At 37.9% G+C, this 1153433-nt stretch overlaps 4 protein-coding genes, 3 long non-coding RNA genes and 2 pseudogenes across 28 annotated transcripts; 4 read left to right on the forward strand and 5 right to left on the reverse strand.

The window, feature by feature from the left end:
- The first annotated feature begins 3063 nt into the window (after nt 1–3063).
- LOC112678304 (uncharacterized) lies at nt 3064–40850 on the forward strand. Of its 4 annotated transcripts, none has more exons than XR_003147505.3 (3): nt 3064–3108; nt 22939–23015; nt 40417–40850. It is a non-coding gene; the product is annotated as an uncharacterized LOC112678304 (long non-coding RNA). The 4 variants fall into 4 exon arrangements; XR_003147524.3 differs by lacking the exon at nt 3064–3108 and adding an exon at nt 9456–9560; XR_004805628.2 differs by lacking the exon at nt 3064–3108 and adding an exon at nt 15899–15997.
- Nucleotides 16075–53032, reverse strand: LONRF1 (LON peptidase N-terminal domain and ring finger 1). Its single transcript, XM_025477367.3, has 12 exons — nt 52223–53032; nt 41521–41639; nt 40402–40524; nt 31066–31215; nt 30308–30548; nt 30111–30207; nt 28898–29012; nt 25890–26011; nt 23451–23609; nt 23182–23344; nt 20306–20458; nt 16075–17890 (listed from the first exon to the last, which is right to left on the reverse strand). Exons 1-12 carry the CDS (start codon nt 52962–52964, stop codon nt 17732–17734), a joined length of 2343 nt encoding a protein of 780 aa, XP_025333152.1. The 5' UTR covers nt 52965–53032; the 3' UTR covers nt 16075–17731.
- Nucleotides 53033–71180: 18148 nt separating this feature from the next.
- Nucleotides 71181–110418, forward strand: LOC118350913 (uncharacterized). Its single transcript, XR_004805631.2, has 3 exons — nt 71181–71411; nt 107251–107567; nt 107930–110418. It is a non-coding gene; the product is annotated as an uncharacterized LOC118350913 (long non-coding RNA).
- Nucleotides 110419–159175: 48757 nt separating this feature from the next.
- LOC112678163 (uncharacterized) lies at nt 159176–162395 on the reverse strand. The gene is made up of 2 exons (XR_003147413.3): nt 162039–162395; nt 159176–160037 (listed from the first exon to the last, which is right to left on the reverse strand). It is a non-coding gene; the product is annotated as an uncharacterized LOC112678163 (long non-coding RNA).
- A 51915-nt stretch (nt 162396–214310) lies between these two features.
- On the forward strand, nt 214311–286005 carry TRMT9B (tRNA methyltransferase 9B (putative)). 6 transcript variants are annotated; one of them, XM_035699752.2, is made up of 8 exons: nt 215361–215514; nt 249219–249376; nt 250922–251024; nt 251421–251618; nt 264984–265138; nt 271705–271878; nt 277651–278714; nt 283718–286005. In XM_035699752.2, exons 5-7 carry the CDS (start codon nt 264985–264987, stop codon nt 278682–278684), a joined length of 1362 nt encoding a protein of 453 aa, XP_035555645.1. In that variant the 5' UTR covers nt 215361–215514; nt 249219–249376; nt 250922–251024; nt 251421–251618; nt 264984; the 3' UTR covers nt 278685–278714; nt 283718–286005. The 6 variants fall into 6 exon arrangements, with proteins under 6 accessions (XP_048950574.1, XP_025332319.1, XP_035555645.1 ...); XM_049094617.1 differs by lacking the exon at nt 215361–215514 and adding an exon at nt 214311–214593 and having other exon boundaries at nt 277651–286005; XM_025476534.3 differs by lacking the exon at nt 215361–215514 and adding an exon at nt 215267–215332 and having other exon boundaries at nt 277651–286005.
- LOC112678021 (60S ribosomal protein L7-like) lies at nt 255040–255794 on the reverse strand (annotated as a pseudogene).
- Nucleotides 286006–335067: 49062 nt separating the features above from the next.
- On the reverse strand, nt 335068–828526 carry DLC1 (DLC1 Rho GTPase activating protein). Of its 14 annotated transcripts, XM_049094618.1 has the most exons (19): nt 828409–828479; nt 798368–798434; nt 729668–730807; nt 640401–640550; nt 629083–629223; nt 540681–540714; nt 365173–365244; nt 360081–360162; nt 353471–353534; nt 349338–350761; nt 348704–348880; nt 345444–345603; nt 345131–345329; nt 343218–343431; nt 341601–341715; nt 340802–341020; nt 339577–339794; nt 338416–338589; nt 335068–337657 (listed from the first exon to the last, which is right to left on the reverse strand). In XM_049094618.1, the coding sequence occupies exons 3-19, from the start codon at nt 730682–730684 to the stop codon at nt 337537–337539; spliced, it is 4581 nt and encodes a 1526-aa protein (XP_048950575.1). In that variant the 5' UTR covers nt 730685–730807; nt 798368–798434; nt 828409–828479; the 3' UTR covers nt 335068–337536. The 14 variants fall into 14 exon arrangements, 12 of the variants coding, with proteins under 12 accessions (XP_048950575.1, XP_025331072.1, XP_025331167.1 ...); XM_025475287.3 differs by lacking the exon at nt 798368–798434 and having other exon boundaries at nt 828409–828526; XM_025475382.3 differs by lacking the exons at nt 798368–798434; nt 828409–828479 and adding an exon at nt 746203–746804.
- Nucleotides 797477–818969, forward strand: C16H8orf48 (chromosome 16 C8orf48 homolog). Its single transcript, XM_025476267.3, is given in 3 exon segments — nt 797477–798289; nt 798292–798469; nt 818753–818969. Coding segments are annotated over 3 exon segments (768 nt in total). The 5' UTR covers nt 797477–797703; the 3' UTR covers nt 818757–818969.
- A 291385-nt stretch (nt 828527–1119911) lies between the features above and the next one.
- Nucleotides 1119912–1122236, reverse strand: LOC112671033 (glyceraldehyde-3-phosphate dehydrogenase-like; annotated as a pseudogene).
- Nucleotides 1122237–1153433: the final 31197 nt, after the last annotated feature.

The raw sequence follows: 1153433 nt of genomic DNA on the forward strand, positions 1-1153433 counted from the left end.
CTTTGTTTTAAAAATCTCTTGTCTGATATAATTATGCTATCTACTTTCTTTGCACTTCCATTTACATAATAATTGCTTTTCCATCCCTTTACTTTCAGTCTGCAGGTGTGTTTAGTGCTGAATGAGTCTCTTATAGGCAGCATATAGATGGGTCTTCCTTTTTTTTTAAATCTATTCTGTCTTCCTGTGTCTTTTGATTGGAAGAGTCAGAACATTTATATTCAAAGGTAATTATTGATAGGTATGCTCTTATTGCCATTTTGTTACTTGCTTTTGTAGTTCTTTTCTGATCCTGTCTTCTCTTGCTCTCTTCTATCATAGTTTGCTGGGTTTCTTTAGTGAAATACTTGAATTTCTTTCTCCATTTTTTACATATCACAGAGTTTTCATTTCTGGTTACCATTAGATTTATATATAACATGCATATAGCAGTCTATATTAAGTTGATGGTTGCTTGTGTTTAAACCTATTCTAAAAGCACTAAAGGAGCTTTTTACTCCTCTTTACTAGAGGAACATTTTTACTCCTCTTCCCCTGATACCATACTGTAGGTATGCAGTGTTATAGTTTACATCCTTTTATTTTTTTTGAATCCTTAGACTGATTCTTACAGATATACTTAATTTTACTGCTTTTGTGCTTCCTACTTTTCTTATTGCTGCTTATGGTGTCTCTATTCCACTTAAAGACTCCCCTTTCTCATATGTAGGGCTGGTTTAGTGGTCATGAATTCCTTCACCTTTTGTTTGGGAAACTCTTTATCTCTCTTCCTGGACTGAATGATAGCCTTGCTGAATACAGTATTCTTGGCTACAGATTTTTCTCTTCTCAGCATTTTGAATATATCATGCCACCGCCTCTGGCCTACAGAACTTTTGAAATACCCACTGATAACCTTATGGGGTCTCTTGTATGTAACTGGTTTTGTTTTTGTTTTTATTCTCTTGCAGCTTTTAAAATTATCTTAATCCCTTTTTTTTTTTTTGGCATTTTAATTACTATGTGTCTAGGTGTTGACCTCCTTGGGTTGATTTTTTTTTTTTTTTTTTTTTGTGGGAGGACAGGGTGGGGGTGCAGGGGTGCAGGGAACACAGACTGTGTCTCCTTGGATCTGTGTTTCTGTTTCCTTCCCCAGATTCAGAAAGTTTTCAGCTGTTATTTCCTCTGGTAAATTTTCTGCTCCCTTTACTCCCTCTCTTCTCCTTCGGGATCTGTATAATGCGAATGTTGCTATACCTGATGGTGTTCCTGAGTTCCCGTCATCTATTCTCATTTTTAATTTTTCTTCTGTTCAGCTTGATTGTTTTCCATTACTATCTCTCTAGGTTGCTGATCCATTCTTCCTCTAGTCTATTTGTTCCCTGTGGTATGTTTTTAATTTCAGTTACTGAGTTCTTCATCTCTGATAAGTTCTTTTTTTGTGTTTTCTATCTCTTTTTTGAGGGGCTCACTGAGATCTACTTTTTTTTTCAAGTCTAGTGAGTATATTTATGACCCTTAGTTTAAATTCTCTATCAAGTATATTTATCTCCATTTTTTAATTTTTATCTTTTTTATTTTATTATTATTATTATTATTATTATTATTATTATTATTATTTTATTTTAGCTCCCTTGCTGTGCTTTTGTCCTGTTTTCATTTGGCACATATTCTTCTGTCTACTCCTTCTGTCTAAATCTCTGTTTCTGGGCAGCCCGGGTGGTTCAGCGGTTGAGCATCTGCCTTCAACCCAGAGCCTGAGCCTAGGGACCTGGGATCAAGTCCCATGTTGGGCTCCCTGCATGGAGCCTTTTTCTCCCTCTGCCTGTGTCTCTCATGAATAAATAAAATATTTTTTTAAAAAGTTAAATAAATCTCTGTTTCTATGTGTTAGGAAAGTCTATGTCTCCAGTTCTTGAAAGTTGTGACCTTCTGAAGAAGAGATCCTGTAGAGCCTGCAATGCACTTTACCCTGTTCACCAGAACCTAGCACTTCCAGGGTGTCTCCAATGTGTGTTTTGTGTGCCCTGTTGTTGTAGCTGAGCTGTGTTTTGCCTTCAGTCCGATCATTTGCAATGGCTCTTTTTACCTGTTGTGGGTAGAGTTTGATCCCTGTGTTGGCCAGTCTGGGCTTCAGACCAGGTGTTTGCCAGAGATGCAATAGTACCTCCTTGCAGGTACCTTCCCTGTGTTGTCCCCTGAGCAGATTTTGTTGGTGGGTGGGGGCTGCAGTGAGACCATTTGACTGCTCCCAGCCCATTGCTGGGGCAGCAGTTGAACTGGTGTGTGTGGTTTTCTTCCCCTCTCCCTGAGGCAGGAGTCATTTTATGGTGGCACTGACCCCTGTGGCAGCTGCTTGCACAATGACACACTTATGGTGCTAGTTTGGATGTATACCTGTGGAGGGCGTGCTGGAGGGAATGAGTCCACAGGAGAACTTGGGCGCAAGGCACACTGTTAGCAAACTAGGTGGAGAATGTTGGAATTGTGTTCTTTCCCACAGAAGTCCCTGTATATAGGCTGGGGGGCAGGTGAGGGAAGTGGTACCTGCCAGCAATTCTGTTCTTAGAGAAGTCTTCCAAAGATCCCTGCCCTTCCAGGATACTCTCTGAGGTTAGTAAATAAATCTTACCATATACTCCAGGCATCTTTCAAACTGCTGTTTCTATGACATATCAGAGGTCCATTTGTTGTGCAGTCTCTTTAAGGGCAGGAGCTCAGTTTCCACTCACTCTTCTGGCTCTCCAGAGCCACACTCACTAGTTTTTAAAGTTCTGGGTGTTAAGCCTCACTGATTGTAAAAACTCATGAAGTTAGGCATCTCTGGTTTTCAAAGCCAAATGTTATCAGGGATTTGTCTTCTAAATGTGGGTCTCCTGCACTTGGGGTGCTTGCTCTTAGGTCTACTCCTCTCCCTTCTGTGTGCCTACAGCATTCCTGCCTCACATGGACCTTCCTGCAGGTCAGTTTGGCTGCTGACCATGTCTGTGTCCTCCTGCCCTCCTTGATGTGGCCTCTTCTCTACATTTTGCTTTGGAGAATCTTCTGTCAGTCTTTGGGGCATTGTTTACACTGACTGGGTGTTACCTAGGTGACAAGGTGTTATCTAGGTTACCTCCATGTAACAAGGTAAGCCTAGGATCCTCTTCTGCCATTTCCCCTAGTCTTAATTTTGAAAATCTTACCAAGTTGATGGTAACATAAATCATTTATTCTTGTATATCCAGATATCTAGTCATTCTGTACATGCTTATGGAGTAACTAGTATAGGTATAAGGTGCTACAACCATTCAGATATTTTGACTTGGGATGGAAGGATGGGTTTTCCTGTCTACGTGTCTCACATTTACCAGCTAGGCTGAGTGGATTTATAGATAGATATTCTTGGATCCAAAGGCATGATGATTATTTTGAGTACGACCTGCTGATTTATCTCTAAGTTCCTTCCTTTCCTCATGTTTGGCAATTTTATCTCTATCTACAAATTTTCTACCTCTAGCGACTAGAATCAGTTATAATCTGAGAAAGGAAATTTTCAACCAGTTGCAACCATGCTTCCACATGGCTTTTGCATCATAATCCTTGTCAGTCTGAAATGAAGGCTGTAGTAATGTCCTGAGGCCACTATAGCAATGTGCACCACCTTGTTTCCTACAGCTTTGTAGTAAATCTTGAAATCAGGAAGTGTGAGGCCTTCAACCTTTTTTTAACAATTGTTTTTAGCATTTCCATTCATTTTAGCATGGTTTATTCAATTCTTCATAACAAGGGCATCTATATGCCTAAGGAATATTGGTCAGTAGTTTCCTTGTGGTTATTTTTGGCAGCTAGGAATAAAGCTGATTTTTTAAGAAACCTATGAAATAGAGAAAAACTATAACACAATACTGTGAAATGAATTTCTTATCATTGAAGTAGCATTTGAAAAGATTAAAGAACACTTCAGATAAAGACATTAAAAATCAGAGTTAACATGGGGCCTGCATGGTTCAGTGGGTTGGGCATCTGACTCTTGATTTTGGCTCCAGTCATGATCTCAGGGTTGTGAGACAGAGCTCTGCATTAGCCTCCATGCTGATGTGGAGACTATTTGAGATTCCTTTCTCTTAAAAAGAAAAAAAAAATCAGCATTAACCTAGGGGCACCTGGGTGGCTCAGTGGTTGAGCATCTGCCTTCGGCTCAGGTCATGATCCTGGGGTCCCGGGATCAAGTCCCCACATCAGGCTCCCCACAGGGAGCCTGCTTCCCCTTCTTCCTGTGTCTCTGTCTCTCTGTGTCTCTCATGAATGAATAAATAAATAAAATCTTAAAAAAAAAAGATTTAAGTGAACATATTGATTGCCTTGCAGAAGAACAAAAACAGCCTAGAGAACTGAAAACAGAGGTAAGGATACAAGAGAAAGTAAGAGATCTAGAAGATAGAGGAAGAACAGTCAATAGAAGAAAATAAGCAAATTATTTTTTTAAATTATATTCAGGAGAACTTTTTAGAAATAAAAAGTCTGAGTCTACATATTGAAAGAGTCCACCATATACCTATGAAAACTGAGGTATAATGTTTGAGTCCTTGACTTACAAACTATTGGCCTCAAATGAACTTTTGTTTTTAAGTTGGAGGCTCCAGGTAAAAATCTAGATCACTTAAAAAAAGAACAAAAGCCAGTCTGGCATTATACTTGCAGCAGATATATATATATTTATGCGTGCGCACACACACACACACACACACACACACGTCAGCTGTGGTGTCTGGTACTTAGGAGCAGTTTGGTTAATAGCAACTATTGCAACTATTTCAGTTGCCACTTGCCTGTTTGGGGGTTGAGCATTTGACTGCAAGAGATAAGCCACAGGTCTGTTCTAATTCCACTGATGTGGAAATATTCTTGGAACTAAAGGTATGTTTTTCTTTCCCTCCCTGGGTTGCATAAGGAGTTCTTAAAACCTTTCACCTTGCCATTTTGTTTCTTTTTGTCCTTGCTTAGACATGTTCTAGCATGTACTACTGCTCAACAATGATTTACTCTGTATGCTGCTACATCTTTATTTCTTTTCCTTCATACTCAATTTGTTGCTAATAGTAAAATTCACTTCAGTAGCTCCACATACACACACCCTTCCCCTCCCTTCTTCTTCCTCTCTTGTCTTTCCTTCTTTGCCTTTTGGAAATATCTGCTCTGCTTTTGTTTCCTTGGCATATCTTAACTAATTTCAGTGGCACTGGTTTATAATGAATCAAGTGGATTAAAGTTTGGCAATTATTCATTGGGTGCTCAGCAATAAGGGCACTTCAAAGAACACAGAAGCTGGGTAGCCCAGGTGGCTCAGCGGTTCAGCACCTCCTTCAGCCCGGGGTTGATTCTGGAGACCCGGGATTGAGTCCCATGTCAGGCTCCCTGCATGGAGCCTGCTTCTGCCTCTGCCTGTGTCTCTGCCTCTCTCTCTTACTCTCTGTGTCTCTCATAAATAAATAAAATCTTTAAAAAAAGAATACAGAAGCTATTTTAAAAACAGGGCACATAATTGTACAAGATTTTCCTTACTTACATGTTATATACCATTATTCTATTGTTTGCTTTGTTTTAATTTGGATTTCTGCTATTTGAAATGACATGAAGCGATAAGAATATCCTCCGTGAAACTGAGTGAACAATATAAAACATGGAAAAAGTACAATACATAATGGATGTTATAATCAGGACTGGCAGCAATATAGGGCAAAGCAGAAAGTTTATATTGTTTGAGAGATTAGGCATTTGTTTGACAGAAGAGTAATGATTTTTTTTTTTCTAGTTCAGCCTTGGAGGACAAGTAGAATTTCACTATCTAGGGTAAAGGAATATAGCTTCTAAGGCAAAGAATCAATGCACAGGGGTGTCAGTGGAGGGTTCTTGGAGACTGTGTCTTAGGAAAGATGTGACAAAATGTAATAAGAGGCTGGGGAGCACCATAGGCTGAAGCAGAGCTAAAGAAGTTAGACTTTATTCTTCCTCTGAAAGCAACCACCAGAAGTTTTCAAGCCAGGGAACGGAATGATTAGATGAGAATTTTGGAAAGATTTTTCTTGAAGTGGTGAAGGTGGCAAGACTATCAGAATAATTAACAAGAAGAAGTGGTCTACCCAGGCAGTCTTCAAACATTTTTGCCTATGAAGTCCCTAAAAAATTTGAAAACTATGCTCCTCTTCACATATTTTAAGTTGAAGTGTTTTAATCATAAATTTTAGTACAAAAAAAGTACAATTTTCAGCTCATAGTAACAAGATTTTAAAATAAAACAGCATAAGACTATTTTAAATGTATTCAATGGAATAAATATGATAGCAATTTGATCTTACCAATAACCAATTGTTAAAAATATATAATTCTCCTTTAATCCTTTCATTGTTTAACTTCCATCCCACTATCCCTCCAAGAATGTTAGTTATATAACATATTTTATGCTTGAAAGTCTCTTATTAATCATGATATATTTTTGCAACAACACACACATACATACATATATATATTGTATGTGCGCATGCCAGACCCAAATCTCTTGAAGCCAGAAATTAAAAATTGAACCACCTACTTGAAATAGTTTTTTTTTTAATTTTTAAATATTTTATTTATTTATTCATGAGAGGCACAGAGAGAGAGAGGCAGAGACACAGGCAGAGGGAGAAGCAGGCTCCATGTAGGGAGCCTGATGTGAGACTCGATTCCGGGACTCCAGAATCAGCCCCTAGGCCGAAGGCAGGCGCCCAACCACTGAGCCACCCAGGTGTCCCTGAAATAGTTTTAATAGAGGCGGTCATATAAGGAGGACAAGTATATCAATGAATTATCCTGCGATATATCCGAATTATATAGTGCAGTTTCTGAATATAACCAAAGTTCGTCTTACACAAGATTCTTGATGTGGCAAAAAGTAATAAATTCAACTTTACATTCTCACTCTGAGGAAGGTAATAGTGTTTGATAATGCTACTTTACTTCCTGAAAATAAATTTTTAAACAGATTTTATTGATTTATTCATGAGAGACACACAGAGGCAGAGACACAGGGAGAAACCAACTCCCCACAGGGAGCCTGATGCAGGACTGGATCCCGGGACTCCAGGATCACACTCTGGGCCAAAGGCAGACGCTCAACTGCTGAGCCATCCAGGCGCCCCTGAAAATAAATTTCTAAGACAGCCAGGGTTGTTTCTGAATTGCATAAGTGGAAAGTCAACCCAAATTCCAGATTCACATTTCTCCACTCTTCTGAATTTCACTTCTTCAGGACTGCTGCAAGCTGCAGAATTGTAGCAAACCCCTGAAAGCAATGACAATTCCCACTCTTCTTTTGTCTTCTAAAATGAGAGTTGAATCTTTGCTGTCTTTCTTGCTTTTGGTCCTCTTTAAGGATAAATCAAAAATTTATTCCGTGAATATCAAATCAAATGGCCAAAGACTGATTTTGGACAATGTCAGATCAGACATTTTTTTATCAATCAATCAATCAATCCCAGGTTGTATAGCCTAGAACATTCTCCACTTAGACACTTCTATATTCCTGCCGTTCCTGAGTATACCTGTTTAATGATTTAATAGAAGTCCATCTTTAGGAGTTCACTGTTATACATTTAGTTATAGTAATAATGGCTATTTCTCATTTGAGTAGCTGCTCTTCTGTTGCATGTTTTATATACATTGTCTCTAATCCCTATTTTGAAAAGGAGGAAACTGAGGTTTATATATGAAAATACCTACCCAAGCCCAAATGGCTATTTTTAAAAAATTTTTTTTTTGGAGTTCAATTTGCCAACATTTAGCATAACACCCAGTACTCATCCTGCCAAGTGCCCCCCCTCAGTCCAAATAGCTAGTTAGTAAGGGGGCCTGGACTTAAACTTTGTTCCCCTACTGTTTCTTAAAGTGGTATCCTTTGAAATATAGCCACTTGAAGAATGTGCTACAGTCTATGAAGTTCATGATAGGCTGTAAAAGTGTCAGCCTGAAAAAGTCATTTAACTTTATTTTCTATATTGTTCCCATTACAAAAGAAAAAAGCCGTATTAGAAGAATTCTATGTTTTTAAAAATTAATTTTTAAAATTCCAGTATAATTAACACAGTGATATATTAGTTTCAGGTGTACAACATAGAGATTCAATAATTATATTACTCAGTGCTTATCATGGTAGGTATCTTAATATCCTTCACCTATTTCACCCTCCCCTACCCCCAGCCACCTGCCTTCCGGTTATCATTAGTTTGTTCTCTATAAGTCAAAGTCTGTCTTTTTGTTTGTCCTTTTTTTCTTTGCTCATTTGTTGCTTATATTCCACATATGAGGGAAATCATATGGCATTTGTCTCTGACTTACATCACTTAGCATTACACTCTCTAGATCCACCCATGGTGTTGCAAATGGCAAGATTTCACTTTTTTTTTTCATTGCTGAGCAAAATTCCATTATATATATATAATTGGGTCAACCAAGCAATCATATATATATATCTTATTTATCCATTTATCAATCAATAGACAATAGGGCAATAGGGTTGGTTCTCTATTTTGGCCACTGTAAATAGCCAAATGCTTCAACAAATAGAGAGGTGCACATATATTTTCAAATTAGTGTTTTTGTATCCTTTGGGTAAATACTCAGTAGTGGAATTACTAGATCATATGGTAATCCTATTTTTACTTTTTGGGGAATCCCCATACTCTCTGTCCGCTTCTATTTTTTTTGGAATAGTTTGAAAAGAATAGGGGTTAACTCTTCATTAAATATCTAGCAGTATCTGCCTGTGAAGCAGTATGGTCCTGGACTTTTCTCTGGTTGGAAGTCGTTTACTTATTCAATTTTATTGCCAGTAATTGGTCCATTCAAATTTTCTATTTCTTCCTGCTTCAGTTTTGGGGGGTTATATGTTTCTGGGAATTTATCCATTTCTTCAAGATGGTCCAGTTTGCTATATAATTTTTCATAATCTCTTATAATCCATTGTCTTTCTGTGGTGTTGGCTGTTATTTCTCTGCTCTAATCTCTATTATATCTTTCCTTCTACTGGTTTTGGGTTTTGTTATTCTTCATAGAATTATTCTATGAGCTAGCTCCTTTAGGTGTAAGGTTAGTTTGAGATTTTTCTTGCTTCTTGAGGTAGGCCTGTATTGCTATCAACTTCCCTCTTAGAATAGCTTTTGCTGCATCCCAGAGATTTTGGACCATTGTGTTTTCATTTTCATTTGTCTTCATGTGTTTTTTGGAATACTCTGATTGCTTGGTTGACCCATTTACTTTTCAGTAGCATGTTATTTAACCTACATGTATTTGTGTTCATTCAATTTTTTTTCTTGTGTTTTATTTCTAGTTTCATTGTGGTTGGAAAAGAGTGTGGCATGTCTTCAGTGTTTTTGAATTTGTTTAGACTTGTTTTGCATCCTAATATGTGATCTATTCTGAAGAATGTTCCCTGTGCACTTGAAAAGAATGTATTCTGCTGTTCTAGGATGGAATGTTCTGAATATATCAGATTCATCTAGTCCAATGCGTCATTCAAAGTTGCTGCTTCCTGGTTGATTTTCTGTTTGGAGGATCTATCCATTGATGTAAGTGAGGTGTTAAAGTGCTTTACTAGTATTATATTACTTATCAATTACTTTCCTTATGTTTGTTAATACGTGCTTTACATATTTGGGTGCTCCCGTATTGGGTGCATAAATATTTACAATAGTTATATCTTCTTGGATAGTTCTCTTCATGATCATGTAGTGTTCTTCATCTCTTGTTACATTCTTTGTAACACAGGTCTGTGTCCTGTGTGAAGTCTTGCTACCCTAGCTTTCTTTTCACTTCCATTTGCATAGTAATTGCTTTTCCATCCTTTTACTTTCAATCTGCAGGTGTCTTTAGGTTTGAAATGAGTTTCTTGTAGGCAGCATGTAGATGAGTTTTGCTTTTGTATCCATTCTGCCCCCCTGTGTCTTTTGATGAAATGTTTAGTTAATCCATCATCTACATTCAAAGTAATTGTTTTTTTTAGTTGAGAGAAAGCATGAGTGGGTGGTGGGGGGGTGGGTAGGGGCAGATGGAGAGGGAGAGAGAATCTTAGGTGGGCTCCACGCCCAGTGCAGAGCTCTACATGGGGCTCGATCTCACAACCCTGAGATCACGACCTGAGCAGAAATCAGCAGTTGGACACTTAACAAATTGAGCCACAGGCCTCCCTTCTGCCCCAGGTAATTATTGATAGGCTTGTTCTTACTTCCATTTTGTTACTTATTTTAATGATTGTTTTTGTTCTGTTTCTATCTTCCTTTTCTGCTCTTCTTTCATGGTTTGTTGGCTTTCTTTAGTGAGATATTTGTATTCCATTTCTTTATTTTTTGCAATGCTATTACCAGTTGTTTTTTTTTTTTTTTTTAATGGTTACCATTAGGTTTACATGTAACATCTTGTGCAGATAGAAATCTATATTAAGTTAGTGGTTATTTAAGTTTGAACACCTTCCAAAAGCATTAAACTTTTATTCCTCTCCTCCCTCTTCCCCTCTCCATTTTAGATATATAGTGCCATACTTTATACCTTTCATTTTGTGAAACCCTTGACTAATTTTTATAGATCTACCTTTTTGCTTTTGCACTTCCTAGTTTTCTTGTTCCTGCTTGGTGGTTTTCCTTTCCACTTAAAGAATAATCTTTTAATTTTCTTTTTGTGAGGCTGGGCTAGTGGTGAAACATTTTTTTTTTTTTTTTTTTTTTTGCCTGGGATACTCTCTTCTATTTTATTTTTTAAAGATTTTATTTATTTGAGAGAGAGCGAGCAAGAGCATATAAGTAGGGGGAGTGGCAGAGGGAGAGGGACAAGCAGACACCCCCCACCCCCCAGCAGAATGCCTGATGCAGGGCTCGATCCCAGGACATTGAGATCATGACCTGAGTAGAGGGTTGATGTTTAACTGATTGAGCCACCCAGGTGCCCCATCTCCTTCTATTAAATGATGGCCTTGCTGGATCTATTATTCTTGGCTGCAGGTTTTTCTCTTTCAGCACTTTGCATATGCTATGCTCTTCTGCTTGCACAGTTTCTACTGTCTTGTGGATCTGGAAAGCTATTTCTTTCTCCAGATTAGGGAAATTTTCAGCTATTCAAATTTTTGGCCCCCCGTTTATTCCCTCTTCATCTTCTAGGATCTCTATAATGTGTATATTGTTATGCTTCATGGGGTCACTGAGTTCTCTTAGTCTCTTCTCTTGATTCCTTTCCATTACCATATCCTCCAGGTCACTGATCTTTCTGCTTCCCCTAGTCTACTATTCCCTGTAGTGTGTTTTAATTTCAGTTCTTGAGTTCTTCATCTCTGATTGGTTCTTTATTTTCTATTTCTTTGTTGAGGATCTTGCTGAGATCCTCCATTCTTTTCTCAAGTCCAAGGAGTATCTTTGTAATCATTACTTTAAATTCTCCATCAGGCATATTCCTTAACTCCACTTCATTTAGGTCTCATGATTTTGTTCTTTCATTTGGGATCTATTCTTCTGTCTCCTTCTTTGTCTAACTCTTCATGTTTGTTTCTCTGTGTTATTTAAGTCAACTATGTCTCCTGCTCTTGAAAGCAGTGGCCATAGGAAGAAGAGGTCTTGCAGTACCCTGCAGGGCAACATTCCACTTGCTAGAACCTGGTACTTCATGGGTGCCTGTGTGTTGCATGTGCCCTACTATTGTGTCTGAGCTGTATTTGACTTCAGTCATCTGCAATGGCTTTCTTTGCCTGTTGTGGGCAGGACTTGGTGCATGTGATATTAATGTGCCAGTTTGGGGCTGCTTTGGGCTTGTGTTGAGTGAGACCAGATGTTTGCCAAAGCCGCAGTAGCACTACACTGTGGAGCTCTTTTCCTGTGTTGTCCCCTGTGAGGTTTTTGTTAGTGGGTGGGGCCTGCAATCAGACCAGATGTCCGCCCCCAACCTATTGCTGGGACAAATGTCAAACTGATGTGTGGTTATTAACCCCCTTCATGTGGCTCAAGTCACTTTAGAGTGGTCTTGGCCCTGTTGGGCTGCTTGTACACTGCCAGGCTTGTGGCCTCATTTTGGGTGGTCTCCTGCTGAGGGTGGGTTAAAGAGGGCAGGCCTGTAGGAAACACAGGAACTGGTTTCACTGTTAGCAAACTAGGCAGAGTGTGTGGGAGCTGTATTGGTTCCTGCAGGTGTCTGGGTATCTAGGATGGGGGGTGGGGGAAGGAAATGGCGTCTGACAGTTCTTTTGTTCTTGGAGAAGTCTCTTAAAGATGCCTGCTCCTCCAGTGCATGTTCTGAAATTAGTAAGTAGATTTCTTTCCTGTATCGCCCCCAACCACCACCCTTTCTTCTTTCAAACTGCTGCTTCTATGCTGTGTCTGTGGATGTTTGTTGTGTTGTCTCTTTAAGGGTGGGGACTCAGTTTCCTATTATACGCCTGATCTTCCAGAGTGGGGTCTGCTGGTTTTTAAAGTTTTAGGTGTTATTCCACTAATTTTATGAACATGTGATGTTAGGTCCTCTGGTTTTCAAAGACAAATGTTAGGGGGATTCCTCTTCTGTGTGGGTCCCCCCAGGCCTAGGGTCCTTGGTGTGGGGTCTGTATTGTTCCCTTTTCTGTGCTTGCAGTGGTCATCCCTCCTTCCCTGGGACAGTCTCATAGGTCAGCTTGGTTCCCGATCTCATCTCTGCTGTTACATGACATCTTTATATTTAGCTTTAGAAAGTTTGTTCTGCCAAACTTTGTCATTTTCTGCATTATTTACAGTAGTTGAGTGTTATCTAGGTGTGTCTGTGGTACAAAGTGAGTTTAGCATCCTCCTACTCCATCTTTCCTGGAAGTCCTGTGGTTACCATGGTTTAACATCTTTATCACCAAAATGGTTTTCACATTTACTTCTCTTCATATTTCCTAATACTGAACAGTGAAAGGACAATGCCAAATACCCTGAGAGGTTTTTTTTTTTTTTTTTAAGATATATGCCTATACAATCATTCTTTACTACTACTATTTCCAGCCTCCAAGCTTTTGTGTACTTGAAACAGAACAAAGTTGATCAGTGTAACCGTGATGTTCATAAAGGTTCATGTGGTCACAATTTCAAATAGTAAATCCCAAGAGTAACGTAGCTGTAGGTTGAACAGATTAGGTGGCTGGCCATCCCTCTAAGACCTACAGGATTTCTAAAGAAAATATATTACCTGTTGACCTTATCATTTTCATTTTTACCTAGTATCTTCTACTTTTAAAAACATTTTTTATTTAAGAAAGAGCACAAGGGGCAGGCAGAAAGGAGCAGAAGGAGAGGGACAAGCCGTCTCCCCACTGAGTGGGGAGCCCAATGTGGGGCTCAACCCCAGGGCCCTGGGATCATGACCTGAGCCAAAGGCAGACACTTCAATGACTGAGCCATCCAGGTTCCCATGTCTTCTCTTTAATATACCATGTTAATTGTGGCATAATTATACTTTTGAACTATGCTTTTTCACACAGTCTATTTGTTACCAATAGTAGGCACTGGTTGGTTCTAAGTTTTTGCTGTTCTAGAGACATTAAAAGAATATCATCATTCATGTGGATTCTATTTTCTTGAATTAAGGTACTTCCTCTAAAATTAGACTGGGTCAAAGAATATGACCATTTTAATGATCCTTGATATATACATTGCAACATAACTTTCTAAAAAGATTGTTAGCAATTTACACTGCTTCCAAAAATATATGGCTAAGCTTGATTTGGCCATCTCACAACCTTGGTGAGGTGCTTAAAATCAAGTTCTAATTCCATAGCTGTAAAATGTACTCCCTGTCACGCATAAAGCCTGCTATGTCAGAAAGTCAAGTGAATCATTTCCAGACCCTTCTTTACACATTGACCTTCTTAGATGTTTCATAACTTGATATGGCAATAAGGTCGAACCAGATGCCTAGATTCAAAGTCAGTTTCACCACACATTAGCTGTGTAAATCCTTTGACAATTACTTAACTACTTAGTCTTTCAGTTTTCTCATCTGTACAAGAATGCCTGCCTCACAGGATTTTTCTCTGGATTAAATATGGTCTTACTACATTTTCAAAGTAAGCCTATATTCTTTTCAATACTCTAAATCATGCCCTGCCCCCAAACCCTTACAGATACATTGAATTTTGGTGAACAGACAAAAGCTATTTGGAGGCAGGTCTGCAAGAGAACTCATTTATTAAACTGAGTTATAAAGGTTTTATCTGTAAAAATGCTTAACATTTTGAAAATGTTGGCATTTGAACATTGGTTTATGAAGAAAATTCACACTAGATTCATATCATTGGGCCAGTTCTCTCATTGCAGATCAATGCTAGACAACGGAGTTATTGCTATTCTGTTTGTGCTCAGTCTAAGTTTGCCTTGTTCCCTTTAGATGGATGAATCTGGTCCCTGAGAAAGCAAGTAGATTATTCTTTGTCTTGAAGTCTGAGAAAATTACTTGTACTATTTGCTGCTTCTCTTCCACTCTCAAGACACTTCTAGTAGATGGATGTAAAAATTTTGAATCTATCCTCCATATCCCATACTTAATGGATCTATCATTGTGTTCTGGAAGGGGTCCCAATTCAACCTTCCTCCTCATTAATTCATTGCATTCAGGCAGCCCTGGTGGCACAGCGGTTTAGCACCGCCTGCAGCTCAGGGTGTGATCCTGGAGGCCCAGGATCAAGTCTCACGTCGGGCTCCCAAATTCATTGCATTCATTCTTTTATTTAGCTCACCTACTTATTTTTATGATTCATTCACTGATTCAATGAACTTCTATTGAATGTTTTTGCAGTACCAGGGATGGTCTAAAAACATTTCTTAGATTTCTAGAGCTTTTTTGAAATTAAAAAAAGATAATTTTTCTTTTTTGAATCCTCAAATCTAAAGATACTGATTTTGGTGTCTCATTTAGAGGTTTTCCTCAAATTTCTAGAGTTTGTCTATCTTTGTTGTTTGGAATAACAGTCACAGGAAGCCTGCTTCTGTTGATTGTGGAAGAACACTGGAACGCACTACCACATGAGGTAGATCAGTGGTTTGCTCTCTTAGTGTGGGGACTTTCCATCCTACTGGGGATCTGTAGCTAATGTTTCATGGGTCTTCTCTTGGCCCAGTGTCCACATTCTGTGATTTGGCTAGAGAACAGCTGCTGTTGCTGTTACTCAGTCCAAGTAGGGAAGAAGCCAAATGATCTACCTTTGTCAGGTATTATCTCCCCACAAAATCCTCTTGAGTTTTCCAAGACCCTCCCCTAGTTGCGATACAGTCTTCCTCTTCTGCAAAGCTGTGTTCTCAGTCTTCTCTATCAAGTCCCGTTCCCATAGCTCAGAAATTCCTCAAAAGCATTTGTCAATTGATGGATTTTTGGTTTCACAATGTCATTAGATTTTTCTTCCTTTTTTTGTGTGTGTCATTTTTGTTGGATTTGGGGAAGAAGGCAAAGTTATTGCTCTAACCATCTTTATGCAGTCTCTCTTTCTAATTGGCACTTATTTCAGTTGAGTGGTCAGCCTATTAAATCTGTCTAAACTGCTAGGCACCAATCATAATACTCATGAGTGGGTTTATGCATGATTGTTATCTCCTGTAAGTGCCATTAGCAAAGCACAAGGAAAGTACTATGGAGTTCAGAGTTTTAGTTGAGTGAAGGTGTTAAGAGTCTCCTTTGACCAGGAAGATATATGGACATGTAGAGTCAGGTGTATTAAGAGCACCAACTAGCTACTTTGACTTGAAATGTTGAACAGGGACTGAATTTAGTCACTTAGAATAATAAGGGTAAGAATCAGACCTTTTTTCCCCTTTCTGGATAAATGTTATGTAAGATGTAGTAGGAAAATAGCTGTCCAGGGATCCATGAAAATCTATGGACAGAATAATGAACATTCATCACAAAATTAAGGTCAAATGATAAAACTCATGAATTTCCATTAGTATGTATATGTACACAGAGATCATTTAATGCCCATTTGTGTGTCTGCACACACGTGTCACAGATGAAGATTCAGCACCAGGTAAATCCTACTTCCTATCATATATAGTTTAAGAATTATAGGTTAACTTTGCATGTATATTACTACCCAGACACTACTTAACAGGCATTCAATAGTTTATTATAAGAAAGTTTAACACTCCAGGATTGTTGATAAAGTGCTTTCGGGGAATGGCCCACTCTAGATAAAATTCTCAATTAGCATAATCATGGAGGCAAAGGATGGTTCACTAGGCAGTCATTTCCGAATATATTTTATATAAAAAATCTTCACTGTTAAATGATATATTTATGTTTGGAAAATGCTACCTGGGGAATTGGGTCCTGATGTTTAATCAGGGAGTCTCAAATGGGGGTAAGATGAAGAATTTGGTCTTTATCCTAAAGGGACATGGCTTTTTTAAACGCTGAAAAATCGTACTTTAAAGGATTGTTTTAGGGCCTAAGGCCATGTTAAGACACTGCATTGTTTGGTCAAAAAAATGACCCCAAAAAATAGTTTGAAAACTATAAGCTTATGTCTCATGTTACAAAACAGTAAGCAAAACTAATCTCATCTTTATGACACTGACCTAAAATTTAAGAAAAAAATTATTATGAATTTAGCTTTTATTCAAAATTAAATAAGCAAAAGCAAAAGTTTAAGAAACTTTTACAAAGTACTTACATAAAAGAAAGTTAATAGGGACAGTCACAAGTTTGCAACAAATAATTACAAAAGTATCTAGGGCAGCATGAATATAAACCATGTCACAGCATGGTGATCTAATTGTGATATGAATAAGGCATAACTAACATTTGCACCAAGACCAGAATTAAAAAATAAAACATACTTTAAAAGCTTAGTTCTACATTAAGCTTCTTCTCTTCCCCCAGATCCATGATCCTTAATGGATTTATACTATGTAATTTTTTTTAAACAAACACATCATGTCAAACTATAAATTATATAGATGGGCAGTTAATGTGGAAAGTCCCCTAAAATGTACAAACTAACTGGTACTGAATTGAGTTCTCCATTTACCTTTATGTACAATTAAATGTAAACCATAGTTTCACAGTTTTAAGTGTTTTATGAATAGATGCACAGTACCATGGCAGGTTTGCAATTGTTCCTGAAAACTGGCTCTAGGTCCTGCATCCAAAGCCTGTTGGCCACTAGGATGCAAGTATTTACATAAATAAGAAACTGTGTCATAGTCAATGGTCAAGACAGTTCAGCAAGAGCAGTATTTCCAACAAAGAGTGATACTCAATACCATAGTTTACATACTTGTGCAAATAGAAGCATTAGGACAGATTTATCTGAGGCAAATTCAACTCGCAAAAACTTGTATCACTACTGTTGTAAACTTGGGCAATAACCAACCCTCAGCAAGGTCTGCTCTCTATGGCTTTTTTTTTTTTTTTTTTAATTTTAAAGCCAGAGAAAATGCACACACGCGCGCGCACACACACACCCCACATACACACAGTTCTCATTTCGTTTTAGAATATGGTACATAGTGCAACTTCATCACAATGTAGAGGTTTGACACACATTCAGTGCGTGTTTTTCTGTGCAAGTTCTTAGTGGTCTAAGTCCTAGTTGAAGGTATTCATTTGCAGAACCACATGATTCAGGAGGTTGAAGGGAGAAAAAAAAAGGTTTCATTACATTTCTCAAACCAGCACTGGATGTGCAAAAGGCAGCAGACAATCTGGCCATCAACACAGCCAGATTAGGGTAACTTTAAAGGAAGATCCAAGCAGTTAGTTACTTAGATTGGTCTCTAGAAAAATAAGTCAGTATATGCTGTATCTTTGTCAACCGTTCTTTCAAAGACTTCATTGACAAAACTGACAGCTGGTATCGGGGATCTACAGGAAGAACTGCAAGAAGCCACCAACACCATGCAGGTCCATTAGGGGTTGCCTAAAAATAATCAACAGTTTATAGTATTAATAAAATACACATCTATGTAACCAACAAGCTACTTTTCATTGAGCACTTTACTATGTGTCGGCTCCTACCTCAAATTCTTTTAACAATCATGTAAGGAAGGTTATTATACCCATATAAACCGGGGAAACTGAACACCAGAAATATAAATTGCCTAAGACTGAAACCAGTCCTGACTCTATGGCCAGGACGCTTCCCTCTGCACCGCACCGCCTTAGAGCAGGGTCTCTCAACTTCAGGCCTGTGCCTTCTAGCATGTTCAGCATTATCTCTAGCCGCTATCCAATAAGATGCCAGTAGCAGCACCTCAACTGTGACAGTGAAAAATATCTCCAGTTTCATGAGTGAAGTATTAAATGTGAAGAGACAAACATGAATTGAAGTAGCAAGAGAAAAAGTTGGTGAGCTGTCACTGCCAAATGTGCTACGGAGGCAAAACCATCCTAATTAAATATCAATTAAGTTAAAAATGTCTTCAAAGAACTATGAAATTCTAGGCAACATATAAAAGGTCTCAGCCTCCAGTTTTGCTTGAAAAAATAAACATTGCCAGCAAAGAAGTCCTTCTGATGTTATAAGGGCTATATCTGATGGCTAACGAAAGAACTTGGAATTTTTTTTTTTTTTTTTTTTTTTTATTTTTTTTTTATTTTTTTTTTTTTTTGTTAGAACTTGGAATTTATACAGAAGAATTTTTAAGTCACTTCTACTGCACACTGGATTGCTTCTTATTGAACCTGAAACCTGGTTCAAAATGACAAAAACCGCTCCTGAGATCAATGTTGTATCCCTCCAGATTCTTCGAGAGTCAAACCAGAGTTGCTGTATTTTTGGACTATGTTTTCAGGTCAGTATCACTACCACCTCCTTCTTGCATTTCAGAGAGGTCAGAAACATTTCCCAGAATCCCCTCTCTCAGACAGTTCTTGGTTAGACTTGGCAAAGGAGAGGCATACTTCTGTGAGATGTGGAAGTTGGAAGAGAAGAAACCATTGTTCTCCAGAGACTGTTGTAAAGTGTTGGCAGATCCGCAGAGCCTTCCTGAGAATACTTAAGAACCACCTGCTACAGTGTTACAGACTGCTGCTGATAGGTGCCTCCCTGGGATTCCTAAGAATTACAGAAACTTCCCTGCATGTTCTGGAGGAGATGGTGCTTTACTGGTGTCAGGCTGAGAGATCTATGGTGGCAGCTCCCTGTCTCCCATCAGTGATGTCCCTGATCTTCACTCTTGCAGCTCTGCCAACAGCTGTGTCAACTCTACATCCTACAATAAACTTTTCAGCCTGGATTATACAGAGTGGCTGCTTTTGTTTTCATGACCAAATACTGATCTACAATAATAATACTAGAAAGCAAGGGCAGAGGACTGAATAATAAAAGGGGAAGGTGGTGAAAGGAATGTTGAGTTTTTACATTTAAAATTTACTTGCTCAATTTTATGATCAAAGGCTATCTCTATCAAGTTTACTCAGATTCTGGTAGCCTGGATAAAACAAATGTGTGGCAACTAGTCTGTAAGACACACAATGAGTACCCATTTGGAGATGGTCTGATGTTAGTTCAGGTCCAGGTGAAGGATTCAACTGGGAATCAGACAGACTTGGACCATCCTTTGAAAACTAGGATGAGAAGCAGTGTCCATCACAGTGGGATCTATTCTCTCTCCCTCTTCATATATTTATTTATAGCCAATACATTATGAAATCTGCTAACATAACCATGTTATTCAATTCAAAATGCTTAGGCCTAAAAGTTGGTGTTTGGATAGGTCTATCATCAGACTTTTCAGAATGGGGATACTTCTTCTTGTGCATCTTATGGTACCCTACTGCACATGTTTGCTTGCACAGAAAGTGCCTCAGTACTTGAGCAAGACCATCAGAACAATGGTTTCATGAGGAGTGAAGTATGAAATGTGAAAATGAATTGAAGTAGGAAAAAAGGAATTGAATTGAAGAAGGAAAAAAGTTGGAGATGAAAGAAGACTTCTAGAAAGTATATAAAATGATGCATCTCCCAACTGTCAAAGAAGCTGACTGCTCCCAGGCCAACTAGGTCTCTTAATCACGATTTACTAGGTAGTATTATTTTACCAGAATGTTCCACTATTAATTCCTTATCTCTCCTTCGAGCAAATCCTCGGGTAAGGGCTTCTTCCTTCTATGCAATGACGGCTACAGCTACCTCAGCTGACAACTCTGTCCATCCCCTTCCTAGACAAACTGTAGTGGGTACCACTGATCTGGAGACTACGGTCATGATTTTAAAGACAGCAGGGACAAAGGGAATGCTGTGCCAAAGGGGGAAAAAAACTTAAAAATCCACTAATTTGAGTTTATTTAAAAAAAAGTGAGACTTTTGGAAACAATATCAAAGCCATCATACCTGAAGGTTTTCCTCCCTCCCAGGCATTGAGCCAAAGTGTTGAAGAATTTGGCTTCGAAATCTGTCTCTTAAATTCTGAAACCAGCTGCAGGCTTGTGAGTATACCAAATCATGAAGCTGTCTGAGATTCTTGATCTCTTCTTCATTCTCAACCTAGAAGGTACAATAGTCAGTAAGACTTGTGTCTATCTAGTCTTCCTACCCATTACCACTAGCCTTATAGAAATGAAAAAATAATTTTAAAATAAGCAATACCTATTTCATTGCTGGATCAGAGTATTATGCAATACATATTATGTACTTCTGCCTCACACAGTGCCAATGGCCAGACTGAAACATCAGCTGAGCACCCCACCTTGGCGGTGGAGCAATGTAATACTGCAGAACCCTACCACCAGCCCCCAACTGAGAGCAGTACCACTGAGAGTGAATTCTTGGGTAAAGGTCTACATGAATTTGGAATTCCTTTTTGTCTTTATGGATTAATGGCTTTTGAAAACAGTGAACAAAAAAGAATATAGCTGCTACAATAAAAGGGAAAACGGGGGAAGTTTAACGCAGAGATAACATGGCAGAAAGCATTAACAGGATGGAGAATAAGCATAATTACACCTTTTAGCAAGGAACCGGGTCAAAACAACAAGAAACTAAAGCCAGTATATCAAAAGATAGAGAATAAATTATGCCACGATGAACTGCTTGCTGTTAAGGCCAAGGCTGTGGCTACTTCCTGAACCCCTCAGACTACTGGATCACTAAACTGCAAACACAAAATTGAATGCATCAGTCTTACAGTCTAAGATCCAAAAGGAGTAGCTTCACAGAGCACAGGAGAGAAAATGGGAGCATTAACACATCCATCTTACATTGATTTCTTTAGCACACACTTCTATACCACTTGCTACGTGCCAGGGAGTGCTCTATTTCACATACATTAACTCATCTGAACAAATACCAGCCCTGACTCAGCCTTTCATACTTCAAGAATGACTCACCATAAAAAACAACAAAGGAACTCTGAAAACATTTTATTTTTGAAAGATTTGAAATGAAAAAACTAAAAAGCACTTGCTTTTTGCATAATGTGAATGTACTTAATGCCTCTGAACTGTAGACTTAAAAATGATTAAACTGGTAAATTATGTTAATAAAAAGGTAGAGAGAAGCCATACAGTTGAAGAATTCTGCTTTTGGAATGACTACACAAGATTCGGTCCCCTGCTACCACACATTGGTCTTGATATAAGCTAGAAATAAACTTGTGACTTGTTAAAACTATTAAAAAAGAAAACTGCTACTTTGCACCCTTACAAAATTCAAGGAAACAAACCACGAGCTCTAGAAAACAAGGAATGACAAAAATGATAAGTGCCTGAGATGGAAAAAGGAGCTGGCTAAAAAGCAAGCCGAACTTTAAATCTTCATTAGAAATCACAGAAAATAGAATTACTACACTAAGGAAAAAAAGAAAAGATTTTGCTATAAGAAACAAATTTGAGAGGCTCTTCCAGAAGAGACATCATTATATAGATGAAGCATTAAGACCAGGAAAAATTATTAGACATTCCTAAGATTACAAAGACAACTGTTTCTAAACATCAAATCTATAATGCTTTCAATATGCTATTCTGTTGTCCCATATTTACATTTAATCATATGACTGGCCATACACTCAAGGGATTTTGTCATCAAATCCAAATGTGAAGATGTAAGCTTACAAAAAGCTAAAATGAGGCATTACTTTTACGAAGAATATTGCCTTTAGCAAATGATTCTATTAACCAAGCATGCCTGAGGCACAGACAGTATCATATCAAAATTTAAACTCACACAATCTGTTTGGCCCATTGCACAAAGAAAAGTGTCCCCATGGCATCTTAATAATAGGATAGGCAATATCAGACTAATCGAGTTTACCAGAGAGGCAATTATGGCATAATGATAAAGCACAGCACTTGGGAGCCAGAGAGCTAGCTTTAAGTCATTTTCATTACTCTACCTAAAGGATCTTAGGCAAATTAACACTTTTTTGTTTTTTTACCTTCCCTCATCTGCTGAGTTTTGAAAATTCAATGAGCTAATGTTTACAGAAATGCCTAATGCCAATATTCAGTAAGCAAATAAAAGGAAAGGCCCAAATAAGTCAGTGAACAGCAAAAGCATAAGATCAATGGTTTTATAATGCCCTTCCAAAAGAAACTGCCTTTAATTTGATATTGATAGCATCACAAATCCTTTTTCTGGTACTCAAACTAATCACAGATGGTGATTAGATACTGGAAACATCAAAAAGGCCACATAACCCTGTCCACGAAGATTATCACAATAAGCCTCCCTAGGTAAGCGGTCACCAACAAGTATGGTGATGGTATTTTCTCTGTGATGCCCTGGATTTTGAACACATCCCCCAACTGTGTCTCTTTTATCATTAAGGTTATGTCAGACACATATATAACAGTTTTTAAAGGATTTTATGTGTTTTCCTTTATATCACACTTAAATCTGATGATATTAGTTTTGATGATCAACTTTAATTAAAAAGGGCAGAGATTAGCAGCTCTCATAACTCAGATGGATTGAAAGTTCAATTAACTGCTGTTGTTAAGTGCTCACAGTGTCCACCTACATTCCAGGCACCATGCTGGTTGTGGAGCTTGTAGAAATGAAGATGATCTACGTTCTGGATACCCAAGTTCTCCTGGAACTCTCAGTAAGTAAGAGCAAGATAAGAAAAAGGTAACTTGGAGCTAATTTGTATTGTCTATCTTCTGATAGAAGAACCGTTTTATGTGCCTGGAAAAAGATCAGCCTGTATGCCTGTACAGTGCCTAGGGTAGAGTATACCAAGGTGGGCTAAAAAAAGCATTTTTTAATACCTTAACATCTTCCAGATATTCAATGTCTGCAGTGCAATATCCATCTTTCATTCCTCTTTTTAAAACCCTAAACCGCTTTCCTCCAACTGTATCAACCACAGACCTTCCATCAGGTAAGAAATGTACATTCCTAATTTGTAACATACAACCATAATCTGCAAAACTAAAAGAAAAATTCTGATTAATAAAGTTCAAGCAACAAGCATGCAAGTTCTCAAAATTCAAAGCAAGTTCTAACATAAAAATATTCATGTACCAAAAAAGCATACCTATTTTGTGTATCACTGACACACATCCCAAACTGTTTAGTTCCAGTTTGTATACTTCTTCGAATCATCAATCTGTATCTTGGCTCAAATACATGAAGAGGGCAAGGCACAGTGGGGTAGGCCATAGTGCAAACAAATATTGGAACATTCTTGGTCAAGCTGAAAAAGAAAAAAGTTTCATTATCACACATCAGAACATAAAACAAAAATGAAGTCTGCAACACTGATAAATTAATATAAAAAGTCGGCAAAAATAAAAGTCATCTTATTTAGAGCTAAGATTTAGAATCAACATCTCCTTCATTAAGCTCACACAGATGCAATGCTAATACTAAGTCTGTGATCCTTTTATAAAAGTAAATCTGAATTTAAGATACCAGGTTATCATACAGAGCTAAATTATCTTTACAGATAAGAAGTAGTGTTAGTATTATGTATTAAGAACCTGTTTAAAATATTTGTAACATAACAGTTAACCTTTTATCCATAAAATACTCTTACTTATAGATAAGAAAAAATGAACTCCCACAGTCAAGAGCAAATTGTTAAGCTTCTTTGTAGGGCATTAAAGTATTTTCAAATGCACTATCAAAAACAGATAACTTGGTAACTTTTTCTTCTGCTAATTAGAGAATATTTCTCACTGCCAGATTGCCAGGAAATAAGGATAAAGGCAACGCCCGGTTCTGGCAAGGGTATGGGGGAAAATCTGGCAATGCAGAGGGCAATTTGAAACAGAACCATGCTGAAGAAAAATTCGACTACGTGCGTCAAAAACTTTAAAAAGTTCGTATCTTTTGAACTCCTAGAAATAATCCTCCAAGGATGTTTACTGTAACACTGACATAACCATAAAATGAAATACCGTATTTTCACGAAAAGATATACACTTGTTGACTTGGGAAAAAATGAGATTATAGACCAATATGAATAAAATGATCCCATTTTTGTTTAAAGTGTATTTATAGATATTAAAATCTGGAAGGAGATGTGCCAAAATGCCCACATTGATTCCTTCTGGGTTATAGATTATGGCCCCTCACCCTGCTCATTTATAATATTTTCTAGTTTTTCTTCAAAAAGACATATGTAAAAGTAGTATTTAATAACACAAATGCTAGTTCCTCTTTTAAAAATGTGTATTCTACTATCACTGAGCACTCTACATGTCAACATAAGAACTGATAGAAAACCAAACAGTATATCTATTAGCAAAACTTTTTAAGTACCAGGGGATGAGCTATCCTTAAAAAAAAAAAAAAAAAAAAAGCCTGTTAGTAAGCAGCAAGACTCTCTCAAGCAACTGGGCATCACGCTCAGCCCCCCTCACATTACTACTCCATCTATTATTTGCAGATTCCACCCTTCTGCAGAGTCTCTATTTTTCAGATTTCAGAAGTAAATCTACTGCTTTCTTATATCCAGGCTTTTTGTAGTGTTGATCAAAAAGGTTCATAATCTTCCTATCAGAATATTTTCTATCATAAGATCACAGTGAGTTCCATTGAAGACAAATCAGTATCGGCTTCAGTCAAGAGAAGATTGGAAAGCATTCTACTGAAGGCCACTGGCCCCGTGAAAGACAGTTGGTGGACATGTATTAAGCTTGCAAGCACAATTTTTTCTTAGTAAGAAAAAATAATGGAGAAAAAAAAAAACAAAAAAAAACAAAAACCAGCATGTAAGATTTGCAATTCTGTCCTTTAGTGTGTCCAGTTAAAAGAAAGTGGGCAAAAGAAAAGTTAAGAAATGAAATACCTACGTAAGAAATTTAAAGAGATTCGTGTAGCTGGAGCAAGAGGGAAAGACACGAAGGTTAAAGAAGGGAAGAAAAAGACAAGGAAGAAAGAATACAGAGCAGCAAAAGCAAGTCCAACCTACCCATCCCCACCTAGCCACTGGGTGCTCACCCTTCAGAGTGGTCTGTACCACTATTGCCCAAGTTACCTCCTGGCACTAAATCTACCATTCAATAATCTTCACTAATTGAGAATTTGGCCCCTAAGTCACTCCTTCCGATTTCAGGCTCAGGCCTCAAGGGCCCACCTGCTTCCCAAGCTCTAATTGGCTGATGCGCCTGCCAATCTGGGCCATTTCTCCTCAACCCTCCTCCTGCCCTGCCAGGTACCTGAGGCTTCCCTTCCCAGTTCCACTGCCTGATGTCACTGCAGGAAATCCCTCCTCCTCCGCCTAAAAGCCTGCTAACGGGGTGAAGAGCTGAGTCGGCAACCCCCAGTGGAACATCTGGAAGTTACTAAAGAAACTTTTAAAAAAAACTTCTGTCTGTTGAGGAGAGGGGGGAGCTGACCAGTTATTTGTTTAAAATACGCCTTTGGCTAGACTGGGTTGAACTGCAGACAGGATCCAGCTTGCTGGGAGGAGGTCGCCTTACTGTGTCAAAGGGTGGGGATTACATTAACTTTATGAGAAGAAACTTACTGTGAGAGCTCAGCAGTTTCTTCATCATATATTTTTTTTCTCTCAGACAGCTCATCAGGCAGATACTTCACTATCAATTCTTCCAACAGCTGTGTGACACAGTACCTCCTATCTGCTAGATACTAAAAGACAATATTATTTACATTCCAGTACTTTTCCTATGGTATAAAACAGGCAAAACAGTTGAACTGAATAGAGTAAAGCCTTTATTACATATTTATACAGTCAATTCTGAATTAAGGGGTGAGGGGGGGAACATGACAACAGATGGTGCTAAACAGGTCAACCTGTCCAGGCTGTGCTGAGACCAATAAAGGTACACGGTTGCAGTGGAAACCGTGCCCTATACAGAAGACCCTTGTCTTGCTGTGGCCATGAATCCTCTATTAGCAGCACTCAGGCCTGCCCTGCCCTCTCCCACACCAAAGGCCAACTTCTATCGGGCAGCTTCTGGGTACTTCAAACTAGCATTTTAACTGAGAAACAAAAATAAGCTAATAAAATAAAGGCAAGTGCCTTATTTAAGAAAAGCAAAACTATTCCCTTTCTTGTTCCATTTCAGTGGCAGAGTTTCCAGATAATTTTTCTTTCAGATTTTTGCTTCCCTCATCACCTACTATCAATCACTCAGACCCTCAGCGAGAGGTTGTGTCCCTCTCCATATAAAATGGTGCATTTGTACTGCTCCCTCAATACTCTGCAAAACTGCCACTCACACATTTCTGTCATTCTCTAGTAACTGCTAAAAGCCGTGCCTCTCTCCCTCCTGCTATGAGAAGCCTGCCTATCCTGCAAGGCTTGGCTACATCTTTACCTTTTTCGTGAAGTCTGCCTTAATTATCTTTCTGGCTCGCAAGAAGCCCATTTCTACCGCCTTTACCACATAAAAGGCAGTTACCACACCCTGCACCGTATTTATTACATGGACAAGGAGACATTATATTTCTGTAGATAAGTTTAAAAACTGCCTAAGGCCAGGGACCGGGTCAGAGGGTGTGTACAGAATTTTCGAACACAAAAATGACCAATATAAATTTCATAAAAGTAGTGAGGAATGACTTTTGGGAGACAATCACAAGATACAGAGAAGCCATGCTTTTAAAATCTGCAGATGTAGCAAAAATAAGGGTTTGTCATTATCCAATGAAGAACAGAGGAGGAGGAGGGAATGTGGGAGGTTGGGAAACGGGTAACAGTAGTGGTTTTCAAACTTCAGCACGAATCAGGGCTTGTTAAAATGCAGATTGCTGAGCCCTAGCCCACAGAGTTTCTGATTTAGTGGCTGTGGAGTGTAGGGTCTGAGAATTTGTATTTCTAACAAGTTCCCAGGTGAAGGGGAACACATTTTGAAAACCATGGGGCTATATAATAATAATATATAATGTAATACTCTTATATTAAATTTGGGGAAATACCACCTCTCTTACATTACTGATAGGAAATTAAATCTGTACAATATTTCTGGGGAATGTAGGCAACCCAGTAATTGGTTTTAAGAGTCTTATGAATATATGGCTTTTGGTTAATAATTCACCTTCCAGAAATTTTATCTTAAGGAAATATAGTCAAAGACACAAAGCGTAGTATATATAAAAAAAGAACAAAACAACTTACAACAGGGAAATGTTAAATCAATGAACTATTATGTTGCTATAAAAATCCTATCTTTAGAATACATTCAAATGAAAAAATGAGCAAAAGAAAATGACAAGTAGGAAAAGAGTAAAACTATAGAGCATATCAATTTGTTTTTTAAGATATATATTAGATTTTACCTACTATACAGGATATCTTTAAGACACAGGATAAGGTTATTTTTAAACAGTGTGTTAATTGTATCTTTATTTAAAGCCACGTGTCTAATTATTAGAGAAAAAGTGTGATAAATGTGCTACAGAGTATCTAAAAACCTGGAAACACAAGAAAAACAGCATGATTGGAGTACTTCACCTGAAAACATTAAGTATATCAGCTGAAATGTAACTAACAAACTCTTTAAGAATGAGTTTATCTTGTTTCTGGACAAAATTTGTATATGGTTTAATGTTTTACATACAAGCTTATTATATATCAAATTAATAATACACATATGGTATCATATCTGTACAGAGCTGTGTTTTCTATATAGGAAATAAATACACACATTCATTTACAAAATGTCTTATCAACTTTTTATTTTTTTTGAGCAATCCTATCACCACAAGAAACAGGATCACTCTCCCTAATCAATGCCATCCTTGCAGTTGGAGCTCAGAATTATGATGCCTGGGCCTCACCTTATGGGGGGGGGCGGGGGGCTCCAGTCACCCAAGCAGGATTGGTAGAATGTTGTCTTTCCATTGGTTACAGAAGGATATGCACCTGAGATCTAGCTATTTCCTTAACACATGGGCTATACAAGGGCTATGGTAAGCTCTTCTGTCCATATACCACTCTTTAGAGCTGTGCTGCCCAAATGGTAGCCACAGTCACCTCTGCCTACTTAAATGAGAATTAAAATTTAAAATACAGTTCCTCAGTCACACTAGCCACATTTCAAGTGCTTAATTACTACATGTGACTAGTCGCTACCATGCGGACAGCATAGTATAGAGCATTTCCATCAAGGCAAAAAATTCTATTAGAGTTGGTCCAGATGTTAAAGGGGGCAGAACTGGGGCCAAAATCTAGCCTATTACTGAGGAGGATGGAAGGCAGGGCAACTGGGTTTCCCCAATACTGTCATTAAAATTGAACCCATTCTACACCAGGTACTTGATCACACCAGATCTTGTTAAAAAAAAAGTACATGGGGCTTGGCCTCCAGGACCACCTAACTTTCCCCTATGCTCTCTAAATTCTTCTTTCTCCACCACTAGCATTTGGGTAATGAAACGTTATCCTTCCTGGTCACTTAGCATACATAAAGTAACTTATTCTGAACGTGGTAATCACTATTTCTATGGCCAAACAGAAATCAATGTTGCCAAGCTTAAGACCAATAAACAGATAAATATACAAATGTTTACCTCTTTTAAGCTTTCTTTGCAAAGAGGACAATATGGTGTATGATCTAAACAACGCTCAAGGCAATTCTTACAGAATGAGTGTCCACAAGGGGTTGTTACTGGCTCAAAAAACAACCTGAAACCAACCAAAATACATGTTAGTTTTCACGTTAAACTATACATTGGAAAAAGTGAATAAATAATAGACCTCTCTTTGAGGAATAAGGAGGATCTAGTGAGCAGGAGAGGAAGGAAGGGGCAGTGATAAATATAAGTACAATAAATGTAAAATACATAACAGATTTCAGAGATGTGAATAATATAAAATATATCATTAATAATCTTAGTTTTTGTATAGATTATTTTTTCGTCACTTTAAAATGACTTAATATGCTTATGAAAGCCTTATTATACAAAATTAATTAAAACCTTACATTTGAGTCTTAAATATTAGGCTTAATATCATATGTAATAAACAATACAGAAAAACTAGTTTTATTAACATTCTAATTCTTTCCTGAAACATGATACTTCTGAATTTCCTAGAAGTATTATTGTTAGATATATAGGTACTTCAGAAGTCATCTGGCCCACTGCCCTTTCCTTACAGATAAAGAAGCCTAGGCTCAGAGGTAGGGCATCTGCTAATTCCTACCAGCCTGTGGCAGCACCAGGCCTCCTGACTCTCCATTCAGTGTTCCTTTGACCCCACCAAAACTCAAGTAAATGAAAAATGTTCTTTCAAAACTATTAGTCTTCTAGAATTATAAGCCTTCTTCATAATGGAAATATTTATCTAATTTTACTTTTAAAAGATTTTATAGTTGAAATATAAAAACAAGATAGAATCATATACATATAACAGGTGGTTAGAATTTTTACCCAAATCTAAAACCAGAGATGTATCTAAATTTCACTAGTATGGGTAACTTCTTTAGTACTTTCCAATTTCCTAGACACTTTTTTATATTTAAGTCATGTGATTCTTATGACACCTGCAATGTAGGTTCTGCAAATACTGACCCCACTTTCTAACTAAGGTAAATCCAAATAGTGTTTAGAGATTTATTTGCCCAAGGTGTGCAAGTTAAGCCTAGAACTAAAATTCCTATCTTTGATTTAGTCCAGTAGTCTGTCACTTTACATTGCCTATTAGAGTAGATTACTTTTATCTATTATGTATTGTATCTGTTAATATAAAATATTCATAATTTGTAAAATGTTATATACTTACCTCATGCAGAGAGAACACTCAAAATCTGAGACATCTATTAATTCTTCTGGGATGTCACCAGAAGTTAATGAAAATGTACAGACTTCATTGCGAGTTTCTATTAAAACAAAGAAATAGGACTATAGTCTTTAGGGAAAAGTTTAAAGACCACTTTAAATAAATAAATGTGTCCTATAAGACTGTAGTGACATTTTTACCTCCTTGTTTTTTAAGCTTATTTCTTCCGTCTTCATCTACAACCACATCCTGGTCTAAAAGAGACAACTTTCTTTTCAGCAGAGCACCTTTTTCTTGAACAGAGAGTAAAGGTTCTGAGGACACTCTTTTTAAACAGTCCTCTCTGGCAGGCATTTCCGCTGAATTTATAGCCTGTGCTGACCAAGCCCGGTTTAAGCTTCCTCTGATAAGCTCTGATGTGACCTCTGGTACTTCTTCATTCTACAAAAATATAATAAACAAAAATAACTCTATTTCTTCACTATCTTTTATTGCTCTCACCAAGAATCAAACTGAAATGAAATTCCAATGTTTCATAATCTTCATTTTAGTATTCACTTAAAAACACCAACTTTTAACTTTAAAACCTTGATAAATAAATGACTTTTATTTATAATCACATAGCCCTAAAAGTCAAATTGATACATGTTTATAATGAGGTTTACACAGGCTAATTTATTTGTTCCAACCCTGAAGAAACTAAAATACCATGTTCTACATTTTCCACAAGACTAAAAGTTTTCTGATATGCAGGGTGACCTAAAACTACGATTAATGAACAAATATTTTACATAAAAGTTTAGTGTAAAATAAAAAAGGCTTCAGACAAAATCTAATTAAGACAATGCTTAATAGATTAAAAGTGCCTCAATAGATTCTTAATACTTGAAATAAGAAAGTGAAAATTTTAGTCAAACAGATGCACTAAATCCATAAAAAATCTTTTCTCACCCCTTACCTGCTCTGGACTAAGCTCACTGGCAGAATGAGACTCTTCCATTACTGAAGGAAAACCAAAAGGCTTGTTTTTAATACATGGCAATGAACTCCAGGAAGAGTCCTTCAGGCCTTCTTTTAAGTTTTCAGGTGATAATAAATCACATAAAATCTGTAAGAGAAATATTACAAAAGTAATGGAAAAAAATATTTGCTTAGGGATAATTTAATATAAAGTTATCTGATATTTAAGAAATTTTAGAAAGTTCGTAGCAGACATTGCTTTTAATGAGCAGAGGAGGAAGGGATTAAGTAATAAATAGAACTGCCAAATTCTCTGAAAGTCTTGTAAAACCAAGATGTGTCTTAATGGGGGTCAGATCACTTCAAAGAAATAATTCAAAAGGAATTATCGGAGCAGCCAGATTACTAGCCTGAGAAGGTACCCAAAATAAAAACTGACTTTTTAATGAACGATTGCAAAAAGAAGAGACCTTAAGGGAAGTAGAAAATACTTATGTCTGAACTTTAGTGAGTACTATTCTGTCAGAATGGTTCACAGTTCACCCCAAAGTGTACTGTAAGGCTGGACTCAGAGTGTTTAAGTGAACTAAAGAACTAATAATAACTCTAACTACAAAAGTCTTAAAATTCCATGTGTTTATACTGAATTTAGCTTCTCACAAGCACGGGCAGCTACCACTGCCCAGCTCTGGAATGGGAGCACACCATATGGCAGCTGTCCCATAATAGCTGGGAGTTAACCTGGAAGGCAGCTGTTGTATCAAAATTTCCAGGTGCTTTTATCAGGAATACATCTAAACTCTAAAAAAAAAAGGTCAAGTTAGGGGAAGAGCCTGGCTAGAAGGAAATGAGAAAGGCTCAAATGTTTTTGATTGTCAAATAAGCTGCATTAAATGAACAGCAGAACATTTCTTAAAGTCTAAATCTGGAAGTTTGGTTTTTCAGTTGTACTCTCTCAAACAAAAAATGAGATTACTCAGGACGCCTGGGAGGCTCAGTGGTTGAGCATCTGCCTTTGGCTCTGGGTGTGGTCTTGGAGTCCTCTGATTGAATCCCACATCCGGCTCCCCTCAGGAGCCTGCTTCTCCCTTTGCCTATGTCTCTGCCTCTACCTCTCATGAATAAATAAATAAAATCTTTAAAAAAATGAAATTACTCATAAATCACTACGATGCAAATAAAAGTGCATATCTGGTAGGAGCTCAAGCAATACCCCCTTTAATGAACAAACATTGTAAAATTTGTATGTTTTGGGACACCTGGGTGGCTCAGTGGTTGAGCGTCTGTCTTCAGCTCAGGTTGTGATCCCAGGTCCTGGGATGGAGTTCTGAAGCAGGCTCCCCGCTTCTCCCTCTGCCTACGTCTCTGCCTCTCTCTCTCTCTGTCTCTCCCATAAATAAATAAATGATCTTAAAAAAAAAATAAAATTTGTATGTTTTTATGTCTCCTGGTTTTTAAAAAAAAAAGTATTAAACATTTATTTACCTATCCTAGAACCCAGCAACTCCACTAGGAATTGACCAAAGAGATATAAACATATCCACAAAACAACTTGTACAAGAATGTTAGTTCAGAGTAGCAACTGGTAACAATCCAAATGAAAATCACTAATACCATAAAGTATGGTATGCTTCTACAATGGAATACTTAGTAAACCATAAAAAGGAAAAAAAAATTGCTGATCACAAAACTATTATGTTCTGCAAAAAAAGCCAGACATGAGTACACGTTGTGTAATTCCACTTGCATGAAATTCTAGAATAGGCAAAACTACTCTATCATAGTATAAAAATCTAAACAGTAGTTGCCTCTGGGAGCAGGGATATAGGGGATTTGCTGAAAAGGGGATTTCTGGCATGAGGGAAATATTCTACATCTTGACTGGTGTGCTGTTACATGGATAATTTCTCCAAACTCCTTGAACTATAAAATCCATGCATTTTATTATATGTTAAATATACCACGATTTATAAAAAGCATATCAGGAACAAATATTTCAAAGCATCAGTTATTTTGCATTCACCTTACCTAATTAAAGGTCAATTTTTAAATATTTACAGAAATATAAGGATATCTAGTAGCATGGAAGATACAAAATTATATGCCCTTAAAAAGTCTGCACTCTCCCCGGGGAGATACCACTAACAAACAGAAAACACACAATAGCAAACAGTGTGTTAAATCCATGGGCTAGAATGTATATGCAAACAAGACTCACAGAGGGTTCACTGATGTTAGCTGTATTCATGAGGCACTGGAGAGCTGACAAAATTTTCAAAATTCTCATACTTCAAAGTGCACGAGAATCTCCCTGGGTGCTTGTAAAACTATGCCCGAATTCCAGAGATTCTAACTCCAAAGGTCTGTGGTAAAGTCCAGGAATCGTTACACTTACCATGCACCCAAGGTGATTCTGACTACAATGTAAAAAACTCCTATAAAGTGATAAATAAGATGGCATGTTCTGAAGACACTGAAAACATTATGAGTGCAATTATATCAGGGTAGATTTTCCAAAAGAACTTTTCAAAGATTCTAGTCTTTCTAGATGCTATGTGAATTAAGTTTGACAAAAGTTGAATGCTACTCATGCTAGCATAGCAAAATCTCTGAGAACTTCTGAAGAAGTCTGTTTAACTTGGTTGAACCCAATAATCCAACCAATATTCCCCAATATAACCCAATATTCCCCAGTCATTTGATCAGAGAACTACTTCCTTTTTTTTTTTTTTTTCTTTTATTTAAAACCTACTAACACACTGCAAAACAAACTCTGGAAAGTGATATATGGATTACTGAGTAAAGGCAGGTAGAATAAATTGAGGCAATACTATGGGCAACTATGAAAATAAGCAGAACTTAGGCTGGAAATTAAAAGCTAAAAGCAGACCAATAAAAATTCTTGAGTAGTGGTCCCAAAGTGAGAAGAGAATGGGCCAGAAAACTTATTTGGAGAGATAATGGCTGAATACTTCCTTAACCTGGAGAAGAGAACAAAATTTCCAGGTCCAAGAAGCACAGAGTTCCAAAGAAGATGAACACAAAGAGATCCACACCAAGACACATTATAATTGGAACACAAAAATTTAAAGAGAGAATCCTAAAAACAGCAAAAGAAAAAACTTATTATATGAAAGGGAAACTCCACAGGGCATCAGATTTATCACCAGAAACTTTGCAGGTTAGAAGAGAGTGGCACAACATATTCAAAGGGCTGAAAGGAAAAAACTTCCATCCAAGAATTCTCTACCAAGGCAAGGTTATTATTCAGAACTAAAAAAAAAAAAAAAAAAAAGATTAGGAGTATTCCAGACAAACAAGGGCTAATGTGATCACCACTATACTGGCCCTACAAGGTAAGTTAAAGGGACTTCTCTAAACTGAAAAGAAGTGGCACTAATTAATAAGAAAATGTATCAAAGTAAAAATCTCAGTGGAAAACATGTATTAAAAGTAAGTAGATCAATCACTTATAAAGCAAGTATGAATGTTAAAAGACAAAAATCATAAAATTAACTAAAACTACAATAATTAGCTAAGAGATGCATAAAATAAAGAGATGTATAAGGTGACATTAAAAAACTAAAAGATGAGGGGGGGAGAAAAAAATGTAAGGTTTTGGAATGTGTTCAAATGTAAGTTGCTATCAACTCCAAACAGACCACTGCATACAAAGGAAGTTACATATGAATGTTATGGTGGCCACACAGCAAAAACTGATGGTAAAATATGCAAAAGAAAATGAGAAAAAAACTAATCATAACACTAAAGAAAGCCATTAAACTACAAGGTAAGAGAGAAAGAGAAGAATGGAAGGAAAGAAAGATGAAAACGGCCAAAAAATAATTAACATGGCAGTAAGTACATACCTATCAAGACTTACTCTAAATGCAAGCAGACTACACTCTCTAATCAAAGACATAGGGTGGCTGAATAGATAAGAAAACAAGATCCATCTATATGCTGCTTACTAGAGATTTCAGAAGTAAGGACACACACACTCTGAAAGTGAAGGATGGAAAAAAGATGCTCCAAGCAAATGGAAACGAAAAGCAAGCTGGTATAGCTATACTCATAGCAGACAAAATAAACTTTAAAACAAAGATTTCAATAATAGAAAAGGGCATTACTGTGATAAGATCCAACAAGAACACATTTTACAAACATATAATACCCAACATAGGAGCACCAAGATATATAAGGCAAATAAAATGGACCTAAAGGGAGGGACTGACAGTAATACAATAATAATGAAGGACTTTACTACCCCCTTTACATCAATGGATAGATCATCCTGGCAGAAAATAAGGAACCATTGGCCTTAAATGACACATTAGACCAGATGAACTTAACATATACAGAACACTGCATCCAAACATTTCAAGTATACATGGAACACTCTCCAGAATAGATCATGTTAGGCCACAAAACAAGCCTCAAATTAAAGAATACTGAAATCATATCAAGCATCTTCTCCAACCACAATGGTATAAAACTAGTCACTACTTACAAGGAAAAAAAACCCCAAAATGTGGAGATTAAACATCATGCAACTGAATAACAAATGGTTCATCGAAGATACCAAAGAAATTAAACAAAAAAAGCTAGAGAGAAATGAAAATAGAAGTACAATGTGCTAAAATCTTTGGGGTGCAGCAAAAGATGTTCTAAGAGGTCTACTTCAAGAAACAAGAAAAATCTCAATCTAACTTTATACCTAAAGCAGCTAGGAAAAAAAAAGGACAAAGCCCAAAGTCCTAGAAGACAGGAAATAATAAATATCACAGCAGAAATAAATGAAATATAGACGAAAAGAGGGATGATCAAAAAACTAAAAGTTGGTTCTTTGAACACATAAATAAACAAATGTCAAGACACCCAGACCAAAAAGACCAAAAAAAAGAAAAAAAAGGGCTCTTGCATTCGAAATAGGAAATTTGGACAGACCAATTCCTAGCAATGAACTAAACCAGTAATTAAAAACATCCCAACAAACAAAAGTCCAGAAGCAGATGGCTTCATAAAGAAATTCTAACCAAACATTTAAATATCTAGAGTTAATATCTATTCTCAAACTATTCCAAAAACCCAAAGAAAGGACAGATTTCAAATTCATTCTATGAGGTCAGCATTACCCTGACATCAAAACCAGATGAAGATGATACCAAAAAAAACAAAAAAAAAAAAACCAAAAAAAAAAAAAAAGAAAGAAAGAAAACAAAGACCTCTAGGCCAGGCCAGTATCTCTGATGAACAGAGATGCAAAAATCTCCAACAAAATACTAGCAAACTGGATCCAACAGCACGTTAAAAAAAATCATTAATCACAATCAAATGGAATTTATTCCTGGGATGCAAGGGTGGCTCAATATTCACAAATCAATCAATGTGATACATCAACAAGAAAAAGGATAAAAACCGTATCATTTCAATAAAGGCAGAAAAAGCACTTGACAAGGTATAACAACCATTAATGATATTCAATGGGAAAAAAAACAGTCTCTTCAATAAATGGTGTTGAGAAAACTGGTCAGCTACATGCAAAAAAATGAAACTAGGCCACTTTCTTACACTATACTCAAAATTAAATTCCAAATGGCTTAGAGACCTAAATGTAAGACCTAAAACCATAAAAATCCTAGAAGACAGAACAGTCAATGATTTCTTTGACACTGGTTATAGCAACATTTTTCTAGGTAGGTCTCCTGAGGAAAGGGAAACAAAAAGCAAAAATAAACTACTGGGACTACATCAAAATAAGAAGCTTCTGCACAGTAAAGGAAATCATCGACAAAACCAAAAAACAACCTGCTGACTGGGAGAAGATATTTGCAAATAATATATTCAATAAGGGGTTGATATCCTATTTGGATAGGATATATATCCTTTATATATATAGGATATATAAAGAACTTAAGCAACTCCCCCCTCCCCCCCCCAATAAGCCAATTAAAATGAGCACAGGACATATATAGATATTTCTTCAAAGAAGATATACAGATGGCCAACAGATAACATGAAAAGATGCTCAACATCACTAATCATCAGGGAAACGCAAATCAAAACCACGATGTATCGCCTCACACCTGTCAAATGGCTAAAATCAAAAACACAAGAAACAACAGGTGTTGGCCAGGATGTGGGGGACAAAAGGAACCCTTATTCACTATGCGTAGAAATGCAAATTGGTGCAGCCACTGTGGAAAACTTTGTGGAAGTCTCTTAAAAAACTAAAAACAGAAATACCATATGACCCAGTAATTCCACTACTGGGGATTTACGCAAAGAACACAAAAACACTAATTCAAAAAGATATATGCACCTCTGTGTTTACTGCAACATTATTAACAATAACTAAACTATGGAAGCAACAGATGAATGGATAAAGAAGATGTGTATGTACACAATGGAATACTACTTGGCCATAAAAAAGAATGAAATCTTGCCATCCTTCAACGACATGGACATATCTAGAGGATATAATGCTAAATGAAATGTTAGTCCAGAAAGACAAGTACCATATGGTTTTACTCATATGTGGAATCCAAGGAACAAAACAAATGAACAAAGAAAAAAAGAAACAAAAGCAGACTCTCAGATATAGACAATGGGTGACTGACAGAGGATGTGGGTGGGGTTTACGATGAAATAGATGAAGGGATTAAAAATACACTTGGGTCATGATGAGCACTGAATAATGTATAGAACTGTTGAATCACGATAGTATACATGTGAAACTAATATAACACTATGTCAATTATACTAGGATAAAAGAAAAGGTAAAAAAAAATCTGTCAGATGAAAAAAAGAGGGCTCTGATAAACAAAATCAGAAATGAGATGTTATGACTGACATCACCAAAATATAAAGGAATATAAGACACTACTACAGTTATAAGCCAACAAGTTGAACAACCGAGAAGAAATGAATAAATTTGTAGAAACATACAATCCACCAAGACTGAATGGTGAAGAAACAAAAATTTTGAATAGATCATTTACTATTAAGAAGATTGAATCAGTAATCAAAAACCTCCAAACAAACAGAAGTCCAGGACAGATGGCTTACTGGTGAATTCTACCAAATATTCAAAGATTTAATATCTATCCTTCTCAACTCTTCCAAAAAATTAAAGAAACACTGAAAATTTTGAGGCCAGCAGTCTGACAAGAAACCACAGGAAAAGAAAACTACAGACCATTATCAGCGACTACTTTACTGCAAAAATCCTCAACAAAATATTACCTAACTGAATTTAACAACACAGCAGAAGTTCATACATGATGATCAAATGGGATTTATTCCAGTGACACTATGGATTGGAAGAATACTATTAAAATGTCCATACTTCCCAAAGCAACCTACAGATTCAATGTAATCTCTATCAAAATCCTAATAGTACTTTTCCATAGAACTAGACTAAATAATTCTAAAATTGTAGACAATCACACAAAAGAATCCAAATAGCCAAAGCAATCTTGAGAAAAGAGAACAATGCTGGAGTGTGCTCCTTGATTTCAAACTATAGGACAAAGCTACAGTAATCAAAACAGTATGATAATGGCATAAAAATGCACACATGCATTAATGAACCAGATCTGAGAACCCAGAATTAAACCCATACATAAATGGATGATTAATTTACAACAAAGGAGCCAAGAACATACAATGGAAAAATGAGTCTCTTTAATAAATGGTGCTGGGGAAAGCTGGAGAGCCACATGCAAAAGAGTGAAACTAGACCAGTATCTTTCACCATACACAAAACTCAAATGGATTCAAGACTTGAAGACCTGAAACCATAAAATTCTTAGAAGAAAACATACGGTTTCCTCAATATGGGTTTTAGCAGTATTTTTGTGGATCTGATTCCAAAGGCAAGGAAAAGAGCAAAAATAAACAAATGGGATTGCATCAAACTAAAAAGCTTCTGCACAGCACAAGAAATCATCATCAAAACAAAAAGGCAACCTATTAAATGGGAGGTTTTTGCAAATCATGTATCTGACAAGCGATTAATATCCAAGATATATACAGAACCCTTACAACTCAACAACAACAAAACCTAATTAAAAATGGGTAGAGATCTGAAAAGACATTTTTTCCAAAAAAGATATACAGATGGCCAACAGGAACATAAAAAGATGCTCAACATCACTAGTTAGGGCAATACAAATCAAAATCACAATGGGGTATCATCTCACAGTGGTTAGAATGGCTATCATGAAAAAGACAAGAGATAACAAGGCTCTGAGGATGTGGAGAAAAGTGGATCCTGTGTACTGTTGTTGGTAAAGCCACTATGGAAACAGTATGGTGATTCCTCAACAAATTAAGACTAGAACAATTATATCGTGCAGCTATCGTTCTGGATATTCATCTTTAGAATGCAAAAACACCGATTTGAAAAGACGTGTGCATTCCTTTGTTCAGTGCAGCATTATTTACAAGAGCTGAGAAATGGAAACAGCCTAAATGTCCATGAATGGATGAATGGATAAAGATTTTGCTATTTGGGACAACATGAAGGGACTCTGAAGGTATTATGCTAAGTGAAATAAGTCAGATGGAGAAAGATAAATGTGGTATGACTTTACTCATATATAGAATCTAAAACAAAAACAAAAAAAGAAATGAATAAACAAAACAAAACCAAAACAAACTCACGGATATGAAGAACAGATTGGTGGTTACCAAAGAGGAAGGGCATTGAGTAAAATGGGGGAAGGGTGATGGATGGTAAATAGCCTTTTAGTGGTGATCTCTTACAATGTGGTACATGGAAACATAGTGTTATGTATCTATTTTGTTTCAATTAAAAAAAATTTTAGCAGGAATATCATGACAAGGATGGTTAGTTTGGTTCCAATCAAACTAGTAGAAAACACCTAAATTTACCCAAAAATAATAAATTTAAATATCTGCTAATGAATGTTTTGATTTCAGTAAAAACTCTATACGTTAAGTATACAGACCTGAAAACTACTTGTCAAATTGATACTAAATCTGACTCACTGGACTCTTTATGTTCTTTTTTTTTTTTTTTTTTTTTAAAGATTTTATTTATTTGAGAGAGAGAAAAAGCATGAGTTGGGGGGGCAGGGTGGCAGAGGAAGAGGAGAAGCAGACTCCCTGCTGAGCAGAGGGCCAGATGTGGGGCACAATCCCAGAACCCCAGGATCATGACCTTAGCTCAAGGCAGTTGCTTAACCGAATGAGCACCCAGGCACCCCTGGATTCCTTATGTTCTTATCTCAAATTTCTAATTAGCATTTTTAAAAAGACAACGTGTCTTAGACCTGCCTTCAACTATTATAATTGGTAAACCGATTACCTTTTCTACTTCTAGTTTTGCAGGTGCAAAATCCTCATCAAGGGCTAAGCACTGAAGAAATAGTTGTAAGGCATCACCTAAAAAACCAGCATCCTGGAGTACTTTTCCTTTCCTGAAGTAGACCTTCAATGGAAGCACATATATACAACTTTTACTGACAGAATTATTTTTGAAAAATCAGTTTCAAGAAAAAAAAATACGGTTTGCTTGGAAATGTGCATTTTAAAATTCTGAATGACTCTGAGAAGCCCAAAGCATTTCAAAGGTTCACTTCCCCCAGAGAAGTGCTTATGGAAAAATGACTTCAAAACCAAATTCCTAATTATATCACTTCAGTAATCCAGAGGATTCTTTCTTTTTTTAATAGTTTTAAAATTGTCCATACAAGATCATTTTCCATCTTCTTAATATATATTTGCCTTGTGCTAACCAGTCAGGCCATCATGGGATTCTGTGTCATTTTTCTTATTAATTTATAATTTTTAGAGCATCCTTACTATTTTGTCCTCAAAGGCATGGTTTCAAATGGGCAAACAGTCATATAAGACAGTAACTTCTAGCTTAAAGAACATATATGGGACATGAACTGATTTGCCTTGGCAATATGATACAAAGGAGAATGAGTAAACTTATTACATAAGATATATTTGCCTCAAGTCTTTTTTTAAAAGCATATGGGTAAGGCAACCTCCCTGGTCCCCACTGACTGTATTAAATCACTGCCTCATCAGGCCTCCATGATGATGCCTCCATCTTCCAGCCTAAAGGACCTCGTCTCTTTGCATCAACAGACCTCCTCCATCAATTTTCAGCTTGGATACATTTTCACAGTGTGACCAGTTTCATCTCTTTGAGGAAATTTTGATTATTCAAGTCTCTTTGTTTGTTTTTCTCTATGCCTTAAATTCAGGTTGTTCTTAGTTAGGAAATAAAGGTACCTTTTAATTAAAAAAATTGCTAGATAGCCATCCACACAAAATACTAACCCCAGATTTCTAAAACTCTATATATTTTAAGAGTCAACAAATCTATCTTGGTAAAACTTGTAACCATAACTGAATTCATGTTCCCTACAGGTGAAATTATTAAGTGTATATAAATGTAAAACAATAATTTTACCTCAGGCCAATTTGGCAGTTGAAAGAGAACTGCATTTAAATCTTCTATGGCTGCTTTAAACTCTTGAAGACCAGCATATGATTCCGCTCGGTAAATTTTTAGAGTCACGTCACTGGGCTCTGAAATAAATATTTTGTAAAGGGTTATTTTAAAAATATTATTGTATAACCCATAAAAAATACACTAGATTAAGAACTGCCTTAGTGATGCCAGCCAATAACCACTAAGCAAAGTAAGTATACAAGCAACCCACTTATGTGTTGAATATTATCTGGAAGTTTTATCACATGACTCTATGTGGATAATTTTAGCACAAGAAATGGTGGTTTTTAAGTACTGGAAATATTTTATAATATGAATAATCACCTTCAAGAAAACAAATGTTTTCTTAAAATACGGCATTCTATACAGATTTGAAAAACAGGTGCTAGAGGTTTAGAAAACCTGCCTCTTTATGGTAAATCTTATTTTTTTATACCTTAATTTCTAAATCCTCACTTATAAACAAGCATATGTGCTACTACTGCACACTGATGGGTTAATTTAGGAGGTCAAAATTCATCAATTGTTACAGGTACATAGTTTCTAAAACGGAAGCCTAAGCCAAAAATTAATTTTCAGTACATCTAAAGGACAAAATTAATCTGACTCTTCTTTTAAAGCTATTCATCTTAGAAGCCTTCAAAAGCACATGCTTAGAAAATAAAACATTGATCGTGAAAAGGGTATAAAGACCCGTAATTCCTCATTTAAAAAACAATATATAATAAAACTCAACAGTTCCCTAGTTTAGTTTTTAAATGACTGCCTTCCTACATATAACTCTCAACAATGACATTGGATTTTTTCAGCTGATGCTTCAGAATTGGAACTACACTGTTCCTTCAAATTTGTACCAATGAAAATTTCCAAAGGAGAATGGAATCTTTCAGGAAAATATTTCATGCTTCCTAAATAAAAAAGACATGTCTAGAATATTTTGTCTTTTGTTTCTTAAAGTAATATAACTGGAAACCATTATCTCTGAATAAAACCACATGGAAATTGAAAGCTCTATATGATTCATCAATCAAGAATGAAAAGTCCTGGCATAAAACTTGGCCCTGTAGGTGTTCAGAAGATTTTATTTTATCCCTGTCTTTGAGGAGCTTACAATCTAATTAGAAAATTTTATTTTATTGTGAAATGGGATCATGTAATCTTGATTTGACAAAAATAACTAGAGTTTAGAAAATTGAGAGCAGCATGTGCCAAAATAGTCCAAGAATGAGTAGTCAATGCAAAAGCATAAAAAAAAAAAAAAAAAAAAAAAAACCCTGACCCATAAAGGACTGCTCACCCAGAGCTGGGGTGCTTCCAGCAGCATCCTTGGCCCCCCGCCCCCCTTCTCTGCATCTCAGATACAGGGAGTTCACTGTTGCAGCACGCAGCCCATTCCCCTCTTGGGTACCTGAAGGGGCCTTTTTTTTTTCATTCCAAATTTTTTCTTTTACAGCAGGTCCCCATCGCATCACACTTGATGCAAAATTTTAGAATATCAAACCCTTTTATCGATGCCTTAATTACTCAATACACTTCTGTAGGTCAGCACTGAAGCAAGTGTCCGAGAATACCTCTGTCATTGACAACAGCCAGACAATGTATCACACTTCTCCACTCTGACCAAAATAAAAACAGACTCTTTCCCCACTTCTCCCAACACAAAAACACCAAGGCTCTTGGGATTCCCTAAAGGTGAGCCTATAAAATTAGTATATATAGGGAGAACAGAAGAGGTACATATAACAGGACTAGATTTTAAAAGTCTTGTTCCCTAATTCCTCATAGGTAACATTTATATTAAGAACTTCAAATGTTAATGGAATAATTATTTTAAATGACTTTATAAAGGGAGAACTTTATCCAGTGAGTTTAAATTGCCCAAAATTGAGATTAGGGCCAATCCACCCACTTATTTCAAACTCTTAATTCTAAAAAAGAGCCAAATGCACTGAGACCCTCAAATTATCAAAGCATACAGTGTCTGCCCTCCACGTAAACTTCTGCAAAATGCAATTGTGACCATCTCCCCCCGCCCCCCGCCAAAAAAAAAAAAACCCACCCAAAATACAACTATCAGCCCAGCTGTGTTAGTAATTCAAGTTTGAAAGAGTCAAAACAAATGTTTCCAGTATGTTCTCTACCTGGCCTTGAGCACCCTAAAGAGAAAAAGTCACCTCAACTGAGCATGGCCTCAGGGAGGGACCCCTCAGACCACTACCACAGGTACCCTAGTGCCTGGCACATACAGACCCAATTTGTGAAAAGGCGAAGAAATACAAAGATCCCATTCAGGCTAATTGTACTAAAACCATGACTCACCTCTCACATATTTATCTTCAGTTCTGAGCTTTTCTTTTTAAAGATTTTATCTATTTATTTAAGAGAGAGATAATACAAGTGAGAGGAGGGGAAGGGATGGAGGGAGAAGCAGACTCCTTGCCGAGCAGGGAGCCCAATGTGGGGCCCAATCCCAGGACCCTGGCATCATGACCTGAGTTGAAGGCAGATGCTTAACTGATTGAACCACCCTGGTGCCCCAGTTCTGAGCTTTTCAACTTGCCTTCAGATTCACCAAATTTCCAACCACCTGCTATAATTTCTTCAAACTCAGTATGTTTCCATTTTTTTTAAAAAAAGTCTTTTTTTCTGTATTCTCTACTAATTATACCACTGGACCCCCCAAGTCAAATCCTTAACTCTGTCAATTTTACCTCCTATAATAATTCTCAAATCTGTCCCTGGTCTTTTCCAATCTTACTGCTAACAGCCTTGGTTAAGGGTTTGGACTCAGATCTCTTAAGATTTTTGCAACAACTTGCTAACTGCTCTCCCTGTCTCCAATTTTACCCCACTTCTATCCTCACCCTCCATAAGATGAGATGTGTATTTCAGTACAACATACAATTCCCTAAACTCCCGGCTCCTGCCCAGCTCTCCAGCCTTTCTTCTGGTTATTATCAACCTCCTACTTAACAAGGCTCCAGTAATTCCTAACCTCACCCTGCCCCACATGCCATTCTGTTTCATGCCTCCTTCCTTTGCTTACAGAACTCCCTCCTTGTCAGGGCTCTACTTTAATCCTCCCCTTGGTCTGGGGAACGATTTCTCATCCAACAGGACTCATCTTACTGATCTCTTCTCAAGATGCTTTCTTCTGAGTCTACCCTCACTTGGAACATCAGGAGGATCAAGAGCAGGAGCTCTTAAGTCACACTGAGTGACTGTGGCAAAGTGCCAAACACCTCTCTACCTGTTTCCTCAGCTACAAAATTGAGGGCGTTTTCTAAACATTTATTTATTTATTTTTAAAGAAACACCACTTACTATGTACTATTCTAAATGATTTACAACCTTCAGTAATCCTACGTGGGTCTAGCACTGTCCACATGTTCATAGATGAGGAGACTGAGCATAGAGTGTTTAAGTAACTTGTCAAGATCAAAAAGCTAGGAAGTGGTGGACTCTAGATTCTCCCTCAGGCAGTATGGCTCCAGAGTTCTTTCTGTTCACTTTGGCAAATAATAGCAGTTACCTCACAGGATTACTCAAGAGTAAGTTAATGTATGCAAAATACTCAGAAGAGGGCTTGGTACATTGTAAATGTTGGCTATTATGACTGTTCCTTCACTGTATGTGCACTGCATTCATTCTAAAATCTATTTTTGAGCTCCCTCCATTATTTCCTGTCTTTGTGTCCTCAAATCCTGGCTTTGCTAAATGTTTGCTGAACAAGGGGAAACTCATTAAAATCTGTCCCCTTATGCTCCTTAATTCATGCTCCCATTTTCTCTTCTCTTAGACCCAGTGGTATTGTCAGGCATCAGGCAAATAAAAAAAAAATTAAATAAAATCGTGCTACACATCTGAGGAGACCAGGTCTTAAGCTGCTGAGGCATTTCATGGGCTGAGCAGAGTTCCCCAGAATCCCAATTACTCATCTTTGTTCCAATCCTAAGGTGGTTTCCTTAATTCATCTTCAAGAAACTTTTTTTCAGATCATAAAAACTATGTTTACTTACAAAATCTGTAAAACCTGAATATTAATAAAAATCTTTTTCCCTCTATAAAGAAATAACCAGTGTTGGCCTATAACCTATGCCATTTTCCTATATGTGTAGATTACATTTTTAATTTTATAGTTTCATGAACTCTACCCTAAATATAGTTTACAACCCGCTTTTTTGTCAATGCAATTAAATCCACATGATTTTTAATGGTTGCAAAGAATCCTACCACATTCGCAATCCATTTTAAAATATACTATTCAGCAGTTTTTACTTCCAGCATTTTCTACTACAGAGGCACAGACTCTCAATTTCCACTAAGGTCAGATCTCAGGGTCCTGGGATGGAGCCCTGCCTCCAGCTCTGAGCTCCATGGGGGGTCTGCTTGAGATTCTCTTTCTCCCTCTGTCCCTATGCCCTCCCCACTTGTGTGCTCTCTAAATAAATAAATTTTTAATAAGTACTTCAATGAACACCTATCGTGTATGCCTTTACATATCTGCTTATTTCCTTAGTCACTGTCTATATAGTTGAATGGCTATGCCAAAAATTACATGTACAATGCAGTGTATTACATTACAGTAAGCTTGTCCTTTAAAACTATGTATTTATTGCCTATTTAGATTGTTTATGCATAAGAAAAAAATTCCATGTTCATAATCTTTTACTCATTTTTCCCAATGTCTTTTTCTGAGATTTATATGTTGCTCTATTTCAACAATCTCAATGGCTAACCAAAATGCCAAATTTCTTTGCTTCTGTCAAAGAACTTTTCAAGTTCAGTATGGTAGGGCTTGGTTATCACAGTTAAACTAAAAGCTGCCTAGATGGCTCGTGGGTTAAGCAGCGGACTCTTGATTTTGGTTCATGATCTCAGGGAATCTGCTTGGGATTCTCTCCCTCCCTCTGTCCCTCTCCCTCCGTGCCCCCCGCCCCCATCCTCTGCTCCAGCTCATGCTGTCTCTCTCTCTCTCTCTCTAAAATAAAATAAATAAGTCTTTAAAGTAAAAGCTGTCAATGGAGAAGTTATTAGTGATTAATAAAGTCCAGGAATAGTAGTCTGGCATACTTAAGGTGATAACTATTGGATTCAGAACACCTGGGTTTAGATCTACTTTGGACAGTTTACCTTACTCTTTAAACAGTCTCCTCACCTATACAATGCTGGTGACACCTACATCTTAAGACTTCACTTAAGTTGTGAAAACTACATAGACAATGCCTGTTGACAGTTAACACAATCCCTGGCACAAAATGCTCAATAAAAAATAGATGTTGTTACTATTACAAAGTATTTCAAAATAAGTTGAATAGCAATGAGATTAGCTCTTGATACAAGGTATTAGAGTATTTTCTTTTCTGTTACCTAAATAAAACTTTACCAGGTGAGAAACATCTTCAGGGATAAGTAGTACAGACTGGATAAAAGGAGAGGAAGGAAAAAAAAAAAAAAAAACAACAACACTGATCCCATCCTACCAAAGGGGTTGAAATTTGAACAGAAGCTTCCATCTTGCATTTTAGAGTCTAGGTCATTCACCTTCTACAGTAAAACATATAACAATTTTGAAAAATATCTACAACGCAAATAGTAGAATACTATATAAATGCCTTTAAAATTTCACTTAAATATATCTAAGACTTATAAATTTTCTACTAATAGAAAAACAATTCTACATACACCAAAGGTTAATATACAAATAACTAGAAATCTAAGATAATGGAGTTTTGATAAATTTTGCATTGTTTTATGAATAAAGAACAGATAAAAGACATGGAAATTACTTAAAACACCACTTACCATTTACATAACCCCTTTTCCCATCCTCTATATCAGTAAGACTATGCCAGTGTGACTGCTTTTTGTAGTGACCCTGAGGCACTGCAAAAATCCTTAAAGTGCCTTCTGACTCAAAGGTGAATCAGAGATCTATTGCATATAGGCTGTTTGTTATGTCAGTTAAGCAATAAACTCCTTTTCTTTTCAATAAATACCAATTTACTGCAACTTTAAAAGAAATAAAAGAAATACAGACTCTATAAGGACACAGTCTGTATTTTGTCCACTTCTATATTTCTAGCCATGTATGTAGTAAGTACTCAGTAAATACCCACTGAATAAATAATAAGAATACTTGAGATTTATGACTTATATGCTAATTTTTAAAATGAATTTTAGTCTTAGAAACAGGATCCACATACCTGGTGCTTCTGCTTTCAGTTCTAACTTATTTACTTGCCTCAATAAAGTCACTTAAAATTCTTGGAGCTCTCTTTTTCAATCCGTGAATTAGGAATGCTAAAGCTGCCCTCCTACCTCATGTGATCTTTTGTAAGGATCAGTTAAGGGAAATGAAAATATTTTGTAAACTATGAGACACCATGTAAATGTCAGTGTATACTATTTCAAGTGTTTTACAGATTAACTTAGGGCATACAAAGTTTACTGATTAAATAAATTTAAATCTCTTCGCATTAACCTAGTTAAGATATTAAACACCTCTACATTGTCTTTTTTTTTTTAATTTTATTTAAGAGAGAGAGATAAAAAAACACAAAAGCAGTGGGGGGAGGGGCAGACTGAGGAGAAGCGGACTCCTGGCTGAGCAAGGACTCTGAGATCCTGATCTGAGCCCAAGGCAGACACTTATCGGCCTAACGGACTATGCCACCCAGACACCCCCAAAACACCTTTACATTCTAAGTGTATTTAGTATTTACCTATAATTTGACTAATCTATTTATAATTAAAGCCTTTCAGTATCTCTATTTTATTGATGGGTGCTAAAATGTTACTACTAATTCACATACATAGGCTAGAATCAGGAGTTAACCCTCACTCTGGTAATACTAATGTGGGAGCGAGAAAAGAACAGGACTGACATCATAACATTTAGATTTTCATTTTAGCTAAATCATCTTCTAGTTGTAGCACAACTTTTACATTTAAAAAATTTTTTTTAAGATTTTATTTCTTTATTTGAGAGACAGAGCAAGAGCGTGAGAGAGCACAAGCAGGAGGAGGGCGGGGGGCAAGGGAGAAGTAGACTTCCCGCTGAGCAGGGAGCCCGAGGCAGGGCTGGATCCCAGGACCCTGAGATCATGACCTGAGCCAAAGGCAGATGCTTAACTGACTGAGCCACTCAGGCACCCCTAAACATATTTTAATTAATATTTACTAGGCATTTATTTTGTCAGGCACCATTCAAAGCACTCTACATCTAATTCTCCCAACAGCCCTAGGTAGTTGTGACTACTGCTATCTATCTATGAGATACTATTCTTATTCTCTCTTTTCAGATAAGGAAACCAAAACAGAAAGGTTAGACAATAGGCCCAAGGTCAGAGCGCAAGTGGAGGGCTGCGCTGGGATGCAAGCCTGGGCGGTCAGCTGCCAGTGTGCACAGCTTTAACCACTAGGACAGCTGCGCCTCCGCTGCTAGCTGCCTCAGTTTCCTTCTGAGGTTAAGGGTACTCCACAGGATTCTTTATGAAGATCAAATGATATGTAAAGTATTTTTTCATGCTTAATAGGCAAGAACTATACAATTAATGTTAAAAAACAAACGTTTATAAGTATTTGAAATAAACTGGTCTCCCTGTTATGACCTTTGTTATTTTAAAACCAGTTCAAACAGTAAATTACAAGTCTTTTGTCTTCTTTTAGGAGAGAGGGGTGTATACAGGGAGGAGGCAAGTCAGTGCAAAAATTCATTAAAAATAAATGGGAAATAGCACAGCAGAGTGGGGGCATTTCAACAGGCTCTTAAGTATAAAGATTCAACACAGCAAAGGCTTTTACATAATAGCCCTGAATACTAACGAGACAGAAAGTTATGAAACATCTGAGAGTTAATACCAAAAGATCAATAGATTAAATGTTATCTAAATATATTTCAACTTGACAGAAACTTATGTAATCTCAATGGGAACCTTCTGATTTTGGTAAAGGTTTTCAAGCTTTCCTTTCTCGTCAACAGGGATAAATCTGGACGGGTGTGGGCTAACTGCAGACTAGATTATCTTTTTCTAGTTAATAGTATTTAGTTTTTCATAAGAATTTTGTGAAGAAATTATAGTGAAGGTCTTTTCTTATCAGCAATAACGAAAATATCATTAGTTACTACCACTGTACAATTATATAAACGCATTTCAAATGCCTATCTAATGAACTGACTCTGAAAAAGTTAATGCCTAACTACAGATTTTTAACTCTATTAAATATTTTTATTTACCCCCCAAAATTGTTAGAATACTTGATATCTATACCAACTACAATTTGTTAACTCAAAGATCTTTTTTTTCCTCCAATGTTGCACTACAGATTTATGGGATGAAAAAAAGTTATCCTTGTTAGTAACATTCAGACACATTTTTGAGAAGGGAATTAATGATTTTTGAAAGACCTCAGAAGAGGGAAAAATTGGCTATGAGGTGAAAGTCAAAAGACTTGAGTTCTAGTTCCACAAAAGTAAGATTTAAGTAGCTAAATAGGCAAAATTCTTCTGTGCATACCATGCAAATTGTCTTTAAAAAAGAGACAGGGTTTTTTTTTTCTGTTAAAAATAATATCTCCAATCCAAAGCCCCAAATCCTCCTTAATTAAAAGATTACTGGTTATAGAACAGTAAGCCAGACCTTAAATTAGTAAATGTGCTCACTGTTCTGTAGATTAAGACCTGAATTCTTATGAAGTGCCTAATTTTTATGGAGTGCAGTATTTAATAGTGCATGGTGCTATCAGTAAGTTTTAGCCTTTATTTTATACCAGGACAAAACAACAACAACTTCTCTGGAAATGTGCCAAACATTTTCAAAAGATGAGTTCTAAAGCTAGGACCCACCAAGGTGCAACATTTAGGAGAAATGGAGGATATAATGTTGCCTCTCCAACCAGCTAGCTGTGTGGACTGTGGGACAAATCGTTTCACTGTCCTTGCTCCTGCTTCATTTTTAAAATGAGGACCATGGCCTAGATGGTCTGTACTTCCTCAAACTATTTACCCAGAAAGGCGGAGCTGCCTGTATCAGAATTTTGTATTCCAACTAGTTGTCTTTTGTTCTGGGCCTATCATTCTATCATTCCCCTTTATGACTGCTTACACTTCCCATAAAGACACTCAAAGACTATGAAAATATGCCAAGTTTATGCTTTGGGCTCTAAAGGTATTGAATAGAAGGTCACTAGTTCAAAACGACTAAGCACTTAGGATAAAGGACCCACAAAAGAGCGTTTCAGTTACACAGTTTATAAATTGACTTAATACCTAGTATCAGTTTTTATTTTGGATGTCTACTTTCTCCGGTATTATTACTCCCTCAAGCATTATTTCATGCCAAAAAAAGACACCAACCTTGAAATGTGCTTATTTAACACAAGGCTTAAGAGGGACACTGTTGACATTTGGGGCCTGGTAACTGTGTGGGAGGCTGTCCGGTGCGCTGTACGAGGTTGAGCAGCATCCCGAGCCTTTGCCCACTAGATGTACCAGCACTGCTACTCACTCCCGCAAGGGGAGACAACCGAAAAGGGCTCCAGTTATTACCAGATGTTGCTCTAGATAATGTCCTTCCCCCCTCCCCCGCGGTAAAATCCCCCCCTAGTGGGGGAACCACCGATGTAAAGAACTCTTTATTCTACCTCAAGTCGGGCAGGGTCCCCTTCCGCAGCCTGAGACCCCCTTAACGGTGCTACCCTAGGTCAGGAAGCCGAAGCGGCTTCTTGGAGACGAAGAAGGATCAGACAAAAGATCTAAAAGGCTTTTTCCCTACGGCTTCGCCAGGAGTGGAAAGGCAGGCGGGCGCGTCTAAGAACTCAGCGGAGACCACCTCTTCATGTCTCCGGTGAACCAGGGCCGTGCGGAAGGTGAGCACGCGTGCGTCTACGCTGTGACGGGGCCGGCCTCGGGCAGCCAGCGCTGCAGGCGTGCGCAGGTGGGCGCGGGCCCCGGCAGCCCCGCAGCCCCGCAGCCCCGCAGCCCCGACAGCCGCCCGCGCCCAGCGGCCGGCCGGGCCTCCCGGAGCGGGGTGCGGGCGCCCAGCTCCCGCCACGCCCACCGGACGTCACCCGTTACACAACCCCCCCCCCCCCCAGCTTATGCAATTGTGCCCTCCCGCGGCTTCCAACTGCCCCAGTGACTTCTGCGGGGTACGACGGTACACGCCGCGCGCCCCGCCTGGGCTGGGGAGCCCCGCCCCCCGCCCCGGCCGCCGAGTGCGGGCGGCGGCCCCAGCCGGGCCCAGCCAGGCCGGCCAATTGCAGGAAGGAGCGCGGCAGGAAGCCGCGGCTCGGGCTCGCCCAACTTCCACCCCATCCCGCGCTCCGGCGCCCTCCCCCGGGCCGCCCGCTCCGCTCGGGGCGCTCCCGCAGACCGCAGGGCCGCGGCCGGGGAACCCCGAGCCGGGGCGCCCCTCCCCGCGCCGCGTCACAGCCGCCTCCGAAGGCGATCCCCATTGTGACCGAAGCACTCCGGGGCGCCGCCCCCTCCCACACCCGCCGGGACCCCGAAGCCCCACGCGCGGGAGCCGGGCGGCCTCGGCGAGGCGGAGGAGCGTCCCCCGGGGCGCCGCGAGCCCGGGGTGGCCGGCCCGTCGCGGCGGGGGCGGGGCGGGGCGGGGGGGGTCGGCCCGGCCGCGCCGCATCCCCGCGCGGTCACCTGCTCGCAGCGCCTCGCAGGCGGCGGCCAGGGCCTCCCGGTAGCGTCCCTGGTGCAGCAGGTCCCCGAGCCGGCCGGCCGCGCGGGCTCGCTCCCGCTGGCCCGGGAACCACTTCTCGGCCAGGTGGTTGAGGACGACGCTGGTCCTGAAGCCCGAGGCGGCGATGGCGGCGGCCGGAGGCGGCGGCCGCGGGGTGGTGCCCTCGGCATCGGCGGCGGCGGCGGCGGCGGCGGCGGGCGGCAGCCGGTCCCGGCACAGGCGGCAGCGGGCTCGGAGCTGCCTCCGCAGGCAGCGGCGGCAGTAGCTGTGGCCGCAGGGCACGGTCACCGGCTCGCTCAGGAAGCCCCGGCAGCCCAGGCAGCGCAGCAGCCCGCCGGCCCCGGGGTCCGCGCCCGCCGCCGGGGCCGCGCTCCAGCCCAGCCCGTGGCGGAGCCGGTAGCTGAGCACCAGGCAGTCCACCAGGGTGCCGAGGCAGTCGGGCCTGCCCGGGGCCCCGCGCCGCAGCGCCGCCGCGTACGCCTCCAGCGCTCCCTTGAGGTGGCCGCCCAGCGCCAGCAGCTCGCCGCGGCGGAGCAGCAGCTCCCAGCGCCCCGACTCCGCCGCCGCGCGCTCCAGCCGGTCGCCGCCGCCGCCGCCGCCGCCGCCGCCGCCCACTTCCCAGAACCGGCCCCGGCCCCGCGGCGCGGGCGCCATCTCCCGGCTCCCCCCCGGGGAGCTCCTAGCCACGTCCGGAGAAGACATGGCCCGCGGAGGGCTGCGCCGCCGCCGCCACCGCCGCCGCCCGCCGCCACGGTCGCGGAGCCTCCGGGGCGCGCGGCTCCGCACGCGGCCCGCGAGCTGGGGGGCGTGGCGCGCGGACACAGCGGGGCGGCGCGCGCCCGGGAAGCCCCGGGGGCGGGGCCTGGCGGGCGGGGGCGGGGCGGGGCGGGGCGGGGCTCCGCCCAGGCGCCCGGGACTCCCCCGCTCGGCCCGCGCCCGGGTCCCGGAGGAGCCGCCGCCTGGCCCCGCCCTCCCGAAGCCCCTCCTGGGCAGGAACGCGAGGTCAGATGATCCCCCAGCGGGGCTCTAATTGGCTCCTCCCGAAACGGGGGCCTGGCTTGTAATTGAACAAAGCCTCGGGCCGCGCAGGCCTCCCCGCCCCTCGCCTCTCCGCCGGCCGCCTGCCCTCACCTGCCTCCGAGGCTTCTCCCCTAATTCCCGCTTGGCGGGTGTTTTTCTGCCGGCGGCTGGGCCCCGGGGCTAAAGCCCAGACCGCCAGCACCGCCCGGACACACCCGGCGCCCTGGGCGGGGGGGGGGGACCCGGCCCGTGGGCGCCTCCCCGTGTGGGGGTCAGGTGCACGTCTGCAGTTTCTTTACACCCAAGTTACAGATGGACATGTAGAGGCGGAGGACCTAAGGGTGCGCCGAGTCAGTCTGGGGACTCTGACTCCTCCCGCCTAGGCTAGGTCGACTTTAGAAACAAAATAACCCCACCCACGTTGCTGAGCCGACTCCCAGCGGAGGACAAGGCACTTTTCCACGGTGGCAAGTTACTGCGGATTTCCTGTTTAAAACTGCCCCCACCGCGAGGAAGAAAGCCCGCAGGTTCCCAAGGTGGCCGACGCGCTCTTCCCATCTCATTCAATGCTCCACAGCTGGCTAAGGCCTATATTTGGCATTTTTAAAGAGAAACCACCAAGATGAATAGTTTTCATAGGGCAGTTATAACGCTACAACCTGCGCAGGGTTTGCAGCATCGCCAACAGAAGGAAAAAAAATGATCTGGGTTTTTGTAAGTCGGTTATATTTCCTTTAAACTTGGTATCAGCGAGTTTAAAGCTCTCAGTTGAGAATACAGATCTGATAACAGGCCACTAGATGGTTAATGCTGGAAATGACTTAGAACTTTTAATCCTTTTTCAGATGGTTAGAACAATTGCCCAGAGAGGGAAGGTTACCTGCCCCAAATCACACAGCCAATAATATATGCAGGCTCTGCTCCCTTCTCTCATTTCACTGTTAGGTTACCGTGTTAGATCTCAGAGATATATTACATGAGATTTTCAAAATAAAGAAAGTTGGTAAATGGAATGTTAACCCGAGCATGCTATGCCTGAAATGGGCTAACGTTTAATTAACATCCTTCTTTATATGGAACAGGCAGTTAGGCTCAAAACTGCTTTTGAGTTACATATGTTTTTACTACACAATGAGCAAATTCTGTAACTTCAGACGAGATGTGGATATATTGCCCCAAAGGAACAAGGAAAAAGCTAGTTAAGGAAAAGCGGAGGCTCCCATTCCAACAGGGTGCAGAGGCAAACGGGTTCCTGTACTATTCATGATTGCACCTGAAAAACACTGTAGCCAAGAAACAAGGAGCAATTCCTAATCATTTGAGGTGGGGAATATTGGGATTAACCGTAATTGTGACCTTGAATTTAATCCTAACCCCCCCCCATATTGCCTTCCCTCAATAATAAGAATGAATGCTCACATACTCGAGACTTGAAACCATAAGTGAGAAAACAAATATTCCTATGTAGATGGACATTGACTTTTTGTGATACATTCCTGTCCTTAACAGCAGCTGGCAAAAATGTACAATAGTAAATACTTCATGCATGTGTCCATGATTACTCATGAAGTATAATAAATTAACAAATATGCTTATATTTCCTTCAGATAGAGTTCCAGTCAGGTTTTATTATGGAATTTCCCCCAAAAGTAAAATGTACGGTTCAGAAAATAGTGTGAAGTATCATTTGTCCTTTCGAGTTTCTTTCCCTAATAAATGTGACAGATAAGCACATCTGATTCTGGTGTGAAATAAAATGGTACAATTACAATAATGTGAGAGGGAAAAAAAAAAAAATGGGACCGTGGGAGGAATCTTGCCGTGATCTCCTTGGCATTTGTGAATGGTTATAATTCATGTTTGCTCGTTTATACATTTACATAACTGGTTCTCATTTATGTAACTTATTTATGTAAGAGGCTGCCTCTGTGGCCTTTCTGTGCTGCACAGTTTCCCTCTGAAACAGGAAGTCTGGGGCAAAACAATCACCGGCTGTAGCAGGTCACTCTTCCATCATTCTCTGCCACCAAAAGGGGATATGCGCTTTGATGTGACTGCCTTTTAAATTAAGAGGAGAGAAAAACTAGTACCTTCATTCATTTTCTAAAATTCGGACTTTGGTCCCCGGCTCCCCGGGCAGGCTGCAGTGGAGGAGGGGGAACCCGCGAAGCAGCCCCCTGGCCAGAGAGAGTACACCGGGGTGAGGCTCTCCCCTCTTTCCCTCTGAGCATTACTTGCCTCTGTCTTTGCTAACAAAGTAGTAAAATCATGAGATTTGTATTTCATTTCAGTTTTTTAGTGTTGTCTTCTAAAATAGATCAGTTATGTAAGAGAGTAAGAAGAAAAGCATATCTGTTTCCTAATTTGGAAAATGCTTATCACCATCATTCCCTTCGTATCCCTGCCCTCCCCCCGCCACACCAGAAGGAGACTTTTCCTGATATAGTTAGGTAAACTCCTATTTAAGAATAACGTAACATAGTGCTTTTCCTGGACACGAGTCAGCTGAAGATGTGTATTTGAGCCTCTTTTTTTTTTTCTTTTTTCTTTTTTCTTTTTTCTTTTTTTTTTTTTTTTTTTTTTTTTGCCGTGGGTGAATTTACCATTTGTTTCTTCACATTCTTACCATTAAAAAAGAAAGCCTGAATTTAAGCTTTAAAGAGCCAAGCAAAATTATATCCTCTTTCTGATTTATTGCAGTTGGTAACATTCCGGTTAGTGCATTGAAAACAGTAAACTCTAAAGTCCAATATAACCAGCACACACCCAATAGCATATATGTACATAATGCACAGATGAAAGGGTCTTCAGAGACCACCTCTCATAGCCCTTATTTTATGTGTATGAGGACACTAAGATCTGAGAAACTCCTGGTTTAACGAAGTCATACTGGAGGGGCAATCCGGAGACCTGGTGCCGCCCATATTTGTGCTATCTGGGAGGAAGTCCTTTGCCATCTGTAAAATGAGGGAACTGGAACCATCTCTCAGGTGCCTCTGCCTCTGGATCTGAGCCCTAAGGGTTTGTTTGAACACAATTGAGAGGAGGCAGCGAGTCTTCCAAGCTCAGGAACACAGCAACGTGACACCTGTTACATGAAAATCTAACAGCAGAGGAAAGGCTGAGAATAGAAGGGGTATCAGGAAGCACACTTTGTTGATGCACACCCAGCCCCATCCAGGGGAGGGGGGATCTGATCTCTGGGACGTTAACCCTTTCAATCATAGGACAGGGATCCCCCACCACACACACCTCCTCGCCCCTACTGTAATTCTGTGAGAGGCTGGAGAAAAGTCTGGGTGTGGGGGGGTGGTTATATAACTTGGGCATTTGTGGGGAAGTTTATATAAGATGCTAAAAATACAGTATATGATTGCTATAATAGTTTCTAAGTGAAAAGCCCTAATGAGGACAACCTGCTAGGTTAAATAGAGGTGATGCTAAGTAGATATCTAAACCCAATTGTCTGCAGTGACTACTGTCTAACCAAGTACAGTTTACTACTCATTGCTAATAAAAATATTCTGTTATCTTCATGGGGAACACTGTCAGTGTGCTCAGGGGGGCACTACCCTTACCATGGGCACCATTCTTAATTCTTCTTTCCAATGCTCTAAAAAAATCTAGAAATACTAAGTAGGTAACCCATATTCTATTTTATTGGTAGGCAAATTGATAAAATGAGCATATTTCCCAGCATCAAGCTGTTAGAAAGAAATAGACACAGGAATAAATCCCATATATTATTTAACAAGCCCTAAGAATTAACCACATGTGAATTCCTCTTGCTCTCTATCCTCCTTCCTTGACTGCACCCTGCCCTCATGCATTTAGCACTTATCATCTGATATATTATACATATAATTTGTCTCTACCCTTGAGACTGTAAACTCCTTAAGAGCTGGAATTTCTGCCCATCCTGTTCACAGATGTGTCTCCAGCACCTAGGACACTAGATGATCATTGTTGAATGAATCATGGACAAATTAATGATATCACCTAATATTCTTCAGTCTTGTTAGTGATGAAAAATCTTTTAACTGCTAATACACGAGGATAAGTTATTTTCTTCATTTCTCTTCTCTTTCATACTTCCCACCTAGTCTGCCAAAAGATCTTGGTTCTGCCTTCAGGATATATTGAGAGTCTGACCCCTTCTCATTGCTCCCTCCACCCCCTGACCTTTCACTCCCTCCCTTCCTCACTCCATACTCCCATAGTCACCATGGCCCAAGCCATCAGCATTTCCCCTCCTAAAAAAAGCACAACCAGTTTGGGTATTCTTTAGATAAGAATTTTGCAAGTGGAAACAGAAAATTAAATTCAGCAACATTATATGTATCTACAAATCAAAAAAACCACAAAGAAATATATAGTTGAACAGCACAAGTTTGAACTGTTCAGGTCCACTTGTATGTGGATTTTTTCTGTAAATACACACGGTACAGTACTGTCAGTGTATTTTTTCTTCTGGTTTTCTTAATATTTTCTCTAGATTACCTTATTGTGAGAACATAGTATATAATACATATACAATATATATGTTAATCAAATGTTTGTGTTATCGGTAAGGTTTCTGGTCAACCGTAGGCTATCAATAGCTAAGTTTTGGGGGTGTCAAAAGTTACACATGGGTTTTTGACTGCGCTGGAGGTCAGTACCTCTATCCTCTGCATTATTGAAGGGTCAACTGTATAACCACCTAACATAGTGAATGAAGCTTTAATAATTTGAAAATTATAAAACACTAATACTTTGGATAGAATCTAGCATTAGTATTGCTATTATTACTTAGAAATGCTTGCCAAACTGAGGATAATAGAAAGTCTTTGAAGATTTGAGAAGACTTGGTGATCCCACCAAGTTACATGGTCTACGTGGGTCCATGTAGGATCCCAAGAGGGTGATCCCACCAAGTCCATGATGTCTACATGGGTCAAAAAATCTTGGAGCCATCCCGAACTCCTCTCTTTCTCTCCTATTTCACATACACATGGCCAGCAAATCCTTTTGGTTCTACCTTCAAAATGTATCCAGATTCTGACCCCGTCTCACTCTGCCACCACCTTGGTCCAAGTCACCAGCAGCATTCCACACCTGCTGGATTACTGCCACAGTCTTCTCACTGGCTCCAACCCCCTTTGTTCTCTTATCAGCACAACAACCAGAGTCATCACCCTAAACCATAAAACAGTATGCTCCTCAAAACACATTTATTCCTCAGTTGAGCTCCCAAGAAAATTTAAAGTGCTGACCAGTGACCCAGAAGTTAGTCCTTGATCTATCCTACGTACCAGCCTTTCTGATCTATCTCCTGCTGGTCTCCCCATTCTTACTCCTCCCTGGGCACATTGGCTTCCTCATGGCCTTGGCTCTCTCTGTTCTCCTGTCTTGGGATGCTCTTCTGACAGATATGCTCAAGGCTGCTCTCCCTCTTTCCCTTGGAGCATTTGTGCAAATGGCACCCTCTCGGTGATGACTTTTCTGGTCTCCCAATCTCTCTTACCTGTTTTTTGTTTTTTAATCTTTCATGTTTATCCCTAATAAACTGTATGTTTATCTTATTTATTATAAATTCCACAAGGGAAAATTTAGGGACCAGGGGGCAAAGACAAAAGGGCCAGATGATGGAGACATTATTTATGTATATAATAAACTGCTTTATTTACTGTTGGATTTCCAGTGCTTAGAACATATATAATAAATCCATGATTAAAAAAAAAAAAACAATTGTCGAATGGTAGAATAAGGAAGGGGCTTTGGTGCTACACACAGGTATACGTGTGCTTTGCTGCCCACCTTTCTGCCTGTGCTGGCTACGGTCATTGTGCCACTGCTTAGAGGAGAGAGTGAATTCTGTGGAATTAAGGAGGTGGAATGGAATCTAGAACATGGTTTCTTATGATAGGATCTAACAAAATCGTAATTGTATTTAAGAAAGAAAAGAGAAATAAAGTTGCAGTGTCAGCTTCCTTGAAAAAGAATCACTAATCCTAGTGGACAACACTGAGTAAATATACTTTTGGATAATTCACATATGTCCTGGCAATCTGACAAACTCCTCATGCCTGCCAACTATAGAGGAACTCCCCCCCGATTCTGTCCCCCTACGATGTAGTTTCGTTTCATTTGTACCTTCCCAAGATTATGCAACTTGGTGAGGCTATCCCCCCACTGAGAAGATAAAGCCTGGCTCATTTTCAGCTCCTGTGTGATGTTTTTAGAATCTGAGATATTAAATTGTAAAAATGTAAGATTGCAATTCATAGAAAAATGAATGATGTGTATAAAGTGAACATGTATATGGTTTCATCTGAAAGACCAGAGTACGTTATTTGGGCGGGGTGGACATTTGAGCTGGTGAAGGAGATACAGCATGTTTGGTAGGCAAGTCCCTGTGAGTAGATTGGGCCAGATGACCTGTGTCCCAAGATGGTCTACAAGTTCTCCAAAAAAGGAAAGATGATCACTTCAGATGATGGAAGAGTTCACAACCAGGAGATGATAATGTACAGATCAAAGAGTCAGGGCAAGGACATAATGGTGGAATAAGCAACCAGGTTAGAGGTTGAAAGTTAAGAGAAAACCAGAGGAAGAGGAAGAGATGGAACGTATCAGGTAGATATGCATCACAGACCATCTTTCTTCAGTGTCCAGTGCATGGTTTAGGCCAGACTGGCTTAGGGCCTTGGACAAGAGAGAAGGAACTTTTTTTTCTATCCCTGTTTTCAACTCTGAAATAGCTAGACTAAGGGATATTCTTTCAGACTTAAGTGAAAGAAATTCAGTAAACAACACAGATTCTATTAGCCAGTATGGAAAACTATCACAAAAATAAACAGTCCAGAACAAGTTTAAGAATAATGGATACATTAAAATACTACTAAGGGAAGTCAGACTCAACTAAAGTTTTAGGTCAGCCAAGAAAGACAGTGATGCTTTCCAGTGATCCATCCTTTGGTGTTTTTGTCAAGAAGAGACTGCTGGGCTGCATGCATGGTCCAGGTATCCCACTCCTTAAAATAATCCTTAAATTCTTATATCTTGTCTTAATTAATCCCATTAACTCCCTTATGGAACCAAATTGCAAACACATAACTTTGTTTTTTTTTTTAATTTATTTTTTATTGGTGTTCAATTTACTAACATACAGAATAACCCCCAGTGCCCGTCACCCATTCACTCCCACCCCCCGCCCTCCTCCCCTTCCACCACCCCTAGTTCGTTTCCCAGAGTTAGCAGTCTTTACGTTCTGTCTCCCTTTCTGATATTTCCCACACATTTCTTCTCCCTTCCCTTATATTCCCTTTCACTATTATTTATATTCCCCAAATGAATGAGAACATATAATGTTTGTCCTTCTCCGACTGACTTACTTCACTCAGCATAATACCCTCCAGTTCCATCCACATCGAAGCAAATGGTGGGTATTCATCGTTTCTAATGGCTGAGTAATATTCCATTGTATACATAAACCACATCTTCTTTATCCATTCATCTTTCGTTGGACACCGAGGCTCCTTCCACAGTTTGGCTATCGTGGCCATTGCTGCTATAAACATCGGGGTGCAGGTGTCCCGGCGTTTCATTGCATTTGTATCTTTGGGGTAAATCCCCAACAGTGCAATTGCTGGGTCGTAGGGCAGGTATATTTTTAACTGTTTGAGGACCCTCCACACAGTTTTCCAGAGTGGCTGCACCAGTTCACATTCCCACCAACAGTGTATGAGGGTTCCCTTTTCTCCGCATCCTCTCCAACATGCAAACACATAACTTTGAATAAAAAGCCTCGCCATCAGAAATGTCTTGACTGGAGCTGTAAGTAAAATGTGCATATTTGGTCCAGTACATGAATCCATTTATGATGCCCCCTTCTCTGTCCTAACTGGCTAGCTCATATGAACTCCCAGAATTCTAGCTACTAATTTAATCTGATTCTGACCCCGATCTTTGTAAAAATTCAGGATCTGACACCTCTGACTCTGACTCATTTGTTAGGTGACGACACTTCTCATCCAGTGTGGAGGGAACTGAAGGTTCCTGCAAACCCATTTATTAACACGCTGACTTTGCTACAAGTGCCTTTGGCTTTAGAGGATTTATTTATCTGGGTATCACTGTATCTTTCTCCCCTGTTTCATCAACTCAGGCCTAAAAGAACTAAGGCCTTTTCCATAGCAAGTGCTTCACCAGATTTAGATCAAACCTTTCTGAGCAGACGGGGGCATTTTGAGTAAAAGAACAGCTCCAATTTTGTTTCTCCTAAATTTGATGTAGCCGAGTTATTTGACCCCAGATATAACTAGATAGCTCAAATGCAGCTTGCAGTAGCTGTGAATACTAAGCTTTCATCTATGGTTGACCCTTGAACAACACAGGTTTGGACTACGAAGGTCCACATTCCGGAAGATTCTTTTTCCATAGATATAGTACAGTCCTATAAGTGTATTTTTTTCTTATAATTTTTTATTATTTTTTAAAGATTTTATTTATTTTTTTATGAGAGACACGGAGAGAGAGGCAGAGTCACAGGCAGAGGGAAAAGCAGGCTCCATGCAGGGAGCCCGATGTGGGACTCAATCCTGGTACTCCAGGATCACACCCTGGGCCGAAGGCAGACGCTCAACCACTGAGCCACCCAGGCATCCCTCCTTTTAATTTTTTAAATGACGTTTTACTTGCTTTATTGTAGTAATACAGTATATAATGCAAATAACATAAAAATACATGTTAATAGAATGTTTATGTTATCAGTAGGCTCTCAGTAGTCAAGTTTTGGGGCAATCAAAAGTTACACTCATTTTTTTTTTTTTTTGACTAGGCACGGGTCAGGGCTCCTACCCACCCCTACCGCCCTGATTTTGTTCAAGGGTCAACTGTGAATTTGTTAAAACAACTTGCTTCAAAGAATGTTTTGGAATTTATATGATAAATCAAACTTGTTTTGTGTTTGGGGAAAAAAAAGAGCTACTTATATGTATAAGAAAAGTTTGCAAATACAGAGATGGTGTCAGTTGAAGGACACTGTGCCGCACACAGTGAGGCCAAAAAGCATCTCACTCAGAGCATAAGCCCCCCCCCCCCCAACCTCCTCCACACCGCCCATCCTCCACCACACCCCCATCCTCCACGACACCCCCATCCTCTTCCACACCCCCATCCTCTTCCACACCCCCATCCTCCTCCACAACGCCATCCTTCTCCACACCCCATCCTCCTCCACACCCCCATCCTCCTCCACACCCCCCATCTTCCTCCACACCCCCATCCTCCTCCACACCCCCATCCCCACCTCCCCATCCTCCTCCACACCCCCCATCCTCCTCCACACCCCCCATCCTCCACTACACCCCCCCATCCTCCTCCATACCCCATCCTCCTCCACACACCCCCATCCTCCTCCACAGCCTCACCATCCTCCACCACACTCCCCATCCTCCACACACCCCCCATCCTCCTCCACCCCCCATCCTCCACCACATCCCCATCCTCCTCCACACCCCATCCTCCTCCACCCCCATCCTCCACCACACCCCCATCCCCCCATCCTCCTCCACACCCCCATCCTCCTCCACACCCCATTCTCCCCTCAACACCCCATCCTCCACCACACCCCCACCCTCCTCTACAACACCCCATCCTCCTCCACCCCCATCCTCCACCACACCCCCATCCCTCCTCTACACCCCCATCCCCCCATCCTCCTCCACACCCCATCCTCCTCCACACCCCCATCCTCCACCACACCCCATCCTCCTCCACACCCCATCCTCCACCACACCCCCACCCTCCTCCACACCCCCTATCCCCCCATCCTCCTCCACACCCCCATCCTCCTCCACACCCCATCCTCCTCCACACCCCATCCTCCACCACACCCCCATCCCCCATCCTCCTCCACACCCCCATCCTCCTCCACACCCCCATCCTCCACCACACCCCATCCTCCTCCACACCCCATCCTCCACCACACCCCCAACCTCCTCCACACCCCCATACCCCCATCCTCCTCCACCCCCCATCCTCCACCACACCCCCATCCTCCTCCACATCCCCTCCATCCTCCTCCACATCCCCCCCATCCTCCAACCCCCTCCCCATTCTGTGAACCTATGGGAAAAGTTTCTCCAACCCGGTGTATGATGAGGGGGTTGTAACACATAATTTCTAGTCCCTTCCAGCTCAGAAAGGCTGTAATTTCTGAACAAATACATCCCTTGCCTTTTGATAATTTTCTAGTGGAAAACCATGCAGCTTGGGCTCACATGCAAAATCTTTACTTTTGCAATTAGAACCCCCCCCTCCCCCGCCCCGTCGGAGGTTTTCCAGTCCTGGAGCAGGCGGGGTCTACGCATGCGCGCCGCGCTTCCGCGGGGCCTGGGCGGGGGCTCTGAGTTTGGGGGGCGGGGGGGGGGAAGTCCCTACCCGAGGGGCCCGCTGTGGCCGAACCAGGACCAGGGGCGGTGTGACGTCGGTAGGTCCCGATGGGCCAGAGAGGGTTAAAGGTGGCCCCGGGGTTGGTTGAATGGGAGCTCAGCGGGCAGGCGGGCGTTTGCGTTTGGCTCCGGTTGACGGATGCAAAGCAGTGGGCGGGGATCAAGGGGGCGCCCCCCCCCCCCCCGCCCCAGCGCGACCTGCGTCTCTTCCCCTCGGAGGGCTTGTCAGGCTTGTCCCCCGCGGGCTGCAGGGGCTGCAGGGGCTGCAGGGGCTGCAGGGGCTGAGGGGTGGGCCCGATCGCCGCACACCTTCCTGGCTGCTCCCTCGAGGGCTCTGCAGCCAGGTCAGCCACCGGGGCCGGAGGTGTGCGGTGCGGTGCGGTGCGGTGCGGTGCGGTGCCTGCCTGCGGGGCGGGGAGGGAGCTGGGGGCGAGCCGCAGGGAGCTGTCTTGGTAAAAGATAGCCGTGAGCCTCGAAAACGTGCTCCCATATTTCACAGCGGAAAGCAGGGTGTAGTGAGCTTTTTTATTAACCTCCGTGGGGACATTGCAGCGACAACTGTATAGGGGGGAGAGTGCTATATTCAAGTACCCACTGATCTTTGAAAGAGACTTTTTCCAGATCAGCAAAAGAGAAGTGATCGACGTGCACTGCGTGCCAGTGATGACCTTGAGCTTCATATCCACCAGCCGAGCAACATCTGATACTATGATGCTGGCCAGCACATGCTATGAGGAGCACGCCAGGTGTGGAAGACACCCAGGGAAGAGGCCACAGGCTTACCAGGACCTTGGAGTTAACCCGGGAGCTTCCCTTGAAGTTTGTAAAGATAGCCATCGAAGTCATGAGAAACAATAGCCCCACCTGAAGCTTGCCACCGGACACGTCTTTAACCTTCAGCTGTGTCCCCTTCAGGTGCAAGGGATCTTTTTGTTTTTTGTTTTTTGTTTTTCCACTAGGAAAACCTTGTTTACCTCCAAGACCACCAATGGAAGCTTCCAGCTGTACCCAAGCCATTCCAGCAGAGGACACAGTGGACATACCTGAGTTTGAGGCAGAGCCCAGTGGTTATGGAGCCCCATGGACAAGAGGATCACCAGCCTCCTGTTTGGGTCCACCTCCTCTCATGAACTGTTTTCCCAGAAGCACATCCTTCCCTAATCACAGAGCCTACTGTGCCTGACAAAGGGATAGGAGCCACAGCAAGTGCTGCGGACAGGGAGGCAACCGAGTACAGACTTGGCACATTAATACAGCACCAGCAGGAATAGCCTTCATGGATCCAGCAAGAAGTGGAACCTGCATGTTCATGACAGGTGCTTCTGATGTGGCCTCAGAGGTCTTCACGTACTTGGAGCAAGTGTTTGCTTCTAGTGCATACTTGCAGCATGTCAGCAAGAGCTGCTGGTTCCTCCCTTGTGGACAACATGTATGTGGTGACTGCAGGACAGAGATGACCAGCAAGTTTGTTGCAGAAACAGTTAAAGGTCCCACAGCAGACCTCTTGTCTCCATCCTGCAGGCTATACAGTGAATGGGATGGAAGCCAGAGAGCCCCCCAGCCCAAGGCAGAACCCAGAGGGATCAAAAGGAAATGGACAGAATTCTATCAGAAGTCAGTTCTAGCACCATGGGACCGAGGAAGACAGACAACCCTAATATCATCCTTCTTTGGCTCCTTAGCTCCCTGACACTAGGGGTGAGGGAAAGGAAAAATCCCCAGCAGCCCAGGAGACTGAGGACACAACTCCTCCTCCAAGAAAACACCACAAAGGAGTCCTGGGTTATGCCAAAATTGAGAGGGCCTGAACTACCACTCGTTCAGGGTCTTCAAGCAAAAAGGGTTCTTCATGAACTTCAAAGCCTGTCTTATTGTACAGAGTAGAGAGATGAACATCAAATCCAAGATGGTGGAGGAGTTGGAGTGGAGGCCCCCATGCAGTCATCTCAGTGCGGCAGGGGCGAGGTACCACTGAACTATATATCGGAGACCAAGGATGCAGGAATTTTGAAGCCTATTAGAAAAGGAGTTACAGCATGGAGACCTAGGTATTTCCAGTTATTTCTCAAGCTTGCCTTAGATTTAAGTAAATAACTTTAAAAAAAATAAAGTACATTTTAAGAATTAAAACACCATAATGCACAATTCAAAGGCACATCTCTTTTCATCATGAAATTCACAAATGCGTGTTGGTGGGAAGAGTCTGGTAGGTGATGGAAGAACTGGAAAACACCTGTATTCACACCAAGAATGAAACTGTGACTCAGTGGGCCTGTGCTGGTCAGAGGAGGAGCCTCTTACCTTCTTTCTTAATCTGTTTGGATTGCTGTAACAAACATATCATAAACTGGGTGGCTTATAAATGAACATTTATTTCTCACCGTTCTGGAGGTTGGGAAAGCTAAGATCATGGTGTCAGCAGATACATTGACTGGTGAGAGCCCACTTCCTGATTTGTGGCTGTCTTCTCACTGGAACCTCTGATAGCAGAAGGGACAAGGGTTTGCTCTGGGGTCTCTTTTTTAAGGGCACTAATTACATTCATGAGGATACCACCCTTCGGGCCTAATCACCTCTCAAAGACCCTACCTCCTAATCCCATCACTTTGTGGGGTAGGATTTCAACATGTGAATATTCAAGGAACACAAACAGAAAAAAAATCTATAGTGCCTTGCTTCCTTTTCTCTAAAATGCATCTATTTAATTATGTAACCGAATGAGCCTCAAACTCCGGTGGACTTCAGAATCAGCAGAAGTGCTCTCTGAAATGCTTATTCTTGGCCTTAGACAAACTGTTACAGGACCATCTTAAGTGGTGCTGATGGAGATGACTCAGGATCTTCACTCAGAAGAACAGGAATACGTGGTCCAATTTAAGAACTGACCCTGAGTGTCAGCAAGTAGGCCAGTACATTTTTTTTTTTTTATGTAGATGTGCTCATCTTTTTGAACTATGTGCTGGTTCATTTTAATCATACCTACTGTAGACATTCACCTCATTAACAAACGTTGGAATAAGAACTTACCGTATGCCAGGCACTGTTTTAGGTGTGTACCAGTTAAACACTTTTGATTTTTTAAAGATCTGTTTTTTGTAATGCTATATACAGTCTACCTTATTTTTATGGTAGCTGTGTTGTAGGGGTACTTACATCATCCAGAACCTGTATAAACTAAGTGACAGAGGATAGGATGGGATGGAGAAGAGAGACAAGGCTTTTTGTTCTTATCCTTCTGCTGATTACCTTTGCAAACTATAGGGGACGCATCAAGCTTCCAAGGCTTTATAATGTTACCAAAAATATAAATACAAGTATGCCATGACATATGTAAGAAAAGACAATTGTTTTTCAACAGTGGGTTAGCGATGGGGAGGTCCTGAAGCAGTGGCTACATAGTACAAAAGAAAATGACACATCCTTCCATTGTTTTGAGAAGGTATCCAAATTGGGAAGCATTAACTTATCTTTCTCCCCTCTTAATGAATGGACATTAGGTTGAAGGCATGGAACAGCACACATATTTAAGGAAAGGAAATAAAATATCTTATTTCCTTACGATGCTAAAGGATTGCTTCTTTCTTACTAAGTTACTTTGTCACGGTCTTGTGTTATATGTAGGAAAAAAATAAGGAAAAAAATTAGAGTCACTGTTGGGAAATCCATTTGCTCTGGTTTCTACACCAACAGGAGAGGTTCATAATGTTGACATGTCCAGTCTATTATGGGCCACCTTGCATCTGGTGAAACTGGGGGGACCTTGAACATCCTAGTAGACTCATGGATAAGATCCCTAGCCAAATAACCCTCCTATCAAAGAAACCAGAGGTAGTTCCTACTTATCCTGGGGGAATGGGTTTCAGTCCCCTGCTAGCTAGCAGAATTATTCAAACAAGCCACTGAGGGAGCCAGATGCCACCTCACTCTCTTGACACTCAAAAGTCTGCTTGCCATAGCCCTTAGCTGTCCATTCCATTCCTGTATGGCTCTGCATGACATCAGTGTCCTCCTCTGGGCTGCACATATATGTGACTAATGAGCTTTTGTGGGTCTCATCTTCCAGTGTTGGCATCATGTGTTTGGCCATCACTGTAACCCTAGGGCAAGAACCCCTCCCTCCCCAACAGGAATCATAGGGGGTGATTAAAACATGTTTTATCCCCTGAGTAGGATTTTTGTTAAAATAAAACAAACTCCTATATTAAAAAAATATTTTATCTATTTATTCATGAAAGACACAGAGAGAGAGGCAGAGACATAGGCAGAGGGAGAAGCAGGCCCCCTTTGGGGAGCTCAGTGTGGGACTCCCTAGGGCTCATGCCTTGAGCCAAAAGCAGATGCTCAACCACTGGGCCACCCAGGCACCCCAATTCCTGTATGTTTAAATAAAATGTGCCTGTGCATAATTTTAGAAGGCTTTTTTTTTTTCATCCGTAACAAGATGGTCAGAGAAAGTGATCTCCTCGAATACTTTCTTTTCATCATAGCCTGTCCTTGTGATAGACTGGAGGTAACAAAATAAGTGGTTGGCCAGTTACATAGCGTCTGCAGGGGCCATAGATTATCACAGCCACAGCAAGCCCAGAATTAGTCAATATGGGGTAAAGGCAGGAGTCATCATTTCTCAGGAAGCAAACTAAAGCAAACACAAGAAACAAGGCCTCCCTCCAATTTATGATGGGTTATTATATTTAGGTTGGGAGAATGATTAACCTGTGTTGCTTACTTAATCATAAATAAGAGCTAAGCTCCCAATTGCCAGGCAGTACAGCAGATATCTGGGCTCCAGAAGAAGGTGTGAGTGGGAAAGAAGGCAAGAGCGGGTGTGTGTCATCAAATCAAGCTTCTGCCCCAACTGCACGTGCCCAGCAGGGACACGGGGACCCTTCATGATTTCTGCCCACGAATGGTTTCCCCTGAGAGTGTCTGGTGATCAGGCAATGAAGGCCACTCAGGCTGCGTAAAGACTATGTAACATAAAGAATGGCTTGGGAGGTGAAGCCAGCAATTAACAGGGAAGCGGCCTTAGACCTTCCAAAGGCAGCACAGTGGTTGAGGGACTGCCTCTCTGCTAGTGTTTGTGAGAGAGTGCATTCACTGTGCTCCCCTAAAGTGGACCATAAAGGCTGGTTTGCACATCATCAAATGTACCTGGGGATTCTATTACCAAATTAGCTACCATTTATTAGCTACTATGTGCCCCCCAGTGCTACATGATCTCCTTTAATCTGCTTATCAACATTTTGAGATAGGTACTATTACCCACATTTTGCCAGGGAGGAAACTGCATTGAGTAATTTATTCAGACTTGTACAGCTAGAAAGAAGAGGTGGAGTCTAGATTCAAACCCAGAGCCAAGGTTCTGGATGATGTGCAAGCAACCAGGATGTGTCTGGGCATTTCTGGGGAGAAGGAACTAGCTAGGAGGACTATCTAGGACAAGCTGCTCCAAGTACAATGCCAATAAAGAGATAGGTCATGGCTTTATCACAAATATAATTTTGTATTAGAGCAAGAAATCAACCAGATGTCCCATAAGCATATACCATTAGGACCTGGTTGGAATACAGATGGATCCGTGTAGGAAGTGACATTCCAGTTAGGATGAAATAAACACAGAACCACATTGTGTATTTTGATGCCATTTTCTCAACAGCTTGCACCTTACTGTACAGATTTATCGAAGTAGTATCTTTGTGCTCTACATAAAGCACAAATCAAAATATGCATGCTCTGGCATCGATCAGCAGGCAGCACTGCATATTGGTTGCGTGTTTATTTCTCCTTTCCTTACGTAAGCGTGTTTACATAACATCAATACCCAGAGCAGGAGCCAGATGATGTTATGCTAACTGATGGGAATAGCAAAGTACTGCAGAGCTCAGCACTTTTGGACACCGCTGCCTTCCGATGGTATCGAATAATGAGAAACTCTCCACCTTGAGAACACACCTCCTGGAGCTTTGTACTCTGTTCATTGACTTTGCTGCCTTTGGGTTGATGGTAGCCTGTCTTTATGTTACATTGATTAGTTAGGGTTTGGTTTAAGCAATTATGAAATCCTTTGAGGCTTAAAAAACAAAAAAACAAAAAAAAAAAACCAAAAAAAAACCCACGACCTGGCTGAATAGATAGGGACCTTCTTGAAGGTCTCTTGTTAAAAATTCATTGTTATGAAGTATTTTCGACATAGTGATTTATAATTGAATTCACAGAGCTTAATGTTAGGTCTGAAGGATTAACTTGTAAATTATGTAATTTGAGCTACAGCCATGCTAATTGTGTTAGTTCAGAAGATTGTTTACACGGACATGAAATCACTGTTTTGGAGACACCGGCAGAGTGAGACATCCCAACCAGATGAAGTTAGCTCCCCTCACCACTTCAGCACGTACTTTAATTAGTATTTATGTGCACTATATAAATACATAATTATTTGTACATGTCTGCTCTATGGTCTCTAATTAGCTTTGCCTCCTTTTTATTACCTTGAAAAAGACTTTTTTTCAGATGCCTCTATGTCTCCCTCCTCTCCAAATTTCAAAACTCCTAACTGAATCCTCTGAGCCCTGTGAACACACACCAGGATTTCATCTGGCAGTAAGAGTTTCAAGTCAATTAACAATCTCACAGCTTTGCAAGCCTCTCATAGGAATCAAACCTAAATGACTCTTCCCAGATACAAGTCATCTCTTGGGTAGTTTCTTGTCTTAGAGTAAAAAACACTTCCAATTACTTGTTTATGTCATCAAATGGCCACGCACTCCTCGGAGAGCCCACGTTAGAAGGAAAGTCAACGTCTAAATAAGCATTCATTTGTAAAAGATCTCCCTGTATTGAGAGGCCCAAGATAGTTTAAATGTATATGCTATTTCTATGTTATTTACCTACTAATTTACCTAATTTCCTATTCACTTTTTTGTCTCAGCCGTTTCACTTAGAGTGACCAGTAACACTTGATTTTCCCGGCCCACGCCCACATGTATTTCTAGCAGTTTTCTGTGTGCTCCACTTTTTATGAAAATCAAGTATATTAAAATCTGAACTTCTCTAGTGGTTAAATTGGGAGGGATTGTTTGTTTGTTTGTTTACATTACACAGGGTCCTTCACTTTACAAAAGGGATCAGGGACCTCATCTTTTCTTTCTGTAAATATTATTTAGCACATCAGTGACTAAAAAGAATTCTCTGGATGACAATACAACAATGTGAACGTACTAACTGCCACTGGACTGTACACTTAAAAGTGAGATGGTCAATTCTGGTGTATTTTACCACAATTAAGAAATATATGTTATTGAATTACTGTGGGCCTGCACTGTGCTAGAGGCCATGGCCACGTCCATGGCACTCTGCTGTCTAGTGCAGCAAATAATGCAGGAAATGTGGCATGGTGCTCTGAAAGATATGTTGCTAGACCTGAATATCTAGCAGTGGGAACCTAATTTACATACCAGGGCTCAGAGAAGGCCTAACATCAGGAGGTATGTTAACATGAGACAGTTTAGCCTTCTGAAGTGTGGGGAAGGGCTTCATGGGCAAGGGATCAGCATGGGCAAAAGATCTAAGGTGGGAAAGAATTCAATGTATTTGAGCAACTAATGAAAAGCCAGTGTGGATGAAGAAATTTATGACTGGAGAAAAATGTGACATGAAAAGAAGTTGGAGAGGCGTCAGAATCCAGATCACTCAGGTAAGAAGGATTTGGATTTTATTCCAAGTGAAAGGAAAGCCACTGAAAGGTTGTAAACTGGGGATTTACATGATCTTATTTATATTTTTACAAAAACCACCCTGGCTGTAATACAGATGGTGGATTGAGGAGGGAAAGTAGAAACAGAATAAATGGGGAACTATTTGAGTACTTTCTCCTCATGTATCTTAAAATATAATTTGCCTTTAAAATTAGACACAGAGGACATTGTATTTTTCATGAGTACATTTCAGGGAAAATAAAATGCAAAGTACATCCATTGGTAATTGTTTCATTATATGCATCTAAATTTTTTCTTTGACTTTTTCTACTCTGCTACTCTTTAATTTGCTTTCCCTTGTATTTTTCCTCAATGAGTAGGGGATTTTTTTTTTTTTGACCAAAGAGATAATTTATGATAAACTTATAAACTGTCTAACATTATTCACATGTCATGTATTACTATTGCTTTTCTTTAAATATCAGATAGTAAAAGCACTCCACAAAATATTTCACTGGCTCAAAATATGAACCTAAATTATTGATTAGTATCTTCCCATCAAGGTCAATATTGTCTTCCCTTTCATCTTACTTGAAACATCCAATATTTTCTTGGCTGATGGGCATGACCCCTAGGGATCAAGTAGAAGGTTCCTGAAGAAAGGGCACATCTCTGGAATAGGCCAGATTCTCCAAGACGTGTCTGTTTCAACACTAAAAAAACTTTTTTTTTCTTTAATACTTGAATTGCCAAAACCAAGGACTGGCAGAGAACACACATGGCATGAGGCCAGAATTCCCATGACCAATAGTGAAAATTAAGTTGTGCTAAGAAGATGTACCAAGGCACTCTTTGCCTCTCTGCATCTTCAGTCTTCCTTTCAAAGAGCCAAAACCATGTAAAGTATAAGAAAATACCTCATGATGGTGCATAACTCTGAATGCTTAGGCTGAAAACACCAGGAAACAGGACTTCATGTCCCTCTTCCCAGGTTTATGGTTTGAGAAGTAGCCGACACACTGCCATCCTATCTACAAAATCCCACCCTCTTCTCCATGTCTCTCCATGTCTCTCCAGATCCAGCCACTCTCAGAAAATAAGTGTGATGGGAAGGGTAGAAAAAGGAAAGTGTATCTTGGTTTAACTACACTCACTGCTGAAACAAATAAACCCTAACATTTCAATTAATGCAGTAGAAGTGTTTTCCTCCCTCACACAGTTTTCCAATTTGAGTTGCCAGGTGGTGATTAGGAGGTTGAACAAGGTCTGCTCCACACAGTCATTCAGGGATCCAAGTTGCCACAGGCTCAGCCCTCTAAAACATGTGGCCTCTTGGGGAGGGAGATAGGGGGAAATGGGAAGTTGTTCAAAGGGCATAAAGTTAACAGTTATACAAGACCTATAAATTCTAGAGATCTGCTATACAACATAGGGCCCCTAGTGAATTGTATGGTATCATGCACCTCGAAATATATCAAAAGGGTAGATCTCATGCAAAGTGTTTTTATCACACACACACACACACACACACACACACACTAAAAGCAAAGGGACCCAAGGAAACCCTTGGAGATCATGGATATGTTTTGTTTTGTTTTGTTTTGTTTGTTTTGTTTTGATGGATATGTTAGCATAGGTATATGCATATGTCCATGCTTAACAAATTGTATACATCAAATATGTGCACTTTTTGGTATATCAATTATACCTCAATAAAAAACATGTGACTTCTAATGTTTCCCTGAGCACCAAGAGCCAGTGAGCAGATGTGAGAAAAGAGAGTGGCCCACATATGGCAACTTTTGCTTGGTCAGACCACAAGTACTGCTATACTCACTTCCACTCATGCCTCCAGCTAGAATCCTAACTGCAAGGGAACTGAGATAGCTAGTCTGGCCCTGTGTCCAGGAAGAAGAGGAAACAGGGTTGGTGATTACGATGAGGATGGTGTGGTTCTCATGTGTAAAGAGCTAAAAAGCAGGAGTGGAAAGTGGACTGCTGGAAATTGTGTTTTATTTACTTGTTTGCTCATAGTTACAGAGAATCAGAAATTGGGAATGGAAAAAATTATTGTTTTTCAGTAGATGAATATCTATTAGAAATTTGAAATAGCTATCAACTTATCTCAACTAAAGATCTGAGAAAGGAATTTATTCATTACCTACATTCAGAGGGTGGAGCAATAATGATTCACCTTCGGTGTATTTGATTGGCAAACACTGAGTCTATACTGACTACAACATGAGTAAAAACAAAAACTTAAATGGGGCTTATGAATTTTTTCTTAGAAAAAAATTAAAGGAAATATCACAGGAAGACAGATTAAAAACATACCTCTGCCCATGGCTTATTTTAGAAACCAGAAGTAAAACACTCTCAGTAGAATGAGAGACAGCAAAACTCCTAGGAAATGAAAGTTGTGTAAGGAATGAATGGTCCAAGATGAGAAACGTAAAATAGAGGAAATGGGGGGAGGGTTGTTAATGACATTGAAAACTATAGAAAACGCAATAGGAACATTAAAATCATCTTTGGAAGTGTGTGGAAGGCACAATTGGAGCAGAGGAAAGTGAATTAGGAACATAGAAACAAACTTGAATTTTCACAGAATGAAAAGAAAGTGAATAGACGTGAAAGGATGTCAAGAAAGAGAACTGAGCTCACCATATAGGTGAGTTGGGTTTTGGAGAAAAGGCCAGAAAAAAATACTTTATGAAGGTGATTTAAGAGCTGTATATGGAGAATAAGAGCCCTTTAATTCCAGACCAATGTGAAGTAAAAGATACAAAGAGACATATCCTGGCACATATTTTGATTTATAAGGATAAAAAATTTAAATCCGACCCAGGGCCAAAAGATAAGCCACCCACAAAAAAGAGAAAGACAGGTAAAAATTCACCTGTCTCTGTACCTCTTGAGAATTGGCAATGAAGAGAAATTTCTATATAATATCAAGATGAAATCCATTAAGATCCAGCTCTTCATAGGCAGCCAAATTGTATGTTAGACAAAATAAAGGTATATTCAGAAATGCAATAACTTACTCAACGACATAATCAAACTAACTGGTAGTGAAGCAAAATTGAGAGCTCATGAATGGGGAAGTGACAGTATAGGAGAGCTTGGGGCAAGCACCAAAAGCAGCACATGACACATTAAATCTTAATGATCTCCTAAACACAGCTGAAAATGAAATCGTGTCAGAATATTTCTTGGAAGACAAAATTTATCCTGTAAAATGGTCTCATCTATTTAATGTACATCCTGCCCTTTCCCCGTCCCTGCAGCAGCCTCTGAGGCACCTCTCTGGGGGTTCTGCAGGACACACTGGAAATCCCAGGCTCTTACACTAATCATCTCGCCCTGAATTACAAGGTTTTCTGGGATGTTTTTCCTCCCAACAATTCTGACACCAAATGTGTGGGTTTGTCCCACATCAACAACCAGTTCTCCAAGTCTCTGGACACCACCTGGGTGTCCCACAACTCAATTCAATTCTGATACTAACCATCTGGAAATAGTGTTAGACTCCAAAGGCTCAAGGTTCAGTTGCACAAGACTCTGCCCTCCTTTAGATGCCAGACGTAAGTTCCCGAGTGCCACCTGTCCTTCTTACCAATGGGCTACACATCAAGGATTCCCATGACCTCAGTTTCAATGATTTGCTAGAACTACTCACAGAACTCAGGGGGAACACTTTACCCACATTTACCAGTTTATTATAAAGGATATAACTCAGGAACAGCCAGATGGAAGAGATTCATAGGGCAAAGTATGGCAGTGGAGGCAGGGGATAGAGACTTCCATGCCCGCTCTGAGGGTGCCACCCTCACAGTACCATGATGCATTCACCAACCTGGAAGCTCTCTGAAGCATGCCATTTAGAGGTTTTTATGGAAGCTTCACTACATATGATTAAGTCATTGAACTCAATCTCTAGCCCCTCTCTTCTCACTCTCTGGATGTCCTGGGGATGTGGGTGAGAGTTCCAACCCTCTAATCACATAGTTGGTTCCTCCCAGCAACCAGCCCTCATTCCAAAGCTATCTAGGGTTCTAGAAAGAGTCACTTTATCAATATAAACTCAAGAATGGTTGAAAGGGGCTCATTATGAATAACAAAACACTCCTATCCCTCAGAATATTCCAAAGGTTTTAGAAGCTCTTTGTTAGGAACCATTGACAAAGACCAAATATATAGTTCTTATTGTATCACACTTCTCATAGTTTCGTTTGTGTTATTTTATTATTGCTTTTTGTTTGTTTGATTCTTGAATGCTTGTGGTCTGAGTCCTTTCATGAATGGAGCAGGAGAAAATATCATAAAGCATTGAGTAATATAAAGAGTTCACACAGAGCAGGCATATAATCAAAATCAATATAGCCAGCAAGCCAGCCCAGAACTAAAGGCAGGGGGCTCTGTGTACAGGATATTTCTTGTGTTTTCCACAGACTGCCAATTACTTGGAAGAAGGGATATAATTGTCACACAGAGGACACAGCCCAGCTAGCACCTATGCTTGTGGTTCTCTGTTGTTTTTAAAAGTCAAATGGTCCAAAAAAAAAAAAAAAAAAGTCAAATGGGACCATTATTTTTCTTCTATGGACCCCAGTTTTTTTTTTTTTTAAGTAAGCTCTATGCAGGGTTTGAACTCATTACCCCAAGATCAAGAATCTCATGCTCTACTGACTGAGCCAGCCGGGCTCTCCTGGACCTCATAGTTAGGATTGGGTATACTAAGTAATAATTTTCCCAATTTTAGTCATTGTAGATACTGATCATGCTTACTCAATGGGGGGAAAATGAGTTCTTATGGACTGAATGAAAATATCTTACTCTTAATCATAAAGCACAGATATATAGATATGTGAGTACATACAGTACATAAAAGCATATGCAATATATCTCTGATATTAAAATTTCATGTGGGTGACTAGGAAAAAACCATATCTAAAAAGCTGATGATTTTATTTTTTTATTTTTTATTTTTTAAATATTTTATTTATTTATTCATGAGAGAGAGAGACAGAGAGAGAGGCAGAGACACAGGCAGAGGGAGAAGCAGTCTCCATGCAGGGAGCCTGATGTGGGACTCGATCCCGGGTCTCCAGGATCATGCCCTGGAATAAAGGCAGCACCAAACCGCTGACCCACCCGGGCTGCCCAAAAGCTGATGATTTTTAAAAAAAAAGGTAATGATGTTTTCATATAAATGACTTCTTTTTTTTAAAGTTTATTGATTTAAGTAATCTCTACCTCAACGTGGGGCTCAAATTCACAACCCCAAGATCAAGAGTCACATGTTCCTCTGACTGAGCCAACCAGATGTCCCAAATGACTTCTATCAGAAATTTTGATCTGTATTACTTTATCAGTATTATCACATTTGGTTGGAATTTCAATCAAAAGCAAATAAATGCCATATCTTAGCTTGTGAATAAGTATAATTGGTCATTCAACAGTGAACATTTTGCCAGACAATGATCTAGAATACAAAATGCTCAGGATATGAAAAGATAAAACTCTGTCCTGCTTCTCTAATAACTTACATTCTAGTTGGGAGAGAGAGATAGTAAACAAATTAATAAAAATATGGATAATATATCAACCGATGATAAAGTATTAGAAGAGAAAGAAGGCAAGATCTGACAGAGAAAAGAGGTATACTGTTTCATATAAGGTGACCAATTAGAGAAGGTTCCCTTTGATGAGGTGACATTTGAGTAGAATCCTGAAGGCTTTGGGGCAGAAACTGTTTGGATAACTGGGGAAGAATGTCCAGCTAGAGAGAAGTACAAAGGACCTGAGGTAGGAGTGGCTCAGTATGTTGGATGTTTTTTTTTTTTTTTTTTTTTATGATAGTCACAGAGAGAGAAAGAGAGAGAGGCAGAGACATAGGCAGAGGGAGAAGCAGGCTCCATGCACCAGAAGCCCGATGTGGGATTCGATCCCGGGTCTCCAGGATCACGCCCTGGGCCAAAGGCAGGCGCCAAACCGCTGCGCCACCCAGGGATCCCAGTATGTTGGATGTATTATAGAGAGGCTCATGGAGTAGCAACAGAGTGAGCAAAAGGGAGGAGTAGGAGATGGGATCAGAGTAGCAGGTAAAAGGGAAAGGTCAGGGGATGTAACAACATGACATAACTGAGTAAGGTGGAAAGCCTTTGAAAAATTTAAACAGAGGAGTTTATTATGTGATTTCCATCTTCAGAGGTTACATTGGCTGCCTAGTAGAGAATAGATCTTAGTTCGATGAGCTTGGAAGAAAGGAGACCAACTGGAAGACTACTGCAATAGTCCAAGCAGGAAATGGTGGAGACTAGATGAGGATATTCAGATTTGGGATACACTTTACAACATGCTTTTTTGGAAAATCCAAGACAGCCAAGACCACCATAATGAAAGATTTTATGTTGGGAAATACAACATCATCTTATGGTTCTAGGTCTTATTTAGGAGAAATCTTTGCATGTGTTAAAAAATAAAAGGGGATTTTTCCTGGTCTGGTAATTCTTCAGGTTAGCAAAAAACAAACCAGCAAATCTCATATTTTATTTTATAGGAAAATTTTGTTTGTAGTTGCACCAAATTTCTATTTGGGGAAGGAGTGGCTCTTATTAAAAGACAAGCTCTGCATGTTTGGTTACACAGATGTCCTTTATTTCTGAAGCTGTCAACAATATTTCCATGATTGCAAGTGGTCTAGGTTGATGTAACCTGCTATGCTACGTAGTGTTTGAAGTGCATTTGTATTTCCAGAGCTCAGAAAGTACATAACGAGCATTAATGAGTCTTCCCATGCAATTTTTAGCTCACTCCTGGCATTGATCAACTGTGTTATGCTTAGTGTGGTGAAACTTTCTTCCAGATAAAAAATCCGACTTTGGCCCTGAAATCTGTTTTTCCGATGGCTATTAATCAATTTTGCAAGCTGCCTCAAATTCTTTTTGGAGATAGGCTGTCATAAATAAGTAAAAAATAATCTTTGGTTAGTCCGGAAGTGGGGAAGTGCAAGCTAGTATACGTGCCAGATAGCATGGCTGAACATATTTATGCATATGGGAAAGCCTGACTCTTCCTTATGGTTACGTGGGTCATACTGCTTGCATATCACCCTCCTCTCAGTCTCACGAAGGGTTGTAAACAGCATGTAATCTAAGGGGCTGCTATCAAAACAAATTCATTTCATGAGATGTGAGCTGTCACTGCACTTTGGCAATGACTTGAGATCACTGGTTAGGGTTTTTATAGCATGTTTCCATAATGGGCCTGTATTCCTCATGAAGAGGAGGATTTACAGGGAAAAGAAAATTCACAAGTCTTTTTAAACAGAGACATAGAGTGGCTCCCTCATTTCTGGAGTGCAAATAGATTATATATTATATACGGCTAAGCAGTATGTATGTAAATATATATTGAGAAAATATTTGTATTTTATATCACAAATATTGTTTGCCCTGTGTGTGGTCAATGTATATTTCTAAGTATTTACTAAAGGAAAACCATGTGGCTTATCTTACACCTCAGATAAAGTGGAAAAAGAGCTGGCAGGCCTGAGATTGAGAAAAGATCATAAAATATTTAATGATCTGAGGACAAGGGGGAGAGGACTAAGATCAAACTTACATTAAAAGCAGTGCAGCCAGGATGCCTGGGAGGCTCAGTGGTTGGGTACCTTCCTTTGGCTCAGGTCATGATTCCAGGATCCTGGCATCGAGTCTTGCATCAGGCTCCCCCACAGGGAGAGGGAGTCTGCTCCTCCCTCTGCCTATATCTCTGCCTCCCTCTCTGTGTCTCTCATGAATAAATAAATACAATCTTAAAAATAAATAAATAAATAAATAAATAAATAAATAAATAAATAAATAAAAGTAGTGTAGCCAGCTAGCCACCAAAAGACAGCAGTCTCTCCACTGATTGAAGAGTGTAGGGACCAGAAGTATGGGGACCGAATTATTCATGGAAGGAACACACCAAAATGCATGCTGCGGAAGAGAGAAGCCCATGAGAGAAGCCACCAAGATAGTGCCTCCCCCCAGCCCCCCGTGTGTCAAGAATTGACATGTTTATGATCTTTGGGTAAGCACATGAAGGAAAGGAAGGGACGAAGAAAGAGGGGAGAGTCCAAGCTTCTGGCATAATCTTGCCATGGTTCCTAAAAACAGAAGGCTATGAAAGCTACAAATCCTTAAACCATGAAGTGCTATGTGAGTGTCTCTTCCACACCAACTCTAAAAGTAACAAATCATGTGATAGCTTTAAAAGAAAATAGCCCAAGGGCCACCTGGGCGGCTCAGTTGGTTAATCATCTGGCTCTTGATTTTGGTTTAGGTCATGATCTGAGTCCTGAGATTGAGCTCTGCATGGGGCTGGCTCCATGCTGGGTGTAGAGCCTGCTTAAGATTCTCTCTATTCCTCTCCCTCTGCCCCTTCCCTCCTCTCCTTCTCTTTCTCTCTCTCAAAAAAAAAAGAAAACAAAAAAATAAAACAAAACAAAACAAAAAACCCAACCCTCCTCCTCCAAAACAAAACAAAACAAAAACCTTTCAAAAACTAAATAAAAAATAACCCTTTTTTAGAACAGCGTGGGGGAGATTGAAAACAAGATAATACTTAAAGGTGAAGGGGGGGGAATGCACCAATATTCATAAAAAATTACAGACCCCTGAGAGCTCCAGACTTTTTGAAGATCCCTAACACTGAGAGAAGTGTTCCAAGTATTCCGAGAAGTCAGCTTTGCTATGCACAGACCAGGACCTGGAGTCCGTTTACAATATCTGAAAACTTCAATGTAAGTTCTAATTAAGTTTGCTTCTCTAAAGATCATGTTTAGTAAAAGCAGTCTGGAAGTCAGCAAGACCCAAGATGTGCTTGGGAATCTTCTTTTTAAGTCTTGCTCTTAAGGAAATCTGTAACTATTTGTAGTTGTTTATGTCCTTATATGGAAAAAGAATGTATTTTGCTGGAGAAAAACAAAAATAATGAACTGGATTTATGGCTAATTTCTCTCGATTATCTTCTTTCACAAGACCTTAATCCAAGGATATTCAGTGAAATAATACTCCAGCCCTAGAGACAGTTACCAGAAGTGCAAGCACTACATAGGAAACAGATATATCATTTTAAGATTGCATATTGTAATGTCCTAAATCACCTTCTTGTCACTAAGAATGAGGCACTAAATTTCTTTCTGAGTGAGGAGGCCACCTAAGCAGTTAGGGATGATGGTAATATAGTATCATGCTGGTTTCCAGATTTGGTAGCTGTCCTGTAGCTCTCCAGGAGAGTGCCTTGTTTTTGGTTAATGCACACTGAAGTGTTTATACTTAATGGGCATCATGGCTACAATTTACTCAAATGGCTCAGGGAGGAAAAACAGCAAAGAGAGAATAAGAAATCAAATGTAAAATGTTCATGACTAAGTGATAAGATGAGAAAGCTTTTTGAATTATTCTTGCAACTTCTCTGTAAGTTTGAAATTATTTTTTAAAAAATTAAGACAAATACAAAAAGACAGTTTGAAGAGTGTCTAATTGGCCAAATTTTAGATTATTTGAAGTTCAAAAAAATTGTGACCATGATTGTAATTCAACGAATAAACAAGAATCCATGAGTCCACAATGAGAGAGAAAGAGAAAAGAAAGGAAGGAAGGAAGGAAGAGAGAAAGATAAAAGAAAGGAAAAAGGAAGGGAGGGAGAGAGGGAAGGAGGAAGGAAGTACTTAGGACCACCAGAGCCTACTATTACGCCAACGTCTTACTCTGGTCTTAACTCTGACTTTTTTGGTAAAAAAAAACGACAACAACAAAAAACAAACAAAAACAACCTTTACCATGTCTTTTTGAGAGGAATTAAAATTCATCAGTTGCTTAGTGATAGAAAGTTTTTTTTCAGAAGAATGTCAGCTCCCCTATATTGAAGAAAGGATAGGCTAATAATCACCATTTAACAATTGTTCCCGGGTCACTCGGTTTTTGTCCCCAGTGCACCAAAGAATTGGCAAGCTGAAACCAGAATGAGGAGATAGAGTTTAATGAGTAGATAAGTATAGCAACTTGCAAAAGAGAAAGTGGGCCAATGCTGGAGCCAGGGTGGCAAAGGCCCCAAGAAGCACCAGCTGCATTCATTTAAGCCAGCTTTTTGCATATGTAAATTTGGCTTTGATTGACATTTTTGATTGACAGCTGGTGGGTATATACACTTCAGCTTCTGAGCTTGCACCTACCCAGGATACATTCTGTTGTGATTGTATTCATTTATATATTGCATATTTAGGAGTTTCTAATGGGCTTTGTTGTGACTTAGGGTTACCTAAGGGCAAGTTGCACCTTTTATGCGCATGTTCAGCTATTTGGAAGTCCCCTTGTGGTTTTTGTGTGGCTCTGTGGTTAGGCCTTTCCTGTTCTGTTAACTCTCAGGGTGGCTCTGAGACTGTAGCTGGCATCTGCTGTATTCTTCCCTGCTCATGCCTGACTTGCCTGACATTCTCCTCTCAAGTGATTGGACCCCAAATCATTGGGAATTGAGGCAATGACCACTTGGCTTCTTGGAGCTGTTAAAGATTTGGGGCGTCTATCACTTGTCAGGTGTCAAGGACAGAAGGTAGTGGTGGCTGGTGGTGTCCATCCAAGGGACTTCCAAAAGGGAAAGAGGCACAGGCACCTAAAGGTTGATATCCTTGATTGAGGACCAGTTGGAGATTGGTAGCCTGTAATCTGGAGGAGACAAAGGGCACTGATATATTGATTAGTGGGGGAGGGGGGGTCCAACGAGTAATGTCAAGAAAACCCCTAGATGAGGGGAATAAAGGGTATAACCCATTGCTAATATGGAGGACAAGGGATTCCACCAAGGGGTTTGGGTGTATTTGTTTTCAAGGTTGGTGGCATGAGTTAAAAGTTCCCATATATCTTGTTGGATTTCTAGGGATTTATTGACATAAAAGCAACATTCCTCTTGCAAGAATAGACAAGTTCCTCCTTGTACCACTATAGCAGATCCAGGGCTCGTCTATTTTGGAAAACAACTGTGGCAAGAGAGCATCTTTCCCAACCTTAATTAGAACTTGGTCACCAGGTTCATATAGAAGATGCACCTATTATTTGTTGGTAGGTACTGTTAGGCTGTATTCCTTTAAAGCCTACTGGAATTTAGATAGATGAGCTTGTATGTCAGTAGTCTCTGGATCTATGAAGAAGTCTGTAATTAGGAAAGGTCACCATAGAGGGCCTCAAATGGACTTAAATCCAGGGCCTTCTTGGGAGCTATGAGGAGAAGGGTAATTGGCAAGGCTTCTTTCCAATCTAGAGATGTCTCTTGTGTGAGTTTTTTTAATGATACCTTTTAGGTGTTGGTTGGCCCTTTCCACCTTCCTGGAGGACTGTGGCCTCCCAAGTACATTGGAAGTGGTATTTGATATCCTGTGCTTTGGGACAGATTGAACTATGGTATCTTCAAAGGAGGGCCCATTGTCACTCTGAAGTGACTCTGGGAGACCAAACTGAGGGATGATTTCATGTAGAAGTTTGGTTACTTCAATTGCCCTTTGAGTTTGTGTGGGGAAGGCATCCATTCACCCTATGAAAGTGTCAACAAGCATGAGGAGGTATTTGTATCCTCTGCAGGGTGGCATCTGAGTAAAATCCATCTGCCAGTCTTCTCCAGGGTAGGATCCTTGCCTCTTTATTGGTTGGATTAGTTGTGGGTGATGAGCACCCCTGGGAGTTGTTACATATGTGCAAGTGGGAAAAGAGGTTATTTGTTGAACCATCTGGGAGAGTCCTTTACCTTGGAATGTTCTGGAAATGAGAGTTTATAAAGCATCTCTCCCTAAATGATTCATGGGAGGGCTTTAACTAGTTTCCATTGAAGACTTTGAGGAATGGCCAAGATTCCATCTAACGAATACCATCTGCTGTCATCTAGGGAAATTTCTTTTTGTTTACCCAGGCTTTGTCCTTTTCTGTATATTTGGTTTGTGGCAGTGATAAAGGGCCAAGTATGAGGGTAGGAGAGGCTGCCTGATTGGCAGTCTGATCTGCATCCTCGTTGCCCTGTGTTATTTCTGAGTCCCCATTTTGGTGACCCTTGCAACGGACCACTGCCACTTCCTTGGGTTGGTGTATAACCTCAAGCATGTGGGCTATGTGAGTTGCATATTTGATGGGTATATTTTTGGAGGTGAGGTGGGTATATTTTTGGAGGTGAGGTATCCTCCAGCCCTACGTATCCTCTTTCTGTCCAAATGGTTGTGTGGGCAGGTAGGACTAAGAAGGCATATTTGGAATTGGTGTAGATGGTAACCCTCTGATTCCTAGCCAGCTCTAGCACCCTAGTAAGAGCAATGAGTTAAGCTAGTTGAGCTTATGAGTTGCTTAGGTGGGCTTGTGCCTCCATGGTAGAATGAAGGGACGCTATAGTATAATCAGCTTTTCTCTTGCCTTCTTCCATGAAGCTAATACTATCAGTGAACCATATTTCATTTTATATTTTATAAAGGTTGGTTGGCAACGTCAGGCCTAGGCTTTGTGGGTATGGAAAGGATCTCTGTGCATGAATGGAAGGGTTTTGTGTCATGCTCTGAGACTGGTAGTTGGGTAGTGGAGTTGAGAGCGCTGCAAGTGAGGGTTTTCTAGTAGTAGAATTTGGTTTGTGGAATTCTGCTGTCAGAGAGCCCGTTTGATGCCTGATTAGTCATGAGGTCTGGATTTTGATGAGTGCTGAGGATTTGTATGGGTGCTCCCAATATTAGTTTTAGAGATTCTTCTGTTAGTAAGGCCAGGGCTCCATGGGCTCAGAGGCAGGGTGGACCTCCTCTGGCTGTGGGGTCAATACATCTAGAAAGATAAGCCATGAGCTGGGGAGTGGTCCCAAGTTTTTGTATTAAAACTCCCAGAGTGATGCCTTCTTTTTCATGAGCATAAAGTTAGAAAGTCTTGCTGGGTTTGGCAGACCTATTGCAGGTCCCTGTTTAAGAAGCTCTTTAAATTGCCCATAGCTAACTGTTGTGAAGGTCCCCAGTTCACAGGAGTAGAGTCTAACTTGCCATTTAGAGCATCATAGAAAGTCTGGACAATAAGTCCATAGCTGGGAATCCAGATTCTACAGTATCCCATAAGGCCCAAGAAGGCCTCAGTTGCTTATAGCTCTGGTAGTACCCATTATAAGTTAATTATAGCTTGGATTCGTTTTGGGGAAAGACTATCTTTAAGGGGATTATGAGAACTCCCAGATAAGACACCTGCTGCACCAATTGAGCTTTGGACTTGGATATTTTATAACCCCTTTCTGTCCAAAAGTTTAGGGTTTAGGCTATGTTGGATGGCCAACTCTTGAGTGGGGAGCAAATTATCCACATATTGGAGGATTGCTCCCCCCGAAAGTTGTCAGTCTTGTAAATCCTTAGAGAGGGCTTGGCCAAACAGATGAGGGCTACCCCTAAATCCCTGCAGAAATGTTGTCCATGTAAGTTGCTAGATGGGTGCACAAGGGCATTCCCATGGAATGCAAACAGAAATTGCAATAGGATGCAAACAAAAGCATCTTTAAGGTCCAGGACCATAAACCAGAGGCCATTTGGAGGATGGTGCCCAGTATAACATATAGATTTCACACAGTTGGGTATGGGGGTATAACAGCCTCATTAAGGGCTCACAAATCCTGGACTACGCAATAGCTGTTGTCCTTTTCCTTAACTGCTAGGATGGGAATGTTGCAAGATAAAGTTGTGGGGCTAAGAAGATCATGTTTTAAAAGCTTGGTAATTATGGGCAGTAGATTCAGCCTTGCTTCAGATCTGAGAGGGTTTTTTTGTTTTGTTTTGTTTTTTTTTGAGGGTAGTAATGGGGGCCCCTAAATTCAATTATAATGGGTATGGTTGATATTGCTCTTCCAGGGATTCTCTGATCCCAGATGTCAGGGTTGACTAGGGAATCTCAGTCTTTTAGCATTTGTGTTGGAATTGGTGAGGGTCATTTTAAGAGAGCCCCTAACATGTTCCATAGATAGTTTTTAGTATAAGGCTAAAAGATGACTACAGACCTCTATTTTTTTAAGAGGTCCTTGCCCAATAACGGGCTGAAACATTCAGGAATAATTTTAAAAACTATGGATAAATGCTTGTCCCTCCCAAAAGCAGAACAGGAGATCAGTGAAATGTCTGATGGCCAGTTGGCTAGACACTCCCATGATGGTGCAGGTGTTAGAGGAGGGAGGTCCAGAGAAGGAAGTCAAGACACAATAGGTGGCCATATTATCAGGTAGGAAAACAGTTGGCCTACCTGCCACAACCATTTGCAACCTTGGGTCCAGTTGGGTGATGTGGATGCTCAAAGATGGGGCCAACTGGAGGGGGCCTTCTCATTCTTGGGCAGTCATCTGGGAGGCTGCTGGTAGCCCTGGTCCCCTTTGGGTCAAGGGACAGAGAGAAGCCCAGTGCCCCGTTGCCCAAATTTGTAAGAGGAGGATTGTTTTTGTTGGGGCAGCCCTGTGCCCAATGCCTTTGTTGTTAGTAAACATGGCATTTATTTTTGATTTTTTATTTGCTTGGGGGGGCTTTGGAAGCAGCCTGGTCTTATAAGTCAGCTAGCATTTGGGCATGCTTGACATCTTTTCTTTTTTCCTGCTCTGGAGTTCTAACCTCTGTTTCTGTATCATGGTTATAAAGGGTCATGATCACCATTTCATTTAGGTCAGCCTTAGGTTCCTGAACCAGTTTTTTGTAAATGCCCTCACAGGAGTCTAAGTTGAGATCGGTTTATGTTGTGAAGGCCTCTTTTAGCCTATTTATAAAGGTGTTTGGGTTTCCTTCTGGGCTCTGACTGATGGCTATTACTTTGGAAAAGTTAATGACTTTATGGCAGGCATCCCTTAATACAAATATCGAAGGGATTTCTTTCCCACTGTTGGGCTTCATTGCTATAGTCCCATCCAGGGTCCACAGGTGGGACCATGGTCTCTCTGATAGGATACTTAGGATTAGAGAAGTACAGACCATCTGCATACTTTCTTGCCTCCTTTTTCTCCCTTTCTAACTCGGTGTCAGAAAGCACTTCTCCCAGGATAACCATAATCTCTTTCCAAGTCATTTCATATAGGATGGTGATATGTTGAAAGCCTTGATATATCTATCATGGTTATCCGAGGAGCTCCCTAGTTTACCTTTGTTTTAGTTCCACTAGGGAGAAAGACTTATGCATAGATTGTGTCCCAAACTCACCACCTGCTGCCTCCACTAGGGGTTAGTTTCTTTATGGTGGGGGTAAGGGAGGTCTCCAGTGTGGCAGGGTTGAGGTGGGGGTGCCTCTGCAGGAGCTGAAGGAGACATAGGAGGTGGGCAATGTTGTCCTAGGTGGTCAACGTTGTCCTAACCAGAGGGTGGTGAGAGTAGTAACCTTACAGTTCTCCAATAGGTCCTTACTTTCCCTGAGGAGAAAGAACACCTGAACATAGGGGATTTCTGCCCATTTGTCTAGTCTTGTAGTATAGGTCTAACTGAAGACCAGTATTGGAATTTAGTGTTCCATTAAGGGGCCATGTCCCCCCACCCCACCCCGCCCAGGGAGATTGTATAGTGGTCATGCCATGTTGCAATAGAACACTAATTTCCTTTTCCAAAGAGTTGTGGGGTCAAGCCAGTTCTTTAAGATAAAGCTCAGAAGAATTCCCTTGGGATGGACTATTCAATTCCCATCTAGAAAACAGCATGGAATCGGAGAGCCCTGTATTCCAGTGTCAAATTCACGATCCAGCTTGTGGTCTGACACCAAAAAAGTAGTTGTGGAAGACGTATCCTACTTGTACCCAACCAAAGGACCCACATAGAAGCTGGTGGCCATTCAGCATATGTAGGAATCCCTTTCTAGTGGAAATCTGGGGGAAAAATGTACTGAGATGGATCAGTGAGGTTGATGATTCAGCCAATGGGTGACCAGAAGGAGAGTAGAGTCCTGGGAGCAAGGGATCTGCTCAACCAGGGGAGAGTGGTGAGGATAGATAGAAAGAGAATTAATAAATGGCCTGCCTGCAGGCCAAGAAAATTAAGAAACGAGATCCCCTTACCCAGTGATCCAGGTCATGTGACCACAACTACCAATGAAATAATCAGTTATGTAAGAGTCATTAATACATACTGGGGAAAAAAATGTGTGTGTGTGTGTGTGTGTGTGTATAAATACATAGAAAGAAAGATAATGTGTAAAATATTAATGATACTGATATTAAATCTGTGACATGGGTACAAAGATATTCTATTATTCCTTCAACTTCTTTGTATGATTGAAAATATGCAAACATACAAAAGCTTCTCCGATACCAGTGCCACTTGATATTTGACTAGAGTTCTAGAAACTCAGTGCTAGAGGAGGTAATCCAACCCATCAAGTTGTTAAAAGACACATTTATTACCTTGCTCACCTTCTCAACCACAAAATATACATAAGGGAGAGGATTTTCTAATGGCTGCTGAATTTAACTAAAGAGTAATTCCTGGGGCTCCTGGCTGGCTCAGTCAGTGGAGCATGTGAATCTTGGTCTTGCAGTTGTGAGTTCGAGACCCAGGTTGGGTATAGAGATCATTTAAAAATAAAATCTTAGAAAAAAGAGTAATTCTTAAGAGCTACAAGATGACTTGCCTTGCAGGTAGGCAAAAGAGTTCAGAAAATAAGGAAAAGTAGCATGGAGGCTCTGCTCTCAAGTTTCCTACGTAATGGGTACTAGTTGGCCCAAAGTAGAGGACTGGGCTGACTGATACTCTGAAACTATCATTAAAACATCCCTCTACCTTTACAACTTAAGGTCTTAGAGTTGCCATTATTCACATATTAAGGGATTATCAAATTCCTCCTTATTCTCAATTTTTATTAATACACACCTGTCTTGAGAAAAGTCTGTGGAAATAGTTAACATTAGACTGTGTTCTGTATTCGCAGATCATCACTCTGGCCTCCTCAGCTATGAACTAGCTCTACTGTGGCATGAATCATAGAGAACACTCATTGATTCTCATAGAATGTTAGTGCTGTCCCCAAGTCAACAAGTCGTCTGTGAGCTCATCTTCAGAAAGAATGTCCACTGCTGCTACAGCCATACAATAAAAGCTCTAACAGAAATAGGATTATTTTTGCACAAACAAGACGAAGTGATTTTTAATGTTTGTATTATTTTTTAAAAGATTTTGAGAGAAAGGGAGTGAGAGATAGAGAGAGAGAGAGCACAGCTGGGAGAGAGGCAGAGGGAGAAAGAGAAGCAGACTCCTGGCTGAGCAGGGAGCCTGATACAGGGCTCGACCCCAGGACCCTGAGATCATGACCTGAACCGAAGGAGGATGCTTACCCAACTGAGCCACCCAAGGCGCCTCTAATGTTGCTATTCTTATTACAAAATCTATTTAAAATTACCTTACTCATATCTAAATATCTTAATCATACCACATCTAAACATGACACGAGATGACTGATCTTTGTGTCCAGAAACAGATCTGACCTACAACTGCACTGTTTTTGTGGCCACGCATCCCACTGCTCCCGGGGGACTAGAGGTCCACTTCAGTGATAGTATTTATAAAGCAAACCGAGACGTATTGCTATTATATGTTAGAATTGGTCCATCCATCACAGGCGTGCCACAGACTCTCAGAGGGAACAGCCAGCTCTGCAATCTTGTGTAGCCAGACTATCAAACCACGAAGGAGGAGAATAATAGCTGAGGCGCATGAAATTGTAACTTCCAGGGAGAATTTGTTGGGGAGGAAGAATAAACAATTCTGTGAAAAACTTTCAAGGGCCAGTGCTCTATACACATCAATCCTTAAAATAATCGGTTTGGAGGAGCTCTAGTTTTAACATTCTGTAACTCTTTAATTATGCCTTAGGGAGTGGTGGTGTCCAGAGTAGGGGTGCATGAGAAGATTCACTGTAGAACTTCTATTTCTGTTTGTTTTTCATCTAAAAAAAGATGGGAAGTAAGTTTTATTAGTATTTAATATACAGATTCACACCAGTGAACAGTGTGTCTGTCCAGTACAAGTCAACTGTTCACCACAGCCTACTGTACACGAAGCAGAGCCCAAGGGAAGAGTGGGGGTTCCACCACACTCAAGCTGACACGGGCCTCCTTCAGCTTTCCATCTACTTGGATATAATGGTGTTTGGCTTGACCCAGTTGAGTTGGGTCGTGCATTCGCCATTGATGTGTTTGGGCATTTTGAAAGAGGGTTAATATTAAAACAAATGCAAAACTACTTCATATGCCCAGACTGTACCCAGCAGCGGATGTCACTTTCAAGCCATTCATATCTAAAGAAACCGAAGCTGGTAGAACTAGTTCTCAGTGGGGCTGAGAAACATTTCTTTCACTAACCTGCAAGCAGAGCTATCGTCATTTTGGTTATGATGGTTTTGACTTGTACATGGTTCACTACCTTTGGGCAAGTTTCTATACTGGAGGTGCGCAGTCATGATCACAAATTGTAAGGACCAAGAGGACCAAGTGAGAGGCAGTTCCACCAAAGCAGCTGACTCATGAAATGATGGGAGTCTTAAAATCATGGTTCTCACTGAAAGGGGTTTCTGGGAGGTCAAGGCCTTGGGAACAGCATGAAGCTGGGCCACCTGCCTCAATAACTCTCAATCCCATTCCTGGGGTGCTGAGTATCTTTTTGTTTTTGATTTTGGGAAGACCCTGAAATCAGTGGAGTTTACCTAAAACCTCCCTCTCACCTAGAAATACTGGGGGAAAGGCATGTTTTTCATTCCAATTATAGGTTCTCAAAAGTTGACATACTCAAAGAAAGAATGCAATGATAAAACAGCTATAAATTACCTGATCTTTGCTCTATGTGGGGCACTGTGGTTAGTTTACAAGCATTATCTATTTCTCATTGTACAAGGTTTCTAAAGAAGTCTTACGACACTGACCACACCTCATTTTAAAACGACCATGACTTAATGTCTTAACACTCATAAACCCAATGCATGTGGAAACTTTCTTTTCCATGATAACTGCTACTATCAAGCATGAGTTTCCTCCATGCAGATATTTTAGGCTTGTTTTAATTATTCTACCTTTTAACAGATCACCAGATCTGCTTTCAATTCCTTCCACCTCAAGCTTTTCAAAATACAGTGTATGAAAGTTCCACTCCCCAGCACCACCATCCCTCCATTGAAGCTCAGCCTAGGGACGGTGTGAGGCCTGTAGTAATTTTCAGTGTCTGAGCCTGCTGGGATGGCAGAAATACAGCGCAAAACAAGGGGAAAAGGCCACTCAAGGCTCCTAGAGATCAGGGGATGTATATTAATGACCTCATTGGCAAATTTCTCAACTGGAAAAAGGAGAAGTAAGTTCAGGAGAATTTAATATGGGTGCTATGGTTTGCTAAGTGCTAATGTATTTGTTACCTCACAACACTCACAGGCTCTAGAGTCTCCTAACCTCAGTTCAAATCCCATCGACCCAACTTACAAGCTGGGTGATTTGGGCCTGTTGCCTTATCAACAAGGAAGGACAGTAATGATCCTACAATGAGGATTAGATGACTTGTTTTTTTCTAGATACCATCAGTTACATAGTAAACTGTCTAGGAAAAACTCTGGTGTTTATCCCATACCATGGCACTTTATACCTCTGTACTCTGGTCATCAAATGTGGAAAAGGGATTCCCTACATTGAGCAATTCTTGCACACCAGCTGGGTGTCCTACAATTCAATTTTGACACTGCCTCCCTGGAATTGGAGTCAGACCCCACAGGTTAAGGACTGAGCCCTGCAAGACTGTCCTCCCTTTCCGTCCACCTCAGTCAGATACCAATGTCAAGTCCCAGTTCTCACCTGTGCTTCCAGTCAACCAACTATAAAGCAGAGGTTCCCATGAACCCCATCTGGGGTTTGATTAAGTTGCAAGAGTGGCTCCCAGAACTCAGAAAAACAGTTTGCTTTCTAGATTACTCATTTATTATAAAAAGACATAACTCAGGAACAGCTGGATAGAAGAGACACATAGGACAAGGTATGTGGGAAGAGGCTGAAGCTTCCATGAACTCTCCGGGTGAGTCACCCTCCCACCCTACGTGAGTTGGCCTCCACCCGTTGGCCAACCTGGCGGCTGTCCAAACCCTGCTCTCTTGGGTTTTTATAGAGGCTTCATGGTGTAGGATGTTTGGTGAAATCTTTGGCCATCAGTGATCAGTTTAGACTCCAGTCCCTCTGTCCTCCCTGAACAGCATTATTAGGGATTTTCCAAAAGTCACCTCGTTCACATAAACTCAGCTGGGTTGAAAGGGGGTCGTCATGAATAACAAAAGACACCTTTACCACTCTTTTCACTTAGGAAATTTCCAGGGCTTGGGGAAATCTGCACCAGGGACTGGGATGGAAGACTAAACAGATATTTCTTATTATAAATCACATTATCACATAAGCACTCAATATATGTTGGTTATTTTAATCTAAATCCTCACAGCAACACTGATAGGTAGACACTGTTGTTCTCATTTTACAATTGAGGAAATAAGCTTAGACAGTACCTAAGCAATATCCTCAGGTCATACAGCAAGTAAAGGATGATGCTTGTATTTGTACCGAAGCTCTAACATTCAACTTCTTTTCTCTACATCACACAGCTCCATGAGAAAAAAAAAAAAAAAAAAAAAAAAAAAAAAAAAAATATATATATATATATATATATATATATATACATGATAATGAGAACCAAGCACAATCTTATATAGAGAGAAGGCTGTGAGAGTCATGTCTGACCTTCATTTTTTTTTTATCAAAATATCTGGAAATTGGATTTGTTCTAAATCTTTTTCAGAATGATTATGACGATAATTGTGAGTTCTAAATTTTGAGGAGCTGTTTTATGAGATGTGGGAAAATAGTTATTTCTTCAGTGATAAGTAATAGCTATGTGTGGAATGTGGCCTGGAGTTTCAAGTTTAATTGTAAAACTGCTATTCTTGTTATTGCTCACGTATGAACCAATTTAAATTCTGCCCAATTTCTAAATTACTTATTGCCCGTACCATAGCTTTGATTTTTTGGCTTACTTCTACATATGCTTCTGTGATATGTATACTTCTATCTAGCATAGAAACGCTATGCTAGATAGCTTCTAGCTTCTAGAAAACGCTAGAAAACGACTAGAAAAACTAAGCTTTTCTTTTTTCTAGCTTCTAGAAAACGCTAGAAAACGACTAGAAAAACTAAGCTTTTCTTTTTTCAAGAATTAGAGATGCTTTATTTCTAGAGACAAGAAGCCATTGAAATTGAGAGAGCTTAGCAAGCAACAACAATGTAGCACACTTTTCTTTTTCCCCAAGCTGTCGATAACTGGAATAGTTCAGGCACCACATCTAATCTCTTACATAAGTCTTATGCAAGAGATGTGAGCCAGTTCTTTCCTGAAACAGTGCCAGAGCTAATTCAGATATTGAAGGGCTTTTGCTTCCTAATATTCCTGGTAAGCATGGCATACACTTACTTTACTTAGTTCACTTGGGATATTTTTAGATGACTTGGATAAACATACACACACACACATTTATAAACAACCTTGCCAACACAGTGAAAGCTCATATTGTGTCTGTTCAAGTATGCTTAGCTTGGGCAGGGATGGGGAAAGCAAGAGAACGGTTTGGGATGATTAGCACTCTTTCCTTCATCTTTCGTAGAAACATATATAATAACTGAAGACATTTTTAAAACAAGCTATCGTTATTTGGCAGGCCTTCTGTGGGACAGAACTCCAGCACAGGAGGCTAGCAGCCCTGTCACACTGGCTCAGGAATTTGATTTTTCTTATTCTAAGAGTGAAGAGGCAGAAAAGCAGGAGGAAAGCAGGCGGTTAAAAGTCCATGACAGTACTCAAGAACAAAGTGGATAGATTAGGTCTCAGAGATCCTGTTTGACCCCAGGCAAAGAGTAACAAAGAGGGAATCCAAAGAGAAAAACAAAAGATACAATTCAAGGAAACTTCTTCTTTTTTTCTTTTTCAAGGAAACTTCTTTACTGAGAGCTCAGACTTCTGGGATAGCCCTCTCAGTCTTGGTCTTACTAGTTGACCCCACTAATGCAGACTCATAAGTCCTCTTTCAGCTTCCCAGATGAAGGGAGGTAGTAGTTGCTTTCTGTAGCCATTTCTCTTAGAATATTAATGAACCCTGCACTGCCTCAGGGCAGCTCTTGTTCTTGTCACAGGGAATATAGCATTGAACAAACTCCTCTTGGTTCCTGCCCTCATGGGATTGACTTGAAAGATATGGTCCAGGGCAATGGTTCTCAACCCTGGCTACACTTAGAATCAACCAGAAGCTTTTATAACATATCATTCCCGGGTCCCCCTCTCTGGGAGGATAATTATTTACTTGGCTTGAAGTGGAGTCAGGGTGGAGCCGAGGTTGAGAACCACTGGTCTGTTGGGGATAGTGCTGTGTGCAGGCTGCTGCGCCACACAGGCTGTTATGCCATCATGTTCTTCAGCTTTTCATTTAAATTGTTTTCCCAAAATGTGGATTCGTATCTCTAATGACACGTGAGGAGGGTTTATGTTCAGAAATGAGTGTTTCTTATCCGAATAGTCATGTATTTTTATGTGTATTTAAATTTTCAGTATATGTGCTGCCGAAGCACGGACTTTAATTGTACTTAAAAAATATATAACTGGCATGCCAAACTTGTGAACTCACAGATATTTTTGCTCTGTATGAGAGTTTCCTTTAAAATAAATGAATTAAAACTAAACGTTGAGTCAGCTTAAATAAAATATTAACTAACGACCAGGATATTGCAGACATCGTGAAGTTGGTATCATAATGACCCCAAATTAGAAACACGAATTTAAACAGTATGAGAAAAATCAATGTGCAGGTCAAAACATGTCACGGATTTGTTTAAATTATTCTTGGTGGTGACTCCCATGCATATATCATCTTCAGGGTGAGAAAGAAGTAAAGCTAACTTTGTTCAATTTCCTAAATGACTGCTTGATTAATGGCCACTTCACTGGATGGCCCATTGGTAAAAGCCAAGTCACTGAACGATCATCTAACCAACTGACCGAATGGATACTGAGAGACAAATACCTTACACTAGGTATTTTGATGATTTTGCCCTGGGAAGCAGGAGCAAATGTACCAGAAAGATCTGGTCTAGGAACCAAGTCCTCAAAAACAGAGAGTAGATTGCACTAAAGTCAAGCTTCCATCACACATTCGAGAAGTATCCTCATACCCAAAATTTGAAACACACTTGAGATTCACATTCAACTGAGTTGGGCCTAGAAATTCATAGTGAGATGATTCAGGTGATGCTGAGGAGAAGGTACACTTGAAAAATAAAAAAACCATCAGTAATGTGACAGTTGATGGAAGTGAATTGGTTTTCACTGAATGGGCTTTAGTGAGTTAGCTGCTTGACAAACTGGCTTCCACAAAACTGATTTGCTTTAGAGTAATAGTTACTTTCCTTTAGGCAAACTGGAGTACATTTTTCCATAAGTCTTTCTACCTTCTCTATAAAGGCCACTTTCGGGCAACCAGCTTGAACAATGAAAGCCTGAGTAAGGTAGGAGGGCTACAGTGACCCCCTAAACTTCCCCTGCTGATTATAAACAGGCCCATTAGGTGACCCACCTCAAGATATCCATAAGCCCTAGCTGACCACCTAGACACAGTTACCAAAGAAGGAGAATTCCATTTGTTCCCTCCCATACCTCCTCACCTGCCCCCTTAACTACAGCCCCCAACAACTGCTTCCTGGTGGACGGTGTCTCCCTTGCTGTCTTGCCTGCTGTTCCTTTGGGGTGTATCCAATAAATTTCTATCTGCTTTGTTCTGCCACAGGTGAATTCTTTTTTTTTTTTAAAGATTAAAATTTAGGGGATCCCTGGGTGGCACAGCGGTTTGGCACCTGCCTTTGGCCCAGGGCCTGATCCTGGAGATCCGGGATCGAATCGCACGTCGGGCTCCCGGTGCATGGAGCCTGCTTCTCCCTCTGCCTGTGTCTCTGCCTCTCTCTCTCTCTCTCTCTCTCTCTCTCTCTCTGTGTGACTATCATAAATAAATAAAAATTAAAAAAAGATTAAAATTTATTCATGAGAGACACAGAGAGAGTGAGCAGAGAGAGAAGCAGGCTCCCTACAGGGAGCCTGATGTGGGACTTGAACCTAGGACCCTGGGATCACGACCTGAGCCAAAGGCAGATGCTCAACAACTGAGCCACCAGGTGCCCCATGCCACAGGTGAATTCTTTCACTGCCATCTCCATCAGCCTTTACCAGATCAGGCCACCCCACATTTGGTGGCCCCCCATCTGATCAGGAGACCCCACGTTCTCTAGACTGCTAACTTCTGGAAGTGCTATTCCCTGTAACACCTAACTCATGTTAGCTGGCTGAACAGAAACAAGACCTAAGATATGTTTGGGTGGAGTACCCTTTCCCTCACATTGCAACTTAGGGCACACAGTCTCATATTCAAGCATCAATTGAGTCCACCCAAACCAAATATTTATGAATAGGAGTGCTGAATACAAGATGCATCCATCTATCTATTGAATAGAAGATGAATTTTAATGAGGATTTTTAAAACCCAAATGATTAATTGAAGAAGACTAATTTCAACCCTTCATCATGAACTATACACATTTAATTAAAAAGTTTAATAGTTTTTTAAGAGAGGGGGGAGAGAGAGAGAATATCTGAGATTCTTAAGTAGGCTCCATGCCCAGCACAGAGCCTGATGCCAGGCTCAATCCCACAACCATGAAATCATGACCTGAGCTGAGTTCAAGAGTCAGATGCTTAACTGACTGAGCCACCCGGGCTGCCCTACAATAAGAATTTTAATGCTGATTTATATTTTTTTCTTCCCAGCAAGTGTTGACTTGTTGACTTACTTCCTCGATGTGATTAGTAGAATTGTTTCTATTCTAATCTGGGTAGAATTCTCATCTTATATTAAGCCTCCAGGTTCTACTGAACTTTACATATATATATGCATACATATATATATATACATATATATGTATCTTTTTACAATTTTTTTACATATATATGTATCTTTTATATATCTTTTGTCTGATTCTAGTCCTAGGATGTTTTGTACTGAGGTTGTCACTCTCATGTATTAAAGGCAGAAAACAGTCCCTTGTAGTATAAATGTTCAAAGTGCTGGATTTAGATGCAGTCTTCACCAGCTATATTTAAAGGGGTTGCTTTCCTCCAAGGATCCCTGCTAAGTGCTGGCCACATAATGGGGATGTCTCCCCTCTTTATTATTGACCTTGCATTCTTCCCTCTGACTCAACTTCTGTGTTCTGCTTTAGGATGGCAACAGAAACATTTAAAACTTGGCAACTTCAAGCAGAAAGAGTAATTTTCTGATCTGATCTGAGCAGATATAACCCTTCTGCTGTTCTAACATTTTCAGGCAAACACCATTAAGTGGTCTCTCTGGCAGCAGAAACTCAAGGTTTTACTGCTTAACCATTTCATACTCATACAGGCTTCATTAGGGTGATGTGACACAGAGCAAGTGTGGAATAAAAAAAAATCTGAAAAAAAAAATCTGACTTTTCAGACAATGTACTATTTGATTATAACTGCCATATTTTTCCCTCAAAATTTGATCCCTCTAGAAGATATTTAATCTTTTAATCTAGCCAATTAGTGCAGCCAGAAGAGAATCAGCTGTAGACATAAAGGAACTAGGTGGCCACCCAAATATGATGGTTTTTTAAGAGTGTAGGGTACAACCCCGTTCCAAATTTTCCTTCTGAAGTTTTATAAAGAGAGGCATTTCAATCATTACTTTTCATTTGAAAACTAAAATATTCCCATAAAGGATTATATATTATGCTCCCAAAAGTTAAAATCTGAACTAGGTTTAGGGAACAGATACCTTGAGACCAAAGTCTTCTGATAGATGGCATAAGAAAGGAAGAATGCATCTTGGGACTTTGTGCTATGGGATAAGGGACTAGGGACTGAGAAGCCAATTGATGTGGTGGGAAAAGGAAACCAGAAACAGGAACAATGTAGCTTCCGGCACTGTGAGGCTGTCTAATCCTAGACAGTTGCTCTTTGACAGAAGCAACAGTCTACAGATAATCTCTAGGTCTAGACTAGCACTGGCAATAGACCTTTTGAAAATAATGGAAATATTTTCCATCTGCTCTATCCAATATGGTAGCCACTGGTCACATGTGGCTACTGAGCATTTAAGCTGTGGCTAGTGCAACCAAGGAACTGAATTTTTTATTTAAAATTTTAAATATAAATAACCACATGGGGCCAGTGGCTACCATATTAGACAGCACTAGTCTACCCTGTTCCCTTTGAGAGTTCTACCTATGTATTAACAAGATAAAACAAAATTCAAATCTTTTAGTTCCCTCCTTCTTCATTTCTTTTATTGAAATAATATTTCCAAGTGAGATATACCAAATTAGTTTAACTATTTCAGCTTCTATATTATTAGGTATCTACTAACTACTGAGTACATTTATTATTATTTTAACAACATATCTGGGGATCCCTGGGTGGCACAGCGATTTAGCGCCTGCCTTTGGCCTAGGGCGCAATCCTGGAGACCCAGGATCGAATCCCACGTCGGGCTCCCGGTACATGGAGCCTGCTTCTCCCTCTGCCTCTCTCTCTCTCTCTGTGACTATCATAAATAAATAAAAATTTAAAAAAAAACAACAACAAATCTGCAATATAAATATTAATGTTTTTAACAGATAAAGAAACAGGTTCAGAGAGGTCATGAAGATAGTAAAGAAGAGCATTGGCATTATACCTAGATTGGTCTTTCAAATCTATATTCTTTCCCCTATATCACGCTAAAGGCACAAAACATATAAAACTATATTAAAATTGTGTCTAGTTCTGCTTTTCTAGGTCAAACCATGCCTTTATTGCATTTTATTAGCATGAATAATTACATTTGCTTTTGCTCCATCATTTTTGTACCTATTTCTCTCTATTTGGAACAAAAGGAGTAACTGATGCCTACAGCAGAAGGGGTTTTCTTAGGAAACAGATATGGAGTCACGAAACTCATGAAAAAATTCATGACGAAAATAGCCAGAAATTCCTCTTAGCACTTTGGGATATGGTTTCTTCAAGCTCGTTAGGTAGAACTGCTTTGTTGCTTGAGGTAACTGTTCATACCTGAATACTGAGATGGATTCACCCTAGCACGACTCAGTTCAGATCCCTACGTTCTTATGATAGGCATTAGCAAATTAAGGAATCAGACTTCTACATACAGCTCGGTTGTAAGCTAATGATTTATTAGTTCAGGGAAGGTCTCTTGTTTTAGCATCAGTGTCATTACGCAAAAATACTATTTGAAAATGGAAGACTTCTGAAAATCAAAAGTAAAAGTATTCAAATAAATTCATCCCAAGCGATGTTAATTTTAAAGAAGGCAGAAAAGCATCATATAATTGACAACACAGTTGTAAAGAGAATCCCCATTAATGAATTTTTAACCATTCTTTTCAGTTGTTGGATTAGGCTTCTCAAATCAGAGTTTAGGTGGCAGTAAAATGAGCCAAAGTTGAAAAAGAAAAAAAACTAAGTATCCAGTTAGAGCCAGGGTATCCAGAGAAAGCCAGGTTTTTGAACAAGCGAACCAGGCCAAGGGTCAGCTATTTTGGGAACACATAGTACCCAGAAATGTGAGCTTAAAAAGAATTCTAAAAATCAAGAGTTCGTTCCCAGGAGAAAACTAGGCAATATACAAAGTAAAAGCCCCTGGTAACTAGCAAGCTAAGAGTCAGATTCATAAAAAGCCCAAGTGGGTGGGCAGTTGGCGTTAACAGCTTAAGGGTTCTGTAAGTAAGGAGGAAATGAGGTGAACATCAGAAGATCCAGCCACTAGGGAGACCACAGCACAATACAAGAAACAGTCTCTCAGAGGACCGCATATGCTAAGGTCTGAAGGTGTCCACCACCGAATTTTTAAGTTAAAATCTTAATTTCCCAGGGTGTTGGTATTAGTGGGAGGGTGGGGGACTTTGGGAGGTGCTTAGGTCATGAGGGTGGAGCCTCATGAATGGGATTAGAGAGATCACAGGGCTCCTTCACTGCTCTGCCATGTGAAGACCATGGGGAGAAGGCGCTGGCTGCAAAGCAGGAAGAGGCCTCTTTCCAGAATACCACCATGCTGGCACCTTGATCTCAGACATGAGCTTCCAGAATGTGCAAAATAAAGCCCCAGAGTTTATAAGCCCCAGAATCTGTGGTATTTTGTTATAGCAGCTCCAACAGATGAAGGCAGTATAGAAACCTAGCCACTAAAAAAAAAAAAAAAAAAAAAAGGAAACCTAGCCACTGAAGAACTAGTGTTAATTAATTGTTTTAAGATTATTTATTCATGAGAGACACAGAGTGAGAGGCAGGGACATAGGCAGAGGGAGAAGCGGACTCCCTGCAGGGGAGCCTGATGTGGGACTCGGTCCCAGGACCCCAGGATCACTATATGAGCACAAGGCAGGCACTCAACTGCTGAGCTAACCAGGCATCTGGAAGAACTAGTGTTTAAAAAAGGAAACCAATGCTAAGTCCTGGATATACAGTTGAAGAAGCTAAATCCAAGACTGACTCATTGCTGATCAAGGGAGCTGTTCCTTAGAATCAGGGACAGTGAGGTCTCGGCTGGTGTGGGTGACTAACTGGGCCAGGAGAAGCCTCAGTACAGTCTTTAAAGACTGTGAGACAACTTGATGTGTAATCTTATTGAGAAGGCACAATGGCCCTAGGAATCAACACTAGGGTACCACTTCTTGTGGCTGGCTACAAAAAAGGTGGGGGTGCCAGGGCCTTTACTTGCCCATGAATAGACACGGAGGGGGGCAGTGGTAGCATGGCAGGCAGCAAGGAGGACAACCACCTAATCTCTCTATCTTCCATCCCTCTACCTAATAGCATAATTGGCATGAGCCAGAGATTTTCACCTTGGTCAGTGTAGGACACTCTTTGAAATGCAAGTATTTTCTGATGGCAAGGGCAGATGATCTTCTTTTCATTTTTGTGCTGTTTTTCTTCCCTGTGAGAAGCAAATGCTACAGTGTTTTAGGTATTCTCAAGCCATATCCAGAAAACCAGAGTGTGTTCCTGCTGTATTTGCGCCAGGGATGGGGAGAACTGGGAATGCGAAAGCCACACTCCTACAGTACATGATGAAATGTCACTGATGATCTCTGCCAATGAAGGCATGCCTTGGAAAACCCATGTGACTCAGTGGCCTTCCACTGGCATCCATTCAGTCCCCTTCAGTATGTATTTATTTGTTTCTCCACTCCCATGTGTAAAAGTCATTCGAGCACACTCAGGGTTTAGCTTCTTTTCTTGGCTTCTGAGAGGAGAGAAGGATGGGGATGGGATGGTTGGGTGAAGTATATCTCTCGGGGCCCACTGTCAAGAGGGCAGCAGTGACACCTGCTTTTGTGTCGCACTCCCTCCTCAATTTCCCACCAGCTTGCATACGTGTGATTGTCCCTGATACCTCTCATATCTCTTAGGACTTAGTTTCTTTTTGAAACCATTCATTGGGTTAGAGTCACGGATCCCTGGAGCTACTTTGCAAGCATCCAATCAATCTCATAATTATCTTAAGAGAAGCATTAAAACAAGCAAAACATATTAAGGATATGCCTGTAGAAGTTTATAGATATTTTCTGTAATGAAGAATGAGGTTGATATTCTGTGTTGTAGCATAATAGGCCCAGGAGGAGGTGAAGATGATATTGAATAGTGAGAAACAATATTGCAAAGACTTTTCCAGAGTCCTGCTGTTTTTAAGGATTATGTTTTAACACAAAGATAGATCTAACAATTGGAATAGTGTCTTCTGAGATCTAATTTCAAAAGTGTTAGATCCTGGAAATATCTTATTTGTTCCTTTGTGATTATTTTGAACATCTATTTTCTGTGATCTGTGATGAGGTTTTGAAGGAGCAGGCACTTGACTGGATCATGGGCAGGGGGAGTGACCTGTCTTTGCTTAGATAAGCATTTGTTGGGTAGCACCTCTGCATGATTCTTTAAAGTTATCAGAGGTGATAAGGGTAACAAAAGCTTTCAGAATCAAGAAAAATGAGAAAAGAAGCTCATTTTTATAAATGGTATTGTCTTATATAACCCCCTGGAAGACACCCAGTTCTCACTCCTAAGAGCTCTTATGAGTCAATTTGTCATTTGATATTTTGTAGAGTTTGCAGTAAATTGGAAGAAGTGAATGCTCCTACTAAACTTCAGTGATAAGCTAAATCCACTCAATTTTGTACTTGAATTCCTTGAGGGAAGCTCTTTTGTCTCTTTCCTCTCCTTGCCCAACCTATTCCCAAGATCTAGAAGAGTTTCTTATACATACTAAGCCCCCAGTAAGTGTTTGTAGAATCAAATTGAATTTTGGAGAACTTTCCTTCTTTTGGATATGGAACTGAAAAAAAAAAAAAAACCCATAAAGCCAGAAAGTTGTGCCAGTCTCACCCCAGGCATCAACCCTCAAGCATATGCCTTTCCTGAGGCTGATAATGAGGCTCTTCCCCTCCTCTTCTCCAGCCTCCTCCTCTTTTCTCCCCTCTACCTCCTGCTCCTTCACTCTCTCCCCTTCTATAGAGACTCTAACCCAGGAATCTATACACACAAAGAACAAAACTCACAGGAAAACAAGATGCCAATTCATTAATAGCTGGGCAGGGACTCAGTAATCCCAATGCAAGGCGGATTTGTAGAATAAGGTTTAAGCAAGGAAATCTAAGGAAAGCTTCTCCTTGTTTCCCTGTCGCTAAGCCCAAGATTATCAGGGAATCCACTTAGCTTCCAAAACACATCTGGGAAAATATGAAGAGGGCTTCCTGCAAGCCAGTAGAGCTCATCACGGTCCTCAGCTGGAAGCACAGAGCCCACCGTTGGAGATAGGAATCAGCAGCAGAGCAACTCAGGTGGGTTTGTCCTTTACCACGAAGGCATTCTGACCTCAGGTAGAAAGTGGCCCAGTGAGAGTCTCATGTGCTCCCCAAACAGGAAACCACTGGCACTGGTGGTTTGGACAGAAGCTAGTGGAGGAGTGGGGTGGGCAGTAGATGGAAGTGTCTACTTCCCTTGTGGACAGAGGTAGGAAGTAGCAAGAGGGGAACGAAGGTTCCCAGACAGGGAAGCACAGACACAGAATCAGAAAGGGAATTGAGGAGTCTCTTCAATCCCCATTCTCCAGAGGAAACCAGGCCATAAAGCTGGGATTTTGCTCTGGGCCCAATTCAATGCATGGATTGTCACCACTGGACTCTGCTTGATGCCTACACTGCACCAGCCTGTTCGTTTTACCCTCTGCTACTGGCCAAGCTGCCAACAAATTAGACTTCTTTTAAGTTCCTCGAGCAGCCTCTATGCTCTTCCATCTCCACATCTTTGCTCACTTCCTTCCCTCCTACCACTCACTCTGTCATAACCTTCTGGATCCTTTGGGACTCAGCTTGGATGGCACTTCTCTATGACCATCTGTAATTGTCTCAACCAGAAAGAGTCAAGTCCTCATGGCTGTGTCCAAAGCATGTCTTATAGTGCAAAGAGCAATGATCTAGCAGTCTGAGTCTAAAAACCTGGCTCCCCTGCCTTTGAGCTTTGATCTTCAGCAAGTTAGCTACCATTTTCTCTGACTCAGTTTCCTCAGACATCACACAGTCATCATGTCATCCTGTCATGGTAATCCATGTCAAGAAAATCATATAATATAGTGCCTGGCCCACAGGAAGCCCCTCACCAAGAAGACTGCCTCCTCTTGCTGCCTGTAGACTTGTTTTTATTGTGTGTGTGTGTGTTTTTTTTTAAGATTTTATTTATTCATGACACACACACACACACACACACAGAAAGAGACAGTCAGAGAGACAGGCAGAGGGATAGGCAGAGGGAGAAGCAGGCTCCATTCGGGGAGCCTGACATGAGACTCGATCCCGGGTCTCCAGGATCATTCTCTGGGCCGAAGGCAGGTGTTAAACCACTGAGCCACCCAGGCTGCCCTTATAGACATGTTTTAGCATTGATTACAAAATATGGTGAACTAGATTTGTTTGTGGACTCAAGTTCTCTCCTCCCACTGGATAATTCACTGGCTGTGGCAGCAGCAGGAGCTACTTGTTTCTGTGTCCCTTCTGTCCCCACCCCAGGGCCTTGGACACGGCACACAAACAATGTACAGTGACTGATCAATGCAATGAACTTGCGTGTGCCAAAATAGACTTGATTCTCTATAGCAGTTCATATCATACCAAATATATATATTTTTAAGATTTTATTTGTTTATTCATGAGAGACACAGAGAGAGAAGCAGAGACACAGGCAGAGGGAGAGGCAGGCTCCCTGCGGGGAGCCAGATGTGGGACTCGATCCCAGGACCCCAGGATCACAACCTGAGCCAAAGACAGACACTCAACCACTGAGCCACCCAGGCGCCCCTCATACCAAATCTTTCATTGCCATTCCCTAAAGAGGGCACCATATAAAGTAGCTAATTAATAGCATAGAACACTACATGTATTAATTTACTCAAAATATCAGATGACCTAACTTTATATTTTTATATACGTATACCTAACACATTTTAAAAAACAGGGCCTTGTTTGAATAAAGCATTAATAACTTACGAATCATTTATCCTAACTTTTGCTTGGCCCCTGCCAGAGGTTCAGACCTTGCCAAAACGTTTCCCTCTGCTTGGTTAAGAATTATTTTCTTTAGATTTTAATCTGATTTTTCTATTAGAAAACACTCTTCTTATCAAGATAGTTTAATAGACTTAAAAAACGAATAGAGTTTGTTGAAACGTCTTACATAATTGAGGGGAGTGATGATTCTTTACAGGCCGTATCCTGTGCCTTTCTGCTTTTCCAGGGCAGGTTTAGGCCACATCCGGGTTTGGAATGGTGTCTGAACGCCTCTGTGGAGCAGGGCACACAGACCCCTTTTGTAAGTGTGTATTAGTTTCGACCACATGCCTCTTAAGCTCAGTTTGGAAAAAATAAAATGCAAAAAAATTCCTGTGAGTATAGGAAGTTTGCATTACATTAACTCTACACCATCTTTAAAGGCAAAGACTTGCCCGAAAGCTGGAAGTTAACAGACAGGGCCCCTTTGTTCCAGGATGCACTTCTAAAAGAGGGATTCGAGCCTCTAGGGCTGAAGGGGCACACAGTGGGCCCTGGGCCAGCCTGCCAAAAGCCCAAAGATGATTCCCGGAATCTTCCCCTGCCTGCTGAAGTGCTAACAGTCTCTGCTAACAGCAGAAAGACCCTGCTGTTAATAGGACGATACAGCTCAAATAGTCAGAAATCAGCCTGCTCAAATTTCTCAGACTGTTCTCCACTTGGCATCTCTCTTCCAAGAAATCCAAGTACAGATTTTCTTGTTTAAACCTTCCTCCAGTAAAGTACCTTCCTGCTTCCCTTCACCCTGAAAAAAGTAAAAGCTTCCACGTTCTCTAAGCCAACTAGAGCCAGCGCCCCTCCCTCTGGTCCCCAAGTTCTCCTGGATTCCAGGGTGGGGGCGGGGGAGGCCTGTGGTTGGTTGGCAGTGGCTCCCCTCCTGGGGCTGCTCCTCTCACTCTCAGCCCCTCACCTCAAGCTCAGTCTTGTCTTGTGGGGCCTCACAGGGAGATGAAATGTAGCCTTTGCTTACAGAGAATGTGGGAACCCCTGCGATCCACAAATTTTTTTTCTATTTTACTTTCTTTTTCTTTTTTTTTTTTTACCCTATTTTACTTTCTACTTTCTATTTACTTTATCCTTTGATTTTCTAAGAAACAACACAGACTGTATAAGCCTATTCTGATGGTTTTAGGGACATCGGTGCTCAGTGCACAAGATATTAATTAATGCTTCATGATAAAGCTCTGAGTTTGACCATTTAAAAATGAAAGAGAGGGGTACCTGGGTGGCTCAGTTGGTTAAACATCTGCCTTCAGCTCAGGTCATGATCTCAGGGTCCTGGGATCGAGCCCCACATAGGGCTCCTGCTCAGCAGAAAGCCTGCTTCTCCCTTTCCTGCTGCTGCTCCCCCTGCTTGTGCTCTCTCTCTTTCTCTCGCTGTCAGATAAATAAAATCTTAAAAAAAAAAAAAAAAAGAGAGAGAGAGAGAGAGAAACAAATTGACCTCAAAGAAGCTAAAAAAAAAAAAATGAATGAGACACACAGAGTGAGGAGAGAGAGAGACAAGGAGAGAGAGACAGAGGTCGAGAGATAGGAGGAAGAAAATGCTAGCGGTCTCAGTACTGATTTTCCTCTACTTCTACAATAATAAAACCCTTGCCATTTCCCCAAGGTACCTGACCACCTGGAATACAGACTTCCTTTCTAAGAAAGTAAGCAGCTAAGGGAGCCCATGTAATGAAACTCTAGCATTGGATCGGGATGCAAGAAAAAGCTCTAGATGCACCTCAAAGAGCATGTCCCTAAACTTCAGAGCATGCTCATTCTTCTAGCTCTTTCTCAATCCTGCTGCCTGCCTGGGAGACTTGGTGCCAAAGGCAACATTCTAGGAATGACACAGCCACAAGATAGAAGAACCTCACACGAAGCCGCCATAACGCCATCCCTGCGGTGTCCATCTCTGGACTATGACCTGAGAGAGAAACACATTCCAATTTTGTTGATGCCACCCCTAATTTGAGTTTTGACTTTATTCCATGTAGCCAACCATATTTAAAGTCGAGGTGGATTTTCCATGAAGCTAATGAAGCATAAGGTTCAGAAACCCTCACTTGCCTGGGACTATTCCCAAGAACAGGAAAGAAATGGTGTTGTGTTCTGTGGTCATTTTGTATGCTTTTCCTTAAAGGGTCCTCCACCCCACCCCACCCCCAGATTGCATAGGGCCCCACCACTCTGAACCCATGTCTCATCCTCAGTAAGCCAATAAATCTCTTCATGCGTGCTTCTTCTGGAAAGTCAACTATATACACATCCCAGTAAATAGTTCAGTTTTCTCTTGCAGTGGGGAACTTGAGTGTGCTTGGTGGGCCCATTGTTTTTTTTCAAAGTATGTTCCTAGATATTAATGGCTCTTATAAGAGAAAGAGGGTCTTAGGGAGGTATTTGGGGAAATACAATATTAGCTAAAACATGTTTGTCTATGTTTTTAACTACAGTCTCTGAGAGGATTTAATATGCAAATACACATAGAGAGTCTCCCAGAGAAAGAGGATGCTGTCTTTCTGAAATGCATCAAATGACTAAGTCGCCTTGATGAAGAGTAGTTCATGGGCTAGTTTTCTGTGGAACATGATTTGGAAATACACAGCAGGTCTCAGCGGGAAATATTTGTAGACCATCTCTTAGGACAAACGATGTATTTTATTTTTCAGCATTCATGGAACAAGGTGATTTTTCTTCCTTGTCTTATTTTTAGAAGTTGTTCCCTGTCTGGATACTACTCAGTAAGCTTTAATTCCAATAATATTGACATTTTTAGATTGACACAAACCTGTCTCTTGGGTCAGGAGTACTAGCTAGGAGTATTTGTATGAAGTATTAGATCAGCTGTGGATTAAAAGGGGTGTGTCTTCAAGGGAACTGGAGTCACATTGAGGTTTTATCTCCTAGGAGGAGGTTTTCAGATAGTGAGGTATGGAAAGTTACAACCACCATCAGAAAGTGGTTCTGCATAAAAGGTCTTTTTTTTTTTTTTTTTTTTTTTTAACTTATGTTAGTGCTTGCAGAAATAAACCAGCTCATTTATGGGAGCCAGATTTTCATTACAGGGAAAATAATGAGTCCCCACGCTTCTGGTCTTTAATTGAAATTTAAGTGTTTGCACTTGTGTTTGTCTTCTAGGGTTTCTATCCCAAAGGACCACAAACTGGGTGGCTGAAAACAACAGAAATGTACTTGTTTCCAGTTCTGGAGGCTAGAAGTCTGAAATCAAGGTGTCAGCAGAGCCATGGTACCTCGAGGTCTCTGGATAGAATCTCTCTTTGCCCCTTCCTGGCTTCTCCTGGCAGCTGTCCATCCCTGGGACTCCAGCTTGCCACTGTACCCCTCCAATCTTTACCTCTGACCTCATGCGGCATTTCCCACTTTTTACAGAGGTTGGAGCTTCAATATATCTTTTGGGAGCATATAATTCAACCCATCACAACACCAAAAAACCGGTAATTATCTGTTGGGTGACCTGATGTCATGGTGGACAGAACTCTGAGTTTGCTTTGTAGCGGTTCAATGATAATAGATGTGTTGCTATTGCCTTTAAAGAAAAACATAGTTACTGTGGGTAATTGAAATTTGGCCTATCAACTCGTTCCTTACTTCAGACAATATCTCTACCTCATTGAGCTCCCTACCTGCAGAATAAGAATTTTTTTATTGGTTCCCTTGCACTGTCAACTAAGTGATTTTAGGAGGTGAGGAGAATCTTTGTCAGTGGGAACCAATTCACAAATTGAATATGAAGCATTGGGCCATGGAAAAAATGTCCATCTTGTTTTAACAACAATTCTCTGTGTTTGAATTCAAGGTAGAAGACTGAAAAATGCCAGTGGAAGACTTTCTAAAGACTAGATATTAATAGTGTATCTAGAATTACTCTGCATCCATTATATATAAACCTTGTATATACTCTTAAAGTCTTTGATACAACGATACAAAAAGCAGAGCTGTCCTTCATACAATGGCGTCCCAAGTCTCTAGAGCACTGAGGTGATAATAGGAATTTGCATGCTAATTTCAATTTTGCAAAAGTCTCTAAAGTCATATTTTTATTGAGTTAGTACAATGTAACTAAAATGTTCTTTTTCCTTCAGATTGAATTTATTATATGATTTTGATTATACTGGTTCTCTCATGCAGGTGTTCTCTTTGGCAATCATATATCTTTTTAAATAAATGAAAATGAATTCTGTATAGTGTGCAATTTTTTTTGACATACAGAATCTTATAAAATATGGGAGTAGAAGGAGATTGAAATTTTATTTTTTATTTTTATTTTTTTTGAGATTGAGATTTTAAAAAGTGATTCTTGGTAGTTAAAATGTTGAGAAAAGAGCACAGGACAGGGTTAATGCCGATCATGCAACTCTCTTTTCATGAACATTGACAAAAAACAAGGCAGTCTTCCAAATGCTTTGTTCTCTTTCTACTTAAACCCATTACTTGACTTAAATGCCTTTAACCTATGACCTTCTAGAATATTCCATTGTTTAAAAAAAACTGTAATTGTCTGATCAACTTCTTTAACATTTCTGAAGCCCTGTATCATTTTAACGGTTTGTATAGTGTGCCTTTGTTCTCAACCCTGTTAAGTAAACAGAGCCAAAATACTACAGAGAATAATTTATATATTCAAGAAAACCTCAGAAAGGGTAAAATGCTTTCCTGACAGAGTACTTAAAATAAGACAAAGCTGGGAGGGCAAAATCACCATTCCTGAAAGATCTCAATTAGAAAGTTCCTCATAAGGAGATGGCAACGTTCTACTGCATTTGTTGAAGCAATCTGCTGTCCTTCATGGCGTGATAATCCCACAGGGTTTTCCCACACTCTCTGGAATCCCTGAGAGCATCAGTTAAAACTGCATCCCTGACCTTTCTTGGGAAGTTTCTATCACCTTCTCTAAATTTCCATTTAATCTGATCTTACTCATCATATATTTTTTCTTAGAGTAGACGATGTCCTTATAACCATGCATTTTTTACTCTTTAGGCAAGATGTTCCCAGGTAGGGGCCCCAGGTGTGTTTTCACTTTCATCCAGAGGCTCAACAACAAGCAGTTCCTCATCTTTACATTTTTCTAAGAACTTGTCTTAAGAGTTTATTTCCTTTTAAAGGAGGTGACATCACATACTATTCTCTCTTGGAGGGCATGTGCAAAGAGAAAAGTCAAACCCCAAGTGACTTTTTTTAGATGTACATTTCCTTATAAAGTGTCACATCCATGCATACTGTTCCAAATGGTACAGCTCAGTGAAATTGGATATAGTGAACCCACTTGCGGGGCCACACCTAGGGGAAAAAACATCAAATTTTGCCGGCATTCCAGAAGCCTCTCTAAGGCCACCAGCTAGTCACTCCCTACCCTACTCCACTCCAGGAAACAACCATTATTCTGACTTCTATTACCATAGGTTATTTTGGCCTCTTTTCCAAATTTACTCAAATAGAATGAGACACCATATACTCCTTCGTACCAGGTTCAGCATTCTGTTTGTGGAGGCCAGCGAAGCAGTAGTAATGTGTTCAATTTTATTGTTGACTTTTACTCTGTGGTATGAAAATGCAACAATTTATTTTCTGGTCTGTCTTGACTGGACCTTTGTGTTGTTTCTAATATTTGATTATTAAGAATAGTGCTGCAATAAAAATTGTTGTGCATGTGCTTCAGAAAACACGTGTACATATTTCTGGTCAAGTGTTTATTAGCTCTTTGGATGTCTCCTTTGGGAGGTATCTTTTTTTTTAATCTTTTGTGCATTTCTTCTTGGGTTGTTTGTGCTTATTGCTTTGTTGGAGTTCCTTATATATTATTTTACAGATACACATTTTATGTTTCTATCTTTTATATCTGTCAGATACACTTCTGTCCATTTGTAGCTTGACTTTTCCTTAATGCTGTCTTTTAGATCTCAATTTTAATGTAGTCTCATTTGTCAATTTTTCTCTTTATGGTTTTGGTATACCATTTAAAAAAGATTTGCCTACCCCAAGATCATGAAGATATCCTCCTATGTTACCTTCTGAAAGCTTTATTGCTCTCTTGCATTTAGATCTCTGGTGCCCTTGGAATTGATGTTTGCATATATATGAGAAAAGAGGTAAAGTTAATTTTTTTCTGCACGGTGTCTGATTTTCTATATGGATATCCATATGCCATTTGTTCAAAAGACTATCTTACAGTGTAGAGTAACTGGTCATAAATCAAACAACTATGTATGTATGTGTCTCTTTGTGAACTCCGTTCTCGCCCATTGGTTTATTTGTCTTTCCATGTACCAAGGCCATGATGATTAAAATAAGACTTGATATAAGGTTGTCTAAGTCCTCTAACTTTGTTCATCCTCAAGATTGTCTTGGTTATTCTTGGCTCTTTGTTTTCATAAAAATTTATAATCAGCTATTTCTCAACTTGAGAGAAGGATCAAAGGGGGGGATGTTGTATAACAATCTGTTGGTGTATATTCAGTGTGAAAAAAGTTCCTTCTGATTTTGATGATACATTAGGTTTGTGAACTGTATCATTAGAATGACTTGGGATACAAATATAGAAAACTTCAAACCATCTGGTTTAAATGTTAAAGATCTTTGTTGTCTCCCTTAACAAAAATCTGTTCAAGGGAATATGGCACCATTCATGGTATAATCAGTATTTCTGGATCCATTTTTGTATGATTCTGTCTTCCATGTGTTTTGGTTTTATATTCAGGCTAAGAGAGAACTGCAGTTTCAGGTAACATGTCTATAAACAATAATATCCAAAGGAAGAAGCACTGTTTCCTTTTTGTGTCTTACTCAGGACAAAAGTCCCCCCAATTTTTCCTCTTTCCTCATTGGCCAGGATTATATGCCATGTCTTTGTATAAATCAATCACCAGTTTACAGAACAGAGCCACCATGATAGACTTGGATTGTACCTAAGACCAAGCTCATTCTCTACTTGGTTCATGATTTTGCATAACTGTGTCTACCTGGACAAAAACCAAGTAGTAAAAATAGCTGTAGGATAAACATATAACTATTTCTGCTACAGACAGACTATCCCTTGGTCACTCAACATCTAAACGCATTCCTCTATCTACATTTCCAAAGATAATCATTCCTGTGTGAATTATGATTATTGCTTTCTTAAAGGAAAACAACCCAATGTCTCTGTCAGTTAATATGCCCAACTCCAATTCTAGTGTCTCTGGATGTTGTGAGGTATTATCAGGTTCACATATAGCTTCTCATGTTCCAGCTTCCTCAAACATTGCCTAACATTGCCCCACAGATGAAAAATGGCACAGACCTTAGCATCTACACTTTAGGGTTGTGGAGATTACCAAAGAAGTTGAACTATTTCTGGTTAATGTTAGCAAATACTGGGGTTTCTCCAGAGAATAATTCCATTAATAATGTTTCTAAGAATAGGTTTGATTTGTTTCTTATCCATTTCATGAGCTAATGACTACAGCCAAAGCATGTGTCTGTGTAATCTTTGAGTCTGAGAATCCATGCTCCATACCATGATTCTCTGGGCCTTGTCTCTTTTCTTGGTCTTGAATATCAATGGCAACTACCTTGAATTTGTGCAAAGTAATAGCCTTGTGTGAGCAAGGCACTAGCCATGATCCAGCACTTCCCTACACTGTATTCTCTTTTCTTGGCCAAAAAATTGGTTAATGAGAAGTGTGTGGGAAATGTGTGGCAGATTAAGCTTGCTTTTACTCCAATTTATCTCCTCCAAGTTTCCAGCCTTCCTCTGTGCTCTCAGATGGTCATCTTCAGGCTAAGCTCATATTTCTACTATAGGACTTTGAGAATGGTCTATAAAAGTAGACCATCCTCAAAAAGCATCCTAAATCATTCCTGCCATTTCTTTTATTTTTTTCTTTTATTTTTTTTAAAGATTTTTATTTATTTATTCATGAGAGAGAGAGAGAGAGAGAGAGAGAGGCAGAGACACAGGCAGAGGGAGAAGCAGGCTCCATGCAGGGAACCCGATGTGGGACTAGGTCCTGGGACTCCAGGATTATACCCTGAACCAAAGGCAGGCTCCAAACCACTGAGCCACCCAGGGATCCCCTGCCATTTCTTTTAATACTATACTCTGTTCAACGTGTGACCAAAAGTAGAATAGGTGATAGCTTCATTAAATGCTTTATAGCTGCAGAGTCATCTAACCTCAAATTCTGGTACCCTAATTTCTTTACTCAATGAATTTCACATGTTTGGGCTTGTTTCTTACAGAATCCCATTCCTTGAGTTATTTTATGATTTAGCCACAGTCCATAGTTGCCAATAAGGAAAACCAGCTCCATACTGTTTACACAGAAAAGGAATACGGTGAAAGGATTATGAGTAGGCATAGAATCTCTCTGAGTGCCAGAAAACTAAGCTTAGAGGTCACTTAGCCAGAAACAAGGGCCAATATCCTGCTGCGGATCAGACCTGGTGCTGATAGCACCCTTGTCACTGCCAAGCATAGATGTTGCAGGAGAGACCGTTAACACCAGTGGAACTGGACACCAGATGTTCCTCTAGCAATGCGGCTAATATTGGCCCAGAAAACTTGGCTGACAATGTCTTGAGGCCACATCGCATTGTGGTCTTTACTCTTAGAGTTCCAAAAATGGTGCAGGTCTTAAAAGTCCCTCTGATTTGGGCTTTCCCCTTATCATATCTATCCCATCTCTTTCCTATGCTACTTTGGCCAGGGGAGGAGAGGTTAAAATGAAGGTGATGACCTCTAAGTTTCCTTTTCCTTTCCTCTCCTCTCCTCTTCTCTCCTTTCCTTTCCTTTCCTTTCTTTTCCTTTCCTTTCCCTTCCTTTCCTTTCCCTTCCTTTCCTTTCCTTTCCTTTCCTTTCCTTTCCTTTCCTTTCCTTTCCTTTCCGTCCCCTCCCAGAGTCCACCTGGGTCAGAAGAAGTGGCTTTCCTTTCATGGTCCTCTCTGATTTCTACATTTGCATATTTTTCCCTCGAGAGGACTTGAGGTCCTCACAACTCAGCTGTCACATGGTAAGGGCATCCCCTCTATACCATGAAGACACTTCTATGGTCCCAGTTGTCCAGGAGTGACACTTGATGTGAAAACCATGGAGTGACTCAGAAACCAGTCATTTCAAATAACAGAAAAATACACTGGCTTAACATCCCCAGAATATTACTCCCCAGTATACTGCATGGATTTGCTGAATCCACAGAACATTCTTTGGGAAGTGGCTGAGGGGCTTTTAGGTTCTTGTATTTGATAGCATAGGGAGAGCTGATTCAGCTAGCATCCACCAGCATGGCTGGGGATTGTAAGAATGTTGAATTATGAGACACCTGGGTGGCTCAGCAGTTGAGCATCTGCCTTCAGCCTGGGGCGCAATCCCGGAGTTCCAGGATCGAGTCCCAGATCGGGCTCCCTGCATGGAGCCTGCTTCTCCCTCTGCTTGTGTCTCTGCTTCTCTCTCAGTGTGTCTCTCATGAATAAATAAATAAAATCTTTTTTTTTAAAGAATGTTGAATTATATAAATTCCAACTGATCATTAATCTAACAGTAACTGTGATAAGTCGAAAAAAAAGAATAATATAAATCCAGCTACATAGTCTCAGAAATTGCACATACAATTCTAACACATTTTTCTGGTTTGAACGTTGGAGAGCAGGGTTAGGGACCTTGGCAGAGACATTCTGTTTTAGGTGTGGGAGGATTCTAAGTTTAAAATTCCTGGGTGGGAGGGGATGGACACAGAGCAGAGCTGAGGAAGATGTTTCTGGTAAACCCCTCAAACAATGCCTAACATCATCCAAGGGATAGAGAATGGTAAAACTCAGGTAGCAGCTGGGGAGCTACTGGGCCTAGCAGGTATTTGTTTGGGTTCTTTCAGATGGCTTGGGGGAACTTGTCTGATACTTTTCCGTGATCCATGGGATGGGAGGGGACCCTGAGCACAGCGAAGAGGACTATGTGGGAGGGAACCTACCTGAGAGCCAAAGGGTCAGCACACCAGTAAGTAACCAAGTGAACTTCCCTCTGGCCGGACACCAATGGCAAGCTGCTGGACAGAGGAGCCGGGTGTCCCTTCAGATGCCCTCCTGCCATTTCCTTCCTGAGGCAGACCCAGCCTCAGCTGGAGCCCTCTTGCCTCTGGGAAACCTCAGAGCCCTTGCCCAATTTGTGGGTGACTTTCCTTTGCATTTCTTTTATTCTCCTCCCTTTGTCTTACACTTTTTTGTATATTGCTCAGTAGTTGAGCTCAAACCTGCACCTGTTGCCCACAGATTGCCCTACATAGGACCTGCTGCCACCATCTCCCACCACCTGGGCTGGGGGGCGGGGGGTGGGGGCTATAGACAAGAGGCAGACTCTTGGTGACGAAGATGAGCACTTCTCCACCTCACTGTCTCTTTTCTCCTACCTTCCTTTTACCTTCTGATTCACTTATGCCAGGAGAGGCTCTGAGTGGGCAACCTGCCCTGGTAGTCCCGTCAGGGATGAGGGACCAGAGGGCATGGAGAGAAAAGAGTGAAGCCCTGGAGAACACCGGGGAGATCGGAGAGCTGAGATGAGAGACAATGACCCTCATGCACTTCACAGCATCACAGATCACCTTATCTTGGTCAATTTAACAGGGAAGTTGTGAGAAGTCTGATGTGGTGGGAACATGTCTCTAATAAATTAGAGCTCAGATGGGGCCATCATGTGGCTAGTGACAGCCGTGTCAAACAAAAGATCATATAAACAATATTTAAAAATCAATAAATAATCTGGAAATTATTAGAATTATTTAAGGAATTCTACTGCAGTTCAATCACTTGGCAAGTGATGTTAAAAAACACATGAATGTTCATTTTTTCTTTCTGAGAGTATATAAAGTTATGTTTCTAAATTTTGAAGTTTACATATCAATTTCTATGACTTTACTGGTTATGAAGTATTTTTAATATTTATATATTAATATAATATATATTTAATATTTATATATTAATATAATATTTTAATATCCTTAGTCAAAAGACTACATTACCAATGAAAATATTTCATTTTTGCATGCAAGAGTATTTCAAACTTCCTTCCCAAGGTGTGGAGACACTCAAATGAAACACTCTTGATATCCAGGCTCTTAAAGCAAGTACCTCTTTATCATGATAGCCATAAAAAATGAGTAATTTCTTACGTTCCTTTTCCTTTCCTCCTTTCCCCTTCCGTCCTGGTGAAAAGGAGATTATCACGGATTATGGGTTTTGTTGATGTAGAAATATGTAATGAGTTCCTTTCAGAAAGATTTCAGTGATCTGGCTGTGCTGGACCTCAGGATTATTCATCTGTAAAAGGTACCAAAGAACAGAATCAGGTCGCAGTGGTTATTTTGGGATTATCAGAAGGCTCCCCTTGCAAGCCTCAGTACAAGGCTTTTTGAGCTCTGGATATTCCCTTCTTCATTCCCCAGAAGGACAAAGGTTCTGTAAATTCTCTGACCCTCCACCTCTGGAATGTCTTTCTAACTACCTCTTTGCAAATTTGAGCCGCAAATCCCATTGCCGTTAGTGACACATTTTGAAGTATCCTGTGTCTCCCTTCATTTGACATTAATATTGACATACATTCCCTTATATCAGTATAGCTGGGCACCATCGCACCCTTAGACATATTTTCCTGACTCTCCAACGCACGAACAATTTCAGCGATTACAAAAGTTTCATTATTACTCAACTTAGGCTTATACGTAAGATATTTTATGATTCCAGTTAATAAAAGATATCAATGCAGAACAGGAATAGGCAAAGCATTTTATTACATGATATCTATCGAATTTTGAGAGTCAATACTTCCTTATTTTACCAGCTGCCACAGAAAACCTGAAAAACAGAATTTAGAAGAGGCCTCCAAGAGACAGAAAACACTCATGGAGCCTTGAGAGGATCGAGCAGATCTGCTATGCTGACCTCATGACTTTGATCAACAGGATAAGCAGTGTCATGCTTTGCTCTCATACTCATGACTCTGTTCTGGACTTGCTGAAAGAGAGCAAAAGAAAAGATAGTGAGAGGTGGAGAAGACAAGTCCCGGACCTGTCTGAAAGTCACATGCTTGTGGACCCCCATTTCCTATGCATCTCCCTCTGCATCGTAGAAAGATAAGAGTCAGGTTATGGAGAATCTGGTAAATGGGAAGGTAGGTTTCCAGCTCACACACAATCTTTGTACATAGCAAGTCAGATGAGGTCAATTTCATTAATCTCAGTTGAATTTTATTATAATTTATTGAATTGCTTCAAAGCGGAATGCTCTGTGTCTAAGGGTCTTACTTTAGGTAATATATTTTCAACTGATTGTATGACCTCTGGGAAAGTCATGTAACCACTCTGAGGCTCAGGACTAAGAACTACTTGGGACAGTCGTTTAATACTTGATGATACAGTAGATGTGATCCCTGGCACACTGTGACCATCAGTGCCGGTTGAGGCTGACTCAGTTTTCCTGATTACTGACAAGGGTGGTGTGTGCAGGAAAACAAAAACTGATCAAGGGTCTTTGGCAGACTGAGTCTCATAGCCACAAAGGGTATTAAACACAAGAAAAAAAAAATCTGGCGCCTCTTCAAGTAGCTGATGACACAAGCCAACATAATGGAAAACAATTACCAAGTGAAATCACAAATTGTGCAAAAAAATGCCCCGACATAAGTGATCTTAGGGGAAATGCTCAAAGAATACACAAATCTACTGATAACATTTGTTAGGCCAGAATAAGATGTGCTGTGTGTATTTCCCGATGGAAGGATCATGTGAGCTGGATCATAGGAATGTGATTCAATAGCGATCTTAAAAACTTGCCATTACACTGCCCTAGTACTTACTGTTATTTCCAGTAGACTCCAGCCTACCCTAAGTGTGAGCTCCATATATCATTTTTCCCAGGACCTGATAGTTTCTGGATTAATCATACTCCAGTTTTGAGCTGAGAGAACAAACAATGTAAAGAGCTAAAAGCAACTGTAAGTCTTTTTGGATCAGCAAATTTGATGTGAATGTTACCAGACGCCCTTGATTAAAATTGTTTTTTATTCCAGTGAAGTTTGTATCACATATTCTGAGCATTTTAAAGTATATAATTCAATAGTTTTTAATATATTCATAATGTTGTACAACCATCACCACTATCTTATTCTGGAATATTTCCCTCACCCCCAAAGAAACTTCTCTTTTAAAGTAAGTATACTTCCTAGGGCCTGTGAGTGGCTTAGTCAGTTAAGTGTTTGCCTTCAGCTCAGGTCATGATCCCAGGGTCTTGGGATCAAGCCTTCCATCAGGCTCCATGTTCAATGGGGAGTCTGCTTCTCCCTCTCCCTGCTCCTCTTCCCATTCATGCTCTCTCTCAAATAAATAAAGTCTTTAAAAAATAAGTAAATAAAGCAAACACACTTCTGGAGGGGCAACATGTAAAGTCCAGCCCTAACATTTATATATTACCAGATTTTTTTTAAATTCCAAAGACAATAAAAAAATCAATGTATTAGAGAAAAGAGATCACTTGAAATAGGAGAGCAAAATATTGAAGCAAGTATCAGTAATTCATTATTTCAGTTAGTTGCAGTTAGCCTGCTGACAAGATAGCCTCCAGTGATCTCTGCCTCTTGATAGCCACACCCTGTGTGATCTCCTCCTGCATTATATCAGGATTGGTCTGTGCAACCAATAGAATACTGCAAAAAGGATGCTATGTCATTTCCAAGGATGGGTAATAACAGATATTGTGGCTTTGCCTTACTTTCTCTGATTACTCCTTCTGGGGAAGCCAACTGTTATCTCAGGACAGTCAAGCAGCCTATAGAATGACTCATTTATCAAGGAATTGAGACCTCTGGCCAACGACAATATGAGGCAGCGGTCTTGGAGGCAGATCACCCAGCCCCAGTCAAGCCTTCAGATGACTAAAACTTGAGCTGACTCCCTGATTAGAGCCTTCAGAGCAACCCTAAGCCAGAGCTACCCAGCTAAGCTGTTTTTGGATTCCTGAGCCTCAGAAATGATGTGTAATAGTAAAGATTTACAGTTTTACACTGCTGAGTTTTGTGGTAATTTATTAACAGATTAATGCAGAGCTACTATAGTAGTGTTAGGGTAATAGTTCAGCAAAGTTTCCAACAGGAAAGGAGGAAGTACCTGTGCCACAAAGAGCGAAACACCAGAAACTCATAGATATATAATCAATGCTCTAACCCTTCACCTGGCACTAGGCTTAAGCAAGTCAGACTGCTACTTCCTTTACATATTCTTTTCCCTGCCACCAAGATGCCCTGTAGCAATCTCTTTTCCCAAACAAGATGATCCTTCTTGAAATTAAACCTATCTCCTACAGAAATCAATAGAGAGGCTTACATGGTGTGATTTTTCTCTGGGCCCCATTCATGCCTAGAGATGGAGGACTTTGATCCCCTGAATCTCCTTAGGCGTGGAACTAAAAGAAGGTTGAAATGAGGATTTTCCAGAGGGGTCTTCCGATTTCTCTGTTTATTTTCATTGAATTTTTTTTTTTTTGAAAGAGGTTAAGACAGACAAAATAATTTCAAGTAAGTGCAAATAAAATGGCAAATAAGCAATTTAAATAAGCTGGGGGGCAAGAAAGAGTTTGAAAATGTTAAACCAGTTATTGGTATCTTTATCATTCCATAAGTTTCTAGAAAAAGACTGGTTTCTCCTTCCCTGCTTAAAAAGTTTACTCAGACTCTATTCTTTGAGTTGCTTAAACTACTTTACAGTGTTTTCTTTTGGCACCAAAATGTGTTTATATAATTCAAACCTCCAGTCTGTTCTGATCTTGTTGAAACTTGTTATGCTTTGCTAACTCATAGTAAAGTAAATGCATTTTTAGAGTTTAGGCCAGAGACTTAAGCCACATTTGACTACATGTTTTCCTGACAGTATCAATTTCTGTCACTTTGTCAACAAGTTACTCGAGGTGGGGTTAATTTTCTTTTTGCAGGAATGTGACCAAAAATGTGTTTAATGATCTTAGGTCCTGGTTTTCTTGGATTTGCAGTAGCTCTTAGCTGGCAACTCTGAGAAGAAGCCAGATGCTGTCCAGTAACTAACCTCAGCAGTCGGGAACCAAAGGAGCTCATCTCCTGTTTCATCAAATAAAAACATAACACAGACGCTTTTTGTTAATTGGGCATGAAGGGCAGACATTGGATCTGTGGGCCCACTGGTTTTTAGAACAGGCCAAAGAAGGGGCACCTGGGTGGCTCAGTGTTTGAGTGCCGCCTTTGGCCCAGGGCATGATCCCAGGGTCCTGGGATCGAGTCCCGCATCAGGCTCCCTGCAGGGAACCTGCTTCTCCCTCTGTCTATGTCTCTGCCTCTCTCTGTGTCTCTCATGAATAAATAAATAAAGAAGTGTCTAAAAAAAGAATTAAAAAAATAAAAATAATAAAATAGGCCAAAAAAAGTAATCAAGGGCTCTCAGAATCTGGGGTTTAGAAAAAGTGATGATATCATCAAACCTGACCTCTTCTGTACCCTCTTCTTCTGTTCTATTGGTCTTTTGAAATGTCCTTTACTGGTGAGCCTACTTAGTAATTTTTTAAAAACTTTGTTGCTTACATTTTGAACTATTTCAATGATAAAGAAAAGTCCCAGAAACAATTTAACAGATATCGGTGGAGGCAACATCAATATTGAATAAATGTTAAGATTTAGACTCCATTTTTTAAGAGAGAGAACATATCCTAGACAAAATCAAGGCTCCGGTCCTGTGGTGGACATGCCCTAGGGTTATGCCATACTCTTATATGTCCTCTTCTCCTTGAGTCACAGAACCTCTGGCTTGTTCCTAAGTAATAGAATATGGCAAGATGATGTGATGTCATTCTCTTGATTAAGTTACAGTATACGGCAAAGGGTAAGAGATTTTATAGATGTAATTAAAGTCCTTAATCAGCCGAGTTTTAGTTTGCTGAAAAGGAGATTATCCTGTTTGGGCCTAGTCTAATTAGGGAACCCCTTCAAAGAGTGTCTGGAAGTCAGAGATTTACAACAACAGAGAACCTCTCTCCTCACTGCCAGCTTTGAAAAAACTGGCCACCATGATTCTATAGCTGCAAGAAAATGAAACTGGCCTACATTTTGACAGAAGTTGGAATATTTTCTAGTCCAGTTCCCAAGTGTGAGCACTGTTTGGTTGATTCCTCGATTTCAAGCTTGGATTCGAATCAACTAACCCAGCAAAACCTTGTCTGGACTTCTAACACAAGGAAACTGAGAGATGATAAATGGGTATTAGTTTAAGCTGTTAAATTTGTGGTGTTGTTAGTCGAGACACAAAGCTAGTAAAAGCCCTAATCTCATCCTTTATCTCCTTCCCCAGAGGAGATGATATTCAACTTTGCTAGAATGAAGGGAAATAGAAATTAAAACAATGAGTTGCCATTTCTCATTCTTCAAATTGACCAAAATTAAAACACCTGACAATTCCAAATGTTGGGAGTCATAGGAAGTTTTATATGCTGGAAATAGAAATGGAAATGAAAATTGGTACAACCATTTCAGACAGGTTTTATAATGCCTATGGGGCCTAGCAATCCACTTTTAATGTGAATACTTAAGTACTTTGTTTTTGTACTTAAAAAAATACTTTTTATACTTTAAAAAAAAATTTTACTGCATATACTTTACAGAGGTTTGCCACATAGTACCCATAAACAGTATTTGGTATCTTTGTTTTAAATTTTTCATAAATGTACACTTTTGTAACTTGATTTTTAAATTCAGTATTAGGTTGTCAGATTGATCCATTTTTGATATATGGATTATACTTTGTATTTTTTAAAGATTTATTTATTTATGTATTTATTTATTTATGTATTTATTTTTTTATTTGGGAGGGGAAGGGCAGAGGGAGAGGGAGAGAGAGAATTCTAAGCAGTGAAGAGCTCAACTCAAGGCTTAATCTCATAATCCTGAGATCACGACCTGAGCTGAAACCAAGAATTGAATGTTCAATGACTGAGTCACCCAGGTGTACCTGGATTATTCTTTTTAACACAGTAAAAAAATATTCCATTATATTACAATACCACATCCATTCCCTAAACTGTACTGAGGTGAACAAATCTGTATTAATTTTGAGGACAGCTTCTCTAGGGAATATACGTAGCAGTGAAGTTGTTAGGTCCCAAAGGCATTATAAAATGCTTGAGATGTCTGTGCCATTTTCACTCTCACTTCCAGTATACAAAACTTCCTATTACCTTAACATGTGGGGTGGTCAAAGATTTTATTTTATTTTATTTTATTTTTTTTTAAAGGTTTTACTTATTTAATCAAGAGAGAGAGAGATAGAGGCAGAGAGAGAAGCAGGCTCCATGCAGGGAGCCTGACGTGGGACTCGATCCCGGGTCTCCAGGATCACGCCCTGGGCTGTAGGCATGCTAAACCGCTGAGCCACCTGGGCTGCCCAAAGATTTTAATTTTTGTCAATTTGACGGGTGTGAAATGGCATCTCGTGGTTGTAATTTGTATTTCCCATTATTTCTAGTAAGACTGAAATAGTCAAAACATCAGCTCATGTGATTTTGGTCATTCTGGTTTCTTCCATGCTAAATATCTTTTGTCCTCTTCATGTTTTCTGCCCATTTTCTTGCCGGTAGTTATTATTTTCCTTGTTGAGTTGTAGGACGTGTTTATATATTCTGGGTCTCAACGTTTTACCAATTAAATGCATTACATATGGCTTATTCTAATCAGTTCCCTTTCAAAAAACATATGTGTAGTGAACTTTGGTTTTCCTTGCTGCAAAGTGTGGGTTACACCATGTAACTCACAGATAAATGAGATAATGAACACATGAAAATTCCTGCTCCAGTGCCAGGTATAGTTTAGGTGTGCAGTGGTGAGCCTCCTCCACCTCCTATCTATCTATCTATCTATCTATCTATCTATCTATCATCTATCTATCTATCTATCTATCTATCTATCTATCTATCTATCTAGATTTTATTTATTTATTCATGAGAGACACAGAAAGAGGTAGAGACATAGGCAGAGGGAGAAGCAGGCTCCCCAAGGGGAACTCAATGTGGGACTCTATCCTGAGACCCTAGGATCATGACCTGAGCCAAAGGCAGACACTCAACCATGGAGCCATCCAGGCACCTCCCTATACCTCCCTTTTAAAGAACTTCTGGGTTTGGTGATAGGGCAGTGGCTAAGAGAAGTGGTTTGGGGTTGTACGCATGTCTTATTACATCCCACTATTAGCACTTGCTGGCCTGTGATGTTGGAGTTCACCACTTTAAGCTCTCTAAACCTTTTTGCTCATTTGTAAAATAGAGATCAAAATGCTTGCTTTATAGAGCAACTGCAAGACTCAAGCTCTAGTTGCACAGTCCTTACAGCACACTGAGCCCTCAAAGCAATGGTAGCTGCTCTTATTATTATCATCCTCATTAAGGAAGATGAGAGTTGCCTAGAAATAACAAACATGGCTTAAAATATGACAAAGTCTCCCTATAAAAGATGTACTAACTGCTATTGGAATATAGCAGTGAAGGAAGATTACATTCAGCCAGGTGTTGATGGAGATTCAGGGAAGGCTTCATAGAAGAAATGTCATTTAAATATTGTTTGTAAGAAGGGAGGGTGGGATATAAATAAGTAGTTACAACTTGAGGAGAAAGAGATTTTTGGCAGTAAAACAAAAGAAAATGTGGGGATATTAAACAAAACCAACAAAGCTCCTAGTACTCTAGCTGTACAGAAGTACGGGATAATGGGAGAGGGTGTTGTGAACAACCTGGAAAGGGATGGTAAGAACAGATCATGGAGGCTCCTGGATGGCTTAAAACTTTGAAGTCAGATATGATAAAAGAAGATTTAGTCTTTGAAGATATCAAAGTACCTTTGCACTAACTAGTATCCCATGTACTGAAAAGGACCCTCTCTGTGTAACTATAAAGTGCTTTTGCCTATGGAATAGTCACATTTCTCAAACAGGGGTCAGTGACTAAGTTGCCCAGGGGTGGGAGTAGGGAATATGGGGGCTGTGCATATGACCCATATACAGGAACCCAATATGTATGTCAGGGCAAATGAACACTATGGGATCCAGTCTGAAGCTGCCTAATTACTCCCATCCCATACTAGGAATCAACGGTCTCCCTCAGATCAGTTGTAGTGAACCTTGGTTAGTTCCTTAATATGGCTCAGAAAAGGCAAAGTATGTAGCCTTCTCATAGGCGTTCCTTGTGGGTTCAGATAATAGTTTTCGCCACATTTAAAAATATTTGGATGAAACGCATTTCCTTCAGAAAGTTTTGTTTTGGATAGATTGTGCACCACTTATTGTCCACCTAAATTGTGGAATTTTGGTTGTCCCCAAACACATTGGGTTTATAATTATTTTTATTTCCTCCTAGATTTTGTTCTTCCAATTTACTATCACATAATCATTAACTGGAAAAGATGCTTTGGTCTTACTTATATGAGGAATCTAAAAGCACCAAACTCAAAGAAACAGAGAGTAGAGTGGTTGTTGTTAGGCACAATGGGAGATGGTGAGAAAGAGAGGGTGAGAGAGAGAGAGAGAGGTATTAGACAAAAGGTGCAAAATTTCAATTATACAAGATGAATAAATTTTAGAGATTACTCTATAGCATATAGCCTATACTTGACAATATTCTATTGCATATTTAAAATTTTGCAAAGAGGGTAGATGCTATGTTAGATGTTTTTATCACAAAAAGCAATAATAATACTTTATTATTATTTATATAATGATTAATACATTCATGGCACAGATTATGATGATTTTACAGTGTATACGTATCTCCAAACACATCAAGTTGTATACAGTAAATATGTACAGCTTTTTGCATGTCAATCACACCTTAACAAGGTGGTTAAAAAGTGCTTTGGTCTTCTATTATTGTTTTCTTAACAACTGAACATTCCAACACTTATATGTGTACTCGTAAGAGAGCTTTCAAGAGGTAGCTAGATACAGCTGCAAAACTTTTACCATCCAAATTATGAGTCTGAGATTAGAACTGTTCCTACTTTTAAAGAAAGTTCTAGGCTCTAGCATGGCAAATGCTTTTTCTCAAACAAAAAATGGTGAGTAATTCTGTGAGCAAAACCAGGAATGAATCATACCACAAGAAATTTCCATCCTAACTGCAGACACTCATTGTAAAAAAAAAAAAAAAAAAGGAAAAAAAATCCAGAGCCATTTCTAAAGGAAAAATGGAGAGGATTTACCATGAAGTTACTCTGTTGCTCTCCATCTGGATCTAAACTGATTCAGCTGGAGTTGACTTCCTAGTGGTCTCCAATGGAACTGGAATAATCTTTGTGGGACCAGCAATTTGTTCTCATTTTCTACCTCATTTTGCAGCATCTGGTAAGAAGTATGTAAGTAGCAGGTGTATTCACCATTGCCCGCCCCCCCTTTTTCTGGAGAACCATTTCTTAAGTATTTCAATCTTTCTTCTCATCCTAATGTAATTGATAGAAAGCATGAGAAGCTTTTTGAAATGAGGTTATTATAATGAAAGTTTATTTATGTTGGACCTTATAAACACAATGATTCATTAATCAAAACACCCATTTTTGTTTAAGCTGGAAGTGTGAGACCTAGGAATTGATAGTTATCTAAATTTTCACTTCCAAAGGCTTTGTAGGGGTGCCTGTGTGGCTCAGTCAGTTAAATGGCCAACTCCTGATTTCAGCTAAAGTTATGATCTCAGAGTCGTGGGATCGAGCCCCACATTGGGCTCTGCACCCAGCGCAGAGCCTGCTGGAAATTCTCTCTCTCCCTCTCCCTCTGCCCTTTCCCCTGTTCTCTCTTTTTCTTTAAATAAATAAATAAAATCTTTAAAAAAATAAATGCATAAAATTTAAAAATGATCTTTATTTTACAAAAATGGAAGTGGGTCTCTGAGAAGTTTCTTGTTTTTTAAGAGTACAGATGTGCTGGTGGTTCGAATAAGTCAAGTTTTGTGACTCTTCATCTTCTGTATTTGTTGTCTGTCAAACCACAACTCACACATGGCACTTAACAAGCTTATTTTTTTCAGCAAGGGAGTTTTATCTATGTTAATAAATTGAGGCAATTTTTTATATTTCTATCAATTTGCTGTAATTTTGCCCAAGTAGCTGCTCCAGATGGCATATTAGAGACCAGAACACAGGGTATTAAATGTTTTTAGGATATAATCCCATCTCTAATAATACTTTCTTCTAGATAACATGGCCAACCATTTTCTTCCTAATGCCATCTAATTAACCAAGGAGGGAACTGCCAGTAGGAAAATCCCTATTTTTGCCTTCAGAATTAGGGCTTTTTTATATAGACGTCTGCACCTGCAAAGCTTGGGCAAAAACACAGCTCACACTGGTGAGCAATTTGGTCTTGTTGGTAAATAAAACACACACACTTCTAATAGGTTTCTTTTAAAATTAAACACAAATTATGTCCCAAGTACCTTTAAAGGCACTATTTTGGCAAGGTAGCCTCGTAAACTGAATCACTTGTATTTTACGATACAGTTCCAGGTGGTACAAAGTAAACATTTAGACCTGGACACTTTCCTCTCATGTTTTGCTTCGTGTTTTGTGCTTTCTTCCTTTGGTTCAAGTCCTAAGAATTCAGTTGAGCACAGAAATTTGTTTAAAAAGTAAATCTCCACTCAGATACGGTATATAGGCCTGTCCCTGATGCTCTTCCCTGAAAGTTATGAAAACAGAATAGCTGATGTTGGCCTACCATGGGCAGAGTTGCAGAAAGTCTTCCTAGGTTACCTTATGAAAACTTCTCTAATACTTTCTCTCATTTCCATGAAACTCAACATCATGCCCTTAAAGAAATGGAAAAGAAGCATACTAAGTATGATCAACAAAGAAGGAACTGGAACCCATTGCTCTCCCACAGTATCCCATCTTTGGCCATGGGCAACACTCTCTCACTGTTGGCAGAGAGAGCTTGTGACAGATGGGATGCTAATAACCACTCTTGGAAGATGACTTGGCTGTGTTCGGACCCTGTTTTCAGTTTCTTGGCTGCTTATTTTGGTGGAAGACATTAGGATTGAGTTGGGGCTAAGAGCATCATGTGAATAAGCAGGCAATGTATTATAGCGGTTTGAGTCTGTGACCAGGAATAAAACCTTTTATAGCCTTTCGCTTTAACCCACTCTGTGGGGAGATGAAACAAAACAAATCTCTAATGTAGTTTAAACTTGGTCCAACCTAAAAAAAAATAAAACGATCCTTTTTGGAAAAAAAATTCTCAATTGGATAAAAATGTTCTGTCTCTCAGATTACTCCTTCTTTGCCTTCTCTGTAAGATGGAGTAGTTGGTGTAGAAGGTAGTATGGAGTGGCCACATAACCTGTTGGGTTTGTGGGCGAAATGGGGTCCTCTGGTCTTCGGTTGAATTTGGAGTATTACCTGGCAACATCTGTTGGCCTCTAGAATGATGTTGCTTGATCAACTCCTTCCAAACCTGCTGTTTTGGGCTGATGGGTCTTTTGGACAATGCTTCTGGACAGAGCCAGTCAATTAGTTTCTCCTCTCTCACTGCCTGCTGGCCCCTGAGTCTCTCTTTTATCTTCCATGTGGTCACTTGGCCAGACCGTCCACCCTTAGTCTCTTCTGTGGGTCACTTTGCCTTATCCTAGCAGCCCCATGGCAGGTCCATTGGCCTTAACAGTGTCCTTGTCTTATGGGGATGAGAATAGCCTGGGAAGCTATGCTTCAAGGCATTTCTCTAACTGACCACATTGCACTCCCAAGTTTATTTAGATAGACTGTTTCCTGTTTGGTATATGGCTGCTTATGCTGTGTCCTCCTTCTTGAGACCCAGACAAGTAGCAAGATAAGAGTCCATGTACCCAACTTATATAACAAATTTCAGAGGGAAGAATCAGGGCACATCCATCTGACTATCTCACTCTTCTCTTTCTCTGTGTCCTCTACATAAAAGGCAGGTTTCTCTGCTCCTCTTCTGCTCTTATTTGTCCCTTACATAAAACTCTAAGCTAAAGAAAAAGATAAATGAATTTAGGTAATCCTTTCTTATGGCAAAGCCTCGCCTGAAAGGCCGTTGTTTTGCTTCATTTAAGCTGTATTTCTAATGTTTTTTTAAAGCTCTAAATGTTTTGCTTCATTTAAACTAAACCACAGTTTAAATGACAGCAACTGAACATTATCTGTCATTTTGTTGTTGTTAGTTTTGTTTTGTGTTCCTTTTATAGAAATCTTAATCTCCCTCCCTCAGGCAGATGGGTTCCTTGAGTGTCCTAGGACCAAGGCCATGTATTAGGAAACTAAGAAGTAAAAAAAGCACACACATAATTATCAAATTATTTCCCCCATTACATTTATGCTCTCCCAAACTTTCACAGAAAGTTAGCAAAATATGTATAACTTTAGATGCTATTCTCTAGATGAAAAAACTAAGTTTACCTAAATATATTTCAAACTATACCTGACTGGCTCCAAAGCCCACCCTCTTCCTGGGAAGTACGTTGCCTCTGTTGAAGAGCTGGAAGTTTAGATGTAGATCAAGAGCTAAGAAAGTTCAGAGAGTAGCCAAGCAAATGGCATCATCTACACTATGACTCAAAGTTGGGGACAGAACAGAGACCTATGTGGCTTCCATCACCACTGTGCCAGGTGGTCTGGGGTGCTGAGAGTTCAAGTAAATACTTGCCACTTAGTAGAAGAAAAGATGCAATACATCTGATTGCTTGTTTACTGATAGAAACAGAATCAACAGATGATTTCATTAAAATGGAACAGCTTTTGAGACACATTCTCTGAATTCTTAATGTCATCTGGGAAACTCGGAAATAGTTCCATAATCTTGTGGAGGAGGGAAGAGCAGATCCTGCCATTCTGACTTTCATATTCCACACAGTCTACCAAGTCTCTGCTACTTGGGCAAATGTCATATGATTTGAGTTCAGAGAATTTAAAGCTTAATGGTTTATTACCTTGATAGCTACATAATTCATTTTAAGCCTGCTTCACTTAAGCTTATAAACACATTGCCATGGTGTGGAGATTCCTTCGTGTAAATTTTATTTTCCCTCTATGTTCATTGATTTTTTAAAGAATTGGTCACAAACGGACAAGATGGCTGGAAGAAGAATGCGCACCCAACCCTTGGGCAGCATGAGAAGGGCATCCCTGTGTGGCCGTGTCCTCAAGGGATTGGGGTGGGGGGTGAGGTAGGTATATTAAAACCTGAGTAGGGTGGGAAGGAAATCCTTAGGGAAGGGTGGCATGGCATGGGGTGTGGGAGTCCGTCCAGGCTAAGTGGGGAGGGTATTTGTGCAGCATGGTGGCAGCCTGGGGAATCAGAGCGCTAAGAGCGTCAGGACGAGGTCCAGGAAGGAAGCAGAGGTGCAGCCAAACCTTGAGGTGTTGGAGCTGAGGTGTCGTAAGGAAAGCTTCCAGATGGGGAATGAGTGGTGGCAGCAGAGAATGTTCCTATATGGGGAATTGATCAAATAGGTAAATATATTAAGGGTAATGGGAGATAGATTTCTCACTGCCAGAGATGGAGACAAAACAAAATGGACCTCAGTAGTATTGAATTGGAATTGGTGGTATCAGTGTGAACATACAGGTTGTCAGAAAATAGAGAGGAAGATAAAGACAATAAATAGATTTAAGTATACACACGGGTGTATATACATTGACTTTGTCTACTGAGTAAAGTGATGCCCTAGTAACAGCGAACGAAACTCCTAGCACTCAGATCTGTTTTTCTTAACATGATTCTACAGAAAGGAACCAACTTCCTTGAAGAACTCACTGATTCCAGGGCTAGGACAGGGAAAGTACAAGTTGAGACAGAAAACTCTTTTTTTGTGTGTGTCAGAAGCTAAGAAAGTATACTCAAAGAATGATGGGGATATGTCAAAGGAACACAGGCCCAGCTTGCAGGGGCTGCACTAGCTGAGTCTGGCACAATTTGTACTTTAAAATAAATGATATTACTAGTAAAGCATAACCTATCGAAGAAAATAGAAAACTATGAGTCTAGACTGATATAATAAATGAATAAATTGCAAGTGTTGAGACATGGGATATTTACCCTACAAGTACCTGTGCACAATATACTTATTAATTCTAAAGAAAAAAAAAAAGAGAGAAACTTCACATCAGAGAAGTCTGGAAGTCAATACCTTAGTCAAGTGATCAAAGAGATATCACCAACAACGGGACACAATGAAATGATGTGCCAGCACTCTTGGGCAATGAGGACACAGCAACACATCTGTGATGTTCCTGCCAAAGAGGCATGACCTGAATTAATCATGAGGGAGCAAGAGATTGAGGGACATTCCACAAGATAATTGGTGTACTATCTTCAAAAGTCCCAAGGAAGATGAAGAAAGTCTGAGGAACAGCTCCAGAGCCAAGGAGCCCAAAGAGATAGACAACTAAGCCCAACGGGTGGTTCTGAACTGGATCCACTTGTTGTAAAGGACATTAGGAGGAGCACAATAGTGAGAGGGGGGCCTCATAATCAGATGGTGATTATGTATCAGTGTTAACATTTTGGTTTTGGTGGTTGTGTTATGGTTCTATAGGAGAATACCCTTGTTTGCAGGAATGCACACTGAAATATTTTGCAATTATGGGCTATCAGGTTGGCAACTTACCCTCAATGATTCAGAAAAAAGGTCTCTTTTTCTGCACTGACATTTCTCTTAAAAATATTTAAGTAGGGGCACCTGGCTGACTCAGTCGGTAGAGCATCTGCCCCTTGGTCCTAGGGTGGTGAGTTCAAGCCCCAGCTCAAGTGAGGAGCCTACTTTAAAAAAATAGTTAAAAATAAAGAAATAAAATATATTTCAGAAAAATATTTAAATAATATAATAATAACAATTATATTATGTAATATATTATTCTATAATACATATTATCTTATATAATTATAATAATATGCACACAAATTAAAATGGAAGATATTTAACGTAAACTTTCAGCACAGACTCAAGCATATTTAGCTCTATGGTGATCACAGATGATTAGACAAAGCTGTCTAACTGTGCTAGTCTAATTTGAAGCAGAAAAAATGTAGCTAGTATGAAGTTTTAGGTCTAGCTTTTCAGAATTATTATTAGTATCATTATCATTGTCACTTTTTAAAAAAAGATTTATTTATGTATTTGAGAGAGAGAGAGATGATGCAAGTGAGGGGAGAGGCAGAGAGAGAGAGAGAGAGAGAGAGAGAGAAAGAGAATCTTCAAGCAGACTCCTTGCTGAGCCTGCAGCCTGCCTAGGGCTCAACCCTAAGACCCTGAGATAAAGACCTCAGCTGAAATCAAGAGTCAGATGCTTAACTGACTAAGCCATCCATGTGCCCCATCATTGTTACTTTTAAATTTAAAGTTATTCCAAATGTTTGGAAAAGTTGTGAGACCAGTGAGAAGAACTTCCACAAGGCTTTAAGCTTTACCTAGATTCAACATGTGGTAACATTTTATGGTATTTGATTTTTCATCTCTATTTTTTTTCTGAACTATAAGTTGTCAACATCATGTCCCTTTCCACTTAAACGTTTGTGCCTCCGTCTCCTAAGAACAAGGATGCTCTTTTACTTAACCACAGTACAATGATCAAATTCAGGAAATGTAGCGCTAATATATAGAGTCCATATTTTCATTTTGTCAATTAGCCCAATAATTTCCTTTATTTCCTAGCACAGGATCCAATCCAAGTTCAAACAACACATCTAGCTGTCATGTCCCTTTTATCTGGAACAATTCCTCCGATTTTCTTTGCCTTTCATAATACTGAAAGCTGTTTCGTAAAATACTTCTCGGTGGTGGTATAATGTTTTTGTCTGGATTATTTTTCTTCTTCCCTCTCCCCTTTTCTGTGCCAATTTTCCCATGTGTTACAGAAATCTCTTCTTTTTTCTGCCCTCTTGAGTTCCACCAAATCCCAGAAACTGACACTTGTTTTGATGGGTGGATTGTTCACAATGGACATTTCTTCTGATTTCTTTTTCCTACTTTGCTGGAAGAACCAAGGATCAATACCTGAAGAATTTCAATAATTTAGACGTACAGAAGGGCAACAAACGGATTAGTTGGGAAGAACCAAATTCACCGTTGGAATGAACTATTTACTACCATTGACTAAACAATGCAGAATAATTTTAGACAACAAACTACAAATCATGGACTTGCAAACCATCATAACCCCTGAGAGTCAGCATTAATTACCAATTGCATCCTTCTAACACACCAATGAAGCTCTTAGCATGGGGGATGAAGGTATAGTTTCTGTTGTCTCTGGGTCTTCCTTTGCTGTGCTGGCTTGATGCTGAGCCCTCACACTGGTTCCTTGCCTAAAAATAGCACACTGCTGGATTATAGGGAGACTTATGAGCACATGAAATGAGAAATTAGAGAACTAATTGTAAGAGAAAGACAAAACAACCTGAGAACGAGGGGTTATTAAGTATGCTTCATTTCAGGGAAGGTGGGGCAGGATGGGACACAAAGCGTGGGTAGAAGGATTATGCTAAATATAAAAACAGAGCTACATGAAACACACAAGGGAAAATAATGTGCTAATTATATAACAAAACATTCACCTCATATAGCAGCATTATAACCTCTGGGTTCCCACAGTTACAGTATTTTCCAACCCTGCCAGTACTGGAAGCAGTTAGCTTATGAACTGTGAACACAGTAATGTACAGTGCAATAATATTGGGAATATGTATCCAGCTGGAAGACTGTTGCCTTAATCATATGCATATTTCTGCTGGATTTTTTCTTGACAAATGATGTTACGTAAAAGCCAATATTTGTGTACATATCTTTGTAGAACAAACTACCTCCTCCCCCAATAAAAAGTTGTTTATAAATGTTTAAACAAGCATTTAATTAGTTAACATTACTTATGAATTTTTAAAAAGTACTCTCCTAAGAATAATGGTATTTTGTTTTAATCTGTTTCAGATGTAAAATAGGAGACTTAATGGATACTAGCTGGTCCGGCTTCACTTTAACTTCCAAGTCCATGCTGCCACCTGGTGTTCTCTGAGGGCTTCCATCTTTTAGGCAAATGAGTTTGGTATTTCCTGCTGCCTGTTGGACATTAAAAGGGGAAGTGTGTCCTCCTGCAACCTCTTTGCGTCTGACTATAGACGACAGATCCTCTCATCCCCGACTTTCCTGTTCTTGCTACTGTCTCTAACATTTGGCACAATGCCTGACGTATACAGTGCCTGATGTAGCACCACCTGTTTGATGAATGAATGAATGCTTGTCACCCAAACTAGAAAATGTGAACCCATTTTAATTCTCTCTTCACTCCCCCATGGCCAAAACTCTTTAGCCCTTGCCACCCCTCACTTCAGATCTTTATAGCTTCATGTCTGGACTAGTTAGTTCTCACTTACATGTGTCACTGATGATATGCCCTATGCTGTGTCTTTATTCTTAAGACATTCATTCTATAACAGGAAGCCTGTATCTCCCACTCCACTTTACCCATTTGACCCATCCCTCACCCTGCTCCCTTCTGTCAACCATTATTTTGATCTCTGCATTTATGAGTCTGTTTCTGCTTTTGTTTTGATTTTTTGACTTTACATGTAAGTGAAATTATACAGTATTTGTCTTTCTCTGACTTATTTCACCTTCTCTCCAGGTTGTGGTAAATGGCAAGATCTCATCCTTTTTTATAGTTGAGTAATAGTGTTTTATATATATATATATCCATTCATCTTTATCCATTCATCTATCGATGGACACTTACATCGCTTCCACATTTTGGCTATTGTAGATAATGCTGCAATAACCATAGGGGTGCATGTATTTCTTGAGTTAATGGTTTTATTGGAATTGCTGGATCATATGGTATTTCCATTTTTATTTTTTTGAATAACTTCCACACTGTTTTCCACAGTGGCTGCACCAATTCACATTTCCAGCAATAGTGCATGAGGGGTCCTTTTTCTCCACATCGTTGCCAACACTTGATATTTCTATATTTTTTATCCTAGCCCTTCTGATAGGTATGAAGTGGTATCTCATTGTTGTTTTGATTTGCTTTTCTCTGGTGATTAGTGATGTTGAACATCTTTTCATGGGTCTGTTGGTCACCTGTATGTCGTCTTTCAAAAATAGTCTATGTAGTTACTCTGACCATTTTAAAACCAGGTTATCTGTTTTTTTGTTTTTGGTGCTGAGTTCTATGTCTGGGTTTTTAATATTTGCAAATATCTTCTCCCATTCAGTAAGTTGCCTTTTCATTCTGTTAATGGTTTCCTTCACTTTGCAAAAGCTTTTTATTTTGGTGTGGTCCCAACAGTTTATTTTTGTTTTTGTTTCCCTTGCCTGAATAGACTTATCTAAAAAAATGTTACTATGGCCATTGTCAAAGAAGTCACTGCCTATGTTTTCTTCTAGGAATTTTATGGTTTCATATCTCCCATTTAGGTCTCTGATCCATTAAGATATTTTTTGATAGTGCTGTCCTGACATGTGGTGCTAATTTTTCATTTATGCATCCCATTGGTGAATAGAGAGAGCCTGGATAATTTAACCTTTAGATGTTCTTCAGATCTCTGTTCCCTCTTTTACCAAACCTTTTTTTTTAATTTTTTTTATTTATTTATGATAGAGAGAGAGAGAGAGAGAGAGAGAGAGGACATAGACAGAGGGAGAAGCAGGCTCCATGCACCGGGAGCCCGACGTGGGATTCGATCCCGGGTCTCCAGGATCGCGCCCTGGGCCAAAGGCAGGCGCTAAACTGCTGCGCCACCCAGGGATCCCCCCAAACCTTTTTAAAGAAGGGCTTCCTAGACAGAGAAGTAGATGATTTTAGAATGCATTTCCTATCATTCTTTAAAAGGAAGACCGTGCTTGGAATTTTAAATTATTTGCATCCTGATGGCCTCAATAAAAACACTCAGGGATCATAGTGAAAATGTCAGTCCAACAGGGCTCTAGCTGGGAGCCTTTTTGTGGAAGGTCATGAACAAAAAGACCTCATCAAACAACAATAGCTTCTTGCAACATCCTGTAGGCAAGGCTCCAGGCTGCCCTGCTGGTGTAAGACCCTCGGGCCTTCATTCACGTGGGTGTGGCTAAAATATTCTCCCTTAACCAATTTTGTTTTGCAACCTATTCTCGTGAGAAGATGGTTTTTTGACTTATAGTTGGAGTCATCAACTGTGACACTGCTTACTTACTCCTCAGCTCACTCAAATCTTTTGCTCCAAAAGAATCATCAGTCACCCTCCAATGTCAGGGCCAGAAGCAAGGGAGGGGGCAGGGAGAGATGTGTGGAGCTTTGATACCTCTCACCTCTGAAACACCTGAGAACCATTATTCAATAAAATCTACGCTCTTGAACCTCTCAGATTCATCCATTTTGTTATAAATAACAAACATCATTATAATAAATTAATGCCATAAATAAGATTGTAAGAGAAATATTTACTATATCCAAATGCAGAGAAAAAAAAATAAGACACCACCCAAAGCATTGATTCCTAGATAAATAAAATCTCAGATTTTTAAAATGTGAAATTAGAACATTAGGTATTTTTAAGTTATGAGAAGTAATTTATGACATAAAACGTACAGATTAAGATAGCACACTCATTTGCTGTATTTGCTGCATGCATAACATATGTAAACATGGTTGGGTGGTGCCATGTATGGAGGCTTATTTCTTCCTGCAGAGTCCCCTGCAGTGGAGCCATGTCTTCCCAAGCAGGGCATGCGGATCACAGGAAGGACGAAATGTGGCGGTAGGTTGTGCACTGAGCCCCCGCACAGTACAGATGTTGAGGGAATGCCAGCAGAAATGGTGAAGCAGCACAGCATGACTGAAGTTTGAAGACACTGGTGGAGGCTAAGGATTGTCAGCCCATTTTACAGATTGGGAAAGATGCCCAGGAGCGTTGAACTATTTCTTCAAGGTTGTAGAGAGAAAGCAGCAGAGCTGTGTGACTTTGCATCTACTTCTCATTCTAAAACCAATGCTGGCCTATCTTTCATTCCTTTTCTTTCTTTTTGAGTGATTCATTGTGAACTATTTTAAAATATAGAAAAATGATGCAACGGATGTTTACAATACCAGCCATGGAAATTAAGGGAATGTCAGTATCTTGCTGTCTTTGCTTCAGCAACATTTTTGCCTTCTTAAAAGAAAGAAAACATTCCAGGTACAGTCAGAGCACCACCCAGATCTTTCTTTTCCTTCTACAGAGAACCATGTTCCTGAAGTTGGAACATATCATTTGCATGTATTTTTCCTTTTTGGCTTTTATCATATACGGATGTAACAATATGTGTCCAAAAAAATGAATCATGTAAAATGTGAGGTCTTGCTGCCAGAATGTTAATAAGGCAAAGCAGAGCCCCTGATGAGGGCAGATGCCAATGGCTGATCATCTGAAGTCTGCGGTCCAATTGCTGTGTGGATCACCCACATTAAGTGTTTACCTTTAAAAATTGTGTAACTTGTGTTTGTAGATCTGCTTTTTTTCCACTCAGTCCTATTGTTTGTATCATGTTGATACATATTTGTAATTTACTCAAATGAACTGTTTTGTGGCACTCCAACTTAAGAGCTGTTCCTGTTTCTACTTTTAAAGTTATTGTTCTTGTTACAAATAGTATTGTTATGCACATCTTTGGTCATGCTTCTTGAGGCAGGGTTTCCACTGACATTTTTATTTTTATTTTTTTTCACTTTTCACAGCTAGTGGATTATTTATCTTTTGCTAACAAAAAGAAATCCTTTGGTATTACAGAATTTGTTTCCAACCCATAATTTTATGAAGCATTAGAATTTTATTTTTGGGGAATCTGCAATAAAACTGTTGCAACTTTTCCTTATATGTTAAAAAAATAGTTTCCCTCAGTGATTTTCTTAATATTACATAACTTCAGTCAATAGGCATATTGCTGGGATCCCTGGGTGGTGCAGCAGTTTGGCGCCTGCCTTTGGCCCAGGGCGTGATCCTGGGGACCTGGGATCGAATCCCATGTCGGGCTCCCGGTGCATGGAGCCTGCTTCTCCCTCTGCCTGTGTCTCTGCCTCTCTCTCTCTCTCTCTCTGTGTGTGACTATCATAAATAAATAAAAATTTAAAAAAATAGGCATATTGCTATTATTGGTAGTGAAAATAATAATTCCTATGCACCAGGCATTATCACATATTTTGTCATTGCATAAAATTATTTTAGTATTTTTTAAAAAAAGATTTTCAAGTTACTGTAGCACAAAATGAAACAAGACAAATAAAAGGAAATTTTATAATGTCAACATGAGGGAACAAGTAAATCATTCCTTCAGATAAGAGGGTAGATCAGAGCATAAAGAGCAGGAATAAGGCTAGCATAACATTTGGTGTCACTGCAGGGTCAAAAATGACAATCCTGGGACTGAACACAAGACAGAGTGTACTCTTGACTGATATTCACAGGTTATACAAAGAGAAATTTCTTCTTCTCTAGATTGCTTTTTCTATCCTAATGGGAATGGGTGGAATTTCTAAGAAAGAAACTGTAGAGTCAGGCAGATCTCCAACAGTGACCCGGCTCTACACCCTTGAGCAAGGTATTTAACTTTCCCATGTCTCTGCCTCCCTCTCTGAAAAAAACACAACATATATTTTGAAGATTTTCATGATGATTAAGTGAGATAATCCACTGACATTTTTAGGCTGAATAATTCTTTGTTGTAGAGCTGCCTGGGCATGGTAGGGTGCTCTGCCTCTGCCCACTGGATGCCAGTGACCCTTCCTCCCTCCGACACTCCTCTCCCTGCAGTGTGTCAACCGAAAATGTCTCCAACATTACCAGATGTCCCGGGAGGGTCAAAACTCTCTGTTTGAGAACCAGTTCTCTTGAGTATAGATTTTGAGTGGAATTACTGAAATGTTGAATGTGCACATCTCTAGCTTACTTCTGTTTACCATGCAACTGTTCTCTAAAGTTGTACCCGTTTTACTTCCACCAACTGAAAAGGGTACTTACTGCCCAGCATCATCAGCAACACCCCACATCAACATTCTCACTGTAAGTCTTATTCTTTTAATTACTAGTTTATTTGCTGATGTCAAGTGGGGTTGAATATTTTGTGTTTATTGACCATTTGGGTTTTTTCTCTGTGAACTCCTATACATATATTTTGCCCACTCATATTCAGTTACTTGACTTTTTCTTATTGATTAGTAGGACTTAAAAAATAATCACTGAATACAAAAACAAATCCATCCATCCATCCAACAAGTATCTGTTGAGCACATCCTATGGACCCCAAACCATTCTGGGTGATAGGAATAGAGCAGCAGACCAAAGAGAAACATTTCTGTTCTATGGAGTCCATGATCTTGCAGGGAGAAACAGACAAGAAGTAAAATAAACAAGTAAACTGTAGAACATATTGGAAGGTATTATCTTTTACAGGGAATAACAGTGTAAGAAAAAGGTAGGGAATGTCATGGTGGGGAGGTCACAATTTTAAATAGGGTGGCCAGTTAAGATTTCAATGAGAAGATGACATTTTAACACAGCTAAGTAAGGAAGGGATTTGCAGTCACTTTAATCTGATGTTGGTTATTAGGCTGCACATAGCTTCTCTAGGCATACAGCTTAGCTTCTCACTTTTGAGCGTTTTTTAAAAAAGATTTTATTTATTTGATTGAGTGGAATTACTCGGACTTGCTCCTATCTGCCTTAGTCTCCCATTTCTAGCATATACTTCCTGGCTACAGCTCCTTCCCCTAATTTTACAACTAACACCCTACCTCCAACTCCAGCTTCTCTGGAAACTTGACTCTGAAACCCTTCATCCTTCCCTGTACAGCTCAGTCACAGGGCCCGCCCCTACTTCCAAGCAGCATGCCTGCCAAGCATCATGAGGCCAGGGCCTTGGTTTTGTTCACTGCTGTGTCCCAAGGTCCAAGGGAGTGCCTGGCACAGAGGAAGAGCTAAGTAAATACATTTTGAATAAAATAAAGTATAAATGAATTTAACCACTACTCACACTAAAGTATCGTCTGTTTTCAATACACAACGTGCAATTAAAAGCTTCTGCTTTAAAGTAAAACAAAAATAGCAGAAATATGTAGCCTGAAGGCTGGTCGTACAATTTTAGGTGGTTTTTTAAAAGTTTCCCAATACATGATGATGTTTTTTTTTTTTTAATTTTTTTATTTATTTATGATAGTTACAGAGAGAGAGAGAGAGGCAGAGACACAGGCAGAGGGAGAAGCAGGCTCCATGCACCAGGAGCCTGATGTGGGATTCGATCCCGGGTCTCCAGGATCGCACCCTGGGCCAAAGGCAGGCGCCAAACCGCTGCGCCACCCAGGGATCCCGACATGATGATGTTTTAAACTCCCATGCCATGCCACAGTTTCCCATAGAAAACAAAGTAAGAGACAAAAGCTATGAAAACTAAAATTCTCTGATAAAGGAACAAAAATATCAGGGAAAGATTCTGCTGTAAAATTTAGACATGGCTTTAAAAATAATTTAATTTTAATTCTCAGCCCCAGTTTCCAAGTAAGAACAAACAAACAGACCAAAGTCCAAAATTAAAAAAAAAAAATGTTTCTTTACAGAAATCTTCCACCACATTTCTGGACCTGATGTAGGGGGTGTGGGAGAAGGAGGGCCTTTTGTTTGGATTTTGTTTAAAGTCCCCTCCCCTCCCCTCAGTTTCTAAACAAATAACAATATTTTCAAATAAAACAAGCCACAAAATAGCAGCCCAAAGCCCTAAGGCAAAATTTTGCTAAATGCTTTTTAAAAAAGTCTACCAAGTTCAGTTTCCAATTAAAACAATCAGAAGAACATAAAAATATACAAACTGATTTTTTTTATTTTTTTTCTTAAAAAGGCTTCCTCCCCCCAAAAGTTTTAAAAACACGCACACACTTTTTTTTTTTTTAAATAAAAAAACCTTCTTTTAAAAAATAAAAACCTACCTTCTACTTGGTCAAAAGTCCAGTTACAAAGAGCTAAAACTGAATGCACTAAATAAACTTCCCACTCCTCTCTAGGCTGTGAAATAAGGGAACATGTAAGGATTTGGCAGGACCAGGGGCTGCTCAGAGCTTAGATCTGCTTGGAACCCTGTGTGCAGGCTTCCAAGGGCGGACTTGCTGGGGGAGATCTGGCAAAGGCAGCCGCACCCGGCCCTCCGTGCACCGCAGCGCTTCATAATCCCGGGGAGCACAAAGTGCCCTGAGAGTGACAACTGGGATTGGAAGAAAATATTCGAGTTTCCAGGATCTCTTCGTGGTGTCCTATTCTTCAGGGCCCTCCAAAATGATCTGTGTTTGACTGGAAAATAATTTAAAAAAAAGAAAAAAGAAAAAAACCCTCTCTAGAACTGATTCTCTGAATACTGTACTCTTTAGGAGTTGACAAGGCAAAAATGTTCGGTTAATTTTCATGCTTCTTACTGGACTAGTCGAAAAGTATCTTATTCTTGGGGGGTAGGGACATATTAAAAATATCTCCGATGGAGATCCCCGAGTGGCTCAGTGGTTTAGCGCCTGCCTTCGGCCCAGAGCGTGATCTTGCAGGCCTGGGATCGAGTCCCACGTCGGGCTCCCTGCATGGAGCCTGCTTCTCCCTCTGCCTGTGTCTCTGCCTTTTTCTCTCTTTCTGCGTCTCTCATGAATAAATGAATAAAATCTTAAAAAATATATATCTCCGATGCCCCTGTGGTAATGAATAGCAAACATCTAAGCAATCATAAGATGACTGTTACTCCTGGAAATGCTGCTCTGAAAATAGCTGCCACCTTGGATGCCCATCTTCCCTCTCCCAGGGGTCTCTGGGGTCCGACAGAGAGCTACCCCTTCTGCTTCCCTTGTCAATCCTGTATCTCTGACCCCTGGGAAGTCCTTGCTGCAGTCTGACTGCCTTCCTTCCAGCTTCAGTTGAGGCAGACTGTGATCCCCTCTGCCCTCACTGGAATGGCCACGGTGATCTTTGGAACTTGCTCATGCCTTTATTGTCCCTGATCCTTGACTCTCTCCTCCCCTCCTTCCTTGGTTTGGGGATTCTGAAAACTGCTTGTCCCAGACACCAGACAGTTCTTTTTTTTTTTTTTTTTTTTAAAGGCAAAGCTTAAAAAATTGTCTTAGTATCCTACAAGCTTTTCACGCTAGAAATCCTCCTAGGGAAGGAATGCCTGTGTGGCTCTGCAGTTGAGTGTCTGCCTTTGGCTCAGGACATGATCTTGGAGTCCCAGGATCGAGTCCCACATCAGGATCCCTGCAAGAAGCCTGCTTCTGTCTCTGCCTTTCTCTCTCATGAATAAATAAATTAAAAACAATTTTTTAAAAAAGAAATCCTCCTAAGGAAAATGATCTCGGAAACCCATTCCTGGCTCCCAAAACACAGTAATCAGAAGGAGAAAAAAAAAAGTTTTGACATCCTGAGTTTAATGCTGTGAAGAAATGAAATTTATAGAAGAGAAGGCACTTCTCAAAACTTGAGTTTTGAGAGCCTTTTTCAATTCCTTGGGGGCAATCCCTGGAGTCCTCTGATAGGATCCCAGACACAAAGGGCTTATGGGATGCTGATGGGCAGTGAGTCCTCAGCACCCCAGGAATCTCTTTAATACCTAAACAGAGACAGGAGATGAACAAGGCCTGGGGTCTTTGTCAGGTTTAAGTTGGAACCAAGTGACAGTTTTCACTTTATGTGAGATCCCTCCCCTACTGAAAATAGTCTAGAAATAAATTCAGCACAGCAGTGGGAGACAAGGGGGCAAGTATGTCTTGTTCCTTCTGCTATTGGGGCCAGGACCAGACATTCTGAGACAACATGTCCTCTATTATTTGAGAATAAATTGCTTTTTCTTGCCTTTTATGCAATCAAACCCAAAATACAGTATTATTTATCTGCTATTACTGCTTCATATTCCTCCAGTATGTATCTTTAATTATAATCAGAATGACTTCCTCCCAGTGAGCTAAGCAGCTACAAACTCTCTGCCATCAAATATGAATGCCAGCCCTAACTCCAGCGCATGCTAAGCATCTTTGTGTCTGGTTATCTTGTACTCTCACCCAGACGGTCCTTCCTCCTCTGTGTCTTTGTGGAGAGTTAACTTGCCATTTTATCAAAAATCCATGTCCTGTTGAGGTGATTTATATACATCATCCTACTTAGCTTTTAACAATAATTTTACCAGGTGGGTATTATCAAATCATTTCAGAGTCAAGAATGCTTAATCCCAGGAACACAATGCCTAGAGCCAGAAAGCAGTGGCGTGGGATTTGAATTCAAATTTATCTAACTGTAAAGCACCTAATTTTGTTTTTCCTCTCACATATCTTATGCAGAGTATAGGATGGAGAGCAAGCCTTCCCACATCTTCCAAGTGGCAGTGTACTGGAGCCAACTTGTGGGAGCCAACTATGAGCATCTCTACCTAGCTTCACGTTCAATGACTTCGCATCGGTAGCCAATGAAATGAGCCCTGGTGGAATGGACCATGGTGGAAGTATTTACACTGCAAACATTAGCAAATGCTACAAATCAGTGCTTGTCAGGGAACTGGCTGTTAAACATTTACCAGCACATAACGGTCTTCAAACTATAGTGATTGCTCCTCTTTCATAGTTCCTGGTTTGTATATTTTAGAATTAATTTTACGGTCTTCTAAGTTTTACGTCAATAAATCTTATCGATGCAGACTGCCTAGAGAGAATTTAGAAAACACTTCAATCTCTTAGGTCCAAGATGCTGTAAAACAGAACTGGATTTGTAAAGACCTGAGATGCATTAGAAGGTGCTAAATCTGCCAGCAGGGGGAGCCTAATTCCCAAACATATGCTCGCCTTTTCTGGAATATAGAAGCCACGCAAAGGAAAAATACAGGACCTGGCTTTGATAAAATCTGTCAGAAATTAAAAGCTACATTAGAAGTAAGTGGAGATCAATGCTTTTCAGATAAATAGTGGTGGAACAAAAATGCATTACCCATGCTACTGGAAGTAAAGGAGAACTCTGAACAAAAAACATCTACTAGAAACATCAAATGAAGAACTCAGAATTTTATAAGGTCTTTTTACCAGAAAGAAAATCAGAAATACTATGCACTTTGAATTCTCATATCTAGGCTTTTAGAATATATAAATTCTGACTCTGCAATTTTCAGAAAGCTTACTAAGATATCCCAGGCCCTTTAAATCGCCTCCCACCCAAAACAATCGGTGTACGTGGGTAATGCAACTATAGTCTAAATCTCAGTGGAATTTAAAAAAACTGGACAAGATTAACATACTGAATAATGCTGAGAAATGAGCATAACTTTTCCAAGAGGACCTTGCACTTTCAGATTCTGCAGCAGGCTGTATGGCATAATAGCTAACCTAGAGGGGACTCGTGTGAAAACGTGCAGCTCAGAAGAACATAATGGTGGAATGGTGGCCTATACAGACCTAGGTATTTGGGATTTGATTAAAAAGGCCATATCAAACTGGTAGGAAAGTTGTGAGTTATTCAGTAAATAGTGTCTGGATAATTATGTTGGGAGAAAAAGTTACATGATTCTATATAGAGAGCCTCCACGTTGTGTTCTACGCACAGATACCTACATTTCTTGACATAAAGAAGTGTACATTTGATGCAAAGGGATCGTATGTGATCAGCTTCATTGGTGATGAGCTCTCCAGGTGAATCAATAAAATCCTGGGAAGCCACCTATGAGTCAGCAGCCTCTCTCTCTGTCCACTGGCTCCGGCTCCCTCTGCAGGAAAGGTCTCAGCGCTTAATACAGATGGGCTCTGTCTGGGGATGGAGCACATGGCTGCTGGCAGGTCTGAGCATAGTGATCTCAGAGGAAACAGCACTTCTCTCCTTCAGCTTCAGTAGATAAAATCTCAAGAGTTTCTTTCATACGTATGAAAAAATTGGAGCATTGGCATAAGTAGAGAAAGTCTCATAAGTCTCATCTACCCTCATCTCCTTGAATTTTTCTTATCATTTTGATTCACATATCACCTTTCAAGTCGTTCCATCCTTAAAAGTTCCTGTGTGTACCTCTAAAAGATAAGGACAATACTATCATCACACATCATAAAACACTGATTATAATCCCCTAATATCATTAAATATCCAGTGTTTAAATTTCCCCAAGTATATTATAAACATTTTGTTATTTATTTGAATGCAGACTCAAATCAATTCAAGGATCTATTCTAATCGACTCAGTCTTGGTGATGTGCTCACACCTGTACTAGTCACAGTCACCTGCGGGCATGACACACTGGGATTGGCCCGGCGTGGGTCATGTGTCCGCAACGATGGTCAGGTGGAGAGGATTTTGCTAGAGCAGTGGGGCCTGGAGAGACACAAGCAATAACCAGTCTAGCCAATACAACCCGAACTAGATGTTTATACAGCATTTCATTTTCGGAAGGACCCCCTCAGCCTGCCACCATCACAGCGAATCCCACTTCTGGTGTAGTCCCACATGGAAGCTTGCCAAGAAATTAGCCACCCTCAAGAATCCTCTCACCTCTTTCTCAGAACTTTCAGGGGCTTCTTCTCCCGTGCGTTCCACGATGAGCTTCTCTGGCTCTTGTCCCTCTCATCTCGACCCCTTGCTGGTCTCTGATGTGGTGCCTCATGGTACTATGGCTCTTTGGGGAACAGTACTGCATGGGTGACTGCTACTTTTTTTACCCTAACACCTGCATCAGGGAAGGGGTGCTGCTCCCTGATATGGTGATCAGACCCCACAGCTGCTGGGAGAAGTGGTTACTCTTATCATCTCGGGTCCTAGTTACCAGCTATGTGGCAGTGTTTGCACATGGACTGCCTTACAGCCAGCCCCCCACGTGTCTTTAATTAATCCCTGCTTACCCCTCAAGTGCTGACATGAAGTGGGCTTTCCCTGAATGGGTCTTCCCTCCCTCTAAGGTCTGGGCCAAGCAGGCTCTTTAGTTTACCCCATCTTACCATACAGATGTTTCTATTTCTCTCTGTCTGCTTTCACAAGTGTCTACTCCACGCAGCCTCAATTCCACATTGGCTTTATTTATGGACCACTTGCCTTAATATTAATATGTGCAATGATTCACCAATTAAAGATTGAGTGTTTCCTGAAAATCTGGAGGAGCTACCAAGTATAAAACACTGAATTATTCAGACAGAATGAAAAAGCAGCTCAAGAGCAAATTTGTTTCAGTTTTAAGAATAGGGAATAAATCAGGATGTGAGCAGAAGTTAATGTAAACCTGAAAGTCCATTTTGCCTCTGGTAGCTTGGTTAATAAATGTTTGTAAATCTCCTTTAAAGGCTAAGCTCCTCACACCTTTATCTCTAGAATGCATCGGGTGGGATTTAGAACATTCTCGGTATTCGTTTAATGTAACACTATTCGGACCAGCTCATCAGCTCTGGTTCTCCACAGAGGTATGCTGCATTCTGCACCTTAGTTATTTGGTACAATTGTTCAGCCTCGCTTTGTTGTGAAAAGATTTATCTCTTGGGCCACACAACAGATGGTAGGCCCCAGGAAAAGGCATTTGTGTTGTTTCATTTGTGAAAAATCTGCTAAGAAAATTCCACGTATCTTATGTAAGACTCAATCTTCAGAACGGAGAGCATGCTTTATGGGGTTTTCTCCTTGCTGTTAGTAAATTTGGAGTGCTCTAGAGGAAGGGGCCTAGTGTGCCAGAATCAGACACTGGCACGAAATCCCAAACCACTGGAAGTTGTGGCTCCATGGAAGTTACTTCACATATTCACCTTGTATACAACATTGGGATCCTGAGAACCACCTCTGGAGGCTGGTTGTTCTATTCATTGAGTTAGGGAGGTCAGTTGCAAAAAATAGTGCCTGGAATCTAGAAGGTGCTCAACAGATGAATTCCCTTCCTACGGTCTCCCTAGACTCATTAAATCAGCATTTCCCAAGCATGCTTGTTCCACGCCAGTTCTCAATGCCAGGATTTTAATAGTTATTACATAAAGAAAGAGTTCTGTGATTAGATGAATGCGTTTGGGCAAAACTGGGTTATACAAAGTGGAAATGAATGGGTTATAGATTTTCTCTGTGCTTTTGTTTCCTTTGTAAGCTGCAGGCCATCTAGGAAACTTTAATGTGGCGCCCCTAACGCAGCATTTCCTAGTCTTATTTGAGTATGGAGTCCTTTTATCTTGGAGCCCTAGGCAATCCGCTGGGCACATTTAGGGCAATACAGAGTTATCTTCCATCAGAGAAATAAATCCCTCAACCATGACTGCTTTTCTTGTACCCCTCCCACCAGGACCAGACTGGTTCTCATATAGTTTCTTAAGACTCCTTCTCAATTTTTTTCTAACTTGTATTAATATACTTGAAGGAAAGAGACAATGGCTTGCTACACACAGTAGATGTGTTTCTCCTATTATTGAAGCAATTAGAGCCCAGAGATAGAATAAGCATATAGTATACTCACACAGGTTTATGGAGTTCTAGAAACTTAAAAGCTGGAAGAAACCCAAAAAGCAACTCCTCTCATTCCTCTATTCCACTACTTTCATTAAAATGATTGTGGACTCTTTCAGGCAAAGAATTTTGTATAGCCCGTACTCAGAAATGGAGTTTGTTTTCATCAGATCTGCAAGCAGAGTGAGGCTTTTTCTTTTCTCTAACTTGGGAGATATGATTACTAAGCTTGGGAAGACTCTACCTCTTGAAGGTTCTAACTACTTTCACTCTGTTGTAAATGAGCTAGAGAGAGGACCCATCAGTCCCAGTGACGGAAGGACAGGGCAAGGAGACAGGAGGCGCCTGACTGCTATCACGAGTGTGCAACCTGTGCAGCTGGCTTGGAAGTTGCCATGGATGGGTTTCATGCTCTGCTGTCGCTGTCTGGAAATTCTTAATAATTTTCCAACAAATGGCTCCACGTGTTTGTTTTGCACTGAGCTCCTCCAATTATGTAGCCGGTCTTGAGGGAGAGACACTTTGAAGAGAGGGTGTGACCTTCCAGGGTTTGACCTGTTGTGTGTTGGCCGGAAGCTAGCCCCAACTGACATCATCTTGATCAGAGCTCTTGACCCAAATGCCACATAAGCAATTTGATCATGCCAAACTGTGTGGCAGCCAGAGAACAATTTGAAGGGAAAATACATATTTTGTAGGTTAGCCTTTTTGAACTAATAAAATAGTGGATTTATTATTCCTTCTCTGAAACTCTGAGTAACTTATAGAACCTGAAAGAAGCTTAAGGGTTATTATGCTCTTAACACAAACTCTCAATTTGCTGAGCTGTCAATTTCCCTTGGGAAGAGTTGTCCTGGTGAGGTCTATCACATCTGCCAAGCACTTGCACACACCATTCATTTAGAAAGTAAGTGGTAGAGTTCTACCTAAAGGGAAAGCAAAGGACCAACCGTCTTAGCCATCTTGGATGAATTGTCCACCAGGATGAGAATATTCAAAGCATCTTGAGGTTAAAACTATCGTTCCACCACTTTTACTCATTAAGAATATTTCTACACACTGTATACACATAGTTTAAACCTCGTAGATGCCACTGTTAGAGAGGAAAATCCAAAACATAACAATACTCATGGAATTTGATTTTTTTAAGTTGGAGTCTAGAGCATGGACCAAAGAGAAAAATATGTGTTTCCCAGGAAGGAAAGAGTTTTCACATGGATCAAGGTAGAAGAACCTATAGCAGAGATTGACAGATTGCTTGTGGGGACGCAAGACAAAAATGAAGAGAATGTCTTGTCAAGCTGGTCAAAACAGGAGCACTTCATAGACCAAGATGTCAGGGGTGACAAGTACATCAGCACACAGGAGCCTGGGCTGGGCACTTAGAGAATAGGTGGCTCCTTCTTACCTCTCTCATTAATTTTTCCCTTCTGTCTGAGAAGCAATCTCTCTAAATCCTTCTGGGTCTTCATGTCTTTTGTTTTCAAAGGCTTTTTAAAAAGTTAATGCCTTTTCAATAATTGTAAATAGCCACTTTGCAAATTCCTTCGGATCTTTAGCTTTGAGGAGGAAATTTCTTAAAGAAGCATTTAGTAGGAAAAGCGAACCAAATATCATTTTAAATGGTTTTATTACAAGACTCTAGAATAAAAAAGGTAAGTATGCCATTAGTGGATTTTTAAAAACTTTTTATATATTTTATTTATTCTGATAACCAAACACTTTTCTTCCATTGCTGTTCATATTTTGTCTCCTAAAAAGGTCATATAAGGGACGCCTGGGTGGCTCAGTGGTTGAGCATCTGCCTTTGGCTCCGGTCATGATCCCAGGTCCTGGGATCGAGTCTGGCACTGGGATCTCCACATGGAGCCTGCTTCTCCCTCTGCCTGTGCCTCTCCTTTCTCTCTGTGTCTCTCATGAATAAATAAAATATTTAAAAGAAAAAAAAAAGGTCATATATAAGATCTTCAAGTGGTTTTTTAAAATCTAACTTCCTATTCCTATTCTTAAATACATATTCTATTTGTAGACATGATTTTTTGAAAACTGTTATTGGCAATCTCTTCCAGATGGGTCTTCAATTTGGTTAGCGTGCTGGTCGTCCCCGGAGGGCTTCAGGAAATGAGCCTGCACATCTTTGCTTGTTTTCATGTTTTACCCTCTGCTCGGTAGCTGATGTTCTGCAGGGAGAACAGCCCTTTCCTGGTTTGGTTGAACTGGAAGGTTTTCATGTGTGGCTGCAAGCATTCCCAAGTGCTAATTTGACTTTGGCTAATGGCCTGAGTTATAAAGTGTTTCACAGACCTCTCTCTGCATGGACACCCTCCTCTTATTTAATGACAGAGCATAGAGAGGAAAGGAGCCTCAGAGGGCAGTGGACAGATGCTGAGAACGAATGAATGATTCCTGCAGTACCACCTTGTCTTCTTCACTCAAAATTGTTCTTCAACATCTGATTCCTGGCAATATCGGATTCTTGTTTTGCCTTGTTCTGTAATACAATGGCACATGATGGTCTTTTATCTTTTTTTTAGTTGTTTATTCTTCTCTATGATATGTTGCTGAGCATTCAAGAGAGACCCCCCAAAAAGCCACACCCTAGGAGGGCTTCTTCTTCTATGCAGCACAGTTTACTGAAATTATATAAAATACGCCATAAAGAAAACCCCCAATTGCTATTAGAGGATAGGCATCAGGCCCTCAGATCCTGAGGGATTATTTATTCATGAAGCAAAGGCCTTGCTTCAATATCTTTTAAGGGATGGGGCCTGGGTGGCTCAGTCAGTTAAGCATCTGCCTTAGATCATGGTCCTGGGATTGAGCCCCGCATTGGGCTCCCTGCTGAGGGAGCTCCTTCTCCCTCTGCATCCCCAACCAGATGCTCGCTCTCTCTTTCAAGTAAATAAATTCTTAAAAAATATCTCTCAATGAGCTTGTGAGTCAAATGTGCCCAGAGATAGTCTAGTGGATCCCGCGTATATATCTTTGGTTAGAAAGACTGAACAGGCTTCTCAGCTATGTTACTCTTCCTGGAAAAACAGTTCTATGATAGAGGGACAGATCTCAGAGAATTCTGTACATCAATTCTCTTTCAGAACCATCGGCAAAACAACTGGACTTAGAGATGGTATTTTTTGTCTATTTAAAACAGTTTTGGAAACTCACCTCAATTCACTTATTAATGAATGACAATGGAGTTCTTCACTGTGTCTTGTGTGGATCAACTTGGTCTTTTTGAAGCTTATATTTAAGCTCTTATATTTAAGTTGGGATGGTTCTAGAATAGTCTTTACTCAGGACAAGCCCTTCTTCTAAGGTGTGGCTTTTTGGGGGGGGTCTCTCTTGAATGCTCAGATGCTCAGCGACGTATCTCTGGCTGGTTGGAACTCAAACGTCTCATGGCCCTGTGTAAGCTTCAGGATTTGTTCAGCTTCTAACTCCCTACTTGTTCCTTCCATAATGTATAGAGGCTACCTTTGTAGAGTCTCATCATATGTGTGCGCAGCTTTGTACTCAGCTCAACACTCCAGGGGATCCACTTGCCAATTCCTGGAGCTCTTGCCCTGTGTACACCTCTCTTCTCCAGGACTCTGCCTGCCAATTCCCACTGCCTCAACTTCCTTGAGCCCAGGCCTTGTCTCTTCAGCTCAACCACGCCTCCATTCTCCACTTGGATACTCCTTCCCTCCAGGCAGAGAGCTGGGCAGTCATTGTGGTCACTTTGTTTTCTTCTCTTTCCCTTCTATAACAGTTCTACACAGCCTACTGTCAGTACCTTAAACCAGTTACTCATGGATTTTAACCAGATTTCTAATTTGAGGTATTAGCACTAGTTTGGTACCAGGTACTCCATCATGGTTGAAAGCAAAAATCCTCAGTCAAGTCTCAGACCATCTGTTTGCTGACTCCTGAATCCTCAGCACCTCCTCTAATACATGGAACATAGTCTGCACTCAGTAATAATAGCTTTAGAATGAATGAACCTGTTGTGATTCGTGCAGATCTAAGCAAACTCGGAAGCAGGCCAAACTTCTCTACAAGGCAGGTTGGATTTATGTGGACCATCTCCCAAACTGCAAGCTGGAGAGAGGGTAGTTGGTGCAGTTACCACTGCAGTCACCGAGGATAATGACCACTGGTTCCTGTGTTCAAAAATAATAGCAATAATCATAATAGCTACCATTTATTACAGACTTACATATTTCAGGCCTTGCATTAGGTACTTCATGCATGCTTCTTCATTGAATTCCCACAACAGCATATGTTAATTATCATTTTCAAGGTCAGGAAACAATGGCTTGTACACATTAAATAATTTGTTCGAGGTCACTCAATGAGTAAGCAGGAGTTGAGTTTGGAACCAGATGCTCATTGCAGACTTTATGTTCTGAACCATTATGATGTACTGTTGGGACCAAACTTCAATTACACTACAGGGCAATTTATAAAGAAACAGAGAGCATAACAAACATGGGTGACTGACTATACCAGAAATTTTTATCTCCTGGTGAAGATAAGTGAATTGTGAGTTTTGCCCTTGCTTCGTGGAGATTGAATTTATTGATCATGGAAGGAACTGCAGAATATGTTAAGGACAAGCCTTATAGAGAGGTAGGGGATACAGTCCTTTAATTAATTCTAAATCCACCTGAAATTTGTCACCTGAAATATGGTATCAGGATTGCTAATACCTAAACATATCTGAGGATACTAGGATCAATATTTAAAATGGAAGAAATCCAGCTGAACTATTAACCTAATGAAAATGCTAGATAGAAAATGTTCTTTATTGAACTTTTTTCAATGACCTGAATTTAATTGGATAAAATTCTTTTTGAGTATCATTCTGTTAAAGCTTTGGAATGAAAGAGTTATCTTTTAAATTAAAGTTTGTACATCATTTTTATGATGGAACACGATGTCCTCAGCTTATTTTTCATAGGCCTTGTAGGTACAGCATTTTCAGTATAAGTTAAAAAAATGATAAAAACTTTTGAAGGGAAATACTGGAAATACAAATCACTGTAATTCAGATTAATGGAGAGTAGTCAATTGATAACTAGCAAAACCAAAAATAACTTGTTTTAATTATCATATTCAATTACAGAAACTAATTAGAAAACATTACCTACCTTCATATCATTTCATCAGTAGACAATTTGTTGCACACCATTTTGCTTCGCAGACTGTCTCTACCATAAGCTTCATCAGGGGCCCTTGACTAGAACACAGCACTCCTTCTTCAAGATCTTAAACCAGATGACTCAACCATGATTCATGAACCTCTACAATCTGCATCATGGACACCCAGAAGCTCAACTGTAAGGCTCATGAGATCAAGAATGGGTTTGGGGCTCAAGATAGAGATCTGGAGACACTGGAGGCAGAGGACACTAGAGAAGTGGGTGAAACTTTTACAGGGAGAACATAAAAAGAAGGAAAGAATCCTTGGACATAAGCCTAGACCATGTCAGAGTTAAAGGGAGAAGGGAGAAATATAGGAGGTCTACAAATGAGATTAAGAAAGAATAGTCAAAATGGTAGGAAAAAGTGAGGATCCCAGAAGTCAAGGTAAGAGGAAACTTTTTTAAAAAATTTAAAACCAGGGATCCCTGGGTGGCGCAGCTGTTTGGCGCCTGCCTTTGGCCCAGGGCGCGATCCTGGAGACCTGGGATCGAATCCCACGTCGGGCTCCCTGCATGGAGCCTGCTTCTCCCTCTGCCTGTGTGTGTCTCTGCCTCTCTCTCTCTCTCTCTCTGTGTGACTATCATGAATACATAAATAAAATCTTTAAAAAAAAGAAAAAAAATTTAAAACCAAATGTGTATTTCTGCCCAGATGGAGGTCACAGCCTTTCTAGATGAATGCATTGTGAAGAGAGGTTGATTTTTAAAGTTCTCACTTAAGATCCAGAAATATTGATTAATATTTGCAAAATGTCTGAAACTTATTTATTTTGGGATATAATATATGTTATCCAGAGTAAAAAAGGCAATAGAAGTTCACACATTTCTTCCATGTAATTTCTTTGAAAAGATATGAAGGTTTTCTCAAAAGGTTGGCAGCCTAGTAGCCTCATAATTAACAATATAGTCTGCATTTATTAATATAATGTTTCCTTCCAACACTTTGACAAAATCAGAAGTAATATATTCCCTTATAGAAGTCATGTCTACTGCTTCTCATTCTGCCCGGTTGTACATTGTCAAGGAGGGTCTGCTACCCATTAATAGAATTTTGTTTGCATTCACTAGAGCTTTATTTTTTTTAAGATTTTATTTATTTATTCATGAGACACACACACACACACACACTCAGAGAGAGAGAGAGAGAGAGAGAGAGAGGCAGAGACACAGGCAGAGGGAGAAACAGGCTCCATGCAGGGAACCTGATGTGGGACTTGATCCCAGGTCTCCAGGATCAGGCCCTGGGCTGAAGGCGGCGCTAAACTGCTGAGCAACCCGGGCTGCCCCACTAGAGCTTTAAACTAAAAGTCAGTTATTTGGTACTGCTAGTGGTATAAGAAGGAAAACCCTAATGAATTGGTTCTCCTTTCCTCTGCTTTCTTCCTGCTCTGCTTTCTATTAGTCATTCAACAAATATCTAAATATCAGTCACTGAGCTAGAAATTGGGCAACATAAAAGGATAGAATGAGATATGACTTTCAATAGAAACACAGACATATTTTGAACAAAGACATATTTGAGCAAATTGAAACGAGACTATAAGGTTTCTACATTAGTCCACATGCCTTCACACAGGGAATTGATCAGAGACTGGTTTCTAATAGCTTACTATCCCAGATCTAGGCAATACTATATCATAAGAAGATCTATAGGTTTTAAATACCTACTGGAGAAAGGCCTGTTATAACTGTAATTTTTTCTTGAAAATGCCTCTTTTTCCCCTGTATTTGATCCCTGCATCTGTCAAGATAACACACACATATCTCTTCCTCTTTCACTCCCTTCCTCCTTGCTTCCTGCTGATTGACTCAAACTTCAAAAAAATCCTAAATTATTTCTCACCTAATACAAATGTCTTCCAAATTTAAAACTACTGAGAAATAATTTTGAAGTAGGAAATGTGGCTGATACAATGTGAAAAAATAAGCATAACCCTTTGGGAAAGAATTAAAAATAAAAATAACTTGGCAGGATTAATGAGTCTAGCACATTATGCTAGAAATAATGAAGACGGTTTTTTGTTGTTGTTGGATGAATAATACATAATTTCTTTCGTTCAGATTTCTCTCTTCATAGTTCATTTTTCTTTCTTTCTTTCTTTCTTTCTTTCTTTCTTTCTTTCTTTCTTTCTTTTTTAAGATTTATTTATTCATAAAAGACACACAGAGAGACACAGACAGAGGTAGGCTCCCTCCACGGAGCCCAATGAGGGACTCGATTCCAGATCCCGGGATCATGCCCTGAGTGGAAGGCAGAAGCTCAACTGCTGAGCCACCCAGGCGGCCTTTCATTTTCTTTTGTAAATAGACAAATTAGTTATCAGAATAACTCTGCTGTGTATGTTGTTTAACAATTAGCTATAAAGTTTCAGAAAAAGTCCAACAGAAAAAAAAAAATAGTAGAGAACTAGTCCTCCCTGAAAACAGTACCGTTGTTGACGGGACCTGAGGAAGAGCAACTAAACTGGACTCTATTTGATGTCCATCCTAATTATTGAACTAAAACTCCTGAAGTTATCTAATTGCTCAAAATTGCATTATTGGATTCCTTGCTAGTTGAACTGCAGTCCTGTTCCACAAAGAACAGAATGGGAGGTACTTCAGAACACAAAGGAACAGTCAAACTCAGAATGAATAACTACAAACCCAACCTTTGTTAGGATTTCAAAGCCAGACCAAGGATGACTGAATTCTCTGTACTTTGCCACCCAAGTGAGGCTTCCAGAGCTTTCCTACAAATACAAGGGATCTCTCTAATCTGAGATCCTGCAAGCATCCTTCCTAAGCAGTATCTTAAGTACTTTGTTATAGGTGAGTGATCTGTTGACATTGAGCCCAGGGTCAGATATGACTTCTGCAGGACTGAGACCAAACGAATCTTCCAGATATTGTCTTCCACTTCCACTGGCTGCACCAGTGATAAGACATCCACAAAAACATTTTTGGAAAAGAGGTCAAGTGTGAAGAATACAACTGGGAAAAAAAAAAAAAAAAGGAATAAGAGCAGACATGGAGGGGAAGAGAAAAGCCTACTCATCTTTCGAGTTATTTTATGACTTTATCAAGACTTCCTAAAGCCCTTCACGCCCTAAGTGGAACTAGCTTTCTTCATGTGAGGCCCACCATAACCCCTTCTACAAAAGCCATGTACCCTTTTGTTGTATTTACTGTTCATATGTGAACAACATGTTTGTAAATGAGGAATTAAAAAATTGAATGAACAAAGAAGAATGTATCTTCATTTTCAATATCTTAAATTTAATATTCTTGCACTGGATTTTTCCCCCCAAAATAATCATGACAAATTGAGAAAAGATCTAACTCAAGAAAACAGAATCTTAGGGGTGCCTGAGTGTCTTAGTCAACGTAGTGGCCAACTCGATTTCACCTCAGGTCATGATCTGGAGGCTCTGGCATCAAGTTCCTTGTCAGGCTCAGCACTCAGCAGGGAGTCTGCTTGTCTCTCTCTCTCCCTCTCTCTGCCTTTCCTCCCACTCTCTGCCCTTCCATGATCTCTCTAAAATAAAAAAATAAACCTAAAAAAATAGAAAACAGAGTCTTAGCATTATGAATGCTCTTAGTCTGGACATTGAGGGAAGGCCTTTCTGCAAAATTTTTTTCTCTGCCAAATTTTTAAATATAGTTTCAAACATCTCAGTGACTTGCTCCAACTCTAGTAAAGCATATAAGCTTAGTATGTTTTTTAAAAATTTCTAGTTGGAACATTGTTGGAGAGAGAAATTTGAGAGTATTACTTAATAAAGGCATGCTATTACCTTATAAGCTTTACAAAAGATTTGAAAATTGGAAAATGTATGTTCAACGTGGCAAATGGTAATTGTATTTTAATATATTTAATTATTTCAAATCTGTTTATCCATAAAACTGTATGACATGACTTACTAAATATGAGAGTATGACTATATTCCTTTGGTGAGAATAACGAATCTCCATGTATCTTATATTTTAAGAAATGAGTGTGTAATTAACCATTGTAGACAAATCCAACAATAGTTCAGTCATTATAGACCATCTGTTATGTTTGTGAACTGTCAAGTTGGAGCAAGTTTCAGAAGCTATAAATAGCTCAGTCGTGTTCTTCCCTTGGGACTAGGATCTTCTTTATGTATGTGTGTGTGTGTGCTGAAATGGTGATAAAAAGTAGGTCAAGGGGAGAGACTGGTATTCCAAATCGGGCATTTAGGGGGAGGAAGGACAAGGATTTTGCTCTAATGTTTTCAAGTGAATTGATTTTCTCATCTCACAACCTTTCCCCCCCCAAAGCTTTTCATATTATTGAAATATAAGAAAGCAAAAATATTTATGTAATATATATTATATATATTTATTTAATATATAATATTTCTCTAATAACTGCAAAAATATATACATATCCAATGTATCTCTAGTAACTGTCCTCTAAAGTCAAAACTCCTCGCCCATTTGGTTTAAAAATGGAATCATTCCATACTGGCATTTTGGTGTTGGTTTCTGGGGCTCTTTCTATCTATCTACAGGATGTTCCAAAACAATGTCTTAGAATATGGGTCTCAAAGTCGGAATCTAAATTGGTATTCACGCAGGTTTGAGCGTTCTCTGAGAAATGTTAAAACATTTTTTCCATTTATTATAATCTTTCCCTTGAGGAGGCAAACATTTCTTTAAGAGGACATGGAATGCTCTAACCACAAAAGAGAAAATTGATCAATCTGAAATTCATTAAAGTGAAGAAATTCTTTTCAACAAAAACAAGACACCATAAAAAGAGTGAAAAGGCATGCTGAAGACCAGAAGATATTTGCAACACATTTATCTGTCAGAGAATCCATGTTTAGAATAGAATTCCTACAGTCAAAAAGAGGACAATCCAACTTTTAAAAAACAGCAAAATATTTAAATAGACATTTCACAAGAGGATGTACATGTGGCCAATAAGCATATGAAGAGGTTTTCAGCATAATTAGTCATCAGAGAAATGAAAATTAAAACCACAGTGAGATACATTGTGATACACTCTACAGAGTGGCTACAATTAAAAAGGCTGAGAATACCAAGTCTCTTATACTGTTGCTATGACTTTCAATCATTGAATTTTGAAAATTTATTTAGCAGTATATACTAATGTCGGGCTAAAGCAGCCAGACCCGAATGGCCGTGTTCTGTATGATTCCACTTAAAGTTCACCAACAGGCAAAACTAAACTACAGTGAGAACCAGAAAAGTAGTCACCTCTACAGGGTTGGATATTAATTGGGAGAGGATATGAAAGTGCCTTCAAAGATTCTAGAAATGTTTTCTATTTTAATTAGAATGATAGTTACATGAACATGTACATATGTAAGAATTAATTAGCCCACATACTTAAGATTTGTGCAGATTTGCATGTTATAACTCAATAGAAACATCTTTTTTAAAGAAAGATCAGGAAGTAAAAGCATAGTAGAACCCCTCACTTTTGAGAAAATCGCTATAGCAAGTATACTATATGCATAAGAGAAGAAAAACATTAATATTGAGGAGAAAATTATTTCAAAAAAGAGCTAGAAATGCATGATGTTATATATTACCTTGAGGAGAAAATGAGTTGGCATTATAAATATTCACTATCTGTTAGAATATATTTAACATATTTAAATAACATTCCCAATTCTCTTACAATTATAAAGGCAGTTAGTTTATTTGCATAACCTGACTTTCGCAAGGAGCTCAATTTCCATCCAAAATAAATCTGGATCTGTTCCCTACATCATTTTCACTTCATTAATTAGCATCTAATTTATAGGCATCTCAGCGGTTGAAGCATTTTTGCAAATAGGGCAAACTAAAATAAGTCTGGATGTATTTAAACATCTTGGCAATACAAATGGCCCTTTCCCATCCTATTTTATAATTTCAAAATCTCTTCCCCTGCAAAGCTTTCCTGACCTGCCTAATCACAAGTAATCACTCCATTCTTCATGTTCCTGTAACATTTTGTTCTAACCTCTATCATCGCACCTGTCTCTTGATAAATAATATTTGCTAAACTGAGTTCTTTGAGCACAGAGAATAAGCTTTATTAATCTTTTAATGCATTTTGCCTTGTACTCTGTGGCCACTCAATAAATGTCTATTGAACGACTGAATGCATTAATAGACAATTCTCTCTAAAAACTGCTGAGAGTCTTGGGATGCATTTACCAACTTGGAAAATAAAGACTGAGAAACTCTGTCACTGGTCCCCAAGCTCCACGGTCTTGCCAATACTGTCTTTCAGCCTGGAATGCTTTTCTCCTTCATATCCACCCCCATCTAACTTCTCTTTGCTCCCCACAATTCAGCATGGCAGGTAAGAGCCTCAGATTGTTCATCTCAGACTGGGTCAGGTGTCACTGGTACATGCTCCATGAAAGCAGGTGTGGGTCTCTAAATTCAGCTTTTAGCAGAACGAAAAGTTTTCTGCTTTATATATCTGCTTCTCTCATGTGCTTGGCCAGACCTCAAAACTCCAGTCCAGGGTTGAGGGCCAGCGAAAGTACAAAAGAGATTCAGAATAAAGGTACAATTGAGTAGCGATGCTGCTCTCTGGTGCCTCGTTCATTATCAGCAGAGAGCATCTCAAGCCACATAGGCAAAGGTCCCACTGGGGTAAGAAAGCCTGTGGATTGGAGATCTCAGAGCTGCAGGCACAGTCTCCTCTCTCAGGGGGAAGAGCCATGCCAGCGCTCAACAGGCCACTCTACCAGGCAAAGCACATTACTGCCACCACTGCTTCAATTTGGGGGCTTTTGTGGGCACCCGATGGTGAGGTGCCCAGCTCACACTGTCACCAGCCACTCACTTCCAGGACACAGCTGCAAGTCCTGGGCTCCTTAGCTCAGGCTCATTTTGCACAAGGGCTTCCCATCCACACTCCCAGAGGGACAAGTATATTCTCCTTAACTTTCGACCTTTTCAGTTCTTTCATTTGCTGCAGCTTAGGAGACATCATCATGATCACCCTTTGCTCCTGTTGCACTAGCAAAGAGCTCAGGCCTCTTTCCAGAGCCAGGGCTCTGGGCATAACTGACCAGCTCCACAAGTTGATCATGACAGCATCTGCACTGTAACAGGCTCCTCACAAGCCTTCTAGCATGTTCTGGGTTACAGTGCTAATGAACATTTCTGTGTTAGCTGCCTGCTGCAAGTCTAGATGTGGTGCTAGTCCTTGGAGGGGAGGAGCCACCACTGCGGGGACTCCTCTCCCATGGGATGAATGGGGAGGGACCCTGGGACTTCAGAGAGTGGCTGTGATAGCACAGCAGCTGGCACAATGCTCAGGAAGGAGCTAGGGTCACTGCCACTATTAGCATGGGAGTATAGGCCTCTCTTCCCAACTTGGAAGTGCCCTCCTCCACCCAAACCTTTTCCAAAAGTGTATTTTGTTTCTATTGGGCACTGGCCACAAGGAGGACTTGGTTGTAGCAATAGGTCTTCTACCTCAATCTCCTCCCCTTGTGCCAGTGGCTCTGGGCCAGAATGCTGTGGGCTAAAGCAGGCCTCCCTGGTGGCTGGGATGGCTGACCTTCACCCCATCCTTTTCATTCTTACTAAGTGTACAGTATTCTTGCCAACTCTACTGACTGCCAATGAACTGCACCAGGCAATAAACAGCTGGTCCAAGATCACAACGGGAAAGAATTACAATTAGGAGTTGAGTTGCTTTTACTTTTGTTTTGCTTCAAACAACTAATGAGGCTGTGTAACAGACATATAGACAATGAGGTGAGCGGGCTCACCTCCCCACCACCTTACACAGTTCTCACAGAGGTGCCTCAGTAGGAGTCTTGGGTGGGAAAAGAAAATCACCAGTCATGACATTGGTGGGAAATTCATGAACTTACCTTTTAAACAATCGGCCTGGAAGTCCAGGCTTTACCAACCACCAGATAGGGCAATTTGGTATTCTGATCAACAGGCCTACAGGAGGTTTGGCCCTGGACAGCATGCACGTCCTTCTAACCTTTGAGTTTCTTGAAAAAGAGCCATGTCCTGTATCTCTGTATTTCCAGCATAACACTACAGCGAGCCCATAGGAGGGACTCTGAAAATATTTGTTCATCAAATAAGTTGATGTTCTGCTCTAGTGCCACACCCCAGAGTGTGTGAATAGCCTCTGGAGGAGGTGAACAAAGCCCAGTAAGGTTGGTCCATGGTCACGGGGGTTTTTCCTTTGCTCTAACATCTCTAGATCTCAATGATGTAGCTAGCGGGGCCTGAGCTTTCCCATAGTTCCAGTTGGCCTTCAGAGATGTGAGGAAGGAAATCTGGGTCCTGAGCTAGACTTACTTATTCCTAGGACACAATGAGCTTTGTAGTAGAGCCAAATGGCAGAAGAGGGGCAAGGACAGAAAGACAAGGGGGATGGGGCAGCAGAAGCTGCATGTAGGTTATAAGAAGAACCTAATGAACACATCAACTTTCATCTTTCTTTATTCATGAAGCTGAAATATCCCAAGTCCTGTATCCCACTTCTTGCCAAACATTTTCCCACAGTACTGGTGTGAGATGAAGTTTTCACAGATTTACAGAAAAATAATATAAAGGATATTGCTTCATAAAGCTAAATTTATTCCTTTTTAAGAGAATTACCTAATACAGGGATGTTTTTTGGGAGGGAGAGAGTAGGAAATATTTTTCTTTGACATTATGACGACAGTGGGTAGTATTTTTAAAAAATGTCTTTAGTTGACAAAAGTTGGCAAGTTTATACCAATTCCCCAATTGTTTATCTGTCTTAATTTTACTGGTCTGTGGTATCTAGAAGTTTGGGAACCACTGATATGACCTTTCCTATAGATTTTATTTTGAATCTCTCACTTGAAGGCCTTCTATGAACTTTTGACATATTTTTCATTGTTGGCTTTAAGTGCAGAACAGCATATAAAACTCTAGGTCTAGCAAGTGCTCCAGTCCATACTTCATCTCTTAGGTCCATACCCGCATATCCAGCTATCTTCTTAACATCCTCACAGGCATGTCAAAATTAACATGTTATAAACTAAATTCATAATCCCCAGTGCTCCAGAGCTTTCTCCCATGGCCTCCATGTATCTGTAATGACATGTGTTATCCATCCAGTTACATAAGCCAGTGACCTTTGAGTCTCCCCTATCATGCACATCAGTCCATTGCCAAAAATATCTTGAATCTGATTTGTTCACTGAAGCCAGAAGATCTTTGGAAAATGCACATCAGATCATGTCTCATATCCTTACTCTTTGAATAAAGTATATAAATGATCCACCATAGTACCCATATTTCTTCTCTGTAATAGTTCTGTAGAGAAACAGAATCAATACGATTACATATATATTTATACAGAAAAAGAGATTTATGTTAAAGAGTTGGCTCATTATGGACACTGGCAAGTCCAAAACCTGCAGGGTAGAGGCTAAAGAGCCAGGAAAGAGCCATAGTTGCAGTCAACTCTGAAAGCCATCTACTGCACAACTGCCTTTTGCTCAGGAGAGGTCAGTCTTTTTGTTATATTCAAGGTTTAAATTGATTGAAGAAAAATCTACTTAACTCAAAGACCACCTAGTTAAATGTTAATCTCATTCAAAAACACCCTCAGGAAGACACCCAGAATAATGTCTGACTATACCTCTGGGTATCATGTCCTGGCTAGGTTGACACATAAAGTGAACCATCATACCCTCACCTACCATACTGTAGCCATACTGACTTTCTACTAGTTTCCTAAAAATAACATTTTCTGTCTTCAGATTCTTTGTAAATTTTTGTTATTCCCTCTGCCTAAAATGTCTCGCTCCATTCTTCACCTAGTTAACACCTATTTATCATTCATTCATCTACTTACTCATTCCATTTATATGGCAAAGAGAAATCAGAAGATCCCATTTTGTATGCCTAACCTCATGGAAGAGATTCCATCAGCAGTAATATGTAGGAGGAGAAAGCATCATATAGGACACGTAAGACTTCATTCATGTCTGCAGAAACATCTGTAAAGCCTGCCTTGCCAATTGCGCAAACTAGAGAAAGGTGTTCTCTCCATGTCAAAAAGGTCAAGAAATTCAGCTAGAAGCAATACAGATGGGATCAGATAGCCCGTAACTCCCTTCTGGGAAAAAGCAATGTGTCTAGGAATGAAATAGAAAAATCCTAGAAGAATCCACTTTTACCCTGTAACTGAGAGGGTGAAAATAAGAGGCAAGGGCATGCCTCGAGGGATGCTGGGAGATAAACAACTGGGAGGTACTCTGCTCTATGAGTCAATTTGCTTGATCACTGGGGCTGCCAGGTAAACAATAGAGATGACACAAATGCAAACCAAAACTGGCATGGAAGGGCCTTGTTCCTAATACTAGTAGACCGACTGGGTAGGAAGGGAGGCACTGCAGAAGCCACGTAAGACTAATTGGGGCTTAATATTGGCATAAGTAGTCACATAAAATATAGAGAAGAAATGGACAGAACACAAATTTGCTGTTGAGATTGCTCATTGTACTTCCAACTACCTCTCTCTAAGATCTTGGATCTCCACATTTGAAATGTCTGTATTAGTAAATCAAAATTTTTCTTTGTCCTTTCAGCTAGACCAGAAGAATTAGAACACATTGAAGACATGGAAAATGACACATTAGATACATGTGTTGAAATATGTAGAAAATCCAGAGAGGTAACATAAGGTCAGAGTAGAAATAACCATTAAAAGGAATAATATAACTTTCTCTTTTCTAATTTTTAATTTAAATTCAGTTAACATATAGTGTATTATTATTTGCAGGGGTAGAATTTAGTGAATCGTTGGTTGCATGTAACACCCAGTGCGCATTAATACAACTTTCTTAAGCTAAAAAAAAAGAGAGCCTAATTTAACATATTTAAAGGATACTAAATACTGATTACTGGGTAAAATTCATGAAGACAGAGCTATACCTGGAAATGACATGGGGGGTTTTAAGCTCTGGAATAGAATTTAAAGTACTACATGTGTCCAGGAGGAAAAAGGAAGATTACAAATAAAGTGAAAAGTTAGATTGGCCTCATATGTCTTCTGTACAGTAGTAAATACAACACAGCAATAGAGTTGCGAGGGGAAAATTGTGATCCAAAAATGATAAATCAACGTCCTAAGGAACAGCAATGTAAGACAGAGAATTGGGACTAGCACAGGGCATATTTTGGGTATGATGATTAACTTATTTGAATCACATTAAACCAAGAACAATTACTAAGCAACTAATAGGGATTAGAAACTGCAAAGAAACAGAAGGGAAAGGTGATTCGGCAGAAAGAGGAATAAATGCAAACCCTGCTACTAGCTGGTTATAGATCTTGGGAAAGTCCGTCTTTCGGTCCTTGGTCCTTGGTCCTTTGCTTCTCATGATCTTCTACTTTGACTTAAAAGCCCAAGCCTGGGGCACTCAGTTGGCTCAGTCAGTTAAGTGTCCAACTGTTGATTTCAGCTCAGGTCTTGATCTCAGGGTCATGATCTCAGGATGGTGAGATGGAGCCCTACTGTGTGCTCAGCGGGCAGTCTGCCTGAGATTCTCTCCCCTGCCCTTCCCCCCCACTCTTTAAAATAAAAAAATCTTAAAAAATAAATAAAAAAATAAAATCCCAAACCCTACCCTAAAAGAGATTAATAGGAATAAGCAGTAACAACAAACTAACTCTTTTGTCTGAAATGATCACCACAAAGACCCTACAAATTCCCTGAGCCCAGAGAAGCCCCTCCTATCTACAGAGCAAATGAAGAGAAGTCTTGCCTGGTGGCTGTTCTAGAACTTTGGCTCTTGAGGGTCTGCAGCCTTCTGTGTGACTTCACAAAAGCTTCTCTGAGAAGGGAGTAGGCCAGGAAATCATAGGGGCTCGGGGAACAGCTCTGTTCTCAGGTATGCCTTATGCTCCAGGAACTGAAAAAATAAGGTGGCTTCCTGTTTCTGACCAGCAGGCAAGAAAAAGTTGTTTTCTACCTTTCTTCCTTTCTAGCTAGCCTGACAGTAAGATCCATCTGTGACCTGTGAGTCAGAGAATCAGGTTCATTATATCTGCTCTATAAAAAGTCTTTTGAATCTTGGTTATTTTAGTTGTCCTTTTGTACAATTGAAAAGAAAATGTCTAAAGGGAACTAAACCCATGCTAATTCTAAATGCTAAGTGGATGTACTTTATGTACAAAAAAGAAGCATATTTCTGGGCTCTGGGGTATAATGAGCAGGCCAACATCAAGGTGGATGATCAATGATTTAAAAAAAAACTAAATATGTAATTTAATTAGCATTATTAGCAAACTTGTGGTATTCTAGGCAGCACTGATTGTTAGACCACCAATAAGAATAAATAAATGACAGCCTAACATTCAACCAACCAAACAAGAAAGGATCAAAACATAATTTTAATTGATTTTTTAGAGCTAACACACTGCAGCTTATGAAATGAAGCTATTTAAAAAATAAGATCCCCAAAAAATAAAAAAAAAATAAGATCCCCATCTATAAAAACATATTCCTAATACTATTGTTAGGGTTGCAATGGCTATCGATGCAACTAATTTTAGAGAAAGTAGAGTCAGAGCTTTTAAAGGTAAATCAAAATATTTTTCTTACTCTCCTTAAAATTACCATCTGCAGCCTCTTTGCGTTGTGCAGGCTGAGTTCTTGCTTTAGATCATAATATCCTGGGTGGCCCTTATTCTGACACCTGATATATAGATCAGATCATGTACACATCATTCACTTATTCCTTACATTCAAGGAGGGCCTGCTATCCAGGAGGCATGTGGTGACTCATGCCTGGATTCTGGATCTAGATCTTCCACGAAATCATGATTCTAAACTAGTTAATGTCACCTTTCTGAGCTCAAATTCCCTCATTCGTAAAATTGCCTATAAAATTACAGAATGATATTAGAGCATCTCTAGGTAACATTTACATTCTAAGACTACTTAAATTCATATCAAACAGGGACGATGCCCGAATTCTTATTATAGTTTGACACAGAGAGACTTCATTAATTCTCTCTGGCCACAAGACAACTACCAAATACAGTTAGTTGTGCACATGAGATTCTAATACCAATACTCAATGATAAAAAATATTTTAAGATACAGGGGCACCTGAGTGGCTCAGTCAGCTAAGCATCTACTTTTGATTTTGGCTCAGGCCATGATCTCAGGGTTGTGAGCCCACATCATGGGGCTCCAAGCTCAGCGCAAAGTCGGCTTGAGATTCTTTCTCTCCTTCTGCCCCTTGCCTTACTCATGTCCACTCTCTCTAAAATTAATAAGTGAAATCCTAAAAACAGTATTTTAAGATACAGAAACACAATTATGTACCAAAAATGATTAATAACAACACTGGCTATAAAGCATGTGACATTTTTCATTAACATTAACAAATATAATATGGTAGTTGCACAGGAAAAACTAAACTCTTCCTCCAGTATGTTACTTTCTTATTCTCACACTGCTACCCCACTTACGACACTTCTGGCACCAGATGTGTGCAAGAGTTCCCCCCACTGAAGATTGTCTGCGCCTGGTAGGGATTCTACAGTTTAACTCCAATTTCTACCTGGAGATAGCTTCAGAGCCCACCGGTTACGGGCTGCGCCCCACAACACTGCCCCTTTAGATCCCAATAGCAGGTCTAGGTTGTCACCTGTGCTTCTGGCTAATCAGCTATAAACTGCAAGTTCCCATGATCCCCTCCTCAGGTTCAATTAGTTCGCTACTGTGACTCACCAAAGGCAGAGATATGGTTAACTCACTTCTTATAAAAAGATAGGATAAGAAATACAGATAAGCATCCAGATGGAAGAGACTGTGTAAAGCAGGTTCAGGGGTGGTGGTGGGGGGAATGGTGCATACCTTCCATGACCTCTCCAGGTGCACCACTCTCCCAGCACCCCATGTGTTTACTGCCACTCTCCAGATGGGAATTTTATGAAAGGCATCATCACATAGGCATGATTGATCAATGGCTCCATCTCCATTCCTATCCTCTTTCCAGAGAATGGGGATGGGATGAAAATTTCAAGCTTCTAATCATGGTTTGGTCTTTCTGGTGACCACCCACCACCCAGGAGCCCACCAAGAATCATCTCATTAGAACAAAAGACACTGCTAGCACACAGGAAACTCCAAGGGACTTAAGAGCTCTGTGTCAGGATCCAGGGTCAGAGACCAAATATTAGAACAAAAGATTCTCTTAGTGCTCTTATCACTTACGAAATTACAAGGGATTTAGGAGCTCTGTGCCAAGAACACTAGGCATACAAATATTCTATTATCTCATAGTAGAATGACAAATATCAGCAAGTTTGTCTCCACTGAAATAATAATGGCCCACATGATAGTTGTCAACTCCTTCCAAATTAATTTTTCATGACCCCTAGGTTAATGATTAATTTTACTGCTCATGTATGCTCAATATTCTGTTCATTATAAAGTAAAAATCTATCAAATTGGCTTAAGATATTACAAAAATAAACTAATATCTGTGAGCTGCTTACTTATTGATCAATATCACATTCATCAATAGCATGGGTTTGAGAAATGACTTCTGACAGTATGAAAGTCACTATCATTTTACCTTAATCTTCTTCTCTCTCTCTCTCTTTTTAAAAAAGATTTTATTTATTTATTCATGAGAGACCACAGAGTGAGAGGCAGAGACATAGGCAGAGGGAGAAGCAGGCTCTCTCTGGGGAGCCTAAGGCTAGACTCCATCCAGAACACCAGGATCACAACCTGAGTTGAAGGCAGATGCTCAACCACTAAGCCACCTAGGCATCCCATACCTTAATTTTCTCTAAGGTAATAATAAATGTTACTTTAATAAATAATATAGTAGAATAACATTTTGCCTTGCAGTAGCTAGTTTCCTATTCAGAGATATTTAGCAAAGGTATGACAATACTCTAGCTAGGAATAATCCCTAGGGCAATCTTCCCATTGACAGGTTCATATTCCTTTCAGAAATGAGGGGTATTTCACCTTCCAAACAGGAATCTCAACTTGTTTTTTCAAAAAGGACAATATTTGAGGTTTAAGCATACCAGACATATACTTTTCTTTGAATACATGATAATTTGTGCTCCAGGGATATGAGGGTATCATAGATTCTGTTTATGACTCTGACTTGTAACTCTTATTTTCATTAATCACATTCTTCCAATTATTTATCTAAAAGCAAAGGAAAAATCTACACCATTCGTGGTGGACTAATCTATGCCACCCATGTTTATAATAAATGACACAAAAATATTTATCTGAGGTTTATTTTATACCAGATACCTCCTAATTCATTGCTAGTTGGACTCTTGCTAGCTGAATATCTGTAGTGTCATGCAAAAAATGGCCTACCAAATCAAAACAGAAATTCTGCTAATGGGACACCTGGGTAGTTCAGTGGTTGAGCGTCTGCCTTCAGCTCAGGGCGTGATCCCAGGATTCTGGGATCGAGTCCCATGTAAGGCTCCCAGTGGGGAGCCTATTTCTCCCTCTGCCTATGTCTCTGCTTCTCTCTGTGTGTCTCTCATGAATAAATAGATAAAATCTAAAAAAAAAAAAGAAGAAATTCTGCTAAAACAAATCCAAGTGTGCACGCAAGTGAAAAACACTGAAATTATGTGCAAGATATGTATGTGCATACACACACATGTATGCACAAGCATGTATTTGAATGTATATACATACATCTATATCTTAGCTTTTTCTGCTAAGAAAGCCTGGTGTGAATGATACCACAGTTGCAGGAAGTACACTTAGCACCCAGATCATTGGTTTCTTAAGAGCAGTGTCTACCGTTTTTTTCTTAAATAGCAGAGTAAAATCCTGAAAGTTATGATCCTCCCTGCTTAGCTCTGCAGGGAGGTTACGAATATATTAAAAGCTAGAGGCTAAGAAATGCAACTAGGACACAGAGCTAGTCAATAGGGGAGCTGAGATTTTAGTGAGGCTCTGACTTCTAACCATGAAGCCTTGATTACCTTTGACACACTCAGCCTCTCTCTTGCTTCACATCAGCATGGATGAGTTCCTGTTGTGAGGCTGTATTCATTATTCACTTCACGATCAGTGATTCCTCCCATACCTGTGAACAGTCCCATTCTGATGCTTTAAAAGAATGGGAAAGAGCCAGTATAGAAAAAAAAAAGTTTTTAGAAGTTATTTCTATGAGATCTGGCATTTCATTCAACTTCTAAGAGCTGGAGGCTTTTGAATAAAATGTGAATCACAAAAAAAGATATCATGCACTTAAGGTAAAAGCTGGCTTTTTTCAGAAATTCAGTAAAATGAGTATGATTTGAAATCTCCTTCACCTCTTTTTGAAGCAAACCCTAATTTTCACCTAAATCTGAACTGTAATTCCCCTCCTAAATCCCCTTGTGGACTGCAGGTGAGCAGGAAATAGGCTTCTCTCCAGCAATGGGGGTGTAGGGGTTTATGTTTTTGTAGTGATTATGCTTCTCCAATTAATACAGAAATTGGTACATTGAAATGGAGCACCAGTCTAACCCAAACCTGGAGTCTAACTTAGGATTCAGGCAGTGGGAGGAAAAGACACTGAGGATAGGCTGGGAGACTGAGGATCCAAGGCGAGCAGGACAATGCTTTTAACTTGGAAGGTTGTCTACTAGCTGCCAACTGAAGGGAAGAGGCCGGGAAACAATGCTAGCAGTGAGTATTGGCTGTTACAGGCTGAGATCCTTGCAGCAGAGAGGAGCTTAAGCAAGAATTGGCTGGTAGGCAAGCAGGAATGATAGGGGCTCGTCCAGAAACTTCAGGCCTCAGGGTTAAAAAAGCTGTGTCTAAACTTCAAACAGTAAAAAATAAAACAGAAAAGATTCTGAGTGACAAAGTCTGAGTAATGCCCAAACCCAGCTGGACTTTATACTAGTAAAAATAAACTCTTCTGTTAGACTACTAAGATGCACGGGTCTTTCTTCTTTCAGTAGTTAATGCCACTTTACCCATATACTTTCGCTGTCCTATTTAATCATGGGAACACCCATTCTTCCCAACCAGGATTTGCACACACACACACACACACACACACACATGCATACACACACTCACATATAGTACATAGGCTCCATAAGAACCGTATCTTAGTTGAATAAAATCATTTGAATTTTAACAGTATTATTGACACTGTCCCTTTGTATTAGGGACATTCAGTATTTAGTACTGAGATTATTATGACCTTTGATTTTAATATCCAAAATCTTCTATTTTCACAGTTGCTAAACTACTCCTTACTTTCTCATTGATGAATTTAAAAGTTTACCTGCTTGGCAATATCATACAGTATGTTCTTTAGAGAGACATGAGATATTTAGATTAAAAAAGAAGAATCTTCCTATCATCTTTTAAAGCCTTTAAAACCAGATTAGGTAGCCCAAAGGCAAATATATTATAAACAAAATTGTATAAGGCACAGAAATGGAAAACATCATTTTTCACTATAATTGTGGTGATCATAGGGTTCTGGCATTGTTGGTGAGTTAATATTTTAAGGTAATATATTCCTATCACAGTCATTTTGCTCTTTAAATGAAAAATAAAAATGGATTTCCCTCCTTGTAACTATTATGGCTTACAAATAGTGTGAAATTCAGACATGACACATATATACTGTTCCCGCACATATACCACACATGCACAAACCACACATCATACATATAGCACACACACACCACACATATGCAACATATTCACCAGCCACACACGGCAAATAAATCACACCCTCACCTACAACACACATACACCACACAGGGCATGTATATACCACACACACACCAAACATACAACACACGTATACCACACTCAAATCACTCTTATATAAAACACACACACTCACCACACACAACACATATATTACATACTCATACCACAGAGATACTAGACACCAGACATATAGTAAATACAAATACATACAAATAACACTCAGATACCTTACACATACTACACATACACAGATACATATACTACATACTCCACATATACCACACATATATATCACACCCACACCAGATATATTGTCAACACACACACCACACACATATACCATGCACACAGATCCATACCTTATACTCATGCACAATACACAACAAATTATTCACACATGTACAACACATATAGCAACGTGACCACACACACAACAGATATATCAGACACAGCACATATAAAGCACACACAAACCACACACCACACATATTCTAGACACACACATTACACACAACACATGTATACTTCACACACACACACACCACACTTAAGATATAAACACACCACACATACATCTCACATATATCAACACACCACACGTGTACCATAAACAAACCGCACAAATACCATACACACTCTGACACACTAAAAAAAAATAATAATGTGAAGAAGAAATTTGGCCAAGAAATGATTAATGCGATCAATATAAATAGTCAAACTGACAAAAAAAAAAAAAAAACCTTTAGGCCTTGATTATCCCAAATAATTTCTTAGGTAAAGACCCCTTCTTCATCTTACTAGATACATCATAACTAATGGAGGGGCATGAATACAAAAAAATATTAAAAAAAATATTTTTAATAATTTCTGAAATAAAGCTGGCCTTCATTAGGAAAGCTGCATTACAGAATAGTTAGAAGATTTATCATGACTGCATAGATTTATCATGACTGCTATAATGTATCACTAGGCTTTTCTAGTTCCATTAACATAATGCCCTTTTTAGGAATGTAGTCTAAGGATGGTATTCCCAGTGAGCCATTATAGAAAGTCTGGTGTTATGAGTTCTGAAATAACTAAATTCCAATTCTATAAAACATCTCTGAGTCAGCCTGTTATCCATTAACTAGGATAGATCAAGATAATTACAGTTGTCTATACCCCCTTAAACCAGTATTCCCAAAATTGTTCATTTACTGGCACACGTAAAACAATGATAAAATTATATGGGCCAGGGGAGATAGAGAAGGAGTCTGCTTACAGCCTGAGATGAATGACCCCGTGGACTCTGGCCACCTGTCTCCCCCAGTACAGGCTAACGGTGTCGATAATTTGGCATATCTGTGACTGTGCTATGCTCCATCAGGTGAGAAACTCTGTCATGTACCTAAGATGCAGGATGAAATTAAAATATTAAAACTGTACAAATGCCTTTGAAAAGATATACAATATCATTAGTCATTAAGGATATACAAATCAAAACCACAATAGGGTACCACTTCACACCCACTAGGATGTTTGGAAGGTAGTAAAATTTAAAAACAAAACCAAAGATAAGTGTTAGCAAACATGTGGAGAAACTGGAACTTTTGTATGTTGCTGATGAAAATGTAAAATGATGCAGCCACTGTGGATAACACTTTGCAATTTCTCAAGGGGTTACACATAGAATCACCATATGGGGAGTTGAAAACAAGTACTCAAACAAGAACATGTACTCATGTGTTCATAACAACAGCACTATTTAGAATAACCAGTGGAAATAACGCAAATGTCCACCAACAAAGATAAAAAAATTGCAGTATATACATTGCATGGGATATTATTTGGCTATTGAAAGGAATGAAATACTGCTGTATGCTACAACGTGAATGAACCTCCAAACATTATGCAAAGTGAAAGAAGCCAAACACAAAATGTCATATATGGCATGATTCCATTTATAAGAAATATCCATAATAAATCAATCCATAGCCACAGATACAGATTAGTGGTGCCAGAGGTTAGATGGAAAGATCGCTTAATGGTTTAGAGTTTTACTTTGGAATGATTGAAATGTTTTGAAACTAGACAGAAAATGGTGCTTGCCCGACGCTGTGAGTGTACTAAACACCAATGAATTTTGGCGTTTAAATGATTGATTTTATCTTATGTGAATTTCATCTTAATAAATTATTTTTTTTAATTACATGAGTGAAGGAGAAGTGGAGATTTAAAAAATCTCCCCAAATTTGATAGATACAGATGCTAAGGCCAACAATTCAATTGTAAAGTTTACTTAAAAATTTTTTTTTTAATTTTTCTTTATTTATGATAGTCTCAGAGAGAGAGAGAGAGAGAGAGGCAGAGACACAGGCAGAAGGAGAAGCAGGCTCCATGTACCAGGAGCCCAATGTGGGATTCAATCCCGGGTCTCCAGGATCGCGCCCTGGGCCAAAAGCAGGCGCCAAACCGCTGCGCTACCCAGGGATCCCAGTTTACTTAAAATCTATCTGTATGTTCCAGAATTTCTTATCCCAACAACAGGAAAAACTGTTCCTAAGAAAAGCACTCCATTTCACTCGAGTACTCTTAACACAGCTATTTTAGAAAGTAAAAGAGGTCAATTTATTGGGGTTAAAGGACAAAGGATGAAAAAAAAAGAACATTGGAGGATAGGAAAATCACACATTCTCTACTTACGTTCCTACTCCTTTCCCAAAGCAGGATATGTTCATGGTCTCTGCATTTGCTTTTTTCATGGAGCTAGATAATGCTAGAAATGAATGCGACATTAGCGATCTCTCTTGGACTATAGCTCGACTCTATCCAGGCTCTGCTTTAAATTTTAAATTTTAAACAAATAGCAGTTGTATCATTGAAGCTCATCAGAAGGGATCCCTGGGTGGTGCAGCGGTTTAGCGCCTGCCTTTGGCCCAGGGCACGATTCTGGAGACCCAGGATCGAATCCCACGTCGGGCTCCCAGTGCATGGAGCCTGCTTCTCCCTCTGCCTGTGTCTCTGCCTCTCTCTCTCTCTCTCTCTCTGTGACTATCGTAAATAAATAAAAATAAAAAAAAATATTGAAGCTCATCAGAAGCAAATAAAATATGCACCATTGTGACAGTTAATTTTGTGTGTCAATGTGGCAAAACATGGTACCCGTTTTTTTTTTTTGTTTTTTGTTTTGTTTTGTTTTTTATCAAAAGCTAGTCCAGATGTTACCGTACTGGTATTTTTAGATGTGATTAATATTTACAATCAATTAACTCTAAGTAAAACAGATTGCCCTCTGTAATGTGGGCGGGTGGCATCTAAACTATTGAAGGTTTTAAGAGCCAAGACTGAAGTTCCCTGGAGAAGAAGGAATTCTGCTTCCAGACCGCAACATCCAAATTCTGCCTGAGTTTCCAGCCTTCATACTCAAGACTGCAAATTTACTCTTACATGAGTTTCTATCCTGCTGGCTTGCCACACAAACGTGAGACCTGTCAGCTCCCCAATCACATGAGCTAACTCCTTAAAATGAATATCTGGATAGATAGATGCTAGATCCTATTGATTCTGTTTCTCTGGAAAACTCTAATACGACCACTTCAGCATCATCCCCTTATATTGATCAGGGGGTGCTGCTCCTGGCTATTAAGCTAAGGCCATTGCTACCTCAACAATACCCGCCCCCCGAGGCCATTTTATCAAAAGACAGGTTTCAGTTGTCACAGGTTTATTTACTTTAGACTCACCCAGAGAAACCAGGGCTTGATTATGCTATTCTTTGATTCATGCTGCTTAGCAAGACAAGATTTAACAATACCCAAACCACAGAAGAAGGGTGTCATCACATCTCAGGGACAGCACAAAATTATTTCAAACCAAAGTATGTTCAAAACCTAAGTGTATTCAATGTATTATTAATTCCTCAAAGAAAAAATTACAACATTCAGAAGGAAGCAGCTGACAGCTATTTTCTTTTCATTATCCCCTAAGATAATAACAAATAGAATTTTAACAATATCCTGAATCAAGTGAATTTAGAAGTGGCCAGAGTTCTATTTCATCTTATTCCAGGGGAAAGAAGAGGTATAATGCAGACGTGTAAGAAAAAGAGCAAGGATCTGCATTTAGGTGTGCTGTGCAGTAACTCAACCAGCTTCCTCAGGGGGAACAAACCTTCAGAAGAGACCAAGAGAAAAATATGGTTTTTAGTATTCTTATATAATTCAATAATGAAGCTTTTTGTCTAAGATGCTCAGTGTTATCAGTAGTCAAAAAAATATAAACTAGAAAAACAATGAAACCTAAAAACCATATGATCATCTCAATAGACACAGAAAAAGCATTTCACAAAGTACAATATCCATTCATGATAAAGTCCTCAACAAACTAGCTTTAGAGGGAATATACCTCGACATAATAAAGGCCATATATGAAAAACCCAGAGCAAACATCATACTCATTGGAGAAAAACTGAGAGCTTTTCCCCGTAAGGTCAGGAACAGGACAAGGATGTCCACTCTCACCACTTTTATTCCATATAGTACTGGAAGTCCTAGCCACAGCAATTAGACAACAAAAAGAAATAAAAAGTATCCAAATTGGAAAAGAAGTAAAATTTTCGTTATTTGCAGATGACATGATGATATCTGTAGAAAACCCTAGGCTCCACCAAAAAACTACTAGAACTGATAAATGAATTCAGTAAAGTCACAGAATACAAAACCAATGTGCAGTAATTTGTTGAATTTCTCTACACTAATAATGAAACTGCAGAAAGAGTAATTAAGAAAACAATCCCAGGGCAGCCCGGGTGGCTCAGCAGTTTAGCGCCGCCTTCAGCCAAGGGCCTGATCCTGGAGACCCAGGATCGAGTCCCATGTCAGGCTCCCTGCATGAAGCCTGCTTCTCCCTCTGCCTGTGTCTCTGCCTCTCTCTCTCTCTCCTCTCTGTGTATTCTCATGAATAAATAAATAAAATCTTAAAAAAAAAGAAAACAATCCCATTTACAATTGCACCCAAAAGAATAAGATACCTGGGAGCAAACCTAACCAAAGAGGTGAAAGAGCTGTACTTTGAAAATTACAAAACACTGATGAAAAAAGTTGAAACGACACAAAGAAATGGAAAGATATTCCACACTCATGGATTGGAAGAACAAATGCTGTTAAAATGTCTATACTACTCAAAGCAAGCTACACATTTATTACAATCCCTATAAAAATACCGTCAGCATTTTTCACAGAACTAGAACAAACAATCCTAAAATTTGTATGGAACTGTGAAAGACCATGAATAGCCAAAACAATTTTGAAAAAGAAAAGCAAAGCTGGAGGCATCACATTTCTAGACCTCAAGTTCTATTACAAAGCTATAGTCATTAAAACAGTATGCTACTCGCACAGAAATAGAGAAATAGATCAAAAGAACAGAATAGAAAACCCAGAAATAAACCCATATTTATATGATTAACTAATCTTTGACAAAGCAGGGAAGAATATCCAATGGGAAAAAAACTGTCTCTTCAACAAACGGTGCTGGGAAAACTGGACAGCAACAGTTTGAATGAAACTGGACCACTTTCTTACACTTACATATATAAAATAAACTCAAAATGGATTAAAGACCTAAATGGGAGACCTGAATCCATAAGAATCCTAGAAGAGAGCACAGGCAGTAATGTCTGTGATATTGGTCATAACAACATCTTCTTAGATACATCTCCTGAGGCAAAGGAAACAAAAGCAAAAATAAACTACTGGGACCGCATCAAAATAGAAAGCTTCAGCACAGCAAAGGAAACAATCGATAGAACTAAAAAGCAACCCAAAGAACAGGAGAAAATATTTGCTAATGACATACATGATAATTAGTATCTTAAATATATGAAGAACTCATACCATTCAACACCAAAAAAACAAATAATCCAATTTAAAAATGGGCTGAAGAACAGACATTTCTCTAAAGAAGACATACAAATGGTCAGCAGTCATATGAAAAGATGCTCAACATCCATTCGTCATCAGGGAAATACAAATCAAAACCACAATGAGATACCATCTCACACCTGTCAGAATGGCTAAAATAAAAAACACCTTGTTTCTTGTGAAACAACAGGTGTTGGTGAAAATGTGGAGAAAGGGGAACCCTCTTACACTGCTGGTGGAAATGCAAACTGGTACAGCTACTCTGGAAAACAGTATGGAGATACCTCAAAAAGAAAAAAAATAGAATTGCCCTATGATCTAGCAATTGCACTACTGGCTATCTACTCCACAAATACAAAAACACTAATTCAAAGGGATACATGCACCCAATGTTTATAGCAGCATTATTTATAATAGCTAAATTATGGAAGCAGCCCAAGTGTCCATCTCCACTGATGAATGAATGGATAAATAAGAGGTGATGTGTGTGTATGTATGTATGTATGTATGTATGTATATATAATTCAACCATAAAAAAGAATGAAATCTTGCCATTTGCAACAACATGGATAGAGCTAGAGAATACAATGCTAAGTGAAATATGTCGGTCAGAAAGACAAATACCATATGATTTCCCTCATTTGTGGAATTTAAGAAACAAAACAAAAGAGCAAAGGAGGGGGAATTAAAGAGAGGCAAACCAAGAAACAGATTCTTAGCTCTAAAGAACAAACTGATGGTTACCTGAGGGGAGGTGGGTGGAGAGAGGGGTGAAACAGTGATGGGGATTAAGGAGTGCACTTGTGATGAGCAACAGGTGTGGTACAAAAATGTTGCATTACTGTATTGTACACCTGAAACTAATATTACACTGTATGTTACTGTATTAGAATTAAAATAAAAGATAAAGATAAGATAATGAAAACAAGCCATTATCATCTATCAGATTTATAAAAATTAAAACATTGGGCAGCCTGGGTGGCTTAGTGGTTTAGTGCCGCCTTCAGTCCAGGGGGTGATCCTGGAGACCCGGGATCGAGTCCCACTTTGGGCTCCCTGCATGGAGCCTGCTTCTCCCTCTGCCTGTGTCTCTGCCTCCCTCTCTCCCTCTCTGTGTCTCTCATGAGTAAATAAACAATAAAAAAATAAAAAGAAATTTAAAAATTAAAACATTTATAACATCCAGGGCTGATCAGGATGTGCTAAAGCTAGCGCCTTCACACCCTGGTGATAACAGTTTCTATTGCTAAAACATTTTGAAAAAGAAATCTGTCATTATCTATTTATTTCTATTAACATTTACAATGCATTTATTGACCTAACAATCCCACTGGGAAATGAGCATTAGAACATGAAGATCTACAGACAGTGGTTATTTTTTTAAAGCATATGCATAATTATTTTTAAAAATACTGAAAATAATCTACATGTCTGTAAGGAAATAACAGTTGAACAAACTTGAATATCCATTCTATAAAATATTAAACATCTGTCAAAAGTAATGAGTTATATCTGCAATTATTAACGTAGAATAAATACAGTCAAGTGAGAGCATAAGTAGCAGAGAGATGTATAGGGTGTAATTACATGTTGATTAAAAATATAGCCTACATTTTAGTCAACATGTTTGTTTGCATAGAGAAAAATGTGAAAGAATACAACCAAAATGCTAACTTAACTTCAGATAAGGTGGAGTTGTGTAAAGGGGCTTGGGGGAGGGTATGGGGAGATTGTTAATGTTTCATTTTTATGCTTCTGTGTTGCTTGGCTTTCTATTATTTATATTTAATTTTGTTTCTGTGTATTACATTTTGACATCTTAAAAACCTTTCTGGCTGAGGAGGTTGCCCCTCCCTGGTTAGCCAAGTTTTAGGGATAGTAAAAGGCTCAGCAGGAAATGAGTATTTGGTGTACAAACGAATCAATCCAGAGCCATACACTCCTCTATCTTGTCCAGGTACACCAGGAGGCCATGTTCCTCTGACTTAATCACCTCAGGCCAGGCATCTGAGGACCATCTCTATAATTTAGAGCCCTCAGAAAATACTCAAACTAGTCAGTCCTGACCTGTTTCCCCTGCCCTGCCCTGACCTATCTTTCCTGAGGAATGCCCAATATAGGCTCTGCTTTTGGTTTTCCCTTTGCTCCTCCCTTGTTTCCTAACTCCCAGGAGGCTGTTCCATGTGGCTCTGCTAGAGGTGCTGTGCTTCCTGTTTCTAGGACTTATGGGAAGAAGAAACTTTGTTTCCCTGAGCCTGTCCTGTGTCCCCTCTTGTAACTACACCTGTCTGACCATCACACACCAAAAGACATAGGACAGACCTGTTATATAACCACATATGCTTTCTGTCATCTAAAAGCATCTAATATTTATATAAAATAAGCTTTAAAATAAAACTCTAATAGACACATTTCATATACAATTAAAAAGGAAGGTGGGGATTTAGTTCTACCTGAAGAGTTAATCTTAGAGTCTTGTGTTTTTCTGACAAACGACTAAACACAATGGACACCACCATGAGGCCTGATGGACTCACATCTATCCAGTCTCCTCTCTGTTTTAGAGATGGCACAGCTCCATCCTGCCTGCCTCCTTGTCCCCCACCCCCACCCCCACCCCAATCCCACCCATATGCATTCCGCTGGGAATGGTGAAAAAGCACCAGCTAGGGATGTTCTAATGTTATTGGCACAGTTCACCTCTTCGGGTCTCACTTCTCAACTAAAATGGTGGCTACATGAGAAGACTTCTGTCTTGATGCCCTCACTATCCAACCGTACCCCTTCCATTGAGCCCTTGATACAGGATTATTTCAATAGGAGTATAAGCTTCTGGTGGAGATATTTAATTTTAGCCTCTCATTCTTTAATTTCAGTATGATTCAGCCTATTTGTTTCAAGCTTTTGGCTTCATTTTAGGAAGCAGATGTTTAACCTCCTGTTCCTTGAGCTAGTAATCTCTATAATTAAGAGTTCTGAAAGAATACTGGAAGGGGTACAACCTAGTTCTTGGATAAAATTATATCTGTGCGTGGGAACTGTATTTCCTTCCGAGTCCTTTAATTATAATCTTGGGCGTCTATAGCATTTGTTTAGCATTTAAATTTTAACAACAAAGCTTCACTTGAAAAAAAAATGCAGTTTCTTGAATGACTTCTTCCAAATTCATCTTTTATTTTCAGTTACATATTTGCAGCCAGTGAGTTTTTATGGGTTTGCAAATTTTAAATGTTTAACAGACTAAGTTAGGTAAAGGCTTAGCTCTGCCACATGAACAACTAAACTCAAACTCGAGTGACTTTAATAGCAGTTGCATACAAAGTGAGGTAAACCAGTTGGCTCTCCTCCACTTTGAAATGGCGCCCTCTGGTGTATGGGGCCTCCAAGGTCATCATGGTAGGGGAAGAGCAGACTAAAGGGGTGTGTGGGATCTTTCATGGGCCAGGACTTCGAATGGTTTGCTTCCCTTTTCCCCAGATTCTAATGGGCAGACCCATGCCCAACCCAACTGCAAGAGAAGGTGTAGACATGTAGAAGGCTATTTGGTAATCCAAAAGATTATCCAAAAGAAGCAGCAATGGATGGAGGGCAAAGAGAGGGAGGATGCTTATGGAGCACTGTCAGTTTCCACATTAGATAGAAGTATTTAAAATCAGTCCACAAAGTAGAAAAACAGAGCAGAAAGAGAACAATTTTAAGTGTGCCTTTTCAGTTTGTTTGACATGTTCACTGGACTCCAGTAAGGATATTGGGGGTACTGATTCTTACTTAGAATATGTGGAAAGGCTCAGGGCACCTGGCTGGCTCAGTTGGTTAAGTATCTGCCTTCAGCTCAGGTCCTGATCCCAGGATCTTGGGATCGAGCCCCAAATTGAGCCTCGAGAGTCAAGCTCCCTGCTCAGTGGGGGGTCTGCTTCTCCCTCTCCCTCTGCTCCCCCCACTCATTTTCTCCCTCTTACCCTCTCTCTCTTTCTCTCAAATAAATAAAATCATTTTAAAAAGCACTCTACAAAAAAAGAATATATGAAAGGATCATAGTTGGTGACTATGTGTAATGCAGTCAGTAAGCACGAGTTCAGTCTAAAATGAAGTAAAAGTTAGAGGTGGCACTTGTGAAGTGTGAAACCAAAGAAAAACAAGCTACGGTGTTGGTATATGAAAGAAAAGAACAATATTCCAGTAGGAGATTTGCAGAAGTAGCTTGATTTTCAGTTTCAGAAATTTTGCTCCACACATTGCTCCTTCCCTCATTTTTATTCCTTGTGATTGCCTCAATATTCCTCTTTCCATTTCACTACTTCCCCTGCTTCCCTTGATTGGTTACACAATAAAAAAAAAAATTGAAACTTGAGTCTAAGAGAAAAAAATGTAGACATTTAGAGACAGGCTAATGTTGCCCCAATTTTTATAAAGAGGTGAGCTCAGAAAATGAAGCCTGAGGTTCACTTCTGTCATAAAATACGATGAATAAAAATAGTCTCTTTCTTCAAGTAGCTCACAATCCCATAGGAGGAGGCAAACTGTGATTATCACATAATATGACATGGGACTGAAGGGCTCTATAAACAAAGTACAATGAGAGTTTAAAGAGCCCAGCACGCATGTCTGCACAAGGTATGGGGACTCATCACAGGAAAGATACCTGAGTGTATCTCAAAAAATGAGATACATGCAAAGTCAAAGAAACCTGAACTAATAATATGACTCGGTCTACAAGAATGAGCCAAGTTGGATGTGGGAGAATGACGGGACGATACTGGAAATCTACACTGGGGTCACAGGGTGCCAGTTCCCCAAAGTCAAATTAAGATATTTAAACATTATGAGGTAAATGATAACAAGTGATTACAGGTTTTATTTTTTTTTTTTTTTTTTTTTTTTTTTTTTAATTTTTATTTATTTTTTTATTGGTGTTCAATTTACTAACATACAGAATAACACCCAGTGCCCGTCACCCATTCACTCCCACGCCCCGCCCTCCTCCCCTTCTACCACCCCTAGTTCGTTTCCCAGAGTTAGCAGTCTTTATGTTCTGTCTCCCTTTCTGATATTTCCCACACATTTCTTCTCCCTTCCCTTATTTTCCCTTTCACTATTATTTATATTCCCCAAATGAATGAGAACATATAATGTTTGTCCTTCTCTGACTGACTTACTTCACTCAGCATAATACCCTCCAGTTCCATCCACGTTGAAGCAAATGGTGGGTATTTGTCATTTCTAATAGCTGAGTAATATTCCATTGTATACATAAACCACATCTTCTTTATCCATTCATCTTTCGTTGGACACCGAGGCTCCTTCCACAGTTTGGCTATCGTGGCCATTGCTGCTAGAAACATCGGGGTGCAGGTGTCCCGGCGTTTCATTGCATTTGTATCTTTGGGGTAAATCCCCAACAGTGCAATTGCTGGGTCGTAGGGCAGGTATATTTTTAACTGTTTGAGGAACCTCCACACAGTTTTCCAGAGTGGCTGCACCAGTTCACATTCCCACCAACAGTGTAAGAGGGTTCCCTTTTCTCCGCATCCTCTCCAACATTTGTTGTTTCCTGCCTTGATAATTTTCCCCATTCTCACTGGTGTGAGGTGGTATCTCATTGTAGTTTTCATTTGTATTTCCCTGATGGCAAGTGATGCAGAGCATTTTCTCATATGCATGTTGGCCATGTCTATGTCTTCCTCTGTGAGATTTCTGTTCATGTCTTTTGCCCATTTCATGATTGGATTGTTTGTTTCTTTGGTGTTGAGTTTAATAAGTTCTTTATAGATCTTGGAAACTAGCCCTTTATCTGATATGTCATTTGCAAATATCTTCTCCCATTCTGTAGGTTGTCTTTGAGTTTTGTTGACTGTATCCTTTGCTGTGCAAAAGCTTCTTATCTTGATGAAGTCCCAATAGTTCATTTTTGCTTTTGTTTCTTTTGCCTTCGTGGATGTATCTTGCAAGAAGTTACTATGGCCGAGTTCAAAAAGGGTGTTGCCTGTGTTCTTCTCTAGGATTTTGATGGAATCTTGTCTCACATTTAGATCTTTCATCCATTTTGAGTTTATCTTTGTGTATGGTGAAAGAGAGTGGTCTAGTTTCATTCTTCTGCATGTGGATGTCCAATTTTCCCAGCACCATTTATTGAAGAGACTGTCTTTCTTCCAATGGATAGTCTTTCCTCCTTTATCGAATATTAGTTGCCCATAAAGTTCAGGGTCCACTTCTGGATTCTCTATTCTGTTCCACTGATCTATGTGTCTGTTTTTGTGCCAGTACCACACTGTCTTGATGACCACAGCTTTGTAGTACAACCTGAAATCTGGCATTGTGATGCCCCCAGATATGGTTTTCTTTTTTAAAATTCCCCTGGCTATTCGGGGTCTTTTCTGATTCCACACAAATCTTAAAATAATTTGTTCTAACTCTCTGAAGAAAGTCCATGGTATTTTGATAGGGATTGCATTAAACGTGTATATTGCCCTGGGTAACATTGACATTTTCACAATATTAATTCTGCCAATCCATGAGCATGGAATATTTTTCCATCTCTTTGTGTCTTCCTCAATTTCTTTCAGAAGTGTTCTATAGTTTTGAGGGTATAGATCCTTTACATCTTTGGTGAGGTTTATTCCTAGGTATCTTATGCTTTTGGGTGCAATTGTAAATGGGATTGACTCCTTAATTTCTCTTTCTTCAGTCTCATTGTTAGTGTATAGAAATGCCACTGACTTCTGGGCATTGATTTTGTATCCTGCCACGCTACCGAATTGCTGTATGAGTTCTAGCAATCTTGGGGTGGAGACTTTTGGGTTTTCTATGTAGAGTATCATGTCATCGGCGAAGAGGGAGAGTTTGACTTCTTCTTTGCCAATTTGAATGCCTTTAATGTCTTTTTGTTGTCTGATTGCTGAGGCTAGGACTTCCAGTACTATGTTGAATAGCAGTGGTGAGAGTGGACATCCCTGTCTTGTTCCTGATCTTAGGGGAAAGGCTCCCAGTGCTTCCCCATTGAGAACGATATTTGCTGTGGGCTTTTCGTAGATGGCTTTTAAGATGTCGAGGAATGTTCCCTCTATCCCTACACTCTGAAGAGTTTTGATCAGGAATGGATGCTGTATTTTGTCAAATGCTTTCTCTGCATCCAATGAGAGGATCATATGGTTCTTGGTTTTTCTCTTGCTGATATGATGAATCACATTGATTGTTTTACGGGTGTTGAACCAGCCTTGTGTCCCAGGGATAAATCCTACTTGGTCATGGTGAATAATTTTCTTAATGTACTGTTGGATCCTATTGGCCAGTATCTTGTTGAGAATTTTTGCATCCATGTTCATCAGGGATATTGGTCTGTAATTCTCCTTTTTGGCGGGGTCTTTGTCTGGCTTTGGAATTAAGGTGATGCTGGCTTCATAGAACGAATTTGGAAGTACTCCATCTCTTTCTATCTTTCCAAACAGCTTTAGGAGAATAGGTATGATTTCTTCTTTAAACGTTTGATAAAATTCTCCTGGGAAGCCATCTGGCCCTGGACTCTTGTGTCTTGGGAGGTTTTTGATGACTGCTTCAATTTCCTCCCTGGTTATTGGCCTGTTCAGGTTTTCTATTTCTTCCTGTTCCAGTTTTGGTAGTTTGTGGCTTTCCAGGAATGCGTCCATTTCTTCTAGATTGCTTAATTTATTGGCGTATAGCTGTTCATAATATGTTTTTAAAATCGTTTGTATTTCCTTGGTGTTGGTAGTGATCTCTCCTTTCTCATTCATGATTTTATTAATTTGAGTCTTCTCTCTCTTCTTTTTAATAAGGCTGGCTAATGGTTTATCTATCTTATTAATTCTTTCAAAGAACCAACTCCTGGTTCTGTTGATCTGTTCCACAGTTCTTCTGGTCTCGATTTCGTTGAGTTCTGTTCGAATCTTTATTAACTCCCTTCTTCTCTTGGGTGTAGGATCTATTTGCTGTTTTTTCTCTAGCTCCTTTATGTGTAAGGTTAGCTTTTGTATTTGAGTTCTTTCCAGTTTTTGAATGGATGCTTGTATTGCGATGTATTTCCCCCTTAGGACTGCTTTTGCTGCATCCCAAAGATTTTGAACGGTTGTATCTTCATTCTCATTAGTTTCCATGAATCTTTTTAATTCTTCCTTAATTTCCTGGTTGACCCTTTTATCTTTTAGCAGGATGGTCCTTAACCTCCATGTGTTTGAGGTCCTTCCAAACTTCTTGTTGTGATTTAGTTCTAATTTCAAGGCATTATGGTCCGAGAATATGCAGGGGACAATCCCAATCTTTTGGTATCGGTTCAGACCCGATTTGTGACCCAATATGTGGTCTATTTTGGAGAAAGTTCCATGTGCGCTTGAGAAGAATGTGTATTCGGTTGAGTTTGGATGTAAAGTTCTGTAGATATCTGTGAAATCCATCTGGTCCAGTGTATCATTTAAAGCTCTCGTTTCTTTGGAGATGTTTTGCTTAGAAGACCTATCGAGTATAGAAAGAGCTAGATTGAAGTCACCAAGTATAAGTGTATTATTATCTAAGTATTTCTTCACTTTGGTTAATAATTGATTTATATATTTGGCAGCTCCCACATTCGGAGCATATATATTGAGGATTGTTAAGTCCTCTTGTTGAATAGATCCTTTAAGTATGATATAGTGTCCCTCTTCATCTCTCACTACAGTCTTTGGGGTAAATTTTAGTTTATCTGATATAAGGATGGCTACCCCTGCTTTCTTTTGAGGACCATTCGAATGGTAAATGGTTCTCCAACCTTTTATTTTCAGGCTGTAGGTGTCCTTCTGTCTAAAATGAGTCTCTTGTAGACAGCAAATAGATGGGTCCTGCTTTTTTATCCAGTCTGAAACCCTGCGCCTTTTGATGGGGTCATTAAGCCCATTCACATTCAGAGTTACTATTGAGAGATATGAGTTTAGTGTCATCATGATATCTATTCAGTCTTTGTTTTTGTGGACTGTTCCACTGAACTTCTTCTTAAAGGGGAATTTTAAGAGGCCCCCTTAAAATTTCTTGCAGAGCTGGTTTGGAGGTCACATATTCTTTTAGTTGCTGCCTGTCTTGGAAGCTCTTTATCTCTCCTTCCATTTTGAATGAGAGCCTTGCTGGATAAAGTATTCTTGGTTGCATGTTCTTCTCATTTAGGACCCTGAATATATCCTGCCATCCCTTTCTGGCCTGCCAGGTCTCTGTGGAGAGGTCTGCTGTTACCCTAATACTCCTCCCCATAAAAGTCAGGGATTTCTTGTCTCTTGCTGCTTTAAGGATCTTCTCCTTATCTTTGGAATTTGCAAGCTTCACAATTAAATGTCGAGGTGTTGAACGGTTTTTATTGATTTTAGGGGGGGATCTCTCTATTTCCTGGATCTGAATGCCTGTTTCCCTTCCCAGATTAGGAAAGTTTTCAGCTAGAATTTGTTCAAATACATATTCTGGCCCTCTGTCCCTTTCGGCGCCCTCGGGAACCCCAATTAAACGTAGGTTTTTCTTCCTCAGGCTGTCGTTTATTTCCCTTAATCTATCTTCATGGTCTTTTAATTGTTTGTCTCTTTTTTCCTCAGTTTCCCTCTTTGCTATCAACTTGTCTTCTATGTCACTCACTCGTTCTTCCACCTCGTTAACCCTCGTCGTTAGGACTTCTAGTTTGGATTGCATCTCATTCAATTGATTTTTAATTTCTGCCTGATTAGCTCTAAATTCTGCAGTCATGAAGTCTCTTGAGTCTTTTATACTTTTTTCTAGAGCCACCAGTAGCTGTATAATAGTGCTTCTGAATTGGCTTTCTGACATTGAATTGTAATCCAGATTTTGTAACTCTGTGGGAGAGAGGACTGTTTCTGATTCTTTCTTTTGAGGTGAGGTTTTCCTTCTAGTCATTTTGCTCAGTGCAGAGTGGCCAAAAGCAAATTGTATTGGGAAAAAGAGAAAAAGAGAGGAGAGAAAGAAGGAAAGAAAAGAGAAAGAGAAAAAAAAAGGGAAGAAAAGAAAAAAAAACGAGAAAAAAAAAAGAAGAAAAAGAGAAAGAAAAAGAAAGGAGAAAAAAAGGGGGTGGGGGAAGGAAACAAATCAAAAAGCAAAACAAAACAAAAACAAAAACAAAAACAAAAACAAAAAAAAAAAAAAAAAGAACCACAGGGGAGTATCTTCTGATTCTGTGTTCTTTAAGTCCCTTGGCTTCTCCTGGAAGTTGTCAGTCTAGCTGATCTTCTGGGGGAGGGGCCTGTTGTGCTGATTTTCAGGTGTTAGCACTTGGGGGAGCTGCTCTGCCCCTGCCTGGTGCAGGGCTCAGTGGGGGTTGTTTACCCCGTGAGGCCCCCGGAGGAACAGCCCCAGTGGCGGGGCAGCTCTGGAAACCTGGATTCAGCTCCGGAGCTCTCCGTCTGCAGGGCCTGGAGGCTCCGGGGCGGGGCCGCTGATCTGCTCAGCTCGGGGCAGGAGCGTCCTTGCTGTCCTGGGCCCTCCCGGTCTCTGCCTGTCCCGGGGGAGGCTGGATCCTGGGCTGTGTCCCGGCGCCCTGTGCTCCGGAGCCTGCGCTGGTGGATTCGCGCTCCCGGGCCGCGCAACCCCCTCCGCGGAGCCGCCGCCCGAGCCCCTCCGAGCTGCTCCTGGAACCGCGCAGCCCCCTCCGCACGGAGCCTCTTCCTCTGCCCGAGCCCCTCCGAGCTGCTCCCGGGGCCGCGCAGCCCCCTCCGCGGAGCCGCCCCCGAGCCCCCCCCCGAGCTGCTCCGGGTCCCGCCGTGCGCGCTGCAGCCCTTAGGGAGCTCGGCGCACTCTCCTGGGCGCGCAGTTGCTGTTACTGTCCCCGGGAGCCCGAGGGCATCCCCGCCCTCCTGGGTCCTGCTCCACCTCCCCGCGAGCCCCTTTCCCCCGGGAAGGTCGGTGCAGCTCCTGCTCCTCCGGGACGGGGCTCTCCTGTCCTGGGGACACTCGCCCCGGCCTCAGCCCGGCTCCTCGCGGGGCCCCTCCCCCTTGGAGGCCTTTGTTTCTTTATTTCTTTTTCCCCGTCTTCCTACCTTGATAGAAGCGCGAACTCTTCTCACTGTAGCATTCCAGCTGGTCTCTCTTTAAATCTCAGGCCGAATTCATAGATTTTCAGGATAATTTGAAGGTTTTCTAGGTAGTTTGGTGGAGACAGGTGATTTGGGGACCCTGCTCTTCCGCCATCTTGCTCCTCCCCCCTGATTACAGGTTTTAAAGTGAGGAAATAGAATGACTAAATGAGAAGCATCTCAGACTGGTGTCTGTGGTTTAGGAAATACATCATAATGTATTTTCTTCTTGGAGATTCAAAGAACCCTAATGAGCATTATATGCACTGGAGAATTCTTGAGGAAATTTGTTAACTTTGTTTAGCTCAGGATTTCCAAAAGAAAACTGAATATATGTACGAGTTTTCTATCATCGTGTAACAAATGACCACAAGTTTAGCAACTTAAAGCAAAACCCATTTTACTAGCTCACAGTTCGGCAGGTCAAAAGTCTAACGTGGCAAGATCGGGTTCTCTGCTCAGGTTATCACAAGGTTGAAGTCAAAGTATTGCCCGAGCTAAGTTCTCAGATGGAGACTCCAGGGTTGGAGGGAAATCCACCACCAAGTTCATTCTCATTGTTGGAAGAATTCAGGGTTTTTTTTTTTTTGCTTTTGAAAAACTGATGTCTCCATTTCCTTGCTGGTTGTTGAGCAGGAGTTGCTCTGAACTCCTAGGGATCCCTTTCAGTTCCTTCCACGTAGCAACCCCCAGACAGTTTCCAGAACAGACACTTGCTTTCTTTTAGGCCAGCCAAAGCACATCTCTCTCTTCTCTTCTCTGGCCAGGGGTTAATGAGCTTAGGTCAGACCCACCAGGACAATCTGCCTATTCTCAGGTCAACTGGTGTGGGACCTTAATTACATCTGCAAAATCTCTTCACAGCAGTAAGGAGATTAGTATTTGATTGAATAACCAGGGGCCAGGAATCTTGAGGATCTGGTTTAGAATTCTGCTTACCAGAACAAGCAGCTTTTTTCATCAAAAATCTTTTAGCATGCTGCAAAATAATGTTTCCACAGCCACCGAATCTGGCAAAAACTGGATTGGTGTTGTAGAAAGAACACTCTGGAGATTGGAGATTGTGCAGGAAAACCACACTACACATCACAGGTAAGGACACATGGAAATAGGTTAAGAGCCTATTGTGTTATCAAAACAAGATAAAATGAGCTTGATAAACAAAATAGGTAAAGTAGGAAATTGAAACCTTTCAGGTTTTCAGCCCAAAATATTAAGCAAATTGTGCTGTAACATCAAACATAGTAGAAATGCAGAATAAAAAGTGGTTTTCAGTATGTTGTTTGAGTTCTGTGGTATACATGGGAAGAAAAAGTTTGAAACCTTGCGGAAATGAAGGAAGCGATGATGTACATTAGGGAGTCATTACAATGGACGAGAGTTCCTAAATTGGGTGAACAGAAGGAGAATGGAACAGGACTGCGGATGGAGTGAGCCAACAAGTTCATTAAAACACAAGCCATGCCAAGTTAAACCCACAAAATCATTTCCTTTTTAGGAGATGGCTATAGTCAATTTTATCTTAATATCAACCAAATGTGTATTAGACAGTCCATGATATCCTTGCAGGTAGATGAAAGTAACGTAGAGACTCTAAGAGCTGTATAAATATCTGTACTCAAACAATGATGATTGATGATTCATTGTCAGAGCAATCAGTGAAAAAGAGCACTGATCTTGGCATCAAGGAAGGATCTGGGCTTTTCCACTAATAGTAAGTTCATGTAATAGATTAAACCACTCACACACACACACACACACACACACATATCTTGAATAAATGAAAAATGAATTGCAAGCCCTTGAAACCACTTCTCAGGTCGCTGTTTCTCATCAATAGGAGTGCTGCATTCGATATTCTGAAATATCATTTTATCTCTAAAATTGTAAGGATTATAAACTACAGGAAGTAAAGTGCCCTCTTTCAAAGCACCATGCAGTTCTCGTCTTTGTTCTGCCCTGTTTAACATTTAATCTGAGATTTGGATAAGTTCGTTTTTAGCAATTATTTGGTTGAAACAAATCTGAGAGACACACTAAGTTACAGATGGCAAAAATCAATATTCAATTGTTGGCAGGAATCTGGAAGCAGAAACACAAATAATTAGTCAATACTCTTCCTACATAAAGATTGTTGTTGGAATCTAGAATATACTTCTCAATAATAAATATAATTTCAAAGATTGTAATAGCCCCGAAGTCCTTTTTCATTCCAACTCAGTTTATGGGGCTCCTGAGGAGGCTCTGGGTAGAAATGTCACCTCCCACTTCCCTAAGTGCAGTCAGGGTTCTCACCTGCCACTGTCTCCAACCCATTGTTTCCACACTCCAAAATCACTATCACATTTCTTTCCAGGTCTTGCCCCTCAAGCAAACTTTTCTTCCAGTCTGTCTCAACTAGACGTTCCTCTAAAATATTATAGTTAAAAATCATAAGTGATCATGTAAATACAATGTTTTTACACCTTTTTCTTGTTAGCAGTGGGTTCTAAAGTTCACAACGAAGGTAAAATATCCCATAGTTGAAATTGCCACCGAGAATTCTGTAGGAAGATCTCACACTGAAGATCAGCCTATGGTTACTTTGTAAGCCCAGACCAGCTATCCCTCCATCATTGGAACAGATTGTGGTTTCTTTAGTTAAGCATTGGATGAAGTGGTTGGCTCACTTGTTTGGGGGCCAAATTGTCCAAAAAAATACACATCATAAACCATTCAATGCACACTGAGCACAGCCAGGAGGTCATTCTGGATGCCACTTGGTTTTCAATTCCTGAAATGATTTAAATCCATATCTATCTTCTCGAATGCACTCCTAGAGGCAGATGAGGGAAAGATGGCAGGCTGAAGTATGTGTGTGTACACGTGTCGTGTATTGTTTTAAGGCATCCAGCAAACAAGCTGGTATGCTCTCAACAGAACAGAAATTATGAAAAACCCCTAAAAGGAGAGGGGATGTTTGGCTGAAAGATCATGGCCTGAAATCTAAGGAAGAGAGCATGGCGATAGAAGTTGGATTGAAATGTACCTTGAGTGGTTGACTGAAGAGCTGGAGGGAGCCGTGGGGCAAATATCAGGTAATGGTTGGGGAAGAGCAGAAAGAGCATCCAGGCCAGTCAGCCACTTCCTATCTCCCACTGGTGCCAAGTGACATGCTGCACAACCACTTGTCCTCAAGTCCAGAAGTCCTACCACTGGCATTCACGACCCGGTAGCACATCCCAACCACATCCTGACAATCCTTACAGACAGGCTATGATTTTTTAAAAAATACAAAACTCCACATAAAAAATCAATAACCATCAAACATTTAGGGGAAATTTATATAATAAAATACATACCAAATTTGAGAATTCCTTGCCTCCAAATTTGGCAGTTTTTAAAAAATGGCTTCTATTGTACATGGTTGACAGTGCAAAGAAATAAATCCTTATAGTATTGGTAGCAGTAACATTTTACAGACATTTTTTTGTGGGCCACTTAGCAGGATTTAAAAAAATGTTAAAAGATGAATATACTTTCAACCCAGTAATTCCACTCCTTGATATGTATCAAAGAGAAATTCTCACACAGGTGCACAAAGAGAAAGTCTTACAACGGTGCACAAAGAACAGTGTGCAAGAAGTCTCACAGTAGCATTATTTGTAATAGTCAAAAAAAAAAAAAAAAGGAAAGGGGAAAAAACCCTCTAAATGTCCAATAAGGCAATGGTTAGACAGTTAGGTAAGTTAGAGTACTTTGTTACTATGTGTATGAGTTTGCTCTGGCTGCTGTAACTACATTCCCCAAATTGTGTACTGCATGACTTAAACAACAGATAATTTTCTCACAGGTCTAGAAGCTAGAAGTCTGAGCTCAAGATGTCAGCTGGGGTAACTTCTCAAGCCTCTTTCCTTGGCTTGCAGCCGGCTGTCTCCTCCATGTGTCTTTCCCCTGTGTTGATGTGCTAATACAGATGCCCACCCTAATGACCTTATTTTAACTCCATTATCTCTTAAAGGCCCCATCTCCAAATACAGTGGCATTCTGAGGTACTGGGGATTAGGACTTCCACATATCAATTCTGGGGGAACAAAATTAAGCTCAGGGCACTATTGATGCTAGGTAATAGTTAAAAAGCAAAAGATGATGTGTGCATAGTTCCCTAAGATATAAAGTTAAGCCTCTGTGCAAACTGATCCCATTTACCTAAAAATACAGCATTCGTTTAAGAGGCGATAGATTTACCTCAGGAATGGAAGCTGGGCTAAGAGAGATGATCAACTTTGTTTTATACGCATTATTTGAATTTTCATGAGGAGAACGTATTTCTGAATTAGTTGTAAATCCCTGTCTAAAAAAATTTCTAAAGCCAAACCAAAACATTTTACATGCTCATTGTAAAATTTAATTTGGAAATACAGTCAGTCAAGAAGAAAAGTTCTCCCCTCTGCCTTCTCCAATGCACACTGCTTTCTACACTTAACGCAAACACAGACAGGGCAGGTCACCACAGAATTGACTGTCTAAACCGGGACACTTTCAAATGCAGAAGGAGCACAAGTAATAATTACATTTGGAGAAAAGGCCAACCAAGAGCATCCTGGCAAGCCGAGAAGAAAGGTTGCTCTGCATATGTATATGCATTCCTCCCCCCCCACCCCCATACACAAATAAGATCATATCGTCTACATTGTACTGGAACTACTTTGGTCATCAGCTCCACCTCTTGGAATCATTCATCAGAACAGACAGGTCTTCCTTACCTCACCCTTTCCAATGGCCACATAATATTTCATGGTGTAGATCTACTGCAATTTATTTAAGCTATTATTGACAGGAGTGACCTTCTAGAATTATTTAGAAGCTTTTATTTTTTTTAAAGGTTTTATTTATTTATTCATGAGAGACACAGAGAGAGAGACAGAGACATAGGCAGAGGGAGAAGCAGGCTCCCTATGGGGAGCCTGATGCAAGGCTCAATCCCAGGACCCCAGGCTCATGACCTGAGCCAAAGGCAGATGCTCAACCACTGAGCCACCCAGGTGCCCCTCTTTAGAAGCTGTTAAAATGGAAAGTTAGATTCTCTTACCTAGTCCCATTCCCCTGAAGTAACCATCTTTGCCAACTTCTATTTGACAGTACTTCTGGTGGCTAATTTCATAATTTCACAATTTACTGATGTCCTAGATGAAAAATTTGGTGTCTATATGAAAGATCAGAAATAGAATGCATTTATAATACTTTCTGCAACCCCTCCCCACCTACAATTTTTCAGTATATTGAGAAATTAAAATGATTAGGGTAAGTCCCACTGATGTATGAATGAGCATAGACTCCTATACCCAGTTGCATGTCTATGCAAAATGATTTCCAAAAAAATAAAAAATAAGTTGTGGACAGGAGGCTATCCACTGAGGGAGACTCTCCTGCCTGAGGTCCCTCCAACTCCCTCCTCAGGGGGGGCAGCCCTTCCCACTTCCTCCAATCTCATCTCCTCAAACACAGGGCCTCCTTTCTATGATGTTCCTTCTAGCTTGGGTGGGCTGCTCTTTTGCAGTGAATTTTTCATGTATCAGCTGGGACTCTCTTTACCTGCCTGCCCATTTACAAAGAGTATGGGGAAAGGAAAGGAAAGGCTCCCCCAAAAGTCCTCCGTTATCTCTGTAATAGTTATTGCTTATGCACACCTGTAGGCAGCAACTCTGCTTTCACTCTATTTTACCAAAGTCAGAGCCTGAAAACACTACCGATATTTCAGATGTGGGTGCTGCTGAGTACAAAACTTCCCTATCAGAGAAGGAAGATGACTCAAGCCCTAGGCTTGTCACTGTAATTAGATTTAGAAATGAATTATTGCATTAAAGGGATTACAAATCTTTTCAATTACCTTGATTTAATCTCTTCTATTAACTTAATAGAAATCTTGGGCAGAGGAATCAACCAGGAATATCATGTCATTTGCTAATGAAAAAACAGCATCAAAGTAACAAGAGAGATATGACCCTGCTGCATGTATACAGCTCCTGGCACAGCATAGTAATACAGTCTTATTTGTTCCTTCTTACAGATTTAGGAAGGAAGAAGAAGGAAGGAAGGAAAGAAGGAAGGAAATAAAATAGCTCAGATAAGGTGATTTCTTAGCCATCATAACTACTAATTTATGTAGCTAAAATTATGCCTCACATAATCCAGCCTTTTAAGGAAAGGGGTTGGTAGGGGAATATCCTAGAAGTTTTATGTCCCTTGGCTACCCCGATTCTATGGCTTACACACAGATATATCCTTGTGGGCCTATTATACATGGGGAGTTTGTTTGATGGCCCAAGGTGCATGTTGACTGGGCTGAGTTTCCTTTCCTAAGAAAACGTCAATAGATGATGTCCCTTGATCCAAAATGATGATCTCTTGATCCAGGACTCAAGTGAGGAACATGCTATATTTGAGAAGATAACATTTTGGAACCGGTATATGTAACCCTGAATGTAGGAACATATTCCAATATATTAAGGCAGTCTCTGAGGACACTGTGCTTCCTGTGACAAGACGGAAGATCAGAGGGGAGGAGTAGTTTGAGTATTCTTACATAAAATCTTTGGCTCGCTTCCTGAGATGTGAGATCTAAGTGCAAGACTCTTATTTCAAAGTTGTAAACAAGTTCAGTGGACTCCAAATTCTGGATCTTGTAAGTATTTGACTTCTTGTTTACACTTAAATATTTGTTGAGTTCTTTCCACCATGTATGCGTAAGGCACTAGGCTGTGCATTCCAGAGGTGAGAAAAATGAATTAGGCAGAGAGGCCTTTATCTCCAAAGGGAATGTGGGAGCCAGATCTGAAGCACAAAGAAGGAAATGGTATTTAGGATAATTGAGGGTGATGGAGATATTCAGAGTGGTGGCTGAATGTGACTTAGCAAGCCCTAAGTTCCAGATTGGAACCCTCATAGGTAGGCGCAGTTTTTAAACATTATCTCAGCATCTGATTGTTAATGAAGTACTTTCCCAGATCTGGGTGCTGAAGAGAAGATTGTGTAGTGAGGTTAATTTAAAAATCCATTTCAGTGTCTGGGTTACAAGTACCGAGTCCTGCCACGTACTGTCAATATCTTGAATCAATAGTTACCTCCTATCTCTGTTAGCAAGTAAGTGCTTCAAATGACATAAACAATGTCATCAGCTGGCTGATGAGGGTTTAAAAGAAACCTCTGACCCTATGGCCAAATCTCTCCAACAAACTGTTTCTAAGTCAAGGTCTTCACAGACAGATGAGATAAATGCATCTTAATATGTCCTTGCTGGAAATCATCTGACAAAAGCATCTCTGTGAAATTCCTGGAACCAAAAGACTAATAGACTTAAATATTTTACTGCTGTCAGGTTGAAAGTCTCCTGGAACATTGAATTTAAGCTAGAACATTAAGTTTAAGCTTTTCAATCTTGTAGCTACTGGGTAGGAACTGATAAGGATGGTGAGATGGAAACGAGAATATATCAAAAGAGCCTTTTAGATCGTCTTTACTGTACTTTGATCCATCAGCCTGTTCCCTGATACTTGGCTCCCAAGGCAACCAGTGTAAGTAATCAGAACCCACTTGTGAGTCCTTATCAACCGTGTTGAGAGGGCAAAGAACACCAGGATGAGTAAGACTGCTTATTTGGGAATGCTACCCAACTGTGAATTAGATATTTTCCAGGACTGTTCTTGGAACATAAAGAGCTAAAATCATAAATCACAAAAATTGAGATCTGAGAGTAGGGAAGAGTAAAAACTGATTTTTATACTGTATGCCAGGCACTAAGCTAGGAACAGGCTGTTTCATATCTTATTTATTCCTCCCATAAAGGTAGATGGTCCTACTAACTTCTTAGAGGATGCGAGCTAAATGTTTATGTCCTTTGAAACCCCTTGAGTGTTACTGAGTATAAATTCTGAGAGTCACCTGAGAGTCCAATGTTAGCTGATCTTGAGATGGGATGGAAGTACTTCAGTACGTAATGAAGATGCTAGAGCAAAAGTGCTCTGCTTAAAAACAAAACAAAACAAAAACAGAGAAAGATAGAAAGGATAAGAAGTGTGGAGGAGAAGGAAAAGAAAAGGCTGCATGGGTGCCCATCCATCGATGAAGAGGAGGAAACCAAGAGGCTGGCCGCTGAGGAGAGGTATCAGGATGGAAAAGAAATGTTTGTAGCATTTTAAAATGGTAACTTACTTGCCAAATGATCACATTGTAAACCACTTCCTCCATTTCTACCTCTCTTTAAAAAAACTTTTAATAAAATTGACATTGAGTTTGGTTTGTGGGGAAATGTTAAGTTTTGCTTCAAAGAGGATGCAGAATGGGAACAGAGGCTGCCAAAGCTAAGGAGTGGGGAGTAGCAACTTTTGAAATTCACAGAGTTGGGGAAATTGTGACTCCAAGAGTTTTGGTGACTTCCTCAAGATATCAGACATAGGATTTAATACCAGATCTGTATGATCCCAGAGTCCATTTCTCTTTTGTCAATACCAGTGGTTCACTGCTGCCATCACAGCACCCTCATGGCGGAACTTGCTCAAAATGCAAATTCTCAGTCCCTACCTCAGACTTATTGAATCAAAACTCTGGGGGTGGGACCCAGCAAACTGTACTCTAACAAGCCCTCCAAGGGTACTTGGGTGGCTCACTCAGTTAAGGGTCCTACTCTTGATTTCGGCTCAGCTCATGGTCTTGGGGTTGTGAGATCAAGCCCCACATTGGGCTCTGTGCTCAGCTTGGAGTCTGCTGCAGATTCTCTCTCTTCCTCTCCCTCTGCGCCCCCCCCCAACTTGCATGCACTCCATCTTTCTCTAAAATCAATCAATCAATCAATCAATAAAAAAATCAACCAAATACCAAGTCCTCCAGGTGATTCTGATTCATGGTCATTTGAGAACCACTGTTCTACAGTAAAAACTCTACACCACACCATCCTCCCTAGGAATTTAGTCACCATCAAGGTCAACCTCTTCATCCTACAAACAGAAAGCTGAGATTCAGAAAAGTAAATTGACTTGGCCAAGGTCAAATAGCTAGTTTTAAAATAATAGCTGAAACTAGAACTCAGATTTTTTAAAAGTTTTTTTTAAGCTTTATTTATTTATTTATTCATTCATTCATTCATTCGAGACAGAGACAGAGAGAGAGCGGGGCAGAGTCACAGGCAGAGGGAGAAGCAGGCTCCTCACAGAGAGCCCGATGCAGGACTTGATCCCAGATCCCAGGATCATGCCCTGAGCCAAAGGCAGCGCTCAACCACTGAGCCGCCCAGGCGCCCTTGTTTTTCAAGTTTCAATCTAGTTAACCTTCCACATTCTTGTCAAAGTCGCCAAAAAACTCAATACTTCCAAGCCTGAGAGGAACTTCTCAGTTCCATCTAACCAGATCTCTTGGCAGTGTTTTAAAGAATTGGCCGCCCTTCCCTTCTTGAATCATCTTGATCTCCTGGCTTTGACAACATACTCTCCTGGCTTTCGTCTGAGAAAGATAAAAGCAGCCCTGGGCATCTGGGAGTGAGGCTGATGATGCTGACAGTCAGATCTCGGTGCAGTTTAGGGGCTGGCCCTGCATTCACAGCTGCACCCTGGTGTTCTCCTCTCAAACACAAACAGTTTTTTAGAACATCAACCTCAGACAAGGTCACTCTGTGACCACTAGGCATCAAAACGAGAAAACAAAATGGCTTCATAATGCTGTCTTAATGGAGCCCAACATGTGAACATTGTCTAAACCTACAAAATAACAAACATCCCCCTACCTTGGTTACTCCAAGGGACTGCTGCTTCTGTATCAATTACAGCCTTGCCCTGGCTCTACCCTTCCCTTCTTCTCCATAGATTTGTGCAGAAATCCAGTCATAGAAATCTCCTGCCTTCCTGACAGCATCTCATCTAAACCAAAAAGTTCTGTTTCAATCCCCAAAGTCGCCTGATACAAGCCCAAATCTTTCTAATACTCCTATTGAGACATCCATGGTTCCCCATATGGGGTGTGTTTCCCTTGCTGGAATAAGTAATAAATTCAACTTTGTTCAGTTACGGGCATATTCCTGGTGTCTTTGGCTGGAGAGCATGGACACTGCCTACCTCACTGCTGCTTCTCTCTCTCTCTTGCTCAATCATCTTCCTCTTTCAAATGTCTAGAGCTCAGTTTTGCTACATAGTCCTCACCCTCCCCTCCTCTTCTCTTCTCTTCTCTTCTCTTCTCTTCTCTTCTCTTCTCTTCTCTTCTCTTCTCTTCTCTTCCCTCCACCATTCCTCTACAGGCAGTCTCATCCATAGTATTTGTGTACTGATGACTCCCAGATTTATATATTCCAGTTTTAACCTTTCCCATAAATTTTGATCTCTCGTGTTCACCTGTCTATTATTATATATCCATGCGAATATTGAATAGGCATTTTATACTTGCCCATAATTAAATTCCATATTTTATCCCGTCAAACCTGGCCTACCCCCAAAGTTTGTAATTAAAAAAAATAGTACCACATTTAATTCAGTTGCCCAGGTTCAAAAGCTTTGTAATCATCCTTGACAATCCTCAATCTCTTTCCACTGAGCAACCGATCCATCAGAATCTTGGGGGCTCCACCTCTAAAATATATTCTGAATTAAACACTTTTCATCACCCTCACCTGCAGCATCCCACCATCATCTCTCTTGCAAGAATAAATAGTTGCCTCCTAATTAGGCTTCTGTTTTCCTCTGTTGGCCCCCTATGTTGAGGCGGAGACCAGAATCTAATCTTATTGGTGTAGCAGAAAGAAATCTACTAGAAGCCATTTTAATGGCTTGTAGAATCAGTAGAAGACTGAAGAAACAAATGCCAGTTTGAGCCCCCATAAAAACTTTGATGATCCACTGTAGAACCAGGCTACCAAGGGAGCTTTGGGCACTTCTATAATCACTCAACTGGTAAGCACAGGCATCCCAGACTATGCTGCTTTACCACAAACACAAAGCCACCATGATCAGGAGAAGCCACTTCTCCTGGAAAGGAGACTTTCCAGCAGAAAATAGAAAAACCAAATGGCTCAGGGCCTGTACCTTTACTAGATCTCATGCAAATGCATCTGATTGGCAGAACTTCTATCACAGGAGATATGGTTTTTAGCTTTCTAGTCTCTGCAGGATGTGGAGGTCCTTTTTTTTTTTTAAAGATTTTATTTTATTTAATCATGAGAGAGGCAGAGACATAGGCAGAGGGAGAAGCAGGCTCCATGCAGGGAGCCAGATGTGGGACTAGATCCCAGGACCCCAGGATCACGACCTGAACCAAAGGCAGACGCTCAACCACTGAGCCACCCAGATGTCCCCAGGGAGGTTCTTTAGAAAGAGGTGGGGAGAGATATTGAGCACCAGACCCCAGGATCCATTACACTCCCCTATTTGCCACTCAAATTCCAGAGTAATTCTATTAAACACCAACGTTATCATGCCACTACCCTGCCCAATGCCATCACAAATGGTGTGCCATCATGCTTGCATAGGATCCCAAGTCCTTATGGGACTTGGTCTGGCAGCAGGCTCTCCTTCCATGCTCTTCCTTGCTCTTTCTGCTGTAGCCCCTCTGGCTTCATAGTTCTCCAACATGCTAGAACATGCCTACTTCTAGACCGCTTGCTGTCCACCGTGCCCAGAGTAGTCCTTAAGATACTTACATTGCTCGCTGCCGTACTTCACACAGATCTCTAGCCAAAGGCCATAGTTTTGCCACTTCTATAATCACTCAACTGGTAAGCACATGCATCCAAAACTATGCTGCTTCGCCACAAACAAAAAGCTCCCCTCCCCCTTCAGCCACACCTCTTCCACCTCACCCTACCCCCTCCACCACACCTCTAGTATTTTTTATGTCTGTATTGTGCTTCAGTTTTCTTCATAGCTCTTAGACTACTTGGGATTATATTTATCTGTTTAAATGTTTATAATCTGCCTCACCTCATTAAAATCTAAGCTTCACAGCTTTGTTTTGTTGTACCTGGGACCAAGAACAACAGTGTCTGGTACATGGCAGGTGCTCAGTATGTATTTGTAAAATAAACTGATTATTCAGTCCATTATGATAATCCCGGAATGTGAGCTCAGACCTGTAGGTATCAGTAATTAAGTACATGTCGTTCAGATATACAATTCCTTATCTTTGATTCTGAACTCCAAAAAGCTCTATTAACTCAAAGCTTGACTTTAAAAAAATTTTGTTTAAAGATTTTATTTATTTATTCATGAGAGACAGAGATTGAGAGAGGCAGAGACACAGGCAGAGGGAGAAGCAGGCTCCCTGCAGGGAGCCCAATGTGGGACTCCACATCTCGGGACTCCAGGATCATGCCCTGAGCCGAAGGCAGACACCCAACTGCTGAGCCACCGAGGCAGCCCTGATTTTTTTTAAAATAATCTATTTTGTTCATGGATCATGATTTCTACTTGAAAAAACAAATTGTAGAAAACTATGGTTTTTCAGACTTGGGTATTTGGCAAACATTTTCTTGAAAAATGAAATGAAGTAGACCTATTGCTTCAAAAAAAAAAAAACAACAACAACACAAAACAACCCACAACTGACAGTGTTTATTGCTCATGATAAAATTTAAGCTTTTAAGGGAAATTAAAATTTTGGAGAACATTTATTCACTACAGTGATATTGTCAGCTTTGCAATACTTGACTTTTCTGGTGAGATCGGTGGTGATATTAATGAGTACAATTTTTAAATTTTGTTTAATGAAATGTGTTAATATTTGGAAGGCCAACATAACTCCATAATACTTGCCAAATGACCAACCAATGCATCATGCTGCAAGATGTACGGATAAAAATCTGCTAAAGGTGCAAGGCAGATCAATGGATTTTAATGAATTAGACTATAAAACTTCCACTTATAACATTTCAGATTCCACATTTTTACTAACCTCATGAAACTATGACATATCAAGTTGTAGTATAGTATCAAAGAAAAATATCCCACATTTATCTGAAAATGTTATTAAAACACTTTCCCAACTATGTATCTGGGCGAGGCCATTTAAAAAATATTAAAATATTAAAATATTTATTTATTTGTGAGAGACACACACACACACAGAGGCAGAGACACAGGCAAAGGGAGATGCAGGTTCCATACAGGGAGCCCAATGCGGGACTCGATCCCAGGACTCCAGGATCACGCCCTGGGCGGAAGGCAGGCGTTCAACCACTGAGCCACCCAGGCGTCCCCCAATTGTTTTTTTAAACACTTCAATCAAAATAGCATTATCACAGCAGATTGGATGCAGAAACAGATACAATAATCCAACTCTCTTTTATTAAGCCAGACACTAAATAGATTTTTAAAAATGTAAAATATTGGGGCACTTGGGTGGCTCAGCCAGTTAAGTGCCTGACTCTTGATTTTGGCTGAAGTCATGATCTCAGGGTCTCGAGATGGAGCCCTGCCTTGGGCTCAGTGTTCAGCGGGAGTCTGCTCAGGATTCTCTCTCTCTCTCTGCCCCCCCTACCTAGTTCTCTCAAAATAAATAAATCTCTAAAATATGTAAAAAAATATGGCTTTTGTCACTATTTTTTGTTGTTTTTTGGAAAATATAGTTTTTTTGTTTTTTTTAAAAAGATTTTATGTAAGCAGACTTTGTTTTACTCGTTTTTAGGTTGGGAATTTATTGTTGTCTGCCTTGAGCTCTACTTAGATGTCTGGAAGTACTAATGGGGGGTATGAAGGGAAGAGGTAGTGTATTTTCCTTCAGGTTATCAAGAAAGCACATGGTTCACTTTCTGCATTATTTCTATATAATCACAAATGGGTTAAAGAGAATTGTAATTCCTAATTTCAAATGTCACTGTCCAAAGCATAACATAATGCATTTTTTAAAAATTTTATTTATTTTTTCGTGAGAGACACAGAGAGAGAGGCAGAGACACAGGCAGAGGGAGAAGCAGGCTCCATGCAGGGAGCCCGACGTGGGACTTGATCCCAGGTCTCCAGAATCACACCCTGGGCCGAAGGTGGCACTAAACCGCTGAGCCACCTGGGCTGCCCACATTGTTAAAACACAAAATTCAACTGAGTAAATTTGGAGACCTAACTGGCTTTATTAAATAATTTATAAATCAGGCAGCACCCCATCTCTTGAGAAGAGGGGTGCTCCAAGGAGTTGTACAAAAAACATGAGTTATTTTCATAATAAACATGTAATATATATTAAAACATAAAACCTCTTATTTTTATTGAATCATAAAATGTTTTATATTTGGTTATTTAATGAATTTTTTATATTTGGTTATTTTTAACAAATTAATAAATACTTCTAAATTTTGTTTTAATTTCTAACACAGTAAATATTGATAGATATATCCCATATAAACAAAAGCTCTCTGAAGTCCTCTAATTTTTAAGACTCTAAAGGAACCCCAGAGACCAGAAAGTTTGAAAACCACTGTTTTATATTTCAAAGGAATATATAAATTAATGGTAAATTACTATATAGATTAATGGCAATGAAATCATAATACTAATGGTTTATTTTAGGGAACTCAACCAATTAATTTTGAAATTCATTTGGAGAAGAAAATGTGGATGCATAACAAAGACAAATGTGGTATGTTGTATATCAATGAAAAGGGACATCCCCTATTTTATTTTATTTTATTTTATTTTATTTTATTTTATTTTATTTTATTATTTTATTTTATTTTAATTTCTTTAGAGAGAGAGGGTGGTGGGGCATGCATAGGAGCCAGGAGGCAGGGAGGAAAGAGAGTGAGAATCTCAAGCAGGCTCCATGCTTGGCTCAGAGCCTCACCTGGGGCTTAATCTCATGACCCTGAGATCATGACCTGAGCAGAAAACGGGAGTCAGAACCAACGGAGCACTCCCTTTCAATTTTATTAAAACATAAGACTATAACAATTTTAACTGTGTAGTGTTGGGTATAGAGCAGATCAATAGATGAATGGAACAACAAAGAAACTTGCAGAAATTGACCCTTAAAATGTAATCTTGGGAACTTATTATGATAGAGGTATTTCAAATAAGTAGAGAAAAGGGTGCTCAAAAGTCAGGACAGATTTGGGAGAAAAGCATAGCGTTAGATCTTGTTTTGGTTAAGGCTCTGAATTCTGGGCAATAAAATCTACTCAAACTAGCTTAAGGTAAAAGGAATTTAGGGGGTACCTGGGTGGGTCAGTTGGTTAAGTGTCTGGCACTTAATTTCAGCTCAGGTCATGAATGCAGGATCCTGAGATGGAGCCCCATGTCAGGCTCCTTGCTCAGTGGGGAATCTGCTTGAAATTCTTTCCTTCTCCCTCTACCCGTCCCCCAACTTGTGTGCATATGTGCACATGCTCTTAAAATAAATAAATAAATCTTTAAATAATAAAAATATAATAAATGCTCTCTAAAATAAATAAATAAATACAGCTTTTTAAAAAAATTTAATAAGGAGGATGTAGAGTTCACAAAATGTTGCAGGGAATAAGTGAAGAAAAAGATTCCAGGCTGCATTCCCAGGAATGTCTACCAAATCCACACCACAGAACTAAACAGCCAAGGGATCTGATGTGTGATCTACAAGAAGAGGCTGCAGGATCAGGAAGCTAGGACCACAGCTGTTGCTCAGAACCACACCCCTTTGCCATCTCTGCAAGCTGCCTAAACAGGAATCCATCTGCTTCCTTAGAAGTAGCCACCACCATCACTGCTGATTCCAGAAGTTGCTGCCTCTGCCAGGATGCAAGCCTGCAAAGGAATGCTCCTGCACTTCTTCCCCTCTCTCTCTAAATAACTCAGTTCAAATACAAATCTTTTGTTAGTACCTCCTATCAGCAGAACCAGACTCACATCCCCAAACCCTTGTTATATGGAAATCTAGAAGGAGGGTGGAATGCTCATTCAGTGAGACATTCCCCTGTGTTGACTATGATCCTTATCTCACACTGTAACAGCAACAACAACAATGACAAAGAGGCATTATAGGAAAATATAGGCAAATAGTTTTATAATCGTGGGAAGGAGAAAGATTTTATAAGCAAAATACAAATCTCAGAAGCCATTGCTCAAAAGACTGATAGTTTTCACTCTCTAAAAATGTAAAGCTGTTAAATGACCAAAGATACACAAACAAAAAGACTTGTAACTGACTAGGAGAAAATATTTGCAACATTTATAGCAAACAAAGGATTATCTAGAATTCACAGTCTCTTTTAAATCAATGAGAAAAATAAACCCAACCCAGTGAAATCAGATTAAGTGAAATGAGGAAGTCACAAAAAGAACTATAGATGGCAAAAGTTGTTCAACCTCCTTAACAATTAGAGGAATGCAAATTAAAGGAACAATGAGGTTTTTTCCAAATCTAGAAAATGGGCAAAAAAAAAAAAAATATATATATATATATATATATATATAAAATTGTCCAAAATTGACAAGGGAGTACTCTGACACACTGTAGTTGGGACAATAAGTAGGTGGGGGTTTTGTGGAAGGGCAGTGAGGAACACTCACCAAAATTTTAAATGTACTATAAGTATCCTCTGATATTTATAGAGATGCTCCATTTTTCACCTTCCAACCTGCAGGGATACTCATACATGTGCACAAACAGACAAATGCAATTATTTTAATTATGGCAGTTCATCATGATAAATTCAGAGATAATGTAAATCTCTCTCAATAGAAAGACAGTTAAATAAAACATTCTATATCCACATGATGAATGCCACAGCAGCAGTTAAAAAGAACGTGGCAAAGCTGTGTGTCTAGATTTCAAAGAGTTTTCAAGACCCAGTTGCAGAACAGATAAAACGAGTTGCAGAATGATACATGCAGGCAGACGACATTTAGGGGAGAACTGCTCCCCATCACATCTGCGGAGGCAAATGTGCGTTGGCAATTGCACAGAAGTCCAGGTGGACAACATGCACCTTACCCCAGGTTACTTCAGGGAAGAAGAGTGTATGAAGTGAGAAGGTGGTTGGGAAAGGGCCTTTTTTCCCCAGCGTATCTTCCTTATTGTAAATTTTTACCAAAATATACTTGGATACTCGTTGTGCCACTAAAATGTAAAAGTTTATTTCACTTTTTCAATAAATAAATATTTTCACATTTCAGGGCATAATTTGGAGCTGATCAACACAGCAATGGCCATGGTGGGCATCCTCAAGACTCAGTTATGTTGTCTGAAATCAGATGGTGTTTATACTTTGGATATTGACTATATTTTTCATGATTAATTCCACAAAATTTTTATCACCTTACTTACAAGACACATATTTCTTGATTTTATCATTGGAAGGTACTTTGTATTTTCTTTTCTATTTACAGGACTAGTTACTGAGCCTTCAGGAAGAGTCAGACTCACCTATTGCCACCTTCTTAATTTCTCCCAATAATTATATCCCCATTTTTCCACCTCCATAAGAGCATGAATCAGTGATCAATTATAGAAACCACACAGGAAAAGGAATATATGCTAGAAGGCTGTAAAAACCCTGTCTTTCCTGAAATCATGCAGTCGTATTGATTTAGAGCAGTTGAATCATTACCATCTCTTCTGTAAATACATCAATCAGACAGAAATAGCTTATGGGAACTGAACTTCCTTCTGCTCAAAAGTGCTGTGAGCATAGGGTAACTGAGAATCATGGAAGACTTGAGATTGCCAGTGGAGAAATTTGGGTCAAATATAGTGATAGATTTCCCATCTGTGAAAGCTATTAAATATTTGAAGAATTCTAGAACTCTGTTGAACAGCTATTCTAAGAAAAAAAAATTGCACCTCCATCATTGTCAACGGTGCATTAACCATTCCACAAACATTTTCTAAGTGCCTCCCAAGTGCCAAGTTCTATGCCTGTCACTGGGAAGTAGGAAGATAAATGAGCCATGATCCTACACACAAAGAATTTATCAAACCTGTGGAAGCAATGAAATCCACTCATCTATTCCTCCATCCATCCATTCGTTTGTTGACAGGTCTTATTGGGAGCCAATAAAAGCAAAGCACTTTTGGGGGCAAAGCACTAGGGATACAATGGTGACCAGCACTCAGCTAGGAGCATACAGCAAGGTAACAAAGCTCTGTGACAGGGATCCCTGGGTGGCGCAGCGGTTTGGAGCCTGCCTTTGGCCCAGGGTGCGATCCTGGAGACCTGGGATCGAATCCCACATCAGGCTCCCGGTGCATGGAGCCTGCTTCTCCCTCTGCCTGTGTCTCTGCCTCTCTCTCTCTCTCTGTGACTATCATAAATAAGTAAAAAAAAAAAAAAAAAAAATTAAAGAAAAAAGCTCTGTGACAGTTTAGTAAGACTATTCTGCCTCTGATATGAGACAGAGCTTCAAACAAGGGACATTTGTGCTGAGTCATGTGTAGGGTTTTAATAGGTAAGGACATGGATAAAGGGAACCTCAGGTTGAAGAAAGAGTAGGAGGAAAGGGAAGAACAACATGGTAGGAGATCATATACTGGCCTAGTGCATCATTGCAATTCAATACACAGTGAACATGATAGGATTTTAGATGCTGTAACAAACACGCCCCAAATCTCACAATCAAGTTTAGTATTTGCATGGAGATTCATGGACCAATCATTCTAGGAGTTCTGTTCTCCATGTGAATTCTGCATGTGTATATGTGTGTGTATGTGTGCATATGTGAGAGAGACAGAGAGAGAGAGGTCATATCACAGAGGAGGAGCAACTCTGGAAAGGCATACATCACTTCTGTCCACATTCTTTTGGCCAGAATTAAGTCACAGGGACATGGTTGCACTTAATAGAAAAGAAGACAGGGCTGTGCAATCTCCCCATATGCCAAGCAGGTAAATGGACCTGGTTTGTTGATCACAAAGCATTATCTCTGCTAGACTCAATATTATCTATAAAGGCTAATTCATATAAGGGAACTACTGTTTAGCATTTAAGAATTTACTATTTGAGGAGCATCTGGGAGGCTCAGTCAGCTAAGCATCTGCCTTTAGCTTAGGTCATGGTCCTAGGTCCTGGGGTCAAGCTCTGCATTGGGCTCCCTGCTCAGTGGGAAGTCTGCTTCTCCCTTTCCCTCTGCCTCTTCCTCGGCTTGTGCTCTCTCTCACTCACTCTCTCTCTCAAAGAAATAAATAAAATCTTTTTTTTAAAAAGTATTTAGTATTTAAGAACTCGTACACTCAACGGAATCACCATCCTGTATATTGCAAGCAAATGTTGAATAACTCTTTTGCAAGAAGTGCTAGATTATGAAGTGCAAGAAATGATATAATCTACTGAAGGGGTTGACAATTCAGGCAGGGATCAGGACTTACATATAATGAGAATAAAACAGTGTAAGGTATGGTAAGTGCCAAAATACAGAACAGCATCTTATATAGTTTCAGTTTATAATTCATGCCATATTACTATAAAAAAAAACAGATATAGTATTTTCTGGGTTTCCATGTATAATTTTAAGGTAGGGTCATCATATTTCCCAAACACAGAAACAAATGTATTGCCCTTTTAAAACTCAGAGCTGTGAAAAAGAAAATGGAAGATGTTGACCAGAGACTAATACTTGTTCTCTGAGGGAAGATGCAATTCACATAGCTGTCATGGTGATTTTTGTTTGTTTGTTTGTTTGTTTGAGAGAGAGAGAGAGAGAGAGAGAATGCACCTGGTGGGGGTGGGGAGGGGCAGACAGAGGGGGGGAGAGAGAATTCAAAGGAGGCTCCATTCTCAATGCAGAGCTCCAGGGGAGCTGATCCCATAACCTGGATATCAAGTCTTGGTGATTTATTCAATAAGGCTTCTGAAAGAAGTCACTTGATCACTTGACAAGCTAAAAAAAAGTTTTTGACATTTTATTTGTATCACTCACATTAGCTTTGAGTGAGTTACTCACCCTCCCTTACCTCAGTTTCCTCATTTGTAAACAAACAAAAGAAGGATGGTAACCATAATAAGAATAATGCTGCCTCGGGCTCTCCTGTGGATTACATGAGTTAATGCATCATTATATTGTGTCCACCACCGGGTTCATGATTTCTATTTTAAAAGTGAAATATGATGATGATGTTAAAAATCAATGTTTTTGGAGATTACTTAACAGAATGCATATGTTGCACAAAGATAAAATTAAAAGCAAAAATAAATATATCATCCTACTTTTGATTTTAAAAATATTAGATGGACAGAGGCACACAGGAAGGAAATGCACCAAATGTTAATAATGATGTCTTTAACTGGTGCAATTATGGATTTTGTTTTGTTTTTCATATAATTCTAAATTTTCAGATATTTTTAAACATTTGTTACTTTCACATGCTATTATCTCAAAAATCCCTTACATCTTTTAAACTTTGCATGCACACATAATTGCTTTATTAACACGATGTGATTCATTTATGCTATTTTCTCATAAAGACCAGAAGACTTCACTAAGGAAACTCTTTGCTTTACTCTTGTGTTAGAATAATTGGCCAGCAACATTAAAAATTAATCTCCTAAGAAGCAAATAGTTTTGTTTTGTTTTGTTTGCTTTGAGAATCTTTTTCTCTTTTAGTAATAGCTCAATAGTAAATAGCTAAAATACCAATTCAAATCCTTGTTTTCCCCATTCTTTCTCTACCATGCACCTGGATCCTGAATCAATATGTGCTGGAATAATTCCAAATAAATTCTAATGTAAATTTTCACTAAGAGTTGAACGTGACCGTGACAATCAAAGGTATAGAATTCTAGAACGTCAAGCCATTTCAGATTTTCTTCAAAGCTGGAGCTTTAATACACTGAATTTATACATATATTATAATTTATGAATTTAGGTATAAATTGAATTTTTGAAAAAAAAAAGTTCATTTAGTTCATTTTTATTTCCATGCAAGATGGCTTTCTCTTTTGGAGGAACATTTCTTCAGTCAAGTTAACTCTTACGTGAAGAAAATTCTTTTAACATATATTCCATTTGGATATAGAAAATTGTGCTTGAAATTTCTTTTACATAGTTCTCTTCAGGTTATACTAATTTGATTTCTGATAAGAAAGAATTGAGCTCATGAGGGAAGTTTACCTATATCACATTATATTTGCATGTATGTGGCCAGAATAGTTAGGGTGGAAAAGCTTCTGCCTTGGGGAATGAAAGAGCCACTGTTGAAAATGAATGGTGCATTTTCTCCTGCAATAATAGAAAACATATGGGCATAGGACTTTCCCCATCTGCCGGTTGGCAGTGACTTAACCTCTGGGCCATTTCACCTGCAATCTTCCCCTTAGAAAGGCATTTTCTCCTGATTTGTTAACTCTCACTCTTCAGGTAAATAATTTAAGATTCAGAGATCTTCTTTCAGATCAGGGTCAAAGAACTCTGGTTTTTACTAGGATTGTGGTAGAGTAGTATTATTGTCATGCTTGTTCTCAGGAGATGATAATTATACTTTGACAATTGCAAATAGTTTTCTAACGAAATTTTATTATTGCATAGTTTTCTGAAGCTATTTTACAGTAAGTTAACTTTTGGTAAGATACATCAGTACCTAATCTTAAATGCTAATTTATTCTAATTTTTTCAGAAGTTGTACTCCCAAAGGTTCCAAAAATCTCATCAAAGAAAAATAAAAACAACCACATCAAAAGTCACCTTTCGTTTTCCCCAATCAAATCCCTAGGAACACACACACATACACACACAAAGTGCACATACACACAGAGAATCTACTCCATTTTTCCTAGAAGTGACTCTCATATAAGCTCAAGATTACCATTACCAATAGGTAGATGCAATCAAGATACTTAGCAAGGGAGCTGACATTTCACTTTACCTGACAAACAGGGTGGAGCACGACAAGTAATTGCGCTACAGTACAAGATGGCGCACACATGGCTGTGTCTTTGATGTCCTCATGAGTAGCTTTTTGTAAGTGAATGCTGTGGTAATTGTGAACTTTATATTTAAAACAATTAGGCTTGCTTGTGTTACTGCACTTGAGAATTTAAAATAATATTAAAGAAAAGGAACAAGACGGCTTTCCACATGTTGATATTGCTTCTCACACACTTGATTGGTAACAGCAGGGAAACAATAAAATCCACGAGGACAGAGTTGTGGCTACAAATAGGAGTATGTTTTACTCTGAAGCTGCATATAATCACTTTCTCTTAAAAAAAAATGTATAGAAGAGGGGTGGGTGCCTGGGTGGCTCAGTCGGTTAAGCATCTGCCTTGGGCTCTGGTGGTGATACCAGGGTCCTGGGATCAAGCCCTGCCTTGGGCTCCCCTCTGCTTGTGATTTCTCTCTCTCTCTGTAAAATAAATAAATAAATAAAATCTTTTAAAAATGTATAGAAGAGTATAAAAATGAAAACTCCATCACCCAGAGGAAACCACTATTAACACTTCCATAAACATGCTCAGTATTTTCCCCATATGTATATGTAAATATGCAATATTCACAAAATAGTGATCAGTATGCTTTTTCACCTAATATTATGTTTCCAGTTCATTAAATTGCCTTCAAAATTATGGCTCTGTATTTTCTCTACATGCCAGATACTCCATTTTTAAATATAACACGTTCTTTGTTGTTGGAATTTATTTTTTACAGGCTTTCTTTCCCTACCGTGACAAAAAAGGTCATCCTTCCCATTCCCTGTCCTCTTCAAGCCAAAAACAAACAACACATACAAAAGAAAAATAAAAATCATACCTGAGATTCTGTGTCTGAGAATGCTTCTTGCAAAAGAATTATGTAACAGCACAGTGAAAAAGAGAGAGAGAGAGAGAGAGAGAGAGAGAGAGAGACCAGGAGACATGTCACTCGCTGTTCCAGCTAAAAGCTGACTCCAAATATTACAAGAGCACATATAGAAGATCATGAAAGAGCAACAAGGCAGAAATTAGAAGAAGGATGCAGAAGTAATACCCCAGTCACTGCAGAGATGGAGAGGAAGTAGGCAAATGACAAAGGATAGTGAAGGATGACACAGTTGCCCCCTGACGCGAAAGACACACTGTTGTTTTACAGCCTCAGCAAACACTATGAACTATAAGGAAGAAGGATAATGGGCTTGTGCTGGTAAGAACAGCATACTATTAGTGAGTGTGAGAACAGTAAAGAATGTTCTTGATAACACTGCTAGAAGCACAAGAATTTACATGTTGTCATGCCAGCAGAGAAACAGGGTACACTTGAAGATACATGACCCTTGGATCTGGGTCAAAAACAAATAGCCTAAGTGGCAGTGTGTCGAGATCAGAATCCGAGGAAGCACCTGCTGGGTATTTTATCCAATGGAGAAAGCGTCACGCACTTATACATCAGAAGTAGACGTATATGTTCCTTCAACAAAAACTTATTAAACATCTCCATAGTCACGGCTCTGGGCTAGCCTCTGAGGGCACAGGATGATCCTACTCCAGTGTTCCCTTAGCGAGAGATGGGACCACGAGTTTTGATGACATTCTGTAATCTTCCTTCCAGGTATTTGTTTCCATTGGAAACTATACATTTTCTTTGTGATATTTCTAATTATTTGATTAATGGCAGTCATCCCATTAGACCAGAAGTTCCGCGAGGGTAGGTATTTTATTCATTTTGCTCACCACTGTTTTCTTAGCACAGTGGTTGGTATATAATAAATGTTCAATGAATATCTGTTGAATAAATAAATGAACAAATACCCTTTTAAAAAATTAGTGATGGGGATCCCTGGGTGGCTCAGTGGTTTAGCGCCGCATGCAGCCCAGGGCGTGATCCTGGAGACCCCGGATCAAGTCCCACATCGGGCTCCCTGCATGGAGCCTGCTTCTCCCTCTGCCTGTGTCTCTGCCTCTTTCTCTCTTTCTGTGTCTCTCATGAATAAATAAATAAAATCTTTTAAAAAATTAGTGGTAAGTGTCACAAATGGGATATAGATAAAGACTGCTAAATTCTCAGGACAGAGAGATTAATTCCAGGTAAAAGCTAAAAGATTTTGAGGAGGATGCTAGCAATGTGGATCTGGAGGTATATGAGACCAGCTTAGAGGCATAGATTTTTTTTATTCATCTACACAGAAACTCTGCTTGCAGCTATAAAGGTGACTGAAGCTGTCCAGGGAAAGATTATGGAGACAGAAAAGCAGAGAACCAAGGACAGGTACTTGAGAAGTATTGCAGTTTTTGGCAGGGCTATTTTTAATGTAGTTCACAAGACAGAATGCCCATAAAACCCTATAAGAAATCCTCCATGGTGGGAAATTCACTATTTACCCCAAGGAGGTCTTGAAGGCTTCATAGGTCTGGAGAAGACCAGTTCTTTGGATAAAGGCAGTAGCTCCAGACTTTGTTGGCACCAGAGTGGCTGGAGAAATAAACGGTTTAGGACTTAGGTGAAGGGCATATGGAAGCCCAGCCCATGCTCACCCCGAATGCCAAGGACTGTATGTGGTTAGTGCTTCTGTTCCTAGAATGTGCTGATTTATAGTATCAACAGCTATGAGCTCCTTGATCCCTAGGCCAGTCTGACTGCTTTATTATGGGGAATCCTTTAAAACCAATGAGGTCACAAAGCTTGAGCCTTTTCTATCCCTGTTGTCAGACTGTTTTATCTCCAGTCTCCTACAATGATCATTTTGGGAGCACCTCACAATTTCTTCCTGTAATCTGTAGCTAATCTCACCTTAGTTTACAATTCCACTTGTTGAGAAGTCCCATTTTCTTATGCACCAAGATATTATCATGCTAAACCAGTTAAAATCACTAAAAAATATGGAAAGACTTTGAAAGGAAGACAAATGAAGGAAAGAACACAGCTATGTTTTTTTTTTTAAGTGTCTATTATAGTAATAATAGATAAGCACCCAAGTGGTTAATAGCCAGTACTCAGACCAGGGTTTTTTTTATGTAGTAGACAGCCAGAGTTGAAAGGAATAAAATAGTTATATAAGTATCATGCAGCATAGCTTGAGGCTTATGGCAATATATGAAAATTAATTAATTCAAATATATGCATTAAGCTCTAACTAAATGCCAAGAACTGTGACAGGCAATGAGAACCAAATAAATAAGTAGTTACAAGCTCTAGGAAAATAGCTTATGTGAATTTGTACATAAATGTAATAACTCAAGAAACTAGAGGTGTGGAATGGAGGGCTGTATAAGCTGGAGAAATCTCCAGAGAGGCTGGGGCCAGGCTGTGACGGGCACTGTGCCGTAGGCTACCGGATTCGTGGTATTTAGAAAGCAGTGGAGAGCTGGTATTGGATCTCAAGCAGAAGTAACATGAAATAATTTGATTTTAGTATTTATTGATTATATTTCCTCCCATATTTCCATTAAACAAATGGTGAAAAATAATAACAGCTAAACTCTAGATATAATTTTCAAAATGGTTCACAGAACACAAATGCTATTTTTTGTGGAAAAAGATTTACTTCACTAAAAGAAAAAATTCAGTTAAAAAATGTGATTTGATTTGCAGAAATTTGATTTCAAATAACATCTCAAGAAGGAATCTTCTGTTTTTAGTAGGAGGAAAGAAGAGCCTTAAAAAAAAAAAAAAAAAAAAGAGCCATGAACAGAATACTTAAAGCTCTCCCTCCTGTCATGATGGTGTTATAGGTGACCAGTATGCTATCACACAGTTGTGCTTATTCAAGTTATCTACACTGATATTATTTACTTATGAAGCTCCATGAGAAAGTAAGGAAGAATAAGCAGTGGTCTCCACAGCCATAAGCAACTCAGAAGGTCCTGGAAGGTTAATATGGAAACCCAGCCCTGGGTAGTACAGTAGGGTGAGTTCCTCAGTTGTCAAGGCATTCATTGACCCTCCAGTGTAACTCAGTCATGTGCTTGGCTCAGTTTAACTCTGTCTTTGCCTCTCTTGGGGCAGTGAACAAGAGTGGTTAAGAACACAGGCTCTAGAAGGGTACCTGGGTGGCTCAGTGATTGAGTGTCTGCCTTTGGCTCAGGGCATGATCCTGGTCCGGGGATCCAGTCCCACATTAGGCTCCCTGCAGGAAGCCTGCTTCTCCCTCTTCTTATGTCTCTGCCTCTCTCTGTCTCTCATGAATAAATAAATAAAATCTTAAAAAAAAAAAAAAAAAAAGAACACAGGCTCTAGGGCTCTCACTGTCTGGGTTTAAACAAACCCAGGCCTTGCCTCTAAGACACTTAGGAAACGAACTCATCAGGTCTCATCCTCTACACAGGATATATCTACCTGACAGCATGCTTCCAGCCACTGCCTTATAGGCCACAGATAGCTCCTTTTGATGGGCACAAATCCTTTGTTCGGTGAGTCATGTGATGGTAAGTATGGTACCTCAGTGTGAGGAACCACTGTCACTGCCTTTCTCCAAAGGGCTCAGGGAAGATACTCAGAGAACCTTGGCCTGCCATCTGCTCAAGAGGCACATGCAAGACCCAGAGTTAATTAACAAAGGAACTGAGTTGATTAAGCTACATAATAATAATCATATATAATAACATTATGTAATAATATATAACACATACAATATTATATATATTCATGTTATATTTTCAATATGACACATTTTATATATTTACAATTAGTACATATAATATATTCACTAATATAAGTAGAATATAATATATAAATATATATATAAGGGAAATATAAAATGAAGTGTAAATTTAGAAAGAAACAGAATACTTCTTAAATGTTCCACAGTGATTTAACTTCTGTTGAGACCATCACCAGCACACTTCATAATTAACTGTAAGAGAGGACCTATTGTTTCTTTTTTTTTTTAAGATTTTATTTATTTATTCATGAGACACAGAGAGAGAGAGAGAGAGGCAGAGACACAGGCAGAGGGAGAAGCAGGCCCCATGCAGGGAGCCTGAAGCGGGACTCGATTCTGGGACTCCAGGATCATGCCCTGGGCTGAAGGCAGGCACTAAACTGCTGAGCCACCCAGAGATCCCAAGACCTATTGTTTTTATATAGACTCTACTTATTAATAATACCATTGTCTCCCTTGTCAACAGGGGATACCTCCCAAGACCCTCAGTGGATACCACAAAGGGATCTCTGTTATTCAAAGAGAATAACAACACTAATGATAAAATGGAACAATTATAACAATATACTGTAATAGAAGTTATGTGATAGTGGTGTCCATCTCTCAAGATATTTTATTGTCCTGTACTCACCCTTTATATGATGATGTGAGATGATAAAATGGCCCCATCACCACAAAGCAGCATCAGGTGACCTCTGATGTTCTGATGGGTCAGAAGGAGGAGCACCTGCTTCCAGATTGCATTTGATGGCCAGGTAACTAAGACCATGGAAAGTGAAAATGTGGATAAAGTGAGACTCCTGGAATCTTACATGGGGCACCACTGGCATACTTGTATTATTTCTTTAAAAAAACACTTTTAATAAAAAATTTCTGTTTTAACATGCCAAATTAAGAAATGTCATAGAACTGGTTATGTCCACTGGAGAGACAAAATTAAAGATTTTTTTTCATGAAAATTGTCCAACATCACAAATAAGGAGATCATAATACAACACCCGCCCCACCCCCCACCCCCAACATCTGTAACTGCCAGTGTTTGACAGTCATATTTTAGTTTATCTTTTTGCTGAGAGATGAAAGTGAAATTCTCAGGTACCAAAAGAACACAAGTGCTATGCCCAAGCTTCAAGGGAGGGAGTGCCCTGCTTCTCTATTGTGTAAATTTATTTTATAGCCCACTTTTCTATTTCCTCAACCCAAAGGCTGTTGGTGGCCATGGGAATGCCTCTTATGATGGCCTCGAATAGAATAATCACTTTATTTTTCTCCCTGCCTCCAAACAATGAAACGGTAACTCAAGTCCACAGACCTCTAGGGATTCATAGATATGCTTTAGCCAGTCTGTGAAATCCCAGAAAATGTATGCAAATCTTTTTACATTTGTTTTTTTATATGGGAGAGCTCCAACGCGTCTCTCAGATTTTTCTATGAGCCTATTACCCACAAAATGTTAAGAGCCTCTGCCTCTGACATATCTCAAAAATATAGTAAACAGACTTTCTTCCATTCCTTGGCGGGTTCTCCCTGTTAAAAGTCTGCAGAGGTCGCCCCCTCCAGGATGCCTTCCCTGACCACGTCACCTATAACTGATTTCCCTCATGCTTTCCCACAGATTTTAAAACAGGGCACTTTTTAAAAATCACAGTTTGTTGAGACCCCATTCACTTGACAAATATTTATTAGGCCTCCACTGTGTGTAAGTCACTATACTGATTTAGGTGTGCCTTGTCCCCCACGGCACTGCTAGAAGATGGCAAGGAACATCACAGTATCCAGTACATATCTTGCACTCAAGGACGTATTGCAATTGTAGCTCCATTGAATAGAAATAAAAATGAGCAGTGGCACTTCAGTGGGCTGGCATCCAGCTCAAGAAGAACATGTAAAATCAGACTCCTGATTTTCTCTTCCCCTTTTAAATGCAAAAGGAAGAAAAAGGGAAGGTCAATTTGATTATCCTGGACATGGTGCTAAAGATGCCCAGGCAAAGGTTCCCTTCCCTACCCCCAACGTACTGTTGCTCTAGCAGGTTCAGAATCACAAACTGCGTGTGCGCATCTCCACTTACCCTCTTAGTAGCATCTTAAATACACCAGTGTCTATGCGAGCCCTGTAGTAGGGTCCCCACAAAAAGACCGTGCCCGGAAAACAGCTCAACATGAAGCTCCCTCCCTCCTCCTTGGAATCAGGAGCACGTCAGCTTCATACACAAAGGGCAACACAGCAATTACTAAATATGTTAATTTTTCAATATCGGGCACGTGCTGTTTTTTTTTTTTTTTTTTACAAGCACACGGGCCTCTGGTGATCAGTGGGTTGTTTGCAATAGGGGTTGCGGTTATCACGCTAAGGGCCTGGCAGAGCGTAGTTGAAGCCCTACGGTTTACAGAGGCCAGAAGGCGTGCGGGGCTGAGGGTGGGGGACGAGGTGGCGGGTTTTGGCACGGAGACTTCTAACCCAGATGCCATCCCGCTCCCGCTGGATGCTGTTTTGATGGGGCTGGCTTTGCAGAACTCTTAACGGGTCAGGCACCCCGTTTCAGCGAAAAAGACCCGGGGACTCGGGCACTGGCCCCCTGGACTTAAGGCCCTTGATTTTAGGTCATCGCATCCACGGGATCGTCTCCCTGGGAGCAGGTGGTCGCGGGAATCCGAGGCGAGAAGCGGCGCTGAAGCGTCACGTAGTAGCCGCCCCAGGTACTGCGCGGCCGCGCCTCCGGCCAGGTGCCCTCGCCGCGGCGTCCCTCCCACCCAGGGCGCGCCCCGCGGGAGGACGCGGGACCAGAGCCCGGGCACAAGGCAGGAAGGTCGCCGCCGTCCCCGGCACCGCCGCCCTCCGAGGCCGTCACCCGCCCCGCGCGGGGGCGCCCGGAGCGCCGGAGCCCAAGCGCCGCCTCCGGAGAGGTGGGGGGGCGCGGGGAGGCGGGGAGGCGGCGGGGGCGGGGGCGGGGAGCCGCGCGCCGTCCCCCCGCTGCTGTCGCGGCGCCCGCGCGGAGGCCCCGAGCCCCGGAGCGCCGGCCGCCGAGCCTCGGCCCGCGAGGCCGCCGGGGCCCCCGCCGCCACTTCCCCCGGCGCCGCGGCTCGGCCGGCGCGCGCTCCCCCCGGGCACGCGCTCCCGGCCCCCGCTCCCCCGCGCGCGCTCCGTCCGGGTTGCCCTCTTGCTTCCGCTCTCCCGCTCCGCCGAAGGAGGTCGAGGGGTGCGGGTCACACCCGGCAGGGCCCCGGCTCGGATGCGAGAGCGGCTGCCTCTTCCCGGCTCGGGGGAGCATTGCAACCGCCGGGCTCCGCGGCGCCGCCCGCGCCCCGACCGTGCCCCGACCGTGCCCGGCGGGAGCCTCCTGCCCAGCCTGGGGCCGCGGGCGCGGGGCGCGGGGGCCGGGGGCGCGGCGGGTCGCCAGGCGCGCTCGGGCCCCGCGTCGGGGGCCTGGCCGCCCAGGTGAGTTCCCGCCCTTCCTCTGTCGTTCCAGTCGCCCGGAGTGACCTGTTTACCTTGGAAACTTAGACGTGACCCAAGCAGGCGAGCCTGCCGCGCGCTAGGGGATTGCGGGGCGCGCTTCGGCTGGGAACCGGGGGGACTCGGAGCTCGGAGCTGCGGGGGACACGTTGGGTGACCTCAAGGTGAACATTGTATTCAGGGGGTGCACGCGTGTCTCTCTCCCTGTAGAAGCGACCACTTGGGGATTGATTTTTAACTAGCAGGAGGCGGTGAGCTGAGATGACTTAAAGCCAGAAAGTTTGTCACGATATTTTGGGGGTGACCTGAAAGAACTTAGTGAAATAGTCAAAGCCGGTGACAGAAATACAGTTTAAGAAGGAATTTCGAAACGCGCTGGTAGGATTTGCATAATACTTGCCATAGGCGCACGCCGTGGGGCCCCCTGGGCTCCTAGGGGTAAATACTGTAAGCACACAAACGCTTCGTGTAGAGAGAGGGGAAGCCTGTAAACACCTACGTGCAAAGCTTGATATCGGTTGGTATGCAAGAATTTTTGTGTATATTGAACATTTCGTGTGGGCAAAGAGCTAGAAAACGTCTATACCGTTTGGATTATTAGCAGCGTTCCAGGCAACGATTGACATTGAACATTGAACTCCTCCTTTCGGTGGTGGCTAAATGTAATATTATTCGTGTGACTCATCAGACTGTGGAATCCTTGACATTACTGGCTAATGAATGGTTAATTTGGTTTGAAGTTTAGAGAAGGGAGGACTGTAGGTTTTTCTGTCCTTGATGCCTGATGGAAAATGCGGTGTAAAGGGCTCTCCAGTGTTGGTGAAGGATCTTTGGAGGAGCTCAGAGGGGAGGATCATTTGAGAGGAATGAAAGTGACTCCCTGACGGCCACTGATTGCACATTGACTTCTTCTAAAGGAGACCCTTGACAAGTTGGAAAGCATCTCCTCACTAAGGGAACCGTTCCAGAGGCTACTGCTTTATTAATGCCTTTGGACAGATTTGAGAAGGGAAGCTCTCTATAGGCTCTTCTTTTAATTCCAGAGAAAGCATGTCTCTAGAAAGGTTCAATTGCCATAATGATGCTCTCCGGAAATAATTTGTCTTTTTGAGTGTGTGTTTGAATACATGTAAATCACCAAGGTAGTTCAAGGTTTTAATAAAATTTTACTTACCGGTGGGATATGAAATTGAAAATACTATGGATGGTTAATTCTGTTTGCAAATGGAGAGGCAGAGGTGTTTTCCCAATAAATCTTAAGTCTCTGTTTATGTGGATTTTTCTAAAGCCAAATATTACTGGGGATTAAGAGGACTCTAAAGAAGGTATTAATGCTTATAGTGTTTCTGGCAGGTGGATGTGTGAATACTTATAGACATGTCACTGTGAATAATTCCTGTGCACCTTTAGAGAACTGGTATCCAAAATTTGAACCACATTATGATGAAGCCTCATCATTGCTTTGAAGAAGGCAGGAAGGACCAGATAAGCTTGGCAATATACAGGACCTTGATGTTGAGAAAAACGTACGACTAAATCTTTGTATTTATTGCATGGTGATGTCCTGGTGTGTATTTTAAATAGGAATTGAGTCAAGCTCTCATTGCGATTTAGCTCTTGGTCTAATGTGTTGTTGAGATGAGGCTGTCCGCACTTGTCTGTGCAACCTTCCTTTCTACTTGTGAGTAAACAAGGAAGTGCTCTGAGATGACTGGCTTGAAAGTTTTAAGATGCTGGGGATTTATTTAAGAACAAACGCCTAGGTAGCTCAGTTGGTTAAGCGGCCGACCTCTTAGTTTCCACTCAGGTCATGATCTCAGAATTATGAGATGGAGCCCTCGGTAGGGCTCCACATTCAGCAGGGAGTCGGCTTGAAGATTCTCTCCCTCCGCCCCTCCCCTGACTCACAGTCTCTAATTCAATCAATCAGTCAATCCTAAAATAAGAACAGACTGAAAGAATAAAAATGGAGCCTGATTCTGGTATAGTTTGGTCCCTGGAAGGTCTGCAAGTATAGTGTTAAATGGCCAGCTGAATGCGCTTCAGCTTTTGAGATTTTCTTCTCTTGATGTCCTAAGAGAGAACTTAGCATAGAGCCCCTGGCTAACAGGTATCCCAAAGGAGTTGACATCATTCACTTTGGGTACTTACTTCCCGTCCAGGCAAACTTCTAACCACTCAACAGAGGGAATTTAGAGGTTGCATTGGATCACCTGGAGTGAATCCCATCTCTGAGCCATTTCCTCATCTGTGAAATGGCCATCATGAGACTTCCTGATGTGGCTGTGAGAAGCAAATGGAATAATTTATATGGAATGTCGAGTGTGCAGTCAGCACATCGTGAGCAGTCCTACAAGGCAAAATGTGTTGAGTTAAATGTCATTTCCTGGGGGCTATGCAGGGGTTGCTGTGTACTGACAGTAGCATTGAATGCTGAGGTAAATGGGTCATCCTCCTGTCCTGGTACACTTAGTATACACCAGACTCCTAGTAGTTAGTGTCCTTTGGGAGCAAGAGTTTCACCCCGTCAAACCTGCATATCCTCCACTTTAGACAGGCCTTTGGCCTATCTGGGTTAAAGAGATTTCCTGTGGGTGGTTTTTGGAAATAATGATGAGATAGTAAGGGGAGGGAGAGATGACTGAGTGAAATTCCAAAATAGAATGTAAACATGCAATTGGCTAGTTTCTATTAATGCCATTAGAAGTATGGTCCTCGTAAAATGATAATAATTCCTAGTTTCCCCGAGGACAGTTACATATTTTGCAGTCTGTGTATTCGGACTTTGGAGATGAAGCAGCAATGACATTCCTTCAGCTTTTCAATCTTCAGCATTGCTTAGGCACCTAAGGTACCATGCTAAACCTTCAGAATACAATAGCAAGAAAAACAGGCCTCACCTCTCATAAAATACATGTCTGCTGGTAATAAGTAAGTAAATCTGTAATTATCCTTGCACTCAGTGGGAGGCAGGCAAGATGTCGAGGGCAGAAACAGGGAATTTGACCTGTGATGGGAGGGATGTTAAGAATGCTTGCTTCAGGCAGTGATGTTGGGGTTATAAAGCATGGTCCTTTCTTGGGGAAGAAAGAACCTTTGATATGTAAGGCTGAGGCCCTGCAGAGACTCTGCATGTGCAGGTATACTGTAGGGGCCGGCCAAAGAGAACACAGGTATCTTCAAAGAAGGGGCAATGTTGTCAGTGAGGCAGGGACAGTAGGCCCAGCCTGTGAGACACATTTTCTTTTCTTTTATATTAAAGATTACAGTGTTAGTAGAACTCTTGTTTTGTGTAAACAACTTACTTTAGGCTTTCAGAGGACTATTAAATTATAAAAAAGATATTTACAATCATTTTTGTAAAGTCGATCAGAACCTAAACCAATATTTACCATAACTGACTCATTTGTCAGCTCTTTGCATTACTCATCATCCGACTTTAAAACCATTGGGATCAATTTTCTTTTTAAAAATCTAATAGATCTTAGTTTAATATACATATTTTACATGTTTCTAGCTCTCCTGTATACATGTTTGCAAATCTATTTGTTCTATACATGTACAGAGCAGAGCGGGAAATACACAAAATATGCCTATTTATCCAGTTTGAATCTATATATCTATTCAGGAGCTGTAGGGACTGATTCACTTGTATTTCACCCCTGGAAAGCCCTCCTGAGTCTGTGTGTGAGGAGCCTGAGCCCAGCTCTGAGGAAATGTGACATGGGCCTGCGGGGTGGCGGCAGGAAGCAGCATGCATCCTCGATGGGTTGCTCTCCCGCACCATCCAGGCAAACTCAGTGAAGGATTTGGTATCTGATTCTCTTCCCCATATGCATGGTTTTATTCACTGTTATTACCTATTCCCTTCTTTTTCCTTCCTCTATCCTTTGTCATTTTTTCCTTTATGTTTCTTTCTCTCTCTAGGGGTCCCCATAATTAGTTCTCAGCCTTTATAATTATGCTTTGGCTCTAACCTCAGTCCGTAGGGTGTTGGCCTCATTTTGGGTAGTTCTGGACGGCATGGCCCTTGACCTTTCTCCTGTTCTTCATGGATAACCGCAGATGTCAGAGGGATACAAGCTCTTTCCTTCTTGCAGTTATCCCCAGGCATCAGACCTGCTGTTTTGTGCACTGAATGCCCTCATCAGTCCCTTCTTCCCTGTACCTGGAGGCGGTGGCGAATAGAAACTACCCTAACTACTGTAAGCAGAAAGGGACTTCATATGGGAATTGGGTGCTCGTAGGAAGGTTGGAAGAAAAGGTTGCCACTGAAAGGAGAGAAAAGGGCTGAGGCTGAGATTGAGGGATGACACCCAGACAGCACAGCTGAACTGGGCCCCCAGGGCTGTTGCCATCATTGCCACCACGTGGAGGTTGGGAATCAGGGCCACCACTGGAGCTGCTGACAATCAAGAGCACAGTGATCAGAGAAGCTGCTACGAAGTGCCACTCCACCCAGGAAGCCAGTGACTGAACACAGCTACCAACAACAGAAACAAATTTGCAAACATATATTTTTTATACATCCTCTTCCTCCCTTCTCACCCAGCTCATCAGCAGAAGCTCATCTGTGCCCAGGCTCTTGCTGCAAGGAATTCTGGGAAATGTAGTTTACACCTTTCCAGCCTCCCAGATGGAGGATTTCACCCTTGGAGGAGACTGGAATGAATGCGGAGTGACACCCCGTCACGTCTTGCACATATTTAAAATGTATTTCATCAGAGCCTTAGGTGGCATATTTCATTCTAAGCAGGTAGGTGATATATTGTAAGAATCCAAAAAGGATCTAGTTGCTAACCAATTTCCATTTCAAACAGATGGATATTATAGTCATTATAGTCGAAATTGCTGGAAAAAGCATCAGGCAAATAAATAACTAAAAATTACCAAGCACCTGCCTCGGCATGTGGTTCTGCTTGAATGTGAAATAATATTCCTTTGTTTCGGTTTAGTCATCAAAGTCAAATACCAGGAGAATTGATACCTAAAAAAGTCCTTCCCACCAAAGTCCCAGACAGCCTACGTTTAATGCATAGTGCTACAAAGGGAGAATGCGGTGTCTCATAAGAGAAATAGCTCCTGGTGGGCTGGCTCTTTCATTTGATGCATTATCTATGTATCTGTGTTTGTACCGAATTTTTCTTAATTCTATAACTTGAATGGTGTTTTTTTCTTTTTCTTTTCTTTTTTTTTTTTTTTTTTAAGGATTACAAAGTTAGAAATGACCTGTTATTTGGAGATTAGAATTGGAGTATTGACTCTAATCACATATTTCATACCCCAGTGCTTGTTAGATTCTGTGTTTGTTTGTTTTTGCTAACCATTAAAGTAAATGTGGTTGAATCTTTGCTATCGCTGTGTAATAAATTATCATTTATCGGCAGTCAGAAATTCCATTAGCACATCTAGGAATGAATCTTGCGTATTGAATGAAGCCATTTTATATTTGCCTCTGATATTTGGAGCTAGAAAATGAGAGCAGAGTAGCTGAAACAAATGGCGTAACTCAGTGAATTTGTCATTCTATGACGTATACCTATTTTTAATTAATTTTTTCATCTCAAAAGGCAACACTCCATTGAGATACCGTCTCTAGGAGGTGATGAAAGCAGTTTAAATGCAGAATTACAAATGCTTCCTGGGGTCAACCACACTATAATATGAATATGTTCTTCCAAGTCCAGTGGTGACACCAAGAGTTTAGCCCCTCCACTCAAGCCACCAAAACAGTGCTCTTGCTCTGTAAATGTGGCTTCAAGACCAATCCACTGTCTTCCATCCTGAGCCCCCACCTAAGCCCCACTTACAGTATATTCTCAGGAGGGAACTGTTTGAATCTAATATTACACGGTTTTCATTCATTTCATTTCATTTACATTATTCGATTAATTGTAAGGGAAAGTAAGTAGCATTAATCTATGTTATGGTAACACATTATGATCTCTGATTCCCCCTTCCCACAGTTTATCTCTTTCATTCATTTTTGAGTAAACATGCAAAAGAGAAACCTGGATTTGCCTCCCACTGGATGATAAGGAGGATGAGTTCTTATCTTTGGCTATATGGAGCTTAGTTGCAGATTAAGCTGTAGGACACAATTCCTTTTATGGATTGAAAATCAAAATCTCTCAATTTTCCATGTATTATAAAGTAGAAGAACATCCAAATCTGAACTCACTCTCTGGTTAGTTAGATCATTGATGGGTTAAGTTGAAGCAGGAGGTGGGTAGAGAAAGCATAGTTTTTTGGTTTATTTTTTAAAGCAAAATTTGAGGATAAACAAGACTAGTATTTGAACATCATTGAATGATTGTTTAGTCACTGACTCAAGATGTGGATGTCAAGAATCTCCTTTGGTGGTTCTTGTTGCTGGGAGCTAAAGATAGATGGCTCTGCCTTTGAGAGACGGATCCTTTGGGGGAGTCAGTAAGAAAGGGTTATGGTGGGTAATAGGTACTCTTATCATCAGTATGGAAAACAGTAGTTTTCTCATAGAACAAGTGGGGGATTTTCTCATGGTCAGGTAAAAGGCAGAGTTAATTGAAACACAGACATATTTCTGACTTCAAAGAATATCTATGGATATTTTTAATAATAGCAAAACAACAAAAAGGCAGCTAAAATAAAAAAGAGACAAAAAAATGTCAACTCTCTTGGACTGGGCCTTTTATCTGGTCCCTTTCACCTACAGAAACTGAAGTGAGCTTGCCACAAGTTAGAGGGTTTTAGTGTTTAAAGACATAGTGAGTTTGTAAGAAAAGAGGGCTGCTTTATGGTACTTTAGTCAACGTTCAGAATTAAAAAATGTTAAGGGTGGTAGCAAGGAAAGGGAGCCCTCAGTGCTATCAGGGACTTCCATCCTACAACTACAAGAAATTGAATTCAATTCCAAAAATGGGCTTGGAAGTAGACTTTTCCCCCAGAGCCCCTGGGTGACAGCTTGGCCTGACCAATATCTTAATTTCAGCTTTATCATATCCTGTGCAGGAAACTCAGCCTGTAAGCTTCAGACCTACAGAACTGTGAATAAATGGATGTTGTTTTAAGTTTCAAAAAAAAAAAAAAAAAGATCAGAACCCATAATATTCTATAGGACATTGAATTTATAGAGTATTTGAGAAAATGCAAGCACATCCTGAATGTTAAGACATTTACAAATTGAAAATGTCAATGCAATGATATATGCAATTGTGAAATAGATCTAGAGTGACCAGATGACTTGTTGCTCAATCTGGGACACTTTTAAGAGTGAAAGGGGCACTACTAGCGATTGCCCTGGAAAAAGAAGCAGAAACGGGGACAGAGGCAAACAACCAGGATTTATGGTCACCCAAGATTAAGATACTGGGTTGTGTAACATTACTGCGTTAACTGCAATATTAATTTCTTAAAAATTGTTGTAATATATACATAACATAAAATGTAGATTTAAACCATCTTGAGGTATACAGTTCAGAAGCATTAAGTATATTCATATTGTTGTGCAATTATCATCATTCATCTCCAGAATTTTTATCGTCTTGCCTTCTTGAAAGTGTACCTTTTAAACAGTAAGTCCCCATTCACCTCTCCCCTTTACTCCCTTCACTCCTGGCAACCACCATTCTACTTCCTGTCTCTGTGAATCTGACCACTCCAGGTGCATTACATTAGTGGAGTAATAAACTGATCTTTTGCGACCGGCTTATTTCACTTAGCATAATGTCCTCAGGCTTTATCCATGTTGTAGCATGTCTCAGAGTTTCCTTTCTTTTTAATGATGACTATTTTTCCACTGTATTTATTTCCACATTTTTAAAAATCTATTCATTTGTAGATGGATACTTAAGTTGCTTCCACCTTTGGCTCTTGTGAATAATGCTGCTATGAACATGGGTGTACACATACGTCTGTGAGCCTTTTCTTTCCATCCTTTAAGATGTATACCCACAATATTGATTTTTAAATGGAGAAATTAAAAATAGAGGGAAAAAGAACATTCTTTTCCATTATAGAATCTTTCCAGTCATACTATTTCAATACAGTACTCTGTTAGACTGGAGTCTGGCTATGCCTCTACAGAATTCGTTAGAAAAATCAGTTGATACAGACAATTTCAAGAAACCGCCTGCTAAAAAAAGCACCTAGGGGTTCAAATTCCATCTCCACACAAGAAAGGAAGCCAGTATTTCTGTCTCCACTACCATGATGCATCGATCACAGATGTTTCTAAGGAAAAAGGGCTGGCATTTAGACCGTCAGAATCTGAGTCAAGTGAATGGCCTTCAGCAGCATAAAGAACCAGAAAATAACAGCATGAGATTGAACAACAGTAGGCTCCATGTGACCTAGAACATCTTTGTAACACAGGAGACCATGAACTTCCTGGAAACGGGCAACAGAACTAACCACCATCTGTTGATGTGGAAGCTGAGCTGAAAGGAGACAGGCTACAGGGGAATGTGGACTTTCTGGATACTGAGAAGAATGTTCTTATTTTGGCTATAAAAGATATCAGAAAGTCAATGTCAAGAACATTGGTACATAAGATTTGAACTTAGATAATCCCTTCATGGAAATAGAAGCATCAAAATATAACTTACCATGTGAAATTTTAAGCACTTTATTTCCACTAGGGATTTATAGATCTGAGAAGTAATGTTGACATGTCTGGAACAAAAAAGGAATTGCCACATTTCCCTCTGTGTCTCTGTGGCAGATGTCAACCCTCTCTGGAGTCAATAAAGAAACGAATTCATCTGTAACAGCAGCCTTGAGGATACATTTTTGGTCACTGATAATAACCATGTTTCAGAAAATACATCAGCAGAGGTTAATCGCCAATCAGAAATGGTAGCTGACAGCCCCACAGGTACTAAGGAGCTTTGAGAAAATTGGACCCAAAGTGAATGTCTTACAGCTTTTCAGAATGAATAGTACCCATGGTCTGTTCTCATCAGACCACACCTGTATCAGTGGGGACTGAAATACTATCGGGCAAGTCCACATGAAAACCTGCACACACGTGTTTATAACGTAAACATCCCCAAATTGCAAATAACCAACATGTCCTTCAGTAGGTGACCAGATAGACTGTGGTATATCCATACAATAGAATGATATTCAATGGTGAAAATATTTACTAAGCTGTGAAAAGAAATGAAGGAATCTTAAATAAATACTGCTAAGTAAAAGAAACCAGTCAGAAAAGACTAAATACTGTATAGTTCCAACTATATGAGATCCTGGAAAGAGTATTATATGAGTCTGGACTAAGTAAAAAGGCCAGTGATTGCCAGGATTCTTGGGCGGGGAGTATAGGAGATCAATAATAGAAAAGTGAAACTATTCCGAATGATACTATAATTATGGACATGTGACATCTTGTATTTGGCAAAACCCACAGAACAGAGGAATACCAAGCGTGAACCCTAATATAAACTATGGACATTTGTTAATAATAATACATCAATATTGGTTCATCAGTTTTAACTAATGTCCCACAGCAATGCAAGATGTTAGTTAAAAATTGCATAAAATGTGTCTTAAAAAATTAATACATACTTCACCTGGTGCTAGAATAGAAGATGTAGAAAATGTTACCTGCAGGGGTCCAGGTGATGGCACGTCAAGTTCAGGGAACACGGCTCCAAGCCAATGAAGCAAGGAAGTGAAAGCAGTCCTGTCATCTATTCCCAGCTGAAACATCTAATCAGCGACACTGTACCTTGGGTGCAGGTTTTTCACTCAAGCTCTTAGCAGGGGAGGAAGATGCACACAATCAGACTTCTGAGCAAAACTACTTCCTTCCATATTAGTTAAAGACTTGGGTCTGGACCCATGAAATCCATCGACACATCTGACACCAGAAAAGATGTGGGTCCTGAAGCTGCCCAGCCATTCACCAAGTCCCAGCAACTGTCTGCCATCGTTTTTTCCGCACTGCTACACTGCTGGGATTCTCCGTGTTGGCTCTCCTCTGCAGGAAGGTCTTGAGTATTTGCACCCAAGTGGGCAGAAATGCACACCTAGCTCTTGTATTTCTAGCAAGGAATGCTGTATTCCTACAGAGCTATGGCAAACCGCACCAGACCATACACATTAGAAAAGCTGTATAGACACACATGCACACCCAGATATGCGGTATATGTAGAAACCTGTAGGCAGAATGTTGAGCTGGATTTTTTTTTCCAAAGTAACTTATGCTCTTTTGTCTTATAATCTGTCCTACTCATGAAAAATTGGACCTTTTGAAATGTATCGGCAGTACGTCCACCCAGAAGCTTTTAATTCTCATTGAGTTGATGCATTCTGGCATAAAATTGTTGGTTTTATGTGTAGCATACCACTTCACAATGATAGTGAATCTCCAAGCAGCAGAAACTACTAGAAATCCCACCACTTGTGCAGCTAAAAGCAGATCAGCTTAACGCTGGCTCTCTGGCTTGTAGGCAAGGTATGCCTCGTTGACTCAACTGTCAGCTTGTAAACTTTTAACCACACAGTTTGGGGTTTTGAATGATTCCCAGTGCGCTGGGTATTATGATTCATCCATTGAAACAGGACATCAAAGAATACTTGGCCAATAAAACAATGGAGAAAAAACCGTGTTCTGTTTTGACATGGAAATTTTTATTGTAGGCAAATAGTAATCACCAAAGCATTTATACATGTTATTGAATACTCTCTGCAACAGCTGCTTTAGACAAAGCGGGGACCAAGTAACTCCTTGTTTTCCTGGATCTGCTTATTTAAACTAGGCTGCAGTGTGGTTTGCTGGACCTCTGGACTTGTGGAATCAGTACATGTGTGGATTCTAGTCCTTAAGAAGCTTATATAGTTTTCTTTTCTTTACCAGTTGGCCTTTAGGTATTTATAAGTGACACCAGTGGCATCAGGTTTTTGTTTTTTTTAATTCTGATTTTTAAATTTAAATTCAGTTAATTAATTTACAATGTCATCTTAGTTTCAGAGGGAGAGGTCAGTGATTCATCAGTTGCATATACCACCCAGGCTCATCCCATCACGTGCCCTCCTTAATGTCTATCACCCAGTTACCCCATTGCCCCACCCCTTACCCTTCCCACCACTCCAAGTTTGTTTCCTATGGTTAAGAGTCTCTCATGGTTTCACCTACTGTGACAGAGAACTTAAAGATCTTTCCACATACAGCTGACGTCTTTCTTGATCCCCATCTCAGCATGATGCTATTTCTGTTGGTCCTTATACCCACCTTGTCTTGTGTCTTGCTCAGCATCGGGGTCCTTCACCTGGGCAGCAATGTCTGGGCAAGGCTTCCTGCCTTCTGGGTGACCAGATGCTTCAGAAAGAGTATATTCTGGTCTGTCGCTGTCCTTGAAGTGCCAGCAGAACCACCATCCTGTGCAATTTAACCACAGTTTTTCTCAAAACTGTGATGTTGCTATAAAACCTAGTGTTAGGAGCCTGTGGCAGGGAAACTGGAGGGACTGTTGAGATTGAGCAGTGTTCTACAGCAGGCAGGCTGCCATGGGTTGAGATAAAGGACAAGGAGGTAGGCAAGGCACGCAGGCCGCTCTTAGGACAGGGGAGTGGCTGCAGATGGAGAGAGAGGATGGGCCCAAGGCAAGGAAAGATGACATCAGTAGAGAGATGCTGGTCTTTGAGAGGCATCTGACAATCCTGGGGATGATAAGGGTTGTAGGAGACTTGGGGATGGCATGGAGAGAGAATGAAGAAATCTGCATTTTCTTAGTGAAGTAGGAGCAGAGTTGGCCCTGGTAAGACACTGTTTTGTAGACATCTCAGGCTTTCTGGGGAAATTGAATTAGGTTCTCAGTGCAAACGATACAACTTTAAGCTTTGGTTTTATATCTGTCTGCCCATTTTTGGCTCGAGTTTTCTCATCCATGAGCTCTGCAGCATCTAATTTTCTAACAGTTTAGGAGGCCGTAAAACAGAGATCAGGTGACTGAAGAAAACTCTTGGCCTTTCTAAAGAAAAAGCTGTGTGAAAAAACTCAAGGCAGTATTGTCATCTTCATGATTTGTGTTATTTAAAAACTAATTTTCTAAAATATTGTATTTCAATTTTTTAAAACATTTCATGTCTTAACATCATAGGTATCGGGGTGCATCTTACCGTTGATGGCATGTCATCAACTTTCTTGGCACAATAATTGTGCATGTTACAAAATAGATGGTGTCTTAGGGTGGGTGACCATAACAGAAGACCACAGACTGGGTGGCTTAACCAGTAGATGTCTATTTTCTCACAGTTCTGGAACTGGCAAGTCCCAGATGAAGGTCGCCACCAATCTATTTTCTGGTAAGAGCCTTCTTTCCGGCTTCCATATAGCTACCTTCTTGCTGGGCCCTCATGTGACCTTTCCTCTGTGTGCACATGGAGAGAGCGTTCTCCAGTGTCTTTGCTTGGATTTGTGTTTTTAAGTAGGCTCCACGCCCAATGTGGAGCTTGAACTCAACCCCAAGACTAAGAGATACAATCTCTACTGAGCATGGCAGGTGACCCTCAGGTGTCTTTTCTTATAAGGACATTATAAGGGCCCCCACCCTTATGACTTCATTTAACCTTAGTTACCTCCTTGTTAGCCCCAGCTTCAAATACAGCCACATTCAGAGTTAGAGCTTCAACATAGGAATTTGGGAGGAGACACAAACATTTAGACCATGAAGATGGCATCCTAGATCCCATTACATACTGGATGGCCATCACCAAGAAATACTTCTATCAGCCGTAGGAGCTTCAGGTTAAATCTTTTGTCTTATTTATTTTTATTTTTAAAAATTTTTAAAAATATTTTATTTATTTATTCATGAGAGACACAGAGAGAGAGCGAGAGGCAGAGACACAGGCAGAGGGAGAAGCAGGTCCCATGCAGGGGGCCCGACATGGGACTGAATCCCGGGTCTCCAGGATCACGCCCTGAGCCGAAGGCAGGTGCTAAACCGCTGAGCCACCCAGGGATCACCTGTCTTATTTATTTTTAGTTTTGAGTCAGAACTCATATTTTTTTGAAGGAGATTATAAAATGGCATTTATTATTTAAAATTAGAAATAATAGACTGTATCTCCTCATAGGCTTATCTCTGAAGAGACAAACACAGTTATAAAATGAGGTATGAAAACTGAAAAAAATTAAACTTTTCAAAACAGTCTGGTTTATTCTGGGCACAGACTTAATAACTCCTGCTGCTAGAAGAAGTACAATTTACTGCCATAGCAAAGCTTAAAATGTCAAACATATTCTTACAAAATACAATGTAAGCTGCCTGCAAATTAGACCATTCTTTTAGCTGGCATATTTCCTACTTGTGTGCAGCTTTCATAATTGTGGCACTTACTTGGAATGGAAAGCCTCTGTGCATGATGTAAACATTCAAACCCTAGCACTCATCAGTTTTCATAGGTACTAAGCAGGTATGGGTTGCTGCAGACCACAGAAGCAACAAGATCCCAGCTATTAGGAGCTCAGGTAATGAAACAGAATTAGCACTGAAGCAGACACAGCAAGGAGATGTGTCAGGGAGCTCTGGTTACAAAGCAAAAGCCTGCCAGTCAGAAGGCCAGGACCCAGGGCCTTGGCAGGAGGTCCCAGCATCCAGATCACAACTCAGAACCAAGAAGACATAAGAGTAGTCAGATGGCACCAAATTGGTTTATCCAGACCGATCCCTCTGATGACCCAAAGGTCTTTCATTCATATTTTAGGCAGGATCTCAAAAGATTTAGTTGTCTGGTTTCTGTTAGGCTGAGTAAAAGACAGAGGGAAAAGTGCCGACGGTGGGAGAGGACAGAGAAACGGTTAAGAAGCACTCAAAGCCTAATGCCACTCAGTGTAAATGCAGACGCTCTACAAAGCCCTGGAGAGCATCACTCTACTTTAATACTTTGTCATACTTAGCCTCTATGTTACCAATTTAAAAACAAGTCATTTATAGGCTATTTAGAAAGGCATCAAAAATACGTGTATTAGGTTAGAAAGATTTCCATAAAAGTCATTAAAATAAATAATACCTTGATCAACCTCAGGAATTTTAATGTTAAATTATGTGATACCGGTTTTTAAAAAATATTTATTTATTCATGAGAGACACAGAGAGAGGCAGAGACATAGGCAGAGGGAGAAGCAGGTTCCCTGCAAGGAGCCTGATGCAGCACTTGATCCCAGGACCCTGGGATCACACCCTGAGCCGGAGGCAGACACTCAACTGCTGAGCCACCCAGGTGTCCCAAAATACAGGCTTTTATTAAAACTGACCTCTAGGGATGCCTGGGTGGCTCAGTGGTTGATGAGGGGAGTCCTCCCTCAGAGATGAGCTGAGCCTGCTTGTTCAGGAGTTGGGCTAAAAGCTTCATTTCCCCAGATCTCAGGAGCAAGAAATAGAGGTCACATTATGTTCATTACCTCGTTTACAGTCTCCTTTTCGATTTTACGTTACAACAATAGAATCCTCATATAACGTTAAAGGCATTTTAGGATCACGTAACATTCTTCATCAGGACACACACCGATGGTTAATACTCCAGAGGTATGGGAGGTATAAGTAGTACAATTTTAGGTAGCATGAAAATAAACCTTACAGTACATGAAAAATTGGATTGAGAAGCAGGAATGTTCTGTGGGTTCCATGTTCAAACACTGGCTCACTCTAGGGTCCTAGGTAAATTATTTCCTGTATTTGATTTCTCCCTGAAATGACCATCTAAAAATCTGTGCAGTGCCCTGAAATCCTTGATCGTTTAAATTAAATACTAGTATGCTGGGCAAAAGCATATGTTAAAAAACACCCAGAGTCTCTGAAACAAATGGGACAAGGCAGTGGCAGAGCTAGGTTTGACCTTTGCATCTTAGGACTTCAAAGTTATATTCTCGACTCCCACCCTATCTGAATCCTTGGACACAGACTGAAGCTCATCAGACCACAGTGAGGTCCTAGGAACAATGACACTGATGACTTGCTCACCCCGGAGGTTTTTCTGGTGGAGAAACTGACATTCAAACAAATTTTTCCTATTAGCATTTGACCAACGTAGATTATTTTAATTTTTCTGCACTAATGCACTAGACCTAAGTGTATTCCTTTCTAATGAAAGCTGCCCTTTAACATCAGTAATTTCCAGGGAAGGCAAAGCCTCCTGAGTTTTCAACTTCTCTTGTTAATTAAGTATGGAAACTGTCACTCTCAGAGTAGAATTACAGTCATTCATCCACTTAGAATGCCAGCAGAGTATTAAATATGTTTTTAGAACACCACCTTAATTCCATTTTACAATGGAAATGTAAATATGAAAGTAGTCGATATGAAAGCAGTAACGGACTAAGTGATTAACGAATTTTGAATCTGTTGTGAAGCATTGTTACACGTTATTGTATAGGCTCTAGTACCTTGTAATACAGCTTCTAAAAAAAAGTGATAAAGATGAATTTCTATTTTATTTTTTTTTAAACTTTTATTTATTTATGATAGGCACACAGAGAGAGAGAGAGAGAGAGGCAGAGACACAGGCAGAGGGAGAAGCAGGCTCCATGCACCAGGAGCCCGACGTGGGATTCGATCCCGGGTCTCCAGGACCGCGCCCTGGGCCAAAGGCAGGCGCCAAACCGCTGCGCCACCCAGGGATCCCGAATTTCTATTTTAAATGGGATGCTCTCCAAATCACAAAAGACATACACACACTAAGAAACTGTCAAGGTCTGCAGAGACCTGTGACTTTCCTGGGAGGCTGCCTGTTTGATGAAGAGGAGCTTGGGAAGGGGAACAAAATGAGCAGATTTTCCTGCTTTCTGTTCCTTTAATCTAGAAAGCCATAGGCTTGCTCTGTGGAATCTTCTTCTCATAAGCAAACATTGATCCTTTATCAATTTCTGATATCTTTGTCATGGAGAGCTACTGTAGCTTCTAATTAACTATCCAAATCTCTTCATGTTCTCTACTCTGAGGTCTAAATTAATGAACTGCAGTCAGGTTAAGAGGCATCTTGGACAGAGTGACATTTCGAGGTGTGAAATGATGGCCACATGTTGACTCGGTGTTCAGCTGCGCCTTCTGGGAGGCACCAATCCTCAGGATGGTGAGGACAGGCAGTCCAGAAAGCTTGACTCTGGGTGCTCACAGGGGACACCAGAAGCACACTTTCCAATTTAACAACGCCTGTTAGTTACCAGAAGAGCTGCGGCATGATGGGTGTACACCGTGCCATTTATTAACTATGCTGGCCTCACCTGACCAGTGTCACAGAGAGTCAGCATGGAAGCCAGTTCCTCCATATGGAAAACCAAACTCCCTCCCTCTCTGGATTATAGCTGGATTTCCATCTGGGATCTCTCTATATATAAAGAGAGAATTATTTGGGATCCTAGGCTCCTTAATTGATACTAAGAATCCCTTACCATTAGTTCTTTCCTGGTGATAATTCCAGTAGTACTTGGTTTTCCATTTTCTTACCTATATATACTTTGTGTGTGTGTATACATATATATGTGTGTGTCTGTATGTATATGTGTGTCTATATATATATATAGACACTATATTTTACTTCTGTGAATAGAATTGTATGAAAACAACAAAAAAATTTACTGTTAATGTTTGCAGACATCTGTTATTAGTAAGCAGACTTGTCTGTTCTTTCACTGTCCTTGAATTTTATGCTCTGAGATCTATTTTTTATGTAATCCTGTTTGTAATCTGTCTTCACTTTTTATATCTAAAGTAGCATCTGATTGATTTTTATATTGTACTGTATTCTCTATCACACAAGACAGTAAAGAGAGCAGGTTGACAGTAGCTCACTCCACCTAGTACTATACACTTTCCCAAAGCACACTGATGGCTCTGCCTTGGGTGCAGGGCTCCTTCCCCGTGAGCGTGAGCTCCACTGCTCACATCCTGCCCGCTGCCTTACCCAGCCTTACACATCATTGAAATAGAAGAGTTGGTTGCCCTCACCTAGTCCTTTTTGAGCTTTGCAATATACTTCAGTGTGTTAGACGTTTACCACAGCTGTCAATATTAACGCTATTCCACAGATTGGGATCTTAAAAAAATCCAGCCGAGTTTAGAAAGTATTTGCTACAGGAAACTATAACCTCATTTGGAACGTGGAATAGGACTTGGCACCAAAGTTTTTTATTAGATTGCCCACTGTCAGCCACTATACACTTGTCCAGTGGGGGAAATGTGTTTGAGGATTGGCATAAGAAGAAATTCAAGTCTGGCACAGGCTGCCAATGCTTGAAAGTTATGTTGTACTTTGGGGACATTAAAGCACATTTCCATGTGAACATAAGAGTCTTAAAAGAGGAAGGGCACTTTACATCTAAGAGGAAGTAACAGAGACCTGGAGAAGCTGAGTGACTTGCACAAGGTAATGCGCCACTGACAGACCCAGGCCTGGGCTTGGTTCTCCCAATACACTCTAGCATTTTTCGTCACACCAGAATGTTCTGAGTTCTTCTTCTGAAGTTTTATTAGTGAGGTTTCATGCATTCAAGCCTCAGTTTTCAAGCTATTTTACTGACTGACTGAATGTAAAGGCAAAACGCACTGCTGTACTCTCTACTCTCAGTACACGACTGCCTCACTGCTTCATTTCTGCTCACCAGACATGTGGAGATTCTTGCACACCATGTGATTCAGTGCCAGTAGCCGGGCGCCCTACAATTTCACTCGCTTGCAACACCATCTACCTGGAGGTAGCCTCAGATGCCACAGGTGAAGGGTTCTGTCCCATAAGACTGCTGCCTCTCCCCCACATCGGACGCCAGGTACGAGGCCAGCTTGTCACCTGCGCTGCTGACTGGCTATACATCAGCTGTTCCCACAGCCCCCTCCTTGGATTAGGTTGATTTGCTAGAGCAGCTAACAAAACTCAGGAAAACACTTTACCTACTGGAGTCTCAGTTTATTTTTAAAAGATAGAACTCAGGAACAGCCAGACGGATGAGGTACATAGGGCAAGGCCCGGATCTCGCTAAGGCCCCGAGCTTCTGTCCCCTTAGAGTTTGAGGTATGCCACCCTCCTAACATGAATGCATTTCTTGTCCACCAGCACAGAAGCTCTCTAAACCTCACCCTTGGGGTTTTTATGGAAGCACAGTTGATTAAATCATTGGCCACTGATGTTTGAACTTCCCTCTCACTGCTCTGGAGGTCTGTCTGGGGGATGGGCCTTAGGTCCTACCCTCTTCTCCCCTGACAACTGGCCCATCCTTAGGGGCTTTCCAAAGGTCACCTCATTAACATAAACTCAGATGTGGGTGAAAGGGGCTTGGTATTGAATAATAACAGAAGATACTCATTTCACCTTTCAGCTCTGGAGCTATTTTAGGAATTGCTTGGAAAAAACCTATTATAACAAAAGATATCCCTAGGACTCTTTAGAATAAAGTTCAAAGGTTTTAGGAGCTATGTGCCAGGAACAGTGGTTGAAGACCAAATAAATAATGACTATCTCATGGATAACAGGTCCTAACGTACAAGAAAAAAATTGGAGAAACCCCCACTTACAAAATTGCTTAATAAGACAATGAGGAGGGAAAAAGGCAGAAAAAAGATATTGTTAAGAATTTCAGAGTAGAGATCCACTATTTATTTTCCCCTGAATATACTTGCATGTGGTTATAATGTTTATCTATTATAAGCCTATTTGCATGACCGAGGTTATTTTATTTTGTGTTTTATCTTTGCATTAAATATTTCCTATTTATCCAATGAAGATGACAGGCACCTGCCTTCTGCCTGGTTGTGTTCAAAGTGCCATGTGTCTATGTCAGTGGACCCAAAACTCCTGATTCTGTGGTGTTTACCAACTACATGGGTGAGGCCGGCCATAAACAACGGTAGCAGGATGTGGAAATGAACTTTGCTTGTTTTCACTTTTTGCACACAAGTGCAAAAATACAGTAATACCACTCCAGGGTCAGGTCCGAAAAACGGAAACTACACTAGTTAGGTTTGTACAGGAAATCTGATAGAAGGGACTGGTTAAACCGAGGTTAGAGAGCTTTAAATGCGAAGTGGGACAAATAGGGTCTGACAGCAAAAGCAACTGCCATTGCCACTGTGTGTTGGGGGAACTAGAAGAGGGATATGGGCTTATCAGAACCTGGCAGCTTGGAGGAGGGCCCTGGAGCTGGGACCAGACCTTGGGAGCTCAGAGGGGGCCCGTGGAGTCAGGATCAAGACCTCTGAGAAGGGGGCCCCCTGTCAGCTAGTGCTGATACCGGGGTAGGCCCCTGGAGAGATGGGGTACAGATCTGTTGGCAGGAGTGCTGCTCAGCCGCTGTGGTATCTCCTCAGGGTGCACAAAGGGCTGGCTTTGGGAGAGTGGGAAAAATCTAAGCCCTAGCCGACTGCCACCAGAGACAAATGCTGCTGTCAGGGTAAAGGGCTGTTGCCGGGTAACTCCAGCAGGAACAGGAAGCCACCAGAAGGAGCTGCTCCCCTCTCCCTCCTCTGCCTGCCAGGCTCCATTTGATGTGCCCAGTCTGCAGAGCCCCTTGACAAAGTAGACATGCTGTTTGCAGAGCCCCCACTTCAGGACACAGAGCAAGGTGGAGAAGGCTGTGGAGGGACCCTCACTTAACCACGGTCCTGGTCCCAAGGGCTGCAGTTAGGCTCATGCTATGAAATTCCTTGCTAGATTACCCAAGCAGAACCGCAGAAGTGGTGGAAACCTGTTGTTTTTAAGAACTGTACTACAATATACATAACATAAAATTTGCTAACCTTTGTAAGTGTACAGTTCAGTGGCATTCAGTACGTTTGCATTGTTGTGCAGCCGATCTCTGGAATCCTTTTAATCCTCCTGAGTTGAAACTCTGTGCCCATGAAACAGTAAGCCCCCACCCCCTGGCAGCCACCATTCCACTGTCCCTCTGGACTTGACTACTCTGGGGACCTCAGATAAGTGGGTCAGATAATACTTGTCCCTTTCTGCCTGGCTGTTTCACATAGCATGTCTACAAGGGTCCTCTGTGTTAAAGCATGTGTCAGCATTTCCTTCTTTTTTAAGCCTGAATAATATGAAATCTGGTTTTGTGACCCTTAGGCCAAACCATGTTGAAGAACTGGGATGCTGGGGTGAGGATTTATTTAGAGAGAATTTTGTGGCACACTGTGGATGTCACCTTACCCTGTTCTCCCTCCTCCAACCCCCTCCTCCTCCTCCTCCTCCTCCTCCTCCTCCTCCTTCTTCCTCCTTCCTCCTTCTCTCTCTCTCTCTCCCTCTCTCTCTCTCACACACACACACACACACACACACACACACACACACCATCTTGGGAAAAGAGAGGAAGATGTTTCTCCCATCCTCAAGTCAAGTGGCAGAGCTTTAAGGGGGACCACACAGAAAGCTTGATCTGTGGCCCTTGTAGTTTAGAGGGCACAGCAGTCTGGGGTCAACCCTACACCTGGAAAATACAAAGATTGATAGAAACAGAGCAGGGGATATAGGTATTATTTGGGAAGTACTGGCACTCTCCCTGAGGATGGATCAGAGGTGTTTTCCTTGGACCAGATGTGGGCCACACAAGATAGATGGTGTTGGCCTAGCTGCTAAATATGGCCCCATCTAGATGCCTGACAAGATGGCGGGTGAAAATGTGGGAGGCGTAGCGCCGGTGACCAGCTGCTGAGAGTCCTTGTCAGCTGCCAGCGGGACAGTGCACTCCCAGAGTCTGCGGCAATGAGGGACTACAAGGAACCAATGAAAGTGTTCCACAGAGGCTACCAAATGGCCCATGAAATAGAGAAGCAGCCTTTAGTTCCCAGCATGCCCAGCGATCACTCACACCACTTCTAGTCAAAAAGGGACTTTTCTAGCTCCCTGACATCACCTTGCTGGCTGTCTCTCCAACCACTCCAGCGCTGGAAGGTTTGAAGCAAGGTGGACCTGGGAGTAAGGGCGGAGGTCCAAAAAAAGATACCCCTGCGCTCCACCTTCATTCACTGGCTTCATTCACCATGGCAGCAGGCCCAAGCCAGAGACGAGAAATTTCAGATTGGCGTGCAACATGGACTTGATCTTACACTGGACAGGGAATCTCAGTTGCAGAAATAAGGGTGTTTGTGAACAAAGCAAATTGGACAACAAGAGCAGTAGAAGTATGAGTGCCACAGAATTAGGTCTCCAGGGATACCACGTCACCTACAAATCCCACTTGTTCCCCAGGACAGATCTGAAAATAAAAGTTCCAAGTGTCTGGCAAAGGCTGTGGGCAGCAGAAGCGTCATAGTCTGCAGTCAAAGCAGTGACTTGGGGTTGGTGGAAAGTGAATGGCCCTCCGATGTCACTGGGTTGTTGGTGAAACAAAAGCATTTTACCACTTTGTTGCATGAAAGAGGGACAACAGTGGCAAGGCTTTTTTGTTTTTTGTTTTTGTTTTTTTTCCTGAAAGTAGCTAAGCTGACTATGCCATTTACTGGGTCCAGCATTATGGTCTAGGTGCTTTATGATCAGTGTGATGATGGAGAATTCAGCAATAAGAGGGAGGCCAAAGAGTAGACACAGCATTTTTTAATAATCCTGCCATAAAAAGCAGAGAAAGTAGGGCCGAAACTGGATAGTGATCTGTGGTCATGCCTGGGAGGGTTCTTTTTAGGTTAAGAGATATTGAAGCATATTTTTATATTAATGGGAAAGATTTAATAGCAAAGGGAAAATTGGTGGTTGGGAAGAGAGGGGAGAGAATTGCAGGAAGGAAGCTGTTGAGCTGTCAGCATATAGCTGGTGGGTTTGCTTTATGGGTAAGTATGGACAGTTCATCCCTTGTCTCTCTTCGAGGAGAAAGGAGTGTATGATAACAAATGCAAGTCGGTCAGCAGATGTACTTCTGAGCCCATGGAAATCAGAATGTTCCACAGCCCCCCAAATCAGTTTACTTCATATGGATATCAGATATTTTGTTGAACATATAACTGTTAAATATATGTAGACCTCAGGATAAAATTTAGAGCTTATCTGGGACTATGTCAAATTTATTAAAAGACACAGTCTTTGGGATGCCTGGGTGGCTCAGCGGTTGAATATCTGCCTTTGGCTCAGGTCGTGATCCCAGAGTTCTGGGATTAAGTCCCGCATCGGGCTCCCTGCATGGAACCTGCTTCTCCCTCTGCCTATGTCTCTCCTCTCTCTGTGTGTCTCTCATAAATTAATTAAATAATTAATTTAAAAATCTTAAAAAAAATAAAAGATACAATCTTTTCTGCACCAAAAGACACAATCAAGGGTGAAAAGGCAACCTATAGAATGGAAGATAATATTTGAAATCATGTATCTGATAAGAGGTTTATATCCAAAACACATAAAGAGCTCCTACAACTCAACAACAACAAGGAAAAAAGGAAAAAGAAAAATCATTAACTAAATTACCTGACTTTCAAAATGGGCAAGGGACTTGAATAGGTATTTATTCAGACATGACATAAAAATGGCCAACGTGCATATGAAAGATGCTCAGTATCACTAATTACTAGAGAAGTGTAAATAAAAACAACAAAGAGATATCACCTCACACCCATTAGGGTGGATAATATTTTTAAAAGAGAACAGAAAATAACATGTTGGGAGGATGTGGCACCCTTCCAGACCATCAGTAGGAGTGTAAAATGATACAGCCACTCTGGAAAACAATATGGAAGATCCTCAAAAAATTAAAAATAGAGCTACATATGATCCAGCAACCCCATGTCTGGGTATTTATCCAAGAAAATGGAAAGTAGGATCCTAAAGAGCTTTTTGCACACCCATGTTCTAGCAGCATTGTTCCAATAGCCAAAAGGTGGAAGTTACCCAAATGTCCATCAACAGATGAATGGATAAACATTATGGTGTGTCCATACAATGAAATATTGTTCAGCCTGAGAAAGGAAGGAAATCCCTGGATGAAACTTAAGATCATTATGCTAAATGAAATAAGCCAGTCACAAGACAAATACTGAATAAGCCTACTTATATGAGGTATCTAAAACAGTCGAGCACTTAGAAGGAACGGTAGTTGCTAGGGATTGGGGCAGGGGGAAACAGGGAGTTATTATTTAATAGGCATAGAGTTTTAGTTTTGTAGGATGAAAAAGTTCTGGAGGTCTGTTGCAGAACAATGTGAATATACTTCACACTACTGAGTTGTATACTTATACATGGTTAAGATGCTAAATTTTATGTTTTTATCACAACTAAAAATTAAAAAAATATTTTTAATTTACAACTTATTATTTGCCTCTTTCTTCTTAAAAGTTGTGAATCCAGCAAAAGCTATTTGGGAACATTCATTCCTTCACTTGGCAATTGTCCACCACCACCAAATTTGTCAGATACAGTAAGAGAGATTATGGATAAAGAGATCAGAGGCAGGAATGATCATTGTCAATACAGAGCTGAAAGTTAAGCTGGAGGAAGTAGACAGAAACAAATGATTATAATAATGATTTTTCAGTTCTGTGTGATCCATGGTTCCTGACCATAAGCAACAGAAACTGACACTGATGATCTACAGGCTGATTAGGAATTTTTTTAATTTATTTTTTTATTTATTTATGATAGTCACAGAGAGAGAGAGAGAGAGAGAGAGAGAGAGAGAGAGGCAAAGACATAGACAGAGGGAGAAGCAGGCTCCATGCACCGGGAGCCTGACGTGGGATTCGATCCCAGGTCTCCAGGATCACGCCCTGGGCCAAAGGCAGGCGCAAACCGCTGCGCCACCCAGGGATCCCTGATTAGGAATTTATTGAAAGGCTATGGAAGTCATAGAAAGTCAGAGAACCAGACTTGGAAAGTAAGTGTACCCTAGAGCAGCTCCAGAACTTAAGACTCCGAGGTCTAATTGTCAGTTTGACCAGGACCCATGGCCACCAACGTAGAGTCCTACTGCCGTACTAGGTTCCACAGCCATAGTAATCCCTGGAGTGTGAGAACCTCTAAACCTGCAAACCCAGAGCCATAGCAACAGAGAGAAAATATTCAAAAAATCATTAGACTAATTATTAGTGGCATTGCTCTAAATTTTCACTTCACTCCTATTCATGTTTCCCAGACCCAAGACCTACAGGAAAAAAAAAAAAAAAGAGTGTCACATATCACATACATCAGAATAATGTATACAAGCCCCATCTCAAAGTCAGAGATATTGTTTCCCACGTGGACCTCAATTGAGTCTTTCTTAGGCCATTCTACCTTTAGAAAAGGCTCGAGGTTTCTAGGTGTTTGGGTACCTGGTAAGGTTAGTGATAGGACATCATTTATTACTTCTTTCACTATAGGGTAAATCTCTTGGTGCAAAAAAAAAAAAACAAAAAAAAAAAAAAAATCTCTTGGTGCAAAGCAATGTTGTGTGAGATGCCATATATTTGTTTCATTAACACCATGTGAGGCAGCTGGAACAGACTAAACAGTGACCACCGTCATGCTGGTGGATCTGTGTAACACAGGGAGGACCCGAGGGAGCACAGAGCGGTGAATCTATCCAGGGGACAGGAGAGCCTTCACAGGGATAATTACGTCTCTCAGGTAGTCTAGGGGAGCAAGGTAATTCCAGACAGACAGGACAGATGAGCTAAAAGCATGAAGACAACAGATGTCTAAAGCATTCATTCAGAGAAGCTCACGTCATAGAGAGAGCAGTGCCACTAGATAAGGAGCTTGTCCTTGACTGTAAATCAGCTAAGTCACTAAACCGGTTCCTTTATCCTTGATCACGGCAAGAGTTTCTTTCTTTTCTTTTCTTTTTTTTTTTTTTTTGTATATTTTTTTATTGGAGTTAGATTTGCCAACATATAGCATAACACCCGGTGCTCATCCTGTCAAGTGCCCCCTCAGTGCCCGTCACCCAGTCACCCCATCCCCCTGTCCAGCTCCCCTTCCACTACCCCTTGTTCGTATCCCAGAGTTAAGAGTCCCTCATGTTCTGTCTCCCTCTCTGATATTTCCCACTCATTTTCTCTTTCTCCTTTAATCCCTTTCACTATTTTTTATATTCCCTGAACGAATGAAACCATATAATGTTTGTCCTTCTCCAACTGACTGACTTCACTCAGCATAATACCCTCCAGTTCCATCCACGTTGAAGCAAATGGTGGGTATTTGTCGTTCCTAATGGCTGAGGAATATTCCATTGTATACATAGACCACAGCTTCTTTATCCATTCATCTTTGATGTAAATCAAGGATTGCTTCTTTCATCGAGAAACTCTTGCTGTAAATTGCTCTATGCTACCCAGGACAATTTACAGTAAGAGTTTCTCGATGAAAGAAGCAATCCTTGATTTACGTTCTGCTGCCAAGTCCTTATCTTATGGTAATGAGCAGTTTGCTGACTGACTACTTTGAGTGGAATATCATAGCGGAGAAATGCTGGAGGGTTGGCTGGGGTCACATGGCAGAGAGCTTCATGTGACATGTTGAGGTATTTGGACTTTAAGTCTGAAGAGAAATGAGACATGACCATGAACATGCTGTTGGGGTTGAATTTCAGGAGCCTCACAAGCTGTGAAGCTGGGGGGACTGGTGTGGCTCGAAACCATCATATTAAGCTGGTCCCCAAACTCAGTTCTTTATTTCAGTGTTGGTTTGTGATCAATCTGTAATGGAATGAGAAAATTAAAGGAAGTTTAGTCAGTTTCTCACAATGCTTAATATTATTCAATTTTAAAGAATTTCTTTAGGGACACTTGGGTGGCTCAGCGGTTGGGTGTCTGCCTTTGGCTCGGGGCATGATGGGATGGAGTCCCACATCTGGCTTCCTGCGTGGAGCCTGCTTCTCCCTCTGCCTATGTCTCTGCCTCTCTCTGTGTCTCTCACGAGTAAATAAATAAAACGTTTAAAAAAATAAAGTATTTATTTAGTTCAAAATTATGGCCTCCCAACTTCTGTGGGGGTAAATTATCCATTCATCTATGCAATTATGGTGACAGTAAATAATAGGCTTTAAAAATGTGTGTATGTGTGTGTCCTAGCCTTCAAGTAAAGAACCAACTTGTCCCTTTGGTTCTCCAGATGTCCCGCTGAGATTTGGTCGGGGAGGGTTGTATCTACGAAATCCAAAGAGTGGGAACTCCAAGCTGAGACAATGAGAGGGGAGGTGTGAGGTCATAAGAGGTGAGATGTAGGTGGAATCTATAGGATAGGATGCCAACAGTTCAGATGTTACTATACTTTGTGTGCATGTGACTCTTTCCCTGAACCTCAAATATTCAGATTTGTTTTCACAAAAACCCCATGAATACCAATTTGGGTCAATTGTATTATAAATACATTTTATGAATACATTATGCATCTTCATATGTAGCTCCTTAATTCCATTCTTAAAAAATCATCACACGATGTCTCATTTTATATCGACACCATTGTCCTCACGTAAAACTCCTTCTTGGACAATGATTTGACAGTAAGATGATTGTGGGATTCCTCGTCACTTGACCTGCTGAAACCTTTCCTAAGCGGAAAGAAGATGGGCCATGTTCTGCTTCTCCCCTTCACATGGGTCATGTGTTGCCTTCTGTTACATCAAAATAATCTCCTTCCAAGCTGCCATTCTGGACATCCTGTTGCCTTTATCTTAACACAGACCAGAGCTGGTTTTGTCAAATTGACACCAGCAGCTAAATGCCTGGCGAAGCAGGGTGCTATATTTTCATTTTTCTTAAATCTCATATTTGACTTCCTGGCAGGCTCTAATCTCCCAAATCAAAATGAACTGTAACAGAGTTCAATGAATCTGGTCTAGTCATTCATTGTCTGTGGAGGAGCAGCCTTGGATAACAGATCTCATCATCATTGTGCTGTGAGTTCTTAGCTTGACTTTGTATTCTCCTCCTGTCACCACCCTCCCCCTCATACACTCATGCTCCTCACCTGGCTGATAGGACCTTCATTTCCTTCACTGAGATTTTGGAGGTAGTATCCTGAACCTAAATAGAGTCAATTTAGACATGTAATCTTTGGATTACTCTCAAGGAAAACAAAATATTCTCAAAATATTCAGTCTTTCTCCTAAGATGTACTTCCCTCATGTTTTCTGCTTTCTTTCCACATGCATTTACACTGGGGGTGAGGGTGAGGGTGAGGGACCTGTAGACCCTGTTGGGATTACAGAGAGGGTGATATTCTCCAGTGCTCCATATTATATAGTGTGAAAGGCCTGAGTTTGTTCTGCTCATGAGATGTTAATTAGAAATGCTGTTCCTTTTTCCTACCACTTCTACTGTACTCTCTCTGGTGTATCAGTAAGGGCTTCTGTGTAGGGTAAAGAATATTCATTAGAACAGCATCCTGTTTTACTCGCCTCATTATGTAGATGGAATAATACTCAGAGTGTCGCTCCAAATTCTAAAAGCTAATCTTGCTTGCTATCTATATTTTTTCATCAATAAATCATGTGCTTGCTTCCTACTATTGTCATTCAGCGGATGTTCTGTTTTACTTTTGTATCAGCCTGTAGCTTCTTGAGAGGAGGGAACCACCCATTTTCTGCTCCTCTCAAAGCTACCAAAGCTACTGTTGCTTAGTAGGGGCGGGCAGTCAGTGTTTGTTCCATTAAATTTAATTATGGTAGAGCTCTAATGGCAGCACATGGATAGCCTTTTCTCTAATACTAACATGTATGAGGGTTAAATACTAGGGATCCCTGGTGTTCTAACCCAGTTCCATTTCTTAACTCTGCATAATTTCTTTTGATTTAATTCATTCCAGTGGTCCTAACTGCGAAGACGTAGGATAATGATTTTTAAATGATCTTTCGTCCAGCCTGTGCTCTGCAGCTTCCAAGCCTATCCATCTTATTTTGTTTATTTTGTTGTCTTCCAAACATGACAGGAACAATATATCCAGCCCCGAACTCTCCCTCTGATCATTCCCTCCGACCAGTGGACCTTAGCACCATCTAAAGTGGTATATTTTTTATTCTTCTATTCCTTTCTACACATATTTATAAAATAGACCTTTATTGAACACTGAATAAATTGCAATACCCAGCAAAGATGCAGCCATCATAAGCTACTTTGTCCCTATTTGGAAAATGCTACAATCAGAGAACATAAGGAATATATAGGCACAGCCCGTGCCAGTACATGAAATATAAATGAAATATAACATGTTACTGATCATGGCATTTCAAAGTCCGTTACCAACATCTAGTCCTTCTTGTATCCGATTTCCTGCACATGCATAAATCTTTTTTCAAAAAAATATATTTTATTTATTTATTCATGAGAGACACAGACAGAGAAAGAGGCAGAGACACAGGCAGAGGGAGAAGCAGGCTCCATGCAGGGAGCCGGACGCAGGACTCGATCCTGGGACTCCAGGATCATGCCCTGGGCTGAAGGCAGGCGCCAAACCGCTGAGCCACCCAGGGATCCCCCATAAATCTTAAGTAGGCTTCTTTGATATAGTCACATGTGTTTTAAAATTGGTTTATCAGTTTATTTAGGGTCATTACCAAAGTTTCATTTTGTTTGCCTTTCATTCTCTCCCACTTTGGTTTTGGATGGTGGTGGTATATCTTAGGATGTCAGTATTATTATTATCTCTTCCTCTTTGACATGCTCTTCATCAGTCCCTCAGTCCTATTAATTTGATCCTTTCTTCGGTATCTTGGCTATTGTAAATAATGTTGCTGTAAACACTGGGGTACATGTATTCCTTTGGATTAGTGTTTTGGTATTTTTTGGGGGGTATATAGCCAGTAGTGTGATTACTGGAGTATAGGGCAGTTCAATTTTTAACTTTTTGAGGAATCTCCATACTGTTTTACACAGTAGCTGCACTGGTCTGCATTCCCCACAATTGTGCAAGAAGGTTCCTTTTTCTCCACGTCATCCTCAATACCTGTTGGTTCTTGTACTATTGATTTTAGCCATTCTGATAGGTATGAGGTGTTATCTCATCATAGTTTTGATTTGCATTTCCCTGATGATGGGTGATGTTGAACATCTTTTCAGGTGTCTGCTGGCCATCTGTATATTTTCTTTGGAGAAGTGTCTGTTCATGTCTTCTGCTCATTTTTTAATTGGGATTATTTTTTTGGGTGTTCAGTAGTGTAAGTTCTTTATATATTTTGGATACTAACCCTTTATCAGATATATTATTGCAAATATCTTCTCCCATCCATGGGTTGATTTTTAGTTCTATTGTTTCCTTTGCTGTGCAGAAGCTTTTCATTTTGACATAGTCCCAATAGTTTGTTTTTCTTTCCCTTACCTCAGGAGACATATCTAAAGAAGTTTTGCTATAGCTAATGTCAGAGAGGTTACTGCCTGTACTTTATTCTAGGGTTTTTATGGTGTCACATCTCACATTTAGGTCCTTAATTCATTTTGAGTTTATTTTTGTGTATGGTGTAAGAAAGTGGTCCAATTTCATTCTTTCGCATATAGCTGTCCAGTTTTCCCAGCACCATTTGTTGAAGAGACATTTTCCCATTCGATTCTTTCCAGTTTTGTTGAAGATTAATTTGCCAGATCATTGTGGGTTTATTTCCAGGTTTTCTCTTCTGTTCCATTGATCTATATGTCTATTTTTGTGCCAGTACCATACTGTTTTAATGACTTCAGTTTTTTAATAGAACTTGAAGTCTGGAATTGTGATGCCGCCACCTTTGCTCTTCTTTTTCAAAATTGCTTTGCTTATTCAGGTCTTTTGTGATTCCATATAAATTTTAGGATTATTTGTTCTAGTTCTGTGAAACATGATGTTGGTATTTTGATAGGGATTATAAGTGTGCAGATTGCTTGGGGGTAGTATATACATTTTAACAATACTTCTTGTTCTTCCAACTCATGAACATGGAATATCTTTACATTTCTTTGTGTCATTTCAATTTCTTTCATCAGTGTTTTATAGTTTTTCAGAGTATAGGTCTTTCACCTCTTTAATTAGGCTTGTACCTAGGTATCTGAGTATTTTTGGTGCAATTGTAAATGGGATTGTTTTCTTAATTTCTCTTTCTGCTGCTTCATTATTAGTATATCGATATTCAATAGATTTCTGTACCTTGATTTTGTATTCTGTGAGTTTACTGAATTAATTTATCAGTTCTCGTTTTTTTTGGTGGAGTCTTTAGGGTTTTCTGTATAGAATATCATATCGGCAAATAGTAAAAGTTTTACTTCTTCTTTACCAATTTCAATACCTTTTATTTCTTTTTGTTGTCTAATTGCTGTGGCTAGGACTTCCAGTACTATGTTGAATAAAACTGGTGAGAATGGACATCCCTGTCTTGTTCCTGACTTTCGGGGGAAAGGTCTCAGTTTTTCCCCATTGAGGATGATGTTAGCTGTGGGTTTTTCATATATGGCCTTTATTATGTTGAGGTATGTTCCTTCTAAACCTACTTTTTTGAGAGCACTTATGAATGGATATTGTACTTTGTCAAATGCTTTTCCTGCATCTATTGAAATGATCATATAGTTTATATTTTTTCTTATTAATGTGATAAATCACGTGGATTGACTGCAAATATTGAACCACCCTTTTATACCAGGAATAAATTACACTTGATCATGGTGAATTCTTTTTTTAATGCTTTGTTGAATTTGGTTTTCTAGTATTTTATTAAGGACTTTGCATCTGTGTTCCTCAAAGATACTGGCCTGTAGCTGTCTTTTTTGTGGTGTCTTTTTTTTTTTTTAAGATTTTATTTTTTTTTGAGAGAGCACACAAGAAGGGGGAAGGAGAAGCAGACTCCCTGCTGAGCAGAGAGCCCGATGTGGAGCTCAATCCCAGAACCTTGAGATCATGACCTGAGCTGAAGGCAGATGATTAACTGACTGAGCCACTCAGGTGCCCCTTTGTGTGGTGTCTTTATCTGGTTTTGGTATCAGGGTAATTCTGGCTTCATAAATGAATTTTGAAGTTTTCCTTCCTCTTCTCTTTTTTGGAATAGTTTGAGAAGAATAGATATCAATTCTTCTTTAAATGGGCTAGGTGGGTGATGTGTATTAAAGAGGGTACTTGCTGTGGTGAACACTGGGTTTTGTATATGTGTGATGAGTCACTGAATTCTACTCCAGAAATGAATATTGCACTGTATGTTAACTAACAAATTTTAAGTTAAAAAAACTAAAGGGAAAAAATATTAAACAATAAATATTTCGTAGAATTGGCTTCTGAAGCTGTCTGGTCCTAGACTTTTGTTTGTTGGGAGTTTTTTGACTACTGATTCAATCTCCTTGCTGGTAATTGGTATATTCAAGTTTTTAATTTCTCTTGCTTCAGTTTTGATAAGTTACATGTATCTAGGAATTTATCCATTTCTCCTAGGTTGTTTAATTTGTTGCCAGGTAGTTCTTCATAATATTCTCTTACAATTGTTTGTATTTCTGCAGTGTTGGTTGTTTTCTCCTCTTTAATTTGTAATTATATTTATTTGAATTTTTTCTTTTTGTGTTTTGATGAGTCCACCTAAAAGTTTATGAATTTTATCTTTTCAAAGAACCAGCTCCTGGTTTCCTTTATCTGCTCTACTATTTTTTAAATTTTCTATATCATTTATTTTTGCTCTAATCTTTATTATTTTCTTTCTCTGGCTGGCTTTAGGTTTTGTTTTCTTTTTCCAGCTGCTTTAGGTGCAACGTTAGGTGTTTGAGATTTTTCTTGCTTCTAAGGTAGGCCTGTATTGTTGTAAACTGCCCTCTTAGAACAGCTTTCACTGCACCCAAAGATCTTTGTTTTCATTTTCATTTGTTTCCATGTATTTTTTGAAATTTTTTTTGATTGACCCATTCATTGTATAGTAGCATGCTATTTAACCTCCATGTATTTGGGTTCATTTCAGACCTTCTCTTGTGGTTGATTTCTATTTCATAGTGTTGTCATTGGAAAAGATGCATGACATGCCTTCCGTTTTCTTGAATTTGTTGAGACTGTTTTGTGGCCTAACATATGATTTCTTCTGGAGAATGTGTCAGGTCCACTTGAAAGGAATGTGTATTCTGCTGTTTTGAAGATGGAATGTTGTGAATATATCTATTAGATTCATCTGGTTCAATGTGTTATTCAAAGCCACTATTTCCTTATTGATTTTCTGTTTTGATTATCTATCCATTGATATAAATGAGGTGTTATAGTCCCCTACTATTATTGTATTACCATTGATTACTTCTTGTGTGTTATTAGCTGCTTTATGTATTTGGATGCTCCTATATTAGGTGCATAAATATTCACAATTGTATCTTGTTGGATTGTCCCCTTTATTATTATGTAATGTCCTTCTTTGTCTCTTATTACATCTTTGTTTTAAATTTTATTTTGTCTGATATAGGTATTGCTACTCTGGCTTACTTTTGACACCCATTTGCATGATAAATGTTTCTTCATTACCTTACTTTCAATATACAGGTGTTTGTAGGTCTAAAGTGAGATGTCTGTAGACAGCATGTAGATGGGTCTTATTTTTTTATCCATCCTGTCACCTTACATCTTTTGTTTAAAGTGTTTAGTCCATTTATATTCAAAGTAATTATTAAAAAATAAAAATGAATTTAAAAAACCAAAGTAATTATTAATACATATGTGTCTATTGCCATTTTATGATTTGTTTTGTGGTTAATTCTGAAGTTTTTCTCTGATCATTACTTTTTTTCCCCTCTTTCATGGTTTCCTGGTTTTCCTTAGTGATATATTTAGATTTGTCTTTGTGTATTATTACTCATTTTTGATTTATGGTTACCATTAAGTTTCTAATTTAACCTCTTCTGCATGTAGCAGTCTATATTAAATTGATGGTCATTTAAGTTTGATTCATTCTTTACTCCTTTCCTCTGCATGTTTTAGGTATATGGTGTCGCATTTTACATCCTTTTATTTTGTGAGTTCCTTGACTGATTTTTTACAGATATATTCATTTTTATTGCTTTTATTTTTCCTACTTTTATACTGTCAGTTTTGGTCTTTTCTTTTCACTCAAAGAGTACCCTCCAATATTTCTGGTAAGGCTAGTTAGTGGTCATGAACTCATTTAGTTTTTGTTTGGCTGGGACACTCTATCCCTCCTTCTATTCTGAATGATAGCCTTGCTGGTTGGAGTATTCTTGGCTGCAGATATTTGCCATTCAGCAAGTCATTCAATTCAATTCTAGTCATTCAAGCATGACTAGATCATGCCATCCTCTTCTGGCCTGCAAAGTTTCTGCTGAAAAATCCACCAGTAGCCTTATGGGGTTTCCCTTGCATGTAATTGTCTTTTGTATTGTTTCTCGTTTTGTTTATTGACCCCTTTATCTCTGCTATTGTTATTCCTTATCTCTGTGTTAAGGGTCTCACTCATGTCTTCCACTCTTTTCTCAAATCCAGGGAGTAATTTTATGATCATTACTTTATATTCCCAAAGGAAATTTTTAAAACTTCAATCAAATTTTGTCATTTCTCCTGTTGAAATAATTCATGGTTCCTCATTATGTTCAGGTAAAATCCAAACTCCCTAGAATGCTAAACTAAGCCCTGGGTGTTCTATTACCTACTCTTCCAGACCCACCTGCCCTTTCTTCCTCCCCCAAGATGGAGAGTTAAGAGTGTGAACTCTGGAATCTAACTTTCTAGGTTTAGATCCTGGCTCTGCCACTTCCTAGCTCTCTAACTTTGGAAAGTCACTAATACTCTCTGTGCCTTGGTTTTCTTACCTGTAAAATGGGGTACATACTAGTTCCTGTTTTGTATAGTTATTGCATAGATTCTATGAGTTAACATATGTTTCATGCTTAAAACGGCCCAGATAACAGTAAATTATGAGTGCGTGTGTGCACATGTGTCTATTACTGTTATTAGTTTCCTTGAAGTTCATCAAAAAGAATATAATAGGTCTTGTTTCTTTTTTTTTTGCATATGCTGTTTCCTATGCCTAGAAGCACCCACTCCCCCTTTATCTGACTACCCTCTGTCCTCTGAATTCCAGGTTGGATGCAAGCCTTGCATAAGAGCCTTCACTGCATCTCCCTGCTACAGGCTAGATGAATTTCCTGCCCTATGTGCTCCTGTAGCACCTGTGCACACCTGGATCAGGATATTCATTACACTGGATTTGGTCCTTGGCATTTGTGGTTTTGAAAACTTGTAAGTGACCTAAAAGACTATGATGTTTAGTAATTTGTAATGGGGTTAATTATAAATATCATAAGATTATTAGGATTAAATAAGGTACAGCTTAAGTTTGGGGGTTTAGAAGCTCTCAGGATATATCCATCCCCAAAGTAAAGTTTCTGCCATATTTTAATTTTCTATTTCTTTGTATTGTTTCCCATATTAATTTTTGGGCACATTGTTTTATCTCTACCTCTAGTGTCTTACATGTGCAAGAGGCTTAAATAATATTTGTTGAGTATAACTGAATGTGTAAAAGAACAAATTTTACAGAATTTTTATTTATCTCAAAACTGGCTTTGCCCCTAACCCATAAGTTGAGGTGCTGACCCTCTTTAGGAAATACACATATGGCTAATCTCAATTTCAGAAGGTATGAGTTACAAATCTTTGCCCTAGGAGATGTTTTACCATATTCAGGAGAAAAGGAGAATACGTTTTTTAATACTAACTACTCCAGAGATATAAGGCTAATACTGTAAAAGGACTCATCTGAATTCAACATTTTAAAAGATATACTCTTATTTTGTCTTTGCCCAGCAACTAATTGGAGAAAATAAAATGATTCATATATTTTCAACAGGGGACAATTTGGATCATAATTTAGTAAATATAAAGAAAGTCAATTATATGTATATGTGTTGAAGCTATGATTTGGGCATATAGAAAAGCTTCTTCACCCCTGCTCCCACCCAAGTAGCTCACAGATGCCTTCTGCACTGTCTACAATTCCTTTCATTGGCTACTCTTACTGACTCATCTTCAGGAGCATATCTGAGAAGGTTCATTCATTTAGGTACTAATTCCTGAAGGAAAGGTACATAGCCCAGTTGGCACTCCACTGAGTGCCTAGCTCAGGGTATGCAAGCATGGATCCAAGGAGAAAGCATTTATTTTCGGGACAACATGGGGTCTCAGTGAACAAGCATCATCTCCTTTACAATAAAGGCTCACTCTAAAATTGCATGAGGGAAGATGAGATCCTATGACAAATAGCTCTTTCAAGACCCTTCTTAAATGTGCTTCCTAAAAGGTCAACTCTTGGGGGTCCCAGTGATCATATACCTGATATGATTGAGGGACAACTGGGGTTTAAATGTATAGGCATATTCTGAAGACCCAAAATAAAATTTCCAAAGCACACCCAGATCAGTGATTCTTAGGTAGGGACCAAGATTAGTGTGGGATGGAGAGCAGGGGAGGTTAGGGGAAGCTACCTGCAAGCCACCCCACCATCCTGAGAATCACTATATATAAGAGGTATGGTTTGTGGCAGTGAAATTTACATACAAAGAATCTGAAGACTAGGGAACATGGTTGAGAACTGTGATCTAGATATAAGGTCTATTTGCTTTATTTACAGATAAGGAGTCAGGTCCTAAGGTTTTACAGAATTGGCTTTTCCTACCACACCAGGCATCTCTCCAGATTTCATTTTATACCCCAAGACTTCTACATTACAAAGTGCTTTTTGGCATACAAGGCCCATCTTTTTTTTTTTTTTTTTTTTTTTTCTAGTAACGAAGAGTCTTCTGATGTGTTTCATGACAGACCCAATGTATTATGAAAAAAGAAAATAAATGTGATCAATGAAGAATAAGTAGGAGTACTTCTCAAAGTGGTATGGAAGTAACTGATATTATGAACAAATATTGAGTAGTTAAATTGTACTGGAATGCTTTAATGCAGTTTAGTAATATTGTCTTAAGTAGTATACATTTGTTTCCTTAAACCATGGGATTCAGAGTTGACTCTCAATGCTTGTAATTTTTCTAGGAACGAGATGAGATCATTCAATGTAATTTTGGGAGAAAGTACTGTATATTTTATAGAAAGCTTAGGAATTAATTCAGAAATAGCTCTTACAGTTCTGGCATACTCCACATATTCACAGCTCTTTCTAATCCCTTCATCCCTGGGTAATTTATGCATAGGTCAAGAGGTCAACCTGGGCTGTAGCTGGTTCAATATTTGCATTATGTAAAATGACATCTAGTGTTTGTGTTTTTCCGAATAGGGCCTGTGTTCCCTTCAGAGACTCATGCAAAGTGCTTCATCATGTGAAGGACCCTGCTGTTTGATTTAACTCTACTGTTTTTCATTTACATTACACTCTAAGAAAGTCATGAGCAAAAACTGTCACTCTCTGAGGGTAGAAATTGCTATGCTTCACAAAGACAAGAAGTAATTTTCCTGTAATCACAAGATGACTCAGGTTAGTAGCTTTCAGCTTTTACTGCAATTCAGATAACATGAGCATGTTGGGATACTGTGCAAACCTCATTAGTCCCAATCCCTATAATTTTAAATTTATGACAATGTGATACAAAGCAAGTTGGAGTTTATTTTTGTATTAGGTGATAAAAAGAATTTGAAAATAGTTGTACAGGGTACGTTAAAATGACCAGAATATACCTACTGTTTTTTAGAGAGCAAAATACTTTTCTAGTAGTTGAAGAGCATTATTGTTAAATGACGGTTGTTAGCATACAAAAGTTTGCAGTATAACCTGTACTTGAAAATAATATGCAGATGTTAAGTTTGAAGGATCATGGATTGAAAGGTAAAGAAAAAAAAAGACCAACCTATGTATTTTATGATTAAGTCTTCAAACTATCCTGACCAACTCGAACTGTTATGTTAGAATTGCAATTTGAGTAGGTCTTTAAAAATTTAAAGCAGAGTTTTATGTTCTCTTTTTTAATATTGTGTCTTCTGTGGCATTTATAATGGGAGAATAATTTATAGTGCTTGTGTTTGCTTTTAGATACAAAGCTGGGACTTCTGCATGCCTGGGGTTATATGGAAAACAGGTCTCGGCCAGGGCAGGAAATCATGAAATAAAAACACAACCAGGAGAGCTTGGTCCTAGCCCTGTTTCCTCTGAGTGCATGTTGGTCCTCAGCAGGGCATTTATGATTTCTGACCAAAGACTTGAGGACCAGTTTGTCTGGAGTAAAGTCCTGTTGTCTTGCAGAAGGAGCTAAGAAACAGGTCATCAATGCATTGGTTCTACGGTTAAATGTTGGGTGACTGCTCTGTGTTCAGCAGTATCCTGAGCACTGTGAGATAGACAAAGACAGATCACAGACCAGTTCCTGCCCTCCAGGAGCTTCTAGTCTTGTTGGGCATGTATACAAAGTTGAGAATTCAAGATGGCACCATGAGAAATGTTTTAAGAGTGATACAGATAATAAATATGCAGAATACAAAAAGAGTGGGAATGCTGGATTGTATCTATGGCTTCCCATGAAGTCTTTATGGAGGAGGAAGAAGCTTGCTAGACTTTGAAGGCCAGGTAAGATTTTAGAAGGGGGAAGGGGATGGAGCATTTCAGATGACAGAGAACAGTCTATTGGCTTTAGCAAAGATCTGAATGAGGAGCTGTATGAGATGCACTCAGGGGAGGAGATCCAGTTAGGGGAGGAGAGGACTTCAGGTAGAAGCTAACAATTTGAGATATGGTGGTTCCAGGATATAAGACTAGGAAGATAGACTGGGACCAGGTTGTAGAGGGCTTTGAATGCCAGATTGAGGAGTACAAGCTTCTTCCTGCAGAACATAGAGACCTCTGAAGGGTTTTCAACCCTATGAAATGGCTATTATCCATTATCTGGAAAATTATCCAGAATTGGCATGGAACAGAGATTCTAAATTGCTTTCCTTGGGTTCATGGAAGAAAAGTGACAAGCTGCAGCCATCAAGCCAGTAGTAACACATGTACTGTGTGATCCCTGCTGTCATTTTTACCACAGGAACATACAGTGTCTTGCATTATGCAGCAAGTGATGATTAATGGAGGATGGTGCAAACTCCCACCTTTATGGATATATGAGATATGGGGAGTGGGAGGAAGGCAAGGGAAACAGAAAGCCTGGAAACTGTAAAAGCAGCTCAGATATTAGGTTGTGGTGGTTACAGAAAGAAAGGGGAAGAAACAGCAAAGATGGCCATGGTAGTACCACAACTCTGATCTCTTAGGCTAGTGCTGGTTCCTACATGACCCTGCCATCCCAGGATGCTCTAGTACCACAAGCAGTGGCAAGTCCTGTCAGGAACTCAGGGCCACAGCGTGACTCTTCCACCGTGGCACCCCAAGGTGCAAGCTGTGGTCATGAAGACACATCCAAGTCTTTAATAAAGTCTGTTGGCAGCAAATACCAAACATACTTCCTCTGACATGAAGGACAGGTTTTGGGGCAGCGTACTAAGTAGCTAATGGAAGAAAGAGCTACAAACGAAACCTCAGGAAAGGCAACACTTGGAAGGAACCTGAAGATCTTTACTTTAGGGTTGTGCCATTAGTGATTTGATTCCAATGACCTCTCATCAGTTTTCCAGGGGAGTATGAGACACTCGGGAGGAGACCCACTTAGGGGAAGAGAGGTCTTCAGGTAGAAGCTGACAATTTGAGATATGGTGGTTCCAGGATATAAGACTGGGAAGATAGACTGGGACCAGGTTGTAGAGGGCTTTGAATGTTGAATTGAGGAGTACAAGCTTCTTCCTGCAGAACATAGAGACCCCTGAAGGGTTTTCAACCCTATGAAATGTGATCCCTGGGGAGAGAGAGTGACTGTCCCCGGCCTACAGGACCGGCAGGCCCCAGCATCATGTGGTGTCTGAGCTGGGAGCAGTTCCTCAAAGGAAGGGAGGATAAACAGAAGTTTTAAAAAGTATTTAATCTTGGGGCACATGGGTGGCTCAGTGGTTGAACATCTGCCATCAGCTCAGGGCATGACCCTGGGGTCCTGGGATTGAGTCCTGCATCAGGCTTCCTATGTGGAGCCTGCTTCTCCCTCTGCCTAGGTCTCTGCCTCTCTGTGTCTCGAATGAATGAATGAATGAATGAATGAATGAATAAATAATTGTAAAAAATAAAAAAATAAAAAGTATTTGATCTCTGCAGCACTCAGAGATGGTTGCCGGATGGTTTAGACAGTTAAGCATAAACAGGATGGTTTAGTCAGTTAAGCATAGGACTCTTGATTTCATTCAACTGAGGTCATGATCTCAGGGTTGTGAGATTGAGCCCAATGTTGGGCTCCTTGCTCAACCAAGAGTCTGCTTGGGATTCTCTCTCTCTTCCTCTGCCTCTCCTCCTTCCCCTATCCCCTTCTCCCCACTTGCTCTCTACAAGTAAATAAATAAGTACATTAATTAATTAATAAAATAAAATGTATTTAATTTCTAAAATGTCTGGGATTGCAAATAATGATCATAAGTATACGGCCTCAGGTTTGGGGAGAGATCAGACATTCCACAGAATCTCGAATTTCCAAAATTATTTTTCACACCTACCTTTGCCAGATCCTCTGCTCTTTCAAACTAACGTCTTACTGTTTAAAACAAATTATTGCTGGAAATTACCTCCAGCAATACTTCTGTGCCTTCATGCTTTGGGGTTCACACGTCAGAGTCCTTTTTCCCTCCCTCTCTCCCCTTCCTTAGCAGTCAGATCTTCAAACACGTCGGGTGACCTGAAGTGATTTGATTGCTATGCCTTGGCTGTGTTAGAATTTTCAAGTTTGCTACTCTCCCTGAAAGGCAGGTTAACAGCGTTGGTTGTTTGTTTTCCATTTGAAAGTAGTAATTTATTAACTGACCAGATTATAAAAATAATCATGGGAGATATCTTAGTTCTTCCTCCTAATAAGCCTATTGATCTGGTCTTCCCTGTTCCCAGCATCTCCACCATCTACAAAATAGGTGGTGGTCTTTTTCTTCATACCCCACGTGGAAAAGATAATTTGAAGGGCCATAAAAAGTTATTTGCTTCTTTGAACTGTTTTCCAACAGTTTAGATCCCGTGAATCAGATCCTCCATGCAGATGATGCCCTATTTACCAAGAGATCAGGCAGTCAGTGTGTCATCCGTCAGGACAATTCGCTTCTTGTTGATCTTGCTATAACTATGCTTGTAGATCAGTTCACTCACTGACTTCAGGTTTCGGTCCCCCCTCCTCAGGCTATATATGGTTCCACAATCCTTAGCATGTTAACGGAAGCCTTGTTGAGCTTAACAAAGGTGCTGTTGTAGGTCTGGCAAAGGCAAAGAAGCTGCAACACCTTTCGAACCTTTGGGCTCACACCATTGATACTTCTGATCCTGATGACAAATGCCAATTTGGGTTCTGCAGGCACGTAGAAGTTTCCAGCTTTTCTTGCCATCTTTGCCATTCAGATCTCAGTTTTGTACATCTGCCTGTATTCCTAGTGGTAATGCTTAGCTTTTTCATAGATAAACTTCCTCCTTGCCTTTCAAAGCATCTTTTGGGCAAACTTTTTTCCTCAGATGCTTGATCTTCAACTCTGTGACATTCCTTCACTTTTTATTAAGGGTTTCTGACACTTCAAGAACCTTCTTTTTCTTCTCTTCTGCACCCTCCATGGTTCCAGCCAGAAAAGAGGTGTTTGGGATTTTTAAAAAATATTTATTTATTTTAGAAAGAGAGAGTGAGCACAAGCGTGAGGGACAGAGATAGAGAGCATCTCAAGCAGACTCTGCACTGAGCACGGAGCCTGATGCGAGGCTTGCTCTCATGACCTTGACATCACAACCTGAGCCAAAATTAAGAGTTAGATGCTTAACAGACTGCTCCACCCAGGAGCCCCAGCAGGGCTTTAGGAAACATGGTGGATTGCCCAGCTTTGGTCAGTCTTTGAAACTTCTTATAAGTACAATTTAATTGAATTCTAAGGTGAGGATCCGAATTTCTCCATGCATTCATTTGGTGATATATTATTTTACATACAAGCAGGGCTCACAGACAATTTCCTTTTTAACAATTTCCAGTTACACTGGAAATGAACATAATATATTAGACTCCAGCATACCACAATTCTAGACTTCTAGAGCAAGGGTTTTTAAGCCTCTTTGGTGTTATTTTGAACTTCAATTTTTTAATACAAAGGTTCAAGCAAATTTCAGTTGTAGTTACAAGTTGTCAGTGTTATTTCTATTAATGATTAATGGTAATACATTCTATGAACAATGAATATTAGAATGTAAATAGTTCTGAGCCCTAATGGAATATATATAAAATTAATTAATAAAATCATAAAATTACATATTTTATCACTTCTTCCTTATTTTTATCCCTATAAAATTAGAACTCTTAGATTTTTGTCTATTTTTCCCATTGCTGTGTCTTGCTTCTTTTACCTTAACATATAGGAAGCACATGATAATCATTCAATATATATTTGTTTTCCTTTTTTCCCATCCTTCTTTTTTCTTCCCCTGGTGTCTTTCCTCTTTCCCTCATCATTCCATTTTGCTTCTTTAAAAAGAAAAACTGTAGGGGTATTTGGGTAGCTTAGTCAGTTAAGCATCTTGACTCTTAATTTTGGCTCAGGTCATGATCACAGGGTTGTGGGATCAAGCCGCCTGTTGGGCTTTGTGCTCAGCGCAGAGTCTGCTTGTCCCTCTACCTCTGCTCCTCTCCCTACTGTCTCTCTCTCTCTCTCTCTCAAATAAAATCTTTAAAAAAGAAAAAGAAAAACTGTATTAGCATATATTTTTGGCTCCTTCGTTTTTTGGGGAACCCTGTTTCTTCTATTATGTATGTGTTGTTCAGGAGGTTAACCGTCCACCTTTCAATTAGGCTCCACATTGCTGTTTCCTTGGTTCTAAAGCTTATAAATATTGTGAAATCGTTCTGAAAGATTTTATTCTCCCATAAGCTCAGCAGGTTTTTCCAGTAAGTGTACTTGCAGAGAGCCACAGAAACAGCTGCCTAAACATTCCAGCTGATCAACATAGGAGTAATAAATCAGGAAATTTCAGTTTGTCCAAACATTTCTAAAAAGGCATTGAAGTATCTGAGAATTATCTTAATGAGTAACAGTCACAATAGAACAACAAGGTAATTAGAGAATGATGGTAAGTAAGAGTAGGACCAGCGTGCTGTTATAGGCTAAAGGTAAGATAGCACCCTTCCTGGATTCTTTATATAATTTCTGTTCCCATCCACTTACTGAGATCTGTAATCCTCATATATCATTGTAGTTGTGCTACTTGGAGGCTGTGGCTAACATAATTCATCTTTAATTTCACATTGGATGTTTAGGTAAAGCTATTCAATATCTAGTGAGCACATGGATCTAGGACTAGTAAAGTGAGTTTCTTTTCTTGCCACAGACCAATTAGTTGCTAACCTGCTGCCCTAATATGACATATTTACTGAGAGCAAATGGACTTTATTCTTCACGGGTCACTGGATAATCTGGCATGAGTCATTATTTTATTTAAATTAGTAAGAAACCCTCAGTTCATTTCCCTATATCATGTGCATAAGGGTTATTTGTGAATCAGAGTCTTGAGGCGTGTGGTTGTTGAAGTCACAGTGCTTGGGTGAACATCCCAAGCACTGGGTTTATCATTATTTGTTCAGGTCTTTTTTATGATCTTAAAATTTTTTATAGTTTTATTCCAAGAAAAAAGAGACCAGGAAATCCTCAGTTACATTTCTTCTGAGCTAAAAACTCTCTCAACAGTTTCTCCTGTTGTATATAAGAGTATATATTATTACATCATCTAATTTCATGGGAATACTGCCTCAAAATAGTACCATAACTCATCTTTGACCCTAGTAATCTCCGGTGTCTAGGTATCCCCCAGAAGGCACTAACCGAATAGCATTCATTCATCCTGGCAATGGCAGGACACAGCTGAGAAAGGATATTCTGCTCAGCTGTGGGTTTTAAAATGCTTTAAAGTTCATAGTAGGACAATTGTCTGAAAGTAAAAGGGTTTTCTTACATCGAAATACACAGAAGAGCACATACAAATGTACACTTAGATGAATTTTCACAAAATAAGCGCACTCATGTAAACAGGACCCAGATCAAGAAATAGAATATTACCCACACCCCAGGACAGTGCCCCCCTTTGCAATTCCTACGCCCCCAGGTAACTATTATTCCACTTCTAATGACACAGGTTTGCTTTACCTGTTTTTGTACTTTGCATAAATGGAATCCTACACTCCGTATTCTTTTGTGTCTTCTCTTTTAACATTTTATTTATGAGACTGAGCCATCTCACTGCATATAGTCACAGACTTCCTTCTATTACCCGGCAGTATTTCTTTGTATGAATTCATGGCAATTTATTTGATTGTTCAACTGATGATAGACATTTCCAGGTCTGTGCTATTCTGAAGAGTGTGACTGTCTTTTGGTAAACATATGTATGCATTTCTTTTGGATACATATACACATACATAAAGAGTACAATCTCTGGGCCACAGGATATGCATATGTTTGGCTTAGTTGTCACTTGCCAAAGAGTCTTCCCAACAGGCTGACACAATTTACGATTCTCCTAGCAGCATATTCGGATTCTGGACACTCCCAGTTCTCACCAACACTTGGCATTTTCTGTCTTTTTCCTGTTAGCCATCCTCTTGCGTAGGTGGTGGTATCATGGTGTGGTTTTAATCGGCAGTTGCCTGATATGAATGAAGATGCGCACTTTTTGTGTGTTTCCTGTTCATCTCCTGCCCACTGTGAAGTTTTGAGGGGTTTTTTTTCTCCCATTTTTATATTGAGTTGTTTGTCTCTTGCTTGACAATGTGGAAGAAATCTTCATATTCTGGATACAGATCCTTTGTCAGACGTATGTACTATGACCATCTTTTCACATCCTATGGGTTGAATTTTCACTCTCCTATGGATGTCTTAATTTTTTTAAAAGATCGTATTTATTGATTTGAGATAATGAGAACAAGAGGAGTGTGAGCGGGGGCGGGGGGGGGCAGAGGGAGAGAGAATCTTAAGCAGGCTCTATGCTGAGCATGCAGCCTGACACAGGGCTCGATCTCACCACCCTGAGATCATGATCTGAGCTGAAACCAAGAGTCAGATATTCAACTGACTGACCCACCCAGGTGCCCCTGGATATCTTAATTTTAATATAGTCTAATTTATTTATTTTCCCTTTTACGGTTAGGTCTTTCTGTTGAAGAAAGTTTAACCTAGCCCAAGGTTATATAGAAGCTCTTTTTTCCTCCAAGTTTTATTGTTTGACCTCCTAGAAAGAGGGTTTAATTCAGAAATGTAGTCAGTAGGTAGGTATCTGGATACAATTAAATAAGAAAACAAATGAGTGCGTTTTCCATTGAGCCAAACATGAAGGAGAAAATAGTGGTGTGGAAAGAAACTCAGGATAAAATTTAACAGAAGTTCCCATCACAAACAAAAGACAGATCCCTTCTGGTCACTGGGCTGTGAGCTTAGAGCTTATGATCCTAATCTTGGAGCTGCCTTTCTAGGAGTGGTTACTATAGGAACTGCCCTGAGACTCTGCAGCTCTGGTGACGCCTCCCTGGGGACAAGGAACCACTCCAGGGGACTAAACAAGGCCTCTCAGAGTTCCCTGTGTTCTCTGGGGGTCAAGGGCAGTGTCTCATCTCCTTGATGAGATACTAGGAAAATCTCTCAGAAAGCCTTTTCAGCTCCTCTGAATTATTTTTACTATTTATACGTGTGTGTGGTATATGTGTACAGTTTGCCAGTGATCATTAAAAGTATTTCATTTTTTGGTACTCACTTCAGATCTCAAAGTTGCATGTGAAATTGTGAGTATTGGACATGTCTCTATGTGCACTTCTCTACCCTTTTTTTTTTTCCCCCGGAAAGATGGCATCAGGAAAGACTGACATGTGAGAGGGATGGCTTACAGAGGGGCAGAAGGAAACTTTGTGGGTGATGGCTATGTTCATTATCGTAATTGTCTCATGGTTCCCCACATGAAATTTATCAAATCACACACATTAAATATATGCAGTTTGTTATATGTCAATTATTCCTAAACTGTTAAAATAATTTAAAAATATTGTTGCTTTGGCTGGAGTTTCAGTTTTCACTTACTCATTAAACATGGTTATACCTATTATATTTAAGACTAGTTAGTGCTAGATACTACGGGCTAACCAAATCTGTATATTTTACATTGTTTCTTTAGAGTCCAGAATCCGGTTGCATTGCTTAAGTCATTATAGTACTCTGTAGACTCTGAAACATTTAGGGTCCTGTGACATTTACTGGATGAAGGAAATTATACTTGAGAAGTTTGGAGAAAACCAGAGACAAAAGTAGCTTCTTGGCTCACAATAATAAATTAAGTTTTAAGAAGCGGAATGCAGTACTGTCTCAGTTTTCTCCCAGTTTTGTTACATCTGTAGTAAAAAGGAAAATGTTAATATTTATGAAGGAAAAAGACTGACTCACAAAGTAACAAGGTAACTTCTAATAGAATATGATTGATAATTTTTACTTTTTCGTTACCTGTTCAACATTTCTTACATGAGCTGTTTATTTCCCCTTTTTTTGGCTTAAAATATCCACACTGTCTGCCCATCAAGAGCAGTTGCTTGGGGACTATGCTACTGTTTCCATGATTTTGCAGAGACATGCAAAACAGCACTGGAGCTACCCACTGGCTCCTAAAGCTTCTGCCCAAACACAATCTACATCTTTCTGATCATATTTAATGGACAAAATTCAAACTTTGCCTGAATGAAATTGGATGGAGAGGTGTTATCTCAGAACAGGGCAACCAAATATTGGTGACTTCTTAATGATGACCCTGTTGCTAGAAGCATTGCTGAGATCCTTCTCTTTGTTCCTCTCTCCATGGGAAAGCACATCAAGCGACTGACCTCTCTTGTTACTTTTCTATCACTTTCTCTCCTCTCTTCCATTTTGCAAGGAATACAAGCTAGATGCAGAACAAAAACCCAAGCTCTTCGTATAAGAAGTAATGCTGAATTAGAGAGGACTCCTGTGGTGGTCAGGTCAGAAACCCAACAATCATAAGTACATAAGGGGAATTGACTGACCCTGAGTTGGGTAGGATAAGAAGTATCGGGCCCCCAGGACTGTAAAAACCAAAGTCTCAGGGAGTAGAACCAGGACTTTCTGTGGGCTGTGGTTCTTTTTCTCTCTGCATTTTTCTCTCATCTGTTTACTTTGCCTGACTTCATTCTCTTCTACCTAAAGACAGGTCTTTTCCATGTGAGGGAAAGATAGTCAAGGGCAGCCTGATCTTTCTTCTTTCTACCACTGGTGATGCAAGAGACAGGCCACTGGTTCTTTATTTTTATTTTTAAAATTTTATTTTTTTTTATTTTGAGAGTGTGTGTGCGTGTGTGTGTGTGTGTGGGAATGGGGCAGGGAGGGGCAGATGGAGAAGGAGAGAGAGAGAGAATCTTAAGCATGTTCCACACCCAGTGCAGAGTCTGACATGGGGCTCTATCTCCCAACCCTGAGATCATAACCTAAGCTGAAGTTATGAGTTGGACGCTTAACTGACTGAGCCACTCAGGTGCCCCAAAGCCACACGGAGATATCTCCAGGAGGGACTCTAATTGGCTCACCTTATATCACCTGCCCACCTTGGACCAATGATTATGTCCAGGAATATGGTACCATGATTGGCCAGGCCTTCGTCACATGCCTGTGACCTCTTGGCCTCTGTGACCAAGAGGACAAGATACAAATTATTAGAATAAGGGGGGTGGTGAACTTGGTTGGACAAATAACAACAGCTACTCTAGTCTACTTAGAATTAGATAGGCCTAGAGCAATCTTTTAAAATTATACATCCAATCGTATTGCCTACCCCCCAACCCATCTACCAATTTAAAAACTATTTTCTACTTTCCATTGCACTCAAAGTAAAACCTAAATTAGTTCCTTGAATTTCCAGTGCATTACTTCATCGGACTTCTCCTTCCCTTTCAAATTATTTTGCCTTCTTTCATGACTCACCAACAAGGCTAGCTACAAGGGCCTAGAACTTGATAGCACAAAGGTTAAAAAGCCTGGCTAAACCAAATCCTATCTCCCTAGCTTCACCTTGAACCCTGTGCTCTTAGTACTGATCCCACTAGCTTAATCACATTACCTAGCTCACAAAGAATTTGCCTTGATGTATAAAATTCATATGGAAAATATTGCAGGAAATTTAAATCCAGTGTTAGAAATGTCACACATTGGAGAGCCCCAACTCGACAAATCAGTTTCACGGTCAGCTATTCATTCTGCAGTCTATAACCTCAGCTGTAAAATACAATAAAAACAAAATGGGTTTATATTGTTCACACACTTTAAAATATCTCTCTCTGTATGGCACAGGCCAACCAATTTGGGAGAGGACTCAGAGGAAGGTCTCCAAGGAGTACTCTTTAGATACTACAAATTCTTAGCTTGTAGTGGGAGCCAGATTGAAGATAATCGAGTTTATGTTAATTGCCTAATGTGTGCAAGTACAAGAAAGTAAATTTATTTGTTCTAGGGTTCCTCAAAATTGCATTGCTGGATTAGATTCCTTGAGTGGAAAAAGTGTTAAATAGACTTAAGTCTACGGAGATTTTGATTAAAAAGAAAAGCACTCAGTGTTTGGGTTTTTCTGGTGTGTAGGCAGTCATAGCCAGCCATATGTTTACTTTGTAAATTCCAGTTGAGAGTGCAACATAAGCTGTTTCAGTTTGGGTGGAAGTTTTGTCAGACCTCACAAATGAATTTTGTACTCTGTTAGGAGTTTGCCAGATTTTTTTGCAGGGGCTGTGGGCAGGTCCAGGGTAATTAAGGATAGTCTACTGCTAATTTGTTTTTTTAAGAGTAAATCCTAAAAAGCTCTTCCTTGTAAGAGAAGGAATGATGGAATTAGACTATCATCATTTGGTGATAACTGTAGTATTAACTGTTTAGGGCAAGAACCACCAATGGATAGGATGCTAAAATTGGTGGATGAGCCTATGAGAAAAGATATTTATGCAGTCTCGAAGTGTATCCCTCCACAAGATATTGCTTAAATGTAAAGGGGAGTAAGAAGGGAAGGTACTTTGCAGTTACTAATTAGACGCTGCCTTGCTCAAGTGCTTCCTAATTTCCAGGGTTGAAGTGATGAGGGGATGGAGGGTGGAGAGTGGGACAGAGGCTGTCTAGAGATGCACCCTTCTCAGGTCCCTTTCTCATCTGCAAGCTTGTGACTGTAAGGCCACTCTCTTCCCACACTCCCCAGAGTCACTCCTTCTTCTACCAAAGCCAGTACCCTCCTCTGCACTCAGGGTTAGGCTCCATTCTGGTTGTGTTTGTTCACTTATTGATGGTATGTTGTGTGCAAACCCCAGGGGATTCAGCATTAAATAAGCCCTTGATCTCGAGGATCTTCCAGCCAGGGCTAGAGGAAAATATCAAATAAACTATCATAGCCCTTTGGATCTGTAGAAGTATGCATGGGACACACAGGAGTACAATGGGAGGGATCAAACTAGCTGATATGCACCTGTAGGGTTCTCAAATGATCGAGGATACTTTCACATTAATTGGTAAAAGCCACATGCTGAGCCCCTGACCACTTTCCTTCACTCACATGCCTCAAGAGAATAATTAAAAGATTAAACCCAACACAGCAGAGGCCTCTAAGATTACTCTTATGTTTCTCTACTCCTTTGTGATTGCCCAGTCCTGCATGAGAGGTCAGACAAGGCTTTCTGGAAGAGGTGACATGTGTGCCAAGAATGCAAAGTTAGCCAGGTAAAATGCAGCATCTGTTCAGGGCCCTGGATGGGAGAGAATGTGTTGCAACTGAGAAACCATGGTTCACTGAGTAACGCAGCCAGTGCTGGGGAAGGGTGGTGACAAATGGCTTCAAGAGGTAGGTTAAGGCCAGATCAGAAAGAGCCTTGAATGCCCTATGACACCTGAACTTGACCGGGCAAGCTGTAAGATGCCTTTGAAGAAGTCCAAGACGGAAAGCAACACAAGTAGATTCATGTGTTATAAAAACAGTCGTGGCATAAGGGAAGGGATTGAGAGGGCCAAAAAGCAAATACAAACAAACCAACCTATTAACAGGCCATGGAAGTAATTCAGGCAAGAGATGAGCACCTTCTTTAAAGCAGGATCAGTATGGAAACAGAAAGGGTTGGAATCCCAGAACATTAAAAAGATAGAATAACTAGGGCTTTGTGATTGGACAGGAGTGATGAGCTACCTGTTATAAAAATTGAAAATGTACTTAGCATTAAATAGAATGATTTTATCCAGAGAGAACCATTTCGTAAGTCTTTTATATATGCTTCCAAAATGAAGAATTGATCTTGCACAAGAATTTGTGATGACTGGCTCATTTCCAAACCATTCTTTTCTGAAGATGTGCAGGTAAAAAAAACTCTACATTTACTACTCTTTGGACAGCTATGGCAGGGTTACAGTGCAGGTTTTGTTCTTTCCAGTTTATTGTTTTGGGTTTTAAGATTTTATTTATTCATGAGAGAGAGAGAGAGAGAGAGGGGCAGGCAGACACACAGGCAGAGGGAGAAGCAGGTTCCATGCAGGGAGCCCCGTGTGGGACCTGATCCCGGGACTCCGAGATCACGCCCTGAGCCAAAGGCAGACGCTTAACGGCCGAGCCAACCAGGTGCCCCTGTTCTTTGCAGCTTAAAAAAAAGTGTCAGGATGGTATGACCTTGGTGGTAGTAGGTCCCAAATTTTAGGAAATCTGCATCCTCTGGCTACCTCTGGAGCAGACTCTGACCTGCATTTCTTGGGGTGGCCCCATTCCCAGGATGGACCATGAAGCCGCCCAGCTGGAGCAGCAGCATGTGCATGATGTGTATGAGAGCACCGCACCATACTTCAGCGACCTGCAGAGCAAAGCATGGCCTCGCGTCCGCCAGTTCCTCCAGGAGCAGAAGCCGGGCAGCCTCATTGCTGACATAGGTAACCCAGGGTTGTGCCATGTAGTCTGAAATATAGTCTATTGTGCTTTTCCTTTTCAGATTCAAACACCTCTGCATACATCGACCAACAAAATTGACCTGGCATTATTGAAGAAATCAGGACAGAAATGACTGAGGGTGAAATTGACCAGTTAAAAGTTAGATAACTCTTCAGGGATCCCTGGGTGGCGCAGCGGTTTGGCGCCTGCCTTTGGCCCAGGGCGCGATCCTGGAGACCCGGGATCGAATCCCACGTCAGGCTCCCGGTGCATGGAGCCTGCTTCTCCCTCTGCCTGTGTCTCTGCCTCTCTCTCTCTCTCTCTCTCTCTCTCTCTCTCTGTGACTATCATAAAATAAAATTTAAAAAAAAAATAAAAAAAAAATAAAAGTTAGATAACTCTTCATAGTTGCCAATCCTGTTTGGTGGCTCACATGCCTTCTACAGAAAAGCCAGAATTGTGGGATTGCAGAAGCCCTGTAACCTCTTATTAGTTTCATAGATCCTTTCCCTTAACTATTCTGGAGGTCTTTCACTGTAAGCATATCTTTAATTGGATATGATTTGCCTGGAGGGCTTTGGCTCATATCTTTCTGAATCAAGAAGTGGTAAACTACAACCCAGTAGATTTAAGACTAAGGTTCAAGACACGATGGGATTCCCACTGGAGGCATGCCCACCTAAAACTGCTTTCCAGAAACTGCATACAGACTGTGCCCAGAAGAGTCATAATTCTATAGTTACAAATTCCTTCTGATTTGACATTTGCTGTAAACATTCACTCTAAATATTAGGAAGACAAACAGACATGTGTCCAGGGCTTCTTAACATATTAGAGGTGGTATATGAACCGCGTGGAATGTGGGAAAGGAATGCATGTCAGATAGAAATGGAGAGACTTTGAGAATATCTCTATCATGTCAACTACTAAAAATTAACTGTGGTTTCAGAAGATACAGTGAGTTTGGAACTCTCACCGCCCACAGTGTCAGCAAAGTACCAGAATCTTAAAATCAGTTAGAAGAAAAAGAGGCCATTCAGTAAGTGGCTTTAGGACAACAGTATAATTACATGCTTCTTCCTCATACCTTACTCCTCAAATTCCAAATGAAGCCAAGATTGAAGTATGAGAAAATGAAATCTTTAAAGGACTAGATGACTGAGAACTAGATTATTTTTTAAAATATCCTCAGAGGCAAAAGCCCCTTCTATATGTAACACCAAGGAAAGTCAGAAATCATAAAAGATAATCCAGTTGTCATTACTCACAGTACCTATGTTAAGTTAGTAAAAATTGCCATGAACACTGACTTCGCGAATGCTGAATTACGACTCCTCGGGGAGATGCAGGATCAAGGTTCCTGTGAACCTCCAGTTACAGCATTTTTGTCAACAAATCAGTCCCTAACCTGTTTCATGAGTATGTCTGTTTGAAGACACATTATTACTATATAGGATGGATTCTTGAGCATTGAACCCAAGGCCAGCACACTGTAACTCAAGCCTGAGCAAAGTGTACTGAACACATAGATCTTGTCCATAAGGCTCGTCATAGCCATCTTCAGCTTAGGAACCCCACCCAACCCCACAGCTCACAGCCCCCACCCCAGCACTTGAGCCTTAAGCTCACCATGAAGTCACTAACAGAGCATAAAAATGCAATAAATAAATAAATAAATAAATAAATAAATAAATAAATAAATAAAATTTAAAAAATGACAGTAAACAGACCACCTAAAGGACACTTGTTGATAGGATGAGAACCAAAACAAGGTGCTGGTCAGGGGCACCTCAGGCAATTCAGATTTTTCCAAATTTTTGCTGCCCTATAAGCAGGCTTGTTGGTGACCCATCACGCAAGTGCTGAGTACTGACTTTGGGATAACAAATTCTGTCAAGTAGGTGAACATATAAATATAGAACCTGTGAGTAAAGAAGATCAACTCTATTGATATCTTTGACCATATAAAAGTTTAAAAGTTCTATAAGGCAAAAATCTAGAGACATATATAAATGAAGCCAAAAAAAATCCCTGGAAACTAAGTAAAAATATCTGCAACTTTATATGATAGAAAACTGGAAGAAAAAAAAAAGAAAACTGGATAATTTTATTTTTTTTAATTTTTATTTATTTATGATAGTCACACATAGAGAGAGAGAGAGGCAGAGACACAGGCAGAGGGAGAAGCAGGCTCCATGCACCGGGAGCCCGACGTGGGATTCAATCCCGGGTCTCCAGGATCGCGCCCTGGCCCAAAGGCAGGCGCTAAACTGCTGCGCCACCCAGGGATCCCCGATAAGTTTCTTAATCTACAGAGCATTCTTCAAAGTCAGTATGAAAGAATAGGACCAAAAATTCAAAGGAAAAATGAGGAAAGGATATAAACAATTCAAAAAAGAAGGAATACCTATTGTTTAAAAATTTTTTGATAGCTGATCTCCTTACATGGCTCAGTAGCAAAGGTACCAAAGGGTTTACAGTGAAAAATATGCCATCCCAGTCCTGCAGCACCAAGCAACCCACACTAGAAGCAATTAGCTTATATAATCAAGATATTTAAGTATGAGCATTTCCATATGTGTACATATGGGTGGATTATCGTTTTTTGATTACACAAATGGTAACATATCACCGTATGTTATACAAACTGTCATAAGTACACCTTACTTCTGTTTTCTTTACTGTATTGTAGAGAGCAACCCATATTTGTACTTACACCATATTAACAGATCCATGTTGTCTGTTCTATCTTGCTACTATAAATTATGGTGCAAATGATACTGTTTAGATGCCCCTGTGCAAATCCATAATTATATCTAGTAATATTTTTTACCCATTTCTATTTTTCAAATTTTGTGCTTTTATATATTTTTACTACTCTATAAATGAATGGAACTATTTTTTTTTAAGATTTTATTTATTTATTTATTCATAGACACAGAGAGAGAGAGAGAGGCAGAGACACAGGCAGAGGGAGAAGCAGATGTGGGAATCGATTCCGGGTCTCCAGGACCACACCCCAGACTGCAGGCGGCGCCAAACCGCTGCACCACTGGGGCTGCCCAAATGGAACTATTTTGATTACACAATGAGAGATAGGCTTTTTTTTTTTAAAGATTTTATTTATTTTAGAAAGAGTGTCGAGAGAGAGAGAGAGAGAGAGAGAGAGAGAAAGCATGGAGAGAAAGAATCCCAAGAAGACTCCAAGCCTAGCATAGAGCCTGATGGGGGGCTTGATCCCACAAGCCCGAGATCATGACCTGAGCCGAAACCAAGAATCGGATGCTCACCTGACTGAGCCATCCAGGTGCCCTTAGAGATAGGTTTTAAAATAAAAGTAAAGTTAAAGAAAAAAAATGAAAAGAAGGAAGCCCAAGGTAATTAGACAAAATAAAGTAGTATAATATGACTATCTCCAAAAGGAAATGTTTTTCTTTCCAGGTTTTACACTTGGCTAAAATCAGTGGTTTGTTATGTTGGCTAACTTGACTGGCTATTAGATTAGCAATACATATTTTATTACTAGTAAAACTTTGTATAGGTCATAATCATCTGGAGGTAATCGGGTTCCAGCTTTACCCATACAGCAATTTCCTAGGCTGTTTTCACTATTTAATTGGTGCAACTTTCAGTTGACAAGAATTTTATTAGCCACCTCACCCTATTCCCCAGTCCAGCTGATTTACTGAGGTGAGGGTGAAGGGTCCCTGATGGCAACTAAGAATTCAGGGCAGGTATCAGGAATTAAGTGAGTAGGAGCTATAGCCCAAGTGAAAAGAACTTTGATGGTTCAAAAACAGCAGAAATCCCAGGTCTCTGAGGAAATGCTAGGATCTGTGCGGTCATGGCAGTGCTGCTACCTAAAATGGGCTAGTCCCATAAGGACATTAGACGGGGTGTGGAGGACGTTCTGGGGTTTGAGAGCTTTATTTAGATTAGTTCAGAAAGCAGGAAAAAGACCAGAGCTCAATTCTTTTTGAGCAAGGTTACTTTCTTACCCAACATCAGAACAAGCATTTGTCCCAATAGTATTGAAAATTGCATTTGTGTATACATAATAAAAATAAACTTTTCAATAATTAAGATCCCCTTTGCCTCTTAACTGTATGTATTTATTCCCAATCTCTGTGGTCAGATTTGATTTGCCAAGTCATTCCCTGTTTACCATTCCTTCACCGAGTCAATAAAAACGTGGGGCTCCTGCTTTGTGGCGGGCACCATGCCTACAGAATAAAACATATCCTTTCATCTCTGGTTTTATGAAATGTGTATAAAATGAGAAATAAATAGGTTATCTAGTCTTCTCTTTCCCATGGGAAAAGAGAATCCTCTTTGAGGTAAGAGTCTTAGAAAAAAAAAACAAAAACAAAAACAAAAAACCTCTTAATTTTAAAAATGTAGTTGTGCCTACAAACTTAAGAGGAAACATTCAGATTAGTTATTTCTAGCAAACACTTGTCCACCGTGCACCAGAACATTTCATGGAATTAGGGCAAGTATCTGTTTTCTTCTTTGAGTGAGGCACAGAATGGAAAAGGGGGAATGGAATGTAAGCCCGTACTTTCTGTTAGCTCACCTCAATACTATGGAACGTTATCATTTAATGAGATTGAGTAAAGCGGCATCACTGTTGGGTACTGGAGCTTACTGCGGTGTCAAAAATGTCCTAATATACTTCTTGCACATTTAAGATCATGGGGTCACTAGGCTTAGCAATATTCCCCAATTTCCTCATTAGGATAAAATCTTCCCCTTCCTAGCATTTCAGTGTATGCAGCTGGAAAATAAATAACTGCATCATATTTGGGAGATCCACCACTATCCTTAGAAATGAATGCCATCAGAAATGAATATGGGACAAATCAAGGGTGTCATGGGCCTTGGGAGCCTTTGAGGAGATGCTGAGATTTGAAAAGGCCTAAGTGGCTTCAGTACTGCAAGACGCCCTCTGAACACCTCCTTCTAGCTCTCATGATCCACAAACCTATTCTTTCGTTTTTTTACTTTTTAAATTCCGGTATCTTTAACAGGCAGTGCTATATTAGTTTCCAGTGTACAATGTAGTGATTCAACAGTTCTGTACATTGCTCAGTGCTCATCCCCGGAAGTGTACTCTCAATCCTCTTGACCTGTTTCACCACTTCCCACCCCCTCTGGTAATCAGCAGTCTATCCTGAACCTGCTCTTATTAGTCTAAGTTAATTCGGCCTTTCATTTTTCTAAATGTACCCCCTGAGCCAATTAAAATAAAGCAAACTGTTTTACAAGATTATTTTTCTTTCACTATGACCATCATCTTTGAAATACTCAGGACTGCAATTTTGAAATACTTTCTAAATCCTATCTTCCCTATAACTCCCCTCCAATATTGATTACTTTTTCTCATAAGCATTCTTAGAAACAGTAGCTAGGAGATCTAAAATATTTCTGAGACCCAATCATTTACATTGAAATAATCACGCTGGAAATCTTATTTTTTATTCACATACTCACCACTGTCTCAGCTGGCATCGATGAACTTTAATTATGCTTTTATTGTCTCATATAATTCTGAATGGCCTATGAAGAGGGAGTTATTAGAGCACTGTGATACATTTCAGGAGCAGCAAACTAATCATCCTTGAATAGTGGTAGTATTTTTTTTCAGGGAGAAAACTCTAGAGCTAATGCCAGTAGGCACAATTATCATCTCTAATGATATCTGTAAATATTTCTGAAAAAGGAATTAGCTACTATGTCTGTGCAAATATAACACTAGGTGTCAGATCCTAGAAGGCTTTGTTTCAAGATGATTTCTCCTATTATTTCTTTCTTTCTTGTAGTATCAGATATGATCGATCTAGATCTTTGGGTTGTGTAAATATTGAATTATTTGGGTCTCTGCTACCCGAAAATGGATGTCAAAAATGGTCTGTTTAAGAAAAAATAATAGTTCTAAGAGTTTGCATACTGAGTCGATAGAGAGCATTTAAAACCTAGGACTGACAATAGATTGGATGGAAAGATATTGAAATTCCTTTTTATTCAAATTCAAAATATTTGACAAGCATTTATTCTTATGTGTAAATTATTTTATTTATATCCAATGAAAAATGATGGGCAGTAGTTTGTTTTACACAGCCAGCAAGTAGTAAGAATGTCTGAAGAGAGAATATGAAAATAAATGCCATCACATACAGATCTATGCATAATGAAATATGTATATGAAGGTAGCTTTTGTAAAGGACTGGGCACTGCTCCTGGGTACCACAAAGCTCTGATTCCCTGCCGTGAGCCAGCTAACAGTCTTTGGTTGAGCTAGTGTGCTAACCCCTGTGGGCATGACCTCATTAAGTGTTCAATAAATATTATTTCTTTTTCCCTATTCCTTTCCCTCTTCTATTGTAAATAAAAATATGCAAGTGCCCTCTGAAGATTTTTCTTTGGCTTTTGTGAATACCTTCATGCCATGCTGTCGTCTGTTTCAGTTCATTAATACAAAGTTATTTCTATTCCTTGTTGTAAGAAAAACTGACAGTATTCCATTTCCCAGAAAGGACAGCACGTAACACAGGTTTTTCTCTTATAGGTTGTGGGACTGGAAAGTATCTTAAAGTGAACAGCCAGGTGTATACCCTGGGCTGTGACTACTGTGGGCCATTGGTAGAGATTGCCCGGAGTAGAGGATGTGAAGTCATGGTATGTGACAACCTTAATCTCCCCTTTAGGGATCAGGGCTTCGATGCCATCATCTCCATAGGAGGTAAGGCAGCCTGGTCACACGTTTGCCCTTCACCATGAGAATAACGTTACATGGTGGAGGCCATTCTCACAACCTAACATGAATTCTTTGTAGAAATGTCTATGTGATTCATTTTATCTAATTTTTAAAAATATTTCAACTGGATGATTTGACTAATCGCAAATGTATTTACGGTAGTACACACATGATTGTGTTAACTAGTCAAATGTTCAAACTGGTATTGTAGTCTTTCTGATGATTCATTCCAATTTCTTTGACTTATGAATTAGAGAGTATTAGGGGAATTTGACTCATTAAAAATATTTCATACTTTGTTATATTGAAATGAAGCCAGATTTGTCCAACGGGAAGTAAAACTTTAGAAGTCATATTACCTTCATCAGGCCATGACTGTATCCTTTATTGGCAGAACATCATAAAACTAATGCATTGAATGTCACCTGACAGGATGTGTCATCCAATCTACCACTCACTGGTGTGCAAGGCACTGGGGGAGATGGCCCCACCTGGTCCCGGCCTGCATTGTTTTTAATGCCACTCAGCTCTCTTACTGCCGGAGATTATTCATAAGTCTAGGAAATATGTTCCTCATATTTTCCCAACAAGTGTGCCCATAAAAACACACATGCCACAAATGAAGAGAAACAACAAAACCCCATGCCTGAAATATACACAAGCAGGGCTCATTTTACTCCATGCACGTAATCCTGAAACCTACTAGTCATATTTATATGCTAGGGAAGCTTGCAGCAAGTTGTTTTGAGAAGAGGAAAATCTTTTGCAAAGCCACTTATTTGCTCCAATACACTTAAAAATTAATCAATTTGACTATGACAAGCTTTGTCAAAGTGAGGTGATCCTAAATAAAACTGACTAGATAAAAAAAAAAAAAACTGATTGCCAGATAAAAATACAGAGTAAGACTGTTGCTCTCTCCTGAAGGTAATGAGGACTTGATCTATTTGACATTAGATGGGAACTCCATCTTTGCTTAGTAAGAGGATGCAGGCCTGGATGCCACAGCCCTGAAAGTAGTTAGGCTGGCAGGAGACAGTTGCCATGGAAACTTTCTCTGTGCCAGCCTCACTTACTTGCAGTTGAAACTGTTAAGTCCATTTGGGGCATAAACAGTAAGAGGAGGGATTCTTTTTACACCAAGCAACTCATCACAATGATTTGAATCTTTAGTAGAGAATTTTTGGGTTGGTCATTTCACCTAAGGAACGGGAAGTTGGGGAGATGTCAGAAAAGTGTATTCTCTGCTCTTTTGTTCATTTACATTAGTCTTAGAGCCCCCATGTCCAGGCTGTGCTGCTGAGGCACTACTGTGGGTATAAGGATACTTCCCTGCTTTCTAATCCAAATCCAATCATTTAAAAAATGATTATGATTTTCAAACTGCCTGGCTTTCCGATCCACATTCCATATGTATGTGGTTAAGTCCTTCTCTGCTTTCATAAGTCTCATGCTTTATCTGCAGAAGAAATGGAACACCCCTGGTTGCCATCTTCTGAAGAAAAATGCTTCCTTAGGTGGAAGTGCACCATGTATTTTTAGGAACTGTACCTATAAATTAATGTGATATGGTCATTTTCAGCTAGGTTTCATGTTTAGTACTATATTATAAAAACTTTTGATAATGTCCATATATATTTACTTCCCTATTTAGAATCCTGTATGTTGACACTTCTTGCTAATCTTAACATGAAGAAGTACATATATGTAGGTATATATGTAAAAAAAATATGTATATATATATATTGCTTTTCTGTGTCTCTTAATAATTTGAAAAGTATCATACCTAATTATACATTCCTTAAGTTTTACTGACAGATTGAAAAGAGAAAGTCTTTCCACTTACTTCTAGAATAGCTTGACAATTCTATGAAAATTTAGCAATATACTAAAATAGTGCCCAACAACTATTTTATGCTATTGGTTCTCAACTTGGGATTAAGTTGCCACCTCCACCCTTACAAGACACTTGTCCATGTCTGGTACATTTTCAGTTGGCTCGACTGGTTGTGTGTATGTACAACCTACTGTCACCTAGTGGGTCGCCCCCACAACAAGGACTTTTCTAGCCTGAAATGTCAGTAGTGCTGAGGTTGGAACACTCTTGCTTTCGGCTACACCTATGGATTCTGAATGCTTTTAGATAGAGAGATGAGACCTGTATATGGGAAAAGTTAGATAACAATAAAATAGCAAGATATAGCAGGACTTTATTTTTTTATTTTTTTTTTATTTTATAGCAGGACTTTAAAGACGATCTTGTGCAATTTCCCTTCTGATTCTAGAATCCAGTAATTGAATTCAACCAACCTATTTTCTGGGGTCTCAGCGGGAACACATTGCTATAGAATACCTGTATTGTACTATTTTTGCCTTTAAGTTATAAAGGCATATGATTATGCTTTTTAAACAAAAGGTTCTTTTTAATCCTTTAAAAATTCAATACAGTTTCCTGACATTGATAATTCATGTAAATGTATCTTCATGTCTCATTTTGGTTATACTTACAATGTTTTAAAATATATATATATGCACATATAAATAGATTTTTTAAAATTTTTATTTATTTATGATAGTCACACACAGAGAGAGAGGCAGAGACACAGGCAGAGGGAGAAGCAGGCTCCATGCACCGGGAGCCCGACGTGGGATTTGATCCCGGGTCTCCAGGATCGCGCCCTGGGCCAAAGGCAGGCGCCAAACCGCTGCGCCACCCAGGGATCCCAGATTTTTTATATAATGAAGAAATATTCATTTGTAAACTTTTGCCAAAAAAATTAGGCCTAAAGGTTACTTAGTATTGTATGTTAAATATAAACATAACACAATATAGGAGCACCTGGATGGCTCAGTTGGCTAAGCGTCTGACTTCCACTTATGACCTTAGGGTCCTGGGATCCAGCTTGTCCCTCTTCCTTTCCCCCTGTTAGTGCTCTCTCTCTCGCTCTCTCAAACAAATAAAGTCTTAAACAACAACAATATAAAAGATTCAGATATTTCCTGGATGATATTACGCTATTAAAAATGGATCACCATATAACAAATGTTTAAGAAACAAATACATATAAAGACTTTCCTCTTTTTTAAAAAAAGGGCTTCTTTTGAAGCCCAGAATCCTGAAATGTTTAAAACCTATAACTCTGCTAAAAAGAGATTATATTAAGGCAGTCCAGTTTTATTTTTTTTTAATTTTTTTTTATTCATTTATGATAGTCACAGAGAGAGAGAGAGAGGCAGAGACATAGGCAGAGGGAGAAGCAGGCTTCATGCACTGGGAGCCCGATGTGGGATTTGATCCCGGGTCTCCAGGATCGCGCCTGGGCCAAAGGCAGGCGCCAAACCGCTGTGCCACCCAGGGATCCCAAGGCAGTCCAGGTTTAATGAGGCTTTTGAGGGGGACAGGGGGGCAAAGCAACATAGTCAACTCTCATTATTCACAGTAATTATATTCTCTAAAGTCTCTGTGAACATTTAATTAGTGAATACAGAGCCATCGTCCCAGGGGAAATACAGGGCTAGGTTCCTGTGAGCCTCTGGTTGTAGCACTTTTGTCAACTGGTTAATACACAGCCTTGTTTTACATGTGCTTCTGTTTAAAGACAACTTATATTTTAAAATTATTTTTTATTTTAAACTTTTTATGTATTTATTTTTTCAAAGAGAGAGAATTGGGGGGAGGGGAGCAGAGGGAGAGGGACAGAGAATCCCAAGCAGACTCTGTGCCCAGTGCAGAGCCTGAGACAGGGCTTCATCCTACAACTCTGAGATCATGACCTGAGCAGAAATCAAGAGTCAGATGCTCAACCGACTGAGCCACACAGGTTCTCCTAAAGACAACACATTTAATTTTGAGCTCATGCTAACAGCCTAAATGAAGCTTCTGTAAACACATTTATTTGCTCTAAAAGACATATCCCAGCCTTCTCATGAGTAGGAACCCCTGAGCACCATGCTAGGGGATCCTTTTAAACAACAAAATCACCTACAAAAAGCACAAAATGCAGAAAATGTGTCACTAAATAGACCATGAAAGGACACTGGTCGACATGAGGCAAGTGAAAACAAAGAAGGAGAGGTTCCCTGGTTAGGCCTCAGCTGGGAACATGCCCTCTGGGAATATTTGCCACCATGTGTTTGTCAGTGAATGACCATGAAAACACTGAGAGTGCTATTCGTGGTGGAGAGGGGGCTACAAATGTATTTTGGCAAGTAGCAAAATTTGCAAATACAGTGTTTGCAGATAACAAGGATTTGACTATATTTTGAAGTTAGACCCACAGAAGTTCTGGAGTGAATTAGGTACAAGTCATGGGAGATAGTAACAACCAGGAATAGTCATAGATATCCACATTAGCATCATCCTAAGTCTTTGTCCTGACCTTTGTGCCTCCTTTTAGCTATGTGACCAAAGTCTGCCTTCAGCAATGCAAGCTTTCAAATTAACCTTTATAAAGGGCTCTGTGGGAATGGGAGTGGGGAATAGTCTAAGACCTAGTGATGTCAAGTGATTGGTCAAAGATCACAAAGTGAGTTATTGACAGGATCTAGGACAAAATACACAGGGATCCTGTTCTGCAGACCCGTTTTAGCCTCCTCATACCTCTGGCTTCCCACATTGCTGCGTGACAGTAGGAGGCACCAGTGTGCTGCTGATAGGAATGAAAACCTGATTGGGAACAAGATCAAGTATGCCTTGAATGATCTTCCTTTAATAGCTTTATCTACATAATAATCTCATTTTAGATATTTGCTGTCTTCCCCTGGCAGGTAAACTAGAGATCTATCAGCTTAAAACCCCACTACCGGCTGGATTATGGTGAGGGTTCCAGCACCTGTCCCAACCTCCCCTCCATCTCTCCTCTCTACTCATACTAGACTCCCCTTGGAACTAATTTCCTACCTGAAACATTGCAGGGCAGGGCATACCTTTGCATGTGGAAAAACGATCTGGTTGTTTCTCTTGACATAGTACTGTGATCAAACTCCTCTCAGAACTACTAGACTGGCAATTTCCTCATAGCATTTGATTAAAACATGCATAATAACACACTTAAGGCTTGATAAAGTCAGTCCTACTTGAGTCTCACTTTAACTTTTCAGGGTTTGGAAGTAAAACAATGACACGTTGATTTTTTTAAAATACATACACAACCACTTTCTATTAAAAATTAATATGTTTAGCAATCATTTGGACTCATGCTTGGCTGGCTTATCTTTGCATTATCTAAATAGGAAAATAATCTTTAACATTCTCCATTTTTGTTTGCTTTATTAATTTTATTCACATTGATTAGTGGTGTTAACCTTTTGATGCTTTAGAAGTGCCAATCATTCATTAAAGCAAGGAATCATTTCATAGTTCTTCTACAAGGGCATACTTATGTAACAGTGCTTCCATGAACATTCCATGAATGCACACTGGTCATCTTTCTAGTTAATAAATTTCATAGGATCTGGGACCTGGGAGGATTTAGAACTTACACATTATTTACATGCCTTAGTATAAGCAAAGAAGCCTGAAATCCATAGAAGTGAAATTATAGTCCCAAATTGTCTAAAAAGTACAGGAGCCAGAGATAAAAATTATGTCTCTCCCAAAGTGAGGCTGTGCTAGTCCCACCATTTGTCCTGCCATGGAGGAAACGAAGTTTTACTGGATGTTGAAATTGCATCATTATTATATGGAAAATACTAGTGTCTGAACGTGTAGGTTTATGTATGTGTATACACACTGAGGCCTCATTTCTTCTTTTTCAGTCATACATCATTTTTCTACAAAACAGAGAAGAATCAGAGCAATTAAAGAAATGGCCAGGGTCTTAGTTCCTGGAGGCCAGCTAATGATTTACGTGTGGGCCATGGAACAAAAGAACCGACATTTTGAGAAACAAGATGTGCTCGTTCCATGGAACAGGGCTTTATGCTCCCAGCTTTTCTCAGACTCCAGCCAGCCTGGGAGAAAGCAGCAGTGTGGACATCCAGAAAGAAGCCATTCCTACCACCCTCCTTGCTCCATCTGTAGCTGTTCTGTTTGTTTTAAAGAGCAGTGTCCTTCAAAACGGTCCCACAGCATGGACTATGAACCACTGATGGCTGGAAACTGTTGTGCAGATGTTTCTAAGGAAGGGGAGGAAGAAAATGGATTCTATAACACCTTAGGAAAATCTTTTCGTTCCTGGTTTTTCTCTAGGTCTTTGGATGAATCAACTCTGAGGAAGCAGATTGAAAGAGCAAGACCCTTGAAAAATACAGAAGGTTGGGCCAATAGCACAATATCCATCCAGCCTTCCAGACACTCCAGCCTAGACTTAGATCATCAAGAGCCATTTTCAATAAGAGAACAAAATTTAGACGAAGATGTGTTTGTGGAGACTTCTCAGAAACCACTGGAGTGGCCAAGAGCATCAGCCGCAGTGAAACATCTACATGGAGACCAACAAGGAGACGTTAGGAGAAATGGAGATGGGAATTTTCTGGAAGGCGCCCATCCCAGTGACAATTGTGTGAATGCCGGTTATGTGGAAGATGGGAACCCTTCTGCTAGTAAAATACTGAAAAGGATTTCTGCACTCAACTCCACAGATTCCAACCCAGATGAGACGATTTCTGTCAAAGAACAACAGCCCAACGTTTTGGATTCCAGAGCCTTTATGCGCTACTACCATGTGTTTCGAGAAGGTGAGCTCTATGGCCTGCTGAAGGAGCACGTGGCAGAGCTGCATGTTCTGAGCTCTGGGAATGATCATGGCAACTGGTGTATCATTGCTGAAAAAAAGGACAATTGGGACTGAGTGGATCATTTTAGACAATTCCTCCAAAAGGTGAACCATGTTCTTTCTTTACTAAGTTTGGTATGGTTACCTGGATTTGTGTCCAATTTTACTATTTTTAATCCATTTATGCTTGGTTCATGGAGATGATGAATTGATCATCTTTTAAACCTTCAGACGAACATAGAGCCTGTAAATGTAAAACAAATGTAAAACATTTGACAAAGGATGTTCATAAGTTATCTATAGAGAACTGAAGAAGCAGTAGGAAATGAACTTCAGTATGGTTGGGATCTTTTCTTCCCTGAAAGGTGAAATTATTTTGAGGACACACGTATATCATTTTTCAGTATTACAGGCAGATTTTAATAGATTCTGGTTGTTGACTTTTTTTTATTACTATTGAAGTAGAGTCAACAGATGATATCATATTAGTTTCAGGTGTACAGCATAGTGATTTGACAATTCTATAGAAGATTCTGTTATTAAGTAATACCTTCTGATAACAGCATTTTTATAATGAAAAGGGGGTGAGTTCATCTTCTCAGGTTACACTTTGGATCCCTAAGCAAGATATCAAGTAAACCTGTTCCAATGCACAGATGTAAATTGAATCACGTGATACATTGTTGCCGAGGCCTTGCTCTTACTTTAAAGTCTTGAAAAGCAATAGATGGGGGAGAGAGACAAGAAGTGTTACAAGGACTTTTCTAAATGATAAGCAGACTTGCTTCTAAATACGTAAGTAACAAAATTTTCAATGTTGCTCAGAAGGTTTTTAAAGGCACTGTGAGCCTGTAGAGAGTGGTATGTGGGGTACTAGAAGCTGTGGCATGGACCCAGGTGGTATTTTCATGACCTTATTGGAAGCAGGAATGTCTGGTTAAGATAAGACCAAGATTGACTATGGAATGATGCTTTTCTTATGAACTGAAGGAGTATTTAGGAAATGAGAATCTGGTTGAAGCACTGTTTTATTTTGGCTCTCATTATAAATGTTATTGAGGAGCAAGATATTTGTCCTAGATAGAGGATCTGTTGTTGGATTTTTTAAAAATCTGGGCATTTATCTTATTGAAAGCAACATTTTATCAGTTATATTAGGGATTTAGGCAGAATAAATTCCTATTAATTTAAGGTTTAATTTCTGCCACTTTGTAGACAAACAGACTGGGTATTGTAGTCACTGCATCTGTTTAGATTAACCATGGGTCTGTTTACATCTACGTCATGGGTCAGGAGACAGATGACAAAAGTCTCTTTAATCTATGGATCACTATAATCCTGGACAAAAATCCAATTCTTGTTTTGTGTAAGATTTCATTTGTTTGGGGTTCTTTTTCCCTTCAGTGATTGTGCTCTATCTAAAAATAATGCTGCTATTTTCAGAGAAACCTAAAGGATTATTTTTAATGCTTCTCTGAAAATGACTGATGTGTATATCTCCTTTGGCTTTAAAATGAGATCACATCATCATCTTTCTGGTTGGTGAGATTGTCTGGTGACAATATGGAAGATACGGGATCTGTAGTGTTCGGTGCAGAGTTTGCACTAGAGGGACAGTGAAAACAGACCTAGAAGTGGAATATAAACTAAAAATTAATTTAGTGTCTTCCATTTCTTTTCTTTTTTTTTTTTTAATTTTAGGTAGTTAACACACAATGCAATATTGGTTTCTGGAGTAGAAGTCAGTGATCCTTCAGTTGTGTACAACATCCAGTGCTCATCCCAGCAAATGCCCTCCTAATCTCTACCCCCCCATCTAGCCTATCCCCCACCCATCTCCCTCCAACAACCCTCAGTTTGTTCTCTATCATTTAGTCTTTTATGATTTGTTTCCCCTTCCTTCTCTCCCCTTCCCATATGTTCATCTGTTTTCTTTCTTAAATTCCACATAAGTAAAATCATATGGTATTTGTCTTTCTCTGACTTATTTCACTCTGCATAATACACTCTGGCTCCATCCATGTTGTTGCAAATGGCAACATTTCATTCTCTTCAATGGCTGAGTAATATCCGGTGTGCATGCCCACATGTGTATATGTGTATACATTAGATAAGATGTGGTATGTGTGTGCATGTATACACACACCACATCTTATCTAATCATCAGTCAATGGACATTTGGGCTCTCTCTATAGTGTGGCTATTGTTGATAATGCTGCTATAAACATCGGGGTGCCCTGTACATGTATCCCTTCAAATCTGTATTTTTGTATCATTTGGGTAAATACCTACTAGGCAATTGCTGGATCATAGGGTTCCATTTCTTAATTTAGGACATTAAATATGAATAGAAGTGGTTTTCTTGGTAGAAAGAAAATATTCTCTGAGTTGGAGAAGTCTTTACAATTAAGTCTTAATGACCTTTTTTATTACAAGTGGAATTTTCCTCTCCTTGAAGCTTATTGTCACATGTATCTTTAATGCCAGCTTTGCTTCTAGAATTTGCTTGAAGTCCTCTCTTTCTGGTGGGAGTGCATCACTCACTTGCAACTCCATTTATTAGGCTGTGCCAAAAAAGCTGTGCCCTAACCTGTGTGAGTGACCTCCCATGCACACATCCTACTTTATGTAAGATGATTCTCTAGAATGGTTCCTGGGAAAGACTTTCACAAATTTTTGACAGGGCTGTAAATAAGCCACCAATATAGCAATCTTTTGCTCTTCATCTGCTGAGCACAAGAATTCTATGCGTCTAGACATTATGTTGTGTATGAAATTGAACTCCATGGTTGAAACCTCTCTTTGGTATATTCACGTGAAAAGCACTCAACTCTACCTTCTGCCTTTAGAGATTTATCTATGTCATTGAAGAGCCAAGCTAATGTAAGTATCTTAATCATTTAAAAATCTTGCTCATTTTTAGGATTGTCCTCAAAAGGAAATACAAATCATAAGCAAGTTTAAGTATACACAGGTTATATACCAGTGTTCAGTCTACCTTTACTTGCTTAATTATAGATTTTGCTGAGCTATCTGAAGTAATATGAAAACTTGGACTCCATTATTAATACTGGATCAAACAGTGTCTTTCCTTTTCCTTCTCTGTTCCTTGCTGGCATCCCTGCAGAGTCCCACTTTCTGAACTAGTGTGAGGTGTTTGGGAGATTACCTGAAGGTTCTTCCTTAAAAGCCATTGCTGCCTGGGGCACCTGGGTGGCTCAGTTGGTTGAGTGTTGGACTCTTGGTTTCGGCTCAGGTCATGATCTCAGGGTCCTGGGATCAAGCCTCACCTCGGGCTCTATGCTCAGTGGGTAGTCTGCTTGAGGATTCTCTCTCCCTCTCTCCCTCTACCTCTCTCATGCATGTGCTCTTTCTCTCTCAAAATAAATAAATCTTAAAAAAAAAAAAAAAAAAAAAGCCTTGGCTGGCTTACTGATGCCTCACTGGCCTATTTAAGGATGACATACAGTCCAGTGATTTGGGGTAAACTGCATTAACAAGCCAGAAAGGATGCAATCAAAATAACATCACAGTAGCAACCATGCACATGCTCTATTTATTATTTTTTAAATTGTCACTAAGGTGATGAAATGACACCAGCATGTCATATAACTAACAAACTATGTGACAACTGTCTCACATTATCATGTTGGTCTGATCCTCCTCTCTTATCACACTGCCCAACATGGGATGGTGTAGGATTTTTGTTTCTAGTTTGCTCTTCTATGTTCTTCCAAATTCTAGATGTCAAGAATTCCTCTATGTTTTAACTGATGATCAGTTGAACTGGCAAATAGTGGATATAATCCAGAGAGAAAGCAATCCAAATCCAAATCAGCCAGGAGCATTCATGTAATTGTATATTAATAACCACACAAAAAAAAGCACTGCTGAATTTTTTATAAAACTAAATGGGTTTGGAGGAGGACCGAGGGGCAAACCCAAGAGTTGTGGAACTTGGTTGGGGAAGGTACTCCCTAAAACAGCTCAGATTGGGAACAGTAGGAGCAAATGGAGTCTAACCACTAGCCAAGCAGCTGCAGCCTAGGGGAAAAAAAATTAGGGTAGGCCTGAGCTCTTCCCTGCTATTATGTAGAAAATGTGAAATAATAAGAGCAGCTAACTTTTCTTAATATCTAACATTAATTATTCTATCTGTAATCTTCATCACAGCCCCCTGGGATATAAATATTCTTACTGTTTTCCAGGAAAACTGAGGCAGAAAGAAATGAATTCAATTCCCTAATATCACACACATAGCAAGGATCACACATCTAGTAAGGAGCAGGATTGAGATTCAGTTGCAGGCAGGCTGGCTCCCAGCCTCCCCTCTCAACCACAACGCCGTATGATACACTCAGGCATGGTGCTGGGCAGATTATAAGAGCATTTCTTTCTTTTTTTCTTTTTATAAGAGCATTTCAAGGCAAGTGTGATTATCCCCTTTACAAATGAACTTTAGCAAAGTTAAAGCCTTCACAGTAACACAGTAATTGCATAGTAATTAATCCCTTACACATTTCCCCCCTCTTTTACACCTGTTTTTTTCCACGTATAACCCAGTTTCAATTTGATTTTAATAAGAAAAACAAACTTTGTCACAAAATGCTCTGTGCTCACTTCTCTCCAACTCTTCAACCCTTTAAACATTGTATGACTGTTTTTCCACTTTATGGCTGAGAAAATTGAGAGCTATTGAGATTTTCACTCATTTTATTTGTTGACTGAACCCTGCTCTGCAACAGATACACAGGATATAAGACAATGGATAGCGGGTATGTTGAAAATACACAGAATATTAAAGTTAGCTGACCTGAAGGTGCCAAGCTGCAACAGTTTCATTTTCATTGTATACCTGTTATCACATTGTACTGTTTAGTTGAAGTAATATACCAAACACCCTCTTAGAGAATCACGGTGTATTAGCATACCCGAGACCTGCACTAAAGTCTGGATTTCATGCAACCGAGCTTGACCCAGACACATGAACATCCTCTAGCACAAGCATTCTGAGAAGCATATTTAAGAAAACAATGTGTCCGACAGAATAAAATGCAAACCCCCCGCATGGCATTCAGGCTTTTCATAAATTGGCAATTATTTTTCAGGCTCATCTCCTGCAGTTGCACCCAATTTGTTTCTGTTCTGCAATCTGCTGTTTTAAACAACGCTTTTATTAGAAGTTACATAATGACAAGTAATTATCACATCCCCTAGATATAAACTTGGATTTCGAATGCCATAATTGTAATCCTTCTCCAAAGAAAAATGTGTGGTGCAGGCTTCATTCCGCCAATTCAAAGGGCATATGAGGTAAGTGTTATCACACACCCATCCAGCAGATGGAAAAACCACGGGAGTGGAAGTGCCTTACAGAGACGTCCTTAGGCCCCAAACCAGAAAGCTCCACTCCTCTTTTCCCAACCTCGACCCAAAATTATGATTATTGGTCTAATTGTATAAACTCCCTATAGTTTGTCCACAAAACTGGAGTGGGGATATTTTAAAAGAACTCTCACCAACCAAGAATCGAAATTCTAATGCAAATAGAAAGAATTCCCCGTGGCATGGAAAACACACAGAAACCTACAAGAGCTAATCACAGAGAAAATATTAACTGTGATTTGTCCTATTTTTTAATCCCCATGGAATTGGATGCATTAGTGGGAACTAGAATCCCATCCCATTCCGTTCCCCCTGGATGCAGGCCTTCCTCAGTTGACTAGGCACCAGGGATGGCCCTCTCTGGATGGGAGCAGTGTTAGTTTAGCATGCCACCCCATGACCTGATGGTCAAACTGGATCCCTCCTTTGGCAAATAAATATATAGTTTGTCTCTTCTTCAACTACAACTGGGAAAAATAAAGCTTGCCTCAACCCAATTAATTACTAATTGATCCATATGAAACAACATATTTTCTCCACATGGAACATTTGTTTTTCTCTGGATATTATCTCCTCATGCAGAGGACGGTGGGTCACTACTGTTAATCTGTGCCCAGCATAACTGAAATTATATTTATATTCACTTTGGGGAATTTGGCTGAATGACAGTCATGTCTGTAATGAGCAAATCATATGACTTTCATCAGATTTCCTATTAGCTATGTGGAGGGGCTTTGTTAGGGAAGGATTGACAATGGTGAAGGCTCACTAAGGTGGACCCTGGTGGAATTTCTGAGGAACTTCAAATATGTGAAAACTGTCCCATTTTCTTTAGATGTTCTCTTAAATATGTATTCTATAAATATATATATATATTTCTAGACATCAAGTGTTTGTTGTCATTAGTGACCAAGAAAAAGTAGCCCTCTTAATGTACTTGTCAAAACATTAAATTATCAATTACCGTAGAAACGTATTTCGTGAATAGATTTTGTTTCAAGAAACTGAATAATAATGTTCAATATTGTTGTGCTTCTTCTGATGTTGACTTGTCTATTTGTATCAAAAGCGCATTAACTTTTTTCTACAGTATATACAGTTACTTTAGCTTTTCCCAGAAGCAGCTAGCAATAGTTTTAAAAGCACAAATTGATGTAAAATATCTTGACTGTTGTCAATCTGAAGATCTTTTATTTGCATTAACCAATGATGTTCAGGATCTTTTTGCAATCAGTATTATTTAAAATGGTGTAATTTATATGTCTATGATATATATTAGGTTGTTTATTTAAATTATGTGTAAGTGTACTTTTTAAAAAATGTTATTATATGAACAAAATTATGCCTTTTATCTCCACTCTGAGTGTGACAGGATGGATACTGTTCTTATAACCTCCATCAATTCGGACAGCCACCTCTCCTTCTACTTCAAAAGAACCGGGCAAATTCATTTGTATTTGAATTCTATTATCTTTGTCTAAAGGAAACCGAACTAACCATTTAAGAACAGGTTGTCTTTAAAGATTTAGTAAAAGAAAAAAAAATAAAAATAAAGATTTAGTAAAAGAATATTAACTAAAATATATATATATATATATTTTAAGATGAATAAAAATGTATTAGACTGTCCTAAAGTGTATGTGGAAATATGGTACTGCTATTGAGAGAACATCATTTGTGACGTCCTCGGAATGCAGGCACCCCTCCCGACCCACTCCATCTGCAGGTTGTCAGCTCCTTAGCAGATGGGGTGTGAAGTAAGAGGGCACTTGTGTGGCCCTAACGCAGCTCAGCGGGAGCATGTTTGAGCAGCAGATGGTGCCCTGGCCTGGTGCAGCCCTGACCACCTCCCATTCTCCGTGATGGAAGAAGCTGTCACACAATCCCTGGGTGCCGATTTTTGCCCCTCACGGTGGCTGCTCAGGAGGCCAACATGAAAAGGACTGATAACAAAATAGATTCTGTGCCAATCTTTTGGCCAGAATCAATTAAACCTCGGTTGTGCACCTTGGACTCTTTGGTAGAAATCTGTTTTAAGACATTGCTAATTATTTGTCCTTAGAGACCATCACTTCTTCCGTCTTTGTGCTCATCTTTCATTTTTTTGAAATACCTACGCATAAATCCAGATTAAGAATCTTTAACAGACCTGTTAGCAGATTTTACACTTTTCTCAGTGGTTGGATCAGAAGGAAATCGTCAAGTTCAGTACCTGATTTTCACTGTCCACATCACGCCCCCCTCAGTCCCGAGGGACAGGGCATAGGAAACAGTCCCCATGAAGCTGCACCCCGGAGCAGCCTCAGCCAGTGGAGAACTGCCAGAAATTTCACCTGCCAGGGCCCTCTCACTTGTCACTGCCTCTAAAGAAGGAGGGATTCGTGCAAGCCGAGAAGCAGGCCTGCATTTCCCCCAACACACCCCTTGTACTCCTTGTGTTAGTTTAGATCCTTCCAGATCTTTGTCACAATGCAGCCCCCAGCTTGGGTCCCGTATTCAGGAAAATTGCCTCAACTCACTCCTCCATGTTGATTTTCTTGTTCACCATCCTATAGCTCTTTCCATTCAGGGTATTTTATGGCACTTGGCACCATATTCACCTTTAGCAATTAAAAACCTTCCTGGGGCTCCTGGGTAGCTCAGTGGGTTAAACATCCTACTCTTGATTTTGGCTCAGGGCATAATCTCGGGGTCATGAGATCAAGCCCCACATTGAACCTCTCATTCTCAAATAAAGAAAGAAAGAAAAAAAAAACCTTCCTAAATCATCTACCATTTTTTCCCTTATGTCTCAATTAAAAAAAAAAAAAAAGAAAGAAAAAAAAAAAAAGGCAGGGTTGAGGGAGTTGACTAAAGACCTTTCTGGCTCCAGCCACTTCTCCACCTATCTTTATCCTCTGCATCAGCTCCAGCCCCAGCCTCCAGTGACAAAGTCACATTTGCCATTTTAAAGGGCCTGCTGCAAACAGGTATAAAGGAGTTCCCCCAACCCCCACCCCACCCTTGCCCCACTGACTCCCAGCCTGTCTTCAGCATTTTGGGGAGAAAGAGTCCAGCCCTGGCTGATGGAATTCTATTCCTGGGATCAGCTGACTATGGAGGGACCGGTCTCAACTTTATTTTGCCTTCTGCCAAGATAACCTCTTCTCTTAGATCCTGTAGGCCTAAGTCCCTTCTCTCATGGTCCTCTAAGACTCCCAGGTGTAAAGAAAAAGAGTTTACTTACAAGATTTTTACTGCAGTCCCCCCTTATCTGCCAGGAATATGTTCTGAGACCCTTAGTGGATGCCTGAAACCATGGATAGTACCGAACCCTCTATATACTATGTTTTTTCTTGTACATCCATGCCTGTGATAAGGTTTTATACATTAGACACAGTAAGAGACTAATAACAATAATAACTAATAACAAATAGAACTATAAAATACCACCTTCAGGTGGTCTCTCTCAAAATTTATCAAAATACTGCACTCACCCTTCTTGGGACGATGTCAAATGATAAAACGCCAACATGATGAATTGAAGTGAATGATGTAGGTTCTGTGACGCAGCATTAGGATCAGAAGAAGCACCTGCTTCCACCTGAGCTTGACCTCGGGTAACTGAAACCACCGAAAGCGGACCACTGAATTTGGGTACAGATGAAACTGATGATGTGTGCTTGGGTCTCAGCATTAACTGATCAAGGGTTAAAATGAAATCACCAGGGATCAATATTTAATCATTAGTTACTAGCTTTTTCCTTCTCTTGAAAAGAAAGGGGTATTTGGCTATGTGTAAAAGGAAGGGCATGAGGGGCACCTGGGTGGCTCAGCCAGTTGAGTGCCTTCTGCTCGGGTCATGATCCCGGCCGGAGTCCTGGGGTCAGGTCCCACATCAGGCTCCCTGCTCTGTGGGGACCTTGCCTCTCCCACTGACTCTGTCACTTTTTGTCTCTCATGAGTAAGTAAATGAATAAAACCTAAAAAAATAAAAAAATAAAAATAATTAAGGGCATAATATTTTGAGATACAAAGCAAAATCCCTTCCTTCCCACATGCCACCCCTGAAAAATTAGAGCAGTGAGACCTCCAACAGACCAAACCCCCAAGGGTTTATCAACAGAGATGCTGTATAGAGAAGAAGGTTGAAGCATCCCACTCACTGGGGAGCCAGTTGGGGCAGTGAGCTGGGTCCTGAGCGCTAGACCCAGGTTGGGGAACACTGGCAGAGACTCCTACGCCCAGGCTTGGCATGAAGTGGGTGGAGCTGCCACTTTCATGTTGTATGGAGGGTCTCGTCCATAGGCCTTGTTCCTGGCTGTACGTGGGACCACAGTGCCCATCTTGGACATGAGTCACATGGTGAGCTGCCTGTGGTCATCGCATCAGAGGCAAATGAAAATTTCTCATCCAGAGAAATGTAGTTGGACACCCAAATTTTGGTGAAACAAGAAGACTCTATGTAAAGTTAATTGTTAGGGAGTCCTAATCCAATCCCACGCTCCTGTTTTATTAAGGGAGGACTCCAGTGTGTGAGCTGAAGTGACTTGCACGTCCCCACACGGGGAGAGCTAGCTCTCTTGCTCCCAGGCGTGATGCACAGCCGTCCCGAAGAAACTCACACTCGTACCCCCTTGGTGAGGCCTCAGCCCTCAAAAGCAGGTGGTCTATGTCTTTGTCCTTTTTTATTACTGTAATATTGGTGATTGATTCAAAATAACCACCCCGAGAGAGGTACTGACACCATGGGAAGAGACGGCACTTGTTTTCCCATCATTTTAAAGATAGTGATTTAAAAACTCTTCATTTCTTCATATTTGTGTTGAACAACTTTTGGCAAGGGGCTTTCTAGGAACTATTGGAAGATTTTATGGGAATAAGATACAGTCCTTGGTCCTATTGACTCAAAAGTGAGCAGAATGAATGTGCACAGGTCTCTCTTTCTGGAATATTCCTCCACTCTCCATCTGGCCTGATTTAATCATGGATCTGTCTCAGTTTAAATGCATATTTCTCAGGTAGGCCTTTGGTGCCCCTGCCCTAACCCAGGCCAGATGTAAGTTATTGTCCCAGAGACACGTGTAGTCTTCCTTTTGATATTCATTGCACATCTTTATTTCCTTTGTCTACCGGAGTACATGGATCACAAGGGCCAGGACCCAGTCTGCCCCTCTCACTGCAGTGCCCTACTGTGGGCAGCCAGGGTTCTGGCCGCCTGGGGAGAGCTCAGGAGGAGAGTTAATCCCGACAACAGCAAAGAGGAAGGGAAGCTCAGATGATGGACCGTAACATTTGTCATGTGGGAGCTGCAAGCAAAGAACTTGGCATTTACAGTCTTGCCTGCTATACCAACCTTCTCAGGTGGTGCTGGGACCCGTGGGTAGGTGTGGAAAGGAGGTCAGGCTCCTCCCTGCGACACACTGCTGGGGGTGCCGGCCCTCAGCTTGGCCTTCTAGGCCAACCCCCTGTTCTACGAACTCCCCTTTGGTGGGGGGAGGCTTTTGTGAGAGTGGGTAAAAGGCGGAGCAAACCGCAGAAGCAGGTTGCAGTTTGAGCTTTAAGTGCCGGGATGCCACGCTGAGGGGTTTACAATCGAACCTGTGATGCTACGGGGGCCTTTGAAGATCTGTAGGCAGGTGCTGCCAAAAGATTACTCTGGAACCAGCAAAGGCGTGGGTGGGGAGGGACACAGAGATGGGGAGGGGTCTGCGGCAGGTGGAGGACACCGGAGGAGCTGGGGCAGGAGGTTTAGAATGAGAAGAGGGACGCCCGGGGGGGGGGGGGCGCCGCTCAGTGGTTGGGTGCCTGCCTTCGGCTCAGGGCGTGATCCTGGGGTCCAGGTCCCGCAGGGAGCCTGCTTCTGCCTCTGCCTGTGTCTCTGCCTCTCTCTGTGTGTGTCTCTCAGGAATAAATAATAATAAAAAAATAGAAGCATTAGAGAACTGAAATCATGATCGGTCTTCAGCTGCTAACGCTGTGCTGGAAGACTGGGATACTTCAGGCTGTCGACTGTTGGAATGTGGAGGGGGTGGACAATTTAAAAGTATTACATGTGGAATCTGGTAAACATAACTGCAGGAGAGGAAAACAGGCTTGAATGGCTGGGACTCACTCAGTGGGAGGCCTCCAGGGTTTCCCTCGCGCCCAGCCCAGTGAGGTGTCGGACTCCCCCTACAGCCCCCTAACCTCCACATCCCCTCCCAGGGCATATGCCTGGCCTGGGCCCTAGAAAGGGGCTGTGCGTATGGGGAGAGGGAGCAAATGGCTGAGTAGTCTGGGAATGGCGGGTAGCACGGCAGAGAGTCATAAGAAAAATTGATAGTGACCTTCTAGGACCTAGAGCAGTGGCCCAATTACCTCCTCATCTTCTCCTTTACTTAGCTTCCCTTGTTTCCTCAGCTCCAGACTTCCTAATTCCTTCCTATTCCTCCAACATTTCAGGACTCGGGTAGCTCAGGTACTTTGCACTCGCTGTTCCTTCTACTGGAAATGCTCTTCCCTGAAGCATAAGCAATGTTCCCCTCACTTCCTTCCAGCCTTCGCTCAGATGTCATGTTATCAAAGTTATCCTGTGATCAACCTATCTAAAACTGCACACCACATTCCCCCAACACCCGCCCCCCTGACACATGCATATATATATTCCCTATTCCCCTTCTATGTTTCATTTTTCTCCGTGGCCCCTATTATCCTTAAATATTACATTTTACTTGTGTATGTTATCTGCTCCCACATCTGCAAGATGTAAAGCTCCAAGAAACAGGCATTTTGTTTTGCCATTTTGTCTACTATCTCCCCACTGAGAACAGTGCTCAGCATAAGGCAAATATTCAATAACATATGATGGGTTACAGTTGGTTCTTGGATCTGCAATATCCAATGCTCACCCACACATAGACCACATGGTCAGCCTTGGGGTAACTGGGCTGGGGGGTAAGCCCAGGGGGAGCCTTTAATGACCTATGCCTTTCTTCCCAGACTTGGGAATCCAATGTGGGGATGTGGAAAAAAAAAAAAAAAAAAAGACAACTTTGCCTTTCATTTAGACAGGAATTTTAGAGTTGAAAAACCAAGAACTGACCACCTTGGATTTCAGGTTTTGGAGGGACCTCTTTCTCAACAGCTGTATGTGGTTCCCCAGTCTGCCTGGGGAGAAAGTCCTCAGGAGCCAAGTGAACACCCAGGGAGAGTGTGGTGAGCTTGGACCAGGGGGACATAAAGGGAGCCAATGGCTTCCCTTCTGTGAGCGTCACTCCTCACTCCTAGGTGCTCTCTTGCTGTTAGGACTGACTGACTTGACCAAATTGCTTGACCCCTCTGGAGCATCAGTTTTCTCATCTGTAAAGTTTCCTCAGCTGTAAAATCAGGTTAACGGTAACAGTCCTGGACAAATTGAATAAGATATAACTGGACCGTGACTTCCAAAGTGTCAGGAAAGACAAGGGCTATCAAGGAAGGCCACTAGCACAGGGTGCAATATAATATACTAACCAAGTGTGTAGTACAGACATTTGTTTTAAGGCACTACAGGACAACTAGATAACTGGCGAGCAATGAAATTACCACATTTGTCCTTTACCTTTCTAATTATAAAGCCAAAAGCCATAGTTCTCTATGGGTTAGGAAAACAAAACAAGTTTAAAATTGAAAGAAATATAGGAAGCAAGCATCTGTACTATCAACAGGTCAAATTCCAAATTTCTAATTTGCACAAAAGACATTTTTCTGATAACATATCTAAGTAGGAGTTGCTGGATAGTGTTAGGATGTGGCCAGGGCCAGGTCAGGGCCAGGTCAGGGCCAGGCTCAGGCAAACTGGGAAATGTCTCCACTGATTTTCACTGTGCTCACCCCACCCAGGCCCCCACACTATGCCCACCGTGGTTCCTCTGTGTCCCCAGCTGGCTGGCACCAGTGGCCCCATGCCATTCCTACAAGCCCAGAGACTGGAAGTGGGTGACAGGCCATCCTCCCCTGGAAACATCTCAAGCCCAGAGTAGCAAGTTTCTAGAACCTGGCTCTCTGCTCACCAAACCAGGCAATCTCACTCCCCCAGGCTCAGCTTCTCAGTCCACATCAATTCAGTAATTTGTGGATATCCCTCTGGAGCTGAACTCAGGCCTCCTCCTATGCTGCTGCACCTACTACAGCTCTATGTAGCTGTCACCTTGGATGAAAACCGGCTTCAAGGACCTTCCCAGAGCACTCCTTTGTTCACAGAAGTGGTTTGGAGCCTGGTTGTGGGTGAGAGATGCTCTGGAGCTTTGAAAGCACACTAGTTAACAAGACCCACCCAGAACCACTAGTTCAAACTCAGGCCAGTGTGTAGTAGGGTTGGGCACCCTGACTAGCAAAATCCCCGGCTCCTCCTCCAGCGCATGAGGCCTCCTGTCGGGGTGCTCTCTCCCTCCTCAGCCTTCACCACCCTTCCCCTTCACCAACGGCAACACCCTGGTGGTGTTCCTTGAATGCACTTCACCATTTCATGCCCTGAGGACTTTGTACATCCTTCTGTGGGTCTAGGACCTAACTCCTCACTGTGTGTCCACAAACAGGCAACATCAGCATCACCTAGAAACCCGGAGCCCCAGAAGCAGAATCCATGTTGCAGCAAGATCCCAGGTGAGCACCTGGGTGGCTCAGTAGTTAAGCATCTGCTTTTGGCTCAGGGCATGATCCCTGGGTCCTGGGATCAAGTCCCGCATCAGGCTTCCTGCGGGGAGCCTGCTTCTCCCTCTGCCTGTGTCTCTGCCCCTCTCTGTGTCTCTCATGAATAAATAAATAAAATCTTTTAAAAAATAATCCCAGATGATTTATACAAATGTTAAAATTTGAGACACACTCTGGATGCTTGCCAGGCTTGCCCGGCTGGAGAACCGACACGCTTCGATCCCTAGGACCCCCAGCTCAAGGAGCTGCTCTTCCACTGAGGCTTTCCCGGCCTCACCCTCCTTGCCCTGCAAAGGAATGAGTTCTCCCGCCTTCAGGCGACCACTTCCGCAGCATCCAAGAGCTGACACCAACGATCCCCAGCACCTGCAGTACACAACATTGGGATCAAACAAAACCACCCAGCCGCTCATTTCAGGAAATAAAAGTTCCTAGAAGAAAAGGCTGTGAACCAGCTGAACAGCCTATACAGGACTACCAGCTTGTGCATCAAGAGTGGCCTCCAATCCCTTCCTTCTCGAGCCCACCCATCTGGAGAAAGCTATGAAGGCAGAACCCCGCCCAATCCCGATCGATTCCACCTTGCCAGTGTCACCTTAAAATGACCCAGCCCAGGCCCTGAAGCCATATGAAAATCCTGCTCTAATCTCCTTGTCTGAGATGTGACTAAGATAATCAGGCTGATGTTCCCCCTCCTTGCAGGACATATTACAGACCTAGCTTTGTTAAATCAAGTTTTTCTGGTGGCCTTTGGTGCTTCTGATGACAGTTGACAGGCTCATCACAGAATGTTGCAACTATTTATTTGTGTGGCAGATATTATCTTACAGCTTTGTCACTGCCCCCTTCCCGGGTACACACACACACACACACACACACACGCACACACATGCTATAGACTGACACAAAGAACGTCAAAAAGTATAGAACTAATAGGCTCAAAACCTGAGCTGCAGACAAAAAGAGAGCAGGAGAGAGAGAGGGAAGGAGGGGCCAGGGAGGGGATGGGAGAGAAAACAGCCCAGAGGGGAGAGATCTTCCCCCATTAGGAAAGAACCAGTCACACATTCAGGCCTCCTGGACTTCCAGTTGGCCCTCCTCCAAGCCCTTCTCCCTCGAGATGCTGAGGACAATGGAAGTGAATAGGGTAAGGGAGCCAGTTTTGAACCCAGACAGCCAGGCTGAATTTCAACGGTGCAACATTTAACTTGACCTAAAGTTCAAAACTTTTTTGTATCTTCTGTATACTTGACCTCAGCTGCATATGTATATAATGAAATACAGTATATACAAACCAGCTCCGCTACCTTCGTATAATATTATTTCTATCCATCCAATGTTTATAGGGTGATTTCTCTCTCTCTTTTTCTCTCTCTCTCTCTAGTTGAGAGCTACCAAAGACAGAGAAAATCCAGGTAAAAATTAGATAACAGAGACAAAAGGACATTTGAGGATGGGAGCAAGAATAATTGCAGAGCATTTGAAATTTCCATGACTTGAGGAGGAAGAAAATTTGTTTAGATTTATTTAAAACTCTCTTTCTAATCCAAATATGAAAATATTATCAGGTAATTTTCACCACTGATACATTAATTATCTCTTGTGAACAAATTACCTTCACACTTAGTAACTTAAGGCAACATTTATTTTCTCACTCAATTTCTGGGTACTAGGTTCTGAGAGTGACTTGGCTGAGTGGTCTGGGTCTCTCATGAGGATGCAGTCAGGACGCTGGCCGAGGCTCCTGTCATCTAAATGCCGGACCATGGCTGGAGGAGCCACTTCCCAGAAGGTTTGCTCAAATGGTTGTTGGCAGAAGGCCCTTTCTGTAACACGCTCACAACTTTCTCTGGAGTGGACCATCCAAGAGGAAGTGCAAAGGGAAGATACAGTGACTTTTATTATCTTGTCTGTTTTTCTGTTTTGTTTTGTTTTTGTTTTTCTGTAGTAAAATTTCCCTTTTTAAATTTATATATATATATATATATATATATATATATATATTTTTATTGGAGTTCGATTTGCCAACATAGAGCATAACACCCAGTGCTCATCCCGCCAAGTGCCCCCCTCAGTGCCCGTAGCCCAGTCACCCCATCCACCCAGCTCCCCTTCCACCACCCCTTATTCGTTTCCCAGAGTTAGGAGTCTCTCATGTTCTGTCTCCCTCTCTGATATTTCCCACTCATTTTTTCTCCTTTCCCCTTTAATCCCTTTCACTATTTTTTATATTCCCCAAATGAATGAGACCATATAATGTTTGTCCTTCTCCGATTGACTTACTTCACTCAGCATAATACCCTCCAGTTCCATCCACGTTGAAGCAAATGGTGGGTATTTGTCATTTCTAATGGCTGAGGAATATTCCATTGTATACATAGACCACATATTCTTTATCCACTCATCTTTCGATGGACACTGAGGCTCCTTCCACAGTTTGGCTATTGTGGACATTGCTGCTAGAAACATCGGGGTGCAGGTATCCCGGCGTTTCATTGCATCTGCATCTTTGGGGTAAATCCCCAGCAGTGCAATTGCTGGGTCGTAGGGCAGGTCTATTTTTAACTCTTTGAGGAACCTCCACACAGTTTTCCAGAGTGGCTGCACCAGTTCCCATTCCCACCAACAGTGCAAGAGGGTTCCCCTTTCTCCACATCCTCTCCAACATTTGTGGTTTCCTGTCTTGTTAATTTTCCCCATTCTCACTGGTGTGAGGTGGTATCTCGTGGTTTTGATTTGTATTTCCCTGATGGCAAGTGATGCAGAGCATTTTCTCATGTGCTTGTTGGCCATGTCTATGTCTTCCTCTGTGAGATTTCTGTTCATGTCTTTTGCCCATTTCATGATTGAGGGGAATGAGGCTCTTTTTAGAAGAATGTTAAAGAATTTGTGGACATACTTATAACTATCATATTCTTCCCATGTGCAAAGTACTCCCATCCTTCCCAATGCTGCCCCAAAGTCTCACCCCTGTACAGCATCAGCTCTAAGTCCAGGATGTCACCATTTAAATCAGGTCCCAGTGTAGGAAATTCTCCTTAAGTGCAGATCTCCAAGTACAATTTCTCTCTGTCTGAGGTCTTGTGAACTAAAGACATTAACTGAAATATCAATTAGTTATCCATCACTACGTAGCATGCCACCCCACAACTTACTGGTTTAAAGCATCAAACACCATCTCAGTTTTGGTGTGTCAGCAATTCAGAAGTGGTTTTTCTGGATGGCTCTGGATGGGTCTGAGATCAGTCTTTCATGATGTTTCAGTCAATCAGCTGGGTCTGAGTCATCTAGAGGCTTGAGGAGGCTGGAGGAACTGCTTCTAAGATCACTCAGTGACTTAGCTGTTGGCTGGAGGACTCATGCAGACCTCTCCACAGACTGTTTAAATGTCTTCATGACATGGCAGTTAGCTTCCCCCATGCTAAGTGATCCAAGGGTGAGCAAGCAAGAGGGAAGACATGATTTTTTTTATTACCGAGTCTCAGAAGTGACAGGTCATCACCTCTGCTATGTTCATTTGGTCTCATAGGACAACTCTGATATGATATGGGAGAGGACAGCACAAGAGCATGATTCCAGGAAGCAGGGCTCCCTGAGCACCATCTTGGAGATAGGCCAACACACCTGCTAATGAATTAATGTCAGAAGCTGGACTTAGGAGCACTGTCAGAAGCTGTAGATTCTTATTATGTGTTTGCCACTCTTCATATGATCCTAATACAGTAACAAAATTTGGCAGTACTATGAAAACAGGGATCTTAAGTAATAACTGTCTCTATCAGATGAATGATGATGATAGACCGGTAAAATGACCCAAAGGATTTGTGTGAAAACAGCCCACAGAAATCCAAGCACTGTAGACATATGTTTATCTGAGAGGGCACTCTGAAGTCTTATGAGCCTGACAATAGTGAATTCTACTTCCAGCAATGTGGTCTTTCTCTTTACCTTGGTTTCCTTAATTTCAAAAAAGCATAATAATAGCTTTTTTGATGAGTTTTTATGGGAATTCAAGCTTTTATATTTAAGGTAAATAGCAGTTATTAATTAATTGATAGAAAGTAATTACTGAAAAGATTATTTCATGGTATTGCATGGTAACCACCTGAATTGATAGATGTCTTTCAGTCTTTGGAGAAATATTTGTAAATGCACGAGAAAGGTAAATCTCTCCCATTCAATAATGTATATAATCATATTTCAGAAAAAGAATACAAAAGAAAAAATCATCCATTACCCTGAAACTCTTATACAATCACCATCTTTCCTTCTAGGCTTTTCTATGCACTTTTCTCCTCCTAAAGTCGGAGTGTACATAAAAGTATACTTTTTGTTTCTTTCACTTTATATCCTAATATAGAAACATTTAACAGAGTCTGACACTGAAACTATTTGTGTGTGTCATGCTCAAATTAGTGAGCTGGGGGCCAGAGTGGGAGGGGAGAGTTGGTAGAAGGAGGGGGAGTTATGAGCCAATAAATACCCAATAACTCTCTGTCATGATCAGTTAAAGTTCCAAGAAGAAGAGGTCCTACAGAGTATCAGAGACCAATGCAAGGAGATAGTAGGAAGTGCTAAGAGATTCTAGAAGTTGTGGCCTAGGGATGAAAGGTGCTTAAGCAATTTTTGCTTCCATTCCTCTTCCATAAAATATAGACGTTGCATGCAACTTCCCTTATGGGGCTGCTGGAACAGTTAGTCAAATTAGCAATATGTAAAGTGCTCAGCACATAGAAAAGATATTATTATTAAAATGGTAAGATTTAAAAAAAATAAAATAAAATGGTAAGATTTCATGAGTCAGGATATGGGATTTCTCAAAGTGTTTAGCAACCTAGGAATTCTTCACAGACTTCTTTTTTTTGTTTGTTTGTTTTAAGATTTTATTTTTAAAGCAATCTTGACACACAACATGGGGCTCAAACCCACAACCCTGAGATCAAGAGTTGAATGCTCTACCAACTAAGCCAGGCAGGAACCCCCTTAACGGATTTCTCAAACATATAACTTATGTCCTAGTTTCTATAACATAGGAAAGTCCATCTGGACATCACGTCAGTGTAGGGTTGATTATTGATAGCAAACACCAATGCTTACAGGAACTAGGTGGGCAACCTAAGGATAGGATGCTAGGAGGAGCTTGCAAGGTGGATGGTGCAACCCTGCCTCCATAGGGGGCAGAGCTACTGGGCATTCAGTTGATCTGTAGGACTAAAGCTCAGGATTGCCAGGTGACAGCTATAGAGCATTTTTTCCAACATTCATCTGAATTAACGGTGCTATTACAATATTCTTGGAAATGTTTCAAAAAAATTTTTAAAGTAGGCTCCATGCTGAGCATGGAGCCCAACATGGGGCTTAAACTCACTCCCCTGAGATTAAGACCTGAGCTGACATCAAGAATCAGAGGCTCAATGAACTGAGCCACCCAGGAGCCCCAAAGTTCTTGGAAATTCACACACACACAAATCAACAGTGGTTAGGTGACAGGATTTCTAGCATAGGGACAAGACTTACTTTCTGCCTTATCTCTAGCTATCGGGGTTGATTTTACACATTAAAATACATTCAATTAGGGCAGCCCGGGTGGCCCAGTGGTTTAGTGCTGTCTTGGGCCCAGGGCGTGATCCTGGAGACCCTGGATCGAGTCCCACGTCAGGCTCCCTGCATGGAGCCTGCTTCTCCCTCTGCCTGTGTCTCTGTGTCTCTATGTCTCTCTCTCTGGTCTCTTGTGAAAAAATAAATAAAATCTTAAAAAAAATACATTCAATTAAATAAAAAGTACACACTGACATTTAAAATGCTTCAAGAAGTCCTCTACTAGAGCCGAAAACCCATTTAACTTTATTTAACCCAGTGGTTTCCATACTATTTGATCTGGAAACTCTGTTTTCCACACAAAATTCCACGCAATACACTTTGGGAAATGTTTTCTAGCTTTCGAAAGGAATACTCAAACAAACCAATCAACAAAAACAACAGACTGGTTATTGTGCCATGTTGGGGGGCACCCCACAGGTGTTCCTGCCATGTGATAATGGGCTCCTGCCACCTTCCACCTTCGAATCAGCAGCAGGGACATGGCAATTACCTCTGAGGACCCAATTCTCCATCTCTCCTGTGCTCACCTCACAGAGAAGAGGTCTGGGCACCATATTAGTGCTTGATAAATAGGAGTTTTCCCCTCGATCCTTGGAATATGTACTTTTTAACTGCTTCTCTAACAATAACATTATGACAGCAGCTTAATGAACATATTAAAGACAGAGAAATAGCTCCTTTTATGTGGCCTGAATACATTTGGTATTGTCCGAACCTGGCAAGCTGCACTGTGCTCTACACATAAATAGAGGTATGATGAACTGCAATGATAATACCATATCTTTCACTTGTTTCTTTTATCTTCTTTACTAGTTTGTAAACAGGGAGAGTAGGGTGTGGTAGCCTTAGATTCCTAATCTGTGAGCATAATAATATTTATCTTGCAGAATTTTGTCAGCCAGAATTTTTGAAAGATCAAATAACAAGGCAAACATATATAAAGTGCCTAAAACAATACCACAGACATAGCAGGACTTGGTAAAGGACAAGACAACTCTGGGGTGCCTAGGTGGCTTAGTTGGTTAAGCATCAGACTCTTGGTTTCAGCTCAGGTCATGATCTTAGGGTCCTGGGGTCAAACCCCAGGTTGGGCTCCATGCTCAGCAGGAAGTCTGCTTCAGAATCTCTCTCTCTCCCTCTGCCCCTCCTGTTTGTCCTCTCTCTAAAATAAATAAAATATTTTTTAAAAAAATGACAATCATTAACTAAGTGATGGGCATTAAGGAGGGCACATGATAAGATGAGCACTGGGTGTTATACTATATGTTGGCAAATTGAATTTAAAGAAAATATATTAAAATGACAATTATTGGTATTATGTCTACACTACCTGTTAACATTAAATTCTTGGAAGATGGAAAAAAATCATGGATCTTAAGTGTGTACAGTCACTAGCGTGAAGCATGTACAGTCACTAAGGTAAATCATGGAACTGCAATATTTGTAGTTGGTTGAAATGGTTTTTTTAAGATTTTATTTATTTGTTCATGAGAGACACACAGAGAGAGGCAGAGGCATAGGCAGAGGGAGAAGCAGGCTCCCTGCGGGGAGGCTGATGCGGGGACCCCATCCCGGGATCACAACCTGAGCTGGAGGTAGATGCTCAACCACTGAGCCACTCAGGTGCTGGGTTGAAATGTTTTAAAGGATTGGCAAGGTTCTTAGAAATTCTCTTTTGCAGATGACAAAAGGAGAAACTGAGACTGAGAAAAATCAAGCAATTTTCCCATGCTTTTCACAGGAGCGTAAATCACTACACCCAACATGTGGATCCCACACTAAGCATACAAGAATCCCACTGAAGAGTTAAAAACTCAGCAGGACCCCTCTCTGAAGTGAACACACCCATAAACCTTCGCTTTGCATGGCTCCAGGGATTCTATAACTCACACACATTTGCACGGTTAATAACAAATTCGAACTCTGAGCATACTAAGTGATCTGCTGCAAACGTTCCCAGTATTTTGTTTAAATCCCTGCTTTGAGTTTGTCTTTGTGTATGGTGAAAGAGAGTGGTCCAGTTTCATTCTTCTGCATGTGGATGTCCAATTTTCCCAGCACCATTTATTGAAGAGACTGTCTTTCTTCCAGTGGATAGTCTTTCCTCCTTTATCGAATATTAGTTGACCATAAAGTTCAGGGTCCACTTCTGGGTTCTCTATTCTGTTCCATTGATCTATGTGTCTGTTTTTGTGCCAGTACCACACTGTCTTGATGACCACAGCTTTGTAGTACGACTTGAAATCTGGCATTGTGATGCCCCCAGCTATGGTTTTCTTTTGTAAAATTCCCCTGGCTATTCAGGGTCTTTTCTGATTCCACACAAATCTTAAAATAATTTGTTCTAACTCTCTGAAGAAAGTCCATGGTATACTGGACCACTCTCTTTCACCATACACAAAGATAAACTTAAAATGGATGAAAGATCTAAATGTGAGACAAGATTCCATCAAAATCCTAGAGGAGAACACAGGCAACACCCTTTTTGAACTTCGCCATAGTAACTTCTTGCAAGATACATCCACGAAGGCAAAAGAAACAAAAGCAAAAATGAACTATTGGGACTTCACCAAGATAAGAAGCTTTTGCACAGCAAAGGATACAGTCAACAAAACTCAAAGACAACCTACAGAATGGGAGAAGGTATTTGCAAATGATGTATCAGATAAAGGGCTAGTTTCCAAGATCTATGAAGAACTTATTAAACTCAACAGCAAAGAAACAAACAATCCAATCATGAAATGGGCAAAAGACATGAAGAGAAATCGCACAGAGGAAGACATAGACATGGCCAACATGCACATGAGAAAATGCTCTGCATCACTTGCCATCAGGGAAATACAAATCAAAACCACGAGATACCACCTCACACCAGTGAGAATGGGGCAAATTAACAAGGCAGGAAACCACAAATGTTGGAGAGGATGTGGAGAAAGGGGAACCCTCTTACACTGTTGGTGGGAATGTGAACTGGTGCAGCCACTCTGGAAAACTGTGTGGAGGTTCCTCAAAGAGTTAAAAATAGACCTGCCCTACGACCCAGCAATTGCACTGTTGGGGGTTTACCCTAAAGATACAGATGCAGTGAAACGCCGGGACACCTGCACCACAAATGTTTATAGCAGCAATGGCCACTATAGCCAAACTGTGGAAGGAGGCTCGGTGTCCATCGAAAGATGAATGGATAAAGAAGATGTGGTTTATGTATACAATGGAATATTACTCAGCTATTAGAAATGACAAATACCCACCATTTGCTTCAACGTGGATGGAACTGGAGGGTATTATGCTGAGTGAAGTAAGTCAGTCGGAGAAGGACAAACATTATATGTTCTCATTCATTTGGGGAATATAAATAATAGTGAAAGGGAATATAAGGGAAGGGAGAAGAAATGTGTGGGAAATATCAGAAAGGGAGACAGAACGTAAAGACTGCTAACTCTGGGAAACGAACTAGGGGTGGTGGAAGGGGAGGAGGGCGGGGGGTGGGGGTGACTGGGTGACGGGCACTGAGGGGGGCACTTGACGGGATGAGCACTGGGTGTTATTCTGCATGTTGGTAAATTGAACACCAATAAAAAATAAATTTATTATTAGGAAAAATAAATAAATCCCTGCTTTGCCTGGACTTCGCAGGGAACAGTCTTCGCGCATCGCACCACCAGGTGGCGCCGCACCCCGCGCGGAGGAGGCGGGCAGGCCGCAGGGGCGCCGGGGCGGGCTGGTGCAAACCCGGGAAGTCTAGCGCCCTGGGTGCATTTTAAATGTTCAGACGCGAACATGAAAGAGGACGAATTAAATTTGCCATTATCCCGCATACTTAAATCCTAAATGACTTTGATAAAAATAGAGCAGAGCCCACTGGAGAAGTGGCTGCCAGCCCAGCCTCTCTGGCTCGCATTCCAGGGCGAGGGAGGATTCTGACTGAAGCCCATCTCCAAGTTCTAGACCATCCTCGAAACAGAACGGGAAGCAAATGCATCGTGGCTCTCTTTTTTTTTTTTTTTTTTTTTAAGATTTTATTTATTTATTCACGAGAGACACAGAGAGAGGCAGAGACACAGGCAGAGGGAGAAGCAGGCTGCATGCAGGGAGCCCGATGCGGGAGTCGATCCTGGGACCCCGGGATCACACCCTGGGCTGCAGGCGGTGCTAAACCGCTGGGCCACCCAGGTGTCCCCCGTGGCTCTCCTTTCTAAGCAAAAGCCCACCATCGTAATACTTCCTTGGGCACTAAGAGCTGGAGAAGGAGGGCTATTTCTAGAAGAACTGAAATATAAGGGGGTATGATGCGGGGGTACAAAGGGGGACATGAACGAGGGCAAAGAACGCGCGGGATGTGAAGCAGCCGGAGGAAAACCCGGGAATGCTTCAAAACGAAGCCAGCGTGGGGCGTGAGGACGAGGCTCGGAGCAGAGCCCCGAGTCCCCAGTGTCCAGGCCGGGAGGAGGCCTGCGCCGAGGCAGGGCTGCGCCGAGACCCAACCCGGCGGGAGCCGCGCAGACCGTGGTCGCCGGCGGGGGCGGGGCTGGTCGCGCTCGCGGGCCTCCTGGCGGCAGGGGAACAGCTGCAGCTGCGGGACGCGCACTGGGGCGCCCTCGGGAACCCCAGGGCCGCGCAGGTAACAGATCAAACGGACAGCGGGAAATCGGCGCGGGTCACGTTCACACAGGAAGCCCAGCGCCGGCTGTTTGGCCCTATTTTAGTAATCGGTTCCAGGCGCACAAAGGAATGCTGGGACAAAGACCGAAGGCAAAAAAAAAAAAAAAAAAAAAAAAGGAAATAAAGAACAACACACACACATGCACACACACACACACACAAACCCGACCAAAACACCCACCACCCTTTTCCTTAGGAAGAAGAGCGAGTCCAAGAAGGTTAAGGAGAGCCCCAGCTGGTTTACAGAGTTGGCAGGAAGTCTGGTACCTCCTCCGTGATGTCATGGTCTTCACCAGCCCGGGGGGGGGGGGGGGGGGGGGGGGGGGGGGGGGGGGGACATGCCAGAGCAAGCAGTGGGAGAGCTCTGAATGCAGCAAAGCCTTATTTAAGCTCAACTGTGCTGAGACGTTGGGTGAAAGTATTTGGGGCCTAAGCGTTTCCGGCCACGATCAGATGTATGGGCCCGATGGCCAGTGCTGGCAGAGCTGTGGTCCGGTCCTGCCACCTGCTTCCATTCCCCGGAGCCAACTAGCTGCCGCCGAGCCTCCTCCGCCTCCTCCTCCTGTCATCATGGCCCGGATCATGGTACCTCGTGGGGTGGTTCCGACCAGGGCACGAGGCAAGATGCTCCATGGCTCAAAGGATCCTCGGGAAGTACCAGCCTCCTGCCTTCAGTTTAATGTCATAATCCACTTCGTCGCTCATACCGTGAACCTGGCCTCTAAAAAGGGGGGGGGGGAGCCTCAATTTCTTTGGAGCCATTGTTGAATTCTCTCAAGTCTTATCCAGGCCAGGGGCTCTCTGAACATTCTGGTCCTGAAACTCACTTACCTTCTAAAAAACCGAGGATTCTGAATAGTTTTGCTTTTTGTTTTTCAATGTGGGCTATCAATATTGATCCTATTAGAAATGAATGCTGAGACATTTTTACAATATGTACGAGTGACAATCATAATGCATTACACAGCAGTGTAGATTATGACAAATAAATGTTTTCCCAAACAGAAAACGTTCAGTGAGAAGCACCATGTATGTCATTTACGTTTTACAAATCTCCTTAATGTCTGGCTAATAGAAAACAGCTGGATTCTCCTATCTGCCCTGCTTCTACATTCTGTCCGTTGTAGTATCTTGTTTCGATAAAAGTTTATGAAGAAAAATCAGCCTCTGCATGAGGGAGGAGTATTTTAATAGGTTTTAAAGATAAGTGCACATAGCCGTTATACTACACGCAAACTCAGTAAGTGCTAGTTTCTTTAAAGTTAATTTTAATGTGGAACCTGGAACCTCATCAATGAACTTTTTAAATTCTCTTACATGAAGCCCATTGGTCTACTTTGCACTTTGAATGGATCTTTTATCCATGCATGCTTTTGTAACATTTGGAAAATATTGGCTGACTGACTTACGTAGATCTTCCAAATTTTGACATATTTTATGACATATCCCCCCCAAATCACATTATTAATATATTGCCACCAATTTCATCAGAATAATGTCTATAAAGAAGCTGTCAAGCTCATTGTGATGGATACAAGTTTTCCATAATTCTAATCCTTTTTTGAAAGTTAAAATTTTATCATTGACAAACTGATATTGTCAGTCGTTCTACTTGAGGGGGCAGGCTCACTTTATTCATTTTGACAAAGTATCAATCAAATATCCAATTCTAAATAACTATAGTTTGTCTTTCATTCTTTAAAATTTTAAAGGGCAGTGGTGTTCCAGGAGGAATTAAAGACTAGTTTAGTTCACAATTTAATTGCTGAGTGTTTTTCCTCAAGAAAACCAACACTCAGGCAGCCCGGGTGGCTCAGCGGTTTAGTGCTGCCTTCAGCCCATGGCCTGACCCTGGAGTCCCAGGATCGAGTCCCACGTCAGGCTCCCTGCATGGAGCCTGCTTCTCCCTCTGCCTGTGTCTCTGCCTCTCTCTCTCATGAATAAATAAATAAAACATTAAAAAAAATAAAACCAACACTCTTCATTATATAGCAGAAATGCTTCAAGTGTACTTCCCATTTTATCAGAGAATATTTTGTTTTGTTTTTTTTATTTAAAGATTTTCTTTATTTATTCATGAGACATACAGAGAGAGAGGCAGAGACACAGGCAGAGGGAGAAGCAGGCTCCATGCAGCGACTCCAATGTGGGGCTCGATCCCGGGACCATAGGACCACACCCTGAGCTGAAGGCAGGCACTCAACCGCTGAGCCACCCAGGCATCCCTATCATAGAGAATATTAAGTGCACATGTACTCAGAGGTTGAGACTTAGCAAAATTAATAATTTTTACTGATTTATCAAGGACTTTATATATACATATATACACATATATATTATTTTTAAGTAATCTCTACACTCAACGTGGCACTTGAACTCACAACCCCAAGATAGAGTCGCACATTCCAACTGAGCCAGCCAGGCATCCCTATCAAGGACATTCTTAATGAAACTGGAGTCTCTTTTACTGTGAGTATGTGGTGACAATTTGGTGCCACATGCCAAGGAGGCAGCAGTTTTGCTCTCTGCTGCTTTTGCATCATCAGTAGAAATATCACCACAGTGAAAAAATCAACACCTTCATATTAATATGAAAATAGTTTTTGGGATGCCAGGGTGGCTCACTGGTTGAGTGCCTGCCTTCAGCTCAGGTCATGATCCCAGGGTCCTGGGATCAAATCCTGCATCAGGCTCCCCTCAGAGAGCTTACTTCTCCCTCCACCTATGTCTCTGCCTCTCTCTGTCTCTCTCACAAATAAATAAAGAAAATCTTTAAAAAAAATAGTTTTTACCTTACAGACTCCTTGAAAGGGTCTTGGAGATACCCCCTTAGTACTCCTCTATCCTCTCCAACTCCTGGTGACTTCTGGCTGTTCTAAATTTCCCTATTGCAGCATTCAATAGAGTGGAGGTGTCTCTGAGTCTGTAAGGTAAAAACTATTCTCATATTAATATTGGAATATTTTATTTCCCAAAGTTCTTGATTTATAATAGACTCTACCCTCTATTTTGAACAATAATAAATCATTTGGCATACTAATTACATGCCAGACACTATTCTAAACATGAAAAATATACTAGTCAATGGAACAAACAAGTCCTTACTCTCATGGCTCTCATATTCTAGAATGGACAATAAACTTTTAAATAAATTAATGCACAAGACATAATTCCTATAATGATTAAAAATAGACTGATGTGACCAAAGGTGAGCCAGCAGTGAGAGGACCCCAAAATGAGGGGTGTCAGGTTTGTACTCTGGTATGAATAATGGTGTTTCATGGGTAGAAATGAGAATAGGTGAAGTTTGCAGTAGACCGGCTAGGGTAAAATTGGAATTCCCCTGAAAAACTACGGCAAGGAAGAGGAAAGAAGGCATGGTTCTCTGTGTTTGGAAGGAGTGCCATCTTACCCCTTCTGGAGAGTACAGTACCTCATTGCCTAGGCGAGGAAGTAGCAGGGCATGGTGGAAATGTCTGGAGAAGAGCAGTTGGGTCTGGTACAAGAAGCCAATCTGCTCTGTGAGGGCTGTGACAGCATCACTGACGTTACTAGTTGCTGCTTGTTCTGCCCAGAGGCTGGTAGGAGAAGGGGGCAAAGATGGAACAAGGTTTATTTGTAACTGGAAGTTTCCATTGCTCTGGTTGCCATACCCAAGCTACATCAACATCCAGAGGCTGGCTATCACTTCTGCTCCAGAGTATCACAGAGCCACGTCTACAGCACACTAACATCTTTCATCTATACCAGTAGTCACCTAAGCTAGCTATCTAGGGCAAAAACAAAAATAAAAACTGAGAAATCACACAAAACTCAAAAGAATGGCTTGGAGGTCCCATTGCGAAAAGCACTGTGCCATGGAGAAAATATTATGGCACTCACTTGAGATACTTCTGTAGAATCAACTAGTGCCCTGTTTTCCTCTCCTCTTTACCATCAGTAGGTGTTATCAGGTAAATATAAGCTTGTAGCAAGATGTCCCTGCTGTTCCTGCTGGAGGCATGTGTCCTTGGCATCTCCAGGGCACATTTCTGGTGTTTTCTTCTGATGAACCCCTCTTATTAGTCCAGGGGAGGCATCTGTTCCCTCCTTGAGTTCAATCTTTCCCCTCTACTCCCCCCGTGAGCCAGCGTTGATGCCCCTTCCCCCCCACACCTCACTCTAGAGCCGTGATTTTGTTTCCTTTCACACTTTTTCCCTGAGTGTATGAATTCTCATAACCCCAACAAAGGTATATTTTGCCCCTTCTCGAGTTCTTTCTCTTTCAACCACTTCATGTTTTTCAGAGGAGATATACTGGACAGGCTGTAGATCTCTGTGTAGAATCCTGCACTTTATACCGATGGTGGAAATTTGACATAAAATGTGAAAAATCTCTCCACTCTAGAAGTGCCCATGCAAGGCCATCCAATCTCCCTCCCATTAAATCCCAGCATATTCCCTCTTCTTAGTAAAACATAAAATGCTGGGGGGGGGGGGGCAGGGACTACTGTTTGTCACTACACTCCTATAGCCCCAGCCTTTACAAACCATTGATACTTTTACTGTAAGGGTGCTAGAAAATGTGGTTCACTCTACTCCACAGAGGCAGCTGGGTGGGAGGGGTGGCCATGTGTGTAGTGGGAGGGTGGGTTTTGCTCTAATCTCTGTTCCAAGAGCATCAAAACTTCTGCTACAACCACTCTTCCCCAATCATGTAACTTCTTCCATGGTCCCCTCGGGTTGGCTCTAAAGTCCTTAAAGCCAAATGTATATGCCACATTTAGCAACTCTCGAGGGGCTTATCCTAAGTGTCTTAAGAATGAGATACATGAAAGACTTCATCTGATGTTTCCCGGCTTCAATGTCCTGTCCCAATGACCGCCTCTTCATCATTGTTTTTCTGCCTTCCTTTTTGAACTTTGACGTGTGTCTTGGCTACATTCTGTCTCCTGAAAATAGATCCCCATAAAAACTTTAACAAGTTGGTCCTCCATTTCTATCACACTTAAAGTCACATGAATCACAGCAAAGCCTCCCTTGGGGCCCCTGGGGAACCCTCTAGGAAACAACATATTTTAATAAGGAAAGGGCGAGTCAGTCACAGGGAGCCAGGAGGCTTTCCCAGCTGCCTCCCCCAGTTCTGCACCCTATATAATGCGTGAGTAATGCGCCTTGCGTGCCTATTGACCGGAATAGGACGGGGATAGATGGTAGTTCTCTGGATGGGTGGTGACCAAGGGTGGGGAAAGCTAGCAGGAAATCCTAGAGAAGACAGGAAAGCTGAGGAGGCGCTGTCCAGTTTTCCTTTTTCCATTCTCCTGAAAGCTCAGTAGTTTACAGTAAATGCATACACTGCAGAGTGAAGCAGGAAGACCAAGACATTCTAGTTGGTCACTTTTTGTTTCAGATTCTCATTTTTATTTTCCTAATTCCAGCCCTTTGGTTTCCGCAAGCCTTGATCCACCTCTTAGCTTCTTGAAATGCTCTTTCCTTCTCACTGAGTCTGCTGGATCCCATGCTTTGAGTATCTCCTTTCACCCTTTGAGAACTCTGTTGAACCACTGGCTCTGTCACTGCAGGCTGGCCTCGTAGCAGCAGCAGGCAGGGGAGGAAAGAAGACTACAATCCGAAAGATCTGGTCAAGGGGTGCCTGGGTGGTGTCTGACTCAGTTTTGGCTCAGGTCATGATCTCAGGGTTGTGATCTCGGGATTGTGAAATTGAGCTCCATGTCAGGCTCTGAGCTCAGTGGGGAGCCTACTTGAGATTCTCTCCCTCTGTCCCTTTCCCCACTCAAGTTCTCTTTCTCTAGAATAAATAAATCTTCTTTTAAGAAAGATCTGATCAGAAATAAGCTGCTCAGGGAATACAATTAAGGCTATATTTGTGTTCTAAATCTTAATTGTTCAAATATTTTCTTTCAACGTTGCCATTTCACTTTTTCAGTATAACTAAACTCATGGAGAAAAGACATAAAAGGAGCTGAGGTTGTAATTAATGTAATTTGTACTGTGTAATATCAGCTCATTTATTTTTAGATGATAATGTATCCTATTCTGTAACCTCCTCCCTAAGGCCTCCATGGAAGGTGGTAAACATTGACAATGCTAGCTAAAAGCTGAGATTTCACGTTTTGGTTATTTTTCTTTGGCTCTGCACACTCAAAGAACAAAGAATTCAGACAGCTCTCCTGAGAACACCCAGTTTGCATTTATATTGCATACTAGGGCAAGCATGCTCTGGCAGTTGCTGTCAAGAAAGCGGAAATTTTCCTCAGCTTAATTCCCAGAATGTAGAGTCTGAGTGTATGGCAGGAACATAACACGTGTACTTGACAAACACATGGCACTCACACTGGGATGACGGCAGATGGATGGCTTCAGCAATAAACTGCCTGGATTTGGTGAGGCTATTTCCTCCGTAAGAGGAACACTGTACATCCAAAGGCATTTTGAGGGATTTAATTTTGCGTTTGGCTTATGGCGCTTTTAAATTGTCACTCCAAAAGCTGAAAGTGTGAAGACAAGCACTTATTCCCCCAACAATGTCATGAAACACATGGCCATGAGCGGAACATCTACTCTGGTTTATTGTCTGGTGAAGTGGCCATCAAAGCAGAGTCCAGGTACCTGAGAGTCAGATGTTGATCACCTGTCCATCTCCTACCTTCCCCACTCCTTATGCATCAGACAGAGCTCTGTAGAGAAACAGAATGGATAAGCTGTATCTAGAAAATGGGATTGATTTTCAGCTCACGCAATTTGAGTGAGCTCACAAGATTAAAATCTGTAGGGCAGGCTGGCAGGCTGGAGATTCCAGAAAGAATTGACTCTGAAGTCAATTCCCTTTAGGGGAACCTTCTCTTTCCTCTTAAGGCCTTCAACTAATTAATGAGGCCCACTCATATTATGGAACACATCTGTTTTACTCAAAGTCTGCTCATTTAAATGTTCATCATATTTAAAGGAACCTAGATGGCTCAGTTGGTTAAGTGTCCAACTCTTTGATTTCGGCTCAGGTCATGATCTCAGGGTTGTGAGGTTGGCCCCCAAGTCAGGCTCCATGCTGGGTGTGGAGCCTGCTTGAGATTTTCTATCTCTCTTCTTCTGCCCCTCTCCTCCCATATCAATCAATCTCTCTAAAAAAAACAAACAAACCAACAACCATTAATATCTAAAAAAATATCTTTTTGGCAAACACAGAGCGATGTTTGACCAAACACCTGGATCCCACACTGTAGCCAGGATGACTCATAAAATTAACCATCTACATACAGTAGGTGCTCAACAAAATGATTTGATTTGATATGTATCCCCAGGCAAAATATATCCCCAAGACACTCTTTCTTCAGCTGAACAATGTAGGGATTGGGCTTCATTCCTCCAATTCTTGTAGGCCAAGGGCAAAAATTTAAATATTAAGAATATGGAGAACCTGTAAACTCTGGTCTCTTCAGATTAATTGAAGAACTTTAAATCAGATGATAACACCTTCTCCCCACCATGGTGGCTGCCCCCAGTATCAGCAGCAATAGAATAAATACTATATGGTGGTCCCCCCCACACACTTATCCTCAAGGGATACCTTCTAGGACCTTTAGTGGAACTGAATCCTACATATAATATACATACATACTTATGATAAAGTTTAATTTATAAATTAGGCACAGTGAGAAATTAACAATGATAACAAATAATAGAACAATTATACTGTAATAGAGGTTCTATGAATGTAGCTTCTTTCTCTCTCTCACAATATCCTATTGTTTTGCACTCACCATTCTTGTGATGGTGTAAGATGATAAAATGCCTACGTGACGAGAGGAAGTGCAGTGAAAGATGTAGGTGGTGTGACCTGGCATTGACCTAGGTCAGCTACTACTGACCTCCTGACGATACATCAGAAGGAGGATCATTGCTTCACGACCATGGCTGACAGCACGTGGCTGAAACTGCAGAAAGCAGAGCCACAGATATGGGGACTACTGTACCAAGCTCTGCAATCCGATGAGCTGTCTTCTTGCTGTCCTGGTTTTCTCGGCCTATCCACATCCAGGAGCAGGACTCAAGTTGCTTAAGATGTCCAAATCACCAGCTCTCCATAAGAGAAGGGCTCCTCCTCTCACAGTGAATAGGCTGCTTAAGAATTTAGAACCCAGGAGTGAAGGAAATGCCTCTAAAATTTCCAGGAGCTCAAGGAAAGGCTTATAGAAAAATAGGCACTAGTTCCAGCCATTAACTCCTGGTCTGTTTGTTGTTTTTATTTTTAACCAGTCCAGGAAAGAAATAATGTCCAGTGTCTTTAGAAGATGATTGGAAGAGGGTCATTGAGGAGGAATGAGATTCAAACCACAGTCAGTACATGAACCTTAAAGCAGTGCCTGGTCCATAACACTCAATCATCTCCATGGAATGGGCCAGTTATCCTCTCCTTTCATCCTTTCTCCATCTCTGTTTTCCTGAATCCCTGCCCAGAGGCAGCATCCATAGTAATGATTTCCTTGGTGTGGTTCAACCCCAAGGCTTCAAACAGAACCAACAGACAGGAGCCCCTAAATACTGTGGTGGTTTCTCAGCTCTGAATCCATACATCAAACCTGATGGGTGTTTCTTTTATGCAGTGTTCCACAAAGAGAAAAAAGGCAAATATTTCAGTTCACTTAATACAAAGATCTATTTCTCTTTTCTGTCTGACTCCACGTGTATGAGGACTTAGATAGGCAATTTGCTTTAGAAAAGTGTTCTTTTGGGGCACCTGGGTGGCGCAGTGGTTGAGCGTCCGTCTTCTGCTCAGGTCATGATCCTGGGGTCCTGGGATGGAGTCCTGCATCGGGTTCCCTGTGGGGAGCCTGTTTCTCCCTCTACCTATGTCTCTGCCTCTCTCTGTGTGTCTCTCATGAATAAATAAATAAAATCTTTTAAAAAAAATAGAAGTGTGTTCTTTCATTTAGATTTTTGTTTGCTTTGTTTTCTGAACTTGCAGTGCACTAAGTAACTAAATCATGAATCTGACATTTTAGGCGTCTAGATTACATCTTTTGAAAGTTGTTTTTATATGTGGAGTTTATTTGAAACAAATTTGTAGTCAAGGATAAATCCTTGGACGTGGAGCCAATAGAACTGGGCTCTTATGAAACCCTAGATGTCATGTAATGTATTTCTGCCAGTGTAGACTAGATAAATAAAGCTAATGGTTCATTTTCCATGAGGCTTTGAGGGTATACTGAACCTTGAAGAGGTTAGCATGGACGACCTAGGTTTGGAACTTCAGAGATTAACCATGCCATGTTGGACTGACCTCAGGAAACAGTGGCTGGAAAATCACTTCGAGTTGGGTGATCTGAATATAAATCTGAAGGGTTATATTCATTATCCTTCATAGCTCAGAGTCATCCTGTTCTACCAAAGGGATATAACTCTTGAGTGAAATAGATAATCACTTCTTGAGTGATATTAAGAAGTGATATTATTTGCTAAGAAGCAAACAAACTGGCACATAGAGAGAAAATAATGGGATGGAGGGCCCTTAACTGGTTGTGTAGAGGAAGATTTTTTTCAGAAGACAATATATAAGCTGAAAATTGGAGTTAGGAGTAGCCAGATGTGTGGAGGTGATTTTCCAGAAGCAGTGATAGGTAAAATGGAGGACAGCGGGGCTGAGGGAAATGGAGAAATCACATCAACTTTCAAGGCATCTGCCTTGTGCACCCAGCCTGCTGGTGCTAACATTCACAGAGATGGCAGAAAGTAGGGAGAAGGAGAGGCTTGAAGGGAAATCAAAAGTCACGTCGTGGACATGTCATGTTTGTGATGACTGTGAGAATTCCAAGGGTAGATGTTGAATAGGTGTGTAGGAGCCAGGGTCCTGGCAGGAAACCAGGGCAGGGGGAGGAGAATTTAATAAAAAGACTCTTTACAAAAGTATGGGCAGAGCTGAGGGAATGCAAGAAGATTGTGCAGTGCCCTGAAGCTAGGTATAGTGGGGAGGCATTACCATACTTGGCCTGAGGAAGCAAAGGAAAAGGGTTAAGAGAGAGGGCTGGTTAAGAGAGAGGGCTGGGGGGGGGGGGGGCAGGAGGTGGATGGAGGGCCTTCTGATAGGATCTGTGGCCTTCAGTAGAGAGATATAGTCAGTCTGAGGTGAGCCACAATGAGGGAGCTGGGGTAATAAACTTACTGACCTCACTCTCCTCCTACCTTTCAATCTTCTGCTGGAAACTTCTATGGCTAAGCCCAGCTGGAAGTCAGAGAGTCTGTTGATGTAGTTCACAAAGGTCAAAGTGCCAGGGCAGAGAGGAGGGTCAGCACGAGTAAGGGGAGGATCTGTAAGGACAAACAGAAAACACAGCGCGAGACGTTTGGATACACAAGTCTGGAGCTCTAGAGAGATGTCTAGGTCAGTTAGAAATAATTGGTACATAGGTGGGAATTAAAGTTTTGGCAACAGTTGAGGTCATGGAAGGAGAGCAGATGAGAAGGGACTGTGCCACGAAGAACTCTGAAGGTAGAGAATAAAGAGGACTTTGTAAAGGTGACTGAAAATGAGTAGCCAGAGACCGAGTAGGAAAACCAAGACAGTGAGGTGTCACAGAAGGGCAAACAGGAGATGGCTGCAATGGAAAGAAGTGGCCAGGTGATCCTCTTGAGTCAAATGCTTCTGGGAAGCTGCATAACAGAAACGTGCCTTTTGGATTTGGTAATGTTAGTCAACTAGTATGCCAACCTCTGTGCTCGCAGGTATTGCCAAGAGGAGTAGGCCTTGAATTTTGAGGACGTCCCAAACTAGACAGGGACGCAGGCACACTGTAGGGTGATGGATCTGATAGAAATAGGACCAAGTGCCTTTTGAAACACTGGAAAAAGTTTCCTAAGGACAATCAATTATAGATATTATATGTATGTACATTCTTCAGAATAAAGAATTCCAGGACTGGAGAAATCTCACATTTTCAAGTAGAGGAAAATGAAACTCAGCAAAGTAAAGCCACTTGTCACTCCTTGACTCAGTATCCCATTGGGAGGATGCTGACAACCTGAATATTCTCTCGATTTCATATCTTGATTAAACCTTCAAAGGACAGACCTGTGACCTATGCTTTATTAGAATCAGATGTTACTTACCCAAAGATTTTCTGTGAAAGTTATGTTTATGCTAAAATTGCTAATGGGAAAATTAAAATTACTCTTAACTCTATAGTCTATACCCTAACTTTCCAGCTGTTTTCCCAGTTTTTTTCCTGATTGCATCTGTCTGTATAAACACTTCTCCTTAAAAAACTGTTTTCCATACAATCAACAGAGTGAAATGACAATGACACAATGGGATAAAATATTTGCAAATCCCATATATAAGGGATTAATATCCAGAATATCTAAAGAACTCCCACAGTGTTCAACATCACTAATCATTAGGGAAATGTGAATTATAACTACTGTGAGATACCACCTCACCCTTTAGGACGGTTACTATGAAACGCACACACACACACACACACACACACACACACACACACACACACGTGTACATGCCCAGAAAACAATAAGTGTTAGTTAGCAAGGATGTACAGAAATTGGAATCCTTGTGCACTGTTAGTGGGAACAGAAAATGGTGCAGCCTCTATAGGAAACAGTATGGAAGCTCCTCAAAAAATTAAAAGCAGAATTACCCTATTACCTAGCAATCCTATTTCTGGGTATATATCTAAAAGATCTGAAAGCAGGGTCTTGAGCAAATATTGGTGCACCTATGCTCCTAACAGTATTATTCCCAACAGCCGAAAAGTAGGAGCGACCCAAGTATCCTCTCAGTGGATGAGTGGATAAACAAAATATATACAATGAAACAGTATTCAGCCTCAAAAAGGAAGGAAATTCAGACACATGCTATAGCGTGGATGAATATTGAGGATAGTATGCTGAGTGAAATAAGCAGGCACAAAATCACAAATACTGTGTGATTTTACTTATGAGAGTTTCCAGAGTATTTACGTTTATAGACATAGAAAGTCGAACGGTGGTTGCCAGGGGCTGGAGGAGAGGAAAGAAAGTGGGGAGGAAGGAATGTTGCTTAATGGTGTAGACTTAGTTTCACAAGACGAGGTGTTCTGGACATTGGCTGCACAATGTGAAGGTATTTGATGCTACTGGACTATACACTTTAAAAATGGCTAAAATGATCAATTGTATGTTACAAGTATTCTATTGCAATTTAAAAAATTTAAATTGGGCAGCCCGGGTGGCTCAGTGGTTTTAGTGCTGCCTTCAGCCCAGGGCGTGATCCAGGAGTCCTGGGATCAAGTCCCACATCAGGCTCCCTGCATGGAGCCTGCTTCTCCCTCTGCCTGTGTCTCTGCCTCTCTTTCTGTGTCTCTCATGAATAAATAAATAAAATCTTTAAAAAATAATAAAAAAATTAAATTATAATGTTTACAATTTTCTTTTACTTCATTTAATAATATCAAGCGAACATCTTTTCATATCAACGAATATCTTTTTGTATTATTATTTCAGTGGCTACACAAGTGTTTTTTTATATAACTTATTTTTTTCTCAAAGATTTCATCTATTTATTTATGAGAGACACAGAGAGAGAAGCAGAGACACAGGCAGAGGGAGAAGCAAGGTCCCCATGGGGAGCCGGATGCAGGACTCAATCCCAGGACCCCGGGATCACGCCCTGAGCCGAAGGCAGAGGCTAAACCACTGAGCCACCCAGGCGTCCCTATAACTTATTTAATCAAATCACTACTTCTGGCAATTCAGTTTTCTACAAAGCGAAACATCATAAGCAAACAGCAGTGAAGGTCACTGTAGCTATGTCTTTCTTAAATGTATAATTAAGTAAAAAAAAATTTCAGAATCAAAGAACAGAGCTCATCTGCGATGAGGCAGGTGGGAAGTGTAATATGAAAGCTGCAATATGAAAAACAATCAGCAGAGAACTGAATGGGGGTGTGACAGAAATTAAGTGCTATACAAAACATTTCTAGTTGGGGAAAGGAAACGCTACTCATCCATTCACTTACTCCTTATATAAATTATACTGAGACTCTGCTGTGCACCATTGTTTTTGGACCCTGTGCTTTTAAATTGTCTTCTTCTTCCTCATTCTCTCATTCCTCAGGGAACCCAAAGACCAGGCAAGAGAGAAGCAAGTAAATCTACAATTTCAGTGCAGCTTAGAACAGGGGGGAATGGAGATATATGCCCCAGGTCTAATGGAAGCAGCAGAAGAAATTCAGCAACGGGGAGGGCTTCTTAAAGGAAGTGGCTGTACGTCAGTGAGCTGAGGATGGACAGAAGACTCAGTTATTTACACCAAGAAAGGGGCTAACTAAACGAGGTGGCCCACACTAAGAGGGCCCCCAATGATGCTTCCCTCCTGGTATTCACACCCTTGGGTAGCCTTCTCTCCCACTGGGTCAGGGCTGTTCTGAGTGACCAAGAGAGAATGGCAGAGATAACACTGGCTGAACTTGGAGGCTAGATTATAAAAATCCCTGCAGCTTCTATCTTACTCTTCGGATTACTTGTCAACCTGGAGGGAGCCAGTTCTTAGGCCATGAAGATATCAAACAACGCACACGAGGAGAAAGTGAGGCTTCCCACCAACAGCCAGCGCTCTCCTACCAGCCATGTGAATCAGCTGAGACGTGGCTCCCCCTCCCACCCCACGGGAGATCGTGGCCTTGACCACCCTCTTAACTCGTGAGGGAGCCTAAGCCAGAACCAAGAGACATAGTAAGTGATTCCTGTTTCTGTGAGCCACTAAGAAGTCTTTGTGGGGATTTGTTTCTCGCCAACAGTTAATGCGCTACCTCTCAGGCACGTGTGAAGGCAGGGCTGAAAATCTCTAAATGTGGGAGACATCTGGAGTGACCTTGGAGAAGGGAACACGCAGGGGAATGGCAGGGGCTGGAGACAAAGAGGAGAGCTGGGGCCGGATACCGCATGGCCACCGTGTACCCTGACTTTCTCACCAAGGCACCAACATTGTTCATGTATTAGGGGAGGGTTTGGATGAGGTCACACGGGAAGGATGTGTGTTAAGAACAACAGAGAGCCCTGGCTGGGAGAAAGCCTCAAAGGGTGAGCAGAGGAAGACATTACAGAAGCCCAGGAAGGAGCAGGCTGGAATTCCACAGGTTCAAGGAAGAGTTGCAAAAACGTGGGAGTGGCCGTGGCATCAAATGCAACAACGAAACCGCCCAAGGCCTGAGAAATGGGCACGAGAGTTGTCACCATGGGCCACGCGGGAGGTGTGCAGAACGTGCTAGAGAGAGCAGGGAGGAAAGAACCCAGGAGCCGGGGAGTGGGCAAGGGGAAGGGGCATCGTGTCGCTATGTGTCCGGACCGTGGGACGGGGGTTGAGGCCAGAGAGGAAAGGGTTTTGAGGAGAGCACGCTAAGGATCCCTAACCTGTACGATGGTGATTTCTGAACTGTCTCCTGAAGAGCTCAAGGGCTTCACACCTGCCAGGCCACCTGATTGGGGCGGGGGGGAGGGCAGGATGGCAAAGGTGTGTTCTAGCCTCACCTTCCCACATCCCAGCCCCAGACATCGGGCTGATTGGTCCTTCCTCCGAAGGCTGCATCCCACCGCTAGTCCGAAAACCATCTCTCCTGGCAACGGAGGCCGAGGCCTTAGAGACTCAGGAAGTCTGAGTCCATCATCGCCTCTCCCCACAAGGGCGGGCGGGCAAGGCCCTGAGGGGCACCTGCAAAACCGGGCAGGTTTTCTGGATCGGCTTCAGCGGCGCGGTGCAATGGAGACGCACCCTGGGCCTCGGCTGGGGCTCCCACCTCACCGGGGTGTGCTTCCCGCCCCGCGGCACACCTGTCCGGAGCTCCCGTTTCAACCTCCGCGTCCCAGGAGGTGAAGCGATCCGCCCCAGGCGCCCCCCTCGGTGGCAGAGGTGGGGTCAGCTCTCCGCACGCCGCCGGCCTCCGCGATGCACTGTTGGGAGTCCTGAGCCACCAGGTCGAGTGGAAGCGCCGGGCGCGCGAGGCCGGGGCGCGGAGCCAGGGCGGCGCGTGCGGGTAAAGGGGAGGGAGGCCTCCGCGCTCCGCGCCCCGCGCGTGGGGCCACACCTGCTTCCTTCCGTGCAAGACGAGAGAAACCCGTGCTCTCGGCCCCCTGCGCGCTCGCGCGCTCTCCCGCTCTCTCTCGCCTTGACACTTCGAAAAGTCTAACAAGTTCGAAGGAGCCGGAGTCCCAATTTCCAGAAAGATGCAACAGAGGCAGGGTCAGGAGGAGCTTTCCCTTCCTGGATCCCGCCTCCCTCGAAAGCGCTGAGCTTCGCGAGCCGAGCGCTACGTGGCGCCGAGCGAGCCGGTCCGCAGGCGGCTACGTGACTGCGCGCGCGCCGCGCCCCCCGCCGCCCCGCCGGCGCCCCCGGCCTCCCGCCGGCCCCGCCGCCCCGCGCCCGGCGTCCGGGGGGGCGGGGCTCCGAGGGACGAGACTCCGAGGGGGCGGGGCTCCGAGGGGGCGGGGCTCCGAGGGGGCGGGGCCTCATCTCCGGCCTCCCGCGCCCTCCCCGCCGCCCAGGTCCGGTCTCCGAAGGGGCGGGGCTCCGGGGGCGTGGCTACAGGGGGCTCCTAGGGGCGGGGCCTCGCCGCCGGCCTCCCGCGCCCTCCCGCCGCCCAGGTCCGGTCTCCGAGGGGGCGTGGCTCCGAGGGGGCGGGGCTCCGGGGGCGTGGCTACAGGGGCTCCTAGGGGCGGGGCCTCGCCGCCGGCCTCCCGCGCCCTCCCGCCGCCCAGGTCCGGTCTCCGAGGGGGCGGGGCTCCGGGGGGCGGGGCTCCGGGGGCGTGGCTACAGGGGCTCCTAGGGGCGGGGCCTCGCCGCCGGCCTCCCGCGCCCTCCCCGCCGCCCGGGTCCGGGAGGCGCCAGCCGCAGACGCGGGCTCCGCCAGGTACGCGGTTCCGTGTCCTCTCTCCCTCCGGGACGCGCAAGGTCACCGGCGCCCCCCCCGAGCCCTGCTTCCTCATTCTTAGTCTACGCATTGGCCGGACCCCGCGGCCCCTCCAGCTCTGAGGTCTGAAGCTGAAAAGCCGTGAATGTTGCTTCTCCACGCCACTGTGTGCAGAGCGCCGCGAGGTCCTGGGGATCACAGTGCCGACTTAATTATGTCACCCACGGCATATAAAAGCCACCGAAAGGCCACTTTAGCATCAGTGTTGATTTTGACAAAATAACCGTAACATCATTCCTGTGCAGTTTACCAATCACTCTAACTGGTAGGCTGGGATCCAGATCATTGCCTCCATTTATAGGTGACGGGATTAACAGTGTATCTTATAATCCTAGCAATCATTATTACTAGGAACGTAAATTGCTCAATAATATACAGATATGAAACTCCTTCTTCTGGAGCCACTTTCAAAGAATGCTCCCGATCTGACCTTAAACAAAAGGAAAGGGCAAAGTGATGTTATCTTTTAGGTCAGGAAAATAAACAGAGTTTTCTGTTTTCCTCCCCCCTTTGTAAGCAGTGACATTTGAGAGTTTTCTCACCAGCAGGTTTTTGCTTATGCCTGAAAATTATCTGACTGACATTAGCCTAAACAAGGGGCAGGGGGTAATCTGGGGGGACCTCCCTTGTGTTTTAAATAGTATGTTGTGAGGCCACAGAAATGGGGGGTACAGTTTTCAGGGAAATCCCTTCTTGCTCATTTTATTGGGTGGGTTGTATGGTCTCCCTGACCCCTGAAAACGGTAAGAAGGGTAGAAAGGAATGAGATTTGTTGGCATCTGATTGTCTGCTTGTCTCCTTTGTGAGGCTTGGGTGATGGTCAAAGAACCCCAAGTGTAGAGGTCCAGCTGTGGGACTGGTTTGAGGTGGGAGTCCTGAGGGTCCTATAGGAATCCCATTGCAGAGCCCCTTCTCATTGTGCACTTTAAGCTGTATTACAGCCAGAGGAGATGGCCATGATTCTCTGTCTTGTGTTATAAAGCTCAGAAAAATTGCCTCACATGAAACAGCTAGGCAATAATACAACTGGCTTTCAAACCCAGTTATCTGAACTCCAACTTCAAAACTGTCTCCTGGGGATCCCTGGGTGGCGCAGCGGTTTGGCGCCTGCCTTTGGCTCAGGGCGCGATCCTGGAGACCCGGAATCGAATCCCACGTGGGGCTCCCGGTGCATGGAGCCTGCTTCTCCCTCTGCCTGTGTCTCTGCCTCTCTCTCTCTCTCTCTCTCTCTCTCTCTCTCTCTCAGTCTGTGTGTGACTATCGTAAATAAATAAAAAATTAAAAAAAAAAAAAAAACTGTCTCCTATTTCAAAAGCTCTAGACATCACAAATGTTCTCAGGTCCCATCAGAGTGATAGTCCTCAGATGGCAGAGACTTCCAGGGGAATGACAATATGGGTCTCTCTAAGCTACTGTGATCTGGCTCTAAAGCGGTGGGATTCACTGAAAGCAAAGTCACACAGCAAGAATTGGCACACTATGGCCCCTGGGACAAATCTAGCCCATGAAGGGCCAGCAAGTTAAGACTGGTTTTTATATATTCTGGTGGTTGGGGGAATTTTTTAAAAATTTATTTTGTAAAGATTTTATTTATTTATTAATGAGAGAGACAGAGAGAGAGAGAGAGGCAGAGGGAGAAGCAGACTCCATGCAGGTAGCCCGACATGGGACTCGATCCCAGGTCTACAGGATCATGCCCTGGGCTGAAGGCTGCGATAAACTGCTGAGTCGCCCGGCCTGCCTGGAAATTTTTTTTTTAAAGGCTATTTTGTAACATAACGTGAAATTTATGAAATTCAAGTTTCTGTTGTCATAAACACAGTTTTATTAGAACATATCCATGCTCATTTTGTATCTATGCCTGCTTTCAGATTACTAATTTCTCGACTTGAATAAAATAAATTATCATTATACACCATAGTTCTGTTCTATAAAGCCATCGGGATTACGGAATTAGCAAATACTGAACCATTGCTCCTGAGGGAAATATGGGGTTAGGTTTCTGCAAGCCCCTGGTCACAACATCTTTGCCAACAGATGAATAGATAACCTTATTTTAGGTATATTTCTATTTAAAGAAATGTTATTTTTATATATCATTTATTCGCTAACATTGAACTCAGGGCCAACTTGCTCTTGGACAGAACTTATCTAACACACATTTTCTCCTTTTAAGTCACATCACAGCCATCTTGTGCATTGGCACATAAGATAGCACTTTAGTGCTATGCTTGGGTGCCATTTTAAACACCAGAATCACTCACAAAACACACACACAAATGACACAGAATGGACCACAAACAGGACATTTATGTTCAGTGTGAGAAGATGCAATGAGAAGACGAAATGTCACCTTGTCCAACCTCACAGCTGAGAACATAGGTGTCAGGCGACTCCTGTTTTTCATTGCTCTGCACATGTCCATGAATGACTGCGATGGCACCACAGTTACTGCTTTTGGGGTTATAAATAAATTTTAGTGAGTGGGCAAATTCATAAGTACGGAATCCAAGAATAATGAAGATCTCCGGTGCCTGCAGCAGAGACCCTGGGGACTGCAAAATCTACAGTATTTACTGGGTGGTCCTTCATAAATGAAGTTTGCCAGTCCCTGCTATACAGTGTTCTTAGCCTTTCGCCCAAAGGGAGTGAAACCGGCACAAAGGGACACATGATGGTGCTCAAATTAGAGGGTGCTCATAAGGAAGAGCAAAATGAAATGGGTTATGAGGTCAGGAAACTGGGAGTTCTTGGACCTGAAGGTGGAAACAATTTCTAAACTGTAGGGCAAAGTTTCTCCTCATTGCACATCTTCTGGTTTTCATTCAACAAATATTTTTTCCAGCACCTTCTAATTTGCATGGGTCTGCACTGTCTAGTTTACCCTAGTGTCTAGTAACATTCTTACTTGGTCAGTGTGTTGAGAACTAAAGCAATGAAGTGCAGGTAGAGGAGACAAGACTTTGAAACAAGAGCCTGGGCAGTCTACCATACACTTAGATTGTATCTACATGGACAAGCAGCCTCTGAAACAGATTATTTTAAGTTTTGCTTTTTTTTTTTTTTTTATGATAGTCACACAGAGAGAGAGAGAGAGGGAGAGGCAGAGACACAGGCAGAGGGAGAAGCAGGCTCCAGGCACCGGGAGCCCGACGTGGGACTCGATCCCAGGTCCCCAGGATCGCGCCCTGGGCCAAAGGCAGGTGCCAAACCGCTGTGCCACCCAGGGATCCCCAAGTTTTGCTTTTTAAAAAAGTTTTATTTATTCATTTGACAGAGAGAGAGAGAGAGAGAGAGAGAGAGAGAGAGCAAGCACAAGCAAGGGAAGCAGCAGAGGGAGAGGGAGAAGCAGACTTTCCACTAAGCAGGGAGCCCGATGTGGGGCTTGATCCCAGTACTCTGGGATCATGACCTGAGCCAAAGGCAGATGCTTAACCTACTGAGCCACCCAGGTGCCCCTGAAGCAGATTATTGTAAACGCTTGTTTGCTTGTCACGACTTTCTGGTTGCAAAAAAAGGTTTGGGACAGCTCACAACCAAAGCATCTGCTAACATCAGGACGAGGGAGGCCAGCAGGGCAGGTGGAGGGGAGGCCTAATAAGTAGTGCAATACAACCAGCGGGCAGTCCCTAGGAGCCCTGGGAGTGTTACACTGAGTTTCAAATTTGATTCTGAGGTTCTCATCTCAAAAAAACTCAGGATGGGGGAGAGAAAATCTCGTTCTAAGTGCAAACTCCATGGACAAAGGGCTTTCTGCAGTCCTTAGGAGTGAAAGGGTTTCCTGATGGGAGGTTTCTCAGAGTGGAACCCAGAGCGGCAGGGGCCCCCCAGCTCCACAAGCTCAAGCAGATCCAAACCAAATGCTTAACTGCTTCCTACCATGGTGGAAACGCAACTCCATATTTTCTTTGGAACCTAAATGCTAAATGTCTGAGTATTTACTTTTCCCATGTCTGGCTGTACCCAAAAGAAAGAACCTAAAGTATCAAGAAGAGTGATGCCCTGAATAATTTTGAAATAGCCCTTCATGGGGGACGTTCTCACCCAGCCTCTGGCTAAGGGTTGGAAGGCATTAGTTCAGTGCTGAGAGAGACCATCGTTTGTTGTTAATTGAGGGGCAATCCGTAGACTAGAAATTTTAGACTGCTGTGGGCTGTAAAGGGCCAGCAGGCAAAGCCAGGAACTTTTCTCAGGAAACAGTTCGGGCCCACCCTAGCCATGAACAAGTCACAGCTTTATTCTACAGGGAGGGCTAGAGGTGATTTCATCCTGGAAGATTTTCAAAGGCCACCACCCCATGAAAAAATCCCAGCAATGCTTACATTTCTATGGTTAAAAAAAAAAAAAAAAAAGTGTGTGTCTTCTAAGCCCCTCATGGACACTGATATACCTGAAGTCCCTGACCCTCGTCTAGGAGGCGTAGTTCTTCTTCCTATTTCTTGACATGGCAACAGAGGCTCAGATGGATGAAGGACTGGAATCCTAGAATTCTGATCCCTCTAAAATTTTCCATCAGTCACGTGCTATTACAGCCAGCTACCAGTGCCTAGTGGTATCAAAGTTTAGCCACATGTGAAATATTAAGGAACAGGCTGTGTGTTGGAGGACAGCAGAATTGTGCTCGCCCGCACCCTCTAAGCACACACACTGTACCACTGGCAGCTCAGCCCAGCCATACACCGACCTTCCCCCACTGCACCGTGGCCTGGCCAGTGCTCCCAGGGGATCACAACTCATCATCCTAGCCATCTAAAGAGTCAACAATCCACCTGAGCATTGGATCTTACCAAGTGGGTTTCACTTGAGGGGGATCCCACAGGGAGTCATTGAAGTGGGCATCTCTACATTGTAACCTGCTCCCCCCTCTCCCTCCCCAACCCCTGCCCTCCGTCACAAGTGTCTGCAGGTTCCTAAGAGGTTCTGTACACCTGAGACCAAGCAGGTGCTAAAGATAATGCTAAAAATATGATCGGACGAGTAGGCCGTAAGCCCTTTCATGTCAGGGATTAATTTGAAGGGATCTGTCAAGTCCAGGGGTCTCCTCCTGGCTTGGTGGGGTCCCAGACTCTCCTTGTGGACTGGGGTGGAGAATCCCCTTCCGGAATCGCACCTTTGAACCAAGATGTGGCCCCTCTCGTGGTCCTGGCAGTTGACATTTGGAAGCACTGAAAAGGTATGCGTCTCAACTCAAGAGTCGGAACATAAAACCTCAGTGTGTCAACCTCATTTATGTCTTTTTAATTTTTTTATTTTTTTTTTGTTGCAAGCAAATTAACTCTCTTCATGGCTTCTCAGAGCTTCTCCAGAGGTGAGGCTTTAGGCAAAGATAAGGGAGTGGGAGAGGAGGCCCTTCATCTGGGAAGAGAGACGGGGGGTGGGGTGGGGTGGGGGGGGTGGGGGGGGGTTGAAAGCAGCGGTTGGTGATTAAATTACATATAATACGCTTCCTGTCCATTACAGACTGATGTCTGACAGTTCAAAGATTTTGCTGAAGTCTCAGTTTCTGTTTGTGAGCTGTTTGCGCTCAGTGAAATAAATATCTTCTGATTTTATTGCTTTTTATTTTTTAAAGGAGAGGTGCTTGAGTAGGTAAATGTCTGGAAAAGCTGGCTCAGGGACAGTCACACCTACCAGGACGCACGTAAAACGGAGTCCGAAGGAAGATCATCAGAGTGTTATGAAGCCAAGAGAGCTGGAATGCAATTACAAACAGCTCTGGGAAGGCGCTGGATAACTGAGATCTTAATCCAAAGGAGGAGAAACATACCTTGGGAGCATTTAGATAGTCATTTTCTGGAAAAAAAAGGGAAGACCCAGCGCCCAATGCAAATATGTCTGTCCACCCTCGTCCCAATTAAAATTTCCTCCAGGCGGGACACCTGGATGGCTCAGCGGTTGAGCACCTGCCTTCAGCCCAGGGCGTGATCCTGGAGACCCGGGATCGAGGCCCACATCGGGCTCCCTGCGAGGAGCCTGCTTCTCCCTCTGCCTGTGTCTCTGCCTCTCTCCCTCTCTCTCTCTGAAGAGAGAATAAATAAAATCTTTAAAAAAAGAAAATTTAATAAATAATAAAATAAAAATGAGTAATAATAAATAAATAAAATCTTTAAACAAAGAAAATTTAATAAATAAATAATAAAATAAAAGTGAGTAATAACAAATAAATAAAATCTTTAAACAAAGAAAATTTAATAAATAATAAAATAAAAATGAGTAATAATAAATAAATAAAATCTTTAAACAAAGAAAATTTAACAAATAAATAATAAAATAAAAATGAGTAATAATAAATAAATAAAATCTTTAAAAAAAGAAAATTTCCTCCAGGCTCCATTAATCCTAACTTGGAAGACAAATGCTTATTGAGGTTATTGAGGTTGATGGAGTTGCAGAGTCCAGACCGATAACAAGAAAGACACCCACCATCTAGTCCCTCTCCGCTCTCTGCATCTGTCACTGGGGGGGCGGGGGGGCGGGGGGGACACTCTGAGAGCCCCCAGGATACTCTCTCTAATTGTTAGATTTCTGTTTCCCCATTAGAGGGAAGCTCCAAGGCTCGCCTATTGGTTGTGCCACGGCAGAGCCTCGCTTCTAGTCGGTGTTGGGACCCGCTCACCGGGGTGCACCTGCTCCCCGGGGTGCTGCCGGCGCGGCCTGGAGGGAGAGGCGCCTCCCCGCATCCCCGCATCCCCGCATGCAGCAGATGCCCGGGAGGCGGCCGGCCTGCCCCTCCGTGCTTGCGAGCCTGGAGCCGGAGCCGGAGCTTTTCCTGGCAGAAAATACAAGTTCTTCATCCTCTGTCTTCAAAGGCAAGTCTTGTTGTAAAGCAGATTGTCTCTGTTCTGCCCCACGCTTTTTTCGGAGCTCCGGGCATAGGACAGGCCTCGGGGTAGGTGTTGAGGAGAGAGAGGAAGTAAGGTAATGTTTGCCCTCAGCGAGGTGACTGTCTGGGAGTTGCAGCCCAGACCCAAACCCAAACAAATCAAAACAAAACAAAGCACAAATCCAGACGATGACAAAATACTGTGGCAAAAGAGAACCCAGAGAAAGGACGCTTCGCCCCTCCCTTCCCCCCACCCCCCAGCCTTCTTAGCGTCTCTAGAAGCTCGAATTAGAGTGAGCGAGGCAGGGTTACAATTTTCCACTTTGCTGCTTCACAGAAGCGTCTGGAAATGTGAGCGCCAGGACCCTTCGGTCACCTGTGGGCACGCCTGTGGCGCTGCTGGGTGGCGCCCAAGTCGGTGAGGGGGCCGTGAGTAGGGGCACAGCAGTGCTGGGGGGTCCCCCGCTGCCAGGACATAGGTTTGGTTTGTTTTTCAACCCTTAGTGACTTCACATGTTGGAAACTACATCTGGTCAATGAAAGTGCATAAAGCAAACCTAATTAACTAGGTTTCTCAGAATTTATCCAAACTACCTGTTACCACCAACTGAAGCTTCTCATTATCACAGGAGAGCAAATGACACCATACCAGGAAAGGTGTGGTTCCTTATAAATCAGCAAAGTGGGGGGATTCCTGGGTGGCTCAGCGGTTTAGCCCCAGGATCGAGTCCCCCATCAGGCTCCCTGCGTGGAGCCTGCTTCTCCCTCTGCCTGTGTCTCTGCTTCTCTCTCTCTCTGTGTCTCTTATGAATAAATAAATAAAATCTTAAAAAAAAAAACAGCAAAGTGTTTTAATTAATTTGTACAGATCTATTGTGCTAAAACATGATTGGCTCCAGTGGTTTTTTTTTTTTTTTTTTGGTCCTTTTCGGTTTTGTTTTTTAAAGATATGAAAGTAGTAACTGGTACACACGAGCTTTGTGAATCAGGGGCTGTGTCTGAGTATCAGAGAATCTAGGGCAAATTTCTGACCTTTTTTTTTTTTTTTAAACCGATGTGCACACTTTATTTAATTACGTTTTTTGGTCAACACAGGTCACTCTTTTTTTCCATTTCCCTTCACCATGAAGCCTCCAGTCTGTTATGGAAGGGATTCATGAACAAAATTCATTGTCTCCAATAAACTAGAGTATTCGGGAGCCTAAAACATCCAGTTCAGGAAAAACAAAACAAAACAAAACAAAAACAAGAAACCAACCTCTTAGGTCCCTGGTCATTATCAAGGAGCGCATCTCCCTATCCCAGGGTCCTGGAATCTTTCACAGGGTGACCTGGAGGCACGTGGCCGGCAGTCCGGGTGGCCAGCATGGGCAGGGGCGCCCGAGGACAGGCCCCCTCCGATCACCCTCCCAAGCTGCCTTGGGCCGGGCTCTCCCTGGAGGCCGCTCACAGAGTTCCACTGGCTGCGGCTCAGCTGCACTTAGACGCCTGCAACCCCCAGGCTGCCCGCCTGTCCACCCTCCTCTCAGACCCTTCCCCCCCCCCACCACCCCCGCACTGCTCGGCTCAGAAGGCGGCGTCGGCCTCCGTGCTGACCACGTGCCAGGCCCACCGGCCAGTCCCCCCAGAAGGCTGACACCCACCCTGCTCCGTGGGCCTCCTGGCCACATGCGTTCAGCGGCTCTCCCCACTCTGTCCCCGTGTCCCCATGTCTTGGGGCCTCCCACGGAATCCACCTTCCACGCCGCCTGCAGACTCCACAGAACTGTATTGCCCCTCTCCTTGGAGCTTCCCAAAGCTTCCTGTTGCCTGCAGGGTGACACACAGACTCCTTGGAAAGGTATGCAAGGCCCCCTCCATCTCCCAGATGCCTGCTTCTCTGTCCTTCTCTTGCCAAACCTTCCCGGACACAGGCCCCTGGCTGGCCTCACTGAGCTCTCCCACTTCCTCCCCATGTGGACTCCTCCAGGCTGCCCAGAAGGCCTCCCCGTCCCCTCCAGCATCCTTCAACACCCAGCTCCCGGTTTTAAAATTTTAAAATTTTTTAAAAAAGATTTTATTTATTTATTCATGATAGACAGAGAGAGAGCAAGAGACACAGGCAGAGGGAGAAGCAGGCTCCACACTGGGAGCCCAATGCCGGACTTGATCCCGGGACCCCAGGACTATGCCCCAGGCCAAAGGTAGGCGCCAAACCCCTGAGCCACCCAGGGATCCCCAAAACTACAGGATCTTCAAGTCAAGAGGGGTGACACACTTTTGAGCCTTTCCTCTGTTGGTACATAGTAGGGACTCAACACATGTCTGTTGAATGATTAACCAAGTAAAAATCTAGGGCCAGTGGTGCTGGATTCTAGAGACTTCATAAAGAAATGAAGCTGTCTGGCCTTTACCACGGGGCCTGCCCACCGAAGCTTGGGCAGGATCAATCATAATTAATATGAATCATCTGAGGGGCACCTGGTGGTATAGTCAGTTAAGGGTCCGACTCTTGGTTTCGGCTCAGGTCATGATCTCATGGGTCGTGAGATGGAATCGTGAGTCAAGCTCTGTGCTCACCAGGGAGTCTGCTTGAAGTTTCTCTCCCTCTGCCTCTCCCCCTTCTCTCTCTCTCTCTCTCTAAAATAAAATAAGTCAATCTTTAAAAAATACTAATCTTAGGAGTATGTATAGTTTATTTTAGCAGAAGAGGGTTTAGAAGAGGAAAGAATAAGAAACAGACATTCAGAAGTAATAATACTTACATGATGCTTCCAATACGTTGGGCACAGTTATAATATCTGTACTGTGATTATCTCCATTTTATATATATGAAAACTGAGGTTAACTAACCATTTCCCCGAGATCCCACCATCAGTATAAATGGGCGTTTGATCTCTGAGAATCTGTCCAGACTCTCTGCTCCCACGTGGGACATAATACGAGCTCTAGACTAATATTAATAAGACCAGCAGCTAACAGAGCCCGAGTGCATAGCCTGGGCCACATGCAGGTTCTGTTCTAAATTCTTTTTTATTTTTTTATTTTTTTTATTTATGATAGTCACACAGAGAGAGAGAGAGAGAGAGAGAGGCAGAGACATAGGCAGAGAGAGAGGCAGGCTCCATGCACTGCGAGCCCGATGTGGGATTCGATCCCGGGTCTCCAGGATCGCGCCCTGGGCCAAAGGCAGGCGCCAAACTGCTGCGCCACCCAGGGATCCCTGTTCTAAATTCTTTATGTGATTTCTCTGTGGGAACCCTGACAACGGAACCAGCATTTTGTTTTCCTTCTTCTGCAAAATAGGATAATAACGCCTTTCAACCTCACAGGTTTGCAGTGAGGATTAAATAGGATATTACATGGAAAACCCAGAGTTGGGCAGACCTACTACCAGCTGAAATGGACAATCACTTGTGCCACCCAAGGGCTACTCCCAGCTTTTGGGAATAACGATGGGGACAGGAGAAGACAGTGCGGGCTGGCCCAGCTCTAGGAGAGCCAGGGGTGAGCCTGCGAGCCTGGGCTCCTCAAAGGGCTGACACTGAGTAGCGCACCTGCTGTTTTACTGGGGAGAAAAACAGAAGCCCCTCCGGGATGACTGTTCCCCACACAAGAGTCCTAGCCCAGGTGTTCCTGTGGTTGAAGACCTGGGGAAGCCCCTCTACCCCTGCTCTTGCTTTAGGAGGGTTAGGTACTTGGATTTGGCCATCTCAAAAGTCCCATGCAGTTCCACATTTCTCTGACCCCATGGCCCCAAGGCTCTGAGTCACCAAGAGACTTCAGAGCCTGTCCTTCCTTGTCATCCCAGAGGAAGGCCTGTTCCCTCCATTTTGAAAGCCACCCTCCACCCAGCGAGCCCATGGTTTCCCCACCAGAGAGGATTCTGATGCCCTGCGTATCCCTCCCTACCTGTTGGTGAACTTCCTTTGTCTCCAAACCTATACACTCCCACCCCTTAGTCACTTCAGACACATGCCTTTGTGCCCCTGAACTTTAGAAAAATTTTTCCAAACCTACTTTCTCTACCTCCCCATGGCTGCCTCCTTTACCTGCCAGACTTGCTGAGTGACTATTAGCTCTCACCCCCATGCCTTACTACCTCCAACAATAGTCCCTCTAGAACAATTTAGATAGCCCTCCCTGCCCAAAGCAGGCCAACGATAAAGATCCTGGAGACTGTCTAGCAGAGATAGGCTGAATTTCCGTGTGTTAATAGAAGCAAGAGCAACACAAAGTGATCTTTCTGCTTTGCAGATTAAAGGGAGCCTGAAAATAATTTTAAAAGTTTTTTTTTTTTATAGGGTTTGTTTTTGTTTCTTTTTTGGAGGATGTGGGTTGGGCCGGGGAGGCACATGCAGGTGTGACAAATGATAGAAATGAAGAAAAAGAGAGAAATGCGGGAAGACAGAGGGAACAGCCAACTTGGGAGGCCAGGGGCAGGCGCTGGAGCAAGGCTGGTTTGCAGGATCCAGAGGGAAAAGTCACGGGGGAGACCAGGAAGAAATATGGCCAGAGGGAAGCAGATCCACATGACAGGAGGACAATAGAGGAGGCCAAGAAGTTAGGGTATAAAGTGAAGTAAGAAAGGGCATTTCATCAGTCCACATAAAAGAGTCTGCTCTTTGGGTATCTCCACAACCCAGGGGCATATGCAGGAGGGGTGATCCTGACTTTAGGATTTTAGTGACTGTATGACTGTATTTTAGTAACTAGAAACCCTGCATGGGTCCTCCTTTTGTTTGCTTCCTTCTCAGACTGCCTCTTTCTTCTTTTGTTAAACGAAGGTTTTGTTTTATTTGGAAGCACTGTCCCTCATATTCCCTGATTTTATGTCCATTTGTACTTTTCTTGGGATTAAGCGGGTTTAGGATCAGAGAAAACTAGAACACGGATGAAAGTAAATAAATGGAGTTAGTTTTCGAAATTGCTATCTTATTCTCTTGGGTCTGCTGTGTCATGAAAAGGCAAAAATCATGAGAAATGGCCCCTGGTCCTTTGATGTCCGGCTGAACTATCCACTGAAGTCATTCAAAAGGGGAGTTCATGGATAGTCTTGCCGGATGTCTCAAGGTAGGAGATGGCCACTTGTAGCACTGAGGCAAGATCAATCTGACTCAGGAGTGTGCGTGGCATTAAGTTGGTTAAAAAACGAGCCAACAGGCCAATAAAACAACAGCCATACCTTTATCCTATCTACCCAGCCAGGTCACTTTGCTTCTGGAAATTTCTCATCTTCTTTTCTTGTGGCAGGAAACATATTCCATTTTCAGTGTTCTGGGGTTTTGGAATTAAATATTCTCCATCTCTCTGAGATACTGCAACATTTCATGTGGTCCTGGGGGTTCAGATTTCTTTTTGCTTTAATAATCTTTACAGGCTGTGTGAACTTCAAAATAAAGTGTGGCTTATCTTTGTTATTGGAAAAAATACATCCTATCAGCCAACCCTAGAAGTCAGGAAAACTAGTTTCTCCAGAGCGTGACATTAAATCCCCCAATTCCTTGATTAATTATCTCCTGTGCCAAGGGCTTGCTTGAACAGGGTGAGGAAACTTCACTGAGCTTCTATGGGATGGGTGGTTGGCCTTGGATGGTCTTTAGCCTTAAAAACCTTTGTAAGCTTCTCTTCCCTGAGAACATGCTCAGATCACGAACCATCTATGTTATTTCACATTTTTTTCTAAGAGGCTTCTAGCTTTGATTACCAGTTATAAATAATATACATTTTCACTGAAAATAACAAAAGAAATCAATTATTTTAGTAAATTACACTGTTTAATATGACAAATCTTTGGCAACTTTGAAAAAGGATGGAGCATGTTAAGAAATAGCCCTTTGAGGCAAAGTGGTAGGAGCATTTGTCGGGGGTTGTCTTGGGGTTGTTACCCTTGTCTTGGGGTTGTTACCACCGATTTTGCCTTAGACATCCCATTGTTATCAAACCTAGATCAGGAACCCCTATCATTGAAGGCTCCCCTGGGCCCTGACAACTGTCACCAGGTGGCCAGTGTCACCAACAAGAAAGGAAGCCTGGACATCAGAGATGAGGAAACGAGGCGACAGGCTCAGACCACGAAGGGACAACTGTTGCTTGTCCCATCTGTGAGGATCCCTTTGCTTGCAGCCAACAGAGCAGAATAATCTGAATTATTAAACATTCTTTCAGGTCAGCTACATCTTTATCTCTGGTTTGGAAATGTACAGCAAAGGAAAGAGGTCAATCAACTCAAGCTTGAGACAATCAGAAGCTGGCCATGGGCTGGAGGAGATGCAGTTTGAGTCTTGTGACTGGTGGAATTTTGAGTGTGTTATCTGAGCTGAAATGTGGCCAGGGAGGTTTTAATAAATATTTACCATATTTCTTTCTTTCCTTTTCCTCTTTCTTTTCTTTTTTAAGAGGATTTTATAGGTGGAAGAGATGGGAATTGGAATCCTTTGGAAGCATTCTTTCATTCTTTGATCTTTGAAATAGAACTAGCAGCAACACAGTAACAGCTAGCTATATGTAGCTATTTAACTTTAATAAGAAATTTAAATGACACTAAGCATTCAGCTCCTTGGTCACATTAGCCACATGTCAAATACTCATAGCCGCATGTCCCAGTAGCCACATGTCCTATTAGCACAGAGAGGGAATATTTCCATTCCAGCATAATGTTCTTTTGTATAGGTTGCTCTAGACTTTCTTGAGTCCTTTTGCAAACATTATGTAGCTACCTTACTTCTTTAAGCCTCCCTACCTCTTTGAGCTTTTTTCATTTATAAATTGAGCCTAAAAGGTTTCCTTTAAAGGGCTGCTGTGAGATTTAAATGTGACATTAACTATATGTAATGCACACATCCCACTACCTCACACCTTATACTGCTTAATAGATGATAGCTCAACAAGTCCATTGGGACTTGAGCTAGACACACTTGTACTTGAAAGGTACCTGTAACCTACAAAGCTTTTTGAAACAGTTTCTTTGGGAATTAGACTATTTTTACAGGATCAAGTCACTCCCTGTGGTTGATGAGAGCCATTCTCAGAGTCAGAAAGGGAGGAAGGCTTTTGATTTCCAAAATGCTTTGTATCTTGATAGGAAGGAGAGAGAAAGAAGTGAAAATCCCCTATGAGGAGCAATGTTTCTAGTCCTGTTTTTTTTTTTTTTTTCAGTCAAATGAGATGAAAAATTTCTGCAAAGAGGTGTTTATACTATAGGTGTCAACACAGCCTTGGGCCCAGACGGGCAAACTGCTGCTCTAATGGGAACTGTGTATACACAGCAAAGGTAATTACTTTGGGCTACAGCTGCCAACATGATTTAGCAAACTCCCTGCCTGCAAAGGACTGATCATCCCCTGGAGAATGGGCCCAAATTCATTGCAACTGCACAGACCTACCTGAGCTTCCCCTGCCACAGGCTCTTTGAGGTCTTTTGTAATTTGCATTCCTTAGGCAAATGGAATTTAAATTCCTTAGGCAAATTTCATCCTGATGGAACACCAAGATGACATGCATGCCGTGATCTCATTGTTGAGGATTTCTGCTTTACAATCATTAATGTATGCTCCGACAGGCAGGTGAGGTAAAGCATTTGGGCCAAATCCCACCTTGCTTTCAGGAAAGCTCCTTTACCTTTCAGTAGCCCTTGCTCTTCAAAGCACCTTTTCACCGAGATCTTGTACTTTCTGGTGTGCTTTTGTTTTGGGAAGGGCATAATGAAATATTGCAGAAAGTCACAAGACTGGGGATTGGCTCTTGGGCAGCAAGTTAAGACACCTGTAGGTAGATGTTCCCCTTGTATCCCTGGGGCCATGTGACATCAGAGGGGCTGGGCAGGTTGCAATCAGAGCACATATCTAATTGTTCTGCGTGTGCACATGGAGCAGAGTCCATCCTGTTCCACAGGGAGGCCTAAGAGGAGTCTCCATACATTTCAGATCATATATTCAATTTGCAAACAGAACTGTAAGTTCTTTCAGGCATTAACTTCAAGCTAAACTTTGCCTCATATTTATTTTTACCTGCGTAATATCACTGTAAGCATCTCAGTAATAGGGATAATTTGAGACCTGGATTAATGTGATTATTTTGCTATGAACCTTCGTTTTCCTAGAGTTCTCAATTCTGATGCTATGGCCATGTGGATTGGCTGCTGTGATGATAAATTTACCTCCTAAATGAGAGGTGGTTGAGGCAGTGGACCTGGGCTGGAGTCTGGCTCCTTCTTCTGGCTCTGGGTACTGTCATTTGTCACTACCTCTAAGGTATATCCTTATTTTTGAACAATACTTACCCTTTATGGGGTACATGTGAAGCTTAAGTTTGACAGAAATAAAGACCCATGAATGGTGCTATAAAAATTCTTAGTTTTATATTAAGAATATAAAACCTCTATAGCCTTTGTTTCTGTTCTCTCTCTCTTTCTCTCTCTCTCTCTCTCTCTCACACACACACACACACACACACACACACACTCACCTCTAACTAGTGATGTTAGAAAGCACTGATTTGGATTATCTTCCTTAATGTTTCTTTAGTTTTTACTCTTCCAAAATCTCACTTGTCTCCATCAGCTCTGAAAAAAAAAAATCAGTTAAAAAAACATCTGATTTTGTTAGAATTTTCCAAGTTATTCTATTTAAAATTGGTAAGCAAGATACTTTGAGTGTAACTCCCTTGAGTTTTGCTCAATTAAGATCTTCAGCCACCCCTCCTGAATGCATAGGAGCCTGTCCTCAGTCTGTAAGAAGCAAACCATTTCTGTTAGTGAGCAGATTTTAGTTCTGCGATGGCAGGGTGAGGACATTTCGCTCATTGCTGTGCCTTCAGTACTGAACACTGTGTGAGATAAATAGTAGATGCTGAATAATTTACTCGATGAGTGGAAGAAGGAAATGGGTAGTGTGTCAAAAGCCAACTGAATCTACAGTGGTGTCCATAAGGATGTCTCCTCTAACCTGATAACCTCCTGCAGCCTGTCAAACAACGAAAGCAGTAGGTATTTCAGGCTTAAGACGTATGTTTTCATCTTTATTCTATTTAGTCCTGAGGAAACCAGATCTGAAGGTAGAGGGGGAAAAAAAAAAAAAAAAAAGCTTTGGTCTCTGTGTGTCTTTTTAAGAATTATGTTTGGTTTTTCCCCTACCCTATCCCCAGAGTGAGTCAAAATAAAATCTCTTCTAAAATGAGTATCAGTTTCTGAGAAACAAGATCGATTGAAACTCCATCACAAAGAACTCTTTAGATATACAGCATCCATGTGTCTTCACCAATTTAAACTTTTAAGATTCCATTAGGTTTAACAACGTCCACTGTCTGCAATCTCAAAACGGGCAGTGATACACGGAAGTGAGGGCTTCCAGCAGATGGCATCCTGGGTTCTCTTCTTTTTTCAAATAACAGAAACTAATTCAATGAGTTCCATTTAGCAAATAATAAATTTATTAGATGCCTACAAGTACAAAACACGGAAAGCTGCTGTAGGGATTATAAAGATGTGTAGGAGAAGAGCCCTGCCCTCAGAGAGCGTACAATCTAGGTGATTAGTCACAATTAGTGAGTTGCGGCAATATCACTCTAGGTAACTCACACAGAGTTCTTGGAACATTCACATCCTTTGAATTCTTCGGTTGTCAAACTTTAAGGAATCCTTTCCACAGGAAAGCTGGACGGTGGGAAAGAGACCTTTCGTGGAATGAAATGGTGACCTTGGCTTTGCTTATGAGCATCTTTCTCTTGTTGGCTCCTTAGTCTTCTAACTTTCTCAGCATCGTTTCCCAACGACCTTTGTTAGGAGAGAGTCTCCATGCTTCCTGAACCTTCACCAGGGTTTCCTGTTTGTTTAGTGAGTGGCTCAGTGGCAGTTTGGCCTTGGAATGATTTGCAGTCCGATTTTTCCTTCAGCAAATCTGATTTTCATCTTAGTTGATGCTAGAATGATATGCTTTGCAATCTATGGTTTTAAGGGTAGGAGTGAGATGCAATACACAGGAAAGCAGGCCAGACCTTTCCCTTTAAACATTTAATAGTGCACTTACGGATTATATTCTGTACAGATATAGAGCAAGTTATAAACCTCTTCATTTATTTTTTTTTCACTTAGACTGTTTTCATGTAAAGTGTATTTACATTAGGAAAAAAAAAAGCCTTGAGGTACAAAACCCAAAAGAATATCTGAGGTATAAATACAAGTATATTTTAAATAATAATTTTTATCATGCTTTATCTATATTTGAAAGCACAGTGGACATGTGTACATGTTTATCTTAATAGAATGGTATATACAACATACAATCTTACAAATCTGAAAGCTATTAAAATTGAATATACAAGTATATCTTCATGAGGAACACTGATAACCAAAATACTCAAATTTTAAAACTCTAATCTTCCCTCTGCTGCAAATTCTTCAAAGAACCTTTGAAATAACACTGACAATGGTAACTAAATTATAACAAAATAAAAATCCTTCTTACAGCTCTCATTCATACATTATTCACTTTTTGATCCATACAAAATAAATTCACTAATACTGTCTCTTGAGTCAATCTCTAGGGTTACAGTAAAACCTGTACAAAGACCACCTACCCTTCCAAAAAACTCTGCTGATGCTTTCTGTTTTTTTTTTCTCCTACGATAACTATTTTTCTTTACCACTAAAATATAGTCCAAGGGCATCATTATAAAGGAAAAGAAAAAGAAATGTAGGGAAAAAAAAAGCAAAAAAAAGAAAAAAGTTGCAAAACCAGAAAAACTATTTGCTGAAAAGGACAAATCAAACAACTATGTATGTGCAGCTTCCAGAAACACTGTGGATAACAACAATCAACACTTGTCAAATTTTAATACTTGGGTTAAATTTACAGGGATTTCCTTGGGACACACATAGTTTCCTGTTTTCAGTGTGTCTTCCAGAGTTCTGGTTATAAACACGACAATGCAAAGAATTCCAACAGGTAAGAAGTTCTGAGGCTTGATTCAGGAATAAATGTTAGAGTGTTCAGTTGTTACATCTTGACTTAAAAAACAGACACAAAAACCCCAAATAAAACTATGCTTCTGAGCTAGTGAGGGCTGGGGGCGGGTGGGTGATTTCTTCCTTGAACTAATCTATACTGGTTAAAAACTATATCACTATTTGCAACCCGGTCTAACGACATGCTGTGTTTGAGAAGGGGTTGGAATCAACCTACTACAATTACTTTTAAGGAAAGAGGAGGTTGGTTTAAAAAAAAAAAGGAATGTGCTTAATAACTTGGAAAAAAATAAGTGAACAAGGATGTTGGGTCCCCTTTCTGGATGGGTCCATGGGCAGTCAGATATCCCAGGTTAAACTGAACCTGACGCATCAAAATCCTTCTTGGAGGCGTCTCAGTGTGCCAGACACTGCGTTCCAACTTATACAACTATGCCATTCAACCAGCAACAAACACACATACACACACTCCTCTGTGCAAACCTTTCTTTGCTCATCTCAGTGAGAAACAGGTCAAAGAGTACCAACTATTCCAGTGGATACACAGTCCCTCAACACGCTGCAAATAAAATGACATAGGTACACATACACCAGTATCACAAGAGAATGAAGTATCTTCATTATTTTCTGTAATGTATTTATAGCTTTGCTTCTCAGAAGCAATTTGAATAAGAATACTTTTTTTTTTTTTTTTCGTGCACAGTCTTATATATTCCAGTCAAGGCCTAAAATCTAGACCTTCAACAAACAGGAAGCAGCTTTAAAAACGTCTTCAATTGCTAGTTGATCCCCACACTCTAAATTAGTTTTCTTTGTTTCAGGACTAGACTCAGAATCCACTCTTTCAAGGACCGGCATGGGCTTCCAGAAACAAACATCCAGATGGCAGATGTGGCCGCTTAGCTTCAGGAATCACCTAGATTTGGTGTCTTTGGTTTCGGTGTTCTGATTGCTGAAAGAGTCTCGGATCTTCACAACTTCAGCTGCACACAGATGTCCGAAAGATTTTGTGTACCACTCTGGCATGTGGCCCCTACAATGGAAAGGAAAAGCAGGAGGGGTTCTTTAGATTGGAAAGCACTGCAATAAGCCGGAGAGGGTTCTGAAGACACTTTCATTTCTTGATCCAGAAGCCATGGAAGTAAAGACTATTACTCCAATTATTCCCAGGTAACCTCGTGGCACATCCATTATATGTCTGGAATGCGAAGTTTCTCAAGGAAACTGTACTGAGTTCAGATTTTGAGTGCATTGTTCAGGGAAAGCTTTAGCATAGAGAACAAAGATAGATCACATAGAGAGTTGAAAATGTACCCAGATGCCAAGATTTCAAATGAGAATGTAATCACTTTGGAAAGTTTGAAGAGGTTCGTGTTTTTGTCTATACTACTGAATTTCATGAGTTTTCTGATATGAACCCACATTCATCAATGACACAGGGTGCAGGCCTGATTAATTACTAAAAGGGCATGTTATATATTCAAATACCTTTGACTATAAAATGTGAATCGTCCACTTGGCTAGCTCAAACTCTCATTTCCTATGGCTATGAACTCACGGCAGGAGCAGTACATTCATATTGCTTTAGTGCCACTTTCTCTAAGGGATCAGAATTAGGAAGCAATTTCCACAGTACCAAGAAACATGAAGGTGTTCCTTTATAAAGACTGCTCTTTAGAGAGCAGACAAGATACAATGATGTGTTCATTTAGGCCATTCTCTGTATCAGACAAAAAGTCTCATCTTCTTCATGACCCCTCACCACGGCAAAAAATCAGAATCAGAACCTACCTTAAGTCAGCTCTGCACATGTAGGTGAGTTTAGATTTCCCTGATCCACAGGGTTCGATCAGATACCTGGAGAGGAGCACATTGACTCTCACCCCCACCACAGGTGCCCGGTCGTGATCCACAGAGGTGAGTAAAAGGGCACATGCCCCCTTTGGTAAATTAGTCCTCCATGTTCTGTAGAAACAAAACCAGAGGCAAAGGATGGAATTTCCTGGAAGCCAAGTTTCAAATGGGTCCTGCTGTCAGAAGAGACAGCTGAGGGGCAGGATGAGTTCCTCTCCTGTGTGACCCAGTCCTGGATAGATGGCATCTTCTGAACTATTGTCCAAGGGCTCTTGAATGACAAGCAACTCCATCCAGAGCCATTAGAGTGGGGATATATTCACACATCAGTTCTTTGAAAGAGAACTAGTACCAAGGGTGAATGAAAACCATTTTTACCTTTCACAAATGTATTATAGCACATAGACATCCAGTTGAGTATTGCTCTGTTGGAAAGCTCTGGACTAATGATGTGCCATTTCCTCAAAGATTTTTGGAATTCCTCTTTCAATAATGTCTCCAGAGTATTTATGAATTACATATAGTTCAGCTTTAACCACAGCTCACTTGGGACTTAAATGTTATTTCCTGGTTTATGCATTCACTAGCTGTTTCTAGCAAGAAAATCTGTCCTAGAAGGGGCAAGAATCTGCTACCGACGAGCATATTCAATTGGATGTGCCTCTAATTCTTTATTTTCTTAAATCTTTAAAAAAGTTTTTATTTATTTATTTGAAAGAGCATAAGAGAGCATGAGCAGGAATAATGCAGAGGAAGAGGAACAAGCAGGCTCTGCATTGAGCACAGAGCCTGAGGTGGGGCTCGATCTCTTGACCTGGAGATCATGACCTGAGTCAAAATCAAGCCAGATGCTTAACAAACTGAGCCACTCTGATGTCCCAAGTGTGCTTCTATTTCTGAGTTTGATTCCAAAAGCGTTCAAACTATTTTCAGGGATGAACACACTGCTGGAATATACAGAGATATGTTTTCCCTATTTGGAAGGGTTCGATATTATGTCAGAGGCATACCTTCTATTTTACATAATTTTACTATCTTGGCACATTCAGTGATAGCAGGCTCATCCTTGCTACTGTTAATCCATTTGGAAGCTCTCACCTCAAAACAACGTAGTCCCGAGCGGGATGGGGCGCCATACTGTTTTGGACATACTGGTAGATTTCAGTTTGGCTGTCTAGAATTTCAATCACTTTTGAATCTAACAGGTCTACATCCCAGAGGTGCTGCTCTTTAAGTAGGCGCTTTAGGATTTCCTCAGGCATTGCAGGGACTTCAATGGTCGACCGCCAAAGCCTCAGAGGTGGTCCTTCGCTCACCTGAAAAGAGGATATATTTTTCAGTGCCCAGACAATTCACAAATATATTTTGAAGGCAAATTGCCAGCTGTATTTATGGTCATGTGTTTAGAGGCTAATTATTACCTATATGCTGGTGTCCCCAAATATATTCAAGAACAGGCTAGACAGCCTTTTGACCAATTTTCTGGTCAAAATTACGAACATCTATTTTCTTGGGACCCATGTAAGGGTCAATGCAATAAAGGAAGATCATTTATTTGCATCTTAAAGCCTGCATGGCCATCCAGATGCTCTGTTTATTTATTTGTTTGTTTATTTTAAAAGTTTTATTTATTTATTCATGAGAGACACACAGAGAGAGGCAGAGACACAGGCAGAGGGAGAAGCAGGCTCCATGCAGGGAGCCTGACATGGGACTCAATCCGGGGTGGGTCTCCAGGATCTCACCCTGGGCTGAAGGCAGGCACTAAACTGCTGAGCCACCAGGGCTGCCCTGTTTATTTTTTTTCAAGGTGGTAAAGACAGGATCAAGCAATACTATCAAGCTAAGCTTTATCAGCAAAGCACAAAGACCGTCCCTGTCCTCAAGGGGCTTTTAATCCTAACAAGTTCATTTCTCCCAAGTAATCCTCACTTATTAAAGGGCCAAGAGAAGAATGGCTGAGATTAGAGGAGACATAAGGGGATTCTGGTCAAATTATGGAAAAATCTAAGCATGTTATAAAATGTCCTAAAGCCAATACCTCTCGTAAAACATTCCAGGGAAGTATAGTGGGATTCTGTGGAACTAAAGGATTTCATTAGATGATCTGATCCCTACAACTGGCATGAGGTGATTATTCCTTGCTGAACTGGCTTCCACTTTTAACTGGGGAACTGAATCATCTGGCTGCCCAGGTCTACAAGGAACAAAGGGAAGGTGACAGATCCCTGTGGGAAACTATGTTGCCACAGGGTCTCACCTCTGATGAACCTGAATCCTGACCATGGGAACTGAGTCGGCTGACCACAGGGACAAGACTTACCTTCTTGTAGGACAGCTCAGCTTGCTCCGATGTAGAGTAGCTGACCCAGCCTTTAAACTTCTCCTTGACCTCTTTAAACAGGCTATCCACACAGTCCTGGAGGAAGTGCTGGTAGTCAGCAGACTCATCATTACGCAGGCGTCCTAATGCTTCTAGAGTGAGGGGCTTCAGCTCCTGTTCCGTGTAGGAATTCCGACATCGACTCATTTCCTCAGGAACCTGTTGGGGAAACAAGAAACAAAAAGGAGGTGAGTGTGCTCATCAGTGGAAGTCACAGCACAGGGGCCAGATACTGGGTTCTCAGGGCAGTGCGAGCACTCCAACTACTCTGCTTCTAGCTTCTAGTAGACAGAGGAGTGGGCCTGCCGATCTCACCTGGTATCATGAAGATACAAAGAGATCACCTTCAAAGTATCTAAATGAGCCTGTCCTCATGTCAGGTATTCTCCTTGGAAAGTCCCAGGAGAAGGGTAAATGACTAACATAGGGCTTACGTGGATGAGGACAGGCTTCTCAGATACAGAATTTATTTCAGAGAATTTGTCACTTTTGCTTTTTAAGTACAGGGATATGGAGATAGGCAAATGTCACTCAACACAGTAACTCTTATGCACTTATACATTATAAATAAATACGATGTTCTTAGAAAAGGAAAAAAAAGACATTCACGAGCTATGTATATAATCTCCAGCTGTGGAAAGATCTTTTGGTATCATGTGAACAAGCACATGTGCCTAAGATTTTTGTCCCAGTTATTTACATTATCCTTAACAAATGACAAAGTTCCCCAACTCCTTACCTGGAAAAGCTTCTTGCATTCAGCAATCATATGGGCCAGACCCTGAGTGGCAGCAAGGTTTTCATTCAAATCTTTCTGATCTGGTTTGCCCAAACTTTGTTTTCTTTGCATTACCCTAGGCAGAAGAAATAACAGAGGGGAAAAGATTCAAATATTTATGTTTTTAATTAATGTTTTATTGTAGGAAATCCAAAGGAGAGAAAGAAAAAAAATCTATTTTACCGGAGCCTATTTGTTACTAAGAGGTTCAGGAGAGCTTTATGTTGGTCAGTAAAATTCCTCAGTTTTATCAGCAAAGCACAAAAACCACGAAAGGGACTGTTTTCAGATGGAGGCTATTTAAAGCCATCACGTAAAACAGGTTCCTATTTAAATAGGGCAGCTTGGAAGGTATATCTACGTTGGTGGGATGAAAGAAAGGCAGCTTCCAGGGGGTGCGTGCAGAGGAGGCACTGTATGTCATGGTAAATAGTGTCACTATTCTTCACAGTTTAAATAAAATCCCCTCCTGAAGGTGAGGGGACCGTCTATTGTCTCTTAGAGGTTTTGTCTTAATCTTATCTGATCTCTCTCTTTGGTCATCTCAAGCACCCGTCCTATTGAAGTTGGAATGCCTCAGTTCACAGAGTACTAGATTAGAAGATATTTCAAGTATTGTAGGGCCTTCAGAAGCAAAGCCAACTTCAACTAGCACCATAGGCCTTGGCCTGTAGCTAAGGAATATTTGAGCCCAGCAAATGAATCAGCTGGGTGGGTCTGATGCATGGGGTTAAGTCCAGTTAGTAGCTCCTTTGTTAACTACTCTGCTGTGAGGCTCTTACAGTAAGCGTCTGTGAAATGCTCTCATCAGTAAGCCCCAACTGGCCCTGCCATTTTCCCCTGGTCAGAGGTGGGCAAGTTACTTATTAAACGGACCCTCTCTCCAGTCTCACTTTCCTGCCAGGATCTTCACCTCCTGTGATTGTTAGGAGGATTAAATGAGAGAATGAATGTCAAGGGCGTAGTCCTGTGGTTGGGTCAGAATGAGTGCTGAGCAAATATCAGCCTTTGATATTTCCAGGCCCTGTGACTTCTTCAGCCACTCCCAGCTTGTATACATCCAAGGAGAAACTTTGCACACAATTGGCTTAGGCCAGGTCCGAGCTTTGAGGCTCAACGTTATCCTTACTTCTCTTACAGCCAGCTGACTGACTACCTTATGACTTCTGGCACAGGCTGGGGGCTTGGCTTCCCTGGCCCTGCAGAAGCCAGGACAGCAAGGAACTTATTCCTTATTCCCACCTTGTTTTTTAGGGCAGAAAATGTGCATGATTTTGGGCTGGCAGAAGGTTTGATGGCAATGTCATGGAGGGTGCTGGGGAGGACAAAGGCAAACACTTGCCAAGATAAAGCACATATTCAACTCTCTCCCTCAAAACGTGGTTGCCACTAGATTGTCTACAAAGTCACACCCCCAGGGGTGAGAAGAAAGGAGCAAAGTCCCAGGGTGGTGTTAAGGAAGGAGGCAGACTTCTTTTTGCTTAACTCAGGTGTGAATCCAAGAAAAAAAGAGGGACAACCGTGACGCCAAGGTCTGAAGAACGGAGCACACACATGCACACCTCGTCTGACCCGTACCTTGGAGAAGAATTCTCTCTCTTCAGGGTGTTGAGATGGAAAAGGGAAGGTGCTAAGCACACGGCCAGGTTGGTGGGAGTCATCTGGTTTTCTTTTACGGCTGCTGTGACATCGCTCAAGAAATAAAGAAGTGTCTGTAGGACCTCTCGGTTCTCATCAGGCAGGAGCATAATGGCGGCCTTCATGGCCTGCAGGCGCTGGTCCTTGGGCACACCTGTACAACACGAGCATTTCCCCCATCAACTCAGTGCTTTTCCACGCACATTGTGAGGAAACGTCCCAAAGCAAACACCCAGCCCCAGCGACCTCAACCCAGTACTGAACAAGCACTTGCAGAAAGTGTACTTGAGGTTAATATGGAAGAAATTAGGGACCGCCACCAGCGTCACTACCCTCAAGTATTTCCTGCCTGTGGAGGAGGTAAAAATGTTTCAACACCCACCATGCCAATATCCTCCTAAATCCACCTCGGACTGCAACTGCAGATATGATGCAGAATTCGTTTTTCTTTCCTAAGTATTTTTTTTAGAAATCCCCCGTTTACCATTTTCAATGACTGAAAACATTATACATGTTTATACCTTGATCAGTGTCAGATACTATCTTAATTAAGATATGTACAAAGGCATAAAAACTTTCTTAAGCTTTACACAAGATGTTCAGTATCTCTGGGGACTTTCCATAATTCTAACAGATCTGCTTATTCGTAAAATGCAGAAAGGAAGCTGCTAAAATATTCAATTGAAACAACAGATATTTTTACTAGGAATTTCTTGAAGTTTTGGAAAGCATGCTGAGAGACTATTATAAAAATATATGCTTGAGAAATAAGCCAGTAAAATAACATACATGCAGAAAATGCTGGGCTCAACCTTCGGGCCTCCTTTACGAGGCAAATCTGTCTTTTAAGAGGCATGTGGTGGAAAAATCAAGTCACCCAAGTGCAGCTCCATAGGACAAACCGATTAAAACAGCTCCATGGTTACAATACCTAACAAATACCGTAGTGGGGAAAATGTGACCTGTGTTTTCATAAAATCTGAAAGGATGAAACAAATAATGAAATAATCCAGACCAGCTCCATTTCTCATAAAATACAGTCCATTGCGCTGGTTTAAAGACAATTTGAGCACAGAGAGAAGCTGCTTTTATATTACACTTCTGTAACACCACGCTGAGCCAAGAAAAACATGGGGCTGTAAAAGCTATAATCCTGATCTTGATCATTAATTTAGACAACTGTTTGCTTGAAGCTTTACTTAAAAGTGAGAAGGGCATGAGTATTGTTTTCCCAAGTATTTCTGGCAGAAGCTGAGATGAATAACAGAAAAAGATTATTTATTCATTTCACAGCAAGATAAAACACACAGACACCTGTGAAGTTTTAAACACAACAGGCCGTGCTAGAGAGAAGGTATCTGCTCTTCTAAGCATCTTAGATCACTGTTCTAGAAGCAAACAACAGAGCAAGAGCCTGGATCAGAAGGTAGGAATATGCGGGCGCCTGGGTGGCTCAGTTGGTTGGTTAAGCATCCGGCTCTTGACTTCAGCTCAGGTCATGATCTCAGGGACTGGAGATGGGAGCCCCACATCTCAGGTTCCATGCTGGTCATGGAGCCAGCTTATGATTCTTTCTCTCTCCCTCTGGAACCTCCACTCTCCAGAAAAGAATGTACACATGTGTAATTCCTCTAGTAATTAGAGAATGACGATAAGGGAAGTTTATTTTTGCGTTATTCAACAGGTATACAGAAACCTGTTTCACAAGCATGGAGAAAAGGAAGAAACTGATGACTTATGTTTCCAAGAGGTCATCGCATGGGTCCAAACGAATGGCATTAAAGGAAGCCACAGGTTTCAGCTGGTCCCACTTTTTCCCAAGGCCAATGATGTTAAGATCAAAGAACACTTACACTGGTAGATCTGCAGAAAGGTTTCTGAGAGTTTGTTCGTCATTAGCGGCTCAGGAAGGTCTCGAAAATACTGCTTCAACATGTCTGCTACATCATAAGCAGATTGTCCCTCATAGTTGACACAATCTATGGCACTTTCATTCATCTGGCGCAGAGCCTGAATTCGGGATTTGACGCCTGATTTTCTGAAGAGCCCAACCTGTCAGAAGAAAGACATTTTCAGGATAGAAGCAACATTTTCTACAAAATTATAAAAAGAGGCATGAATCTGAGGTCTCACAATTTGGTGGGACCTGCAAGCAGCGGTTCTCACCTGATCCAAACAGTGGTTGCGGAGGTAGCGCATGGCCTGCTGAATGCTCTGGGGCAGGGGCTGTCCTGTGCGCTGCACATTGACTGTCAGAGGGACCCCGAATACATTCCGGTCCTTGTAGTCTGGAACCTTGATCCTTTTCATGAACTTGGGCACAGCCCTATTTAATGAATAGTAGGGTGGGGGATGGGAAGGATGTTTATTTGTCTGTATACTCTTATCCATCTTTGTAGGTAAACCCTGTGGGCTTTAGATCTGTGCTGGTAAGGTGGCTATTTAAAGTTAAATAAAATTATAAATTTGTGTTAGTCATAGTTCAAGCACTCCAGTAGCTACCATATGAGCAAATATAGAACATATACACCATTACAGACAGTTCCATAGGACAGTGCTATTCTGGATGTTCTGAGAGTTGGGGCTCCGAAGCCCAGTAACATTTTCTCTATTGGGGATTCTCCTTCCACTATTAACTCTGAGAACTGAGTCTATATTCTTAAGGGAGCTGTTGGGCTTCCTAACAAAATGGCAGCATTGGAAGGAACAACATTCAAGATCCTACTTAGGCACTTTGGACAGAATTTGAAAAACATGTTCCCACTTGTCCTGTAAATAGATAAGAATGATTTCTAAGTTTTTGATGAGATTCAAAGTATTTAGGGTATAAAAGAATTGTGTAATGCTGGATGAGAAAACAGAAAATACATGATGTTGGTACAACATAATGAGAACCAACTCCAAGGCTCAACAGAGGGGGGCCAAGCTAATGACCTGAAGTCAAAATAAATTCTCCTGCTGATGACCCTGGAGAGCATAACATCTTTAGGTTTCTAAAAGAAGATGGAAAAGAACAATGAAGGTTTTGTGAGCCTACCCCAGGCTCCCTGGAGTCCTAAAACCAGGTCCAGCCCCAGCAGTATGTGGAACAGCAGGAAACCAATGTCATGCATTTAATGCTGTCAGGCAGAAATTTCAGCTCTACAAGTGACCTCTCTAAATGGGACAAGAAAGGGCGAGGCCAAACAGGAAAATAACTTTGTGTAGAATCTCTCTCCTGTTCCATGGATCCCACAATGTGAGGCTTTTACATTTGGTTTTGACTCACTGGAAAAACTGACCAAAACTCAAGAAGTATTACGGACTTTCAGATTCTTGAGGGTTTTGGTGGGAAGGGGGTGGGCAACTTCGAAATGAGAATGTAAAATATGCACTTTTAAATAGCCAGCAGGGAAAATATGACTCTCAGCACAGAGGAACACTGCAGAAGATAGCCTGCTTTGACTTCTGAGCGCTCACCAGCAGCCACGACACGTTACTGTTTATAGCTCTACGAAAGGTAAGACTGAAGTGCAGAGCCAAATGTGTATTTCCATACAGTTAAGTATATGGTATCATGGCAATGAGTGTGCATAATACTCGCTTTGTCGAGGGGGGAGAAAGCCCAGCGGCGGAATGTGCAAAGAACACATTACGATCTCCACCGAGAATCCGAAGCATGTGGGGATAAACCGGTCAATACTTATTTCTGTCATTCAGAACAAACAACTTCTGTATTTAGCAAGGCTCACATAATAACAGCCTTTGAACGGGAGGTGCTTTGATGCTGAAGTTAAACTCATAGAGTCCTGAGGAGAGGGGGAGCTGGAGAGAAAAAGAACATTTCCGCTGCTTTGCCGACTCTCCTGGGCACCTCTGGTTTGCTCCAGAGTGCCACTAAGGAAACAGCCTGCTTCTTTGATTTGTACTAAAAAGCAGAGGTTGTGGGGATCCCTGGGTTGCTCAGTGGTTTAGCTCCTGCCTTCAGCTCAGGGCGTGATCCTAGAGACCCAGGATCGAGTCCCACATCGGGCTCCCTGCATGGAGCCTTCTTCTCCCTCTGCCTGTGTCTCTGCTCCCCCCCTCTGTTTCTCATGAATAAATAAATAAAATCTTTTTTTTTTTTTTTTTTTTTAAAAGCAGAGGTTGTGCAACTGGGATGAAACACTCATATGAGTGAAAGGCTTAAGGATAGCCTGCTGACACTGTGAAATGCACTTGGATGTCAATCTGGAGATAGTTCTCTGCTTTGCACTGACAGCAGAAAAAGTAAGATACGCACACATTAGGTCACATCCGTGACCCATCCAGCCTAATGGTCTCCAGCTCATGTTATACACACCAAGAGCCGTATCTTTTAAAGTAATTATGGACAGTTCATCTGATGAATTTTACCTTAGTGTATATTTTAGCCTACAATACATAGAGCAGGGGCAGCTGGGTGGCTCAGTGGTTGAGCATCTGCCTTAGGCTCAGGTGTTGATCCCAGGGTTCTGGGATGGAGTCCCGCATCGGGCTCCCCACAGGGAGTCTGCCTCTCCCTCTGCCTGTCTCTGCCTCTCTCTCTGTGTCTCTCATGAATAAATAAAATCTTAAAAAAAAAATTTACAACAGTGAATTCCCTTATATTTATTATTCACACTCTGAGAGCCTTTTTTTAGAAATAACATAACTTCAATTTTCTAGGACAGGTAGATTTTTTGAGTGATGCTTCAAATATTTACAAATATTTACATCAAAAATGATTTTTAAAAGCATATAGAAAGAGCATTGTAAGGCCAGGACTGTACATCAGACATGTCAAAGTTGGTCTCAACATCCTATGATCTGAACAAAATTTTTCTTTCCTTCCTTCCATAAGTATGATTGGATACTGTACATATATTTACCTAGCTTCTTTCCTTCCTTCTTTCCTTCCTTCCTTCACTCCTTCCTTCCTGATTTATTTGAGAGAGAGAGAGAGAGAGAGAAAGAGAGTGCGAGGGAGAGCAGAGGGAGAGGGAAAGAGAATCTCAAGCAGTCTCCCTGTTGAGTGCAGAACCCAATGTAGGGCTCAATCTCACAAACTGGAGATCATGACCTGAGCCAAAATCAAGAGTCAGATGCTTAACTGACTGAATCACCCAGGCGCCCCTGGTGGGCTTTGTCTATCATTGGGAAGGAGGCCTCTAAACAGTGTGATGGAACAGCAATGGATTTTTACACCAACAACCAGCAATTTGATACCTGAGAGCTGAAACTCACTCAACCAATCCCCTTGCTTATTTCCTAAAGTTAGACTAGCTTGAGCAGTATCAAATATAGCCTCAAGAATGCAGAAATTACATCAGGATGATAGTCTAAAGGTATAATAAAGGATAGAACTGTCATATACCCAGTATTGGAACAGCATCAAGGAGGGGACCCAAACTATTGCCAATAGCTTACTGAGCACAGTAAATCCTTACCAGCTAAAACCATGCTTATTAGAGGGTGTGTATTTCTCCAGCAGGGCAGTTAACTTTAGGAGCGAGTATTTCTGCAGCAGGTTCATCTGGGCCACAGACTGGCAGTTGATCTGCAGGGATACAGAGTTTAAGCTCGGCCGATGGGAGCTCTGGAAACTGTGCCATCTCAGCCTGTGCCTGCAGGAGAAGAGCAGGGGAGGGAGTGAGTACAAGGACTTTTCAACAGGTAGATGCAAAATCAGCAGTGGCTGCTCACTGGAACAGAGAGGACTCGACTTTCATTCCATTCTTTTCCTCCCCCCGCTGTGGTAAAATACACATTATATACATGATCATCTTAACTGCTGCTAAGTGTACAGCTCAGGGGCATTAAGTACCCCCACCCCCTTGTGCAACCATCACCACCAATCATCCATAAGACCTACCTCCTCTTCCCAAACTGAAACTCTATACCCAGAAACAATATCCATGGTTTTGGATGTTGGGATCTTCTGGTCTATCACTTTTCTTTGGGACCCACAGGGCTATGAATGCCAGATGTGACCCATTCCACCCCCCTACCCACCCCCAAGAGCAGAAGCAGTCCCTTTCCTGGTCTCCTTCCCCTATCTCCAGACAGAAGCAAAGTGCTCACCTGTTGGACCTTGTCAGGGAGGCCCCAACCCCAGAATCCCTCCTCTCCGGGATGTCTGAGGGCTCTTCGGGTTCATTCAGTGAGTTGCCCGTACTGTCTAGGTCACTGGGCGTGGCTCGGTCGTTGTCCACATCCAGGTGTATCTGTTTGGGAGAGGAGGGGCATGGAGAGACCGAGTCCAGGGCTGAGTCAGAGTCCCCCTCGTCTGAAAACTTCTCGGACCACTGGTTGACTATCCTTTGCATCCCCTTCACATGGTAGAGGATGTCATCCAGCTCGGGGAAGATGTCCTCGTTCTCCAGGTCGGCCAGGTCCCCTGAACTGGAATAGAGGATGGAGCCTGGCACGTTGTCATAGATACTCAGGCGGCTGCTCATGGAACTGGAGGAATTGCGCCTCTTGAGCTCCTTGGGGCTGTCACTGCTGTTTTCCCTCCTCAGGCTGATGTGGCCGGGGCCGTGGAAGCTTCCAGTCCTCCAGTTGACAGAGCTGTTATTCCCTGAGGGAGGGAAACTGCCATTGGAGAGGGCCTTGGGGAAAGTGCCAGGCTTGTGATCTTCTGGGATGTAGAACACTGTGTCCTCTGGGTAGCTCTCGCGGTTCTTACAGTTCTGCTCCATAACGTTGTTGAACGTGGACTGATTGAACGGGTCAAAGCCCTCTAAGTACATGCCCACCCGCTTGTTGCAGGCACTGAGGCTCCGAGTCCTGGTGACCGGGCTGGGCGTGCTCACGGCGCTGCTGGTCTCCGACTGGCTGCTGCTGCTGCTGGTCTGCGTGGAGTTGGAGACGCTCCGCTTGCGCACGGCCGGCACGTTGATGCGGTTGCCGTTGAGCGCGGAGATCTCCACACAGTTGAGCTGCTTCAGCTTCTCCTCGTCCATCCCCTCCTGCAGGATGGGCCCGCTGATGATCAGCCCCAGCTTGGAAGGCGCCTTGTGCTTGCTGTGGGGCGAGCCCCTGAGCTTCAGGCTCTCCATGCGCTTCAGCAGGCTGCGCGTCTTGGACTTGGCGTTCTTCTCTTGGCCTTTCATGCTGAAGCTGAAGCTGGACAGTTCCTTGGGAGAGGGCAGGCTGCAGAAGGAGTCGTCGTTGCCCACGAAGTGGCCGGAGGAGCAGACGCTGATGACCGAGTTGGTCCGGGGCGTTGCCGCGTCCCCCGCGTGGGGCGCGTGCACGGGGAGACTGCCGGTGCTGCTGAGGCTGAGGACCGAAGCCACCTCCTGGCGCTCGCTGAGCTCTGTCAGCATGCTTTCGTGGCTCGCCGCGGTCTTCAGGGGGGCCTCGGCGGGCGCCCCGGGGGCTGGGTCCAGCTTTGAAGAAAAGACATCAAACTCCTCCAGCCGTGACCACCTCTTGCTGTCTCTCTGGAAGGTCCACTTGCCGCTTATTGCACAAGGCTCGTCCTCATCCGAATCCTCACTCTGCAAAAACAGAATGGAGGCATTCGGTCATCGCTGGGACTGGCGGAGGGCAGGGAGCAGGAGGAGGGTGGGGAAGAGGAGGATGGCGGGGAACAGGAGGATGGCAGAGAGCAGGAGGGTGGGAGGAGGAGGACGGTGGGGAGGAGGACTGTGGGGAGAAGGAGAGTGGGGACCAGGAGGAGGGTGGGGAGAGGAGGTCAGGGAACAGGAGGAGGGTGGGGGAGGAGGTGGTCAGAGAGGAGGAATATGGCTGGGAGGAGGAATATGGCGGGGAGCAGGAGGATGGTGGGGAGCATGAGGATGCTGGGAGGAGGGGGACAGTGGGGAGGAGGAGGCCGGTAGGAGGAGGAGGAGGCCAGGGAGGAAGAGGAGAGTGGGGAGCAGGAGGAGGGTGGGGGGAGGAGGAGGACAGTGAGCAGAAGGATGGTGGGGAGGAGGAGGAGGGTGGGGAGGAGGATGGTGGGGAGGAGGAGGGTGGGGAGGAGGAGGAGGGTGGGGAGCAGGAGGATGGTGGGGAGGAGGAGGGTGGGAGCAGGAGGATAGTGGGGGGGCAGGAAGGAGGAGGAGGAGGGTCGGGAGCAGGTGGATGGCTGGGAGGAGGAGTTGGGCTGCAGGGAGCAGGAGGATGGCGGGGAGGAGGAAGACAGGCAGGAGGAGGGCGATGGGGAGGAGGAGGAGGGCCGGGAGGAGGAGGAGGAGGGCAGGGAGCAGGACATGACCTGGGGGCCGGAGGCACAGGACCCAGCTCATCTTATGCCATCAGTGTCAATCCACCCTTTATATCTTTATTATTTATTATTATTTGATGATTATTATTTTATTTCTTTACGTTACAAACGTGTACATCAGGACATTAACAGAAAAAAGCCTGATCAAGTGTTTTAGGCTAAATAAGAGTTATTTTGTAGAAACTGTCAATCCATAGGCTGTTCTTTAATTGCTCACAGAGGAAACCCTCTTGAAATCTGTGAAAATTCCAGGCATCCAAAATATTTTGAACTGGAGTCAGCAACGGGGAGGACTCCCTCTGGTCTGCCTCCAATTTTGCTGTCTGTTGATAGCATGTGTTTATATTCTCTTTTGCAATTAAAAAGGTAGTTTTCAGACACTAAGGACAGTAAAATATGTGGCCACCCTAAAAGTGTACAAGGTCTCCAAACAGACCAGTGGAGACACGGAGCAAGGTAAGCCCCCCACATCTCTTCAGTCTGATACTTTTCAGCTTCTTACCTGTTCTTTTTCATCCCCTCCCCCTACCAGACAGGGAGTGGGGAGCTAATGCCACACGTGTCCTGTGAAGTTTCAACCTCAGACACGCTCCAGGCAATCAACAAGGCTTCACAAATACCCAGTCCTGACAGCATGGAACATTCAAAAACATGAAGTAACAGCTTTGTTGATTATGCTTGATTTACGGGCAGGACTCGGGGTTACGCTGTGTCACAAATATTGTATCTGAGCCTTTAAGGTGGGATTTCAAAAGGCACGATTCAGTATGATGCATGTCTTTCCCAGTGGTGTGGAAAATACATGACTCCTGGTTCACAGGACCATGAGTGGAGAGCATTAAACACTGACTTGTCGACTCTCTCCATAGCTCAGTGGGTGCTGAGGTTCCAGTTCATTTGTTTAAAAGGTTTAACTCCCCCAAGAAGGCAGCTTGTTGCAAGTCAAGGACTCTAGGATAATTAAAATTGGTACTCTGAACAGTCAGAAATATGTTCTTTGACCAAACTTATTCCTGTTTACTCTAATTTGTGACACTCACTCCCAGGACTACACCCACCTCTTCTCCTAAGATCTCATAAAAGGCTCTCACATTTCATACACAGAAGTTATATACCACCATTTGACTAGAATGTGTGGGATTTCCTGCCCTTCCCTGCATCCTCCCCACCGCTTTTCTTCCTTCCAATCTCTCACTATTCTTCAGGAGCCCCCAAGCCAGCCTTCTCTTCCATCCCTGTAGCTCTGAAACTGTTACTGTTACTGTTGTATGTGGGAAGACAGAGTGTTCCCAAAGAACCGTAGTTTTAATTTCTGCAGGGAATAATGGAGGATTCACTGGGATTTCCTAAGCCTCATTCCTTTAATCTGTAGTAGGCATTGAATTAACAAGGCAAAATAATAGATGATTTGTTCCAATCAGAAAGTTGAAAAAAAAACCTCTTAGATACAGAGAACAGACTAGTGGTTGCCAGAGGCAAGGGTCAAAAGGTACAAACTTCCAGTTATAAAATAAATAAGTTTTGGGGATGTGATAGACAGCATGTGACTATAGCTGATAATTCTGTATTGTATATTTGAAAATTGCTAAGAAAGTAGATCTTGAAGATTCTCATCACAACAACAAAAAAATGTTCTAACTATGTGTGGTGATGGACTTATTGTGGTGATCACTTTGTAATATATACAAATATTGAATCATTCGGTTGTATACCCAAAACTAATATTGTGTGTCAATTTTATCTCAATTAAAAAAAAACAGTAGGAAAATCACGAATTATTGGGTAAGTATCAGTTTCAATTACGTAAGGCTACTTGGTCTTTGGTAAACTTGACTGGATTATAACGTTAAAAATGTAGATTTTTGGAACAAGGAAGCAATAAAGAAAGAGACAAGAGAGACAAAACCTCTTACAAAACACATAAACCAGTTTTTGGTCTGCCTCCTTCCCTCTCATCCCATAATACATTTTATATACTCACTCTCTTCCGATGAGGACTAATTTCCAGCTTCATCACCGCACATTTGTTTAGAGTATTTAGACGCCTACAGGGCAAAGAAATAATATTAGCAAATATATGGGTATTTGATATATATTTTTTCCAAACAGATGACCTATTTAATGAGTTTCTTTATTCTATAAAAGATTATTCTATAATTTAGAAGAGTATTAGAAACTTCTTTAAAAAGTAATGGCTTAAAAATACCATTCTGTTTTTTAAGCTTCTTCATTTACATTAAGTATTACTATTTTATAGTAAAATGACACATTGCTATGGTACTATCAGGTGCTTCTTATTCTTCATGGAACAAACAACTCTCAGTGAGGAAATTTATTCTCCCAAGGGTACCTAGGTCGATCCATTAGGTAGTTCCACATACTACCACAAAATAAGAACCAGTGATGTCTCTCTCCTTTCATAGAAACAGGAACATTAACAAGGAACCAAACAGTGTTCTTGGTCAATAAAAATAAAGGTATATTCTATCTCAAATCAAAATTCAAATAGAAAAATAAACCAATTTTTAGTTGTAACAAACAATTATCTGTAACAAATAATAATCTTAGGCACTCTGTTCAAAAGTTTAGTGAGTTCTTACACAGAGAGGAAATTAGAGTCTCTTTAATACCCTATTCTTTTTACACCTTCCTATATGGGACAAGATAATGTTTAGTACAGTCATAGCAGTAGTGCAAATGATTACTGGAAAAATGTTTATACAGCAGCTTTAAGGGTTAAAATCTTTACAGAGTTCAAGACTAGGCACTTGAATCACATTCTTCTTTGGAACAAGAGTCGTATTTTCACTTTGAATACTTTTTACCCCTGCCAAGACGTAATGTCAATTTATAATTAGGGAAATAATTTAGGTTTGTTGGAAATGAAATGCTAAAAGAAAGAAACACAAAAACCAAAATAAAAATCCACCCCCAAATAAAAGTCCTCATCAGGAAATAATGAAATAGCTGAAAAAGAGAAACCCCTTTACATGTACAGAAATACACAGTCTGTAAAAGTGTGAAGGACAGCCCTCTCTAACAGCTTCCAGATGACCAGCACTTAGTCTTCCTCAAATAAACCTTCAGCAGCATATCTGCTGTCTTCCAAGGCCAGCTATCCAGTTTTTCCTACAATGGTGATTCTTCCTTTTTCATAGGATAAGAACAGTTAATTCACATGAATTCAAACTGACCAGGAGGCTGCTGGTAGGCTTTATCTTTGGGATTCTGCTCTTGCAACTTGTCTCACAACTTGATGCAGGAGGATAGAAAGTATTTTTGCCTGCTGATAAGACTGACTTTGATTTCATAGATTACTTGGTAGCCTGTTTATAGAATAAACAAAGATAACTCAGAACGCCTGTGTAGCCTGTGTTCAGAAAAATGCTCTCTGTTGACGGGGAGGGAAAGAAAACAAGTAACTAAGAAAAAGCCCAAACTTTGAAATGAGTGGATGCAAGGTCCCTCCCTAAAGGGGCATGCATTACCTAAATGACTTAGATCCACAGTGTTTGAGTTCTCAAATGTTTTCAAGATTTAAAGAATCCGGAATGGTTACAGTTAGTCTCAGGTCTGGGTTTCATTAATCAAACCTGTAATCAAATACCCACTTGACTTCATTTGGCTTTAATGGTTGAGTGGTGTTTATAACCAGGTTTACTAGGCATGGAAGCCTTTGGCAGCGGGGGGAGGGACTCACTTCACAAATTCTAGATTTGAGTCAAACAAAAAAGACCCTGGAGGCTAGTTTTATAAAGGTCAACGTTATCTTTTTTTTCTGTTGGTAGCACTAAACTAATGGCAGTTCCATTTTGAAGCCTAGAAGTTATTCCCTGGAGTTTCTGTAAGATTCATTTATTCCCAGGACCTCCAAAGAATGCCCACTGGTGAGATCTTAGCTCCTTGGAGAGGGATCACACTGACACAAAATAGTCACAGCTGGATGAAAGGGGGCTCGCTCTGGGTCAGGCACCGTGCCTCGGCACCTCTTAGGTCTTATTTCACCCTGGTCCCCACAACAACCCTATGGCACAGATATCACTGTTTTCCTTCCTTTTATAGATGAGGACATGGGGGGGGGGGGGTTGGAGAGGTCATGAATCTTGTCCAAGGCCCCAAGAGTAAAACATGGCGGCTCTGACACTCAAAAACAGTGTATCCTGCATTCTTTTCCAAAATTAATCTTAATGATGCTAATAATACACAGGAGCAGCTTATGTCCCATATATGATTCCCCAAACGAGTGGCAGCACACTGGTATCACGCACCATCTGTCTGGAAGGCGGGGTTGCTCCAACCCCCCAGAGCCCTCACCGGGGCCCAGCTCCACAGGAATGCGTCAGGCTTATCTGCTGGGCAGCCTGTACCCTGCTCTGAAGAGGGAGGGGGGACAAGGTGGCTGTCAAAGGCTCATGACTTTGGCTGCAGGGAGCTGTAAGCACCCTGATAAAAGCACAGCAGGCAGGCATTTGGGCCTCATTTAAAATGAAATGGAGGAAAAACCACAAGAGACATATAAGAAAAGAAAAAGGAACAATTTTCCAAGTCAGACCTGACAAAAATTGTTCCAGTTCTTAAAAATACTTTTTTGGAATTAGCACAATTGCTTTAAAAATTTACTTGCTTCCTTTTAATAGAACAGAAATAGTAACAAAGATGAAATCCACCATGTGGCAGGCTGCTTGACCTAGCTGAGGGGTTTCAAGGGCTGCTTTACAACAAAGTGTGGGACTGAAGATGAGAGTTGGGCTATGTACTTATCATTATACGATTATCACCTTATTTACATAATTCTTTGGTGAGTTGATGGGAGTCGGTTGTTAACTCCAAAGGAAAACAGTGATACGGAATATTTTTCAGAAAAGAGACAAGATCATTTCAATGTTCTATAGACTCAACGTGGGCCTTGAACTCATGTCCCTGAGATCAAGAGTTGTATACTCTTCTGATAGAGCCGGCCAGGTGACCAAAGACAAAGATCATTTCAGAAGACATGTTCTGATAGTAGGTCACAGATTTGCATTATTATGTATATACTTTAAGGTAAGCAAACCACTCCCCCAGTATTTTTTTTTTTCACTCCCCCAGTATTAATACTGAATGTGATCTTCTCACGGTCTTGGCCTTATCATTGGGTTGGATTATATAGCAAAACCAACAAGACTGGGACAAGAGCTGATCCCTCCAAGGAAATAAATACAAAAATCCCTTATAAGTATATGGGTAAGAATGTTCGTGAGTGATCCAAATCCAAAAAATGTGGTAGTTTCATAACTAACTTTTGGTCACTATCAAACTTTGTATTAAGGATCACCATGATCCTCAGGAAAACATTAAGTTGGGGGTGCCTGGGTGGTTGTCAGTTAAGTGTCTAACTCTTAGTTTCGGCTCAGGTCATGATCTCAGGGTTGTGAGACAGGGAGTCGGCTTAAGATTCTCTGTCTCTTTCCCTCTGCCCCTCCTGTTCATGCTGTGTCTCTTTCTCTCTCAAATAAATAAATCTTTTTTAAAAAAAAGAGAAAGAAAAAACATTAAGTATACAAGCCTTCCCCTAAGTAGAGTCTGCTAAAAAATCACCAAATATTCTGAGTGTTTATAATATATCTTTAAGCAGAACACTAGTGTGTACATGGGAGCAGTTCTAACATCTGTGTGTGGGTGTAGAGGTGGGGAAGGTAGCAGGAAAGAGAAACCAAAAAAATTATTTTGTTTTAAACAAATTTAAAAACATTTTATTAAAGGTAAAAATGTTAAAATTGGTATTTAATAATATTTTATGAAGTAATACTTGGCAACTGAGTTTGGGTAATCCTATTACCATATACATATTTAAAACCAACTTCCCAAAATATTTCAACAGGGCAAAAGATGGAGGTCTATAAGAAGTCTGTCCCTCTGGAGAGAACTTGACAGATTACAAATTTTCGAACCACACTACAGCTTCATGATTTACTGGCCCTCGAATTCCATGGACTGAGAAACTATGTGGAAGAGGTGAGTATAGCTAAGGAGATGAATATCACATCATCAGGAAAACAGCTATCTTCCACTGCTGTGCTAACAACTCAGAACCTGTAGTGCATTTCTAAAGAAGATGCCCTCATCGTTTTCTTCAGAACATTTGTTTAGGTCTCTCAAAAGGAAAATAATTTGCCTTGAGCAGTCTTGGTGAACACAGACAAGAGCCCTGAAGGTTTCCATTACAAACAAGGTAATGACCGTTACTATGAATTCTGAAGCATTTCCTTTTTTGTAAAGAGAACCCAACTTCAATACTTTCTCCACATATTCAAATCTGGGCCTCCAATTTTGGCGTAATTATTTTCTTTTCTTTTTTCTTCTTTAAGATTTTACTTATTTATTCATCAGAGACACATAGAGAGGCAGAGACATAGGCAAAGGGAAAAGCGGGCTCCCTGTGGGGAGACTGATGCAGGACTCGATCACAGGACCCTAGGATCATGATCTAAGCCAAAGGCAAATGCTTGACCACTGAGCCACCCAGGCATCCCTGTGCCTAATAATTTTCAAAGCACTTTGACACCCATTACCTCATTTCCTCCTCATACTTAACCTCTGAAACATCATCCTCTGCACCCACGAAAATGGAAACCCAACTAGCATACACTGCAGAGTCCAAATACAGATGAAGGTTTAGCTGTTTCTATGCTTTTCTTTTCACAAAAGATCCAGAAACACAGATTTATTCCCTTTAAAGAGAAGTGACTTTTGGAATAGAACGGAGAGCTAGTGGAAATCACAATGTGCCATGGTTGACTGTCTCCTCAGAGGAGGGCAACTAAATTTCAAACTGATATTAAAAGAAAAAAAAAATCAAGAATCTAATTATGACTAGTTTGGGTTGCAATGTTGCAGTGATATTTTTATGACCCAGAAATTCCTAAGCTGTTGTTGCTGTTCTGAGGGCCCACTTACTAAGTGGCATAAAATGTGTGAAATGGTTGATCTGACTCAGTGCGTAAATATTTCCTAGGATCCATCTTATGAGTGACCTCATTTATATGCGTTATCACCAATGATGAATTGAAAAATAAATTAATTCTACCCCACAGCTAAGCATTAAAACATTTTAAAAATGTCTGGAGTCGTTTACATTCCAGATGTTGACTTCTCTCCCAAACTGTATTAGTGACACTTTCTCATTCCCTAATGACATAGGGCATTACACACTACAGTGTGGGACTTGGGATCACATTGCTTTCAGAAAATGTGTACATACCCTGGACATTTCTAAGCAGCCGTTTAATTGGATTTGAAAAGTGACAGGGTTTCGTGGTTAATACGGCATTTTTTCCCCGTCAACCATGAGAACTAGTCTATTTCCTACACTGTTCTAAAGAGCCTACCTATCTTTCCCTAACCACTGCTTAAGTTAGCAGATTCACAAATTGCCTTACATAAGAAAGGCAAAAAATAGTACTTTTGCTGAACTGCAATGCTTTCTTTGCTTACAAAGGAGAAATAAATACTGTCATTCTACCTTAAAGATGTTTTTTTTTATTTTTTATTTTTTTTATTTTTTATTTTTAATTTATGATAGTCACAGAGAGAGAAAGAGAGAGAGAGAGAGAGGGGCAGAGACACAGGCAGAGGGAGAAGCAAGCTCCATGCACCAGGAGCCCGACATGGGACTTGATCCCGGGTCTCCAGGATCGCGCACTGGGCCAAAGGCAGGCGCCAAACTGCTGCGCCACCCAGGGATCCCCTTAAAGATGTTTTTATAAGTTAAAATACGTACTGATAAGAGAAAATTCATTTCGAATTTACGCATAGAATCACGATGCGAATTTTTTTCTGTGTATAATTGTCCCCCGAAATTCAGCTTTTATAGTTTATAAGTTTTGAGAAAAATGACGAAGGATGAATAACGTAAAAATGAATAAAATGTCATGAAGCATTTGAAAGGATTATCAGTGTCTCATCATTGTCTGCTACATGTTTTATCACTTCCACTTCATTAAACCCACCAGCTGCCCCTTAGCCTAAAGACCTATCAGCACAACGAACAAGGATTTCTGACAGTTTTATTCACATTTCACATCAATGCTCATTTACTGCCTGTCCACTGTAGCTTAAAAGCTGTGCTGAGTTATTTTACAGACTTATTTAATCCTATTGTTACTTTTTTGTACCTGGGGAAGCTGAAGAGGTTCAGAGAAGCTTCTCTGGAATTCCAACAATGGTTCTTTTGACTCTAACACGCCATAACTCCCCCACCTCTATTTATTCCTCTGAATGTGTTATTTTCGTTCAATGTAACAGCAACTTTGACTCTGATAGGGCACCTGGTTGGGACTGTACACTCAGTTACATTGCTTTTTAAAAAACTCTATTCCAAGTTTCCAGGCCATTTGAATGTTGTTTCAGCAATCATATGGTATTGAATATGCAATGGTCTAAGTACCTCCTAGGTCAGTGTCATTTAATGGCAATAATAAGTAACAAGATGTTACTGACTTAATTAGTAGAACAAGGGTAAGCAAAAAACATTTTGATGATAATATTTCATTCCTAAACCAAAAAAAAAAAAAAAAAAAAAAAAGAAGGAAAAAGAAAACATTTCCATTTACCTGCATAAAGCCTCAATGGCATCTCTGTCCAAAAAGTCATGCTCTCTCTTGACCGAGGAAATATCAATGGGGAACAGAAGATCTGTAAGAAAAATAAAAATGCATTTACTGAACACCTAAATTCTTGCCAATCTAGCCCGGTTTAGCAGAGGGCAAAAAAAAGTAATTTCTTGAATACCTACTGTGTGCAGGACACCTCCCTTCCTATCAAGCGCTATGAGAGAATAAAGCAACTTTCGAGTAGTCCATCAGTGTCCTGAAGGAGCTTAGATGTAAAGCGGTCTGTAGACTCAAATAAATATCCCTTCTTGTCAGATAAGTAGTTCAAAACACTGTTCCACCTTTAAACAAATTGTCAGGCAACAGAGCCCTGCTATAAATTATAGTTTAAGCCAGAATCAACACCAGGAGGATCCTTCCTTTCAACGTGGTGGTGGTGGTGGTGGTGGTGGTGGTGGTGGTTGTCCTTCGTGTGTGTCTGCTCACATTTGATCAGGGGAAGAGGTCATGGAAAACTGAGCCAAGGAAAGGTCTACAGAACAATGGCAAGTGGTAGTAAATGGAATCTAACCATTTGCATGACATCAAAAGCTAAAGAGAATTCAGGATATGCTATTTTTAAACAAATATTAGCACTTCCATATGGCTTTTCAGGAGTTTATATAACTCCCCCTAAAACAAAAGGCCAGCTACAAAGCTGCTGTAGAACAATAGAAGCCCAAATCCTTTAATCTCTAGGAGAGTTCAATGCTCTTAGAATACTAGGAGGTATATCAGAACCAAAAAGGAGAAAGGGGGAAAAAGTCAATATGATAGAAGAATTCCCTTTTTTTTTTTATCCCTTGTTGATAAATGCATCAAGAAGAGGAGAAGAAGACTGGCAGCACCACTGTGGAAATTTACAACAGCTCTGGAACTGCCACTAGATAAAAACAAGTTACTTTCTTTGGAGTCCCAGCTATTAGGGTATAATTGGTCTTTCCTGTAGAATGCTTACATAATATGATGAGTAAGAGTTCTTCGGTACACCTCTGTGGGTCAGGAATGGGCAAAATAAGTCAGCACAGCAGGAAACTGGGATTGCCATAACCAAACAGAAACAAAAACAAAACAAAACAAAAAAACAAAAAGCCAACCCCATGGCCTCTGAAATGGCTAATGCTTTATACTGGGATAGACAAGGCTCTTAGGAGTTCTGGAGATGCAAGTGATTAGCAATTTTCTAGTTCTTGGGTTGACTGTTAGATTTTCATAGTTTCCAACTTCCAGTTACTGGTTTCACAGAATGGAGCTCCTTATTCTTAACAATTTCTTTGCTAGAGATAATGGTTCAGAGTGATTTTTTTTTAATTTTGGAAACAACATAATTAGCGTTACAGTCCAATTTTTTTTTGTTGAAGGCATAGAGTTAGATTACGTTTATTGTTCCTTGAATAACATAGGCAGACCAAGGAAGCAGCCCAGGATTTACAAAGACATATATGAAATTTAGTATTGCAGTAATTTATCTCTTCATTATTTTATAGACCAACTCTATTGGCATATAGTGAATGTAAACAACCAGGGCAGACTGTGAAACTCTTTGAAGGTTGTGACATTTTATTTCACCTTGAGCTATTAAATAATAGAGCTGATAATAATGAATAGATTTTGAATACTTCTGAAGGGTAACATCAGATCTATAAATGTAAATGAAAAGCTCACATGTCTGTTAAGTATCCAGGAGATCATGACTGTCTTATTTTAACAATTCTAACTTACCCAGAACTGTGTAACTATAAATTTCTATTAAAAAACAAACCAAAAAAACCCCCAAAAAACTGTTGGGTAGGTAGGGATTAAATGTAAGAGAGAAGCGAAATAATTAAATGCATAATTTTCTCTTACTTGCCTAGACTCTTCTGAAAGGACTGGCTTTTGAAAGATATACTTTGTTAATGTATAGAAGTTCTTCAGGTTAGGATTTAATCTTCCAGCTTGGGTTTAAGGGCAGGAAGTATAAATTGTCAAAGACCAAACTAAAGCAAAACAGGAAGACCAGGAATGTGTGGGTTGGTGTGTAGTGTGTGTATACTCACCCTGCACACAGGACAAAGGACAGAAATTACTACCCAGAACTATATACAGTATATTCCTATATATACAAGTTCAAAAGACTTGTAAATGTGAAGAGATCCCAAATATATTCTGTGCAAAGGTAGTCTGAATGTTAGGATTCATCAAAAAGTAAGACAGAGACTGGAAATGAGTCTTAGCAAACATACACTCACAAGAAAGTGCTGCTTGGCAGCAAATCAACACCAAAAATGAACATAATTGAAGGAAATTTGATTTCTAAACAGGAGAACAAAAGGAACAGAAGGACAGCCACCTTACTGCCACTGCAAATGCAATTATCTTTCCCCATCTCCAGTGGAGCTGTGAATTGAATGCAATAGATTGGTCCCTCCCCAACCCTCCCCACTTCCAAGCCCTTCTGAAAGACAAAGATACTGTAAATGTTATTAGGTCAGAAATTCTCTCTAAAGGAAAGATAAGCAACTCCACCATAATAAGCATGCAGGTTAACCAAGTACCATAAAAGAGAGAGAGGGAGAGAGAGAGAGAGAGAAAGGAAAAAGGAATTGGAAATACTCCCTATAATGCAGGAATAATAAAGATATTTTACATAGTCTAGCAATAAAACAATTCTGAATCCAACTTCATGGGAAAATACTGCACATTCAATCTGGGCTACAATGAGGAAGACTAGGCATTATAAATTAGGCAATGAAATAATTTAGCTGAATGAGCTAGGAAAATAAAAATGATCTCTATGGTCTCTGCTGGATTTGCTTCTGGGGAGCCCACCCACCCACCCCATAGCTCCTCAAGATAGCCTGCTGATCATGTCTAGCACTACCAAACTTGCAAACTATACCCACTCTTAGTATTGGCTTTTTGTTCGCGTGTTAAAGAAGGTTGGCAATGACCCCTAGCTCTACCCAAGAGCCCAATGCCACTGTTACAGGAAGTAGTCTGATTGTTATTACCCTACAAGAAGAGAAGAGTAAAAGACATGATTTTAAAACTATTTATTATGAGAAAAGTTGAACATCTTTGGTGAAAATATTTAAGTGACATCATTTCAATTCAATCGTATAGAAATTTTGTCACATGGTGGCTATCTCCTAGCAGTTCCCTTCCTAAGAAGCTGATGAAAAAGATGTATTTTTTAGATGTAAATCAACCAAAATTATGGTTTTTTTTTTGAGATTCTGGCAATCCCTTTATTCTTTGATGTCTGAATTATATTTTTATTTCTATAAAATAGGTAACATTCATCACAGTGTTGAGCATCCCTGTTGCTGTAAATAGTGGCTTGTTGATTAGTTGAATGGATGGGATGGGATGGATAGGATGAATGAATCAATGAATGAGAGACATGTAGTGTCATCATCTCAGTAGAGTTAAAGAAACAAAGAATGCTCAAGGTAGAAGAAGCTCTGGAAGTCATTTAACTTACTCTCAATTTAGGAAATCACTTTACTATTCACCCAACCTTTACTTGAAAATTACCCATAAAAATGGAGTTCACTGGTTCACAACTATAATTCTCAGTAGAGTTAAAGAAACAAAGAATGCTCAAGGTAGAAGAAGCTCCAGAAGTCATTTAACTTACTCTCAATTTAGGAATCACTTCACTATTCACTCACTTTTGCTTGAAAATTACCCATAAAAATGGAGTTCACTGGTTCACAACTATAATTCTTTTTAAATGACTTCACATAGAGTATGATAAAAAAAATCCCACATTAATGAACATCCTATTCATCTTGCCACGTGTATGGTATGCTCCACCCACTATGGGCAGCCAGAGGCTCAGGATGAGTCACACCTGAGGAGCTCTTCATCCTCAGCCAGTTATCTGAATGACCCCCAGGGAACTGATTACGAAGTGAAGGAGTAAAAAATTGGAAATCGGCCTAGATCTTTCCTTTTTTTTTTAGGTCCCTTTTCCTTAGTTAAAAATTTGAATGGCACAGAAAAAATAATATTCATTAAATGACAACCTAAACAAAAATAAAAAGTCTAATTATAACCTGGGAACTATCTATCTGCAATACATGACCAAGAAAGGCTTACTACTTAGAATAGAGAGCTGTTATAAATCATTATGAAAAGTGCAATCAGCTCATGAGAAAAACGGGCAACAGACATTTCACAGAAGAGCAAATACAAATGGCCAGATGATATGAAGAAACGAGTATTATCATTTATGATTAGGGAATTGGAAGTCAAAATATATCTGGTGATTGGCAAAAATTAAAGTCTGACAATATCCAGTATTGAAAGCACATGAACAGGATCTTTATATATTACTAATAGGAATGAAAATTCATACAGATACTTTTGAAAAATCTGGATTATAAAACTGAACATACACGTTTTCTATTACATGGTAATTCTGCTCCTCAGTATACGGACAAGACAAATTATTGCAGGTGTACCACGAGACTACAAAACAGTACAAGAATGTTCATAAGCCTACAGTTTATAAAAGCAAAACAGAAAAAGCCAAAATGCCCACCAATCAGAGTATGAATGAGAATAAACTGTGGTCTACTCACACAACAGGCTATTACACAGCATTCAAAGCAAGTGATCTAGAGGGACACACAGTACAGAAGAATCTTAATATACCAATTAGTGGAGAAAATTAAATCTTACAAGATTACATAGAGCATAAGACCCCTTTTATAAGGGTAAAAGCAAATTTATAAAACTTTATATATTAGGAAAATGCCATAAAACTATCTAAAAGGAAAGCAAGAAAATGACAAAAGTTTCAGGATGACAGCTACTTTGGGCAAGGGGTAGTGGAGGGACCTAATGGGGCAACACATTGGGTGCATTATTATCAAGGTCCTAGCTTTTGTTTTGAGTGGTGGAGGTCTTAGGACTTGCTCCATTGTTTTCTTAATGAAATATTTTAATAAATGATAAAATATCGGAAAATAAATTGTAGATCAGTGATATCATGAACCAAGGATATGAACATGCTAATTAAAAAACAACCAAAACAAAACAAAAATAACATTCCCCTACTCACCTTCGTAAAGCTGTGCATACTGGGGGAAACCTGTTGCCCGTAGCCAATCACAAGCTTCCTTGGCTTCAATTTCTGCAACAGAACAGAAGAAAGACAAAAATGTCAGTCATGTGTACCTCAGCCTGCTTTCTTCCTTAACAAACTCTGATTTTGCTATATACACAAAATACATCACCTGACAATGGCTAAGCAAAACAAACAAACAAACAAACACACAGTTCAAATGGTTTAAAATATGGTGCATCTTTTTAGACTTTAAAAAATGCATTTTTATCTATCGTTCCTTAAAAAATAAAAATGGGGTCCTAGCAGTAGGTTACTCTGTGCTGCTTCTATGTTCTGGTTACAAATGACTATGAAAATAGGGTGTAACAAGCAGGTTGAAGAGGGATTAAATATTTTGGAGCCGAGATGGTCTAACCTGGTTTACTTTTCACATCAACAGATGGCCACAAATACATGTGACACCCTGGAAAAGACTAACCTGCCCAAAGGAACAGACTTTCCCCCAAAAGGATGCACAGAAAAGGCCCAGGTGCCATGGCAATGTGCCTTTAGGTGCATCCAGCAGTAGAGGCCAGGCTGCCAGGTGACCCAGAGGGCATTAAGTCAATAAATCCCACAGTCTTGGCAGACTGAAATGCCTAATAAAGCTCTACTTCCTTGTGGTTAACATCTTGTAGATAGTATTGATAAACAGAAAGGCCAAGAAAGAGCAACTGACACACTGTGTTCAAACTCACTCAAGCACATATTTACAATCCTGTTAAAACTGACTCAGAGAGGCGGTCCAGGGCACCTTCATTAGTTTCTCTGCTTGCACAAAAAAATATCCTTTCAATTCTTCTTTCCACCTTCCTCAGGCCATTAGAGTACTTAGGTGTATAAGGTGATTCACTCATTTATTAATGTCTCAACATTGCTTATTTATTCTGGATTCAAATCTTTATTAAGCATCTCTCCTCTAAGCCAGATGGAGGTGCACAATCCATATTAGAAGTATACATATCTTACTTTTGCCTAGTAACTTTACAGTTCGAAGTATTTTTTCCCTATTATTTCATGAGCTCCTTGGCCTGTAAAGAAAGGCAATTAAAAACACTCAAGAGCACCTGGGTGCCTCACTGGTGGAGAGTCTGCCTTTGGCTCAGGCTGTGATTAGGGATCCTGGGATGGAGTCCCACATCAGACTCCCTATGGGGAGCTTGCCTCTCCCTCTGCCTATGTCTCTGCCTCTCTCATGATTAAATAAATAAAATCTAAACAACAAAAAAAGAATTGTCCAGTATGAATTACCCGTACTTAACATTTTTTAATGTAATGACATATACCTTGTCTCAGAAAGGAATGAAAGCAGCTTTACATAAAATCATAAAATAAACATTTTCCAGAAAACTGTATTGCTGGAAAAACCTATAAAAGCTCAACGTTTTATTTTACAGAACGAAGAAACTTTTTTTCTCTATCTCTGTGGCCCCTGCTCAAAGACAGACATGGAAAGAAAAAAAAAAGGCTAAGTGTTTGTTTAAAAAAATATTTTAAATAACTCACTCCTGACTATTTGGAGGTTATTTCCATGGAACAGATTGTTAGACTCTGAACAATGGATTATCAAAAAGTATATGCTCTTGCTTTCTTAATATTTTACTCAACAAGTGGTGAGTAACCAGAAATTCTCAATGTCCACTCTTTTTTGACTATATTCAGACATGACACTGGGTCAGCATATGCACAAAAGCCTTAATTAGACACACTTTACCAGCTAATATTGCCACCTCTTCAGACCATGATGTTCCTGATTTTCTGATTAAAATGGCTTCCTGCTAAGAGGCACTTAAGATATGAGGTATTTTCTTAAAAACCTTTACATTTATTTATATAATGCCTTACAAATTACCAAGCATTCTCATATATATTGCTTGTTTAAGGCCCCGAGTGATTTCAGGAGCCCACAGATGCCTATTGCTGAATTGTCATTCTCTTACTCACTTCCCAACACTAAGGAAAATGAAAAGCTGCCAAATGACCACAAATTCATTTAAAAAGCTATGTCCAAATAGCCACTCCGCTTAGGGCCACGTGGGTAGAAAGAATTGATGTGAGCAGGGAAAGGTTTGCATCTTCAGCAGATAATCTAATTAAAGGATGACAATGGCTAAAAATCAGTATTTTCAAGAACTTCAGAGATCCAGAAATGTTACCCTCCTTTTCCCTACCCTGAAATAGATGAAAATGTGTCTTTCTTTTGGATATGAAACACGGGAAATAGGCAAGTCTCTATCTCTCTTACATTTAAGAATGCCCACTCATGAAAACTTGGGTTGCAGAACAAATGGAAACTCAACACACTGTGTCTGTAGAAATCAGAATGAAAACACTGGAAAAACTGTAAAAAGTTGTCATTTTTAAAAAAATAAATGGAATAGTTCTTGACTTTACTCCTACTCATTTCCAATTATCAAGAGAAAATGGTAATAACATTCGAATGCAAGTACTGATTTAAAAAAAAATCAGTATTTTCATTTTATTTAACATGAAATGAACCTATGTCTACATCTAAGTCAGGTAGAGAACACCTTTCCTAGTTTCACGTGCCACCCCCCGCCCAATGCAAACCATTACTTTCCTTCCTGTCTCTCAACTAAAATTCCACATCTCAATTCTCTCCTCTCTCAGAGAAACCATCACACCTCTAAAGCTACAGCCTTGATCTTGTCTCTCTCTCACAAATTCACTAGAGCGCCATTGCTTGGAAAATCTAGTCTAAATAGCTCTGTGTGGTTTTCTGGGCTCTCCATGAGGCAGGCAACCTAATTGTTCAGCTCCCTGTATTCACTCTATCTCCTAGTCATAGGATGCTCACTGCTCATCTCACTATACATCACCGTGACTTCCTGGCATGAAATGCTCTCCCATCTTCTCAGTGTAAAATTTCACTCGCCCTTCAAGGTCGATCCATCCCAAATGCTGCCTTCTCTAAGCAGATCTCCCAGATGCCTCTTGACAATTCTATCAATGGCTAACTTTTATTGAGTGCTTACTATTTGCAAGGACCTGTAAGCATTTAAGGCATATTAATTCATTTCCTTTTCACGTTGATCCTAAAACACAGATTACTAATATCATCCCCAAGATACAGAGGTGAGGAACTAAGCAAAGAAATAACTTCTTTTTTTTTTTTATAACTTCTTTTTTTTAAAAAAATTATTTACTTGAGAATGAGAGAGCGGGAGCGGGGGGGGGGAGGGGCAGAGGGAGAAGTAGTTGAGCAAGGAGCCCAACTTGGGGGCTGGATCTCAGGACTCTGAGATCATGACCTGAGCTGAAGACAGATGCTTAACCGACTGAGCCAACCAGGTGCCTCGAGAAATAACTTCTTAGAATGGGTTTTCTTTACATTCAAATACCACAGTACAGAGAGAACTAAGACTAATAAATAAACAAGACAGGGGCTCTTGGGTGGCTCAGTCAGTTAAGCGTCTGACTCTTGATTTTGGCTCAAGTCATGGTCTCAGGGCTGTGAGAGAGACCCCTGTGTTGGTCTCTGCACTGGGCAGGGAGCCTGCTTACAAGTCTCTCTCTCTCCCCTTCTACCCCTCCCATGAGCAAGACAGTTTCTTCCCTTAAAAAATATAGAACAACAAGCAACACTTAACATATTAAAACCATGTACATATTGCATTTCTTAGTCACTAAATCCCGATGTCTGTTTTTGGAGGCCTCTCCCCTGGCTCTAAGGTATGACTTTTTCTTCAGTATATGCAACTATGAGGATGACTTTTTAAAAATATTCTCCACCAGGCAAAAATGCAATCAGAAACTAAAAGTACAATGGAAATACAAGGTCACTTTAATACCTGGATTTTCTCTGAGCAAACAACAGACAAAATGTGTTAAGGAGGAAACAGGAAATATTTATTGGAAACAGCTTTAGTGGTTAGTTGTATAAGATGAATGAGGTCCAGGAGACTCTTTTGCGTAAGGCTGGGAGCCATTTAGTCCATATTTGCACATTTCCTGGCACTATGGGATGACCCTATCTTCCCCCTACCCCTCAACAGTGAGTTAAACAGAAATCCCCCAGCGCCGTCATCATTCTGTTGAACCCGCTGATCTTAACCGGTTGAGCAACAGTAATTGGGTCCAGGATGTGATTACTTCCATCTTCTGTGTGCCCTACCTTCACAGTGGGAACTGTCAGGCTCTCTGCCTTCTTTGACAACATGCTACCAAAATCAGGACTCAAGGCAAATGCCACAGCTACACAGAATGTAGCTGTTAAAAGTCTAAGGAATTGGAGGAATGCAAGAAAATTCAAGCACTTTCCAGATTCCTTGGATTCCCCCAAATATGACAGACCTATGGGTAAAGATCCATGGAAATGCTGATGCTTTTACAACCACAGAGCAGCTCCTTAAGCTATGTGAAGGCATGTAGTATTTTCTAATCCAAAACAAAATTCATTTCTCTCCCCTGGTCACACAGATTAATTCCAACAGAAGGAGATTGTTCTTACCGATTTTCCAGCCTCCAATGAGTTGGCCAAGTTTACAGGACTGCCACGCAGCTGGGCCCATATATACTGGGCAGTGGGCTTCACATGTCAGCCCACTGGAGAAGCGCACCATGGCTTTAAAACCCTGATCTCAGTGGTTCTCAGCTCTGTATGCAATAGGCACCATGTTGGGGGAGCTTTCTAAAACCACCAACCACCACCCACTCCCAGGCATTTGGGTTTTCTCAGTCTAGGGAGTACCCAGGAAGCACCTTTTTAAAAAAGCTCTCTAGGTAAATTTAAGGGTAGCCTGGATTGAGAACAACTGATCCAGACTACACTGCTCTGTATTCTTGCTTCAGGAACTCTTTCTCCCCAGATTATTTTAATAGTGTCCCAACTAAATTTGGTGATAAGCTTTGCCCCTCCCTGTCCACAACAAATCTGTCCTAGTCCAAGAATACCTGAACCCTGGATTCGCTTTTATGAAGCACATAATTCATTATGTCAGCCCCCTGCTTCTGATTCTTCAATGACTTTGTCACCTTCCAGATATAATCCAAACTTCTCAGCAGACCCACAACCTTCATTTGGCCTCTGCCTTTTCCATTTGGCTCCTGGAAGGCCTCCAAATGCAAGCTTTGTTCATCTTCCCGAACTCCTTGGGGTTCCTAGGAGACACCATGCTCTCTCATGCTGCGAGCTCTTAATCTGTTCTCACTACCACCCCAAATTTCCCCTTCTCTCTATCCCATCAACTTCTCTGCCCCATCTTTCCCCCCATGCTGGGTGAGGTGCACCTATCAAAAGCTTCTTAATTCATTTGTATATCCTGAGAAGATGACTCTTCCACATTGGAAGCACAAATATAGTTGTTTGAAGGAAAAGAGAATCCATTAAGATTATCCTTCCTTCAAAAACAAAGAACTATAATATGACCCCCTTTCCTTTATCAATTAATAAAAATAAATGTTAAACAGAAACAACTGCCAAAGAGTAGTTATCAGGAGTTATATGTAAAATGAATTCCGAGATGGGCTAGGTCAGATAGCAGAATGCATATATTAATATCTATTACACTCTAACGTTATCTAATCACAGCAAAGATTTTGACTAGCAACTTAACAACATTCCTACTCTCAGATGCCTAAAAACATTCTGAACATCTGGTGTGCATATTCTGAAATAAACCAGTTAGGAAGCTTCTGGAAGACCAGTTGATATTAATTCTAAGGCTGTTAGCCCAACAGTAGCTGACCCAGGTCCACCTTTAGGTATATTCTAGTATAGTCATACATTTACGTGAAGCCAATCATCCTTCATTTTCCCCTTTACTCAGTTTTAATTTATTGAACATCTACTAAGTGTGCTGTCAGCTGTGGTCAGGGATAATCAGACACAGGTTCCTGCCCCGAAGCAGGAAGCCAAATGGAAAGGTAATTCACAGTTGAGTACATGGTGTCCTATGATTCTCTACTAAGGAAAGATCTGGTTTCCTAAGGGCTATTCTAAGGCCCTTGTGTTTGTTAAGTCCCAAGTGACCTGGTACAGGCAGCAACGAGTCCCCATGTTATAGGTGAAAGCCCAAGTCCTAACTATGGCCTGCACACTCTAGCTTCTTCATACACCACATTGGTCACCCCATCTCCCTGTGGCTATCATCTAGCCACATTGGCCTCTTCTCACCCACCCTGTACTCCCCTTCCTGATTTATTTTTTTCCCTTCCAAAACATTTATTATGTTTACTTTCTGTCTCTCCTCTGTAAGCTCTGAAAGGGCAAGTTTGTCTACTTTCCTCTCTGATATATCCCAAGCACCCACAGTAGTGTGGAAAACACAACGTAGTTGCTTGATAAAGAAATATTACATAAATACAGCATGATTTTTTTTCTTGCAAAGTGGTCTTAATTTTTCTGACCAGGATCCATAATAAGAAATACAGTTTACATTATAACCTGGTACACAATTGTACATATGCATGCGTGTATCACACACGCATTATTTACGTACACAAACACGTGTTTGCAGAAGCAATGCCAACTGAAACGAGTTTCATCAAATAACACTTAAAATACATAATGCATCCTTACATTTTTCTATTCCATTTAAAAAATGGTTATTTGTGCCCTACCAGAGCAACTGGTTTGAAATGTATTATTCTCACACTATAGCTTTTTCTTACAAAGAAAGAAAAAAAAGCAAACTAGGAACTTCCTATACGTAATATAGTACAGAGGAGAAGGCGATGTGACAGCCTGAACTTAGAGGTGGGAGCTGGGCTGCTTGAGCACCTGGTTTATGCTCGGTCTTTATTTAAGGAGGGGTTAGGATATCACATAGAAGACTGGGTGGGGGAGAGAAGATCCGCGGTGAAGGAGACAGTGTAAGTCAGGAGGAGCGGTGCTGATGCACAGGTGTCTGTGAAAGAATAGTGAGCAGTGGGATTTACTGTAACACTGACAAAGGGAGGGAAGTGTGGGGTGGAAAGCAGGTTATCCCACAGAGCACATATAAGCACCCCTTAGCCTGATTACCCATGGCGCAGCCAACCAACATCAGTTCCTCAGATGTAAAACAGCTTTGCATCTGAGAGTCTGATAACTCATCACAGAAAGAGGCTGACGTATCACCTGTAACAGGTGAGGAAAACAGGTCCAGGAAAGAATGCATTGCTTTGTTAAGTAGCCTTCAGAAAATAATCTCTCTGGACCTGTTTCCTCATCTACAAATCTGGGATTGCCAGAGGCTTTGTAAATTCCCCACGTTTCTGAGATTTCCTTTATGCCAATTTCCCCTTCTCTCTGAGACAACCTTTAGAATAGGTTCCATTTCTACTGTTAAGCTTCCAGATTCATCATCAATTACACGTGGAGAGATTTTTCTTCCCTCAAGAAACTGGATCAACAGTTCAGCTCCCCAATTTTGCAGATTTACTGAAGTTTATTGTGAAAATTTTTAATTTGCTTTTTAATACATTAATTCCTATAATATTTTTATTTAATACATTAAATCCTTGGTTTGTCTCATGAAGCCTGTGCTCATATTACAGGGAACTCAAACCTCTACATATTTTTGCTTATGTGTGTGTCTACAGTTGTCAAACTAAAATTCATCTCAATAGGAGGAGTACGCTTAGGAAACCCAGAGAAAGCCCTGAATTTTCCTCTGCTTACTGAGCTTCTATGTTTGTGCTTCCCCTCGCCAGCATCCTGGCTTCTACAGAATCAGTGGGCTGGGTGAAGAAATGCTTCTTGGAGCTCCTCATCTTTTCTCTGAACCAGTAGGAAGCTGATTCAGAGTACAGGTAATTTGCTTAAGGTTCTGGAACTACCCTGCTCTCCCCAGCTAGACCACTTTATGCATAATTCAACTGCCTGCAAAGGTTACTTTTAAATCACCAGACTGTTTTTCAGTACAAGGAAAAACTGCAAATTTGTGAAAGTTTTCAAGTGTTTTTTCTCTCTCTTTCTCCTGCTTGAGGTCTGGAGGCCGATATGTTGCTTTCTAATAAAGAACATTCCTAGAAATAATATAAAGTGGAAAAAAAGGACCCATTTTGCCCAATGATGTGATGACAACTTAATAAATGGTTTTGCCTTGAAAGAAGAAAACCCTGAGACACACCCTACAAACCTCTACCTGGGATTATGCACTTGAAGAGAAACTCCAGCAATGCTGAAATGAAATCAACTGAAATCCCCTTTGGGGATCAATTAGTTCAAGTGTTTGCAAAATACTGTTTCTTCATATTAAGAAATATGCGCTCTTCTCTCACAAAGGCAAAGGGATCTGTATTCATCTGATCCCATGGTTGACATGGTTTGAACTCAGGTATTCCAGACTTAAACTGATCCAGTTACTTCCAGGAACTGAAAATACCTCCCAGCTAATCGGAAATTGGTACTTACTACCCAGCATAAAGAAGTCAAAACTAAAGTGAAAATAAACTATTCAGGAAATGGATAATGCATCATCACCTCTTTCTATTTCATTTTTATGTGGGGTGGATTAAAAAAAAACAATTTTGGTTTACACACACACACACACACACACACACACTTATAGTATTCTACAACAAATATTTATGCATTTCCAAGCATGCCTTGCTAAGAAAAATGACTTGAAACAGTTCTTAAAATATAAAACCTTTTAAAGATAATTGCATAGATTAAGAAAACCATTTCAAGCAAGGAAACAATCTAAATAACATACTTGTAAGGGCTTTTAGTTTTCTGAGTTTTTTTTTTTTTCACAAAATGAAGCAGATGTTTTAAGATTATATAATTCACTTCCTTTATAACTTATGATTCAAGGCAAATACCTGGTAACAAACCTGAAGTGAGCCCCTCCCATCTCCAAGATGAAAGGTTTGCAGGCATATCAATTCTTTCATTTACATGTTAGCAAATTTTTTTCTACTAAGTAGCTCCCAACCCCAACCTTCAGCTTTTGCCCCAAGTTCAACATTGCCCTAGAGAGGGAAACAGAAATAATTCTGTCAACTTAAGTGAGAAAGGGAGTAGAGAGGAACTCTAGAGAAGCTGTCCACTCAGGGGGTGGCTAGGGGGGCTCAGTGGGTTAAGTGTCTGCCTTCAGCTCAGGTCATGATCCCAGGGTCCTGGATGGAGCCCCATATAGAGCTCCCTGCTTAGTGGGCAGCCAGCTTCTCCCTCTCCCCTTGCTTGTGCTCTCTGTCAAATAAAGAAATAAAATCTTAAAAAAAAAAAAAAAAAAAAAAAAAAAAGGCTGTCCACTCAGGTTTTAGGCCATTCTAACAGAGAGAAAAAAAAAGAATAGAACAAAACATTAAGTTGCCTTACACAAAGACGAATAAAAATAAAAACATGGTAGACACTGGTGAATGGAAGCTGCCTTTAGGCATTCTTATGTCTAACCTCAAGCAGGAAACACTGTATAACTGGACCTTCTCAGTTTTGTGCCAACAAGTGTAAGAAAAAATAAGGCCTATTGTCTTTTAGGTGAGCTAAAGAATTATTTTCATTAAAAATGCTGGTGACAACCAGCTCCCCAGACACACATGATCTAATGGTCAAACTTTAATTTGGGTCCATCTGTTTATTTAGAAAGGCTTCTGTTTCTATATGGATACATTTTTCCTCCAGACATTAAGGCCCTCATTTTGTTGTTCTCCCCATTTTTTGTCTTTTTTCACACATGTGGGCAGGAAGGGGTCTGAAACACTGTTTAAACACACATATGACCTTGGCCTAGTCACTGAACTACCAGGCCTCTCGGCTGCCCCTCACTGGGGAAGAGGCGATGTTTTTCCAGGCTGCCATTGCAAAGTTCTGGAATTTCCCCTGAAATGACTTAGAAATGCACAGGCATCATGGAAGATCCCTTTTTCATGCTATCCAGTTTGAACATGGGAGCTGTGTGGAGATGGTCCCCTGTGCATTTAGTTTCTCCAGGCTCAGGAGTGAAGATGATTTCAGAATTCTAGCATCTTAGATCTACTTTGTCACCTGGCTGTGACCAAGGGCAAGGCGAGGCTGTAGCGCAGCCATTTCACCTCCAGGGTCCCTTCCTTGTGGCTTTCTCAGTGCTCACAGCCTCGGAAATGCGACAACCTCAGGGTGTGGAAACCTTCTGTCCCTCACACATCCTCCAGAGACTCCTGCAAGGAGAAGGAAGGCGCCTTTCTGACAAGCTTCAGGAAGCAGCCTCCAATCCTCTCTGCGGGACACTCAGAGGTGGGGCAGGAAGAGAACAAAATGTGGATGGGAGGTGTCAAAGGCATCTGAGGACTCTAGCTTCACTGACCTCAGCCTTCGGGGAGTTTTTGATTTTCCTCCTGGGGACAGGAGGGGGTAAGACATGAAAAGGCCACCAAGCAGAGGTTTGTGTGAATGGAAAAGGGGTATGCTTTCCACTGTGAAACTCGGTTTAGTAGCAAAATAAAATACAAGGCTGAATGATTAAGAGAAATCACCTCCCACATGAGCACTGTTGGAGAGGGACTTAGTCAGGTGTAAGTTTTACCCTTGGTGTCCAGGGGCATTATCTGTTAACAGGCAGCCATTCTCAAGATGCTATTCAAAGGTTTTCACTGACATCTAGAAGAAAATATCCCCTTAGAAGTAGTATTTTCAGGGGCACCAGGGAGATTCAGTGGTTGAGCATCTGCCTTTGGCTCAGGTTGTGATCTCGGGGTCCTGGGATCAAGCCCCGCATCAGGATCCTCCTACAGGGACCCTGCCTATGTCTCTGCCTCTCTGTGTCTCTCATGAATAAATAAATAAAATCTTAAAAAAAAAAAGTAGTATTTTCAGATACTTTTATGGAATAAAGCATTATTCAGGGCAGTCCACAGAAGCTAGGAAATGGAATCCCAGATTCCCTCCTGAAATGTTAAAGACAAAGGCTCAGGTGTCCATGCCCTAGGCCCCTGAGAGAGGATGCAAAAACCTCTCACTGGTTAATTCTGGACCCTGAAGTTACAGCTCCCCACCCAGGAGTTCGAGCCCCCTAGGAGACTTGCAAAGTAACTGTGAGGCTCTCCAGAGCCACACAATATTGTCTTCTAAACAGAACCAACTCCAGCCAAGCAGAGTCCCCTGAGCTGCACACGACAGCCACACACACCTGGTAGAAATCCTAGCTCTGTCATGGACAGTGAGTGATCTGAAGCAAGGAATGGAACTCTCTCTCCCAAGACCTGATTTCCTTTATTTTATTTATTTATTTATTTTTTATGATAGTCACACAGAGAGAGGGAGAGATGCAGAGACACAAGCAGAGGGAGAAGCAGGCTCCATGCACCGGGAGCCCGACGTGGGATTCGATCCCAGGTTTCCAGGATCGCGCCCTGGGCCAAAGGCAGGCGCCAAACCGCTGCGCCACCCAGGGATCTCCAAGACCTGATTTCCTCATCTGTAAAAGGGGAATCATCCCATCTGCTTTTTCAGGGTTGCTGAGGCGAAGGTGAAACGTGATAGTAAGAGCAAACTTGGCGATGAATTTCTGCTTCTATACTATATTCTATACAGAATACTATTAGTATTCTGTCAAAAGTCTGTGGATTTTTTATAAAAAACGAAAAAGGAACATTCATACTAAAGACGGTTGACCGTTGCTTGTGAGAGACAAGCAAAAATATACAAATTTTTGTATATTTTTGGAAAAAATTTTTGGAAAAAAAAATATACAAGCTAAATACGCAAGGCTTTCTTCCGGCCCACCATGGCAAGGAAGGTAGACTGAAAAAAATGTTAAGGCAGAGTAGACCTAATTAGAGAACCCCCAGCAGGACTACTCCCAACTCCTTATCATTGATCATGATAATCCTTAACAATAACACAGGATCCCACAAGGAAAGGGGCAGAGACAGGAAGAGCCCTTCTAGGCTGGGAATCTTACCCTTTTCCATTAATTAGATTTCTGACTAATTTGAGGTTGAAAGAAAACACCACTGACAGCACTCATACCAGTAACCCATTCCTATAAGGCAAATTTTAATCTTACATCACTGCCTTTTTAAAAATATTTTTTTAAGACTTCTTTATTTGACAGAGCAAGCTGGAGAGAGTACAAGCAAGGGGAGCAGCAGGTAGAGGGAGCAGGGAGTCCAAAGAGGGGCTGGATCCCAGGACCCTAAGATCGTGACCTGAGCTGAAGGCAGACACTTAACCAACTGAACCACCCAGATGCCCAGCAGCACTGTCTTTCTTAAAAAAGGAAGAATGACCCTCACTTCTCAGAATTCCTCCAGAGGAAAAAGGCCCAGAATCAGACAGAAGGACAATGGTGAAAACTGCCCCAGAAGAGCATTTTTCCTCTTAATTTCAGGAGAGGAACTGGGGACTTCGCTTTTTCGGGACATGGTGTTCGGATGTTAACATGTTCTGGTTGGGCATTAATTCACCTTGATCACCACTGCAAGGAAAACTTTTTAGGTCCTGAATGCTGCATGCATCATTCCTTTGCACTGAAATCCCACCACTCCAAAGTATCTTAAGGTTAAATCCTGTGAAAATGAGCACTCAGTTAAACTCAGAAGAATGACCATGTTTAGAAATTAAATTCTTTCCTCTACTGGGTCCCAACTCACAGAATTCTCGTCACTGAACTATGCAAACAGAAAAATTTAAGATTACCTTTCTCCCCAGGTCTGTTCTATAATTTTGAGAACAGCCTTGGCATGACATGAGCCTTGATGCCCATTATACCATGAGGCCAGGTTTGACTATAGTGTTCTAAAGCTCCAAGAATTCAGTCTTTAGTGATCTGGTAATATCCAGAGAGGAAGGGGAAACATCTGAAGTTATTTTTACTTTTGCAAGTCTTCTAGCTGTACAGGGAAAATGCTAGGGTGGGTCAAGTATTGTCTGGAGCCCTTCAGGTTTTTTTTTTTTTTTGCATGGCCTCATTTCCGTCTTCCTGTTGCTAGGAAGGAGATTTAAGCATGAGAAACTCGTGTTTACAATACTGGACCATCCTGTCCAGTACAAGGCTCTCTCCAAAAATATACGATTCACTTCACCCACTGTACTTTGGATGCCCTCATTCTTGTGGATCAAATCACCCGTTCCTGCATATTTTGAAATGCCATATTTACCTGCCTCAGTCATAAAAATACCACTCTCATTTTAACATTGCATCATGGCTTAAAATCTCCATGGGGACACCAAGGGAAACTCAAGTACTTATTTTTGTATTCCAAACCACCTCTTGGAATCCCACCAAGCCTCTGATTGGAAGGCATCATAATGGGGCCTCCCATATCCCTTCTAGGTCCCATGCTGGTTCTACAAGAAAGAGTTGAAGTACTATATACATTTCTCACTCTCTTCCCAGTAATAACATTCAATCATAATATGCTTTTCTATTAATCTGGTATTTTTTCAGAAGCAACCAAATATTCCTTTTTAATGTAAAAATACCCTTACATTTTGCTTAATCTTTGCTCTTCAAGCCATAATATTAACCAGTAACAAAATAATAAAACAACAACAAAAAAGGTTTTAGGTTAAAGGGCATCTGGCCTCTCACCTTCCCTCCAGAACTATGGAAAATCCTTTGGTTGGCCCAGTGTATGAAAACTTGGAACACTGCTTTCAATTAGCCATAATCAATTGCCTAACTGCGCAAACTTTTCACTCTTAAGGAGTAACTGGTGTTTCTCCTAAGATCTAATATTGGTAAGCTAAAGTCACAGGCAAGTCAACAAAACCCTATTTCTCATCCACTCTAGGGAAAGATTTAAGTTGGAAGCTACTCATTTTGATCCTGTGGAGTTGGAGTTGGGAAACAAGGTCAGTCCCTGTTCTTGAGCTTCTGGCTAGTTTGGTGTAAGGTGTCACTCAGATTGAATGAAAATAAAATCCTCTCTCTCTCTCTCTCTTTTTTTTTTTTTTTTTTTTTGGTCAAAAGCAAACTTTTAAAGCAGCTGGAGGAGAAAGTCAGTCTGTTGTGCTTCATTTTAAACTCTGAACAGTAGTGCTAATGAAAAAAATATGCAGCCGGGCTTGGGCCACGCTGTAAATCTGGCATGCCACAATAAAAGTTAATACACGCAATTGCCAACATTTTCTCAGAAAATGTCTTGAAATAACTTCTGAATGCACATCTGCTAACTATTTGACACTCATTCCCCAGGATTTTAGTTCTTCTATTAGGGGGGCTATTGACTTACAGGGCACCCCTCTGACCATCTGCTCCAGCCTGCAAGCCAAGATGGCACTGGGTGCCTCCATTAATTCCACACTTATGGTCTGCAAATTATCTCTGCAGAGGACCAGCCTGCAGTCCAGATGGATGCTGAATTAGTCAACCTCTTGGAGCTGCTGATAGATTTACATTCGGAGTTCTGCTGGGCTATTATTTTCCCTCATCCCTTCAGCAAACAGAGTTTGGGGGAAAAAATGTAATTTGAGACTCAGTATTCTAACTTGTCCAGAGCTGTGATTTTTTTTTTTTAATCCAAATGCGTCATATATGCCACCCGCATGACTCTTTCTGTAATGGATGGCTGTGCCTAGGCTACACCGCTCCATCTCACCAACAAGGGATGAAAAGAGCTTTTGAATCTCGAACATGAACCCATGTGGGTGTAAAAAGAAAATGAACCCATTTGCTAGCTCTGTTGGGTGTAAAGAGGCTCACTCAAAACTAGCGTGCAGGGATCCCTGGGTGGCTCAGCGGTTTAGCGTCTGCCTTGGACCCAGGGCGTGACCCTGGAGACCCGGGATCCAGTCCGGTCGGGCTCCCCGCGTGGAGCCTGCTTCTCCCTCTGCCTCTCTCTCTAATAAATAAATAAAATCTTAAAAAAAAAAAGAAAAAAGAAAAAAACTAGCGTGCAGCAAGGTTTTCCTCCACGGTGCAGATTAATAACTACATGCAGGAGTTTCCTTCTACAGTAATTAGCATAAACTGGGTATTTGTGGAACATCAGTGCCAGACACGTGCTAAGCGCCCGCATTAGCTCCTTTGATCCTCTCAAGCCCAAGCTGCAGACGAGGGAGGCGCAGAGAGGCCTCAACACTTCCCAGATGCGCGCCGCTAGCAGCCTGCGGACCCACGGCTCCCACGTCGCGGCCTCACCGGGGCCGCCCCGACCACCCTCGCAACAGGGGCCGTGCTCTGGGAGGACGAACGGATCCACTGATAACCGTAATCTGCAAATCACACGTGGCACGGCCAGTTGGCTCGGCCGGGGCAGAAACTCCTTCGGCGGGATCAAAGTGTCAGCCCGTGACGTCGGGAGACGGGGTCAGGGGCACGGAGGCAGAGCGGGGCAGGGCTCCCAAAGGCCGTGACTTCCTTGCGAAAAAAGTCGGGTCGGGAGGCGCGCTTGCTTCCTTCCTTCCTTCCTTCCTTCCCTGCGCGGCCCAGGCGCTCGGCCCGCGCGGGCGCCTCCTCCGGGGCCAAGGGCGTGGGCATCTCCACGCGGCTTTGTAGGAAACCCGGTTCGGCGCCCCGGCACGTGAAGGCACCCCCCGCCCTGCAAGCCAGGGTGGTGGTGGCGAGGGGGGCTTTGCCAAACACCTTCAACACTCTCCAGGGCCGCCAGCCGCCAGCCGCCCTCCTGAGTCTGAATTACTTACTTTCCAGCGTTTCCAGTATTTGAAAAACCAGTTTGAAATTAAAGCCATTCTCCACCCCCCCCCGATTACTTTCAAGCAGTTTCAAAACACAAAACAAAAAAACCCCAAAAATGATTTTCAAATTGCCCCCGCGGCGTCAACACCCCTACATAACACAAAGTCCCGGGGAGTCCGATTTTGGACTTGGAGAGCAGGGGCCTGCGAGCCCCGAGCCCCGAGCCCCGACGTCGCCGCGGGGCCGAAGGAGGGAAGGCGGCGGCCAGCGCCCCGCGGACGCAGGACAGCGGGACCCCGGGCCCCCGCCCCCCCGACGGGGGCGCCCCCAGGCCTGCGGGTCGCGCGGCCCCAAGCCCAGTGGCCAGCGGTCCCTACCCGCGATGAGGACCTCCCTCCCCAGCCCCGGACCCTCGTCCCCCCCCGCACTCCACCTCCTCCTCCACTCCGAGAAAGCTGGACGACTGGGTCCCGAGCCGCGTCGGAAAGCCCTTTAAAGGCACAGAACGACAGGCACCGGCTTGACAAGGCGGGGTGACATTTCCTCCGCGGCGAGGCCCCTGCGCAGCTCGCTCCCGCCGCCGGCCCGACGGCAAGGCACGGGTCTAGCTTACGTGTTAGGATCATGATGTCCGGCTTCCTCCTGCACATCAACTGCGGCGGGGGCGGGGGCGGCGGCGGCGCGGGAGGGAAGTCGAGGCAGCGCCCGGCCGGCTCAGCTCCCGCGCCTGGACCCACGGAGCCGCCCGACACGCGCGCGCTGGCGGCTCCTCAGCGCATCCCGGCTCGCCGCTCCGTGCCGCGGCCCCGGGAAGGACGCAGGGGTTTCCAGAGCTCGGCAGGAGAGCGCGCTCAGGGCGAGGGGCGAGAGGCACCGGGGCGCTCGCTCCCGCTGCCGAGAAGGTCGGCCATGGCCGGCTCCGAGCTAAGCGCCCCGCTCGCGCCGGCGGCCGGAGCGCTCTGCCGCCCGCGCGCCCCTCCGGCCGCGCCCTCCCGCAGGGCCCGCCCCCGAGGGGAGGGGCGAGGCCGGCCGCGTGCCCGCCGTCGCGCCGCCGGGGTGGTGGCCCCGGACCCCGCCCGTCCTGGCTCCGCCCCTGCCCCGCCCCCGCCCCGCCCCCGCCGCTGGGCGAACCAACCACAGCCCCAGGCGGTGCTCTGGCCCCGCCCCCGCCCCGCCCCCCGCCCCGCCCCCCGCCCCGTGCCCGCGCCCTCTCTGCCCCCGGGCAGGAATAGTCTCCAGTGTCCTCAGCGGGGAGCGCCCCGAGCTCTCCAACTCTTGGCCTCAGGGGTGCACGCAAACTCTGAGCTGGACTCTGGGATACCGCGCACTTTCCCTCTTTTTTTTTGGTACCTTTGCACACTTAAAAAAAAAATCTCTATTTTTTCCCCCCTCCCTTACGTCCCGGTGGGAACCGCATAAATTTTCAGAACCGAGGGGAAGCGGGAGGTAGGGGTGAATCAGTGTTTCCTCTGCTGTAAAATGGGGAGAATAATACCTGTCCCTTGGACATTCATCATTCATTGCTAAACCCCGCGGGGATAGAGAACAAATACAAATTTGTTATGTTAATCAATATTAAATATAGTGTATATTATAATTAATATTATTCAATTCCTGCTCTAGAGGGGGATTCAGTTTTTAGTCAGCACGTGTGGAGTTTACTGTGTGCACATTCACGGTCGGTATTTTCCAAACTATGGACCTCAGACCGCAACGCAATGCAACCTGCAAGCGGTAGGACTGGCCTCTGTATCAGAGAATTATAATCTCTGATGGTGATAATCCGCGTTTTTACAAACCTTAGGGTGATTTGGAGGCTCTGTAATTTGGGGGCCCCTGATATCACAGGAAGTCTCATTTTTAAAGATCACAATATGACCTCTGTAAGATTTTTAAAAATTCAGAGCAGGGTTTCATGAAAATTTACTCTGGGGCTAATTGGTGTTTTCTGCCTATTACCTCTGCGCAAAGAAAACCACTACACCCATTCATTCAAAAATATGTATCAAGAGCATTGATTATGTGCCAAACACTGTTCTAGACTGGAGATAGAGCAGCAAGCAAAAAAATCCAAACATCTCTCTTACCTCCTAAAATTTATCTCCCAGTGGAGAAGATGCACTAAACAAAGTAAACCGTGAAATATTTACAGTGTCTTAGATGGAGAAACATAAAGCAGGGGAGGGGAGAGAGGAGTTGTGGGACAGTTTATTTAAATAGGGTTAAATACAAACCGGAGACTTTAGTCTGTCTTAATTATAGCTTAAAAACATATTGATTTCCTAGGCATTCCTTAGCTCACATAGAGGAGACTCCTTTTTACCCCAGTTTTTTTTTTTTTTTTTTTTAAAAAAACAACAATAAAAATGTTAACTCCACTGGCTCTCTAATGTACCCAAATCAGAATTCTGGCTCTGGAGAATGGACTTTCAGGTTTTGGGATCTAATCAATAAATAGTTCTAGGGCTTTTACCTACTTATAACTGCTGGGGACACCAAGGTAAGCAAGGGTATGTCCACCTCTGCCTGTGCAGAGTGTACAGTCTGGTGGGGAAGCAACAAGGGCCTTGTGGAAAATGAGGTGCTATGAATGTGCAGGAAGTGGAGCCCAAGACAACAAGAAAGACCTGCTCTCTGAAGTCTGGATGCTGGGGGAATTGTCAAAACGCTCGCAGTTGTCAACAAGTTGGAGTGGGATTCAAGAGGAAGTTGGAAAAGTAAGGGCAAGAACTTTTCTGATTCCCTGCATGACTGTGTTAAGGATTGTTTTATCCTTTACGGTTGTAAACAGTGAGAAGCTATGTTAATGGATGAAGACATCCCATAGGCAGATCTGCATTTTGAGAAAACCACTCAGGTTGCAGTGTATACTTTAAGCTTAGAAAATAGGAATATATTTCTATTCATATCCTAAACATACTAATTTCACTTATTTATTAAAAATTCAAACCTTAAAAATACAGATATTCTAAGCATCTTCTCCAAAACATATCAACTCTTAGAATAAGTTCTTAATGTTCATTAGTTAGGTGAAGTTGCATTCAATTTAATTAGGTTCCTAGGAGTTTGTGCAATCCCTATACATCCAGCCCCCACTAAGTATTTCAGAATAAAACATACTGCCCTTTTTGTCTCTTTTTGTTCAAACTTCATTCCTTTCTCCTTGATTATTGATGATGTCTTTTCTGGGTCTTCTCTAATTCATCCTATTTCTCTGGAGGTTTCTGCTATGTGGATAGCTAGCTCATCATCTAATAATATCAAATAACTCCAAAAACATTTTCCTTAGTGAGATATTGTTTTGCATTTGGCCTTCACTGAATCTCATCACCTTCTTCCATTCTTTGGTTTATCGACATAACCTGTGCCCTGGGCCAAATCTCAATTTCATAGTTTTAATTCTTTTTTTTTTTTTTTTTTTGGTGGGGGAGGGGAAGGAAGGGCAGAGGGAGAGAGGAGAGAGAGAGTCTTAAGCAGGCTCTGCGCCCAGTGTGGAGCCCAACATGGGACTAGATCCTAAGACCCCAAGATCATGACCCGAGCTGAAATCAAAAGTAGGGTACTTAACCAAGCCACCCAAGTGCCCCCAGAGTTTTAATTCTTACCCTCTTTAGAAATGGACACGCTACATTTTGAAGGCTGCTACACTTGCAGAATAGTGGTTGGAAGCAGGACTTTTGTAGCAGGCCACTTACTAGCTGTGTGATGAACACATTATTTTGCCTCTGATACTTTAGTTTCTTCATCTTTAAAAAAACGATGTTGAACTAGTGCCTATCTTATGAGGTTTTTAACGAAGATTGAATAAGATAATGTACATAAGTGCTTGGCACATAATGAGCACTTGATGTTAGCCATTATTATTACATATTACTAAGTGAACACATCAAACAAAAACATGAGATTTCTATTTAAATAATCATCAGGAGTAGATTAAAACAAAACAAAGTGAGCCCTTGACTTTAACCTTTCCAAATCTGAGGAGCTTTTACAAACTGGGGGAAGGGAGGAGTGAAAAAGGCATTAAGAATATCAACAGCAATGCTTTACCAGATAAAAGAGGGTCCACAGGACAGCTCAGACTCCTTCTTCTTCATTCAACCTTCAACTCATCACCCAATGTTTCATTGCTTCTGTTGTGGGCAGATGACATTAGACTAGGCTCGTTAGCTGATTTGCATTAACACTGGACTCTAAGAGGCAGGGATTAAGTGGCCCATTTCCCCACCAGAAGTCTATGGTCCTCCAAAATCCCTTTAAATATGATGATAAAAACCATTACAAATTACATCAGATTTTGTGGCTACAACTTGACCCAAAGACAAAGACTTGTGATATTTACCTCCTGCCATGCTCTTCTCAGTTTGGGTATCAGGTTCACGGAAGCTACTCATAGGATATACTACTCTATTTGGATGTTTTCACATTCAACTGTGTATTAAGGCAAGAAAATCAGATGGGTAATTCCTAAACTGCGTGACAAAAAGCTAAATGACTAAGAGGTCACCTCTCTGGTTCCTACTCTATATTAATGATTGATATTAGATATCATTGATACTACCCAAGGACATCCTCTAGCATTTTTTCCACTATAATGTGTTTTTTTTAAAAAGAGTAAAACTCAAGTGTCTATAGGTACTCAGATAATACTGCTGAAGAAGGCAAGCCACAGTGGGGTAGGGAGAACTGGGGAACCCAGAACTTCCCCAAAGGGGCAGGGTCAGTAAGGCTCACTTGACTGTTGGCATGTGTTAACAGAGCAACCCCTTGGTTCTGGGCTTAAATATTTTTCTTTTTCTTTTCTTTTCTTTTTCTTTTCTTTTCTTTTCTTTTCTTTTCTTTTCTTTTCTTTTCTTTTCTTTTCTTTCTTTTCTTTCTTTTCTTTCTTTCTTTTCTTTTCTTTTCTTTTCTTTTCTTTTCTTTTCTTTTCTTTTCTTTTCCTTTTCTTTCTTTTCTTTTCCTTTTCTTTTTCTTTTCTTTCTTTCTTTCTTTCTTTCTCTCTCTCTTTCTTTCTTTTTTTTTTTTATTATTTATTTATGATAGGCACACAGTGAGAGAGAGAGGCAGAGACACAGGCAGAGGGAGAAGCAGGCTCCATGCACCGGGAGCCCGACGTGGGATTCGATCCTGGGTCTCCAGGATCGCGCCCTGGGCCAAAGGCAGGCGCCAAACCGCTGCGCCACCCAGGGATCCCCTTTCTTTCTTTTTTTTTTTTAAAGATTTTATTTATTCATGAGAGACACAGAGAGAGAGAGAGAGAGAGAGAGAGAGAGAGAGAGAGAGAGAGAGAGAGGGCACAGACACAGGCAGAGGGAGAAGCAGGCTCCATGCAGGGAGTCTGATGTGGGACTTGATCCCGGGTCTCTAGGATCAGGCTCCGGGTTGAAGGCGGCGCTAAACCGCTGAGCCACCTGGGTTGCCCTAAAGATTTTTCCAGAGCCTCCTAGCTTTCTATAATTTTATTTCAAACCTCTCAATTTTTAGATGCTGGCAACTAATTAAAAAAAATCTAAACCCATTCCAAGTAATTTCAACTTTGGGCTTCATTTAGCTCCAGGGCAACTAGTTAAAACCTCTGCTCTAGTGATATGAGCCAAGCGATGTCTTTGGAAATTTATTTCTCTCCCACAGGAACTAAAAGCCTCCTGAGCGTGGAAAATGTTGTAATATAATTTGTGTTCAATGGAGCGTTGGGAAATCAGTGTGGAAAAAAATTTATTTGTAATGTTCAAAGGAAATATGGCAAATAATAGAAAGTTTTGAAAATCATTTTTAAACGGTATTCAATGAAGAGAAATAATTAAATTTGAAATGTAATGGTTGTCCCTAAAATATTCACTTATGTTTAAGTTTCCGTGACTCACATCTGGGTTCTTTCCCTACTATCCACCCTTGTATTTAGCCTTTTCAGAAATGTTTAAAATCCAATTGCTGGAGGTATCACATGGGGAAAGAGGAAAAGAGGATTGGGCAATGAAACAGATTCATCCCATTTTAGTTTTACCTAGACTAGCTCCCTTGTTCAGTCAGATCCTTTTTTAAAGATATTATTTATTTATTCATGCGAGACACAGAGAGAGGCAGAGACATAGGCAGAAGGAGAAGCAGGCTCCATGAAGGTAGCCCGATGAGGGACTCAATCCCAGGATCCAGGGATGCTCAACCACTGATGCTCAACCATCCAGGCATCCTCAGTCAGATTTTTTTTTTTTACTACTTCTTTTGAACAATTTAAAATACAGGGAAGGTGACTTAGTCTACCAGTGATGTTTTAGTCAAGAGGGAGGAGTCCTTTGTTCCTTCCTGCGTAATGTAATATAAATCTACTTTTGGGGCAATCACTTAAACCCCAATTATGAACCAGCTGGACATAATATGTTTATCATGCAACAATTATTTATTAGACCTTGGAAAAGGCAGTGTGCTGGTGAAACAAAAATGAACAGGAATAAATACATCTTTGGGATGTAATGTACAGCCTGGTAACTATAGTTCATACAATTGTACTACATATTTGAAAGTTGCTGAGAGAGTTGATCTTAAAAGGTTTCATCACAGATGCAGGCACCTGGATGGCTCAGTCGGTTAAGTGTCTGACTCTTGATTTCAGCTCAGTCATGATCTCAGGGTTGTGAGATTGAGTTCCTCTCAGGCTCAGCGCTGGGCTTGGAGCCTGCTTAAGATTCTACCTCTGTCTCCTTCCCCCTCCCCCACACACTCACTCTCAAAAAGGTAAAAAAATTTTTCATACAAGAAAAAGTATTTTGTAACTATGTGTGGTGACCAATATTAACTAGACTTATTGTGGTGATCATTTTGCTATGTATATAACATTTCAACTCTGAAACTAACATAATATTATATGCCAATTATATCTCAATTAAAAAATACTTCGGTAAATATCTGCCCCCCTCCCACCCCCATAAAACATGAAGAAAGGGCTTGGAGGAGAAAATTCATAGGTGGAAAGAGGTACAGATACAGCTCTGTTATAGTTGAGTGGAGGATTTGAAAATACTGAATTCTCATTCCCGATATGATAAATCAATGAACACTTTTTCCTGAGATAATTACAATATTTGCAGTAGAGTCTCCTTCTGAAGGCAATGCCACTTAGCAGCTTGGGTACCCAATTAGCCCAGTGCCTCAAGGCTCAGCATGTAGGGAAGGAGGGTGCCCAGAAGTAATGGCACCAAGTCAGAGCTCTCGCCGCCCCCAATTTCCATTGGATTTTCACCAGTGACTGCTCTGGTTCTTTCATGTGGGCTCTGACATTATAAAAATTAAGCCAATGAAAAGTAAAAATTGATTCTATGAAAGAAACTGGGCTACTTTCCCATCGAATTAGCCAATTTTAATGGCATGCTTTGATTCTTTGTCTATTCTGACATTGTTCTCCATTTAATAGTACTTTTTTGGGGCTTGTAGCAAGTAATTCATTTCAAGTTGAATAATGGACAACATTATTTTTTAAGTTCTACAAATACGAAAGTGCAACTAATATTTATACTTTGCTTTCTTATTTAATAATAATGTTAATATTATTAATATTTAATAATTATAGTACATATGAATTCTATGATTATAAAATATCCACTGTTAGAAAGTTTAGAAAATATGGAAAAGCATAAAGAAAAAAATAAAACCTCCTCATACTCCTACTATCAGGGACAATGGTAGACACCTGTATTCCATTTTTATGTCTATCCTCTCTGTCAAATTTTTAAGTACAGATACTTTGTTGTACAAAATTGGGATCATAGTATATATTGTTTTGTAATGTCTTATTTCATTTTATATACATACATAAATATGACATTTTATAGTTGCTTCATGTTCTGTCTTATGGATTTACACGTATTGATTAACCAATGTTGAATTTCTAATTTTTCAGCATTTTATGTAATGAACATTCTCATATAAAAATTTTTAAAGAGCAAGAATGATAATTTCTTTAAGCAAATTCACTTAGGTACTTTGTTTTTTTTTTTTTTAAAGATTTTATTTTTTATTCATGAGAGACACAGAGAGATCGGCAGAGAAATAGAGGGAGAAGCAGGCTCCCTGTGGGGAACCTGATGTGGGACTCCATCCCAGGACCCTGGGATCATGCCCTGAGCCAAAGGCAGATGCTCAACTGCTGAGCTACTCAGGTGTCCCCACTTAGGTACTTTAAACTAATAACCCAAATGGTATTGGGACATTTGACTTATATTTCTCAACTGTCATCCAGAAACCTTGTGCTTATTTTACATTTAATCAGTGGTTGAATGTGCCCATTTCTCTTCATTAAAGTGTTGTCATTACCATTCCTTCTGCTAATTTAACGAGCAAAAAAGTATTATCTCATTACTGCTTAAGTCCACATTTGTTTGAATACTAAACTGGCTGAATTTGTTTAATTGTAGTAAAATAACATAAAATTTACCATTTTAGCCATTATTAAATGTACAGAGTAGTGGCATTGTGTCTGTTAACCTTGTTGTACAACTATCATCACCATCCACCTTCAGAACTTTTCCATTTTCCCCAACTGGAACTTTGTATCTCTTTAACAATAATTCTTCTCCCCCACGCCCCAGCCTTCTGGAACCAGGATTCTATTTACTGTCTCTAGGAAGTTGACTATTCCAAGTACCATATATATAAGTGAAATCATACAGTACTTATTCTTTTGGTTTTGGTCCTTTTGTTACACTGGTTGAAAAATGTTCATATTTATTAACTAGCTGTGTTTTAAAAAATTGTCTATTTAGTCCTATAGCTTTTTCCCCCCTCAATGAAGCATTTTTCTTTTTTTTTTTTTTAAGATTTATTTATTTTATGATAGACATAGAGAGAGAGAGAGAGGCAGAGACACAGGAGGAGGGAGAAGCAGGCCCATGCCGGGAGCCTGATGTGGGACTCGATCCTGGGACTCCAGGATCGTGCCCTGGGCCAAAGGCAGACGCTAAACCGCTGAGCCACCCAGGGATCCCCTGGGTGGGATTTTTCTTTTTGTTACTGATTTTGAAATATTATTTACACATTAGAAATATTAAAATAGGGATCCCTGGGTGGCTCAGTGGTTTAGTGCCTGCCTTCGGCCCAGGACATGATCCTGAAGTCCTGGGATCGAGTCCCACGTCAGGCTCCCTGTCTGGAGCCTGCTTCTCCCTCTGCCTGTGTCTCTGCCTCTGTGTGTGTGTGTGTGTGTGTGTGTGTGTCTCATGAATAAATAAATAAAATCTTTAAAAAAAGAAATATTAAAATATTATAAAATATTTTTACTAGTTTGTCCATCTGCCTTTTAAGCTTATTTAATTATGGTATTAAAAAAACAAGATTAAAAAAATAAATAAAAATAAAAAAACAAGATTAAAACAAAATTCAAAGGTCTTACTTATTTGTTCTTTTCAATTATTAACTAGGAGTTTACTTAAGTAGTTTTCTCTATATAATTTGAAGCCAGAAATGTTGACACAAAATCAACTTACAAAACAAGGTCATTTAACATGTGGCATTTTTTGCTTTATTTTTAATGATAGGTTTCATTATTTACTCAACGAGTCTAGCAGTCTTATTTAATTTCCTATCTTCCCTAACTTCACATAGAGATGCTCTGCATAGAGGGAGGCCTCCATAAAAGCCTCTGCAAAAAAGCTAGCAGGGTCAGAGTACCAGATGGAGACCAAGGGGCATTGAATTTTTGAGACACTTTTTAACTTTCAAATTCTCCCTAAGTGTAGTGTGTGTGTGTGTGTGTGTGTGTGTATGTGTGTACATCTATCTACTAGTTAGTAAACCTTAGGATATCTGAGTTTTTCTGGAACTAAGTACAATACCAGTGTGGCCATTTTGGCCTTTCATCTTGTGGGCAGAAAACTATTTTTAGTATTGCTCTCTACCATTTTGTTCAAAAGAGCCATTTATTGGAAAGATATTCAACACTCACGGATGGGTGGAATTAATATTGTTAAAAAATATCCATACTACCCAAAGCACTCTACAGGTTTAATGCAATCCCTATCAAAATACCAACAGCACTTTTCACAAAACTAAAACAAATAATACTAAAATTAATATGGAGCCACAAAAGATCCTGAGTAGCCAGACATCTTGAGAAAGAAAAGAAAAACAAAGATGGAGGTGTCACTATCCCAGATTTTATGATACACTACAAAACTGTAGTAATCAAAACAGCGTGGCACTAGCACAAAAATAGACACATAGACCAGTAGAATAGAAGAGAAAGCCTGGAAATAGACCCATGCTTATCAGGTCAGTTAATCTATGACCAAGGCGGCAAGAGTATACAATGAGAAAAAGATATAGTCTTTTCAATAAATGGTGGTTGGAAAATTGGACAATAACATGCAAGAGATCAAACTGGACCACTTTCTGACACATACACAAAAATAAACTCTAAATAGACTAAAGACCTACATGTATGACCTGAAACCATAAAAATCCTAAAAAAGAACATAGATAGTAATATCTGACATCCGTGGTAGCAACATTTTTCTACATGTGTCTCTGAAGGCAAGAGATTAAACAAAAGCAAACATAAACTGTCAGAACTACATCAAAATAAAAAACTTTTGCACAATGAAGAAAACCATCATGGAAACAAAAAGGCTACCTACTGAATGGAAGAAGGTGTTTGCAAATGAATATCCAATAAGGGGCTAATAATCAAAATATATAAAGAACTTATACAATTCAACATCAAAACAAAACAATCTATTTTAAAAATGGGCAGTGAATCTGAATTGTTATTTTTCCAGAGAGAACATACAGATGGCCAACAGACACATGAAAAGATGCTCAATATCACTCATCATGAGGGAAATGCAAATCAAAACCACAATGAGATATCATCTCACACCTGTCGGAATGGCTAAAATAAAAAAAGACAAGAAATGTAAGTGTTCATGAGGATGTGGAGAATAAAAAACTCTCACAAACTGTTAGTGGGAATGCAAATTGGTACAGACACTGTGGAAAAGAGTATGGAAGTTCCTTTTTTTTGTTTGTTTTTTTTTTTAGTATGGAAGTTCCTTTAAAAAATCCAGAAATATCATATTATTTCTGATCCAGTAATTCCACTACAGAGTATTTACCCAAACAAAACAAAACACTAATTTGAAAGGATATATGCACTTCTATATTTATTGCAGCATTATATACAACAGCCAAGATATGGAAGCAACCTAAGTGTCCATCCATAGATGAATGGAAAAAGAAGATAATGTGTGTATATATAAAATATATAATAGCATATTGTGCAGCCATAAAAAAGGATGAGGTCTTGCCATGTATAGACCTAAAGGGAATTATGCTAAATGAAATAAGTGAGACTGAAAAAGACAACACAGGTTGCACACTTATGTGGAATCTAAAAATAAAAAAAAATGAATAAACAAACAAAAAGCACAATCAGACCTATAATACAGAGAAGAAGCTGATGGTCCAAGGATCGGGGTGGGGGGGAAGATGGGCAAAACAAGTAAAGGAGACTGAGAAATACAGGCTTCTAGTTATAGAAAGAGTAAGTCATAGGAATAAAAGGCATGGCATCAGGAATACAGTCAGTGACAGCATCATATGGTGACCGACTGTACTTACATTTGTGGTGAGCATAGCATAAGGTATAGAGAGAAGTTAAATCTTCATGTTGTGCACCTGAAACTAATTCAATATTGTATGTCAACTGTACTCAAAAAACTAAAATTAAAAAGTTTTAAAAAGTAAAGGAGCCATTTATGTGGTTCCTCCTACTTTGACTTCTATTATTTTTTTTTTACTTTGACTTTTAAATCAATATCCAGATGTCATTCTAAAGCATTGGCTCAAAGAAAATTATCTATCATGGTTTTGAAAATATGAGGTTTTTTTTTTCAGTAAGGAGATGTTTTGTGTTCATCTAAGTTGTAATGTGTTGATGTTTCTTTATAGTAGATTGGGTCATAAAATAATGATAGTATGGCATGGGCTTGAGCAATGTCTGAAAAAAATAAACAGTTTTTTCTTAGCTGCGAACTACAGTATGTTGGTCATTACAGTGTTATTTCTGGAAACTCCTACACAGCTCCAGATCATTAGCTTACTTTAATAGGCAACAGGAGAATAGGCCTGAAGTATGTCATCAAGTTTGGTTTTTCATGCATAACCAATTTGGTCAATTATCTCTTATGGATTCAGTTGAAGTAAGCTGCATTTTGGGGAACTGCAAGGCAAAAATGATACATTTTTAAAGTAGACCTGGCAATAAGACTCATGAATTATGGAAGACTGATGTTTGAAGACTTATAAGAGAATAGACTGGATTGGATCTCTCCAATACAAATATACTGCTGTTAAACAAACAACTATTTCTGTACTGATTATTTTCATATTTTGGGTGAATTGACAAAACAGACATATAAAAGGCAAAAAAAATTAGAAAAGGCCTATTGAATTTCATAATTGAGTGCTCCAGTTCTGAATTTCTAAAAAAATGAATCTATGAGAATCCTGAAGTCCATGCATGTATAGAGGAAAGAGATCTGATATATAAATCATGTCCCTAACTTGTTCATAATCACCATCAGTGGCCTTGAGTTGTTTATAAATCCCTTGCTCCTTAGTTTATTTTTAAAATGCATATATTATATACAATATACTACATATTAATAATATATTTTATTGTATATAAATAAAAAGATATAATTTATATGACAGGAGGGGTACTGGAACATTTAGCTCAGGATTTTAAGTTGTAGAAACAAGTTAATTTGGAGGTAAATAGTATCATTACAGATAAGGAATTCAACTCGGGTTACATAGCTTGCTTGATATCATACTTTTAATAATTAGGGAAGCCAAAACTTGAATCTCTGCGATGATGATTATGACCAGGGCTTTAAAGTCAAACTATGTGAGTCTGAAGCACTGTCTCAGGTCTCCTCTTCCCTCATGTGTAAAATGAAGGGTTTGGACCAGATGTTCTCTTAGGTCCCTTCAGCTTTAGGTTCTAGTTTGTCTTGAAACACAGAGTAACACTGAATTTATATTCACATTCACTTCCTTGTATAGGGTTCTAAACACATCCAGCATTCAAAAATGCTACTAATTAAACACAAAAATGTTGGAAAGGAAAAGGCATCTTCTCTGTGGGCTACCATGCCTCACAGCAATTCAGAAAAGAAAACCGTGGTGGCCCACTGAGTGTACGGCTGCAAATCCCAGGACTGTACCTGCCATGGTAGAACTGTGTCCCCTTGAGGGCCAGTCTCTTGGGTCTCCTGGATCTGTTCCAGAACCACATGTTTCATAAATCTGTAAGTCATGCTCTTCTTTCTGGGCAAGCTTCCTCTGCTACCACGGAGGCCTCAGGAGGTACGTGTTTTGGTCCGTATACTTGCTAATGAAATTTGCGTCCTACAAATTTTGGTAGAATTTTGAGGGTGATCCTCTTAAAAGTGAACTCCTCTTTTTCTTCTGAGCCACTGCTCTGATTTGCTAATTATATTTTGATCTTAATTCTCCCACTCAGACTTTTAAAATGGAAGGCTTATATGACTTTTTGTGTGATTTCTTTCACACTCTTCACTAAGAGTCATTTCCCAACATCCATACACTTAATCTCTAAGTGTATTCTTCCTTTGAAGAAACCTTTGGTAGTTATTAGAAAGGAATACTCAACCACCATCCCAACATATTACTTTTAGGACACTTTGGATTTGGGATGCCTGGGTGGCTTAGTGGTTGAGGGTCTGCCTTTGGCTCAGGGCATGATCCCAGGGTCTGGGGATGGAGTCTCGCATCAGGCTTCCTGCAAGGAGCCTGCTTCTCCCTCTGCCTATGTCTCTGCCTCTCTCTCTTTGTGTCTCTCATGAATAAATAAATAAAATATATTTTTTTTAAAAAAATAAAGAATACTTTAGATTAAAGCCCTCCCTTGAAGTGACATAAACATTTTTGAAACAACTACCATACTAATAAAAAGTGGCAGGCAATACATGTGCTGGCTGTCTTGTTTTCCTGCACTACAACCTTCTACATCAGAGTCATTATGTAATTGGTACGTAATAATATTCTATATTTGCAGAGTTCCCTTAAATACACATTTTATTTCTTAGAACATTCAATAATTGAGCAAGATATTTTGTATGTTCTTCTCGTACCATCTGTCCCCTCCAATAAGCACAGCCTCCTGCATTATCAATACTTTCCACCAGAGCGTAGGTACATTTGTTACATTTGATGAACCTACAGGGACACATCATGATCACTCAAAGTCCGCAGTTTACATTAGGCTTCATTCTTGGTGTTGTACATTCTATGGGTTTGGACAAATGTATGATGACACATAGCCACCATGATAGTTTATACAGTTACACTGCTTTACAAATCCTTTGTTCTCCACCTATCCATTCCTCCCTCTCTTCTAACCCCTGGCAATTGTTTTACTATCTCCATAGTTTTACTTTTTTCCAGAATGTAAAAGAGCTGCGATATAACAGGCAAACAAACGTGTTCAACGGGTTTGGGGTTATAGGAGAAATCTCTGTACCTTCCTCTCAATTTTGTTGTCAGCCTAAATCTTCTGGAAAATATAAAGCCTTTTAAAGATATAGGAGAGGATTTAGTAGAATATGGAATATTAAATGATAAGGTCAAGCATAAACATTTTGGTGTTCTAGAAGGAGTTAATATAAAGACTGGAGCAAAGAGGCAACCCTTGGAGTTCACAGTGGCTGAGAATTTTTTTTTCTTTCTTTCTTTTTTTTTAAAGATTTTATTTAGTTATTTGAGAGAGAGAGCATGATTGGGGGGATGGGCAGAGGGAGAGTGAGAAGCATGGAGTCTGATGTAGGGCTTTGGATTATGACATGAGCTGAAGGCAGATGCTTAACCATCTGAGCCACCCAGATACCCAGGGTGAGGATCTTTTAAAACGAATGAAAAATATAAATTCATAAAGTATAGGAGGCATAGAGCATACTGAGCAGAATAAATACAAAGAAGTCCATACCTATACACTGTTTAGTGAATCAGCAGAATACTTCAAAAAGAGAAACATCTTAAAAGCACTGGAGAAAAAAGAAAGATCACCTGAGTTAAACTGATGACATTATGACAACAAAACACAAGCAAGAGAACACTGGAATATCTACAAATTGAGGAAGTAAGGAGAGGAGATAACTTTGAATTATATGCCCAGAAAAAATTTTCATGAATGAAAGTGAAAGAAATTTTCAGATAAATAAGAATAGAGTGAGTTGATAACCAATACAACTTTACTAATGGAGATTTTGAAGGATGTACTTAAAAAAAAAGAAAAATGATCTCTAAGGTTTGAGATGCAAGACAGAATGGACAACAAAGAAAATGATAAAATGCAGGTAAATTGAAAAAAAAAACCCTGTCTGCAGAGAATAGAAATATTAATAATAATATAATAATAATATGTCTAGGGGCATCTAGACAGCTCAGTCAGTTAAGCATCCAACTCTTGGTTTGGCTCAGGTCATGATCTTAGGGTCATCAAATTAAGCAGCTCAGCATGGAGTCTGCTTGAGATTCTTTCCCTCTCCTCTCCCCACTGTTCCTCCCCCTGCTTATGTGTGTTCTCTCTCTAAAATGAATGAATGAATGAATGAATGAATGAATAAATAAAATCTTAAAAAATAATATGTTTAATTTTGGGTACTTTAAAAGGGATAATTATAGAGATAACAGTAAGTCAGGAGTAAATCACTGGAGTACAGTATTCTAAGGTGCTTGTATTTATTCATTGAGTATGCATAGCAAAATTTCAAGAATCATCTTTAAAAAACTGAAATAATGTATTATTTCTAAATTAGTATAGGGAAAAATTGGAATAAGAAAACAAAGAGACTCAAGTTTTTTCAAGTAAAAAAGGCAGAAGATAAAGACATAGGAGAGAGTAGGTAAAATTAAAAACACACATATATGACCAAATAGATCACTATTTACCAAAAATGGTAATAAATATCAATGGTCTTAAGTTACCACTTAAAAGTCAAATCTGGTAGATCATGTTGGTCTCCATAAAAATAAAAACAAAAATAAAAATCCAGCTATATATTAACTTGAGTTATGTCAAAAACATTAACATATGGAAAGATACGCAGAGAAAAAAGCAAAAGAAAATTAGGGTAGCTACACAAATAGAAATAAAAGTTGGGATGCCTGGGTGGTTCAGTTAAGTGTCTGACTCTTGGTTTTGTATCAGGTCATGACTTCAGGGTCGTGAGATGCAGCCCTACATTGGGCTCCCTGCTGGGTGAAGAGACTGCTTAAGATTCTCTCTCTGCCTCTGCACCTCCTTCCCTCTTAAAAAAAAGAGAAGTCTTTAATTCAAAAAGAACTGCAAGTAGTTAGGAGGGCTGTTACACAACACTAAACATGTTCATTATATGACTAAAGTAAAATGATTCTGAAGCTGTGGGCCCTTAATAAAATTACCTCACAATTTACAAAACTAAAAATGGTGGAATTAGAGGGAGAAATTGACAAGTATCATGGTGGGTGATTTCAACAGACTTCTCTCAACTTTGGATAAGTTGAGCAGACAAAAGAAAGAAAAGGTAAAATACAGGGATCCCTGGTGGCTCAGCAGTTTAGCACCTGCCTTTGGCCCAGGGCATGATCCTGGAGTCCCTGGAGCCTGCTTCTCCTTCTGCCTCTCTCTCTGTCTCTGTCTGTCATGAATGAATAAATAAAAATCTTAAAAAAAAGAAAAGGTAAAATACAAAAATTTTAATGATCATGTGTAGATTTCTGTACCCATCAATTAATATACATTCTTTGCACTAGAATATTAAGACCAAACAAACAAAACAAAACCATTAACCATATACTAAGCCATAAAGCCAATCTTAACAAATTTCAAAGTGCTATCATTTTGATCACTGTGGTGGTTTTAAAACATGTCCACAAAATCTTTTGCAATCCTCTCCTCAAAAAGTGGGGTCAATATTCTGTTTGAACCTAGGCAGTCCTGTGGCCTTCAATGACTAGAATGTGGCATAGGTGGTTCTGATTTACTTCCAAGATGGGTTGGAAAAGGTCCTGTGGCTTCAGCCAGTTTCTGGCATCAGCCATATTTCTTAAGATAATCACTCACTCTGGATTCTTCCACATAAGATGTTTGGCTACCCGGAGGCCCTGATGTGCAAGTATAATTAGAAAGGCCCGAGAGAGACTGATGTCAGAGGAGCTCCAGCTGTTTCAGCCCATAGTTGTCTGGGTAGTCCCAACTGAGATATTAGACATGTGAATGAAGAAGCCTTTGAGAGACCCTTAGCCCAGCCACCATCTGACTGCAATTGCTCACTGGACCCTGAGGAACGACTGCCTAGTTGAGTCTGGGCAAATCCTAGATCCATGAGTAAAATAATCACCATTGTTTTTTGTTTGTTTTGTTTTTTTTTGTTTTTGTTTAATTTTTAAAATTTATTTATTCATGATAGACACAGAGAGAGAGGCAGAGACACAGGCAGAGGGAGAAGCAGGCTCCCTGCAGGGAACCTGATGTGGGACTCGATCCCAGGACCCCGGGATCACGCCGAGCCGAAGGCAGATGCTCAACCACTGAGCCACCCAGGCATCTCCCTTCCCTGTTGTTTTATGTCACTGTCTTGGGGAGGTTTGTTATGCAGAGACAGATAACTAGAACTGTCATATTCTCTGACTAAAATGCAACGTGTATGTAGGTGCTTCCATGTATGTGCATGTGATACACAAACGAGATGTTTTCCTAAAGACCTAACCTTGAGTTTTCAGGCTCAATGCTCTCACTTCTCATTCTTCCAGGCATCTCCTGGCCAGCAAACACCCAGTGGTCAGTGATGGCTCTTTAATATTTTTAGGATACTGATTGGAAATTTCAGCAGAACAGCACACAGAGGGCAGTCTCATTCCTGACAAAGCTTAAGCAAACTTTCAAAGCCCTCCTGTTCGCATTTCCCAGTTCCAATCCCACCCCAGAATCAGGCTGTTTTTCCTAGCTTCTTGCTCATATATGAAGCCTATTCTTCTTCTTTAATTTTCCCCAAATTCCAAAAACACTGTGGCTAAGATGTCCCATTACCTTCTGGACATTCACGATCTCCTCATTTCCTACTCTGAGAACTCTCTCTGGAGTGTCTTTTTCTTTCTCAGGGACAAATGGACTCAAAGTTATCTGTCATCCAATCTTCATATTTGTTCTCTCTTCGCCTACTCCTCTAGAGAAGTTCTAGAGAAGCTGATCTGCTCCTTTGCCCTTCCCAGAGAAGCAATGACAGCACTCACATTCATCAAGCTCTCTTTGATAGTTATTCCTTTCTATTCCATCCTCAGTAAGGCAAAGAGGTCCTATATACTTGGCCTGCCTGAGCATCAGTTGGAAACACATGTGTACATAGGAAGGAAAGACATAGAAGAGAAACTGAAGTCCTGGCTGACTGGGGCTGTAATAAAACTGGGGACTGTGAGAAAAAAAAAGATTCCATTAACAGTCACTGGGGTCATGGGGCCTCTTGTCTGCACTTGGTTTGGGAAGGCTCGCCCGAGGGAATTACTCTCAAAGTCCAAAACTGAGATTTCATTCTGCTGGTAACCACAACACTTGTTTATAGAACTCTTCCAAAGGATGTCATAGGCCTGTTTCAAAATCTCTCAGCTCTGGGCCAGTATTAAATCAGCCATTCATCTCTGAAGAGTGTAGTATTGCTCATAAAACCACCTGAATGCCATTTGTGGTCTGGGATGTATACATGTCCATGAGTGTCTCTCTGTGTGTATGTCTATTAATTCACATCTCTCTCGACCTTCTCAGATAGTTTCAGAGGTATGTATGGTTAAGACAGGACTATGCATTGGGTTGGGGGAGGCTCCATGACCTGTTTTATTATATGCACCTATTTTTAACAACCTATTTCTTTAATTAGAAAAAAATTTATGAGTGTTTTCTTTTAAAAATCATCTCACCTTTAATGTAATGAAGGCCTCATAACCAAAGGGAACCGAAAGAGAGTAAGAATTGTAATGGCTTGCCCAGCAGGCTCCAGTATTCCCTTAAAGGTATATATTTTTTTCTTCTAATTACATCAGGCAGTGATTGGGAGGATGGTAACTAATAATAAGGGTTTCATTGTCTTTCTTTTTTTTTTAGTCACCAATACTCGAATTCCTCATACATTGTACTTTACAAGGAGCTCTGGGGGAGCCATGGTGTGGAACCCTGATCATGTGGCTCGCTGGTACAGACACAGGGCTGTAAAAGAAAGGAGCCTGGGATGGCTTTAATATCCTGTTAGACAGGAGCATGACAGATTAGTGGGGGACTCCTTCCTTCTCAGGAAACCAGGCCTCTGGCTATAGCTTTGTCTTCAGCTCAGTCTTAGATCTTTATAAACACTTTCCTCCTGAACTTTAAAGGACCCATGCTTTTTAGCAACAGTTTAATGTGCATGAAACGAAAACTTAGATAAAGGGTTCAAGCATAAAATCTTATTGAAGGGTCTGATTTCTCAAGATGCTTTCTACAAACTCAGGCTTCACGTATACGTGAAAAATATTTCAAAGGAGAACTTTTTCATCAGGGAAAATACCAGTCTTAAAAATGCATGAGCCTCTATATGTAATATCGAATCTTAATTGCTTTAAAGAAATACAACCTGTTACACCTCATTAGGGACAGGTTGTAGTCAAGGTCCTCAGTTAAGAGTCTTGAATAAGAGATGTCTAAAAATGGAGCAGGGCAATTGGGAGCAATAAGTAGGAATTATATGGATTGGAACCATATGATGGAGAAATATCCGGGGAAGATGAACTATAGAAAAGGGAATGTGAATCTTTATAAAACATGGATAAAAATCTGTAGCAGATGTCCGAGGACAGTAGATGCAAAAGAAGACACATACATTATAAAAACACGTGATATTTATTTGAGAAGACTCAGTATTTACATCTGTCTGTTCTCCCTTAATCCATCAATTTAGTACAATATCAATAAAAACAATAGGGGTATGTTTTAAGAATAATGATAACTAATATGTATTGGGTTCTACTTATGTCATGCACTCTCTGAGTGTTTTCATCTCCTAAATAGTATTTTATGATTATTCATTTCCCCATTCAAGAATTTAAGCCACTTGCCTAAGGTCATGCGGCCAGCAAACCACAAAACAGAGATTCAAACCTGAGGATTCAGACTGTAGCTTAAGCATTATCAGTATTTTCAAACCAACAGAACTGAATAGTGAGTCTAGAAATTGACACAAATACAGAAATCTAGATTTTTATTAAATGTAGCCTTGCGCATCATTGGATGATTATTTGATATCAGAGGTAGCCATCTGGAAACAAAGTTGGACCATAGTCCATTCTTTATACCAAAGTATTTTTCAAATGTATCAAAAATTAAAACATGTAAAAGGAAGCAACAACCATCTAAAGAAATGAGTGACTGAATGACAGATGTTGGGGGAAAGGCACTTAAACTTTATACTACTGCCATTTATTGTCTGCTAAAATTAATTATTTAAAAGAAAAAGAAAATAACGTAAATGTACTAGGCTTCCCTACTGTGTGCACGTGTGTTATAAACAAATACTAGTGGCATTCAGATCTGTTCCTGAATGGATCTCTGAGGAGGTTTACTCTGCCCCAGAAAAATGTGACTGTCTTGTGGTTATTTCTAATGTGATATTATAGATGGTTCACTTTCTATAGTTTCTCATTATTTGAACAGTATGAATTTTCCTCCAGGTTACTAAATATAGCATCTGATTTACTTGAGTGAGAGACTGTGCTAGAATCTGAGGCATCCTTTGTGGGGCAGAGGCTGATTTTTTTTTTTAAAGGTTTTATTTGTTCATTCATGAGAGACAGAGAGAGGCAGAGAAATAGGCAGAGGGAGAAGCAGACTCCCCACGGGGAGCCCGATGCAGGACCCGATCCCAGGACCCCAGGACCACGACCTGAGCCAAAGGTAGTTAGATGCTCAACCACTGAACCACCCAGGCATCCCAGAGGCTGATCTTTTGGAGAATTTAGTTCAGTGCTTCCAAAATGCGGCAATAATGCCACATTTTCTGCAGTTCACATATCCTGGCCCATAAAAAGTGTTCTAAAGTGATCCAGAAGATTAGGAGTCGGTCATTGCTAACAATGGTTGACAAATTTGTGTCCTTTTCTTGACAAAAACAAATCTTTCTTTTGGCTTCGTTGCAAGTTTTTAAACAGAACACAAGAATTCTAAATTTATAAATATATAAATATATATGCAAAAGAAATGGCAATATATTTGATTAGTTTCAACAGTATATTAAGTAAGTGTTAAAGATCTTTGTTTAGTGAAATGACAAGTTGCTTTGCAACTTGCTTTATTTTTTTTTACCAAAAATGTAACATACATGCAATATAACATACATGTCTTCATGTCATTAGGTATATACCTAATTTCTTTTAAAGTTTGTATGTGGCTGTTATATGGCTATACACTAATTACTTAACTAACCCTCTATTGATGGACATACATAATGTGTCCCATTTTTACTGCTACAACTCTGTCAGTGAATATTCTGGTGTGGTAGCTTTTGCATCATGGACACATGACAAAACCACCTCCTCCTAAAATCCAGCAGAAAGAAAAAGAGACTACATGTGGTTGAACATCAGCATTTTTTAATCTTAGAATCTTAAATATGGTAATTAAAACAAAGTCTTCATTATAATTTTTTAAGTTTAAGTTTTTATAAAAATCAGACATTATAAAAATCAGAAAATCAGACATTTTCAAAAAGGAGGTTCACTTATAAAACATTGAGAGAAATGCTTTTAGTTAATAAAGCTTCAATATTCTAATATTTGTTTTATAAGTTCCCATATATTTTAATTTATATTGTTTACTGTATTAATTTGTTTTTTTTTACTGTATTAATTTGTAAGTTGAAGGCTCTCATCATGCTAAATATCTTGCTAATTTAGAATTACCCCCAAATTTGAGATCTCCTAATAAATACTTATTGATGAAAATGCAGTAAACATACCACTTAATAGTTCACCTGAGAAATTAAAGAAGCCAAAGCTACAGGTCAGTAGTAACTTTATCTGAATATATTAACTATAAGCCAAAAGCCTATAAAATGGAAGGAGAAATTCCTAACTAGCTTTTGTTTTATAAAATTGAAATATTTTTAAACAGATGAAATGGAAACTAGTCTGGTTTACATTTTCTTTCTGATTCCTAATGTTTAAGATGTTTTCAAAAGTAATATGCCCTCTGGATTTATTCTGAATAGAGCATCCCTCCTTTTCTGACTTTTACAATTTGAGGAAATATGACAATTTACTTTCTTGTTGCATTGCTTAATCAGCAAGGAGAATCAACCTAGCAATCCAGCAAAGGTGTGGCTACATTATTCAAGACGAATAGTCTCTAAAATACAGTACTATTCCTTTCCACTGGGAAGTTAGTTTCAATTAATGTATTATTAAGCTCATTGTTAACCATTATTAAGCTCACTGCTAACCAACCTTATGGCGAGCTGGGTCCTAGAGCAACTTCCTCCATCAACATGATGGCCAAAAGGCCATCCCGAAGGATCTAAGTTATAGTCACACAAAGGATATTGAGTACATAGTTTGTTTTGTTCTGAACTTCTTCCGACTGTGCCAAATGATTACAAGGTTACGAGGTTAGAGTGTGCTGGATGCACCAGATGCTTTTTATATATTAGCTCTAACTTTGCCTTACATTGTTCTGCCATGTGAGATGCCCTGAGAAAAACTTGTCTCTTCCTTCCCATCAAAGCTGAGAGGAACCCATCAAATATTTTCTCTCTCGGAAATTCTAACTCTTGAATCATTGGTGGGCTATGTATTCACATACTTCCCATCTTTTCCTTCCAGGGCTTAATCACAGTCATTAGGAGGAGGAAAGGGTGGGTTCCCACATTTATAAACTTCTAGAATGAAAGGTTATGAAAAGTCCAAATGTTCCTGTATCTGATCTGGCTTAAAGGGAATGTTGGCAACTCAAATGCTTAGGCGAACGGCTTGCTATGAGCATCCCTGGGTAGGAAGCGGTCAGTAGGTAAGAACTATTATTACAAGATCTACTCAGGAGCAACCTGATGCCTCTGCCCCTCTGAAAGCGAAAGCCTCCTTGAAGTCAATGCATATTTTAAGAGAATACATCAAGGGATAGAAAGAATAGCCACCTTCTAAGAATTGCTCTTGGGAGGGAATAATTTTTTTCAGGTATGAAGATTAGACTAAAAAGGGCAGGCTTAACTGCAGTGACTGGAATCTGATTCCTAGAAAGGAAGTATAAACAACTGTGTGATTGGTGTTCACACAGAACCTTCAGAGGGATTTACGGGGAGCTCTTTGGAACTTGTCATGCATGTCGCACTGACCTTGTAAACTCAATCACCTAAGTCAGAAGAGGCAGGAGACTTCTCTACACCATAACTTAACAAATCAAATCCAGTTACCCCATGTGACTACCTTTTCCCCTTTTTGGTAGAAAGGATCAAGTCAGTTTGCAACACTCTGAGACATTAAGAATCTTTGGTGGTAAAATTAAAGAAACAACAACGGACATGCTATTTGAGGAGATGGGGTTGGAGAAAGAAGCAAAACTGGGAAGTGACACTGAACTTGGAAGACTGGGGAAGAGAAGAAAATTCACTACAGAGAAGGACATATGTTTTGGCAACATAGACCCTGCCACTAGTCAGTTCTAGAGGGAATGATAGGAGTAGGAAGAGCAATTAAAAAAAAGAGAAGAAGAAAGAAGAAGAAGAAGAAGAAGAAGAAGAAGAAGAAGAAGAAGAAGAAGAAGAAGAAGAAGGGGAAGTGATTAAAGCTTATTCAGCATTTGAAAACTAACAAAGCATTGGTAATCACCACATTCCTATTTATGGGCATCTGAATCACAGGCTAACTAAGCTCAGTCTGGGCTGACTGAGTGAAAAGGGGTCTGTCCCCTCACAAAAATAATAAATATATTACTGGGATAGTGACCTAAAGGAGAAATTCTTTTATTTTTTAAAGATTTATTTATTTATTTGAAAGAGAAAGAGGGCGAACAGGGGCAAGGGCAGAGGGAGAAGGACGAGAGAATCCTTAAGCAGACTCCCTGCTGAGCCTGAGGCTCCATCCTTGGACCCTGAGATCCTGACCTGAGCGGAAATCAAGAGTCAGTTGCTCAACCCACTGAGCCACCCAGGCACCCCTAAAGGAGAAACTCTTTAAAAATGTTGCTCTGAGCTTCAGAATTTAAATGGGTAACATACTGACTCTATTTAAATTCCACCTACAATGTAAATCCCAGGAGATTTTCTGGTATACTTTTCACACTCGGAGTGGGAACTTAGCTTTTATAATATTTATTACATTTGGATGACAATTATATTGCCTTTCCTTACCTACCAGATCAATTTACATTTTTCCCCTCAATTTTTACTTATCATATGTAATGCTTGGTAACAAAAATAAATTTTTTAAAAAGAAAATATCTCATACCAGTTTAGTTTACTCACTAGTTTACAGTAGTTGGATTCTTTGAAACTAGATATCATGAGAATATTTCAGGGTTTGGAACTTGTGCATACAAACCAGCTGGGCTTTGTTTAAAATTTTAAAGCCTTCAAATATTTTACTGAAAGAAACCCAAGATATCTTTTTTTTTACAGGTGCCAAGAGGTCACATTTTTATTGGTTTATCTGTATGTCATATAAAAAGCCTTTAATATTTTTAACCATAGTAGGTCTCTAGGTTCCCTGCCTAATCACCTCATCTCATCACGAGGGGTTAATTTGAGTCTAACTTTTGTTAAGCATGGAATTTTTTATGGGAATCACATTTAGTCAAACTGGTTCATTTTTCTATTAAAAGGCATGTAATAAACAAAAGAAGCAGGCAATGCACTTGCTCTTCATGGAATAACCAGGCTACATTTTAATTTAGAAACAGTTGTGTTGAAATAATTTGTGCATTTGGGGGAAAATTCATGGTTATTCAACTATACTTTCCTCCTAGCTCCTCTCACGGAAAGCAAAGGTGGAAGGTGTTGCCAGACAAGGCGTTGAGGTTCTGGGACAGGTAAGAGAGTGGGGGAAATGCATCTCCAAATATCTGGTTGTTCTTCCTCAGGTCAAATGGTATCCTAGGGGGTACCTATCAAGCTTGATGATCCTTCCCATAGTGAAATCTGGAAGTTTCTGCACTGATTATTTATTGCTAGTTACTGTTCATTACCAACACACACACACACACACACACACCCCAAACTCACTCTCTCTCTCTTTCTGTCTCCCTCAATCTCTCTCTCTTTTTCTTTCTCATTTTTCTTTGACATCTCTGTACCGTAGGGCAGTTGTCTGGCTTCATTTTATCAAAGAGTAAAATAAGTCCAGGGTAACCTAACATAGTTAACAGAAACAGGACTAAAAATTTTGAGTCTTAGTTCCAGACCAGGCATGGGTGCCCTGAACCCCTGTGTTGAGAGGTGCCATTTCTGGGAACCAGAGCTCTATTCACATAAACAGCTGCAGAATCTAGCAAGGAAATTTATGTAATTAGCGAAGCAGGCAGTGATAGGATTTTTGGCTTCAGATTCAAATTCCACTTCATGATTCCAAGGTGGAGAGTGTTTTGTTATCTACCCACGTGGGACTGATTTCCCTCTTAGGCCTCTAAATCAAATACCAGTCCTGTGGCAGGAGCCCAAGAAACTAATAAGAGATCGAGGCAGCAAATTCTCATGCGTCCACTCCCCAAATCTTTGGGTCACAGTTCCCAAGTGAAATTCAAATAGGGGAAACAAAGCTGGGCACTTGGTACTATTCCTCTTGTCAGGTAGTGGTGTTAGCCACCCCAGAGGGCCTGGCCGGGGTCACTCAGAATGACTCCGGGGCACTGTGTTTATCAAGGAATTGGGAGACAGCTGCACATTCTTGCTTTGAGGTCTTTCTAGGGGTGGAGAAGGGACTTAGTTGGCTCTCTTTACTCTGTGCCCCGACATGAAGCTTAAGAACCCCCTCCCTTGCTTGAGGCACCATCTCATTCAACATCCCTTCTTTTGTTTATTTATTGTGCAACCTATAGGTGTATCACCTCAATTATAAACCCAGACAGGGGCTTTCCCTCCCCACACCCCCATTCCCATCATCTAATAACTTTCCTTGGGTGAGCTGGCACAGGTCCTATGGAACAGATCCCACACATGTCCACCGTCTCTCTAGGCGGCATCCAGGGCAACGTTTACCTCCACCCTGGAGCCCCCGCTTGGTTAGCTGATGCACAGTCCTTGGAATGTTCTTCCAATTGGTGAGTGAATCTGATGGGCAAATGGCAAAGAAAAGGACAGGAGGGGTAGAGGGCAGGAGTAGAAACCTAGCAAGGAAAGGAGAGGGGAGGACCACAAGCATTGTAGCCCCAGTCTTTAGCTATAAACCTTTGAGTCATAAAGAATGACTTTGAGGAGTGGACTGAATCCTGTTTGACTCAGAGAATATTCCAGTACCTGTCCCAGCTTGACTTACAACCTTGACATGTTTCTCACATCTACACATGGTTTTCAGGGGTGCTTCCTCCTGGATTGGGTGGCTAGGCAGTCCCATCTCCATCTCACCTCACTCAGAGGGCCTTGGGAATGTCTCCCTGCTTTTTCCTCTCTCTCTCTCTCTCTCTCTCTCTCTCTTACTTGGCATTTGTTAGACTTCCAGAAAGATTTGGCTTTGAGACCAGAGAAAGCTTAATGCCCGCTAGCGCTCTTTAAAAGAGAGGGCTTTTATCACAGAGGGGAGAAGAACAGGTAAGGATTGTCAATGTCCTTTAATGTTTTGGGGAAACACTATGTGCAGGAGAAGGTGGTGAACAGGATGGATTGGGGGTGGTGGCAGTGGGGGAGATGCACCTATAAAAGATTATTCTATATCTGACCCAATCTCAGCTAGTCTTTTTTCTTCCTGCAAAAGACACCACCTATGTGTACACAAGGCAGCACGGAAACCCAGATGAATATGTGTATTAACAACTCCGGCATGATGACTGCAAAAATAATAAAGCTGAAAACTCCAGGAGCAGCTCTCGGTATTTCAATAGGGTGAACAAGTGGTAGCAATCCTTTGGCATAACCGTGTGGACACTTTTTCAAAGAAAAAGTCCTGGCACTAATTCTGATCCTAAATTATAGCCTCACTCCTTCCCAGCTCCCACCCAGCCCTGGCATGAGGTTGACTGGTTCATGTGCCTCTGCTACTTCTGGAAGTGTATCACCTCCTTTAGAGAGACTACTCCCTGGCCAGGATACCTCTTGAGATATAGGACACAAGGAACATATAGAACAACACGGTGCTTCTTAACCTGTGGAACGTTGGCCTGTTGCGGGAGGCTTGCACTTCCTGTGGAGTGTTCATGAATCCATATTTGCAGCATATATAAACTGAAGGGACAAACTATTTCATTCAGATACCCACACTGTTATCAAAACACAGGTAGATGCTTTTGTGATGAATAAAATGCAAATTCATTTCAAAGTACACTAAATTCATAGCAGCTTCTTTTGTATCGTATTTCAATCAATAAAGAATAAAAGTACAGATAGAGTTCTGAGGGGAATTACAAAAGTTTTTCTTTTTCTTTAATAAAGAATTAATACCTGGAAGGCGGAGAACCACCGTGGAAGAGTGCCTGCCTAGATTCGGAGACTTTTAGTAAAACAAACACTGTAGTTACTGTTATTGGAACAGCTTTCCTCCTTAATGGAAACACCATAAGAAGGAGTTCAGGAAAAAGAAACAAGGAATGGCCCTGGCAGAGAAACTGAAAACGATTTTGGAGACTGAAGAATATCAAAGTAAAAGCAATTATTGTCTTGGCAACTAACTGGTCGTAGGCAATAGTCTTAACCAACTGAATTTGGGAGTCATAGATACTTATCAAATTGGCAGATCTCTCTCAAGGTCATTGTCTGCATTTGTAAATGAGGTTGATACCAGATAGCCTCCTGAAGTATGACGCTGAGCCTCCCTAAGCAATAACCAGATATTATTATTATTACAGTCATACTCCCAACATGCATACATGACCAGCTCAAGGACAGCCAGGCAGCCTATGATTTTAGCCTCAACTCTAAGTTTCTGTTAACTAGCTAGCAGTCAGCTGGAGTCCCTCCTCTCATAGTATTACCATACTTCTTTAATATAAGTTAAAATTGCAAAAAAAAAAAAAAAAAAAAAAAACCCAAAGAGTAATTCATACCTTCACAGCACATTTCACCTGCATTCAGTTAGTATGAGATTGTTTGATTGGTAAATTGCACGATTAGTTGATCCAAGTTGGAACAAAGGAACATAATTCATTTAGTGCTTAGCACTGGATCTGAGAAAGTATCCAGGATCAAGAAATGATTTTGAAAATGGAAAGCTCTTTATTCTAAGGTTAGCAGACAGTAAAGTAGAGGAGGAGTGGTTTCTTCAAATCTCATGTGAAGGATTAATATAGCCAGATGCCTGTGGTAACCCTAGTGAGAGTGGTGGTGCCCCTTCTATGTGTGCAGTGCAGTGGGGAGGCCATGGGGAGTGGTGCACTGTGGTGGGTGAATCAGAAGGAAGCAGGAGGAAGGTGCTGACTACATCTAGAATATGATGGCTGAAACTATTGAGTCTGGGAAGAAAGAGCTAGCAAGATCAAGATGGTACTCATTGTGGTCCAATGTGATGGTCCACTATTCATCCATCAAACCAGTTGGGCTGGTCATTGGGCAATGACCAAGCCCCTTGGCTTTCTAGGATCTTTCTGTGACATCTCACCCCCGATATTCCTTTTCAAAGGCTTTCTGTGGCATTGACTTGAACCAGCCCTTATGTATACGAAAATATTAACTGGAGACCATTTGTATGGGACACAGTGTGAGATGTGGTTTGAATTTCATCCCTCTGGAGTTAGCAAGGTAAAATCAGAGTAAACATTCATACTTAAACATCAGGAGAAAACTCTTTTCATAATTATGGTTTAACTCAGGGACTTTTCCCTCCAGAGCTTTTGCAAATGTCCCGCATAGAAACTGTTGATTTGTGTTGACTAAAGTTGTTTGTTGGCTTGGATAATTCAGAGGAATAGCCTGAAAAACTATATTAGTGAGAATGGAGCTATGATGGCTATAAAATTAAATCCAAATCAGCAGACTGTGAGTATGGATTTTCCATTTTCTGGTGGGTTTTGTGTATTTTGTGGGTGCAAGTGAATGTGCATGTGATAACCCTGGAAGTCAGGAAAGGGGAGCACCACCAGAATAGGTAAGTTGTAGAATGGATAGAAATCTGGTTCTGTGATTGGTTCTATTGGTTTTTCTTTGTTTTTTTTTTTTAAGATATATATTTTTAAAGATTTTATTTATTCATGAGAGACAGAGAGAGAGAGAGGGAGAGGGGGAGAGAGAGAGAGAGAGAGAGAGGCAGAGACACAGGCAGAGGGAGAAGCAGGAAACCTGATATGGGACTCGATCCCAGGACTCCAAGATCACGCCCTGAGTCAAAGGCAGATGCTCAACTGCTGACCCACCCAGGCATCCTTATTGATTTCTCTTTGTACTTGGCTTGCCAGATAAAATGCAGGATTCCTAATGATGTTTGAATTTCAGAGAAATGGCTATTCTTTTTTTTTTAGTGTAATTATGTCCCATGTGATATTTGGGACAGATTTATACTAAAAAACACCTCATTGTTTATCTGAAATCCAAATTTTACTGGGCCTTTTGTATTTTTCTTTGCTAGTTCTCATAGGTCTACTTTATACTATGATCTTAATGGATTCTCACTGTTAAGTTAAAAAAAAGTAGATGAAGGAAAGATAAGTGGTTTAATTCAGAAAGGGAATAAGTAGGCAAAGAATTTGAAGAGCTTTGGGCATGATGTACTGACAGGTGGCTGGTACATGGACCAAGCAGCAGTATTTCTATATTTCCAGAGATACTCTAGCCTTGTCACAAAGTGCTCTGGTCCTGAGTATTTAGTTTCCACAGCTGGCTAGTGGTCTCTACTCCTATGTTCTATTGGCACCACTAACACAGTACTGCTCACAGTCCACTGTTCAGGTGGACACATGGCCAGGACTTCTGTTTGCCATGGCTCTTGTGGAAAGAAAGATTTGGCCAGGGTCCCTGAAACTTCAACAGCTGCCACTTCAGCTACATTTTCCTGAAGAGTAGAGCAAAAGCAGTGGCCACTTTAATTAAAACATTAGCCTCCACACCTTCGTGTATTCCTCTACTTTAGTGCAATGAACTGACCACAGATGAGTGGCAGTGATTCTGTTTCCACTTGGTCATGTGGTCCTGACTAGAAGTAAGGTGAATGGCTTCCCTGGATCCATTTCTTTCACTCAGGTGGCTAGATGTGCAGAGAAAGGCAAATTGAGGAAAAAGCATTAAGTCTAGGTCTACCGATATTATATCCCCTCGTGGTATGTCCTGATACTCTATCCCTAATTATGCCATTGAGCCAGGGCTAATTTCCTTAGAGGTGGGAAGGAGGCCCTGGGGTTGTGCAGGAGCTATATCTCTGCACCTTAAAGCATATGGCCAAATAGCATCCCCCCCCCCTTTCTTCTCAGTCCTTCCCTTAAGGACACCATATCATCTAAGTATGCAGGCTCAGAACCCTGGCATCTTTTTTTGACTACTTACTCCTTAACGTGATTCTCTTCCCCTACAGCTAATGAGGTATTAGGCCTGACACATTCTTCCTCTGATGTGCTTCTTCCCATGTCCTTGTTTTTACCCTCATTCAAGCCATCACTACTTTCCATCAGGATTAGGGGCCACTGACAGGTCTTCTTCTACCTGACTTCTCTGCTCTTTAAGCCATCTTTTTAAAACTGATGAAATAGGGATCCCTGGGTGGCGCAGCGGTTTAGTGCCTGCCTTTGGCCCAGGGTGCGATCCTGGAGACCCGGGATTGAATCCCATGTCGGGCTCCCGGTGCATGGAGCCTGCTTCTCCCTCTGCCTGTGTCTCTGCCTCTCTCTCTCACTGTGTGCCTATCATAAATGAATAAAAATTAAAAAAAAAAAGAAAGTTAAAACTGATTAAATAAGCCAACTCATTCAGACTAATTATTTTTTCTCAAGCACACCTCTGATTATGTGCTTGGCTATTTAAAATCCTTCAAAAACTCCACATCTCATACCAAGTGGATCTGGCTACAGAAGAGGAAAACTACAGTCACGGAGAACCAGGAGGGGGCTAACGGATGATTCCAGAGGCCACTGGGAATTTGCTGCCCTGTGGCCCTTGAGAGAATCCCTTATTTGTCAGAGCTGGCAGGGAAGTGGGGAGGCTTCCTGAGCCATCAGCCCACCATTTTCATAGGATGAAAATGAGCAAGTTAGAGAAATTTTGTCCAGTTCGTCTCCTTTCAAAGAAACTAAAACCCTAAAAATGGACTGACTCTGAATGAATAATAAAAAGACTCCAAGTGAGCTGAGCTACACAACTAGAGGAAATAAACAAAGGACCTCTTCTAGTGGAAGGAATCTGTGTACATTCTAGGGTAAACACTTGGGTAGAGGATAATTTGGCAAATGGTTACAAAGGGAATTAAGGGGGTAAAAGGTACAAAAGCTAACTGAGGTAGACTTTGCTAAGCCTCCCTTTGTCTTAACATTTCCTATGTTCTTAAATCTAATTGGTCAAGACTTTTTCTGAAAGGTTGTAAGGGAATTTAATCTGTACATTAGGGATTTGGGGACTCTTTAGTAAGCGACTCTGATTACACAGAATTATATATATTATGTGTGTGATCTGGACCATAGCTCCCCTTGGATTTACCTGAGGTTCTTACACTCATTTTCCTCAGGATTACGGATTAAAACTGAATGGCTTCTCAGTGGGGATGGTGGGGTATTTTATCTACTGGGTCTTGATGCTGTTATTTGTCTCCTGATTGATGATGCCTGAAATCAAGAGTCTAGCTCCTGAGGAGAGCACAGCTTTTCACTTGAGCCTCGCTATGTGAGAAGTCATCATGGCAGCCACGAAAATGAATTTTTTTTCTAACAACCACCATTGGATCAGTGGTGTAACTCCAGGAGGAGCCCCCCAAACCATGTTTATTTGATCCATACAGTCCTGCCAATGGCATCACCTGCATGGATTATTTTAGCCATTATTTTAGCCATATTTATTTAACATATGCAGTCTAACTTAACATTTGCTGTTTCATGAAACCATGACTTAAGACAAAAGCAAAAACTAAACTTATTTTGGGGTTGCTCAATCAAAGAATTTGGTCTATAACTGACAATACACAGCGAGGACCATTTCCTTTTTGTAGAATGTTATTTTGTTTTCTAAAAAAAAAAAATAGCAAATCCACATTCTCTATTCATTTTCTGGGCTCTCAGGAAAATGAAGCTTTTGAAAATGAGGCTCATGCTAGAGGTTGTCTCAGAGAAGGTCTCTTTATGCCACAGTGATTGCATTTCTAAAAACATTGCCACACTGTACGCACCCTCCATGGCTTATTCCCTTATTATTCTTATGAGGCCATGTGTAAGACAAAAAAAAAAAAAAAAGAGATGTATCTTTAAGGCTTTTCTTGAAAGCCTGTAAAGAAGTTATTAACATGAATGTTAGAGCGTTTTCCACAATTTTAATGCATGGACAAGCCAGTATTATTTCCTAGATGAATTTCTTCTTTCCAGAGCTCTGATCTGCATCTAGATCTTGTCCCAGATACATTTCAGTTCATCGTAACATCAGGTGTCAAAGAGGAATATCTAATAGGGCATTTTAAGTCTCTTTTACCCCCAGCAGCACCTTGAAGCTATTTCTATTGTTCCTGTCATGAAAATAAATGAGACAAGCTCAGAAATTGATTCTTATGCTTAAAATACATAGATTAATGGTCAGGATATTATTGCCAATCAGGAAAGGGAGTGGAAAGGAACAGTCACAAGGACCTCAAAAGAAGGAAAAGGCACAATATCTTTTGTCTTTTGTTCTGAGATGGAAATAAACTGTCTCCAGTCCTGATAAGCCTCCTTTTGATCTTCCTCTTGCAAAAAAGGAGAAATAAACAACTGGCTGTTTTGCATTTGCTTTTAAAATTCAATGTGAAGTCCACACTAAACCAATTATTGAGGGGCATTATTTCGGTCAGCGAGCCACACCAGTGACCTTCTCATCATTCTATCTGCTTTCCTAAGGAGGCCCCAAAATCCCCCGCAGCAGTCAGGAAATGGCCTCGATGATTAGAGTTCTGTTTTTCCTGATGGTGACCCTGTGGTTAAGACCGTTGGATAGAAAAGTTTAATTTATTATGATAATGTTAGGGGGAGCGCACACTCCTCCGTGCACTATAGAAAAGGTCATGGGTATAGGAAGTGAGATTTAGAGTTTTCTGTGAAGTTTATTATTAGTCCAGAAATAGCATATGGGCATATATCTTTATCTTCACCGCAGTATGGGTCAGAAGGAAATGTGATGTGTAGTATTTGGAAATTTGGGGGCTTTACTACTGGATAGCTCAAGGTTAGAACCTAGTTCAACATGATTCGTTCTTAAGTTTTGATTAGTTTGTTTCTCAGAGATCAACTTTATCCAATGAGATGCTATTTTCAGAATGTTTATATTTTAATATCTCAGAACCAGAACTAAAAGGAAGCTGTGGAGCGTAGTACTCTCCACCCCCACCTTTGGAGTTGGAAAATAGAGGAATTGAAATGTAGGCTCTGTTGTTGAATTATCTGTAAGAACTCGGGTAAGTTGCTTAATCTCACAAATGTGAGTGTTTTTATAAAATAGGAAATAATTTCTACCTTTTGGAGTCTGATTACTTTTACATTTATAACTAATATGCGTAAAATATCTTGGACCATCACCAGATTTTTAGTGGAAATCTCAGGGGAGAACAGCTCTTTTTACTAATAAAAACCACACTGGTCAGGTGTCAGGGTACCTGGGTTTCGGTCCACACTTGGGTGATAAAACTGGCTTTATGGCTCTGGCTGAGTCTTAGTCTGTGGAATATCAATTGCTTTCTCTGAAAAATTAAAGAGAGGGTCTAAATCAGGACTTAAGCGGCACCTGGTGGCTCAGTTGGTTAAGCGTCTGCCTCCGGCTCAGGTCTTGATCCCATGGTCCTGGATCCCATGGTCCTAGGGAGCCTGCTTGTCCCTCTGCCCCTCCCCCACCTCATGCTGTCTCTTAAATAAATAAAAAAAATCTTTAAAAATAAATCAGGGCTTAGAAAAAGAAAAAAAAAAGCCTATTGGTTTATTGCTTTTCATCAAATTCTCCGAGGGATTAAGAACATGAAAGAACATTTCATGATTTCAGTGTCCTAAACTCTAAAATTCTGTGATTTATGAAATACAACTGATTTCAAGCTTATTTTGCACATAAATTTTAATTTTTGTTAATTGTTATTAGGCAATGCTATGCTAGAGAAGGCCACTGATGTATATATAGTGAAATTTGTTAGGGTTAAAAGATACGATGTTTACAATTTTATGTATTAATGTTTGAAGACCCAGAAATCCTTGTAGGATGAGACACAGAATGTCTCATTTAAAATGCAATCATAGTCACTGAGAAGAATAGTCATTAAACAGTCTTTCAAAGGAATTAGAAATGAATGTGTTTTATGAACTGAGAGTAAGATATAAAGGGGCATGCATTACTGATTCCAGATCACTCTGAAAATATATTTTTATACATTACAGTAAGCAGGAGTTGACACTATTTCGCAGAAATCTAGTGCCTGAGGGATAGAGTTCGTTAGGGTGTCTGGTGAGAAAAATGAGAGAGGTAGTCTCAATCATGGGCTTTTAACCTGCGGGTTTAGGGTGAGGATCTAACCTTTTACACACTGCTCAAAAGCATGAGGGTCCACAGGGGACCACTTTGTGTCTAAGGGCTCCTACCACTCTGAAATTCTGTGACTTGACAAAAGAGAACTCAGTTCACATTTATTGAATATGTTAATTTCACTTTTTTTTATTTATGGATTTTTAGGGTATGCAAGGGTGGTCATGTCAGAATCTGCTGAAGCAGTGGGAGAGAGTGAAGTGCTAAGCTTATCAAAGATTCAGAATCCTTCAATGGTGCAGGAGAAACACATGATTTCCCCTCCCCCTCTCTAGTTACACTGGGATGCGGGAGACAAAGAGATAGAACTGGTACTAAATTGCCATCTCCTCCCAATAAAGTGTCAAAGGTTTTTATAAAGCACTCAGGGAGACTTCTATGAATGATACAATTTATGCCATGGAGGCTAAAGTGACTAAACTGACCCAAATTTATTCTTATTCTTAATTCACATGATTTTTAAAAATTGTGAATTTATTTATTTATTTATTTATGATTTTATTTATTTATTCATGAAAGACACAAAGAGAGAGAGAGAGGCAGAGACATAGGCAGAGGGAGAAGCAGGCTCCAAGCAGGGAGCCCGATGCAGGACTCGATCCCAGGACTCTAGGATCTTGACCTAAGCAGAAGGCAGACGTTCAATGCTGAGCCACCCAGGTATCCCATTTTTATTTTTTTAAAAGATTTTATTTACTTATTCATGAGAGACAGAGAGAGAGGGAGAGACATAGGCAGAGGGAGAAGTAGGCTCCATGCAGGGAGCCTGATGTGGGGCTCGATCCCAGGACTACGGGATCATACCCTAAGCCAAAGGCAGATGCTCAACCACTGAGCCACCCTGGTATTCCAAAATAGTGAATTTTTATTTTTATTTTTTTTATTTTTTTATTTATTTATTTATTTTTAAATTTTTATTTATTTATTCATGATAGTCACAGAGAGAGAGAGAGAGAGGCAGAGACAGAAGCAGGCTCCATGCACCGGGGGCCCGATGTGGGATTCGATCCCGGGTCTCCAGGATCGCGCCCTGGGCCAAAGGCAGGCGCCAAACCGCTGCGCCACCCAGGGATCCCTGAATTTTTAAATTCTGAAAAAATGCACTGAGTTTCCATAGGTGCTCTACTTTCTTTTAAAACAGTTTATGTGCAAGAGAAAGCAGGTTTCCATGGAAGGTCTAACATATAACATCTAATTAAGACTTGCAAAGGGTACTGCTCAAGATTACATTAAGGCTCAAAATCCCGTCAGGGAAGTCAGTGTTTCTAGTGTAGGTGGTGCCCTAGGTCAGGACCTGTTGGGGAGGGAAGGAAGGAAGAAGCTTGAGCTTATAGTATCCTACTGCTGTAGATAAAAGAATGCCTGTCCTTGGGAGCAGTAGAGCAGAGCTTGGGATTAGTTTATAGGCTCAGAACTGAGTCTATGAAGATAAGTGGGTCCACACGTGATCAACCCCATAAAAAAGTTGATCATAATAACACCAACCCAACAAGAATAATAATTATGCTTCATATATATGGCGCCATTCTTTTGAGAAAAATGTACCTTTTATAGACATCATTTGGGGGTGCTATTTTTATAACTAATTTATAGAGTCTGGGGAGTTAAAGAGGCAATTATTTATTTTAAGAGTTAAGTTCCTAGCCTTGTAAGGTGCTTGTGCAGATGTTACAGTAACACACTTTCAACCTCACTAATAGTGACCCCTGACAGGGTGTGGCCAGCGGCTCCTCAAAGCAAAATCACTGCTAGGAAAATATCTGAATAAGAGAAACCAAAGGAAGGAAATCACCAATTACTTAGTACCTAGTGTGTTCCTAATATGCGGTGCTAGGATTTTAACGCTTTGTTGCTCATTTATTCCCCACATTTAATCATTTCCTGTGAGATAAGTAGTAGTATTTCAGTAACTGTTGCAGTTACCGTAAGATTAAATGAGGCCATACATATAAAAGCATTTAGATCCGGCTTGGAAAACAGCAATCCCTCAGTATATGTCAGCCACTACTGTAATTCCCTTTTATAGAAGATACAATTTAGACTCTGTTTCTTTTTTTTTTTTTTTTTTTGACTCTGTTTCTTTTAGAGACTTCCTAACATAGTTGGCAAGTGACAAAGTAGGGATTTGAACTTGCCAGAAGTTAATCAGGCATATGTACCATTTTGAACAAACTTCTCATACAGATTTGTACTGTTGTTTGAATATCAAAAAATGGAAGTTCTGTTCCTCAGGAGCTTAATTGATCTAACAGGAGTTTACTAAGTCCTGTATCAAGAAGAACACAGGAATCAGCTCCCACAATCGTCCCAAGGCATCAAGATTCAATTTAACAAACTCCAGAATACCCTCATCTTGAGTTCCTTGTCTCTTGTTAATTTCTCCTTCTCCAACTTTCTCAAATTGATGTAGCTGCTTCTCTGACCTCAGACCCCCACTAAGTAACAGAAAAGGCATTAGTCTGTATAAAATATTTTCTTTCCCCCATATGTTTAATGGTAATTGATACTGCATTTCTTTCCAGCACATTTACGATGAGTGTTTTGAAGTGTCTTGAGCTTTGAGGAAATACATTTTTTAAAATCAACATATTTTTGAAAGATGCTTTCTGGAATTGTCTTGAATATCTTAAAGTGAATAAATATTTGAGCCCTGTTTTGAAAGTTCCCCATCAGATGTTTGGCTTCTTGCAAACTAATGGAAGAAATCCTCTGGACACACTCTAGTTCTTCCCAAGGTTCACATGGGATGGAAATCTAAGCTTTCTGAGTGTTCTCCTTTTTCAGACGAATCTGATTTGTTAACTTTTGGTTCTTCCCAAGAAACCAAGTAACAATTCCCTTTCTTTCTTTGTTCTGCCTCTTTTTTCCAGCTCTTGGATTAGGGATAAAGCTAGTAAGTTTTTAAAATTTAAAGTATCCTTGAAACTAGAGGTTTGGGATAATTTGAGAATAGAATGTATTTTGGGAGCTGACATTAATTGAGCTGGTCCATTTCTCTACCCAAATGCTAAGTCATAAGAAAAGTCTACTTTTTCTAGCTTAAACATTGCAGATGGATGTTTATGTGTTTCATCTTCATCTTTTAACCCTCTGCCTACACTCTCACTTCCTTCTTGTTTTTTAAAGATGTATTTTTTTAAAATCACCATGTTTTTGAAATAATTATAAACTCATAAAAAGTTGCAAAATTATAGTTATCACTCAACTTTCCCCCAAACCAAGAAATTGATTGGCATAATACAATAAACTGTATACTTTAGTCAGATTTCACAATTTTTGCACATCCTCATTTTTAAGCAATGTCTTTGTGGATGATTCTATGACCCTTTATCACGTGTATGTATAGATCCATACAACCATCACCACAATCAAGATACAAAAGTGGGATCCCTGGGTGGCGCAGCGGTTTGGCGCCTGCCTTTGGCCCAGGGCGCGATCCTGGAGACCCGGGATCAAATCCCACATCGGGCTCTCGGTGCATGGAGCCTGCTTCTCCCTCTGCCTGTGTCTCTGCCTCTCTCTCTCTCTCTCTGTGTGACTATCATAAAGAAATAAAAATTAAAAAAAATTAAAAAAAAAAAGATACAAAAGTGTTCTATCACCACAGGCAATCTCTGTCCTGCTGCTCCTATTAAGTCACACCCTGCCTCCACTTTCCTAGCCTCTGAAGTCACTTATCTGTTCTCTATTTCTATGTTTGTCTTTCACAGAACGTTCTATAAATGGAGTATATGGTATATGTCACTTGTTTCTTAGGAACAAAGAATCAACGTATCCACTTTTAGACATGAATCTCTCACAGTCAAACTTTGTAGAACCTTATTTTGTTTCTAGCTTGCTGTGCTTTTCTGGATATGCACTTTCTTATTTTATCTCATAAAAATAAAATATATTACAATCAGGTCAGGACCTGGTTTGGTTTTATAGCTTTTGAAGAAAATTTTAATATGCTTTTCATTGGTACTCTGTTTCCTCTAGGGAAAAAAAATGAGGGATAAAAATTGCTTACAAATGAGAATGTCTTTCCCTATAAAAAAGATGGTTGTAGGAGGCAGATTATTGCCCCTTCCACCCCCATGTCCATGTCCTAAGCCCAGGAACCTATGTATATATTATACTACACAGCAACAGAGAATTAAACTGGCAGATAGAGTTGTTTGCTAAACAGTGGGCTTTCAAATAGAGAGATTATCCTGGATTATCCAGGTGGGCCACTGTGATTACAAGGGGTTTTACTTGTAGGTGAGGGAGTAGAAAGGGAGGTCGGAATTGATGCAGTATGGGAAGCATGCGATGGTTACTATTGACTCTGAAGATAAAGGAAGCATCCTGGAGCTGAGGAAGGTGCACGGCCTCTAGAAGCTGAGAAGGGCAAGGGAAGCATTCTCCTCTAGAGCCTCCAGAAAGGAATGCAGCCCTGATGACACCCTGAATTGCGCCCAAGCGAGACTCATTTTGGACTTCTGACTTCCAGAACTGTAAGATGATAAATTTGTGTTCTTAAAGGTTTGCGGTAATTTTTTTACACACATAATAAATTCACATTGTTTTAAGACACAGACTTGGAAAGTCACATGAAGTCACAGATAACGAACTCAATGGGCAATCCTAAAACGATTAAAGGAGATATTTTGTAGAAATATTTTTCTGTGATTTTTAAGAGCAGAATAAAATTTTGTCTGTCTAGACTGATGGCGTTAACAGAAGATCTGTTGGGAGGCAGACCTATCAATTAATTAATTAATTAATTAATTAATTTTTTTATTGGAGTTCAATTTGCCAACATATAGCATAACACCCAGTGCTCATCCCATCAAGTGCCCCCCTCAGTGCCTGTCACTCAGTCACCCCCACACCCCACCCACCTCCCTTTCTATAACCCCTTGTTCATTTCCCAGAGTTAGGTGTGTCTCATGTTCTGTCTTCCTTTCTGTTATTTCCCACTCATTTTTTCTCCTTTCCCCTTTATTCCCTTTCACTATTTTTTATATTCCCCAAATGAATGAGACCATATAATGTTTGTCCTTCTCCGATTGACTTATTTCACTCAGCATAATACCCTCCAGTTCCATCCACGTCGAAGCAAAGACCTATTATTTTTAAATTAAATTATTAGGGCAGAAGAAGAAGCTTACTCTGAATAGAGGTTTTATTATAAATGATACCCTCAAACCTTAAAATATTTCCATAATTATCCTTCCTGTAAAAAACAATAAATGTTGAGGAAGCAATCGGGAACTCAGCTTTAAATAATCTCGATTAAATGCAAACTAAACAAATAGATGCCATGCTATTTTTACTAAGAATTAAAATATATCATACACTTACTTCCGGCATATCATCCATTAACAAATTTTTGTTCAGTACCCAATACTTCCTGGATGAATTAGCAGTGTGCTAGGTCCATGAGAGATAAAGAAAAACTTCTCATGGAGTTTACAACTCTGTTTCCAAAGATAAGATTCACATGCAGAACAAGCCATAATTAACAATTCCAGTAGAAGATAGATAAGGGTTCTATTTTTGTTAAGACCTAAGCCCTGTAGCGGGTGATGAAGGTGACCTGTGAAGGCAGGAAGCTCACGAAGGGCTTCCCTGGAAATAGAGACAGGAGCTAGGCCAGGAAGGATGAGTAGAACTCACAAAGGTGCAGATGGTGTGTATCAAGCAGCAGCAGCAGCTTCCGTCATACTTACCGAGAACTTACTTTGTACCAGGCACTGTTCTAAGTAATCTAAATAATTAGATTATTTAATCCTCATAAGACCCAATGAGGTAGGTATTCTTACGATTTTTATTTTACAGATGTGGGAACAGAGGTCTGAGTTGAAAGAAAATTAGAATGAACTGGTAATGAGGAAGTCATCAGGTTCTATAGGACACTGAAATGTTTCAGGTGAGGACTTTGCTTAGGTTCTTTGCTTGCTACATACTCACAGGATTCCCTTGTCTAATGGTTGCCAGGAATGACGCCTATGGGGTAACCAAGACACGTGTGCAAAAGGAACACAAGCAACTCTAAACTGTATACTCTTGAGGGGAAATAAAATTCTTCAGTGTCAAAATTGTGTGGTAGAAGAAGCAAGGACTTTTCTATTTTTATTAAAGAAGTAGAAGTCAACTGGCTCTGCTAGAGGTTTAAAGAGTTGTTGCAACAAGAAGAAAACAGCATAAGATAAAAGCTTACTTGTGCAGGAGTCCTATTGGTATCAATAAGAATGAAATGTGTTGGGGGGCTAAAGGTGGTGATTTCTAGGAACAAAATATTGGATTGGTCATTGGTCATGGAGAGAGGAGAGTCATAGAGGAGTCATGAGGCCCAAAATGTGTCCAGTAACAACTGGCCTTGCCTTGGGTCCTCTGGCTTTTTAAAATTATATTTACAATGAGTGCTCAAAGAAGATGTTTCTCTGAGGGGTATAATTATGGAAGCACACAAACTGTCTTATGTATCATCCATAATACACACTTGCCTTGTTATCTAGATTACTCCTCATTAAAGACAAAGTTTAAACGAAACTACATCTTCAAACTGGAAAGAATTCTCTTTGAATAAGTGAAGGAGCCTTTCTCTGAACCATTATTTCTAATTAGAAGGACGAATGCCTTTGACAAAAGCAGACCAGTTATGGGCAAGGAGGGCAGGAGGGCCAGGGCAAATAAATGGGGAAAAACCCTGAAATGTTATCGAACACAGTGTTTTTGTTTGTTTGTTTGTTTTTCTCTTGGAGTAGAAGTAGGTTTAACAAATATGTCAAACTAAGGGTGTTCGTAGCAGGTTATTTTTTTGCTTACTGAACCTCTATGCCAAAAGGATTTATGCAAAATGCCCTCAAAACTAAAAAAATAATTCCTATTTGAACTACTAATATATTAACATTTCTGTGGCATCAGCACACCTTTGTTGTGTGTCCATATGTAGTGAGTATATGATTTTATATGTAACATATGCAGACATATATTTATGTGTTGTTATTTTTACCTTTTTTTAAAAAAAGATTTTATTCATTTATTCATGAGAGACACACAGAGAGAGGCAGAGACATAGGTGGAGGGAGAAACAGACTTCCTGAAGGGAGCCTGATGTGAGACCCCAGGATCATGAGCTGTGCTGAAGCCAGATGCTCAACCGCTGAGCCACCCAGGTGCCCTATTATTTTTACTTTTAAATTAGGTAGAAGAACAAATTTCCAAAATGGGACAGCTCAGGCAATTTTAGGAAAACAATACATATATGAGAGACACTGATAGAACTCAGGAAAAGCCTTAAACTGTAGTTCAATAGAAATACAAGAAATGAGAAATAGCTACTGCTTCAGTGTATTAATGAGTATCTGAAGTAAAACATTTTTGAAACTTTCATTGTGGACAATTTCAAGCATAAGCAAACATAGAGAAAAGTAATATAATCAATTTCTATGTACCAATTACTCAGCTTCAACAGGGTCATTTCATTGTCAAACGTGTCTTGTCCATATCTCATCTACTGCATCCCAACTTCCCAGGATTATGGTGAAGTAAGTCCCAGACATCCCATTATTTTGTCCACAAATGTTTTAGAATATATCTCCCAAAGCTGAATTTTCAGAAAAATGTAACAATGATCACACCCCCCAAAAATGATGATAGCTTCTTATAATAGCTACTTAATGCTCAAATTTCTTAACTCTCCCATAATTTTTAAATTTTTGTTTTTTTATAGTTGAATGTCAGAATGATACAAAGTATCTCCTTCCCTCAAACTTCTATATAAGATGCGTGGTAACACACCCAAGGTTTGGGGGTTTATTGATATAAAAAAAATCACCAAGCAATCTTTCTTTCAAATGGAATTTGAAGGATGCAACACACAGTGAGAGCAAGGGCTGCAAATGAAATTGTGGTCGCCTAGGGCAAAGGTGCCAGCATTCCTATCCATTTTGCTATTTTATATTTCAGATACTGTTCCGATCATTAGTGTAACCAGGAGAAATTTTGGATCTTGGCCTGGGAATCATGTAAAAACCAGTGCTAGTTCTGGACAGAATGGAAAATGCAGAATCACAGTAAAACTACCCCAATTTAGTATCTGTAGAATAGATTTATGGTAGTGAAATTAACTTATTCCTTCTCTAATTTCCTCCCTTCTCTTTGCTGGAAATTTGAGTTAGTCACTCTCTCTCTCACACACACACACACACACACACACACACACACACACACACACACCCCTGACAAACTATAATTTCAGATGATAGGAAATACTTAGGAAGATAGGATACATTTGGCTATTACTTATTTCAGTGGGTATAATACATCTTAACTGAATTAAAATACTTCCCTATCTCAATAAAATGGTTCTGAGTCACTTGGATATCCATAGGGGGTGGGGGAAGGAACTTATCTCAACCCTGACCTCAACTCAGTTTTTAAAAAATCAATTCCATGAATTGTGGCTCTAGATGTAAAAAGAAATACAGCTTTTAGAGAAAAAGTAGAACTTCTTCCTGTCTTAAAAGTAGACAAAGACTTTGTAGATAACCCAAAAAAGCACTAACAATAAAAGAAAGATGACAGATGCTTGACGTTTAAATTAAAAATTTATGTTTATCAGAAGATACCATTAAAAGAGTAGAAGAAGGCTTTTCACGATACATATATCCAACAACAGTTCTGAATCCAGAATATATAAAGAACCCTTAAAAATCAGTAAGAAAAAGAGACAGTCCTGTATACATCCACCAGAATGGCTACAATGAAACAGATGGGAAATATCAAGTGTTGGAAGTAGAGCAAATGCAACTCTCATAAACTGCTGGTAGGAGAGTACATGGGTACAGTTGGAAATCTATGTGGTAGTGTCTATCAACTGTGATATGGCAATTCTGCTAAATGTATATCAAATAAGATTTACCAATTAGAAATGTATATATCTGTTCACCAAAACACAAGCACTGGAATGCTCATAGCAGCATTGTCTGTTATAGCTCCAAACTGGAAAGCATCCAAACACACATCAACAGTAGAATGGATAAATACATTGCAGTATATCCATACAACAGAATGCTACAGAGCAATGAGAATGAACACACAACAACCACACACAGCAATAATGGATGAGTCTCACAGGCATAATTCTGAGTGAGGTAAGACAGACACAAAACTGTGCACACTGTGTGACTGTATTTATGTGAAAGTGGAATGAGTCTCTACTGTTAGAAATCAGGAACATTGGAAAAGAAAAAAGAAATCAGGAATTTTGGGGGTTGGTAGTGGTGGTGACTGCAAAGGGGCCAACGGGGTCATCTGCAAAGCTGGCAATATTCTTTTTAACGTGGGTTCTTGGTTAAATAGGTATGTTCAGTTTTTAAAAGTTGCCAAGCTTTACACTTAAGCACTTTTCTGCATGTATATTGTTCTTTATTAATAAGTTAAAAAGTCAATTACTCAGCACACATGCTTGGTGTCCCTACATGGTTTGATTCCATTTACTTTTTTTTAATTTTTTTTTTTTTAATTTACTTATGATAGTCATAGAGAGAGAGAGAGAGAGACAGAGACACAGGCAGAGGGAGAAACAGGCTCCATGCACCGGGAGCCCGACATGGGACTCGATCCCGGGTCTCCAGGATCACGCCCTGGGCCAAAGGCAGGCGCCAAACCGCTGCGCCACCCAGGTGATTCCGTTTAAAACATGAACACATCACTGGCTTGGTGATACTAGATTTGCTATTGGTTACTAAGTATCAGTGGCAGCCCCAGAGGTAAACCTTGAGTTTGTGGTGAACTCATTTAGGTTATTAGTAATCCGTGTACTTATCAAATGCAGATTGTGTGTTTACAGACATTTCTTTACTTCCTTAATTCATAGTTCAAGGTGCCCACTAAAGGATATGTCTTTCCTAAGGCCTATCTATTGTGTTTAGTCCAAGCTCATTGTTGCTCTGCATTTCCCATTTTTTTTAAAGGATTTTATTTATTTATTTGAGAGAGAGAGAGAGAATGCAAGAACAGAAGGAGAGAAGAAGCAGAGTCCCCGCTGAGCAGAGAGCCCAACATGGGGCTCGATCCCAGGACCTTGAGATTAGGACCTGAGCTGTAGGCAGATGCTTAACCGACTGAGCCACCCAGGTGTCTCAGCTCTGCATTTTCATGGTGCTTTGTTTGTACCTCTGTTACAGCACTGAATCCTTTACTTATGAAGTTTTAATTCATTGTTTATGTACCTATCTTATCCATTAGATTGTTAGCTCCCTGGGGCAAGCATCTTTTCTGTGTCACAGAGCACAGTGGCTTATACATACCAGATACAAAATAAATATTAGGTTGCCTTTTGTACTCTAGATTTGTAGCCTTTGAAAGCCAGACATTATTAAAAATCAAACCTAAGCATAAGCTTTGGGTTTGTTGCTCTGTATTTTTATTTTTTATTTATTTTATTTTTTTTGCTCTGTATTTTTAAATAAGATTTATAATTAAACTCCAGCAAAATGCATATGATATAAACAAATAAGGTATCACAGAGTCTGTGCCAGAGGGACAGACGGGAGGAGGGTATGCTTTGCTTGTGTTGGTTGTGTTTCTGATGCTCTACTTAAGAAATGCACAGACCAATGCCATAAATCAATAAATAATTCAGGTAAAGGAACCTTGCCAAAATTGACATTTGCTTTAGGCATGACCAGATTACTCATTTTATTGACACGGTCCTGTCAAGAATTTATTACTTATTTATGAATGTCAGAATCCATGGAAGCAAGGGAGGCAGTAGATGAACAAATCTGTGGAAGCAGAGCTCAGGATACAAATTCATTTTCTTCTTCACAGAACACGCTTCTTAACTATTTGTTTAGTTCCTTATTATTTTGCATGAAAGATCATGCTTTCGCACAATAAGACTCTGGAGTCTTGAACAGCTTTAGAACAGATAACAGATGAATTGTAAATTAAAGAAGGAATTAGCCTGAAAAGGGGTATAGCAAAATGCACATAAACTGAGCATTTTCTTAAAGTTTTTCACTTAAGAAATATTTAAATATATATCTATTAATCATCCATCCATCCATCGATCCAGCTACCCAGCTTTATTCCTAAATAATGACCTCATCACCAATAGAATTCATTGAATTATTTTGGATAAAAAGAACCAGAAGGAGCACTTTGATAATTAATTCTTATATTTTCCCTCTCTCTTTGGCATCATCTCTCCCTACAGAATTCTTTAATAATAAATTGTTGTTAGATGCAAGAGTTTAAACTATATACCTAAAGGAAAATAGCTTTTATCGCTTTGCTTTAAGTTTACAGAGGAAACATAAAGTAAATTTGAAAATTCTTCAATGACCACAGAAGATTAAGTAAATGCTTTGCTGTTTTCCAAATGTGCAATAGTAGGCCTGCCTTTTAAATTATTCTTCAACATGACTACACTGAAAAGATTTTATGTGGCTTTCAGAATTTAAATCGGTGTCACCTTTGATTTTCAAGGCTTTCGTTTTTGTAGCCATAGCCTATGTTCTATGGTAGAGGGTCCCAGGAATTTCCACAAGGGTGTAATCTTAGACTCATTATTTAAACTCAGGGACTCTCACTTTAAAATGTTAAAAACAATCTACCTCCCACAGACATACCATGTGGCTAAGTGCCTCAGTAAAGGTTAACTATTATAATTGTGAGCCCCAAACTAAGCACTTTTGGGAGTCTTTGTCTAGTACACCGTGAGTAGAAAGAGCACAATTCATTCACTGAGAATCATCAAGTTGAGTTAGAGAGGTTTCTAAAGCGAATGTTGTAGGATTGGTCACTAAATCAACTCATTTACATATAAACACCAGCTATACCATCTTTATCCATTGTGCAACTCATCTCAGTTCTTAACAGGCTTGTATTGTCCTGTATTGACCAGCATCTCATTAAGAATCCTACTAAAACCCAATTACATGAAATTAATTTTATGAACATGGAACATCTGTTGCATTTAAACACTGAAAATGCCCACCCATATCGGCAAATCCAAACTTTTACTATCAGACATAAAATACAGATAAGAATTTTTATTTTCTTGTTCAAAATTTCTCCTTATTATGCACTGATAGCTCCTTTTCATTTTGCTATTGAAAATACATATATATTTTCAGTTTATCAGCAGGGAGTTTCTATTTTAGCTGAAATATGCATCTATTAATGTCTGGTATGGGATTTCATAGTGGCTCAAATAATTAATGGGAACAAAAGGAAGTTTTAAAAGGGAAGATGTAAATAAAAATGGGTGTTTTTTTTTGGGGTGGAGGAGTGGAGCAGAGAGAGGGAAACACTTCAGCTTGATAATTTCCTACCATCTTTATCTCTTTCATCATGTGCTTATTTGCCAAGTTGTCCTTAATTTCATTTACGCAGTCATCTAAGGGTAAGCAAAGACTAACTCCCACCTTCTCCTGCCCACTTAAGGACTCCAGAAATTCTCCCCTTTTCCTCCTGCATCACCAAATTTTTTTCTTGAATCCACTTCCCTCTCTTGAGCCCACCTCCCTTTCTAGGTGTTTCCATTCATCTATTTGTTCCTTTTTACTGTGAAACTATGAGAGTCTTCTACCCCACACTGTCTTCAATTCCATTTTTCCCTTTTTCCTTTGCATCCCCTCCAGTGAGGCTCTCCTTTTTACCATTCCCCAGAAGTGCTCATCTGGAGTCACTCAAATCCAATGGTGATTTCTCATGGCTTCATCTTCTTGACTTGTTAGCATTATTTGATAAGTTAATCATGTTCAGTCATCTTTGAAAAACTCGTTTCTTTTGGATTCCAGAGCCCTACAGTTGACCCTTGAACAACACAGGTTTGAACTACATGAGTTCACTTATGTACGGACTTTTTTTTTTTGATAAATACAGAACAGTACTATAAATATGTTTCCTCTTCCTTATGGCTTTAATAACATTTTCTTTTCTGTAGCATGCTTTCTCATAAGAATTCAGTATATAATACATATAACATACAAAATACATGTTTATCAACTGTTTCTGTTATTGTCAAGGCTTCCAGTCAACAGTAAGCTGTTGGGGGTTAAGTGTTTGGGGAGTCAAAAGTTCTACTTGGATTTTCAACTATGAAGGGGTTGGTGCACCAAACCTGTATTGTTTGATGTTCAGTTGTATGCTTCCTGGTTTTCCTCTTATCTCATTTGCCATGACCTTCCAGTCTCTTGCTGGGTTTTACTGTCCCCCAGACTTTTAATGTTGGAGTGCCCAATGGCTCAGACACCTTTGACATCTTTTCCAATTAAACTCTCTCTTTGGTGAGCTCATCTAGCCATGGCCTTGATACCATCCATATGCTAATAACGCTCAAATTCATATTTCTATTTCAAACTTCTTCCCTGAATTCTACCTGTCAAATAGGCATTTAAAACTTAATGACTGAACCAAAAAATTCCTGATCTCCCACTCAAAACCTATTTTTTCCCTTGGTCTTGTCCATCTTGGTTCCTGACAACTCCATTTTTAAAAAGTATCTTGTAGTCAGTCCTTCCTGCCTCCTGTCTTTCTCTCAGGTGCCAGACTCAATATTAGCAAATCTTGTTGGCTCAATCTTCAGAATCTACCCACAAGTGAACCGGTTGTCATCACCTCCATTGCTCTGAACCTGGTCTAAGCCAATGTCATCTCTAGCCTGGATTATTCCAATAGCTTCCTAGTTTCCTTACCTCCACCCTTGTCCCTTTGGAGTTATTATTGGTGCAGCAGTCAGATGGATCCTATTAAAACTTAAGTCAACCAACATCACTCCTCCGATAACCCTCTGCTGGCTTTCTATTCTACTTAGAATAAAAATCAAAGTCCTTTCGGTAGCTTACCGGGCCCTTCCTTCTGTCACCTCTCTGACCTTTTCTTCTATGACCTTTCCCTTACTCTCTCCTGTTCCTGTACTGGCCACTTTGATGTTTCTTTAAAAGGAATCTGGGTGGGGTCGGGGGGAAGGGACCCACAGCTTGCTTTCACTTCATGACCTTTGTACTTGCTGTTTTCTCTGCTTGGAAAGCTCTTCCCCCAGAGAGCCCTATGGCTGCTGCCTTACTCTTCATGTCTCTGCTTAAGTGTCACCTTCTCAGAGACTCTTTCCCTGAACACCTGATTCCAAATGTCACTCACGTTACTCTTCCCCTCAACACCTCTACAGTGGTCCCCTTCTCTGCTTTATTTTTTCACCCCAGCACTTCCTGACTTCTAACAGAATAATGTATACACAACATATAATTTACTTCTTTATTTTCTTGATTGTTTACCTCTCATCAGTAGAATGCAAGCTCCATGACAGCAGAAAGTTTGTCTGTTTCAGTCACTGATGTGTCCCTGGAGCCCAAGAGCATTTGGCACCTACTAGGTACTCAATAAATATCTGTGGAGTGAAAAAGTCTCTTTAACCTCTCTGCTTTTCTCACTAGAATATAAGTTCTTGGAGCTGGGATCATGTCATATTCATCATTCTGTCTTGCAAGTTTAATATAGCATCTGGCAAAGAGTAGGTGGTCATTAATATTTGTTGAGGTGAGCTGCGGAAGAAAAACACTCTACAATTGTTTGAGTATGCATTCCAAGATGGATAGAAGGATGGCAGAGGACCACATAGATGATACAGAGGAGATACAGAGAAAGTCAGTTAACCAACACTTACATAAATATTAAATTTTACATTATGTAAGAATGAACATAGTATTTGGGAAATAAGCTGAAGCTAGGGAGATTCTTGACTTCTACCATTAGGAGAGTAGGGGTAAGGAAATTAATCATAATCACCTGGGAATATTGGAAGCATTCAACGTTGCTCCCTCTTCAGGAGAGCCACTAACATTTGTGGAATATTTATTATGTGCCAGACTTTTTGATGCAATTTCCAGTGGCGGCTCACCAGTGTTTTCTTGGCCCTTCAACCCTCCAGCTCCAGCCTGAATAATTGCATTTCTCTCTGTGGTGGCACTTTCTTATATAAAAGCACAATCACATAAGTTAATATTTTTTTATTCTTGCCCTCCTTCCCTCCACCTCTTTCTCCTTAATGGAAAAATATTCGTAAAAATAGAACAGTTGCTTTGGGAGTTTACGTTGCTATATAAAATCCAGGATAAGTATTTTCAGCAGGCCCATACCACAGAGGCAGTTTTAAATGGCTAAACCAGCTTTTTAAACAGCTCCTTTGGTAGTAAAATTCCTACTAAAAGGAAAATAATGATAAGCATAAAATTTTGACCAGCGGTTACTCTGGGAAATGGGAGGGACTTCCTAAAGTATTGGAGACACTTAATTTCTTAAGTTGGGCGGTAAGGGTGTTCATTTTGTTACTTTTTATAGATTTTTATGAAATGTATATTTTTATGAAATATTAAAAAAGGAACTGCTCCCTTGGACAAGACTCTTCTCAAATTATTTAAAGATCTTTAATGTGCATTAGACTTCAACTCACCAAAGTCACTTCTACAGCATAAAATTTTTCCATGATAAAATAATTGTAAGCATTTTGGCTCTCTGTGAATGACTCTTATGTAAGAGCTATTCAACAATAGAGGTTAAAATAGTTTCTTCCTGTGAGGTTATATACAGATACACTTGTTTATTAGTCATTTGTTTCAAATTCAAAATACTCTTCTATTAGCACCAACATCATTGGAATTCCAGCCAAGACAGAAAAAGTCTATTTGACACAAGGATTTCTAGCAATGATACTCAGGCCCTCATCACTAAATGCAATGATAATTAGGTAAAAATACAGTCAGATCCAAATTAAGAAGGCAATTAGCATAAAGGCAAAAGAAGATAGGATTACTGGTGAGCACAATCAAAGGTATAAACTTGTGGAATCACTATGTGGTACACCTGAAACTATTGTAACACTGTGTGTTGACTATACTTTCATTAAGGAAAAATAGAAGAAGAAGAAGAAGAAGGTAGGGCTCTTGGTCTTTTCTTCCCTACAAGCTCTAGGCTTCAGCAAGGCATCAGAGAAGCATCTGGCTCGGAACAGGTGTGTTATGAGACAGCCATGGCTGCCCAATAAAAATATGACATAGTCACTTTTTTATTTTATTTTTTATTTTCATTATTTTTTAAAGGGACAGAAGTTTATTGAGTAAAGACACAGAGAAAACTCTTAGAAGTGAGAGGGGTCCTGACAGGGTTGCCCGCCACTTCTTTATTTTAAATTTCCTAGTAGCCACTTTAAAAAAGAAACAGGTGAAATTCATTTTAATAATGTAGCTTATTTAACCCAGCATATCCAAAAATATCATCATCTCAATAGGTAATCAATATAAAGATCAATAATGAGAGATTTTACATTGTTTATCTCATAATGAGTTTCTGAAATCTGGTGTGTATTTTATATCCAAAGACTGGACTCAGGTTCTGCGAAACCTAATGTTACACAATTTTGGGTGATGCCCCCTTTAAGCACCAGCAACTAATATACAAAGTTATGTGTGAAAATGAATATCAATTCATTCATAAGAGAGGATATGAAAAGGAATTACTGGAGATTTGATGATTCAGGTTTTTCTCTTTTGATATCTCTTGGCAATTTACCGGACACATTAACATAGAAGTGATTCCAGTGTAGCTTCTCCTACCTGCCTTGAACAACACAACTCCTGACACAAAGGCCCATCTAAGTTAGGGTCTCTGAAATGTGAGTTTCATTAGTGTTCAGGGTTAATTGTGTCTCCCCAAATTCATATGTTGAAGTCCTATCCCCTCCTACCTCAGAATGGTATCATATTTGGAGAGGAGGTCTTTAAAGAGGTGAGTTAAAATTAAGTTATTAGCGTTGGTCCTAATTCATTTGATTGGTGTCCTTGTGCAAAGAGAAGGAGATTCCAAGGGCACAAGTAGATGGAGGCAAGACCACATGAGGACAAAACAGTAAGAAGGAGGCTGCAGCCAAGGAGAGAGACCTTGGGAGAAGCAACACTGCTGACACCTTGATCTTGGATTTCTAGCCTCCAGAACCATGAGAAAATAAACTTCTATTGTTCAAGCCACCTAGCCTTTGTTAGGACAGCCAGAGCAACAAATACAATTAGCCTCTTGATAAAACTTTTGTCGAGAGACTGTCTCATCCCCTGCTCAATAGCACCCTCTTGCTCTCTGGCTGTTTCAATCCAACCCAATCCAGCCTTCCCTCCTTCTTGAGATCTTCCTTGTGGAGAAACCTCTGGGGCTCAAGGCACACGAACTCTCACTGACTCACATTCATCTGGCAAGTGAATATGAGTCTCTGTATGACGGCTCTTATATTATTACCATGTAGTATTACTTGTGCTCTTTCTACAGATAATATCTTTTTGCCCTCACTAAGTGAATCCTTTGAAGATTATCAGGGACAGTATCTTTTATCAAACTTGAACACCAAACTTAACATTTCTTGAATAATCTTTTTGGAATTAGGAGAGGGGAGTTCCCATTCAGGGCTGTAGGATGGTATAAAAAAAAAAGCTTAAAAAAACCCCCACATACTTTCAAAGTTAAAAGCTGACCTGCCTACTGCACTAACCAGACAGAAACAGCATCACAATGGTGATGGCTGGAGTCCCTGGCTCCCTCTGGCCAGTGGGTCAGAGGTACTGATCCTTGTTTCTGCTGTAGCCACCCATTCCTGGTTGTTGCCTTCTGTTTTTCTACTGCTTACTTTACACCAGCAACGGAAGTTCACCGGAGTATCTTCCAAAAAGCTTTGGCCAGAACCAAAGGAAGTGAGTACATTCAAGGGATGAAAGGATGATTCAACCTCTTGCGTGCTCAATTCTTGGTATCCCTTCTGAAATTGCTGAAAAGAATGCCAACAAGTTGTAATTACTATGGTGCACCCTGGGAGGTGGAAATCTGCCAGCACGCACTGGATTTCAACCAACAATCCATTTTAAGTAAGACGCTGAAGGAAATGAACATCTATTTTGGTCATCTGTAGAGAATATCTGTGCCCCCTAAAAAGTCCACAAACATGCTTGATACACAGCTTCAGAAAACCATGCTTCTTGTTGGTATTTTTTGTGCCAGCTTAAATGTGCACTAAATATACTATAGCAATTCATTGGAGAGTGGGTGACAGAGAGTGGCTGACACTTGGTCTCAGAATATGAGTAAACTTTTGAAAAGAGCTTCCCACAGGGAAATGCACAATTACTCTCTCAGTAAGAAAACATATTTGGGTTCAAAATATTTATCAAATGCCATATTTTTCCAGGGAACCCAGGTCCCCAGAGTGGGGGCGGGGGGACATCCATCACCATCCTCAGGAAAGTGAGAGTGCTGCTTTTGCCATCAGAATAGCTTCCAAGGCCCTCGTGCCAATTGCCGTGCGGAATGATTCATCAGCCTCAGAAACTTCCTTGGGAGCTGAGTGGGCAGTCATGAATCATCTCTCGCCCTTTGCACATATCATTACTGATCTCCTTGGAATATTATATGAAAATAATACCTTACATTTTTGTGAAGAATGCTTTTCCTGATGGCATCAGACATCAGGACTGGAGTAAAAGCAGGCCCTGGTGAGCTGTGTATGCTGCGACTGGATATGTTCCAAAAACGTTTGCAAATGCTGTTTTGAGTCTGAATCAACACACCTGATCTGGAAGGCTGTCACAGGCAGAGGCCGGTCAGTGCTGGCAAAAGCACAAGGACTCTGTTTTGGGGATTAAAAAGAAACGATGAATTTTATCCCCTTCATGGTCAACTTGAAGGGGCATTGTACACTTGAATTATCCTGTTTTGTTACGGATAAGAAAGTAAACCGAGGGAAATCAACCTTTCCTTAAAAAAACCTGGTGCACACACACTGAGAAAAGCACCGAGTGTGGTTTTCCCCTTTGGTACAGCAATTTCTCATTCGTTTGGCCAGAGCTGATATCATAATATTTTAACATGGGGGTAGAAATAGCTAGAACCTCAAAGTTTTTGGGTTCTAATCCCAAACTTATCACCAATTTGCAGAGTAGTTTTGGAGTTACCTGGATACCTTGGGCTACCCATTGAAGTCGACTAACAAATTTTGTCAGCAACTTGGGATGGCAGTCATTGTGTTTCAAGATCAAAAGCAGATGAGTTGCCTCGTCAAACATGTTTGTACAAGTAGCAACAGCTGCAGTGGCAGTTTTGAGCCTTTATATATAAATAAACAGTTCCTATCAATGGTGAACAACCCAGCTGAAGTGACTATGAATGCAGCTTGTTATTACTGGAACCATGTTCTATGAAGAATAGTTGATGGAAATAAGGATACTCAACTTTGTAGGAAAGAAGATTCAGAGAAAATCTATGATTTCTCTCTCTAGTGGTAGGACATTTGTGAAGAAGAAGAATTAAACTTGTTTTTCCTTGTGGGACTTCAAAGTATACGATGCAAAGCATAGAATAGAAGACACATGGAGACAGATTTCAGACCCACTCAGGGGACTATTTTCTAACAGCTCCTTAGATATGACACCACGGTACCAAGTGACGTGCCCTTCCCTAGAGATGTCCAAGTGGATGCTTGTGGGCCATGTGGCAGGTATACTGTGATTTCATTCCCATTCTTCTAGGTTTCAGAGATAATAAAATAAACAAACAAACAAATAAATAAATAAAAGCAAAGGATCATTGTAGAAACACAGGCTATAGCTTTTCAAGTTTGCCAGTTATATTAATTGGCACCATTTAATGAAATAAAAAATGTTTTTTTTTAATTTTTTTTTTAATTTATTTATGTATGATAGTCACAGAGAGAGAGAGAGAGAGAGAGAGAGAGAGGCAGAGACACAGGCAGAGGGAGAAGCAGGCTCCATGCACCGGAAGCCTGATGTGGGATTCGATCCCGGGTCTCCAGGATCACGCCCTGGGCCAAAGGCAGGCGCTAAACCGCTGCGCCACCCAGGGATCCCCTGAAGTAAAAAAATGTTTTAAGCTAAGAAGAATGGGGGCACCTGGGTGGCTCAGTGCTGGAGTGTAGTCTGCCTGTGACTCAGGTCATGATCCCGGGATTCTGGGATCGAGTCCCGCAGTGGGCTCCCCGCAGGGAGCCTGCTTCTCCCTCTGCCTGTGTCTCTGCCTCTTTCATGATGTCTCTCTTGAATGAATGAATGAATACATAAATAAATATCTTTTTAAAAAAGCTAAGAATAGAAAATACTGTAAGAACAGATAGTTCTTGAATAGTAAATAAATTCAGTTCTATGAAAGAGATATCATTTGTGTAATTTAAAACATGCAATCGATACATCCACGCACGTACACCGATGGAAGAAGAAATATCAACTCATGAGCATGGTTGCCTCTGGATGCAGAGAGGTGAAAGGGACTGGAGTGGTGTTGAGAAGGACAATTTTGTCCTCAATATTTTATTTCTTTATGTAATAAAACAATAGCACAAATAAAATAAAATGTCTGTATTTGTCAATTCTGGATGCAGGATGCAAGGATGTTTGTTATATTATTCTTTTATATTTTTCTGTATTAAAATAATTGCTCTCTCCTCTCAAACAAAATACCAAGCTTTACTCTATTGCCCTGGTTTTTCTCATTTCAACAGCCACCACTGTAAGCTGTGTTGTCCATTAGTGCTGATTCACAGGCCATTATTTAGGGGATAGATGACTATTCATTTATCGACTGTATCCTACAGGCTTACAATGGGCTGTATCCTACAGGCTTACCATGTTTATGCTTCCTCCCATCCTGTGATTCTGTGGTTCTACGATTCTTAATTTTCAGCAGATACCACTCTTACAGTTTCTTTCAGCTTTTATATTTTCTCTGAAAACAGAAAGAAACTATTCTTCAGCAATCCTGTGATAATTTGTGCTGATTATGTGAGGCTAAGAGAACTTCTCCCTATTTCACAGTCACGGTATACTATGTTGTATACCTAATATCAAAGTATCCTTAAGTACTTCTTATTTTTTTAAGATTTTATTTATTCATGCGAGACACAGAGAGAGAGGCAGAGACATGGGCAGAGGGAGAAGCAGGCTCCCCACAGGGAGCCCAATGAAGGACTTGATTCCAGGACCCCAGTATCATGACCTGAGCCCAAGGCAGATGCTCAACCACTGAGCCACCCAGGCATCCCTCCGTAAGTACTTCTTTAGGTGAAGTCACCTATAATCATGGCTTGAAATGAGCTGGGAATATTTCTAGCGGTGGGGATGTTTGGGAGAGGGGGCACAGGTGGGACTTTAATTTGATTTCACTACTTCAGAGTACTTAAAAACCAGTCCAGAATATCCTCCAATTTATTTTTTCTCTAATTGGTCTTTCTTTACATCTCCTTGCAAACTACCTGGTCTATGATATATACTCAGTAGTTTTTTTTTTTTTTTTTTTTTGAATAATGAGTACCCATGAAATATTTCAGTTCCTGTCCTTACTTATTTCAGACGTTTTTATCTAATTCTGGGAATAGTTTCTAACCTAGGGTCTAGGTGGAATCTCTAGTGGAGTAAAGAGAGTGATGTGTCATTAAGCCATTTTCAACATTTCAGAAAGATTCAAGAAATCTAACTAAAATGTCCAACTTACTTGCTTTTGGATGTAATTATATCAACACAGTTTGCTAATAGTAGCTGTCATAGTGGATCAGAGTCCCTAATTAGTAGGTATTTAAGTCATTGATTTATGTTTTTAAAAAAGGAGGTGAGATTTAAGAAAAAAGATCTCAAAATAAAAGATCTTCTGGAAACTAATGTAAGTCCTAGAAGAGATTCAAAATCTGGAACATGGTCTGAGCTAATAAACAATTTTTAAAATAGTGTTGGCAAAGGGATAAAGCAAAAAAAATCCCATTCACACTAAATTGACACCAGTAATTCTCACGTTCAATAGGTTGGCCGTTTGTTTTGAATTGCACCGTTTAGAAAGGCAAAGTGGAGTTGTTGCTTTGGTTCTAGAGGTTACCTCTCCCAATATATCAGGAACTCAGATAAAGCTGCAACTCCTTGGCCTGGTATTTAGAACATGAAGTTCAAGCAGCATTTACCACTAATAGCGATTTGTAGCTTTGAATGGACTTTCACATATAAACTCATCCTAATCACTGATTTCCAAACATGACTTTTTTTTTTTTAAATGCCATTGAATACAGTGACTAGTACATTTCTGTTCATTCCTTAGAACCACCATTGAAATTTCACTTCTCTTAGGGATCATTTCTTCCTGCTCCACTAGTCCAGACTTTTTAGTGCCTTCTCTTTGTTCTCATTCAATTGTGTATATACTTTTATTAAATCATTCTTATTTTATATTAAAAAATTCTTATTTTACATTAAAATTATCTTTATATATGTCACAAGACAGGGAAGGGAGGATGTTATTTCTATGTATTTATGAACGACAACATAGAGTTCAGAGAAATGGGTAAAAAAGCAAACCATGGAGCTGATTGGTGTTAGAGGCTGAACTTGAAGCTGAGTCTTCTGTCTCCAGCTCATGCTCTTTCCATTCTAAAGCACCACTCTTTGTAGTATGCTATGACGCTCAATTTTGTTAACTATAACAAGTATCACTATGTTTTTGTTTATTAAAACTGTGGCAATTAAACATAACATTTTAAGAAAAGTAACAATGGCCCTAACAGCCTGCATTTACTTAAGTGTTTACAACATGCCAGGCAATATTCTAAGAGATTCAGATGTATCAATTCATTTAGTTCCTGTAACAATCCTACAAGATTATTAATAATTGCAAATTACTCAATTTATAGATAAGGAAATGGAAGTGCTGAATTGTTATATAATTTGCTTGAAGTCACCCAGCTAAAGAGTGGCAGAGCTGTGATTCATACTGCGGTAGTCTGGCTTTAGAATCCATATTTGTAATGAAAGTAGACTGAAACATTGGTGTTTTCTCTCCCCAGTGAAGCTTTGGACATGAACAGTGTCTACAAGATTGGTTTCCATTTTGACACCGTGCAGACCACGAGACCAAGGTTTGGCTGTGGTTCTCCATTTATAGTTTCAACTATAACCACAGAGCACAGAAGACAGATGGAGTTGATTCCGATGATTGAATACATTGGGTTTCATGTGGATAGTCATTATGAAACAAGTAGGGATTTTATTTTGAGTTTTGTTCCCCCCTACTCCCCTTCAAATAATAAAGCGAACTGACAATTGAAGGAAAAAAAGAAAAAAGAAAAAAATCCAAACAACCTGTTTCTGATTTATTTGGGACTTCATTCAAGGTTATAGGAAGCATTCAGAATTATATTTCAGAATGTTCAAAAGCAGCCATTCTCTTTTGAAATAACTTGAAATGAAAAAAAAATTAAAATATGTAATGTCAAGCTATGTTAAGAAACTTCCACATGTAAAACAATAAAAATGAAACAAAAATATTCATTAGGTTTTACATTGTAAAGACCACCTCAATATAAAACCCGGATAAAAAACAAAATAAAATCTTGACTAAAAACAAGTGCTTCATAAATACTTTATGCCTTGTGATAATAACCAATCAAGAACTTACTTCATTAAGAAAGTAAATTTAAGAAGATGATATAGAACAACGACAAGGACCCTAAGACAAGGACCTGAGAATGTGTCTAAGAAGAAAGATTTCTAATTCCTAACATATTAGGTTAAAATTCAGTCACCATTATAGTTATTTAAATACTATTGTAGTCCAGCAATTAAGAAGAAAAACAATTTATGCCGCTGAGGTTTTCAGAGTTTCTAAAATCTCTAGAATATATTCTGAACATTCTTGTCTAACTTCTATACAACTAACCTACTTGTTTCTAATAGTTTCCCTAAAATACATCTTGAATGCTGTATATGAAGTATTCCTGAACACAGGCCAAATGACCTGTGTCTTTATTCTCCAGATCTTAAGTTACCTTCCTTCTTTTATTTATATTTACTAACCAGCTTGTCACCTTCACTTTTCTTTGGGGTTCTTCTTTTTACTCCTTATCCATCCACCCACCCACCCATCTGTCCGTCTGTCTGTCCATCCAACATTTGTTTCACTTTCCAGACTATGACTTTACTCTTATCAAAACAGAAGCTTCTCTCTTTTAATACATTTCTCCTCCTTTTCAAGGAGAGCCTCAGATTTTAGTTTTAGAGTCAGTTTTTTCATAAAAAATTATAAGGAAAGTGAGATTCACTTCTACTCTTCTGAACACTCACCTCACACACTTTATCCCTCTTTGCTCTTTTATAAACCAAAGACAGTGTTGACATCATAGTATTTAGGTTGTGTCCACTTACATATTGTACAATTACTGGTTTCTATGGTTTCCATTTTAGGTTATAAGATACTAAAGGTAACTTAGCATCCAGTGTCAATAATCACCATCTTCTTATAAAATTTTCATTTGGATGATTTATTTTTTTCAAACAATACCTGGGCTCTCTTCACCCAAGATAATGAATAGGAAATTTGCTATGAAATTATAAACAAGGGAGGAAAGTTAAGGGGATAAGTGTCTAGATTCCTTCCATCGATTTTGGAATTATGTTGGGGATTTGTATTTCTAACTTTGGACATGTCCTGAAAGTGAAATGAAGATTCAATTTTCTCTAAAAAAGAAGAAGCTGAACAAAGCTGGAGATTGTGTACAGTCCTGTCTCAACGATGAGTCAGCTGTATGTGAACAAAAGTGACTTGATAGAGTGGGCTGGGGTCTCATCCTCTCTTTTTGCTAGTTTTACACTAAGAATATCTTTCCCCTCCATCTGTACTAGTTGTCAACAAGGGCTCTCACTTTTTAAGGCAAGGGTTCCTCAGGGTTATGGGCAGAAGAGGAAATTCCTTTTAAAATAACTTTGCGATAGGACTCTTGTCCCTTGCATGAAATAAACCTTTTGGGAAACAAAAGAGAATGGATGGGAAATAACATGATAAGAAAACAACTCTGTAATTTTGTGTGAATTTTAAACCCAAACTCTGCACTGGGGGAGTTGTTAATGGTTTGTGCTGATTCATTTCCCTGACGCTATTATTACCCTAAAGCGAGACTCCATAACAAGCCTTGCACATACTCATAAGCCTTATTAACTTCTTGGGTCTTTGATGTGTTTTCGGTCAACAGAATCATTGTAGTATGCCTATCATGGGAATGGCTTTGAAGAGAGTCTTGAGGCTTGGAGGCGCAAAAATGCTCAGGGGGAAGTGATTCCTTTAAGGGATATATTGCCATAAAGCTAGAAATAATTCCAAAGTCCACATTCAGTGTAGTGAACTTCAAGGATTAGGACAAATGGACCCATGTACTAACACATTCTGCTGTGTGTGCTAACATATAGGGTCTGTGTGGGCTGGGAGGTTGGAAAACAGAAAACCTGTGGGTAGTGCTAACCTCTGACATGAGTGAATGTCTTTACAAAGCTCACTTACTTTCAGTTATTTGAAGGTCAAGGTAATAAGAACCCCTAGCATAGGTTAGGTTAAATACACTATTCCCCTCAGACTTTAAAGACAGCTTTAGTATTCTGTTGATTAGTATTGATATAGGTAAAGCTCAAATTCCACATTAAAAAAAAAACAAAAACAAACAACTTTCTACACAGAAATAAATTACTGGAGATGTAGACAGTTTTAGGCTCAGTTTAGCACTTTTACCCATTCCTATATATATATACACAAATATATATTCATATATATATATATATATAATCTCCTCACAGGTTTTAAAAGCAATAAAATATTTTATTAAGCTAAAGTCATAGTTATTTCATTTCATTATGAGTAGGATACTTTACAAATGAAATAAATCACTGGCAAAAGAATGCTGCACTTTAATCATCTGAAAACATAACATTTTTTTAAAATGGTCACTAGATATTTTGCTGATTTCACCAATTACTTGTCACACTTTGGCTGGAAATTCTGAACCATTCCATTCATTTATTAACTCAGCCAGGGAACTGTTTTTAAAATTTTATGAGAATGTTTGTGGTCAAATTCCTTCATTGCCTTTACATATGACTAAGTGGAGAGAATGCTTTTCAATTGGTTAATGGTACAGGCACCTGCCTTGTATTTTGCACTGTAACCATAACTATGATGCTAATTGGCTTGCTTCTTAGTACCTTTTTGATCATACTGCCTGAATTTGGCCAGTCTTGCAATGGAGCATTTTGTGATCACATGTAAAAATGAAACTGTTATAGACCAGATGGCATTATTGGGTGGTCACACTAGAAAAAACAAACTGCACTGCAGGTTTTAAGGAAAATAGAGATCATGTCAGTCTGCAGTGTGGTCTAATACACATCATTTGTACCTCTTAAGAGTTCTAGTACTCATTCTAAGGCAGAGAGGCCTGAAAGACCCAATCTCACATCCCAGCAAGTATGCAAGAGGATCCTTTGTGGTCTAGGGAGAAAATACGAAAACCTCTATTTATAGTTTATCTTTTTATTAACGAAAAATGAAATTAAGTATTGCTAATATTTAATATGTAGACTGACAATGATTCACACCTTTATTCCACAAGTCATGTGTGACAGCACTCTAAGTCAGCTGAGGGAGGATTGTGAATTACATGGATTGGAAGAGTTGACAGTTTCTGGTACTCATTTGCTTTTAGAATATACATATAAGTTTCAATTTACCAATGGATAAACACTGGTAAACTTAATGGATCTAAAAGATATATTATTTTGAAAAGAAATTTCACTGAACATAATGCTGATTAGTTCATATATAGTGAAGAGAAAGAAGTTGATATTTCTTCAACTCTTAGTATGATCTCTTGATGTGTTGACAGTCTAACCAGATTTGGTAAAATGCCGCCTCCATTCCCCCTCTGCCATGAAATTATCATAAGGATTATGAAAATATTAATATACATTCACTATTTTTCAGAGTGAAGCTTGATCTGCATGACAAATGTACCTCGAAGTATCAGATAAGGACAGAACAAAGTCATCATGCTTAGCAAGAATTTTAAGCTGACACATCCAAAATATAGTCTCTTGATTTTTTCCATAACATACGGTTATATGGTGCTTAACCTAACATTTAATGCTAAAATTTTAGAAGCCACACTTGAAAACTTTCACTTATGACTTACAGGTACATTAAGGAAACACTTGTTCTTCATGCCAAGATAAAGATGGCTAAAAGAATTCTTGAAAAACAGTATGTCAAGCCACAATACATTCCTTTAGTAGAAAGCACTGGTGACGTTATAGATTAGAAAACAAGTTTTCTAACAAATTATGTAGTATAAGAGGTTTGGTGGATATAGTTAAATGAAAGTGTAGATGTTTCTTTTTTTTTTAATTTTTATTTATTTATTTATGATAGTCACAGAGAGAGAGAGGCAGAGACACAGGCAGAGGGAGAAGCAGGCTCCATGCGCTGGGAGCCTGATGTGGGATTTGATCCTAGGTCTCCAGGATCGTGCCCTGGGCCAAAGGCAGGCGCTAAACCGCTGCGCCACCCAGGGATCCCAAGCGTAGATGTTTCTAACAAGTCGCAGACTATAATATTTACTAAATTTTGTTTCAATAATGGAATATAAATGACTACCTTCCCACTTTTATTATGAGTCACTAAAGGAAAGAAAAACCAATAAGGTGATATTCTCAATAAATGACTCTTTCAATAAAAATCATATTTTGCAGAAAAACTATTCATTTAACCACAAAAAGAATTCTAGGCTATGTTTATAGAGACAACATTGGAAAATTAATAGATAAGCTGCAAAAAAGTCAAAGCCAAAAGTGCACAAAATACTACAGGTTGACACTGATATTCTAATATTTTAATTTAAAAATTAACAAACTATTGCGAATACTTTACAGTATTTGAAATGAGGTAGGGAGTGACCAGAAAAACCATTTACTGTGTAAAGACTCATTGGTTATCTCATCATAAAGAACCTGGAACTGGAAGATAAATTATTCATTTTTCTTTAACAAAAAGCAAGTATTTCAAATTTGCTGACATTTCTGCGATGAAAAATAGCTGTCACTGTTATGTTAACTGAGCATACATTTTTCAAAAGTCGATATATAATGTGTTTCACCAAGATAAAGGTGACATTTGAACAATAGATGAGGAAGTAACTGCTTTATAAGACAAACAACAACTTGTGTTATGTACAAAGCATTCTTAAAATATTTTAGAAATGTGTGCATTGTTATATGAATTTGTTATTGAAAATGATGTGTATGTATCACCTATTAAAACTCCTATAAATAACATTAAACATCTTAATACAGGTTTTTCTCACCAGCTCAGTTTTTTGTAAATGAAGAATTTCAGTAATTTTAAAACATACATGTTAAAAATATAAAAATGCAGTTTCCTATTTGAATTTGAGACATTAAGGGAGAGATTTATTAGTAAAATTTCAGCAGAACTCTCTGGATAACTGTTAGACTGGATGGTAAATTTTGTATCATGACTTATTTAAAAAGTTGCATTTTGTCAATATCAAGTTTTGCACATCTTTTTCTCTCATGATGCCTTTAAATCAAGGATTGAAACAAACTGAAGTTTGAATCAGGATGCCACCTCTTGTTAAACAAAGATTGAAAAGACAATTTGAAGCATAATCTGTCACAATTCTGTCTCTGAAAATTATTAGTAACATTTAAAGGAAAGCAAAAATTTTTAGGGGGCCACTACTAAAAGGTAAAACTCAACCTTAAAAATAGACATCTTTTATGTTTGCTTTATATGTTAGTATAGAATTACATGTAAATGATTTAGAGAAACACTTTGGCCCCCCAGGGGGCATTTGGCAGGGTCTAGAGATGTTTTCAGGCCATTGCAATGGGGAAAGGTACTGTTAACCTGTAGCTGCTAGAGGCTGGTGAAGCTGCTTAACATCCTACAATGCACAGGACAGGCCCCATGCAAATGATCTGGTCTCAAATGTCCATAGTGCAGAGGCTGAAAAACCTTGTTTTGGAGATACATGAATTTTTTTAAAAATTTTATTTTATTTAAATTCAATTAATTAACGCATAGGTTATTATTAGTTTCAGAGGTAGAGTTCAGGGATTCATCAATTGTATATAACACCCAGTGCTCACATGACCTCCCTAATGTCCATCACCCAGTTACCCCATCCTTCCACCACCCTCACTTCCAACAACTCTCAGTTTGTTTCCTATAGTTAAGAGTCTCTTATGGTTTGCTCCCTCTCTGATTTTGCCTTATTTTATTTTCCCTCCCTTCCCCTATGATCCTTTGTTTCTTAAATTCCACATATGAGTAAAATCATGATAGCTGGCTTTCTCTGACTTATTTCACTTAGCATAATACCTTCTAGTTTCCATCCAGGTCATTGAAGATGGTAAGATTTCATCTTTTTGATGGCTGAGTAATATTTCATATATGTGATATGTGGATATATATATATATATATATATATATATATATATATATAGTGGACATTAGTCATTGTGGGCTGCAATAAAAACTGGGGTGCAGGTGCCCTTTCAGATCACTTTATTTGTATCTTTTAAATACCTAGTAGTACAACTGCTGGGACGAGAGTGGCTCTATTTTTAACTTTTCAAGGAAACTGCACACTGTTTTCCAGAGCAGCTGCACCAGATTACATTTCCACCAGTAGTGTAAGAATGTTAATATACATATAGTTTGTGCACAAAAATATTTTATCCACTGTATTATGACTTTTGAGAAGTTAAATTATCAGTTGATATGCTATTTGGTTCAAAGTGCAAAGTATTTGGTATTTTTTCTAACTCAGCATAGCATTTTTATTCAAATTTCACCTCATTTTTACCCATGTGAGTTATAAATTATGGGTTGACTAGAGAAGAAGTCAGTAATCAAGCCCACATGTGCACAATATCTTTTCAGCTGTTTTGTTATTATTTTTCTAAAGTATCAAACTATATAAGATAAAGTTAAATTTTCATAAGGCTATATATACATTTGCATGCAGAGTTCAAAAGATTTAATCTTAAAGTATGGGCACTAAGATGAATTTCATGAAACTTATTCATATCTTATCACCTATGAGTTTCTAGGCGGAGAAGGACTGAATTTAGAAACACAGCTAAAGATTCTCGTTATCAGGCTCTTCCCGGTCTCTCTCTCTCAGTCAGTCTTCAAAAGAATATTGTGAAGATAAACACAATTTTTAGTACTTATCAATCACTTTTTTTCAGTAAAAGAGTATTAGATCTTTAAAAACAGTTTCAGATTCACAGTTTCCATTCTAAAAAGCTAGTACAATTAGTTTCCATGTCTTCAGTGCATGGTTTTGGGATTAAAACTGCCCAGAGGTACACTGATGGCTCTCCAACTTTAATTTCTTCTTATCTGATATTCTATCAAACTTCTGTTTCCTTGCCAGTGTTCAGAGTTTCAGATCAATGATGAATCATGACTTTGGAATAGAGATTTAGAAACTTAGTTGCAAAATTAAAACAGCGATGGACACTTGAATATAGGATCACACACATACACACACACATCCATTTTAGTATGCCTAATAAAAATACAAAGAAGCAAGATAGTTTAATAAGTATTTCCTTAACACCTGGAGGAGTTGATGATGGGGGAAAGATCATAAAAACCTATGAAAAAAGAAAATATAATTGTCCAGTATTTATTATTTGAAGCTTAAGTTATGAAAATGCCATTTATATTATTTGTATTAATTATATTTAATATATTTTATTTTGATGTTAAAGAATATAAGAAATGTTGGGCACCTGGGAGGCTCAGTGGTTGAGCATCTGCCTTTGGTTCAGGTCATGATCCCAGGGTCCTGGGATCTAGTCTTGCATCAGGCTCCAATGCAGGGAGCCTGATTCTCCCTCTGCTTGTGTCTCTGCCTCTCTCTGTGTGTCTCTCATGAATAAATAAATAAAAATCTTTAAAAAAAATATAAGGAATGTTGAATATGAAAATAAAAAGAATGTTAAGGGTCACTGAAGACTTATATTTTTCTAATTATTTTTTCTAAAGCCTGTAAATTCAAAAGAGAAAACACTCTCTTGGAAAAACAATGCTTTGGGAAGTAGTGGTGGGGTTAACTACCTGCTTAGGAAGGCTCTTATTTTTTATTTGATATATATTAATGTATGCATGTATATCTATAAAAAGATATACAGATCAATCCTTCTTTCTAGAGATATATGTAGATATATCTACAAAGAGTATCTAAACATTTTTATGAGTACAATGCGGTCTTAATTTCCACAATTGTGTATAATTTTCCCCTTAAAAACCATAGTCCTTTCAGGAGAGTTACTGAATCTGCAACTGTAAGTAGAGAACAATAAGGTCATGATGAGATAGAGATGTTGGGTAATTGGCTAAACTCACTCAAGAGCTAGATGACTTCTGCCCAGTAGTCTCCCCGACAACAAAATTAAAGGTTATTTGAGATTATAGAATATGCTACTGCTCACAGAAATACCATAGAAAAAATATTGAAAAAAAACCCAGAATCTTATAAATATTAAATATGGGAATAGGAAGTCCAAGGCAATGAATTAAAATCAATTATGGGCTTTCAAATGCAAAGATTACAGTTGATAAATTTTACTGTGTCTTGAGGGGTAGTGGGCAGGGAGGAAATAAATATTTTTATTTTGTTTCATTTTGTTTTTTCCTTTCAAGTTTCTAAGTTAAATGCTACAGGACAGGTAAGGAAGGAACAGCAAACTTGTTGCCCATCTGTCATGGATTGCTTGCTAATTTCTTGCCTTTATTTTCTTTTAAAAAAACAGTTAAGAAAACACAGCACATTCCCACAGTTTCTCCTGTTCTTTTGTCCTCAGCAATTTTTTTTTTGTCTTGTTTTGTTTTTGTCCAGTTCTGGCTATTTTTACATGCTGTTTTCGTAATACACAAATATTCGTTAAAGGAGCAGATCAAAGGTTACAGCACTGAAATCTATCAACGAGGATTATAATATTTAATGGTGTCAGAACTGCAAAAGAATAAATAAATAAATACGCTAAGCCTGCTAATAAATGTTAAGAACAGAAGGTGAGCAGAAGTAACAGAATTTGATCTTTGATAGAGATCCATATTTCAAAACCATTTCTGCAAATTTGCTGTGTTAAATCAGCTTTGGAAACGCTCTTTTTCTGACTTCTGGAAAGAAGGGAAGTGATACTTTGATATTGCAAGGCACATGGTCCTTGTTTGCTATTTGGTACCAGGTGGTTCAATAGAACCACTTTAAGTTTTCCACCTTTTAGTGGCTTGAATAAATTTTTATTTTGATTAAATTGTTTTATACCTTCATTATCTTCAAAATGATGACCACATACAGCATTTGTCATTCTTGCTGCTTTTAAATCTTTCTCTAGTCTGAAGCCTTAAGTAATGTATTTATTCTAGGTCATTTCATCTGTAGGAATAATAGTGCTCCGATATGAATAGAGTCTTAGTTTTCTTATTCTTATGGGCTTGTAACTACCCAGCAAAAAATAGTGAAGGTGATAAAAGGTAAGAGAAGGAGAGCAGTATCTTCTTCAGGGAACTTTTAAGATAAATATTGATCTAAAATCCTAAAATTCATTGTAAGCTACTATATTAGTTATCAACCAATACTAGTCATGTTTTTTCTCTCTGTCAGATAAGTAATATAATGATACCACATCAGGATTGGTAGGAGAAATGTCAATTTCTTTTTTCTAGTTCCTTGTAATTGAAATATATGTTACAGCATGATAGCTATAAAACAGAAATAAAAAGTAGCCTGGCATTAAAAAGAAAAGAAAGGGAAATAAAACAAAAGAAACTCATAAACTGAGGAGTGTGTTTCTTTTTCCATGTATCTCCATGAAGTCTCTGTCCATAAAATGATCCTATGTAGTGTGTATATCAGCATTCTAGAATGGAAACTTAACAGCATATACAGATTGTATGTTGGCAAAGTAAAGCTGATCAATAGTGAGGTTACGTAAATCATAACCAGGACTTTAACACATCACAGAAAAGTCATTCCTACAAACAGCTGGTACCATGCCCGATGCTCAAGAAATAGCCAGTGACTCCAGTTTAAACAAATGACAGTATAAATATGTAAACACTTTATGGAGAATTTAATGTTACAAAGACTTCTATCTCTGTTGAATAACAGAATAAATGGCATTCTTTCTATTTTGTTCATATAAGCTGGCCAGCCATGCTGGCCTTCAAGCTTCCAGAGTTCTATCCCTATCTGTATCCCTGATCCTCCCCTAGACCTGCACTGGCTATTATGTCTCTAGTGTCTACCACAGCTCGATATGAAAGACTGACTGAATGAATGAATCCATGTTTGTTGTCTTCCTAAAACCATATTTTCTGTTTGTATTGGTTCCTGAAGATTTGGTTTTGGTATTACTTTTGGTACTCATTTTACAAAAGAAGATTGACTTAGAAAATGTTCATTATAGTGTGATATTTTAATGTCAAAACTATTTTTTTTGGTCAAAACTATTATAAGAGAAAGAGGAAACATAAAAAGTGATTGCTTGGTATTAACGATGGACAGCACCAATGGTATTATTGACGGTGCTTATGTTTTCTCAAGTAGCTTTCTCAGAATAGTTTCAAGAACTTCAAACATGCCTTTCATCCTCATGTTATCTCTGTGATATGTGAAATATTTTCAATATCACCATATAACAGCTTGGGAGGCAGGCAGGCCTGAAAGACAGAAGTCCAGAAATGTTTTCCATTTGACCAAATGTTTTTTTTTTTTTTTTCTAGTTCTGGACTTGGCTCATTTTCATTTGACCTGGTCAGCATTTGCTTTACTCTAGGGCACCGTTTTCATCTTTATTTGTGTAGCTTGTTATTTGCTATAGTAGAAATTTTTAAAAAATGGCTTCTACCTTCTTTTTAAATCTTTGAGTCTTAAGAAGAGGTGTTCAAAGGTGTGGGAGTTTAACAGCTACAATTTACTTGTCATTTCACAGTTACAAATAACATCAATTTGTTTACATTAATTGTATTAGTTTATTACCCTTCTCTTTAGTCTCACTCAGAGACAAGGTGAAAGACTTTTACTAACAACTCTGCATGACAGCATCAACATTACAAACGTCCTAATAATGAACTTAAAAACACAATTTTCCTCAGGAAGGATTATTGGCTATAGGTAGTTCATGCACGCAGAGTGACTGCACCTACATACACCCATGCACACTGCACATGGCTCACAGGTGTGCATAGCACACTTTCTAGGACACTACTCCAATCTCGGATAAACTTTATATTCTTGAAATATGTACACTTAACAACATATACTCCTATATTTCTATATAAACATTGAAAAGGAAGGTCTCACAGAATTTATCAAGGCTCCAGATTTTCAGAAAATGGAAGATTCAGCTTGGAAAGATGTTAGAGAATTATGGGTTTTAAATGCAAGAATATACTATTTTAAAGGACACAGCATGGAAATAGAACACTAATAAGGTTGGCTTTTGTCATGAATCAATTCTGAAACTGGAGGGGCTTCCATTTCCAGTGAAGAGAAACTCCATGGGATACTCCTTCCTCTCCTGAGCTCCTCTTCAGTGATGAAATCTCATCTCTTAGGAGTCTTACTATGTCTGCAGTAAGGCTCCCATTGTGCAGTAGAATCTCAGATCAATGTTTGATGAAATCTGATGACTGAATGCATTTCAGAATAAATGACTTTTTTGTTTGCTTGCTTTCCCTTATAAGAAGTTATATATTGAGTAAAATATCCTTGGGCTTCCCTCCTACCAAATGAAGACTTAAGTATCATAAGGAACCCCTTGCACGCTGATGAGGAAAGTGAAGAAACGTTATTTGGGACAAGGAAATACTCAAGATGGCTAACGAGGATGGAAAAGGTGCCAATGAGGGACCTCCTAACTCTGGAGGGCACCCGTAAATGATCTATTTAGTGTTCTTCTGTTGTTATAACAGTTCCTTAGGAAAGCTTTTTTCTTTTTCCAACATGTCCACAACTATGTTGTCAAGCTTTGAGAATAGCTGTCCTATTTGTTTGTTTGGTGGCCTCGTTGCCCTACATTGGGAAATAGGGCCGATGGTGTGTGGTGACATGCTGGTGTTTCAGGCTTTTCTTATCGTTGGAACTGGCATATCATCAAGTCTCATTGAAGAGCCCTTATTTCTGCAGCAGCAGAGCTGACTGGAGCACACCAGTCCTGCCAGAAGCACACCCTCCCCAGAGATGTTTTCTTCTTCAGGAACATGGAAAGGCCACTCTTGCGGGAAGGTGTAAGGAGACAAACCAATGGCCACTTCCGGGGGCTGGGGGGGTAGGGGTGGGATTTGATCCCTTTCTGCTCTCTCTTATCTTCTTCCACTTTCAGCTTTTCTGATCTACCTCTGCTGGGTTCCACAGGAGGTAAAAAGGAGAGGAGAAAACACTTGATTTGAGTGCTTGTGGCAAGGCATGAGTGACAATAGATGGACCTCAGTGAGACAGCTTTGATAACAGCCATGACCGGGGGTCAGATACGGTTGTACCCAGCACCACAGAGGCACATGGCACTTGATCAATCACACGACCGTCTAGGAAGAGTGAGTGCACAAACAACGTGTGCTTCTTGTTTATTTGGACATTCTCTCACTCATTCGACAAATAATTTATTGAGTGCTATCCTGTGCCGGGCACTGTTCTAAGCACTAGCATTAAGGCAGTGAACAAAACAACCCCAAACCCCTGCCCTTTGGAAGCTTACATGCTAATGGAGCCCACATTCTACATTCTTGACATTCTTATGACAGTAAAACCTCTGGGCCACTTCCCAAATTTCTTATAAAATAAATTATTTTAAATGAAAAAATAATTAAGATGGGAAATTCCCTGCCTTGGTGCCAGGCTGGGAGAATTTGAACTCAAATATTAAATGCGGGAAAATGAAACCTCGAAGAGCTAGAAAAGGCATTCCTTTATACATATGCTTCAAAAAATATTACCATGGTAGTGCTGTTGAAGGTGAAACAAAGTTCAAGGAAAACTCAGAATCCACCATTTGCTTAGAGTTCCACATTGACTATAAAATATTCAATGCTCAGTCTTAGAAACCACATGTAGTGTTCACGCAACACATAGGACTAGTGCATAAGGTCCTATTTTTCTCTCTGCTTCTACAAAAGCCATGACTTATCCCCAGTGTGTCCCTGGAAGAGCTGCTCAAATCACTTCACTGCCACCAGGTTGCTGATGTGAGTCCACTGGGGATGCAGCTGCCTGTGAACATGGTGGCACAGGACCTCCCACCAGCTGCTTCCCCTGTGGCTCCTCTCATCCATCCATTCTAGATGTCCTAGATGATTTTCCTCACTATACACCTTCCCTGTTCCCATATTTCCTGCACACTGTATCCAAGTGAACTTTCCACAACATCACTCACTTCTAACGGCTTTCCTGCTCTGGATGGTCCCATAGACCCAACCCCCTTCTCCTTGCTGGACTTTCAAAGCCCTCACACTCTATCTAGTACCAACTCAATCTGGTGATAACCACAAGGATAAAGTTAACAATATTTTGTATTTTCAGTTATACAACTGTTTGTAGATAGAGGATCTCATTTGATTAAATGAAATTAAATTAAATCCCCATTGACAGAGGGTTACACTGAATTTCAGAAAGGTCAACCGATCTCCTCAAAACAGCTCAGCTGCCAAATGAAATAAAAAGGGTTAGAGCCCAAATCTGAATTCTTAACGACTTCTCTAGTTTCTTCTTCTCCTTTTATGATGTACTCTTTGCTCCAGGTGGCTCAAATCCATTTCACGTTTCTACCACTGGCTACACTCCTCCTGACTGGTGATGCTCTCTTGATGACTTTGCCCCATGCCTGTACCCAATGGCAACTGCCCACATTCCAGAGCCCACTCACTGAAGGGTCCCTTCCTTCCCAGAATCTTCCTGAGAGCTCCTGCACATGTTCGCCTCTTCTTTCTTTGAAATATTTACCCTAGTAAAGTGCAATCCAGGGTTTCTCTACCTTAGAATTATAAACCCACTGAACCAAAGAATACTTTGTTGTTCAAGAGCCATCAGTGTATTGCAGGAAATTTATCAGCATCCTTGGCCTCTACCCATTTGATGCTAGTAGTACCTCCAGTTATAACAACCAAAAATGTTTTCAGACACTGCCAAATGTCCCCCGGAGGCCAAAACCATCCCTGGTTGAGAATCACTGGCTTAAACTACAGTTGTTTTCTAATTGAATGATGTGGGTCAGGTACGTCTGCCCCTGAGATCTGAAGTACAGGCAGGATGTTTGTATTTTGTTTGTATTCCTGAAGATGTTCTGCACTCAATATGTGTTAAAGACCCTTGCCTTACCTTCCAGTTTCAAACTGGAACCACTAATCATATCGTCATATTTCTGGTTGATTTTGAATTGGATAGCATAGTAATTAAAAACCTAGGTTACAGAATTTTAAGAAATGGCTATAAATATCACCTCTTTCACTTATTAGGGTCTCTGTGAGACACTTGCTTGATTTTCTGTTTATCTATGTCAGTATTTTCCAGTGAAAATATAAAACAAGCCACATTAAAAGAGTAAAAAGGAACCAGTGAAATTAGATTTATAGTATTTCACATAATCGAACATACCAAAAAATTATCATTTCAAAAAGTAATTAATATACAAATGACTAATGAAATGTCTGACATTCTTCTTTTTGCATTAAGCCTTTGAAATCCAGTGTGTATTTTATTCTTTTAATAAATCTCAATTAGAATTAGGCACATTTCAAGTGTGCAATTGCCACATGTGTCTGGTGGCTATCAGATGGGCTAGTTTCATCCATTAGGCTATGAACATCTTGAGGGAAGAGATTGTCCTACTAATTTTATATTTTAAAAAGATAACAAGTTATCTTTTAAATAAATTACCTTGATTTTCCTGGGTTAAAACCTTGAGTTCTCTTTGACTTCCTTTTTCTCACCTTGGAACCCATTTTAGCCCTTATATAAAATATAGGAAACATTAAAGAAGTCAATCTCCTCCCTTGAATGGATTTATAGAGAGAAGACAAACATGAATAACTAAAAAAAAAAAAAAAAAGCAGTATATAACTATTAAGTAAAACACTTTCGGCTTTCAAAACTGAATGGTTCAGGGAAAAAATAGTCTCTTTAACAAATGAGGCTGGGACAACTAGATATCCACATGCAAAAGAATGATGGTGGATCCTTACCTCATGCAATATACAAAAATTAACTCAAAATGGATCAAAGATCTACATTCGAGAGTTAAAACTAAACTCTCAAAAAGAAAACAGTTGTAAATGTCCACGATCTTGGATTTGGCAATGGTGCTAAGGTAAGACACCAAAGCACAAGCAAACAACAAAAAAGGTCTAGGTAAATTGGACTTAAAATTAAGACTCTTGGGCCCTATTAAGAGTAAAAAGACAACCTATAAAATGGGAGGAAATATTTGCAAATCAATAGCCATTTCTCCAAAGAAGGTCAACAAATGGCAACAAGTACATGAAAAGATGCTCCAGGTCATTAACTGTCAGGGAAATGCAAATCAAAACCACAATGAGATACCACTTCACACCTGCTAGGATAGCTGTAATAATAAAAAAAAAAAAAAAAAAAAAAAAAAGGAAAATAACAAATGTCGGTGAAGATGTTGAGAAATTGGAACCTCATACATTGTTGGTAGAAATGTAAAATGGTACAGCCTCTGTGAAAAACAGTTTGGCAGTTCCTAATTAAGTTAGAACTAAAAATATATGACCTAATAATGGTACTCCCAAGTATATTGCCAAAAGAACAGAAAATGGGTGTTCATTTTATACACCCATTTATATATATATATATATATATATATATATATATATATATATATATATAACTTGTATAAGGATATTCATAGCAGCTGAAAAATAGCTAAATACGACAAATTTCATGAGAAATATATTTTCACAAGAGTGGAATTGTGTAAACAATCCAAATGTTTGTCAATGGATGCATGAATAAAATGTAGTATAATCACACAATGAAGCATCATTCAGTCATAAAAAGGGAATGAAGTACTGGTCATGCTACAACATGGATGAACCCTGGAACGGTTATGCTAAATGAAAGAAACCAGATACAGAAGGTCACATACTAATTCCATTTATATGAAATATCCAGAATAGGCAAATCCATTGAGATTGAATGATTAGTGGTTTCTAGGTACTGGGAACCTACAGAAATGGGGAGTGACTGCTTAATGGGGATGCTGGTTTCCTTTGGGTGATCAGGTTGTTTTGGAACTACATAACGATGACGGCTACTCAACACTGTGAATATACTAAATGCTCCTGGATTATATATTTCAAAAGATTAAAATGATGAATTTTATATTTTGTATATTTTACCACAATAAACCCAACTGAATGCTTCAGGGGTGATGGTATCTGTAAGGGCCTTTCTGGACAAGGTAGGCTTCTGAGCTCAAAGAAGATATAAAATTCAAATTTTCAGGAAAGAAGGATAAGATAAAGAAGGGCTCAGATAAAGTTGGAAGCTGAGCAGAATAGCTTTTGTAGCAGTGGGGTTCATTTGGAAATGCTCTTTACATTGAAAGTGTTCTTATTGTCTACTATCTCTTACATTCTATAATTTGGATCCACATAGGAACTGCTTTATTTTTTTTTTTTTTTTTTTTACATAGGAACTGCTTTAAAGCACAAAGCATATTTTCACAAGAGACCAAATGCTCCCAATTGTTGAATTTAACTATCAACAAGTAAACACATAAAATAGGATGACCTATATTCTTTGGATCTTATAATCAGATATTATGTTCTTATTGCTCTTAAGAAAAGAGGCAAATATCCCTTGGGATCACTCACAGTTCATCAATTTCTACAACATTTGTTTTACAAGACAGCATTGCTGTGGAGGAGAGAGGTGGGGAACACACACAGCATATTTATTTTTTCTATATCCAGAGTGAATCCATACATCACTGCTTTAGGAACTAAATACAGGCAACTTTTGTTGATTTATTATTGCGTTAAAGTACAACCTGAAATATACAGAGTTTGAAATAGGGATCATTAACTGTTTACGTGGAACTCAACAGCCTTGGGAGGATGATTGTGTGCCCTGCCGGGAAGCTCAGTGACAGTCACACAGTCACAGCAGAGAGAATGTCAGTAAGACCTGCTAGCTGCTGGCTGAGTGATGAAAGGCAGCCGCACAGAAGGTGTTAGGTGATAAGCATTTTAAACTTAACGGCATCGACTTGGGCCACAGGAGTATTGGAGGTTACTCCCACGCAGAAGCTGAAGGGACTATCTTTTGAGTCTTCACTTCTTAGGCACTTTAAACTCATTGGGTTTTCTCAGCCCTAAACTAAGGTCATCACCTTTCACAAGTTTTCCCTACAAACTAAACAAACACTGTTGTGCCACCACCTCCCGGGGGGATGTTAGACACCACTGACCCAGATGATTGCTGCTGGTGGCACACCCAAACAGAGACACCTAGACTGGGAAGACGATGGAGAAACTGGCTGTCAACCAGAATGCTCACTCAGGCACCCCTTCTACTCACTGGGAAAAGTCACTTCCAAACGTGTTCCATTTCCTAATGTCAAGGAAAGCATTGCCAAGTAGAAGTTAAGCTCAAGTTATTCTTCTTAGAGACAGCAAAGAGGGCTGAAACTATGATATCTAAGAAGGCCTTTTTATTATTTTCATCAATTAATATCTCTTGGCCACCTCTGGCATTCATGGTATTGTGCAATAGAATATATCTCAGAGGATTGTATTCCATAAAAAAAAACTCAGGGCTACCCTCAAAAAATATTTTTATTAAATCTCTTTATCACCCATTCTTGTTATCAAAAGTAAGAAAAAGGCTAAAGGAAAGGCTACATCTTAAATCCCTATAGTTTATGGAGGAAAGTTAAACCTATAAAGGTGGTTGATGTAAATTATCCTCTATTAGGTTTTGTTTTTGTTTTGATATTATTTATTTGTTCACGAGAGACACAGAGAGAACAAGAAGCAGAGACACAGGCAGAGGGAGAAGCAGGCTCCATGCAGGAAGCCCAATGTGGGACTTGATCCCGGGTCTCCAGGATCACGCCCTGGGCTGCAGGCGGCCCTAAACCAATGAGCCACCCAGGCGGCCCCTCTATTAGGTTTTCAACTATTACGATAAACGTGTTTTGAGAAAGGAAAATCACATTCCACATCAGCATTTTGTTGAGTATACTGGTGTTTCATGTAAGTTAGATACATCTTTGAAAAGACAGTAAGATATTAAATTTTTTTCTTTTGATTTTCTGCTCAGACCTTGCCATTGAAATTGCTCCATCATCAGAAGTACCCATATTATACTCTCTAAAATTGCAAAACTGTTTCTGAAATCTGAGTAACACCTGGTGATTCCAGAACTCTTGTTTCTCATTATAGTTTCTCTCCAAATTCTGCTGCTTATTTTCCTATGATACTGTTATTCTGTGCCATTCTGTTTTCTAGATCCTGCACCTTCTTTTTCTGTCATGAGAGGAGCTCAGGACCTGGTTGAAATGCTATTTCTATCAGTTACTGATTGTGTGATCTTCTGCAATCTTCCTAAATATTTGACCCTCAACTTCTTCATTTGCATAATGGAGAGAGTAACACTAATAGGTTTGTTAAAGGATAGTGTGAAAGACTATGTAAACCACATGTATTACAGAGCAGTGCACATAGTAGAAACTCAATAAAATTCATTCTTCTGGTCCATCAGACTGGAACTGTCTCTGTCTCTCAAATCCCTCAGTTGGTGTCTGATATTTTATGTAGCATCTCTGCACATAAGCCAACTATGCTTTTTTTTTTTTTTTTAAAGAATGGTAAATGCTTATTTAAACTCAATACTCTATTTACCTCTGTGAAACATTGCTTTTTGTTATGCCTATTTTTTTTTTGTTATGCCTATTTTTGATCATTCCTTTGCTATTTTTCTATAATGCAACAAAGATTAAAAATTCTAGAAAAAATTGACCACCAATGATATTCATTAAACATAGTAAAAAGAGAACACATAAAACTAACTTTAGTTTAACGTAATGTTCCAAACCAAACTATCAACATTAATTAGTATAGAAACATTTCTTTGTACACATTTTTGCACAGGAAACTTTAAAAAAGAATTACTTAGTTGGCTAACACCATTGGAATGTCAATTTCCAATAAACAATGAGCACTCCATTTTATTGGTCTGTGAGGAATACATATAAATGAAAGTAGAGTATTATAATTTGAAAAATTTATTTTAGCCTTATAGTCTTTAAAACTGGCTTCAACTGTTCCTATTTTTATATTGCTTTTAATTTTTCAGTGGTTAGTACATTTCAGTAAAAGGTGGAGAGTTTTAAATTACACAGTAAAACAGAAACAAATCAAAAGATTTCCTAAAAATGTGAAGAATGTCTGAAACCAACTCTAATAAAAAGCAAAATGTACTTAAAGTATGTGTAAGAAGCTGTTTCTTTTTTGAATTTATTTTACTCTGAATTGCCATGATCAGATTATGTAATTTTTGGAAAGACTATATGTTCTGAAGGTGTATAAAATAAGTGACACACACGAACAAGTTTGTTTTGTTTTGTTATAAAAACGCTTGGTATCTTTTGATTAGAAGTTATTTAGTATTTTACATAAACTCTTTCCATTTAAAATTTTATCTTTTTTAAAAAAAGATTTTATTTATTTATTCATGAGAGACATAGAGAGAGGCAAAGACATAGGCAGAGGGAGAAGCAGTCTCCCTGTGGGGAGCCTGATGTAGGACCTGATCCCAGGACTCTGGGATCATGACCTGAGTCAAAGGCAGATGCTCAACTGAGCCACCCAGGTGTCCCAACTCTCCATTTAATACCTGAAAATTTTAGAGTGTGGCGGTCACTAGGGTTACTCACCAGTGCCCTAGTTCTTTTATTGGGCATACGTCACATTTGTCCTTCACTACCTCCTGGAAGACAGAGATGTCTATATGGCTTGCGTTGGCTAATGCGACATCTCTAAGGAGTCTTTAAGGGCTAGCCATGAAAAAATTGTAAGAAAAATGCTGTATACTAAAATGTGCATGACAGGGTGAATGGAATGTAGGATATAAGAAATGTGAGGAAGATGGAAAAGCAGTGGTCAAGATCATGGAGACATTCAGTGCCAAGCAGAAGCATTTGAATTTTATTTTAAAAACAGTGGAGGAAGGTCTGTGAGCAGAAAAATGAAGTGACTAGAGCTGGGGTATTAGTAGAGGCTGCAACGATTTGAGGTGTATGCTAGAAAAAGCCTAAGCGAAAACAATCATGATGGACCATTAAGGGTGATTCTGGTGGCAGAAAGAAAAAAGAAAAGAGAAGTGGGCTCACACCAGACACTGAAGCTTCCAGCACCTTGATCTTGGGCTTTTGAGCTTCCAGAACCAGGAGAATAAATGTTTGTTGTTTAAATTAAATAAAACAAAACAAGAAGTTACTTAGAGCCAGATGAACACAAGAAATACTCATTTACTCTTCCAAGGAAGCTAAAATTCTTTGGGGAAATTAAATTTGTTTGCTCTATAAAGCAACCATGAAGCCTTTATAAAAATAGTGAATCTTCTACAAAAACAGTAAATATCTTGGTTTTTTGAGATGTGTATACTAAACCAGAGCCTATTTCCTAGAGGATCTCATTGTCTACAAGCTGACTTCAGTCCTATTGATCAAACAGCTCTTCCATGAAATAAATGGCCACTAAATCTCATTAATTTTTTGCTTCTCTGCTGCTGTTAGGAGCACATCAAATTCTTTGCAAAGTGAGAACAAATGGTGCAGACTCATCTGTTCATTAAGGACTCGAGAGTCTAAGTAGCATTTGAGAGCTACAAATGCCAGTAACATTAATTTCAGAAGAATATCTGTGATTGCTCATGGAGAAGGGCAGGCTTAGACAGGTTTTGACATGTGTATCCCTGTCTGGCAAAACTTGGACATGGGATGGGGAGCTTTAAGTGGTAGTCAAAGGTGAATTCTATTCTGGGAAGGTTCTGATTTGTTTTTCCTGCACTGCCCACTTCCTTACTCAAGGAGCTACTTCCTCCTAAACAATATTTCCTCAGTTCCCCAGTATTAGCTCAGGATGGGGTGTAAAGGTGAGATATGACAGTAGCTATAGGAGTGACTGCTTATACATTTTCTCTCTTCCTACTACCTCTACCATTGCTATTCCTCCCATGGTCAATGGCCAACTTGCTTACCTCAACACGGTATTATACATTTGGTAAGTTAACCACCAAGGACAAAACAAAAAAACTGAAAGTTGGAAGCTTCTTAAGGAGTTTTGTAGGTAATTACAGTAGACGGGCTCCTGGATTGGGAGCCCCGTCATTCTTTTCTTTGTTAGGTTTTCAATGAGTTTTCCTATTTATATCAGGAAATGAAAGGCCAATCTGAAGCATTCTTGGAGAGTTCAGCCTCTTAATCTCAAGAAATTAAAGTCTGTTGCATGGGTTGCATAGGGCGGAAGTGTCTGCGGAAGTATCTGTTTCTTTTACACCTCTGTGTGATTTTAAATAGAAAGCTGATATTCTTATGTGAAGTTGGGAGTTTTGCCTTTAAGAATATCATACTTCTTTTGCAAAGTGGCTCTTGACTAAGAGCAAGTTTCCCCTGGATTGTTGAAGGAGCCCTAAGACGCTTTCAAAGGCTTCCTTCTCCAGGCACTCCAACCAATGTCATCATCACATTTACATTTGAAGATTTCCCAGACATGGTAAGTCAAGAGGTTTGTCCAACAGAGTTCAGGAAGGAATGTGAACAATCTGGCTGTCACCTACAAGTAGAGAGGGCAAACATTTCATTCACTCCCTTCCCCCTATACAGGTATTTCTGACCTCACCAGTGGTAGAAAGGGAGCTAGAACTCTAAATTAATGTATAGCACCTAGAAGGTGAGGTTTCCATGTCCAATAGTACATTTTTGGCCAAAACCCAAACCAAACCAAACCAAAACAATGGAGATTTTCTTTTTTTTTCCTATAGTTGGAAAATTGTTATTTTTCCAAAAATTGATTAATCAATTTGAATGTGACACTCTTGATTGGTATTAATTTCAATTTATATTTTTAGTTTTCTCTAGAACATTAAAGATATTTTCACATATGCTTTCATATTCTGATAGAGACAGAAATTAGTGCTTCTTACATGACAGTGAATAGCATACACATTTATATAGTTTTATTTGACATTCATAAATTCCAAGAGACTGACTAAAATTGACTCAGAGAGTAGCTAATCTTTCCCACAGTTGACTGCATAGTCCGGTTGCATGGTCAAGCTCAGAACTTAAATTCTGGAAGTATGACCTTTGCTTCCCAAGCCTCTAGTCTGTCCTTTGGGGAAGATGCTAATGGCATCTCTTGGAAGTCACAAAAATATGGCAATATAGGACCTAGATTTTCTAGGAAAGTCTATATATACAATATGCTTTATTATCAGACATGGGACCTGTCTCATTTCAGAGGGTATTTTTCTCTCTGTGGATGGAAGCTATTTGATTTTCTGCCACTACTATAACTTTGAGTCTCTCTTGACTCTGGAGCCTTGGGAACCCTGGAAAATGCTTGGGCTTTGATCTGAGGAAGGATCCTGGTCTACTTTAGTAGATTGTTCTGGGTATAGACTTGATTATTTCTAAGCCTCTTTCAAGGAGTTTGAATCAGTCCTGGGTATAAGACTAAACTAGGACTCTGTGGATTAATACTGTGAGGTGGTCATTTCCATTATAAATGTGGCAAAAAACTGGGCACGAATGAAATAGTTCATTACTACTCTGTAGAGTCAAGGGGGGATGGGGACAGGACTGCCAACTGCACTTAATCTGTATTGTCTGCTTGCTTTAGCAAAAATATTAATAAAAACAATTCATCCTACTTCTACATAGAGCCTCACACAGTGACCAGTCAACAAGACCTGTAACACCATGTCATTATTGCTACCTTTCTCCTACTCAGATACCAGCAGGTCACATCTTTTCTTATGCCCCTTCCCCCTTGTATTTAGGCGCCAGTCCATATCATCTCAGAGATCACGCAGCAGAAACCTTCAGGCCAGACAGCCCAGGAATAGGAATCTTAGTGGATTTCCTAGATGATGAAGAAAAAGCTGGGAGAAGCGTGGATTACCTAAAGTCACACAGTAAGTTAACTGCATTGTAGTGTGTACTATTCTTGAGAGTATATGTATCACTGTTAGATAAAAACTTAAGATACAGCATGTGTGGTTGTACTGCATTCCCCAACATCAGTGCATACTGTCAGGGTAAAAGACCTAGGTGTTGCAAGACATGATAAAAGTTCAAGTTTTTCGGGTGTTTCATATCTTGTAATTATAACTATGGCTAATTTATCATGACATAGGCAGCTGTTTTACTTCTCATCTCATATTCAGATATCACTTGGAAATGTGGATAAATTGTAAAATAAAATTACGTGCACAACTGCTTTGATAGTTTTTCTATTTCATTTAGTGAACTTTGGCCTGAATATTTTGGCATTTATGTAGCTGGTGTTTAGGCTGAACTTAGTCTTAAGTGTGACAAAATACTTTACTAAATGTCTCCACCCTTTTCCCTTCCTGTTTTTTCTTTATTAGTAAATGAGATAACTGTAATATTTCACAGAGCTGATTACAACAGGTTATGTATATCATGGTACTTTGTAAACTCTAATTGTGTATACAAACATGAATCATTATTGTTACAACACTGAAATGGCCACGGTAACTTACTAAGTTCTTGTTCTAGTATTACTATTAGTTTTTTTTTTCCTCTTTGATTTTGTATGGCAAGAGGAGGATTCTGAAATAGACTTTATTTCCTCTATTGTGACTCATGATTCCTTTTTAAGGAGTCTCCTATTCAAATAAACAGGAAATGCACAATTCCCAGAAAGCATTTAGATAAAATTAAAAAGAGAGATATTATGTACTTGATAAAGGATTTGTATATAGAATACATGAAGGACTCAAATTCAATAATAAAAAGACAACCCAATTAAAAAATAAGCAAATGATCTGGACACTTTTTCAGGGAAGACATATAAATAGCCAATAAGCACAGATAAGATGCTCAACAGCATTAGTCATGCATATAGAATGGGAAATACAAATCAAAACCACAAAAGGATACCACTCAGTACCCACTAGGATGGCTATATATATATAAAAAAAAAAAGACAGACAGTAACAAGCATTGGTGAGGATGGTGAGGATGTGAAGGAATTGGAACTCTCATCACATTGCTGGCAAGAATGAAAAATGATGGTGTTGCTTTGGAAAACAGCTTGGCAGTTCCTTAAAAGATTAAACAGAGCTACTGTACATATGACCCAGCAATTCCACCCCTTAGTATATACTCAACAGAAATGAAAAGTTATGTACACACAACAACTTGTACATGAATATTCATAGCAGCATTAATAATAATAGCCAAAAAGGAGAAACAACCCAAACGTCCATCAACAGATGAATTAGTAAATCAAATGTGGGGTGTGTGTGTGTGTGTGTGTGTGTGTATATATATATATATATATATATATATATATATATATATATATATAATTGAATATTGTTTGGCAATAAAAAGAAATAAAGTACTGACACATGCTATGACACTATGAACTTTGAAAACATAATATTAAGTGAAAGAAACCAGTCATAAAGGACCACATACTGGATAGTTTTATTTATAAGAAATATTCAAAATGGGCAAATCCATAGAAGCTGAAAATAGATTAGTGGTTGCCAAGGAGTGGAGGTGAGGGAAATTTGGGGGGAAAAGGAAAATGGGTGCAGTTAGTTTTTCTTTCTCTTTCTTTCTTTCTTTCTTTCTTTCTTTCTTTCTTTCTTTCTTCTTCTTCTTCCTTCCTTCCTTCCTTCCTTCCTTCCTTCCTTCCTTCCTTCCTTCCTTCCTCCCTCCCTCCCTCCTTTCTTTTTTCTTTCTTCTTTCTTTCTTTCTTTCTTTCTTTCTTTCTTTCTTTCTTTCTTTCTTTCTTTCTTTCTTTCTTTCTTTCTTTCTTTCTTTCTTTCTTTTTCTTTCTTTTTCTTTTTCTCCTTCTCTCTTTTCCCTCAGTTTTATTTAGGAATAATTGACTCATAACATTGCACATGTTTAAGGTGTACAGTGTGTTGATGTCATAACAAGGTTTCTTTTGGTAATGATAAAATGTTCTAAAATTTCACAACTTTGAATACATAAAAAGTATTAAATTGTACACTTTAAATGGGTGAATTATATATGTGTATCTTGAAAGAATGAGAGAATGAGAGAGAAAAGGCAAGAGAATGAGAGATAATTCTTTTTCCTGGATTCTAAAGTTTACATGACATTTCCTTAAAGGAAAACGGTTAATTTCACAAGATGCATGAGTTAAGAGGCTGTCCATCTCCAGACTGGTAAAGAGAACTTGTCCCCTGAAAACTAATGATAAATACCGAAAGTGTTCATTTCACTCACTGCTGACCTGCACTTATTAGGAACGTTTATATCTTAGACCAGATGGATTAGTAAAATAAATTCGGTCCCATGTGGACCAAAGAACCTAATGGCCAAAAGCTTTGATGTTGTCAAACAACTAACCAAATAACACGTTGGATAAAAAGAAAACAGATGTACAGACACCACTGACGGGGGCTTTGATCTTTTCTGTGGTGGCTGCACGGTCATAAAGGACACTGGAAACTTTGTTGCTCTTCCTAATGAGCCCTCCTTGCTTTATTAGGTTCACTGATTTCATGCACACCAAACAGGCGGGAAACAGCACTGCTTTCTAAGAAAGGACTTTGATGTTTAACTAATACTAGCCAATAAACCATTTCTTGCACTCCCAGCCAGTAAATAGTGATTATAGGATATCTTCAAAAATATGATATTCAATCTTCGCTGGTGTGAACAGAGAGCATGCCAGAAAGGGTCACAGCCACGAGTGAAGGACACCTTAGAAATCCTAATTAGACTCCTGCAGCAATCTGCTTTTCTTAGTTTAAGAAAACTTAGTTTAGTGCATTTTTTTTTTTAAACTTAAAAGTCATCGTCTGTTTGTCTTAAGATACTGGGAATTTTAAAAGTAAACTGTAAAGCAAGATTTGGTTGCAAAGCAGCTAGGAGACCTGATGCCACTCCTTTTTTTGGTGTTAGCACTTGGAGAGCTGAGGGGAGATTGGCCGCCTAAATGGAGTGTATGTCAAGGTGGCTTCAATCCAGATACAGCACAGCATTTTCAGGATTACTTTTTGAAGGAATCCATGCCTAAGGGTATGGGCCCTTGCCACTTTGCTAGGCCCAAAGTGGGGCTAGCCTTTGCAGAACTTGTATACTTTACAAATCAGTGCCTGACCTTCAAGTCCTCTAAATTCTTGGTTTTATTGCTAAGTCCTCCCTGTCTTTTAAATACTGATAGGAAGATGAAAAAAATCAAGGGAGGGTTTTTATCCCTGTTAACTGATAGAGATGACTGCCATTTCATGTTTAATGCTTCCCATGTATCACCAAAGAGCGCTAGCCTGGGAGTCAATGGAATTTGGTCAGGATCCTGGATTCATCATTGACGACTGTATGTTTGGGCAAATTTCTCAACCTTCCTCCTTTTCTGTGACCTCATTTATTAAAGGAGATGATCTCTAAGATTTCTATTTCTGTATATTTTAAATATTAAAAATAAGGAATACAGATCAGTTATGACTTCCTAATTTATAAAAGGAATCTGTTTTTCTTGTAGAAAATTTAAAAAACAGAGATAAGCAAAGAGTTGGAAGTTTCTTTCAGTTTTATTGGCCCACAATTCTTTATAATCTAGTACACTTCCAGCCAAAGGTTGATAGCACAGGGAGATACAGCAGAAGTAACCTGGCCCAACCTCTTATTTAACAGATGAGGAGATGAGATAGGACTTGTCCAAGGTCACACAACATACTTTACTGACCACATCACTGTGCTCCAATTACTTTAAAATATCTTGTCCTATAATTGGTTGCAAATAAAATTTTTGAACTTCACCTTGAAAGCTCTCTACAGGAGGATGAATAATGAACTGTAATTTTTTTAAATATGTAGATATGCTGAGTTGTATTTTCTTTACAAAGGGAAACTTTGCAGATTTTTTTTTTTTAAATATAGATTTCTAGGGTCGACCCAGTGGCTCAGCGGTTTAGCACTGCCTTCAGTTCAGGGCGTGATCCTGGAGACCCGGGATCGAGTCCATGTCAGGCTCCCTGCATGGAGTCTGCATCTCCCTCTGCCTGTGTCTCTACCTCTCTTTCTCTCTCTCTGTGTCTCTCATGAATAAATAAATAAATAAATCTTTAAATATAGATTTCTATGTCCAACTGTTGGTGTCTGCAGAAAACAAATAACCCAAGAATCCCTGTAAATCTGGCCCATCCAATTTAACCCACTGTTTACTTTTGTTCACTTAGATTTCACAGTGGCCCTCCTTGGGTCCTTAGTTCTTTAGTCAGTGTGGTGGCAGCTATTCTCCTAAAAAAAGAGGTGGCCCCATTTCACTCAGCCGTTGATCTACAGCAGCCTTACTATGGGGTTAGAGACAAAATAGTATAATGAGAGGAAAGAGTGGGGGAATATAGATAGTCCTGGACCAGTCAATGCTGAGGCTGGGATGGGATTTCATTAGCCATACAACACAAAGTAAATATGTAGTCATTTTTATTTCTTTCCTATTCCAACCTGATGATTTAACTAGAGTCTTAGTGTGTGAGGAAAGCCATGGCTAAAAAGCTGCCCCCCACTACCCATATTTGTTTCAAGTGACATTAATGTTGCCTTGGCAATTTTAAGCGAGTTATGTCTACTTCATCATTTTTGGAGCTTTAAATGCAAGTACAACTTAGTTCATGCCTAAAATATCATATTGTATTAAACAAAATTCTTAGAAATAACTATTTATCTCATTACATTGTCTCCTTCGTGATAGGTAAAACTTTTTTTTTAATATAAAGAAAATAAAGATCTTTCATTTACTGGTTCTTTTTATTTGTTTGCTTTCTCAGAAGAAGCAACACTATTTTGGGAAAAATAATGGCATTATAAGCAAAACAAGGACTCCAGGATCACATCCTGGGCCAAAGGCAGGTGCTAAACTGGTGAGCCACCCAGAGATCCCCCTATATTTGTTTATAGTCCATGGCGATTTTTAGCCTCATTTCAGACAGATACTCTTATTTTTATCTGAGAGAAATTTCAGTACATTTAAATATAATTTATTTTTTCCTAATAGTTAATTTTTTTCTCAAATAACCAAGATATTTTAAAGACTGAATATCATTTGTAATACTTTATTTGGATCACAGAGTATATTCTATATGGGAAAATTGCATAGGACAAGAATGTACTCCATAGGAATTTCAAATAAAGGTCCTATAATCTCATACTCAATATGTACCTCATCATTTATCACATTGCTTCAGTTTCAATAAAATATTTAAGCACATTAATGAAAGTGGCATAATTTGGTCTGTCCTCTGGATATCTTGTCAATACAATGTTTTAATACTTGGATATGCCTGACTTATTCATTTTCATCCGGCTGTTTGGTATTAAATAAATAAAACCTTCATATACCATAAATCCTCAGAGTAAGAGTCTGGAATTGAGGATCTTGTTGCAGGGAGATGAATTCTATTGTTGACCATCTCTTGCTGAGGCTAACATGATAACACCGAATGCTTCAGAAGTTTCATGTACTCATAAGCTGTAATAAGTACTGTTTCCTTTCTTTATTATTTTTAGAATAATGGGGATATATTCAAGTCAGTGTAAAACCTTGGATCATGCTGTAGTTATTTTTCTTATTTTTTTAAAGATTTTATTTATTTATTCATGACAGACACAGAGAGAGGCAGAGACACAGGCAGAGGGAGAAGCAGGCTTCCAGTAGGGAGCCTGATGTGGGACTCCATCCGGGTCTCCCCGGGATCGGGATCCTGTCCTTAGCTGAAGGCAGATGCTCAACCACTGAGCCACTCAGGCATTCCTGTGGTTATTTTTCATATTTTCATTTTTTATTTGTCTTCAAAAAACAATGAGTGGTTAACTCTAAACTAGATACTGGTCCCTCATCCATCAACTGAAAACAAATGCAGGTTCCAGTAAAACATTTAGCTTGTAGCTGGGTAATGCAGGTCTATTTCAAGTCCACCTACCATTTGCATAAGCATCCAAGTCCAATTCTAATTAGCATCCTGAAATCAGACTTGTTACTTATATTTTAGCTACATTGTTAATTTAAGACAAACACACTTAGCTTATGAAGAAAAGTTCCATACACTTGGAAATCCAAAAACAGTATTAAAAATGAAGAGAATTTTTTCTTAGTGCTACCATCTTAGAGCAAAGGAGACTATCCAGGATAGTATCGGTTAAGTGGTACAACACCTTTGCTTGGTTTCTCCTCTAAAGATCTGCCTTAGGCTCCACTTAAAATAAAACAATGGTGCATGTCAGTGACATTTGTCAAATGAACACTGGTGAGTTGTATGGATTATTTTTTGAAGCCACACCAAACAAGATAAAGCACACGACTGCTGAAAAGTTGAATTTGGGCGGAGGTTGGGGTAGTGGGGGTTGCTTTGGCATGGAATCTTGGCTAAGAAACATTGGTCTTAAATCCAAAATCAAAGCAACTGATTTGTAAATAAAGTATTTGAAAAGAAGGCAAAACAGAAGATATTTTGAGCTCCTTAGTAAAGGTATAGACAGACAAGACTGAATACTGGGGCCTTGACAAGTCTTGTCTGTGAAGTCTTGTTCTTATTCTGCTTTCTTCAGAAAAGTAGAGAGAAGGGAAAGCTCATTTCCAGAGTGTAAGCTGAGTTCCAGCTACAGCAGCCAGTGGTTTATCTGAGTTGTCTCCTTTAAACACCATTATCATGCTATAAGTGAGATATTATTATGCCTATTTTTGAAATGAACAACAAAACTGACATTCAGGAAAGTTAAGTGCTTTGCCAAGTCACCCAGCTATTGAACTGCATAGACAGAATTTGAACTCAACTCTTATTTACTACAAACCCCATGCTCAATACTGGCCTACAGCAAGCTCCCTTTCAGGACTCATTTGTACTATATGAGTAGGACAATATGTAATTATTGTACATGTCCTACTAAAAGTGCCCATTACTATGATATATTAATTTCAACAGGTAAAGTTCACAAATTTATAGCAATAAAAAGAACCATTTTGAAAATGGTATAATTTGTATACTTTTAACATTTGCCGCATCATATCTGTCAGAAGTTTCCCCAAAGAAAAACCAGTAGTTTAAAGCATGTAAGTAAGTTGTATAGAAGCATATAATACATTTCATCAATAGCCAATTAATTTACAAAGGCTGTTATCTTCTTGTCATTTTACTGTGATAGAGTTGTACCCAATAATTTAATAATGGAAGCATGCTGAGTTTTCTTGCATTTTTATAGGGATGCCCACTTAATAATGCGGCAGTAAAAGGAACAGGTGTACTTTATCTTTCATTCCAATTTTACAGATGAAATGAAGTATCTAATGTCTTTTTGATTGTGGACTGCCATTCAACGGGGCAAGGATGATACTACCTTATTTACATTTGCAAAATGAGATAGGTTAAAGCTGGGTCTCAAGCAGTTCCTTTTTCCATGAGGGATATAGAAGAAAAATCGAGAGAGGACACATTGAATTCTCAAGATGTAAGGTTAAAAATTTTGCATATTCAGTATCTCTAATTTTTATCATTTTTCATTTTCACAGAATGACAAATTTCTTTAGTGTATTGTTCTAAATCCACATATAAAAATAGCTATCCTGGGGCTAATTTGTGTCAATTTTCTTGTGTGGTAAAAATAGATAGATAAGATACTGAAGGACAGGTCCCCCTAAACTAAAATTTAAAAATAATTAATCCACAGGTTTAATCCACAGGATACCTAAAGGTTTTGTTTAGATGAAAGGTAAATTAAACCTGCTCCCAGAAATCACTTTCAAGGAGAACATTTCCTAAGAAATGGAGCCAGATGGCTCATCATCACCCACCAGGCCACAGTAATAAGTTAATTTGGACAAATTGCCACATACACCCTCAGCCTCACCGACCTTTAATTTCTAACAGCTTTAAAAGCATCCATTAAAGTAAAATAGAGAAGAAAGAACTATAAATAGCTGACAGTCTTCAGAAGGATTGTTTGAAGATTAGAACTTTTGGGGCTTATTATACAAAACCTTAATGGTAGGAGGAAGGAAGAAGCAGTAAAAGGTAAAGTGAAATTAAAAAAAAAAACTCATGCAATTAAGATTATTACCCATTTTCTAAATTAATGTGGAACCCATTTTTGAAATTCTGAATAATTTATTTGTAGTAAATCAAAAATATATTCTGTGAACACAAAACATTTGAAACTATGTAAAATATAAGAAAGAACTAAAAAAATGTCAAAGGCAGTATCTCCAGTAAAATGTTGCAAGATCAAGGCGTATCAAACTTTCTTTGAATGTACGTTCTTTAAATCTCATCCATTTTTTCCAACACTTACTGTTACAGATTATCTTGATTTTCTGTAAATTTCAAGGATTACATTTATTAGATCAATCCTTTATAACAATCTTAGTTTGAGTTGACTGACATCAGCGAATGGCCTTCTTGTTTAGTTATCCCAACTAATGGGAGATATGATTACAAGATTCTATCTCCTGCTCTTTGTAAAGTGATGTCAAAAACAGAATTAAAACTTAAAATCTTGAACCCACGAATTAGCCTGTCAACCTTGTCATACAGTTGCTTTACTCATTTCCACAGGAAATTGCCTACAATCATGTCAACAGTGAACAAAAGAAAAATAGTAATTCGTTGGAGTATATCAAACCATAGATTCTTGGATCCCTTTAAAAAAAACTATTAAACTCTAACAGTCTTCCTGTTACAACTCTGAGACAAGTAAATCTTATTGTACTTGCTTTGGAGATGGATGGAACCAAAAGAATAAATTAGGGATACTTATAAATTGGGGGCAGTGCAATGATTATCCCTTTTTATTATGAGCTTCTTGAAATCAATGCCACTTGAGATCAGTATTATGAGATTATCTCTATCTAAAAGGATTTACTTCTTACCCAGGTGAAATGCTAAGTGCTGTTAAAATAAAGCTATGGTAGATGTTTCTGGTTTCTAAGATTCAGAGGAAAAGAGGAGACATGGTTGTTTCCGAAATAATTTGATATTCCTCAAACAAGAAATAAAGTACAAATCATTGCACGTTTTCAGATTTAAATTTTCTCTCTTGAAATGAAGAGACTGATGTTTAGGAGACTACAAGGTCCCTTCCAGCCATAGTCTTTTATGATTATACAAAAATTATTCTTATATAGCAGTCCTTATATGGCTTCAAGAGTTCTGCTGATCAGGGATCAGCAACCACATACAATGATCCAGGGCTAGACTCACATCCATTACACAAGGAGAGAACAAAACTTTCCTCTGATCCAGCTCCCCAGCATTTCATTGGACTTCTGACCACATGGAGAAATGTTTGCTGTGTCTCCAGAGTGGAGTATATAAAGCTACATGTCTCTTCATAGGTTTTAATTGATTATTTTTAATTTTTTTTTTTAAATTTTTATTTATTTATGATAGTCCCAGAGAGAGAGAGAGAGAGGCGCAGAGACACAGGCAGAGGGAGAAGCAGGCTCCATGCACCGGGAGCCCGACGTGGGATTCGATCCCGCGTCTCCAGGATCGAGCCCTGGGCCAAAGGCAGGCGCCAAACCACTGCGCCACCCAGGGATCCCTGATTATTTTTAAATAGTATGAACCTAATACATCTATTGAAAGAATAAGTGAATAAATGAAGGAATAATAAACAGCAAAAACATATCATTCTGACATCCTTTAGCATAAGTTAATAAATATTGGGCATCTCTGTGCTCTTAAACATTTAGGTCTGTATTTATCTTCATTTTTACCCCACATCAAGTTCTGTGTGTATGTGTGTACGTGTGTGTATGTGTATAAATATACATGTTAACACAGGCATTCAAGTTGGTGGATAGATGTATGATTTTATATTTTTAAAGGAAATCTGAAAAAGAAATCTATATAGACTTTGTGATAATAGAAAGCTGAAATCTCTCAGCTCATTAAACAAATTTGATCACTCTTCCTCTCCCTATGTTATACTTGATACTTTGCTAACCCACACAAAACCATAAATTGGGGAAAGGTGCCCTCTTAGGAGACGCTGCCCCATAGGTTTGTGGCTTGGTGAGTATCAGCACCATTTAACAAATTAGAAAAAGGCTTCCCTTCTTCAGGTGGAACTGTCTCCCCCACCCAGGGCTCAGAGACCTGAGAACAAGCTGGACTTAAGTTCCTAGGTATCCTCTTGGCTTGGAGCCCGGAGTTGGGCATATCCTGCCCACTTAAGGCCCTGGGTTACACAGTTAGCAAAGGGAATCAGCCTAATTCCCAGGAAGCGCATAAAAGTCATTCCTCCCCAGTGATGTACGTGCACTTTGAGGTGTACTTTCAGGAGGGGCATGTACTTACTTTAGAATAATCAAAAGCTGAGCAAGGCATCAGCTGAGCCTCATGTGTGCATTGCACTTTGCTGAGTGGTAGGGGATGTATAATTACATGAAGAGAGGTCCCTGCCTTCAGAGCACAGTCTACTCAAAAAGTCAAAACAAAACCAGGCAATGTGGTGTGATCTGAAAATCAGTTTCTGAATATATAACCGCTTGGTTTTTCTTTCTTGCTTTATATAACAAGGAGGTCCGGCAGGAGGATTTTGGGTGTTATCTATCTGGAGTGATAGGCTTTATATCTCTAGTCTACAAGAGCAACTTGCAAATGTTTTATCTAGTGCTCACCGTGAAGAAACAACTATAAGAGTTATCTGCAACCAGCTGGGAGGCTTCCTAATATCACATCACATCACATCACATCACATAGTATCAAATCAGTGGTGAAGACCGGGGTGAATGTTCCAGTCCTGGGATGCTGTGCAGGCACAGGCACAAAGATAGAGTTGCTATAGCTGTATGTGGAACAGGGGCAAATCCAAGACAGCCAAAGCCAGGTGTCGATGTTGGGTTATACAACCGGAACAGGCAGGACAAGACCAGACTGGGGTCCGTCACTCCATCTTCTCTGACTGACCACAGGTATGTAATTGCCAAATGGTTTGATATCATTTGGGGATACAAGTTGGATCTATAGCTGCGGAGCAGCCTTCTTCAGTGTGGAATGTTCAGGGACTGAATCCAGGATCCTGGCCAGCATTATACCACACGCTGAGCATCCAACAAAACGGCTGACCAGCTCAGACGCACATTCACACTCGTGCATGGGCACAAACCTCAAGAGAGAACCAACCCTGATGTGTAATCTCAGGCCTGGGCCATGTTCTCCTACTTCAAAGGGGAATCCAATGAAGGCAAGTACTAGAAATGGGAAGTTTTCCAGTGTTAAAATATCAACTCCTGTAGAACTGTAACCCAGAGAGAAATGTTCTCCTCAAACAACAACACCATTTACAAAGTGGCTTGAAGTCAGTCAGAGAGAACGCAGAGTTTGGGAGGCAAGCCAAGGAGCTTGCATTTCTGCGATGCTTGTGTGGGTGCCAGTGATAAACATTAGTGCATCCCTTCGGCCCTCTGCCTCTGGAGAGCCATCTAAGGGGCCGTAGTGCCCCCTAAACATAAATAATCTTCATTTTCAAATGAACAGTAAATGCATGGGAACAAGATTAGGGAGACTTTTTTTTTTTTTTTCTCAGCCCTTTATGGAAACTTCCAAAGGAACAGACTTCAGCCTACTATGGAAGTTTTGCTTCAAGTGATGTCTCTGGAGACCAGTGCACCCTCTGTGCTGTTTACTAGACTGGACTTGCTCTTCTCCCATAGGATGTCCTCCTTTTAGACTTAGAGGCTTTAGAGCCAGTAAGAAGCTTAATCAGATTTGAAGGTACGGTTCAAAGGGACATAAAAATGACCATTATCTTTGTCATGCGATGGTCACATGGACTCATTCATTTACCTTTCCTTAAGATGTTTTCAATTTTGGTAGGGGAAAAGGATACAACAATCACTGGGTGAACTTGTTTGTGTGTTTTTTTAAAGGTACTTTGGATAACCAAGTTATTGATGACCATTATTTTTTTCAAACAATTTGAAAATTTGAAATTTGAAATTTGAAAATATCTTTAATTAATAATTTGAAATATCTTTGAAATTATCTTTGAAATTTGAAAATATCTTTAATTAATTTGAAAATATCTTTGTGCTGAATGGGGAAACCCGTAAATGTGTAAAATCTGAACCTTTCCTGGAATTATGTGTTACCAGCACAGATTGGGCTATTTGTGTGTGTCACACTGTCTCACGGTCAGCCGGGAAGTGCGGTTTGGCATGTGAAGCATTAAATTATAAATTGTTTTGGATAGTATTAGGCTCTTGTTTCTTTTTTATTTTTTTTTAAGATTTTATTTATTTATTCATGAGAGACACAGAGAGAGAGAGAGAGAGGCAGAGACATAGGCAGAGGGAGAAGCAGGCTTTCTCTGGGGAGTTTGATGCAGGACTCGATCCCAGGACCCTGGAATCATGACCAGAGCTGAAGGCAGACGCTCAATCACTGAGCCACCCAGGTGTCCTTAGGCTCTTGCTTCTAATGAGGCTGCAGAGGCTGAGAGAGAGAGAGAGAGAGAGAGAGAGAGTAGAAAAGGCCAAAGAAAAAGGGAAGTAAATGTATGAGAGAGGGAGGCACCTAGGGAGATTAAGGAGAAAAGATGCAGGGCTCTTCTCTGTTATTCTTGCACAGACTGGACGTTCAGTTGAGAGATATTATCCCTCCATAAGGGGGCTCTGAGAGGTCAAATTATGGATTTATATTATCCTTGTATGCACACTCTGAATTTCTCTTCGCCTGACACAAAAGCAGATGCTTACAAATTATCCAAAGAAGTGAGAAGTACTTTCAATTAAGAGTGCAGGAAAGGCCACTTAGGAGAATATTATTATGCAAATATTCACTGTAAACACTTTTGGTGTGAATGTGCAGAAGGCCATATCACAGAAAATACAAGTTTTCCTAGGCTAAAACTCTCGACCTGATTTGGCTCACGTTTTTCTCTTTCCTTGGTTTCTGGTTTCCAAGCTCATCACACCCTGTTGTATGTTTTCTTATTCTAGATCAGGATCAAATGCAAGACCATAAAAGGAAGAGATCTTGAAAATTAATATTTTGGTAGACATCTGTAGGAACGTAATAGAGAAAATGTAAAAGCTTTTCCCTTTCTATCTTTTTTCCCTTACCCCCAAGTCCTCTAAATGGCAAAATGACACTGTGAAGAGGGGCTTTCAGTCCTTTCAGCAGGGACAAAGGATGCCAGTTGAGAATCTCCCTTCTGCCACGACCCCCCAGTTGGTGCTGGATTCTTCCAAGGAGGTCCTGCTGAGCTGTTAGGAAGTCAGAGGTATTCGCACACTGCTCACTATCTTTCAGGGGCCAATTAGCTAGTTTGGAATATCCAGACCCTGGGTTCCTTTCATTTCTCTTTCAGCAGCTTGCCTTTTGGTCATTTGCTATGCTTCATTAAGAGGGGCAAAGCTCAGATCTGTCCATTTGGCTCACCCTTAGGAGCTCTGATGGGAGCTTTCTTGGGGAAGGCAATTGGAGCCATTGAAGAGAAGATGTGGGGATTATCCGTGGATTAGGATTATCTAAACCAGTGGTTTTCCAACTCTTAACTAGGGGAAGCCCTTTCACAGGTAAAACAAAACAAAACAAAACAAAACCAAAAGCAAAAACTCCAAACTTGTGCATGACATGACAGTAATTATACTGTTAGTATCTATTAAGGTAAGCACATGCTCATGTGAAGGAAAGGCTTGTTCTTCTTGTCCTCTTGGTCTTCAAACACGTTCTGTTCCCCTCCCAATTCCTCTTGGACAAACATCTGTCCTAGGGCATCAATACTTTGAATTCTTTGTGATCAGACTTAGGAAAAGTAAGCAAGATTTACAGAGGAGGCCTGGTATCTATCATCTGCTGGAAACTCATACTAACACACAAACACGGATTGTTGAGATGTTTTTGAACAACGAATACTAAACACCAAGGGAAACACGAAAAAAGAACCTCTTTTCATCTCATTATAGACGGTTCCATTTGTGAAGGCTTAAATTTGAAGGTGGTTAACGATTTTCTTGTTTAGTGATTCTTCAATTTGCATGTGAATCAGAAGGAGCTGAAATCATGGTGAGGGTACCGAAGATTATACAGAGATTGTACAGAGTATGACCCTACCACATTTTTCAGCAATGTTTTTGCCTGTTTAGTGAATGGGACTTGGGGTTAGAATTTCTGAGTACAAGTAGAGGGCATGCTAACATCAGGAACAATTACAAAGACTTGCACAGTACCAACAGAGAAAAAACTCTTTTCCTATGTTAGGATACATATTTGTTTTTTCTCTTTCTTTTAAAAATTGTTCTCAGTATTTGGGCTCCACCTTCTCCCAAAAAGGTAACTTTGCCTTCATCATCAAGAAAATTGAGGTGATCACATATGCACTACTTCAAGTTATTAGCAACATCTACATTCTTGGAGTCAAAAAAAAAAAAAGCTGCTGTCTTTTCCATGTATTTTTCTTAGACTTTTTCTTTCTTTTCCTATTTGCTGATGGTTCCCAAATTGATACTCCTGCCCTGCCTTCTATCCCAAGTTGAAACTCAGACATGCACACGACCATGGCCACGTACATGCACCTGGATGCACAGGGGTCTCATCTTCACCATCTCCTCCCTAACCAATTTATCCCACACAATTCCTCCTCTCACTGGAACCAGCATGCCGCCAGGCATCCAGGGTTGGAATCTGGTGGTAAACCTACACTCCACACACCCAATTAATCCCCCAGTCTTTCTAAATACTTTCTAAATATTTCTCAAACCCACCTCCTACTATTTAGCTCCAGCTATATCCCATTCAGGCTTTCATAATCTTTGCTCTAGATGCTTACGAGGACTCTTAATGACTCTCCATTGCCTAAAAATAAAGTCCCTACCTGTTAATATGACATTCAAGACTTCTCACGACCTTCCGTTTCCACTTTCACCTGCCACTCCCCACATTCCACTTTATCAAGCTGCACACACCAAGCGGCTGCTTTTATTCCTCCTACTTGAAATCTCCTCCCTACTTTCATCTGATTGACACTAATCCATCGTCTCTGAACCCATGACCAAGCTAAGGGCCACTCCTCTGTGATCCTATTAAACCTTGTACCTACCTGTTTCTTATCACCTGTATGTTATATTATATTGTAATTATCTGTGAATTATATTGTAATTGCTTGTTAATTCATATTTTGCCTCCCTTTGATTCTTCTAGTCGAGAGGGAAGATGGTTGCCCAGACTGTGACAATTTTTTTTGGTTTTTGTTTTTATTATTTTTTTAAGATTTTATTTATTTATTCATGGGAGGGAGAGAGAGAGAGGCAGAGACACAGGCAGTGGGAGAAGCAGGCTCCATGCAGGGAGCCCGCCCGATGTGGGACTCGATCCTGGGCCTCCAGGATCACACGCCAGGGCTGAAGGTGGCGCTAAACCGCTGAGCCACCTGGGCTGCCCGGTTTTTGTTTTTAGAAAAGGTGCTGGAAATGCTTTGACACACTTCAGTTGAGAACTAAACTCGATTTTTCCTCTTCCCCTTAAATCAGGGCAGGGTCATCCCTTGGCCTGTAACCAACACAATGTGACTGTGTGACTTCTGAGGTTAGCTTAGAAGAGTAGAGGCTGCTTGGCCTTGTTCTCTGGGACCTTTGTTCTGGGGCCCTGTTCGACCTTGTAAGGAGTCTGTCTGTCCTGAGGCTGTTGTGCTGGGAGGAGGTTCAGGTTGTGTGAAGAGGCTACATGTAGGTGCTCTCCTGAGCCCGGCCGAGGTGCCATCTGACAGCTAGCACTGACCACCAGCTGCGAATGAAGAAACCTCCAGGTGATTCCAGCTCTAGCTGTGGAGGCATCTGGGCCTTTGAAACTTTCCAGGCCAGGACCCCGACCTTGAGAGGCAGAGCCCCTGTGCCCATCCCAACTCCTGACACCCACAGTCCGGTGTCCAGGGCGATTTTGCAGCAGTGCCAGCCAGAGCACACAGCCCCCAAGCAGGCTGCTCACCAGCCCTTCCCTGGCTCTCTTCATGCACGGAGCCCTCCTCATTCTTTCAATGCGCCTCTGGGGCCACATCCTAAATATGCTCCATTCACCCAAATCATTGTTTCAGCGGCTTCTTAAAAGGGAAATCCAAATTAAGATACTGTCCAGACTCCTGACCCCGCCATTAGACGTTATTCAGGAAGATGTAAAACATTTTAAGGTTCTTTTAATACCACTTTAAAAGAGTACAGAAGGAGCTGAAACTTGGACCAGAGAAAGTGGTCCTGAGGAAGCATAATTATTAGAGAAGGCAGTTGGGCAGGCTGAAGGAATCCAGTAATACTTCTGCCTGGAATGGAGGAGATTTTTTTAAAATTCATTTATTTATTTATTCATGAGAGACACAGAGACATAGGCAGAGGGAGAAGCAGGCTGCCTGCGGGGAGCCTGATGTGGGACTTGATCCCAGGACCCTGGGATCAGGACCTGAGTCAAAGGCAGACGCTCAACCACTGAGCTACCCAAGGCGTCCTGAACGGAGATTTTTAAAGGCCATTTGCAACAATGGCAAATTAAAGGAAGAAGCTGAAGTTAAATATACATTTTTGTTTATGCAGTAGTTTTCATTTGGAGAAAAAACTTTGCTTCCAAAGGTCTGAAAGCATGTTTTTGTGAATATCTTAGACTTTCGTTTTCTATAGGATTCTCAGCTAACTATTTAGATAGGATTGATTTGGCCAATGGACAATTAGGAATTAAGATGACAACGGAAATATCTTTAGTATAGAGTGAAGTACTTAATGTTCCAACATTTCCCAGTATTCCCGGTATTGGCTAAATTCAGTCATATGACAGCATTCTGAATTGTGCTTATGTGTGTGCACCTCATGTGAAATAGAATTTGCTGCTCCAAAAGTATTTCAAAATGAAGACCACTCAGAAATCTTGTTGGCCAAAGAGTTCACAGACAGCAGTCCACACCAATCTAGATTCCAACTGTGTTTGTAATAAAGATACCTATGAAAGTAGAGTAAGTCAAATGATTTTTTCTTCACACGACCACATTCCATCATCCAACACTCACTTGCATACCACTGTCTCACTCATCTCTTTAACACACTTGTCAGAGTTCATATCTGCAGAATAGTCTAAGGAGCGGGGCTATGTCCCAGGGCCTAGCACAGTGCCTGAAACATATTTATAATATTTGCTGAATGAATAAAGCAGTGCATAAGGCCAATGCATCTCATCATTTAGACCATAAATACTGTTCATTCCTGTTTTGTTGTCAGTACAGTGCCCCACCTAGAAGTGACCCTTGATTGCAAAACTCCAATGAACAAAACCCAGACTGAGTGTCTCTCTTAAAAACAGGCAGAAACAGACTCCTCTGTTAACAAGCATACCATCCAGATATCCCATGTCCTCAATCACATTGCAAGGAGTCTCACCTATCGTCCAGAAAGAAGTAAGTTGCTTTTTACAGGTATTTAATGCATGACCACTGCAAATAAAGAGACAAGAGGCAAAAAAATATTGCTGAAATGATGACAAGGATTCATTATTTGGTTGGGTGCCAAGTAAAAGTCAGTTCCAGTTGTTCCATTAACAGTCAAAACTTTAGGCCCTGCCAAACATTACTATCTGCTTGTGCAATTTGGCACAGTTGTTACTAGGTCAGGATTGCAACTGCAAAGATAGTACGGCCAATATGTTGCCAATAGGATTGACTATAGAAGATATGATACCTTTTAAAGCATGTCACATTATATGCAATTATAGTAATGGGTAACTTATTTAGCACTTCCAATGTGCCAGACAGCTCTCTAAGTGCTTTGTCTTTGTGACTCACTTCATCTTCACAGCAACCTTGTGTGGCAGATGTGTTGACATCATGCCCATTTTACAGATGGGGACACTAAGGCACACGGGGGTTAAGGAAACCTGTCTGTAGTTACCCACATTATTATAAGTGGCAGAATGGGAACTGAAAACCCCACCAGATAGTCTTAATTGCCACACAATGCTACTTGTCACAACCACTATGCATGACTGCCCCAAATCAGCACAAATGCCTGACTTCCAAGATCTGTTACAAGGATGCTCAAACAGGGCAAAGAATAGACCTGCCTCATATTTAACACTAATTATCATAGACGTCAGGCTAACAATGGTTCTAGAATAATTTTCTAACTAAAATGAGTAATATTTTCATAATGTAATAAGCGTTATAGTACCACCTGGACCTGCTCCAAGCTGAAAGCACTTTCTGGTTTGCACTCATCTTAGTGGGATGTTGCTTATGGCAAATGGGGTAAGTAACGTGCAAAGAAAGGCTCAGCTGTAGCTTTGCCATGACCCAAGACCATGCCTCCGCTCTCTGTAATCTTTAGTTATGAAGTGAAAGGCCAATCATCTGATACCGAAGCTCGAGGAAGGTTGGCACCTGCTTAGTTTTGGTCATCAGTTGTGTTTGCCCAGGGCAGGTGCTCAGAAGGTCACTGCAGCCTGGCACTCCCTCACTCCTGTTACCTTGCCTTCCCCTCCTCCCACTCCCAGTTCCTGGGCCACAGACTCCTCCCTTCATTGTTCTGGGTGCTCTCTCACATCCCCAACTTCAGCAGCAGCTTCTCTACATCCTGGTCCTGATGGAATCCCTGGGCCACCCCAGCCCCCTCTTCTTCTTATTCTGCTTTCTCTGGCTTCTGAGAAATTCTCTCAGCTGCTGTCTCCCAATCTTCATTCTCCAATCTCTTTTGCAGTTAAACATCTCCTATTGCTCCTCTTTCTTCCCTGAAGACCAGCTCTTGGTTCACAAACTTCCCTTTCCCGCCAACTGCAAAAGCCTCATCAGAGGAGGTAGGGTCCCCATAGACAGCCTGCACACACTGCAACCTTGCAATTCCAAGGCCATCACCTGCCATCCATCTATGCCATTTTATTCCCCAGAGTGCATCATTCAGAAATCTTCCACTGTGACATGACCTTCTGGACTCAGCCTCCCATCCTGTCTTCCCTCAATAGTGGATCTCTGGTTGCACTCATCATTCAGTCCTGGCATGCATCTTCAGTTCCCCGGATTCTCGGATGGATTCTCGCTTCTTCACTGCCTTCAACCAGGAAAACCTCTACACTGAATTAAAGCTGCAATTCACCCTTTCTTCCCTCCCTCCCCCTGAAAAGGTAGCAAATTACCATTGGAAAAAAATGCTAATGCTTTGCAAGTAACAGCCATTACCATTTAAGTGCCCTAACCTCTGTGGGGCTCTTTTACTCATTTCTGGACTGGACCCTCTCCATTTCTTCAGGATTCCTCTAAGCCTCCTCCACTCATCTCAAGCCCTGATCCATTTTTAGCAGACTGTGTTGTCCGGGGCTGCAGTAAGAAAGCAGAGGCCATGGGTTGTGATCTATCTCATCTCCCCAGACCCTCCGTGTCAAGTTATCCATTGTCCCAGCAATCTCTATCCCAATTCCACCAGTCTCTGGGTGGGGCTGCATGCCTCCTAACGAAGATTCTCTTATATTGTGCCTTTTACTCATCTCTTGCATTACTAGGTCAATAATTTTCTTAGTCCTTACTCCTAGTTTCAGCTTTGATTTCTCCCTGCCCCCCTGCATAAATTGGCAACTTCCCCTCAGCCAGTCTCTCTGACCCTGATTAAAAGACATACAACCCAAGCCCAAATAACAAAAACAGCAAGAAACAGAAAACCAGAACATACCCTGAAGCCATTATTTCCCACCCAAAACTATCCCCATTTATCATTCTTTTTTCCTTTTCAGGCAAATATCTCCAAATGATAAACTTCCACTGATGCCATCACCTTGTTCACACACGTGGCCATATCCTGCCTTCCAATATGCCATCCATTCTTCCTGAAATACCTTTGCCTGCCAGGATCCTGGAGGCTGGGTCAGGGCCTCATCTGGAATTGCTTTGGGACACCGGCCCCATTTCTACCAATGCACTTCCCTCACTGTCTTGAGTATTAAACAGGGAGACCCTGCTGTGCATGGGATGTGCCACGTTCACTGTTGTATCCTCATTGCCTGACAATACCTGGCATGTGGGAGAAAATCAATAAGTATTTCTTGAAAAAATGTTTCCATATAAAGCTCTACCAAATGATTCTGTTCCACTCATATTGCTTCTACATTGCTTTAATACAATTTGATCATTTCTGACCCAAAATATTGCTGCTCCCTGCCAGAACAATATTGTTCCCATCTGCTTCACTAAGCTTCACAAAGATCTTAGTTCTTTGTAGATCAGAGTTCTCCTGGTTGAAGTCAGCTGGCCAACAGAACATCATTTCTACACTCACATGGTCTCCTCTAACACTTTGGATGTCACAGATTAGTAAAATTTCCAAACTATGCGGGGACAGAATTGAATTGCTAACCTTTACTATCCTAAGTGAATGTATTAATCCACATCACCTAAAACCAACTTCTATCATCACCATCATTTCATAAGTGAGGATATGTTAATAACAACCAAAAAGTAAGAAGAGCAGAAAAAAGACAGGGCTTGAAACTAAATACATTTGATGCTATTAAAAATTCAGTACATCACTGTTGCTCATTTAGGGGCTGCCATAACAGAAGATCACAGACTGGGTGGTTCAAACAACAGAAATGTATTTTTTCACAGCTCTGGAGGCTGGGCATCTAAGATCAAGGTGCTGTCAGGGTTGGTTTCTGGTGAGGGCTCTCTTGCTGGCTTGCAGACAGCTGCTTCCAAAGGTGTCCTCACATGGCCCTTCCTCTGGTGAGCATACTCCTACTATCTCTTGCTCTTCTAATAAGGACAACCTCATTTAACCTTGATTACCTCCTTATAGATTCTATCTCCAAATGCAGTTGCAGTAGAGGTGAAGGCTTCAACAATGAAAGGGGAGAGGTCACCATTTAGTGCCTAATAATTGCCCCTTATTTTCTCATTTTACTGCAGATCATTGGGAATTTCAACCTGGATTGGCACCAGTCTGTAGGCCGGGATTTGAAAAACACTGTTCTGAATATTGTAAATACCACACATACAGACTCTTGAAAAAATTACCTATTGTATTTATTTATATATTTAACTCTTGTTACTGTATTTGTCAGTAAGATGGAGTTTAATCTTTGTTCTTGCAGAAATTGGCCTGCTCTTTTATTATTTATTTATTTATTTATTTATTTATTTATTTTTAAAAATTTATTTATTCATGAAAGACAGAGAGAGAGAGAGAGAGAGAGGGGCAGAGACACAGGCAGAGGGAGAAACAGGCTCCATGCAGGAAGCCCAATGTGGGACTCGATCCCGGGTCTCCAGGATCACGCCCTGGGCCGAAGTTGGCACTAAACCGCCGAGCCACCCAGGCTGCCCTGGCCTGCTCTTTTAAATGGCAAAATGCTTTGAGGCAAAGTCCTCGGACAGAAAGACTTTTTGAACAAATTTATCCATTTATTTAAAAATATTCATTGAGCACCTAACCATGCAAATAGAATGCAATTGAATCCTCTTAGCTGTGGTGTTACGGAAAAGAAAAGCAAAACTGTATTTAAAATAACATGATCTGGATTCTAGCCACCTCTCTGAGCTTTAGTTTCTTAATCATTAAAATGGAGATAATCAGGGGTGCCTGGGTGGCTCAGTAGGTTAAGCATTCGACTCTTGATTTGGGTCGTGAGATCAAGTCCCGTTTTGGGCTCCTTGCTCAGCAGGGAGTCTGCTTGAGATTCTTTCACTCCTTCCTTTTGCCCCTCCCCCCCCTCTTTTTAAAATAAATACATAAAACTTAAAAAAAAGAAAAGATAATCATATATGTTTCCTTAATCTATTTAAAAGGATTTTATGAGGGTGATTGATTAACACTGAAGTATTTTTTGAAGTATAAAATACTATGCAAATAAAGGTACACGTGAATTAGAGATAACATAGTTGGATTAAAAATATTGAAACATGCAAGAATTAAATGAAAAAGCAATTCTTAATAATACTTGATTCCATTTTATAAAGTTATTAGATGAGGAGATCAGAGAAATGGCATGTCTCTTGATATCAGCAAAGCATTTTGCAACATTTTAGTGATGTTCTTTTAGAATGAATGGGTGCTGGAACAATTAGATGGAGTCATATTTTGGCTGAGCAACTGCCTTTTAGGTGTACTAACAATTAAAAATGAATATGAGCCTAAAGAGAGATCTCTATTTTATCCTTGATCATGTCCTAAGCAGTATTTTGATTAAATTAATCTCAAGGTCCCCGATTAAAGGTTTCAAGTGGCGTGTTTATAAAGCCTATAGGTGTCACAAAATTGAAGTAAAGAGCTAATATATGAAGAGATAAAGACTCAATTATCTCAATAGGCTGAAATGATGGGTAAGGGAAGGTATATGTAAAATAAACAAGATTAGGTTTAACTGGGACATATGCCAACCCTATACTCAGGCTGGGAAAAAAAAAAAAAAACCTGCTGCAGAAGAGAAAAGACTTAAGGATTCTATTTCATGTTAAAAAGATCTCCTGCTTCTACATGATCACAAGCTTAAAATGAACCACCAATATGGTGTAGGTGATAAAAATATGAAGAGTAAATTACATTTACTCTTGGAATTATAGATTATACTACTATTGTCATATGGCCTAGAACAAAGGAGGAAGAATTCCTACCATATCCTACCTTGCTCAGAGCATTTGCAGGGTATCTTGTTTACTAAAGAAGGCTATTAACAAACTAGAAAGCACCTAAAAGAGACTGTTTAAAGACCTTACTTAAGAAAATGCTGAAAAAATTAAGGAAGGATATCCTGGAGATAAGAGGATGTCTTTCTTGCTTGCTTTCACATATCTGACAGTTCATCATGTAGAAAAGTAAGCAAAGATTTTACATGATGCTCCAAAGAAAGGTCCCATGACAACTGTCCTGTTAAGGATTCTGACCAAACAGTAATGGCTCAAGAGACAGAGTAAGAACCTGGCCCATGGTCACACCACTACTGAGTCTCAGGATTTATTTACAGAAAATGGAAGTCTCTTCAAGAACTGAAACCAGAAAGGTAATTTCACTCAGGTTTGGACCAATATTCTCACTGTTAGACCACACTGTACACCTTCAAGTACAATACTATGAAGCTACAAAATGTTCACACGAAGGTATCTAGAGGACAGAGAAAAATGGGAAGTTATCATATGATCTATTCCCCAAGCCTTGCAGTAACAGAACAGAACTTCGGGTAACTCCTAGCAAGTTGTAAGAATAGTTCCAGGTTAAACCAAAGCTGAGCTATTTACACCAAGTTATAAAGTGTTTGGAATGCATATGGAATTCATTAGCATAAGAAGTGAAATCAGTTAAAAATATGATTAGCCATATGAATATTTTAGATAAATGAATGGATATAGAACTAAAATGGGTTTTGAAGGATGAAATTGTTATTGGTGATTTTCCTTTACATGGATGTTAGGGAGTAACAGTCTTTTGCAACCTGTCCTTGGATGCTCATTGCAACATGGCTCCGCCACAATGTGGTTGCTTTTGTGTGAGTGGTGATTCTCCTTTTGTAGAACAATACACAGTGTGTGTGTGTGTGTGTGTGTGTGTGTGTGTTTATGCATGTGTGTGCAGTGCTTATATATGTATAGATACGTATGTATGTGGATATATAAAACTAAAATCAGGGCACCTGGTTGGCTCAGTGGTTGAGCATCTGCTTTTGGCTCAGGTTGTGATCCTGGGGTCGAAGGATCCAGTCCTGCATCAGGCTCCCCTTAGGGAGCCTGCTTCTCCCTCTGCCTATGTCTCTGCCTCTCTCTGTCTCTAATGAATGAATGAATGAATGAATGAATGAATAAATAAATCTTTAAAAAATTTTAAAAAACAGCACTAAAATCAAAGGAAAAGACAACTGTAAACATTTTAGAATATTCATTACTAATTTAATTCCTTTTCCTGTTTCCTTACTATATGGTATTAAACCTGAAAAAGCTTATCACATAGCCTGTTTTAACTGAAAATAGCAACAGAATGGAAATATCCTTATCTGAGCAGGCTCTGGAACCTGCCTTCCCATAGGCTGCATGTTCTGTGATGGCCAGAAAGTGTGCTTCAAAAGGGGAGGGTTCTGTTACTCTGGGTCCATGCCATATGCTAATTTCATCTCCCCTACTCTAATACCTTCTTGTATTAAAAAGTTAGAGTCTGAAAAAAAAAAAAAAAACAACAACAAAGGCAGCAAATGCTTAGAAGTAACAAAAACATTGCTAAGTTATAACATCTGGACTTCATCACTGCAGCACTGACGTCAGGACACAGCCCAGATGTTAACTATAGTAACCATCTAAAGTTTGGGTGAACGCGGTCTTCCCTTTAATATGCAAAATCCTTTTTGCAAAAATCCTTGAAAACATAACAGCTTAGGGATATAAGTAGTCTACCAAATATTTAGGAGACCAGGTTTGGGATTACACAAATACACCAGCTTTCTAGGTGTATTCATCTCCTCGGAATGTTGTGGTCTCTCACTTGGAAATCCATTCCCCACCTCCCCATGGCCCACCAAAAAAAGATAAAGAAAAAAAAAAACACCTAGAAAAAACAGCCAGAAGGGAAACTGAATTTAAAAATGAGAAGTAATGAGTGCTGAGCCTTAGAAGATATGTGAATATAAGTCAGGTTGCTCTTCTCACTCATTTGAGGGCAGTTAGTTGTGGCCTGCAGGAGAAGCATCCTGATTTTTATGTTTTATGTATATGCTTCCACATTTTCTAGGCAGTTGAAGAACAAGAGAAGACATTCAAATGCAGATAAATCATACTTTAAATTTTTGTCCAACTTTGGTCATTATATTGAATGAATGTGTAAATAATGGCTGGTCTAGTTTTCATAGTTGATAGCTAATGAGGCTATGCTACATGCACTCATGTGTAGGATGATGATTGAAATAAGATGGAATAAAATTTCCTTAGCGATCTCTTAACCTCACCACACCCTCCATTACCAGATATCATTGGAAAAACTGCTGATTGGACAAAGACCAAACTACAGTTAAAGAAAGAAAAAAGGATCTCTAGGAGTAAGGGAAATGGATATAGATTTCTGACTTACTCATAGATGGAAGGTCTGAATATAATCTTATTCTTTTTTTGTGATTTCATATGCTAGGGCTGTGACATGACTAAAAATCACTTCATATTAACAAAGTGTCTGGAATTCATTTAACAAATATTTAGAAGGCAGAATAGTGCTGGTTAAGGGCATTGACTCTGGATTCAAATCCTGACACTCTCAGTTACTGTATAATCTTGGAAGAGCTAAAGCCTGCTGGGGTGAGTTTAAAATATTCCAAGTAAATTTCATCCACTATAAAATGGGGAAAACTATACTCACCTCACTATATTTTTGTGAGTTAGTGATAATTGTATGAAAAGTCTACGGCAGTATCTACAATATAAAAGCTTAATAAATGACATAATTAGTTATATCTCCTTGTGCCTTGTCTCATTTACTTGAATTTATTAATCTAGTCCCATCCCCTCTGTCATGATCACTTTCCAGAGAACTCCAGGCACAGCTTCTTTGCAATCCCCACAGTACTGGTGGGCATTAATGTTGTATGGAGCCATCTTTGCGGCATGTGGCAGGATGCCTGACATATAGAAAGTACTCAATTTTTATTTGTTAAATGAGGAAATACTGCCCTTTTTGATGTTTAATGGTTAACGTACCTGTCTTGAGAGTATAGCCTGTGTCTTATAATTTTCACTACAATGCAGCACAGCAATGAACAACTATTTGGGCATATAGCGTATTTTAATAACCCCGTTTCTTCAGAAGAAGAACATGAAGATTACATAAGGTATTGACTTGCTTGTCTCACAGAACTGATTTAGTTCCAGAGTAGGGAATACAAATCGAAACTCATGACTAATGACTTCTGGTTGAATGGATTGAAAGAAAAAAAGTCTTAAAGGTAGCTTATTAAGTGATCATATGTATTTATTACTATTTAATTCAAGCTTTCTAAATTCCTAAGAATTCAAACAAGGTCTTACTTAGCCTACATTATTACAATAACAATGACTTGTTGTCACAGATTTCTACAATAGTTTAACTAGTCTAGAGGCAAGGACAGGCTCTCTGGTGATGGTTATAGGTAACCTAGAGTAAATAATGTCTACCAGTAACATACTGATTAGTATCGAATGAATGATATTCTTTAAATACATTTTGCTCTGAGGCCCACTACTATTTGTAGTCCGTGTGCTGTCCTGTTTGTATTGGAAGATATAATCAGCGACCAAGATCCCTTCTAAACTTTTATAGCACTGCAACCTAGACATCCTAAAACTGTGGTCACTTATGTCATAAAATCAAGTTCTCTCATGAGAATTACCTATCTAGTACTTTTTTAAAAGATTTTATTTATTTATTCATGAGAGACACAGAGAGACAGGCAGAGTCACAGGCAGAGGGAGAAGCAGGCTCCATGCAGGGAGCCCGATGCAGGACTCGATCTCGGGACTCCAGGATCACACCCTGGGCCAAATGCAGGCGCTAAACTGCTGAGCCACCCAGGTGTCCCTCTATCTAGTCTTTTTTAAAAAATATGTATGTATGTATGTATGTATGTATTTAAGAGGGAGAGAGCATGTGAGTGAGGGAAGGGGCAGAGGAAGAAAATCTCCAGCAGACTCCCCACACAGTGGGTGCCCAATGCTAGGCTCTATTTCTAGACCCTGAGATTTCTATTTCTAGACCTGAGCTGAAATCAAGAGTTGGATGTTTAAACAACGGAGTCACCCAGGCACCCCAAATCTAACTAATCTCATCAAGCAGTTCCCAGGATCACATATGCTTACCTTTTAAAAAAAGGGTAAAAAGTCTAGCATGCCTATTGAGCAAGTAAACAGCATTATGGCTATTGCTAGAGATGATCTTGTATGATATAATTTATTTTACATGTTTTAGTCATTGTGTGAACATTTGCTCTGGTTAAAAAGGCAGATCTCTAAATAATGAAATGTTTGCTGTACTCAGCATTAAAAATAAGTTAGTGAAATATCTTGATTGTATCAAAAATGTTAACTGAATACAGGATATGATGCCGACTTTGTTTATGTCAGCTACAGAAAAAATAAAAAATAAAAAGAGGAAAGAAGCTGTGGGAAAGCTGTATGCTGAAGGTAGAACATTCTCCTAATCCTAACCAGCTGTCCTTGCTTGAATGCATGGGAATTTAATAGCAATCTTCCTGCCTCTCTCTGTCTCATGATGTGTTTACTGAGTAGCAAGCTTGTACTCATTTTACTGAAGCAATGACAAAGCTGTTTTCTAGCTTTGAAAGTATCTATGAAAATACAAGAAGGAAATAATCAAAAGTCACCTTGAAATAAAATATATGTAAGTACTAACAACAGATTTCTCCCAGGCTGTTACATGGCAGGGAGCCACAATTAAGTAACTACTTAAAACACAGCAAGTTCAAATTCATTTATTCTGCTTTAGAGTGGCTACTATCTCAAATGGAATCACACAGCAAATCACAAGTGCAAGGGTGACAGAAACACAACATTCCAGTACCTGAAGATAAATAGCCAAGGCGTCACACTCCAAACTCTTCAGATCTTTCAACTCCCCCTCCTTCACATTTTTCTTTAGGGCCTGACAAATTATAAATCCTTGACTTCACAAAGGAAACTGCAGCTTTACTCTGAATCTCTTGAAGTAATAGATCAAGAGAATACAGAGAAGTACAGGAAAGAAATAACTTTTTTACGTTTTGTTTACATAAATATACTATAGAAAAAATATGTACATAGGAGGGTATTTAGATCTGTGTGTTTCTTAGAACAGAAACATACATCCATATATGGATTGATTTGTAACATCTAGTTCCTCATTTTTGCTTCAGTCCTGTGAGGTTTAGGAATATCATGGGCTTTGGATTCAGGAGAATTGAACTCACATCCATCTTCAAACTCTTTCCAGTTAGGTGACTTGGGATTAAGTTACTTAACATTGTGATCTTGAGTTTTCTCACTTGTCAATGGGGAAAATGATTATCTGCCTTAAACAGTTATTACAGCACTCAAAGAGATCAATGACTTATGCACACTATTGGGATATAGTAGGTCCTCAATGAAAATTCACTTCTATCTCTTCTGACACTCCCTTTCCTGTTTGTCCAGGGTTTGTTCAGGGTTCTGTTATTTCTCATAAGGACAGGAGATGGTCTAGAGCTAGACATAGAATGCCCAATTTCATTTTGTGACTAAGGAAACAATGAGACAATAAAAAGCATAAAATAACTTAAAAAATGCTCACTCAAGTCACTCCAGTGATGCTTGGCATGTTAATTTATGGATACAAATGGTCTTGGACACCTCAGTACCATCCAACATGAAAGATTATGAATGCAGAATGCCCATAGATAATCCAGTTCTGTGAATAATGATGATCTGAATTAAGAGCAGTTAGAATATCTTTATAAGTTCTACAAAAACATGTGAATAGTGCTAGGGGTCCCTTGGGAGCTTATCGGAAAATGGGTAAGTAAGGGACCTTGAAGTTTCATTAGCTTCATTATAAATCTGCCTGACCTGGGGATCCCTGAGTGGCTCAGCGGTTTAGCACCTGCCTTTGGTCTAGGGACCGATCCTGGAGTCCCAAGATCGAGTCCCACGTCAAGCTCCCAGCATGGAGCCTGCTTCTCCCTCCTCCTGTGTCTCTGCCTCTCTCTCTCTATCATAAATAAATAAATAAATCTTAAAAAAAATCTGCCTGACCATGGGGGTGTGGGGAATCAGTGCTATTATTATTATTATTACCATTTTGACATCATATAGATATTAATCTTAAAACAATCTCACTTCTCCAAACCAATCACATTTCCCTCAATTCTTTCCCACCCGCCCTACTTGAATTGGCATGTAAACTTGTTTTCTCTGAGTAAGCAATGGGAATGTTGACTTATTTGAACTGGTGTGTATGCGTATGCTGCCTGAAAAAAAAAAAATTCTGGTATGCTATGCGGGCGCATACCAGCACTATACACAAGTACAAGAGATGTTTTTTTCTGTTCAAGTAGATTCCTATCTAATTGGGTGAAGAGGACTAACATTGAAACAGCAGCACGATGAAATAAATAAAAAGAAGCATATAATTGGGATGCCTGGGTGGCTCAGCGGTTGAGTGTCTGCCTTTGGCTTTGGGTGTGATCCTGGAGTCCTGGGATCGAGTCCCACGCTGAGCTCCCTGCATGGAGCCTGCTTCTCCCTCTGCCTGTGTCTCTACCTCTCTCTCTCTGTCTCTCTCATGAACAAATAAATAAAATCTTTTTTAAAAAAAGCATGTAACTAATTACAAACATTTAAAAAATTGGTAAATGCTATAAGACTTCAGATAAAAAGAACAACAGTAAAGGTTGACTTTGTTCTAAACATTTATAAAGACAAGAGAATTGAAAAGTGAAGATTTTGGTTAAGGGGATCATGCAACATTTGTTGAAGAACAGGAACAAACCATAGAGACAGGAACCCAGTGCTTTGGTGGAGCTGTAAGCAGACAAGTACGGTGGAGGAAGAAAGTATAGCCAGATAACAGAGCATCATCACAAGCAGGTAGAGTTGTTTTGATTTTTTTGTTCCTGGAATCACATGCCACTGAAAGTTTTTGGGCAAAAACAGTGACAAGATGAAGATGGTAACAGCCTACATGACACTGGAGTCACAGGCTGAAGCTTAGGAGACGTTGACTTTATGTAGGTAGGGTTCAAGGTGGTCTGTGCTATGATGGTGCACGTGGGACTGACTAGCAGGGATGGGACAGGTACAGAGGCACACAGCAGGTACATGTGACGGGATCTGGTGACTGACTTAATATAAGCAATGAAGGGGAAGTAAGGCAACTTGTAGAAGAGGAACAGACTCTGAGCAACAGAAAATGAGGTTAACCTTGGAACTGGTTTGAATCTGATGTTGCAAGACCTCCAACATTTACTGAGCACGTGCAGATCACTAAAGATAAAGGGTCAGAGTGTAAAGATATGAATAGGACAGATGAAGACAGGTGGATAGGTAGGTAGGGGGACACAGAAAGAGAGACAGAGAGAGAAAAAAAAGACTGATAATAGAAGAATACAAGTATAACTCTCATATCATTTGAACTTTAGGAATGATCAACACTGAAGAATATAATCCAGAAATAACTTATGAAAAAGCAGTGTGATTATAAGGGAGATATTACTGATTCAAACAGCTTCTGAGTGTTGTGGTTGGTTTAAAAAGAATGTGAGGCAGACATGTTATTCTACTCCTTGATATCTGTTTTCCCTTCTACGTTGTTCTACACAAAAAATGTATTGTATTTTAATATACAATATTATGCATTTCTGCATTGGCAGTATGTGTGTGTTCATTTGGGTTTATACAACTGTCTGTTGATTAAAGCATTCTATAAATGTTTGTGTGTCAGGCACTGACACTAGATATACCTAGGTGTACAATACTGAGTTCCTGGCCTCCAAGAGAACCTTAGATTCTAGAGGGAGGGAGAGACGACAAACAAGCATATATAGCATTCTGGGATAAATGAATTACATTAGGTCGATAGAGGAATGTGATTTTAATAGAGTGACCCACAAAGGGTCACTGCATGGAGTGAGGGAGAAAGCCTTGTGACTCTGAGAAAAGGGTTTTTCAGGATGAAGGAACAGCAATTGCCAAGGAACCGCAAAGAGGCCAAAGTGTGTAGAATGGACTAAACTGGGGGAAGAATATAAGAAGGTAAGGTAGGAAAGGTAGGCAGGCCTGGGGCAGGTAAGGACTTCTTGACCATAGAAGGGATTTCATTCTAAATGTGAGGGGAAGATATTGGAAGGTTTTCAGGTGAGGAGTGACATGACATGATTTATGTCTAAAAATATCACTCTGGTTGCCACATTTGAAATATATTGTAGGAGGGGGTAAGGGTAGAAGTAGGGAGGTAGTTAAGGATACAGGTTCGAGGTGACAGTGGGTTGGCCCAGGGTGGTAGCAGTGAGGGTGGTGACAAGTGGCTGGATTCTCCACACATTTTGCGGGTAGAGCTGACGTGATTGGCTGATGGAAGGAATGTAGGGTATGAAAGAAGAGAGGAGTCAAAGAGGACTGCCATGAACTGAGATGAAAAAGACAAGTTTTTACGGGAAAGTGAAGAAGCTCAACTTTGGAATATCAAGTGATTTTTGGCAAGATACTTAACATCCCTGGACATGTTTCCTCATTTGTAAAACAAGGTTTATAACAGAATCTACTTCATAGGGTTATGTAAGTATTAAATAACAGTGCAAGGAAAACTGACCAGAGGCCAGCACTGCATGTTAGGCATCTAGCTAAAATTAGATATCAAGAAGTTGAAGAAAAATTTCAACCTTTTAATCTATGACAAAGGAGGAAAGAGTATCCCATGGGAAAACCACGGTCTCTTCAACAAATGATGCTGGGAAAATGGGACAGCTATATGCAAAAGAATGAAACTGGACCACTTTCATATACCATACACAAAAATAAACTTAAAATGGATTAAGGACGTAAATGTGAGACCTGAAACAATAAAAATCCTAGAAGAGAGAACACACAGTGATTTCTCTGACAATGTTGTAGCAACATTTTTCTAGATACCCCTGAGGCAGGGAAAACAAAAGCAAAGATAAACTATTGGGAATTTATCAAAATAAAAAGCTTCTGCACAGCAAGGAAAATAATTCATAAAACAGAAAGACAACCTATTGAATGGGAAAAGGTATTTGCAAATGATATATCTGATAAGGGGTCAATATCCAAAGTATATAAAGAATTTATACAACCCAACACCAAAAAAAAAAAAAAAAAAAGAAAAATCCAGTTAAACAACAGGCAGAAGACATGAACAGACATTTCTCTAAAGAAGACATGCAGATGGCCAACAGATACATGAAAAGATGCTCAACATCACTCATCATCAGGAAAATGCAAATTAAAACCACAACGAGATATCATCCCACACTTGTCAGAACAGCTAAAGTAAAAAATACAAGAAACAACAAGTGTTGGGGAGGACGTGGAGGAAAAGGAACCCTCATGCACTGTTCCTGGGAATGCAAATTGATGCAGCTACTGTGTAAAATGGTATGGAGGTTCCTCAAAAATATAAAAATAGAATTATCATATGATCCAGTAATTCCATTCAAGGAATATGAAAACACTAATTTGAAAAGACATATGCAACCCTATGTTTACTGCAGCATTATTTACAATAGCCAAAATATGGAAGTAATCTAAGTATCCATCCATAGGTGCAGGGATAAAGAAGTGGTATGCACACGTGCGCACACACACACACACACACACACACACACAGGAACATTATTCAGCCATAAAAAGGAATGAAATCTTGTCATTTGCAACAACATTGATGATCTAGAGGGTAAAAGCTAAATAAAATTAGTCAAATAAGGCAAATATCATATGATTTCACTCAGATGTGAAACTTAAGAAACAAAACAAATAAACAAAGAAAAAAAGAGATAAACCAAAAAACAGACTCTTAACTATAGAGAACAAACTGGTGATTACCAGAAGAAAGTGAGTGGGAGGATGCGTGAAATGGGTGAAGGGGATTAAGACCATACTATCAACGATGAGCACAGAATAACATATAGAATTGCTGAGTCACAATACTGTACACCTGAAACTAATATAATAACAATGTATGTTAATTGTACTGGAATTAATTAACTAATTAATTAAATTAAAAACCCTTCAATCTCACATTCTTTCTGAATCTTTAAAAAAAGGGCAGGGCTCAAAAACAATTTATTCTCCATCCTCTCTTTTGGGATATGGGTGCTACAGTTATGGGAGAGAGTGAACATTCTAAATGTCAATCATGTCATGTATGCTAAAAATAATAATAATGCTGATGGTGATTGTGACAGAATAAGTAAATGAGCTGTAGAAATCTTGGTCATCAGAGAGAAGTTCAAGCTGAAATCAAGAGACTATAGAGAGAACAGTAAATAGTTTATATTTTGAAGAAAAGAGAAAAGAATTTAAAGAATTACTTGAAGGGAATATATCCCATGAGAAATGATAAAAGGTATTAAAATTAGGAGGAAAAGCAATAATCATGTGATGATGAAGAAAATCCACACATTGTCCTACAAAGTGTGACTTATCTCTTTTTGGACCTTACATTGTAAAGAAATGACTTGTGGTCACCTTAGTAAAATGAAAGATTATTTAACTAAGGAAACTATAAACTCACCAGTATTTCCAGGCAACTAGGAGGGGCTAATTATATTGCCATTTTTAAGATGATATCTGGTATCTCCCCAACACCATCTAAGTCTGCTGCTTCCAACTTACCCATATGATGAAAGGAAAAATGGCTAGGTAGATGGATGAATACAAAAGCAGAGGTCTCCATGCCCCTATTTGGTAGTTTAAACTTCAAGACCGAAGAACCATCATGAGTTAAGTATCTGTCTGGTAAAATGTTGTGGCAGAGACACGGGTTTTTAACCTGCACATCATTTTAAAACATGATGCTTTTCTTACAAAAGACATTTGAAAAAAATAGGGCAACCCGGGTGGCTCAGTGGTTTAGCGCCACCTTCAGTCCAGGGCCTGATCCTGGAGTCCCGGGATCAAGTCCCACATCGGGCTCCCTGCATGGAGCCTGCTTCTCCCTCTGCCTCTCTCTCTTTCTCTCTTTCTGTGTGTCTCTCATGAATAAATAAATAAAATCTAAAAAAAAAAAGACATTTAAAAAATAAAGTATTACTATTTACTCCTCTACTATGGTAGAATTAAAAAAAAATCTATGCCTATATTTGCAAATTAAGGCTTCCTCCACTTAAAGACAATTATCTATTGTTGGAGGACAGGGTTGCTTTTCAATGACATTCAAATAGTTGGTCCCCTTTGCCAGGTTTTCATACTTGGTTCCAGGGAAACTTTGGTCTTCACAAAGCCTTCAAGAGATTTTTTTTGGGGGGGATGGGTGGAGGAAGGTATTCCCTAGGTGTTCTTGTAAGCATTTCTTCATATAGGTTATTGGGAGGATGTTCTCTCTGAATCACATTTTCACTTCTTCTCATTCTTAGACTTTCCTTCCATTTTCTATTCTCATCACCTACCTCAGCTGCATTTGTACCCAAATACAGGGTCAAAATGGCATAAATGAACTTACTGTTTATTATCACTGTTAAAACATTTTTTAAAGATTTTATTTATTTATTCACAAGAGAACAGAGAGAGACAGAGACAGAAACAGAGATGTAAGCAGAGGGAGAAGCAGGCTCCATGCAGGGAACCCCACGTGGGATTCGATCCCTGGTCTCCCGGATTCTGCCCTGGGCCGAAGGCGGTGCTAAACTGCTGACCCACCAGGGCTGCCCTGTTAAAACATTTAATTCCAGTGTAGTTAACATATAGTGTTATATTAGTTTCAGGTGTACAGTTTAGTGATTCAACACTTCCATAGGCCACTCAGTGCTCATGATGACAAGTGCCTCCCTTAATCCCCATCACCTATTTCATCCATCCCCCCACCCCTCTCCCCTCTGGTAGCCATCAGTTTCTCTGTAGGCATGGTTTCATTCATTTTTATGGCTGGATAATATCCAATATATACATATATATCATATATTAGTTATTATCACCTTTAAACAGATACTAAGTTACATTTTAGCTTGACCTACATATAAAAACACGCTAAACTGAAACATTATTTATTATTTACAATCTTTTTTTTTTTTAATTTATGATAGTCATACAGAGAGAGAGAGAGAGGCAGAGACACAGGCAGAGGGAGAAGCAGGCTCCATGCACCGGGATCCTGACGTGGGATTCGATCCCGGGTCTCCAGGATCACGCCCTGGGCCAAAGGCAGGCGCCAAACCGCTGCGCCACCCAGGGATCCCTATTATTTACAATCTTTATTCCAAACTTTGCTCATCTATTCTTTGCTTAATTCAATTAAAATTTAAAAACTTTCCATGATACGCTGCTATATATGATATACATGTATGTTTATATCTGTATATATGCATATTCACATGTATCTATATATATAAATTTAACTATTACTATCTTACCTATACTATTTACATTTTCATGTTTTTCAAAGTAAATATTCTATGATTTTTTTATAATATTTGAAAAATTCCCTTCTGTATTGGGTATTATATATATCATTGCCTAGTGTGTAATACATGTTGAACACTTTGGCCATATAAGATGTGCGTATCTTAGACTATGAAGTTTCCTCCTTAGATGAATTACTCTTCCATGGAGAAACTTCTACACATATGTACATGGAGGTATGAACAATAGTAATACTAATAACAAGTGATTGTAACAGCACATAATTGGAAACAATCTAAATGTCTCCTAACAGGAGAATGAATAAGTAAGTAATAGTGTATTTACAGAACAGGAGTAGGAATAAATGATCTTTATGTTTCAATATGAATAAATCTCAAAAATATAATTCTGAGCAAAATGAATTGCAGAAAGATACATGCAGTATGGTGTCTTTGAAATGTGCAAAACAGTAATTATTATTTTCTTAGGTTACTATGTAGTAAGAGTATAAAACTAGTACGAGAATGATTCAACACCAAGTTCAAGATTGGAGAATTTCAGGGGGCAGTTGGGAGAAAGAAGGAGGAAAATATTATCCAGGAGGGACACCCTGTAATTTTACATTTTAACTCTTAAACAGTAATTTTAATGTTTTATTACTTAAATTAGTGCTTGATGCAGAGTTTTCTTGTATGTCTAAAATATTTAGTGAGGGTAATATTGCTGTTAGTTAATTGATAACATATCTAAAGATAATTTTAGAGAAAAGATTTTTGGAAAGCAAAGGGACCAATTTCAAATGTTACCCAAACTGTACTGAATTAAAAAAAACAAAAACAAAAAAACAATGAATATGTTATGGAAACAGCAACTTAAGCCATCCGAGATACTGGGATCAAATTTCCCAGGGTATGACCGCATGGACCATTAGCTAGAGCAACATCACCTTCATTTTACAAAAGCAATTAGTACATGGTTCAGTCTTCAAAGGGAGCAAGGATTACCTGCTCTTCAAAAGTTATTCAAAGCACTTGGCTTTTGACCCTTAGAATTCAACTGGTACAAAGTATTGGGGTCAGTTTCTTGCTATCCTAATAAAAGTTGTCAAACATTATTTTGCAAGACTCCATATAAAAACAGAGACATTACATAAGTTATTGTGACTTGAAAACATCCACTTTTACGTAGAGACGAGTGGACCACTCAAGTTATGGTCTTTTGTTAATCAGTTAAAAATATTATAAGTCAGAATACGGAACAAGGAAAAGAAAGCATGCACACACAAGGACAAATTATGCATTGTGAGCTTATTAAGCTCAGTATCTCACTTAAGTACAAAATGGGTAAAGAAAAAGAGCAGATAATCATAAAGAAGTTTGAGAGTTGGGGGTATGTGTGGGTCGGTGGTAGGGATTAATCACATAAGGCCACAAAGTTTCACTCGGGGAAACTTTACACAGCAAAGTGGGAGTCATGTGCAGGGTCACAGAAATAAAAACACTTTCTGTGAACTGGCTTCACAAGAATGGGAGCTTGGAATGTGTGTGGCGGTAGCTGAGAAAGTGGGTATGTGGCTGGGATTCAATTCTCCTTGTCTCCAAGAGGGGAATATCAACAGGCAGCGGTTTGCCCTCACCTCCCTGGTAATGCCCTTACCCGACTAATGCTTTCCTTTTTCCTTTCCTTTTTTTCCTTTTTTTAAAAAATTAAACGTTTATTTGCCCCTTTCCCAGACTCTAAACTTGGCTCTGACATGCCGGCTAATCCTCGGGGTATATACAGAGGGGCCGGTCACAGATTGTTGTTATTGTTTTAAATGGTGCAAAAGGCATTTACAATAGATTTTCAGGCACCATTTTGAAATAATTGTTCTGAAGTTTACCCTCTATGTTTATCTTCAGTTGTGCAATGATTATGCTTGCCAAAGAACTTTGGCTGGAAACACAGTTCTGGGTTCTAAGTCATCAATGTATAAAAGTGATCACTGAAGGACTAAAGACACTGTTTCTCTATCTTCCCTTTATACCCTACCAAAACCAAAACCAAAAAGCCAGAAATAAAGAGGCTGCACAAAGTGTTGCATATAGATTGGAATTGGTGACATCTCACAAATTTACAATATCCTAAGTATAAAATTCCCAGTGTTATTCTCACAGTATTACTGTATTTCATCTGCATACAAAAGACAAGAGTGAGGTACTTTGGGTTGCCTTGGCATCCTTCAACATTCTCCAACCTGGTGCTCATGGCTGCAGGCATGTTTTGTTGGTGATGGTTTGGATGTTGTCTGAGGCCTCAACATAAAAGAAGGGCCTCAGTTTCCCCCTGTGACTCAGTGGCATAGTACTTTGGTCGATTCTGGCTCTTAAAAAAGCCCTCTGCAGAGGAGCCTGGGTGGCTCAGTCAGTTGAGCATCTGACTCTTGGTTTTGGCTCAGGCCATGATCTCATGGGTCATGAGATCAAGCCCCATGTGGGGCTCCATGCTTAGCAGGGAGTCTGCTTGAGATTCTCTCCTTCTGTCCCACCCCTGCTCTCTCTCTAATAAATAAATAAATAAATATTTTTTCCAAAAAAATCCCTCTGCATAGTTTTAATATAAATAATAACTCTTAGAATATGGCAATCAACCCATGTAGAATAAAACTTGAGAAGACCTATATTCTACCCATATCCACATTGCTGTGGGTTTGGTCCTATCATCTCTCTTTCCTGTCCCCACTGGTTTGTCACCTCATCGGTCCATCCGTGAGCTACACATGAGGCAACATGCATGCACTAATTTCATTTGGCTGGAATTCACTAAATGAAATTCTAGCTTCTTGTAATAGCACAAAGGAAAGATGTTTCTACTGCAGCCTGAAATTACATGTTCAAACTTGTTTTCATCAGTGAAAAATTATAGTACAAAGACTGTCTTATCAGAATTGAAAAAATGTTTTGATGACATCCTTTTCAACCTGAGATGGGCTTCATTTTAAAAAGTTTTATTTTAAATACAGCATATTGTAAGGTAGATTAGGAATGTTCTTACTCATCTAGTTTAGTTTTTTTTTTTTTCTGCCAGATGTTTATGTTGGTGAGAAACCAATAACACTGTCTAGACCTCTAGGATATAGTAATCAAGCATGACTGGAAAACATTCAGAGGTCACACTTCAATCTGGACCTACAACATCCTGCTATTCAAAACCAGATTAGAGATGATGGATCATGATAAACAGAACCACACTGAATGCTGAGTCAGTGATTTGAGAGTTGTCGGCAAAAAAAGCTAACTATGTCACAAAAAATCTACAAAATAAAACAAAGTCTAGACATCATTAAATGTGCTGTACTCCTACCTCCACCCCAAGTTGTCAACAACCAGATGCTACCTTGTGACTTTTACATCAGCATCCTGTAAATCAGGAATCCTCAATTTTTTTATGGAGGAGTTCCTTGAAATGATGGCTTCCTGAGGGGTGTGTGTGTGTGTGTGTGTGTGTGTGTGTGTGTGAAATTGCCTAGATATGCTCATACAAGTAAATATCCTAAAAACAGAGAAAGAAGAGAGAGAAATGTGATATATAGTGTCAGGTTGTTTAGAGATCACCAAACAAGATTTTGCCAAGCAATAAGCTGCCATGTTTTTTTGTTTTTTTGTTTTTTTTTTTTACTATGTCTTGGTGGTTTTGTCTAGAAGTCATTCATTAGTTTTTATTGAGAGTGTCTCAGTTCTTGACTGAAATAGTGACTGGAGATTCCTGCTATGGAGAATCAGAACTGACACCTCTGTCACGACATCAAATTCAACACTAACATTTTTTACTGTCAAATGATCAAGAGTCAGAGTCAGAGTCCTGGCAAATCATAAAAATGTCTTCTTCTCACTCTCCGCTTCTTGGCTGCCACTTGCAAGTCCTTACTGAACTTCTGATTTCAAACACTCTTAAGCTGTACTAAATACAAGATATAGGTCAATGACTGTCTCAAAGAAGGCAAACCTTACTGATTCCTAAGGTAAGTAAGTATGGAGTAAAATCATAGTGGAGTCCTTTATTTTTTTGTTTTCTTTTGTTTTGTTTTAATTTTTACTCAGTGGAGGGAGCAGCCAGGTGAATCAGTCCAGCTACTAGTACAAGAATTTCTTAAACATTGAGGAACATCCAAATAACTTACCTGGCTGAACGTACGAGTGCTACTATGCAAAACAATTTTAATCTGAAATATGTGTATTTGCCTTCACACCACCTTCCTGGTGCATGCACGTGCGCACACACACACATCTTCACAGTCATATCCTCATAGTGGCATAGAGGCTCTTTGCTGCAACGATTCAAGTGCTTTCATTTCCATGAGCAATAGTGGAAAAGTGATAATTATGACTTTAAAAGTTAGCTGTGTCAGGGCAGCCCGGGTGGCTCAGCAGTTTAGCATAGCCTTTAGCCCAGGGCCTGATCCTGGAGACCCAGGATCGAGTCCCACATCGGGCCCTCAGCATGGAGCCTGCTCCTCTCTCTGCCTGTGTCTCTGCCTCTCTCTTTCTCTCATGAATAAATAAATAAAATCTTAAAAAAATAAAAATAAAAGTTAGCTGTGTCAGGGAAACTTTCACTAAAAATAATGCTCATTGAAGTACAAATGAACACGACTGACAAAATGCAGAAAAGCGAGTGCTAATAAAATAGTGTGGATATCCTTTCATCATACAGCACTTGGATCAGAGGCAAATTCATGTTGCAGAGAGGAGAAGGGGGGAGTATTGATTGGCTCAGCAAGTACCCTATGATACCTGTCAAATTAGGTTTTAGATACCTGTTTTTCTGTAGGTCACTTTTCCTGCCAAATAGACTCTAAACTAGTGGCTCAGTAGGTTAGGTATCTGCCTTCAGCTCAGGTCCTGATCCCAGGGTTCTAGGATCGAGCCCCACATCAGGCTCCCTGCTTAGTGGAAAGCCTGCTTCTCCCTCTGCTATTCCCTCTGCTTGCATGCCCATGCTCTCTCTCCTTCTCTGTCAAATAAATAAGTAATCTTAAAAAAAAAAGTCCAGAGAGTTTTTGTCTTTGTGTCTTTTCTACCACCTAGCATTCTGTCTTTCACATAGTGAGGGCACAATCAGTATTAGCTAATTTGGAGTTAATAAAAGATTATGCCCATTCAGTACAAAGCCCCTCTTTGTTACTTTTTGCATCACTGGATGGATGTTTTGTCTGCCTTCTTGACTGCTCAGTGTCTGGGCCATGTCCCATACTTTCTGTTTCTAAGCCCCTTAGTTGAAGGTGAAACATTCATTCTGAAAACCTTTCCTGCTTTCTTTCATCCTCAGTCTCTCTACCTGGCCACACCAAGAAGCCAAAATTAACGAGATTCTTTGGAATTACTAGTGAAATCACTCCTAAGAGAAAATAAGGCCAAGGTACATGAACATATTGTCAATATTCAAAATATGCTTTAATTAAAAATATGAAGAGTTGGAAGCATCATTAATGCAAATTCATACCTTTTTTGGTAATGTTTTCATCGATTTCATTAATCTCTCCATTGAATAGATAATTAATTTTCAAACTACTGAAAGCATTCTAGAGTGTCATCAATCCAAAATAGACTAGAATTTTTAAAGATCATCTTATATATGGAGTTCCCTATGATCATATACTTAATCCTTGAATTTTATCACCTCAACTATTTTTCTTCTCAGTGTGACATAATTTTGGTTACTGGTAAACAATTAATAATATATTGTCATATATTTTTTTAAAGATTTTATTTATTTATTTATTCATGAGAGACACACACACACAGAGAGGCAGAGACACAGGCAGAGAGAGAAGCTGGGACTCGATCACGGGTCTCCAGGATCAGGCCCTGGGCTGAAGGCAGACACTCAACCACTGAGCCACCCAGGCATCCCATATTTTCTTTTTTTGAAAGATTTTATTTATTTATTTATTCATGAGACACACACACAAACACAGAGAGAGAGAGAGAGAGAGAAGCAGAGACACAGGCAGAGGGAGAAGCAGGCCTCATACAGGGAACCTGACATGGGACTTGATCCTGGGTCTCCAGGATCACGCCCTGGGCTAAAGGCGGCACTAAACCACAGCCACCCAGGCTGCCCAATAAGTCATATTTTCATTTAACTCACCCATCATTATTTTTTTCCTTTAAAAATGCAATATGACTGTCTCTTAAAATTATGATGGAAAGAAAAGATGTCCTGACTTCCAGTTTGGTTCCATAAGAAATTCTGTGGCATCACAAAAGACTTAGACTATCTATTTCAGTTCTATAGCCCATGTATTTTGAAATCTGAAAATTGAAATTTCCTCCACAAATTGAGATACTTAAAGCACAACTTCCAATTTTAGTTAATTTTAATTTCTGAATCCATCAAGAGCACCTTATTTTAGCCAGTGATGTATTTTAGGCTTTAGGTTACTCAAACTTTGGAAAAAGGTCAACATTGCATCTTTAAAAAAATGACTAAATATATGACTCCATGGCACTTTGGAAGTAATGAGTCTTTGTCCTATGGAGAGGAGAATGGCCAGTTCCTGAGGGAAGATGTACTAACCTGTCTGTTCCTTCTTTGCAGAGAGGTTCTCCCCCTCAAGGGCACCCTGATGGTCCGATTTCTTACGTGTACAACTTATTTTCTGCTCATGAAGGGAGCTGGACCCATTGGGACTGGTAGAGGAGCTTAAACCAGTGGTTCTCAACCTTGGTACTCACATCCCATCCCTCTCACTCATGTATTCCTTCTCTATTTTCAGCGTTTTGTGCTATGAAAACAATAAACTGAGTATATTTTTAAAAGTACATATGCTCTTTCTGATACTGTCCCTAACAAGGGTGTCTTCTCCCTAACAATCACTGGTTTGAAGAACAAACCACTGATGAGTTTTAAACATCCCTCAGTGTCCAAGAGACACTGTGTATTTCTTTCTTACTATGATGGAGTTCACTTTACCATGTAGGTCCTCTCTCGAGTTCCAAGGTAGAATTCAGGTGTGATATTCATGGCTGGCAGGCAAGGACTACGTCTTCCTTGTTTGTTAACCATTATCTAGCACACTGTTTTGCATACAATAGGCTTTCGATAAATCTTTGTGAGGTTAATTAATAATGACTGACAGATTTGCATTTTTGTCCATGGATACTCACTAATAGGTTTTTAAGGTATTACCAAAAATATGTAAATGGGAATAAAAATAGTGGTGTATACCTCACAGGATTATTTTAAAGATTAAACGAGAAAATTCTTTAGAGCTCTCAGCCTAGGTTTTGGCACTTAGTAGGCACTCAAATGACAACTTAATTACTGTCATTATAGTATTTGTCATAAAGAATGCATCCAAATGGTAATGACCACCTACTGCCAAGTGCCACATTTAGTTCATATTCTGTGCTCAATCTTTAGCTGTGCCTGATAAGTGCAATAGTAGCACTACAGTCATGAATTTAATGATTAAGGGGATAGATCACTTTGGTCTTCAGTTAACTTTAGTTAAGTCTTCATCAATAATTCCAAGCAAATTCTTCAAAAGTATCACAAGTTGTTCACAAGCAATAAGGAAAGAGCACAGAAGGAAAAGTGCAAACTCATCATCACTATCACTCACAAACAATTCCAGCATGAACCTTCTGGATGGTATACCCTCTTCCTTCAAGAATGACAGATTACAGAAGACACAGAGAAGGCCAACAGGTACGTGAAAAGATGTTCAACATCACTAATCACCAGGGAAATGCAATTCAAAGCCACAATGAGATATCACCTCACACCTGTTAGAATGGCTGGTATCAAAAAGACAAGAAATATATTTGGTGAGAATGTGGAGAAAAGAGAACTTTCATGCATTATTGGTGGGAATGTAAATCTGTGCAGCCACTATAGAAAACAGTATGGAGAGTCCTCAAAAATTAAATGTAGAAATACCATATGATCCAGTAACTACACTGGTATTTATCCAGTAATTACATTGCTATTTATCCGAAGAAAATTAAAACACTAATTTGAAAAGACAAATGATCCTCTATGTTTACTGCAGCATTATTTACAATAGCTAAGATATGGGAGTAACCCAAGTGTCCAGTCATATATAAATGGATAAAGAAAAGTGGCAAATATATATATATATAATTTTATAAAGTGATATTTATTATATCTATAATGAAATATTACTTAGCCATAAAAAAAGGATAAGATCTTGCCAACTGAGAAAATATGAATAGGATGGTATTATGCTAATTGAAATAAGTCAAAGAAAGACAAATACTATATGATTTCTTTTATATATGGAATCTAAAAAAACAAAACAAATGAATAAACAAATAAAAAACAGAAATAGACCCATAAATACTGAGAAGAATCTGATGGCTGCCAGAGGGGCAGGGGCACAGGGATGGGCAAAATAGGTGAAGGGGAGCTTCCAGTTATGGAATAAATAAGTCATGGGGAGAAAAGGTACAGCATAGAGAGTATAGTCAATGGTACTATAACAGCATTGTATGGGGACAGACAGTAGTCACACTTGTGCACAGCTTAACACATAGGGCTACTGAATTGCTATATTATACACCTGACACTAATGAAACAATGTGTGTCAGCTATACCTCAATAAACAAGAATGATAAATTATTATTAAAAGAAAGTGACTATAATCAGAAATTGGAGAACATATACAATAACAAGTGTAACTTCAATCTATACCTTAATTAATTCCTCTTAAATAGAGAACTTGCAGTAGAGTATTCCTTTAGGTCAAGTTTTGACTTTATTATTTAGCTTCAGATCCTTAAGCATACCTGTGACTAATTAATATATCCCTTCTACCATGCCTTTGACCTTGGACACGTTTTGTTATTATAATTATACGGACCTTTGGCAAAATTTGCAGATGCTTTACACATACTATTTTAAATGAAGAAAGTCATAGAAGTTTTGCTCCAGAAAGGGAGGTGGCCAAATATCCCTTTCAAGTGGCAGCCCTGACATTTAGCATACTTTTTTCCCATACCACAGCTGCGCCACGTGCTTGAAACCCCAGCCTGCTTGTGTTGTTGATCTTTTCCATGTTTGGCTCCATCTATATAGCAATTTTCAAAGCAGGTTCCAACTCGCTTGGGGAGACGTTCAGATATTGTATATGCAGTTTGACAAAGTCACATGCAAGGGCTGATTTCTTCACCGATGTGTAAAAACAGTTATTTTCACCAGTCATCTCATTTTGGAATTCAACAAGGTCTTCACAGAAGTCACCTTCATTAGACTTTTTCTTTTCTTTTTTTTCTTTTTTTTTCCTTCCAGAGGTACGGAAATAAATTCCATTTGGCATTGATATTTTATCTTTTATTTTCTATTTTTGGATTGGTTGAACTACTTTCACCCAATAGACTTAGACAAATTATAGCGGTATCATGCTAGTAGGGTGAAGCTTCTATGGATTTAGGGCACAGGGAAAAGAAAAGAAGCGTTATAATAACCAAACTGATGAAGTACTTAACTATATGCCACTGACTCTTCTAAGTACTCTACTCATTTAAACTTTGAAACAATTTTATGACATAAGTACTATCTATGTTCATCCTCTTTATATTGGTAAGAAACAGACTGACTTGCCCAAAGCTATCCAGTGCAAGAGCCAACCCGGAAGTCTGATGTCATAGTCAGCTCTCCTAGCCAATATATTATGTTTTCTCTCATCAAAGCTGACCTCGACATCAACACACTTCTCTTTTATTAAAAGAGTAATATCTATTTTAATAGATACATGCTACATCTACCCTCCAGAAATGTGACAGGGTCTCATGAAGCACGTTAATGGTGGTCTCTCAGACCCTTTAAAATGTTACATAGTATTGCATACACCCAGGGAAGTCTTTGTTTACTGGAGGAGCCTGCATACTTTGAGGCATACATCATTCTTGGTTAAAAGGCATTATATATGCCCTTACTTGCTTTTCACTGTGAACCAATGAGCAGAAGACAGTTCACAGAAGTCAGTGTTTGTGGTTTCTCATCATGGGAAGTGGGCCAGAATTCCTGATGCCCCATTGAATTGAGAGCCAAAGTACTACAGAGCATGTCAAACATTCGTTTTGCTGGTGAATTGGAGACCTGGTCAGCTGAAATGTAAAACTTTATTTCACAAAAGACAAGATACTGAACACTCAACAGAATACCCCATGGGATCCAACCTAGTGTAGATACCTGAATTTATTCTATGTCCATTGAATCTCACTTGGATTGAGATTTGTCTAAATTTTCCCACCTTCTTCATAGACAATTCAGTTTTCTTCCTTGTTTAAAATGTTTAGCCTTGGAAGTAGTGACACATGCCCCACAACAGGCTGAGGCTTTTACATTTTTATTCCCTCACATGTCATATTTCTCTTACAGACTAGATTGAACACTTTTTAAACAACCAATGTGGCTTACGCTGTATAAGCTGTTCTTACCTTATTGGATGCCATTAAATAAAGGCTGATATTTAATTTCTTTTTGGTTTATTTATCTATTCCACTTTGCAAACTGGTGAAAGCTATTGTACATGTGTGTAGTTGGGAGTTTTGTCTTTCTTTTAGCCTCTCTCTCTCCAGTCTGAATGTTAGTGTCTCTTATTTTTCCTTAGCGGCAGTCTTATTGGCACATCAGTCCAAACTTGATTGCAGAGCTTTGTTGGACATACATCAATGTATTCCAGCCATCTCACATAGGAGAGCCCAACATCCCAGTCTATGAGAATGTCTAACTAGAAGTACTTGGAAGTTACAATACGGATAAAGCAAGGATTCTTTTCTTTTTTTTTTTTTAAGATTTTATCTATTTATTCATGAGAGACAGAGAGAGAGAGATACAGAGAGAGAGAGAGAGGCAGAGACACAGGCAGAGGGAGAAGCAGGCTCCATGCACGGAGCCTGACGTGGGACTCGATCCCGGGTCTCTAGGATCATACCCTGGGCTGCAGGTGGTGCTAAACCGCTGCAGGGATTCTGAATCTAGGGTCTACAAGTAGAATTCAGAGTGCCTAGGAACTTGGATGAAGACAAATTTCATATTTTATTTGCATGAAACTCTAATTGGAATTTACCATTTCTTTAAATTATGAATGTGGACAAACTGTCAACTCCCCTCATCTCATGCACAATGGTATTAGCTGTCCCTGTGACTTGTCACCAACAGAAACCAGACTTTCACATATCAGACACAGTTGATGAAAATATCACAAAATATCATTTATACTCATTCCTACTCCACAGTTTTGGTGGTTAACAAACTTGCTCCAGATCACACGTGATTGTGGGTTTTGTGCAATGGACATCCACAGATGTTCACATGACGTCACTGCTGGCCCCATTCAGCCACCGAACAGTAAAGTTGAAAGTTTGCACATTGCTGACCTAGATATGGATGCTGCTCCCCAGTGTTCTATCTATAATGGTTAGTGACAAGGAGATGAATCAAAGACTATTGTAGAGTTTAATGCTCTTATTCTAGCTAACAATAACCATCTGTACACTAGTATCTTTACAAAATATTTAACTTATATTTATTTCCCTATATTTTAAACATCAGAGTCTATTATGTAATCTCATTCATTTTCTATTACTATACCACAATTTTGTGTTTGGAATACCTTGATAACTATATTGCACTATAATTGATTTCCTTCATAATTCTATGTATTTTATTTATACATCACAAAATATTATTCTGAAAAATGATCTGCAGGCTTCACCAGAATGCTAAAAAGATCCATTAGCACAAAAAAGGCTAAGAAGCCCTATTTAAGAGTATTATAATGGTAACAGGTTTTCACGACTGAAATACACCCCAAAGCCTAGGAGTTGTGTACCCAAGGGGAGGGAGGAGGGAGGAGAGGAGCTGTGAGGGGCAAGGAAGAGGTTCATGATGGATGGACAATTCGTCCAGAGTAGGGCTATCTACCTTTTCCATCACCCACTGTTAACCTCAAAGTTGTAATTTCCTGAAAACTAGATGCCATTCTCTGCTTTTATTTTTTTAAGATTTATTTTATTTTTATTTTTTGGGGGGAAGAGCAGAGGAAGAGGGAGGGAGAGAATCTCAAGCAGACTCCCTGCTGAGCACAGAGCCCAACACAGGGCTCACTCCCAAGACCTTGAGATCATGACCTGAGCCAAAACCAAGAGTCAGATGCTTAGCCAGCTGAGTCACCAGAAGATGAGGCCCCATCTCCTGCTTTTAGGAGAGAGACTGTGTACCTATGGGTTTGGGAATAATGGTCAGAGAGAGAGAGAAAAGGAGTAAAGGAAACCCTGTGGGTTGTGGTTGGACAGAGAAAGGCAATTCCATGTAAAGGAGGATACAATTAAGACAGTCTGTTCCATCACTCCTTACAGCTTGAAGGTCTTTTCCTAGCAGCAATTCTGTATTTTGTTTACATAAGGATAGGGATCCTTGAAAATAATAGGCAGACTCCTTGTTTTATATGTAAGGGATTTTAAGGTAAGGAAATATAAGTGATGGTTTTCATACATGACATCATTTGGGGTAGAAGAACTAGGGACAGTTGTGTTATGGAGAGTGTGTGTATTTGCATGTGTGGGAGAGACACAGAGGGACACACACACACACACACACACACACACACACGGAGAGCCAGTGAAATTGATTGATTGAGAGAGAAAATACCCAACAAGGAAACCTAAAACTTTGGCCCATGGCCAAACATGTTAAACCTCTGGAAGAAACTGCAATCTCAAGTTAGTTTTTGAGAGATTTGATGAAAGTCATCAAAGTAATGGTCATCATGAAAATACCATTTCAGGTACTATTAAAAAGAAGTATTTCCTCAGAGGCTTCAAAACACTTATTTATCTGTCACTTCATTAATTTCACAACATCAAGTGAAGCAGGAGATTTGGACTTTCTACTGCCCTCCAATCTGCAACAGAGGGCAAAGGGGTACGATGTATAACAAAGATTGTATCTGATGTTTAGAGAAGTGACTTTTTGTGGATAATTCACAGCTTTTAGTTAGCCTTTGGTCAGGAGGAAGTTCGAGTACAGAGAAGTTTGTGGGGAAGGAGAAAAGTAAGTGCTCTTGAGCTCTGGATGTGCACCAAATTGGTCTCCATCTGACAAACACTGATTGAGCTATGAGCCATGTGCCAAGCACAGGGGAGGCATGAAAAGGGTCCAATTCCGCAGTAATCAGTCAGTTGTAGAAGCCAAAATTCTTTCTTTTCAAGTATAGTACCTGGATTCTCTACTGTGTGAATTACCTAATAGGTCATATTCATCTTAGGAAAGCTGGGCAATATAAAGAATTTCTTTCTTCAGCAGACCTGGAGCAGGTAAATTTCTATTTGCTGTTAGAGCTGTGGAAATGTTTAATTTTCATCATACATAAAAAGTAACTACTTTTAAGTGTTTTTCATTCGCTGCTACATTTTTGAGCCCATATACACTCTATGTATGGATGTGTGTGTGTGTGTGTGTGTGTGTGTGTGTATAGATACATACACACATGCAGACAAATGACAAGACGGAGGAAGTGACTTTCCAGGGATAATATCCTTATTCTAGGAGGTCAACAGCTATCAAAATCTCATCCTTTATGAAAATATAAGGGGAACCTTGGGAGGCAGGAGTGTTTGATTTAGTCTTACTCTTGAGTTGAAACACCAAACCACAAGATATTTTTGTGTTGTCTTTAATAAGATGTTATTTGTGGAACCTTTCCACTTGTAACAATGGATCTGTCAAAGAAGACAGCAATGAAAGATCTACTTTTTTTTTTTTTTTTTAAAGAGCCAACCAGTTATAGTTGTAGATTTTATAGTCCTATATCTTATTTCTTAAACTTCCTCTGGCCAATTGCAAACTGTTATCACTAGATAATACAGCTTAAAAAAAAAACTTATCAGAAAGTTGGATTTCTTTAAGGTATCATATTTATTTTGAAACCATAATAAAATGGCTAAGTTTAAAATATTTTGCCCTGTCTCCCCTACTTTATGATTAGACTTGACATTGTTTACCCTGCCCTGTATTGGGCAATATTGTTTAGTTTAACAAACAGAAAGATTTTCATGAGCATTAAGGACAAGCTTACAGCCTCACAAGCGAATATAACTAGCATGTTATCTTCATAATCGGTTATCACAATCACAACCCTTAAATTTCTCTTCAAGTCACGTCAGGACTGTGATGTGAAAGTCAAAGGACCTTTTATCAAGAACATACAGCACAGAAATCTGTTGACACTTGGAGGCCACGTGTAATATTTTTAACAATTCAGAACTTCACAGCGAGTATGAAAAACTACTGGATTAACCAAAAAGGTTAAGAAAATATCATCTCTGACCGATTCACGTAGATGACATAAATACAGGGACTTGCAGAGCCAACAAGGAGGAGCCATGAAACGGGAGTAGGATACGTTTCTAGAATTCAGAGAGATTATTTTATTGCTAGCTGCTTTTTCTATCAATTCATACTCTTAATACCAGGACCAAAGCAGAAGTCCTTGTTTCTTTAGTGTCCCCCTTGAAACACCATCTGCCATTTGGTTGCAATGTCACACGAGCCCTAGCACATCTGAATTGCACCACTGTATTTATGTTTTATTATATTTCAAACGCCTGCCTCCAGCATACCTGACACCCTCTTGGAACTCAGAGCAGCTCCAGGCTGCCAGAGGAAATACCAGCCGGCTTTCGCCCGGGCAGCAGCGCAGATTACTCCACTGACACACAGACCTTCCAGGCTGCTCTCCTGCAGAGACCAGGCCACCTGGGGCCACACCAGCCCCACGGGGGACCCCACCAGGGCTACAGAGCTCGGTGCTTCCCGCTGCAGCTGCTCATCGCCAATGATTTCCTGACACTCAAAAGGACCTTGCTTTTCTTTTCAAGGTTAAAAAAAAAAAAAAAAAAAGAACAACACACACACTCACACACACACACCTCCCATAAAACCTTATCTAGAAATAAGCAGGCCAGAAACCAGAGAGGCATTAGAGAAAAAAAAAAAAAAAAAAAAACCCACAACCATCCCAGCGACGTGAAATAGCAGAGGAAAGGAGATGGAAAGCTGGAAAGCACTGGCGTGACAGTGACGAACTTTTCTGCAGCCCGTGAGCCCCTGAGTCACCGGAGCTGGTACCTGCGGCTGGGCCCTGGATGGCTTGCCGTGCCGCACGCCCCCCTCGCGCCCCCGCTCGCCCCTCACCTGCCAGCCTTCTGTCCCTGGTGTTTTTCCAAATCGCATCCAGGGCCCTAGCGGTGGAGTCTCGGATGTGGTCGCTGAAGGACCTCCGGAGAGGGGCTCTCGGGGGCCGGGCCATGCCGCGCGCCCCGGGGCCCCCGTCGGGCTGGGCTGGGGCTGGGGCTGGGGCTGGGGCTGGGGCTCGGGCTGCGGGCGCCCTCGGCGGGCCCGGGGCAGGGCGCGCACCGCCGTGCGCCCTCAGGACGCCGGCCCCGCGGCTCGCGCTGCGGCCCGGCCGGGGAGCGCCGACTGCGGGCGGCCTCCTGGAGCGCGGCCAGGCGCGCGCGGCGGCCCCATCTGGAAGGGCTCGCAGGCGGGCCCGCGGCACGCTCGCGCGCTCGCTCCGGCGGCCTCCGAGGCTCGAGGGGGGCGGCTGCGGCTCCCCGCGGGCGCCAGCGACTGGGCTCGGTGCAGGCGCGGCCGCCCGCCTCTCTACTACCTGCCTCCTGGCCGGGCGATCCAGCTCCACCTGGCATTCCCGGGGGAAAGCAGAGCCGCGGGCGGGGGAGGGGGGGACGGGACGCGAGGGGCGGCAGGGAGGTGAGTTCGCATCCACGTTTGCATGTGACCCACTCGTCTTGGGGTTTTATTGCCTCGCGGTTGTAGAGGAGGCTGTTTCTGACCTCCAGCGTTCAACCTTTGGTTGCGGGGGAGGGAGGGAAGGTAGGGCTGCAGTGCGCATCCTGCAGATCTGTCTGGATTCTCTCTAGGAAATGGATGTTGGGTTTTAAAGGAAACATTAGTCACCTCCTCCTGTCTCCCTTCTAACTACGCTTCTACCTGCTTTAAGTGGTTTAATCAAACATTTCTAGGTTTTGCCTCTAAAGAAGGTCCACATGTCCCCCGGTTTTCGGAATCTTTCAGCTCCAACGAAGCCAACGTCATCGTTATAATTGCACACCCAAAACTCTGCCCCAAAGAATAAAACTGCCGAGCACCGTGAAATCAAAATATGGGCCAACTGCTTCTTTTACAAGATCTGTTTTCGACTTTCTAAAATGCCGAGTAAATCTATTTCTTTGCCAATGAATTTGGCTGATTTTCTGCTTTGTAGTGCAGCATTGCTCCTCTTCCCTCTCACTATCCCCTAAATGCCATCTTTTAACTTTCAAGGTTTGGCATGGCGGCCTACTGTTGGCATCACATACTATCTAAGGGCTAGTTCATAACCTTTGCAAAATTAGAAAATGCTGTAAAAGCACTTTGTAAATTGCAAGGTACCATGTGAGTACTAATTATTAACATAATTATTTTTATACATGAAATCATTTTCAACCCACACTGATCTCCAGAGTCTCCAAATTTCTACAGCTTGCAACCTCTTTCCCATCAGCTTTGACAACTTAATTATACAAAGGATGATCATTATAATAGCGTGATTGTGCTCACAAGTTAGAACACTAGTGGCACTGCTTATTAGTAACCCAGGTGTTTTCAATCACGTTGTTCCCAAATTATTAAAGCTCATGAGTCTCTCCAACTGAAAATGTGTGTCTTGATCAATATTGTCTTCTTTGCCTTATCACTGGGGTGGTCATAGATCAGGAGGCAACAAGTACTAACTGAGGTATGTAGACCTCGGTGCCCGAGGGAGCCATTTCCGAGGCAAAACTCTCCATTAAAAAAAAAAAAAATCTCAAAAAATTGGACTGCCAAAGTACCAAAAGTCTGTGTGTGCATGTATCTGTGTGTGCATGTGCATGTGTGCACGTATGTGTTTCTCCTTCAAAGAGGTCTGGGCATCTTGAAACAGGTTGACTCATTTTCTGGTCAGGTTGACCAAGGCAGGTCTGGTTTGTAGAGGAACAGCATGAAGTAACCATAGCACAAGTAGTGAACTATATACTCTGAGCTAGGTGTGGAAAAGTTGAGGATGAATAAGACATTGACTCTGTCTTTGAGGAGAAATCCCACTGACCACAAATCATTTCAAAATAGTGTCACATGTTCTATGATAGAAGTGTGTACAAAGCGTTATAGGAGCACCAAGAAGGAAAAGGTAGCTTGGATTCCTAGCTCCTCTTAAACACCAACCTCACCTAAATTTCCAGTCTAGATTTACAACATAAAACCATTCCCAGCATGAATATCAATAACTGATTGTATGAGTCATGCAAAGTGACTGGCTGTAATGGCATGAAGTCTTTTTATACCTAAACACAGAAAAGAAAGGGAGCAATAAAGGGAAACAGCATTTGTTGAATACCTATGACATGTAGATAGATAGACCCTTAGAGGTGTTATTATTTCCTCTTTAGAGATGAGGAAACTGGAGGGCAGAAAGAAGAGGTGTGAGAACGTTCAGAGAGTAAATGGCAGACCTAGGATTCATACCCAGGGCTGTCTGCATTCAAAGCTCATTAGCCTCCCGATCAACTTGATTGCTCATAAATTAATGACAGTGATGATAATGACCCATTAGGGCTTATGTGCGCTCAGCTGATACTAAGCTACAGGCCAAAGCTCTTTAATCTTAGTCAAATAAAATGGCCACTGGGCCCATGGTGTGGAAGAAGCCTGAGTCTCAGATGGGTTTTAGATGATCCCAGCTATGAAAATTGAAGGGCAGTGAGTCAAGATAACCAAGGCCTAGTCAACACATACTGTTTAATAATAGGGTACTCAAGTCTGATCTCCAAAGTGTTCTAAAATACCCTCCTTCTCCTCTGTGACATGCTCTTTCGAAAAAAATCCTCCTAGTATTTCACTGTAGCTCATCTCAGCAGTGAAAGCCTACTTATTCTAAGCACAGGTTCCATTTGATAGAACAGTCCATAGACCTAACCTCCTAAGAGGTGTGTGTGTGTGTATATATATATATATATATATACACACACACACAAAAGGAAACTTACCAGCATAAATGTAACTTTTATACCTCAGAGAAGTGGAGCACAGCTATATATTTTCAAGCAAGGTGGGCTTTATTTATTTAAAGATTTATTTATTTATTTATTTATTTATTTATTTATTCATGAGAAACACAGAGAGCAAGAGAGGCAGAGACACAGGCAGAGGGAGAAGCAGGCTCCATGCAAGGAGCCCGATGTGGGACCTGATCCCCGGTCTCCAGGACCACATCCTGGGCTCCAGGCAGCGCTAAACCGCTGCACCACCGGGGCTGCCCGCAAGGTGGGCTTTAATTATTGATTTAACCATATTCCAAAGTAGGGGTGGCAACTTGACTCCTCATTTCTAAAAACTCATTACATCAAATTTCATTGTGAAGATGTTTCGACTCCTTATAAATGAGTCTCAGCCACATATCATTGGTATGATGTAAAAACCATCTAATACACTGCCAATTTTAAATTATTTTTATTTTTTGTTTTTGTTCTGTAGTAGAAGAAATATTCCACGCAGAAGTGCTTTTCAAAATTCACCATTTATAGAATAATCCCTCAAGTTTTATTTCTACAAATTTCAAATAATCCAAGTCTCTTCTGACTGAGAGGTGAGGATTGTATATCATAGTTAATGTTATCTCAATTTGGCAGATGGGGAGAGTGGGAATATGAGAAGTTTATTGATTTTTTTCAAGATCCTGCTGGGAATTATAAAAGAAATGAGGATAGCAACATTATGCGTTGATTGCTTCTTAGTTCCTTTTTCTTGTGATAAAAAGCTAGTTTCAGCCATTGGTGGAGCTGCTCTTTGACCTGGGGGACTCTTGTTTGTATATTAAGGTAGAGACTTCCATGCAAGTATGTCCCTAATATTGTCCATCTAAGAAAACCATCCCATTTTGATAATGTATTAGAGTTTTTATCTAATTTTGTCTAATTTATAGTTTTTAATTTTCTTAATGCAAGCAAAAATTTTAATGTTATAATGTTTCTAGGTCCCATACACTTTGATCTAATGTTAGGGACTCCTTCTTTTCTAAGCCTGTGGTCTTATGGCCACTCTTATTTGCTGATACAACTCATTTAAGCTTCCTTTGGAGTACTTAGAACATTAGGATTACCCAAAGTGCTAGCTAGTAGGTTCTCTCGAAATAGTATGACTAATGATGGGAAATGAAATGTTTATTAAGAGTCAATGCCATGCTTAGATCTGGGTCTTTGGAACAGGAAGGAAACTATTAAAACCCCATTTGGTTAAGTCCTGTGAGAGACCTAGCCCCTGCAACAGCACAACAGGTTAAGTGAATGACAGTGCCTACCCTGGCATAATAGGTCTGCCTAAAGGGCTGTAACTCCACAAAAGGAGTTTTCCATTATGTATCTAGGTATCCAAAAGCCCATGACGAAATTTGTAGTATGAAAGTTTGGTAACTCTGAGGACTATATAGATGGTTTCTATTTTTCCCAATGAATAACACCTAGCATATGGGTTACATGCTGCCAATCTCTGTTTTCATTTTGAATTTTGTTTATTTAGCATGACCGTCTTGAGTACATTTGCTCTGGTGCGAGTGGCAATTTTGTTAATTTGCTCCTACAATTGGAACCCTTAGGATTACATTCAGTTTGGTTGAGAATCTCCTCTGTGATAAATTGTTAAGTATTTTCAACCAAAGGGTTCAAGGTAAGGTTGTTTGCACCATCAGTTAGATATCTATTAATGCTTGGTAGACCAATAGATCACAATGACAGTTCTTCAAATTGGTTATCTCCAATCTCCATTTGTGGAGATTGCCTTGGAAGGCAAGAAGAAAATCTTAGAATCTATGTCTATTTACTTAGCTCTTTGAACTTTCTCTTTTTTCTAATATACAGAGCACAGTGATTTATGGATAAAATTTATAAGTAAATGTATGTGTATTTATAAATAAATGTATATATCAGAAACTAATGGGATTAGCAATCAAAGATTGCTAATGGGATTAGCAATCAAAGATGTTCAGAAACTATTTCTCTACAACTCCTGATATGTATCAAATATATACACTATCTTTCAGAGTAAAATCAATCTGTTGGGGGAATACTGTTGAATAAATGTGTAAGGGGCAAGGGTATAATAAAACAAGAAGTGAATATGAGGAAAGAAAAATGTTCTGACTAACACAATAGTACCTTCTTTCATTTTTAACTACTGAATCTCACTACTAACTATGCTTTCTGAAATAAATTTCTTCACCTGGGCTGAGAAAAGTCACCTTACCTGTGAGAAAGGAAACTGCTATATGCTATATACTGAATGTGTTTGTCTCCAAACTCATGTTGAAACCTAATCCCCAATGTGATGGTATTAGAAGGTGGGGCCTTTAGGAGGTGATTAGGTCATGAGAGGTGAGCCATCATGAATGGGATTAGTGCCCTATAAAAGAGAACCTGGGGTAGTCCTTGCCCCTTCTCCATGTGAGGGTTCAGCAAGGAGATGGTGTCTATGAACCATGAAGTAAATCCTCACCAGACACCACATCTGCTGGCACCTTGATCTTCGGCTTCACAGCCTCTAGACTGGGAAAGAAGATTTCTGCTGTTTATGTCACCCAGTCTATGGCATTCTGTTAAAGCAGTCCAAATAGACTAAGGCAGAGACAGACCTTATTTCAGTCCTGCCCCTTAATAGCTTTGTGATCTTAGGACAGCATTTTCACAATTGCTAAAAAGGGGATTGAGTAGATCCCTGATTCTGGTATGGAAGGAGAGATGGAAGTAAAGTATACAGATTCACACAGGATGGGACCTGTCCTGCTGAAGTGGAACAAAAAAGTTAAACAGCTCCACTGGGGTAGGGGTCTCTTTCCTCTTCTAAAAAGTATGCCCATAGACTCTTACCTATTAGTAAATTAATTGTCCCTCTGTATACTTTCCTCAAGCTATTTTCAAGTTGCTTCGAATATGTTTCCTTGGAGTTGTTCATTTGTTTGTTTTGGTTTACTCTCTCAATTACTTCCTTTCTATTTTTTGTTGACCACTTGGCTCTAGTTGGCTATACTAGTAATTTTGGCAAGAAAGACAGGAAAGAAAAAGTACTAGAGAATGGGAAGAGGAAGTAGTGATGCTCTCAGAATTTTTTTAATGTAATGATTTCAGATTTTTTTCTGTGTCATGATTTCAGAAGGTTAAAATATTTTTAATTCTATAGCAAAATCAATAAGGATACATCACCAATACAAGTACAAAGAAATAATATATCTAAAATTTATATTGTCTAACAAAGGATAGAATATCTACTGGTAAAATAAATTTTAGACACAGTTAAAACTTTAGGAAGATATTTAGCAAGGACATTTCCTTGCTTGTATTCTTCATATTCTTTTATTCCTTTTATTCTTCCTTTTGTCATTCTATTCTCCTATTGTTTATTCTTCACAGTATAAAATTCCAGTGTATTATGAATTAAAGGAGTCCAACATTATGACATAGAATTACAGTAATGTAATTTCTCTGCTTACCAAGAATTAGAGTATATTATGATTACTTGAATTGCTTTTATTTTCTTTATTTTTTAAAGATTTTATTTATTTATTTATTCATGAGAGACAGAGAGAGAGGCAGAGACATAGGCAAAGAGAGAATCAGGCTCCATGCAGGGAGCCCGATGTGGGACTCGATCCCAGTACTCCAGGATCACGCCCCAGGCTGAAGGCAGGTGCTCAACCACTAAGTCACCCAGGCATCACTTGAATTGCTTTTAAATTGCATTTATTTCAGCTCATACTAGTTTTATATGTGTCTTTATATTGACATTGCAAAAAAAATCAACCTCTTACTGATTCTGAGTTATAAGACTTCCTTCTAAGAAAAAAAAAATTCAAATGCTTTATTTTACCTTCATGTAAACTCACTGCCACATCTCTATAAAGAATGCCACATGGTGATTATCTTCTGGATCTTAACAATTATCAATAGCCTCTAATAATATGCTATACTAATAATAAAATCAAAAGCAATTTGGGTTAATGACTTAATGGTATATTCAAGCATATGCATTCAGGGATAATTCCGAAATCAGACCAAAGAGGAACACAAATATATTTTCTGTGTTAATACAACCTATTGATTATACCTTTTCAGCCATATTATTAATAAAAGTTATTTATTAAAAGATCCCCAAAACACTGCCAGTAGTAACAGGTTTGAATGTTTTCATAAAAAGTTATTTTACAGGTTGCATTAGTTTTTGTCCATGAAGTGATCCTGATGGTATACCACCACCACTACCACCCCCCCACACACACACACAAAATATAAGACAATGTTTTTCAGAAATTGCATAATAGGTAATGCCAGACTGTGATTTCTGGAAGAGAGAGAGAGAGAGAGAGAGAGAGAGAGAGAGAGAGAGAGAGAGAGAAAAGATGAGCTTACCATTGCTGCAGCTTACTGCCTTATTTTCTGGCCACAGAGTAGAAAGATGAAAATCAAACATAACTTGAGGTGATAGACATCAGAGTTTATGGAGACTGAGGCAGCTAGAATTTGCAAGTCAGAGTGCCAAAGAAAAAAGAGCAACATTGTAAGCTCTGCAAATTTGCAGAGAAGTCTCCCCAGGCTTTTACTGAATACTGATCTGCACAGATGTGGAAGGAATTTTCCCAAAACTTGGGGAAAAAATATTGGAAGTCAATGAGCAGATAACATCCTAAAGCTCACACAGGGCTGGGATTAGTTTCTGTTCCACCAGTCAGCATGATGAGACCTCACGTAATACGGGGCCTAAGGTAGAAATCCCTAGAAGGGTTATTCTTTTCTAGGAGGACTAAATTAGTCTTAGAATAACAGCAGCTCTGGAACTGCCAGCAGGAGAAAGGAAATAAAGATAAGAGTAGAAATAACTGAAATTGAAAATAAACAATAGAAATTAAAAGATGATTCTTTGGAAAGATCAATGAAGTTGATTAATTTCTAGTCAGATTAACTAGAAATAAAAAGTGAATTTAACAGGATTTAAGGTTAATATAAAAAAAATCAAATGTATTTCCACCTACTAGCAATGAACAATTAATAAGTCTCATTTACAACATGATCAAAAAATATGAAATACTTAGAGATATATTTAACAAATATGTATACCTAAATTTATACACTGAATGCTTTATAAAACATTACTAAAAGAAACTAAATGCCTAAATAAATAGAGACTTATACCATGTTCATGGATTTAAAGAGTCAATATTGTTAGGATGTGAAGTCTTCTCATACTAATCTATAAAACAATACCAATCAAAATTCTAGAAGTTTCTTTTTTTAACTGACAAGCTCTTTCTAAAATTAATATGGAAATATAAAGGCCCTAAATGAACCAAAATTTTTTTGAGAAAGAGATGCAGTGTTGGAGGATTTACACGTCCTGACTTCAAGACTTATAAATCTACAGTAATTAAAACAGGATGATGCAGATTTAAGGATAGGCATATAGACCAATGGAACAGAATAAAGATTTCAGAAATAGGCCATACAACATGTTCAGTTGATTTTTGATAAAGATGGCAAGGTAAACCAATGGGGGCGAATAATCTTTTTTCAACAAATAGTACTGGGACAATTGGATGCCATATGGAAAAAATAGGAACCTTAGCTCTTACCTCACACATTAAGCAAACTAACTCTAAATGAACCATGAACCATAGTAGTAATTTAAGAATAAAACTATAAGAGTTATACAAGAAATTTGGTGGCCTTAGTTAGGTAAAGCTTTCTTAGAATCCATTAAACATCAATCATTTTAAAAAATGGATAAATTGGAATTAAAAAACTCCTTTATCCTCTTAAAAAAGCTGCACAGGAAAGAAAAAGTCAAGTCACTGACTAGGAGAAAATATATCCAGAATATATATAATTACTAGTATAGAAAAAGCCCTATAATTTAATTTAATAAAAAGACAATAAGATTTTAACAAATGGACAAAAATTTTGAAATGACACTTTACAAAAGGAGGTATATGAATGGCTAATAAGTACATGAAGATATCCAATCTCATTAGTCATTAGGGAAATGGAAAATAAAATCACATTGCGTTACTACTACACACTGAAACTAAAAAGACTAACCATATCAAGTGTTGGGTAAGATCTTATATATTGCTGGTGGGAATGTAAAATGGTTTAATCAATTTGAAAGTTTGTAAGTTTCTTGTAAAGTTAAAACATACCCTTACCAACTAAATCTACTCAGGTATTACTCAAAAGAAATGATAATATAGTTTGTACAAACACCTGTATGTTAATATTGGCAGCACCTTCTTCCATTTACAGATAATTCTATAATCACAATTACAGTGATAAAGTACTAGCTTAGTGCTTGTCAGAGGCTGGGGATGAGGGTGAAGTTGGGGTGAGATTCACTATAAGGTACATAAGGGTTATTTTAGGGGTGATGAAAAAGAGCAAAATGAAATATTTTCAACATAAATAACCAACAGAGAGTTAATATCTATATTAAGCACTTCTACAAATAAAAAAAAGCAAAATAGAAACAACCCAAGTGAAAAAAAAATCAATGGATTTTACGAGTAAGCATTTTACAGAACATATGGAGGTGAAAGAATTGGGAAATAGAGGCTCAGGGTTCAAATTTTGATGTCACTGAAAATTCCAGAATAAAATCAAATCATTAAAACTCTGAATCTTTGAGAATCAGATATAAGTCTTCACAGGGAGATATGTCTTCACAGGGAGGGAATATGCTTCTTAAAGCATGATCACTGGCTTGGAATATGTATGGAATGTATATATGAAAATAATATCCCAGTGCTGTGTTACTGGATCAAATTGTATGAGAATTTTATAATAAGGCACTTCAGATATTATTAATAATAAAATTTATTTGAATGGTATCATTAAAGACTCAACTCTGTGTTGAATGATTATTAGTATAATTTCATTCAATATTATTAGTATTGGCATGTTATTAACCAAAACAATAAAAAGATTTAAACTCAATAATGACAGGTTACTTTTGGATTCCACTATTATATTAGGACATGTCATTTGTGTGGATATATATTCCTTTCTGGGGCACTAATGGAATCTTAAAAATATGATTACTTAAGTAAACAGGTATTTTGCTAACATTAGCAGAAAAAACACATAATTTTCACACTCTTCCTGATAAATAGTAAGCCAAAAATCTCTGCAAATATTTTAAATGAGAAAAAAATAGGAAAAATATGAAACTCTTACTTTTCTGACTGGCATGAAAAGCTAAAAAATACAAGCCAGGAGAAGAAAATAAAAAAGAACAGCCTTGAGAAAAGGAAAAATAGAATTATGGGAGCTGGAACTTATTTGCATAAATTACGCTGCACAGGAAGTGGCAGTCTGCAAACTTCACCTGAAAAAAAAAAAAAAAAAATCTGCAGAGAAGGTTGAGCATACTCCTTACTGAAGAAAAAAGCAGATGATGAAGGGCAGTGGAGATTGTTAGCAAGTGCTTCTTTTGGATAAATTCCTTTTCTTTTTTTGTCTTTATTTTTTATTGTATTTATTGTATGTATTGTATGTATGTATGTATGTATGTATGTATGTATTGTGGAGGAAACACCCCCATTAACAGACTTTAGAAACATGGTGCCTGCACTGCTTCCCTAATCTTGAATTGGAGACTCAGGGGGTTCTGACCCTAATTTTTCCTCACACTCACTATTGTCTTGGGCTTCTTGGTCTTTGAGACTTTTCAATGTGAGGCCAATGGCTGGTCAGAGTCTGGATGAATGGGCCAGAGATGAGCACAGAAATCTAGAGGAAACATTTAGAAACTTCTTATAGTAATTGGACAAAGTAGTTGGAATTACTTCCTTAAGTAATTTTATGACTGTTGAATCTAATGATAAAACACTTGGGCTTCTATTTTTTTTTGTGTGTGTGTGTTTTTCCTCTCAATTTTATTTTCTAGTATTCTATTTTCATTATATTTTAAAATGATATGTGTCAGCAGGAGATGGAAAAAAAGAGGTCACCATAAACAGTTTAGGAAAACTTGCTCTAAATATATGTATAAAATATCTAGAGATAGTAATTACTTGAGTGTTTCAGTGGGTGGTACTTTAGCTCCAGTGTATCTAGATGGAGAGAAAAGATAAAAACACTCTTCTGTTCAGCATTTAATCAGCCTCTGAATTAAACAATTGTTGGTATTTGCACATTTCTTACTATTTGTTATTTACATGGAAGAGCAACAGGGTAAGCATTCTTAATATTTCAACTTGGAAATTGAAAAAAAATGCTTAAAGGAAATGGAAGCATTTTTGCTTTTGCAGTTTCATGCATAGTGAGTGGTTCACATCTGGCACCAAGACTATAGATCATCAGTGATGCAAGAACACTGCAAACTGAAATATTCAAAGAAAAACAAAGGGTGGATGGTGGCAGGAAATAGAGCAGGCAAATTTGTCATTTAAGAGTAAAATATAATTATTCTAAAGTAAACCTTTTTATCTAATTAGTTTTAGGAAATGGTTAGCATTTCTTAGGAGGATGATTTGCTCTAAAATCTGAAAATTGGAGATCTTTAGAAGAGACTATTTTCATTAGTTCTCTAAATTCATGTATCTTCTTTATCTTAATGATATAACTTGTTATTTATTATCATGAGCAATAGTTGAATTATAATAAAGCAGAATTCAGTTTTTAGAAACATATCACCAAAAGCAAAAGCACAACTCAAAAGTTTTGACTTTTTTTTCCAACCTCATTTACTTAATCCCTGTAATATATACATATTAAAAGTCCTTATGAACAGTGATTGTAGTTATTATCTAATAGGTTTCTGGTATTGTAGTACATCATCTAAAAAAATCTGGGGGTGCCTGGGTATCTCAGGTAGTTAAGCATCTGACTCTTAATTTTGGCTCAGGTCCAAAAATTTTGGAATTTTTGGCTCAGGTCATGATCTCAAGCTTGTGAGATGGAGTCCTAGGTTAGCTCTGTGCTGTGTGTGGAACCTGATTGAGATTCTCTCTCTCCTCTCCCTTTGCTCCTCCCCACCCCTAAAAAAATAAAAACACAATTTCTGCCTCTTTTTCCTTTACTACTGACTATAGAGTTTAGAATAAGGATGTCTGGATCTTTGCAGCTGGGATAGTACCACTGATTAATTTAATAAGATTTACTATTCTTAGTAAAAGTTATAATCACTCTTCTAGGCCTGCTGAGTCTGGACCCATCCTATTTTTTTCCAGTTTTCTCTCCTTCCAAACACAAACTCCATGCTCCAGCTTGCCAGGCTGCACAATTTCATAATCGAGCCATGTGTGTTCCCACTACTCTAACTTTGCCAACAGTTTTCCATGCCTAGAATTGTCTGTGATCTCCCTTCCCAGTTTTCAAGGCTTTTCTCTCCCCCATATCCTCTCTGGAGCACTCCAGCCCAGTGAACTCTCTCAGCTCAATGTCTAGAGTGTCTTGAGTATCTTGCCACCTAAGGTTACAACTTATCTTGCTCGGCAGGCTGGAAGCATTCTGAAGGGATGGGTTCTCAAGGTCTAGACCAAGTAAATTCTTAGACAACAAGAGGAGCACGAAAAACAGCTCACAGCAACATCACTTGTTCCTAGCCCTTGTACCCTTAACCCCTGGCCCTCAGCTTTCTACTGGAGGAGGGAGGAAGTGAGAGAGTAAGAGGGTAGCAAAGAGAATTGGATGGGCTGACATTTGGCTGGACTTGAGTTAACCTGGAGAAGGGAAAATACATCCCATTAAGGGCAAATTGAGGATTGTAGTCTTATTAAAGAATTAAAACATATTAGTTTTCAGCAATATGTGGTAGTGATTTTTCAGGGTCACTTGGGCTGTTTCTAGGATTACAAAATTACAAATTAGGTAATGTTTGTTTGTGTCATTCCTCATGTCCCTCACTGAACAGCTTCATACTTGAGATCTCTTCCTTTTCCCTAAAGCATTGCCTTCTGCCATCTGACTGTCCAGAGTCACCACTGCGTGGTGGTTTACTTCTTCACCCTCACTCTCCCCTCATCTCATAGAGATCAGAATTCTGTTATATGGGTTCTTGATAATACTTGCTGGGCTATTCCAAGAGGAAGTTTAGCTCTAGGAGACAGTATAGAGCTGTAGAAAAATTTATATATATAAAATATCCCACATATAAGAGAGACTATACAGTATCTTTCTTTGTCTGACTTACTTCACTTAGCATAACGCCCTTGAGGTCCATCGGTGTAGACACAAATGGCAAGATTTCTTTCTTTTTTATGGCTGAGTTGTATATATATATATATATATATATATATATATATCTCCATTCAATCATTGATAGGCTATTTCCATATCTTGGCTATTATAAACAATGGTTCAATGAACATGGAGGTGCATATGTCTTTTTAAATTAGCATTTTCACTTTTTTAAAATATTTTTTTAAATTTTATTTATTTATGATAGTCACACAGAGAGAGAGAGAGAGAGAGAGAGAGGCAGAGACATAGGCAGAGGGAGAAGCAGGCTCCATGCACCGGGAGCCCGACGTGGGATTTGATCCTGGGTCTCCAGGATCGCGCCCTGGGCCAAAGGCAGGCACCAAACCGCTGCGCCACCCAGGGATCCCCAGCATTTTCACTTTTTAAGATAAATACCCCAAGGCAAAATTACTGGATCATATGATAATTTTATTTTTAATTTTTTGAGGAACCTATTTTGAGGAACTTGCATACAAGGTTCCCTTTTCTCCACATCCTTGGCAACACTTATTATTTCTACTCTTTTTGATAATAGCCATTCTAACAGGCATGAGGTAATATCTCATTGTGGCTTTGATTTGCATTTCCCTGATGATTAATGAAGTAGAGCATCTTTTTATGTACCCATTGGTCATGTGCATGTCTTTTTTGAAAAAAAAATTCAAATCTTCTACTCATATTTTAAATGAGTTATTTATTTATTTCTTTAGTTATTGAGGTGTAGGAGTTCTTTATATACTTTTGATAATTCCTCCTTATCAATATATGGTTTGCAAATATTTTATGCCATTCAGTAGGCTATCTTTTCATTCTGTTGATGGTTTCCTTTGCTGTGCAGAAACTCTTTAGTTTGATATAGTGCTGCTTGTTTAGTTTTGCTTTTGTTGTTTTGTTTTTGCAGTCAGATTAAAAAAAGTCATCACCAAGACTTTTGTGAAGGAGTGTTGGCTTATGTTTTCTCCTAGAGTTTTATGGCTTCAGGTCTTACATTTAAGTCTTTAATCCATCTTAAGTTAATTTTTGTGTACAGTGAAAGAAGGTAGTCCAGCTTCATTCTTTTGCATGTGGCTATCCAGTTTTCCCAATTACACTATTTATTGAAGAGACCATCTTTTTCCCCATTGTATATTCTTGGCTCATTCATTGCAAATTTATTGACCATACATATGTAAGTTTATTTCTGCACTCTCTATTCTGTTCCATTGATCTATTTATCTGTTTTCATACTGGTGCCACACTGTTTTAATCACTGTAGCTTTGTAATTAGTTTAAAATCAGGGAGGGTGATGCCTCTGGTTTTGTTGTTCTTCCTTAAGATTGCTTTGGCTATTTGGGGTCTACTATGATTCTGTACAAATTTTAGGACTATTTGTTCTATTTCTATGAGACATGCCACTGGAATTTTGATAGGAAATGCATTAAATCTGCATGTTGCTCTGGATAGTATAGCCATTTTAACAATATTAATTCTTCCAATCCATGAACATGAAATAGCTTTCTATTTGTGTCTTCTTCAATTTCTTTCATTAATGTCTTGTAGTTTTCCATACATTGGTCTTTCACCTCCTTGGTTAAATTTATTCCTAGGTCTTTTATCTTTTTAGATGCAATTGCAAAAGGGATAGTTTTCTTAATTTCTCTTTCTGATAGCTCATTATTAGTGTATAGAAATGCAACAGAATTTTCTGTATTAATTTTGTAGCCTGCAACTTTACTGAATTCATTTATTAATTCTAACAGTCTTCTAATGGAATCTTTAGGGTTTTCTACGTATAACATCACAGCATATGCAAGTAGTGACATTTTTACTTCTCTCTTTCTAACTTGGATGCCTTTTATTTCACCCTCCCCCACCTGTCTTCTTCTGCCTAATTGCTCTGGGTGGGACTTAAAATTACATTTACTACTTTAACATGTTGTTATCTTTAGTTGATTGGATGAGCAAGTTAACTAGTGGCAAATTTGTGACTATATGACATAATGTGGCATCTTTGATTACTTTGCTTGTTCAATAAATTTTTCACACATATCTTTTCTCTCACCTTTTCTGTAAGCTCTTGCAGGATAGTATCTTAAATAGTTTTATATGTCCAGTACACTATTTGTTAAAAATAGACATTCAGAGATATTTCTGGTTATATTTATAATGTAATATAAATATAGTCATTCAGTGTCACAATCATTTGTCTTAAGGTTTAGGACTTTGTTATGCAAAGTACAAACTTTGAGGTACATATTGAGATTGCAAGCATGTGGAGGAAGAATAAATGGGAAACTATCATTAACATTAACCAGTGATGCCTCAAACTTTATTGTGGACAAGAACTCTCTGGGGAGTATATTATCTTAGAGATTCTTTGGCCTATGAGCCTCCAGGCCTGGAGTTATCTAGGAATCTGAATTCTTAAGGAAGCATTCTTCAAGAAATTAAGAAAATTATGAGGTACATTTTAACAAACATTGCATTAAATAGGTATGCCTTTGTTTTCTTTTTTAAAAAGACTTATTTATTTTAGAGAAAGAGAGAGTATTAGTAAAGGGAGGGACAAAGGGAGACGGGGAGAGAGGATCTCAAAGAGGCTCCACACTGAGTGGGGAGCCTGATATAGGACTTAATCCCAGGACCTCGTGGTCACGACCTGAACAAAACCCTAAGAGTTAGAGGTTAACCAACCGAGCATTTATTTATTTATTTATTTATTTATTTATTTATTTATTATTTTATTTATTTATTCATGAGAGACAGAGAGAGAGAGAGGCAGGCAGAGACATAGGCAGAGGGAGAAGCAGGCTCCATGCAGGGAGCCTGATGTGGGACTTGATCCCGGGACGGTGGGATCACGCCCTGAGCCAAAGGCAGATGCTCAACTGCTGAGCCACCCAGGCGTCCCGTATGCCTTTATTTTTAAATTAAAAATGCTATTTTTCTTTCAAGCAAAAAATAATTGGGTGTCCTTTAGGTGAAGACATTTAAAGATAAACTGGACATGGATTTTATGATATAATAGGGAGAATAAGCTTTAGTAATCATAAGGAACATAAAGGAATAAAAATCTTATGAGAATTTCGAGTTTAGTGTTTGAGCTTTCTGGGGAATAGGGCTGATTTCAGAGCAGAGGTGGTCATGGAAGGCTTTAAAGGGGAGATAAATATAGAAATTTGGAAACAGTATGAAAGAAAGTTCCTGGGAAAGGTAACAGTATTAGCAAAAACACTGCAGGATATAGAGGGTGGGTATTTCTGTGATGGAGTCTCAGGGGCTGCTGAACATGAGAAAGGTGGCTTGGCTGATAGGCTAGGGCTGGAGATCGTGGAGATATAGCTTTAGTTTGGTGAGATTCCATGTAAGAATGTGTAAGGGCAGGTAAGGGAAGAAAAGACAGACAATAAAAGAAAATCCAAACATCAATGCCATATAATGTATTTAGGGTTTAGGAGGATTTTTGGGGAGATAATAATTTAACAGTAAACATCTCTTCTTAATTATACTAAACATCATATCAGTGAGTGCTATGATACAAATATGTAACTTTATTTCTATGTGTTCTATGATATTAACTTCTATCATTTGAAACAAAATAAGACTCAAATTAGAATTAAAGCCAATATTAAAACTATTAAAGTAAAAATTTTAAAAAGGTAAAAATCGCTATCTAACCTGTTCTATTATATTAACTTCTATCATTTGATACAAACAAAATAAGACTCTTAAATTAGAAGTTTACAATATTAAAACTATTAAAGTAAAAATTTAAAAAAGGTAAAAATCACTATCTAACCTAATGCATTTCTAACATATAATTCCAGAGTTGAAAAGACATTTGTATTTTTTACTGTCTAGATTACTTATGTAGACACTTCAAGAAATAGAAGTGAGACTAAATTCTAGAAAATCACGAAGACAGTGTGAGGTATTCTCTTGCTCTCCTTCCTCCTAAAAACAAAACAAAATAAAACAAAACAAAATAAAACCCTGAAACCCCTAAGGGTTGAATAATTTAACTAAAGAAAACAAAAGAGAGGTAAGCTGAAGTCACGGGAAATGGAAGAGAAAGAGCAAAAGGCTGAAAACCTACCACAGATGGAGCAAAGATTTTCCAGATGTGGAATTCTTTCTATGGATCAGTGCTGTTAGCTTGGCTTACTGAGGTTCTACCAGGAAAAAAAAAAAAAAAAAAAAAGGAACTATGGCTTCCTTTTAACTTCTATCTGTAATCTAACTAAACCTACTTTGCTGAAATTTTATATCGTGTTTCCTTTAGGAAAATGTCTTGATATCTGTGATCTGTGGTTATTTTTCAAAACTAAGCTTACATTGTAGATGGGAATGCTTTTGGAATGCCTGAAGATATTTGTATGTGTGTCAGAATTTCTCCATTTGGAAAGACGTTTATAACATCTCTACATCACGGTCCTCTTGTCTGCATCACAAAAAGGCCAGGGTGCTGCCTGCATGTGAGGATGAGGGGTCACTGTTCTGTTTATGTTCTGTTGTCCTGGACCATCTGGGGGGATGGTTCTTGATTAGCTGCAGAATGATGAGTGCCATCTCAGTGTCAGGGTCACAAGTTAGACAGAGATGACTTTTTTAAAGGCCCCCAAATTTGGTGCTCAAAAATATTACAAAATGATGAAAGTTTCTGTATATAATAAACAAGCCAGCTTCCCACTTCACTATAGTTATAAAAGAAGAAAAGCCTCATGTTCCCCTTTGAGTCACCTAGCTGATCTTTCTTTGAAAAAATGAAAGCTAATTTCTTTATCATTGTAGCTAGAATATAGCCATTAGGGTCTCAGGGGAAGAAACATCACTGAAATACCCACCATGTGGGTAATTTTTTTAAATTAAAAAATACTAAGTCATAGAATATAGATATATCTAGGAGAATTCTGATTTTTTTCTCATAAAGATACTTTATTTAAAAAAATGTACCAAGTGTCTCCCCCTCAATTATTTGTTTATTCTTCCTTCTTTTGGTTTTACAATGTTAGCTATTATTATTTAATATCTTACTGTGTTTAGTGGAATGGGAGAATGTGATATAGTCTATTGAACATAAATTGTTGAGGGTATCAGCACTTGACTCAAACACATTACAATGCAAATCAAAAGCCAAATGGCGTGTTCAGGATAAAGTTGAGTGGTTTTAAAAAGGAGATAATTTATTTGGTCAGGAGGAAAGAGAAAATCCATGAATCTCATAAATACAAGATAAGATGGTGCTGATGTAGGTGAGTATAGCTAAAAGAGCTAGGAAAGGTTCTATGGGTTGCAGGTAATTATGAAGTAGTAAGATAGCTCTGTAGACTAAAAAGGCAGTATAGCTGTGAAAAGTTAAAATTTTATTGAACATTCACTATATACTTAGTTGATGGTAGGTCTTATAGATTAAAACTAAACAAAAATATGTGATGGCTTTTCATTGAGGCTGCTTATAGCATATTTTAGGGGACGGGACACATATGTAAGAAGCAGAGAATGATGTAAGACATTGGGTAAAATTAAATAATAGACAATTTTTGATACTAATTGTACATGCAATCTGAATTTGAAGAAAGATGTCTAATTATCTGAGTGTAAGGAACTAATTTATGTTTAGTCCAACTAAAAGCCTGAGGAGGCATGAGAATACAGAAATATTCTGCAGATATGGGACATAGACCTTCTAAGAATTGAAGTTGGCACCTAGGGAGTCATCTGGAATGAAAGAAGCTACTTTTTTCATTTCTTTCTCTAGTTTGCATTGTTCTGCACTTCTCTGTCTTAGCCCAACTCTGCCATTATTCTCTTTTTTGCAAGGTGGTTTCCTCTGTTACTTTATCTCACAGTCCATGTGAACTTTTCACCAAAACACCTATTGTAGGTTGACTATTTCTTCAGCTCATAATTTAACAGAGAGAGAGAGAGAGAGAGAGAGGCAGAAAGACAGAAAGAGATTGTCCATTGGTCTGCCCATCTCTTCTCTGACCTTGAGTCAAGTGTGTCCCTCCCCAACCCCTACTTGCCTGTCTCTTGTCCAGTGGACTTTGCATGAGTTAGGATAGGTGGTCACATGGACCTAGGATGTTCCTTGTGACCTAGGAGCAGTGAAACTTGTCTGATTCAAAGGAAGAATTAACTGAAGAGTAGAGCAGTCAGAGGAGGCGTGGTGGAAAAAGTGGCATTCAAATGAGTCCTTAAAGGAAAAGTATGGTTTGGAGAAAAAGAATAGAAGAGTATTTTGGGGGCAGTAAACTTTGGAAGCAAAGGCATAAGGACAGGAATATGTAGATCATATAAATTATGTGAACTCATACTTTCGTTAGACCATTAGAGGTGGAAAAATGGTGATATTAGGCATAAAGAGGTAGATAAAACATCAGCTTTGGAGCCCAAGGGATTCATGTACCATGTAGCTTAGTATTAGGAGGGAGCTCTCTTCTCAGAAACTACATGTTAGGTACACAACAAATAACAGCTGTTGTAATACATATATTGAGTGGTAGTATTTTTCATTTGAAAACCTGAAGAAATTCCACAGGAAAGAAATGAAGTAATTGAAATCAATGACTAAAAGAATAGAATTACTTTTTGCCTAAAGACAAAAATATAAGTGGAGTGTGCAATTATTTTATGATTAATGAGTTTTTAAAAAGTGTTTACACTAAGAATGTATTAAATAAGCTCTTTAAACTGAGGTATATCTATATAATGAAGTATTACTTAGTTGCTAAAAAGAAATGAGCTGTCAAATAATGAAAAGGCATGGAGGAACCTTAAATGATACTAAGTGAAAGACACCAACTGAAAAGCCCACATGCTGTACCATTGTAGTATCACACAGAATAGTTTCCTTGACCCTAAATCCTCTGTGCTTCATCAATTCATGCCTCCCTACCTGCAACCCCCTGAACTTTTAACCATATCCATAGCTTTGCCCTTAAAAGAATGTCATATGTTTGAACTCTACTTTCCACTAAATTTTTCTACTTTTCCACTAAAGGAGATTACTTTCCACTAATCTAAAATTATTCCCCCCAAAACAGTTTATTTATTAAAATAAACCCTTTTAAGTGTACAATGCTATACTTAATGACTTTTAATAAGATGTTTAAGACTACTGGAGGCAATGCTGAGACAAAGAAATCACTCAACACACAATGACAACCCACATATCATTAAACATGAAAATGGCATTATTTCAAAAAGTAGGAAATTAATATGAGCAGAAGTTGTCATAGAGACTTCATGGTGAAGGTGAGACCTAAATGAGACCTTGGGAGCCGAGGGAGTTAATTTCTGAAAGGAAACAGGAGGATCAAAGGTCAAGTTATGTAGAAGCAAATTTAGGCAAAAAGTGTTGCTACCATGGTTACAGCGGAAGGTACATGTTAGAAGAGGATGGGAGATAAGGTTAGGAAGGAAGGCCAGGGTCAGATCATGGAAAATTTGTTCATCAGCCTGAGGAGTCTTGGCATTTAACCACTACACACAGCATAGTAGTTAGGAGCATGCATTCTAGTCTGTGTTGCTTGCTTTGAGTCTTGCATTGAACAAAGTATGACTTTGGGTATTTTAGGAAACCTCTGAGTCTCAGGTTCCTCATCTCTATAATGTGGAAAATAGTAACACTTAACCTTATAAGGTTGCTAGAGGATTTATTGAGCTCATATATATAAAGTGCTCAGAAAAGTGCAGGCAGAGTAAACACTTGCTATTATCATTTATTCAACCATTCATTTGACAAACGTTAAGTCAAAAACCTTCTAGGAGGCTGAGATTACACTGATGCAGGGAAAATGTAGGAGATCAGCGCACAGTGGGGAAAACATTTGGGTAAATATATCCAAGAAGACCATAGACTTAAAAAGGCAGATAAACTAAAGTGAAAACTGTACTATTATCCTTTTTGTATTTGCTTAAATCCATAAGAAAGAATTGATTATTATATTAAGAAGTTTATAACATTAGCAGTTGGGAGTCACTGGAATGTGTCTTCTGGTTAGAGAGATCTTAAAGCCAAAGCCAAAACCACATTGTGGTGGGCAAACAAGGGCTTTGGGAGATCATTTTGCTTAAATTTGACTTATAGAATTTATAAGATCTCTTTTACCTGATTACAGTAATCAGGACAAAATACTTTCTTAAATCCATGGTCCATTCTGACATAGCCAGACTTGTGTTCTGCACAGCCTTCATACAACAAAATGGGCACCAGCCTTATCTTGGGCATCAATAAATTTGTTATGGTTGTTAATAACTATCTTGGATTTCCTACTTAAGATAAACCACGTCTCAAAATCATATTTTTAGTTTATAATAGAAATGCTTATAAATCCATCTGTAAGATGATCTTAAACTTTTGTCCATAGAAAAACAAATCAAAGTCCTTCAAATCAAGTGAGGTTCAATAAGAAAAGGAAAGCAAAGTCCTACCAGTAGAGTTTGTAGGTCACTTCATACTCAGAAGGTCGAAGTAATACTTTGCCATATTTACCTTTCCAAAGTCAGTGGACCTCTTTGAAGAAAGCAGAGTCAATGTACAGTTATCTTGTGAGTATATGTGTTTATATTCGTATTATTAATAAAAGTAACTGAACTGCAAATTGTGCATTGCAAACTGTATAAAGATAAATATTTGAGAGCATCTAAAAAATGATCAGATATAATTTTCAAACTAAATGAAAGTTCTATTGCTCTATAAAATACAACTAATGCAAAGGGGCCTTTTAATAAATTATTCTTCAGGGAAGATCAGAAATGACAAATTAATTTTTCTAGGGATAAAAAAAGTCAATGTCAATTAAAATACCAAAATGAAAAATTGTGTCATTAGCCTGGGCTGGTAGTTCCTAGCTACTCCTTCACAGTCCTGATAGCCATTCTTTCAAGGGATAAAGTAGGGAGCAAAATATGCACAAGACTTTTTGGAGGAAGAAATTTTAAGCTCATCAAATGTGAAAAGTTATTGTTATTGATAAGCTGGAGATTAATGTAGCGCCTGGAGGAGTTGCTGGGTATGTCAAATAAATAGATTGATTCCATCTTTCTTGGGCATCTGCTTGTGCAAGGACACTACACTGGATGTGGGGTGACAAACATGAAATTGAGGGGTTTAGGCCTTTAAGAGCTTACAGTGTGATATGGAAGATAATTCATGAACAGAAATACATCACAAGTATCACGATATGCCATAGAAAGATATAGCTGCCTTTGGCTATAGAGACCTGGGGAAGACCTTGCCAAGTAGAAGAAAAATGGTTCAAATTGGAACTCATTAAAGAGAATTATCATGTACTCGTGTCACTTGAAATATGATTGGGTAGAAAAGGAAATATGTTTGATTGGTTCTGGTGATACAGTAGATTTATTTTCCTACCTGGTAATAAATGAAATACCAACAGAACATTTAGAAGCAGATTCAGAAAGTTATTTGTATTGAAAAATATCCTATGAATTCAAGATTTTTGGCATTTAAGAATAGCTTACTTATATTTTTCATGAATTCCTTGATACCTGAAAGCTAATGTGTTTCCTCTCAACAGCCCAGTCGACCACAGCCAACTTTTCATGGATTAGTTTACATTAGGTTTCAGAGAAACTGAGAGGTTATGTGTGGGCATACCCTAAATTCCTTCCTCATAAAAAAGCAGGCAAGCAGAAACCATAATACTAAGAAAAGTGAAGCAAGTGAGTATTTATAAGCTACTAGTATAAAAATAATGAAATTCATTTTTGGAGAGTTAAAGGGAATAAAGAATTTGGAATGTTGGCCAAAGCCCTGCCTGGTCAGATAAAGACAATTTTCAGATCCTGCCGAATCCCCCCCCCCTTTTTTTTTCCTGCCGAACCCTTTTAAACAGCTTGGGGTCTTTACAGTCCCAGAAAATGCTTCACTTAGAATAGAATGATACGATTTTGCTTTTGGCTCTAGGAGTATTATGCATATGGAGTAAAGCATTTGCTGCTTTTTTTTGAAAAAAGGATTTTATTTATTCGCTTATTTACCAAACATCCAGGAACTACCCTAACATCAGGCATAGGGAGTATGAGTTGAATAAAACAAAATTCTGTCTTCCAAGGTGCTTACAGCCTAGTGAGACAGCACTAAAACTAGTGTGATCTAGAGATATGACATAGAGCAGTCTTTCAAAGGAAAACTGAAATACAGCAGACCTATTTTTATTCTTTCATTAAATCTCAATATCAGTAGATATTGAAACATGACTTAGAGTGGAATACATCACAGGGATGAGTCTGTATCAAGCAATGATAGTGAGATTGGAAAGGGGAGCACATCTTTGCATTTTAGCTCTTTTCTGCTGTTGTTGTTGTCTGTATTCCCCTTCTCAGTGATCAAAGGCAGTCAAGAAAATTAATACCAAAAGGCACCAAATCTGGGCTTTGTTATTGGTATGTTTACAAGAACTTGGAATGAAATTATGAAAAACCCTGATTTTTTCCCCCTCACATATTTGTCACAAAGAAGTGTTTGATTTCTATGCTCTGCCTTAGTAGCCACAACACAAAGTTTAGAGAGACTGTGAATCTGTTATATGGTTCTGAAAGCTATCTTTCACGAGTGTTTCAGGCTACAATTATTCATTATCTTGATTTTAACATTTTCTTGCCAATGAACTAACCTAGAGGCAGGAATACAAACATTCTAAGAAAAATGACCAAGGAATGCAACCAAAGTCACATTCTAAGTCATTTTTCTCAATGGTGCCCTTTACATATTTGTGTGGGATAGATCCCCAAATAACACCATTAATTAATTATCCAGTTGAAATATTTGGCAGTTGTGGGGGTAGTAGGAGTACTGGGTGGTAGGGGCAGTTAAATAAATTTTTAGAACCATATCAACATTAAATCATCAAGATTGAAGCTAAAGCATCTTTGTAATTATAATTTATTGGTTAGCATGTATTTACAGAACACTCACTATGTGCTTATCAGCTGTTTTAACTATAGGGCACACAAAGACAATATTCCTTATCTAGGAAAGTTCATGGCCTAGAGATGAGGACATACAACAAAGCAAGATGATAAAGATTGCTGTAACAAACCTATAGAGATTTCTAGGAGCACAGAAAAATCCATGACTAACTCTGCCTGGGAAATCATTAAGGAGATATAATAAATTTGGATCTAATATTTGATCTAATAAAACAAGTATAATTTTCAAGATATGCAAGGCAAAAAATTTGCCATTTTTGGCAATAATTATGGTCTATTTTCCAGAGCTGCCATGCATTCTGACAAAATTTGCAAGGTGTTCTGTGATTTTATTTTAGAATGAGAGATTTCATATTACTCAATATTACTACTTTTCAAATATGCTCAGAGAGTCATATTTTGGTGACTAAAATGCAATGCTAATTTTCTAATTTATATACATCTATAGAGGGTGATTCTAAATCATAAATGTAGAATTTTTTTCTCCCATGCAATTAAATGAAACTATATTCATTGAAGATGAAGAGAAACATGGTCCATATCCTCTTTTCCCCCAGAATAAACCATTTCTCTCTTTCTCTATCTCTGCCTATCATCCGTATTTTTTTGAAAGGTGATTGCATGATCCAGGCAAAAGTAGAAACTTGATACTAATGGAAAAGTTTCTATAACTGAATGAAGAGGCTAAAGTTGGATGAACAAACCAGCAAACCAACACAAGAGAAGAGAAATAAGAGAAAATACTGGTAGATATATTGGAGAGACTCCTAGCAGGAAACAGATGGTATATTGGGTAAACTGAGGAAAGCTTGGTAACAGAACTATTTATAAAGATTAGGGAAGCCAGAAGGGCAAGAGGAGAATGATTTTCAGCACCTGCTAAGTTGGGTGGAAAGGGTCACCTAAGAGAAGCCAGCAGTGATTCCTTGGGAAAGAGATGGGAACTAACTACCCAACCTCACAGTCCCACTGTCATGCCCTGCCTTATTTTCCTCCCAGTTTCCTCCAGCTCCTCATTGGTGAAATAGGGAAGATAAAAAGGTGGGCAGCCCACTGATTCTGTCCACACTAGTCAAGCCTCCAGGGCACAGAGCTGGGAAGAAGCAGTGGATCTCAGTGACAAAAAGGGCATATCTAGTATGATAAATTATACTACTACCAGATTACAAATGGCCAGGTATCATGCAGGAAGTTTGACCTTAGCCTGTGGAGAGCAGGGAGACAAAGAAAATGTTCAGGCAGGAATTGATATGACCAGGTGGTGCTTTTCAAACATCACTCTGGTGACCGTTAGAGAGTGGACTGATGTAATGACAGGTCGAGGCAGGGAAAGCAGTTCTGGTTGCTGTTGTGAAAGTCCAGTGGGAAGTGGAGGGCTCCATTAATGCAATGGCAGGGAGAAGGGATGATGGTTGATTAGAAGGCAGTGTTGACAGCATTGTGTACAGGGGGTGAGGGAGTGAGGATGGGAGCTGGGAAGATAGGATCCAATTACCCCGGGATTAAGGATGCAGTGGATAATGTAGTCATAGGAAGAGAGGATGCAGGGTATACATTTCTCATAGACTAATTGTTTGTGAAAACTGAAGATTATCTGTTCACAAGAGAGAATTTCACCCTAATAGAGACAGGACTTTCTAATGAGAGGTTAAAATACGACCAACTCTGCCTATGCTATGATAACTTCTGTCTGAATTAACTTACTCAGAGGCTTACAGAGAAAGTGATCTCTTTTTTCCACATGGACGGCTGCTTAACTGTTAATTGGTGCCCCGAGGAAGCATTTAAGAGCTCTTAGAGCAGACATGGGCAGCAGTAACACAGCTAGATTCTATTTGGCTTGTACACATGGTAATTATAAGCACAACCAATTATCATAAAAAACAGCTACCATTTTTTAGGGCCTATTTTGTGCCAAGCATTGTTGCCTTACAACAACAACATGGCAGCTTCTTTATTTATACTCTAGAAATGAGAAAATGAGGAGGTTAAGTAACTTGCTTAAGGCCACACAGATAGGAAGCAGATGTGCTAGAGAATATACCAAAGGCATTGGGCCCATTCTTTAGGGGCATACAGTTGCTGGTGGCATGGAGGAGGTTATATGAAAATACTATATGTTGGATATGATTATACATTACTATGTGATTATGATTTTTTAAAGCAAATTAATTGGATTCTATTTCAGATCATGAGAATGTACATTTTAATACTTTGATTCTTTTCCTGGGAACTTTCTGAATAAGGTGGTTTAAGAAATTCTCAATTTAGAAGAAGAAAAGGTAGATGCTGGGCCAATGGATTATTCTTGACTAGAGATTGAGTTCCTTCAGGGCAAGGAACATGCCTTATTGGTAAACTGCTTCCTTGATATAACCTAATAAGATGCCTAGAATATGTTGCTGTTCAATACGTATATTTCTGGAATAACGAACCAATGGGAGGCTCTTTCAAAGTGCCTCTCCTTGGAAATTTTTGTCATCACAAGGTGGAAGATGAGCAGCAGGATTAATTCCACCAGGATGTATTTATATAGCAACATGGATCAGAATAGAAGATGTCTACTTAAAGCATACACAGAAACAACCACACAACTGTATCTCAAGAATTATTAATGGAATGTACCCAAAATGATTTTTTTTAGAGCTTCACAAGGCCTGGTGGGATTGGTTCCAGTTGGCTTGGATGAGAGGTCACACAGATTAAAAATAGACTTTCTTAATATGGAACAATAGGCTACATTCATTTAACAAGACAGAAAAAAAATAACAGGCCTTAGGGGCGGGAATGAAGCTTAATCCTATTTAAGAGCTCAATTAACCCTCAGAAGATTGAGTAGGTACTCTCTCTTCATTGCCACTCTTCTGTCTTGCCGAGCTTAAAATCCAAGATTCATAAAGAGGAATAAAGAGATTCATATTTGTATATAATACTGAAAATATTTTAAATAGGGTCATAATAAAGTTTAGAAATATAAGAATTAGTTTGCTTAGTCTGTTATGGTCCTTTAAAACTTGAAATAAGTCATATTCTGTTTTAATTGTCAAATCCTTTACCATTATTAACAAAATATTCAAACACAAGCCTTTATCTTGACACATAAATTCACTGATTTTAAAAAAATCATTTATTTCTTATACTATCAAACAAAATTACATTTCCTTCTAAGCTAATCAGTACATTCTTAAGAAATCCATATCAAACTCCATGGTGGAGTACATTCTATCACTCTAATGATTTAATACACAGAAGCCAGGTTCTATTCAAATCAGTCCATCTGGGTTAAGCATCTGAGACCTGGGTAGGTCATTTGTATCAACTGGTAGATCCTACTTTCAAAGAGATTCCATCTCTTTGAGTGGAATTTATCAGCTTTTTTCATTCATGCCCCATCATTATAGAAATGACCCAAATAGAGCATTGAAAAGTAACAATGTCTTGTTTTTGTTTCTTGCAGTTGAATTACGATAAAATGCGGTAGTTACATTATAGTTACACTTTTTGTTTAGTTAGTTCTTTGTTTTTATAAACATATCTTTAAAATATTTGAGAAGCTTGAAAAATTGAAGGTCCTCTCCCTATCAAACGGAAATCATTTAAAGATATTTCTGCCTCTCCATTCCCCCAAGCAGTAGCATTTCTATCCCTTCTTCCCCTTCCCCACCAGCCAAGAATTCACATCTTAATTTTCTCCTTGGGGTATGAAAGAATTTGCTGACGTTCTGGAATAAGATGACAGCTTTGCTCTGTTATATACTTTGTTTAAATTGCAGCTACTCTTGGAAATTACAGAGAATGTCACAACCCAAGATAAAGCATGACTTTGGCTAAGTTTTTTTCTCTTTGTGATGCAAATGTTACTTAACCATTTATTTCTGGTCCCAACTAGACAGTGAATACATCTATTTTTGGTATTAGAGCACTGGGACTATAATTGGGATTCAGTTACTACATGCTACTAATCCATATAATACCACTGCCTTGTTAAATTGAACAGTTTTTCTCTTGAACTGACACAAGATGCCAGTTCAATATTTTTCTTTTGTTCTGAAGGCTACTTTTCAACATATTAGAGTAAAGAAATCAGACACAGCCTAAACATGAGAGAAAAGTTTAGCTCATAGAAGCATATAAACTATGAAAACTTTTGTGTGAAAACCACCTAGCAGTGAAAGTAAGATCACTGAACTAGAAAGAGAGTATTCTCCATATAAAAATAATCTAAAACTAATGTTTTAATCATTAAGTTTGATGGGTAAAGTCATTTAAATCATGTTATCTTTTAGATGACACTATAAACTTTGAATGCAGCTCTTAAAAATCACAAATATCTAATTTCTAAGTTCTATGTTTCAAGTTTGGTAATATATCTTCGATCTGTTTTTTAAAAAGATTATTATTATTATTATTATTATACATAAAACCTAAAACAGTATTGAGGAAGCTCAAAAGATTTTTTTAAAAGCACCTGAAACCACCAATCCAAGTCTAATTTTTCGCATTTCCATGTTTCTCATCAGTCCCTATTAATCTCCCATGATACTGCTAAATAGCTATATACACTTTTGATATTTAATGAAATGTCTACACAAAGATGGAATTTTATTCTAGAATATGATGAAAAACATAACCAAATGTCCACTTACCAGCCTTTTCCTTGTCTGAAATGCCTGGAATAGTCTGAAAAAAAAAAAAAAAAAGAAGTCACAGAATTGTTATTATTAGAAAGAAACACCAAAACATTATCAGGAACAAAATGAACTACCATAAATGGAGCAAAAATTAAATAGAACCCAAGAGTAGAAAAATGAGTGGGCACAAAAACTGAATAGACATCTTTCCATAGAAAGTATACAAATGGCCAATAAGTACATGAAGAGGTGCTCAACATCACTAATCATCAGGGAAATGTAGATTAAAATCACAATGAGATATTACCTCCCAACTGTTAAAATAGTAATCAAGAAAAAGTCACAAAATAAGTGTTGGCAAGGGTGTGAAGGAAAGGAAACCCTTGTGCACTGTTGGTGGGAGTGTAAACTGCACAGCCATTGTGGAAAACAGCATGAAATTTCCTCAAAAAAAAAAAAAAAAAAAAAAGAACTACTGTATGATCCAGCAACCAAACTTCTGGTTATATACCCATAGGAAATGAAAAGAGGGTATCAAAGAGATAGCTGTGCTTGCATATTCATTGCAGCATTGTTGAGAGAAGCCAAGATATGGTAACAGCCTAAATAAATGTCCTTCAATGAATGAATGCAAAAGAAGATGTGGTATATACACAATAGAATATTATTCAGGAATGAGAAAGAAGAAAATCTTGCCATTTGCAATCACATAAACCTTGAGGGCATTATGCTAAGTGAAATAAGCCAGACAGAGAAAGACAAATGCTGTATGGTATCCTTTATATGTGGAATGTAAAAAAAAAAAAAAAAAAAAAAAAAAAAAAAAAGAGAAAAAAAGAAAAGAAAAGAAAAGAAAAGAAAAGAAAAAAGAAAAGAAAAAGTGAAACTTCTAGAATCAGAGAGTAGAAATGTTGTGAGGGTCTGGATAAATAAGAAAGATTTGGTAAAAGGGTATATAAACTTTCAGTTGTAAGATGAACAAGGACTGAGGATCAAATGTATAACACGGTGACTATAGTTAATAACACTGTACTGTATAATTAAAATTTGCTATGAGAGTAGAACTTGTGTTTTTACAAAAAAAAAGATGAGAAGTGATGAATGTGGTAATTAAGTGGAAATCCTTTCACAATGTATATGTATTCCAATTATTGTGATAGAAAACTTTAAATATCTTACAATTTTGTCAATTATACCTCAATAAAGCTTAAAAGAAAAGTAAAAGAAAAATGAAAGTTGAGGAACTATCAGGAATGTTATCAGACGCAGGTATAATAATTGTTAATCATGTAATTATTTTCTTCCCTGAAAACACATATTAACCCTAAAAACATATTGGCAATAAATGAAACCAAAGACATTCTTTGAATTTGGGTAGAATTTTTTAGTTCAATTTCTTTGTCCTGTTTTGGAAGACAGAAAAAGTAAATTGTCTGGTGAGTTTCTGTGCATTTCAAATCTCTGCCCTATCTCTTTGAGGCTCAGATTCCTCCTTTATTAGATGGGGACAATCACATCTACTTCTTAAGGTTGCTTAAAGGACCAACTGTGGTAGCTTTGATAAAGCATTTGAGGTCTTCAGGAAAAGGTAACTGCTGTTACTATTTGTTTCTATGGGCTCTAGGCCAATGGGTCAATTTATTAATAGGAGTGTTCTAGAAGTTCCATTCCCAGCAACTATCATCTATCACTACCATTGTTTAAAAATTAGAGTTCAGGAGATGTTTACAAAAGAGTTTAACGTATAAATGTCTAGTTCTACTCTCAGTGGATATTCTAAAACAAATTAAGGAAGTTGAATTTCTGTTTCCCATTCACCTGAGTTATTCATGTATACAATATCATGCACATGAGGGTATTAACTTGTATTGGAAGACTTCAATACATCTGAGCCACTGGGATTTGATACCTTCTACCCAAAACCACTGACCAAACAAAATATCTACAACTGACATGTCTCCTTCTCTTTCGGGACAAAGTCCTCAGAGTTGGGGTAAGAAAAGTAGACTTAAATGGATAATTAATTTTGTTGTACATGCATGTATGTGCATGTGTGTGTGTGTGTGTGTGTGTGTGTGTGTGTGTGTGAAAGAGAGAGACAGAGAGAGAGAAAGGGAGGGAGGAAGAGAGAGGAAATTTCACATGCACCTAGGTTGCAGATACGCCTACGGAAATAGAATAGCATCAATCTTCATTTCCAGAAATATCAAATATCAAGATATCTATGTATCTTTGTGAGATATTGATTACTGCTGAGACCCTGACCTTTGGAACTTAGGGAATTTGGAGGTTGATACAATTTCCAAATAAGGGGCAAATATCTCTCTGGGTAAAAATAGAGGGGGCTTTTATTTTGGCAATATTAATCCATAGTGAAAGTATATTTTGACTCAATCTCTATCTACATTTAGTTGTTTACTTCTTGTTCTCTGAGTGTGAATGCTGACTCTGCATCCTGGCAAATGTGCAGCTGTGAGGAAGAGTATCAGGTGAGTACATGGCAGGGTGGAAAGTCACGTCCAGAGACCAGGACATTGAAGGGATTGCATAGGCTCTAGGTATCTCCTTCAGCATCCTTTCATTTATAGCTGGGTCATCTATTTTTTCTTTCTTCAGGAAGAACTGCTGTGATTCTACAGTTTAGAAAAACTGTTTCCCCCTTTACAGAAAAATTACCACACAGTGTTAGTGATATTTGTTTACTTCTTATGTATCTTTTTTGAGAGGGGTTTAAAAATGAACTTACATTTGGGGCGCCTGGGTGGCTCAGTCAGTTGAGCATCTGGCCCTTGATTTTGGCTGAGGTCATGGTCTCAGGGCGTGATATTGAGAGCCCCCAACAGACTCCATGCTGAACATGAAGACTGTTTAGGATTCTCTCTCTCCTTCCCCCCAACCTCCCTCTTGTGTGCATTCTCTCTCTCTCTCTCTCTCTAAAAAAAAAAAAAAAAAAAAAAAAGGACTTAAATTCACACTGTGTGTTATATTTTAAGCTTAGCCCCTAGATTTCCTCCCTGCCTGGAGATGAGGTCTTTCAGATTAAATTTTCTCTTCTGTGACCAGTAAATAATAAAACAAAGCCAAAACCCTTCCATTGAGAAGATTGTAAATGTTGGTAAAGGTTGGTGATAAGCAGTTAAAAGATGTTCGTGGAGAAAGTGCTCAGAAAAAAATAGAAAATATTTACTAGGTTCTGAATATGTACAAGGTACAGTTTTCAGCTTTCGCCTGCATAAACTCACTGAATCCTTAGAATAACCAATGGAGTCCTGGAAAGGGAAGTAACTTATGTGAGGCCACAGTCAGTGATGGAAGCCAGGACACAACCATTGGCATGCTGGCCTCTGAGGTCACTAACACTAGTTTGAAAATACTAATTAGAGTCTTTTTAAAACAAAGGAGAAGAAAAATTTGGAGAGACTCCATGCTAAAATATTGACTGAGATCACAAAATATCTGTGCAGGAATATCTGTATGAGGTATTTATAAATTATCTAAATAAGCCATCTCTTCTTATAAAAAAAGGCATTTTAAGATGAATTGAATGTCTTGCCCCAAATCACAAGTTGACTAGCAACAAGTCTTTTCCATATTTTGTTCTATTTGATTACAAAGTGTATAGCAAACACATATAAGTAAATATTTAATAAAAATGTTAAACAATGAGTTGTACTACAAAACAAAAATATTTTAGCCTCCACGGAGCCAGTGCCTATTACTTTAGAATATCACTATATTCTGTATGATGCTTTAAGCCTCCAAGGCTCACTTTCATGAAATAATTGCATGATGTGGAGGTAGGAGAGTCAAAGTTTAATGCACCCAGAATTTTATAACTGCTCTTTCAAAGTAAAACCACACAGTCAACAGCTGAATGTCTCTCAGCTGGTTTATCTTTGTTTTGTTTTTGTTGTTGTTGCTTTTTTTTTTTTTTTGGTTTATCTTTGAATTTGAGGGAGAATTGTCTCTCTAGAAAAGTTTTAGAAGTAAATTTTTAAAATGCTGACACTTCATTTTAAACTAATTAAAGCTATATGTTGATTTCTAAATTACATGCCTTACATTATCCTATGTATAGAAACCCTTGGCCAAGTGTTCCTTCCTTGTGGAATACAAGTTGTGGAATACAACTGGAAGTTTCTTCCAGTTGAAGAATACATGAAAGACAGGACAGTTCCATACAGTGGATGCTCAATGGCAAGGATTAGCATCATCACTGATGTGACATCAAAAGAAGTGAGAAGACAGTAAATAAGTAGAACTATCCAGGTAGAAATGGAATGGTTTTCTTGGGCACTGAACCCTTCGGAAGGAGTATTGGTCTAAAGATTGGTCTTTTGCCTTTGACTTCAGAGAAGAGGCATGGCTGGATTTGGGCTTCAGGTCTTTTTTTTTTTTTTTAAGATTTTATTTATTCATGAGAGACACACACAGAGAGGCAGAGACATAGGCAGAAGGAGAAGCAGGCTCCCCACAAGGAGCTTGATGCGGGACTCAAGAATCCTGGGATCATGACCTAAGCCAAAGGCAGATGCTCAACCACTGAGCCACTCAGGTGCCCTGGGCTTCAGATCTTCAGGTTCCATAGTGTTATATCTATTTCTGTGCTTGAAACAAAACAGTCCATGCAAGGTGGCTCTATAGTCTGGTACACAGTAGGTTTCATCAAACATTTGTGGAATTAAAGAACCAAACACATATCCATATATACAGTTTAAGAAACATGTATGACTATTGCTTATGAGAAAGCTCCTATAAAAAGCATATTTTTGAATTCATTAGGGGTTTTTGTTAATAGTTACCATATGTTTCATTTGAACTGTATCCTCAGGAAGTGATTTAACATTTCTGGCAATAAAGCAATTAAATAGGATTTTCCTGCTGCCCATATGGGTTCGCTGTAACTTCATATTTTCTTCTCTTATTTCTTAATGGAACAAAGGGAAGTCTACTAATAACTTCCAAATGAGAGAAAAACACCATTCGTGTCTTGTTATTCTTCTTTTCAATATACAAATGATAGGATAACAATCTTATATATATTTTTTAATGGCTGTACTGACCCTCCAGTAGTTCCCTACAAGTCAAGATTTTCATTTGTGTTGATCTGTGAAGGTGTTTTATAATTGAATTTTAAAAAGCCATTAAAGAGAAAGCATTTTAGGAAAGGAGGAGTAAATAATTCTCTTTCTCTTAATGAGGTCTTTTAAAGCTGTGTGTGGGAGCTTAGACTGTGTGTGTGTCTGTTTATGTTTTTGACGTGAAACATGGTTACGGGAAATGCTGGTTTTGACATGCCTTCCGGAAATGTTGTAGACATATGTTGATTCTTTCGGTCTGCTGCTAGAATGACTTTCTACACTTACAGGAGGGACCTCAGCTGGACACCTTTTAAGAACTTAAACAAGTACACAGAAGCTGCTAACATGCTGTCACATAAGTAATAGATGTCATATCTGGCTTCATTTTTGTACAATGGCAATTTATTGATCTAATTTCTTCTTGATGATTTCAGTTGGAAATGGAGTATGATTTTTCCTCTTTAATGTGCTATTTTCATAATATGCCATGTCCCTCACTTATATAAGTTATTTCTCTCTTAGTTCTTTGGAATCAGAACCATAGAAAACTACCATTAAGAAGGCGCTTTGAAAGCCTATCTTCCAATCACTGGGCCTTTAAGCTAGACTGACAATTTAAGCATGACAATTGATTTTGTATTTTCTCTCTTTATAGGCAGCACTTGTTTTGCATATTTTATTAGACATGTTCACACAGAAATGGCTAAGGTACTCTCTATTGTTTTATTTATTTATTTATTTTATTTTTAAAATTTTTATTTATTTATGATAGTCACACAGAGAGAGAGAGAGAGAGAGAGAGAGAGAGAGGCAGAGACACAGGCAGAGGGAGAAGCAGGCTCCATGCACCGGGAGCCCGACGTGGGATTCGATCCTCGGTCTCCAGTATCATGCCCTGGGCCAAAGGCAGGCACTAAACCACTGCGCCACTCAGGGATCCCCTCTCTATTGTTTTATAAGCATTCTCTTCATTTGCCTCTAAAACGGCAAGAATCAGTGGCAAAGTAATTTATTCCTTCCCCTCAAAAACATTCACTTTTGTTCCCACAAAAATATTTTACAGACAGATTTCAAAATGGGTAATCATGTCCTTAGAAATTGCAGGAAAACATCCTCCAGTGATGGAGCAGCCTCTGTCCCAAATGAGGGCGCAAGAGCCCATTGTGGCCACAATGGGTAACAGGAAGAGTTTAGAGCTTCACATTTTGGGGAAGACATAGGAGACAACATAAAAGAAAAGAAGGTAAGTTGAAAAATGAGTTTATTTCCCATCTCTTTATTTAAAAACTCTTTTCAAATCAGGCCAGTATGTGATACTGTTAGTAGTCAGTGATTTCTATGTCATCTCACTTGAACAAAGAAGTTCACTGAAAAGCTGTGTCTAATTGGCAACTGATATCACCTGTTTTGATTTACAAAGTATTTCTCTCATTTTGACAGTCACCATTCTTTTATTAAAAATATAGGCTCTTGGGATCCCTGGGTGGCTCAGCGGTTTAGCGCCTGCCTTTGGCCGAGAGTGTGATCCTGGAGTCCCGGGATCGACTCCCACGTCGGGCTCCCGGCATAGAGCCTGCTTTTCCCTCCTCCTGTGTCTCTGCCTCTCTCTCTCTATATATATATGTCTATCATGAATTTTTATATATATATAAAATTCATGATATATATATATATAGGCTCTTCATGGTGGAGGGGACTTAGGTATCATTTAGGTGTGTTTCCCAAACTACTTCTAATACTACCTTTTCAATTTTAACTACATACACATATCACTTATAAATTTTTTATTTAATAAAATTTAAATATTATATTTAAATAAATATTTTTCTTGCCTTGTTCTAAATAACAAAAATAAAACACATGAATTTATGGTTTGAATTTTTGGTTGTATTATTCATACTACACATTAAAATAAATAACTATTAAAATTTAAAATAATTATCCCTGTGTCAGCTGATGTTTACCAATAATCTATGTAACCCTGGGAAACACTGATCTAGTTCTTTGTCTGTCATTTTGCCTATAAGGATGTTGAGATCCAGAGGGATTAATGATTTACTGGATGTTATAGACCTTAAGTAGGCCAATTGGGGATTAGAGTAGAATATGGTTCTGAAAGCACTGTCTACAATACATTAATTCCTAAGACTGATGAAGTCAAAGGTCACCAAGGTCTTACCCCCTAGAATTTATGATTTCAATTAAACTTAGCTTCTGAATCATTCAATGGAAGATAAAGGAAATTCAGTTACAGTGGAAGAGACATGTGTTAGGAAGATTGATATATATATATATATCAAAGTGAAGTGAAATAAATGTATGTATAATTACCTGAGAAATGTAATTGTGCATCCTTACTTCCAAAAAGAATTTGACATGTCCTATTTAATGGAATTGTCAGCCATATTGAGGAATCCTTTTTATTGGGGGGTGGGGGGACAACATTTCTTTAGCAAGCTAGATAAACAGAAAAATCCATGGCTGTGTCACATTGAATTAACTCTTCTCAGAATTTATAGATGCTCTTAATTTTAATGCTTCTGTATTTCCAATAAATCACTTAATATTATTCATGAGAGAGCTCAATATCCTTTAGATACATTTTCTTTTTTTTAATTTATTTTTTATTGGTGTTCAATTTACCAACATACAGAATAACCCCCAGTGCCCGTCACCCATTCACTCCCACCCCCCGCCCTCCTCCCCTTCTACCACCCCTAGTTCATTTCCCAGAGTTAGCAGTCTTTACGTTCTGTCTCCCTTTCTGATATTTCCCACACATTTCTTCTCCCTTCCCTTATATTCCCTTTCACTATTATTTATATTCCCCAAATGAATGAGAACATATAATGTTTGTCCTTCTCCGACTGACTTACTTCACTCAGCATAATACCCTCCAGTTCCATCCACGTTGAAGCAAATGGTGGGTATTTGTCATTTCTAATAGCTGAGGAATATTCCATTGTATACATAAACCACATCTTCTTTATCCATTCAACTTTCGTTGGACACCGAGGCTCCTTCCACAGTTTGGCTATCATGGCCATTGCTGCTATAAACATCGGGGTGCAGGTGTCCCGGCGTTTCATTGCATTTGTATCTTTGGGGTAAATCCCCAACAGTGCAATTGCTGGGTCGTAGGGCATGTATATTTTTAACTGTTTGAGGAACCTCCACACAGTTTTCCAGAGTGGCTGCACCAGTTCACATTCCCACCAACAGTGTAAGAGGGTTCCCTTTTGTCCGTATCCTCTCCAACATTTGTTGTTTCCTGCCTTGTTAATTTGCCCCATTCTCACTGGTGTGAGGTGGTATCTCATTGTGGTTTTGATTTGTATTTCCCTGATGGCAAGTGATGCAGAGCATTTTCTCATATGCATGTTGGCCATGTCTATGTCTTCCTCTGTGAAATTTCTGTTCATGTCTTTTGCCCATTTCATGATTGGATTGTTTGTTTCTTTGCTGTTGAGTTTAATAAGTTCTTTATAGATCTTGGAAACTAGCCCTTTATCTGATATGTCAGAGAGTTAGAACAAATTATTTTAAGATTTGTGTGGAATCAGAAAAGACCCCGAATAGCCAGGGGAATTTTAAAAAAGAAAACCATATCTGGGGGCATCACAATGCCAGATTTCAGGTTGTACTACAAAGCTGTGGTCATCAAGACAGTGTGGTACTGGCACAAAAACAGACACATAGATCAATGGAACAGAATAGAGAACCCAGAAGTGGACCCTCAACTTTATGGTCAACTAATATTCGATAAAGGAGGAAAGACTATCCATTGGAAGAAAGACAGTCTCTTCAATAAATGGTGCTGGGAAAATTGGACATCCACATGCAGAAGAATGAAACTAGACCACTCTCTTTCACCATACACAAAGATAAACTCAAAATGGATGAAAGATCTAAATGTGAGACAAGATTCCATCAAAATCCTAGAGAAGAACACAGGCAACACCCTTTTTGAACTCGGCCATAGTAACTTCTTGCAAGATACATCCACGAAGGCAAAAGAAACAAAAGCAAAAATGAACTATTGGGACTTCATCAAGATAAGAAGCTTTTGCACAGCAAAGGATACAGTCAACAAAACTAAAAGACAACCTACAGAATGGGAGAAGATATTTGCAAATGACATATCAGATAGATACATTTTCATGTTATAAATTCCTTTCAATATTTAACAAGTCCTGTCTCCCTCCCCAACCTTGTAATTATGAAAGTTCAATGCCAAATGCATTAATTTAAGGAACTATTTTGGTATAATTGTTTTACCTTTTACATGGTTTTATATAATTTTGGTACTTTATTAATCCTACTTGGTGACTCTTGCTGTAAGTTACTCTATTTTTGTGATTTGCAAGGTATGTATTCTAAAACATCTGATTTTATGTCAACCTTAGTAATTCTGAAAGAAGAATCATTGCTGAAGTACCTGAATATGTTCATAAATTTCACTAGAAAAATTGTATTATTTCTTCCTTCTTGGATATTTGCAAATTTTTCAAAAATCAATTTGTGAGTTCTTCAAAAGATTCTTTTATATTTTGGTACAGTGATTTGCATATAGTAGCCATTTAGAAATATTGATTATTCAAGGAGGCTTTGTTTTTTGTTTTTTGTTTTATTTTTATTTTATTTTTTTTTCTGATTAATGAAAGTTCTCAATTAAGGAGCACCATAGACATGTAGACTTATTTTCGGTAAAGATGATACTCAAGATAAGTGACTTATTCAGAAAGCAATTGACCCTGAATTGCTGATTATTTTTCTTGATGGACAATGTTAACCAGCAATTCATCTGCTTCTCAGTGTTAAATGTGTGCCCTTTACTCCTCCTAGTATCCCTCATAATGGATTTTTTTTTCTTTTGTCCATGTCCTCATTTTTTTAGCCTGAGTCATAGTTTTCTGCTGGTGCTACCCTCCTCCTCTCTGTATCTGATGGGCACTAGAAAGGCAATTGGCCCTGATAAAATGTATTACTATATCACTGTTTTCCTTAAAATGCTTTAATGATGACCTTCTCCCCAACCCCCTCCTGGAATGCCCGGCCATTAGTCATGTGCTCTGAGATTCTCATCCTCTTATGCCTAGTTCTAGCAACTCAGTTAATAGACACATGCTATGTACCCACCAAATGCACAGGTCTTTACTACGTGCTGTGGTGGCACTAAATGAAATAAAAAGATATGCTGTTAAAAGAAATAATCTAATTATGAATTCAAGACATAAGACTAAAATAGAAAATTTGAGGTGGATATGAACAAATACTGGGTCCCTCACTGCTACTGATTGGCTCTGTGACTTTGTACAAGTTTCTAGAACTCTCTGAGCTCAGTTCCCTCATCTCTAAAAAAGAGGGTAAAACTAGTATCTACATCTCAGGGATATTCTTGATGATTCAATGGCATGCTGCACAAAAGAGGATTATTATAGTACTTGTTCAACTGCTCCCTAAGTGTAAAGTATTCTCATTGTTGGGTTTGTTATCATGATATAAGAAAGTAACTATATATTTATTCTGAAATAATGCAAAGAAGCATAGGTTGTCTGTCTCTGCCCCCTCCACTTCATTCTGTCAGATTAACTTGTTTCCTCAGGTTCATTACTCCTTTATTTATTTTGAACTATTTATAATTATTTTCTGTGTTATTTTGAAAGAAATATTTTTCCTTGTTTTTGGTCAGCTACTTCCTTTAAGTTTTATAAAACCCAGTTCAGAAGCTATCATCCTCATACCTAACCTTTAATTTGGAGACTGTCACCAACTGTTACTAGATAGCTCTATTCTTGGCCCCTTTAGGTGTCAACACGTGACACTATTCTTCTTGGGTCCTTACACCGAAAACAGGCTCCTAGTTCTGTGCAACCTGGAGCAGCAGGACTTAAGGGCATATGTGGAAGTCACATCTGTATCACAAAATGTAGAATATTTCTCTTCTGCACTTGTGGGACGTTTCTGTGACTTCTGAACTATAGGAGATATCTAGGGCCACCACTCATATTTAACCAGAACTCTTAATGGGATTTATCACTTACTGAAACTTCCCTGAACTAAATTGAATTCCATACATGATTCAGAAATTGTTGGATATATATATATATATATATATATATATATATATATATATACAAATAAAATAAATTTATATATAAAAACTTATATATAAATTTATTATATATAAACATATATATAAAGGTAATACGTAATATAATACTGACTAGTAGTCTGGATAAAAGTATAGATGGAAATATACACTAATAATGAAGTAGTAGAAAGAGAAATTAAGAGTCCCATTTATATTGTATCAAAAAGAATAAAATACCTAGAAATAAACTTAACAGAGGAGGTAAAAAAGCTGTGCTATATGAAATCTATAAAACATTGATGGAAGAAATTGAAGATGACACAAAGAAATGGGAAGATATTCCATGCTCATGGATTAGGAGAACAAATACTGTTAAAATGTCAATACTACCCAAGACAATCTACAGATTCAATGCAATCCCTATCAAAATACCATAACATTTTTCACAAAACTAGAACAAATAATCCTAAAATTTGTATGGAACCACAAAAGACCCTGAACAACCAAAGCAATTTTGAAAAAGAACAAAACTGGAGGTGTCACAATACTGGATTTGAAGGTATACTACAAGGTTGCAATAATAAAAAAAGTGTGATACTGACACAAAAATAGACATATAGATCAATAGAACAGAATAGATAGCCCAGAAAAAACTCACAATTATATGGTCAGTTAATCTCTAAGAGAGGAGGCAAGAATATGCAATGGGGAAAAGACAATGTTTTCAAAAAATGGTGCTATCAAAACTATTGGGACTTCATCAAGATAAGAAGCTTTTGCACAGCAAAGGATACAGTCAACAAAACTAAAAGACAACCTACAGAATGGGAGAAGATATTCGCAAATGACATATCAGATAAAGGGCTAGTTTCCAAGATCTATAAAGAACTTATTAAACTCAACAGCAAAGAAACAAACAATCCAAACATGAAATGGGCAAAAGACATGAACAGAAATTTCACAGAGGAAGACATAGACATGGCCAAAACACACATGAGAAAATGCTCTGCATCACTTGCCATCAGGGAAATACAAATCAAAACCACAATGAGATACCACCTCACACCAGTGAGAATGGGGCAAATTAACAAGGCAGGAAACAACAAATATTGGAGAGGATGTGTTTAGAAAGGGAACCCTCTTACACTGTTGGTGGGAATGTGAACTGGTGCAGCCACTCTGGAAAACTGTGTGGAGGTTCCTCAAAGAGTTAAAAATAGACCTGCCCTACGACCCAGCAATTGCACTGTTGGGGATTTACCCCAAAGATACAGATGCAATTAAACGCCGGGACACCTGCACCCCGATGTTTCTAGCAGCAATGTCCACTATAGCCAAACTGTGGAAGGAGCCTCGGTGTCCAATGAAAGATGAATGGATAAAGAAGATGTGGTTTATGTATACAATGGAATATTCCTCAGCCATTAGAAACAATGAATACCCACCATTTGCTTCGATGTGGATGGAACTGGAGGGTATTACGCTGAGTGAAGTAAGTCAATCGGAGAAGGACAAACATTATATGTTCTCATTCATTTGGGGAATATAAATAATAGTGAAAGGGAATATAAGGGAAGGGAGAAGAAGTGTGTGGGAAATATCAGAAAGGGAGACAGAACATAAAGACTCCTAACTCTGGGAAATGAACTAGGGGTGGTGGAAGGGGAGGAGGGCGGGGGGTGGGGGTGAATGGGTGACGGGCACTGAGGGGGGCACTTGATGGGATGAGCACTGGGTGTTATTCTGTATGTTGGTAAATTGAACACCAATAAAAAATAAATTTATTGTTAAAAAAAAACTGGACAACTACATGCAAAAGAATAAAACTAGACCACTTTCTTACACCATACACAAAAATAAAGTAAAAAGGAATTAAGGACTTAAATGTGAGACCAGACATCATAAAAATCCTAGAAGAGAACACAGGCAGTAATTTCTTTGACATTGGCAGTGGCAACATTTACGTAGATATGTCTCCCCAGACAAGGGAAGCAAAAGCAAAAATAAACTATTGGGACTATATCAAAATGAAAAGTTTCTGCACAGCAAAAGAAACAATCGACAAAACTAAAAGTCAACCTACAGAATGGGAGAAGATATTTATAAATGAAGTATCCAATAGAGAGGTAATATCCAAAAAATATAAAGAACATATACAACTTAGCACCAAAGAAACCAAATAATCCAATTAAAAAATGAACACAAATTTCTTCAAAGTAGACATACAAATGGCCAAAAAATACATGAAAAGATGCTCAGCATCACTCATCATTAGGGAATGCAAATCAAAACCACAATGGGATATCACCTCACACTAGTGGGAATGGCTAGAATAAAAAACACAAGAAACAACAGGTGTTGGGGACAACGTAGAGAAAAAGGAACCCTCTTGCACTGTTGGTGGAAACGCAAACTGCTGTGGTCACTGTGGACAAAAGTATGGAAGTTCCTCAAAAAATTAAAAATAAAATTATCATATGATCCACTAATTCCACTACTGGGTATTCACCCAAAGAATATGAAAACACTAATTCACAAAGATCTATGCACCTCTTTGTTTATTGTAGCATTATTTACAATAGCCAAATTATGAAAGCAGTCAAAGTGTCCATCAGCGAATGAATGGATAAAGAAAATTAGGTATGTATATATACATACACATGCATATAAACATGCACAATAGAATATTACTTAGCCATAAAAAAGAATGAAATCTTGTCTTTTACAATAACATAGATTGATCTAGAGGGTATAACGCTAAGTGAAATAAGTCAGTCAGAGAAAGACAAATACCATATCATTTTACTCATATGTGCAATTTAAGAAACATACAAAGAAAAAAGAGACAAAAAAATTGACTCAACTATAAAGAAAAAACTGATGGTTACCAGAGAGAGGAGGTTGGTGAGGGGATGAGTTAAACAGGTGAAGAGGATTAAGAATACACGTATTAAAAAAAAAAAAAAAAAAAAAAAAGAATACACGTATTATGGGGCTTCTGGGTGGATTAGTCTGTCAAGCATCTGATTCTTGATTTCTGCTCAGGTCATGATCTCAAGGTTGTTGAGACTAAGCCCCCTGTCGGGCTTCTCACTGGGTGTGGAGCCTGCTTAAAATTCTCTCTCTCCCTTTCCCTCTGCCCCTCCACCCCTGCTCATGCTCTCTCTAAAAAAACAAAACAAACAAAATCTTTAGATAAAAGGGTACACTTATTGTGATGAACACTGAGTAATGTATAGAATTGTTAAATGACAATATCGTACACCCAAACTAATATAACACAGTATTCATTATATTGAGTTAATTATACTGGAATTTGGGATCCCTGGTGGCGCAGCGGTTTAGCGCCTGCCTTTGGCCCAGGGCACAATCCTGGAGACCCGGGATCGAATCCCACGTCGGGCTCCCGGTGCATGGAGCCTGCTTCTCCCTCTGCCTATGTCTCTGCCTCTCTGTCTCTCTGTGACTATCATAAATAAATAAAAAAATTAAAAAAAATTATACTAGAATTTAAAAAAATATACAGGCAAAGTATTTGTCAATGGTTTAACACAGAATTGCATATAGTATTTAGCTTATAAAAAATAATTTGCATTATGAGTATATTTGTCATATTTTAACTTAGTCTTTAGAAGGCTGAGAGATAAAGAAGCATTTTGCTTATAACTACTTTTCTACCAGTTATATCCCAATATAAGTTTAGGTTCATATCAATAATTCAATGCTTATATGTTCACCTGTATTCAACCCCAAATTTACTAATATTCTTACAGTTTCATACCTTCCAACTTAAAACCTTTGGCAGAACTTAACTTTTGATAGAAACTCAAAACATATACCACTAAGTCATAACTGCAAAAAGAATATAGATTAAAACTACTTCAATGATATACATAAATCTGTTTATGACAAATTATAACCTTGTTCATTGAATTGGAATTTATTCTTATCAAATATTACTTCATTTAAGTGGGCTCTTGACTGGAGGCCAGAAACATTTTTGTTACAGGAAGATATTCATCATAGTGGTATTCACTAACAAAAATTGATTTGAAATAGGTATTTTATGTGTGCTATAAACCATAGACCTGAGCAAGAACAAGAATGCTCTAAATCTGACTGGAACTTAAGGACAAAACTTGGAGTAACAGAGAACAAGTAGAAACTGAAAAAAAAAAATCACCTAAAACTAGTGTTACACTGTATGTTAACTAACTGGAATTTAAATAAAGATTAAACAAAAAACCACAAAGTCTTGTGAATAAGGATACTAATCAACTAATAACCAAAAGTTTAATCCTTTTAAAGCTGTAAATTGTCTGAACATTGAGATATTTAAAAACGTTCTGCTCTTAGAGAATGTCTAACATAGGCAGTAGAGATGCCTGTTAGCATTTCTGAAGTATATGCCTGAATTAAGTCATAAAATGTGAGATGTCTATCCTACGAGGAATAAAGATGGGTTAATTTAGATGAATGTTATGTAGGGTTCTTTCTTCTTTTTTTATTTATTTATTGGAGAGAGTGGGAATGAATGCACAAGTAGGGGGGAGTTGCAGAGGGAGAGGAAGAAGCTGACTTCCCACTGAGCAGGGAGCCCAACGTGGGGCTCGATTCCAGGACCCTGGGATCATGACTCAAGCCAAAGGTAGACGCTTAACTGGCTGAGCCACCCTGGTCCCTATAGGGACCTTTCAGTTACCTGCTGTTGATAACATGACAAATATTCTAGGACTTTTCTCCACTGACCACAAGGTCCTGGACCCCAAATCAATTTTTTTAACTACACCAGTGACTCAAATCCTCTTCTTTGCTGATAAGTTATCATCTGGCCTTCTAGATTTCCCTTCTACTCTATCTGTACAGGAAGTCTGACCTAGATGGGAAGGAGTGCCATATGCCCTGCTTTACCTGGGATAGTCCCAATTTATATGGGGCATCCTGGTAGTTTAGCATTTGTCTCAGAATGTTCCTTTTTTAAAAAAACAAACAAACAATCAGATCTGATTTTTTAGGATAGTTTCAAATTCACAACAAAATTGAGTGGAAGGTACAGAGATTGCCTCTCTGCCTGCTGTCCTCACATGGCACAGCCTCCCCCAGTACCAACAGCCTCCACAGAATGGTGCATTTGTGACATCTGTTAATTGATTGGCACATCAAGATCACTCAAAGTCCATAGCTTACATTAGGGTTTACTTTTAGTGTTGTATATTCTATGGATTTGGACAAATATATAACATATATCTGCCATTATAAAATCATACAGAATGGTTTTGTTGTTCTAAAAATGCCTGTGCTCTGACTTTTCAACTCAGCCTCTCGCCAACCCCAAGTGGCCACTGATCTTTTTACTTTCTCTATAGTTTTGCCTTTTCTAGAGTATCATATAGTTGGGATTACAGAGCATGAAGCCCTTTCTAGTTGTTTTTCATTTAGTAATATGCATTTAAGTTTCTTCCATGTCTTTTCATGGCTTGATAGCTCATTTCTTAGTGGTGAATAATATTCCATTGTCTGGATGTACTAATTTATCCATTACCTACTGAAGGACATCTTGTTTGCTTCCAGGTTTTGGCAATTAACTATGAATAATGCTTCTATAAATATCTGTGTACAGGTTTTTGTGTGGACACAAGTTTTCAACTCCTTGGGGTAAATACTAAAGAATGCAATTGCTAGACTGTATGCTAATAGTATGTTTGGTTTTGGAATATTATTTTTTAATGACAAAATTATGAACAGTTGTATTAATATGAGTCAGGGCATAATTACCTTTCTGGCTTCTATAGTCTTATCTAGTAGTGTGTGATATGCATGTGCAGAGAACAAAGTTTCCACTTTAATATATGGTTACATCTGAAACACAACTAGTGATAAACAGCTTCTCTCCCTCACCCTTTCCAGACATAGTCTAACAAATACCTGCCTTTGAGCACAGCATGCATGTTGCTTGCTAGCTTAACAAAACACACTCAGACACAAGTGGCTAGGATCAGCCTTCCAGTGATGATGGAATGGACCGACTGCTGCTCTACTGGTCACTTGGTATACCAGCCAGTTTTGCTCTGGTGCCTGCTACAGTCTGCAGGACACACAGAGCCTCATGAGGTAGGAGGGAAATGTGGGTTAGGTGTATGAGAGCTATACATACAGAAAATATGGGGGGTGGGTAATAGAGTAGTCTTACCATAGAATGTATAGAGTAGTAGAGGCATTCCTATTACTGTCCCATCTTTTAATGTACAGTATAAACATCTACAGTAGTTGCATAATTGTTGGGAAGCATTTTGTTTGTAGTAATTACAATTAATTTAAGCAGCTCCTTTTACTCTCAAACGTATCCCAGTTTGGATGATAACTTATATGAAACCATTTTGTATGGATTTCATCAATAGGGTCTTATGCCTCATAGCTCCTCGTAGGTTAGGCCCATGGGGAGCCCCAGTAATGGATATAAGTGTGTGATATTATGATTTATAAAAAGAAATATATATTTGGTCTTCTATCTTGTTCCTGGCACAGAGCTCCTACAAATCTTGTAATTTCCTAAATTGTAAGAGTGATAAAGGTGTCTTTTTATGTTAATGAGGTGACCCTTTGGTACCTAGGAACTGAGGCGGGTTGCTAGTGGAGCCAACCAAATGATTAGAGGGTTGGAACTCCAGGGCTGGAAGAGGTGCTGGAGATTGAGTTCAATTGCCAATGGACAATGATTTAATCAATCACGTAGAGACAAAGTAACTTATTGCCAAATTCTCATCTTTTGTAAATGGTCAAGCCAAGAATTGAACACAGGGTTTTAACACAGATTAAGTGTATGTTCTTAACCTCTACTCTACATAGCTTCTCTGGACTGACATATTACTCTTTCTGTAAATATCTTCTACCATAGATAACAAGAGAAAAAAATAAGTGAGAAACCAAAGATACTGGTATTGTTTTTACTTACTGGGAAACAAGAACCTAACAGAATGTAAGCTTACAGGAATAATGAACATTCATCTTTTTTTTTTTAAATGCCTAATAGGTGCAAATTCTAAAGGAGCAGGGGACTTGAATATAAAGTTAAACACAAAGCCCTGGCACTTTCCCTTTTCTGCTTGTCAGTCCTGGGCTGGTTGCCCCTTCCCCCTCTTCTTTCTCAGGCAGACATTACTGGCTAAGAGTACACTTACTGGGGTAAAAGGAAAAGTAACTTAATTTTTATGACCACACTAGAAAATGTTTATACACTTTCACGAGGCAGATTGAATGCTCTGCAGTTTAGCCTCACATAATGTCTCTCTCCCAAAGAAACACAACGGAGTGAGGTTCACTCTAAAGCTGTGCACTGCAAGGACCACTTCAAATGGAGCTAGCTTTTGCAGACCTGGAGTTTTTTCCATCAATCATCAGTGATGCTAAAGGGCTGATTTATACCTGTAATGGGTATGCCTTTCATCAAGGTCAAAAGTAATTGATTTAGTGGCTGTTTCATTTAAAAGACTGTTTATGATTATAGGCACCTCAACAAAATAAAAAACATTCTCTCAGAGTGAAAGTAATGCAGGGAGCATGTGATATAGACACCTGACCCTAAAGACTAACTTGGCATGATAAATGAGGTCCCATTATTCCTCAGTTGTCTGCTGTCCCAACTACACTCCTTTCAGCGTCTTCTCCAACTTCTCCTGAGACTTGATGCTTAGGGCTGCCAAAGGGCTGGTTTGGGTTTTAAACAAACTATCAGATTGGCACTAGATCAAATGATTTCTAGTTCTAAATATCAACAACATGCTACCTCATTATCTTAAACTGTGTTCCAATCAAATTTGGGATGTAATATGGCCTTCTTGTGATTTCTGCTATCCATGAAATGGGTTAAAAACTTGCCCTATCAATTCTTCACTTTCAGAACTCAGGTTCCTCTTGGCATAACTCTTAACTTTGATATTGGGTACAACTTTGTCCAATGACCTAGTTTCTGTAATTAACAAAAGAAGATACTTGGTAGCATGTTTTAAAATAAAAATAGTTAAACAAAGTCCTATTTTCCCTCTTTAAAGGATTACAATACAGCAGGATCCTGAACTCGTCCAATAACTTAAAATGCAAAATCTCATAGTAGGGAAGAATCATCATTTTAAAAAAAGTTTAGGTTTATTCATCTATGTGCTAAACAGGGAAATAGGCAAAGAAACTAGACACTGTAAAATGATTCCAAAACAAGATACTTAATGAGGCTCTTTCCTCTTTTCAATTAACCACTGTTTATTCTATAAGAAGTTATTATATGAGTCCTGAATCAGGGGGATAATTCATCTAGTTTTCAGGAAATTTCTTCTTCTTCTTCTTCTTCTTCTTCTTCTTCTTCTTCTTCTTCTTCTTCTTCTTCTTCTTCTCCCCCCCACCCTTTTTTGATAAGAAACAAACAAAAATTGGCTTTTAAAAGTGTCTGATATTTGTAGGCTCTCCAGATAATGTTGCACAGCAAATCCACGTGGCCCAGATGAAAGAGGTGATTTATGTAAGAATTCAGTAAATGTGCTACATTCTCTGGCAAGCTTATTTTTAATTCCTACAGCTCTTTTTTTTAGTATTTGGGTCAAAATTCCATTAACAAAGGGAACTTTTCTACATATTCTCTACTTTGTGAACCTTGAATACTAGAAAATTAAAGATTTATTGGAGTAGGCCTGAGAAATATTTCTATTCAAAAGCATTATTTCCACTGGGTTTTGAACATGTGTTTTTATCAAGAACTCTAGTGAATGTTTCTTTATAATGCACAAACTTCCGAATAGAAAATAAGTCAAAACTGCTTTTATTAAATGCTTTAATTTCTTAATCAAAACATTTCAGATACTATCTACTGGCTCTTTTAACTGGTACCCACTGCTATTGAATACCCTCAATCATTTTGGTTCTGAAAGACAGCCAAAAAAAAATAAATAAATAAAGGAAATTATTTAATTGCTAAAATAAACAAATAATAGTCTTATTTGTTATGGTTATGTTCGGAAGCTTTTTGTTCTACCTGAAGTGCAAGCACTTTGAGGGCAAGTACTATCGTATTTTATCTATTTACATTCCCTATAAAACTTTCTTAGCTTACTGTTTATTATCTTTTTATCTATTTGTACCGCCTTTAAAACTTTCAAACTTTCATGAACTGTTACATTGAATTTTTATTATTACCTTGAAATCCATAGAGAGCTGGACATTCTAACATGTAATGAAACCCTATAGAATTTACAGTGGGTATTAATAGGGACATCAGATCTCATCCTGTCACCTTAAGAAGGTTAAACATTTTAGATCATAGTTTTCTTACTTATAATGTTTTAGCTTATCTTTCAAGTTCCAAATTTTAAATAATTCTTAATTTGTGCTGAAGTGTCTGAGTTTCTCTTGGAAATGTCTGTTAGTAAAATACTTAGTCAAACTGAAACCATATGAGCTCTAGGAGGTAATATTTCTTTACTGCATAGAGATGGCATTACCCATAGAGCTTACTGTAATGGTTTTAATCTATGCCCACAAATTCTTTGACATTCCTTCTTTTGAAAGGTAAAGCCTCATTTCCCTCCCTGAGTATGGCTGAAGTAACACTGTGTAACTTCCGACACCTTATCATAACAGCCATGGCAGCTTCTTCCTTGCTCTCTCTTTTTAGGATGGCATGCTAAGCTAGCTCCCATGTTACCAGGACACTCAAGTTACCCTACATGTTCACCTGGAGAGAAATGGATGCTTCTGCCAACAGCCAGGTGCATGAGTATGTTCAGAAACAGAATCTTCAGTTTTAGTTACACTTCAGACATTCTACTTACAATCTCCTGAGAACTGGAGCTAGAACCTATCAAGCTCTGCCTGAATTTCTGACACACAGAAACTGTGAGAGTATAAATGTTCACTGTTATTTTAAGTTGCCAAATTTTGGGGTGATTTATTATGCAGCAATAAATAATACACTTATCTATATATTTAAATGAGGAATTTCTGTAAACATTGGCAAAACTGCAGCTAAACTAAAGTTCATCTTATTTCCCAGGGAACTAAGTTTTTGAAAGTTCCTTTAAAAGATTATTTCATGTTTAAAGGTATTACTATACTCCTAGTACAAAAATTTCCCCTGTCACAGTTAAACAGCGCTTCCTTTTGTGGCAGACCTAATGAGAACGGGCAGAAAGCTGGCCTCTCTTCATTATTATTCTTTCTTCATTCTTTGCAGTTAAGTTTTCTGCCTGGATTGATGGTCATCATTTATTAATTTGTGTTTATTGAGCTTCCCTGTGTATTTTAAGTCAAAATAGGAACCATATATTGCACAATAAAATTAGTTTCTATTCTTAAGGAACTTAAGGCTTTCAACAAAGAATGACGTAAATGGGGTGACTGGGTGGCAGGCACTGAGGGGGGCACTTGACGGGATGAGCACTGGGTGTTATTCTGTATGTTGGCAAATTGAACACCAATAAAAAATAAATTTATTATTAAAAAAAAGAATGATGTAAACATATGTAGGCAGGCATATGGTATTCATACCATATTGATATGGTATATTGATATACACAGAGATAAGGTAATGCACAAAATGAATACCTTATTGTAATTAAATATTTATAATACATAGTATCTTACTTAATCTTCACAGTAATGCCAGGAGACATAAAATAAACAATTTTACTAGTCCGTGGTATTATTTCTTCTGAAATAAATATTTTTCTGGTTATAAATGTATTTTAGAGACTTTGATAATATGGAAAGATAACCCTTGTGCAGTGTTACTGTAAATCATCCAGCAAGCTGGCCTAAGAATTATGTGAGATAGTTAATGTATCTTAACACATTTAATTCTGTGGCTTCATTAGAGCCTACCAGAAGGTGCTGCTGAGCACAGTCAGGACCAGTCTGTTACTTGAGAACAATGAATACAGAATCTAACATAGCAGACTGATTTTTTTTTTAAATCATTCATTAGAAAGTTGGCCATCTTTTAAAAATTTTTTGTTGTTGCTGTTGTAGTTTTGCTTTTTATAACACTATGTTGTTGCAGATCTTTCTCAAAAGTGCTAACAAGAGGGCAGCCCGGGTGGCTCAGCAGTTTAGCACCTGCCTTTGGCCCAGGGTGTGATCCTGGAGACCGGGGATCGAGTCCCACGTCGGGCTGCCTGCATGGAGCCTGCTTCTGCCTCTGCCTGTGTCTCTCTCTCTCAGCTCTCTGTGTTTCTCATGAATAAAGAAATGAAATCTTAAAAAAAAAAAAGTGCTAACAAGGGAACTCTCCAGAAATATTATAAAAAGCAAACTGAAGATTTTTTAGTCACTCACGTTATTGAGGAACATGTAGTAGACATGTCTCTAGGGCAATTTCTTAAAAGTAACTTTAAAAAAACGCTAACTTTATTAGTAGGATATAACTTTCTTTTCTTTCTGTGTAAATCTGAGTAAGCCCTTAGCTTCCAAACCAAATTCAAACCCATACTTTTACTTATGAAATGAAAATTGGAAGATTTTTTTCATATCAGAATCTTATTCCATAGCAAGCTGTTTTACTAAACTTGAAAAACTTGGAATTTAAACTAACCAAAATGTAATAATAGTTGTGCTTTTCTTAATAAATCTCAAAGGTGTTATGTTTATTTGTGTGTGTAATGTGTGTGTGTGTGTTTGTGTGTGTGTGTATGTTTTATTTTTTTAGGCAACAATTAGAGTATCAAATAGTCTTTTGATAACTATTTGGTGATCTGTAAAGATTATTTACCAAAATATCACTTGGCCTCAAGTGATTGATCTGTTTAAACATTATACCATCATATGCTAAAAACTGTTTTGAGTTTCTTCACATTACATACACTTATAAATTAACTATATAGAGAAAGACAAGAAAAGTACTGAGAGTGAGGATCATAACAGAAAATTTTTTAGAATCTTGTAATTTATGGCAAGTATTCTATAACACTGGGGGGAAAAAACAAGAAAAGAGAAATCTCAGAAGTTGGTTAGTCTTGGGTCTTTGCTTGTATAGTTTGTTTAGAGCCCTAAAAGCCTGGAGAGAAGTAGAAGTAAGGTTAATGAACTTGGCTTTCAGACCAGAGCCCATCCCTAGAGGAGACTGTTAGGTTAGTTCACATATGGCAAGAAGGGATAATGTGATACACAGAAAAAACGTTTTCTTGCTTCCAATAGTCATACAAAATTGCACAATACTTTATAGCATTTCTCAAACACTTAGACATGTTCTGGGACAATAATTTTATACACTCACAGAGGAAACCTCAGAAGGCCATAAATACTGCTCTGCTAAATAAAAGGAGGCTGATGAGTAGGTGGCTTCTGAGGCCTGATAGAGACATAAATGAAGCGGGCTGCCAGTGAATAATTCTCAGTAAATAATTGGTCTTTCATGTGAAGACAAACAGCTGCTGGAACTCTTTGGAAGATGCTACAGAGATTTAAGAATGCATAGAAAAAGAACTTTTGGCATTATCGCATATGAAGGTCAGGACTGGATATTCTCTGGGAAAGGTAAACACCAAGGGAAAAGATTGTCTTCTTGCATCACATTTTAAAACACAGTGGTTTATATTTATTCCAACTTAAAGTAAGAAAATGGCTCTCATCAACTTCCTAAAACTTAGTATTGCAAGGCAATGAGGAGGATATTACAAATTATGAAGTACAATTCCTTTTTAAAAAAAAAAAGATTTTAGTTATTTGAAGTACAATTCCTAGTTTCAATGAATTTAAGATTTAAGAGAGAGAAGACACTTATATGCAAATTTCACTAATGAGTCACAAAACTGAAAGGTGATGTTTGAGAATAAGAAGGTCTAACTTTTTACTTAAGAAAGGTTTGCCTACACTTAGACCATAATTCTACAAGCATCAGTGGACCTCTAATTAAAGTGTTCAAGATATGGTATAGTATAGTAGAATATCCAAAGGGTCACAAAATTGTGTACGTAAATGTACATATCTTACTATTCATAACCCAAAAGCCACCAGAGACAGTTTATTAAGTTGGATTAGCAGTATTTGCTCCTAATATCTTTGCTCCCCTAAGTCCATTAAAAGAGCCTACCAAATCGGTTATGTTTAAGTAATAAAAAAAGGTAAAACTGGGACCTCAGGCATTCCTATTTCTGATTAGTTATATCAGGGGTTCTCAAACCTGTTTGTGCATCAGATCACCTGCTGGGCCCTGCTCTCAGAGTTTTCTGATTCAATAGGTCAATAGGTTTAGGGTGGGGCTCCAGAGTTTCTATTTCCTCTAAGTTCCCAGATGCTGCTGCCGCTGCTGCTTTGGAACCATACTTTCAGAACTGCTGTGTTAGAAGAATATACTGGTTTGGGTGTAGTTCTGAAAATAGAATCAGTGGCTGGAGTCTGGTGAGTAACAGAAAGGGTGGCATGACATGATGCTACAGAACTAGGTGCGTCCAGGTTATACAAGAGCTTGTCATTTCTGGTAAGCACAGAGCATCTACATGTGGGGTTAGGTAGATTAGTGATGATGTGATCCACTTTGGCTGCTCAGAGGAAAATGCATGGGCAAAGAAGAGGGCCAGAGATGGCATCAACAGGCAAGACATGACGGTTCAAGAAAGAGAAATGACTGTTGCTCAGGCTGCAGTGATGGGATAGGATGAAGATAGCAGAAGTGTTCAGACCAAACTTAAATTTTTGGAGGAAAATCATCAGTGGATTGGTTATGGATTGATTGTGAGAGTTCAGGAGAGAGAGCTGCCAAAGAAGATGGTCAGCCTCCTGTCCTATGACACTGAATGGATGAAGTACTGCAGGTGGAGAAAGCTGCAAGGAGCTAGGATGGGGAGGTGGCAGGAGCCAGTTTCAGTTTTGGACAGCTGTTTCAGTCTTGGACAACAATTTCAGTTTTTAAACTGCTGGTGCTCAGAAGAGAGTTCTGAGCTAGTATAAACTTGCTGGGGCCTGAAGCTAGGGAGAAGAGTCCTCATGATGTGAGAGTAGGACATAGAAGGTCTGGGACTCGTTGCTAGTCTCTGAAGTTTGGTCAAGAAGAAGCCAGCAGAGCACACTGACCAAGACCAGTCAGAGCAGAAAGAGAGAAACCAGAAGGCTGTGATGTCACACAGGTGAAAAGAAGAGATTTTTGAACCTAGAGGGGCATTCTGGAGATGGCAGATGAGAATGAAAACGTGATCATTTGATATAGCAGCATGGAAATTAAGGAGGTGGCTGAGAAAATTGGTCATGGTAGATGTGGAAATCTTGTGGGGACAGGAAGCTAGCTGTACTGGAGCATGTTGATGATCAAGGGCAGGGAAAGAAGCCAAGACAGTTGTTAACTGAATCATTGGTCAGATGTGGATTCATCCAATTCAATTTTAAACAGATATTATGCAAGAGGCATTGCAACCTTGGGGAAAAGATGAAGAATAAGGCTCCCACCTTGGAGTGGATCATTACTGGTTAGGTGGGAACCACAAGAAAACACCTCCTTTCTCCTTCTCCCAGACTTTCCTCAAGCAAGTACAACTTCCCGGAGTTGTGACTATCTGATGGTGTCACAGAGCTTCCCAAATTTTTCATATCAAGGCACGCATAGAAAAATGATAATATTAGTGCAGAACACTGGATTAACTGGAAGGGCTACTCAAGGCTGGGGCTGTATCCTAGAAAAATTTATCCCTGACCTTGGCTCCAGTCTGCAGGATAAATGAATTCCAGTCATCCCCAGACTGATCCCACTTGTCCTCACCTCAACTTAGGTGTGGTCAGTTCTATTCATATCTAGGTTCTTCTTATCAAAATGATAGTTCAAAAGGCCCAGGGGAAAGAAAAGATTCCCACAAATAATGATATTTCTACTGAGTTTTTGGGTGGCTTGACTTTCGGGTATTTTTTTCACGTATGTTTTATGATTAGGAGATAGTACCACTACTAATGTAAAATCTATCTGATATATATTATTATTTAAAAATATTTTTATATATTCTTGTATATTTATACTGTCAATCTTCTCCAACTAAATTCTAAGATCCTTCAGGATGGGACTTATGAATATATATTTTTCTTTTTGTTCTTCCTATGCCATTGTAGCATCTTTCATGTTGTAAATGATGCCTGTTGGTTAATACATACACAGATATATAAAGTCCACATATGATGCTCAGGCTTTGTAGTACAAGAGAGAGGAACACTGTTTGATTACCCAATGTTTAAAATTGAGACTGATTTTTGCCTTTGGCTGGTAGACTCATCTGATACTTAAAGAGCCTGGCAAAATCTGGCTGAGGTGGAGCTTTAGCAGACTACGTGCGCATAATCTATTTATTGATGATTAGATATTTAACTCAATACTTGTGAACTTTTGATTGAAAACAAAGGTCTTCCTGACTGAAACTGGTGTTGGGTCTGTGCCTCTTTTTTTTGGAGCCAGCTTCCATTAGTAGAATGTTGCCTATTCTGTGAGCTCTGAGCAAATATTAATTATAGCTAATTGTTTTGAGGTCAACACATTCAAACCAGTCATCAGCTACCTTTCTTCAGGTTTCCTTTACTAACTGGGGACCTTTCTATTGTGTGGTCATTGCTTCTGCATCGTGTTTCCAGGCCCCAGATCCTGGATGAGCAATGGGGTGAGGATAAGAGGAGACTGTCTAGTCAGGGTTAGGATTACATACATCTGTCTTCCTCACTATACACCTCTTTTTGTTAGTTTGTTTAATTTGTTCTCCAGACTCTCTGTGACACAACAGCTAATCACAGGGACTTTCCTCACATGTATAGCATCATGAATATGGATAATAAGTCCGCCTTATAGGTAGGGTTTCCTCTCTCTGAAAAATGTTTACATACCTGAAATTAGGTTAAAATGAATAAAATAGATATGAAAAGTATAGGTAAAGTGAAGAAAATGCCCAAAAGTTCTTAAAATAAGCCACAAAGATATATGAGCCAGTAGGAGAGAAGCTCACTCACTCATTTATGACTTGCTCTGAGTCAGGTTCCTCTGCTCACTGAGGTTTCAGTGGATTTCTGACTTCTATTATACCAGTTTCCTAGTAAACAGGTTCTCACACTGGTTGTGCTACAACATTTTATGGATTAATGGTTTGTAAATAAGCTTAAACTTTTAATTTAATTTTTAATATTTATAATTTTATAAGTACCAAGTTGCTGATTTTCTAATGGCAAGTACCTACTTTAGTTTTAGCTTAATGTGTTTATAAACAATAGGAGAAAAGCCAAATGGCATTTTCTTCTCTGAGTCAACCCTAATTCTGAGGTATTATTTTTAACGGAAATGATTTTTATTGCAATAAAAAAATAAGTCCCTCTCTTGACAGTTAAACCGAGGCCTTGTGAGCGGTGGTTACCTTTTAAAAAAGATGCTTTCTTTGGTTTCACGTGGAAAGCAACAATTGATAGGAGAAAATGTGTCCTTCTCCTGGGTGGCAATTCCAATTTGTAGGATTCCTTTTTGCTCAGAAAGCTGATAAAAGTCATAAAGCCATGGCCTAGATGTATGAAGAGCAAGTTCTAAGCCTAATAGTATTTTAATAAGTCTGACTCAGTAAAAGGTGACATTCCAAAGAAGATCAAGAATAAAGCCTGTCCAAACTAAGGACCTGTTAAGAGGATTCATATTGTTTTGTCACTTAGCTGAATTCTGTTTACTATAGAATGTTTTCACATTTAAAATACCCGTGTCCCAATTCAGAAATGATGCAGACAGAAACATCAACAAACAAACAAACCCCCAAACCAAAAAAATTTTTTATATAAACCCTAAAACTCAGGATGTACACTTTTTTGTTTAAAAATACAACCTATTTTTTTAAATTTCTGAGATTTCAGAAGCACAAATATTTTTACATACCAAAAAGAGTAAAATATTGATATTGGCATCAAGTCAGGCCTTGCTCCTTGTTTTAAGTGGCTTTAATAGTATCCTTTCTGTGCCTTACTCCTTTTTGTTAGTCTGTTCCTTGACATAATGCACTGAGAATGTGACCACAGTGTAATGTGTGTAACTTCTGAAGATGAAGACTCAAACCATGTTAGGTTGACATCAGCCTCCATAAAACAACAACAAAAATCATTTTAAACCGATGACTTAGCTTCAGCATTTTTAATGATCTCTAAATTGCACACGGTAAAACCTTGATTGACCAGAATGTTTTGGAAATGGAACATAAATTGCATTTTTTCTTTAATGTAGCTTTAAATTTCAAAAAGGAAAAAGTTACTTTCAACCATTGTTGAAAACTGTTGTAAAGTGGATGGGATATTTTCCTGCCTTAGTAAACAAAGCATAATGAACACAATGCAATCTTTTTTAATGATTTTATTTCTTGCAGTGCTTCTGGCTTCTAAGGAGCTGAGTTTCATATTCCACCTTCTAGTTTCACGAAAGCCACAGAGGCAGCAGAGCACACACAGCTTACCCTGGAAGCTGCTTGAAACAGTAAATATAGGTATGGGTTTAACTATTCTCTGCCTTTGCCTTACAGGTTACTTGATTAACCTATCAATGAACACAAGTTAACTGATATTTTAGGGAATTAAGACAGTTTATTTAGAACAATATATTTAAATATGATCTTTTTGGAATTATACTGAGTCTCCAGTGAAATGAATGCAAAAGGATGAAGCTATGATTCTGCTATTTGTCAAGAAATTTACAAAAATGAGATCTCTATCTTCCTTGAGGCAGAGAAATGGGTAAATCATCTATATAGAACTTCTATAGCACTGGGACTCTAGAAAGATTATTTAAGTAAAATAACTAACTGAATTAATTGTATTTTTAAAGATTATAGTATTTTTCACATAGCACTTAGTACAACTTTATATATAATTGAAAAAACATTTTTTGTTGTCTGCCTTATTATTAAATGCATGAAAAATTCTTACAAAATAGCCTTCTCATACCAATAATTTTCTTTGATATGAAGAATAAAAATTTTCTAAGACCCAAACTGCTCAAAGGGGGAATTAATTAATTAATTAATTATTTTTGTTTTGTTTTATGTTTTTTAATGAATGAATGAATTAATTAATTAATATTTTTCCCTGTTTATCACCTTTTTATTTTTATTTATTTATTATTTTAATACTAAATTTATTTTTTATTGGTGTTCAATTTGCCAACATACAGAATAACACCCAGTGCTCATCCCGTCAAGTGCCCCCCTCAGTGCCCGTCACCCACTCACCCCCACCCCCCGCCCTCCTCCCCTTCCACCACCCCTAGTTCGTTTCCCAGAGTTAGGAGTCTTTATGTTCTATCTCCCTTTCTGATATTTCCTACACATTTCTTCTCCCTTCTCTTCTATTCCCTTTCACTATCATTTATATTCCCCAAATCAATGAGACCATATAATGTTTGTCCTCCGATTGACTTATTTCACTCAGCATAATACCCTCCAGTTCCATCCACATTGAAGCAAATGGTGGGTACCTGTCATTTCTAATGGCTGAGGAATATTCCATTGTATGCATAAACCACATCTTCTTTATCCATTCATCTTTCGATGGACACCGAGGCTCCTTCCACAGTTTGGCTATTGTGGACATTGCTGCTATAAACATCGGGGTGCAGGTGTCCGGTGTTTCATTGCATCTGTATCTTTGGGGTAAATCCCCAGCAGTGCAATTCAATTTGCCAACATATAGTATAACACCCAGTGCTCATCTCATCATGTGCCCTTCTTAATGCCTGTCACCCAGTTACCCCATGCCCCTACCCAACTGCTCTTCCGCAACCCTTTGTTTCCCAGTTAGGAGTCTCTCTTGGTTTGTTTTCCTCTCTAATTTTTCCCCACTCAGTTCCCCTCCTTTCTCAAAGGAGGAATTTAAAGCTGCAGTGGGAAATGGGTCTCCAATTTGTTACAAAAATGTCCTTCATATCTTCTCTTCTCCCATTTAAAACATGGTTTTATTTAGAATACATAAAACAAAATGCACAGCAGCTCAAGTTAAATGTGAGTTTCTAAATGGTCCAGAACGACTTATTCTTTTTCATTACATACCATCAATTTGTCAGCTACCTACAAACACATTTACTGTGTTAGGCTCTACTTTAGAGTAGGAAACTCATTATAAGATCATAGCAAGCACAGAATTAGACACAAAACGTTTTTCAAATGCCTTTTCTATGTGCCAGGCACTGCTCTAGTATGGGGAAAATAATAATGAACAGAACCAAAAAAGCCCCTTCTTTCATGAAGCTAACTTTCCTGTTGGGTAGATCAACTAAAAACATGAACAAAAGTAAGGTGATGTCATATTCAAATAAATGTGAGGAAAATGAGAAGATAAGGCCGTGTGCTGGTGAGTGACAGAGGCTTGGAGAGGGCAGAGAAGGTAGCTTTATCCAAAGTAATCAGGGAAGTCAGCTCTTGTGTAGGTGATATTTGAGTTGCCACCTGAACGCTGAGGAAGGCCTGCACAGATACGGGGAAGCAGCAAGAGCTCTGAGTGTGCAAAGTCCTTGGAGTTGGAAGGAGTTTGGTGTGCTCAGAGGACAGAGATAAGGCTAGAGTCACTGTGGCAGAGTGGAAGAGAGAGGCAGGATAGAAGGGAAAGAGGTCAGGGAGCAGGGCACAGGCCAGAGCTGTAAGCCTTTGTGGGCTAAATTGCTGATTATAATGGGAAGCAGCTGGGAGGTTTTAAGCAGGAAGAGTAGCTTGATGTGATGCATGCTTAGAAAAATTACTCTGTGCAGAGGATAGACTGCAGGGGTGGGAGAAAAGGCAGATGCGAATGGATACTGGGAAATAGTGGTGACTTGAACTGATGTTATGAAAGGCAAATATCAATTATCTCCAGGCAAGAATAAGGTAAGGAGAAAATATCAAGAGATTTTTATAGGTAAAGTTGGCAGGACTTCCTCAATTATGTATTGGCTGGGTCATTTGAAGGAAATAGAATCAAGATGGCTTCTTAGGTGTTTGGCTTGAGATACTGGCTGGAAACTGGGTGTGTAGGGGAGAAGAAACCAATTGTCCTGCTCTTGCCTTGTTAAGCATGAGATACTTGTTAGATAAGCAAAGGGAGATAAGTCCTAATTATAGCTATGTTTTATTAGTGCCTGCTATGTGCCAGACACTGTTCTAAGCCTTTTTAAGTGTAATATAATTCATTCCTTTCAACTATAGCTGGAAGTACAGACAGCTATTATGACTGCTAAGGTTATAATAAATGGCATAATCCAAATTAGCCCACAGAAAACCTGGCTCAGGGAACCTGGCCAGTTGTCACTGTGCTAAGCTGAATGAAGAGAAACAAATCTGGGTTTAAGGGATATATCTAAGTTTCAAATATACATTTTAGAGTCATCAGCCTATGAGGTATTTTTAAAACCATGGGACAGGATGAGATCTCCCAAAGAAGGCATGCAGATAGGACTGGGGACAGTGTCTTGGAGCCTTCAACAATTTAGAGATCTCTTGAAGAAGGAGGAGTAGAGGAGCATGAGAGATAGCAGCTGGTGTGATTGGAGGAAATAAGGCATATGGATATAGAATCTTTCTCAACTTCATCAGAGTTTATATATAGGACCTTTTTTTTTTTTTTTTTTTTTAAAGTAGGCTCCATGTCCAGTGTAGAGCCCAAAGTGAGGCTTGAACTCATAACCCTGAGATCAAGTCCTGAGTTACGATCAGGGTCCGACATTTAACCCACTGAGCCCCCCAGGCATCCCTAGGACTTTTTTCTTTTTAAACAATCATATTCAGATAATATGAAAACCAGGGATATGGGGTACACTTTCTTCAATGTAATTCTAATATTTTTAGAGAAAACAATGTGAGCACTCAAGAAAATTCAGATAACTTCATGTTTACTATCAAGGTATTCGACTTTCTGATGTAGGGTGGAAGACATCAAGGGAGGGTTGTCTGCACTCTGACATTTCTGAAAGCATATTTTAAGTAAACATCCTGTTTTTCCTCATGGTAAAGTCATCCCTTCCTCAAGCTGATGGAAATCCCTATTCTTCATAAGAATGGGCCTCAAGAAGTAGAGGACAATATATATTATATATTCTCCCTTAAGGAAAACACTAACAACAAGCAAATGCTTGAACAAGCCAAATCTGGATCTATTGTTCTATAGAACCACAGCACTAGCCAATTTATCTATGCAATATAAAGTCTGCTAAAAATGCATTACAATATAAAGAAACAAAATTAATCAATAATTATTCATTGGACCTATACTAAAATATGTATAAATATAACCTTATTAATTTCAAAACAACCTGATTTTTTTGACAAGAGGGTAGGTTTTAATAAATACTTGGTTTGGAAGTTATAAAAACTACTACATATTTTCATTTATGTAGGTGAAGTTTATTACATATTGTACTTAAATTTTAGCTAGCAGAGGAAAAGATATGCTATTCAGAATCCTTCCAAAAATTGCAAAGAGTGCATATTTCCAAAGGCTCATCTTTCTTTTGAAAATAAAACTGAGTTATTTTTCTTCTGAAACTTTTAAATGGAGCTAGAGACCATTCATCTAAATCTATGAAGTATATTCTATTATTTGCTAAAATACAGGGAAGCAGAACCTTTAATAAAGTTTATTTTTCTAACAAATACCCAATCCTAAGGTGAAATTGCTTGACTATGAGATAGTATAGTTTACTATTGGGACCACAGGTAGAATTGCAATGGTAGAAATTACAATGTATCAATACATATTATGATATTTGTTAAAGTATTTTAATATTTCAGACTATGTAACAATTCCAGGGGATTTTTTTTAACTTTCCAAAAGAGAAGTTCTATTTTTCTCAATTAATGAAATTAGCTTGTTGTTTACAGTTATGTTTATAGCTACTGAGACCTTATAGAGAAAAGGCAGTCAAGATTGAGTAATTGTGTTGGCCCACAGAGCTAAACTATATATTTTATTGTGGGGATCTGCTATATGGTCAAAAAGAACTAGATTAATCAGAAGAATGGCAGTGAATACAAGCTCTGTCACTTCTTAGCTACATGCTTTTTGGCTTCAGTCTCATCTTTTTTGTTGTTGTTGTTGTTTATAAGAATAACAACAGTATTTGTAGAGTTCTTGTGATGATTAATTAAGAAATTTGAAGACACTATGTAGTATGCCACCCAAATATATACTGGAATTATTGCTATATGACATTAATAGTACCTCAAGAAGACACAGTCAAAACATGGTGTCAAATTTGTCTTTTTTTAACATAATTTATTATTTTTTAATTTTTAATTTTTTAAAAGATTGTATGTATTTATTCATGAGAGACACAGAGAGAAAGAGAGGCAGAGACACAGGCAGAGGGTGAAGCAGGCTCCCTGCAAGGAACCCGATGTGGGACTCAATCCTGGATCCTGGGATCACAACCTGAGCTTTAGGCAAACGCTCAACCACTGAGTCACCCAGGCATCCCTCTAACATACTTTAAATATAAAATCAGAAGTGATGATTTGCTAAATATTCACTAAAGATAAAAGAAATAAAAAGAAAAATGTAAACAATATATAAAAACAAAATCAATTATCTGTAGTCAAAAGCAAAAGGTAAACTACAATCTTTTTCTGGAGGAAAAAATAGAAATAGAATGAAGACTTGTTAAAATACTTCCTTGACAACCCTTTATTATAGAACTGAGTTCCAGAATAGTATAAGAACATTGAATTTCATTTTATTTCTGCTATGCTAAAATCTTGATTATGTAGCTCATGAAAGGAGGTCTTTATTAAGAGAATATTATGTGGATACTATTTCTATAATACACATTAAATATTGGAAATATGCTTTTTCAATTCAAGTAAAGATACTTTTGACTCAATAAGGACTATTTTTAAATCAAGTAACCCATTATCTGCCTCATTTCAGAATAATTAATTATCTCTTTTTTAATTAAGGATGAATTCATTCATAGTTATATAAAATAATTGGTCCAATATTTTCAAAGGTATTAACATATTCTAGGAAATCATATTTTCTAATTATTTTTAATGCATTGATTTGATTTAATAATCATATTAGCATCATGGATTGTAAATAGATAGAAAAGTAATGGGAAGGGTTCTGATGTCCTACACATTGTTCAAATTTACTGCATATGTATGAGAGAATTTAGGTGGATAAGACAAATAAAAACCTGAACTTCCAAGATACGTATATATTAAAATATGTATATGTATAATTATACCTACAAAGCACCTTTCTCATAAATTTTGGTAAAATCAGACTAGAAAAAAAAGTTATGATTAATAGAGACAGATTCAGGAAAATAAAGAAAAACTTAATATAGTATAAGGAAATGACTGAATTAAAGAAGAATTCCTTAGTGTTAAGAGTCTCATTATTTTGAGCCACCTGTGTGGCTCAGTGGTTGAGCATCTGCCTTCAGCTCAGGTCATGATCACAGGGTTCTGGGATTGAGTCCTGCTTCAGGCTCCCTGCAGGGGAGGGAGCTTCTCCTCTGCCTATCTCTCTGCCTCTCTTTCTGTGTTTCTCGTTAAATGTTAAATACTAAATACTAATGTTAAATGTTAAATGTCTCGTTAAATGTTAAATACTAAAATACTAAAAAAAAGAGTCCCATTCTCTCAACTGCTATTGATATAAACTGCATGAAAAGAAATATTTTCCCATAATATTAATTGTATGCAATTTTGACCAGTTAGGCTTCTTCATTTATTTGCAGAATGACAATGAATGAACCATTCTCTTTCTTGTCAAATAGGAATTTTACAGACCAAACTATCTTTATCATAGAGTTTCTTTGAGGTTAAAAGATGAAGCGATGCATATAAGAACAATTTTCAAAGTTAAAACAGCTATACAAAGAGATGAATATAGCTTAAGTGATTCAGTAATCAGCCTCTGAGTCAGAGGACAAGGCAGTGTATGACTTTTCTGGCCTCTGGTGACAACGTTTCTAGGGTGGAGATTTATAAGAAAGAGTTGATGCATGTGAAGCAGTTAGCAGGGTGCCAGCAAATAAGAAGTGCTAAAAAATAGAGTATTTGTAATTCTCTAGTTTCAGTTTACCATTTTTCCCTTTTAGAAAGTCTGTCTTTAGGAATGATCATATCAGACAACAGATCACAGTTTAGTATTTGAGATGTTTTGTTCATATTTGTGTGTGTATGTGTGTTTTAGATTTATTTATTTATTTTACAGAGAAAAGCTGGAGTGAGAGAGTGCACAGACATGAGTGGGAGGGGCAGAGGAAGAGAGAAAAAGAATCTCAAGCAGACTCCCCACTAAGTACAGAGCCTGGGCTCCAGCCCACAACCCGGAGACCAAGACCTGAGCTCAAATCAAGGGTTGAACACTCAACCAACTGAGCCACCAAGGTGCCCTTTGTGTGTATTTTTAAATCATACTTGATTTCTAGCTTGATACAGGGAAGAGATGCCCTATCCTTGTTTCAGTTTTGAAACAAGTGAATTGCTCTCATCTCCAGAAAATTTTCTTAAGTATCAGAGATTATTTCTGATTTAAATTTAAATGACCATTTCTACAAAACTAAATCTAAATAGAAATCAGAGTTTCTTAACCTGGGACCCCCTAGTTTTTGAACCCCTAAAATTGCATGCCAAATTTATTTGTGCATGTGCGCATTTATTTTTTTAAGAAAATCTCTAGTTTTTATTAAATACACAAAGGGACTGTGATTCTCTTCAAATTAAGAATTATTGGTATAAAAAGTCTATAACAATTATAATTTATGATGTGTTTCATTTGTGGCTTATGGGTTCATATTCATTTCTTCCTTCTTTCCTTTTCCATTCACTTAACAAATATTGATTGAATGTCTATTACGTGCTTAGAGCAACAGAAATACAGCAGTGAATAAAATGTGTAAAATCCCTTCAGTTCTCATTGGACTCATATTCTATGGAGGGAAGATGGACAAAAAGCAATTATGAAATATAAGATCAGCGAGAAAAGCAATTAATATAAGGTAATAACGAGTGTTATGAAAGAAAGCAGAGGTTCGGGTAGAGCATGATAGGTAGGTGCAGGGTTTCAGATGGGGGTTCAGGGAAACCTCTCTGGTGAGGTGTCCTCAGAACAGATACTTGAATGAAGGGCAGGAGAAAGCCATCCACATATCCTTTAAAGGCATTCCAGGTACCCTTTTAGGCTAGATTTCATCTTCAATGTTGTATGTTGACTTTTCCCTTTCATATAGTACTGCTTACTTTTTGTTATTCCTTTTTTTTGTTGATTTTTTTTCTGTCATAGACCCAATAGATATGAATTTTTGCCCTCAATTTCCTCTCCTGTTAAATAAGGTTGTTTGGCTGATGATTCCTTAAAATGTTAAAAAAAAAAAAATGTTAACACACCATAGTGCCTATTCTTGTTTTATTATTGCTGTAAACTTCACATTTCAATGGTCTTCTAAATTCAGTAACCATCTGGACTAAGTCATAAACTCCATAATTAATTCACCCATCAAAGATTCACAAAGTAAAATGTATGCCTTTGCTTCTGAAGAGCTTAAAATATGACGGTGATAAACTTCTTGGAATGTTAAACTTGGCTCTATGGCTATATCCAATTGCAGGTGAACTATTCTTGTTCTTTGGGGTAATTTAGCAGCACTGATTCCGTCTGAAGGTTTAGGGTTCCGCATGCCGTGGCACTGACAAAGGCATAATCTCATCAAACTATAGGGATACTCAAGATCGCTGTTGCTCCTTTGAGACTTACGCTAGGGCAAACATTGTATCTGGTGGGATCTGAGTAAAAATAATGAACATAGGATCACATTTCAGCAAAAGCACTGTTTTTCCTGTTGAACCAATTTCTCTAGTTTATAATTGTAACACTCTGCAAAAAAAAAAAAAAAAAAAATCTGTAATAAACAAATACCAGAGAAGGAAATGGAGGAAAGGAAAAGAAAGCCCTCAAGAAATTGGACACCTTCACAAATATAATCATATATAGCAGGACCACTGGGAATTGTCCAGTGTCTCCAGCCTTCTGTAAAACAGACCAACCTGCAGACAGGAATGAAGTTAGGTGAACCTGTAATACAGCTCTGAGTGTGAACTCACTCGCACCTAGGGTATGGGCACGTGCTGTGCATCTAACTTAGAACAAACTCTAAAGTGTATTGGGAATTCCCCTAAAGGGCTTGTTGAGACATAGGTTGCTGGGCCCCAGGCGTAGTCTCAGGGGCCTCAGAAGCTTTGATTTCTCATAGTTCCTAGGTGATGCTGATGCTACTAAGATCACATTTTGAGAATCGCTGGCTTGAAGAATTTCCAGGGAGTCTCTGACTGAAGCACCACAAGGCTGTCATGGAGGCTGGAATGTTACTAAGAATCCTTGCAGGAAGCCTTGAAGTAGGGGAGTCAAGATGGTGACTGCAGTAAGTAAAAGGCAGGCTCATCTTCCTGGTATGCAGCTGCCGAGATGCAAGACACTTTTCAAACATTGTGCAGCTTTTAGGTTGGTGCCCCAGGGAGGAACAGGCCCCATCAAGGCCAGCCAAGAGCAGACTGATTACATCTGTACCCGAGTGTAAAGGACCAAAAGTCATCCATCAAATTCTCTAATCACATGTGAACATGAGATCAGCCAAGTTGTCAGCTGAACAATCTTTCAATAAGTAAAATAATAAAATGCCTAAACTTAAAGCCATTTTATAAGACAGGTAGTACTTATTTTAGCAATAAAGACGCTCTTTAAATTTAAATATATAAGATCAAGAGATACATCTGGCAAGTGTGAGTTAAAGGAGTTAATTTGCTTTCACTCTGTGAATTCCAAACTAAAAATCATTTCCAATCATAAAGATTCTAAATATGATTGATGAGGTATGACAAAACAAAAGTAAAACCCTACTCTTTCTCTCTATGAATGTGTTAAATGTGAAATAATACATGACAGGTTATAGGAACTACCCTATTTACAATTTAATTTACTACAATTTGCAATTTAATATATAAAAAATTTACTATTTAATGCAGATGCTAAGAAGCTTTTACTTCATATTTCAGGAAAAAATGTTTAAAATACATAGCAAATATGGAGGAGACTCTGGAAGATTCTATATAATTAGAATGGTAAGAAAAGCAAACGATTTGGTCAGGTGAGAGATATGTAATGATTGATTTTATGTGTTAACTTGGCTAGCCTGTGGTATCCAGTTGTTTGGTCAAACAGGAGTCTAGATATTGCTGTGAAGACCTTTTTTTAGATGTGATTAACACTTAAATTAGTTGACTTTGAGTGAAGCAGATTATACTTCATAAGGTAAGTGGGCCTCCTTTAACCAGTTGAAGGCTTTAAGAGCAGAGACTGTGGTTTCCCAAAGAAGAAGGGATTCTATCTCAACACTGCAACACAGAAATCTTGTCTAGCTTTCCAACCCGCTGCCTTTGGAATTTGGACCTAAGACTGTAACATCAACCCTTTCCTGAATTTCCAGCCTGCCCAGTCTACTTTAGTGATTTCAGACTTGCCAGCTCCCACAATCACGAGAGCCAATTCTTTAAAGTAAGCCTTTCTCTGTTTCTACCTGTGTCTATATGTCTGCCTTGTGTCTATCTCTGTATCTCTGTGTCTCTGTTATGTTTCTCTGGAGAACTCTGACTAACACAGTATATATCAAAGGCAAGACTAATCAGAGTAGAGGTGTTAACTCTATTTTTAATGTGACTATGGTGAACTCAACAATCATTTTTTACTTTGACTACTTGAGAGTGATTTAATTTCCCTCTTAATTTCTATTGCCTTCACCCTTTACCCACCAAAAAGCAGGGATACTTATTTACTATTTATTACTGATATCTCTGTGAAGCACATATACCTGCACTTTCTATAATTTCCTTTACTTAGAAGATGCAAGGAGAGGTGAATTTATGATTCCTCAGTGATTTGAGTGGTTTGAGATATTGGGTCATCCACTATTGTGCTTCCTGCAGTTATTTCATGTTGTTCATGTTGTTAGCAGCCCTAAGTGTAACTACACCAAGTGATTATTCTGACCAGAAAGTGATGGCTCATTGCCTGAGACAGGAACATCATGTACAAGGCTGCCGTTTACACAACTCCTGGGATTATGCAATGTGGTGTTGCTAATCAATTATGTTCACTGAATGGAAAAAAAAGCATTAAAACTGCATGTTTCTGTACATTTAGAGCTAAACTGTTCTTAAATAAAAGTTACAAGATGGGGGAGGATTTATTGTCTAATCTGTACAAGGCACTATGCCAGGTAACCTAGATATATAATCTTATTTGATTTTTAAACATTCTGAAGGCAGATGAAGAAGGAGGAGGAGGAGGGGGTGGGTAGGAGGAAGAGAATGATTCCCATTTTCTGGGTAAGTAAAAGAGGGTCTAAGATAACAAGTGGCCTGCCAACGTCAAACTGTTAGTAAATTAAAAGGCATGCATTTGAGTCATATTTGATTCCAAAGCCTATATTCTTTTCCTATACTGGATTCTCTTTAGGTAAAAGTTAGACTCTGGCCCTACAGAACATAGTTTTAGTGCCATTGGTTCAATATATTGATATACCATCCTGATTTTTCTTAGAGAGGTATTTTTTTCTAGACAATGGTTTGAAAATAAATCTACAGTAAGTGAATCTAAAGTCAATATTTCATGATACTTGGACATACAATGAATCCAAATTTTAAATACTCAGTTGCAAAAGTTTCCAGAATTATAGCACAAACAGTCTAAGCCATCAAGATGTTTGGTTAGTACTATTCCCTTTGGGAAAATGATGAGGGTTTCTCAGAATCTTAGGATTTCTTTTGCTTTGATATTTTCTGAATTTATGTTATTGTCCTATAAAACATTCATTCATCTACTCATTAACTCATTCAATATTTATTGAACACTTATTTTACCAAAAGTCTATATTTTATATTTAGTAAAGTACAAAGATAAATTAGCTATAGGTTCTCCACTTATAGTACTTCCAATGTAGAAGGAAATTCTAGTAAATAAGTGGAAGACAGAGTACAGAGTGAGAAGGGGTTTTTCATGTCTGCCACAGAGTAGTGCCAGCAAAACAGTTTTTGCAAAAAAAGGTGGTAGAAATGGTTACTGATACAACAATGCACATGATTAGCCACTGTCTCTCTGTAGTTGTTACAATGACTATGATCATTATAATACAAGTCAGGTTGACATGCCAGGAAAGCAAGTGTAGATAAAATCATTTGGGTAGATATTTTTCCCTTGGGCCTCAGAAATAAGGGAAAGAAAGTAATAACTCATAGAAGTGGTCTTCACTTTGTCATTAGACATAGTTTGCATATGGTATGAAAAGAAAACAACCTAATTGTGTGCATACATTTGACCTACTAAGTTTAGTCAATTTCTAATTATGTAATTATTTTGTCAAACTGAATAATAGGTGGATAATGAGAAATGATAACGCTATTCTAGTACACTGAGAAGGTGGATAGATATAATTCCAGAACAGTGAAACAGAACAGGAATTTAGAGCCCTCTTATTTGGCAAATGGTGAGGAGAGTCATACTCAGAGAGGAAACACATTTGTTCATAAATGATAGAAGAGCTAGTGGAAGAAACTGGGATAAAATTTTAGAGGAGAGGAAATCTTGGGGACAGAACTTGTAACCTTGTTTATCCCTCCTCAACAATATCCAACTGTCATACACTGAGCCTACCATGTCAGGAGTTGCAGTGGTAACATCCAAATTGAGAATTAAAAAGACCGTTGATTTCAGTTGGCCGAGAGTGAAAAGACAAAGTAATCATTGCAGAGAAAGTCAAGGAAATGGATCTCTTTGAAGCAGTAGGTAAAGGCTACTTTGGGAGGGAGAGAGAGGTAGGGAAGAAGCCAAGAGACAGTTCAGAGGTCTTGGCTGGGGAGGATGAGGGATCTCTTGGGAGAGATAATGTACAAATATGATTAAATCAAGGGCTAGGTGAAGTTTTTCGTTCACACCTTCAAAGTCAGAAATGAGTTAGGGTGGAAAGATGACCTTAGAAAAGGACTTATAAAGCTTTGGTGCTGTTAAGGTGTTATTCATATAAATACTAGAAAACCATTCGAATCTGTTATTTGTGTTTTGTGCTGCACGTTTTCCATATCATGCTACATAAACTAGATACCTGTTACTACATTAGGAAATGACTTCACAAGAATCTCAGACATTGAGAAAACCTCTTTCAAAATATGTCCAGAGTTTTGTACTTTGGGATTATATACTGCTATCCTTGGAGAATATTATGTTACTCTCTAAAACTTGGCTAAATTTTGAGTGTACATATTTTCTTATGTAAAGAGATTCACAACAGCATTTAGAAGAGTTTCTTTCAATTCAGCTAGAATTTTGAACCACATTTCAAGGCTTTGAGGGGAGAAAAATTGTTCGCAATCATAGTCTAAGATTTCAATCAGCAGCAGGAATGAAATGTAGACTTGTTTGAATTTGTAAACAAGTTGTGGTCTAAATTTTCACTTTCAAGTCTGCTGTGTAGAACTCTGAAATCATTTTTTCATAGACAAAAGGACTGACGTGGTGGCTGGATTACCAGGTCTGCTCACAAAATCCCTTTAAGCCATCATGTACATAAAGTTTAACTGTTTTTCTAGTTCTTTGTAACATGAGCTGCAGGTACAAGAACTTGATGGCAAAGTGCAGAGTTCCTCTAATGTAATGGAATCACTGACTTGCCCATTGTCCACAGTGGGGATGTGTCCAGAAAGGAGGGAATGGAGTGGCTGGGTGGTCTTGCCAGTGTAAACCCCAGTTCACACTCTCCCTTTTATTTTGCAAGCCCTGTGATTGGTTCTCTTGCTTCCCTTTTCCCAGGTGCAGCAGATATTTCTGACAAGGTTTTAATTCTTTTGGAATATCTAAAACCATAATATTGGTATTTTATGAATATTTTAGAAAACAAAGGGAGAAAAATATCAGGTGGCTATTAAACCAATTTTTTTAAGTGCATCCCTTTCTCTTATTTTATGAAAAAAACCTGACTCACACTTTAATAATAATGGTGATGAAGAAAGCTTTTATATACATTTCTGAAGAAAATCAGATACAGCCCTAAGTATGTCATCAATAGAGCTTAAGGATGTACAAGTGTTTTGAGACTGAGAGGGACAGGGCTGGACATCTTTGAAGTAGCCATGTTGGAGGTGGTAGCATGAGAAAGATGCAGGCCTGGGAATTTAATTTCTTCTGAATATACAGCCCATTTGGGGCCATGCTTCATGTGCAGATTTAACTCTCAGTTAAATCAATTTGAGGGTTAGAGGTTAGTCCTAAGTATCAGAAAGTAGACAGGGGAGGGAGGAAAGAAGCAAAGCATCAAGAGTATGTCTGTGGCCATGTCCAGGAGGTTTAGGTCATAAGCAAATCAGGAAAGATGACTGAGTAACAGTTCCTATTCTATGGGCACAGAAGATGAGAATCTCATTTCAGTATATGAAGTATATATGGATAAGGTGATTTCTATGAGTACAGAGTAGGGGCTCCCAATCCTTGAGAGAGAGGCAATTTAAAAACAAATGATTCCTGGAGATGACTTACAGAAATATGGGGTAAATGGGGAGAAAGAGAAAAAAAAAGTACATAGTAATGCAAGGAGGTAGGAGAGAGTCTGAACTCCGTGTGGGGATTTGTGTGTGTTTGGTGGTTGGGCACAAACTCCAAGTTGTTGGAGCTTAAGGTACATGATGTGGCAAGGGGTACAAAGCCAAGCTAGAGAGAAGGGATCCTTCAGGGCTGTGAGCCATACTAAGGAAGTGAGATATTCTCTAGAGCATAGAGAGCTGGTAAGTTCAAATAGAAGTGACATGGAGAGATTTGCATTTTGGATGGATGAACAGAGAGGTGTGTTGGAAGTAGAATTAAAGATGGCAGACTGGAAAGGATACCATTTAGAAGGTCGTTGCAAGAGTCCATAAGAAAGATGATTAAGACTTTATGAAGACTCTTTGTTAGAGTATAGATAGTGGGAATGGAGAGCATGGTTTTGAATTCAAAAAGTTTAAGTACTTCTGATTAAATATGACTGAATAAGCACATTCATTTAACTTAGATTGCCTCCCCAAAATATAATAGTTAAAAAAAAAAACAAACAGAGAGAAAGAAAAAGAACATACAAGGGGAAACATGGAAAGGAAGGTGACAGGAAGATACAGATAAGATAAAAGTCATATTAATAATATTCTTACTCTGGAAAGATAGACTGTTTGAAGCTATGTTATAGGTTGTAGAAAGCCATGGTCTCAGCCTTCCTGGGGGAAAATCACTAAGAGGGAAATATATTCATTGAGCTAAGAAAACAAAACAAAACCCTGAGAGTGCTCAGGAATTGGGGGTACCAATTACTCTGGAAGACTGGGACAGGTATATGGGGATGCAAAGAGGAGGAACGACTTTATATCTAACAGCTCCCCAGATCCCCAGATCCCAAACCCTATGCTGTACAGCCAGTTAATTGCCCATCTGCCATTTCAGCAAGAGACAGGAAGTTTGCTCTCCAGAGAAACAAAGCTGACAGGTTCTGGACCCAAGGATACTGGGCAAAGCAGAGGGTAGGATGAGGTGCAGCAGTGAAAATAGAGAGTAAGTGAAAGTCAGCATTCCCTTCTGCTCAGCAACTTGAATTCTGATAGCCAGACATTACCTAGGAAGTGCTGGAGAATTTCTTTCTGGAGAAACTTGTCATCCAAAGAGAGAAGACTGATAGAAGTCAAGATTTGAAAAACTTCTCAAAAAGACTTGGGTCTCAACCAGATTACTAACAGTCTGCCAACAAATCCTAGAGTACTGCTCTCCCATCCCCATCCCAATGCACAGCATCCAATCACTTTTTTAAAAAAAAAGATTTTATTTATTCATGAGAGAGAGAGAGCGAGTGAGAGAGAGAGCGTGAGAGAGAGAATGAGCAGGAGGGGAGGGAGAGGGAGAAGCAAGGAGGGAGGGAGCCCCAGATGGGGCTGGATCCCATGACCCTGCTGAAGGCTGATACTTAACTGACTGAGCTACCCAGGTGCCCCAGCATCCAAATCACTTTTAGTGACTTATCTTTATATAAACAGAGCCAAAGCTCACCAGATATATAGAGAAGGCTGCTAACATGAAAGGCAAGACAAAAAAGAATACATATAAAACATGAGATTTGGAGGAAACAGTGATAATGCAAAGGAACCCATAATTAGAATCAATATAAAAGTGAGTGACAAAAAATATAACAAGATCAGGATGTCATAGAAAAGGACTATGCAGAGGACGTGAATGGCCTCAGGTGTCTTTTTAAAAGAGAAATACCAAAATTCGATAGAGGTTTTGAAAAATAAAATTTCTCAGAAGGATTAAAAATAATAAAGACCTAGAATATAGATGACAAAGGTTATAAAAATAGAGGATAAGTCCAAGAGGTCCAAAATGCAAGTCATAGGAAATATGAAAAAAGAACACAAAATGCAAGAGGAATTAATTATTTTTAAAAATGCAGAACATAAAGACTCCTAACTCTGGGAAACGAACTAGGGGTGGTGGAAGGGGAGGAGGGTGGGGGGTGGGGGTGAATGGGTGACGGGCACTGAGGGGTGCACTTGACAGGATGAGCACTGGGTGTTATTCTGTATGTTGGCAAATTGAACACCAATAAAAAATAAATTTATTATAAAAAATGCATGCACATTTTCAGAAAAGAAAAAATGAGTTTTCAGATTAAAAGGGATGAACAAGTGACAAAAAATAGAAAGGGGAAGAGATTAATACTAAAGTATATCATTGTAAATTCTCACCACATTAGAGATAAGTAGAAGACTCAAATTTTGGATAAAGTAGGTGAAAATAGATAGCATATAGAATTGGGACTCAGAGAGACATTGATTGGTCTTCTCAAGAGCAAAACTGCAAGCTACAAAGCAATCAAGTAATATCTAGAAATTTTTAGGGAAAATGATTTCTAACCTAGAATTCAATACCTAACTGAACTATCAATCCAGTGTCCAGGCAGATTGAAAGCATTTTCAAACATGGAAATTAATTTCAAAAATTACATTCCTTGCACTGTTTCTTAGTCATTGGAGAATCTGCTCCATCATAACAAGGAAGTAAACCAAAATAGGGAAATATGAATCAATTCTATAAAAGAAGGGATCCAACCCAGGATGAGCCAAAGAGAATACCCTGGATGATGATGTCAGATTGATAGATGGGAAGAGGAATAGATAACACATAGTCCACAAAGAAGCAGAAAAATGGAAAGCACGATGAGTAATATCCTTGAGAAAAAAATAAAGTAGATAAAGCAAACTCGGTAGATACAAAATCAATAATATTAACACACTGAAAGTAGTTTTATAGTTTTGGCAGAGAGTCTGAAAATGAATAAGTGAAGTGAATGTAGAAAATAAGTCCTGTCTCACTCAAAGGAAGCAACTAAAAGGCAAAAAAAAAAAAAAAAGTTAATTTCAAGTAAGAGAATATAATAATATAATACAGTGTGTGTGTACATGTGGGTGGGGTAGGAGAGCTAAATCTTATCTTCTAGAGCTAAGTAACTAAAAGGGAAAAAAATCAAGAAATATCAGTTAAGCATGTTATTTAGAAATGTAGAAATAGGGACATGTGGATAGCTCCGTCACTTGAGCATCCAACTCAATTTTGGCTCAGGTCATGGTCTCAAGGTTGTGAGAACAGAAATCAGGAGAAAGAGAGAGATGGAGTACAGGTTTGCTCATTTTTGTTAGAGAAATATACAAATAAGGAATAAATATTACAAAGAAAAACAGGCAAAAGGATCTGGATTTGATGTGGACTGGGTATATGTGAGGTGAGGGAGGAGAGGAAACCTGACCAACTCCTAGTTTTCTAGGTGAATTATCAGGTAATATGAAGCTGACTATGAGAAAGGAGGAGATATTTGATGACAAGAGATATGGGGAGGAAAAAGAAGATATATTGCATTTCAGACATCCTGAATTTGCAGGTAGATGTGGCCTCCGGATGACCAGGTCTAACTGTATCAGGACTCTCTCCTTTGCTTGTCTTTGGTTTGCTGAATAATTTTGACCCCAGCTTCTACATTCAGTGGGCAACATGACTGTAAACACATTGAAAATAACATCTTTTAGTTTGTGACCAGAAAGTAAAATAAGAAGTCTTGTTTGACGGGTCTGAGAAATTCTGGAGCTATTATGAAGAGCGAAGCCAGATCACGTGCTCCCCTCTGTGGCCAGAGGCCAGATCTGTTACTAGGAGAAGGTGTCTGGAGGACAAAAACACCTCACACCACACCTCTAATTTCTCTTAAAGTTTGGATTCCCTTCTTCCAAGGCCCACTACCAAAAGTACTCTAATGGTAGATATTATACCTACCTCAACTGGTATTCATGTAGCCTTCCTCCAGAGTGCTCATTGTTTTATTACTTTTATGTTCTTTATCATTTATGGCACGGAGTTGAAATTTTTAAAGTGTGTATATTTCCTCTCTAAGATTTTAAGCTCCTTATGTGAAAATGTGAAGTGTAATAATAAAGAAAAGCACTCGAAGGATTATATATAAATGAGAATTGTTTACGTTAGGATAGTAAGCTTAGAGGACCACAAACTTTAATGATTCTATTACTCCCACCTTACCAGGAAGATCCTCTGTGTAATTGTTTTCAGACTTAGTACTCATTCTTTTGGTATCTTCTTTTAAAATAGAAGATAATATTTTGCAACAGTCAAATGTAGTAACAAGTTTCAGAGTCAATTTTTGACTTTGATTTAGATTTTTTGAAATGAACAAATTTAGGGGCAGTTTCCATGAATAAAATAGGTAATGATAGTGTGGTGATGTTTTCTTCCAGGATTTGTAACTTGGCTTTAAAAGTCTTTTAAAGGAGTCCTAAGTATTTTTAAACAATGAGATAATGTATTTACTAAATGTAAATGTAGTATTTATTATATACCAAGCACAGCGGTAAGGGCTTCACATATATTAATGCATTTATTCCCACAACATACTAATAGGGAAGGTATTATTGTTACTCCTGTTTTATAGATGAAGAACCTGAATCACGAAGAATTGAAGAAATTAATGTGACAAACTAGGAAACAGAGTTGGGGTTCAATCCCAAATCCATATACTTCCGCTGATGATATGCTACACTATCAGTGTAATGTTAATTTTTCCAATGTAATCCCTAAGAAAGGGGTTGCATGTTTATGTCTTTGTGCCAAATCCATCCTCCTTAGTTTTTGTATTAGTCTGTAAGCTACATTTTTTGATGTTTGAAAAACAAAGAAAGAAAATATATTATGGCATGTGAAAATTACATTAAACCTGAAATATTAGTGTCCACAAATAAAATGTTATTGGAACACATCCCAATACTTTGGTTTAAGTATTGTCCCTGCTACTTTTGCAGTGGCCCACAAAGACTGAAATATTTACTTTATGACCCTTTTTTAAAAAAGTTTGCTGACACCAACTTAGAAGAGTAAGTCTGGATGACTGGATGTTTAGGTTCTGACACATTTTTCAAAAGAAATTCCAAATAAAGCCAGTTGAAGTAGTTTATATTAAATTAAATGTACACTATTTCAAATTATTTTAAATTACATTAATTTCTATGCATATAATAACATATATCCAACCATTTAACAAATGTTTAATTCACATATGCCAGACATTGCCTGTAGGAACTTTAAAAACATGGGAATGTATAAAGAGTAAAATAAAAAACTTCAGTAACATTCTTTACATAAGAACTTAGAGAGTTCTTATGCTCTCAAAAACATCAATGGAGTGCTTTGCACACCATTAAGAAATCAATAAATCTTTATTAGTGATTAATTTTGTTGAATTTTACACGTAGAATGTGTTTCCTGTTACGTGCTGAATGGCTCCATATGCTTATAAAGAGATAAAAGGAAATCACGTAGAGACAGCTTTATGATAAAAAAAAAAAGTTAAATACTAAATGCAACTAGAAAGAGCTAATGGAGCACTGTGGTTGAAGGCAGGTCATGGAGCCAGACTGTCTGCCTTCAAACCCTGCTACACTATTTACTTCCTACCCAAGCTACACACAGAAGCACTCAGCTGGATGGATCACTCACTCTCTCTGGCTTTGGTTTCCTCATCTGTAGACTTCTGTGTCTGAGATGAAAGGATTTGTAAGGTCTCAAGAATTTTATGAACACATAAGTTTGCAGAAAGGAACAGATATGATGGATTTCACTTTTTAGCATTTTTATTAAGAGACATTGTTTGAGGTGGTGTAAGATACCAAGCAGATAAGAACGAGGTCAAATAAATATTTACCACTGGCTAAACATTAACCCTTGCTTTGTAAAATGGGATGAATTATTTTATCCTTCGTTTAAAAATAGGTTTAAAAATAGAAATGTTCACTTGTGTAGATATCAGTCCTTTTAGTTTTCAAAATTAAGTGATAAATAATAATATACTATTTATACTATTAATATATATATTCAAAACATTATAGATAAGTTTGATATCTGAACAAGTTGTCTAGAACCATAAGCTGAGTAATTTTTTCATTAAATCAAAATATCTGGAAAACTCAATTTTATTCTTCAATTCAAAACATGATTGATTTTAAGATATGTAGAGATGGGTAATAGCCCATTTTGGATAAATGTTTTTCAACTAGAGTTTTAATTTAGGATATGATACAATTTTCACTTTCCAGATGATTCTACTCTGACTTCTTAGTTGTCTTTAACATAGACCACTTCGTCCTGAAGGGTGGCTAGAGGCAGCTTTGCTCTTGGAACTGCAAAACTGCAGACAGGGTGCAGAAGTTAAACCATGGTGAGGCTTGCCCTGTTCAGTTCTTTGGAAGAGAAACTCCCAGGGAGAGGATATAGAGAGGAGGGAATGTTCTGGTCAGGGGTTTCAGATCATCTGAAGAATTTTTCTTTCTCAACTGTATAGGTGGCATTTCTTCTCAGCCAGGTGAAGAAAATATGTTAGAACTTCTACATAATACCTATAAAAAGTTTCACAACCTTTTATTGCTTGTTTACTTGAAACAACAAAGGATTATTTTTCTGAAAGCTCCCTCCAACTCTAATGTTCTATGCTACACAGTGGCACAGTTCTTAATTTATTCAAAGATGGTTGAGAGTGAATTGAGCAAAGGGGTTCATTCATGGAGACTTGCTTCTCTATGTTTCAGCCTCTTGGGATTCTCTCCTCCAGCCATATTGAACTTCTCTTTGTTTTTCTAATTGGCTATGCTTTTTCACTCCAGATCTTCAAACGCGATGTTTATTTTGCCTAAGAACTCATTCCCTACCTCTTTGCATGGCTAATTCCAACTGCTTAAAATTCCTTTATTTGACATTACTGGTACCTCATAGATGCCAACCTCCTTCCAGGCTTTGCTGAAACAAACTTTTTCTAGGAAACCTTTCCTGGCTCTCTAACTAGTTAGAAGCTCTTCGTCCACGCTCCACAGCAACCTGTATTTCTATAATGGCCCTTAGCATACTTTATTGTTTGTCATTGCCAATTTCATTGTCTTATGGACTTGACTTTGAACTTTAGGGAAAGCAGAGAATCATTTCCACCTTTGTCTATTCCAGGGGCCCAACATAGTATCTGGCATAAAGCAGCTGTTAAAAGATTTGTGTTGAGTGAATACCAAAATAATTACCAGAGATTTTAGTATAGGCATGCACATAAACAGAACTCCTTTAGAAGAAAAAAAAATGAATTGAATTTGTTTGGTCTGAAATTCACTTCTGCACCAAGTTCATTAGCCCAGTTCTTTGAATGCCACTAATACTTAGCTCACTGATAAAGCTCAGATATGAAGAAAAGATGTTTGAAAGAAATAAAACATCATTGGAAGGGTTATATATATTTTTAAAGATTTATATATATTAGAGAGAGAGCATGAGTGGGAGGGATGGAAGGAGGGGGAGAGAGAATCTCAGGCAAACTCTCTGCTGAGCAAGGAGCCCGACTCGGGGCTCAATATCACGACCCAAGATCACCACTCCAGGATCACGATCTGTGCCAAAACTAAGAGTCAGAGGCTTAACCCACTTTGCCACCCAAGTGCCCTTGAAAGGGTTATATTTATAATCATCATATAGTTGCATGACCAGTTAAAACTATAGTATTTTCTAGTGCTTCATAATTACTACAAAGAACTAGTAACTCAAAAGTTCTAAAAACTGCAATCACATTTTATCTTAACTGAAACATAAAAAATCTATCCTGTAATAATATCATTTATTTGGTATCTGTATTAGCTAGAGTGACCAAAGTACCATAGACCAGGTGGCTTAAACAACAGAAATTTATTTCTCACTCTTCTGGATCAGGGTCAAGCAGATTTGATTTCTGGTGAGGACTCTCATCCTGGTTTGCAGATGACCGTTCTTGCTGTATCCTCACATGGCCATCTTCTGAGGACATACACTGGGAGAGAGCAGGCTTTCTGGTGTTTCTTATATGATCAGGGCTCATTTTATGACTTCATTTTAATTGCTTTCTTACTCTAAATATAGTCACATTGGAGATTAGAACTTTACTATACAAATTTTGGGTGATCCAATTCATCCTGTGGCTTTATCATTCTAAGATAACATTTTAAGTAATTCAGCTTAAAGTCTGGAAAGTATTCTTTTTGCACGTATAACACAAAGTAGTGTTGGTCCATTAAAAAAAAAAAAGTCCCTCCACCTCCCTCTGCCCCAGTAAAGCCCTGATATGATGATGTAGGGAAGATTATTCTTCTAAAATTGGGAGTAACAGTCAACTACCTTGGTACTATCTTTACAGGAATTGATAGTATCTGGCCAGATTTCATACAAAAGCATTTCCTCTTGAACTTTTAGTGTAATCTCATTTAGACTTTAGACCTGGTCATGAACTCAGATATGGTCCCGTCTGCTCCCTTACTCAAAGATGAGGAAATTTAGTCCCAAACAGCCTGTGTTACCCAAATTCTTTAGCAAGTTATTCAAAACTTTTCTCAATTTGTCTCAACTTACATTTTATCTAAAGTATCCTTCTCCTACACTGTGTATTTTCGTCATACCAGATTACTGGCGATTACCTTTCATGGTCCTAATTGAAACCCCTCCAGATGCTTCTGCCAACACTCCTCAAACAAAACTGGTTATCTATTTCTCCCTGTCTCTTCAGAATTTTTCCAAAGGCTTGCATATCATTTCTCAAAGTATATCATCATAATTTGTATAAATTATATTTTCTATTAAATTATGAGCTTCTTGAAGTCAGCAACTGGCTGTATATGCACCAGTCCTACCCTATAATACCAGTCCTAACCTATAGTACAGGACTTTAATAAATGATTTCCAAACTTCATTTCTGAAGATCACATGGATAATAAGTGGTGCATTAATAATGGGAATTCTGACTTCCTGACCAGTCAGGAAGTACTGACTGGTACTCTTTTTCTCCCTCCTAGGTTGTATTTCACTTTTAAGATGCTAGTTTTAGAGTTCTAGAAGATCTTCTGGGTCAAAGCACTTTATAAGCAAAAGTCAGAGAAGCGTCAGAAAAGTTCTTCCCTGAGTCAGAGGTTATATCCTAACTCACGTGTTTGAAACCTACGTGTTTCAAATAGGTCATCCCAGAGAAAAATGTTATATTTCTTATTGGGCAAATTTACCCAACTACTCGGCACCAAAAGCCAAGTTTGACATTTGTTGTTATGACTCCAGCTTGCAGGGGAACTATGCAAGGCTTGAGCTTGGTCACGTTGTAAGATGCCTTATAGAAAAATCACCGATGCCCTGAAGAGATTAAAGGTCAATGAAGTTAAGCCTGGAGCAAATGTTCTCTGAACTCTGGCACATTCTTACTGGTTTTCTGCCGTTTTATTGTGTTTGGCCTTTCCTTTATGGTTTAGCAAGGATTGTGAAATGCTGAATAAAGCTCAAGAAGACATGTTGATTCTCCTTTTGTGAGTCAAATCATAATTCTTCAGAATTTTCTCTCTTGAGAATTACAATAGTTGAGATATTTTTGTAACAGATAAGCCAAACTCTTAAGAAAATTGGGATGAATGAAAAATACCTATTTTTTTTCAATGCCATGTGAGTACCCTGGATTAGTAACATATTAGAAATTTTGCAATTCTCTAATGACATAAAAATACTTGGAAGAAATTAGAAGAGGGCAACTGGATAATAAAAAATATATAAATTCCACTTAGGATACATATTTTATTAAAATACCTGCATATATATTCTCATAAATTAGGTTTTATCTTGAAAGAGATAAGAATTTTCTGTAATTCCCCCAGGTAAATCTTTAAAGGCTAAACTTTCTATAGCATGTTACTTTTATAACGAATATTGTTCTATCTACTTTAAGTTTCTCTGGAGCCAACAGCTGTAAGTCAGAAAAATTCAACTCACTAGTTAATTGAAACTGATGGTGTCAGAAAGTCTCTTTCCCACATATGTAAAATCCACATGTAAAATATACCCATATATAAAATTACATGTACATAGATGTTTTTATTTATAAATGATAAAGTAACCTGAAGAACTTTGCTAAAGCTTTAATCAGCTTCCATCTCAAATTATCAGTTTTGTTTCCTCCAGTTTTGTTTCCTTTCCTGAGACTGCAAAGTCTAAGTGCTTTCTTGGTAGAAGGATGAGGGATGACCTTTGCTTTGCATTTAGTCCAAAAGTCCTTGATTTCTCTGGTAAGTATTTTTTTCTTATTTGTTTCTTTAGCAATATGGATTATCGTTAATTTGCTTCCTATGTTTTCTCCTGATCTATAGTACATGAGAGAAATATCATGAGTTCCTTTTTTTCCTTTTTCTTTTTTTTAAGATTTTCTGTATTTATTCATGAGAGACACACACATTCACAGAGAGAGAGAGAGAGAGAGAGAGAGGCAGAGACACAGACAGAGGGAGAAGCAGGCTCCATGCAGGGAGCCCGATGTGGGACTTGATCCCGGGTCTCCAGGATCAGGCCCTGGGCTGAAGGCGGTGCTAAATCGCTGAGCCACCTGGGCTGCCCCCTTTTTCCTTTGAAAGAATAAACATTAAAATATTTTTCCATTTTATCCATTATAGTACAACATAAAATTCCTGCTAAGGAAGGAGCCAAATAAAAATGCTAACCAAATAATAAATGCTAAAAGATTTTCCTTTTATATGAATTCTAGCACCTAAGATGGTCATTTCCTTCTTTTTTTTTTTTTTTCTTTTTGTATACACTCACTGCCAAAGTTATTCAACTTAAGACTATATTCTGCTGCAAGTTTGTGGACAGTATTTGATTGCAAAATTATCTGAAAGGTAATGCTTATTTTATCATGCAAAAGCAAAACATTTACAAGTGATCTTTTTAAACAGTATTTGTTCTCTGGTCTCTTTGTGGTCTCACAAAACTTGCCCCATAAGCTGATCCGGAATTCCTGGTAATTGAAATGGATTATTTTGTATCCTCAACCCATCAATTTAGCTTTATTGGGTAATGTTACATTCAGGTAATGCTATACAAATCAGGGCAAATGAATTTTACTTCAAAGACCTGGGACTCGGGTTTTAAGCGAAAAGGCCAGTTCTGTTGGTGATGTGCACCTGTAGTTCTGCTTGAGGGTGGTGGGAATCTTGACTATCTGAAGGGGTGAAGTGTACTTTCAGCCAGTCAGCAGAACTGAACTCATTCCAAATGAAGCATCAGAGAGGAGATCTCAGCAAATCTAGTGATGTTGAAATCTGTCTGGAACAGTAATCCTAAAGCTGCTTTTGTGACATCCAAGAGTGCCTTCAATTATCTAAGGAGTTTTGCAAAATGCTTTAAAAAAGTCTCAAAATACAATTAACTATTTATTACCAAAAAAAGATTTAAAATAAAATAAAAATACCAACCATGCCATGATCTCAGAAGATGGGCAGTGTCATAAAGTGAGGCAATGAAATACTATTGAAACTTTTAACAAGTTGGAGGTTTACATTCTAAAGCATTATAGTATGTACTAGAACACATGTGAAGTTTAACTAATACAGTTCAGGTTGTCAGGGAATGAATAAACAGAATGTCCCAGAGACTGCAAATATGGTTACACATGATAGAGTTCTACGTGGAAATTGAATGCGACAACTGCTAGTTGAAAGACTTGTTATGAAGAGCTACTGCACCAACAATTAAAAGTGAGTATGCGCCTCCAGCCCAGGGCGTGATCCTGGAGACCCAGGATCGAATCCCACGTCGGGCTCCCTGCATGGAGCCTGCTTCTCTCTCTGCCCTTCTCTCTCTCTCTGAGTGAATAAATAAATAAATCTTAAAAAAAAAGTGAGTATGCCATAATCTCCATATTCGGGAATTTAGAAAGCCTTCCTCCCAGTTTCCCCATTTATCCCAAAACTGGGGAGAATGCTTTCTTTGCCCATCTTCATATGAGACACAACCTGGGTTCAAAAGAGGTAGTTGCTAGAGCAATTTATTTCCTATTTCTGAGTCTTAGTTTTCTCCTCTGTGAGATGAATATAATACTATCCACCTTGCTGGATTATTCTGAGAATTCAATGCACATAAAACACTCAGCTCAGAGCCTTTCCCAGAGTGAATATTCAACTCATAGTAGTCTACCTGACAGTGGCATGTGACCCTGTCTATACATCAGAATCACCTGGAAAAATTTAGAACATACTGCTGCCAGGGCTCTACTATAAACCAATTAAAATCAGAACCTGGGGTTAGGGACCATACATTGGTCTTATAAAAACTCCCCAGGAGATTCTAATTGCAGCCAGAGTTGCAAACCACTAAGCTATCCAATTAGTCTACCAATGGTTCTTAACCTTGGCTGTGCATTGAAATCATCTGGGAACTTAAAAATACTGATGCCTGGGTTACTGCTTCTGATTTAATTGGTAAAAGGCTTACCTTGGGAACTGGGAGTGTTAAAAAGTTCTCCAGTTAATTTTTTTTAACCTCACTTTTTGAGATCTGACTGACATACAAAAACTGTCATATTTAAGATATACAACTTCATGAGTTTAGAGATAAGTATACACCATAAAACCGCCACCACAGTCAAGGCCATAAATATATCCATCACCTCCAAAAGTTCTTTCCAACCCTTTATTTATTTAATTTATTTTCCCCCAGTTAATTCTAATGTGTTCCAGGTTGAAGACCACATAGAATCAGGAGGATAACACTTATTCTGTGCATTCTGGTTGCATAGTGTGTTTCTCTTAAAACGAATCTAATTTTTCTGATTATGCAAGTAATCCACATCCTAACAAATTATTAAATGCTGAAAACCATGAAAAAATAATAATTAAAAAAATCTATAACCTTACTGCCCAGATACTGACATCATTAACAGTTTGGTTTATTTCCTTCTTTGTATGCTGTTTTACATGGTTGGGCTCATGTTCTATATAATATTATATTCCTTTTCTTTCTTTATAACACAAGCATTTTCCATGGAATTTAATACACATTTCAAGTTTTATTTATTTATTTATTTATTTATTTATTTATTTATTTATTTATTTATTTTTAAAGATTATTTATTCATGAGAGGCACAGAGAGAGAGAGAGCGGCAGAGGGAGAAGCAGGCTCCATGCAGGAAGCCCGACGTGGGACTCGATCCCAGGTCTCCAGGATCATGCCCTGGGCCAAAGGCGACACTAAACCCACTGGGCCACTGGGGCTGCCTTCAAGTATCATTTTAAAGAAGTAGCTTAAGGGTGCCTGGGTGGCTCAATGGTTGAGTGTCTGCCTTTGGCTCAGGTCATGATCCCAGGGTCCTGGGATCAAGTCCTGCATCAGGCTCCCCACAGGGAGCCTACTTCTCCCTCTGCCTATGTCTCTGCTTCTCTCTGTGTCTGTCATGAATAAATAAATATAATCTTTAAAAAAATAAAGAAGTGGCATAAACGTCTCCTTTACATATTATTTTGAATATTTCAAAGAAATTTCTGGACAAACTATTTAGGAACTTTTTTGGCAAACTCCCCCTACCAAAATTAAATGTCCCTCCTGGTGGGGTAGGAAGGAATAGACTCAATGTTCTTGTTCTAGACAGAACTCCGAAGACTGACAACAGTACTGCTGCCCCAGTTCTCCTCATCAGTCACATTTATTTATAAGTTATCTTCTATAAGGAAGTCATGGCATTAGAAGTTGGGCATGGGCTCAGGCAACGATTTTATTGCTAGGTTGACCTCAGATAGGTTTCCAATAGTCAAGGAAGCAGAAAGAGGAATCAAGAATGTCCTAAAACCAGAGAAATAAATCCAAGCTCACAGCCATAAAGCCACTGGACACAATAGATGCCAACCACTAACATTTTGAAAAATGAACAGAATTTTCCAGTTTCTTGCCCCAAAGGAGGAAAGTAGTAAGATGTGGCTTAAGTTGAATCTGCTTACAGTGCAGAAGTGAATCAGCATGTAGTAGACTGCAGACAAAATCTACGGGGAAGGTGAACTTGATGCTCCTAGAGGACATGAAGCCTAGCTTACTTGCCAGCAGACAACCAATAAAAGTGGAGTAAGAGCTTGTGTTTGGGAGACTTGTAAAGTCTGTCTTGGGAAAATTTCCTTGACCTCTTCCAAAGTGGAGGAAACCAAGTATGAAATTAGAACACTCTGTCTTGGTGCAGTTAAATTTCTGGGTACTCTCTAAAGTGGGGAGCCAAGTGCCTGACAATGCAATAATTTCAAGGATAAGCCTGAAATTAGAGGTGAGTTCTGGTGTAGGTTAACCTTTCCTGGATGCATTAGCTCACATCTCTTCCACTCCTGAAGAGGGGCATCTATTCCTCATAGTCCATGATTAATTATCCACTCTCTAGTGTCTAATTTTTAAATATATGTTAGCCCTGTTGCCAAAACAAAACTATAAACAAAGGGAGGTGTGGAAAACGGAAAGGGAACTTACATTATGTTTAGAATGAAACTCACACTTAGCAGAGTCTGCAGGCCCTGTGTGATCTAGCTGCTTACCGCTCATCAGCCACATTGGCCTCTTCCTGTTCCTTCAGCATTCCACACTCTTTCCTGTCTCAGGGCCTTTGCCCTGGATATTTCCTGTCTAGAAATCTCTTCTCCTGGCTTTTTTCCTCCACAGGGCTGGCTTCTTCTCATAATTTAAATGTTCCAGATTCCTAGAGAGGCCTTTCTAGACTACCCTATCAAATGATTTACTCCCTCATATCTCTGTTTTCTCAATTACACCCCTCTGTTCATTACTTTATCACCATGCTTTCATTCATTTTTCTGTAATTGTGCATATTTGCCACCTCCGTGCATGGTATGGGCATACAATAGTTGCTCTCTACCACCACAGAGCCTAAACTTTAGTGGAGGACATAAACATTAATCACAAAACTAATTGCAAAATCCTAATTCTGTTAATATCTACAAATGAGAGCCCATGGAACTAACTGGCAAGTATTTCACGTGGGATTTCTCTGCGGTTTATTATTGATCTCTCACTTGAATATTTGCTCCCTGAGGGCAGAGTCTTTGCTTTGTGTCCAGTTCTGCATGCTAGCCCCAGAGCAAGCATGCTTTGGAGACTTGAGGTCATTGAATAAATGGATACTAAACATCTCCATTTATTCTTTCTTTCAAAAACATGGTAACCATGCGAACTACGTTCAATTATCCCTATCATGAATTAATAGCATTGAAACTCAGATGTGGATGGAACTGGAGGGTATTATGCTGACTGAAATAAGTCAATCAGAGAAGGACAGACATTATATGGTCTCATTAATTTGGGGAATATAAAAAATAGTGAAAGGGAATAAAGGGGTAAGAGAAAATCTGTGGGAAATATCAGAGAGGGAGACAGAACATGAGAGACTCCTAACTCTGGGAAACGAACAAGGGGTGGTGGAAAGGGAGGTGGTTGGGGGTTTGGGGTGACTGGGTGATGGGCACTGAAGGGGGGCACTTGATGGGATGAGTACTGGGTGTTATGCTATATGTTGGCAAATTGAACTCCAATAAAAAGAAATTAAAAAAAAGAAGCATAGAAAAAAAAGAAACTCAGATAAGAAATTAATCCAAGGTCATAAAGCTGGTGACAGAACTGAAATTGAACCTAGTTATTATTTCAAGTCATTGTTTTTTTCATTATACAAAGGGCATAGAAAAGTCAAAAGAAGAAGTTATTATAAGTTGTTTTACTATAATGTAGAACTAAACTCATTGGTTAAATTGTTTTCACATGTTTTCCCTATAAAATCAAAATAAAAAACCAAACAGACCAAAAAACCCCACTATCATGCAAAAGAATCCTACAACTTCATTTCCCAGTAGCATTGTGGGACCAACAAAATCTAACCTTGCCAAGCATGCTCAAGTATTTCTTAGTGTTTGGTGATTGCAAAACTGGATTTCATTTGGATCTCTTTACATTTGGCACCAAAATGATAACTTGAAAGATCAAGAACAAAGATGTATGCTTGTGTGGCATTTGCTTTACTTGGCTAAAGGAAACCAGGTACAAAGGTATATGCTCTCTTAACTCTTTCTCTACTCTAAGAAGTTCTCAGAAATTTGAAAGGAAGTCCTACAGTGATTTCTTTGTTACTTATGACTTGAATGCCAGCAGGGAGGGGGTGTGTGTTTGTGTGTACATGCATGTGTGTGTGTGTATACACATGCACAGATGTGTATTTTGCAAACATGTATGCTTTCATCTCTTCTTTTTTTCTCCGCCTGGGACTTCTCCTTCCAGATCATGGATAACACAGTGCCAGATTCCAGTTTTAAAGGAAAGGCAGGAGAGTGAGGGAAACCAGAAAACAACTACTAAAGTGGTTTCTGGTCCATAGTCTCGAATAACGCACTGAACTCTTCATGGAACAGCAGCCCATTGCTTTCTCTTCAGACTTGCTCTCATGGTTTATTCCTCCTCAGAGTCAAACATTATTTCTAAGTTTCTAGGCCCCTGGGTAATATTATTCCTACATCCCCTCTTGCTTGGTGGCCCTGAGTACTGGCACATACATAAATCTCTAAGCTCACATGGATTCCCTTTATGGGATAGGGATAGGTGATTTATACATTTATCATATGCTAGAACTTCTTTCCAAACATTTCAAAGATGAGTCAAAAGTAAACACCTGTATAAATAAAAATATGTGTATTTTGAGGAAAATTGTCTCATGTCTAACTCAAAACAATAAGAACTGTCATCTAAGAAATCCTGTTGTCTAAAGCACTTGCAGAATTTTCCCATCATATTTAATGAATCTCATATTTTGCCAAGGATTAAACTCTTGATATATTTGAGATTGCATGGTAAATCTGTGCCCAAAGACTTTCAACACTTTCTTTAACTGGGACAAATGCCTTCCTGTTCTGATACTTAATCTACATTTAATCCAATCTGTATTTTATTACTATCATCCTTAGCCATCCAATTCCACCTTTAATTTCCATTTCCCAATCTCTATCCTATTACTAGCCTTTACCTAGATCAAGAGAATGCCCTGTAGGGATACTTTTGTTGACATAAATTGAGAGAAAAATACTCCGAGTTAAAATGATTACCTCTGTCCACGCCAGGCTACCGGATATAATCAGTCAAGTGCCCACATGGATTGCTAGTATCCAAAGTTATGTATGAAGAGCTGATCCATCTCTTTAAACTGTGTGTTATCCTTCCTTGTAGGTGGAATTACTGCCCTCAGTTCACCTCCAGATACTAAGATATTTCTAGGATCCTCTGGAAAGTCAGATGATTCTGTGCCTTTACCCTGCTGTAGGTGTGATTGGCCCGCAAACATAAGACCCCTTTGAACACATTGGAGGGACAAATGCCAGATGCCTAAGGTGCCACAGATTTCTCTTTTGAGAGTCTTGGAGTCTGCCTTCCTCAATTAACCGCTCACAACACCTTCATTGTATACCACTGAGCAAGCACTTGCGAGACGGTGTTGCTTCTGGGTTTCCAGACATGTGTCATTTCCACCGCATATTTAGTAGCACATAACTGCCTGAAGTGGGGAGGCCGGAATGTGAGGCATGTCTCACAGCGGAGTAGGGTTTTTATTTAAAAAAAAAAATATCACTCAACTGCTAATGGAAACGTCAACCTCCCGGCCCTATTCTTAAAAATAAATAAATACAAGGAGTTCCCCGTGTGAGAGGCACATTAGGGACGCAAGATATTCATTTCCATGAAGTCACTCACAGCAGGCCTGTCTGGAAAAATGCTTTCATCTTCTGCAAAGGAAGGGGGTGGGGGGGATGTATAGCCAGAAGGTTTAAAGACCAAGACTCTGAAGTAGAGTGTGAAGTGGGAAAAGCGATCTTTTAGTCAGGTGAGTTTAGGCCAAACCAGATTAATTTCTACACTTCATCTCATTGTGTGCTACACAGAAACCAAAGAATTATGATTGGTGGAAGAGAAGCCTCTGGTGGTCAAACTGGGTATCTCACAGTCCTGCTGTTCCTATGGGGACCCCAGGGGTGAAAGAGGGCGGTTGAGGTAGTGGGGTGCCACATTGCTTGGGCTAGGACAGCTCTGATCTGCATCATGGATTGTGGTCTGCTTTAATTCATTTAACACATATCATTGAGCATCTACTACTACGATGTGCTGGGCACTGTTCCAACTATGGTGACATGGTAATGATCTAGATACACATGGCCTCATGGGGCCTGTGGTCTGTGCATGGTTCTTTGTGGGCTGGTGGGAGGTGTGTGAATAGGGAGTTTCTACTGTTAAAATCCTGAGTGGTGTTCCAACATGCTCATTTTAAGGATGAATAAGCTGACGCTCAGAGATAGAGTCCTACGGCTAATTAGCTGAAGAGTTGATGACAGAATGTAGAGGCCTTGACTTACACTCCAGTGCTATTCCTTCCCAGTTCAAACAGGAAGAGAACAAAGTTTAAAAATTGGAAATTTGCTCAGCTAGAGAGGATGTGAATTTTGGTCCATGAACTTCCCCTGACACGGTTTTATCTCCATTTCTATCATCTTGAGTGCTCTGTTCAAGATGCAGTCAGGGCTGTACATCCACCCAACCTTGTACATGAGGAAGATTAGATGCACAGCCTTGTCCCTCCCAGACCAATGTCTCCGTTTCCCTTCTGAGGGGAGGTCATCTGGCTGCAGTTTATCCCAGGGGAGCCCTCATCAGTCCCCCTCCATCCATGTGGCCCTACTACACAGTCATCCCTGTGAAATTGCTGGGACTCTCTTGCATTCTCGCTGAATTGCATCACTTCCTTCCTTCCTTTCTTGTATGAACAGGCAACACTTTCTCTCCAGCCCCCACCCCAGCCTGCTCGTTCTCCCAAACCACTGACTTTGCCTCTTTCCCCTTTCCTCTCTATTTTCCCTTGAGGCTATGTTACTGTATTGTATAATGCTGAAAACTAGAAGAGAGGTAGGATAAAATTCCGTTTATTTCTCTTTTGATTTTGTGCTTCTGCCTTGTTCTCTCATTCTCTGCTTAAGATCTCTCACCCTCTTCTAATTTAGAGTTCAGCTTTAGTCCTGGTCACTTGACCTGCCTGTTGTGTGTCTCTCCCCCTTCACAGCATCTGTGATCCTGTCTCCTGGCAAAGTTAGCTCTGCTCAGGCTCACATAAAGAAAGGCGACCTGCAATGTTTGCAACTCAGGATGTGGAGAGCTCCTTACTCAGCCAGCCCAGACCTTGACCTGCTAGGAAATGTGGCACAGAGAATTGCTGGTCATGATCCCACACTGTCCTCAAAGATCCTGTGACACACTCAGCATCCTGTTCTGGGAAGCTGCCTGCATATTAGCTCACACATCTCTATCCTCAATGGAAGGGAAGCAAAAAGCAGCCTGCATCTACTAAAGATCTTTTCCTGAACTATTTCTTTGTGCAGCACTGTTTCTTTATTACAGCAGCAAACCAAAATGTTGCCTGTTTGGTTTTGAAAAGGTTTTTTTTTTTTTTTTTTTTTTTTTTTTAATGCAGACTAACATACTGAATCTTTCCTTGCCCTCTAACCCTACAGGTCAGGTTCTCTGTAAGATTTAGTGACACAGTTTATGGAAATCACACTCTGTGACTTATTCATCTCTTTTGTATTTTTCTGCATCTGAATTGAGTTACTGGAGGCTGAAGGCAGCAGCCTTGGCCTATCTGCCAGCACCATTGTGAAGAAGGCAGAAGAGAAGAGAGTTGCAAGAGAGCCTCAGAGTTAAATTTGCAAATGAGGATAATGTGATATTATTAGAACAAGAGCCTTGGGAAAGTTTTCAATTTAGAGAGCGATGCTATAGAAATACACACACATTCTCTTCTAGCCCCAGTTAGGATCAATGATTGTGTGGGGTCTGAATAAGTGTGCATGGCATTAGGGCTGTTTTCTATGTTAAGCTGGTAAGCTAGTCAAAGACCAGATATTTGACCCTGGCTTCAAGTGACCGCTGTGTTCCAAACAGCTGAACTGATTCCAGTAAGACAGAAGTCAAGAGTGGGAAGGATTAGAGCTGTTTTGTTTTGGAAGAAATGATAGGGAATTTTCAAATGGATTAGGTTTTGATCCTCACTTCTGAGCTGAGAGAGTAATGTCCCACAGTGATAAAGTGCCCTTAAACACCACGTCTTCTATCTCCTTGGGGCAGTTTATTTTCCATTACGCCAAACCCCGAGTCATGTGGTGTCTCTTTCTTCCCACAGAGCCTTGGCATCTTCTCCTTCACGGTAGGGGGCATCTCTAGCAGACTGAAGTGTTGCCTTCATACGTCATGTGATGTCACAACAATAAGGTCACACTTATTATTTACTGTAGACAGATCATGAAGGACCTGTGGTTGAGACAGTGGATTATTACCCACCTGAAAATGCAAAACAGTTTTTTCCAATGTGGAAAAAAATTCTTACGAAATGCCAGTGTTCTATCAGAGGACACGTTCCATTCAAGCTGTTCTTACTGTATCCTGGGCAGGCCTGTCCAGTCCTGGGAGGGGGACCTAGTGACTGGATGGACACGAGGTTCTGAGCCTTTAGGCTAAACAGCCCTCACAGGTGGTTAGGAGAGTATTGGATTTTTCCCAAGCAAAGAGAAGCGGTACTGAAGTGAGCAGTGCTTTTCTTGCTCAACTGTTCTCTGACAATGTTTAGACATGTAGGCATGCAGGGCAATGCTGTGTATGGCTGCCTTATCCATGTTCCCAAGTGCCTACAGAACATATTGTGTCTAAAAAAAAAAAAAAAAAAAAAAAACAAAGAACATATTGTGTCTTCAACCTTCGACCTCTTTCTATCTCCCAGCATGCTGCGCATAATGTAGATGTGTTGAATTGGACTGAGCCTCAGATCGGTTCACTCTTTCTATTCAATCTACTGATTTACTTCCTTTTATAGTCTAGTGAGTTCAGTACTATTGACTTTGGGAAAAAAAAAAAGGATGATAGTCATTCTCAATAAAGTCATCAAAGACTGGTTTTTCTGTTGTTGTCAAAGAGGCAACTTTCACTGCTTATCTAGTTCCCTTGGTTCTTCTGCAGCACTTAAAAGTTTAACCAGGCCCTCCTTCCCAAAGCTGTGTCCCTCTGTAGTCTGTGACAGCGTTTTCATAGATACCCCAATTGACTTTCCTCTGTAGACTGCTCTCATGCTTCCAGTAGCTCCGGGAAAAAGCTCAGAAGTCATCCTGGATTTCTTTCTCTCACAGATGACATTCAATATATCAGAATTTCTGTTTGTTCTCCCCTAAAAATATATCTATAATATGCCAGTGTTTGCCACCACCACTGCTACTAAGGCCTAGCCACCATCCTGTCTTGCCGGGACGGTCATGCGTGCCTTCTGGGGGCCTCTCTGAAGCCCTTGCCCTGAAAGGCTATTCTGACAGCCGGCAGAGTGGGCCACTTGAAGCCTAACCAGATCATGAAACATCTCTCCTGAGAACCCTCCTCATATGAGGAGGAGGGTTAGGCTTCTCATCTAACTCAGAATACAAGTGAAAGTTGTCCCTGTGGCTTGCAAGGCTTTCCCTGCTTTGGTCCCTCTTCCTTGCTCACTGGGCCCTAGCTTACTCCCCTTTGCTGAGTTTCCCAGCACAGAGGGTGGGTGGGCTCCTGCCTTGAGCCTTCCTCACTTTCTGTTCCTGCACGTGCAGTGCTCTTCCTCAGCCACGTATGCGGTTTGCTTCCCTATTTGCTTCCAATCCTTACTTAAACAGTCAACTTCATAATGAGGCCCACCCTGATCACTGTCTGAACACCCACATTCTACTCCTTCCTCCTCTCTTTTCCTTGAACATATCATTATTACAAATTCTAATATGCTTTTTCTGGTTGTTTTCTTTTCCCTCCATTTCCTATCAGCTCTAAAAGAACAGGGACATATAATTATTGCCATCACTTTTGTCTATTGATGTGGTATTTGTTCTAGAGAAAGATGCTCCGTAAGCATTTTTTGAGTGACTAAGTGGCTGAATGTTGGTGTTTCCCAGGGTTTTCTATCTTTTCTTACATCACTGGGCAATCATTTCATGTTTAAAATCAGTTATCTGCAGATAACACTCCATGGCAGATTTCTCCTTGGAGCTCCAGACACTTAAGCTTAAACTGCCTCCTAGACATTGCTCTTGGCCTTTGCATTCACTAGGACTCTCTCCTACAAATGTCTTAAGCATGTTGACTTGCATAACTGAAAAGTCCCGTTGTACTACTGTCTTCAGATGTGGCAGAAAGCAGGGGTCACACAATGTTATGAAAACCTACTTGTTCTTGCTTCTCTAGATTGTCTACATTCTTAGTTTCTGCTGCTGCGGGGGGGGGGGGGGGCAAGATGGCTACAGTAGCTGCATTTGCATATTCTTATGACTCTAATTCCCATGCAGAGGAGAAAGCCTGTTTTCCATAGGTCCTGAAAATTCCTCATATTCAAACCCTAACTGGACTAGCATAGAGCATGTGGATCCCAGCCTCCCTCACTCGGCCATCAGCAACACAGATGACACACATTCACACACACACACACACACACACACACACACACTCCCACGTCACTTTGGCCATTGGCTGCAGCCCTGGCTCTGATCTGGATCACATGCCGTACTCTTGGGGGCAACCTTGCCTTTTCACATAAACTGGGTATTGTGGAGGGATCCTCAAATGAAAATCAGCAGTAGTTTTCAGCAGAAGGGAACAAGGATGCCAAAGATTTTCCCTGTCTTGGAGTTATTATCATCTAGCTGCTCAGTCATTATGAGGTCTTGGTTCCTTTCTCCTCTTTATATCCACCATATCACTTTTGTATAGAGATTATAATTCCTTAATATACTTTAAATCTATCCATGCCTCCTCCTTAGCATTCCTACCATGGAGGCTTCCATCTTTTACTTTGTGCCTGGATTGCTATGAAAGCCTTCAAAATAGTGCCTCTCTTAGAGCCATTCCAATGCATTCCCTCTCTATTCAGAAGAAACTTTGCCAAAATGCAGGAATGATCGCCCTGCTTCCCAATGTCCTTTGCTGGAATTCACTCATTTTCCTTGTCACCTTGTCATAGTGTAGAAGATACTTTTTTTTTTAAAAAAGGTTTACTTATTTATTTTAGAAAGAAGGGGACGGGGAGACAGAGAGAGAGAGGGAGAGAGAGGGATAGGGAGAGAGAGAGAGAATGAACAAGGGGAAGGAGCAGAGGGAGAAGGAGAAGCAGACTTCCCACCAAACAGGCAGCCTAATGCAAGGCTCAATCCCAGGACCTTGAGCCCATGACCTGGGCCAAAGGCAGATGCTTAACTGCCTGAGGCACCCAGGCGCCCCTAGGAGACACTTTTGAAATCTGACTCTAACTGGCCTCTGCAGCCTCTGTGTTGAGTTCAAAGCTCCTGCACTTGTGCCAGACCGAACCATCTGCTAGTCTCCACATGTGTGTGTGTGGGGGGGCTTTCTCACCTCTGTCTTTGCTCTCACTCACTGCTTAGCCTGGAAATCTCTTCTCTTTGCTCTCTACACCTTCACCAGGGTAGAACCATCTGTCTTTAAATATTAAAGAAATATTTGAGAGCACCTACTGCATACCAACTTTTCCCAACTGCCTCACAACTAGCCTAGGTGTTCTTCCCTGCCTCCCTTGAGTTGAGATTAGTTGTTTATTAGTGTGTCTCTCTGTTTAACTCTGAGCTCTGTGAGGAAGCCTATTGTTTCTCAAGTATCTAGCACAATGCTTGGCACACAGTAGGCACTCAAGAAATGATTACTAAATAAGGAAATAAAATGTCAAATAACCAGCAGGTAATAGGAGGTGTCTAAAAGCATTTTCTCTACTGAGCAAGTACATTATAAAAGGATCCAATAAAAGCTGTGCTGCTTTAATGATTCATTTTCAAGAGCCAAGTCCTTTTGAGATTATGTTCACTGGAGAGTAATGGAGACAGATAATGAACACCTTTCAATAGATTGAGGATCATTCATTTGATCTGAGATTTGAGATTTTGCTTATTGGGCAATAGTCATATCTCCCTACCATTTATATTGCATTTGTTACTTCTTTCAAAAAATGTGTGCATGTGTGTTTTGATAATGGGAAATGGAATACTAAATGTCTGGAAATATGGGGCCAAAGAGAATTGACCTTTATCCTGGATCATTTTAAAGCCCCAGAAAATTCCAAGTCAAGGGTTCAAAATCATGCTTTCCCTAAAAATTGCTAATAAAGATTAAACATTTACAGAGAAATGTGCAATCAGTATAAATCATTGTTTCTGTGGGTAGCCTGTTTACGACCACTTTGTACACAAACAGCAGCATTGTTCTACGATTGGTAGTCAGTACACTAGCATTCCAAGAAAATGTCCAAACAAATTCTTCTATGGTGATGTGGAAAGAACATCATTTCTTCAGAGGCGCCAACACAGTGCAGAAATCCCTTCTTTGAGTGTTTATATTCATCATTGATGAAAACTGATGTTTACTTGCTGCCATTTGAATTATTACAATTGCAAGACAAAGTTCATGAACTTTCTGTCATATTTTAACCAAATACTGAAGTATTTCCTCATCTTCTCAAGCCCAAAAAATGATAACCATGCCATTGATAAAAGACAAAACAAAACAGGAAAATCAATAGAGGTATATGAGACTTTGTTTTAAAAGAATCAGTCTTATTAGTTCATCTTAATATACTGTTGAGCACAAGATTTTTGCTCAGAAAGAGGCCTGTGCATTAAGCTAAGCCAGAAAAACAAATTTACCAGGAATATATTTATTTCTAGTTTATAATATATGTTCTTTGGAAATTTTCCAATGAAGAAAGATGATTAGGGTACAATAAATACCAAGACCTGGCATCCACCATGAGATGGCTTGGAAAGCAGAAACCAAGCCGTATAGCAACAGAAGTAGCAAAGATGACTATAGCCGAAACCCAAATGACAATTATTAAGATGGATGCAAAGAGGGGTGACTGAATTATTCATCTTTCTCATAATCCCTGTCTTCCCAGATAATCACCACATTCATTAGTGTCATTTTGAATACAAAAGTATGCTGTGGGGTTTTTCTTGATGATAAAAAGGCTCCTTCATTTTTCACTTTCCCCCATTGTTGGGTATTCCAATCTTTCTGGGAATCTGACTCTGTAAATCGTTCCTTATCTTATGCTAGGACATGTAGGACAAGGATGTCCTTTCTGGGCTGTTGATCTTGGTAGTTAACTCAATTGTCTTGGGTTGCCCTTTTTCAATTACAGATGGTGCCTCTTAATTCATTCTAGTACAGAAAATACTAGAATTTGATTTGGCTCAGAGAACAACTTGATATAGAATTTAGGCAAAGTGCAAATACACTAGTTAAAATATTATTTGGTTCATCATTTAAATAATTTTAAGTGTCCCTTTTAAAGAACAGGTCTGTTGTATATACTGAAGTATAATACTGACTGTCATTGGTGGAGGGATTACTATGCATTGAGCACTCTACTAAGAGATTTATTTCCACAAATCATGAAATCTTGTTTAATGCCATTTAAAAGGAGCCAGTTAAATTATTTAATTGAAATGAAAATATTTTAGAACTACTTTATTAAAAATATAAAAAAAGAAAAGACATAAGTGTGCCTAACTTTATAAAATGTTAAGAGTAATTTTAAGTCTGTATTGCTTTGTTCTATGAAAATTTTACTATCGTTTCCAGGCTTGGATTGCTTTAACAAAATGTAATCTGAATCTAATCAATTTCCAAAAGAATTTCATAAAACAGAAAAATAGGGAAAGCATTAATGAAGGACAAATAATAGGTACCTCAAGGCAATATTTTCTGCTTAAGGGATATGTATGAAAATGCTATAAATGAAAGAACTGTATAATTTTTAATTTGTGATTTTTAATATTTAAAATTTTTCCTCTTTAAATAGTTCTCAACAGAATAGGAATGCTGTGTCAATGATGGTATAGTTTGTTAGGACTGAGACCCTCCACAGTGATTTGGCTCAGAGAACTACTGAATCCAATCTTTCACTTAACTTCTGAACCAGGAGGATGAAAGGCATGCTGACACAATCTCAAATTCTTTAAATCTATTATCCTAACTATTATTTTTGCTTTGTGATGAGAATTTAAAAAAATTATGTGTATACTTCACAACTTGGTTGCCATTCTCATTCAAAGAAGAGCAAAAAGTACATGTAACTACGGCATAATGTATTAAACTTGGGTTTGAAAACACAGGAATATATATATATATATATATATATATATATATATATATATATATATACCAGCCCCCAAATAGCAGGAAATATTGATATCTAGGATACTTAAAAGAGTGACTTATAGATTTTCTAACTTTTATCATGCATGGAGCCTGAATAAGTTTCAATTGTACTCTAACAACTGCTCCAAGAAAAAGCATCCAAAAGAAGAAAAGCTGTTCCTATGTAGTCTTAGTTGGGTCTTCTAGGTGCAGAGAATAGTTTAACTATGAGGAACTGATCACATGAATTCCGAAGCATACGTTCTGTGCAGTGGTTCACTATTTTCTCTTACAGAGAATACCAGGAGCATTTTCATGTAATCTCTTACATACCGCTCAACAATACATGTGATCATTTACCTGTTTCCTTTTAATAATGGGAAAAGTAGTGGAGTGCCAAGAGTGAAACAAGGCAAAGCTGGGGGGAGTTGCTAATGCATGCTTTCTTCATTCCTCTGAGCTATAAAGTGGCTCTTCATTGAGCAGTCATCCATGCAACGTGGTGCTGTCTGAGGGAACAGGGTCAGCTCCAGATCATATCCTGCTCTGGAGCACAGCACTCCTTTCCCTTCTCCCTGCCCACAACCAACCTCTCTAACCAGGCAATTTTTGAGCACTACCCTGGCAGTACAGCTACAATACCATTGAGTAACTCAAGTGAGTGGGTCTCAGTGTGCCAAGATTCTTCACCTTTTAAACATTGATTACTGTGCTGATTTCATGGCTATTTGGTGTGAATTGTATGTGTCAGCAAATTGTAAATATGATGGCGGGGCGGGAGGGAGAAAATTTGGTAGAAACCATCAGTGACAAAAAGAAGCAGCTCATGAGTCTTGTAGATGCTTCCTACTCTTGTGCTGTGATTTACCAGTTTTTGGTTTTGGTAGATTAAAATGTTTTTGATTAATTAGTAAAGGACTAATAGTCCTTTGAGGATTAATTAGTCCTTGTATTAGTCCAGTGAGGATTTCTAGGACTTGGCTAAAGAAATCCACTAAGTTGCATGCTTTTAAGTCTAAGGATGGCATCTTCTGTTTGAATTTTCAGTGCCTACCAAAGAAACTGGCACATGGTAAGAGCTTCAGTTTTTTTTTCAATGAATCAATAAAAAGGAATAAAAACTAGAGTGTGGGAGTAGAAGTATACATACAAGGAGTTACATATACTTGTTAATATCAAATCAAGCTCTTTAAATTGTGTATCTTTTAATAAATAATTCTAAAAGAAGTACAAATATAAACAACTCTAAGAAGGTGTCCCACAAGAATCTTCTTCACTGAAAGGGGAACACTTATTGAGGGTCTTTATAAAATACTATAGAAATATTCTTTCAAAATGAATTACTTAGAAAATGGTTTGTAGAAATGAATATAGCAAATATATGTCAAAATTGCTTAATTATTCTTAGCCATAGATTCTTACAGAAATAGAACAAGTCAAATATTCCCTAGAGACACTTTGCCTTATCTGTCCTTCTGTATATGCATTTACTGTGCAATATATATTTTGATAGCATTACAAATCCTGAAACATCTTCTGTGAATTTAACTCCCTAAAGTTCTTGAAAATTATTTAAAGTTCTCTAGTTTTGGAACATTAGAGGCATAAATCTTAAATAGGTGACTCCTAATGATAAAAGATGAATTTATATAAACCTAAATTGCCTCTGCTGTAGATCTTTTGTGTGTGAAGTAATATACAATTTGACCAGAAGATGGCAGCATTCTGAAAGAAAAAAAGAAACAAACGAAAGCAAACCTCAAAATAAAAAGCAAGATACTGCAACTACCTTGCTTTATATTATTCAAAGTTTTAATGATGACGTTACTTTTACTAGTGTTAATCTTTTTTTCTTTTTTTTGGTATATTATCCTTTTTCAAGGTGTAAGTTGCCCTCATTTTAAGAAAAATAACTTAGTGGTTGTAGGAGCCTACCTGTACTATCTTGTCACCAAAGAAGAAAGTCTTTTGAAAGATCCAACAATCATCTGAAGGCTACAGAATTTTAAGTCAGTGGCATATTAATTTTCTGTTGGAGTAAAATATAATATCTGAAAATAATATATTTAATAACCAAACTTATGATCAAAGAAAAGATTACATGTGTTAGAATTTTTCTCCAATGAATCTTTTTGGGGTGGAGAACATTTTTTTTGGGTGGGGGGTGGTGGAGAACATTCTTATGCATTGTGAAATACATTATATAGAAATACAATTTAAAAACATGAAAAGTTTCATCCATGGAGAAAAATATATATTATATATATTTTATATATTATATATAGTTTATTATTTACAAACCCTTCAAAGCAATGTGCTCTTATCTTAAATCTATTTTAAATTTAACATATATTTTTTGTTTATACCAATACTGAAAGTTGTTTCTCAGCTGGCAAGAGGAATAGGGCTTCCCTTAGGTGCCAACTTACTGACAACTTTAATTGAATTAATTTAAAAAGATGCACAGGGGAGCCTATAGTCGTGTCCTTGTAATGCCCCTTTTAATTTATATAGCAAACAGAATCATGGATAATCTAATGTGACAATATCTTTTAAACCAATTAATGAGTAACATCTACTCTGTGTAACTCAGAAATATGCTAGGAATAAATGTGGAAAAATAATAAATATATGACATTAACAGTAATAAAATATTGAAATGATTTTAATTTGTATCTCTAGCTTTTAAGTGGCATTATATAGTTTTTTTGCCATATATGCAGTAATTTTTAAAAAATATTTTATTTATTTATTTGAGAGAGAGACACACAGGGGGCAGGACTGGGGGCAGAGGCAGAGAGAGAAGGAGAAGCAGGCTCCCTGCTCAGTGGGGAGCCTGATGTCTGTCTTGATTCCAGGACCCCAGGATCGTGACTTGAGCTGAAGGCAGATGCTTAAACAACTGAGCCACCCAGGGACTCTATGCAATAATATCTGGTTTGATCACAATATTGTGATGAAAGTTTTCAGAAATTTTGTAAGAAAAAAAATGGTTTTGTATTCTATTGTCTCCAAAAGTTTAAGAAAAATAGTCCTTAAGCCTAAGTCTAAATCTAAGCATGTATTCTTGGAACCTATTCCTGCTGTCCATGCAGCAACTAAATCAGAATATTATCATCGCTCCTCCCCTGGAGCCAACCTGACCTAATTCCCTCCACTCATGCCTATCTGACCTTTTGAGACCTGGTAGGAGTACTTATTGCTAAAATCAATCCTTCTTCATCTCCAGAAGCTGCTGAAGCTCCTAGATCTCAGCCCCAAATTGAACTTTCAGAACTTTTGGCCAGATAGAGCCCATCCTTTGTCATAGGCCTTTTCCTCATTACACTTCCCCTAAAAATCTGACTTGTGTAGAAGGATGTTTCTTTAGCTCTTATTGGAGCTGAAGAGGAAACCAAGCCCCATAAAGATTATACCATGTAGAACACAAATTATAAAAAAGTTGAAGTCTAGGCAAATTGATATTTTATTCTCCCTGCAGAAATACTATGATTTGCTATTATCTCTGTCATTATCATTTTAATCGTTCAAATTTGTTAATCTATGTTTTGCCTGTAAGTCAACATACAAATTATTTTATGATGTTTTAACACATTACCTTATCAGCATGTATTCCAACAGCGGATTTAAGGAAAACCAATTTTTAAATATCCCCCCGCCCCCTTCGGGGTATATAAACTCTACATTTAGCAGGCCAATTAAGGAACTGAAGGGTGGTAGTCAACCAACTTTGGGTAGTATGTACCTTATCTTTAGTCCTGTCTGAATACAGTTTTAGTGAATGATTAAAAAAAACAAAACAAAACAAAACAAAAAAACTACCATAACCTTGAATCTGTGATTTTATCTCCCTCAAAGTGTTTTTAATCTCTCAAATGGCAGCAGAGAGCAAATGTGTTCCTGGCACACCTGTTCACAGCCCAGGACACAGATCTCTGTGATAGGGTATTAAAATTGAGGTTTGGACCTAAACTCTAAGGTGACAGATTTCATATCAAACTGAGTTGTGATAAAGACAAAAATGTAGAGGTTGTAACAAATATTTTGAGGAGAATGTATCAGAGAACACTGACTTACCCCCACTCCACAAAGGATAGAATAGAATCAGGAATAAGTGACTTGGGGAAGAGAATTTAGTTTGCTATGAGTCCTCCCCTACATCTTGCCCTACAGAGAAGTGTTAGTAAATAGGGTGTCTGCTCTCATTTCAAGGCTGGTTAAACCGACTTCAAACATACCCTCCAGACATGGAAAGTCTGATATGTGTCCCTGCAGCACGGGGGACACAGGAAACTGATCTGGCCTGATTGGGCTCCCTAGCTGGTGAGGAGTCAAAGGAGATGGGCTGTATTAGTATCAGCTGGATTCCTAGATTTTTCAGGAAAGGCAGTATTAGTATTTCTTATGGATCCGAGATATATGCATGGCTTAATTAGAGGACTGACTAGAGGTATAAACAGGTTTCAGCCAGGAGAAGATAAAAGCGTCTGCATTCCTGGGGTCTGTAAAAAAAACCTAGATGACCTGCAAAATTAGAAATATTTATATTCCTATATAAAGAAATTCCTGCATTAAGGGAATTAGAGATGTGGAAGCTAATCTCCAAGATGGTTCCCAGTGATCTTTGCTTCCTGGTACACATGCCCTGGAGAGTCCCCTCCCACGCCGATTAGTATTGTATAATCAAAAGGAAAACAACAGATATATTGGTGTGTGACTTTCAAAACCAGTTCATAAAAAGCATTGCAACTTCTGCCTTGGTCTCTTAGATTTCTCACCGTGGGGGAAGCGAGCTGCTATGGTATGAAGAAACTAAGGCTGTCTCATAAAGAGACCCACGTGGGGGAAAACCCAGTTTGCCAACCAATGATTAAATGATAATTAATCATTTTTTAATAATAAATTTATTTTTATTGGTGTTCAATATGCCAACATACAGAATAACACCCAGTGCTCATCCCGTCAAGTGCCCTCCTCAGTGCCCGTCACCCATTCACCCCCACCCCCGCCCTCCTCCCCTTCCACCACCTCTAGTTCGTTTCCCAGAGTTAGGAGTCTTCCATGTTCTGTCTCCCTTTCTGATATTTCCTACCCATTTCTTCTCCCTTCCCTTCTATTACCTTTCACTATTATCTATATTCCCCAAATGAATGAGACCATATAATGTTTGTCCTTCTCCGATTGACTCATTTCACTCAGCATAATACCCTCCAGTTCCATCCACGTTGAAGCAAATGGTGGGTATTTGTCATTTCTAATGGCTGAGGAATATTCCATTGTATACAGAGACCACAGCTTCTTTATCCATTCATCTTTCGATGGACACCGAGGCTCCTTCCACAGTTTGGCTATTGTGGCCATTGCTGCTAGAAACATCGGGGTGCAGGTGTCCCGGCGTTTCGTTGCATCTGTATCTTTGGGGTAAATCCCCAGCAGTGCAATTGCTGGGTTGTAGGGCATCTCTATTTTTAACTCTTTGAGGACCCTCCACACAGTTTTCCAGAGTGGCTGATTAATCATTTTGGAGGAGATCTTCCACTCCTTGCCAACACCTACCTGCACCTTCATGAGAGACCCTATACTAGAACTGCATGAATAGGCTACTCCTGAATTTCTAGTATATGGAAACCATGATACATTGATTACTATTGTTTTAAGCCACTGAATTAGGGTTGATTTGTCATGCAACAACAGACAACTAATAGATTTTGGTACTAAGGATTGGGTGCTACTATAACAAAAAGATGTAAAAAAAATGACAAAATGTGGGAGTAGCTTTGGGATTAGGTGGCAGGTGAATGTTAGCTGGACTTGAGGAGAGTGCTTTTGACACCAAAGATACTGTTAGCACTAGCTGAATAGCCTTTGAGGAGGCTTTCGGTAAGACCTTAAAGAAATATTATTAGAAGAAAAGAATCATTTTTATTTAGTGACAGAAAGTTTAGGAGTATAGTTGTGGTGGTGCTGTGGAAAGCAGAAAACGTGTAAGGTATTTAGTGATCTGGCAAATGAGATTTCCAGGCTGGATTAAAGGCATTGCATGAGTTCTTGTTCCTTATACTAAAATGTAAAAAGAGGGAGAAAGACTTCTTCACAGGGTCTCCAGACAATAAATGATACTAAAGTTAAGAAATTGGGCAGCCCGAGTGGCTCAGCAGTTCAGCCCAAGCCTGATCCTGGAGACCCAGGATCGAGTCCTACATCAGGCTCCCTGCATGGAGCCTGCTTCTCCCTCTGCCTGTGTCTCTGCCTCTCTCTCTCTGTGTCTCTCATGAATAAATAAATAAAATCTTTTTTTTTTTTAAAGAAATGGTTTCAGGGTAAGATCAAATCAAGGTTCAGCCAAGAAAATATACCTAAAGATAAAATTCTTTGCCAAAGTCTCAAAAATATTTAAAACAATGCCTCAGAGAATTGTCCACACAAAAAGCTCACTAGGGATGTTTAGAAGGTACATCACACATCCTCTACATTAAACAACAGGAGTTTTAAGAATCATCAGGGCATGCCTCTCAGAAGCCTCAGTAGGAGTCTGAGGTAGGGAAAGACTTATCGTGAGGAGATTTGTATTTTGGCTCTGTCTACTGGAGCTCTAATAGGACACATAGGAGATGCACAAAATTTCAAAGAGATTGCACTAGCAGAAACACCTTCATCTCAGATCAAAAGATTCTGACAGTGCAGAACCAATGCAGGGCTTTGGAACTTCCAAACTCTATAGGCAGAGACCAAGATGAGAGTTTCTTTCAGATACTGAACTTATTGGAAACCATGAGAAATAATAATAACTATTATTGTAGGCCACAAAGTTTAAATATGCTTTGTTACATAGCAACAGAAAACTGATAATAGCAGGTAAAAGTTTCTCTTACAGACTCATAGGCATTCATATGCACCCAGTGAGAACTTTTCTGTTTTCCTTGTCATCCCACCTCTCATTTCACAGCTGCTAGCTAGTGATGTATCTGGTGAGAGAGGAAGGAAAAGGAAGCTGAACTCCCACTCCCAACCTTCCCTGGCTGCAGGCAGACTAGGAGAGAGAGGAGCCTTACAGGTAAAGGAAGATTGCAATGTTGACTATTGCAGAAATTAAACCTTCTCATTTCTAATTCATGAATGCTATGTTTTGGGATTTAAAGTGATGGTATGGGATCCCTGGGTGGCGCAGCGGTTTGGCGCCTGCCTTTGGCCCAGGGCGCGATCCTGGAGACCCGGGATCGAATCCCACGTCGGGCTCCTGGTGCATGGAGCCTGCTTCTCCCTCTGCCTGTGTCTCTGCCTCTCTCTCTCTCTCTTTGTGAGACTATCATAGATAAAAAAAAAAAAAAGGTGATTGTATTATTTAAGAGTGTCTAGTAAGACTCATGGGAGTTTCTGAGTTTTTGTCTAATCAAGGAGGGAGAAAAGTAACTGACTTGGGTATTTGGTGTGGAAGGTATAATAAAAAATTAATTTGTTTTGTGATTTCACTCTATTTGGTTGTGCATATTTAGCTAAGATCACATTCCTGGAAAACAGTAAAACAGGGATCCCTGGGTGGCACAGCGGTTTGGCACCTGCCTTTGGCCCAGGGCGCGATCCTGGAGACCTGGGATCGAATCCCACATCGGGCTCCCGGTGCATGGAGCCTGCTTCTCCCTCTGCCTGTGTCTCTGCCTCTCTCTCTCTCTCTGTGACTATCATGAATAAATAAATAAAATCTTTAAAAAAAAAAAACCAGTAAAACAATGCAAAAAATAAAAAAAAGATAATATAACTTCCTTCACTAAAACTTCCTCTGCTAGCATCCTTTGTTTTTCTTTCTTTTCATTACTACCAAAAACATCCTGGAGGTAGGCACACTTAACATGGGCATATTTTATTGTATGTAAATTATACCTTAAAATAAGGTTGATTTAAAAACTTTGCTTTTTCTCCTCCTCATTCCTACCTCTGCTTCTTTATTCCCTTAGTCAATGACCCCACCATTGTCTTACTTCTTCAAGATGTAACTCTTGAATCCACTTTTAATTTTTTCCTTTTTCTAATCCTTTGTATAAGGTCAATTTCGAAACCCTGTAAGTTCTATCATAAATGGGAAATAGGAGTCTTCATTTTTCCTGTTCCTTAGGGTTGTTCCCTCAGGGTCCTAATAATAACTATAATTTGGTTCTTGTTACATCTTTTTATATCCACATGTTTGGGTATCTACTACTTGCACCAGAGAACACACCCATTGAAGGCGAAGGTCATAGCATCTGTGGTGGAGACTGCAGAGCTATTCCCTCTTCAGGGTCAGTGCATCAACTCTCTTGCTGCTGCCAATTTGGGAAATATCCTTTGGGAAATGGCCTTGGGAGCAAGGAACTGCCTCACTCAAAGTTTCATCACTTTCTAGGGGCAGCTTAGGACCAATAATTGGCTGGTGCAAGGATAGAGGTCTAACTCCCTCCCTCACTTTGGGACAACATGGAGAGACACCCAGCTCCAGGGATCTCCATACAATCACCTGAGGCCACAGCTGTTACTGCACTGCAGCTGAAGCAACTCTGTCTTCTATCCAATTTGGCCTTCCTCACTTCCAAACATGTCTATCTCTCAGAAACACTCAACAACACAGCTTCTCCAGGCAATTCTTAGTCCCAGAGTCTGATTCCAGAGATTCCAATCACATCCTCTCCCTCCAACACTTTTTTCTTAAGTTCTATTCCAGCGCTTAGCACAGTGGCTTACACATAGCCATAGCGAGTTCTTATAGCTTCTTGAAAAAACAAAGAATTGGGTTTCATGAAATTAATGTTCATAACATTAATAGTATTATAATTCACCTACATTATAAATTAGAATTGCTTTTTAAGGGAGATGTAGGATAATTTTATGAAGACATGAATAGATCAGTTATTACACATGGCTACTAATATTGTTCTATATCTTTTTATTAAAGTAAGGTGTACAAATATCTGATAAATATAAGAAAAGTACAATATTACTAGTAATAAAAAATATCCTGGCAAATATGCAATTCTTTTTTGGTCTATGAAACTACATAAATAAATATTAGAAATGCAGACAAAAATGTATATAGAACTGCCCATATATATAAACACACACACACACACATATATATACACACACACATATATGTATACTATAAATGTTTTACAAGTAAGGAAATGATTGTAAAATTTTGATACCACAAAATTCCAAATGTAAAAATTAAATACTTAGCTAATATTTCCTTAGGAAATATATCTAAATTAAAATTCTACTAGTTCTGAGTTCTAAATATTCACCTATTTAAAGTTATTTAAAATTCTGACTTTATTCCCCAATAGAAACAAATTAAACAAGACAAACAAACAAAAAAGCAAACAAACATATTCATCTACAACCCGATATTGTGAAGTATAGATTTTGTTTTGTATTTACCACCTTAATGATCTGGGCCAACAGAACCCCAAGCCCAGGCCAAGTCAAATTGTTCTGATTCACACAGAGTCTTCTCCCTCTTACACTTTCTTGTTTCTTATCTCCCAGAGTTCAGGACTCAGTGATGATGAAGCTTTAGGAATGAATACCTTGCCCTTGGAGCATAGGAGTCCTAGGGGCAGCTTCACCACAATGATCTTGGAAATAGAGTAGATATATATCAGAGGCTCTCTGGACACACACAAAAACATTCTTCAACATTTTCTCACTCCTATAGTTTGTTTAGTCTAGGATTTGGACAAAATTTATGCTATGGATTGACCAAAGAAGATCTCATTCATAAAGCCAATATGTAAAAGAGATAAAAGTAAGTAAGTCTGGTTGGGGCAGGTGGAGGAAGGCAGGTGGAGGAAGGCTCTGATTCTCCAGAGCACAGTCTGAACAGCACTGATTTATTCAGTTAGTTTTGCCTGTTTGTATGATTCTCTGCATTTTGCATTATGGATAATTTGGTAAGTGGCCATTTGGTGAATTACTATAATATTTACATACAAAGATAGGACCTTCAAAATGGATCAGCAGAACAACAACAAATAAAATGGATAAAGCAATTTACAGTGAACAGGAAACAATGAGAGTCATTTTCAGGAACATCAACTGATCTTACTTTGAAGGAGTTTACAAACCCAGAATTCATCAGGATTACACTAAGGTGTTAGAATGGAAAGAAAAGAGAAACACTAAAAATGGCAGTGGTGACAATAATGTAAAGAATATGAACTATGGACATAAAAAAAGAAAACTAGCACATAAAATGTTCATTAAATACCTAGAATAGTCAGGGATATCGATATTTTTCAAGTGATGGTGTTTTAGGACATCATGAATCGAAAGTAAGTAATTCCTTTACTTTCCTATTTTTATTATAAGACTCCAAATGTTTAGATGTGTGATGTTCAGAATACTTAACAACATGGTAGATGTTTATATTTTTTCATTTAGAAATTAGCTATGTGGTAGACAGCTCACCACTAGAGCTAAAGAAGCCCCAACTGTAAACTTCGTGTAACTGCTACTGAATATTCCCATGGAATCCTTGGTTCAACATTTCATCTGACTTCCAACTGTCTATAAGAAGTGAGTGCTGAGACCAACAAATGCTAGGGCTGAAATTAATTATCAATCAAAGTGGAAAAGTTATAAAAAAAGGGGAACGTATTGAATATGTAATTAGAGCTTTGGGACAACGAAGTCTAAAATGAAGAGAGAGAGGACTGTGAAAATGACTTAGTGGTTATTATTACTGCTCAGTGCTATGAATTATATTCTTGGTTGCTGTGATGTGGCATGCTGCTGGCTTGCCATTTTACATTGCCCAGAAATAACTGGAAGTTGTTATTGCTCTTGGACAAAAATATGAGCTGGATTCGAGAAGTAACATCAGCACATGGAAAAACTAAATTTTTCTCATTGTAATGATGATAACACACAAAAGTACTATTCATATGACTAAACCTTAGATTGCAGAGATGATTTTTTATTTTGCCCTTACGGAATTTATTCCATTCAAACTGTTCCATGATCCATAGGTATTCTTTTTCCCCTTACCCCCCTTTTTTAATTTTAGGAATTCTGCTCTGGACAACTAATTAACTAGATTATTATACACTAAACACAAGCAAAATAGAAAAAAAAATTTTGCCAACTTGAAAAATTCTTTCAATACCATGAACTCAGTGTTTAGTGTTAAGAATCAGTGTATCTGGGTATAAGTTATGCTTATTTTTGACAAAATGAAACTCTTAGGTTCAAAGTGAAAAGGCTGACGTGAGGCGGTCATTGTGGAGATCAAATAACCCATCCCAAATGAGACTGTCATGAATTAATTTGTAAATGCATTGGAAACAGATGACAGTATCTTCAAACACAAGGAATGAGAGAATTTTGAATTTATTTTCAATATAAAAGCAAATAACTATAAAAATGTTGCTATTTTTCAAAGCCCAAGGTTAATGAATTACATATTTATTATTTCAAAATCCAGGGTATGTGAATGGATTCCTCATTGCTTTACAGTCATAGAATTCTAATATCTCATTATAATAATCACAGAATGATGTCCTTTTCAAAAACATTTTTTCCAGTTCTTTGGTGGCTCAGTTTTTCTTTAAAAAGCTATAAATTTTGCTTTATTTTCCTTTCTCATAAACAATAAAGATCTTAGTGAACAAAGACAAATATTTCTTTAAAAATCCACATACTTTAATGTTATTGCTTTTCTATGTCAAAGTAAGATTGCCATATTCAAAAGCATTACAATCAAAGGCATTTTTCTAAGACCATTACATTTTTGCATTTATTAATGGTAAACTGTACTAATTCAATTTTTTTGATGTTTCAGAAGAGGTTTTCTTTTTTTTTTTAAGATTTTATTTATTTATTTGACAGAGAGAGAGAGAAAGCACAAGCAGGGGGAGCTGCAGACAGAGGGAGAAGGAAAAGCAGGCTCCCCACAGAACAGGAAGACTGATGTGAGGCTGGATCCCAGGACCCTAGGATCATGACTTTAATGATTGAGCCACCCAGATGTCCCTTAAACTTTCTTTAAAATTCAATGTGTGACATTTTTTCCTTTGCTACGCTATTTTCTTTACTTATTATATATGACATTATGGAATACTGTTAAATTCTAATTAATTTTATATATTATCTTGTGTTTTTTCTCCCAGACTTCAGTAAAAAGGAGTATTTGCAGTTCCTCTTTGTAAAAAAGACAGTAATGCTTTATCCCTCTATTTTGTTCTAAATAGTGGACAAGATTAGGGAAAAATACCAGCTGTGTTGAAAATAACGGTTTGACAACCATTTAAACAAAAATATAGTATATAATATAAAAATATAGCATATAGTACCCTGGTAAAACAAAATATAGACAGTGCTAAAATTCTATGCAGGAACTGGGTTTTTAAATGATGTGATTTGGACTCCAGAATCTATATTCTTGTTTTCAATTTTAATGCCTGCCATTTACTGTATCACAGGCATAACGAGGTTAGCTTCATGATCATATGTATAAGATATGTGATTGCATTTGGATATGAAACCTGATTTGCACTGAAACTATTACAGGAAACCTTTGATGATTTTTTTCTTTCTTGGATCATTTTTAATTTTATTGAAATTCTGTATAATTGAGACAAATGCCAATGGTGTTTTATTCTGTAGCAGAATTGCTTTTCACATATCTATAAAGCATAGCCTAGTTTATTGCAAAAACGCTTCTGTGGAACTCTCCACTAGGAAATAAAGCTGAAAGAAATAATTCCAGTCCATGTGCCTGAAGTGTATTATTTGTAACAAAGGTTCTCTCATGCTCATCAGGTTTCTTCACGGATAACTGACTGAATCATCAAAACTCAAAAGAGCATTTTTTTATGGGGGGTTTGGAGAGTCTTTGAGAATCTGATGCAGATATTGACAGTCTTTCTATGTGTCAATGCTGGTGTGCATATACAATTTAAAATACAACTTCAAGGACTTTAGGTAACCTCTTAAATTCATCCTTAAATTCTGTGTTAAGAATTTTGTTTTTAATCTTGTGTGGCTAATTCATCATAAATTAATATCATATTCCCAATCAGACTGTCCTCGACATCTTTAATAAATTACTCTCCATCAAAACAGTATTTAGGGATCCCTGGGTGGCGCAGCGGTTTAGCGTCTGCCTTTGGCCCAGGGCGCGATCCTGGAGACCCGGGATCGAATCCCACGTTGGGCTCCTGGTGCATGGAGCCTGCTTCTCCTTCTGCCTCTCTCTCTCTCTCTCTCTCTCTCTCTCTGTGACTATCACAAATAAATTAAAAAAAAAACAGTATTTAATGAGCTTTATATTTTTTGTTTTTAAGCAGGCTTACGTGGAAGTCCTCTTTTTACAGAAGCAATAATTTTTTTTAAAGATTTTATTTATTTATTCATGAGACACACACAGAGAGAGAGAGAGAGAGAGAGAGGCAGAGATACAGGCAGAGGGAAAAGCAGACTCCAGGATCTCCAGGTCTCCAGGATCACACCCTGGGCTGAAGGCAGTGCTAAACCGCTGAACCACCCGGGCTGCCCAACAGAAAGAATAATTAAGTTGATTATTGGTTGTCAAAGATGTCCATTAACCTCTGTCTGCTACCTTATGAGCTTCTCTTTAGAAACTCTTTTTCACACCTTTCCAACCTTAAATCTCCTATTGTAGATACAGACATTACCACACCCCACACCTGGTAACAGTGAATAAATCTGCCTCTGTAGTTTCTGTGTTTATCCTGAGAAATAGTCTTACACAAAATTAATAAAGACATTATATAAACTTATACTGGATAATAATTTCATGACTATATAAAAACTTAATAATTACTAATTTGGTTTTATTAAAAATTGAACCATATAGGTAAGAATTATTCAACACACATTTTGGAAAATAACACCAGGGAATGTACGTCTATATATACACATATATACATACACACAAATATATGTATATATCTTCTGATATATGTATACACATATATGTATGCATATAATCTGTATGTATATAAACATACAAACACCTGTAAAAAAATCTATGGTAGATAGATGATTTAGAAAATGATGTTAGAAGAATATGACCCATGCCATGCTCTGATGAACTAGCTCTTTATTGTGCAATGAAACTGTCCTTGTGCACTCTAATAATTCAAACATCAGTGACAATTTGTTTCCGACATAATAACCTCTCAAACCAGTGATGTTGATTCTGAAGCCAGGTGGTTGGCAGGTGGATCTCTGCCTAAAGCAGTGTTTAGGAGCACAGAAGATCTGGGTGCCTTCCTGGCCCCATTCCTTCCTAGCAGTGAGGTCATAGGCAACTCAGATTAACCAGTTTCCTCATCTATGAACTGTAGGAAATCATAGCATCTACCTAAAAGGCTGTCCTGAGGATTCAATGAACTATATGCCCTGCTAGTGCATAATATATCTGCCCATAGAGTGCACTCTATACATGTCCCTTTTGTATTTGATATTATTATTATTACATAAGCAAAAATACTTTTCTCCATAATTATTACCTGAATAAAACTTGTGAGTCTTTCTTAAAGTTCATATTCCTGTTCATTCTCTGTCTCTGCTTTTACCATAGAGAAATATAGATCCGTAGAAATACTATGAATGACAATTTATGGTTCTCACATGCACAGTGGCAGTGGCCAAAATATCAACTGATAATTTTAAGAACAATATAGATTAGACCATATCTCATTGGGTGAAAAAGGGAAAGTGAGATTCTGTTTTTGTAATGATTTGAACTTAAATAACGTTCATTAAAAATAATGAGTCAAAATTCTTATGTAGTGCCATCACCCTCCATTTCCCTGCACCCCAAAACATTTACACCTTTAGGGAAATCAATGCTATTGACAAGCGAATGCCAAAACAGAAAATTACTATTTTGCTTCTATCATGCAGAGGGAAGGAAAATAATAGATTGTATGTGAATGCCTCATTAAACTGACTATAGCATAAACAGTTGTGTTGGGGGTCATCTTGAGAGACTGTCCTCTTCAACAATAGAATAGACTGACCATGCAAGTTTTAGAACTGTCAGTAAAAGCAGCTGGACTTTCAGGCTGATTGTAGTATTGGAGTCTTTTTAAAAGTCATCGAGAAATGATCCTGAACTGTAGTCAGGGCATACTCCTGAGCTCTATTTTCCTCACACCGTGGCAGACTGAAGGCAAGAGTTATTCTGAACCGCTCTCTAAAGGGGTTGGCAGAGTCTGGCTGGGCGTCATCCTGCCTGCCCTAAAGCTCCCATCCCTCCAGCAGCTGTTTTCCTTCATCTGTCCCATCACTATTTTGGTATTAATGATGAAAAGATGAGGGGTGTATTCAATCTGTGGAATTAGACCTACTGTTGCCACCTTAAGCTAAAATAAGATGTATCTGTCTTTTTACTCTGTAGCAATTACAGTAATGAAGGTTAATAATTTCTGCAGTTTTTTATGTCTTCAATAAAAGGGTTATTTTCCAGTATGTAATACATTCTTATATGAATGCTAATATGTTCCAAAATTCCTTTAGATAGTTTAAGACATACTCAAAGCTGCTCTGTCTAGCTGTGGTTCCAACATGCCCAAATGATTGAGGGTTTCATCACTGTTATTAGAATTCTATCACAAGGCAACTAAAAGAGTTTCTGGGACAAAGAGGGAAGGGGAATTTATACTAAATTGAAAACATATCCTTGCGTTACTCTTAGTGATGCTCTCGGTTATTCTACAGAATGCTAGACTGTCCCTGTTCCTCCAGTACTTATTCTATAAATGGGATATGTTATTTCCTTTGTTACCTGGAGCGTGGTTTCTCTCTTCATAAATGTATGATTGATAGTAATTTAATGAGCATCTATATTTATAAGTATCTTCAGGGAAAACAACAAAACCCTGAGGTTTAATGTCCAGCTTCGAAATCTTTCGTGTAACAACCCTATATTCATGCAGAGAGGAACAGCTCAAGCAACTGATGCCATGGCCAGAAGGATGCCAGGATACCATTCTATAGTGAGTCAGAGCACTTGGTATAAAAATAATATGACTGATCACGAGTTGTTTGTGAAAGTGTTTCAAAGGGACAAAACAAAGATTTTCAAAGGGACAAAACAAAGATTTTGGGAGAGAAATCATTGATTTTTGGGATATTAAGCACTAGACCTCATTTTTTCTAATGTGGTTTTTTTTGGTATGGGGTATCCTACCTACAACTTCTTCATTTTTGTGTGAAATACATCCCAGAAATCTACTTTAATGCTTACTTTTTGGCATGATATATACATAGTCTTCGTGAAAAATCTGAAGATTACTCATTGGTCCTGTTCTAATAATACATATAAAAATAAGAAATATTATTGAAAAAATAGGCACTTAGAAACCCAGAGGACTTCATACAAAAGGAAAGCCAAATATTTGTGGTAGCTAGTCACCATTATAAATAGATTTTGCAGCAGCAAATCAAATGTAACATTAAATAATTCTGAAATAAAAGTAAACATTTTGTAAAAATATGACATTATGGAGCAGAAGGTTAGTTTGTTATGAGTGAATGTTAGAAGTAGGTGTTTCTAGAATTTAATGTTTCTACTTAATATTAAAATTGAAATTTTATTTCCTGGTGAAAAGAATGGTTCTGTGGGGTACTGGTGTCTTCTTTCTTTTCACAAAGCAGCCAGACTGACATTACACATTATCTATTTCCCAAGCTCCAGATTGAGGGGGGGAAGTATATGTTTACTCTCTCGTAAAATAGGTAAAATTCTTCATTCTAATATTCCACCCAGAAACAACTGAAAACTTAGAATTGATCCATAGCTAAATTATCTCCAAACTGTAGTAAAAAAGGAACAATATTCAAAAGAATCAACACCAATAACAACAAAATTAGATGTATACACACATTAAAACAACCCTTCCCCTGAAACAAAAGCGTGCTTTTCAAGCTATTTTCTTTTCTTTATTTCTTCAAGAAATTTCCTAAAAGTCAGTTGTCTTTGACAGTGGAGTGTTTCTTTCTGGGTCCTTCTCATGGTCTACTGGAGAATTTTACTAAATTATAGTTCAGTAGCTGGACAGAGTTCCATGTACAGTTCTCTAACTGCCTGTGGTATTGGTCAAGATGGGTTAAGCAGTTTTTGGTTGTCTTGAAGTGGAATATTGTGTTTGGAGGCTCAATCCACTGCATAATGATTCTCAGTGCTCACTGACTTAGGAGTGATGGCATCACTACGAAACTGTGACAGTGCCTAGGTGACAAGTCACACCTGAACAGCTGGATAGATAGACACAATTTTACCTGAAGTTGACAACTTTTCAGTGAATATTTGCTTTAGGGGCATGAAAAAGTATGTTTCTGTTCAATAATTGACCTAGGTTTTTTTTTAATAAATTTATTTTTTATTGGTGTTCAATTTGCCAACATACAGAATAACACCCTGTGCTCTCACCTAGGTATTTTTTTTTTAAAGATTGTATTTATTTCAGGAGAGAGAGAGAGAGAGAGAGAGAGACAGAACCAGTGGGGGAAGGGGCAGAGGGACAGGAAGATTCAGACTCTTGGTTGAGCAGGGAGCCTGACGTGGGGCTCGATCCCAGGACCTTAAGATCATTATCTGAGCCAAAACTAGACCCTTAATGATTGAGTCATGCAGGTGCCCCTTAAACTTTCTTTAAAAATTCTGTGTGTGCCATTTTTTTCCTTTTCTTAACCCACTGAACAATACAAGTGCCCCAACTTTAGTATTTCTTAATTTTATCTGTGAGGCGAATAGTTTGGTCAATTGATATGGCAAACATGAAAAATTTGAAAACAGACCCATCTTCAAGTATTTTAAAGGATTACAGTCCCCCCAAAGCTGATGGTTTTATGTTTCTCATTCTAAAACTTTACTGTAGATGGTTATCATAAAAATATAGAGACATATCTCAATGGAAACACATTTATAAACATGAGCACATTTATAAACATGAGGTTATTGAAGAAAAATGATGGAACTACACACAAAGTTATATAAATTGCTACAAATTATAAGGTGACCACATATTAAAATATGTATGTTTCAAGGAAGAAAAAGAAGATACCAATGGCAATTATTCTAAAGTAAAAGATGAATGTGGAATAAATATCAGAGAGAAAATAACTGCACTTCAGGATAATAGCAGGTACTTTAAAAAGTGAATATAAGCATGAATACGTTTAAAAAGGGAATTCACCTTCCTTTCTACTTCTCTCTTATATATCAGCCCCATACCTTGTCTCAATGTTCAGAAAGCCAATGCTCCAATGGTTCCTAAACCTTCAAGTTAAAACTGTTGACTTTTACCTTTTACTTCAACAAGAATGTGGTAAAGTGAAATCATTTGGTTTCATACCTTAATTTTACATTTTAACCTTTTTTTAACCCATTTTGGAAAAGAAGAGCACCACTTCATTTCAGTCTACCTGTTGACACATATTATTTTTGACCCTATGTTTTCATTGTACCTAGAACAGCATTATATGTAGTCTGTCAGTGGTTCTTGCCATTTCCAATCTACACAGCTCTACCATATAGTATGATACTGCATTTCCCTGTTTACTCACCTACTCCCCTTTGCTAGATTGTGAAATGTTTAAAGAAAGAAAATACATTTTACTCCACTCCCATTCTTTTATCTGGCAGAATGCATGGCATGTAGTAGGTGTGTAGTAGGTGTTCAATAGATATTTATTCTATTAAAAATGCTCTAGATATTCTTGCAATTGAACATATTACCACGTTTTAAATTCAGAGTATTCTCTTTTGAGTCTTATTTCAGATTTGCTTTTTATTTTAAAGTCAGGCAAACAAGCAATCCAAACTTGTTTCTCTGTGTTAAACTAACATGGGCATTTAAAAAAAATAATATGCCACTATGATTTTCACTAAACTAGGAAAGGTTATTTTGGAGCAGCTGGGACTTCAGATATTTGAAGTAGTAATTACTTCCTCTATAAATGTTACCTTTTACAGTCAAATACTGCTTTCCTGTAGTAGTTCAACTTTTTACTTAAAGGAAAATGTCTTTTATTTACAATTCACTATGCTATATTACTATATGTGAAAATTCTCATTTTATTTGTTTTGGTAGCACTGTAAAGTTGATGAAGCATCATCATGATATAGTAGCTTATATTTATTCAGTATTTATTCTGTGCCAAGCATTTCACTAAGTAGTTTACATGAGCTATGTCATTTAATATCCACATAACATTTATGATGTGTGTGATTTTATCTCTTTCTCTCTCTCTGTCTAGTCTTAGAGAGGCAATTTTCTGACTGGTAAGTAGTTTGGTCAGGCTAATAATTCAAGAAGAACCATCTCCAGATTTTTTGTTCTTGGTTCTTTAAAGATGAGTATACAGCAGCAAAATTTGATAACATAAAATTGCATAATTCTAGAAACATGATCTGTTTTAGTGAAGTACTTGTGTAATTACTTATAAAGCAAACAAGCAACATATGTTGGATTGTACTTAGTTAAATGCTATCATGTCACTGCAACTAAGACTCAAAGAGTATTTCTTCTATATTGAATGGATGAGGTATCAACCCTTACCATCATCAGCATTTCATGTTAAAATTGACTGGTAGCACTTATAACTTACCGTAGACTTGGGTTTGGTTCCAGAACTGGCCACTGGGGTGGACGATGATAGGTCAGTAGATTCGGTGTTAGAAGACAGATTTATTTGTGTCTGATTTATTGAAATGGTATCTGCTCCACTCTCAGATCCTGACTCCAGATCCTATTAAAAAATATATTGATATGAAAGGCATGTCCATGCTCTCTGAAGGCCTTTCCCCCTGCTACCAGCATCCTTCCAACTCTTCCTACTCCCAACACACACTGACATGCTAAAGAGTTGCTGACAACTGACACTGACTCGTCACCCACAACCATGGATTTTGTAATAAACAACTACAAATGGAGTGAGGAGGGATAGTGTTGAGGGATCAGGAACAGATCCCTTTCTCTTTTAGCACAGGGAAAAAAAAACACAAACACATGGTTTAAAAGAGCAACTAGCACAGAAAAGAGACTACACTAGAACTCTGCCAAGCTGGGGAGAAGCTGCGAGAAAGCTCTCCAGGTCAGAGGAACTGAAGAACATCCTGGTTTATAGTCCCACCCCACCTTAAAAGCCTAGAATGCAGCAGGATCCAGACACCAAAATGGGTGGGTCCAGTCATCTCTATGAGTTTATAACTCCAGTGAGTGCAGGGTCTGCAAGCCCACACCAGCCAGAGTCATGCTGGTGCACTGAAAAGAGAAGCTGGAGTTTAAAAGGACTGAAGAGCTGTGGGAATGCTCTTTCCCCCTCAACCTTAAAGTTCCAGTTGAGAGCAGGATTTGGCTGCCATAAGAAATTTCATAAACCGGGATCCCTGGGTGGCGCAGCGGTTTAGCACCTGCCTTTGGCCCAGCGCGCGATCCTGGAGACCCAGGATCGAATCCCACGTCGGGCTTCCGGTGCATGGAGCCTGCTTCTCCCTCTGCCTGTGTCTCTGCCTCTCTCTCTCTGTGTGTGTGACTATCATAAAAATAAAAAAAAATAAAAAAAAAGAAATTTCATAAACTATAAATGGAGCGGCCTGATGCCACATCAGGCAGGTCCTGATGACATAACTGAAGGGTCTAGTCATCATAGGGAGCTTGTGATCTCAGTGAATCCAATGTCCACTAGCTCACACCAGTCATCCTGTGACTGGGGCACAGAAAACAAGCCATGATTTTTGTGTCTTATCTTATTTTTTAAAATGTTTTAATTATTATTATTTTTTACTTTTCAAGATTTGTCTTAATTTTATTGTTTTATTTTTTCTTGTTCTCTTTTCTTCCTTTTTCTTTTTTCCTTTTCTTTCTTCTTTTATTTCATTATGTTCTTTTTTCTTTTATTATTATTTTTCTTTATTCTTTCTGTAAATGCCATGGCTTAAAAAAATAACTAGCATATATAGCCATAGTTCTGTCCAGCCAGCAAAAGTCACAGCACACACAGTCACATAGGGGACAGCATACACAAAACCACTCCTTCAACTTTAGGAAAAGTAGCTATTTCACCTAATCTATAGAAATAAATACAGGAAGTCAAGCAAAATGGGGAGACAGAAGAATGTGCTCCAAAAGAAAGAACAACAAAAAAAAAATCTCAGAAAAAGAACTAAATGAAACAGATAAGCAATGTATTTGATAAAGAATTTAAAGCAATGATCATAGTCATATACACAGGGGCAGAGAGAAGAATGGAAAAGCTTGGTGATATTTTCAATAAAGAAATAGAAAATATTAAAAAGAACCACGCAGAATTGAAAAATACCATAACTGAAATAAAAAGCACACTAGAGGGAATCAACATTAAATGAGAGGATGCAGGACATATAAGTGATCTGGAAGAAAGCATAATGGAAAGCACACAAGCTCATCATCAAAAAGAGAAAAAAAATTAAGCAATGAGGATAGATTAAGAGATCTCTTGGACATCATCAAGTGAATAAACATTTGCATTATAGGGATCCCTGAAGAAGACAGAGAAAAAGGTGTAGAAAATTTATTTGAAAAAATAATACTTACCTAACCTAGGAGGGAAATAGATATTTAAATCCAAGAATATTAAAATTTGTAAGGAGACACATAAGACTCCAAAGAGTCAAAGCAATCCTGAGAAAGAAGAACAAAACTGGAGGCATTACAACCCCAGATTTCAAGTTACACTACAAAGCTATAGTAATCAAAATAGCATGGTACTGGCACAAAATAGATATATAGAGGCAACAGAGTGAATAGAGAGCTCAGAAATAAAGCCACATTTAAATGGTCAACTAATCTATGAAAAAGAAGGAAAGCATATATGACGGGGATAAGACAGTGTTTCTAACAAATGGTGCTAGGAAAACTGACAACTACATGTAAAAGAATGAAACTGGACCACTATCTAACACCATATGCAAAAATAAACTCAAAATGGACTAAAGACCTAAAGTGATACCTGAAATCATAAAAATCCTAGAAAAGATGAAACATAGTAATTTCTCTGACATCAGCTATAGCAACATTTTTCTAGATATGTCTAGTAAGGTAAGGTAAACAAAAACAAAAATACACTATTGGGACTACATCAGAATAAAAAGCTTTTGCACAGAAAAGAAATCATCAACAAAACAAAAAGACAACTGACTGAATGGGAGAAGATATTTGCAAATGACATATCCAATAACATCCAAAATATATAAAAAACTTACACAACTCAATACCGAAAAAATTTTTGTGCTCATTAAAATGAGCATAGGACTTAAATGGATATTTTTCCAAAGACGTACATATGGTCAATAGATATGTGAAAAGATGTTAAACATCACTATCAGGGAAATGTAAATCAAACCCACAATGAGATATCACCCAATACATATTAGAATAGCTAAAATCAAGAAGACAAGGAACAAGAAGTGTTGGTACAAATAAGTGGAAAAAAAGGAACACTTGTGCATTGTTAGTGGGAGTGCAAACTGGTGCAACCACTGTGGAAAAGAGTATGGAGGTTCCTCAAAAAATGTAAAATAAAAATATCATATGATCTAGTGATCTAGTAATTCCACTATTCGATATTTATCCAGGGAAAATGAAACCAGTAACTCAAAAAGATGTGTGCACCTCTGTGTAAATTGCAGTATTATTTATAATAGCTAAGACATGGAAGCAACCTAGGTGTCTATCAATAGATGCACGGATAAGGAAGTGATTTATATTTATATATAAATAAATATGTTTTTATTTATATAATTTTAATTTATATTTAATTTATATAATTATATAAAACTATTTTATGTAATTATATCCAATTTATATATTAAATACACATTTATTTATATATATAAATGTGAGTGCATGTCTAATGGAATAGTACATGGCCATTAAAAAGGATGAAATCATGCCATTTGAATAAAATAGATGGACCTAGAGGGTATTATGCTAAGTGAAATAAGTCAGACCAAGAAAGACAAACACCATATGATTCCACTCATAAATGGAATAAAAAAGTGAGTAAACAAAAAGTAGAATCAGAACTATAAATACAGAAAACCAACTGATAGTCGCTAGAGGGAAAATGGGTGGGGAGTTGAATAAAATGGATAAAGGGGAGAAGCAGATACAGGAACAAGTAATAGAATGAGTAAGTCACGAGAATAAGAAGCAGAGCGTAAGGAACACAATCAGGGAGACTGTAGTAGCAATGTAATGAGACAGATGGTAGCTATGCTTGTGGTGAACATAACATAATAAATAAACTTGTCAAATCACTAAGTCGTACACCCAAAACTAATGTAACATTGTGTATCAATATAGTATCAGTATAGTATCAACTATACTCAAATTTGAAAAAGGAAATGGGTATAATAATAGCATGCACTCAGAGTTTCTAGGAGTAAGCAAGATATATGCAAAGTACATGGAAACTGTACTTAATAATTTTCATTAAATGTTAGCCATTACCATAAACATTATTATTAATATCATTATGTCTTCTTAAAATTAGTACACAGTATGTATATAAGACATGTCTGCTGAGTGAATGCAATTACTTGGTAATCTCTCCAAAGGCAGTGCATTTAATCCATCAAATGTTCTGTTTGTGTTATAAGGTAGCCTGAGAGCATAGAGGAAAGTTGGGGAGGAGGGAATCCCAAAGAGAGGCAGCAGAGGCACGTATCACTCTACAGTTTTAACCTGAGAAAATTATGCGTTAAATACCTCTGTGCCTACTCTCCACATGTCAATCTTCTCATGCCCACATGGTCGAATATCATCTACACTACATCTATGCCCTCTGGCCTTATGTTCTACCATTCTCTTGTTTCTTGGTGTGCTTCAGCCATACAGTTGTTTTTCAGTTCTAAAACATCAAACTGGTTTCTATGGCAGGAACTATGTCTTTCTTGTCTCTTGCCTCAGAATTTCCCTGTGCCGGTCCCCTCTGGTCGAACCAGGTTTCTGCATGAATATTCATTGACATTTCAAGCTAAAGGAGTTTCCTCCCTTCAAACTCCACAGCATATAATTCTCTATTTCATAATACCTTGTTTATCTATCACATATCAATTATATCCACCCATCATCCTATTTATCTATCCATCCATCCATCTTTCCATCCACCCATCCATCCATTCCTCTGTCCATCTGACCATCCATCCAACCATTCATCTTCCACTCATCTCTTTTTTCTAATCTTATCTGTTTCCCTCTATTAGAATCTATGTATCACAAAAGGAGGGACTTCATCTATCTTATTTACTGATATACCCCCAGATCTTAGAATAGTGCCTGGCATGTAAAACATGCTTATAAAATATTGTTTAAAGAAAGAATAGGGATGCCTGGGTGGCTCAGCGGTTGGGCATCTGCCTTCAACTCAGAGCATGATCCCATGGTCCTGGGATCAAGTCCCACATCGGGCTCCTTGCATGGAGCCTGCTTCTCCCTCTGCCTCTCTCTGTGTCTCTCATGAATAAATAAATAAAATCTTAAAAAAAAAGAATACCTAGACTCAAAAGTATCAATATCTCTTTCTCACAATGAAAGTAGTTTTATAGTTTTTGCTATGAAATTATAAATCACCAGTAGCATTGAAAGGATCCAAGGAGGAAATAGAGAGGAGTTGGCAAAAGGGTACAAATTTTTAGCTATAAGATGAATCAGGTCTGAGGATCTAGTATTAAATATGGTGACTACAGTTGATAAGACTACATTAAAAATAGTAATTAAAATTTGCTACGAGAGGGCACCTGGGTGTCTCAGTGGGTTAAGTGTCTGACTTTTGATTTCAGCTCAGGTCATGATCTCAGGGTCATAAGACCAAGACCTACGCTGGGCCCTACAATCAGTGAAGAGTCTGCTTGAGAATCTCTCTCTCGTCTCCCTCTGCTCCTCCACCCCCATCTCTCTCTAGAATAAATAAATAAATAAAATCTTTAAAAAGAGAAATTTGCAGCCACCTGTGTGGTTCAAAAGTTGAGCATCTGCCTTTGGCTCAGGGTGTGATCCTGGAGACCCAGGATCGAGTCCCACATCAAGCTTCCTTCATGGAGCCTGCTTCTCCCTCTGCCTGTGTCTCTGCCTCTCTCTCTCTCTCTCTCTCTCTCTCTCTGTCTCTCATAAACAAATAAAAATCTTAATTAAAAAAAATCTTCCAACAATGGAAAGGCCAAGAGCAGATAGTTTCACTGATGAATTCTACCAAACATTTAAAGAAGAATTATGCCAATCCTTCTCAAATTCTTCCAAAAAGACTGAACAGAACGGAATACTCTCAAACTCCGTTTACAAGCCCAGCATTACCCTAATATACAGCCAGATGCAGACACTACAACAAAAACAAAACAAAAAAAAAAAAACTACAGGCCAATATCCTTGATATAGATGAAAAAATTCTCAACAGAATTCTAGCAAACAGAATTTAACAGTACATTAAAAGCATGTTACACTATAATCAAATAATATGCAAACATGTTTAACACATATAAGTCAATGAATGAGATGCATCACATTAACAGAATCAAGGATAAAAATATAATCATCTCAATATATTATAAAAAAAGTATTTGACAAAATTCCAAAACTTCTCATAATAAAAGCTCTCCACAAATTGTGTATAGAAGAAATATATCTCAATATAATAAGTGCCATGTATGACAAAGCCACAGCTGACATCATATTCAATGATGAAAAAATAAAATCTTTTCCTTTAAAATCAGGAACATGACCAGGATGCCCACGCCCATCACTCCTTCTCAACACAGAACTGGAAGTTCTAGCCAGAGCAATTAAGCATGAAAAATAAAGTCATCCTAATTGGAAGCAAAATTTCAAATTGAATCAACATGAGATTCATAGTTATAAGTAGCAAGTAATTTATAAGCCATTTATATTTGACACGTATAGCAGCATTCTTTTTGCCTTCCTGTTTATACTTTGATTAGGTGATTAACAGGGTAATATTCTGCCTTTCTAACAATAAAATATTTCTGAGGCAAATTAAGAAATATTTAAAAAAATCTATCATTTATTGTGTCCCTACCTTTCAAAGACAATACTACACAGCAATTACCTGCTTCAATATTCACCAACCCTTTGTGGAAGGTATTATCATCACTACTTGACAGATGAGGTAGTTAAGGCTTAAGAAAAGTAATTTAACCAAATTCACATTATGCAGTAGGGCTTTCATTAAAAGTCAGATTTTTCAGATTCCAGAGTTCAAACTCCTTAAGTAGCTACTGAGATGTTCTGGTGGGGGCATAAAATACAACCACATAAGTGATTTAAGGAAGGTCACAAATATGTAGTTTAGTACAAATCTTTATATTATTGTTTCCTCTCTCTTCATTATGAGAAATAACATGCAAGCTTTCTCAGAATCTGTCACATCCATTCCTTCTTTTCTTTTTCCACTGCTATCATACCCAAATTAAGTGATTAATCAGCCCTAAATTATCATTACAACTGCCATCTAATAATTTTCCTGTGACTACTCTTTGCTTTGTGTAATTCATCTTCTGCATCATCTCCTTACTAGGCTCTATTTATCACTGTTACTCCATGCTTCAACTGTGCCAGGGGTGGGAATATAAAAATCTTAGTGTAGTTCCCCCTATGGGAGGGAACATAATATGATGTGTTATAGTAGAGATGCAGGCACAGTACATTTGTGACATAAACAAGTGGGTAGCTAGTGATTCATTGGATATACAGATCTGGGGATAGAAAAAAAGGTCTCACTGGTGACCCTCAATAAGCAGGAAGTCATGGAATTCATGGTAATTTCCAGGGAGAATATTCTATCAGATGTAGAGAGAAATGAGTTTAAATTCTAGAGATAAGATTTAAGGGTCAAAAATAGGAAGAGAAATCACTGAAGTATATGAAAAGTAACTGATGAGGATATGGAAGAAAAGGAAAGGGAGGAGCCAGAAGCCAACGGAATTGTGAAGTCCAGGGAGGAGAGGATACTCAATTGCATCAAATGCTACTGCTGAAGACTGAGGAGTTACTACTGGATATTTCAGATAGGAGGTGAGTTGCAGAGAGATGATGGAGCAATAAATAAGAATTAAATCACGGAATATATACTTGGTGAAGATAAGCTTGGCTCATGAAGGAGGTCATAGGAAAACAGAGAAGAAAAAGAATACCTACAGATATTTGCAATTGTGAGGCTGCAAAATCCCTGTCATTTGTTTATTCTCTCTGTGAAGAAGAACACAAAGATGTTTGCTAAGAGATAGGTGTAAGGGCTGGGCAGGGTTTGGGAAGAATAGTAAAATTTTTGAATAGCTGCATTGAACTATGGTAAAAGGTCCAGGAAAACCAAAAAATACTGTAAAAACAGTGCAGGAGGTTCAATTAAAAGTAGTGAAGTGGTTCTGGTTTTTATGTTTCTTAAGCTTCTCGATGGCAAAGATGAAATATCAGAAGATATTCTCAAGATTGCCTTATTTACACATTAATTCAAACACAATTAGTAGCTTAATATTCAGAGTACCTTATTATCAGGAAAAAAATTCTTGACAGTCAGAAAAGTAGGTTCTGGTTCTGGAAATGGCACTTATTCCATTGTGAATGGACAATTTGCATCTTGGGGAGGGTTATAATAGAGTGGAATGAGCACAAGCTTTGAAGTCTGACAGATGTGGAAGTAAATCTTATCTTCTGTCTGTCTTTCAGTAAATTACTTGCCATTCCCCACCTGTGTGAACTTAGGTAAATTACTCATCTTCTCTGAAGCTCAATTCTTATTTTAAGATTGTTGAGGGTAAATGAAGTAACATAAATAAAGATTAGTGCTCAGTAAGTACTACCGTCTTCTTCATTCCCCACTTGCATTCTTTCCATGAGATGGGCCATCATTTGGAAGCTCTAAGAGACTAGCACGCAGTGGATATTTGGACAAAATCAAGTATTTGGACTCCAGAGGAGGAAACCAGATTCTGGGTTGGGGTGAACCACCAAGGTGCCCCAACTCGCAAGTCTCTATCCAGGCAGTCTCCTTTAAATCTTTATTTCTATTCTGTTTCTACTTCTATTCTTTATTTTTATTATATTTCTATTCTTATTTTTCATCTTCAAGCCATTCTTAAAGACCCTAGTCTATTATTATTTTTTATATCCTTTATTATAGGTAGAAAACTCACTCCAGCATTTTCTCATAATTAATCTCAAACTGAGATCACTTTTTCATTGTATGTCTTGTCTTCCTTGTTAAACTGTAAATTCACAGTGGAATGTAACGGTGTGAAAGAGGGAGTTTCTCATCTGAATCTGGGACATTGCTCCTTGCTGGATGATCAAGGTCATAATCATGCTGCTATAATCCCTTTATTCCATGGTGCAATTATCAAAAGAAATGGAAAGTGCCTGTGGAAAAAATTTTGATGATGAAAGAATTTTAAAATTAGCAAAGGAAGAGAAATAAAGAACAAGGGATGGCCTAGAAAAACATAAAGACCAAAAAGATGTTTTGAGGACTTTAGGCTATATGTTATTTATCTTTAGCCCAGTGCCTGGTGTGAGTAAGTACATGGGAGAAGGAAAGGAAATAATACATTCTAAATATGTGCCAGATCTGCGTAATACATCTTAACATATATTCTTTCATTTATTCTTTCCAATGAATCAGTAGACAGGAAATAATATTGCCTTTTTTTATATGAACCTGAAGTTGAGAAGTCAAATAACTTTCTTGTATTCTTAGATATTCAGCTGTAGAGCTGGTGATATTTGAAGCCAGGCCTGTAAACTCTGAAGTTCATAAGGTTTCTATGGTATAATTTTGCTTATTCCAAGTATCTATTCAACTGAAAACTTAGAAATGGATCACTATTTATATAATCAACCACTTCTCAGCAATGGTGATGATATTCCATGAGACAGTACATGCAACATAAAATCCAGTTTATACTTTAAATGGAGGCAAAAGATGTAGATATAAGTGAATCCTAAAATCAGCACCTATAATTTGTTCCTGTTTTTGTTTTGCCTTTACCATTGAACAAAGAAACATGTCTAGCAGATAAAAGCTGTCTTGCTTTCTGAGATGGGGACATCACTATGGAGTTGAATTCAGCAATTTGGGTTGGGTTTTTTTCCCCACTAAATACATAGGGATTGAGGAAAGTTCAATATAGATGGAAAAGTGGACAGATTAAAAAAATAGGGAAATAATAATTCTCACCAGACAACTTCCAAAGAGAAAACATATCCCAAGCCTACATTCATGGCAAAAAACTACTAAGAAATACCTCTTACTGAAAAATATTTCTGGCTTTAAAAGTGTTGTAGATAAGTGTAATTATTCTCCACACCCTTCATATATAAACAAGATTAAAACACCCTTCTTTGTTGGTCTTCAGATTACTTTGTATTTCTTCCATTGGGATGCCTTTCCTACTAAAGTATGTGTAAGGCACTTTGACAGCACCAAGCAAGGAGTAATTGATTTTCTCTGGGATGATAGAAGGAGATTTAAGCAAGATTTCAGTGTAAAAATGAGATGAATCCTAAAAGGTAAGAAAAATTATCCAGAGGATCACAGAAAAAAACACAAAAATTTCATTCTACTAGCTTTTAAGTTGAAGCATCTGGTTTCTTTCCCTCCCTCCCTTCCTCCCTCCCTCCCACCTTCCCTCCTTCCTAACTCTCTCTCTCATCAATCTATCATCTATAATTTGCTTACACTCTAAGGTATCCACCATAGTCTGCTAGAGAAAGCAGTATTGTGTAGTGGTTATATGAAATGGCTCTAGATCAAGACTCACTAGGTATATACTCCAGCTCTGACACATACTTAAAAAAATGTGAGGAATGAATGTGTTAGCATGCATAAATCATTTAGAATAATACCTAGCATATGCCAAGGTTAGCTATCATTTTAATTTGTTTATTTACTTTGAAATATCCTGCCCCATGGCCCGAATAAGTCTTGAATAACTCCAGAGTCAGTGATAGAACTATACTAATTAAAGAATCTGATCCAGAGTATTTCTATTTTGGTAGGTTCTCAGATTTATGTATAGGATTTTTCACCCCTTTGATTTTAGATAAATACATAATTTCTTCACTTTATGTATTATTACATAGCAAAAGTAATAGGTTAATTGAAAAGAGATTCATGGCTTAATTATAAGTAAATCTACCATCACATTTGCTTGATCTATACAGAGTAAGCCATTTAATATAAAACTAATAGTAAATATATAAAGTGTGTAGTCAGTCCTGGAATCTGTCTTCCAAATTTTAATTCAAATGTCAGAATCATACGGGAGTGTCTTTTTTTTTTTTTGAGTGTCTGTCTTATATGAAATTAATGCACAGTAGAATAAAACTCTCCCCTCTGGACAATTCATTATGTTTCATGGAGTGAATTCTAGAGTGTTTTCAGGTTAATATCATCTAGATTATTTCTTGATAGTAGTATGCTGGGTTAGTCCAGCATCCATCCATCCATCCATCCATCCATCCACCCATCTATCCAAACATCGATACATGCATGTGTGCATGCAGCAAATATTTAGGTATCTTCTACATACAATGTAAATTTGTGGGATACTGGAAATGGTGTTTATAGGATGTCAGAGAAGACTTACAATGGGAGCAACAAGTATAATGAAGACGATTTGATCTCTAGGTAACATAATTTCCCCAGATGACTTTCTTTTTTGTCTAGCTAATAATAATCATTTCCTTTTAAATTACACTTACTCTTTTAAATAATATTGCATAAAGCACAGAATTACTTGAGTGATATTTACGGAACATTAGCAGGACCACATATAAGTCATGTTACCATCAAAGATGTTTCATTTGCAAGAGGGACTATATGATAAAAAGAGCTATCATTCTCATGGGAAAAGAAGTGGAAAGAGGAAAGCTCACAGGAACATGCCGCCGCAGGTTCGTTGGTGTGCTGGATGGAGAAGAGCTGGTGCTGAGGGCATTCTCAATGTCCTGATCAAGTTGGTCCAGTTTCATAATTAGCAGCACCATGGAGTCTAGCCGTGCCCTATCTCGATCTTCTCTTATTTCCTGAGGAACAGAACATGTTGTTACTGAATCTGAAAGGCCATTTCTTGGAAAGAATAAAAAGTTCCCTGTTCTTCAATGTGACAAAAAGGACACTGAATAATAGGCAGCCTTCTACTCAAGGGGAAAAGGAAGTTCTATTCTGTATCATCAATGGGCTCTTCATTTGGAAGATACTGACCTACTGCCAAAGAAACGTTTTACTTGAATTTTAAATATACATCTTCTGGAAAAAAGTGCAATGAAAAAGAAGTATAACATTAGCGAGTATTGATACATATTTACTACTTTTCAGCTATTTATTCTTGGGAAAAGTTATGCATTACTTTTTTCATGGTACAAATCAATTATGACATACTACTGTTTGTGGTTAGACATTTAAGGATCCATATAAGAGAATATGTTTGAAAAATGCTTCTGAGTATAGTGAAACATGGGAAAATAATCAAAGAAGGCAGGATTTTATTTTGTGCAGTGGGTAGGTTTTTTTGTTTTTGTTTTGTTTTGTTTTGTTTTGTTTTTGCATGCGGCCATTTACCTACTGCCACTTCAGGCTATATCGTCAATATTTCTTTTCAAACTTCTTTTGCTTTCACACATTTTTTAAAAAAAGTCCCACAATTGTATATATTTTTGCAAATGATCATAGTTTCTTATTCTAAATTTCCTATAATACAGAGATATGTTTATGGAAATACTGCTGCTTATAGGAAAACCTAAAGTTTCTGGTTGACCATATAGAGTTATTTGGGCATGACTGCTTACTATTCTTGCATATTCAAATCAAGTTAATTAATATTAGGAATCTTCCAGATTCCCTGTGTGTTGTGTAAGGTATCAAGGTTGGATAGAGTATTGTGTGGGAGAAAAAAGGCTGTGGAAAGCACAGTAAGTTTCTTCAGAATCAAAATCTATTGAGAGATGTAATAGACTCAGGGGTAGCCCTTTTGAGGAAAATCATCATTTCTCATTCATGTTGCCATATTCTCATCTGTCTTTGATATTTATCTGGATGAAATCAGCTTTGAAAGAAACACCAGTGGAGATCTCAAAGGGAAAATATATCATAACAGAAGCCTGAGCGGTATGGGTACAAGGGAGCAGGTGATGATATTGGCAGTAGGATGGTAGGATGACTGCCTGAATCAGACCTTTTGTTTTTGACATTTTTCTTTTAATCCCCTAAATTCTCTAGCCATCATTAGGAAGGATCTCCAAAGAGCAGAGACTAACTAGGGTAATTTCATGGATTAATCTAATTCTATAGGAGTCTCTGTACCCACAAGACTTAGAGCAGATTGTTAATATTACAGAGCATTATTTTCCAGATGTCAAATAATTGGCTTATCCAAGTAAATTGTTCAAAGAATCATTAATTAAGCTAATGATCAGTTATTTGGGTAAGCTGAACTTGTGTTTGGTTTAACAGACTAATGTCAAATTGAAAGAGTCCTATTTCCACAAAGACATCAAATTTGAGAATAAACTAATAATTTTTGTTTTGTTAATTACTTCATATTTCTGTTCTGTGATTATTACTTAAATCTCCTTTCACTGTCCCTGCTGTCTAAAACATGTAATGAGGTTCTGACATAATTACAGACTCTTGTAATCATAAAGGTTTGTGCTTTGTGCTTAAGAGTGTCCAGGGTATTTACAAACAGACTTAAACCTTACTATATATCATATCCTTCGGTGCTACAGACCTTTGTTTTATTCAAAAGAGCCTAATTGGGGTGCCTGGGTGGCTCAGTCACTTGAGTGCCCGACTCTTGGTTTTAGCTCATGTCATGATCTCAGGGTTGTCAGACTGAGACCTATGGGGGGCTCACGTTGGGCTTGGAGACTGCTTGGGATTCTCTCTCTCCTCCTTCTGTCTGCCCTGCTTGCACATGCACCCCCCCTTCTAAAAAAGCAAACAACAACAAAGCCAAAAAAGTATTATTTATAGTAAAATCCTGCTTCTATCTTAAAATGGAGTCCTAGAAATATTAGAGATAATTGGTTTAATTCTCTTCCTAATACCCAGAAAATGGAGAATCTGACTAATAGGAGACTCAAAGTCCTCTTAATTACTTCTTCTCCAATGTATTTGCTTGTATAATTTCCTTCTTTTTTTAAACTGAAGTTATGTTTGGCAAGACAATGTTCTTTGCATCTCTATATCCACATATGTTTTTTGTGTGATTTTCATTTCCCAGTTATAACATCCTCAAGCACAAAAAGTTATGTTTTTCTACCTGGCAGATGAGTCAAGTTATACACTGCATATGCAATATGTTTTCAGGAATAATAACAATAATTAAATCAATATAAGGCAGTAAAACAACATCTCCCAAAGCCATAGAAAGTATATCTTGATATTTTTCCAGCTACTAAGTTAATGCTGGATAAAGAAGTATGTCCTGAGTTGTCCTAGACCTACCAGCAGTGGTCTCAGAAACAATTTGTCTTTGAGTTAACTGGATGCTGAGATTGTGCTTTAAAAACATTTTCAAATCCATGGGCTGAGCATCAAATTATTTAAAATGCTCTGCCAAAAGGAATAAAACCAAACATCCTTGGTCTACAATATTCCTTTAGAGAAATAAGCCTATTTCTTTCCCCTTCCTTCCTGGATGCTTCCTTATTCACCAACCATTACACTTAGCCTGAAGTGTCAAGTACACAGACCAGTATCCTGTGTTGGGTTCCAGAAAACCTCACAAAATAGAACTGACTACAAATCAGATTCTTTGGATAAATTTTATTGTCTTTGTTTTTAAAACCTAGATGTTAATACTCTACTGTTCTAACCTTTCATATGTGCATGGCTAAACTCCAGCAAATAGCTCATGCCTGAAAATAGAGCTTCATATTTGCAGATTTTGGCTAGGTTGACTTATACAGTGAAGCTTTTATTTCATTCTCTCCCTATAGTCCAAGAAGAGAAACTTCTTAATAAATGAAGCTACCTATTAGTGAAGTTCTCAGTATTTCAATAACTTAACTCACTCAAATCAAGGCCAAAATGCTAAATTCTCTTCCTTCCCATCTTTCCTTCTTTCTTTCTTGTAGTCATAACCGTTGTGGGCCAAACACCATTAAAGGGAAAATATAGTCACCAATAAAAAGAGATTTAAAAAAAATCCCTGATTTCCTGAATATTATAGTCAACCATCAGAAGGCAGATAACAGAAGTTAACAAATCACAAGTAAGATGGCTTTATATAGGAACAAGTGCAAGAAGCAAATAGATAGGGAAAGAAACTACACAGTCACTGAAGGGGATTGTCCCATTTTGTATAGGGTGGTTGGAAAAGAGTTTTCTTTGGAAGTGAGGGCTAAATCATGACGGGATGAAAAAAATGGGGTAGAAGAGAGAGACAGTGGTGGAGAAAGAAGAAAAGAAAGTAAGAGAGAGAAAGGAAGAAGAAGGAAGGAAGGAAAGGAAAGGAATGGAAAGGAAAGGAAAGGAACAGGATGAGGAGAAAAGAAGGAGGAAATCTGGGAAAACAGCATTCCATGCAGAGTGTGGAGTGACACCAAGATGCTGAGACAGGAATGAGTTGGATGAATAAAAGGATCAGATAAAAGGTTGGGAACACCAGGAAGGAAAATGACAGGGAAAGGAATGAGTGCTAGGACAATGTGAGGCTGAATATAAACAGGAGCTAAATTATATTCTGTTATGAAGGTCACTGTAAAGAGGTCCAAATTATTCTTTGCAGTGGGGCCACTGGCAGGATGTCAGCAAATTAACGATCTGATATGTGTTTTAAACTTTTAGAGAGTTCTCACCACGTACTGACAACTAAACATTTTTAGAAACCTCACCCTACTTTACATCCAGTGATGCCACGTGACTAATACATGTTAAATAAGTTCCATTTATCCGAAGATTATTTTCTAGTCCTATAGTCCTTTTTTCCCTCCTGAAGTCTGAGTCGGATCCACATTATGGTAATTATAAGGAAATAACAAATTTAAGAGCACACTTATCTTGATGAACAATGAATAATACATGGAATTGTTGAATCACTATTTGGTACACCTGAAACTAGTATAATACTGTGTGTTAACTACAGTGGATTTTAAAAAATAAATACTTTTATAACATGGCCTTACATATTTTGAGATCAAAGTGAAAGAAGAAGGCACTGTTTGGGAAGCTGTTTCTTGGAGGTAGAGAGTGGTATATTGGTAAATGTTTAGAAACTAGATTCCAAAAAGAAAGTCCTGATTTGTAGCATGTGTCAATTTTTCTGTGACTTAAATACTGCCGTGGCTGATCTCCAGCTACCAAATAGACACTATTGAATGCAGAATTGGAAGAGATGCTCCAAGACTGCTCTTGCGAGCTTATGCGAGCTGGTGACCAATAGTTGTAATTATGGTTTAATCAATGTACTAACATATTGAAATAATGCATTTTATTTATTTAATGATAGTACTTTCCTTAACCTTTGCAGGTAAAGTTCAGTATAAATTGCAGGCTTAAATTTAGTGTTCTCCTGGAGACTTTTTTTGTTCTTAGAAGTTCTCACTAAACTGCTTTCCTTGCACTATCCATTATTTATATTGTAAAATATCTTAAAATTCATTATAATTAATACATCTTTATACTTGTATTTTTACTTAAGTAAGTCAAACATATTTCTTTGAGTAACTCATTATGTATTTGAATATTTTCTTCAAAATTTAACACTCTAGAAATCTAGAACCCTAGGACCATGGCTATTGGTTCCATAGTGTCCTGACTTTGCAGAAGAAAGTAAATTCTAGGGGGTTTTAAGCCAGATTACTTCTCCGTTAGCAAATTGAATAGAATAGAGCCCATATTTCCCAACTCTCTGTCCTGATCTTTTTCAGTATTCCAGTTTGCTTTTCTTTCATGGATGCAATTATTAATTTAATTCCATTTAGTATCATTTATTCTCTCCTCAACTCCCGCAATCTAGTTCCAATCCTTCCAATATACAGAAACTATGTTAACGAAGAACAACAATAACCACAATTAAATGCACAAAACTTTTGCACCTAAGCTAGTTCTTTTACACTTTTATTTAACAACCATTCATGATGTTTATTGACCATCTCCTGTGTGCTATGCACTGTTCCCTAGGAAGCCACCTATTTCATATTTGTACAGTTATAATGTTTAGAAATGCCATGGAGTCAAATTCTGCCTTCTGCAATTCCCAGTTTCTCTCTCCAGAACTAGACAGAGTAAAGTCGTGTCTATTCCATGAAAGAGTCTTTCAAATATTTGAAAAACTTTGTTGTGCCCATTTTCTTCCTTTTCTAAGTGAATCATCCTCAGTTCCCTTAATGATTTCTCATATGACATGTTTTCAAACCCTCATTAGTTCTGTTTACTCTTCTCTGTATATGACATAATTCTGTCAATGACCCAATTAATGGTTGGTGCCCAGAATTAAATATATTACTCTACATGTTGTCTGACCAGGGCAGAGTAGGCAAGTATTTCCCCATGTTCTATACACCCTCTCTAACACAGCTAAGAATTAAGTGCCTGTTTAGAACATGAATAGGCTATTCTTAATGGGACTGCCATGGTTTGCTTTTTTAATGAGGAAAAGCTATTTACTTGCCTGTGAGCTGACCTTGAGTCAACAGTGTGATATATGTCTCCTTTTCCCCATATATGCCTGTGTAGCAGTAAGAACAGAAACATCCTGTTGTCTTGACACTATAACCGGCTGTTGTCAAGGTATAGATAATATATGTCACAGTTGTGGAAGAAATTCCAGTTGTATTTCTTTCTTAAACTCATCAGTGCACACTTAAGGAAATTTGGAGAAAAACTATTCAGTTTGATTTGTTGTCAAAAGGCTAAAATGGTCAACCCACATGGTTTTCCATTGGGAAATCTGAAAGATTCCCCCCCGCCTTTTTTTTTTTTACCTCCAATAGCTATTTAGTCCCTGGGCAGTGAGGTCACTTTGATTACAGTGGAATGTGAGGGAGATAAACAGAGTTTTTAGGGGGTCATTCTCTCCAGGTGTCTGAAAAGGAATTCTCTGAACATGAGACTCCACTACCCTTCTTTCCTTCTATCTGGGGAAGATAATTCCAACCCTCCTCTTTCTCCAGATGGTCTTTATTGAACAGCACAGGATTCAGTACATATACATGTAGTAAGGAGGAGGTGAAATTTACCAGACATTTTATAGACTGGGCAAAATATGAAGTCCAGAGAAAAGGATGCTCCCCTAAAGATGCAGAGAGAGGTTCTGTTTTCCTAATGCCAAGCATTTGGAAGAAAACCAAAGAAATTCAGTAAAAGACCAGAATGCCTCCAAATAGTGGACATTTGGCTCGGCAAATTTAGCAGTGCCTGAATGTTCTGCTTGTCAATGAGTTGTGGCATCACATAGACAGCCGTAATAAATTAAATAGTAGGCCAGGAATAGAACTAAGACTTCCTGATTCATAATCCAAGGTTCTGGCCCCTACACTGTCTTTGATTCTATACGGATCTCACTGGCTATTCTGGGCTGGTAATACTCCTTGCTCACCCATAGTAGAAAAGAACCTTTTAGCAAAAGACTTGGCCCAACTTCATTTTGAATTATTTGATCTGCAGCCAGCTGGACTAGGATGAAATCTCATATTAGTGTTATACATTTCATTTGACAATAAATTCCTCACCCTAGACTTTCCTTTCTTAAAATAATATCCTGTTTAAAGAACCAGAAAGTTATTAATTTTTTTTCTTCAGAAGCAGTGAAAATTTTCATCTGAATAGCTGGTCAGAAGCTAAAGATAATATAATTATCCTATGTCAGAATTTCTAGGCAAGTTATATAAGTCAATCTTAATTTTTATTCTGGTGCATTTCAAAATGAAACTTATGTAGATTAAGAGGTAGGTAATAAAACCAACCAGGAACTAACACCTATTTGCCAGATATCGTCTGTTGAACCACAAAATCTTTGCATGTTACCTTAAATTAATAGTAACATGTGCCAATATCATTTTAATATTAGATGACACAGAATGATAAATAATATCCTCATTCAAAGTTACTACAAGGCATCTTTTAACTGATATATAAATTATGGCTTTATATTAAGTGTTTATGTTCATTTCCTATGTATCTCCTCCCATTCATCAAACATGATGAGGAAAACCGGTCTCTGCTTGATTTTTAAACTCCAACAAGGCTTCAAATAGAACATTTTTATGTTGGGACTTCTGTAAATAGTTTACACACTCTCCTGCATAGTTTCAAAGCACATCTATGCAGCTGGTCCTAAGGAGTGCTCAGAAGTGGCAGGTGTGAGTCGGGAAGAGAACTGTGTGGGCAGTAATTCCTCTCTATTCCAAGGAAATCTGAGGATGACTTCCTCCACTAGGTTTAAAGGCCCATTTTGTGGAGTGGGATATAATTTCTACTTAAATAATTCGATAAACATTATGAAATCAGTCTTTAAGTGCTAAAATTGGAGATTAACTTTCAGGGTTACTTAGTACATTTATAGATACAAAGTCAGCCTTTCTGGGTTGATTATTTATTCTCTATCATCATGCTTGCTTGATATCTGCAAATCCTTGAAGTTTTTACTTTTTTTTTTTTTTCTTTTTACAATTCTCAGTAGCTCTCTCCTTGGGTTCAGATATTGAAGGAGACATGATTCTTTCTGGTATGAAAACAAGAAAAACATCCATTTAACATTAAAATTCCATCTACTGTTTTCAAGAATATTATGATCATCTTTCTTTAGGTGTGGATAACAAAGAAAGACAAAAGTAAAAATTTCCTAATTTTCCATAAAAATATATGACTTAATTTAGAAAAAAAGTCTTGTATTGACCTGAATCTGTCAACTTTCCTAGTTTTACCTTTCAGACTCTTTCTCATAATGCCTGGTGTTCCTCAAATGACAGTCATCTTGAGGACTACCACTACATAATTCTTAATATTTTTCTTTAATTAGATTCACATTTTTTACAGTTAAAATAATTTAAAAAATATATTCATGCTATATATCAGTTATAATTTTATATTTCCTATTGTATATTAAACTATAAAATTATCAAAATAAATCACTATACTATCTGATATAATCTCACATAAATTATATTACATTTTAGGAAATGCTTAGTTAGAAATTCAAAACTTATTTTGGTTTCTTGAATATGCCATGCTCTCTCTCATTGCAACCAGGATTACTAAGTTTAGCAAATAAAAATATAGGATACTCAGCTTCATTTGAATTCCACATAAACAAGGTTTTGTAGTATAAGGATAGCCCATGCAATATTTGAGATTTACTAAAACATTTTATGTTGTTTATCTGAAATTCAAGTTCAACTAGGCATCCTGAATTTCATCTCGCAACTCTATTTTGATCCATGGAATCCTTCTCCTTTGGCTTAACATACATCTCCCCTGCCTGGGTATATCAGAGGAAACCTTTTGTTTTGAGTATAGTGTCACTCCAATGGAGAGGTCTTACAGAAGTTGTTTCCTTAAATGAATGAACAGTAATTGCCTCTTAAGATATGCAACTTCAAAGAATAGAAAATACCTTTTCTTAGTGTGTTATTTAGTGTTATAATCCTAGGCAAATCTAAGACTTCCCATTTTGTTTTTTTCTGTGGTAACAAAATAAAATCTGAAAAATGCATGAGGCTAATCTTTTAAGAATTGCAAATTTACTTGAATTATTAATATTTTGTATGAAATTTTCTAGGAATGAGTAATTTCAGATTGAATCCTTTGCTATTGTATATTTTCTCACTTCTATCATGTGCAATGTGTCTGTGGCTCTGTTGGCACAAAGAGGAGTCTTCACACTGAAAAAGTATGGAAACTATTTATCTAACTCCGTCCTCTCATTTTTTTCCTGATGACTTACATTAGCAAATTTAAGAATTTCCCAAGCTACAAACTTAGATTAATGGCAGGATTGGAAAATCCCGGTTTCTTGCGTTCATCCTTACTTCTGGTTACCTAAGTAGGCATTAACACTATTAGACCTACCAGGCACTTTCTTCAACTCTATAGGTGACCCAAGAGGACATATTGCCCATACAAATTCATATGCATTGAAAGACCTGGGATGAATACGTGTAGATTAGAAAAAACAATTTAGTCTCACATGGATGGCATCTTCATATTATTAATCTACAAGTTTAGAAGAAACATCATCTTATTGATGATTTGTTCCTTTCTTCCTCCTTCCCTCCCTCCATCTGCTTTTTGTTTTCTTTTCCTTCCCTCTTTTCTTCACTTTTTTCCTTCCTTCTGTCTCTCCTTCTTTTTGTTTGTTAACAGTTCACTCTATCAGTGGTTCTCAAATATGATTAGGCATCAGAACCACCTGAATAGAATAGCTTGTTAAAATATAGCTGCTGATTCAGTAGGTCTTTAATGGGAATGAAACATTTGCACTTTTTACAAGTTCCCAGGTAATAATGTTGCTGCTCTATGGAGGGGGCTACACTTTAAGAACTCTGAACCACATACTAGTACTAGTTCTCAACAGTGGCTGATTGTAAGCACACTTGTATAGCTTTGAAAACTTCCACATTCTAAGGCTCCACACTCCAAATTTCATAGGTGTAGGGTGGGGCCAAACCAGTGTGTTTTTAAGAAGTTCAGCAAGAAATCCATTAATCTCTTATATTAACAGAATAATAAAAAAAATACAACATATAAATGTCCAAAAAAGGTATTTATAACATTCAAGACCTATTTTAAATCACTTCTTAGTGATTTAATAAGCAGAACAACCAAAACTCTCTCAGGTAGCAAGGATTTAAAAGGCAATTATAGCAAGTTTTGAAGATAAATATTAGAAACACTTCTATACTTTTAAGAAAAAGTAGAACACTCATTATCACTCATTTTATTTAATGTTGTGATTAAGGTTCTGGCTGAAGCAATAAAACAACAAATAGTAGCAACAACAACAAAATGGAGAGGTAATTATATTACAGAGGAAGAGAATTTGTACTTTAAAAATCCCAGAGAATAATCTGAGAATCAACAAAGGAAAACACAGAAACATTGTTGTCCACTATCATTAGCCATTTATAAAATAGAATAGGGGTACCTGGGTGGCTCAGTCAGTTAAGCGTCTAACCTGAGTTAAGCTCAGGTCATGATCTCAGGGTCCTGGGATGGAGCCCTGCATTGGGCTCCCTGCTCAGCGGAGAGCCTGCCTCTCCCTCTCTTTTCCACTTGTGCTTCTCACTATCTCTGTCGCTATCTTGGTCAAATAAATAAATCTTAAAAAAAAAAAAACCAGAATAGAGAAAAATAAATCACAGTGACAAAAAAATCTAAAATATCTAGAAGCAACTGAACAAGAAGAAATAATCAATATTTTTATGGAGAAAGTTAAAAATGTCACCAAAGTATGTAAAAGAAGACAACAAATGGAGAGGTACATAATTGTTTTGGATAGGAACATTCCTTCTAACATACTTTAAAGCAATGTCTGTTTCCCCTCTAGAATGTAATGATCATTGCCTGTTTTGTGCAGTGATGTAACCCAAGAATCTAGAACAGTGGTTGGCACATGATATCATAAAATAAATGTTTGTTGAATGAATGAATGAATGAAATCTTAATTGTCTTTCAATTAATTTTTAAATCCAAAGTAGTTTAACTCGAAACTCCTATAGGATTTTTAAAATGAAACTTGCAAAGCTGATTCTTAAAAAAACAAAAATGAAGAAGTCCCAAAGGAAACAAAACATTTTAGTATAAATATCCTTAAACATATATGAAAATACAAAAAAATATTTTAATAAACTTAGATGCTGAATTAAAATTAAAATTTGTCAGGATTTTGTTAATTTTATTTTATGTATTCCTCTCTACTTTTTAAAAAACAATATTTTAGATAAATTCCTGACATTATATTTCACTCACAAATGCTTAAGTATGATAAATTGATTTTAAAATTCTCTTGTAAAAGGAAAGGAGGGAGTATTAATTATAAAAATCTTAAAACAAAACAATTCAAACATTTTTTGACACTGTATAAAAATCTACAAATGAAATTTAAGAAACAAAACAAAGAAAAAAAGAGACAAAAAACCAGACTCTTAACTATAGAGAACAAATTGATGGTTACCAGAGGGGAGGCAGGTGGGTGAAACAGGTGAAGAAGTGAAGGGGATTAAGAGCACACTTATGATGAGCACTGAGTGACCTAGAGAATTGTTGAATCAGTATATTGCACACCTGAAACTAATATAACACTGTATATTAACTCTACAGGAATTAAAACTAAAATCCATAAATGAAAAGACTGATAAAAATCAAAAGGCAACTGACAGGGAAAATATTTGGAGCATGTATAATGAAGAACTAAGAAATTATTAAAAACAATAAAAATGGCAAAAGCATTCAAAAAAGCTATTATATAAGAATGAATATTATTTAAAATTCTAAACCTCAGTGGTAATCAAAGCACTGCAAATTAAATAAATAATGGAAATTATTTTTCATCCATCAGACTGTCAAAAAAGAAAAAAAAGCTTGACCACATTTGAGATTGACAATCTCTTCAGAAATGTAAAGCTCTGCCTTTTTTGGAGGCCAGTTTGGCCTATTAAAATTAAAATAGGACATGTCCTTGAACTTGGCATTCTAATTTTAGATATACATCCTACAAATTACTTGTAAACATGCAAAAATTAGTATGCCCAATACTATTCACTGAAACTTTTTTTGTGTGTGGCCAAAGAATTGGAAATAACCTATGCAGTCATAAGCAGAATACTGTTTAATGTAATAAATTATTGTACCATTATTTCTTAGACCATTACCCATTAGTTGCAAATATGAAGTAGGTTCATGTGCACTGACACACAAGTAACCTAGTCAGCTCTTCAACGTAAGTAAGAAACTGTGGCTCTTTGGAGGGATACAGCCCCATGGCAGGGTACACTGCTCGATGAGTAAAACACGGTTGCCCAGGAATTCTCACTTTAGTCTGGTGTCCTTGTGCAGGGAACAACCTGTATAATTGTACTGGGGGCCCTGCTACTCGTTAGTAAAGCACTCCAAGAAGGTTTATTAAATGGAAAAAAATGTGAAGGACAATATCCTATAGCATGAAATCTTTTAGGTACCAAATGAGCACACATATATATGTGCATGCATAGTATTCAGACACAGGCACACACACACAAACACAGACTTGAATCAAAATTCTGTATTTTGATATGCATATATATAGATGCACAAAGATCTGTAAAGATACCTAGCCTTTGGGAGTGGGGGTAGAACTGGGAGGAGGCAAAGGAAACCCACGTTTTTTCATATAGTTTGAAATTCCTATAGGGAGTTTATGATTGTGAATTACATCAGCAATTGTCATTTTTTATTAGGTAAAAAAGTAAATATTTATTAAAAACAATAAAACACTACAAATTACAATTTTAAAAAGATGGCAAATACCACAAACAGAATACCCAGAAAAATTTTTGTTAGTAAACTGAATAGCACACTTTATTAATACCATTCTCCCCCCGCCTTTTCTGTTATTGTGAATGATTTTAAAGGTTTGGAATATCCATATATTGTCATACCGTGAAGCCTTTTACTTAATGATGGAAAACCCTCATTAGCGATATGGAAAGATGTCCACACATTCAGTATATAAGTTTACTAAATCGTAAAGTTACTAAATTTTCACACGTGAAGAGATGATTTATCTTGGCCATTGGTTCTACCTACCTCCCTGAGTGCCAGTCTCTGCAGCCAGATGAGATCTGGTGGTCATCTCTTTCTGTGACCATTAGTTTCAATATATTGAGTCCTGGCTGGAACTACTGACCTATTCCTGGTGTTCCTGGTTACTCACCAGAGTTATAATTCTCTTCTTACAGCTTAGACAAATTCCTGAATAGCTGCACTGTTTCTTTTAGCCCCAAAATAGAAAAGAGTACCATTATGACCTTGACTCTCTACCGTAAAGCCAAACTGACATTTTGTGAGAAATGATAAAATGGTATTCCACACTTGCTAAGATTTACAGAGCTCTAGTCAGTGAGCATATTAAATAGAATGTAGATGATGCTATATGTGATTTTAAGGCTAAGTTTTAGGGGATTAGCTACATACTTGCAATGAATTAAGATAAATATTCTTATTTGACATTTTATTTTTAAAAAATATTTTATTTATTTATGAGAAACACAGAGAGAGAGAGAGAGAGGAGCACCAGGTAGAGGGAGAAGCAGGCTCCATGCAGGGAGCCGGACTAGGACTCGATCCTGGGTCTCCAGGATCACGCCCCGGACTGAAGGCGGCGCTAAACCACTGAGCCACCTGGGCTGCCCAAAATTTTATTTTTTTAAGTCACATAGCAGCTAGTGCTATGCAATGTATCTTGATAGAATTAATTAATTAATTAATTAATTAATTTTAATTTATTTTTTATTGGTGTTCAATTTACCAACATACAGAGTAACCCCCAGTGCCCGTCACCCATTCACTCCCACCCCCCGCCCTCCTCCCCTTCTACTACCCCTAGTTCGTTTCCCAGAGTTAGCAGTCTTTACGTTCTGTCTCCCTTTCTGATATTTCCCACACATTTCTTCTCCCTTCCCTTATATTCCCTTTCACTATTATTTATATCCCCACATGAATGAGACCATATAATGTTTGTCCTTCTCTGATTGACTTACTTCACTCAGCATAATACCCTCCAGTTCCATCCACGTTGAAGCAAATGGTGGGTAGAATTTAATAAAAATGTTAATACTATTGATAAATACTTAACCCAGATGGCGATTTAAGTGAACATGTGTCAGAGGTTTTTTTGTTTTTTTTTTAAGTTTTTTTTTTTTTTAATTTATTCAGGAGAGATACAGAGAGAGAGAGAGAGATAGAGGTAGAGACATAGGCAGAGGCAGAAGCAGGCTCCATGCAGGAAGCCCATTGTGGGACTCAATCCTGGGATCCCAGGATCAGGCCCTGAGCAAAGGCAGACGCTCAACCACTGAGCCACCCAGGGGTCCCTGTAAGGGTTTTTAAGAAGTTATTAGGCAATCTGTTATGAAGGGACACCTTACAGAATAGGAGAAATTATTTGAAAATCATAAATTGATAAGGGATTAGCAGCCAAAATATATAAAAACTCATACAACTGAATAACCAAAAGCAAATAATCTGATTAAAATATGGCAAAGGACCTGAAAAGATATTGTTGCAAGAAGACATACAAATAGCCAGTATATGAAAAAGTGCTCAAAGTCACTAATTATCAGGGAAATTCAAATTAAAACCACAATAAGATACTACCTCACACTGGTTAGAATGACTAATGTAGAAAAGACAAGAGAAACCAAATATTGGAAAGAATGTAGAGAAAAGGGAACCTTGTATGCACTGTTGGTGGGAATGTAAATTGGTAGAGCCACTATGGAAAACAACATGGTGGCTCCTCAAAAAATTAAAAATGGAACTATTATTTGATCCAGCAAAAATACTTTTCTGGGAATATATCCAAAGGAAATGAAATCAGTATCCCACAGAGATTATTTGTAGTCCCATGTTCACTGCAACATTATTCACAATAGCCCAGATATGAAAACAACCTACATGTCCATTGAAGGATGAATGGACCACCCCTAAAGAACTGACCATGCCTAAAGGAATATGATTCAGCCATAAAAAAGCGGAAAGTCCTGTCATTTGTAACAACATGGATGAAGCCAAAGGACATTATGCTAAGTGAAAGAAGCCTGCCAGAGAAAGACTAATGCTGCATGGTACCACTTACAGGTGAAATCTTTTTTTAAAAAAAGACCTCCTTTTATATATTTTTAAAGATTTTAGAGATTTTTATGGATTCGTAGATTTTATGGACTAGAATGGTGGTTTCCAGGGGCTGTGGGATGGAAAATGGGGAAATGTAGGGGAAAAGGTACAAACTGTCCCTTATGAGAAAAATAAGTTTTGAGAATCTAATGTAACTATAGTTAGCATGGCGACCATAGTTATTAATATAGTACTGCATACTCGAAAATTGCTTAGAGTAGATCTTAAACATTCTTCACACATGCACGCACATGCATACACACAGAAGAAGTTAATCATAAGAGGTGATGGGTGCATTGCTTATTTTAATTCTGGTAACCATTTCACAATGTGTATAATATCATATCATCACTTTGTACATTTTGAATATACACATATATTTGTCAGTTATTCCTCAATAATGTTGATCAAAATGAACACAAATCATTGACAATTAAATTCCAGCATGTACACAGTTTCCTTTCAGTATAGATATTTCTTTCATTAATGTCTTTGTGTTGGTTACCAAATTAAAAAGGAATAACCAGTCAGTAGTAGCTCCCTCATATTATTAAGCATTTCACACACATTAGTCTCCCAATATTTTGAAAGCCTGAATGAGAGGAGATGGAGCATCTGGCTTCCCTGAAACCACTGAAGGACCCAGCAGAGAGAACGAATGTAGTGGAACTCAAAAGTATTTTTTGATTAATTAATAGTTGTGTACTAAGTTCCAGTCTTTAATGAGCATCTAGACAATATGATCAATCTCTAAAAGTCGGTTTCTACAGAAAGAAAGCATCAACAACTGCTATGGAACGTTGCTTTTTCTTTTCAATTGAAGAGAACTTTTTAGATGCACTGATTAGAAAATGTGTTGGCTGTAGAGTAGGTCATTATTTGTGTCCTTACAAGACTTAGTAGAAACTCAAAAATGTCTTTGTGGTATAATGCTTCTGAGGGAAAGGGACATTTGAAAAATAGCCTTTTGCTTCCAAAATATTGAGGTTACTCATCCTCCAATTCCCTGAGATCATTAAGACCTGTTTGTTTGCCTTTCTCTTGTGCATAAGGAAACCAAACAATGCCTTCTTTTTTCCCCAATATGGTAATAACTCTTAACCCAAATTTCTGCCTGGGGAATCTCTCCAGCACATTGAAGAAAAATTTTTCTTTATCTATATATCTTGTTTGTTCTCCATATAAACTATGTGCCCATAAAAGGGACCAATAAGTTTCTGTGGCTTCTAATTCAAATGGCTAAATTCCATAATATATGAATCTCCTGTGGTGTTGACTTGCACCTTTTTCCTATGATGGGTAGTAATTCCTTGGCTATCATTTGTACAGTCAAAAATAAACACAAATGAAAATGTGACTGATAAAGCTAGTAAGTTAGAGAGCTTAAGAATATTCAATAGTATTTTAAAATGGGATTCACGTTCCTTTAAAATATTGTTTGAAAAAAATATTGTTTGATATGTATATAGAGAATATATATGTATTGAGAGTTAAATGATTAAAAGTAATTTTCTGTTTTAAAAAGGTAAGGTTTAAGAGAATACAATATCACTCTTTTCAGAAGTCCAAGGTAGATGGGACATTACTTAGTGCTAAAATTCTGTTACTCTCATGGTAAAATTATGAAACAAACCACAAAGTAGTAATTTAGAACTGGAGAGTACTTTAGATGTGTAGCTTTTTAAGCAATGAAAAAAACCTAAGATGAATAATATCAAGAAAAAATTGACTTACTAGGTTTTGACTGCTTGAGAAGGTTAATTGGAAAGAAGGTTAAAATATACCAAGGAGAACTACACATGGTTGTTGCATATGATAGGTAGCAAAAGGGTATTTTGGCAGCTGTAAATCTCTTCTTTTTGTGTAGTTAACTTACTCTTAGCTCATCCCTCTTTCTCTAGCTGTGGTTTCCGAGAGAGATCTTTGTAATTTTTTCCATATTTATTGAGCAACTATTAGATCAATTAACACTATGTTGTGTACAAGAGATGAGACAAATCCCTCTTCTTTTAAGAAGTTTATATTACATCTAGCAGATTGCCATGCAAACAAGCAACCAAAAGAGGGAAAAGAGAGAGAGAGAGAGAGAGAGGGAGAAAACGAGAGATATTTTGATTGGATAATATGGGGGTAAGCTTCACAGAGAAGACCACCACAATTTAACTGAGCCTTGAAAACTGACTAAGAATATGAAGGATGGAAGGCATGAAGTGCAAGGTATGCTAGGAACAGGATATGAAACATGGTAATAAAACAAGTTTGCAATGGATTGAATTGAGAGTGGTGTGAGATTAACACTGGCTAAAATCTTGTGCAAGGTGCAGTAAAAGATATAAACTAAACACACATAAAAAGTTGTTCAATTGAATTGAACTTCATAGGTTTGCCCTGTCTCTCAGGCTTACCATGCATGTGTCTATCTATTTTCTTCTCTGCACCCAACAGCTCCCCTTTTCCAGGTCTTTATTATACTATTATAAGGAAAGTAATTGTATTTTTGAAAAACATTGAAAGTCAAAAAAGATAAGTGCATCCTTTGTGCTCTGTCTGCAATCCCTACTGCTCCTGTATGGGTCACCTCTGTATGGGGTCTCCAGTGGCACAATTATTTCCTCTGTTTTTTCAAGGTGAATCTAAATTTGCCATTTAAGTAATTTGCAGATGTAGACATATTTTATAATCTGGTGAAGAGGATACTCTGCTGGGTCAGTGAAGCTCTACCTCATTGTTCTCTGTGGCAATAGTTGAGTCCTAGTATAAAAGAGTAAGAATGATACATTTATATATATATCAAATTAATGGGCACTTCTTAAACAGTTGGTGACTATTTAATCAGAAATGTCATTTCCACACAATATCTGCGTTGGTGTGTGCCATTATTCAATTTGACTAAATTCTATTCAAATTGTATTCAACCACAAATGCTTGCTGGTGACTAAAAGGTCAAATACATGAGAAAGCACAGATCTTATAGTACCACCTGTCACCATTACTGATAAAATATTTCAAAGTATATGTTCTTCTACTGAAGGCAAGTTAAAGGAAGGACTGGCTATTTTTATTCTAAGCATCTTCTTGTGGATTGAAAGCATTGATCCATTACAGACTTAGAAAGTCCAACCAAGGGGAAAATAAGAATTGTGATCTCCTTATATTTTAAGATTCTGTTATTTGCTCAGAAAAAATATAACCCAAATGTAAACTTATAGCCATAAAAATGGTAGGTAAATTAAGTAATTCTAAGAAATGTCTTTATTACATTTAATAGGAAATGAAGGAGATATTTCCTTACGCTATTGAAAATAGAAATATAGAAATACTCTTCTGGCAGACAGTTCTCATGAATTTTGGAAATTAAGGCAAAACAAAACAACTCATAGTCCCTGAAAAAAAATAACAGTAGTGGCAAAAAAATAAATCATATCTCTATTATTTGCCTTAAGATATTTCTTGTGCTCTTGGTCAGAAATTAGTTGTTAATAGAATTGACCTGCTTTTGAACAAGTATTTCTAACAACCTCTGCATTCAATAACACAATGCACCCATGCATATTGAATTTAAATGGCTGTAAATATGATAATATGCCTTAACTGCTAAATTTTGTGAGAAAGTAGTGAGAATTCTATGAATTTTCTCACATACCACGTCGCTAGGAATATTGTCTTAAAAGCCTTCTAAGCATTTAGAATATGCTTCTTTCCACTTCCTGGAACACAAAGTGCAGCAAAGGAAGAAGGGTTAGGAAGAAAGGGTCACTATCTCTAAGGGAAATATGCAAGCACCACAGATGCACGAAGCAAGCTGCTGTTTCCCACAAAGTCCACAGCTCCTCTTGAGCACAGGAAAGGGAAGAAAAATCCTCTAAAAAATTAACCACATGTTAGTATTGAAACGTTGCCAGGAACACAGACAGCCCTAGAGGGTTTGTTTCAAATCAATATTGATGGAGCCGTGTGGTGGGTCAAGAGAATGGCACATCTTGCTCTCAGAGTTCACAGGACTGAGTATTTTTATTCAGCCAAAGAGGAAAACTCAGAAAACAAACAAACAGCAGTGGGAATGATACCAGCAACACTAACAGTCTGACATTTTTAGATTCATGTATAGTGAGAAAGTGGTTCGCTACCTCAATCAATCTTTCATTTAATGAAATCTCTGGGAAGCACAGGGGCTGTGTTTGGGCAGAAGGTGACATGCGGTATTACTAAGCCCTCCTGGTGAATGAGGCTGTTGCATGTTGCTGAAGTTTTTGAAATATCAGGTCAGTATCGTTATTATACCATTGTCGAAGCAAAAATATGCCACATTACCGTGCATACTAACTGTAGTTTAATGTATATAAAACAAAACAACCTTATCCCCCTAAAAACACCTGAAAACAATTTCTCCCTCTTTTTTGATTGGACCGATTCAATTGTATACAAATTGAATAGAGGCCCCTGTTCAATATTCCAGGTAATTGTTAAGTAACAATTTTTTTCATAAAGAGATTATAGCTATTAAGTATATAACCATCTGATGTAAAGCCAACAAGCAGTAGACAATCCACAAATGCCTCCTTTCTTTTCTGAGCCTTCATAGCATTTTCTAAATTACATATTGTTTTAGAGAGGTGAAGGGGTGTGATTAGTTATATTAGCTTGATTGCTTTGATAACGGTAAACCAGTATCTTTTTGTTATCTCCATACTTACTTCTATATTTTGATAAATGCTTTCCTTTCATTTCTCAGAGAAAACACTTCTGACAACACTCTCTATATTCAAGTAAACCTTTAGTTGGCTTCTTTGCCTCATTTTCTTACTCTACCATCTTTGTTCTGAGGATCACAGAACTTAAATTTGAAGGAGGACTAGAGACCATTTAGAGTAATTTAAAAAAAAAATTTATTTATTCATGACAGAGACAGAGACAGAGACACAGGCAGAGGGAGAAGCAGGCTCCATGCAGGGAACCCGACATGGGACTCAATCCCGGGTCTCCAGGATCAGGCCCCGGGCTGAAGGTGGCGCTAAACCACTGGGCCACCAGGGCTGCCCATAGAGTAACTTTAAACAGAGATGACAACTAAAGCCAAGGAGAGCCTTAGTAGACAAAAGGTAGATGGAGAAATTAGTCATTCCCACTCTCAGATCTGTGTCCCAACATTTCTCTATATCCTTCATATCTCACATAGGGGCTCCTATTTTTATAGCGCCAGTGTCTAATTCTCTCTACATTTTTCCTTCCCTTAAAGAGTTGCCTACATTTGTCTTACCCTGGGATTTCTTTGAATTTCTCCCTACAGTCATTCGAATTTACCTCACGATTACTCACAATGAGATGCTACAGAAAAGTTTGGTCATATCATGGGTTTGTTTTAATTTTGTCTGGTTTTCACCTACAACTTGCCACTTTGAAGTATTAATAAGTCCCCTAGCTTTTTTCTGAAGCAGATGTGGCCTAGACTTTAATCTGTATTTAGGACTTCCTGCTATTTGCTTTGAGCTCACACCCCTTGCACTGTTTTTAGTGAGTGGTACTGGGCTTCTCTTCCTATCTACTGAGTTCAGCATCCCTTTCTAGGTAAAGTCCCAGATTTCCAGCAAAGTCCCAGATTTCCAGCTGTTTTCCCAAACTTTCAACAGCTACCAATGCACTACTCCTTCCCTTCCAGCTTTTACCACAGTTCTCTGCGTAGTCTTGGCTCTTAGGGCCCCCGTCCTGACACTGGGCTGTCCCATACATCTTTGAGGCTTCTCATCCAAAGACAAAAGGCCAGTTCACTATTCACTCATTTCTCCTTCCTCTGAAGGTGTATCTAGCCTAATGACAGCAACATAATGTCACACCAGTTGTTTCTAATTGCACAGAATCCAATTTTCTTAACATATATAAAAATTAAACAAATCTTTCTCAATCTATTTCTGTCTCTGTCAGCCTAAAATCTATGCTACTCTTCAGCTTAGAATCCACCTCTTTTCCCTGCTCCATGTGGAAATAACCTATCCATTCTCCAGGGCATAATTTATTAGTCATCCTCTCTATGACTCTTTCTTAGTCCCTTTTCCTTTAGAATTAATCAACCGTTTCACACTGTCCTCATAGGCATCTTGTTCTGTGATAGTCATTTTTGTCTATTTTCTTAAAAAAATGGTGAGCTCTTTGGGGTCAGGAATAAATCTTGTTCCTTTCAATTATGTGTTCTTTTTCCAGAGCCTTTCACAACTTCTGCCTTTGTTAGAAACAAACTCTTAATCCTTTATTAGACTAAAGTTCTGGGATGCAGGAATAATGTCTTCTTATGCTTTCGCACTCCTCAAAGTTCCTAAGAACATGTTAAGTACATGGTGGTCACTTGATATACTAACTGCTTGACCATCTGGCCAGAAATCTGGTAGCAGAGTTCCCAGTTTGGTCTCAGAAAGACAAGACTTTCTGCACAAATGGCTTCTTTGAGAACAAGGGAAGGGCTATGATTAAAATGTAGAACTCAGAAAGGAAAGGCCTTTTGTCTTCCTTATTAGTCTTTTAATCTCAGTGATTTCTAGGTCTTTGTGTGAGTGTGTGCTAGTGCAAACAGATAAGGTGGTAAAAAGAGAACAGAGGGATGGCAGATACAAATACATTTTCTGGGTCCACTCAGGTTGTGAGATAAGAAAATATGTCATTGGCAAGAGATGCTGTGTGCTTTAACTTTAATAATAACTTTGTTTCAAGCACACACATGGGCCTAGTTTAATGTCCCCCAAATTGGAACTTGAAGATTATTTATTATCTATTTATTTATTTATTTATCTATTTATTTATTTATTTATTTTTGGAACTTCAAGATTTTAGCAGGGATATTTCACTCAAGATGTTAAGAGTTGTGACTTGAGAGAAATGTTTACATAATCAAATAAATTTGTGAAATTCTGTTTTCTATGATTTTTGCTTTCTTGTACTCATTTTCTGAATCACCATAACATCCATAAGCATATTGAAAGCTTTGAGAATTCCTGAAGTAAATAAAATCATTTAGCTTTATTTAATTAGGCATTTCTCAATCATGTCTGAGTGTAGCACCTTTTTTCTCTTTGTTTTTCACAGAATATTCCTTTGAGGAATGATGACCCAAATACCCTATGGTGACTTGAATTTGAGTGAAAAGATGCTCCCCAGAAGATTATAGGGTACCCTCTGTTAAGTCTCTGAGAGGTAAGAACTAAATTGTCCAAGAGGGATTTCCTGAAGGGTGGACGTCCAGGTGGAAATAGCCTTCAAAGAGCTCTCTAGAGACTGGCAATAGCTAATGCCAAAATAAATCAGTTTTAAAGATTTCATTTATTTATTTTATTTGAGAGAGAGGGAGAGAGAGAATGTGAGTGAGGGGAGGGGCAGAGGGAGAGAATCTCAAGCAGACTCCAAGCTGATCATGGAGCCTAAAGAGGGGCTCAATCTCAGGACTCTGAGATGATGACCTGAGCCAAAATCAAGAGTCAGATGCTTAACTGACTTTCAGGTGCCCTGAAATTAATCAATTTTAATAAAGTAGAGTTTCTCAAATTTTAAGGGACAGCCAAATACCCTAGAGATCTTGTTAAAAATACAGATTCTGATTTACTAGGCCTGTACTGGAGCCTGAGATTATGAATTTCTAATAAGTTTTAAGGTCATATTAATGATATTGATCTTTAGAAAGTTCCTTGAATTGCAAGAGAGTGGAATGTTGAGATGGTGGAAAAGATCTGGAAACGACTGGACTATCATGGACCCCAGCCCCATTATCATTTCAGGGGAAGGGCTGATGCTCCCCAAGCATGGAATGCTAGGATGATAAAACAGGGCTGGAGGCCAAAGGTTCTGCAATGTCATATGGCTGTTTGTCTCCAGCTTTGTTTTTTTTGCAGAATCCAATGTCTGTTCCCCCTGGATTCCAATGTATCGTACTCGAATTTGATGGGCAGTGGTGGAAATGCACACCTGTTGCCACTTAAGTCTGAGTTTTCCCCAATATATTCCATGCCAGAAAGCCAATGAGTGTTCTACTGGTCATCTGCTTCTGTTTATTTGACAGTAGTTTAGGATAATTATTCTAAATAGAGTTACAGAAGAATTGAGAAGTCTAAGAAATTAAGAAACAGGTTAGAAGGGAACTATTCATACTGTTCTTCAAAAGTTCCTTCACACTGATCCTAAGCCATCATTCCAACCTGATTTTCTTCTTTCCCTCAACCCAGAGCTCATAGGCCCATGTAGTCTAGTTTCTTTCTTAGCCTACTAAAGTGCCATGCTAAGTTCCTCCTTCATGCAAGGGCACATCCATGTGTTCTCTTTCTTTCTAATTCTTACTCCAGTTAGAGTCTAGTTCAAGTTATGCTTTCTTTACAAGGCTTTTTCTAATTATCCCTAAGCACATACTACAGAATATGATTTGCATTAGTACTATGTGTTTCTTATTCCTCCATCTTGTCTCAAAGTTACACTTTATTTGAGAATAGGGGACATCTTATTATTATTTTATAAATTTTTATTTTACTTTCTTGTTTTCTGCTTTTCTAGGCTTTCACATTTTCTAGTATTGTGTTCATGGGCAGCAAAGAAAACTTCTCTAAGGACTTGGTTGTCTCATCTATGAAATAAAAACATTGGACTAATATGTGGTTTTCATATTTCTTGAAGACAAATAATCATTTCTTCAAATAATATATTACACAATAACCCAGTATATGGAATAAGGTCAAAGGTGGGGCTGTAGGGTTACATGATGGGCTAAGGGAAGGCAGAGACTTTCCTGTTTTCTGTCCTTCTACTCTAGAATATCTGCCTAAGCATAAAGTTACACAGGAATCCAGAAAATCACTGGGTTCAATGAAGTCCAAGACCTTTTATTATTCTTAAGACTTTGATTTTAATTATTAGAGAAACTTTGCTGGTTTATATAAAATGGGCAAACATGTCATGACAAATGAAATGAAATTGTAAGATACAATGCACACACCACAGTGGTATTTAAGGTGTGGCTCACTGAACAGCTGTGGCAGGAACATTGTGATGTTTTTTAGAAATGCCAGATCACAGATCTCCTTCAAGGCCTACCAAATCATAATTGGTGAGATTGGGCATTTGCAGATTACCAAGTGCCCTAGATGACTTGAAACATTGAAGTTTCAAACCCAATGATGTAGAGTAATGATTTTAAACAGCGGCACACATAGGGTTTAACTACTGAGTTTTGTATAAGGCAAATATCTGGCTGCTACACCTATAAGTTCTGATTTAATAGATCTTGGATAGGGGATCCCTGGGTGGCTCAGCAGTTTAGCACCTGCCTTCAGCTCAGGGTGTGATCCTGGGGTCCCAGGATCAAGTCCCACTTCGGGGCTCCCTGTGTGGAGCCTGCTTCTCCCTCTGCCTGTGTCTTGGCCTCTCTCTCTCTGTCTCTCATGAACAAATTAATAAAATCTTTAAAATAAAAAAAAGATCTTGGATAAGACAAGGTCCAGTCATCTGTACTTAAAAAAAAACAAAAACAAAAAACAAAAAACAAACAAAAACAAAAACAAAAACAAAACCTTTCAGTGGTGATTCTCTGTGTACTTCTGGTTGAGACAGACCACTGATAAAGTGTAAAGTAAAATACCAATAATTTAGAGATAAACAGTTGCTGTTATTATGCAGCAAGTTTAGCTTTGAGCCTCCTAGAGGGGAAGGAGAAAAAGGGACATATCTTTTTGCCATGCCCATCATAGTGGAAGGCATACAGTAATACTCAGTAAGTCTATTTTTATTTATTGGAAGCACTCCTGCATTTTATGGTAACTCTTATGATGATAGGGCCCCTAGATTTAAAAAAAAATTCTACTTGCTCAAAAAGTTCACATGAAAATATTATCAACTAAGAATAACTCTAAAAAAGCCAAAATATTTGTTTGGACAATATACTGATATTTAATAATGCTTAAATACTTTATTAGTAACTGGGTAACAAAATGTTCAAAGGTTAAGTCTCCATTTGTCTCCATTTGCTTTTGTAACTTTCATTTTTAGTTATACATACCATATTTAAATGCTACCTGATGCTTGCATGAACACAAAAGTGATTCTTAACCTTGACTAAACATTAGAATTCACCTCCCAGGATTTTAAAAATTCCTTTAAAAATCCTGATACTCAGGCTACACTCTTGAAAAATTACATATGAATTTCTGGAGATGGGATCTAGGCATCAATATTTTGTAAAGTTCCCTAAGTAATTCCAATGTGAATCTAAGGTTCTTGCTTCCACCAATAGTTCTCAAATTAGAGAATGCATGATAGTTACCTGGGAAGTTTATTGGAAATGCAAATTCTCCACTCCCCTACAACTGAGATTCAGATCCAATAGGTTTATCTGAAATGGTAGTTGTTGAGAAATAAAGATCCATGAAAAAAATTAAATGGATCCTAAAATCTAAAAATAATGCTTGCATAAGAAGCAAAAATGTGATCTTTATTTCCAATTCTACTTATTACCTCTCAATAGGTAGATATGATATTGGACTTTTAATTTGTGATAAAGGCTAAGCAACAATTATATATTAGAATCCAAGAGGTCCCTGACTCATTCATTAAGGTATAACAGGACATATACTTGAGGGCCACAGAGCATTGGAACACTTTAAGTCAATATTTAGAAAATGGCTTTTAGTCATCTAGGTGGCTCAATTGGTTAAGTGTCAGACTCTTGATTTTGGCTCAGGTCATGATCTCAGAGGGTCATGAGACTGTGCCCTGTGTCAGGCTCCATGCCCAGCATGGAACTTAAGATTCTCTTTCCCCCTTGCCCCTCCCCCACCCCCAGATGTACATATTCGCTCTCGCTCTCTCTCAGAAAAAACGAAAGAGAGAAAGAGAGAGAGAGAGAGAGAGAAAAGGAAAGAAAGAAGAAAGAAAGAAAGAAAGGAAGAAAGAAAGAAAGAAAGAAAGAAAGAAAGAAAGAAAGAAAGAAAGAAAGAAGGGAGGAAAAGTAAAATGGTTTTTAAGATTTGAGGTGATACTATCTAAAAATCTCTACTGCAGTTTTAAAGGTAAAAAGTAGAAGTTCAACTTGGAAATGTATTTTCTTCATTGAATGAAAAAATAGGCAAAATTACCTGAAATACTTCAGTCTATGGAACTTAGTGATTGATTTAAAAATCCCAGACAACAGAAAGGCTGGGAAGAATCAATATCGTATTTCTCAGAAATCCTCAATCTTAAAACTAAATGTTATGAAATACAGAATTTTTTAGATGACCAGATTTTTAAAAAATGTATTTTATTGCCACTAAATTCCCAACAATAGATTATATGATGGATACATAGTTATTGAGGTAGAAAAAACCTCACAATATAATTTTGAGTTTAAAGGTATTATAACATGCCATGTGCAATTAATTGCTGCCATATCTAGCTGCATGAAGAACATTGATAAATGAAAAGCAAGGAGACAATGAACACAGAACAAATAAGATGAGCTATAAAATCCACAACTAATTCTTCCATGTCAGTCAAAGTTCAAGTGAGGGTTATTTAGGCTATGGCATTAGTCTGAGTTATTTTAGTTGTCTTTCAAAGAAACACAAAGACCAGGTTAAGAGGAAAGAAAAAGTATTGTGGATATAACTGAGAAGTCTAAGAGGTAGATTCTGGCCCAGGTATATTTAGGAATCCAGCAAAGTCATCACAGCTCTTCTTCTCTTGTCTGTGTGACAACTTCATGTCCAGGTAAGCTGTCCCAGTATGATGGCAAATACGGCCACCGGGGGCTCAAGACTTTGCTCCGAGCTCAAGATAATTTCCAAACAGCCTCTGTTATAAAAGTGCTCTCGGAAAAAAAACAAAAAACAAAAACAAAACAAAAAACCCGAAACTGTAGAACTGTGGCCAAGGGGATAAGGTTTGTCTGGCCAGAATGAGTGTCATGATTACCCATCTGTAAGGCCTGGAAGAGGTAGTTGTGGGTAGGAATGAGAGGGTACATGAAAAGACATGTATATTTGTGGGGAGAAGACAGGAACCTGAAGGAAATATGTAACCCATGATTCAATTTTCTCTTTGAACAAAAAGGCAAGTTTCACTGCGGAAAGTGTGTGAGGGTGTTCTGGGGGCAAGGGTGCCCAGGAAGGCTTGAGGGAAGTGGTGAAAGTAATCTTTGGAATGCCACTTGGAGGGTGAGGTGGAGAGTGTCACATTTTCACCAAGCAAATTTCTATGAAGGGAGCCCAATGTCAGGAAAAACTGTGGATTAAGAGTTATTTTGGGGGTGCCTGGATGGGTCAGTTGGCTAAGCGGTGGATTCTTGATTTTGGCTCAGGTCACGATCAGGTCTTGGGGTTGAGCCCTGCCTCAGGCTCCTTGCTCAGAGGGGAGTCTGCCTGAGATTTTCTCTTTCCCTCTCCCTTCACCCCCAATCCCACCCCCTACCCCCCCACACACACTCTGTCTTTTTGGAATAAATAAACAAATTTTTTTTAAAAAAGACTTATTCTTATATAAACCAATCACAATGTCTATCCCATGTGCGAAGAGTTAACAACTAAGTCTGTTTTTCTGATTAATTGTCAAATATCTAAGTTGGTAAATCCTATTATAAGTTGCATGACTCGTAAGCTTTCTTCCTTGGAAATGGCAAGTAAATGCCTTGTTTTATCTCTAAAACTCACATACTGAAATGAGATTATGCAATCATATTCAGGCTGTTATCTTCCATTATGTATGATGTCATGGTACTTTGGTCCTATAAATTTTACAAGACATGCTCTATTGACTCAAAAAAAAAAAAAAAAAAAAAAAAGAAACCCTTTCTTTTGAGAACAAACATAAAAGATGACAAAATTTTCTCTAATTACTCTGTGCTCACTGGAAGGAGAAAGAAAAGTGGATGTTCCTACAGAATCATGGATTTGATAACAAGCTCTAATTTAATCACGGATTTGATAACAAAGTCTAATTTAATTCTAGAGTGTTACAAATGGGAATGGTATTCCAGATGGTGCTCCCATAACTAGCTAACAACAGATTTGGGGTATAATAATGATTTCTAAGCCACTGCTCTTTTTACAAAATAGATCTTCATTACCCGAGCATGTCATTGCTCTAGATTTTAAGCATAAATAAGGGAACCAGTAGTTTTAGTTTCTCTTTCTCAATCCATAAAATTTATTAGCATTATCTTTGGAGCTGTAAAACTGTGCAGGCATAGGAGTAAATAATAAGAATGTACTGAGAATGTGTGTGTGTGTGTGCACACATGTGCATGTGCAGGTCAGCATAAGAAGGAATGAGAGATAGATGGGTGATGTAGCTGACGACTTTGGGTAGGTGTTGGCAGGATGAAGTTGAATCCCATAACTATGGTGATATTTTATCAATTGAGTCATTATTAAATATCTGTGATACATAAGAAAATAGACTAGATGGGGGGATGGATAAAAAATATAATACCTTTTAATATTTGGGAATTTAATATATAATTACTCAAGTACTTTAAGTAAAAATGTAAAGCAGTATTTGATAAATTACTGGGTAATAGTGAGCTGGAGTGGACTGAGTTTTGTTAAAAAAAAAATGAGGTGAGATTTCTCTCTGCCTCTGTCAATAAATGTAACTATTCCTTTAATTTGTTGGCTGCTTTATTGGACATGACAAACAAACAGGCATTAAGTATAGACAAGAGAGTAAATACTCTGATTATATCTCACTTAAACATAATCTTAAGGGGCCCCTGGGTGACTTAGTGATTGAGCATCTGCCTTTGGCTCAGGTTGTGGTCCCGGGATCCTGGGATCGAGTCCTACATTGGGCTCCCTGGAGGGAACCTGCTTCTCCTTCTGCCTATGTCTCTGCCTCTCTCTTTCTGTCTCTCTCATGAATAAATAAATAGAATATTTAAAACAAACAAGCAAACATAATCGTAGGTAACTGAGTAATTTCATACTCATTGTTCTGGGTTGAATTGTGTTCCCCAGAAGATATGCTTAAGTCTTCATCCCTGGTACCTGTGAATGACCTCATTTGGAAAATAAGGTCTTTGCAGGTGTAATCAAGTTAAGATAAGGTCATGCTGGATTATGGTGGGCCCTGATCCAATGACTGGTGTCCTTATAAGAAGTAAAAATTTGGGGTCTAGACACAGACACACAGGGGAGAAGACCATTTGATGACAAAGGCAGAGATTGGAACAATGGATCTTCAAGACAAGGAAACCCAGGGCTGCTGACAACCAGCAGAAGACAGGAAGAGGCAAGGAAGATTTCTTCTCTACAGCTTTCAGAGGGAGAAGGCTCTAGATTCAAACACCTTGATTTTAAACCTCTAGCCTCCAGAACTTAAGAAAATAAATTTCTATTGCTTTAAACCACTCAATTTTTGATACTTTGTTACATAGCCCTAGGAAACAAATAGACATATTTTTTGGTGAATCTACCAAGGAAATACAAATGGAAAGTTAATCAAGAAAGAGCTATAGATAAGGTATTTTAGAGCTTTGGTACAACTTTCTCAGTTATAAATGAGGAAATTTAGGATTACAGAAATAACAATGACTTTCCCCAAACCAATTATGGAAAGCAGGGACCAGAATCCAGGTATCTTGCTTCCCATTCTTTTTTTTTCTTTCATATTGTCCAAATGTATATGGGAAACATGTGTTCTGTAGAGATAAATTGGAAAAAGAGACTACAACTCCTGATTTGGACTTATTGTGTTAGGTCAGCAGGTTTGTGCTTTTTTTGAAAATAACATTATATCAAATTTTACTGTCCAGTATTCAATTACCTATCAAGGCTAATCCTTGAAATGAGAAACTGTGTTAGCACACCAAAAGCACTCACCCTTTTTCATTCTTCATTATTTTCACTTTTCCAGACTTTCTCATAAAAACAGATTCTTAGTTTTTTTTTTTTTAAATCATTGTCTGGACAACTGGGGCTTTATAGAATTTAAAAGTCCCTTCAGGAGTAACTAAAAAACTTTTTTTTTCTATTTTTTAAGCAGGTTTTTAACACACAGCAACTGGACAATGCACAAAACAGACAAGCTGAGGAGGAAATTGTGTTTTCCCAGAGCTCTGTTCCATGGCTCTATCATGTAAGATCCAGTGCCATGTAAAAGATGCTTGATGCTATAATAGCTTATTTGTTTGATACATTGCCAAAATGCATAAAACATTTTTAAAAAATCACATACTACTAGAAATGTGAGAATGTATTTGGTCACTGGATGCTCACAGATTTAAGGTTTAAAAAAGGAACTTTCCCTATATCTGTACTTTTTACGGGGAAAATTAGCATTATGTGACCTAGCTCTTGTGTTAAAGGAGACTGAAGGTTTCTGGTATAAAATAGTCATAAAAATCTGCATTTTTAAAAATATATGTTAAGATGCAAAATTTGAGAGAATATGTTTTAATTTATAGACATAGGGGTTTTGAGTTAATCATCTTGAAGCATGTACCCTAAAACACTGAAATCATTTTTATCATGTCTCAAAGATTTCCAAAAAGCTCAGATGGTCTGTCGAGCTCCTACTTTGTCCTCAAAATATATGTAGCTCCCACCTTTTTGCTCTCTTCTTCTCGATGGCATTTCTACTGTTCCTCAATTTGACAAACGCAGAACTGAAGGCTCTAGCCAACAGACCCAGTTTTCTCTTGAATGAAAGCATTAATCAAGGTGAAACAAAAACAGGGAAGGAGATGAAGGAGCGATAGTGTATTTTAAAGCCTGCCGCCTGATTTTCATTAGACATGCTGCTGGCTCTCTTTTAGGTCCACACTGATTTCTTCTGTTTCCAGGGCATGCCTGTGAGCATTTAGTCAATGGAGCATCTTTTGAATGTCAAAATATGACTTCTATTTTCTTACAGTCAAAACATAGAACTCTATCTTACACATGATCGAAGCCAAGTGAATCATTTTCACAGTAAGAAGGTCTTCTTTCTCATGATTAATTCTATGTTTATTTCTTTCAACAAATCACATCAGCATACATGACCTCATGTAATGGCTATGCCTCAGGCTTAGAAGGTCCACATGCTTACGTATAGCAAATAATATTGTTGTATTACTCTGGTAACTAGCTCCTAGGGACCACTGTGTAGGCAGATCTGCAGGGGCCTCTGTGGCTATCATTAAGGGGGTTGTCTGGTTGCAGATGACTATGTTTAAAACTTCCAACCTATGAAATTCCCTGCCAGCAAACACCATCAGGTCATAAATGTAGTACAAATTGATTCAAATAACAGAATCGGGAAGCTGCTGAAATCTCTAAAGGCCATTTGATACTGACACATCCAAGCAGAGTCATGCCTGCTTCAGACAAGTAGGTCCCCGATCTGATTTTAAAGTTGTCCAGGACACTGAACAGTTTTGAGATTCTTATAAAGTCCCTACAGGAAGAGTGAACTTCTGGATAACTTACATTGCACATCAATCTGTTGTCCTCTATGGCACCGTATAATTAGCTATCATAAAATTGACATTTTGTCGGTCTTCAATATTTTTCTCTAAAAGCAATGATTCTCAATCCTGGTTGCACATTAGAGACATCTGAAGAGTTTTAAACAAACAAACAAACAAACAAACATCTCAAACCCCACCTCAATTAAATTAAATCAGAATCTCAAAAACCAAAAAATTAAATCAGAATCTCTTTCCGCACTCTAGCACTGGTATTTTTAAAAGCTGTCAAGGAGATTTTAGTATGCTACAGGAGTTGAAACTACTGTTCTCATATGTGGCCTTTACTGGTGACATTAAATAGTATCTTTGTAGTCTGATAGTAGAATATTAGTTTTTGTTTGTTTTTTTTTTTTAAATCCAAAGTTGCCCTATTTCACTCTTAGTTGTTTCTCTACAATTTGTTTTCAACACAACAGCCAGAATGATTGTTTTAAGATAACTGAGTTCATATTACTTCTCTAACTCAGAACAGCTCAAAGGCTTCCTACCAGTCAGTCTGAATCTACTGTGGTGAGAAGTTGTGATCCCTAGGACCGTATCTCCTACCACTCATGTGTCTTTCACATCACTCTTCCCACTGCATTTCTGGCCATTTCCAACGGCCAGGTGGGGTGCCTCTGTCAAGAAAACCATTTCCCAGATTTTCACAGGCTAGTTTTCTCCCTTCTTTCAGGTCTGTCTATGCTCAAATGTCATCTCTGTGCAGAGATGTTTCCTGTCCAAAACAGCCACCTCCTCTCCATGATTACTCTCCATCCACTTACCCTGATTCATTACACTTAATTAATAACTACAATAATACCCTTTGCGAACTAGGAGGCAGCAAACTCTTTCTATCATGGGCCAGAGAGTAAATATATTAGGTTTCATGTGTCTTATAGTCTCTGTCATGGCCACCCAATTCTGTTCCAGTGCAAAAGCGGCTGTTGACAATATGTAAACATGAACACAATGGTGTCCCAATAAGACTGTATTTAAAGAAAAAGTAGAGGGTCAGAGTTGGCAAGCAGCCAGTAGTTTGCTGACCCCTGCTGAATCAGTGAAGTCCTACCACATATTTAGGGTTTAGGTACTACGTTTTCTGTTGCTGATACACCCTCTCTATTTGAAAAAATTCCAAATTAATAATGCATCCAAGTGCAAGTTAGCAAACTTTAAGTGTAATTAGTATTTGCACCAATTTCAGCATTCTTTCAGTTTCTATTAGGAATATATATCTTGTATGCTCTTTTTGAGTCAAAATTCCTTTCAGGGCTAAAACCCAACTTAAAACTCAAGTTCTTGTAGATTCTAGCACTTTAGGGGACTTGCAGCATATCTGACATCAAAAAACTACAACTAGTTGGGACACCTGAGTAGCTCAGTGGTTGAGCGTCTGCCTTTGGCTCAGGTCATGATCCCAGCCTGCTTCTCCCTCTGCCTATGTCTCTGCTTCTCCCTCTGTGTCTCTCATGAATGAATAAAATCTTCTTCTTCTTCTTTTTTAAAGTTACCATTAGTTTGTGATTTCACAGAAAGAAGTGTTACATCATTTCATTAGTGGTACTAACCAGTTGAGGCATTCTTGGTGCCTCTGCCTTTCTTGAACCTGTTTAGTACAGGACAGAATGCTTTTCCCTTCACAATTCATTTGTGATAAAGAACCTCATGATGGCTTTAGACACAATCACCTGGTAGAAATGATATTTTTCCTTGACCTAAGCTCTTTGAACTTAGTCTAAGAATATTCTTCCCAGTAGGAGGACAACATAACCATAAAAAGAGTTCAGTGTTCCTGGAAGTGTATTCCAGTGAACACTGGATCTGTGGGATGATCATAGGTATGAGAATGGAAGAAGTCTTTGGTCAAATAAATTTCGGAGACACTGTTTCTTTACTGCAGGATTTTTGGAACATCCTAGTAAAAGTATATATGGCTACTTTTCAAGTATCTGTCAGTTTCAAGAAAATTCATAAATACTCCAGCTGGAGCTAGAGTACTCGCAAGTTCCTTTCTGTTTTGATCATAGAAACCTGTTTTACTTACAGTGTATTTTGCAGACACAGGGCTCCATGAAATCTAACTTAAGGAAAACAAATTCTATGCTCACTAAAATTTATTTATAATCTGTGAAGGCTCCCTTGGTATCATTGAGTTTCACAAATACTACTGATACAAATTGCTTTGTTTATTATTATTATTATTTGAAAACATGTAAGTAAATATAAAGAAATATGTAGTTTGCCTATAAAAATCTCAACATTCTTATCTCAGCTCTTGTTGATTAATTACGTATCTCAATTTAATGTCTACAAAGAGTGATGTTACTTCTACATACTTAAAATTTCAGTAGAAAGTTAAAGGAGCTCTACTTATTTTTTTTTCTGAAATGAATCAGTCTAGTTCTTTTTCCATATAATATAGCAATATTTCAAAGTTAGCCATAGTGGTGAGTCCTAAGAATGAAAGCTCAGGAAGAGAGGAGTGTTTATGGGACTTTAGATGAAAAAGTACACCTGAGGAATGCTGTGACTAGTAAGAAGGAAGGAAGTCAATTTAAAAAGACAGGAGAAGTGACACTACTTCTCTTCAACAGTAATTTCCTTTTCACTTTACTACTTAGCATTTTGTGTCAAACTACTTTGACTCTTTATTCATTATCCATATATATGCTCAGATATTCTCTAACAACAGTACTTTATTCATACCTCCTCAGAAAGTGAATTCTAATGATATATGATATAAACAAACAGTTCAAACTTAAAATATATCCTGGGATAATTCTACCGAACTTTCATTATGAAAAATTTCATTCATCTTCAGTATATTCAAAGCCCCCAAATGGACAAATAAACGTGCAGGACTTGGAAGCCAGAAGAAACATAGTATTCTGTATAAATTTTCTTCATCCCCATTCTATTGCCCAGTTTGAGTTGAAACTAAAGGAAAATATGAGAGTAATTTCAGGAAACTAGGTTTGCTTTCCCTTTAACATTCATTACCTACAGTTCTTTTAGTATTAAAAAAATTAGAGCTAGAAATACCTCCAAAACAACTATAACAAAAACTTTAGAGAAATAATATATGAACATGTTATAATTCTAATGTCTTGAATTTGTTTGCTATACACATTTGTCTACAACTCCATGATTTGTTAAATTATGCTGAATTGATATAAAATCACTCCCGATGGCCATTGGAAGCTTCAAGTTCTAGACTCATTAGTGCTTTATCAAAGTGTTCAAGCAAATATTAATTTCAAAGAATATCAATATTAACTAAGAATCAATATTAAGGATTCTAGGGGTTATTTAATTAGAGAAATACAGACAAAAAGATATTTTCAGAGAAGATGTAGTACATATATTTTAAAGATTTTATTTATTTACTTGAGACACAGCATGAAAGAGAGAGCAGGAGCAGGGGCTAGGGGTAGAGGGAGAGGGAGAAGCCAATACTTTGTTTAGCAGGGAGCCCAAAGGGGGGCTCGATCTTGGGACCCTGGGATCATGACCTGAGCCGAAGGCAGATACTTAACTGACTGAGCCACCCAGGTACCCTGAGAAGATGTAATACACTCTCAGCCTTTGTATGATAGTGAGCATTATGACTATACAAATGGCAGCTTTGTGTTGCATTTCTATTGCGTGTCTTTGCTAATGAGTGTCTCTGTTCCCTAAGCTAATATAAAATATTTGGCATTTCTCTCCTTCCTTTTACCCAGGATTTACCATTCTTATTTAGGTGCAAGATTAGCCACCAATATCCTGTAGCCATTATATTAGTCAAGTCTGTGATATAAATACACAAATATATATTGTAAGCTTTAATGTAAATTCATAATGCACAAATTCTTCTTAAAAAGCAAAGCAAAACTATTTCAGAATCATAAACTCAGAGGATAGACTTTGAATTCCCAGTCTCTGGTAGATCAAATCAAATGAGTGACAGAGAAGTTTCCAAAGATTGATGTGGTAGGTTTAGGTGCATTCTACACTTTCATAGGAATGAAGAAAATCTCTGTTAAAAACTTTAATGTGTTATTTTTAAGACCAAAATAATATTGACTTTTTGATTAATACAAGCTACCATATTTTTCTTCTCACAAATTTGTCTTGATCCAGTTATTTTTTTTATTAAAAAATATCATTCCACTGCACTCTGCACTCTAAAATTACAAGAATACAAGCAACTATTATTTGGTGTTAGAAGAGATTTCACGGTGATTAACTGCAGTATTTAATGACTGTTATGTTTTATGAAAATTTTCAATGCAATTTGAAAAACAGTCATCTCACTTTAGTAGTAAGTTATTGCTTTATCTCTAATTACATTTCTTATTGGTTTGTACGTTTCCATTTTCTTCATTTCTCTAACTGGAGGCTCTATAAATCTGTAGTCCCATTTTTCTTCACTGACATGACATTCATAAACCAATAGTCATAATACTCATATATGATTCTAGACTTTTTCCCTTATTTCTCCTCAAATGTTTACTCCATGGTATCTAACACAGTGCAGGGAATATGTATTTATTCATTGCTGAGTCACTTGTTCTTTTAGGTCTTATTGTTGATCTTTTGATTGTAAGGCTGTTTTTCTCTCCTTGCTTTTAAGGTTACCTTTTTGAATTTTAAGTTTTATTACAACGTCCCTAAAAGTGAATATCATTGTATTTATTCTTACTATTTGTAACATTTTTGAAATTGTCTTTTATCTGTTTTTGTAAAATTCTTGACCATATTGTCTTCAACTTTTGCTTCTGTCCTTTTTTTTCCATCAACTCACCTCTGGAAATTAAATTATTTGTTGCTAATATATTTTAATATCACATTTTTAAGAATTCTATTGTTTTATCTGTGAATAAGTCTGGCTGCTAGTGATTTTCTAGGTCACTTAGTTAAATCTTTTGTAAAACTTGCCTATTAAAATCTTAATTCCAGTCACATAGGTTTTTACACCTAGAATTTCCATGTGATTCTTTAAAAATTTTTTTATAAAGGATTGATTTTGTTTTGAGAGAGAGAGAGAGAGAGTGTGTGCATGAATGGTAGTGGTTAGCGGGGAGAAGCAGGGGAAAGGGAGAGAGAGAACCTAAAGCAGGCTCCATCCTGAGGATGGGCTCGACCTCACAACCCTGAGATCTATGACCTGAACTGAAATCAAGAGTCTAATGCTTAATCCACTGAGCCACTTAAGTGCCCCCACCCTCAATTTGATTCTTTTTAATAGATGTCTCTGGTGAATTTTATGGATATCTCTGTTAAAATTTCATATTTTATTGTTTGTTCTCTTCAATATTCTAACTAGTGTTTAAAAGTTTATGACTGATAACTTTAGATCTAGATCTAAATCTAGATCTATCTAGATCACTTGTGGCTCTATTCCTGTTATTTGCTTTCCTTTGCTCCTGTTTCTCAGTATGCCTAGAAATTTTTTTTAATGGATTGAAGATTTTTTTCATTTTTATAGTCATCTCTTCTTCATTTCATTTGAAGTTTCTGGAAAAATTAATTGTAGAAAACATACATATAAATTGTATTACGTCTTTGAAGGCATGCAGCATAAATAGCTCTTGTATAGTTTATTCAGCATGTGCATACATTATGAGATTTTAGAAAAAGGTGTTAGAAGCCTATCAGATTAAATATGCTTTCTGTTGCTTATCCAGATATTAATAATTCTAGTTTTTCAAACCATTCTATAGCATCCCAAAGTTAACTTGTCTTTCATAGTCTATTAGATAGGAGATAACTCCAGTGTGAGTTTCCCAGAGGTTCCTGGACATTTCTGATAATCTATTAGAAATTTTGAATGAAATATTGTAGAGACTCAGGATAACAGTTTCTTCCTCCAGAGAGAGTTCAACCTATTTGCTGGTATGCATCTATAGTGGGGACAAATCACATTAATTGAATTAGGAACTGAATTATCTTTTGGATGAGTTGAAGTCTTAATAAGATTTATTGTCCCTGAGTCTCTCCCTTTCCAAGTATGTCACCCTCCAGGGGTCCCAAATGAGAGCTGAGGGTTTATTAAGCAATTTCTCCTTGGTTAAACTTGAACATCAGTTTTTCTCTCAGCACCATATGACTTCTGGAAGCTCTTCTTCACTTCTTGCTCTTTGGTGCCCCATTAGGCTTATAATTCGTTAATGCCCTGAATATAAAACCTTGAGTGTCAGGCCCATTATCTTGTGCCCCCTTCTCCATGGCATATATCCCTCATGTCCTGGCTGCTGTGACATCTCTCATTGCCATTAGTTGTATTTTTTAATATGAGACTGCTAAAATTTTGCTGCTTTCTTGCCTTTTAGCAGTGGCTGTCTTCCTTGTTCTCTCTTTTCTCTCATTAAATGCTTGAAAGGATGAGGAAGTAGTCTGAGAAGAACATCACCTTACAGCAGTTGGGGCCACCTCTCCTCAATTACCTTGTTTCTGATATCTTGTACACTAATCGCTACCTGCTTCAATAGCTCCTTGATGTCTTTGAAATATGTAGAGTTTCTTTTGTATTTGTTTTCTAGTATTACTATTATTTTTGGTGGGAACATTGGTTTGCTACAAGCTATTCTATCCCAGGCAGAATTTGAAATCTCTATGTGGTTTTAAGTTGGCAGATTCTCATAGACTTAATGAAAACTTGAAAAATTAAACCCTGTCACAGTTTTGGAAAAAGTTGGAACGAGGTTCCTGACCTGAAGTATTAAACTGATGTTTCAGAAGAATGTATACATATTGAATCCTAGAATGTAGTAAAAAGGATACCTAAAATATAAATACATTGTATCTTTAGGAAAAATTTACCGGAAAAAATGAGACTATGGAAGACAAAGGCAAAATATGAAAAATATATGAAAATATAATTAGAGAAGAAGATTATTTCCTTAACATTTTCTAAGATAAGTTTCAAGTAATTGGTGGTCTTTTAATACCTTTATTTTGGATTGGCTTTTATAGAAATTCAGCTGAATCAACATTATGTGGGGAAATACATGATTTTATACAAGCCTGTCCTACTCCTTTCACTTTTTTTTGTGGAACTTGTGAACTGAGTGATTTTAATTTGGGGACTGTTTGGCGAGAGGGAAGCAGGTGGAGAGATTGAGAGACAGTTGTTTATCTGCTTCATGGTTTAATCTTATTGCAAGCTCTTGGTGTCTTCCACTTCTGTTCAAATCAGTAAGCAGTTGGCCCCAGATTGCTATATTCATTTCATCTTTGACCAGGAAAAGAAAGCAGAATTGTTTTGGAGAAGAGGAGGGAGGGTAAGTCAGTGATCTGAAGAAGGAAGCAGGAAGCTCTAGGCACTAACAAACACAAGCCTGTGCTTCAGAGATAAAAGTACAAATACATAGCCTCTATCTTCACAGAACTTGTAAACCAGAGAATGGAACAATAACTGCGGAGCTTAGAGTAACTGCCTTTCTACCCTATATATAGACACAGAGTAAGGAGCCACTAATTATTAAAGCCATCACCTAGAACAACCCAAAAGAGTAGAACATCTGGTTAGCTCCACAAAAACCACAGTAATGAGTAGGGACAAGATTAGTATCTATGACATGCCAGTGACTACAGACTTAACCAGACATTATTGTAGGGAGGCCTCTTTTTTGAGTGATATCATCCTACTCTGAGGTGTAACAGCTGAAAAAGGAAAACAAAACAAAAATAACCCAGACGTCGCTCCTTTTCTAGATTAAAAACCTGAAGAATCTGCATACTCAGCACCCAGGAGTTTTTCCAGGGAGCCAGACTTAATTCAGCATAGCAATGTGCTACTGAGAAATACAAACAAATACACATTTCAAACCCTTGTGTCCATATTTAACATACTTCATTTCTAAGGAAGACTTAGAGAATTTTAAGAAAAGATCTGGGGAATGGTGTAAGTCATTATGGAAAGGGATGGTTACTGGTACATGGCTGTAGGGAAAGATTTGGTAGCAGATCAATTATAAATCAGGAAAGTCATATTAAAACAAGAATCTTTTGATTTGTCTCCTAAAAAAAAAAAAAATATCAGGCAGCCTGGGTGGCTCAGCAGTTTAGCGCTGCCTTCGGCCCAGGGCCTGATGACCGGGTTTCAGGATCGAGTCCCACGTCGGGCTCCCCGCATGGAGCCTGCTTCTCCCTCTGCCTGTGTCTTTGCCTCTCTCTCTCTCTCTTGAATAAATAAATAAAATGTTTTAAAAAAATGAAAATAAAATTTAAAAAATAGGTCCCCAGTGGCTAGTTGGCCCTAAATTAGCTTTATGGTATTCAATGAAAGAATGGTAAACTCTCGAACGAATAAAAAATAAAATAGACAAGTCTTCTATAACTGAGAAAAAGAAACATGAAAATGAGACAGAAAATATTTGCCTTCAATACCAATGAAATTTCTACCTTGCTCTCTTATGGTCATGGTACCATTTAGGCAATAATCTTCAGTGATGTAAAATATAGGATATAATGTATTTCAGCAAGACTATAACAGAATTTAATCTCATGCATAATATACAACTTTGGGCATTAAAATACATTGATTTATTTTCCTTCTCTGTTACTTCCAAATTTTGAGAATTGAAAAAATAACACTCATTTCTTATTTTCATCTTCTGATTTCCACAAACCCTTCCCAATGGGCAAAACTTGTTGGAAACCATGGCCCAAGACTGTTCATTTAGTTATGACTAACATTTAAATCATCATACATTGGAGGCAGAAACCTTTGGCCCTATGTAAATTAAACAAAACAAAGCAAAAACAAGTACAAGAAAAAAACAAAAGAAAACTAGGACTCAGCTCTCATGTCTCTTTTGACTTTAAAACACTATTCCAAATTTTTACTGTGTTCAGGGCTCAAGTTTTCAACTGCATTGACTAAGATGTATGCTATGAGTCTTGATTTACTAGCAATGTTTTCTCAAAATGTTGATTTTTGGAATCAGAAAACGGTTCATTTCCTGCAGAAATAAAATGATCACTCTGGAAGTGTACTCTAGGATTGATATTAAAATATATGCTTTTTACTAAACATTTGTGTGTGTGTGTGTGTGTGTGTGTGTGCATTTGCTGTTAATATCATCTTATTCTTATATTTCCTTGTTAGGTATATGATTTATGAATATCAGTTCTTTTTGTGACATTGCATAATATCTATTTGGCATAAATTGGATTTGGTTCAGGTGAATGCGTGGTTATGAAGAATTGGTCTGCAATACATTTTCTAATACTCAACTAGTAAGTGGTATAGACAGGAGTATTGTCCAGGCAATCTGACTCCAGAGCTTTTACTTTTTACTACCTCTCAATATTATTTCAAAAAAGAAAAATGCAAGTTGTTTATTAGATATTAGGTCTTTTTTTCCTTCTAGGTCATAAATTTACAACAAAATCTTTTTCCTAGATCTTGTCAATTTTGGTTTATGCAGAGAATAGGCTGAGAGTTAAAGTACAAGATCATGTAAGAAAACTTTAATATTGGCTGCCATTTTGGAATAGGTGTTGTAGTATTTACTTGTCTTTTATTTTTTATTTTTATGTTTTATTTTTTCCAGTCAGCACAGCTAAATTGATATTCATGATATTTTGAGAATACTTTGTGAATTATTATAGCATTAAAGTGTCCTGCTTACTTATTTAACATTTTTTTCAGAAAAAAAAGCATGGACACTCTTTCAGGTTCTAAGAGAATTTAGAATGCTATACATGTAATTCCTTCTAAACTTTGCCCCCAGTATACTGAAATATAAGTTCAGGGTATTGACAGCACAGATATTTAAATGTTAATAAATTTTTTGTTCTGAAGAACAGGATTTTAAAAATAAAACTCATCTTGAAAGCTACTTCTAGTCGACTTGGTCAACATCAGTGATTATGACTGGGCAGGCTTCTTACCAGGTGACTCATTCCCTTTGCAATTGCTCAGTCCATGGTATGCCACTGTGGATATCTACTTACACTCACATGGAAAAAAAGGTTGGTAATGAATCATGAAACCCTGGAATATAAGCATACTTTTAAGCAAAATACATGGGATTTCCCAGGGTTGAAAAATAGTTTGTCTCCTGTATCTCCTGAAATGTTTTTTTGGAATATCATCTAAATTATCCTTAAAATTAATCCCATCCTCATCCTTCCTCCATAATGTTTAGTGTTTAATTTTTCCTTTTAATTTCAGAAATCCTATCTCAGTTTGGAACATTTTTGGTGCAGTTGATGTTGTTTATAATATATTGCCAGAAATGTACAATAGCAGACTTGATAAATAAGGGTAACAACATTGTTTCTTGACCATTTTCTGGGAACTACAGGGGGTTTGGGGGGCATCTGTGCTTTCCTATTATGAGTCCCTTTAGCTATTTTCTTTTGAGACCAGGATGAATACAGGCAACTGAGGCTCATTTGCAGGCATTTCATGGATTACTGAGGAAGCCAATTTAATGAGCATCTTGTACCTTACAAGCCACAACCATTCCAGAGGTTAACCTTATGAGGCAATTAAGAAAAATCATCCTAGTATTGTGAAATGACCTAGAATCAGAGATCACTGGCCTTAACAAAGACTCTTTTTATGTAGAAAGTTAAGTATACAGTTGGACTTGAGCAAATAATAGTCTTTGGAGATGTGGAGATTGGCACATAGCTCAGCTCCAATGAAGTTGATATAATCGAAAGAAATAGAAGTAACCTTTGCCTCTGCAAGAAGAATAACAAGAAAGGGCCATTTGGAATTCATGAGACGTTATTTCCAATGTCAACTGAGGGAATAACTGTTTTTTTCAAAGAGGCGATTGTCTTGATATTTGTTTTAGTTAACGCAAGAAATGCAATTTCCAACTTTTATCTGTTATTTAGTGGATATTGTATGCAAACATAGGACAGAAATCAGGAATCTGACACAAAAGATGCGAATCCTGTCAATTTTGGTTTACATACTAATGGCAAGTTGTTATGTGTTATGTGATGTGAATAAAAAATAAAAATCTTGATCAAAAACACAAAGGAATATTCTCTAACTGAAGAATACTTTTCAATGTAGTGACAGATATAACTTTGTAATACCAGATTACAGTTTTCTTTAACTCTACATTTATTATGGAAGTCCCAATAATTGTATGTGCTATTGGGATTGTCAGTTTTTATTCCCCAAACCTTATGATAATATACAACTCTTACGATCACATTTTTATAAACTTAAAAACATAATTAAAAAAAATCAAAGACAAATTCTACATCAAAACATTAAAAATCAGGGTAATGAAACAGGTTTAGTTTTAAAAGAGAATTAGAATATGAAAAGTAGATTTATTTTTAACTGAAATCATAAACTTTATTTTCTGAACATTTTTTCTTTTTCTAGTGTATAACTTAATGATGTTTTGATGACTTTTTATTTTCAGGGTAAAAAGTTTTCCTTAATAAGTCTTGCAAAATTAATGGCCACAAACAATTTTTTTTCCCAAATAAAATGATCATCACAACAAAAAGAAAAGCTATACATATACATATGTCAGATTTTCTTAAGATTTATTTGAGATAAAGGAAGACACAGATTGAATAAATTTGAGAAAACAAAATATATAATTATCTTTTGTCAGATTTTTTTTTTAAAGATTTTACTTATTTATTCATGAGAGACACACAGAAAGAGAGGCAGAGACACAGGCAGAGGGAGAAGCAGGCTCCATGAAGGGAACCAGATGTGGGACTTGATTCGGGACTCTGGGATCATGCCCTGAGCCAAAGGCAGACGCTCAACCACTGTGCCACCCAGGCATCCCTCATTTGTCTGATTTAGGTCACATTAAATTCATTTATTTGCTATTTATTAATCAGACTTTGCTGACATTAAGCCTGACTTGTTTTCAGTTGCACCCAACCTCCAATTTTGCTTGAGAGCTTTAGAAATCTTAAATAAAAGATGAAAGAAGACTCCAGCAGCAATGGTTGAAGGGTTACTTAATGGAAAAAGTTAAGGTAAGTTTAAGATACAAAATCACTTTTTTTTTTTTTTTTTTTAAGAGAGGGAGGCGTATGGAGGAGGGGCAGAGGGAGAGAGAGACTCTTAAGCAGGCTCCAAGCTTGAAGCCTGCGGCAGAGCTTGATCTCACAACCGTGAGATCATGACTGAGCCAAAATCAAGAGTTGGACGCTTAACCAACTGAGCCACCCAGGCACCCTAAAGTAACTTTTCTTTATAAATATATCTTTATAACTATATTAAAATTTAATTTTTGAAAATTGTACCAGATCATAGTTATACCTACATCTGCCAATAATTTGACTAACCTTACATCTGTTCTGAAAACTAAACATCACCCAGAGTAAAAGAGTTACTCAATTCATGTTATTTTATGTAAGGGTATAGGAGATACTGAAATCTTTTTCACCTGATATTAAAATATCCAGATATCTTCATGTCAAATTGACAATGTGATGTCTACAGATTTTACTTTTCAACCATTTCCTGAAGCATTAGATACAAATAGCTATCATATAAGCACCAGAAGAAAACAAAGTGGCTAAATGAAATTATTTTTCTGTTCTCCAACTTGAGCTGCTTCCTCGTATACTACAGTGATCCCAAATGATCTTAGAATTCAAGCATGCTTGCCCTGGAACCTTGCATGTAGCAACAGTGGTAACCAAGACCTGAGAATGTTGACTTAGCTGCACATATAATCAATTCAAACTATGCTGATCTCACCTGACCAAATCTTGAGTCTCACAGTTAGTGTAAACCTACAATCATACATGCTTGGTGGTTCTGGGGCTTCTGGGTTACCTCAGTGGGACATTCCAATGACAAGATTGTCTATCACAGCTGTATTTGCTCAGCTACATCCATAGCCAAGCTGACTGTATCTTCCAAATGAGAATGAATGTAATATGAGTAATAATAATGAAACGACAATTTTGCCTTATAGTTTCTTGCTTTTATTCTTTCAGAATGAATTCAGTTTTCACATTACTTGTTCTTCACAATAACCTACCAGACAATTTAATCCTTTTTTTTTGACAATTTAATCCTTATTTGAACAGAAGAACTGAAAAATAGGTGAGTGACTAGCCCACATCACAATGAATCTCTTCAGTATTTCCATCAGAATCTGTATATAAAATATGTTTAAAATATAAAACTATTTGTAAAATAAAAAAGGAATGAAATATAATTATGTAAATGTAATAACTAAAATGATCATTTTATCAGAAAAGATTCATAAAGCAGAGTCATTTATATTCCAGTTTTTGTCTGTTTAAATTATGAAAATAGAGAATTTCCTTATATGCTTACTAACAGAATAGATGGGCCAGAGTATTTTGTTTTTTCCAGAGAGAAATGTTTACTGAGTCTAAACTAAACCACTAATTCATTTGTCTGGTTTAAGAAAGCGTATCTCATTGGAAATCTCATGACTATTCTCAAAAGAATTTATAGGAATGCCACTACTCTGGTTAGGTTTTCTTTTTATTCAACTTCCTATAATTTGAAATTCAATAGTGCTTCATTACCATTGTAGAAATGTTATTATTTTATAGTTAAATGTTATTGCAAAGATGACTTCTTTATCTGCTGAAATATATATTAGAATATCTGCTAAAATATGTATCAGGGTGTAAGAGATATTAATTTCGGCTAATTGTTTAAGCAAATAAATACATGTAAAATATGACTGCCTTCATTTTTCTTCATGTCCACTCAGCTGACAACCAAAAATTGGGAACACATTGCAAAAGTTTTCTCAGATTGTTAAATTACTTTATGTGCTAAGGTTTAAAATTCTCTTCATGGTTAAATGATAAAATTAAAATGTGTTAGTTGCCATTATACTAGCATTTCTTGAATATGACATTTTAAAAGAGTGTGGTGAAAAAGGCAGGATTATTTGTTGGACTACGTGCAGTTTGGCTTGTTCATGTAGTTCCAAAAAACAAATGTTTGTCCAACAAAATGCTGAGAATCATGTCTCCTGGGAAACTTATACAAGGTCATAGTTTCAAGAGCATAAAAAAAAAAAATCTTATAAAAGCAAACTAGCATGTAATGTGAGAAAGTAAAAAAGTGGTTGGGGAAAAATTTGATTCTGTTGATTGAAACATCTATTTAGAAAAAATAAGTTACTGTCTTCTTAAAATACTATATTTGCAAACATATTCACATAGTGATAATCATGTTTCAGCAGTATTACAGAGAAAAAGGAGGAGTTAGCCTTGGAAAAAAACTGCCTGAGGGGTAGGGGCATATAACCGAAAAGAGAGAGTGAAAGAGCTTAATATTTGTGGAATACGCAGTATTGGGACAGTTTGCTAAGGGGGAGATAGGTGGTAAAGATTATGAAGGATAGACACGTGTGGCTAGGATCCTGGTGGTTTCATTCACTACTGAATCTCTGTGTTCTGTGTGCCGAGTGCCTGACATGTGGAGGACTCTCAACAATTACTACTTGAATGATTGAATGAGTAAAAATAAACAAACTAGTTAGACAAAGGCATGATCATTGATTTGATATCAGAATTTGTACACAGTTCATCACCTCAAATTAGGTGAAATGACTCCTCTGTTTATAAATTGAAAAAAAATGACCCCTCTGTTAATAATAGCAAGTATGACAAACAACTATCACAAGCATGAAAATATTTTCCCTTGGTAAAGGAAAAGGAAGGAGATGGCATGCTGTACAAACAGAATCATTTGTGTTCAGATACCCACATTGTACAATCATTGCCTACACAGAAACATACTTGACTGGCATGTTAAAATGTGAGTATCACATCATGTTACTCTTCTCTTCAAAACTTTCAAAAGGCTCACATGACATTTAGGGTAAGAGCCCTGGGTCCCAAAGATCCTCACTTCTTGGAGCTTATCTCCTGCAGGCTTCATCTACCTCACTCTGCTCCAGCCACACTTGTCCCCTCCCCCACAGCTATTTCAAGCCTTTCCTGCTAGCTGGGCATGTGGACTCTGCAGCTCTCTTACCCACATCCACACCAGCAAAGCTGGCTCACTCTCTCGTGTCCTTCAGGTCTTTACTCCAATGTTACCTCATTGAGGCGTTCTTTGGCAACCCTGTCTAAAATTGCATTTCCTATATTTTTCCTGCCTTTTTTTTTCATGTGATAAGTATATAGTGATATACTTTAATACATATTCTATTTATATTTACCTCTACAATGTAAGCTTCATGACAGTAAGATTTTTTGTCTGTTTTGTAGTTGATTTGTCTATTGTTTGTATCCTAAACCAAATGTTGTTTAGAATACAACATATACTATATTAATGAAAGAACAAATGAACAGGTAAACCAAATTTTTAAAAATTGGGGGGCTTTCTGGTTAACTTTTGTTTCCAAACATGTAAAAGATGCAAATTGATTGAAATGATAAATATTAAATGAAATGGTAATAATTAAAAAGAAAAAAAATAGCTTTGTGTCTAAAAAAGGAAAAACATCATTTCTTTTCCAGGTATCACGCAACAGAGTTTTTGATAGCAGAAAAATCTTACATTGGGCACTCTTAATCTGGAGTACATGGATCCCTAACAATTTTAGAAGGGGTCTCTGAACCTATATATTTGGGGGCCAAATTTTGTTATGTATAGTACTTATTTCATGGGTAAGATGCACTATAGCCTCCGTGAGGCTATAGTAAACTCAAAGACAATGTTTACAAAAGTATGGTCTCTTTACCATCTATGGTGGTATAACCAAGGTGAGGGGGTGCTTATAAAAATTGTATACTCTTGGGCCCAGACATACTGAAATCAGAATCTCTGGAAGATTGACCTAAGACATTATGTTTTGAAAGAAATTTCCAGTTGATTTTTATCAAAATTTTATTTTCGGATTCCCTGCCTCCAGTAGGTGGTGATCTCCAAAATGTGACAAGCATTTCCTATGGTTGTTTCCCAACTGTTGTTGTTACACAGTGTCACTTACATCTGATTGTCTTAGCAGACCAATGAGGTCTACAAAGGTAAATAGCTATTCTCCTCATTTCCCTGGCAAGGGGACCGATGTTTGAGGAGAAGCAATTTGACCTAGTTCTCACAGTTATGTCCAAGGTTTTTTCACTGCTTTTACTTTCTGAAGATGAGGTACTTCCACAAAGAATTCAAAAGGGTCTTCCTAATATTGTAGACATAGCATTTCTAATAGTGCTCAAGACACTGAATTTTTCAATGTTATCAAGTAGAGATATTGAGCAAGGTAGATAAAGCCACCCAGGCAAAATGAAATTGCAGAAGAACTGCATGATACCTCTATATAGTTTATAAACATTTGGGCCTCTTCTTCTCTAGGTGGTCCCCTTATGTTGTATCCCTCACTGTTCCTGATCACTTTGCCCTTTTCTTTGCAATGATTTTTGCTTTCATGACCAGCATCACATATCAGTGCTTGCAGACCAACAGTTTCACATGTAAAGTTTCAGCCTTGCCTATACTGCCCATGAAAGTAAGATTTATGTGCTTATATTTCTTTTATATGGGACTTGATATGCGGTAGATATCTCAAATAATATGGTTTCTGTGATCCCTCAAGTCTGAAAGCTGGGATCAGATCCAAACATAGTTTCACTAACGTTGATTGAGTGCCTATCACAATACTGTTCTAGGTACTTGCACAGACTGTCCGCCTTTATATTAAGCTGCAGAAAATCAGTTTAAGACAACATAATTAAGCCTGCAGTGTTATCAATAGATTTGAATGGATCACTGCTTATTTTCTAGTTGCCATAGTTGAAAACATGGCCCATTTTTAGAATACGACCTTAATTATGGCTTACTTGATCTGCATTAACAAAAAATTGCATTTAAAATCTTTGTTCTTGATACATTTCTATTTCTGTGCATGATTCTTTGGTTGCACTCAGCATTTTATTTTATTTATTTGAGAAAGAGGGAGAGAGAGAGAGAAAGAGAGAGAGAAGGAAAGGGAAAGGGACAGAGAATCTGAAGCAGACTCCATGCTGAGTGCAGAGTCCAACACAGGGCTCAATCCCACAACCACAAGCTCATGACCTGAGCCAAAACCAAGAGTTGGGTGTTTAACAGATGGAGCCACATTTAGTATTTTATAATGCATCCACCTTCCTCAGAGTTGTGAACTCCTTATCTAAATCCAGCACTATGTCCCACTCACGTTGTTTAATAAATGTTTACTGAATAAAAGAATAAAACAAAATTACTTTATTTTATTTATTTTTAAAGATTTTACTTATTTATTTTAGAAAGAGAGAGAGCATGTGAGCAGAGCAAGAGAGGAAGAGAGAAAGAAACTCAAGAAACTCTCTGTGCTGAGCAGAGAGCCCCACATGGGGCCCAACCTCACGACCCTGAGATCCTGACCTGAGTTGAAACCATGACTTGGAGGCTTAACTGACTGAGCTACCCAGATTCCCCAAAACAAAATTATTTAAAAGCCCACCATTTCTATGTCTATTTTGTTAGATTATTTAAAACATACTCCTGTCAAACAAATATGATTATATGTTATGAAATATAATCTTGTCCCATTATGTTATTATAATGACTAGAAGATTTTTAGATATTAGATCAAGAGAGATGAAGCCAGAGGTGAGATGTATCTTGCAAAAGACATCAAGTGAAGTAGAAAATTATTTTATAAATGTATCAGTCCTGAAAGAAAAAAAAAAGAGAGAGAAGTAGTATAATATCAATTTATTTTTAAGAGAGCAGAGCAATTATAATTACTTTACTTGAAGAATTTGGTGTTATAGGAAATTCTAAGGATACTGAGAATAAAATACAAGGAGTTTTCCAGAGGGAATGGATGGATAAACAAATAAAGCTAAGTGAGACTGGAAGTAAAAACAAAGTTCACGCAAGCCCTCATTGGGAATCTCGTGGTTTTAGCCACACTTACCCCTCCACCCCCACCAAGAAGAAATTCAACCTTTACTTTTTGCTTCTGTGAGAATAGTTGAAAAGAGGAATTATTCACCATTTCTGAAAATTATCATCATTTATCTTCTTCTCCAAAACACTTTTTTAAAGTATAGGATAGGCTCAAAGAGAACCAACACAAACTACAAGGTTGAACAGGAAAGTAACAGTTGTATGAGAATTGTGACCCTCCGTGCAAGTCACTAGGTGACCAGTGGACACTAGAAAAATCCTCCAATGTTGAGAGAGGGCTACTACAAGGCCCTTTAAAAAACAAAGCAGGATGATTCGAGGGACTTCAGAATACAAAGTTTAAGTCATATATGGATATACAACCATCAAACGTCATCGATTAAGAATTTAAATTCTGGCCAAAATTTAAGCAGTATAAGTCTATTACCATTAGGTGTGGTGTGCGACTTCAGTGGGGCAATTTTGGCAAGATTATTTGAGACTTGGAGAGAGCTTTAATGATCATCTAGTCGCATTCCCTTCCTTTATAGATAAGGGAGATATCTATACCAAAGTTAGAGTTTCCCAGGGTCAAATTGGGTAAAAATTAAAACACACAGAGCTCCTAACTCCCAGCCCACTGCAATTTCCACTAATTGAAGTTTTGACTTTCTGGATCTTTGATAAGTTATAGTCAATAAAATGTTCTAACATGGGGTGAGTCTGTTAAAGAATTCCCTTGTTATTTGAAATGCTAAGTTGGCATTTGCTAAAACTCCAAAGTAATACTTTGTTCCTTGTTACACAGAGCTCATGCTGTACAATATGTGACAACAGTGATCTGATATTCAGTCACTACTACAATTTTGAAATCACAGATGTTGCTGACACTTCATATGTCAGTAGTTCAAAGTACTTCAAATGACCTTTCAAAATAGAGACTAACTCTATAATTACATTTTTCTCCCTCAAACCAGATTTGGTGACATTTCTACCACTGTTATACCCCCATCATGTGTAAAGAATACTAAAAATCAAGCTCATAGTTTTTCTTCACTTGGAAAAAAAAGGTGTGCTTATTATTTTGGTAAAAATCCTCAAAAAGCATATTTATTATTAATTTGGTAACCAATTTTATAAAATATCATATTATATAAAATATAGACTTCTTTTGAAGAATAAAATTCAAGTAACACACTAATCAGCTAAAAATGCTAGCCTTCAATACTCTTCCATTACCACAGATCAGTCTATTTCTTGTGTCCAGCTAATGAATAAGAATTCTTTCCTAATAGAATATGATTTTAAACAACCAACAAACTACAGTTTGAATTTCTAAATGTAGCACTTCTAAGAGTTCTCTAAAAAGCAATTCTCTTGAAAGTCCCCTTTTTTCTTGCTTTATCTCTAGAGAATTTCTAAGTTCTGTGAAGCTCTATGTTTTTCATATTTCTTTCCTGCCCTCCCCCTCTTTCATTCTCTGTCTCTTTTCCCTCTTTCTCTGGGACAGGAAGTTGAGGGTGTTGACCTCATCTGGATCATTCCCAATGTCAGAAGGTGGTCTTTTCAAAAAGATTCCTAGTTGTGGATTTCTTCCTGATTTTATTTTTCAGATAACTGTGTCAATAAATGAGTTCTAAAATGTTTTTTTCCCCTCCCTCCTCATAGCTGTAAAATGATCAAGTGACTCCTTTGAGGCTAATTACTGGGCAGGCTCTTAGAGAAATAAGTATTATCTCTTTGTTCATTGAAAGTGCACTGTGCTTTCCTGATGGGGCAGGGCTGTGGGCTGGGAATGCAAGCAACAAGCTCTCCTGTCCACAGGACCCTCAGCTCACAGACATCAATGTATGGGATGCTGATACCCTGGAACTACTTCTCCCGCACAGTGAAGTTAATGAAGGGTTGCTATTATGATTTCCTTTTCTCAGCTGATCTAAATAGTAACCCCTTTGATTTCTAGAAAAGGGAAATGTTATGGAAAAACTGCTTCCTGTGAATAAGCATATTAAAACTAGAATGCCACATAACATACTCTATAAAAAGATTTTTTCCCAATTCTTTTTATAGGTTTATGAGGAGGAGGATGACCTCAGGGAACACCCCCTCCACTCACCCAATATTGCTTCATATACATGTGCCTGGAATGCCATCTCAATTTCCATCTGCCTGTTCCTGAGCCTACCCATCCTTCAATGAAATTGAAATTCTTTATACTGCCCCCTCTTGAAACTTGCCCAGATGATTTGCTCACTGCCACAGGATTGGTTAGCATCTAGGATTGTGCTTGGAATTTATTTCACACTCAATAAAGAATTGATGAACACATGGAGAAATGTATGTCTGCAGCCAGTGAGGTTACCTCACCCTGATATATATTGTTTTTAACCTTTGCAGGTTTTTAAAATATGGTGTATTGTACTCATTTATAACTGAAAAAGCCTTGCCTTTTTGTCTAATTGTCTCATAGTATTTAAAGGGGTGTGTTTCTTTTCTTCATAGCAGCTTTTTTATTTTCTACAAAAACTTGTGAGCTGCCTTCTTGGTTCATGATAAAAGCTCAGCAAATGTTGGTTGTATAATTAAAAGACTTCCATAACCATTTTCCTCAAACTCACTGTAAATGTTCTATGCATCCATTCATTTAGTCATCATGACACAGTTATTTAGATCTGATTATGTGCTGGAGTTCAAAGGGAAATAAAAAAGTCTCTACCTTGGAGGATCTACCAGGGAATGGACAAAGCAAATAAACATTTATGGCTCAAGATAATCAGTGTCACTCTAAAGGTATGAGAGTATGGCCTTGGAAGATAGGGTTTTGAGAGCAGACAAAAGAAGGCTTAGGGAGATGCTTGGGGGAGGTAATGGTATGGATCACAAATGAGGGAACACAGGGAGAAACGCTCCTCCTATGTTTTCTGACAGCACACTTTTGTTATTTCAAAGATAAAAGGGATTACCACATATGAGTAGATGTCTGTTACTAAGGCCAGGCATTTTTAGGAATCACAATGTAAACAACAAACACTAGTGTTATGAGCACCGATTCTGAAGACAGATTCCATTCATTTCTTCGACGGAATATGGTGGTCATGTTTCACAGTATGAACGAAAAAAAGAGTCCATTGGATGTAAAAATATGTGTAGAAATAATGTCATAATGATATAAGACATCAGCGAGACAGCATCTCATACCAAGGTGTCTTGGGATGAATTCACCATTTCTTTATGTGAAAATTCAGCACATCAGTCCACATAGCATTTCTACACATTTAAATACATGTACAGTCATTTTCTTCCACACCCTTAACAAGCATTCATATCTGCAGCCTCTTCTTGGCCTTCTCTCTCAAACCCTGCACTGTCCTGGGCATGTTTCTGCCTTCAGGTCATAATCACTATCCACCAAGCTAGGTTTTTGTAGTTTATCATCCATGGTTTTAAATACCTATAAATTAAAACACACACACACACACATACACACACCAAAAAAACAAACAAACAAACAAACAAACAACAAACAAACAAACAAACCAGGGGTGCCTGGGTGGTACAGTCAGTTAAGCATCTGACTCCTGGTTTCGGTTCAGGTGATGATCTCAGGGTAGTGAGATCAAGCCCTGTGTCTGGCTCCATGCTTTGCACAGAGTCTGCTTGGAATCTCTCTTCCTCTCCCTCTGCCTCTCCTGCTTGTGCGCGTGCTCTCTCTCTCTCAAATTTTAAAAAGTCTTAAAAAATTAATTTCTCAACTACAAAATTATATTTATTACTGATTTCAAACTATGCATAATCCTGCAGAGAAGGCATTTCTCCCTTGCAAAATATTATATTCAATCCTCCTTTTCTACAAGTTAAGGAGCAATTTCACTGACTTACCCAAGATTGCAGAGCAGGTTAGTGGTAGAGCTGTCATGAGGCTTATCTCTTATCTCTGATGCCGATGTGCTTTCTGTTACACCATAATACCTTCTTTATTTATATATATATATCAATAGACATGGTATGCAAAAATGCTACTGAAGGCATAGTGTGCCAGCTTCTGTGCATCTAGAAACAACCGTATCAGTGGGACACTTATTTCTGTTAACATCTAGCTCATTTGCCTTAGCACTAGTGGAAAGAAAGCCCAGTTCTGGGGGATTTCTTTTTTTTTTTTTTTTCTCTTTTTTTTTTTCTCTTTCCACCCTGATTTGTATCTGCACCATAAGGGAGAAAGCCACATTATAGAGACAGATGGGACCGAATGACACTCTTATTGTTCTCCTTTTCCTACGAGGGCTCATTACTACTTGCTGCAAGGCCATTGGTACATATAGTCTTACCATTCAGCAAATAGATTTTCAACTTATTCCTTACAAATTCTATCCAAATCTACTTAAGATAATTTTATTAAAAATCTACCAATGTTTTAGCTGCCATTTCACCCCGTAGTCTATAGTAACAGATATCATTCGTGCCAAGAATAATTAGAAAGCTCACATTCATCTGGGACCTTTTCTTCCAGAACTTAGTTGGCACTGTATCCTGAACAGAAAGAATAAAATACCTTTGTATTCTTGATTTTAGTAACTTGTTCTTCCTACAGATGTGTCTATTCTTTACATCTCAATATATTACGCTTCTGAAAGCAGAAATGAACAGGGTTGTAATCAAAGTAACTTTACAAAGTGTTGAAGCTCACTGTACCCATGGTGTTTAGAGAAGAGCATTGAACACATGTTTTATTAGTTGCAGTACTTCTTCTGGGCTCCCATAACCCTATAATTTTATTGTTGGGCATTATGATGCACTACTAGTAGCACTAGTGCAAAGAATAAAAATAAATCATACGTAATTGGCCCTTCTTTTTGTCGTTGCAGGCAATATACATCTGGCAGTTTTGAATTGAAATATCGTGACTATCCAAGACAGCTTCTTCTATGTTAGAAAAACAAGCAAAGGGATTCAGGAGATGTTTTTTATCTGGTTGCCAGCATTCAAGAGACACTAAAGACTGTTATCTAGCATGGCAACTTTGTATGACTGAATATGTACCAGGTTTTCCATGATGTGGGAATAAGAGAACTGGAATCTGGGCCTTGATTATGACTGAAAATTTCAGGTTCTATTAGTTGCAGAGAATAACTGCCTGGGGGTGACTCTGAACTCTTTGCTATAAAGTAACAGAGAGTAATCGTAGAAAGGGAATGTTTTAAAAATATGACCTAAGGGACTCCTGGGTGGCTCAGTGGTTGAGCATCTGCCTTTGGCTCAGGGCATGATCCTGTGGTTCTGGGATTAAGTCCCACATTGGGCTCCCTCTGGGGAGCCTGCTTCTCTCTCTGCCTATGTCTCTGCCTCTCTCGTGTCTCTCATGAATAAATAAATAAAATCTTTAAAAAAATGACCTGATAAAATATAGATTTCTTCAGATCTATTCAAAGAGTAAAAGATTGTAATTAATCTGATACATATTCATACTACATGGATATTCACTACTTTGTTTTCCCCACTGATTTGTTATAGATACTTACTTATGAAAAAGCTTTAATTTTGTTTAGCTTTGGAGAGGCCTGTTGAAACTAGTGAATTTGGTAGATTTCATGTAAATTAGATAAAAGAGCTTTTTGTGCTCAATTGTCTCTAAATTGAGACTGGTCATTTCTGGTCATGAGGAAGCAACATTGTTCTAATAGTTGTTTAGAGTTATTATTTTTGGCTTATTATTCTCTGATGAGGAAACAGAAACCTGACATTTTGCTGGATTCCCAGGACCTATGTCTTTAAAGACTGGGATTATCAACCTTCCCCAGAGATTTGTCTCTAAGGGAAAGAGAGCCATCTGGGAGTTAGAGTTGCAGTTCTATTTGTGGGGACATGAAAAAGCTCAAAAGAGCTAGAAGGAGGAAAAATGGCAGCTAACTCACTTCCTTTTCTGCAGCCCAAGGGATAAAATAAATGAAAGAGATAAACTAAAATAAAAAGAAAAGAAAAAAGATGAAATTTGAATATGGTGGAAAGTTTTTCCCCAGAGTCAAGACTCAAGTTCAAGGCTATTAGTGGGTAAAAACGGCAGGCTCATGGATATGGGCAACTTGTGTTGTGGGTGCTGCAGGATACAGAGAACAAAAGCTTCTTGAAGCCCGGAGAGCCTTAGGAAGAGGGACCTTTGTCTTATTCTGGAGGGGTAAATGTGTTGTGGCCAAATGCACATGGTCAGATGTAATCTAGACTCATACAAGAGAAAAAGCAACACATGCAAACAAAAGGAAACAGTAGACACTCTCTTTAGTTCTTCATCAACCTGAAGCATCCATGTGCCATATTCACCAAGTGTCACTCAGAATTCCATCATAACCCTTCACTCTGAGCAGTTTCCAATCTAATTAGGGACAATAGGTCTAAAATACAGTAATTTAGAACACCGCAATAAAAATTTCTCTAAATCTCTATGGTAAAAGCATATTCGCATTTGTTACCGTGTTTAAGCATCCTTTTATTGTATTGGAATATATCAGTTGATATGAAATGTGTGCCCCAGATATGCAAATTGTAAAGCATACTATTACAGTGACTCCCCTGTGAATCTACCCCCCTCACCCTGGAACTGGAGCATTAGCAGTGATTTGAGTCCATTTATATGCTCTTCTCCTGTCTCATTCTTGCCTTCCTTCCTCTACTCTGCTAAGATTTTTTGATTTAGTTTTTTATTCCTTTGCTTTTTTTTTTTTAAAGTAGAGGCTTTAAATTGTGTATATATATATGTGTGTGTGTGCACCTAAATAAGCTATTATTTAGTTCTCTTTTTGAGCTCTATAACTATATTGAACCCTATGTAGTTTTCTGAAACATGCTTCCCTTACTCTCAGCAGCATTTTTTTTAAAAGACTTTATTTATTTATTCATGAGAGACAGAGAGAGAGAGAGAGAGAGAGAGAAAGAGAGAGAGGCAGAGACACAGGCAGAGGGAGAAGTAGGCTCCATGCAGGGAGCCCAACATGGGACTCGATCCCAGGTCTCCAGGATCACACCTGGGCTGAAGGCCACACTAAACCGCTGAGCCACCTGGGCGGCCCCAATTTTTTTTTTCTTTTTTTAATGAACATTGAGTGTTGTAGATTGAAGTGCTTAATTAATTTGATATCTGGGCAATATGCCATTGTGTTGGTATTCTACAATGTATTTATCCACTATCTCACAAATGAATGCTTAGTTTATTTCTAATTTTTTGTTGTTATGAACGTTAATACAATGTATGATCTTGTACCCATTTCTTGAGGGGCAAATTCAGGATTGTGTCTCAGGTATATATTAGGAGTGATAATATTTTTAGAATATGGGGATATTTAACCTTAAGATATAATGTCAACTTGTTTTCTAAAATTGTGTGTCAATTATATTGATATCCAGAATGTATAGAATTTGCTATTAATCCTAATCAACTCTGATACCTGGCATGTTAGACTTTTTAATTGGTGCTAATCTAGAGGATATAATATCATTGTGATTTTATTGGCATTTCTCTGATTTGAAAGCACTTTTTAACGGGGTGACTGGGTGTTATACTATATGTTGGCAAACCGAACTCCAATAAAAAATATACAAAAAGAAATAAAAAAAATAATAAAATGCTTTCTCTCTACTGATTTTTGATAAATTTAGACTTTCTAAATTTTTTTTAAAAAAGATTTTATTTATTTATTCATGAAAGACACAGAGAGAGAAAGAGGCAGAGACATAGGTGGAGGGAGAAGCAGGATCCATTCAGGAAGCCCGATGTGGGACTTGATCCCAGAACTTCGGGATCATGTCCTGAGCCAAAGGCAGATGCTCAAATGCTAAGCCACCCAGGCATCCCAAGAATTTCTAAATTTTAACATAAAAAGATATCCATCTTTTCTTATGTAATTAATTTTCTGTGTTGTTGATGAATCCCTTATTATTCTTTGCCATAAATTTATCTGTTCACATTTTCATATAAAATATTTCAAGTTCTTTCACATATAAATCATTAATCCTGCATCTAGAACTGTAGAGAGGAGAGGAGAGTGAACTTAATTTTATCCTTTTCCATACAGATAACTAATTTTCCAAGAATCAGCCCCCTTTCCTTCAAGAACACTATCCTATACGATTGAATTTCTACCTACATGGGATTATTCTGGGCTTTCTCATCTGTTTCATTAGTTATTTTGTCTATTCCTTCATAAATATCACATTATATTCATTCAATATGTTTAAATTTTTTTGACATTTGGATGGGCCAGTTTTGCTATCTTGCATGACTTCTTCAGTAATCTTTTGGTTATACACTGTCCATTGCTTTTCCATTGATATTTTAGAATCCAATTGTCAAGTTTCTTGAAAAACAGAATTTCAACTATATATAATCTATGAATCAATTTTGGGAGCATTGGTATCTTTACAATATTGAGTCTTTCTCTTTGTTTTTTTTTACTTAATCTTTACAATATTGAGTCTTTCTCTTTGTTTTTTTTTTACTTGTTTACTTAACACAAGCAGGGGGAGCACCAGTCAGAGGGAGAAGGAGAGGGAGAAACAAGCCCCTCCCTGAGCAGAAAACCTAATCCCTGGAGTTGATCCCAGGACCCTGGGACCATAAACCAATAAGCCACCCAGGGCACCCCAGATCTTTCTATTTGTGAGTATAATACATCCCTCTACTTAATTTAGATCTTCCTTAATATCTTTCAATAAAGTTTTATAATTTCCTGCATATGATAATATGTAAGGGTACATCACATAAAGACTTATTTCTCTGTAACTTATAGTTCTTGTTGCTTTCATAAGTGGTAAATTTTATTTTATTTTATTTTTTTTAAGTGGTAAATTTTAAAATATACATTTTATAAATTTTTGTGAGTTTGCTAAACTTAATAATTTGACTATTTTTGTCAGATGTTCTTAGAGAAAATCTGATTCTTAGACTTTTATTGCCACTTCCCTCCCCCTATTGGTGTGAATCTCCAGCATAAAGTTGAAGAGAGAACATGACAATATGCCCCCATTAGAAATACTATTTGCTGTAGGATTTTCTTTTTAAAGTAACACAGGGGTGCCAGGGTGGCTCAGTGGTTGAGTGTCTGCCTTCGGCTCAGGGTGTGATTCTGGGTCCAGGAATCCAGTCCCACATCAGGCTCCCCACAGGAAGCCTGTTTCTTTCTCCCTCTGGCTATTTCTCTGCCTTTCTTTCTGTGTCTCTCATGAATGAATAAATGCAATCTTTAAAAAAAAAATAAGTATGACTTTGTTAGGTTAAAATAGCTGTAGTCTGTTTCTACTTTCTCAATTAAAAAAATAGTAGACATGGCCAACATGCATATGAGAAAATGCTCTGCATCACTTGCCATCAGGGAAATACAAATCAAAACCACAATGAGATACCACCTCACACCAGTGAGAATGGGGCAAATTAACAAGGCAGGAAACAACAAATGTTGGAGAGGATGCGGAGAAAAGGGAACCCTCATACACTGTTGGTGGGAATGTGAACTGGTGCAGCCACTCTGGAAAACTGTGTGGAGGTTCCTCAAAGAGTTAAAAATAAACCTGCCCTACGACCCAGCAATTGCACTGTTGGGGATTTACCCCAAAGATACAGATGCAGTGAAACGCGGGGACACCTGCACCCCGATGTTTATAGCAGCAATGGCCATGATAGCCAAACTGTGGAAGGAGCCTCGGTGTCCAACGAAAGATGAATGGATAAAGAAGATGTGGTCTATGTATACAATGGAATATTACTCAGCCATTAGAAATGACAAATACCCACCATTTGCTTCAACGTGGATGGAACTGGAGGGTATTATGCTGAGTGAAGTAAGTCAGTCGGAGAAGGACAAACATTATATGTTCTCATTCATTTGGGGAACATAAATAATAGTGAAAGGGATTAAAGGGGAAAGGAGAGAAAATGAGTGGGAAATATCAGAGAGGGAGCCAGAACGTAAAGACTGCTAACTCTGGGAAACGAACTAGGGGTGGTAGAAGGGGAGGAGGGCGGGGGGTGGGAGTGAATGGGTGACGGGCACTGGGGGTTATTCTGTATGTTAGTAAATTGAACACCAATAAAAAATAAATTAAAAAAAATAGTGGATTTGGCTTTTGCCAAATGTTTTTTGTGAATCTGTTGAGATAATCATAATTTTTCCCCTTTAACCCACAGATGATTATTTAAAATGACATACAGATCTTTTAATATCAAAGTACTCTTTTATTCCTAGGATTAAATTTGGTTTTCCTAGCTAATTTGGTTAAGATGTTTTATCTTGTTTTGTACTGCTGAATTGTTCAGGTTTTAGCATCTATGTCCATGAGTGAGATTTATTCCTTTCTAATCTCTGGAAGAGTTTATAAAGGATTGAAATTATTTGTTCTTTGAAAGCTAACCACAATTTTCTTATAAAATCATCTATATTGGGTGTTTCCTTTGTAGGAGAATTTTAAAGGCTTTTTATTTTTAAAAGTGCTATAAGATTATTTTTTTCTTGGTTGAGTTCAGTGATTTTTCTTAGTAGTTTGTCTATGCCATCTAATTTATCAAATTCATTGACCTAAAGTTGTGCATTATATTCTCTAATTAATCTTTATCAGTGATTATATTCCACTTTCTATTTGTAATATTGTTTTCCTCTCTCTTGACTTCATAAAGTATTTCCTTTCTTGAATCGGGTTTATATGTCTTAATCCTTAAGATACCTGCTTTATTATCTTTTGGGTTTTCTTCCTTTATAATGGCATTTATGGTTTTCATATTTCCCTACAAGTAGCTCTTTTTTTGCAACCCACATGTTTAGAAGTAAACAATTTTTTAATCACTCAATTATCTTTAAAATTTCAGTTATGATTGCTTACCTCTTGAATTATTGGTGTGAATATGCTTTAATTTCCAAATATATGGGAATTCCTATTATTAAATTCTAACCTAATTGTCTAACCTAACTGCACTGTGGTTTGAGTATGTGGTCTCTATGACAGCAATTTTTAAAATTTGTTGAGACATACTTCATAGTCTACAATACCAGTTTTCAAAATGCTCCATATGTGATGAGAACAACATATATGTTCTGATTATTGGGTGCAGAGTTCTATATGTGCATCAGATTAAGCTTGGTTATTGTATTGCTTAAATCATCAGTGATTTATTAATTTTTTACTTGCAGATTATAGATTTTTCAAAATTTCTATCTAGTGTATTAATGTTTTCTTTATATATTTTTAGTCCATTTTAGTTGTTACAATTTAAACTTATTTTGTCTTCATGGTGAACTGAAATGTTTATCAATATTGGTGATATAATTTTATGTGGTGATTTTAATAACTGGTCTTAAGTTATATTTCATTTGTATTTACCTTTTCTTTTTCTTTTCCCTTTTCCTTCACCTTGTAATCTTTAAAAATCCTTACACATTACATATCTTTGTAAACAGCATTTGGAGTGTTTTCCATTCAATAAACTTTTAATTGATTATTGAAATCCATTTCCACTTATTGTGATTATTGATATAATTGGATTTTGTTCTAACATTTTTCTTTCTTTTTCTTTCTTTCTTTCTTTCTTTCTTTCTTTCTTTCTTCCTTTCTTTCTTCTTTCTTTCTTTCTTTCTTTCTTTTTTCTTTCTTTTCTTTTCTTTCTTTCTTTCTTTCTTTCTTTCTTTCTTTCTTTCTTTCTTTCTTTTTTCTTTTTTATTTTCTTTCTTTCTTTCTTTCTTTCTTTCTTTCTTTCTTTCTTTCTTTCTTTCTTTCTTTCTTTCTTCTTTCTTTCTTTCTTCTTTCGACTATTTCTTTGAGAGAGAGAAAGCACAAGCTGGGCAAGGAGGGGCAAAGGGAAAGGGAGAAGCAGACTCTGAGCTGAACAGGGAGCCCAACTTGGGCTCTATCTCAGGGCCCCAGTGTCATGACCTGAGCTAAGGCAGACGTTTAACCAACTGAGCCACCACCCAGGTGCCCCTGTTATAATGTTTGTCTATTTTATTTATCTCACTTTTAATATTTTGCTTTTATTTGCTTGTTAAGTGATGTTTTTATTTGTTTGTATCCCATTTTGTTCCCTAAAACTTATTTACCCAAGTTCTATTCCTTTATCCTTGAAATGTCATCATTTATTTTTATTTTTTTTAAGTTTTTATGTATTTATTTGACAGAGAGAGAGAGAGAAAGAGAGCAGAAGCAGGGGGGAGCTGCAGAGGGAGAGGGAGAAGCAGGCTCCTCACTGAGCAGGGAGCCTGAGTGGGGCTCCATCCCAGGACCCTGAGATCATGACCTGAGCCAAAGGCAGATGTTTAACCAACTTGAACCACCCAGGTGTCCCATCACTTAATTTTTAGCATGGCAAATTTACATTATAATAAAATATAAAAATATGCATTAATATTATTTATATTTTATAATAAAATATAAAAATATGCATTAATGCAACCCTCATTTTCTACAAAGGTGTAATAAGGAACTTGGACTTTTTAAAAATCTGATCACCCAACTTTTGATTTATCCTCAGCTCTAGCAGCTGCCTTCTGTTTTGTAATGTGCAACTGAAGCTCATTGCTTGATCTTAATAGGTGGGAATTCTGTGGGCCTAAGTTGGGGATTGGAAACACTTTTTTTGCCAGAGGGACTTTTTACTTCTGCCACTAGCTAGGAGAACTACTAAACTTGAGGAGCATGGCTCAGCTTGACTGGCTCAAGACTCCGTTTCCTAGTTGCCATGTTGATCGGGCCACTCTGTTCTTCCTGTCTGCCCACTACTCAGGTTTCTACCAGGGTTCTGGGTCTTCCTTTATCCCTAGTTCATGTTGGCATGTTTTTAGAGAGTGTTTCATTAGTGATTTTCTTACTCCTTGTGAATCTAATGACATCTGAATCTATTCTTTCCAGAGTTTAGTTTAACTAAAAAAGTAAGTTTCTTTGGAGCAATACTGTTGTAAGCCGAAATCTTCCTTTCAAATATTTTAATAATGCAGCAAAGTTGGAATTATTACCACTACATTTACCTTGAAGAAATTTTGACATGGAGAGGTTAATCTGCAGAAGATATAACAGCAGTTTAAGTGGGAGACTGGACTCTTGATTTTGTTTTCTACCTCAATTTCATTTTTTTTACCTTAAAACTATGACAACATGAAAACTAGTGTACAAAGCAGTGACACACTCATGATGAAAGGAGGTAGAGTAAGGACATGAGCAGGGTTTTTGTAGTTGTAGGAGCAACCACAACAGTCACATATGTACTACTTCTCATATTTTCCTAGTACATTTGCCCCTCAGTTTCCATGAGTCAGATCATCAGTTTTGCCTCCTCTGTGACAGATTTCATGATAATCATCTCCCATACTTATGTCTAAATGCTAACTCCAATCCTACAGCTAGACAGACCAACAGATTGAATTTCTTTCTTGGTGTCACTATCTAACATATGGTGAGATCCAGGAATCAAATGGAATTTTGCCTATTTCCAGAATCCACTCTCTTACTCGTTCTTTTATGGATTTTATGCAGCAGCACTGTTTTCTGGGAACAAGAAAGAACTGGACAGGGATTATAAGTCTGAATAGCAATGCTGCTTTTTAAGTTTTCACAGGCCCACTTTCCAATGCATAGATCATGTTTTGTGACATTTAAATGAGATAATGCATATAAAGAATCTAAATGCTATAGCCATAGGAATTATAGGAATTTATAAAAGGTAAATTATAAATAAATTGTGTAGTTTTCCATATCTTAGAAGTTTTATTGACATTTATGTTTGGATATTAAAATTAACATCAAAATTTGCAATAAGAAATGATCGGAAGCGGGATCTCCGGGTGGCGCAGCGGTTTGGTGCCTGCCTTTGGCCCGGGGCGTGATCCTGGAGACCCGGGATCGAATCCCACATCGGGCTCCCGGTGCATGGAGCCTGCTTCTCCCTCTGCCTGTGTCTCTGCCTCTCTGTCTCTCTCTGTGTGACTATCATGAATAAATAAATAAAATCTTTAAAAAAAAAAAAAAAAAAAAAAGAAATGATCGGAAGCTATTGAAATACATACCCTACATAATGTGACATGATTTTGACCTTCTAATAGTTGTTAACATTGAATGTCTGGAGAAGTGTGACACTGCTTTGCTAAAGTCTATACAGATATCCAAGTGAGTTTTCTCTTGAGTTTTCTTGAAGTGAAAGCATAAATTGTGAAAAGAATTAAATATATAGAGAAACTCCAGTTTCTATCCTCCAAAATAACAGTGTAATAGCTCAACATTGTAGGAAAATATCCGGGCAGACAGCTTATTTTCTACAAAAAGTAGCAATTGGATTTCCCTTGATTTTTCTGTAGTTTATATAAAGCACTGCCTAACAATAAATCTACTTGTGTTCAGCCACCCATTCAACCTCATTTTTTTCCCTCAGTGAACAAAGTTACTTCCTCTTGTGGAAAAATTTAATAAAACATTTGAATAAAATAATCCTTTGATACAGCTGAAAAAGAGGAAAGCACATTTGTCTTATCTGACTACATAACTTAAAAGCAATTCAGGAAGAAGTCATTTATTGCCCAAGGGACTTTTATTTTCATTTTATTTTATTATTTGAACATAATGTGCTAGGTAACTGTTCTAAAGGCCATTTAAAATAAAGAATGCCTTTCAGCAAAGTCCCTGGAATGCTCCCTAGCAGATCCCTCCACTCCTTCCACCCCAACTTGAAGTCACTAGTGACATCAGTCTGGGGCCTGTCTCCAGAAGGAGATCTTGGACCTGAGGGGCAGTCATGGGGCTCTCCCACTCTGGGGACCACAAAAATCCCAAAAGTTTCTTAGTTAACACCCTTTAAAAAATTGAGGCCTGTGGAAAACCTACGCACGGAAAGTCTGTTTCTATTTCAGTTGTGTATCAGTTAAGATGGAAAAATTTTAAAGTCCACACAGATGGTAAATAAATTTCTGCTACATGAGGCAGTTCCTGGAATAAAGCAATTTTCTCAAATAACAAGTGCCAACTTATTTTTTCAACTGACTTATTTTTAACTTTCCCAGGGAATAGTTGAGAGACTGGGAGCAGTGTCCTTCACCTTAGGAATCTGAGTCTCCTTCCAGAAGAAACTAATGCCGTTCTCACTACATACATACGTATATGTATATATACATATGTACACTGAATGAAGAGAGTGGTTGTTCATTTTCTTGGGGGAAGGGACTGAGAGAGAGGCTGAGGGGAGCCTGGGTGGCTCAGTTGGTTAAGTGTCTGCCATCAGCTCAGGTCATGATCTTGGGGTCCTGGGACTGAGCCCCATGTCAGGCTCCCTGCTCAGGGAAGAGTATCCCTCTTCTGCTCCCCCCTACTCATGTTCTCTCGCTCACTCTCTCTCTCTCAAATAAATAATTTAAAAAAAGAGAGAGAGGCTGAGAAGTTGTAAATTTTGAAGAAATATTTATGTTTTAGTTCAATGTTTAATTTTCTATAACTTACTCTAAACAGTATAATATTAACTCATGCTTACTTAGGAATTCATTAAATATCTTGAACGAATGACCATTAATACTTGGGAATTCTTTATAGACTATTAGACTTGGCCCATGTCTCCAAAAATCTTCAGGGCTGAAGTCTCCTAGGACACAGCTGAACCCCCTTATGATTTGCTGGGTCATGCTTCCTTGGGGAAAACCATCCCTGGACTGCAATTGGCACGGAAGTCTGGTGTTTTAAACGAAACTATGCCATTTGCTAAATCAGGGTGAAGCAAACATTTCTTCTAGTAGTAGAGATTCCTTATTCATAAGAAACACAAACATTGGCTATTAAATGATTAAGTTGCTATAACATACTGGTAGTTTTGGTGAGGGTATTATAATAGAGTGTTAAGTACACAGCCCTTACATATTTGTTAACTTTTTTTAGTAAATATTTTACTCAGCAATTCAGAGATATCAACTTATCAATCAGTAGATATTTCCTAAGTGCCTAAATACTAGTCACTGTAAAAATAAGGAAAAAAGAAAAACTTGTCTTTGCCTTAGAAAGGTTATAGTGAAGAGACAAACATGAAGGAATTAGAGAACCACCAAGAGCCAAACTGTGTGATGCTGAACATCAGAGTGGATAGTGATATGCTGACCAGATATGTCAAGAGAGATACTTCTGTGGATTGAATATCTTGTTCAACCCACCCAAATTATGTTGAAGCCTTAATTCTCAGTATGATGGTATTAGGAGGTGAGACCTTTGGGAATTGATTAGTTTTAGGCGAAGTCATGAGGGTAGAGCCCTGATGATGGAATTAACATCCTTCTCATAAAAGGGAGAGAAACCAGAGCTTCCTCTCTCTGCCAAGGTAAGGTGGCTATTCATAAACCAGAAGGAGAATTCTCACCAAAATCCAACCACACTCTCACCCAGATCTCAGAATTCTAGCTTCCAGAACTATAAGAAAACAAACGTTTATTGTTTAAACCACTTAGCCTATGGTATTTTGTTATAGCAGCCTATCAGACTAAGACAGACACTTAGTGCTCAGATGAAATTTATGATTAAACCATCCACATGGAACAAGAAGACAGATTTTTAGAAGGAAGTTTTTGAAGTACTTGTTTTTTAGGGACATGGTTATCATCTTTCCATTGCAGTGACAAACTCATGTGTGTGACAAATTCTAATGTTTGAAAGTAAACACTGACAAATAAATAACAGTCAATATATTGAAACCTAAACACAATTTACTAACCAACAAGTATGTGGGAATCAGAAAAATAGGGAACTGGAAGGAATAGAAATATTTCTGAATTCAGTATCCTCCCTTAAACAATGAGGAAGGGAAAGGCTTGCTCTAGGTCATAGGAGTTGTCAGAACTGAAATGAGAACACTCTTCCAGGAGCTAACTCTGCCTCCTCCGTTATAATACAAGAAACAATAACAGGTTTCATGTTACTCTTCTGTAGCATTTATGCAAAAATTTGTCAATTTCCCTTACTGGGAATAAAAGACCTCTGAGAATAATTGCTTAAATTTTCCCCCTTGGCTTTCTTTTCTTTGATCATTAAATCTCCTGTGGTTTTATACCACATCAAAGTGCAGGTATTAATAATGAAATGAGAACATATTTATATAGTGATATAACATAATGGCATTTTTAATAGACAACAACAAATTATAATTTCAGTTTTAAAAAGGTAGTAAATTTCGAAATATTTGTAACTGGTTTTCCTTTTTTTGACCTGAATGTGTTGTATCAACATTGACTTAAATTCAATGTTGTATCATTGAATTTGTTCTTCAAAGATTTGAAAAAAAGGTGCTTTTTACGATACAGTACAGATATCGTAATAATTAAAGTTTTTTTTATGAAAATCCTTAGTCTGGAGAAAGCCTTGATTTTTTTAGTTTGGTTCAAAAGGACTTTAGTCTTCTGATTCTGAGGGCCCAGCAAAGGCCTTCTTTCCTATCAGGGCTTTGGCTAAAACATAGTGGTTATAATAATGAATTTTCTGTTATTCTTAGCATGTGCCCAGAAGCCATGGAGATTTTTGGACTTACTTAGTGAATTAAAGAAAGAAAGTGAAAAAAGAAGCTTTTATGAATAGCAACCACAGAAAATAGAGATTATAAACAGTAGTAGTTTCAAATGAAAAGAAAAACACTACTATAACCATAGAATCTGTCCCAGAGATGAGGAGACTCCTTGGTGTATTTCAGCTCTCAGGTAAATTTGGGGAACTGTAAACCCTGAGGCTGATTGACAAGTGCTGTGTATGTGGCATTAAGAACTTATCCCTTGATGGGAAGGAGACCAGGATCTCATCTCTGAAAACTAATTAGCATTGAGCGAAATTATTTTTTAAAAGAGAATGAAACGAAACTTATCATTACCTTCCATCTTATGTTTTTTTGTGGTTTTCATATGCTTGGGTCATTATTTCACAACCAGTTCTCCACTGAATTAAAAATGGGTAGTGTAGAAACTTCTATGGGATGACCAGTTCTTAGCATATTTATCATTTCCAAGGGAATAAGAAAAGGAGTAGGTTGCCTCCCAAAGCAAAAAGAATCTATAGAGAGGAATTGTGATGGGTGAAATGTTATCAATTTAAAAGTAATAAGTATTTTATACTTTTTGAACTTCAAATAGAATACATAATGTTATTTTAGCATTGTTTCAGGAACATAATTAGTATCATTTATTGTTTTGTGAATATTAGCATTTCCATAGATTTCTGTGAATTTACAGCTGTAAGAGCCTTATTTTCCATGATATTTTAAAAGCCATATGCCAGTCATCTAAATCTTAATCTCTATCAATACAGATTTGGTTAAGGTTTTTAAAAAAATTAGGAAAATTAAAAACAAAAGCAAATATATTCTACTAATTTCAGCAGGATTTTTTTTATGCCACTAAGAAGTTTAAATTTAGAAGAGGAGACAAGGCACGTTTTTATTTTTACACACACATCCACAGCCCAATCCTTTTTAGTATGGTTAGTACAATATATTGATGATGTAATTTATCACCTAAATGAGACATTTCAGAAAGTACAAGGGGGAGCAAAGTAGGCAGGAGGTAGGGACAACAGGCGTAAATCAGTGTGACCAGACAAACAAGGATGAATGGTTATCACACTGGTGGAGCATATTCCCTAAAAGTTAGAGTTATGGAATTTTATTCTTCAAATTTTTTGAGTTTCTTAAGGAAAATGATAGAAACTTTTTCATCTTTGATTCCCAGGCAACCAACATGATGCCTAAATATTAGATGGTAAAAACAATACTGAATGAATGAATTAATGACTGAATATACTAACAAAAGTAGATGTTCACACAAACAATTACAATTTTTTTTGTGGGATACACTCCTTCTTGTTCATAAAACTATTAACACAGCAGACTCAAGGATATGTGAAGACACCACAATGAGGAAATCTTCTTCCCTTCATCCATATATGTAGCAAGGGAAGTTGTTCTTTTCTCTTACACCTACCATACTGAAAATGGAGACAATTCTGTAGTCAGCAATGGCTGGGGGAATACACACACTCAATCATCTATCCCATCCTTCCATCTACCTGCTAGACAACTCCCTGTTTCTCACTATACCATACTGATCACCAAGACTGCACAAAGGACATAGATAGTGACCTCAATGTGCATACAGTACCACCATATCAGGGCATTTATTAGTTCATTTTCAAACAAGATTTTTAAAAAGATTAACTTTCATTCATTTCACTTCTTTTCCCAGCGAAGACTTTTTCAGGGAGGAAGAGGTAGCTTTGGGAACTTAAAGAAAGTAAAATGAATTTGAAACAGTTAGGTGGTAAATGCTGGAATGAGGCAACTAGGTGTATAGAGTAACTAAGAGACTCTAAGAGTCCATCGTGGACAGAGAGCAGGGATTTGTGATGAGTCTCTGTAAGAATCATTAGAATAGTGAGAGTAAGTTTAAAATTTTTAACAAGAACTTAATAGAGAAGTTTAAATTACAGGCTAGGGATATTATCTCCATTTGATAAAAACCAAGAGATTAGGTTAGTTTTTCATGAAGGGGAATAAGCTGGTGATGGTGCTTTCTTAACAAGTTCATATCTGATTATACTGTATAGAAAAAACTAGAGTAAGAGAAAAAAACTGGATCCAAGGAGACAGCCAAAAAGGCATTTATTATAGTACTTCTTAATGCTGTGATGAGTATGTGGGTAGGATGGAGACATGAGAAGTGGAGATATATGATTTATGCGAGAATTATGGATTTCTACAAAAATCATAGGGAGATCACACACCGGTCACCTTTGCTATCCTGTTGTTGTTGTTGTTCTTCTTCTTCTTTTTAAATTTTCTTTATTTTTTCATTAGAGACACACAGAGAGACAGAGACACAGGCAGAGGGAGAAGCAGGCTCCATGCAGGGAGCCCAACATGGGACTCAATCCCAGGACTCCAGGATCACGCCCTGGCCTGAAGGCAGGCGCTAAACTGCTGGGCCACCCACGCATCCCTCTATCCAGTTCTTCTTAGTCATAACAAGGAAGGGGGAAAAATCACTAAATTGTTAAGAAAAATCAATAGCAGGGAAAGAGACTCTGCACAGAAAGAAATAATTCAGGTAATACAGCTCCACATTAAAAATCTCTAAACCTCACATTAAATTATCTCTATAATTAGTGTTCTCAGAGTGCTCCATCTATAAAACATGAACACATTATTATCAAAGAGCAGGCAGAGAACATATTCCATATGCTTTGCCTTCACTCTTGTTGCACACATGAAGTCTTAGCACTGTCTAAACCCAATCCCTCTACTGGATTCCCTTCTCCCTTATCAGTTCAAGGACATCAGTCTTAGAGCTACCTCCTATCTTGTAACAATGGTATTTCTTCTCTTGGGTCATTTTTTGACTCTCCATATATGATGCCTAAATATCTCCCATTAAATATTAAAAACAATTCTCTCTTGACTCCACATCCTCTTCTGGCTTTTACCCTCTCCCTTCATGTTCTTTTACAGCAAATATTAAATCATGATTTAATAGCTGGCTCTGCTTACTTTCTTTAATTCCTGTCCTCCCTTTTGTTCTTGAACCTTCTGAAAGCAAGCATCTCCCTTCACCAAACTATGAACAAGCCAACCAATAGACTTTATGTTGTGAAATGCCACGTTTCTTCTTGATATTATCCACAGCATTTGAAATATCCTCTTTCACTCTCCTTTTAGAAACAGTTCCTTTGCATTGCTTCTAAGATCCTACTCTTTGATTCTGTTCTTTCTTTTGTTCATTCTACTCCTTAGTTGGCTTACCATTCGTTTGTTGGATTTATTTTCTGTTTTCCTATACTAGAAAGTAGGTCCTTGAGAGCAAAGATGTTATTTTGTTTCTTGTACATCCAGAAGAGTGGTTGGCACACAGTAAATACTAACTGTTTATCGACAAGGTAATTAAATAACAAAAACAAAGAGCTATGTAAATTGAAAATAGAGGAGTAAAACAATAAATGTTTTAACATACAATGAATGATAAAATGCATCTACCTGAACACCAAAGTGCTGATTTGGTGCAGTGAGTCAAAAAGAAAAAAAAAAATCTCAGAGTAAATAATGCAAAAATACAAAAAAGTGCCAAGTAATAGAAGTTAAGAGACATAGATACAGGTTATTCAAAAACATATAATAAGAATTCTGAGCAGAAGCAACAGAAACAAGGGGAGATGTCAGTACTCATTAAAATATCGCAAGGAATATTTCTTAAACTGATGAAAGACAGCTTTTCTGATTGAATGATCTTAGTAAACAGTAGGTTGCATTCAAAAGAAGCAAAAATATTCATAGTCACAACCTATTAAATTTTATAACTCCAAGAATAAAGAATATATCTTAAGAAGATCCAGAGATTTAAAAATAAGTTATAGAAAACAAGTTATCTGGGTGACATAGATCTTCATATTTTAAATACTGGGTCACAGGAGAGTCAAGGAATGTCATCAAATTTCTCAAGACAAAAGGAAAAAAAAGAAAGAAGGAAGGAAAGAAAGACAAGAAAAAAAAAAGCCTAAAGTTCTAAATCTGCTTAATCATTAAAATATGGGAAAAATAGCAACACTTATGGATATAAAAGAACTTAATAAATAATCATAACTATACGATAAAGTTATTCAAGGACATATGTCAACCAAATAAATGAAAATGTAAAAAGCTAAAGAACATGGATACACAAAAGCTGCGTGATATAGAAAATGGAAGCAATTCAGAAGGATTTTAAAATCTGTTATCTTGATGCCTGAGTGATCTCCCTTTAAATGACAAGACTTACATCTGCTTCTCTGTGGTCCAATTTCATTGTTGTTGTTTTCCTGGAATGGTTATTTACATACTATAAAGCTTTTTGTGGATTTTGAATTTTATAATTAGACATGGAACAATTAATTTTAGCCTCAAGAGAGAATGTATATGTTAAAACCTTGAAAATATAAAAAGAATACCATCAACAAAAATCAGAAGACAAAATGGGGGGTAAGAGATACACCAAGACATAAGTACTAATTTTCTAAACTTTTGAAATGGAAATAAAATACTATTTAAAATGGATAATCAACAAATGAACAAATAAACATTTTATTTAGGAGGCATATTCATGAAGGCAAATACCAGAGGAACTAAAAATATATAAATAGGGGTACCTGGGTGGCTCAGTCAGTTAGGTGTCAGATTCTTGGTTTTGGCTAAGGTCATGATCTCAGGGTCCTTAAGTCAAGACCCTCTTCCGGCCCTACACTCAGCAGGAAGTCTGCTAGGGATTCTCTCCCTCTGCCCCTCCCCACAATGCTTTCTCTCTCTCAAATAAATAAATATTAAAAAATAAAAATACATAAACAATAAAGATCAGTAGGTATAGGGGAGAATCTTTGAACTACGTATGAAAACACTAAATTCCATTGAAAGTAATTTTTCGATGATAGAAAATTTGTCAGCCATTGGTTTTAGTCCATTACATGGACTGTGCTTAGCATAATATAAGCAATTGTTATGGATCAAATTGTGACTCTGCCACCCCACAAATTTGTATGTTGACAATTTATGAAGTCATTGTGTAGGATGGACCTCTGTTCCCATGTGACTCATGTCCTAGTCAATCAGATGATTGTTCACAAGCCAAGAAACACTAAAAATAATCATCAGACCACCAAAGCTAGGAGAGAGGCACGGAATAGCCAATAGAAGGAAATAAATGTCTTTCACAAGTGAACATCATAGATTCTATGTACTGTCACTAATTAATAAATATTTTAAAAGCAAATATTTATAGTCATTTAGGTAATGATCCAGAATTGGAGACAGTTGACAATGGTAGTCTTTGGAAAAATGGGACTAGTCAGAGAGGAAATTTAACTTTCATTTTATACTTTTTTTTTTTTTGCATGTATCACATATACTTAGAAAAAAATAAAAATATGGAGTTGGTAAATAAACCAATGCTATCTTACTGGCAGCATCTTTTCTCAAGTTAAGCAGTGAGACAATTTAAAGCTTGGAATTGATTCAGAGATTTTTACATCATGTAATTAGTTATGATTACCGAATGCATCTATGTCTCAAAAAAATAAGCCACATTTTATGTAGAAGTGTCCTCATGTTATCTGCTATAGTTTACAGTTATTTTTATTATAACTTTCAAAGAACTACCAGATAAAACTAAAGATGAGGAAATACAGTGTGAGGTGATTAAGTGATTTAACTGGAACAAGAAGACAGTAAAGAAGTAGTGTGAATTATTACTGTACATGAAGGTAATGCTCAATGGGCTGTGCCAGCCTTCCCTCAATCACTCGTTCTACAGAAATGTAATAAGTGCACACTGTATGCCATGCACACACTAGGCATTAGAGAGAGAATGGTGAATAAGCTATGAGTATGCTAGTCTCTGCTCTCAAGAAATTTCATAAGATGTGTAGGTTTATGTACCACATTACCCACCCCCTTCCTTTATTCACCAGGGAAAAGTTCCAAGACCCCCAGTGGGTTCCTGAAACCGCCTATCGTACCATCCCTGTAAGTCTGGTTTTGCCTCTACATACATACATACTTCTCATAAAGTTTAACTTATAAATTAGGCACTGTAAGAGATGAACACCAATTAATCATGGAATAGAACAATTCTAACAATTTACTGTAGTAAAAGTTATTTGAGTATCATCTCTCTCTCTCTATCATAATATCTTATTGTACTGTGCCCACCCTTCTTGGGAAGATGTGAGATGATAAAATGCCCCATGGTGAGATTATGTGAGGTGATGACGTAGCCTTTGGAACCTACACTGGAGGCTAATGACGTCAAGATGCCGCATCAGAGGAGGAGCGTCTGCTTCAGAAGGCAATTGGCTGCTGGTAACTGAAACCTCAGATAAGGAGGAATATTGGACTACTGTAGTTTCCTGAGGCTGCCTCTAATAAATTAGTACAAATTTAGTGCCTTAAAAATACAGAGCAATTTCTTCTTCCTCCTCTTCTTCTTCTTCTTCTTCTTCTTCTTCTTCTTCTCTTCTTCTTCTTCTTCTTCTTCTTCTTCTTCTTTCTCCTTCTTCTTCCTTCTTCCTTCTTCCTTCTTCTCCTTCTTTTTGGAGAGAGGGTTGGGGGAAGGGGCAGAGGGAGAGAGAGAATCTTAAGCAGACTCCATGCTCAGCCCAGGGTCTGAGGAGGACTTGATCCCATGACCCTAAGATCCTGACCTGAGCCAAAATGGAGTGTCAGACACTTACTGACTGAGCCACCCAAATACCTTGCCAAATATAGAACTTTTTTCTCTCACAGCTCCTGAGGCCAGAAATCAAAGTGTGTTGGCAGAGCAATCCTCCTTCAGAAGGCTCTGTGAGAGGACCCTTCCTTGCTTTCTCCCTCTTCTGGCAGCTCCAGGTGTTTCTTGGCTGCATAATTCCAATCTCTGCCTCCATCTTCTCATGGCCTTCTGCTCCGTCTGTTGTCTTTTCTGTCTTGTGTAACGCACTTGGCATTGGATCTAGGGTTCACCCAGGTCATCCAGGGTGATCTCATTTTGAGATTCTTAATTACATCTCCAAAGACCCTTTTTCCCAATGTTAGGTCACATTCACAGGTTCCCAGGTTAGGATATACACATGCTTTTTGGGGGCCTCGACAATTCAACCATTGCAGTATGGATAAGTGAACAGGTAAGTCCAACACAGTGTGCGCTAAGTGCTATGCTAGGGTAGGTACAGAGGGTGATAGCATGCACATATGACACCTGGAAGGAGGTCCCAATTCAGTCTGAGGGGTTCAGGGAAGATTTTGAGTGAAGTGACCTGTGAGATGTGACCTGAGGAATGCCTGGGGTAGGAAGATGGGCTGGGGGAGCTTTCTGGGTTAGAGAGAGAGAGAGAGAGAGAGAGTATTCCGAATTTAGGTAACTGACAGGAGTTTAATGTGGCTATAAAAGGTGAGATGAGGTGTGGCACAGAAGAGACTACAAAGGTGAGCAGTTGCCCAGAACGCAACTGTCCTTGAAATCCTTGTCCAGCATATTGAAATGTTAAAGCTACAGAGGAAAACGGGACAGATGTGGACTGGATAAAGATAATTTGGAGTGCAGCATAAAGTGCAGAATTGTGGGGTTTAGGACTGGAGCCAAAGAAATCAGGATGATGTTGCAGTAATTTGAGCAAGAGATGGTGAGGGGATTAAGGGGTTAGGGAAGAGAAATATTGAGGATGTAGAAATATTATATTCATAAGTATTGTTAGTTACAGCTAAGCTCACAGGTGCATTTCTACAGTGTTTCTAAAGCGAAGAGAGATTCCAAAGCTCTCAACTTTTCATCTGAGCTTTCTTTCTGCCACTATGACTTGCCAACAGAGAAAGAAATGGAGAGGGAGGGAGAAGGGGTGATAATATGGATCTGGCAACAGTTTTAAACAAACATTTGGAATTTCTGAAGCATATCTTTTACAAATGGGTTGATTTCTTTCAGTTCTTAGAGCTGTGAATATACTTTAATTTGCATCGCTTCAAAGTAAATTTGACCTTTTAAACCCCTTCTTAAGTGAAAAAGTGGGACTACACATTTGGGAGGGTGGATATTCCTTATGACTCACTCTTAATTATATGCACCTGTTTAGTTCTTTTGGTTTCAAAAAGTTTCATGAGACGGTTAGGAATGCAGAAGGGTGTTATCAAAGTGGCAGTGGAATTCTGTGCAGAAGGAACGGAGGCGGCAGCCTTAGGAGAAGGTAAATATGTCACTTTGAATATAAGCAGTCCCTCAGGGCAAACAGTAGTGCGCTTCGGGAAAATCTGACTGCTGCTTCTCACTTGGGTGTCCACTGGTGTCCACTGCCCAGGACAGGGGAAAATACTTGTGAGTTTGCTAATAATTCTTGCCGAATCAAGTTTTATTGTTAAGTGGCTGAAATGGTAATAATTACTCGAAAACACTGTGTCAAGGATAACTCCTTGGATTTGAAATGCGGTACGACAACAACAAAAATCCCTATTGAAGGTTATTATTCGCTCTAAGCGTGTTAGCTACACCTCTTTGGTATGTTAGGCATGACTAAATACATTCCCTTCCAACAGGCAGTGGTTCCTAGGTCCTATTAACACACTTCTACTATTGCTTCTTAGTAGAGATTGACTCTTATATTTCTTCCATGAACCCTCATATTATGTAGGAAACCTCAATGTGGGCATTTTTATTATTCACCATATTTTATCTTAGTTTCTCATCATAAACAGTGGATTTTACATGACTTCAGTGTATGTTGATAACAGTAGTGTACAGATTCCTTCTTGGAGACTGCAGCCCCAGTGGCTCAGTGGTTTAGCGCTGCCTTCAGCCCAGGGCGTGATCCTGGAGACCCAGGATTGAGTCCCACGTCAGGCTTTCTGCATGGAGCCTGCTTCTCCCTCTGCCTGCGTCTCTGCCTCTCTCTCTCTGTGTCTCTCATGAATAAATAAATAAAATCTTAAAAAAAAAGAAGGGAATACTGGAGGCACAAATATTGGGCAGCAGCTCACATACATAAGTCATCATATCAGCAGAGTGACTTATCTATTGACATCTCCTGAGTAAATCTGGTCCCCTTTTTAAAAATGAAAAGATTTATGTGAAAGTTAGCAATTAAAGTTCATAATCAATTGGCTTCCTGTAAGCAATTTGGCTACTGCCTATTTATTCTCTATTAATAAAATAAACGATCTAGGTGGTCAGGTTTGGAAATTTTGGATTACAATAACCGTAATGTATTGCATGTGATTGAATAGATTTATTTCCATTTTAGGTTGCCCAGAATAGGGTGATGGACAGCTTAGCATGTTTTTTGTTTCTAGTCTACGTCAAATTTTAAGTATAAAAATTCAGTGTTTTACATAATCACTAATATGTTTAAAAAATTTGGGTGAGGATTATACTGAAATCTGCTGGCTAATTTCCTTTCTCTCCTTGCCTCCTTAATGATTGCTCACAGTATGGAACTTGTTTGAAATACTTTTCAGCTTGTTTAAAATTTATCTTGCTTCAACCCAAACATTGAAGACATCTGAGAGAAACCACTTTGTAACTTCTAAGTGGATAGAGATAATATTTATGATAAAAGTCTATGCTGATCACAGGGAAAGAATACAGAATAATTGAATTAAATGAAAATTCATGCCTCAGGAAAGAGTAACTTTTTAGTATAAAGCTAGAAACCAGGAGAAGCTGAGAAAAATAAACTTTACTTCATCTTCTTTTCAGTTTTCAAAATTTTATTTCATATTCTTGTCAGTAGATACCTGAAATGGTAGTTAAATTCTTAAAGCTGTGGTTTTTTTTTCTTTCTGCACACGAAGAGGACAAATGTCTGAAATAGAAGGATAAAACATTTCCTTTCATCGTTCAAAAAAACCTTAATATTAGGTTTGTGTTACATTTTGATGTTGGCCAATTCTTTCTGATTACTTTTAAATTATAGCTTCTCCATGATAATATGCAACTCAGCATCTTCTCCGTGGGGAAGCAACTTTACATTGGTAACAGGACATACCACTATTAACACTCTAAATTATAGCTCCTTGGCCTTGTCAATACACACACATTATTCCAGTTAAAGTGAAATGCAAGGATGTATAAAGTGTCTTCCAGCTGGAACATTCCATGAACCTATGAAAAGCAAATTCTGCGTCCCATCCCATATTTGTAGGATGCTGCCTACAACAGTCAAGTGGACAACGTCTGGCTTGTTGGGTAAAGGAAGATGTGATAGGACGTTAAACATCATGTTACTATGTTACAGTAAAATGAAGACAAAATGCAAGGGATGTTGTTGAGACATGGATCAAAATTAAAGTTCTCATACCCAAAGGCAAATGCATACTGTGATAAATAACTCTGTACCCAAGAGCTCAACTGTTTGTTTCTTAATGTGGGCACTGGTCTGCTGTGTTGGCCAAACTCCACTTCCCTTCCCTATGCTCTTAGTGGGAGGGTGGAGAGGTGAGAAATAGTCCATAGACCTTGAAGATGACGTTTACCACAGAGGCCTTGCCTGCATCTGGTTTCCTTTTACATCTCCCCTGGAAACATGTGGGAATAGACCACCACCAGCCAACATGCAAATGTCTCTGTGGTCATGACCACTTAGTTCCTCTGTGTTTTGTCACATCCTCTACTCCAAGTCTCAATAAAGACTACATTGTTGAAGGAAGCCAAATACTGCCTTTCAGATTGCGCTTGATGATTGCAGATGTTGCAAATAAATTTATATAGGTATGAAAGTTTTATATATGTACTATACATATTATTTTATATGTGTATATACATATGCAATATTTTGTTAAGTAAATTTATTTTATCTTTAGTATTCCTGCTATAGGCTTTACACACCTCATAGCTTAAGAAAAGATTTCACTCATTCAAAAATTCATAAAATGGATTTTGTGGTGCAAATTGACACTTAATGTAAACAATATTTAAATAATGGTGCTGAAAAATGAAGGTTGTCATCAGCACACTGAGTGTGTGAGCAGCAATCTTTCACTGTGTAACAACAGAAGATGAACGGCATGGTCAGGGTGCTGTCCTCAGCTCACATTGTTGACCATCAGAAAATTCACATCACTCATAGAGACTGTGGGCTCTTATTGTTAAAAAATTCTTATTTAAACTGGAGGAAGATGCAAATTGAAATTTGACCTTTTATCAGGTATTCATGAAGCACATTTCTCCTCTGTTATACTCTGTCAAATACCTTTGGTACCACTTCAAAGTGACTCTCAGGAAAATTTCCAATTGTTGATTAGGCTAATATGTGAGTAGAATGTGAAACTTCATAATTAGAATTAAATTCTTAACAAACAGGAATTATTCTCTTGCTGTTGTTAAAAAGATTTTATTTATTTGTTTGAGAGAGAGAGAGACAGAGAGAGACAGAGATAGCAAGTGAGAGCACAAACACAGAGAGAGAAAAGCAGGCTCTCTGCTTAGGGGCTCGATCCCAAGACCCTGAGATCATGACCAGAGTCAAAGGCAGATGCTTCACCGACTGAGCCACCCAGTGCCCATATTCTCTTGCTTTTTTACTTATAGTTTTAGTCAATTATGCTTTTTAATCACCTTGCTATGATTGCCCATCATAAGAACATTAATGAGTAGCATTCCAAGGATGATTCTTACATATCTATGAGCGTATGAAAATTATTGAGAATCACAGTCTCATCACCATTTTATAGTTGAACCATTTTGTGAGTACACCTCCCAATGATGCTTTAGTCATCAATCAAATGTCCATGTTCTTCATTTCACTTTTCTGCAAACTAATCAAATACTAGGTGGGAGCAAATGAACACAGCTAGAGTTTTTGTTCAGGACTCATTAGTATGTCGAAATCTATCTATCTATCTATCTATCTATCTATCTATCTATCTATTTATCTATCATCTATCGCAAAGTGAGCCCAGAAGTTATGAAGCTAAAAATCTATGTTTGGAAACAGAAAGCTGCTTTGCCTAAGCTGAAGTATGGCATATGAAGTACTGTCCTCTTTTGACGTTTATATCACCATGAAATAGTTTGCAAAGCACATCTTAGCATTTAAAAGTGATTGTTTACCAAATAGCTTTCTTGATGTATTTATTTCACTGACTCCCTAACATTGAAATCTATGTATTTAAAAACAGTAAAATTTTACTTCTCAAGAACAGTTAAAGTAGGGACAGAGAGATTCCTCTCCTTCATTCTCTCAGCTCTGGCATCACTTGGTGAAATCTTCTTTGACTTCCTCACAGGGATGGAGTCCCTCTCCTACCCTGTAATGCTCTAGCTCCATAAATTTTAATATTTTCTACCTTGGGTTAGGTTGAAGCATGATGTTACTGTACTTGTGACTCCAAACTTTTCATTATATTAGGTTCTAAAAGGAAAGGTTATTAAAGTCAATTTAATGGAATATTTTGTTATTTATGTTATATTGCCCTTTCAATATGTAAACTCCTTTAGGTAAGGATGTACATATGCTTTTTATTTGGATCTTATACCACACATGACAAAGTGCTGGGAAAGGGAAGGCACTTAATATTTATTTAGTCAATGGATTCATATTACAGGATTTAATCTGTCATGATATTTAGGTAGCAAAGATGTCCATGAAGGTTGATTTATTTTCTAAATCCTCTCTTAAATTTTGTCAGTCTTGGGATGCCTGGGTGGCTCAGCATTTGAGTGTCTGCCTTTGGCTCAGGGCATGATCCTGAAGTTCTGGGATCAAGTCCCACATCAGGCTCCCTGGATGGAGCCTGCTTCTCCTTCTGCCTATGTCTTTGCCTTTCTCTCTATGTATCTCATGAATCAATTATAAAAAAACAACAAAAAACAAAAAAAAAAAACTTGTCAGTCTTTCCCCACACCTATTCCCAGACAGTTCAGCTTACTCTCAGATCTAGAACAAGGACAATTTAGTCAAACAAACAGCAGACCACAACAACTACTGCTACTAATAGCTCAAGTCCTTGTTATTGTCTATGTGTCAGGCACTGTTTTAATTACTTCTATATATTAACATGCAATCTTCCTAACACCAGAGTGAAGTATTCCATTATACAGATGAAAACAAACAAACAAACCTGAGGCACAGAGAAAATCAATAACATACAGGATTACAAAGCTACAAGTGAGAGAGGCAGCTTGGTTTCAGAGTCCATTGGCTTAATTATTTGGTTCTGTGTATACCCATACTGTAGACAGTGTGGAGGTTTATCATAGGACCTGCAGCACTCCAGAAATCTACAACTAGAGTAGCTACTGACCCTGGCTGCTGTTTGTGCTGTGAGTACAGAGTCTGCCTGCAATTTTTCAGTTATGCAGCTGTCAATTGACCTTGAGTTTTGGTAAAAAATGGATTGTTACAGGAGTTGTACTAGGTAGTTTGTTTAATCACGTTTTCTGTATCATTTAATGTTCTGGCAACCTTGTGGTGTAGGGAATGTTGTCTCCATTATTTTAGGGACATATAAGCTGTACAAAGCTTAAATGGCACCCTGCAATTTGTACTGTGCTCTTTCTCCTCATCACCAGCTTATTCTCTCAGTTAGAAAATCAAACTCAGATCAAGCCATTCATTTTCTAGACCCAATAATAATGCTATTTCAATTTTTTAAAAAACCTCTAGGTTAACTTTTAATGTATATAAAATCCTTTTCAAGTTCTAGTGGCTCAAAAAAAAATAGAACCCTAAATTCAAGAGTTTCATTAATTACTAGTTTCATTCCTGTGGCAATGTAGACAGAACTGAAAAAAAGTGAAAGTGTATTTTCCTATTTGCTTATGTTTCCTTTGAAAATTGTAAGGTTATCTCTAAAGTAGCACTATAATTTTCTTGACAGTTAGAACATTATCTGTGGAATAGACATCTTGTTGGCAATGGGGATAAGCACTTTATTTCTAAGAATATGAGCCAGGAAGTGAACAGATTCTGTTGGCACCACTGCATTTAGTGCCCAGATAACAGAGGCAGGGCCCTGTTCTGTAGGCTATGTTAGTTATCCCAACTTTTGTGGATATTGGCATTTGTTTGAGGGAGGAAGCCAAAACTTTTGGTGGTTTTGTTGGTATTAAAAGATTAATAAGTTGGTCCTGGTTTATAGTAACAGAAATCCATGAAGAAGAAACTAAATCAGTTTCACTATTACGATAGCCTCTAACGTGCAATTGGCTCTGAAATACCCATTAATTATTTAAAATAACATCATAAATGTGTATTAATTCTTGCTCCAATAAAAGCTGATGTTGGGTTAATGTGGATTTATTAATGATCTTGTTACTAATAATGTAAATTTGCAATTTGGGTCTAAATCACTGCTTGATCAGAAGCCCGCTACACATCATAACTACTTAAAAAAAAAATATCTGGAACAAGAAACATCCAGATCTAATTGCTTTCATTCAGAGTCTATTTTTCTGCCTTAGAGGCACCTGACAGCAAATCTCCCTACGTTATGTGGTTTTCACAATATAAACTACAAAGAAATTTACTATCGTCTGACATTTTCTAAACAAATCTCTTAATCTCTACTACTCATTTGTCTTTCAATCTCTTACTCTATTTTTCCTGTCATTTCCCCTCCACTCTATCCCCAACTTCTTCAGAATGACATGAACCAGAGAAGTTGGAGAATTTCTGAACCAATGTCCTCCGAACATTTTTGGTCATGGGCTCCTCAAGGAGTGTGTGTATGTTATTTACTTATAAACTATAACATATATACTTTTATATTAATATATCATATATCTTATAAAATATGTATAAAATTAAAGGATAAATTAAAAACAAACGTGAATGGATATTCTAATATTTTCCTCATCTACACTGACTTTTGCCTATTCCTCTCTGGAAACAACTAAGGATTCTGAGTAACATTTTTCCCTCAGATTTCTATGTCCTAGATTAGTTACAATTAATTAGTTATTTTGAGACCAACAGTAATAATAACTTGAAGGTTGCCTCAGAGACCCATATTTTATATAGTTCTTTTCTCCCCCTTCCCTTATGCTCTGTTTTAGCACAGAACCAGTAGGGAGCATAAAGAGGAGATTATGGTACAAAGAATGAGATGTCTGGTTTCGGATTTGGGTTGTATGGTTCCATTTCTTCTGCGTCTTTATACTTGTGCTCTAGACACCTGATTTTGTCTTCTGTAAATAAATCCTTTACCATGACAGAAATATTCATTCATTCAAACATTTATGAATAGAGTTCTAAGCACCAGGCTGAATGAAATAGGCACACATTTGAACGGCTACAGACACAAAACTGCCCCCACTAAGCTTATGTTTTAGTTAGCAAGGGTGGGATCAAATGATTTGACAGTAAACACTATAAAAGAGATAAATCTTCTATGAGTAAAGATAGAATCAAGCAGTTAATTTGGCTTGGAAATTTGGGAAAGTCCTCCCCCCAAGTGACACTAGCTGAGAATCTTGAAATACAAGCTCATTGGGGCTTCACCTCTCAGCCGGGTGGAGATGGCTCTACTCAGCAGAGCTCCTCATGTGAACCTATAATAACAATAATTTATCTCCACCTGCTCTGTAATCACTGGAGTCAAATTCATGTTCCTTGTCTCCTCATTAAATTCCTGCTGGAGATAACCATAACTGCATCGTGCTGGAAAAGGTTCTGATTCCAGCCTGCTACAAACCCACTTTTTGTCAAAGAATTGTATTGTTGCTTTTCCTGGCCATTAACTAGGACTTCTTGGTATCCTATCACCACTTATCCTTCTCTCTGTTCCTCTCTCTCTCTCTCTCTCTCTCTCTCTCTCCTCCACCTCCTCCTCTTCCTGTGCCCCACCCCTTCTCTCATTCTCTACCACTACTGTTCTCTCCCTTGGGGCTAGCCTTACATGTTAGTCAAACAAAAGTCTTACTTGGGAACTCCAACAGTGTTTCACATAACTGCTTCACAGTTTATCTGGCTCATGGTGGTGTACCAGATACATGGTATAGGGCTTGGGATACTGAAAATGCTCAATATTTATTACTGATTGGTTTTATCAGACACCGTATCTGACGTTATCCTTTATCATATAATTAAATGAGTTTTTTTCCTAGCATTTATACGTGGTTTTAGGGGAATTGTGTTTATTTGTGTTTATAATGAGGCAAAATACTTGAACCCCAAATATCTCCAAATATGTTTTTGGCTTTCTAGTCATAAGGTAATAATCTGTTTAAGTGGCATAAAATAATTTGATAGTTTTCAGTGGTCTAAGAATACGAAAATGAGTTACTTGTAAAATTACCAGATTCACCTGGAACACAAATCAAGCTAAAATATGGCTGGGAAGACCTTGTGTTATCTGCATGCCAACTTTCCACCAGGTAATGATTTTTCTCTGCCATCTCTAATCCTCAACCCAGAGAAACAAAGTTTAAAAACAATACAATCTACTCAACAAGACTGTGTCTTTAAAACCCATGCGAAAAGGCTATCCGCTGGAAGAAAGACAGTCTCTTCAATAAATGGTGCTGGGAAAATTGGACATCCACATGCAGAAGAATGAAACTAGACCATTCTCTTACACCACACACAAAGATAAACTCAAAATGGATGAAAGATCTAAATGTGAGACAAGATTCCATCAAAATCCTAGGGGAGAACACAGGCAACACCCTTTTTGAACTCAGCCACAGTAACTTCTTGCAAGATACATCCACGAAGGCAAAAGAAACAAAAGCAAAAATGAACTATTGGGACTTCATCAAGATAAGAAGCTTTTGCACAGCAAAGGATACAGTCAACAAAACTAAAAGACAACCTACAGAATGGGAGAAGATATTTGCAAATGATGTTTCAGATAAAGGGCTAGTATCCAAGATCTATGAAGAACTTAAACTCAACAGCAAAGAAACAAACAATCCAATCATGAAATGGGCAAAAGACATGAACAGAAATCTCACAGAGGAAGACATACACATGGCCAACATGCACATGAGAAAATGCTCCGCATCACTTGCCATCAGGGAAATACAAATCAAAACCACAATGAGATACCACCTCACACCAGTGAGAATGAGGAAAATTAACAAGGCAGGAAACAACAAATGTTGGAGAGGATGTGGAGAAAGGGGAACCCTCTTGCACTGTTGGTGGGAATGTGGACTGGTGCGGCCACTCTGGAAAACTGTGTGGAGGTTCCTCAAAGAGTTAAAAATAGATCTGCCCTATTATCCAGCAATTGCACTTCTGGGGATTTACCCCAAAGATGCAGATGCAGTGAAACGCCAGGACACCTGCACCCCGATGTTTCTAGCAGCAATGTCCACAATAGCCAAACTGTGGAAGGAGCCTCGGTGTCCATTGACAGACGAATGGATAAAGAAGCTGTGGTCTATGTATACAATGGAATATTCCTCAGCCATTAGAAATGACCAATACCCACCATTAGCTTCGACGTGGATGGAACTGGAGGGTACTATGCTGAGTGATAAGTCAATCGGAGAAGGACAAACATCATATGGTCTCATTCATTTGGGGAATATAAAAAATAGTGAAAGGGAATAAAGGGGAAAGGAGAAAATATGAGTGGGAAATATCAGAAAGGGAGACAGAATATGAGAGACTCCTAACTCTGGGAAACGAACAAGGGGTGGTAGAAAGGGAGGTGGGTGGGGGTTGGGGTGACTGGGTGACAGGCACTGAGGGGGGGCACTTGATGGGATGAGCATTGGGTGTTATGCTATATTTTGGCAAATTGAACTCCAATAAAAAATAAAAATAAAACCCATGTGAACTGAGTATAAAATCATACTGTTATATATCCTTTTTTGCTTTCTATTCCTTCTCTCTTCATCAAATGATACTAGGCTTATTAACAATCTCTAATTATTCCACTAGTCCTTGTTTTCATTCAACATATCTTAGGGCTTTAACTTAACTATCCTTTTGTTTTTATTTCTTAGACAACTTTTTCCTTCCTATTTATATTCTTCCAGCTGGCTTCCTATCTCAGTCCATTCTATCTTCTGCATAATTTACTATGTTCTTTATGTCACCCATCGGTCAATGACAGCCTCCTCATGCTACAAGGCTCCCACAGAGGCATTCAGGAGACAGAAAAAAAGAAAAAAAGAAGGTCATAGAAAGGAATGAGAAGGTCATTTCAAATATGAGTGAACTTTTACTGAATTTATACATATTTTAGAGATAGGGTAAGGAGAAAATACTTGATTTTATCAGTCATTTCTAATTAATGTATTACATTTGCCCAGAGATAAAGTACAGTATATACAGTATAATGTTTTGCTCCTGGGGGGGGGGGTTCATAAAAAAAGTGTAGCATTTGGTCATCATCATTTTGAATTGTTTCCTACCACGGAAAGGTATTCTGTAGTGTGAAATTAAATTTTAAAAATTATAGAAAATGCCACAGAACATATAGCAGACTGTTTATTCCTTTCACAATATGTGGTTATACACTGGAATGAATTTATGGTAGAGTGTTGTTCCTAACATATTTAATATTATGAGTTATCACTCAATATAAAATTTCTCCTTCATCCTTGATAATAGAAATTTTAGCAGACACCTGCTTACCCAGAATACAGACTCAATTTCTTAGGCTTTATTGCTAGGTGTGGTCATGGAACTAAATTCTAGCACATGAAATATGAGAGAAAAAGAAGTGTGTCCCTTCTGGCTACTGCCTTTACACAGGGGTGTGTTCATTCCTGCACTTTCAACTCTTCCCATTGACTTTAAAATTGATAAGGGATCAAAATGGTAGAACAGTTAGATCAAAGGAGCCAGGGGTTTTGAAAATATAGAGGCTACATATTAGTCCAGAACTATTTATACTCACCTATTTTGTGTATATGAGAAAAAGATACTGTTTAAGCCACTTTTATGCTGGTTTTCTACAATAGCAGTCAAAACTACAGCATAAAAGATACAGTTTAATTTAGTGTTGGCATGTGAGATTTTTGTTTGAATATGGAATTAGGTGTCTTCTCAAGGCTCAGATCATTTTTGCATAAGATTTTGCAGTTTATATTGCTTTGTAATATGGATTATGTTTTATGTGAGCAAATAAAAATATGTTCATACATTTATATAACTATTATGGTTATGCAAAACTTTGGGAACAATTTAAATAGTCTCTAGAGAGGACTGAATGTTGGACTCTCTTTAATTAGCTAACCACCATCAAGAACAAATACACTAGTTCTTTAAAAAAGTCTAACCTCAAGTCTTTCCCTACATATTTTCCATCTTCACATCTCATTTGGTTTAAAGAGACCACTTCTTAGACTGACTCCCTCCTCCAGATTTCTGTGGAATTTGTCTCTGAGAATTGCTCTTAACCAGCTGCCTTACCCCAAAGACCCACCCACGCTCTATAAGCGCAAGTCATATGCCACACGGCCTTCTGACTCATTTGCTAATGTCTGCTCCTAATCTACTTGGTTTTCCTTTGATTTCAGTGGCTTCAATTTAATGATATATTTCATCATATTTAGAATTATTAGCTTAAAAGTTAATATTTATATACACTACAAATGCAGTCCTCTTCTCTTGAGACTCTTAATAAATATATGTGTAGCTATCCTTGGTGGCCAGAAATAACACTGGAAAACAACAAGAAATACATCATGCAAAACAATGAATGCCTGCCAAGATTTATAGGTTTCAAGGAGTGATAATGTATATCTAGAGTACAATGATATCTCTAGTACAGTGCTATTTCAGTACATTCCGAGGATCACTCTTAGAAGCTCTACTTTAGTTTTCATTTTTTTTCCCAAGTCTTAGACTCTTGATTATACCCTGACCCCTACCCCTCAAAAAAAGTCATGCTCATAAATTCAGTGAAGGATTTGGTTTACTCATGGCCTTTGGATGATAAGTTGATTAAAGTTCTCTCACCAAAATTTCATTAGCTTATATTCTACTTCACCTTCCATGCACTAATCTTAAAGCTGTCACCATGGCTGATGAATAGTTTTACAGATATAGACAATTAAGCAAATTCATTTCAGCATCTAGTACCTAATACCTTAGACGTGAAAATGTGGCTTGTGTGTCTCTCCAAGAAGTTTACCTGTTTTAAGTGATGTTCACTGGCATTAGGAATGGAGTAGCTGATTGCAACTCTTGTTGATATTTTGAAAGACTTTACAAATACTTGTTTCCATTTAATGGAAGTGATGATAATCATAATAATTATATAAAGGGTCATTTTGTGCCATGCAGAAAATACTCCAAATAGTTTATGTATCTAATATTACTTTGTTTTTGTACTTCTGTTCATTGTATGCATTTCATCCATAATTTTACCAACTTTCATAAAAAATATATAGGATAAAAGGTGAGAATCTCTTGCTTCTATACATTTATTTATTTATTTATTTATTTTATTACCTTTTTTTACTCAAGTTCTATTTGCCAACATATAGTATGTTTTTAATTCCATTCTTTCAAAGTAACTGCTATTAACCTTTTATGCCTATTTAGTCAGAATTTTCATCATCTTATTTAATCATGTAAAGAGATTTATACCCCTGTCCCTATTAATATTTATATCTATATACACAGATTTTGTCAAACAAGATTGGTATGTGCTATACAAAGTGGTTTGCCACTGCCTTTTCCCAGATACACCATATAATGAGCATTATTCAGTTAATGCACATGGATTTCACTCTATCTTTTTAATGTCTACGTAGCATTCCAATAATAGACAGTAATTAAACATTCTTTATTGATGGAAATTTAGGTTATTTCTTTTTTTGTGATAACATATAATGTGAATATCTCTGCCCATATATTTTTATGATTTTTTTTTACCATATTCTTTGGTAAAGTTCTAAAATGGCTAGTTGCCAATTCAAAAATATTTTAATATTCATTCAGTATAAAATAGAACAGAAATTCCTAAAGACTTTGATTATAAGTGCTTCCCATAATCATACTTTTCCAGAGTAGATTCTAAACTTGAAATTCTGCATTTAATCTTCTTATTACAAAGCATCCCAAATGCTGTAGAGTCAAAGCAAATATTCCACCAGACAGTGCCATAACACTTTAGAATGACGAAATGCTTAAAATAGAATATTTAAGTTAGAACTTGTAAATAGGTTATAATTACAGCTCTCATAATGGAACCATGCTATAGCGACATGTCCAAGAGCAAATTCTTTCCAGCATTCTTAGTATTGATATAAATGTCCAAGTGGTGAGCATATGTTTCTGGAATGTTTAATGTTTCTGTCGGCAGTTGGGCAGGGTTTGTCTTATTTTAGGGGAGCTGTGTCATAGGTCAGTTAATAATTTCTTATGTCATTATTACATTCCCAACAGATTTGATAGAATAAATGCACATTTCTGAAAAAGTGACCCAAGCATGCCAATCATAACAACTTTATGGAGAATTAATATTTTAATACAATATATAAGGAAGAGTTTGCCAGAAGCATGGAATTCTCTGTTGTCATATAGTTCAAGCACACTGATCTTTGCTGTCAAGTCTTTGACTTCATTTAAACCAAACTGATCTAGTTTGTTAGCAAAACCACAGTTTATGGAAACCAGACTTTTTTTTTTTGAATCACTGAGTTAGAGATTATTTATTTCCTCATTGCCAATAGCCCTAGTTGAACAGAACTAAGAACACTGGTTTTATGTTAGGAGAATTGCAATGAAGAATTAATATTTTATCAAAAGATGGAGAAGGATGTTGTCCAATCTGCAGGGAGTTTTCAATACCAATGACCATGTTGGATTTACAGAAGAAATTATATTTGTATTTACATTAGGATTCAAAAGCACTACATTGTTGGAAAAATTTGGAGAAAATCCCAAAGATAAGAAAACTTTGGCCAAGTCTCCTAGCTAAACCATGCTTCATGTAACCCCAGTCTTTGCTTCTCTCACTTAGAAACTTTTTAGAGGAGTATGGCATCTACAGGATTAGTCAAAGGGAGTTTGGCATGAAAAAATAATTTCAGCTATTGGCTCTTTTTGGTTAAGAGTTACAGAAAGATTGATACATCTATTGATGGCAAATGTGTCAAGATATTATTTCAAATTTTATCAGCATATTTTGAGATATTGTTGCCTTTGTATGTGAAAAGAGTCATTATTCACAGTGATTCATAGCACTTTATGATAAAACATACTTTTAAAGGGAAAAAAATAAAAAAAAAAGGGAAAAAAATCCCAAATAATTGACATTAAATAAAGTAAATACTGTGACTTTCTGTCTTTCTAAAAGTTAGAGAACACTCTTCTGATATGCCTTGACCTATGAGCTATCTGGTGGCTATTTAATTTCAAAAGGAGGAAATGAAACCAATTTTGTCATCAACACAATTCCAAAATACAATGTTCACAAACTATTATAAATTCTATTAGTGAACTGAATAGGTTATTAATAAATTTTAGTTTTTGTATATTTTGATGATTTGTACAATAAGATATTCTTTGAATTATACAGCTACAATATAAGGCAAAAGAAGCATTTACATGTCATTAATCCTTGCAAAATACTAAGTGATGGCAACAAGGATATTTATAAAATCCCAAAAGCCAGATAATCTGTGCATGTGTCTTACCTTTCTTTTGCGAAGCCTGACTGGGTTATCTGTGGGTTCTTGGGTGGCCAGAGTTTCCTTTAAGTGTAAACACTGCATGCCATCTCCTGAGTTGACCTTTGGGAGACTTTTGTTTTGATGTTCTGAGAAACCACTCTTCTCTAGGCCATTTTCAGCTGACATTCCACTAGGGCAGGAAGGAGGTTGCAGAAGGCAGCTTCCAGAATCTGCTTTTAATAACGGCAGTCCTCTGTCCGTGCAAGGAGCAGCCAAGAACTCATCCTGTACTACACTGCAGGTGTTTCTTTCATGTTCATCTTTAGGGAAGTCAAGTTTCCTCCGTTGCTGAGCAATCACAGCAGAATTAAACAATTGTTTCTCAGGCACAATATCTTTCACAGTCAAAGAGTCACATGCACTTATGTGAGGTGCATCTTTTCTTTCACTTAAACCTATATCATTACAAAGCTCCAGGCTTTTGCTTACAATGTCAGTAACTTTTTTCTCTCCCCTTTCTTCTACCAGTCCTAAGTCAGCTCCACCAGCCATTCTCCAGGAGTTACTTTGGTTACCTTCCATGATGGGCAGTGTCTTTATTAAGGAGCCTGCTCCTCTGCTGCTATGTTGGTCTGATATTTTATGTCCTTGGGTAGTTAAAATCTGCTTATCATCTGTAATATATGGATCAGAATCGGCATCCTCATCAGAAACATGTACTAGTGTTTCTGTGCTGGCCTCCAGAGAAAGAAACTGATCTTCATCTTCATGGCTGTCATTTTCATCCACCTCCTTTGAAATGTGACCCATTGGCCTCCCAGGAAAGTCTCTCATCTCTGAACCATGGCAGCAGTCTGGTAGTGAAACACACTTCTCTTTACGATCCACATTTAAAGTTGCATCTTTTTCCATACTTGCCTGCAAGCTGTCAGCTACTAGTCCATGATGACATGCTGGGTTATGATCATCAGAATTAAAAGGCTGCCCAATCCATTGGGTCACATGTTCTTCCCAGCTTCTCTTTCTGATAGCTACAGACATGTCATCGTAGTTTGACAACAGATAGAGAGATATGTTCCATATGAGACTAAAGGAGATGGGACTTGATGAAAGATGAGTTCATATCCACTGGTCGAAGAAGAGAGCGTTTTGTCATTTCACCACCTATTAAATTTTTAAAAAAATATATGTATATAGTTCAAGATAATCATTAACAAACCAAAATACATCTTAGAAAAGAGCACATTTAATCTGTGCTATGAACAGATTAAGTAAGAGATTTTAAAAGCTTCTATTCCTTAGCTTTAATGATGTTACTTCTTTAAGAAGTAGCATAGTATTAGAACAAAATTTTGCATTTAATATTTCTGGTCAAAAACACTGACAACACTTGAAATGCAGCTGAATTGATTGACCTATTAATGAATGACGATCCAAGTACTGAATGTGTGAAACTCCATTAAGAACACATTTGCATTGCAGTACTTAACAAAATTCACCAGAAGAAACCTGTTGCTCTTGCATACATGCTTTCCTGCTCCACTTTTGTGAACACAAGATCTTACAAAGATTTATTTGCTGTTTGGTTTGAATCACAGCAGAGGCCACCAGGGAACTGTTCATGCACGACATGAGCTATAGAGACAGCACATGTCTTAGTTTGGAAAGAGCTAATACAGATCCCAAACTACCAGGATGTATTTACTCCAGGGAGTGACTAAGAAACATGGAATAATCTAGTTTAGCTCCTATTAACACACAATTCACAAGAAAGTATAACACACACCATTGACCATGCCTTAGGATAAATACATTTGCATTCATGGATCACTGCTACCACTAGCTAGCAAGCTCATTTTGTTGAAGCTCAGAGACATTGAATAAGTTGCCCAAGGTCATATATCCCGGAAGTAAACCAGGATTCAAACCAGGTCCTGTTTCTAACTAGGTAGCCAACAAACTTCACTGTCTCCATGGAATGAGTTTCTACTTGTGCCCCTCCCCTCCACCTAGCTTAAAGATTTTTATTTGTTTATTTATTCATGAGAGACACAGAGAGAGGCAGAGACAGGCCGAAGGAGAAGCAGTCTCCCTGCAGGGAGCCCAATGTGGGACACCATCCCAGGACCCGGGATCATGAACTGAGCCAAAGGCAGACAGACGCTCAACCACTGAGCCACCCCGGTGCCCTGCTCCACATAACTTTACGTATGTATAAAATGTGAACTCCTCATGCAGGAATTCAGTGAACCAAAAAGAAGATGTGAACATGGTAAAAATAATTGGTACAATTCTTCAGAAATTTCAGTAGCATTCTTTTTCGCTTCTAAGGCGTTTAGTTTGTATACGTCTATTAGAATTTGGCCATAAAAATCTAAGTAAACCAGGAAACCAGGCCCTAAGATAAGGTAGATTATAAACACATTCCAGGTAGCCTTCTCCTTTTTTTGCCTTGAATTATTCAAACCCTTAGTTCAAGGAAACAAATTATACCAAGGTAAACTGAACTTTAAAAAAAGGACTAATCCAAATGTTGTTCCATAATGAAACCAAATTATTGGACCATAAAAGAAAAATCCCATTCAAAGAGCAGACACTTCTAGTTTTTCCTCTACACAAGAAATGTCAGCACATAAATGGATTGGCTTATTGATCTCAGCCATAAACAAGATGAACTGCTATGCTGGTTTTGGGTCACTTCAGTCTATTGAAAAGGCTTCTGAATCCCTACCAAAAATTTCAAGCTATTCTGACTAAGCACTTGCCAGAAAGGTAAATATTCCCATCCTGTGAAGACCAGCGGAGTTAAGGCATGTACTAGAATTTGGTACCCTAGCCTGACCAAATATCTTTCTGGATGCTATCTGGTTCCCTCAAAGGTCTGTGACCATTTGAAAATGGTCAGCCTGCACATTTTCCATGTTGGCATTCATTTTGCACTCAAAAGAAAATATAAAGTCCCTGAATTCCATGCATAAGTCATTATAGTGTGGGAGGCTACGGAAAGTGGAAAAAACGCATAGACGCAGGCCAGAAAATTTCTGCTTTCATGGGCAAATTTGGGTTGTAATAGGGCGGTTCTGTTTTAGATGCTTTCTTTTCTTTATTTTTATCCAGTATAGAGAGAGAGCAGGCTAACTTAAGAAATGCCAAGTGGTATTACTGTGTAATTCCTAAGCCACATTTACATTTAAGTTGAGATTAAATTCTGGATTCATTTTTTTTTTTTACTAAAAAGAAATGGAGTTTTATTAACTCCTTGGGGGACAGATTACATAAAAGTTTTACCCTTAGGACCTTCCCATATTAATTTATTTCACTCCACTTTGGCAAATAGGTTAGTGTTTTTATAATGTCAAAGGAAGACACTTCAACAAGTTCTGAAGCCATCTAGTTGCAAAGGGAGATTGTAAATTAGGTAGAGTGTACACACTGAAGCATTAACTCCTTCTGTCCTGCTCATTTAGGTTCTTTGAACACTTCCAAATCATTCCTGTAAATGCATAGTGTCTATATTTTTAAAGACATAATTATCCTGATTATCTTTGTGACCATCACCTCTACATTTTCAGTGCTCATTCCATATCCTATGGTCTGACAGATTTTTAAAAATGTTCTCTCTCCAAACTTCATTATTCACACTTCCTATTTAAATTCTATTTATAAGATAAAATCTGCCTCCACGATCTAATGGCTGAACAGAGTATTAAGAAGGAGTACTGGATAATTGTCAGTTGCATCTGAGCATATTGGCGTCATTTTCTAAATCATCTGAATTGATTATAATCCATCCTATAATATTGAGATGTCTTTGTAAAAGACCTGATTTTTCCCTATCAGTCTCCTCACCAGATTGCTCTCTTTCTAACTGTACTTCTAACTATTGACTATTTTGCAAATTTCCATTACATTTTTTTGATAATCCTTTTGTGCATTTTCATTCAGAATGAGCTCAGCTCCTGAGGATTTGGATGAAGGATCTGGAAAAGTGTAGGTCATTGTGGGGTGTTGATTTTATGAAGTGAATTTCCATGGGGATTTTTCACTTCTTAAATGCATGTGTTCAAACACCACTATATTAATATTACAAGAGACTCTATATACCTCTAATTATGTAACAGTCCTGGAAAATGTTTGTAAAATGTCCAAATTTGCTTTTTGTAATATTAGTGCATAAAATGTTTAAACACGAATGAATTTCAAGTTTATTACTTGAGTTCATTTTGTAACACCATTCCTTAACATTGGCATTTTATGCTAAACAGTATATATTTTTAAAGATTTTATTTATTTATTCATGAGAGACTGAGAGAGAGAGAGGCAGAGACACAGGCAGGGAGAGAAGCAGGCTCCATGCAGGGAGCCAGATGTGGGACTTGACCCGGGTCCCCAGGATCAGGCCCTGGGCCGAAGGCAGCGCTAAACTGTTGAGCCACCTGGGCTGCCCCAGTATTTTAAACTTAAATGAAATTAAACATTATTATGCTAAATGACAATATCTGGAGACATTCTAGTTTGAGAATCACTGACCTATATCTCATATCAAACAATCATGCTTTCCTTTGCACCTGCTTCTGAAATAAACACATACTATGTACTTTGGCTTGGTAATTGTCCTTAGAGAAGGAGATCCCAATGATAATCACCATTGCCTTCTTTTCTTTTCTTTTTTTTTTTTTTAAGATTTTATCTATTCATTCATGAGAGACACAGACAGAGGCAGAGACTCAGGCAGAGGGAGAAGCAGGCTCCATGCAGGGAGCCTGACGGGGCGGGACTCGATCCCAGGACTTCAGGATCTCACCCTGAGCCAAAGGCAGACGCTTAACCTCTGAGCTACCCAGGCATCCCACCACTGCTCATTCCATAGTCTGAGAGAACATGATGCAAATAAAGCACTTGTGGCTGAAATCGAATGGGCGGTATTGAAGAACTGGCAGCAACATTGCCTGGCCAAGATCAATTCTTCAATACTTGTTTCTTCAAAGACTCTGCTAAACATTAGGAATAAAAATCTAAATAATGTATTCCACCTTTCCTAAAGGAGCTTACAGTTTTATAGGAGAAACTCATGTAGGGGCGCCTGGGTGGCTCAGCAGTTGAGCACCTGCCTTTGGCTCAGGGCGTGATCCTGGAGTCCCAGAATCAAGTCCTGCCCTGGGCTCCTTGCATGGAGCCTGCTTCTCTCTCTGCCTCTGTCTCTGCCTCTGTCTCTGTGTGTCTCTCATGAATAAATAAATAAAATCTTTTTAAAAAGGAGAAACTCATGTAGAGAAAAATAAAAGTCTTCTCATGCCACAAATACCATGTAAAGTTTAACATAAAGCAGATGGTCATCAATTTCTCTCTCCTTTCTTTCTCTCTTTCCCTTCCTTCTTTTTGTCTTTTCTTTCTCTTTCTTTTCCTTCCTTCCTTTTCTCCCTCTCTCCCTTTTTTCTTCCCTCCATCTTTCATCCTCCTTCCTCCTCTCCCTCCCTTCCTCCCTCCAGCATTCCTTCTGCTCCTTCCCTTCCTTCCTTCCTTCCTTCTTCCTTCCTTCCTTCCTTCCTTCCTTCCTTCCTTCCTTCCTTCCTTCTTTTTAAACAGTGAGTGGTGTGGGATGATGGAAACATTAGGTAATGCTTCAGAGGAGAAAACCCCTAAATAAAGTCCTCTGTGGTAAATTTCCTGCCTCCATGACTTCTAGATCAAATGAGAGCTGAGGTTCAGAGTTTCACTGTTCTAAATCACCTGTTTGGGAAAGATAGCAGAGGCAACAATAAACTCCAGAGAATTACTGCAACTTGAAAACCCATTTGACATCTTGGAGAGGAATCACATTTCTTGAATGCATTCAGAGAAAGTTGAGGGGAGAGATTTAAGAAGAAATTTTTAAAAAAGATTTTACTTATTTACTCATGAGAGACACAGAGAAAGAGGCAAAGACATAAGCAGAGGGAGAAGCAGGCTCCCTTTAGGGAGCCTGATGCAGGACTCGATCCCAGGCTTCCAGATCACGATCTGAGCCAAAGGCAGATGCTCAACCACTGAGCCACTCAGGTGTCCCTAAAAAGAATTTTTTTTTTCAGATTTTCACAGACTTGTCTTCAGATTCAAGGGAATCTGTGTAGTATGCAGTGATACAAGAAATAAAAATAGAACACACTAAGAAACATTATTATGAAATTTCAGAACTTTAGAGGTAAGCAAATGAATGTAAATGTTATCAGAGAGAGAAAGAAAAGAGGTTATATATTATTTATTACAAATCTCAATATTATTGGATTTTTTAATAGCAAAATTGGAAACAAGACAGTCAAGTATATCTTCAAAATTCTGATGGGAAATTATTTCTACCTTAAAATTATGTGAAGAGCCTTAAAAATTTTTCTCATCTGCTGAAGAAGCTGCTGGAAGTATAGTTCCACCCAAATAAGAGAATAAATAAAATGAAGAAGACATGGCAACAAGGGACTCAGCAATTCAACACAAAAACCAGGGAATGGGCTTTCCAGGATAAAATTTATGTTACAGACTTAGTGGGCAATCATTTCACATAAACCCTAAAGTTCTCTACAAGAAATGTCTTTAAGGAAAAAAAAACCCACACATGTAAATAATTGATTATATGAGGTATATGACCACATTGAGAAGAATTTATAATAAAGTTGGATGATATTAGATGAAAGAAGTAGTAATAATTATATAGAAAACTAAAAATCAATTATTATCTACAAGAAACAGGCTTGTAAAAGAAAGGAAATATAATCATAGTACACTATCTGGCTTAGCTACGAAATTTTTGGATAGCCAAATACTGCAAGCAGTAAATATGGACTTAATAAAAAAATTATGAAAGCAACTATTTTTTGAAGCATAAAATTTTTATAGGGGATAGGGTTAGGGATGCTGGGAAGAATAGTCTCAGAGAGCTAACTCTTCATTTTCTATAATAGAAATTTAACAGAAAATGTCTAAAATGGAAAAAAAATAGTGTAATCATTGTTTAGAAATATGGAAATAATAGGAGAAATAGCTAAAAAACTTAAATTATTATAATTCTGTGTTATTTGCTTGAGATAAAGAAAAATTTCTGAATCTCAGAAAGCATCTTAAATAATAACCTACATTTAATCTAAATTTTAATATGTTCCAGAGAAGTAATTTTAAGATTAAGTTGATATGTAAATATGTCTGCATTTCCTCTGCAATATATCCAATAGGACCTAAATATTCCCTGTATTCTCTTCCCCACTCACTATATCACCCCCTGACAAGTACACATATATCTTCTTCCTTCTATTAGCACAATAAAGGTGCCAGTTTGGGTATTCATTTTTGGGCCAAAAATGTCCTGTAGTTTTCTATCAGATTCTTCAGTGATTTTTTTTTTAATGGCTCTTTTTCCTCCCCTGACCCTTTTAGGAACTCCTGCAAGTCAAGATAAATATTCTTGGTAATCCTCTTAGCTATAGCCTTCTAAAATATTATCTTAACAGAAGTTTTAGGATACAGAAAATTAGATGCAAATAACCTTAATTGAGTAAATGAATATGAAAAGAGGAATTCTCCATTGCATTATATTGCAACTTCTCCTGGACACCTCATCATAGTACTTGGAAAGATGGCAACTTTTCTCATTCAACCCCTTAAAACTTTAAGTGTAGATATCTCATTTTATCCTTTCAGAACACAGGTGACATACATAGACATACATATGCATACATATACATAGATAAAAATTTGAAAAATAAGTATATATGCACACACACACGTGATTGGCTCGTAGGCTGTTTTTAAACACCTTCATACAGGTTCTATGTATTTAATGGAAGGGAAAATGAAAACATAATAGTACTGCCACTTTATTTTTCCCTTTCCTTAGGTGGCCACAGTTGTTTTGGTTTCCTTGAGGGTCTTTCTTCTTAATTACCCATCCCACATTAAATTTCTAGGTCATGTTTTCCTTCTACAACTGCTTTAAAGCATATATATGTGGAATATCTACCACATGGCATATTCTCAGACACTGTGGGAAAGAAGAGAAGATATGGGGAAAATAATCTCCTTTTAATTCAAAAGTTTCAGCTCTCTAAAATGCACTCTTGCAAGAAGAAAGAATGCATTTGAACCAAGAAAAGAACATTTCCACATTGACCCACTTTGTTGCTAATATGGTAAGTCAGTGAAACGGAGACATTGGGAATCTGAACACCCTATCAGGATTTGAAATCTTAATGTGTCTTAGCCTACTCTCAAGGAGTCACATTTGCAAGTAGAAAGTGCCCCCAAACCACTTATGAACTGAATTAGACAACTGGAACAGAAACAACAACATTGACATGACCACAACTTAATACAGTTCTTCAAATGTAGGCTCACTAGTTTCAAAGGAAATCTTCATTACAGTGAGCATTTGCAGAGGCCAAAATGAAATTCATTTTCTTGATGGAGCTGTCAAGGAACAAATTACCAAGCAAACCAAACTGTGCACATTTGGGCAACTTCCCACTGTTCCCCAGCTCAATAATAACATGAAAAGGAATGCTTTTCATTGCCAGACTGATGTCTCATATTCAAGATGCTCAGGAGCACTAAGAAAGCATAGGCAGATATGACTTTTCTTAATTCCTTTATGTAAATGTATGAACAAATAGCCACAAAAAGATAACACATTTTAAAAAGCATTTCTATGAGTCTAGTCAGGGGTCAGAGTAGCCAACTTTTAGTAGAAGACAACTGGCGCTTTTCCTTTAAAACACTCATGCTGTCTAATCCAAATTGGACAGGGCTAGAAATAGTCTTTAGGAGAGAGAGATCTTAATAATATGATGCGTGAATTTTTCTTCATATGATTTCACGCAGATTTTCTTTCTTTCGTAGCAGTCTGTGTCCTGATTCTTCACAAAATCATCATCCATCTACTTTCACATATTTTGTCAGGTGTTGGAATTTACTCATTATGCCTCATTAGCTGTCTGTGGAAAACAAACTCTTATTGAAATTCTTTATTGGCAAATTGTTTAGTGAAGCTTAAAATTATATATATGAAATAGCTTCCATGTATTTAGGCTTTCTGGATATCAAAAAAAAATAGTAAATCATAGGATAAACTGCCTATAATGAACTAAGCGGAATAAGAAGTATATTACTTTCTCCAAAGACACAGCCAAGCTTCCATCATTTTTGGTCTTTAGAAGAAAAAGGAAAAAGCAGGTACCCAATTTAAAAATATTCTTTTAAGACTTATCTATTTTTATGTATATCTCAGCTTTACTAAGCTTGGTAAATTTTTTTCTTATACTTAGCTTTCAGAGTCAAAGATTCCAGGAATTAGACAAACCTGAAAATTAACTCTGTCATTCATTAGAAGTCAGCTCATTATTAAAAAGATTTCTAAAATTATAAATTATTATCTCTGTGGTGCTCTATTTTTATCATCAGGTTCTTGCTATGTAATGCAGCCTCAGTAATTTCTAATTTTTTTGCAGGGAGGAGCCCAGGTACTGGCAGTGTTTGACTTACTACCACTTTATAGCTTAGGTCAACGAGGTCTGCAGATTCTCTTAACATTTTCTTAAGTAACCCACATGTAATTTGAGGAAATCTTGGAATACTTCATAATATTTGCCAGATATCACTAAGACCTTTTTGGGGATAACTGGATTCCAAAAGATCCCAAAATTAACACAGTCATGGGGAATAATATTGCATCATGGTACAATAATTTCTAGGTATGTGTATTTTCTTTGGGTTTTTCTATTTTGCTTTTTAAAAGTACACTGTATTCTCAATGACAGTGTTCAATCCTATGCAGAATCCTTTGAGCCTTTAGAGCTGCACTGAATCTTAGATATTTCTGCAAATACATTTATTAATAATTAACCATTTGGGTTTTTGCCCTCCTATCTTTTTCCTGTAAAACCCCTCATAACCAAAGAAAAGTATTGCCTTTGCTCTGAACTTGTTTCAGTTGAAATTTTTCAAGCAATAGGAAATAGCTTAGAGTTAAATTTGTCATCAAGAGCTTGGTTGCTTTTTTTTTTTTTTAAATGGCAGAGCAACATTTCTATTCAACAAGGGACACGGATTATATTGCTTTATCATCAGCATGGTGAGATGTGTCTCTGCTTTAAGTGGTCACTTTCTATTTTTAGCTTTGCTATCATTTCTAAGAACCCTCTAACGGTAGACACAGTAATCACCAACTGCAAATAAGAGATATGGCTACAACCACACAGGTGCTTGGATTCCTAGGTGCCAACAGGATACTGAGATTTCACTGATTCAAATAAGTATGACTTTCACTGAAATTGGGAACACGAAATCACTGGGAACTTAGCTACTTCTGTTAGGTCAGCATCCTACCAGGGGTTGATGCCTCTGACATCAACTTTTCCTGCTGTGCTTAATATCTATAATCCTCATCTTATTTTGCCTCCTATCTATGTACAGTTGAGCTTGCTTTTTATTACCACATGTTCTTCTCTATACCCAACTAACAGCAGGCACATTGAAAACTTTTGATGATCATGATAATAGTAATAGTAATAAAGGACTTCTAATAGTAATAGTAATAAAGGACTTCTATTTACTAAGCATTTACTGTGGGTCAGGTACTGTATTTATACTATCTCCCTTGGTAATAGTACTCATAAATACTCCATGGAGTAGTTGCTATCATTGCCCTAATTTTATAGGGATAATTTTGGCAGAACTTAGTAACTAGCTCAAGGTCAAATACCTACTAGTGGGCAAAAGTTATCTCCATTTTTTTGTGAAGGTAAGATGGCTATTAGAGAACCATTGTTCCCCGCCCCCCGCCAGTAATTTGGATTAGTCACCTAAATTTTGTTTTCCTCAGTTTTCTCACCTCTATAAAGGGAAGAGTGAAAAGTTATTGAAAGGAAAATAATAATACTAAGCTAAAATAATAAAACTAAGCTAATGATACGTGTAGAACATTTAATCCATCGCATCTTGTAGAATTCACTAGATAGATGTTCAGGGACATAATGATGATGCTAATGGTGATGCTGCTCTTGCTGACAACGATGACTATTTTGGTTTTCATTGATCTTAGTTGCAGAATCCATGGCTGAGTATGAGCTGGCACTATGCCTTGCATGCCCATGTTGTTTCAATATAGATGAGTGACTTGGCCAAAATATGAAACACCATGAGTCTTTCTTCCTTGACTAATTGACCTATGCTTTTTTTTTTAAATTTATTTATGATAGTCACACAGAGAGAGAGAGAGAGGCAGAGACATAGGCAGAGGGAGAAGCAGGCTCCATGCACCGGGAGCCTGATGTGGGATTCGATCCCGGGTCTCCAGGATCGTGCCCTGGGCCAAAGGCAGGCGCTAGACTGCTGAGCCACCCAGGGATCCCCCGACCTATGCTTTTTGAAACAGATTTGTCTGTTATATAATTTGCAAACAATTTGCCTATATAAAATCTCATGTGATGCTCAAAATGATCCAGGGATATAACTGTTTTCATTATCTTCCTCACTTTACTGATAAAATGCAGAAGCACAAAGTAATTATGGGGCATCTTTCAAATCACAGAACATCAAGTGGCAAAGATGCAGATCAGAGCTGGTTCTTTGACTCTGCTTATGAGCTTTTCAGTACACCATACTATTTAAACAGTGGAAAATTCACTAGTGCTCTGCTGTCACTGGCTTCATGTAAATTTTAATTTTAAACTATTTCTGGATGCTCATGCTTCCTTCTGGCTTTTAATGAATTTGTAATGTCATCTTATGAGAATGTTGTTAACCTTTGGCCTCAGGCTCTGACGATTCTTGACAACCTCTTATTTTCTTTCCCCTGTAAAAAATATTCTATCATCACAGGATGTCTGGAAAATTAAAAAAAAAAAAAGTCCCACAATCCCACTCTTTATGACCAGTTTTGCTTTCCTTTCTTTCCTCTTTCCTACTGATTTAGTCCACAAACATTTATTGACAAACAGGTATGGAGAGCATCTGATGTGTTAGGCTATCTTGATAATTGCTGAGAATAAAAAGAAACAATTGAATTTCTAAACTTCTCTGATCCTCCTACTTCCTTTCTATCTCATTTCCATTATTGGACTGATGTTCTCTTTGAATTATTTGAACTGTATTGCTAGAACACTTGGTTAATCCAGTCTAATACAAAACAACCTTTTTACATATATAACTAGTATGGTAATTTTTTTCTACCCATCTATCTTAATTAATGAGCACATTCATATGTACTGTGTTTACAGCGCCTTCCCACTATTTTTTGTATGGAGTCCTTATTTAATCTTTTCTTTAAAAAAAATGATTTTATTTATTTATTCACGAGAGACACAGAGAGAGAGAAAGAGAGACAGAGACCCAGGCAGAGGGAGAAGCAGGCTCCATGCAGGGAGCCCAACGTGGGACTCGATCCCAGGTCCCCAGGATCAGGCCCTGGGCTGCAGGCGGCGCTAAACCGCTGAGCCACCCAGGCTGCCCTTATTTAATCTTTTCCAATTGATTTACAAACTCTATAATCTACTGAATTAAAATCAATAATCTCTTTTAACTAGGTCTCAAGGTCCACACTTCACCATTATTCTGTTTAATTTCAATTAAACTAAGTCCATCTATTTCTCAAAACTCTGTGAACTGACTAGCAACTTAATGTTAAAATAGAACTATGGAATAAATGCTGCATTCCTATATTAACACCAAAATCAATCTGGAGTCTTGTTTGGTTTAAGTTGTGGGATTAGGGTGCTTATCATTCATATGGGGAAAGAGGGTACAACAGTCATGCCAACTCCTTCAAATCTCTCATCCTCTTTAAATTCGCATGTACAATTACTGGCATTTCTCTATTTTCATAATAAAATTCTCTGATCCAGATCTAGGTTATCTTTTTGGAAATTTGTTGTACTGTGGTGATTTCTACAGAAAGATTCTTATTGTAAGATAATACACTAATTCATTCATTCTTCAAGAAGAAACAAGATCAAAACAAAGGATTAAGTTAAAATGTCCCAAATGTAAACTTGTTTAAAGCCTAGAAGACCCAATCCTCTATGAGTGAGATTAAAGTATGCCTAAATCTTTAGAGTTAGGTGTATGGTATGGGCAGGTTTAAACGTGGTCAGAAAAATCATCCTTTGAAATGATAAGATCCTTAAGAAAAAAAAATAAAATGATGTATTCTCTTTTGCTAGGTTCTCTAAGTAACCATGCAGTCAGTTACATAGGCTACTGCTTTACTGAATTTACTCCTCATTCCAATATTGTGTAGGATGGTGACACTGAAAGTGTTGAAGTGTCTTTTAAATGTAATAACATCAGGAAATTCAATCTAGTTCATAAAAATGGGGAAAAGAAAGGATCATGACACACATTCTGTCTAAGAAATGGCATATAGTAGAAATGACATATATTAGTTTTATGAGAAAGCTTCTTGCCTTGGAAAGGGCAGTATTCAGGTTGCATAGCAACATATGTTGTCATATATGAAGTATGATACAGCTTAAGCAGCCAACTCTCTCATTTTACACTCTACCAGTCAGACATTTATTTATATACTGTAAGAAATTCTATATTCTACAACTAAAAAACTTTGTAGAAGGCTCAGAGTAGATATATGAACCAATTAAAGGATTGAAAATAAGCTGTACAAGGGAAGATGAAAGGCATTGGCTTTATTTGGCCCACAAATGTATACTTATGTTTTCATATGTTCATTTAGATTTTCCATATTTCCACCGAGGAAAATCCCATAAAACTGGAAATAGGCTAGAGCAATAGAGATTTAGGTTAGATAAAAGAAAGAATGTCTGGGTACATGAGATCCTTAAACCGATTCTGAGGTGGGGTAGTAAAATCTCTGAACGTCGCTGGTCAGGATAGATTTGTTATGATAGCATTTGAATATATCAATCGGACAAGCTCCTTTCTAGCCCTACATTTTTAAGACACATCAGTTTAAAATTATTATAATTATTAGCATGTGGATTGATTTTCTTGGCATAAACATGAAATAAAACAGTCACCAACAAGTTACCCCACTGAAGTGTTTGTCAAAGGCGTAAGAAAAGTTTTACATTTGAGAAAACTTCATTACTTAGTGAATTTGGCTCTTTTTTTTTTTTAAATCATGATTTTTCCCTCCATACTGTACATGGGTAGTAGCTTTGAGCCTTTCTTATTTTTTAAAGAAGTACTACAGTTTCTGTCTAAAACTAGCCTTCCACTGGATATATTCATAATTCATTCTGCATAATTATTATTTGAGAACAAGATGAAGTAGTATAAAGATATCTGAATTATGAAGGAGCACTCCACTGTGATCTCTTCCACTAGCAAGTGGTGTGACCTTGGACAGGTCACTTTTGAATGTCATTTTTCAGCTGCCTTGTGTCAACCTCAGGACAGTGTTTGAAGAAGTGATCTCTTATATTCTTTCCTTCCTTGAAATTCTTTTCAGGGATTTCACCAAATCATAATTTAGATAAGTCAGCATTTTATTTTGCATGTGCTGAACAAAAGATTTTTTATCATATTTAAAAGTTTTAAGACATCTTAAATTGTTAGTGAATAGTTAAAAATATACTAAAATAACTTATTCTAGCATAGAATTCAATAGTAAGTTGGCTAATACCACAAATGGTCACCTTGTACTGTGTAAAAGTTTAGAATTAAAACATTTGATTTCTTATGATCCAACTGTCAAACAGCTCTCATCTTTCATTTATTATATTTTGTGTTCATCTAATTGATTTGGAAATACACATGAATATTTATCCCTTTCACATACCATTCCACATAATTTCTATAAAATAATTATTTTCATTTTTAAATCTTCAGAAATATAAATGCAACAGTATGTTATGCATTAAAAAGTCCATTTTATTTCAGTCATTGCTAGATTTCTTTCTTCATAGATAGCACATTTAAACATTTAAGATACCTTAAAGAGATTAGAGCCCAGTGGAAATCTAATTTTATGATTATATGAATTATGAATATACGATTGGTTTTTCATGTGATTGCAGTGATTTCCAGCTGCCTTAAAATAATAATACTGAATGTTGCTGTCATTGAGATTTACTTCAATTCTTCAAAAATGTTCAACACAAGTATAACATGAGAAGTAAATCCAGGAAAGTAAATATAAAGTAAATTGGATTCTAATATTTAAATTTTTGAAAATCAAGTTAACTACTACATAGGCTAGAAATAATTTTTGAAGTTTCATGTGTTGACTCTTTTTTTTTTTTTTAAATGAAACATTTAAGCTGTACATTAGCAGCCTGCACTGTGATTGAAACTGGTTTAGGGAAACACTGAGGAGTCCAATCTTCATATTTTACATGACACATAGAATATTCTTTGGAGATTCATTATAAAGAAAAGCCACTCTGGTGCCATCGACTCTCCCTGTTGGCAAAGGAAGGGGGGGATCGAAAGAAATCATTTACACCTCGCACTTAAGTGTGAGAATATGTATTTGTTTTGTATTATGCCCTGGAATAGGAAACCTGGTCTAATTCATAAAAAAAAAAAAAAAAAAAAAAGGGAAAGTAAAGATAAAAAGGGATCACAATAAAATCGTAGTTTATGGAGGAAAAGAGTAAAATCTCTCTGGAGCCTGTTTTAGAACTGACATTGTGCTAAAACAATTTGACTCGCAGTTTTCTCCTCCCTACACATTTTCCACTTCTAATTTCAGAGCTTAGCTCCCAGACTTAGGAAACCACCACTCCTTGCAAGATGCTAACATTTCTGTCCAACTTTCTGCCTCTTCAAAGCCTGCCTGGAAATATAAAGCAGAGAGTCCACAGCGTCTTACCTAGACAACGAGGAGCTGAAACGCCCAGGCATGACATCGCTCAACACTCAGGCTAGGAGAGAAGTCCGTCCCCGTTAGGTCCTCCAAAATATACGTTCACATTTTCGTGGTTGAGATCATGGCTCTATTCTAAGCAGTTCTACGCAGAGTGTGATTCTAACAAAAACACCCTCTGCAGCTGGAGGGAGCCTTGGCTAAAGCAGGAGCCTGTCAAGGCGTTCCTGGTGACTTCTGTCCACTAAATTCAGACTGATGTTTTGCGAAAGGGGCCTCCACAAGCAGGCCCAGATTGCCTGGGAAGCATTTCCTGCCTCTGAGTAGTGCATGTGAGAAAGAGTGCACGAAGCAGAGGGAGGGGGGCAGAGCAGAGCCCGCCTGGGCGATTGAGGAGCTCTGATTTTACACAGAACTGAAGTGAGTTTGTCAAAGCTCTTGAGGTGATTAGCTGGAGAGTCATAAAGTCCTAGAGCTTTCTCTATCCCCCACTGCTGATGAATTAAAAAAAAAAAAGGGGGGTGGGGTGGGGAAAACAATTTTCTCCCTCCTTTACAGCTTCCCCACTGTATTAAATGTATATGCACAGCTTACTCAAAATACCCTTGCCCGTTCTCCTTTCAAAAGATCTCTTAGGAGAGGGAGATGAATTTAGAGTTTTAAAACTGTCATCCCCCAAAGAGGAACACCTTTTTTTTTTTTTTTTTTTTTACTCTACTTACAATCTACAATGCTGCAGCCCCACATACAGTACCTGAGAGGATCTGTAAGTAAAATCCCAAGAAGCCAGGAGATAGAACATTGTCTTCAAATCTCTCCAATCCCAGGAATCCTTCAAAGAATTAAAGTAGTTCATGTCATGGCACATGCAGCGTTACCTCCAGTCAGAATCCTCCAGTTACACAAACACAGTGCTGGGAAAGCAGAAGACAGACTCCATCTTGATCCTATTACAGTCCTGCTGACATTAACCACTTGCAACTTCTTCCATCTAGCATGACAGAGTCCCTGAATCACATCTCCAAAGCGGCTCACGGTATCTGCATCCTTTGTCCGACACAAATTTTGTGAACTATCATCTGTTTATCTTTTCTGCTTTCTTGTGCCTCCACTGAATGACTTCCTCCTAGCTGCTCCAGGCTGGGAACTTGGACTACCATTTGGTTTTGATTAAAACCAGACAGCCAACTCTGGAGAATTTAGGGAATAAGCTAATGGAAACTGCAAGTATGGCTTTAATTAGTGCATCAATTAATAATAGATGTTAGCTCGTCTTATAATAAGATGACACAAATGTCAACACAGAGGAAGCTCAAGTCCTTTCAGGAAAGAAGTTATACCAATTCTCATTTCTTTATGACCCAGAATTCTCCTGAGGGAAAGTGGAAGGAAAGAAGAGGGATGTGGCCTTGGGACATCCAGGTTGTGCAGAGGCCAGTGGAGCAGCTTTGTTGTTTACACCAGGGAAACAGGAAACAGTATCTCTGAGTTTAATTATCTTGCTTGGGTGAAATTGCTCTGTAATGTCTCCCTTCTACTTTATTTACAATCAATGGATTCTCTTGCTATTTATGACTTAAGCATTTTTTTTGTGTGTGACTGGTGATTAGATTAATCTGATTATTGGGTCTATGCGCAGTTTACAAATTCTTAGGGATTTCCCATAATGGGAGTTACAAGAACAATTTTAATTTCAATATGATAAATGAATAACATAGAGCTACAAGAGATATTAAAGTTTTTAGCCCAAGACCCACCCTGTACGTCTCTGACATTGTAAGTAGTTTTCGTTGTTCACTTTTATTTTCAGTTGACTCATTTTTATAAAGACGGACAGATACCTGGATATCACAATGGCCATCTTTTTCATATCCTCAAAGAATGCTGGGTAGGTGGTGATTCGATGCAGTATAATGTGACACCTACTATTTCTTTTCTTATTAGATAACTAAAATCTCTCAAAATTAATGCAAAGTATGGACTAGTAGAGAAATAGGAAATGACAAGATTAACATATTGCATGTGAATATGAAGATGAGAAGCATTCACACAAAAACATGTGGGCAGAAGCAAGTTTTAAAAATTTTTTATCAAAACGTTACTGATTTAAAAATGAGCACTTAGATTCCTTTAATTTAACCTACAACCATATGGCAAGAAGGAAGTCCACACTTTCATAAATCCTTTAAAGAGCTACTATATTCATATTGATTGAAAATACTTTCACTGAAACCATGCCATTTAAGCTTCTCAATAATCTGGGTGTGTGTGCTCTTATTTTATATTAAAAATAAAGCACCTGAAGTTTGTGGAATTGTTTTTCTTACAATCACATGACGGAAAGTGGCCAAGTCCACACCAGAACTCAGATTTTAACTCTCAATTTTGTGTCTTTTCCTTCCCTCTGAGAGTTCGCCTGCCTCTCTTGACTCACACTTAATTGCTGTGTGAAATTGGGGAGACTTCTTAAACTTTCTGAGTTTTGAATACCCCTTTAAAAATAGGGACAACTCCACATAACTCACAGATTGGAATGCAGAATTTGCTTTATATACACATATATTTATAAATTTGTATTTATTTCCCTGAGGAAAACACTGGAGCAGAATGGAATGAGAATTGATGTAAGTTCTTTCCTAAAATAACTTGTTTATCTCCATCTCTATCTCTGCCCCTAGTCTTCTGGTCTTCTAGTAGATAGTAGGCGCTCAATAAATATTAACTCACTGCTAATTCTCAGCTAGATTCTCCTCATGAGTGCTATAATCTCCCCTCATGCAATCTAGCCTCCTTCCTGTTTACATTGGCCCGAGGTAACAACAAAACCCTATTCACATGCATTTATAAATGCGTTTATAGACATCTAGACACTCTTAATAGTAATTTTCTCCTTAATGTTCTCTTCTCTAAACAAATAAGACTTCCTGCTTTCTTCTATTATTAGAAGGATTACTTCCCAAATCTTTAATCACTCTTATTTATTTTTCATCCTTCAGTTGCCTGACTCCAAACAAATCTCAGAACTTACATTCTCATAAAGGCTTTACCAAATATGAGTATAAAGATAAATACTGAGATAATTTCTTAAATATTTAGCATGGTGTCAGGCACATAGAAAGGGTCCCAAGTATTTGTCCCCTTCTCCTCTCTGCATGTAAATCTAAGTACATCACTTCCTTAAATGTTTGCTTCTGACTCTATGCTAGATAAACTAATAAAATAAGGCATAGAGGCAGTTAGAAAGCTGAAAGTAGAGGATCAGGATAGGAGTCTGACTCCAACACTGTGATGAGCCCATGCAAGTTACTTAAGCTGTGTAAGCCTCAGTTTTAGCCTCTGGATATAAGGATTTTCCAAAATTAGAGATGATAGTCCACATAAAGCCACTAGACATTATGGCTGATGCAGTATTCATTTTTAACTACATTTTTTTTGATATTCAAATTATCTTCCTCTCCCATTCATATATTGCTCTTCTGTGATAACTAAAAAAAAAATCTATTAATCTTTTGAGCTCTGAGTTAAATGTATGCATTTGGAACCATTTTTTTGGTGGAGGAATTATGTACTTTTTAAAAAGGAGGCTAGCAGAATAAGGCTTAGAAGTTATTATGAAGATCAACTTTCTTCCCAGGTACTATAATCTAAATAATACACATCAGCTATGACAGACCTGCCAATTCCCTGTCATCTTCAGTAAATCTGTACCTGGACTTCTTCTACAGGATTGTTCAAAGACTCTCACATAGTCCAACAACCCCTCAGCTGTGCAAAGTGAGATACACACTGGGGAAAGAATGTTTTACTCTTAAAAGTTGAGTTTCAGGGACACCTGGGTGGCTCAGCGGTTAAGCATCTGCCTTCGGCTCAGGGTATGATCCTGGAGTGCCAGCATCGAGTCCCACATTGGGCTCACTGCATGGAGTCTGCTTCTTCCTCTGCCTATCTCTCTCCCTCTCTCTGTGTCTCTCATGGATAAATAAATAAAATCTTAAAAAAAATATTGAGTAGCAAATGTCATTAGCTCAGCATCCACTTTTAACATTTGTGAGTGCAAGTAGGCTCTGATTCTTTCCATTTTTAGGAAGGAATAGCATCATTAGAATGATGAACTGGTAATTAATACACACAAGGGGAGAATGAATGTCTTTAAGGCACTTTTGAAGTACCAAACATGTACACTTAGTGTAATAAATGTACGAGTATTTTGTCTATGAAAATTAATCCTTTAAAAATCTGTATTTAGGGACGCCTGGGTGATTCAGCAGTTGAGTGCCTGCGTTGGCTGGGGGTGTGATCCTGGAGTCCCAGGATCGAGTCCTATATCAGGCTCCCTGAATGGAGCCTGCTTCTCCCTCTACCTGTGTCTCTGCCTCTCTCTCTCTGTCTCTAATGAATGAATAAATAAGATCTTAAAAAAAAAAAAAGACTTCTGATCGGTGAAGACACAATGTCTTTCTAAAAAAAATTAAATTAAATTTTAAAAATCTGTATTTAACAACTTTAGCCTGCAGCTTATTAGAGTTACCACATGTATGTCAAAGCAATAAAAATTGAATATATTTGACAGGATTTCTAGTTAATTTTTAAGATTATTTTTTATGTGTACTTTCTTCCAATAGGTTCATTAGGATAGATATACACCCACTTAGGAAAAAAAATACAATTTTGTAGTTTGCATATAAAAATCTGAATGTACATTATTAGTTCTTTAAAATCAATTTTGTCAAACTTGTGATACTCCACTTTAACTAAACATTAAGTATTCATTCAGAAGTATTTATTAAAGGAACACAATTAAGTTTGATGATAAACTAATGAAAAGGATCAAAGTCTATAAATTCTGCAAAACTAATTGTACCTGTTTCTTGGATTATTATGTTCATTGCTTCCCTCCATTGAAAATTATTACAATCCAAGAATAACTATAAAGTCTCTTGATAAATTTTAAATAACTTGGAAAAAAACCTTAGCAAGTATTAAAAAATATATTTTTAAATTATAATTAAATTTATTTATAATTTTAATTATAATTTAAAAAATTGGCACAAACCCAATAGTATATTTGGTTTTGGAAACCGATAATTCTTCTTGCCTGTCCGGTAGGGCCAGGATACTCTCAGAAGCATGAAGGGTGCATGCCAAGCATGACTTGTTTTAGAAAGGCCTGAGTGTACCTACCCAGTAGAGGCTGAGGCTCTTATGTCTTATAAAGAATTTGTTCTCTATGAAAACTTATTAATATCACCATACAGCACACTTCAGCATCCTTGTTTATCATTATGATAACATTCTCCGAAATTCTCATTTCATGGCTAAAAATGTCCCTGTAACTTCAGTCTATTCCAAAGGAAAAAAAAAAAAAAAAGTTCCCTCTTTACCTTTGGCCAGAGCTCACACTCTTCTAACTTGTCTCACCGTGCTCTCAAACCCAGGCCACGCGTTACCTCTTACATGCTCTGTTCACCTGGGAAAGAGGTGAAACTGCCTCTGTTCAAGTCCCTCCTCCTCAATAAAATAAGGTCCAGTTAAACCTCTGTCCTTTGGGAGTCATTCTACCTCACTGTTTATACCATACCCTGGTCTAGAGTCCAGGCCACATCCTCAGCCTTCCAGTGGAGGAAGGTGGGGAGGTCATGAAGTTGTTACAAAGGCTTGTGTCTTTGAAGGAATATCTGTTCCATATCTATAAAAATATAAATATACTCTTCTATTTTTCCCTTTAAAATAGAACCATTTGAGAGATTCAGGATACACAACAAGGAAATACACTTAATATCCATCCACACATTCAATATTTCCTTGCACTTATTATATTCATGATACTGTTCTATATTTGGGATACATCATTAAAAACAATCAGACCAAAAAGAAAAAGAAAAAAAGAAAAAAGAAAGAACTTTGACCTCAAGGAGCTTAAATGGGAAGTAGGAGGTTGACGATCAGCAATCAACATAATAAATAAGCAAATTATCTAGTATATGGATAATTACTATGGAGAGAGGAAAATATAGAGTGTGATAAAGAAAATAGGGAGTGGGAATCTCTGAGTGGCTCTGTGGTTTAGCACTTCTTTGGCCCAGGGTATGGTCCTGGAGTCCCGGGATTGGATCCCACATCGGGTTCCCTGCATGGAGCCTGTTTCTTCCTCTGCCTGTGTCTCTGCCTCTCTCTGTCTCTGTGTCTCTCATGAATAAATTAATAGAATCTTAAAAAAAAAAAAAGAATACAGGGAGTGAAGGTTGAGGGACAATAGTGTTATAGCATGAAATGAAAGATATCAGGGTAGGGATCACTGAAGAACTTCTCAGCAAATACATTTAAAAGATGAGGGAGATGGGTATACAGGTATCTAGGCATCACAGAATTTCAGGCAGAGTAGACAGGTCTCAAGGAAAAGTGTGCCTGTCATTTCCAAAAAATAGCAAGGGGATCAATGTGGCTGGAATAGAAGAAGAAAGGGGTAGAGAGCTAGAAGATGCACTTGAGGAGGTAAGGAGGAGGTAGTGTCCTGTAGTGACATTGACTTCGACTGACTAGGAAGTAGAGTCCTTGTCACGTTTTGAGCAAAGGAGTGTAAGGTCTGCTCTACATTTTAATATGGTTACTTTGGCTGTTGCATTAAGAATAGGCTGAAAGGAACTGATGGCCACAGTGGGGAGGCCAGTTAGGAGGTCACTATGATGATCCAGGTGAGAGACATGGATGGTGGCTCAAATGGAGGTGAGAAAGTTCAGGTATAAAATTATTCTTCGGTAGTTAGCCCCAAAAGTACTTCATGAAGAATTAAATTTGTTACATAAGAAGAAAAGAGGAGATGGAAAAGCTTCTTGCAAAACTCAAGGGTGAGTAGGTAGGGCAAATTTTGCAGAAGGAGAGGCTACAAGCCGACTCCCCTTAAGGGAGGGAGCCCAAGGGTGCAAGGGTGGATCCCAGGGGTCCTGGGATCACAACCTGAGCCAAATGCAGATGCTTAATCAGCTAAGCCACCCAGGCATCCCAATTAGCAGGTTTTAAAAGAGAATTTGAGGAAAGGAAATGGAGATACAAGTTGAGTCAATGTTTTTGAAGTTTCCCTGCAGAAGAAAGCAAACACAGTATCAGTAATGATGTGGGGCCATGAGAAGCTTCCATTAGGATGGGAAAATTAATAGGATGTTTTCAATTTTTGTTTTATGTTGTTGTTGTTGTTGTTTTTATCAGTATGCTATCTTCCCAATAGGAGGGAAAAGCTGATGATGAGAGGAGTGGAGAAATATTGGAGGTGGACTTTTGAGAACTTGGGATCTAAGGGCCCAGAGACTGATTTTACAGGGGAAGGTGATACAGGGGAAAACGTTAGTGGCTGTGATTCAGTTAGTCATTTGGCATACTCCAGTGAGCCACTATTATGGCTTTCATTGTTATTCAACTTAAAATTATTTTTTTGTTGTTCTTAGTCTCATAAAAATTATACCCATAAGAGATAGTTGCCTCATAGGTGTAACTGATGAGCAAAAGCTACGAAAATTTTGCAAATATGCTTGTCTCCACAATAGTATAATCCCACCTCCTGCATTTCTCTAATGGAACATGGTACTAGCAGGTGAAGGAGCACTTTTCCCCCCGACACCCCACAATCCATCTCTGGCCCTTAAAGCTGCAAACAAAGGTCCTGCTTTTGTGTCTCATCTTCAGAGAGTGTATTTCTGCTGTTGTTTTCCAGTGCTGAGTCCTTTTGCTAATTTCTTCATATCTATTTCTCAATTCATCTCTCAATTTTTCTAGATTTTTGTTGCTTTTGGCATTTGTCTTGTGTTTTTCTTCTTACCTTTATTGAGATATAATGGACACACAATAAACTCTGCATATTTAAAACCTGCAAACTGATGGTTTTGACAAATGCAGATGCCTATGATGCAGTCACCACCATGGAAATAATGAATACATTGTATCCATCACCTCCAAGTTTCCTTGTGCCTGTTATCCTGCCCTTTTGCCACTTTCTCCCTCTCTACCACCAAGCAACCACTGATCTGCTTTTTGTCACTGCAGAGTAGTTTAAATTGCCTAGGTATTTATTTCCATGAAATCATATGTCTGGATTTATTTCTGGATATATTCTGGATTTATTCTTCACTTGACATCATCATTTGAGATCTGTCCATGCTGTTGCATGTATCAATGACCCATTCCTTTTCACTGGTGAATAGTATTTAATTGCAAGCATTTATCAATCACAGTTTATCCATTCATCTGCTAATGCACATTTGGGACAATATCATTGAGACATAGTTTTTTTGACTATTACACAGAAAACTGCTATGAAAATTCATGTACAAGTCTTCGTATGCACATGGTCTTTCATTTCCTTGGATAAATACCTAGGAGTGAATGGTAGATTCATTTGGTAGGCAGATTTTTAACTTTCTTAGGAACTGCCATACTGTTTTCTAAGGTAGATGTTCCATTTCATATTTCCATTAGAAGTTTCTGAGAATTTTTGTTGATCCACGTGTGTGCTGACACTTGGTATGCTTCATTTCTTTAATTTTAGCCCTTCTTATATAGGTATAGTTGTATCTCCTTAGCATTTTCCTAATGATTGATCCTGAGTATCTTTTCCTATGCTTCTTTAACAACAGTATATCTTCAGAGAAGTGTTTGTTCAAATACTTTGTTCATGAAAGAAATTTGGTTTGTTGGTTTCCTTATTATTCAGTCATGAGAAATCTCTATATATTCTTCATGAAAGTCCTTTATCAGGTAATTGAAAATATTTTCTCCAAGTCTAGATTGTCTTTCATTTTTTTTTTGTCTTTCATTTTTAAGTGTCTTTTGGAGATAGAAGTTCTTAGTTTTGATAAATTAAAAAGTTACCAGTTTTCTCCTTTTATGGATTATGCTTCCAGTCTCATGATAAAGAAATTAGGTTTCCTAAGATCACAAAGATTTTCTTTTATATTTTGTGCTATAAATTTCATAATAACATTTAATTTCTTTATATGGCGAGAGTATAGAGCAAAGGTTTTTTTTTCTTTTTTAAAAAAATATGGATATCCAATTATCCTAGCACCATTTGTGATAATCCTTTTCCTTTTCTTTCTTTTTTTTTTTTGTGATAATCCTTTTCCAAAGAATTGTCTTTGTCCCTCTTACAAGAATCAATTGACCACGAAGTATGGTTTATTTTTAAACTCTGTCTCATTGACCTGTTTATTTCTTTTATATCACATTGTATTGACTATTGTAGCTTTACAATAAGTTTTGAACTCAAGTATTGTAAATATTCCTACTTTGTTCTTCCTTTTCAAAGTTGTTTTGGATAATCTAGATCATTTGCACTTCTACACAAATTTTAGAAGCAGCTTGTTCATTTCTACCAAAAAAAGCCTGTCCGGATCTTGTTCAATTTGGTATATAGATTAAATGAGAAAGAATTAACATCTTAATAATATTGACTCTTCTGTTCCATGAGCATAATGTATCTCACATTTTACTGAGGTTTTTAATTCCTCTTGTCAGTGTTTTATGCTTTACTCTGTAACAGTCTTGCACATTTTTGACAGATTTCTTTATACATATTTCTTATTTTGATGCTACTGTAAATGGTCTTAAAATTTCCATTTCTAGTTGTTTATTACTGTTATATAGAACACATCTATTTTTTTGTATATTGATTAATATCCTGAAAACTTGCAAACTTCACTAAGTAGTTCTAGTAGCTTTTTGAAAATTGCTAAGCTTTTCTGCCTAATTGGTTATATGTCTTATGTGAATAAAGACAGTTTTGCTTGCTCTTTTCCAACCTGAATACTTTTTATTTATTTTTTGTTTTTGTTTGTTGCTTTATTCCATGGATTAGAATCTGCATTACAATGTTGAATAACATTGGTGAAGTGGATGTTCCTGCCTTTTCTTGGATCTAAGGGAAAAAGCATTTGGTCTTTTACCATTAATTATGATATTAGCTGCAAGGTTTTTTTGGTAGATGTCTTTATCAGATTAAGGAAGTTCCCTCAATTCCAGTGGAAGAAATTTTGTTCCCCAGGGATATTTGGAGATGTTTGGAAATATTTTTGGTCATCACAACTGGAGCAGAGTGGTGTTCCTGGCTGCAAAACATACTGTAATTCACAAGATAGCTTCTCACACAACAAATAATTATTTGACTCAAAAAGTTGACAATGATGAGGTTGAGAAATCCTAATCTGCTATATTTCTAGTTTGCTAGGAATATTTTTTTTAATCATGAAAGGTATTGGGATGCCCTCTCAATTTTTTATGAATAAGATTTTTCTTTAAAGTGGTATAAAGTTTTTCTTTTTTAGTTTGTTAATAATGGCACATTTCACTGACTGATTTTCAAATGTTAAACAAATTTCTATTCCTAAGATACTTTGTCACGGTGTATAATTATCTTTCATATGATATTTGATATGATGTATTATCTTTTAAACATTATTGAATTGAATTTGCGAAATTTTTGTTAAGATTTTTTGCATCCTGTGTTCAAAATAAATAATGGTTTGCTATCTTCTTGTTACTTTGCTATTGATTTCGATTTTAATTCCATTATAGCTGGAAAACATACTATGGATAATTTGAATTTTTGAATTTATTGAGACTTCTTTTATGGCTAAACACATGGTCCATTGTGGCAAATACCTTCAAAAAGAATGTGCATTATTTTTTGCATTATGTTTTCATAGATGAAATATCTGATCAAGGTCCAGAGAATTGAAAAACGTTCACCACTATCTTCCAAGAAGGAAGAAATAGTACCTATTCTATATAAACTGGAAGCATATCTTTAGATAGTCCTTAGTTCCAATGGATTCCTATTGAGCAACCTAATATTTCCTGGAACAGAGGTCGCCCTGCTCTTGGAATTTTTAAGCATTATCTAATTTAAACTCTTCATACCAGTAGGATAATCATTTATATTTGAAATGAATATTAACTCGATATTAGTTAAATTTTTGACAATTAAATTCAACCCATTTTTAAGTGTAAGCATATCAGTACATATGCCTACTTGGACATCCAATAATAATCACTATTTTGCTTATAAATTATCAGCCTTGATAGAAGTGGTATGTTAACCATTAAAAATAAAGAACACAATTAGAACTGCCTTTTTTTAAAGATTTTATTTATTTATTCATGAGAGACACACAGAGAGAGAAAGAGCCCAGAGGTAGGCAGAGGGAGATGCAGGCTTCATGCAGGGAGCCCGATGTGGGACTTGATCCCGGGTCTCCAGGATCACGCCCTGGGCTGAAGGCAGCGCTAAACCACTAAGCCACCTGGGCTGCCCAGAACTGCCTTTTAATGAAACTATGGAAACAATTCTTTGTTAAACTCTTGAAAAATTTTGATATTCTATTCAATAGCCAGTAGGATGTATATATATTTATATAGTATCACTTCTATATCCTAGTCTTTATTATTTTCTTGGATAAAACAATACACAATAGTGTTTTTTTTATGAATTTCAATGATGAGTTTTCCATTTAGTATGAAAAATGAAAACTTGCAAAAGTCTTTAAAATGAAAGCTTTTGTGAAATTACATTATCTTATTTTAAGTTGGAGAAAAATATTTTGGGCAGAATGTAGTTAAAGCTTTGCCAAAATTCAAATGTTAGAAACACAGTTTGAAAGAGTTTGTAAAACATGTGTCATAATAGGTTTCTTCTATCCTTATGTTGGAAGGTTGAATTTCACTACCAAAATAATCCTATTGTGGAATAAAATATAGCAGGGTTTCCTCTACTTATATTAGTTACTCGTGGGCCAAAGTAGAGTGTCGATTATGGTTGCCAAGTTCCTATGTAGACAAATGAATCACAGGAACACAGTAGCTATTTTATTTGGGACCTTGCTGAGCTGCAAGATTTTTAATGAGTTAAAATAATATTTTGGGTTTTGAGTAGAAAGTGTGAACTATCAAAAACACAGACATTTGACTTTAAAGTTTAGGACAAAAACAACTCCACATGCAAAGTCATTTTGAGCAACAGACTTACTGAACTTGAAATGGAATCCCCTGAGCGATGGTCTCTCTGTTTCCTTTGGGCTATGTGTCAGGGAAGCCAGTCTGATGGTACTGAAGCTCTCGAGAAAAGATCCTGCTATTATTGGCATGTATGCCCTCAAATTTGCATGTAAGAAAAATTGTTTTAGCTTATGTCTGAAGAGCCATGAGAAGATGATTGTTTGCTTCTCTTCTAGTTGGGAAGATAATAATAATGATAATTATTGCTAAGCACCAAGAAGATAGAAAACACAGACTGTGCAAGATATGTAAGTGAATGAAATAAGTGAATTAGAAGACATATTTTTCTTCAAGTGGGCCAAGTGGTTTGGTTAGCATTAATCTATTTTTTTCAAATGTTTATTAGAATAAAGATGATCAATTAAACACAAAGAATGTTTTCGAACACCTACAAGACTCAGTATTGTTAAAGATTTTGAAGAGCACTGTGATCCTTTAAAGTTAACTGCACTGATTACTTTACAATCTGATATTTGTATAAATACATAGACATGCATGGCACCCTATAAAAATTTGGCATTGTCTTATTTTCCATTTTAAGTAAACATTGTTTTAAAATTCCATTTCAGGGATGCCTGGGTGGCCCAGTAGTTGAGCATCTGCCTGTGGCTCAGGGCGTGATCCTGAGGTACTGAGATCGAGTCCTGCTTCTGGCTCCTTGCAAGGAGCCTGCTTCTCCCTCTGCCTTTGTCTCTGCCTCTCCCTCTGTGTTTCTCATGAATAAATAACTAAAATCTTTTTAAAAATCCATTTCAGATCTTTGTTTGCCTAAGGCCTCACTCTTTTCTGTGAATGCCTTCCCAGATGATCCAAAAATTATACTTAGTTACTATCTTTTATGTTTTTCTCCTCACGCTTTATACCTCCATTCAGGCATGCCTTTTGCTTGGGGACTATCATCAAGAAGAATTATGAGTGGAGTGTCCTAAACCAGAGCTGAATATTCACAGTTAGAAAGGCCATTCCCTGCAAGGAGGAGAAGAATTTCGGGGCAAAAGAAGGCAAATAGAGAAGAATAAAAGGAATATTTATCTTGCCGGAAGGATGAAACCACTAAATCCTATAAATCAATGGGGATGTCACTGCCAGGGTCCTGGTTTTTCCTGTATTGTAAATATGTGTTACTGGCTTGCATGCTAGGTTGAATCCCATCTGACTCTGTGACTATGAGTGCAAGGCCACGTATTTTTTTTTTAAGATTTATTCATGAGAGACACAGAGAGAGGAGGGGACATAAGCAGAGTGAGAAGCAGGCTCCCCAGGGGGAGCCTGATGTGGGACTCCATCCCAGGACCTTGGAATCACACCCTGAGCTGAAGGCAGCCACACAGCTGAGCCATCCAAGCATCCCATAAGGCTGTGTCTTATTTATAGTTCTAATCTTAACACCACACAGTTAAGAGCTAGGGAAGGAGGGGACGGAAGACTATCAGGAAATCACATTTGAGCATTAATTTAATTAGATCATTTTCTCCTGTCCATACATTGGAAAGAACAGGAATTTTGATCAGTGCAGATGGTGGAGAGGGAGGGGCTAGGAGAGAAGCAGGGGTAATTTAGAGCAAGGGCACATCTGTGCACCAAGGGCCTGAGCATTTGTTCTATAAGACACTTTGGGGACTGATGGGAAACTGAGAGGAAACATTATGGCATCTGAGGGAATGAAGGCAAAAGCCAAGAGATGAGGGCTGTTTTGCAACTTTACTTGGACTTGACCAATGTGTTATTTTTCTCTTCCCATATCATATTCATATGCTTTCTCTAAGTGCTCTATGCTTATCTACCAACTGCTGGTGCCATAAGGCTAACACATCCATTTCTCAAGAAAAATGGAATTATGAGATGATAGAGAAAGAAACTCGCTTACTGCTGATTTTAAAAATTCCTTGAAATGCAAACCACAAAGGAAATACCTAATTGCTTCTCTAAGAGATGGTGGAAATTGGTAGGACAAGATACTCAGTTTCAGATTTTTGCTTTCATTCTCTGAAGGCATTTCTGTGTTTCTTGGCTGTGTGTGTATATGTGTGTGTGTGTGTGTGTGTGTGTGTGTTTCCAGAAACATGTAGCACAACTTCAGCCAGACCACATGTCTATGAGTCAATATTTCAGCCTGCATTTGTCTTAAACCGTGAAGCTCTGGGTGTAACCTAACAGAACCTGGCAGGTTGTCTGAATAGTTCTTTCACCACTTGACCCAAAATATAGTAAATCAGATGACATATTGTTCCAATTTTACATTAGTACTCATATTTTAATAAGGAAAGGAAGAGTGTGTTCTATCAAGATTTTTGAATACAAACAAAATCTAGTTTCAGATCCAACCTATTACAGAATTTAATATTGGAGTCACCAAATGCAGTTTGCTTTAAAAAAAAAACTTGATATGTACATATTTTGGCATTTGCTATGGACTAAATTGAGTCCCCACCCACCCCAACCTCAAATCCATGTGTTGGATCCCTGACCCCTGATGTGACGGTATTTGGAGAGGGGGCCTTTTGGAGAGAATTAGGTTTAGATGAGGCCACAAAGATGGGGCTCTTCATAGCCCAACAATGGGATCAGTACCCTTATGAGAAAATGAAGAGACACCAGAGCTCTCTCTCTTCCATGTGAGGACACAGACACAAAGTAGTCATTTGTACATCAGGAATAGTGTTCTAACCTGACCATCCAACACCTTGATCTTGGACTTCCCAGCCTCTAGAAGTTTGAGACATAAAAGTCTGTTGTTAAGCTTTCCAGCCTATGGTGTTTTGTGACAGCGGCTCAAGAAAACTAGCCAGCATTTCACAAGTTTGAGATGTTCATTTAGCTACATTTAAAGTAAAACTTGATACTAGAAACTCAATTTTCTAGTATCTTTAGTAGTAGAAGTGGTGGCACTGCTGCTGGTGGTGGTAGTGGTAATATTAATAATAATGGTTGGAATTTAATGAGTTATTACTTCTCTCGTGCTAAAATCCCTGGGAGAAAATTAAGATGTGGATGAGATTTTTATCCTCTCTCTAATCTTAAATATCGGTGCTATATATAGTGAACACATAAACCATTCTCAGCTCTGCTATCTCTAAGGAAGATCAAAATATTTTGCCCACTTATTTTTATAAAGACATATCATATATTACAAAGGGAAAAAGCTCTGTATATTTCGGGTATTTAAAAAATACATCCATTTATGGAACTTCAATGAGGTTAGGTGACTAGTCCAGTTGCTCAGCTGGTTAGTGACATGACACCCTCCTCCCAGTCCAAGAAAAGCTCTTCTTGTCTCAGGGAAGACACCTAGCTCTAGTCTGTGATATTTTTCTCCAAGATCTTTTGCCTATGCTCTGAATTCATTAAGATTCCCCTAACTAGTGCCCAAAGAGGCCAAATAAAATAAAAGAAAACAAGATTTGGGGGGCTTCTTGCAAAAGCCAAAGGAGGCTTCCTTTTCCTGCATTCTCCTCACACCTCCCTTGAGACAAGAAGCACTGAACTATTCACTTACTGAAATAGGAAAATGAAAGGGAAAGAGAATACTGGTGAAAATGTTTTTTTCTGAACACAACTTTGCCAAACTAAAAAATAGTTTAAGGATAACTCATCTCTGAGTGTCCCTCTTTATTTGTTTCTTTCCTTCTGTACTTAGTATATATACGTCAACTTCTAAAATGAGGAAGCCATCATTCAATCTTGTCTCCACTTGGACCTGTAAGCCCTGACTCTGTTTTTTGTTACTAAAACATTGGGAATCATAACAGATTAGTATTGAGAGCTCATTAATAGTCAGGCCCTATTCTCAGGGCTGTATGGAGTTGCTATTTAAACCTGACAACAATCCTAGGAACTAGGATCTTTTAATATGCTCCTATGTAGACAAGGTAACTGAGGCTGAACTTGTCAAAGTTGTTACATGGGGAAGAGTGTCAGACTCTAAGTTGCAGGCTCTTAACCACTGCCTTTCCACATGTTTGTGTTTACTCCTCACTATACTTCCTCACCCTCTTGACTGGCCCTCATCTCCCCATCTCTAAACTACTGTGCTCAATCATTTACAAAGGTCTTTGGAATATATTAATGAAAATTTTCAATTTTATAAATTTAAAGTAATAAAAGTAAATAGAAGGAATAAATACCTAAAATGCCAATTATTTCCAAATTATATCCAAAGTTGTTTACAGCAGCACAATTCCATGTGAAATTTGGAAAGAATCTGTTGAATTATTGTCAGAGAAACTTGAAATATACATTAGTTGAAAGGCTCTGCACCTTTAATAATACTTATTTTAGAATGCCGATTACTCTAAACAGGAGTACTAGCCAATAAAACCATCACAAAGTAAAAACAAAAACTCACAAAAATCTATCCATAGAGAGCAACACTGGAAAAATCTATCAAAAATATAACAGTGATTCTCTTTGATCAATAGAATTTTGCTTATATTTTTCTATATTTTCTAATTTTTAGTAGTTTCTGCTTTCTATAGTTAGTACATAGTAAAGAGAGGACAAAATATATCTGAAATGTAGTGGAAATTGTATTTATAAAGAGTTAACTTAATCGATTTCCGCATTTGTAAAATTAGTGGCAGGGTCTAAATATTAATAACTCCCACATATCATATTGTAACTTTCATTTCCTTTAGCTTCTTAAATCTTCCAAGTAATCATGAAAAAATGGAATTAGCTTATTCTTTGTGGATAAGAAAGTTGCATTTCTGAATACTTAAGAAAAAAAAAACTGTAGGTGGTGAGAACCAAGAACCAACACCATGTATTTCTAAGGAGGATTTTAAAAATCTCCTCCATCACAATTATTTCATATACTATGTTTGTATAATTCTGATTATTTATGACTCCTTTTCTTAATGTCATCCTTTTGAGATTGTCTCCAAACTCCTTCCAAGCTTTTTAGCTCTTGTTCAGTTGACTCCCATTTATGCTAGCACTCCCAGAATATTTATCATCCATGTCTCCAAAAACCTTTCCTGATGAGCCTTGTTGACTGTGTCTCTTTGCCATTTTTGATACACACAATGAAGATATTAAGACCTTATGTATTTGTACTGCTATACTTCATTAATGATAAAGACGATATCTTCTCTTGATTGTATTTTTCTCCTCTTTTTTCTTAAACACAAACATATGCACTTCACCAATTGCAATTCAATAGAAGGTTCAGCACATTGTAACTTGGATTTTGCAGAGTACATCAATTTGGGGACACAATTAGAATATACTGTTGTGGAAGTCTCTAGAAAGTGGTGTGGATTTCCTGCAAACTCTTGGTTCCCATAGGGCAAGTACCATTTGTTTCCTTTCCCGCTTCAAATAAGGCTATGAGGTGGCTCTTTGTCCTACAGATCCTAAGTGGACGTTAAGGTACTGATCTCCAGGAAAGGCACTACTACTCCCACCGACCTGGCATGGAACATGCTCATGGGGATATCTACCAGTCACTGTCACAGCCAGAGCTAGCCATGGTCAACCCCAAAGCCACTCCTCTCTCAGTGGTGAAAACTGTAAGACTGATTCTTCCAGTATTTTGTTCCTTTAGTCTTACACAGAGTCTCATTTTTATTAAAATAGTTTTGTTAGTGCAGTCCTTTATGAATTTTGGGGATTGTAACGAAGGAAAATCTGAGTGATTTTACACCAAACATCTCATCTACCCCCTGCAATGCTGCTCACCCTTTTCTAACTGACCTAATCTATCTGACTCCCACTCATATATATTACAGGAGCTGCCTTATTTCTTCATAATCATCCATTCAATTATTCAATACACTTATTGAAAATTCATTAGGGGCTAGGCGTTGACCTAGGTTTTGGTCACAGATCAATAATAAGACAAAGCTCCTTTCCCCTTGGAATTTATATTCTAAAGAAGAACACAGACATTAGACATGTAGGTACATATTAATTACAAAAGCTGTTGATATAAACAAAAATAAGTTAGAGCAAGGGACTAAATAGTGCTGTATACATGTGAACTATGCGTATGTCTGTGTGGGTGCACGTGAGTGCTATCTTAGATAGGTCATCAGGAAGGAAGCCCATGTGAAAGTGGCATTTGAACAAAAGCTTGGGGAAAGGGGTTCACAATAAGGGAGAAGGAACTATAAATGCCACCAGAGAAGAAGACCTGAAATTCAGGGTGGACAAATCTTAGACACAAATTGAGTCTCCTGTGCTACATTGTTTACTGTTTTATAAGGAAATGGAGTAGGCTTTCTCAAGAAAATGCTTATAAGAGCAAATTTTAACATCTAAGCATTAGAGTATATGTCTAAACAATAATTTCCTTCAGAAAGTAAGCCTCAGGGACATGGCTTTTGTCACCTGAAACTATCAAAGTGGGTTGTAGTAAGATTTAAATGAGGCAGTGGGCATAAAACAAACCAACCAAAAAGCTATATGTTGTGAGACAAATCTTAGGGATTATTATACAAAGCAGTATGCTGTATTTTGAAGTATGTTATTAATAATTATACAGTGTCTATTGGTTTGTATAATTCTGCTTATCTGGTCACTAGATTTTGAGAACTCAACATTCTATATGGTTCCTTATAGAACCAGCTATATGTTTACTTGTGTGGATGAGGTGCAGATTTACATCAGTATAATAAGATCTTTTGGGGTCCCAAAATACTATGTATGCATAGAGGTTGCAAGTGAGCCTGGCTCTCTTGTAGCTTATAAACTGATTTTGGAGGAAAGGAGATTCATTTTACCCCCGAAACTAAGAGCAAAGGAAAATAAACAGTATCTCTCTTTATACACTAGTGATGTCCAACTAAGTAAGTTGTAGCTACTGATTGATGAAGAATGAGAGGTACATGTACTATATAACATGGAGGGCAGGAGAATCTGACTGCACAGAAGCAAATGTGGTCAGGATGCTCTATCATGAGAAATGATAAGTGAAATTAGGAGTAGCAGAGAATTCTAAGGATTAGAAGTGATAAATAGGGCAGAATTATGAACTTCAAGGCTTTGGTTTAATGTACAGAGAGATAGATAAAAGATATGCATATTTTTAGGAGAAACTATAATGAAGGAGGAATAAAAATAGTTTTTTAAAAAATATTTATTTATTCATGAGAGACACAGAAAGAGAGGCAGAGGGAGAAGCTGGCTCCATGCAGGGAGCTTGATGCAGGATTCGATCCCAGGATCCTGGGATCACACCCTGAGCCAAAGGCAGACACTTTAAGCACTGAGCCACTCAGGCATCCCTAAAAGTTTTAAGATACAAGTTTCTTTGAGTTGCTTAGTTGGCATTTCTTGCTACCTAAGTAAAGAAGCAAGTCAGTTCCACCCATTCCCTATTTTATAAATGATCAGAGTGGGGCCCTGACAGATTAAATGCCCTGCACCCTGACAGGCAGTTAGTGACTTACAAGGCAGGACTAACCCAGGTTACACTGCTCATGGTCATAGCTTTCTCCTACTGTTCTGGGTGGCCTTTGAATTGCAAAATCACAAGGCAACTTTGCACAGTGACCTAGAGCCATAAGCCAATGGCAACTTTTGGAGAAGGGATATTGCATATCTATATGACATGCTGAAATAAATCACATATTTAGAGCATCATCATTCTTCTTATCAATCCTTTGTAACTATGAAGTACTAGACCATCTGCATGTCAAAAATGGTTTCCACACACCTAAGTAATAATCAGTCCCAAAGTTACAATATTTTTGGAAAACACATCATTTTGGGTATTATCAGATAAGGGAATTTAAATAATTAGCATCTTTATTATAAAGTCCTCAATATCCTTTGACAGAATCTATAAAAATTGGGAGTGATGCAGTTAATAAGGTAGTATATTTCTGAGTCTTTAAGCACATTAAATCCTTAGGCAAAAATCATAATGGAAAATACATACACAAACTCAAGCTAGAAGGTCTCACTTGTTTTTAGATCAAGAGAACAAAATCAAGGAAGATAAACACTCTCTTTCCATTAACACATCACTTTGTGTACCTGTGTTCTGGTTCTGTCATTATACCTTCCAGAGTAAACTGTGATCACATGGTACATTCAGCGTCAGGCAGGCTTAATCACAGTGCTGTAAAATAGTATGAACAGCACTGCTGAATCACACCAATTTTTCTCCTGTCCTCCTCCAGAGCATAATGCAACACTGAACATGTCTGAAATGCAAGCTGAGGATCCCACTCAGTTCCTCAATCAAAAATAGTAGAAGTTGTTAATGCTGCAAAACAATCTCAAGTCTTGAGTCAAGTTTTAGTGAAAAAGTGCACCCAGGGTATGAGACTGAGACACATTAGGCAGAGGATCCGTGCGGGGTGAGGGCTTGTACTGATGACAACAGCGGCAAGAAGAGTACTAACCATAATGGTAGTAATAGCTAACTCTTGAAAGTTGAGTGTGTTCCGTGCTTTGGGCTCGGTGTATTACATTAATTAGCTCATTTAAATTTCATAAAGACTCCATGAAGTAAAATTTAAAATAGTTAATATTACTTTAAGTATAATTTGAATGATTATTTAATAATTATTATGAAATAACTGATATTGAGTACTTTGTGCCTAAGGCTTTATGGGATTATGTCATGTAATCCTCATAAATCTTCCAACCTTCCCTGGGAAGAATTTTTTTTTTCTTGATTGACATATAACATTATATTAGTTTCAGGTTCGCAATATAATGATTTGAAATTTGTATTGTGAAATGACCGACCAATTAAGCCTTGTTAACATCTGTCACTACAGAGTTACAAATTTTTTTTTTTCTTGTGATGAGACCTTTCAGCATCTACTCACTTAGCAACCTTCGAATATGCAGTACAGTATTATAAACCACAGTGTGAAATGCTGGCAAGTGGGAGCAGAGATATTGCTCCTGAGCCTTGGGACTGCTTTCTCCCTCCAGGTGAGGAAGGGGATTTGCTGAGATGGCTTAAGAGCCTGGAGGACCCAAGGTTTATAAACATTTCTGTAAGTAGGAAGACATCTATCTTGGGTAGGCACTGCTGGAATGGTGAGATAAACACCGAGCATAGGACAGAAGCATATCAAGAATCAGGATTTCCAGATCTGGTAAGACCCTACTCTTTGCAGCTGGTGTCAGGAACAGTGCTGTGTCCTTGTTAGGAAATCTGAAGGCACCTATGATACTAAAGTCAGTGTGGCTGCTTTTACCGCTGTGTGGCATTTTTGCTTTAGAAGTGTGTCCCTGGCCAGTTAAGTGAGGCACTCACTCCAGGGGTGTGTATGTGGGGTGTATCAGTGGGTGTGACTATCTGCTGTCTTCAATCAGTACTCCTCCCCAAACACTGCAGCAGGTGAGATGAATATCCCATTTTACAGATGGAGAGCCAGAGACTTAGTGTCACTCTACAGTTTACCTAACATTATTCAGGTAGTAAGTAGTAGAGACAGGTTTCAACCTCAGGCTGGCTGACTCCAGTGTTTAGAAAGTACATACTGCTTAAAAGTACATACTTCCCTCTGTGGCCCAGCTATACAGATCACAATATACTTTTTTTTTTTTTGTCTTCAAAAGATAATTTCATCTCATAAAATCTTTCCTGTTTTTACATTTGCTTCTCAGACTTAAAATATAAGGCCGATTAAACACTGCCCTTGTGCTTTGTACTTAGTCACTTATATTTGTTTCATTCTTCATATAGGTCTTTATCTTTAAAATATCATTTTTTTGAATAATTTCACATCTTATTATCATATTTGGTCAGAGTCATCATTTATATTGATTATTGGTAACATTTAGTTCTGCTTTTGTTCAATACAACTCTTAATTGTATTTTGGTGAAAACTCAGATGAGATCAGCAAGCTGAGAGCTACTTTTAAGAGGAGCAGGTTCAATGACCTCCCTCCAATCTGCCCCTTTAAGGTGGGAGCCTTCTTCCCCTAGCCAGTGACTGATGCAGAGCGCCAAGGAAATGCCTTTCAGTTTAACTATCACAACCTCTGCAGGTCAGCCGGTGATAGATTTTATTCTTTGTTTCTGTTCCTGGAGATGAGGTATTCTTGAAGAGTGGCAGGGTGGATGTGGGGGTGTATTTTAAAATTTAAATATTGAAAGACTCCACAGAGTAAATGATTTCTAAGTATTGGGGAGGGATGGAGTGATAAAGTGCTGATTTAGAAATTATTTTTATTTTCTTGACAAAAGCTATGATAAACTTTCAAATCTTTTCCAATGCAGCAGTAAGGAGAAGAAAGATATTTTTATAACACTAGCCACTAGCACATTTTTAAAACTCTGTGGGAGACACACTTTACATATCCATGGCCTCAGGTAAGCATTTCACTACTATCTCAGTAAAGGATTGCTACAATTAAAAATAGGTTTACACTTAAACTTTTCATCCATACATTCTACTCCAACAGCAAAATTTCAATTCTTGTAAGCAAACAGCTTTTGTGGTCTTTATGAAATCCCAAGTTTAATGAAGCTCTCTAGATATGATTAAAGCGAGGTGATTGTACTTTGTTACTAAACAGAAAATCCCACTCAACATTCCAATTCTTGAACTAAATAAACCAGATAAGCACCATCCTTCACAAAGTGGGTGTCTTGGACAAATCATAGGCTTTGGACATGTCACATGTTTCCTCTGCAAGTATTGATCAAAAAGCATGCATTCAAGTCAATCAATTCCTCTTATCCCCAAATGCTTGTAGGCTTGAAGTATTATACTAATTATCCTGGAGGCTAGCAATGAGGCTAAGACAAGATAAGAAACCTGAACTAGTTAACCAATGAAGCCTTGGAGATGCCAATCACTCATCTGGGGATTTGTTCAAATAGCAATCTAAAGACAAGTTTTGAATGTCAGGAGAGACACTGATCACAGATGAAAACCAGGACAGGAGTTCAGATAGTCCTCTCAGGATTAGCAAATCCATGCTATTGATTTTTATATAATAAATGCAGGATATTAACTGTTTAGAACATCACAATTCTCTAACCTATATTCCATGTCACACTGTGCTATCAAGTGAACAATTTAATAGGCTAATTCTTTATTGTTATTATTAGCTTTGTCGAAGTATGATTTGCATACTATTAAAGTCACCAATTTCAAGTGTATAATTAATGAGTGTTAATAAATATTTAAATTCCTGGGATCCCTGGGTGGCGCAGCGGTTTGGCGCCTGCCTTTGGCCCAGGGCGCGATCCTGGAGACCCGGGATCGAATCCCACATCAGGCTCCCGATGCATGGAGCCTGCTTCTCCCTCTGCCTATGTCTCTGCCTCTCTCTCTCTCTCTGTGACTATCATAAATAAATAAAAATTTAAAAAAAAAATAAAAAAAAAATTCCTATAATAATCACCAAAAACATGCTATAGAATGTCTCATTCACACCAGAAAGTTCCCTTAGTAAATAGTAATTCTTTTCTCTCAATCTTTGGCTCTGGCAGTTATTGGTCTTCTTTATGTCAGAAAGAATTTTACTTTTTCTAGAATTTCATATAAATGAAATCATACATTATATTTTCTTTTGGATCTGATTTCTCTCATTCAGGATAATGTTTTGACATCTAGATCATTGTACATGGCAGTAGTTCAACCTTTTTATTTCCGAGTATCACATTATATAGATATACCACAATTTATTTACAAGTTGATAGACATTTGGATTGTTTCCAGTTTTTAGTTATAACAAAGCTAATACAAACATTATACACAAGTCTTTGTGTAAAAATATATTTTCCTTCTGTTACATAAGTAACAATAGCATCCCTGGATCATATATTAAGTGTGTGTTTAATTATTTTTAAAAACAGTAAAACTATTCTTCATTGTGGCTGAACTATTTTGCTTATACAACAATCACTTAGAGAGCCAGTTGCTCTATATTTGGAAAGCACTTAGTATGGCCAGATTTATAAATTTGAGTCATTCTAATTGATGTGTAGTGGTAGCTAGTTTTGATTTTAATTTTCATATTTCTAAATTTTCATATTTCTAAATTTTCATGTACTTATCTGACATGGATATTCTTTGGTAAAGTGTATATAGTACATTCAAATATTATACATTCAAATCTTTTGCCCATTTTTTACTTGGGTGTTGTTTTTTTCTTATTACTGAGTATAACTCTCTAATATATTATGAATATAAATCCTCTATTGGCATATATTTTATAGCATTTTCTCCCAGCCTGTGTCTTTCCTTTTATTTCTTGGGTATCTTTTGCTGGGCAAATGTTTTTAATTATGATGAAGTTCTTTTTTTCTTTCTTTTTTGGTTTGAGATTTTTCCATCTTATATAATAAATATTTATTTAAGATCACTAACATTTTTTCATGTGTTTCCTTTTTAGAAGTTTTATAGCTTTAACTCTTATATTTAAATCTATAATCTATCTAGAGGTAATTATTGTGTATTGTGTGAGGGCCAAGATCAATCTCTCTATATATATCTATCTATTTACCCTATCTATCTATATCACATATAGATATACAGGGTTTTTTTTAGTAATAAAGGATTGTTGAAAAGACTACTGAATTGATTTTGTACTTTTGTTAACATTAAGTGGACCATATATGTGTGGGTCTCTTTCTGCACTTTGTATTTTGGTCCATTGGTCTATTATCCTACCTTTCTCAACAATCCATACTGCCCTTACTATAGTAACTTTATAATGTCTTTTTTCCCAAAAAAACTTGTTTTGACTATTCTAGGTCCTTTGAATTTTCATATAAATTTTAGAAGCAGTCTATTAATTTCTTGAAAACAAAGTCTTCTGTAATTTTGATTTGTAGATTAATTTGAGGAAAATATACCTCTATAACATTTGATTTCTCAATCAATAAACTTGGGATGTCTTTAGACTTATTTAGGTCTTTTTAAACATTCAGCAATGTTTTATAGCTTTCAGGTTATAAGGCATGCATTTTTTGGTTAAATTTATCCATAAGTATTTATATTCTTGATGCTGTTCTTTATAGTTCCATTGATTGTTGCTAATATATAAAACACAACTGATTTTTGTATATTAATATAATTTGATACATGATTATATCAATTACTAATTCTAATAGCTTTTTGAGTATTGTTAAGAATTTTCTATTAATACAGCTTTACTCAACATATGTCAAATATTTCTACATTTATCATAATTCTAAATGGTTTTTCTTCTTTTTGCTCTTAATATAAATTACATGGATCAATTTTCTAATCATAAACTAAATTTAGGGATCCCTGGGTGGCTCAGCAGTTTAGCACCTGCCTTTGGCCCAGGGCGTGATCCTGGAGACCTGGCATCAAGTCCCACATCGGACTCCCTGCATAGAGCCTGCTTCTCCCTCTGCCTGTGTCTCTGCCTCTCTCTCTCTCTCTGTCTCTCATGAATAAATAAATAAAACCTTAAAAAAAAAAAAAACTAGATTTACATGTGGATAAATTCTACTTGGCACTGATGTTTTAAACTAAAGAAGCAGCAACTAATATTGCTTGTTCTAATAATTGCATATGACTAGTTTTTAATGAAAACTTATTTTTAAATATATGTAATTGAAAAAATAAATGAAAATCAGGAAAATATTTTTGAAAGGTTGGACTTAGAGAAAATATAACTTTGTATTCTTTCCTGAAGTAATACCTTGTAGAATTGTGATATTTGTTTTGTAAACTTACTTAACTTCAGAAATAGATAATTTAGATCAAACAGCTAATGCAGTAATCAATATCATCAATAGATAATTTTAGGGTGGCAAATACAATTATTTTGTTATTTTATATCATTTGCTGCTCATGTATAGTAGATACATAAATTGTAAATATGCACACAAATTAGTCAATTTTGCTCTTGTCTATCATCGTCTCTATGACTCTCTTTTATACAGATGAACACACACACACACACACACACACACATGCAAATAGGAAGTGCCTTAATACATTGGGCATTTAACTGACAAACCCAAAAATCTGCAACTCAGTAATACTATTAAGGTCTTGGAGTAGCCAGATTGAAAAACTTTTATCAGTAATTTTCCTTACGTATTTCCTCATGGTCTTAATAATTGATACATGGTAGGGTCTCCTGGTGGCTCAATTGGTTTCAGTTCAGTTCATGATCTCAGGGTACTGAGATAGAGCCCTGGGTTGGGCTAAGCACTCAGTGAGGAGTCTGTTTGGAATTCTCTCTCTCTCTCTCTCTCTCTCTCTGCTCCTCACCCCACTCATGCATGCTCTCTTTCTCTCTCTCTCTCTCAATAAATAAAATCTCCTTTAAAAGTCTAAAAAAATAATTGGTATATGGTATATATAATTGCTTGGACCAAATTTGATTTTGTGGCTTATCTCTACAAAGTAGATTAAACACAGTACTTTCGTATGAGAAAATGAAACTTGCATTAGGTGCAGAGGTGGGAGGATCTGAGAGCCAACAGCATAAAGGGAGAGATTACAGAAAGCAGACAAAATAACTGAAAAGTGTAGCAGCTGGGGCTGCTCAGTGATTGCATACTATTGTGCATGATTCATACCCCTGAGAATAATCACTGAATTTTAGCACAGTCTAATAGCCTATGTTCAAGATGATGAAATGGAGTCATTAAGAATAAGTTAAGTTTAATCAGTCTATTCTGTTTAACAAGGCATGGAATTGTACAATCCATTTTAAAAAGCTGTCCATTAAAAGAGTTAAAATATTTTGGCACTTTTTGGAGTAAGCTTTATTTCTTTTGGGAGATTGACTTGGACAATATGCTTCACCGTCTCTTTGTTCAGTAATGCTGCCTAAACAAGGAATGTGATGTATCCACAAGCAGAGAAGTCACACATAAGGGCCACATGGTCAGTACAGTGCCAACTTCAGGGGATGTTATTCACATAGATTTACAGTTGAACAGCACTCCCCCTGGAATCGTGCGGGACTGCGGTCCTGTCCTCATGGGCTAGGATTTAAAGTCTCTATTCTGTTCACTATTGTATCTCCAGTACTAGGACAACCTGTGACACATAGTAGGCACTTAATAACATTTTCTTATTGATCATGAATGTAAGCATATGTAACTACATTGAATTTGCCAATGTAGTTACATATACTTGTTTAGAAACAAAATATTTGAGCTAAGATTTCATTAAGTGCCCATTTATAAGATGACAAAAATTTTCCAGATATCCTGTTTAAATCAGAACAGAAACTTTGACTAAAAGGTAATAGGCATGTACCTATAAAGGAAAGAACTAGGAAAGCTTCAACTTTATGAATGCCATGGAGGAAAGCTTAGAGTTTTTTTCTAAGTTGCCTTTGCTTGCCAGTTCTTTCTTTCCTGGCCAAAAGTGAGGCCCAGAGTGGCTTCCTGCCTCCTCAGGATTCGATCACAGGACTTGGCATGGACAAGGTTTATCCTTCTCATTCTCTTCTCTTAAAACCTCAGTCGGCTTTGTGGTAGTGTTGGACTCTATCTATTTAATACACTTTGTCAGTTCTAGTTTCATACCATATATAGAGAGCATTTAGCCAGATGATGATACTAATGATGACAAGACACTGAATTTGGAATCTGCAGATTAAAATTCTACATCTGGCTGAACCATTTATGCTAAGATAAATGATATCACATTTGAAAAAAAAAAAGACTATTTGCCTGGTATCTTTTGTCTATGAGGTTAAAAGTACTTTAGAATTATTATGCTATCTTGGATAGTAAATAAGTAATTTAGAATCCAGTGTTTCCATACTTTATGATGAATAAAATGCTACAAACCCTGTTAAACATATTAAAAATTAACCATTTTCACAACTTTATTAATTTTTTTAAAAGACACATTGGGATACCAGCCAAGCACAATACTTCATACACAGTCATTAGATGTGTGCATTGGCTTCGAAGATATGTTGAAGAGAATAGGGGAAGGGATTAAGAAAACAATTTTTTATGGTATCTTGGAATTCTTATCTTCTATAAAGTCAAAAATAGTTTTGAAAATCCTATAAAGGATGTGCTATTTATAGGCCCATGGTCAGCTTGTCAGATGTAATGGTTTTCTCATATTGGTCATTAATCTTTGTTTCAGCAATAATTGCAGACCACCATAAATTCTAAATACCCATGGAATTTCATGGTCTGAAATTATTCTGCAATTTAATGCTCTAACATTAAAAATAGACCAAGAATTCAAGAATTTGTTTTCTTTTAATCAGTTGCAATGTAAAATGTTTATGAATCTCAATCTTGAAAAACTATTTTAATATGATGAAGTATTTTGGAACACTTTAAAAAGCCATAACAGGATTGAATTACATCCTTTATATTGGAATCAACAGAGGAACTTTTTAAAAAGCCATATTTAGCTGCAAAGTTTTACCAGATTATGCTTAAGGTGCAACTTGAAATCACCTTCCAGATGTCTCATTTATAGATTATGACTGGTTCATCCATGAATCACCAGCGTGTCATTCTGCTTCCGCATTGAAGTTTCACGCAAACCAAGGAAATACCAAAGCCCTCTGTTCTCTTGGGTCTTTTATTGTAGGATCCACTCAGTCTGTACTGCCTTTTGATAATGAAAGCCAGCATTAGAAGATAGACCATGCTTCCAATGGAATCGACATCTTAGTAATTGGCCCTAATCACTTTGGAATATTATATCCTGGGTTTAGGCTTCTTTCCATCTTCCATATTTTATTCATCAATCATGGTTTCTGTCATAACTTGGCAAGAGTCTCTGGAATGCTGTATATTGTTAAAACAACCCTCCATTTCCTGAAATAGACACTCTATGTATCCTAGAGTGAAAAAGTCTTGGGAGAAGGTCTTTCTTCTTGAATTAAATTCTATAGAAAAAAACATACTCTTAGCTTAATAATAATCGTATGTTAAATGCCTATGACATGTAATTTCTTAAAAGCCTTTGATGAATCAAGTGCTTTTATTGCATATGACTATTTCACTTAAATAATGAGAGAAATTTTACATTATCTGACAGAAATTTGATGATATAATGACAGAAGTATTACCTTTTATCAAAAGCAGTTTAGTTGGGAAATAATAGTATTTTTAATTCAGAACCCATGAAAAACAACTGAACAGATTTTTTATAACCTTCTGGAGATTCTTAACCATTATTATTGATCAATATTGATCTTCCCATGGCTTTACAAATAGAACTCAAAACCCTCAGAACTATATGAAATTGTCCTCATATAGCCCTGAGTGAGAGGAGCTCTCTTGCCATGGACTGAAAATTTAAAGGGCTACTCATATCACAAGTCACATTTATTAAATTTAACAAAGAAAAAAACGGGAACTTCCGTCAGTGATATAGTATAACCTGTAATTGTAAATATCACTCTCTTGACTAATAGTCTTCAGGCACCAAGGAAATATTTCTTTCCATCTGTTATCTCTATCCTCCAGAAAAAGGTGGTTATATCCTATTGCTCTCAATGTCACAAAAGTTTATGGGTTTTGTCTCTGCTGGTAGCAGAGACAGATGTAGCTCATGAATTAAGAAGGCATATTTGTTGAGGTTGGGAAATATAACATAGTTTAGGTATTTATTAGCTTGACTTAAAATTTTTAAGTGTTTAGCCTCTACTTGTATCCTTGCCTCAATTCTCACCTTCATATATCTTACTCTAGCTAACCTCTGCTCCCAGAGCCTACCTCTATAGACATTTTACCCATTTGAAATACTTGCCATTTCCCAAAACATCCTTATATCTCTTTCATTTCTCACTGGTTGCTTCCTTTCTTGGAATATCTCTCCTATGTCTTGTAAATGAAACTTTGTCATACTCAAGATTCTATTCAATTGTTAATACTTCCTTAAAATTTTCTCAAGCACCCCACACTTCAATATAGATTGATTAAAAAACACTTAAAATATGAAATGCTAATATGAGGTCCCCAAACATGGAATGCTAAAAATTAAGTGCTAATATATATATTGACATAGTAACTAGGACATAGAGTTCAAAATGTTTGCTGTTGTTATTAGTTCATATTAAGCTTAACTATCCCCTCCCTAAATACCGTCCCCCTATCACACATTAGATTAGCTATCACTATTATATGTTTCCAGAGCATTCTGTACTCCCATATTGGCCATTTTTAACACTCACCCAACTTGACTAATATTTGTCTTTCTGGGACTATCTTATTCATTCTTGTAAGCCAAACATCCAGTATTAAACTGGGAAAATAAAAGGTGAGATTTGGAGAGATATATAAAGGCCTGGAATACAAAAGTAAGTGTGAAGATGATGGAGCACATTAAGAATTTTTAAGAGGAAATGTAAAAAGATATAAGGAATATAAAATAAATATTTAGAAAAGTAAAAGAAAGGATATTTGAGACATTTACTTAGATGTCCCAAAGGATTATTCATCTGAAAATGGTAGATAATTATTAAATTAATGAGTTAAACTCCATCCCTTTACTCCAGTTCCATTAGAGATATTCAACTGCCTTATATCTACTGCTAAGACATTTTTCTTCAAAGTTAATGTGCTTTGTTTATATCTTCTTCAAAAAGAAGATCTCATTTAAATCTGAGGTAATTCTTTTTTAGTGTAATCACCTAGCATATCATTGATGCTTAAATGATGTCAAATATTTGCCTTAAGCACAATAAAAGAATTATAAAAATATGCATAAATATTACCACTTCTGGAAAAATAAGTTTGATATATAAAAATTATAGTAGAAGTATAGGAAACCATACTCACTCTTGTCAGCTTTTATATGGATTTAGTAATACTATAACTTTAGATAATACGTATCTTAAAAGGATTCCACTTCTAAATAGCATAGAAATATGATATATTTCTTTTATTAATTAATTTTTTTGAAATATGGTATATTTCTATGATAATATATTGGTAAACAACAAGACAGGTAGTAACCAACACAATCTAGCTTATTTGGGTTGATATTATTGTTGATTAATTTTTTAGGTTAGTTATAGGGAGCATCTTCCAAGTTTTTGACAGAAGAATATCTGTTTTCAGGAAATATTATTTTGTGCTCCGGAAAAATATTGGAATGTATTGAGTGACACTTGTAATTATTAAATTTCAGTAAAAGAACTCTTTGTTCTTTTATACCTTATTATTCCAATAATAAAATATAAGAAGTCTATTTTATTTTTTGAACTTTTCCCCTTCCTTTAAATTTAGTTGTAATTGAATAACTATATTAAAAATTAAGAAATAAGTCTCCACTTATTTAAAAAAAAGACTGATTTTCTTACTCTAGGGCTGGTAAAAATTAGCAGTAAAAACTCAGCAAGGAAATAAACATCTTAAGTAGAAATTAAGTCAAATCTTCTAAAGTGTGTTATGTTCAATAATCAGTCTTAGTGGGATTTGAAGTCTGTGAGTATAAGGAGAAAACACTGAAGGTCAGGTAACAAAATTGTATTATAGGAAAGTTAATACCTTTTTCAAAAGTCTTTTCTTTAGGAGCTCATTATCCTGCACAAAATTACAAACTGTATTAGAAAGTACTTCCATCTGAGTTGAAAATTCTTTAAAACATACCACGAAGAACTAAGTAAGGTAAGCACATTTAACTGTTTTAACCCTATAATTACATTTCCACTATCTGTGCTTCCACACACCCATGAAGTAATCCAGTGAAATCATGCAGAATCATTACTGTGTAGCTAACACACTTGGTTCATGTATGTGATACAATTAGTCTAAAAAGGTTGATACTTTAAACATCAGAGGAATTAAATTTTTAAACCATGTTAAAGGATGTGGTAGAGAAACATCTGGAAAAGAACAGGTTGATTGAAATAGGCCTGCGTGGTTTCAGGAATGGAAGGTCATATTAAACTAATCTCCAAAAGAACTCTGAGAGTATTACTGCCAAAATAGACAAAGGCAATTCAGGGATGTAATATATTCACATTTTCAAGGATCACAGGAAAGTACTGGAGCTTAAAGTCAGTCTAGCAGTACATTATACTTAATTTTTTTCTTTCCATTGTTTTCAAAGAGGGCCATCTAGCATCTTTTTAAAATACATATGGATAGGCAGAAACAGCTATATCCATGGAGGAAATATTTGTGCCTTCTAGTGCCAGGCAGGTACTGAGATTAGAGAAACAAGTGATGTATCTTCATCCCTGAGACTCCAGAATCTAATCTGAGAGCCAGACAGCTACCCTGACCATACGATAGAGAAACAGTAACCCAGACTAAGGTTTTGCATGATCTGCTTGAAATGTTTAAGGGAAATTTGAATTTTAATATTAAATTTGAGGATAATCTTCATGGCTGTCCCACTGTGAAGAAATAAATATATGGAGGCATATGGTTTTCTGCAGAAGTACTTTGTAGAAAGAGAAAATAAATGAAATAATAGAATCTTAAAGCAAAATATTATGTACATTCCTTTAGTTATTTCTAGAGCAGCTTCGGCTATCTTAAAATTAGCTTAAACTCTATAGAATAGATAAGCCATTTAATCAGATTGGTGTCTACAGTTATGACTTGAATCTAGCTGCATGTGTCATGTCTAATCATGGAGCCATAGAGCCATAAAGAAGAGTACAATCTTGCCATTTGCAACAACATGGATGGATCTAAAGGATATAACACTAAGTGAAATAAGTCACTCAGAGAAAGACAAATACCATATGATTTTACTTATATGTGGAATTTAAGAAGCGAAACAAATGAGCAAAGAATTAAGAGGCAAACAAAAAAAACCCCAGACTCTTAAATATAGAGAACAAATTGGTGGTTGCCAGAGGGGAGGTTGGGGGCAAGGGGCAGGTGAGGTAGGTAAAGTGAATTAAGAGTTCACTCATCATTATGAGCACTAAGGAATGTATAGAATTGTTGACTCATTATATGAACACCTGAGACTAATATAATAACACTGTATTTCAATTACACTTGAATAAAAAAATATTTTTTGAAAATAAATCAACTATACAGTTAGAAAAAGAATCACAGAAAACTCTGGTTCAGAGATCCTTGAAGTCTGTTCTTTAATGCAAAAAAAAAAAAAACCACATTTTTATGGTCAAATAGTCTAGAAATCAATAGATTAAATGAAGATAAACAAGTTTTTCTCCTGCAGGAATTCTCAGTGGATTTATTCTACCAATGTGCATTGTGTTTTCTGCAAAAACGGCGCAGTTCATAGTACTGCCCAAAATTCTTTGATTAAGAATACTTCATGGGGAATTTTAATTTGAAAACTCTTTGGAAAATATTGTGTTAGCCCTACTCATTTACTTTGCATAGATAGAATTAAGATTCAGTGAGTTAAGTGAGTCACACAGTCAGTTATAGTAAGCCAAGACTAAGAACTGAGTTTTAAAGATTATTTATTTGAGAGAGAGAGAGAGAGAGACCATGAGTGGGAGAGGAAGAGGGAGGCTCTCAAGCAGGCTCTGAACGCAGAGCCCAAAACAGGATGTGACTTCATGACCCTGAGATCAGGACCTGAACAGAAACCAAGATTTGGACATTTAAATGACTGCACCACCCAGGCACCTCAGAACTGAGCTCTTAGTTTTTCAATTTAGCACTCATTCCTCCAAACAATGGTCTTCAATTCGCACACAATCTCTGGAAGCACAGAAAGATTTTCTAAACATATGTAGGCACAGAGAGTTTTAAGGAAATCTAGGTTTCATATTTCTTTCTTAAAGTTGATTTGTCTACAAATAAGTCTGGGGGTTGGTCATGGGGGCAGGGCTACTCCCTCCTTTCCTACATCCCCTTCTACAATGAGGGATACAATGGTATATTGGAGGAAAGATTTCCATTTAGGGAAAAGCAGTATGTTGTTAGGGAATTTAGTTGGCTGTCATTGGCTATGCCAAGAGTTAGGAATAAGAACAGCAAACTAAAATCTTGTTATTTCAGCTCACGATATCAATTTCATTAATGCAAATAGCTATCAGTACTCACAGAACTTTAACATAGTAAGTTTTCATAGCAGTAGCTACTAATGTGCCACTGATTTTTAATGATCAATGAAGTAACCTTTATAAATCATTATATTGCAAATCAATATACAAATGCAAAGCTGCATAATAGCAGCTTTTATATATGTGTACAACACCTTTCTTTCTGTTATTTTGATGAAATATCTGTGCATCTTTCTAAGGCTGACCTTTCCATGCATGTATTAAATCCCTTCCTTTCTCACCTGCTGTAGGTAGAACATCATTTTTGCCTTTCTTTTCCTGTTTCCTGCAACTGCATATTTTCCCATTTGATTGGATTTCTCACCAGCATGCTTGCGTACTATTTCTCTTTCATATTAAAAGCAATCCTTTCTTGAGTCCACTTGTACCTCCAATTATTTCTCAACTTTTTTGTTTCCCTTTATAGCAAAGCATTTCTTTTTTTTAATAAAGATTTTTATTTATTCTCAGCCTTTATCTTACTTAAGGACATTTGATATGGTTGACAACTTCCTTCTGTTTGAAGTACTTTCTTTACAGGACTTCCAGAACACTACCTTCTCCTGGTTTTCTTTGTATCTCCCTTGCTGCTCCGCTCGGTGTTCTTTGCTGGATCTTCCTCACATCCCTATTCTTGATATTAGAGTACACAGAACTTATTTATCGTCTCATCTATAAACACTCTTCTTATGATCTCATCTAGCCTCTTTAAACACTATCTATACACACATGACTTTCAAACTTCTATATTACCATCCGGCTTCTTCTCAGTTTCCAGCCTTATATACTGGATTAGCTGCTCGACGTCTCCACTTAGGTATCTGAAAGGCATCTCAAACATTGCTCTTCCAGTCTTCCCTTCCAAATGGTTGTCTTTTAGTCTTTTCTATTTGCATTACTGATAACTCAATCCTTCCAGTTTCTCATTCTTTTTTTTTTTTTTAAGATTTTATTTATTCGAGAGAGAGAAAGAGAGACAGAGAGGCAGAGACACAAGCAGAGGGAGAAGCAGGCTCCATGCAGGGAGCCCAACGCGGGACTCGATCCTGGGGCTCCAGGATCAGGCCCTGGGCTAAAGGCGGCACCAAACTGCTGAGCCACCGGGGCTGCCCCCAGTTTCTCATTCTTGACTCATCTATTCCTCATATCCCATGCCCAATGCCATTGAGAAATCTTTTAAGTTCAAATTTCAAAATGTCTCCAAACTAGAACTATTTCTTACCACTCTCACTGCTACCATTCTGATTCGATATACACTAATCTCTTGCTTGGACTTATGCTTCTATCTTTGTACTCCACACCATAACATTTCCCCATTCCTCATCTAAAATCTATCACAGCAGCCAGGGATATCTTGTTAAAATGTCTGCTCAAAATATTCTAATGGCTATTTATCTTACAGAAAATATCAAAGAGTTTACAATAGCTGAGAAGGCCCTAGAAGATTAGGTTCTCAATTTGTGCTCCACTATTAAACTTCAATTCCATTAACCTGCTCCAGCCAGCCCAAGCACTTTTGCTGGTCTTTTCTCATGCCAGACTACTCTCAATGGAGGACATTTACTCTCCTGTTCCCTCAGTCTGTAATACTTTTCCTCAACAAGTTCATGGCTCATTCCCTTACCTTCTTCATGTCTGTTCAAATTTCATATCTTTGGAGCAGTCTCTTCAATAAATGGTGTTGCGAAAATTGGACAACCACATGCAGAAGAATGAAACTAGACCATTCTCTTACACCACACACAAAGATAAACTCAAAATGGATGAAAGATCTAAATGTGAGACAAGAATCCATCAAAATCCTAGAGGAGAACACAGGCAACACCCTTTTTGAACTCGGCCACAGTAACTTCTTGCAAGATACATGTATGAAGGCAAGGGAAACAAAAGCAAAAATGAACTACCGGGACTTCATCAAGATAAGAAGCTTTTGCACAGCAAAAGATACCATCAACAAAACTCAAAGACAACCTACAGAATGGGAGGAGATATTTGCAAATGACATATCAGATAAAGGGCTAGTTTCCAAGATCTATAAAGAACTTATTGGGATCCCTGGGTGGCGCAGCGGTTTAGCGCCTGCCTTTGGCCCAGGGCGCGAACCTGGAGACCCGGGATCGAATCCCACGTCGGGCTCCCAGTGCTTGGAGCCTGCTCTCCCTCTGCCTATGACTCTGCCTCTCTCTCTCTGTGTGTGACTATCATAAATAAATAAAAATTTAAAAAAAAGAACTTATTAAACTCAAACTCAACAGCAAAGAAACAAACAATCCAATCATGAAATGGGCAAAAGACATGAACAGAAATCTCACAGAGGAAGACATAGACATGGCCAACAAGCACATGAGAAAATGCTAAACAAAACTAAAAGATCTTCCCAAAACTATAAAACTCCTCAGAGCTTCCTCACACTCTTCATGCCTTATTTTTCTTCATGTCACATACCACCTTCTAGTGTAAAATTCTAGTGTAATTCATTTATTTATTATGTGTATAATACATCCTCACACAGTAGAATATAAGCTGTCTGAGGTCAAGCTTGTGTTTTATTTATGTTATTCCAAATGGGGAGAATAAAGCATGTTTGGAAAAATACAAAATATACCAGTTTCAGCACGGCCGAGTGGCCCAGCGGTTTAAGCATCTGGCTTTGGCTCAGGGTGTGATCCTGGAGTTCCAGGACCCCACATCGGGCTTCCTGCATGGAGCCTACTTCTCTTTCTGCCTGTGTCTCTATCTCTGTCTCTCTCTTGCTCTCTTTCCTCTCTCTCTCTCTCTCTGTGTGTGTGTGTGTGTATGTGTGTGTGTCTCATGAATAAATAAAATCTTTAAAAAACTATACCAGTTTCAGAATGGTGAACACATTTGGAGAGGAATGGTAAGGAATAAAACTATATAGGGATGACCAGGTGGTTTTAATTTTACTATTTGTAGCATTTTTTTTAATGATAAAGGATCCAGTCATTTTTGTTACATGTTAATAGTAGGTACAAGGGTTCTAGTTGTGTCTGTCCTCTGAACTTTCTGAATGTTTAAAATATTTTATAATGTTAAAAATACCAATTTACAAAGAATGAAAGAGGGTGGTACATCAGGCAACTGTAGGTCTGAATGGTTGGAGCACAGATGGGGCAAATGGTAAAAAGAAGAAGAAAAGAGTATTGACCAGGTATTAGGTAATAATGGGAAGTATAGCTATTTTATAAAAGGCTATTTAGGACAGATGTCATAAAGTAGTGCTACTCATGCCTCAGCATGCATAGGAATAATGGAAGGATTTATTTTAATATGCAAATTCACTTGGTTTGAGAGGAGTGTGTTCCTGCTAGGTCATGCCAATGCTCCTGGTCTTAAAGCACTGATAACAGGATCCTGAAATGTGGGATCTCTGCTGTGGCTGCACAGTGGAATCCCCAAGAGCATTATAGAAAATACTGATGTCTGGGTCCAACCCCCAAAGTTTCTGATTTAATTATCATTGGAGGTGGCCTGGATACCACCCAATATTTTAAAAGATGATTTTAAAGCACAGCAGAATTTGAGAAGAACTATAGGGGGATTCCAGATCTGGTGCCTTCCTGGCACACTGTCTCTTCTGTGGACTCCCTCAGGATGTCTGTTTCCTGTGGTCTCCTTCTGAGGGATTTTGGGGCAGAGGTCACTGGGCTGTAACATTTGCTGCTGCTGCTGCTCAGGCCAGACCACATGCCAAAGATTAGGACTCAAATGCAGACAAAGGGTGGACATTTAACTGATATGCTTTTTACTGAATGAGGCCTGGCTGGTCAATTATTTCAAGTACCTGACCAACATAATATGCAATAGAGAAGTAGGGAAAAACCTGTGCTTACTTCTGAGGAGGAAACTATCAGAGATGCTGCCATCTGTAGGTAGACCATCAAATCAATTATTATTTTTTTTATAAATTTATTTTTTATTGGTGTTCAATTTCCCAACATATAGAATAACACCCAGTGCTCATCCCATCAAGTGCCCCTCTCAGTGCCCATCACCCAGTCACCCCCACCCCCCCGCTCACCTCCCCTTCTACCACCCCTACTTTGTTTCCCAGAGTTAGGACTCTTTCATGTTTTGTCTCCCTTTCTGATATTTCCCACCCATTTTTTCTCCTTCCCCCTTTATTCCCTTTCACTATTTTTTATATTCCCCAAATGAATGAGACCATATAATGTTTGTCCTTCTCCGATTGACTTATTTTCACTCAGCATAATACCCTCCAGTTCCATCCATGTCGAAGCAAATGGTGGGTACTTGTCATTTCTAGTGGCTGAGTAATATCCCATTGAATACATAAACCACATCTTCTTTATTCACTCATCTTTCGATGGACACCGAGCCTCCTTCCACAGTTTGGCTATTGTGGCCATTGCTGCTATAAACATTTGGGGTGCAGGTGTCGTGGCGTTTCACTGCATCTGTATCTTTAGGGTAAATCCCCAGCAGTGCAATTGCTGGATCTTAGGGCAGATCTATTTTTAACTCTTTGAGGAACCTCCACACAGTTTTCCAGAGTGGCTGCACCAGTTCACATTCCCACCAACAGTGCAGGAGGGTTCCCCTTTCTCCACATTCTCTCCAACATTTGTGGTTTCCTGCCTTGTTAATTATCCCAATTCTCACTGGTGTGAGGTGGTATCTCATTGTGGTTTTGATTTGTATTTCCCTGATGGCCAGTGATGCGGAGCATTTTCTCATGTGCGTGTTGGCCATGTCTATGTCTTCCTCTGTGAGATTTCTCTTCATGTCTTTTGCCCATTTCATGATTGGATTGTTTGTTTCTTTGCTGTTGAGTTTAAGAAGTTCTTTATAGATCTTGGAAACTAGCCCTTTATCTGATATGTCATTTGCAAATATCTTCTCCCATCTATAGGTTGTCTTTTAGTTTTGTTGACTGTATCCTTTGCTATGCAAAAGCTTTTTATCTTGATGAAGTCCCAATAGTTCATTTTTGCTTTTGTTTCTCTTGCCTTCGTGGATGTATCTTGCAAGAAGTTACTGTGGCCAAGTTTAAAAAGGGTGTTGCCTGTGTTCTCCTCTAGGATTTTGATGGAATCTTGTCTCACATTAAGATCTTTCATCCATTTTGAGTTTATCTTTGTGTATGGTGCAAGAGAATGGTCTAGTTTCATTCTTCTGCATGTGGATGTCCAATTTTCGCAGCACCATTTATTGTCTTTTTTCCAGTGGATAATCTTTCCTGCTTTGTCGAATATTAGTTGACCATAAAGTTGAGGGTCCACTCTGGATTCTCTATTCTGTTCCATTGATCTATGTGTCTGTTTTTGAGCCAGTACCACTCTGTCTTGATGACCACAGTTTTGTAGTACAACCTGAAATCTGGCATTGTGATAGCTATGGCTTTCTTTTTTACAATTCCCCTGGCTATTCGGGGTCTTTTCTGATTCCACACAAATCTTAAAATAATTTGTTCCAACTCTCTGAAGAAAGTCCAAGGATTTTGATAGGGATTGCATTAAACGTGTATATTGCCCTGGGTGACATCGACATTTTCACAATATTAATTCTTCTAATCCATGAGCATCGAATATTTTTCCATCTCTTTGTGTCTTCCTCAATTTCTTTCAGAAGTGTTCCGTAGTTTTTAGGGTATAGATCCTTTACCTCTTTGGTTAGGTTTATTCCTAGGTATTTTATGCTTTTGGGTGCAATTGTAAATGGGACTGACTCCTTAATTTCTCTTTCTTCAGTCTCAAATCAATTATTTGATTATTTAATTCATCTATTATTTTCAAAATGTATTGACGGTACAAGACATGTAACTTAATGGTGAAGAAAACAGGCTTTTTCCAGTCCTGGTAGGGCTTACAGTCTATCAGTATGACCTACCACGAACCACTTAACACCATTCTAGACTTATTTATAATGTGTCATTTGCTGCATGCATGTTCTGCTTCTTGAAAGCAAGAGTAGTAGATGTCTAAGGGAAAGATTTGTCTCAAATGATGGATAATCTAAGACCTGAAGGATGAGTAATAATCAGTGAGGAGAATGGGTAGGCTGAGGAGGAGAATGGAAAAGCTGCTGTTTAATACTAAGTGTTAGGCTCTTTCTCAGGGGGATTTTCAGCTGCTTAAACAATTTCCTTTCTCCTTCTTCCTCAAGTATTTTTACATAAAGACTTTAGTAACTAATACCTAAATATTTCACTGTTCTGTTTTGTTTTCAATCTGAAAGAGTCACTCTGTCACTTATGTCTGTTCCAGACCAAACTGTTGAGAAGAAATAAGAAACATGAAACAGGGGAGCTGTTTTCTACTCTAGTTGCAATGTGGATAGTTATTTGGAAAGGAGTTGGAGTGGAAGGAAGGGAGAAAGGAAGTGAAGGGTTTGGGAAAATTCTAGAGGTTGTGAGGTCAACTTGAAGACAGGTGCTCTGGATCCAGTGAAGGATATCTGTGTCCAATAGTGGGGATGTGACTGAAGAGAAGCAGTGTGTTGGGGGTCAGGGTGTGTCATTACAGGATTTTGTGACTGGAGGGATCTGGGGAGAGTAAGGATTTGTGAATGATTCCAAGGCTTCAGACTCCTTGGCTCATTTGTAGGTTTCTTCCCTGAGTTTCATAAGTTTCTAATCTCATACCCATCATTTTTTGGCCATACTCCTATTACTCAATTTCTGTTATTGTCTAATTAGTATCTAGTAATTCTAGACTTTTGATGGCATAAGTATCTCTAAATACTTAGTAGGAAAAAGTGTAGGAAATAAAATTATTTGATTTAAAAAAATCTACTGTCTTTTTATGGGAAATAGAATACTACATAAGTGGAAGTATGTCGGTGGGCATTCTTTTTGTTCTGTGTGCCTTAGAATACAATGTTGATGGGTCACTGGGCCATAGCAGAACTGACTGTGAGAAGCTTGATGCTGGGAGATGGGGGTAGGGTGGACATGAAAATAGATGGAAAAAATAGTACCTACTTTAAAAAAATCCAATCAAGATAAAAATTTAAAACTCAAACGTTGGAGCACCTGGGTGGCTCACTGGTTAAGCCTTCACCCCAGGTCATGATCCCAGGTCCTGGAATCGAGTTCCACATTGGGCTTCCTGCAAAGAGCCTACTTCTCCCTCTCCCTCTCCTCTGCTTCTCTCTGTGTATCTCTCATGAATAAATAAGTCAAATCTAAAAAAAACAAACAAAAAACAAAAACAAAAAACAAAAACAAACAAAAAATCCTCAAACATAACTTGCCAAAAATATTGACAAAATACCATGACAATGTCATGGAATTTGTCTTTACCTTGGTTAATAATTTTGTTAAGATTTATTTGTCAAGTATTAAATAGACACCTAGATATCTTTTTCTATGATAGTGAAATACTTAGAAATGAAGATCTACATACAATCTTTAAAAAGTTGGTAGAAAACATAATTGTAATTTTCAACTCCCACTCCAAATAATTGCCACTTCAAAATTGATTTTAATTTTTAATTTGATAGAAAACATTTTTTTAAACCAAAAATATGAAGAGAAAACATTTAAAAATAAAAATATGAAGAGAGGAGAGGAGGAAAGCAAAATAAATTCTATGTGGGGAAACATATACACACTTAAAGAGTTAAACAAATTTGGTACATGCATTTTAGTAAAGAAAATAATTCAGCTTCTACTAGCTAGAACAATGGCTGGCATTATGAGATAAACTTTTCTCACATTTATATTCTGTTGACCTGAAAAGTTTGATAATCCCACTAAAATTGGGAGATCAGACAACCAGAAAAAATATGAAGACGATAGAAATGTTGAGATAGTAGTAGCTCAAGGTGTTCCAGTTTTGTTGTTGTTGTTTACGTGGGGAGGAGCTGAGGAGAGAGAATCTTAAATAGGTTCCATGTTCAGTGCAGAGTCTGACACAAGGCTCAATCTCACAACCCTAAGATCATGATCTGAGCTGAAATCAAGAGTTGGATGCCCAATCAACTGAGCTACCTAGGCACCCCAAAAGTTTATGTGTTTTAATTACTTCTACTTTTATTATTGAGGAAGTAACTTGTGTGTTTGTGGTTATTTGCTCTTCAAAGTCTTTTTACACATTTATTGTTTTAGTGCTTTGGAGAAGTCTTATTGGGTAGATAAAATACAAATGCAAAAAAAAACAAAATCAGGAAAGTAGTATGCTTGGTAAAAATTAGTGTACTCATAAGAAGAAGCCCATTAGAAGGATTTCAGTAGGCAGCCCTGGTGGCGCAGCGGTTTAGCGCCGCCTGCAGCCTAGGGTGTGATCCTGGAGACCTGGAATCGAGTCCTACATTGGGCTCCCTGCATGGAGCCTGCTTCTCCTTCTGCCTGTGTCTCTGCCTCTCTCTCTCTCTGTGTCTCTCATGAATAAATAAATAAAATATTAAGAAAAAGGATCTCAGTATTTAGTTCCCTATTAAATCTATCCTGCAATTGCAAGGATGGTGATAAGAACTCTGTATTGGGTAACAAGCTCTTGTGTATGTTACCTTATTTTTTTTAATTTTTATTTATTTATGATAGTCACAGAGAGAGAGAGAGAGGCAGAGACACAGGCAGAGGGAGAAGCAGGCTCCATGCACCGGGAGCCCGATGTGGGATTCGATCCCGGGACTCCAGGATCGCGCCCTGGGCCAAAGGCAGGCACCAAACCGCTGCGCCACCCAGGGACCCCCATGTTACCTTATTTAATAGCCAAGTTATGGGTATTAAATGGCACCCAAGAGATGGTGTCTATTATCCCTATTATATTACAAGAAACAAAAATGAAGGAGCTGATACACCTTGAGTTTGGAGAAGAGGTTCATAATTGTTTCTTCCTAAAATTTACAAGCTCTAAGGAATCTTTTAATATTTCTTGTTTGTATTTAGGTTAACTGAAGCCCATATTCTATAAGCAGCTGTGGCAGTCACTCCCGATTTTCCTTTAGGTCACTTTATCAAAGCTTGCATTGGGGCCTATTGATGTAATAGTAGTTGAGAGAAGGAAGATGCACAATCAGATAACAAAGTATGAAAAAAATATGTTAAAACATAACAAGGGGACCATTTTTAATACTTCTTATTTAGGATTAGGTAATCCGATTAGTTTTGATCCATTTAATGCCATTCTCTTCATTCTGGATGAATTTTATTCATATTCTTGTTCTTATAATGTTCATTGTTATCATGATATTTAACAAAGAAGAGGAACTTACAGGAGGCTCAGTGGCTTTCACCTCCAAGTTTTTATCTCCACATAATCTCAAAATTATAATTCTTGGCTTTGGGAGGGTGTGGTAATAAAAAAGGTCAAATAAAAACAAAGTAAAATAAACTTTACAACTTTATAAACAGCAAGAACTAGCTTAATGGCATATAGCCACACTTATTAGTAAAGGGCCTAACAAGTTTGATGCATGAAATTTAGCCACAGAAAGACAAGAAACAGTCTCTGCTAGCTAGAACAAAGGCTGATATTGTGAGATTTCAGTGGCATAATATACAGGCTTCAAATAAGAGTTCTGGTCAGTGAGACATAAAGGAAGTGCTTCATTAGCTATCATAGTGCATACCTCTCAGGCTTGTACCACGGGGCAGCACGCAGCAAGGGCATGGGCGCAAAGAATGAGCTATTCACTCAGGTTTCATAATCTTGCTCTGTTTCAGCCTTCTGGGTTGACAGCTTTCAAGTTAAGCATGGAAGGCTCTAAAGAAACAGTCTTACATTCTTGAGTGATAGAGTTTGTTTTTGGAAAATGCCTATCTAAAATAAGGAGATAAAATAAGTTGAGTCTGTGAACTCAATTTATTACATTAGATGTCTTTCCAGAGCATAGTGAGATTTTTATGATTGCTTTGAACACTTCAATAAAATAGTTCTATGGAAATATTGGTCTCAAATGAAATTATTTGCAATTTCTATGTCATCCAACCCTATGCAATCATATGAATATTCATTTTACAGTGAAAGCTTACTTTGTAAGTAGGAAAATTACAGTAAAATGTTTTGCAAAGATATTGAGTAGAAGAAAAAATCATTCTATGTAGTAGTTTTCAGGAAAACCACTGTGAATTCCAATCTTTTCCCCCAACATCCAGAGTCACAGACCTCTGTCCCTCAAGAAAACCCATTTCTGGATTCATTTCATACATCCTCTGTGCTTTGAAGAGAAATGTATTACAATTAGGTTCTGATTTATATTAATTTCCTAGATGTCAATGTCAGTATTAAGTAGTATTGCCCAAAGGCCCAGGGACTTAACTTTATAAAATTGCGTAAAGATGCTGAGAATGGTTCTCAATTTGAAGTATAGTGAAGGTGAAGTAAATAAGACTAGAAAACCTATATATTATGTTGTTATCATAGAATTTTCAAGAAAAATAACAAAAGAGATCATACAATTCAAATTCATGCTTGGCATTATTTGTTGTGAAGAATATCACCATTGATACACTTAAATATATTAGAGATACTTATTTATAAAATAACAAATTTCTGCCCTATACTTGTTTGGAATTTCACCAGATACTCAAATGGAACAGTGGGAAATAACTGCTTAAAGACATTAAAAACTCTAAAATAAACCAATCAAAATATTTTATTTTTTCTTTTTAAAAATGATTTTATTTATTTATTTATTAGAGAGAGAGAGAGAGAGCACGTGAGCAGGGGGGTAGGGGTAGGCCTAATCCAGGACTCTGAGATCATGACCTGAGCTGAAAGTGGACGCTTAACCACATGAGCCACACAGGCACTCTTATTTTATTTTTTTTAATAAAAATATTTTAAAAGATCTGTTTAAAATTAAAAATTTAAATTTTCTCATATTCCAGGAAGAACAATAATTTCTTACTTAAAACACTAAATGTGAACAATATCTCTAAAGCCTGGCCAGTCACATTTATAGTAGTGTCAGAGAATATAAATTGTATTCACAAGGTCCTCAAGGGCCTTCATCTAAAACAAAAATACTTCTTTATTAACAGACAAATAAAGTTGAAACTACTCACAGAATGTAGCTCTATGTACACCTATAAAGCAGTTTGTCTTTCTTTAAGTCCCTGTATTTAACTACTCCATTTTTCTCACTTAGCAGATCACAAGCAGTTTAACAGTAAAAGTCTATCCTGCAGGCAGACTATCGAATTTACCTTTAATCTGTTTTTCATAAAAACCACATGCCATGGGTTCAATTGCATCCCTACCAAATTCTTATGTTGAAGTTCTAACCCCCAGTATTTCAGAATGTGTATCCCTTTAGAGATGTCTCTGACACAGGTAAGCAAGTTAAAATGAGGTCATTAGGGTGGGATCCAATATTGGACACAAATATGGCTGGTACCCTTATAAAAGGTTAAATTTGAACATACAGACATGCATACAGGGAGAACACCATATGAACATGAAGACAGCAATCTCCTAGTCAAAGAGAGAGCCCTGGAACAGAGTCTTCCCTCACAGCCTTAAGAAGGAACCAATCCCATCCATGCCCTGATTTCAGATTTCTAGTTTCCAGACTGTGAGGCATTCTCTGTTGTTTAAACCACTAATTTGTGGCATTTTATTACAGCAGCCCTAGCAAACTAATACACCACATAAATAAAAATTAATTGATAAATTCCCTCAATATTTTATCTTTCTATCTCTTTACCTATCAGAGCTTTGTTATAATAGCATTTTATAGGACAATTCTATGTCATGCAGATCATTCCGACTTTTGTTTTTCATCATCAAAAACAATTCTAAACTATCAGAAATTTTATATATGTTTTACAAATCTAAGACGAAGATACAACTACTCTAAACAATAAACATTTACTAAAGTAGCAGGCTATAAAATAAAAATACTGGTGTCTACAGCATTCTAGTATACAAATAATCAGTTGCAAGATATAGTGGAAGAAGTAACTTCCTTTATGATGACTAGCATAAAGTATATAACATAAAACAAAATAAAATCCATAAGCTTAAGAAAAAGAGAGGTAGACAGAACCTATATTGGAAACTACATGCAAGATGCCAAAGTACACCTGAGTACTTGTAAAGAATGCCATATTTCTGAATAGGAAGGTCCAATTTAAAAAATCCTCAATATTTATAAATTTAGCATATTCCAAGACTATTGTTTTTTTTTTACTTTTATCCTGAAGCAAGACAAATTGGTTATAAAGTTCATTTGGAAAAATAAAGAAATAAGAACATACAAGAAATTCCTGATAACAAAGAAGAGAGGTCTGGCCCTATGAGAAATTAAAACATATAATATAAAGTCTGTTAAAACAGTATAGTATTGGTATATAGAAATAGAAAGACAGACCAATATACTACATTTGAAATTCCAGGAAAAAAAAAAACACAGCAAAACTATGTATGGGAATTTCTGATAAAGTCAGTATCTAAAAGCAGTGGAGTAAACAAGAACATTTTGGTAAGTATTATTGGAATCACTGGATAGCCATACAAAAATATATAAAAAGTAGGTTCATTCTTCACATTAGAAAAAAAGAAAACTATAAAAGGATTAGAGTGTTAACACAGAGAAGAAAAAGGATCACGAATATTGTAAGAAAACATGTGTGAGTTTATAACATGGGAGTGGACAAAATTTTTCTAAATATGATTAAGAATTCTAGAACACTAAGGAAACAGATTGATAAATTTATCATATGAAATGAAAGATCCAACTTTTGCATGGCAAACAGCACAAGCAAATAAAAAGACAAAGTGGGAAAATTGTTTGGGACTTATCTCATGGACAAATGGTTAATATTTCCAATATTAAAGTGATTTTAAGTACTTTTTAAGAATTCAGAAGAATAAATTAAAAAGTCTTGTGGAAAAATGGGCAAAATAAATAGCGCATACAAAAATAAATGTAAAAGGCCTTTATATACATAAAATGGTGTTCAATCTCACTTATAATAACAGGAATTCAATGTAAAATTACACTGAGATACCATTTCTCATCCATTACATTCACAAAAATTCATAAATCTGAGTACATATCCTGATGGCCAGGCTCTTGGGAACCATTGTTCTTATACATTGCTGACAGGAATGCAAAATGTACACCCCCCTATAGAGGGGAATTTGGAAATATGTAAAAAACAAAACAAAACAGAACTCCCCCAAAACTCAACAACTACATATGTCTAAATTTTTGATTTGTTAATCTTACTCCTAGAAATCTTATTGGAGATATACCTCTACATATACAAAGAAAAATTTGATTCCTTATAAGACCAAATTGCTCACAAAATGTGGGAATAACTGTGGTCCAACCAGCATATGTTGGATACATTTTTTTTCTAAGAAAGGGTGTACAAATGTATATTGATGTGTAATTTCAACAAGAAACTTGGAAGAATAAATAAAAAAACTTTAATGATTGTCTATAGGGAACATAATAGTAGATACAAAGAAGAAAAATAAATTTATGGCTGCTTATTTTTTTTTCTTTTTCCTTTTTTTAAGATTGTTTGTACTTGTGAAGAATTGTGGAGTAAAAGAGCCTTGTGAGCCCTATCAGCTAAATGTGGTGAACAGATCTCAATACAAGTGCTGCAACTTGCAAAAAGGTATTTTTGACACAGAGAAATTTGAATACAGAAGAGTTATTAGATGATATTAAGGAATTATTATGTTTTGGATGTGACAATCATCATAATGTGGTTTTTATTTTTAGAAATGCCTCACCTACTGAAGTTATAAACTGAAGTATTTATGGAAAAATAATATTATATCTTGGATTTTGCATATTGCAGTAAGGGGTAAAAAGTGAAAAGGGAAGAATTGATATCTTAAAAGCCTTCAAATTATACACACATATGACCATCAATTACATTCTGGAATGTATCATAAATGTATACCTATGAATGTATATAAAGATTTAACTAGAGAAACATTTATTCTGATAATTTTTAGAAGCACAAATACCTGGAAATACCTTGTGCCTAAATAACTTAATTAATTAAATAAATCAAATATGCTGAAATTATGTTGAAAAAGAATTTTTATAAATTGAATGGAAAAGTCACATTATTACTAATTGAAGAAAATAGTTTATAAAATAATAATATAACCCACATTTTTGTTAACAAAAATTATTTAGGAAAAATAGAAAATGTTTTATAAGTGTTTGTAGTATAATCTTTGGGAGGTCAGAATTTAGGTAACTTTTACTTAAAATCAATACTGGTGGCTTATCCGTATCTTTTAAAGTACATATGTTACCTTTGCAAAACAATAATTATTAAAGAAAAAGGCAACTCTGTGTAAGGCAATCAATGTCTGAAAAATTATAGAAGAATAGAAAAAAGAATGGAAAGATTGAGATATTTGTGAGGGAAAAACATTTTAAAGAAATGAAGAACCAGTACTGTCCTGTAAATTGAAATAATTTTTTAACATGAGTGATGTAAGATTCTTTACTCTGCAAAAATCGTTTCTCACTGTGAGATTTCTGACTCATTGATCTTAGACCCTTAGGAGAAGAAATAATATTTCATTTTGCTTGATCCATAGAACCAAGTACAGGGCTGGGAGGTTTATGTAAAGCGTAGGATATTGTTGAAAGATTTGTCAACTTAATTTCCCCTATTCATAAACTAGATTCCCTCCTGGTACCCTGTACACCACCATGGCTCCAGGAAGGGGTGCAGGCCAAATGCCACCTGGGAAGGAAGAGCTATGATACCTGGGGGGAGAAGTGCTTGCCAAACAGGAAGAAACTGAGAGAGTGTCCTTTTCCCTCCAAGAGAAGAGAAACAAGAGAGAAAAAGAATCAGACAGGAAGACTAATTTATTTTGACCTCCTCTCTCTGGGGTTAAGCCCCATAGCTATAAAGCATATTTGATTGTTGAAGAAAAGCTGGAAAAAAGAGCTTTGCCCTCCTCCCATTAAGAACTTTGAAGGAAGAGACAGTGTCTGCAAGGTAATAAAAGTAGTGCCATCACATGGTTAAGCCAGGAGCATTTGATTTATCTCTTTACTTCCTACTCCTCCCACCCCACTCCAGCCAGTCTTCAGCCACAATTCCATCTGTAGAGAACTCCAACATTCCCATCAGCCCTAAGAGATGCCTGACGTTTCTGGAGGAAAAACTTACCAGAGGAAGTCACCTGAGTGATAGTGTTTTGCTGCATGTGCCAAAGCACTTTCTCCCTGGCACTTCTCAAGCATGCTTTTGAAAGAAAAAGAGCCAACCTATAGGAGGCGGCCCAAGTACCCAAGGATGCCCAAAGCACAGGCAAAGTAGCCAGGAGAGGTTTTGACAAGTTCCACCAACCTTGGATTTTGTCAAGACCCTAGAAGGAATATGACTGGCTGTACCTTGGAAAACATCATGTTAAGAGTATTAAACAATTTACTGATTATTACATGCTGCTTATTACCAAAAAAAAAAAAAAAAAGTTAATTACAGGATATTTTCCCCCAATGTATCTGCTTCTAGTATTAGTTTTTTTTGTTTGTTTGTTTGCTTTTTTTTAAATTCATGATAGACGTAGAGAGAGAGAGAGAGAGAGAGAGGCAGAGACACAGGCAGAGGGAGAAGCAGAGGGAGAAGCAGGCTCCATGCCGGGAGCCTGACGTGGGACTCGATCCGGGGACTCCAGGATCGTGCCCTGGGCCAAAGGCAGGCACTAAACCGCTGAGCCACCCAGGGATCCTCTAGTATTAGGTTCTTAAAAATATTTAGCATATTAGAAGATATGAATATACTTTATTGAAAGTATAGCTTCTTTGATCAATGTTTTTGGGGAAAATGTGGGTTATAATGAATTATGTATAAATATTCAGAGAATAAGGAAGGTTTTTAAAATGAAAATTAAAAAAATGAATATCTTGAGCCTTTGAGATGTTGGAAATCACTTGGAGCTACCCATCAATTATCTGCTACTTTTTTTTTTTGCTACCTTTTTTTTTTTTAAAGACTAACATTACTTGATAAAATATTATCTGGGTTGAATAAATGAAGTTGCAAAGTGAAGTATCAACAGTGTGATACTTTGAGAGGCTAGTTTATATTTGGGAGATGCTTTTTGAACATTTCAGACTTTTGACTCTTTGCCAAAACATGTTCATTTTCTTGGAATAACATTATAAATATATCTCGCTGGACTTTAATAACAACACACATGGAGGAAGGGAACTGACCAAGGGAGCCCATTCTCTTGAAATTATCTCAGATATTTATTTACTAAGATCTAGACTCAAATATTTATTAAGACTAGAAAAAGTCAATCTTCGGAGTCAACATATTATAATTCAACAGTTATTAATAAAATTCTACCATGTTTTTTTAAAAGGCTCTTTTAAAGGGACATGCCATGGGTTAAAGAGTTAATGGGGGCCAGGCGGGGCATGTTCAGAAAGATAAAGATTAAAGTTCCTTCGGCTGGTTACACTGGATCTGTGTGAGGTTATGTTTCTGTTTTCACAATCATCCAATGCATTTGCTTCACTGATTTATCCAACCCTTCTTATGTGTCAGATACCTGGGGAGCACTGGGCAACACAGGCATGGTTTCTGCCCTTATGGAGTTTTTAATCTAGTGGGGTGATGGTGGGAACGTTATCAGATCTCTGCAAACCAGGTAAGAAGGCTCTAAGGAATTTGGGGCAGGATGGCTGTGAAGCTCTTCCCGAGGGAGTAGGACTTGCAGACTCAACAGCAAAGAAACAAACAATCCAATCATGAAATGGGCAAAAGACATGAACAGAAACCTCACAGAGGAAGACATAGACATGGCCAACACGCACATGGGAAAATGCTCCGCATCACTGGCCATCCGGGAAATACAAATCAAAACCACAACGAGATACCACCTCACCCCAGTGAGAATGGGGAAAATTAACAAGGCAGGAAACAACAAATGTTGGAGAGGATGTGGAGAAAGGGGAACCCTCTTGCACTGTTGGTGGGAATGTGAACTGGTGCAGCCACTCTGGAAAACTGTGTGGAGGTTCCTCAAAGAGTTCAAAATAGACCTGCCCTACGACCCAGCAATTGCACTTCTGGGGATTTACCCCAAAGATACAGATGCAGTGAAACGCCGGGACACCTGCACCCCGATGTTTATAGCAGCAATGGCCACAATAGCCAAACTGTGGAAGGAGCCTCGGTGTCCATCGAAAGATGAGTGGATAAAGAAGCTGTGGTCTATGTGTACAATGGAATATTCCTCATCCATTAGAAATGATCAATACCCACCATTTGCTTCGACGTGGATGGACCTGGAGGGTATTATGCTGAGTGAAGTAAGTCAATCGGAGAAGGACAAACATCATATGGTCTCATTCATTTGGGGAATATAAAAAATAGTGAAAGGGAATAAAGGGGAAAGGAGAGAAAATGAGTGGGAAATTATCAGAGAGGAAGACAGAACATGAGAGACTCCTAACTCTGGGAAACGAAGTAGGGGTGGTGGAAGGGGAGCTGGGCAGGGGGACGGGGTGACTGGGTGACGGGCACTGAGGGGGCACTTGGTGGGATGAGCACTGGGTGTTATAGTATACGTTGGCAAATTGAACTCCATTAAAAAGAAAGAGAGAGAGAGAGAGAGCAACAGTAATAAATCCTGCAGGAGAAGGGGGGTTGACGCGCCAGCCAGAGGGGACCTGCCTGAACCAAAGACCTGAGAACCTGTGTCTGGAAAAACCAGAGCACAGAATGTGGTCCCAATACTGGAGCACAAAAAATGTGAGCAAGATGTGCATGCGAAGTGTTGTAGGATGCTTTCGGTAGTCCGATATTTATTCTAAGACAGGGTCTACGAAGAGGTGATCTGCAGATGCATTTCTTGCTTGCGCTTCTTGGGCAGCATTTTTTTTTTTTTAATTTAGGCGGGGCATACATTCTGGAATTAAATGGCCGCCTATTCCCATCGGCCTCACAAACGTTCTCCTGTGTGATCCCTGAAGAAAAGCAGTTTGCTCGCTTTTCTCAAGGATGGTCAGATTTTTGGACTTAAAATAGCACGAAGGAGCCGCCGCAGAGCGAACGGAGCCTGCGCTTTGCAACCCCAGCGAGCTCTGCGCCTGCGCACACAGAGCCTGCCCGGGGGGCGGGGCGGGGGAGGAGAGGAGGAGCGCCGCGCCGGCGTCCACTGCGCATGACCGCCCTCGTTGCCAAGGCAGCCGGGAAGGCGTGGCCCGGAAGAGGAGCCCCGCTGTGTCTGCGGGGAGCCGCGAGCGCGGGGGGCTCCGGCCTAACTGGTTCGGGAGCCTGCCTGGATCAAAGCTGAGAAGCGGAGCGTGAGGAGCGTGATGCAGAGCGATAGCCCGCCGCCTGGAAGCCCCGGCTTGACAAGAGCAAGGGGAACTGGTGCACACGGACGTCGGGGCGATGGCCGACCTTCCTGACGGGCCCGTTGCTGATGGGGCGCAGAGATCCAGCTCCTCCAGCTCCCCCGGAGGACCGCAGCCCCGGGCCCGGGCCTCTGGGAGCCAGCCTGAGCGGGGAAGGGCCGCGCACGTGGAACATGGAGACCAACAAGCCGAGCTCTCGGGCTCCAAAAATAATGAAACGACGTTCATTACAAAGTGGATCCGCTATCTCAGGGGCCAAGAAACGAGCTCCGGACAGTACGGATCAGACGCTCGACGCCAAGCAGAAAGCACGCGGGTGCCTGATGAGGAACTGAATGCCCTCCAGTCTTTCTGTGCCGTTAAGATAAACCTGATCCAGCATAGAGCGAACTCTAAGGAGAAAAAGAGCAGCGGACGTCAAAAGCCACAGCTTAGATTGGAGGCCGGGGCCTCAGAGGGAGATGCCTTAACCTGTACGGTCCCCGATGAACTCGTGAACAGAATCTACTTAAAAAACTTGAGGACAGCACCCAAACAGGGGGCGACAGCCAAGCAACACATTTCTTGGCGGTGTCTCCATTGCAACAGAAAACGAGCAGAACTGGCGCAAGCTGCCTTTCTGAGACAAAAAAGACTCTCCTGGAGTCCCTTCTGCTCCAAGACAAAATAGACAAGCATCTTTACACCAAAGACCTTCTTACCCTTATTGGAGACGCCCATCGAGGTCTTCCCAGGCTTTCAGATGACCCCAGAATAATCTGGAAGAGACTGAATGAGCAAAGTCAGATCAGACACTCAGAAAGGTCAGATACAGAGCAGGTGTGGAGGAATGAGACACGTGCTTGTCACTTAAACCTTTTCTCCACCACTTAACCAAACCACTCCAACCGGGAGATAGTATTTATTCATGATAATGTGTAATGTGGATATACATGTTTCTGTTGTGTCTTTGAATAATCCTCATTTTTGCAGGCACTTTGGAAACGAAGGCTTTACTTTGCTTCCTTCTCAGATAACTGGACTAAAAACTTGCCACTCAGTACATTCCCCCCCCCCCCCCCCCCCAGATTATAGATGGCAACGCCGTGGTTGGTGTACTACCACGTTCTTACAACAACCCAGGAGAGAGATGTTGGCAGTGGAGACTAGGGTTTTGACAATACAGGTAGAAAGAAGTTCGGAGATGTAAGAGGTATTTGGGGAGTAATGATTAACAATGTCTGGTGAGGAAATGGATATGGGATTTAATAAAAGGTAAATGTTAAGAATGTGACTGAGTTTCTGACTTGTGCCCTTGGGTGAAAGATATCTTGTCATTAAGATAGGAGCATTGGAAAAGGATCTCGTTTGATGGTAGTGATTGAGAATGTGATTATTTGGATGGTTAGTTTAAGGTATATTTGAGACATCCACACTGACAGGTTGAGAAACAAAGGTTGAGGTTGGGTATTTGTGGTTGCAGTCTAGAGAAGAGGGCAAGCCTAGAGATTTGAGATAAAGCATGGGGCAGAATCCCTGATCTATAGTTGAAAATTGAAGTCATGGATATGATAAGCTTTCCTAGAAGAGAGCGGATTGAAAGAGGAGGGGCTAGGAGTAACCTTCTAGAAATTCAGCAACTCCTGGCTGGGTGGAAGAGAATCAACCAGCAAGGGAGGTTGAGAAGAAATGATCAGAGAAGGGTAAAGGAAACCAGAAGTGTGTGTTACAGAGATCAAAGAAGGAGAACATTCCAGAAAGGATGGGCTAAGTATGCTAATGCAACAGAGAGTTCCTGTGAGATAAGTTAGTTACGCGTTGGACTCTGTTGGCTTTAGCAACAACAGCCACTTCACTTATTTCGGAAACTGAGCAAAGTGGACTGAGGAGTGAATGTAAGGAGAGGACTATGAATACACACTACTAGAAGATTAGCTGTGCAGGGAGAGAGGGGGTAGCTGGAGGTAGATACAGAATTGAGGGAAGAAAGCTTGAAGAGAATACTCTAAAAAGTGATTTTGTTCGTAAAGGTTTTATGGAACTTTTCTTGTTCGTCTAATGAAACAATATTACCCCCTGGAAAATACCGTGATATTTTGAAAATACATTTATGGGGAAAGTGTTAAACGGCATTCTGAGAAGTCATCTCTGTTATTTCTGTATAAAAAATATGAATCCTAGAATTAGCGACAGTGTCTGGAGGTCATTGTTCTACATGTCTAACACCGAAGCTTTCGCAGTCAAAAATAAATTTGTAAAAATCAGCACAAAATATTTTTGTATCATATTCCAATTGTACTCTTTGAGTTTAGACCTTCATTTATATACAAAGATACTGTTCTGTCCTGTAGAATTTAGCATATTTCCTCTTAGTAAATCATTCCTAAATAAAATAGAAAATATTACCATTTTCATAGTAACTTTTTATTTGAAATCCACCTTAATGTAATGCCTTATCTTTGCCATCTCAGTATATTCACATTTCACATAACCAAAATTCTAAATAATTTCCTGTTTAGGATTCCCCATTAAAGGTCATAATCCACCCCTCTTTGTCAACTAAGCTAGAAATTTTAGAATCATTATTTGTTTCTCCTCTTTTTTATTTATTGCCCAAGCTAACTTTTCCGGCAAGACCATTGGATCATTCCTTTTGAGTATCTTCTGGCCATGACTTTTTATTTCCATCTTGTTACCACTTTCCTCATCATCTTAGCCCTCTTGTTCCTGGCTTCTTTCCTCTTCACTCCATTACCTATACGGTTGTCGGAACTGTTTTTCTAACACACAGACTTGTTCAAGTTAGTCCCTTGATTAAAAAAATAAGAAATGATTTATCAGTGCAATAGAAATAGCTTGAATTAATTAATGCCATATGAAATAATTAATGCCATATGTTCCTTCGTATCTGGTCCATGTTCATTTATCTAAGCTCATTCTGTACCTGTCCCCTGTTGCCCCCATATTTGAGCCTCTACACGAAATTTGCACTTCCCTGAGCAATCTTGTTTTTTTTTCTTTTTTTGTGCCACTAGGGTTTACAAGTATGCATTTGTTTTGCTCAAATTCTCTTAATCGTCTTTTTTTTTTAATTTTTATTTATTTATGATAGTCACAGAGAGAGAGAGAGGCAGAGACACAGGCAGAGGGAGAAGCAGGCTCCATGCACCGGGAGCCCGACGTGGGATTCGATCCCGGGTCTCCAGGATCACGCCCTGGGCCAAAGGCAGGCGCCAAACCGCTGCGCCACCCAGGGATCCCTTAATCGTCTTTTATAGCTGGTATACTTTTTAATTTTTTTTATATTTCATCATAGTAAATAGGTAATACAGTCACATGATTCAAAAATCAAAGGGATGTTTCAAGGTTTAGTGTGTACTTTCCCTGCCACCCTATAACCATTGCACTTCTAGGCTGGCCTGCCAGATCCCTGCCTGCTTGAGTTAACTCTTTTCCTGCTGGATCATGAGACAATCAGGCATCCCAGGATGAGAGCAGAGGTAGAAGAAATTCAGGGAATTGGGGAGTGGCCACTTACCAATTGGGACAGGGTATTCTCTTTTTTTTATTTTTTTTTATTTTTTTTTATTTTGAGATTTTATGTATTTATTCATGAGAGACACAGAGAGAGAGGCAGAGACACAGCCAGAGGGAGAAGCAGACTCCCTGTGGGGAACCTGAAGTGGGACTTGATCCCAGGACCCCAGGATCATGACCTGAGTCAAAGGCAGATGCTCAACATCTGAGCCATCCAAGTGTCCCAGGACAGAGTATTCTTATATTTTAGCCAATACAACCTAACTAGTGTGTATGAGCTGAATATTCATGGTAACTCTAAGTAGGCACTTATATTAGTTTCTTATATCTTTCCAGTGTTTATGTAAATATAAACACCAAAGATAATTTATGATATACTCTTTTGTACCTTGGTTTATTTTTGTGATAATATATGTGTATATAAATCATAAGGTTTGCTATTTTTAGCCATGGCTAATTGTACTATTCAGTGGCATTATTTACATTTACAATGTTGTGCAAAAAGTTTCTTACCACCCCAAACAGAAACTCCAGATCCATTAAGCAATAACCTCCTTCCCTATTCTATCCTCCTCCCAGTCCCTGGTAACCTCTAATGTACTTCTGTGTCTATGAATTTGCTCATTCTTGATATTCCACATAAATAAAATCATATTTGTTCTTTTGTGTCTGGCTTATTTACTGAAAATTGTTTTTAAGTTTCTTCCATATTGTACCATGTATTAGAATTTCATTCTTTTTTATGGCTGAATATTATACCATTGTGTGCATGTACATTACATGTATATTTATTTGTTCATCAGCTGATGGACTCTTGGGTTGTTTCCACTTTGGGTTATTGTGAATAATGCTGCTATGAATATTGGCATACAAATACCTGTTTGAACACCTATTTTCAATTCTTTAGGGTCCATACCTAAAAGTAGAATTGCTGAGTCACATGGTAATTCTGTTTAACTTTTTGAAGAATTGCCAAATTGTCTCCACAGCAGTTACAGCACTTTACATCTCCACCAGCAACGTATAAGAGTTCCAGGTTTTCTGTGGCTTTGTCAACACTTGTTATTTTCCATTTTTTAAGAATTATAACCATCCAAGTAGGTGTGAACTAGTATCTCATTTTACTTGGATTTGCATTTTGCTACTGAGGTTGAGCATCATTTCATGTGCTTATAGGCCATATGTATGTGTCATCTTTGGAACAATGTCTATTCAAAGACCTCTGCCTGTTTATCAATTGGGTTGACTATTTTGTTGACTTGCAAGGGTCATTTGTATATTCTGAATATGAAACTCTTATCAGATATCTGATTTGCAAGTATTGTCTCCTATTTTGTGGGCTGCCTTTTCAGTCTCATAATAGTATTCTTTGCTGCATAAAAGTTTTTAATTTTAACAAAGTCAAATTTGTCTATTTTTTCTTTTGCCGTTTGTGCTTTTGGTATCATATTTAAGAAACCATTGCTAATAGGCAATGTATATTTGTCCCTGTGTTTTCTTCTAAGTGTTCTAATGGTCTTAGGTATTATTCTTAGGTCTTTAATCCACTTTAAGTTATTTTTTTAATTTATTGTGTGAAATAAGTCTTCATTCTTTTGCATGTGAATATCCAGTCTTTCCAGCGCAATTATTGAAGGGACTGTTCTTCCCCATTGCAAAGTCTTGGCATTCTTGTAAAAAATCAGTTCACCATAAATGTGAGGGTTTTTTTTCTGCACTCAGTTCCATCCCATTGATCTATATGTCTACCTTTATCATGGTGCCACAATGTTTCATTACTGTGCTTTGTAGTTAGTTTTGAAATCAGTAAGTGTGAAATCTTCATCTCTGTTATTCTTTTTCAAGACTGTTTTGGCTATTCTGTACTCTTAAGATTCCATATAAATTTTAGGATGGGGGTTTTTCTATTTTTGTCATAAACATTATTGGAATTTTGATAGGGACTACACTTAGTGTGTAAATTGCTGTGATAATATTGTCATCTTAACTATATAAAGTCTTCCAATCCATGCCCAAGATGTCTTTTCATTAATTTAGGTCTTCTTTAATTTCTCTCAGCAATGTTTTATAGTTTTCAGTGTGTAAGTTGTGTGCTTCCTTTGTTGAATTTATTCCCAAATACTATATTTTATTCCCTTGTTTTCTATTGTAAATGAATTTTTTTCTAATCCAGTGTCTTTTTGGATGTCCACTGCTAGTGCAGAAAAATACAACTGATTTTTGTACATTGATTTCATATCCTGAAAGTTTGCTGGAATTCATTTATTTGCTCTAACATTTTAAAAAATGGATTCTTTAGGGCTTCCTAGCTGTAAGATTATGTCATCTGTGAACAGAGATAGTTTCACTTCTGTCTTCTAATTTGGATACTTTTTCTTTTCCTCTTGCCTAATTGCCCTAGCTCTAACTTCCAGTACTATAATGATTAGAAGTTGTAAAAGCAGGCATCCTTGCCTTGTCCCAGGTGTTAGGGGAAAACCTTTCAATCTTTTACCATTGAGTATGATATTAGTTGTGGGGTTTCTTGTTTTTGTTTTGTGTTTTTTAATAAACGACTTCTTATCTTGAGGAAATTCCCTTCTAAATGTATCAAATGTTTTTACCATAAAAAAGTTGGATTTTGTCAAATGATTGGGTTTTTTTTTTCTGTATCATTGAGAAGATCATTGTGTGGTGTACTCTTTGACCTCAAACCTTATCTTCATCACATTCATCTCATAACCCTAAAATAATGACTAGTCAGAATTAATTACGCTCCTAAGGCATTAATACAGCTTCACATTATGATGCTTGAGCCTTAATGTATTTTACTTCCTTACTTGATTGTGAGCATCTCAAGTGTAGAGACTTCTACTGTGTCTATGGTACTTAGCACAGTAGAGCATGATGGTGTAAAACAGAAGTTTTATGGATGAAAAAATAAATACATCAAAATCAGGAGATTTAAGGTCTTTTGCACAAAATAAGAAAAATAATCTGCTGGCATATTCTTTCGTGTCAACATTTTGCTTTTGTGTTGTTGTTTTCTATAATTTTTCTTTCTCTTTTCATGGATTGGATTCCCCCTTTTTGTTGTTGTTGTTTTTTTTTTTTTATTCCCTTTTATCATGAATATACATATATTTTCCCAGTGGCAAATTAGCAGAATGTTTTTAATAAGACATCTTTCCAGAAGTATGTGACCAATTAATACAGAATTCATTTTATAGAATATAAAAATATTTCTTTGGAATCCACATTTTCGGATAGACAAAAATCATCTGAATTATTAATTTTAAAGATAATTCATGACTCTCTGCAATTTTGAAGGGTGGTAAAAATTCTTGCTGCTAAGCTTGAACAAAATATTTTATTGTCTCTGAATAAATTCAAAAGGAATGAATATCCTTTTTCCAAACTCTTTATAGCTGCACTCAAGAGAATCCAGTACAGCTGGAAAGGAAAGTCCATCAGATCAAATGCTAAGAAACCACATATTTCCCCAATGCACTAAAAATGTATCCAGCAACTTGGAGAGGATTATACAAATATGGAATTTATGTAGTTGTAATATACAGATTATATAAATATGCATCTATTTAGTTTATGTTTTGTCGTCTAGAACTTTTATCAAAAAATTCTGCATCTGCAAATCTCTATGCATATAACAAACATTATAATAATGAAATTCTTGAAACAGAAGTAAATGATGTGCCAGACTTGAGAGGAAAGAAAGTTCAGTTCTGAACATCTGAGTCATTTGAATTCCAATCTCAGAACTGTTTAGGAATGTTTGGGACACCCAGCTCAGAATACCTCCAGTTTTAAACATATTCGTTTATTTCATGTTGAAACCTAATATAGTAACTTAGTTGTTTCTGCAGCAGCATAGTTTAACAACTTGCAAGGAAATAGGAATTGTGGCTCTATGTAGGTGTGGGTACTCCCCTAATTTTGTCTGGAATTGACAGATGAAAATTACACACACAAATAGTTAATTTAAGAAACAGAAAAGGAAAAGACAGCTGAACTTTTATTCTTAGTTGATAATACCCTTTGGAATAAAGAATTCAGAGATTTTCCAATTTGCAACAGACTCAAATTACGGGGAAAATGCAAAAATCTATCAGAGTGACTCAAATAATCCTAAAGCCTAGTTTTGTTGAGCTCTCTGTTGAGTTAATAACCGAGGTTTAGGAGAAAGTACGCTGTGGATCACCCTACCAAAAACTCTCTTTGGATGTCAAGATTGATGACCCCACACAATGTCTGAGAGGGGATGAAAAGGTTTATTATTCACACAATGAGGGATTTTTGAGGGCACATAGGGCAGGCTCCCAAGCAGATCTAAAAATGGCTCCAAAAGAGAGAAGAAACTGGCTTGGTTTTTCTAGTGATTAGAGTGGGACTGAGGTAAGGATTCCCACCTGTGGGCTGGGACTAGCATGGTTTGAATTTCCTGCCAGTAACAAATGAGGGAACACCTGGGCTTCCATATTAGCTAGCCCAAACTCAGGGCAGAAGGGTAGGGCTTGAAACTTGACTATCAAACATCAAAAATAGAATCAGACTCTATTATAATCCATCCGTGATATCTGACTGGTGTATGGTATATGCAAATACACTAGATTACATTTACTTGAATTTTATTTTGCTAAAGCATACATAATGACAGCATGAAGCCTATAGCCTGCCAGGTGAGGGCAGTGGAAGTTCCACTGGATACCTTGTTCAAGAGCCCTGCATTGTTTATTTTTTAGAAGTGAAATAGTCACTTTTAACAATGTTCAGAGCTCCAAAGTGGATAAAGTGAGGCCTCTACCATGGCTTTAATATGTAACCTTGATTTACATTATCTGTAAGGCAAGAGATTCCCATAATTATGTTCAGCAAAGAGAGAAACTTTGGAAAAGTAATTGCTGTTGCTACCATTGGTGGAACCACTGGCAGTGGCCCAAGAATCTGTAAATATGCACAGATGGAGCTAATTGTTGACCAGGGTAACAGGACTACCTAAAGTTCAGCTAATTTTGCTACCCTTCTTTACCAAGGGTGTTCATGTTGAGGAATTAAAAGCAGCAGCTTTCCAGTATGCTCCATTGTGGGTAGTTTTGATGCAGTCCATAAAGGATACATATTCCCATTGCTGTTCACTCATTTGATCAAAGGGTTACCCAAATAGCTAGGGATTCGAGGGAGAAGTAGCTTCCTCTAGCACCTATCAACTGGCAAGCCACTGAGGACAGAAGAGCCTCCCTTTCCTATAGGTGGAATACTCCAAAGGGTCCAGACTTCACTGTATCTTATAGGTAACATTTCTGTCTTAACAAGGAGGCCATGCTATCTGTGCAGAGACTGTAGAACGCTGCCTCCACGATCAGAAAGATATGGAGATTCACAGGCTCAGGGCCTGTGAGAACCTCTGTTTCCAGAAGAGCTTGGTATGCAGTTGCCACTGTCATGGAACTTAGAAGGGAGTTCTCCCCCCCCACCAAAAATCTATGGGTGGCCCAGAAATTTTAGGAAGTATGAGAAGTATGAAAGGAGCTTACTAAAGCCTCTTCAGTAAATAATTCTCTGGGGCAGTGAGAGGGACCACTAATGGAATGACTGCTCTATTGCAATTTGAACAGATTCTAGAGCTCTTTGTTATAGAGGGCTCCCAATTTGAGATGGGCCAATTTGTAAATGACAGCATAATAGACTTAAGTAAAATTTGTAGATTAGGACTCTGTGGTCTTCAAATCCCAAAAAGGCCTAAAAGATCTTGGGCTTTGTTCTAACACTGTGGCTACAGAGAGTGGCAACTGCTGCTTCTTGACAGTGTTAAAGTGTAAAGCCATCAGCCTAAGGAATAATTTTCAAGAATTTAACCAGGGGTGCTGGGCCTTGAAATGCCTATTTTCCTCTTTGAGCTCCCTCTTTTCTTCCTTATTTTTTTTGTCTTTAATTTTGTCCCCCTATCTTAAAAAATATTATATTTTGTGCAATTTGGAGTACACACAACAAAGCCACCTAGAAAAAATTTAATTTATTAAAAAACAACCACCAGAGGACTCCCTGGGTGGCTCAGTGGTTTGGTGCCTGCCTTTGGCCCAGGGCGTGATTCTGGAGTCCTGGAATGGAGTCCCACATTGGGCTCCCTGTATGGAGTCTGTGTCTCTGCCTCTGTGTGTGTGTGTGTGTGTGTGTGTGTGTGTGTGTGTGTGTCTCATGAATAAATAAATAAAATCTTTAAGAAAAAAAATAACCACCATCTGTGTGTGTGTGTGTGTGTGTGTGTGCACGCACACACACGTGAAGTAGGTAGAACAGATGGAAAAAATTCTAGGCCCCATGCAGGAGAAAGATTTGGGGAAAGCACCCCATTCATTTAACTTCATTTCTTAAATGAAAAAAGTTTCTATAGCCTCTAGAGGTCATCACAGGTTGCTCTAGGATAGCAGCTTTTCCCAAGTCAGGATGTATGATTTGTACATACCCCGGAGAGATTTTCTTCAATGAAGTCGTGTTAAGACAAAAACAAAAGAGGGATGCCTGACTGGCTTAGTGGTTGAGCATCTGCCTTCAGGTCAGGTCGTGATCCCAGTGTCCTGGGATCAAGTTCCGCATCGGGCTCCCTAAGAGGCGCCTGCTTCTCCTTCTACTTATGTCTCTGCCTCTCTGTGTCTCTCATGAATAAATACATAAAATCTTTAAAAAGAGAGAGACAAAAACAAAACATTTGCACAAATTTATCTTCAAGATAACACCATAAATAAGATATTTAATATTTTCATTTTGACAGTATTGCCGATGTAGATAAACTTATTAATTCTTTAGCAAAATATTGATTCTTTAGGGGAAAAAAGGGGTAAGGCTGTGTGAGAGAATCTGTCTCTGCCTCTTGACTCATTTTCCGTGGTTTGCTGACATTTTTTTTTATGTTCCTTGGCGTCTAGACACATCACCTCAATCCTTGCCTTCATATCATCCTCCTGTGTGCATGTCTGTGTCCAAATTTCCCCTTTTTATAAGGATGCTGATCATACTGGCACAGCCCATGATCTCATTTTAACTTGACTGTCTCTTTAAAGACCCTATCTCCCAATAAAGTCACATTCTGAGGTACTTCAATTAGGACTTCAATATGTGAATTTGGGGTGGGACACAAATTAAACCCTGGCTTTGGAGTGGCAAAGCTGAAGAATGAAATGCCCAGAATTTCATTTTAGTTAAATCATTCTAGAATCTTAAGTTGAAGACAGATATTCAAGGTAATAATTTCAACCATGCTACACATAAAGATTACCTGAGAAGCTTTCAAAGTAAACCAATGTCCAGACTTTCCTTTAATTGTTGTGGGGTAGATATCTGAGATATCTGGCAATAGTATTTTATTTTATTTTATTTTATTTTATTTTATTTTATTTTATTTTATTATTTATTTGAGAGAGAGAGAGAAAGAGTGGGAGTACAAGTTAGAGTGGAGTGAGGCAGGGAGAGAGCAAGATGGAGAAGGACACACCCAGGACCCTGAGATCTTGACCTGAGCCAAAGTCAGACACTTTACCGACTCAGCCATCCAGGTGCCCCTGGGAATAGTTTTGTTTTTGTTTGTGTTTTTATTCTTAAAAAGCTTCCCGGAAAGTATAATATGCAGCTGCATTTAGAATTACTTTTCTGAAATAATAAGACTTAAGGCATGAAGACCAATGGAGGCTGTTTTGTTAATCAAGGAAAGTATTAAAAATGCTCTGAAACATGGCATCGGTAGTGGGAAAGAGAAAGAGGAAGAGATAGATGGTTTCTAGAAACAGGAAGTAAATCAGCAGGATTTACTGATTGAATATGGGGGGTGGTAGGCAAGAACAAAGTTGATGCCTACGTTCCCATCAGGTACATGTCTGGTGTCACCAGCAGATTTTAAAGATAAAAGACATTTGTTTTCTTGGGGCAGAACATGATAATTGAAATGACTAAGTTTTTAACAAATTTGTTATTCTGAGATAATTGTAGATTCACAGAGAGATTTGATGTTTCTTTTAGTGGTAACATCTTGCAAAACTATAATACAGTATCACAGCTGGATGTTGACACTGATCAGTGGAGACACAGAACAGTTCTATTACCACAAGGGTACACTGACTTTGAGATGCCTGTAGATACTGGTCAAATAAGACTCGTTAAGGTGGAACTCCATAAATAACTGTTCTGAACCTAGTTTTGATCACTCCTTGGTACCAGAAATCTGCCAAAGCTAAGTAAGATCCACCTATATCAGGTACCTTAATGTAATAGTACACAAGGGAATTTTTTAAGATTTATTTGTTTGTTTATTTAGAGAGTGAGAGAACATGAGCAGGAGGGGCAGAAGGAGAGGGAGAGAGAGTGTCAAGCAGACTCTGCGCTGAGCATGGAGCTGGATCTCATGACCCTGAGATCACATCCTGAGATGAAACCAAGAGTCAGAGGTTTAACCACCTGCACCATTCAGGTGCCCCAGGAATTTACACTGGAGATTTTATGTCTAGCAGAGTGTTAGCAGTGCATGTAGTTCCACCTGGAGAACAAGATCTACTCAGGCAAATTGTTTACACACACATACTCACACATGCATGCACATATATGCCACAAGAATGTACAAGCACAGATACAAAATAGAAGATTCAGAAGCTTGTGAGTGGCCACTATATGAACCCCTCACATTTGAAGTGACAATTCTGTCTTTTAAAGGGTGTGTTTCATTTTAACTACAGCCAAAAAAAATGAGAGATTAAAAACAGCTGGAACATATGTCTATTTTCACCTCCTCCATCTGGAACTTTGTTTTTGGATATCACAGACATTTTCCAAACAAAACTCTGCTGAACAAAATGATAAATGTGGAAGAGACATGTATGTTCTTTTTTTGCTTAAAGAGCTTTATAGAATTCAAAGCATTGGGGTGTTTTTCAAACATAAAACTAAACCTTTGAACATCACAAATAGAGTTTGCTTTTGATGGCTGATGTGGCAGTGACTTTATATTTGAAATTGGATGATATTGTGAACTACAATGAAGATTCTTTAATCACTAGGCCCTATTTACATGGGAAGTAAAATGAAATCTTTTATTATATGTTGATATTTAAATAAAATAAGTAGACAAATAATGTGCTAGTCAACCTTTTAAGTTTCTGTAATTTTCTAATTCATCCTTTTCCTTAACTTTTCCAGTTGAAACTCCAATAGCTAGACCCTTATCTCATCATGCCCTAATTACTAGAATAACTTTTTCATTCTTTCTCTGACTGCAGTATGCTTTTATTTCAATACATCTCTATCATTCTAGGTTAACATTTTAAAACTGCTTTGGTAACATCACTCCTATTGTGTGGAGACTAAAATCCAAAATCCTTGACCTTCAGCATATAGGTATGACTTTGATCCCAGATTTTCAGTCTTTAATTCAAATGGCATTTCTTCCAGTTACAAGTATATTTTGCAAAGACTCATTGTTCTAGACTAACTGATGAGCTATGAGGGTCTGAAGTCAGGTGATAGCAGAGAAAATAGATGAAAAATGGAAAAATAATAGGGATCATTGAATGGGTAAATTTTGGTGACCAATTGATTAAAAGAGAGAAACTGGTATCAAGTATGATATCTACATTTAGCTACTGTGTGGATTACTCGAGAGAGAGAGAGAGAGAGAGAGAGAGAATCCAGGAAAGAGAGAGGTTTGGCATAACAAGGAAGAAATCATTATTTTGAATTTTGTGTATGACATCTAGGTGAATATATTTACTCCATAGTTGTTGAGAGTCAGGGAAAGAGAGGAGAGGGAAAGATAAAAGGTTTGCAGACAGTAAAAAATTATAATTGCCATGTTCAACCAACATAAGACTATTAAATATAAATTCACTGTGCTACAAAAAATATAGCCTAGGGGTATAGCATATTTAAAACCCCCAATTTTATTGGATAATAAAGCAATAAAATTAAAGTATTTTCCATAAAAATGACAGAAACAGTATTAAACAAAAGTTCAAATAAAAATCTCCGTACCATTTACCTTGAACTTTTGGCTCAATGTACAAATGATTCAGAAATTATGGCTACTTGACTATCTCAGCAGCTGTTTTCACAGACTAAAGATATGGACTTGGGTTTCATGCTTAAGTGATATTTATTAGACTAGGAGAAATATGGGGGGGGGGGTAGGAGGGGTCATGGCTACTCTTTTGCTCCACATTAGGGAAATTCTTTTGTTTTGTGACCAAGCACATAGTTTTAAGATAAGTAAGAAAGGAGAGGGTCACCTGCCTAACAAGCTAGTTTACCCCAGGGCAGTCGACCAGGTGACAGATGGAGTCAGATTGCCCTCACATTCCTATAAGAGAAGATATTTTTCACAGTTCTGGACCATATCCACTCAACATAAAACAGAATCTGATAACAATTATGGGTTGCTAGTGCACAGTGAGAAGTCAAATACCAAAGCTAGTCCTTGCCAAGTTTTTCTTTGTATTTTAACCACATGATCCATATTCTTCATTAGGCCATCCTTCATCTGTCTAAACAACAGGCTGGTGTTAGTTTATAAAACTTAACTGTTCTGAGTCCAGAGGCTTATGCATGCTTCTTTGGAATATATTTGTGGAGATCTAAAATCAGCAGTTTGATATAAATATCTGGACTTTGGAGGGAGAGATCAGATATCGATTCATTGGCAAATGGGGATTAAAGCCTTACAATTGGATGATGTTTCAAAGAGAGCGCCTATTGATAGAACAAACGGGCCAAGGGTAAGGCCCCTGGGTAATCCAACAGAAGCCAAATAGAGGAAGGAGACCAAGCACTTAGAATGAAAAACAAACACAAAAACAAAAACAAAACCCAAAAACCAGTCATGTGGGGCAAAAGGTCTGATATTTATTGACTTTCGGAATGACTTTCAGAAAATTTTAATTCAAAGGGCACCTGGGTGGCTCAGTCTGTTCAACATCTGCCTCTGGCTCAGGTCATGATCCCAGGGTCCTGGGATGGAGCCCTCATTGGGCTCCTGCCCAGCCCTCTTCTCCCTCTCCCTCTGCCTGCTGCTCCCCCTTCTTGTTCTCTATCTCTCCCTCTGTCAAATAAATAAAATCATTTAAAAAAAAAGAAAATTTTAATTCAAGTAGGTCTGCCTCCTCCTGCTTTTTTCTATTGAGTGATTTTATGATTTTTTTTATTGAACTATAAAAACTTTTCATACTTCAGTGACATAGAGACTTTGTTATAATGCTTGAATTCCATATCACTATTTGTCTTTTGTTTGTTTCACTTATATTATGATACCTCCCTCATTGTTTGCAGTCAAATTTATTAGCTTTTATTGAATTTTTCTTTTTGAGAGAGAGAGAGAGACAGAGATTGTGAGTGGGGGTGGGGATAGGCAGAGGAAGAGGGAGAGAGAGAATCTCAAGCAGGCTCCACACTCAGCATGGAGCCCACTTGGGGCTTAGTGTCACAATCCTGAGATCATGACCTGAGCGGAAATCAAGAGTGGGACACTTAACCAACTGAGCTACCTAGGCGCTCCCCAATCTTACTAGTTTTTTAAGGTAGTATATAACTCATTGCTTCTTTTCTTTTGCTTTAAGTGCTCTTGTCCATCCAAAATACATGTTTTTCAATTTTGACCAATATATTTTACTCAATTTTTATAAAGTCATAAAAAACTTTGGCTCTTTAAATTCATCTGAGGTGCATTTGTAGTAACTCAGTAGACATATGCTGAAACTCTGAAATGAATCGTGGCTAGCCAATCTTGTGGCCAAGGTTCTTCCCACTGAGGAGATTTCTCTCATGAAGTCTCTGAGTACTACTTGTAAGAGGGCCCTGGGAGCAAGTTCAGCAGAAGACTCTACTGCCTGAAACTGCAGCTCTGAACGGTATAGTTTGGGGGGCTTTAGGTTTTATTTATTCGTGTGTTTGTTTGTTTTTAGTGGCTACGCAATGATCAATCTCTGTTAACCAGGTTTGGTCATGTTAGATTCCCAACTATTCTATTGGAATCTGTTGCTTATAATTAATCCCGGAAATCTCATTGAGTTATGCTTTTTAAATAGGGTCACACCCTTGGCCCCCCCTTTTCCTTCCAAATATTTCAAGCCTGAGTGCTATTTCTTTTTATTTCTGTTTAAGAGATTTAGCTTCAGTATATGAATAAGATATTATGGCCTGAGGTAGCAAAGTTGTTCACATTTCTCTGCATTTCACTATGGTATCCTCTACTGTGCCTCACCCAATCCATGTTCCAGTTGGATGTGATTTTTAATAAGAGCCATCATCAATTTCGTGAGCAGCAGGCCAAGCAAAGGTGTTTTGGAGAGGGAATCTGGCATCCTTAATTCCAAATGCCTGGATCTTAGTTGTTTTTATCAGCATACCCACTTTAGGAGCACCAGAGAATTTAACTGCTTAAATTCAGCTGGGAACATGTGGTAGCCATTAGCTCTGTCCATCAAATATTTCCAGTTTTCCTTCTAGGTACATGGTAGGATTGCAGTTCTTTGCTCCCCTGAAACTATTGTGACCATCTGATTTGTGCTCTTCGGTGAAATGTTGAATGGAAGTGATGTGTGTCCCTTCTGGATGGAAGCTTTAAGTATCGGTTCACTCTTTACCAACCTGCCATTTCTATATAGTGGCTGCCCTGCCAGCTTGGATACTGGCGATGGGCCAACATAAAGGAGAGCAAAAGCTCAGTTGGTTAAGCGACTGCCTTAGGCTCAGGTCATGATCCTGGGGTCCTGGGATGAGCCCTACATTGGGCTTCCTTCTCAGCGAGGAGTCTGCTTCTCTCTCTCTCTCTCCCCCTCTGCCCCTCCCTACTGATTATTCTCTCTCTCTCTCAAATAAATAAAATCTTTAAAAGAGAGAGAGCAATAGATATGTGCCTTCGATGAGAAATAAACCTTTTGCTGTTTTAAGTCACTTACCTAAGAAGGTTTTTTTGTTTTGTTTTGTTTTTGTTTTTTAAAGATTTATTTATTTGAGGGGAAAGGGGCAGAGGGAAAGACTTTTCAATCAGACTCCCTGCTGGGAGCCAGCCCCAGACTCCCAGGCACCATCTTCCAACCCATGTGATCATGATCTGAGCAGAACCAAGAGTCAGACACTTAACTGACTGAGCCACCCAGGTGCCCTGAAGGCTATTTACTATTAGAGTCTCATGGGGCACCTCCTGACTGAGGCAAAACTGAGTTTCTCAAAGTGGACTTCTATGGGACTAACCTGATTTGACGATTTTAGAAAAGAAGACTTGGTGCTCTTAGATAGACTTAGAAGGGACACAGTAAAAATTGATTAGGAAGTCAGTCCTGCACAACCATGAGGAAAGGCTGTTCTGGGGACAAAGAGCTTCATCCATGTGTGTGTGCTCATGATGGTTACATTGTTGTACACCAGGGTGAAATCGTCATATTGTGAGAAGCACAAGCCAAGAAATGGAAAGAAAATACTCATGTAAAGATTCTCTCACCATATGATAATAATAAAACTTGAATAAAAATAAACATGAAACCCAAATATAAGACTTCCTGACTTAAACAAATAAAATCCTCATGACCTTCTGAGGTATAGGCCTGTTTTACTGATTTTGCTGAGAGTGATTTGGCTTTACTTAGGCCTGTATTCAGTTTAGAAGAGTTTTCTGTAATTGTTTATTCTATAGCCAATGTTTCAATTTATTTTGAAGGAACATTGCTTCTGTCACTACTGTCTGTTCTATCATTGTATCAAATTCTCTCTCAAGTCACTTCCACCTTCTTGCCTGCATTCTGAGAGAATTTCACAAGTCTGTGTTTCACAGAGCTCTTCAATTTTTTACTCAATACTTCTTAAGTGTCTATAATCCTCATTTTCATTGCACATGATACATTTCCCTTTTTCTAAACCCAGGGTCTTTACCTCTCCTATCATCAACTTTTCTTTTTTTTTTTAAGATTTTATTTATTTATTCATGAGAGACACACAGAGAGAGGTAGAGACATAGGCTGAGGGAGAAGCAGGCTCCCTGCAAGGAGCCCGATGCGGGACTTGATCCCTGATCCCAGGATCATGCCCTGGGCCAAAGGCAGACACTCAACCACTGAGCCACCTAGGCGTTCCCTATCATTGGCTTTTCAAAACAATATTCTGACCACCTTTAAAACATATACTTGCAATCTAGAGATTGTTTCAGGTTTTCAAACAAGTTAGGAGCAATGATTGATTTCAGGTTTCTCTTATTTTATTATTTTTTAAAATTTCATACACAGGATGTATAAGTCAACAATTCATGTCACCATCACATTCGGTCTTGTGCACTGTGAAAACTCCTTTCAAATTTAACATTTGATTGACTCTCAATTTTTGATTCCTATTTTATTGTGTCTTTTTATCTTTCTTGTGCAAAAATGGGATAGTCTGAATCACAGACTATCTCTTCAGACACATAGAGAATCTGAGTGGAATGACTAAAGGTCATTGGTGAAATCGTCATTTTTCTTTTGCAGTCATAGGCATTAAGATCACTAAGAAAGAAATGATAGAGATGCTTCTAGCCCCTCTTCCCCAATCAAAGACACATTTAGTAACTTACATTTTTTTTTGCTAGTAAAAATCACAAGCATGTTCTTTTTGAAAGAGAGTAGTGTTCTAGATGTCAGGTGGCAATCCTCCTGACTGTTTTATCATAAATGTTTTCAGTTTCATGAAAGTATATTAACTATGAAACCAACATCAGTGAATACTTGGAATAATAGATATAACAGTTAGGTAAACAGAAATACCATATACTTCAGTATTTCAAAAGTCATATTTGGAATTTGATAAAGAGAAATGCATCAAAATGTCCCACCTTTGGCATTTTGAATAGCCTGGCATGAATGACATGAATATTAAATAAATATCAAAATTTATCTTTAATCTTGAAGTCTTCAAAGATACTTTACAATCATCAAAGAAGTGATTAAGGAAAAAAGTAAGAAACACATTGACTTTGTTTAACAGTTTTGACTCTTGTTGAGTTGAAGAAATCTTGGTGAAAGATAATGCTGGTAACTATTAGAGATACATATTAAACATAAACATCCTCTCAAGTAGAGAAAGATTACCAATTGTGAAAATATGTGTCATTAACACAGTGCCAAACATTGCCTGAGGTTTGTTGTATTTCTGTATCTTAAAGATCTTTATTTTTTTTTTTTTTTTTTTTTTTTTTTTAAAGATTTTATTTATTTATTCATGATAGTCACAGAGAGAGAGAGAGAGGCAGAGACACAGGCAGAGGGAGAAGCAGGCTCCATGCACCGGGAGCCCGACGTGGGATTCGATCCCGGGTCTCCAGGATCGCGCCCTGGGCCAAAGGCAGGCGCCAAACCGCTGCGCCACCCAGGGATCCCTCTTAAAGATCTTTAAATAGAACTGTACTTTTTTCTCTGTAGATTCACAAATGTTAAATCAACCTAAATAAAATGGTTTCACTTAATATTGTGAGAAACCCAGGATCATGGCATATTATGGCACTGGACTTTTTATTTCAAAATATGTCACTCAAAAATTATCCAGAAAAATACAACTTTAGGAAATCTCTTCTTTTTATATATGCTACTCTTACATGTATGTACACGTACATCTTCTAGACATATATCTGATAAGTTTAATAATTTCCTGAATTAAATATTCTTTTTTTAAAAGATTTTGTTTATTTATTCATGAGAGACACACAGAAATAGAGGCAGAGATATAGGCAGAAGGAGAGGCTGGCTCCCTGCAGCGAGCCTGAAATGGGACTTGATCCTGGGACTCTGGGATTGTGCCGTGAGCCAAAGGCAGTAGCTCAACCACTGAGCCACCTAGGAGTCCCTCCTGAGTTAAATATTCTTAATATACTTAGGGGTGCCTGGGTGGCTCAGTTGTTTAAGTGTCTGACTCTTGATTTCAGCTCAGGTCATCACCTAACGGTCGAGAGATTGAGCCCTAAGTTGGGTTCTGTGCTCAGCCTGGAGTCTATTTGAGATTCTCTCTCTCCCTCAGCCCCTCCTCCTTCTTTGCACATGGTCTCTAGCTCTCTCTCCTCTCAAATAAATGAATAAATATTAAAATATATAAATACATATTTTTAAATATACCTATAGTAAATGGTCCACTTTGCATAAGTTCTTTTGAGATTCAAATGGTAAAGACTGTGGGGGGAAGTTAAAATAGTAAATAAATTAATTTCAATAGTATCACATTTTATAGTCAGTGATTGGGTGGCTGCTTCAGCACAAACTTTGTTCCTTATTGAGAAGAGAGCCAAAGCGTGCTTCTAGAACTCTGAACTCTAAATTCAGATGTAAATACACTCTCTTCTTTTTTTCAATGTTCAGTTGTTTGAAGAAAAGATTAGAAGAATGGTGCCATCTTGTTTTTCATAAAAAGTCCAGCAAGGACCAGGAAAATTTAGATTTTCCATATTATATGCTCCCTTGGACTTCTGTTAGCCAAAAATTTAATACTGTTATAGTTGCTTTATTGGATCCAAAGTTCTTACCAAATTTATTGATATTATTTTTGAACACTATGAAACAAATTATCCACACTTAATTTGTAAAGAAAAATCAGAGGAATGATGGATGCACTTCCAGCTTATATCTTGGCTTTTTATTATAGCTGACTTTGGACAATTTTTAAACTAGAGGAATGACATAAAAAATGATGGGGCCATCTGCTTTGCTTCTCCCATTACTTACGAGAATTAATCATGCAATGTTTGTTAAGACTGCTAATTGTGGCCACTTGCACGAGTTTTAATACCATGGTAAAGCTAAAACAATTTTCCTGAAACATCATCCTATTTTGGGGGGCTATTCTTTTCAGTATATTGATAAATTGAAATATTTTACTCATTTTAGCGAGTAAATCTTATTTTACATATCTACAATAGGATAAAGATCATTGTATGTGCATATACATGTGTGAGAGATAAAAGCTTGAATGGAATTGTAGTATGTACAAACATGAGAGACATTGATGAGGCTAGAAGAAATGATATCATGATACATGAAGTATATATATTTAAGGGATACATTTTTATTCAAAATCAACATCTTGCTCTCTTAGAAGTCTCTACTCAAAATACACTTCATAACTATATAGAAGGACTGAGAAAACACTTATAGACACATTCTGATCTATTTTAATTTGAATTGTTATATGCAAGATTTGAAATTACATCATATATGGAATAAGAAAGCCACAAGGCAACTAAATTTAGCTAACTTTGCATGGAATGCAGACTTAAATAAATTATCAGGAGTTAGAGATGTTTATATAGAAAAAGTAAAGAACTATCAAGAGTCTGACTACTAATTTTACTCTGCCATCAGCAATGGTCTGGCCTCTGTCTAAACAAATCTCTTACTAGGCTTCCACTTTCTTATTTTATAGAGAAGGTTACTTTCTCGAGTTTTTGGAGTGTTAGTTCAGATTTTTATGTAGAATTAGAATTATTACAATGTCAAATGAGAATAAGTATGATACTCCAGAGAAGTATAACAAAGAAAATGAAATCCAACTAAAATTTTACTGTTTTTCCCCTCATATCATTTTTCAAATAGATGAGTGTTTTCTGCATGCTGCTAAGAAACCTGTCAAGAGCTGCCTTCTCCTGGGTAGGCAGAGGGGAGATCTGGACAAACCCATCCCTCCCCACCTCTGATGAGCCCACTCAACAGTAGTTCTGCTTTGTTTATTTTTATTATTATATATTCAATACCTATTTTCTGTGAAGAAAGAGTTTCATGGCTAAATAAAACATAAAGTGAGTTATTATTCTTCAATTCATATGCTGATATTAATAAATTTACATTTGCAAACAAAATACACATTTGTATTTTTCTTCAAATGACTCAAAGTAAACTTTATTATCATTGCATTATTATTTTTGTTACTCTGCTTTAATAACCAGTATGCAATAAATCAGTTTAGGCAGTGATCTTACAAATGACCTATCAACCCCAAGTCAACTTCTTTGCATATATATATGTTTATATCAACTTTGCCTCACACCATGAATAAGCTGGAATTTTGAGAAATAAACTTTTTTTGCCATTGGGAATGGTTGCAAAACTAGCATTTTAATTATTCTGGATAAGAAAATATAAAATTCTGTATAGAATATAAATGTAAAAAATAATTCATGTTTAGTTACACTCTAAGAAAATTATAACTTTCTGTAACTAAGATATAATTGAAAATAAGTTAAACTAAACATTTAACTTAAGTACAAGAAATGAGGCTAAAATAAGTAGGCAAACTAAATTAACACAGATGATACTTTTTAAAAATTGTGTATTAGAAAACAAGCATATGGACTGAAAAGATCTGTTTATATAAAAAATACCAATAATAAAAATTCACCTGTCATGTGTGAGCAAAACAAAAAGAAAGAAAAGAAAAATATGACATTAGAAGTAATAAAGCAGATACATTCACCAGAGCAGGAGAAATTAAAGAATTGTAAAAATCATTATGCCAATCTCTTATAAATAATTTTATACATTCATATAAAAAGAATAATGTCCTAGAAAAATAATAAACTACTAAAAGTGAGTTGGATACAATAAAACAAATCCAGATTGATGAGGAAAATTTTGTTAATTGCTTATCACTAAATACAAGCTGGGCTCAGGTGGTTTTTACTAACATTGTTCTATTAGTCAAATTATTCTAGATGACAAAAAGATGGAGAACATCTTCTTTTATAAATTTATTGCCAAATTCTGATGAAGAAGGTAAGAACTAAGGATAAACCAAGGACATAAATATCTAGTAATAAACTACAGAATTTGCAGAAATAATTTACCCTGAAAATTATAAAACATTATTGAGAGACATTAACAAAGATCTAAGTAAATGGATTCATGTACTAAGTATATAGATTGGAAGACTTAATATTGCAATGTCAATTCTAGCCAATTTATACTTACGTTTAGTCCCAATAAAAAAAAAATCTCTTTGTTTGATAGACCTCGACAACCTGATTCTCAACTGGGAAATATAAAGGTCCTTGAATAGCTAGTACAATTCTGAAGAAAGAAAAAGTGTTATAATGTCCTTAAATAATAACTAAAATACAGTTGAGAAAGCAAAACAAAGCTCAAACTTACTATGTACATATCAGCTTGTGTAAGTTACGGACCTATTGGACATCTGATCAGGTTTAGCGTCCTTATCATGTGCACCATTCGCAAATGAGCCTAGCCTGAATTGGAGGCACTACCCAGTTTTATTAGTTGGAGGCACTCATCCAGATGGCCATATCTCAAGAACCCTTAAGCCTTGTCATTAGAAGGCAATAAAAAAAAAATGCTTCTCTTCTTTTAGGAGTTGTGCCAAAAACTCAGGCTGCAAGGGGCTCCAAATCATGTAATTCTCAATTATTTCTTTATGGACTTATATTTAAGTAAGTGTACTATGAGGAGACATGTCTGTTCCTCTGATAACCTTTCAATTAATTTACAAACTCTCTTAAGGCATAGATTGGATAGGATTCACTGATTGAAAACTTAAGTAAGAGGAAATAAATTAGGGAATTCTTGTGGGAAATTAAAACCTAAAGTAATTAAAATGTCTCAGTGAGGCTCAACATTTCCACTAAAGAAGTATATCAGCATACCTCAGAGATATTACAGGTTCAGTACCAGACCAGAGCAATAAAGCAAATATTGCCATAAGGCGAGTCAAATGAATTTTTTGGTTCTTAATGCATATAAAAGTTATGTTTGCACTATACTGTAGTATATTAAATATGCTCTACATTATAGCTAAAAAATGTACATATTTTAATTAATAGTACTTTATTGCTAAAAAAATCCTACCCATCATGTAAGTTTCAATAAGTCATCATCTTTTTTTTTGGTGAAGGACCTGACCTTGACGCTAATGGCTGCTGACTGATCAGGGTGGTGGTTGCTGAAGATTGGGGTGGTGGTTGCAGTAATTTCTTAAAATAAGACAACAATGATGTTCGCTCATTGATTGACTCTTCCTTTCCCAAACTATTTCTCTGCAAAATAGATTGCTGTTTAATAGATATTACCCATAGTAGAGCTTCTTTCAAAATTGGAGTCAATTTTCTCAAACCCTGCCTCTGCTTTATCAGCTAAGTTTATGGAATATTCTCAATTTTTTGTTGTCATTTCAATAATCTCCACAGCCTCTTCTCTAGGAGTAGATTCCATCAAAAGAAAGAGAGAAAGAAAGAAAGAAAGAAAGAAAGAAAGAAAGAAAGAAAGAAAGAAAGAAAGAAAGAAAGAAAAACAAAAACCAAAAAAACACTTTTGGGGCATCTGAGTAGCTCAGTCAATTAAGCATCTGACTCTTGAGCTCAGGTCTTGATCTCAGGGTCATGAATTTAAGCCCCATGTTGGGCTCTGCACTGGGCATGGAGCCTACTTAAAAAGGAAAGAAAAATAAAAACGGAAGGAAGGAAGGAAGCAACCCTCATCTACTCAAGTTTGATCATGAGCTTGCAGCAATTCTCAGTCCCATATTTAGACTCCACTTCTAATCCTCATTCCCTTATTATTTCCAACACATCTGCAGTTAACTTCCTCCACTGAAGTCTTGAACTCCTCAAAGTCATCCATGAGGGTTGGAATCAACTTCATCCAAACTCCTGTACATGTTAATATTTTGACCTCTTCCTTTGAGTCATGAATACCCTTAATGGCATCACAAATGGTGAGTCCTTTCCAGATTTTTTTATTTACTTTGCTTAAATCCATCAGAGGAATCACTCTTTATGGCAGTGGTCTTATATTAAATAATAAGCCTTGAAAGTCAAAATTCCTCATTGATTCATGGGCTGCAGAATATATTTTATGTTCACAGGCATGAAGACACCATTAATCTCATTATACATCTCTATCAGAGTTCTTGGATGACCACATACATTGTCAATAAGCAGTGGGTATCTTGAAAGTAATCTTTTCTGATCTATAGATCTCAACAGTGGGCTTAAAATATCCCATAAACCATGCCATAAGCAGACGTGCTATCCTCCAGGCATTGTTTTTCCAGAGCACAGGCAGAGTAGATTTAGCAAAATTCTTAAGGGCTCTAAAATATTCAGAATAGTAAATGAGCACTGGCTTCAACTTAAAGTCACTAGCTGCATTAGCCCCTAACAAGAGAGTCAGCCCGCACTTTAAATCTTTGAAGCCAGGCACTGACTTCTCCTCTCTAGCTATGAAAGTCCTAGGTGGCATCATCTTCCAAAATACAGCTCTTTTGTCTACACTAAAAATCTGTTTAGTGTAGTCACCGTCACAATTTATCTGAGCTATGTCTTCTGAATAACTTGCTACAGCTTCTACAACAGCATTTGCTGCTTCGCCCTGCATTTTTATGTTATGGAGATGTCTTCTGTTCTTAAACATCATGAATCAACCCCAGCTAGCTTTAAACTTCCTTCTACAGCTTCCTCATCTCTCTCAGCCCTCATAGAATTGAAGAGAATTATGGCCTTGCTCTGGATTAGGCTTTGACTTAAGGAAACATGGTTAGTTTGATCTTCTATCCAGACTACTCAAACTTTTTTCCTATCAGCATGAAGGCATTTTCACTTTCTTATCATTCCTGTGTTGACTGGAATGACAGTTTTAATTTCCTTCAAGAGTTTTTCCTTTGCATTCACAGCTTGGTTAACTGTTTGGCACAAGGGGCTTAGCTTTCAGCCTATCTCAGCTTTTGACAAGTCTTCGAAACTAAGCTTAATCATTTCTAGCTTTGGATTTAAAGTGAGAGATGTGAGACTCTTCCTTTCATAGTACCCCAAACAATTACAATAGTCTTATCTACTAATCATAGATCACCATAGTAAATAAAATAATAATTAAAAAGTTTGATATATTGCAGAATTACCAAAATATGATGGGCACAAGGTGAGTGAATGCTGTTAGAAAAATGGCACGATAGACTTGCCTAACACAGGGTTGCCATAAACATTCAATTTGCAAAAAAATGTGTTCCCTGCAAAGCACAATGAAGTGAAGCACAATAAAATGAGGTATACCTCTACAGTCACTCACATTATCTAAATCTTAGAAAATTAGCTATAATGGGATATCCAAGGAAGTGTAAAAATTACTCAACATTAAGAAATTTTACGTATTTTGTCAATTACTAGGCAACTCTCAAGCAAATCATCTCGACTCAAATCAGAAAGTACAGATAGAGTTAAAACAAAGGAAAAGTGACAATATAAAACTATATAATCATATGTAAAGTATGATTATCTTTATTCCCAATAAAGATTTCCTTTTATTTTTCTGCCTTTCAAAATCTTAGGTAGTTGAAGAATTCTTTTTCATTCAAAGTAAATACATTTTTTTTTGCATAAAATAATGGAATTGGCATAAACAGCACCCAAAATGAAGTTTTTTTCCTTATTTTATTTTCATATTATATACATATAGACATTTATAAGCATCAATTGATCAGGGCCATTATTTGTATGCATTTGCCTATTTGCAGTGTAAACTCATTTAACTACTCTAAATGGAATATATTCTTTCTATATGTAAAATCCATTTTGTAAAACCATCATGGATATTTTTTCTGATTTAACTTGTATTTCATTTTTTGCTTGTTCAGTACTTCCTGATAAATACATATTTATTTATTTGGGGTCTTACACACTTTTAAAAATGGAACTCCACTTTCATCTCATCTATCTCTCTCTTTTTTAAGATTATTTATTTATTAGAGAGACAGAACATGAGCAGGGTGAGGGGCAGGGGAGAAGCAGACTCTCTGCTGAGCAGGGAGCCCAATGAGGGGCTTGATCCCAGACTCCCAGGACTCCAGAAGCATGACCTGAGCTGAAGGCACACTTAACCTACTGAGCAACCCAGATGCCCTATTATCTAATCTCTTAAGATAAACTCATATAAATCCCACGTGAAAGATGCCCTTGTGCCCCATTTAATGTTATTCTCGGGGACAGCTTCAAGCAGTGCTAATATAATGCCTAGCCTTCCACCAATAAGTTAGCTTTGCTCTAGGACTGGCTTCCCATGTTTTATTTCCAGGAATCAGGTTTCTGACTAGCTCTTGAGCTCTGATTCCCATTTTCCAATAAGCAGATGCTTTCTTATACTTTAATGCATAAGTTCCTGTCTGAGAAAATTATCAAAAATTATTCTGCCATTTGATCCCATAAATATAACTTAAAAAAAAACAAAAAAAAAAACAGCTGGTGCTTTGGAGCGCCTGGGTGGCTCAGCCAGTTGAGCATCTGACTCTTGGTTTCAGCTCAGGTCATGACCTCAGGGTCCTAAAATGGAGTCCCATGCTCATGGGGATCCCAACTCAGTGGGGAGTCTGCTTTCCTCTCTCTCTCCCTCTGCCCCTCCTCCCACTCCTGACTCTCTCTCTAATAAATAAATAAATCTTTTTTTAAAAGTTGTCAAAAAATTTTTTTAAAAGTTGTCATTTTAACATGTGAGTCATATTTCTTAGGTAAGTAAAAGTAGAGCAAATATTACTTTTCAGGCTACATGCCCTCTTTTTGATTCCTAGAAACATAACTATTATATAACCAAGTTAATATTTATAGGGAAGTAATTGTTAGAATTATCAGTATATGAGATGGCAACAATAAAGATCATGCATGAAATGACAACTTAAGTAACTTGTTTGAGTGTCCCCTGAAGAGCTGGAGTAGTAGGACAAAGAAACAAACAAACAAACAAACAAAACAGAGAAAAGGGAATAGAAGGAAGGAATTGAGTGTGCAATTTCTAAGAAATATAAAACATTTAATTTTTACTGTATACGAATTTCAAGCTCTAGAAACTGCAGTTCTGGGCAAAATCACCAGATTTTGCCAGCCAAGTAACCCAGAAGTGATATTCATACTTCATTTTGGGTTGTTTTTCATTAAATATCTTCAATTTTCATTTTTCAGAATTCACTGTATGCTTTTACATTTCAAAACGAAATATACAACATCGAACACTCATGCCTGCTGGTATCACCAAAAGGAAAACAACCACACGCTCAGTGTCTCCTGATGGAGGAACACAAAGCTAACCCTGAAGTTCCTGGCCAAAAATGGAAACTGAATCTGAGCGATTCTCTAGACGCAAATGACAGCATACAACGTGGAAGGTAAAGAAACATGCTAAGTCATGCCACAATACGATAGTTAGAAAGTCCAGATGGATATTCTACAAGACAAAAATCTAGAGATATTTCAACAAAGTGCAAGGGTAAAAAAAGAGATAGGAAAATTTATAGATTAAAAAAAAAATCAACTAATTGCCATGTGTGAGCTTTATTTAGATCCTGATTTAAACAAATGTTTGAAAAATGACATTTAGGAGGCTACAGGATAGTTATACATTTAATATATACGTAGTGATAACTAAGGATGCTTATTTTTTTAAAAATGTGATCATGCTGTTGTAGTATAGTTGATCCTTGAACAACTTGGGATTTAGGGATGCCAACCTGTCCCATGGTTGAAAATCAATCTAAATATAACTTTTGATTCCCTCAAAACTAATAGCTGACTATTGATCAGAAACCTTAACAATAACATAAACAGTAGCTTAACATATATTTCATAATATGTATTATATAATGTATTCCTATATGTAAGGTAAAGAAGAGAAAATGTTAAGAAAATCATAATCTGAGCAGCCCGGGTGGCTCAATGATTTAGCATCACCTCCAGCCCAGGGCCTGATCCTGGAGACCCTGGGATCGAGTCCCACGTCTGGCTCCCTGCATGAAGCCTGCTTCTCCCTCTGCCTGTGTCTCTGCCTCTCTCTCTGTGTCTCTCATGAATAAATAAATAAAATCTTTTTAAAAAAAGAAAATCATAAGGAAAATACATTACTGTACTGTTTTTATTTTTAAAAATCCACATATAAGTGGACCCATGTAGTTCAAACCCATTTTCTTCAAGGGTCAATTGCATTTTAAAGAAAAATGTTTGTTAGCAATGCATGCTGAAATACCTACAGATGAAATTATATGATGCCTAGAATTTACTTCAAAATAAAAGAGGAACTAGGACGGATTGAAGGGTGATGTATGAGGCAAGGATGCACCTATATGTTAATTACTAACACTTAGTCCAGGCTACCTAGAAGTTCATTATGCTACTCTGCCTGTTTTTGTGTCTGCTCAAAATTCTTCATAGATTTCTTTTTTTTAAGTTGTGGCAAAATCAAGCCTTTTCCAGGCTACTGAACAAAGAAACAAAAATAAAACCACTTTTATCTCAAATTCCTACTATTTCTAAGAATTTTGGCTTTTTATACTTTCCAATTCTGTGAAGGTTTCAACGTAAGGCCTTTGTATTCTCCTGTATTTTAAAAATCTGTTTAGATAAAAGCATCTGCAGCAATTAATTTTCTGTCATCAAGCCATTTCTACTTGTACTGATAATATAATTGAATTTTTTAATTGAAGTATAGATGACATAAAATATTATTTTAGTTTCAGGTGTTACAACATAGTGATTTGACAATTCTGTATACATTGTTACACTCACCATGCTAAGTGTAGTTACCATCTGTCACCATACATAATAATATAATTGGATTTTAAGGCATAGGCCTTTTTGCTAGGTATGTTGAAAACTTATTTTCAACTTATTTTAAGACTCTAGAAATTAAGATTTCTTAGGAGTTTTGGGTGGCAATACTTTAGATAGCATAGCTATTAAAATAAAATAAAGCAAACATGCTAAATTTTAAGATAGCTAAATTTAAGAACATTAATAAATGGTTTGAAAAATGAAGTTATGTTTAATAAAATTCAAAAAATAATCTTGCTCTGTACACTGTCTATAATATGAAATACTAAAAACATGGAGTAATACTTAGCTTGTAATCATTTACTCTTGTGCATGAAGACAGTAATGGAAATATGGGCTTGGTTTTCTCATGTAGACATTAAGGTACTGACTTTTACTGTCACACATATCTATATAATGTTTCTAACATCATTCACTGGTTTAGGAATCTTAGCAATATTTTTAAAAATAATAAATACAATTCACTAATCTAGGCAGAGTTTGACTGATAAGAATCTCTGAAATTTTTCTTCAATATTTTATTCAGAATTTCCTACATGATGCGGAAACAGAAAAGCAATTGAATCAACCAGAGAACTAATAAGATCATAATTAGGGTTTTATAAGGTCAATTTGTAGAAATATTAGCTTTCTTGCTAATCATAGTAGATAGTGTATTCAACATAACATTAAAAAAAAGATGCACAGTAAATTTTAATTACTTACACTGAAAGGTCCTACACTCTACGTCATATTGACAATTTAAATCTCTCCAGTACAACTGTTCAGGACCTTTGCCCTGTTTGAAAACAACTGAGTAAATGCAAGTGATTTTAAATTAAGGATGACTGTGCAATTACTTTAGGGAAGAAAGAATTAGCTTATCCATTAGTGTTATAGGTTGCTGTAAGGAGAAACACTCTGTTCATTCAATTAGCTCTCAACCTCAAGGCAACCAATCATTTCATTTATAACATTGTTGATCAAGCAGCTCTGCATTTTGAAAAAGCTATGCCTTTAGAAAATATAGCCTTGCTAACATATTTCTCTGGGAATGCTTGGATCTATTTGGCACATTAGTTAATTGTCAGGAGACACACATGATTTATTTAATAGCTTTTGATCAAATTCTATGAAAAAGTTCTGATAAAAAGAACACTATAAAATTAATTTTTCTAATTGAAATGACTATAAGCATTCATAAAGATTACTTCAAAATGCAATGGTAACTTTATGATATTGTGTACTGAAATTATTCAATAAAATGATGAGATGGAAACAAAAATAAAAATGCAAATCCCACATCGTCTGCGTTAAACTGAAAAAATATTTCACTTTGAACTATGTAGCAAAAATCATATTTTCAGATAGTTACATCAGAGCATTGCAACTATCAATTATTGTTCAAAATTTATACTTCCACAAGAAAGCATTACATTTTTGGATGAATGCAACTTCAAATAATATAAGAGAGTGACCCTATGCATTTCAATTTTTAAAAAAATGTATACTTAAGTATAGGCATTTTTCTCCCATTAGAGAACTTTCCTTTATGAGTAAAGTATCAGGACTACATTTTCAGAAATGTGTTAATATGCAAACCTCTCCCATAATAGCATTAGCATATAGATATATTGCTATATATGATATTGAATACAAGAAGAAGAATAAGAGTTTTACCTGGTTAATCACCTGTGTTGGTCTAAAGCTGAATAGAACAAATGGATTCACCAGCTATGTCTTGTCTGATAATCATGAGTGGTGGCCGCAGTTTCAAGGGCTAAGGGCAGCCGCAGTTTCAAGGGGGTGGGATTTATCTTCAGTAATGAATACCCAAGGGACTGCTTCCAATCAGGGAATGCTATTGCAGACAATGAAACCATTCTCTATTTGTTGACGGAGGTTTTGTATGTACAATCTGCTGTGGGTGTATTCATGCATCAGTGAAGGAACCAACATATATTTCACTGAAGCTTATGGTATTAAGGATATTTTGAAAGAAAGATTACAGGAAAATAAAACTTATCTTTCATTTCTTTGAAGTTTTTCCATTGTATGTTCATTTCTCCTAATCCCCCCACCCCGGTAGAATGAAAATCATAAAAAAGGCTTAAATCCAAGAAATATAATCTCTCATGTGATGATACCGGAGCCCTCTAGAACACCACTGTGGAGGGATGCACATGGTCTCCGCCTTGAAACTTTTAATTATGGGAGTAGCTCACTATTTTTGGAACTACCTTATTCAACTCAGGACAGTGTCACCTGTGAGACATTTCTTTATACTATGGTTATTGATGCATAATATTTTCAACAAAAGTGTATATAAATTTATACATCTTACGTCTATATTACAAATCAGATAGTTTTGTTTGATTTATCCGGGAGTTGCATTTTCCAGTTTTGTAGTTCTAACTTGTTTTGACACACATTCTTCACCTAGTTCTGTCAATTTCTTTTAAGCATATAGCTTTAATCCAACTTCTCAACACTTGGACCAGGACTGCCTAGCACAGCTGACCATTGGCTAACTTTCCTAACTGGCTTCCCTTTTTCTACACTGCTGACCTGCAGTCTATGCTCCATAGAGCAGACTGGCCAATCCTTTAAAAGAGGAGTCAGATCATATTCATCTCCTGACCCTCCAAATGGCATCCTACTCTAATAAGTGATCTTAAAATCTCTCTAATACCTTCTAACCTCATTTAAAATAAAGTACAAATCTCGTAGATGGCTTAGAGCAGCCTGGTCTCTCAGCCCAGTTCTCTACCTCACTTAACTCTTTTTTCTTCTCTTCCACTTCCCTACTTGCTCCTGGCACTCTGTGGGTACATTGGCCTTCCGGTCATTCCTGGAAGGTGTCAATTGCACACCTGCCTCAGGAACTTGACCTGACTACTGTCCTGGAGTAACCCTCCCCCACATGGATTTTTTTGCATTCAGTTCTCAGTTCAAAAGTCAGCTATATAAACATCGGGGTGCAGGTGTCCCGGCGTTTCATTTATAGCAGCAATGTCCACAATAGCCAAACTGTGGAAGGAGCCTCGGTGTCCATCGAAAGATGAATGGATAAAGAAGATGTGGTCTATGGATACAATGGAATATTACTCAGCCATTAGAAATGACAAATACACCATTTGCTTCAACGTGGGTGGAACTGGAGGCTATTATGCTCAGTGAAATGAGTCAATCGGAGAAGGACAAACATTATCTGGTCTCATTCATTTGGGGAATATAAATAATAGTGAAAGGGAATAGAAGGGAAGGGAGAAGCAATGGGTAGGAAATATCAGAAAGGGAGACAGAACATGAAGACTCCTAACTCTGGGAAACGAACTAGGGGTGGTGGAAGGGGAGGAGGGCAGGGGGTGGGGGTGAATGGGTGATGAGCACTAGGGGGGCACTTGATGGGATGAGCACTGGGTGTTATTCTGTATGTTGGCAAATTGAACACCAATAAAAAATAAATTTATTATTAAAAAAAAAAACAAACAAAAGTCAGCTATACTGTGGGATCTTCTTTGACCACCCATGGAAATCGCAAATACACCTTTCATCATACCCTTCTTACTTTGCTTTATTTATTCTTGATAGCATTTATTTATGTGTTTGTTTACTAGTTATCTCATCCAATAGAATATAAACTCCATGAGAAAGAGGATTTTGTTTTATTTGCTGATGTATCTTAATATCCTAAACAGGGCTTTGCAATGAGTCGGCATTGAAAAAGTATTTCCTTTTTTAAAAAAATAAAGATGTATTGATTTATTTCAGAGAGAGAGAGAGAGTAAGCAGAGGAAGAGGAACAGAGAATCTCAAGGAGACCCCACACTGAGCACACAGCCTATCATGGGGCTCCATCTCACAATCTCGTGATCAGGACCTGAGTCAAAACTGACTGTCTGCCATTTAAATGACTGTGCCCTCCAGGGACCTTGGAAAAAATATTTCTTAAGTGAATGTATGTTTAAGCTTTACTTCCTTCTCCATTTCATACAGTGTTCTAATCAATAAAATCTGATGGAATAAACAAAATATCAATCTACAGTACAGGTATATCTCAGAGATATTGAGGATTTGATTCCAGACCACTGCAATAAAATCAATATCATAATAACATGATTTTTTGATTCCCCAGTGCACATAAAAATTATATTTACATTACATGTTAGTCCATTAGCTGTGCCATAGTGTTACGCTTAAAAAAAGTACATATCTTAATTTAAAAATACTATATTGCTAAAAACTGCTCACCATCATCTCAGCTTTCAGCGAGTTGTAATCACTGACCACAGATCACATAACAAATATAATAATGAAAAAATTGCAACATTGTGAGAATTACTGAAGTATGACACAGAGACACAAAGTTAAGCAAATCCTGATGGGAAAATGGTGTCAATAGTCTTGCTCCACAAAGGGTTGCAACAAACCTTAAACAATGATCTGTAAGTGTAATGAAGCAAAGCATGATAAGACAAGGTATGCCTGTAGTGCCTCCTTATCCATGGTTTCACTTTCTGGTTTCTGAGGTTTTTATTACCCACAGTCAACCTCAGTCCAGAAGCAGATGATCCTCCTTCTGCTGAATTGTCGAAGGTCAGTAGTAGCCTAACACTACATCCCAGGGCTTATTCGTTCACCTCACTTCATCTCATCATGTAGGCATTTTATCATTTCACTTATCAGGAGGTGAGTGAGTACAGTACAATAGGGTATTTGCAAAGACAGATCACATTCATATAACTTTTATAATAGTATGCTGTTATAATTGTTCTATTTCATTACTAGTTATTGTTGCTAATCTCCTGCTGTGTCTATTCATACATTAAAACTTGATCATAGGGATCCTGGAGACCCGGGATCGAATCCCACGTCGGGCTCCTGGTGCATGGAGCCTGCTTCTCCCTCTGCCTGTGTCTCTGCCTCTCTCTCTCTCTGTGTGGGACTATCATAAATAAATAAAAATTAAAAAAAAAACTTGATCATAGGTATGTATGTATAGGAAAAAACACAGTATATATACGGTTCAGTAGTATCTGTACTTTCAAGCATCCACTGGGAGTCTTGGAATGTATGCCCTGTGGATAAGGGGGTGGGGGTTTACTGTAATGGCTTGTGTGGCTTGTAAACCAACCATCAAACATATCCTAAAATCTTAGAACCTGAAGAACTCATAACATTCACCATTCATTCATCTTCTGTTACCAGGCAGGACTGCACTGAACTTATGGATACTTTTTTCTTGATCTCCTATTCAGTTGGCTTAATTGCCTTTATTATAAGAAAATATTCCCTGCATAAGTATTGGTTTCTTTCTACAAACAGTCTCTCAGGAGATTCTGAGAAGCTCTTAACAGGCCTTTTTTATTTAATTTTTTTAATGCAAAGTTTTTTCTGAAGCACTAATTTACTACAGGTCTCAATTTATATCTGTCTCACAATCAAATTATCTCTGTATTCATTTCAGGAAAATCTCTACATTTCTATTAAAAGCTAAATCTAAAATATGAGGTGTCATTTTTGTGAAAAGCACGCAAATAAAAATGTCTCTGTTTAAAGTGAGACTTCACTTTCTCATTCCACCTTCAGTTAATTCTAATGGTTATTTCCAGACAATGTGAGGAAAGTGATGCCACCCACACGTACCTCCCAATTTGTAAAAGACCTCTATCAATTTGTAAAAGTTTTAAAAGTTCTGATAGGTCATATATCAAGATATAGGAGGTGATATGAAAGCTATTGTGTTAGAAGTCAGGGATGTAGAAAGCTTAGGATTGGGATAGTTGCAGAATGGCCCAAATGTTTATATATAGATATTTATATACATACATGTTAGTATATGGAAGTAGCTATAAATTTGGTAAGCCAACCAGAGAGTAAACAATACCAGAATCCTGGTTGTTTTTAAAACAAACTGTTTCCAAATATTTTTGCTTTGTATCACAACAAGGATTTTAGCATATTTGTCCATGTGTCTATGTCTCTATGTCTCTATATCTCTATCTCTCTATATCATCTGTCTATCTATCTATCATCTATCTATCTATCTATCTATCTATCTATCTATCTATCTATCTATCTATCATCTATCTACCTATCTATCATCTATCTATCATCTACTAATCATATATTTAGATAAAGGAGATATATTCAGAATATTTAGCAGCAGGTTTGAGGCAATAACTAATTGGAATGAATGTTGGCCACAATCCTTGGAGCAGGGTCCTGGAGTTTGCTTACTCTGATTTCATGGATTACAGAGACAGAGTCACAGTGTAGGTGCTGAGCTGCATGAGGGCATTCAGAGCTCTTGAGTAGCTCAGATCAAATGTGTTCCTCTCCCGACCACACAGATATTTGATTCCTAGTAAAAGTCTCTTAAACTTACTTAAAATTTTTTTTAACTGTAAATATATAAGTTTAAGTGATGGCTTTCTAATGACTCTTTTTTTACCTAATGACTTTTATCATCGCTAAAGAGGAACTATGTCCTTTATATTTGTTTTGGAATACTTTCTCAGTAACCTTTGAAATAGTGTTCATAAAATTACTATGTTCCAGGCTTTGAAAATAATTTTTTCAGATCAAATGCAAGCTTAAGGTACCATTTAACTATTCTTCAGTAAAGGAATAAATTTGTTCATTTCTGAGTTCTGTGTTGTGCTTCTATTAAATTACTGTCCAACTGGTTCCCATCCACTTTCCAGATTACCTTAATAGAAAATAACATTACTGCCCCAGGTCATTTCTCCTGATATAAATGAATTAGATACATATATTTTCTTATTCTCCTTTAGAGAGGTTTAATCTGGCAGGAGCATTTTCTGAATTTGACACTGGTTAAGGAACATTGTATCCATTAGTGGCCAAGGTATAGTTAGATGTTAATTTAATCATCATACTCCATTTTGTAGGTGGATTATGTTTTCTGTTAGAGAAAATTAAATTCATAAAATATGCCTTCTCCTTGAAAATGGAAAATCTTTTTTGCATGGTTAGCAGCTGTCATTCTAACTTCAGATGTAGTCTGCAGTATGATAGAAAAGACCACGTACTGCATAATTGAGACTGTGTCCCAGAAAAAAACTGCACTCATTTCTCTACCTGGGGGAAGGCTCATTTTATATTTGGCAAGTGAACTTTATTTTTTTGGAGGTCTGAAATCAAGCCATTTTCTCTGAATACTGAGAAATTAAAAATGACAATTTATATTTCACAGTACCTTTACTTTAAAGTGCTTTGAGGATTATAAGTATGTGATTGTGTCTTTAGTTTCTCTTTATGAAAAAAGAATATCAGAATGCTTTCCACATGGTGTTGGGTTTGGTAGAAGCCCTTTGTGTCTAAAGGCTAGAATAAAGCCTATTATCTTAGGGATCTTTTGTGCCCCTTCTGGACTAAGCCACAGGATTAATGATATTATTTAAAATTGGATTTAAAGAGTTATCTGGATGTTAAAAGTATGGTAAAGAGTTCCTTTAGCCCAATTTCTAAACCCACTGTCTTAGAAATCTCCTCTCTACTTTGTTCCTTATTATCCAGTTACCCTCTTCATTTCTAATGCTAGTCTGGCTTCACTGGGTAGAGAGAGGGGACCAGGGTGGGTAGAGGGGGAAGGGGACAAGTGACTTTTGCACTGTGTTGAATTTCAGCTGGCAGAAAGGAGCTGTTATATATGAGAACAGCATACATTTTATTTATTGAGGTCCTAGAGAGACATACTGAGAAAGCCCCAAGGCAGAAGAATGAATTGAAAATGTTGCTTTTGGTCCTCATATTTTAATGTGGGTCCAGGAAAAATCTCACTTTATTTCGCTGATTTTTTTGTTTGAAATATTAAAATAACAATGAAAATTAGGCCTATAAAATGTGTATTTTGATGTCTAAATATGCAAGTGGATTATTTTCTAATTTTATCTTCTGAACAGCTGTGTGTGTGTAGGGTATCTGTGAATTTAAAATAATTAGTATTGTCAGTTTTGACTACTTATCTGAACACTGGAGCAGAGAAAGATTACACAGTTTTATCAATCTGCCTGAAGCTGTTCTTTCCACCTTCCGTGAGGCCATCCTTAGATGCTGTCCTTTCTCATACCCACCCCAAGATCTCAGCATCTGAAGAAATCACATGGACTTTAGGAAAGCGAAGCCCTTCTGGAAGACTTGACTGAGTCCAACCACTTCTCAAAAAGAAAGAAGTTACTAGAATTGGCTTACAGTACTAATGATTCATCCCTAGGGGCTCAAGTAGTGACCACTTTGATCTCTAAAATTAAGGAATCTCCACCAGTGGAATTGTGAGCAGAGAAAGAGAAGAGGATTGATACTGGTTGGCAATGGCCGATGTCAGAGGTGTCACATCAGATGGGACTCCCTGCTTAGGATTCTTTCTACTGGGAGGCAGATTTATAATTTTGTCTTGTAATAGTTTAATATATAATCCCCCAGAACACTATAGTTAACAGCTTCTGGAACAACAGTAATGATTATAGTATTTCCCTTTTCCATCAATTTGGGATAGGATCAGTACACCAGTACAAAAAATACTTAAACTCTGCAAATAAAATATAAAATATGCAGTTCATAATAGGAATGTATTGAATACTTGGAAAAGCATGCAGTGTGCTTTTGTGGAAAATGCAACAGCTTTGATATCAATGTTCAAATTTTAATTCTGCTGTTAACTAACCTTGTTACCTTTGGAAATTTGTTTATCCTTTTAGAAACTCCATTTGTGTACATAAAATAGGAATTCAACTTGCAGGGTTCTGTGAACACCAAATGAGATTATGCTTAAAAATCATATATCACAACTCCTGACATATCAAGCTGCCTAATAAATGACAGTAACTCCTTAATTTATGCTCTAATATACTCATTTCATCATAACAAAACCTTATGATCTTATATGTTTCTAAGGGTGTACATGTTCCATCTGTAAAATGCCTAGCTTTCCATTATAATACTCTCATTAAGGCAGACAAATCATCACTTATAGGGGTTTAGCATCCTGTGTATTAAGGATCTGGTGTATTAATACGGTAAGTGAATTCTATACTTGCTTGCTATTAAAAGTAGGCTTGTGGGGTGCCTGGGTGGTGCAGTTAAGTGACTGACTTTTGGTTTCAGCTTAGGTGGTGATTCCAGGTTGGTGAAATTGAGCCCTGTGTGGGTCTCAGGCTTAGAGTGGGGCCTGCTTGGGGATTCTCTCTCTTTCCCTCTGCCCTTCTCACTTGTGCTCTCTCTTGTTCTCTTACTCTAAAATAAATGAATACATCTTTAAAAAAATAAAACAAAAGCAGGATTTCTAAGCAACAGCCATATGATCCATCCTTGTGGCTCCACTTACAATAAACAATGGAAGTAAGCACTATGGATATTATATCCTGATATTGTAAAATAGGCCTCAAATCTGATAGGAAAATATAGTTTCTAAACATGACCTTGGTAGAGAGGTAAACAGTTTTATTTTGAGTAGTATGTGGTATAAGTTACACCCTCACCTAGCATAGGGCTGGAAAAATCTTCACACATTCCTTTTTAGAATATCGAGTGAGCCCAGAGGGAGGTTTGCACCAGCAGCTTAATAGACTAAATCATTTTTTAAATAGTTTTCTTAGTCACATAAAATTCTAACTATAAAATAATTAGAATATTATTACATAACTCAGAAAATTTTCATGCATTTATTTAAATGTGAAGTTAATTTTTATCCAACTGTTAAAAAGTAAAATTACAGTTATTAGACTATTTTAAAGCTAATTTCTTACACACAGTTGTCCCTTACTTTTCTAAGCATTGACAGGAAAAAAAGAAAAACTAGCATATTTTTATCTGCTGTCTCAGATAATAAATGATTAAAGACTTAGAAGCATTTTAAGTACCACTTAAAATAATGAAATTGGCTCTACTTACCACCACGTTGAACAATAATTTAATTTACTCTATTATTAACTCAGAGCAAATTTAAATTTAATGCAAATAACAAATTTACTTTCTTCGATATCCAAATACACTAAAAAATACTTCTAACTCCAAACACAGCTCCAAACATATGGGTGTGTGTGTGTATTACACTTGAAGGGATCTCATAAAAAAACAACTCCGAAAGCTAAAAAATATTAAATATTTCACTAAGAACACATTCTACTATTGCACCTACTGTGTGGGGATATTTACCCAAAAACATCTAGCAATGGTAATTAATTTTGGAGGCTTACGGTATTAGGTTCCTGCTGAAAAAAAAAAAAATGTCACGGTACAAGCTAGATTAGGCAACTGCTATCATAAACATCTCTCAAATCTCAGTGGATTAATATAAAAAATGTTTGTTTCTTGTATCTATCACAGTCAAGGGTGAGTTAGATGGCTCTCCTCCAAGCAATGATTCAGAGTTCCCTCCTGTGATCTTATCATTTTATAATTTCAAGATAACCCTGGCACCATCAACATTCTAGAAGGCAGAAAGAGTGCAGAATCTCCCACATTTGATACCTAACTACCTCAGCCTAGAAATGGATATCTATCACTTTCACTCATATTCTATTGACAAGAAACAGATTCAATTCTCTGACCTACCTACAAAGGAGAGAGAACTTGAGAGAATATAGCTCCCCATTGCTCAGCCACTTCCAAGAGCTTATTCTATACTATGCGAGGGAACATGAAACTTTGGCAGTCAGCTGTCTCTGCCACCACCATCAGCCCTCCAAGCATAGATTTCAAACTGTTGGAAAGACAGTAGGGATGCTGACATATGGTAGGTGGCTGCAAAGTGGAGAAAATATCATTTCTCTATGCCCTAGAATCCAAGAACAGTTTCTAAAAATGATTTTTCAGAAAAAGTACATAAAATAATTCTCTTTTTTTCAACTTAACATAATTGAGAGATGAGCAATTTTTATAAGTCATCTAAGCTATTAATTAATTAATTAATTAATTAATTAATTTCTAAGTAGGCTTCACACCCAGCATGGGCCCAATGCAAGACTTGAACTCACAACCTTGATCTCAACCGGAGCTGAGATCAAGAGTTGGATCTTTTTAAAGATTGATTGATTGATTGATTGATTGATTGATTTGAAAGAGTGAGAGAAAGCTAGCAGAGAGGGAGAAACAGGTTCCCCACTGAACAGAGCGCCTCATGCAGGGCTTGATCCCAGGACTCTGAAATCATGAGCTGAGCAGATGCTTAATCGTCCAAGACACCCAGACGCCTAAGATTTAGATGTTTAATCAATTGAGCCACCCAGACACCCCTAGGACATATTTTCATTTCTTTTGGAGAAGCAGGGTCTATTAGAGGGTATTGTGACCAACATTTTTGACAGGAGTTGAGCAAAATGTTTTAGAGAGCTACTTTGCCATATAAGCTTTGATTACTGCTATCAGTATAGATGGTCAGAAGACAGGAAAAGTTTACTCTCCCCCTTCGGTCTTTAATAATCATTGAAAATTCCCATTATCTGGTTGTGGAAGTTATCCTCCTCATTATTTAACTGGTCAGTTTGAAGGAGACATTAACAGGAAATGGAATACAAGGTGAAGATTTTCTTCTAACAGAATGGATTGGTATGGAGGAAAAGCCCTCCCAATGAAAAAACAAACAAACAAAACAGTAAAAAAAAAAAAACAAAACAAAAACAAAACAAAACAAAACAAAACAAAACAAAAAAACCCCAAATATTGTTTATAAAATAAAAATTTAAAAAGTCAAGTGCATAGCTGAGTTCACATTACATGTATTTTTTTAAAAAGTAAGATAAATCCATACAAGCCACAGATGAAGTGGGTGAAGCTTCTAAGGCTAAAGAATCAGTGGGCCAAGAGACCAAAATAAAGAATAAAGAAAATAACACTAAAAAAATTAACAAAATATGTATTAGGAAATATAAAAGACAATAGTGAAAAAACTAAGCTGGATGTAATGACAGTAGAAATAAATCCAAAAATATCAATAATCTCTGTAAATATGAATGGACTACACCTGTCAGTTATGAGAGAGATTGTTAGATTGAATACATAATATCCAGGTAAAACTAAAGGATGAGAAAGGTTGATAGTAAGGGCACAATGATAAGTCAGGTGAATACTAACAAAGGAAAACTGGACTGACTGATTTGTGTAAGGAAATAGACTTTAGGACAAAAAAGTAAAATGGGTATTAAAAGGGATATTATGGGGCACCTGGGTGTGTCAGTGGTTAAGCATATGCCTTTGGCTCAGGTCGTGATCCCAGGGTTCTGAGATCAAGTCCTGCATCTGCCCCTCCACAAGGAGCCTGCTTCTCCCTCTGCCTATGGCTCTGCCTCTCTCATGAATAAATATTAATTAATTAATTAATTAATTAAAAGGGTTATTACATAATCATAAAAAGTTCAACCTCACTAAGAAATATAATAACTACAATCTAGATTGTAGTTATCAATCACAATATTTATAGGCAGAATTGTTAGAACTGTAAGAAAATATTGGAAAATTCTTCTTTAGCTAAGTAACATCCACCTCTCAATAATGATAGACACTGCAGTTAAAAATGCATAAGGAAAATTAGAACAGCACAATTAACAAGCTTATGAAACAGACATAACTGGAAAAAAAGAAAAGCATATTCTCTTAAACTATTCACAAACAAAATATCATTATGTAAATATGCCTATTTACATAATATGCTTCTGATTAAATAATAGTAAATTATTGCATTATGTTAAAAAGAAAACCACAGTCCCAAAGGTTGAGTCCCTTGCCCCCAGGACAGCAAATCAAGGCTTAATTGTAGTTTTAACCTCTCCTAGAGTGGAATTTTAAGCCAATGATTCTGGATTTGTCTGGTAAGTACCAATGAGGTAATCTTTTACTTGGACCCTCTACATCCCCAAAGGAAGATGGGGCACTCTGCATAAAAGCCCCCATACCACTCCCATTAATAATGGAAAGTAACCTTGCCTAAAATAATCCTTTCCTTTCCATTTACTGATAACCCCTTGCCCATCCTCCTTCCTAACCAAAATTTCTATTTTTTACAACTTCTCAGAGGTCCCCTCTACTTGCCAGATGGTATGCTTCCAAATACATAAGTCACTAATAAGGTGAATTAGATCTTCAAATTTACTCAGCTGAATTTTGTTTTTAACACATATTAAATGTAGTAAATGTAGAAAAATATATTTCCATGAATGCAAATATTAGAAATGAAGGTTATCTAAAAATTGGTGATATAAAAATCCAAGTCAAGAAATTATAGAAGAAACAAAATAGACCTGAAGTGGTAGAAAAAAAGATAATAATAACAAATGAGTGTGAGATTAATGAAATAGAATTTACAACAGAGGATTAACAAAGCCAAAGTTGGCTCTTTAAAGAGACTCAAAAAGTAGTCAAATATGGAAGATTTTTTTCAAAGGAAAAGAAAAAGAGAATGCAGAGATAATATTAGAATTCTTAAAATGAAATATAAATTAGTGATATATATTTATGTATGTATTAAATTTGCTAGATATTCAATCTACAAAAACAATCTACTACATTCAAGGAAAAAAATTGAAAACATAAACTTCACAATATATGATTCATAATAGCAACAAAAAAATAAAGTACCTAGAGAAAAATCAGTCATACGATCAGAGAAACAACCTGGACAAGAGTATAATATTTTACTAAAATTTATGGAAGAAAATAAACATATATAAAGAATTCAAAATTAATGGAGATATTCTATGTTCATGGTGAAAAACAACCAAGTTCATAACAATGTTAATTCTTTACCAATTCTCTCTGTAAAGGTAATGCAATTCTTTTTTTCTTTTTTTTTTTTTAATTTTAATTCATTTATTCGACAGAGAAAGAGAGAGCACAAGCAGGGGGAGAGGCACGCAGAGGGAGAGGGAGAAGCAAGCTCTATCCCAGGACCCTGAGACCATGACCTGAGCCAAAGGCTTAATCGACTGAGCCACCCAGGTGCCACACGGTAATGTGATTCTAATAGAAATCTTGATAGGGGTTTGATTGGCATTTGACAGGATGACTTTAAAAACACATTTAAAAAGATCAAAGAGCTCAAAAGAGATAAGATACTTTTAAAAAAGAAAAACCTAAAAAAAAAAATAAATAAAAAAAAAATAAAAAAAATAAAAAAAAATAAAAAAAAATAAAAAAAAAAAGAAAAACCTAGTGGGTGTACTTGTCCTATGGTAGCAAGACTTATGAAGTTTTATTGAATAAGACCATATTAGACAAAAGAGACAAATAGACCAATAGGAGAGAAATAAGAATCCCATGAATTGGCTCTGACATATATAGAAACTTTATAAATGACAAGATTCACATTGTAAATACCCACCTCCTCCAAAAAAAAAAAAAAAAAGAAACAAAGAAAGAATGAAAAAAGAAAAAAATTTTGAAAGCTTTTAGAATAAAGGAAAGTAGACCATTTACGAAAACATGGGGTGAAGAGAAGGATTTCTTAAACGACGAACGAAGTAAAAATGCTAAAGAAAATGATTAGTAAATTCGTTAAAACTAAAAATGTCTGGGTAGCAACAGACACAACAAAAAATGAAAAAAACCGGGGCAGTCTGGGGGAAGATACTTGGAATGCAAAAAATTACTGAAGATTAGTATTCAAAATAGGCTTTTGAAGCTACAAATCAAACATGAAAAGAAAACAATGAAGTAGAAAAACAGAGAAAGATATAAAAGGTGATTCACAGAAGAGGAAACACGAATGGCCAATAAACACATGAAAAAATGCTCAGCCTCATGAGAAATCAGTGAGATGCAAATTAGTCACAAAGAGATGACATTCCTCAGCCCTCAGACTGGGAAAAATCTAAATAGTCCAACAATAACAAATGTTATAGTGGGGATATGGAGCAACAGGATTTTTTCTTACTGATGAGGAAATATAAATAGTTTTAACCAGGCTGGAGAGCAGCTGGTCATAATCTGGTAGATTTTATATATATATATATAAATATATATATATATATATATATATATATATATATATATATCCCAGAAATTTCATCCCTAGACACATGTACAACACATTCAGGGGACTTATACCACAGTGATCATTGTAGTATTGTGAGTCTTAGCAAATCAGAAAAATGAAATGTTATCAATAGGGGAAGGGGCAGATAAATCGTGGTATGTCCACCAAAAGTAATACAAACATCAGTGAAAAATGAGTCAATATGACTTATTTATGACTTAATATATACTCTTGGATGGGGCTCACAAATATTATGTTAAGAAGGAAACAGTGAATTGTTAAGGGATTTACCAGTAAGCTATGATTCATAGGAAGTGATGGTTTAGGATACATACATATATGGTAAAGGTCCAAGAAATGCTTGAGAATGATGAAAAGTAAATCCATGATAGGGATAACTCTATGGCGGAGGCTGGGGAATGTTTTGGGAGGATGTTCACAGGAGACCTCAACTGTGTTTCTAACATGGGTATTAAGTACATAGTTGGTTATGTTATTGTCATTTGTGCCTTTTGTATGTCAGAATGATTTAATGACTTTCTTCTCAAATGGATTGAGATTGTGAAATGAACAATAAAAAATCTAGTCTGATACTTTTATATATTCCTGTCTGTATGTTGAGTGGTCATGGAGGGTCAGAGGAAGGAAATAACTTGATCAATACTATCTAACTAGGTAATACAGATTCAAGACTAAAAATCATATATCTGACTCAAACTGCAGTGCTTTCATAATTCATTTTTTAAAATATTTATTTATTTATTTATTTATTTATTTATTTATTTATTTATTTATTCATGATAGACGTGGAGAGATAGAGAGAGGCAGAGACACAGGAGGAGGGAGAAGCAGGCTCCATTCAAGGAGCCCAACGTGGGACTCGATCCGGGACTCCAGGATTGCACCCTGGGCCAAAGGCAGGCGCTAAACCGCTGAGCCACCCATGGATCCCCTCATAATTCTTATTGTTAAGCAACATTAGAAAATAAAATGTTTAGCTCCTTTTTGTAATTAGGAGAATTAATTCTGAGAAAGTTTAATTGACTGCTTTAGGATGACAGAATCAGAAAATAGAACAGTGTCTTTTCCTGTCCTAACATAATCAATAAACATGTTATGTTCTTCAACAAAAGTGGCATAAGTGGCTATGAATTTTAAATTGGGTTAAAGATAAGGATGATATATCTGGATTTCCAGATGTAAAAGTTTCCACTAGCTGCTTCTGATATATTATTTCCCTCTGCCAATGTGAGAAAGGGCTTAGGGGGAAATATTTCTACCCATGAGATTGAACAATCACTTCACCTTCAGTTCAGAGGAGCTATAAAAATATTTCAGTTGTTGTTTATGTGCTAGTGCCATGCACATATAAAGTAGATTAGTTGTATTCATGTGAGGTCTGTGTATTTGTGTGCTTGCCTTTATATAGATTTTCTAAGTTGATGGCAGAGAAGGGCATTAGCTTTAAATATTCAATTTAAGGGGGCTTAGGGAGTATTGGGAGAGAGGATGGCAGATTTAGAGTACTGAGCAAAATCTACCTGTCAAGGCAGGAGTCTGGAGTGCCAAAGACGGTATAGTATGACCCACAGATAAATGAGAAAATGGGCTCCCATTGTAGATTAGTATATAATAGTTGGTGCCAGTAGTCCAGGGGTTCATCTACTATTTAAACCATCAGGCAATGTCCAGGTGAGAGAATGGAACATTTTAAGAGCTGAGCAGCTTCACTGAAATACCTTCCACTTTGATAATCTTTGTGATGTAGAATAGCTATTTTGCATCTTCTTACAAATCCTACAAACCTATTCAGATTTATCTTTACATCTGAGTGGTCTTCTTTCCACTGTATCTTCTTTCCATTGGCTGCCAGGGGTTGGGGCAGATGAGAAAAATAGGGAGATGTTGGTCAAATGAAGAAGTTCTGAAGATCTAACATATGTCATGGTGGTTCTTTTTAATAATATGGTGTTATATACTCAAAATATGCTAATAGAGTAGATCTTAAATGTTCTCATCACAAAGGGAAAAAGATAACTACGTGATGGATATGTTAAATAATTTTATTATGGTGACTATTTCACTACATATATATAATCATTGTGTCATACACCTTAAATTTGCACAATTTTATTTGTTGATTGTACCTCAATAAATATGGAATAAAATCAACTTGCCTTTAGGTGCCTACTGGTCTATGGAGAAAAGCTACATGGCCTTAGCCTGGTAGAGAAAATGAAGAATAGTAATATCCAAAGACCATACAAACAGTTATTGTAACAAAATCTCTAGTAAAATAGATGGGAGGGGGTTCTATTCAAGGGAGAACACCCCATAACTTTTAAAAACACTGGTAATTCATATGTAACAGGTGGTGTAAATAGAAAGAAATACCTCTCCAAGTGGAGGTCCCCCTTTATTGGGTACCTGACAAGGGTATGTCTTAGGGTCATATGGTAGAGTCGATGTCAGTAATAGGGCAGGCACTAGGAGTATCCTGGAGGAAGGGCGCTTCTCACTGATCTCCTAACTTGACAGAGAAAAGACTCAGAAAAAAAAACATCCTCTTTTAGTTGCTGCCTCTTAGCTTGAGCCCCACTCAAAAAACAGAGGAAGCCCTCATTTGGAAAGCAATTTGCTCTGTCCATTCAAGATTTAAACCAATTATTCAGGGCCATCCTCAAAAGGTCAATTTTTGGTATTTTAAAAAAAAAAAAGTCAAAGTCTAGTTAAATTCAAGGAATGAGTCAAGTAAAGATGAACTGGAAAAACTTCTAATAGCCATATTAATTGGCTGAAGGCCAAATGCACCCAGCTGGGCCCCAGCTAAAGTTACAGATGGTTTTATTTCAAAACAACCACCGAAAATCTCTTTAGGTCCACCACTAGCAGACAGACTCACTCCAGGGGCCTCTGAGGATTCTACATTACACCAACCAATTGTCACCACCACAGTACTGTTAACAAAAGAGGGAGATTTCGCAAGATATAGCCCAAAGTTACTAAAACCGATTCAATATTCCTCTTTTTTCTTTACTTGACCTTTACATTTCTGACAATCTAAAGATCCTAAAATCTCTAACTATGACAATGAATTTATCCATTTCTCATGGTGATTTTTATTGGTTCTTACTCTATTATGTGTTTGGGGTATATGTTTTCAAATGCATACAGATTCAGAATCATCATATAGCCCTGGTGAATTATTTCTTTTGCCATAGTTATTTTTATTTCTAATATTTTTATAATAATAGTATTTTGATGATGATTATTATTATTATAAATTTGATTTATTTTTCCAGTTTAGTCTTTCTGTGATCTATCCTTTTTCCATCTTCTCCTTGGAACACCTACTGCAAAAACCTCACTAGCAAATATATGATGGTTTTACTAAGATGACATATATGAGTGTTATTGGAACTATTAAAAGAACTTAAATCTGTAATTCAGACTTCATTAATTTCCAAAGATGACAGCATTAGTCTAGTACCTTGTCTGATGTCATATTAATAAGACAAGACATTTTTAAGGTAATGGTCACTAATTTCTAGAAGAGATGTGGTTTGGTATCCCTTACAGGCTGCTTAATTCTGATATTCATTTAACTTGGGACAGGTTGCAGCTATATCCCTCTAACCAGCCTGAGATATTTTTAATTAATGCTAGGTTTGTTTGTTTGTTTTTTTGCTTGCATATTGATTTTCTTTTTTTGTTACTAGTGATGCTTCATAGGTGATGCTGATAGAGAGTGATCTTCTAGAGACCACTTCCAGCCATCATAAAATAATTAACAACCAATGGTGTTGCCAGCAGGGAGAACTATGACCAGCTACAAAGAGGCATCTCAGAAACTCTTGATATATTCCCCTATGGCTGAACAAGTTCCCTGTCAATGGACTATAGGAGAATGTGAATAGTATCCAGTAACTCATTATATCAGGGTAAAGGCTCCTCCTCAGATGTCACTACTACAGAACAATAGCTCTACATGTCTGCTTTCTAACAAATGAGTAAGAGTTAACTTGACCTTATTGTAGGGCCCTCACTAGCAGCATCAACTTTGCAGCCCCTACATTTCAAACAAGAGCCACATATGAAACTTTGAGAACTAGAGAAAATATATGTGAAGGATGGAGTATAGGGTACACTAAAGGAGACACTCCAGGGAGGAGAAATAGCGTTTCAAAAACATCAAAGCACAAAGTAGCATGAACTATTTGGAAAAGCAGAGCTACAAGACATTTTTTAAATTCTGAGTGAGTGTGTACATGTGGGAATGGTGGTAGTAGAAACCACGTCAATAGTAGTAGTAGTAATAGTAGTGGTAGGAACAACGGTGGTAGCAAGATAAGTAAAGAATTTGATGCTGCAGATGTAGGCAAGTAGTCAATTCAGTTCATTATAGGAGACTCTGGCGGAATTTAACCAGAGTGATGTAATGGAATTTATGATTTGCAAAGTTTATCAATGGCAGCAGAGTGGAGATAAGATGGAAGAAAGAGAAGCTGGAGTCAGGCAGACCGTTAGCAGATAATCGTGGCAATACTGATAATAAATGATGGAGATCTAAACTAAGGCCGATTCAAAGAAAGGGTGAGTATTCAGAAGAGTGTATTCACAGACTGTGTGGCCCATTGCAGGAAGGAGATAAGGAAGATGGGGTCATGAAGACTGGCACTGGCTTCCTGCTACCTTCGGTTTGGTCTCCTGGGAGAGAGACACTGAGGTGAGATTTGTGCAAGCAGTTTAGTGGGGAGTGCTCTCAGGAATAATGCTTGCAAGAGATGGAAGAAAACAGGATTGGGCAGAGTGAGAGTTGAATTCTGATGTGTTTGCAGTAGAGGACTTCACTGAGCCTACTGGTGATATGGGGCTGGGATAGCCCATCAGAGTCATCCTCATTTTTTTTGTTGTTTGTTCCTCCACACTTAACAATTCCTGGATATGGGCTATTCCTGGGAAAGGGCTATACGTTTGGGCAAATGAGCTCCCTTTAGCTAAGGGCACTTTCCGGAGAGGGATTTATCAATAAGCTATCCACATTCTTGTAGCAACAAGGGAAACACATATCTTGGTCTTAAAAGGAGGATCTGGATGACACATCCCAGAATCCATTCTTCTTGCCTTCTCATCTTCTGTTCCTCGGGCAGATGGTTCTCATATTGACTTAATGTTAGAGGATTCGGGAGAAGAGATAGGTTGAGGATAAAGATGGGTTAAAAAAGAGACATGTTTGGTTTGCGGTATCCAAAGTATCAAATCAGAACTGACCATGAAACCAATGAATACATGGGCCTTGAATTAGCAAAAACGCCTGGAATTAGAAATTTATGAAGCCTCAGAATGTAAGAGGTAGTTAAAAACCATAGTTTCCACTGCAATCATATAGAATTAGGGCAATGACTACAGCACAGCAGCATCCAAGCTAGGAGGATCAGATACAAGCATCTAAGGAGATGGAAGAAGAAAGTGTTATGCTGGAAGCTGAACCAAAAATATGTAAAACAATGCATGAATAATGTTCTCCATAGCTTCAAAGGGCACAAGTAGTATAAAGAAGGCTATTTTTAGAGGATTAAACCTGTAGAGGCTAAGCACAACCACTGACAGCAGGTCAGAGGGGCAGTGATGGGCAGTGAGGACTTGCAGGTAGAGGAAGTAGATTATTTTTTCAATAAGTAAATGGCTCTTGGGGCACTTGGGTGGTTCAGTGGTTGAGCATCTGCCTTTGGCTCAGGAGTCCTGGAAGCAAATCCTGCATCGGGTTCCCAGCCAGGAGCCTACTTCTCCTTCTGCCTATGTCTCTGTCTCTGTCTCTCTCTCTCTCTGTCTCTCATAAATAAATAGATAAAATCTTTAAAAAATAAGTAAATGGCTCTTGGGGAGCCTAGGTAGCTCAGTTAAGCATTCATCTCTTGATTTCAGCTCAGGTCATGATCTTGGGGTCCTGAGATTGAGCCTCACATTGGGCTCCATGCTCAGCTGAGAGTCTACTTGAGATTCTCTCTCCCTCTCTTTCTCCTCTTCAGCCACCACCCCCACCCCCACTCTCTCAAATAAATAAATCTTTAAAAAATAATAAGTAAATGCCTCTTACTGATTGTTAGAGCAAGGAAGAAGAGTGGTGGCTGGAGAACTAGGGGAGAGGCATATTTAGCTTACTTTCAAAGAGATGTTAGGTGTAAGGGAACTTAGAGCATGTGAGAAACCCAGGGCCATTAAGATACCTAAGATGATGGTATTGAGAAGGAGGTCAGGTAGGAGGAAGGAAGAGGGAGAAAGATAGGGGAAGGGAGGGAAGAGGGGAGAGACACAGATGTGGAGAGGCTTGGGTGAAAAGGGGTCCTGACATTAACTATGATCTCTTTAGTTGAAAGAAGTTGCTAGTCTCCAAGGTGACCCTCCGGGAAAGGGAAAAGGGAGATTAAATCCCTACCCTTATTTTCTTCCCTTCCTTTATCCTCTTGCTCATGTTCTTCACTCCAATGAAACTGGAATCAGAAAGTTAGGGATCTTTCTCTGACATCCACACTGAGCTGAAGGAGAAGAGTGGATTGGGGAGTTGGGGGTGTGTGGATAGAAGATCTAGTAAAACAGAGAAACATAGGAATGCCCCAGATGGACTGATGCTCTTTTCTTTATGCATACATAGAGAATTTTCTCCATTCAAGGAAAATCAAAAGGACCAGTCAGCTATCTAGACAATGGCAACGAATAACTAGATCTGTAAGACTAGAAATATGTTCATGACCATGAAAAATGTAAATGTATTTCAATTCATAATATTAGAAAAGTACAAAGAAGTGAACACACTATGGTATAGTGTAAAATATGTGATAGAAACTCTACAATATTAATGATATGTAGAATAAAAGTATGATACTAGATTGTAGAAAATAACATGATGTCAGAGTTTTTAAGTTCATGTTTTGTTTTGTTTTGTTAAATTTATCCTGAAGAAATGGAAAGCAGAGAAGCTTGGAGATTTACCAGCCAGCACTGAGTCCTTCACAGTCAACAATTGGCTTTTAAACTTGTAAAATATTCAGAGCATGTGTTTTTCTTTGCTTGTTAGTTTTCCCACACTACAGATTTTCTAGATTTTGCTAAGTTAATCCAAGTGCCTGGCTCATTTCTCCCTCAGCATCCTTATGTATTTCCTCTGAGGATCAAATTCCCTTTCTAAATTAGTACACATTTTTCTTGAAGGAATGGCCAAATAAAAAAGAATAAACACAGGCCAACATTTCTTAGTGTTTTTTAAGCAAACATTTCTAGTATTATTCATTGCAGTTTGTTCACTTAAAAATCATGACAGAGCTGTACTAAAGAATTGATACAAATCACAGTTAATTTTTTTGTGTATAGTAAGAGCACTTAATAAAAGATCTATCTTGGGCAGCCCGGGTGGCTCAGCTGTTTAGCGCCGCCTTCAGCCCAGGGTGTGATCCTGGAGACCCCGGATTGAGTCCCATGTCAGGCTCCCTGCATGGAGCCTGCTTCTCCCTCTGCCTGTGTCTCTGCCTCTCTCTGTCTCTGTCTCTCATGAATAAATAAATAAAATATTTATATAAAAAAGATCTATTCATCTATTGAATTTTTAAGTATACAATACAGTGTTGTTACCTATAGGCACTATGTGGTACAGAAGATCTCTAGGACTTGCTTATTCATCCTACGTAATGGAAACTTTGTATCCGTTGACTAATGCATCTATATATTCCCTGCCTCCTTGTCCCTGGAGATCACCATTATACTTTTTGTTTCTAGTAATAATAATAATAATAACAACAACAACAACAACCAATAAGGTGGGAGGAAACCTCTGGAGGTGACAAATGTTTATGACATAGATTGTGGTGATGGTTCCATGGTGTACACTATTTCCAAACTCATCAAGTTATACACATTAGATATCTACAACTTTTTGTATGTCAATCGTACCTCAATAAAGTGATCTAAAAATCAAAGCTGTGTCAAGTTTGAGTTTTAAAACTCTTAATTAAAGTTATTAATTTGTTTTGTTTTGTTTTGTTTTTTCGATAATGGAGATATTTCGCTTGGGGCTGTTTAGGGACAAATGGAAAATAGAGGAAAAAAGAGGTAAAATCTTTCAAAGGAGATTAACTATTTTCCCCACTTCCAGCTGTTGTTTACCTAGAGAAGTATAAGTAGATAGGAAAACCTAGATTGTAGAGGGCAAGGAGAAGTGGGGAAGTGGAGTGTGGATACAGAACTCCAGGGAAGTCTACTGAGTCTTTACTAGCCATTGACTCACTTAGCATATGGAAGAATAGAGCCCTTAAGGAGATATGGGTAAGGATCATGGATTCTGGACCACAGGAAGATGAATAGAAAGGAGAAGTGACCTTCAAGGGGCTTTTATTTTTGAAGTCACCAGTGAAACTGCCCTATGGGGGATGGCTCTCTTGAGGTCCACATGTGCTTTTTTGGGTATGGTTTAGAAGTATAAAAGGATTTTTAGAAGCATTAATGTCTGTCCTAAGTACATGTTAATTTCTCTGGGCAGCCTTAGCCCTCCATGTATTCTTAACATTGCTTTAATGAAGGATCAATTATAGGATATGCTTATATATACGGAGCTGCATTACTCAGACCCAGGAATACACTAAGTCAGTAGAGAATGTTAGACAACATTATTATTAAACTGGTCAGATGGCTTTGATTTGTTTTCCTTCTAATCAATAATGATATAAAAAATGGAAAATATATTTTCTTGGTGATGGTGGGTGGAGGAAGAACAAATGTTCACGCTGTCAAGATTAAATGTAAACCCTATTTCTAAGAGGGTCCTGTTATAAATGCCTTAAATCTTTGTCTCAAACCAATAACTATACAATCATAGCACAACTCTAAATGAGAACTTTACATTTATTATAAAATCACCAATTTTATAGAGAACTTAAAAAAAAAGTAAAATTTGTAATTCTTCATTCAATTATTTATCATGCCCAAACTATTTGCCAAGAGAATTTTGGGTCTTGTTGATATAGAAGTGAACAAGCAAATTCTCAGCTTCATGGAACTTATCATTTACTGCTTATAAGCCAACCAGTGCAAAAGCACACTGTCCTAGTCTCCTTTGGGGAACATATACATTTAAGGGTGCTCAATACAGGGCACCTGAGTGGCCCAATCCATTAAGCATCTGCCTTCAGCTCAGGTCATGATCCCAGGGTCCTGAGATCGAGTTCCATTCCACATCAGGCTCCCAGCTCCACGGGGAACCTGCTTCTCCCTGCCTCTGCCTCCTTCTCTCTTTCTTTCTCTCTGTATCTCATGAATAAATACAATCTTAAAAAAAAAAAAAAAAGGTGTCCAATATGAATGGCACATAAACCTGAGGTTAGTCTTTTTATTGTCCAAACAGCAGAAGAGCCTCCTGCTGGAGAGTCTGCATTTGGTTCTAGTTAAGATTGGATGTGTTTTTTGTTGTTCTCACACATCTCTTTGGAAATCTCTTCATTTTAGCCTGGAATCTATCCTGTATCAGCATATTAATTTAAGTATCAAATGTAATTCCATAAAAAGCTTCAAGGACAGATCCGTAGGAGCTGTTAGATTTTTAAAGTAACTTTTCTAAATAACAAAAAAAAATCATAAAGCCTTTCAAAATCATTAAGAAGTAAAGTAAAATGGTGATTTGATAGGGAGTTTGTGGTTGTCATTTTTGGTTTAGGGACCTGCCTTAGGTAATCCATTATGAAATAGCTCCAAATTAATAGGGGCCTTCTTACATTGTTCACTTTGTTTGTGATGTTACTGAGTCCATAATAACAAATCAATGAATTTATCATACCCTTGGGGATGCCCTTGGCATTTTTGGAATGCTAGTAAAACCTCCAGCCAGGTGACAGAAATGAGGTAAGGATGCTGTATTCTTATTAACAATGGGCACATTCTTAAAATGAAAACTTTGATTTTACATCATCCAGTCCTATCAGACCTTCTGACCCTTCCCAAGTTTGTTCTTAGAAACTTCCTTGATTAGTAGAACTTAGCACTTTGGAAAAAGAAATCCTAAGCAGGAGGTCTCTGGTGGCATTCCAAGTCAAGAGTATTTATCACCGGTAATTTCTATTTTTATAAATGTCTGAAATCTTGTGAGTTTACAAGAAAGAGTTGTCTATTTATGATAATGAGGTCCTCATGTTCTCCCACGACAAGAGCAGGCACAAGAATCAGAATTTATCTTTTCACTCTCTGTATTTACTTTGAGAACAGTGACTCTCCCAGTACTGATTTATGTCTGTGTCAAAATGATTTCTGTTAAATATTTACATGTTATGTACACAGAAGCTTCAATTTTCAGAGTACTGGGGTAATTCATTAAAATAAAGATATATTGGTATTTTTATAATGCAAAATTCCATTAATCCACATTAGTTAAAACAAAAACAAAAACCAGACTGAATTTAGATACATCGATTTCAGGAAATGTTTAAAGAAAACCAGCCTTAAAAAAAAAAAAAAAAAGAAAAAGAAAACCAGCCTTATGATTTTAATATGCCTTTACATAGAAGGAATACAATTATCAGGGATCAAAGCCTCGAGATGATGTAGCTTAATAGGTAAGGTGATCTACAGTTAATATCTATCTGGAGTATACAAATAATTCAAGAAAAATTCTAAAATAATGTGTTGTTAGCATTTCACATCCTGCTTTGAAAATATCATAGCTTTGAGCTCTTTGGGTTTCTTTTAAGATTTTATTTATTTATTTGACAGAGAGAGAGGGAGAGAGAGTACAAGCAGGCAGAGTGGCAGGCAGAGGGAGAAGGAGAAGCAGGCTTCTGCTGAAAAAGGATCCCAATGTAGGGCTTGATCCCCAGATTCTGGGATCATGACCTGAGCCCAAGGCAGACGCTTAACTGACTGAGCCTCCCAGGTGCCCCAGTTGCAGCTTTGAGCTTCAGCTCATGTTATCCCACGATATTATGCATTCTAAAATGTGTAATCTTAAGATTTTTCACAATAAGAAGTCATTGATTTTCAAATGGCTGGTATTTTAAAATGTTCACACCTATTGCTTGAGACTCTTAATATTTCATACAAAACTCTATTTATTTGCTTGGATTCCTTGGATGGCTTCATGAACTCAAACATGTCAGATATGTAGTACTACATTATGTTAATATAAACTCAAGGTTAATATAATACTCAAGGTATTTATAGTCAATGTGAACTTGCACAGCAGTTTATACAAAACTGTATAGTAGAAAAAAAAAGACGGCATAGGCTTTTGTAAGTATTTTGATAGGAAGAGATGAAGTAGCTCCATTTCCATTGTATATAAAATTCTAGAAATGTCCTTGAATCAGCATATCCACAAACCCAGGTCCCCCTAAATAAAATTCATGGTTCACTACTCACTTCTAGCCCCGAATTTTTTTCAGTACTTCTTAGGGGCTGATTGCAATAATGGCCTCAATTTTTCACCTCTCTCTGTAGCCATACCCTCTGTCAGGTTACTTTGCAATTCTTCCCACTAAAGTGTCAAAAAAGACTTTTCTAGTCTGTTATTCTGAGTTTGACTGTGTCACTTGCTTTGTCTAATAGTGTTTAGGTGGAAGTGGCAGCAAGTCTGTTCTGAACCCAGGCCTACAAACCTACAGTACTTCTACTTGCTCTTCAGCATCTCTGCATCACCATGGGGCCATCTCTGAGCTAGTCTGCTGGGGGATGAGAGGTGCCCAGTCACGTCAGCTGAGGTCGGTCTGGGTAAGCAGATTGGCAGGACCACCCCAGACACACAAGCAAGCCCAGCCTTCATACACAGAGCTACCCAGAGACACCCAGCTGATTCCAGCCATTCAAACAATAGATGCTTCTTGCTATGTGCCACTGAGATTTTGCATTTTATTGTTAAACAGCAAAAATTAACTAATACAACTACATATGAAACCTCATTAGTTTGGAAGCAGGAAAGTTTACACAGTAGTTTTTCAAAACAGAGGCTTTCCAGCGCCTACGTCAGAATTGTTTAAGTGTCTTGTTAGGATGCAGATGGCTAAGTCACATCTCAGACCCACTGAATCAGAATCTTTGGGGGAAGGTACCTGAAAATGGACATAGAACCCGGTAATTATTATAGACATTAAAATTTGAAAATTCCTAATCATTAGACTGGAAATCTGGAGATGTTTTTTTTCCCCCTAGGAGGTGGTAGCAGAAAATTTCCCAAGAGAAGTATCAATGAGACATTTGTTTTGGAGATCTCATAAATTGTCCTTTTTGCTAGATTTCCATAAGCAGAAAAAGCATAAGAGTCACAGAGAAGAAAAACCACACTAGATTTTCATGGTCTTGTTTGTTTTATATTCTGTAAATAGAGGGTTCTAAAATCATGTTGTATTCTTGCAACCATAGACAGATTTACTGGCAGGACAGAAGCCAGATGAATGAAGTCCTGGGCTAAAATACTCAGGGATCTCAATTTCTAGATACCTTTATATCATAAGAAATTTATTTCCAGTATTTCTTTCCCCCTGCATACTAAAAATGCGGGAAGTCCTACATTGTGTAACTGCACATATAACTCCAACATAGTTTTACATAAATTATTTTTTTTCCTTTTTCTTCTGGGAGTCATAAAAACCATTTAAAATGGCTGGCACTGAATGTTCCTCTGTCAGATATGGACACCATAAAAACTCCCATTTTAGACTATCGGTTATTTAATGATCTGGATGCAATTGTTGAAATAACATACATTATTACTTTTTTATATTCTGTGCTATAAGCAAAACCATTTCCATCCCTTTAGTTTTCCGATGAACTGATTTTGTTGTGATTATTAAAATATGAATGCAGATAACTGACCACTGTTTGAGCTTCACACATTTTCAGCATAGTTTTGTATTCTGGGCTGCAGAGATCATACAAATGCTACTTATGAGCTCATAAAGGTCACATTTGATCCCTTTTTAGTGCAGCTGGTGATCCACCAGGAGAGGTATCTACAAACTTTTTCCATAAAGGGCCTGATAGTAAATATTGCAGGTTTGCAGATTATAGAGTGTCTGTCTTTACTATTCAACTCACCCATTGAGGCACAAAAACAGTCCTACAGGAGGTTGAGGATATATTCTAATAAAGCTATTTACAGAAATAGGTGGTGGGCTAGATTTGTTCATGGTCCATAGTTTTTTGACCACCATATTAAGCTGAAATATTCATTTATAGATGGCTTCTGTTGTCTCCTGCTCATGAGGATTGCAGCTTTTTCTAATTGTTAGTGTAACTAATTTAATGTCGTGAAATTGGTTTTTATCTTGATATACTCTAACTATATTTTTCTGGAGTGGGGACAAGTATTGAAAGCCACACATAATTAGCATAGCAAATAAACTGTCTATCCTGGAAATGCCTGTCCGATGTGTGGCTGGGGCCTGGGGAAAACTGTGAATGTTTGGAGAGTGACAATGTGTTTTAATCAGCACCTTTCCATTAAAAATGGGCAGATATCCAATTTAAAAATGGTTTAAGGAGAAAAAAAGGACCTTTATTGGCTCACATAACTGAAGAGTACAGAAATAGATTTTCAGGTATAGCAAGATTTGAATGATGAAACAATATCTTTAGAAATATCTCTCCATCTCTCAACTACATTTTTCTGTTTGTGGTCTTTCATATGTAGGTATAATTTCCATGATTTCAAAAATACTCTCCAACATGCCTGTGCTTATATCCTACTTCCTTGGTAATTTCAGTAAACACGTGGATCTTCTCTCCCTATTTCAGCAAAAGTTGTAGGAATGATGCTTATTTTTCTAACTTCTATCAAAGGCTTATTCCTTATACATGATAGCTAAGAGGATGGGATAAACTCTTTGTCCAGGTGTACATCACCTTCCTATACTTTGAATATGGGATAGGTTTGGTCCCAACAAATCTGTATGGACTGAAACTGAGCCTGGATGAGGTGTTCCCAACATATCTGTATGGACTTAAACTGAGGTGGATGAGGTTAACGAAAGGAAAATCAAGCTATTAGCAGAAATTGATGAAATATGTAATAGGTGAGAAAAAACAACAGATGTCAACCATATACCAAAACTTAAAATTTATTTTTCATAATTTTCCAATAAACTTTAGGTGAATATATATTCAGCAACTCATATATGACTCCTTCAGGGTTAGGAGATAGGGAAAACAACAAAAATTTGTATAAAGTTGAGTTTCATCCCTAGAGTTGAGTATCCAACTCAGGATTTCAACCCAGGCCATGATTTCAGGATCATGGAATTGAGCATCAGGCTCCACACTCAGCAAGGAGTCTTCTTGAGATTCTTTCTGTCCCTCTGCCCCCTCTTCTTTCTCTCTCTAAAGTAAATAAATAAACCTTTAAAAAATGTTTATTAATCTAAATGTGAAACTGGAAGCCATTAAAATCCTAGAGAAGAACACAGGCAGTAACCTCTTTTTCATAGGCATGGCAACTTCTTAATAGGTATATCTCCCAAGGCAAGGGAAACAAAAGCAAAAATAAACTATTGGGACTACATCAAAATAAAAAGCTTCTGCACAGGAAAGGAAACAATCCACAAAACTAAAAGGCAACCTACAGAATAGGAGAAGATATTTGCAAATGACATATCTGATGAAGAGTTAGTATCCAAACTATATAAAGAACTTATCAAACTCAACACCCAAGAAACAATCCAATTAAAAAATGGGCAGTAGGCATGAATAGACATTTTGAAGGCCAACAGACACATGAAAAAATGCTTAACATCACTCATCACCAGTGAAATGCACACCAAAACTACAATGAGGTATCACTTCACATCAGTCAGAAGGGCTAAAATTAACAAAACAGGAAACAACAGGTGTTGGTGAGGATGTAGAGAAAAGGGAATCCTCTTTCACTGGTGGTGGGGATGCAAGCTGGTGCAATCACTCTGGAAAACAGTATGGAGGTTCCTCAAAAAGTTAAAAATAGAACTACCCTACTATCCAGCAATCACAGTACTAGGTATTTATCCAAAGGATACAAAAGTACTAATTTGAAGAGATATTTGTACCTCAATGTTTGTAGAAGCATTTCAACAATAGCCAAATTGTTGAAAGAGTCTAAGTATCCACTGACTGATGAATAGATAAAGAAGATGTGGTATGTATATACAGTGGAATATTACTCAGCCATAAAATAGAATGAAATTTTGCCATTTGTAGTGATGTAGATGGAGCTCGAGAGTATTATGCTAAGCAAAATATGTTAGTCAGAGAAAGACAAATACCACATGATTTTACTCATGTGCAGCATTTAAGAAACAAAACAGGGCAGCCCGGGTGGCTTAGCGGTTTAGCTCCACCTTCAGCCCAGGTTGTGATCCTGGAGACCTGGGATCAAGTCCCGCGTCTGGCTCCCTACATGGAGCCTGCTTCTCCCTCTGCCTGTGTCTCTGCCTCTCTCTCTTGTGCTGTGTTGCTCATGAATAAATACATTTTAAAAAATTTTTAAAAAAGAAACAAAACAAATGAACATAGTGGGTGGGGAAAAGAAGGAGAGGAAAATAAAAAAACAGACTCTTACCTCAGAGAATAAATTGTCGGTTACCAAAGAGGTGGTGTTTAGGGGGATGGGTTAAGGTGATGGGGATTAAGAAGGGCACTTGTGATAAGCACCGAGTCTTGTATAAGTGACTAAATTCTTCACCTGAAACTAATATTACACTCTATGTTACTGATATTTAAATAAAAACTTGGAAAGAAAAAAAAATAAAGGTATTGGTAAACATAAAAATATTGTTTATCAAGTACCTTAGAGCAATTGCTGCTTTTAAAGACACTGAATAAAAATAATCTATTTGAACATAAAACTATCCCAATGAATGCTCTGAATTTGTAATATGAACATAAAATACAACAGTTTATACCACAAAAATATTGATTTTAATGAAAATAAAATAAGGATGCATTTAAGAATTAGATGTAAATTTGTTTCGGTGGTTACACATTCCAGATGTTTACATTTATTACTTGCTTGTTAATAAATACAGATTTAAAATTTACTGACCAATTTGTTCCTTTCATTTTGTTCTATATTTATGGTTATGTGTGCCAAACTTGCCTTCCTAGAATACTATGTAATTCTTTTATTCCAGAAGGAAATAACATCCACCAGATGGTACAAGTACACACGCATAAAGCCCAGATGTCAATATTTTCAAAACTTCATTTTTAGTGAGTGGAGATGAACACACATATGTATTACATAATGGTTGGCATTCAACATTATTCAAATTCTGGGGAAAAGCTGAGAATGTTCTCCACTATTACACTTGTTGCTCATTTAAAATCATAGAAAATTAGATAGGATAGGATATAGGTAAAATCTTTTTGCCTGAAGTGTATTAAGGAAATTGTAAATCTTGAATTGAGGCACAAAAAGTCATCTGCAAAAGTGCAACATTAATATGACATTATTTAACAGAAACATATGTGGAAAGATTTAGGAGCCTCTCAACATGAGACTTCATATGATGCCACTTGAAAAAATAAAAGTTAATGTGATGACGAGTAAAATAAATTCAGGAGATGACAGTCTTGTTCCAGTATGCCCTAGTGTGAAAACACATGGGGAATTTTGTGAAGTTCTAGGCAATAAGCACTACATGGAAAAATGATAAACAGGAATTCATCCAGAAAATAGCAGCTGCATCATATGGGGAATGCTTATTGCAATTGGGAATATTTAAGCAGGGGCAAAGAGGAGTTAGAAGAAGCAGAGCATTGTCACAAGCCTGCCATATGGACGAATCTGCGAAGATAATAAGGGTCAAATTTCCCATTAACATAAATGGAAACATCCTAACATTAATATTGATTCAAAATGGGACACTTTTTATTGGAGAGTTGTAAGTTTCCTGCACTAGGGATGATCATGAAGACTTGAAACTCCAAGGGCAAATAGGTATTCTATCAATATTTGGGAATGGATAAGTGCAGATAGGGATGGCTATTTAAATTTATTAAGCACCTGCTCTATTTCTACCTAGGAAAAGAGTTGTATGATTTCTTCAAATAATGCTTTCCACAGCAAGTATAATTTTTCATTTTCATTTTGCTGATTAGACAAAGCAAACTCAGTCAAAGGTCACAAAATAAGTGGAGACCCAGAATTCCTCCAAAGATCTTTCTGGCTCCAAAACTATGCATACTCTGTCTATGATCTTTTGGTTAATATAGGTAATATAGGGGTGGATGCTGATTAGATGCAGATACACAGCATGTCACAAAATGTTAGATATGTGTAAATAAAGAACACTACCAATCATGAAGCTTTCTTCTGCTGGGAGGCTGCCAAAAGCTAGTTTAATTTAGATAGTGCTAAGGGCTATAAAGAAAATGTAAATGTAGAGTGGTAAATGGAGGAAACCTTCACATAAGGTGGTCAGGTAAGGCCTCCTTGAAGAAGTGAGATATAATGAGACCTAAATGATGAGAAGGAGCCAGGTATGCAGACAACTGAAAGGAATGAGTTCCAGGTTGAAGTAACAGGTTTAGCATTTTGAGAGACATGCAAACAAAACAAAACACCACAACCCATCCTCAAACAAAACAAAACAAAAATCAAAAACCTCTATTATCAGAACTTAGTGAATAAGAGAGATAATCCATGAAATGAAGTCAGAGAGAAAGGGGAGACAATAGACCTCCTGGTCTATGCTAAGTTTTCTAGATACTATTCTGTGTCCACTCCAAAGCCTAACATGATCTGGGTGAAGTGTTAAAAGTTGTTTACTACTAAATGGGGAGGATATTTTCAAGATTGATAAAGGTAGAAGCAAAGAGATCACTAAGAAAAAGATTTCAGAAGAATGAGAAAGCAAGAGAGATTAACGATGGAAATAGAGTTAATTGGATAGTTTCCTCCTAATAAAAATTATCTTTATTGAAGTATAAATTACATGCAATGAAATGCACACATTTGAAGTTCCATGTGTTTTGACACATGTATGTACTCTCAGCTATGTTTTTGAGGGAGCACAATTAGGAAATAAGAAATCTCCTGGGTAATAAAAGTACAACTAGCAAGATAAAAATGAAGTCTTTGGAAATAAATTGTGGTACATCCAGAGTGCAAGACAAAGACTAGAAATAATTGCCAGCCAGCATCACTATAATCTCAAATTATTTTTAAAAATTTAAAAATTAAAAATTTAAAAACTGACAAGTACAAGTGATATAAAATAGTGTTCTATACTTATAATTTCGTAAGGGAAAATGCAGATAATTTAGAAAGAAACAAAACTCAGACAATATCAGTCTCATGTGTAGTATAGACTATTATATGATAATGCAACAGTGCCTAAAATTCTGAGAAAATTATTTCCAGCCTAGAATTCTATACCCAGACAAACTACTAATCAAATATGAGAGTGAAATAAAGTCACTTTTAGATATGTGTAATCTCAGTAAATTTACTTTATACTATCTCCTTAGAGTTTTGGAGAATGACCTGTAGCTAAACATGAAAGATTCGGAATTCAGGAAGTAATAACTCCAGCCCAAAGTAATGGGACTCCTAGATGGTAGTTAGGTCGTTGGTCCAGCAAGCAAGAACAAGAGAGGTTAATGAAATGATCTAAGAATCACCTCTCTGAGAAAACAGTGTAATCTAAATTGTGATGGAAATTTTAGAAAAACTTGAGAATGTAATTAAGGTTAAGTGGCAATCGGGAAAATTTTTGTTTTCAACTCCACTAATTGATCTAACTAACTCCTGGACAGTGATTAACTGGACACGATAGGACATGAATATTTCAACTCTGATGATATAAAGAAAGTAAATGCATAGCTGACATCAGATGTGGAATGGGCAGGGGTAGAAGGGTAGGAGTGATGTTCTATCAGGTGAGGCATGAAGTGGTGCTGTGATTAATGGATCAATAATAGGTGGTTCAAGGTGATTACTTAAACTTCAACAGTAATCAGGGAAGCATCTGTAAGCAATGAAGTCACGATGAAGGAAAGAGCAGAAAAATGTAGCTCATATGAGCTAAACTCTCCCATCTCCTATCAGAAAGTCAATAAACAATGTCTCCAGTCAATAAATTAAGAGCATCAATAAGAACAATGATTCAGAAATGAAGAGAACTACTAGAATTCAGAACAACAAAGAGTTTTTGCCTCTGAAAGCCAAGAGGGAAATAGCGATTAGGCAGATAGTTGTTTTCATCCTAAGGTTTCCAGAAATATTTACATTTTTAAAGCACATGTATATTTCATATATTTCTTGGATAAACATTTTTTTCATTAAAGATCTATTATTGCTAATTAATAACATAATTTCTAAAAAATAAGGTATGTTGAAAAACTTCTAATTGTCATGAATTGTTTTTCCTAACATCTCTAACATGTCTGTCCAATAATTTCTCGGTAGTATTAAAAATATCAATGTGATATTTTAAATATATTTTTAATATCACATATTTTAAATATATGATAAAACATATATCTGTATCCAAATAGAAATTTTCTATTACCTTTGGTGAAAAAAAAAGTAATGGATTCAGAATTGATAAAAGAAAAACACTGTGATAATTTTCTGGAGTGAGTTTCAGTTGATAATTATTTATCTTATTTGTATGTTCTTTCTCATTGCCAGGCAATGGAGATATTTATACAATTACATCACAGATTTTTATTATTATGTGCTGGATACTTTGATAATAAAATGAGAACTCATCTTGCTCACTAAACTCAATTCAGAACAATTTTAATAAAAAAAAATTGGAAGAATTTTGGATGCAACAAGCCAAGCACTAATAAAAATCACATGTACTATAAATTGCACAAGATCTGAATATAATCTGTTCTTTGTTAACATCAAATAATTATTCAGTAGCATGAGGTTTCAATTCACCATATATTAGAAATACTCAATAGTTGGTAGTGATAAATCACATAGCAATAATTTATATTATTAAGTGTAATAATCAATGAAGTTTGATGTGTTGCATTTTCTTGATGTCAGATTATCCATTAACCTCTGAATGATTTTTAATTGAAATAACTTGTATAAATTCGAAAAAATATAATCTTATTTGTAGCAATATGTCCATATGGTTGGCAATCTTTATATTCTGGAGCACAAAATGGATTGCACAAAATGGATTGTCCTGTTCTTATTTCTTAACTAATAATAACTTCCTTGGCATGTGACTGTTGAAGCATGAACTTGAAAGCAATCCGAGAGGTTTTACATCTCTGACGGACCAAGGAAAGGAACAGGCAAATTCTGATCAGAGATATTTACTTTTTTTAAAAAATGTAAATTTTTATTAAACTTCTGTTTTTATCTAGTTTCTAGACATTTAAAACATGCTCTCAAATCAGGATATAGTTGGAAATTAATTTTGGTTAAGTTGCCTTGGGAAAGCATTATGAAATTGATGCTTCAGGTTGATTCTCTCTATTGTGACTTCCTTGTTTTTTCTCTGACCTGTGACCCAATTACTGTTTTTCATCTCTTTATATAAAACTTGTATTATTCAAATCTCAACTAATCTTCTTAGTGATTAACTATGAAGTACTTACCACCATGCACTTACTCAAGGGTACTTTCTGAGTAAGTTATTCTTTCAATTTGTTTTAGCATTTTAATACAACATACTTCCATTGCATAGAAGATAATTGTATATGACCCCAAAATTTGTGAAAGTCACAAAAACACCAAATGGTTGGGGTATGGGGAAAGGAATGTTTGCTCTAGGAAACTGGCCTAGACTAACACTTACTATCTGTATTCTTTTTTCTCTTCAGTTAAGTTGCATCAAATTGCCAATTTTTTTTTTTGTCTTAGGGAGAAGCATAATCTAGAATAATATCAATTAGAGCCAATTACTGGGAAATATATTGCCTTTCTCACATAGCTACATACTAGTAACTTCCAAATTGTAAGACATGCAGAAGTAAAAAACATTGAGAACTCAAAAAGAGGAGAGAATAAGACCATGTGCATAATCTGCTTAGATTATCAAATATGATAATGTGCTTACTTTCTGAACACCCTAGACAAGATCCTTAGAAGTCAACCCTTTGTTTGAAGATAAAGTTTTTTACTTCCTAAATTTTTTTTCTATGCATGACATGTGTGTTTGTAACTTAGAATTAGGATGGCTTGGCAAGTAAAGTGAGTACAGAGGGAGGTGCCTCCAAACCACTTAGAGTCAATTTAAAAAAATAGAACATAATCTTTAAAAGGTTAAACAATCACTCCTTATGGGACATCTATTTGCAGGCGTACTCTGAGACAACTGCTGGAATGAACTACATCCTTGCAGGAAATGCGTGCTCTGTGCCTTTGCCTAGGTCATGATGATCTGTAGTCAGGTAGCCTTCCCTATGGAATTGAAGCTGGCTACCAACCCCTGTATACTTGTTACTTTAGGTGTACACTTAAGAATTTCTTATTATGCCACATTACTCTTAAAATCTCTTTTCCATTTGGAATTAATTCTAACTTTTGAAATTTCCTTTAATAAATTATTTTTGCAACACTGTTAGACAGAGGAAGTTCCTGTGAAACCACTCCAATATATCCAAGCCACTCTAAAATGTTGGCCAAGATGTACTATGGCATGACCCATTCCACCAGATAATAGATTTGGATTACAATCAGGAAGGTATGAGGTATAGGAAATAATTAACATCTCAACCAGTTAAAAAGCTATGATTAATGATGTTATTTGAACACAGAAAGGCTGACTGTATTTCTGTAGTTAGCCAAATGACTGAATCTTATTAGGTGAAACATACAACGTCTACTTGAAAAGTGAAAAAAAGAAAAAGCAAACAAATGAAACAGTCGACCAATCAAATCTTTTAATCTCCAAAATGCCAGGTAACTTCCACATCTTTTTTTTTTTTTCAACACATTATTGGTCAGATTATTTTTGGCAGAGTAGAAAATAGGTTTTAATAGAGAAGTGGGGATTTTTCAACTCCTGGCAGTTCTCTTCTTTGTTTTTTAATTGCAAAAATTAAATCATATCACAAAAAGCTCAATTATTCATAATGCCAGAAATCTAACAAGGCTATTCCAATTTTGTCTATTCCTTTCTTATCTTTGGCAGGAACATTTAATGGGCACAGAAACATGGCTTACATCCTTTTCAGCCTGATAGGACAAAGGGGGTTTGAAAGGGAAATCAAGAAAAAAAAAAAAAAAAGAGTAAAAGGTTTACTGTTTCCAGCAGGGCAATCTTCCCAAAAGTAATTCCTTCTGGCCCCAAATCAAAGGGACTAGATAAGCAATTCCTCCCACTATCCTGGGAAAAGTGCAGAGCAGACTGATTTTGCAATCCACTCAAAAAGGACTGTGGGAATTATGAGATATGAAACATGGTCAAGATGGGGTCTGTGAAAGGGTATTCATTCACTCACTCGTGCAAACCTTTACTGAGAGCCTACTATGTGCCATACTATGTACTATGCACTGGGAAGGCAAAGATAAATAAAATACAGTTTCTGACTTTGCAAAGTTCATGGTCAGTTGGAAGGCACTGATGTGCAAAGAGGTTAAATAACAATATACCATGGCAAGGTTGCAACAGAAGTATCAACAGAGTTTGGTTGGAGCAATGGGAATGGACAGCTCAATTTGATTATGGAATTCAGAAAATTTTCAACAGAAAAACTATAGCTGATTCCCGCAGAATGAATGGAGATGTAAGGTGACAGGTAAAATGATGAGGAGTAAGAGGAGCATCCCATGCTATTCAGTTAGATTAGTTCTTTGGTGGCAATTAGGCAAGAGTCACACTGAAAATTAGTAAGAGATATAAGAGCTACTATTTAATGTATGAGACACTGTTTACTGCTTTACATGCACTACTTCATTAATTTTCACCATTACTGTTTCAAATTAGATATTATTATTCCGATTTTACTAATAAGGAAACCAAACTTAGAAAGGTTCAGTAAGTAGCTTCAGGTCACAAAGATTCCAATCCACTTTTGTCTGGTGTCCTATGATCAAGGAGGTCATTCACTTTGGCTATACAATCCACAGACTACCAGAAAACCTAAAATCAGTCTTGGGGATCCAAAGGGAAATACAATCTTAAAACGGACGTTTAGTTTTTACTGCAAAGAACAAAAAGAAAATTGAACTGAAAGCTTGGTAAGCCCAAGTGTGGTCAAATCAATGACTGAAAATTCATTGTGAAATTTCATGAGTGAACCATCCATAGCTGGTCAACCTGGACTCAGAGTGAGCATTCCATTTTAATTCGCTGGTTAGGTAGGATCTGCCTTTCTTTCAGTCTTTTAAGAGACAAATTATATAGACAGAGGTTACATATCTGGCACTTTAATTCAATAGGATTTTTGGGATCAGGGTCTACTGCAGATAGAAACCTTGTGACTACTATTATAATTTCAATTAGATATCGCCATCTAGGGGTAATCTAGAGAATTGATCAACATCGCCAAGCCAACGTCTAGATTCAGGGTAGGCATTTACACATATTATTATATTAAAGGAAAGTAAATTAAAAATATATTCCTTAAGTACATCATTGTACGTAATATACACCAGATAAGTTGCCTGGAAGTATTGCTAAGGACTCTTTAACTCACTATTTAAGAAAGGGTTAAACTCACTATTTAAGAAAGCACCTAGGTGGCTCAGTTGGTAAGGCATCAGACTCTTGATTGCCACTCAAGCCACGATCTTAGGTTGTGAGATCGAGCCCCAAGTGGGGCTCTGTGTTGGGTGTGGAGTCTGCTTAAGATTCTTTCCCCCTTTCCCTCTGCCCTCCCTCTACCACCACAAACATACACACACTCTCTCTCTCAAAAAAAAAAAAAAAAAGGTTATTTTTAAAATATTCTGGCCACATATACATTTTAAATTTATTAAATTGTTTTCTTTTTTAAAAAAAATATTCACTATTTGATTTGCGTTGTTTTCTCCTAAGATTAGCACTTCATATATCTAGGATGATCAAATTTGCATTTGTTAAGCAAGTATTTATAAGCCAATTTTCAATTATCTAGTTATTGGCTGTGTTCCAAAAATTATTTAAGTGGTTGTAGAAGCATACTTTTCTTTTGAAAGACAGCTATTCTTAATAGGAAGTCATAGGCCATTTTTTTTTTTTTACCATACTATTGTGTTGAAATGCTTAATATTTCTAGTGGAGAAAAACGAATGCAGTCTTGATGCATAGGTGGTTCACAAAGGCAGAGTTGGATGTAAAGTAGGCACTGAATTGGAAATGGGTTTTTATTTAACATCAAATATAGTTTTGCATATTTTCAAAAACTTCTTTTCAGTTTTCATTTTTTTGAGGCTAAATTATATATATTTCCTTTCTTTATGTCTTAGTCCTCATTACCTATCTAGAACCTTGGATCCGGATGACTTAAGATGCTACTTCACACTTCCTTCTCCTTCCACATTGGTAATCTTAAACCTGTCGGTGTTCTGCTTTCATTCCCTAACATTTCAACATGAATTGTGAAGACTGATTCTCAAAAGAAGTAGGATGGTGCACGAGGACAGAGGAATATCCAAATCTTTAAGTGAGGATGATTGGTTGAATCTGAGTAGCTCCATTTCCTTCTCTCTGCCATGTTGATAGCTGGCGAGCTCACAATATAAATTTTGACTTATTAATTCACTCAGTCATCTCTGATTCATCCACTTATCCATCCATCCACCCATTTACTCACACAACACTCATATATTCAGTATCGATTAAGTGCCAGACATTATGGTAATTTGAGTATTAAATATGATAGCGGGGATTCATAAATCTTACCATCTACTATTACTAACCACTAATGAAATCTCTTCCCCTTCGAGTGTTTCTCTAATATCTTCCTTGATCTTTCCTCCAATTAATCTTTTTTCCCCCTTGAACATGTTAAAACATGAGCAGAGAACTTTGGTCTATCAGAGATCCAGTCTAGGACCTTGAAGATTAGAATAGACTCCTTCTAGCAGGGATATGTGGGAAATATCTGGAATCTGCCTTAATCTGCAATAATCTGTATGATTTCTTTTATTCACCTCAGTTTGTGGTCAAATATTGGGTTTCTTCAAGGAGATGACTTCATTGTATTTCTAAATTCTCAGATGCTCATTTGATGTCCTTATTACATATCTGATTCAACATTGGATTTCCTGATATGAATATCTCTTTCAACAAGTAAAAGAACATCCATCGTAGTTTTTGTAATTCTTCAACTCTCATCACCTGACCTCCTGCTTTAGCAGTGATAGCGGAGATATCCTACAAAAATTGATGGGACTTCTTTGTTTTTTGTTTGTTTGTTTGTTTTTTTAAGATCTTATTTATTCATGAAAGACATAGAGGGAGAAGCAGTCTCCCCTCCTAGGACCCTGGGATCATGACCTGAGCCAAAGGCAGATGCTCAACCACGGAGTTATCCCAAGTTGACGGGATTTCTATCAGCCCCAGAATTGTCTGCAACTTGTCAGTCAGTTTTAGTTATTTGTTTCATGACAAAAGCAGATGTGACTCCCTTGCTAGCAGGCATAAGACAGGAGAAAAGAATGGCATTTGATCCCTAAAGGGAGGAAAAAAGAATCCCTCAGGCAAAATCACAAAACTCTTAGATCCTCACCATCCCCAACTCTCTAGGGCAGGAAAGAGAGGCAAAGGGTTTTGAGATGAAATGCAGGACACATAAGAAAGCTAAGATTTGACAGAGTAGAATGATTATGAACAGTGGCTCATGGAGGGTGGTAGTTATCTTACAGGCAATGAATAGAACTTCATGGAAGAAAAATATCTTTATAGCAGAAAAGTGAGGGAAGGGAGAAGTTGGAGTAAAGAAACAGCTTCATGAGAGTGTTCCAGTTTGGTGTGGTGCTTTCTTCTATCCAGCAATTCAGAGAAATGAGTCATTCCATCTTACGGCTCCCCCAGCCTTTCAGGTCTAAGGAGACCTTTGTTTTCTGGTTTAAGAAGAGGAAAAAACAGGATGGAGAAAACTCATCAGCTACCTACAGGCCCTGGCTCAGAAGAGACAGATGTCACTTCGACTTACATTCTACTGGTGAGTAGAGAAAATGTATAGTGTGGGAGGAATATTAATGCCATTGTGAAGTATTTACAATGTTTTCTTCATGGTCTGAAAAGTGTTTCCTCATAACTCTTTATATTGAACCCATAGGATCAAATGTTTATTCTTCATAAATGTTCAGAAGGTATGATGCTTTTGGTTCTCTTGGTTACAAACATACTTTGATTTGGGAATTATTAAGCCATATAACTAAGCATTGCAAGCTAATCATTTATTATTTATATCATGTTTATGAATTTGAAATATACATGAAATAATAAGATTAAATTACTCTTCAGTTTAGAATCAGAGACATCTCAACTCAGAATAAAATCTTCAATGCCCTACATGATCCAGTCTTTTCCCGCATTTTCAATCTTTCTCCCTCTACTATCTCATTGATTCATCACATTAGCTTCTTTCCTGCCTTCAGTCCATTCAAGAGATTTGCTCTGTCAGGACTTTTGCTGCTCCTTATTCTTGTAATTCTCTTCCCTCAGATCTGGGCAAGCTTGTCTTTTTCTTAATATTTCGGTTTAAAAAAAAAAATTTCGGTTTAAATCAAATATCACCCATTAAAGAAGCCTTCTTAGCCACTCTATACTATTTGGTTTCCACACTACCTTATTTTCTCTATTTACATATTTATTATCTGATCCCTGTTAGTGTAGATACTGTTCTCTGTTCACTGGTATTTCTTAAGCATACAGAATACAGGTGTCCGGCTTATGGTAAGCACTCAATAGATGTTAGACTAAATATGAGATAGATTTTCCTAATATCCTAAATATTATATATATTTTTCCCTTGGTTTGATAATCCAAAGAAAAGGTTTTGACTAAAAAAGCTTAAGCAAATTACTGTAATTTTTATCACAGAGAATAAAAAAATTTGTCAAAAATAGAGACAGGTGAGGCACATGTTAGCCTTAAGGATGTGTGTATGTGCATTGGGGTTTCAAAAAAGTTTACGTTAAGAACGAGTGCCACCTTGTGGTAAGTTTTATACCACGGACACTCCTGCCTTAGGAAGGTTTTACAAAAGTGTGCTAATGTATTTGCATTTTATCCCTTGCATATTTTTTAAATTTGTGAACCCAAAATAAAGTAACATTCTATTAAAGATAGAGAAAACAACTACAGTCTTGGAATGCTGGTCATAATTAGAATCCCTACATATTTCAGGGCAAGAAAAATCTATCCTGTGCCTCAGTTTGTATTCATTATTCTTTCCGGTTTAACTGATGGGAATGTAAGGCAGCCACACTGTAGCTCTACGCCTCATGTACTGTTTGGGAATGCTGGAATCCAAGTGGAAACATTAGAGAGAGAGAGGGTTGGGATAAAAAACAGATTGATAATCGACATGGAGGCTTTGCTCATTCCTTTTCTTTCCAACATCAAGGAACATGGCAGAAATTTCATATTAAACAATGATAAGCATCAAATTACAAGGTGACTTTCTGTTTATTAAAGCAAGCTTCGAGATTTTCTAGGATGCAACCAAGAATTAGTATTCAAATTTGGAATGATCTTGGGACAAGATAAGGCTGGAGAAACAAACAAGGGCCAGATCGCACAGGCTTAGGGTTTTAATACCAAAATATATGGGTGTTGTGTATCAGCCAGACTAAGAGGAGCATTTGCACACCTGCTACATGACGATCTCATTTAGGACTTACAACCAGTGTATATTTGCAAAGTCTCAGTTTTGCAGATGAGGAATAGGATTTAAGAGGATTAAATTGTTCACCTTCACTTCATAGTGGCAAAATCTGGTGAAGAACCCAGTTCTGTCTGCCCATTTTTAAGTGACATTAACTTAAAATATTAAATATATACCTGTCAAACATTGGATATACACACACACCACATATCATCTACATAAAAACACTGAAGAATTAGAGCAGTTACAGGGTGCCTGGGTGGTTCATTCAGTTGAGCACCCAGCTCGATTCTGACTCGGGTCATGATCTTGGGTCTTGAAACTGAGGATCCAGTTGGGGAGTCTGCTTGAGATTGTCTTTCTTTCCCTTTGCCTCTCCCCCTGCTCATGCTTGGTCTCTCTCTCTCTCTCTCTCTCTCTCTCCCTTTCTCTCAAATAAATAAATAAATAATTCTTTAAAGAAAAGAATTAAAGGGACACCTAGATGGCTCAGTGGTTGAGTATCTGCCTTTGGCTCAGGTCATGATCTCAGGTCCTGGGATCAAGTCTTGCATCAGGCTCCCCTAGGAGAGCCTGCTTCTCCCTCTGCCTATGTTTCTGCCTCTCTCTCTGTGTGCTCTCATGAATAAAATAAAATATATATTTTTTAAAAAATTAGAGGGATGCCTGTGTGGCTCAGCAGTTGAGCATCTGGCTTCAGCTCAGGGTGTGATCCTGCAGCCCCAGGATCAAGTCAGACATCGGGCTCCCTGCATGGAGCCTGCTTCTCCCTCTGCCTGCGTCTCTGCTTCTCTCTGTGTCTCTCCTGAATAAGTAATTAAAATCTTAAAAAAGAAGAATCTCATTGAGCCCTGTTTCAGGACTAAGGCTTTGCAAAGCAGAAGAACTTCAGTTTTCTGGTCTGTATAATAAAGATAACTTTTGAGTTTCTGCCTCATGGGTCTTTACAAGGATCAATTGGGATATTGCAAGTAGAAATGATTTGTCACTAATAGTGAGCCGTTAAAAACCACTACTACTTTCACTACAGGTGCTCAGATCCTTCAGCTGAGCCATTCCCTGTTGTTAGGACCCCCTTCCAAGGTTTTTATTATATTTTTAAACGAGATTTACTTATTTATTTGAAGGGGGCAGAAGGAGAGAATATCCAAGTAGACTCCCACGGAGCCTGGAGCTCTATGCGGGGCTCCATCCCATGTCCCAGAGATCAGGATTGAGCTGAAACCCAGTTGGATGCTTGACTGATTGAGCCACCCAGGCTCCCCTACAAGGCTTTTAAACTAACAAACGATTGAAGCACAGATTGTTATGCTACTGTGTTCAGAATTACCCTCAAATTATGAAAGAATAGCATTTGTGAAATTGTTTTTTTGTTTGTTTTTGTTTTTGTTTTGGAAAGGAGACAGTCCTTTGGCTGACTTCTAAATAGTTTGGCATCCTGTTAGCCAAGTCCCATTTCCTAGCATGTTGTCAGGGCGCCATCTGCTGGAACTTCAGGAGGTTGGCACTAAAGACTTGAAGCGGACCCGAGATGTATAATTACGCTCTTAGGAGTTACAAGGAAGTATCAGCTTGCTTTTGAAATAATGATTCATTCTCTTTATATATCATGACATACCCATGCAGCAAGACACTGTAGTATTTAAAGCAGTGAAATAACTCTGAAATGATAGTTGTTTTAAGATTAGAAAATCTAAGAAACAAGATACAGAACATTATTATTGCATTACAGTTTGAGTTCCAATGCAAAAAGTGTATGTAAGTGCATATATTTGCATTAGTAGAAGACATTATACATGTTGAGATTTTAACTCTTACCACTGTCTGTTTCGGAGCAAAAGGCTTAGTGGAAGTAAAGGTTTGTTATTTTAAAAATGTCTATATTGTTTGAATTTCTACCTTGTACCTTTATTACTTTTACTTTATTTTATTTTTAATAAAATAATTGGTGTTATATACATTGACTTGGAGGCCATTTGCTTCACTTCTATATTTGCCCATATTTAAAAATTATGTTAGTAAATGTGTTTTTAAGGTATTATTAACTCCTTTCTTTATGCTCCTCTCACATTCTGTCTGTATTTATTTTATACTACTTATGTTAATTTGGCTCCAGCATAGTTACTATAACAACATATCCTACATTTTCCAAGAAAAAACCCATGATTTCAAATATGCTGTCCTTTTGTCCTCAACAATTTCTTGTGTAGTTTTTAGACTTGGACGCTTCTTTCTTGCAATTATAGTAGGTAGCTCATAGTCACAGGCTTTGCTACTAGCTATGTGACCTTGGAGAAAATTACTTAACATCTAGGGTTCAGTTTATTATTTGTATAATGAAGATAACATTATTGATCTTGTGTTTCTGAAGCTTATAGGTCAGGAAGCACATATGAAGTACCCAGTATTCATAGTTATTAAGATCATGTGCATGTGATTGTTGTGTATGTGTTGTGCGTTTCTGTCACTTTCCCTACTTTGAAGTTTCAGGGCTCAGGTCTTATTCATCCTCAGCTCCTCAGAACTAGCAGCATACATTACATACTAATTATGCTAATAGAAAAAACAATAAATAAATATATAATTATTTTATTACTACTAATAAATTTTCACAATATTTTACTAATATATACTAAATACTAATGTATGGTACTAATATATGCTGGTAATAATAACTCCGAATTAAATTCCTAAGAGTTTCAGAGAGAACTGCTTGAAAAATAAGATCTAAGTATCAAGAGAAATTAGGATGTGAGGGTGACCCTTTCCAAATTTGAATTTTATACCCCACATATTTTTCCACATGAGTTATCTTTTAACTACAGGCTTTATTTGTTTACTTATGCATTTTTTATGAAATCACTGTTATAAGCCTTCCAACAGAGTGTGTATTATTAACTTCATCTAAAAATACAGCAGGTTGTTACATGCATGAATTTATATCTGAATGTAAAAAGTTCCACCAGTTTTAGAATGTTATGGTGTAACTAGCTTTATCTCCTACGTGCCCCACTGATAGGCTTTTTGTCACTATAATTTACCTTGTATAATCTAGAATTTCATATATATGCCACTAGACAGCATGTACTTTCTTTTTTGTTTACGTTCTTTCATTCAACATATTTATTTTTAAATCCATCTATGTTGTAACATATACTAGCTTGTTCCTTTTCTAAAATCCTGAGCAATAGTGCAGTGTGTGGGCATGCCACATGTTGCTCATCCCTTCTCCTATAGATGGACTTTTGGGTGGTTTCCCATTTTTTTCTATGGTGTATCACAGCATTTGTAGATGATCATATTCGGATATTCTTTTTGTGTGTAACTAATAATCTTCTTTTGCTCCAATAGAAGCACACATTTACAAAAACACACATTTACAAATCAGAAAGGCTGAGTTAGCCTTCCTGATTTCATGCTATTACTTACCACCAGGTTAATCATCCTTAAAATGTTACTAACTTGCTTAAAACATCTTTGATGAATCTGTGTGACCTGGGTGTGACTCAATAACTTTTTAAGATAGTGGAGTATGTTTTCTTCTCTTTAATTTTTCTTCCCACCACTATTTGCCTCATCTCCAGAAGGTAACTGAAATTTCCTTTGGCCTGGACTTTAGAAGATTTTATGTTGCGGGGCCAAAATGAAGTTGCTAGGAAGCTAAATGCTACCAATAGCCAAGTCTTCAAAGCTTCTGCATACTGAGGCGGTTTTAGGGACAATCATTCCAGAAGGGATGGGTTGGAGGCAAGTATTATTTGGGTGGAGATCTGAAATAGTTTGGCTGATAGTAGGAGACCTTTCCTCAGCTTAGAAGTCACATGAGACTTCTATGGATTTTGTGAGCACCTAAGTACAACTTCCTGATCTCACGCAGTGTTTCACGACAATATTTCTAGTGTTGTTGCAAGATGTCGAAGACAATGAAGAGTAGGACCTGTGCCCTTAGAGCTACAATAGAAGATTTCAAGGCCAAGGTTACCATTGAGGCATGTATGTGAAGCATACTATTGACAACTACTGAGAAAGGAATATATAAGTTATTTCTTTTAATGTTTATAACTATTTACAAGACTTAAAGTAAAAGTTGGAATCCCCTAAACATAGCTGACATTAAATTTTCTACCAGTCAGGCATCTGGGAGATTGAAGCAGGTTAAATTCCATTTTGAAAAATAAAAAGAAAGTGACATTTCTTTCCCACTGGTGTCATAGATTAAGTCAGACTCTCAGCATTCATAAAGTATGATTTAGGAATGTGTCTGGCTGCATATAACAGATAACTCAACCAAGGGAGGTTTAGACATAAGGGTGTGTTTTTCTCACATGATATCAAGTTCAGAGGTCAGCTGCTGGTACTGGTTCAGCGGATCTCCAATGTCTGCCCATCAAAATTAGCAGGATGGCTCTATCTTCATGTCAATGTTTTCAATATTATGGTCACAAGGTGGGTCACGATGGATACATATTGTCTGTGTTTGGAGCAAGAAGAAGAGGAAAAGGCGGCTGTGTCCCCTCCTTCTTCTCCTTTCTTAGGAAATCAGAGGCTGTTCTGGAAGCCTCCTGTTGATTTCTACTTATACCTCATTACCAAGAACTTGAATTCACCTGACCACCTCTAACCATGATTCTGGGAAGTAAGTGTGCATCTTTGATACTCCTCTACTTTGGAAGTGAGCAAAGAATGAGAAGGTTGGGATTGGGTGTGGTTCAGCTAATCTACAGAATCTGCCAGACACTAAAATTCCAAAGTGCAATGCCAAACTAGTATTTAAGGTCTTCCATAGTCCAGCCTTATCTGATTTTCTATTTCATCCAACAGGATTCTTTACTCCAGTTGGGATCATTCATTGTTCTTCAGATGCTGCATGAGTATCCCTGCCTCTGCAGCATGTGTCTGATCCCCCTCCTTGACACCCTTTCTCACCCATCCTCACTTATGATTGATTCAAGTCCCACTTGCCTCATGAAACCTTCTCCCCTGGTCTCTGTCACATTGATTTTTAGATTTTTAAAAATGTATTGATAGGTTACCACATTAAATAAGTGATATTTTCATAGCTTTTTAATTTTAGAGTGTGAACAATACCTATATGCTTTATCAAAAGGGAGAGAGAGAGAGATGAATTTGGAAATGAGCCTTTAATCATTTTCCACAGGAGAGTCACGGGATTCTTAGAAGTTCTTATTTTCCATAGAAAGTCATGATTGCTGCCACCTAATAATATTTAAATCCCTTTCCAAGGCATCTAGTAGGAAAGAGAATGAAGGTGCTTGCATATAATTCTTATCCTATAATTCAGTGACTCATCTTCATTATATGGAGACTGAATTCATATGAAGATTTCTGGATCTATTCCTAAATGTAAAGATCCTTATCAGCTTTTATGACCCTGGATCTACACTTATATAAAGATCCCAGGTAATTCTGAACCAGATGGTCTCCTGACCACATTTTGAAAGTTACCACCACCAGGAAGGTGGAGCCGTCCACCACAGACTGTGGGTGATAGTGAGAGCCACAGCCTTCTTGTGATTAGGGTGAATAAGCCATCACTATGACTGTCTGTGATTCTTTGTCAGGACAGTCCAGACATTGCAAAATAGGATCAACATGAGAAACAAGGAAAGAACTATGGACTAAAAAAAGTAAAAAATACTTTCCCTTTGGCCATTATGTTTAGTAAATATATATAATTCTCATAATAGAAATGAGAATGCAGGCATTTTTTTTCAAAGTATGTTTATCAAATACATTTACTAAGTTTCAAAGGTGAATGTGGAGTTTTATTTCAAGCCATATGGCAAACTGGATGTTCAGAGAAACTGTCACACCTCAGTGTTCCTACAAGTGTTGAACACAGAGATAAACAAACAACAAAACCAAGAGCATAGGTGAGCAGGGCAGGAATGTAAGAGAATTCCTTATAGACAGAAATAGTGAGAAAGTATAAATTCTAACAGGTTTCCAAACATGGAGTTCAGAGGGCCAAAATACAACATAGTGACTGCAGTTAACAAAATTGTAGTGTATACTTGAAATTTGCCAAGAGGGTAAATCTCAAGTGTCCTCACCTCACACAAAGACACACAAAGACACACACACACACACACACACACACACAAAGTACTTAGATGAGGTGATGGATATGTTAACTAGCTTGACTGTGACATCATTTTACAGTGTACACATCCATCAAAACATCAGGTTGTATATCTTAAAAATACACAATTTCCATTATCAATTATATCCCAAGAAAGATGAAAAAAAAATAAGAAGACAGCAGCTTTAGTCTTGAAAATATTTGTCAAACGTTGGTGTGACAAATAAGGCAGTGGGTACCAAGCTTGGGTATAAGTAGATTGGGATGAGGAATCAAGGATTTGCAAATAAGCTGGAGTCCCCAAAAGGAAACATAAACATGTAGTAAAGTAAGTCTGTCCTACAGAGGGAAGTGGTATGAGTATTTGCATATCCCAGCCTCGTCTCTGAGTGGAGTAGTAAAAAATGGAACTATTCCCTCAGAATTCCCATCCATATGTATATTTGGAGTCAAATTTCATAACTGCTGTATGGCCTGAACAAACTCAAGCTGGACTGCTTGGTGTTCCTGTCTTCATCTATTTGGGCTGCTATGACAAGACATCACTGACTGGATGGCTTATACACAACAGACTTTTATTTCTCACAGTTGCGGAGGCTGGAAATTCCAAAGTCAAGATGTCAGAATGGTATCCTTTTGATGAGGATTCTCTTTCTGATTCATAGCCAGAGTTGTCTTGCTGAATCCTTATATGGTGGAAGGGGCTAGGGATCTTTCTGGAGCCTCTCTTATAGAAGACTAATCCCATTTATTAGGGTTCTACCTAAAGACTTAATTCCCAAAGACTCCACCTACTAATACCATCACATTTGGCATTAGGATATCAACACAGGAATTTGATGGAGGGAGACATAAATATTTAAACCATAGCATTCTGCCCCTGGCCTCTCAAAACTCATGTCCTTCTCACATGTAAAATACATTCATTCCCTCCCTAGAGCACCCAAAGTCTTATCTTGTTCCAGGATCAACTCAAAAGTTTACATCCAGTCTCATCTATGTATCCTTGAAAGCAGATATGAGGGAGACTCAAAATACCATTCATTCTAAGGCAAATTGCTCTCTAGCTATGAAACTATTGACTCAGATAAAAATATTATGTGCTTCCAAAGATAACAGTGGCCACGCAGAGGATGGACGTTCCCATTCTAAAGGGAGAAATAGGAAAGAAAGCTGGAGTACAGCAGTTCCTTTTACTCGGAAGATCTGTTCCAAGACCCCCAGTGGATACCTGAAACCCCAGCTAGTACCAAACTCCTTACGCACCATGTATTTTCCTTACATACATACAAACCTACCTACCTACAATAAACTTTAGTTTGTAAACTAAGCCCAGTGAAAGATTAATAAAGATAACTAATAATAAAATTGTACAACAAATTGTACTTCACTCACCATTCTTGTGATTCCGTGTGATGATAAAATGCCCAAGTGATGAGAAGTGAGGTAAGTGACACATTGTGACGTAAAGTTAGGGGACTATTGACCTTCTGATGATTTGTCAGAAAAAGGAGCACTGCTTCCAGCTGTAGTTCATGATGAAACTGCAGAAAGCAAAACCACAAGTACAGAGCAGTCACTGATAAGGGGGATTGCAGCAACAGGTCCAGAGCAAGACCAAAACCTAACAAGGCAAAAAACATTAAACCCCAAGGCTTGAGAGCAGTCCACCTTGACTCTGTGCCCCACATTCTTGACTCACTGGGGGTGCAGTTGAGCCCCCAAAGCTCTGGGAGACTGCCCCTGGGATTCTTCTAGGCCCAGCTCATGCTGCAATTCTCACAGTTGGGCTTGGAATCACCTACCAGCAGATCTATTAGTGTGGGGTTTGTGATGACCATTCCCTGCTCCCATGGCCCCACTGGGCAATGCCCCAGAGGGGACTCTGCAGCCGTCTGGCTCCTACAGGAGCCCTCTACATGGATGGAGGCTGTCTTGAGGATATTCTTTAAAATCTAGTTGGAGGCAGCTGTGCCTTCATGGCCCTTACACTTTGTAAGCTGGCGGAGAAGGTGCCCTCTGGAGGAGCAGCCACATCACTAGACCAGATCTGGACAGTTGAGGATTGTGGTGCCAGAATTGGAATTCTAGAGCTGAACCCAGGGATGTGAGGTGGCTCTAGGGGCCACAGAGGCTCTTCTTTTTAATTTTTTTCCCCTGTGGGTTCCTTTTACTCTGCTCCACTGATGGGTGATGAGAGGGTGAGCCCTAAAGATCTCTGAAATGTCTTCTGGGTCATTCTTTCATTGGCTTAGAAAATAGATTTTGACTTGTTTAAATGGCTGACCAGTCTCCCTACCATCTTGATGAATAGCTCCTAGTTTCTTTTGAGATGATCAATCTATACCAATCTCTGTCAAATTTGGCCACAACCTTTGCATTTTCTAATGAACACAGTTTCTTATTTCTTTCAATAGGAAGAGGCTGAAATTTTTCCAAATATTTAAATTCTGTTTCCTTTTTGATGAATCATTCTGTCTCAGAATCATTTCTCTTTTCTTGAATTTTACTGTAATCATTCAAAAGAAGCCAAGCTGTTCCTTCAACACTTTGCGTGGAAGTAGTTTCAGCCAAATATCCAATTTCATTGCTCACAGTTTCACCTTCCACAAAACACTAGGACACAAGTGCAATTCAGCCAAGCTTCTTGCCACTTCATAACAAGGATCGTCTTTCCTCCAGTTGCCAATAACATGTTCTTTATCTCCTTCTGAGACCTCATCAGAATAGCTTTTAATATTTCTCCCAACATCCCGTTCATGACATCTTAGTTACTCTCTTTAGTAGATGGAGGCCTTCTCTACAGATCTACTTTTCAGAGCCTTTGTCAGCTTGGCCTTTAACAGTTTATTCAAAGCAGCGCAGTGTTTTTCAAGCATGCTTCTTCAGGCTCTGCCCATAATCCAATGCCAGAGCCACTTCTACATTTTTTAGCTATTTGTGAAAGTGGCACCACACTCTCGGTACCAATTTTCTGTCTTAGTCTGTTTGAGCTACAATAGCCAAATACCACCGATTGGGTGGCTTATCAACAGCAGAAATTTACTACTCACGGTTCTGGAAGCTAGAAGTCTGAGATCAGGGTGCTGGCATGATTGGGTGAAGGCCATCTTCCACTCATAGACTCCTCATTGTAGCCTCACATGGCAAAAGGAGTCAAGGTATCTCTTTGGGACCTTTTTGATAAGGCACTAATCCCATTTATGAATGTTCTACTCTCCTAACTTAAACACCTCCCAAACAAAAGGCCCCATCTACTAATACCAAGACCTTTGGAAGTTAAGATTTCAGCATATAGATTTGGAGAGGATACAAATATTCAGACCACAGCAGTTACCCAAGAAAGATAAGATCGTCCTGGGTAAAGCAAGGGCACACTTAATCTAGAAGAAAGGAATTTGAATGCAGGCTTAAACAACTCCTATAGTTAATATTTCAAGGAATAAAAAGCCCACAAAAAAAATTTAAAAAAACCCACACACAAAAACACAAGCACGAGAAAGTCAGGACAAACTCCACCCTTGTATCTGTGCCAGGATGACTTGTAAGGACTATATTCCATGCCCTCTGCTTTTAGTTGGAGCCAATCAGGGTGGAGCCTTGGCAGAGGATGGTAGGGGGGAAGAAAAAAGATGGAATGAGAGTTAATCCTCTGACTTCTCCTAGCAGGGTGACTCAGTCTAACTTTGTTTTTCCACAGAAAGTCATTGCTTATCACAAGGTGGACTGCAACACAAAGCTTCTTGTTTTTCTGAGTGTTGGAAACTACTCCATCTCCTTGTTCATTAGGACCTACAATGTTACTAGTTCTGCTACTGCTGGATTTGGCTGCTGCCTGTCTCCTGGTCCCCCTTTATCTAACCAGATTTTTAATTTTTTAATTTTTTAATTTTTATTTTTCCTAACCAGTTTTTTTTAATTTAAATTTTAAATTTTAAAATATTTTGTTTTTAAATAATCTCTACACCCAACATGGGGCTCAAACTTTATAACACTGAGATCAAGAGTCCCATGCTTCTCTGACTGATCCCGACAGGCATCTCTGTCCAGCTTTTAAATAGATATTTTATTTTATTTTATTTTTTATTTATTTTTTTAAAGATTTTATGTATTTATTCATGAGAGACACAGAGAGAGAGAGGCAGAGGGAGAAGCAGGCTTCATGCAGGGAACCCTACATGGGACCTGATCCCGGGTCTCAAGAACCATGACCTGGGCCGAAGGTGGCGCTAAACCGCTGAGCCACCCAGGGATCCCCAAAATAGATATTTTATATACAACCTTGTCCTCTTTGAATTTTTCTAATTTGAGTGGGCCATTTATTTCTTGTTTTCCATCAGGATAAAGAGAACTGGAAGGTAGAGTGAGACAGGCTAATATGGGTATCATCTGAATTCTAAGAATAAATGACAGAAGAAACACAATGAAAAATATATAACATGTAAAAATACAAACATAAAAATGGGTAAATATCCAGGACTGCTTAAAGATAATAAGCTCCAAATTTGGGAAGAAAAATGTATACCAAGTAAAATTAAGATAAATGCCATCTATGTAAAACAAATACTGCAGAAAACGAATTAAAGATCTTAAAAGCTGTCAGAATGAAAAATGGGTTACACAGAAATGAGTGGTAGTGAAGCTGATGCCTTTCTTTTCAGTAGCAACAAAAGAAGCCAGAGGCTGTGGAATAATAGATTTAAAAGAGCGAGGGAAAATATCAATCTAGAATTATAGACTTGGGACAAATGTTTCAAGAATGAGGGACAGTTCCAGATGAATACAAACTGAGAAAGTTTATTATCAATAGACTCTACTGAAGGAATGTTTAACCAATGTAGTCCATGAAGGAGACAAAGGATCCCTGCAGGAAGATTTGAGAAGAATAGTGAGCTCTGAAAATGGTAGACCTGTGGGTATAAACTAAACGAATATTAACTATATAGATTGATAATAACACATCTAGTTGGTGAAGTTAAAAAAGAGAGAGATTTAAAATCTTCAGCAGCAGGCTGGGACTCCTGGGTGGTTCATTCCGTTGAGCACCAGACTCTTGGTTTCGGCTCAGGTGGTCATCTCATGGGTTGTGGGATCGAGCCCTGCATTGGGCTGGGCACTCAGTGGGGAGTCTGCTTGAGATCTGCTCCCTCTGCCCCTCCCTCACCCCCCCTCACTCATGTATATGTGTGTGCATGCTCTCTCTCTTTCTCTAAATTAATAAATTTTAAAAATCTTCAACAGCAGGAGATATAATTTCAGGGGTATACATTGCAGTATATTAAATAGACCTCCACTTATGGTAACAATGACAGCAGATGGTTATGAGTTTGTACACTAAAGCCCCGCTTGTATTTCCGCAGTAGAGATTTCCGGCAATTGTCTGGGAGTAATTCAGGGAAACAAAATCTCCTGCAATTTGCTATATCCAGAGAAGCACTGGACATGTTGCCGAGTTTCTTCTTTAAGACTCCTAAAGCAAATTGCAACCATATTTTGCCTTCAGACAGGAAAGTGCAAGCCCCAAGTGGGTTGACGTACTGAGGAGGTACCTTATCCTGATTATTTGGGAGGGGTCTCAAAGGGAGCTTCTTTCCTCAGTTTTACATCCTTTCTTTCCAGAGAAGAAGCCTTTCCAGAGAGGCAGCTGGACGGTGAGGTAACTTCTGAATTGGAGAAAAATTTCACGTGTGAATGGCCAGCCTGATAATAACTAAGAATGGGATTACAAACCAGAACAAGCATTCTCTCACCACTTCGGGGTTTTCTTTAATTTAAATAGATTTCTCTTTATGTTTTATGCAATTCAGCACCATAGCAGACTACATTTTATGGGCAGAAAAGGTCACGGAATCTATTTTTTGGCTGGCTGCTTTGGTTGTGACCTGCGTTGGAGAGTGCAATGACTTCTGCTTCTTTGCAATGCTGGGCTGGGCTGGGCCGGTCTGGGAAGTCAATTTGGTTTCATTCTGGTTTGAATACTTCCTACGGACAGGGTCTGATTTCTTCCAATAACCATTCTGGCTCATGCTCAAGAACTGGCTGGCTCTTCACTTACCTTATTTCTTAATGCTCTATTAAGCCCCAAATTCAAAGCCCAGACTTTACTTTCTGTCCTACAGAAATAACTGACTTTGGGACCCATGTTTCAAGGGCAATATAGGCAGTTTAATAACCTCGAAGGGTTTTCATCATTGCTTTCACTCAACATTTTACCATTACCCATGGGGTATAAAAAAAAAATAAAGGGACTGCTTTCACATTGATTTGCTTTGCTCAGAGCAGAATTCAGTCTTTGGTCTTACTTCAGAGACAAGTATAGGTCCTGATGCATCCAATTGCATCACCAAAAACTAATAGCTCTCAGCTCACCTCACGAAATGTTTCAGAGGCATGTGGCACTTTGGAGGACTCGGGTTAATCTACTAAACACAAACTTTCAGGCTGCCTATCTGCTGCTTATCAGCAGTATGCTCTGACATGAAATGAATTTGGCCTCTAAAAATATTAATTTGTGTTTCTCAAAGGAACTGGACTCCAAGGCCTTAATTTTTTTTTTTTTTTAAGAGCAGGATTTATATCAAACAGTACAAGGGAAAAATAACTTTCTTAATAAAAGTTTCCAAAAACAATGCAGCATTGAGGTTGAAGACTCTGGAGATCCTTCATTTTTGGAATTAACAGTCTTCACAGAATTAAACAAATTTCGATGAAGGAGATAAGATATGGTTAAGGGCTCAGATGATCTCCAACTGGCATGGGAATTCTTTTTACTCTGTCTTGTTGATGTCAGACTTACCCTTTTAATTAGTGAAATTCAGAAGATAGGTCTCTGTTTTGTGAGATGACATGGGTTCCTATATTCCACTTAAGACCCTGAAAGAGGGATCCCTGGGTGGCTCATCGGTTTAGTGCCTGATTTCAGCCCAGGGTGTAATCCTGGAGTCCCGGGATTGAGTCCCATGTTGGGCTCCCTGTGTGGAGCCTGCTTCTCCCTCTGCCTGTGTCTCTGCTTCTCTCTATGTGTCTCTCATGAATAAATAAATAAAATCTAAAAAAAAAAAAAAAAAGACTCTGAAAGAATTCTGTATTTTGTAAACCTGAAATATCCGCCATTCAGGCAAGAAAACTTCATCTTTATTTGCAAATGGAGAGATCCAAATTTATTAAAAGAAAAATTGTTAAATTTTAAACATATTTTCTAGTTTGGAAATACCTTTCCTCAGGATAGCAAAGTACACAAAAATATACATGTACGGTTTGATAAATTCCCATGAAATGAACACCCATGTAACCACTGCCCCAGTCAAAATAGAATGTTGACAACAGTCTAGAGACACCTCTTAAGACCCCTCCCAAATGTTAAACCCTTTTGCTTCCCAGATGTAGCCATTATCTTGACTTCTAATAGAACAGTTTCATTTTCTCTGCCTTGGAAACATATTTAATTGGAGTTATCATGTATACATACATGTGTAGATGTAGATACGTCTATTTCTGTTGGAAATATACCTAGCAGTAGATTGTGGGATCTGTGTGCTATGTGTCTGTTCACATTTGCAGTGAATAAAATGCTCTTTTCAAATAGCTATACCCCTCCACTCTCCTGCAAGGAATATTGAGTCTCTATTGTTCCAAGTTGTCAGCATGATTGGTGGTGCCATTCTGTGCAGTTTCAGCCACACTGGTGCTTATGAACTGATATCTCATTTACGTTTTAATTGGAATTTCCTAATGACTAATGAAGTTTAAACACATTTTCAATTGTCTCTTTGCACCTCTTGTCCATTTTTCTGTAATGTTGGCTATACATTTTCTTATTGATTCATAGGAGTTTTTTCAAACGGCATTGATATGAGGCTTTTCTTGATTATTTATGTTGCATGAAGTATTTTGTATGATATATTTTGATGAACAGATGTTCTTAATTTTAATGTGGTTCGTGTCATGGATTTCCTCCCTCCAGGTTAATGCTTCTTGTATATATATTTTAAAAAGTCCTCCTATACCAAGCAACGGAGATATTTCCTATACTATCTTCCGGAAGTTTTGTTCTATTCCTTTCCTTACTGAGAGCTACAGTTCATCTGGAATTATTTTCTGTATGATTTTAAGTGCAAGTTTTATTTTTTTTTTGACATGGATATAGGGATTGTAGAAGTCCCAGCATTTTCTCTCTAGCTTCTCAGACATTGACACTACACATCCATCTTATATTATTTCCCCTGAGCTAAAATACAGCACTCAAGAGTGCCTCGGTGGCTCAGTTAGATAAGCACCCACCTTCCGCTCAGGCATGGTCTCAGAGTCCTGAGTTCAAGCCCCGCATCTGGCTCTCTGCTCAGCTGGAAGTTGGCTTCTTTCTCTCCCTCTCTGCCTCACGTTCTTCATGTTCATTTTCTCTCTCTCAAATAAATAAAGTCTTAAAAAATAAAATAAAATACAGCACTCATATTTTACAAGTGAACATTTCGTACCCATTTATTATTTACCTGATCAGACTTCAGCAAAACTTTTGTTTTATAGAGGAAAGGGGGTGAAGAGTACTGAGCAACCACTAAAATTCTCTCTGCTCAACCAGATTTCCTTTAGAGAAGGCCACATCTGTGCATATGGGTTAGCAAATCAATGTTAGCTTTGCAGTATAAGATAAACCCATTAATAAATCCATCATTGGACTTTGATGGATATTTAGATTCTTTCTCAAAAAAGCGTTTTTTTCATTTCTAGAAGTAACACTTTTATATTTCCGAATTCCATGTGACTTCAATCAAGGGCAGTCCTTACTTGCAGAATAAATCAATTACTGAAATTACCCCTTTATAATGAAAATAATTCTTTATCTTTGAGAATGATTAAAATCTCTCATCAAGTGTGTTGCTTTAATCAAGTGTATAGGATGCATATAGAGGATTATCTCTACTTAAAAAAATAATTGAAAGTATTTTTTATGTGTCTGCAGTCAGAATTTGATACACATATAATGCCCAAAAGACCTTTAATTCCAAAGTTAAACTCATTGTATTCATTGTTTATTAATTGTTGAACATCAGGGTAAGAGCAAATTTATGGTACTATAGTTAACAAGAATGTATTAAATGGAATTAATATTAAAATCTATAATCACTTGTCAAATTTCAAAAATTTATATTCCCACCTTGTAATGCATCAAAGTTATAAGTTAAAGATTGTATTTTATACCTATTTTGATTTATTATGCATGAAAGTATAATTACAAAACATGACTAATTCTAATGTGGAATAATAATTAAGTTATGGTTAATTAAGATACTGATAGTTGAAGTTTAAGGATTGAAAGACTAGAAGAGAAGTGAGCTTGGCTAGAGCTTTTTTAATGAAGCATTATTAATGGCATCTCTATGGGTCCATTATCTTTCCTTCAGTATAAATTGGAAAAATAAAGTACTTTGAAATGTATATTTTAAAAACTTACTGTTTCTTTTTTTTTAAAGATTTTATTTATTTATTCATGAGAGACACAAAAAGAGAGGCAGAGACATAGGCAGAGGGAGAAGCAGGCTCCCTTTGGGGAGCCTGATTCAGGACTTGATCCCAGGACCCCGGAATCATGACCTGAGCCTAAGGCAAATGCTCAACCACTGAATAATTCAATGTGATTACTATTTATTAAGACCTCTTTCTTCAGACCTGTCCTCTTCTAAGCCCTGATCTATGCCTAGTTTGCAGTTGACTTGTTTTACTCAAATTTCAGTATGTCTAAAATTAGACATATCCTATTTCCCTCCAAAAGGGTATTCTTCTTCCATTTCCTCTGTTTGATTTGAAATTTTAGATCTCCTTTGACTTTTCATCCCTTTTATTCATCCCTCTCATTTCCAAAAGATCACGATGTCTTACTGATTTTAATATATCTTCTTGGCTACCCTCATTGCCCTCATCTGCTCCCCTGAATCCTGACACTGGCATCCTAATGGTTTTTCTGCTCTTACTCTGTCTTTTTCAATCCATCTTTAACACTACTGAAAAGTTTATTTTTAAACCTATATAATTTGAATAAGATCATGCTCAGAATAAAATCTTCAAATAACTAGATTGTACCTGACTCCTGGAGTTTTCAAAATTTATCTCTGTTCCCCCAGATAGAATCCCATCAGTACATCCTTTCTTCTCAGCAGTCTCTGACATCTGAATTCACTCTTGCACCACCTTCTCAAAAGAACACTTTGTCTTATTGGCAAGGCCCCACACTGTATTCTCCAACTCTAGTCTTGGTCTTTTTCTAAGGGCAGATTTCTGCTATTTAAACTTTTGTTTTATAGAGGAGATAATGAGAAAAAAGAGACAGAGAGAAACATGGAGAAACAATCAGAGAGTCAGTAATTGTCCTCTTTCTCACACTGGCCCTCCTTTTTCTACCACATTTAATCTTGTCTGTCTCCAGATCCAGGAACCTATGTGCATAGTTAGATAAAATGACTTCCTTACTGTAAAAAAAGAAATGAGGTGTTAATAGCATTCACAAATGGAGTACATGTATTGTTAGGGCTACCAAGAACTTTCAAAGGGGTTCCATGTATAGAGTGATGAACATGATGAGTTACTCCGATTTTCAATGAGAGAAAGATGAGCCCTAGCATCTGGGAGGGCTTCTGGTAGAGTGTCTTTAGCCGTCAAGTTCCCTACTCAAGGTCATGCCCATCCCAAGACTGACAAGAAATTTAGTTCCAGATTCCCCGTGTGTTCAGCTGGGGCTAAATTGCAGTCCAGTGTCCCTCTTCACCCAGTCTGGCTTTTTCTACCTCCACCTCTCTTCCTCTCTCTCTCTCTGAGAAAAGCAAAGAGAATGTTATTTAAAAAATAGTAAAAGACTAGAAGTATCTTATTTCTTCTAGGAAGCAAACTGACTTCAAGGTTCCATGAATCATCCATTTGTCTATCCTACAAACTTCAAGATCTGAAAAAAAAAAACACAGTATGATGCAAGATATCCCATCTGTTTCAAGTGCACTCCCTGCATTTTTATCATATTCATAGTAAGGAAGCACTTGGTGAGACTTTGTCTGGATCTCAATTTCAGACTACAAATGATTTCACGAAATAGAAGAGGAGATGTTCCATGTCAGTTCTGACAGATCAATGTTATTTCTTCAGACAGAAACAACACAGATTATAAATTAATCAGTTGTATTCTTAAAAATTTGTTTAGTTCCTGGACATATTTCTTCATTACCTTTTCCAAGAGATTGCTGCAGACATGAAATCCACATTTATGTTTTATTTGGGTGCAAGTTTTCTGCTTGCTGTCAACCATCAACAGTTTCTCTACTTAGTGCTTCATCCCTTCTGTGCACTTACTAGATTTATATTAACCTTAAGAGAATACATTGTGAATAATATTTAAAACAATGCACTTAGCAACAACTATTAACACACTGTTTGCTTAGCCCCTCTCTTACTCATGGGCTGATGCTTTCCCTTGTTTTGCTGTTAATTTCCACAAGGTAGATTAAACTGCATTCATAAAATCAGAACTGCTGCTTGTGAAGAGATACGGAGCAAAATGTTCCCTAATGCAATGTTAAGCATAATGCCCCTGAACTTTAAAAAATTGGCTTCGTTTAATGGGGATTAATTCTTCTCTTACAGCTGTTGATGTGCTATTCTAGTTCTGCCAAATGTATAATTAAACTGAATTTAGAGTCCAGTGGATAAAGTTTAAAGGAGTGAGATATCCGTTTTATTTTAAAATGCCAGCATTTCCCTTACCTCAGAAGTCCTTTGAACTGATTTAAGTTTATGATAAAGAATTGTAGGTATTAACTTAAAAATGTATGATGCAGTATAGAGATCTCCAGAATTCTTTTAGGAGATAACTAAGCAGCTCATTTTGAAAGCCACTGAGTTAAAAAAGTATTTGTGCTTGTTTTCTAAAAGCACAATTGAACATGAGCACATTTCATCACTGAAAAAAATTCCTCTGTTCCCAGTCAATTCTCAGTCCTACCCTCAGCCCTAAGCAACTGCCAGTCTGCTCTCTGTTTCTATAAATTTGTTTTTTCTGGGCATTACACAAAAAATGGAGCCATGCAGTATATACTCTTTTGCATACATATTCTTTCATTAACATAATGTTTTCTAGATTCATCCCTGTTAACATGCATTTTATTCTTTTTTTATTTAAAGATTCTATTTATTTATTTATTTATTTATTTATTTATTTATTTATTTATTTGAGAGAGAACATGCAAACATGAGCATAAGTGGGTGGGGAGGGGGTTGGGAGCTGAATAAGCAGACTCCCTCCTGAGCAGGAAGCCCAACATGGGGCTGGATCCCAGGACCCTGAAATCATGACCTGAGCTGAAGGAAGACTTAACTGACAGAGCCACCCAGATACCCGTACATTTTATTCTTTTTTATTGCTGAACAGCACCCCACTATGTTGGCATAATGCTAACTGGTTAGCTGCTTGTCCCAAAGTAGATGATAACCTTAGGCTAGCAGAGCCATTGGGCCTTCCTGTTCACTTGTCACTGAGATTGTTACTAAATAGGTAAGAAGTAAGCTAAATCAGGTAAGCTCTGCAGAGGTTGCAAATCTGTTGGTTTTCATGGCTTGCTCTGTCCTGGTTAAACTGTTGCCCTGACAGAGCCTGAGGGGAGTGGGATGCCTGGGAGCCCCAGCTAAGAACTCCAGACACTAATGCTATTCTTACCTGAGGCTCAGTAGTTTACTTGAGTAAACGATTCTGTTTGGCAAAGTGTTTCCCAAATGCTAGAATGATTGCCTTTGACACTTCCATCCACCTTCATAGTTGCATGAAATCAGAGCTCATAATGATATTTTAAGTCACAAAACATCATGCTTTAAAAACATATTTGTAATTAGAATATGCTTTATGCAATACATTAATCAAATATCATCATTCAAAGGTGAAAGATCCAGGTTAAAAAACAATATGGAAGATGTTGGCACACAGCCAGCATTTAAAGCCATGAAACGAAATAAGTCCATCCAAGAAGTGAATATATATAAAAAAGAGATCCTAGAGCTAAGCCCCGGAACATTTAAATATTTAGTGGTTGATGAGCTGCTTTGGAAACAGCAAAGGGCACAAATGGAAAAGCCACTGAATTATGGAAATGAATCAAGAGTGATGTCCTGTAAGCCAAGTGGGGAGAGATCAAAAAGTATTCCAAGAAAGAGAGAATTTGACAGCGTTAAATCTTGCCATAGGCCAAAGAAACTGAGGACTGAGATTAGTCCACTAGATTTGATGACGTATGGTCACTGGAGAACTTGTTAAATGTTTCAGTGGGGTGGGATCAATAGGAGCCTCACTAGAGTGAATTCTATAGAAATGAAAGGAGAAAAGTTGGTTCTAGTTAGTAATTTTAAGATTTTTCTATATGAGAAGAAAAAAATGATGAGTATAGGAGGCATAGTACATGGGGTCAGGAGTGATACTATTTAAGATGAGGATAGGAGAGAAGAAAACAAGATTCTGTGCTGATGGTATGACCTAGTGGAGAGAGGGCAATTGTTATGGGAGAGATGGAAGCCTGTTGCTTCCAATTGCCCATTGAGAACAATTGTTCTCAAACCTTAGGGTACATTAGAATCCCTTGGAGGGCTTGTTAATTGCTGGGCTTCATCATGGAGTTTCCAATTTATAAGCCTGGGGGTGCGGGGTAAGGTCATCCATCTGCATTCTTTACAAATTGCTCAGAGAAATGGCTGCTACTGTTGTTGCAGCTGTGAGGGCCAACATTTCACTATTACTGTGCCTAAGAACGTGGCCTAAGACTATTTTCCTCCATGTCAGAGGAGTGAGTTCTAGATAATGAAGAAATTCTAGCAGAAATTCACAGAAGGAATGTAGAAGTTAGAGGAGGTGATTTGGGATAGGAGCTCATTCACAGTAATTGAGAAGGCCGAATGTATGGGCACAGCTTCAAGGAGAGATAAGATGTGATGGTGAGACCTTCTGGAAATCTTATTTCAATAGGGAGCAAATCTTTACCTGAGAGTGAGGAGAAGAGAGCAGGTGTTGGGCTTTTTTTTTTTTTTTTTTAAGTTTATTCATTTATTTTAGAGAGAGAAACAGTTGAAGGAGGGGAAGAGGGAGAAGGAGAGTCTTAAGGAGACATCCTGCTGAACCCGGAGCCTGAGGTGGGTCTTGATCTCAAGATCCTGAGACCATGACCTGAGCCTAAACCAAGATATGGGAGCTTAACGGACTGTACAACCCAGGGACCCCAGATGTTGGACTTCTAAGGAGAGAGTACAAGTGAAAGAAGAGTGGAACATTTGGTTGATTCCCTCAAGTAGACAAACTTGTACTCCTAAAACAACCACATCGTTTTTGTTCATCTGACATTGAAAGAACAGATTTCAGTGAGTCACTGGTTTTAACATAACAACTCTTATTTTTTTCAGATGTGTTTAAAGCATTTAGATTCACTAGACTTTATGTTTTCCATTCTCCATGATCTCCACCTGCTCAGCAAAGAATAATTTTGTGCATCACACTTTGTGCCATGTTTGGGCTTCACAGTAGGTTGTGGGAAGTGAGTTATTGTCAGCATCATAATGCTGTGTGTCAAAGGTATAAACGTTTTTGAAATGTGGCTTGGTAATTCCAGATTAGCTACAATTTTGAGATTAAAAGTAGTGCCACCATGGTATCAATGCACCATTTTGCTTATTACTATTTATAAACCATACATTTCTATTTATAAGTTAAAATAAAAATACCAAAAGATATGAAGCAAATCACAATGGTACATCTGAAAGAAGCATCAGTTATAGGTTATTCTAAGTAAGCAAATGAGTAAATTACTGCAACTGGCTATTTCCCATGCTACTCAGTTTCCAGAGATAGCTAATCCTTTTCTTTAGAAGTATGTTAATTTTAACTTTTCATGTTGACTATTTGACACAAGGTCAACTGATAGGACATGTGATATGTATGGCATTTTTCCTTTGCTTTCTGTTGTTGACTCTGTTTGAACTAATACGTGATACATTACCAAGGAAGTAGATATAAATTGTGAATTTGATAAAAGTGAAATCACAAATTTAGCAAACTAGAAACTGGTTGCCGAGACTATAGCAAATAACTTTTGTTATCTGACACATCACCACAAAATTTAGTGGCTGAGAATCAACCTTTTATTGCATGGGTGTGGGGGATTGGAATTTGGGGTTGGGCTCATTGGGTCTGGCTGCCTCTATGTTGTTTAAGCTTATTTACACATCTGCAGTCAGTAGCCAGTTTGGCTGGGTCATGGCCTGATGGCTTGTTTCTACTTCTACTCGTCTTGTTTTTTTTTTTTTTTTTTCCTCCTGGTCTTTGATTCACTACCGAGTCAGAGCTGATCTCATGGCAGCAGAGTGTTCCAAGCCAGAGAACGCCAATGTGCAACTTGCAGTTTGGGAAGGCTGGGCTTGGGACTGGCAGCAGCACTCTGACACATTTTAGAGGTCAAGCAAATCACAAGACACAGCGGACATTTAATAAACTCTACCTCTTGATAGGAGGAGCTGAAAAGTCACATTGTACAGGAGCTCATATTCAGGGAGGTGAATAATTGTGGTTATTTTTTTGTAAAATTCTACCACAGTGACAAATCAGTCCAATGGAAATTATAGTGCAATAATTAGAAATGGGTGAGAGCATAGGTATTGAAGAAAAGATAGTAGGGGATCTCCTGAATAAAGAATATAGTTTACTTTTTAGCATACCAGAGTATGTGATTTATTGAAAAGTGAAACCTTCTGTGATCTGGAATCAGTGTAGGCTTATTATTCAGTTGCAGCAAAGGAAACACCCACCAAGAGGAGCCGTTGGAGCATCTCAATCAGTGGATGTTAGAAAGGATGTGTTTGGAGGACAGCGCAAGGAAGAGATGCTGGGCTCTGCATTGGATGCTGCCAGGAAACCAGGTATCTCAATAAACCTTGTCTAGAAGGGAGGACTACAGAAAGGCCACAGCTGTAATTGGTAAAGAAACAGCAGTGGCACATATTAGCCTCCATAGGAGGATGTTTGATATTCTTGTGGTTTGCACAGTGGCTTTAGCTGTGCCTCGACAAATGCAGTATGTATAATAGACTTGATTTATTCCAGGTCATGATAACATTATTATATTTCCTAGGAAGTATTTTCTTATTATTCCTCTTCAAACAATTTGTGATTTATCTTGTATAACTGTGTTTCGTCCGCTGCCTATCAATACCCTTGGTTAAAGCATTTTGAAGCTTTATTAAAATTAAGATTTTCAATGTTTACAGGAATAAGTCGCACTGAACTGGGGTCACTTGATAGGTAGGTTTTGTACTGTGGTCCTAAAATGAACTTTTAAAGCATGTTATCATGTAAAAGAGATTCATTAGTCCACATCTCAATAAACACTAAATCAATGTAGAAGTATATATAGAGAGAGCTTTAAGAGTGATCATTTAAATTTTCTTAAGAGCAGTCTTTAAATGGAATGAATGACTTTATTCACAAGTCTCCCCCTCACCCCCAAACTTATCTAATTAGAGAAGATTTAATCATATTGGTTGGCCAAATGGCAGAAAACAAGACTAAAATAGCCCTGTAGGTGGCAGTCAAACTCTAAATAATGAATTACAATTTTCTGCTTGTTACTGCTGATGGCTATCTTTGGAAAGTATTCTGAGTTTTAAAAAGCCAATGTACTTTACAGTTCTCATTATTTTGCAATATGTCTGAATTATTAAATCACAGCCATTTCAGGGGCACTGTATAAGACCTTTGGAAAACCAAAAATATAGAGAAGTATGATATCTAATAGGATAGTACTTCTAAAGCAATTAGATTTGAAATATGTTTGTTACAATTCTAATTTATGAGTTATCATGAGCGTTTCAAGTAATGTAATAAATAAAGTAGAAAAAGAATCTATTTTACTTAATATTTACCCAGTAAAGAATATATTAAAATGTGGTTTCTTTTCATAGCCCTAAGTCTAAGTAGCCACTTAGGTTTCTTTAGAGAGGCATTGACTGAACTTTCATTCTTATATATTTGTAAGAGGATAGTTACTGCTTTAAGATACTCGAGTGAGAGACATCTAGGTGGCTCAGTTGGTTAGGCCACAGACTCTTGATTTCAGCTCAGGTTGTGATCTGGGAGTGGTGGGATCAAGTCCCGTGTCAGGCTCTGGGCTTGGTGGGGAGTCTGCCTGAGATTTCTCTCCCTCTGCTCCTCCCTTGGCTCTCTCTCTCTCTAATATATTTTAAAATATTAAAAAAAGATATTCAGAGTGATATGATTATTTTCTTCCAACATTCATATCTTAAAGAAAAGAATATACAATTTGTATTGCAAGTGCAATGTTAATTTAGTACATGTTACATATTACCTAATAAATGTGGTTCAAAGGAGGAAATTAATTATTCAAACTATATAGATAAAATCTATTTAATTTCTCAAACAATTCAAAATATTCCAAAATGTAAATGACATGAGCACTGACCAATCAGAAATGATGCTGGCTATAAACAACACGGAGGGGCGTATTGGTGTATACCAACCTAAAATCACCCAGGTATTGTTATATCTTTTGGAGATGCTGAAAATAAGTCTGCCTATTTGCTGAATAACCATTAAAGCTAGAATGTAGGCTGATCTGACTTTCTCCCTATTAACTTTCTATGAAATTTAGAGGTGTACATAATACAATGTATGTATGTGCAACAGTGGATTTTGTTGTGATTGCAAAAGCAGAATTAAATTAACCAAAGGACTTTATATAAACAAATCAAATGACTAGTTCTAATCTCTTATGTCCCTTGTTCATTCTTTTCAGAACCGTTTGAGACAATTTCTGAAATCATAGGGCATTCTAATTTAATAGTTCAGAATCCAGTGTTGTTCTAATTAGAGACATTATTTTGGCTTCTGTTCTCAGATAAAAATTCTTAAAATGCAAATGTTATTTGCCACAGTGATGTGGATTGTGAAGCAGCAACTGGAAAAAAAGTCTTAGAATTTCAGGAAAGAGGAGTGTGAACTTGATTTATTTTGGTATGAATAGTAGTAATATTAATAAAAACATAAAGGAGTGACCCAATTTAGGTGGCGTTGCCGGTGAGGAAGTGGGTATTGCTGTTATTACAATGAGGCATGTGTCAGAGGCTATGTTAGCAGCTTATCTAATGTGCATGGTCTCCTGATTTTCTAACTGAACTCCATTCTTAGCGGGAGTGTTAATGTGCAGCTATAATAACACATTTGCTGCGTTCCTTGCAGCTAAATAGGGCCTTTTATCCCTTCAAAATAGACAAAGAATAATTCTGCGTGGCCCAGGACTTCATCTAATATTTATGGAATCTCTAATATGTCCTAGTCATTACACATCTAGAACATGGTGTGCCAGCCTAGATTTTAAAGATGTGAATAAATTCCCATTGATTTTTGAGAAGATTTTATACTTTTAAGAGATAGCTGAGGGCATAGGAAAATCCATCTAGGAGTGTCATAAGTCACATTTTTGAGGTTTAACTTTTAGTGCTTAAATAATATACAATCTTATATATATTATTTATCATATATATATACATATATATATTATTTATTCATGAGAGACAGAGATTGAAAGAGACACAGGCAGAGGAGAAGCAGGCTCCCTGTGGGGAGCCCAGTGTGGGACTCGATCCCGGGACCAGGATCATGCCCTGAGCCGAAGGTAGATACTCAACCGAGGAGCCACCCAGGCATCCCTATACCATCATACATTTTAATCATCATATACCAGTAAATATCCTGGGAAAGATAATTACCACCTGATTCCTCTTATTGACATTACTTCTGCATATCTCCAGGGGAAAACAATAATTTAGAATTTGTAGGTTTTTTTTAAGTGTAGGCACTAACACAATACTTCTGCCTACATGTATGTACCTGCCTGTATTGTTTGGTTTTTAACTGAAAATATCTATAATACACTGTGAGATGGGGTACAGAAAGTGAGCTTTTAATTTTTATTTTATTTTTTAAGATTCTATTTATTTATTCATGAGAGAGAGAGAGAGAGAGGGAGGCAGAGACACAGGCAGGAGGAGAAGCAGGCTCCATGCAGGGAGCCTGACGTGGGACTCCATCCCAGGACCCCAGGATCATGCCCTGGGCCAAAGGCAGGCGCTAAACCACTGAGCCACTCAGGGATCCGTGAAAGTGACCTTTTTAATACATGCTCCTTATAGTCACCCTGTATTTTCTATTATCTTGTAAACAGCAATTCTGTTGTTGTGTTTTCTTTAATGGTAAAGAGATACTAAGTCATCCTCCGTGTAAAATCCCTTTAGAAAATTGAAGACCTATTTTCCTTTTTTAAAGCTGAATAATCAAAAAAAAATAATAAATAAATAAAGCTGAATAATCTCCTTAGGTTTAGCCATCTTAGTAGGTGTGATTTTATGTTATTAAAATTGTTGAATCTTCTTCAAATTCGTCATCAACCTCTTCAATTTTAGCTGTCAGAAATAAACAGTTATCATTTGTCCATTAAAAAAAAAAAGATATTGCAAAGTAATCCTGCTTCCTTAGTGGAAATTTTCTGGTACTATGCATACAAACCACATCAAAAATAAAATGCAGTATTTTTACATTAACCAAGTAGTCCTTTCCTAAAATGATATTGTGACCTTTTCTAGTCTATAAACACTTTTATAAGCCACAATAAACATCTAAAAAATTAATGTTTGATGTTTCTTTTTTCTTTTAGTAAATTGGGATATATCTAAAAGTAATAGAGATTTAAATTTGTTTTATTCTTAAAACACCTTTTTCTCTTGAACTTCTGCCTCTACCCGTTCAATTGTGTTAGTTTTCTATTTAGTTGCTACTCTTTCTGAAACTGTAGGTTCAGAAGAATCTCAAATAATATACATGGGAAAATACTTAACCTTTCTAGGCTCAAATTTCTTTACCTGGAAAACTGAGGAGTGAGATTAGATGAGCTCTCAGATTCTCCTCAGCTATAGGTTAGGAAGTGTCAAAAATTAAGGAAACATATTTTGTTTTTTTTCTAATATATTGAATTTATATCTTTCTGTTTGGTCTAAGTTGCACCGCATTTATTTTTTTGGCTTTTTAAGCCTTCCTTTGTAGACCTCCTCACCAGTCTTTTCTAACTTAGAGGGATTCCCATTTGTATTTCTGCTCCTCAAGTAGAAATTGTAACGATGATACCTTATTAAGAGGAGGATGGCTTTAGGTACGGCCCCAGGGCTATGGTGAGGAAAAATCAGAGGGTCTCCCCTGAAAGAATTGGGATGTTACATTTTATTTCAGGGCGGCAATGATTTTGCCAGAGGGAAGGAGTCATTCTACTTTGGCAGGATTTTTTTTTTAAATATTTTTACTTTTGCATCTTTTACCCTTGGACTCAAGTGCCTGAACCTACAAGCCTGCTAAATTTTTCCATGACTTTTTATCACACTACAGACAGCTTCCTTTCAAATGCAAGGTCAGGGTGTAAGTCTCTTTTGATATCATGGTTGTAAAATGAGAAGTGCTGCTTATTTCAGATAAAACCTCTTTTACCTTTCCATAAAAGCTTTATTCTTTCACACATACTATCTGATTTTAACATTTCAACAAAATGTAGAATAAAACTGAGGAGACAAAGCAGTAATATTTGTGACTATGGAAGTCACAGAAATACATGACTAGATGATGCATTTACAGATCATTTACTTTCTCCCTCTACAGTCAAATAAATTTGCTGTTAAATCAGCCAGGGAAATGGGTCTGAAATCTCTATGCTGCTCTGTGACATCAAAATCTAATGCTTCTTATTCAACACACAACATTGTGAAGTTATTGATTTAGACTTTTAATTATACTGAAGTCATTGGACCTTCAGTGTACAGAAGTTTTGTTTTGTTTTTTCTTACTGAAAAATATTAACTGACATGACTCCTTAACACGTTCAAATTGCAAGTTACTTCATGATTTGAGGACAAATGGAGATGGTTGCATTTATTTTGAATTCTCATTTGTTCAAGTTGGTCTTACTTTATAAACATCTAAGTATGAATTCTCAACTGGTGAGTCAGTCAGACCCATAATTCAAGGCTTAGACAAAATTTGGTTTCATTCTTGAAGGTTAAGGAAGTCTAAAAGTGGTGAAGAATTATTTCTTCTTCTCTTACTTGATTTTTAAAAAAATCATATAAAATAGTATGTATATAATCATATTGTTTAATCTATAATAGACAGAAATGTTATTTACACAAATGAAATGAATAAAGGCAAAGTTGCATTGGGCTAAGGAAAAGATCCCAGATGGTAGCCTGAAACCACAGGGACAAAAAGACCAGAAATGGTATATAGGAAGATATGAATACATACACTATAAATGCTATAAATATATACTTGCTCTCTTTTCTTCCCTCAACTTCTTTAAAATAAATAAAATTATATAAAGTGATATGACAATGTATAAGTGGGTTTGTGTCACATGTAGGTATAATATGTAAAACAATAATTCTACAAAAAGGGGGAAGACATCAATCTACATAGGAAAAATGTTTCTATAGCTCAATGGAATTAATTTAATAATATAAGTCTAACCTAGATTCTAATAGGTTAAGACATATTTAAAAATGCGTAGAACAGCCACTGAGGAAACAATTTTTTCAAAGTAAAAAAAAAAATCATTAAAGAAATTAAAATCTTACACCGAAATACTCATTTAATGAAAAAATACTCAGAGTAAAGGAGGAATACAAATACAAAAAGTATTGCTACAGATAGAAAGGAATATTTTATGATGATAGTAAGGTTAATTAATTAGAGAGGCAAAACACTTAAAAATATGTACACACCTAAAAACAGAGCTTTAAAACATATAAAACAAAAATTGACAGTAACATAAAATAAACAAACAAAATAATATAAAACAAAAACTGACAAAGGGAGAAATAGAAATTCAACAATATCCCACTTTTATTTTTTTATTTTTTAAAGATTTTGTTTATTCATATAAACACAGGAAGAGAGAGGGGGAGAGAGAGAGAGAGAGAGAGAGAGAGAGAGAGGCAGAGACACAGGCAAGGGGAGAAGCAGGTTCCATGCAGGAAGCCTGACATGGGACTCGATTCTGGGTCTCCAAGATCATACACCAGGTTGCAGGCGGCGCTAAACCACTGTGCCACCAGGGCTGCCCAATATCCCACTTTTAATAATAATAGACAAGGAGGTACAAGATCAACAAGGAAATAGAAGACTTGCACAACTATAAACAAATCAGACTGGACAGATGACTGTGATCCTCCACCCAATAATAGCATGACAGATACTCTTTTCAAGTCCACATTCTCCAGGATTGATGATATCCTGGACCATAAATAAGCCCCAGAAAATGTAAGAGAATTGACATAATACCAAGTATGTTCTTCAAAGACAATGGAATAAAACTAGAAACTAATCTAAATTTGGTAAACTCAAAAATGTGTGGAAAATAAACAGCATGCTCCTACATAGCTAATGGGTTAAAGAAAAGCTTTAACCTGGGTAAAAATGAATACATAGTACATCAAAACTTATGAGTTGCAGGTAGCACCATGCCTGGTGGGAAATTTATAGCTTAAAATGCCTAAAGAAAAAAAATCTCAAATTAACAACCTAACTACTTTCTACCTTAGGACATCAGAAAAAGAAGGCAAATAAATTCAAAGAGAAAAGAAAGGAAATAACACAGTTTAGAACAGAAGTTTATGAGATCATAAAAAAATAGTAGAGAAAATAAAAGAAACCAAAAGAAAATAAGTGAAAACAAAACTATATTCAAATAAGATCAAGAAAACTGATAAATCTTTAGCTAAATGGACTAAGAAGACTAAAATTACCAAAAATGAAGAGGTAATATTACTATGTACCTAATCATAATCAAATGATTTAAACAATCATTGTGAACAGTTACATGCTAATAAATGAGACAATTTAGAAGGAATGAATAAATTCCTACAAGACCAACTACTGAAGCAAACTCAAGAAGAAATAAAAATTCTGATTAGATCTATCACAAATAAACATAATGAACTAATATAGACAAAACAAAACAAAATAAACAAAAGCTGCCCACAAAGAAAAGCCCAGGTCCAAAGGTCTTCACTGTGAATTCTACCGAACATTTAAACAAGAGTCGGTGCTAATCCTTCACAAGTTTTTCCAAAATTGGAAAGGAGGGAGCACTTCTTAATTTATTCTATGGGGCCAGTGTTACCCTGATACCCAAACCAAACAAAAACATCCTAAGAACAGGAAACTATACACAAATATTGGTTGCTAAGTTACAAAACTATTTCCTGGCTCTGACCAGATACTGCAAATTACCGATGTTTAATTGAAAGCAAAACACGATGTGCCTTATTAAAAGTCTAAAAGTGAAATGTGACAGAACTTAAACCAGTAGATATAAACGCAGCACCTATCTGTATTGAAGAAATATATTGGAAAAAATGAAACACTGAGGAAGAGCTCTGGCTTTAAGCACATCTTACCTGAAATCCTACCAGAAATCCAGTTCATTAATTTTTTAGAAATTCAATGTATGGAAAAAAAAATTTAAGAATCCTGGATGAATTCAGTGACAGAAATTCAGTGAATTTGGGCTAAGACTACAAAATAAATTGTTTTTCTGAAAATGTTGAGGAAACATTTTAAATCATTTTCAAAATGTATAATTCATATGTTGGTTTTCAAAAAAAAACTTACCTAGTCTTTGTAAAAATTCATCTTGAAATATGAATAAGGCAAAAGGATTTTTTAAAAAATGCATATATGTGTATACAGAATAAGTTTCCTCAGATACCAAACTGATACAATGGCCTATAGAGGAAAATAAAGCCATCGAGTCTGCGTTTGTCTACTTTACCATACAAAAATCATTTCTACAAGGCAAAAATTATTTGAATCTCATCAGTGTTTTTCAATTTCATATCTAACTCCATAGTGTAGGCCTTAATTAATAGCACATAGAATGTTTTCCACTAGAGGCTCAGATGATTCATAGGTGGCGTTGTTAAATAGTGTTCTGTTATCACATGAAAAAAGCTTGCAGTCATTCTTTTATCCTGATTTTCAGTGTTTATCAACTATAGTATCTACTGCTTTTTATTATCTATTGTTGTTTATTGACATGCAGCTTCATCCTAGAAATGAGAAGGCCTAAAGCATACATTCTTTGATACTAACCACACTCACACACACACACACACAGCACAGCACAAAAATACGTATAAATGGTAGATGGGCATGCAGAGTTTTGGCTCGTCTTCTTTTATGGCTACAGAATCACAATGGAAGTGATTTGGAAGTATAGTGTGCCTGTCATCAATGAGTTCTTCTCTGCCTCCAAACCATCCTTCTCTGTCCTGCTTTGTGATACTGGAGTTGGACTCTGTAAACAGTTCTTTAATAGGTTGCAAATGTCAAGCATTATGGTAGAAGATTCTGGAAGGGTACCACAGGTAAAAAGGGTTTTTCCTTCTTGAATCTAGTGGATTTTCCCTTTTGCTTTGCTGATATTGCCACCAAACTGCCACTAGCAGGCGGGCCACTCGCTTGTGGGTGGTGGGCATCCCTGCTGCTGGCTTCTTAGCAAGTTTTGCTAGAACCCTAGAGGTAGCTTTCTAGTGAGGTTTGTTCTCATTCCAGAGGTGGCTTCCTGGCAAGTGTTCTTACCCCAGCCGGTCCTCCCCAGCGGGTGACTTCCCAGTGAATGTTGCTGGAATTCATTTGGGTAGTGTCTGCTTGCCAGGCGAGAAGTGCAATTCCTCAGCAAAATTCTCTGCCATCAGGTGGCACCAACCAGTTCTGAATATTATCAGACTTGATGTGGTTCTCTTCTGAGATTCTCTCTTGTGGATACTCCCTTTCAGCCCTAGAAGTGACTGCCATTTGGATCTACTATTGCTTTATTCTTTGGCGTCTCTCTGACCTTCTTATTATTAACTCCTTCTTATAAACTAATAATTCTTCATATTCAGTCTTTCATGGATAAATGACTGGCTTTGTTGCTATTTCCTAACTAAGCCCTGATTGATACAGATAACATTTTATTAGACACTTAATGAAAAAGGTAAGAGTGGTCATTTTCCACATGAAAATAGGAAATATTCTTCATATTTACATAAACATCTTTCATACATTTACATAAATATTTATTTTTTTCAATATTTAGTTCATGGCAAACTGATCCATGTAAGTAATCTCATTTTAAAAAACTGATCCTTTTTCTGAAAATTTAATTTAAAGCATCATATAGACACATAATTAATTGCATATTTTACTGTGAGAGGCAGAAATGGAAATATTTGGAAGCCCCTTTTGCTTTTCTCTCTTGCGATAGCCCTCTTTAAGACAGGAAATACAGACTCAATTTCCAGTTGCATTTTCAAAAAGGAAAAGGAAGATAATAGGAAAAACCCCTCAGTTTTATAACTCTAAATTATACCCTACTGTAGCTTTGTATCTCAAGTGTCATTTGAATGCTTGCAACCTTCACGAACGGATGCAGAATGCAAAAAGAAACATTTCTTTTTATTATTTGACAGAATTTTGCCAAAAGCAACTTCTCCAGTTTCTTGGGAGGGGGTGGTGGTGGTGGTGTTCCTCCTCTTAGTAACATATTGATTCTGAAAGATTATTTGAGAAACAAGGAACAAAATCTGATACTGGGAGACATAAAGACCACTTTCCATGGAAAGATTTGGATGTCAGCACATCTCAGACATTTTTCAGGGATGCTGGAATCATATGGCTAATTTTTACCTTTTTTCCATTGTAATTTTACTTAGAAACTTCTCATGTAATAACTGTTTGAAATAGCTGCTTTGTAATCGGAAATGTAAGCACTTAGGCTTTTTAAAAATGCTATAGAACTTTAATTTGTATTTTGTGAAATAGTGCTTGTAATGATCATTAATGTTTTATAACTTGAGGAGAATTCACAAACTAGAAACTGCAAGTTTCAGTAAAAAATAATTAAAGACCTCAAGCTATACTCACTTAATGGAGTTAAAAATTGTAAAGAAATCTCATTTCTATAAGCAATATTCTGCAAAATAATGAATTTACCCAGTATTGCCATTTTGCAGATTTTCTAATGAATTGACAAAGTTAACATCATTTTTTTTTCAGTCCATAGTGTTTTCTTCCTAGCTTTTGATTTAGCCATTGATTATTACTTTACCATTTCCTGAATTTTGGAACATATTGCCTTGATAGCTACAGCATTTCCCGCCTTGTGACTATTTACACAAATTTTATGCCGTCAAGTGTAAGTGAAGAAGTGACATCATTATTAAAGGTTTATTCTAAACTTTGTACCATTCAAGACAAAAGAAAAAAAAAAATCTCAAGAAATAAAAGCTTGCTCAACAGATAGCAGCACTACACTCTTGTCATGTCTGCTTATCATATTTCACTGTCTGAAAAGGACATAGACTATCATAGTGTAACTAGATTCAAACTCTGGTTCTAATTTGGACAATTTCTATCACCAGGAAACAAAATATAAACCTAATAATTTATAGACAAAATTTATCATTGAGAAGGGAATGTGAATGGTAGAGTCATTTGAATGAAGTTGAATATTTTCCAGTGATATAAATATACACTTTCTTAACAAGCACAATAACTTAGTTACCTCACTCAGATTACCTCCAGACTCTGTTTCAAGTACCACATTTGCCTTTAGGCAATTTAAGAAAAAGCATGCATCAAGTGTGTAAATATTTCAGTGACTATCCTTCATTTTGGTATCGAACAACTATTTCCAAACTATATATATATTTTTTTCCAGGTTGTTTTGAAAGGCATTTTTTTGGTACTGGTAACAGTAGAAGTAAATTTTAAAAACATATTTTAGTGACATTCAGGAATAACTGTGAAAGTTCCTCCTTCTAGAAAAAAATAACACTTTGAGAATTTCATATTTATTAAAGTCACTAATACATCTTAATACAAATTTTTATTAAAATAAAATATGGCTCTATATAACCCTTGTAGATCAAATTTAGGAGTTTCTAATAAATATGAAAGACATTGCAAAAATGATCAGAAAATAATGAATGAACATTTGGATTCTGATATTAAGAATCCCTAAAATCCAATCTCATATTAAATTGCTTTGACAGTGGTACATTTAAAAAAAGTACCATTTAAATATTTGAATTCTAGGACTAGGAGCTCCTTCATTGAGCCATAGTAAGCAGATTAAAATTTACCCTCCCTCCTCCCCTGCTTTTTTTAAGGAAACAAGTTTTGTTAATTGAAAACTTCTAATTTATGGGGAAGCCTGGGTGACTCAGCCGTTGAGCACCACTTTCAGCCCAGGGCCTGATCCTGGAGACCTGGGATCGAGTCCTATGTCAGGCTCCCTACATGGAGCCTGCTTCTCCCTCTGCCTGTTTCTCTGCCCCTCTCTCTCTCTGTGTCTCTCATGAATAAATAAATAAAATCTTAAAAAGAAAAACAAAAAACAACTTCTAATTTATGTCTTCTGTTCACTCACTTTAATGAAGTCTGAAATTTCACACATAAGAAACATGATGTAGACACAGAATGTGTATGTCAATTATAGCTCAATACAGCTAGAAAAAAAAAAAACAACTAAAAGTACTACTCATTTTAGAAGATTTTCAGAGGACATTTTCTCTCTTCTCTGGTCAATCTAGGCAAGCATAGATGCAACAGCCCTGTGTAGACCATACCCTCTGGACATTGTTCCAGCTCTCTATGGCCGTGGGTAATCTACTAATGATAATAAAAATGATGAACTGCGATATTTTGTGTCTCTAGCTGTAAGCCTAGGTATTTACAAACTATTTAGAGTTTTTGTAGGGTTTTACCATAAATTAGGTGAGAAAGTACTGTTGTAGAATATTCACAAACATATCCTCGGCACACAGAACTTTGGTGAGAAGATATAGTTGAGGCACTGTAGTAGGCTTCTAAAGATGTGCATAATCTAATCCTTAAAACCTATAAATATATTACATTACATAGTTAAAAGGCCTTGACAGAAGTCATTAAATTGAACACCTTAAAATGGAAGGTTAGTTTGGATGATTTGGGTAGGCCCAATGTAATCACAAAGTCCTCAGAAGTAGAAGATAGAACCAACACCACATAAATACAAAGGATTAAAAGAGAATATTATGAAAACTTACATGCCAAAAAGTTGAACAACCTAGACAATACATTGAACCACCTAGAAGAAATGCATGAATTCTTAGAAACATATAACCTTCTAAAACTGAATCAAGAAGAAATAATTTCGAACAGGCTGATTACTAGCAATGAAATTGAATCGGGAATAAAAAAACTCCTAACAAATAAAGGTCCAGGAGTAGATGGCTTCATTGGTTAATTCTACCAAACATTTAAAGAAGAGAATACTTACCCTTCTCAAACTATTCCAAAAAATAGGAGAGAAAGGAAAACTTACAAATTCCTTCCATGAGGCCAGTGTTACTCTGGTACCAAAGCCCAAGATACTCCAAAAAAAAAGAAAACTGCCAACCATTATCTCTGACCAACAAAAATCATCAACAAACTACTAGCAAGCTGAATCCAACAGTATATTAACAAAACGTGGAAAATGGAGACAGAAAAGTCAGTCAGGAAAGAAGAGATGTTGAAAGAAGCAAGATCAGGTGATACTATGTGAGAATGATTCTGTATTCTGTGGCTGACTCTGAAGATGGGCAGGAGACCACAAGCCAAGGCTGCCTCCTAGAATCTATAAAAGGCAAAGCAATGGATTCTCCCCTCTAGCCTAAGGAAAGGAGCGTAGCCCTGCTGACACTTTGATTTTTGTCCAGGGAGACCTGTGTCAGACTTCTGACCTACTGGACTGTGAGGCAATCAATTGTGTTATTTAGAGCCATTAAATTTGTGGAAATTAGCAGCAATAGAAAGTTAACACAGGATTCATATATAACAGTTTAGAAAGAAGAGCTATTAGTGGATTAAAAGTCAGAGGCAATGAGTAATGACATAAGGCAGCAGAGGACTTTGGGAGGTAAAGAGCAATGGCATAAAACAAGCAGAAAAGCAGTGCAAGAGGCAAATGTATGTCAACATTTGGGACGTACATATACTGAACTAAAAGAGAGATGAACCCAAGCATCTGGTAATTAGGGGCCAGAGTAAATGATATTTTATGAACTATGAAAGGATTTTGAACTTTATCTCAAACATTTTAGGGTATTAAGTAGGAGACTGACATGATCTTTATATTTGTTTTTAAAAAACATCAGTCTTCTAGTGAAGGTAATAGATTGGGTTGCAATAATTCTGGATGAAAATAAACGAGATAAAAGCTTGTTGAAGTAATTCAGATTATAGCTAATGTCTATAGGACAACCGTAGTAGGGTTGAAAAGAAGTCCAAAATGCTTAGGAGGTAGATTACACTGATAGGTGGATGAAGATCAAAGAATCAATGATAAAACACAAATGCTTGCATGAAAAACTGAGTCATTTACTGAAAGAAGGCCTACAGAGGGGACCAATCTTATAAAAGAAACGATATGAACTCCATTTTGGAAATATCAAAGTTGATTAACATGTGCCCAAGCCATTTAAATGGGAAGGAACATTGGGAATTTGGATTGGATTTGTGAGTGAGTTTGGGGCTGGTGGTACATTGTGAGCTGTTGATTTTCTGAGAATGAAAAGAAAGAACGAAAAGTTAGCATATATACAGTAACATCTGATAAATGCTGAGAAATGGCATTTGGAAGGTGGTAGAAGACGACAAACCGCAGTTAACAAAGCAGTAGTAAACAAAGAAACAAAATTGATTCATAGGTTTATAGCAATTTGCCAGTTTTTCTGGGGTAAACCTTTCCACTATTATAAATATTTGAACCACCAGTATTACATCCTGGTATGACTGGGAAGAGAAACACATAATTGGCTCTCTTGAATCAGTGGATCTGCTTCTATTATGTCACTGGGAAACTTGGAAGGAGAAATGGAAAATTGGAAGCAGGAGCAATGAGAAATTACAAAGAGTACATGTAGAAAATCCTTTAGAGACTTTGATTATTGAAGGGAGGAGGGAGATGGGGACTGCAGGATAAATTTTGTTTCATTTTTGATTGGAGGAAGAACTGAGTAGATCTGAGAGGAAATAAGGAGCCAGTGAAGAGAGGAAATGGGTGGTTGAAAAGTGAAGTCTCTAAGGAGTTGAATATGTGCATGGGGACTTGGGAGGAAATAGGATCATAAGCATGAGATGAAAATTTTGGACAGAAAGAGGCTCTCTTATAAAAGCAGAGGGCAGGAAGAGATAATTGAATGTATATATTTATTGCCAGAATTTTAGAAGGTACTTTATCATGTTGTATATTTTAGAGTAATAAGTCAGATAAAATTGAGACTGATGGAAACGTGATGAAGATGGGAACTTTAAAGAGATTCCAAGTCGGAAATAAGTGTTTCTGGGAAGTGCTTTCTTTTGGTGAGGTCAGTGACCACAAATTTACAGAGGCACAGAACTATCTATCTGACATATTCTCCAGCAGCTCCCAGAAATGCAGGCGTAAACAAAGAAACCAGGCAATTAGACAGGGTTGGCCTTTAAATGGAGTGGCAGAGGTCCAATGGGGCAAGGAAGTTGAAGAAATTGTGTAGAGGGAGCTCTATTAAAGGGATCGGGTGTGGAATTTTTGCTCTATAGGAAAAAAGTTAAGATAGGTAAGGGCTGCCAAATATAAATAAAGTAAGAAGTATAAAAGAACTAAATAGGTAAAATATGACATAAAATGAGAATAACTGATTAACAATACTGGGAAGAATGGAAATTTTGGCCAGACAGCTGTAGGTCTGGATTATAGAGGTAGAGTTACCTTGAAAGCTGTAACTAGAGAGTGTCCATGTGAATAGGAGACAGGATAGAGAACAGTTAAAGGCCATAGGAGATGAGAGCATAGGATTGCAAGGTCAGGATTATGTATTGGCCATTAATTTGGATATTGAAGTCACTGACGATAATGCTAGAAATTAAAGAAAAAGAATATTGCTTTCAATGATATGGATGCTAGTGCTAAGGAGGGAGGATAAAAGCTGTTGCATGAGTAATACGAGTCTCAAAGTAGCAAGAATTTAACTTAGATTGAAGAGGAATAACTGGAAGTAGCAGTGGCTGACATGAGGGGATTTGTCTTCCTGTTGCTTATGGGGAATACTGAAGCTTCAAGGTAATTGATATATTTGAGGTTGAAGAGAGAGTGGGATTTGTTTTTTTTTTTTTTTTTTTTTTTTTAATTTATGGTAGTCACAGAGAGAGAGAGAGAGAGAGGCAGAGACACAGGCAGAAGGAGAAGCAGGCTCCATGCACCGGGAGCCCGACGTGGGATTCGATCCCCGGTCTCCAGCATCGCGCCCTGGGCCAAAGGCAGGAGCTAAACCACTGCGCCACCCAGGGATCCCAACAAGGTGAAGGTCATATTTTCACAAGAGCAGAAACTCAGCTGCTATTTTCTGAAATTTGAATTTTAGAATTTTCTTAAAAGTTTTCTTGTGAAATTTACCTTGTAATTTTGGTTTGGAAAAATTTCAATGGACCGGACTTATGTGGATAACTTAAAAAAATGTAAGCACTTAATATGAAAGGGGGAATGCATATACATACACTTGTGTTATTATTTATTTTATTATTTGAGTAAACAAATTGATCTGTTGCTTTATGATGGGAGGCTTTGAGGGGAAGAGCAGAGCTGGGAGTTCAAAGGCACTTAGGTGTCTGCATGGAGAAGGATAGGAGGGGTGGCAAAATGCTCAAGAAGCAGACACAAGAATTGCTAAAGAGCATATTTCAGTGCATTTTACTTCCAAACTTTGATCTCCTATATAAGCCCTTTTTGAGCCTCTTTGAGAGAATGAACAGAGATACTCAAAGATTGGATATTTGCTTTCTTAGTTATTTCTAAATATTGGTGGGCCTTTCAGCATTTAATATTCCCACTTTTGTTGGTTACCAAATGAATGCATTGTTTTTATTAAAGCTGTGATCTCTTTGTCTCTTCAAAAGCATACCTTCTTATTTTGTTATTGCCTGTTTATCATTGCCCTACAGAAAAACTAGCACCTACATTAACATCAAATGAATTCATAATGCATAAAGCTATCCACAGAAGTTAGGAAGTTAATAATATTGATTATAAAAGGTGTTACCTTTAAAGAGCATTTGTTTGAGAGGATTGTCAATGCACTTATTCATTTATTTAAATTTTATGAGCTTCTTTATTTAATAACCATGGTGGAGAAAAAAATGAACTATTAAGTAAAATCGATTATGGAAAGAAACTCTTACCTTCCACCTGGTGAAAGTGATTTTTAAAATGCAGATGACACTTTTGTCCATTCCTATTTAAGGCAGTTTATATCCTGGGCATTTTATAATAATCCATACTGTTTCACAAATGATGGAGACAACCCAGGGAAACAGGGAATCATGCCATATACAGGGCTTTATAGGGTCAATGTGTGATGGTGTAGATCCAGAATGTGATGTCTGTAAGAGGGAGAGTGTTTTGATGCTCAATAAAAAAATGTGGAATGTATTTGCGAAACAGAAACATAAGAAAAGGAGAAATAAAGTTAAAGAACATTATATTTTAAACAAATTATTTTTTATCAAGCTTATAAAGCACAAGAAATATAAGTTTATTTACCCCTAATCAATTATACTCCCATGATTTTGGGTTGTATTTTTTGTTTGATTGATTGATTTGATTTTTTTTTTTTAAGACTGAAAGCTACCTCAAGGTTCAAAATAATCTGAGTTCATAAAGTCAAGCATTTGCAGCACTCAGAAGAGTATGTAGCAAAAAAGAAAGCCAATTAATATTAGCTATTATCATTATTATTATTATTTATAATACAAAACAAATATCCATAGAACTTTGTGCCTAATGGCAAAACTGCATGTTGAATAATGGGAAAGTTAATAATAATATATTTTTAAAATTTTCAATATTTTAATACATTTAGAACAATCCTATCAAATTTGTGTATTACCCTCTGAGCCATGCAACTTTAAATTTGCTTTTTAATATATGTGTTCCTGCACAAATTCTTAGTAAATCCCTGGAAGGCAAAAATGTATGCTTTATTTCTGTTTCTGAACTCAGTATCTGCTTTAACATATGACACACAAATGAGACTCAATATACTTAGCATAACTATCAATACTTGGTTGGATAGAGGTCTTCCAGATAAAGGGAAATTTGGAAAGGGTAGACTCTGAAGTATTTGCTAGCATTTAAAAGTAAATGTGAGGTGGAATTGTAATATTATTTGAGTCTTAGAGACAAAGCATAATTATACAAGACTCTTGCCATTCCTTTATTTCCTACTGTTAGGGCAGTTCTGGAGTGTCTTCTGGGTCTTTGAAATCTCTTTTAAACAAATCCCTTTCATTATCCTTTCATATAGATTGGAGTTCATATTTGCAAATAACAGAATCCATTCTGACTACTTTAAATATAAAAAAGATTTTATTAAAAGCATGTTTTATACCTCACAGAAGTGGTATGTTTAATGAAGTTGGTGTTTCTTTTACTCTATGACATGATTACTTACAATAATAATTGTAATAGGAGAAATGCCAGGGTGGCTCAGTCAATTAAGTGCCTGACTCTTGATTTTGGCTCAGTTCATGATTTTAGTCCTGAGGTCAAGCTCTGCCTGGAGCTCCCTGATTAGCAGGGAGTCTGCTTCTCTCTCTCTCTTTTTTAAAGATTTTATTTATTTATTCATGAGAGACACACACAGAGAGAGAAAGAGAGGTAGAGACACAAGTAGAGGGAGAAGCAGGTTCCATGCAGGGAGGCCAATGTGGGACTCGATTCTGGAACTCCAGGATCACGCCCTGGACTGAAGGCAGGCACTAAATCCCTGAGCCACCCAGGCGTCCCAAGGGAGTCTGCTTCTCAATATCTCTCTCTCAAATAAATAAATCTTTAAAAAAATTATGGGATGAAATAAATAATAATTATGGCCAGAAAAAAAAGCAGACAAATCTTTTTTACTGACTCTTTAACATATAATAATGCCAGTAAAATTTTCTTAAATCACAATTAAAAATTAGATACATATTAAAATATGAAAAGGGGAAAGTGATCAAGTGATACTTGTAAACTATATCAATACATTTCTTTAAAAATTAAAAAGTTATTTTCTATATATTAATCTGTCATAATAATGGATAATATTAAAGTTTCTGTTTTTCAGCCTTAATTTAGGAAAATTTGTCACTGGATTTATAAAAATGGATTTTCTTTGCATATTCCTGTTCAATAAGTAGTAAGATCAAGTCCAATTAGAGCTCTGCACTCAGCAGGGAATCTACTGGAGATTCTCTCTCTCCCTTCTTTCTCCTTCCTCCTCTGCCCCCCCAACTCATGCTCTCTATCTCAAATAAATAAATAAATCTTTTAAAAAATCTAGCAGAAAATCTCTGAAGAAAGTTCCATCAATACTATATTTTATTTAAATATGAAATATTTTACCTTACTAAGTCCTCCTAGGTTGATGCACCCCAACTTTCTGTTGTCTTGTGAAAATTTCAAAACGAAATGAAAAAAAAACCTTCAGTTGTAAGTGAAGTCATATTGACAAGATTAATTCACAAGACAACAGAAATATGGATAAATAATATGTATGAATAATATTTTCAGTGTGAAGCTTTAGAGCCTCGGCACCTGAAATAGACCAGCCTAGGTAAGAAACTGACAGAAAAACTACACATTGATGGATTTTACAGAGAAGAATTAAGTTGGGGTGCATGAACCCAGGAGGACTTAGCAAGGTAAACTGTTTCATATTTAAGTAAAATACAGTATTGATAGAACCTTTTTCAGAGAGATTGTTACATTTTTAAAAAAAGATTTATTTACTTATTTAAGATAGAGAGAGCATGAGTGGGGAGAGGGCAGAGGGAGAGAGAAAGGGAGAGAGAATCTCCAGCAGATTCCCTGCTGAGCACAGAGTTCTAACTGGGCTGGATCTTATGACTCTGAGATCAAGACCTGAGCCAAAATCAAGAATCTCAGACTCTTAACACACTAAGCCACGCAGGCTCCTCTGTTACATTTTTGTTGATGCAAACAAAAGGCTGTCACCATGACCAATACTGCATATTAAAATTATTTTATAGTGTAATGTGGCAGAGATCAGAAAGAGCGAGGTTCAAACTTCTCTTTTGGTCACATCACATCATTATTATATAAAGACAATTCATGTAATCTCAGCAAAGCTTACTTTCTTTTTTTGCAAAATTGGGGTTTTCAGGATCGATTGAGCTTTATCTAAAATGGTTAGTCCAGTATCACAGAAGTGCATACATGATACTAAGTAAATAACACTTGACATGTCTGTCTTTAATAATAATAATCATGAAGAACAAAATATCAGAACAAAATATCAAAATGTTTGCTTCTCATGATCATGTTCATGCTGAGCAGGAGAAAAGAGAAGTCAAGACACTGCACTGATGCTTGTTTAAACACACACACACACACACACACACACACAGACACGCAAGCACATACAGAAGCCTGAAGTTCCAACCTGCACACCTCATACTGGGGGCTGACCAGTGCTTCAGGGTATTGGTTTTCTCCGTCTGAGAGAATGTCACTGGATTGGCACCATCTGCCTCTCAGCCCTGTGCTTGGGGTCACTGGTGCCACTGGAGACGTGTTTACACCAATCCCACAGAAGCAAAGTTTTTAGGACTACATTGGCTTACAGATGACTTTATACCATTACTAGACAAAACTATATATATATATATATATATATATATATATATATATATATATAACATAATCCATGTACTTTGAAGACAAATTTAGTTGGACGTTTGGATGATGTTTGGATGATGAAAAGAATAAAACATTTGATTAGACAAACAGAGGGAAGGTGTTTTCAATTATAATCAATCAATTAACATCCATTTGCTTTAAGGAGAATAATTTTATTTTATTCTTCCTTTTTGGAATTTTGGCCTCCTGAAGAAAGGCAGCATGTGTGTAATCATATTTTGAAAGTTTAAAAAGGCTACCAGATGCCAAAAGTGATTCAGAATATCTTCTCTCATAATTTTAGTATAGAACAATTTGCTTATTCCAACATTCTATTCTCATTAAGTATTATAATGAAAGCCTGCATAATGATTTTTAACTACCTAGGTTTAAGTAGTTTGGGAAAGTGGAATGGTTACATCTCTTCCAAGTTTATCTTCTTTTTAATTCAGTCAAATTATAGCTGTTTGGATATAGTAATTCCCACAAGAAGTTTTCCTTGGTGAGTTGCTAAACACATAGAAGTCCAAATGACTAAGTTAATAATGCATGTCAAAAGTATCAAACAAAAAACTTCCCTTCAGTCTCCAATCCTTTTTAGATAAAGACACATATTTAGCATTAAACATACCACACAATAGTATATCAGCTTTTTAAAAGATTTTTGTTTGGATTCTCCAAGTTGTCCTCCAGAGGGTGTGAAAGGCCCCTGGGCAATGTTCTATACCAGATTGTGTTTTGTTAACACTCTTGAATTTACTCTATTAGTAATTAGCCACCCTGGAATTTCAGAAAAATTGTTCTTTTGTGGTCAACTATTTTTCCTGATGAAGTCTCAGAAAGTGCATTGACCAACAGGGGAAGGATTTAACAATACAATACTAAGCTATGTGACTCTAAAATAAAATTTAATGTGCAAAAGTTAATGTGAATAAATTGAGCAATTGGATCTTTCAACCAGAGCATGGTTGAAAAATCCATGGTTTCTCTGGTAGATTGGAGTTCTTCAAAGCACGGCAGCATCAAGGCAGTTCTTATGGTGGCTCATGGCTCCAAGTATGAGAATCCCAGAGACCAAGAGTATTCCAGTGACTAGAGAAGAAAAGTAGCGCATCTTTTGTGGCCAAGCTTTGGAAGTCACACGATGTTACGTCTACTGAATTCTATGATTCTATTCTACTGAGTCACTGGCTAGCCTAGATTCAGAGGGAGGGGATATAGGCACCGTAACTTAATGGAATGAGTTATCAAAGAATTTGTGAGTATATTTTAAAACTGCTACAGGTAAGATATATATATTTACCAAATGGGTCATGAGGTATAATAATTAACTTGCATCATCAACATTGTAATTTTAGTAAGAAGCCAACCATGGCATCTCAGCATAAACATACAGATTGATACACACAGAGATGGCATTCTAGTTAATTCATTACTCATCAGAGTCTTATCAGTGGAGATATTATAGGTGAGATAATAGTTCAGAGGAAAGGATAAGAAAATGAATGTAGACAAAACATAGTATCTATCTGTCAACAAAGTTTTAAGGAATGCTGAGATTTTTAACATGAAACAAATTTTCTTAGGGGTTTGAAAAGGGTTTGGATAGGGAAAGTAAGAAAATTAAGTCCTTAACCAATTTACAGTGGGGTAGACCAGCTGTCTTTCAAAGGACCTGTCTCTAAACAGTATTATATTGATTTTCAACTAGCAGTTTAGTGATCATTGTGAGATTAATTTGAATTTGAATTAGTTTTGTGCGTTCTGCTCATTTATTTTTTATTATTAAAAAGTTTTATAAACGTGCAAGAGCTTTAAAAACTTATCTGATTTATGTTTATACCTTTATAACAGTAGTTCACATTACAAAAGGAGAGAGATTGAAGAAACAGAGATTGAAGAGATTAACTGCAAACAAGAGAGCTCAGCCATTACAGTAAACACTGTTGCTTTCAATATGGTCTGTATAAAATTGTCATTAAGAAAAATATATGAACTGGATTCTATATAGGAAACACAAAAAATGTAAATCTTTTTAGTTTAAAGAAAAAATCAGGTTTTGAAAGCCTGGCCAGATTATTTAGTACGTGTTTCTTAACCTTTAGGAGGTGTTCATTTAAACCATACCAATAGTATAAGAATATTTTTTTTTGTATAAGAATATTTTTAGAAAATCTCCACTGAAACTCTTCAATTATATAAATTAAAAACATCATTAAACAATAATATTTAAAATTCATAATAGAAACTACTTGATTAGAAATTGCAAGATAGGGACACCTGGGTGGCTCAGTGGTTGAGCATCTGCCTTTGGTTCAGGGCATGATCCTGGGGTCCTGGGATCCAGTCTCCATACCAGGCTCTCCACAGGGAGCCTGCTTCTCCCTCTCCCTGTGTCTCTTCCTGTCTCTATATGTCTCCCATGAATAAATAAATAAAATATTTAAGAAAATTGCAAGATAAAGATTTCTTTAGATTAATTAAAAGAAAGTTCCCTAGAGTGTATCAGGTTTTTCCTGATACTTAAGTTCAATATTTTTTTAAAGAAGCTTTCTAGGATTAGTTAAAAATTAGTTAACTCTTTTTTTTTTTTTTTGTGTGTCTCCTTTTTTTTTTTTTTTTTTTTATTGGTGTTCAATTTACTAACATACAGAATAACACCCAGTGCCCGTCACCCATTCACTCCCACCCCCCGCCCTCCTCCCCTTCTACCACCCCTAGTTCGTTTAAAATTAGTTAACTCTTAAATCCAATATTCTACATATCTCTCTATATTTTTTGTATTTTTTAAAATTACCAAGACTGATGGATTTGCCTTAATGGAAAACACAAAGTCATATTTTAAGGTTTTTTCTTTAATCTCTTCAAGTATGGGATATTGACAGTAATATGAAAATTTTATGGAAACAGTGTGATTTACTATTGGGCTGAAAGTAGGCTAGAAGTGCACTTGAGAAAAGATGATAATGATGATGTAAAGTAAGACTGGCATATGGATCCTTAAAAGCAGCCATGAAACTTTGGCCAGATGTGTAAAGAAAACAACCTTTATGAAAACACTGACCTAATTCAGCCCTTTTTTCAAATCTCAGTTGGGAAAGTGTTCAGATGATAGCAAAACTGCAGTCTTGTCAAAGTATCCTGACTCTTTAATTTGAAAGTTCCCCAAATGCATTGTTTTACAAGCAAATTTCTATTACCATGTTTTGATAAGGTAGAGATTTTTAGTTTTTCAGATCAAATGGAAGGGTATAATTGCTTATATATAATGATCCTTTTGATTGTTCATATTTTCTGAAAGCTCATGTTTCAAAAATTTTTAAGTAATAGTTCTGTTGTTAGGACAATGGCCACCAGAGGGCAGTAAATATGTCTGCAATAGGAACTACTCAACTAAGGTGTCCTGTGTCAAGTGTTTTCTATTGCCTAGTTTTTGCATGGCTTGTATTTCAAATTGTTTTTAAATATTTTATACTATTTAATACTTTAAAATTCAAATATTTTTATTATTAAAGTAAATGTCATGGTCAAAAGGGTATGTGATATTGATAATAAAAATAAGTAGTATTTATTGAGCAACCTCTTATGTGCTGGATATGAGGCTAAACACTTTTCTTACATAGTAGTTTCTTTTAAGGCTCACAGCAAGGTTTAGGCATTATAATACCAATGTGGTAATGGGGAAAACCAAGACTTAATGATATTAATAAAAGCCAAATATATTTAAGCCAATTTTTAACCGTTTTCTTTTTTTGGGTGGGTAGGGGTGGATGGGATAATGGTGGGGGTAGTTATGGGCTTATTATATACTTAAAAACTATTTGCTTGAAAAGACTATGAGAAGAACTAGCTATCTAATCCTTTCTGTATCAACAGAAAGTAAAACTCAGAAAAATGAACTCTTGTTTATGAAGATAAGGAAGGATATGATATATACACATAGGATATGTAGGTATATATGTGTGTGCTGTATATATATTAATGATGCATTTGGCTCAAGATGATTTGGGGTGATAATTCTTAAAAGTTATGATATTCTAAATAGTAATCAATCTCAGTTAAAAGATGGCTATTTTGCTATTAGTTATGGGCTGAATTGCATCCCATAAAAACTGATATTGTTGAAGTCTTAGCTCCCAGTGCCTCAAAATATAAATGTCTTTGGAATTAGGATCTTTAAAAGGGTTAAGTTAAAATAAAGTCATTAGGGTGGGCCTTAATCTAATCTGACTATAAGAAGAGGAAATTTGGAGATAGATAAGCCCAGAGTTAAGACCAGGTGAAGACTCAGGGAGAAAATAGCCATTTCCAAGCCAAGGAGAGGCTTCCAAAGAAACCAACCATGCCAGCACTTGATCTCAGACTTCTAGACCCTAGAATTGTGATAAAATAAGTTTCTGTGTTTTAAGGCACCCAGGCTTTGGTACTTTTTAATGATAGTACAAGATAGATAGTACAATATATTTCCCATGAAGAGCTCATGATGTTGAGGCTATATTTCACTGACCTATGTCCCACTTCTCAATACCAGCCTACCTTCTCTCTAGCCACAGAAGTAGTAGGAGTAGTACTAGTAGGTCACCTAGAATATAGAATCTAACCGTGAAAATTAACTGGACTGATAAAAAATAAGAAGGAAGAGAGAAAGAAAAGCATTTGTAAAAATAATGTTAGACTGGAACTAGTTTAGTTATAGTTCCAGTGAAGGTCTCCAGGCCATAGCTGTTTTATTTCAAGGTGAGGTGTGGGGCTTCCCGCAGAACTTTCAAGGCAATTTCCTAATTGCTTGTGCTATCACAGCTGTACACTAACTTACAGTCTATGCAATAATTTGGAGAAAAAAATGGGAACTTAAGGAAGCCTTGGGAGACCTCTGTCAGTGTGCTGAGTGTCAGACCCTTTCACCTCCAGACTGGGGACAGGGAGCTAAGGAGATCACTCAAAAAGTTTGATGTATGTCCCTGGAGCTTGGAGGACACACTAAACTCATGTATAATTCATGCTTCACAAATCAAAAGGGTGAAAACACATGATTGGTTAGTTGTTCTGATAGCAGAAGGAGAGTGTTTCCCATTAATCTTGAGAGTGATAGAGCACAGGATGCTCTGGTCCCTCCTATGCACTTTGTGAGGGCCTTAGATGTGAAATACATGGAATAGAATTGTCTTATTTTCTAAGGGGAGCAGCCTTGAGAAGCAAAAGACCTTAGCAGAAAAAAAAAAAAAAAAATAGAAGCACCATCAGCTATCTAAGTTCTGAGAAGGTATAGACATGTGGCCAACTGGAATAAATATACAATTGCATGGATCAAGAAAACTTCAAATGACTGATCCCTCAGAAGGGAAGCACCCACTTTGAAGACCTCTGGTCTAGAAGGCACCAGTGGAGATCACTATTACATCCAAAGAAGCCAAAGAAGAAATGCTCATCATTTTTCTGGTTTCTCCCTGTTCCTTCCCACTCCTCCTTCAGGAAGGGCCAAGGAGCCATCATTAATAAAAGTGAAGAAAGGAGTAAGGGGGACAAATTGAATCTATTCTTTGTTTGTGCTTCGTTAACAAGCTACATGTTTAAATGAAATTGCAATTTATAAGTTATTACACTGACTTTCACTTTCTAATTACTGAGCTGAGTCTGTGTTTTGAATGACCACGGTGATGGGAAGTGCTTTGAACCAAACAGTGACTTAAGGAGCCATGAACCTACCCTAGTTTTCATTCAGAGTTTGAGGAAGTGGGAAACCACCTAAATTTGTTTTCTGTTTCTCCACTACTCCTCCTTATATTCAATATGATAGTGCAATTTATGATATTTATGCAAAAATAATCTATAGAAATCCAAATCTTAAAGTCAGAACCTCCAGATACACAAAATGGCTTAACAATATTGTAATGAATTAGAATAGACAAGATTCCATCTGAATAATTGGTGTCTCATAAGATGTTGAGCTTATACATTAGTTTAATGCATATTTGAAATAATTCTTATTATTTGGGCTAGGAAAATTTCTTGATTAGACAGTATTTCCTTAGGTTTCTTTTTGTAACATGCTTACAGCATATTAAGCTCAAGAGATGAATTGTTCATTTAAGGTTCATTTAAAAGTGTCAGACAGTACAGTAATTTAGCACTTTTTCCCCCTGACTGCCAACTGTGACTTGGCATCATGCATCAGGCTGAATGACACAGGTTTTTGGAGACTGCAGTTTGGTTTCTGCAAGTCTCATGGGCACGAATAACAACTTTTCAAGAGCACTGTTATCCCCAGACGGTGTATACAAAAAGCTATCTAATTTGAGTCATGTGAAAAAATAGCTTATTATAAATATATCTGATTTATTCTACCTGTTCATTTAGTTACTAATATAATTAACCATAGCAAATCGTAACTGTTGACTACTATTCATTTCCTAATCGGAAATATTGAATATTAATCAAAAAGCTGTTTTTCATTGTATGGTCAGCAATCAATTTTAGAGCTATGGAGAATTTGAAAAGCAGAAGATAAATAAAAGTAACAATTTCCCTGGAGAAAAATTTGCATATAGTAAGAAAAATCAAAGCCCCGAACAATACCCCAAGCGAGTGCTGTTTCTAAAAATCTACTACTAATTGAGCCCTTGGTCTCTGTTAGATATAAAGCTGATGTTATTATTATTTTTCTTTTCCAGGTGAAAAAGATATAGTTGAGGGGAATTAAGTAACTTAGTTGTATGGGGAGTGAGTGTCAGAGCTGGACTCTGGTGTAGTGTTGTCTGATGTAGAAGCTTCCCCACCAGACACAGCACTACTCTGCCTCTCATGAAATGCTTTCCATTTAGCATCACGACCTCTGTATGGACAGTTGGACAGAAATTAAAAGATAATAGTGATAATTTACCAGCAATTCAGAAAGTTATGTAATTTTCCTTTTAATTCCCAACAAAGGTTTGTGGTCTATAACAGACACCCTAAAATCAAAGGCTTACGCTAAACTTAATCATAATTATCTTCCACCTGGCCGTCTAGGGAGCAGTCTACAACTGCTTGGTTAACGCAGTGCTTACAGACCTAAAGCTGCTTCTGTCTTACTCTCTGCTTAGTGAGTTGCCTTCATCTTTATACCCAAGAGAATCCTAGCAGCATGTCTACATTCCAGCCAGGTAGCTGCAGGGAAAACAAACAGAGACCTTGGAAGTTGCCTGTATTTCTTCTTCTTCTTTTTAAAATTTAGATACAATTCACATAACATACAAGTTACATTAAAAAAAAAATTGTAGAATGTGGAGAGCCTGGGTGGCTCTGTTCGTTAAACGTCTGCCTTCGGCTCAGGTCATGATCCCAGGGGTCCTGGGATTGAGTCCTGACTAGGGCTCCTGCTCAGTAGCGAGTCTGCTTTTCCCTCTGCCTCTGCCCCTCTCCTTGCTTGTGCTTTTTCTCTTTCTCAAATAAATGAATAAAATCTTTTAAAAGATGTAGAATGTGTAATTCGATGGGTTTTGGTATATGCACAGAGTTGTGCAACCGTCACCTAATTGCAGGCTATTCCATCATCTCTCACCAAAAACCACCACCTTCTTCCCCAGAAATGAAATTATTACTTTTCTTTTTTGATTTCTGCTTTTTTTTTAATAGCTCTAGAATTGATTTACTTTCTTTTTCTATGGGTTTGCCTATTTTGGACATTTTATATAAATGGAGTTACATTAATATGACTTCCTTCTTCCACTTGGCAGAAGGTTTTCAAGATTTGTCTATGTTGTAGTATATATTGGGACCTTATTCATTTTTATTGCAGGATAGTATTCCATTATATGAATGCGCTTGCATTTTATCTATCCATTCACTAGTCAAGGGGCATTTAGATTGCTTTTACTTTTTGGCTATTATGAATAATGTTGCTCTGAACAAACATGTGCACATTTTTGTGTGGACATGTTTTCAATTCTTTCCGATATATACATAAAAGTGCAATTGCTTGGCCATATGGTACCTTAATGTTGAGCTTTCTGAAGGGTTCATATTACTTTTTTCTCATACATCATTGGCTCAGGCTTCATCATAATGATATTGGGGATATTGAGAAACTTTAGAAAGATTATGGCAACTAAAAATGGCAGCTAAAAATCTATTAATAAATCTAATTATCTATTACCCTCAGATAAGGGTAGGACAGGTATTTGGAAACAAATAGTCTTTACCATAATGCATTCTTTTGACTACACAAATAACGATGCACTCTTTTCTTCCCGTGTAAAGTCACTCCTCCCCAAGAAATACAATTCAAATTTCTGTACCAGGGCCATCTTCAACTAAAAGTGTTGGATATTTGAGAGAGGTGCTCCACCAAGTGCATCACTGTTAAATTAAATGACAAGCTATCTGCCCCCCCCACCACCAACACATCCAATATATAATGATGATGGAATAGGAAAACCACACTATAAGCTCCTACTTGGAAAAGGCAAGAATGGAAAATACCAGCAATCAATGATCCATATAAAATATCCCAGACTACTGGACAGGAATAGAAGAGCCCTGAGCTAGCGGTTGAGTAAATTCCTTGGTTAGGCCATCTGGTTTGCTTCTTGGAAGAATCTATTTTGCTCTTTGCTCTCTGTGATCCCAGATACTGTTGTCTGGAATGTTTTTCCTTGTCAATGAATCTGCACAAGTCACACTCAAAGTGAACATAAATAAAGAATCAGCCATCTGAAAATAGACTGAGTAATAAGGGAGTGATAAAGAAGTAATCTTAATCTGAATTTTAGCTGTTCAATTAGCTCACATTGTTTGGCCTGTATGGTCTGGGCCACAGACCTATCTCTTCCTAAAACTATCTTTCAGAGCCACTTCTTAAAATTATTGCAGTTGGCTTTATTAATTCTGCAATGCCCCAGATTCCCAGATTCTTAGTCACCTTAGATTTCAGACAGCAGGGCTGAGAAAATCTCTCTAGAAAAGAGTTGAATTCCTTTCAGTTTCAACACATACATTTGGTTGCATTAATCTTAGTCATTCTTGTTCAACTTTGTTGAAGGTGCCAAGAAAAAAAAATGAATACATACCAATTTTGTGATTTCCCACATCATCTCTCTGAATTTAGAGACACATGGTCTGCCTCCCAACAATTTCAGATAATTTCCCCCAAATGCTTCCCCATGACATAATAGGGACACTGGTTTTCTTTTCTTTTTTATTTATTTATTTTTTTTTTTGCAGTTTCTGTTGTTACAACTGACCTCTAGATGATAATTGCTAGATATTCTTGAATTTTTTATAACCAAATTTTGTATTTGTTAGGGTACTCAGTTACTGTAAAAAAAGACCTAAATTTGCACTGCATTCTCTTTCATATGTGGTCTGGCTACACCTAGGCGAGGGTGGGTGGCATAAAGATGGCCTTGTACCAGGAATTCACGTTCATTCTACGTCATTATGACAGCATCTTTAAGGCAGTGCCTTTTATCACAGAGTTCAGGGTGGCCCATAACTTTGTCTGCAATCTACCTAAAGAAATGGTGAAGAGATAAAAAAGAAGGCAACACTTAGTTTTAATGGTGTGGCTCAAAAGTGGCACAAATCACTTGTGATCACATCTCATTGAGCAGATTTGCCACATGGAAAGACCTTCAAGAAGACCTGCAATATCTTCCCTACTTTCCTTCCAGTTACTATGAGAAATCACAGTAAGAAATGACAACAATTTAAAAACTATCTATACTGCAAGTCAAACTACATTTTTATTATAACATTTATCTCTGAAAGCTGATTTTTCTGACTTCAAACTAATTTTCTTTGGACTGTAAGCCTATGGTATCATGCAAATGTAATAACTAGTATAATGATACTAATTTCAGGGGTAAATTTAAAATTAGATATTGACAATTATTGTCCTTCTTACTCTTAAACTTTACTTTGATACTCTTTTTAAAAGAGATGTTCCAAGAACAGAAAAAAGTAAATATTCTACACCCAAATATTTCTCTTTGACTTGAGTATGTAAGAAATGGAAAAAAGGTACAAAATGATAAAATAAAATTTAAAAACCTAGCTTTCATAGTGTTGATTTTAATTCAAACATTAATACAAGTGTCAAATGAAGAAATGTTATTCCAGCTAAGTTCTAAAATAATATTTAAAAGTAAATCTTCTGGGATCCCTGGGTGGCGCAGCGGTTTTATATAACTAGTATAATGATACTAATTTCAGGGGTAAATTTAAAATTAGATATTGACAATTATTGTCCTTCTTACTCTTAAACTTTACTTTGATACTCTTTTTAAAAGAGATGTTCCAAGAACAGAAAAAAGTAAATATTCTACACCCAAATATTTCTCTTTGACTTGAGTATGTAAGAAATGGAAAAAAGGTACAAAATGATAAAATAAAATTTAAAAACCTAGCTTTCATAGTGTTGATTTTAATTCAAACATTAATACAAGTGTCAAATGAAGAAATGTTATTCCAGCTAAGTTCTAAAATAATATTTAAAAGTAAATCTTCTGGGATCCCTGGGTGGCGCGATCCTGGAGACCCGGGATCGAATCCCACATCAGGCTCCCGGTGCATGGAGCTTGCTTCTCCCTCTGCCTGTGTCTCTGCCTCTCTCTCTCTCTCTGTGACTATCATAAATAAATAAAAAAATTTTTAAAAAAGTAAATCTTTATTTATTCAAATATTTATTTATTAATTTTTGAGGGAGACAGAATGAGCAAGGGGAGGGGCACAGGGAGAAGAGAGAAAATCTCAAGCAGACTCCCCATTGAGGAGACCATCATAAGATTTAAAAAAAAAATAAAGGAAAAAGATTCTCTTAACACATTCTGGCTTGAAGTAGATATATTTTTATATTATAAGTTAGAATTTGGGCTAGCATACATTTCCACATGGACCACAAGTGTCTTACAGAAACATGCCATTTGGCCAATATAATACCTTAAAAATAAGACTGAACTGGTTGCTGATGTCTTAAAAATTATATATGTTATATTAAAGAATCATATTTGCAGCTTTTCGAGGTGGGAACTTGATGGGATGAGCACTGGGTTTTATTCTATATGTTGACAAATTAAACACCAATAAAAAATAAATTTATAGGGATCCCTGGGTGGCGCAGCGGTTTAGCGCCTGCCTTTGGCCCAGGGCGCGATCCTGGAGACCCGGGATCAAATCCCACATTGGGCTCCTGGTGCATGGGGCCTGCTTCTCCCTCTGCATATGTCTCTGCCTCTCTGTCTCTCTCTCTCTCTGTGTGTGTGACTATCATAAATAAATAAATTAAAGAAATCTTTAAAAAATAAATAAATAAATAAATTTATAAATAAAAACAAAAAATAAAATAAAATATAAAGGTTAAGGTTTGGTCATGTGAGGTCCCCATTGCCATGTGAGTTACCATAGAGGGCTCCCTTTTACGGGGTAAAGGGGACCCGTTTTGGCTCAGTTTGCTTATACTGGACTCTTATTGTTTATTTTTAGAGATCTATTTATTTATTTAGAGAGATAGTGAATGCATAAGAGAGCCAGCAGAGGGGCAGAGGGAGAGGGAGAGAATTCCAGACTGTGCTGGGCACAGAGCCCAAAGCAGCGCTTAATCCCATGACCCTGAGATCATGATCTGAGCTGAAATCAAGTCTGACACCTAACTGACTGAGTCACCGAGGTAGCCCTACTGGTCTCTTCTTGTTGTCAGGTATTCCCCATCTGACTAGATATAGGACTACTTGATGGAGTTTCAGTGGATTTGGAGGGTACCAGAGAGACTGGAAGGCAAACAAATTTTCAGCTTAGCCTACTTTTTTTTTTTAAAGATATTTTTAATTTATTCATGAGAGACACAAAAAGAGAGGCAGAGACACATGCAGAGGAAGAAGCAGGCTCCATGCAGGAAGCCCAATGCAGAACTTGATCCTGGGACCCTGGGACCACAACCTGAGCCAAAGGCAGATGCTCAACTGCTCAGCCACTCAGGCATCCCTAAGCCTACTCTTTATAGAGATTTCCAATAATGCACAATCTCATCTCCCACATCCTTCTCCATAGTTCCCCCCAAACTTCCACTTCCCATTGCCCTTTCACCTAGAATAACTCTTTAGGAGGTGCCGCTGTCACAAGGATAAAATAGAGCTATTTTCTCAGTGCTTTTGGATTTCTGCTCCTGCTGTAGTCACCTCCAAGGATGGCTGTCCTCTTCCTCATTGAAATGGACAAAATGTGATTTTATTTTTATTTAGCAGAAGTAGCTTTGACACAGAAATGGGATTAGACATAGCATGGTTGTAATGAGCATCATGGTAAATTGTAAGGAAACTTTTGAATTATAGTAAATAGTATATTCTTGAGGAAGCTATCAAATCTGACATTTCTAATTCCAGGTGAAATGTTAATTCCATTTACTGAATATAGGTACAAAACTAATGTTCATTACAGTTAAGAATGTAGACATAGCATTTGTATGATAGACCCTTGGAATAAATCTAGGATTCCCTGTAGCACAGATTAAGCATCCATATTATGGAAGGTACTCCCTGGTTACTGCCTTCTACGACTAGGTTATAGTCCTAGACAGGCATGTGGCATGATAGTCACTGATTCTTGAAAGTTTCAGAGATCCTGATAGGACCAAAGTGACTATCTAATCTATCTCCTAAATTTACAGAGAATTGATTTGGAACCTCAATCTCCTCCACATATAAAGCAATGCTGTTGGACTTGATAAAAGTTAATTTCCTTAAATTTCCATTGTGACTTTTATAAAATAAAAAAATATTTTACAGATGAAAGGATACAGTGGGCAAAAATGAAAAGCTGGCAAAAATAAAACAAGGAAATTTTAGACTATGCAATAGAGTTCCAGAACCATGCCACTTTTCATTCTGTGTCCCAAACAGTCAATATTGATGCATTGATACCTCTGCTCTCAGTGTCTGGATTATTTACTATAGTGCTCTCTCTTTGGGTACCTGAAAACCTCAAGAGGATACAGATTCTGTACATAATTGCTATTTTGCTTGTTATGCTATATTTGTCACTAGCCTTATCTTTTCATATTTGTTTACTCATGCTGAGTTACATTAGTCAGTAAATTATTTCTCTGGGCTCCAGTTCTGTTAAAGTTATTCTGAATTCAGGTATGCTCTCTTAGCTTATCCCTTCACTTCAGGATTTCTTTTCTCTTTTCTTTTTTTAGCATTTGCAAACTTTGTTTTTACTTCTCACTTTTTCCCCAGTCTTTGAAATAAAAAGTGAGCCAAAGTGGTCTTCATATTGATCCTCCTGACACCTTACCCATCACCATTCAAAGTCTTGGAAGTGCTTGCTCTCCTAGAGTTATCGGTCTCTGGACTGCTCTCCTATGTTTCAAACAGTGCTTGTTGACCTTGGGGATTAATCTATGGTCGGTGATATATTTTTAAAAATTCACTGAAGTTCAGGCACTGTAATTTATGACTGTGGTTTACTTCAGTCAGACTGGAGATATTATTCCTTCATAAAAATGCTGGCATATATGTGTTGCAAACTTGCCTGCCTGGACAAAATTATTCTTCTTTTAAGCATTTTTGCTCCTTCAGGATAACTCCATTTTGGTTCAGAGCATCACAGGGCATTTATTCTCTCTATCACTCATTCTTTCTGGGGCAATAAAAAGCATTTTGGTACTTTGTTACTGTTGTTCCAACATCCTAAATTGGAGTAAAAAGTCTTGGCTTCTAGTTTGGCTCAGCCATTTATTGCTAATGTTAATTTATTGCTAACAAACCCCTTGTGCTCACTCGAGCTCAATTTCTTTATCAGGGAAATGGGCATGATATTAATTCATCATTCTATTGCACAAGATTTTCTACAAGGAAGATCCTGGGTATATGGGAAGGGATTTGAAAATTAGAATGCTATATACAAAAGGGTTAATAGTATATGGTAGGGCTAGCAGAGTAACTGGCATTGATAGTAAGCGTGAGATAAATTTTAAATGTCACATATTCAAGTTATTTATATTCATAGATTTGTAGAGCCAAAGGGGACTTTATATCGCGCCCTCACACGTAAGGCCCAGGAAGACTCCCTGTGCTAATTAATGGCAAACCTGGAGAGTATTTAAGACTCCTGACTCCTGCCCTTGCTCATTGAAAGCATACTTCTGGACCACTACTTCTCATCAGTGTTTACACACTGCATGCATTTGGCTTTATGAACAACCACTGCTGATTTTAATGCTCTTCACTCCCTTATGTTGATTCTGGGAATGAAGAATGTGGAGAAAGTAAAATCATTCTACTCATGTAACTTACAAAGTAATCTAGATGTTTCCTTGAGGTTTTAATTTCTTGTAGGACCCAAACTCCTCTCTTTCCAGCTTTTCTCATGCCTCAGTCCAAAGCCCTCACACAAACTTTTGTTAATTCTTCAGATTGAGGTATAATTGTGTTTTCTTGGCCTTCTCTGCTTCCTGGGCTCTCTCTGGCTTCTCTATGTGGAGCTTTGCTAATACACTACCTAAACCATGAGAAGGAACTCAATTACAGAAATAAATATCTGATAGGATATATTTATCCGGTTAGAGGAGTTTATCGAATATAATTTGTGGAGGGGTCAGCTGTTTACAGTAAAGAGCCTGTTGCAGAGCCCATAGATTTTTGCAATTTTTGCCATCCTCTATCTTTCTATGTTCTATTTCTTTTTGTTATCTTTATCTCAGATTATCTTAAGAATTCTAAATGCTCTCCTCTGTAATTAGTAGAGTCATTTAGTTCTCCTATAGAAAAACTTGCCAAAACACAGAGATACAGGTTAAAAGTAGTGGTTGGTTTATTTCATCAAATTATTTTTCAACACTGTTGCTAAGAGAAGCTCTGGTGTCACTTCTTTGTAAGTAATATTCTTCTATTTTGACTTTTTAAACCCTTATTTTCTTATGATTATATCAATGCAAGTTGCTAAAGCTTTGAAGGCCAAATTGGTTGCTTAGGACTTTATGTTGTAACAGAATACTCGACATAAAGTCTATAAAGTAATGAAACTTTAAGGTTGATTTAATTTAGTAGCTGAAGAATGTTAAAAATATTAATTTCTATGTGTCGGTGGCCCCTTTCAAAAAAGATGGATCCTCAACATTTGCCAAAGCTACCTCTATCTTGTCTATAATGGGAAAGTATGTCTTCCTTCAACTTTAAAATTAAAATTTTTATTTTATGGTAATTGGAATTATTTGTTACATGCCCACTTCTGAATCAAATCACTATGATCAAGAGGATAAGATTATGCTGACTTGATTTAGACCAGTAAATGTCTACCATTGGATATGAGTAAATACTCAATACATCTAAACCATATGATTCAGTATAGTGGAAGTTTATTCCCTAATGAAAATCTTCAGGCTGATATGATATTGAAGAAAAGACTAGCAATTACCAACTATCCCATATAAAAGTCCTCTCTTGTCAACCATATGAATTCTAAAATGTGAAAGCCTATGCTTTACATATAACTTAAAAAAAATAACCTCTTTCAGATGCAGGAATAGGCAGTGTTGAATATTGTCAGTTATAAACCAAATCCATTTTTCACCTTTTCGAAACTGTGGTAAACATCATTGCTGCTTAATGAATATCAACAGCTCTCTATCTTCTGGGTGCAAAGAACTTGAGACTAGTTCTGCCCAATAGTTGGATTCTTTCTTTCTTTCTTTCTTTCTTTCTTTCTTTCTTTCTTTCTTTCTTTCTTTCTTTCTTTCTTTCTTTCTTTTTCTTTCTTTCTTCTTTCTTTCTTTCTTTCTTTCTTTCTTTCTTTCTTTCTTTCTTCTTCTTCTTTCTTTCTTTTTTTTTTTTTGCCAGTGATATATATTTTTTTAAGATTTTATTTATTTATTCATGAGAGACACACACACAGAGAAGCAGAGACATAGAAAGAAGAAGCAAGCTCCATGCAGGGAGCCTGATGTGGAACTCGATCCCAGATCTCAGGATCATGCCCTGAGCCTGAGCTACCCAGGCATCCCAGCCAGTGATCTATTAATGCAAGTAAGATCCATCACTATTAGGCCAGAGCATATAAATGAAAGACTTAAGATTTTTTTGTCCTTATTTCAGTATCTTGCATAGATCCAAAAAACAGTTGTATAAGCACTGAGGATTTCAGAGTAAGGACAGAGAGAAAATATTAAGCAGAGCTCCCAGTTGACTGATGAATATGGAGAATGGGTAAAAAATAAAACTGTTCTTCTGAGCCACTCAGAGTTGAGGATAACATGACTTATTCTAGCCTACACATAATGATGAAGTTTTGGCCTGGCATATTGTCACCTAGAAATGCCAGGGGTTACGTTTTCCATTCTGTCCATATAGTCATAGGACTATGCTTTTTCCAAGAGAATGGGAAAAGAATTGATGTATTCAATTTCCATATTGCTTATTTGAAAGGTATTTGTTTCTCTGGGCTACTGTTTTTACCTCAATCCTGGGTAGAAATGGTGATGTCTACAGTAAGTGTGAAAACCTCATGTAAAAGATGACAGAGCTTACCTCATATCTTTGGTCCATGGATGACTTAATTGACCAAAGGTAAAATGCAGCCTACTAGATCAGTGCTTTATATGAGACAGAAATAAAACTTCTATATTTTTCAAGTCCCTGCATTTTTGGGGTGTTTACTGATGTAGTAAACAAAAATAAGTATACAACATATGTATCACATATGTAAATATAAATAATAAACATATCGATCTAAACATGTAATCAATAGGCCAACAAGAAGTTATAGATATATTTATACTATATTCTTCTCCAGAGATGGCAAAATAAGCAAAAAAAGTAGCCTTTACTTTTACTATCTAATTCATTTATTCATGTATATATTCGATAGATATTACTAAATTATTATAACATGGATAGGACATTATCAAATGTGAAGAGGGATATTAAGAAAAAATGCATGGTACTGCTGGGATTGTGTATACTATTTAATAGGAAAGTTAGGAAATATGAAAATAAAGCCTTTAGAGAAAATGGCAAAGCAGGATAAGGTCAATACACCGTGGAATGGTGAAAGGATCTTGTGCTTTGAAGGTAGTTAAACACAAAGTGAGATCTGCATTTAGAGCATACGACCTGCTGATGGTATGATGTTGGGTGACTATAAAATGCATAATATTACTGTTTTGTACAGTTGATATAGTTATTATCAATCCTGTAAGTTGCCTAGAGAAGTTTTTGGCAAATCATAGGCACTCAATTGATGTAGATTTTTACATTTTTAATTAATTAATTAGCTAATTAATTAATTTAGAGAGAAAGAGAGAGTGCACACACATGAACATGAGTGGGGAGCAGGTAGGGGCAGAGGGAGAGAATCTTAATCAGCCTCTATGTTCAGCATAGAGCCAAGAGGGGGCTCTTGGCCACAACCCTGAGATAATGACCTCAGCCAAAATTAAGAGTCAGGTGCTTAACTGACTGAGCCACCTAGTTGTCCTGATATTGCTTTTATTAGTATTATTTCCAAATAGTTTGCATAAGCAATGCAATTTCTTTTTTTTTTTTTTCAAAATATTTTATTTACTTATTCATGAGAAGCTGAGACACAGGCAGAGGGAGAAGCAGGCTCCATGCAGGGAGCCTGACGTGGGACTCAAACCCGGGTCTCCAGGATCACGCCCTGGACTAAAGGCAGGCAGGCACTAAACCCCTGAGCCACCCAGGGATCCCAGCAATGCAATTTCAAAGAAAGAATACATTTTTTTAAGGCACAGCAGAAATAAAGTTTGTGTAGGGAAAACTGGGAAGAAAACTGAAGTTTGAAAGCTATAAATGATTTTCCCCAGGAAAGGAGATAGCTGCAGGCAATTAGTATGTGGGAGCACAAGGTGAAGTGCATATGGGGTGAACGAAGCATGGAGGAGGCTGGATGGAGTGTAGCAGGAAAGGAATATCAGAACAGAGTTGAGACAGAGGATGGGAATGTATCTTAACTCTTCTCTTGCATATAGCAGAACCGGGGATCAATCCTATTTTGGCGGGATTTGAAAGATATCATTTGGGAGCTCCTTTTCTAGGGAAAAAAACACCCTTCAAGATACAAATTTAGGCACAGTCAAGTAAATGGTAAGCAGCAGGTCTAGAATCCATTCTATCCCCTTTCTAGGGCAAAGGGCTGCTTCTAGGAAAGAAAGATGGTGACTTCAACAGATTTCACTGGAAACTTACTAATGGCATGTCTCTTAGAAAGCAAATCAGTGGTATTTGCTAGCAGGAGAGTTACTAGGTTTGGGATGCTCTTTTATTCTTTTTATATTTTTTTAAGATTTTACTTATTTAGAGAGAGAGAGAGAGCACAAGCAGGCAGAGGGGAAGAAGGAGAGGGAGAGAGAGAATCTCAAGCAGACTCCCTGCTGCATGTAAAACCCAAAGCTGGACCCTATCTCAGGACCCTGAGATCATGACCTAGACAGAGATCAAGAGTCTGATGCTTAACCGACTGAGCCACCCAGGTGCCCTGGAATGCTTTTTTAAAGGATAAAGTTTGTTCTCTAGGATTGCTTGTGGTCAACAGAAATGGAAGTTTGAATTTTATGGGATGGCTTTGGGGGAAAGCTGTCTGAATGTAGCTATCTGAATGTAAAATGGAGATATTTTAATGCCAAGAATGCCTCCTGTGTAAGAGGTGTGACTACACACATCACCTGGAGTTCTCATTTATTAATATAGGCCCAGAACACATATGGGCAGCTGTATTGGTGGCCTTAGATTTCCTTGCTTGTCTGAGCTTCATGTTTACTCAAATTCTTTATTAGTAAAGCTTGATACCAGGTAACATCCCTTTTTGTGTGAGTCTAATTTGACAATGTGATCCTTCAAGTTATTTCAGATTTGTGCATTAAACAGGGTTATGTTTCAGATCCACCAATCACAATAGCCATTTATTATTATTTTGTCAAAAAAAGGGGAAAATATGATGAGAACTTGATGCCACATTAACTGCCTATTGATCTTTATATGAAATGGTGAAAACCCAAAGCATATTAGTGGGATAGATCTTATCAGTGGAATTTGTAGGAAATCCTTCTAGATGTGGTGGAGATGATTAAATGAGCAAACAAGGGATAACAGGAAAAAGGCAAATTAATTAAATATTCTATTCCTGGCCATTATCTGCAGCCTTGGTAAAAGCTAGACTTATGAAAGAAGAGTAGACGGGCAGTGAGAAAAAATGAAATGGATAAGATCAGATTTTTTTTAGTTCTAGAAAGCTTATCATGTTTCTTCTATAATCAGGATACATGTTTCTTTCATTTGCAATGTAACTCAGGGCCATTGATTAATTAAAAAATTGTATATGCGTCTAAAGACCAGGTTTAGTAACTGCAGAATCCAAAGGGCATTCCTTCTGTTCAAGCATTAGAACAATTAAAAGCAAACTAATAATAATAATAATAATAATAATAATAATAATAATAAAGCAAACTAATATAAAGGCCCGGAGAATAATTATTGGCACATTTACTTAAAAATAGCAATTGGCTAATAGCAATGTCGCAGTCAGTTAAGTGTGGGATTCTTGATTTCAGCTTGGGTTGTGATCTCAGCATCATGAGATCCAACCCTGCAAACGTTCAGCACTTAGCACTTGGGTCTGGTTGAGATTCTTTTTCCCTCTCCCTCTGCCCTTCCCCCAACTCGTGCTATAAATAAATAAATAAATAAATAAATAAATAAATAGCAATGAGGAGGTGTGCAACTGACAATGTATAATGCTGAATGTAAGTGATTATTTAGGTTATGGCTGATGCTTAAGCGACTGAGAACTTTTATGAGCAAATGTATCTGGATGGTCTGCAACCAACAAGCTGTAGTGAATGAAGGTGAGAGAGCTTACTCAACTTTACTCTTACCTCTTAAAGGGTTACGGTAAATTTTCTCTACGTGTCCTGTCTGGGGGAAATTTAATCCCTCTGTCAAAGGCTAAACCATAAATACTGAAAAACATTGACTAAAAGGCTAAGATCTGCTTGCTTAATCCCTGGTAAGGCATTTTAAACTATACACAATGATTAGGTCAAGTGGCCTGGAGCTGGTAAGCAAAACTTTCTTAGGAATATTAGATATGGGTGCCCAGTATAAAGTAATTCCTATGTTGGGATTGGGTAGGGGAAAGAGTGTAGGAACTGTGCTCCAAATGGCATGCTAGAGGTATAGCTGGAGGGAACCAAGTGAGGGTGGAATTGGAAAATTTCTACATTTGGAAAATGTGACTGGACAGGATAATTTCCCTTTACCTGAATGTATGCTTGGGATGGGTATTAGGTACAAATCGGGCATGTTACTCTTTACCAAACAACAAAACAAAACTGTGCGAAACTCATCTTTCATGTGTTTTTAATTGGCCATGGTAAATGGGAATCTCTGGAACCAAGCCTTCCTTGTAATAAATGGTAAGCTATGGAGAATTCTAAGAGGGAAATGAAATTGCTACTCTCATTAAGAAATGGTTGGGGTGGGAGTTTTAATCCTTCTATCTCCCTTTTTTAATAGTCTTGTCTGGCCAGTACTTATGGAAGACAGTGTTTAGAAGTTAATACTAGACTACTGAACATTAGCCAAGGTGGCTCCTTTGATTGCTTCAGCTGTGTTTGATATAGTAGAGACTATCCAGGATGTGCAGTAGGCCAGTGGGGACGGATATGATGTTACCTACTTGGCTGATGTATTCTTTTCATACCAGATTTGGAGGCCAGCCAGGTGCAATTTGCAGTCTTGTGGCATGGAAACCAGCATGCATTCACTGTTTTGATACAGGGAAATTTGAATTCTTAGGCATCTGGCCACAATTTAATGAGGTAGGACTTGAACTTGATAACCATTAGAGAAAGTAAGTATGCTGCACTGATGACATGATTATCACTGATGCTTCAGTTGAAGAGGCTCTGGAGGACAAGTAGAGGCTGGCTGACATATCCAGCTAAAGTTCAAGATTTGGCTTAGTCTGTGAAATTCCTGGGAATTATGTAGCCTGGAGCAACTGAGGACATTCTTGCTTGTAACTGACAAGTTCTCAAACCCTGCCAATAAGGGAGACCTTAGAAGGCCAGTAGGACTATTCAGGTTTTGGCAAAATATTCCTCTTCTAGTATCCTGATGGCCCATCTTCACAAAATCAGTAGAAAAGAAAGAAGAAAGAAAGAAAGAAAGAAAGAAAGAAAGAAAGAAAGAAAGAAAGAAAGAAAGAAAGAAAGAAGAAAGATGGAAGGAAGGAAGAAAAAAGGCAAGAAGAGGGTCATGAACAGAAGTAAGGATTAAATAATTAGAGAAGATGGTGCAGGCAGTCCCATTTGGTTGTTATGAACCATAACTACATATGAATTATACATAAACCAAAACTTTGGCAGAAATCAAATATAGCAGACAGCTTGGGTTTTGCCTTTCAGCTGCCTGAAGCAGCTGTTCATTGTAGACCCTTAGAAAACAGTTGTCAGCTTATCACCAGGCAGTGGTGAACACTACCCATGTCAGAGAAGTCTTAGGTGAGAAATACCCATCATATCTTGGGTGATGTCAAAACAATTTGAATAAGGATGGAGAAGCCAGCAAATCAATGATAAAGTGGCAGTGGTGTATTCAAAAACTTTCTAAGGGTGGAAAGTCACTGGGAGGGATTAACCACATGCATAAGGAAGTTGATTTTATAGAGCCCTTACAGCAAATAAACGTGGAGTCTACGAATTTACTGGAAAATGTCTCATGAACTGTGTATTTATGCATAAAATGGAAATATGTTAGGATCAAATGAGTTTCTCTATATGTGAGGGATTGCACACTTTGCTTATTGTTATCCTCATTAACTTGGACCCAGATGGAAGAACAAAGCCCCTGGGGAGCTGCATTAGAAGTCCTGGATATTTCTCTGCTTTGTCTCTGCTTCACGACTGCTTAATCTACAAAATTATTTGTGAGGTGTGATATCTGAATTCTAGGAGTCGAATGTGACAAAACGATGGTATATTGTCTCAGTTATAACATGAAATATTTACTTAGATTAAGAAAAGTAACCACAACAAACCACAAATCTGAAAAGCTAATGAAAATCCAGAAAAATGGTATGATTTTTTTGTTACTTAGAGCCAGACATGCCTCTATGATACTTTTTTTCTACATGATTTGGCTTAATTCTCTAGAATCACCTCTTCAAATGATAGTGATTTTGAAGTATCATTTTGTATAGGAAAAGTAGAAAGATAGTTTTGCCTTTCCTTTAGCCTGAACATTTTGTTTGTCACTATTGATGAGTTAGATTAGGAGCCCATGAGAAATAAACCCTCTGCTTACAGTTGTAAATTACTGAGGATTGGAAATTCCTACACATAATGTTCCTTGGTACATTTCAACCTTGTGTCTCCTCCACTGCACTCATATTTTGATTGCAGGCACTGTAGGATATCTATGTATCGCCTGGCCCTGCATTTCTTGTCGTGACATTGGATAAGTTGGGACAGTGGGTGGCAGAAGTATTCCTGGAGGCCATTCTCTTTCTTGGTAGCTGGCAATGTTGGTTACACACTATAGTGACTTTGAATTGCACAGAAACAGCCCAGTAAACACAAAGTTAATGTCCTGCTGTCGGCTCACCTTCCCTTTAGCTGAGTCCCCCAAATTCCTAGTCATTTCAATACCACTTGACATGAGGGCAAGTGTGACAAATGGGAGCGAGGGACAGAAAGGACAGGGATCCTAACTATGTAAAAAAGATCATTTGTTTTTGTCAATTTCACGTTTGATACTGTGAACGCACAGACTTGGGGAGTCTTCATGTGCAGGTGGGGAGCCCTGAATATTAAACTTCATTACCCTCATGGTAAATCTGCCTCTGAGTGGGGCAGATCATGAAAGGATTTGAAAACTTGGCAGAGAAAGCTGGGTTTGATTCAGTCTGTGTCTAATATAACAAGGGATGCTATTATGACCAGATACTTTAGAAATTCAGGTTGAGTCAAAGATATGTAAGAGGGTCTCCATATGCTAATATTATCAACTCAGTACTTATCAAATTATCCTGTTATATTACCAAAGCTCTTCAGAGAAGAATGTTTTGTTTTTGCTAAAGTTTTCCTAATAACAGATACTGGGGGAATATGGATTGGTTTCACCAGGGTTAAATACATTAGCGATGCATTAAATCATCCCCTGGCTACATCAAATGGTCATCACTTCCCTAAAACACCAACAAAGAGATTCTAGCTCAATCTTTCATCAAGGTCATCATACCTTTCAGACTTATAAAATCCAGTACCCTTATTTTGATGTATTTTTTTTTAATGCTGTCTAAACAAATTATCACCACAAACCTGCTTCTTCATTTGTACAAATGAAATGTGTATTAGAACACATTGTTAAAATGCTTGTCTGTTACTTGGCATTATCAGGGACAGCTCCTGCAGTTGCCAAAACTGAAAGAATAATGCGGCAGTGAAAGAAGCAGCCTTAGAGATTAATGTGTCTGATGATTTAAGGTAGAGAAATTTGTGGTGCCAAAGAAATGGAAACATTGAGAAGTCAGTGGAATGCTGACCCTTCTGGCAGCAGTTGTAAGCTGCCCCCTTGAAATGGAGAGATGGCCAGAAATAGCAATCCTTGTTGGATTTATTCCCCTACCAGCTTGGTGATGCTGCGTTAGACATGGGCCAGTGCACATTTGGGTTGAGTTGGTGAATAGTCCCTATTTTGATTTTAGATCTGCATATTTAATTGCTAATTAATTAATTTAATTGCCTTTCATTTAGGTTATCATTGGCACTTAAAATTCACATGTCTACCACCAAAACGTACACTTTGTTCACTGATCTAATGCTTTAAAATCTGCTCCCCAATTTATATCAGTAAATGCTCCTGCCTCCAGTTGAGTATCCGGTTTTATGAACACTATCTCCTCTGCATCTATTTTATGATAATTTTGTATTATTGTTCTTGTTTTTTTTTTTAAGATTTTATTTATTTATTCATGAGAGACAGAGAGAGAAAGAGAAAGGCAGAGACACAGGCAGAGGGAGAAGCAGGCCCCATGCAGGGAGCCTGATGCAGGACTCGATCCGGGGACTCCAGGATCATGCTCTGGGCTGAAGGCAGGCGCTAAACCGCTGATCCATTCAGGGATCCCCTTATTATTGTTCTTGTGTTTCCCATGGTAGCTTCCTCACAGGCTTCACTGCCTTCAGCTTTTCTTCCTCAAATCCACATTTCAAAACACAACCAGAATATTCTTAAAAAGCCAAAACAAAAACAAATCTAACCACATCAGTCATCAATTTAAAATCATTTAATGGTTCCTTCTTGCCATCAGTATAATATCCAATTTTCATGATGGCATAAATGTGTTTCTATACCTGGTCCTTGCCAATTTTTCCAACTTTGCCAACTGCCCCGGTAAAGCTCACCCCCCTGCCCCATTCTAGCCATATCAAAGCACTTATACAGTCATCCCCCTGATTCATGATTTTGCTTTCTGAAGTTTCAGATATCCATGGTCGACCTTGGTCTGGGAACAGATGGTTCATTTCTGACATATCATTAGAAGGTCAAATAGTAACCTAATAGTATGTCACGGTGCTTTACCTCACTCGATCTCATCACATAAGTATTTTATCATCTCATACAACACAAGGAGAAAAAAGGCAAGTACAGTACAATACGATGTTTTGAAAGAGATCATATTCACATAACTTTTATTACAGTATATTGATATAACTGTTCTATTATTAGTTATTGTTAATCTCTTACTGTGCTAACTTATAAACTAAACTTTATCATTTAATTTATCACTTAAACATTAAGTATAGGAAAAAACATAGCATATATGGGATTCAGTACTACCCATGGTTTCAGGCATCCACTGGCAGTCTTGTAGCATTTCCTCCGTGGATAAGGTGGGATAACTATAATTTGCCCTTTATCTTCTATGCCTTTACATAAACTATTTCTGTCTACCTCGAATGTTGTTCCCCCAATTGTCTACTACAAGGCTAATATTTCTTCACCCTATAACCTCCCCTTTTTCTTAAGATTTTGTTTACTTATTCATGAGAGACACACAGAGAAAACTTCTTTCTTCTCTATCTCAAAAGTACTCTGTGCTCTAAGTAATTTTTAAAATTTTCCCATATGTATGTTATCGAACTATATTGAAAGTGTATGTTTCATTGTTTATAAGAACAGGAACTATCTTATTCGCTTTGTATTCCTAATAACCAGACTACTCTTGAAATATGTTAACTAATAAAAAATCGATGCATATTTGATGAATGAATACATGTAGGCTGTAACTAACACAGGCCACTCACTCACCAAGAGAGATGCTATTTTTTAAAAATCCTTCAGGTATTTGTAAAGCAGATAAAGCCTGTTGAAAAATACCTTACACAAACAGCAAAAATTTGATTGATTCTAACTAATGAAACAGAAGATAATCGTACCAAACATTAAATACTCTCATGTTTGATTTTTTCTTACTGACTATAGAGAATCATTGTGTTAGATTCATCTAGTGTATGTTGCATGAGAGGAATACATAACAGGTAGAATCCCTAAGTGAGATATATAAAGGATCTTTAGGGCAAATCCAGTAGAAAAGGAACATGAGACATGAATTTAAGAGACATTTGGGATTGGTGACCATTTGGTCATGGAAGAGAGTAAATAAGGTTTATTAACATGGTCATACGCCTGTGGGAGAAGGCAATACTAGTGCTCAGTCTTATTATGATGCAAACTTAACTGAGATTATATGATTTAGAGTAGTTGCAATCCCCATTATAAAATTTAAAAATAAATTTTAAAACCCTCCAGTTGATAGCAATTGCATTTTAAGGCTATGCGTTTTGGGGATAAATGACTTACTAAAACCTACAAGTATTTTAAAATTTCATTTTACTAATCTTATAGTTCCTAGATAATTGGGGAAAAAAACAGCAGTATGTAAAAGTGTGCAAGATAGAGTGGATCAGCTTATGGACAAAGTGTGGTGCTCACATGGATTCATAGTTTCTGTATAGTGCCCAAAGGGGTCTTTGTGTTACAGAATAAAAGCTATTTTCTTCTCACAAGTAATCCTTTTGGAAACCCTTGAGAAAAGCAACATTAGTCCATTTCAGTAGCATATAATGGTTTCTTCAGCACTCTCATAGTTTGCCATGTAAATGTATATTTTGATACGTTTTGAAACAAAATTAAAATAATATATTATATATTTAGCTATTAATCTTTCTCTTCCAAACCTTTGGGATTTATTATGTAAAACAATATAAAAATAAACGTTAAAGGAATTACTTGAAATAAGCTTTATTTTATATAAAGGAAACACTAAAATGTGTGGATTATTGGCCTCTTAAATGTAAAATTACTGTTTCATTTTATCATCTTGTGTAAATGTATCTATAGTTCTTATGCATGTGCCCAACTTTTTTTTTTACAAGCTTATCGAATAATGTGAGATCAGAAGTAAAACTGGATTTTCCTAATTACTTAAGCAATGTTTCTACCTCTACATTAGGTTATATCCGAGAACTAATTGAAGGTGAAGCTTTCTTAATTAATCACATATCAATAAGTTGAGAATCTAAATGTACTAGTAGTCAGCCTGATTATCCTAATTTAACCATACATATCCCCACAGAGCTAAAACTATTCGCTAATAGTCTTGATTTTTCTGTATTTTAAATCATGCAAGTTTAGACCAACGTGGGAAGGACTCAAAACTGAGTCTTAAATGGATTATGATTGCAAAAGCTTTGCCTCAGGTATTTTCATAAACCTGAGTCTGCAAAATTTTTAATTGGAAGGATATAACCTAGGAGGATATTTAAAAGCAATACTTTTACTGTGGCAGTAATCTACAATGGCTCCTTATTACTGCACTTGTGAAATCCAAATACTGATATCTAGTAAAAATTTCCTTCAATGAGCCATCCCATTTTTTGTCTCATCTCTCATTTTGAATGTATCTTCAACCAAAATGATATTTGCTTACTTGAACATTAATTTTTACATTTTTCAATTTAAATTTCTTTTCTAATTTAATGGTTTTATATGCACGACATAAAAAAGATATCACCATTTAGGTTTATGACAACCTTGCTTGCCTTTTATACATTGAATCCATACTGAAAATTGCCCCTCCCTTCACTGTCATTTCTGCAACATTAAATTTTTTTCCCTTTCTTTTGGATCGATATCACCCTGATATAAAGAAATTATAATAGCCCTATCAAAACAAAATTCCCCTTACTCTATTTGATTGTCTGGTTCTTTCTGCTGCCTTCATTTTATCTAGCATTTTATGCTGTGTTCTTTAATACTCAATATTATATTTTTCAAGATCTATTCATTTTGAAGATTTAGAGCACTCATTTCAACTGCTGTGTGGTGTTCCTTTGTATGGAAATACCATAGCTTTATTTACTCATTTCACTATTGAAAACCAGATTAATACCCACTTATTTGTTTGTACTTAGAAAGCTTCAATGAAAATACTTGATTTTTATTCAAGTATTTTATTTTATTTGGTATGATATGAATGAGAGATTCACACAACTATAATAAATAGAAGTGGGATTGTTAGGTCATAAGATGTGACAAATTTAGACATATGGGATATTGGGAAATTTTTCTGTTGGTTGTACCATTTTATAATCTTGCTAGCAGTGTGTAAGCTTTCCAATATCCTAACATCCTTGCCAATATGCTTGTAAATTTGATGGGCATGAAATGTTAAGTTATTTTTGTCAGTTCTCTTGGAAGTATAATTTGTTTGCAAAAAAATTACACCTTCCTGGGGTTGGGTCTTGGGTCCCTAGATTATGGGATGGGCAAGAGAGACCGTGGAATGGGACCACTACCTCCCTGCTTGGGACATCAAGTGCTCTATGCTTGAAGCACTGGGCAGAGAAGGGAGGCAGCTGACTGACCCAGCTGTGGGAGCTCAGTTCCTGGAGTCCTTTGCAGGTACAGTCCCTACACTCATGCTTCCTCAAAATTCAGAGAACACCACTGGGCTAGAGAGGTCTTAACTGGGCTCAAGGCTAGCAAACATATTCACCCCACCTCCCAGAGAAGTGACAGATTCAGGCCCATGGGTGACCCTAAGCTCTTGGGACCCAGGACTGGCACCTGTTCCAGTATATCTTACAGACTGTGGAGATCTAAGAGAACCAGACTATTTTTAAGAGTTTGATGAGTTTTGTCAAACGTATAACTGCTTTGAAACAACTGTCACAAGGAAGATATGGGACATTCAAATCACCCCAACAAGGTATCTGGAACCTCTTCCTCACTCAGCACCTCATACCCACCACCACTGGTTTAACAAAATCTGATCTGCTTTCTCTCAATGAAGACCTATTGTTTTCCCCTTAGAGTTAAACAAACAAACAAAAAAAGGAAATCATACAATATGTACTCAAATTTGTCTGTCTTATTTCACTCAACATAATGTTTATGACATTCATCCAGGTTGTCACATGTATAAATCGTTCATCCCCTTTTGCTTCTAGGTAAAGTTCCATTTTATGCAACATTAAAATGTCTTTGTCTATTCATCTGTTGATTGACATGTTGGTTGGTTTCACTTTTTAGCTATGTTAATAAAGCTAATATAGATATTATGTATACAAATTCTTTCGACATGTTTTTATTTTCTTTATTTTTGTTTTTATTTCTGTTAATACTTAGGAGAAGGATGACTATACCATATGGCAAGTATATGTTTAACCTTTATTTATTTTATTTAAGATTTTATTTATTTATTAATGAGAGACACAGACAGAGAGAGGCAGAGACATGGGCGGAGGGAGAAGCAGGCTCCACAGAGGGAGCCCAATGTGGGATTTGATCCTGGAACTCCAGGATCACAATCTGAGCCGAATGCAGATGCTTAACCATTGAGCCACTCAGGCATCCCTATTTAACCTTAAAAGAAAAACCCAAAGAATATTCTAAAATGGTCGTACTATTTTACATTGTCACCAATAATATATGAGAGTTCCAGATGCTTCTTACCCTCATCAACACCAATGTTATTGATGTTGAATGATCTTTTATGAGTTTATTTCAAGTATCTTATTTGGCAAAATATCTTTTTAAATATTTGGTCATTAACTTATAGACTTTTATATTTAAGTATATTTCTAGTTATTTTTTTGTTCATATTATGAGTTAAAGGTCAAAGTTTATTGTTTCTGTGTGGATATCCAGTTGTTCCAGAAAAAGTATAAGTATATTGAAAAGCAATCTTTTATTCACCATTGTTGAAATTCAGTTGACCATATGTGCACATATCTATTTCTGCACTCTCTATTCTGTTCCACTGATCTATACGTCTATCCTTACGGCAATACCACATGATCATGATTACTGCAATTTATTATTGAAATTGGAAGTGTATGTCCCCTAACTTTATTCTGCTTCAAAATTGTTTTGGCTCTTCTAGATCTTTCGAGGTTTTGTTAAAAACAGAAATATCCTGTTAGTTTCTACAAAAGTCTTGCATGTTTAAGAAATTTTTCCATTTTTTTTTCTAGTCTTTTCTTTATTTAAAGGTTATTTATTTATTTGATAGAGGGAGAGAGCAGGAGCAGGGGTGAGGAGCAGAGGGAGAGGGAGAAACAGACTCCCCACTGAGCAGGAAGCCCAATGCAGGGCTCCATCCCAGATCATGACCTGAGCCAAACGGCAGAAGCTTAATTGAGCTTACCTAGATGCCCCCCTCCCCCCATTTTTTCTAAGATGTCAACTTACTGGCATGATTTTTATTGGGATTCAGCCAAACCTATACATAAATATTGAAAGAGTGAAACTTTCAACATTACTGAATCTTCCAATCCATGAAAGATGGATTTTTTATGATTTCTTTAAATTTTCAGCAGTTTTTTGTTTTCAAAGTTCTTACATGTTTTTTGTATGATATATTCCTAAAATATTTTCAATTTTCAATAATATTTTAAGTGAAATTATTCTTAATTTTATGTATCATATTCTTCCTTTCCATACAATTTATTTTTATACTTTGTGTCTCATAATCTTCCTATATTCACTTAATGCTAGCTTTTGGAATATCTATAGGTTTCTTTAACTTCTTTTTAAAAATTTTTGTGTACCATTTTTTTTTATCTTGATTTTTTGGACTGGACTTGATCTCCAGGAAAATGCTTGATAGAGGTGTGAAAACAAGACATTCTTTTTTTTTTTTTCTTTCCTAATCTGAGAAGCAAAGTGTTGACTACTTTGTCATTAAAGATGATGTCAGATCTATTTTTCATAGATGCTTCTTTTCAGACTGAGGCTGTTTCTCTTTCTCTTCTCAGTTTATTGAAGTGTATAACATAAATGACTGTTGGATTTTGTTGAGTAATTTTTTTATGTTTATCGACAATACCATGTGATTTTTTTCTCATTTATTTTTTTTACTATGGAATTAGAATGACTGATTCCCAAATGATAGACGGACTTTGTATTCTTGTATAAAATCCACTTTGTCATTATGTATTATTATTATCTTTTAAATATCACTCTCAAATTAATGTTTTGTTAAGGATTTTTTAATATCTGTATTCATGTGTGATATTGGTTTATAATTTTCCTTTGATTAATTTCTCATAATTAATGTTTACATGGCACATTCTTTTACTTTTAATCAAGATATATGTCTGCATATTTAAGCCATGTTTTCTATACATAGCAGATTAGTTACATTTATATTTTTATTCAGATTATCCCTTAATTGTGATTCTTACATTTTATTTTTTTAAAAGATTATTTGAGAGAGAGCAAGAGAGAGCATGAGCAGAAGGGACAGAGGGAGAGGGAGAGAGAATCTCAAGCATATGCTACAAGGAGAGCCTGATCCGGGGCCTGATCTCACAACCTTGAGATCACAACCTGAACCAAAACCAAAGGTTGTATGCTTAACCCACCTGCACCACCTAGGAGCACCATTGACTACTTTTTCTTTTAATGAATTATTCATGTTTATATTTAAGACTATTGTGATGCAATTTATTTTTCCTTCATCTCCTATGTTTTTAAATTTCTTCCTTCTTTTTGTTTAAGCATATTTAATTAAATACACTATTTATTTCACTTAATATGATGATTCTGCTTACTAAAAATAAACCTAATTTCTTTATTTTAGTTTCTCTTTTAGAATTTTAGCCATTGTATTTACCCAGCCATTATGCTCTAACTTGTTAGTGTTGTGTTACCTCATATAGAATCTAGAAGTTTCTAAAAATTCCAATAGCATGTTTCTTCTTTGATGTTTTTGTGTTATATACTTTAGATTTCCATACATTTAAAACTTCTAGTACAAAATAGTTTTATTTTAAACAATGTGTTAATTTTTAGAGAAATTAGGAGAATGGAAAAGAGAAGAGCATTTTACACTTACCCACAGTCAAAACACCATCATTCCCTCAGTTGTTCTTAGTTTCCTCTAGAGTCATTTACCTTTAGTCTGAAGGAAGATTTTAGCATTTAATGCAATGCAGGACTGCTAGCAATGAATTACCCCAGCTATCACAACAAGAACATTTTGTTGTGATGCTTGGGTGGCTCAGTTGGTTAAGCATCTGCCTTCAGCTCAGGTCATGATCCCAGGGTCCTGGGATTGAGCCCTACCCTAGGCTCCAGGTACGGCAGGGAACCTGCTTCTCGCTTTCCCGCATGTGCATATGTGCTCTCTTTCTCTCTCTCTCTCTCTCAGATAAATAAAAATGTAAAAATCTTCAAAAAATAATAAATAGTAAACAAAAACATTTTATTTCATTCTTATTTTGAAAGATATTTTTTACTGGAAATAGCATTGTTTGATCTCTATTTCTTTTCCTTTTAGCACTTTTAAAGATGATCTATGTCTACTTGCCTCCTTTTTTCTTTCTTTTCTTTTCTTTTCTTTTCTTTTCTTTTCTTTTCTTTTCTTTCTTTTTTTCTTTTCTTTTCTTTTCTTTTTTCTTTTCTTTTCTTTCTTTTCTTTCTTTCTTTCTTTTTTTTTAGAGAGAGAGGGAGAGTGTGCATAAACTGGGGAGAGGGAGAAGGAGAGAGACAATCTTAAACAGGCTATATGCTCAGCATGGAGCCTCATGTGGGGCTTGATCCCTAGACTCTGAGATCATGACCTGAGTTGAAATCAAGAGTCAGAAGCTTACCTGAGTCTGCAGGTAGCCCATTGCCTCATTATTTTCTGATTAGACATCAGGTACCATTCTTGTCATTGCTTCTCAAAATGTAAGGCTTAATTTTTCACCGACTGCTTTAATGTTTTTCCCTCTAATTTTGGTTTTCAGTGGTTTGGTGAGTATATGCCTAAGTGTAGTTTATTTTTTTATTTCACCTGCTTGTTGTCTGTTGAGCTTCCTCAATTTTTAAGTTGTTGCTTTTCAATAATTTTGGGAGACTTCTGGCCATTTTTTATAAATAAAATTCCATTCCATTCTTTTTCACTTCTCCCTTTGAAAATCAATTTATTCAAATTAGAATGCATAACACTTTTTCCACACCTCACTGAGGCTTTGTTTTGTTTTTAATTTTATAATGTTTTAGATTCACATAGATTGTCTTTAGGCAACTGGCCCTTTCTTCTGTTGATTTCAGAGTTAAAATAATTCATTTTTATTTCAGAATTTCATGTCTCAAATTTTACTTTTTTATTGTTTCAATTTCTCTGCTGAGGTTCACCATCACTCATCTGAGTACCTTTTCTTTAAAGTCCTTGAATATGTTTGAAAGAGTTGCTTTAAGATTCTGATCTGTCACTTCTAACATCTGTGTCATGTCAGGATCTATTTTCATTGGCTTTTTAAAATTCACATTTCCATATTTTTTCAAGTCTAGTATTTTAAAAAATTCTATACTAAGTATTATAGATTATGGAGATTTCTTTTTCTCTATATAATGCTCTTTTCTAGCAAGCAGTTAAATTACTGAGATCCTTGAATTTATAGTTTTGATTTTACACTTGTTAGTGTGAATTTGTAAAAAGTCTGAGGTATTTACTAAATGCCTATAATGTGATATAACTTAAACTCCAAACTTTGTCTCTCCTACAGTGTGAGTCGCTCTTCAATTCCTTCAGCCTTTAAACTGTTGAGTCTCCTGGGATACATGGACTCTCTCCCATACATAATTCAGAGTTCAGGAAAATTTTGGAGGAGGACTTATATTTGTTTATATTCTGATTTGGGAATCCTTTTGTTGTTCCCATTCTCTCTGGCATTTTCTCTTTGATTTACAGTTCTTCTGCAATGCCTTAGTCTGTTCTCTGACACATCAAGCCAATAAGACTGAAGTTTTTCTGATTCAGTTCTATCTGCCTTGCTTGATAAAGATTGCAGAATTATTTCAAGAAAAATCATACATGTTTTTTCTCACTTGGTGCATTTCCCACTCCAGATTCCTTGCTGGTGTTCTTTTTAAAAAAAAAAAAATTCATGAGAGACACAGAGAAAGACAGAGAGAGGCAGAGACATAGGCAGAGGGAGAAGCAGGCTTCTCTCAGGGAGCCCAGTGTGGGACTAGATCCCAGATTCTGGGATCATGTCTTGAGCTGAATGCAGGTGCCCAACTGCTGAGCCACCCAGGCATCCCACTGGTGTTATTTAATACCTTTAGATAGATGATTTTTATATATTGTCCACAGTTTTGTAATTTTTATGCATAGGACAGTTATTCTAATATCACTACTTTACCATAGCTGGGACAGAAATAATATTAAGTTTTAAGCTAAGATCATTGCTTCTCTACTTAAGGCTTTTTAATTCCAAGAGAAGAGCATTTTACTGTCAAGAAAATAGGTGTCACCCAATTATCAGGGTAATTGGCTCTTATCAGAATGATGTAGGACTGTGGGTATTCAACTAGCTCAGGAAAAAATATATTTGGCATCTGTTTGGAGAAGTGCAGAAATCACAAACTGAGAAGGCATTATGACCAGAGAGTCAGATACGTCAGCAGCAAGCCATCTGGACTAGCAAGGCTGGAGAGCTTCTAGAATGGATAATAGAGGAGGGAGGAAGTGAGGATCAGTTGCATCTCTGTGACCAGCTGCAGGAGGAGGGATGAATTCATTCAGGCAATCTTTTTTCTTATAATTTTTTCAGGAAAAGAATAAACCAGAATCCCAGAGACCTATTCCAGGTTAGGTGAACTTACTATCCCAAGGAAGTGAACAGGAGACGCCAAAGGGAGTGATTTTGGTGGATACTATAGGACACTGAGTACATCCCCTATTCAAGAATTGAAGCACTCATTCCCCAAACTGTCAGCAGGTTGGGATGTGAATGGATTCGAGCTAATGGATTGCATGCTAATGTCTCTCTCAAGGCAATGCCCTCAGTTTAAGAGAGCTGCTTCACCAAATGCTATGCTTCCTTCTCAGAGAAAGTGCATATCCAATTACTGGTAAACCAGTGGGTACATAGTATGTTCTTTTTTGCCACACTCTGGGAAATCTCTGAAGGACTATTCCAGCAGGAGAACTGCTCATAGTTGATTGAGTTGTTTTTTACAGCTGCATCACAAGATTTCCTCTATGGGGTCTTCCTGTCCTCACAAATGTAAAGTTGTTGATCCTATGAATATACTCTAGAAACTGTCCTGCACACAGGTCTCCATCTCAGGGACTGTTTCTGTGAATCCAATCTAAGACATCGTTCAGTAAAATTGTGTGACAATCACCACAAATATTTTACTTCTCCTTTTTTAGTTTTGTTAGGCAAATTTTAGATTTTTGTAGTTATTATCTATTGATGAAAAGATTATACATTACTATCTGTATCTATTCAACTTTGTTGCTGGTGGTTTATAGTCTTAAAATATTTTTTTTTATTTTTTAAGTTTATTTATTCATTTTAGAAAAGGATTGAGGGGGAGAGGGGCAAAAGGGGTGGGAGAGAGAAAAACTTAAGCAGGCTCCGTGACCAGTGTGAAGCACAATCTCACAACTTTGAGATCATGACCTGAGCCAAAAATCAAGAGCTGGATGTCTAACCAACTAAGCCACCCCAGCAACCCAAAATATTTTTTAAACTATTAATGTTATAAATAATTAATTTGTTCTAAAAGGTTTTAATACATTTTTTAAATTTAAAAATCATGTTTTAGACTTCACTGTTTATCCATTATGAAGTAGCAGGGGTTGAATTAACTTTCCTCCTTTTGTTAATTTCCTGTTGGTGCTCTAACAAATTGCCACAAATTTAGTGGCTTAAAACTTCAGAAATTTAATTTACTACAGTTCTAGGGATCAGAAACTTTAAATGAGTCTTATTGACTTAAAATCAAATCTCGGTAAGGCTGCATTCCTTTCTGGAAGTTCTAGGGAAGTATTCTTTCCTTGCCTTACCCTACAGAGGCTCCTCACTTTCTTTTTTCATGGTCCTTTTCCATCTTTAAAACAAGTAATGGCTGACCAAGCCTTTCTTACTATACTCTTTTTTCACTCTTTACTTGTGAGCACATGGGCTCACCCAGATAATCCAGGAAAACTTTCTTATTTTAAGGTCACCTAATTAACAGCTTTAATTTCATCTGAAATCTTAGTTCTTCTTTAACATTAGCATAACATATTCACAGATCCTGGGAATTAGGATGTGGGCATCTTTGGGGGGTTAATATTCTGTAAATCTCACACTGGAAGCAAAAATAAACTCAAAGAAGAATACCCAACCCAATTTTAAGTTTTAAAGACACTGAACATTAACAGTGAATGACAGTCATTTCTATGTTATGGGAAACAAATGAAGGAAGCCCAATGATTGGCCTAACTTATGCATTGAGAGTTTCTGAGACACAGAGCAGGGAGGGAAATCCCAAATATATCCCAGAAGATTTCCTGAATTGAGCTGATGGGGTTCAGAGTTTATGGAGATTAAGGTAGCTAGCATAGACAGGACCAAATACCAAAGAAAGAGGTATGTTGATAGAAAACTAGAGACCTCCAGACATCTCCCTGGAGAATTCAGCTAAGTACCAATGGGTGCATTCAGGTAAGGAAACTACCCCTGACTGGGGAAAGAATAATTTTGAAAAGATTAGAAGTAATTATCCTTGGCTTTCACATAGGGTCAGGAGGAGAGCTTGTCCCTAGCAGACTGATATGGAAACCTCACGATTCATGGAGCCCTGGAGAGCATGATTCATAGAGCACCTGTAAAGCTCTTGGCTTAGTAGTGAAGAAGAATCAACACTAAGCTGAACACCACTCCAGTCATACCTAACAAATCTTAAAAACAAAACACCAAGTTTTCAAAATCTTCCAAGTAACTGCAACTCAGAACAAACTCAAGAGTATTTACAGGAATATAAAAATATCTTCCACTTAAGATGTTAAAGTTCAAAGTATTTGACATTCAATAAAAAAAAAAAAGACCAGGCACCCACAGAAGTAGGAAAATACAAACCATAAAGAGGAGGGCAAATAAACCCCAATCAATTAAAACTGACTTGGCAAAGCACAATGAATAATAATAATAATAAAAAAAAATACACTGGATGAGAACATGGCCATAGCAATTATCCAAAATGAAACACTAATTAGGTAATTGAACAGAGCAACATAATACACATAAAAATGGAGTCCACAAAGGAAGTAGAGGAGGTGGACAGAAAACATATTGAAGAAGTCATCTCTGAACTGTTTCTGAATTTATAGAAAAGTATATCCATACATACAAGAGGCTCGATAAAATCCAAGCACAAGAAAATGAAGAAAATGGCACCAATACATATAATCACCAAATTGCTCAAAACCAGTGATAAAGGGAAATCTGAAAGCAAACAGAGAAAATGACACATTATGTACAGAGGAAGAGACCTAAAACTGTGGCAGAATTTCTGTCAGGAACAATGCAAGTGAAAAAGAGAGATCTGTAACATCTTAGAGTACTGGGAGGAAAAAAAAGTCATCATCATAGAATTCTATCTTTAGCAAAACACCTTACAAAAATGAAGGCAAATAAGGGCTTTTTTTCAGAAATTCAAAAACTGAAATGCTGGTGATTCTTCACCAGCAGACGCATGTTATGAGAAATGTTAAAGGAAACCCTTCAGACCAAAGGAAAAGGACACCAGTTGAAATAAGGATCTACCCATCCCTGACTCCCAAAATGAAGACCATGGGAAATTGCAAGCACATGAGTAAATCCATGTGTTTGTTTGCCGGGAGCATCCTAACAAAGCACCACAGAGTGGCTTAAAACACCACTTGATTGTCTCTCAGTTCTGGAGGCTAGAAGTCCAAAATTGACATATCCCAGAGTCATACTCTCTCTGAAACCTGTAGAGAAGCATCTCCCCGGCCTCTTCCTGGCTTGGTGCTTCCCTGACAGTACTCGGTGTTCCTTGGTTTGTGGGTGCATCGCTCAACCTCTCACATAGTGTCTCTCTTGTGTGACTATGTCTCTGCATCTCTGCATCCCTGTGTCTCTTCTCCTAAGAAGGACACCAGGCATATTGGCTTAAGGGCTCTCTCTGCTCCAGTATGACCTTATTTTATTGAATTACATCTGTAATGACTCTATTTCCAAACAAAGTCACATTCTAAGGTACTAGATATTCAGATTTCAACATATTATTTTGTGGGATACAATTCAACCAAATACAAAACATAGGTTTTTCCTATTATTTAATACAATTCAACCAATAACAAAACACAGGTTTTTCCTATTATTTAAATGTCTTTTAAAAATAACCTTAGAACAATAAGAAATGCCCTGTGAGTTTATTCTGAGCAAGAATTCCAGGCCTCCTGCTAAATGAATATAATTGTTTCCCTGTCCAAGTTCCTTCAGTGAAAAAAGTATATATTTATAGATGCTAGTGAATGTGTGTGTGTAAGATTCAACTGAAATATGGAGAAAATCTGCTAGCAAGTATATATGCCATCCATGTGGATCCCTACTTACATGTGAATATACTATGGTCACAGTATTTTTAAATTCCTTGAGAAATAAGTTGGCAACTCAGAGTTATGTAGATAAGCAGTGTGTAGCATTAGATAAAACTAACAATCTCAAAAGTATAAAATAAAATGCATCTGGTTCAATCCTCTGCTTCAGTTTATGAAGGAGGAGCTCTGTAATACCCACATGAATAGTGAACAAGGAGGAGTCTCAAGACTTCTAGGAAAAAGTTATAAAGTTATAATCCTTAAATGAAAGTATTTTTTTCTTCCAAACAATCCCTACTCCAACTGATCTATATCTCAAAATGACTACATTTAGTTAATAAGAACAGAAGACAGAAGGGTAAAGTGGCTGTGTTTCAATTCTATTATTTGGAAGTCATCTACCTTAACAATTATGATGGTCCAGTGTGCTGTCCTTGCTGGGCTGTATTGGCTTTTGCTATAAGGATTAGAACACTTGAGTTGCTCCCTGATCCTTGAATGGAGAAATCATGTCATGCTGCCTTTTCAGTTTAACCTACCTGCCTGGGAATCATGATCTCAAGAGTCAAATACACTTTAAATCCAAAGCAATCACCAGCACCCTAGACACCAAGGTGCTAGGCCTTCTGACAGCCTCTCTCCAGCTCCATGGGCATCTAGAGAAAGAAGATATTCATAGATCTATTTTGCAACACCTTGAACTGCTCTAAAATATGTTATGAAGCCCTGGAGACCATGTCAGCTTGTTCTAGTCTCACAGAGGAGATCTCAGAATCTTGGAAGAGAGGTCCCTCTCTCCACTGACCTTACCACAGGATCATTTATTTAGGCTAAAGCTGCTTATGAGATGCTGGAGAAAGAAAATGCTCTAAAAGGGCTGATTCAACAAAAATTATTGATGTAAACAAAATAAGAAAAGACAATTTACTATAAGACAAGAGTAAAAGCAATTTCTAATTAAAACAATTTGGCATAGATGATGTTTTTGAAAGTATTTTTGAAGCAACAGTAGCTCTCTTGGAATACAGTTCACCACTAAAGACTCAAGAATGTTATGATCCATCTATATCAGTTGGCAAGAAAACCCCATCAACTGATGTTAATATCATAACCTACTTTAACTGGCAGGGATTGCCATGATAAGAAAAAGAAAATAAGACCGAACTCAGAGCTCTAAAACCCAAATTCTTTGAGACCACAGAAGGGTTATGAGGGCAAACACAGGAGGAGGGAAGCTCCCAGACCTAACTTCTCTGATAGGCCAAATGCCCAAATTGAACTCCCACTTTCTATTCTTGATTAGCATATCCTAGAGAGTTTCAATTTCATCTCTGCTCCATCATGGCTGTTAGAACAATTGAGGCTTTACATTCTTGCATGCTACTAACACACATTTTAGTATCAACACAATGCAAGACATTCCATTCTTAGAAATAAAGATTCCCTAGTCTTTCCTTGTTAACTGAAGTTTTTCATGACATACACATTTTGTCTTTTGCCCTACAAGTGCGCATTTTACTGAATACTTTCTTTCTTGATTGCTTGCTACCCATTACAAAAAGGACAAGGCTGTGTTTATAAGTTTGGCCACCATCTTTTAGATGTGAGATGAAATATACTGAAATTTTCAGTAAAAATTCTCAAAGCTTGCTTCCTTAACGGAGTCCATACCCACGGTTTATTGCCCTAGTGACAATGAAAGTCAGGCCCCATGCTTGACTTTTATATCTCCTATTAGTTTGTTTCATTGTGCTTATATGGTTGGATTATGAGGTTGTTCATTCAGTGATCACCAGACTAAATATTTCAGACTCCTTTCCCAAGTTGCTCCAATATCCTTTGTGGCTAACGGAACAGGAAAACATTCAGCATGTAAATCCAATTTCTCTTGTAAAAAAGACAGTTATGATGAGGAGCCATTGCAATACCCCTATGATTAATTAAAAACATATTTTATTTGTGTAACAGCTCTGGGCACTAAATGAAGTAATATTGCCTTCTCGTCTATTTGTCCCTGATCTAGCTTTTATGTTTTTTATGCATCGTACCTACTACTATTTCACAATTGTAGATTTATGTTCCATCTTTTAGTTTGCCTCATCTCATCCTACTAGCAGATTTTTATTTGTTTCATTTTATTTTTCATATCAAAGCTTCCAGGATACTTGCACTACAAGGCCACATAGAAAGTCCTTTTTCTCTTTCAAATCCTCAAAGAGATGTGGATGATATAATGCTTCTTGTTATTCTGTCCTTATATATTTATTAATCTTCCACTAGCATTTTTTTCAAAAGAGGCTTATAAACAAGATGCCTTTATTTCATTTTTTTCTCTAACCTGAAGAGATCATAGAGATTCTGAAACAAAACTACACTTAAGAAAATCCTAAGTTTGCTTCTTATGACACAAAATACCTTTTGCCTTCCATAGTCACAAGACATTAATAAATTCAGAAGTGCCCAGCATTCTGAGCAGGGATAGTTATTGTCATGGAGAGATCTTGAGACATGCCTTATTTGTTAAGCCTCTTTTACTTGAATGAAGGCTGCCACTCCTGAACAACTATCCTGTGCATAAAAAATAAATTATCTTTTTCCTGAAAGGTCAGGCCCCATGCTCAGAGAATTTTTCAGAGACTAAAAGAAACTCTTTGTAACAAATCACTTTTATGACCCTTGAAGAACTGCATAGGTCACCTAAGGATATTCTCCTCCTCTTCACTCATAGAAATCACTGAATGACATACAAGAGCAAAGAGAAATGATAGAAATAATAAAATGTAATTTGTATGCTTCCAATCTTCTAACATGGCTCAATAGAATTGTCAGTCTAGCCCAATTTGGTAAACGCATAAGGTAGATTATTTTGTAAAGAAAAGAAAGGCAGATCAATTTCCATTCTAAATTGCATTTTATAAATATATATTTGGATTTCATCCAGAAAAGAAAGGTTGTTCGTATTAATCTGTTTTCATAACTACATGAAAGTTTCAGAATTGTATTTAGTTTACTCAGAAGTACAGGCTAACATGGTCAATGTCAAAAAAAAAAAAAAACCACAACTGTTTGGGATCCCCATATGTACTCAGTTTAAATATCAATTTACAAAAGAAGTTTGTCACACCTTAGAGAGTCAACTACACATTCACTACATACATCAGCCAGAGTCAACTGGGACAGTAGAATGACAAGTCATGATTTTGAAAAATGAACTGTTGTGACTTCCATTTCCAAGATGGTCAAATAGGTTATTCATACCAAATGTCCTGTTGTAAACAAGAACTCTTCAGATGAAATAAATTTTAAATACTTCCTTTGCAGAAACAAAGACCTGACAGATTTACATGAAATTGTATGAAATTGAAGGGAAAATCAGAACTCAGGAATATGAATCAGCAAAGAAAACTGTTTTCCCAAAGGCAATTTGTACATTTGTTTTGTTTTTATGCTTTGTACACTTTCATTACTTCTCACCTCATTTCTTACTACTTGACTTTTGTTTTTTTTCTTTTCTAGGTACACCAGTCTTTTGAATATTTTGTGATTGTACTGGTCATCCCTGTGTGATTTATTAACCATTTTTCATTATATTAATAACCTTATAGCATAAATATAGGATAATCATTCTAGGAATCAGCTCTGTCAAAAAAGAAAATCTATCAAATAATAGACTGAGGTTTTTAGTATATGAATATATGAATATAAATGTCTCTCTGGTATAGATATTTTGTTTAGCATTCTTCTTCATTGAGTGAAGAAGAATGTTAACCATACTTTTTCCATCATTAACCATACTTTACTCTTTCCATCATTTCCCCTTTCCTTTTGTATGCCATCAATGGCTTTCACATGAAACCAAAGATTTGTCAATATAAACTGATTAAGATTGATCCCAAGGTAAGAGTTCAAATCTAGTTACCATTAATGTCTTGTTTGTCCATACCCATGACAAAAGGAAAATATGTCCATTTAATTTTCATATTGGTATTGAAGAAGATGCTGTGATGTGAGGCACTCTAGTGGATGCTAAGGGTTGACAGATACCTTCTGCCATCAGGAATGGTCCTCAGCCAGAGAAAGCTACTTCATCCATGTTCATGTCTTTTTTTCCCAGGACAGTCATAGCCAATGACTGGTTGATACAGTGGGTGCAAAGACCTTGCCATAATCTGAAGGGCCATACCAGATCCTAATTTACCCAAGGTATGTTTTAAGGCCTTGTTATAACTATAGCAGAGTTCAAATTTCCCCTTTGCCCAATGCTGCTGTCACTGTTTTCTTACATACATTGTTCCTGAATGTGCTTTCCAATGCAAACAAGTATTTTCTTAGACTCTCCAGGGAAACTTATCTAAGATAGTTGGTATCAGAAGTTATCCTAGAAAGTAGGCATAAAATAAGATTTGCTAAATGGATCACTCACCAGTTAGATAGCAATAAAGACCTGATCTTTGGTGTTTCCCAAACAATTGCCTTAGTGTGCAATTGTTAAAATTCTCACTATTTTTTTTAACTGAATGGAATATAATCACTCATTTTTTTTGAGAAGTATGGGGGAAGACATAATTCTAAGAATTAAGAAAGCAGATGGTTAAGATCAATGCACTAAAAAAAGACAATGAAAAGCTGAATATGATTAATCACCAATTTAAGGAAAAATGTGAAAGTCAAAAGACCTTTTGGCAGTATATAAAGAGAACCTGATCTTTTTCATTCAGAGGAAAGAAAAAGCTGAGGATTAGGCCCAGGGCTTGATTTTAAAGGTAGCTGAGCTCAAGAAAAAATTTAATTATCAGTTTCAGCAAGCTTGTGTACAGGGTCAAGACCTTAATTTGGATGGAGTGGGAAACAAATTTGGAATTGGGATATCCAGGTCAATGTACTTAAGTACATTGAACCTTGAATCTGAGACCACTGGGCCTGTTTTATGTTGAAGGCTAACACTTCCCCCATTAATGTAAAACAACATAGGAGCTTCTGCTTTGCAAAACATTGTGACCTACCCTTAGATTTCTTCCTGGTCACCAGAATGACAGTTAAGGTCAAATAACAGTGACAATTGATGAAGTACTAGATCAGCTATGGAAAGAAGGAAGCTATGCTTTAAAAGAGTTGTAGGACCTAGCTAACATGTGTCAGCAGAAATTAGAAGACTAATGCATGGTATTGAAACATGAGGATGTGAGGTCAACTGGGATTTGATGTGCACTTCGATAAGGAAGAATTTATTGACAGGAAGACACTCCACTGGAGTGGAGTGACACTCCACTTAATACCTAGGGAAGAGAACTTAAGAGAAAGTGATAACATGTTGCTATGATGGCCCTTTAAAGCTTACAAAAAATAAAGACACACTTAATGAAGTCGAAAGATAAGGCATGCCATGGTAGATGGTGGAATAAGACATCAATATTTCAGAGAAATAGGCAGACTAGAGTAGATATACAACCTAAAACAAGAAAATCTATCAGTCAACTATGCTGCATATATGAGGAACTAGAAAAACCTACAGTTACCAACATTTTAAGTTATATGCTGGTGAGAGTGCTACCAGGATTTTAAGGTGACTATTGTTTTTAGATTGGACCTGATGATAGGAAATGCTGTTACAGAACTGTGGACAATGGAATCTTTAAATAATAAAGTCTAGGCAGTGATACTTAATCATCAGGTAATGAGGTGGACACACATATAATATGAATGTCAAGGTCACAGACCAAGAAAATTGACTTGCCGCAAGTTCTGGAGATAGGTCTCAGATTATGGTATACCTGGGAGCAAGAGAGATGGACAGACAATGTAAGAGTTGCTAAAAATGCACATCAAAAACATTTAGGATGCAGAATAGATCAATGTCGGTAATCTTAAGTCCACTGCTCCAATAAAAAGTCAGAATTTATTGCTTAGTTTCTGGACCTGAACCAGTTTTCATACCTGGAACCATTGCCCTCAGGAAGAACCCTGTAACACAGCAAATATATGCTAAAATGATTCCCCAGTACCTCCCTAAAGGAAGTACAGAATTAATTTGGATAACTATAGCAGGGAAAGAAGAATACCCAGTCATTTCCAAAACTTTTAGATATGGAGTATGAGGTGTTAACTGTGGGAATCAAAGCATTGTTATAGCCTTATTATTAAACACTGGAATTATGGGATCCAGATAATAAATGGAATCCTAGAAAGTCTGGTTCACAGGTTCATTGGGTTTGTGCACCTATGGAGTGGACATTTCTTTAGTCCAATGCATAGGTGGAATGGACAAATCATGCACTCGATGGAACATCACAACTGTTTTTTGGCCTGTGGCGTAAGACCAATTGTAGTGGTATTATAAGTCTGGCCAAACTGGTAAATCAAAACCAGTATTGCATCCCAGGAAGAATGGCAGATATTAGTGTTCTTCCCTTTAATGATGTAAATAATGCAGGTTAATGGTCTTCACTATATCTCCACTTTTTAAAAAAGATTTTATCTATTCATTAGAGAGAGAGACAGACAGACAGAGAGACAGAGACAAGGGAAAAGCAGGCTCCCCATGGAGCAGGGAGCCTGTTGTGGGACTTGATCCCAGGAACTCAACATCGTGACCTGAGCTGAAGGCAGATACTTAACTGACTGAGCCACCCAGGCACCCCACTATATCTCCACTTAATTCGCCAGTCTGGATCCTGGTTTCTGGGTAATAACAGTGGACCAATGCAAATTTAAACAAGTAGTAGCCCCATGTGTACTCAGGAAGACAGATATGGCATCTGCTAGACTGGATAACAAATCCTTAAGTGTATGACGATGCATTTAAGAACCTGTCAGAGTTTTTGCCATACCCATCAGGAAGGAGCATTTGAAGAGTTTTGCATACTATGTAATTAGCTATTTATAGTCTTATTTAGAACTGTATTGATTCTCCTGCCTTTTTAAAATATTTAATATTTTAATAATTATTAATTAATAATTATTTAATAATTATTATCTGAAAGGAACTGGCCCAGCTAGATTTTCCGTACAATACTAGTCCAGTTTATCAGTGACGTTCTCTTAATTTTGGATCAGCAAGAAGTGGAAAGTACATTGGAGATCTTGTGAAGATACAGACATTCTAAAGGTTGGGCAATAAACTCTATTAAAAATATGGGTGTCCTTCACGTCAGTGTTTCCCATGCAGGTCTCAGCTTCTCCATTTATTCAGTCCTGCTTTCCTCATTGCTCTACAGTTGTCTCTAGTAGACTCCCCAATGAAGTTCCTACATGACGTCTCTGTCTTGGAATTCAGAATAAAAGAGAATCCAGAACACTTAAATGTTTGTATGTGGTACATGCTCTCATATACTTCAAAGCTCTAAATTTGAAGTCTCCGATACCAGAAATTTCTAATGATTATTCATAATGAAATGGAACACAAGCTGTATGGCATAACTGCATTGGATCAGTTTGTGACTATGACTTTCGCAACATGTAAAATAACCCAATTAAATTTGGAAATTAGATATTTGGCTTACATTTTAGAGCTAGTCAAAATTAGTACAATCAATACTTTATTATAAATTACAAAGTAAATTTGACTAACAGAACAATAGGTTTTATAGAATAGTAATAACTGGGTGATGGGCACTAAGGAGGGCACTTGATGGGATGAGCATTGGGTGTTATACTATATGTTGGCAAATTGAACTTCAGTAAAAACAAATCTGAAAAAAAGATTCTGAATTTTATCCTGGTTAGAAACTATGGATGTGTAGTCTAATTGGAAATAAATGGTATACATGCACTGGAAAAAAATGCTATATATTCCAGATAATTTAAAATCTAACTATGGTGTGATTAGTCATTAAAAGTAAAAATCCTAAAATACATATATGATCATGGACTGAACCTATAATCATGGACTGGAAACCCACCTAGCACATAGTATCTATAATGCTAATAAAATAGCATTGTTAATAAAATGAAAAGAGGCTCATCTCACTAATCTGGACAAGTATCATATAATGTGTAGTTGGAAAAAGTTGAAAAGGGGATCAAAGTAGAATGAAACTATCCCCTACAGAACTAATTTTGAAAAAGGGTGGTGCTAAAAATCACCCAGGGAACATTGTGAAACAAGAGATATGTCTTCCTTTTATTAAGACAAAGGTAAAATAAAAATTAAAGACACTGTGTTCCCCAGTTCTCCTCAACTTGATTAATAGGAGAAGACAAAAGCCTTAGGCACACACAAAAAAGAAATTTTCTGAGAACAAACATTTTACAGCTGGTATACTTTGAGAGGTCTCACTATGAGCTGTTAAGAAATCTGTGGTTAAATAAAGGAGTTTACTTAGTTGATTAATCAGTTTGAAATAAGTTCCCAACAGAGGTTAAATTTAACTATGCTCTACTTTATTACACAACTGTAGGATAATTGTGAATTCTTTCAGAAAAGAAATGAGGACACATTTGATTTAGTAAAGCTATCTTAAGCATCTACAATTTAATCTTTTTTTGTTTTCTTTTGTAATTGGTTTTCTAAAATATGTTTTATAAAGTATTAGAAATCATATTATTTTGCATATCTAGTGGGTATAACATGTTCATTTATACAAATTAGCATAACACACATTGAAACAGACAATGAAATTAGCACTTGTAAAACGTCTACTGAGCCTTATCTATGCGGCTAATGTTCTCTCTAGCCCCTGACAAAGCCAATCTACTTTTTCCCCCTGAAGTAATTCTTCAGTTACATTTTGTGCCTTTCGTTATTTTGCATTCATTCATTTCATTTTCATCATTATGATTTTCCTCAGATGGATATATCTGTATATAAAACATTATTATTTGAGTTTAGTTTACCTTGTAGAGTTGGTGTCATACTCTATACTTCTGCAACTGTTTTTATTCATAATTTGACTCTATGCTTTAAGACTCATCCCTGTTGATTTGTGTGGTTCTAATTAAATCAGTTTAGTTACTCTATAATATTTAATCATATAAACTTCAAAAAATAATACTTATTCTTTAGAGCAGTTTTAGGTTCACAGCAAAATTGAGAGCAAGGCACAGAGATGTCCCCATATACTCCCTGCTTCCACACCTGCATAATTTCTTCGATTATCAACATCTCCTGCCAGAACGGTGTATTCATTAAATTTCATGAACCTGCATTGACACATCATTATCATCTGAAGTCCATAGTTTACATTAGGGTTCATTCTTAGTGCTGTACATTCTATGGGTTTGGATAAATGTATAATGATATGTATCCGCCATTATAATAGTTTTAGTGCCCTAAAAAGAACCTCTGTGCTTGGCCTATTCATCCCTTCCTGTCCCTTAATTCCTGGAAACCACTGATCTTTCTATTGTCCCCATAGTTTTCCCTTTCCCAGAATGTCATACAGCAGGAATCATACAGCATACAGCATTTGTAGATTGGCTTCTTTCACTTAGTAATATATATTGAAGTTTCTTCCATGGCTTTTCATGGCTTATAAGCTCATTGTTTTTCAGCGCTGAATAATATTTTATTGCCTGGTATGCCACAGTTTATCCATTTACCTAATGATCGTTTTGATTGCTTTTAAGTTTTAGCAATTATGAATAGAGTCAGTATAAATATACATGTGTAAGTGTGTTCAGTTCTTTTAGGTAAATACTGATATGGATCATATAGTAAGAGTATATTTAGTTTTGTAAGACATTAATTATCTTCCAAAGTGGGTGTACTGTATTGTATTCCCACCAAAAATGAATAGAATTCCTATTCTTCTATGTCCTGCATAGCATTTGGTACTATCAGTGTTCCAGATTTCAGCCATTCTAATAGGTACATAGTGGTATCTCATTGTAATTTGGATTTCTCTGATGACATATGATAAGGAACATTTTTTATATGCTTATTTGCCATCTGTATATCTCCTTTGGTGAGGTGTTAGTTGGGATCTTTGGTTCATTTTTTTTTTTTTAAGAATTATTTATTTATTCACTAGAGACACACAGAGAGAGGCAGAGACACAGGCAGGGAGCTGTGCCTGCAGGGAGCCCAATGTGGGACTCAATCCCCAGACCCGGGATCATGCCCTGAGCTAAAGGCTCAACTGCTGAGCCACCCAGGCATCCCATCTTTGGTTCATTTTTAATCAAGTTGTTTGCTCTCTTATTTCTGAGTTTTAAGAGTTCTTAGTATATTTTAGATAACAGTCTTTTATTGGATTTATCTTTTACAAATATGTTCTCTGAGTCTGTAGCTTGTCTTTTCATTCTCTTGACAGTGTCTTTTGCAGACAAAGAATAAATTTTTTTTCATGTAATGCAGTTTATCAATCCTTTCTTTCATAGATTGTACCTTTGGTGTTGTATATAAAAGGTCATCATCAATCCCAAGAGATTTTTTCCTATGCTGTCTTCTAAGGATTTTACACTTTTGTGTTTTACATTAGTTCTGTGACCTATTTTGACCTAATTTTTGTGATAGATATAAAGTCTGTGTCTAGCATATTTATAATAGCTGTTTTAAAGTTCTTTTATGCCATTTTATCCTCGCTGACATTTTGGGGTCCATTTCTATTGACCAATTTTTTTTCTGGCTATGAATCAGATTTTCTGCTTCTTGGTTATTGTTGAGATTATTGAGTAGATGTCAGACATCCCAATTTTAAGGTTATTGAGCGCTTGATATGGTTGTTTTCTTTTAAGGGGCATTGGATTTTGTCCTGTTAGGGAGTTAAGTTACATGTGTATTGGTTTGATTAGTTTTAAGACTTGTTAAGCTCCTTAAGGGGTGGGTTCAGAGTAGCCCATGTTCTCAGGTTAATTTAGTTATGCTACTAACACATTACTAATGAACACCTCCTGTATTTATTTATCAAGTTTTTTCCATTCTGTCTGTTGGAAACTTGAATTTTTTTCTAGTTTTCTAGTCTTGTATGAGTTCCAGGAGTTACTCAATTTATAGCTCACCCATATGTGTTCTTTTCCCAGAAGTTGTTTTTTGTTCCATGTTGTGGGTGTTCACTCTAGGCATGCACAGATTAGTGTTCAAAGACTGAATGGAAATCTGTGGAATTCTAATTTCTGGAGCTCTTTCTTTGTTTAACTCCTTTTTCTCCATACTATTTCCTGCATATTCTTAGCTGCCTTTGTTTTCACAACTCTGATGTTTATCTCCTTAACTCAGTGAGACTATTGGACTCTGCTTGAGTTTCACCTCTCTGCACTACAGTCTAGAAATTGCCTCTAGGCAGAAATTTAAGGCCATCAGTCATATTTCTCATCTTGTGTGTTTCTCTTTTTCTTAGATTACAGTCCTATGTTGCCTGTTTTCCAATGTCTTAAAATCATTTGGTAAAGCATATTTTGTCAAATTTTCTGGGTTTTGGAGTATAGGGTTTATTCTGGATCCTGTTTATTCATCATACCTGAAAGTGGAAGTTTATTGCAATGCAACATTTTTCCATCTAAACTGGAAGAAATATTTTGGTATCTGAAAAAATACATCATTTTTTAAAAAAACAGTGTCAATAAAATATATGCATTTTTATTTATACATATTGAAAATGTCATCACCGATGCATTGGTTTTATTATTGATTCATTTCTTTGCCCATCCAAAATATTGACTCTGAATAGAGACAAAGTAATTTTCCCCCAGAAGTGGTCAGTTCATTTAGGGTAAGAGTATACTTCATCCTGCTTATGATTTATAGAATACAAAGCATAGTTTCTTTGTCACATCTAAAATTCTAAATTATTAGATTATGTTCTCTTTAAGTACAGCTTATGACTTTTAAAATTTCTTCTCTGTCTTTAACTATGGCCATTTTCATCCCTAATGAGTTTCTCGCTCAAACTTGAAATAGGTGTATCTATTTGTTTAGCCTCTATAGAAAGCCAGGTTTTAATTTTATTGCAGTTTCTCTTAATTCTTTTTTATATTTCACTAGTTTCTTTTATGTCTTTTCTTCTTCTTCTTCTTCTTCCTTCTTCTTCTTCTTCTTCTTCTTCTTCTTCTTCTTCTTCTTCTTCTTCTTCTTCTTTTGCAGGGAGCTATAATTTGATATGTTAGCCACTCCCTCCCACACACATGCACACACACCAATTACTTGAGTTAAATCCTTAGCTTGCTAATTAGCAATATTCTAAATCAAATACATTTAAATATATATTGGCACATGTTTCCTATATTCATATAGAGTTAGTTTGAGGTTGTTAATTCTGGGTCTTACGCTGTAAGCAAAATTATATGTGGTACTTCCAACTGGGGGCAGTTGAAAATATATTTGAGTTTGCTGGTACTCTTCTCTCATATTCTGGTGACCAGAGAAGCCATATGTTTTATTGTCAGCATTACAATTGGTCCAAAATTCTATCAGCCTAGGTTTTAAATCAGTAGGTGAAACCATTCACCTCTTACTCTCCTTGCTGTCATCAACTAACATACAATAAACATGTTGTAAAATGAGAAATAAACATTTGCAGTCTTAAACATGTGACATTTTGCAGTTAATTTGATACAGCAGTATAACATATGTTTTTGCTGGAAAATATACAAAATTTTATCCCCCGACTTTTTTTTTTATCCCCTGATTTTTATCAAGAATAAAAGTATGTTTCAAAGCAGACTTATAGGAGTGACATCAGAAAGAGAATGGAATAGGAATCTCTGGGCCTCATACCCCAGAGACAATGATGTAACAACACTGTATAGTCCAAAAACCTTAATGAGAACACCATAAAGCAGTTTAGAATTTTCAGTACCCCAGACAAGCACAAAACCAAGAACAGCCGCATTTAAATGAAAAACAAAACAAAACAAAAACAAAGACAAAACAAAAGAAACACGAATGAATGGGTACAGAATACTAAAAAGATATAAGTTTGTGATATTGATAACATCAGTGGGGAGGGAGATGTAAAGTAGGAGTTTTTGTTTATGACTGAAGTTAAGTTGTTATCAGTTTAAAATAGATTGTTATAACCATAAAATATTATGTAATCTTCATGGTAACTATAAAACTCAACAAAGTAGGAAAAAAGGAAATTACCTCATCATGATAAAGGCCATAATATGGAAAGCCCATAGCTAACATACAAATCAATGATGAAAATCTGAAAGTTTTCAACTAAGATCAAGAACAAGGCAAAGATCTTTCTTTCTTCTTTCTTTCTTTCTTTCTTTCTTTCTTTCTTTCTTTCTTTCTTTCTTTCTTTCTCTTTCTTTCTTTCTCTTTCTTTCTTTCTTTCTTTCTTTCTTTCTTTCTTTCTTTCTTTCTTTTTCTTTCTTTCTTTTTTCTTTCTTTCTTTTTTCTTTCTTTCTTTCTCTTTCTTTCTTCTTTCTTTCTTTCTTTCTTTCTTTCTTTCTTTCTTTCTTTCTTCTTTCTTTCTTTCTTTTTCTGGGGGCTGCTGAGCTGAAGACCTATCCCACTTCTTTGCTTCCCCATCATCTAGGTCCCCTTTGATCCACTGGTTGAAGGTTTGGAAGCACAGTGGGGAGGGTCTGAAAGTCTCCCCTGGGCAGCTGTTCCTTGCTTTTGTGGGGTGATGGCTAGCAGAACCAACAAAAAGCTGGAGAGCCTCATCTGTCAATCCTGGATCCTGCCCTTTCCATGGTATTTGGATTGTGTGGTGATGGGTGATCTGGTGGTAGGTATGAGGATGGATCTGTTTGGCTACATCTTGTCTTTAATTTTATTTTCAATTGGGATATATTTGGCATGTAGCATGATGTAAATTTAATGTAAAGAAAATAATGATTTGATACATTTATATTGCAATTACCTGCTTTTGCCATTACTAATCAACATGGTCCTGGAAATCCTAACAAGGATAATTTAGCAAGAAAAAAAAAAGGCATACAAATTAGAAAAGAAGTAAAATGATCTCTGTTCATAGATAACATAATGTTATACGTAGAAAACCCTAAAGATTCTATGAGAACATTGTTGGAACTATTAAACTAATTTAGCACACTTGTGAGTTAAAAAAAAAAACTAACACACACATGTCAGTTGTATTTCTATAAACTAACAACAAATAATCCAAAAAGATAATTCAGAAAATAATCCCATGTAAAATAGGTTCAAAAAGAACAAGGTAGTTATGAATAAATTAACCAAGGAGGCAAAAGACTTACATAAAAAGTAATCACATTTCAGAGAAACTAGACAATACACAATAAATTCAAAGACAAACTATGCAAGGCATTAATATCCAGAATTTATAGAGAAAGACAACTCAACAACAGAAAAAGAAATATCCTGAATCTACAAAATGAGCAAAGGACTTAAATAGACATTTGTCCAAAGAAGATATACAAATGGCCAGAAAGAAAAAAAAATGGCCAGAAAGCATATGAAAAGATGTTCAACATCACTAGTTATCAGTAAAATGCAAATCAAAACCAGAGAAATATCACCTCACATGTGCTAGAATCATCACTATCAGTAAATCAGATAATGTGATCCCTCTGCCACCTCTCAGCTAAGACACATGGACAACTGCGAGAACCAGCAGGACCAACAGTTTCCACCTAACTCACTAACAGCATACCCTGCCTCCACATTTCCTGTGGATGTACACCCTCTGGTCCTGAAATACTTTTCTAAAGCAGTTCCTGGTTCCTTACTACAACAGATCTGTACACACGTGCTAACACCATATGCCCTACCCCTGTGTTCTATAGACCTGCCCCCTTCAATAAGCCCTTGGATAGAGCCCATCCAAAGTAGTGCCACAAAACTGGCAGTGTGCAAGAAGTCCCAATAGGGACCAGCACCACTCCTAAGTGACACCTGCTGGTGGGAGAGGAGGAGACAATCACACACACCAGTCCCACTGAGGACCCAGTAGTGAGTTGGGGGCAGACATCTGATCTGATTGCAGGCCCCACCTGTCAATGAAAGCTTCTCAGAGGACAACACAGGGAAAGACCCTGCAGTTCAGTGGTACTACATCTCTGTTAAACAACTGTTCTGATTCAACTCAAGCTCATGGTGGCCCCAGACTGGTCCGCTAGCAACCAGGGACCATGCCCTGCCCACAACATGTAAAGAGAGCCATTGCAGATGTCTGAACTGAAGGAAAAAGCTCAGCCACAGTAGCAGGATGCAGGAAGCACATAAGGAGATACCCCAGAAGTGCCAGTTCCTGATGAACAAGGGGCGTTGTACTTTAAGATGCTAAAGGACCTCTTCTTAATAAACCACTACTTTCAAGAGCAGGAGATGTAACTGCCTTTCCTAACACATAGAAAAAGACACAGAGAGTTAGGCAAAAGAAGGAGACAAAAGAATATGTCCCAGATGAAAGAATAAGACAAATCACAGCAAAAGAGCCAAACAAAATGGAGATACATATGTCTCAGAGAGAATTTAAAATAAAGGTCATAAAAGATACTCACTGGACATAAGGATGAAAGACCTCAGTGAGACCCTTAACAAAGAAATAGAAAACATAAAAAAGAACCAATCAGAGATGAAGTACTCAATAACTGAAATTCAAACACCAGATGGAATAAATAGGCTGGAGGAAGAAGAGGAACAGACCAGTGACATGAGGACAGAGTAATGGAAAGCAATCAAGATGAACAGAAGAGAGTAGAAAAAATTAAAAATGAAAATAAATTAAGAGAATTCAGTGACAGCATCAAGAATAATAATGTTTGCATTTTAGGGATCCCAAAAGGAGAAGAGAGAGAAAAGGGGCAGAACATTTATTTAAAGAAATTATAGCTGAAAACTTCCTGAATCTGAAGAAGGAAACCAAAATCCAGATGCAGCAGGCACAGAGAGCCCCCAATAAAACTGATTCAAAGAGGTTCACATTAAGACACATAGTAATTAAAATGGCAAAAAGTAGTGATAAAGAGAAAATATTAAAAGCAGCAAAAGAAAACAGTTACACACAAGGGAAACCCCTTAAGGCTATTAGATGATTTTTCAGCAGAAACACTGCAGACCAGAGAGAGTGGCATGATATATTCAAATTACTGAAAGAAAAAACCTGCAACAAATATACTCTATCCAGTATGGCTATCATTCAAAATAGAAGGGGATATAAGGAGTTTCCCAGACAAACAAACATTAAAGAAACTCATCATCACTAAAGCAGCCTTAATGAAATGCTAAAGGAGACTTCATGAGAGGAAAGGAAAGACCATAAGTAGGAATAAGAAAAGTAGGAAGCACAAAATCAGTAAAATTGGGTAGATCTATAAAAATAATTTAAGAGATATGCAAATTAAAGGATGTAAAGTATGGCACCATACACCTGAAATGTGGAGAGGAGAGGAGAGGAGTAAAGACTCAATTCAAACATAAGTGATCATCAACTTAACATAAACTGCTGTATGCATAACATGTTATATATAAATCTAACAAATTAATCCAGGAATAGATAAATAAAAAATAAAGAGAAAAGAATCCAAATTAGCACTAAAGAAAGCCAGCACACTGAGAGAGAAGAGGGCAAGAAAGGAAAGGAACAGAGAAGTAATAAGTAACAAACTGACAGTAAGTACATACATATCAATAATTACTTTGAATATAAATGGACTAAATGCTCCAATCAAACATATAGGTGACAGAATAGATTAAAAAGCAAAACCCATCTCAATGCTCCCTATAAGAGACTCATTTCAGACCTATACACATGCAGATTGAAAGTGAAGAGACAGAGAAAGCATTTGTCATGCCATGCAAATGGAAGCAAAAAGAAAGCTCGAATAGCAATACTTATATCACACAAAATAAACTATGAACAGTATTTTTTTGAAGATTTTATTTATTTATTCATGACAGGCACAGAGAGAAGCAGAGACACAGGCAGAGGGAGAAGCAGTCTCCCTGTGGGGATCCTGATGCCGGACTCAATCCCAGACCCCAGGATCACAACCCAAGCCAAAGGCAGATGCTCAACCACTTGGCCACCTAGGTGCTCGAAACAAAGTCTTTAACAAGAGAAAAGAAGGACACTATAATCATAAAGGGAACAATCCGAGAAGAAGAATTTTATTTATTTATGCACCCAACGTGAGTGTACCCAAATGTATAAATCAACCATTAACAAACATAAAGGAAGTAATTGATAGTAATATAATAATAGCAAGGCACTAACACCCCACATACCAATGAATAGATCATCCAAACAGAAAATCAACAAGGAAACAGTGGCTTTGAATGACACATTGGACCAGATGGATATAATGGATATATTCAGAACACTTCATCTTAAAACACCAGATTATACATTCTTTTCAAGTGTACATGGAACATGCTCCAGAATAGATCATATATTAGGCCACAAAACAAATTTCAACAATCAGAAAGATTGAAGCTATATCATGCACCTTTTCCAACCATACCACTATGAAACTAGAAATCAACCCCCAGAAAAGATCTGGGAAAAACACAAATACGTGGAAGTTAAATAATATGCTACTAAAGAATGAATTGGTCAACCAGGAAACAAGGGAGAAATAAAAAATTACATGAAAACAAAGGAAAATGACAACACAATGGTCCAAAATCTTTGGAATGCAGCAAAAGCTGCTTTAAGAGGGAAGTTTATAGCAATACAGGCCTAGATCAAGAAGCAAGAAAAATCTCAAATACAACCTAACAGTACCAGAAAAAGAAACCAGAAAAAGAAGTACCAACAAAATCCCAGTACAGTGGAAGGAAAAAAGTAATACAGACTAGAGCAGAAATAAATAGAAACAAAGAACAAATCAATGAAACCAGGAGCTGATTTTTTGAAAAAATGGACAAAATTGATAAACCTTACCCATATTCCTCAAAATAAAAGGGGGGGGAGAGAACTCAAATAACAAAATCAGAAATAAAAGAGGAGAAATAACGACTGACATTACAGAGATACAAGGAGTTATAAGAGAATACTATGAGGGGGATCCCTGGGTGGCTCAGCGGTTTGGCGCCTGCCTTTGGCCCAGGGCACGATCCTGGAGCCCCGGGATCGAGTCCCGCATCAGGCTCCCGGCATGGAGCCTGCTTCTCCCTCTGCCTGTGTCTCTGCCTCTCTCTCTCTCTCTCTCTCTCTATGTCATGTCTATCATAAATAAATAAAAATAAATCTTTAAAATAAAAAAAAGAAAGAGAATACTATGAGAAATCATATGCCAATAAACTGAACAATCTAGAAAAAAATGGATAAATTCCTAAAAACATATAACCTTCAAATCTGAATCAAGAAGAGCTAGAGAATTTGACCAGACCAATGATCAGCAATGAAATTGAATTAGTAATAAAAAAACTCAAAAAACCAAAAATCCAGAACCAAATGACTTCATAGGTAAATTCTACTAAACATTGAAAGAAGATTTAATAATTATTCTTCTCAAGGTATTAAAAAAATAGAAGAGGAAGGAGATATTCCAAATTCATTTTAAGCAACCATCATTATCCTGGTACCAAAATTAGATAAAGACACTACCAAAAAATAAAACTACATAGATACAAAAATCCTCAACACATTATTAGCAAACCTAACAATACATTAAAAAAAAAAAATCATTTGCCACAATCAAGTGGGATTTACTCCTGGAATGCAAGGGTGGTTCAATATTCACAAATCAATCAGTGTAATACATCACATCAATAAGAGAAAGGATAAAAACATATGATCATTTCAGTAGATGTGGAAAAAACATTTGACAAAGTACAACATCCATTCGTGACAAAAGAACTCAACAAAGCAGGTTTATAGGGACCTCAACATAATAAAGGCCATATATGGCCTCAACATAATAAAAGCCATTATGAAAAATCTACTGCTATCATCATTCTCAAAGGCAAAAAACTGAGAGCTTTCTCCCTAAGGTCAGGAATAAGACAAGGATGTCCACTCTCACCACTTTCATTTAACATAGTACTGGAAGTCCTACTCACAGATATAAGACAAGAAAGGAAATTAAAAACACCCAAACTGGTAAGGAAGAAGTAAAACTTTCAGTATTTGCAGATGATAGGATATTATATATAGAAAATCCTAAAGACTCCACCAAAAAACTGTTGGAACTGATAAGTGAATTCAGTAAGAGTGTAGGATACAAAATCAATATACAGAAATGTGTCACATTTTTAAATAATAATAATAATAATAATAATAATAAAGCAGAAAGAGAAATTAAGAAAATAATCCCATTTACAATTGCACCAAAAGTAATATGATACCTGGGAACAAACCTAACCAAAGAAGTTATGCATTTTTAAATTTTATTTAGTCTCATATTTCTTATGCTTAAGTTCTTCATGACACTGCATTGGGGAATTTACTCAATAAACAGAGAAAATCAGTAAAATTGAGCATATATTTAAGAATTCTATTTTTTTTAATAGTTACAAAGCTACATGTAATCTGGCTCTTTTTTTTTAAATTTATTTTTTATTGGTGTTCAATTTACCAACATACAGAATAACCCCCAGTGCCCATCACCCATTCACTCCCACCCCTGCCCTCCTCCCCTTCTACCACCCCTAGTTCGTTTCCCAGAGTTAGCAGTCTTTACGTTCTGTCTCCCTTTCTGATATTTCCCACACATTTCTTCTCTCTTCCCTTATATTTCCTTTCACTATTATTTATATTCCCCAAATGAATGAGAACATATAATGTTTGTCCTTCTCCGAATGACTTACTTCACTCAGCATAATGCCCTCCAGTTCCATCCACGTTGAAGCAAATGGTGGGTATTTGTCATTTCTAATGGCTGAGGAATATTCCATTGTATACATAGACCACATCTTCTTTATCCATTCATCTTTCGATGGACACAGAGGCTCCTTCCACAGTTTGGCTATCGTGGCCATTGCTGCTAGAAACATCGGGGTGCAGGTGTCCCTGCGTTTCTCTGCATCTGTATCTTTGGGGTAAATCCCCAACAGTGCAATTGCTGGGTTGTAGGGCAGGTCTATTTTTAACTCTTTGAGGAACCGCCACACAGTTTTCCAGAGTGGCTGCATCAGTTCACATTCCCACCAACAGTGCAAGAGGGTTCCCTTTTCTCCACATCCTCTCCAACATTTGTGGTTTCCTGCCTTGTTAATGTTCCCCATTCTCACTGGGGGGGAGGTGGTATCTCATTGTGGTTTTGATTTGTATTTCCCTGATGGCAAGTGATGCAGAGCATTTTCTCATGTGCATGTTGGCCATGTCTATGTCTTCCTCTGTGAGATTTCTCTTCATGTCTTTTGCCCGTTTCGTGATTGGATTGTTTGTTTCTTTGGTGTTGAGTTTAATAAGTTCTTTACAGATCTTGGAAACTAGCCCTTTATCTGATATGTCATTTGCAAATATCTTCTCCCATTCTGTAGGTTGTCTTTGAGTTTTGTTGACTGTATCCTTTGCTGTGCAAAAGCTTCTTATCTTGATGAAGTCCCAATAGTTCATTTTTGCTTTTGTTTCTTTTGCCTTCATGGGTGTATCTTGCAAGAAGTTACTGTGGCTGAGTTCAAAAAGGGTGTTGCCTGTATTCTTCTCTAGGATTTTGATGGAATCTTGTCTCACATTTAGATCTTTCATCCATTTTGAGTTTATCTTTGTGTATGGTGAAAGAGAGTGGTCTAGTTTCATTCTTCTGCATGTGGATGTCCAATTTTCCCAGCACCATTTATTGAAGAGACTGTCTTTCTTCCAATGGATAGTCTTTCCTCCTTTATCGAATCATCCCCTGCATATTCTCAGACCATAATGCCTTGAAATTAGAACTAAATCACAACAAGAAGTTTGGAAGGACCTCAAACACGTGGAGGTTAAGGAGCATCCTGCTGAAAGATGAAAGCGTCAACTAGGAAATTAAGAGAGAATTAAAAAGATTCATGGAAACTAATGAGAATGAAGATACAACTGTTCAAAATCTTTGGGATGCAGCAAAAGCAGTCCTAAGGGGGAAATACATTGCAATACAAGCATCCATTCAAAACTGGAAAGAACTCAAATACAAAAGCTAACCTTACACATAAAGGAGCTAGAGAAAAAACAGCAGATAGATCCTACACCCAGGAGAAGATGAGAGTTAATAAAGATTCGAGCAGAACTCAACGACATCGAGACCAGAAGAACTGTGGAACAGATCAACAGAACCAGGAGTTGGTTCTTTGAAAGAATTAATAAGATAGATAAACCATTAGCCAGCCTTATTAAAAAGAAGAGAGAGAAGACTTGAATTAATAAAATCATGAATGAGAAAGGAGAGATCACTACCAACACCAAGGAAATACAAACGATTTTAAAAACATATTATGAACAGCTATACGTCAATAAATTAGGCAATCTAGAAGAAATGGATGCATTCCTGGAAAGCCACAAACTACCAAAACTGGAACAGGAAGAAATAGAAAACCTGAACAGGCCAATAACCAGGGAGGAAATTGAAGCAGTCATCAAAAACCTCCCAAGACACAAGAGTCCAGGGCTAGATGGCTTCCCAGGGGAATTCTATCAAACGTTTAAAGAAGAAATCGTACCTATTCTACTAAAGCTGTTTGGAAAGATAGAAAGAGATGGAGTACTTCCAAATTCGTTCTATGAGGCCAGCATCACCTTAATTCCAAAACCAGACAAAGACCCCACCAAAAAGGAGAATTACAGACCAATATCCTTGATGAACATGGATGCACAAATTCTCAACAAGATACTAGCCAATAGGATCCAACAGCACATTAAGAAAATTATTCACCATGACCAAGTAGGATTTATCCCCGGAACACAAGGCTGGTTCAACACTCCTAAAACAATCAATGTGATTCATCATATCAGCAAGAGAAAAACCAAGAACCATATGATCCTCTCATTAGATGCAGAGAAAGCATTTGACAAAATACAGCATCCATTTCTGATCAAAACTCTTCAGAGTGTAGGGATAGAGGGAACATTCCTCAACATCTTAAAAGCCATCTATGAAAAGCCCACAGCAAATATCATTCTCAATGGGGAAGCACTGGGAGCCTTTCCCCTAAGATCAGGAACAAGACAGGGATGTCCACTCTCACCACTACTATTCAACATAGTACTGGAAGTCCTAGCCTCAGCAATCAGACAACAAAAAGACATTAAAGGCATTCAAATTGGCAAAGAAGAAGTCAAACTCTCCCTCTTCGCCGATGACATGATACTCTACATAGAAAACCCAAAAGTCTCCACCCCAAGATTGCTAGAACTCATACAGCAATTCGGTAGCGTGGCAGGATACAAAATCAATGTCCAGAAATCAGTGGCATTTCTATACACTAACAATGAGACTGAAGAAAGAGAAATTAAGGAGTCAATCCCATTTACAATTGCTCCCAAAAGCATAAGATACCTAGGAATACACCTAACCAAAGATGTAAAGGATCTATACCCTAAAAACTATAGAACACTTCTGAAAGAAATTGAAGAAGACGCAAAGAGATGGAAAAATATTCCATGCTCATGGATTGGCAGAATTAATATTGTGAAAATGTCAATGTTACCCAGGGCAATATACACGTTTAATGCAATCCCTATCAAAATACCATGGACTTTCTTCAGAGAGTTAGAACAAATTATTTTAAGATTTGTGTGGAATCAGAAAAGACCCCGAATAGCCAGGGGAATTTTAAAAAAGAGAACCATATCTGGGGGCATCACAATGCCAGATTTCAGGTTGTACTACAAAGCTGTGGTCATCAAGACAGTGTAGTACTGGCACAAAAACAGACACATAGATCAATGGAACAGAATAGAGAACCCAGAAGTGGACCCTGAACTTTATGGTCAACTAATATTTAAGAATTCTAAAAAAAAAAAAAAATTCCTTAGAGGTCAATTCTTGACTTTTCAAAATAAAAAAAAAATTGCCATCTTGCTTTTTCTAAGTTATAATTTTAGTTTAGTGGAGGATACCACTTTCTAGTTATGATGGAGATTCATGTTTAACATGTTAACATGTTTAAGAGTATGGATATTCAAGATACAGAGTCTCAGAGAATAGGAATATACAATTCAGGATCAAATGGAAATTCTAAAATTAAATAATACATTAACTGCACTTAATCAATAGATAATACTAACCACATACTGAAAGAAGAAAAAGATTCATGAGCCTGATAATGGGGTAATGTTAAAAATGTCCAGTAAGAAGCACAGAGAACAAATGAAGATGTGGCATACAGATAAGGGTATAGGAGGCAAATATGTGGAATTGGAAGCCCAAACAGAAAGGAGAGGATGTAGCATAATCTAGATTTGAAGAGAAACAACGAAATGTCTCTAAAACCAAATAAACGTTAAGCTATGAAAACAACAAATGTTGAAAGCCATGAGTGAAGCAGATACATTAGGGTAAAAATCTGAAAAAAAAAAAAAACAACAGAAAAATATTAAAAGTGATTAGGGAAAAGAGATGGAATGCATTCACAAAGAGTGACTTCCCAAGAGTCCAGAGAAAAATGGAAAGATAGCTGCAAAATGCTGAAAAAAATTCCCCCAAATAAACAAATACCTATCTAGACTTCTTTAGTAGAGAAAGTATCCCTTAAAGTGAAGGCTATATAAACTCATTTACAAGTAAAAAAGGAAAGATTGAGAGAATTTGTTCCTAGGAGACCTTCACTAAAAGGAAAAGTACAGGAATTTCTAAGCCAGAGGGACAATAATCCCTAAAGAAACAAGGAAAGACAGGGAGAAATGAGGAGGAATAGAGAGTGAAGGCATCACCAGATCTGAGTGAGTTATAACCCTACCAAGCAGTTATATATAAGGTCTTGTTTGGTTTAAATACATACGTATAATTAAACATAAGAAGAAGAAGCCAGGAAGTGGGTAGAGTTGAAGGTCTTACATTGTCTTAGAAGAGAATGAATTTGTTAGTTCTTACAACATGGCGATAAGTCAAGTTATCACAGAGAAACATTAAAAGAGCAAAAACAACAACAACAGCATAATTTACAAGCTAATTAGTACAGCCACCTTCAAAAACAAGTTGGTATTTTAAAAATGCTAGATATGGGGCATCTGGGTGGCTCAGTTGGTTAAGCATCTGCTTTGGTTCCCGTCATGATCTCGGGGTCCTGAGATCCAGCCTTACTTCCTGCTCCTGCTTAGGGGGGAGTCTGCTTCTCCCTCACCATTTGTCCCTCTCCCTGCTTGTGTTTGCTCTCTTCTGTCTCTGTATCAAACAAATAAAATCTTTAAAAAAATTAAAATATAATATAAAATACAAATATTACATACATCTACCATATGGTCCATCTCTTCCATTCCTACATATTTACTTAAGATAAATATTATTATGTTTTATATATTACAAATGTATATACTAATATTTATTATATATTAAAATATATAACTATATAAAGGCTTGTAAGTAATGTTCATAGTAACTTTCATTGTAATAGCCACAAACTGGAAACAACTAATGTCCACTAAATGTGGACAAATGTCCACTAATAGGTGAATGGATGAACAGTGATATATTTACATAATAAATACTAAAAAAATGAAGTATTAATAAATGCATAATGTGAATGAATCTTAAAATAATTATGCTGAATAAAAGAAGGAAGACATAAAAGAATACCTATTAATCTGGTGGCTTTTATATAAAATTGGAAAAATTCATAGTTATTAATTAAGGGAATTAAGGTGGTCCTTATGAATGGGGAAGGAGTGGGAGCAATGGGTAGAAGGGAAGGACCAAAGAGAGCTGAGGAAACTTTTAGAGATGATGGATATGTTCATTATCTTGAGTTCATGGGCATATACATATCTCAAACCTTTTGATATATGGGTGTCTGGGTGGCTCAGTCAGTTAAGCATTTATCTGCCTTTGGTTCAGGTCATGATCTTAGGGTCCTGGGATCAAGCCCCAATCTGTGCTCCCTCTGCTCCTACCCCCCACTGTGTGCTCTCTCTGTCTCATTCACTCTCTCTCTCAAGTAAATAAAATCTTTTTTTAAAAAAGGAATGCTCTTAAAAATAATCATTACCTAGATGAGAAAACCTTTACACAGAAAAGAAATACCAATTATCAAGAGACATTATAAAAGGTCTAAGGAATGATGTGATACACAACCAATAGGAAGAACCAATTTTTTATGATGTCAATTCTCTCCACATCAGTCTAGAGATTCAACACATTACCATGAAAAACTTCAGCTGCAGTTTTTGAAAATTTACAATCTGTTGTAAAAATTTCATATTAAATAAAAGCACCAGCAATGACCAGACAATCTAGAAAAATAATCACAAAGTTGAAAGACTTAGACAACCATATATTAAGACATAGCTCTAGTTAAAGTTAATAGTGCAGGAATAGAAAATTCAAAACCAGTGTACAGAATAGAGGATCCGCATATCACTTGATTTAAATAAAGGTGACTCTTTAGTCAACTGGAAAATGATGGTCTTTTCAATAAATTGTTTTAACCAGGTGGATGTCCATTTAGTTTTAAAAAAAAATCATTTTTCACACCCTTAACAAAATAATTTCAGATGATTCATTGATATACATGTGAAATTTAAGATACTAATATTTCTAGAACAAAATACCTAAGAATATATACATGACCTTGGAGGAGGAATCATTTCTTGAACAGGGAAAGAGTTTTAACCATAAAGCTAAAGACTGGTAAATTGCAATACATAAAAGAATGGACTTCTGTTCACCAAAGGACATCAAGAGAAAGAGGAAAGGTACAAAGAGTGAAAGATGTTCATAAATCATAGATCTAACAAAAGCCTTACATGCTGAATAAAAAAAAGAACCCCTATCAGTAAATAAATAAATAAATATCCTATAGAAAATGAAAAAAAAGTAGAATAGGTCCTCATACAAGAGGATAAACAAATGACAATAAATATATTATTTCTCTGTTGTATTAGTTATCAGGAAATTGCAACTTAACACAGTAAGGTACTACTGCATACACATAATGTATTAAACATTCAAACCTCATTGTTGATACTCTATATCCTCAACATAGCATTGAAAACTTTGACATCCAAATTCATCTCCACTCTTTGCTGTAACTTTTGAATATGGCTTTTAATTGTGTTCTGTGTCAAAACTGTATAAAAAGTTACAGTTTTATTATCTGGAAGAATATCAGAAATTGACAATGGAAGAATTATTATAATTCAGGTCTTTGTGAATCATGTCATATGGTTGTGAACAGAAATATGGCAGGGCATAAATAATCATTTGCCCTCAATTGCACTAAAGTTGACATGGGCAATATATGCATCCCTTGCCTCCATTTGTCTAGCTCGCCCATTAATACCATGTCTCCCATAGCTAAGGAGGAAAACTGTAGATTGGATTTCCTGCTGTCAAAGCTTTAATAGTGACTTTTATTTTCAGAGCAGCTACAAAGATTTCCATTCTCTAACTAGGAGACATCACTGGAAGTTTCTAAGAGGAAATAATATGATCTGGTATAGATTTTAAGGAGAATACTCTGTGTTTTGAGGAAAAGGTTAAGGAGCAGAAGGGTAGATCAGTTAGGAGGGTGCTCTACTAGTTGAGACAAGAAATGTTAATGCTCACCCAGGAGTGGTAGCTGAGAGACAGATGTGCCATTGACATATTTTAGATATATGTTCATGGAGGAACTAAATGAAATTGCAGATGGATTGGATATAGGTTGGGAAGGAAAGAAAACATCTGTAGATGAGAAGAGAAGTATGAATTGGCAACACAAATGTGAAAGCTGCCATATGGTATAGTATAGTGTGTCTGAACCCTGACTGCCATTAGAATGGAGAAACAGACAAACAAGAACAACAGAGAACAAAATGAAAAAGCAATGTCTCCTCCCTCAACACACACACACACACACACACACAACACACACACACACACACACACACACAGATTCCTAGAACCCTTCCCTGAACATTTGGATTGAATTGTCATGAGGTAGAGAGGCTCAGTCATGGGTATTTTGTAAAGTCCCAGGTAATTGCAATGTAGAGTCAGTATTCAGAGCTACTGATATGCATGGCAAAGAAGGCCATAGCAATGGAAGGCATCATCAAGAGAGAAATTAGTGTTAGAGAGGAAAGAGCATCAAAGGGGCATCTAGCAGAGCATCAGCACTTAGATACATACTGGTTACAGGAACAGAAGACAAGAATAAACAAAAACCCAAGGTGGAATACTCTGAAATTAAGGTATCATGGAAACCAAAAGGACCAGGAATGGGGTAGGAGGAGGGTAATGTTTCAAGAGAAAGAATCAGCAAGCAACTGAATGCTGCTGAAAAATGACAGAGACAGTCTATATGTAACAATTAGCAAAGATAGAGGCAGGAGACGCTTTGACAAGACATTTCTTGTTAAAGATTTATTCATTTGAGAGAGAGAGAGAGAGTGGGGGAAGGGGCAAAAGGAAAGGGAGGGAGAGAATCTCAAGCAGACTCCCTGCTGGGTGAAGAGCGCACATGGGGCTTGATCTCACAACCCTGAGAGCATGACCTGAGCTGAAATCAAGAGTCGAACATATAACTGACTGGGCCACCCAGGCGCCCCAAGAATGTGGCGTGTGTACATAGAAGTTACAGGCAGATTGGCATGGATCTAGGTAAGAAAGTGAGATTGATTCAGCAGAGAACTCTCTCAAAGTGTTTTGTAAGAAGGGAGGCAGGTGGGTATAAGGGAGAGGATGTGAAAGCAAGTAAGGGTTTATACCTGGCCTTGCTGAAATGTGGAAAGCATTAGAACATGAATCTAGGCTTATGTGAATGATCCATGGTCAAAGAGATTGATGATGTAGAGAGAGATGATGAGAGATGAGAGATGAGAGATGATGTGAAAGTAGATGGGATAAAGAGGTCAGGTTGAGTCTGGCCTTTCAAAGAAATGGAGAAGAGGATGAGGGGGTGTGCAGGTAGGTTTGGATGCAATGGTGGGAAGATGAGGGAGTTCAGATCAGGTAGTTCTCTTACCTCATTGAATATGATGTGACATTTTCAGTGGATTGTGAGAGTTGTAGGAGGGTTTTGAGAGATTTTTAGGAAAGGAGGCATAAAATTAATATTTCTGGGGTATCTATATCTATAACAAGACTGCCATGTGGTATTGTGCTCTTAAACTTATTATCATAAATTTAAAGTAAAAATAGCGTGTGTGTGTGTGTGTGTGTGTGTGTGTTTTCTAGTAATGTTCAGAGTTTCTGGAGAAAAGAGAGAAAACATGGTGTATTTTTTCTGGATTTCTTCTTTTTAAAAGTATTTAATTTATCTGAGAGAAAAAGAGAGAGAGAGAATGCTCACATGAGTTGGGGGGACAGGCAAAGGAGAGGGAGAAGCAGACTCCCCACTGAGCAGAGAGCTCAATGGGGGTCACAATTACTAATAATTGAGATATTATATTTATAAAATCTTTTTTTTTTTAATTTTTATTTATTTATGATAGTCACAGAGAGAGAGAGAGAGAGAGAGGCAGAGACACAGGCAGAGGGAGAAGCAGGCTCCATGCACCGGGAGCCCGACGTGGGATTCGATCCCCGGTCTCCAGGATCGCGCCCTGGGCCAAAGGCAGGCGCTAAACCGCTGCGCCACCCAGGGATCCCGAGATATTATATTTATAAACCCCACTACTCTCTCATTCACATTGCCACCTTTACCAGTCTAAATTATATAAAGCATTATTATTGTAATTCCTCTCTGGGAAATAATGACTTCTACTTTCTTGCTCTTCTTTCATCTATCATACTTACCCTTAAAATCCTTATGGATAGGGATGCCTGGATGGCTCAGTGGTTGAGTGTCTGCCTTTGGCTCAGGTTGCGATCCCAGGATCCTGGAATCGAGTCTCACCTCTGGCTTCCTAGAGGGAACCTGCTTCTCTCTCTGCCTATGTCTCTGCCTCTCTCGGTGTCTCTTATGAATAAATAAAAAAAAAAAATCTTAAAAAAATCCTTATGGATAATCACTCCCTGCCACCATAGACTCAGGCTTTTGATTCAGTGATTCCCTTTTTTACACACAACTTGTTCTATACTTCATCTATCTACTCTCAAGATATTGTCCACTTGATATTTCCTTCATGGAAACAGAGGCATTAAAATCTTTATTTCAAAGAATACACATTTCTCACACAAATATGCCCCAAGACTTTTTGATAAAGGAGGAAGTGTACATCTCCAGGCAAAAAAGGAATAGCCACAACTTAAGCCTCATTTCTTATAAAAAAAAACAAAAAACAAAAAACACTCAAGGGGCGAGGGGCGCCTGGGTGACTCAGTTGGTTAAGCATCTGCCTTTGGCTCATGTTATGATCTCAGGGTCCTGGGATCAAGCCCCAAATTGGTCTATCTGCTGAGGAGGGATCCTACTTCTTCTCCCTCTTCCAATCCCCCCAATTTGTGCTCTCTGGCTCTATCTCTCTGTCAAATAAATAAATAAAATCTTTAAAATAACAAAACAAAAACATTCAAAATACATCACAGACTTAAATGTAAATGTAAATGTAAAACTATAAAACTTTTAGAAGAAAATATAGGATGTTGGACTAGGAGTTCTTACTACTGACAACAAAATTAAAATTCATGAAATTCATAAAATTGATGGATTGAACCTCATCAACATTAAAAACTTGTGCTCTGCTAGAAACATTTTTAAAGCGATGAAAAGCTATAGAGTGGTAGAAAATGTTGGCAAATCACGTATCTGACCAAGGATTAGTATCTAGGACATATAAAGACCTCTCAAACTCAACAGCAAAATTAAAAAAAAAAATAGAACATGAACAAAAGACACTGATAATACTGACAAGAGCTGAATAAGTAGTGACCAGGAGATCAATAGATGGTAACAGTGAGGAGGGGTGATATCCTATCTGAAGGATGTGAATTTCAAAGGGCTAATCCGGTTTGCTAAAGAGAAGAGGAGCCATGGCTGAAAAATAGCTGTGCAGAATTTCAGGGAAAAAAATTCCACTTGAAATTGTCTCAAGGATTAGTTAAGTGTCATTCAAGGCAAGAACACTTAAAAGGGCACTTCTAAGCAAAGACTAAGGATGGAATAGAGTTTGCTCATCAGAAAGAGAAGTTTCTGAAGAAGGGAAGTATTGCTAACAGGAGAGAGTGGGAGACCATGTCAGAGTTGGAGGCAGAGGTCTGGCATTGAGAGCCTGGGTGGTAACAAATGATAACAGAGAGAAGCTAGATTTCCAGGAGGGCCTGAGGGAAAGTTTTGTGGGATATCACAAGCCATCTCTGAGATGTTCTGTTCTCAATATGGTCTAAAGTGACCTACCGCCACCCCCTTGTCAAGCACAACTGTTTGTTGTCCGCACCCCATATCTTGGTAAAGGGTGCCATCTTGCATGCTGTTGCTCAAGCCATGAATCCAGAGTCATACCAGAATAGATGTCCCTCATACACACATCTAGTTTTGCCCATCCCACTTCCAAAATATTTCTAAAACTCATTTAATTCTCCGTGTTCTGGCTGCTTGCAACTGAATTCAAATCATCATTTCTCCACCAGATCACACTCAATTAGCCTTTTGCTTTCTACAAATCCATTATTATTCACATTTCAGCCAATGTAATATCTTACAAGTTAAAATTTGATCATTTCGTTCTCTTGGTTAAAGCTATGCAATTGCTTCCTCTTGTCCTTAGGATATAACCTAAAATCTTTAAGTGGCTAACAAGGCAATGCATCAGGTCATTTTGCAGAATCGTCATCTTAACCCATCCTCCCTTCCACAATCTCTGCTCTAGCTGCACTGGCCTTCTCTTATTTCCTCAAATTGCCATGTGTATTGTACTTAAACTTTCCATATGCACTCTTCTTATTCTTGGAACATATTCTCTGCTCCTCTTTAGTGAAGTTACCAGATTTAGGAAAAATATACAGGATATTCTATTGAATTTGCATTTCAGATAAATAGCAAATCTTTTTTTTTTTTTTTTTTTTTTTTTTTTAGTGTAAGCCTATCCCAAGTTATATCTGGGTGGCTTGCATTTTATTTGGCAACTCTATTTCTTAGTCTATCCAATCCCTCACTTTTCAAATTCCAGCTTAAATATTACCTCCTCCCTAGTCTTTTCAGACTAATTTAGGTTTCACTTCTTACACATTCTCATAAAATGCAGCATGGATATTTATTTAATATCTGTCTTCCTCATTAGATCACAGGCTCCATGATTTAAAAATAATGTTCAAAACTAACTAACTAACTAACTAACTAACTAAGTAAGTAACTAAAAATAACGTTTGTCCTGGGGTGCCCGGGTGGCTGTTTTTAAACATCTGACTTCAGCATAGGCCATGATCTCAGAGTCCTAGGATCAAGCCCTGTTCCCTCCACACTCAGCAGGGAGTCTTCTTGTCCCTCTGCTCCTCCCCCAACTTGTGTTCTCTCTTTCTCATAAATAAATAAAATCGTTTTTAAAAAATGATGTTTGTCCTGATAACTATCTAGCACAATATTGACACATGATGGGAACTCAATATTTTGGAATGAACACTTAGCAAATAATAATGGAACATGGAGCAGTGTGGAGTATTACAAGTCCAATAGGCAATCAGCTAATCCTGTGCTTACATTCCACGTTAATAAACATCAACTGAGTTATCTTGGGTAAATCTATGTTTGCTCAACAGAAAATTGGAATGATAATACCATAATTACAGGGCCATTGTGAGAATTAAATGTGAACGTACTTAATAAATGTTCAAACACACGTATTGCTTTTTTCCTTCTCAAATTTAAAAAACTTTGAGACAGTCTCATCCTTCTTCACCTTTTGTAAGTTATTCAAAAGTCTCCTCTATTGCACATCCCTTCACCCTGCAGGAACCTGTGCCTCTCACTCTGTGGACTCCCGGGGACTCTTGCAAGTCACAAATATCTTCTCTGCCACAAGTCAGCTGTGGTTAACACATGTGAGGAAGTGAGGATTTGGCCCTTTGGGGTCTACATTCATGAAATAGCTTTGGGTTTTTTTGGTTTCACTTTATCTTTAGTCACTTTCCACGCCCAGTTACACGAGGCACTGTAGTAGAGCTACAGCTTTTTCAAACCCTCCTCCAGCCCATTAGATGAAATCCACTCCACTCTGCAATCTTGAAATTCCCTCCTTGTCCCAGGTTATAAGCAACTGGTGCTGAAGTCCTGTCTGGAGGTCCTTCTCCTCCACTCAGGTCTCCCATGAGTCCAGGGTACAGTATTATGAGGGGCAGATGGAATGAAATGGAATTTGTTGTGTCCTGATTCCTTGTCAATATTCTGTGCCTCCTGGGGGGAGTGATAGACTTCAAGAATTTGTTGTTTCTGTTTTTATTTGTCCAAAGAGTAGTCACAGAGGAAAAGAACACAGCACTTGAATCCTTAATTTAACAAAGACGAGTTCCTCACGACTGTCTTGGCACACTCTCTCTTCATTTTCTATTCTGTTCTTTCCCCTTCTCCCTTCCTTGTTTGCATTCTTATTTCCACTATTTAATCCTCCTTCCTTTCTTATCTCCCTCTCACTTTTCTGCATTCCATCATCTTCCTCTTTCCCTTTTTTTCTATATCTTCCTTCCTGTTTTCTCCCTCCTTCCATATACAAGGAAATCGATGCCTTTATTTCAGACTTATAGTTGTATTTTTTAAATAAAATACCCAGTGCAAAAATAGATATGTCTCTAGATCAATCGGAGATCTGGAGAGCTTCCTAGCCTAACACTCTGCTGAGCCCAGCCCTGAAGGTGACCACAGCCCCTTTCCTGCCAACTGCAACATAGCTTTTTACTCTGTGTCTGTGCTCATATAATCCATTAGCTGGAAGGCATGCCAAGAAATGTAGCTAAAGACTAAGCTAGGGGCACCTGGGTGATTCACTCGGTTAAGCATCTGCCTTTGGCTCAGGTCATGATCCCTGGGTTCTGGGATCGAGCACCCTAACGAGCTGCTCAGCAGGGAGTCTGCTCCTTCTGCTCCCTCTGCTGCTCCTCTTGCTTGTGTTCTGTCACTAGCTCTCTCTGTCAAATAAATAAAATCTTAAAGAAAAACAACCCCAAAAAACAAAAAAAGACTAAGCTAATTCAACCTAAAATGTGAGATCACAAAGTAGCACCATCAAACCTGAAAACTCTATCCAGCAATTCCCAGTCCTTTTCTCCCAAATCCTGGTTGAAAAATCATAGTGCACTGCCAAATGTGTGATATGATAAGCCAGGTGAAAAATGAACTTGTCTTCAATGAATACAGCCTGTGTGTGTATGCGTATACGTGTGTGTATGTGTGCATAAGTGAGTGTGTGCATTTCTGTGCCTGTATGCGTGCAACTATATGGCGAAATGATTATTATACTGCCTTTGGCTTTAAACTACTCCTGTGTTTCCCCACTGTGACAGGTAGAGGCTGGTGCTTTATTAATTTACATCTAAAACCTTGCACAGCTGGGGATAACACATGCACTTCCTCCAACTGCCAAAGCAACCTACAGAGATACACTAGTGAGGGCAGCAATTTTCCGAGGCTGTGATATCATCACTGAATGCCTAGTAATACTGCAAGGAGACGCCTGTATGGGAAATAGGCAACAACCTCTATATAAAATAGAATGATCCCAGTGATAACCAGGCAGATTAATAAATCACTTTTACAATAGAAACACAGGAACATGGGAAGGGAGGTCAGCATTTTGATGACCTCAAGATATGCTGAAAATGAGAAAAATGGCAAGTAATTTTGTAAACCCTTATCATGGAAATCAGATGTGACCAGAGAATGGTTCACGGTCTCAGATTGAGGCCATCTGATTTTGTCTCCCTTTATTGCAGCCTTCTCTTTAAACTTTCTTTTCCAAAAGCAGTGTTACTTGAGGAAACATCTCCTTTCAATCATTTGTAGGGTTTTCAAGGCTAGTACCTTGTTTGGAATATGCAAATATAGGTATATTTTATACATACTATATTTAGGCAAGAAAGATGGACTTACCTTTCCCAATATCACATACTTGGAACATTCCCATAGCTTTAGAAAGTTTGCCATTAGAATATATTTTTTCCTCAGAAACTTAAAAAATTAAACCAAAGAAACTCCATTCCAGAAATTATTCCTACTTTGCAAGCTGCTCCCTTTTTATTAAAGTTCCTTTTAAGAAATAGAAAACACATTTAGGATTTTAAGCAAGAAGAAATAAGAAATCTAAAATAAAGAGGACTACTGTACAAAGAAGTGGCTGTTTACAAAATAGGAAGAAGGGCTGAAGGAAAGGACCTAAGCAGGACCCGTAGGGATGACTTCTAGAACAGTTCAGAATAGACATGATGAGGGAACAGAGAGCAGCAGGGAGTAGCAGGCAGCAGCATCTCTTTCTGCTCAAGGGACCTGTCCCCGTGCTTTACTAAAACCACCATTCGGCACCAAAGATGCCTCAAGAATTCTTTCTAGACCATGGGCTCCTGACCTCTCCCTACCAAACCTCACCAGGATTCCAAAACTACATCAGACTCATCCAGGAAAGCCACTTCTGAGGTTGTTACTGAAGCTAAGCCAGAATCTGGAGCCTACTCCCACAGCCTCTGAACAGCCCGGGAGCTAGAGAACTGATATCATAGCTGCCACCCCCGGACCAGACAGATAGGTAGAGAAGCCACATAACTTTGTCTATACACAGGAAGCTGGAGCAGTGCTGTTTAAGAAATATAATGAGAGGCACATTTCTCATTTTAAATTTTCTAGTAGCCTGATTTTTTAAAAGGTAAAATGAAAGAGCGAAATTAATTTTAACTTGTTTTATTTAACCAAAATTGAAGCACTTCAAAATATAATCTGTCATAAAAATTTATGGAATACGTTATTCCCTCTCTCTCGCTCACTTTTTTTTTTCTTTTTTAAGAACTTCAAAACCCACTGGGTGTTTTTCAGTTACAGAACATCTTCATTTGGACTAGCTTCAATTTGAGTGCTCAGTAGCCACATGGGGCCACAGACTACTGAGCTATGCAGGGTTGGGTGAGGACGCTGCTCTACTGCTAGAGAGAAATCTTTGTTTCCCCCAAGTATTTCTAAGCAGAAGCAGACAAGATGTGAGGTTTCTGCCTCAATTTTGCCTTCCAAGTCTCCTGCCATGTAGGTGATTGGCAGATCTAATTTGCCTCCAGAACCCTTCCTTCAATGGAATCTGGAAAATGTGTTCTTCCTATTTGTTTTCATTTCTAAAGTCCTCAGTGAGAAGATTAGTGAAATGCAGGTTGAATAAACCCATCTATAGTATCCAACAGTTCTTTGCAAAAAGGGGAAGAACAATTCTATGGGAATCTATACGTGTTATTTCTATCATCTTCCAAATACTTTAGGATTTGTTACACCACTTCATTTTCCTTCCATTTTGGAGCTCCTGGTGTCATTAAACAAGACTTGTTTCATAAAATTTATTGTGTTTTTATAAGCAGGAACACAACGGTGTATCTCTATAATTGTTTCCTGTAACTTACTCTGTCCTAAAGTTACCCCCAACGTGCAGTTTTGGAGGTTTTGATCACAACTCAGAAGAGGAGCTTTTCTAGTTGTTTCTTAGGCTTCCTATACAAAAAGGCATCGACATGAAAAGTAAATCCATTCTTAAATGTTTAGATAGTTTACAGCATGTATACATTCTTGGAAATTGCATGAGTCTGACTGGGGAATTCAACCTGACTTTGTAGCCAGCATGACTCATTAAAATGCACAGGAGCAATGGAGAAACAAGAAAATAAGATGCAGGCTTCTCCTAAAGATTCATATTATAAGAATAGAGGAGCTCTTAGGGATTATTTATAACAAAAGTAATGAAATGTTAGTGAAGTTTAGGGCACATTTTCTGCAAAAAAATATAGTACTATAGTAAAGGAGTCTACAGTTCCATCTGCCCAAAATCCAATCGATGAGACATTACACCCTGCATCTTCACTCCCACACTCAGCACTTCAATTTATCACCTCTGTTCAGTGCAAGAATGAGCTAAGAGCTCGAAAACCTGGATAATTTGTTCTGTTTAGACGCTCAGAGTTTAATAAAAAATCTAGGCCTGTCTCCAAGTCATAAATAGTCACTTAAATCATCTGGCACTGTCTTGTACATTGTAGGTGTGCTGTGTACACATATTGGGTAAGTCCTCAAGTTCAAATACAATTTGTTAAAGTGAGCACATACTGGTTTTAAAAAACATTAAACTGATACCTAATGCCAAATGAATAACAAGACATTCGAAAAGAGCACATGCTAGGCTGGTGCTTTCAGGGAAGCTTTCATTAGCACCGCTTTTCTCCCATTAAGTTGACATCTCCAAAACTTCATCATGCTCCTTTATGGTCTTTGCAAAGTGTCCTTTTCCATAACTATAGATTCAATTAGCACTTTCAAGCAGGTAGACTCTAAATTCTATGTCCTTAACTTGACTTCTCTGTTAAAATTCTCTTTTACATTCCAGATTCATATTTCCACCTGATGGATGATAATCTCTAGACCATTTTCTGGCAGGCAAAAATGCTAAGTCCAAAATTATCCTTTTCCTTGTACCCAGGGCAATCCCTTCTGAGTTCACTATTTTTGTTTATTAACATCACGAGAAATACTTACCTTCCTGCCTAGGTTTCAACCTAGGCAGGAATAATCTTGAATAATCTTGATTTCTTTTTCCCTCTTCCTTTATGCTGAACCGACTAGTTTAACCCAGTAATTTATTTTCAAATATTGTATTCACATCTGTTTTTCTTTCCTTTATGAAAGTTATCGTTCTAATTCACACATTATAGTAATTTTTAAAGAAAATACTGTAACAATAGATTTTGTCCATCTAGTGTACAGTTCTGCAAATTCTAGCACGTGTATAGATTTGTGTAAAAATCATCATCATCAACATTCAGAACAGTTCCATCACTCCAAAAAAAAAACCCTTAATGCTACTTCTTAGAAATCACACCCTTGCCCTATTTCTAACCCCTAAGAACTATTTATCTGTTTTCTATTCAAAGTGTTGTTCTCTCTTTTTTAAGATTTGATTTTATTTATTTATTTATTTATTTATTTATTTATTTATTTATTTATTTGAAACAGAATGAGAGAGAGAGAGACAGAGACACAGGCAGAGGGAGAAGCAGGCTCCATGCAGGGAGCCTGATGTGGGACTCGATCCTGGGTCTCCAGGATCATGCCCTGGGCTGAAGGCGGCGCTAAACCGCTGAGCCACCCAGGCTGCACTGTTGTCTTCTTTTGAATGCCATAAAAGAAATCCTACAATATACAATCCTTTGGAACTGGTTTCTTTCACTCGGGAGAATACCTTTGAGATCCATCCAAGTTGTAGCAAGTATCAGTAATTTCTTTCTTTTTAATGTTGAGTAGTATATCCATGAAACGATGTACTTCCATTTACTTCATCATCTCCCGTAATGCATGAACCTTTCATACTCTGCTATTCAAGGGCCCTTACAATATGTTTTCCACTTGTAGCCATGGTTCCCTTGGCTCTCTTCCTTGTATGATTTCAATCAGAATGACTGTGTTCTGTTAAGTCATTATATTAACTACTTCCTTTTTCTTTTTATAAGGCTTCTTCCAGTGTTAAATAACTTGTCCCCTAATCTCCATCCTATTGAAATTTAACCCATTTGTCAAGACTATTTTCCAGGAATCTTTTTCTGTGTCTTTTGAAGTTTGTCTTTCTGAAGGCTTTATGTAGTTCTTTGATTGTTTGACACTTATGCTGTTTGGTAACCATGCTTGTCTTACAGATTGTACATGCATATAAGAGATGAATCATAAAGAAAACATGATGCCTGAGAGTAAATATTAGAAACCAAGATATAGTGGATCATTAGACATTAGCAAAATACCCTCAGTGAGAGCTTCCTAAGGGTTTTCATGAAGTGGAGTGAATGTAGATGCACTGTGTTTATTTAGCGTTCTGCAAACATTAACGTTTTTTGATGTCTCTTTTTTGAGAGATTTCTACTTGAAGATCCATTCAAATAACTTCTGACAGGATAAGTTTTCTCCTTTACTAATAAGATAGGTTGCATCCTTGGTATGAGTTTCAGTAATAGCCTCACTGGAAAAATGTCTAACTCATAGAATTTGAGTCCATTAAAATTTGATTTATATGTCTAATTACAGTATCTTTTCTTTTTTCTTTCTGTATTAGTTTGCTAGTACTGCTGTAACAAAATATCATTGACTAGGTGATTTAAACAGGAGAAATTTATTTTTTTTTATAGATCTGGAGGCTAGAAGACCAAGATCAAAGTGTCAGCAGATTTGCCTTCCTCTGAGGTCTCTCTCATTGGCTTGCAGAGAGCTAGCTACCTTCTTGCTGTGTCCTCACATCCCTAGAGTCTTTCTGTGTGTTTATTCCTTTCTTATAAGGACATGTGTTAGATTGGATCAGAGTCCACCCTTAGGCCTCATTTTTAACTTAATTACCTCTTTAAACATCCTCTGTCCAAATACAGTCACATTGTGAGGCCCTGAGAGTTAGGACTTCAACATATGAATTAGAGAAAGGGAGCATAATTCAGCTTATAACATTTGCTCACCAAGCAATTTCTTGAGAACTTGTCTTCCTATATAACTTACTTATGGAGAAAAATAAATTGATCAGGTTCACTCAATTAGACAGACTTGGCAGATATATTTCTTATGACAAATTAATAAAATTGGCTTTCTAGAAAGTCTCTTGTGTGTTTTGGTTACATAAATCAGCATTTACTTGCCAATCAACTCTGGAACATCAATAAAATAAAATTTTTGAGTTGTTAGGGCAGATGCTAGACCCACAACTGTGGCAAATTCTGGAAGATAAATGCTTATTCTGGGAATCTGTTTTGGAAGGCAGCCCACCTTCTCTAGTTATGGTCCTTTGCATTGTCTCAAACTGTGTAAGTTTTTCACTTGAGAATTCTCATCTTAGTCCCCTAAGTCTGGAGATACTTGACCTTGAACAAGTTACTTTATTTCACTGATTATAAGATAAACATTTTTCACATTTTGTCACATTTCTAATTAGGGTGCATGAAAAAATAAGTGGTATTTCATGGTATGTTGACATTTTTCTTATTTATACATAAAATTAATGTGTAATGTAAAATTTATAGCATCTTAAGTTTGTTGACATAGGACACCTCTCCTTACCTCTCTAGCCTCCTTTTCAGAATGGGGAAAAGAAAAGTATCCACCTCCTTATATTCAGAGGATGAAATAAGTAATCCATTGCTTAGTACAAGTCTTGACATGTGATATGCACTCAGGAAATATTACCATTTTCATAATGCAAATTTTTGAGAAAATTTTGTTTTCTTATACAAGGCCTCATGTACAGAAAATGGCTAACAAATATTTATTTTACTGAAGAGGAATTAGGATTTGGGAGACTTATGACTTTTTCTTGACAGCAACCTATAAACACAGAGAAACAGTTTGTTTTTAAAAGTCCATTTCCCCTGATCTAGAATTTGTCAGCCAGAGAGGGGGAAAATAAGGATCAACACTTATGATTTTGATTAGGTGCTAAAAGACTAACATCGGATACCTACTTATTGCGGTGTCATGATAAGATTTGTAGTCCAAGGAATATAAGAAAAGAGCAATAAAATATAAATTTGATGATAGTCTTTTGGTGCTCAGGGCAGATCCCCTTCAGGATACCTTGCTCTTGGAGGAAAGGAATTTGAATGGAGCTGAATTTGTAAAATATCTTTCACTAATGCTCTCGAATTCAGTTTTTAAGAGCTATTAAGGCTAGGAGGCAAATGGAAACTTTCTTCTGAAGATGACCACCATGGGATGTGAGCAGAGTGAGCACTGAATTCTTCATAGCTGGGAAGTTCAATATCTCTTTCTTTGAACTTCAAAAGTCACAAGAAGTTCCATGTTTAGGTGGATTGGGAGTGGGCTGGGAGGAAACAGAGATGCATAGCTGCTATTCCCATGGTGGCACAGAAACCAGGGTTATGCAGCAAAGGACACTCCCAAATTGGTGCAATAGGGTGAAAAAAATTTACTAGGTTTATAAATAATTAAGAAAAGTATTGGCAACATCTTCTTTACTTCTCTGTCTGAAGCTCAGATAAATTTAAAGTGAACTTTCCCATTTATTCATCTCTAAAGAAATAGAATTTTCTACATTTCCATATTTTCTTCTGTCATCAACATTTCTCTTTGGTGTTCATTAGCCTAAGTCTTAATGAAAAGCTAGAGTGTTTATTAATAATAAATTTCCAATGGGTTCTACTCATAACCATATATTTATGTTTTCTTCTTTAGCTTTTGACTTGAAGGAAATCATTCTTGATAAACTTTTATTTTTTATTTTATTTTTTAATTTTGGGTCATGATGACAAAGAGTGACAAGAAAACTTACATGACAAGAAACTTTTATCTTTGATTTGCTTACACATTCCTGTAGCCCAGAGTCCCTAATTGTCCTGATTCATTAATTCCCCCCAAACAAGTTGATTATTTAGAACTATTTGAACCCTTACTAAGGGTATAATGTCTGCTTATGCATAAAATAAGAAACCAGATATTTTGGGAAGCAGTTTCTGGATTTAGAATATTGTAATATAATTTCATATTTGATCTGGTCCTAAAAATAAATGAATATAGTGGCTTTGCAAAGCAATATAAAATAACTTTTATTGTACTAGGAAAGTTGGCTACTGCTCTGAATACTAATAAAATTCTACGAGAATATCAGGATCAGGAGTTCAGGCTGCTATAACAAATTACTATCAACTGGAGGCTTAACCACAAACACTTATTTCTTAAAGTTCTAGAGGTTAGGAAGTCTAAGATAAAGGTACTGGCAGATCCAGTGTCTGGGGAGGGCCCACTTTCTGACTTGTGGACAACCTTCTCACTGTGTGCTCATACGGTATAGAGAGATGTCTGGTATTTCTTTATTTTCTTATAATTCCTAATCCCATCATGAGGGACCCACCTTCATGACCTCATCTAAATCTAATTATATTCTGAAGACCTCATCTCCAAAATGCCATCATATTGGGGATTAGGGTTTCAATATATAAATTTTGTGGGGACACAAGCATTCAGCCCATAACAGAGGGATCTCAAATGGTAGTTTGCATATGCTTAAGGAATATTTTTAAAAACTCTATGATAGTTATTATAAAATATCTGTCATCCTTCTCATGATTTCCTGGCCTCTCAAGGAAGAGAGAATTATAACTGACTGTAATGTTCCTAACTACATTCTACTCAGCAGTCTCACTTTTCTCTTGTGTCCCATTTTGTCTCATTGTCTCTTGGGCATTATTGTTAGCAAACACATAAATATACTCATTAATAGTGATGATGTGCTACAAAAGTGCAATGTCCTCCACAAAGAAAAGATAGGGACCCATGATCCCAAGGAGAATACAAGAATATTATTCTTGGACTTCCGGGGAAGATGGTGGAGGAGGAGGATCTAGGCTCACCTCCTTCCATGGATACAACTAGATAACACTTACATCAGTGCAAAGAACTCAGAAAACAACCAAAAGAATGGCAGAACAGACTTTCCACAGGTAAATGTAAACAAGAGGCTATACTGAAAAGGGTAGAAAGTACAGAGAGATGGTTAGGAACCAAACTGATCTACAGGACTATCCAGAACAGGGAGGGATGCTGCTGACACAGGGAGAGGAGAGGAGCACATCTCATGCCAGGCACCCCAAGTATATGGACCCTGCATGAGGAAGGCAAATTCCTCTAACATTTAGCTTTGAAAACTAGAGGGGCTGAATGTCAGGAATTCCTATAGGAAGTGAAGCTTAACACATAGAACCTCAAAAAAAAAAAAAAAATCAGCAGGCAAAGCTCTGGGAGAGCCTGAGGGTGATAGGAAACTGAGACTCTACCCTTAAAGAGACAGCATGACAAACAGCTCTGCTGAGATACAGAATAGAAGCAGCACTTTGTAAACGCCTGAGGTATACTGGAGGGAGATGTGTTTACTAATCTCAGAGCATGTACTGGAGGAACAGATCTTTGGAAGACTTCAACAACAACGAAAGAGCTTACGTGCACCATTTCCCATTCCCAGCACTTAGCCTCCATACACTGACAACACCTGGAATCAGCACAGCATGAGCATTCTCGACCCAGCTGGCTAACAGCATGCTTCCCCACTCCCATTTTTCTGAAGATATTTCTGCCATCTAGGCCTGAGCGGAGTTTTTCCAGGCAATTGCAGATCCCCTCCTGCAGGAAACCAGGAAAAACCTTGCTAACACCACACACTTCACTCCTGATAAAAAATTTAAAATAATGGTCATAAAAATATTCAGTGGACTTGAGAAAATATGGAGACCCTCAACAAAGAGATAGAAAGCATAAAAAGGAGCCAATCCGAGATGAAGAACTGAATAAATAAAATTAAAAATATACTAGAGGGGATAAATCGTAGCCTAGAGGAAGCAGAAGTACAGTTCAGTGAACTGGAGGACAAAGCAATGGAAAGCATTCAACTTGAGAGAGGAAAAAATGAATAATAAAAGAAGAAAAAAGATTAAGAGAACTCAGTGACATCAAGTATAAAAACATTTGCATTATAGGGATCTCAGAAGAAGAAGAAGAGAGAAAAAGAATCAGAAAATTTGTTTGAAGAATTGATAGCTCACAACTTCATAAATCTGGAGAAGGCAACAAAAAAAAATAAAGAGCCAGGTGGCACAGAGCCCCCGCCCCCCCAAATCAACCCAAAGAGGTCCACATGTAGACACATAGTAATTAAAATGGCAAAAAGTAGTGACAAAGAGAGAATATTTAATTTTTATTTATTTATGATAGTCACAGAGAGAGAGAGAGAGGCAGAGACATAGGCAGAGGGAGAAGCAGGCTCCATGCACTGGGAGCCTGATGTGGGATTCGATCCCGGGTCTCCAGGATCGCGCCCTGGGCCAAAAGCAGGCGCCAAACCGCTGCGCCACCCAGGGATCCCTATAAACTTCCTTCTTAGAACAGCTTTTGCTGCATCTCAGAGTTATTGGATGGTTTTCATTTTCATTTTTCTCCATGTAATTTTTTAAAATTTCTTCTTTGATTTCTTGGCTGACATTTAATTGTCTAGTGGCATGTTATTTAATTTCCATGCACATGTGTTCTTTCCAGATTCTTCTTGTGGTTGATTTCTAGGTTCATAGCATTGTGGTTAGAAAAGATGCATGGTATATCTTCAGTCTTTTTTAATTCATTGAGGCTTGTTTGAGGCCTAATATGTAACTATTCTGGAGAATATTTCATACGCACTTGAAAAGAATATGTATTCTGCTGTTTTAGGATAGAATGCTCTGAATATATCTATTATATCCATTTGGTCCAATATGTCATTCTAAGCCACTGTTTCCTTGTTGATGTGCTATTTGGATGATCCATCCATTAACATAAGTGAGGTGTTAAAGTTGCCTACCATTATTGATTGTACCTATCTATTACTTCCTTTATGGTTGTTATCACCTGCTTTTATATATTTTGGTGCTCCCATGTTGGGTGCATAAATAGTTATAATTGTTATATGTTATATGAATTGTTATATGCTATATGTATATAATTGTTATAAAGGGATTTTTCCCTTTGTGATTATATAGTACCCTCTTTGTCCTTCGTTATAGTCTTTGTTTTAGAATCTATTTTGCCTGTATAGTATAAGTGTTGCTATCCCAACTTTCTTTTCACTTCCATTTGCATAATAAATTATTCTTTTATCCCTTCACTTCCAATCAGCATGCATTTAGGTCTGAAGTAAGTCTCTTGCAGGCAGCATATAGAGTCTGTCTCTTCTATCCATTCTGTTACCCTATGCCTTTGATTGGAGAATTTAGTCCATTTATATTCAAAATAATTATCAGTAAGTATGTACTTCTTGCCATTTTGTTACTTGTTTTATGGTGGGTTTTTTGTTTTTGTTTTTTTTGTTTTGTTTTGTTTTAGTTTTTGTTTTTGTTTTTGCAGTTCTTCTCTGTTCCTTTCCTCTCTTGCTTTCTTTTCAGTGTGCTGGCCTTCTTTAGTGACATACTTGGGTTCCTTTCTCTTAATTTTTTACATCTCTATTACTGATTTTTGTTATTTGTGGTTACCATTAGGTTTAATATAACATGTTATACATATAACAGTCTATATTAAGTTGACGGTCGCTTAAGTTTGAACCCATTTTACAAGCACTTTTGTTCTTCTCCCCCCTCACATTTTAGATATATGGTTTCATAATTTACAAATTTTTATTTTGTAAACCCTTGACTGATTTTTATAGATATATTTAATTTTACTGTTTTTGTACTTCATACTTTTTTTACTCTTGCTTATGGTTTTTCCTTTTTTAATGAGTCCCCTTATTTATTTCCCTAAGGCTGGTTTAGTAATAATGAATTTCTTTAATGTTTGTTTTTCTGGGCAATTTTTTATTTCTTCTATTCTGAATGATAGCTTTACTGGTAGAACATTCTTGTCTGGCATGTTTTTTTTTTCTTTCAGCAATTTGAATGTATAATGCCATTTTCTTCTGGCCTGCAAAGTTTCTGCTGAAAAAAATAAATCATCTGATAGCATCATGGGGTTTCCCTTGTATATAACTCTTTTGTTTTTTCTAACTGCTATAAATATTCTCTCTTAGGATCCCTGGGTGGCGCAGCGGTTTGGCGCCTGCTTTTGGCCCAGGGCGCGATCCTGGAGACCCGGGATCGAATCCCACATCGGGCTCCCGGTGCATGGAGCCTGCTTCTCCCTCTGCCTATGTCTCTGCCTCTCTCTCTCTCTCTCTCTATGACTAGTGACTACAATAAATAAATAAATAAATAAATAAATAAATAAATAAATAAATGGAAGTTTATAGCAATATAGGCCTAGTTCAAGATGCAAGAAAAATCTTAAATACACAATCTAACCTTATACCTAAAGGTGCAAAAAGAAGATAATCTACAAAATGCAAAACCAGTAAAAAAAAGGAAATAATAAATATAGGATCCGAAATAAATGAAATAGAAACTAAAAGCAATAGAAGAGATTGATACAACTAGGAGTTGCCTCTTTGAAAAGGTCAACAAAATCAATAAACCTTTATTTAGCCTGGCTCAACAAAATCAGAAATGAAAGAGGAGAAATAACAAATAACACCACTGTAATACAAAAGATTGTAGGAGAATATTATGAAAAACCATATGCCAACAAATCAAACAACCTAGAAGAAATGGAAAAATTCCTAGAAACTTAGTAATAATTCCCAGAACTAAGTAGAAAATTTTAACAGACCAATTACCAGCAATGAAATTGAGCCACAATCGAAAAACACTCAAAAAACAAAAGTTCAGGACCAGATGACTTCATAGGTGAATTCTACCAAACATTTAAAAAAGAGTTAATACCTATTCTTCTCAAAGTATTCCAAAACATAGAAGAAGCAGGAAATCTTCCAATACATTTTATGAGGTCAGCATTACCCAGATACCCAAACCAGATAAAGACATTATAAAAGAAGATAATCCCGGGACAATATTTCTGATGAATAGCTGCCAATATCTTCAACAAAATATTAGAAAATCAAATCTGAAAGAAAATACCTTAAAAAAATCACTCACCCAGTCGAGTGGGATTTATTTCTGGGATGCAAGCATGGTTCAATATTCACAAATCAGTCAATGTGATTCATCACACAAATTAGAGAAAGGATAAAAATCAAATGATCATTTTAATAGATGCAAAAAAAGCATTCTACCAAGTACAACATTCATTAATAATAAGCACTCAACAAAGTAGATTTAGGGGGAACTTACCTCAACACAATAAAGGCCTTATATGAACAACTCACAGCTAATATCATTCTCAGTGGGGGAAAACTAAAATCTTTTCCCCTAAGATCAGGAACAAGACAGGGAAGTCCATGCTTACCATTTTTATTTAACATAGTACTGGAAGTTCTAGCCATAGCAATCAGATAGGAAAAAGAAATAAAGACACCTAAATTGGTAAGGAAGATGTAAAAAATTCACTATTTACAGATGACATCATACCATATATAGAAAAACCTAAAGACTCTACTAAAAAAAAAAAAAAGTACTAGAACTGACAAAGAATTAACTAAGGTTGCAGGATACAAAGTCACTATACAGAAATATGTTGCATTTTTCTACACTAATAATGAAGTGGCAGAGAAATTACAAAAACAGTCCTATTTACAACTGCACCCAAAATAATAACATACTTCAGAATAAACTTAACCAAGGAGGTGAAAGACCTGTAAACTGAAAACTATAAAACATTGATAAAAGAAATTGAAGGTGACACATGCAAATGGAGAGATATTTAATGTTCATAGATTAGGAGAATATTGTTAAAATGTTCATACTACTCAAAGCAATCTACAGATTTAATGCAATCTCTATCAAAATACCAAAAGCATTTTCTACAGAACTAGAACAAATAATCTTAAAACTGTATGGAACCACAGAAGGTCCTGAATAGCAATCTTGTAAAAGAAGAACAAAACTGGAGGTATCATAAGCCCAGATTTCAATTTATACTACAAATTTATGGTAATCAAAACAGTATGGTACTGATACAAAAATAGACACATAAATCAACAGGACAGAATAGAAAGCCTAGAAATAAACCCATGATTAAATTCTCAATTAATCTTCAACAAACAAGGCAAGAATATGCAATGGGAAAAAGATAGTCTATTCAATAAATGGTGTTGGGAAAACTAGACAGCTATATGCAAAAGAATGAAATTGCACATAATTCTTATACCATACACAAAAATAAACTCAAAATGGATTAAGGACTTAAATGTGACACCTGAAACTGTAAAAATCCTAAAAGAGAGAACAGGCAGTAATTTCACTGACATCAGAAGTAGTAACATTTTTCTAAATATATCCCCTATAGACAAAGTAAACAAAAGAAAAAATAAACTATTGAGGCTGCATGAAAATAAAAATCTTCTGCACAACAAAGGAAACAACAAAACAAAAAGGCAACCCACTAAGTGGGAGAAGATATTTGCAAATGACATATCTGATAAAGGGCAGATATCCAAAATATATATAAAAAAAGTATGAAACTCTACATCTGAAAAACCATCCAATTAAAATGGGCAGAAGACATAAGCAGAAATCTATCCAAAAGAGATGTACAGATGGCCAACAGACACATGAAAAAATTCCAACATCACTCATCATTAAGGAAATGCAAATCAAAACCACAATGAGACTTCAGTTTACAGTCAGAATGGCTAAATTCGAAAACATGAAAATAAGTGTTGACAAGGATATGGAGCAAAGGATCCCTCATGCACTGTTGGTGGGAATGTAAACTGGTGCGCCCACTGTGGAAAACAGTATGGAGGGTCTTCAAAAAATTAAAAGTAGAACTACCCTATGATCCAGTAATTTCACTATTGGGCATTTAACCAAAGAATACAAAAACACTAATCTGAAAAGATATATGCATCCCTATGTTTATTGCACCATATTTACATAGCCAAATTATGGAAGCAACCCAAGTATCCATTGATAGATGAATGAATGATGAAGAAGTGAGGTTATCATCTATCTATCTATCATCTATCTATCTATATCTGTATCTATATCTATATCTATCCACACACATATACATACAATGAAATATTAGTTATAAAAAAGAATGAAACCTTGCCATTTATAACAGCTTGGATGGATCTAGAGGGTATAATGCTAAGTGAAATAAGTCAGTCAGAGAAAGGCAAATACCATACGATTTCATTCACATGTGGAATTTAAAAAATGAAATAAACAAAGATAAAAGAAGAAAAAACAAAAACAGAATCTTAAATACAGAGAACAATCTGGTGGTTACCAGAGGGAAGGTGGGTGGGGAGATTGGTGAAATAGGTGAGGGGATTAAGAGTACACTTATCACAAAGAGCATTGAATAATGTATAGCATTGTTAAATCACTGTACTGTACAGCTCGAATTGATACACTGTATGTTAATTATACTGAAACTGAAATTTTAAAAAATGGTAGTCTTTCCCCAACAACATTACTTTTGATGTATTTTCCTAATAGTGGGAAAAACAGAGTTTTTGTAAGTAATCTTATAAGTAAATCTTACTTCCAGCTAAGAATCTTATGTAAGGAACAAGGAAACTAAAATAAATTTTGATGGCTCTTATCCTTAGAATCACCTGGAAAATTTCTTCTCCTGAATTGCAATCTCCATGACCCAGAAATTCCACTCAGTGACACAGGCTTCATGGTCCAAACAGCTTCCTGACTTGAGTCTTGCTCTTACTAAAGGGTGACTTTAGGCTGGATCAGGGTTGTTACCTTAGAATTGTGCATCACCCTATTTTTGAACTCATCAAAATTATATTCAAATCATTGCTTAAATAATTATATGTGAAATACTTGTGTTTTGCATTCAACATGAGAGCAGGTACCATGGAGAGAATGGGGGGGGGCTAATTACAATATTATTTACTTGGCATATAACCTACATTCAATGGATATTTGTAGGAGAATGAATAAATGAGTGAATAAAAAAAGATGAAGAAATTGGGATCCCTGGGTGGCGCAGCGGTTTGGCGCCTGCCTTTGGCCTAGGGCGTGATCCTGGAGACCCGGGATCGGATCCCACGTCGGGCTCCCGGTGCATGGAGCCTGCTTCTCCCAATGCCTGTGTCTCTGCCTCTTTCTCTGTGTCATGAATAAATAAATGTAATCTTTAAAAAAAAAAAAAAAGATGAAGAAATAAACGCAGAAGGTCATTGATACAAGAAACCCCCTAATTTAAAACAAGTTATGAAAAAGTTCAGAAATACAGCAGATAGCTTGAATGAATTCTATTTAAAGTACTGATACATTCCAGGGCTGCATTTTCTAATTTTCTTTCTTTCTTTTTTTTTTTTTTTAAGATTTTATGTATTTATTTGAGATAGAGCAAGAGCGAGAGCAAGAGGGAGAGAGAGCGGGTGTGAGAGCGCGGGCACACACAATGGGAATGGGGGTGGGTGGGCATGGGGGTCTGAGGAATGGCAGAGGGAGAGGGAGCAACAGGCTCCCCGAACAGGGAGTCTGGATGCATCTTCAGGCTTCATCCCAGGACCCTGGGATCATGACCGGAGCTGAAGGCAAACACTTAACAGACGGAGTCACCCACGTGCTCCCTAATCTTTCTTTTCAAGGATGTACATAAATCAAGCCAGTTTCTTTGTTAATTTGCGTCTATAGGTGAATGTTAGCTGCATCTTTTTCAGTTAAGAACAGTGGCCTCCCAAGCCTGCCTCCTCTGATTCTTTACAGCCCGGGCCATCTGGCAGCATTAGTCCTGCCCACTTGATGCAGTGTGTCTGCTTCCACTGAGTGATCTCTCCTCTATGTAGCATCCTGTCTCTACCCCATCACCCAGCTGTAAGTCACTCATAAAGATGAGGAAAAAACTTCTTCCACTGTGATGTGATTTGCCAGCCAGTGATTTACACTGATTTAATCATAAGATCTGGTCCCAGCAAATAGCCATTTAGAGGTTTTTTTTTTTTTTCAACTTTAATTTATAACTACAATGACTGTCTCCAAAATTTTATTCTTGTGGGCATTATGAAAGAAAAACCACTCTTATTCTTGAGATTTTTATTAATATTAGCAAAAAAGGCATTTAGCTGCCAAACAAGCCACTTATTTGGACATTATAAAGGATAAATGATATTTGCCTTCCCATCCAAAGTTAATTTTGTAATTGACAGATTTTTCCATATATTTTTTATGGTTTTATTAGCATTTTATAGCATGTTTTATATTTGAGAAAACTGCTTTACACTCATTTTAATTAGTTATTTCTCATATATGTATCAATTAGTTTCAGTAATGGAAAGAGTAAAGTCAGAGAGATTTTGAAAAGCAAGATGTCACATATGCATACAAATTAAAATTTAATGACTTCCATCTGGGGATTATTACCCAACATCACAAGCAGTTTTAGAGAAAAATTGTATGAATGACAAATGGGCCTTGCTAGTTTTCTCATCTTATCCAGAAGAGGGTGAAATGACTCAGTTTTTAAACATCTTTTACATTGCTTATGAAAATTGGCATACTGGGTTCCTCTAAGTAGGCGGCAAGAAGAAATAAATGAAATAAGAGCTAGTGCCTGCATGTAGTCAGTAGCCCAGGTGATAATAAAACAACCATTTAATGCTGAGGAACACAGACTTCTGGAGTCTCTGACCTAAGTTTGATCTAGACTTTACCACTTTATGAGTATGTGACAAAGCAAATTAGTTCATCTCTTTTAACATGCCTTTCCCAATGGAAATTTCAATAGCCATTTTATTTTGTAGGGTTGTTTTGAGGTTTGAATAAATTCTTCCTAAACTCAGTACCTGACACACGGCATCATACCTGACAGCTTAAAAAATGTTCACTAGCATTATTTGTATTAGTCATTCAAAGACTAGTTTCCTGTGCTATGTTATTATTGACCTCCGTTCCTGCTCTGGCTTTCATAGTTTCAAATGCTATGAAACTGCACTGTTTGTAAATGACAAATCATACTATGACTTGATCATTATGGGTTTGAATCTAAGATTATTCACATTTATGGCTCATGAAAGGTGATATATTCCTTATCTGGAAGAAACTTTTGACCATTATCCTAAACTTTCTATTTTCTCCAAAGGATCCATCTAACCAAACTTGCCTCACTGAGGAGTATAAATATATTTAAAACATACCTAAACAGATATAGAGAGGTATATGGAAAAGCTCCAAAACCTCTCTGCCTCCTAAAGTGAGCAGATGCTCCCTTTTATTATGGGGAGTACTGTATGGGACTTGTGAGGACCATCATCACTTAATGTGCAGTTGGTGACATTGTGTTGTCAAATTAAGCCAGGTTTCCTGTGGATGTCAAATAACCAATTCTTAGTACCTCAAAGTTCTTCTAATTTCAGGATTTTTATGCTTTGAAATTCAACCAATAATTAAAAACCAGCATCAAATTAGAAACAGCAAGAACATTATTGTCTGACTGGAATATATTCCAGGTTGGATAGGATTATGTCCATGTTTATTTCAGTTTTATTTTTGAATATTTATGCATATTTCCCAGGCCTATGAAATAGTCAAACTACCCAATGTGCAGTATATTTTATTGAAATAAAGCAAATGTTTTTTATCAGGCCCCTCAATATATCAGAAAGGGTTGTCATTTTTCTTTCATATGTTATGAACAGTTATCAGAGTAACATGTAGAGATTAATCCAACTAGAAGCAAATATGACCTTTTGTATTTATTGTTATAGATATGTGCCTTAACATGATTTTTTTGCATCCTGTTTATTGTCCAATTAGACTTTGTATTTCAGACAAAGCACAGAGGTAATGCATTAAAGTTTTTATGAGAATTATTGTTACAATATAAATTCCAAAAGTCACTGAAAATAATGTGTGGAAACAGCATATACTGAGAACCCAAATGTTAACGTGACTCTAACAGCCAACATTTAGTTAATGCACTAGCCCTGGGCTGGGCGTGGTGGAGTGTAAAGAAGAGTAAATTGCTGTGCAAAAGAGTGTGTCTTTAAAATGACAGAAATCTGTCCAGAAGCAGAACGCTAGGCCTAATTTTCTTCATGGTAACTAGTGACCAGTCACACGAGTTAGTGTCTGCCATTTTCAGGCCTACAACTAAGCCCTGCCTTCTGGCTTTGTAGTTCTGGCTCACGTGGTGTCAGGTTTGCCCATGAGCTTTCAGTCTCCTATTGGCCTCTATTTGCATTTGAAATCTACTTTCCCATTACTTTTGTGCATGGATCTTGTGTGCCCAGTTCCATCTGTCTCATGAAACTGATTTTCCCACTTTGCCAACTTCTTTGTGTCCAGTCCCCTCTTTTCTTAAGATAAATTATCTATCATCTATCTATCTATCATCTATCTATCTATCTATCTATCTATCTATCTATCTATCTATCATCTATCATCATCATCTACTTATTTATTTATTTGAGACAGCAGGGGGAGGGACAGGGAGAGGAAAAAGCAGACTCCTTGCTGCATGTGGAGCCCCAATGTAGGGCTCAATCTCACTACCCTGAGATCACGACCTGAGCTGACCTCGTTCTTGATAGAACCAGTCACTGAACCCACTGAGCCACCCAGGCACCCCTGGACCTTGATTTTATTTGGTTGTTCCCATCTTTACCACTTGCTTAAGTGGCTTCATTCTTCTGTGTGACTGTGACAGGTCTAACTACTTAGGAGTTTGGAATTTAAATTGACTTAATATACCAATTTGCAAAGTCTAAATAATGTATAAATAATTGTTAAATTGCATGGCACGAATAATAAGGAGGCTGTGGATATATGTATGTATGTATACATATATGTGTTTATTCATTTACACACCATTTTTGGGAGCATGTATATACCACAGGCAGACCCAGTGATGACTCATAAGCACACACAAACCCAAGAAACATGCACAGCTTTGACTGTATGTAAGATGGACATATATGTCATATAGCAGTGGATATATGTTCAAGAAGGTTTATAGCTTTAGCATAATTAAATAAATCACTACTGGGTCAGCTGTACCTCTTCTCCTGCTTTTCGTCCTCAGCATATTGTCAAATATGCTTTTGAAGAGCAAGGCTATTAGAATTTATTTTGAATAAATACAATTTATTCTACAATAATTTATAGAGAGAATTTATTCTCTCTACAATTTTTCTCTTTCTGGCAGTGACACTAAAAGATTATTCTGTCCCATCTCCCTCCCCAGAAGACTAAGACATGCCTGAACACTCTCAAAGAAGTGTGCCCAAAATGGACATGTGGTAGAACTGTATAAATCTGAATGTCCTTAGGATATTTCCATGAAATCTTGATTAGTAATCTTCAAGGATATAAGTCACAAATATTGAGGAAATAAGTGAATTTCCTATTGTTAAGCCTGGTGTCTTAGCTCAGGCTGCAAGAACCGAATACCATACTCTGGGTGGTTTGAACAGCAAACATTGACTTCTCACAGTTTTGGAAGCTGGAAGTCTGAGATCAGGGTGCCAGCATGGTTGAGGTTTTGGTGAAGTCCTAGTTTACAGACAGCCATCTATTACTTGTATCCTCACATGGTAGAGAGGGGAGAGAGATCCTGTTCCCCATTACAAGGTTCCTTCATGACTTCATGCAACCCTAAAAACTTCCCCAAAGTCCTACCTCCAAAAATCATGACACTGAGGGGTAGGATTTCAACGTATATATTTTGAGAGAGGAAAGCATTCAGTTCAGAACACCTAGGGAAAAGTAACCAACTAAATAGTTGAGAATAGAGCTCTGTTCAAGAGAAAGGTTAGAGGGAACAGTGTGACTTGCATCACTTTGAAGAATGGAGAAATATTTCTACGTCAATTTCTTTTTGAAAAAAGATTTATTTATTTATTTTAGAGAGCGAGAGAGCAAAAGGAGGGGAGGGATAGAGGGAGAGGAAGAGAATCTAAAGCAGACTCCCTGCTGAGCATGGAGGACAACACAGGGCTCTATCTCATGACCCTGAGATCATGTCCTGAGCTGAAATCAAGAGTCAAATTCCTAACTGACTGAGCCACCCAGGTGCACCCTACTTCAGTTTCTATATGTAAGATCCCTCTGACTTAACCCTTCCAGGGAAGATTGCAGTAACTTAAAACTGTAGTGATTTATTCTTTTGGTAATCCTCTGGAAGGAAACCACTAAAAACTCTCAAAGGGAAATTCACGCATGTTATTCATAAAAATGATCAAATATAGAGGGTCGACAGATAAATACAGGAATCTCATTTAAACTTGAATTTCATATAAATGATGAATAACTTTTTTGGTATATGTATGTGCCATGCAATATTTTTATTTGCTAAACCTGGCACCCCTACAAGTGGGTAATTAACACATTTATAGGCAATTATATTCTGGAGGCAAACCATTATGGAAGTGAGGATTTCCATCAAAAAAGATAAACACTTGCAAATTAAACATTACTGCCCTAGTAAAGCAAAAATTTTCACGGGAAGACTTTGAGATAATTGGCCAAAATAGTCAACTGAGAAATATTATGGAATGAGGACACTGTAGATGTGGTAACTATAAAGAAATTTACAAATATTAATTTATAAATAGTAATAATCACTTTATAACCAACCAGAAATAATAAATGTAGGGATGTTTCCGTAAATGTTCATGATTAGTTAACATATTTCATCCCAATGAAACCTTAATGCACATAAAGTTTGCCTAGGTAAGAAGTAGATTAATACCTAAGTGCTTGAGTATGGGCTAAACTCAAAATGTCATATTCAGCAAAGTTCTTGTAGGAGAGAAAACTTTTGTAATGGGCCACTAGGCTTGTGACTTATGGAAGCTGTGTCAAGACCACTGAATTAGACACATATTGACTCTGAATCATACAAAATTATTACTATATTTCTACAGGCTGGTGATTTTATTAGCATGCTCATCATCATTAATCAGGTTGAAAATAGGGAAGAATTTAAAAACACATGGACCAATAAAGAGTTTTATGACTTACTCATTAAAGAGTATGCTTGAAAGCATTCATCATGGCCATTGGTTTTGGACATGAATCTTTGGGTTCTCAGTGAGTATGAGAAAAAATGTTGCTTATAGTTTCTCTTTTCAGCTTCTAGAATATTAAGTACATGGGCTTGTTGTTAATATCTAAGGATGATATTCTTAAAACAAAGTTTCAAACACAATTGTCTTCAATTTCTGTCATAAAAAGTAGAAAGTAGAATTAAAAAATGAGAGAAAGCTGAAATTAGGACCAGGGCAGTTGTAAAGTGAAGGAGAAGCATATTTTAAGCTTTGGTGAACTCTGGTGAATAATTATAGTCTCTGTTATTGAACTAGGATAATCTAATAAGAAAGATTCTAACTGTATCTAATAAGAAAATATTAACTAACTAGAATTTAATGTTTTAATAGCATTACATTTTGTCACAAGAGTTTTGGGGGCTATGTGTTCATGTTCAGGTTTAGGACTGTTAAAATTATTCTGGGTCCAAAGGTCATTTGTTGATTTTTTTGTTTTGTTTTGTTTTCTTTTCTTTTCCTGCTCTTGAATATGTTACACAGCATCACTCCAAGGAAAATAACATGCACTTATTGCACCTGAGCAGCACGGATATTGCTTCTATTTCTCGTGTTGGTGTCAAAAGCTGCCATAGTTCCCATAAGAAGCCGAGAATTATGCCATGCTGAGACTAAGCGAAAATAAATGGCAACTGAACCTGAACTGAATTACAGGGTAGTGTTCTGTGGGGGCTCCACGTTTATCCTCTTGTGCTCTTCCTGTTACATTGCAACTTTAATAGTCACTCCTACTTCCAAGGCTCTCAGAATCTGTCACCGACCGAGGTCATTGCTTCACTCTCACTCTAACTTGTTTACTAGATGCCCGGTTCTCGCTCCTTCCACAATCTTTATCCTTGCATTTAACCTTGTAAAAGTCATGGCATCAGTTTGACATTCTTCCACAGCGGTGCTTCCAAGCCACTGCAAGAAGAGCTACACATTTTCTCCTCAGCCTGCCACATCTATTATCTGTGAATTTAGTTCCAAGTCGACCAATCCACCGCAGAGGGCGCTTTATGGGGATTAGACACTGGATATAAGAATGTGCCCTTCAGTGCTGAAGATGGTCCTTAAGAAGAATTATAGGCCAAGTTTTAGTTTTAGTATTGTCTGTCTGTCCTTTTGGCACCATCCCAGTCTATTTGTCTCAAGATCAGGACTTCTTCCTGGCCACCCAGAAGCTTAGGATTTAGTGGTTTCCATGATCAGAAATTTTTTTCTTACAAAAAAAAAAAAAAGATATTTTTCTTACTTCTTCCTTGATTTGAATTTTTCCATACTATCTCCTAAAGAGTTCATCAGATAAACTAGTGGGTCTCAATATGATGTGAATGCCTACACTTTTTATTTGGTGTATTATCCTAATTGAAATAGGTGTTTTCCCAAAAAGTGGCACAGGGATTCCTGTAGGAAATACAGGATGGATTGAGGTTTCTTCAGTGAGATTTTTTTTTAAGAGAGTATGCGAATGGGGAGGGGGTGCAGAATGAGAGGGAGAGAGAGAATCTCAAGCAACTTCCACCCCGACTCTGAGATCATGACTTGAGCAGAAATCAAGAGCCTATACCCAACTGACTAAACCACCCAGATGCCCCATCAGTGAGATATTTTTAGGCAGGTAGATCTTCACTGCTCCTCACATCATACCTTATAATCAAATATCTCTGCTACAAATGTGTGAGCCAGCCTGGAGGACATATAATTCTCTGGATGTGCATCACAGACTCCCTCAGTCCTATAACTTTCCTCTGCTCCCTCAGCCAATGACCTCTTCTCCTACTTTACAGAGTAAATAGAAGACTACAAAGAGAAATTACCTTAATTTTCTACCTCCAAATATGAAAATTGACTTTATTCATTCGTATGAATTTGTTCTTTCCTTTGGGTATAATGTAATTTAAGATCATTGCCTCTCACTCTGGTGTACTTTCAACTTCTCCCTCTCCACTGGCTCCTTGTCATTTGAAATTCTAAAGTTGGTCTAACTTAAAATAACCCTTTCTCGATCTCCTACTCCCTTCCACAATCTGCTCTTTACACTCTTCTGCTTTGGAAGCAAACTTCATGAACAAGTTGTATATAATGACTAGTTTCATTTGTCAATCTACTAAATTCTGCCATTTTCCCGACGGCCCATTTGTCCTGTCCAATATGTAGCCACTCATCACATGTGATTTATGCTCATTAGGTTTTCAAAAATTAAGAGTTTAGTTCCTCAGCTTCGCTACTCACATTTGGCTATCAAGTTACTCTAGATAATGTCACCATGGTCTTCGTGTTGCTGAACTCAATGGATATTTTTCCATTATCCTACTTGTTCTATTAGCAGGATTCAACACTCTTGACTACTTATTGCTTTTCAAAATATATCCTTTCCTTAGCTTTCCTGCTGCCACACTTCTTTCTGCCTCAGAGCAACTTCTCAGTCTCCTTTGACACTGCTCCTTCTTTACACTCAGTACATCCTTGGATTCTATTCTTTTGGATTAAATTTCTGTTTATACACTGAGGTATTCCAGGTCCTTTTTTATTTTTATTTTTTAATTTTCTGCCTAGACTCTTATGATTGAAACAAATATCTCTAAAACTGAACAGGGATTTTTTACATCTTCCCCCAAACATGCAAATCATCTTCTTATCTTTCAGCCTTCCCTAACTATGTCAGCCACACCATCATCCACTCAGCTATATGAAAAGAAAACTGGAGTTTACCCTGTTATCATGCCTACACCTAAGCAATCTCCAAGTCAAGTCAATCTTAGTTATTGCAGTGATCCATAATTGTCAGCTCTACTCTTGATCTGTTCCCATCTTTCTCTACACTTACTCCAAAATATTTTTCAAAAATAAACCTAATTCTATTACTTTTTTTCCTTGAGCCTCTTCAATGGATTCCTGTTGCTTTTAAAATAAAACCCCCAACGTAAGCACTGCCTTCTATGACTGTGCACACATGTACTCATCTCTGAGTTCCTCTCACGTATCATACTCTGCTTTAGCTCAGGATCTTCAAACATTGTTACTTTACCTGGAATATTACCAGCTCACTCTCACCCACCTGGCTCATTCTTCAGGTCTCAATTTATATGATAGTTTCTCAAATAGATCTTTCTTCACCATATCCCTCGTAAGTCTATTATCTTCTTGTTCAAATCTCTCCCACATTCTCTATTCACTTTTTTTTTTTATCACTTATTCAATATTTGGCACTCATGGTCAATATGTTTTGGTGAATGAAAACCTTAACTTTATTTTCCAGATTAATCAACTGTTTTTCCTTTGGTCATATGCTATGATGAGACAGAGCCATGCCTTTATCCCTCTGCTCATAACAAGGAAATTGAAGTCTTGAAGTTTTGTGACTTCTCATTAGATGCTATGAAAGAAACATAAAGATGCTAGAGGGACTCCTAGCTAGTAGGGTTCTGTTGCCAGAATTTCCAACATGCTATCCTTTGGCTTCTCTTACCCAGTGAATCTTTATATTAAATTAAACATTAGTGATATATTACCCATGACCTCCTCACTTCTGTTCCTTAACATCTTATTTTCTCAGTTTGGATCCATTTCCAGGATTGCAATACTAAATCCTGTTGATAATTTTTTTTTTATTTGAGGAAGAGGAAGCATGAGTGAAATATAATTTTTAATATAGCAAAATACAAAATAAGCAAATACAGTTTTTAGCCAGCCTGGGATCATTGTTAAAATATTGACCATAAAAAATACTTAACAAGAAACAGGGGTGCCTGGGCGTCTCAGTCAGTTAATCGTCTACCTTCAGCTCAGGTCATGATCTCAGGGTCCTGGGATTGAACTCCCACATTGGGCTCCCTGCTCAGTGGAGGGTCTACCTTACCCTATCCCTCTGCCTCTGCCCCCCCCCCAACACATACACTCATATTCTCTCATTCTCTTTCCCTCAAATAAATAAAATCTCTAAAAATACTTAAGAATAATTATAATCTCTGCAAAGATGATTTTCTATGTGAATTAGAATATATGGAGACTATAGATTGCATGGAAGATGTGTGATGTGGATATACTGACTATGGATTCAAAATCCAAAGCATCTTGATTAGGGTTTATGTAACCCTACCAGTAGCAACTATTTTTACTTTTTAAGTCTCCAGCCAAAGACTACTGTACTTGATGGCAGCACAGTTGTGTATATTTTGATAATCAGTGGGAAAAATGATTTGCACTTATTTTTGAAAAGGTCTTTCTCTTCCTTTTCTGAGGCTTTGTTGTTATTTCCCCTTGTGGTCTTGTTCTCTGCACTGTGTGTCGATGCCGAAAACAATCACATGACAAAACTTCTTTCTCATTAAAGACAAGGTCTTACTTCAAACTGAGAAAATAATTAGAAACCTGACAGGAATTCCTCTGGGTACAATAGTATTTGTAATGAGAAAATTGTACATCATTGAAGTCAAAGGGCTTGGCCTTGGGAGCCAAGAAATGCTCAGCTTTTATCCCAAGGGCTGAACCCAGATGCCTATCACAGCTCGACTGGAAGCTTGTTGTTCCTTTTCCTGCCCAAATATGCCAATCAGTGCCTTTCTGATGTCTTGCTGCAATGCTTATTAGGTAAATCCTGAAGTGGTTACCCATTTCATTATGTCTGGAAAAAATCCAGATACAGGTGCATGAATTAAATCACTTACTTGTGCATCACTTCAAGCATGAAGTTCAAACTCATTGGAAGCCACGAATTATATGCATGAAAGACTTCTGCAATTTCAAAAAAGGACTGTACTTGACTGCTGGAAGAAAGGAAGGACACACAAGTGCTAAGTTCACTTCTGTCTGCTGGCATCTTGCTGATAGCTTAGTTAGCATCCCAAGGATAATTCCAAAGGTCAGACGAAAAAGCAGGAGAAACAGTGCTGTGACTCATTCCCATGCTGTTGTCTGAATAACAAGAAAACAAATTGGAAGAAGAAATACAGAGGTTCTTTTACTACTCATTAAAAAAAAAAATCCTAGTAGTCCTGGAACACTCCTTCTCAGGAATGTAGCACAATGCATAAATAAATAGAAGGTAAAAGGTAAAAAATGCAGTTCATCACTAACAGCAAATATCTAAGTTACCCACCGTAGCATTATCTATTCACCAGTGTCCAATATCTTCTGGCTGTCAGAAATATGAATTCTTTAAGAACCTGATTGTTTTAGGAACATATTTGCTGAGGCTCCTGTCATGAATAATAATGGGAAAACAATAATAAGCTTGCATATGTTGTGGCTTAATATAATTGGACAACCATGAGATTTTTAAGTGTGGCAGTTAGCAGTTCAGTTTTCTCCCTCCTAGGTCATTTGTTAGGATGAGAAAAGCCATTATTGAGGAGACATCCATGACCTCAATTTGCATTTGACCTAGTGGTTTCCAGATAGAGCTTTCTTACAGATAAGAAAGGAAGAATAATTTTTTTATGTGCTTCTGGATCTTCCTGTACCTTCCAATCCTAAAGGAAAAGAAATTTTGGCTGCGCAGGGATAATTGAGTTTGCAGCTAGAAAAGATACATGACATCACTACCTAGTTCTTATGTTTTAAATTTGGAGTTTCCAAATTGTACCCTGCCAATAGGAGAAGCAACTCCCATCATGGAATCAGCCACTCAAGGAATCTTTTCTTGCAGCTATTTGCAGTAACATCAGTGTTTTGGCTAAAACTATATGGCTGGGCCAAAGAGGAAGATATTCTTCCCACACTTTATGCTTTTATCACTTTCTTTTATCTATTGGGGATACTGGAAGAATCTGTCTGATTGGTTAGATTTACTTATAAGCATGTTTGTGTTTCCTCATTTTTCTTCCTCTTCCTCCTCCTCCTTCTTCTCTCTCTTTCTCTCTCTCTCTCTCTCACACACACACAAGATGAAAGAAGTAGTTCAAAAGGATACTTGTTAGAGAGTGGACTGTAGGACATGAGAGTTCTCCCAATGGACTCAGACAAGGAAAGATTCCTGGCATGTGAGGAGGATAAAAGGAGAAGATGCATAACTTCCATGGCTTCCATATTTCTTTACTTCTCTTTCCCTCCGTGTTCCCTTTTCTATTTATTAAGCATCTACTCTGGACTGGACACTGAAAGGGCAATACAGCTAAACAGAAAATGATTTTCAAAAATATCTTGCAATATACTAAGAAGGTATGACTTGGCCATAATTAACCCTGCATATTTCAGAAAGAGAAAGGTGTTTGGGAATGGGAGAGAAGTATAATTGTGACTTTCAAAATAATTTATTTCAGAGGGGCTGATTTTGGCTTAGGCCATGATCTCTGGGTTCTGAGATTGAGCTCATCCTAGGGCTCTGCACTGGGCTTGGAGGAGTCTCCTTGGGCTTTTCTTTCCCTCTCCCTCTGCTCCTCCCCATCCCTTGCTTATGCTCTCTCTCAAATAAAATAAAATAAAATAAAGTAAAATAAAATATTTTATTTCATATGTTTAAGTATATGAAGTCTAAAGAAGAAAATGGAATAATGATGCATGAAGGAATATGTTTTGGACTGTATTAAAGAAGAAAGTAAAATCTGAGCATAGAGAGAAAAACTCAGTTTAGAAAAGAAAAGGATTTGAGGGCCCCTATGCTTCCTTGAATCTATGTATAGAGAATAGTGGCGGGTGCCTTCACAGGGAGGTCTGGCCCGAGATACAGTAACATTACTACTTAATATCAAAGTAGTTTTTAAAATATTTATTTATTTATTTGAGACACAGTGTATACAAATTGAGGGACCAGCAGAGGGAGAGGGTGAGAGAGAAAATCTCTAGGAGACTCCCCACTGAGTGCAGAGCCAGACATGGGGTTCAATCCCACAACCCTGAGGTCATGACCTAAGCTGAAATAAGTCAGTTGCTCAACCAACTGAGCAACTTGGGTGCCCCAAAACAAAGTATTTTTAAAATAATCTTTCTTTAAATAATTTTGGGACTTCTTTAGGCAGATGGGCAGACTGTCCTGCTCCAGGACTAGTTGTAGTGCAAGCTAAAAGCCAGCCCGGAAGGCAGAGGCTGTAGTGTGGTAATTAATACCTGTTGGGTAGAGGCACATATATTGCTTCATGTAGATATATTAAGCACTATTCCACAAGGGTAAGGATGTGGGGAAAAGTTTTCATTGAGAGTTTTTTTTTTTTCTTGCTATTGATAGTAGACCAGTGTTTCCCAACTTTTTCATATCATTCATTAATTTAACAAATGATCATTGAGAACCTAGTGTCTGGTGGTCATTGTTCTAAGACCTTGAGATACATTTGTGAACAAAACAAAGATCTTTTTCTTTGTGAGCTTTACATTCCAGTACATTTAGAAAAGGGAAGTGTATATGGTGATGACTGGCCAAATGGGATGAAGCTGCTTGCTGTTTCAGGGAACTGGCCAGGAGAGTTTGCAGACTGGACCCTGCCAGTCGGGGAGCTGTGGGATCTATATGTAGGCACTCCAGTCCTCCTATTTAAAGAATGTTAATATGCTGTGGAAGCTCTGGTCTAGACCATCCTGTGTGGGGGTGTATCTGTGTGCTTACATTTGCACATGTGCATGAATATATTTGAACTAAGACCGAGCTACCTTTAACATTTATGGATCAGGAACTGGGTACAAATGGAGGCTCACATGACTATGTGCCTATGTCTACATATTCTAAGCTATATATAAAGTCACTAAACTCTTAAAAAATATATTCTATCTTCATATCTTACCAAATAAAACTTCCTAGATACCTGGATAACCAGGTTCAAATTTAGATTTTTCAGAGCTCTTGAAGATCAGGATTAAACCTGGCAAATAGGGAAAGCCACTCCTACGCCCAGCCTGCAGCCCACTTTTCTCTTCCTCCCCTCTGGCATACCACAGGTGTCTCAGAAACCTTATATTTAGATGCAGTAGCCATGATTCTTAACTGTCCACAACCATCTTGCTCACGTTCCTCTTCCTTCTTCATTTTCCTCTCAAAAAGCCACCGTTTACCTTCACCTTAAACCTAAGAGTATATAAACTGGCTGCATGATTTTTGACTTCAGCAGGACATATTCAGAGAAGCTATGCAAACCCTAGAATAGGCTTAGGGACTATTGGGTCAAGAATTCCCCAAGTTCTCTGACCCAAAGGTGATCGGAAAGGAGGAGTGTGAGCTCTGTGAAAGTGAGACCCCTCTCAAACTCCTTATTACATGGGACCAGGTGCACTGGTCCAGATCAGTAACACTTTTGCCAAAGTCTGAGGACAGTACTGACTGGTGCCTCCACTGGGTTACAAGAAAGTACCCCAAGGGCAGCCTGGGTGGCTCAGTGTTTTAACGCCACCTTCAGCTCAGGGTGTGATCATGAGTCTCTGCATTGAGTCTCACGTTGGGCTCCCTGCATGAGGCCTGCTACTCCCTCTACCTGTGTCTCTGCCTCTCTCTCTCTCTCACATTTATTCATGTGTCTCTCATGAATAAATAAATGAAATCTTAAAAAAAAAAGAAAGCACCCCACATCTGTGGGGAAATGTCAAAGAAGTATGGCTTGGACTACTGAATTCTACCCTAGACACCTCTTTTGAACCCTTCTGATGCCTACCTTCAACCATCCTTGCCCTCCCACAAAAAGTTCTCATCACTCTTAATAAAGCAATTCTGACTTGGAAAATGGTACTGCAAAGATCTTAAGGCAAAACAGGTTCAGTGTTTAACAGGGTGTGTACCCCTCTAAAGAGGATGGGATGGCGATTTGCATTCCAGAAGCTGTGAGAAAGTCCTTTCTCAGAAGCAGACAGATCTCAGAACTAAGACACACTACATCAGTAAAACAGAATTATTGGGATTGAGAACTGAGATCATCTGTGTCCACATGGGTTGACTCTCAAAGCCGGGAAATATTTCCCCAGGAAGATAAAGATGTAAACCAATAAATTATTTTAGCGTCCGCATAGGCAAATGTTTGCAAACTGATGCCGGGGGCAAACATCTTGTTCACCTGGAAAATCGCTTGCTTTGCTTGCTTAGCAGTCAATGAATTGTTTTAGGAGCTTCACTACTATATCAGAAACTTGGCCCAATCTCAACCAAGTTCTTGTGTTTGAAAGGCCTGCCTTTCACCATTTGAGCCAGACTCCCCAATATTAAAATATCCCTCCTTGACATTTTCCTTCTGAGATTCTAGTATGCCTTTAAAGCTTAGCTGGGAAATTGGAGTGTGCCTATGATGGGACCTACATAAAGAACTTTTTTCTCTTATTTTTATTCCCTTAAAGTTGACTAGTCCTTTAGTAGAGTCTGATATATCCAGGCAATATATCATAGCATTTGTGTGGACAATAAAGTAGTAGGAAAGTTAAGATAATCATGGCTTGTTCTTTATTTACTCTAATGTTGGTAAACGTGTAAAATGAGATATATATGGAGAGACTGCATCCAGGACATCCTGGAGGTGACCAGCATTGAGGGAGGGCAGCCTAGCTGGCAGCTGGAAGTATAGAGAGAACCAGCCATTGGCTGTTGACTCAGGCCTGAACCTGTGTACTTTATCTCCCTCCACCCACTACCAAATAGAGTGAGAGAAAGTGAGAAGCTAATGTTCAAGCTCACACAAAGCTTTTTAAGATAACCTTACCTTTAGTTCACTATAATGTAAATTTTTATATTCATATCTTGGCACTAGGGCTTTAAAGAGGGTTGCTGAAAAACAGCTTTTCAATTACTGTAGTTAAACAAATGTTTATTCAAAATTTTAAAAAGATAAAAAGAATTTTAAACAATTATCTCTTAAATCTAAGAGACTTATTTAGAACCATTGAGGTTGTTTGGCAAATAGCTTTTCAGAGGAGAAAGCTGTGTGGAGAGCAGTGCATTATTTTGCAAATTAAACAAAATGTGGTTATGTTTTAGAAACAAACTCTGTCTTTCATCCCATGCCTTTCCCAATTCTGTAAATTTTCCCAAACTCTCCCATTGCAGAACAGGGGAAGGTAGGAGTTTTATATTCCACAGATGAAGCCATTTCATTAGGTCAGATTTTAATTTGTGTTTAGTCAAATATGTACCACATTGTCCCTCCACTCCGAAGTTCACCATAGTTGTTTCTGCTCTGTCACTCTATGACAGATGGCCAGAAAACTAGAAAAGCCCATCTGTCCTCTTGTTCTCTCCCGTCTACATTTAGTTTCACTGATGCTAGAGTGCTAGTTAAGAAATAATAAGAGATGCATATATCCAAAACCAGAAAAGGAAGAGATTGCATAATAGTGACTGCAAAGGAGGACATCCTGAAAAGTTCTCAGTCACAGAAACAAAATGCACAAGGTCATATGGCTAATAAAGTGGCATTAAGGATCTGTTTTAGGTCTCATTCCCAGGTCTCTCTTCCTCCCTCTCTTCTTTCCTTCCTCCTTTACTCTCTTCTTCCCTTTCTCCCTTCCTTCTTTAACTATTATGAAGACCCATAGTATAATTTTGCTGAAGAGAGGATGCAATTTCGACTTCTGATGAGAATGTGAGCGTGGAAGGTTTAGAGCTTCACTGCAGAACTACAAGGGCATAAAGAGAATTCTAGATGGTCTAAAGTGATGAGATTTGCCCCAGTTACCATTGCTGGAGGCAGATCTAAAGCACTTGTGCTCTCCACTACAGAGGTTAATCATAACCTGAATGTACACGCTCCAAAAGATTTCATTAACTGCTTTTTCAAGGGCATATCTGGCATAGGTTTCAGTGGTCTAGCAATTTAAACTTGCTTTTGAAAAATCCTTAAGGTTCTCCTATTATTGTAATAAAACCTAAACTACAACATCGGACTTCAGTTGCAGGCACTTATGCTACCTTCCCATGACTTGGATGGTTCTAACTCCCACATCTGTTTCATGCAACTAGGAATTCTCAGTTGTAGACATTGTAATAGTTTTTTAAAGTGGTGAAAAGATGGAAATGGAATATGCTACTGTGAACAGAGAAAAATGCCCTACAGGTTCACTGTGCATTTATTGAACAGCATCAATAGCTGGTGTGATAAAAGTGAAACTCTGTCACAAGTTGAACTAATATGTTTGAAAACACTTAAGTACACAGTGATAATATTTAGTTAAAGGGTCTAAGAGGTAACTATTGGAATTTTATTAAAGGGTATATCTGAATGAATGTAGCATTTATTTGACTTAACCTTAGCGTTTGAATGAAAATGTTTTGCTTACCAAGCACTTGGATCAGGAAGCTAAATGCAAAGCTCTGTGGAACCAGACTTCTGGAATGGCTTCATGCCTACAAATGCAAATTATTGATGAGTAGGAGCAAGAGAGATCAATGATGTTATATAAACTAAATCCTAAGAGGGCCAGTTCACAAGTATGATTAATTTAGTACCTAGGTATAGAATGAAATATAACTACCACATCATGCCAAAATCTGAGGTTACATCTACTTTTTTCAATAACAATTATCTTTCAAATAACATTCATGTACTGATTGGGCTAACACATAAAACTAGAAAATATCACCTTGAGCCTTCCAATGGGAGCAATGATGAAATGTCACATCATTTATCAAGTAGTTGTATGTCTATTTGTGGATTTTTAATTTCTTTGAGAGTGCTTAAAATTGGCATAGTAATACAATTTACTGATGATTATGGAATACTCCTTTTTTTCCCGTGGAATTCTTAAAAGAGAAATAATGTCAGTACTTTTTCTATACCTTTTCTATTCCTTCTTCTTGAGGGGATGAGGTCTTAACTATGCTTATGGAAGTCCTCCATCTCTTTAAACAAAATAGCTTTTTTGTTTAAAAGACCAAGATAGGTCGGTAAATTTTTTGATTGCCCTTCCACAAATGATATTTTTCTTTTATATGATAAAATTTTGCGATTTTAATCTGATTTAAATATGGAAGTTATATTCTTTTAATTTCTTCTCTCTGAAGATCTTCAGTGATAATTTATATATTTACTTAGAACTTTTTAAGTATATGTATTATACACTTATACACACACATATATACACATATACCCACCCTGAATATAGAAAACTACCAAATGTGAGTTATTGGCTAGCATTTTCCATACCTTCCTTATATAAAATATATTTATTATAAAAAAATCAAACAATAAAAAAGATATGAGTAGAAAACTAAAAGTACACTTTGCCTTCCATTCTCATTTCTGTCTCATAGGCAACTGTAGTCATGCTAAAGTACACTTAGATATGTAGTCAGAGTTTTTCTAATCATAGAGTATTATCTATCTAACCAGCTTGCTATCATGTATTTATACAACATCTCTTCTACTATGTAACTATCTCGATGTTAAGCACCAAAATTTGACTTTGGTTTTGAGTTTAACAGAAGTCTGCTATTAAGCTCTGGATCAGTCTTGGCTAGTGGAAAGCCAAATATTTGAATAACTACTCCTGTGTCATTTTTCACATCCTTTAACTTGTATCTTACTGGCCAACAGTGAACACATAGGTTAACATCATGCCTAATCAAACCTGAATGATGCATGTCATTCACTTTTTATTAATATCTAATTATTTACCTCCAGTTTTATGTAAACTTTTTAGATATAATTAAGAGAGAAAATATTCTTATGTGCTTTAGGTTTTGAAGTTCTATTAGTCAAATGTACTCCAAATGTTTATTTATTATTGCAGGTATAAGAGGGTGCAAAAATTAGTGGTGATTGTGAAGACTAATAGTTTTAGGTATAAATGTGATTACAAACTTTCAAGTAGTTAAACTAGAAAATAGATTGACAAAAGATGTATATGTGTGTGTGTACATATACATATACACACATATATATGTATATTCATAGAGACACTAGATAAGCCAAAAATTGTAGGAAAATAGCATTTCCTTTTTGAGCGAATGTTCACCAAGTTTAAAAGGTTAAATGGTAATAAAGACAATAAAAATAAAGCATAGATGATTTCAGATGACCAGTTCAAATTTGCATCAAACTGTTGGATAGACTGTTATTCTTAACAAAACAAACTTATAAAAACTGAACTTCATTATTATTAGGTCATGAGTCCTTCAATGAAAAAGTTTCATTTGGGATTTTTTACCAATTGAAAGGACAGATTAAAAGTATAATGTCAACTTTGCCATGTCACATTCATTGAGAGGGAAAATTTCCAAAATCATATCCAATAATACATATGATAAATTACTTTGATTAGAAGTCATAAAGAACATAAGGATAGACTCAAGAAGGAAGTAGACTTCCATTTAACTTCTATGGATAACTTCCAAACTCAATCCCTTTTTCTCTTAGCAAAATTTGACACAATTAATTCCTTTCTCCTTTTTGAAATACTGAATTTCACTTACATTTCACCACATGCTTATCTTTCTGCCTATTTGCCTGGCTACTGTGTTGAATCTCATTGCTGATTCATATTTATTTTTTAAACATCCAATATGGGACTTTCCATTCTCCTCTTACTTAGTACTTTCTCAACAGGTTATCTCATTTATCCCTATGGCTTCAAATATCTCTGTACTAATAGTTCTCAGATTTCTATTTCCTGTGTAGATTTTTTTCCTTTAATATGTAGACATGCAGGTTTAACTGCATTTTTTTTGATATTTCTACTAAGAAGTTGCAAATGCATCTCAAATTGATTTTTTTTTTTTTTGCACAGAATTTTGTAACTTATCCCATAGTCTTCCAAATTCTGTTGCTTAGTCTTTGTCATTGCAAAATAAAAGCTCATCAGGTCCTTCCTTGATATCCTCTCCTGACTCATTTCTTTCTTTTTTTTTTAATTTTTATTTATTTATTATAGTTACAGAGAGAGAGAGAGAGAGAGGCAGAGACATAGGCAGAGGGAGAAGCAGGCTCCATGCACCGGGAGCCTGACGTGGGATTCGATCCCGGGTCTCCAGGATCGCGCCCTGGGCCAGAGGCAGGCGCTAAACCGCTGCGCCACCCAGGGATCCCTCCTGACTCATTTCTAATCACTAATTACTAAGAGCTGATTTCCTCTTACATTTTTTTTCATCTCTCTCTCCTATGTTCCTTTCAGTAGGTCTACAATCTACCAACACCTTTTTCTAGAATATTACAGCAGTCCCCTAACTCATCTCCCCTATAGCCAGTCCTCCCTGTGTCAACTCTGTTCCTCAACTTAATAAAATGCAAATCTAATGATAGAGTCTCACTGCTTTACATCTTTTGTTGGCTTCTTTTGGCTTTTAGATAAAGACCAAGGCTGCACATAATCTCATATCACCTTCCCCATTAGTCTGTACTTTTTGCCTGTTAGGATTTTTTTTTTTTTAATGACTTCTTTTTTAGTTCCTTTAGTCTATTGTGCTCATTTGTACTTCAGGCTCTCCCCAGCATGTTTTCCTACCTCTCTCCTCTCTTGTTCCCTATTTTACTCCCATTCACTCATTCTCTGATCTCAACTGAGACATCGCAGTATATTCTTTTCCTTTATAGCTTGCCATAGTTTGTCATTACAAATACTCATTAATGTTATGTCCCTTTTCCCTATGAAGCTCTAAGGGACAGCTGCTCTACTTATTTTGTTTTCCTCTGTGTGTTCAGCATCTTGTAATAGACAAAGATAATTTTCAATAAATATTTTTGGCTTTCACATATGAAAAGTATGTATTAGAAGGGCAGAACTTACAAGGAAATAGCATCAGGGAGGAGAATGAAGTCCCTCCACGGACTGCAGTTTCTCAGTTTTTAAATGACAGGTTTCTTCCTGCTATAACATTCTGTGCTTTCTGATCAATAATATTTGCTCAATTTTGGAAATGTATATTCTTTAGGGGGATAAAATTTCTGCAGTAATCCTATTACATCTTATAGGTTGACTGAATCTGCCGTTTTATAGTTATCACAACTCAGAATAATGTGAGATGCTTGTCATCTCAAGCAGATAAGTTTTCAGTCTAAAAAAATATATATAGTACCAAAGAAATATGAAGTGTTGGACATTTTCTTTTAATTTGAATGATCACATTTTAGAAATTTCAAGCAGTTCAAAATCTTTCAAATTAAATACAAAATTATTTTCAAAAATGCATCCACATATATTGCCATCTCTTTATTAACTGATACATAGTCTAGGATACTATTTCTTGGCTTTCTACTATTTTTTTAAATGAAGGGAAGTATACATATTAATGTATAATCACAATTTTACTAATTACACTTTATTTTTTTAATATTTTATTTATTTATTTATTTATTTATTATGAGAGACACACACAGAGAGAGAGAGAGACATAGACAGAAAGAGAAGCAGGCTCCTCCCAGGGAGCTCAGTGTGGGACTCGATCCCTGGAATGGGGATCACACCCTGGAATGAAGGCAGACACTCAACTGCTGCGTTACCCAGGTGTCTCACTAATTACATTTTATATAATAATTATAAAACAAATATATTAAGCTGTATGCACCTTGAAACTTTTGAAGTGCAGATAAAAATACAACTTATGGTTGAGCCAGTTCTAGGCTAACAAAATAATTGCCTTCCAAACTCCAAAACATCTTGTGGCACCAGGAGTGCAACACAGATTATCTGGGCAGGTGGTAGTTCTTAAATCCAGGCTTAGTTTTCTACAACCACTCCTTGGAGATTTACATGATCTAATTGAGGAACAACATCATGAACCTGAAATTTAGAGCCACACAAGACAATTTGATCTGGCATTAAACTGTTTGTTGCATAAAGTCTGCAACCCACCAAAATCTCTTAAAATAACTTTAGTGTATATAGTTCTCCAAATTAGGGCAGGTGAAGTTGCTGTATGCAATTTTGGTTTAGAGCTTCTTGGGTAATGTCTAAGACATCAAGATAAAGATTTTCAAAGCATAAAGAGATGAAAACACCTCTCCTCCAAAAAACAGCCAAGAAAACAAACAAAGCCAACTCTTTGACAAGAAGTTGCTGCTAAATGCCATAAGATTAGAGAGGAGGTTGTAGCTTTGCAACAGACTCTTTACTTGACCTCATCTGCCGTTCTATTTTAGTTACATTGTTCTACTGATGAGGTTGGATTGATAACATTCCCCAACCCAGAGAAAGATAAATGAGATATTAAAAATGTGTTGGAATTTGTCCCCTAAAATGATAGGGGTGATTATGATTTTATAATGCATATTGTAAATATCTCACTTATGTTTTAAAACAAGAATTTAGGGATTTGTTTTCAGGGATTAAAATTAAAATTGCTTAAACTTTATAGTAATGTTGTTTTTAATTCAAATCATTAAATTAATGTATAAGAGTTTATCTGAGATAGAAAGACATAATCTTTATCTGAAAGATCAGACAGTATACTACTATCAATTCAAAGTAGTCATTAACTATCAAAGGATAGGTAAGATGAAATGCTCACAAGAAAATGAAAGCAAAAATATATACCTAGGGATATTATATCAAAGATGAAGAGCTAGCCACATATGTAAAAACCAAGATTCTGATAGCTGAATATTTTACTTTCCATTATGACAACAGATATTTCTATCACTGAGTTTTATCTAAGTACCATTTTATTTTCTATCAGAATATGCATTGCATTTTTGATAATTTTTTCATTTGGAAATAACTATATTCAACAATTAAAAAACTTTGAGATACATGTCACTTTACAAAACAGAAATATTCTCCTACTATTCCTACTATGTAATTTCCACAAAGTCAGTCTATATTGTTGAATCTCATATACTCCTAAAGTTTTCAGCTAATATTCAAAAAAGAAAGAATTCAAGACATGACAACACTGGATTTAAAACATTAAATTGGGGTATTGGGGTAGGATTGTATTGGGGTAGGATTTAGGTTGGGTATGTTAAATGCTGGTGCTTCTTACTTAACTTCCAAGACAACATTGTTTTGTGAGGTGTTTTTGCCCATTTTTCTCTTGGATTTTTTTTTCTTACTAACTTACTTGAATTATTAATGTATTCCGATAACTAATTTTGTATTACAAATCTCTTCTGGTATGAGCATAATAATATTTTCCTTTTGATTTTTAAGATTTGCATCTGTCTAGAAAATATCTTTTACCCTTTCCCTGTAAAAACAATATTCTCTTATATTCTCCTTTTGCATTTTTTAAGATTTTATATTTCCAGTTAAATCTTTCATTCATTTGTAATTGATTTTTTTGCAGCATTAGATACCTTTTCTTTTCTCTTAAGTGATGTTTAACTGTCCTAGCACAGCTAACTGAAAATTCTATACTTTCTCTACTGTTCTTCAATGTCATGTATCAGGTTTTGCACACACCATAGTGGATAACAGAGTCAAAACAACAAACAGAATACTCTGACTCATCAGACTTATGATGTTGGCAAGGTGGTGATGGTTTTCCTATAAGTGAAATTAATAGGAAGTCTACTGAATTCTTACTTAATCTGTATAAACAGACAAGAAGTTAGCAGAAGTCTAACCTAAATCATAAAAATAGAGGTTTAGTACAACTCCTTCTATGTTTTTTTAGTAGAAGCACAGCACACCTCTGAAACCAGACATCTATTCTAGCAGAGACTTATATTCAGAAACAAGGTGAACAAATTTCCCAAGAGGATCAGTAGCAGAAAAATGGAAAGGACTGTTCTACTTCTCAGTTCTAAGATGCATGTGTTCTACCTATTTTAGGAACACAGAATCATTTAATAACTTTTAATTTTAAGTATAAAATGCATTTTGAAGGACAATATCCTAATCTCAGAATGTATTATATCCATGATGTCTTTGGAGAGTTTATTTCAGAAAATCCACGTTTTGAAATGGAGTAAGTGAAACGATCTTGCCCTTTCTACTGTAAGTAATTGCAGAAATGGAAAAAATAGATAAAGTAAATATTTTTATAGAATGTACAAGAGGCACTACGGTAGTTCCCCCTACTCACTGTCTCAATTTCCAGAGTGTCAGTTACCCAAGTCAACCACAGTCTGGAAGCAGATTATCCTCCATCTCATGCATTATCATAAGGTCTGCAGTAGCCTAATACTAGATCACAATACCTACATCATTCACCTAACTTTCTCTTCACAAAAGGCTTTTTATCACCTCACATCATCACAAGAACAGTAAGGGTGCAATACAATAAGATATTTCAAGAGAAAGAGAACACATTCACATAACTTTTATTACAATGTAATTTTATAATTGTTTTATTTTATTATTGTTGTTAATCTCTTACTGTGCCTAATTCATAAATTAAACTTCATCATATATAGGTATATATATATTTATTATATATATTAAGTGTATATATATTATATATACTATTTACTATATTATATATTATAAATATATATTATATTACACAGTTAATATATATCTGTATATATATATATAGAAAATATATATGCTGAATATATAAGTCTGACTCGTGCTATATTGGGACTCTGGCTCCCTGGGATTCAATATTATTGGTGGCCGGCCTTGTGTGGACAACCAAGATGGATCGTCCACTGAAGGAATCTTTGTATCCAAAATAGTTGACAGTGGGCCCACAGCCAAGGACGGAGGCCTGCAAATTCATGACAGGATTATTGAGGAAGAAAGAGGGCGAGTAGGGGGTGGAGCAGAGAGAGAGACAAGCAGACTCCCTGGAGGAGGGAGTCCGACATGAGGCTCAATCCCACAACCCTGGAACCATGACCTGACCTGAGACCAGGAGTCTGCTGCTTAACCGACTGAACCACTCAGACGCTAGAGGCCCCTCAAAAATGTCTTAAATTAGAAATACTGCCTTTTTACTATCATATTTTATGAAACAGTTTTACTAAAACTTCACTTGCATATTAAAAAAAAGCCCTTGCTGAAGAAAATTATGCTTTTCTATATATATGTGTGTGTGTGTGTGTGTGTGTGTGTGTATATATATATATATATATATATATATATATATAAAAGCATAATCAATACAGGGTTCACTACTATCCATTGTTTCAAGCATTCACTGAGGATCCTGGAATGTATCCCCATGGATAAGGGGGAACTTCTATATGGGACTGTGGCCCCTGGGATAAGAAACAATTATAGTGAATCTTATAATCATGCAGATTTCTGCCTGGAGGACTTTCTGCAAGGGCAGTAAACCCATGTGAAGTGGCAGTCTTATTGAATTGGGGAGATTGAGATAAGAGATCACAGAGGCAAAACTGGAAAAGAGGTTGCTATGTAAATTAGGAGTTCCAGAAATCAGATTGGAAACTCTACTGTTCATTGCTGAATACTAAACAATGTATTTATTAGGGTGAAATATCACAAGATTAGGTAAAGTATGACCATGAAGCTATACTCTGACCAATTCCCAGAGCTCATATAGGACTGAGTTCCAACCAGCTAGAGGAGGATCATTGAATTCACAAGCCATTTGATACAATGTAGATATGTCACCTTAGTAATAGAACTAAAGTAGTCCTAAAGTAAATATCACTGTAGGCATACTATAGGGCTCCTGGCTGGCTCACTCAGTTGAGCATTAACTCTTGATCTTGAGTTCAAGCCTAATGTTGGGCATACAGATCACTTAATTAAACAAATATTAAAAATCTCTGTAGATGTAACAATTTTTTTTTATAAAAGCTTGAAATAATTAAATTGATCTGTAAGCAGTATACCTGCTGGAAAGGTCGAAGTCCAACACCCATTAAAGGAAGCCAGTAATATCTAACACTCAACAATGCAAAATTCAAAATGTCCAGCATCCAACTGAAATTTATGACACATTTGAAGAAGCAGGAGAATGTGAGACATAAACAGGGAAAAATAATCAATAGAAATAGATGCAGAAATGGCAGACATACTTACAGTTAGATCAGAAAAGGAATGAAGAAGGCTATTAGAAATATATTCAGGAATTTTTAAAAACTATGAAAATGAAGAAAAGGGAAAAGGAAAATACAAAGTAGAAATGTGTAACTTGCAGAGCAGAAAAATACAATTTTGCAATAAAAAATCCACTGGGTGGAATCAAGAGCATATTAAACATTACAGAAGAAGTTAGTGAACTTGAATACTAGCTATAGAAACTATTTAGACTAAATGACAGAGTAAAATTAAATTTAAAAAGTGAAATCTAAGTTAATATTAGGAGTTCTATAATGTGGATAATTGGAACAAAAATATGAGAAATAAAGATTGAAGTTTTTACTAAATTTGAGAAAAAATTACAAACTCATAGATCCAAGATGTTCAAAATATTAAGCAAGATAACTACAAAGAACAAGTTTTAAAAACAACCCCAGGAATCAATTTTATGACAACAAAGAGAAAAAAAATGCCACACTTCTCAACATAAATCCAAAAAGCAACAGGACGAAATCCTTAAAATGTTGAAAGTTAAAAAAAAAAAAAAAAATCCAAATTCTAAAAACCGAACAAACAAAAAAACACACACAAAACCAAAAAACTCTGTCTATAGTCAGTGGGGAAAAACTAAAAAAAACGAGAGGATGGAATAAAGACATCTTCATAACAATCCACACTGAGGGAATTTCTAGTTCTTTAGGAGGAAGAAAATAATACCAGGTATCAGTATCTATGTCATGGAATGGAAAGTGCTAGAAATACCAAATATGACGGTAAATATGAACAATTTTTTTCAATTTTTAAAAGTTATTACAAATCATTGAATGAAAAACGAAACATTAGGTGCATTCTATAAACATACATACAATTAAAATGAATGACAACTGTAAGATGGATGAAAGGAGAGACATGGATTATAGTATTATATCACTATATTATTCATGATGTATTATATTATTTAAAATTTGATAGTGATAAGTTAAGGATGCATATAGTAAACTTTAGAATAAACTACGAAAATTTTTTTAAAAAAGAAAACCAAGGTGGTTATGGCGGTTCCAGCAGCAGCAGCAGCTATGGCAGTGGCAGAAGGTTTTAATTACTGCCAGGAAACAAAGCTTAGCAGGAGAGGAGAGCCAGAGAAGTGACAGGGAAGCTACAGGTTACAACAGATTTGTGAACTCAGCCAAGCACAGTGGTGGCAGGGCCTAGCTGCTACAAAGAAGACATGTTTTAGACAATACTCATGTGTATGGGCAAAAAACTCGAGGACCGTATTTGTGACTAATCGTATAACAGGTTATTTTAGTTTCTGTTCTGTGGAAAGTGTAAAGCATTCCAACAAAGGGTTTTAATGTAGATTTTTTTTTTTGCACCCATGCTGTTGATTGCTAAATGTAATAGTCTGATCATGACGCTGAATAAATGTGTCTTTTTTTAAATGTGCTGTGTAAAGTTAGTCTACTCTGAAGCCATCTTGGTAAACTACCCCAACAGTGTGAAGTTAGAATTCCTTCAGGGTGATGCCAGGTTCCACTCGAAATTTATTTGCAACCTGCTTGGGCACAGAAGCCATTGTCTCCACAAACCTTGGTGTGGTTGAACTGACAGTTAATGTGTTGTGACCTGGAGTTCACCGTTAAAAGGGTCACCCAAGCAAAGTCCTGGAGTTTATTTGGTTATTATGATTGTTGGCACATCCTATGCAATATATCTAAATTGAATTATGGTATCAGATAAAATTACAGATGGGATTAAAGCTTGTGTATCGTCCATTATCATGTGTAATCAATAAATGATTTAATATTCTCTTGAAAAAAAAAAGAAATACAGTTTATGAGTCAATAGTGGAAATAAAATTAAATAGTAAAAGTGGTAAGTTAATCCAAAAGACAAGAAAAACTGGGAAAAAATAACAAAAAAATAGTGGGAATAGAATACAAACAGCAAGGTGGTAGATTTAAGTCCAACAAAATCAATAATTTCATTAAACATGAAAAGTCATACTCCAAAGGAACAGGAGACTCTGTCAGGCTAAATAAAAAAGCAACACTCAACTTTATATTGTACACAGAAAACACATTTTAAGTAAAAAATACAAAGAGGTCAAAGGTGAAAGAATGGAAAAATATACATCAAGTAAACACTAATCCTAAGAAAAGTGGTATGACTAGGTTACTAACGTAACACCACATTTTTCTGATACATGTTTACATGATATATATCCTTTTCTCTCCCATCTCCTCATTCCATAATTATTTAAAGTATTAGACTGAAAACCAGTAGTTTGTAAGAATATAGAGGACTACAGCAACTCTAACAATGGCATTAATCAACAATCATCAGACATTTCACACAATGTCTGATTTTATATATATTATATATATATTTATACCTATATAATTTTAAAATTTACTTTTGAAGTCTAGTTGACATATAATCCTATGTTATTTTCATGTGCGCAAAAACAGTATATATGCTCATGGATTGGAATAATTAATATTATCAAAATGTCCATATTACCCAAAGTAATCTAGAGATTTAGTGCAATCCCTATCAAAATACCAACAGCATTCTTCACAAAACTAGGACATATAATGCTGAAATTTGTATGGAACCACAGAAAGTTCTGACTAGCCAAAGCTATCCTGAGAAAGAAGAAAGCTAAAACTATCACATTTCTAGATGTTAAGATATACTACAAAGCTTTAGTGATCAAAAGAGTATGGTACTGTCACAAAAATAGACACATAGATCAATGTAACAGAATAGAAACCCCAGAAATAAACTCAAATTTATATGATCAATTAGTCTATGACAAAAAGGAGGGAAGAACACGCAATGGGGAAAAGATAATCCTTTCAATAAACAGTGCCAGGAAAACTAGACAACTACATGTAAAAAAATGAAACTGGATCACTTTATAACACTATAGATAAAAATATACTCAAAATGTATTAAAGACATAAATCACAAAGTTTAAACCATAAAAATCCTAGAAGTAATCACTGAAAGTAATTTCTTGGATAGCAGCCAAAGGAACATTTTTCTAGATATGTTTTCTGAGGCAAGAGAAACAAAAGCAAAAATAAGCTATTAGGACTATATCAAAATAAAAAGCTTTTGAATAGCAAAGAAAACCATGAAGAAAATGAAAAGACAACCAACTGAATGGGAGGAGATATTTGTAAATGATATACTTGATAAGGGGTGAATATCCAAAAAATATAAAGAGTTTATACAACTCATCATCAAAAAAAAAAAAAACGCAAACAATATGATTAAAAACCAGGCAGAAGACCTAAAAAAGACATTTCTCCAAAGAAGATATACAAATGGTCAGAAGACACCTGAAAAGATATTCAAAATCACTCATCATCAGAGAAATGCAAATCAAAGCCACAATGAACTATGACCTCATACCTGTTAGAATAGCTAAAATCAAGAAGACAGGAAACAGCGAGTGTTGGTGAAGCTGTGGAGAAAAAGGAACCCTCATGCATTGTTGGTGGGAATGAAAATTGATCCAGTCGCTGTGGAACAGTATGGAACTTCCTTTAAAAATTAAAAATAGAAATACTATATGATTCAATTAATTCCATTATTGGATGCTTAGGGAAAACAAAAACACTAATTTGAAAATATATATGCAAATATTTATGTTTATTACAGCATTATTTACTATAGTAAAGACATGGAAGCAAATTAAGTGTGCATCAAAGATGAATGGATAAGGAAAATAGGGGATCTATACAATGGAATTTTTTTTTTTTTTATGATAGTCACACACAGAGAGAGAGAGAGAGGCAGAGACATAGGCAGAGAGAGAGGCAGGCTCCATGCACCGGCAGCCCGACGTGGGTGGGATTCGATCCCGGGTCTCCAGGATCGCGCCCTGAGCCAAAGGCAGGCGCCAAACCGCTGCGCCACCCAGGGATCCCCACAATGGAATATTACATAGCCATAAAAAGATGAAATTGTGCCACTTGAGACAACATGATGGACCTAGAGGGTATTATGCAAAGTGAAATATACCAAACTGAGAAAGAGAAATATCATTCCACTCATAAATGGAACCACAAAATGAATAAACAAACGAAAAGCAGAATCAGAACTATAAATACAGAGAACAAACTAATAGTTGCCAGAGAGGAGAGATATGGGAAGTTGGACAAAATTGGTGAAGGGACGAGCAGTTAGTGAATGAGTAAGTCATGGGAATAAACAAACAAACAAACAAAAACCAAAAAAAGAAAAAAACAAACAAAAAAACAACAAAACAGAGCATCAAGAATAGAGTCAATGATATTGTAATCGTGATACAATAGGACAGATGGTAGCTATACTTGTGGTGAACATAGCATAATGTATACACTTGTGGAATCACTAAGCTCTACACCTGAAACAAATATGGTGTGTCAACTATACTCAAATAAAAAGAAACACAAAAACCACAGTGTATGTGTATGTATATAAATATTTTATATATTTTTAAAGCTCTCAAGGATCACTAACAAAAATGGACCAATTTCTGAGCCATAAACAAGTCTCCGAAATTTTAAACAAATGGAATCTTATGGGACATATTCTCTGACAGAATTAAGTTAGAAATTAGTAACAGAGGGCACCTGGGTAGCTCAGTCGGTTGTATCTGCCTTCAACTTGGGTCCTGATCCCAGGGCCCTGAGATCGAGCCCCGCATCGGGATCCTAGCTCAGTGGGGAGGCTGCTTCTCCCTTTCCTCTGTCCCTACTTGTTCTCTCTCTCTGGGTTAAGTAAATAAAATCTTTAAAAAATGTTTTAAAAAATTAGTGACAAAGATATCTAGAACAATGAACATTTGGAAATTAGCAATACTCTTCCAAATAACCCATGAGCTATTGAATAACAAAGGAAGTTAAATATATATTTGAAATGAAAAAAAGTGAAAACATAATCTATCTGGCATTTAGTTTTCAATTTTACATTTAGGACAAGTCTTTATTTTTAAAATATTTGTGTATGATGTGAAATAAGGGCCAACTTTTTCTCTCCACATAATTCATTTGTTCCAGCAAATTCTTTTTAAAAGAATACTATTTCCCCACAAATCACCTTGATACCTTTGTTGAAAATCAATTTATGCATTTGCTGTTTAACTGTAGTTTGTTCCATTGATCTGTTTACCTTATGTGAACACCACACAATCCTGATGACTTTAGCTTTATATTAGAATTTGAAATTGGGTAATGAAAATCTCCTTTATCCTCTACCAAAAAATTGTTTTGGTCATTATATATCTTTTGTCATTTCCATATAAATTTTGGAATAAGGATAGCAATTTCTACAAACATTGAATTGGGATTTTTGAGTTGGATAAAATGTTCTCTTTTTCTAAAATAATAGGTCTTAAAATTTATTTTTCTCAGTAATATAGTCACTCAAGCCTTCTCTTGGCACTCTTTCATGATATATCTTTTCCCATTTTTTTAAATGTCAAACTATCTTTATATTTAAGCTGCCGAAAGACCTTCCAGAAGTATTTTAAGCAACATAGATGGATTTTGATTTTTAATCCAATAGAATTGAATGACATTGAACTTAATACTCAGTTAACATAGATGTCTTAAATTCATTCCATCTTTTGGGTTTATTCTTTGTTTTATAACATCTTCTTCATTTTCCTTTTTCTTTGATGTCCTATCTGTTGCTATTAATTCATTGTTCTTCTTTTGTACAAATACTTTTAAAAAATAACAAGTACAAGCAAAATGCCATCTGCCCTTCTACCAAGGTGCACTGATCTCTACGTGTTGACCTCACTTTTATGTAAAATGAAGCTTTTAAAATATGTCTGGTGTCCCTTCTCTAGACAAACTCCAAGGATTTATTAAGATGATATAGGTGTCTTAATTAAGCTTTTATAGAATCTTATCATAGAATATTTATGTGGCATGTAGATTAAAACTTTCAGTTGCACCATCTTTATCAATTTATATTTATCTATTACAATGTTTACTGCTTTTCCCACTTTTTTCTCCTTCAATTTGGAATCATTCTTCTCAGTAGTATGACCCATTATTTCCTCTTCATGCAGACTTCTCACTCAAGTCATGGTAGGAACCATCAACTTCTTAATTCATTTACTCCACTTAAAAAATGTTTTAAAATATTTTATTTATATTTATTTGAGAGAAAGAGAGCATGACTGAGGGAAGGAGCAGAGAAAAAGAGAAAAACACTCTGCTGAGCACCATGCGGTGCTCAATATGACAACCCTGAGATTATGACCTGAGCCGAAATCAAGTGTCAGACACTTAACCAACTGAGCCACCCAGGTGCCCCTCCACTAAATAAAATAAAATAAAATAAACTTTTGCATTTTGGCTATTGGAAGTATGATTGTCCATGTTTGGTATAAGTTGAAATCTTACTAGACCAGTAATTTTGATTATTTAGGAGTACTCCACCTGAGTATTTTGTTTCTTTTCTGTTTCTTTGATAGCTTAGTTATTGTAGGTGCATTGTTATCTCCTCTGTCTAATATATTAATTGGAGTATAGCCCAAGCTGCTTTTGCAAGGGTGCCCAACATGAGTGGCTTGAACAAGGCAGAAATTAGTTTTTTCCTACTGGTTGGAACAGTTGAGGGCATCCACAAGCAATCTTTGATTTTTTTCTTGACAGTTTCCTCCAGGATTAGTATGTTTTTGTGGTAGTCCAGAGAAAGAAGTTTGTTTTAAGGAAATGACCTGAAAGTTACACATCATTTCTGCTCATATGCTGTTATATCACTAGTCCCTTGGGCACACTAAGCTCAAACAAGCCCAAGCATTATGGATGATTATCATTATACAGCTAAATTTTGGGGGCTTTGTTGCCAAAAGAAGACGTTAGGGAATGGACTTCGAGAGATATTTATAAGTTTTGTTCTTCATGGATCTGTTATTTCTTGAGATCATTGAGGACATCTTGAGCAAATCTACAAAAAGTAATAGGTGAGCAGTCTCTGATCCTATTGGGTGTTAATGTATCAATGATAAGTTGCCAGTTTATTATCAAAGCACCAGGAAAAAGGTTCTTTGTTCTCTCATAAATTATGAGGTGTAGCCCCTTATTGACCAACCAAAGAGACAGAGACAGTTAGGCTTTCTCCATAGCCCCATGGAAATTCATCCAGAGGCAAGGAAACCAACAGATTTCCTAGGACTGCTCACAAAGACAGACACGGGAGCCCAGAAGCCAAGTTCTGTTGCTAGGTCCACTCATTTCTGTTCTCTAACTGTACCTCATACCATCCTCTTTGCTCTGCTATGCGCGACTCCTGTTCTCCACTATAGCTTATTCCAGAGAGGCAACTGTCAAGCAGACTGGACCTGAAGGAGTGGCAGGTATGCCCATGTAGGTGACCATCTTTATAGTCAGATAAAACAAACCAGTGAGCAACAGTGCTTTTAGTTCTTAGTATGTTGTGAGGAAGCTATGTAAGCTAGGAAGTTGGCATACCTGAAAGAAGAAAGAGAAGGATGGTGGTGATGTAAGAAAGCCGTTGTACTACGGGGCAGTGCCAGACCTCCGATATGATATAGATGGTATAATCCCAAATGTAAATTAATAAAATTATTCTAGTTCCAATAATAGGTAAAGTAACAACTTTATAAGTTTATTTACCTTCAAATCTTATTTTTAGATTATTTCCTTAAAATCATTTTTGTAATAAATATTCCACCAAATTTTGGTATTATTTTAATAAATCACCTTATTTCTATAGAACTGACAGGAATCATATTTACTATGCTATTAATATTGGGATTTAAAAATATTTTCCACATTGTAACATCATTAGTTACTTACTTAAAGAAAAATTTCTAACTATATGGTCCATAAAACAAAACCAAAAACTAAGACTTTTAAAGTGGTGAAAGCTACCAGAAGTCACATGGAACTTAAAAAGTGATGATCAGTTTCTATTTTATTTTCTCTTCATATTCAAAGTTATTAAATAAAGTGCCACAGCATGCTAATAACAGGATGCACAGTGAAAAGTAATAACAATGATGGAAAATTCGTGGTAGAATTTTTTATTTGTTTAGGAGAGTAATAATCTCTAGGCTCATTCACATAATTCATTGGCCTTTTTAAAATGACCTAAATTAAGAGATAAACTATACAACCATATAATTGAAATATGAAAAATTAGAGTAGAAGAGGATATTATAGCAATAAAATAATTTTTCAAAGTTAACTTATGAGTAGTTTTCTTAAATCATTTTCCTAATAGCAGCTTTATTGGCATATAATTCATATACTGTAGAATTCACCCATTTAAGCATACAATTCAGTGGCACTTAGTGTATTCACAGAGTTGTGCAACCATCACCACAATCAATTTTAGAACATTTTCATTATCCCCAAAGAAATGCAATAGCCATTACATCATTCCCTACTGCATCCCACCCCTTCACCCTAGCCCTAAGCAATCATTCACCTGTGCTCTGTCTTCATAGATTCTCATATTCTAGACATGTTATATAAATGATACCATACAATATATGATTTTTCGTGTCTGGTTTATTTAGCATCATGTTTTCAAGGTTGTATATACTGCAGCATGAATCAGCACTTCATTGTTTTTTTATGGATGAATGGTAGCTCATTGTGTAAATATATATATATACACACACATATATATGTATATAAAACATATATTGTATAAAGCTTTCTCTGTAGCTTTTGATTCCTTTTGGTCTTGATTATGAAAAGTGTACACAGCAGGCCAAAACTATAAATGTTTTTAATGAAAAATCCCCCCAAAATTTATCTTTTTGGCAGCAATGGTAGATTGTTGATTTTATCACACCTAGTTAGATATGGGTGTGATGATTTTTTTAAAGGTGTTAAATAATAAATTAAAATGCCTTCTTTTAATTTGCACATCTATTTTTAACAGGTCGTATTGGGTAATTGTTAATTATATTTCTGAATTTGTGAATTATAGTTTTATATTTGGATTTTAAATAAGTCATGAGGGATTGAGTCATGCTATGATGATGTACTAATTCTAAATATATTTAATTATACATTCACCAGTTGATGGACATTTAGGTTATTTCCACTTTTGGCTATTGTAATACTGCTATGAACATTTGTGTATAAGCTTTTGTTTAGATAAACATTTTCAATTTCCTGAGTATATAACTAGGAGTGAAACTGCTTCGTCATATGATAGCTCTATGTTTAACCCTTTTATGAACTGCTAGGCTGTTTTTCAAAGCACTTGAGCCATCTTGCATTTCAAACAGAAGCATTTGAAGATTCTAATATTTCTGCATTCTCGCCAACACTAATTATTGTCAGTCTTATTTATAGCTATCTTTGTGGGTATTGAAGTGATATCTCCTTTTAGTTGGTTATGATTTGCATTTCTTTAATGACCAGTCATATGGAGTATCTTTTCATGTACTTACTATTTCTAGCATATCTTATTTGGAGAAACGTCTATTGATACTCTTTGTCCACTTTGGAATTCAGTCATTTGCTATTGCTGGGTGGTAACAGTTCATTATGTATTCTTCACACTAGTCCCTTAACAGATAAATCATTTGTAGATATTTTCTACTATTCTGTGGATTTTCTTATTACCTTTTTAAAAAATATTTTATTTATATATTTGAGAATGAGAGACAGTGAGAGAGAGAGAGAGAGAGAGAGAGACCATGAGCAGGGAGGAGGGGCAGAGAGGGTAGCAGATTCCCCACTGAGCAGGGAAGCCCAACACAGGGTATCCATCCCAGGACCCTGTGATCATGACCTGAGCCAAAGGCAGCCACTTAACCAACTGAGCCATGCAGGTGCATCTTCTTACTACTTCCTTGATGTTATTCTTTGAACACGGAAATTTTTCCTTTTGATGAAGTCAAATTATTCTATTTTTCCTTTGTTGCTTATCTAAGATTTAGTGTTACATCTAATAAGGGTTTCCCAAACTAAAGGTCACAAATATTTGCTCTTATGTTTTCCTTTAAGATTGTTAATAACTTCACCTCTTGCATTTTAAGTAAATTTTTGTATATAAGATGTGAGTAGAGGTCAGACTTCATTCTTTTTATATCAGTATCTAATTGTTCCAGGAGCATTTGTTGAAATTATTCTTTCTCCATTGAAATGTCTTGGCCCCTTGTCAAAAGACAATTGATCATAAATGTTAGAACTAATTTCTGGACTCCCAGTTTCATTCTATTTCCTATGTGTCTAACCTTATGCCAGTACCACACAGTTACTATAAATTTGTAGTAAATTTTGAAATTAGGAAGTGTGAGTTCTCCAATTTTGTTCTTTTCAAAATGTTTTGACTATTTTTGTCCCGTTAAGTTTGCATATTAATTTTAGGGTTGGCTTGTCAATTTCTATGACGATGTTGACTGGGACTGTAATTGAGATTCTGTTGAATCTATAGATCAATTTGGGGAATATTGCCATCTTTATAATAGTAAATCTAACAATCCACAAACATGGGCTCTATCTTCATTTATTTAGATATTCTTGAAGTTTTTTCAACAATGTTTTGTATTTTCAAATACAAAATTGACACATTTCCGGAATATAATTCTTTTTTTTTAATTTTTATTTATTTATGATAGTCACAGAGAGAGAGAGAGAGAGAGAGAGAGAGAGGCGGAGACACAGGCAGAGGGAGAAGCAGGCTCCATGCACCGGGAGCCTGACGTGGGATTCAATCCCGGGTCTCCAGGATCACTCCCTGGGCCAAAGGCAGGCGCCAAACCACTGCGCCACCCAGGGATCCCGTTTCCAGAATATAATTCTTATACTTCTTTGGTTAAATTAATTCCCAAGTATCTTATTTCTTCTGATACTATTATAAACAGAAATAAGTTCTTAATTTCGAGTTGTTCATTGCCAGTGTGTAGAAAGATATTTGATTGTTATGTATTGATTTTGTATTCTGCACATTATTGGACTCCATTTTTAGCTCCAAGTGTGTGTGTGTGTGTGTGTGTGTGTGTGTGTTTTAGGATTTTTCTGCATATAGGATTATGCCATTTGCAAATACAGATAGCTTTAATTCTTCCTTTCCAATTTGAATACATTTAATAATTGTTTCACTACATTGTTTAGAGATATTTTTTATTAGTTCCTCTAGCAGTTACTATGTACTCAATTTATCAAAATCTTTTCAGATTTATACCAATTTAGTTCCAGTGAGACTTGAAAATATTGCTCCTAATAACTTTATTCTGTTTGCTCCTTTTTGGTGTTACTATTGCTATATGTTTTAAGCTAGCATATAACAAAAGTTACTATGATTATTGTTTTGCAATTTTTTTCTTTTAAAAAAATGAGGGACGGATCCCTGGGTGGTGCAGTGGTTTGGCACCTGCCTTTGGCCCAGGGCGCGATCCTGGAGACCTGGGATCGAATCCCACGTCGGGCTCCCGGTGCATGGAGCCTGCTTCTCCCTCTGCCTGTGTCTCTGCCTCTCTCTCTCTCTGTGTGACTATCATAAATAAAAAAAAAATTTAAAAAATGAGGGAAAAATAGAGAAAGTATATATTTATAATAAGTGTTCAACTAGTATAATTTACCATTTTTGTTTCTCTTAATTTGACCCACTTGGTCAAAATATAGCTTTGCTTCCACTCATCTTTTTCATGCTACTACTGGTAAATACATTTCCATATGTGATAGGTCCAATAGTATATTTATATTGTATGACTATATAATCATATTCATATAAAACATTTATATTCTACATATTTCTATTTATGTCATGTAATGTATATACAATTGCATACAAATTGTTTTGTACATCTGCTTTTAAAGTTAGCTAAAATGAAGAAGAAGGGAAATATACATTTATGATGTTTTTTATATTATATAATTACTTCTTGCACTGTTAATAGTGCTCTTTGCTTTTTTTCTGGGGATTGGAAGTATATGTGGTTACTTGCTTTCGACCTGAATAACTTCCTTTTGCATTTCTTATAAGATGGGTCTTCTAACAACACATTCTTTTGGTTTTTGTTTATCTGGGAAATTTTTACTCATCTTTTGTGAAAGATAGATTTGCTGATACAGTATTCTTGGTTGACAATTTTTTCTTTGAGCCCTTTGAATATATTGTCCTATTGCCTTCTGGCTTTCATTACTTCTTACGATAAATCAGCTGCTAATCTTATTAGTATTCTCTTGTGACACATTATTTTTTTATTTTGTTTAATTTTTGCTGCTGCTTTCAATATTTTCTTCTTATCTTTGGCTTCTAGCATTTGTACTATGTATTCTCTTGTGACACATTATTTATTTATTTTGTTTAATTTTTGCTGCTGCTTTCAATATTTTCTTCTTATCTTTGGCTTCTAGCATTTGTACAATGACTCCCCTGTGTGTGGTTCTATTTGCGTTTATCTTACTTGGGACATATACACAATGTTTTTAATTAAATTTGGAAATTTTCAGCCATTGCTACTTTGAATTTTTTCTGCTCTATTCTCTATTCTTTTGGCATTCTCATTGTGTGTATGTCAGTATGTTAAATAGTATCCCACATTTCCCTGAAACTCTTCATTTTCTTTTTCCTTTCTTCTCTTTTCCCTCTGTTCTTTGGAATGCATAATCTTTATCTATCTTGAAGTTCACTATTATTTATCTTCTGCTCACATGTACCTCTCAGCCTCTCTAATGCATTTTTTAAACTTTGTTTTAAAGATTTTATTTATTTATGATAGACAGAGAGAGAGAGGCAGAGACACAGGCAGAGGGAGAAGTAGGCTCCATGCCAGGAGCCCAACACGGGACTCAATCCTGGACTCCAGGATTGCCCCCTGGGCCAAAGGCAGCCGTTAAACCACTGAGCCACCCAGGGATCCCCTAATGCATTTTTACTTCAGTTATTTTGTTCTTCAAATCTAGAATTTCCATTTTGTTCTTCAAAAAATAAGTTATATGTGTTAATATTCTTTATTTTATGCAATATTGTCATCATGCCTTACTTGACTTCTTTAATCGTGGTTTCCTTTAGTTCTTTGAGCATATTTGCAATAGCTACTGTCTGTTAAATTTGACATATGGTGGCTCTCACAAGCAGTTTCTGTCATCTGCTTTTCTTCTTATATATAAGTCACATTCCACTGTTTCTTTGTATGTCACATAATTTTTTTTAAATGGCTATTTTAGAAAATACATTATAGCAGTACTGCCCCCTTTCCCAACCCTTTCAGGAATTGCTATTGTTGTTTGCTTCTTTGTTTAGTGACTTCCTGGATTATTTTAGTTAAGTCTATTTTCCTTGAAGTGTGAAGTGTTTGGTGTCCTTACTCAGAGGTACAGCCTTGGGAATTCAGACAATCACCTTGAGATGATGGTGATTTTGGTAGGGCTGTCACTTACTAAGTCTTTCTCTTAATCTCTCTGCTAAATTCTGTCTGCTTCTATTGGTATCAGACATAGCTATTAGCTTTCACTGATTGCCTGCTGATTGTTCAATTGCTCTTGACAATGACCTAGGGTACCTTTTTCTAAGGTCTGATGCATTAAATGCATGCCATGTTGCAAGGGCCAGCGTTTGAAGTTAGTTCTGATCTCAGGACTACTCTTCTTAGCTGTGTTCTTGATTCTCTCTACTAAACTAGCTGGCCTATGGTTTTTAGCCTGTTGATCTAATGGAACTACCAGACTCCCTCCACTTAAATATCTACTACTAAAGTTGCCATTATTTATTTTTAAAAGCATCCTTGGGCTCAAACCTCCCCATATTCTGTTTTACAAAAAGTCAGTTCCTTTGGAGAGATCTTCAGAGCTCCCTTTTGTTAAGGCTTGCCTTTCCCCTCTGCAAAATCCCTAAATTTATCTCCAAAGCTGGGATAGCAACAGTGACCCATGTCTCTGGAAGAGTTGCTCCTGCTTTGTAAGCAGAAAACTGTGTTGGGGTGCTATCCTATCATCTTTGCAACTTGCTTGTCCCAGTTTTGCACCTTCCCTATATAAATGATCTGGAAAAATCTAGCCATTTGATATACTTGGCATAACATGACTCGGGTAGAGCTGCTGCCTTCTGACTAGGAACTAGGTGGTGGAAGATAAAACTTGTCCTTGACACTTGCTTAGAATTTAGACTCAACAACACATTGCCAGGAGGATGAGGAAGGTTGGGAAAGCTGGGGGAAGAGAGAGACCTATTTCTTGATCATTCCCACTCTGTATTAGAGCTTATGCAATGTTGAGCTGATGAGGGGGAAGTGGGGATAGAATGGGTTATGGCTTGAAGGCTGCAGACTCCCAGAGTCCCTATTCTTACAGAGATGTTGCAAATTTCCTTGAATATTTTTTCATTTGCTGGTTACCTAAGGGGCTCTTCACACTACCATTCCAAAAGTCACACTACTCTGAAATACAATTTTTCTTTTCACAATTTTTCTCTATCTTTTAAAATATATTTAAAATAGAATCTAGAAAACTTCATGTTGTTAATATTACTTCTTCCTATATAAGTGACACAAAGAGGCTATGAAAAATATGTAGTACTATTAAATAAAATTATAGTTATTAGAAATATGGAATAATCATACTTTCCCTAGAAAAGCATGATGTGTGTTTTTATATAAACAGGCATAGAAATAAACACTTTGATTTGTAGTCTTTGAAATAAATCTTTTGTTAAACACCAGACACCAGGAGCTTTCTTTAACATTTTTTTGCCAATATATGAAGCGGTTTTATAATATATATGATTTATAAGACTATTCAGACTATGATTTTCACAATATTTACAATGGTTAATTTATATATGGTGTTTTGAGAGAATCAACTGACAGTTTATGGTAATGAAAGATGAAATTCTTTTCCTAATAGGCCTTTAGAAATGTAAAACTTCTTGTTGTTAACAATTTAATGTACAACTATCTCTAGTTATTTAAAACCAGAAAGTCTGATTTCCTCACCCTGTAATGTTGCCTTTTATAGAGACACCAAATCTAATGTGCACATTTTCATTTTCTTTTACAGAGCCTGTTTGTTGACTCATTAAGAGGATAAAAAAATCTGTAGAGAATTACCCATAAAGTCCCTGGATAAAAGCTTTGCAAATAACAGTTGATACACCTTGTGAAGAAATCTATCAGTTTGAAGATATATAAAACTTAAATGTCAAAAGGAAAGTTCCCTTGTAAAGAGAACAAATAGAAGCTATTTTGAAAACCTATTTAGTTAGGCCTTGGCATCTTTGCTTTAATGATTTTGAAGGGCAAAGAAAAAGTCATTTGATTTGATATGCATTATCATACATTAGGAGTCACTCAAAAGTTTTGGCCATTGTATTTAATAATAGTTAAAATAGATTTATATATTGGCTATAATGTAAATTAAAGTTTAATTTGACTCATCCAAAATAATTCTAAATAGGCTGCAACAATTTAGACTTAATCCTTATAATCATTTGCTATACACTTCACAAGTACATATTGAGCATGTATCATGTATTAGGCAGTTATTTTTAAGTTCTTGCTACAAAAAAAGAAAAAAATTAAGTCCTCAGTATTTAAACTTACTAAACTTTTTTTTTTTTTAAACTTACTCAACTTTTGTATGTACTTCACATAGTCCTATTCATACCTTTGGCCAGAACCTTCCAAATCCATATCAGCTGAATATAATAAATAATAGGGAGATTGTATTAGTTAAGAATATCTGATACAGCTACCTAGTTGACAGAACTGGTTCTAATACTAAATCCTTTGGAAATGGCCTTAGATTAACTTGGGTTTTTCAGGTACTCTGAAGAGGTTATAATGTGTCATCCAGATTCCCTCTCAGAAATGTAGGATTTATTTTCTTCCAGATGTCAAGAAGGTTGTAAAAGATGGTTTTTCAGCTTTACCCCTCTTCTGAGATGATCTTAGTTGAAGAACATTACCTTGCCCAAAGTCATGCCTCCCTTGAGGGTAGACTGCATCCAGTGACTCACTAATAAAGGGATATAGAGGCCTGGCCTTCTTATCTCCAACTCAAAACAATTCTGTGGCCCTTCCAATCTCAAAGCTCTCAGGGGGACCCACTGAGTCCTCTATTGGGGCCACATCATGGCTTCATGTCATACTCTGTCCAACCATTTCTCCTCCCCTTGCCTACATAATAAGCTCATCTTAGAGTCTACTGCCTGGGAACCAACCAGAGACAGGTGTCAAACCTTGTTTAATCAAGTGGACAGAGTCTGTGGCCACATCTTACATAATGAGATTTGTAAGATTTACAAATTTACAAAATTTACATAATGAGAGTGAATAGCTCTGGAAGACAAAGAAATACAGGGGGCTCATTGTGAACCAAGATGCTATGAAAGAGTTTTCTTCTGCAAGTGGCTTTCAGAATGCTGGATACCACAAATGAGTAAAATTTCACAAAACATTTTGAGGTTAACATGTTTTTTAGGAAAGAATTTCTGCAAAGCTATCATCATCTCCTGCTATTGCTACCATTCAGAAAAGTAAAAAAAACAAAAAAACAAAAACAAAAAAAACTTGAACTCCAAAAATCTTGGATGTATATTACTAAGAAGATAAAAATCAACTTCATGAAACAAATCACAATGTTATATCTATTAAAATTTTAATTCTTTTTAATATTAGTAAAAATTGTAAAAAAAATACTTCTTTGTAGAATTATACCAGTTTAGAATCTATTCCTGCCCAATATTTAAAATTGATTCTCTTTCTTTCTTGTTTTTGGCATTGTCATCAAAATCATCACATTGAAATTTTTTTTTTAAGATTTTATTTATTTATTCATGAGAAACACACAGAGAGAAGCAGAGACATAGGCAGAGGGAGAAGCAGGCTCCCTGTGGGGAGCCCTATGTGGGGCTTAATCCCAGGACCATGGGATCACCACCCAAGCCAAAGGCAGACACTCAACCACTAAGCCACTCAGGTGCTTATCTGCACTCACCAGTGTCAGAAATAAGGTTGTTATTCTTTAGCTTTCCAACAATACTTACAGATAAGTATCCCACTCCATGATAAAACTACAACTCCTTTGAGCATTATATTACCCTCTTCATGTATTATTTACAGCTATTATGGTCATCTTCTACATTGATTGTAGGTTTTTATATGTGGATCACATACTTCAGATTTATACAACATCATTTCATTATTCAGATGGCCTTTAGCATCATCACATTAAGCATCCTCCCTACCAGGCCAGATCCTAACCTGAACTACTCAAGCTCAGAACTTGAAAACATCATGTGCTTATTCTCAGATCATGACTTATTTTTTTTTTCAGCAATTTTATTTTTATTTCCTTCACTTTAGCACATCAAAGTTTCCCAAGCCTTGCTATCTTACTTCTATAATCTGACAGATGCTGTATCACTCTTCTCTCACTAACCTTTCTGAATCTTGGGTCAAGTATCTGAATACCTCCTTCAGTAACCCAGATTCCTGTAAATGTATCCCTTGCCACTTTCATCCATCAAAACCAGCATTGAATCGATGCTATGATCTACAATCTCTGCTCAAATTCCTAGTAGAGTAAGTGTTGCTGAGACAAATAACATACCAATGATAATAAAAAGTCAGTAAGCCTGATTAGGACCTCAACAAGCTTTGCTCTTTGTTAGCTCTATCTCTGTTTTCTCTCAATGATTATTCTAAACTTTCATTACTTTCCTATATACTTAGCTCAATTCCCTTCTCTCTCATTCTTTCTGGATGATCTTAATTCTTACTGAGAAAAAAAACAAAACAATCGAACAAGAAAAGTTTGGAGCCATTAGTGACAGTCTCATTCCTCTTACACACACCTGGAAACATATCTATTCCATATTCATTATTCTTTTCTCCATCAGTCTTAAAGATAAGTTTTTCTTGTTTCTGTCTGATATAAACACCTTTATAGGTTCCCTTAATTTAATATCCTTTCACTCCCATGAGTGACTTGCCGACTCAATAGTTTCTTCTTTCAACTATTTTATCTTGAATCTCCTTTATCTCTATAGGTAACTTTCCATCAATGCACAGATATGCTTTAATATCTTCGTGGGTTTTTTTCTAAAAGGTTTATTTATTTTAGAGAGAGTGTGTGCTCTAGGTGGGAGGAGGGGCAGAGGAAGAGGAAGAGAGAGAATCTTAAGCAGACTCTTCACTGAGCATGGATCTTAATAAGGGTCTCAATCCTAGGACCCTGAGATCATGACCTGAGCCAAAGGCAGATGCTTAACCAACTGAGCCACCCACATGCCTCAGGAAGCTCTTTTTACTATGCCACTGATGATGTTTAATCGATATACTCAATTGATATTTTTCTTGGTGGAAGGTTATGTTGTTTTTGAGACTTGTGGATGTATTCTTCAGAGTGGCTTTCTGAAACTCCTCACATTATTATTTAGAAAAGCAGGAAAGTAAAAACTTTCTTTTCACTAGCTCTCTTACAGCTATGATTTTGGTTATGAATTGGGTTTTTCCATTTAGATGCACTCAAGCAAGGTTAGGAAAGAATAAGTGGAAAACTGTCCTCATGGCCTGTGGTTATGCTGCTGGCAAACAATATTTGGGAAAGGGATGGTTGCTTTCACTTGTGTCCCAGGGCCCCTTGTCTCACATCCTGTTGTCAAGAACTGGCATCAGCAACAAACTCTTGATCTAATTTTCTAGGCCATAGAGTGATCTGAGCTTTGTGTACCCATTTTCTAGCATTCCCATTGTGAAAGTTTTCCAGTCCCTACTTGTTTTCTCCATAGTTCTGATGGTTTGGGAGATACTATTTATTTTTGAGTATCTTTCTAGATAACCTAAACTGAACTGGAACCTTCAAGATTTCTAACAATTTTGTAAAAACCCTATTATCAGTTTAAGTACTTTCCTGCTTAAAAGACTTAATGATGTTTTCTGTCCTTCCACGGCATGAACCCTAACTGCTAAAGCATTATTGTTTACTCTCTCTTTCTTAATTCCTTTCATTGTATGATATTGTATTCTTCTGGTCACTTAATTTCTCATTGTCCTCCACTTCCTTGATGGCCTTCTCTTTCTCTTCCTACCCCTACATGTTGATATTTAGGAACAATTCTCCCAGTTAATAACCTTTCTTTCTTGTGATCTTGTGTCAACTCCTAAATTTATACCAGTAAGTCAGAATTTTTTTCTTTTCACTTTAGACATATTTTTCTTCTGTTGCATATCATCCACATGGTTATTTTATATGTTCCACAAAAATTAACACGTGGAAAATACATTCACTCTGTTTTTCTGTTTCCAAGTATACTTCATCATGTCCTTTCTTAATTGATTTTGCTCCAGCCATACATACTCATCATTTTTATTCTTCTCTCAGTCAAAATTTCATTCTGTGTTCAGTTAACAATCCCTTCTGAGTACTTAGCTGACTTTTGCACCCATTCTTTATCCTACTACCATTTCTTTGATTGGGTCTTTATCTCCCCTCATGTAGACCATAGCAACAGTTTCTTAATTGGCCTTTCTGCCTTTTTCCCTTAAGTTCATTCTTTTACACTATAGCCAGGATACTTTGTTCAAAACACAACCAGGCCATGTCACATCTGAGCTTAGTTCCTTTTAGTGGCTCCCCATTAGCACAAAACAATGTTTAAATTCCTCAACATGATATTTAAATCCATCAACAATCTGGCTACTATTTATTTCTTTAGTCTCATTTATTTTTTAAAAAATTTATTTACTTATTTGAGAGAAAGAGAGGGAGGGAGAGAACATGGTGGGGGGAACAGATGGAGAGGAACAAGCTGACTCCCTGCTGAGCAGGCAGCCAGATATGGGGCTCCATCCCAGCATGTTGAGATCATGACCTGAGTCAAAGGCAGGTGCCCCTCTCTAGCCTCATTTTAAGGAAAGTTCCTGACTCCTTTTGTATTTGGGCTTTGTATCCTTCTCTCTGCTCTACTGCCAGTGTTTGCATAGTCCATCAAGGAATCACCACATATATTACCATGTTTTATCATATGCATGTCCTTTTTTTCTAAAGTTAAACTATGAGGTCCTTAAGGATAGAACTGTAATACGTTTATTTTGTGTATCCCTAATCACTAGCCTGTTTATTAGTAATTGCTCAACAAATGAATAATATATACATTTAATAAATCTGTACTGAACACTCAATTTACTTGAACTATTTTATCTATCTTCCCCAGAAGACTATATCCAGTTTATCTCACTTATCTCCAGCATTTAAAAGTCATGGCTGACACACACAAACATATGAAGAAGATGCATTTATTGAATGAATAACATAAGGCATATGTTTTACTGAGATTGTTGTTATAGCAAATAATGAATTTTAATTGGAAATCAAAGCTTGTGTAAGCCAGGATTGCAACTAGAAAAATATTCTCCAAAGCATATTTCCTTTACCATGTTCTTTTTTAAAATATTATTTATTTATTTATTTATTCATGAGAGACACAGAATGAGAGGCAGAGACACAGGCAGAGGGAGGAGAAGCAGTCTCCATGCAAGGAGCCCAATGTGGGACTCGATCCCAGGAATCTAGGATCATGCCCTCAGCCAAAGATAGATGCTCAACCACTGAGTCACCCAGGTGTCCCAACCTTTACCATGTTGTATAGTGCTTCTAGTGGATTCAAACAACAACAAAAAAATTAATGCATCATAGAAGTCATAACAGGATGTGTTAGTTTTTTAGGACTGCTATAACAGATTGCCACAAAGTTGGTGGCTTTAAAACAGAAATGTTTTCTCTCAAAATTCTGGAGGCCACAAGTCCAAAGTCAAGTTGTCGGTAGGGTTAGTTTCTTCTGAAGGCCCTGAGGGAGAATTTGTCCTAATTTCTGGTAACTGCCAGCAATCCTCAGCATGGTTTTCAGACCTCTCTGTGTCTGTCTGTCTCTTACCCTTTCCTTATAAAGATAACTGTCATTGAATGGAGGGCCCTCTCTAAATCAAAGATGATTTCTTCTTGAGATCTTTAACTTAATCACACCTGCAAGGTTTCCTTTTCCTAATACTATATCCTCAAGTACTGGGGGTTGGGACTCAGACATATCTTTTTGAAGGACACAACTCAATCTATTGCAAGGGGTATGAAGATGTTGTGGGAAATATGATTATACCTAAGTTTAGTTACATTATAAAAATACATTACAAAGAGACCAAACAAAGGCCCTAATTTGTCACTGTTTTTTGGCTTAATTGTCCCCCAGTATATGTGAGTAGGCTTAGAGTCCCAGACTTTGTCAAACAGGTAAAAACAATAACAACAAAAACAGATTTCAAAGTTCAGAGTTAACAAGATGCACATCCATGAGTTATCACATTTGCTAAATCTCTTAATGTTACTGAATGTAAGGGAAATTTTTTTTTTTTTTTGTCAATAGGAAGATTTGGCTGATTAGGAAATAAATGATAAGATGTGAAGGTTTTTATTCATTTAGGTTCTTGTTTAGTTTTTCTGACTGCAACTCTCTCAGCAAGATCCGCATTTTTTTTACTGTGTTATATTCACAGTATGGCACTCACTGTCATTTTTAACACCTTTTGAAAGAGTTTACCTGGCTTAAAAATTTCTTTGACTTAGCAAATACTCTAGAAGAAATATGTATGTTTTAATGATTTGCAACTCATGAAGCTGCTTTTTATATCCCAAGTGAGACTGAAAGAGTAATGATTTTAGGCCTGGCCACATTTTCAGGAAAACTTGCAAAGATATTAGGGACATGAATAAAAAAATATCGAATCAGCTTTATATTTTACACCAGTGACAACATATCACAAGTCAAAAACGATTCCTACTGGACCTAAGTGTACAAAAATGTCTTACTTTGAAAATTGGAATAGTATTTCCAGTTCAGTAAGAATAAGAATACAGTTTTTTAATATGTAAAATCCTAAGTTGATAGGCTTGCTGTCAAATGTTTTAAAAAATGGAAAAAAGTATAGTGATAAATTGACAAGAACTGAATAAGTAATCAAAAATACTTTCATGTTAGAAAAACCAAAATTATACTTAATTTAGAAAGCTAATTAGATACTCAAAATTTTTTAGGAAATATATTACAGATTTAAAAATAGGATGACAAAGTTAAAATTATTAATGTCATTAGAAGATATATACATCTAGTAAGGAGAGTGTTTCTTTCTTTTTTTTTTTTTTTTAAGATTTATTTATTTATTCACGAGAGAAACAGAGAGAGAGGTCCAGACACAGGCAGAGGGAGAAGCAGGCTCCATACAGGGAGCCTGACATGGGACTGGATCCTGGGTCTCCAGGATCACACCCTGGGTTGTAGGCAGCACTAAACTGCTGAGCCACCAGGGCTGCCCCAAGGATAGTGTTTCTTATAAAATAGTATCAGTTCCTCATCTTGACTACTGAGATGCTAATTTCTAAAAAGAAATAAGAAGGGGAGTAGCCACAGAAATCCCACACTTTCCAGTTATCAACTTAGTCCAGGTGTGAACTATGAGAATTTCAAATTTTGAAAAGCAATTCTTTTGACCAATTCACCTGATTTTCTCAGCGTGACCTATATTTTTTAGTCATTAGCCATTTATACAGAGAACAAATGAGAAGTTGTTCTGGTTGTATCCTTGATACTTCAACATTATCTCAAGTTCAGATCCATTATTTTGTCTTACCAATTTGCCACTAGATTTTTTTCATTTATGTAAATTTCTCTCCATTTTAACTGCTAATGTATCTTCAAAATGTCTTTAAATATTTGTTTTCCCATATCCACTGTCCCTCATTACTTTTGTATTAAAATAAATATGTACACCATTATAAACTGGGGAAATTGTAGCCCTCACGAAAGATAGCCATATATTTAATTAACTCGTTAGCTAAGTAAGAGTAGCACTGGTTAAGGATATTATAAGTAGAATCCACCAGATGACTGCATGTTGTGGTTTTATGGATGTACAAAACATAGTTCCTATATTTTAAGGCAACACATTTACAATTTTGGTGTCAAAGATAGACATGAATATTTTACTATCTTTCTGCTCCTTCCTTATTCCATTCTACTAATAATTTGACAAGCATTTATTGAACATCTTCTATGTTCTGGGTGCTAGGGATAATATAATGAGGCAGATAATATCCCTGCTCTCCTATGATTAAAATTTAACAAGAAAGTAGGTATGTGAGTCAGACAAGTAAATAAATGCTAAATAATAAAATCATGTTTCAGTGCCATGCAGAACAAGAACTCAAGATGATCATTGTCCTATATTGTATAATAAAATAGTTTCAAAAAGTTTGCTGGTTTGAAGACTTGTCAGGTATATAGAGGTGTCTCAATTGTGCCTTCTATAACCAACACAAAGGTTGCCTGCAGAGGTTCATAGATATCTTGAGGAACACCATTTATTACTAAGTCAACTGCATTGGATATAGTTTCTATAGAGTGTAATGCTCATATATTATGTTCAGTTGAATGGGCACTTAATAATGAATTCCCCATATATTAATACAGAATCAGTAGTAAGGTAAGTTACAATAATTTAAAAGAAGACTTCTTAGAATTGTGCTACTATATCTTTGGGAAAAACAACTATCCATTACCACAACAAACTTCCTTGCTCATGTGTTTGATATAGGTGCCTGATGACCACAGAAAGTAACATCCAGACACCTTTTTGCAACGTCATAGGTCTTGAAAAGAATCAGGTTGCACGTAAGTAGGGAGCAAAAGTTCTAGTGCATATAGTAGAGGTAAAACAGTGTCTGAAATACACAGTCATTTCTCGAAGTTGTTTTCCCTAAAAGACAGGACAAATGGAAATAAATTCAGAGAAGTCAGAGAAGTAGATTAAAACAGTAAATGTGAATATATTGTTAAGATCAAATTAGTGCTTGCCAATTGTCTTAAGTATATAAATAAGCAGAGAGAAGAAGAGAGAATGGTTCAGAGACACTATAATTGTAGAAAAAGGCTTTATTTTCCTTCTATTAAAATGGCTAATGATCAACAATATTTCCTAACATACAAAAAAATCATTAAATATTCCCATCATTTTTTTTCTGTTGAATTTACTTATATCAATTGACTTTTTTATCTGATTCTTTTTTTTGTTTCCTGAACTTCTCGCATTTCTATGTTCAGCATACATTTTTGTCTTAAATAGCTTGGAAAACTTTTTTTCTTTAACACTTGATAAAATTATTTACTTTTAAGTTTTATAGAAAATGCATTTTCAGTGATAACAGCTAAATTAGGAAGGGGAGGAGTGATATTACAATGCTATGATGAATCCTGAGAGAAACAACATGAAAAAAGCTCCCATTATAGTATATAAGAGCTCTCGGACCATTGACTGAAATCCTCACAAATTACTAAAAAGGAAGCTGAATTGGAGTGGGGAATGTCTTATTTTAAGAGTTTCTATAAAATTGACTACAACGCAAATCAGGTCACATGATTTGCAGCTCTACCCTGTGCCTACACAGCTGGAGATCTCAAAATTATTTATCAAAATCATTGAATCATTGATTCACAACAAAGTCATAATCCCTGGAGTCAATATAGTTTGACATAAATACTTTATAATAACATCATTTTTCACACACACACACACACACACACACACACACACACACACGAAAGAAATTAGAGGAATAGAAGCAGAGAGATAGATTATACAATATTACTTTTTTCAGGGAAAAGAAGATAGATAACAGCTTTGGAAAACTGGTGATTTCCATTAAAGTTAAATATACAACAACCTGTGACTTCATAAATTCACTCTTAAATATACATCTAAGAGGAATGGACACAGATATAAGAGTTTTGCCAATACCAAGTGTTGAAATGGATATGAATGAAAGGAATCCCTTTTATACATTTGCAGTATAAACCTGTACAACCATTTTGAATAAAAAAATGGCATTATCTTTTAAAGTTGAGCATTCTCATGCTAAGTCAGCAATTCTTTCTCATATAGGCAAATGCCTCAAATACCTTATATAAAGTCTGATGTTTCCTAGAGACATGTAAGAATTTTAAAAGCAGCTTTGCCCATTGTAGGAAAAAAAAAAAAAAGAGAAACAATTCAAAGTCAATCAACAGAAAGGTCAATAAATCAGTTGTGGTATATTCACAGGATGGAATTTCATAATCAATTAGAGTAAATTAATTAAAACTATTAGTATCAATGTGGTATTGAGTGGAAAAGTAAATTTTAGAATACTGTTTACAATATAATATTATTTTTATAAAGCTTTAAAAACTGAGGGGCAGCCCGGGTGGCTCAGCGGTTTAGCACTGTCTTCAGTCCAGGATGTGATCCTGGAGTCCCGGGATCCAGTCCTGCGTTGGCCTCCCTGCATGGAGCCTGCTTCTCCCTCTCCTGTGTCTCTGCCTCTCTCTCTCTGTGTCTCTCATGAATAAATAAAATCTTTAAATAAAATAAAATAAAATAAAGCTTTAAAAACTGAAAAATATTGTTTCTGAGTAAAAACAAATTAGAACAAAATTTCAAAAGCACAATGACTATAACACAAAGATGAAGAGAATAATTCTCTCTGGGGAGAAATGGGAGAGGATAAGGAAGGAGCCCATTAGTAGATGGAATGCTATATGTAACATTTTATTACTACGTATGACAGAAAGTTCATGGGAATTTACTTACAAGTATTTTATGGGCAGCCCCGGTGGCGCAGCGGTTTAGCGCCACCTGCAGCCCAGGGTGTGATCCTGGAGGCCCTGGATCGAGTCCCTCATCAGGCTCCCTGCATGGAGCCTGCTTCTCCCTCCCTCTGCCTGTGTCTCTGCCTCTCTCTCTCTCTCTCTGCATTTCTATGAATAAATAAATAAAATCTTAAAAAAATAAGTATTTTATATATATAATTTGTATAATATTACATGATTATAATTTTTTTTAAAATATAGTACCAGTGAAAAAGAAAGATTAAAAATGAGAATATATAAATGGGCTGACACAGACAAAGCTCTAAGGTAGATTCTCAAATAAAAAGTGCAAGGTCCAAAATATTATATTTTACTTATATTTTTTAAAAAATACAGAACTATGTGTTTTTAAATTTTCAAAGGAAAAAATTTTTAAAATCTGAAAAAGTACATAAAAACTAGTAAGGGTGTATGGTACCAGGATGGAAACTGATCATTTAGGGGGTAGTCTGTGAGTTGGGAGAGTATGCTCTTTACTCTGTTACCTATTTAAAATAAAGAAGAATTAGAGAGGAATAATTAAGGGACAAATGTCCTTTGGAATCCAGTGTTCTGAGAAGAGAGAGGGAAGAGAAAGAGGGAAATAAAGAGAAAGGGAGAAGTAGAGGGAGATAGAGACACTGAGAGAAAGCAAGAAATTCTAGAAAAAAGTGCAGGAGTATCCCAAGAATTAAAACAACAACAGAACAGAAATAAATGCTTTTGGCAAATCAGACTGAACTGAAGAAAATTTTATATTAAGAATTTTGAAGTCTAAAACAGGATGAAAGTAAATGTAGCAAGACATTCAATTTCAAGAAAATAAAAACAAGGATGGGGGGAATTTTTTTACTTGCTTTATAGACAAAAAAATAAAACCCTTCCCACTTTACTGAAGAAAAATTAGAAAAATTGACTGTTGTTTTCCTGGCACCTGAGACAGGATGGAATCAACTCTTCTTTTGATTTGTGGGACCAATAACATTCTTCCATTGCTTATTATAATGAAATATGTGGTATACTGATAACTTTAGTTTTTTAGTTTTCTGTTCAATAACTGGATGTCTTAGTAAGCATAGCCATTTTCATCTGAAAAAAATAGCAAGAATTCAATTATGTTTAGTTCTTTTGTAATTTCTGAGGCCCACAACCATACTTTTATGTTTACTTCTATTGATTTAAGTACACTTTCGCTTATCACCTTCCCAAAACACCTCATAAGTAGTCTATAAAGGCCTCAGAACCATATTGGCAACTTTTACTGCCAAATGTGATAATTTTGTCCACGTTGTTAAAAAGTGTCACATTATAGCTAGTGTCCACTAAGCAATGATATTTATGTTTTATTCCATTGCATTATATAAAAATATATGCAGAGAAGGTGAATTACGTGTGCTAGCATTAATACTTGCTTTTCCTCCTTTCTGTAGATGGTTATATTTCTTCAGATGCCTGTGTGAATTTGTCACCATCCTAAGTGTTTGCCTTCACCCACTCAAGTGTGTAACCAAGTGCACGTATAGTTACTCATAATAAAGGGGCCAAATAGATGCTTCTCCGAATAGCTCCTGTTGACTTTTGAAATGACATTGAGTAGAGCTGACACACATTTCTACAATTAGGAGACTCGGAGTAATAAGAGAGGCCATATGACCTAGTAGTTTCAGAAAATGGGCTCTAGAACCTGGTTCGTGAGTTCCCCTTCCAACCTTGGCTGCTGTGTGGCCATGGGTCACTTATTCTACTTTGTTATCCTTCCTTTTCCTCTCTGTAAAATGGGAATAGTAAGGTTGTTGAAAGGATGACATGTGATAATGTATATAAAGTACTTAGAAGAGTAAGTACTGTACTAGCATTTGCTATCACTGTCATCAGTAGTAGTAATGGTTAAAATTTATCATTATTATCATTCCTAAACAACTGCAAGTAAAACAGCAGATGCACTTGCTAAAATGTATATAAGTTATTTACTCTGGTCATCTGGTTTTTTTTTTTAATTTTTATTTATTTATGATATTCACAGAGAGAGAGAGAGAGAGAGAGAGGCAGGCAGAGGGACATAGGCATAGGCAGAGAGAGAAGCAGGCTCCATGCACCAGGAGCCCGATGTGGGATTCAATCCCGGGTCTCCAGGATGGCGCCCTGGGCCAAAGGCAGGCGCCAAACCGCTGCGCCACCCAGGGATCCCCATCTGGGTTTTGATAATAGAGGGAAAATTTATGACTGGGAATTAACTTAAAATTTTTTGGCATTTCACTTTGTTGATTTTGTAGACATATTATTCGTAAACGACATAATGTTCAATGTATTTTTAAGTCACGCAGTCACAGGTTAGACAGACCACCTCCACCAGTGGCAGACAGATGCCATATGCATTGGGGAGACATTTTATTGGTGACTTTGCTGAGCAGGTGTTTCATATTGGGTTGACCTGCACAGTGATACTAAGTTGTTATTTGATATTTCAAAGGCATTATCAGATAGAAACAAAAAACAAAAAACCCCCAGAAATATGAGACCTACTCTGTTGCCTTAGTAAGGATGGAAAATGTGTAAGTCAGATACTCCAGTATTTACGTAAAAGTGTGAGGTGCTATTGATTGTAATGAATGGGAAGAGATAAACATGAGTGGAAATGCCCAGGGGAGCTTTAATGAAGGAACTGGGGATATGAACCAATCTCTGGAGAAAGAAGTAACCAGTGGAGGTGAGACTGTGTGTGTGGAGAGTGAGTATGAAGTGATGAGTCAAGGCACAAATGAATGTGCATTTTATGAGACTAATGAGTAAATTAGCTTTGGTGGAATTTGTATGGAAAATCCTCAGAGAATGCTATTGGACTAAAAATAATAGGACAGATGAAAATAGTTTCTGTGATAGAAGTAAATCTACTAAAACCATTTCAGTCTTCTTCTCTTCAGTAAAATATTATTGAGCCTTGAACAGTACATTTTTGAGCTGGGCAGGTCCACATATATGTGTTTTCTTTTCATAAATACAGTACTATAAATGTATTTTCTCTACATTTCTTTCTTCAGCTTATTTTATTGTAAGAATATATTATATAATACATATAACATAACCAATATGTGTTAATTGCCTGTACATGTCATTGGTAAGGCTTCTGATCAACGGTTGGCTGTTAGTAGGTAAATATGGGGGGAATCAAGTTAAATGCAGATTTTCAACTGTGTGGGGGGGAGGGGGTTGGTGCCCCTAACTTCCACTGTTCAAGGGTCAAAGGTACTCCCCCCATGCTCACCCTCTTTCTTCTTAGCCAGAATGGTCTCTCAGAAATTCCATTTGAACTATAGCAGAACTACACTTCTTTCTTGACACTGTTCCTGCTCCCTACCACTACTCCCAAACAGAAGATAAAGATGAGGAATGTTGCTGGCTTCTATTTTGTTTTGTTTTGTTTTGTTTTGTTTTTATTTTTTTTCTGGCTTCTATTTTATATCCCCAATGTACAGAAGTGTGCCTGTACATTATAGGATCCTAAAGATATTTTAAATGAAATTGTTGAATGGAGATCAAATTTAGAGAAGGAAGCACTGGATACAGACATTATCTCAAGATAATAGAACTTACATTAGTTTGCGTTATAACTCAGGATTGTGACGGAAACAGATGGCCCTTTAACTCAAAACATTCTGCTGGAGGAAGGCATTGAAAGAATGTGGCTATCCATGCCCTGGGAGCTGGATCCTGGCGATTGGAGGCTCCTTATCTCCCTTCCTGTCCTTGGAATGTATGTCTTCCCACCATTCCCACAATCAGAGCCATTTTTAGGGTCATAACCTTGAGAGAGAGAGAGAAAGAGAGAGAGACAGACCTTGGCTAGCAGGTGTAGGGATCTACTCATCTCATAGCTGCCCAAGACAAACCTCATGCAAGTTCTCTCCAGTGTTAAACCTGCCCCCTACTAATTTGGAAGGGACTGCCTCTTTCTTAGATCTCTCCTTGCCCTCCATATACTGAGGGTCACTTTGCAAATCAATACATTCTAGTTCTGCAAAGGGGGAAAAATGAACAGGGTAATGAAACTGAGGAGACCATAAGTTTTATTTGTCCATTGAGCAATGTGCCTAAATTTATAGGAAATTTTAGGGAAAATTACACCGACACTTATAGTGAAGAGGTCATCAGTGTCTTCTATCCATTGCATCCCAATTCCTCCCACCTGGGATCCACAACACATGGCCATTCTAACCAGCTGAAAATAACTTTGATAGGTAATAGTTACTTTACGTTGTGAATAACATACACTGGAGTACAGAAAAAAAAAAAAAATGAAGCTTCTGATTCCTGAGAACAAAGAAGCTACAGGAGGAATAAGGGTAATTCCTGCCCCATAACAGTCCTTGCCTGTCACCAGGGTTCCTAGAGAAACACTATTGGTCAGATAAAAAGGTACACTATGTAGGTCATGAGTCAGGTTACTTATTTTTTCTTTTCTTAAGAGAGAGGGAAAGAGCATGTGCATGCAAGCTGGGGCAGGGAGTGTGGGGAGAGGCAGAGAAAGAGAAATCCTAAACAGGCTCCATATCCAGTGTGTAGTTGGATGTGGGGGTGGGGGTTGGGGGGACGGTGGGGTGGGGTGAGGCTGGATCTCACAACCCTGAGATCATGACCTGAGCTGAAATCAAGAGTTGGAGGCTTAAGCAACTGAGCTACCCAGGAGCTCCTCATTTTTCTTTGCTTAAATTATTTTATGTGTTCTCATTAAAAAAATAACCTAAGTACAATAATTCAGTTGTGTACAAAAAAGGCCATTTTTAGTCATACTCCATTTTAGTTTTTGATATTCCTTAATTTGTCCTATTGCAAAAATACCTGCCAGTACTGTAACTCTTGGAAAGTATCTGTTCCAGATGTATTAGTCAATACTCAATTTTTAAATAAAATAATGCTTCCTACCGATTTGGTATAGAGCTCTAAGTTTGCTTGTGAAAGTCTATCCATTGGGACCAACAAAATAGGTCAGCTCCACAGCTTATCTGTGTAAACTTATGATAGATGACATTACAATAGAGAGATTTTTCACTCTAGATTATATTTGTTTCAGAAAAAAAATATTTCCTAATAATTCTATAAATGGATCTTTTTTATTTTTATAAATGGATCTTAAGAGAAAAACCACAAAGTTTGTAGTATAATACTGAAACACATTCAAATGCCAAAAAGAGAATCTCTGCCCTTTCTTCCTGAGAAGTTTTAGGTAGATTTATCAGAGTAACCACAGTGAAGTCAAATCCCTACCCTGAGGACATACACAGAAAACAGCCAGTTTATCAGAAAAAGGCATAAACACAGAGATGAGGGATTTCATTGAAAAACCGAGGCAGTAAATAAGAAGACAACTTAAAAACCGAGGAGATGGGCCAGACAAGGTTAAAAATAAACAGTTAAAATTTGTCCATTTTAGTTACTCTGTCCAAATTCTCTGCCTCCCTACTCAGAATAGGGCTCAAGTAAAAATTATATGAATATATTGGGCTAGGTTGATTTACTGTTTATAGATCTACTTTCACTTTATGAGGTCTCCCCATGAGAGGATCTTTTCCCTATCACACTAAGGTCTTGTTTTTCACAGCCATTTCCTTCCCCACCCTCTCTTCTGTCTTCCAGGAGACCTACATGAGCCCAGAAGGAGGGGCCTCCAGTTCAGGCTGAGCCCTAGAATGGCAGTAACTAGGAGGAGAGCCAGAGCCAGTGTGCATGGCCATGCAGCGTGAGTGACAAGTGTGTGCATGTTACTGTAAGCCACTGAAATGTTGTTGCCAACTGTTATTGCATCATTTTTAGGCTGCACTGAGTAGGATCTTAAACAAGGTAGAAAAAAGTACTTTGTTAACTTTGAAAATGGAAATTTAAAGTACACACAACTCAGGAATCTAATACTTATCTTTCCCATCTGATACCTATCATTAGCTGAACAACTAAGATATGAATTTACACATTTGCATATAAGTGGCTTTTGTGTCCTTCAGATTGGGTACTCTGAGTAAATCCACAGTTCTTCCCTAATGTTTGATGTGTAACTGAAGCATAATACATGTGACTTGTGATTTTGATCTTTTCTGCTAGAATCTCTACTTTGTTCATTTTAATGAGGTCCTAAAATTTTAAATGAATCTCCAGTATTATAAGATGCATATTTATTATATGTGTGTGCCAAATCCAATATGCTTTGAATTTTCAAAATTGCCTTCCTTAGATTATTTTACATATAAATTCCTAGTGAAAATAGATGTGAGTGTGTAGTATTCCATTGAGACAGATAACTCCTACCTCACTAACCGTTCTGAAGAGATGCTAAATAATAAAATGATAAGCAATGTCATGTAAAATTTATTTACATAGTTCATATTTTATTGTATCGTATGTTAATGTTGTTTTATCTCTACATGTTATATAATGCTTTATTTCTTTGAAAATTACAACCATGTATCTTGGTAATGCTATGTGTTTGAGTAGTATGCAGAGATGAGAAAGCTGCTAGTAATGATAGACTTATCTTTTTTACCTCTTGGGAATTGAAAATATAACTTCTATTATGGCTAAATATATTTCTTCTATGGTCAAATAAACATGAGTCTTCCCTAGGAATTCCTGAAGTGTGGGCATGAGAGAAAGTGCTTAGTGACAACACTCCCAGGAGCTTGGAAGTAATTGTCTGTATGATAGAAAAATATGTGAATCTGACTCAACTTTAGGAAAAACTTTGCAAACAACTAATATTACCAATGGAAATTCTCTATAGTAGAGAGTGGCCTCATTCTACGAGATCTGTCTGGAAAAATAATGCCAATCATATCATAAGTGAATTTCACCAAAGGTATTTGTTATCATTGTCCTGTAGGTGCCAATGGTTTATATGGTATGAAGCTAGCTACATATCTGTGAATACAAATGTGGAGGTCCTTTATGACCTTTTTATATCAATGTAAGATACTGGAAGTACATCCAGGCTGGATTCTCTCTAAAGTGCATCATGTGTTTTAGAAAGACATGTCAAAATTATGAACAACAGTAATTTCAGTACTAGAAGGACCATCCATAATATCATTTCCCTTAGTCTAGATAGCAAAATTAATGTGATGTTTAAAAGCAACATTTATTTACTCAACTAGCTTTGTCTGTTCAGTTTTAAAATCGTAAGTGGCTCTTGAGCTTTTCCACCCACTGATTTTCAGTTCAACTGACATTTTAACTGATAATCAAATCCTACGTCTTTTCTTTGATAGTATTTATGTAATGGAAAGCAACACAAAACAACTTAAAAACAGCTTAAAAAAGTAATGGGGCTTAATGATAACTTATGTGTCAAACCCAACTTTGACTCAGAGGGTAAGGATGTCTGGGGAAGATATTGTATTGCAATTAAACAAACAAACAAAATCCTTCTTTCGCCCTTTGAGGAGAATGTGGAGAAGAAAAGAATCTCTCTGACACATGGTCACATTACATTATGACAAGAAAGAGGCCTGGCTTTTCACACCAAAACTCACTCTCATAAAAGGCTCTGGGTTATATGTTGTCCAAAGGGTCAATCTTATTTAACCTATGTACTCAAAAGTTTTACCTCTCCTTGTCACTTGAATCCAAGTCTTCCTCCACTTCTCCAACCCCACTTTGATCAATTCCCCAGCAATTCGCTCATACAGAAGCCCTGCATCTCAGAACACACTGCATACATTTCAGAAAAGAGAATCAACATTCTTTGTTCTCCTCTCCACTTTCTTTCACATGTTATTGCCTGATGATTAGCTCCCCACTTCTTACAGTCTAGGATTTTCATTCCCTATTATTATACCTTTGTACTCTTTCAGTTGCTGAGGTCTTTCTTATAATAACAACTAGGAACACCCGGAAGAGATGCCACCACTTCTTCCTTCCCTCTATTCTTAAGGACCCTCTTTCCTGCTGAACTTGGTCCAGCCTTAAAATTGTCCTATCATTCTCATTACAATGAGTGTTCCAGGCAGCAACTATTAATTGATGTGACTTTGTAACAAGAACTTCCGGTCCCAATTAATACCTTCTTGATTGACTTCAGCTTAAAATCTGAAGTCTTCTCACCCTGATCTCTTGTCCTCATAGTTGGAGAATTGGATATTTATGTGTTAACTCCTCTGCCACTCCTGCACATAGTTTTTATGTTTGTTTGCTTTTTTTTTTTTTTTTTTAATCATTTAGGCTCCAAGGATTTCCATGTAATTCTATTTTTGTCTTCACTGGGATAGCTACCATTGTATCTAATTATCAGTGGGAATTACTGCCTTTAAGATCTGAATCTTTGAAATAATTATCTGTCCACAGCCTGTATCCCTTTGCTTTTATGAAACATTTTCCTGCCCTACTTGTTACCTTCAATAGTCCTCTCAATGACCCCCTTTTCATAATTCTTACACTCCATAAGCACCTTCTTCACTTCCCCTCACCCTTCCTCCAATCCAATTTGGATCCTAATGGGAATCTCAATCTTTTTTCCTATTGACATTCTATCATGCCTACCCAGCAATTCCCAGCCATGAGTTAACAAACATAATACATACATATGTACATACATACACATGTTGATTCATTCATTCATTTAAGAGAGGGGCAGAGGGAGAGCAAGAAAGAGAATCTTAAGCAGGTTTCATGCCCAGTGTGGAGCCCTATGACACAGGGCCAGATCTCACAACCTGAGCCAAAATCAAGAATTGGACAATTACCCCTACTAAGCCAGGTGCCTCAGTTAACATTTATTTAGGTATGTCATTGCCCATCTCAGGCAACTGAACTTTCAGCTGCATTCACTACATATTTCAGCTATTCAACCTATGCTATTTATAAAGACAGTCTATAATTCTTCCATTTTCTTCATCATGAGTTTCTCTTCCTGTGATCCCCTTATAATCCCCGCTTCTAAAATGCTATCTTTGTGGCTCTGAGGGCTTGAATCTAAGGAGGTTATGTTTGAACAGAGGCCTGGGTGATAGCAAGGGGTCAACCAGGCAAAAAATCTAGAGGGAGAGTATTCCATGCAGAGCAAAGACTTTAAGGACTTTGATTCAGAAAATAGCTTTGTATTTTAAAGAAACACGATATGTGGTTAAAGTATACTGTGTGAGGTGGCAAATGGGAGGTAAGATCTAAAAGGTAGGCAAGGCTTATGTAGAGTTCTCTAGTGCACAGTAATGATTTCAGGTTTTATTCTAAGTGAAATACAGGGTATCTCAAGCTTGGTATTACCAAAATTTGAGGCCAGAAAATGGATGTTTAGGATGTTTAGCAGCATACTTATCTTTTACATACGAGACACCCATAGCACCTTCCCTTCACTGTGACTATAAAAAACATCTCCAAACATTGACACATTTCCCCTTAGAGACAAAATCACTCTCCAGGGAGGAAGTCATGGAGTAATTAACAGAGTAGAGTTATTTGATTTGCTGTGTGTTTAAAAAGTGTTGATTTGGCTTTTCTGGAGAATGAGCTATAAGAAGATAATATGGACCCAGTTCAGAGGCAACATCAGTCCCCCAGGGGAAAATGTGGTGTGATGGACTACAGGGCTTGTTAATAGGGTATTTAACTCAAAATGTGTTTGAAAGTATTCCTAGAATTTGGCCATATGATTTACTGAAAGGTATAGAAAGCATCCAATAGCCAATGAAGGATGTAAGTATGAAGTTACATAGAAACAACAGGAACTTAGAGGAGAGTTGAAGACTGGATTTACTAAAGCAAAAAAGTTGTAGTCATTAGCATTAATATTGTAATTGTTGAATTTACAGGAGACCGGTGAATAATAGCCCTTTCTTTCTCTCTCAAGTTGAAAATGATTAAAATACAGGTATTGGACTCCTTTCTCAGGGCACCTGTGTAGCTCTATCAGTTAAGCATCTACCTTCGGCTCAGGTCATGATCTCAGGATCCTGGGTTTGAGCCCAGCATCCAGCTCCCGGCTCAGTAGCGAGTCTGCTTCTCCCTCTGCCTTTGCTCCTGCCCCCATTCATGTGCTTATGCTCTCTCCTTCTCTCTCTTTTAGTCTCTCAAATAAAAAGAATCTTTAAAAACAAAAAAGGACTCCTTTCCCCCACCATATACAAAAATTGACTCTAAATGGACCAATAGCCTAAATGTAAGAGATCAGAATATAACATTCTTAGAAGAATACTTAAGTGTACATCTTTATGACCTTGCATTAAATAATGATTTCTTAGATATGGTCTAAAAGCTACAAGCAATCAAACAACAAATAGATACATCATACTTCATCTAAAATAATATCTTTTGTACTTCAAAGCACACAGTCAAGAAAGTAAAAAATGCACAGGAGAGAAAATAATGGCCAATGCTACATCTGATATCTAAAAAATTATAAAAATCATCACAGCTTAACAATAAAAAATCCAGATAATTCAAAATAAAAATTGGCAAACAGTTTGAATAGTGATTTCCCCAAGGAAGATAAAAATGGTGGTGGTAAGGATCATAAATGATCCTTAACATCATTGGGGAAATAGAAGTCAAAACCATGATGAGAAACTACTTCGCACCCACTAGAATGGCTATAATAAAAAGATGGACAAGCATTAGTGAAGATGTGGAAAAATTAGAACCATCAAATATTGTATCTTGAAAGTAAAATGGCATAGCCACTTTGGAAAGGAGTTTGGTAGTTTCTCAAAAATTAAATATAGAGTTACCACATAGCCTAAAAATTCCATATATATATATATATATATGTATATATATATACATATATATATATATATATACCCCCAAGATAAATGAAAATATATGTCCATGAAAAAACTTGTACGCAAATATTCATAGCATTATTCATAAAATCCAAAATAGAGACAGATATACGTCAACTGATGGACTGACAAAATGAGTATATCTATGAATGATATGATGAAATGATGAAATATTTTTTGACATAAAAAGGAATGAAGTACAGATTCATGCCACAACCTGGATGAACTTTGAAAACATGATGCTGGGATGCCTGGGTGGCTCAGTGGTTGAGCTTCTGCCTTCAGCTCTGGGCGTGATCCCAGTGCAGGGATCGAGGCCTGCATCAGGCTCCCTGCGAGAAGCCTGCTTCTCCTTCTGCCTGTGTCTCTCTGCCTGTGTCTTTCATAAATAAATAAATAAATAAATAAATAAATAAATAAAATCTTAAAAAAAAAAAAAAAAAAAGGAAAACATGATGCTAAGTAAAAGAAGCCAGACCTAAAAGGCCACAGAGTGTATGATTCTGCTTTTATGAAATGTCTAGAATAAGCAAATCCATCCAGTCAGACAGTAGATTAGTTAACAGGCTGCAGAGGAGAAGGCAGGAGGATAAGTGCTAATGGGTATAGCATGTCTTTTGCAGGATGATGAAAATGTTCTAGAATTCTGTAGTGGTGATCGTTGCACAACTTTGTGATATATCAGGTATTTGATTTATCTCATTAAAAGTACACACACGGGCAGCCCGGGTGGCTCAGCGGTTTAGCGCCGCCTTCAGCCCAGGGCGTGATCCTGGAGACCCGGAATCGAGTCCCACGTCGGGCTCCCTGCATGGAGCCTGCTTCTCCCTCTGCCTGTGTCTCTGCCTCTCTCTCTCTCTCTCTGTGTGTGTCTCATGAATAAATAAATAAAATCTTAAAAAAAAGGTACACACACACACATACACACAGATATGGTAAACCTGCTGTTTGCCTAACATTCTCCTCTCTCCCTAAAATAGAAAGATAAGAATAGAGTGACTGGAGTTCAAAATAGTAATTATACTGTAGATAAGGCTGAAATGAAGTGTGCAGTTACATATGTGGGCACTTCTAATCTCTACCCCTGAATTAAACAGATTTACCCAAGCAATCATAAGCAGAATTGCTATTGGGACATCTCCCTCAGAGGTGTATTGTGGGAAAGCAAATCTGAGAGCATCTTCCCTGCAGGGAGATTGAATAAAACAGATGCCCTGAAGGAGCTCAACCAAGTGTATCTGGTTTCTTGCAAATACAGCAATTATATAAGAAGCAGAAAGAGAGAAGCAGAAGTATGAACCCTAGTTTGGTCCTTTCTCGTGGAAACGTGAACTCAGGCAAATTGAGTCCTTTGTGAACACAGTATAAACGGATTTGAGAAGATGAGTTCTGTTTTGTGCACATTAGATTTGTGACCATGAAACTTTTAAAGTACAGGTGTTGGTAAAAAAGATGAATATATGGCTCCAAGTTTACAGTTCCATGTGACCCTGGATTTTTAAAACCTGCCTTAGGAAATGACAGGACAGGGTAAGAATGGGTCCCTCAATGGTTATTTTTTCTAATCCACCAACTCAGGCCCATAGCAGCCAAGAAATTAAATTAGTGGAAACAGCAATCCTCTGCTTAAAAGAATGGTTAGTCGATTTCAAGAGTGAAAATTCATGATGGATGCCTGCTATAAATTTTAATAGTTCTTGTTCCATGAAGTTTATTGTTTTCCTAACATTTGTAGTTTTGGGTATGAGACCTTTAATTTTTGTTTTGTTTTGTCTTTTTGGCAGTGAGAAGAATCCTACTATATAAATTTATTGGTTCGAGAATGAGAACAAAAATTAAAAGTCATGATGCCTAAAATTTTTTCCTAAAAATGTTTATTCGTGCATTTGTAGAACCAGAGGACATCATTTTATTACTATAAAAAGGAGGAATAAATAAAAATCATTTTAGATGTGGTCTACCTTTTCTAGGGATTATATTGAATGGAGTATTTTATTAGAAGCTAAATAATCCAAAAGCTTCCACACACTGAGAGACTTAATGAGTTGTGAAAGAAAGGTGTCCTGGGAGCTGAAATAAAAACATGAATATAAAAGTAGATAGACACTATGTCCTCACGTTCATAAGAAAATTATCCAATTCATTGAATACTGATTGCCATTTTATTATCTGAATCGATACCAATGCAGTTAATGTGGCATTTAGAAATCATAAAAATAAAGATGGGATAATTGTACCCCTTAACAGAAGCCTTACATGCACATTTTAAACCCCATATAATGAAATCACAGTGAAATTTAGAGAAACGTGGACCCAACAAATGCTGCTGGCATTAAGCAACTCTTAAGATCCTTTGCTTTTCAATAGACTTCATTTACGATTTAATCAGTGTCAGCTACTGCCAAGGCCAATGGGATGAAGAATTCAACAAATTATTTTTCTCTTTTAGTAAATATTTAAGAGATTATTTATAATTAAATAAAAACATTACAATATTAACATTCTGTATTTTAATTGCATGAAAAGTTAAAATATTTTAAACTACTGTATCTATCTTGTACAACAGATTCAAAGAATTTTACAGGTAGAAATAATCATATAGATGAGCAAACATAATACTCTCACTTCATGGGTGGAAATGCTAATGCTTAAAAATATTAATCAGATAAAAAATTTCATTTTAACTAGAATCAGTCAGGAATCTAATGGCTTCTGAGCCCAGGTGCAGAATTTAACAACAACAACAACAACAACAACAAAAAAAAACCACGTTGCCTCCAAGACTCTGTGGTAGGATTTCTGAACCAATTAACATGTTAAAGTCATTCCTGTGACGTTTGCTTTTTTGCTAGGTTAGGGTGTTGACTATCCCTTTGCATTATTCAATATGTAACTTCACAAAAAGTATTTTTTTAAAGACTGGATTAAGGTCAAAGTGCATGTGTATAGCCTGATAAATTTCCATGTGCTGACTACTCTTTTTTTTTTTTTAAGATTTTATTTATTTATTCATAGAGATGCAGAGAGAGAGAGAGAGAGAGAGAGAGGCAGAGACACAGGCAGAGGGAGAAAAGCAGGCTCCATGCAGGGAGCCTGACGTGGGACTCAATCCAGGGTCTCCAGATCATGCCCTGGGCTGCAGGCGGCGCTAAACCGCTGAGCCACCGGGGCTGCCCATTTGTCCAGGGCTAGACCAATGAGAGATTCCTTGCTGTTCGGCCCTGGGAATCTCCTTTACACACATATAGTCAATCTCTCTCCTTCTTTGCCCCAAGTCACTACTTGCCTCTATTTTTTTTTTTTTTTTTAATGATAGGCACACAGTGAGAGAGAGAGAGAGAGGCAGAGACATAGGCAGAGGGAGAAGCAGGCCCCATGCACCGGGAGCCTGACGTGGGATTCGATCCCGGGTCTCCAGGATCGCGCCCTGGGCCAAAGGCAGGCGCTAAACCGCTGCGCCACCCAGGGATCCCATAAAGATTTTATTTATTTATTCGTGAGAGACACAAAGAGAGAGGTAGAGACACAGGCAGAGGGAGAAGTAGGCTACACATAGGGAGCCTGATGTGGGACTTGATCCCGGGACCGTGGGATCACGCCCCAAGTGGAAGGCAGGTGCTCAACCACTGAGCCACCCAGGTGTCCCTACTTGCCTCTTCAGAGTGTAGATTGGCTTGATCTGTTTTGTTTTGTTTTGTTTTGTTTTGTGCATTATATATACTATTTTGCTATATATATATAGGACATATACTCTTCCTTCGGACTGACTTTGTTCAAAATTATTTTTGGGAAATTTGCCCATTATGTAGTTGCTGTAAATCATTTATCTCATTATTATGTAAAGTTTTATTGTATAAATATATCATAATTTGCTTATGCATGCTACTGTTGGGTGCATTTGGTTATTTTCTAACTTTCGGCTTTTACCAATAGTGGTGCCATAAATCTTCTAGCAAATGACTCGTGGTAAAAATGTGTACACATTCCTGTTGGAAATATAACCAGGAGTAAAACTGCTTGGTTATAGAAATGAAGGTATTCGACTGCCAGTTTTTCAAAGGGCTTTTAGCAATTTACATTGGTACCAGCCTTATTTGAGAAATTCCATTACTCTATTTCTTTATCAAAAATAGATATTGTGTTCTTTTTCATTTTAAATATTGTTTTGGACACAGTGTTTTCTCATGTTGCATGCAAGTCCCTGTGTGTTTGCATTCTCCCTTTTCCATTGAATCCTATTCTCTATTAATTTATATGCAATAAAATTCAAATTTAAAAAAATATGGTTTAGAGGTTTAGAGTTTCAACGAATGTAATAGTCTGTGAAACTTTCACTTGAGTTAATATACACATTTCTGTCACCCAAGAAAGTTTCCATTTGTCTTTTTGAGGTCTTTTTTTTTTTTTTTTTTGGCCCTAGTGGCAACCTCTACTCCCAGGTCTACTGCTATCATAAGTTACTTCTGTATGCTCTTAACTGTGAGTGAATGGAAATCAGACAGTTTATATTCTTTTGGATTTGGCTTCTTTCACTAAGTATGTTGTATCAATTCATGCATCTTCTGAAGTGTAACACTAATTTGTTTCTTTTGTTTGCCAAATAGTATTGTATTATATGACTGCTGGGTTATTTGTATTTATACATCCAATCAGCATTTGAAGGACATTTGAATTGTTCCTAGTCTGGGGTTAGGATGAATAGCTACAATGAACACTGTTGTACAAAAATTTTGGTGGTGTATTTCTGTAGAAGTAGAGGTGTTAAGCTATAGAGTAGGATTGCATTGAATTTTTCCTAAGTGGCTCTACTATTTTATATTCCCACCCAATACACAGGAGTACCAATTGCTTCACCAGTGGTTCATATTGACAAAGTTTGATATTATCAATCTTTTCAAATTTAACCATACTTACAGTTTGAACTTTTTGGTGTTGCATTTAAAATTTTTTTCTTTACCAGTTAGCTAATGATGTCACCTTTTCATATGCTTATTTGCTGGCTATTTGTGCATCTTCTTTGTAATGCATCTGTCAAGTCTTTGGTCCCTCTTTTTTTTTTTTTTAAGATTTTATTTATTTATTCATGAAAGACACAGAGAGAAAGAGGCAGAGACACAGGCAGAGGGAGAAGCAGGCTCCATACAGGGAGCCTGAAGTGGGACTTGATCCCAGGACTCCAGGATCACACCCTGGGCCAAAGGCAGGCACTAAACCGCTGAGCCACCCAGGGATTCCCCTGGTCCCCCTTATTAATTGAACTACTTCTTATTTTATTATTCAGTTGTATAAATTCTTTATATATTCTGAGCATAAGACAAGAACACTGATACATATATATATATATATATATATAATTATAATCTCAAATATTTTTTCTACTCTTCTCTATGTCTTTTTCATTTTTTAAGGTCTGACTATGATAAAGTTTTAATTTTGAAGAATTCTAAAATGATTTTTTTATGGTCACTGCTTTTTCTGTACCTTTAAAAGATCTTTCCCTATTTCAAAAATGGCAAAGATTTTATGCTTTTTCCCCAAAAGTTAAAGTTTTAATCTTTATGTTATGCTATCCATCTCGAATTAACTTGTGTGTATGTCATGAGGTAAGGATCATAATTAATTTCTTTTCTATATGATACTTCGTTTTTATGAATTTATTTATTTTATTTCCACAAAAACTAGCCTTTTCTCATCAAATTTCCTTGTCACCTTTGTCAAAAATTTATTCGCCATATATGTCTGCTTTGGCTACTATAGCTTTAAGTTCAGAGATTACTATCTCTTTTTTTCAAGATTGATTTATCCTTTTATTTCAAGATTCATTTGTCATTGAATCTCATTTTTTTATTTTCCATGTATATTTTAGAAAGTTTATAAATTTCTAGATTAATAATTAACAATTGACATTTTAAAAACATTTAATCTTCTAATCTAGGAACTTGGCAAATATCTCCATTTATTTACATTTTTAAAAATTTCATCCTTGAAATTTTAGTAGTTTTTAATTTTTAAATTTCAATATTGAATTTTATTTCTTAGCAAAGAAAATCTCATCAGAAAGTATTAAGGATGAACAGCCTGGGTGACTCAGAGGTTTAGTGCTGCCTTCAGCCCAGGGCATGATCCTGGACACCTGGGATAGAGTCCCACGTCGGACTCCCTGCATGGAGCCTGCTTTTCCCTCTGCCTATGTCTCTGTCTCTCTCTCTCTCTCTGTGTCTCTCATGAATAAATAAATAAAAATCTTTAAAAAAAAGTTTAAAAATTAAAAAAAGAAGTATTAAGGAATTCTACCTAATTTTGCATATTAAGCAGTGATATCAACTAGCTGGGCTATATTTGAGAAAGAATATTTTCTCTGATCTTAGAATAAAAATACAGTTGTACAATCAATACATGCATTTATGAGTCAGTCATGTCAACAGAACATTTTCTTCATCTCAGGTTGGTTAGACTTTCATATTTTTACTAATTTTTTTTCTTTACATTTTTTACCACATATGAATTACAATACTTATTTTGAGGTTATAGAAAAGAAATATTTAAGATGATAATACAAAATTTACATGAGTATTAGTGTGACACCAAAGCCTCCATTCTTAACTTTTTTTTTTTTTTTTTAATTTTTATTTATTTATGATAGTCACACACAGAGAGAGAGAGGCAGAGACACAGGCAGAGGGAGAAGCAGGCTCCATGCACCGAGAGCCCGATGTGGGATTCGATCCCGGGTCTCCAGGATCGCGCCCTGGGCCAAAGGCAGGCGCCAAACCGCTGCGCCACCCAGGGATCCCCCATTCTTAACTTTTTTAATGGTCTATAATAGAAAGGAATAGAGGTTAAGACAGACAAGAAGATAGTTATAGGAAACAGGAGAAAAAGAAAGGAGAAATGTATGTTGATCTTTTTGTTTGTTTGTTTGTTTTGTTTTAGAGAGGGGAGGAAGGAGAAGGAGAGAGAGAATCTTAAGCAGTCTCCATATCCAGTGCAGAGCTGACACAGGGCTCAATCTCATGACCTTGAGATCATGACCAGAGCTGAAATCAAGAGTTGGTCACTTAACAGATTGAGCCACCCAGGCACCTCTATGCTGACCTGGTTTTACAGTTGACATTACTGTGTCACTCTGAGATTACTGTGTTACTGTATTATAGTGTACTCTTCATATAGTGCACTGAATTTCTGCAGTACACTGATTTAATTTCTCTTCTTCTCTTACAACTCTGCTTTTAAATATACTAGCAATAAATGTGTTCAAAATATATCTCAATGAAAGGAAAAATACTGTACATAACTTTCAAATATATTTTGAAATACTTTTTGAAGTTATTTTTGTGAATTTTAACTGTTAAGGAATTTAAATGTTTAACATCGCTCTTGATATTTTTACTTATATTATTTTTTGATGACACATAAATTTTAGACTCCATCATGAGTCACTTAGATTTTTGTAGCCAATTCCTTAGATGATGATATACAATTGTGTTTTTTGCAATAATTAAAATTTATCTTATTCCAATTATATTCCCAATCACATTATTTTAACTTAACATAGGTATATGATGTTTAGTATTTTTAAAAATTTTAGCCAAAATATATGACACATCATGCCTTTATCTATGTTTGTGTGTTTGTGTGTACATGCATGAGACTGTAAGAAAGCGGTAGCTTGAATTTGTGAAAATGAGCTTACATTTAAGGAAGAGATGAAATTAATAAATTAGTACACTCCAATTTACATTGTGGTTTTTTTGGCATCAATAAGCACATTTTAAATTTAAGATTCATTTAAAAAATTAATACAGCAAAACAGAATGATCAGTTCATCATTAAACCTGTGTAACTACTTATGTTGGGAAATTGGACTGCAATTACTTTAGAAAAGAAAAATACAATTCAAACCACAGAACTGATAGGCCAAAGGTAAGTAGAGCTATATACATATCAGTCAAAGCAATAATAATAAATCAAGGAGGTATAATTAGAAACAGTTTTGAGGGAATGAATCATGAACAGAACATAGTGAATTAACTTCTTAGAGCAAATTGGAATCTATACAAAAGGAAATGCATGCAATTTGGTCATGAGCAGTGACTATTTAGTAATGAAAGTTGTGTTTGTAAATCAGTGTATAATATATTATCATATTTAAAGTCAGCTTTCTAATAGAGAAGATACTCCCCCTAAAGCATTCCAAAGAAAATAATTTTTTTTTAAAGATTTATTTATTTATTCATGAGAGACGCACACACACACACAGACAGAGACACAGGCAGAGGGAGAAGCAGGCTCCCCACAGAGAGCCTGATGCAGGACTGGATCCTGGACCCTGGGATCACAGCCTGAGCCAAAGGCAGACGCCCAACCACTGAGCCACCCAGGTGTCTCCCAGAGAAAATAATTTAATCGATAAGATCTAAGTGTAAAGAAAAATACAATAAAAGCAAGTATTTGTTTTCCAAACAAACAAACAAACGAACAAACAAACAAACAAAACTACCCAGTAGGATATCAGAGTAATCTGATTTTGGTTGCTAAGTTTGATGTAGTTTAACTGAATTCAGTTTAACTTCTCTCTAACCTGTTAATCATTGACTTCTGAAAATAATTCATTTCATGTGACTAAGTAGGGATCTTATTCACCCAACATTGAGTGAAATGCATTATTACTACATTCTGACAAAGAGATTGCTCCTTGCTCTGAGTTTGCACATGCCCCATACAACCACAATGTCCTGATATTGTCTGAAATTCTGATTAATGCACAAGGGAAAGGAAAACTAAGTTTTTCAAAGGAGAACTAACACCAAAAAAACCCCCAAGAAATCAGAGGGCTTTGTGTGAGGAAAATCAGAAAAACTAAAGTATACCATAAAAGATCATATAGAATAACCAACACTTCCCAGGCTACTTCTACCAGGAGATGTGTTTTGAAAGGATAGCAAAAACAACCAGAAGAAATCTAAGTATCCATAAATACATAAATGAATAAATATGATGTGGTATATATAATGGAATATTACTCAGCCATAAAAAATAATGAAATTTTGCCATCTGCAACAACATGGATGGACCTAGACAGTATTATGCTAAGTGAATTGAGCCACAGAAAAATAAATGCTGTGTGACTTCACTTACATGTGAAATCTAAAAAAATAAAACAAATGCACAAAAAATGTAACAGAAACAGACTCATGATACAGAGAATAAACTGGTGCCAGAGGGTAGGGGAGCACAGGCATAGGTGAAATAGGCTAAGAGGACTAAGAGGTACAAACTTTTAGCTATAAAATAAATAAGTCATGAGGATATCATGTACAGCATAGGGAACAATACTGCAGTAACTTTTTTGTGTGGTGACAGATGGTAAAGTATTGCGGGGATCATTCCATAATGTATGAAAATATCAAGTCACTATTTTGTATACTTGAAACTAATATATATAATATTAGTTTATGTCAATTATAGTTCAATGTCAATTATAATTAAATAAAAATACAGAATAAAATACTTTACTATTTACACTTATGCCTTCTCTTCAGAAACTTTAGCCTCTCTCAAATTCATCCCAAATTGCTCGGGGAGTCCTCAGGGTGTTTATTTTTGATCATTTTCTCTATTTACACATCTCACTAGTTTTTTTCAAGGAAGATGATCACCATATGCACAAAAGAAGGTATTTTCTCCTTTTTATAGAAATTTTATTATTTCTTTATCTAGTTACATCTGTTATAAATCTTAGTGTAAAATCTGAATACCAATGATAATAAGACCACTAATTTGACTATCATATTTCCAGATTGGAGTTTGTAATCACTAAGTTTAGAATCTAACTACCATTTTTTCTACTAAATATGATGACTTTGTTAGTTTGAGATAGGAATTTTTTTTATCACGTTAAGGCCATATCTATCCTACTTTTCTAATTAATGTATGAGAATTAGATGTTAGTTTTTTAAATTTCATGCTTTTAATGAATATTTAGTTAAAATTGAAAGCATTTATATACTGTAGTGAACAAAAGCCACAACAGTCCCTGTTCCTCCGAGACTAACATACTAACATTTGGGTAAAATCAATACTTAAATATAATATACAGTAGGTTAAGAGGAAATACATATAGTGAAAATACAAGAAGGAAAGGAGACAGAGAATGTCTGGAAAGGTAAACTGAGAGTCCAGCCTGGTGACATTATAGTAAAACCCGAGGTGAATAAGGGCGAATAAGGGGAATTTGAGTAAAGAATATTTCAAACAGAGGGAAGAACAAATAGAAAGGCATGGAGGCAGTTTTAGATCTGGCATGTTCAAGAAGGCTAGCAGGCTTAGGCTGGAAAGGAGAGGGGGTGAAGAGTAGATGAGGTAAAGGAACAAAAGTGGAACCAGACCCTGCTTCTGGGAGGTGGAGACAGTGGAGAACTTGAGAAACTTGGATTATACTCTGAGACATAGTCCTATTACAAGGCTTTGAATACTTGAGTGACACATTTTAACTTACATTTTAACAGGATCACTGAATACTTGTTGAGAATAGACCACAGACATAAAAGGCTATAGGCAGAGAAACCAGTCAAGAGGTGTTTGTGCTAATCCAGGTAAAGGATAGTGATGGCTTGGTACATGGATATTGCAGCCAAGTTGGTAGGAAGTGATTGGGCCTATGTTAGGTTATGAATTTCATCTTGAAGTGAATTTTATATGAAATTCTTCAAGAAGGTTAAGTGATTTTCTATTGTATGGATTCTTTTTTTGAGTAGCAATTTTTTTCCACTCAAAACTCATCCTATGTTGCTGAATAATCTTCTGATTTTCCTGTGTTATAAGGGAAGTATTAAGCCAGCCTGGCTGATTACTTCTTATATGAATATAGTGTGTGTGTGTGTGTGTGTGTGTGTGTGTGTGTGAGATATTTTCCCCCAACTGAATTTTGATAAGATTTTTTTCTTATTGAAGTTTGACTTTCTTAGGGTAAAACTAGAATAATAGTTCACCCAGGAAATTGAATCACTTGGTTTGAAAACTTGTCTTTTGTCAACCCCAAAAATATTTTATCCTCCTATATCTGTTGTTCTTACATGTATTTTGGAATTCTTATATCTATTCTTTTAAAATATATTTTCCTCATATTTTAATTTCTGTCCCTTTTTCATGGCTCTGTGGATTTTTCCAAGTTTTTCTTTTAATTCACCTATTTAGTTTTCTCCTGTTATCATTATGTTGTTTTCTGCTTCCACTGTGTATTTTTTTTTCTAGTTTTTATTATGAAGAATAACCGGTATAGCTTTATTAATGAAAATAAATGTCCAGTTTAATTAGTAAATAGAAAGTGCTACTATTATAGTCACATAGTAGTATTTCTTGAATAAAGGAATAAATGATTGAAATAGGTGAGTCTCTGTGTTAGCATCTAGTTTCCTTGGTATTAGTTGGGGCACGAATAGAAATCTAAGTGGTAAGCTGCCCAAACCATTCCAATTCTAGACCACCTTATACAAGTCATCAGGACAGTAACTTCATCCCTTATACCTTCTGTGGATTTTTAGTGTGAGGAATTTGAACAGTTAAGACATGAATAAGCACTTATATAATTTATAGCCTATGATGATATTAATCAAATAAGGGAGAATCATGGGTCTGGAGTATCCCAAAGCTCTCTCAAGCATACATTTTATGTATCACTTAAATTTGCCATATTCTCGGGTGTGGAGCTTCCTGGACTGTGTATGAGTCTCCTCAGTCTAAGTATTATTTAATTCACTTATGTGTATTAGTGCAGATGTTAAGGAATGTAATTCCATTTGTTTAAATTTTAGTGTTGTTGATTCCTCTTACTTTAGAGACTAAGAGGGCCATCCTTGGTTCTATGTGTTTTCTCCTTCTTGAGTCTTTCTTTCTCTCCATAAGTTTGTAACAGAAATATATGATTCTTTTGAATTTACTAATACATCTGCTTGTATTTCTACTCACTAAATTTGATACAGAGATTCTTTCTTCCAATAAATTCCTCTGTCCCTCAAGTTCAGTATTTCTCACACAACAGAATAAATGCATGAAGAATAACAGAGATGTTTTACTCCTTCTGATTAAACTTCTTTCAACACAGCACACTCCATTTATGACAATTTGTACCAAGTTATATTCGATAGTGTTGAAGAATATGAATGTAGTGGAAATGGCAATTTAAACAGCCAGCATTGTTAGAATACACGGCCCTTCTACTTTCTGCTGCTTAAGACCTCTACAATTGCACAAAATGGAAAATAACCATAAGAATCCTGATGCAGCTAATGTAAAATAACATTTAGTTTCCACAGAGAAGCCTTTCTTCAAAATCCCTGTTCAGGTTAAACATCTTTCAAAAATTCAACAAAGAATATAGCATGAAAATTGACTCTTAGTAACACCTGTTAAAGAAAAAAAAAAAAAAGAGAGAGAGAGAGAATATTTTACACCAGAGCAGTAAGAGGGAAAACCAGGACTGTGACTAAAAAGCAATATGAAAAATTCTTGTGTTGATGCCAACACTGATTTCACACTCCATAGCTGCCAATTCTATTTTAAATTATTGGGTCTCAGCTGTTAAAAAAATATATATATGGAAAGCATCATGAATATTGCAGTCTTCCATGTTGTCAGGAGTTGATATATCTATGATATATACCACCCCTGAGTGATACTAGAAATTGTCCTTGGACTAGAGATAAATAAACAGGTGAGATGTTGGCAAAATAGGGTTAAAGTATGATTATTGCACAAAGAAGACTGAGCTGGAAAAATAGGATGCTTTGAATTATTTTGAAGCACTTTATAAATATGGAAATCTTGACCTTTTTCTACAGAACGTCCTAAAAAATTAACAATTCTTAACTAGTTATCTTGACATATTCTGTGGAAATTCATATTCTTATGGATCATAGGGAACACATTAGCAAATAAACTGGTTGAATGCTATCTTCCTATAGTATCTAAAGTATCAGAGCTAATTGTCTTTTTCTTTCTGTCTCTCTTTATCTATACACATTTTACATATGTATACATAAAGTGATATAAAGAGAATCAAACTCATAGCTTCAGTGTTTCCTTAGGGGAAGCAGCTGCTATTGGGGTGGTACAAATAATAAGTATATTAGATCTTTAATCACACACTTCTTATTGTTTGCATTTTTATAGTGTACACATGTTCATATAATATACATGGAGTTCTTAAAGCTAATGAGCTGCAAATACATGTTAGCTTTCTGCAAAGAGAAGGATGACTCGGAGGCAGGGCCATGGGCACAGAGGGTGGAGCCATGGGTCACAGAGGGTTATTCCCAAGCCTTGAAATATAATATAATTATCCCTGTTAGATTCTGAAATTTCTTGGGGCTGATGATTCCATTATTCTTTTCATCTTCTCCTTTTTTGAATAAGAATATCTATTACTATTATTCTATCCCTATTTCATACTTTTATTTGGGAAGTAAATAACTTATTTTCCAGTTTCACTGACAGATGGAGAGAAATTTTTCCTCAGGATGCAATATACCCAGAGCCCACCTAACTAATTTAGATGGTTGAGATAATGAAGTTTAGAGATTTTGAACTAATGATAGTTACATGAGATTTTGGACTTGATCTAATATTGTAATGTGTCCCAATTACTCAGGACTTCAGGATGGGACAAATGTATACTGTATATGAAATGGATGTGATTACTTGAGGGCCAGAAGGCAGATGGTGGCAGGTTAAACAATGGCCTCCCCAGGCCCTCAAAAATGTCCAATTCCTTATCCCTGATACCTATGAATATGTTACCTTATGTGATAAAAGGGACTCACAGATATGATTAAGGATTTTTGAAATTGGAGATTGTTTTGGATTATCTGAGTGGATCCAATATAGTTGCAAGGGTCCATATAATCACATGAGTGCCTCTTAGCTTGTCAAGGAGGGCAAGGTTGTGCTATAGCAAACACTTTTTGCTAATATATTTAAATAATATATGTCAAATAAAATAGTTCATGACTAGGGTCCAGGAGAAATCCATGTCTAGAGGAAACTAGCCAGATTTCCAGACATGTTTTCATTTTTTAAAATAATATAGTTCCTTCACTTTGTGGCTTTTTAACAATAACTAACATAACAATTTTATTTCTAGTATTTGCCTGTGTTGCAGTTAGTCTGTGCATCTTATACAGAGGCTTAAATGCAACTACTCAGCCAGTCAAGTCATATGATTAGACAGCTTATCCCTCAAAATAAGGAGCAGGAGGGAAACTCCATGCCAACAACAGACACATTATTTAGTCAAACTCTTCATCAATAAAATTTTGGCAACGATACAGACATAGATAGCTTGAATTAATGTCCTGCCTCCTGACTTTGGCCTTGGACAAAAGAGAGGACTAGAAAAGGAAAAGGTTAAAAATAGCCCATGACTGTTCTCAACTGGAAGCTGGCCTGACTCTAATAGCTAGGATTTAGTGTTCTCTGGTTGAGCATAAACAATTTCACAGAACACCAACATGAGACAAGGTTATTCTAACCAGGCTAAAGCAAGGTGAAAATAAAACCACTCAGAGGTCATGCCTGGGCACAGGAAAGAAAAAAAAAAAAAAGAAGAAGAAGAAGAAGAAGAACTCGATGCAAATCATGACTATACCCAAACAACTTCCACCCTCCTCCATTTGGTTAGCTACATAACCATTGCTTTTTTTCCAATTACAGCTTCCCTCTTTTCTTATTGCCTTCTAAATAAAAGGTATTGATATACTAAATCACAGTCAAATCATCAGAATTAACTGTGCTTACTGAGAACACCCAATCCGGAGCAAGATGAGCTTGCTTACTTGAAACCTTCTCCAAATTACCTAATATAAGTCCAAATCCTATAAAGTTGTCTCTCCAAAATCCCTGCACTGACATTCCCCATGGTTTTCATCTGTGTGGTCTCCCTTTTGCAACAAGTACCCAAAACCTCAACTTCATTTAATAATGGTCATTCCTGATCATTTTGGATGGCCCTGGACATACAATGTCAAATTTCAAGGATATCAAAGAACAAAAGTTTATTTCTCATTTATGCTCTATTGGAAAGGACAGAGAAGTTTTGTATCATATTGCCCTCAATCTCAGCAAAATGATAAACCCCCAGGTATTTTGAACATCGGTGGTTGATGTAGAAGGAAAGAGGAGATACTGAATTGTACATTGGCTCTTAAAGCTTCTGCCTATAAGAATACACATTACTTCTGTACCCATTTCACTGGCTAAAGCCACACCTAACATCAAGGGAATGGTATAAGAAATCCTACCATCTGCTTAGAGAAGAATCTAAAATATTTGGTGGACTGAACTCATGATTATCATAGGTTTGCTTTTCATAGAGAAAAAAAGTAAAGTTATGATGGGTAGAATGATTTCTCAGACACCATGCTGTTTCATTTCTGTCCAGGGTCTTACTTATACATATATTCTCATTATTGTTCTTTAGAGCACGCACAAACATTTCTTACATTTTTTTGTGTGTATGCTGTATTTCACAGTAAAAAATAATGAGATACAGGAACAAAATTTAAATATGTAACCTTGTAATAATAAATGGAGTATTGAATTGGTGATTCAATTGGCATCCTTATTTTTCCCCACCATTATTTATGTCAGCCAATGCATCAATAAAGCATCTAAACAGTTCTTAAAAACTAAAATCTTATTATTTGGTAATACTGACAATTTTTATTTCCAAAGCCCAGTTATATATTAAATTTCTTAAATTTGGCTCTATTAATTAAACCTTTTACTTTACAACTACCAACTTTCCATTGGAAAAATGAGAAAAAGATAGAGATGGAAAATAGAAAAGTAATCGCTACCCACGTGGTATAAATTCCATAAAGAAAAAGAGGAAATTATAAGAAGACATTATCCAAGAAGTGTAACGAGAAAGTTCCACAGAATGGAAAAATATTAATCTTTAAAAGAAATGATCTGCTAAATCTCTACCATAAATGAAGAAAAACCCATATTAGGTCATATAACTTTAATGTTTTCTCAACATCAAGTAAAACCTTTCAGAGAGAAAAAAATAATAAGAAAAATATTATAGTCAATGCATATACATGGAGGCAAAAATTCTTAATATAATTACACCAAATTGAACATAACATACTATTCTCAGAAATCAACCTAACAATAGTTTAGTCTCTTTCTCTGGGAGAATAACTAGAGAAAGGTAAGTATGACAAACTACAACACTCACTACTCCAGATGGTCTCCGGGGGTGTTGTCTTGTTGAGACCTCAGAACTGATTCCAGTTGCTAGAAGTTTGGACAGTTAGCAGTGGTAATAGCTGGTGCAGCCGTGGTGAGTGAGCCATACTGTTGAGTCCATGCGTAACTTCCATCCACATCAGTACACCATGGCTGATCCATTTAAGGGTGACTTGCCAGTGCTGGCCGTGACTGATGATTGAGGCCGTTTGATACCAACTGGCTGTTTTTTTTTTTTTTTGTCTACTGAATTATTTAATGCCTCCTTGGTGGAAGATATTCACTGGTAAGTGTTAAAATGCAATTACAAGATCTCTACCCTTGTGTTTACTCTCATAAATCTACATCTTGTCACTGAGGAGGAATGGAAGGAATGGATAGTATATTGGAAATGGCAAATGAAAAATCTAGGGCAGCCTGGGTGGCTCAGTGGTTTAGCGCTGCCTTCAGCCCAGGCCCGATCCTGGAGACCTGGGATCAAGTCTCATGTCAGGCTCCCTGCATGGAGCCTGCTTCTCTCTCTGCTTCTCTCTCTCTCTCTCATGAATAAATAAATAAAAAAAAATAAAAATAGGTACACTAACAGCCTTTCTTAAAAAAAATAAAAAGGAAAAATAGAGACCACAATACAAAGGACATACAAAATTCTAGAAGCAATATGGAATGTGAAATACTAGCTACCACCAAAAAAAGAAAAGAAAAGTAAAGTAAAGAAACAATTACCATAAATATAGATGCTGTAGTTCATACTTTATTAGTCATGACACTCAAGCTGGTAATTACAGGTGTTTTCTGCCATAGTTTGTCTTTTAGTCATATTCCCAATCGAATAACATTATTATCTGGTGGAATAACTCAAATCCTTATTCCTACAGTATTTAAGGTGTTATTTATCTTCCTGCATTTTCCCACTGACCCCAACTATTAGTCAAAACACTACAAAGGGGAGCCTCTGGATCACGAATTACTTGGGTTCCTGACGTTGTACTTCTTTACCCCACTCTGTTGCATCAGGACATGTTCTCTTTGGAAATCAAGATAATCAGTTCAGGTAATACAATACAGTGATCCCTTCTCTACCTGTGAGTTCAATAGGAGTAAACACAAACTGATCAGAGCGTAGTCTCAACTTCCAGTTTAGTGAAGTCATGATGGTGTTTCCTGGTGGAAGTATTTCTTTTGTGAGCACAGAAATATAAATACCAAGAAAACCCTTATTAATGGGGATGGGAGATGAAGTCCTTCTAATAGGTTATGATTTTAATACTGAGAGAAATCAGCCTCACTTCTACTCTAGTTCTTAAATACATTCATCCCATCTCTGGCAGAGATTGCACTATAGATTGACCACTGATTTAAGGCATATATTAATCCTTTTGATTGACATCCCAATTTTATATTCCATTAAATATGTTATCAAACATATTGTGGGTATGGAAGATATAGTAAGACCTTTGAATTCTGTGTGTCACCTTTGCATTGCTATACCATATATCTCTTGTTCAAATGATATTTTTAATGGAATACCAGGACAATTGATCAGATATTCTATGATCACATATATGCTAGCCTCACAGAAGAATTGTCTGTATATATAGTAAATATGTTTCTGGAATCTATGTCTATTCCTGTGTGTATGTACAGGGTGGGGTGGAGTGGTTTCTTCTCATTTTGTGGCAGACTGCATTACTGTCACAGATATCAGCTCTTTCCCTTATTAGAAGATTATATTCTAATGCCTTTCACTTATGTGATTTGCCCATCCTTCTGGTAAATGGCCAAAGGAGCATACTTTCCCTCTCCCCATTGCTAGGCTTAGTCATATAGATTGTTTTGGTCAGAAGAAAATGAGTGGATGTTATTTATGCCATTTGCACATGGAAAGTAGAGACTTTTAATGAATTATGTGATTGATTTGTTTCAACCTCTTCTGATTTTTCCCTATGTCATAATAGTAGGATAAACCAAATTGGAGTTGCTCCTTCACCATGGGTTCCAAATTAGAATAATGGAACAGAAGCCAAATGGAGCAGACCTGCAGTCAACACACGTAACGTGAACAAGAAATAGTTTTTGCTGCTGCTGTTACTGTTTTAAGCCACTGATAGTTTGAGATTGATTTTTACTGTAACAAAGTCTACCTAATAAACACCTCCATGTTATGAGGTATTCAAGCTAATCAACATGTCACCAGGTGGCCAGTTAGTACCTCCAGGGAATGAAATAAAATTAGGAATGAAACACTGGCATTTACTTTTGGCAGGTTGAGCACAGTAGTCATAGCCAAATCAGCCTGGGAGAGGAAACACTTCTTGTTCAAACCCCCCATTTCCACCGTCAATAGCCACTTTGTAAATAGTCCCATTGAGAAAGCACCTGGAGGGCTGACAGTCACAGGGTGCTTTGCATGCTCCACCTCATTTTCAAGAGCTTTGTTCATAGTGGGAGCCCACTGGAAGGTTTTCACAGGGGTCAAAACTATTTTTATACTCTTTGCTTGTTTTGAGAGGTTTGTACCTCATCCCAAATTTCTTGTCTCTAATCTTCCAGTTTTGTTTTTTTTCAAGTCCCTGATTAGTCCACCAACCCATTAACCATTGTCCATGAATAATTTCCCAGGCTATTTCCCAGGCTATCTTTCCTTTAATATGAAGGAGATCTATTTCCCAGGCTACCTTTCCTTTAATATGAAGCAGCATACTCCCACATCCCAAAAATCTGCTGATTAGAGGGAAAAGGCTACACTATAGCCTTTCAATGATATTCCTGAATGGGGCTGTATTGTAGGAACTATCCATTTCTGTTTCTTGCACAAAGTAAACATTATTCTATTAAACTAAACCTTCACATTTGCTCTCTTTCCCTTATTTCTCTGTAGAATGGTCATAAGTAAAGTGATGATAGATCCTGGTTTGCCAGGACACTTCTGATTTACACCTGCTGTCCCATCTTAATTATTAACAGTGCCACTTTTTTACTCTCAAAAGTGTCCTGACTTGGATGTTAACTATATGGTCACATTAATCATAGATATAGGTTGAGAGGGAGATGGTAAAACAGCAAAAATATGTGCACCTGAGTCTAATTCTTCTGCAGTTTATCTGTGGATTCCAGACCTGCTTAGGTCCAGTCTCATAAATCCCCTTTCCATTACAGAATGGCATACTACCATAGTCATCCAATTTTATGATTCAGTAGATCAGCTAACATCCTGTTGATTATGAGCAGGTAGGGAGCATGATTGCTCATTTTCTCATCGTCAGATATTTTGTTCCTACTGTGGGCCAGCACAAAGTCACAGGTTGCTTTTCAGATGGAGAAGAGTTAGTGATTGAAAGGGCCAGGACTTACCTTCATATCTGAGGGGTCTGTGCTAATTCACCTGTTGAGGCTTTCCAAGGGTTCCGCAGAGCATCTCTGTCTGCTGTAAACATTTTTGATACCATCAGTTCTGCTGACTGAATCCAAATTCAGGGCATTTTTTTTCTGCTGTAGTCTTTTCTTATTCTAGGCACCATTAAAAACTGGCAGACTGGGACACCTGGGTTGGCTCAGTGGTTGAGTGTCTGCCTTTGGCTCAGGGCCTGATCCCAGATTCCTGGGATCGAGTCCCACGTCAGGCTCCTACATGGAGCCTGCTTCTCCTCCCTCTGCCTGTGTCTCTGCCTCTCTTTCTGTGTCTCTTATGAATAAATAAAATCTTTATAAAAAAACCTGGCAGATTTATGGGTTTTCCAGTAATGGGTCATGGAAGTACATGTATAAATGACACATATTGTCTCAGAATCCAAAGAGTCCCAACGAGCACTGAAACTCTTTATGGTGGGCAGTGCAGGGTGAAACAACTTGCTTGTGCTTCAATGAGGATATTCTGAGATATTCTCTACATTACTGAATCTATGGAAACTTCCCTGAGGTTGCAAATCTTTTAAATTTTGCAAGATTTAAACCCATTCTTTTGTATAGAAGGTTTATTAATTTCTCATAATCAGATCCAATTAGAACACTGTCATCAATATAGAATAACAGTAATGAGATAGCATGAACAAGAAATCTCTCAAATTTATTACGACATAGCCCTAAGTCAGGAGATTAAGTGTATGCTGACATCACTGCTGATGAAGTTTAAAATGTTTTAGGTTTAATTTTTTTGACAGGCATGGGAAAAAGAAAGCTCATATGCACAAGAGAGTGGGTGTGCTGGCCGACTCTAATACATACACTACCTTCAGTGACTTAGCTGTGATTGTCCCCATCAGATTGATTTTGTTCTAATCTATAGTTTTTCCTTAGACCTTCTGTTTCACACTGGTTAACAAGCAAGCAAATGAGGATGTGGTAGCAATTGCTATCCCTACATCTTCAAAATATTTGTAGTTGGTACTAATCTCTACAAATCTGTCCCAGATTGGGTTGGTTTTTCATTTACTCTCTTGGCAGGAATGCACAGATCCAAGGGCTTCTACTTGGTCTTTTCTATCATTACAGCCATCTAGCCTATGAATATCTAATATTTTATGGACTTGAAGGCCAAAAGGTGAGGTGAAGTTATGCCCTGAGATGAGTCAACGACCTCTTCTGGGGAAACAGCATGAGGACTATTTTATATTATAGTATATTATGAGAAAATTTGAGTGAGAGTAAAGGTCAAAAGATCAGGAAATGGTTATCATTTAAAAAGACAGCTTATAACCCATAGTTCCTAAAAGGAGGGGATTTGCTATGTTATGAGGGATCAAATGGGGGAAGCAACAGGGTGAGTCACAAGGCACAGGGAAAAGGGGAACTGTGTACAAGAACCTCTGTTGGGCTTTTCATAGGAAGGAATTGGTGAAGCAGAATAAGCAGGCTTAAGATTGGCCAGTTGGAATAGTTTCAGTAATTTCTTGGGTATACCCACTGTTGTTAGTTGTCTGGTACATGGCACTTGGGGTGATTAGGGCAGGTGGGAAAGCCCAAAGAAGGAGGTGGTTCCAATGTGGGCTTTGGATTAGTTGATTTGTATCAAAAAGTACACTCACATTTGAATTATTTACTATCTCTAGGAACTGGCTAACTGTGGGAAGGCAGTCCCTCCAGGGGCAACAAGATTCCAAATGTTAAAACATCAAAACATCAGAATATAGAAAATAAAAGACATTGCTAATACAAGGATCAACCATAAAATCTTTATGCAGAAGGATGCTAGTCTCTTCAATGTGTGTATATGTGCATTTATGTGTGTGTATGTGTGTGTGTATTGGGTGGGTGTGGGCATGGAGGGGGGATATTTTTGCTGGCAAAGTGGATTCAGAGATATTTGGCCGTTTGGATTTTAGCACTGCCTGCCTCTTCTCAAATGTCCCCACCTTGTTTCAGGGTTTATTTTCTTTCTCATTAGTGACTTTAATTTATCATAAAATTCTTTCAAGATTTGATATTTACTTGTTGCTGTAAATTAGCAGCTTTCAGCATACATTTGTGGCAACTCTAGGAGATGAGAGCCTCTTCAAAATGGCCCTAAAGATTTTCTGACTTTTTTCCTCAATTTGTTCATAGTTGGGCATTTAAAGACTTCAGTTTGTCCTTTTCAGTATTTATGCTTTCTAGGCTTGTGAGAAAAAGCCAACTGACTCCACAGTCTTATAATTATGATCATTACCATAGTTACCAAGTGTGTCAGCCACTTGACCTCCATCTGTACAACATCCTTCATCCCATGCTACCAGTGGGGATAATTTGAGTTATCATGATATCACCACATGCCACAGAATTACCATTGGTCCATTACTCCCAGAAAAGAGACTATTTCTTCTTTTCTCAAATATATGAGCAGCTCAATCATGGAATCTTATTTTGATATGACTCTGTAACCCTGAAAAGTGGAGAGATCTTTCTCTTAAAGCTGTTACAAAAGCCAATTACTGTTTTAGCTAATGTCTTGGTGGGAAAAAGATGGAACACTCACAGTGAGTGACTGAGGAAAGTCTAATCAGTGGATGTTGTACTAAAGTGTGGGCAGCATATAAAGAAGTCATTGAGGAATACTGTAGTACCCTGAAGCTAGCAAAAGTGGATAGCCTTTTCATATTTTGATCTCAAATGACAGAAGGGACATCAGTTATCTAAACCCAGGGTAAGTAGATGTTCTGAGGGGATTCTTTCAAAAGAACGACTCTATTACAGGGATGCAGGTGTCCGACAATGACCCTAAAAGATGGGAATCTGTATACAAACAACTAACCTCAATCTCTTCCTGTCTTTTTTTTTTAATTTTCATTTATTTATGAGAGAGAGAGAGAGAGAGAGAGAGAGAGAGAGAGGCAGAGACATAGGCAGAAGCAGGCTCCATGCACCGGGAGCCCGACATGGGATTCCATCCCGGGTCTCCAGGATCGCGCCCTGGATCCAGGCGCTAAACCGCTGCGCCACCCAGGGTTCCCTCTTCCTATCTTTTCATTTTCAGTCAGGACTTTCCATTTCATTGGCTGAACCCAAACAGAAGCTTAAATATGTAAGAGGAAGGAGATACAGTCCATACAGGTCAGCTTCCCATGACACAGCAGGAAAAGTCTAGAGAGTGTTTCTAGCGGGGCAAACACAAAATACCTAGTGTAGGTACCAGCCCAAAAGGACAAAAAATAGAGCAAGCTCTAGTATCTTAATATTTTTCTTCTATGCTCCTAATGGGTTTCTTCCTCTTCTATATATACAATGATGTTCAACATTACTTGTTGATTCTATTCTTTTCTAAGAAAATAAGCTCTTTTATTCCCAAATATTTTAGTCTTCCATATCAGAGGGCTGATGTTTATGAAAATCGTGAATATTTTCCCTTTTGCTTACTTTTCCATATAAGATACTTAGAGAACTACATCTCTAAAACAATACCGAGAGGCAAGAGGCATTCTTCCCTCTTAGCATTCATTTTTGACCTACATATATGACAAAGAAAAGCAAAAAGTATAATCAGATAGAAAGGTTATAGTCCAGAAAATAATTTCACATTCTTAAAATCAAATCGAGGCTTTGCCTCTTTTTAGCTTTATTGACTAGATTTAAAAAAAAATTCCCTGAGTCTCTGTTTCTCCATAATTAAAATGAAGACTATAATCCCTAACTTGAACAAAAATGGCTATTATTATAGAAAAAGTAGATAATGCTCCTGGCATGGTTTCTGGAACATGTTAGGCACCGAGTAATTGGAAAGGATTATTAATAGCATAGTCATAGAAGTAAGAGAGAAAATATTGATTTAGGTGTCTAAAAGATGAATGAAGATCCTTGAAGAAATTTAGAAATAAATTCTTAAAACATCTTTAATAATTCTTAGAATCCTAAAAAAGAAGACAGATTTATTTATGTACCTGATATCTGATAGGAAATGTGTAACCACCAGCCAGGTATGTGAACTAAGACACAGTTCTTTTTCTTTCTTTCTTTTTTCTTTTTTTTTTTTTAATTTAGAGTTATCACCACATCCACACAGATATCTTTACCATAAAGGAATTAAACTCCTGTGAGCCAAGGAGTTGAGAAATGTATGTAGTCCAATATATTGGCTAGTTTGGGACTTAACAAAGTAAATTGAAAACATCAATGATTAATGGGAAATGAAGATGCCAGGCTGGACTGCATGTATTACAAAGCAGGGACACCATTAGATTAAACGCATTTACATTTTGAATTTCAACAGTCCCTAAAATCAGCTTATATGCAAAGCTCCTTACACCAAAATGAGCTTAATTTCTGGTTGTAAACAGTCCTGCTGAACACCATAAATTTCAGGCTTCATGAGGATCCCTTGTTCAATTCAGATTAGCTTAGAAAAATATCTAGTTACATTAAAATCTTATATGGTGGATTTATTCCTTCAAATTTACACCAACAATTTTCTAGTGTATTTTTTCTACTGATCTAATTTTTCTATCGTTGTTTAGAATGTTAAGGGGAAGAACTATTGATGGGTAAAACCCATTACTTCTGCTCTAGTATATACTTTTCCTATTTGAAATGAATACCTATAGCATTTTTTATTACTTTCATGTAGACTCATAATACTATCTATATCTTCTATATCTTCTCCATTAAGAATTATAGACATACTAATATTTAAAAATATATTTAGAAAAAGTCACTTATTGGTTTTGGCTGACCATCATCCTTTCTCCCTTCTTTTTGGTAATACTTTCTGAATTGCTTTCCAGACATTCAGTCCCTCCCCAGGCAGTCCATGTAACTGTGGAAACTGACCCTATCCACAAATCTTTCTTTTTTTTTTTTAAGATTTTATTTATTTATTCATGAGAGACACAGAGAGAGAGAGGCAGAGACACAGGCAGAGGGAGAAGCAGGCTCCATGCAGGGAACCCGACACAGGACCAGATCCCAGGACTCCAGGATCACACCCTTGGCCAAAGGCAGGTGCTAAACCGCTGAGCTACCCAGGGATCCCCATCCACAAATCTTTCTTCCCATCTATCCACATCCCTCCAAGATGTTCATTAGTGTTTTGTTCAGGGATTGACTCATGATCCCATTAAAGTCAATGACATATAAGTAGAGTATATATTCTCTATACATGATTCTTGGGAATAAGCAGTCTAAATTTAAACAAAAGTTATTTGGAGAGAATCATTTCATTAGCTGGAATTGAATGAAAAAGACTATAGCTTTGGAAGTCCATGACTATAAGGTTTCTAGCCTTAGCATGAAGCAGACAAATAAACTACAGAGAAGACAAATTGGAACAAATTGTAGTTTTTGAAGATGCTCAAGCCTGACTGAAGCCTTCTCAGCGTCTAGACTTTTCCACTTTTAGCTATATGTGCCCGAAATTGCCCTCATTCTAAGGCTCATATAAGTATACCATTTTATTATTTGGGTCCAGTGCTTGCAAGAGAGAAATTTCTAACCAATATAAGCATTTATCCACTTTAATACAACTTAAAATTTTTGTCTATTCAAATATTTCCATCCATCTGGAAGGTGGCCATTAAATGCTCAGAGCATCCTGTAGCCCTTTCTGTGTATACAGGGAATTCAAACCAATTTTTTTCCACTTTCAAAGTTTTCATGGAAAATTGTCTTCATTTGATTTAGATATATGAATGTATTTTGGTTACATTTGTGAAATAAACTTTAACTATGTTTATGCTATGCTATTTGCTCAGAACTGGCAGAGTGTTTAAGCAAAAATATAAATAATATTTGTTCATATGCCTATGTTATATATTATGAAAACAATGACATATATATTATTACAAAAAAGAATGTATATACATTCAGAAAATTATTTTAATTTATATATTTTTCATTTGGATAAGATAAAAGGTTATTCAGATTTCTATATTATTTAAAATTTTGATAATATCAGATATCAATTAGTAAAAAGTCACTTTAAAGCACACATACAAAATTTACTTATTACTCATGTAACAATCAGTTCTGTTTTATTCATTGATTTATAACCTGTTCATAAAAATTATGTGCATAGCATGTGACACAACATGCTATTAAATTAAATGAATTTTTTTAATTAAATGAATTTTAATATTTATTAGAAATTTATAGTTTCTTTTGTTAAAAAAATAATTTCACTTATCAATATATTTTTCTTTAAGTAGAAGTTAAAAGTGACTTTATTAGGAGTTAGGTTCCCCACCTATAGTGTCAAATTCTAGGTTTGATTAATATCATCCAAAGAAAATTTATCATTTTATTCAATCTGAAAATAGGCAGAATTAAATATGCTTAATTCAAAATACTAAGCATTTAGAAGAAAGAACTTACATAGATATTTGATTCAAAGTTGAATCCATTTACTATATGAATTGGTAAAAAATCACTTTTACTTAAATATTACTTTCATACTGGAACCTATTCATTTTTTTCTCAATAAATTTTATATATGCATAAAACAGCTAAATGGGAAAAATTAGGTTTTTATCGAGCTATCCAGTATATATGTCTAAAAACCAAAAAGACTGCTGGATATGTATAAAATGAGAGACAGAGCCAGAGCAGTAATTTTACAAGTAATGTGTTTGTAAACAAACATGTTAAATGATAGTTGCTATTACCCTGATATAAGTAGAGAACCATTTGCAGTTTTTATCCATTCAGTTTGCCAGTAAAGTCTGTACTTTATCCAATCATGGAAACCAATATGAGAAGCAAGGGATACTTTTCTTGTTGACAACACCTTATGTGGGAAGTACAGTTTGATAAATGAATAATTGAACAGTATAGAGATAGACTAATTTGCCTTGTTACAAAATTTGAAACTGGTATTCAAAACCAGGTATTTAGATTAAAATTCCATTTTGTTCATTAATAGTTTTGACTCAATAATTACCATCACTATAATTAAAATAATAATAGTAGTTATATATAAAGAATAGTAGTCTTATTATACACACACACACACACACACATATATATACATCTATACTTATTTTTTTAATATGTCCCCCAGATAACTGGCTAGCCTTCATTTCCTAGGAGTCATTCATTTGACAGTAGAGATAATTCAATGACAAATACAAAGCTCTTCAATCTAGGTGTTTTTGCCGCCGTAATTACCAAAATTTAGTTCTGGACTATTATATAAATATTTTTTTCTTAAATCAAATATATGAACTACAAAAGAGAACTCCAAATTTTTAGTCTGGTGTTCTGAGACTTGACGCATAAGGAACACGCTGAATGGAGGTGGCACATGAGCACTGAGAGTTGCCTTTGCCAAAATTCTCCGTGATTTTAGAATTGCTTTCTTCCCACAGCTAAGATATAGGTGTCTCTGAGAAGTTAGAATGTGCTCAGAAGTATTTGTTAAAAAGCACCATTAAATTCCCAGTTGCAACTCTTTGTAATGCAAACACCAAAATAACAATAAAACTCAAAAAGCTGCCAGAACCTTTTGAAATATAGTAGCAACCGATTTTTATTTGTTTGCTTGTTTGTTTTAGCAACTGATAGCAACTGTTTGAGATAATGGTACTTTAAAAGAGTTAACATGCAAATCAGACTACAGAATTTTTTCCCCATTAGAATGAACTGTTTTCACTTTCTTTTCAGTGAAAAAAAAAAAAAAAAGTCTCTAAAAACAACCTGTCAATATGCTTGATATATTTTTCTTATTGCTTTTTAAATGGACAATTTCTATCCAACCATAAATGTTTTCAAAGCCATTAATGAGTAAATTGTTAACAGTAAGATGTAGACATACAGCATTTGTTATGAAAGATTTTTCATAATTAATTAGGTTGAAAGGAGAGAATTCTGATTGTTCCCTCCCTTTTATCTCCTCTTAGTGGATATACATATATACTGCCAGAACATAATTTCAATCTTGGACAATTAGAGCAATTGTCAAATATGGATGATAGGGTTGGATTAATAACAATTTTATTATTATTTCACAGATTGGACTAATGACTATTTTGTTATCATTTCATAGAAATACAATCACCATCTGAGGCAGATAAGTTGTAAGTTGTAAATTCCCCTACTTTCTCAGGAAAAGACAGTCAAAATCTACATATGGTCTATGTAATAGCCTTCTCTTCCAGAAGTTATTAGCTCACAGATGTGTTTCTCTGAACAGTTATTCAAAATCTGAAATGAAAGTTTTTTGACTGCCCCCTTTTTCAACTTTAATTTCACTCTTGTCTTGTGACTGTTGCATATATAAAAACAGATTTAAGAGCTAATCTAGATACTGTCAACTAAGTGAAGCATGAATTTTTTTTAATTCATTGTTTTGACTAGATCAAATATTTTGAGACCAATGTTGTAAGTTTAAGATGACAAAAGTGCCCTGCTACCTCAGTTGGTACAGTATGAGGCTCTTAAGATGACAAAGTGCTTGACTTTATACCCTCTAGACAAAGAGTGTTCTCCAGTTTTATAGTTAAGCTTTGATATCTGCTTAAACATTCACATTTTCCTCATGGACAATGGCATTGCTACCATTTCTATAAGTGACTTTGTGGACAGTGCACATGAGATCCAGAATAGTCAATAGAGTCAAGGGTCACTGCTACATGATGAATGTGGTGAAGAAACAGGTTTGTGAATATATGTATTGTTTGTAAATGTCAGAGGGTCCCAAAATCGAGTTCAGAACCCTTCAAAGGGAAGAATGAGGTTAGGCATTGACTTTAGTGACCATAAGACAGTTTAACAGCACTATCATTTATATCACCTTTAATATTTGTCAAATTTTTGCAAGTGAAATATATGTCTGTAATGGTTAATGTTACAGATAAACTCAGCTAGGCTATGGCACCAGTTGTTTGGTCAAATACTAATCTAGATTTTACTGTGAAGGTATTTTGTATATCAGATTAACACCTATAATCAGTTGGTTATAGGGAAAGGAGATTACCTTCAGTAATAAGGTTGAGTCTCATCCAATCAGCTGAAGGCTTTAAGAATAAAAACAGATTACCTGGCAAAGAAGGAATTCTGCCTCAAAAACTCCAAGAATGCCTGCTTGAGTTTCCAGCCTGCCTTACAGGTTGCGATTCAAAATAGCAACATCAATTCTTGCCTGAAGTTCCAGTCCCGTCTGCCATACCCTCTAGAAGTTGGATTTGCCAATCCCCCCATCACTTGAGCCAATTTCTTTACTTTAATTAATGTGTATGAAATATTATATTTATTTATTAATGTATATGAAATTATATATATGGATATGGATTCCATAGATATAATATATGGAATTGTTTGGTTCATTGGGTCTTTGAAGAATTTATTTGTCCAAAATATCAAATTACCCACCTAAAATATCTGCCTATCACTTGGAGGGATGATTATAGTGTAAAGACTTTTTATTGTAATGTTGATTCAAAACTGGGATAAATATGTATTCATTATATGTATTAAACATCTCAGCAACAATGCTACATTATCATCAATTAAGTATCTAATATTGCTTTTGCCAATATTGTTTTGTTGTACTATTTAAAAAGGATAGGCTCATTATAGGTGAAGAAATTCATTTAATAAATTCAGACTAATTAAAGACATACCATCTCATAGCCAGGATAAAAGGAGGATCATGAGGATCACTGCCACACATGAGGCTCTTGTTTTTTTTCCCAGGAGAGAATTTGAAGGACTACAAAGGAAAGAAAACAAATTAACATCAGAAACTCCTGGATCTGAGAAAATAAAGTGACTTATTTTTCTTCAATTTGAAGGTAATTAAATCTGTAATAATTTCTGTGTTAAAAAATAAAAAAAAATAATTTCTGTGTTATATTCTCAGTAACACACTATGTTCTCTATGCCAAAATACAGAATTATTTAACAACTGCCTGGGACAAGCATAAAATTTCTAGACTGTTTTCCAGAGTTGGAGAAGACCTTGCTGTGTGAGACCTTACTGAAATTTCTATGGCATGAGTCAGTTTGAGTTGTCAGCAGAGGAGATGTTTAAATAAAAATAACACTAGCTTACAAATCCATAAACTAAGCTGTTTTGATGTGAATGTCAGAGTTTGGGTGAGGTCTTAGGATATCAATAGAGACAGCATTTATTAGAATAAATTAGATGTAATAAATTAGATATAAAGAGTAAATTAGAATAAATTAGAGTAATTTAGATAAACCTTTTAGCGATTCATGAATTCTGGCCTACAAAAACATACAACTATTTATCTCCATAAGAATTTAATTTTGTTGCCCTAATCATTTATGGTGGCAGGAGAAAGCTTCTAGGACATGACCTTAAAAGTATAACTGCTAAAAGTAGAAGGTAGAGAAATACCTATTGGCTCTGCCATTTAACACATGGAAGGAATCTGCATTTCCTTTCCTTCCTTTCTTTTTTGTCTTTCTTTTTCCAGCTTTATTAGGTATAATTGACAATTAAAAATTACATATTTTTAAGGTATACAACCTGACATTTTGATTTCTGTGTATATTGTGAAATAATAACCATTATCAAGCTAACCAGCAAATATATACCTCCCATGGTTATAACTCTGTGTGTGTGTGTGTGTGTGTGTGTGTGTGTGTGTGTTAAGAACACTTAATATCTACTCTTCAGGCAAAATTCAAGTATATAATACAGTATTATCAAATATAGTTACTGTGCTCTATGTTAGATCTCTAGAATTTATTCATCCTGCAAAGTAAATGTTGGTATCCTTTGGCCAACATCTCATCATTTCCCCCACCACCCAGTCTCTGGCAATCACCATTCTACTCTCTGCTTCTATGCACTTGACTTTTTCAGATTGTACAAAAAACAAGATCATATAATGTTTAACTTCCTATGACTTATTTCATGTAGCATAATGTCCTTCAGGTTCACCCATGTCATCACAAATAGTAGGATCTCCTTTTTAAAGCCTGAATAATTTTCAAATATATAATATACTATATTTAATAGATACCTCATTTTCCTAGTATATGTGCTGCCAAAGTGAGCACAATACCTCATTTTCCTTACCCATTAATCTCTCAGTAGACACTGGGTTGCTTTCATATCTTGCTCAGGGCCTGATCCTGGAGCCACGGGATCGAGTCCCACATCGGGCTCCTTGCAGGGAGCCTGCTTCTCCCTCTGTCTGTGTCTCTGTCTCTGTCTCTCTCTCTGTCTCTCATGAATAAATAAATAAAATCTTAAAAAAAAAGGAAAGAGAATTATCTACTATTTAATTTTGTTGTAAAAATAAGATGATACATAAAATTTTGGTCATGTACACCCCCTTTAATTAATCGATGCAATTTTTGCAGTGTGTTGTATGAATTGACAAATGTTAGAGATATACTATATAGAATTTACATCCATGAAACTAATTTTTAAATATGTCTAAGTTAATTTTTCTTTAGAGTAATACATCTTTTTGTTATATCTTTAGTCATTCTTCAAAAATGTTTGTTTTTAATGAGTTCTACCATATTATAGACATTTTTCTGGTCAGTTCAACACACTCATACTATTCCAATAAATTGCTGAGCACATCCAAGTTTACTTGTCCTTTTAACTCAGCCACATAGTATATTTAAGTATTATGATTATATTTGTAAATACATTTTCTGTCTACATTTTAAAGTTTCAAGCAAATTTCTAGTTAAAAAATGTCTTCCAAATTACTCAGACTCCTGCTAAGGAAAGATACGCACAGTTGCAATTAGGACAGTTAATCAGTTGGATTTGTCATCTAAAGGGGAAAAATCATTAGCAAGACACTGGGTGGCCAGTGACAGCTTAAATACTTATAAATCACAAAATTGTCAGCTCCTTCACTTAAAAAGGAAAATATATATGTAACATAAAAAGGATAGGTTGAGTCTTTTTCAATTTAAATTTTTTTATTTATGTCATTTTGCCAAAAACTTTAGACTTGGAATCTTGTCATGATGCAAAAAACTTGAGAACTGTGGTAAAATTTAACAAGTAAACAGTGCTAGAAAAAGTCACGAAACTTGTCTGCACATTATATCCGAGCCTCATCAGATCGTAGTAATCGTTATGTAGATTCCCATACTCTAGAGGTCAGACATTAAACATTGCTGTGTATTTATAAGTGACTAGGCCTATATCACAGAGTTGAATGAGAACTAGATCCTGTGATCAAGGGGTTCACATGAATATCCAAAAATTTCCTTTGAAACACAACAATAAAATGTTCAAAATGTCACAAAATAGATCTAGTCTCTCAAATGGCTCAAATGGACAAAAATCATGATCGTGCTAAAAAAATAGCCAATTACATCTGTCGTTTGAGAATCAACACTAGTCTCAAATGACACATTATCAAAAACCACCTTTAAACTGACCTTGCCTAGAGAAGTATCTGGAAGATCTCTAGTAAGAATATTATGTATACTCTTTTTAAAATTAATTTTATATCCATTAGAATCCTGGGCTCATCAATACTTGTCTTTGAATCAAATCTTTTTTTTTCCATTTAATTTTATTTTTTTTAAGATTTTATTTATTTATTCATGAGAGACACAGAAAGGGAGGCAGAGGGAAAAGCAGGATCCTCACAGGGAGCCTGATGCCTGACTCTATCTATGAACTGGGATCACACCCTGAGCCAAAGGCAGACACCCAACTGCTGATCCACCCAGGTGTCTCTCCATTCAATTTCAGAGTTCTCTTCCGCATACTTATCAGGTTAATCATGTAGTTGAACCAACTCTAATATGTGCTATCATTCCTAAACTTTCTAGGTATATGGAAACTTCAGGTTTAAGCATATTCTTTTCTTCACAATTTTCTTTATAATAAAGCAGAATGCAAAAGTTGCTAGGACACATAAGATACAAATTAGCATATAGATTTAATTCTAATAATCATTGTGGTCTTGTCATCATTGAATTAACTATGATTAATTCCTGAATTCCTGAACTGTGTTAATACACACACAGGACCAATTTGATTTGCACAATTTACTTAAATGGTACTTAAAAATAAATAGTCAGCAATGAGTATAAAATTGCCACCATTGCAACTCTTTAAAGAATCCTTTAAAATTAATTACTCAAGTGACATCACTTGAGTAATTATTTATCAAATACTTGCAGGGAGCTTACTATGCTTTTGACAAAAGAGTAAAGAGTCAGCAAAGCTTTGATCAAATAAGTAATACTTAGTTAACAAACTCTTTTTTTTTTTTTAATTTTTTTTTTTAATTTTTATTTATTTATGATAGTCACAGAGAGAGAAAGAGAGAGAGGCAGAGACACAGGCAGAGGGAGAAGCAGGCTCCATGCACCGGGAGCCTGATGCGGGATTCGATCCTGGGTCTCCAGGATCGCGCCCTAGGCCAAAGGCAGGCGCCAAACCGCTGCGCCACCCAGGGATCCCTTAGTTAACAAACTCTTAAATATATTAATGGTACTTCATTAACTTTTAGAATTGGAATATAGCTAAGGTAGTCATTAAATTCATCCAAATCACATGTGTGGTAGAAGTGGCAGTTCTTATTTGAGAATATAACACTTTCACCTTAGTGAAAGGAGAATGGAAATCAAATAAATAAAGGAACAAAAATTCTGAGAAAGTTCAGAGAAAAAGTGGAGAGAATATCAAGATACATGTGTATGATCCAAGCAACCTGGACCAGGAACAGAAAAAGAAAAGAATTGAATTGTGTGTATGTCTTAGCCAAGATCTTATGTGAGAATTTTAGAGACAGGTGGAAATTAAAAGGTCTAAGTAAAGATTTTTTCTCTAAAATCTTTGTAAAATATTAATAACCCTAGGTTGAAAGTGCAAGGCACTCTTGCTTTATTGCCTTTTTAACATGCTATAACTGATGGTGATGGCACTTAGCATATTATTGGGTATGCAAAGGGACAGTGCACAAGGAAATAAGACCATCCTGCATTTGAAATGTAGAAAGATCAGGGGAAAAATCAGCAATATTAGAAACAAAGGAAAAGGCAGTGGAATGCATAGATCTTAAGTACACAATTTGATGATTTTTCATAAACTGAATGCACTTGTGGAAACCATCACCTAGATTAAGAAAAAGTAGTCCTTATTCTCATGACTGATACAAGTCTCTCCCAACCAAAGATAGCCAATAACCCAACTTCTAAAAGCCTAGATTGATTTTGCGTATTTTTGTTCTCTATATAAATGCTAATATATAAGATGTAATCTTACAATACATGCTTATTTTAGCCTATTTGGGCTGTTAGAAACAGAAATACCATAAACTGGATGGTTTATAGACAACAAACATTTATTTCTCATGCTTCTGGAGACTGGAAAGTACAAGATTATGGTATTAGAAGATTGGTTTCTGGTGAGAAAGTCTTGCTTGCTGGCCTGCTATGTTTTCTCTGTGACCTCAACATGCTGAAAGGGCAAAGAAGCTCTCTCAGGTTCCCTTTATGAGGGCACTAATTACTTTCATGAGGGGTCTCATGACCTAATCACCTCCCAAAAGCTCCACCTGCTCATATTATCACATTGGGCATTAGATTTTCAACATAAGAGTTTTGTGGGAAAACAAACATTCAGTCTACTGTAACTCTTTTGTGTGTAGTTCCTTTTACTTCTTTAGCACTTGTGACATTTTTCCATATGAGGCATCTAAACCTAATATATTGTCACTGCTTTATGCATAATGGAATTTTCAGTAGAAAATGGATTAATTTGAAAATAATAGGTATTTATTTTCACTTCTATTTGATAGAAAAAAATATAATAGTTAGTGAACAAAACCAAGATTCAAGGATAGGACTGTTCAGGATAAGGCCAGAATATGTGTATCTGTAAAAAATAAGAATAAATTTAAAGAAAAACATTCATTAAATATTAGTGCAAGTCGTATGCAGTAACAGCAAAAATTGTGGGTTATGCTTGATTGATGGCATAATATTAAACAATGTTTAGGCCCTGAGCCTATGTCATACAATTTCCAGAAAACAGAAGGAATAGAGTACTATAGTCAATTGGATCAGTGGAGGATATCCACCCAGAGAAAGATAGGTAAGTGGCTAGTCATCTGCTACATTAACTGGTTGTCAATTTCTCTGCTGAATCTCTTGAGTTACATGAGTCAATGTGATCATTACAAGGAATCTTGTAGTTTTACCAGGTACTTTTTCTTTCTTTTAAAAAAAAATCTTTAAAAAATTTTTAAAAGAATAAATAAAAATATTTATTTATGAGACACACAGAGAGAGAGAGAGAGAGAGAGAAGAGAGGCAGAGACAAAGGCAGAGGGAGAAGCAGGCTCTATACAGGGAGCCTGACGTTATACTCGATCCCAGGACTCCAGGATCATACCCTTGGCAGAAGGCAGGCACTAAACTGCTGAGATACCCAGGGATCCCCACCAGGTACTTTTTCATCTAACTTTTCTAATTATTCTCCAAGGACCAGAAAAAGAATTGCAAAACCCCTTCTTAGGAAAGAAAGGACACAGTTAATGAGGTTGAAAGATCGTGCCAAATTTGATCACCAAGTGACCAAAAAACAAACAAATAAATGAAGAAATGTGTTGAATGGGTTCTAATGGTTTTAGACTAAAACCAGCTAAATATAAAGCCTCATCTGGCTGATTTTATCATTTTGGATGCACTTAATCAGAATTTGTTGTAATATATTGTTTCAAGTCCTTGGAGCAATATTAATATTTTGAAAGGCTGATTGATTGAAGCCCAGATTCAGAGTTCTCCTTCACTCAATAAGGTTCAGATGTTGGGACATCCATGGCATACTACAGAGGAAAGAGTACAAAGTCTCAGAAATATGAGAATGCTCAAGCTCATCTACTATGTGCAAACTGTTAGCCATATGCTAATCATAGCATTCAAGGGGGCCCTCTTTGAGGGCATTCTTTTTACCAAGCAATAAAAACACACATTGATGAAGGGAGTACTAACATCCTAGAAAAACTCTAGGAGATGCTACCATGGAATTAAACTAATGATTTCAATGGAATTAGATCCTGGAATAGTGGTGTTTAATCTTCAGAGACAGAGTGGGTGCAATACCATAATAAGCATGATGTGGAGTAGTATGAAGTAATATGTTTTGACCCACAGGGATCTATTGTCACAGCTAGTTGATTAATAAGCTTCTATCCATAATGAATAGTCTATGGAATAATTACTTGATCTGTATAATTATTTTTCCAGTTGTCAGAAATCTGATTATTATCTACGTAGTAGTTATTCATGACTATTTACCTAGTTCTCAGCTTAGTCCATTCAGACCTATCACCCCTTTATTGAAGAGGGGTCATATCCTTATAATAGAAGAAACTTGAAAGTTGACCACCTTGTATACTACACATTTTCCTTTAAAGTTTTCCCAAGAAACCTGCTTTCATATAATGGGTTGAATGTATCCTTTAAAAAGGGAGAATATCTAGGCATTCCAGAGGCCATTAGATGCTATTTGAAATTTGGCACTAAATCCCAGAAGCCCACAATTCCACTATTGTCCTGAGGTTGGATTTGGAGGGGAAGGAGCTATGGAAATCTGGCGATGAGTGGAGATCAGCCAATTTCACAGTTTGAATGAAAAACTGTGGTTATTCCCCAGTCCCTGAATGTACACTTGGAATAAAAGTACTTAGTAACTGGTGGAGTCCACAGAGTGGTTTCCTGGCACATTGGTAAGAAGAACCAAGTGAGAGTCTGTAGAACTGTCATCCTCAGGCAAATAAACAAGAGCAGAATTTAATCCCATACCAAAATTAGAGACTTGATAAATACTGATCATATTTCTGATTAACTCACATATTTGGCCAGGGCAAAACTCAGATGGTTCTTGGAATTATTGTGGATTATACATTTTAAGTGGTTTTGATGACTATGTGGTATCTTTACTGGAGAAAATAAGCCACATTCCTTGGTACCAAATACACAAGAAATCAGTTTAGTGTGTAAGTGTGTGTGTGTGTGTGTGTGTGTATGTGTGTTTGTGTGTGTGTATATATACACACACTCATATATATATACTAATATACTCATATATATGAGTATATATTCATATATATTCAGAATATATCAGTATATATTATACTCATATATATTCAGAATATATTAGTATATATATGAGTATATATATGAGTGTATATATATACTAATATATTCTGAATATATATATATATATTTATGAGTATAAATGAGCATATATATATATTCAGAAGTGGTTCACCTTTATGTGATAGAGTAGAAGATATTTAATGTCTTATTTTATGGCTAACCTGCTATCCTACATTGTAATGATGAGTGTCCTTAAACATCGTATGTCCCACAGAACATCACCACAGGTCCATTACATTGATGATGTTTTGTTCACTGAATCTGATGACAGAGAGGGAATGAGAATCCAGGATTCAATAAGATATAGGTGTGCTAGAGGGTGAAATAAAAACGCTACGAAATGGAAAGCTGTCCTATAAAGAAGTTTCTAATCATTCAGCTGTCTGATATATGTGGGTATATATCCTCTAAAGTTTAGAAACATTAGCTGAAGTTTTCACCAACTACCATGAAGAGGCAATATGTTTTGTATAACTATTTGGATTTTGAAGACAACATACACCAAATTTGAGTGTGGTTCTCCTACCGATTTACTGGATAACTTAGAAGGGATTCGGTTTTGTGTGGGAATCAGGAGAAAAGAGGACTTAACATAAGGTCCATCCATGTGTGGTGCAAGCTGTCTTAAGGTCTGGGTCTTACGGCTGAGCATTCAGTGATATTTGGAGTATCTGTGACAGATGGGGAGCAGTATGGAACCTCTAAAGAGAAATTGCAATGCACACCCCTGGAAGTTTGAAGCAATCTATGAGAATCTCTTCTGCCTACAACTATTCTCTATTCAAAAAGCAGCTCCTAGCTTGCTACTGGGCCTCTGACCATGGAAAATCAAGTTACCGGAGTAACTGGCAACCACAATTTATCAAGTAATCCAGTATTTTCAATCTATCAAATCACAAAGCTAATGATGTGCAACAGCATTCCATTATTAGTGGGAATGCTATACATAACATCAGGCCTGAGCAGCTTTAGAGGACACAAGTAAATTGCATAGCACGTGGCTTATTGTATTTCCTTACTGCTTCACTGTCACTTCTCCAACCTCCTATCTATGGAATCATGATCAGTTTTCAACTACAGAAGAGGACACAATTAACCAATTAACAGATGAAGATTTCAGGAAGGCCTGGTTTGCCAATGGGTCTGCACAGTGTGCAGCAATCACCAGCTGGAAGTAGGCAGCTGCATTTTAGCTTCACACAGGGATAGTCCTGTTGGATAGAAGGGAAATCTTTCCAGTTGGCAGCAATTTGAGCTGTAAATTTGACTGTTCACTTTTTGGAAAGGTCCAATTCTATACTAATTTCTGAGCAATGCCTAATGGATTGATTGGCTGACTTGTCAAGGACTTAGAAAGGACAAGATTGGTAGATTGCTGACAAGGAAATTGGGGGTGAAGGAAATTCTGTGGATTGATTTATCAAAATAGGAACAAAGTGCAGATAGGTGTGTCATATTTAAATATCCTAAAGGGCATCCATTAGAGGAGAATCTCAATAATCAGACAAGATGACCCATTTATGGTCTTGTTCTATGTGTACTTGTAACAAGTAATATTTGTTTTCAGATTCTTGCTTCTTATTCAGTGGACCAATATACCAAGTAGCTCTGTTGGCAAGGATGGGGACTGTTCACAAGCTCAATAACATGGACTTTCCCTCATCAAGGCTGATCTATTTTGTGCCCATGTGACTAATAAAAGGATAATGCTGAGCCTATTTGGCACCATCTTCCAATGGACTAACCAGCCACTCAAGTGAAGATTGATTATACAAAATCTGTCATGAAAGGGAATAGCTTGTTCTCACATAAAAAGAGTTATTCTGGACACAGACTAACAATCCTTTCCGATACTACTTCTGCCAGTGTCACCATTCATGTACTTATAGAATGCCTAACCCTTGCCACTTAGTCAATTTCTAATTAAGAAATTAATTTTACCACTTACAAAGTGTGCCAGAGATCATGCCACAGAATTCATGGAGCTTACTATGTGCCCATCACTCAAAATCAGCTGACCTGATAAAATGGTAGAAATGGCCAACTGATGACACAATTGCAGTGCCATCTGGGAAGTCCTATATTATAGGTTGTGACATATGCCTTAGAGTAGTATACTATATATTTGCTATTTTCCTCATAGTCATCACACCAATAGGTGGAGAGAAGAGGGCCCTCTCACTATAATACCTAATAATCCATTCATAATATTTTTCTTCCTATCCACATAAATTTGAGTTCACTTGGATTGGCAGTCCTACTATCCAGAGAGAGATGCCTAGGCCAAGGCCATGATTCCATTAAACTGGAAGATGAGACTGCTAGCTGGACATTTTGAACTCTTCTTCTACAGAACCGACAAGCAAATGAGAGGATTAATTTTTAAGCTGTAGTAATTTGTTGTGTTGCTGTCCCTTACCATTTTCTGACACAGCGTATCTATTTTCTGCTATTCTTTTGTCTGTTCTGTGTTCTAAGGCATGGACCCCTGTGGACTGCATTACCTGGATTTTCTTGCCCTCTGGCTTCATGTTGGATTCAGCCAATTGAGGGCAGCAGCAGAGATTATAGAGTGGGAAAAAAAGAGTGGTGAGAGTGCTTTTTCTCTACATCCTTCCTCATTTCTGGCAGTGACTGGCCACAGAAGTCACAGTCCTGGTAGTGACTGCCTTTATATCTTTAGGTTCTGGTGAGCATCCCCTCATTCACTGTCCAGCTCACCCTCAGAAACACTCTTCTCTTCGCCACACAGAAGTCTAATGATGGTAATAACTTCCTGCTGTTGCTAGTCCCTGGGTTCAGCAACATCTTTGCTTGGTTACTTTAAACCTTCCCACACCTTTTATTAAATTATCTTAGTGATCTTGAGTGTGCTTTTCATTTCCTGCTGAGATCCAAATGGACAGGTCAATCGATAATGAGAGAATCCCTGTCAGCAGAGTGATTCTAACAATCTTCAGACATTTTCTCCCAGATATGTTTATTTAATTTGTTTTTTAGGGACTTTGTAAAACAGATCTAGATGCGATGGCTGGAATAGTGAAGGTGGTGATCCTAATGTGTGCTCCTGGAAAAGCATTCATTTGTCTGACAGCTTCCAATCTCCTGGACAAGCTCTTGAAATACATCCAAGGGAAAAAAAATTAAATTTTCTGAATTACATGTTGGTTTGTGGTTATAAAAGGAGAGATTTTATAGTAATACTGCACTGTTTTAATAACTATTGCTTTGGTGTACATGAGACCGGTAAGGTCCTGTGCTAGTACAGAGGTTACCTGGGTTACCATGCCCAGTTCTCCTGCTTCAATGTCTTTATCCCTATATAGGGAAATTAATAGATCCTAATGTATAAACTTGTGGCAAGGATTAAATGTGATGATGCATGCAAAACTTTCAGGACGGTGTTTGGCTCTTAATAAGTGATCATAAAATATGAATTGCTACTCTTCCACACATTCACCTGCACTCTATAGCCAAGTGTACAGTTTTATTGACTTTATTTCTCACTCAGCCCCATCCTCAAACACCTAGGAAAAGGCTGTCCGTGAATTTAAGAGGCAATAGTGCAATGAGTTCCCCAACATGACTTTTCAGCTACTTTCTTATATTGTGCTCTTCTATTTACCTGGTACTTGAAAAGTCCCTAATTATGGGTCTTATATCACCAGAGAACATGAGTGGCAATATAACCATCTAACTGTCACAAAGCTTAGTTTATGATTATTCCAAAGTTCCCTTTAATTTCCTTCAATGTTTTCTCATTAGAGTCCCTCATATGATTAAACTTAATTTTCCCTCTCGTTTACCTCCTGAGATAGCATCATCATTCAAATTAAACCTTACAGCAACATATTTAATTGAAATTTCAGCGACTAACAGTACCAACTATTTCTGTAAAAGAGAAACTATTTCAAACATCTTATTGCACCCACAATTCATACTTTGTCTTTTTATCTCTCTCTTCTTCCCAGTAAAACCTAGCAGGGAAATCCATTACCTCAAAAATGAAAAATGAGTTATAATTTGGTTTACATATCGCTGAATTTGAATTACAGGACCTGTTCACCAACTCCAGACTTCTGAAATGAGAAAGATATTTGAAACAACAAGGGACCTATGTCAAATAACCACAGGAAAGTTGATTGCTCTGAAAGACTTCAATAAAGCACGTTAATTAAAATCTGCACTCAAGCCTCCTCAGCAGTTTGGCGGTTGACAAAAGCACTCCAAAACAGTTTGAACAGATTATGTGTTTCATGTTAGGGAGCAATTGAAAAGTCAGAAATACCTCAATCATTTAAGATAGAAATGGTACAATCTAAATTGGCCTGCGGAAGAGTAGATAAAATAATCTAAAGTTTAGGCATTATAATATTCTTTCTCAGGCAGCCTGATAAAGTCTAGCCTATATTGATATAGTTATAAAGCAGGCCAAATCAAAGGAATATTTATTCTAGATTTCATTTCCATCACTTGGAAGAGTTTGGAATAAACTTACATAGTTTATGAACTTACATAGAAGATATTACTAAGTTAAAGATATAAGAACACCACAGTTCCCCAGCATTGTTGGGAAATACAGTTAAAGAGATTGCTTAACTGAAGGTTAGCTCAATAATGGAATAAACAGAATAAAGAGATTCACAGATAAACGGTTTATTTTAATATTTTGCATATTCTATGCATTGCTATAAATAATTTGAAGTAACTTCAATATACTGTGTAAACAATAGATGTCAAATTCTTTTAGGATTGCACAGTTGACTAAGATATTACAACACTAATTGGATGTCATACTGTATTTTATAATGATATTGGATCACTTGAGCCCAGCATACTCAATATTTTCCAGTTTCCTAAATTTTTAATTACTGCTGGAAAAAGTCAGTGGGCCATCAAGTTAAAACTTAGTACAAAACTGGTTGAAATTGGGCCTTTCCATCAGAAACAGCTTTAGTAGACTTCAACTTACCAAATTCGCTATTAGTATTTTGATATGAATTACTAGAAATACAACAGAATAGGATGATAAGAGCTTTTTTTCTTATTTTCTTAGAGTTTGGACAGAGGTTATTAAAGTAGCTGCCAGATGACATATGTAAGACATATTTAGAGAGTAAGAAATCAATTATGGAAACTTAATACTTAACTACCTATCTCCAGGGTATGCAATGGAAATAATTTATTAGAAGGCTGAAGAAGTAGTAGTGAGGATCTCATTACAAAGTGTTGTCGGGGTGCCATTCATCAATCCCTAGTATGTTTCTATTTTCCAAAGTAGCAACTTCAGTAATGCAAGCATGCATTTGGTTTTATTTTTCTGTCTTATTCTTCCTGAACACCAACCACTTCTGTTTCCTAGAACTAACTACTACTGACTATGCCCATAAGGAGATGTAGTATTTCTCACTATTTATATTTACTCTTAAGTATTTTTTTAATGCTATCACCTCACACCTGTCAGAATGGCTAAAAGAAAAAACCCAAGAAGTGATAAGTGTTGTTGAGGATGTGGAGAAAAAGGAACTCTCATGTGTCATTAGTAGGAATCCAAACTGGGGCAGCCACTGTAGAAGATAGTATGGAAGTTCCTCAAAAATTAAAAACAGGACTACCTTATGATCTAGTAATCGAACTACTGGGTATTTACCCAGAGAATATGAAAGCATTAATTAGGGATCCCTGGGTGGTTCAGCAGTTTAGGGCCTGCCTTTAGCCCAGGGCATCATCCTGGAGTCCGGGGATGGAGTCCCGCACAGGGCTCCCGGCATGGAGCCTGCTTCTCCCTCTGCTTGTGTCTCTGCCTGCCTCTCTCTCTCTCTCTCTGTCATAAATAAATAAGATATTTTAAAAAAGAAAACATTAATTTGAAGGGATATATGCACTCCTATGTTTGTTGCAGCATTACATACGATAGCCAACTATGGAAACAGCCTAAGTGTCCACCAATAGATGAATAGTTAAAGAAGATGCAGTGTGTGTGTGTGTGTGTGTGTGTGTGTGTGTGTATAAAATGGTATCATTCTTAGTAATGCTGACACTGATCAGAAATTTCAGGTGGTGAAATCCTATTTATATGTGTGTGTGTGTATATATACATATACATACATATATATATATATATATATATATATATATATATAAAATATTCATTCCATTATGGAATAGTGGAATATTGGATGAATAACAGAATATTATTCAGCCATAAAAAAGAACAAAATTTGTGATTTGCAACAACATGGATGGATCCACAGAGTATAATTCTAAGTAAAATAAGTCAGTCAGAGAAAGACAAATACCATATGATTTCACTCACATGTGGAATTTCAGAAACAAAACAAATGAACAAATAATAGAGAAAAACCAAAAAACAGACTCATAACTATGTAAGAGAACTGGTAAACTGATGGTTACCAGAGGGGAGGTGGGTGGAGGGTTGGGTGAAATAGGTGAAGGGGATTGTGAGTACACTTATCATAATGAGCACTGAGTACTGTATGAAAATGTTGAATCACTATAGGTACACCTGAAACTAATACAACACTGTATGTTAACTACACTGGAATTAGAATAAAATAATAAAAATTTAAAAAATAAAAAGGTTATTATTGTCATGGTATAAGTATTACAACTTTTCAGATTTATTCCTACGTTTGAGGTTTATACTATTTATTACTTTTGCTCAATTGCAGTAAAGTTTAATTATGAAACATTTCAAACATGCACATAGGGAGACTGCAAAACATAACTAACCTCAATTTGCCTGCCACTCATTTGCCAAAATTATATATTTTCCTTTTTCTGAATTGTTTTAAAGAAAAGTCCAGATATTATGCCATATTTAAAAATATGAACATTCTTAAATAACCCCAAAATGCTATTATCACAACAAAAATATTAGCAACACCTATAATAACTGATGTCATTCAGTACCTAAATAATTCAGATTTCCTCAGTAATCTAAAAAATGTTATTTTATCATCTGTTGTGTGATTCAAGATCCAAACAAGATCAATCCTTTGTATTAGAAAATCATGTCTCCTTATCCTCCTTTTTTCTAAATAGTGCTCACAACTTAATTTTTCTAATTCATATTTTTTATTTGTTGAAGAAGCCAGGCCAACTAACCTATAGAATGTTCCATAGTCTGGATGTATTCACCTATTTACTGTGTTCCTCTTTTTTCTGTTTGTCTTGTAATCTTCCAATTAGTTCTAAAGGTTTTATTAGACCCAGTTCAATTTTTTTTTGGCAAAATAGTCAATAGCAAGGAGGTCCTATGTACCTCATAGGCTTATCAGAAGGTACTTAGTATCTGGTGGTAGCATTCTTAGCAATGCTGACACAGATCAGAAGTTTTAGGTGGTGAAATCCTAAGTATTCATTATAAAATTCTCTATGAATGTCTTCTAATGGTTTCATCCACTGGTAAAAATTTACCTAAATCAGTTATTTCTAGTGTTGTGCTAGGGCCAACATCCATTATCTCATAAGAACCAATTATGTACATTTCTTTGCAACTCCGTGTTCAAAGACTTCTTGTTGATGGCTTAAAATTGGCTATGATGGGAGAATTTACAAAAAAACGAGCAAATCTTGCAAATCAGAGCTTTTCTTCTTGAGACCTGCTTTTTCAGCATATCCTTAATTATTTCATAGATTAAAAATCATGGTTTTATAATTCTGCCATTAATTCCACATTCATAAACTAAAAGTTTTTGGAAAAGAATGTTTATTTTTTTAGCTATGGCTCTTTATTTTGTTTTTGTTTCTTAAGATTTATTTATTTATTCATGAGAGACACACAGTGAGGCAGAGACACAGGCAGAGGGAGAACCAGGTTCCCTGCAGGGAGCCGGATGTGGGACTAGATCTGGGATCCCAGGATCACGCCCTGAGTGAAAGGCTGAGCTATCCAGGGGTCCCTCAATTACAGCTTTTTGGTAGGCCTGAAAAATAATGTTTTGCTATTGTCAGTGTAGACACTCATTATCTTTCAGGGCTAAGCTTGGTTAGGAAAAGGCTTTGTTTCTCTGCCTATACAAGCCTCTATTTAGAATATCTCTTTCCAACACTCTCTCAGGATTAATGTAACATATTCGCAGTTATTATAATAACTGATATGTGTGGGTTTATTCGTACCATCATATGCGAATTAAACCATATTTCCTGTTGATTTCTGCACTGCTCTTGCCTTCTGTTAGACCAGGTTTTCTATTTCATACTTTTCTCTTCTTCCTCTTGAAATTCAACCCGTTTCAGTTGTTTTAGTGGTGACCTTCATATTTTTGACACTACACTTAAAATTATACTTTTACCTATATTTCTTCCTTCAATGCTTATACTCAATATTTCACATTGGTATGTATAGGCATAGAAGAGTTGGGAATGATAGTTATCAGGCATAAATAACCAGTAGAATCTCTCCGCCCTATATCAAATAAACCATAAGCCTACTTTTCTTCACCAGGTAAACATCTCTGCATGCTTTCCCTTTTTTCATTTCTGTCACATCCTCTCATAATAGGGACATCTCTGATTTTATAAAATGGTCGATATTTTAAATTATTATTTAACAAGCTAATGGACTATGACCTTTTAAATTAGTACTCTGTGCCTCTTGTGTCATCTTGGATTCAATTTTGTTCTTCTTATTCAAGATTGTTTGGGCACTTTTATTACATTAAAACTTTGAAATAGGCTTGTTGATTACCACAAAATAAACTGGAATTTGATTAGAATTGCAATAAATTTGTAATAAATTTGGGGAGTATTCCTAACTTTTCAATATTGAGCCTTTCCAGTCCATGAATTATAAAGCTTCTTCCTCCTTTTTCTCTTTATTAAAAAATTAAAATATTTAGATCTTTAATAATTTATCTCCAAAATGTTTTATAGTTTTCTATGTAGAAGTCTTACATATCTATCATTAAATGAATTCCAGAGTATTTTATGATTGTTTTGTTATTGTAAATTGAATTTAAAATGTTTATTTTTAAATTATTGCTGATATATACATATGCATATACACATGCATATATAGATCATTGGTAAATGTACTTATTCATTCTAATATAATCTGTAGATCCTTTTAGACATTCAACATGCATAATATTGTCTGTAAATAATGACAGTTTTACTTTTCCATTTGAATCTTTTATCATTTTTTCTCACTATAGTACAGTGTTTATAATAGTGGTTATAGCAGACATTCTTCTCTGTTCTTGATCTAGGGGGGAAAGTTTTTCATATTTGGTCATTAAGTATAATATTTTCTATAGGTTTAGTGTAAAAGGGTATTTTAAAATCAGATTGAGGAAGTTTGCTTCAATTTCTATTTTTTTGAGATTTTTTTCATGAATTATATATAAATTTTATCTTACATTTCTCTACATCTATTTGAAGTCATTATAAGATTTCTTCATTTATTTTGTTACTATAAGGAATTACATTGATTGATTTTCTAAGTTATACGATCCTAACTTTAAGGAAACAATAACCTTGGTCATAACAGATGCATTTTTTATATGTAGTAGGTCTAGCAAATATTATTTTTAGAAGTTTTATGTTTATGAAAGAAATAACCTTGTAATTTTTCCTTTTTGCAGTGTTATCACTTAGATCTTTCTGGCCTTGTAAAAAATGACTTGCTCAATATTACTTCTTTATTTTATTTCCATAATTTTGTACTTTATACATTTTGAAGTTGTTATGTATTTAATTAACTATGTTCAAAATTATAATAATTATATCTTCCTGGTAGAGTGAATATCCTATCATTATAAAATATATTTTTAAAGTCTATTTTTATCTATTGTTAGGATAGTTATATAAGCTCTATTTGGGGCATATATTGATATAGTTTCCATCATTTTACTTGCATTCTTCTATGGACTGAATGCCCCCCCCCCCCCCCGCAAGTTACTATATTGAAGCCCTACCCCACAATGTGATGGTATTAGGAGCTGGGGTTTTGAGGAGATAATTAGGTTTAGATGAGGTCATGAAGGTTGGTGCCCTTATAAGATGAGACCAGAGAGCTTGATCTCTCTGCTATGTGTGGATCCAGTTGTGTGTGAGGCAGGAAGAGAATCTTCACCAGGATCCAACCATGCTGGCATCCAGATTTCAGATTTCTAGCCTCCAAAACTATGAGAAAATAATATTCTGCTGTTTAGACTACCCAGTCAATGGTATTCTGTTATGGCAGCCTAGCTAAGACACAATCTTTCAGCATATCTAAAAATATAAAAGGGGTAGCTCTTATAAGTAATTCATAGTAACATGTCGTCAACAACCAAACAATATTTGTTTTTAATAAAAGTTTTTAGGGCAGCCCGGGTTGGTCAGCAGTTTAGCGCCGCCTTCAGTCCAGGGCGTAATCCTGGAGTCCCGGGATTGAATCCCACGTCAGGCTCCATGCATGGAGCCTGCTTCTCCCTCTGCCTAGGTCTCTGTCTCTGTCTCTCTCTCTCTTCTCCTCTGTGTCTCTCATGAATATATAAATAAAATCTTTAAAGAAATAATAAAAGTTTTTGGTGTAGCATTACATTAGATATAATCACAGATATTTTCTTCTGGCTTTCTGAGTTTTTCTTCAGCTGTGTCTAATATGTGAAACTAATCTATTGATATCTTTATTGCATTAATTATTTTTCATGTGTAGAGTTCTCATGATGTGTATATATCTGTCTACTTAACTATTTCTACCATCTGTTTATATATAAAATATTCCAGTTATACATACTGTTTTGTATATTCTGTATATCCTGAACATATTGATCAAAGTTATGTTATCTTTAATCTGTCGGCCTCTGCTTTAACATTTGTTCATTTTAATTTTAGTCTTCTGGTTAGGTCTCCTGGTATGTTTAGTTATTTTCTTTTTCATATCAGGTATGAAATATTCTATAGATAATTTGAGGCTGTGGATACTGCTACTTTGCTCTAGAGAGAATTTACTTTTGCTTCTAGTAGTATTTAAAATATATACAAAATATCTTCATCAGCTCTAAGATTAAATTGATTCATACCTGATTTTTAGCCTTCATGAGGATAAGTTTACTTTTAGTTTATCCTTACTCCTAAGGGATATCCCTTCATTTGACCAAATAAACTTTTTACCAAAGTTTCTTCTCCTTAGAAGGCTTTGAAATCTAAGTTTTATTCCTATAGCCTCATGAGATTGTTGAAATCTCTCATCAGCTTCTCAGACTTTCAGCCATCTGTTGAACTTACCTCTTTGGTATTTCTTTTTCTTCATTGTTTTTCTATCCTTCATCAAATTCTTGTTGTCATGGTAGCTTTACCTTGTCTTCAAAAATATGTGTTTTATATTTTATATAAAAAAGCTAGTGGTCATAGTCATAAGGAGAAATTTATTGAAAATCTTATTTTTTCCCTGTAAAACAGAAGTAATATTTTCATTATAATAAGATTAAGGCTTTTATTTTCAGAATACATTAAAGTGAAAGTAAAATATTTACTTTCACTTTACCCTCAAAATATTAACAAAATATCTGGACTAGATTTTATCAAAACCCCAAGCCAATATATAAGACTAATATTAAATGTTACTTCTTGGCTTCAGTGATCTTTGTTTAAGAAGCATAAAATTATGTGATTTTAAATTGCCAAATTTAAACTATCATTTTCAAATTCAGTGAAATGAATTTCATATCTCCAAGGCAACAAATACATGCATTTGTTTGAAACCAAACAACTTGGGATTCCTGGGTGGCGCAGCGGTTTAGTGCCTGCCTTTGGCCCGGGGCGCGATCCTGGAGACCTGGGATTGAGTCCCACGTCGGGCTCCCGGTGCATGGAGCCTGCTTCTCCCTCTGCCTGTGTCTCTGCCTCTCTCTCTGTGTGACTATCATAAATAAAAAAATTAAAAAAAAAAACTGACTAAAACAGTATAGATAACCCCATCTCATTAGGTTTTTTTTTCTTTTTTCTTTTTTTAATATTTTATGTATTTATTCATGAGAAAGAAAGAGAGTCAGAGACACAGACAGAGGGAGAAGCAGGCTCCTCACAGGGAGCCTGATATGGGACTTGATCCCAGGATCCCGGCATCATGCCCTGAGCCAAAGGAAGACACTCAACAACTGAGCCATCCAGGTATCCCTCATTAGTTTTTTCTTGTAAGTGATTAGTAAATAAAATCTAGTTTGGAAAGTAATAAGACACTTAGAAATTTTATGTTGAATTTCCTTAGTGAAAACTAAATTTGGTGTTCCCTGACCAGGCTTCTTCCTTGCAGTAATTTCAGGCTATTCTATAATTGCTCTTTCCTTTGTCATCAAAAGTATCACACATTTTAAATACTGCATCAGAATTTTTATTATCTTTTTTACAAACAGGATTTGTATTATTTTACATTAAAATGAAAATCATTTTAACTGGCTCATGGCATTTCTGAGTATGCCCCTAGTTCTTCAACAAAAGGCTACTCCCACATCTTCACAATCTTTAAGCCACAATCTCTGGTGTTCTTATTCTTAAATTTTATAATTTTAAATGTTTACGTTAATGTTGTGATTTAGCCTTCTATCGATATTTTGTATAGAATCATCTAGAGAGCCTGGGTCCTTCATCTCTGTTTTGCTGTGGTAGACATGGAATCAATTTCTTTATTAACATTTTAAATGCATTACTCTTAACTATGAATAAAGTTTCAAGGAGACTAAGAAAAAGAGGAAAGCCTCCAAAATTAAGTACAGAGACTATAGCTAATAGGAAAAAACAAAATAAGTTAGAAAAATGGAAGCACAACAAGAAATAGAAGCAAACTTTAAAATGTAAGAAAAAAAGAGAGGGTGGGATAACAAAAATTTCTGAGCACTGAGAATCAAGAGAAGATTATAAAAACTCTTAAATCATAATAGCATTGACCTTCTAAGGAAAAATAAAATATAACCAATATTAATAGAAACCAATAGAACTTGCATATACATATGTATATACATATCACTATATATTTGTCCAGATCCACAGAATGTACAAGATCAAGAATAAACAGTAATATAAATTGTGGATTTGGGGTGATTATGATGAATTAATGTAGGTGCAATTCACTAATGTAACAGTTTCATTCTGGTGGGGGATGTTGATATTAAGAGAGACTATGCATGTGTGGAATCAAAGTTACATGTGAGAAATTTCTATATCTTCCTATCAATTTTGATGTTACCTTTAAACTTCTCTAAAAGAGTAGTCTTAGAAAAATGCATGCAAAGGTTATTTGACTACAAAGGTAATTTTTTACATAATATTTACATATATATAATTTAAAAAACAATCTTTGTTTTTAAAAGTTATTTATTATACAGAGTATATGCGCTTGTCTACAGAATCTGTCTTTAGTTGAAGAACTCAATTACCTTGCCAATGCTTACTCTTCTGGGAATGTCACTAGTAAATAAAGCAGCCTTGTGTTATTGGCTTTGTTTAGAGATGTCAAGGTGAGAATGCAAGGGGTGGTATAATTTTTTTTCAGTTTTAAAATAAAATACTCTTGAAACAGAGTATTTATGTTGTCTATTCTGAAGTCACTATTAAATCTCTAGCAAACTGTGATATTTAGTGATATGTTACTGAGAATTTTAGAAGTGACATAAAACAACTATCCATCTGAACCCAAAATCTGTCAAACAAAATGACAGCAGGATAGTAGAGTATGTTCTAATTGCATATACATACATATACTTTTTTTTTTACATTAGCTATAATATGAAATATTGTAAAACCATCTGGGGGAATCAGAAATCTGTGATTTCTAAGAAGTAAGTACAAAACATTAGAAATGAGACTGAGGGCTGTTTAATTTTTGTTGAAGGGGAATAATAAAGGGGAAAAAACAAATCAATAAATTTTGATGTATTTATAAATACAAATATATTCAAACCCTACAGAGTAAAATTATAGCTAAGATATTCTGATGATTTAATCTTGAAGTTTCTTGATACTTTCTTAAATATTTCTAAAGAACCTTATCGTCCCATGCAAAATTAATACTATTCTCTACATTTATGACATTTCTGATTCATATAGACAGAAAGCTTCATAAATATAAAGACTAAGGCAGGAGTGAGGCGTAAATATAATGTAGAGTTTAGAGAACCTGGTTAATATTATCTCAGACATACACTCACTTTGGAGAGAGTAGTAGATGATGGTTGAAATGACTTACAATATGAAGCTGAAAGAAAAGCTTATAAAGTGAAGAACATCTAGAACCATAGACAGTTTAATATAGTAGGAGACAGAGCTAAACCAGGCCACTGACTGCATTTTCCTTGTGAAGAAGTAAATGACTCAACTTGTACAAAAGAACACATTCAGGTTTCTAATGCTATGTTCTTTGCATTTCTCATTTATCAGAGGTGGAAAAGAAGTCTGGACTATACACTTATTAATCTTAACTTTTCATGACCTAGTTTCTCTATTTTCCAGGGATATGAGAGTTTCAGAGGAAGAAGTGGAACTAGAAAGCCTAATTGGAAGAACCAGTCTTGACAGCTCTGTACAAAGTGGGCATGGCATTTTTCAGAACTACAAAACATAAAGAGACTCCCTGGCACATCAGACCCATTTGCATGCACAGCGTTAGGTATGCACATTTGGAGACTCATCTCTCATTTACCAACATGTCTTCAATATTCCAGAGAGCACAACTGCGGCATTGACAAAAGTGGCTTTCGTTAATCAGCTCTAAAAGCTTCACCTTGCACATGACATCAAAGCTGCTGGAAGACCAGAGAGAGTCCTACCTTCAACCTCCAGCTGCCACGCAGGGCTTCTCTTTGCTAGAGCCTCAGTGTTTCTTTCATCTCCAGCTTATATATACACCTTTCCACATACTACTTTTGGGGGACGTGGAAGGAAAATATTGCAAAATATCACCATTTAACTACTTTTGTTATTATGGTTATATCAGGAAAATAAAAACTATAAATTGTCCCTTTGGTGGGGATTCTTTCAGCCCAACTTTATTTGTTGAGAGACAGAAACCTTACGGAAAGCAGTCTTGGACGGTCGTCATAGAAAGCTTAAAAGAGGGGCACCTGGGTGGCTCAGTGGTTGATCATCTGCCTTTGGCTCAGGTCCTGGATCGAATCCCACATCAGGCTCCCCTCAGAGAGCCTACCTCTTCTTCTGCCTATGTCTCTGCCTCTCTCTGTATCGCTCATGAGTAAATAAATAAAATCTTTTTAAAAAAGTATATAGTTTATTGTTTCTCCATTTTTTTCCTTCCTATTCATAGGATGATATACCTGATATTTGTATTTGCTTTCAGACCTTTTTATTTATCCTAACTGTGGCTTCATTATTACCTCTAGTGACAAAAATATATCCCTGTGAGATGGCATGTCCTACAGCTACTCTGTATTTTTGCTGGTTTGCTCTGTTTTCTGTTAACAATTATTTCTTGACCACATCCTGTGAGCCAAGTGTTTCATGAGATACTGAGAAACCAAGTAGGGTTAAAATAGGTTGGTGGGCCTCAGGGTGCTCAATGAGTGGTTTTAAAATTCCCTAAAAACAACTCCATGATAGGGTCTTATTGGTATTCAAGTGGTCTAGTTACTTTTTTTTTTTTCTCCCAGTATGAAACATAAAATCTTTGCTAGGGTTCTATAAAAATGCATTATCTTACCTTCTGAACTTAAAAGTAGGTTCACTTCAGTTGTCAACTTTAATATTAAAAGAGGGAACTCTGCTTATCAAAACCAAAAAGTCATATTGCTCTTAAATAAATAACTGTCCATCACAGTTATCTTGCTTCAATCTGATTAAATTCTATTCTCTGAGGATCAAAGACTTCTAATATTCCATTTTAAAAGTCAGAGATTTTATCCAGCAGCATGACTGAAAATCAAATCCTTTAAGCAACTTCTGTTCAAACATTTCAGAAAGCCTATACCTGTTTTGAGTAATTTGTGCATACTGGCAATAAATTTAGGATCTAATTTTAATGGCTCAACAAAAAGAGATGATATTGGAAACTAGTGCTTTTGAATTTTGTACTCTGAAATATGATACTAATTATAAGGCATAATGTTAGACTTTTTTATTTTTCCAGTTAATTTATTATTTGAAATTATTATTTGAAACATTGTCTTAGTGATTTTAAGGAATATATATATATATATATGTATATATACATATACATGTATTTATATATATATTCCTTGGATAAAGCATCGTTTCTCTTATTCTGGAGCAAGTTGAACTTTTAGAAGGCCATATATATGATTTTTAATTTTAAATAGACTATTTTTTAGAGCTATTCTTGCTTGGTAGCAAAATGGAGCAGAAGGAACAGAGATTTCCCATCCGCCCTCCTACCTCCACACATGTGCAGCCTGCCCCATGTTCAAATGCTGACATTAGAGCAGTAGCTTTGTTATAACTGCTGAACTGAGGCTGACACATCATCACCACCTAAAGTTCACTTCCAATGCTGCACATTCTATAGGTCTCAACAAATACACAATAACATGCATTTGCTCTTAAAGAATCCTACAGAAGAGCTTCACTTTCCCCTACATCTTCTGTGCTTAGTCTATTCATCCCTTCCCTGCAAGCCCTGGCAACCAATCCTCACTGTTCACATAACCTTATCCTCTTAGGAATGTCACATAGTTGGAAACCCATAATATGCAGCCCATTCAGCCTGGCCTTTCCCACCTAGCAATGTGCATCCAAGGTTCCTCTCTGACTTGATAGCTCACCTCTCCCTTTTGTTGAACAATACTCCATTGTCTAGATATACCCCAGTCTATCCATCTGTTCGCTCCATGAAGGACATCCTGGTTGCCTCTGTTTTCTCATGAGTAAATGTTTTTAATTTTAATGAAGTCTAGCCAATCAATTATTTCTTATATAGATCATACTTTGGTGTTATATCTAAAAAGTCATACCCATACTCAAGGTCATCTAGGTTTTATCTTATGTTAGTTACCTTCTAGAAGTTTTATGGTTTTGAATTTTATAATTAGGCCTATTCTCTACTTTCAGCTAATTTTTGTGAAGGGTGCAAGATTTGTGTCTAGATTTACTTCCTTTCCTTTCATTATTTTATTTGTTTGTTTGCTTCTGGATATCTGGTAGTTCCAGCACAATTTGTTGAAAAACTACCTTGCTTCACTGTATTGTTTTTGATCCTTTGTCAAAAATCACTATATTTGTGTAGATCTATTTCTGGGCTCTCTATTCTATTGCATTTAAAAAAAAAGATTTTATTTATTTATTCATGAGAAACACAGAGAGAGAGAGAGAGGCAGAGACATAGTCAGAGGGAGAAGCAGGCTCCATGCAGGGAGTTTGATGTGGGACTCGATCCCAGGACTCCAGGATCATGCCCTGACCCAAAGTCGGATGCTTAACCACTGAGCTACTCAGGCATCCCTATTCTGTTGCATTTTTTTGTTGCAAATTTTGTTACATTCACACCTAAGTATTTCATTTTGGGGGGTGCTAATATAAATGGTATTGTGTATATTAACTTTGTATTCTGCAGCCTTCTTGTAATCATTTATTAACTCCAGGAGTCTTTTGTTGGTTCTTTCATATTTCTTTTTAGGCATTGTATATAGATGATCATTTCATCTACAGATTTATTTTTTCCTTCTAAATCCATGTATCTGTTATTTGCACTTCCTATCTTATTGCATTAGCTATGACTTCTCATATGATGACAAAAAGAAGCGAGAAAGGGGATATTCTTGTCTTGTACCTGATCTTAATAAAAAGCTCTGGTTTCTCACTATTCACTATGACATAAGCTATAGGTTTTTTGTAGATATTCTTTACCAAGTTTACTAAGTTCCCCTCTATTCTTACTCTACTGAGAGCTTTTATCACAAATAGGTATTAAAATTTGTTGAATACTTTTTCTACTCTCCTGATACAAACATGTGATTTTTCTTCTTTAGCTTGTTAATGTGATGGATTGACCAATATTCAAATTGAACAAAATTTGCATACTTGGACTAAATTTCATTTGGTTGTGGTGTATAATTCTTTTTATATATTGTTGGGCTCAATTTGCTCATATTTTGTTGAGGATTTTTACATTTATCTCATGAGCTCTATTGGCCTATGGTTTTCTTTTCTTGCAATGTTTTTGCCTGGTTTTGGCATGAGAGTAAGCTGGCCTCATGAAATGAGTTAGGTGGTATTCCCTCTGCATTTATCTTCTGATGTTTGGTAGAATTCATCAGTGAACCCATCTGGGCTTAATGCATTCTGTTTTGGAACATGTCAGCAACTCAATTTATTTAATAGATACAAGCCTACTCAAATTATCTATTTCTTTTTAATGTGACTTGTGGGAGATTGTGTCTTTTAAGGAATTGATCCATTTCATCTAGATTATCATATTTATGGGTATAGAGTCATTTATTTTATTATGTATTATCCTTATGATATCTGTGGAATCTGTAGTGATGTCTCTTCTCTAATTTCTGATATTACTATTTATCTCTGTCTCTTCTTTTTCCTAATTAGCCTGGACACTTGCTTATCAATTTTATTGATCTTTTCAAAGAACTAGCTTTTGATTTTGCTGGATTTCTCTATTGATTTTTTTTATTGTATTGATTTCTGTTCTTATTTTATTATTTCTTCCCTTCTGCTCACTTTGGATTTAATTTGCTATCACTTTTTCTAGTTTCTTAAGGTGGAGGCGTATTGATTTAAAGTCTTTTTTCCTTTCTGATAAGCATTCAGTGTTATAAATTTTCCTCTAAACATTGCCTTCACTGCATCCCACAAGTTTCATTATTATATTTTCATTTTAATGTAGTTGAACATAGTTTTTAATTTCCTTGAGATTTTTACTTTGACCTATTTGTTATCTAATCTCTAAATATTGGGGGATTTCCTAGCTATCTTTCTGCTAATTGATTTCTAGTTTAATTCCCTTTTAGTCTGAGAACATATATCATATGATTTCTATTATTTTAAATGTGTTAAGATGTGCTTTTTGGCCTAGAATGTGCCTCTCTTGATAAATATTTTATGTGACACTGAGAAGAATGTGTTCTGCTGTCCTTGGATGAAGTAGCCTATACATGTCAACTATATGCCGTTGATTAATGATGTTGGTGATTTCAACTATACCCTTACAAATTTTCTGCCTGCTGAATCTGGCTATTTCTAATGGAGAGATGTTGAAGTCTCCAGCTATAAGAGTAGACTTATCCATTTCCCTTTGCAGTTCTATCAGTTGTCTCAAATATTTCAACATTCTGAGACTCATACACATTAAAGATTGCTGTCTTCTTGATTAATTGGCCCCTTTATCATTATTTAATGTTCCTCTTTATTCATGATAGGTTTTCTTTTCTTTTCTTTTCTTTTCTTTTTGTTTGTTTGTTTTTTTTTTTTTTGCTCTAAAATCTGCTGTGTTTGCAATTAATATGTCTACTCTTCTTTTGTTTATTGTTAGCATGAGATGGTTTTCTCCATCCCTTTATTTTTCACTTGCTTGTGCTTTTAAAGTGTATTTCCTATAGACAACATAAAGTTGGACTTGTTTTTTGATTTACTGACAGCCCCTGTCTCTTAATTGGTGTTTTCAGGCATTGTTGTTAAAGCTAATTATTGATATAATTGGATTAATCTTTACCACATTTATTACTGTTTTCTGTTCATTGTCCTCTTCTGTTTCTATTTTTATCTTCCATGCTTTTTAATGCATTTTGTCATTTTGAGTATTTTATATTATTATTTTCTCTTTCTTAGCATATAAATTATACTTAAAAATTTTTAGTAGTTGTCCTAGAGTGTGCAATATATATTTGTAACTAATTCAAGTCCAGATTCAGATAATAATATGTTAACTCACAGGTAGTATATGTAGCTCATAAAACAAAGAATTCCTAATTCCTCCCTATAATCTTTTGTATCATTTCTGTAGTTCATTTCACTTATATATGTGATAATCATCAAATAAATTGTTGCTATTATTATTTTAAGTAAACTATTATCTGTTATATTGATTAAGAATGGGAAAAATAAAATGAAGTAAAAGTTGTTACTTTTACTTACATCTTCTCTAATGGTTTTTCTGTAAATATATTTGAGTTTCTGACCTATATAATTTTCCCTCTCTCAGAAAAACTTTTAGTATTTTTTGCAAGGCAGGTTTAACTAAAATATTAAAATTTGTAATATTTCTTATAAGGCAGATATATTTTTTTGAAGAACAAATTCTCTCAACTTTTATTTTTCTGAGAAAGACTTTATTCTCCATTACTTTTGGTAGATAATTTCACAGGATACAGAATTCTAGATTGGTGGAGGTTTTTTTCTTCAACATTTAAAAAAATTCACCTCCAGTCTCTTCTGTATACATAGCTTCCAAAGAAAAGCTAGATATAATTTCATCTTTGTTCCTCTATAAGTAAGTTGTCTTTTTCTTCTGACTTCTCCAAGATTTGTCTTTGTCATTTTTGACAAATTTGAATATAAGATGTGTGTGTGTGTATATAAAAATATATAAAACCAAGATTTCTTGGTGCTTTTCTAGGCTTCCAGGATCTGTGGTTGATGTCTGACATTAATTTGGGAAATTCTCAGTTATTATTGCTTCAAATACTTTTTCTGTTCTTTTTGCATTTCTTCTTTTGGTATTCCCATTAGGAATGTACCCTTCTGTAGTTGTTGTATAATGCTTGAATTTCTCCGTTTTATTTTTTTTCTCTTTGATTTTAAGTCCTAGAAGTTTCTCTTGACATTTCCCCAAACTCAGAGATTCCTTCTTCAGTTATGATCAGTAATGAGCCCATCAAAATCCTTCTTCGTTTCTGTTACTGTATTTTTGATCTCCAGCATTTCTTTTTGTTTCTTTCTTAGATTTTCTGCCCTTAAAAAAAAAAAAAAAAAGATTTTCTGCCTCTTTGCTAGCATTACAAATCAGTTCTGGCATAGTGTCTACTTTTTCTTTTAGTGCCGTTGGCATGACACTTATAATTTAAATTTTCAGTCTGCTAATTCTAACTTCCTTGCCATATCTGAGTCTAGTTTTAATGCCTGCTCTGCATCTTATACCCGTGTTCATTGTCTTTAAGTATGCTTTGTAATATACGCTAGAAGCCAGACATGATGTACTGGGAAAAAGAAACTCCAGTAAACTGGCCTTTAGGGATATCATTGTAAGGTGTGGGGGAGGGAACACATTTTTAATATCATAATTGGGCCTCCATGTCTTAGTAAGACTGTCTTCTGGACTGTGAACTTTATACATACTTCCCAGTGCTTTTCTCTCAACCCCCTATGTGGGATGGGATGGCTAAAATGCAATAGAATTAAGTATTTCCTTTCTCCCAGGTTGGTTAGGCTTGGAGAAAACCACAAAAAATTAGTCTCTGGTAAACCAGTTTTTTTCTTGAGGGCAGGCCTTGTTAAGAATAACAGAATGGTATAGCATATTTCAAAATGACTTACTTTTTCCTCCCCTGCTTCTGGAAGCCAAGGGGATTTTTTCCATTATTTAATGTGAGAACCTTGTAGAACTTTCTAGAGGTAATAGTCACAAAAGTGTGTGGGCATCCTGGCATGACTGGGCACCTCTGGAGTTTTTACCTCTTCTTCTCATCCATACTAAGCTTTCAGCAATTCCTCATCTACAGTTTAGAGTTTCCTATTCTGGTACTCATTCTCATTGAGTTTTTTCCATGTAGGATTTTACTCCATCAAGTTGTGATTCCCTGAATCTGCCTATTTGTCTCTACCATTTTGCAAGCACTGGTTTGACCTATCCCTTCTCTTACAGTTCTGAGACAAATTGCTTATTTTTTTTCCATTCAATTAGATTTTTGTTTATTGTTAGAATGGAATGACTTCTTGCAAGCTCCTTATATGCTGGATAAGGAGCACATAGGATTCTTTAATATGATTTTGTACAAATGTGTATATACGTTTTCCAAATGTCTGAACATGAAGACCAAGATTACTCTGCCATTTTCTTTGCAGCTCTTAAATTTTTTCCTTTTATTTATTTCTTCATTCTACTACAAAAAAAAAAATAGCTGCAACTTACTTCTGGGGAGCCTAACTCATAGATATTATGTGTCTTCAATTAGAATTACCAGTTTCAGAGTCAAAGAATCACATGATTTTTTAAAAAGTGTTATTATTTAGTATCACTCAAAAGAGTTTTAAATGAATAGTAATATTCTGTACCGTGTTTCCCCTGATAGGCCAGATGTGGTCCTCATTGAATTTGTGTTCCCCAAAGACTAATTTGGCTTCAACAAATGAGCAGTTGATTCCAGAGCATCATCAGTTAAAAGATAATACCAAAAGAGAATGTGTGGTGGGTTCTATAGAATTCTAAAACTCTTTCACGTGATGGCAACATCTTTTGGGAGAAATGTATATATTCATAATAACATTGAAAAAAACACTGAATTTTTTAAAGTATCACTAATATTACAATTATGCTGAAAATATAAAAGAAAGCAATGCAAGGCTATATACCACGGATACCCAATTAATATTAATTATGATTAGCACCTTAACAACTTAGGTAAATAAAGCATCTGTATATTAGAAATTCATGAAATATTTCATAGTTTTAAATTTCTGCCTATTTTTTATGTCTCCACTTTCAATAGTGTCTTTTAATTTTGTAAATCATAACTATTTACTGCAGAACCATAATTTATCCAGAGTTATAACAACAATTAGTCACAAAATTAATTGGAATTCGGGATGTACTTTCAGTAATTCATCTTTTTCAGAAAATGACAGAGTAGAGTTAATTAGTAGTGATTAAAAGAATGGTGTTTACCTCTAGTGTTATGTTTATGTTTCAGTTAGGATTTAAGTGTCAATGTGTCACAAAGGAAAATTACTAACCCAACTTCAGTTGACTATGAAAATGTCTCCACATAGTTTGATGAACTTCAATATATGCATAAAAAGACACATTGTAGCCTAAATATGTTAGGAAATAATTAAATGTGAGAAAACATCCCAAAAGATAAGAATGCTGGTAAATTCCAAGTATTGCCTTCTCTAGTCAATGGGAAACAAATGATTGATGACTCTTTTAGTTATCTCCATTCATATAAACTATGGGTTAGCATTGTTGGGGAAATATAATCCAAAATAAAATCTTCAACCTATCCAGAAAACCTCTCCAAAAGCTAGCAGAAAAAGAAAACAGTATTATTATTGAATAAGTATTAGATCAGAATATGATGTATGTCAAGAAATCAGCTAAAACATTGCAAAGACAGAAAGACATCTCATCTTTTAATATAGCCAAGCAGATACAACCTACTATATAGATGTTTTCAAGATAACTAGTTTTCTAGTAAGTGAAGTTGATAGCACCATTTGTCATGTATAGGTTATTCTAAATTCACCTGGCAATTAAAGTGACTACCTGCATTGGCTAATTGACTTTATCCAGAGTTAAAACAAACTCTTTACACCTTTATGACAGGGGTAGTTTTTTTTGTTTTTGTTTTTGTTTTTTTTTAATTGAATTTTTATTTTTATTTATTTATGATAGTCACAGAGAGAGAGAGAGAGAGAGAGAGAGGCAGAGACACAGGCAGAGGGAGAAGCAGGCTCCATGCACCGGGAGCCCGACGTGGGATTCGATCCCGGGTCTCCAGGATTGCGCCCTGGGCCAAAGGCAGGTGCCAAACCGCTGCGCCACCCAGGGATCCCGGGGTAGTTTTGTAACTTGGAGCAACATATTTACTAAAATTAGGCTCCAACCCTGCCAGAGAAACTGGAAGGTAGGGGTGCTATCTCCCCTGGTATTTATATTTCAAAGAAGTGGCTCCAAAGTCCTTGAGAAAGACATTCTTAGGTCATAAAGCTGATGAAAGGCCTATCTAGTTTTCAAAAAGATTTATGTATTTAAAAGAGAAGAGACTTTACTAAGAATAGGGAAGGGAAGGAAATATCTTCCCTTGTTTTAAAAAAGGAGAATTAAGCCTCTTAGTTTTCATTTGTATTTATCCTTACAGTATTAAAATTTTCAGGTTTTTGTAGTGGCCTGGGGGGGTTAGGAATATACAAGAGATGACTTAAAATAGAAGAAAACAATATTGCTGGTTAATATCTACTTCCTCCAAGTTCCTTTTTTTGGGTAGGAGATTCTTACAACCTTAAACCCAGGTAATATAAACTTATATAAGAAGTAAGAGAACAGTGAAGAAATTATGAAGGAGCTAAAATAGTAGCAGGCTTTATTAAGCTCTCTCTTTTTTTTTTTTTTTTTGGCTGGGTACAGTATACTTTATTGATGGTACATGACAAGGTAGGGCTCCACAAGCCCCTCCCTTTCCCTGGGGTCTAGGATGTAAATTGGAGGTCAGGAGATTCTCAGTGTGTTGGGGGATTAAGTTGGGGCAGGGACTCCCCAGCAGCTGAGGGCCTCTCTCTTCCTCTTGTTCTTGCTGGGGCTGGTGGTCCAGGAGGCTCTTACTCCTTGGAGGCCATTGGACCATGAGGTCCACCATCCGGTTGCTGTAGCTGAATTCATTCTCATACCAGGAAATGAGCTTTACGAAGTGGTCATTGAGGGCAATGCCAGCCCCCACGTCGAAGGTGGAAGAGTGGATGTCACTGTTGAAGTCACAGGCGACAACCTGGTCCTCAGTGTAGCCCAGGATGCCCTTGAGGGGGCCCTCTGATGCCTGCTTCACCACCTTCTTCATGTCGTCATATTTGGCAGCTTTCTCCAGGCGGCAGGTCAGATCCACAGCTGACACGTTGGGGGTGGGGACATGGGAGGCCATGCTAGTGAGCTTCCCATTCAGCTCAGGGATGACCTTGCCCACAGCCTTGGTGGCACCAGTGGAAGCAGGGATGATGATCTGGGCAGCCCCTAGGCCGTCACGCCACAGCTTCCTAGAGGGGCCGTCCACGGTCTTCTGGGTGGCAGTGATGGCATGGCTGGTGGTCATGAGGCCCTCCACAATGCTGAAGTGGTCATGGATGACCTTTGGCTAGAGGAGCCGAGCGGTTGGTGGTGCAGGAGGCATTGCTGACAATCTTGAGGGAGTTGTCATACTTCTCGTGGTTCATGTCCATTACAAACATGGAGGCATCAGCAGAAGGAGCAGAGATGATGACCCTCTTGGCCCCGCCCTTCAAGTGAGGCCCAGCCTTCTCCATGGTGGTGAAGACCCCAGTGGACTCCACAACATACTCAGCACCAGTATCACCCTATTTGATGTTGGCGGGATCTTGCTCCAGGAAGATGGAGATGGATTTCCCATTGATGACAAGTTTCCCATTCTCAGCCTTGACCGTGCTGTGGAATTTGCTGTGGGTAGAATCATACTGGAACATGTACACCATGTAACTGAGATCAATGAAGGGGTCATTGATGGTGACAATATCCACTTTGCCAGAGTTAAAAGCAGCTCTGGTGACCAGGCGCCCAATACGGCCAAATCTGTTCACTCCAACCTTCACCATCGTGTCTCAGGGACATGGCTGGCACTGCACTGTCTGTCGAATGGAGAGGAGCAGAGAGCCAAGTCTTTCTTCTTTTTAATGTAAGTTTTTTAAAGATTTTATTTATTTATTCATGAGAGACACAGAGAGAAAGAGGCAGAGACACAAGCAGAGGGAGAAGCAGGCTCCATGCAAGGAACCTGATGTGGGACTCAAATCTGGGAACCCAGGATCATGCCCTGAACCAAAGGCAGACACTCAACTCCGCTGAGCCACCCAGGCATCCCTGATTCTTCCATTTCTAAAAAGAAAGACTTAGCTAGGGACGCCTGGGTGGCTTCGTAGTTGAGCGTCTGCCTTTGGGACAAGGCATGATCCTGGGTTCCCAGATTTGAGTCCCACATCAGGCTCCTTGCATGGAGCCTGCTTCTCCCTCTGCTTGTGTCTCTGCCTCTCTCTCTGTGTGTGTCTCTCATGAATAAATAAATAAAATCTTTAAAAAATTACATTAAAAAGAATAAAGACTTAGCTTAATAAAGCCTGCTACTATTTTAGCTCCTTCATAATTTCTTCACTGTTCTCTTACTTCTTATATAAGTTTGTATTACCTGGGTTTAAGGTTGTGAGAATCTCCTACCCAAAAAGGAACTTGGAGGAAGTAGATATTAACCAGCAATATTGTTTCCTTTTATTTTAAGTCATCTCTTGCATATTCCTAACCCCACCAGACCACTACAAAGACAGTAAATGAGGGTTGACACCACATGATCCAATCCTCCAAAATGAAAAGGCCACAGGGGATGATTTTTCCTTTAGTGATGCCTTTTGTGTTGGAGAAGATCCTGTTTCTGAATGTATAATTTTACCTCCACACATAAAGTGCTGTCTTTTCCATGCTTCAGAAAATCAGAGGGAGGGGTACTATGTCCTTCATTTATGAGCACTCCGAAATGAAAAGCACCTTGGGTCCTTTAAAGGCATTGCTGAAAGTGAACACTGTACAGAAGCTAAATTCTGGCACCATTGAAATACATATAGATAATGAGATCTCAACTGCATTTCAGCCAGTTAATTATTTATTGGATTTTTCTTAAGTGGCAACCTTCATTAGGAAATTAATGCAGGACGCCAAATACTACCAATTAAAAAGGACCCATGAAACAAAACCAGCAACATCAAATAGTATTGAAATCACCTATAAAATAGATTGTTTACAAAAGAGTTGTCTGAAACCCCCTTCTGAATGAATGTAAGGGGGTCTGGGCTTTGCCAAACTGAGATGATAAAGCATAATTTGCCCTGTAGTTTCAAGTTCTCTAATCAAGAGATGTGAGCAATTTTAGCAAAAGTTCGAAGTTTATGATGATGCAGAGAGAAAGATGCCACCCATAAGTTTGAAAAGCTTCTCCACTTCTGAGACTTTAGGAATCAGTCATTGCTTTGAATTATATTTGGTAGCAAGAGAGGCAAAATGCTAAACTTCCTGGGGTGTGTGTTCCTTTCATTCCTCAGTACTTAAATGAAGACAGTGCAGAAACTCTAGCCTGGAGTTTGCTTGAGGAATATACCACCTCCCACAAAAGAAGCGAGGTAAAGTGAAGGAGTCTGGGGATAAGGGAGGGAAGCAGGAGAGAAAGGAGATTAACCTGCTCATTTTGCCTCCTGGTAAATAGCTAGTGCTTTACATTCTCTTTTTTGGAGAAAGGAACAATATACTAGAAATCAGAAAAACAGAAAGGAATTTAGAAAATAAAACTAGCCTGAGATCATTTTTCTAGATGGCTTTTTGTCAGTTTGTCTGGGTTCTTATTCAAACCAAAAGCAGTCACGTGTCTGCCCAAAGAAAAGTTGTAAAAGAAGATTAACTTGCTTCCTTGCCCCTGTCTTATCTCTTCTCTCCTAAACCCTGAGAGAACGTCTGAGTGTCAGGATAGGTGTAAAGTTTTTCAATGGGATGTTCAATGCGTCCACATTATTCTTTTTTTCTTCTTCTCTAAATTCTTCTTATATTCAAAATCTGCTTGCCCTGGGACATATCAGTAAAATACCATTGTAAAATAAGTAGATTTATTAACAACCCAACCCTATTTTTAAAAACCTTTACCTATAACTTTAGATCTCACTGAGAATTTTGAAAATCAAGTTTTATTTCTAGAGAAGTGCACATGGACCCAAGGGCCCCAGCCCTGTCATCACAGCTTCCCATCGTACTAACCTACATTTCTACTATATTCAGTTTATTTGGCAGCACAATTCATATATGAAGTGTGTATGAGTATACATCAGTTGTGAATTGTTGCTGGTGGGGTGGCAGCTGCTAAATTACGATACTTCTAGGTCCTCTAGGTCTCTCTAGGTCCCATTGCCTTTTATTGTACCAATAAGGGTTGGAAGTCTCTGAGGATATGACCCACTTACAGGTATAACTCTGATATTTTTCAGACTCTGTGCTTATATCTTTCATTCTCTATCCACATCCCTGCCTCTCAGAAGACCACCAAAGACAGCATCATCATACCATGGTAGGACATGAATTATTAAGGAAAAATGTTTAGTTATTCAGCCTAAGGCAAGGATTGTGTAAAAGAGGTAGAGCAGAGGTTCATAATTACAAATGTGAACATCTCCACAAAGATTATTTTTACACATAATTGTTCCTCAACGTGGAATGTTTTGTTTTGTTTTGTTTTCTACAGCTTTCAGCTCCTTCTTAAAGCATTGAAATCTGTTTTTTCCAGAGAAATTTATCACCCCCAAGTAGAAGACATGAAAACCGAGCCACTATGTTGTGAGGAAGGAGCACTAAAACTCCATGTTCTCTTTTCCATCTGAATTCCTCTGTGACGCTCTGGTACTCCATGGAACTCCAGGGTTCCAGGAACTCAGTTTGAAACCCATAATCGAGTCAGTTATACTTACATCCAGAATATCTGGCCCGTTTTTGTTGTTGTTGAGTATATATTTATAAAGAGCCTATGACATCATAAATAATACCCTTTCAAAGCTTAATTCAACATAACCTCACATGTATACAATCTCACTTCCATGCCTGACTCACCTCTTCCTTGTTGAGTTCTCAGAGATTTTTCTAGCCATACTTCTTTTTTCTTTTTCTTGCTTTATTTTTTTTTAATTTGGCTATAGTTGACCCTCAATGTTCTTATTAGGTATTTAAAATATACCAACTTATCTTGTATTGATCATTTAATCTTTTAATTTCCCCCTGATGCTCTAGACTAAAAGCCTCTTGAGAAGAGCAACCACACTTTATACTTATTCACATCCAAATCATAGTACAGTATCTAGCATTTACTAAACCCCCTGAGCTTGCTTGTTTCTGATGTTAGTGATGATTATAACTCTAAGATTTTGAAAAAAGACATTATTGGAAAAAATCTGGAGTTTGACTGAACTAGATTCCAATACCTTCAGCTCAACTAATCAACAGGCTTCTTCCTGCCCCTAAACCCTGATCTCTCTTCTCTTAGATCATTTACTTTAGGGAAGTAATAATCGTAAATTCTTTCTCTGCCCCTTTGAGATGGAAATCATTTTATTTTATTTTATTTTATTTTTTATTTATTTTTTTAAAGAATTTTATTTATTTATTCTTGAGATACACACACAGAATGAGAGAGAGGCAGAGACACAGGCAGAGGGAGAAGCAGGCTCCATGCAGGGAGCCTGACGTGGGACTCGATCCCGGGTCTCCAGGATCACATCCCGGGCTTCAGGTGGCGCTAAACCGCTGTGCCACCAGGGCTGCCCCCAGATGGAAATAATTTTAAAAGCCACCTACCAATTTTATTTTATTTATTTTTTAAGATTTTATTTATTTATTTATTTGAGAGAGAGACAGAGCAGGGTGGTTGGGGGTGGGGAGGAGCAGAGAGAAAGAGAAGCAGATTCTGTACTGAGCCTGGAGCTCATCTTGGGGCTCAATCCCATGACCCTGAGCTGAAATCATGAGTCAGAGGCTTAACCGAATGAGCTACCAAGTACCCCATCTCCTGCCAGTTTTAAAACTTGAGGTTGTCTTTCTCAAGGGCTAGGAACTACCTCTTTCACAAGTAATTATCAAGGAAGTTTCTTGACCCTTTCTCATATCTTCTGTGGCCAGTAGAACCCTAGCCCACTGTACCTTGCTCTAAGTTGTAAAAACTATCTATTGTCATGAAAATATGAAAAAATTACTTTTTTGGGGGTAAGATCAACTAGCAAATATAGATGGCCTACAATTTTCTCCACCCACCCCTCCCTACCTCATGCCTTAAAAGCTCTCCAATCCTTGTTTTAGTGGAACTGAGCTCAGACAGAGCTTTGGCTTCTCTACCCTACTGGAATAGCCTTCAATAAAATCATCCTTTCCTGGGGATCCCTGGGTGGTGCAGTGGTTTAGCCTGCCTTTGGCCCAGGGCGTGATCCTGGAGATCCAGAATCGAATCCCACGTCGGGTTCCCGGTGCATGGAGCCTGCTTCTCCCTCTGCCTGTGTCTCTGCGCCTCTCTCTCTGTGTGTGACTATCATAAATTAAAGAAAAAAAACTTCCTTTCCTATTTAACTTTATCTAGCCCAAGTTTTGCTTTACAGAAAGTCATCATTACCCTGCTCAATCTTAACTTGCCCTTATAACACGAAACTATATTTTTCAGAGAGATGAACAAGTTGTTGTTGTTTTCTAATTGGTGATAGTAAGGAAAAACCTGGAGAAAACTGTGTCAATAAAACTGAAAAAAGCTAAAATCAGCTAGTTTACACTTGTGCACTCTGTGTAAATATGCTGATCAGCCTTTCACAAAGCGGTGAGTCAAGCTCTTCTTGTGTATATGTTATATTCTTGTATCAAACTGTCTTTAGAAACTCTGGGAAACGAACTAGGGGTGTTGGAAGGGGAGGAGGGCGGGGGGTGGGAGTGAATGGGTGACGGGCACTGGGGGTTATTCTGTATGTTAGTAAATTGAACACCAATAAAAAAAAAAAAAAAAAAACTCAAATTTCAGAGGAGAAAAAAAAAAAAAAAGAACCAAACTTCTTAAAATTAAACACCCGTGTACAAAAAAAAAAAAAGTGAAACTACAGAGAAGGGTCTAAAATTAAAAGGAATAATTTTCTCCCTTCATTCCTTAGACCCATTCAACAAATGTTAAGGATTTTTGCCACTTTCTTTCAATTTGGGGGGTAATTATCATTATGACTTTAAATAATTTTCTTATACTGTTATTTCTTGATTTAGTAACATGTTGATTAAATAATGCTAAATCGCTAAAAATAAGTGTTGACTTTTTGCAGTTGTTCTACTGCATTGTTGCTTCCTACTTTCTCTTCCTCTCAATATTGTTACCTTATTATTTTATTTTTATTGAGGTTGATATTCTCTACAATTTATTCAATGACTGTAATGGCTACTTTGTTTCTAGGTTATTCTTTAAAAGTTAAAATAATAAAACAGCATTAACATTAAAAAAAAAAACAAAAACAAAACAAAACAAAAAACTGTCTTTAGACCCTGCAGTAACTTTTTCAGGCCACTAGGGAATTTTTACATGCTTGAAGGGTATGTCTTCCTGCTTATTAGTAGACTCTAAATGATATATTCCTTTCTTCTTAGTAAAGTAACAAAATTTAAGTCATTCAGTTTTAGAGGTAAGGAGCCATTTCTGTACCTTTCTTCTCTGGTGGGCTATCTGCGCCAGGCTCTGTCTTCAGGGCAACACCTGAACACATATAACCATCCATCCTGAACTCATAGAGTGAATTAGAGCAGTGCAGAATTCAAACCAGGAAATATAAGGAAGTAAACTGATTTCATAACATTTTTGGCTGAAAATGATCTTTGGGGTTACAGAGATCTCACCTTTCATTTTGGGGGAGGGGGAAATGTGGACATTCATGAGTTTATACAATGAGTTAATTAAAGAAATGATACATGCCAGGATTAGGAATAATAAAATTCTTGTCTACTGCTTTTCTACTTTCTATTTCTGATATTTTCCCCCTGTTTTTGTCATTTGTTCCTATGTGTTTTAGTTCTGTGTTCCAATGCTGCCCCACACAGATCCCATAAATTCATCCACTCTCAGATTTTATAGTCTGCATGAGTAACTCTATCTAGGGATAAATAGGTTTTTAAAAGAAGAGTGCAGAGAAATGCTAAATGGAAAACCATAAATAACCCATGGTGGGATTTCCTCCTGCAGAGTAGATATTTTTTGCCCTGGAAGAGTACACTTTCCTCTATGGTCTCTCCCTGCCCCATGCCATTTTTGATACAAAAAGAAAACTTTGGCCATCACAATTCTGTGATGAATACAGTTCAAATAAAAGGCTGATTCTGAATACAGGGCAGTAACTGAATATAAATAACTTCAACATACAACTCAAAGGAAGGTGACTCAATACTTTTTCATTTAAGTTTTCTCTACCCAGGCTACAGAAACCCTCAGCTGGTACATTCTCATTTCTATTTACTGGAAAAATGATATTGTAGGGGGATTCAAAAAAATAACTATCACTGCTTTTGAAGAGTTCCATTTCTTTTTATGTCTCCTTCCTTCCCTGGCTTAAATAGAGTCAAATGAAAATATTCCAACATAAAAATAAATGAATTAGTTAGCCAGCTTAAACAGGCATGCACACACATGCACACATTAGTCTTGTGCCAAATCCTTTCTTGATCAAATAGATTTGAAATGCAGTAAATCAGGCATTGGTTGATCACTTTGTTGAACATTCCTCTAAATTGACTTTCTTTCCACATACTGGAAAATACGAGCCCCTAGTGTTATTAATAAACTTGTATCTCCATGCTTTAAGGACATTGCATTGGTTCTGACACATGTCTCTAATTCCTCTTCCATGTGAATTTGGTGTGAAACTGCAGTTTCCTAGGTTTTTTGCCTTTCCAGTCTAACTCCTGGAATCATCAAAATATTATTGTCTTTTAAGACACCCCATGTTCCCACGGGGCTAGTCTTTGAACAGATGAAAGCTTAGAGTGGAAATGACCTTTTAGCATATCCTTCATTTTTATGCTTGTTAGCAAGTTGTATATTTTGAGAGCTACCTTTCTGAGATTTTTAAAGCTGTGGATCCATTTTGTCATTTCCCTCACCTATATAAAATGCTTTTCTCTAAAAAGGAAGAAGTGACTCTGTTTAACATTAAACATTAGAAAATCTATATGAAAAAAATGCTTAAAATACTTGGAATGATTCTCAAGAGTATCAAAGATGGATCCCTGGGTGGCGCAGTGGTTTGGTGCCTGCCTTTGGCCCAGGGCGCGATCCTGGAGACCCGGGATCGAATCCCACGTCAGGCTCCCGGTGCATGGAGCCTGCTTCTCCCTCTGCCTGTGTCTCTGCCTCTCTCTCTCTCTCTCTCTATCATAAATAAATAAAAATTTTAAAAAAGTGTATCAAAGATTATGAAAGACAATAGTAGGACACATATTAATAGAAAATGTTTGAATGTATAAATGAAAAGAAAAAATTAAAACAAGACACTCTGGGGGAAGAAACACAGAAGGGCACAAGAATGATGTCCTTTTATTTTGTTAATTTATGTTACTTATCATTATTTAGAGTTTTACTTTAAAATTATGTTAAATATTAATATGAGAGGAAGATCTTAGTGTAGGTTAACTGAAGTTCTAATTTGGTATTATTGATACATTGAATACATTGGAGGATTAAAAGGCAATTTTTTTCTAAAATAAACATTTTGGGGAAAAATCACAATTTTATTTTTTAAATTTATTTAAAAGATCCGATTTTAAATGTCAGCTTTGAAATTTTGATGGTGCCAGGGTTGTTCTATTTTTCTTAAGAATAGGATAACATTAAAAAGATCCTCAGGGCAGCCTGGGTGGCTCAGTGGTTTAGCACCACCTTCAGCCCAGGGTGTGATCCTGGAGACCCTGGATTGAGTCCCACATCGGGCTCCCTGCATGGAGCCTGCTTCTCCCTCTGCCTCTGTCTCTGCCTCTGTGTGTGTGTGTGTGTCTCTCTCTCTCTTTCTGTCGCTCATGAATAAATAAAATCTTTAAAAAAATCCTCAAAGTAAAATTCATTATTCTTCACTTCAATTAAAAATTATACACTCCTATCAAACTGCAGAAAATTGGACTCAATGCATAGTATTAGGTATCAAGTATTCAAAAGTCTTCAGTATTTAAACAATATTGTTCTTACAAGTATGAAAACTCCTTCAAAGTTGTAATTTTTGTCTGCAATGTTCACTATTACATCCCAAGTATGTAGAACTTGTGTCCTCGCACATATTAAGTACACACTAAATAGCTGCTTGATTGATGTCCTGGACAAGCATTTCTCAAAGCATGTCAGATAAACACTGGAGTATTCCTTCAGTTGTTAATAAATATTTCACGAAAAGGGGATCCTCTGATTAAAGAAGTTTGGGAACCACAGAATATAAGGATATATATAATACATATCATATGTATATATATCATATATAGGGATATATATGATATATATATGGATATATATGTTTTACTTGTTTATTTGAGAGAGAGAGAGAGATAGAGAGCATGCAAGCAAGGACAGGGGTAGAGGCAGCAGGAAAAGCTGGCTCCCCACTAAGCAGGAAGCCTGATGTGGGCTCAATCCCAGACCCTGGGGTCATGACCTGAGCCAAAGGTAGACACCTAATGACTGAGCCACCCAGGTACCTCATAAGGATTATATCTTAGATATTTATGTTCTATATACAATCCAATGTCTCTGAAAAAAATATTTTATTAAAGACGTGTGTAATTGTGAAAAACTTTGTGAACTATGGTAATCTTTCCAAATGTAATAACCATGTTTATTTTCCATTTCTAGTAGGAAATACTATCCTGAGCTATTCTTGCCCAAGCTCAGGATATGTCATTATGCCTTCTGTATGCATAATAGGGCATCTGCTTTGAGTTCAGAGTCCAGGTAGGAAGTCATTAAAAAAAATTGAAAGCATTCATTCTTTCATCAAATGAATCCTCCAAAAATAGTGAAGTCTCATGGAGTAGCAAATTCAGATTTGTAATAAAGTAAAAATCTACTCTGTTCCAAGCACCTTTTAAATAATCTACATGCATTCATTATTTAATTCCCCATGTAAGTCTATGAGATATGTAGCAAATTATCTCCATTTGCAAATAGAGAAACTGAGGCATAGACTATTTATGTGCTTTACCCAAGCTCACATTGTTATCAGCAGCAGAGCCAGGATTTGAATGTAGGCAGGAGTGGCCTGGTTCTAGTATCTTGATTTAAAATTACTAATTTTAGTCATGATCTTTTGTCAATCCCACATAGAGATTTCTGATTTTCATTTTAAACAAAATGCATTTATATATAAATATTTATTTGATATTATCCTATTTACAGGGTAGTAAAGATGTATTTTTAACTTTAGACTTTTGTATGATAAATCGACACAGTAAAGATTCAAAGCTAACTACAAAAAGAATAAAAACAGAGTAAATAACTAGTAATCTAGTACAGGGAAAATAATGCACAAATAAAAAAGAAATCAGTTAATCCGAAAATGCAAGTATTTTAAAAGCAGATGAATAGACAAACGATAAACAGGAACAAGCCAAAATATATAATCACAATAAATGTAAATTCACTATACTTATCTGTTAAAAATTGAGATCATTTGACTTCATAGAAAATAAAATAACTCCTAAGGCTGTCTATAAATAAGAAGGAATTGTTATGGATTTCTTTTTATAAATGGACTGAATTGTGTCTTTCCAAAATGCATATATTAGGGAGGACTTCATATGAAACCCCAACCCTCAATGTGTCTATATTTGAAGATAGAATATTTTAAAAAAGTAATTAAGATTTAAAAAGGTGAAAGGGCGCTACCCTGATCTGACAGGACTGGAGTTCTTGCCGGAAGAGGAGGAGACATGAAAGATATCTCTGTGTGTAGTATACACAGGCACAGAGAAAAGGCCAGAGAGGGCAGCAGTGAGGGCAGCAAGAAGGTGCCATCTATAAGCCAGGAATTGAGATTTCCAGACATCAACCCTGCTGGCACCTTCTCCTTGAACATCTAGCCTCCAGAATGGTAAGAAAATAAATTTATATTGTTTAAGTTACCCAGCCAGTGGTATTTCGTTATGACAACCTGAGCAGACTAACACAGGCACCTCAAACCTTCTCTTCACAGGAGGTTTAAAAGGAAAAGGATGTTGAAATACATAGTAGGCAAATATTAACCTAAAGACAGCTGGTGAGACAACACACCATAAAAAAGCTGGACTTTATTAGAGATAAAGAAATTATTAGCTAAATTATAGCTAAAGACAAAAGGTCTGATTCACGAGGAAGGTCATTAGATGCATAAAATTATGCATGTAGTTCTATAACCTCAAAATAGAAAAGGAAAGAATGGAAAGAACTGGGGGAAACTGTCCAGTCCTTCATCATGGTGGGAATATTTCTAAATAAGTTCTTATTAATAGGTCAACAGAGCTCTATAAACATACAGAAAAAATGAACAATACAATTTAGACATTTATCAGGCATCTAAAGAAAAAAAATACAAACAGTATTTTTCATTTTGAATTGTGATATATACATGTACATGTACACATATATACCCATATGTATATACACATATATGTGCACATATATATTTATAATCAGCTTAAATAATTACAAAGTGATCACCCAAAGGCCCAAAGGCCAAGGGTTAAGAAATAAAATATTTGTGCTGCCAATATCTCCCATTTATCACTTCACAAAGTCATTCCCCACTTCTTAGAGCAAATGTTATCCTAACCTTGCAAGAATTGCGTACTTTTTATTTTTTTTTAAATTCTTATTTATTTATGATAGTCACACACACAAAGAGAGAGAGAGAGAGGCAGAGACATAGGCAGAGGCAGAGGCAGAAGCAGGCTCCATGCACCGGGAGCCCGACGCGGAACTCGATCCCGGGTCTCCAGAATCGCGCCCTGGGCCAAAGGCAGGCGCTAAACCGCTGCGCCACCCAGGGTTCCCTTGCATACTTTTAAAATTCATATATTTCTACTGTTGTATGTCCTCCTAAATAATATAGCTCAGTATTGCCTGTTATTGAACCTTTGCAAGTGGAAACATTCTATGATTCTTTTGTAACTTACTTATTTTCTATCTTCTTTAAAATCTTGATTGGTGATACCTCCAGTATAAAGAACTGAATTAATTACAATTCTTGGCTCATGACAGTTTTTGATGGCCATTACTTATGCATTTGTATGTAACCTCACATTTAATGCAATAGGTGAATATTATGATTACTCATACCCTGTGCATTCCTTCCCAATTCATCCCTCTGCTTCCCTCTGCTCTTGCCAGGAATAACCAATCCAGAGTTTTTCTTTATCACACCCTTCCTTGTTAAAAAAAATTTTATAAATTAATCAAATTTATATATGTATCTTTAAGCCCTATATTTGTCATGTTTATTTCCAAGCATTTCAAAAGTTATACTGCATGCAGTATTTTTAAACTTGACTTTTTGGTCTTTAACCATGAAGAAAATTTGTTCTGATCTTCCTATATTTCACAAATTTTGGCATCAATTGTGCAATTGACACAGTAAACATATAGCATACAACTGGTTATAATATACAACTTGGTTAGATTTGACACATGTAAATATCCACAATGGCCCTCTTTCCTATCATCAGGAAACCATGACCTGCTCTCTGTCAGTAGAGATTAGTTTACATTTCTATAAGACGATAGTAATGGAATCTCAATATACCATTTTTTTTCAACTTCTTTTACTTAACATATTTATTTTGATATCTATCCATGTCATGCATATCAAAGTTCATTACTTTTGATTGTTGAGTAATGTTCCATTATATAAATATATCACAACATGTTTATCCATTTACCTCTTGATAGATGTTTGGTTTGTTTATAATATTTGGCAATGACACACAAAACTTCTATGCATAATTATTTGTATGACATATGTTTCCATTTCTCTTGGTCAAATATCTAATGGAACAAATGATACCTGCATGTTTAATTTATTAACATGTATTATTTACACAAACAGCTTTTCCATAGTGGTTTTAACAGTTTATATTCCCATTAGCAGCAAGAGTCTAGTCACTACACATGCTAGCCAAGACTTTCTTTGGTCATACTTTTTATTTAGACCTGCCAATCACTTTGTGGTATCTTAGAGTGTGGTTTTACTTTGCATTCTTCGAATGATGAATGGTACTGAGCATCTTTTCATGTGCTTACTTTCCATCTGCATATCTTCTTTGGTGAAGTGTCTCTTTAAATCTTTCTCCTATTTATTAATGCTTTCTGCTTTTTAAAAAATTATCATTGACTTTTGAGGATTCTTTTCCTATTCTATATATAAATATTATATTTAAAAATAATTTTTCTCAGTGTGTGACTTGTCTTTTCATTCCCTTATCATGTAATTTCAAAGAGCAAATATTTTTAATTTGATAAAACTAAATAGTTTTTATTTTTCTTAAAATAAGCCTTCAATGTCATATCTATGAATTTTTTGGGCAATCTTTGGCCAAAACCTGTTTTCCTACATTTATTTATAGAAGAGTTATTTTTTCTAAAAAAAAAAAAATCAGTTATTTATTTATGAGAGACACAGAGAGAGAAACAGAGACATAGGCAGAGGGAGAAGCAGACTGCCTGTAAGGAGCCTGATGTGGGACTAAATCCCGGATCCTGGGATAAGACCTTGAGCTGAAGGCAGATGCTCAACTGCTGAGACACCCAGGCATCCCATATAGAAGAGTTATTTAGCATATAATACATTCTAATAAAATTTTAATATAGTGAGATAATTTTCATATAGCTCATTTTTTAGCCTATGGATATTATAATATTCTTACACAATTTGTTGAAAACGTATCTATTTACACAGAATTCCTTTCCATCTCTATCAAAATCAGGTGCCCTTGTATCTGAGAGTCCTTTCTGGCCTGCCATGTCTCTGTGGACAGATCTGCTGCCAGCCTTATATGTTTACCCTTGTAGGTTAAATACTCTTCCCAATCTGCTTTCAGAATTCTTTTTCTGTTTTGCACATTTCACTCTGATATATCCTGGAGTTCACCTGTTTTTGTTGATTTTCAGAGAAGTTCTCTGTGCCTCTTGGACATGAGTGCCTGTTTTCTTCCCCATATTAGGGAAGTTCTCAGCTATAGTTCATTCAATAGACCTTCTGCCCCCTTTTCCCACTCTCCTTCTGGAACTCCTATGGTGCAGATAACACTTCACGTTATGGAATCGTTGAGTTCCCTAAGTCTACCTTCATTATCTAATAGTTTTCTTTCCATTTTCTTTTCAGCTTCATTATTTTTCATAATTTTATCTTCTTTTTTTTTCATAATTTTATCTTCTATATTACTGATTCATTCTTTTGATGTGTCTCTTCTCATTTGTATGGCCTCCATTTGGAACTGCATTTCAGCTATAGCATTTTTAGTTTTGGCCTGATTAGGTTTTAGTTCTTTTATCCCTATGGTCAGGGAATCTCTAGTATCTTCTGTGCTCTTTTCAAGCCCAGTTTACTAGATTATAATCATTTTTAAAGATTTTATTTATTTATTTATTCATGAGAGACAGAAAGAGAGAGAGAGTCAGAGACAGAGGCAGAAGGAGAAGCAGGCTCCATGCAGGGAGCCTGATGTGGGACTCGATCCCGGGGCCTCTAGGATCACACTCTGGGCCAAAGGTGGCACTAAACCACTGAGCCACCCAGGCTGCCCGATTATAATAATTTTATTTTTTTATTTTATTTTATTTTATTTTATTTTATTTTATTTTATTATTTTATTTTTTTATAATAATTTTAAATCCTAGTTGATATACCTTACTTTTTTAAAAGATTTTAATTATATTCATGAGAGACACAGATTGAAAAGCAGAGACATAGACAGAGAAAGAAGCAGGCTCCTCACAGAGATCTCAATGTGGGACTTGATCCCCAAACCCAGGATCACACCTTAAGCTGAAGGCAGACACTCAACCACTGAGCCACCCAGGAGTCCCCAGACATCTTACTTATATCTGTACTGATTAAATCCCTGGCTCTGAGTCTTACTTCCTGTTCTTTTTTTTTTTTTTTTTTTGTGGTGAATTGCTCCATCTCATCATTTTGTCCAGAAAGGAGGAGAACAAAAAAAAAAAAAAAAAAAAAAAAAAGAAAAAAACAACAAAAACAGCTACAACAACAATAACAAAACACTAGATCCTGGGTGTGTTTTGATCTGCTTATTAAAAGAAATTAGATCCCAGGGGCAACTGGGTGGCTCAGTCAGTTAAGTGTCTGCCTTTGATTTAGGTCATGATCCAGGGTCCGGATCAAGCCTGGAATAGGGCTCTCTGCTCTTCTCCCTCTCCCACTCCCCCTGCTTGTGCTTTGTCACATAAATAAGTAAAATAAAAAAAAAATAAATTAGATCCCAAAATAAGAAAGAAAAAAATATATGTAATAAAAATACAATGAAAGGAAATAAAATTTTTTAAATACATGAAATATATATAAAATTAAAAATAAAAGAATTGAAAAATAAGAAAATATGTGAAACAAATTAAAAAAAATAAAGAAGAAAAGTCCAAAGGAGGCTGAATACTGTTTTCCCCTAGACCTGAAGCTTTACAGCCCTCCAGGATCAGTAAACTTGGTGCAAGCAAGTTGTTGCTGCTGGCCTTCTGGGGGAGGGTCCTGTTCTGCTGATTCTCAGGTGGACTTATATCAGTGGAAACGTGCCTCCAGTACACAGGGTGGCAGGGCTTGGTGTAAGCAACTCTGGATTCCACTAGATAGCACTGCTTTGCTCCCTAAAGGCTTTCAGCACTGATGGGTAGAATTAATATAGCGGTGCCGGGCTCTCTCCACCCAGAGCTGAAAATTCACCCTCAGTGAGCCCTCACCAAGGAGCAATCCCTCTTGTCTTCCGGTTTCTGTCAGAACCCTGAGCTCATCCTGCCTGTCACTGAGCTTTTTTATCTCAGGCACACGACCGAGTTTCAAAACTCCAACTTCTAGGACTCTTACAGTCCTGACTGCTCTGTTCTTTCCAAGGAGGGTCTCCCCCACTTGTGCCTCTTGCCAGACCCAACCCAGGAAAACAGTCCCACAACCACACAGTTTGATGTTCATGGCAACACAGAGCAAAAAGCCAGCACCCTAGCCTCCTTGTTCTCAGCCAGCCTCCCCACACACATGCCTGGAACAGTGCAGCACTTAGTACCTGTTCTGCTTGCAGCCCAGGGGATCCTCAGACCACGCTGTCACACCTGGGGTTCTGCTCTGCTTTGCCACCTGAGCACCCTTAAGTCAGGCGTGTAGCAGACTTCTAAAAGTTCTGATTTTGCCCTCTGCTGCTTATAAGACTTCACAGTAGCCTCCTTAAACAGGCTCCCTGCCCACCACCATATCCACAGCTATGTCACACTGATTCAAGTCTCTGCACCTCCTACCTTAGAAAAGGTGGTCCTTTTTCTACTTAGACTTGCAGCATTTGTACTTTCAGATCTCGGATTGATTCCTTGGGTGTTCACAATGATTTGATAACTGTCTAGCTGTATTGGAGGGTCAAGACAAATTACAGTCCCCTATTCCTCCGCCATTTTACCCACCCCTCCCCTTGAGAATTGACATCTTAATGAAATAGATTTTGTGATCAATCCACAGCGTATGTCTCTCCACTTACATAGGCCTTCAACTTCTCGCAGCAATGCATCATAGTTTTCCAAGTATGTGACTTTGTCAGAAATATATCTACTACTTCGTATCTGTTGATGTCTTCTTATAAGTGTTTCAGTTTCTGATTTTTCTTTGCTAGTGAGTAGAAATAGAATTGACTTTTCTATATTCATCATGTATTCTTTAATTATTCTTAATCATTTGTTCCAGTAGCTTTTTACATTCTAAAAGATTTTCCATGTAGACATATCATCTGTGAATAAGGAGAGATTTACTTCATTTCAATCTGGATGCCTTTTATCTCTTATTGTTAATGTCCCTGGCTAATACTTCCAGTACAATATTGAATAGAAATGATGAGACTTGACATCTTTGCCTTGTTCCACTTGCTTAGGGAGAAGGCATTGAGTCTTTCATCAATTGAGTATGATGTTAGCTGTAGGCTTTTTCATAGATGCCCTTTGCCAGGTGAGAAATATTTTCCTTCTATTCCTAGTTGCTAGTTTATTTTCCCCTCTTCAAAAATAATTGTGACAGTTTGAAAAATGTTCTTGCTGCATCTATTGAGACGATCATGTTTTTTTTCTTTCTTATCATGTTAATACGGTGAATTACATTGATTTTGGAGTGTTCCTTCAATCCTGTATTCTCGGGATAAATTTGACAGTGCAGACATGGAAGTTGTTTCATTGTCAAAGGATCTCGAATGAAAGACTCTTGTAGTTTTATGGACCTGAGGGGTCCTAGGGTAGGTGGAAAGAGAGCTAGGGGTAGGAATACACTGAGCACTGAGAGTGGACAAAGGTGTTCTATTCAAGGTTATTCTCTTCTCCCCCCTCATAAGGAGGCCTGAAAAACATTGCAGTAGAATCCCCCAGATAGAGAGACCTAGAAATGAAGACTCCTGTACTAGGAAGGCAGGTATGCTTCAAAAGGATGGCCTTCCTGGAGTGCTGGAAGTCCTTGACTGCAACTTCCTTCACAAGCTGCGATGTAGTAGCTATGAACTGGGGCTGGTTGTGGGGAAAGCAGCATTTCCCCCATGAGGCCTACCAGGTAAAGCCTGTGTAATTGCCTACAGTTGGTATGCAAAATCAAACATAGGTTTCTGGCCATGAGCTAGACACCTGAAGTAATATTTCATTTGCACTTGAAATGTATGTGTGATTAGATGACATAGTTGATAGTGTTGTTCAAGTCTAATATCCTGGAACTGATGGCTGGGTATTTTCACCAATATTCATGAGTGGGGTTAGCCTATAATGTTTCTCTCTTGCAGTGTCCTTGGGTATTTGTATTAAAATGGTGCTAATGTAGCCACTCTGGAAAACAGTATGGAGGTTCCTCATGAAGTGAAACTAGAACTATCCTCCAATCCAGTAATCACAGTACTGGCTATTTACTCCCAAAAGACAAAAACACTAATTCAAAGGGATACATGCATCTCTATAGTTTATAGCAGCATTAGTTACAATGGCCAAATGATGGAAGCAGCCCAAATGTCCATGGATAGATGAATAAAGATAGACACACACACACACACACACACACACACACACACACACACACACATACCGTGGAATATTATTCGACCATAAAAAATGAAATCTTGCCATTTGCAACAACACGGATGGAGCTAAAGAGCATAATACTAAGTAAAGTGAGTCACTCAGAGAAAGGCAAATACCGTATGATCTCACTCACATGGAATTTAAGAAACAAAACAAATGAGCAAAGGGGGAAAAGAGAGTGCGAGAGAGAAACCAAGAAATAGTCTCTGAATTATAGAGGACAAACTGATGGGGGTGGATGCTGGGCTGGGTGAAATAGGTGCTGGGAATTAAGGAGTGCACTTGTGATAATGAGAACCACACAATGTATAGAATTGTTGAATCGCTGTATCATTCACCCAAAACTAATGTAACACTGTATGTGTCAACTCAACTAGAATTAAAATCTAAAAATTTAAAAAGATGGTGTTAACATCATAAAATGAGTTGATGAGTGTTTTGTTTTTGTTTTTTTTTTCTTTTCTCTGGAAGAGTTTTGATAATTCTGTATTTGTTTCCTAAATATTTATAGATTCATCAGTAAAGCAATCATCTTTTGAAATTTTAATGGCGAGTTTTTTTGATTACTGGTTCAGTTTATTTAGTGGTTTTTGAATCTCCTAAGGTTTTTTGTTGTTATTGTTCCTTTATAAGTCAGTTCTCATAAGCAATATTTTTCTATGAAGTTTTTCATTGTTTCGAAATGTTCATATTTAGTGGCATAAAATGATTTATTATATTTTTATTAATGTCTTAGGGTTTGAAGCATTTCTGCAAAGTGATAGCAGAAACAATTCATCAATGAGTTTATAAGTACATATGTATTACTGAAAACCATAAAACAGATACAGAAAAAATCTACTTAGTATACTTACTGCTTAGTATAAGCAGCATCATATGCCTTAGAAGAAATTTTTTTCTATCATTCTTTGTCAGTTTTTATTTAAATTGTAGTTAACATACAGTGTAATATTAGTTTCAAGTGTATAATATAGTTATTCAACAATTCTATACAATACCTGGTGTTCATCACAAGTGCATTCTTTAATCCCATCACCTATTTCACCCATCCCCTCATCCACCTCCATCAGTTTGTCTTAAGTTCAGAGTCCTTTTCTTGGTTTGTCTTTCTTTTTCATTCCCTTGCTCATTTGTTTTATTTCTTAAATTGCACATATGATAGCAGGTATACCCAAGAATGCCAAGAAGCTTTCAGCCCAAGTCATATTATCACCACAAAATCAGACATCTGGGAGCTTGTGTAATATCCAGATGAATCACAGTTCAGCTAACCATGGTGCACGTGCTGTCATTGGTCTGGAAGTGATTTCCCAAAACAGGAAGAAGAATAAAGATCCTCTCTCTCTTTCTACAATGATAGATACCTTATGGTATTATTTTTCAGCTACCATGCCCCCCAGTAGTTAATGACAAAGAATAAAGTATATGATAAAAGTATTTTCCAAACTCAGGCTTATTCAACCTTGTTTGTGTTACTTTATTAGTTAGGAATATGTTTCTGCCTATATATAATCATTTATGATCAACTAATTGAGAAACTATGTCAAAAATGTCCCATCTTATGGGAAATATCAGTACCATGAAAATTTCCATATGTAATGGAAGTTGCTGTGATTGATAGATTCCTTTTTTCAGGGAGAGAGGAAGAGGGAGAGAGGGAGAGGGAAAGAGATTCTTTTTTTTTTTAAGATTTTATTTATTCATTCATGAGAGAGGGAGAGAGAGAGAGAGAGGCAGGCAGAGACACAGGCAGAGGGAGAAGCCAGCTCCATGCAGGAAGCCCAATGTGGGACTCCATCCTGGGACTCCAGGATCACACCCTGGGCTGAAGGCAGGCGCCAAACCACTGAGCAACCCAGCGATCCCCAAAAGAGAATCTTAAGCAGGTTCCATGCCCATTGTGGAGCCCACTGAAGGGTTCAATCCCATAATCCTGAGATCATGACCTGAGCCAAAACCAAGTCAGACACTTAACAAACTGAGCCACTCCAGGTTTCTCAATAAAGTAGTTTTCTTAAATGCTTCTAGAATGAAATAAAATTTTGCCTTTAAGTCACAAATAAATTTATTTAGTAGACCATGTTAATATTAATGACAATGATATACTGAGCAGAATTTTTATATTACTTGTATTATTGCCTCTTCCTCAGAACAAATGAAACATATATTAGCCTATTCAAAACCTCAGGGTATTAAAAGTTTTTCTGTTTTCCACTTTAATTTTTCATTTGTTTAATGCCTATCTATTGAAAATCTATTATATATATATTTTTTTACATGGAGCTATTTAGCGCATGGTATACCAACTTGAGAAATTAATTGCACTGCAAAGTAAGAGAAAACCACGGATCATTATCTAAAAAAAAAAGTACGGTCTTACTTCTCAAAATAAAAATTACTTGGGAAAATAAATGGTGAAAATGATTACTACTACAAATCCTTAACTCCTATGTAAACTCAGGATTGCTAGCTCTTTAAAATGAAATATATATTTCTAATTTTTTTGGATTTTATTTTGTTAAAAAGAAAGGCAATGAGTTTGCTGGAACTGCATGGAAACCTGTCCACATAAATGCTACATGTCTAAAGCTGGAAAATATACTTTTATTTGGTATTAATTTTTATAGTTTATTCTTCATGTGTGTAACCAGACTTGTGTAAAGAACGGCGCAAATAATTATATTTCATTGCCAAAAAAAAATGAAATTTAAACACGTTTTCAAGAATATCATGTTTTTCCCTCCAAAACTAGTCCTACGAATGATGCCAGCTTTTCAGTTAAAGAAGTTTCACTGTAAGTGTGGAAATGTGCTAAGCAATTACACTTTCTCTCACACCAATATTAGGAATACTTCAAAATGAATAGGCAGTTTTCAGACACCAAGTGAACTTCTAAGATCATTTGCATTTGGTAGTTACCAACCAGAAGCAGTGCAAGGAAAGTAAGGATAGATTAGACAGCATTTGATTAGGTCTCTTTAATCAAAAAGTCCTGAACTCAAGAGCTCAAGTTCTAATTTAAAATTGTTCCTCTGCTCCATGCTACAGATTCTTCATTTCTAGCTCTCCAAGCCTTCTGCTTTCTTTGACTAAATCATCGATTTAAGCTAATTAATCCAGCATTCTGTATCTTTTAAGATTTGAATCCCTTTATTGTTTATTTCTATGTATTTTGATATAGGTTATATGTAATAAATCTCTCTGCTTTCCTAAAATAATGCTATATCAATATTTTTCATGATTAAAAACTAATTATCCCTAACAATGAAGGACATTGAACAGATCACCTTGGAAATCTTAAGATCCCAAGGTACTTAAAGTAAGGAATGCCTTTTAATTTTTTTTTTAATGAACTTAGCCTATTCAATACTAAATCCTGGCTTGTTTCGATATTAATATATTTTCTCCAAGATACTTTTGTGAATTGATACTTCATAGGCACCATCTATATTGTGGCTCTCAGGACTGCCCAGCACATCTCTGTACATCCCCAAGGTTCACAGAAATTCAAGCTTGAGGCACATATCACCAGATATCATGAGTGTGCTGTAGCACTAATCTCTCACTTTATGTCACCTGCATTTAGATGAAAACCCTGAAGTTAATCAATAAAAGAAAAGTTATTTTTTCTCGGATAATGTAAAACTATGGGTTGACAAAGATTGGTAGTTACATGTGTTAAAAATTACCTTCTTCAAGAAAATGAAAATGAGACCTAGAGATATAGAGGGACTTATCACAAATGGAATTTGAGAGTTGGAATTAAAGATCAGAAAGCCTGGAAAGCTTACGGTGTTTCTAATACCACAATTCAGCCTTTCTTCTCTGGTTATGTCTCCCTAATCTCTTCTGACACATGTTCTGCAGCAACGACCATCCCACCATCTGCATTCCCCAGAAGAAGACAGTCATATTCAGGTAACCAAACTCCATCTTTTCTGTATTTTTGCTTCTCAAGACATTTGCATTCTGAGTTCATATACAATTTTCAGGTAGAAGTTTGTACTATAAGACTAGAAAAGGTTTATCATTGTGTAAAGGTGAGGCCAAAAGGAAAATCTTTTCCAGTTTTGTAATTAAAAAATCCTTTTAAAAATACTTTCTTTGCTTCTCAGGTAGTGATATGTATTTACAGCAGTAAAAAATACAGTGAAAAATAGCCTTCTTCATGACTTTGCTTGTTCATTCAAACGTGCTGTCTAGCCTTACCTTTTGTTATACCTGTAACTAAACGTGTCAGCTTCAGAGGCACCTTTCATAATATCTTTAACTAATTGCTTCCAAGATTCAGCATGGCGATGTTTTCCCCAGGGTCTTGCTGCCTTCTTCCCTTCACTGGTTCTCCTACAACCTCCTTGGACTGTCTGGTCTCATAATTCTTAAGCAAGTCAGAATGTTCCCTACAATATGCTGCTTCATGCATCTTGACTCCAGCTGAATAAAAATCCTGGCAGGTTTCCAATTTATTCTCTGCTCTTAGATTTTATTTAGTTGAAGAAATTTTGCTTCATAGAGATATTTTTTTTTACCCAAGTCATCCTTTATAAGAGTAACTCTAGCATACTTTTTACTCTGGTCATTTTTTATAGTATTTACTCTCTTTGAAATTAATCTTGGACTTGTATTTTACCAGCTGAGATTATAGATTATTTAATTCAACAAATTTTTATTATTTTGATCATTTTATAACTTCTCAGCCTCATTGAGGTATAACTGACAAATTGTAAGATATTTAAAGTGTTCCATGTCATAATTTGATATGCATATACACTGTGAAAGGAATGCCCAAGTCGATACAGCATTATCAACTAGAGTTGTAATTAGATTGTCAGATCTTATAACTGACACTATACCCTCTAACCACTTTCTCCCTATATTCCTATTTTCCCCATTCCCCAGCCCATAACTTTTTTTTATTCCACATATAAGGGATAACTATGCAGCATTTATTATTCCCTGTCTGGCTTATTTCACTAAGCATAATGCCCTTCAGGCTCATCCATATCATTGTAGATAACACGATACAGGATTTCCTTCTTTTTCTGAGGCTGAATAATATTCCATTGTGTGTGTGTGTATGTGTGTGGGTGTGTGTGTATGCCATATTTTCTTTACCCATTCATCTCTCAATCAACAGTTTTTGTTTCTGTACATTGGCTGTTGTGAATAATGTCATAATGAACATAAACGTACAGATATTTATTTGACATAATGGTTTTATTTCCTATAGGTATATACCATGAACTGGGATTGCTGAATCATATAGCAGTTCTATTTTTAATTTCTGGGGGAATTTCCATACTGTTTTCTACAGTAGCTTTGATAGTTTTGATTCTAATGATGTACAAGGGTTTCCTTTTCTCCACATTCTCACCAGTGTTTGTTACTTCTTGTCATTTTGGTAATAGCCATCCTAACATATATGAGGTGATATCTTTTTTCCCTGTTGATGAGTGATGCTGAGCACCTTTTCACATACCTGTTGGCTATCTATATGCTTTCTTTGGAAAAATGTCTATTCAGATCTTCTACCCAGATTTAATTAGATTTTTTTTTGCTATGAGTTATAGAAGTTTTTTTTGTATAATTTGGATATTAACCTCTTAATGGGTGTGTGTTTGCAAATATTTTGCCCCATTTCTTAGCTGTCTTCCCTGGACAGAAGCTTTTTAGTTTCAAGAGCTTCCCTTGTTTATTTTTTCTGTAGTTGTCTTTTGTTTTGCTGTCAAATAAAAAAAAAAATCATTGCCAAGAACAATGTCAAGGAAATTATACCCCATTTTCCTCTAGAAGTTTTATTCTTTCAGTTTTAACAGTTAATACTTTAATTCAATTGAATTGTGTGTACGGTGTAATATCAGGGTCTAGTTTATTTCTTTCACATGTGAATATCCAGTATTCCCCATACCACTTGCTGACAAAACCATCCTTTCCACATTGAATATTCATGGTTTCTTTATCAAGAAGTAATCGACCATTTATGCATATATCTATTTCTGGTCTCTCTATTGTATTCCATTGATGTATATGTCATATTCTTTAATGTCATATCATGCTATTTTGATCCCTATAGCTTTGTAATATAGTTTGAAATTAGGAAGTACAATATATCCAGCTTCATTCTCCCCTCTCAAGAGTGCTTTGGTTCTTTGAGGTCTTTTGTGATTCCACACAAATTTTTAAGATTTCTTTCTCTATTTCTGTTTTAAAATGCCATTGAAATTTTAACAGGGACTGCATTCAGTCTGTAGATCATATTGTGCAGGAGGGACATTTTAATAATAATAATTATTCTACTCCATGAATATGGAATATCTTTTTAGTGTGTCTTCTTTAATTTCTTTAATGATTTTTTAGTTTCAAATACAGATCTTTCATTTCCTTAAGTTTAACCTGAGTATTTTTTTGGGTGCTGTTGTAAAGAGATTGCTTCCTTAATTTCATCTTCTGATAGTTTATTAATGTATAGAAACATGACTGTTGTATGTTGATTTTAATATCTGCAACTTTACTGAACCTGTAGTTTTTAGGGTTTCCTACATATAAATTTATCTACAAATAGAAACCATTTTATTTTTTCCTTTCTGATTTAGAAGTCTTTTTTTTTTTTTTCCTGTCTAATTGCTCTGGCTAGGACCTCAGAACTATGTTGAATAAAACACCTGATCTTAGAGGACAATCCCTCAGTTTTTCACTGCTATGATGTTGAGTAGTAGACTTGTCATATCTGGCCTTTATTATATTGAGGTAACTTCCTTCTATACTCAATCTGTTGAGAACTTTTACCAGGAAAGAATGTTGAATTTTGTCAAATGCTTTTCCTATATGTATTAAGATGATCATATAATCTTTATCCTTCATTTTGTTAACAAGGTGTATCCTGTTGATTGATTTGCATATGTTGAACTTTATTTGATCATGGTATGTAATCCTTTCAATGTAGTGCTTCATTTGCTTTTTTTGTTGAGGATTTTTGCATCTATGTTCAATAGGGATTTTGGAAATTTTCTTGTAGTGAAAAGAAATGTTCACTGGTATTGGTAACTTTCTTTGGTATTGGTATTAAAATAATGCAGCCTTGTCAAATGACTGTAGGAATATTCCCTTGTCTGTTTTTTGGAAGAGTTTGAGGATTCTTTTTTAAATGTCTGTTAGAATTCAGCAGTGAAGCCATCTGGTCCTGGATTTTCTCTTTTGGAAGATTTTTGATTAATGATTCAATTTTCTTTGTAGTTAGTAAATAATTGTTCAAGTTTTATATTTCTCCATGATTAAGTTTTAGTTAGTAGATTGTATTCTAGGAATTTATCCATTTCTTCTAGATTATTTAATTTGTCAGTATATAATTCTTGAGAGTAGTTTCTTCTGATTTTAGTGTTTCTTATTATGATTTATGATGTATCTCATTTTTGGTTTTACTTGGGAATACTGTTTTATTTTATAATCCATCAGTTAAACGCTTACCCATTTTGTTTATCTTTTCAATACTAGCTCTTAGTTTTATTTACCAATGTGATTGACTTTTATGTTCCATTTCATTTATTTCTGCTCTGATCTTCATTATTTTCTTTTTTCTACTACTTTAGGGCTTCCTTTTTTTTTAAGTTCTCCCAGCTGTAAATTTAGGTTGAGAACTTGCTCTTTTATTAATGTAAGCATTTAGCACTCTACATAAAATATACTTAGAACTATTTTTTTCTGTGTCCCATAAGTTTTGATATGCTGTGTTTTCATTTTCATTTGTCTCAAAATATTTTTTTAAGTTTCTTCTTCAACTCATTTGTTGTTCAGGAATATATTTGTGAGTTTTCTGGGTGGTTGTGTTTTGTTGTTGTTGTGTTGTTTTGTTTTGTAATTGATCGCTACTTTTATATCCTTACTCTTCAAAAAGATGTTTGATATGATTTCAGTCTTCTTACATTTCATTTTATCATTCAGTAAAATAAAGATGAAGCTGGATGGCTGGCGGAGAGAAGAATCCAATGAGAAAGGGGCCATTGGTATATATTTTAAAATACAGTGAAGACAACTGTATCCATAAATAAATTCAACTCTCATAAATCTAGTTATGTGTTTGAAAAAGAAGAGAGAGGAAGAAGAGAAGGAAAGACAGAGAAAAACAGAAAGAGAAAATAGATTTTTAATAGCACAGACTATACCTGTGTGAATCTTTTAATTTAATGAGTATATGCCCAGAATGAGTATGACATAGAGGACATAAAAGATTTGTGCTTTCTTCTAAAGCATTCTAACAGGGCTAATTGAGTAATTTGAATTTTCTCTTCAACTTTCCCCCAAATTATGGCAAACTAGCAATGAACAGAGACTTGGGCCAAAGAAAGTCAGCAGGAAAAAAATATGAGGCAAAGGACATAGTAATAAAATATTGAACAATCAGCCCCTGGCTGCCTATAAATAGGACTATTGGTATTGTTGCAGGGAGCCTCTAGGATGGCCTCACATGACCCCAACTCATAGTATTCCTTGCCTTATATAATTCTAGTCAGTAGAATTTGACAACATTGAGAAGATGTAGTTCTATGGTTAGGTCACAGAAGATTATGCTCTCTTTCTTTCTTTCTTTTTTTTTTTTTAATTTTTTTTTATTGGTGTTCAATTTACTAACATACAGAATAACACCCAGTGCCCGTCACCCATTCACTCCCACCCCCTGCCCTCCTCCCCTTCTACCACCCCTAGTTCGTTTCCCAGAGTTAGCAGTCTTTACGTTCTGTCTCCCTTTCTGATATTTCCCACACATTTCTTCTCCCTTCCCTTATTTTCCCTTTCACTATTATTTATATTCCCCAAATGAATGAGAACATATAATGTTTGTCCTTCTCCGACTGACTTACTTCACTCAGCATAATACCCTCCAGTTCCATCCACGTTGAAGCAAATGGTGGGTATTTGTCATTTCTAATGGCTGAGTAATATTCCATTGTATACATAAACCACATCTTCTTTATCCATTCATCTTTCGTTGGACACCGAGGCTCCTTCCACAGTTTGGCTATCGTGGCCATTGCTGCTAGAAACATCGGGGTGCAGGTGTCCCGGCGTTTCATTGCATTTGTATCTTTGGGGTAAATCCCCAACAGTGCAATTGCTGGGTCGTAGGGCAGGTATATTTTTAACTGTTTGAGGAACCTCCACACAGTTTTCCAGAGTGGCTGCACCAGTTCACATTCCCACCAACAGTGTAAGAGGGTTCCCTTTTCTCCGCATCCTCTCCAACATTTGTTGTTTCCTGCCTTGTTAATTTGCCCCATTCTCACTGGTGTGAGGTGGTATCTCATTGTGGTTTTGATTTGTATTTCCCTGATGGCAAGTGATGCAGAGCATTTTCTCATATGCATGTTGGCCATGTCTATGTCTTCCTCTGTGAGATTTCTCTTCATGTCTTTTGCCCATTTCATGATTGGATTGTTTGTTTCTTTGGTGTTGAGTTTAATAAGTTCTTTATAGATCTTGGAAACTAGCCCTTTATCTGATATGTCATTTGCAAATATCTTCTCCCATTCTGTAGGTTGTCTTTGAGTTTTGTTGACTGTATCCTTTGCTGTGCAAAAGCTTCTTATCTTGATGAAGTCCCAATAGTTCATTTTTGCTTTTGTTTCTTCTTTCTTGATAATATACTCTCTCTCTCTCTTTTTTTCCTTCTCCTCCCTTTCTCTGTCTTTGGCTTTGGGGAAGTGAGCCCCCATGTTGGAAAAGACTAGGTGTCAAGAAACTGAGGACAGCACCAAACACAAACAATGCATAACTGAGGTCCACAGTCAAAAATTCCTGGAGGGATTAAATTATGTTTCCAATCTTATAAGTGAGGTTGGAGACAGATCCTTCCTCAGGTGAGTCTCACTTGAGCCTTCAACTTCCACCATCGCCTCAGAGAGAATATTCACTATACACGGAGATCCACTTAAGTTGTGCATGGAATTTTGATCTGCAGAAACTGTGAAATAATGAATGTGTAATGTTTTGAGACACTAATTTTTGAAGTAATTTGTAACGCAATAGATAAATAATATACTTTGATATGCATAAATAGGAATTTATTCCTACTAAAGAGGCCAGATAATTTTATAGCTATCTACCAGGGATGAGTTCACTTCTAATTCTGTGCTTTTCATGCTTTTTTTCAACACTGTGTTCTACGGATTAGAAACAAGTTCCCCAACAGAATGGAATTACATTAACAGGGGGATTTGGATCGTAGGAGGCCTTCTTAGAGGCTTCTGCACAATAGCAAAAGTTACATTTTAAATGCTAGGTTTTTTTTCCCCAATAACTATGGAGACTCATTTAAGTGAAACAAGTATCAGATTTTTAAACATGTTTTAATAGTTTTCATACTACTCACTTGAATATTGCTCAGCACTATTCTTTTTGAATGCCACAGATTATTTCCCAGAGCAGGTGACTAGCACACTCACAAGATAATGTTTTGCAGGTTCTAGTAAACACATTATTGTTTTCCCCTTTGGTCTTGTTGTGACATTACTTTTGCCCCAGTGAGCCCAGCACATCCAGCAAGAAACCCTCACTGCTCTTTCCCATGCTACATCACAACCCCTTAAAAGGGAGCTCTAGGTATTGTGTTAAAAGAGAGTGACCTCCAGTAGCCCAGACCTGGATTCCTGGTGCAGAATGTTGAAATGATGAATAATTCTTTAGGAGAACCAATGATTCTTTTTTATGGGACATGGAGATATATGATGGTCACAGATGGGATGCCATGTAATGTAGGCCCACATCTGCTCACTGTGAAACAAACTGTTCTGTCATTTTATGAGTCAGTTTTATTTGTGCAAAAGATGAATGATTAAGATACCTGGGTTGCAAGAGTTTGATGTAAAATGAAATTAAGTCTGTTGAGAGAAACTAAAAGTAAGCCAACAGAGATTCACAATGACACACATTGCTTATTTTCATGGTTGACTTCATTATTTCAAATATACAACTATAAACACACAAGATCCACTAAAGCATAGAAACTGTGGTAAGGGTATCTAAGATCCTAGGTAAACACATTTCTGTCTCCTGAATTATTGAGGACCTTGCTTATGTTTCCAGAATTATTTGATGATGAATGCTTAGAGTGCATGCTTTTCTGATAGTAAACTATTGAGAAATCCACTAAATTTATGTTGCTTTTCTTTTAGTACGCAATCCATTGTGATCAAAATGATTATAAATTAGCAGTACATAATTCATAATCTATTTTCTACATTTATACACATTTAAGATGAGTGGATCATTATAGAACATGCTGCTCATAGAAATACATGCTTCCAAAAATATGCCAAATAAGTATGTATTATAATAGTAACAAGAAAAGTGAAGTTCAAAAATAATTAACAATTATGGACAATTATGATACAAAGTCCATAGAAGTTGTTGAACAGCAAGATTGAATAATAATGATGCTAATATATTTTAAAGATTTTATTTATTTATTCATGAGAGACACAGAGAGAGGCAAAGACATAGACAGAGGGAGAAGCAGGCTCCCTCTGCGGGGAGCCTGATGTGGAACTTGATCCCAGGATGCTGGGATCACAACCTGAGCCAAAGGTAGATGCTCAACTACTGAGCCACCCAGGTGCCCCATGATGCTAATAGTTAGGTGAGACTACACAGGCTAAATGCTAGAGCAATAAAGAAAAATGGAATGCAGAAGACTGAAGGGAAAGAGAAACAGAGACTGCATTTTAAATATATTAGGCCAGAAAAATCAAAAGACATTTGTGTAAATATTTAACATCTTGAGATTAATGAACTCAAACTAATTCTATAGCATCAGACCATCTCAAGGGTCTGGATTATCTTTAATGTAGAGGTGGAAGTACCTCAGTTAATTACTAAATACTTGAGCTTTTTCAAATTTATCAAAAATACTATTTGGCAGATAATTTTGAAAGATTCTCTGAAGTTAAAATGGTCCATAAATGTGTTTAATATGGGAACACTGTTTCTAACACACTCAAATACACATGTGAATAGGGTCAAGAAAAAGAATTTCTAGAGTGGGAGTCACATTTGAGGCTCAAATTGCAAATTGATATGAATATGAGCCATTTTTTAGCTATATGATTCTGAACATAAAAAGTCACATAATTGTTCTCATTTAACTACAATGCAGATATAGTAAACTGAATTATAACTTTAATGAATTAAGATAACTAATTTGATTTGAAATAATCAAGTACTATGTTGATATTTATTTCATTTGTATTATTTCATTTCAGAACTAGGGCACCATCCAATACTCATGGAATTTGACTTCACAGGAAATGAAAGGATATTCTGCTTGCATGACATCCATACCCATCTATTTATCTCAATGTTAACATCATTGATGTGTCTCATCGATTACACTTTACTGTTAAAGAATTAGAGTTCCCTATTGACTTGCAAATATTTTAGATAAAAACACACTGATGGATTACCAAATCAATCAATCAATCAATCAATCAATCAATCTCATAGTGTATCCAAAGGCCAAGAAGTGACAAAGTATGGTTAATAAGGTAAGGCAGCACTTTTGAGAAATATGGATTTGGGATTTGGCCTCATGATTCTGCAGTGGGGTGATGATTTAAAAAAGACAACAGGGCATGTTGTCTACTACCAAGGACCAAGAACTCATACGTAGGTTGTGAGATTCCCTGAAGACCTCATTAATCTACTGTACTTTTTGCTAAAGTATCTGAAAAGATATTCTCAAGTAAGTGCTATATTCAACTTTTTTCCATCTAATATTAATTGTGCACTTTATCGGTTGCATCTATGGGAAGAACCGTGTCTTTACTCAAGAGCATTATTTTTTTATATATAACCAAAGTCTGTTCTGATATTTAGAGAGAGGGACCAAGGTGGTGACATAGGAGACTCTTGAACTTCCCTCCTCCCAAGTATGTAGCAAATGTACAACTATACACAGAGCAATTCCTTCAGGAGAATTTCAGAAACTAGCTGACTGATCCCTGGACACTGGATAAATGAGAAAATATCCACATCAAAATGCTTAGGAAAGGCTGAGACACAATCTCACTATGAACCCCACTCCTAGCTCAGTATCATACAAACACAAGACAGCCCCAACTCCCAGCTTCTCCCTGGGGAACTCAGGGTTTGGATCACACATGCAGCACCTCATCTTTTATGACTCTCATGTGAGAGATGAGCCCCCAAACACCTAGCTCTGAAAGCCAAGGGGAATTTAGTACAAAAGTCCCTGGGGAATAAGCAAATAAAGAAGCACTTCCTAATGGGTCTCTTCCCATCTATTCCCAAGGCTAGTGCACAGGGTGCAGGTAAATATGCCCAACTCTAAGTCTTTCCTAGGAAGGGGTTTGATTGTAACTTTACCAGCTGCTGCCTGAGGGGAGGACATTTAATTATAATGCATCTTGGTGCTGGCTGAAATCCTTTATGGAACCTGAAAGAGCCAGGCTCACTTCCCCCACCTTCTCCCTCCAGCTCTCTCCAATTATAAGGTCAAATCGCCAGTTTCTTCCCCAAAGGAGCTTATCAACACATCTAGCCTCCCAAACTTTACAGATGTCACCTGAGGAATGAGCCCCAAATAACCTAGCTCTGATCATCAATGGGGCTTGCATTCATGAGTCTCACAGGACTAAACAAAGAAGCAGTTTTGACCAGATACAGGACTATTCCCTCTCACCCCTCTAGCTATACACCCATATTTAATAGATGTTATGTTTCTCTAGATGACCACATGTTTAGGGCACAAAGACATGTATAGCAAACAAACAAAAAATCAAAGTTAGCAAAGGTCAATCCAAAATGAATTTCAAGATTTTTTAAAATTATTTTTAATTTTTTTTATTTATGATAGAGAGAGAGAGACAGAGACAGAGACACAGGCAGAGGGAGAAGCAGGCTCTATGCCTCCATGCCAGGAGCCCCACAT

Source organism: Canis lupus, chromosome 16 (genome assembly GCF_003254725.2).
Source record: "Canis lupus dingo isolate Sandy chromosome 16, ASM325472v2, whole genome shotgun sequence".
NCBI classification, from domain to species: domain Eukaryota; kingdom Metazoa; phylum Chordata; class Mammalia; order Carnivora; family Canidae; genus Canis; species Canis lupus.

Excerpts from the sequence above, each read along its gene's own strand:
- TRMT9B (XM_049094617.1), top strand. The coding sequence starts at position 264,985 with ATGGACCATGAAGCCGCCCAGCTGGAGCAGCAGCATGTGCATGATGTG. Across the intron at positions 265,139-271,704 it reads CAGCCTCATTGCTGACATAG|GTTGTGGGACTGGAAAGTAT; the intron begins GTAACCCAGGGT and ends TTTCTCTTATAG. Across the intron at positions 271,879-277,650 it reads TGCCATCATCTCCATAGGAG|TCATACATCATTTTTCTACA; the intron begins GTAAGGCAGCCT and ends CTTCTTTTTCAG.
- LONRF1 (XM_025477367.3), bottom strand. The coding sequence starts at position 52,964 with ATGTCTTCTCCGGACGTGGCTAGGAGCTCCCCGGGGGGGAGCCGGGAG. Across the intron at positions 41,640-52,222 it reads CTGCGAGGCGCTGCGAGCAG|AGCCCAGTGACGTGACTCTA; the intron begins GTGACCGCGCGG and ends TATTTATTTCAG. Across the intron at positions 30,208-30,307 it reads TAAGCTTAAAAAACAAGGAG|AAACTCGCAATGAAGTCTGT; the intron begins GTAAAAATGTCA and ends TTGTTTTAATAG.
- DLC1 (XM_025475287.3), bottom strand. The coding sequence starts at position 730,684 with ATGTCTGTAGCTATCAGAAAGAGAAGCTGGGAAGAACATGTGACCCAA. Across the intron at positions 540,715-629,082 it reads GAACCAAACCCAAGTCTACG|ACTATTCCAGGCATTTCAGA; the intron begins GTAAGTTATAAG and ends TTTTTTTTTCAG. Across the intron at positions 348,881-349,337 it reads TCCCTGACAAGGTCCAACAG|GCACAGGCTGAGATGGCACA; the intron begins GTGAGCACTTTG and ends CTTCTCCTGCAG.